At 42.3% G+C, this 1,153,433-nt stretch overlaps 5 protein-coding genes across 14 annotated transcripts; 2 read left to right on the forward strand and 3 right to left on the reverse strand.

The window, feature by feature from the left end:
- The first annotated feature begins 85,243 nt into the window (after positions 1-85,243).
- On the forward strand, positions 85,244-204,481 carry ACSS3 (acyl-CoA synthetase short chain family member 3). Its single transcript, XM_075856795.1, has 16 exons — positions 85,244-85,765; positions 140,171-140,315; positions 146,680-146,868; positions 147,002-147,136; positions 148,697-148,837; positions 148,965-149,045; positions 153,658-153,753; positions 156,233-156,384; positions 157,602-157,705; positions 162,399-162,494; positions 194,404-194,467; positions 195,112-195,193; positions 195,283-195,405; positions 195,550-195,649; positions 195,731-195,906; positions 204,003-204,481. Exons 1-16 carry the CDS (start codon positions 85,410-85,412, stop codon positions 204,069-204,071), a joined length of 2,109 nt encoding a protein of 702 aa, XP_075712910.1. The 5' UTR covers positions 85,244-85,409; the 3' UTR covers positions 204,072-204,481.
- A 3,991-nt stretch (positions 204,482-208,472) lies between these two features.
- On the reverse strand, positions 208,473-581,972 carry PPFIA2 (PPFI scaffold protein A2). Of its 8 annotated transcripts, none has more exons than XM_075856788.1 (32): positions 581,719-581,972; positions 558,344-558,594; positions 388,711-388,812; positions 388,159-388,323; positions 363,099-363,173; positions 336,359-336,472; positions 321,601-321,822; positions 320,526-320,672; positions 317,842-317,976; positions 314,687-314,773; positions 314,170-314,253; positions 307,259-307,390; positions 301,117-301,179; positions 300,282-300,373; positions 298,350-298,485; positions 297,633-297,853; positions 289,919-290,156; positions 286,837-286,866; positions 283,682-283,812; positions 263,571-263,725; positions 257,283-257,376; positions 244,011-244,092; positions 243,344-243,544; positions 241,601-241,663; positions 236,868-236,897; positions 236,396-236,571; positions 221,767-221,864; positions 220,953-221,128; positions 220,080-220,148; positions 218,266-218,425; positions 215,815-215,908; positions 208,473-209,768 (listed from the first exon to the last, which is right to left on the reverse strand). In XM_075856788.1, exons 2-31 carry the CDS (start codon positions 558,590-558,592, stop codon positions 215,847-215,849), a joined length of 3,789 nt encoding a protein of 1,262 aa, XP_075712903.1. In that variant the 5' UTR covers positions 558,593-558,594; positions 581,719-581,972; the 3' UTR covers positions 208,473-209,768; positions 215,815-215,846. The 8 variants fall into 8 exon arrangements, 7 of the variants coding, with proteins under 7 accessions (XP_075712903.1, XP_075712902.1, XP_075712909.1 ...); XM_075856787.1 differs by having other exon boundaries at positions 263,550-263,725; XM_075856794.1 differs by lacking the exon at positions 581,719-581,972 and adding an exon at positions 440,277-440,388 and having other exon boundaries at positions 263,550-263,725; positions 558,344-558,429.
- A 28,441-nt stretch (positions 581,973-610,413) lies between these two features.
- On the reverse strand, positions 610,414-663,280 carry LOC142751109 (uncharacterized). 2 transcript variants are annotated; one of them, XM_075860084.1, is made up of 8 exons: positions 659,010-659,066; positions 657,654-657,751; positions 643,373-643,584; positions 637,206-637,286; positions 627,480-627,557; positions 618,415-618,578; positions 613,761-613,877; positions 610,414-610,755 (listed from the first exon to the last, which is right to left on the reverse strand). In XM_075860084.1, exons 2-8 carry the CDS (start codon positions 657,738-657,740, stop codon positions 610,682-610,684), a joined length of 813 nt encoding a protein of 270 aa, XP_075716199.1. In that variant the 5' UTR covers positions 657,741-657,751; positions 659,010-659,066; the 3' UTR covers positions 610,414-610,681. The 2 variants fall into 2 exon arrangements, with proteins under 2 accessions (XP_075716199.1, XP_075716200.1); XM_075860085.1 differs by lacking the exons at positions 657,654-657,751; positions 659,010-659,066 and adding an exon at positions 663,211-663,280.
- Positions 663,281-821,380: 158,100 nt separating this feature from the next.
- Positions 821,381-832,738, reverse strand: CCDC59 (coiled-coil domain containing 59). Its single transcript, XM_075856798.1, has 4 exons — positions 832,193-832,738; positions 831,264-831,486; positions 830,223-830,310; positions 821,381-821,675 (listed from the first exon to the last, which is right to left on the reverse strand). The coding sequence occupies exons 1-4, from the start codon at positions 832,437-832,439 to the stop codon at positions 821,514-821,516; spliced, it is 720 nt and encodes a 239-aa protein (XP_075712913.1). The 5' UTR covers positions 832,440-832,738; the 3' UTR covers positions 821,381-821,513.
- On the forward strand, positions 832,510-1,047,799 carry METTL25 (methyltransferase like 25). Of its 2 annotated transcripts, none has more exons than XM_075856797.1 (14): positions 832,510-833,087; positions 835,967-836,181; positions 919,924-920,079; positions 927,780-927,886; positions 951,651-952,241; positions 954,122-954,272; positions 994,615-994,709; positions 998,279-998,308; positions 1,002,082-1,002,155; positions 1,004,735-1,004,776; positions 1,005,002-1,005,095; positions 1,039,593-1,039,667; positions 1,045,853-1,045,924; positions 1,047,164-1,047,799. In XM_075856797.1, coding segments are annotated over exons 1-14 (1,794 nt in total). In that variant the 5' UTR covers positions 832,510-833,085; the 3' UTR covers positions 1,047,254-1,047,799. The 2 variants fall into 2 exon arrangements, with proteins under 2 accessions (XP_075712912.1, XP_075712911.1); XM_075856796.1 differs by having other exon boundaries at positions 832,511-833,087; positions 919,924-920,091.
- The last annotated feature ends 105,634 nt before the right edge of the window (positions 1,047,800-1,153,433 follow it).

The raw sequence follows: 1,153,433 nt of genomic DNA on the forward strand, positions 1-1,153,433 counted from the left end.
TAAACTGGTTACTCTGTTGTAGAACCAGCGTCGGTTGATTGTCCATGGATTGAATGCTATCTATAGGGTTGGTTGTTTTGCTATGGTGACTTAAAAGTTGAGATCTGGTTTTTTTGGTCATGATGTTGCTGGCCCGATTGAGTGACCATTTTGGATAGCCTCTTTCTTTGAGTCTTATTTTGATGATATCTTGTTCTGCTTCAAATTGACTTTGAGATGTACAGTTCCTCTTAGCACGGTGCATCTCACCCACCGGTATGGCTTTGATGGTGTGCTTGGTATGACTGCTGTTTGCATGTAATAAGTTGTTGGTGGCCGTAGGTTTACGGTGTGTTTTGCTCGAAATTTTTTGGCCAGTGACACCTTTGAGCTCCAGATCCAGAAAGATGATGTTAGTGCTATCAAAATGGTATGTAAATTTAAGGTTGCACTCATTGTTGTTAATGAATTGCGCAAACTTGGGGATGATGTTAGTGTCTTCTTTCCAGATGATCAATATATCATCAATGTATCTGCCGTACCATTCTATGCAGTGGCTGTAAATGTTTTCCGTTGAAAAAATGTAGAATTGTTCCCACCATGCCATGACCAAGTTTGCTACCGATGGGGAAAATTTTGCCCCCATGGATACTCCTTTCAGTTGTAAATAGTATTTGGAGTCAAATTGGAAGTAATTATGAGTTAGGAGAAAATTGAGTACCTCCAGTATGTATAATTGAAAGTTTATATCATATGTGCTGTGTTTCGTGAGGTGATATGTAAGGGCATTATGGGCAATTCGGTGTGGAATGGATGTGTAAAGTGACACGACGTCACATGTGAGCCAGCTGTAATTTTTATTCCAACATTTATTGTCAAATAAATTCAGGACATGTTTAGTGTCTCTAAGAAAGCCAGGTGTTGTTTGTGCCAATGGTTGTAGCAGCGTATCTAACCATTCAGAGAGTCTCTCTAGGATCGAGCCAATACCTGAGACGATCGGTCTCATCGGTGGAGGAAATATCTGTTTGTGAATTTTTGGAAGTGCGTGAATGATTGGGGTAATGGGTTGGTCTATGTACATAAAATCCATTTGTTTTTGGTTGATGAAACCTCCCTGAACACCATCATTAAGTAATTTTTTCATTGACACTTGGATTGTTTCTGTTGGGTTTTTGTCCAATTTTTTGTAGGTGGTTTCATCTGCCAACATGCTTAAAATGGAATGTTGGTAATCTTCTTTGTTCAGTACTGTAACATTACCCCCTTTGTCCGACATCTTTATGATTAATTGTTTGTTTTCTTGCAATGATTTCGCTGCTGCTTTAAGTCTAGTTGACATGTTATTTGTAGGACGCTGGCCTTTGAGGTTGTCAGCTAGGTTGTGAAGTTCTTTTTCGATAACCATTTGAAACCGATCCATAGAATCTGTGCGTGAACCGGTGGGGTAAAATTTAGGGTTCGATGTTTTGAAGTTGAGAGCTGTGGTTACTGTTTGATTTGGTGTTTCATTTCTCATATGATCTAGGCTTACTATCGTGGTGAGTTCTTCAAATGACAAATTAGACAACTGGGACACCATGTCATGTGACAATTCCACCTGTCCTTCAATATGTGTAGTTGGAGATAATAACGCAGTCTTGGAGTTTTTTAATTTTACCTCCTCTTGATGAGGAAAGAAGTGCTTTTTGACCGTTAAGTTACGGATAAATTTGTTAATATCAAGTATGGTATTGAAGATATTAAAATTTTTTTTGGGGGCATAATTAAGGCCTAGGGACAAGACCTCATTTTGTTCAGCAGTTAGGGGTATGGAGGAAAGATTGGTGACATTTGTAGTTAATGTTGTTGGAATTTCCTTGACCGGAGGCGGCGGTTTTGTTCTGTGTTTAATCGATTTGTGTTTTCTCCCGCCCCTCCTTCCCCGTTTTTTGACTGGAAACAAGTAATGTCTGATCTGAAATTGGTGTTGGGACGTGTTCGGATGTTTTCATCCTCTGAGATACCATCAGCAGATTCTGGTTCAGTGGAACTGAAACTAACCCTATTCGGTAGGTCCCTAAACTGTTTGTAAGTCTGGTTTCTTCTTTTCAGAATAGGTCTCGGTCTGTTATAATTCCTAGTTTTTTGACTCCAGTTGTAAACTTCGTTGCATGAATAATCCTTGGTATCTCTTTGAAATTTGTTTTTCTTTATATCTGCAATAGCATGATCCAGTTTGTCAATAGCAGATGACGTCCTGGTATAAAGTAGAGTATACGAAGGTGAGTCTGAGAAAGCCTCTAGTGATTTCTTTATGTCCGAAATGTTGGTGTCCAATTCTTTTAATTTGAGTTCCTCCTGTTTAGTAATGAGTTTCATTAGATTTGTTGAACATGTGGACAAAATTTCATTCCAATCCTTTTGAAAGTCCTCTGTGTAGATGAAGTAACCAGTTTATGCAAATCAAAAAAATAGTTACTGATTACCTACCGATTCTCATGGAGGATGATACTCTGCGCACGGTGTTATCCGGAGGATGCAGGATAGTAGCAAGAAAAGCCTCCACGCTAGGTAGTGCCTTGTCCCCATCCTTATTCACTGGCAATGAAAAAACGAAATCAACATGGTTAGAGACTACGGGCTTCTACAAATGTGGGCAACACCCATGCAAAGTGTGCTCCCACGTACAGATAACTAAAACATTCAGCAACTCTACACAAACTGACAACTTCAATATTCAAAACTATATTAACTGTAATTCCGAGTCGGTCATTTACATCATAGAGTGTACTGAATGTAACTTGAAATACGTAGGTTGTACGAATAGAAAATTCAAAATAAGAATTCTGGAACATCTTAGCTATATCAGAAACGAAAATATTGTAAATACATCTAATGCTTCCAAACATTTCATCTCCCAACATCATAGATCCACCAAATTTTTCTGCTGTTATGCCATTGAAAAAATTCATCCCTGTAAACGGGGAGGGGACATCAAACACAAAACCCACCTCAGGGAAGCATATTGGATATACAGACTTAATACAAGGTATCCAAATGGCTTAAACCTAAGAAAGGAACTAATGTATTTATACTAGTTCACTAAACAGTCACTGGATACATTAGTATTTTTAGTCATCCAACCATCTACAATACATAGAAGTATTATCAGCGATATAAACAATACAACTTACAACCGAGTTAAAGCTCACAAAACTCAAATTCAATTAATCGCATAATGTTATTCAAGGTATCTGACATACCCAAGTGATGCATGCATAACATATGCTTTTTGTCATGCACACCTTTTTATTGACACATCACCCAGTTTTGTTGTTCTATTCTATATGTTTTTGATTCCTCACTATTACCAGTTGTGTCCTTCCTACACTTTTCTCACATGATCCTCATTTTATACACAAAGCGCGCTGTAATATAGTACCACAATAACAGGTTTCAAAAATCATATCCATTACTCAGCGGACAATACCAGTCACAATTCAACAACTTTTATGCCCATTTTCATACGTCATAATAATCCATTATGGCCAACTCGCAAAGGCCCCCGGTTTTTGTCATAACTGACTAACAACAATAACCATTGTAATATATATATCCTTGGGCATCCGAACAACATCGATAATGTTGCTCAAGGTCAATATGAACATTGATAATTGTCTTCGTAAAACACGACAAACCGCATGAAAATATATTTTGAGCCTAACATAGCGAGTGACAGAAGCCTATATAGATTTTAAATAGTTACAATCAAATCATAACATAACCATTATTTATATATAACATTTATCTGAAACAAGACTAAACACAGTATATTAACCAAGTCTTCGCAGTTATCAAAATTTAAGAACATCACTATTACTCACAAATGAGGTCCAACGGAAAACAACTACAGGACTGAATGACCATTTCCTGTTTGCGTTCCAACATAAACACCGACGTTGACACGCATAAACAAACAGCTGACGGAATACAAGACAGATCATTTCCGGTTTGCGGTCCAATGTAACTCAGACGATGATAGGCAAAGCGAATCAGCTGACTGGGTATATATTTGAGAGCGCGCCACATTCAAAACTACTACAGACAAGTTTAAGGACGCGGCAGTCGTCCGAAACGCGTAGGCCCCCGAGGACACGCACCTCCACATTTCCACACACCCAGGACTACATGCAACTGGACTTCTCCTTTTAATTCCATTCCAATAAACTTGGAAAAGAAAATCCATTTTAATTGCACCCAGCGCTGGATCCTACCTTCTCCTTTGCTCAATAAATATTGAGTTGCATTTCTCTGGTAAAACTTTCTGTGTTATAAAAAAAAAAATGGATTAAAAATGAATTTCTACAAAAACAAAAATAACATTTGTAAATTTCACTTCTACTTTGCTTTAATTCCTGTGAAACGTCTAAAGGGTTGAGAAACTTTCTAAATGCTGTTTTGAGGAATGAAGTTTTTAAAATGGGGTGACTTATTGGGGGTTTCTAATATATAAGGCCCTCAAAGCCACTTCACAACTGAACTGGAACCTGAAAAAATAGCCTTTTGAAATGTTCATGAAAATGTGAGATATTTCTGCTAAAGTTCTAAGCCTTGCAAGGTTCTAGAAAAATAAAAGAATGTTCAAAAAAGAATGCCAATCTAAAGTAGACATATGGGGGATGTTAGTTAGAAACAATTTTGAGTGGTATAACTGCCTGTCTTACAAGCAGATACATTTAAATTTAGAAAAATGCTAATCTTCGCAATTTTTCACAAAACTTTGGTGTTTTTCACAATTAAATACTTAATGTATCGACCAAATTTTGCCAGTCACATAAAGTCCAATGTGTCACGAGAAAACAATCTCAGAATCGCTTGGATAGGTAAAAGCATTCCGAAGTTATTACCACATAAAGTGAAACATGTCAGATTTGAAAAATTAGGCTGTCAGGAAGGTCAAAAGTGGCCAAATAGGGAGGGGTTAAAGTAGCTCTACAGAGCAGCCTAATTTTCATGCAACTCATCTATGGGCACTATTTATCCCACACCCCTGGGGTCCTACTTTGGGAATGATGAAAAAAGGAAATGCTATAGAAGTGTAGAGAACCAATTTACTAAGATGACATTATCAAAAAACATATATTCTACATGCATTGTAAAGATGTCTATGCGGTATTACAGTTCAAACTAATAATAATATTTAAATATATTCTGTAAAAACAGAAACATAAAATAAATTATTTCTTGGAGAATGTACTTACCATTTACAACTAATTTGATTAAACATATTTTAAATCAGATTAAAAGAGCAATGTTGTGACTCTTTCTCATTTAGTATTCTAAGGGTTCTGTACTAATACCATTATTTCTCCTACTTAATATAGAATCATTAATGCAGATAAAAAGCAGTACTGACATTTTGCCTGGTTTCATTTAAAGTTTATTTTTTATGAATTTCCAGAGCACAATTTTCTTTCATAATTATTAGGCTAAAAATTGATTATTTATAATTGTTATTAATTCTAAACTATGAAATAGGTTTATTAACTATTATATATTATAACATTCTATACATGTAGGTGGCAACTGAAATAAGTTTTTTTTTTCTTTATCTTTAAGCTCTAAATTTACTCGTGTTTTCATTTGCGTTCTTCATGGCATTTTATGCAGATTTATTTTTTTGCCCAAAAACACTGCAGCTGTCACTTTATGTCTATACTAAAATATGAGAGCCTATGTGCACAGCATTTCGGTTTGTAGCGCTTTTGTAGTGTTTTGGGGGTCAGTGGCTTTTTTTTCCCAATTGCAGCAGGCCCTATGTTTAGATTTTTTTTTTGGGGGGGGGGCGGTGTTCTTTGCATTGGCTTATCTATAGAACCTCAAAAACTCCTACAAAATGTGAGCTTGCGGGTGCACCATAGTGGTCACCTTAGGGCAGTACGGCTACATGTGCTGGCACATCTCGGGGAGGGGGGGGGACGTCGGTAGGATGGGAGAGGTCTAAGGTCCATGACCGTGGCTGTTACAGCATGTTAGCAAACACCATTAAAAATTATTGAAGCGCATGGCATTTCTTACATGCATAAACATGAAAACCCTTTTTAGAATGAAACTACCATGGTGATCAGCTGATTGATACAGGTAAAACTCCTCTAAGCCCTTGAAATTAGGTATTATTGCTGCAGAGGCTGCTGAAGAGTAGATATATTTTTACATGTTGCTTATTAGAGATAAACAAATTTCCCAACATTCATTTCGGCGCTGATTCTATGAAATCGGCTGTCTAATTCTATTCGGTACAAATAAATTTGTCACAAATTGCAAGTTCCTATATTGCCCTGTCTGACATTCTGATGTCTTCCAGGACTTTATTCAAGTTGTATGTAGTCCTATAAAACAATCAGATATTAAAACAGGGTAATCGAGGCACTTGCAATTCCACCCCTAAAATAAAAAAAATACCATTCTTACCTCACCTGGTCTCTTGTAGCGACGCGCTTGTGATTGGCTGCAGTGGTCACATGGAACAAACAACATAATTTCAGGAGGCCGCTAGGAACGCGTCGCAGCAGCGGTCACATGGGACAAAACAACGTAATCTCAGGAGGCTGGCAGGGACGCGCCGCACTGGGAGACCAGGTGGGTATGCTTTGTTTCTTTTTAACTCCGCTTTCTTCTTCTAATCTGTAAAATGGTGTCTGATAGAGGCCAATTCATTCGCCGCAAACCCCAAAAGGTTTAAATTTTGCAGAATCCAAAGCTTTTGCAAAATTCAGACCAAATTCAATTAGTTTAGAATCGATTTGTTTATCTCTAGTGCTTTTTCAAATAGAGAGGTGACTATGTACAGTAATACATGGCAGCATAGAGGTCACTAGAGCAGAAGCAGCAGTTCTCCTGAGTTCATATGCCCTAATAGGCAAGGGGATTCTAAGCAAATAAAGTGAATTACTAAACTGATGTATGGCTTATTGTAATATTATCAATGACAAAATTCTGATACTCTGATAAGTTATTAAGAGGTGTTATAGGCAGCTTATCTGCCTCTCCCTATTGTAGTAAACTTGCTGGCTCAACATGCTCTAGTGTGGTATCATGACATGGCAGTTGGATATTACAGATATAGGTGTACTTATACTATACTCACTAGAAACACCTTGGCTGCACACAGTGATTTCCATTACACTAACTCAATTGATTCTCAAATTAATTGGCTGTTCCAGTTAGCATGAGCCCTCTGGTGGGCCCAAGGAACCTTAGTCCGATTCTGGCTCCAGAGGTGATTTCATGGGCTTCACATTAACTGGGATGAATGGTTAGGCATTCCGTTATTTTGCTTTTTAATAGTTCTAATACAGTTCTGTACATCAATCACTTTGTACAGTTTTGCTTTCACACTAATATGAAATAATTGTTTTCTTTTGATCACTGTCAAAAAAAGCTTAATTAAATCCATTCTGGGCTATAAAAGAAGACAGAGCGGGGGCAGGCAGATACTAGACGAAAGTAGGAATGACTTGGGTTGTGAGCAACAGTGTGTGTGATTATTATTTTGCTGTGATATATTTGTAGGATGTGGGAAGTTTGATAGTTTGGATGAGTTTTTTTTCACAATCTCTTAATCCTTAAAAAGTCCAAGGTGAGGATGGGGGTGAATACTTTATATAGGTGTAATGACCGGGGTGGGGAGACAGACAAGTGAGCCCTAATCTACCCACCACTCAGTCCCTGCCTACTTGCAAAGACCCGCCATAGGCGATGGGGTACAACTGGGCGACGGTCCCTACGCTCAATAAGTGCACGACAGACAAACAGACAAGGGTACACAGAGCTAGGGGGAGAAAGGGGCAGTTGCCCACGGCAACACCGTGAGCAACAAGAGAAGTGAACAAGCCGAGTCAAACCAGGAGAGTACGAGGTGCCAAACGCAGAGCAGAAGAGTAGTAAACAAGCCGAGTCAAACCAGGAGTGTACGAGGTACCAAACGCAGAGCAGGAGAGTAGTCAGCAAGCCGGGGTCAATATGAAGCAAGGACAATGGTACAAGAAGCTGCAGCAGGGCCAGGAAACCAAACGAGAAGAGTCACAAGCAAAGGAGGAACAGGAAAGGCAGGTATAAATAGACAGAGGGCGGGAGCTAGCTCCGTCTGGCCAGGCTGTGATAGGTTCTCCCACTCCTAAGCCTGCCACCCTGAGTGGTGGAAGATGGAGTCAGTCTCACAGACATAGAAGCAGGTGCAGACTGATTATCTATGGGCGTTAACCCCGAAGCTGTGCCTGGCAGATCCTTTACAGTACCCCCCCTTTTATGAGGGGCCACCGGACCCTTTCTAAGTGGACCTGGTTTACTGGGGAAACGAAGGTGAAACCTCCTGACCAATAACCCAGCGTGAACATCCCGAGCGGGTACCCAAGTCCTCTCCTCAGGCCCGTATCCTCTCCAATGGACCAGGTACTGGAGGGAGCCTTGGACCATCCTGCTGTCCACAATCTTGGCCACCTCGAATTCTGCCCCCTCAGGGGTGAAAACAGGGACTGGAGGTTTCCTCGAGGGAGCCAAGGACGTTATAATAAGTTTTATGTCATTGGGGATGCATGCAGTGCTGATGTATGAAGTCCAAAACCGTGGCTTTTCTGTTATTTTTCTTTTTTCTTTTGTATCTATCTCTCTTTATTCTTTTCAGGTGCCCATTTATCCAAAATGATATCATATACATTCTAAACGATGACTTTTCTATTAGTTCTTTCTCTCCCTCCTGTCTTCTCCCTCTTGCACAAAACTATGCAGGGAAAGGATAGGGTCAGTTACTTTTATCTTATCTGCAGTGTTTCTGTTTTCAATTGCTGGTGCTGTGACCATGGCACATAACTCGTCTCTGTGCGCCTGCGCGATTTCATGCCCCAGCCCTCGGCCTCCTGCTCTGGACTCGGATGCATGACACGTGCTCCTCACTTTGTCTGCTTCCGGGTCGGTGACCCGGATGTTGTTGTGCCGGGCCGCGAGGCCCTGCGCACAGTTACCGGGCAACTGTCTGTTCTTCCCCGTTGGGGATTGGTGGGGGGGCATTTTAAAAGGCTGCTGGTCATCTTACGACACCACCCCCAGACGAAGGCTTCCAAGCCGAAACGCACGTCGGGGTGGACACTAGGCACTTTACAATGGGTAAGAGACATGCATTCACCATTTATTTATTTATTGCATAGTGCTACCGCTATTTGTATTATGATGTATATTTAGCTGTAGTCTCTCATCTGTATCATTTATGGGCTGTTGTCCCAATTTCACGATACGGAGACAGTATACAGCATATTCAGCAGTACTGCATGCATTACCCAGCGGCTCTCAATGTTTGACAGTTGGCTGTCTGCATATCACTTCTTAAACTTTATATTTATTGCCACTGCTGTGCTTGAGCTCATTTATACATAGCCGCCTTTTACATCTTGTGCTCTGGTTGTCCATTTTTCCTTGTGGTAAATCATCTCTATGTTGTCACTTATTTGTTTATTTTAATTGATTTAATAAACTTTCATTGTTTTATTCATCTTTTGTGTGCTAGACTCCATTTTATAGATTTTGTTGCATATTTAGCGGGTGCACCGTTACAACCATGTGTATTTATGGGCCTGTGGCCCGGTTCCCTATAGAGCCCATACATTCACCATTGAAGGGTCATTTTCTACGAATCTACTAGGGAGCTCTTTTGGTGTCCTCCATTTAGGTAAAGTATTGGCATTTTTCTGTTTCTTTTTGCAGATTCTGGGAGGTCCACCAGCATGGACTTCAAGGCCAGGGAAAAATCCTGGTTGACTAAAATAGACATGGTCTTTAGAGATGAACCCACAATGGGAGATCCTGACACCCGTGGAAATCTAGTTGCTATCAAAAATAGTTTAAAATCATTGCTCCACAAACGCACTAAAACATGGTGGAATAAGGCGTTTTTGGAAAAATACATACAAAGGGGTCTTATACCCAGGGGGTTACGGATTCAAGTATTTCCGTCCCTCAACATATTAGATGACAATTTCATCAGTCGATGGAAGGAGAATTGTAGGGTATCATCTCAGACTTTTATGGAGTTATTAATAGGTCTAGATAAGCAGTCCCTTGAATCCCTAGACAGTGAAATTGAAAAAGCACAGGCCCAATTACAATCTAAATTGAGTGACGATGAGTGGAAAAACACTCTCCAACATCTTGACTCAGAAATGGACAAATGGGAGAAAAACATACAAGAAATCAAGAGTCGCAAATTCCAGCGGGACCATAATGATAAAATCACCAATCGAATGTACAAGTGGCAATATGCCAAACAGAATCGGGGTGATAGTAGTAGATCTCCCTCAGTTTCCTCAGCGATCTCCATGTCGGAACCTGAGGATGATACATTGAGAGGTAGAACGAGAAGTGGCATTGATTATAGAAGACAATATACATCAAACAAAAGGGGACGGCAGAGGTTTCGCACTGATGAGCGACGCATGCAACCCTATGACTTTGAGCCCATGATGAGACAAAGAGGTGAAATCATGCGAAATCAAATACCCGACAACCAAAGGATGAAGGTAATTAATCTTTCCAGTCATTACTTGTCACCTGTAGATATTGGGGTATTATCTAGGGGGTTGACATTTGCGCCTTCAACCCATTTTGATGCTTTTACAGCGGTGAAGGACTTGCACCTTTTTGCTAGAGGTTTGATCTTTAAGCGATGGTTCCATAGGAAGGATGACAACATCTTTAATACACCAGAGGAAAGAGAGGCACTCCAATCCCTACAACAATTACTCAACGAACAAGATAACCCGCCCTCAAGCATGATCCCGCAGGTAATTAGGAAAAGATCTACGAGATTTCCCCCATTCACGATATGCCCGGCAATTGACCTATTTGTTAAATTGGTCTCCAAAGACCTGGAGAAGCTATCTACTGGCATCAGTCATGACAACTTGACTGCGGTTGAGCGAAGTAGTCTGAAAAGATTGAAATCGCTCAAAGACATTGTGTACAAGCCGGCCGACAAGGGGGGCAACATAGTGATATGGCCGAGAGTAATGTATGAAAGGGAGGCATTGCGGCAGTTGAGAAATGCTACTTGCTACAAGAAATTGACGTTTAATCCTCTCTCTTCCTTCAGTACCTCCCTTTCCAACCTCTTGAGGGAGGCCTCAAATGATGGTACCATCTCCACGGCGTTGTCAGAATGTCTTATGGTACAGGATCCGGTGGTAGCAAGTCTATATTTATTGCCGAAGATTCATAAAAATTCTAAACTACCCCCGGTCCGTCCTATTATCTCTGGGAGAAAGAACATCTGCGACAATGTCTGTAAGTACATTGACGCAAACTTGAAACCCATAGTAGAGACACTGCCATCCTACTTGAGAGATTCGGCGGATCTTCTTAAAAAATTAGAGGGGGTTCAACTTGATTCGAATATGCTGTTTGCTACTTGCGATGTTGAGTCGTTGTACACGAACATCAGACATCAAGACGGCTTACAGGCGGTGGCGTATTTTCTGAGGATGTCTGATATTGACTCTATCAAGGCTCAGTTCATTCTCACCCTCATGGAGTTTGTGCTCACACACAACTTTTTTACCTTCAATGGATCCTTCTACCTACAGCTCCAGGGAACGGCGATGGGGGCGGCTTGCGCACCTTCATATGCCAACCTTTTCCTGGGGCTGTGGGAGAGGGACCTTTTTCAATCGGATCGGATGTCATCAATGAGTCAAGTTGTCCTTTGGACCAGATTCATTGATGACATCTTCATCATTTGGCAGGGTACTCAGGAGGAATTCGATGGATTCATGGGTGAACTAAACATCAACGATTCCAACATACGTTTAACGTGGAAGGTCAATCGCATGGCCATTGACTTTTTGGACATACTTATCAAACGTGATCACGTTGGTTGTGTTCAGACTGACGTACACCGCAAAGATACATCAGTCAACTCATACCTACATGCTTCCTCTTCACATCCTAGACACATGATCAACTCGATTCCGGTAGGCCAGTTTCTAAGGATTAGAAGATTATGCTCCTCCAGGGAGGATTTTGAGAAACAGGCATCTGACCTCAAACAACGGTTTTTGGACAGAGGTTATACTAAAAGATGTATTAACAAGGCATATGTGAGGGCATGTAGGTCCACGCGGATTCAATTACTCCACCCTGTCAATAAGAAAACTAACGATTTCAAAATAAGGTATGTTACCACATACCACGATAGATGGGGGGAAATGCGCAAGTGCCTGTCCAAACACTGGTCTGTCTTACAAACGGACGGCATTCTATCGGAAATCTTGCCCCCGAGACCTGCAGTAGCATCAAGGAGAGCCAGAAATCTCTGTGACACACTAGTTCACAGTTACCACCAACCACAATTGTCCAAACCGATTTTTGGTGCAGCTAAACCACGATGGGGTTGTCGCCCATGTGGTCGATGCATAGCGTGTCCAAACATTGTTAGTGGTGATGACTTTGTGGATTCTATGGGTGAGAAAACGTACAAGATAACCTGGCCCATCAATTGTAACACTAAGGGAGTAATTTATTACGCATGCTGCCCTTGCCCAAAAATATATGTTGGCCTCACTACAAGAGAACTTAAACTAAGAACGAGGGAACATGTTAACAGCATTGAGGCAGCTAGGGGTACGTCTCCTGATAATACTGATTTCTTGAAAACTTTGCCACGACATTTCTTCCTGTACCACAACTGTGCATCCAAAGACCTAAAAATTAAAGGCATTGACCATGTGGAGCTTGATTTGAGAGGGGGCTCCTTAATGCAAAAATTGTTGCGAGTAGAATCCAAGTGGATTTGGAAACTCAAAACATTACAACCAAAGGGCTTGAACGAAACCCTTGGGTTTGCAGCTTTCCTATAAGGGTGTTAGGATCTTCCACGGTGTTGTTGTTGTTTTTAACTAATGTGTTATGTGTACAGTAATAGCCATTTTTTAACATATGACTGTTTTTAGCTTTTTCAGATTGCCAAATTTGTATGGTGCATTTGTTGTAACATAACAATCTACTGACCTTTTGCGCCTGTGACAACCTCGTTTCCTCCACCATCCAATGGTTGTCCAATACATCGGAAGATGTGATGTGGACCACCTATCCTGTTAGTATGAATTTGAATCCTGGTCCAGCATTCGAATTTACCCACTTGTTATTATGTTCACTCTGCATCCTATCATTTGGTATGAGTATGCCATGATATGTTGTATTTAATTATGTGGTTATTTGTATATGTGTCATTTTAGCTTCTGTACCTTTCACCACCATAGGTGGTGTGTGACTTAGTTGCTAATGTTAATGTACAATGGGCACTTGATGTTGTAATAACTAATAATTGTATCAATTGACATTTTCTGTATGTATTGATTGATTTAATTGTCTCAATTGTCACTGTTTGCACGTAGGTATTTATTTATTTGTGATATATTAAATTTACACTAATTAGCGAGTCGCTAATTTTAATGCACAACAGGCACTTTATGATGTAACAACCTATAACTTGATCAATTGTTATTTTTTTGCACGTATTTATTGTTTTTATATCATTCATTGTTAGTTCTTGCACGTATTTATTAATTTGTGATAGATAAATTCGTGCCATTCATGCAGCGGACGCGAGTGTGATCAGCTGCGTCTGTTGCGTGAATGGTACCCTTATCCCTAATGATTTTTTGGTAGTGTACTTATTACATATTTTATGTATGATGACTCTTTTGTCTTATGTATTTAGGTATACTGTCTTTTTGTATGAAACCGTTATTCTTTGCACATTATCACCATTGGTGCCCATTCCTTGCATTCACTACTCAAAATATTTTTGCGTCACACTTCTCACTCATACCACGGATCTATACCACCGTACACACTTCACATTCGTGGTTCAACCCCTTTAGTCACCAACTTCATAACGGCACACGCGTAGTCGTCATTGAGTATGGCCTCACTTTGCGAATTCTTTGGTCACCAGTATTTCCCTGTTTTTTCCATATAGGTTCACTTCTTTCATAATCTTCAGTTTACATCACACGGGCTGATCCGCAGCCTGTTCACATTTTTTAAATCACCAGCTGTGCCAGTGGCTAGCCATGTAGCACAGATGCACATACATGTATTCGTATCAGATGGATTTATTTATATATACAATATCGGCACAAGTTTATACACATTTGATGTCATCTTACATTATTCAACTGCTTGTGTAGATAATACAGACTAAGACACTTTATATTGACGTTGTTGTCAATTAGTCACGTTTGTATATTTCTACTAACATTGCCATTGAAGCTCTGTGCGTTATGTGTATACACATATTCTAAAGACATATGCCACTCGGCAACAAATGCTGTGATGTACCCGGTACTGTAATTTATAAATTTTTATATATATATGTTATAATAAGTTTTATGTCATTGGGGATGCATGCAGTGCTGATGTATGAAGTCCAAAACCGTGGCTTTTCTGTTATTTTTCTTTTTTCTTTTGTATCTATCTCTCTTTATTCTTTTCAGGTGCCCATTTATCCAAAATGATATCATATACATTCTAAACGATGACTTTTCTATTAGTTCTTTCTCTTCCTCCTGTCTTCTCCCTCTTGCACAAAACTATGCAGGGAAAGGATAGGGTCAGTTACTTTTATCTTATCTGCAGTGTTTCTGTTTTCAATTGCTGGTGCTGTGTGGTGTATTTCCTGGCACATAACTCGTCTCTGTGCGCTTGCGCGATTTCATGCCCCGGCCCTCGGCCTCCTGCTCTGGACTCGGATGCATGACACGTGCTCCTCACGTTGTCTGCTTCCGGGTCGGTGACCCGGATGTTGTTGTGCCGGGCCGCGAGCCCGTGTGCACAGTTACCGGGCAACTGTCTGTTCTTCCCCGTTGGGGATTGGTGGGGGGGCATTTTAAAAGGCTGCTGGTCATCTTACGACACCACCCCCAGACGAAGGCTTCCAAGCCGAAACGCGCGTCGGGGTGGACACTAGGCACTTTACAATGGGTAAGAGACATGCATTCACCATTTATTTATTTATTGCATAGTGCTACCGCTATTTGTATTATGATGTATATTTAGCTGTAGTCTCTCATCTGTATCATTTATGGGCTGTTGTCCCAATTTCACGATACGGAGACAGTATACAGCATATTCAGCAGTACTGCATGCATTACCCAGCGGCTCTCAATGTTTGACAGTTGGCTGTCTGCATATCACTTCTTAAACTTTATATTTATTGCCACTGCTGTGCTTGAGCTCATTTATACATAGCCGCCTTTTACATCTTGTGCTCTGGTTGTCCATTTTTCCTTGTGGTAAATCATCTCTATGTTGTCACTTATTTGTTTATTTTAATTGATTTAATAAACTTTCATTGTTTTATTCATCTTTTGTGTGCTAGACTCCATTTTATAGGTTTTGTTGTTATAGAAGCAGGTGCAGACTGATTATCTATGGGCGTTAACCCCGAAGCTGTGCCTGGCAGATCCTTTACAGTACCCCCCCTTTTATGAGGGGCCACCGGACCCTTTCTAAGTGGACCTGGTTTACTGGGGAAACGAAGGTGAAACCTCCTGACCAATAACCCAGCGTGAACATCCCGAGCGGGTACCCAAGTCCTCTCCTCAGGCCCGTATCCTCTCCAATGGACCAGGTACTGGAGGGAGCCTTGGACCATCCTGCTGTCCACAATCTTGGCCACCTCGAATTCTGCCTCCTCAGGGGTGAGAACAGGGACCGGAGGTTTCCTCGAGGGAGCCAAGGACGGGGAGCAGCGTTTAAGGAGGGAGGCATGGAACACGTCGTGTACTCGAAAAGATGGGGGCAACTCCAGTCGGAAGGAGACAGGATTGAGGACTTCAATGACCTTGTACGGCCCTATAAACCAGGGAGGGACTGTGCACAGTTCTCGATGAACGACCTCTACCTCGGGATTGTTGGAACTACCAGGTGAAAAGGAAGAGAACCGTGGATTAAACCCAAAATTACAGATAAAGGGGGAGACCCCTGACGAGTTACTGACCCGGTTATTAAGGGAAAATTCGGCGAGGGGAATGAATGAGACCCAATCATATTGACAGTCAGAGATAAAACACCTTAAATATTGTTCTAGAGATTGATTAGTCCTCTCAGTTTGGCCATTAGTTTCAGGATGGAAGGCAGAGGAGAAGGACAGATCAATCTCCAACTTTTTACAGAAGGCTCTCCAAAACAATGAAACAAACTGTACCCCTTTATCAGAAACAATATTGACAGGGACCCCATGGAGACGCAGGATGTGTTTGACAAACAAGGTAGCTAACGTCTTAGCATTGGGTAGTTTCTTGAGGGGCACAAAGTGGCACATCTTACTGAAGCGGTCTACTACAACCCACACCACCGACTTGCCTTGAGATGGAGGCAAATCGGTGATAAAATCCATGGAGATATGGGTCCAAGGTCTCTGGGGAATGGGAAAAGAACATAGTAAGCCCGCTGGTCGGGACCTGGGAGTTTTGGACCTAGCACAAACTTCACAAGCGGCGACGTAGGCCTTAACGTCTTTAGGCAACCCAGGCCACCAATAGTTTCTGGCAATGAGGTGCTTGGTACCCAGGATGCCTGGATGGCCAGATAGTGCAGAGTCATGATTTTCCCTAAGTACCCTTAGCCGGAATTGCAGGGGAACAAACAGCTTGTTCTCAGGAAGGCTCCCGGGAGCTGAACCTTGATCAGCCGCAATTTCAGAGACTAAATCAGAATCAATATCTTCCACTCATCCCCCTCTTTGATGCGGATAAGGTTATACGCCCCCCGTAGATCAAACTTAGAGAACCATCGGGCCCCCTGAACCTGATTAAAGAGATCAGGAATCAGAGGAAGGGGATACTGGTTCCTTACAGTGACCTTATTCAAGCTTCGGTAGTCAATGCATGGCCTAAGACCACCATCCTTCTACCCTACGAAGAAGAAGCCAGCACCTACTGGAGAAGTAGAGGGGCGAATGTAACCCTTCGCCAGGCATTCCTGGATATACTCTCTCATGGCTTCACGTTGGGGACAAGAGAGATTAAATATCCTACCCTTAGGGAGTTTAGCTCCTGGTACCAAATTGATTGCGCAATCATATTCTCTATGAGGAGGTAACACTTCGGAGGCCTCCTTAAAGAAAACATCAGCGAAGTCCTGAACAAACTCAGGTAGCGTGTTCACAACCTCAGGGGGAGAAATAGAATTAACAGAAAAACATGACGTCAAGCATTCATTACCCCACTTGGTAAGGTCCCCAGAATTCCAGTCAAACGTGGGATTATGCAACTGCAACCAGGGAAGGCCTAAAACCAAATCGGACGATAATCCCTGCATTAACAGTACAGAGCACTGCTCCAAATGCATGGAGCCAACAAGGAGTTCAAAAACAGGGGTATGCTGTGTAAAATAACCATTAGCAAGAGGAGTGGAGTCGATACCCACTACCGGGACAGGTTTAGGCAAATCAATCAAAGGCATAGCTAGAGACATAGCAAATTCCACAGACATGTTATTAGCAGAAGACCCTGAATCCACGAAGGCACTGCCGGTAGCAGACCTACCACCAAAAGAGACCTGAAAGGGAAGCAAGATTTTATTACGTTTCATATTTACGGGAAATACCTGTGCCCCCAAGTGACCTCCCCGATGATCACTTAGGCGCGGAAGTTCTCCGGCTGCATTCTTACGCTTAGGACAGTTGTTCACTTGATGCTTGTCATCCCCACAGTAGAAGCAGAGACCATTCTTCCTGCGGAAATCTCTACGTTGTTGGGGAGACACGGAGGCCCCGAGTTGCATCGGTACCTCCAAGTCTTCCGGGGAGGAACGAAGCAACGGAACCTCGGGAGGCATCATGGGGGAGTCAGAGGAGAAAACATCAAGACGTTCAAGTCGTCGTTCCCTGAGACGTTGGTCAAGTCGTACCGCTAAAGCCATAACCTGGTCTAGGGAGGCAGAAGAGGGATAACTAACTAGCAGATCTTTCAGGGCGTTCGACAGACCCAACCTAAACTGGCACCTTAAGGCAGGGTCATTCCACCGAGAAGCTACGCACCACTTCCTAAAGTCAGAGCAATACTCCTCAACAGGTCTCTTACCCTGACGTAAGGTCACCAGCTGACTCTCTGCAAAAGCAGTCTTGTCAGTCTCGTCATAGATGAGTCCAAGAGCATAAAAGAAAAGATCAACGGAGGAAAGTTCAGGGGCGTCAGGAGCCAAGGAGAAGGCCCATTCTTGGGGCCCTTCCTGGAGCCGTGACATAATTATACCCACCCGCTGGCTCTCAGAACCTGAGGAGTGGGGCTTTAAACAAAAATAGAGCCTACAACTCTCCCGAAAGGAGAGAAAAGTCTTCCGGTCCCCTGAGAACCGGTCGGGCAACTTGAGATGGGGATCAAGAGGTGAGGTGAGGGGAACTACCATGGTAGCATCAGGCTGGTTGACCCTCTGAGCCAGGGCCTGGACCTGTAGGGAGAGACCCTGCATTTGCTGAACCAGAGTCTCAAGGGGGTCCATAGTGGTGTCAGGGACCAGGGTAGGTATGGGCTTGTGATTATGTAATGATGGGGGTGGGGAGACAGACAAGTGAGCCCTAATCTACCCACCACTCAGTCCCTGCCTACTTGCAACGACCCACCCTAGGCGACAGGGTACAACTGGGCGACGGTCCCTACGCTCAATAAGTGCACGACAGACAAACAGACAAGTGTACACAGAGCTAGGGGGAGAAAGGGGCAGTTGCCCACGGCAACACCGTGAGCAACAAGAGAAGTGAACAAGCCGAGTCAAACCAGGAGAGTACGAGGTGCCAAACGCAGAGCAGAAGAGTAGTAAACAAGCCGAGTCAAACCAGGAGTGTACGAGGTACCAAACGCAGAGCAGAACAGTAGTCAGCAAGCCGGGGTCAATATTTAGCAAGGACAATGGTACAAGAAGCTGCAGCAGGGCCAGGAAACCAAACGAGAAGAGTCACAAGCAAAGGAGGAACAGGAAAGGCAGGTATAAATAGACAGAGGGCGGGAGCTAGCTCCGTCTGGCCAGGCTGTGATAGGTTCTCCCACTCCTAAGCCTGCCACCCTGAGTGGTGGAAGATGGAGTCAGTCTCACAGACATTGAAGCAGGTGCAGACTGATTATCTATGGGTGTTAACCCCGAAGCTGTGCCTGGCAGATCCTTTACAATAGGAACTGTAAACATATGAGGATGCCTCACAGTGCATAGAATGTGTTTTTATACTAGTACACATTGATATGGGATTTGCTTGAATTGAGGATGTGATGACCGGTCCAGCTCCATCGTGTTTGTTCTGCTTTAACCTTCGGAAATCTGCTACTTGTGTAAAGGATCTGCCAGGCACAGCTTCGGGGTTAACTTCCTTAGGTAATCAGTCTTCACCTGAGTCTATCTCTCTGAGACTGACTCCAGCTTCCACCACTCAGGCTGGCAGTCTTAGGAGTGGGAGAGCCTATCGCAGCCTGGCCAGACTCAGCTAGCTCCCGCCCTCTGTCTATTTATACCTGCCTTTCCTTTTCCTCCTTGCTTGTGATTCTTTCCGTGTGGTTTCCTGGCCCAGCTACAGCTCCTAACAATTTGATCCTGCTCCATTCTGACCCTGGCTTTCTTACTACTCTTCTGCTCTGTGTTTGGTACCTCGTGCTCTCCTGGTTTGACTTGGCTCGTTCACCACTCTGTTGCTCACGGTGTCGCCGTGGGCAACCGCCCCTTTCCCTTTGCTTTATATTCCCTTGTATGTTTTGTCTCGTGCACTTACTGAGCGTAGGGACCGCCGCCCAGTTTACCCCGTCGCCTAGGGCGGGTCGTTGCAAGTAGGCAGGGACAGAGTGGCAGGTAGATTAGGGCTCACTTGTCCGTTTCCCTACCCCTATCATTACAACGTGTGTTCATTGTGCAACAATCTACTTTTTCATGCAGGTTAATGTTCTTCTGCAGTCTTTCATAAACACATTACCACAAAAAAGAAATCAGCTAAATGTGCAAATGTATTAGCCACAAATAGTAATTTAGATAATAGACAAAGTGGGAATCAGACACTTTATGGTGCAAAAGAGTACAGTTTTTTTTAATGCAAAGCTATTGATCAGTTCTAAAACAGGAGCTATTGGGGAACAAAGAGAGAGAGGAGGATCAAAGTCAAAAGAAGGACTAGTCCCCCAAAAGAAGGACACTTGTATGACAGGGATTTATAAATACTATATTGCTGGATACAGACATAAGAAAAAATTCTACTCTTCTTTGGATGATGGCTCACTCATGGAATAGATAACTATCATTCCTACAATGATTAATACTGAATGACACATATTAGGCAGGACAGTAAATACAAAGGCACATGGCCGCCATCAGGGCAGTACTGCTGGTACTTGAGTCAGGGGCCCAGCAACAAGGATGAAAAGAAGGGGACCAATCGCTTCTTAAAGAGGCTCTGTCACCAGATTTTGCAACCCCTATCTGCTATTGCAGCAGATCGGCGCTGCAATGTAGATTACAGTAACGTTTTTATTTTTAAAAAACGAGCATTTTTGGCCAAGTTATGACCATTTTTGTATTTATGCAAATGAGGCTTGCAAAAGTACAACTGGGCGTGTTTACAGTAAAAGTACAACTGGGCGTTTATTATGTGTGTACATCGGGCGTTTTTACTTCTTTTACTAGCTGGGCGTTAGGAATGGGAGTGTATGATGCTGACGAATCAGCATCATCCACTTCTGTTCGTTAACACCCAGCTTCTGGCAGTGCAGACACACAGCGTGTTCTCGAGAGATCACGCTGTGACGTCACTCACTACCTGCCCCAGGTCCTGCATTGTGTCGGCCACATAGGCACCAGAGGCTACACTTGATTCTGCAGCAGCATCAGCGTTTGCAGGTAAGTAGCTACATCGACTTACCTGCAAAAGCCGATGCTGCTGCAGAATCAACTGTAACCTCTGGTGCCGATGTGTCCTCGCTCGTCCGACACGATGCAGGACCTGGGGCAGGAAGTGAGTGACGACACAGCGTGATCTCTCGAGAACACGCTGTGTCTGCACTGCCAGAAGCTGGGCGTTCTGAAGAGAAGTGGATGATACTTCTCGTCAGAACGCCCAGCTAGTAAAAGAAGTAAACACGCCCAGATGTAACACACATAATACACGCCCAGTTGGACTTTTACTTTAAACATGCCCAGTTGGACTTTAGAAAGCCTCATTTGCATAAATACAAAAATGGTCATAACTTGGCCAAAAATACTCGTTTTTTAAAAATAAAAACGTTACTCTTATCTACATTGCAGCGCCGATCTGCTGGAATAGCAGATAGGGGTTGCAAAATCTGGTGACAGAGCCTCTTTAAAACATTTCATTGAGGGCTCCAGCGTTAGTTACTTGGAGAAAGGAACGGACCCTGCAATGTAACGGGCCGTTCTTTACTCTGAAGTAACTTACGCTGGGGCCCTGAGAGGAAGGTGCTGCCTGAACAGTAAACAGAATCTCTGTGTCACGTGTGGAGGGAGCCGCCCACAAGACAGGGAGGACGGAGGAAGAAGGAAGAGCTGGAGAGGAGGAGTGCCACGCAGCTCCTCCCTCCTCCTGCCTGCAACTTGTAACTCTCGAGGAAGACTCCTCCAGGACAGGTAAGAGGGAACTGTAATGTTATGTGTAGGGGATTCTTTACAAATCGTTTTTGTGGGGAGGGGGAACGTAACTGTAAATGCTATATGTGGGGGAGGGAATTTTGTGTAAAACATTTTTGAGGGGAACTAAATGCTATATGTGGGGGAGGGGATTTTTTTGTCAAATGCCATATGTGGGGGAAGGTGGGACTTGGCTGTGGATGCTAAGTGTGGGGGAAGGGATTCATTATTCATTTTTCTTGGGGAGGGGGAACTTAACTGTTAGGCTGAATTCACAGGGGCCGGATACGCTGCGTAAAAACACGCAGCATATCCGCCCTGTGCGCCGCAGGGAATTTCCGGCCGAAAATCCACACCAAACTGTGGGGCAGTTTTTCACTCGGAATGTCCGCTGTGGAAACTGCAGCATTTAGCCGGCCTGCTAGCAGTGACATGGGATGAAACGTCATCCCAGGACGCCGTGCAGGAGGGAGGAAGAAACCCAGACTCCTATGTAAGTATAAGATTTTTTTTTTATGATTTGCATTTTTTTTCATTCAATGGCGAAAACCCGCAACAAATAGGCAGCAATTCCGCAAATACAATTGACATGCTGCGGAATAAAATAACGCACCACAATTTATGAGCGTTTTTTCTGCTTAGTATTTACGCAGCGTGTGGATGACATTTGTTCTATTTCATCCACTTTACTGCTACTGTATTTACTGCAGATTTTTTGCAATGAATTCAGTTGCAGAAAAACAGCAGTATTTATGCTACGTGTGAACTGACCCTAAGGCTTAATTCACACAACCGTGTTCGGTCTGTGATATACGGACCGCATGTCGGCCGCATTTCCCAGACCGAACACAGTGCAGGGAGCCGGGCTCCTTGCATCATAGTTATGTACGATGCCAGGTGTCCCTGCCTCCCCTGTCCTGTACTGAAAACATGATTACAGTATGGGACAGTTTTCCCTTGGGGAGGTAGGAACAAAATCCAGGGCATTAACCGGTCCCTGCCTGCTCCATGGTTTTGTTCACTAAATCAGCAGCAAAATCGGTTAACGCGTATAACGTACAAACATGAGCGCCACACTTTCCGTTGTCCACCTCTGGTAATTGACTGGGGCCCAGACATCTTGGCTGTATGGGGCCCAGAAATTCCTGATGATGGCGCTGCAAAGGCAGTGATATTTTGACATCCATAGAAATGACTTATCTGTATTAGGTATTCTGCAATATGTCTTTTATGTTTCAGGAAAAAAGATGAGCACTCCGCTACCTGAAGATCATGAAGTTATTAAAAGGGGGGAAAATATAAAAACGAAACTTTGGATCTAAGGCCTCATTCCCACGACAGGGTTTCCCGGCCGGGTGCCGGCCGTTCATAAATCGGCCGGCACCCGGCTGCATTAGGAATAATAGACCCCTAATGGGGCTATTCACACGAGCGATTTTTTGACGGCCTGGAAAACCGGCCGTCAAAAAATAGGACATGCTCTATCTTCGGCCGGGTGCCCGGCCGCCCGGCTCCCATAGAAGTCTATGGGGCCGGGTAATACACGGCCATCACCGGGATGTGTCCCGAGTGATGGCCGGGTTTTCCGGCGCTTGCGCTCTATCTCCTCCTCCTCACAGCGCAGAGTGCATGTGAGGAGGAGGAGTTGATGCCATTCTGACGAATGGCTGTGCGCTGTACACTGTGTGGCAGGGCCGGGGTGTACAGCAGGTGGAAGGGAGCGCTGCGCTGGCTCCCTTCCCCTGCTTGTTTTAAAAGCGCCCTGGCCCGGCGACACCTTCGATGGCGCCGCTAGCGGCTGCTGCTGCGGCTGCTACTACTGCAGCGACGCCACTATAGCAGAGCAGGGAGGTATCTCCCCGCTCTGCTATGTACTCACTTTAGCTCCTTGAAGGAGCGGAATCCCCGTGTTTTCGGGGATTCCGCTCCTGGACAGAGCGCTTGATGTCTCTGTCCATATCTGGGCAGTGACATCAGGGGAAACTCCTGAAGCGGAATCCCCGAACACATGGGGATTCCCCTTCAGGAGTTGCCGCTGATGTCACTGTCCAGATCTGCCCGGCCCGGCACGGATGCAAAACTTTATGCAAACCGGCCGGGCAGAATGGCCGACTTTACCGGCCGGCACTCGGGCTCGGGCGCGACCCGGTCGTGTGAATCCCGCCTAAGACTGATTTCTGAAATCTCACATGAACAGCTCCCAAAAGAGTTCAAAGGTAACTCACCAAATAATCATTGAAACGACTTGAGGACTTCTGACGTAAGTTTCTATAGTGCTGATCTCTGACTGCAAAAATTGGCACAGAGATGCCTCTCTGTGAGACGGCTACATTTGGCTGTTGACCAGCTGCTCACATATAAAATTCCTGTTAGAATTACAAACCATTGGTGATATAAGTGTGCTGTTAAGGCTCTATTCACATTGCGTTTAGGGCATCTGTTCGACATTTACATTCTCTTGATATATTCATGTATTCAGCAGGCTTTCTAACATGTACACTAGGCCACCGGTTGCCAAATAGACACTTTTTGTAATCTATTTTGAAAAATACCCCTATAGGGGTCTATGGACATGTCCTTCAAGGTACATTTATTGTTAGCATTTTGAGTCGCATATTCTGGAAATACTACTGACCCGTACTGAAAACATGATTACAGTACGGGATAGTTGTCCGGCAGCGAGGCAGGGACTCCTAGCATCGTACATAACTATGATGCTAGGAGCCCGGCTCCCTGCAGTGTGTTCGGTCCGGGACTTGCGGCCGAAATACGTTCCATCCATTACGGACGTAACATGCTCGTGTGAACCCAGCCATAAGATTACTTGATTTTAGTGACCTGCTTTGGAGTATGCTTCTGCTGATCTCTAGTTGTGAACAGACTTGTGACAAAACATCTGGTCTTCTCCGCTCCTGTCCTCTCACCTCCTTTGTAAAAGAACCCTGCCTGCCCTAAAATCTGCGACTCCCTAGTGATTTTGTATCTCACCATGGATTAATTAGCTATTGTGATAGGACATTACTCGGGACCGCTACCTGGGGAGTACCCTGGAACAAATGATGGGATTAAGGGTAAAGACATTAGAGACCCAAATTTAGCCCTAAGCCAAACCCTACAGAACCCAGAGGGTCCACTATCCTCACCATGACAGCACTGCTATTTGGCTTAGACATTTGGGGTACAACAAGGAGGGATAGCTGCAAGGTGGAACCACTGTTTAAGTTCTATACGGCTCTAGTTTAGGGGTAGTCTGCTGTAGGCTCTATTATTTAAAACCAATCATTAGCTACTGGCTCTGAGGACACAAAGGCTGTGAATACAGGATTATCCTGAGATTATAATAACTAGCGTATTTTAGGAGTTCAGGATAATAAGTCCCATGCTTTTATTGTGGTTCTCAAAAGTCAATTAGCAGGCCCCCCCTGATATATGTTCCTTATCTCTCTTATAAGTTATTTTTTTGCAGAATACAGAGATTTGCAATTATGTTTTAATAGTCATGCAAAAAAGGTAATCTGTGTGTGGCTCCAATGCCTTCTCTTTACAATTCTTGAGTATGTAGAGGATTCCATGGTGCCACGCAATGCATAAAGAGATTGTCCCATCAAGACAACCCCAGTGGCAGCCCACACTGGCAGACCCGAGTCATCCATGTATAGAAGGCCACTAATCTAAATTGCCACCATAAAAAACTAAATTTCTGCTGCAAAGGACAGGGTGACAGAACTGTGCCGTCAACTGTTTATGACAGTTGACAGCACAGTATAATGACAGGGGACCACAGCGGTCCCCGGCCGGCGATTGCTGTGATTGGTCAGTCACAGTAGATTGACCAATTAGGCTGGGTTCACACGTGGCGGAATTTCACTTGAATTCCGCTGCGGACACTCCGCAGCGTTAATCCGCAGCGGAGCCGTTTCTGCATTGACTTCCACTTCTATTTAGAAGTGTTCGTTTAGACGATGCGTAAAATTCCGCTGCGGAGCATAGGCTGCGGAGCGGAATTTGGTGTCCGCAGCATGCTCTGTCTGTTGCAGAGCAGTGGCGGACTGGTTGCGGACTCATGGCGGAATTTCTCCATTGACTTCAATGGAGATTCTAAGTTCTGCAATGAAGTCCGCAGCTGTCATGCACATGTTATGTGTGCTGCGGATGCGTCTTGCTTTTTTGCCATGACATTTCTTCATTCTGGCTGGACCTATGTATTTCTAGGTCTACAGCCAGACTGAGGAAGTCAATGGGGCTCCCGGAATTACGGGAGCGTTGCTAGGTGACGTCAGTAAATAGTCACTGTCCAGGGTGCTGAAAGAGTTAAGCGATCGGCAGTAACGGTTTCTGCCCCCTGGACAGTGACTACCGATCCCAATATACAGCTACCTGTAAAAAAATAGAAGTTCATACTTACCGAGAACTCCCTGCTTCTGTCTCCAGTCCGGCTTCCCAGGATGACGTTTCAGTCTAAGTGACGGCTGCAGCCAATCACAGGCTGCAGCGGTCACATGGACTGCCGAGTCATCCAGGGAGGTCGGGCTGGATGCCGAAAGAGGGACGCGTCACCAAGACAACGGCCGGTAAGTATGAAATTCGTTTATTTTCACTAGGGAAAGTGCTGTCCCTTCTCTCTATCCTGCACTGATAGAGAGAAGGGAAGCACTTTTCCCGCAGTCCGCAGCAGCTAGTCCGCATCAATTTACTGCACATTTTGGGCAGATCCGCAGCCGTAATCCGCAACCCGGATTAGGTGCGGCATTGATGCGGACAGTTGCGGAGGAAATCCGCCACGTGTGGTCATGCCCTTACAGCTCCATGAGAAGGTGTCTGTTATGGCGCTGGCTCAGAAGCTGAGCCAGCGTCATCACCACTGGTTATCGGCTGTCAGACACCCCGCTGTAACGGCCAGGACCGGAGCTAGCCTCTGATCCGGCCGATTAACCCTTTAGATGCAGCTATCGCTGCATCTAAGCGATTCGTTCACACCATATGGTTCCTAATGGCAACCATCGGCACCCGCGGGAGTTTTGATAGTTGCTATGGCAATCGTAGACTAACAATCGCTTCCTAGTACGGAAGCCTATTAGGTCTCACCGGTAGGTGAAGCATAATTGGCTTGTTGTCAGTGAATAGCTCACAGCTCTAATACACTGCACTATGTAGGTAGTGCAGTGTATTAGAATAGCGATCAGGGCTTGATGCCTTCAAATCCCCTAGTTGGACAAGAAAAAAAGTTAAAACAAGTTAATAAAAATGTTGTAAAAAAAAATAAAAGTTTCATGTTAAAAAACACTAACAGCCTTTTTTCCCATAATAAGACTTTTATTATAGGAAAAAATGGAAAACATTAAAAAAAGTACACATATGTGGTATCTCCGTGTCGGTAACGACCCAAACTATCAAAATATCACGCTATTTTACACGCACGATGAACACTGTAAAATAATTAAATAAAAAACTTTTCCAGAATCGCTGTTTGTTAGTCACTACCCCTCCCAAAATAGAATAAAAAAAGGGAACTGTTGCATGTACCCAAAATTATACCTTATACCATTAAAAACTGCAGCCTGTCCTGCAAAAAACAAACCCTCGCACAGCTTTTTTGACGGAAAAATAAAAAAGTTATGGGTCTCAGAATATGGTGGCACTAAAAATAAATAATTTGAAACAAAAGTGATTTTATTGTGCAGACGCTGCAAAACATAAGAAAAACTATATACATATGGTATCACCGTAATCGTACCGACCCGCAGAATAAAGTAAAATTGTCATTCATAGCGCATGGCGAATGCAGTAAAAAAAAAAACGAATTAAAAACATCAGAATTGCTAGTTTTTGGTCACCTTGCTTGACAAAAAATGAAATAAAAAGTGATCAAAAAAATCGAATGTACCCCAAAATGGTACCAATGAAATCTACAGATTGTCCCGCAACAAATAAGCCCTCACACAGCTCCGGTGCAGAAAAAATAAAAAAGTTCTGGCTCTCAGAATATGGCGATGCAAAATGGGCAGAGTGTCCAAAAGCGGATAAGATCGGGCGCCATTTATCAGTGCGACACTGGCCACATATCTATGAAATATTATTTATTTACCCAATTATTATACGCTCTTATTATGCCCTGATGTTTTCTGTCCAGCTTACATATGTCCCGACATTATAAACTGAAATAATAGCAAAACCCTAAACAAAACTACCACTAAGCAAAATCTGCGCTCCAAAAGCCAAATGGTGCTCTCTCCCCTCTGAGCCCTACAGCGTGCCCAAACTGCAGTTTGCGTCCACGTACATGGCATCGCCATACCGGGAGAACCCGCTTAACAGTTCGAGGTATTTGTCTTCAGTGGCTTGAACTGGGCACAACATATTGTGCACTAACAAGGCATATACCTGTGTAAATTTGCAATTTTCACTTTGCACCACCCACTGAGCATTCATTTCTAATAAAAAACAACAACCTGTGTGGTCAAAATTCTCACTACACCCCTTAATAAAATGCCTTCAGGGGTACAGTTTCCAAAATGGGGGTCACTACTTGGGGTTTGTTTCACTATTTGACCCCAGAGCCCTGCCATTGCGGGCTAATGCTGCTAAAATTACCAAAATAGGCCTCAAATGCGCCTTTCACTCCTAAGCCCTGTCATATGTCCAGGCAAATGATAAATGCCTTGAGGGGTGTAGTTTACAAAATGGGGTCACTTCTCAGGGTTTTACACTCTACTCTGGTACCTAAGGGAGCTCAGCAAATGTGACATGGCGCCCGTACACAAGTCCAGCAAAATCTGCGCTCTAAAAGCCAAATGGTGCTCCTTCCATTTTGAGCTCTGCCATGTGCCCAAACAGCAGTTTAGGGCCACGCATGGGGTATTGCCGTACTCGGGAGAAATTGGGCATCACATTTTGTGCTGTTTTTTTCTCCTATTACCCCTTGTGGAAAAATAAATTTTCATTTTCACTGCCTCATTCTAAGGGTATGTTCACATTCAGTGATTTTAGGCGTATTTTGGGGCGTTTACACCTCAAAAACCACCTAAAAAAACGGAAGCTGGACGCCTACAAACATCTGACCATTGAAATCAATTGGAAAACAGCATTTAGTTCATATGGGGCGTCCTTTTACGCCTCTGTTTTAAAAAACGGAGTGCAAAAAGACACTCCGTAAAAAGAAGTAACATGTCACTTCTTGAGGCGTTTTTTGGAGCTGATTTTCCATTGAACACTATGATAAATGCCTCTAAAAACGCCTCAAAAGAAGCCTGAAATGAAGCCTCAAAAGAAGCTCCAAATTAAAAGAAGCTTCATTTTCAACTTCAAAAACGCCTGAAAATCAGAGGCAGTTTTCTCTGAAAACAGCTCCGTATTTTCAGACGTTTTTGAGTTTGTGTGTGCACATACCCTAATACAATCTATGAAACACCTGAGGGATCAAAATGCTCACTACACCCCTAGATGATTACCCTGAGGGGTATAGTTTCCAAAGTGGAATTTTCAGGGGTTTCTACTGTACTGGTACCTCAGGGACTCTGCAAATGCGACATGGCGCCCAAAAAACAATCAACCAAAATCTACATGCCAAGTAGCACTCCTGCCATTCTGAGCCTTGCCGTGTGTACAAGCAGCAGTTTATTACCACATATGGGGTATTGCCGTACTCGGGAGAAATTGCTTTACAATTGTTGGGGCGCTTTTTCTCCATTATTCCTTGTGAAAATAAAAGAAATTCAACATTTTAGTGGAAAGAGGGTAGATTTTCATTTTCACTGCCTAATTTCAATAAATTCAGCAAAAAAACAGTGGGGTCAAAATGCTTATTATACCGCTAGATAAATTCCACGAGGGGTGTAGTTTCCCAAATGGGGTCACTTTTGCGGGGTTTACACTAATTTGGCCCCTCAGTGGCTTTGCAAATGTGACATGGCGCCGAAAACCACTCCAGCAAAACTTGAGATCCAAAAGTCAAATGGCGCTCCGTCCTTTCTAAGCCCCGCCGTGTGTCCAAACAGCAGTTTATTACCACACATGGGGTATTGCTGTGCTCTGAAGAGTTTGCTTTACAAATGTTGGGGTGCTTTTTCTCCCTTATCTATTGTAAAAATGAAAAAATCTGAGCTAAAACTACATTTTATTAGAAAAAATTTAGATTTTCAATTTCACTGCATAATTCTCATAAATTCTGCAAAAACCGTTTTGGGTCAAAATGCTAACTATACCCCTAGAAATATTCCTTGAGGGGTGAGTTTGCAAACACGACATGGCACTGAAAACTATTCCAGCAAAATCTGCTCTCCAAAATCGAAATGGTGCTCCTTCCCTTGTGAGCCCTGCTGTGGGTCCAAACAGCAGTTTATTACCACATATGTTGCATTGCCGTAATCGGGAGAATATGCTTTACAAATGTTGGGGTGCTTTTTCTCATTTATTCCTTGTAGAAATTAAAAGTTTTTTTTAGAAAAAAGTAGATTTTCATTTTTCAAAAGGTGGCCCCAAAATCCACTAGGTGCTCCTTTGCGCCTGAGGCCTGTGTTTCAGTCCATTAGCACCATAGGGCCACATGTGGGATATTTCTAAAAACTGTAGAATCTGGACAATAAATATTATGCTGCGTTTCTCTGGTAAAACCTTCTCTCTTAAAGAAAATAATTTATTACCAATGAATTTTGGCAAAAAAAATTTAAATTGTACATTTCCCCTCTATTTTGCTTTAAATCCTGTGAAACGCCTAAAGACTTAAAATACTTTCTGAATGCTGTTTTAAATGCTTTGAGGGGTCTAGTTTTTAAAATGGGGTGATTTATGGGGATTTTCTAATATATAAGGCCCTCAAAGCCACTTCAGAACTGAACTGGTCTCTGAAAAAATGGCCTTTTGAAATTTTCTTGAAAATGTGAGAAATTGCTGCTATAGTTCTAAGCCTTGTAACGTCCTAGAAAAATAAAAATACTTTAAAAAAAGATGCAAACATAAAATAGACATATGGGAAATGTTAACTACTAACTATTTTGTGTGGTATTACTATCTGTGGTATAAGCAAATACATAAAAATTTAGAAAAATGCAAATTTTTGCACATTTTCTCAGAATTTCGTGTTTTTTCACAAATAAACACTGAATATATCGACCAAATTTTACCACTAACATAAAGTACATTGTGTCATGAGAAAAAAAATCTTAGAATCGCTTGGATACATAAAAGCATTCCAGAGTTATTACCACATAAAGTGACACATGTCACATTTGAAAAAATTCCTTAAGGCCAAAACAGGCGGTGTCCTTAAGGGGTTAAATACAATATAGTTGTTTTAATAGTGTAATGCGACGCCTCTTATGACCGGAACGACCTATAAGGATATCACATTATCCAATATCTCTCATTTAGTGTACATATACTGTAGATCTAATATGCAAAAAAGAAACAATATATAATATTATACTTTACATACATAGCACTCATTGTTTATTAATGAATATATATATATATATATATATATATATATACATACAAAAGGCTATATCCAACAGGGGCCATGAGAGGGAGAACACCATCCGTGCTTGACACGACCGGTGTGTGTCCCCCACAAAGACCCAGAAGCCATAACTCATGGATTTAGCTAAGAGGGTTTTTAGCACACCACAAATGTGTAATGCAAAATTCAACAAAAAACCATTTTTATGAATATATATAAGGGTATATACAACTGGGACCATGAGAGGGAGAACACCGCCGGTGCTCAGCACGACCGGTGTTTGTCCCGCACAAAGACCCAGAAGCCATAACTCATGAATTTAGCTAGGAGGGTTTATGCATACCACAAATGTGTAATACAAAATCAACAAAATCCCATAATTATGAATATGTATATATATATAAGGGTATATACAACTGGGACCATGAGAGGAAGAACACCACCTGGGCTAAAAACGAATGGTGTATGTCCCCCCCAGAGACCAAGATGCCATAACCCATAAAAATAGCTAGGAGGGTTGAGGTAAAATCCACAATATTCCGGATTAAAAATTAAAAAACAGAAGACCTCAGTATATCAATTAGACCGAGTGCTAGTGTTGACATATAAGTGTATATTTGAAAAAACATCCAAACCAGAAAGACAGAATGGGTGGATAAAAAAAATTAGTCACTGTGAACCATCAAAAAAGTGTGAATCAGTTTAATGCATCCACTAAAAAAGCAGGATGCCTGGATGGCCAGATAGTGCAGAGTCATGATTTTCCCTGAGTACCCTTAGCCGGAATTGCAGGGGAACAAACAGCTTGTTCTCAGGAAGGTTCCCGGGAGCTGAACCTTGATCAGCCGCAATTTCGGAGACTAAGTCAGAATCAACAGAGGATATGATTATACCTGGGGGCAAAACACAAGCAGGATCTTCCTCCGAAGGAGGGCTGGCCATGAACCTATGCAACAGTGCATCAGCTTTAATATTTTTAGACCCAGCCCTATAGGTGACCACAAAGTTGAATCTAGTAAAAAAACAACGCCCATCGAGCTTGTCTCGGGTTTAGCCTCCGGGCAGATTCTAGGAAAACCAGATTCTTGTGGTCGGTAAGGACCGTTACCTGTTGCCTAGCCCCCTCCAGGAAGTGGCGCCACTCTTCAAATGCCCATTTAATGGCTAAGAGTTTGAAGTTGCCCACGCCATAGTTACTCTCAGTGGGCGAGAACTTCCTGGAGAAGTAGGCACAGGGACGGAGATGGGTAAGGGACCTGTTACCCTGGGACAAGACAGCACCCACTCCCATCTCGGAGGCGTCAACCTCCACGATGAATGGCTCCATTTGGTTAGGCTGAATCAGCATTGGGGCAGAGATAAAGCACTTCTTAAGGATCTCAAAAGCCTAGATCGCCTCCGGAGGCCAGTGGAGGAGATCAGCACCTTTGCGAGTAAGATCCGTAAGAGGCTTAGCGATGACCGAGAAGTTAGCAATAAATCTCCTGTAATAATTAGCAAACCCCAGGAAGCACTGTAACACCTTCAGGGATGCAGGTTGGACCCATTCAGTCACAGCCTGAACCTTGGCAGGGTCCAAGTGGAATTCATTAGGAGTGAGGATTTGACCCCAAAATAGTATCTCCTGCACCCCAAACACACATTTTTCGGATTTAGCAAAGAGTTTGATTTCCCGAAGGGCCTGGAGCACCTTCCTGACATGCTCAATGTGGGAGGACCAGTCCTTGGAAAACACAAGTATGTCATCAAGGTACACTACAAGAAATACCCCCAGGTAGTCTCTTAAAATCTCATTTATGAAATTCTGGAAGACGGCGGGAGCATTACACAACCCAAAGGGCACGACAAGTTATTCAAAATGACCTTCAGGCGTGTTAAACGCAGCCTTCCACTCATCCCCTTCTCTGATTCGGATAAGGTTATACGCCCCCCAAAGATCAAACTTAGAGAACCATTGGGCCCCCTGAACCTGATTAAAGAGATCAGGAATCAAAGGAAGGGGATACTGGTTCCTTACAGTGACCTTATTCAAGTTTCGGTAATCGGTGCACGGCCTAAGACCACCATCCTTCTTCCCTACGAAGAAGAAGCCAGCACCTACCGGAGAAGTAGAGGGGCGAATGTAACCCTTGGCCAGGTTTTCCTGGATATATTCTCTCATGGCGTCACGTTCGGGACAAGAGAGATTAAATATCCTACCCCTAGGGAGCTTAGCTCCTGGTACCAAATTGATTGCGCAATCGTATTCTCTATGAGGAGGTAACACTTCGGAGATCTTTTTAGAAAAAACATCAGCGAAGTCCTGAATAAACTCAGGTAGAGTGTTCACCTCCTCAGGGAGAGAAATAAATTTAACAGAAAAACAGGACGTCATGCATTCATTACCCCATTTAGTAAGATCCCCAGTATTCCAGTGAAACGTGGGATTATGCATCTGCAACCAGGGAAGTCCTAAAATCAAATCGGACGATAATCCCTGCATCACCAGTACAGAGCACTGCTCCAAAAGAATGGAGCCAAAAATGAGTTCAAAAACAGGGGTATGCTGCGTAAAATAACCATTAGCAAGAGGAGTGGAGTCGATACCCACTACCGGGACAGGTTTAGGCAAATCAATCAATGGCATAGCTAGAGAAATAGCAAATTCCACAGACATAATATTAGCAGAAGACCCTGAATCCACGAAGGCACTGCCGGTGGCAGACCTACCCTCAAAAGAGACCTGAAAGGGAAGCAAGATCTTATTAGGTTTCATTTTTACGGGAAATACCTGTGCGCCCAAGCGACCCCCCCGATGGTCACTTAGGCGCAGAAGTTTTCCTGCTGCTTATTCTTACGCCTAGGACAGTTGTTCACTTGATGCTTGTCATCCCCACAGTAGAAGCAGAGACCATTCTTCCTGCGGAGCTCTCTACATTGTTGGGGAGACACGGAGGCCCCGAGTTCCATTGGTTCATCTGAGTTTTCCGTGGAAGAACGAAGCAACGGAACCTCGGGAGCCATCATGGGGGAGCCAGAGGAGAAGGCACAAAAACGTTCAAGTCGTCGTTCCCTGAGACGTCGGTCAAGACGTACCACTAAAGCCATAACCTGATCTAGAGAGTCAGAAGAGGGATAGCTAACTTATAGGTCTTTCAGGGCGTTCGACAGACCCAATATAAACTGGCACCTCAAGGCAGGGTCATTTCACCGAGAAGCTACACACCACTTCCTAAAGTCAGAACAGTACTCCTCAACAGGTCTCTTACCCTGACGTAAGGTCACCAGCTGACTCTCGGCAAAGGCAGTCTTGTCAGTCTCGTCATAGAGGAGCCCGAGAGCAAAAAAAAAAAAAAGGTCAACAGAGGAAAGTTCAGGGGCGTCAAGAGCCAAGGAGAAGGCCCATTCTTGGGGGCCGTCCTGGAGCCGGGACATAATTATACTGACTCGCTGGCTCTTCGAACCTGAGGAGTGGGCCTTAGACGAAAATAGAGCCTACAACTCTCCCGAAAGGAGAAAAAAAGTCTTCCGGTCCCCTGAGAACCGGTCGGGCAACTTGAGGTGGGGTTCAAGAGGTGAGGTGGAGGGCACTACCTGGTTAGCATCATGCTGGTTGCACTTCTGAGCCAGGGCTTGTACCTGTAGGGAAAGACCCTGCATTTGCTGAGCCAGGGTCTCAAGGGGGTCCATGGTTTTGTAGGAACCAGGGTAGAAAAGGTATATGGGCCTGTGATTATGTAATGTCGGGGTAGGGAGACAGACAGGTGAGCCCTAATCTACCCGCCACTCAGTCCCTGCCTACTTGCATGGCCCGTCCTAGGCGACGGCGTACAACTGGGCGACGGTCCCTATGCTCAATATGTGCACGACAGACAAACAGACAAGGGTACACAGAAGCTAAGGGAAATGGGGCAGTTGCCCACGGCAACACCGTGAGCAACAAGAGTAGTGAACGAGCCGAGTTAAACCAGGAGTGTACGAGGTACCAAACGCAGAGCAGAAGCGTAGTCAGTAAAGCCAGGGTCAATGTGAAGCAGAGGTCAATAGTAATAGCAGGAACAGCAGAGCCCAGAAACTAAAGAATCACAGGCAAAGGACAAGCAGCAAATGAAGGTATAAATAGACCGAGGGTGGGAGCTAGAACCGTCTGGCCAGGCTGTGATAGGTTCTCCAACTCCTCAGCCTACCAGCCTGAGTGGTATTGTAATTAATAACCTCCTAATGCAACAACAGTAGTGGGCTAGGTAGTGTCCCTATGGAACACCCTCCCTTAAATAATGCAAAGGCAGCTCTATAATAGATAGATATATATACACACAAGAAAACAGAGTCTAAAGCCAGATATATATCAGAATGTATCACAAATTTTATTAAATATACATAAAGCAAACATGTTAAAAAGGTATATGGAGGGGGCGTGGCCAGCTACTGATGTGAGAGGACGTGTGTGGCGATAGCTCCGGGCTGGCATCCTGCATTATATCCTCCTGACGGTACTGTAATCCGTGAAAGTTGCCAAAATTCCTTACCAGCTACGTCGGAAGGGAAGGACATCTTCCAAAAAAAAGATGAGCCCACCTAAAGCGATGAATGCGGCGGAAAAACTGAAATCCTATGCCCGCGTGGTAATCCAAGATGGCGCCGGCGAGTGTTCTGCTGGGCAGGCCGCGGCAATGGCAGGGACATCCACATCAGCTCCCTCTGAACGGGATGCGGGACTCACGTTGCAGGAGGCATCGGATAAGCTTCTGACAGCCATCCTTGAGACACGTACGACACTCACGGCGAAGATAGATGAGGTGAGAGTGGACGTGGGCCTATTGAGGCAGGACCTGCAAAATGTGCGGGAAAGAGTGACGGAGACAGAGGGCAGGATTTCGGCCTTGGAAGATCTCACTGCTAATATGCCGGCGGCTATACAGGATCTGCACCGTAAAGTGGATTTGTGGCGCCAGAAAGCCGACGATCTGGAAAATAGATCGCGCCGTAATAATCTCCGCATTGTGGGGCTGCCGGAGAGGGCAGAGGGGCAGAGATCGGGAGAGTTTGTGGAAAAATGGCTGAAGGAAATCTTTCCGGATGCACCATTCTCGCTGGCGTATGCGGTAGAAAGGGCGCACAGGGTCCCGGCACGATTACCACCTCCGGGTGCTCCCCCAAGACCTCTGCTTGCTCGGATGCTGAACTGTAAAGATCGGGATACGGTGCTGATGGAAGCGCGGAAGGCCGGAGGGATTCGATTTGGAAATGCTTCTGTGTCCATATATCCGGATTTTTCTCCTGATTTGCAGAGGCAGAGGGCATCCTATGTCCCTATCAAGCGCCGACTACGAGACTTGCAGATTCCTTATTCGATGGCATATCCGGCTAGATTGCGGGTTGTGGATGGAGACAGAGCCATATTTTTTACGAATCCAAATGAGGCGGAAGAATGGATTACGAGAAAGCATAGGCAATCTCCCCGAAGATGAGTGCTGTGGCTGTGCAGGATGGAAGTTATGTCTTACATATGGAACTCATGGATACCCCATATTGCTTATAGTACAGACGTTCCAGCTGAAAGTATCCTTCTAAGATAATGATGTGATGATGTACTATATTATCTGCAAATTGTTATGGGGGGCATGAGGCCCATGTTATAAGGTTGGCAGTTCAAGCCCCATAGTAACATCCGTATATGTTCTAATTGGAAGATATGGGGGACTGATATTATACGTCAGGTATTAAGAATGTGTCTATAAGTACCTGGGGATGCTGGCTCGGGGGGGCGCTACACTCATACAGATAGTGTATTTGCGGCAGAAACACGCTAGCCGTAGAAACTACCCCCTAGAGTATAGGCTACAAAGGTTAGCTCCTGTTGAGCAATGTTTGTTTATGGAAATGTTATGGAGGATATTGAGTCAACTCACATAGCTACAGAGCAAGGCTTTGATATTGCACACATACGAGACATGGAGGGGAATGCATACGGGAATGGGATAATTGTTACTCAGGGGTTGGTTGATAGAATCAAGGACAATGGGGCTTCAATGAGTGTTAACAACGTGAAATGGCAGGATTACGGTTAATGTCCTGGAATGTCCGGGGAATGGGGTCTGCTGAAAAGAGGCATATGATATTTGCTGCTGTTCGGGGACAACGTCCACATATAACGTGTCTACAGGAAACACACATGACACCGGACACTGTGGCGCAGTTGAATAAGCCCTGGGTACAATGGGCGGGTCATGCTTCGCACACTTCGCACTCCAGGGGGGTGGCCATCTTAGTACATGCAGAGCTTCGATGGAAATTGCTGCAATCCAATGTAGACCCGGAGGGGCGGTACATTTTTCTACATGCGGTTATGGATGAATGCCCATATGTGATTCTGGGGGTGTATAATCCTCCACCAGCCTCATTGGCAGTAATTCAGGAGGCAGTCCGATTTGTAGCAGCTTACCCGGGGGTTCGAGTGATCATGATGGGGGACCTCAACTTGGTTATGGACCCAGATATGGATAGACTGCAGGGGAATGGGAGTAGAGGCCCGTGTAGACCCACTCAGTTGAGCATGTTGGCAAAAGAAATGGGATGGATAGACCTATGGAGGGCGACACATGAAGGGGTTAGAGAATTTACATGTCACACCCTGCAGTACAATGCATTGTCCAGAATCGACTATATATTTGGATCACATGCGGTTTTCCTGGAGATAGAAACAGTGGATCATTTACCGAGGGGGATCTCGGATCATAGTCCGATCTTATTGACATTAAAAAGGCCGCAGGTGGGCAGAAGGGGAATGGGTAAGATACACCCGTTTTGGCTTCAGCTCATCCAACAGAATGATCGCATACCGGATCAGTTATCAATATTTATAGAAGCACATGCTCAGATGGAGAATCGGTCATTGGTGTGGGATACTCTTAAGGCCTATTTAAGGGGGTGTCTCCGATCCTCCATATCCTATGTAAAACGGGCAGCCGCCATGCAGGAGGAGAATATGGCATATCAATGTTCACAGGCGGAAGGGGTATTTGTTCAGGATCCCACGCCGGTTAACCGAAATGCTTGGCTGAATCTGGGTAGGCAATATTTACAGATCCTGAGGGATAAGACATCGCGTAGCTTATTTTTTAGCAAACAATCACATTTTGAATTGGGCAATCAGTCGGGTAAAATCCTGGCACAAATGGTACGGAACAGTTCTAGATCCCCCCCGGTGATGGGCATTGCGGGGCCTGGAGATGAGATGTACACCTCCCCGGGAGAGATTCTCGAGCAATTTACACAGTTTTATGATCAGCTGTATGCATCAAAAGTTGATTATAGAATGGAGGAGATGGAGAGATACTTGGATGGAACGAGGTTCCCCACATTGACAACGGAGGGGATGGCATCGCTTGAGGCTCCATTTACGTTAGATGAGATTATGGAAGGAATGGCTTCGTTGGCCAAGGGGAAGGCTTCAGGGCCGGATGGTATCCCTCTGGAGGTATATTTACAATATGGAGAGCTGCTGGCCCCCCAATTGCTGGCCCTGTTTGAACACAGCTATGGGAACTCCGCTCTCCCGGAGTCCATGTGTGACGCCATCATAATAGTGTTGCTAAAACCAGACAAAAAGCCGGAAGAATGTAGTTCATATAGACCGATTTCGCTGCTGACAGTAGATTACAAAATCTTGACTAAGATGTTAGCTAGTAGACTATGCAGAGTGATAAAAGAGATCATCCATTCAGACCAGTGCGGTTTTATACCTGGCAAGTCCACCTCAGAAAATATTAGGCGGGTACAGGTGGTGACGCAGATTGGATGGGAGGAGCAGCAGGACTGGGCGGTGGCATCTCTGGATGCGGCGAAAGCATTTGACTCGGTAGAATGGCCTTATCTGCTGGCAGTGTTGCGAAGATTTGGGTTTGGGGAGAGATTTATTAAATGGGTCTCCTTGTTGTATAAAGCTCCTCGAGCGCAGGTGTTGGTGAACGGGGCCCTGTCCCCTTCCTTTGGCCTCCATAGGGGCACGAGGCAGGGGTGCCCACTTTCACCACTTCTCTTCGCTTTGGCCATTGAGCCATTGGCTATTAACATCAGGAAGGATCCTGCATATATGGGAATTAGAATAGGAGACAGAGAGGACCGGATAGGATTATATGCGGACGATATGGCGTTGTTCATGGCGAACCCCAATGCAACCCTCCCCAGGGCTATTTCCCTCATTAACGATTTTGGAAGGTACTCAGGGCTACTAATTAACTGGTCTAAATCGTATCTGATGCCATTGAGACAGGATAATTGTGGATGGGGTACCCAGTTTGGCGGACTGCCGGTAAGATCAGAGTTCAAATACCTAGGGATTAATATTGCTAGAGATAGCTCTAAATCGTATGGGTTAAATGTAGCACCCTTGGTCACGTATCTAAGGGACAAACTACAGGTGTGGAAGGGCCTGCCTTTATCAGTAGCAGGGCGCGTTAATTTAATAAAAATGATAGTGATGCCAAAGTTCTTGTATGTGTTGGAGCACATGGATGTGTTGGTGCCTAAAAAGCTCTTTAAACTAATAAATTCAATGTTCGCGCCGTTTGTGTGGGGGGGGGGGAGATCTAAGCTCAAGCTGTCGATTTTACAAAGACCTAAAGACGAGGCTGGGGCTGCGTTACCGGATGTTTTTCTATATTATTTGGCGGGGCAGCTCAGATACTTGATTTCATGGGTCTCCCCCCCCCTAGAGACTAATGCGGAGAATCATCTTGCTCGGGTACTGGGTTTGAAAAATCTGTGGCCGATACTGGAGCCGCATGATTTTAGACACCGCTCCCTGTTACCCTTACATAAGCTGGCGAGACGAGTCTGGCAACAGGCTAAAGATATACTGGGATATGTGGGAGTGGTGGCGGAGAGCCCGCTATGGGATAATCCGAGCTTTCCCCATTTGCACGGATTGGTAGGGAAGAGTTACTGGTCAGCTAGAGAGGTAGTCGCTCTATCACAATTGCTAACGGAAGAAGGGGTGGTAATGACGGTGAGTGAGATTCGGGCGGCATTTAACATACCGCCAGGGGATGAATTATACTGCATACAGCTGTACCATGCTCTATTAGCACAATTCCCAGTGAACTCCGTGACTCATTCCAGTTGTGACCTAGTGGTGAGGCTGAGCACGCCATTTACAAGGGGCGTTGTCTCCCAAATTTATTCTTATCTAATGGAGGCTAAGATGCGAATGGAGCCCCTGGGGGTGGAGGATAAGTGGCGTGCGTTAATTCCACAACTCACAGCAGAGGAATGGAGGGAAGCGCAGGGCTCCCATCTGCTGGTTTCACCAGCTGCAAATAATAAACTAGTGCAACTGTACATCATACACCAATGTTATTTAACACCTGTAAAGCTGCATCGTATGGGAAGAATGGAGTCCTCACAATGTCATAGGTGTGGAGAGATGAGGGCAGACTTTATACACTTAATGTGGGGTTGTCATCGGATTCGTTGCTTTTGGGAGGAGGTGGTTACATTATTAATGGCAGTGATGGGGAGGACGATAACTTGCAGGCCTGAGATATGTTTACTGGGACTGTTAAATGAGGAGCAATGGTCATTATATGAGAAGATTTTCCTCAGAGAAACACTGTTTATGGCAAGAAAGGCGGTGGCCATGAGATGGATGGCGGATAGATCCCCGACAGTAGCGCAATGGCGCAAAATGGTTAATGACATGCTTCCATTTGAGAAAATAGTGTACAAACATCGGGGCAAGGCGGCCAAATTTAATTTGATCTGGGATGGTTGGTGCTCATCGAGTCTCACTCACTGCACAGTCCAAGGGCTGACAGCTGATCTGGCACAAGCGGGGGGTGGGAGAGGGTAAAAGACTAGGAAGAATGACATGTCCAGGTGCTCCAGGGTAGGAAATATAAGAAGATTGGAGCGAGGTGATAGAATATTGAAGTGTGGGAGTATTCTATTCTCATGATGTAATGTAATAAAAGCCGGGTTGGTTGGAATTGAGAATCCTGTAGTATGTGTGAGTGGTCTGCGAACCATGGGTTATTATGATGAATACCTGCGAGTATTCCCTTTGTATAAATTGATTCTTCTGACATATGTACTATTGAATGTGTAATGTTCTACTGATGTATGTGATGGTTTGACTCTGACAGTTACTTTTAATAAAACGAGTTTAAAAAAAAAAAGGTATATGGATGGAGAGACTCTATGTAATATAAACACAGACTAAACAACGGAACCAGTTTACGTTTATATTATGATCCCTAAGTTACGGGCATCTAAGAAGGGTAATATATTAACTTAAATTTTATTAAATATACATAAAGCAAACATGTTAAAAAGGTATATGGATGGAGAGACTCTATGTAATATAAACACAGACTAAACAACGGAACCAGTTTACGTTTATATTATGATCCCTAAGTTACGGGCATCTAAGAAGGGTAATATATTAACTTAGATAGTACTGTTTTATCTGTATATGGTTGCGGTTAGGGACATGAATGAATGTCCAACAAATGATTTCTACAACGCTTTTCGCGGTATCCGCTTCCTCAAGGGGTGTAGTGTATCTAGCTCGCATGCGCCCTAAATAGTATGCAGCCCAGGTGTTTCGATTACAGTTGAACTATGTATCTACGTCTATGGGTGCATGGCGCACATCCACAGACGCGACCGAAAGTGTGGCATGCCCCACATCCGGCCTCCAGTGCTGCGGCGCGCATCCGGGTTCCTGACGCGTACCAGGAAATCCAGGCTCGGGCAGGGTCAGCGACAGTCACGGTCACGTGCATGTGGAGCGCGCACGCCATAGGACAGCAGAGACTCAGTATAGGTAAGTATTTGATTGACAGTGTGTCTATGTGATGTAACACCTCTGGCCATCTCAAAATTTCCTCCAAACCAAAAAAGCTTGGATAGATAGTGTAGTTTGACATCGATGTATGTAAGGAGGACTAATTTGTCTACCAATTTAAAAATATGTGTTGTGGAAACAAGGGAAATCCACATAAATCCCCTATATTTTGCTATTTGAAAACGGGACATGGTGACAAGAAAGAGAAAGTAGTTACTGAAAATATAACATTGTGCTAACATCGTGATCCCATAACAATATTTATGCCACATAAATTACAGTATACATCATTATACATAATTAAAAGGATGAAAAATATATTATAGGAGCCTAGGTGTGGACGTAAAACACGCCTCACGTATATGCTCGGTATTGCAAAACATTATCTGGAAACATAATAGTGCAATGAAAAATAAATAAATAAAACAAATTTGTGAATGAAAGACATATATAATAAAGGAAGAGGCAATTAGGATTCAAAAATAACAGCCATTTAAGGTCGTCTGTAAAAGACAGGCGGCAAATTAATTTTTCCACATAAAGAAACAAAAGAGAGAAGGGCAGAGATTTAACACATCACAGATCAGTATCTCCCATATGTGACCTATTTGTCCTAATCCGTATCGAGAGAAGTCATCTGACTTTAGAGCTCTTGTTTCGGTTGTACAGGCGCTCCGACTTTATTCAGCTGGTACATCACATACCTATTAAAAAGCTATAGTATTAATACTAGACACACAAACAATCATTTAAAATGGTAGGCTGGTATTAAGGTGGTTAAGTTTATTTATAAAAAAGGTGCAAAACTAAGTTTCTCTTTGAGTCCAGCTGGTGTCATGGACCCCAATTGCACAATCCACCTGCACTCTTTCTGTGCCAAAACCTTCTTCATATTGCCCCCCCTGATGCCACAACGTATGCGTTCAATACCGCGGATCTTTAAGGATTTTGGGTTGCCTCCGTGGAACAGTTTAAAGTGCCTTGGTAGGGTTTTCAGCTCTGTAAGATCATCAATGGCCCCTGCTGCAACAATGTCCCGCACATGTTCTCTTGTGCGTACTCTTAACTCTCTTGAGGTCAAACCTATATATATATCTTCGGGCATCCACATTCAGCATAGTAAATTACATGCGTAGTGCTGCAAGATATATAGTCTCTAATGTCAAAGGATCTGGTGCCATCCACTGTTTCAAACTTAGTGGACCTACTAATATTCGGGCATGCGACACAATTGCCGCACGGATAGCAGCCTTTCCTTTATCCATGTGATCCAAAGTAGTTTACTTTTTTTGGCGTGTAGTGGCTTTTTACCAAGATATCACGAAGGTTTCTACTTCTCTTGGCCGTCATTGTTGGTCTTTCACCAAGACAAAGTGCCAGAGTTGGTTCGGATCTTAGGATAGACCAGTATCGCCCTAGGATTGTCCACATTTCATCCCATCTATTAGTATAGATGGTAATAAACCTTATAGCTGTTTCTCCTGTTCTGTGGGTTTTAGTTCTTAAAAGGTTACTACGGGGTGTATTTTTAGCTCTACGATATCCCGCCTTAATAGACCTTTTACTGTATCCCCTGTCTTCAAATCTGTGTTTCAGATCCGCAGATTGATGTTCAAATAGATGGTCAGTGGAGCAGATCCGCCTCATCCTAAGGAACTGACCAACTCGGATGGCTTTTACTGTGGACGGTGTGTGGAGGAGGAGGCATGCAGTAATGAATTGACGGAGGTCGATTTGCGATAGACATCCGTCTGGAGAAATCCATGTTCATCGGTAAAAATTAGAAGGTCCAGAAACTCAATTTTATTTGTGTGAAAGGAATATGTCAATTTGACATTAACCTGATTCACATTTAATTGTTGCATGAAGCTCCTCAGCTCACACTCCGAACCCTGCCACACAAACAGAATGTCGTCTATGTAACGGAGCCAGCACTGCACATGGTCAGCGGCGCGAGCGCCATCCCCATGAAAAACCTGCCTCTCCCAAAAACCGAGAAACAGGTTTGAATAGGATGGCGCACACACCGCACCCATGGCAGTGCCTTGTATCTGTAAGTAGAAGTTGTCCTTGAATACAAATACATTGTGACTCAAAACATATTGTAATAGTTCAAGGATTAATTTGCATATTTCTCCATCCCAGTTGCTGGCTCCCAGGAAGAAGCGGACCGCCTCCAGACCATCTTTGTGTCTTATACATGTGTATAATGATTCAATATCTGCGGTTACGAGATACATGTTGGGCTCAATTTGGAACCCGCTATCCTCCCAGGACATCTGTTGTGTCCCTTACATAGGAGGGTACTCCGATCACTAGAGGTTTTAAATAATGATCTATAAATTTGCATATCGATTCGCATAAGCCCCCCATACCTGACACAATCGGATGTCCTGGGGGTTCCGTTGGGTTTTTGTGGATCTTTGGCAAAAAATATATTGTAGGGATTTTTGGGTCCTCAATCATTATTCCCTCATATATTTTTTTATTGATGATCTCCTTGAGCCTGAGTGGTAGCAGATCGAGTCACTCTATCAGACCTAGGAACAGATGCAGACTGATTAACCACGGGCGTCGACACAGAAGCTGTGTCTGGCAGATCCTTTACAGGTACATGGTAGGATAAGGCTGGGTTCACACAACCTATTTTCAGGCGTAAACGAGGCGTATTATGCCTCGATTTACGCCTGAAAATACGGCTACAATACGCATTTGAATGGGTTTGCAGACGTACTGTGCCGACGACCTGTAATTTACGCGTCGTCGTTTGACAGCTGTCAAACGACGACGCATAAAATGACTGCCTCGTCAAAGAAGTGCAGGAGACTTCTTTGGACGTAATTTGAGCCGTTTTTCATTGAATTCAATGAAGAACAGCTCAAATTTACGGTCATCAAAGACGCCTCGCATGATGCGAGGAGGAGCAATTACGTCTGATATGACGGAGCTGTTTTCTCCTGAAAAGTCTGTAATTTCAGACGTAAAAGGCAGCTATCGTGTGCACATACCCTTATAGTTTGGACATGATGGACCTATGTCTTTTTTCCACCTTATCAACTATGTACCTGTGTATGACCTGTGTTAATCCAGAGGAAAGCAAAACCCTATGAGGTTAATGCCAATTGCATCATTAGGGGAAAAATTCCTCCCCGACTCCAAATATGTCAATCAGAATAAATCCCTGGATCAACGTCCCATCTCAAGAATCTAGTACTCATAACTTGCAATATTAGATTTTTCAAGAAAGGAATCAAGGCTCTTCTTGAACTTGTTCAAATAATTAACCATCACAACATCCTGTGGCAGAGAGTTCCATACTCTCATGCAGCCCCCAGGGGCGTCGCTAGCACTGGACCTCTAGCGCCCAAGCCCCGGATCATTGGTCCGATGCCCCAGTTCCCAGGGCGGCCCCCGCACTGCTATAGAAATTTACTATCGTAGCTGGGGCCTATGCCGTAAAATAGACGGGCCCATGTTACTATAGTAATGACACATACTTACCCTCCTTCCCGTGCGCAGCGGAAGTCCTGACGTCTTCTCGCATCATGACGCTGTGCGCCGCTCATGACGTCACGACACTGGATGGTGTCAGGACATTCGCTGCACCGAAGAGCTGGGTAAGCGTAACATCATTACTGCCTGCTGGGGTCCTGTATCTAAGCCTGCCTTGTGGTAAGCTTAGATACAGGGTCCAACAGACAGTATCACACATGGGCCCTGTATCTAAGCCCATGTGTGATGCGATCTGTTGGACCATGTATGTGAACTTACCACAAGGCAGGCTTAGATGCAGGACCCAAGCAGACAGTAATCTTATTCAGTATAAGATTACGGTCCGCTGGGGTCCTGTATCTAACAGACAGTATCACACATGGTCCCTGTATCTAAGCCCATCTGTGATGCTGTCTATTGGACCCTGTATCTAAGCTTACCACAAGGCAGGCTAAGATACAGGACCCCAGCAGACAGTAATCCCTATAATGTATAAGATTACTGTCTGCTGGGGTCCTGTATCTAAGCCTTCCTTGTGGTAGGCTTAGATACATGGTCTAACAGACAGTATTACATATAGGCCCTGTATCTAAGCCTACCTCATGTGTCAATGCTTTTTTTGTGTGTTTTTTTTTTACAGGTTCGGTTGTTGGACTACGTCGGATTCGGGGACTACTTCAATTAAGTTTTTTTTTATTTTCATTAAAATTGTTAATAAGGATTGTGTGGGGTTTTTTATTTCAATTAAATATATTTTTTTCTATGTCTTTGTATTTTCTTTTAAACTTCACTACTACCGCCTTAGTAATGGTCGCTGGCTGATTGACAGCATCCATTACTAAGGCGGGGCTTAGTGTTAGCCGGTGCAGAGGCTAACACTAGCCCCCATTATTAGCCCGGTACCCACCGCTCCAGGGGTACTGGGAAGAGCCAGGTACAATCCAGTACCCGACCATCTGTAGTGACAGTTGGGTACTGGGGCAGCCGCAGGCTGGTATTATTAGGCTGGGATAGGCCAAAAACAGTGGCCCTTCCCACCCTGGTAATGCTAGCCTGCTGCTGTGTTGTATCTGGCTGGTTATCAAATATGGGGGGGGACACGTCCTTTTTTATTTTTTTTTAAATGGAATAAACATGCGGTCCCTCCCATTTTTCATAACCAGTCAATATAGCAGCAGCAGACTAGCTTTAGCAGGGTGGGAAGGCCCACTGTTTTTGGACTTTCCCAGCCTAATAATACCAGTACCCAACCTACACTACAGGGGTACTGGATCTTACCCAGCTCTTCCCGGTAACCCTGGTGGCAGTGGGTACCAGGGTAATAATGGGGGTTAGTGTTAGCCTCTGCACCGGCTAACACCAAGCCTCGCCTTAGTAATGGACGCTGTCAATCAGCCAGCAGCTATTAATAAGGCAGTAGTAATAAAGTTAAAAAAATACAAGGACATAGAATAAATATTTTATTGAAATAAAAAACACACGCATCCCTCATTACCCATTTTATTGAGAATAAAAAAATCCATAATCGGAGTAGTCCTCGAATCCGACGTAGTCCAACAACCGAACCTGTAAAAAAACACAAATACACACAAAAAAAATGAGTAACACATAAAAAAGCAAAGCAATTATTATTCTTACCTTTCCTGGGTCCAGCGCTGGAGCCACAATGTCAGCGAGCTGGGCCCTATAGCTAATCCTATCATGTGTGATACTGTCTGCTGAGCCACTGTATCTAATCCTATCCATAGCTATAAGGTCATAGTGCTATAGATATGCTGTCGCATATATATTTATATATATATTTCTAAACGAATAGGCAGCACAACACAGGTTCCAATTCAGTGAAAAAAGTTTTATTCATCCATATGTCAGTGCTGACGTATGGGTGAATAAACCTTTTTTTCACTGAATTGGAACCTGTGTTGTGCTGCCTATTCGTTTGGAAATATATATATTGGACTGGAGTCTGAGGTCCTAAGGCTTGTGCACACACACACACACACACACACACCCACCCACACACACACACACACACACACACACACACACACACACTACGCATACTTTGCATTTATATGTGCTGTTCTTCCTTTTTCTACTATATATATACATACATACACACAGGTTTTTTTGGGGTGGGGGTGAACATATGTTAGTACAAGGATACTTACTGCTGGGGCCCTGTATCTAAGTATCATGTGTGATACTGTCTGCTGGGCCATGTATCTAAGCCTATCATGTGTGATACAGTCTGCTAAGCCATGTATCTAAGCCTATCATGTGTGATACTGACTGCTGGGGCACTGTATCGAAGATTATCATGTGTGATACTGACTGCTGGGCCATGTATCTAAGCCTATCATATGTGATACTGACTGTTGGGCACTGTATCTAAGATTATCATGTGTGATACTGACTGCTGGGCCATGTATCTAAGCCTATCATGTGTGATACTGACTGCTGGGGCACTGTATCTAAGATTATCATGTGTGATACTGACTGCTGGGCCATGTATCTAAGCCTATCATATGTGATACTGTTTGCTGGGGCCATGTATCTAAGACTATCATGTATGATACTGTCTGCTGAGACAAGGTGGGTATGTGGGACTACCTACAGGGGACAGCATGGCACTGTCTACAAGGGGGATGTATGGCAGGAGGACTGTGTGTGGAACCATACAAGGGGGGCTCGTGACATTATATACAGGGGGCATTGTGTGGAGAACTCTCTACAGGTGTCTTTGATTAGAGCTCCGAGACATAACTTTGCTTGGGGACCCAGAAATGCCAAATTTGCCCCGGAGGTTTAGTACAAGGATACGTACTGCTGGGGCTCTGCATCTAAGGGTATGTGCACACGATAACAACCATTACTCCTGAAATTACGGAGCTGTTTTCAGGAGAAAACAGCTCCGTCATTTCAGACATAATTGCTCGTACTCGCATTTTGCGAGGCGTCATTGACGGCCGTAATTTGGAGCTGTTCTTCATTGGATTCAATGAAAAACGGCTCAAATTACGTCCAAAGAAGTGTCCTGCACTTCTTTGCCGAGGCTGTTATTTTACGCACCGTCTTTTGACAGCGGCGCGTAAAATTACAGGTCGTCGGCACAGTACGTCGGCAAACCGATTCAAATGAATGGGCAGATGTTTGCCGATGTATTGGAGCCGTATTCTCAGGCGTAAATCAAGGCATAATACGCCTCGTTTACGCCTGAAAATAGGTCGTGTGAACCCAGCCTAAGGCTACATTCACACGAGTGTGACAGATTTACATGAGTAAAAAACGTGTGTAAATCTGGTCGTGTGAGTTGCATTTTGCATCAGTGTGCTTTGCGTATGGCATGTGTTTTTCACGCATTTGCAAGCACTTTTTTTTTCAGTGTAATTAATGCGTGAAACACACTAATATAGGACATGCAGTGAGCTTCACAAAACAGACACTTGCTGCATGAAAACTCACGCATGCGTGAATGGCCACATTGAAATCAACGGGTCCGTGTGCTGTGCGTTGTTTCAACGTACAGGTAATGTGTAGGAGAAGACCCAGCAGGCTGGCGGGCATTGAAATAGCAAGAAAAAATACAGTTTTGCGGTTAAGCAAAAAGAAGTGCCTTTATTACCAGCCAAGCTATAATGATATGTATAGGTTAAAACATAACTTTTATTGATTAGGGTTAAATATAGTTAGGACACACAAAAATGGATATAAAATTTAACCAAAGTTCACTGACAGTTGTGAATTTTGCATCAGTCAGATGCAATCAGTATATGATATAATCTGTCTATGTATGTGTCACCTACGGCGTCTGCAGAACGCCGGGCGACACAGATGAGTAGCGTCTGTATCTATGTCAGTGAAAACTCTGAAGTTTAAAAATTAATGACGAAGCCCCCCCGACATGTTTCGCTGCATCCGCAGCGTCTTCAGGGGTAAATGGGGCAACTGAACGGCGCGTGGAGGGTCCGTCCCTCTTAAGACCTCGGGCCGCCATAACAGTGGGCGTAATAGATAACGGACCAATCAGAAGGGTTGGTACTATCCAGTCATGAAACGCATGACGACCGGCTTGGTCAGCCATACAGAGACTAGAAGAGAAAGTGCCAATCACGCAGGAGCGGGGGCGCCTGCGCGGTCGGGATTGAACTGCGGTACGGTGAAATTAAACTAAGTGTGAGAGGGCAAAGGCTGCGCATGTCACCACACTTAGAAAATCAAAGGTGAAAAAAGAGAAAGAGTGAGTAAATATTATCGGCAACAAACTTAAGAAAAACTGTATAGTGATGTGTGTTGACAGTATCTCTGCACAGTATATGGAAGAAACCATATAATAGTTTAGGATGATACTAAATATAATAATAATGTTGAGATAATAAAAGAAAAGCTCAATTATAATAAGGGTGTATATTAGGTCACTTCCAATAAATATAAGAATGTGAAAAGATAAATTATATATAGTGAATGAGGGGGGAAAAAGGGGGGGAAAAGAGGAGGGGAAAAGGGGGGGGGGGTGAGGGGGGAATATATTATAATGTGATGCTAAGAAAAATGATAATGAATGTAAAAATAAAATGTGATGCTAATAAGTGAAATTGACTAATGTGAAAAAAAGGATTGTATTAATTAATAAAGGAGAGGTATAGGGATAGATATCCTACATTGTGAATATAAGGTCCTCAAAAAGAAAAAATCTGATAAAGTTATTAATGGCATGGACAGGAGAACATTATAGATATAAGAGTAATAGTAACAAAGATTGAGAAGACGGACATTGTAAATAATCCATAAGGCTGGAGTAGCATATAGGATACGCCGTATTAATAAAAATTCTGGAGTAGTGTCCATATTGTCTGAGTATTAATTCATAAATATCAATAGTCATTAGCTGTAGAGTCACAGATTTACAGAAATGTATATAGATGGCGATCAGAGGGGAATTTTCCCAAAACAAAGGGGGAAAAAAATAAAGAGAAGAAGAAAGGTAAGGGTTAGATTGAGAATATAGAGCTTATCAGAGAAAAGCTGTATAATTAAAGCCTTCATTTAGACCAAGGGGGCTCAATGAGCTCAACCTGTGAATCCATCGGGCTTCTTCTTGAAGTAATTTCTTATCCAAGTTACCAGCTCTAGGTCCCAATTGTAATTGGGTAATTCCCCAAATTTGAAGGTTCTTAGTATTTCCATTATGTATGGATCTGATGTGTCTGGAGAGTGGAGTGTCCTCACCAATGACAACTGTGCTGAGATGTTTTGAGATCCGTCTACGTAGTTGCTGTATGGTTTTACCTATGTACAATTTGGGACAAGGGCATTGTATCGCATAAACAACACCACTGCTTTGGCAGTTGATGAATTGTTTGATGGTATAAGATTTACCATCAACAGGATTAATGAAGGACTTAGTGGTTGGCATTAGGGGGCAGAACGAGCATCTGCCACAGGGATGAGACCCTTTCACAACTGTCAGTGAACTTTGGTTAAATTTTATATCCATTTTTGTGTGTCCTAACTATATTTAACCCTAATCAATAAAAGTTATGTTTTAACCTATACATATCATTATAGCTTGGCTGGTAATAAAGGCACTTCTTTTTGCTTAACCGCAAAACTGTATTTTTTCTTGCTATTTCAATGCCCGCCAGCCTGCTGGGTCTTCTCCTACACATTACCTGTTAGATCATTTTGGGTTAATTACCCTTTCCTGACCCATTCCCCACTGTGGATAAAGTCACTTTTTGTATTTCCCTAACTAATAGGGGATGGCGAGTTTTCTATCTCAGAAACTACACTCTGGTGACTTTTCTGCGGAAGTGGCTAGTGTTTTTTCTATTGACAACTTACCTTTTCACCACCTTGATGTAAACACTGCTTTCAAGGACCTTCAAAAAACATATAAACAATATATAAGATCCTACTGGGAAATTGCTAGTTTGGATACATATGTTCAACAAAAAATCGTTTACAGAGGTTTACGTATTAACATCATACCTAATGCACTTCGTAATGATAGCATTTTTCTTAAAGGTTGGGAAGATTTACTGACCGATAATTCCTTGCGCATGTTACAATATCTTCTTGATTTTGAAAAACGCGCCTTTGAAAAAATCAAATTGCAGCTCTCTAAGGAAATTGAGGACATAAAAATTTTCAGTACAACATCTGATTTCAACGACTGTGAAATTAAACTACAGAGGAATATTGAAAATTTGCAAAGAGATATAAAAGAGCGAAAACATCGTAAATATATACGCGATCGCAAGGATTTTGAAACAGGACAGGCATATACGTTTCGCAGACATATTCCCACTGGTACCTATAGAGAGGCTAGATCTACAGACTATTCTGAGTCTGACGTCTCAGGTACCGACGAACCCAGACCCTCTTTTGATGATAAGAGATTAGGGACCAAGCGTAAAACTAATAATAAAAGATACAATCCCCCAAAAAGAACTTTTTTGCCACCAAAGGGAAATAGACAAATATGTCCCGGTCCATCAGGACAAGAGACTATATCCAGGGCACCTGCTTTGGCACCCTCCTCTACTTCATCCTTTGCTTTACCCACCATGTTCACTACCAGTGCTCTTGCAGCACCATTAACAGCGGGAAAAAATATGGGTCTATTGGGGATAAACACATCTACATCAAGTGGGATTGGGAGGACATCAGTTGCCCTGAATACTCCTTCTCCTTTTTTAGGACCACCCAACATCAACTGGAGTCAGACGAATTAAATAATCCTGACTCCATTCTTTCCACCACATGTGAAGGTGGTATGCAAATCTACAATCTTTCATCTTATAATCTGAATCCCCATCAAATGACACTTTTGCAGAAGGGCCTGTCTTACACCCCTACTCCTGGATTTAATGAATTTAACTGGACTAAAGATGTGAATTTATTTGCGCGAAAATTAGCCTTACACAAACTTTTTGGGACTAACTCCTCTCCTATCTCTTCATCTACTTATAATGAACTGAGAACCTTGACTGATTTAGAGGCACTTCTTGATGAGAATGAATTCGGAGCCACTGCGGCCACCGGCCCCTTTTCATCTCTGCGACCAAAGTCACGCATGACACCATCCTTCTCCCAGTATGGTCACATAGACATTTTTGTTAAGATGGTCAGTGCAGACTTACACAAATTAAAATTTAATAAATCTAAAGTCCTTGGCAATCTTAATAAGATGGAGCAGGCCGCTTTGTCTGAACTTAATAAGAATGAATCCATTATCATCAAGCCATCGGACAAAGGGGGCAATATTGTCATCTTGGACAGGGTAGACTATACAAACATGGTTCATAAACTTTTGGACGATAGATCTACCTATATCATCCTCAAGAAGAACCCCACTGAAGTCTTTCTTAAAGAATTACATTCTGTGTTAACTCAAGCGCAATCTCAAGATCTTATCACTATGGATGAGTTCAAAAGGATGTATGATGCCAACCCTACTCTGTCCACTTTTTATGCCTTACCTAAGGTACACAAAATAACTCGTCCTATACCGGGTAGACCCATTGTCTCGGGCAACGACAATCTTACGCAGGGGATCAGTTCATATGTTGATGAGATGCTTGCACCCTTTGTCTCTACCTTACCTTCCTATCTTAGAGACACAAAGGACGCTGTCACCAGGATCCAGGGAATTTCAGTTACACCTTCCACTCTAATAGCCAGCATTGACGTTGAATCTCTATATACAAATATTAGACATGATCTGGGTTTAATTGCTGTCCAACACTTTTTGAACACCAAGGGAATTCAGTTTAAAGCACATAATGCACTTATTATTTCTTTACTCCAATTTCTTCTATCTCACAATTATTTCATTTTTGATGGTAAATTTTATCAGCAAATAAAAGGTACGGCCATGGGCACAGTATGTGCACCCACGTACGCCAACCTTTTCTTAGGGTGGTGGGAAGATACTTGTGTTTTCACTGAGGACTTGTCTCGTTTTACCTGTCACATTTCATTTTGGGGCAGGTACATTGACGACATTCTTATATTTTGGGATGGGGATAAAGCACTCTTTTTTGATTTCATGGAGATTCTTAACGTCAATGACATAGGCATGAAATTTACATCTGAAATACATGAACAAGAGATTAATTTTCTCGACCTTAGGATTTCCCTTGATCCTGGTGGCAGTGTCCATACTGATATTTACCGTAAGACCACCGCCACTAATAACTTTCTTCACTGGGAAAGCTACCATCCTCCAGCCCTTAAAAGGGGCATACCGATAGGACAGTACCTCAGAGCGAAGCGAAATTGCTCTGAGGAGGTATCATTTCAATCTGAATGTGATGAGCTTTATCACAAATTTCGTGCGAGGGGATATCCCAAGAAATTTTTACATAGGGCGTACGCTAGGGCTCGAGCGACCACTAGGGAGGAGCTACTCTATGGAAGGAGGAAAGAAAAAGATATCTCTACATCCACCATTAGATGCATAGGGAATTTTGACGTGGGTTCCCCACAGGTCTTCAGGATACTCCAAAAACATTGGCCGATCCTTCAGGCTGATCCTGATCTTGCTAATGTTATCTCGAACACACCCAATATTACGTTTCGTAGGGGTAAAAATCTAAGAGAGTACCTTGTGCACAGTCACTATTCCAAACCATCCATTCCGAAAAGTACGTGGCTTCCTCCCCCCATCAAAGGGTCTCATCCCTGTGGCAGATGCTCGTTCTGCCCCCTAATGCCAACCACTAAGTCCTTCATTAATCCTGTTGATGGTAAATCTTATACCATCAAACAATTCATCAACTGCCAAAGCAGTGGTGTTGTTTATGCGATACAATGCCCTTGTCCCAAATTGTACATAGGTAAAACCATACAGCAACTACGTAGACGGATCTCAAAACATCTCAGCACAGTTGTCATTGGTGAGGACACTCCACTCTCCAGACACATCAGATCCATACATAATGGAAATACTAAGAACCTTCAAATTTGGGGAATTACCCAATTACAATTGGGACCTAGAGCTGGTAACTTGGATAAGAAATTACTTCAAGAAGAAGCCCGATGGATTCACAGGTTGAGCTCATTGAGCCCCCTTGGTCTAAATGAAGGCTTTAATTATACAGCTTTTCTCTGATAAGCTCTATATTCTCAATCTAACCCTTACCTTTCTTCTTCTCTTTATTTTTTTCCCCCTTTGTTTTGGGAAAATTCCCCTCTGATCGCCATCTATATACATTTCTGTAAATCTGTGACTCTACAGCTAATGACTATTGATATTTATGAATTAATACTCAGACAATATGGACACTACTCCAGAATTTTTATTAATACGGCGTATCCTATATGCTACTCCAGCCTTATGGATTATTTACAATGTCCGTCTTCTCAATCTTTGTTACTATTACTCTTATATCTATAATGTTCTCCTGTCCATGCCATTAATAACTTTATCAGATTTTTTCTTTTTGAGGACCTTATATTCACAATGTAGGATATCTATCCCTATACCTCTCCTTTATTAATTAATACAATCCTTTTTTTCACATTAGTCAATTTCACTTATTAGCATCACATTTTATTTTTACATTCATTATCATTTTTCTTAGCATCACATTATAATATATTCCCCCCTCACCCCCCCCCCTTTTCCCCTCCTCTTTTCCCCCCCTTTTTCCCCCCTCATTCACTATATATAATTTATCTTTTCACATTCTTATATTTATTGGAAGTGACCTAATATACACCCTTATTATAATTGAGCTTTTCTTTTATTATCTCAACATTATTATTATATTTAGTATCATCCTAAACTATTATATGGTTTCTTCCATATACTGTGCAGAGATACTGTCAACACACATCACTATACAGTTTTTCTTAAGTTTGTTGCCGATAATATTTACTCACTCTTTCTCTTTTTTCACCTTTGATTTTCTAAGTGTGGTGACATGCGCAGCCTTTGCCCTCTCACACTTAGTTTAATTTCACCGTACCGCAGTTCAATCCCGACCGCGCAGGCGCCCCCGCTCCTGCGTGATTGGCACTTTCTCTTCTAGTCTCTGTATGGCTGACCAAGCCGGTCGTCATGCGTTTCATGACTGGATAGTACCAACCCTTCTGATTGGTCCGTTATCTATTACGCCCACTGTTATGGCGGCCCGAGGTCTTAAGAGGGACGGACCCTCCACGCGCCGTTCAGTTGCCCCATTTACCCCTGAAGACGCTGCGGATGCAGCGAAACATGTCGGGGGGGCTTCGTCATTAATTTTTAAACTTCAGAGTTTTCACTGACATAGATACAGAACCGATAAAAACAAGGGGACATATATGAAAACACAGAAAAAGGCCATACTTGCAAATGGACACAGCCAGGTCAGAAATTTTCTGACCTGGCTGTGTCCATTTGCAAGTATGGCCTTTTTCTGTGTTTTCATATATGTCCCCTTGTTTTTATCGGTTCTGTTTGTACATCAGGAACGTTCTGTTCCATTTAAGGAGTTAGGGACTCGCAAGTCTGGGGATCCTTGTCGTGGATTGCGAGCTTGCGTCCTTTTGGCCAAAATGATTACTAATACCCCAGGTATTTTTCATTACTACATATATTCGCTTCTCTTGGACACAGCTGGGTCTTTGATGCTGGGAGAGCATGGTGTGTTGTTGTTTGGCATAGCAAGCAGGGTAGCCCGCTCTATGAACTATCAAGGCGTCACAAATAGGCTTCTACCTGGCTATACACGTTGTGCCTCATGACGTACACACTATCCCTCCATGTTTCACACACTTGCACCCCATTATCCATTTTATTTCTATTGAGGCACTTTACTCATTACTGCCCCCTATATTTCACTCATAGTATTACACTTGCACACACACACTATTCATTTATTATTTCTTACTACACATCCCATGCACCACACACCACTCCCCTCAAGACCAGTGGGAGTGGCTATTATTATTTAAAGCACCTGCTCACTCCTTCATCAGCATTTTCTGACCTGGCTGTGTCCATTTGCAAGTATGGCCTTTTTCTGTGTTTTCATATATGTCCCCTTGTTTTTATCGGTTCTGTTTGTACATCAGGAACGTTCTGTTCCATTTAAGGAGTTAGGGACTCGCAAGTCTGGGGATCCTTGTCGTGGATTGCGAGCTTGCGTCCTTTTGGCCAAAATGATTACTAATACCCCAGGTATTTTTCATTACTACATATATTCGCTTCTCTTGGACACAGCTGGGTCTTTGATGCTGGGAGAGCATGGTGTGTTGTTGTTTGGCATAGCAAGCAGGGTAGCCCGCTCTATGAACTATCAAGGCGTCACAAATAGGCTTCTACCTGGCTATACACGTTGTGCCTCATGACGTACACACTATCCCTCCATGTTTCACACACTTGCACCCCATTATCCATTTTATTTCTATTGAGGCACTTTACTCATTACTGCCCCCTATATTTCACTCATAGTATTACACTTGCACACACACACTATTCATTTATTATTTCTTACTACACATCCCATGCACCACACACCACTCCCCTCAAGACCAGTGGGAGTGGCTATTATTATTTAAAGCACCTGCTCACTCCTTCATCAGCATTTTCTGACCTGGCTGTGTCCATTTGCAAGTATGGCCTTTTTCTGTGTTTTCATATATGTCCCCTTGTTTTTATCGGTTCTGTTTGTACATCAGGAACGTTCTGTTCCATTTAAGGAGTTAGGGACTCGCAAGTCTGGGGATCCTTGTCGTGGATTGCGAGCTTGCGTCCTTTTGGCCAAAATGATTACTAATACCCCAGGTATTTTTCATTACTACATATATTCGCTTCTCTTGGACACAGCTGGGTCTTTGATGCTGGGAGAGCATGGTGTGTTGTTGTTTGGCATAGCAAGCAGGGTAGCCCGCTCTATGAACTATCAAGGCGTCACAAATAGGCTTCTACCTGGCTATACACGTTGTGCCTCATGTCGTACACACTATCCCTCCATGTTTCACACACTTGCACCCCATTATCCATTTTATTTCTATTGAGGCACTTTACTCATTACTGCCCCCTATATTTCACTCATAGTATTACACTTGCACACACACACTATTCATTTATTATTTCTTACTACACATCCCATGCACCACACACCACTCCCCTCAAGACCAGTGGGAGTGGCTATTATTATTTAAAGCACCTGCTCACTCCTTCATCAGCATTTTCTGACCTGGCTGTGTCCATTTGCAAGTATGGCCTTTTTCTGTGTTTTCATATATGTCCCCTTGTTTTTATCGGTTCTGTTTGTACATCAGGAACGTTCTGTTCCATTTAAGGAGTTAGGGACTCGCAAGTCTGGGGATCCTTGTCGTGGATTGCGAGCTTGCGTCCTTTTGGCCAAAATGATTACTAATACCCCAGGTATTTTTCATTACTACATATATTCGCTTCTCTTGGACACAGCTGGGTCTTTGATGCTGGGAGAGCATGGTGTGTTGTTGTTTGGCATAGCAAGCAGGGTAGCCCGCTCTATGAACTATCAAGGCGTCACAAATAGGCTTCTACCTGGCTATACACGTTGTGCCTCATGACGTACACACTATCCCTCCATGTTTCACACACTTGCACCCCATTATCCATTTTATTTCTATTGAGGCACTTTACTCATTACTGCCCCCTATATTTCACTCATAGTATTACACTTGCACACACACACTATTCATTTATTATTTCTTACTACACATCCCATGCACCACACACCACTCCCCTCAAGACCAGTGGGAGTGGCTATTATTATTTAAAGCACCTGCTCACTCCTTCATCAGCATTTTCTGACCTGGCTGTGTCCATTTGCAAGTATGGCCTTTTTCTGTGTTTTCATATATGTCCCCTTGTTTTTATCGGTTCTGTTTGTACATCAGGAACGTTCTGTTCCATTTAAGGAGTTAGGGACTCGCAAGTCTGGGGATCCTTGTCGTGGATTGCGAGCTTGCGTCCTTTTGGCCAAAATGATTACTAATACCCCAGGTATTTTTCATTACTACATATATTCGCTTCTCTTGGACACAGCTGGGTCTTTGATGCTGGGAGAGCATGGTGTGTTGTTGTTTGGCATAGCAAGCAGGGTAGCCCGCTCTGTGAACTATCAAGGCGTCACAAATAGGCTTCTACCTGGCTATACACGTTGTGCCTCATGACGTACACACTATCCCTCCATGTTTCACACACTTGCACCCCATTATCCATTTTATTTCTATTGAGGCACTTTACTCATTACTGCCCCCTATATTTCACTCATAGTATTACACTTGCACACACACACTATTCATTTATTATTTCTTACTACACATCCCATGCACCACACACCACTCCCCTCAAGACCAGTGGGAGTGGCTATTATTATTTAAAGCACCTGCTCACTCCTTCATCAGCATTTTCTGACCTGGCTGTGTCCATTTGCAAGTATGGCCTTTTTCTGTGTTTTCATATATGTCCCCTTGTTTTTATCGGTTCTGTTTGTACATCAGGAACGTTCTGTTCCATTTAAGGAGTTAGGGACTCGCAAGTCTGGGGATCCTTGTCGTGGATTGCGAGCTTGCGTCCTTTTGGCCAAAATGATTACTAATACCCCAGGTATTTTTCATTACTACATATATTCGCTTCTCTTGGACACAGCTGGGTCTTTGATGCTGGGAGAGCATGGTGTGTTGTTGTTTGGCATAGCAAGCAGGGTAGCCCGCTCTATGAACTATCAAGGCGTCACAAATAGGCTTCTACCTGGCTATACACGTTGTGCCTCATGACGTACACACTATCCCTCCATGTTTCACACACTTGCACCCCATTATCCATTTTATTTCTATTGAGGCACTTTACTCATTACTGCCCCCTATATTTCACTCATAGTATTACACTTGCACACACACACTATTCATTTATTATTTCTTACTACACATCCCATGCACCACACACCACTCCCCTCAAGACCAGTGGGAGTGGCTATTATTATTTAAAGCACCTGCTCACTCCTTCATCAGCATTTTCTGACCTGGCTGTGTCCATTTGCAAGTATGGCCTTTTTCTGTGTTTTCATATATGTCCCCTTGTTTTTATCGGTTCTGTTTGTACATCAGGAACGTTCTGTTCCATTTAAGGAGTTAGGGACTCGCAAGTCTGGGGATCCTTGTCGTGGATTGCGAGCTTGCGTCCTTTTGGCCAAAATGATTACTAATACCCCAGGTATTTTTCATTACTACATATATTCGCTTCTCTTGGACACAGCTGGGTCTTTGATGCTGGGAGAGCATGGTGTGTTGTTGTTTGGCATAGCAAGCAGGGTAGCCCGCTCTATGAACTATCAAGGCGTCACAAATAGGCTTCTACCTGGCTATACACGTTGTGCCTCATGACGTACACACTATCCCTCCATGTTTCACACACTTGCACCCCATTATCCATTTTATTTCTATTGAGGCACTTTACTCATTACTGCCCCCTATATTTCACTCATAGTATTACACTTGCACACACACACTATTCATTTATTATTTCTTACTACACATCCCATGCACCACACACCACTCCCCTCAAGACCAGTGGGAGTGGCTATTATTATTTAAAGCACCTGCTCACTCCTTCATCAGCATTTTCTGACCTGGCTGTGTCCATTTGCAAGTATGGCCTTTTTCTGTGTTTTCATATATGTCCCCTTGTTTTTATCGGTTCTGTTTGTACATCAGGAACGTTCTGTTCCATTTAAGGAGTTAGGGACTCGCAAGTCTGGGGATCCTTGTCGTGGATTGCGAGCTTGCGTCCTTTTGGCCAAAATGATTACTAATACCCCAGGTATTTTTCATTACTACATATATTCGCTTCTCTTGGACACAGCTGGGTCTTTGATGCTGGGAGAGCATGGTGTGTTGTTGTTTGGCATAGCAAGCAGGGTAGCCCGCTCTATGAACTATCAAGGCGTCACAAATAGGCTTCTACCTGGCTATACACGTTGTGCCTCATGACGTACACACTATCCCTCCATGTTTCACACACTTGCACCCCATTATCCATTTTATTTCTATTGAGGCACTTTACTCATTACTGCCCCCTATATTTCACTCATAGTATTACACTTGCACACACACACTATTCATTTATTATTTCTTACTACACATCCCATGCACCACACACCACTCCCCTCAAGACCAGTGGGAGTGGCTATTATTATTTAAAGCACCTGCTCACTCCTTCATCAGCATTTTCTGACCTGGCTGTGTCCATTTGCAAGTATGGCCTTTTTCTGTGTTTTCATATATGTCCCCTTGTTTTTATCGGTTCTGTTTGTACATCAGGAACGTTCTGTTCCATTTAAGGAGTTAGGGACTCGCAAGTCTGGGGATCCTTGTCGTGGATTGCGAGCTTGCGTCCTTTTGGCCAAAATGATTACTAATACCCCAGGTATTTTTCATTACTACATATATTCGCTTCTCTTGGACACAGCTGGGTCTTTGATGCTGGGAGAGCATGGTGTGTTGTTGTTTGGCATAGCAAGCAGGGTAGCCCGCTCTGTGAACTATCAAGGCGTCACAAATAGGCTTCTACCTGGCTATACACGTTGTGCCTCATGACGTACACACTATCCCTCCATGTTTCACACACTTGCACCCCATTATCCATTTTATTTCTATTGAGGCACTTTACTCATTACTGCCCCCTATATTTCACTCATAGTATTACACTTGCACACACACACTATTCATTTATTATTTCTTACTACACATCCCATGCACCACACACCACTCCCCTCAAGACCAGTGGGAGTGGCTATTATTATTTAAAGCACCTGCTCACTCCTTCATCAGCATTTTCTGACCTGGCTGTGTCCATTTGCAAGTATGGCCTTTTTCTGTGTTTTCATATATGTCCCCTTGTTTTTATCGGTTCTGTTTGTACATCAGGAACGTTCTGTTCCATTTAAGGAGTTAGGGACTCGCAAGTCTGGGGATCCTTGTCGTGGATTGCGAGCTTGCGTCCTTTTGGCCAAAATGATTACTAATACCCCAGGTATTTTTCATTACTACATATATTCGCTTCTCTTGGACACAGCTGGGTCTTTGATGCTGGGAGAGCATGGTGTGTTGTTGTTTGGCATAGCAAGCAGGGTAGCCCGCTCTATGAACTATCAAGGCGTCACAAATAGGCTTCTACCTGGCTATACACGTTGTGCCTCATGACGTACACACTATCCCTCCATGTTTCACACACTTGCACCCCATTATCCATTTTATTTCTATTGAGGCACTTTACTCATTACTGCCCCCTATATTTCACTCATAGTATTACACTTGCACACACACACTATTCATTTATTATTTCTTACTACACATCCCATGCACCACACACCACTCCCCTCAAGACCAGTGGGAGTGGCTATTATTATTTAAAGCACCTGCTCACTCCTTCATCAGCATTTTCTGACCTGGCTGTGTCCATTTGCAAGTATGGCCTTTTTCTGTGTTTTCATATATGTCCCCTTGTTTTTATCGGTTCTGTTTGTACATCAGGAACGTTCTGTTCCATTTAAGGAGTTAGGGACTCGCAAGTCTGGGGATCCTTGTCGTGGATTGCGAGCTTGCGTCCTTTTGGCCAAAATGATTACTAATACCCCAGGTATTTTTCATTACTACATATATTCGCTTCTCTTGGACACAGCTGGGTCTTTGATGCTGGGAGAGCATGGTGTGTTGTTGTTTGGCATAGCAAGCAGGGTAGCCCGCTCTATGAACTATCAAGGCGTCACAAATAGGCTTCTACCTGGCTATACACGTTGTGCCTCATGACGTACACACTATCCCTCCATGTTTCACACACTTGCACCCCATTATCCATTTTATTTCTATTGAGGCACTTTACTCATTACTGCCCCCTATATTTCACTCATAGTATTACACTTGCACACACACACTATTCATTTATTATTTCTTACTACACATCCCATGCACCACACACCACTCCCCTCAAGACCAGTGGGAGTGGCTATTATTATTTAAAGCACCTGCTCACTCCTTCATCAGCATTTTCTGACCTGGCTGTGTCCATTTGCAAGTATGGCCTTTTTCTGTGTTGACATAGATACAGACGCTACTCATCTGTGTCGCCCGGCGTTCTGCAGACGCCGTAGGTGACACATACATAGACAGATTATATCATATACTGATTGCATCTGACTGATGCAAAATTCACAACTGTCAGTGAACTTTGGTTAAATTTTATATCCATTTTTGTGTGTCCTAACTATATTTAACCCTAATCAATAAAAGTTATGTTTTAACCTATACATATCATTATAGCTTGGCTGGTAATAAAGGCACTTCTTTTTGCTTAACCGCAAAACTGTATTTTTTCTTGCTATTTCAATGCCCGCCAGCCTGCTGGGTCTTCTCCTACACATTACCTGTTAGATCATTTTGGGTTAATTACCCTTTCCTGACCCATTCCCCACTGTGGATAAAGTCACTTTTTGTATTTCCCTAACTAATAGGGGATGGCGAGTTTTCTATCTCAGAAACTACACTCTGGTGACTTTTCTGCGGAAGTGGCTAGTGTTTTTTCTATTGACAACTTACCTTTTCACCACCTTGATGTAAACACTGCTTTCAAGGACCTTCAAAAAACATATAAACAATATATAAGATCCTACTGGGAAATTGCTAGTTTGGATACATATGTTCAACAAAAAATCGTTTACAGAGGTTTACGTATTAACATCATACCTAATGCACTTCGTAATGATAGCATTTTTCTTAAAGGTTGGGAAGATTTACTGACCGATAATTCCTTGCGCATGTTACAATATCTTCTTGATTTTGAAAAACGCGCCTTTGAAAAAATCAAATTGCAGCTCTCTAAGGAAATTGAGGACATAAAAATTTTCAGTACAACATCTGATTTCAACGACTGTGAAATTAAACTACAGAGGAATATTGAAAATTTGCAAAGAGATATAAAAGAGCGAAAACATCGTAAATATATACGCGATCGCAAGGATTTTGAAACAGGACAGGCATATACGTTTCGCAGACATATTCCCACTGGTACCTATAGAGAGGCTAGATCTACAGACTATTCTGAGTCTGACGTCTCAGGTACCGACGACCCCAGACCCTCTTTTGATGATAAGAGATTAGGGACCAAGCGTAAAACTAATAATAAAAGATACAATCCCCCAAAAAGAACTTTTTTGCCACCAAAGGGAAATAGACAAATATGTCCCGGTCCATCAGGACAAGAGACTATATCCAGGGCACCTGCTTTGGCACCCTCCTCTACTTCATCCTTTGCTTTACCCACCATGTTCACTACCAGTGCTCTTGCAGCACCATTAACAGCGGGAAAAAATATGGGTCTATTGGGGATAAACACATCTACATCAAGTGGGATTGGGAGGACATCAGTTGCCCTGAATACTCCTTCTCCTTTTTTAGGACCACCCAACATCAACTGGAGTCAGACGAATTAAATAATCCTGACTCCATTCTTTCCACCACATGTGAAGGTGGTATGCAAATCTACAATCTTTCATCTTATAATCTGAATCCCCATCAAATGACACTTTTGCAGAAGGGCCTGTCTTACACCCCTACTCCTGGATTTAATGAATTTAACTGGACTAAAGATGTGAATTTATTTGCGCGAAAATTAGCCTTACACAAACTTTTTGGGACTAACTCCTCTCCTATCTCTTCATCTACTTATAATGAACTGAGAACCTTGACTGATTTAGAGGCACTTCTTGATGAGAATGAATTCGGAGCCACTGCGGCCACCGGCCCCTTTTCATCTCTGCGACCAAAGTCACGCATGACACCATCCTTCTCCCAGTATGGTCACATAGACATTTTTGTTAAGATGGTCAGTGCAGAATTACACAAATTAAAATTTAATAAATCTAAAGTCCTTGGCAATCTTAATAAGATGGAGCAGGCCGCTTTGTCTGAACTTAATAAGAATGAATCCATTATCATCAAGCCATCGGACAAAGGGGGCAATATTGTCATCTTGGACAGGGTAGACTATACAAACATGGTTCATAAACTTTTGGACGATAGATCTACCTATATCATCCTCAAGAAGAACCCCACTGAAGTCTTTCTTAAAGAATTACATTCTGTGTTAACTCAAGCGCAATCTCAAGATCTTATCACTATGGATGAGTTCAAAAGGATGTATGATGCCAACCCTACTCTGTCCACTTTTTATGCCTTACCTAAGGTACACAAAATAACTCGTCCTATACCGGGTAGACCCATTGTCTCGGGCAACGACAATCTTACGCAGGGGATCAGTTCATATGTTGATGAGATGCTTGCACCCTTTGTCTCTACCTTACCTTCCTATCTTAGAGACACAAAGGACGCTGTCACCAGGATCCAGGGAATTTCAGTTACACCATCCACTCTAATAGCCAGCATTGACGTTGAATCTCTATATACAAATATTAGACATGATCTGGGTTTAATTGCTGTCCAACACTTTTTGAACACCAAGGGAATTCAGTTTAAAGCACATAATGCACTTATTATTTCTTTACTCCAATTTCTTCTATCTCACAATTATTTCATTTTTGATGGTAAATTTTATCAGCAAATAAAAGGTACGGCCATGGGCACAGTATGTGCACCCACGTACGCCAACCTTTTCTTAGGGTGGTGGGAAGATACTTGTGTTTTCACTGAGGACTTGTCTCGTTTTACCTGTCACATTTCATTTTGGGGCAGGTACATTGACGACATTCTTATATTTTGGGATGGGGATAAAGCACTCTTTTTTGATTTCATGGAGATTCTTAACGTCAATGACATAGGCATGAAATTTACATCTGAAATACATGAACAAGAGATTAATTTTCTCGACCTTAGGATTTCCCTTGATCCTGGTGGCAGTGTCCATACTGATATTTACCGTAAGACCACCGCCACTAATAACTTTCTTCACTGGGAAAGCTACCATCCTCCAGCCCTTAAAAGGGGCATACCGATAGGACAGTACCTCAGAGCGAAGCGAAATTGCTCTGAGGAGGTATCATTTCAATCTGAATGTGATGAGCTTTATCACAAATTTCGTGCGAGGGGATATCCCAAGAAATTTTTACATAGGGCGTACGCTAGGGCTCGAGCGACCACTAGGGAGGAGCTACTCTATGGAAGGAGGAAAGAAAAAGATATCTCTACATCCACCATTAGATGCATAGGGAATTTTGACGTGGGTTCCCCACAGGTCTTCAGGATACTCCAAAAACATTGGCCGATCCTTCAGGCTGATCCTGATCTTGCTAATGTTATCTCGAACACACCCAATATTACGTTTCGTAGGGGTAAAAATCTAAGAGAGTACCTTGTGCACAGTCACTATTCCAAACCATCCATTCCGAAAAGTACGTGGCTTCCTCCCCCCATCAAAGGGTCTCATCCCTGTGGCAGATGCTCGTTCTGCCCCCTAATGCCAACCACTAAGTCCTTCATTAATCCTGTTGATGGTAAATCTTATACCATCAAACAATTCATCAACTGCCAAAGCAGTGGTGTTGTTTATGCGATACAATGCCCTTGTCCCAAATTGTACATAGGTAAAACCATACAGCAACTACGTAGACGGATCTCAAAACATCTCAGCACAGTTGTCATTGGTGAGGACACTCCACTCTCCAGACACATCAGATCCATACATAATGGAAATACTAAGAACCTTCAAATTTGGGGAATTACCCAATTACAATTGGGACCTAGAGCTGGTAACTTGGATAAGAAATTACTTCAAGAAGAAGCCCGATGGATTCACAGGTTGAGCTCATTGAGCCCCCTTGGTCTAAATGAAGGCTTTAATTATACAGCTTTTCTCTGATAAGCTCTATATTCTCAATCTAACCCTTACCTTTCTTCTTCTCTTTATTTTTTTCCCCCTTTGTTTTGGGAAAATTCCCCTCTGTTCGCCATCTATATACATTTCTGTAAATCTGTGACTCTACAGCTAATGACTATTGATATTTATGAATTAATACTCAGACAATATGGACACTACTCCAGAATTTTTATTAATACGGCGTATCCTATATGCTACTCCAGCCTTATGGATTATTTACAATGTCCGTCTTCTCAATCTTTGTTACTATTACTCTTATATCTATAATGTTCTCCTGTCCATGCCATTAATAACTTTATCAGATTTTTTCTTTTTGAGGACCTTATATTCACAATGTAGGATATCTATCCCTATACCTCTCCTTTATTAATTAATACAATCCTTTTTTTCACATTAGTCAATTTCACTTATTAGCATCACATTTTATTTTTACATTCATTATCATTTTTCTTAGCATCACATTATAATATATTCCCCCCTCACCCCCCCCCCCTTTTCCCCTCCTCTTTTCCCCCCCTTTTTCCCCCCTCATTCACTATATATAATTTATCTTTTCACATTCTTATATTTATTGGAAGTGACCTAATATACACCCTTATTATAATTGAGCTTTTCTTTTATTATCTCAACATTATTATTATATTTAGTATCATCCTAAACTATTATATGGTTTCTTCCATATACTGTGCAGAGATACTGTCAACACACATCACTATACAGTTTTTCTTAAGTTTGTTGCCGATAATATTTACTCACTCTTTCTCTTTTTTCACCTTTGATTTTCTAAGTGTGGTGACATGCGCAGCCTTTGCCCTCTCACACTTAGTTTAATTTCACCGTACCGCAGTTCAATCCCGACCGCGCAGGCGCCCCCGCTCCTGCGTGATTGGCACTTTCTCTTCTAGTCTCTGTATGGCTGACCAAGCCGGTCGTCATGCGTTTCATGACTGGATAGTACCAACCCTTCTGATTGGTCCGTTATCTATTACGCCCACTGTTATGGCGGCCCGAGGTCTTAAGAGGGACGGACCCTCCACGCGCCGTTCAGTTGCCCCATTTACCCCTGAAGACGCTGCGGATGCAGCGAAACATGTCGGGGGGGCTTCGTCATTAATTTTTAAACTTCAGAGTTTTCACTGACATAGATACAGACGCTACTCATCTGTGTCGCCTGGCGTTCTGCAGACGCCGTAGGTGACACATACATAGACAGATTATATCATATACTGATTGCATCTGACTGATGCAAAATTCACAACTGTCAGTGAACTTTGGTTAAATTTTATATCCATTTTTGTGTGTCCTAACTATATTTAACCCTAATCAATAAAAGTTATGTTTTAACCTATACATATCATTATAGCTTGGCTGGTAATAAAGGCACTTCTTTTTGCTTAACCGCAAAACTGTATTTTTTCTTGTTTCAACGTACAGCACACGCACAAGATCCACGCTTGTCTGAATGAGCCCTAAATCTATCAAATGTGATACTGTCTGCTGGGGCCATGTATCTAAGCCTATCATGTGTTATAGTGTCTGCTGAGACAATTCATCCAATTCTATCCAGCGGTGAAGTTATAGGAGCCTTAGTCTTATAGATATGCTATCTCCAATATGTATGTAAAAATGTATTTATTTTTCAGCGTGGGTGTAAATATATGTCTCGGGGCTTGTGCCCCTGATCTTTTAAGACCCTAGCAACGCCCCTGCCCTGAACACTCACATCTAAAAACCTTGTTCATGATAGAGTGGATTGTTAGCACCCAATATGCCAGCACCCCTAGACAGAGCTCCGATTTCCCCATTCAGCAATTCCAGTAATGCCCTTTAGTTTGTGAGCTCTGATTGGTAGGATCCTCTTTCCTTTTGTTTGATTTGGGAATATTTGTTCACTGCCTCACCTGACTGTAAAGCTTATCTCTGCAATATGTTTTTTTATATTGTTTGTCCTTTTACAATGAGTTGGCACACTGCATATCGTCATTTCGAGTCTGCTTATAGGCTATTCACTATAGACGGTTTCAAAAATACGCTATGAAAACAAAGTGTTTAAAAAAACATTAAAAAGTTACTGTAAATATGAAATAAAACATTCATTATTAATAATAATTCATGAGTAAAACAAACAAAATGACACGAAGTAAAAGCAGATTTTTTTAAACCCCAATTTCCTCTTCAAATGCTCAAAATTCAGTATACGCACTGTAAGGAAACACAAGAAAGCTACGCACGCTATAACGGCAAAAAATACATAAGAAAAACATTGCAGCAGCACTCTGCGAGGACGAAGACTGACGAACGCACTGTTTTTAGATTATTTTACATTACTTCTACATTTACTATGCTTAGAAATGTGAGGTTCTTTCCGCACATCTTGATCACATTGTGTGAGCTCACCTGCCGCGACAAGATAACCTCTTTTAAATGGGTCCCTACCCTAAAAAGACACCTCTCTCCTGGGCCAAACACAGAAGTTGAAACAGAAGAAAGGAGATTCATCAGTTTTTCTTTTTACAGTTTCGTCCTTTTGGATCCACTTCTGGCTAAGGCTGGATTCACACGAGCATGTTTGGTCCGTAAAGGACGGAACGTATTTCGGCCGCAAGTCCCGGACCGAACACACTGCAGGGAGCCGGGCTCCTAGCATCATAGTTATGTACAATGCTAGGAGTCCCTGCCTCGCTGCAGGACAACTATCCCGTACTGTAATCATGTTTTCAGTACGGGACAGTAGTTCCACGGAGAGGCAGGGACTCCTAGCATCGTACATAACTATGATGCTAGGAGCCCGACTCCCTGCACTGTGTTCGGTCCGGGACTTGCGGCCGAAATACGTTTCGTCCTTTACGGTTGTAACATGCTCGTGTGAACCCAGCCTTAGACTAAAGAAACAGAGCCAAAAACTACATCAAAACTATGTGTGTGATTCTGGCCTTAGCCTAATTGAAAACACTCTCGGGCAGAATGGCAGGAGCGCACGACCAAATGCAAGAAAGTTATTGGCAGCAAAATGATTATAGTGTCAAACAGCAAAAACTGACTTGTAGCAAAAGAGTTAAACTCATTTAAAATCATTATGTATAAAGTTGAGCCTTTGAACATGTTAACAGCAAGCGAAAACACTTTACTGCACATCACGGTTAATGGTAAGCAATAAAACTCTATTGATTGCAAGGACGGATTCTTTAAGAGTATGAAAAGAATCTTATTGCAGCTTTCTTAGTAGCCCAGGGGATCCTTTAAGAATCTGGCAACACAGAACTAGATTAACACTTTCCTAACGTGAAGGTCTTGCAGCAGGATAGCAAGACTATACAATACAATGTTCCTTGTGCTCTGCAGAAGTTAAACTTTCTGTCCTGCCTCTCTGACACTCCCTCTGACAACTGAATAAGGAGTGGCGTTTAAAGAAGAAGCAACTATTCACTGGCCAACTGCATGCTGGTAGGTTTCTTTCAGTTCACTGTTTTTTTAAGTATAACATTTGTTTGGAGTAGATCTGTAGAGTTACTTTTTCTTGTCATAGAACTCTGCCACAGACTTTATTTTCCAATACAATTCTCTGATATACATACTGCTATATTTACATCTTATGCTGTATATTTACATGCAATCCTTGTTCTTACAGTTCTTCATTTTTAGTCTTCTTCATTGTGCTTTCTGCAGCTCACACAAACCCTACACAGGCCCTACTGCGTCTTAATCTGTGTAGTTATTGGTACTAGCATGTTGGGAATTGTAGGTTAACAATAGCTGCAGAATATCATTAGAAATTAAGAAGTTATCTATATATTATTATGAAACTGATGTACGGGCACCACTGATTATGGAATGCTAAATAGGAGTGCCACAGAATGTGCAAAAATACAAATGACATACGTTGAACAAAAGGCACATTATGGAAAGGGCACACCCGGAAATGATTGAGAATACAAGTTTAATTTGATACAAATAGTTAAAAACATCTAAAACAAAGCACAAAAACTTAATCCATGTAGTATAGTACATGACACGCTGCAGAAAACATCCCTGATAAGATGTCACAATATACATTGGTCAACAAAGTATACATGCTGAAAAAGCATCTATAATAGCAACAAACTAAGGCCGGATTCACACGAGCGTGTGCGTTTTTGCGCGAGAAACGAAGAAATATAGGACATGTCGTGAGTTTTACGCAGCGGACACCCGCTGCGTAAAAATCGCGGACTGTCCGCACGGCCCCATAGACTAATATAGGTCCGTGCGAGGCGCGTGAAAATCACGCGCGTTGCACGGACGTATATCACGTTCGTCCGAATAAGCCCTAAATTCTAGGTCCAGTGATAAATTCAGCAATATAACAAAGAATCACATGTATCTAAATAGTGCCTCTAGATTTATAAAAACAAAAACATTTATAAAAAGTACAAAAGTGTAAAAAAAAGTGCAAAAAGAACCAAAGTACTATGTTGTAAGCACCAAGGACAAGCCTTGGCTTCAACAATGTGACATCATGAGTAGCTGTAAAAGTCCCCAGAAAAAAGTCTTTTTTGGGCCGAGAGGGTATGCAAAAATATATATAAACAAAAGTAATAAAAAAATAATGTACATGGATATATACTAAATATAAGCAACATTATACATGACTCCAGAGGACTGCAGCCTGGAATCTGCCCCACGCATATCTCTGCCTCCTTGTGCAGCTTCGTCAGGGGTAAGAGTTTTAGAAAAGTAGTACAGACTGTTTATACAATATGAGCAAGTGTGCATAAATGGATTAGGTGCCTCCTCCTAAACATCCATAATGTATATCCAAGTAGGCAGTAACTCATGCATCAGAATGCCGTTCAGCGTCTGGAAGTGTGTTCTGCGCAGGCCCAAAGACGATAGTTTGGCACACGCGCAGAATCACACTAATTTGTCAAGACTCTAGTGCGCAGAACCAGGGCTGGTGTGTTGTTGTTTGGCATAGCAAGCAGGGTAGCCCGCTCTATGAACTATCAAGGCGTCACAAATAGGCTTCTACCTGGCTATACACGTTGTGCCTCATGACGTACACACTATCCCTCCATGTTTCACACACTTGCACCCCATTATCCATTTATTTCTATTGAGGCACTTCACTCATTACTGCCCCCTATATTTCACTTATAGTACTACACTTGCACACACACACTATTCATTTATTATTTCTTACTACACATCCCATGCACCACACACACCACTCCCCTCAAGACTAGTGGGAGTGGTTATTATTATTTAAAGCACCTGCTCATTCTCCTTCATCAGCGTTTCTGACCTGGCTGTGTCCATTTGTAAGTATGGCCTTTCTCTGTGTTTTTGTATATGTCCCCTTGTTTTTATCTGTTTTGTCTGTGCATCAGGAACATTCAGTTCCAGTTAAGGAGTTAGGGACTCGCAAGTCTGGGGATCCTTGTCGTGGATTGCGAGCTTGCGTCCTTTTGGCCAAAATGATCACTAATGCCCCAGGTATTTTTCATTATTACTTATATTCGCTTCTCTTGGACACAGCCGGGTCTTTGATGCTGGGAGAGCATGGTGTGTTGTTGTTTGGCATAGCAAGCAGGGTAGCCCGCTCTATGAACTATCAAGGCGTCACAAATAGGCTTCTACCTGGCTATACACCTTGTGCCTCATGACGTACACACTATCCCTCCATGTTTCACACACTTGCACCCCATTATCCATTTATTTCTATTGAGGCACTTCACTCATTACTTATAGTACTACACTTGCACACACACACACTATTCATTTATTATTTCTTACTACACATCCCATGCACCACACACACCACTCCCCTCAAGACTAGTGGGAGTGGCTATTATTATTTAAAGCACCTGCCCACTCTCCTTCATCAGCGTTTCTGACCTGGCTGTGTCCATTTGTAAGTATGGCCTTTCTCAGTGTTTTAGCACCTATGCATGTCTATATCAGCTGGACTTAGGCATGAATCCTAAGATCAGTAGCTCAGTAGCTAACAAATATATCTAAGTCATATGGGTAACGAGTGGAACAGATGGGGACAAAAGTAGTCTTAAAGGGGTTTTCCCATCTTGGACAATTATTGCATATTCACAGGACACCTATCTCTAGAACAAGCCCCCTAAACCCCATTCTACATTGCTCGGCTTCCCGGCCATTTCCTGATGAGATGGTTGGGAGTTAAGTAAACAGCCAAGCTCACTGAGCTACGCTGTTTCTGTAACTCCCATAGAAGTGAATGGGAGCTATGGAAACAGCATAGCGCGGGGAGCTACGCTGTTTTTTGAACTTGGGAGACAAGGAAACAGCGTAGTTAGTGGTGTCACGCTGTTTTCATAACTCCCATACACTTATATGGGCGTTACGGAAAAAGCGTAGCTCAGCGAGCTTGGCTATTTCCGTAACTCCCGACCACCTAATCAGTGGCTGGGAAGCAGTGGTAGCCGAGCAAGGCAGAACAAGGTTTAGGGGGCCCCATTCTAGAGATAGGTGTGAGTCCCAGAGGTGGGACCCGCAGTTATCGGACCTTTAGGGCATATCCTCTGGATATGGCATAATTTAATATAATCCTACCTATGAATTATTATAATAAACAGCATGGTGTACAAAGATCGCAGTCACATGTTAGAAGACATGCATTATTATGTACATTTTATGTTAATAGACCTATGTCCTCATAAATACCTCTACAAGTGGAGTAACAAATTACGCAGTCTACAGTCAGAAGTTACATATGATGTACTGTAGCATACAATGCCAACAGGTACATACATAAAACATGTAGTATTATGTCAATTGACATGGTCCCATGTCACCTGACATAGTAATATGCGGAGTTGAAGTATGCAAGGCGATCAGGCAATAACTGGGAGACATGCAATTTATATATGTGCACCAAGTGGCAATGCTACCAATCTTTCCCGTCATATGTAATCAGGAGATAGATGGAGAAAGTAAATTGGGGGTTGATGTCGTAATATAAATGCGTCATCCATCCGATGCAGCGCGGTCTTCTTCAGGTAAGGTCTCTTGTCTTCACGGGATCTGCGAATGTGTCGCAATGACACTCACTGATGTAGCGCTGTCTTCACGTGTGGACTCTCGTCTTCACGGGTTCTATGAAGGTGGCACGATGACGTCATTGTGTCGCTTTCACAGAACCCGTGAGACTAGAGACCACACCTGAAGAGGACGGCGCTGCATCGGTGAGTATGTGTCATCGCGCCGCCGATAGCCAGCCAAGGAACCAATAGTTCCCTTGCCTCTTGAACCCCATGTCACAGATATGTTTTTAACAGTTGTTACATGTATTGACAGCCGTTAAAAACGGATCCATTAACTTCTATGGGGGCCGTCTGGCCGTAAAAAAGACCAAAAATAGGACATGTCCTATTTTTTGATGGCCAATATTCACGGGCCATTAAAAAAACAGCCGTGTCAAAACACACATAAAACATCATTGTTCTGAAAACGACCGTGTGACGGCTGTTCAAAGCACGTCCGTCACACAGCCGTTTTTGACTGTCGTGTGAATGTAGCCGAACAGTGCTGCCTCAAGGTTACAGTGTTTTCAATTTACAATGCAATTTTCTGGACCATCATACCTTGATACCTCATTTATCTTTCAATGCCATGGACAGCCAAACAATGTGCAACATTTCACTAGAGGCAAGTAGATCAGCGGGCGCTGTATTGCTGAAGTGCATGCACTGAATGGCTTTGTGGAATCTTTCTGCAGTACAGAGCTACAGGAATTGTACTGCTCTCTACCTGTGCCAGGATGAGCTGCTCCTTTAAGTGCCAGATGAGAGTTGCTCCAATATATTATTACTTTACTCAGGACTCTACTCCTCAACATAGAAAGTGATTCTCCAAATTCCTACAGCTCTGTGACTTTTAGGCCACTCATAGTGTTCACTCAAGGTGTATTTGCTGCGCAAAAGTATACAGCGTATCTGCCCTGGAACCCGTGGGGAATGCCGACCGAAAAAACGCACCAAATTGTGGTGCAGTTTTTCAGATGAAATTTTTGCTGTGGAAAACAGCAGTAAAAAAAACAAATACCTTAGGTTTACTCTGGGATATAGTTATGGAGACGCATCCCTCCGTGCAGTCCAGCCTCTTGGGATGATGCGGCAGCCCTTGTGACCGATGCAGCAGTGATAAGAGATAAAACGTCATCCCAGGAGGCCAGCCTGGACGGAGAAGTATAGAGATCTGATAAGTATAAGATTTTTTTCTTTCTGAGTTGCGATTTTTGCAGCAGAATCGCAGCTTGGGAGTAGCTATAGGGGCATTATGCTGTATGGGGGCATCTGTGTGGGCATTATACTGCATGGAAGAATCTGTGTGGGCATTATACTGTATGGGGGCATCTATGGGGGCATTGTACTGTATGGTGGCAGCTGTGGGGGCATTATACTGTATGGTAGCAGCTAGAGGGGATTATACTGTGTGGGGGCAGCTAGAGGGCATTACACTGTGTTGTTATGCGCGCCACATCGGTTGTCCCTCTTTGTGATACTTGAAAGTTGTGAGGTATGGAGGACTCCCCGGTCAAAGCGTTGCCGACGCTGTAGGGGAGCAATCAGTCAATCTAAAACATATGTGTGCTCTGGCCCATTAAGGCCGGGAATGAGCTCGAGCGCGCACCCTAGTGGTCACTGCAGGACAGGACTGCTGCATGTGCTGGCATCTCTTGGGAGGAAGACGACTGCAGGATGATAGGAGTCTGCGGTCTGCGACCGCGGACGTTACAATACCCAAGCTCAGTACATACAGTGCCCACCAAAAGTTCCAGAACACCCTCATAACTTTTGAATGGCTCGAGGTAGAGGGTTGAAATTTGGTGGGATTTAATGGGGTCATAAAATCTACCAGTTAACGCCCAAAAAAACACCCACATCCCCTTGGTGGCGGCAGCAACATCTTAAATGGCACGGGGGGGGGGGGGTCGAGTGGGGGCTCATTTAAAAGCGCTTTTCAATACAAAAATGATGCTGCACACGATCTTGAGATAGGATTTTTTTTCGCTGAGATATTTAACGTTAACCCCTTAAGGACGCAGCCTTGTTTTGGCCTTAAGGCTCAGAGCCCATTTTTCAAATCTGACATATTTCACTTTATGTGGTAATAACATCGGAATGCTTAAACCTATCCAAGCGATTCTGAGATAGTTTTCTCGTGACAAATTGGGCTTCATGTTTGTGGTAAAATTTGGTCGATATATTCAGTGTTTATTGGTGAAAAATTGCAAAATTTAGAGAAAATTTTGAAAAAATAGAATTTTTCAGAATTTAAATGCATCTGCTTGTAAAACAGACGGTTATACCACCCAAAATAGTTACTAGTTCACATTTCCCGTATGTCTACTTTAGATTGGCATAATTTTTTGAACATTCTTTTATTTTTCTTGGACGTTACAAGGCTTAGAACATAAACAGCAATTTCTCATATTTTTAAGAAAATTTCAAAAGCCTTTTTTTAAGGTACCTGTTCAGTTCTGAAGTGGCTTTGAGGGGCCTATGTATTAGAAACCCTGATAAAACACTGCATTTTAAAAATTAGACCCCTCAAAGTATTCAAAACAGCATTTAGAAAGTTTTTTAACCCTTCAGGCATTACGCAAGAATTAAAGCAAAGTGGAGGTGAAATTTGCAAATTTCATTTTTCTTGCTGAATTTCAATTTTATTCAATTTTTTTCTGTAACACAGAAGGTTTTACCAGAGAAATACTACTAAATATGTATTGTCCATATTTTGCAGTTTTTAGAAATGTCCCACATGTGGCTCTAGTGCGCTCGTGGACTAAAACACAAGCCCTAGAAGCAAAGAAGCACCTAGTGCATTTTGAGGCCTCTTTTTTATTAGAATATATTTTAGGCAGCATGCCAGGTTTGAAGAGGTGTTGAGGTGCCAAAACAGTAGGAATCCCCCAATAGTGACCCCATTTTGGAAACTGCACCCCTCAAGGAATTCATTTATGGTTGTTGCTACCATTTTGACCGCACAGTTTTTTCACAGCACCTATTTGAATTGGGCTGTGAAATTAAAAAAAATGAAATAATTTTTTCCAACAAGATGTCATTTTTTCTCAAAATTTCTTATTTTCACAGGGAACAAAATACCCCATTTTGTTGCAAAATTTGTCCTTAGTGCGGCAATACCACATTTGTGGCAATTAACTGCCGTTTAGGCCCATGGGAGGCCTCAGAAGGGAAGGAGCGCTGTGTGTTCTTTGGAGTGCAGATTTTGCTGGATTGGTTTTCGGGTGCCATGTCGCATTTGCAGAACCCCAGAGGTATCAAAGCAATAGAAACCCACCAGAAGTGACCCCATTTTGGAAACTGCACCCCTCAAGGAATTCATTTATGGGTAATGTGACCATTTAGACACCATAGTTTCTTCACAGAATGTATTTGAATTGGGCTGGGAATTAAAAAAAAATATATTTTTTCCAATAATATGTCGTTTTAGCTCAAAAATTCTTATTTTCACAAGAAATAAAATACCCCATTCTGTTGCGCAATTTGTCGTGAGTGCAGCAATACCCCATTTGTGGTGATAAACTGCCGTTTGGGTCCATGGGAGGGCTCAGAACGAAAGGACCACCATTTGGCCTACTGGGGATTTTTTGGTGCGAAGTCATGTATGCAGAAGCCCCTGAGGTACCAATACAGTTGAAACTCGAAAGAAGTGACCCCGTTTTAAAAACTACACCCTTAAGGCATTCATCTAGAGGTGTAGTGAGCATTTTGACCAGAGACACACACCCCATAAACTGTAATGTTGGTTCTCACGGGTATGACAATACCCTACATGTGGCTGTTATCAGCTGCCTGGGCAAGCAGCAGGGCTCAGAAGGGAAAGATGAGGGGGATAAGCTGTGCGGAGTGCATCAGGGTAAGAAAAACTGGGGTAGATTATAAACCAAGGGATGTAAGATAAATTTGAAAACACTTCATACAGAGCTCTGGTTTTTCGGGACACGCGTCACATTGGTATATTGTGTCCTCCCTTATCCCCCTCTTATAGCAGACTTTGCACCTCTTTTGACTTTTTCCCTTCTTGCCAGTTTGGGGAACTTCTCCTGGAAGGTGTTGCCCTGGTACGATGCATGTGGCCCCGCTTCCAGAAGTACTGGGTGTCCCCGTTCTTGGTCCCTAAAGATTAGGTTCTTGATAATCACCTCTTGAAATTCCAGGAAAGTTCCCCTCTGGCCTGCACTTTGATGTAGCACGTACACATTGTACAAAGCCATCGGTATGATGTGCCCGGCCAGCTTCTCATACCACACCACATGGCGCTGTAGGGCTTCAGGACTTGATCTGACAAGTCCACCCCTCCCATGTACCTATTGTAGTCCAGGATGCAGTCTGGTTTGGGGGTCTCTGTACTGGTACCTCGTACTGGTACATGGGTACTGGTGTGACATCTCTCGTTTTGTACTTGACACACAATATGTTGCTGCTAGAATGTGCCCTGCTATCACCCCTTCTGAGTGTTTGCCCAAGCAGAGTCTTAGGGAGGCCTCTCAGATTTCTTCTAGCAGTGCCGCATGCCGCAGGACTTCTGGAAGAGAGGCAGTTGAAGAGTGGGACGCTGGTATAAAAATTATCCAGGTAGAGGCAGTTGAAGAGTGGGATTCTGGTATAAAAATTATCCAGGTAGAGGTGGTAACCCCGGTCCAGCAGTGGGTGCACCAAATCCCACACAATTTTTGCATTAACTCCCAGTAAGGGGGGGGGGGGGCATTCTTGGGGCTGAATACTGGTGACTTCCCTTTATATATCCTAAATCTGTAGGTATACCCTGATGCACTCTCGCACAGCTTATACATCTTCACGCCATACCTTGCCCTCTTACCCAGCAGGTACTCGCGGAATTGAACCCTCCCTTTAAAATCTACCAAGTACTCATCAATAGAAATACACTTCTCGGGGTGTATGATTGGGAAAACCGGGCACTGAAATGGTCTAATAGGGGTCTCCGTTTTTACAAACGGTCAAAACTGGGGTCATCTCGGGGTGGGCACGGCTCATTTTCAGTATAATGTAAGAAGCGAAGTATTGCCTAATTTATTAATTTTGTTAGGTTCCAGTTCAGTTCTGAAGTTGCTTTGAGGGACCTATATATTAGAAACCCCTATGAAACACCCAATTTTAGAAACTAGACCCCTCAAAGTATTCACAACAGCATATAGAAAGTTTATGAACCCTTTTTCGTGTTTCACAGGAATTTAGAGCAAAGTAGAGGTGAAATTTACATATTTATTTTTGTCAGAAAATCCTCTTTATACAATTTTTTTTTATAACACAAAAGGTTTTATCAGAGAAACGCAACTCAATACTTATTGCCCAGATTCTGCAGTTTTGAGAAATATCCCACATGTGGCCCTAGTGCGGTAATGGACTGAAGGAGCGGCCTCAGGAGCAAAGGAGCAACTAGAGGATTTTGAGCCCTCCTTTTTATTAGGCACCATGTCCGGTTTGAAGGGGTCTTGTGGTGCCAAAACAGTGGAAAACCCCCAAAAGTCACCCCATTTTGGAAACTAGACCCCTTGAGGAAATCATTGTAGTTTTCATGGGGTGCATGCGGCTTTTTGATCAGTTTTTATTCTATTTTTAAGTGGCGTGGTGACTAAAAAACTGCAATTCTACTATTGTTTTTTTATTCTATTTATTTTACAGCATTCACCGTGCGCTATAAAGGACATATTCACTTTATTCTGCGGGGCGATGCGATTACGGCGATACCATATGTTTATAGTTTTTGTATGTCTTATGGCGTTTGCACAATAAAATACTTTTTGTAAAAAATCATTTACTTTTTGTGTTACCTTATTCTTAGAGCCATAACTTTTTTTATTTTTCCATCAATAAAGCCGTGCGAGGACTTATTTTTTGCGTAACGAACTGTAGTTTCGATCAGTATCATTTTTAGGTACATGCGACTTTTTGATCTCTTTTTATTCAATTTTTTGGGAGGTGAAGTGACCAAACAATTGTGATTGTGGTACGGTTTATTATTATTTTCTTTTACGGCGTTCACCGCGCGGGATAAATAACGAAATAATTTTGTAGTTTAGGCCGTTACGGACGCAGTGATACCAATTATGTATAGTTTGTTTGTTTATATATTTTTATTAATAATAAAAGGACTGATAAAGGAAAAGGGGGGATTTTTACTTTTATTACTTTTAAAACTTTTATTTTCTTATTTTTACACATCTTTTTTTTTACTTTATTACTTTGTCCCACTAGGGGACTTGAGGGCAGGAGGCTCTGATCGCTATTCTAATACACTGCACTACATGCGTAGTGCAGTGTATTAGAGCTGTCAGCTACTCACTGACAGCAAGCATAGTGGGTCCTGACTACGTCAGGACCCACTAGGCTTCCGTCGATGGCAGAGCCGGACGCCATTGTTTGGTATTCGGTTACCATCGCCAGCCGCTATCGCGTAGCAGGCTGGCGATTGTAGCTTAACCCCTAAAAAGCCGTGATCACTATTGAACACGGCTTTTAAGGGGTTAATCAGGGGGGACACAGCGATCGGTCCCCGCTGTAGGAGCTGTGGCAGCTGCTGCACGAGACAGCAGCTGTCACAGGTCCTGCATGTGTTGGGAGGACGGCCGAAATACTTAATAGTCCGTCGCTGAGCGCGAACGATACAGTTAGCGCGACGGATTATTACGCCGCTGAGCGTTAAGGGGTTAAAGTTATCTTCATTATGGGCTGCCGCCGATGTTAGTATTACCCAAAATGTACCGTGCGGGTAAAATCCTAAATGTGTGTGAGCGCGTGTGCGTGTTTGTGTTTGTGTGAGCTTGGGAATGTCACATCAAGGTGACCTTAAATTACATATTATTACAATCGGCCTCAGCGATACAAAATGGACCTTGTCTACGATTGAAACATGATTTCATGTGTACACATTTCGGTAGTCGCTTATGAATTTCAGAGAGCGCTAATTCGGAGAGTAATTTTCATTTTTGTACATTTCTATTGTCATATCACAAAATGCATTTGACCAAAACGTAAAGGATCACTTTATTGATGATGAGAGGGTATGGCGAGGAAAATATAAGATCCTATGGAGAAGTAGCGGCTTTATTCAATGCCACTTAGCCTATCTGTGATCCAATTTCATTGTCAACTGTTAAAAGAACTGTTCATTCCAAATAACCGGTTCAATTAAAGACGCACCAAGATCCGGAAGACCCAAACATGCGAGTAATGTTGAAAAAGCTTTAGATGTTCTGCTCACTGTACATGATAATCCTCATACATCTGTCTCTAGTGGAGCACAACAAGCGACTACCGGAATTTGTACACATTAAATCAAGTTACAATCGTAGACAAGGTCCATTTTGTATCGCCGAGGCCGATTTGTAATAAAACTTAATTTAAAGTCACCTTGATGTGACATTCCCAAGCTCACCCACACACGCCCACACACATTTAGGATTTTACCCGCGCGGTTCATTTTGGGTAATGCTAACACCGGCGGTAGCCGATAATGAAGATGATAACTTTAAAGTTAAATATCTCAGCGAAAAAAAATCCTAGCTCAAAATCGTTTGCAGCATCGTTTTTGTATTGAAAAGAGCTTTCAAATGAGCTTTCCCCCACTCGACCCCCCTCCCCCGTGCCATTTAAGATTTTGCTGCCCCCGCACCACCCCACCACCCCCAAGGGGGTGGGGGTGTTTTTTTTGTGTTAACTGGTAGATTTTATGACCCCCATTAAATACCACCAAATTTCAACCCTACCTCAAGCCATTCAAAAGTTATGAGGGTGTTCCGGAACTTTTGGTGGGCACTGTATATACAGTGCCAGAACCAAGGTCTGTAAAAATATACAGCACCAGAACTAAGCTCAGTACATAAATACAGCAACAGAACCAAGCTCAGTACATATATACAGCACCAAAGGGAAGCTATGTACATATATACAACTCCAGAACCAAGCTCACTACATATATACAGCACCAGAACCAAGCTCAGTACATATATACAATTCCAGATCCAAGCTCAGCATATAAATTCAGCACCAGAACCAAGTTCACTACATATATATACAGCACCAGAACAAAGCTCAGTACATATATACAACTCCAGAACCAAGTTCAGTACATATATACAGCACCAGAACAAAGCTTAGTACATAAATACAGCACCAAAACCAAGCTCAGTACATGTATATATGTTTTGAACTTGGTTGTTATGATGTATATATATGTAATGAGCTTGGTTTTGGTATTGTATTTATGTACTGAGCTTGGTTCTGATGCTGTTTATATGTACTAAGCTTTGTTCTGGTGCTGTATATATGTACTGAGCTTAGTTCTGGTGCTGTATATATGTACTGAGCTTTGTTCTGGTGCTGTATTTATATGCTGAGCTTGGTTCTGGAGTTGTATATATGTTCTGTGCTTCTCTTTGGTGCTGTATATATGTATTGAGCTTGGTTGTTATGATATACATAACTTTAGAACCAAGCTCAGTACAATATATACAGCACCAGAACCAAGCTTCATACATAAATACAGCACGAGCACAAATACAGCTCCATATAGAGATCATTTACAAATTCTGTTAAACCCCGGTCATATAAATTTGTATGGCATAAAATACAGCACCCGGTATAGCCAGAATGATGGTAAGAATATGCTGGGAGTTGCGGTTTCGTAAAAAAGAACGATACACACATCATCTCGCTGCAGATCATATAGTGACTACAGTACTGATCAGTCACAGGGAGAATAAGCATTTACATTTAGTGACGTCTTGCTAGATTGGAGTTGTTCTCTTTCTCTTTTTTTTTTTTTTTCATCTGGTCCAGACCTTTATGATGACACCTCCTGGCCACGACCCATTTCTGCAGAGTTTGCCGCTCAGATGTCTTCGGAAGCTCACATTTCCAACATTTCTGCACCTATAAACGAAGATAAAATTCTCATGGTGCCACACTCTATACCTCTGAATTTAATAGTATCATAAACTGTGCCCATTAATATAATAGTGCTACACACTGTACCCCTTAATATAATAGTACCATACACTGTGCCCCTGAATATAAAACTACCATACACTGTGCCCATGAATAAAATTGTGTCAAACACTGTAAAGTAATTCACCACACACATACAGTGCCCCTCATGGAGCCCCCTGTAGATAATGCTCCCCATAGAGCCCTCTGTAGATAGTAGCATTCCCTGTAGATATTGCCCCCTGTAGCATCCCCTGTAGATAGGGCCGCTTGTTGCGGCCCCTGTAGATGAGGCCCCTTGTAGCGTTTCCTGTAGATAGTGCCCCCTGTAGCGTTCCCTGTAGATAGTGCCCCCTGTAGCGTTCCCTGTAGATAGTGCCCCTAGTAGCATTCCCTGTAGATAGGACCCCCTTTGGCGTTCCCTGTAGATAGTGTCCCCTGCAGCATTCCGTGTAGATAGTGCCCCCCTGAGGCGTTCCCTCTAGATAGTGCCCCCTGTGGCGTTCCCTGTAGAAAGTGCCCCCTGTAGCGTCCCCTGTAGATAGTGCCCCTATATAGCCCCCTGTAGTTAGGGCCCCTATTGGAATCCCCTGTAGATAGGGGCCCCCATTATAGTACCCTGTAGATAGGGCCCCCATATATAGTCCCCTGTAGATAGTGCCCTTATATAGTCCCCTGTAATTAAGCATTCGATGCTTACCTGTCCCCGTTTCCGCACCGTCCTCCAGTGATGACAGGCCTCCTCCAGCGGAACAACGCCGTGGCGCGATGAACTCTTCGCGCCGACTGCTTCATCTCTAAAGCACCGAATGGCAAGGCATCATGTGCCTCGCATGGGCAGCGCTTGGCAAATCAATTGTATTTGCGTCGTAAGGACGCGGATACAATTGAGTTCAGGGGACCGATTCCGGTTTCCTGCTTCACCCCGATTCTGTGAACCGGCTGTAATTGTAACAACCGGTGAACCGGCCGGATCTCACCCTTGACTATATCGCTTGTAAAATGTACAAATGGTTTTATGCTCGAGTTACATTAAAAAAAGGTGAATAAAAAATTACAAGTATCCAGCCTAGATCCCGCAGCAAATTCTGCTTGAAAAACCGCAACAAATGGTAAAGCAGTTATTTTGGGTGGAATCTCGGCTGCAGAAACCAGCACTTGAAAAAAAGAAAAATTCTATACTTACACCAGGCTAATGTGACACGTCCCTCTGTTCTCCGTGCAGTCCGGCCTCCGGGGATAACGCTGCAGCCCACGTGAACACTGCAGCCTGTGATTGGCTGCAGCAGTGGCATGAGATGAAAGGTCATGCCAGGAGGCCGGCCTGGACAGAGATTAGAAGAAAGCAACGCTATGACAACGGCTGGGCTGTAAATATAAACTTTTTAATTCATTTACCAAAAAAAAAGACTCAACAATGACCTATTTGTTGGGAGTTCGAGATCCGCATTGAATTCAATGGAGAAAACCTTAACAGAAGAGCAACGAATCTGAAGCATAAAATGACATGCTGTGAATTTAAATTCCACACTGCAGGTCAATTTATGAACATTTTCACTGCAGATTGTGCAGAATTTCCGCACAGAATTCCGCTTGGCTTTTTAATGGTGTTTTTGGTGGCGTATTTCATTTAGTATATGATTAATGTGATATCTGTCTGCACAAATAATGCACCACAAAAATGTGAATACAAATGCAGCAAAACGCTGTGTGTGGGAAATCAACCTAACATGGCATGCGATGAAACATGCCACACACGGAAGAATCTTGCATCAGTATTTGGAAGTCAAAACTAGCAGTGGAACCTTTAGGCTGTGTTCACACGGTCTTTTTTGCAGGAGGAAAATTCCTCCTGCAAAAACTGCTCCAGACGGTTTTTGCACAGTGGTTTGACAAAAACTCGTCAAAACACTCGTCGAGGCGTTTTGTTTCATCCTTCTGACTGATTGAAATGGGGTTTTGGAGGCGGAAACCGCCTCAAGATGGGTCATGACGCTTCTTTTTACCGCGACGCGTTTTTTTTACTCGCGGTAAAAAAAACTCGTCCAGCTCCCATTTAAATCAATGGGAGGCATTTTCCGGCGGTTTTTGACGAGTTTTGCGGCGCGGTTTCCGCGTAAAAAACTCTGTGTGAACAGGGCCTTAGGCCGGGTTCCCACATTTCTGTGCGGAAATCCCTCAGCATTTACAGTAGCAGCAAAGTAGATGAGACTTTGAAAATCTCATGCCAGCACTGTGAAAAAAAAACGCAGCGAAAACGTTAATAAATTGACCTGCGGTGCAGAATTTTAATCCGCAGCATGTCAATTTATTATGCGTTTTCGTTGCTTTTCTGTTGCAAGTTTTCCACATTGAATTCAATGGGGATGCAAAACCCGCAACAGAGAGCCAAGTGTTGTGGGTTTTGTAAAAACTCAGAAAAAAGCAACTTACTTTCCCAGAACCCTCTGCTGCTTCTTCCAGTCTGGCCTCCTCGGATGATGTTTCATCCCATGTGACCGCTGCAGCCAATCACAGGCTGCAGCGCTCACATGGGCTTTAGTGTCATCCAGAAAGGCTGCATCGGACAGACGTGTCTGCATGACAACAGCCTAGGTAAGTAAGGGCTTTGTTTTTTTTTCTCTGCTGCCTTCCGCAGCTGAAAAACCTCTCCAGCCAATCACAGGCTCCATTTTGCAAATGGAAAAGTGGGCCTTATTTTGATTAGTACACAACAATCTATAATATACTTTAGGGTACTGTCATACGATATAAAATGGCAGCCTTTTACAGTTTAAATACATGGTCATGTAATCATAGCAATATAAATATTGTGGCTTATGACCTGGGTGTTTCAAGCCCTATATAAGATAAAGGTGAAGACAAGAGTTTTTTTTATATACATACAAGCAGGTTATCCAATCAGTAAATGAACACTAAAGTCATTATTTTCTTTGCCAGTAAACAAATATAACATTGAACAATTTTTAGTTTCCAGGAATCTTACTTGTCTGGAAAACCTGTTCAGGATTCCATGAAGCCTCATCCCAGGGTATAGACTTCAGTGCACCACCTGTCTGCAGGGAGTGAATATCCAGGCCTGGTTTTCCAACAATCCCTGTGTTCTCACTAAATACACTCATCTCTGGCAAGAAAAGTCAGCGCCAACATTAGAAAATGTACTTTGGTATAAAATGGGTTTCAAAACAAGTTCTCAAACAGAAAAATAGAGCACTCGGTATACCATGCTGGCACTCTGCAAAAAGGACAGCGGTGAAGGGGCAAATCTGCTGTCAAAAGAATTCCTTCCAACTTTGTTCAAGGATCAGGACACAACCGGTCTGCGCTGTCACATATTTGAAACACCTCAGCAGCAGATCCTACTCCTCTGGGTGTATGGAAGACTATGATCAGGTGTTCAACTCTTCAGTACAAGACCCTGAGAGAGTATGGGGGATGGCAGCTGAAAATATCGCATGGTTTAAGCCATGGACTAAAATTATCGACAACTCCAATCCTCCCTTCACAGAATGGTAAGTGCATTTTTACAGCAGATGTAAAAGTAAATACATTTTCTTTTTTAATTGCTGTATAGTGATATATATCTTCATGCTATGTACATGGCTCAAATAACAGGAAATTTAATATCTGCCTGGCACATTTGCTAATACTTGCGGAGCTACAGCAAGGTGTAACTGGCATAGTTCACTACTACTTTTGAAAATGCAGTGGGGAGATGAACAGTGTTCCAGACTTTCCGCTAATGCAGTGAATTCCAAATGATGAAAAAAATTGGCGTAAATCTGCTGCATTAAAAAGGCATAATTGCATTGATAAATGTGCCCTACTATGTTAAAAGCCCTTCTCCAAGTGCTGCTCTTTGGCTGTGTTTACACACAAAGGTAAAAATACACGGTTACACCAGCTGCAATTTGATGCACATTTCACCACTGCTTTGAAATGAGTAAACCAACTGCAGAAATCTGCAACATATATGGCGCACTGCAATTTACAAATTTGCAGCCTACCTAGGATCCGCTGCTGAATTTTTACTCCGTAATAAATATGAGGCTGGGTTTACACGACCTATTTTCAGACGTAAACGAGGCATTTTATGCCTCGATTTATGTCTGAAAATACGGCTCCAATACGTCGGCAAACATCTGCCCATTCATTTGAATGGGTGTGCCGACGACCTGTCATTTACGCGTCGCTGTGAAACGACGACGCGTAAAAAAGACGGCCCGTCAAAAGAAGTGCAGGACACTTCTTGAGACGTAATTTGAGCCGTTTTTCATTCCAATGAAGAACAGCTCCAAATTACGGCCGTAATTGACGCCTCGCAAAACGTGAGTACGTGCTATTACGTCTGAAATTACGGCGCTGTTTTCTCCTGAAAACAGCTCCGTAATTTCAGACGTAAATGCTGTTACCGTGTGCACATACCCTGAGGCTGGGTTCACACGACCTATTTTCAGGCGTAATGGAGGCGTTTTACGCCTCGAACTACGCCTGAAAAGACGGCTCCAATACGTCGGCAAACATCTGCCCATTTCTTTCAATGGGTTTGCCAATGTACTGTGCTGACGACCTGTCATTTTATGCGTCGCTGTCAAAAGACGACGCGTAAAATTACAGCCTCGTCAAAAGAAGTGCAGGACACTTCTTGGGACGATTTTGGAGCCGTTTTCTCATAGACTCTATTGAAAACAGCTCCAAAAACGGCCGAAAAAACGGCGCGAAAAATGCAGCGGAAAAACGTCTGAAAATTAGGTGCTGTTTTCCCTTGAAAACAGCTCCGTATTTTCAGACGTTTTTGGCTCAGCGTGTGAACATACCCTGATGTGTGAGCCCAGCCTTAGAGACCACAATTGCAGGGGGATTGTTTATTTATTGTGGCTTCAACAATGGCTGCTCTGTGACCAAAGAACAAACATAAAAGTGAATTTAAAAACTGCTGTACGGTAGTATCACAGAGTTAAAATAATGAGCGAACGACATTCGCAATAAGTCTCATCCACAAGCTGCTGATTTTTTTTTACCTAAAACAACTGTGTAAATTGACCCGTGGTGTCGTTTCTCAACCCGCAGCATGTCAATTTCTCTTGGAAAATGTTTGTTATATGTCACCAATTCTTTGGGGTGTAATGAATGTTTGTTTATTATATACTCCATAATGGGTATTCAAGTAAATGATATATTTTACTTTTTTAGTATCACTTTGTGCAATTTTAGGGCAACTTTCACTTTGAAGTGAATGGGGCAGATTTAGTAAAACTGGCTTTTATTAAGAAATGTGTTGCATCTTTCCACTGTGTGCCGCAATAATGACCGCATCCCATTAGTCTCCCCCAATGGCATCGCTAGCACCCAGTGCCTTGGGTCCCTGGGCGACTGCTGATACAATTGAACACTATGGCGGAGCAGAGAACTATCAGCTCCAGGGAGCTCCTCCATTCACTAGCCTACATGTGATTTTAGGCCTGCAGCCTATAAGATGCTGGGACAGGATCCCTACACAGGCCAGTGCGATGATGTCACTGCATTGTGCCGGCCTGTGCAAGGGTCCGTCTCTGCGTCTCATAGGCTGCAGACCTAACGTGGCTGAGGAGACTGTGAAGCTCTGTTTGTTGTGGAACAGGGCTAGGTGAGTACAAGTTTGTTTGGGAGGGCACTATCTGCAAAGTGAACAGTGTGTAGTACTATACAAAGGGGTTGTGACACTCTCTACAGGTGTCTTTCAGTAGGGCCACAAGACATAATTTTGCTTGGGGCCCCAGAAATGCCAAATATGCCCATAAGGGTATGAACGTGGACACTGACATGTATCTAAGCCTAGCATGTGTGATAGTGTGTGCCTCGCCGATGTATATAAACCTATCATGTGTGATACGGTCTACTGAAACCATGTATATGTCATAAATGTCAGATAGATATGGAACCCGCACCTATTTCTAGAATAGGGCCCCGTTCTGCTGCTCCGTGTTGCGGCAGAATCAGGTGAATTCCGACGATGACTTAGGAAACCGCGTATCTCGCTGAGCTACGTTGTTTCAGTAAGTCCCATTGAACTAAATGGTAGTTACGGAAGCAGCGTAGCTTGCATGTTATGCTGCTTTCGTAACTGCTATTCACTACTATGAGAGTTACGGATACAGCGTAGTTCAGCGAGCTACCCTGTTTTCATAACTCCCGACCATATAGTCAGGAAGTGGCCGGGGAGGCAGAGGGAGCAGAAATAGTTAGAGCGGGGTTTAGGGGGCCCTGTTCTAGAGATAGGTGCGGGTCCAAGAAATGGGATCCGCATCTATCGGACATTAATGACATATCCTGTGGATATGTCCTAAATGTCTCAATGGGAAAACCCCTTTAATTCTTTCAAGTAGTGTAGCTATAAGGGTTGTATTCTTATAGATATGCTGACTCTGAGATAGATATATCCATTTACAGTATCTATATTTTTTGGGGCGGGGCAAACGTATGTCTTGGGCGCCTGAACTTTTAAGACCCTTGCATATTACATTAATCTTCAAAAAAATACATACTCTCCTTCCCCTCCTCTTCTGCCCACGGGTCTCCTCAGTACCTCTGTGGCGCAGCACTCAAAGGCATTAGTGCTGCATCACATACCGCAATGATGTTCACTGCTGCTCATACAAGGTACTAACGCTGCCCAGCATCTGTACCTTGTTTGAGCTGCGGCATGAAGAGGGAGCAAGTGGGGAGAAAAGGAGCGGAGAGGGAAGTAAAAAATAATAATAAATATTTTTATATATATATATATATATATATATATATAAAAAATTAAATTAAGAGTCAAAGAGGGGGGGGGGGCAAGGTATGGGGCCTGGCACAGTCCTGTACCTCGCTACACCCCACAGACTGAAATCTACACCATCTAGGAGCGGTCATAGATTTTGGATACAATTTACGACAGTCTTCTGGCATAAATTATAATTTGATTCCTATTGTAAAGCAACACCCCCTTTCCACAAAAGTTGCAGTACAGTGTAAAAAGAACAAGACGTTTGGGCTATTGTGTGACTTTTCCGTGCCAGAAAACTGGAAAAAAAAGGTTGATAATTTCCCCCACAATGAACCTAGACACTTTCAGGCACAAGCCGACCTTTTAAGTGCTTGCTAAATCCTGAATTCTATCATGGCTGAACAAGGAGGGACCGCTCGTGAATATTCCTGTCAAGCCACTTCCTTCTACTCTGCGACCCAGCCTAGAGCACATCTATGCAGCTGTAACAAAGACTGATTTATGAAAGTTCTTTTAGGTACAACCTGAAGGTGTTCATTAATGTGTTCCTAAAGAGTGGTGCCCACAACACGTTTTTCATCTTGTTGAAATGTCCACTTTTTACCATTGAAAACCTATAGATCTCCCCTTTTATTTTATTTTTTTCTTCAAACGGACGTTTGAAAAGGGTAGCTAAATGTGTTGTTGTCATGACTATGGGGTATGTGGACTCACTAGGCCGCTGCGCCGTAGCAGCTGGCCAAACAACAGTCAATGATAGTCTTTAGGACAACTGTACCTGGATGGAAGATTTGGCAAACACTTGGTGTGGCAGACACTTGGTACAGATGATAAACTAGACTCCGACAATAGACTGCACACTAGAACAAACACAATTACAGGATACGGGAACACTGGATACAACTAAGGGACCATTTGCAATAACGAACATGGGCAGACAAAACAACGCTCAGGCAAGGAGGAGGGTGGCACTGTCAATTTTATAGTCCTGGGTGCATTGGGAATTGGATAGGGAGCATTTTACAGGTGCGCACGCTGGCCCTTTATGGCCAGGGAACTAGAGCGCACACGCTAGGAGAGACAGCAGAGCGGGCGCGTATGCGGGAGGGAGACGCCGACTGCAGTACATTGGTTTGTGGCCGCTGGAGGGTAAGTGATGTTGGCAGTCCGCGACCGCAGCCATTACAGTGCCCCCCCATATGCCCCCTATTCCTAGGTTCACAGCATGTGAGGAATTTCCTGATGAGAAGGTTCTCCCTCCTACCCACTTGTAATCCAGCATCTCTTTTACTTCAAAGATGTCAGAAGAACTGCAGGGAGCAACTATAGAACCAGGGGACTTGCTGAATCGTTTCAGGACCACAGGTTTTAGGAGGGACACATGGAATGAGTTTTGAGGGTAGGAGGTAGCCGAAGCTCATAGGACACAGGGTTTATTTGTTGCAAAATTTCGAAGGTGCCAAGGAATCTGGGAGCGAATTTGTGGGAAGGGATCTTCAGGCGAATGTTTTTGGAAGACAGCCAGACCTTGGCTCCAGGAGGAAACTGAGGAGGAATTTTTCTTCTCCTATCTGCATATCTCTTCATGCGCTCAACTGCCTGAAGGATTGCAGTCTTAGTTTACTGCCAAATGTGAAGGAAACCTCTGAAGGAAGAATTCGCTGCAGGCACTTGAGACATAGCTGGCACAGGAAGAGGAACACGAGGATGTTTACTGTACACAAAGAAGAGCGCAGAAGAAGCAGTAGATTCACTAGTATGATTGTTGTATGAGAATTTGGCCCATGACAGAAGCTCTACCCAATTGTCGTGTTTGAACTGAAATGAAATGATAAACATAATTCCCAAGTACCTGGTTGATCCTTTCAACTTGGCCATTAGACTGCAGGTCATAAGCGGAAGAAAAGTCAAATTTCATCTAAAAGTCTACATAGGGCTCTCCAGAACTTAGATGTGAAAAGTACACCCTGATCTGGCACTATATGGAGGGGGAAGGCCATGCAAACTAAAGATGTGCTGGATAAATAGACTTGCCAGACGAGGAGCAGAGGGAAGGCCAGTTAAAGGAACGAAATATGCCATCTTGGAGAAGCGTTCTACCATGACCCAGAGCATAGTACATCCAGAAGGAGGGGGGAGGACAAGTAATAAAATCCATGACGATGTGTTGCCAGGGAGCATCCGAAACTGGCAGATGTAGGAGCAGACCAGCTGGTTTAGAATGAGTAGCCTTGTTTTGGGCACTGTTCATACAGGAAGAAACATAGTCCAAGAAAACTTTAGGTAGCGTGGGCTACCAGTAGTGACTAGCAATAAAGTCCTGAGTTTTACGAACACCAGAGTGACCAGCCAGTGTGGAATTATGTCCCCAGCGGAGAATTCTTCCACTTTCAGCTAGACGGACAAAATTCTTTCCAGGAGGAATGTCCGTGATTTGCAGAGGGTTAACCGCAATAATCATAGCGGGAGCAATAGCCTATTGAGGACTTTCTTCAGAGTGGTTAGTCTCAAATGATCGGGATAGGGCATCGCCCTTAATATTTTTGTCCGCAGGGCGGAAATTAAGCCAGAATTGAAATCTGGCGAATAACCGTGATTATCTGGCTTGACGAGGGTTCAATAGTTGTGCAGACTGTAAATATGTAAGATTTTTGTGATCTGTGAAGATGATGGGATGAGCAGCTCCACTCTTCTAAGGCCAACTTGACAGCGAATAATTCTCGATTTCCCCCAATGGAATACAGATGTACCCGGCTCTATCTTGACTTTGAACACATTAAATAAACAATGGCTAGATCCCTTATTTTGACTTTTTTCAATGGCTTTTGTTGTGTGATATCACGCTGCAGCAAGTTATCAGAGACAAGTTAAAGATGGCTACATCCCGTAGTTGCGCTCTGCAGGAGAGCAGAGTTTGGAGAAAAATCCACATACTGCCCTACCCTTGGAATTCTTTTGAAACCTGAGTGCTCCAGCACCAATGGAAGAGGCGTCATCCTCCAATGAAAAGTGTTGAGCTGCATCAGGATGATGAGAGACGGAGGCAGAAGTGAAGACTCTTTTGAGGATGGAGAATGCCGACTCGGCCTCAGGGCTCCAGTCCTTCGCTTTTGCTCTCTTCTTGGTAAGAGCTGAGATGGGAGCAGTAAGTGACGAGAAATTTGGCCTGAACTAAAAATTTGTGAATCCTAGAAATCTCTGTATGGCTCAGAGACCTTGAGGATGTGGTCACTCCAAGACGGACTTTACTTTCTCCGGGTCCATTTGTAGACAAAGTGCAAATATTTTCTTTCAAATACGCGCTTCTCAAGTTTAGCGTATAAGCTGTTATCCCTTAACTGCGATAGGACTTGGCGGACATGCTTCCAATGCATCATCAGATCAGGTAAGTAGATCAAGATGTCATCCAGATAAACCACCACACAGACATACAGAAGATCACAGATGTTGTTTACTAATTCCTGAAACACTGCTGGAGCATTACACAGTCCAAAGGGCATTACAAGATACTCTTTGTGACCGTCTCTGGTGTTGTATGCGGTTTTCCATTCATTACCCTGGCGAATACGGATTAGGTTATAGGCCCCACGTAAATCCAGCTTCGTGAAAATCTTGGCTCCCTGAATCTTGTCTAAGAGATCAGAGATAAGCGGCAAGGGGTACTTAATTTTTACCATGATTAGGTTTAACCCACCTTAATCGATTCATGGTCAGAATGATCCATCCTTTTTCTTCACAAAGAAGAATCCAGCTCCGGCTGGTGAAGAAAACTTTCTGTCGAACCCCCTCTCCAGGTTCTCCTTGACATACTCCAACATGGCCTGGGTTTCAGGCAAGGAGAGAGGATCAACCAGTTCACGAGGAGGTGAAGCTTCAGGAAGCAACTCAATAGGTCAGTCGTAGGAACGATGAGGAAGAGGGACATCTGCATTCTTCTTGCAAAAGACATCAGTGTAATTAGCATATTGTGGAGGTAGTCAAGTGAGACAGAGGTAGTGGAGAAAAAACAGGAAGAACCTGAGTCAGACAGCGAAGAAAACATCCGGGACTCCATTGGAGAACCTCTCTAGAATTCATTTCAAGAACTGCTGGTGAAGCCTTGGCAATCCCAGTCTAGGAGGGGTTAATAGCTGTGGATATGACATAGAAAGTTATTTAGTTCAGAGTGGTGGACTCCTACCTGTAATCTCAGAGGTTTGGTAATAGACAGGATTGGGTCCGGCAGAGGTTGTCCATCAACAAAAGCGACCGCCAGAGGTTTTCCTGAAGGAACAATGGCCACATGGAGACAGTCCAATAAGTCCTGCTGGATGAAATTTGCAGCTGCTCCAGAATCCAAGTAAATAGGGATCCTTCACCGTTGGTGATAGACACATAAATTGAAAGCCTGGGAGAGAATTTAGTGGTCGAGGGAGATTCACCTAGGTGTTGGAGTTTCCCTGCTTTTGAGGACATTGGTGGATGAAATGTCCCTTGTGGCTACAGTACAGACATAAGCTAGTCGAACGTCTGCGTTGCCGTTCTTGGTTGGAGTCTGTATACCTGCATAGGCAACTCCAGAGGTGCAGCGGAACAGGACAGTAGAGGCCTTTGAAATTTTGGTGCCAGTCGACAAGACTTTTTTCTCCAGATGAATTTCCAAAGTGCGCTCTTGGATCCTCCTGTCAATCTGGGTTGCCAGAAATTTTAGGGCATCCAAGGTAGCGGGAAGCTCTCGAGCTGCCAGTTCATCCTTTTATATGAGAGGCAAGGCCCTGACGGAAAGTTTCCACTAAGGCCTCATTATTCCAAGGCAGCTCCGCTGCCAGCGTACGGAAGGAGATGGCACACTCCCCTTGAGGGTAAGCAGTGAGGCAGCTGCAGAGGTTGTTTGACCCAGTTCCTTGAACACTGTATGGAAAATCTCTAGAAACAGTGGCAAATCAGAGAATTCCGGGCCCTCTCATTCCAGAATGGGGTTCGCCCACGCCAGGGCTTTGTCAGAGGGGAGAGAAATAATAAAAGCGACCTTCGCCTCATCAGAGGGGAAGAGATGGGCACGTAACTTGAACTGGATCGGACACTGGTTGATGAAGCCTCTACAGGTCTTAGGATTCCTGTCGTAGTGAGGAGGTAGTGGCAATGAAATTGCAGACCCAGGACAGGCTGGAGGGATAGCAGGTGGTGAAGCAGCCAGAGGAGGTACAGAAGGAACATCAAAATGGGTAATTATGGAGTTTACAGCCTGTAGGAGCTGATCCTGGAGATGACGCATGTCCGCTTGCATCATCTGGACCACGGTTTTCGGTTGACCAGCAGGATCCATGGCGTGAGCATACCGTCACGACTTTGGGGTATGTGGACCCACTAGGCCGCTCTACCGTAGCAGCCGGCCAAACAGTCAATGATAGTCTTTAGGACAAGTGTACCTGGATAGAAGATTTGGCAGACACTTGGCGTGGCAGACTCTTGGCACACATGATGAACTTGACTCCGACACTAGATTTCGAACAAACACGGGATACAGGAACACAGGATACAACTAAGGGACCATTTTCCTAAACCAACATGGGCAGACACAACAACGCTCCGGCAAGGAGGAAGAGGGCAGAGTCCATTTTATAGTCCAGGGTGCGTTGGGATTAGATAGGATGCACTTTATTTGTGCACGCGTTGGCCCCTTAAGGCCGGGAGCTAGAGCGCGCGTGCACCCTAGGAGACAGTGGAGCAGAGCGGACGTGTGTGCTGGCGTTTCTGGGAAGGGAGACGACGGCTGAAGTACATTGGTCTACGGCCACTCAAGGGTAAGTGATGCCGGCGGTCTGTGACCGCGGCTATTACAGGTGTGAACCTAGCCTAAAAATCTCTATTGACATTTCTATATCTATTCAGACTACGGTTTGGTAACTGATTCGGCCTGGTCACACAGTTTAATCTATGGAATGCTTGCAAAGATTGTTTAATCTTATGTAAATAATGTTTAATCATTATTAAATTTTAAGTTCTATAACTTTCCATTTCAACTCTTCACCATTTTCATCAAGATCTCAAATTATTTTTAATTTTTTTTCCCCTTGGATAGAAAATTATTTTTAAGTCTTTGGAGGGGCATAGTACAGATTATCATCAAATTATTCCAGACCCATTGGAACAGGATAAAAGCTTAAGGACAATCCGTATCCCTATGCCCTATTTTGGATTAATGACATCATAGAGGGGATGGCAGAATGGGGAACTCGGCGCATCCTTGCGCCTTGGACAGCCATTCATTTGGATGGCCGGCATGTATTGCTACATTTTCCCTTTTTGCAGATTGCCTCAGCGAAAATAGCTGATTGCCGGGGTTGAGAGAAGCCGGCTTTATATTTATTTATATTTTAAAGGGGTTATCCGAATGATGCAATCCCTTTTTAAGTAAAATTCATTTAATCTGACATCCAAGAGTCTAGATAATGATAGTTCAACACTGCTTCTAGAATCTGTCAAGACCAGAAGAAGAATATTGAGCCCTGATAGCCAGTTATGAGACTCCACTGACTAAGCGCCTATTCAGACAAGCAATGTTCATGTCCGAGTGAACCCTGACCCATTAAAGTCAATGGGCTCAATCGCATGTCAGATTTTGTTCCGCACTGACCATTGGCCAGTGCAGAGAAAGTTGCAGCATGTGCTATTTTAGTCCAATTCTTGTGTTCGACTCATTTATGATATCTGTGCTGTGTTCATCCGAGAGCAGTGGAGAGGGTGGGAGCATATCTCCTTATTCATGATGGCTGTCTTAGACTTGCATATGAAGAGCGCTATCTGAGACCACTGCGGCCATCTTGCATACAGGACAGCAGCAGACAGGATTGGAGCCAGGAACAAGCAGGAGAGGGCCACCAGGTATATTAACTATAATTTTGCAGTCTATAGTTATTTTTGTGTTTTTTGGCCTGGTGGGTTGCTTTAAGTGTGCCTTGTAAATGCCTCTTTTTAGATAAACCTATCACATTCCCTAATCTGACTCCTTTCCTTGCCCCCCCTTTTTCATCAGAACCTGACCGCCTTATTCAGCAGTATACCCTGGAGTCGACTTCTCCTGAAGTGGAATCCCCGGTCACAGCGTCGGCAACGCTGTGGATGGGGATTCCGTCTCAGGAGTTGCCCCTGATGTCAATGTACATATATATGGACAGAGACATTAAGCGTTCTTCCAGGAGTGGAATCCCCGGCCACACGGGGATTCTGCAACTTCAGGGAGCTGCAGTGGTGCTAGTAGATGGCAGCGCGGGGAGATACCTAGCTGCTCTGCTGTAGTGATCAATAATATTTGTGTCCTAAGGATGCAGATACTATTGAATGTGGCGTTGCTACCACTGTAGCAGCCACAGCGGCTGCTAGCAGCGCCGCCGGCCATGGGGGCGCAGTGCCCCCTTCCACCTGCTGGAGTGATTCACCCTGTGCAATAGCACAGGTCGCACACCCCTAAGGCCAGCCCTTGTTATTGTTATTTCTTGTACTCTTTCAATATATTGTAGCTGTATCATTTTCACCTTTCATCCGCAGCCTGCTTTTACTGAGCTAGACTGCCTATTCGTTCTTTCAAAAAATGGAAGGCAAATATTTTACCCAGGGGATTCTACAGACCTGGCTCCGATTACACTGTGGCTACTACTTTTATAAGGGCACTTCGGATATTTAATATTATGCCACTATATAATGATATTGTTGTGCATAATGTGCCACTATGATGTGAGCAACACATTCATATAGGATTAATAGGGATTGCATAAGGTTCCAGGAAATGATTCCTACAAGAGCTTGAAGTATACATCCTGTACAGGGTTCAGCTGTTTTTTCTCCTAATAGTCAATAAGCTTCTAACACTTGTTGAAATGTGAAATGTTTAGGTGAAAGGCAGCATATGCAGGGTGCTGATATAAGACATGTCATATTTACTTAAACTTGCAAAATAATTCAGATGTTGTAACAGGTTTTGCTCTGAAGTAAATAGGTCAGAGGTGTATTGCCACTATAGTTTCTTCCTTTCTCTGCCGGGTATCTGCTTGTATCTGAATAACAACTTTTACAGCTAAATAACACATAATAAAGTATAATATTATATTGCAGGCTTTCAGTTGCAGCGCCAACTATATTAGTTGTGTAAATAACTGTGATAAGAGATGTTTGTACCATAAAATTGCAAATATTTTACTAGTAAGGCCAAATCCACAAGGGATGGAAATGCTGCATAATACAGTACCAGCTATGTAGATGAGATTTGAACAAATGGGAAATATTTCTGCACATAATTTTCCCATTGGTACAGATTTTAACATTTACAGTATTTCCATTTCTATTGCAGATTTTATCCCTTTCAATGTAGTTGGGTAAAATCCGCAGGAGGGCCACACTGTCCATGAGGCGAAAGACGCAAGATCCGCTGCTGCGTAGTTGAATGACAGGACAAGGCACTCTGCCAATCAACGCCTTTCAAATATGCGAGCGTTGCGATTATGTAATTGTAACATTGAAAGGCACTGATTGGCGAGGCAGAATGACTTGCACAGCCACTCAGAGCCATTTAATCTTGCAAGCAGTGCGATGATGTCATTGCGCTGCTTACGTCGTTCAGCCTCAGCAGACCTGCTCAGAAGAGGGCAGGCCTACATTGCAAGAGGACAACGTGGGAACCTGTTGTATGTAAAGGTAGTGTTTTGTTTTTTTCTGTTAAGAGTGTAAGGGGCTATGTGTGGAGCACTATCTACAGGGGCTACTATCTACAGGGTGATCTATGTAAGGCTCTATCTACGGGGGCTCTATGGGGGACATTATCTACAGGAGGAGCTATAGGGGGCACTATCTACATTGGGCACTGTGTGTGTGGGGCACAGTGTACGGTTCTATTATAATCAGGGACACAGTGTATGGTGCTATTATAATTAGAGGTGTAGTGTATGATGCTATTACATTTAAGGGTATGTGTGTTGGGAATTTTATGTACATTTATAGGTTCAGAAATGTGTGAGAAGCCGAAGATATCTGAGCGGAAAACTGCAGAAATGGGCTGTGGCCGGGAGAAGTCAACATAGAGGTTTTGTAACGACGGGGGTAGGGAAACGAACAAGTGAGCCTTAATCTACCCGCCACTCTGTCCCTGCCTACTTGCAACGACCCGCCCTAGGCGACGGGGTACAACTGGGTGGCGGTCCCTACGCTCAGTAAGTGCACGAGACAAACATACAAGGGAATACAAAGCAAAGGGAAAGGGGCAGTTGCCCACGGCAACACCGTGAGCAACCAGAGTGGTGAACGAGCCAAGTCAAACCAGGAGAGCACGAGGTACCAAACGCAGAGCAGGGGAGTAGTCAGTATGCCAGGGTCAGTATGGAGCAGGATCAAATAGTTAGGAGCTGTAGCTGGGCCAGGAAACCACACGGAAATAATCACAAGCAAAGGAGGAACAGGAAAGGCAGGTATAAATAGACAGAGGGCGGGAGCTAGCTCCGTCTGGCCAGGCTGCGATAGGCTCTCCCACTCCTAAGCCTGCCATCCTGAGTGGTGGAAGATGGAGTCCGTCTCAGAGACGTAGATTCAGGTGCAGACTGATTACCTATGGGAGTTAACCCCGAAGCTGTGCCTGGCAGATCCTTTACAGGTTTGGACCGGATGGAGAGGAAAAGAGAAAAAGGACAACTAGAATCTGAGAAGACTTCACTTGTGAGTCGCTTAATGTAAATGTTTGTTCTGCTTCTAATCAGCACTGTAGTCACAGTGTGATCTGCAGCAAAATAATGGGTATGCGATTTTATATATATATATATATATATATATATATATATATATATATATATTTTTTTTTTTTTTTTGGGAGACTGCTAGTGATGTAGAACAACCAGGGGGATGTCAATCAAGAACTGGTGGGCGCCACTTCAATTTTCACCTCGGGCAGCAGAAAATCTCGAATTGGCCCTGATCCGCAGCAAAGTCTGCATGTTACACATGCAGAGTCTGCTGTGGATTCACCACGGTTTTGTCATGAAATCCCCTGGCAGATTTGTTGCAAATTTTTTTTATTTTTATTTTTTGTCCCATGTGGACTTAAATTACATGGCTTGAAAAAAGACACTGGTCCATCAAGTTCAACCTTTCTCCATCAATTACACATTATTCATTGCTATATTAGTTAGAACCCTCAATGACATTTGTCAGTAAATAAACATCTCACTATTTTTTAAATGCTGACTTAGTATCTGCCATTGCTACCCCTTCGGGCATACTTTGACTACTCTAAGGGCATGTTCACACGGCTTATTTTTGGCCGTTTTTTTGGGCTGTAAACGGCCGAAAAATCGTAAGCATTCTGTTCTGTTCCGACGGGCAGTTTTTTTTGCGCGGCCGTTTTGAAAAACAGCCACGAGAAAGAAGTGCAGGTCACTTCTTGGGACGATTTTGGAGCCGTCTTCCATATACTCTATTGAAAACCGCTCCAAAAACAGCCGTAAAAAACGCAGCGAAAAATGCAAGTGGTTTAAAAAATGTCTGAAAATAAAGAGCTGTTTTCCCTCGATAACAGCTCTGTATTTTCATATGTTTTTGGTTAAGCGTGTGAACATACCCTAACTGTAAAGGACCATTTCCTATATTAATGTCTGAAACGTCTTTCTTCCACTTGCGATGAATATTCTTGGAAAGAACAAATTATATGCTAGTTTTTTTTTTTTTTGTATTGACCATGCATATACAGACGTAGCCTTTAGCTTGACATTTAACGCATTAAATACAGTGTCACAAAACTTTTGCTGTCATCCACCACGTCTGGCGTTACCTGCTGCACCCACCTCCATCCGTGCCAGAGCTGCGGCCACTATCCAGTTACCCTTGTGCGGGACTTTGTATTTCTGGGGTTCCTGTTGTTTGGCCAGCTGCCTCCCTGCTACGGCGGTACGGCCTAGTGGGTCCACATACCCACAAACCGTGACATAATAATACTGCTAGGTTTAAACTTACTGAAAATTTACGAGTTTACTCCACAAGCTTATTTTAACAATCTAGTTTTCCAGTTTAAGTGTCCCTAAATGTAGTCTGGCTGCTCATTTGGCAGACACAAGAATATCAATGTTGTGCAGCCCGCTTTTAGATAGTGCCACTGTGCCCTCTGTAGATAGTGCCCTTTGTAGATGTTGCCAAACACACACACACACACACACACGCACGCACCTGCTATGGAGGTGCAGCCTAGTGCGTCCACATACCCACAAACCGTGACAGTACACTCAGGCCATGGACCCCGCTGGTCAACCTGAGACCTTGATAACACAAGCAATGCTGGCCGAGATGGAGGATCTTCAGTCACGGTAAGACCAACTCCTCCTGTCGGTGAACGCCATTGCCCATCGGTTGCTTGCTCCAACCACGGTCGTTACCGTGACCGTTCCTGCTGTTCCTCCTGCTACACTTCCTGTCTGTACCAGTGCCGACCCCTGTGCGTCTTGCCGCTACCTCCATGCTATGATGTAGACCCGAGTTCCTGCAGGGGATTTTTTAATCAGTGCCTGATCCACTTCAGACTTCATGTCAGGTCCTTCTCTTCGGATGACGTCAGGATCGTCTTCATCTCTCTCCTTACTGGCAAAGCCCTACCATGGGCTAATCCTCTGTGGGAACATCAGGGACCAGAGACCCGTGACTTGCAGTGCTTCTTACGGACCTTCCGCTCGCTTTTTGAGGAACCTGGGAGAGTTTCTTCGGTTGCTGCTTCTCTGCTGATCCTACACCGTGGGCGAGTATGCCATTCCGTTCCGTATCCTGGCTGCTGAGTTAACCTGGAACAACGAGCCTTTGGTGGCCATAGACTGGCAGGGACTGTCTTCGGGGATAAAGGACGAGCTGGCTGCTCGCGATCTGCCATCTACCCTGGACGATCATATCCTACTGCCACCCGGGTTGACATGAGGATCCGGGAGCGTTCCCAAGAGGTTCTCCGGGAGAGAGAACTTCCTAGGCTGGATTCTACTTTCCAGCAATCCTCCTCAGTCGTTCCACCAGAGGATCCTATGCAGAGTAACCATGTCAAATTGTCTATCCAGGAGAAACAACACACACGCACTTCTGGACTTTGTCTGTATTGCGGCCTCTGAGGCCATATTGTGCATTTGTGTCCCCAGAGGCCAGAGAGACCCCATTGCCTAGGATTGGTTGGAGAGACAACCCTATTATATACTATGTTATAACCTAATCCGGATTCGCCGGGGTGATGAATGGAAGAAGGCATTTAACACCCGGAACGGGCACTACAAATACCTAGTGATGCCCTTCGGTCTGTGTAACGCTCCCGCAGTGTTTCAGGAATTCGATAATGATATCTTCTGAGATTTCCTCTATGTCTGCATTGTTGTTTATCTCGATGATATTTTGATTTTCTCCCCAGATTCGACAACTCTACGGAGGCATATCTGTCAAGTTCTACTACGATTAAGAGAGAATCGTTTATACGCCAAGCTGGAGAAGTGCGTCTTTGAGAGGAGTTCTTTACCCTTCCTGGAATACATCATCTCGGATCAAGGTCTCAAGATGGATCCTGAGAAAGAGAGAGCTGTCCTGGAGTGGCCACGTCCTCAAGGCCTAAGGGCCAAACAGCGGTTCCTGGGATTCACCAATTTCTACCGGCAGTTTATTCCAAACTTCTCATCTCTTATCTCTTCTTATCTCTTACGGCTCCCATCTCTACCCTTACCAAGAAGGGTGCGAACGCCAAGGTGTGGACTCCAGAGGCAGAGTCCGCAATTATTAGCCTCAAGAAAGCCTTCACTTCAGCTTCGATCCTCCATCATCCTGACGTATCTCGGCAGTTCTCATTGGATGTGGATGCTTCCTCTGTTGGTGCAGGTGCATTTCTGTTCCAGAGGAGCTCCAAAGGAAAGGCAGTAGTATGTGGCTACTATTCTAGACTTTTTTTCTTCTGCTGAGCGCAATTACTCTATTGGAGATCGGGAGCTACTGGCCATCAAATTGGCTCTGGAGGAGTGGAGACATCTTCTAGAGGGCGCAGCTCACCCCATCCTGATCTACACCGACCACAAGAACCTTACCTACCTTCAGTCCGCTCAACGACTAAATCCCCTTCAAGCTAGGTGGTCCCTGATCTTCACCCGTTTCCAATTTGTGCTCCACCACCGTCCTGCTGACAAGAATGTGAGGGCCGATGCCCTGTCCAGATCATTTGAGATGGAAGACACGGTCGAGTCCCTTCAGACTATCATAGACCCATCCTGCATTGTCACTGCTAATCCTCCTGCAGGTTAGAGACATCCCTCCGGGGAGGACGTTTGTTGGGTTGACAGACAGGAGAAGAATTCTCCGCTGGAGACACAGTTCTAAACTGGCTGGGCATGCTGGTGTCCGTAAAACCCGAGACCTGATTGCTCGTCACTTCTGGTGGCCCACGCTGCCCAAGGATGTTGTGGACTTTGTATCTTCTTGCACGGTGTGTGCTTCTAACAACATTTTTCTCACTCCAAGCCTGCCGGCCTGCTTTAACCTCTGCTTGTACCCAATGCCCCCTGGCAGCACGTTGCGATGGACTTTGTCACAGACCTTCCCCCCTCAGCAGGATGCAACACTGTCTGGGTGGTGGTGGACCGGTTCTCTAAGATGGCACATTTTATTCCGCTGACCGGCCTACCTTCTGCTCCACGACTGGCGAGTCTCTTCATTCAACACATCTTTCACTTGCATGACTTGCCTCTTCACATTGTGTTTGACCTGGGGGGGTGAATTTACCTCAAAGTTTTGGAGAGCCCTCAGTAAACTCCTGGATGTGAGATTGGACTTTTCCTCGGCCTATCACCCCCAGTCCAATGGGCAAGTTGAGAGGATCAACCAGATCATGGAGAATTATCTCCGCCACTTCATTTCTTCACAGCACGATAACTGGGTACAGCTTATTCCATGGGCCAAGTTCTCGTACAACAACCACACAAGTGAGTCCACCACTTCCACTCCATTTCACATTGTGTACAGTCAATATCCTAGGGTCCCTCTTCCAGTGTCGACTACATCTCAGGTACCCGCTGCTGACTCTGCATTTGGGGACTTTCTGCAAATCTGGCAACAGACCCGGTACTCTATTTTGCTAGCAGTCGATCGCATGAAGCGAAAAGCAGATACAAAGAGAAAAGAGTATCAGTATCTTCCGGGTACCAAAGTCTGGCTATCCTCTCCCAGGTTTGCTCCCAGGTTCCTTGGTCCTTTCCAGATTCTGCAACAATTAAACCCCGTCTCCTATAAGATGCGGCTGCCTCCTACCCTCAGAATCCCCAACTCCTTTCATGTGTCCCTCCTGAAACCTGTGGTCCTGAACCGCTACAGAAGACTTCTAGTTCCACAGTTGCTCCCAATGGTTCTTCTGATGTGTTCGAGGTGAGGGAGATCCTGGAATGCAAGAGAGTAGGAGGAAGGACTTTCTATTTGGTGGACTTCAGAGGGTTTGGTCCTGAGGAGAGGTCCTGGGAGCCGGAAGAGAACCTCAGTGCTCCTGCTCTCATTAAGAAATTCCTCTCTCGTTCTGGCCCCGGGAAGAAGGGGCGTAAGTGGGGGGATACTGTAGCGTCCATGGCCACGAACCGTCGGGTTTACTCACCTCCCGACGCCCGCAGCCATGGATCCGTGAACACTGGTCCCCATCTTCTTCCTAGGAGACGCCAGTGCTGCTTCTGCTCTGGTCTGCTGTGTCCCGTAGGGTGCGCGCGCGCGCTCGTGCCCGCTATTTAAGGGCCAGCGCGTGCACCTGTAAAACAATCATTATCAACCACATGATTTCCTGGTCTATAAGAAGGCCCCAGCCCTTCTGATCCTTGCCTGAGCATTGTTAGTTATTCCCAAGTCTGTCTTGCAAATGGTCCCTTAGTGTTTCCCATTCCAGTTGTTACCCATGCCCTATTACCTGTTCCTGTATCCCGTGCTGTGTTCTTTTTCCTGTGCCTACTAGTTGGAGTCGTGTCTACTGCACCTGCTGTTGCTTTGCCACGTCCTGTATCATCTGCCACATCCTGAGGGATCCGCCACGTCTGGCGTTACCTGCTGCACCCATCTCCATCCGTGCCAGAGCTATGGCCACTGTCTGGACTATCCAGGTACCCTTGTACGGGACTTTGTATTTCTAGGGTTCCTGTTGTTTGGCCAGCTGCCTCCCTGCTACGGCGGTGCGGCCTAGTGGGTCCACATACCCTACAAACCGTGACATAATAATACTGCTAGGTTTAAACTTACTGAAAATTTACGAGTTTACTCCACAAGCTTATTTTAACAATCTAGTTTAAGTGTCCCTAAATGTAGTCTGGCTGCTCAGTTGGCAACATTTGGCAGACACAAGAATATCAATGTTGTGCAGCTCCTTTTTAGATAGTGCCACAGTGCCCTCTGTAGATAGTGCCCTTTGTAGATGTTGCCAAACACACACACACACACCTCTTTTGGAATTCCAAGCCAGAGCATTGCCGATGCACAGGCCTGGGATTCCTCTACTGTAGATAACGCCCCACACACACCATCCTGTTGACAGCGCTATACATCCCTTCCATGTAGTTAGCTCCATTGGGGCTCCCTCCTCGACCGGAATCCCCGGCCAGACCATTGCCGATGCTCTAGCCAGGAATTCCTCTGCTGGAGGAACCCGGTCATCACTGTCAGGGGCTAACTCTAGGAGCGGAATCTCTGGCAAGAATCTCCAGCATTGCTCTGGCCGGGGATTCCGGTTGAGGAGGGAGACCTAATAGAGCTACCTACATTGAGGGGGTGTGTAGCGCAGTCAGCATGGTGAAGTGTGTGGCCCGCTATCTACAGCAGAGGAATCCCAGGCCAGTGAGTCGGCAGCGCTCTGACTGGGGATTCCGGTCCTCCTGCAGGGAGCCCCAATGGAGCTATCTAAAGGGATGGGGTGTAGTGCTGTTAGAATTGGGGTGTGTGGGGCGCTATTTACAGGGGGACTTGCACTACAGGGGACTGTCGGGCCACTGCTCTCCTACCACTAATGCGTCGGCAGCACGGGAAAAGGACTGACGTCTTGAAGGAGCGCCGGACCACTCTCCCTTTCATCTACTGTAAAGGATCTGCCAGACACCGCTTCTGTGTCGACGCCCATGGTTAGTCAGTCTGCACCTGCTTCTAAGTCTGATTGAGTGACCCCTCCTTCTACCAATCAGGCTGGGAGGCTGAGGAGTGGGAGAGCCTATCACAGCCTGGCCAGACGGAGCTAGCTCCCGCCCTCTGTCTATTTATACCTTCACTTCCTGCTCCTCCTTTTGCCTGTGATTCTGTCTGTTTCCTGGCTCTGCTGCTGCTGCTTGTACTTAGTCCTCTTCTCCATATTGACCCTGGCTTACTGACTACTCTCCTGCTCTGCGTTTGGTACCTCGTACACTCCTGGTTTGACTCAGCTCGTTCACTACTCTCCTGCTTTGCGTTTGGTGCCTCGTACACTCCTGGTTTGACTCGGCTCGTTCACTACCCTCCTGGTCTGCGTTTGGTACCTCGTACACTCCTGATTTGACTCGGCTCGTTCACTACTCTGTTGCTCACGGTGTTGCCGTGGGCAACTGCCCCATTTCCCTTAGCTTCTGTGTACCCTTGTCTGTTTGTCTGTCGTGCACATAGTGAGCGTAGGGACCATCGCCCAGTTGTACTCCGTCGCCTAGGACGGGCCGTTGCAAGTAGGCAGGGACTGAGTGGCGGGTAGATTAGGGCTCACCTGTCTGTCTCCCTACCCCCGCATTACATATACTTTCTCTCCTCTCCCAGCGGGCCGCAGATGACTGCCTCAGGGGACGCATGCAGGCCGCGTGTTTGAGACCCCTGTACTAACGTCACTGTTGATTTATGGACAGTGACTACAGGAGTTTCCGCAGGGCCATTCCCCGGGCAATGTATCCCACTGTATGACATACAGTGTGGGTGCGTTTTGGCTGATTTGAACAAAACCGGTGCATTAATGCTTATTAAAAACAGGACATTAACCGGTCATGTGCATGGTTTTGTTCACTGTAAAAGACATCCGTGCCAAAATCAGTTAACGTGCATAACGTACAAACTTTCTGTTGCCCAACCCTCGGTAATGGAGGCGGCCCCAGACTCCTTGGCTATATGGGGCCCAGAAATTCCTGATTGTGGCCCTGGGTATACAAAATACAAAGCTGCTGTATCTCAAAGTTAAAATAATTTTTAATAAAATGTATTTAGAAAGTTGCACCAATCACACTAATGCACAATTTTATAAAAAAAAAAAAAGAAAGAAAACTATGTCAAAGGTGTACATGGTGTTTATGTGGATAACTTTGGTAACTTGAATTGAACTTTTACATTTTCTATTGAGCACGTTGAAGGCTGAGAGATCAGAAAAAGCATTCCAGTCTTACGTACAATGTTTTAAATGCTTTTTGTTTTTCTTATTATATTCAGTAATTCCCTATTCATCCATATTGGTCTCCTTTTATTCCTACACATTTTGTTAACAGCGTATATATACTTACTACACAATTTAGGCAATATGTCTTTAGAAACTCCCCGATTTAGCTCCAGTATGCCATGCGAAACAAAGGTGGGCATAACTTTTTATTTAGTTGATGTAGCTTTATGAGGGATTGTGGGTTTTTCTTTTGCGTGACATGTTTTCCAATGACACTATTTTAGGGTATATCAAATTTGTTAATTAGCCTTGTATAATAAAAACATTATGGGGGGGGGGTGGGTGAATGCAAAAAAAAAAATATATCGTCGGGGCTCCTTTAGCATGAATTACTGCATCAATGCGGCGTGGCATGGAGGCGATCCGCCTGTGGCACTGCTGAGGTGTTATGGAAGCCCAGGTTACTTTGATAGCGGCCTTCAGCTCGTCTACATTGTTGGCTCTGGTGTCTCATCTTACTCTTGACGATACCCCATAGATTCTCTATGGGGTTTAGGTCAGGCGAGTTTGCTGGCCAATCAAGCACAGTGATACTGTGGTTATAAAACCAGGTATTGGTACTTTTGGCAGTGTGGGCAGGTGCCAAGTCTTGCTGGAAAATAAAATCAGCATCTCCATAATGCTTGTCAGTAGAGGGAAGCATGAAGTGCTCTAAAATGTCCTGGTAGACGGCTGCGTTGACTCTGGACTTGACATAACACAGTGGACCAACACTGTTGCTCAGTGGTCCAAAGTCCTGGTTTCAGATGTAAGTAAATTTTTCATTTAATTTTGAAATCAAGGTCCCAGAGTCTGGAGGAAGAGTGGGGAGGCCTCAATCCAAGTTGCTTGTGATCCAGTGTGAAGTTTCCACATTCAGTGATGGTTTGGGGAGACATGTCATCGGCTGGTCTTGGTCCACTGTGTTATATCAAGTCCAGAGTCAACGCAGCCATCTACCAGGAAATATAATTAAATTTGTGTGGTAAACTATTTTTAAACAGAAATAATTTTAAAGGAAAAAATTATTATTATTTTTAAATTAAACTTTATTAAGCGTAACATTACTGTGTGTGTTATACCAGTGTGAGTGCACCCTTTAAGCTGGCCCAACCATGGTACAGGTGAAAGGGACTTCTGGCATCGTAGACATTTATGATGCTAGGAGTCTCTGCCTCCCCACGGAACTGTTGTTCCATACGGTATCATTTTGTTCAGTTTTTCACGGCCCGATATCGGTCGTGTGCAAGAGGTGTTAGGGTTTACGCACTTACCCTCTGACGTTTAATCCCATGTGACCACTTCAGCCTGTGATTGGCTGCAGCGGTCACATGGGATGAAACATCACGGCCTGGACGAAGAAGCACAGAATTCTGGGTAAGTATAAGTATATATTTTTTTAATGTATATTTATTTATATTTTTGTTGCGATTTTTATGGCGGAAACACAGGTTTTATGCTAAAAAATTGCAACATCTGCTACTGTCAGGGTTCTTTTCCCTGTTATTTCACACCGAATAGCCACCTCTGTAAATTGGAAACTGAGGGCATGCATGGAAGAAATGTACCAGACAGACATGTTGGTAGACCTCCTCCCTCGGTGGAGTAGGAAGTACAACTGAGCTTTATTGAACAAAGAATTTACAAGTTTCCTCCCTAGAGATGTGGGACGTGCTTAAGCCCTATTGGCTCTATTCAGCTGTGAGTTCATCTGTACACTCCTCTTGAATTCCAGGGGCCGTGTCTTCCATAGGCGTGTTCCTTATGCAGGCTCCATCTTGTTCCATTCAGGTTCTTTGTGGAATATACTGATATTTAACTTTTGTAAGGTAATAATGTTTTTACAAGCAATATACATACTAATGATCCCTGACAGTCCCCCCTAAAAATATTATTACTCTATCCCTGAGTCTTGCCTAGCAACCTACTACTGACCACTCGAACCAGGCGGGTAGGGGTTTTGGATTTCTTCACCAGCTTGAGACGAGCTACTCCTTATGAGTAACCCCCCTTTGTACCTGGACTTCCAAGGTTTCGAAATGGTCCTAGCTTTCCCTATTCTCCTCAGGATACAGGATGGTTGTCTTTAAAGGGACTGTCGGTATCACCTTGTCTATTTGTGTAAACATAGTGGGCACAGTTGAGGTGGGCCCTAGTTGGTCGGCTAACCCTTGTAAAGCATCTCGGGTATAATTTAGAAACCGCTGCTGGTTCTAATATATATAATTAATCCAGTCTACATTTTTATTAACAGTAATAATTGGGATAAGAGACTCAAATTCAAACTGGTATGTAGCTACATGTGTATTAGAAGAATTATGCCAAAAAGTGGTCACCCCATCAGCCTGGGTGATTGCCACATGTCCCCCCTCAGCACTCTGTGCAATAACACGAAAAAGGATAAGGATGTATATGGTGATAGTCAATCTTTGGAAGAGACCCTCTTGCAGTGCGAGGCGTGGATCCATGTTGGCCTTCCTTCCAGCTTAACTGCAGTGGGCGAGATCAGGAGGACCTGGTATGGACCCTCGAATCTGGCTTCTAAGCCCCTCGCATTCTTTACTGTTAAACCTACTAGTATTGGCAATAATCCAAACTTCTCCTCCACGGCACTTGTATTGGTCAGAATTGTCGCACTGTCACTTACTGTCCTAATGGGACTTTTACCCCTGCAGATATAACCGGTTATGGGCAGCATCTTTCTCAAACCTAAAGACACCGGGGTAACATTGCTGCCATGTACTTCTTACATATGAGTGACCACAACCAGTGACCTTCACCTCACACCTCCCCATAAAACTCCTCAGATCGTAATTTGCAGTACCGTGGAATATTTACACACATTATAATTATAAATAGAGATGAGCGAACTTATGAAAAGTTCGGTTCGGCAGGCTCGCCGAATTTCATGAAAAAGTTCGATTCGGACCGAACTAGTTCTGACCGAACCTGTAATACAAGAAAGCCCCTAAAAATCGTGTATAACACTGTTTAAAAGCCCTAGAAGCCCTGTATAACACTCTTGGGTCACCCATGAGTGTATCCAAGTACTTTTGAGCTGTCTTTAAGGCAAAGTTAGTGTCAAAGTTCCGCCAACATGTATGGCTATAGGAAAACGGATGGGACACGGTGATAACTAACAGAAACCACTGCACTTGTGCATGTTGTATGCTTAATGCATTGTTAAAAAAGGTACAAAAATTAACCATTTTTGGCGGCAGATGCCTGCCAGGGTTCATACATATAAGGTGGTAAAAGAAGAAGCAATGGCTTTTGACAAGCCCTCAAAAAATTTACCCTTTATGGTGGCAGATGCCTGCCGGGGTTCTTCCATACATGGATGTAAAAGCAACAAGCAATGGCTTTTCACAAGCCCTCCAAAAATTGACCCTTTTTATTGGCAGATGCCTGCCGGGGTTCATCCATACATAGATGTAAAAGCAACAAGCAATGGCTTTTGACAAGCCCTCCAAAAATTGACCCTTTTTATTGGCAGATGCCTGCCGGGGTTCTTCCATACATGGATGTAAAAGCAACAAGCAATGGCTTTTGACAAGCCCTCCAAAAATTTACCATTTTTATTGGCAAGGGTGAGTAGTAGCAGCACATTAAAAGACACTGGACGACAGTCACAGGACAAAGCCCTGTGGTGGGGCAGGCCTGCTTGTAGCAGACGGGCGGCAGTGGAGGTATATTGGTGGCAGTAGAGGTAGCCAACACAGACAGCAAGGGTGGTAGACTGGTGGTAGCAGCAGCACATTAAAAAAAGAGACTGGACGACAGTCACAGGACAAAGCCCTGTGGTGGGGCAGGCCTGCTTGTAGCAGTCGGGCGGCAGTGGACGTGTATTGGTGGTAGTAGAGGTAGCCAACACAGACAGCAAGGGTGCTAGTAGTAGCAGCAGCACATTAAAAAAAGAGTGGATGGGACAGAATCCCGTAGTAGCAGGCGGCAGTAGCAGGCGGCAGCGGCAGCAGCAATGTCAGATGCAGATCTAATCAGTGGCATCAGGCACAGGGGTTTTAAAATCCTCACCGATCCACGCTTGATTCATTTTCAGAAACGTGAGATTTTCCAAGCTGTTGGCGGACAATCTTGTTAACTTAGGGGTGACGAATCCCCCTGCCGCGCTGAATACCCTCTCTGACGCTACATTGGAGGGTGGACAAGACAGTACACCCATGGCAAACTGGGCCAGTTCTTGCCAATGATCCAATCTGCTGACCCAGAAGTCCATGGGGTCTGGGATCAGCATTTCTAACGGAGAAAGGGCACAGTCCAGGTACGTGTGAACCTGGTTGTTTAGGTGCTGCACCTGGTGATGGTGAACATCCCTTTGGTGACTACGATGTGTGTCAGGTCGGGGTATTGGATGTAAAAATGTTGTCATCATATTTTCCAAACTGAATTGGCTGCTGCTGCTGCCGCGGCTGCCGCCTATTGCAGAGGTAGCTCTGCCAGAGGCGGTGGAACGATGAGACAGTGGGGAGCGGAGAGTGGCCCCCTGGTCAGACATGCTTGCAGCAGGTGTTTGCCGTTTGAAAGCCGTAAGCCGTGACAAGCTGGCTGCATAGCTTCTCTCGATAATAAGCCAATTTTGCCTCCCTCTCGGAAGGCGCAAAAAACTCCCCCATTCTGGCTTTATACCGAGGGTCTAAAAGTGTGGCTATCCAGTACTCATCTCTTTGCTTCATGTTAACAATACGACAGTCAGCGCGCAAGTAACGAAGCATACAGCTCGCCATCCTGGCCAGCGTTTCAGAGGGCCCGGTTGGTTCCATCTCCGCCCCATACTGCCATGGTTGTCCATCATCAAGGTCGTCGTCAGACTCGTCATCACCACCACCATCACTGTCATGTTGTGCGGCTGCCTCGTCCCCTATCCCTTCCTGTGATTCCATCTCCAAATCCAGCTCCTCTTCAGGTCCGGTTTCCTCATCCTCATCCTCCTCAACATCCATAGCCAGATGTGATCCTTCCTCCATCCTTTGCTGAATCATCGCTGTGAGCGTTTGCTCCATAATGAATATCAGCAGCATAACATCGTTCATTCCGCTAGCGTCACGGCTCACAAATCGTGTGGCCTCTTCAAAGGGCCTCAAAACGCGACATGCGTCTCTAACCAGCTGCCAGTGCCTGAGCTCGAAATTACACTGGCTCCAAACGCTGCCCGTCTGCTGCATCAGGAAATCATTCACGGCTTTCCGCTGTTCGTACAGACGGTCCAACATGTGCAGGGTGGAATTCCAGCGTGTTGGAACGTCGCAAATCAGGCTGTGTTCTGGGAGATTGTTTTGACGCTGCAAGTCCAGGAGAGCGTGCTTAAATGCATACGAACGTCTAAAGCGAACGCAAACCCTCCTGGACATAGCCAGCACACCCTTCAAACCAACATATGACTTTAAGAAGCGTGTTATGACCAGATTGATCACATGTGCCATGCAAGGAGCGTGTGTCAGGTGACCTAGACGCAGTGCAGCCACAACGTTCTTGCCGAGACAACATTGCCCAGTGTGAGTTTCAGAGGAGACAGCCAGCGTGCGATTTCCTCCTTGATGCACAGCAGCAGCTCCTGCCCTGTGTGGCTTTACTCGCCCAGGCTCAGCAGGTGTAAGACAGCGTTGTGTCGCTTCACCTTGCACCTATGAAAAGAGGAGGGAGGAGGAGTGGAAGATATGCTGTGTCCTGTCGGGGACGGGAAGACCTCCAAGGAGGAAGGCAAGGAGTAGGAGGAGGAGGAGCATGGTAGGCGCCTGATATCCGGAGTTGAAACAGAAAAATACAAGCGTGGAGGTGGTAATGCCTGGCATTGCTGCGGTGGTGACCCAGTGGGCCGTGAAAGACATGTACTGTCCCTGCCCATAGTTGCTGCTACACGTGTCGACGGTGGCATGTACCCTGCTGCACACGGATAATTGCAAGGACTGGCACACCTTTTCCTCCACATGCTTGTGCAAGGCAGGGACAGCTGTTTTGGAGAAGTAATGTCGGCTAGGTATTCACCACCTAGGCTGAGCGCATTCCATCAATTGCTTGAAGCCGGCGGAGTCGACCAGGTGGTACGGCAGCGACTGCACCACCAACAACTTAGCCAGGTGTGAATTAAGCTGCACGACAAGTGGATGACTGGGTATATATTGTTGCTTATTGGACAACGATTCCGTAATGGATAACTGACGGGACGTAGGAGGAGCACTAGATGACAGTGATAATGATGATGACAACGACATGGTGGATAAGGCCTGGCTGCTACTTAGATGACAGGGACTCGGAGCAGCAGCAGCAGCGGAAGAGGGGTCTTCATTAGATGTACATGATGATGGTAGGGCATGTCGATTGTCCCACATGGCCTTGTGATGCCGCTCCATGTGTTTACGTAGAGCGGTAGTTCCTACATTGCTGCCCTGCCCACACCTTACTTTCTGCTTGCAGATACGGCACTGTGCCATGTTTTCGTCCTCCGGGAAGGTACAGAAAAATTGCCACACGGCAGATTACCGTAAAGAGGTAGTACCACGTCCACCACCACCACCACCACCCGAGCTTGCCCCTTGTCTGGCAGGCTTTTTTCTGGAGCCTACACCAGCATCAGTGTCGCCGTCACCGGCTCCTGAGCTGACCCTACCGCTGCAACGTTTTGCAGATTGACTTCTGCCCCTACCTCGGCTTGGCTGTTTATCATGGCCAGTGCCGCCACTACTACCCTCCTCCTCTGACGCCGTCATCACCTCGTCACCTGGTTCCCACGTCCTGTCTAAAACAACATCATCATCATAGCCTTCCTCATCATCCCTGCCACTTCTGTCACTGTGTTGTGAATGTGATGTGACATCATGGCGGGCTCCATGCCCCCCCTCATTACTGCGTCTGCCACCACGGCTACCACCACCAACACCCCCACTACCGCAGCTATGCGTCTCTGACACCGCTTCCACCTCCACCACCGCCGCAACACAATTCGTTGGCTGACTCGCGGAAAACAAATCATCATCATCATCATCACTATGTTGTTCAGTATCTTCCTTCGCACCCGAGGAGATGTCTCTTAGGACTCTCAGGAAAGATGGCTTCCCGCTAGGAAGGGGGAGCGAAGACATAGATGATGGAATGGAAACGCTAGAAATACCTATATTACTACTGTCACTGTGCCAAGGAACTGTAGAGGATCTGGAATCCAACGAAACCTGGCTTGAAGCCAGATCGTCAGTCTTCCTGCTGAGATGACTGCGAGCCAGTCAACCAGTCCACAATGGCCGTATTGTCTAAAGTAACCCGCCCACCGGAGGAGATGGACAAGTCTGGCTTGGTGATACTACTACCAGCAGGCACATGGCAGCTTCTACTAGTGGAACTGGGCACATGTCTTGTGCCACAAATGCTGGTACTGGGTCTGGCACCAACAGATCCAACATTTGGACTGGAAGAGGAGACGGCATGGGTGTTTTTTCCTCTACCCCGTCCTTTCACAACCTTTTTTTTTCCAGACATTTCAGAGCCCCTGAAATGAGAATTTATATCAGCCTCGCTGCAGTGCACTCAGGGAATGCTGGGCCTTGCAGTACTACTAGGCTGCCTGTATTGCAAGTTGGATTGTTTGTTATGTTAACGGCCGGGGATGAGCCCCTTCTAAAAGCGTATTCACACACTGACACTGACTTGGCAAATGGCAATGAATGATAATTTCTATCAGCCACGCCGCAGTGCACTCAGGGAATGCTGGGCCTTGTAGTACTACTACTACCACTACTATGAAGGCTGCCTGTATTGCAAGTTGTATTGTTATTTGTTTGTTAAGTTAACGGCCGGGGATGAGCCCCTTCTAAAAGCGTATTCACACACTGACACTGGCTTGGCAAATGGCAATGAATGAGAATTTCTATCAGCCACGCCGCGGTGCACTCAGGGAATGCTGGGCGTTGTAGTACTACTAGGCTGCCTGTATCGCAAGTTGGATTGTTTGTTATGTTAACGGCCGGGGATGAGCCCCTTCTAAAAGCGTATTCACACACTGACACTGGCTTGGCAAATGGCAATGAATAAGAATTTCTATTAGCCACTGTGCACTGACTCAGGGAATGCTGGGCGTTGTAGTACTACAAACCCTGCCTGTATTGCAAGTTGGATGCAACGGGGATGAGCCCCTTATAAAAGCGTATTCACACACTGGCTGAGTAGTGAGTAGTGGATGAGCCCCTTTGATTGCTGGATTCCTGCCATTTAGATTCCTAAAGCTTTCCCTTACTGCACAGAGATGCTATCCCTACAGCTCCTGTCTGTAAAATGGCCGCTGAGCTCCGTGCATAGACTTTTATTGCAGGCTTGAGCCCGCCCCTATGCTGCCTCCCGATTGGCTGGGAGATCCGTTTGCAAGGCATTATGGGGTAGCCTGATGTCAGGTGATCTTGTGAAATCCTCCATTTTAGATGTAACATGTGGCAGGCGCCAAAATGTAGCCGGGTTCGGTCAAAACGGGTTCGGCCGAACCCGGTGAAGTTCGGATTCGCTGCGAACCGAACATTTCCGGAAGTTCGGACCGAAACCAGGTTCGGTTGTCCCCGTTCGCTCATCTCTAATTATAAACCTCAGACAATATAAACAATAGGGCCTCAATTAATAATATAATGCTATTACCAATCTCATGCTATCACCCTCAGGTTTTGGGTCCCATCAGTTCATTGCAAGTCCTGTACATCATCGTCATCTTCTTCTTCTGTCTTCTGCTCTTCACTGACTGTCGCCCTCAGGGTAACCCACACAATTGTGGAGTCAGACTGCACAGTGGTGTCCAGTGGGGGATTTATTATTACCCCCTCCTGGTCACTTACTTATTAAAACACTTGATACTGCTGACGGATTCACTCAGGTCTTTGATCTTTGCTGATGTCATCAGGACTTGGTTTGGTCCTTCTCATCTGTCAGACACCGTCTCTTTTAGTATACGTCACCGGGCTGTACATAGCACCTCATGCTGTGAGCCTGGGGTGAGATACCACGTAGACGGATTAGTGGAGTTTTATTGTGACTACCACAAACCCTCCGCATCTGTCCTCTTCCTCTGGCAAGTTACTTGTCTGCACGGCTGCTTAGAATTGTGACACTGCCGTCAGTTCATGACAATGGTGTTGTACTGGCTCAGGCTGCACCTGCCACATCTCAGTGATGGAGTTCATCATATTAAAAGTCTTCTAGTTCATGTTTACTGGCACTTGCCGGGGACACAACCCTTGTCAATTGTTAAAAAAAAATGCTAATCTGGTGATAACATCATCCGCATACACTATAAAAGTTGTTCTAAGTACATACAATAATAATGTCAGGCCCTTAAACTAAATCAGACAAACTAAAAAAACCTCACACCAAAAAAATGGCGTATATTGGTGTCCCTTATTGCAAGTAGACAACCTAGAAACGAACCATAAAGGGACATAGCCCTAAGAGAAATAGTATACTTAAACAATATACAAAAATGCAAAAGATCTTTATTGAATATAATTGTAAAGGATCTGCCAGGCACAACTTCTGTGTATATGCCCATAGGTAATCAGTCTGCACCTGAGTCTATGTCTCTGAGACTGACTCCATCTTCCACCACTCAGGATGGCAGGCTTAGGAGCGGGAGAGCCTATCGCAGCCTGGCCAGACGGAGCTAGCTCCCGCCCCCTGTCTATTTATACCTGCCTTTCCTGTTCCTCCTTTGCTTGTGATTCTTCTCGTGTGGTTTCCTGGCCCAGCTGCAGCTTCTAACTATTTGATCCTGCTCCATACTGACCCTGGCTTACTGACTACTCTCCTGCTCTGCGTTTGGTACCTCGTTCACTCCTGGTTTGACTCGGCTCGTTCACCACTCTTGTTGCTCACGGTGTTGCCGTGGGCAACTGCCCCATTTCCCGTAGATTTGTGTATCCTTGTCTGTTTGTCTCGTGCACTTACTGAGCGTAGGGACCGCCACCCAGTTGTACCCCGTCGCCTAGGGCGGGTCGTTGCAAGTAGGCAGAGACAGAGTGGCGGGTAGATTAGGGCTCACTTGTTCGTTTCCCTACCCCCATCATTCATTAATCACAAGCCCAATACCTAGTCTACCCTGGTCCCTGACACTACTATGGACCCCCTTGAGACCCTGGCCCAGGAAATGCAGGGTCTCTCCCTGCAGGTCCAGGCCCTGGCTCAGAGGGTCAACCAGCCTGACGCTACCATGGTAGTGCCCCTCACATCACCTCTTGAACCCCACCTTAAGTTGCCTGACCGGTTCTCAGGGGACCGGAGGACTTTTCTCTCCTTTCGGGAGAGTTGTAGGCTCTACTTCCGCTTAAAGCCTCACTCCTCAGGTTCGGAGAGCCAGCGGGTGGGTATAATTATGTCCGGGCTCCAGGAAGGGCCCCAAGATTGGGCCTTCTCCTTGGCTCCTGACGCCCCTGAACTTTCCTCCGTTGATCATTTCTTTTCTGCTCTCGGACTCATTTATGACGAAACTGACAGGACTGCCTTTGCCGAGAGTCAGCTGGTGACCTTACGTCAGGGTAAGAGACCTGTTGAGGAGTATTGTGCTCACTTTAGGAAGTGGTGCGTAGCTTCCCGGTGGAATGACCCTGCCTTAAGGTGCCAGTTTAGGTTGGGTCTGTCGAACGCCCTGAAAGACCTGCTAGTTAGCTATCCCTCTTCTGACTCCCTTGACCAGGTTATGGCTTTAGCGATACGACTTGACCGACGTCTCAGGGAACGACAACTTGAACGTTTTTGTGTTTTCCCCTCTGACTCCCCCATGATGCCTCCCGAGGTCCCGTTTCTTCGCTCTTCCACGGAAGACTCGGAGGTTCCTATGCAACTCGGGGACTCCGTGTCCCCCCGACAACGTAGAGAGTTCCGCAGGAAGAATGGTCTCTGCTTCTATTGTGGGGATGATAAGCATCAAGTGAACACCTGTCCTAGGCACAAGAATAAGCAGCCGGAAAACTTCCGCGCCTAAGTGATCATCGGGGAGGTCACTTGGGCGCATAGGTATTTCCCGTAAATATGAAACGTAATAAAGTCTTGCTTCCCTTTCAGGTCTCTTTTAGGTGGTAGGTCTGCTACCGGCAGTGCCTTCGTGGATTCAGGGTCTTCTGCTAATATCATGTCTGTGGAATTTGCTATGTCTCTAGCTATGCCTTTGATTGATTTGCCTAAACCTGTCCCTGTAGTGGGTATCGACTCCACTCCTCTTGCTTATGGTTATTTTACACAGCATACCCCTGTTTTTGAACTCCTTGTTGGCTCCATGCATTTGGAGCAGTGCTCTGTACTGTTGATGCAGGGATTATCGTCCGATTTAGTTTTAGGCCTTCCCTGGTTGCAGTTGCATAATCCCACGTTTGACTGGAATACTGGGGAGCTTACCAAATGGGGTAATGAATGCTTGACGTCATGTTTTTCTGTTAATTCTATTTCTCCCCCTGAGGAGGTGGACACGCTACCTGAGTTTGTTCAGGACTTCGCTGATGTTTTCTCTAAGGAGGCCTCCGAAGTGTTACCTTCTCCTAGAGAATACGATTGCGCTATCGAATTGGTACCAGGAGCTAAGCTCCCTAAGGGTAGGATATTTAATCTTTCTTGTCCTGAACGTGAAGCCATGAGAGAGTATATCCAGGAATGCCTGGCTAAGCGTTACATTCGCCCCTCTACTTCTCCGGTAGGTGCTGGCTTCTTCTTCTTAGGGAAGAAGGATGGTGGTCTTAGGCCATGCATTCACTACCGTAACTTGAATAAGGTCACTGTAAGGAACCAGTATCCCCTTCCTTTGATCTCTTTAATCAGGTTCAGGGGGCCCAATGGTTCTCTAAGTTTGATCTACGGGGGGCGTATTTCCTTATCCGCATCAAAGAGGGGGATGAGTGGAAAACTGCGTTTAACACGCCTGAAGGTCATTTCGAATACATCGTCATGCCCTTTGGGTTGTGTAATGCTCCTGCGGTCTTCCAGAATTTCATAAATGAGATTTTAAGAGATTACCTGGGGGGATTTCTTGTAGTGTACCTTGATGACATTCTGGTGTTTTCCAAGGACTTGTCCTCCCACATTGAGCATGTCAGGAAGGTGCTCCAGGTCCTTCGGGAAAACAAACTGTTTGCAAAAACCGAAAAATGTGTGTTTGGGGTACAAGAGATACCATTTTTGGGTCAAATCCTCACTCCTCATGAATTCCGCATGGGCCCCGCCAAGGTCCAGGCTGTGGCGGAATGGGTCCAACCTGCCTCCCTGAAGGTGTTACAGTGTTTCTTGGGGTTCGCTAATTATTACAGGAGATTTATTGCTAACTTCTCGGTCATCACTAAGCCTCTTACGGACCTCACTCGCAAAGGTGCTGATCTCCTCCACTGGCCTCCTGAGGCTGTCCAGGCTTTTGAGGTCCTTAAGAAGTGCTTTATCTCGGCCCCGGTGCTGGTTCAGCCCAACCAAATGGAGCCATTTATCGTGGAAGTTGACGCATCCGAGGTGGGAGTGGGGGCTGTCTTGTCCCAGGGTACCAGGTCCCTCACCCATCTCCGTCCCTGTGCCTACTTCTCCAGGAAGTTTTCGCCCACTGAGAGCAACTATGATATTGGCAACCGCAAACTCTTAGCCATTAAATGGGCATTTGAAGAGTGGCGCCACTTCCTGGAGGGGGCTAGGCACCAGGTAACGGTCCTTACCGACCACAAGAATCTGGTTTTCCTAGAATCTGCCCGGAGGCTAAACCCGAGACAAGCTCGATGGGCGCTATTTTTTACCAGATTCAACTTTTTGGTTACCTATAGGGCTGGGTCTAAAAATATTAAGGCCGATGCACTGTCGCGTAGCTTCATGGCCAGCCCTCCTTCGGAGGAAGATCCTGCTTGTATTTTGCCTCCTGGTATAATCATTTCTTCTATTGATTCTGATTTAGTCTCTGAAATTGCGGCTGATCAAGGTTCAGCTCCCGGGAACCTTCCTGAGGACAAGCTGTTTGTTCCCCTGCAATTCCGGCTAAGGGTACTTAGGGAAAATCATGACTCTGCACTATCTGGTCATCCAGGCGTCCTGGGTACCAAACACCTCATTGGCAGAAACTATTGGTGGCCTGGGTTGCCTAAAGACGTTAAGGACTACGTCGCCGCTTGTGAGGTTTGTGCTAGGTCCAAGACTCCCAGGTCCCGACCAGCGGGCTTACTACGTTCTTTGCCCATTCCCCAGATACCTTGGACCCATATTTCCATGGATTTTATCACCGATTTGCCTCCATCTCAAGGCAAAACGGTGGTGTGGGTTGTAGTAGACCGCTTCAGTAAAATGTGCCACTTTGTGCCCCTCAAGAAACTACCCAATGCCAAGACGTTAGCTAACTTGTTTGTCAAAAACATCCTGCGTCTCCATGGGGTCCCTGTCAATATTGTTTCTGACAGAGGGGTACAGTTTGTTTCATTGTTTTGGAGAGCCTTCTGTAAAAAGTTGGAGATTGATCTGTCCTTCTCCTCTGCCTTCCATCCTGAAACTTATGGCCAAACTGAGAGGACTAATCAGTCTCTAGAACAATATTTAAGGTGTTTTATCTCTGACTGTCAATATGATTGGGTCTCATTCATTCCCCTCGCCGAATTTTCCCTTAATAACCGGGTCATTAACTCGTCAGGGGTCTCCCCCTTCTGTAATTTTGGGTTTAATCCACGGTTCTCCTCCGTTTCACCTGGTAGTTCCAACAATCCCGAGGTAGAGGTCGTTCATCTGGAACTGTGCACAGTCTGGGCCCAGGTTCAGAAGAACCGAGAGGCGTCCCAGAGCGTACAAAAAAATCAGGCTGATAGAAGACGTTCTGCTAACCCCTTGTTTATGGTCGGGGATCTGGTGTGGTTATCGTCTAGGAACTTGCGCCTTAAGGTCCCATCCAAGAAGTTTGCTCCCCGGTTTATTGGGCCGTATAAGGTCATTGAAGTCCTCAATCCTGTCTCCTTCCGATTGGAGTTGCCCCCATCTTTTCGAATACACGACGAGTTTCATGCCTCCCTCCTTAAACGCTGCTCCCCGTCCTTGGCTCCCTCGAGGAATCCTCCTGTTCCCGTTCTCACCCCTGAGGGGGTGGAATTCGAGGTGGCCAAGATTGTGGACAGCAAGATGGTCCAAGGCTCCCTCCAGTACCTGGTCCATTCGAGAGGATACGAGCCTGAGGAGAGGACTTGGGTACCCGCCCGGGATGTTCACGCTAGGGTATTGGTCAGGAAGTTCCACCTTCGTTTCCCCAATAAACCAGGTCCACTTAGAAAGGGTCCGGTGGCCCCTCATAAAAGGGGGGGTACTGTAAAGGATCTGCCAGGCACAACTTCTGTGTATACGCCCATAGGTAATCAGTCTGCACCTGAGTCTATGTCTCTGAGACTGACTCCATCTTCCACCACTCAGGATGGCAGGCTTAGGAGCGGGAGAGCCTATCGCAGCCTGGCCAGATGGAGCTAGCTCCCACCCTCTGTCTATTTATACCTGCCTTTCCTGTTCCTCCTTTGCTTGTGATTCTTCTTGTGTGGTTTCCTGGCCCAGCTACAGCTTCTAACTATTTGATCCTGCTCCATACTGACCCTGGCTTACTGACTACTCTCCTGCTCTGCGTTTGGTACCTCGTTCACTCCTGGTTTGACTCGGCTCGTTCACCACTCTTGTTGCTCACGGTGTTGCCGTGGGCAACTGCCCCATTTCCCGTAGCTTTGTGTACCCTTGTCTGTTTGTCTCGTGCACTTACTGAGCGTAGGGACCGCTGCCCAGTTATACCCTGTCACCTAGGGCGGGTCGTTGCAAGTAGGCAGGGACAGAGTGGCGGGTAGATTAGGGCTCACTTGTCCGTTTCCCTACCCCCATCATTACAATAATCGACAATTACATATGATGAAAAGAGAATGGGATACGTCATACACAGAAATACATACAACAGGGTCAGATGGAATGAACCATGACAACAGAGTCAACCATCCAAAAAATTGACCAGACCACGCTCCAGTAGTACATATAACAAAATTATAAATAAGGCCCACATATGGTGTAGTGCTACCAGCTAATAATAGCAATATACAGAAGTAGACCATGGATACTACCCATGCCCACTATAGCCTGCAGAGTATATAGTGATACATGAAAAGAATGAAATTGAAAGCGTCCAGAAAACTCAAATAGTTTAAAATAGCCAGAAAATAGACTATAAAAATTGGACACGATAATTGCCTTATCGTGTCCAGTTTTTATAGTCTATTTTTTGGCTATTTTAAACTATTTGATTGTTCTTCACAGGAAGAACAATCTTTTTCATCACATAATCATTAATTTACCTTTAATCAGATAATTAATTTGAAGAAAAACATTAACAAATAACATCTTTACATTAAACGCTCACATTGAGCAGTAACTAGAAGTGATACATGCAAACTAATTTTTCTTCTTTATATATATATATATATCTATACATACACATATACACTGCACAGAATTCTCTGCTCTAAAATTTTCCCTTCACAACAAAAATATTTTTAAATGGGAATCTACTTGCACTGAGAAGTTATCATTTACACAAACATAATACTGATGCATGCCTCCAATAGTCCAATGCTAAGGCTGGTCCAGAACTTTACATAAAACGTAACCTCAGTATTTAATATTCCCACAAAACTTTTTGAATATCGTTATTAAACCAACTAACTTTGGGATAACATCTGGAGAACTGCTGATATCTTATCATTATACAAACACCAGTTCAATACTTGGGATAAGCACTGTTCCCCTGACACTACACACATCTGCAGTGGGGAAGATACCGGCCGGGCTTCAGGCCCCCCTGAGAACAGGTCTACACACACGAGCACCTTTTCATACACTTCTACCTCGGGTAGTTGTATGTTCTGCAGTCGCTGGGACGGGTAATCTAGCAGGGCTACACTTTTCATAGGTACCTTTGCTGTTTTACCTATGTCATGCCGTGCGCACATCATGCAGGCTGCTACAAACCTAGCGGTGGCATTATTGTATACAGGGACAAGCCAATTTACTGAGACCTGGCTGCACATACCCTTGTTGTCAGGTCTGTCTTCTCTTGCTCTCTCAATTGGCTTACCCGATGATTCAATAAAGTTCCTACTACCAATGGGCCCATAATTGTGGGAGATGCCAAAAGCGTACCTAGAGTCAGTGTAAATGTCGGCCGTCTTACCTTCTGCCAGGTTACAAGCCTCAGCGAGCACCTCCAGCTCCGCTCCTTGAGATGAACAAGAAGGTGAGTGGTTTCTGGATAATTTACCTTGTGCCTCATATCCTGTCTTGTACATACTGTATATGATGAAGTATTTCTACATTACAAATTTACATTAAAAACCCATGTCACATATAGATAAAACATTTCAAAGGGGTGGCATGTTAATTCTCTAAAATAAAAACAAATGTTATACACTTCTCCACACTCCTCTGATAATCCAGAACACTTTGAGAATCTCACTTTTATCAGGTTCTGTAAATACTTGGTTAATACAAAAAAAATAAAAAATTACTAAAATATTGACATAAAATTAACAATGTTCAGATAATTTTCACCTCCTTCACTACTAAATCTGTAAAGACTCATCTGTGAGTGACGTCGGCCTCTTGTGTAAATTTGCTGGAGGGGGATGGTCTCTTACACAATACCTCCTATTGGGTGGAGACTACAGCACAGCATATCCAGTGCCATATTTACCGTTCTGGAAGGATCTACACAGGAAAACCTCAACATTTAGGTTACTCTCGTACACATTTAATGTGGATTACTCATTGGAGTCTCATACACATTTTGTAGATCTCCTGGAACCAAATTCATTAATTCAAAACAAACCAAAATTGTACCTGATCAGTCCCTTCACCATTCCCCCCTTTTTTGGACTCTGCGAAAATAATGTAGCAGGGTTCAAAACGACATCTCAACATAATAAGGTTGGGCACTCTATCTGGGGGGCACTAGTTTAGCCCCCTGTAATACACAACAGCCTGGAACAAAAATTACTTTCTCCTGACAAAAATACATTTTATCGTTAAAATGACTTGCAATCATTTACCTGTAAAACATCTCACATTTTGCAAAATAACATTTAGGCAGCACTATAGCACGTGTCTCATGTGTAAAAACCAAAACAATTGTAATTAGTTATTCAATAAAACAGAAAATAATATATCTGTTATATTAATTACTGCAAACCAATAAACTGTATATAAAAATAGGAAACAGTGGGGGTACATAAATTTTCAAGACCCCGTGTCTCACAATATCTGTATTTTAATTCATTTGAATTAAAATCAAAACATTCCAACATTAAATCTTATCACATCATAACACATAAATATGCAGCGTAACTTTTATCTTTTTGCAGACATATCCAGCGGTCTGTAATATTTTTCTCGCTTGGTGTAGTTACGGACAACAGCGCATGCGCAAAGATAAGACCGTTTCCTTTGAACAGAAAAAAAGAAACTGATTTTAACCCCATACACAAAACACTAAGAATTTTTTTAGACATTACTGCTGTTAAAAATAAGAGCATACAATACAGATCTAAAATCAGTGCAATATTGTAATCCCTTGTCTCATCAGTCCATGCTCTATATATATATATATATAAGCTTATACCAGTCTGCTTTTCAGACTTCACACTGCACACGTTCTATCACACATGTTACATCACACAGCCCCCCTCCCCATCACAATCTATATTAGTCATCACATTCTACAGGAGGGGGTCACACACTCACTCCTCACAGCTTCTGTTCTCACAATCTTAACAATTTCAATGCTGGCAAAAATTCTCCCATACAATGAACCTCCAAGAGTCACACATCTGTACAACAACTCAAGAAAACTTACGTATCTGCAATCATTCATCACACTATTATATAGGAATTATCTACGTTCAAAACATCAAACACATCTGTAACAGTTTTCAATCTGTCGGCCACTATCTCTATATTATGATGACGTGTCTTTTCACCAGTACACAGCGTCCTAGTTGCAGCTTGTGCACCCCTGGGACGGAATCTGAGTCTGGAATAGAAGAAAACACTGCAGCATGTGTTACTGTCAACTCTTTACTGAGGGAAATGACAAAATTAACAAGGCTATCATTTCATACTGATTTGGTTGGGCTGGGCGTGACCTCATCAGGGGGTGGGGGGCGGCCTCTCCCACAGGAAACACATTGCTCAGCTGTGAGGGGGGTTTTGCTGCCGACAATGAGGACACACCCAACATGAGAGACCATCGCCTTTATAGGGCGGTGGCTGGTCCTGTGGTTTCTAATACATATAACATAATACAATGCCTTTCTTATTTCCAACTTCACTTTGTTCTCTCTGAATACCTTTTGCCCAGTCTCCGGCTTGTAGCCGCCCTCCCCTATGGACTCCGCACACTTCTATCAATTTCTTAGTTTTACTCACCTACTGTCTCCCTTCCCTTCGCTTCACCAAATCATACAAATAGGTTCGTCCGGGTACTGGTGATCCTGATCATTTGAATATGGACCGTAACCATCCATTCTAACCTTCTATATCCTTCACATAATTTATATAACAACTTTTGGTCTGCAACCCTCTAGTGACCGGTTCACCGTGGTCTGGCCAAAATATTACCCACGATTTATCACACGACTTATCAGTGTTTTATACACACCCCACATGCCCGCTTATAAGACAGGTTATAATACTACCCACGACTTATCACACGTCTTAACATGCCCGCATGCCCCTGTATAAGACAGGTTATATTTTCTATCTAGTCCCTAATTACCCAGAGGATGGTTAGTCGGGCGCGACTAATTTCTTACGGGTTCGTGACCACACAGCGGGGATGTCTCTCCTGTCGCCTGAAGTAATCCAGCCAGTCGACAAGGGTTATACAGATTCCCACAAGACCGTCCACTAACACAGATAAGCCGAAGATTTATAAAATCAACTGACTTATCGTGTTATTGTGAACGTGATCAGGCTCCTTCAGTGGGCAGTCCCGGGTCATCTGCTTCAACCTGTGATAGGCGGTTGTCCGGATTCCGAGATCCCCTCGATTGTAGCCCCACGCTTGGGCGCCAACTGTCGGGGTTCCTTTCCCTGTTATTTCACACCGAATAGCCACCTCTGTAAATTGGAAACTGAGGGCATGCATGGAAGAAATGTACCAGACAGACATGTTGGAAGACATCCTCCCTCAGTGAAGTAGGAAGTACAACTGAGCTTTATTGAACAAAGAATTTACAAGTTTCTTCCCTAGAGATGTGGGACGTGCTTAAGCCCTATTGGCTCTATTCAGCTGTGAGTTCATCTGTACACTCCTCTTGTATTCCAGGGGCGGTGGCTTCCATAGGCGTGTTCCTTATGCAGGCTCCATCTTGTTCCATTCAGGTTCTTTGTGGAATATTCTGATATTTAACTTTTGTAAGGTAATAATGTTTTTACAAGCAATATACATACTAATAATCCCTGAAATTACTTGTTGCGTATTTTATCTCCTCATTGAATTCAATCGGGAAAACCCGCAACAAAACAGCAGTGATTACACAAATATAATTGATATGCTGCGGATTAAAAAAAACACATTACAGGTCAATTTCTGAGCATTTTTTTGCGTTTATCATTTATGATAGTGTGTGAATGGGATTTGTTCAAATCTCATCTTCTCTGCTGCTACTGTATTATACTGCGGATTTTCCACAACTAAATCTGTTGCGGAAAATCTGCAGTATTTACGCTATGTATGAACCGTAGCATAAATACTGCCGATTTTCCGTAACTCATTTAGTAAGGCCTTACACTGACAGGCAATCAATTAGGCAGATGATTGAGATGGACCTGGGGACCTCTGTAAGGCCAATAGTTGCCATGATAACCCATCGGCACCCTACAATTGCGTTGCGGGGCGCCGGACCTTCTTTCTCTATCAATGCGGTTGCTTTTAAAGAGATTAAACTGCCAGGATTGGATAACAACTGCTGTCTGGCGCTGATCTTGTGCATACAGTTAGTGGCAGTAGCCACAACTTATGACCGATGTATCTGTCACACAGCGTTAAAGGGTTTTAATGTATTGGTATTGTTACAATAATTAGTATTGTCCTGTTTAGAGAGAAGGCGCTTTTAAATCCTTTATACAATGATCTAAGTATTTATACATATATGTTGAAAAAACATGATATAACCACATAAATATATGGTACAGTCCAACATGCATCTACTGTCAGATTGCGATACCTGATTTATAGAAAAATTGCATGTGTTCTTTCTATTGTTGTTGAAAACACTGACAACTCTCGCGACCCCCCCCTGCAGATCTGTTGTAACTTCACGAACTGGAAGGGGAAGATGCAGCATGTAAGCAGAAGCTCAGTGTGGAGATCCCGCCCAAATGTTTTTTTTCGTCTTTTTTTTGTTTTCCTAGCGTTTGGTTTTTTTGCCGCGATTATATAAAAATTGTGGCAAAACCACATGATTTGTGCTGAGATTATGAAAATTGCATAAAAAAAAGATACAAAACATGAAAAAAAAGTGCTGTTAGGCTATATTCTCACAGTGCGGTCAAATCACGTATTTTGCCGCGATTTTGCAAAAATTGTGGCAAAATAATGGGATTTCACCGCATTATGTAACTAGACTAAGGCCTTATTCAGACAGCCGTGTTTGGTCCGTGATATACGGAGCGTGTATCGGCCGTATTTCCCAGGCTGACCACAATTCATAGAACCGGACTCCTAACATCAGTTATCAATGCTGCTGGGAGTCCCTGCCTCTCCGCGGGAATACTATCCCATACAGTAATGATTCTTTTAGTACGGGACCGGTGACAGTGTTCCAATGGGAAGGGAGGGACTCCTATGACTATAGATAACTGTAATGCTAGAAACCCGGCTCCCTGAACTGTGGTCGATCCGGGAAATATGGCCGATACACTTACTCGTCTCCTATTTTTGGTGCGGATTGCGCACTAAAAATTCACTACAAATTACAATATAAGGGCCAGTTCACACTGAGTTTTTTTACACTTTTTTTACACGGAAAACGCGTTGGAAAATGCGCCAAAATATGGGCGAAAAGCACCTCCCATTGATTTTAATGGTAGGCGAAGGCGTTTTTTTCCCACGAGCGGAAAAACCGTCTCGCGGGTAAAAGAGGGGACATGCCCTATCTTTGAGCGTTTACGCTTCTGACCTCCCATTGACATCAATGGAAGGCAGGAGAAGCGTATTTCGCTGCGTTTAGTCGGAACGGGACCTCACCGCAGATGTGAATGAACACACTAGGCTTCTGTCGATGGCATAGCCAGACGTCATTGTTAAGTGTCCGGTTGCCATAGTCACCATCGTCGGCCGCTATCGTGTAGCGGGCCGTCGATGGTGGTTTAACCCCTAAAAAGCCGCGATCGCTATTGAACGCGGCTTTTAAGGGGTTAATCAGCAGGGGGCACAGCGATCAGTCCCCGCGATAGGAGCTGCGGCAACTGCTGTGGAAGATGGCCGAAAAGGCCGTTACTCCCGTGACGTACTATTAGGTCTTGGAGCGCGAACAATACAGTTACCATGACCTAATAGTACGTCCAGGAGCGGGAAGGGGTTAAAAGTCTGAACTATCACAATATAGCGTTGTTTAAAGAGGCTCTGTCACCAGATTTTCAAACCCCTATCTCGTATTGCAGCAGATCGGCGCTGCAATGTAGATTACAGTAACGTTTTTTTTTTCAAAAATGAGCATTTTTGGCCAAGTTATGACCATTTTTATATTTATGCAAATGAGCCTTTCTTAAGTACAACTGGGCATGTTTAAAGTTATGTCCAAGTGGGCGTGTATTGTGTGTGTACATCTGGGCGTTTTTACTTGTTTTACTAGCTGGGCGTTGTGAATAGAAGTGTATGATGCTGACGAATCAGCATCATCCACTTCTCTTCGTTAACACCCAGCTTCTGGCAGTGCACAGACACACAGCGTGTTCTCGAGAGATCATGCTGTGACGTCACTTCCTGCCCCAGGTCCTGCATCGTGTCGGACGAGCGAGGACACATCGGCACCAGGTGACAGAGGCTACAGTTGATTCTGCAGCAGCATCGGCGTTTGCAGGTAAGTCGATGTAGCCTCTGTCGCCTGGTGCCGATGTGTCCTCGCTCGTCCGACACGATGCAGGACCTGGGGCAGGAAGTGACGTCACAGCGTGATCTCTCGAGAACACGCTGTGTGTCTGTGCACTGCCAGAAGCTGGGTGTTAACGAAGAGAAGTGGATGATGCTGATTCATCAGCATCATACACTTCTATTCACAACGCCCAGCTAGTAAAACAAGTAAAAACGCCCAGATGTACACACACAATACACGCCCACTTGGACATAACTTTAAACACGCCCAGTTGTACTTAAGAAAAGCTAATTTGCATAAATATAAAAATGGTCATAACTTGGCCAAAAAATGCTCGTTTTTGAAAAAAAAAAAAACGTTACTGTAATCTACATTGCAGCGCCTATCTGCTGCAATACGAGATAGGGGTTTGAAAATCTGGTGACAGAGCCTCTTTAACCCACTGGGTGAATGCCGTAAAAAAAAAAATATCTATATAGAACTCGCAAATTGCTTGTTTTTGGTCACCTTAGCGCTCCAGAAAAGTGATCAAAAAGCTGCATATGCCCCAAAATGGTATCCGTGAAAACTACAGATCGGCCAGCAAAATTTAAGCCCTCACAACGCTAAATTGATGGAAAACTGAAAAAGTTATGGCTCTCAGAATATGGCGACACAAAACATTTTTTTAATTTAGCAAATAAATAAATTTTTTAAAAGTGGTAAAACATAAAACAAAACATATAAATTTGGTATCGCCGTGATCGTATCAGCCTGTACAATAAGGTGAATATGTCGTTTTTACCGCCTGATGGATGCCGTAAAAACAAAACCCCCAACAAAAATTGCATAATCGCTGTTTTTTGCCCATTTCCCCACACAAATAATATTTTTTCAGCTTCCCAGTACATTATGCGGTACAATAAATGGTGCCATGAAAAACGACAACTTGTCCCGCAAAAAACAAGCCCTCATATGGCTATATAGACGGAAAAATTAAAAAATTATAGCTTTTGGAAGGTGGGGATGAAAAAACAAAAGTGAAAATCCAAAGAGGAGGGAAGGGGTTAAATCAGCTGCATGCCTATTATGTTGCAGAATTGTAACGTACTTCATCCTATATAATAAGGCCTTATAGTGCGTTTTTGATAAGTTTATCAAAGTTTTACAATGTAAAGGGTTAATTTGCTGTAAATCCCTAGCAAATTCAGTAACGCACACATTGAGGAATTTGGTGCACAAAAGCCGCATCAACCGCAGGTAATTCCGCAGGTAAAATCTGCGCACAAGGCCTTATTCACACGAACGTGTGCGTTTTGTGCGCGCAAAAAAGGCTGCGTTTTTTGCGCATTGCAGTTGCGTGTGTCATCAGTATGTGCTGCGTGGCTGCGTGATTTTCACGCATAGGCCATGCTTATGACACGCGGTTTTGAAGTTTAGAAAAAGAAATGAAGGAAGTGCTTTTTTTTCCTTCATTTGTTTATCTACTGTTGCGCGAATCACGCGCATCACACGGAAGTGCTTCCGTGTGACGTGCGCAATTTTCACGCACCCATTGATTTCAATGGGTGCGTGTTGCGCGAAAAACGGCCAAGTATAGGACATGTCATGAGTTTTACGCAGCGGACATACACCGCGTGAAAATCACGGACTGTCTGAACGGCCCCATTCACTAACATACGTCCGTGCGACTCGCGTGATTTTCACGCACGTAATACACGTTCGTGTGAATAAGGCCTTATAGTGCGTTTTTTGATACGTTTATAGGTGCGGTTTTTACATTTTGATGTGGAAATATGTGCAGGTTTTATGCTGCAGATATTTATATATATATATTTTTTTAAACTAGTCAAACAATTCGCAAGCGGAAACGCAAGATAAATTGACGTGTATCATATTTTCGAATACGCACCACAGGTCAATTTTTGTGCAGAAAATGCGAGATGTAAATGAAATTACTTTGATCTCATTTACTTTGCTGGTACTGTATTACACTGAGGATTTGCCGCACGAAAAAACCCACAACAAATTTGCACGTAATAAGTATCGTGTGCATTTTGCCTAATAGAGTTTTTTTTAACTCACCCTAAGACCCCATTCACACATGTTGGATTTGATACGGATTCCGATGACATGCCGATGATTCTGCATCCCATGCATATGAGGTTTCCGCAACCCAGTTCACATGATGCGAAAAATTTTCCACATGTATTTTTGTCTGCACCATGAAAAGATATCCACCACAGCAATAAGTAGCATGATAATTATTTTGCATGGAAAAGCCGAGGATAAGCAACTTTGAATGACACTGGGACTTAGGCCTTGTTCACAGTTTTTTGCAGGCATAAAAATCTGCCTCGAAATTCCTTCAGGCTTTTTCTGCCTCCAATTAATGTCAATAAGGCTATGTTCACACGGAGTATTTTGGGGGAGGAATATCTGCCTCAAAATTCCGTTTGGAACTTTGAGGCAGATATTCCTCTCCCTGCACGCCGATTTTCGCGGCGATTATCGCGCCGTTTTTCGCCCGCGGCCATTGAGCGCCGCGGGCATAAAACAGCGAGAAATACGCTTTCTCCTGCCTCCCATTGAAGTCAATGGGAGGTCAGAGGCGGAAGCGCCCGAAGATAGGGCACGTCGCTTCTTTTTCACGCGAGGCAGTTTTACTGCTCGCGGGAAAAAGACGCCGACGCCTCCCATTGAAATCAATGGGAGGCGTTCTCGGGCCGTTTTTGCCGAGTTTTGCGACGCGGTTTCCGCGTCAAAAAAATCGGCAAAATACCCCGTGTGAACATAGCCTTTGAGGTCAGAGATGGAAATGCCCGAAGAAAGGGCATGTCGCTTCTTTTTGTCGCGATCGTTTTTTTCCGCTCGCAGGAAAAAAACTCCTTCGCTTCCCAAAATCAATAGGAGGCGATTTCGGCAGTTTTTTTGCCGCGGTTTCCGCTGCACAAAGTGCGGCAAAAAACTCTGTCTGAACAGGACCTTATTCTTCTGTGGATCTGCTACACGCTTGTGGCACATCTGCGTCAGAAATCAAAGCGTAAGCCTCAGATTTTTGCTGTGGAAAAACACATTGAACTTTAATGGCAACGTAAGAACGGAGCATTAGTGCTCCTTACATCTTAACACTTTGTGCTGTAGAAGCAGTTTTCTTTCATCATGTGCTCCACATTCATGTCAAGGAGGAAAAAGTATCCCAAAACCACAATGGACAGAGTATTTTGGGGAAGATTAATTAAGACTGGAGTTTGTGAGTTGTATTTAATCGATATTACCGTTTTGTGGTACATGCCGTACCTTTTTTTATCACTTATATACTCCTCAGCTAAACTGCCATGCTTCTGCAGAAGCTCTGCTCCTTCACTGACAAGCAGAAAAGCTATTTCTATTGACTGCTCTGCAGGAAACAGAGGATCACTAGAAAACTGGCTGTGGGGAAAGTGACTGAGCATGCACATTCACCAGCTCTCAGCTCATTAGGCGCACACATACACATTGATGTACTCTTTGAACACCAGGTGGCGCCATACTATACACGTAAATGTAATAACTCTTGACTGGATGATTTTTTTATTGAGTTTAAAATTGATGCTTTATTTAATGGTATTTTAGCAGCTGCTCTCCTAATCCTATTAATTTGTCTGGCAGAAACCTTCCTCATTATGCCTTTATCTGAACGAACCCGTCTGTGCTCTGAATCAGACACAAATCTTTTCACAGTACGATGATCACGCTTAAGTTTTCTTGAAATATCCAATGTTTTCATACCTTGTCCAAGGTATTGCACTATTTCACACTTTTCGGCAGCAGAGAGATCCTTTTTCTTTCCCATATTGCTTGAAACCTGTGGCCAGCTTAATAATGTGGAACGTCCTTCTTAAGAAGTTTTGCTTTGATTGGGCACACCTGGCAAACTAATTATCACAGGTGTCTGAGATTGATTACAATCATCCAAAGAGCCCTAAGACACAATACCATCCATGAGTTTAATTGGAAAAACTAATAATTAAATATTTGACACTTAAATCCAATGTGCATAATAATTTGGAACACGTGTATATTTATTTTTTTTGGTGCTGTTTTCTACTTTTCTACGACAAAAAAACTTGAATGGGTGAGTGGTGAAATACCTTGCACAGCTGCTACAAATGCAACTGTGCGTTAAAGTACGAATGATGAGGAATACCATGTAAACAATAAAGAGCCTGCGGCGCTCGTACGCTGCCCCTTCAAATAGCTGATTGCCGGGACATAATAGGAGCCAGAGGCAGGGCCTAGTACTTGCAGGTGTGCAAAGATGGCAGGCCTGAGGGCCTTGACTAGACCCCATGGCTGCCATGACAACCATTGGCACCCCATGATCACAACGCAAGGGGGCAGATGGTACATCAGAGTGGGTCCGCCCCCTCATTAGAACACCTTAGATGTCGCAATTGACCGCAGCATCTAAGGGTTTAAAACGGGTGAAATCAAAGTGATCTTTGATTCCGCCCGTTGCGGTGAGGTGTTGGATGTATCACTGAGTATGAAGCGAGCACAGCCCGTGAGCCTGCTCCATACTTCCCCTTAACCGCTGCCACGTACATGTGCGTCAATGGGTGTTAACCATGGGCATTAGTATCGAGTTGGGCCCCTTTTTTTGCAGCTATAATAGCTCCACACTTCTGGAAACTCTTTCCACAAGATTTTGGAGTGGGTTTATGGGAGTTTGTGCCCATTCAGCCAAAAGAACGTTTATGAGGTCAGGCACTGATGTTGGATAAAATGGTCTGGCTCACAGTCCGTGTTCCAATTCATCCCAAAGATGTTAAATGGGATTGAGGGGAGGGCTCTATAAAGCCACTCCACCGCAAACCCTTCAAACCATGTTTTCTGAACCTTGCTTTGTGCACAGTCCTGCTAGAGGTGGAAAGGGCCTTCCCCAAGCTGTTGCCACAAAGTTAGAAGCATGCAATTGACTAAAATGTCTTTGTACAGTATGCTGAAGTCCCTTCACTTGAAATAAGGGTCTTCTCCTAAACTCTAAAACGCCTCCCCTGGCCACCATCCATCTTCCACTAAACTTTACTGTAGGCAATTTGCATTCTAGTTAATAGCGTTCTCCTGGCATCCGCCAAACCCAGATTCCTCTATCAGTTAGTCAAACATGATTGATCAATCCAGAGAATATTTTTCCACTGCTACAGAGTCCAGTGGCGGCATGCTTTACACTACTCCAAATTAGGCTTGATATTGTGCATGGTTATCTTAAAGGGGGTTTTCCCATCAGACATTTATGACATATCCACAGGATGTCATAAATGTCAGATGCGGGTTCCACCTCTGGGACTTGCACCTATCTCTAGAAATGGGCCCCCTAAGCCCTGTTCTACTGCTCTGTATCGTGGCTGAAGCGTGAGCTTTCTGACCATGAGTTACAGAAACATCGTAGCTCGCATGCTATGCTGCTTCCGTATCTGCCATTCACTACTATAGGAGATACGGAAACGGCGTAGCTCCGCAAGCTACGCTGTTTGTAATTCATGGTGAGAAATCACCTGCTTCAGACACACCCAGGAGAAGTAGAATGAGGATTAGGGGGCCCCTTTCTAGAGATAGATAGATGCGGATCCAAAAGGTGGGACCCGCATCTGACATTTATGACATCTTGTGGATATGTCCTAAATGTCTCTGATGGGAAAACCCCTTTAAGTTTGTGTGCAGCTGCTTGACCATGGAAATCCAATTCCTGAAGCTCCCGATGCACATTCTTGTGCTGATGTGACTTCCAGAGGCAGTTTTGAACTCTCTACTGATATCAATGGTGAGGGAAACGGAAGCTTAGCTTTCTGTTTGCCTTTCCCTTGAGGGCTTAACCCGACTGAAACCTCAGACGGAACCCCTCAGCGGAAGGGCAACGGTGATGTGAACACAGCAAATAAATTATACTAGTACATGTACATGAATCTGGAGCAAATGTTTGACATAAACAATAAGAGAATTATAAAATATACATATCCATCTATACAAGGTGACATTCCCACCAGTAAGCCCCATGTGTATCACTGATTAAATTAAGCTTTGAGGATTCGTGCTGTTGTACTTTTTGGCGAGCCTTTTTGGATGTGCAATGTATACAGTATAATGTCTTTTCTGTGTGGGTTTTTGGGTTTTTTTATGGCGTAAATTTTTATTTTGTGTACTTTGCCCCCCCTCTGCTTATTTTGTTATTACTTTTAGTATATTTGCTCACCGGGAACAAAAAATATGATCGAGGTCAAACTCTCCAACAGCCATCTTATATACACACGGACTATGGCATACTACTTGATAAAAGTTTCACCTTGAGAAATGGCTGTAATAACAATGTATTAACCCTTTTATAAATGGAACACCTGTTAAATCCATAGAAACCAAGCACGATTTTGCTTTCATTGGTTCTACTACAGTATAGTATTCATAAAGTCTACAGGTTGGCTTGTATAAAAACACGTGGACTATTTTAGAACTTTAATCTATACATTAAGCTTTTTATTTGAACACCGCCTTCTTATATCTTACCACCAATGGCACTTGTCTGGTATCCAGAGTTCCTGAGACCCTACAACTTAATGCTGGGACCACTGCAGAATAGATCGACTTGTCCCCTTAATTTTTAAAACTTGGAGGTGAGGAGAAGGCTTACATTGTCCCTTCCTTCAAGAATGAAAACCTTACATTTGGCTGGAAATTCAGCCTACACTCGAAATTACTGTCCCGATCTGTGGGTATGTGGACCCCTAGGCTGCACCACCGTAGCAGGGTAGCAGCTGGCCAAACAGAGTACCAAGTCAATATAAAGTCCAAGCACCAGGGTACCTGTAAAAGTCCAGAAAGTGGCAGCGGCTTAGGCACAAATGGGATCTTGACGGCAGGTGATGCAAAACGTGGCAGATGAAACCAGATGTGGTGTAACACAGCAGACGTGGTAGACAGCAGAACTTGGCTCCAACACTAGAGATGGCACAGGAACAAATACAGCAGGGCACGGGAACACTGGGAACAGGATACGACTAAGGGACCATTTGCAAGACTAACAGAGCAATACAGACAATGCTCAGACAAGGAGTGAAAGGGCAGGGGCCCTTTTATAGTCCAGGGTGATTAGAGCTAATTTAGAACCATAATGGGACACTGCGGAGCGGAAGTGGGTGCTGGCGTCTCCTGGGGAGGAGATGCGAGCCAACACTCACACGTCCATGGCTGCAGCCGTCGAGGGGTGAGTAACCATGACGGCCCTCGGCCATGGATGTTACAATTACATATGCTTTCTACGTTTTTGCTAGACTGAAACGAGGACAAACACAACTAACAAGGGCATGGACAAGGTAATTTGGTGACCTAGGCAGATTAGGAAAATAGTGCGCACCCCGTAAAATCAACTAACTAGCTTATTTACTAATAAGAAATGTAACCACTTAATGACCGCCAATACATGTTTTTATGGCGTTTATTAAGGGTACTTATGCCACAGCCCCGCTTTTTCAGGTCGCTGTGACAAACTCTGCTGTGTCAGCTAAAGCAGCTCTCGGGCTATCTAAAGACGGGCAGGATCGAAGTTCTCATTCCCATTTAAACCCCTTAGATGCCGCGGTCAATAGCAGTTCAGAGGTAGGGGGCTCAGTCTTTCACCCCATCAGCACCCAATAACAAAGTTTGCGGGGTGACAATGGTTTGGATGGCAGCCAAGGGCCTAGAAAAGGTGCTAATTGATTTGAAAATTAAGCACGCAACAAGACTTAGTAGCCTACCTTCCCTTACCCCTCGTCCCAGCCCTGCACCTAATGGTTTTGATAAGAGAGTTGCAGTTGATGATGACTATTGAAGTTAGACACAATCATACAACGACGTGGAATCCGTAATTTTACATTAAACAAAGGTGTAATGTGAAGTTCCTAGGCCCTCACCTACCATGTGCCATATATAATATTTTTCTTCATGTGGCTGAAGTGCCTTTTGAGTCCCCTCTGGCACCAGGGCCATGGTGCAACTGCTGCCTCTACACTCCTTTTATAGCTACGCCTGTTAACAAATCAACTTACTGTAGTGCTTCCTTTTTACTAACATTGAAGCAGCTCACTATACGAGTAGTGTAAAGGTTCAGATAGCACCAGATACGTGGAAGGGTGAGGTTTTGCACGGATAGGGGCCCAACCCAAACATAAATATAAAAGAGTATCCGGCACACCAATATAGAAAAAAAGGTATTTTTTATTTTGTTTCTAATGCCAGTGGCAGAGTGCGACGTTTCGGTCTAGGTGACCTTCATCAGGCACTGAGCCGTGCTGGGCAACTGAATTGACGAGCGCTAGTGGTGCTGATAGCGGCTGGCCGCTGTATCATGGCGCCATGATACAGCGGCCAGCCGCTATCAGCACCACTAGCGCTCGTCAATTCAGTTGCCCAGCACGGCTCAGTGCCTGATGAAGGTCACCTAGACCGAAACGTCGCACTCTGCCACTGGCATTAGAAACAAAATAAAAAATACCTTTTTTTCTATATTGGTGTGCCGGATACTCTTTTATATCACTATACGAGTAGTTTGTTCTTAAATCATGAACAGAAGCCCCGGACATTTGCCATTATTGTTCTAGTTCTTCAGTTGGCAGCAATATAACAACATAAATACTGTTAATTATTGCTATTGGAGAAAAGTGAAAACATTATTAAATTGACCATATTGCTAATCATCCTAGTCAGAACATATTTTGCCATAACGTAATCTTAGTTATAAATATTTTGAAGCCAAGATCTTGGCAGGTACTCCTAACCATACTTAAATAACCAGTTAGAAATATGAAGATTGTGCTTTCCAGTTTATTGTGCAGATTGACCATTTTCTGCCGGCTCTAATTATAGTCATTTTCATAAAACTTCAATCTACTGTGATGTTGGCCTCCTGGGAAACATTTACAGTAGAAAAGCTTTTCGTCAGGAGGCAAAGCTGTATTTCCACTACACGTCGGCGTTTAGTCAGGAGGATACATTCTGCTTTAATCTCTTTCTTCATCTCTAGTGATGTTTAATATATTCATTATAGATGAGTAATCAATAATTATTTCTACTTTTATTTTCCTTCAGGCTTCAGATACTTTGTTTGTTCTCCCAGCAGCAGATACTATAAAATCTATGAATCATATCATTTATTCTCCTAAACGTTCATATATTAACTCTTCCTTTTTTCATTTCGAGTTGGTTAACTAGATCAAACGTTATATTTTTTGCTAAATGACTATCGAATGTTCTAATGATTTTGATTTCGATTTTTTTTTGTCCCTCAGGCCTTAGACCCGGTGAATTTTTATCTTTATTTGCGTATAAAGGTTTTTGACCAATTACTTATGGTATCCAACCACCTGATTCCAGAAGGAACACGCATACTGGCAAAACACAATTTTTAGAGATATTTGACCATCTCTACATTGAGTTTCTATTTATACAGGTCTGTGTTGTCACCTAGACCTGAGCCCTGTGGTATAGTAAGGGACCTAGAGCTAGAATTGCTACTCATTTGATCTGTAACTGCTGGATAGTTGTTCATGTGTTTTGTTTCATGCTCTTGAAAGATCTTGCCCTGGAAAGATCTATTCCGGTGTGATTTCTGCTAGCATCTCCTGCTGCTGTCTAATCGCTATAAATTGCTAAGAAGGAAGACATCACAAGCATAAATATTGGATGGACACTATACATGCCACTAAACTATCGTGCTGTGCCAATTACAAGAAGCTTATGGCAGGAAATTGCTAGTTCTTATTCACACAGGCATAAAAGTATACAAGTAACAAGTATTTTCTGTATCTGCCCTTTGTTCTGAATGTGAACTTGTGATTCCCATTAGTCTATGCACACAACGGGGTCTACTGTATCTAATTGAATGAATGAATATTTTATGTATTGTACTGCATCGACTATTGGACTGTAGATATTGAGTTGCATGTGTTTGATATTTTTATAGAACTACATAGAGAGTAGGTGGTTATTAAGGTGAAAGCACAGTCAATGAAATATGTCACCCTAGGTTTGTTCAGTAAATCAAGCATTTTTTGTATGATCTACTTCATAGTGATTTACATAGAATAATTACATTAGTTCATGATGGTATTGGAAATAAGTCTCTGGGACAGTTAAAATAAAGTTATCTAGCAGAGAATGAGATGTGCAAGATGTAATGAATGTAGTTTGTGTAGCAGTTTTGTCCCCAAGAACAGATTTTTGAGACCACCACTATAGGCAATAAGGTGTTTGCTTCCCACAGGCTTTACCGATGGATTTACCGATCTGGAGCACATAAGCAAAAAATAATCTCCAGCACTGGTCAGCACTCGGGCATATGCGGATTTGTACAAGAGCGTTTCATGTTTCAAGTTAACCTTGGTTTTCATAGTCCCAGAGAATCTCTTTAATTCAAGAAATTAGTTAATCAGAGTCTTTACAACAAATATAATGTGAAAAAATGTTCATGTAAGGCCCCATGTACACGAACGTGCTTTTGCGGCCGCAATTCCCCCGAAAATCCACGGGAGAATTGCGGCCCCATTCATTTCTATGGGGCCATGCACACGACCATAGTTTTTACGGTCTGTGCATAGCCCGAGAGCCCGCACCGCAGAAAGAACGGACATGTCTTATTACAGTCCAGGCTCATTAAAAAATAATGGCCGCGGCCGTGTGCATTGCCCACGATTTGCGGGCGGCTTGCGGCTGACAGTCCACTGCCGGCCGACCCGAAAATCACGGCCGTGCACATGGCTACGGTCGTGTGCATAAGGCCTTAATCTGTTTTTAAAGAGGCACTGTCACCAGATTTTGTAACCCCTATCTGCTATTGCAGCAGATAGGCGCTGCAATGTAGATTACAGTAACGTTTTTATTTTTGAAAAACGAGCATTTTTGGCCAAGTTATGACCATTTTCGTATTTATGCAAATGAGGCTTGCAAAAGTACAACTGGGCATGTTGAAAAGTAAAATTACAACTGGGCGTGTATTATGTGCGTACATCGGGACGTTTTTACTTCTTTTACTAGCTGGGCGTTCTGATAAGTATCATCCACTTCTCTTCAGAACGCCCAGCTTCTGGCAGATCACGCTGTGACGTCACTTCCCCAGGTCCTGCATCGTGTCAGACGAGCGAGGACACATCGGCACCAGAGGCTACAGATGATTCTGCAGCAGCATCGGCGTTTGCAGGTAAGTCGATGTAGCTACTTACCTGCAAATGCTGATGCTGCTGCAGAATCATCTGTAGCCTCTGGTGCCGACACGATGCAGGACCTGTGAGTGACGCCTCAGACCTGCACTGTCAGAAGCTGGGCGTTATGAAGAGAAGTGGATGATACTTCTCATCAGAACGCCCAGCTAGTAAAAGAAGTAAAAACGCCCCGATGTACGCACATAATACACGCCCAGTTGTACTTTTACTTTTCAACACGCCCAGTTGTACTTTTGCAAGCCTCATTTGCATAAATACGAAAATGGTCATAACTTGGCCAAAAATGCTCGTTTTTTAAAAATAAAAACGTTACTGTAATCTACATTGCAGCGCCTATCTGCTGCAATAGCAGATAGGGGTTGCAAAATCTGGTGACAGAGCCTCTTTAAGCAATATTTCTGTTAGTTATACAGTACTTGATATACTTCATATTTAAGCAAATATCCTGCAATCCTTTTCTATTCTAGGTTTGTTGGTGGAGAACTAAATGTTTGTTACAATGCTATTGATCGTCACATTGAAAGCGGAAGAGGGAATCAAGTTGCAGTTATCCATGACAGTCCTGTTACAGGCACCAAACAAGCTATTACTTACCAAGAGATCTATGAACAGGTAGAGTATGTTGGGGTTAAATTATAAAAATAAATATAGCATCTTCTTTATTTATTTTTTTCTTTATTCACTTACATTTAAAGGCTATGTACACCTTTTTGAAGGCAATTTCATTTATTTATTTAAATCCATGTTTATCAAGTCAAAGACTATGTACAACTTTTGAATTGAATTCTATTCAATTTTGTTTTTAACTATTTGAGATACAGCTTCTTTTTATCCTGGTTAAATAGAAGCTGTATCTTGCGGTCAAAGCGAATCGATCAGTTCAGCAGGACTGTGGCTTCGGTGAGTGCTGGTCCTACGTGTCTGACATCCAGCATCCAGCTGTTATCCTTCACATCACAAGTTCATGAACTTAGATGTGATTGATAATAACTAGATCCACGCAGGATCAGCACTCACCGAAGCAGTCAGTCCCGCTGACCTGATGGATTTGTTTGCTTTGAACGCAAAATACAGCTTCTATGTATGCTGGATACAAAGAAGCTGTTTCTCTTAAAATATATTTGTATTTTTTTTATAAAAGCCAATACATTTATTTTAAAAATTGCCTTCTAGGGTTCACATAGCCTTTAGAGGGTCATTATGAACCTGTAACCCATGTAAGTTCCTACGAAGGTCTGTTCTCACAGAAGAAAGAAATGTGTAAACATTGTAACTATAGAAACTCTGCCTAGTACTCGGCTTCCTTTTTCTGGTTGTTATTTAGCTGTGTACCTATTATACAAAGATGTGGCAGCAAAAGATTAAACTGAAATTTCTCAGTCCTACATATTGTCAAACAAAGAAGTAAGACAGAGTGAAATGCAGCACATTTATTAAGAGGTGTAAGTCTCGTAATAAATTTGTTACATCTCATGCAGTCCTAAAGATAAAAAAATAACATCTAAGGCTCTGTTCACATCTGCGTTGGGGTCCCGTTCTGACGTTCCGTCTGAGCTTTCCGCCAGAACGGGATCATGAACAAACACAAACTGACTCGAACGGAAACCAGAGGTCGACCCCAACGCAGATGTGAACAGAGCCTTTATTTGCTTATCTAGTATATTCTTTTGGAATCTCTACTACTAAAAGTTATGGTTTGCAAGGGAGTACATACCACAGAAGCAGTCTGTGCAGTTGCTATACAGCCCATGAAAAGGAGGGGTAACCCTCCCATTTTAATTAATGTGGGACCACTCTGCTTTGTGTAAACCCACCAAGTGTTGGTTTTTTATGTATTTTTTATTTTCAGCCCCATTGACCTGACTTATGGAAAAAGGACACTGGGGAAGGTATGCGTCGGCAAACTTTTTATTTTATTTTATAAAATAGTGTAGTCGACTCTGCTAATCAATACTGGGGCATCCAGTAAACAAAGTATACTACACAGTATATTTTTTCTATTTTTTTTACATTGGGGCATACATCTAAGCTTTCCATCTGAGGTCTACATCAGGAAATCCTCCTGACCTATACTTCTGACGAAATGTAGTGTGAATAGAGCCTAACTACCAAAACCTAAGATTTCAGGTTTTATTACAGTGAATTCCATATATAAAATGTATGCTGCACTTGCATTGATCTTACACTGAAAGGCTGCAATTGCAGAAGTTACATATGGAGGAAATGGTGGTTGAATTCTAATAAATTCATGTTTGGAATAGGATGAATAGAGGACTACTCCATGTTAATTCTGCAGACACAAAGAAAGCTAAAGAAGCTCTCTAAGGCTTCGTTCACATCTGCGCTAGGGCTCCGTTCTGACGTTCCGTCTGAGCTTTCTGTCAAAACTTTGCCCTGACAGGCACATATGGAAACCTTAGGTTTCCGTTTCTATCACCATTGATTTTAATGATGACGGATCCGGTGCCAATGGTTTCCGTTTGTCTCCGTTGTGCAAGGGTTTCACCGTTTTGACTAAATCAATCGCGTAGTCGACTGTGCTATTGATTCCGTCAAAACGACGGAACCCTTGCAAATCGGAGACAAACAGAAACCATTGGCACTGGATCAGTCACCATTGAAATCAAATGTGATGGAAAGGAAAAACTTTTGGTTTCCGTTTGTATCAGTCAGGGTCCAGTTCCGACAGAAAGCTCTGACAAAACGTCGGAACAGGACCCTGGTGCAGACGTGAATGAAGCCTAACACAACAGATTTCTACCTTGTGTGCATGGCATGGAATATGTAAGTGGAGGAGGAGGTAAGAGATGGAAGATTGAGGGCCAACTGCACAAAATGTTTTGGCCCTTGTGAAAGCATCCATAATTGAATAATCCGTAATATATTACGGTCAGCCACAATGCCCACGAAAACAAGCATGTTTGACTTGGCTGAACTTGTATCTTTTGCCAATAGAGGGAGGAGTGGGTAAAGGTATTGCAAGATATCTCTTGTCCATCTCATCACCGAGAAGAAAAAAAGTGTATTGTCTGAAGAATCTAATTTGCCGATCCCTGTTTTGTCTTAAAGGAGCATCTGTAGAGGTCTGCTGGCATTAATACACAGTGGATCCAAAAATGGATGGTTTCTAACAAAACAAAAAAAAACTGTATATAGCCTATATGAAGAGTTAATAATGCTGTACCTAGTATATCTATGTATAATTGAGCTTTGTACTTAAAAGATAGAGGTGAATTGCAATGATTTCAGAATTTATGATCTTATTTTCTGTGCTTGTCAGCAAGTGTGAAAAATATACATTGGCCACGAGGCTGAAATCTTCTTGCACCAATTATATTATGTCCTTTAACACTTTTCCTAACACCATGTTATGCCTTTAACCCCTTAATGACCGGGCCATTTTGCACGTTAATGACCAAGGATTATTTTTTGTTTTTTCACGGTCGCATTCCAAGAGTCGTAACTTTTTTTTTATTCCGTCGACATAGCCGTATAAGGGCTTGTTTTTTGCGGGATGAGTTGTATTTTGTAATTGTACCATTTTTAGATGCTTATAATATATCGATTAACTTTTATTAACTTTATTTTAGGAGAGAATTGAAAATAAGCAGCTATTCCAGCATTAATTTTCACGTTATAAATTTACGCCGTTTACTATGCAGCGTAAATAACATGTTAACTTTATTCTATGGGTCGGCACGATTACGGGGATACCAAATATGTAAAGGTTTTATATGTTTTTCCTACGTTTGCACAATAAAAAGCCTTTTAGAAAAAAATTGCTTGTTTTTGCATCGCCGCATTCCAAGAGCCGTCATTTTTTTAATTTTCCGTCGATGTGGCCGTATGTGGAATTGATTTTTGCGGGCCAATGTGTAGTTTTCATTAGTACTATTTTGGGGTACATAGGACTTATAGATTAACTTTTATTTTATTTTTTATGGGGGGAATGGGAGAAAAGAGAGAATTTTGCCGTTGTTTTTTGCGTTTTTTTTGGACGCCGTTCATGCGGCGGTTTAATTAATGTGTTCAATTTGTTGGTCAAGTTGTTACGATCGCGGGGATACCATATATGTGTATGTGTGATTTGTTTTGACACTTTTACTGAATAAAACCACTTTTTGGGCAAAAAAAGTAGTTTTATTTGATTTTGACTGTAATTTATTTTATTTTTTTCCCACAAACTTTATTTAACTGATTGACATTTTTTTTTTTAAGTCCCACCAGGGGACTTCACTATGCGATGTGCCGATCGCATATATAATGCTTTGGTATACTTAGTATACCAAAGCATTATTGCCTGTCAGTGTAAAACTGACAGGCAATCTGTTAGGATGCCTCCGGCATCGCCTAACCGGCAGTTGCTGAAGACAGACCTGGGGGTCTTTGTTAGACCCCCGGCTGTCATGGAAACCCGACGGCGACCCGCGATTTGTTTGCGGGGGGCGCCGATCGGGTGACAGAGGGAGCTCCCTCTCCCTCTGTCTGTCAAACACATTAGATGCCGCTGTCACTATTGACAGCAGCATTTAATGGGTTAAACTGCCGGAATCGGAGCGCGCTTCGATTCCGGCAGTTGCAGCAGGAGCCAGGCTGTGTATAACAGCTGTGCTCCTGCCGCTGATCGCGTTGGTACAGTCTCAGTACCCGCGCGATCACAGGACGGATATATCCGTCCTCCTGCGCGAACTAGCAGCTGCTGAGGACGGATATATCCGTCCTTCGGCGTTAAGGAGTTAAAGGGAATGTGTTGCCAGCAAAACATGTTTTTTTTTTTTTTTTAAATTAAACAGTTAGTGTATATAGGTGATTAAACATTGTTCTAATTTTTTTTTTTTTTCACGAGTCAGGAAATATTATAAATTGGATTCAATTTATAATATTTCCCAGCACTGGTCACTAGAAGGAGCCATTCCCAAAATTGCAGCATTGCATGTGGTAAAGCAACCACATTGCTTTATGCTGCAAAATTGGGTAAAAATCCCTCGCTCTAGTGAGCTCTCAGAATCCCCCCCTCCTTTATCTTGGCTAGTGCCGGGATAAACGAGGGGTTTGAACGGTCTAACCTCCTACACTGTGTGTCGCCATTTTTTGAGCTAACACACAGTGTGGTAGGTTTACATACAGTAGTAAACACACTGAAACACGAACATACATAGAAATAACTTACCTGCTCCAGTCGCCGCCGCTCCCTCCGGTCCATCCGCTCCGTCTGCTGCCGCTGCTCCATGTCCACAAGTCCGTAAGCCGCGACCGGAAGTAGTAATCTTACTGTCCGGCCGCGACTTCCAGTCCACAGGAAAATGGCGCCGGACAGCGCGCATTTCAAATTGAACTGTGTGGGAGCGGCGCATGCGCCATTCCCACACAGCGGCGTACATGAAAGTGGATGGAACGGGCCCCGTTCGCAGTCCCTATGGGACTGGAGCTGCCGTATTCCATGTCTGTATGTGTCGTTAATCGACACATACAGAAATGGAAAAAAAAATGGCAGCCCCCATAGGGAAGAAAAAGTGTAAAAATAAAAAAAAGTAACACACAAACACACAAATTAATCCAAACGTTTTTAATAAAGCACCAACATCTTTAACATATTAAAAAAAATTTTGGGGTGACACTGTTCCTTTAACAATACATGAACTCTGTGCATCTATTCTCCTTGAAGTGACAGCCTCTCTATTAGTCTGCATGACAAACCATATAAAAAAAAAATATCAAGATTTCACCATGTTTACTTGTTCAGAAGCCAGAAATATTTTTTGTTGGTTTTAATGATATGTTTGACAGTTCTTTATGTATTGTATTAAATCATACAGGGATTATTAATGGCAAAGGACTAATACCTGCCCTATATGGTATTAGTGTGCAGATACGAATGATATTAATGTAATATAATTAAAGTACTACTTTCAGAAGTATAGGCTTGGTATATTATGCTATACTTAGTGACTTTTATCACACAATAAATGGCATCTGCCACTGAAAGGCACCTTGAGCTTGTGACGCCATACAAAAGTGAGAGTCGTAAGCTACTTACTGTTTTTTCTGGATTATTGCGCAGATGAAACCATGTGGTGCCAATGAGTTAATTAAAAATTTCTGTTTGACTGATTTCCCTTAAGATAATTAACATGTATTTTGTTGTTTTTTTTTACACTCTGAATAGATGATTCAATTTTTGGGAAGATCATATACTATTCAACCTGATTCATGATGATCAGCTAAAACTTTTGTTGTGTTTGCTAGAGAATTATGCATACACTATATGGACAAGAGTATTGGGACATACTCTTGTCCATATAGTGTATGCATAATTAAGTGTTTCATTAAGTCTCATTGCCACAGGTGTATAAAATCCAGCTCCTAGCCATGCAGTCTGCCTCTACAAACATTTATGAAAGATTGGGTCATTCTTAAGAGCTCCTTGAATTCCAGCGTGTTGCTATAATAAGATGCCAGTTGCAACAAGTCAGTTCGTGAAATTTCTTGCCTCTTAGATATTCCACGATCGACTGTGAGTGGTATTATTGCAAAGTGAAATAGTTTAGGAACCACAGCAACTCCTGAAGTGGCAGACTACGTAAAGTTACAGAGCGGGGTTGCCAAGTGCTGTAGTGCATAGTGCATAAAAGTCACCAACGCTCTGCTGACTCTAACTGCAGGTTTCAAACCTCATTCAGCAAAAAGCTTCTGTATGTGTCCCAATACTTTTGTCCATATAGTGTATATTCCAAATACAACACCAATAAAAATGCTAAAAAGTAATGGCTGAATAAAATGAATTCATGAAAATACATAGAAATATAATATAAACAAGCAATTCATATGTGCGTATCATGACACAAACACTTTCTCCATAGCCTACAATCGATGAGTTTCTGTTTTGCTAATCACTGGAGTTCTATATGTAGGGCTTCATTACTGGAAAAGACTTGCCTGCTGATGCGTAACCTAAAAATATCTCTGTTGCTTTCAGGTGTCCAGGCTAGCTGCTGTTATGACAAAATATGGAGTCAAAACAGGAGATAGAGTTGTCATATATATGCCAATGATACCCCAGGCAATGTTTACAATGCTGGCATGTGCAAGGATTGGTGCCATACATAGTCTAATATTTGGAGGGTTCGCACCCAAAGAGTTATCAGTGCGCATTGATCATGCAAAGGTAAATTTTATATTTGTGTGTGTATATTGCAAGTGACCAGAAATCTGATCTTCAGTAAAAGGTAGATTTAATTACAGTATTTACATTACTACTTTACATTTATTCTCATTGATGTAAATCTATCTTTCCGCAGCCAAAACTAATTGTAACCGCAACATTTGGCATAGAGCCTGGCAGGATGGTTGCATACGTTCCTCTTGTAGAAAAAGCACTAGAAATGGCGCAACATAAGCCTGAAAAAGTACTGATTTACAGTCGACCAAACATGGTAAGTATCTTGCTAAGAAAATTCCCCTAAAATATTTTCCATTGCCTTTCTCCATTAAAGGTTTAATAAAAGTAAAAAAACAAAAACACAAAACATGGATTGAGGAACTGATGTATCCAATCTGTCAGCTAAAGACCCTTATGATAAAAACAATGGATGATTAAGAGCACACTAAAAATTATACAGGATTCTTCCATACAGGGGTAGGTATACCATATGCGCAGCTGCACAGGGACCAAGTACGGTAAGTAATGGCACCCACTGTTTTTTTTTTTTTTTTAACAGCAACTTCCTACTGTCTTAGGTTGCATGTAAGGGACTAGGCTAAGGAATTTCATGGCTCACAATTACTGGGGGATTTTTAGGGAGACATAAGGGGTGCTCTATGATTAGCTACTGGAGAGCAAGTCCGCATACTGTTCCCAGAGACCGACACAGACAGTAGAGGGCCCAGTGCAAGAAGACACTAAGGTGAACCTAACCACAACTTGGGGAGTCAGTGAGCAAGGGAGAAAAGCACCTTCAGGGTAAAGAAAATGTGAAACCTTTGCAACATCTAGAGGCAGGATGAGAGAGAAATCCATTTTAAAAATAGGAAAATCAAGTAGGGGATTTTTTTTTTTTTTTCTGTTTAAATTTACAAATATCTGTTGCTGTGACCTTAATATCATTTTGTCGCTTCAGTTGAAATAATAATTACCTTCCTGTTATGTATTGCATTGATGTTGTGATGCTCATGGTCGAACCTGTAACTATCTGGGGTGCAGAGGTTGTCGTCGCACCTGGAGCCTGAGAGGGCCCAAAAGCCCCCCTGCCCCATATGAGATCAGTACTATTAGACACATGATAGTTGGGGGCCCTGTTAGAAATTTTACATGTGGGGCCAGGAGCTTCAAGTTACGCCATTGTTCATGATGGTCCCTGTCTGAAAGTCTTTTTTGTTTTTATTAAGCAAATATTACTGGGTGGAAACACGAACCTGTATAGTTTCTCCTGGAGTTTGTAAAATAGACTAAATATCCAGTAGATGTAAAACATCGGGTATTTTCTAGGCTCTCTGAAATATATTCATTAGGAACAGCAACAGGCCCATGCTTAGAGATGACGATCAATATTATTGCAAATTTTAGTGTGGCACCATCAAAAAGTACAACCTATTAGTAGAGCAACTTGGCCAATACGGTCGGGCACCCAGCATTCGAAAAGTAATTGGATGTAATGTCCAATTCCAAACATCTTTCCGACTTAGAAGATGATGGAATGCAGACAGTTTCAGGAGTAAACAGCATGTCAACTTAGGTGAAGTAAAGTTCGAAAGATTACCAGTGGTTTTCATACATTTTTTAATTGGAAGGCTGAATTAAAAAGAAGACCATGTACATCCTGTCATCCAGGATCCTAAATGCCAGGATCCGCCTAAGACAACCTTACAAATGAATGATTCTCCATTTTGGCCTAAAAGTTGGAAAAGTACATTCTGAATATATTATCCAATATGACAAACAATATAACTCCACATTTTTTATTATGCTTTCTTTATTTTATGTTAACTTTACACAGGAGCAAGTGCCACTAACTCCTGGACGTGATCTTGATTGGACAGAGGAGATTGCTAAAGCTCATCCACGTGACTGTGTTTCTCTTCCATCTAGTCACCCGTTGTATGTTCTGTATACATCAGGCACAACAGGGCTGCCAAAGGTGATGCAAAGTAGACTATCTAAATGTGACACCATATTAGTCCAAAATTGAAAGTGACTAAAATCAAGAAAAATATTTGACTTCTAATGAAAGGGTTGATTTTTTTATTTTTTTATTTTTCCTCTAGGGTGTTGTGAGAAGTACTGCAGGTTATGCTGTAATGTTGAACTGGACAATGTCTGCTATCTATGGGTTAAAACCGGGTGAGGTAAGGGGAACTTTTGTGCAATAAGTGGTATGATGTAACCGCATTGTCTGCCCCATGGAATTCCCACTGGTGTGTGATGTTTACAGTGTGTTATAAAACTTTTGTATAAACAAAAGTATTTGGCACACAATGTTGTAGTTTAGAAGAGCATTTTGTTTTTATTCGAAATTTGCCAATAACCTAGTGTGACGTTTCGGTCTTATGAACTTCATCAGGCACTGTAGAGACAATATGGACGATTGTAAGAAAATATATTATCTACATATAATTTCAAAGTACAGATGTCTAACATAGTGTAAGTATCATGAACAGAGCCATAGCATGTACGCAGACGTGCCTAAGCAGTGGCCACAGGTGCCAACAAGTATTAGAAAACCCATACATGGAAATTAAATAACATGAAATAAAGTGAAGTAAAAAATGTAGATGCCAGGTAGGCAATAATCAGTCCGGTATCAATTCAAGGGACATAGTGAAGAGCAATATCAGAGCAAATAGAGGACAGTGGTATATGACATTATACCTAGCATATGGGAATATGTGAAGACCCTATTAGGTGGTGGGCAATCTCTATCAGATATCAGATTCAGGGAAACTGTTGGTAAATAGGGATCAGATGTATAAAGGGCAATAGTACATTGTGATATATAGTGAATATGGGTCTCAATCAAGACACTGCATGTGTGGGGATAGATATAGATGTTAATATATGGTAGTGGAGCCATCCACAGTTGGTGGTAAGGATCGTGTATGGGCTGTAAGGCCAGATGACTTTATTGCAGTAACATACTTTTAGTTATCTGTATGAATGGTGTTAAGGAGAATGTAGGTAACAGATGGACTAAAATCATAGATATATATCATATGTGCTCGTAGTATGGTTCAGACATAAAAGGCATGGTCAAAGACTAACATCTAATGTTATAGGCTAACTGGAAAAATAATAGCTAATAATCAGGCTTGTAAACACATGATTGTATAATATAGATAGAATCTATACATAAATATTCTAAACATAGAATCTTAGGGTTAAGAAATTCCATATAAATTGATATAGCAGAACATTTGCATGTGTGTGTATATATGTGTACACATATCCCTATTGAAAAATAAACATAATAATAATCATATGTGCCTAATGTAGGAGTTGGCATCAGTCATGCATATATATATATGTGTGTGTGGCTAGCACACCAATCGAGTTCTCACCTGAGTCGTTCCGGCAAGGAGTTAATCCTGTAGTTGGTGCTCTGGGTATAGTTGCTAGTAATGGCACTGGTGTAATTATGCCGAGTACTTCCTTATATGGTGTGAATGGGCGGTAACATGGGTGTGTTAAGCTAGGTCACCTGTCAGGTGCGCGGTAATGTGGGCGTGTAGAATCTGTGCTATTACGCGACGGAAGAAAGCCAGTGTAAGCTGGGAAGACTATGCTGACGTAATGACGTTTTTGTAGACGTCGGCGTGATGTCATCAGTATTGACGTCTCCGTTAGGGGACGTGGAAATGCCTGACGATGGACTTGATGGGGATGAACAAACGCAAGTAAGTTTTGTTGTCATGGTGACATAATCTGAGCCCGTTGAACTACATATGAAATGGATATAATGAGTGATGGAGTCCGAGGAGACAGGCATGCTAAAACCTATGTAGAAAGTTAGTTGTAAGTCTTTAAGACCTATGGATAGCATAATAGTAAAAAACTTAGTGCAGTATGATCTATCTATGTAAGAAGACTAAATAATGTGCATGTTAGTAGTCAATATCAAATATCTAAGGATAGCATGTTAGGATACCATGGTAATCTATGTATATCTATTAATTATATTAGAATGAGATGTCACTGAAAGGATACTATGGTATAAGTATATCCGAGTAGTACAGGAAGTACTCAACGCGTCTGGTAGGAAAGGATAAAATAAGTAGTTAGTAGATAGCTATGAGACCAATGTATAAAATACAATAGAAAGGTGTTAGTTATAAGAAGCTACTGATTTCGTTTAAGCCCTGTGGTTTTAGTGTCTGCAGTCTATGGATGCAGTAGGCTTCTCTCCATTTCAAGTTCTTAACCCTATCGCCTCCCCTACGGGGAGCTGGTACGTGTTCTATGACCTTGTACATAAGTTGTGAGATGTTGTGCTTGGCAGAGAGAAAGTGCACTGGAATAGGTAACAGCATTTTGTTACAGCGTAAATTAGATTTGTGTTGACCTATTCTAGCTCTTATACGTTGTGTAGTTTCACCAACATATGCAAGGCCGCACGGGCATGTGATCATGTACACCACAAAATTAGTGTTGCAGGTGAAATAATAACGTATGGGTATCTGATGACGGATGGCGGATTTTGTCGCCCTTGATCACGTGCGAGCTTTGTAGGCAAGATCGACAGGGAAAGTTCCCTTTTTGGGAGTACTAAGGAACGTTTGTCTAGGGAGTACTAAGGAACGTTTGTCTAGGGAGTCTTCTAGCTGAGCCAACAGGACCCTCACTAATTTGTCCCTAAGATTCTGCTGTCTCTTAGTGCACGGCAGGATGGGATTATGGAACTCAGTGATATGCGGATACGCTTCACACAGGGTGCCCGTGTCTCCTAATTATGTGGTGAATCTTATAGGAACATGGGTGGAATGATTGTACGAATGCAATGCGTTTGGGTTTTGTCATTGTATTTGCATTGATTGTCGTCTGTTGTGCTTCCTGTAGGGTTTTTCCGGGATAGCCTCTGTCTTTAAATTTTTTGGTCATGATCGTTCTAGTTGCCTTAGTGTCGCTGTTGTCCACTATTCTAGAAACTCTATTGTACTGGGACTTCGTAAGGGATTTTTTGGTAGCTAGGGGGTGACAACTGGTGGAATGTAGCAGATTGTTTCTGTCCGTCTCTTTAGTGAAAAGGTCAGTACTCAGATGACCCGTGTCATCCTTGACGACCAAGGTGTCAAGAAAACTAACTCTAGATGTGTCGTAGTTCAAGGTAAATTGTAATTCTGGCCAGATTTTATTGAGATAGGTGGTAAATTCTAGTAGTGTCTCAATAGAGCCATGCCATAGACAGAAGATATTGTCTATGTATCTTTTACATATCAGGACATATTCCCTGTAAATGGAATTGGGGTACACAAAATGTTCTTCAAAATAACACCTGTAACAATTGGCATACGGTGGTGCCACATTAGATCCCGTAGCTGTACCCCGTTGCTGAATGAAGAAATCATCCACAAAGAGAAAATAGTTTTCAGTCAGGATGATGTTTAGTAACTCTGTTCTAAGGTCTATAATCTTGGTATTTTTCCCCGCATTAGTCAGAATCTCTTTCACTGATAATATCCCCTTATGGTGTTCAATCGAGGTGTATAAGCTACATACATCAAGTGTAACTAAAATAGTGTCACTTGGTAGTTCCTCTAATGTATGTATCGCCCCTAAGAAGTCAGATGTATCGAGTATGAAAGATCTCGTATTTCTCAATAACTGTGTGAGTAGTTTTTCCATAAATTTCGGGAGATGGGAAAAATAGTCTGTCGAAGCAACAATAGGGCGTCCTGGTGGATTTTCTAGGCCCTTATGTATCTTAGGTAGAGTGTAAAACACTGGTATGACTGGATGTCTATTGGTCAGGTAATTAGCAGTGTCCTGGTCTATGGTACCCACATGTATGTGTTTCTCTAGTGTAACCTTGATCTTTTGTGCAATATTGTGGGTGGGGTCCTGCCCGACAGGGAAGTAGACTGAGGTGACCTGTAATTGTCTATAGATCTCGCTAAAATATGTGGATCTATCCATTACCACAATGGCTCCCCCTTTGTCTGCAAGTTTGATGACTAGGTCCTTATCTCCGGTAAGGGAGATTAGGGCCTATCTATCCAGAGTACTTAGATTGGCCTGACACTTAAAATGGCCCAATCCAAAGTCATGATAGAATCTGTCCACATCCCTGTGGACTAGATTGATAAATGTCTTAAGGGCGGGTGAGTTCTTGGGAGGAGAGAAGAATATTCACAACTAATGATTCTGATGTTGGAATCATACCAGAGATCTCGTCTCCATGGTTCGGTTGGCTTCCTCTATGTTGCTTGCCACCTCGCCTCGTCCTCTTCTTGGGCGTCTGCCCCGGCGTTGTCCTAAAAAACGATTGTTGTATGTTCTCTGTTAGTAAGGCTCCTGCCCCTCATCGCCTGATCCAATGAATTGTATTGGCCTCTGCGTGTTGTTCTTGTAGCAGTATACCCTTTTTGCCACCTGTAGACCCTATGTTGCTGTAGTCATCCAGGTCTCTCTGGAACTTCTTTCTCTTCTGTGACTCAACATCACATTTATTTGTATTGAGAGTGGTTTTAAGTTTTCCTTTGAAGTCGTTGTAATATAAACAGTTTACCTATCTCACAGTTCTATTAAAACAAGGACTCACATTTCATGACGATCCAGTGGTCTTCAACAAAAAATTTATTCTGTGTGATCCCCACATCTGGTTAGTTGATGCTATCATGGAGAAGGTACTGGAAAACCATGGATCATATTAAGAACTTGGATGTCACATATAACACTTTAGTTAAATAAAATCCCATAAATGTTATTCATTTGCTAACCTGTCCTAATGTTTTATGCCATTTATAGGTATGGTGGGCAGCATCTGATTTAGGCTGGGTGGTCGGACATTCCTATATTTGCTATGGACCATTACTACATGGCAACACGTCAGTGTTGTTTGAGGTATGACTTGACTATATAACAGTATTTGTTGAAGTTTAAGGGTACAAACACACGCAGTGTAAATCCTGCAGATTTTCCACAACTGATTCATTGCGGAAAATCTGCAGTGTATTACAGTAGGAGCAGTGTGAGTAAGATTTCACCAAATCTCGTCTGCACACAGCGGAAAAAACAGCAGAAAAAAATGCACATAAATTGACCTGCGGTGCGGTTTCCTCAACCACAGCATGTCAATTAATGCTTTGGAATCTCGGTTCTTCTGTTGCGGGTTTTCCTTATTCAATTCAATGGGGTGCTTAAACCCGCAACAAAGTGGTGTGTGTTGCGACATTTGCGCCGGAATCACACCGCAAAAATCGCAAGTATGAAAAAAAGTTATACTTGCCCAGAGTTCCCTGCTTCTCCAGTCCGGCCTCCTGTGATGACGTTACATCCCATGTGCCCGCTGCAGCCAATCAAAGGCTGCAGCGGTCAAATGGCCTGCAACATCATCCCAGGAAGCCGGACTGCGCGCAGAGAAGAGGGAGGGGGTAAGTATGATTTTTTTTTATTTTTCCGGCACGGCGTTACGCAGCGAAAATTCGGCCATATTTTTTTTTTACAGCATTCCCTGCGGTGTTTAGAGATACCCTGAACACGCTGTGTGTTTTCGTACCCTAAAATGTCCCTCCAGTTATACTACCCCATCCCAAACTAACATCGGTTGTGGAAAGATGCTCCTGCACACTGGTTGGTATAGTTGACGTGGCAACCTTACGACGTTGGTAGATAATCGTGCTCTAACATCGTGCTTGGTATCCTAATTTGAGGGACTCCCTTTTTTAACCGTTGGTGCAGGTACAAAAAGTGAAATAAGACAAAAAAATCCTACAGTACTTAACTGCAGTCACTATTGACCCCCAGTCAATATCCAAGGGATTCATCGGCTGGGATTGAGGTTGAGGTTATCTCCAATACTGGTTTTGCAGCACCTTGTCGGCTGTATATTACAGCCGACTCCCATTGCTGGGTGGCACGGGACCATCCCCATGCTGTATATGTACGGTACAGGAAGGGATAAATAAAAACACTGTCTAAGGAGAAGTGCTAACCTCTCCTCATGAATGGCGCACCCCTGATGGTGTACATTTGGTAGTACACTCTGTTCTTCAAATACAGCCTATACCAGGTGATGTTTTTGCTTACTACATGTAGATTATACCTTCTGCATAGCGTTTTCAGGAACGAACCCTATATTAACCAACACGCTACATAATCTGCCTCCTTTATATATATATATAATTTATTTTCATTTTTTTTTTTTTCTCGGCTCTCGAAATATGTTTTACATAGTTAATTTAATGACCTAAAACATGAATACTTCCAGTAGATAAAAGCAAAGTAAAACGCTTGGTGTTGCTATGGAAACAGTGTGCTCGGGTGTCCCCTTTTCATCGGCGTCTATGTTAATAAAATAAAGCTCTAAAATGATTCAGTGACTAAACATTATATTCCTTTTCTTTCATTAGCAGTAAACCTCAAGCTGTGTTATAGTTTTACAGCAAGAAAAGGACAAGGGGTTGCATTAAAATTGCACTTAGACCGTGTCTATTACATTATTACACTAGTGCTCTCAATCCATTACTTGTATACAACTCTTTTGCTTTGTGTCCACGCTGTCTAGTTCTCTGTAGTGTCTATTTAACGTGGAGCAGCAGAAAAATTATTGGCATGCAAAGTTAGCGTTTCACACCAATCCAAGTTGGGATTTGGTGGGGGGGGGGTTTGCTTTCAGATTCCTTTCCTCATGTTTACATAGTGAATGACTTTTTCAGGGCGTGAACATTAAACGCAGGTGATTCCAATGGAAAATTATTTTATGGGGTTCTCCGCCTTGGATCAAACCGGTCAGGGGTGATTGTAACATGTTTTGTATGTCACTCATGTGGTTGAAATTTTATTCACAAAAAATGCATAAAGAGCAGGTAGCACAAAAGGGCTGACGCATTTCAATTTGAAGTCATTCTCTATCATAATCTGTAATCAAGAACCGCTTTGATTTGAAGCGCTTCAGCCATGCTCTACTATCTGCTTTTATGTGTTTTTTGTTAATAAAATGATTCATTTTATCACAAGAGCAGATCGCAGAACATGGCTGACACAATTCTAGAAGTCCAGGTCTGCCAGAGCGAGAGCTGCTCTTTGTTTGTGGCTCTCTGGGACCTTCCCCTTCTGTGATGCTCATATGACCTAATAAGACATATGGAAAGGGGTTGTCCCTTTTGAACGATCTTCCCTGACAGTAGCATTAGTCGTAAATCAGTCAATTCAACTGTGAACTTAATTGGTAATACACAAAATACTTGTAGAAACTTTAGTTCTCTTGTAACTTAATACTGAGAGACTGTATGTTTGTAGATTTGAACGAGACTTCATTAAAATATGATATAAATGTTAATATTTGCAAGCCGTCATTCTAATAATTAAAAAATTTCCACAGGGAAAGCCAGTGGGAACACCAGATGCATCCGCATATTTCCGCGTGCTATCTGAGCATGGAGTAGCTGCCATGTTTACTGCTCCAACTGCAATTCGAGCCATTCGTCAGCAAGACCCAGAAGCTGCTTTAGGAAAGCAATATTCCTTATCAAAGTAAGGCTGTTTTTCCCCATGGGATTGTTCTAACATGAGTCATAACTAAGAGGCTTCTATCACAAGTAGTCAATGTCCATGTGCAATGTACTTTGGATTTCAACGATATTACAATCTTATTTTTAGTGTATCAAAAATAATCAATAGTTTCTGCATCCATAGAATTTTCAATAGAAAAATTAGCTTTAGTAATACATTTAAGTGAAACCAAGGTCTTGTTAGAGATATTACCATGTAAAACTCTGTTCTCATTTTTTTTTTGATATTTGAATTGTAATAAAAAACGTAAAAAAAAATAACGTTTTGTTAGTAGGCGAATGCAATTATTTGCCTGCAGAAATAGCCCATAAGTAGATCTTTTATAGGTATTATTTGAAATGTATTCATTTTTTTACAGCAGATCTATGATTTATGCAGTTTGCTATGTTTTATTAGATTTCATGAATGCCAAAAACTTAAAATGACATCACAGCTAATATTTTGCTTTCATTTCACCTCAGGGCATGTATGAGATCATTAAAATTTTTAGAGAATATAACAAATATCCTGGCTGTGCTAAAGCTGAGATGATACACGTCATACAAGTGCATGCTGATGTGCCTTCACATACTGTATAATTAACTTACAATAATTAGAAATGAAGGTATCCATAGCTAAATCTATATTAATGTGCTGTTTGGTTAGCGAATTGCTTAATATTTTTATCCCAGGCATGAATATTTTCCCTTTAGGAACATGTTAAGTTGCGCTGAAAGGCAAATCTGCTAAATCAAGCTTCATATCTGACGTTTGCTTAATTACAGAGGTCGAGGAATTTTCTTCACTAATCAGCTGAGACACGAGACGGCAGCGAACACGCTCACAGCAGGATTGTGCAAATCCTCTGATGAAAACTATACAGTGATTCATTCTTGCATCGCTTATATTCAACATCATTAGAGTCACCCCAGAAGGAGACATAGTGGGACAGACAGATTAAAAAAATCCTAATTACATTTCTTATCTCTTTATCTTAAATGTAGTATAAAGTTTGTCTACAAAAGCAAACCGTGCTTTATATTTGCGTATAAAGTGAAGATCCACCTGTAACTACCATTAGCTGTACAGTCAGTAAAACGTGAAAATTAATTCTCCTGCTGAAATTACGGAGCTAATAACTGTATAATAAACATGGCCACACTCCACAAACCATTCTCATCCCTCCTTTCTATAACTAGATTCCGGACTCTCTTTGTTGCTGGAGAACGGTGTGATGTGGAAACATTAGAATGGTCCAAAAGAATTTTCAAAGTTCCAGTGCTGGATCACTGGTGGCAAACCGGTAAGTAGTTTTAGAATTAGATGGACTAACAAGATTGTTTGTTGTGCTGAGTGTACCGCTGCTAGACCAGGTTCATACTGCTTATCTTAACTTATCTTTTGATTTATGTGGTTTGTTTCATAAATGGGAGTGGATCCCAGAGAGGGACCTTGTCATAATGGATCTCCTGTATGTATGCTAGTGCAGATATACTGTAGGTGCTGTTCATATGTTCATATCAGAATTTGGCGTATATTTGTTGAATGCAGGTCTGACATTAAAAGCCGTGATCAGATTGGTTGCTATGGACAACACATTCAGTTCTTCTCTTCACTAATTATCATACTTGAAGATAGGGCTGGGCAATTATGACCTAAAACAAAATCACGATTAATTGAACATGTAACTTCGATTAAGATTGAACGATTATTTAGGCCACACCCCATTTTGCATGCCACACCCTCTATTTGCATGCTACACTATTTAATTCATATTTATCCCCTGAGCCTGCTGTATACTACTGTATATAATATACCCCATGACACTGCCCCCACAATATATTGCCCCATAGCAGCCCCCAATAGTGCCTGATAAAAATAACAATATACATACTTGCCTAACCCTGTTCCAATAATAAGTGGAGGAGATCCCTCTGCTCCTCTGTTCTGTTCAACACAGCTTAGATGGGTGCAATGATGTCACTGCCTCGCGTCCAGCGATATATAGTGAATGGTAGAGCAGGGACATTATGGCCCCCTTCTCTACCATTGAATTCAACTGTATCTGCGACCTGAAGATGCCGATAGCAACCAATCAGATTCTACCTCCGATTTCTGAGGTTCTTTGGAAAAGGCCACAGGGAAACCGCGATCTGATCGGTTCCTATGGGCAACTGCTCCACTTTTCCTTTGCACCAGTTTTGATACAATACACCCATATCTTACAAGTGACTCCCTTTTATGGAGGGACAGTCCTACTTTTATCTTAAATTGCCAGGTTTCTCGTTGCTCTAGGAAGTGTCCCTCTGCTTCCTCATAACCACCTTGAAAATTATGTTGCAATTTTAGTGTAAATTAAAATTTCCTAAAGAACATGGACCTGCATGAAAGAGTCGATCATTCATTGTTCTAGCGAAAGTTCAAATTGTAACTCCATTTCATATTTTACATACACATGTTTTCTATATTAACAGTTATGTCTCCTGACAATGTATTTAAAAATTGACTCGTCAATAGCGCTAGCTTCCCTCTGTCAATGTGAAGTATTAGCCGATAAGGGATTTTTATTTCTGTACATCATGTATTGTATAAAATGCCACATTTTCTCAAATGCTCTTTTAATGTAGAATTTGAATGAGAATTATTTTACAGATCTTTTTTCCAAAATCCAGATTATCATTTTAAATGTAAATTCTAATCTGTTTACTGGAAACAATGTTTAAATGCATACTATTATTGTTTATGTATAAAGTCATGTTGAGAAAAAACTTGGATTTAACCCGTTAGTGACCGGCCCATCGTGTTTCTACGTCGGTCACTAACGGGCCTTATTTCGATGCCATAGACTTTTTACGTCGCGGCATCGGAATAAGTTTACAGAGCAGGGAGCTGTCAAATCTACCTGCTCTCAGCTGCCAGAGGCAGCTGAGGGCTGGGAGCGTCCCTGCTCTGCCGGGTGAGATCGATATTAGTATCGATCTCACCCGTTTAACCCCTCAGATGCAGTGCGCAATAGCAAGCACCGCATCTGAGTGGTTTTGGAGAGAGGGAGGGAGCTCCCTCTCTCCCCCACCGACACCCGGCGATACGATCGCCGAGTGTCTGTGTCTCCAATGACAGCCGGGGGTCTAATAAAGGCCCCCAGGTCTGCCTGGAGTGAATGCCTGCTAGATCATGCCGCAGGCATGACCTAGCAGATGCCTGTCCGTGTTAAACGGACAGGTAGTAATACACTGCAATACAAAAGTATTGCAGTGTATTATAAATGCGATCGCAGAATCGCATATTATAGTCTCCTAATGGGACTAGTAAAAAAGTGAAAAAAAAAGTTTAATAAAGTTAATAAAAAAAAAAAATGTGAAAAAAAAATGAAAAACCCAGCTTTTCCCCTCACAAAATGTTTTACTATTAAAAAAACAAAATAAAGTTAAAAAGTTACACATATTTGGTATCGCCGCGTCCGTAACGACCCGACTATAAATCTATTACATTATTTAACCCGCACGGTGAACGCCGTAAAAAATTAAATAAAAAACTATGGAAAAATTGCTGTTTTCTGTGAATACTGACTTTAACAAAATGTGATAAAAAGTGATCAAAAAGTCGCATCTACTCCAAAATGGTACCGATAAAAACTACAAGTCTTCCTGCAAAAAAAAAGCCCTCATACAACCGCATCGGCGAAAAAATAAAAACGTTACGGCTCTTCAAATATGGAGACACAAAAACAAATAATTTTGAAAAAAAAGCGTTTTTACTGTGTAAAAGTAGTAAAACATACAAAATCGATACAAATTTGGTATCGTTGCAATCGTAACAACCCGCTGAATAAAGTTATTGTGTTATTTATATCACACGGTAAACGGCGTAGATTTAAGACGCGAAAAAGTGTGGCGAAATGTCAGGTTTTTTTCTATTTACCCCCAAATAAAAGTAAATAAAAGTTAATCAATAAATAATATGTCCCCCAAAATGGTGCTATTGAAAAGTACAACTTGTCCCGTAAAAAACAAGACCTTATACAGCTATGTCGACGCAAAAATAAAAACGTTATAGCTCTTGGAATGCGACTATGGAAAAACGTAAAAAATGGCTTGGTCATTAAGGTCCAAAATAGGCTGGTCATTAAGGGGTTAAAGTGTTAGAATGGTTTATTTTTTACTAAATGAAACAATCTTCTGACTTATAATATAGAATAGCATAGAGACGTGGTAGTCATCTGCAGCTCTACAGCTACTGTGTTTTATAAGTTTTATAGGTTTATTGGTCAGTCGGGCCTTTATTGGATTATGGGAAGCCAAGATTGCCATTATATATTTGTAGATGGATTAAAACGTATTTATAACATAATTTATATTTGTTTTCTGCCTTTTTATTGATTTTATATTTGCCTAGGCAATAGTAATTCTTCACTTAACTGTTCATAGTCAAAAGCGAGGGACTCGTATAATTGGAGTACAGTATGTTAGGCAAATGAAATTGCTGAAAAAGGCAAATCTCCAATCTTAAAGGGGTTTTCACATAAAAGACATTTATGACATATCCACAGGATATGTCAGATATATGCGGGTCCCACCGCTGGGACCCACACCTATCCCTAGAACAGGGCCCCCTAAACCCCGTTCTAGCTTTTTGTGCTCGCGCTGCCTTCTGGCTACTTACTGATTACATGGTCGGGAGTTATGGAAACAGTGTAACTCGCTGAGCTACGCTGCCTCCGTAACTCCCATAGAGCTGAATAGTAGTTCCAGAAACCGCGTAGCTCGCATGCTACGCTGCTTCCGTAACTGCCATTCACTACTATGGAAGTTACAGAAACCACGTAGCTCAGCGAGTTACACTGTTTCCATAACTCCCGACCATGTAATCAGTAAGTGGCCAGAAAGCGGCATGAGCACAACCCGCATCTTTCTGACATTTAGGACATATCCTTTGGATATGTCCTAAATGTCCTTCATGGGAAAACCCCTTTAAGCATTTGACAGATTTCCATCATAGGATAATTTTGTTATAGTAAACATACAAATAATAATCACAATTGCTCAATGTTGGTCATATGAGCTAAAAGACATGCATTTATGGTCAGAAAATCCTTATACATGCAGCCTGAAGGATATTTCCACTGAATTGTGGGTGTAATCATCACCCACTTCCCTTTCTATAATTGTTCTTGTCTGGGGTCTATAGTAACTGACACGAGAGGTGCTTTTTTTTTCTTTTTACCCCTTCGGATCTTAATTTTGTGAAGACAGGAGTTGGAATATTATTTTGGGTCATTTGAGCACAACAATTTACACAATAAGCCTCATACGGGCGTATTTTGGTCAGTATTTGGAAGCCAAAACCAGTAGTAGAACAGAAACTGAGAAAATGTATAATGGAAAGATTTGCTCCTTTTTTGTGTTATGGATCCACTCCTGGTTTTGGCAAATACTGATGCAAAATACTGCAATGTGTAAGTGGCCCTACGTTCTGGTCACTTTCCAGATTCAAATTCTATCTTGGATCCTTTTATAGGTGACATCAAAATCGCACCGTATAATTTTGTTTTAGTTTGATTTGACCACATTCAAACCTCCATATTAATATTTCTTGCCAAAATCGGGACTGGACCCATATGGAGGAAAACCAAAAATCTTTCTAATGATGGGATTCTCACATAGGCTATAAATATGGAGGTTTCAATGCAGCCTTAGGGCTCGAGCATAAGGCAGACTCTACAGCACAGAGTCCCTACAGCTCTGTACTACGGAGCAGTAGGGACTACATGTACGCTGAAGGAGCTGTAGGGACTACATATACACTGAATGAGCTGTAGGGACTACATGTACGCTGAAGGAGCTGTAGGGACTACATGTACGCTGAATTGTGTTGCATTACAGAATATTCTCTCAGAGAAGCATCGCTGTAATATGGAATCTGACAAACTAAAATCTGATGCTTTCATAATATGTTTATATGTGCTCCAGTCATGTCTATGTTTCAACTTTATCTAGAAACCGGATCCCCTATCACCGCAACATGTACTGGTCTGGGAAATTCATTGACACCTCCTTCAGGGCAAGCAGGGAAGCCCGTTCCAGGGTACAATGGTAAGCCAGTGCACTCCATATAATGAATGTCTTCATTTGCTTCTGGAATGGCACATTATAGTATGAGAGATAAACATTGATATTTTATTTTGGTTATAATGAATGTTTCCTTCCTTCAGCAACTAACATTACTCATACTTTATCAAAAGGATAAATCCCATCAGTCTGGATAGCCTTGGGAAAGATGCCAATATTAGAGACAGACCTGAGTATAAGGAGTGTAATCTGGCCTGTGACCATACACTCTCTCTAATAAAACGCATACATAAAATATTAACTTTATATGATCGGCCTGTTTATGATTGGGATAATGTTACTTTTACTTTATAGAAGCACTGTGTCGTGTCTGCGCTCTCTTAGAGAGGGTCTTGTCTGTCAAAGCCAGCATTTTCTTTTCAAATGAGAGACCCAAATGTAATGTACTCATAGTAGTGGGATTTGGGCCCATGGGGCGTTGTCATTGTAGGTATTTTACAGAGTTTTATTCTGAAGTTATTCACACTTTTTAGGCTTCTTTCAAAGTGAAATGTTAAAAACGTCTTAGTCCGAGAGTAAATGCCCATTTACACGAGCAGATAATTGGTCAGATCCAAACTCTAATAAGTCAGCGGTGAAAAGGGGCACGACTGAATCGCTAGCGATCACAACGCTCATGGATCGTGTGGACGATCGTTTACACAAACATAAAAATAATCGTTGGTTGTGTCAGGTCCGTATTTCACACCGAAAAACCACCTCTGCAAATTGAAAGCTGAAGGCATGCCTGGAAAGAAGTAAACCAGCCAAAGATGTTTGGTACACAGCTTCCCTCAGTCAGCCAGGAGGAAGACTGAAACTTTTATTCAGAACAAAGAAACACAGAAAAAGACACATGCCTCCAGAGAGATGTGGGAGTGCCCAAGCCCCACACTGGCTTCTCAGCTGCAAATTCTTATGCACACTCTTCTTGCATTCCAGGGGGCGGTGTCTTCAATAGGTGTGTCCGACATGAACAAAGAACTTATTATATATCAGTATATTACACAAAGAACTGAAATGTATATACATATGTGTGAGGATAATATTTTTCAAACAATATACATAGTAATGATCCCTGACAGTTGTTATGACATTGGGGTACATATACCGCTTCATCGATACAAGTGAAATTATTAAAGGGACGTACAGTACGCTGTGCCAGTTGTCTAATAATATACTACAGGTGTAAATGCAGCGAACGACCGATTAAGCACGCAAATTTAATACTATTATTTAGCTGATAATGTTTTGGGTAAACGCATGTCTCTAATCGTCATTAGGTCGCTTACATAGTTACATAGTTAGTACGGCTGAAAAAAGACACATGTCCAGCAATCATATTGGCAATCGCTAATACAAATATTTTCTTGTGTAAATGGGTCTTAACTACCATAGAAGCAGACAAAGCGTTTAGTATGCAGATGAAGAGGCACAAATGTTTGAGGTGTGAGGAGAAATGATCTGCTACTGGAATACAATAGGGACCTATATGAGGCAGTGAGAGTCCTTTTACCAAACGAAATGCACCAGAAAAGTGGTGTGACATGCGCCATATTTATAAAGGATGTGCACAATTTTTTCTACAATAAGGCCATATTCACACGATGCATTTTACATGCAGATTTTCCTGCAGCAAATCCGCAGCATAAGGGTATGTTCACACAGGGCAGATACGCTGTATAAAAGCACACCGCATATCTTCCCTGGTCGCTGCAGGGAATTCCCGCCGAAAAAACGTGCCTAATTGTGATGCAATTTTTTTCATCCGGAACGACCGCTGCGGAAATCTGCACGTAAAAAAAAGTTTCAGACTTACTTGCAGCCATAGCGCTACGTCTCTCTGCCGTCCTGCAGCCTAGCCTCCTGGGATGACGTTTCATCCCATGTGATCGCTTCAGCCTGTGATTGGCTGCAGCTGTCACCTGGGATGAAACGTCATCCCTGGAGGCCGGCCTGGACAATGAAGCATAAATATAAGATATTTGTTTTTCTGCTTTACAATTTTTGCGGTGGTATTACAGCTTCTCCGCCACAAAAATCGTAACATCTGCTATTGAATTCAATGAGGGAAAACCTGCAACACAAAATCAGCGATTCCGCAAATACAATTGACATGCTGCGGACTGAAAGCACACCGCAGGTCAATTTCTTAACGTTTTTTCCGCTTATCATTTACGCAGCGTCTGCTTGAGATATGCTCAAATCTCATTCACTCTGCTGCTTCTGTATTATACTGCAGATTTTCTGCAACTAAATCCATTGCGGAAAATCAGCAGTATTTATGCTATGTGTGAACATACCCTAACTGTGTAGAATATACCCTAACTGCCTAAAAAATACTGTTAAACCAGCACATACTAAAAACTGATCATTAAGGCCATTAAGCCCTGTCAGTGGCAGCTAGCGCGTCTTGGTGGTTTTTCCAGTATGAAGTAAGAAACAAACTGAAAAAGTAATGAAAAGAGCAAAAGAATAATCATTGTCAAGACGCAAGATTTTACATTTGTTGAAGGCAATGCTGGTCAAACTTTAACAGAAGTCATTAATATTCCTATTTTACTCATATTGACATTTTATAGCATTCATCCCTGTGGAGGGGAACTGTTTTTTTTTTTTTTTTTTGTGTTTTGTTGTTTTACCACCGGGGGAGATGCAGTTGGTTTACATGGCACCCAATCAAATTACTAGGTACCAAATCCTCCAAACCGAAAAACACTTATTTTGATGAGACTCCACTCTGGCCAATACAGTGAAATTTCAAGTGGGGAACCCCTTCACTATGGCTTTAATAGGGCATATGGAGAGGTGTTGTACTGATGGATCAACCAAATACCAGATATTAGATAATAAAATAAACCATAGTCAACCCTACTAATCGTCTTTAATTAGAAATGACTGTCTTCTATGCTATTCACTATCTTTAACACCATTTCTGACTCTCCGAAAGGTTTTCTTTTATTTAATAAAGGGCTATTGGGGAAACATTTCCTGAACTTCAAAAGAATAAAAAGCATGAAAGTAAAATCTGCCTTTTGCCATTTATACTTGCTATATTAGAACAGCGGTGAGACGTGTCAGAATCTTTTATCTGTAAACACTTCTGTCTCTTTCATGCAGTATTTCTTCCTGGGGAAGCTTTAAAAAGTGCTGAGCATATACAGAAGGTGCTGTTCACAGCTTTGAAGTTATTTGATATGCAGAACATCTATTATCTGCTCTGAGATAATCTCAAAGCTGTGAATCCCACATGTTGAGTGTGAAAGTGAACTGTAATGTCAAGGCTCCTGAAATGTAAGTTATATTATTTAAGATAAGACGAGGCCTAAATCCTTCCTGCAGTCAAAAAAAAAATAAGAAGGCCATGGTCTGATAATGAACGACTGGCCAGTACCGGTGTATGTATGTGAGAGCAGGGCCGCCATCAGGGGGGTATTAGGGGTAGTGGTGTGAGGGGCCCGGCCAAACCTAACTGAAAGGGGGGCCCGGCAACTGCCGCAACATTCTTTTGGTAGGAAAAAACGGGCCCCTGTAATGGGGCCCGTTTTTTTCACCAAAAGAATGTCGTGAGCTGCTGCTGCTGCTGCTGCTGCGGGCCCCCTCCCCTCGTCATGGGGGGCCGTCAAACAGTCCGCCCGCGCGCGCGCACCCGATCGCGCGCACAAGGAAACGCCCGCGCGAGCGCGCACCCACGAACGCCCGCACTGGAGACCGCCCGCGCGCACCCGCGATCGGCCGCGCGCGCACCCGCGATCGGCCGCGCGCGCACCCGCGATCGGCCGCGGACACACATGGACAAAACTTACCTGGAGCCTGGCTGGAGGTGAAGGACTGGACGTCTGGACCGAAGACCTCGCCTGGAAGACATCGCCGGAAGAGGACTGGAGTGGGAGCAGCAGCTCTTCTGACACGGTGAGTAAATTATCTCAAAGTGCTGTTTATGTATGGCCCTGTTCACACAGTATTTTGCAGGCAAAAAAAAATCTGCCTCAAAATTCCTTAAAGAATTTTGAGGCAGATTTTGACCTGCCCACACTATCTTGCCGCGTTTTTTTGCTGCGTTTTTTGCTCGCGGCGATTGAGGACCGCAGACAAAAAACGCAGCGAAAAATGCATTTTCTGCCTCCCATTGATTTCGATGGGAGGTCAGAGGCGGAACCGCGGCAAGAAAGGACGTGCTGCTTTTTCTTTTTTCCGCAACTGGCTCCCATTGATTTCAGATTAAATCAATGGGAGGCGGTTTTGGAAGTTTTTTGGTGCTGATTCTAACGCAGCGTCCGAGTCAATATCAAGGCCCAAAAACTCTGTGAACTGGGCCTTATTGTTAGGGCTTATTCAGACGAACGTGTAATACATCCGTGCAACGCGCCTCGCACGGACCTATGTTACTCTATGGGGCCGTGCAGACTGTCAGTGATTTTCACGCAGCGTGTGTCCGTGTGTCCGCTGCGTAAAACTCACGACATGTCCTATATTTGTGCATTGTTCGCGCATCACGCACCCATTGAAGTCAATGGGTGGGTGAAAATCCCGCCCAGCACTTCCGCAGCCGTATAAACTATGAATGAAAACAGAAAAGCACCGCGTGCTACAAACATACAAACAGAGTGTCATAATGATGGCGGCTGCGCGAAAATCACGCAGCCGCGCATCATACGCTGCTGACACACAGAGCTGTTATGGACCTTTTGCATGCGCAAAACGCCACGTTTTTTGCGCGTGCAAAAAGCACATGCTCGTGTGAATCCGGCCTTAGGGTAGGAACACACTAGGCATGAACGCTGCAGATTTTATGCAACACATTTTATTGTGGATAATCCGCAGTGTATTACAGTCGCAGCAGAGGGGGTCAGATATGAACAAATCTCATCCACACGCTGCAAAAATAATGGACCTGCCGTGTGGCTTTTGGCTTTTTAAGCCGCAGCGTGTCAATGTATTCTGCAGAATCGCTGCTCCTCTGTTGCGGAAATGCTGCGGTTCTGCCGCAAAAATCACAAATGAGAAAAAAAAAAGGTACTTTTTTAAATTTATAAAAAAGTTTAGACTTGCCCCGGCCGTAGTCCTGGTGACGCGATCCTCTATTCTTAGCGCAGCTCGGCCTCCTGTCATGACGTTTCATCCCATGTGACTGCTGCAGCGGTCACATGGTCTACAGCGTCATCCCAGGAGGCGGGGCTACGTTCAGAAGAGAGAGATGCGTCACCAGGACTACGGCCGGGTAAGTCTAAACTTTTTTTTCCTGCAGGATTCCCGCAGCGGACGCGCCTCACGAAACCTGCGCCACTATTTGGTGCGGTTTTGCTGGCAGAATTCCCTGCGGCTACCTGGGCGGATAAGCTGTGTAGTTTTACTCAGCATATCCGCCTAGTGTGTCCCTTATGATGTCGCTCCTGGAGCTGCTGCCGGTCTCTAAATAGGCAGTTGGTTCAGTAGAATTTGGAATAATTTTTTTTTGTGAACCAGCTTAAAAAAATACAAAACTTTTGTGTTAGGGCCTGTTCACATCACCGTTCGCTTCCGTTCCGGGGTTCCGTCTGAGGTTTCTGTCGGGTGAACCCCGCAACGGAAAGTGAAAGTGACAGCACAGCTTCCGTTTCCATCACCATTAGCGCAGTCGACTGCGCTATTGATTCCGTCCGAAAACCAGCCGGAATGGTGACGAACGGAAACCATTAGCGATGTTTCCGTCACCATTGAGATCAATAGTGACTGAAACGGAAGCTGTGCTGTCACTATCACTTTCCGTTGCGGGGTTCACCCGACAGAAACCTCAGACGGAACGGAAGCGAACGGTGATGTGAACAGGCCCTAACACAAAAGTTTTGTATTTTTTTAAGCTGGTTCACAAAAAAAAATAATTCCAAATTCTACTGAACCAACTGCCTATTTAGAGACCGGCAGCAGCTCCAGGAGCGACATCATAAGGGACACACTAGGCGGATATGCTGAGTAAAACTACACAGCTTATCCGCCCAGGTAGCCGCAGGGAATTCTGCCAGCAAAACCGCACCAAATAGTGGCGCAGGTTTCGTGAGGCGCGTCCGCTGCGGGAATCCTGCAGGAAAAAAAAGTTTAGACTTACCCGGCCGTAGTCCTGGTGACGCATCTCTCTCTTCTGAACGTAGCCCCGCCTCCTGGGATGACGCTGTAGACCATGTGACCGCTGCAGCAGTCACATGGGATGAAACGTCATGACAGGAGGCCGAGCTGCGCTAAGAATAGAGGATCGCGTCACCAGGACTACGGCCGGGGCAAGTCTAAACTTTTTTATAAATTTTAAAAAGTGCCTTTTTTTTTTTTCTCATGTGTGATTTTTGCGGCAGAACCGCAGCATTTCCGCAACAGAGGAGCAGCGATTCCACAGAATACATTGACATGCTGCGGCTTAAAAAGCCAAAAGCCGCACTGCAGGTCCATTATTTTTGCAGCGTGTGAATGAGATTTGTTCATATCTGACCCCCTCGGCTGCGACTGATACGCTGCGGATTATCCACAATAAAATGTGTTGCATAAAATCCGCAGAGTTCATGCCTAGTGTGTTCCTACCCTAAGGCCGGATTTACACAAGCGTGTGCTTTTTGCGCGCGCAAAAACGTGGCGTTTTGCGCTTGCAAAAGGTCCATAACCGCTCCGTGTGTCAGCAGCGTATGATGCGTGGCTGCGTGATTTTCGCGCAGCCGCCATCATTATGACACTCTGTTTGTATGTTTGTAGCACGCGGTGCTTTTCTGTTTTCATTCATAGTTTATACGGCTGCGGAAGTGCTGGGCGTGATTTTCACCCACCCATTGACTTCAATGGGTGCGTGATGCGCGAACAATGCACAAATATCGGACATGTCGTGAGTTTTACGCAGCGGACACACGGACACACGCTGCGTGAAAATCACTGACAGTCTGCACGGCCCCATAGAGTAACATAGGTCCGTGCGAGGCGCGTGAAAATCACGCGCGTTGCACGGATGTATTACACGTTCGTCTGAATAAGCCCTAACAATAAGGCCCAGTTCACAGAGTTTTTGGCCCTTGATATTGACTCGGACACTGCGTCAGAATCAGCACCAAACAACTTCCAAAACCGCCTCCCATTGATTTAATCTGAAATCAATGGGAGCCAGTCGCTGAAAAAAGAAAAAGCATTTCTTGCCGCGGTTCCGCCTCTGGCCTGCCATCGAAATCAATGGGAGGCAGAAAATGCATTTTTCGCTGCGTTTTCTGTCTGCTGTCCTCAATCGCCGCGGGCAAAAAACGCGGCAAGATAGTGTGGGCAGGTCAAAATCTGCCTCAAAATTCGGTGCGCGGTTCCAGGCGGTCGCCGGTGCGCATGCGCGGGAGTTTGCGGGTGCGCGTGATCGGTCGCACGGGCGGCGGTGTTTGACGGCCCCCATGACGACCCCCATGCTACCCAGGGCCGCCATCAGGGGGGGTATTAGGGGTACTGATGTGAGAGGCCCGGCCAAACCTAATTGAAAGGGGGGCCCGCAGCTCATGACATTCTTTTGGTGAAAAAAACGGGCCCCATTGCAGGGGCCTGTTTTTTTTCTACCAAAGGCAAGTTGCGGCAGTTTGCCGGGCCCCCCTTTCAATTAGGTTTGGCCGGGCCTCTCACATCAGTACTCCTAATACCCCCCCCCCTGATGGCGGCCCTGGGTACCATGATATAGTGCTGGACGAAGTACCGTTAACAGGCGGTGCCACGGTAGGGGGGCCCCGAAAATTTAGCTGTAGGGGGCCCTGAAATTCCTGATGGCGGCCCTGTGTGAGAGTATCGTTTATGTATCTTGTTAGGCGATTTCAGTTAGAAAAAGGGGTCCAAGGTCAAACGTGCAACTATTGCCTGACATCCAGGGGGCCCAGACACATCAGTAATATCCTTTTTGCCCTTTTGGACCTTAATGACACATTTATGCATTTCAAAAGCCATATTTATTATAGACCTAGCCATGTAAATACTTGTTTTTTGCGGAACGAGATTTATTTTGAAATGGCAACATTTTTGGTTACATATAATTTTTGGGTTAACTTTTATTAACTTAGTTTTTAGGGTAAAGGCTTGTCCACACGTAACGGTGATAAAAACATTGGCACCCTACGATCGAGTTGCGGGGTGTCAATGGGTGTTACAGAAGGAGCCCCATCCTTCTGGAATTACTCAGATGTCGCAGTCAAAGTCAATCATGGAATCTAAGTGGTTAAGCGGAAAAGATCGGAGGTAGCCAGGCTTATGACACAGCTCCAGGAAAAGGCGGTGCTGCAGCACAAGTGCCCTTAGTGATCACCTAGATGCCTTTTCATGGCGGTCATTAAGGGGTTAAATTTACATACCAAAACATGTTTTGTTTATTTCTCTTTATTCTTTCTCTTTTTTTTTTTTGACAGGTGCAGTAGTTTGGTTGGGGTGGGTTAAGTGCAGGGAAAGTGAGGGCATCCTGGCAGCAGCAAGCTGTTCTGCATACACGTAGCACTTACTTGTGCATGTTGGGCTTCATTATGTTTTGAGTAAAAAAATGTATGCGTTTTTTTTGTGTCAAAACTGTGGCTGCATATGGAAATGAGGAGAAGAACAAGGCTCCGTGCACACGGTCATATTACAGGCTGCGACCAATTTATGTAGTAGGTGAAATTGACTTAAATGGGTTATGTGTAAGGCCTTATTCACACAAACGTGTTTTACATCCGTGCCACGCGCGTGGAAATCACGTGCGTCGCACGGACTTATGTAAGTCAATGGGGCCGTTCTGACAGGTCATGATTTTCACGCAGCATATGTCCGCTGCGTAAAACTCACGACATGTCCTATACTTGCCTGTGTTTCACGCAGCACGCACCCATTGAAGTCACCCATTGAAGTCAATGGGTGCGTGCAAATCGTGCTCGGCACACGGAAGCATTTCCAGGTGCCGCGCTTGATTCGCGCTACTGTAGTAAAAAATAAAAAATGAACACAGAAAAGCACCTCCTACTTTTATGTTTGTAAACATAAAAACAGAGTGTCATAATGATGCCGGCTGCGCGAAAATCACGCAGCCACGCACCATATACAGATGCAAAACTGACACGTTCGTGTGAATAAGGCCTAATACTAACTTTCCCCTGCACCTCTTCACCCAGCGATCCCAGCAGCACGTGTGTGTGTGTGTGTGTGTGTGTGTGTGTGTGTGTGTGTGTGTGTGTGTGTGTGTGTGTGTGTGTGTAAATGATTGTACATGTACCAGTGCATATCTGTGTGAATATAAAAGGGTTATTCCCAACTAAGTCCTTTATGGCATATCCACAGGCCCCATGATCACCCCTGTGCAAGTTAACCCCTTACTGCAAATGGATGTACCTTCCATCCTAATTGCGGTTCTTACTGCAATAGGACATAATGGTATATGCAGGGAATGGCTCGGGTACCGGCTATAATATACAGGCAACAGTATTTCATGAGTTTGACAGATGAAGGGGCTCCCTCGGTCAGCCCATCGGCACCACACATCGGTATTGCGCTAGATCGATGGGTTTCCATGGCAGTCGGGGGTCTGACAAAGGTCCCCAAGTGTACTTGAGGCATCTGCCTATAAGGACATGCAATAATGCTTTAGAATATTAAGTATTCCAAAGCATTATACAGGTTCTAGTCCCCTTAAAAAACGGAAAAAGAAAGTAAGTTCGTTTTAATGGAAATAAAAAAAATTGTCCGCTAACCTCCCAAAAAAAAGAAACAAATAAAAAGATATTTGGTATCAACCCAATCATAACGACCTGTAGAAAAAAGATAACACATTGCTTAAACCACACGGCACATGCATAAAAAAATTAAATCCATGTCAGAATTGCATTTTTCCCCATTACCACTACCAAAAAGTTTGTAACAGCAAGTCAAATACAACTCCTTTTGCAAAAAACAAACCCTTATTCCGTTTTCACAATGGAAAAATAAAAAATGTTATACAGTAGCTTTTAGAGTCAGTGGAAAACATCACTTGGTCCTGAAGGCCCAAAATAACCCCTCAATACCGAAGGTATTTAAAACTTAATGACCAAGCAATTTTTTAAGTTTTTCCATCGTCTCATTCAAAGAGCTACAACTTTTTTATTTTTGCGTCGACATAGCTGTATAAGGTCTTGTTTTTTTGTGGGACAAGTTGTATTTTTTAACAGCACTATTTTGGGGTACTTACAATTGATTGATTAAATTTTTATTAACTTTTTTGGTGGGGTAATAGGAAAAAAACCGGAAATTTCGCCACTTTTTCGTGTCATAAATTTTACGCCGTTTACCGTGTGTTTTAAATAACATAATAACTTTATTCAATGGGTCGTTACGATTGCAGCGATACCAAATGTATAGGTTTTTTTATGTATACCACTTTTACACAGTAAAAACACTTTTTTTTTTTTTTTCTAAATTATATGTTTTTGTGTCGCCATATTTTAAGAGGCATAACTTTTTAAAATGTCTCTAGACGTAGCTGTATGAGGTTTTTTTTGCGGGACGACTTTGTAGTTTTTATTGGTACCATTTTGGAGTACATGCGACTTTTTGATCACTTTTTATAAAAGAAAATTAACGGCGGGATGAATAGAAAACCGCAATTCTGGCATTTGTTTTTTGCTTTTTACGGCGTTCACCATGCGGGTTAAATAATGCAATCGTTTGATCGTTGGGCTCCTTACGGACGTGGCAATAACAAATATGTATAGCTTTTCACTTTTCGTCATAACAAAGCATTTTGTAAGGGGAAAATTTGTAATAATAATTTTATTTTTTTTTTTTACTTGGGACTTTTATTTTATTTTTTTTGAACTTTATTCAACTTCTTAACTTTTTTTTTTAGTCCCACTAGGGGACTTTACTGTGCGATCACTTGATCGCTTTTATAATACACTGCAATACTTCTGTATTGCAGTGTATTATGCCTGTTCGTTTAAAACTGACAGGCATCTGTTAGGCAATGCCTCTAGCATGGTCCAACAGGCATTTACTATAGGCAGACCTGGGGGCCTTTGTTAGGCTCCCAGGCTGCCATAGAAGCCATCCGCACCCCGCGAATGTATCGCGGGATTTCAGTGGGGTGTGAGAGTGAGCCCCCTCCCTCTAAAACCACCTCGATGTGGTGCGTGAAAAGGCGGCGCCTCAGAAGAACTATCCTTAACGGCCGACGTAGAAACACTATATGCCGATCGTTAAGGGGTTAAGAACACAACCAATTTAATTTTTTTCCATTTTCGTCTTTTCCTACCCACCTTCCAAAATCCATAACTTATTTTTTTTTATTTTCTCATCGAAATAGCAATATGAGGGCTTGTTTTTAGCGGGACAACGTGTAGTTTTTCTTTGCACCATTTATTGTACCGTATAATGTACTATGTATTATTTCTTGGGTGAAATGGGCAAAAAACAGTGATTGCAACCTTTTTTTGGGGTGTATTGGTTTTACGACGTCTATCGTGCAGTAAAAATTACATGTTCACTTTATTCTTTGGTTTGATAAGATTACGGCAATACCAAACTTTTTTAATTTTTCTGTCGATTTGAGGGCTTCTTTTTTGCAGCGCGAGCTGTAGTTTTATTGGTACCATTTTAGAATATATGTGACTTTTTGATCACCTTTTTTATTAAAATTTTTGGTGGGATCAAAAAGTTGCATGCACACCAAAATGGTATCAATAAAAACGACAGCTCGCCCTGCAAAAAATAAGCCCTCAGATCGCTCAGTTGACGGAAAAAGAAAGTTATGGCTCTCAGAATATCGTAACGCAAAACAGTTTTTTTTTTAATAAAAGGGGTAAAACATTAAAAAAAGCATTAGTTTGGTATCGGCGTAATCGTATCAACCCGTAGAATAAGGGGGAACGTCCTTTTTGTGGCCTGATGGACACCATAAAAACATCTCCCCGCTCAAAAACTTGCGTAATCGCTGTTTTTTGCCAATTTTACCCCACAAATATTTTTTTTGCAGTTTCCCAGAGCATTATGCGGTACACTAAATAGTGCCATGAAAAACGACATCTTGTCCCGCAAAAAACAAGCCTTCATACGGCTATGTAGACGAAAAATGAAAAGTTATGGCTATTGGAACGCGGGGAGGCAAAAACGAAAGATTGGTCATCTCCTTAAAGGATTAAAGGCTATGTACACCTTTTTGAACAAAATTTTTTTTTATGTTTTTTTAATAAAACAATGCTTTAATAAAAACCAACATAAGGCCTCATTTACACGAGCGTGTGCGGTTTGCGCGCGCATAAAACGCAGCGTATTGCGCGCGTTGGCATTGCGTTTTGACTGCGTATACGCAGCGTTGTTGCGTTTTAAACGCGCGCACGACTAGCGTTTGCAACGCGCATCAAAAACGCAGAGGGGATTAATGGCAAGCCAGCCTACAAATAGGCCAGCTGGCCCAACCCCTGCTTGCTGGGAGAAGCAGGTTTAGAACCTTAATCTCCGCCTCTGCCGAGCTCGTCGAAGTGTGGAATGTGCCTTTGGCATTATGTCGAACAGGTGGCGTGTATTTCTGACGACAATGCAATTGTCCATGCAGAATGTGACACGTGTTATAGAAGCGTGTGTCGGGCTGCATAACTTCTGCCGCATTAATGATGCTACCTTTGATGCTGAATATATCATAACACATGCAGGCAGCAGCCATACTGTCCCGGTTATTCCTCTCGGCCGATCTCTCTCATCCGGCCTTCACGTGAGGGATACTTTGCCGGCATATTTTGAGTGTCGATCAGGAGCCGCCCCGTGGGTGCGTGATGACCTTTGAAGGGTTCTCTGTTGTTTGGCAACTTCACTACACACGTCACATGTGGCCAGGGTTTTTTGTTTTTTTTGGGGGTTTGTGTTGGGTTAGGGACTTGCAAAACAAGAGGACCCTTGACGCGGGCTGCGAGCTTACATCTGTCGGGGTTTGAGCAGGACTTTTGAAAGTTGGCAACCTTCTTTCTGGAGATAGAATGATGTGCGGCCTAAAGTTAGGAAAGTCCAATTGCAAGTGTACTTAGTTTGCTTCGGGGCCCATGACAGCACCTAAACGTTCTCACCTCTTGGAAACCATGTCAAACCCCGAGAGATAAACTAAAACCTCATATCACGTGTGTATGCATTGGGCCCAAAGGCCAGAAGTGTGAGAGGGTATAGCCAAAGGAAATGTGGCTCAAACATTGTGTTGAGGGGTATCAATGAAAAACAACACGAAATCGAACCAATCAACATCCATTTTTTTAATAATGTGTTTGGAAAACACACAAACATATGGCATAACCAACAAAAACACCAACATGGTGTATAATATACATCAAAAATACATAAGACGGCGAGTTGCCATCCCTGCATCAAAATCAACTATGGCGTCAAAATATCAGTCCTCCAACACACTCAAAGGTGTTGGTACTGGTGGCCCGGGGACGAATACGCTGGCATTTCAGCACCACTATGCTGGACCTGGAGTTGTGGAGGTTGTTCCTCGCCAGCATAGTGGTGCTAATGTTGCCCGTGGTATGTTGGGGCAGGGAAGTGGGGAGCCATAGGGCGCATATAGGGATGCGGACGTGGCATCTGGGGGCCTGCATGGAATGGGCCCGGCATCTGGGGCGTGGTGGCCGGCATGGCTAAACTGCGCCACTGCTCAATGGGCGTGAAGCACTGGTTGGGATTGTGGGGCGGTCTGGAGGCGTCGATCAACGTTACGATCGACGCTTGCAGACGGCCCATACGGTCCATGGGGACCAGCCGGAGTAGGGGAACGATGCTGCACCCAAAGGCGTCGTTCCCGTCCTCAGCTCGCCTCAGATATTCCAGGACCCGCGTATCGACTTGCCCAGCTGTGGAGGCCTGTTGAGCACGGCGCCGGCGAGCGCGGGCACGCACGGGGAGATCCTCAGCCGGAGAGGCGACGGCCCGTGCAGACTGGCCAGGGGCGGGGTCCAGGGGTGTCGGCTCGGGGCTAGGGGGCAGGACATGGGCAGCCGGAGGTTCCGGCAGAGACTCTCCAACTTCCTCTGTCGTATCCTCCAAATTGTCTGTGGTTCTATAATGAGAAAATTACGTTAGAACAGAATATAGAACAATGCCCACAACAACACGATGGCAAACAGGACATGGGCGAACACACATTAGACACATGCAAAAGCAGAATCTCTTACGTGCGCATCTCCATTATGTCCTTCAGGACATCAGCTGTTTCATGTACATATAAGGGCGCTTACGCGATCCGCCATCTCCGCTGCGTCCCTTTTCCCCCATTTCACGGCGGAATTGGTCACAGCAGCACCCCCACCGTGTTTTGATGTCTTTGACTGTTGGGACTGTTGGAGTAAAAACAAATATTACGCCATAAGAACTATGCGCTCTCACTTAAATGAGGGGCCCTGTACTGCCAATTACGTGGTACACGGTGATGCACCTGCTCCACAAAAGGTCATCGGGCAAATGCGAGGAAGACACATACAGGGCCCCAGTTCTTCAATAGGGATGACATTGCATTGACAGAAAAAGCCTGGTACTCACCCAACCGACTGCGGTCCCGGGTTCGGCCACTCTCCCACTCCTGGCCAAAAAGCTCCCCCGCGACCTCCTCCCAGGCGTCCTCCTTGACCGTGCGGTCATGGTACGCCTCCGCGCGAGTGTCCCAAATTGCATGATGGCCCTGGACCAGGGCGATGAGGCGCTCCACGTCCATCCCACACGGTATGGCAGCAGATGACCGTGGAAGCTAACTTCTGTCTCCAGTCAATAGCCTTGCCCACTCGCAGTCAAAACGCAAGCACTTCCTGTTTTTTGTTTGCTTTGTCCAGCTTTATAGACTCTTCTTTATGGACATAACAAGTGATGCGTGATTTTCGCGCATGCAACGCAGGAGCGTCCGTGTGTCATTCGTGTTTTTCACGCACCCATTGACTTCAATGGGTGCGTGATGCGCGAAAACCGCACGATTATAGAACATGTCGTGAGTTTTATGCAACGCACTCGCGCAGCGCAAAATTCACGCATCGTCTGCACTGCCCCATAGACTAATATAGGTGCGTACGACACGCGTGAAATGCACGCGCGTCGCACGCGCGTATATTACGCTCGTGTAAATGAGGCCTAAAAGTTGCTTAAAAATAGTTTTCCTTTTTAGATATGTGTCATGTATACATAGAAGCTGTGTCTTGCAGTCAAAGCCGATTCAGTCAGGTCAGCAGAACTGACAACTCGGTTGAAAGCTAATTATAATCACATCTAAGTTCATGAACTTGACTGCAAGATACAGTTTCTATGTATACAGGACACACAGAAGCTGTATCACAAAAAGTAAAAATCTAAATGTCATTAAAGTCAATTTATAAGTTGCTTTAAATCACTAAAGCAACTCCATAACTCAAAATTTGAGTTAAAAAATTTACATAGCTAAGGACGCATCCTAGTTTTGGCCTAAAGTCTCAGCGCCCATTTTTTTTTAAATCTGACGTATTTCACTTTATGTGGTATTAACTTCAGAATGCTTATACCTATCCAAGCGATTCTCAGACTGTTTTCTCGTGACACATTGGGCTTTATGTTAGTGATACATTTGGTCAATATATTCAGTTTATTTGTGAAAAATAGAAAAATTTAGAGAAAATTTGGAAGAAATAGCATTTTTCTAAATTGTTATGTATCTGCTTGTAAGACAGAGGGTTATACCACCCAAAATAGTTACTAGTTCACATTTCCCATATGTCTACTTTATGTTGGCATCATTTTTTGAACATTTTTATTTTTCTAGGACGTTACACGGCTTAGAACATAAGCAGCAATATCTAATATTTTGAATAAAATTTCAAAAGCCTCTTTTTTTAGGTACCAGTTCAGTTCTGAAGTGACTTTGAGGGGCCTATATATTAGAAACCCCCATAAAATACCCCATTTTAGAAACTAGACCCCTCAAAGTATCCAAAACAGCATTTATAAAGTTTATTAACCCTTTAGGTGTTTCACAGGAATTCAAAGCAAAGTAGAGGTGAAATGTACAAATTTAATTTTTTTTTGTCAGAAAATCCATTTTTTACTGTAAAACAGAAGGCTTTACCAGAAAAACGCAGCTCGAAATATTTATTGCCCAGATTCTGCAGTTTTTAGAAATATCTCACATGTGGTCCTAGTGTGGTAATGGACTGAAGCACCGGCCTCCGAAGCAAATGTACAACTTGAGGATTCTGAGGCCTCCTTTTTATTAGGCACCATGTCCGGTTTGAAGAGGTCTTTTGGTGCCAAAACAGTGGAAACCCCCCAAAAGTGACCCTATTTGGAAAACTACACCTCTCAAGTAACTTATCGAGGGGTATAGTGGGCATTTAGATCCCACAGGTTTTTTGCTGCATTTTGTAGAATTAGGGCTGATTTGACATCAGTGTTCGCTTTCCGTTCAGGGGTTCCGTCGGAGGTTTCCGTCGTGGAACCCCGCAACGGAAACCACAGCTTCCATTTGCATCAGCATTGATCTCAATGGTGACGGAAACATTGCTAATGATTTCCGTTTGTCACCGTACCGGTAAGTTTTTGTTTTTTCAACGGAATCAATAGCGCAGTCGACTCAGCGGAAAGCCAACGCTGATGTGAACATGCCCTTAGGCTGTGCAATTGAAAATCAAATTTTTCAGATAAAAGGTACACATTTTTAATTTTGAGAAGGAATAAAGGAGAAAAACACCCCAACATTTGTAAAGCAATTTCTCCCGATTACGGCAATAACCCATATTTGGTCATAAACTGCTGGTTGGACACACGGCAGGGCTCAAAGGCAGGATCGCTATTTGACGTGTAGATTTTGCTGGATTAGTTTCCGTGCGCCATGTCGCATTTGCAGAGCTTCTGAGGTACCAGTACAGGGGAAACCCCTTAAAAGTGACCCTATTTTGTAAACTAAAACCCTTGAGGAATTTATTGAAGTTTTCATGGGGTGCATGCGACTTTTTGATCGGTTTTTATGCTATTTTTTAAGAGGCGTGGTGAGTGACTAAAACACAGCAATTCTACTATTGTTTTTTATTCGATATTTTTTTTTTTATAGCGTTCCCCATGCACTATAAATGACACATTCACTTTATTCTGCGGGGCGATACGATTACGGCAATACCGTATGTTTATAGTTTTTTTTATGTCTTATGGCGTTTGCACAATAAAATATTTTTTATAAAAAATCATTTACTTTTTGTGTTGCCACATTCTGAGGGTATGTTCACACACACACTATTTACGGACGTAATTCGGGCGTTTTTGCCCCGAATTACGTCCGAAATAGCGGCTTAATAGCGTCGGCAAACATCTGCCCATTCATTAGAATGGGTCTTACGATGTTCTGTGCAGACGGTCATTTTTTTTACGCCCCGCTGTCAAAAGGCGGGGCGTAAAAAAGACGCCCGCGTCAAAGAAGTACCTGTCACTTCTTCAGACGTAAATGGAGCCGTTTTCCATGGACTCCATGGAAAACCAGCTCCATTTAACGTCCGTAATGGACGCAGCAAAAAGCGCCTCAACATGCCATTACGGCTGGAATAATGGTGCTGTTTTCTCCTGAAAACAGCCTCGTAATTTCAGCCGTTACGGACGCTGCCGTGTGAACATACCCTCAGAGCAACAACTTTTGTATTTTTCCATCAAGAAAGCCATGTGTGGACTTGTTTTTTGCGTAACGAACTGTAGTTTCGATCAGTACCACATTTACGTACATGCGACTTTTTGATCTCTTTATATTCCATTTTTTGTGAGGTGAACTGACCAAAAATTTTTTATTCAGGTATGGTTTATTATTATTTTATGGGATAAATAACAAAATCCTTTCGTAGTTCAGGCCGTTACAGACGCAGTGATACCAATTATGTATAGTTTATTAATTTTTTTAATAATGAAAGACTTATAAGGGAAAAAGGGGGATTTTAACTTTTATTACTTTAAAACTTTAGTTTTTTTATTTTTACACAACTTTTTTTTTAACTTTTTAACTTTGTCCCACTAGGGGACTTGAGGGCAGGAGGCCCTGATCACAATTGTAATACACTGCACTACATGCATAGTGCAGCGTATTAGAGCTGTCAGCTACTCGCTGACAGCAAGCATAGTGGGTCCTGACTTTGTCAGGACCCAACTAGGCTTCCGTAGATGGCGTAGCCGGAGTCCATTAGGACTCCGGTTGCCATAATAGCCATCACCGCCCGCTATCATGTAGCGGGCCGTCAATGGTGGTTTAACCCCTAAGAAGCCGCGATCGCTATTGAAAGCGGCTTCTAAGGGGTTAATCGGCGGGGACCACCGCGATCGGTCCCTGCACACTGAGCTGTGATAGCTTGCTGTCGGAAACAGCAGCTATCATAGCTTATGAACGCGAACGGCGCAGTGTTTCATGTATGACATACTATTATGTCATGGAGCGTGAGCGATGCAGTTACCGTAACATAATAGTAGGTCATGGAACGTTAAGGGGTTAAAGAACTAGGTTGATCTTGCTCATAAGGATGTTTATGATATTTTAACACCCTCTAGTGGTAAACATGGTTCACAAAGAATATATAACCAAATACTGAAGGCTGCAAATGCATATGTATAATAACAAGCTGTTTTAGTTAATCTAATTGGCTTTTTACTACTTTTTGATCCTGGCTTTGGCCAAAGCAAACACTATATCAAAAACTGCACCAAAACTGCTTGTATGAATCTGGCATGCGGGTCCATTTACACTTTGAGGTGCGCTTAGAGCCGCATCCGAAAACCACATGCGTTTTTTACCCCATTTTGATAAGGAGTTTCATGCGGTTGCGGTTAAAGAACTGCAACCGCACCAAATAACGCATCAAAAAATAATAATTCAGAATAGGGTGGAATTGGAAAAAAACAGCAGTTCCAACATTTTCGTATGGGTTTTGTTTTTACAGTGTTCAAAGTACGGTGATAATGACACATTACCTTTTATTCTGCGGGTTAGTACGTTCACGGTTCTACCAAATTTATATATGTTTTAGTACCTTATTAAAAAAAAAGCACCTTTAACTTTTTTTTTAGTTATGTTTTATTACCTTTAAAAAAAAATTAAAGTTTGAAAGAAACAAAAATGTTGCATCACCATATTGTGACTCCCGTAACTTTTTTATATTTCTTTGTATAGAGCTGTGTAAGGCGTCTTTTTATACGTGGAAAGATGTTGTTTTTATTAATACAGTTTTGGGGAATATCTGCCATTTCAATCACTTTTTTTTATTACATTTTTTGGGGGGGTTGAAGTGGCAAAAAAACTGAGATTCGGACACATTGACCTTTTTTCCCGCTACGGCGTTCACCATATTGGAAAAATATTTTTATAGTTCAGGCGTTTTCGGACGCGGGGATACCTAATATGTTTTGTTTATTTTTGTTTATTTTTATATCTGATCTAGGGAAAGGGGGTGATTTGAATTTGTATGATTAAAAAAAACGAAATCATTTTATTACTATATTTTAGCCCCTCTGGGTGGCTTGAAACTGCAATCATTATATCGCTTATGCCATAGACTGCAATATAACAATATTGCCGTCTATGGCAAAATTAGTGCATTGCTATTGAGACCTGCCACAGGTATACCTCAATAGCAATCTTCCTATAGCAGGCTTGGGAGCGTTCATAAGGCCCCAAATTGAAAGGGGCAGTAAAAAACCCTCAGATGCCGGTGGTCACATCTGAGCTCCACCCTGGGAGTTTGGGTGACGTATCTCACTGTATGCCTGTACAGTATGATACGTTGCTACCATCCATCGGCGGTATATGTCGGGACTACACATTTTCTAATGTACTTTGTATAAAACTTGATTCAAGATCTCTGTTTGCTTTTGGTTAATGGGAACAATGTTGTTCAGCCCCAAAGGTACAAAACCTATACAGACTTCAAATATCTCACAATTGAGGGCTTTTCAAAATTAACTCCAGTCTAGACAATTCTCTGTAAGTTAGACTGAGAGTAGCATGAACACTACCTGGCTTTTTCCATTCCCTATACTCATTTTATTAAAAGGATAATAAATGAACACAGACAACAGTCTCTCTCGTGGACAGGGTGGGCCACTTCTTTATTTAACCCCTACCCGCACGAGTAAGTAACTGTATGTCGTTGCGGGAGGTTACTTCCCGCACGAGGAAGTACAGTTACTGAGTTGTTTCCGATGCACACTGTCGGCGACAGTGTGCACCGGGAACCGGGAGGTCAGCTGTCGTCGACAGCTGACACTCCACTCTTGCCGGCCAGCGGTCCTTTGCCGCTGATTTAGGCGAATTAACCCCTTACCGCAATCGCCGAATTTTAGGGGTTACTAGCATATCGGCAGACCCCGGTCCGATAGTTAGCATGGCAAACGGAAGCCGAACAATGGCTTCTGTGTCTGACATGGACAGAAGCCCATCAGGACCAACCTTCGGCTGGTCCTGATAGGATTCCTGTCAGAGTGACAGGAAGTCACTGTGTCGTTCCCGATGCACACGGTCGGCAACGAAAGATGAAAGCTGGCCCAGAAATGTGACGGTATGCTGTAGTCCCTGATCCAACAGGTCAGGCTACAGGAGCCTGGAGGCCCAAGAAATGTACCTGCCCCTTCTACCGCCTCAGTCCTAGCCCTACTGGTACTAGGAGACAGAGGAGAGCTCCTTCTGCTTTCCCTGCTGCCACCTCTGCTCACAGGCCCCCTTCACCAGCCAGGAACTATGCAGCAAGTTCTGCAGTGGTCCTTATACATGTCAGGGGTAATGGCTTATGGCCTGGCCCAGTTGATTGCTACCATACAATTGGACATTGATCATTTTATTTATTTCTATAAGAAGAAAAGAAGGCAGCTGGATAACAGTTATAGTAAGGCCTGAAATTGGGATGGCAGAGTGCTCAGAAGCCCGCCGCCATATAAAGATCGAGGCAGACTCAGTGAAAAATCCTGGTGTTCAATGTCCCAATGTAAAGGAGGAAACTGTCCCGTCCCCGCCATCAAAATCTAGAATGGGATAAGAATTCTTTGTTACGGTCGGATGGTGTACATCTGAACATATTGGTCTGGACATCATTTTGTCTGGTCTGCAGAGTGGGATAGGCTAGGCTTTGGCTCTCTTGTAGGGGTGTGGGGGGGGGGGGGTGGAACTCAAAAGCAAATGTTTTTATTATCTCCTTCTTGGTGGAAGATAGAGCCTTGCCTGAACAGCAAGTTATCGTTGAACATCAAGCACATGCCCACCAAGAAAGAGGTTGGCTGGCATTCAGGATGACCTGGACCTTGATGGTCTCTATTAATTTAAATACGGAAAATTACCTGGTAGGGCCTTCCGATTAATTTTTCCTGCCTTTTTTTTTAACCCCTTTAGGACATAGTCTGTTTTGGCCTTGTGGACACAGATGATTTTTTCAAATCGGACATGTCATTTTATGTGGTAATAACTCCAGGATGCTTTTGCCTATCCAAGCGATTCTGAGATTGTTCTCTCGTGACATATTGTACTTTATGTTAGTGAAAAAATTTGGTCGATGAATTAAATATTTATTTGTGAAAAACTTCAAATATTAGCAAAAATTTGCATTATTCTAAATTTAAATGTATTTGCTTGTAAAACCGATAGTAATACCACACAAAATAGTTACTAATAATTAACATCTTCCATATGTCTACTTTATGTTTGCATAGTTTTTTTTCACATCCTCTTATTTTTGTAGGACGTTACAAGGCTTAGAACTTTAGCAGCAATTTCTCATATTTTCAAGAAAATTTCAATAGGCCATTTTTTCAGGGACCAGTTCAGTTCTGAAGTGGCTTTGAGTGCCTTCTATATTAGAAATCACCCCATTTTGAAAACTGCACCCCTCAAGCTATTCAAAACCACATTCAGAAAGTGCCTTAATTCCTGTGAAACACCTAAAGGGTTAAAATAAAGTAGAGGTAAAATTTACAAATTTCATTTTTTTTGCCGAAATTCATTTGTAATAAAAAAAAAAATCTGTAACACAGAAGGTTTTACCAGAGAAACGCAACTCAATATTTATTGCCCAGATTCTGCCATTTTTAGAAATATCCCACTTGTGGCCCTAGTGTCCTAATGGACTGAAACACAGGCCTCAGAAGCAAAGGAGCACCTAGTGGATTTTGGGACCTCCTTTTTTTAGGAATATATTTTAGGCACCATGTCAGGTTTGAAGAGGTCTTGTGGTACCTAAACAGTCGAAACCCCCCAAAAGTGACCACATTTTGGAAACTACACCCCTCAAGGCATTTTTCTAGGGGTATAGTTAGCATTTTGACCGCACAGTTTTTTTGCAGAATTTAGTGGAATTAGTCTGTGAAGATGAAAATCACCTATTTTTCTGTGGAAACATAGCATTTTTTCATTTTTACAAGGTATAAAGGAGAAAAAGCACCCCAACATTTGTAAAGCAATTTCTCCTGATTACGGCAATACCCCATATGTGGTCATAAATTGATGTTTGACCCACAGCAAGGCTCAGGAAGGAAGGAGCGCCTTTTGGATTTTGGAGCGCAGATTTTGCTGGATTGGTTTTCAGTGCCATGTCGGGTTTGCAACACCTCGGAGGGACCAAAACAGTGGAAACCCCCCAAAAGTGAACCTATTTTAGAAACTACACCCCTCAAGGAATTTTTCTAGGGGTATAGTGAGCATTTTGACCCCACAGGATCTTTTTTAGAGCGAAGGTGACCAAAAAATAGCGATTTTGGCGCTTTAAATTCTTTAAAGTAAAACGTAATTTATTGCGCACGGTGAACGCTGTAAGAAATATTCTGCGGGTCGGTACGATTACAGCGATACCTTATGTGTATAGTTTTTTTAAAATTTTGCAGCGTTTGAACAATAAAATTACGTTTCTATAAAATAATTTATTTTCTGGGACACGCTATTCTGAGCCGTAACTTTTTTTAATTTTTCCGTCAAAAAAGCTGTGGGAGGTCTTGTTTTTCGCGGGACAGGTTGTAGTTATTATTGGTACTATTTTGGGGTAAATGCGACCTTTTGATCACTTTTTATTCTATATCTTGGTAGGGGTGGTGACCAAAAAATGCTGACCTAGTTTTCCGTGCGGAAAAAAATAACATTATAGTTTCATAGTTTGGGTCTTACGAACACGGTGATACCAAATATGTGAACTTTTTTTTAACGTTTTCATTTTTTTCCTATAATAAATGACTTATAGGAAAACAAAAACTTTTATTTTTACACTTTTATAAAACATTTTTATTAACTTTTTTTTTACTTTTCACACTTTATTACACGACCTAGGTAGTGTAACGTATTCCAACTGTCAGTGTGACGTCACAGTCACTCTGACTGTTAGTCTACGAGGTCCAGCCAGAGGCTGGTCCTCATAGGCTTCCATACATGGCAGACCTGGAGGCTGTTGCCTGGCCTCAGGATGCCATCGCAAGCATCAGCAGCCCCCACAATTGCATGGGGGCTGCTGATGTGCTACAAACCCCCTAAATGTCGCGATCGCAATCGAGCACCACATTTAACGGGTTAATTGACTAAATCAGCGACGATGAGCCGCTGATCGGCAACACTGGAGTGAAGCACACAACTTCAAAGACCTTCTGCACCAGATGAGCATAACTCCCCAGCGCAGCACTGTATATCCACTCCCTTAAACTCTCCCCCTTGGAACAGTAAGCCAATGAAGCTTCTTGAAAAGTCCAGTCATTTTTCTTAACCCCTTCACTGCTCCCTCAGTTAAAAGACACTTAGGCACTCAGATGGTTAAGCTACCTAACATTCTGGAGTCCAGGCTGATAGATTTTACCTACAGTACAGGGATGCATTGCAGTAAACTATTTGGACAGGGGTGAGATAGTATTTAGCTCACAGTGAATTGCCTAAACTAAATACGATTATAGTAAGCTCTTAGAGATAAGTATTGGGCCTGTTATTTATTGATTAACTTTTATAAACTTTTTTTTGGGGGGGGGGGGATAGAAAAAAATCTGAAATTTTGCCACTCTTTTTTGCGTCCTAAATCTACTCCGTTTACCGTGTGGTATAAATAACACAATAACTTTATTCAGCGGGTTGTTACAATTGCAATGATACCAAATTTGTATAGTTTTTGTATGTTTTACTACTTTTATACAGTGAAAACACTTTTTTTTCAAAATTACTTGTTTTTGTGTCTCCATATTTGAAGAGCCGTAACGTTTTTATTTTTTCGCCGATGCAGTTGTATGAGGGCTTTTTTTTGCAGGAAGACTTAGTACCGTGTTTCCCCGAAAGTAAGACAGTGTCTTACTTTCTTTTTATCCCCAAAAGCCCCACTATGTCTTACTTTCGGGGTATGTCTTATATTGGAAAAAAATTGTCGAATTATTATTTATTTTTTTTTCACAAACTTTATTTAACTGTTTTACATTTTTTTTTTTAGTCCCACCAGGGGACTTCACTATGCGAAGTGCCGATCGCATATATAATGCTTTGGTATACTTAGTATACCGAAGCATTATTGCCTGTCAGTGTAAAACTGACAGGCAACCTATTAGGTCATGCCTCCGGCATCGCCTAACAGGCAGATGCTGAAGGCAGACCTGGGGGTCTTTGTTAGACCCCCGGCTGTCATGGAAACCCGACGGCGACCCGCGATTTGTTTGCGGGGGCGCCGATCGGGTGACAGAGGGAGCTCCCCCCTCTGTCAAACACATTAAATGCCGCTGTCACTATTGACAGCGGCATTTAATGGGTTAAACTGCCGGAATCGGCGCGCGCTTCGATTCCGGCAGTTGCAGCAGGAGCCAGGCTGTGTATAACAGCCGTGCTCCTGCCGCTGATCGCGTGGGTACAGTCTCAGTACCCGCGCCATCACAGGACGGATATATCCGTCCTCCTGCGCGAACTAGCAGCTGCTGAGGACGGATATATCCGGCGCGGTGACGTATGGAGAGGGGGCGGCGCGGAAGTGGGCAGGAGGCGGCAATACCCCCGTGTTTCCCCGAAAGTAAGACATATGTCTTACTTTCGGGGTACGGCTTATATTAGCCGACCCCCCTGAAACCCCCGATACGTCTTACAATCGGGGGTGTCTTACTATCGGGGAAACACGGTAGTAGTTTTTATCGGTACCATTTTGGAGTAGATGCGACTTTTTGATCACTTTTTAATCAAATTTTTTTAAAGTCAGGATTCACAGAAAACAGCAATTTTCCGTTGTTTTTTATTGAATTTTTTACGGCGTTCACCGTGCGGGTTAAGTAATGTAATGGCTTTATAGTCGGGGTCGTTACGGACGCGGCGATACCAAATATGTGTAACTTTTTAACTTTATTTTGTTTTTTTAATAGTAAAGCAGTTTGTAAAGGGAAAAAGTGGGTTTTTCATGCCTGTCCGTTTAAAACGGACAGGCATCTGCTAGGTCATGCCTGCGGCATGATCTAGCAGGCATTCATTACAGGCAGACCTAAGGGCCTTTATTAGGCCCCCGGCTGCTATGGGAGACACAGACACTCGGCGATCTTATCGCCAGGTGCCGGTGGGATGAGAGGGAGCTCCCTCCCTCTCCAAAACCACTCAGATGCGGTGCTCGCTATTGAGCACCGCATCTGAGGGGTTAAACTGGTGAGATCGATACTAATATCGATCTCACCCGGCAGAGCAGGGACGCTCCTAGCCCTCAGCTACGTCTGGCAGCTGAGAGCAGGGAGATTTGGCAGCTCCCTGCTCTGTTTACTTATTCCGATGCCGCGACGTAAAAAGTCTATGGCATCGGAATAAGGCCCGTGAGTGACCGATGTAAAAAGACTATGGGCCGGTCACTAACGGGTTAAAGTATTCACCAACTTTTTTTTTTGTGTCTATTTTGTTGCATTACAACCTGGAATTAAGATGAATTTTAAATTTGAATTTATGTAATTCATCTGAAGAAAATAGTCCAAATTGTTACAGTGGAATGAAAAACCAATGTGTTGTTTTTTTTTAAAAAAAAGCAAACGACTAAAACTAGAAGCTGTACACCAACACAACCCATCTAACTTGAAGGAGTTGGAGCAGTTTTGCCTGGAGGAACGGGCAGAAACCCCAGTGTCTAGATGTGGTAAACCAATAGAGACATAGGGTATGTTCACACGCACTAATTACGGACGTAATTCGGGCGTTTTTGCCCCGAATTACGTCCGAAAAATGTGCCTCAATAGCGTTGACAAACATCTGCCCATTGAAAGCAATGGGCTGATGTTTGTCTGTTCACACGAGGCGTATATTTACGCGCTGCTGTTAAATGACGGCACGTAAATAGACGCCCGCATCAAAGAAGTGACCTGTCACTTCTTTGGGTGTAATTGGAGCCGTTATTCTTTGACTCCAATGAAAAGCAGCGCCAATTACGTCCGTAATGGACGCGGCGTTCAAGCGCCTGCACATGCCGTTACGGCTGAAATTACGGGGATGTTTTCAGGCGGAAACATCCCAGTAATTTCAGCCGTTACGGACGCTGTCGCGTGAACATACCCATACACCAGGAGACTGGTACCTGTAAATGGCAAAAAAGGGGCTCCACAAAGTATTGACTTTCAGGGGGCGAATACTTATGCACATTTCAGTTCTCTGTTTTTTGTCTTGATTATAGTTTGTGTGAAAATAAAAATAAAAAGTCGCACAATTAAGGAGGTAGTGATGTTGTGTAAATCAAAGGATACAAACACCTAAAAATCCCATTTTAGTTTGTTTGTAATGCAACAAAACAAGAAAAACACCAAGGGGAGTAAATAGTTTTGCAAGGCACATAGAGTAGTGTTCAAAAAAATAATAGCAGTGAGTTTAAAAAAGCAAATAAAGCGCAAAATCATATAAGGGTAGGTTCACACAGAGTTTTTTTGCAGGCAGAAAATCTGCGTCAAAATTCCGTTTGGAATTTTGAGGCAGATTTTACTCTGCCTGCACGGCATTTTTCGTGACGTCTTTCGCCTGCGGCCATTGAGCGCCAATGAACAAAAACGTCGTAAAATACGCTTTCTCTGCCTCCCAATGGGAAGTCAGAGAAGTAAATGCCCGAAGATAGGGCATGTCGCTTCTTTTTCCCGCGAGACGGTTTTTCTGATCGTTGGGCAAAAAATGCCTCCGCCTCCCATTGAAATCAATGGGAGGCATTTTAGGCCGTTTTTTGGCGCATTTTCTGACGCGGTTTCCGCGTCAAAAATTGTGACAAAAACGCTGTGTAAACTGACCCTAACTTTTATTTGCCTAAATGCAAATGCACTGGAGATACTACACATTCAATTCCAAATCGAAACAATAACAACATTGATCCAGTTCGTGTTAATCCTTTATAGAAAGTAAAGAAAAAGGAATATTAGGCTGTACAAAGAAATAGTAGTGCCAGCATTTTTCTTTAAAAACTCAAAAATGTAATGTATAAACTGAAAAAATGTTTCAGATTTCACTTTACTGAACTAATATTTCGTGGCATAAACCTTGTTCCTGAAAACTTCTTGACATCTGAGTCGACCAACTCTGACACATGAACAGGTATTCCAGTCCAGGAAGATTGGACTACATTCCACAGTTCTGAATTTTTTGGGTTTTGCCTCATAAACCCCTATTTTTTATGTCACCCCACAAGTTCTCTATGGGATTGAGGTCAAGGGATTGGGCTGGCCACTCCATTACCTCAATCCTGTTTGTCTGTAACCAAGATGTTGTTTGCTTACTGGTGTGTTTTGGGTCATTGTCGTGTTGAAACACCCATTTCAAGGGCATTTCTTCTTTGGCATAGGGCAACATGATCTCAAGTATTTTCATATATTCAAACTAATCCATGATCCCTTGTATGCGACAAATAGGCTCAACACCATGTTATGGGAAACATCCCCGTATCATGATTTTTGCAGCACTATGCTTTACTGTCTTCAGCGTGTACTGTCGCTTGAATTCAGTGCACGGGGGTGGTCTGACATATTATCTGCGGCTACTAGACCCAAAAAGAACAATTTTGCTTTCATCAGTCCACAAAATCTTGTGCTATTTCTCTTTGGGCCAGTCAATGTGTTCCCTGGCAAATCTTAACCTTTTCATCTGTGACGTGTTTTTTTCAACACCGGGACTTTGCGGGGAGTTTTTGCTGGTAACTAGGCTTCCCTTAATCGTCTTGTGATTGTAGCAATACTCACTGGCAGTAGCGAAGCTAGTGGGGGGTGCGGTGGCTCCGGGCCCACTGAGATGGTGGGGCCCTCCGCTCCCACCGCTCTGCTCTACCCCGCCGCTCTCGTCGCTCTCACCATGACTGTGCGTGGCCACACAGTCATTTAAGCTAGCAGACGTGCGCACACGTCTGCTAGTGCATACTTCTAACACTGCCCGCAAGGAACAGAAGAAATCTGCCTGCATGTGAGGAGAGGGTGAGCAAGCACCCCTCCCCGATGTATCCTGTACTGAAATTATACAGGGATAATGGCAGCTTTAAACAGAGATGATGGGGGTTAAAACAGGGATGATGGCTGGACTACCCATCATCCCTGTATATAACCCCCATCATTCCTGTATATATCAACCATAATCTCTGTATATAACCCCCATCATCACTGTATATTACCCGCTATCATACCTGTATATACCAGCCTGGCTGGTATATACAAGGCTGATGGAGGTTATATACAGGAATGATGGCGTTATATACAGGGATGATGGGGGTTATATATGGAGATGATAGCTGGAGCAGCCATTATCCCCATATATAACCCCCATCATCTCTGTACACAACCCCTTATCCCTGTATATACCACCCATCATTCCTGTATATAACCCCCATCATCCCTGTATATACCAGCCATCATCCCTTTATATAACCCCCATCACTGTACACAACCCCATCATCACTGTATATAACCCCCATCAGACCTGTATACACCAGCCTGGCTGGTATATACAGGGATGATGGAGGTTATATATGGGGATGATAAAGCAGCCATCATCCATGTATATACAGTGAAGGAGATAAGTATTTGATCCCTTGCTGATTTTGTAAGTTTGCCCACTGTCAAAGTCATGAACAGTCTAGAATTTTTAGGCTAGGTTAATTTTACCAGTGAGAGATAGATTATATTAAAAAAAACAAACAGAAAATCACATTGTCAAAATTATATATATTTATTTGCATTGTGCACAGAGAAATAAGTATTTGATCCCCTACCAACCATTAAGAGTTCAGCCTCCTCCAGACCAGTTACACGCTCCAAATCAACTTGGTGCCTGCATTAAAGACAGCTGTCTTACATGGTCACCTGTATAAAAGACTCCTGTCCACAGACTCAATTAATCAGTCTGACTCTAACCTCTACAACATGGGCAAGACCAAAGAGCTTTCTAAGGATGTCAGGGACAAGATCATAGACCTGCACAAGGCTGGAATGGGCTACAAAACCATAAGTAAGACGCTGGGTGAGAAGGAGACAACTGTTGGTGCAATAGTAAGAAAATGGAAGACATACAAAATGACTGTCAATCGACATCGATCTGGGGCTCCATGCAAAATCTCACCTCGTGGGGTATCCTTGATCCTGAGGAAGGTGAGAGCTCAGCCGAAAACTACACGGGGGGAACTTGTTAATGATCTCAAGGCAGCTGGGACCACAGTCACCGAGAAAACCATTGGTAACACATTACGCCGTAATGGATTAAAATCCTGCAGTGCCCACAAGGTCCCCCTGCTCAAGAAGGCACATGTACAGGCCCGTCTGAAGTTTTCAAATGAACATCTGGATGATTCTGAGAGTAATTGGGAGTAGGTGCTGTGATCAGATGAGACTAAAATTGAGCTCTTTGGCATTAACTCAACTCGCCGTGTTTGGAGGAAGAGAAATGCTGCCTATGACCCAAAGAACACCGTCCCCACTGTCAAGCATGGAGGTGGAAACATTATGTTTTGGGGGTGTTTCTCTGCTAAGGGCACAGGACTACTTCACCGCATCAATGGGAGAATGGATGGAGCCATGTACCGTCAAATCCTGAGTGACAACCTCCTTCCCTCCACCAGGACATGAAAAATGGCTCATGGCTGGGTCTTCCAGCACAACAATGACCCGAAACATACAGCCAAGGCAACAAAGGAGTGGCTCAAAAAGAAGCATATTAAGGTCATGGAGTGGCCTAGCCAGTCTCCAGACCTTAATCCCATTGAAAACTTATGGAGGGAGCTGAAGATCCGAGTTGCCAAGCGACCGCCTCGAAATCTTAATGATTTACAGATGATCTGCAAAGAGGAGTGGGCCAAAATTCCATCTAACATGTGTGCAAACCTCATCATCAACTACAAAAAAACGTCTGACTGCTGTGCTTGCCAACAAGGGTTTTGCCACCAAGTATTAAGTCTTGTTTGCCAAAGGGATCAAATACTTATTTCTCCGTGCACAATGCAAATAAATATATATAATTTTGACAATGTGATTTTCTTTTTTTTTTTTTTTTTTTTATATATAATCTATCTCTCACTGGTAAAATTAACCTAGCCTAAAAATTCTAGACTGTTCATGTATTTGACAGTGGGCAAACTTACAAAATCAGCAAGGGATCAAATACTTATTTCCTTCACTGTAACCCTGGTTCATCCCTGTACACAATCCCCTATCATCCCTGTATATACAGAGTAACACATGATTTTTAAGTGTATTTTCTAGGAGTATATTAAACTGTTTTTCTCTCTGAATTATAATAGTTGCATGCTGTAAGCCTAATTGTGAATGTACTTGTAGCCACTCACCTGCTCTGCTTCTGGGATTTGTATATGATAAGGTTTATGTGATGGATTAGAGCCGATTGTTCTCTTTGCTTATATTTGGCTAGTCTGCTGCTTTCAAGTATCACGTTGGTTTGGATGTGTATCTCCTTTTGATATACCGCTGAACTGGTATTATAGTCTGCTTTTAAACTTCTATAGATTAGGATGTGTCTCTGATATTGATATGGCTGCCGTGTCTTCTCCTGTTGATCATTATTGGTTTAATAGTCCCCTTCTTTTCTACTGTTTTGCATAATGTAGTAGACAGTATTTAAACTAGGCTATACATGTGTAATGTACTTGAGACAGACTTTTATACTGCTCTCAAACTTGTAATTATCATGCATAATATAGCAGCGTATACAGTACAGCACTCCTGCTCATTCACAATGATAACCACTATGATTAGGATGCGCCTCTGCAGTTGTAAAAATGCATTGGGGGGGCCTACTGGGTTGGGGCCCACTCAGATATGTATTGCCCCCACAGTGCTGAACCCCTAGCTACACCTCTGCTCACTGGTAACTTAAGATCTTCTTTGATCTTTCCGGGGGTGATCATTGGTTGAGCCTTTGCCATTTTAGCTATTCTTCAATCCATTCGAACAGTAGTTCCCCGCTTCCTTCCGCGTCTTTCAGGTTTTGGTTGCCACTTCAAGGCATTTGAGATCATTTTAGCTGAGCAGCCTATAATTTGCTGCACTTATCTATATGTTTTTCCCTCTCCAATCAACTTTTTAATCAAAGTACATTTTTCATCAGAACAAGGTCCGGAACGACCCATTTCCCCAGTATTTCAGAAGGAAATGCACTATAAACCAAATATGTGCAACATTTGCCACCCTCCTACCTTAAATAAGGGCCAAAATTGACACCTGTTATTGCACAGAATAAATGACTTCACCAATTTATCTCCTCATTGCTATTATTTTGAACAAGCCCCTTTCAACTATGATTCAATTCCTCAGAATGAGCGGAGTCCTAATTGCGAATGCATGTCCTAATTGTTGGCTCTAGTTTTTTCTACTACTCTACTACACTTACAAGTAAATTATTCGCTATGTAGAAATATCACTTCTACCAAAAACATTGATTTATCAGGTTCATGATGTTGGACTGATATTTTTTGGAACACTACTTTATATATAATTTATACAAAAAGCTTTTCAAACCCACATGATATTTTTGTTGCAGTTAAAGTAGTGGACAGTCACATGCAAGAAGTAATGCCGAACACCCTGGGGAATATTGTAGTTACGTAAGTGACCTATTTTCATGACCGTATCATGTACTACCTGTGTAATAATACAATCATGTAAACAAGTCCATAGCCAGAGTCTGACTTTGCTCACTCCAGAGCTTTATCTGTGTTATTTGGTGATAAATATAAGAAATGATAGTTTTTTAAACATGCCTATGTTGCCCAAATCAGCCCATCAAAAATTATCATAAAATTGTTTATTATAATGCAAATGAGCACTGAAGAGTCCTGCATTCTAAGCAGAAACCATGTAGAATGCAGGACACTTCCTGAAATGCAGGACTCTTCAGTGCTCATTTGCATACGGCACCCGGAGGAATAAAACACAATTTTTTTGTGGTTCACAATGGGCTGACTTTGGCAACATAGGATTGTTTAACAAACTATCATCCTTCCCTATGAAAATGTGATGACAAACTTCCATTAAATTCTATGGACTGTCTGTAAAATGACCGGGTACTCCAGAGGTAGATAAAGAGACATGTTAATGTGGCTGCTGTTCTCCCCAGCTATCTGATGGAGGTTAGAAATTAGGAACTCCCCTCCAATACCTTCGGATGGCCTATAGGGTATATGAAAATAAGTTTTCTAAACCAAACAATCCCTTTAACATGTTCATTACTATTTATTTTTTTCTTTAGGTTACCTTTGCCTCCAGGGGCATTTTCAACACTTTGGAAAAATGAAGAAATGTTTAAAAGTCTCTATTTCACAAAGTTTCCTGTAAGTACAATGTGGAGGCCACTTGATGAATGTAGCAATTTTATTATTATGTTTTTTCTACTAATACATTTTTTATATTTGCTCGCCAGGGATATTATGACACGATGGATGCAGGCTATATGGATGAAGATGGATATGTTTATGTATTGTCAAGGGTTGATGATGTCATCAACGTTGCAGGACACCGGTTATCTGCAGGAGCCATTGAAGAGGTTACTTAATCTGTCTATAGTTCCTTTCCTCAGCCATGTAGTACACAGTACAATAGTTTATGCAAAATTTAATGTGTATTTAAGGTGATATCACAGAATGGTTGAATTTTGGTACATCTTTTCCATATTTTTCTCTTATTGCAGTCTGTATTACTACATAAGGCGGTGGTAGACTGTGCTGTAGTTGGCTTGGAAGACCCTTTGAAAGGACATGTTCCACTGGCAATATGCGTGCTACGAAACGGTATGGACTGTGTTTCTCCTATTTTCCAAATCTATCTATTTGGTTCAATGAAGTATCTAATATATATATGACTAATTTCAGGTGTTGAAAAATCTAATGACAAACTTATTGAGGAAATCGTGTTACTAGTCCGAGAACATATTGGGCCTGTTGCAGCATTCCGGAAAGTGATTATTGTAAAGCAGCTACCCAAAACGCGTTCTGGCAAAATTCCTCGCTCTACTCTCGCTGCACTAGCTAATGGCAAGCCATACAAGGTAAACCAATAGTGCCGGTTTGTTATATTGTGCAATTAACATTGGCCACTGATATACTTTACTATCCAGAGTATAAAGTGCAAGGCTCGGGTTTACCTGCTTTCAGGGGAAAGAAGCATTTATCAATGGGCTTCCCTGCTGATAGCATGTGACTGTAGTAGGTCTTAGTAGTGGTAAGTCATCAGGGAATCTTTTGAAAGGAAAGGGGTCGTATAAACTGGCCAACTCCTTTAATCTCGATAAGGTGCATAAATTTGTTGCATGTTTATCCAATCATAACAATCGTTTGAGAATATAACTACCAAATGCTGGTATAATTGGTAAAAGCTCATGGTCTAGGTCACGTGCATGGCAATATCACGTGTCAGCATAGACTGCTTTTAACAATGAGAAACATATTTTTCTATCACCAGACAGATATGTGATTTCTGATACCGATACACGTGGTTTATAAATGTGCAATCTATAAATTCCTGCTAACTCCAATTTTTCTACAGATCTAGCTGATAGATGTTAGAAGCAGAAAATATTGAGGTTGATGAGAAATTTTCCATTTTACCCCTAAAGTAATGTAAAAAAAATAAAATAAAAAATAAGGCAGGGCTTTTAGTAGGAGCTGGTAAAAATGATAATACACAGCAATGCATAGGTATTGTTGCAATTGTAAAAGTCTGAACTATTATAATATAACATTATTTAAAGTGCAGGATGAACACTGTAAAAAAAAAAAAAAAAACGCCAGAGTTTTTTGGTCACCTTATCTGCCAAAAAAAAACAAAAAAGTGATTAAAACGTGTATATACCCCAAAATGGTACCAATAAAAATTACAGCCTGTCCCACAAAGAACAAGCCCTCACACCGCTCCATTGGTTGAAAAAGAAAAAAGATATGGGTCTCCATTTATAGTGGCACAAACAAGTAGTAAAAGATGAACTATATAAATCTGGTATCGCCGGAATCAGATTGCCCGCAGAATAAAGTTAACATGCGAGTTGTAGAGCGGATCTGTAAAAGGAGAAAAACTTCCTTTTATATTGAAGCATGTACTCACATGATGCTACTAGAGTAGTAGGGTACATACACACGTAGCGGATTTGTTGCAGATTTCGGCATTTCTACAGCAAAATCTCCACGTGTTACATTGGAAAGGAGCACCTAACTCATCACCAGTGCTCACCCTAGTTTAGAGCAGAAAATTCTTTAAACTTTTTTTTTTTTGCCAGACTGGAACCGTACAGGACTAAGGTGTGGGAGTAAGCAGAACATTAACCAAATTTTGAAGTAATTTTTTTTGCCAGAATTTTTCCCTCCTTGTGATTATACATATAAAATTGAATCCTGAAATATTGTTTTATTTTTACAATGCCCCCAAGCAAACGTTCTATTCTGTACACCACACTGGGTGGGGTTATAATGAATAAATGACATGTTACATATAGTTACACGGTTAGTACAGTTGAAAAAAGACATGTCCATCAAGTTCAACCAAGGGACGGGAAAAGGGAAGGGAAACATTTCTACACATAGGAGCTAATATTTTTTTGTTCTAGGAAATTATCTAAGCCTTTTTTAAAGCCATCTACTGTCCCTGCTGTGACCAGCTCCTGCAGTAGACTATTCCATAGATTCACCGTTCTCACAGTAAAGAAGGCTTGTTGCCTCTGCAGGTTGAACCTTTCTTTTTCCAGACGGAGGGAGTGCCCCCTTGTTTTTTGAGGGGGTTTTACATGGAACAGGTTTTCACCATATTTTTTGTATGTGCCATTAATATATTTATATAAGTTAATCATGTCCCCCCTTAGTTGTCTCTTTTCAAGGCTAATTGGTTTAATTCTTTTAATCCTTCCTCATAACTTAGATTCTCAATGCCCCTTATTAGCTTCGTTGCTCTTCTTTGTGTTGTTTCCAACTCAAGGGCATCCTTTCTATGAACTGGAGCCAAGAACTGAACTGCATATTCTAGATGAGGCCTCACTAATGATTGTAAAGTGCTAATATTATATCCCTGTCCCTCGAGTCCATGCCTCTTCTAATACACGGAAATATCTTGCTGGCCCTTCAAGCAGCTGATTGACATTGCATGCTGTTATTTAAAAAAATGAAGTGTAAATCATCTACGTAGTCCAACTAATCCTTGGCATAGTCCAAATGGTCCAGCGGAACCTGCAAAACAAAAATTTTCAATAAGAAAAATAGAAAAACGTATACTCACCCACAGGAGTCTTCTGTCTTCCCCCCTGTGCCGCTAGAAACTAGAAGTCAATAAACTGTAATTTCTATTGTGGTGCACAGGACCTAGAGATGCGCCAAAAATATTAATAGATAATTCTGGCCCATCTGGGAGGTCCTGTGCGCCAGAAAAAGCTAACGCAGGGACACCTCTAATAAAAATGATAACACCTTTCTTTTAAAGTGTAACTATATATTTTTAAAAACTTTTGACATGTCAAACGGACGCGTCACAAATTTTGGCCGGTGGACGTCCGAGCACTGGGACCCCCACTGATTGCTACAACGAAGAGGCAGAAGTGCTTGGGTGAGCGCTGTGAGTCTTTGAGCCCATACACCGATCCGAGAAAAGCCAATCAGAAACGAAGCGGCACAGCGCTCACCCGGATCCCCACCAATCAAACCTTCTGACATGTCAGTGTGATGTGTCAAAAGTTTTTTCAAAAGTTTAGTTACACTTTAAAGGAAAGGCGTTACAATTTGAAGCAGTCAGACCCCCCCCCCCCCTCCACTATAATAACTACTGAGGATGCTATGGGGAAATTATACTACATGGGCTGTCTCAGTGTCCGACTCTGATGGCTCTGTGTGTGTGGGGGGATTTATCACCCACATAGAGCTCTCAGCAGTCAGTCAGATGCTCTGGCCCTCTCCATTACAGTATAATAATAACTACTGAGGGCTCTAATATACTGCAGGGACAGATCACGCAGGGCTGGCCTTGGGTTGGATGGCACCCTGTGCGGGGGACTCTATTGCTGCCCTCTACAAATACAGGCAAATAAGTATTATATATATATATATATATATATATATATATATATACACACACATGCACATACACATATATATATATATACATACATACATACACACACACATATATATATATATATATATATATACATACATACACATACAAACCATGTATAGATATACAGGAGCTTCCTTCTCGGCTCGCAGACCTCCAGGTTCTCTATGCTCCTCTGTTGCGGCGCGTGTAGCGTCAGAGAGGGGAGTGTACTAGCAGACGTGCGCCTATCGTGCTGCACGTCTACTAGGTAAAGTACTCTCCCCTGTCCTGCCCACGCGTCCCCCGAGCCCTGCCACAATATGCCGCCCCCCGTTTGTAGCTCGGTGGCGCTGCCTGAGGCGGCTGCCTCACCTCGCCTCATGGCAGCCCTGACCACTTATAACCGGGGACCATTCAGAGTAGGAATTATTGACCACAACTCTCTGGATACGGTCCTTGAGCCAATTCTCAATACAATTACAAACTATACTTTCTAAACCTATAGTCCTTAATTTACCCATTAGACGTCTATGAGCGACAGTGTCAAATGCCTTTGCAAAGTCCAAAAACACTAGCGACCCCTCTGTCTAAGCTTCTGCTCACCTCTTCATAAAAACAAATCCGGTTGGTTTGACAACTTCTGTCCCTAGTAAAACCGTGCTGGCTGTCACTTATAATACTATTTTTATCACATAATCATGTATATAGTCCCTCAATAGCCCTTCAAACATTTTCCCCACGATGGATGTTAAGCTTACTGGTCTATAATTACCCATGGAAGACCTGGAGCCCTTTTTGAAAATTGGCACCACATTTGCCCTGCGCCAGTCCCTTTGCACTATAGCAGTCACCAGAGAATCTCTATATATAATGAAGAGGGGGACAGAAATAACTGAACTAAGCTCTTTAAGAAATCTAGGGTGTAACCCATCTGGTCCCAGGGCCTTGGGTACATTTATTTTATTTCGCTTGGACCATATATACATTCAGCCAATTCAGTATATCAACTGATATATTAACAGCACTGGCACCGGCTACATCAGCTGCTCTTTCTTCTGTTGTATATATAGAGCTAAAGAACCCATTTAGTAACTCTGCCTTCTCTTGATCCCCTGTGACCAATTCCCCATTACCACTATCTAAGGGTCCTACATGTTCAGACCTTGGCTTTTTTGCATTTATATACTTGAAGAATTTTTGGGGATTTGTTTTACTATCCTTAGCCACCTGCCTTTTTCATTTTGTATTTTTGCTGGTTTTAATAAGCTCTTTATAATTTAAAAAGGCTACAGCTATACCCTCAGATTTGTATTTTTCAAATGCCCTGTTTTTATCACGTATTGCCCTTTTTACAGAAGGTGTAAGACATGTGGGGTTTAATTTTAGTCATTTATACTCGTTACCTAAAGGAATAAATTTTGCACTATAATTACCCAAAGTAGATTTTAAGATCTCCCATTTATCATTTGTACCATTATTTGACATTTAGTTCTTCCCAGTATATATCCTGAATTGCAGCCCTCATCCTGGAGAAATTGGCCTTCTTAAAATTAAATGTTTTTGCCCTCCCAGCCTGTGTTTTGTTTTTTACAGTATAGGTAAAATGTAACTATATTATGATCACTGTTAGCGAGGTTTTCACGAACATTGACATTCCCAACAAGCTCTGCCTTATTAGAAATGACCAGATCCACCAGAGCTTCACCTCTAGTCGGGTCTTCCACAAACTGGCCCATATAATTTTCCTGCAACAGATAGAGGAAATTTCTCCCCTTTGCAGTTGAAGCCGAACCATGACACCAATTAATATCCCGATTAAAAATCCTCGCAATCGTCACCCACTATTGTCTTGTTCACACTCCCCTTCATATCACTTCTCACATACAGACATACACCACCGCCTTTCCTATTTGTCCTGTCTTTCCGAAACTGTGTAAAACCCTGTAGATTTACAGCCCAGTCATGAGAAGAGTCTAGCCATGTTTCAGCAACACCAAGTATATCTATATGTTCCTCCAGTACCAAGGCCTCCAGCCCCCCAACCCTATCCCCATTTTGCTTGCTAGACTTCTGCCATTTGTGAGCATACACTTTTAACTTGCATTTCAATTTTTCACTTTCAGTATCAGAAATGTGATTATTTGGGCATTTTTATTTTCATTGCTGTTTTGTAACAAAAGGATCTCCTTATCCTGTTGTCTAGTACTCTCCCCACAGTTTGTTTCTCCCCCACCAATATAGTCTGACTTCTCCCTAACCTGACTACCCCTTTTTTTCTATATTGGCCTCCCTCCTCAGCCCTAGTTTAAATATTCCGCCACCCCAGCTAGAATTCTCTCCCCCAGCACAGCGGACCCCCTTTCATTCAGGTGCAAATCATCTGCAGAATACAGTTTGTACCCCAATGAAAAGTCAACCCAGTGCTCTAGGAACCCAAAGCCTTCTCCTTTACACCAAAACGTAAGCCATGCATTTAACTCCGTGAGCTCCCGCTGTCTTTCCTGTGATGTGCATGGCACAGGCAGTATTCCTGAGAATACAACCTTGGAGGTCCTTCCCTTCAGCTTGTTGAGGTGGTCTTGGCAACAAATTATTCTATCAGTCTTCCTGATTATAGAATCCCCTACAACTACTAATTGTCTTGCTTTACCTGCATTACCATCCCGCCGACTACTAGCTGGGCTGTTCTCCCGACTGTTAGGAAGATCAGTATCCACTAGGGCTGCCATTTCTGAGACCGACACCCTCGCATAATCACCCAACTTGTCAATTTTGCTTGGTGGAGACTGGATAGACAGATCAGATTATACCACTAGAAGTGGAGAGTGTATACTTACATTCTTCTGTTTAATTGCGGATGGGGGTGCTACACACAACAATATTCCTCTGCTACACTTTCTGGCCCTGGAAGAAGCCATTGCCCCTTAGTACATTACATACTGTATATGTAATGATGGGGGGTAGGGAAACGGACAAGTGAGCCCTAATCTACCCGCCACTCTGTCCCTGCCTACTTGCAACGACCCGCCCTAGGCGACGGGGTACAACTGGGCGGCGGTCCCTACACTCAGTAAGTGCACGAGACAAACAGACAAGGGTACACAAAGCTAAGGGAAATGGGGCAGTTGCCCACGGCAACACCGTGAGCAACAAGAGAGGTGAACGAGCCGAGTCAAACCAGGAGTGAACGAGGTACCAAACGCAGAGCAGGAGAGTAGTCAGTAAGCCAGGGTCAGTATGGAGCAGGATCAAATAGTTAGAAGCTGTAGCTGGACCAGGAAACCACACGAGAAGAATCACAACCAAAAGAGGAACAGGAAAGGCAGGTATAAATAGACAGAGGGCGGGAGCTAACTCCGTCTGGCAAGGCTGCGATAGGCTCTCCCGCTCCTAAGCCTCCCATCCTGAGTGGTGGAAGATGGAGTCAGTCTCAGAGACATAGACTCAGGTGCAGACTGATTACCTATGGGCGTATACACAGACGTTGTGCCTGGCAGATCCTTTACAGTATACATGAGTAACTACATTTCTTTGCTTATCTTTCAAAGAAAAACTCCCACCTTTTTTTTATTATTATTCTCTGGCCCGTTGGAAAGGCACATGATGTAAATTGCGGTGTATTTGTAAGTTATCTACCCCAATCTGGTCCTCAGCTGTGTCATGTGACCAGCAATAGGACTCAACAATGGACACAGCGTCTCATATGTGGACAGGAAGTCAGTTTCTCCATCTATTCCTATAAGACTCACATCGAGGCTGTGATAGTAATGAATAGAGAAAATGACTTCCTGTTCACACATGAGACCCTGTGGCAGTTGGAAAGTCATTGCTCGTAACATGACACAGCTGAGGACCAGATTGGGGTAGATAACTTACAAATACAGCCACCGGTAAGAAGATTACCATCGCCACAATTTACATAATGGGCCAGAGAATAAAACATTTTGTGGGGATGCTTCTTTAATGATCCTCTAACAACCTGTATTATAGTACACCACGTACAACAATTTTTATGTAGAAAATGCTAACCATCCAACTGCATTGTACGTAGGAGCTCCACTAAGCAGTTACGAATGTGTGTATTGCAAACCCTGTCCAATTATTCCAATACCAACTGCAGAACTGTGATGGTCTATAGCTCAGAGCTACAGAATGTATCTCAGGATCAGTATTAGATGAGTAATGCATTGCAGTTACAAATGTATTTATATGTAATTTACACTAAACAATTGAACTGTAAAGTGTACCTATCCGTTTCTGTTTTTTCCTAAATAGGTCACATTATGTACTGGTAATTTTCATAATATATCTTTGGAAGAGTTGTTTTTCTGTTGCAGGATGTCAATCACCTGCAACCCTCACACAGTCAGAGTTTAAAATTCAGTTTGCCTGCTGCTCCACTAGGGGTAGCTTACTGCATATGAACTAATACAGCTGAACTCAAAAATAAATCTAAGCTCCCCCTAGTGGTGGCTGCAGACAGCCAGAATTGTATCATTAAACTCTGACTAAATGAATGAAGTAGGGGAATTGGCATCCTGTAACCGCAAAACAGAGCTGCAACACTTATAAAATTACATTATGAAATCAGCACAGAATTTTGGACCTATTAAGGGTATGTTCACATGCTTAACAAAAAACATCTGAAAATACGGAGCTATTTTCAAGGGAAAACACGGAGCTATTTTCAAGGGAAAACAGCTCCTGATTTTCAGCCGTTTTTTATGGCCATTTTTGGAGCTGTTGTTTCTATTGTCAATGAAAAACGGCTCAAGAAGTAACATACATTCTTTTACGGGGCGTCTTTTTACGCGCCGCTATTTGAAAATGAGGCGTAAAATAACAGAACAGAATACCGTATTTCCCATTGAAATCAATGGGCAGATGTTTGTAGGCGTTCTGCCTCCGATTTTTCGGGCCGTTCCCGCCCCGAAAAACGTCTGTAAATAGCCCGTGTGAACATACCCTCAGAGTGAATAAAGTAAAAACCTTCATGAATTAAATTGTAGTAGTTATTTTTTTACAGTTTGATTATTTTTTTTAACATATCCTACTTGTATTGTTTTCTAACAGATTGGTTCAACCATTGAAGATCCTAGTGTATTTCAGGATATTGAAGAAGCTGTAAAGGCAGAATTGTGAATCAATGAGATCCATTTTTTGTAAATGATACAAACCTGTTTGGTACAAAGAAGCAACTAGAACAGCTGAATGAAGCTAGACAATTCACCATTTAGGTTAACTAGAATTGATATACTTATAGATTTTTAGTCATGACAAAAATATATAAATCACATCTACTTACATACAAGGGTTATTGAGCTAGAACACAGTTCTATTCGAAAACTTTAAAACTGTATACATATATGCGGGTAGGTGTTTGTACAAACGCGCACACACACATGTAGAGCTGCTACATAAAGAATAAGGGTATATCTATAGTGCCACTTTGCGGTTTACTATATAGCAATAATGTGAAATCCTAATTGCAAATAACAAATTATTAACATCCGCTATGTAGTAAGCAAATATTAAATGCAGCATTTTTGTAATTTTTGTTTCCAATTAATTTCTGTTTGGTTTTACTCAATGTAGTTATTGTCATAGAAATTGTCATAACTGTACCCAATTTAGTGTACTTAAAGTGGGGTTCTACGGGACTTTTATATTGATGACCTATCCTAAGGGTCATCGCTATCAGATCTGTGGGGGTGAGAATCCTGGCACCCCCACCAATCAGCTGACTTAAACTAGATTTGAGACAAAGGCTGCGACCCCTTCTCAATGTTTTTATATGCATAGCTCATAAAGTCTAGTCTAGTCTAGTTTAGTGTATATTTTGTTTTTGAAGTGTCAAACAAAATATATATATATTTTTGGTTTTAATTTGTGTGTCCGCATGACAAGTCCACTAAATCTAAGGGTATGTTTACACGGCCTATTTTAGGCCATTTGTCGGGCCGTAAACGCCCGCAAAATCGGAAGCAGAATGCCTCCAAACATCTGCCCATTGATTTGAATGGGAAAAACGGCGTTCTGTTCCGACAGGCTGTTTTTTTACACAGCAGTTTTGAAAAACGGCCGTGTGAAAAAACAGCCACGAAAAAGAAGTGCAGGTCACTTCTTGGGACGTTTTTTGGAGCCGTTTTTCATAGACTATTGAAAACCGCTCAAAAAACGGCCGTGAAAAACGCGAATGGCTTAAAAAAACATCTGAAATCCAGGAGCTGTTTTCCCTTGAAAGCTGCTCTGTATTTTCAGACTGTTTTGAGTTTGCCTTTTTGCCTTTTAAATTAGCATTGCTTTAGGATTATGAAACATGATCCTGGATTTACTCTTTGTTTTATTCCTCCTCCATTCTGAACAAGCTCCATATATTTATCCGAAAACCCGCCAGAGTTCTGTATACAGTCCGAGTGAAATTGTAGTGCTAAGAGAATTTTTTATGTAGATAGCGTGAGAACTGAATACTCTCAATTTGACCATTCAAATGTAGCCAAAATTGCTACAATCCAACATTCCCAGTCATGTCGCACCAGAAATATTTACAGCAGATCTAAATTGTGACTCAATGATATGTTCCACCAGTAAAAGTTGAGTTCTTCACCAAAATATAATTTTAGGAAAAGCTGATGATTAATATGGCAGCCTGAGATGTGGAATGACTTGGATAGACTTCTGCCAAACTGCATTTGACCTACTATGCGTTGGGTGTTAGGCCCCATGCACATGACCTTAAAAATTGGCCGTAATTGCGGACCATGATACGGTCCGCAGATACGGACCCATTCAGTTCTTACATCCATACTTTCCATATCGCTATGGATGGGTGTCCGTGCCATAGAAATGTTCGGAAAATTATGGAACATGTCCTTTCTTTTGCATTTTATAGGCCGTGCTTCCATACTCTGTATGGGAGCATGGCCCGAAAATGCGGAAAGCGGTCAGCGGCTGTGCCCGCAATCGCGGACCGTGATTACGGGCACGGCCATGTGCATGGAGCCTTACTCAACATATGTTTACAATCACTCTGGTTCTAAACCATCATTTTGACTTATATTACGTGGTTTCACTGTATTTAGAAGTTTTTTTCTTTTGCATTTTTCAATGCCAAAAATGCTGCAGACAGATGTTTGCAGTTAGTCTATAGGTTCATATATAAATATCTCGACACACAGTGTTTGGCTTGTGGCGTTTTTGTGATCATTGTGATTTTTTTTGCTGTAGGTATGACCTTTTTTTCTCATAGAATTTAATAGATTTTTTTAGTATGCTTTAAACAAAATTTGAAAAAATGCATTAAGACATGATTTAAAAAATGTCACTAAAAACCCCATTAAAATAAAATGCTCCCAACTTACAAAAACCACTTACAAAAATACTTGCAGTTCTCTTAAGCGGCCTGGTATGAAGGCATTGTAGCGTGCTACAATTCAGAAGGTTGGCATGAATGGCACCAAGTCGACTTACCATCTTAGTCAGTGCTTCTCAAACTGAGGCAGGTCTCACGGTTGAGGCTCCCTCTAGTTGTTGGTGAGGCGCGGTAGGGGAGGCAGTTTTGATTGGAGTGACATTAATCTAATCTCTCCTACTGCACAGGCCGTTCTCTGGCTTCAACAGTATTTGGTTTTGCAACATCATGGACTTTTTAAAAAAAAATATTTTAATGTTCTACTGGGTTCTGAAGACCAATAAGATAAACTAAGCAGTATTTTTTTTTATTTTGGCATGGACTTTCCCAACTGATGAGGCCCTGGCAGCACTTTTTCTACTGGGGCATTACCAGTAAGAACAAAGTTCTAAAAGCTCTGTACTAAGCTGACTCTTTGCTATATGCTAATTTTAAATGTGAATAAAATGGATCATAAACGGCGCTGCTACTTAGTAATATGGAATACGGATAATACATAACAACAGTTTATTATAATTGTGGCTACGCATTTCGATGCCGTACCGGTATCTTTACTATATGCACCCCTGCGGACACACCAGTAACAATGAGGTTGAAGAATTGCGTTGGGATGTAATTTATTAGTAAGAAGGAGCAGAGTGTACATTAGTTTAAGGGTATGTTCACACGCATTGTTTTCAGACGTAATTCGGGCGTTTTATGCCTCGAATTCCGCCTGAAAAAACTGCTCCATTACGCCTACAAACATCTGCTCATTGCTTTCAATGGGTTTTACGATGTTCTGTTCCCACGAGGTGTAATTTTACGCGTCGCTGTCAAAAGATGGCGCGTAAAAAGACGCCCGCGTTAAAGAAGTGCATGTCACTTCTTGGGACGTTTTTGGAGCAGTTTTTCATTGACTCCATTGAAAAATATCTCCAATAATGTCCGTAAAATACGCCGCGAAAAACGCGAGTAGTTACAAAAACGTCTGAAAATCAGGAGCGGTTTTTAGGCGAAAACAGCTCCATAATTTCAGACATATTTTGCTACTGCGTGTGAACATACCCTAATAGTGTGAGAGTAGTTCTATAGACAGTGATGCGGAATACCAGAAACAGGTCTCTGCCTGTCTACGTCTCCTTTATCCTCTGTCTCTCCTATTTCAGCCTAAAAGTGGCGAGTTTGCCCGTTTCAATTTAATAAATATTTAAGTGATATTTTATTAGACCAGAATACCTTTTATCAGTACTCAGTTGTCCTAAATGTGTTAAACATGGTAGCAATTTTAACAAAAGTGTAGCAAAAAAAAAAAAAACGCGTGTGAATACACCTTCACAATAGTGACTTAATTCAGTTACCCTCCAACATTCTGTAGTAAAAAAAAAAAAAAAAAAGGTACGCCAGTGTTACCCCATAAGTGAGCAAACCATAGTATGGCCATGAAAGTGACAGTATATCCCATAAGACACCCTGTCCCCTGATTGCGCAAGCTATAGCGCCCAAGCTGAAAAAAAATCCTCATAAGTTCCAGCAGCTGTTCTCATAAGTGCCAGGCACAGTTTCGCCACAATGCCACGACAAATGCCAGTCAGTGACGCTGTACCAGGCACAGAGCCCCATAGCCATCACAGCACCAAAACCCCCTTAGAGTTCTTCCATTCTTACTGTGTAATGTGTGGGTGGCTGAAGCTCAGATAAATGACTAAATTGAAGGTATTATCTGATTTGAGGTGTAGACCAGTCATAATAGGTACACCGTAAAAAGAGCAAAAACCCAAACTCTTCTTCTCTCTACTATTATAGTAAATGTGTACCTAAGACCACACACTGTTTATAAAAGGAAGTCTCTTCTTATCACATACTTATATTAGTTGGTCAGGAACATAGTGGTCCAGGTTCACGTGGGCTATGTGTGATGTAACCGGTTTTATTTCCTGATGTCACTGCCTATGCTAAAATCTTATTAAAGACTTAGTTGAACGAAAGAAAATTACTTATCTTCATGGAAACCAGTGGATCATATTTTGAACCTAGAGCACTCTCTTGTGGCCATCTGAAAGACTCCAAATTATTCATACAGAATTGTCTTAAATATCAGTATGAACGTATAGAAATAAAATACAGAATTTAGGATTTTTTTTTCCCTTTTTATTGACAATGGAAGGAAAACAGTTCGTCACCATAAACTTTCATCTTTCATCGGTTAAAAATGAGATCTGACAATAAAAGAAATGTTTGAGCGTGCAGTTTCTGAACAGAATAACTAAAAGACAGGATTGAAGCGAAAGTCAAGAAGCTGAAGTTGGCAAATCGTTTCAAATAATAATTCCTATTTAGAAATGTCCATAGAAACTATTAAGGAAGCAACGGTTGCGACAACAAATAAAGCCACAGCAAGTAATACGATTTCAGGTATGAATATGTATTATATCTGTGGTTAGCTATAAACATATGTCACACGGTCTTTCAGTTATTTCCTCTGAATTTAGAGGACATCTTTACAAGGCCTTCTTGGCTAAGCGAATAACAGTAAATAGGTTTCCTAAAGCCCGAGTGAGTTTGAATAAAGGTATGAACTCAGATTTGTACATAGAAAACTGAACTATTAAGACTGCTAGATTGTTCTATCCAGCAGACGCTGGTATCTGAACATATGAAAGAAAGCAAAAGTCATTCTCGGTAAAGCAAAGTGTTTTCTTGGTCCACAGGTTACAATAATTCATTACTTTGTTTTACAAAGACTGTTTTGTTTCGGTGATTGCTATTGGCTCATGTAAACAGTTCATTACTCAAAGAGCCTTCACAGTGCTTCTCTGATAGTGTGTGACCTATCGGGCGCTTTAAACAGTCCATTCGGGCTCAACAGCCAGATTACGTCATACAGAGCCAGAGGCAGGTATTCAGCTGTATGTTTAGAGGTTCTTAGGAGAAACATGTTGAGGCATCTAACTGCTAAACATACTAGATTGACTGTTACAATCCAAAAACTGTAAAAACGGTGAAATGGAAAGGTACAAACAATAGTGACACTTTTCAGGTCTTCCCACATAGAATTATTGAACTTTAACTTTTATTTAAAAAAAATCATATTTATAACCATTTACACTTGAGAAAATAAAAAGACTTACACTTCATAAAATAAATACACATTAAATACTTAAATATTTCTAGTATTTTACAAGGAAAACAGATGTAACAGAACATAAAAACAATTGGTTCCATCTCAGTAAGTTGTGCACATTAAAGCCTCTAAGGATCATGGAAACCTTCTTACAATTATAGTTTGTTCTCTCTTAAACTAAGCATATGATAACGCAGTACATAAAAATATTTTCACATTTTAGTATTGTAAATCAGTGCTCATTCTGCCATCCGGGCAACCGCCAGTTGTTCTCTCGCTGCAGTTCTAGGTAGTGCACTTCAGGTAGATAGTTAAAAGATGACACCTGTGAGAGCAAACGGTGAGGAGATGTCAGTTTACATTAAGGGTAGGAACACTTGGGCTGGATTCACATGAGCATGTTCGGTCTGTAAAGGATGGAACTTATTTCGGCCGCAAGTCCCGGACCGAACACACTGCAGGGAGCCGGGCTCCTAGCATCATACTTATGTACGACGTTAGAAGTCCCTGCCTCGCTGCGGGACAACTGTCCCGTACTGTAATCATGTTTTCAGTACGGGACAGTAGTTCCACGGAGAGGCAGGAACTCCTAGCATCGTACATAACTATGATGCTAGGAGCCTGGCTACCTGCAGTGTGTTCGGTCTGGGACTTGTGGCCGAAATACGTTCCGTACTTTACGGACCGAACATGCTCGTGTGAATCCAGCCTTACATCGTATTCAGTGCGGATACACTGCGTCAAGCTGTGCAGCGTATCCGCCCTGAACACCGCAGGGAATGCCGCCCTAAATCCCGCACCACACTGTGGCAAGTTATTTTGGGTGTACATTCCACTGCGTAAATGATCGCACTTACTCCCTCCCTCCTCTGACGTCCGCTCCGGCCTCCATGGATGACGTTGCAGGCCCATGTGACGCTGCAGTAACTCTGGGTAAGTAAAAAAAAAAATCTTACTTGCGATCGCTGGGATTCCGCTGCAAATATCACAACACACACTGCTTTGTTGCGGGTTTAAGCACCCCATTGAATTCAATGGGTAAACCTGCAACAGAAGAGTTGTGTATCCGCAGAATTAAATGACATGCTGCGGTTGAATTAACCCCACCGCAGGTCAATTTATGTGCGTTTTTTCAGCAGAAATTTACCGCAATGTGGGGATGACATTTGTTGAAATCTCACCCACGCTGTTGCTACTGTAATACGCTGCGGATATTCTGCAATTAATCCGTTGCAGAAAATCTGCAGTGTTTATGTTGTGTGTGTTCCTACACTAAAGACTGTGGTTACTTAAAAGGGTTCTCCCATCAGGATAACCCTTGTCCATATGCCCTATTAGAACATCTGGACATCACGTCATAGAAGGGGGCACACCTAGCACATCCTTGCATTGCATGAATGACTATTGCTTGCCGCAGGGGAAGCTGCCGCTGCTTCCCCTGGCGATAACAGCAGAACGTCAGGGGTTGAAGAAGCCAGACCCATGGTGATGAGGTGATCGCCGCACTGGCTTCTTTTTAAAAAGAAGTTGTTTTCATAAGACACCTATCTCTCTCTAACAGGAAACAGACCCAAAAAGCTATATAGATGATCGAGGTTCTCTCCACCCAAAATCCACTGAGTATTATTTGCAATGCTGATTTTCAGTCACTTCTTTTCAGTTGAATGACCAAATAAATAGCTCCTTAAACTCTGGTCTGAGGACCTATTTACTAGGCGCCTTTTGAAACCTACTAGTTAAAACCCTATCCAAGCATCTTATACATGCCCTCATTTGGTTCTGTTACATAACATCCCCTTGTAACCCTTGAACATAAAGGTACGTTCTGAGAGCCTATTTTCGGCGGTTTTCCGGGCCGTAAACGCCCAAAAACCGGCAGAAAAATCGGAAGCAAAACGCCTTCAAACATCTGCCCATTGATTTTAATGGGAAAAACTGTGTTCTGTTACGACGGGCTGTTTATTTACGCGGCTGTTTTGACAAACGGCCGCGTAAGAAAACGGCCGTGAGAAAAAAGTGCAGGTCACTTCTTGGGACGTTTTTGGAGCCGTTTTTCATAGAAAACAGCTCCAAAAATGGCCGCGAAAATCGCGAGTGGCTTAAAAAAACATCTGAAAATCAGGAGCTGTTTTCCCTTGACAACAGCTCCGTATTTTCAGACGTTTTTGAGTTTGCGTATGAACATACCCTAAGACTAGACTAAAAACGTCTGAACATACGGAGCTGTTGTCAAGGGAAACCAGCTCCTGATTTTCAGACGCTTTTGAAGCCATTCACGATTTTCGCAGCGTTTTCATGGCCGTTTTTGGAGCTTTTTTCAATAGAGTCTAGAGCCAATAGAGTCTATGAAGGACAGCTTCAAAAATGTCCCAAGAAGTGTCTTGCACTTCTTTATTGAGCAGCGTTTTTCAAAACGTACATTTTATATATAGATCTAATCTATAACCACTTCAAGACCACCCACTGTAGATGTACAATGGATATAAAAAGTCTACACACCCCTGTTAAAATGCCAGTTTTTGTCATCTTACAAAGTCAGTACAAGATGAGTAATTTCAGAACTTTTTCCACCTTTAACGTGACCCATAATCTCTACAATTCCATTGAAAAACAAACTGAAATTATTTAGAGGGGAGACATAAAAAACAAAAATAATGTGGTTGCGTAAGTGTGGGGATATGGTTGTGTTCAGAATTAGCTAATCACATTCAATCCTATGTTAAATAGTAGTCAGTACACAGCTGCCATTATTTTGTGTGATTCTGAGTAACCCCATATAAAGTACAGCTGTTCTATTAGGATTTTTCTGACTTTTTTGTTGCATGTGACAGGAAAAGCCATGGTCCGTAAAGAGCTTACAACACATCAAGGGGATCTGATTGTTGAAAGGTATCAGTCAGGAGAAGGGCACCAAAGAATTTCCAAGGCATTAGATATACCATGGAACACAGTGTAGACTGTCAAGAAGTGGATTACATTTGGCACAACAGTGACATTACCAATAACTAAGTATAAAAGTGTATTCGGCACACCAATTTTGAAACAAAAGGTATTTTTATTTTGTTTTTAATGCCAGTGGCAGAGTGCGACGTTTCGGTCTAAGCGACCTTAATCAGGCACTGAGCCGTGCTGGAAAACTGCATAGACGAGCGCTAGTGGTGCTGATAGTGGCTGGCCGCTGTGTCTCGGCTCAGTGCCTGATGAAGGTCGCTTAGACCGAAACGTCGCACTCTGCCACTAGCATTAAAAACAAAATAAAAATACCTTTTGTTTCAAAATTGGTGTGCCGGATACTCTTTTATACTCCTCTTTGGGTTGGGCCCCTATCCGTGCAAAACCCCATCCTTCCACATATGTGGTGCTATCGGAACCTATACACAAATTACCAAGAACTGGATGTCTCTCAAAACTTGATGAAAAGACCAGACGAAAATTGGTCCGGGAGGCTACAAAGAGGCCTACAGCAACATTAAAGGAGCTGCAGGACTTTCTGTCAGGTACTGGTTGTCTAGTGCATGTGACCACAATCTCCCATATTCTTCATATGTCTGGGCTGTGGGATAGGGTGGCAAGACGAAAGCCTTTTTGAACAAAGAAAAACATCCAAGCCCGGCAAAAACCTACATCAAGTCTGCCAAAAGCTTGTGGGAAAACGTGTTATGGTCTGATGAGACCAAGATTGAACTTTTTGGCCATAATTCCAAAAGGTATGTTTGTCGCAGAGCCAACACTGCAAATCACCAAACAGAACACCATACCCACAGTGAAGCATGGTGGAGGCAGCATTATGCTTTGGGACTGTTTTTCTGTAGCTGGAACTTGGGCTTTAGTCAAGGTGGAGGGAATTATGAACAGTTCCAAATATCAGGCAATATTGGCACAAAACCTGCAAGCCTCTGCTAAAAAGCTGAAGATGAAGAAGAATTTCACCTTTCAGCACGAAAACGACCCAAAGCATACCTCCAAATCAACAAAAAAATGGCTTCACCAGAAGAAGATCAAAGTTTTGGATTGGCCCAGCCAGAGCCCATCTGTGGAGTGACCTGAGGAGGGCTGTACACAAGAGATGCTCTCGCAATCTGACAGATTTGGAGCGCTTTTGCAAGGAAAAGTGGGAAACACTTGCCAAGTCAAGATGTGCCATTCTGATAGACTTCTACCCAAAAAGACTGAATGCTGTCAAAGGGTAATTCAACAAAGTATTAGTTTAAGGGTGTGCATATTTATGCAACCACATTATTTTGGTTCTTTGTTTTTATTTTTCCACCCTAAATTATTTCAGTTTGTTTTTTAATGGTACAGATTATAGGTGACAAAGGTGGAAAAAGTTCTGAAATTATTCATCTTCGACTGATTTTGTAACATGACAAAACTTGGCATTTTAAACACGGGTGTGTAGACTTTTTATATCCACTGTACGTCCAATTTGTGGAATGGGAGAAGGTGTTACACAGAACGGATATATATTTCGCACACAGTAATAATCTATTAACCCCTTCCTGCCTGCTTCAGTAAAAATAAAGGCTTACTTGAATAGTCCTCGCCATTTTGCATGCTCTTTTGATGTCACTGCTCGCTCCTGTGCACAATGCCATCAACCCTGTACTGTGACAGCGAACTGAAGTATATTTCCATTGTTTTGAAAGCGGTCATCTAATAGTAAAATGGGGGCTTTGCTCATGTAGCACTATAGCGGCATCATATGTTAGATGATGTACATATATCTGCCATCATCTTCATAGAATAATTAGGGGACACACATTTTTGGGGTAAATAATACGGATTGTACCAACTACCTTAGAACAGAATATTAAAATAAATGAGAAAAAGTGTATTTTTTCTGTATTTTGTCCATTTTTCCCACAAATAAAATTTCTTAATAAAACAAATATCAGATCGAAATTGGTAAAAAGGAAAAAGCCTTATTTGTACGTTCTGAAAAAACCCATAATATTTGGGTATTTAGAATGCAGCATTCCAAAATGTGAAATTTTGCTCTGGATATCAAGGCCCAAACACCCTCTGTCATGAAAGGGTTAAGAGCTGAGTTAATTTGTAAGTATATTGCATTAACGTATATTGCACTGGTCCTGAGTTACAGCCTTTATTATACACCAGAGCTGAATTCATAATTCTGTTGGTTGTTATAATAATAGACAAGGGCAATAAAAGGCAATAGACATAACTAGGAAAGCTGGCGACAACCAACTCTAACGACTTTATTGAGTTTCTATAATGCCTTGGGACTATCGGTTTCTTCTACATCAGATACCAGCAAAAATCACTGGGAGAGTTTAGCTGTAATGCCTGCACAATTGTGAATGAAGCGCTGGACTACAAGGTTAAAGAGGCTCTGACACCAGATTATAAGTGCCGTATCTCCTACATAATGTGATCGGCGCTGTAATAAAGATAACAGTGGCTTTTATTTTGAAAAACTATCATTTTTTAGCAAGTTATGAGCAATTTTAGAGTTATGCAAATTAGTTTCTTAATGACCAACTGGGCGTGTTTTTACTTTTGACCAACTGGGCGTTGTACAGAGGAGTGTATGACGCTGATCAATGAGTGATCAATCAGCGTCATACACTTCTCAGCCCATTGTTACTGTGTGATTGTGCAGTGAAAGAAGCTGGGCTGGAACAATGAGAAGTGTATGACGCTAATTGGTCACTGAGTTGGTAAAAAGTTAAAACACGCCCAGTTGTCTATTAAGAAACAAATTAGCATAAATCTAAAATGGTTCATAACTTGCTAAAAAATGATCTTTTTTCAAAATAAAAACCGCTGTTATCTACATTACAGCGCTGATCAGATTATGTAGGAGATATGGCACTTGTAATCTGGTGACAGAGCCTTTTTAAGGCCACAAGGAGCAGAATTGAACTGGCCAACAGACCCGACGTCAGCATGTTCAGTGCGGCTGTCAAATTTCGTGTTAATGGCCGCACATTGTATGCAGGTTCATGGCCCTTTACCTGCAAAATCGTGCGGCCATTAATGAATACATCTAGCTGGATTAGGAGTCATGCACACGGCCATGCCCGTCATCAAAGCCTGCGATTGCGAGCGCAGCCGGCTGCCTGCATTTTCGGGCCGCGCTCCCATACAAAGTATGGGAGCACAGCCTGTAAAACATAAAAAAAAAACGGACATGCTCCATAATTCCCAGCACAGTTTTACGGCACGGACACCCATCCGTAGCGATACGGAAAGGTTCCGCGGTCAATAGAACCGAATGGGGCCGTAATTACGGCCGAATTTACGGTCGTGTGCATGGGGCCTTAATGTATGGTTTTGTTTATGTTCAAGAATAATTGTCAGTTATTTTCCAAGAAAATATGCATGAAAAATTAAAAAGGAACACTTACTGCAACTCAGTGCTTTGTTCTTTTTAGATTTGTCAACATGAATATGTCCGGACTGTTGAGCTGTCTAATCTCTGCATTCCTGAAGAGGCAGCAGCTGATAAAAATACAATAGATAATAAATAGACTTAAAGTAGAAGTGAAGTGCGAACACAGCATTGTATGAAATATGTCAGGAAATAGCAAAAATTGTGTGGCCACCTTATTATCCAAAAATCATTGTTATCAAGACCAGATTTACCTATAGTCACAGTAGGCTGCTTTATATAGGCAGGCCTGGGGGAAGATGCTGTAGAAATGAGGACACCCATGGATGACAAGGGGAAGACGAACATTTTAAAGCCATACATGACTTCAGGTGTGGCACACTTCATAGGATAAGTCACTTAGACCAGGCAGTCTGAAGATGCGCCAAATTTATCACAGTGGCGCACACATGATAAATTTGGCACTTCTTGCTTTCCCCTCCTTATACCAACTCTTGGTTGACAAGCATCTGCTCTTAAATTAGTCTAAAATAAAATGCACCAAATTGTGCCAAAATTTGGCACATTTTTCAACAGATTTTAGATGCAGACACAGTAGTTAATGTGCCCAATTGACTGTATGGACCAACTTTGTATTGCCTTAGTGAAGCCAAGCGAAGGCGACAAGTTGTTTTCCTTTAGCAAGCAATGTTTATGGAATATCCTATTGAGCTCTATGGAAAATTATTTTACCTATTATACACATCGAGGGGAATCTATTCTACACCACTTTTCTGGCGTAGAAAAGTTGCAAATGGCGTAACTGCACTTTTTTAAAAAGTGGGTAGAGCTTATCAGAAGTGGGCGGGGTCACCCACAACCTGACAAATTTATCATTTATGCCAGAAACTGGCAAATTCCGGCACCACTCTCTGGGCACAGGCCGCAAAATAGGCACCTAATTTATTAAGAGGTGCGTGCTTCTTACTACATTTAGCGCAGTTTATTCCAACTTTCTTTATATTAAGATTGACTGTCAGAAATGCCAGCCCTAATAAATCCCCTTCATCATTTGTGTATTTTACCTAAGTCCAGATTCAATAGCTATACAAATTCACTTTAGTAATACTTCCTTATTACAATTTTTATACCAATAGTATTTTCCTTTTCTAATAGCAAAGCATAAATTTCATGTTTTGGTTTTCCCGTCTCATAAAGTCATGGCATATCGCTAGGATATGCCATCACTTTCTGATCTGTTGGGGTTTCACTGCAGTTTTTGCCTGAGCTGTGGTGCTCCCGGCCACATGCTGTACAGGGTGATCCCATTATAGATGTGCCTCTTCATTCTCAGGATCGGTGGGGGACCCCGGCAGTCAGACCCCCACTGATTTAGAAAGTGATTGCATATCCTAGAAATAAGACATCACTTTGTAAGATGGGAAAAACTCCATTAACTTTCTATTTCTTAAGTTTCCCTAAAAGAATCTTAAATTATGTTTGCATAATACAAATACAACTGTTCATATTAATGTCAAAGAGGTGAGCCGCCTTCTATATAATAGGTTCATATTAGAGAATGCTGAGGGCAAGGTATCTTTTAGCAGGTGGCAAATTGGATAACTGCCCAGGGCCCCGATTTCAAAAGGGTTCTCAATGAAGAGACTCCCAGTATTAAAGGGGGGTATCCAGGTTCAGAATTTTTTTTTTTTGCAATGACTGAAAAGGAGATAAATTAAGAAAAAAAGCAGTTCTTCTTTGTGGTTTCCTCCTGCGCTCCACTGACACTCCTGTAGTACTCCTAGTTATTGTTTACATGCAAGTAGCGTGTGAACACTGCCTTCAGAGGCTTGTGTTATGTGCATGTAAACAATCACAACCGGGACTGCTGCCAAAGCCTCAGCGCTGAAACGCAGGGAAAAAGTATAGGTAGGTATTGATTATTTTTTTTAATGTTTCATTTGCACCCAGATAACCCCTTTAACTTATCTTGCAGTTGATTATGTAGAGTATTTAATCACTTCATTATCAGTTTCAGCAGTCGGGCAAAGCATTCAATGTTATTAACCCGAAGTTATAAATAACAGTGTAAAAATGAAGGGCGGGGGGGGGGGGGTCTTTTCTGCTTTTTGCCAAGGGTCTCATTTTCTCAGTCAGTGGATACCCAATGCACAACGTTTAGTGAAATATTAATCATGTATCAAATCTCTTTTGGTTGTTGCGGTTAACTAAACTATGTCTATTTTATCAAAATTTTAGCTGATTGTAATATACTGAACCCTAAACATTTGTTGTTATTGTGCTTGAATCATGAATATACTGTAATGTTTATAGCAATGTGTAATTTTGATTGTTTTCCTTGATTCTTCCTAAACGATCATGTCCTGTAAATCTACAGCATGTTATTTTGACATTGTAATCCATTTAATGCACTTATACACAATAGTATGCCATCTTGCTGCAAGCACAGCTAAAAATAAAATGGTACCATCTGTTGTCATTTTCCGTGAGTGCCCGGATGTTGTTGTTAATCTAAATCCTGCTGGCAGTGTTTCTGAAGAACCTGGCATCATGCTGATTCCATGGACCTCTCGTGGTGGAAATTGTCTCCTCCAGGAGGGCCCCCGTCTGAAGTTTTTGTCATCGCTCTGGAAATACAAAGCTTGCCAATTTACAATGCAGTAGTGTTCATGTAAAAACTACTACTACATGAAGTGACTGCTTCTACATGGGGTGATTTTTCTCTTTTTATTTTACATTTCTAACACGCATTGTCTTTCTCACACTAGAATTTCCAAGCCATTCAGATTTTTTTTTTTGAGTTTATGTAATCATACAATAAATAAACGGATGTTTGTACTTTAAGTCGTTAGATGGTTTAGTAAAGGCCCTCATTTATTAAGTGATTTGCGTCACTTTTGTTGCAGAAAAAAGGTTGCAAATTTAGGCGCATGGTTGTATTGAGCAAAAATGTGCAACTTTTTTCACTTTTATAATGAACCACCGCGGCCTGACATGTTTACTTCAATTTATCCCAGAAACTATAGCGGAAACCTACGGCAGCTCGGAGCTGCCACAGATATAACGCTTAGGCACACAGACAGCACAAAGCGCGACTAATTTATTGAGAGGTGCGCATCTCTTAATAAATGACTTGCATCTTACTCCTTCCTTACTTACGACATCTAGCCCACAGTATTCAACTTCCTAAACTTTGATGCAGGGTTTATAATGCTCCTGTCCAAGTATTCCATTATACCGCAGAAGGGCCTCATCCGCATTAGTGGCATTGTTCTCTGAGCTCCACATGTACATGTTCTTTAAAAATGTGTCAATCGTATACAATTAATTATATTGCGTTTCTGGGGGTTTCCAAGGAGTTAGCATCTATACACACTATTAAATAAAAAATCAAGATCCAGATGCGATCTATTTAACATAGTCCAAAATATTATTAGCTGGTGGATTGGTTGCTCAAACTTCTAATTCCTGGGCCTATATTATGTACCTTATGTCTGGACTCTATAGATTTGTGCTGAAGGATTCTTTTCCTGCACTATAATGTACTAGGTCACTATTTGATTTTTATGATACATTTGAGATGACTAGACTCTTATCAAAGAGCCTAAAAAATGACAAAACCAGGGAGAATAAGCCCCAATTTTATTCACCTGATTTACCTCTTTTTGGATTATACTAGTCTTTTCCTGTCATATTTGCATAATATTCCACATAGCAGGCTATATGACTCAAGATCACCTCTACATCTAAGGCTTCGTTCACATCTGCGTCAGGACTCCGTTCATGGGTTTCGTTGGACCATTCCATCAGGGGAACCCATGAACGGAATCCAAACTGAAACAACTATAGGTTTCCGTTTGCATCACCATTGATTTCAACGGTGACGGATCCAGTGCAAATGGTTTCCATTTGTCCCCGTTGTGCAAGGGTTCCGTTGTCTTGACGGAATGAATAGCGCATTTGACTATGGTATTGATTCCGTCAAAACAATGAAACCCTTGCACAACGGTGACAAGTGGAAACCATTTGCACCGGATCTGTCACCATTGAAATCAATGGTGATGCAAACTGAAACCCACGGTTTCCGTTTGTTTCAGTTTGGATTCCGTTCATGGGTTCCCCTGATGGAAAGCTCCAACGGAACCCATGAACGGAGTCCCAGCGCAGATGTGAACTAGGCCTAAGAAGCATTAGAACACAACACATTTAACTATGAGGTTTTCTGAGTTTCGTGCATGCTCTCACACTAGACTCAGGCAGCAAGTTAGCACGCAGTGTTACCTCATCAAGTCGTCTTTCAGTTCCAAGGGCCAATAAATTATTATATTCTCTTTCCAAGATTTGTCTTGCCTGAAATAGAATTGAATAATGTGATTGTTGATTGGCAGATATTCAATACTTACAGCACAGACAATAATATTTTATTAACTGCACATGCGGATGTATTTTTTATTATTTTTGTGTTGTTTAATTCTAAGTATTGAGATATAAATGCAGTGATATTGATAGGCTCCTAATATAGGCAAAGCTAGTAGTTTAGGGCACATTGGATGGATTTGGCAAGGGTGTAGGTTTAGCAGGTGTAACATCTAACAAACTTGCCATTCTTTACAGTGCTAGAAGACCGAATGGCACAGAAATTCTGAAAATCTTAATGCAAAGCATGATCAACTTTAGATCAACTCAGTAGTAAGGCTGCCCATACACATGCAGGTTTTTTTTTAATGCAGTTTTTGATGCCTACACCAGGTTCCAGGTAATGGATCATAAAGGGAGAAAGGGTATAAGAGTAATTTCACACGTGCTGAGTGGACCATCTATATGCCATGCGGCTAATTTCCGCTCTGCAAAACCATGTGCGTTTCACAACGAATTGCCGCGGTTTTGGGCTTTGGGAAACAAAGATTGGGCATGTTGGATTTCATTCCCCCAGAAGATAAGCTGCTGCCTGTTTGTTCACGACTTGTTGCCCTTAGCCTATTAAATAAACTGGCATGCTCGGCCGATCGGATGGGAAGTCAGGGAAGACAGCTGTCAGCTGGACACATGATTGGCCAACAGCTATCTTATGTATACGGCAGCCTACATTCTCTATAATATAGTTGTCAGTAAGTAGAAGGGCAGTTTGACATGTGCTTGCGTACGGGAACTTACCTGAGTGTTTTGCGTTGGAATTTGTAGTAATAGTGCTAAACTTGTGTAATCAAAGTTATCATCCAAAGCAATAAGAGAACCGTGGACTCCACTTTCTAATATACTGTTTACATAATCTCGAAGACCTATTGTTTGGATCCAGCGGATTACACGGTCATTGCTCCACACCAATACATCTGTAACCACAGAAACCATTATTCAAAATCTCTCTGAATCTACTTTTATAAAATGCTCACATTAGTCATTTAAATAGTTTGTGAAGGATGAAGCACAGCTGGTTTAAAGCAAAGCTCGGTGTAGGAGCCCCAAACTATTTAACAAAAGCCGATAAGCATTTAATGGGCTTTATTCTTAAGTGCCATTTTTTTATGGTGCTCCAGAATAACGAATATATGGAGAATAGTACAGCTGCAAGTTGGGTGCCCATATTCTGCCTTATAGATCGTTCTGCCTTCTCAATGAGCAAACCTACCCTTCTCCTCTCATATCACACTGACACAGAGATCCTATACTTGGTGCAGAAATTGAAATTAACTATTTCAGTCGCAGAAATTTCTGCAACAAAACCTGCCATGTGTGGATCCACCCTAAGAGTAAAAACTGTGGAATTTTCGTCCACATTATCAGTGCGGAAATTACGCAGCGTATTACAGTAGTAGCAAAGTGGATGAGATTAAACAAATAAATTCACAGAAAAAGTGGTCGGAAATTAACAACCTGAACGAAATCTCATTCCACAGAATGTCAATTGTTGTCAAAGAATAGTTGCCAAAATAATGGCATTGACTGGTAAAATATAGTGTACATGATTTACCTTTTATCTCATGCTGGCTTACTTCTCTTCTTCGTTCCAGTTCTTTCCTATCGTAATTTAACTTTTTTAAACACATAATTCCATACTGCAGACTTGTTCTGTTAATAGGAGAATAAGTTGTTGAAAAAAAAATTCTATGGCAATCTTTATTATATAAATTTTTTGTATCAATAACGTTTCTAATTATTTAATGGTCTTTGTTTTCTTTTTTTATATTCTTTATTTACGAAGAAGCAAAAGATACATCATACCGTATATAGCAGAGTGGTCAGATTTCAAACCACTGCATCAATGTAAAACAATCAACATAATATACAGCAAACAAATAAAGACATCAGTTATCACATTGCCCATCGAAATATGTCGGTCTACACAAACATATAATCACCCTCACACTACAGAGCTTTTTATTTCTATATTGGGAAGAATTATATAAAACAAAAGAAAATAATCAAAAAAATTATAATTCAAAAATTAAATGTAATTAGTTCCCCAGAAGAGGGGCAAGAAAAAAAGGTAGGCCATACTTTGTTTAAATTCCATTCCAATTTGCAGAAGTATAATTCAGTAAAGAGGACAAATCTCCCATTCGCATAATGTCATTAGTTTGGAAAACCATAAGGTGGTCATAGGAGAATCTGTCTGCCTCCACAGCAACGGAATACAGAAACGGGCAACCATAACTAGATGGCAGAGAAGTGATTTTTTTTTTTTTTGTACACCCATAGATTTGATGAACTTAAAAGCAAAATAAACAGTACGTCAGCTTCTAAACATTTTTTTTTAGATTTTTACCATTTTAATGTAATTGAGACAATATAAAAATTTATATGGGCCCAAAGCAGGGGCGTAACTAGGAAGGACTGGGCCCCCCTTGTAGATAGTGCCTTTTTTACAGCCCCCCCTGTAGATAACGCCATACTGCCCCCTCTGTAGATAACGCCATACAGCCCCCTCTGTAGATAACGCCATACAGCCCCCCTGTAGATAACGCCATACAGCCCCCTCTGTAGAGAGCACCATACAGCCCCCTCTGTAGAGAACGTCATACAGCCCCCTCTGTAGATAACGCCATACAGCCCCCACTGTAGAGAACGCCATACAGCCCCCACTGTAGAGAACGCCATACAGCCCCCACTGTAGAGAACGCCATTGAGCCCACACTGTAGAGAACGCCATACAGCCCCCTCTGTAGAGAACGCCATACAGCCCCCTCTGTAGAGAACGCCATACAGCCCCCTCTGTAGGGAACGCCATACAGCGTCCCCCCTCTACAAAAGACATGTATCCCCTATCCACAGGACAGGGGATACATGTGTGATCGCTGGAACTGATAGGGAGAACGGGGGACCGAAAGTCCCCTGAAGTTCTCCATGACTAACCTCTGACTTCCGGCGTCTGCGCAGTTCAATAAAAATGTAAGGCGCACTGGTCACGCATGCGCACAAGCGCGACCGGCGCTCCATTCATTTCTACGAAGCTGCCGACACAGACCCCGGAAGTCCGAGGTTTGTGATGGAGAACTTCAGGGGACTTTCAGTCCCCCGTTCTCCCTATCAGTGCGAGCGATCACACATGTATCCCCTATCCTGTGGATAGGGGATACATGTCTTTTGTTTAATGGCAGAGAGGGGAGATAACTCCCTGCTCTGCCGTAGTGTTCAGTGGCGTCGCGCTGTAGCAGCCATAGCGGCTGCTAGCAGAGCCTCCGGCCATGGTGGGGGCCCGTGCCGGCGGGCAACACTGGCCCCCTCATGCCGCAGGCCCCGTAGCAGCCGCTGCGGCTGCTACGGCGGTAGTTACGCAACTGGCCCAAAGTACAAATAAAAATATAAAGAGTTATCAAAAAACTTTTTGCATCAGTTTTTGCATCAGTTTTTGCATCAGTTGTCATAATCCATTTTTAACATCTGTTTTTACCACAATGGTCCACAATGTAGTCTAGGGTCTGAAAATGTGCCGAATTAATCAGAGTGGTGCATAGCTTGTGATAGATTAGATACTTGTTGTGTAGCATGTCAGGGCTCTCCTTCTCTGCTCCGACCTCGGCGCTACACTGAAGTTTGACACACATATTGTAATATTCAGTGCAGCGCCAAAGCCGGCCCCGAGAGGGAGAGCCCTGAAGGCAGCAGCTGTCCACTGACCTCACCTCAGATTAGATCTTCAAAGCAGCCTTGTGAACCTGTAAAGATGCCAAAGATTAGCCCTAACTTCAGGGAGTAGAGAGTTTCTGGCGCCTCTACAGCTACCCAATCCCACCCTGCATCTCCTACCCACCCCACACCACGTCCTACCCAGTGGTGTTGCTAGCACCAGGCTTTCGGGGCCAAAGCCCGGATCTTTGGCCTGGTGCCCCGGATCCCCGGCAACGGTCACATTCAGGTCGCAGTGGTCACAATTTTGACCGGGTCGCAGCAGTCGCAATTGTGACCGGGCCGCGGCCGCCCGCACTGCATCTACAAAAGTTACTATAGGCACTGGGGCCTATGTAATAAAATACATGGGCCCCTGTTACCATAGTAACGACACATACTTTTCCGTCCCAAGCACAGAGGAAGTCCTGAAGTTTTCTCGCGTCATGACGTCACGACGCTGTGCGCCGCAGATGTCACAATGCTAGATTTTGTTGGAACATCTGCTGCACCCAAAGCCGAAGAGGAGGTAAGTGTAATGTTACGGTCTGCTGGGGACCTGTATCTAAGCTTACCTTGTTGTAAGCTTAGATACAGGGTCTAACTGACCGTGTCACATATGGACCCTGTATCTAATCCTACCACATGGTATCCTTAAATACATGGCCCATGTCTGATGGGCCCTGTATCTAAGCTTACCACATAGAAGGATTAGATACAGGGCCTCAGCAGACAGTAATCTTATACAGTATAAGATTACGGTCTGCTGGGGCCCTGTATCTAAGCCTACCACATGTGTTACTAATGTTTTTTGGTGTGTTTTTTTTACAGGTTCGGTCGTTGGACTACTTCGATGACGACTTTTTTTATTTTAAATAAAATGTGTAATGAGGGTTCTGTGGGGAGGTTTTTATTTCAATAAAATATTTTATCTATGTCTTTGTATTTTCATTTAAACTTTATTACTACTGCCTTAGTAATGGCCGCTGGCTAACTGACAGCGTCTATTAATAAGGCGGGGCTTAGTATTAGCCGCTGCAGAGGCTAACACTAACCCACATTATTACCCCGGTACCCACCTCCATCAGGGGTGAGGAGAAGAACTGGGTACGATGAAGTACCTGATCTGTAGCGATTATTCGGTACTGGGGTGGCTACAGGCTGGTATTATTAGGCTGGGAAAGGCCAAAAACTGTGGCACCTCCCACCCTGGTAATGCTAGGCTGCGGCTGCTGTGTTGTATCTGGCTGGTTATGAAAAATTGGGGGGACCCCAGGTCATATTTTTTATTTATATTTTAAATAAATAATTGGAAAAAACTACATGGCCACCCTTACCATTTTTCATAATCAGCCAGAAACAACACATCAGCAGCAGCCTAGCATTACCAGGGTGGGTAGAGCGACTGCTTTTGGCCTTTCCCGGCCTAATAATACCAGCCTGCGGCCGCCCCAGTGCCCGACCTTTGCTATAGATGATCGGGTACTGGATCGTACCTGGTTCTTCCCGGTACCCTTGGTGGCGGTGGGTACTGGGGTAATAATGGGGGTTAGTGTTAACATCTGCACCGGCTAACACGAAGCCCCGCCTTAGTAATGGACACAGTCAATCAGCCAGCAGCTATTAATAAGGCGGTAGTAATAAAGGTCATAAAAAAAAATAATTTTAGTGAAATAAAAAAAACCATAACTACAACCCTCATTAACCCATTCTGATGAGAATTTTAAAAAAAACAGTCATCAAAGTAGTCCTCTAATAAGATGTAGTCCAACAAACGAACCTGTAAAAAAACAAACACAAAAAAAGAAAAACAATTATTATCTTACATTTCCTGGGTCCAGCACTGGAGCCGCAATGTCAGCGAGCTGGGCCCTATATCTAATTCTGTCATGTGTGATACTATCTGCTCAGCCACTATATCTAAGCCTTTCATGTGTGATACTGTCTGCTGAGCCACTGTATCTAAGCCTATCCATAGCTATAGGGACAGAGTGCTACAGATATGCGGTCTCATATATATATATATATATATATATATATATATATCACAAAAGAAAATTTGCAGCACTCCAATATGAAAAAAATAGTGGTTTATTCACTCCAGATACAACAGCAACGTTTCAATCCTACCACTGGCGTAGCTATAGGGGTCGCAGCGGTCGCAATTGCGACCGGGCCCCGAAGCCAGGGGGGCCCACGGCCCCCCGCACCACATCAATAAAAAGTTACTATAGTAACTCGGGCCGCGGGCCCCTGTTACTATAGTAACATACTTTACTTACCTTCCTGGTTCCGGATCGCAGCGGAGGTCCTGACGTCAGGCGCTGTGCGCAGCACATGACGTCACAGCGCTATGCGCCGCGCACAGCATCGAGACGACAGAACTCCCGCCGCGGCCGAAGAGGAAGGTAAGATAGCCCTGACTGGCGGGGTCCGACTCCTGGGACCCGCCAATCAGCTGTTTTGAAGGGGCCGCAGCACTCGTACGAGAGCTGCTCCCCTTCATTCCTGTCACTTCATTCCGGTCACACTGTGAATCGGTTTCGGCGATTCACAGTGTGGGCGAGTAGTGAAATGAAGGGGAAGCAGCTCTCGTACGAGTGCTGCGGCCCCTTCAAAACAGCTGATTTGCGGGTCCCGGGCGACACATCAGCTATTGATGGCCTATCCTGAGGATAGGCCATCAATGTTTAGGGACTGCACAACCCCTAAGCCTACGATGTAGCAGGCTTAGGGGGCCCATGAGACAGGATCACAGATTGTGTGATGCTGTCTGCTGGGCCCTGTATCTAAGCCAATCACATGGTAGGCTTAGATACATGGCCCATGCGTGATCCTGTCTGCTGGGCCCTGTATCTAAGCCTACCACACTGTAGGTTTAGATACAGGGCCCCAGCACACAGTAATCTTATACTGTATAAGATTACTGTCTGCTGGACCCTGTATCTAAGCCTACCTTGTGGTAGGCTTAGATACAGGGTCCCACAGACAGTATCACACATGGGCCCTGTATCTAAGCCTTAGGGTATGTGCACAGACACTAATTACGTCCGTAAGTGACGGATGTATTTCGGCCGCAAGTACCGGACCGAACACACTGCAGGGAGCCGGGCTCCTAGCGTCGTACTTATGTACGACGCTAGGAGTCCCTGCCTCGCTGTGGGACAACTGTCCTGTACTGTAATCATGTTTTCAGTACCGGACAGTTGTCCGGCAGCGAGGCAGGGACTCCTAGCGTCGTACATAACTATGATGCTAGGAGCCCGGCTCCCTGCAGTGTGTTCGGTCCGGTACTTGCGGCCGAAATACGTCCGTCAATTCCGGACGTAATTAGTGTGTGTGCACATACCCTAACACATGTGTTACTAATCATTTTTTGTGTGTTTTCTTACAGGTTCGGTCGTTGGACTACGGCGGATTCCAGGACTACTTCGATGACAGCTTTTTTTTTTATTAATAAAATGGTTAATGAGGGTTGTGTTTTTTTTTTTTATTTCAATAAAATATTTTTTCTATGTCTTTGTGGTTTTTTTTAAACTATATTACTACCGCCTTAGTAATGGCCGCCGGCTGATTGACAGCATCCATTGCTAAGGCAGGGCTTAGTGTTAGCCGGTGCAGAGGCTAACACTAACCCCCTTTATTACCCCGGTACCCACCGCCACCAGGGGTGCTGGGAAGAGCCGGGTACGATCCAGTACCTGACCATCTGTAGTGATGGTCGGCCACTGGGGTGGCCGCAGGCTGGTATTATCAGGAGGGGAAAGGCCAGATACAGTGGCCCTTCCTACCCTGGTGATGCTAGGCTGCTGCTGCTTTATTGTATCTGGCTGGTTATGAAAATGGGGGGGACGCCACGTCATTTAAAAAATAATTGGAAAGAACGATGTCGGGTCCCCCCCAATTTTCATAACCAGCCAGATACAACACAGCAGCAGCAGGCAGCATTACAAGGGTGGGAAGGGCCACTGTTTTTGGCCTTCCCCAGCCTAATACTACCAGCCTGCGGCCACCCCGGTGCCTGCCCGTCACTACAGCTGGTCGGGTACTGGTTTGTACCCGGCTCTTCCCAGTACCCCTGGTGGCGGTGGGTACCGGGGTAATAATGGGGGTTAGTGTAGACTCTGCACCGGCTAACATTAAGCCTCGCCTTAGTAATGGAGGTTGTCAATCAGCCAGCGGCCATTACTAAGGCGGTGATAATAAAGTTTAAAAAGATACAAGCACATAGAAATTTTTTTTATTGAAATAAAAACACAACCCTCATTAACCATTTTATTGAGAATAAAAAAAACGCCGTCATTGAAGTCCTCGTATCCGAAGTCCAACAACCGAACCTGTAAAAAAAACACAAACACACAAAAATAATCAGTAACACATAAAGAAGCAAAATTATTATTCTTACCTTTCCTGGGTCCAGCGCTGGAGCCGCAATGTCAGCGAGCTGGGCCCTGTATCTAATCCTATCATGTGTGATACAGTCTGCTGAGCTGTGTATCTAATCCAATCATGTATGATACTGTGCTGGGCCCTATATCTAATCCGATCATGTGTGATACTGTCTGCTGAGCCACTGTATCTAATCCTATCATGTGTGATACTGTCTGCTGAGCCACTGTATCTAATCCTATAATGTGTGGTACTGTCTGCTGAGCCACTGTATCTAATCCTATCATGTGTGATACTGTCTGCTGAGCCACTGTATCTAATCCTATCATGTGTGGTACTGTCTGCTGAGCCACTGTATCTAATCCTATCATGTGTGGTACTGTCTGCTGAGCCACTGTATCTAATCCTATCATGTGTGATACTGTCTGCTGGGCCACTGTATCTAATCCTATCATGTGTGATACTGTCTGCTGAGCTGTGTATCTAATCCTATCATGTGTGATACTGCCTTCTGAGCCACTGTATCTAATCCTATCATGTGTGATACTGTCTGCTCAGCCACTGTATCTAATCCTATCCATAGTTTATAGGGTCGTAGTGCTATAGATATGCTATGCTGTCTCCTATACACACACTTTTTTTTGGGGCGGACACATATGTATTGGGGCTATTTCCCGGACATTTTAAGCCCTGAGGGTATGTTCACACGGCAGCGTCTGTTACGGCTGAAATTACTGTGCTGTTTTCAGGAGAAAACAGCACCGTAATTTCAGCCGTAATGGCATGTGCAGGCGTCTTTTGCTGCGTCCACTACGGAAGTAATTGAAGCTGGTTTTCCATGGAGTCCATGGAAAACGGCTCCATTTACATCTGAAGAAGTGACAGGCAGTTTTTTACGCGCCGCCTTTCGACAGCGGCGCGTAAAAAAAAATGACCATCGGCACAGAACATCGTAAGACCCATTCAAATGAATGGGCAGATGTTTTCCGACGCTTTTGAGCCGCATTTTCGGATGTAATTCAATGCTAAAACGCCCAAATTACGTCCGTAAATAGTGTGTGTGTGAACCCAGCCTTAGTGACGCCCCGGCTGCTAGTGCTGCATTGTTGGGTCACTTAGGAGACCCAGCGATGCAGCTGAAAGCGGACCGTCGGCCATGAGAAGTTTGCGGGGTGGGGGGGGGGGGGCCCTGGCACATTATCTGCACAGGGGCCTTTTGCAGTCTGTGTCCGCCACTGAATCCTACAATAGGATCTTTATCAAGCCTAGTCTAGGCTTGATAAAGATCCTATTGTAGGATTGAAACGTTGCTGTTGTATCTGGAGTGAATAAACCACTATTTTTTTCATATTGGAGTGCTGCAAATTTTCTTTTGCTATACCTTACATTCCGTCCGAGTATCGGGACGTTTTGCTGGGCACCTGGTCAATGACTTCTGTGCGAGTGCTGCTGCCTTCTCTTTTGCTATATATATATATATATATATATATATATATATATATATATATATATATATATATAAAGAAAGAAGATTTGCAGCACTCCAATGTGAAAAAAGTGGTGGTTTATTCAATCCAAGAACAACAGTAACGTTTCAATCCTACAATAGGATCTTTATCAAGCCTAGTGACACATCTACTACAGGAAACTAATATAGGGTTGAGACTACTTAACATAATTAGTCTCATTATAATACAATCAAGTATACAGTGTTGAAAAACTCATATAATGCATGTTATAAGGTATCATTATAAAACACAAACATGATACAGAAAGTGCGAATGTGTATATATAACAGTGTAAGTGGCAATGTACAGTGACACCAACGTTAAAAACAACTGATTACAACATAATCATTTATGCCTCAGTGGTGTTAGAATCAATCGTCATAACCACACTCACCAACCAGAACTTCAGATACATCAGGTGAATCATTAGTATGTAAATTCGTAGGCATACATTGTAGCAAACCGCTGCACACCTAAAGTCATTAGACTTTAATACATACGTATAAAGCCAAGAGACGGAAGTGTATCGTCGATCAGTAGCGAGACGCATCGGACGCATCAAAATGATGTAATGCGTGTCAATGCGTTCCACTGAACTGGTCATGTGTGAAGCGGCTTCATAGGTTGCCAAGCAACTGATGCAACTATGTAACGGATAACTAGTAACACGGCTGTGTCGGACAAAAAGTCTGTATTGTAACCAAAACAAGTAAATTAATCAATGCTCCTCATGGTAAGGAATGGAGATATTAAAATAGTTTGGCAATATTATGTTATTATATCAGCTTCTTATGAATGATCCACACGTTGGCACAAAGAGCTCTGTCCGCAATTAAGTATTCAGAGCATCCTTCTACCTAGGGTTTTAGGAACCACATAGCATCGTCTTCACGTGCATATGATGTCCCATCCCCCTTATCCGTGTAACGGACCAAGATTGTCGTATCAGCGACCCCATTTCTCATAAAGCATATATATATATTTTTTTCACATTTTTTAAAAGAAATCTTTTATATATAAATATCTCTACATCACTTAACACCACAGTAGGAGACTAGAAAAAATGCAACAAATAATAAATATCTTTATTGATATCATAAGAGAAGATGAAAATGGCACAGCCGTGTCAGGTATCCCTAATATCGTAATTCTACTATTAAAAATAAAGAAAGAGATTCCGAAATTCTGTTGGGAGTGGTATTTCGATCTAGAAAAATACAAAAATATAAAAATTAGTATTAATCACATATTGACAAGAAATTCATCATAAGAAATACAAATACTAGTGTGTCATCATTCTTAATACTAGGGAGGACATCAAAGAACTCAAGGAGAGAGATATGTGAGCGTCATACAGCTAACCTATCTACAGCAAATTCAACATTAAGTCCAAATGGTTTCAATGTATTTAATTGGAATATCCACCTCAATTCTTTTTTATGTAATATCACATGACGATCGCCGCCTAATTGTAGTATAGGAACATGGTCCAGGATCATAAATCTTAGATCCCTCTCATTGTGACCATATTCCGAAAAATGCTTAGACACAGGTAAGTCAAGTTTCTTTTTGCGTATCGAGAAACGATGATTATTTAATCGGGTTTTGAAAGCACAAGTTGTCTCCCCTACATATAGGAGGCCACATGGACACCATAACACGTATATGACCCAATCCGAATCACAAGTGAAATTGTGTCTAATTTTAAATTGTTGTCCAGTAACTGGATGTTTAAAGGAATCACCCTTGCACATCAAAGTGCAATTGACGCATCTGTAACACGGAATATTACCCGGTTTCAGGGGTTTAAAGATTGATTGTGATACTTTCTTTTGTTCTGACACTCTGGTTTTCACCAGTCTATCGCGAAGATTTTGAGAACGTCTATAAGACATAAGAGGATTATTATTCAATTCCTCAATGTGTCCAAAGCTCTTGCTAATAATTGGTCCGTTACACCTACGACCGGCTTAGGTCGTAGGTCGTAGGTGAAACGCGCGTCGAGGCGTTCCTGTGCCATCTCTTCACGTTTCCCTTTCTCACCATGTCTACAGGTATTTAAAATGTCCATACTTTTGTGATCTGGCATGTACTGGTATATGTAGGTTGCATACACGCTATCAATTTTGAGCTGATTTATGCTATGCTTCCTTGGTTGGGTATTTACTCTCCCTACACATATATATAGCCACTTATATTTCTTCTATGTACATTATACCTATAATCGTGACACGTTGGTTTTGGGATTCTGTTTGAGTTTGGTTGTTTCCCATGTTCCTTATGGTATGCTGTCATCTTTACCATATCTCCGCTCTTTTTGATAAATGATCTGTCATATATTCTTCATTATATCTGATATTGTTATACCATGTACTGTTATACATTAATAAAGCTATATATTTTTTTACTATCCATGGTATTTACTTTTATATCAATTTAGGACTCTATGTCCTTTGCGCTTGTGCGCTCATAGGTTGCTCCCAGGGGGACTGTATATGGAACCATACATCGGGGTTGTGATACTATATACAGGGGGCATTGTATGGGGCAGTCTCTACAGGTATCTTTGATTAGAGCCCCGAGACATAACTTTGCTTGGTGCCCCAGAAATACCAAATTTGCCCGAGGGTTAGTGCAAGGATACTTACTGCAGTGCCTCTGTATCTAAGGCTACATTCACACAAGCGTGACAAATTTTTTCACCCACCCATTGATTTCAATGGGCGACTAGGTGCGTGAAAACGCACTAATATAGGACATACAGTGAGTTTCATGCAACAGACACTCGCTGCATGAAAACTCACGCATGTGTGAATAGCCCCATTGAAATAAATGGGTCCATGTACTGTACGTTATTTCAATGCACAGCACACGGACAAGATTCATGTTCGTCTGAATGAGCCCTAAGTCTATCATGTATGATACGGTCTGCTGGGGCCATGTATCTAAGCCTATTATGTGTGATACAGTCTTCTGGGGCATTGTATCGAAGCCGATCATGTATGATACTCTCTGCTGAGACAATGCATCCAATTCTATCCAGCGGTGTAGCTATAGGAACCTTAGTCTTATAGATATGGTATCGCCGATATATATGTAAAAAATATATATATTTTTCAGGGTGTGGGTAAATATATGTCTCGGGGCTTGTGCCCCTGATCTTTTAAGGTTCTAGCAATGCCCCTGGTCCTACCCACCGCACACCGTTGCTTCTATTCACACAACAGTGTCTGGGTGTCGGTCGTTAAAAACGGCTGTCTCCGTCTATTTTTGACGGCCGCTTTGTATCCGTTCCGTGTTTCAATTTTTGATTTTTTTTTTAAAAACAGGTGAATTTCATGTGTAGCTCATGCCACAGTGCCCTCTGTATATAGTACCACACCCCCCTGTAGATAATGCCGCAGTGCCCTCTACATATAGTGCCACACACCACTCTTTATATAATGATGCTTTGCCCTCTGTAGATAATGCCACAATACCTCCTGTAAATAATGCTGCAGTGCCCTCTTTATATATAGTGCCACACCTCCCCTATAGATAATGATGCAGTGCCCTCTGTAGATAATGTTGCAGTGCCCTCTACATATAGTGCCACACACCCCTCTGTAGATAATGATGCAGTGCCCTCTGTAGATAATGCCACAATACCCCCTGTAAATAATGCTGCAGTGCCCTATGTGTATATAGTGCCACACCCCCTATAGATAATGATGAAGGTGCCTTCTGTAGATAATGCCACAGTACCCCCTGTAGATAATGCCGCAGTGCCCTCTGTATTTAGTGCCACACACACCCTTTAGATAATGATGCAGTGCCCTCTGTAGATAATGCAACACTCTGTAGATAATGCCGCAGTGCCCTCTGTATATAGTGCCACACCCCCCTATAGAGGATGCAGTGCCCTCTGTAGATAATACCACAGTACCCCCTGTAGATAATGCCGCAGTGCCCTCTGTATATAGTGCTACACCCCCCTTTTGATAATGATGCAGTGCCCTCTGTAGATAATGCCACAGTACCCCCTGTAGATAGCGCCACCTGCGTCCCCCTATAGATAGTGCCACCCACAGCCGCTGCTGGAGGAGCCCCTTACGTCAATGTCCATATAGGGAAAGGGACGGCGCCTGACCTCCCTCTGAGCCGGAGCCAAAAATGCTGCAGGGAACGTTTTTAGATCCGGCTCCTGCACACACAACGGATGTCCCCTGAGCCAGAACAGATCCCATAGAAAGCTATTGGATCCGTTCTAGCATCAGTATCCCTCTAGCTGTTCTGCAACACGCCAGAGGGAAACTGAAACGGACAACGGATATTTGTGAACGGCTCCTTGGAATGCTTTAAAAAATAGAAAGGTTAATAGTTTTTCTTAATTAATTAACAAAATACAAAGTGAATGAACACAAGAGAAATTCCAATCAAATCAATATTTGCTGTGACCACCCTTTGCCTTCAAAACAGCATACATTTTTGCACACAGTTTTTGAAGAAACTCAGTAGGGAAGTTGTTCTAAAATCTTGGAGATTCTAACCACGGATCTTCTGTAGATGTAGGCTTCCTCAAATCCGCCTGTCTCTTCAAGTAATCACAGATAGACTCGATGATGTTGAAATCAGGGCTCTGTTCTCCTTTACGCTGAAGATATTTCTTCATTACATTAGCTGTATGTTTGGGGTCATTGTCCTGCTGCTGCATACATTTGTACCCAATCAAATGCCTACCTGAGGGTATTGCATGGTGATTAAGTATCTGCCTGTATTTATCAACATTGAAAACACCATTAATCCTGAACAAATCCCTAACTCTATTTGCTGAAATGCAGCCCCAAACTTACAAAGAACCTCCACCATTCTTCACGGTCGCCTGCAGACACTCATTATTGTACCGCTCTCCAGCCCTTCGGCGAACAAACTGCCTTTTTAAATTTTGACTCATCAGTCCAGAGCACCTGCTGCCATTTTTCTGTACCCCGATTCCTATATTTTCGTGAATAATTGAGTCGCTTGGCCTTGTTTCCACGTGAAAGGTATGGCTTCTTAGCCGCAATTCTTCCATGAAGGCCACCTCTGGCCAGACTTCTCCAAACAGTAAATGGGCATACATGGGACCAATTGGTTTCTGCCAGTTCTGAGCTCATGGCACTGCTGGAAACCGTCTGATTTCAAAGGGAAGTAAGCATGATGTGTCTTTCATCTGCTGCCCGAAGTGTCCTTGGCCAACCCCTGCATCTATGGTCCTCAACGCTGCCTATATCTTTGTGCTTCTTCAAAAGAGCTTGAAGAGCACATCTTGAAGCCCCAGTCTTCCTTAAAATCTTTAATAAATACCTATTCAAGTATAGACCATAGGCTTTCGCCAAAAGACTGTGTCCACACAAAACACAGGACCAAAACTCAATACCTATCACAAAATGTGAGGACATATGATGTATCCACAACTGGATGAATGACACACAGCACACAATATGTACTATGAAAATATGAAACAAACTTTATTGAAAAACACATAATAACATATTGGCCATCAAAAAATAAAATCAATGATACAAGCAATAAAAGGATAGCGTGGAGATACAGCAAGGGCACATATAGATGACATGCCACTGAAATGTAAACATCATATGATGTGGTAAGGTACAGAAATCTACATACCAGCACAAGAGTATAACATATGTAGTATAAAACACATAGTTGTCATATAGATCTGACCAGGCATATAGACAAATGTGCACAGTTATAACCATACACAGTCTACTAACATTATATAGGAGACAGAGAGAAGCCTAAAATACAAAGCTCAACAATCTGTACCAACCCGTGGATTGCATGATGTGTCCCACGAAAGGTATCTCCACACTAAACGCCCCCGACGTAAACAGGGCCTTAATACTACTATTTTTAAAAGCATTCTTACTTTGCAGCATTTTTCCACAACTGCCTAAAATCTTTGCACAGTACTGTATATGAACTGTTAAAGGAAACCGGTCATGAGGATCTAGTCCCCCAAACCACCACCAACCTGTTATCAAGGACGGCAATTAATAGGTTGGCAATAATCGCCTTCTATATTCTGGGTGATGCAGTATAATGTAAAAAAAGAGCCAATGACTGGCTGATCCCCGTCCTACTTAAATGATGTCTCTCAGGCCGGGATACGTCACCCATTGATTTAAATGGGTGGGGGAGGCATTTTTTTCCCCCCGCGACCGGAAAAACAACGCTTGTGGTAAAAAGAAGCGACATGCCATTTCTTCAGGTGTTTCCGTCTCTGACCTCCCATTTATATCAATGAGAGTCAGAGAAAGTGTTTTTCGCAGCGTTTTTTTGTCCACGGTGCTCAATGGCCGCAGCCAAAGAACGCAGCGAAAAACCCTGGGGAAAACAGCGTGCAGGCAGGTCAAATACAGACCCAAAATTCCTAAAGGATTTAGTGGCAGATTTTTCCGCCTGCAAAAAACTGTGTGAACAGGGCCTAACAAAACTGTAGGATTATCAATATTCCTTCATCTATACATGTCTAGGAGAATAGATCTTGGTAGACAATCAGAATCTACATGTGATCTTATCAATTTTTTTATACAGATAAGATTAGTCACATACCTATGAAAGCTATCCACCATTTTTAAGTGCACTCGAAGGTCTTTCTTTGTAAGATGGTCCAACATCCTAGCATCTACCAGGCATTCCATGAAATAACTTCGGTACTGAGGTAATCCCAAACTAGGCAGCCATTCATTACCAATCCATTCATGGTTCATATCGCCATATGCCAGGGTCTAAAAAATTAGTTTGCAAAACAAACAGATATTTAAAAATGATAAAAACCTAATTAAAATACAACCAGATTTTAAGTATTAGTGTCAATCTGAAAGTCCCAGTACATAAATTGATTGAACAGATGGTTAAAAATGTAAATAGCCTTAAAAATGTAGACCCCTTGAACAGAATTTGTCAAAACTTATTACAGTACAACTGGATTGTTCTTGCACTTAAATTACTACATAATTTTAAAAAATGTAACTAAAAAAATACAAAAGAAAAAGAAAAGAAACTAACATTTAATATGACAAACCTGTGCCCAGCTTCCTTCTTCTGACTCTTTCTATGTTGTCAGCATGTAAACATTAATAAGAAATGCAGAGGATAAAAAAAGTAAAAAGTTATTTCAAAGAATTAATTTAGTGGATCGGTTTTCTATTATATTTACTGTACTTTATCAAAAACATTTTTTATTTACTGAAACTGAAAGACTGGTGCCATTAATTACTGTAACATGCTAGTGGCAGAATGGAGAAGAAGGAGGTGGGGTGGAGGAGATAGTGGTGTTTTCTAATCTGCTGACATCTTTAATGTATTTTCTAAGTACAGACCTGCTGGCAATCAGCTGATCACTGAGTCTGGGGTTGAAACAGGAATGTGACCATACATTTTCCCTGCAGCAACGACTGCACAGTAAATCTAGTAGTAAGTGAGTGGGATATCATGTAATACATGGTCACACCAAGTCCTTTAGAGCAGGAGCTCCACTTTACAGCAGGGGAAACCCCTTTATGATAATGTGCCTTATGGGACAACCTATCTAAGCAGTTCCCAAGTTGGCAATTAAGAGGTCTGCAGTACTCAGAGTTTTTGTTACAGGGTCTTAAAGTTGTATGATAACAATTTGTCCTCATATAGCCACCACAAGGCGGAGCTCACTGCATATGGATTTGTAAAGCTAGTATGGAACTTAATGGGAGATGTAAAAATCAGTATGAAGTGAGCTCCACCTAGTAGGGGCTGCAGACAAATGCTATGTTTATACACCAAAAGAAGATATATTCACGGCACGCAAAATGCACCCCCCCCTACTGTAGATAGCGCCACCGACAACCCCCTGTAGGCAGCGCAAAACCCTCAGAAGATGGCGCCACCTGAGCTTCCTCCGGCATCGGAATTCCCGGCCAACACTATGGCCGAGGATCCCCCTCCTAGAGGGAGCCCCCGCCTTCTCTCCATCCCCACTGTAGATAGTGCCACTGCAGATAGCATTGCCCCCCGCACTGTAGATCGCGCCACCAGAGCTGATTCTAGGAGCGGAATCCCCGGTGTCAGATCGCACTGGCCTGGGATTCAGATTCTAGAGGGAGCCCCTGACGTCACTGTCAATTTAGACAGTGTCGTTAGTGGCTCACTCTATGAGCGGAATCCCCGGCCAACACTCTGGCCGGGGATTCCGCTACTGGAGAAGCCTCTGGTGTCACTATCCATATATGGACAATGACGTCAGCGGCTCTCTCTCTAGGAGCGGAATCCCCCATGTCAAATCGCTCCGTGTCGGGGATTCCGCAACTGGAGAAGCCCCTGGTGTAACTATCCATATATCTGACATCCGTGACGTCAGGGGCTACTCCTGGAGCGGAATCCCCACTCTGGCAGGAGATTCCGCTTTTAGAGTTAACCCCTGATGTCACGGTCCATATATGAACAGAGACATCAGGGGCTTCCTGTAGGAGCGGAATCTTCGGCCAGAGGGGTTGTGCTATTTACAGGAAGGGGGTGCCATTTACAGGGGGGTGGCGCTATCTGCAGGGGGGATATTGCTATGTACAGGGAGTGGTGCTATGTACAGGGGAGTAGAACTATTTATAGGGGGTGTGGTGCTATCTACAGAAGGGTGCTATATACAGGGGGTGTGGCACTATCTACATGGGCACTGTGGCATTATATTAGCACTACCCACAAGGGGCACTGTGGCGCTATCTACATGGGCACTGTGTGTGGCACTATGTGGGCATTATCTACAAGGAGAACTGTGGCACTATTTACAGTGGCCACTATCTATGTGGACACTGGCACTTTCTATGTGGGCAATGTGGCACTATCTACAGTGGTATTGCATCACTATCTACATGGGCACTGTGGTGTTTTCAGGGGTTTGGGACAAAAAACCCTAACAAATAAAATGTATCAATTTTTTTAACGTCTATTAAAAACAGATGGCAAATGCTTGTTAAAAACGGTCAGACAGCCGGGAAACTGAAAGTTGATCCGTTGTTGACTGACATTCTTTTTCACGGTCGTGTGTATATAGCTCTTTTCACTCTCCCCTCACAGCGATTCAGGGTGACAGAGAGAGGAGAGTTACAGAGCTATACAGTGTATGTGTGTATATATATATATATATATATATATATATATATATATATATATATATATATATATATATAAAATTACGTAAGTGTTTTTTTTCACATGTTTAGGCTGGATTTACACGAGCATGTAGGGTCCGTAAAGGACGGAACGTATTTCAGCCGCAAGTCCCGGACTGAACACACTGCAGGGAGCCGGGCTCCTAGCATCATAGTTATGTACGACGCTAGGAGTCTATGCCTCGCTGCGGGACAACCGTCCCGTACTGTAATCATGTTTTCAATACAGGACAGTAGTTCCACGGAGAGGCGGGGACTCCTAGCGTCATACATAACTATGATGCTAGGAGCCCGGATCCCTGCAGTGTGTTCAGTCCGGGACTTGCGGCCGAAATACGTTCCGTCCTTTACGGACCGAACATGCTCGTGTGAATCTAGCCTCAGTGATTTGTCTGCTCATAATAAAAATTAAAAACACTGCATTAATTAAACTAATCTAGAAAATGAAAGCCTCATAAGTCTTGTAAAAAAACAAAGTAAAAATAGTTGTGATATCCAAAGCGGTTCCAAAGGTATTATCGTTTAAGGAAGTGCATATCATGAAAGAGTTAAAGTTGCTTGACACTGTATTTAATGCGTTAAGTCAAGATAAAGATGGCTACATCTGTATGTGAACCTTGTATAGTACTATTATTTGTATATATTATTGTAACACAAACAAAAAAAAATAGAGGCGGCACATTGATTTAATATTTTTCTCTAGTCATAACATATTCTGTGCTGCTGTACGGAGTTTGAATGTTCCACCCAAAAACTATAGGAACTGTGTGGGAGAGCCTTCCGTACGGTGGTCTAGAATACAGTGCTATCCAGTATCCATGGAAGCACATTTAGACTTCTAGTGCCAGTGCCACACATGTTATAACTAGAGGCACACTTTAGAAAGAAGGGCAAATTCAATTTAGGTGCCAAGGGCACCATGAGCTATAAATACTGCCCTGGTTGTGAACAATGGATGGACTACTTTAGGCATTGTTTTTTTTGTGTGGGTACTATAGCTGGTATTATACGGCTACTACGCATGTAGGCACTATAGCCAATATCATATGGGCATTATGACTGGCACGAGTATATACAGGTGTGTCCACCCTTACCTTTCCACAAATTTCATTAGGGACTCCAATTTTTCATGATACAAATTCAATATATTATCGCGACAGGCTAGCCAAGCCATCGATGGCTGCAATTCACTTCACAACCACCGGGTGGCCACATATAGACACATTTAGAATAAACAACTCCCGGCAGAGTATGGTGAAATCATGGTTTGTTTGTTTTTTTACAATGCTCGAAATCTTGCGTCACTCATCTTGGGATAAGCCGAGCCAGAGGGAAAAGTTAGGAAGGACTCATCTGTATGTTCTAAATGTGCTACCATTTTATATGCTACAGCATGGCTGATGCTATTTTATATACACTACAGCTGATGCCATTATATACACTGAATGGCCACTTCATTAGAGACATCTACCTAATAGTGTATTTGACCTCCTTTGGCTTTCAGAAACGGAGCAATTCATCATGGCATAGATTCTACTAGGTGTTGAAATTGTTCTGCAGGAATATTGGACCATGCGGGCAGGATAGCTTCTCACAGTTGCCACTAAAGTGTCCTTCTGCCATAGGGTAAACAGCTGCTATGAAGGGATGACCATGGTCGGCCACATTGCTTAGCTAAGCCCTACTGTTCAAATGTCCATCCACAGGTATCAGAGGACCCAGGGTGTGTGAAGAAAGCTTTCCCCACACCATTACTCTGACACCTTTAGCCTGAACTGTTGACACTTGACAGGAAGGATTAGTTGATTCTTGCATCAAATTCTGTCCCATCAGCATGCTGCAACAGAAATCTGGATTCATCTGACCAAGCAATGTTTTTTCACTGCTCAGTGATCCAATTTTTGCGCTCTTTTTCCCACTAGAGTCTTATCATTCTGTTTCCCTTAGTTAACAATGGCACTTGAACGTGCTGATATTCCACAATATAATGGGCAGCACAGTAGCTCAGTGGTTAGCACTATTGCCTTGCAGTGCTGGGGGGCAGGGTTCAAATCCAACCAAGGTCAACATCTGCATGGAGTTTGTATGTTCTCCCTGTCTTTGCGTGGGTTTCCTCTGGGTACTCTGGTTTCCTCCCACACCCCAAAAACATACCATTAGGGAATTTAGATTGTGAGCCCCAATGGGGACAGTAAAAGAGGACCTCTGTACAGCGCTGCGTGATGATGAGTTGTGCATTCAGATACGTTAATTGGAGCACCAGCGTATTCGGGAACAATTCTTGACACTGCACGGCCTGTTCATCATGATTGTTGCCATCCTTCTCTGACACCTTGGGTTGACGAGTTGTGTACGTCCCCTTTCGCTGGTTGTTTATCCTTGATCACAGCATTCTGGGTATGCTCTCAATACCATTGCACAAGAATAAGTTTGGATGTTTTTGAAAGTGGCCATTTAGTGTATGTGTGCACTGCTACTTGCCCCATGCGATATATGCAAAATTGCTAATCTTAAAATAAATACACAACGCAGATATAACGGGTCACATATGAGAATTTCATAATAAAATGAATACCAATGTCTTAATGGTATAAAATGAAAAGTAATGACAAACCGTTTTGGCAGGAGTTGTAAGATTCTCCATTTCCTCATGGGTAACCCATACATTACCAGACGGCTAATGAGAAGACCCATGGAGTGGGTGATGAGATCCACATTTTGTAAGCAGCATTAAAGAAGAAAGTCAGCACCACTGTAAGTTAATAGTGTAATAACATCACAATCAGCAAATACACATCAACTACAGTGTCACAGGTGTGCCAAAGCTCCCACAAAAGCTAAAAAAAAACAAAAACTATTTGCAGTCCAATGATACATGGCTCATAACAGCAAATGGGTAGGAAGATAAATGTTTTTTTCTGTACTTCGTATGTTTAAGACTTGAGCATTGGCTGGAGTAACATCATTGGTACCCAGGATGCTTTACACATATTGGGCTTAAAAGTTTCTGTTACTTTATAAGCAAATGAGATTCCAAAAGAAACATGGAAACCTAAGTATACCCCCTTAAGGGACAGCTAATTTTGGGCCTCAAGGACAAAGCAGTTTTTTTCCTTTTTTCTTTACTGCATTCAAAGAGCCATAACTTTTTTTATTTTTCCATCAATGTAGCTGTGGGCTTGTTTTTTGCAGGACAAGTTCTATTTTTCAATGTAATCATTTGGGCTACTTATTATAATAATTATGGATTAGCTTTTTGGGGAGAATTAAAAAAAACAAGCAATTTGTTGTTTGTGCTGTTTCCCCCCGCTTTTTATTGTGCAACTAGTTAACTTTATTCTAAGGCTCGTTACGAATACGGCAATACAAAATATGTATATATATGTTTTAGTACTTTTGCACAATAAAAAGATGTTTTATGGATACAAGTTATAATTGTGTCGCCGCACTTCGAGATCCATAACCTTTCTATTTTTCCAGCGACGTAGCCATATGAGGGCATGTTTTTTTGTGGGACGGGTTGTAGTTTCAATTTATACCATTTTGGGGTACATATAATCTTTTGGGGGTTAATGGATACAAAACACAAATCCATCATGCGCAGTGCAGTATCAATAATAAGTTCAATTTATTCTTCTGGTCATTACAATTCCAACGGTACAGAACTGTATTCTTTTTTTATGGTGAACTTTTTTTCAAAAATAAAATATTTTTTGTTAATGAAAAAAGCTAATTATTTTATTTAAAAAAATTTAGGAGACTTTTTCTATGAAGCTTTATTAAACTTAATTAAACTTTTTCTGTTTTCTGATTGTTTGATTGCTTACATAATGCTTAGGAATACATAGTATTCCAAAACATTATGGTCTGTTTACCTGGGGTCTTTTGTTAGGCCCCTGGCTGCACATAAGCACGTTGCGAGGTGCCGATGGGCTGACAGAGGTAGCTCCATTCCTGTGTCAAACCCTTTACATGCTGTAGTCACTATTGACAGTGGCATCTAAGAGTTTCAACAGCCAGGATCTTAGTTATGTCTGATCCTGACAATTGCAGTAGGAGCTGGCTGTGGCAGTACCCACAAAATCATTGTGACAGATATATCACCCCTTGTTAAGAAGCACTTGCCTGTGACAGCAATATCCATCACAGGTCTTTAAAGACACACTGTTTATAGCTGGGGTGCATAATCTTTTTTGCCAGATTTCACTACTTGACATGTACAAAGTATATTTATCCTAAAATGGGAGATTTTGGCAAAAATGGCGCAAATTTAGCAAAATGGTGCACAAGGCAAAACATATCTGCAGCCACTCGCTAAGCACTTTTTCTCAAGTTAGAAGAAAGTTAGCAGACTCACAGTTCTTGATGTTGGAGGAGCTGATGGACTTGTAAGCGAGACCATCTCTTGAATAGCAAGGCGTAGTTTCAAACGATGTAAGGGATTGCTGATCCCAATTTCTCTCTGAATCTCAGTGTCTGACAATGCAGACATAATGGCACCACTTTTAACATTGGCACGACAAGCTGCAACATACCAGGCTGGCATTCCAAGCCATAACTGGGTTAAAGGAATAAAATAATTTTGTTTCACTATTGAATCATTTAAAGAAATTCAGAAAGGTTAATGTAATTTAAAAAAAATTAAAGAACTGTTAATTTCTTCTCATTAAACAAACTACAGAATCACAGCAATGAGCTAACAGTAGAGAAATAAGAAGTATGAGCAGTCCCAATAAGCCAGGGATGTTTTGTTTAAAAATTTTCCACATTTTGCAGTGCTTAGTAACTATATAAGGCCTTATTCACACAAGCATGTTTCATGTCTGTATTAATTCCGTAATCAGACCCAAAACGAATTTTAGAAAAATTGTTCATGTCTGACAGAACGGTTTTAAAGCCATTTCTTTTTAAAATGTTTAATTGTAAATGATCTAGAATGGGTAAAATGTAAATGCAATTCATATTTTCATAGTATAAAGCAGCATTTCACTAGTGTGTGGCTAGAGTTTTTTCTTATGCCTTACTTCAAGCCAGGATACCACAGTTGGTCCATCCCACTGAGCAAATGGTAGCCCTTTCCTTCTTGCCTCCTCCAAAAGTTCATGCCTGACAAAACAAGAAAGATCAAACACATGCACATTAATTTAATCTTCAGAAGCCCTCAATGTAGGATAACTTTAGAAAATTTTGTTTGTTTTTTTTACTTTTGTAATACCAATTTTAACAATTCATGAAATATTTTATAGATTTAATTAAAAAAACTCATCCATTATTAACACATAATGGTCGACTCCATATTAGTTTGTTCCATTGGGTTCATAATATATAGCGTGCATGATTCAGTATAGTAAGGCCTCGTTCACATCAGCGTTGGTTTCCGTTCATGGGTTCCGTTGCAGCTTTCCGTCAAAGGAAGCCATGAACGGAAAATGAAAACGGAAACCATAGCTTCTGTTTGAATTATCATTGAAATGAATGGTAATGCAAACGGAAGCTTTGGTTTCCGTTTGGCTTTCTGTTCATGGGTTCCTCCGACGGAAAGCTGCTCATGTGAACACAGCTTAAGGGTAAACTCACACGTGGCGCATTGTATTTCTGCAGCACAAAAATACGCTGCGGGAAACTGTAATGTATGCCTTTGGGAAAAATATTCTGCAATGCAGACAGATTTCTCTAATTCTTGTGTTGCAGAATATTTTTTTCATAGGCATACATTGTAATAAATACAGTGCAAGTATGTGACATGTAAAGGCACCTTATCTACAGCAGAGAAACATTGATTTATTAAATTATTACATTTTAGAGGACGCCTTTTATTTATGAAGCAAATAATATACTTTAAAATATGTCTAAAGCCGATCTAGTCCTAATGCAATAAGAAAACCTGTGGTGCCAAGAACTCTTTGAAATCAACAGGAAGGCTACTTGTGCAATTTAAAGCTCAATGGGACATGTAGATTATGCAGTAAATCTCATATAAAGCAGCTACAACACTACTGTATCTCGGAGTGCTGAGGATTGCCAACAGCATGTATCACTTTTATTTCACCTTGCTCAGTTCAAATTGGATCATGTACTTCTTTTCAAAACATTATATAGTGTTTGCAAAAAATAGTTAAATAATGAATTGTAACACCTTTATAAAGTTGGAGGCCGATAATACGGGATCCACTATTGACAATAAGTTGCCCCAACTCACCTCTTCCCCCTCCCTGCAAAGTGACCTCTGGATATGTCACAGAGCATGCTCTCTACACTGCCACATAGATGTCAAAGGGGGAAAGCTAACAACGTTTTCTGGCGTTGAAATGTCACAAACGGCCTAAAAGTCACAACAACGCTCTAGTCAAATGTAAAAAAATAAATATTATTTACTCCAGAAACTGGTGTTGATTATAGCGTTATCTGTGTCAGCTCCTGGCTGGCGTGGATTTCATTCAGTGTGGCACGGACAGTCAAAGATGCGACAAATTTGTTTGTTTATATTAAGACTGGTGCAGTATTAATACATCTCCTCCATCGAGTCATCTTCACACTCCAGTTTCCTGTGTCCATGTGGCTGCTGTAAAGCAAACCTCTAAACTGCTGTTCACATAGTAGAGCAGCAGCTGATATATTTCCGTCGAGACAGGACATTAGAGAATTAGGACATAAAGAGTCCCATTCTCTTACGAGGGGAGGCTGCTGCACATTGTCATCAATCCCTGAAGAATTTATCATTGTCCTTCTTCATTGTCTAATTTACCTCAGATCTACTCTGCTTGGCGTGCAGAATCCAGCGATCACTATCCTAATAGATTTAAAGATATAAATTTTTTGAGTGTGCTTGAAATAAGTCGGTCAGAAAGAGCTCACACCTCGTATTTACAAAAGCGCCAACTATGAATGTGTATCTGTAGGAAAACAGATCTATCATAGTTATCATGGCTCGAAGTTTGTGTGAACAGAGCCTAAAATAATTATTTTCTATAGCCATATTAAAATGTAAGAAATTGGTTAAAAAGTTTAGACTCTGTTTACATTTCCATCAGAAACTCTGTCCCAAGCTTCCGTCGCAAACTACTTCAGATTTGATAAGAGGAATGTAATGCAATTCTTCCCGTCAAAATGACGGACACTACGATGGAACCCACAGACCCCATTTTAACCCCTAAATGATACAGCTCATTTTCATTTTTTCATTTTTATTTTTCCCTTCCCGCCTTGAAAAGCCTGAACTTTTTTATTTTTATATCGACACAGACGTATGAGGGCTTGATTTTTGCGATCGCCTCACGGCGGAACGATGGGCTGTCGGTTTCTAACACCTTAGATGCCACAGTCGCAATTGACCATTGCATCTATGGGTTTAAACAGGCAGAATCAACGTGTTTTTTGATTCCGCCCATTGCAGTGAGGTGTCGACTGTATTACACAGCCGACACCCGCTAAGTATAGAGCGCGTTTAGCCTGCTCCATACTTTCCCTTAACGGCTACTACATATATGTACATGACATGTCGTTAAGGGGTTCAGTTTATGGGTCTCCCTTTGGGCGCCGGTGGCATCTGTTGTATAAACGGATCCAGCACAGCGCTTCGGCTTCTGTTCTGAATGGACAATACGACGCAAGTGTCAACGGACCCTATATCAACCCATTACCTGGGTAGAAGCTAGACAAATTACAGGGATTCCTTAGAAATAGCCTTTTACAAAATACAATATTGATAGGCACTTGTGTGAGCTGTCCCACAATATGAATTACATTAGCAAATAAATAAAAAAAGCCTTGGTAAAGCCTTTTCAAGTACTTTCGGCCCTGTGACTGATAAGAAAGTGTATTTAGAACAGGCAATTACTAAATGATAAGTACCTTTAATAGACATGCTTTAAAAAGGTTATAACAAACGTTAAATAAATCTCAATAGAGTATTTTTTGCCAATACAAGGAATATAGGTCCTTTTTTTTTAGGACCCACTACTGGCTAAAAACAAATGCATCAATAACTGCCTCAAATTCCTGTGTAAACCTGGCCTAAAACTGTCTCAGTCTCCAACTCACTTAGAAAGCTGGAAATGCATAGTCCTCTACAGGTTTTCCAAACAGGCGATAGTATGCCCTCTGGTGGAGATGTGAACTGTGAACAAGGACTGTTTCTAGTAACAAACCCCAGTGTACTAGGACATTATCTAGTAATAAGCCACAGTGAATGAGGACTGTTTGTAGTAATAAGCCCTAGTGAACAATAACCATTTCTAATAATAAGCCCAGTGAGCAAGCACTATATCTAGTACTAGGCCACAGTGACTAAGGACTGTTTGTAGTAATAAGCACCTGTGAACAATAACCGTTTCTAGTAATAATCCCGAGTAAACAAGAACCGTTTCTAGTAATAAGCCCCAGTAAATGAGGACGGCTTGTGGTTATAAGCCTCCAGACAATAACTGTTTTTTGTAATAAGCCACAAATGGAATCCGTACATTCAAATGGGGTGTGTGTGTATATATGTGTTTGTGCACACATTATTATATATATATATATATATATATATATATATATATATATATATATACCAGTGTCTTACCAGTGGCGTAACTACCGCTGTAGGGGGCCCGTATTATAGGCTGCTGCTGCCTCTCTGAGGGGGCGGCGGCACCACTGAAACCAGCCGCCGCTACCCCCTCTTGCACTAATTGTACCTGCGTCTATAGCACACAGGAACAAATACATGCATTAGCGCTGAATGGCCGGGCAATGACCCTGATTGGCAGGGAAAAATAACTTGCCCCGCCAATCAGAACCTTTTAACGACGCAAGCGGCGTGATGACAGGGCTTGTTGAAAGGCGCTGATTGACAGGGCAAGTCATTCGGCCCTGCCAATCAGTGCCTTTTAACGATGCTAGCGGCGCGATGATGTCATTGCGCCGCTTGCGTCGTTCAGTCCCAGCAGACCTGCTGAGAAGACAGCAGATATGCATTGCCACCAGATGGTGCATTGCCACCAGATGGTGTGAGTGGCATTATCTACAGTGGGGCGCTCTATATGTCGGGATGTGGAGCACTATATACAGAGCGATTTATATGTAGGGCAATATCTACAGGGGTGGGCTATATTTGGGACACTATATACAGGGGTGGGCTATATGTGGAACACTATCTATAGGGGGAGCTATTTGTAGGGCACTATCTACAGGGGTGGGCTATATGTGGGACACTATATACAGTGGTGAGTTACCTGTGGGGCACTACCTACAGGGGGGCTATATGTAGGGCACTGTCTACAGGGGTGGGCTAAATGTGGGATACTATATACAGGGGGAGCTATACGTGAGCCACTATCCACAGAGGTGGGCTATATGTGGAGCACCATCTATGGGGGGGAGCTATATGTATAGCAGCACAGTGGCTGAGTGGTAAGCACTATTGCCTTGCAGCTCTGGAGTCCATAGTTGAATACTATCTACAGGGGCTGTATGTGGGGCACTATCTACAGATATTTATATGTAGGGCACTATCTACAGAGGATCTATGGGGGGTCACTACAGAGGGGCTATGGGGCCTTATGTACAGGGGGCATGGTGTGTGTGTGTGTGTGTGTTTGTGTGTGTGTGTGTGTGTGTGTGTGTGTGTGTGTGTATGTGTGACACAGTGTATGGTACTATTATAATGAGGGACACAGTGTATGGTGTCATTATAATTAGAGGTGCAGTGTATGGCGCTATAATTATTAGAGGTGTTGAGAATTTTATCTTCTTTTATAGGTGCCGAAATGTTTTAAAAGTGAGAAGCTGAAGACATCTGAGTGGAAAACAGCAGAAAGGCTGTGCCCAGAAGAAATCATCTTAGAGATCTGGACCAGATGGAGAACACTCAAAAGCTTTCCGCTGCGGCAAAAACGCACCATTTCCTGCGGTTTATACGGTAGAAAATGATGCGTAAATTGCTGCGCTTTTCCCAATGTTAGGAGATGGAGACATCTCCTCTGAAAAACGCAGTAATTCTGCACACTTTTCGTAGCAGGAATTGATATGCTGCGGTCCGAAAAATACGCACCGCAGATCAATTTCGGATCGGAAAATTTATGCAGCGTGTGGATGAGATTTGTTAAATCACATCCACTTTGCTGCTGCTATATTCTGTTGCGTTTTTTCCTTCCGAAATTACGGCCGGAAAAAAACGTGCAGATTCCGCAGCGTGTGTACGAGCTCTTAATGTAAATGTTTATTCTGCCTCTAATCAGTACTGTAGTCACTGTATGATATGCAACGAGATCATGGGTGGTTTGATTATGATATGATTTTTTTTGTGAAACAGAATCTCCCAGCATACAAACCTATACGGCAGGGGTTGCACTAAATTGAGCTGTATTTGTTCTGGTGATGTATATATGTACTGAGCTTTGTTCTGGTGTTGTATATATGTACTGAGCTTGGTTCTGATGTCATATTTATGTACTGAGCTTTGTTCTGGTGCTGTATTTATGTACTGAGCTTTGTTCTGGTGTTGTATTTATGTACTGAGCTTGGTTCTGGTATTGTACATATGTATTGAGCTTGATTCTGGTACTGTATATATGTACTGAGCTTGGTTCTGGTACTGTATATAGGTACTGAGCTTGGTTCTAGTGCTGTATTTATGTACGGAGGTTGGCTCCGGTGTTGTATATATGTATTGAGCTTGGCTCTCGTGAAGTATATGTGTATGAGCTTGGTTCTGATGCTGTAATTATATAGGATATATTTATCATAACAAAATTGTAGGACAGATGGAATTGTTTTCAATTCATTGAATATTTAACGGGAACCTGTCCGGTAGTTTTAACCCCTTGAACCGCCATTATGCGGTAATACATGACCTGACAAAATTTCCAAATGCATGTTTTTTTCAGATGCAGCAAAATCTATAAAATCAGCTTTTAAACCAGCACACACTATATGCTAAATACTCGTTAAAAAGTCATGGGGCGGTACTGCCATCCTGAAGAGTCACAAAGTCCTGCCTCCAAGCCCACCTTTATTTATTTGATTTACATCCTCCTGGCTGATACAAGTTTCTCGGATGCGCCATTGCCTTTTACTACTTGGGCATGCACCGTGCAGCGAGGTGTACACTGCACATGCCAGGGTAGTACAAGGCACCGGTGCATCCACAAGAGTTTTAGGAGGCTGATAGTGATGTAGAACAGCCAGGGCGATATCAATATTCGTCTCAGGCAGCAGAAAATCTAGAATTGGCCCTGAAGCTGCAGGCCACTTTATGCCTGCAGCCTATAAGACGCTGTGAAGGCTGGTCTGCACTTGTGTCCCAACCGGAGCCTGTGCAGCGCTCCGTTTGTTGCAAGAATGGAGCAAGGCAAGTACAATATATTTTTTGGAGGAGGTGCTGTGTGGCACTATATATAAGGGGGGAGAAGGGTGGCACTATATTCAATGGGGGAGCAGGGTGGCACTATATACAAGGGGAGGAGCAGGGTGTCACTATATAGAAGGGATATATATGAAAAGGGGGCGGAGGCAGACAACGGCGCTCATCTAAGGCAATATGGTATAGAAGCGATTTGCAGCAATAGAAGGTAAGTTGGTTTGCTCACCTGATAACGTTGTGCGATTATAGGCACAACGCTACTGCTTAGAATGAAAACTGAAGTCAATCTGTTCTTGTAGTGTCGGCTACCACCCGCTGCTATCCCATGGGTACCGGGGTAGATGAGAACAGGAAGTTTGGAAGAAAAGGTTGTAGTTTTCGGGACACGGCGCCAGACCAGTAAGTAAGTACATCGATATGTTGAATTTTCGGTATTTTATTGTTAAAATTAGCACTACGCATTTCAGGACTGGACAGGTCCCTTCCTCAGGTGAATACCTATATACAAGGGGGGGGGAGCAGGGTGGCGCTATATACAAGGGGGAGCAGGGTGGCACTATATACACAAGGGGGAGCAGGGTGGCACTATATTCTAGGAGGGGCTGTGTGGCACTATACACAAGGGGAGGTGTGACACTACTAAGGGGGGTTGTGTGCCACTACTAAGGGGGCTGTGTGGCACTACTAAGGGGGGCTTTGTGGCACTATCTACTAGGGGGGCTGTATGACACTATTTACACTTGGGAGGCCTGTGGTGCTATCTACAGAGTGCTGTGTGTGGCACTATCTACTAAAGGGGGGGTTGTGTGGCACTATCTACTAAGGGTGGGCTGTGTGGCACTATATACAAGGGAGGGGGGCCCAGTGGCACTATATACAGGGGGCGCTGTATGGCACTATCTACAAGGGGGCTGTATAGCACAATCTACAGGGGGCACTATCTATAAGGGGGCTGCATGCGTCACCTAAGGGGGGCCCCAGTCAAAAGTTTGCTATGGGGCCCAGTCTTTCCTAGTTACGCCCCTGAGTCTTAAAAGCAGATCAAGTGCAAAAACCCTAGTGGAATTCTAATACAGGTGACTTGTAAATAAATTTCTAGCCTTATGTATTTAAAAAAAAATTAAGTTGAAGGCTGGGTTCAGACGGCGCACTCAAAATGTGACTTTTTGCCACAACGGATATGCTGCTTTCCCGCAAAATCACAGCAAAATTATGTCGTTTTGCTGCGACTTGTGGCAAAAAAAAGCATGTTGACTTCTGTGTGTGAGCCCTGTCTTACAATTATGTCTCCACCCTGCCCTTTGAACATGTTCAAACGTCTTTGAATACGGAACAACAACCTTCTGGTATGTTCACACAGGGCGATACGCTGCGTAAAAGCGTATCCGCCCTGTGCACTGCAGGGAATGACGGCCTAAAAACCGCAACAAATTGTGGTGCAGTTTTTCGAGCGGAATGTCCGCTGTGGAAAACTGCACCTTGCGAAGTCATGGCGACGTGTCCCTACACCATCCTGCTGCCCGGCATCCTGGGATGAGGTTTGATCCCATGTGACCGCTGCAGCCTGTGATTGGTTGCAGCGGTCACATGGGATAAAACGTCATCCCAGGAGGCCGGTCTGGACGAAGTAACACAGAATTCTGGGTAATTCTAAGAATTTTTATTTCTGAGTTACATTTTTTGCGGCAAAATCGCTGCGTTTCCGCTGCAAAAAAAAACACATCATCTGCTATTTGTTGGGGGATTTACCTCCCATTGAATTCAATGGGAAAATCGGGCAACAAATAAGCAGCGTTTACGCAAACACAATTGACATGCTGCAAATTAAAAATCGCACTATGTCAATTTCTGAGCGTCTTTTCCGCTCAGCATTTACGCAGCGTGTGGATGAGATTTGTTTAAATCTCATTCACTCTGCTGCTACTGCATTATGCTGCGGATTTTCTGCAGCTGAATAAGTCATGGAAAATCCGCAGTATTTACGCAACATGTGAACTGACCCTTAAAGTGCTGTTTCAGTTTTGACCTGACCCCTTGCCTTTAACGCTTGCCACTACTTTATTAATTTAAATCTCAGTGAGGACTCAAGCTGATGTGTTGCTGCTTTAGGGCTCAGTCGAAAAATTCTAAGGGAGGCTTTTGATTAAATTTATTGACGTTGGGTCTTCAAAGATAACTAAATATAACTGAAGAAGGAAATCTGTCTCTTAATGCTAAGGGGTTTTCCAGCTTCTGACAACTGATGACCTATCCACCGGTTAGGTCATCAGTACATGATCTGTGGGGGTCCGACACCCAGGCCCCGCACAGATCAGCTGGTCCGGTGCCTCTGTGCACCAGACGTACAAGCCGGAAGCAGTTCGCTCCAGCTGTGGAATAGCGGCCAAGCTGCAGTATTGCAGCTCTGCTCCTATTCAAGTGAATAGGAGCGGACCTACAGTTCTGCAGCATGGCCGCTATGCTACGTACGGAGCCAACTGCTTCCGGACTCCGTACATAGCATTATGTGCCACAACATCCGGTGCCTGCCACCGGAGTGGCTTATCGGTGTGTGGTCAGTTGTCAGAAGGTGTTCAACCTCTTTAACCTGGAGTTTTATGTTAGTAGTACAGAGCCAAACTATTACGATTCCACCATTTTCAGGCACCTCAATCTGATTTTGTGTATTTAAAAAGGACAGAAGAGATGAAGAAAATAAAGCTATGGCAGTGATGACGGTTTGATAATTACAATCTAGAATTTAGGCTGACCAGCTTTGTTGTTATTTAAAAGGAGATATTTCATTTATCTGGAGATAAAATGCATTGCTTTGTTGGCGGCTCTAGTCATGTAATATTCCTTTTTGGATGCAGTTTCAGAAATATTATAAAATCCCTAAGGGAGAAATGTAAATAAGTAAATTCAATTTTTAAATGACTAGTCTTTGATATTTATTTCAATAGCGACTGTGTCACTTTGATTGCATATTATTGATTATAGTTGTATTATTAAGTTGTTATTATCCTCCTCCTCCTTAATACACAGTTAATAAACAGCTGCTGTCCAGACCAATATACCGTACTCCATTAAAATCTCAAATAGGTCCCTAGAACATATAGCGCTTTATGGCACAACCAATGTCAGGCAACCATACGGAGGTAGCCATCTCTATCTTGACTGATAACTTGCTGCATTGTTATCACAACACAAGTTCAAGTTTCTTGACACAGTGTATTTAATGTATTAAAAGTCAAGATAAAGATTCCTACATCTGTAGTTTGTTAAAGAGTCTCTGTCACCATATTATAAGTGCCCTATCTCCTACATAAGGAGATCGGCGCTATAATGTAGGTGACAGCAGTGCTTTTTGTTTAAAAAAAACAATCTATTTTCACCACGTTAGGAGCGATTTTAGCTTTATGCTAATGAGTTTCTCAGTGGACAACTGGGTATGTTTTACTATTGACCAAGTGTGCGTTGTACCAATCAGCGTCATACACTTCTCTCCATTCATTTAGTCAGCGCATAGGGATCCTTTTAGATCGCTATGTGCTGTCTTATAAAACACATTAACGATACTGAAGTGTTTAGACAGTGAATAGACATTCCACAGGATGTCTATTCACAATGCTGGCACTTCGTTAATGTCTCTGTGGTAGTTACAGCAGAGCAAGCGTAATCTCGCGAGATCATGCTGTAAATGACAGGTTATGAAAGTTATAACTCTTGGAATGCGATGATAAAAACTTATAAAATAGCTTGGTCATTAAGGTTTAAAATAGGCCGACCGTTTTGTCTGGAAGAATTTGGCCTGCATAGGCTTGATAGGCTACAGTCATATATACTACCTTTGGCTGGTCTGTCTAGGCTGTCTCTCTTATTATTTTATTTTTTCTCCTCTTTTTCTTTTTACATTTCATTCCTTCCCCTTATCATTTACCTGATGTTAGCTGGCGCTATGATTACTTCTGGTAGAAATGTGAGTTTTGTCTTAATGCCTGTTGGTTTTCCCACTGTTATATATTATTTAGGTGGATATGCAGTCCTTTCGTATGTTTTGATGTTTTTTTCATATGCATAAGGCCCCATGCACACGACAGTGCTCGTAATTACGACTCGTAATTACGAGCATGACCGGGCATGGCCGGCCATGGGCAGCCGGCCGTTTTCCCGAGCCGTGCTCCCATTATAAAAAGTATAGTAGCACGGCCCCTAAAATAAAAAAATAGAACATGTTCTATCTTTTTCAACGGCACTGGCACCTTCCCGTGAGAAAACGGGAAGGTACCCGTGGCCAACAGAAGTCTATGAGCCCGTTATTTCGGGTCATAATTACGACCCGTAATAACGGGTGTTTTTACGGTCGTGTGCATGAGGCTTAACTCCTGTTCGTTCATAGGTTTGATACAAAGGTGGCTGACTCATTGAGCGAATGTATTCTTTTGTGAAATTTCTCAATTTTATATGTCTGCTCCACTCCCCGTTTATTTTTTCCTTTCTGTATCCCTTTTGAAATTTTTGTGAAAACTTTCTTAAATAAAGCCATTAAGGGGTTAAGAGGCATTATAGTGCATATAGACATGCATGTTGCAGGATACAAAAAACAGCAATGATAAAAAAAACTCTCTATATTGTGGTATGGTGGAATTCTACAAAGTAAAAAAAAAGGCAAAGCACATCTTCATTGACCAAATGAGCCTCAAAACAAGACTAATAAACGTTTGGGAAAGATATAGTCTAGGCTGATTAATCCAAGGTGAATTCATTTTGATAGAATTGTCCAAAATTTGAGCAAACAATAACATTTTGTGACCCATTATGTGTGCTGTCAATATTTCAAGGAAATGACAACTGTGTAAGGGTAAATTCACACGCGGCAGATTGGTCGCAAAAATTTCAGCAACTCTCCCACTCATCTGAATATGGCTTGCAGAAATCCATGGACCTGCTATACAAAAAACCCCATTCAAAAATATGAAATGGATTTTGCATGTATTTTAAAAGCCAAATACAAGAACACAAACAGAATAAATATATACAGGAAGGCCTTATAGGTCTGCCCTTCTGAATACAATTTTGTTTTCGGCTTAAAAAAAAATGCATGCAAAATGTGCAATGTGTGAATAAGGCCTAAGGCTGCATGCACACGAACCTGCTTTTCCGGCCACAATTCCCCCGAAAATCCACGGGAGAATTGCGGCCCCATTCATTCCTATGGGGCCATGCACACGACCATGAACCCTCATTTTACATTATAGAGGGTTGAATTATAGAGGCAGCCAATGCAGCTTCTATGGGAGCCATGACCAGCTGATGCCAGTCTTATCACCCTTTCCTATGGGCTATATGAACCTGTACATGGATCCCCTCTCCATAATCACATCAGTGTTAGCGAACTGGTGAGGGAGCCATAGCCAGAGCTATATGCCATCCTGGTTTCCAATTTTGGACCAATTTTGCTATATGTACACTCCTTATATTAGTAAATTATAAAAAGTAAAACTGCTTTGCTGCTTACTTCTACCATAAGCTGCTTATATTGTAGCATCTGGAAACAAAACCATTTAAAAAAATAAATCTATACTGTATATTTGAAAATGAGCAATAGTTTAAAATATATGTAGCAATTTTATATATAATCCTTTACATTGTGATCAAAGTGATTACATTTCAATATCGCGGATTTCTAACAACTATAGTCAAGGGTTTTATGACGTAAGGAAAAAGGAAGTACGGTAATTGTCGGCAGGGAATTATTGGCTTTAATCCGGGGCTGATATAATTACACTCTCAATGCTCTTAGATTACAGCCTCTCTTCTTTCTTCCAAGAAATTGATGAGGAGATACAGAAAAATGGTCCTTCCTAGACTTAAAAAAGGCACTAAAAGAAAAATGTAAATCGGCTTACTAGGGTCATTTAACATACCAGAGCCATAAATTCTTTAACTCTGGTCCCGGGTTGCTCTATACAGGCACTATCGACACAGGAAGGGACAAAGATGCTGCATATTACTGGGCTGTACAGGGGAGGTTACCAAATTGATGTCCCCCTCTCTGACATCACTTCCTGCTCTGCAGCTATTGGCTGTAGCTTCCTCCTTTGCCCACCCCCTGCATTCATGTTAAAGGAAAACTACACTTTCGTACAACTCTCCACAGATTAAATCTATATAAAACGTTTAATGCCACTCCTTTTTACCCCAGTTATTGTTATTAAAAGATAAAGCTTGACCTAAAATGTTCAGTAACCACATTAAAAAATAAAATTAAAAAATAAATAAAAAAGGAACCAGCACTTTGGTTGTGAATGAGAAAAAAAATAAATAAATGAGATGCAGCTGATAAACGTACAGCCATAAGTAACAAAGTTATTCATGTTTTATGTCGATTTTTATTGGTTTCTTTTAAGCTTGTCTGTTGCAGATATGTATACTGTATGTATAATACTATGACTAAGGGCTTTATGTCTGTAACATATAAGTATGTCTCTCTTTTGTTAACCTTACTGTTTTTTATTTGCTATGGATTTTGAATAAAGAAGAGGATTTTAAAGGGCAGTCGTTTTTCCACTGTAAAAGAGGTGAGTTTTACTAAATAATAACAGTATTAGCTGTTGCTGGCTCTGCCCCTGAAAACCAGCTGCCACATTTTTGGGGTAAATTAAAACACCATGCCATCCTCATAGCAACCTATGAGAGCCATGTGGTAAAGGGGCAGCACAAACTTAAATAAAATAGTGACAGCATCTTCAGTCAATCTGGCATTCGATATAACTAGAACATATAAGTGCATGTTTTTACATGCAGGGATTTTACTGCATTGGCTGCAGCCCAATCTACCTGTAGATGGGATAGGCATTTTATATTATTGGGCAACATGGATGACTATCCTGGTTACAGTAACACCATTTCTGGCTGGCAATATGAGAATCTGGTGCATTTAGAAGTATTTATCATAAACTGCAGTACTTACTTTTTCTTCAGTCTCCTGTCTTTTTCTGCTTGTGTTCCAAGTTTGCTCAACCCTAGAGAATCCTGTGCTGCAGCATCTGCATCCATAAACCCTCCTGTCGCGAGATAAAATGAAGTTATTACATCTAGGAAATGAGAGTATGAAGGGTTATACTCTCGCCATGAAAGTAATGTATATGGAAGTTATGGGAACAGCTGAGCATAATGATCATAAGACCTATGTTATCCCAATAGGTGGGTGTTCCAAAAGGTTGGACTCCCACCTATCAGAAATGGATGATATATCCTTTGGCTATACCATAAATGTCAATTGTCGGAATACTGCCAATTTTCTTATCCAGGAAAGGGTAGAAAAAACATAAAGCGCACAATAGTGCAAGACACTGTGATGGTACACGTGTGAACAAGGTGTTAAATAATGCTCACCTGGTGCGGTTATGCTGTGAGCATAACATCCAGTGTAGCAGATTCCAAATAGGTAGCCTCCACGGTGTGTTGGTGGCAGGATCAAATTGCAGCATAGGACCCGATTTGAGAACTTGGAAAGCGAAGTCTCAATAATGAATGAAGGAATAGAGGCAAAAAAGCAAAAAACGGGCGTCTTCCATGCGCTAGTGATCGGTATGATCATCCATAACACGTATATCCAAATTCCTCAAGGATAACGATGTAGTCAGTAATATAAGGATTTATTGGTACGAATATAAAAATATAAAACACAACTGTTTGACAGCGAACAGTTTCGAAACCGAACCGGTTTCTTCCTCGGGTAGTATATAAATAGATGGGTGGGGTGCCGGTTAAATAACTGAGTGAAAGGTCAGTTGAAGGCAAGAACTACCGGGTCGGGTACAGAGATAAAACACCAACTCAAATTACATATCGGAACGTACATATAATTACAACCGATTAAAATAAAGATAAAAAATATATATATATATATGTCCAATGAAAGATAATTAATTTCTATACATTATGGTTGGAAAGTGTCTGGCTGTTGAAAACATCCTATATTAAACCCGATTGAACGTATACATATATACAGAATTATACACATATATAATTATATTGTTTAAAAATATATTTTAAAAGTGAATTTAAAAGAGATTTTAAAAAGAAAAAAGATTTTTTTTTTTTTAAAAAAAAAAAGGAAAACTTAAAACATAACTACTATTCTGACCCTTTTGGAATCTATATATGGTTCATTTCCTGAGCATAATTGTCATACAGAGGATTTAGCATACAAATGGAGTATCATCTTATTTATCGTTGTTTCTGAAGGTTATATTAAAGAATAATTTCTTTTTTTGCTCCTTTCATTCTGTTTTTCTATTTTGCTATATAGATTCGTAAGTGTTAAGCTAAAAAAGAAAAAAATTATCTGATTCCTGAGAATATTAACATGCCTTTTTACTATCACCTTCCAAAAATAAAAATAAAATCTAACTAATCCCCCAGGGAGACCAATTATATCGGGTATGCAATCTCCCACCTGTCACCTTTCTCACTACTTAGATATAATTTTACAAAAATATGTGATAGAATTCCCAAGTTTTTTAAAAGACTCAACACAATTAATTGGGGATCTAAATAAAGTTTCAATGAGCGAAAACTTATTATTTATTACCTTGGATGTGACCGCACTTTATAGTAACATTGAACATACATTGGGTCTGGAAAAATTGAAAATAAGACTGGAGAGGGATACGGAACTATTACCTATACAAACAAATTTTTTTTTTCAATAGTATGGAATTTATCCTAAAGAATAATATTTTTTCATTTGATCAGAAATTGTACCATCAAGTAAGAGGCACAGCTATGGGGACACGGGTAGCTCCTAGCTATGCAAACATCTTCATGGGAATGTTTGAGGAAGAATATATCTGGCAACATCTATGGGCAAACAGTAATATTTTATTATTTAGAAGATACATAGATGATCTGTTCCTAGTTTGGGAAGGTGATTTTATAACAGCGACAGAGTTCTGTCAGACACTAAACAATAATACCTGGGGGATAAATTTCACTTTTAATATACAACCAATTGAAATCGATTTTTTGGATTTAACAATAGTCAAAACCACGAGTAAAATCATTACCCGTACACACTTCAAAAAAGTTGATAGCAACAGCTACAAGAGCAGTCACTACCATAAGTGGCTAAAAAACATCCCATATAGTCAGTATAAAAGAATTAGAAAAAACTGCACATTGAATAAAGATTTTAATGATCAAAGCCGTATTTTACAAAAAAGATTTAAAGAGAAAAATTATCCAAAAAAACTCCTCTCTGATGCATACAAAAAAACAGTGATTTTAAGCCAAGAGGATTGTCTACCCCCTAAGGACACACTATCAAATGGTATCGAAGTGAGTGATACAATAGACATAAAAAAAGTGAAGGACGAACAACAAACAAACTTTTTCTCCTTCAACTTCATAACTAAATATAATGCAGCACATAAAAATATAAAAGATATCATGAACAAACATTGGTACGTTTTACAGATTGATCCTTTTTTAAAAAATAGTTTACCAACGAAACCAATGATAACTTTTAAGAGAATATTTTAGCACCGAGTCGGATTAACTTTCCTGGAAGACAAAAGATGCTCCAACAAAATACTATGTTCCCAAGTTCACACACAAAGGGTAGTTCCAAATGCAGAAAAAAGAATTGTTTATGCTGTTCTAGCATACTCACTACAGATATTTTTAGATCAAACCAAACAAAAAATGAATATCAAATTGAAACACAGTTAAATTGCCAGTCAAACTATGTTATATATCTTATTGACTGTATTTGTGGTCTCCACTATGTGGGAAGAACCATTCAATTTCTACATTGTCGACTAAACAAACATCGTTCCAACTGCAAGAAAAAATTCCTTTTGCACAGTATCTCCAAACACTGTACTCTGTTTCATAACAATGATTTTAAATGTTTTAATATTACACCGATTGAACATATAAATGAAAGCCGAGCGGATAGATACGATTCACTGTGCAAGAGGGAAATCTATTGGATATATAAATTGAAGACCCTAAAACCTGAAGGTTTGAATGAAATTACAGAGATCATAATCTAATAAAACGAATTTACTCTGGACGAGTCACTTTATATGTAAATAAATAAAAAATTCTTTATATGTGACTATATATATAGGAAATTCTTCAAGAATCGGCAAAGATCGTACTGAAAGAAAAAACCTGTTTCCTTTTAACAACAAAAACCATAAAATTTGATCTTCTGAAAGTAACACCAAGATTAGTGTAATGATAAAATTGGCATTATCATCATTTTTTACGAAAACAGTATAATTATGCAAAGAACATATATAAAAATGTATATACACATATGTACACACATAGAATCTGTACAAAAACTATTTTAGCTTAACACTTACGAATCTATATAGCAAAATAGAAAAACAGAATGAAAGGAGCAAAAAAAGAAATTATTCTTTAATATAACCTTCAGAAACAACGATAAATAAGATGATACTCCATTTGTATGCTAAATCCTCTGTATGACAATTACGCTCAGGAAATGAACCATATATATAGATTCCAAAAGGGTCAGAATGGTAGTTATGTTTTAAGTTTTCCTTTTTTTTTTTAAAAAAAAAAAATCTTTTTTCTTTTTAAAATCTCTTTTAAATTCACTTTTAAAATATATTTTTAAACAATATAATGATATATGTGTATAATTTTGTATATATGTATACGTTCAATCGGGTTTAATATAGGATGTTTTCAACAGCCAGACACTTTCCAACCATAATGTATAGAAATTAATTATCTTTCATTGGACATATATATATATATATATATTTTTTATCTTTATTTTAATCGGTTGTAATTATATGTACGTTCCGATATGTAATTTGAGTTGGTGTTTTATCTCTGTACCCGACCCGGTAGTTCTTGCCTTCAACTGACCTTTCACTCGGTTATTTAACCGGCACCCCACCCATCTATTTATATACTACCTGAGGAAGAAACCGGTTCGGTTTCGAAACTGTTCGCTGTCAAACAGTTGTGTTTTATATTCGTACCAATAAATCCTTATATTACTGACTACATCGTTATCCTTGAGGAATTTGGATATACGTGTTATGGATGATCATACCGATCAGTAGCGCATGGAAGACGCCCGTTTTTTGCTTTTTTGCCTCTATTCCTTCAATTTTCTTATCCACACACACTCTGCATTATGTATTTGGATATGCACTTCTATAGGTCTACGAAGACTTTACAAGCAGCTAAGAAGTTGTTATGGATTGACAATTTTTTAAATGAATTAAAAATGAATGTTAGAGACGTAGAGTGGCTAAAGTATTAGGTCTCAGAGATTTTTGATGATTTCCATACAACCAGTAAAATTGTTTCTAAATTTGTTCTGAGACTATAATCTGCTATCTTTTTCTGAAATAAATACTTTACAAAAGTAGATTTAGGGCTTATAGGCGGACTAAATGTTAGAATGACAGCTCAACTACCAAATATCAAGTTTTTCCTTTGTCCGTATGAAAATATATATCTATAACTGTCTGTATTTGGTTAGCTGCTTCATTAGATGAATTGTGGATACATTTAAAGTGCAACTCATGTTATACTTGTAAAGCAACAATCAGCTGCAATATGCGCAGAAACTAACATTTCTGTACGTTTATATTATTGCTCCCTTTGTTTCTTTTCGTTAGAAGGTTCAACATGTATTGAAATCTCTACGGTTCTATTAATCTGACTAGAAGCCACATTCAACTAAATTGGAATTAAACCTCCTAGTAATGGAAACAATTGCGGGGAGCTTAAAAAATAAGGGTGCGTCAATACATTCTCAATATTAAACAAGGTAACATAGACATGAGATAACATAGACAAGTGTCCTAAAAAAATGATATAAGGAAATCCTGCACAATAGTATTTTCTTACAGTGAATGCTCACCCTTAAACACTTTTTTTTTTCTTATTTATTTAATAGGTTTAATATTCTGGATTAATCTCTTTATATATCATTGTAGCGGTCAGAGCTAATTTTTTCCGACACCGAGATCCAAATCCCCTGCATAGACATAGGGGGGAATTTATTAAGACTGTCATTTCATATACCAGTCTTAATATGAAGACTAATTTCACCTAATTTATTAAGTGATGAACACCTCTTAATAAATTAGGCACAACTCTGGCCACCTGTGCGACAGAAAATAGAATCTACGCCAGCCAGGAGCTAGCACAAATTTTTTTCCTTAATTGACGCCAGTTTCTGGCGCAAATGATAATAAATTTGTTGGGCCCATCACTTCTGCTAAGCTCTACCCACTTTTAGAAACGGCACGAAAGTCACAATTTTTATTACAAATGGCGACTTTATGTATGTTTGTGTTTTTTACGCCAGAAAAGTTAATAAATTACACCATTGTTTTAAAAGAGAACATGCTGTGTATCTGCAGACACCACCCAATAATAACATAGTATGCAGCTAGTTCATAAACTCCCTCTAGTGGTGACTGTCGATAGCCAGAATATTATTTTTTTAAATCTATGACAAAGCAGGCGATGTGGTGCTCTTTATCATAAAAAGGGAGTTCAGACCACTATAAAGATATATTAGGAAATTAATTAACATAAAATTTTGGACCAATAAATAACGTGGTGATAAAAAAGACGGAGATTCACTTTAAGGCAAGTGACCAGTAGAAAGTTTAGCATTTCAATGTACTTCTCGAGTGAGTAAGGATACACAGCTTGTAAAGGGAGTTTACATATCACTATGTCTTCAGTGTGGCGATCTTAGGGTATGTTCACACGGCAGCGTCCGTAACGGCTGAAATTACGGGGCTGTTTTCAGGAGAAAACAGCACCGTAATTTCAGCCGTAATGGCATGTTGAGGCGCTTTTTGCTGCGTCCATTACGGACGTTAAATGGAGCTGTTTTTCCATGGAGTCCTTGGATAACGGCTCCATTTACGTCTGAAGAAGTGACAGGCACTTCTTTGACGCGGGTTGTCTTTTTTACACCCCGCCTTTCGACAGCGGGGCGTAAAAAAAAAGACCGTCTGCACAACACATCGTAAGACCCATTCTAATGAATGGGCAGATGTTTGCCGACGCTATTGAGCCGCTATTTTGGACGTAATTCGGGCCAAAAATGCCCGAATTACGTCCGTAAATAGTGTGTGCACATACCCTAATAGATCTATAACACACTGTACATAACCATGCTATTACAAGAAACACAATCCTGATAAAGAACAATGACCTTCGAGGCCAAATTCCTTACTGAGCTGCCCAAGTCTTGCCTTCTCTTTTTTACCAAACAGTCTTCCTATGGAGGATTTAATTCCTTTCTTCTTTGGAGCTTTGTGGAGGGAGTCTTGACTGCTGTCGGCACTCACTAGACCAAGGACATCAGGATCAAGTGTTGCAGACAAACTTCTGTAAAAATTGTTATAGGACTATTTTAATAAAAAGAAGTATGTACTTGTATTTTTTACATCAAAGCCACAACTAAATGTAGACATACGAATATATATAATAGGTATATTGTTCTGGCTTTAAAATTCTCATACATAAGTCATATGCAGTATTTTTTATTTTAACCGTTATTTTTTCAATTCTGAAATCCTGTCATGTCTATTATAGGTCACTCAGCTTTTAAGAGGCTGGTACAATTCAATTCTTCTCTTGTAAAGTAATCTTCTATTTGTGAATTCTGTAGTGCGCATGTAGCAGATATACGTTTGTAAAGGAACCATTAACAAGCAGCAGCAATTTATTTTTGCCTTAAAACGTTTTTTGTTTTTTTTTTAATTAAAAGTTACCTCACAAAAATGTGACTGATATACTGAGTATATGATCTGATTACTTTTTCACCCTAAGGGTATGTTCACACGCTTACTAAAAAACGTCTGAAAATACGGAGCTGTTTTCAAGGGAAAACAGCTCTTGATTTTCAGAAGTTTTTTTAAGAAACGCGTGTTTTTCACGGCCGTTTTTGGAGCTGTTTTTCTATAGAGTAAATGAAAAACTGCCCCAAAACGGCTCAAGTGACATGCACTTCTTTTTTCGCTGTGTTTTTTATGTAAAAAAAACGCCCCGTCGGAACAGAACGCCGTTTTACCCATTGAAATCAATGGGCAGGTGTTTGTAGGCATTCTGCTTCTGATTTTTCGGCCATTTATGGCCCAAAAAACGACCGAATATAAGTCGTGTGAACATATCCTCATACAAATGTGAGTATATATGTGTTTTTCTTAAAGTGTCACTATTGTTTTTCAAAACTACTAAAATGCTGTATTGTCCCACGCTGAAATAAAAGTTTGATCAGCTCTGTTTGGATGAGTTGCAGGTGGAGTTACTATGAGATGGTACAACGCTTTGCTTGGCTCTATGAGGAGAGCCAAACACGCAGAGCACTTCTGCCCCTTTGTTCCAGAGATCAGTGGACCTCCAACAATCAAAAGTTCTGACATGTTACTAAAGCTAAGGTCTAGCTTTGAAGATCTTTAACTTTATGTAGTCATATTTACAATATATATTTATAAAACATTTTGGGGCTTGTTTTAACCTTTTCATTGAATAACAAATCTTCTGTAGCTTCCAGGAAACAGTCAACAAGCTGCCATTGTCAGATATGTTTTTCTGATTATAGTACATTCATACAGTAATAATAAAATAAGTTACAGGAGAGAACACATTAAGAAATACCTAATATAATAGTCAGACTATATGGATGTTCATGTGTTAATATGGTTATTCACACAAATCTTAATTACAAAAAAATAAAGCAGAATAAAGATCTGTTAACAGCAACTTACTAACAGGTAATGAAGATAAAATATGTAATATTATATTTTTATTTGCTGACTACAGTTTATAGCCAATATCAAAGATGGAGTCTTTATTAGAGGAATATTGTAAAATGTTCCTTTAAGTCCATATAACTTTCTAACTAGTTTTATTTACATATATTGTAACACTTTTTAATTGCATAATGGTTTATTGGCTCACAGAAAAGTAAATGGATGTTAGCAGAGAGAATTGCATTGCGGGAGCTCAGAAAAAAGTTACACATAAACAAACTAAGTTATTAGGTCATTTGTCAGACACATCACAGAAAATTGGTTCAAAACAGTATAGCCATATCAAAAAACACATATCACGAACTAATATATAACTTTTACTCATATTTTTTAAATTAATAATCTCTTTCCCTCTTCTGTCCTAAATCTTTGGATAATAAAGTGTGATTACTCCCCATGAAATTCACATGTGAGGTGTTGTACGGAGAACCCCGACTGTTACAATAAATAACACATAAACTCTTAGGACACGCAAGTTTACAAGCTGTATATATTTAGCTCTTTTTCATTCTGACTTTGGTTTATACGGATTCCTCTGATTCTAATGACAAAGAGATCTGTGACAAATACATACCGGAGTATTCTATGAAGATTACATCATTACCGAATACTCACCTAACATTTATCAGATCATTGAGTATACGTATCAGAAGTCTTTTCGATGTTTTGTTCTTTTCCTTTTTTTTAGGTAACAATTTTAACATGCATAAGTAAAAGTTATATTTAAGCCTTTTTCTCTTTGATATGCTATATGTCAGAGTGAGAAACACTGTCTGGTTCAAACAAAACCAGCAGAATTTGAAATGATTGATGAAAGAGAAAAAAAGTATATGTATGTATGTATATATATATATATATATATATATATATATATATATATATATATATACACACATACATATATATATATATACATATATATAAATAAATGGAGAACACACCATGAAATAACGTACAGGGAACTTGTCAGCACGCATATACGGTCCCAACAGTAGGCAGCATGAGACAGTGACAGGCAGGGGCGTCGCTAGCACCGGGCCTTCAGAGCCCACGCCCTGGATCTTTGGACCGATGCCCTGGATCCCCGGCGACTGGCATATTCGTGTCACAGCGGTCGCAATTGTGACCAGGTCGTAGCGGTTGCAATCGCGACCGGACCGCGGCCGCCCGCACCACATCTGTAAAAGTTACTATAGTAACTGGGGCCTATGTAATCAAATACACAGGCCCCTGTTAGTATAGTAAGGACACATACTTACCCATCTTCCTTCCCAAGCGCAGCGTAAGTCCTGACATCTTCTCGCGTCATGACGCTGTGCGCCGTGGATGACATCATGACGCTAGATGGTGTTAGGACATCCGCTGCACCTGGAGCCGAAGAGGTAAGTGTAACGTTACGGTCTGTTGGGGTGCTGTATCTAAGCATGCCTTGTGGTAGGCTTATATACAGGGTCTAACAGACAGCATCACACATGGATGCTGTATCTAAGCCTTCCAGGTTAGGCTTAGATACAGGGCCCTGGGAGACAGTAATCGTATACAGTATAAGATTACAGTCTGCTGGGGTCCTGTATCTAAGCCTGCCATGTGGTAAGCATAAATACAGGGTCTAACAGACAGTATAATATATGCAGGGGTGAACCTAGCCTGTCTGCCGCCTGAGGCGAACTATAAAAAGACGCCCCCCCCCCCAAATCTATCAGAGAGTTTTCTCGTTCCTAGCTTTACACATCGAACACGCAATATATACATTTTTTAAATAGGAAAGCATTTGATGTTTATTTGTTAGGCCCTGTTCACATGGAGTATTTTGACGAGTTTTTGGGCGCGGAAACCGCTCCGCAAAACTCGTCAAATACCGGCCGAAAATGCCTCCCGAGAAAGAAGGGACATGCCCTATCTTCACGCGTTTACGCCTCTGATCTCCCATTGACATCAATGGGAGGCAGAGAAAAGGTATTTCGCTGAGTTTTTTGCCCGTAGAACTCAATGGCCGCGAGCGAAAAACGCAGTGAAAATCGCGGCAAACGACGTGCAGGAAGGACAAAATTTGCCTCGAAATCCCAAACAGAATTTTGAGGCAGAATTTTCCTCCTGCAAAAATCTCAGTGTGAACACAGCCTTAAAGTGCTGTTTGAAGTATGGAAAATATTTAAAGAATTCTTCTTACTGCCAATCAGTGCAGTGCAAATAGTACAGTCTGCCCTGCACTGCCCCATATCTCTCCTCGGCAGCCAGTCTCATTTGCGGCGTCACTCTCTGCAATTACATGCAGGCCAGTCCATGACGGATCGCGCTTGGCGCTGTTTTGAAGCGGCACGTCCTGGGCTGGTTTCTTTGCTCTACCTGCTGTATTGTAGTGGTCTGCCTGTGCTGGCTCGATGCCAGTGGTGGATTAATATGATCTTAGGCCCTGGGCTGTACATAAGTTATGGGCCCACATCCCACACGTAAGTATCACCTACATGTCAAAGTACATCACATGCCACTCACAGACTGTCTCTTAGCCTGATCATCTGCTGCTACACTCTGCTGCTACACTCACACTTCCCCACAGCCCCCACCACAGTAATTTACATAGATTGTAAGACCAACATTACCAATAATACCCCCATACTGTTACTGAATAATACCCCATACTGTTACTGAATAATACCTCCATACTGTTACTGAATAATACCCCCATACTGTTACTGAATAATACCACCATACTGTTACTGAATAATACCACCATACTGTTACTGAATAATACCCCCATACTGTTACTGAATAATACCACCATACTGTTACTGAATAATATCCCCATACAGTTACTGAATAATACCACCATACTGTTACTGAATAATATCCCCATACAGTTACTGAATAATATCCCCATACAGTTACTGAATAATACCCCCATACTGTTACTGAATAATACCCCCATACTGTTACTGAATAATACCTCCATACGGTTACTGAATAATACCCCCATACTGTTACTGAATAATACCCCATACTGTTACAGAATAATACCTCCATACTGTTACTCAATAATACCCCCATACTGTTACTGAATAATACCACCATACTGTTACTGAATAATACCACCATACTGTTACTGAATAATACCCCCATACTGTTACTGAATAATACCACCATACTGTTACTGAATAATATCCCCATACAGTTACTGAATAATATCCCCATACAGTTACTGAATAATACCCCCATACTGTTACTGAATAATACCACCATACTGTTACTGAATAATATCCCCATACAGTTACTGAATAATATCCCCATACAGTTACTGAATAATACCCCCATACTGTTACTGAATAATACCTCCATACTGTTACTGAATAATACCCCCATACTGTTACTGAATAATACCCCCATACTGTTACTGAATAATACCTCCATACTGTTACTGAATAATACCTCCATACTGTTACTGAATAATACCTCCATACTGTTACTGAATAATACCTCCATACTGTTACTGAATAATACCACCATACTGTTACTGAATAATACCCCCATACTGTTACTGAATAATACCACCATACTGTTACTGAATAATACCACCATACTGTTACTGAATAATATCCCCATACAGGTACTGAATAATACCACCATACAGTTACTGAATAATATCCCCATACAGTTACTGAATAATACCCCCATACTGTTACTGAATAATACCCCCATACTGTTACTGAATAATACCTCCATACGGTTACTGAATAATACCCCCATACTGTTACTGAATAATACCCCATACTGTTACAGAATAATACCTCCATACTGTTACTCAATAATACCCCCATACTGTTACTGAATAATACCACCATACTGTTACTGAATAATACCACCATACTGTTACTGAATAATACCCCCATACTGTTACTGAATAATACCACCATACTGTTACTGAATAATATCCCCATACAGTTACTGAATAATATCCCCATACAGTTACTGAATAATACCCCCATACTGTTACTGAATAATACCACCATACTGTTACTGAATAATATCCCCACACAGTTACTGAATAATACCTCCATACTGTTACTGAATAATACCTCCATACTGTTACTGAATAATACCTCCATACTGTTACTGAATAATACCTCCATACTGTTACTGAATAATACCACCATACTGTTACTGAATAATACCCCCATACTGTTACTGAATAATACCCCCATACTGTTACTGAATAATACCACCATACGGTTACTGAATAATACAGCCACACCATAACCACATAGTGACTGAATAATACCCCCATACTGTTACTGAATAATACCTCCATACTGTTACTGAATAATACCCCCATACAGTTACTGAATAATACCCCAATACTGTTACTGAATAATACCCCCATACTGTTACTGAATAATATCCCCATACAGTTACTGAATAATACCTCCATACTGTTACTGAATAATACCCTATACTGTTACTGAATAATACCTCCATACTGTTACTGAATAATACCCCCATACTGTTACTGAATAATACCTCAATACTGTTACTGAATAATACCCCCATACAGTTACTGAATAATACCACCACACCATAACCACATAGTGACTGAATAATACCCCCATACAGTTACTGAATACCCCCATACTGTTACTGAATAATACCCCCATACGGTTACTGAATAATATCCCCATACTGTTACTGAATAATACCACCATACTGTTACTGAATAATACCCCCATACTGTTACTGAATAATACCACCATACTGTTACTGAATAATATCCCCATACAGTTACTGAATAATACCACCATACTGTTACTGAATAATATCCCCATACAGTTACTGAATATCCCCATACAGTTACTGAATAATACCCCCATACTGTTACTGAATAATACCTCCATACGGTTACTGAATAATACCCCCATACTGTTACTGAATAATACCCCATACTGTTACAGAATAATACCTCCATACTGTTACTGAATAATACCCCCATACTGTTACTGAATAATACCACCATACTGTTACTGAATAATACCACCATACTGTTACTGAATAATACCCCCATACTGTTACTGAATAATACCACCATACTGTTACTGAATAATATCCCCATACAGTTACTGAATAATATCCCCATACAGTTACTGAATAATACCCCCATACTGTTACTGAATAATACCTCCATACTGTTACTGAATAATACCCCCATACTGTTACTGAATAATACCTCCATACGGTTACAGAATACCACCATACTGTTACTGAATAATACCCCCATACTGTTACTGAATAATACCACCATACTGTTACTGAATAATATCCCCATACAGTTACTGAATAATATCCCCATACAGTTACTGAATAATACCCCCATACTGTTACTGAATAATACCTCCATACTGTTACTGAATAATACCCCCATACTGTTACTGAATAATACCACCATACTGTTACTGAATAATACCCCCATACTGTTACTGAATAATACCTCCATACTGTTACTGAATAATACCTCCATACTGTTACTGAATAATACCTCCATACTGTTACTGAATAATACCACCATACTGTTACTGAATAATACCCCCATACTGTTACTGAATAATACCCCCATACTGTTACTGAATAATACCACCATACGGTTACTGAATAATACAGCCACACCATAACCACATAGTGACTGAATAATACCCCCATACTGTTACTGAATAATACCTCCATACTGTTACTGAATAATACCCCCATACAGTTACTGAATAATACCCCAATACTGTTACTGAATAATACCCCCATACTGTTACTGAATAATATCCCCATACAGTTACTGAATAATACCTCCATACTGTTACTGAATAATACCCTATACTGTTACTGAATAATACCTCCATACTGTTACTGAATAATACCCCCATACTGTTACTGAATAATACCTCAATACTGTTACTGAATAATACCCCCATACTGTTACTGAAGAATATCCCCATACAGTTACTGAATAATACCACCACACCATAACCACATAGTGACTGAATAATACCCCCATACAGTTACTGAATACCCCCATACGGTTACTGAATAATACCCCCATACGGTTACTGAATAATATCCCCATACAGTTACTGAATAATACCCCCATACTGTTACTGAATAATACCCCCATACTGTTACTGAATAATATCCCTATACAGTTACTGAATAATACCCCCATACTGTTACAGAATAATACCCCCATACTGTTACTGAATAATACCCCCATACTGTTACTGAATAATACCCCCATACGGTTACTGAATAATACCCCCATACTGTTACTGAATAATACCTCCATACTGTTACTGAATAATACCCCCATACTGTTACTGAATAATACCTCCATACTGTTACTGAATAATACCTCCATACTGTTACTGAATAATACCTCCATACTGTTACTGAATAATACCACCATACTGTTACTGAATAATACCCCCATACTGTTACTGAATAATACCACCATACGGTTACTGAATAATACAGCCACACCATAACCACATAGTGACTGAATAATACCCCCATACTGTTACTGAATAATACCCCCATACAGTTACTGAATAATACCCCAATACTGTTACTGAATAATACCCCCATACTGTTACTGAATAATATCCCCATACAGTTACTGAATAACACCTCCATACTGTTACTGAATAATACCCTATACTGTTACTGAATAATACCTCCATACTGTTACTGAATAATACCCCCATACTGTTACTGAATAATACCTCAATACTGTTACTGAATAATACCCCCATACTGTTACTGAATAATACCACCACACCATAACCACATAGTGACTGAATAATACCCCCATACAGTTACTGAATACCCCCATACTGTTACTGAATAATACCCCCATACGGTTACTGAATAATATCCCCATACAATTACTGAATAATACCCCCATACTGTTACTGAATAATACCCCCATACTGTTACTGAATAATATCCCTACACAGTTACTGAATAATACCTCCATACTGTTACTGAATCTGTACTGTAACTGAATAATACCTCCATACTGTTACTGAATAATACCCCCATACTGTTACTGAATAATACCCCCATACTGTTACTGAATAATACCCCCATACTGTTACTGAATAATACCTCCATACTATTACTGAATAATATCCCCATACAGTTACTGAATAATACCCCCATACTGTTACTGAATAATACCCCCATACTGTTACTGAATAATACCCCCATACTGTTACTGAATAATACCCCCATACTGTTACTGAATAATACCCCCATACTGTTACTGAATAATACCCCCATACGGTTACTGAATAATACCCCCATACTGTTACTGAATAATACCCCCATACTGTTACTGAATAATACCTCCATACTGTTACTGAATAATACCCCCATACTGTTACTGAATAATACCCCCATACTGTTACTGAATAATACCCCCATACTGTTACTGAATAATACCTCCATACTGTTACTGAATAATATCCCCATACAGTTACTGAATAATACCTCCATACTATTACTGAATAATATCCCCATACAGTTGCTGAATAATACCTCCATACTATTATTGAATTATACCCCCATACTGTTACTGAATAATACCTTTATACTATTACTGAATAATACTTCCATACTGTTACTGAATAAAACTACCAAACCATGATCACATATTACTACAACATAGTGTCAGAAAAAACCCACCATACTGTTTGTGAATAAATCACACTATATATAGACCAATATTACCACCATATAGTGACCTTATAGAGGTAGATGCCAGTTATACACAAGATATCTGCTGACCATATAAGTGATTACAGTATAGTTATATTGAGTGACTATTGTGGCAAATTTAAGTTTTTAAAATTTTTATACTGCTTTTTTTTTTGGTAGGTTCCGCTGGAGCGTTTGGACTAGGTCGTAGATTCATTGGACTACTCCGATGATCTACTTTAAAAAAAAAAAAAAAAAAATGGTGAAAGAGGGTTGCAAGGGGGAGTTTAGATTTCAATAAAAGTTTTTCTTATGTCTGTTTTTTTTAATACTTTATTATGGCCTTGGTAATGACTGTTGTCTGATTGAGAGCGTCCATTACTAAGAAGGGGCTTCGTGTTAGCCAGTAAAAAAGCTATCACTAACCCCTATTATTACCCCGGTTCTCACTGCCGCGAGGGGAGTACGATCCAGTACCCGACCATCTGAAGCGACGGTAAGGCAGCAGGGAGGCCAGAGGCTGGTTTTACCAGGCTGGGAAGGGATAAAAAACGTGGCCCTTCCCACCCTGGTGATGCTAGGCTGCAGCTGCTGTATTGTATCTGGCTGGTTGTGAAAAATAGCGGGAACCCCACGTCTTTAAAAAAAAAAAAATAATAGAAAAAAAATTACGTGAGATCCCCTCCATTTTTCATAACCAGCCAGATACAATAAAGCAGCAGCAGCCTAGCATTACCAGGGTGGGAAGGGCCATGGTTTTTGCAAATTCCGAGCCTGATAGTACCAGCCTGCGGCCACCCCAGTACCCGCCCTTCTCTTCAGACGGTCGGGTGCTGGATCGTACACAGCTCTTCCCAGTACTCCTGGTGGCGGTGGGTACCGGGGTAATAATAGGGGTTAGTGCTAGCCTTATTACTGGCTAACACTAAGCCCCTTCTTAGTAATGGACGCGCTCAATCAGACAGCAGCCATTACTAAGGCGGTAATGAAGTATTAAAAAACAGAGACATAAAGAAATGTATTTTATTGAAATGACAACTCTTCCACACAATCCACTTTAACCATTTTATTAAAAAAAATAAAAATAAAGCTTAAATCAGCGAAGTAGTCCAACAAATCTACGACGTAGTCCAAATGGTCCAGCGGAACCTGCAAAACAAAAATTAGCAGTATGAAAAATAAAAATAAAGTTGGCTGCCCCCACAGACGTACAAACATATGAATAAATAGCTACCTTCGGAAACATATTAAAATAATTAGAAAAATTAGGCCCATAAAATAAAACATATCAAATAAAAAAAAATAATTATAACACCTTTCTTTTAAAGAGAACCTTTCACCTCCCCATACATGTGCAGCTGAGTGCAGCATGTAATGGGGAGGGCCGCACAAACCCTGGGGCAATTTACATTTTTCTCCTAGCCTATTTCGTTATTTAGATATCAGTGCTGTAATATTTGGCGCCCGATATTTAAATAACCCCATGAACTGTCGATGGGGAGGTAATTGGCAAGGGGACGTGTAACATCGCCATGACACTGTCCAATCAGCTACGGTCAGCGTTACAGCAAGAGCTGGAGAGAGAGCGCGTGCACGCAGCTCCGCCACCACTAAGGAACACAAGAGGAGAAGAAGAGTGTGAATTCTTCTTCTTCTGTTCCATGGCATCAGAGCTGTGCGCGCACGCACGCTCTCACTCTTTAGCTCTCGGCAGACAAGGACGATAAGACTGATCTCTCACCTGAGATCACAGTCTTGTGCTTGCCTGCCGAGAGCTGAAGAGTGAGAGCGTGCGCACGCACATGATCTCCTCTCTCCAGCTCTTGCTGTTGACATTGTCTGTAGCGGATTGGGCAGTGTCACAGCGATGTTACACGCCCCCTTGCCAATTACCGCCCTATTGGCAGTTCATGGGGTTATTTAAATATCGGGCGCCAAATATTACAGCACAGATATCTAAGTAAGGAAAGAGGGTAGGAAAAAAAATGTAAAGTGCCCCAGAGTTTGTGCAGCCCTCCCCATTACACGCTGCACTCAAATGCAAATCTGTGGGCAGGTGAAAGGTTCGCTTTAAAGTGTAACAACTTTTTAAAAAACTTTTGACATGTCAGAAGTTTTGATCAGTGGGGTCCGAACACTGAGACCCTCCACTAGTCGCTAAAACTAAGCAGCAGAAGTGCTCGGGTGAGCGTGTGCCGCTTCAATTCTGTTTGGCTTTCCTTGGAGCAGTGTACGGGCTCAATAGAAAGTCTATGAGTCCGTACACCGCTCGCTCGGCTGAAAGTCGATCATAAATGAAGCGGCACAGCGCTCACCCGAGCACTTCTGCTGCTTCGTTTTAGCGATCGGTGGGGGCCTCAGTGCTCGGTCCCCCACCGATGAAAACTTCGGACATGTCACTATGATATATAAAGATATCTATTAATGCGATTGGTGCAAATTTTAATTAATTTTTATTGAAAATGATTTGTACTTTTTGAGATACAGCTGCTTTGTATCCTGTATACAGAGCAGCTGTATATAGCGCTGACACCTGAATCCATTAGGTCGCCTATTACTGATCACATCTAAGTTATGAACTTAGATGTGATCGGTAACAGCTCGATCCTGCAGGACTCGCTGACACTGAATCAGTCAGTCCCGCTGACATGACGGATACAGGATACAGCGCTATATACATTACATAATATATTTATTTTAATTAGCGGGGGCAGGATTATGGGGAAGGATTAGGGCCTGTTCACATCAGCGTTGGCTTTCCTTTCCGGGGTTCCGTGGGAGGTTTCCGTCGGGTGAACCCCGCAACGGAAAGTCAAACTGAAACCACAGCTTCCGTTTCAGTCACCATTGAAATCAATGGTGACGGAAACATTGCTGATGGTTTCCGTTCGTCACCATTCCAGCAGGTTTCCGTTTTTGTGACGGAATCAATAGCGCAGTCGACTGCGCTAATGGTGACAGAAACGGAACAGTGGTTTCAGTTTGACTTTCCGTTGCGGGGTTACCTCCGACGGAACCCCAGAACGGAAAACCAACGCTGATGTGAACAGGCCCTAAGGCTTCTTTCACACTAGCATTAATATACGTTTACCTCTCTTCCGTCAGAGGAAGAGAGGATCGATACGTTAAACGGAAAGCAACGGTTCCATTAGAATTACCATTGCTTTCAATGGTAATTCTTTTGTATCAGTTGCTTTCTGTTTGTCTCCGTTCGCTAAGTTTCAATTTTTTTTTCAAGGAAACAAAAGTGCAGTCTGCAGAACTTTTATTTCCGTTCAAAAGAACGGACACTTAGCGAACGGAGACAAACTGAAAGCAACTGATACAAAAGATTTACCATTGAAAGCAATGGTAATTCAAATGGAGCCGTTGCTTTCCGTTTAACGTATCGATCCTCTCTTTCTCTGATGTAAGAGAGGTAAACGTATATTAATGCTAGTGTGAACAAAGCCCAAAACAAGATATTAATATAAAAAAAAACAAAAACAAAACCCCAGGTGGGATTTGAACCAGCAACCTTCCATGTGTAAGGCAGACAAGCTAACCACTACACTATAGAAGCTGTCATAGTCAATGTGTCTGAAACTGTAGTAGTTGAGGGTTTATTCAACGACAGGAACTATTAGTCTCTCCTGTCTGCTGCGTGTGGGTGGTGACTGGTCAGAGACTCACAGTCAGGCTGGCTGCCGCAGCTGCCGCATACAGTGTGCACTGGGAGTGACTGTGAGACTCACCAGTCACAGCCCTGATTGTAGCTTTCCCACGCTAATTAAGCACAGGAAAGCTACAAAGCCAGGAGTATACTGCAAGGGGAGGGGGGTCTGGGCGTTTTACTGACAGCAGAGGGCTCAATAGGGAGGAATTATCCCCCCACCATAGAGCCCTGACTAGTTACTATACTGAAAGGTTAGGGGGGTCTGAGCATCTGACTGACTGCTCTAAAGGGGGGGGGGGCAAAATCCCCCCCCCCTATAGAGCTCTCTGCAGTAAGTCAGATAGATGCTCAGACCCTCCCCCACCCACACTTATCCTTCCATTATAGTGATGTGAGGGCTCTATGGGGTGGATTATTCCAGCCCCATAGAGCCCTCTGCTGTCGGTAAAATGCCCAGACCCCCCCCCCTTGCAGTATACTCACGTCACGGGTCTCGGTCCCAGCAAGGCAGGAACTTACCTCGTGCTGCTCGTCGCTCCTCCTGCAGACTTGCTCCTCTCTGGCTGCATGTGATGTGTACAGCGTCAGAGAGGAGGAGGAGTGTTACAGACGTTCGGCACGTCTGCTATGTGCATCTGCATGGCCCCTCCCCCCGGTCCAGTCCGTCCCGGGCTGAAAATGCCGCCCCCCCCCCCCCGTTTGGGTAGGTAGTGCCGCCTGAGGCCGTCGGCTCACCTGGCCTCATGGCAGATGCGGCACTGAATATATGGACCCTGTATCTAAGCCTACCACAAGGTATTCTTAGCTACATGTCTAAACTTGTCTGATGGGCCCTTCGATGACAGCTTTTTTTATTTTCAATAAAATGGTTAATGAGGGCTGGGTGGAGAGGTTTATTTCAATTAAATATTTTATCTGTGTCTTTGTATTTCCTTTTAAACTTTATTACTACCGCTTTAGTAATAGTTGCTGGCTGATTGACAGAATCCATTACTAAGGCGGGGGCTTTGTGTCAGCCAGTGTAGAGGCTAGTATTAACCCCCATTATTACCATGGTACTCACCAGGCAGGGGCGTAACTAGGAAAGACTGGGCCCCATAGCAAACTTTTGACTGGGGCCCCCCCTCGGTGTCACACAACCCCTCCCCTTGTAGTTAGTGCCTTTTTTTACAGCCCCCCTGTAGATAACGCCATACAGCCCCCTCTGTAGAGAACGCCATACAGCCCGCTCTGTAGAAAACGCCATACAGACCCGCCTGTAGAGAACGCCATACAGACCCGCCTGTAGAGAATGCCATACAGACCCCCCTGTAGAGAACACCATACAGCCCATCCTGTAGAGAACGCCATACAGCCCCCCCTGTAGAGAACGCCATACAGCCCCCCCTGTAAAGAACGCCATACAGAACCCCCTGTAGGTAACGCCACACAGAACCCCCTGTAGGTAACGCCATACAGAACCCCCCTGTAGGTAACGCCATACAGAACCCCCCTGTAGGTAACGCCATACAGACCCCCTGTAGGTAACGCCATACAGAACCCCCCTGTAGGTAACGCCATACAGTCCCCCTGTAGGTAACGCCATACAGCCCCCCTGTAGATAACGCCATACAGCCCCCTCTGTAGATAACGCCATACAGAACCCCCCTGTAGGTAACGCCATACAGAACCCCCTGTAGGTAACGCCATACAGAACCCCCCTGTAGGTAACGCCATACAGAACCCCCCTGTAGGTAACGCCATACATCCCTCCTGTAGATAACGCCATACAGCCCTCCTGTAGATAACGCCATACAGCCCTCCTGTAGATAACGCCATACAGCCCTCCTGTAGATAACGCCATACAGCCCCCCTGTAGGTAACGCCATACAGCCCCTCCTGTAGGTAACGCTATACAGCCCCCTCTGTAGATAACGTCATACAGAACCCCCCTGTAGGTAACGCCATACAGAACCCCCCTGTAGGTAACGCCATACAGTCCCCCTGTAGGTAACGCCATACAGCCCCCCTGTAGATAACGCCATACAGCCCCCCTGTAGATAACGCCATACAGCCCCCTCTGTAGATAACGCCATACAGAACCCCCCTGTAGGTAACGCCATACAGAACCCCCTGTAGGTAACGCCATACAGAACCCCCCTGTAGGTAACGCCATACAGAACCCCCCTGTAGGTAACGCCATACAGAACCCCCCTGTAGGTAACGCCATACAGAACCCCCCTGTAGGTAACGCCATACAGAACCCCCCTGTAGGTAACGCCATACAGAACCCCCCTGTAGGTAACGCCATACAGAACCCCCCTGTAGGTAACGCCATACAGAACCCCCCTGTAGGTAACGCCATACAGAACCCCCCTGTAGGTAACGCCATACAGAACCCCCCTGTAGGTAACGCCATACAGAATCCCCCTGTAGGTAACGCCATACAGAACCCCCCTGTAGGTAACGCCGTACAGCCCCCCCCTGTAGGTAACACCATACAGACCCCCTGTAGGTAACGGCATACAGCCCTCCTGTAGATAACGCCATACAGCCCCCCCTGTAGGTAACGCTATACAGCCCCCCTGTAGGTAACGCTATACAGCCCCCTGTAGGTAATGCTATACAGCCACAACGCCCCCCAAAAAATCAGACCTATAGTTTGTCTACAAAAGACATGTATCCCCTATCCACAAGATAGGGGATATATGTGTGATCGCTGGCAGCGATAAGGAGAACAGGGGACCGAAAGTCCCCCGAAGTTCTTCCTGACTAACCGCTGACTTCCGGCGTCTGCGCAGTTCAATAAAAATGAAAGGAGCGCTGGTCACGCATGCGCACAAGCGCGCACAGGCGCGCACAGGCGCGACCGGACCTCCATTCATTTCTACGGAGCTGCCGACACAGACCCCGGAAGTCCGAGGTTTGTGATGGAGAACTTCAGGGGACTTTCGGTCCCCTGTTCTCCTTATCGCTGCCAGCGATCACACATGTATCCCCTATCCTGTGGATAGGGGACACATGTCTTTTGTAGGAACAACCCCTTTAATGGCAGAGCGGGGAGATACCTCCCTGCTCTGCCGTAGTGTTCAGTGGCGTTGCGCTGTAGTAGCCATAGCGTCAGCTAGCGGAGCCTCCGGCCATGGTGGGGGCCCGTGCCGCGGGCCCTGTAGCAACCGCTACGGCTGCTCTAGTGGTGGTTACGCCACTGCCAACAGGGGTACTGGGAAGAGTCAGGTACGATCCAGTACCCGACCATCTGTAGTGATGGTCGAGCACTGGGGCAGCCACAGGCTGGTATTATTAGGCTGGAAAAGGTCAAAAACAGTGGCCCTTCCCACCCTGGTAATGCTAGGCTGCTGATGATATGTTGTATCTGGCTGGTTATGAAAATAGGGGGGGGGACCCCACGTAATTTATTTTTAAATAAATTGGAAAAAACTACACCCCCCCACCATTTTGCATAACACAGCAGCAGCAGGCTAGCATTACCAGGGTGGGAAGGGCCACTGTTTCTGGCCTTTTCCAGCCTAATAACACCAGCCTGCAGCCACCCCAGTGCCCAACCATCACTACAGATGGTCAGGTACTGGATCGTACCCGGCTCTTCCCAGTACCCCTGGTGGCGGTGGGTACCGGGGTAATAATGGGGGTTAGTGTTAGCCTCTGCACCGGATAACACAAAGCTCTGCCTTAGTAATGGACGCTGTCAATCAGCCAGCGGCTATTAATAAAAGCAATAGTAATAATGTTTAAAAAATACAAGGACATAAAAAAAATATTTTATTGAAATAAAAAAAATAAAAAAACACAAAACCCTCATTAACCATTTTATTGACAATAAAAAAAGCCGTTATCGAAGTATTCCTCAAGTCCGACGTAGTCCAATGACCGAACCTGTAAAAAAAATACTAACACACCAAAAAAAATAGTAACATAAAAAAAGCAAAGCAATTATTATTTTACCTTTACTGGGTCCAGCGCTGGAGCCGCAATGTCAGTGAGCTGGGCCCTATATCTAATCCTATCATGTGTGACACTGTCTGCTGAGCCACTGTTTCTAATCCTATCCAAAGCTATGGGGTCAGAGTGCTACAGATATGCGGTCTCATATACACACACACTTTTTTTTGGGGGGGTGGATATGTTAGTACAACGATACTTACTGCTGGGGTCCTGTATCTAAGGCTATCATGTGTGATACTGACTGCTGGGTCCCTGTATCTAAGCCTATCATGCGTGATACTGTCTGCTGGGGCCATGTATCTAAGCCTATCATGTATGATACTGTCTGCTGAGACAAGGTGGGTATGTGGGACTACCAACAGGGGACTGCATGGCACTGTCTACAAGGGGGATGTATGTCAGGGGGACTGTGTGTGGAACCATACAGGGGGGTTTGTGACACTATATACAGGGGGCATTGTGTGGGGAACGCTCTACAGGTGTCTTTGATTACAGCCCCGAGACATAACTTTGATTGGGGCCCCAGAACTGCCAAATTTGCCCTTGTGGGTTAGTACAAGGAGCGTGACAGATTTACGCGCGTAAAGAACAGGTGTAAGTCTATCCATGTGTGTTGCATTTTGCATCAGTGTGTTTCGCGTGTGGCTTATGTTTTCCACGCACTCGCAAGCACTTTTTTTCTTTTCAATGTAATTGATGCGTGAAGCACGGATTGCACACATATGTCATACGTGTGCGGTCTGTGGTTTTCACGCACCAACTGACTTCAAAGGGCAACTACGTGGGTGAAAACGCACCAATATAGGACATGCAGTGTGTTTCACGCAACGGACACTCACTGCGTGAAAACTCACGCATGTGTGAATAGCCCCATTCAAATCAACGAGTATGTGTGATGTGCGTTATTTCAATGCGCAGCCCACGGATGAGATTCACGCTCGTCTGAATGTGCCCTGAGTCTACCATGTGTGATAGTGTCTGCTGGGGCCCTGTGTCTAAACCTATTATGTGTGATACTGTGTGCTGGGGCCATGTATATAAGCCTATCATGTATGATCCTGTATGCGGAGATAATACATCCAATTCTATCCAGCGGTGTAGCTATAGGAGCGTTAGTCTTATAGATATGCGATCTCCGATGTAAGAAAATATATATTTTTCGGGGGGGATATATGTCTCAGGGGCCCCATATCTTTTAAGATCCTAGCAACGCCCCTAGTGACAGGCGATCACACTACACTATGTTTTAAAGTGCTTTAGATCAGCGGCCTCCAACCTTTTTTTTGCACCAAGGACCATGTTTCACGCAAGAAAATTTTTCCAGGGACCGGCGGGGGTGTGTGTGTGTTTGCTGTTTGGGGTCTAGGGTTATTTCACATGTTGCGTAAATACCACGGGTTTTCCACAACGGGATTTGTTGCGGAAAATTTGCAGCATTATACAGTAGCAGCGAAGTGTATGAGCTAAAACAAATCTCATCCACACGCTGCGTAATTAGTGAGCGGAAGAAGCACTCAGAAATTGACATGCGGTGGGGAGATTTATTCCGCAGCATGTTAAATGTGTTTGTGTAAACGCTGCTTATTTGTTGCAGATTTTCCCCATTGAATTTAATGGGGAGGTAAAACCCACAACAAGCAGTTGCGTTTAATGCGGCAGAATCGCAGCTCAGAATAAAAAACAAAAACAAAAAAACCTTATACTTTCCCAGAAGTCTGTGTTCTTCCTGCAGGTTGCCATCCCGGGATGGCGTTTCATCCCATGTGAGCGCTGCAGCGGCGGTCCTGGATGACGTTGGAGGGCCAGCCTCCTGGGATGACGTTTCATCCCGCGTGACCGCCGCTGCAGCCAATCACAGATTGCTAGCAGGCCGGCTAAATGCGCTACAGTTTTCCGCAGGGGATATTCTGGGTAAAAGCTGCACCACAGTTTGGTGCAGTTTTTTGCCCGAAATTCACTGCGGCCACCGGGGTTGGGGATCACTGTTTTAAGTAGATCGTTGTTTTAACACTACCACGTGTCCAGTGGGATTAGGGACTCTGCTTGATTGACAAGTCTCTCTCTACTTGAGCCGGACAGGAAAAAATACAGATGGGAGTAGACACAGCGGATACTTGTACCGGAGCCCAGCACTTATTAAAACAATAATTTCTTATTTTAAATGAGGCCATTGCGCCTATTGTAGATATCTGCATAACGGAACGAGGTGCCAAAGATTAGTGGCGATCGTGATAATCTACTGCTGACAAAAGAAGATGCATTATAAAGACCAATGCCCTAGGTGCTGTGAAACTTAATAATCACAATTATTTAAGTGTTTTTGTGTAAGGATCTCAGTTTTGTGGTAAAGGATCTTGTAATTTCACTGTTGGAATCTATGTGTTTACTGTTACTACCGTGTCATGTTGTGCACACATAAGAGAAGTGTGCTGACACCATGATGTAATGGGGGCCTGACGAAATGTGAAGTCATGGAAAATAGACATTGCCCTTTTCTCATGTCTCAACCTGCTGTGATGTCTGTCCTATGTAAAAAAAAATAAAACAATTTTGAAGCCGGGAAAGTGCCACAATTTCCTTCTTATTACTGGATACACTGCTGGACTCGCTGTTTACACTGAGCATCACTCGTTTGTTCGAGCAGGCCCATACGCCGCTGTGGCTTGTTTGTAAAGCAATGCCAATCATATTTCTACTATAGCAACTTAGGCCTGATTCACACGAAAGTGTTAAACGTCCATGGGACGGCCGTTGAAAAAGCGACCGTCTCACGGACCTATGTAATTCAATGTGGCCGTTCACACAGCCGTTGTTTCAACGGACCGTGTGAAGGGTCCGTGAGAAAATAGGACATGTCCTATCTTTTCACGCATCACTCCATAGACTTTCAACTATGGGGGATGCGTGACCCGCAGCGCTGAGCATGGAAGCACCTCGGACGTGAAAAACTGCAGTTTTTCACGTCCGAGATGCGCAGCGCTTGTATGAATCAGGCCTTAGAGTAATTGGGGCACCTGTCACTATATCGCTAACCACCAATAGCATAAATGTGATGACAGGTTCCCTTTTAAATCAAAACAAACACAGCAAATTAAGGAAATTGTAAAGTTATATTCTTAACTGTGAAATTTTGTTAAAGGTGGAATTTTGTTTGACATTTGAGAGCCAAGATAAGCAGTCTTTCTGAAAATCTCCACATCTCACCCTCTGGCATCATTGTGATATGAAGATGGTAGAGTATGTGTCATCCTGAGAGCACGTGGTGTTGAAGGAGGGGAGGTTTCACATTTTATTGTGGCTTTATCTTCACGACCATCTTCCTCGACAACTGCAATCTAGACACAAACCAAATTCAATAAATGTTCACCATTTATGAGACCTTTATCTTTCTTAGGGCATGACCACACGTGGCGGATTTCCTCCGCAACTGTCCGCATCAATGCCGCACCTAATCCCGGGTTGCGGATTACGGCTGCGGATCTGCACAAAATGTGCAGAAAATTGATGCGGACTAGCTGCTGCGGACTGCGGGAAAAGTGCTTCCCTTCTCCCTATCAGTGCAGGATAGAGAGAAGGGACAGCACTTTCCCTAGTGAAAGTAAACGAATTTCATACTTACCGGCCGTTGTCTTGGTGACGCGTCCCTCTTTCGGCATCCAGCCCGACCTCCCTGGATGACGCGCCAGTCCATGTGACCGCTGCAGCCTGTTATTAGCCTGTGATTGGCTGTAGCCGTCACTTAGACTGAAACGTCATCCTGGGAGGCCGGACTGGAGACAGAAGCAGGGAGTTCTCGGTAAGTACGAACTTCATTTTTTTTTACAGATACATGTATATTGGGATCGGTAGTCACTGTCCCGGGTGCAGAAACAGTTACTGCCGATCGCTTAACTCTTTCAGCACCCTGGACAGTGACTATTTACTGACGTCTCCTAGCAACGCTCCCGTCATTACGGGAGCCCTATTGACTTCCTCAGTCTGGCTGTAGACCTAGAAATACATAGGTCCAGCCAGAATGAAGAAATGTCAAGTTAAAAAAGCAAGACGCATCCGCAGCACACATAACATGTGCATGACAGCTGCGGACTTCATTGCGGAACTTAGAATCTCCATTGAAGTCAATGGAGAAATTCCGCCATGAGTCCGCCACTGCTCCGCAACAGACAGAGCATGCTGCGGACACCAAATTCCGCTCCGCAGCCTATGCTCCGCAGCGGAATTTTACGCCTCGTCTAAACGAACACTGCTAAATTAAAGTGTAAGTCAATGGACAAACGGCTCCGCTGCGGATTAACGCTGCGGAGTGTCCGCAGCGGAATTTAAGTGAAATTCCGCCACGTGTGAACCCAGCCTTACTGTCTCAATGCAAGAGGTACAGGAAAATATTTTAGTAAAATGGACCTATTTTTTTGTGTTACTTTTTTGATACAATGATTAAATGATACAATGACACAAAATGCATTAGGCCCTGTTCACACTGAGTTTTCTGACGAGTTTTTTGACGCGGAAACCGCTCCAAAAAACTCCTCAAGAACTGCCCGAAAATGCCTCCCATTGATTTCAATGGGAGTTGGACGAGTTTTTTTACCGCGAGTAAAAAAAATGCATCGCGGTAAAAAGAAGCGTCATGACCCATCTTGAGGCGGTTTCTGCCTCCAAAACCCCATTTCAATGAGTCAGAAAGAGGAAAAAAAAACCTCGACGAGTGTTTTGACGAGTTTTTGTCAAACCACTGTGCAAAAACCTACTGGAGCAGTTTTTGCAGGAGGAATTTTCCTCCTGCAAAAAACTCTGTGTGAACACAGCCTTAAACTGCATGTAGCCAAGGTTATTTCTGCCTGTGTTCTTCTATATGGTGTTATTGTCATTTATATCCTAGAAATTAATGTTAGATCACATATTTTTCCTAATAATTATATTAGAAATGTAATTAGTCCAGGACCCCGGCAGGTGCTATATGGTAAATATCTCTGGTTATCAGACACACCAATAAAATACATAAAAATTCTTAAAAACAAAGTGTTATTGGCATATTTTAATATTATTAAGAATAATCTACTAATAGGCTTTCCTTACTAAACTTTTTATCAGATTTCAGATTATCCGATTATTTATTGCTAAATGAAAGGAAGTGTATTGCATCTTGAAATAGTTATTGTATACAAAACTGCTTCTATTGGTGAATACCCATTGTTTTAATTTGAGGGCGTACATTGCTTGCTTATATAAATGAAAAAATGGTCAAAATTACAATCATGTTGATGTTGACCATAAAAAGAAATCTACTAGTGAATATAATTTTGTTCAAATAGGTTCAAAATTCTATAAAACATCTTTAAAGCGGTCAGAGTTATTTTTTTTTTTCTTTCCGAGCTCCAAATCCCCTACATAAACATAGCTCTAAAAGAGAACATGCATGCTATCTGCAGCCCCCACTAGATGGCGATTAGGAGCTTATTGCTCACTCTGTTATGATTCAGTTCATTATGTAACAAGCTCCTAAACTCCCTCTAGTGGTGGCTGCAGACAGCAAGCAAGTACTTTTTCTTTTAAATCAATGTCCATGTAGGGGATTTTGAGATCTACATAACAGAAAATGCAACTCGGACCCATATAAATAAAGTTTAAGAAATTAATCAGCACAGAATATCGGACCTAGAAATTGCATGATAATAAAATGCAGAAAATAACTCTAAAGAGTAGGGGCTGATAATGTTTGACCTTGTAAAGTGTTTCTATGTAAGCAATTTTAGAGATAATTATTTGCAAGCACCAATCAAGAGACTCTGCAGTTCTGAGGGGGTGAGAAGAGTCTAAGCACAAATGTTTTTCCAGCTAAAAGCAGAAAGTAGGTAGTGAAAAAGGGTGATAAGTTAAGTTGTATAGGCCTGGTACCACTAGAATGAGGGTAGAGTTCACACTTAACATACGGATGTAGCCATCTTTATCTGGACTCTGATAACTTGCTGCAGCGTGATATCACACAACAAAAGTCATTGAAAAGTCTTTGAAAAAGTCAAGATAAAGGATCTTGCCATTGTGTATTTAATGCGTTAACAGTCAAGATAAAGTTGGCTACATCTGTATTTGTTGCGGAATTAGTACGGGAATTCCACAATAAAGTATCATATAATACAAATTAATGGGGTTTTAAGTAAAATAATCAGCAGCAGATCTAGGCTTGCTGATGATCTTCAAATCCGTTGAAAATGTTTGCATCGGAATACATTTTGTTGCAGCTTTTGGCGCAGGCTTAAACAAAAAGAATTTCTCACTCTGGAGGACCCTGGATTTCCATCAATGGTTATTACCATTATTTAAAAATCAAACAATACGGCAGCAAATTTCAAGATACATACCTTTCTTCGATGCTTCCGCAAATCACTAGGCTGAAAGTGGAGAAAATAAAAGTAGGATACTGTAAGCTTTAAACAAGACCCGGTATGATATAATAAAAAAAACATTATCCAGCAGGGTATTCATCCTTAAACAATTCCATCTTTCAGATATAAAATTGTTGGACTATATGATACAGTCCTATCTAGTTAATAGATATGAATAGAACTATTGCTTTCTACATATTTAACTTTGTGTCAAATCTACCTCCCCTGATAAGTCAACATATTTTAAAGGTACTGAATATTGCAATATCAATTTAACTATGATTGTTGTTTTCTCTGGTGATCAGTCTACTTTTTTGTTAAAGGGGTTGTCCAGTTTCGGCAAATAAGGTTATTTTTTTTATGATTAAATGTTCAACAATTTTCCAAAATACTTTCTGTAATAATTCCTCATGCCTTTCAAGATCTCGGCTTATTATTATTTAGTAGTAACATTCATTGTTTACTTTCAGTGGATAAAATTCTGTCCTGGTCATTTGACAGCTGTGTCTTCTAATAATCCCAGCACCTGTGTGTCCATCACATGACCATGGACAGAACATTATCCACTGGAAGTAAACCATGAATGTTCCTACTGTATAACAAGCAGAGATCTAGAAAACAGAGAAATTACTACAGAAAATATATTAGAAAATAGTAGAACTTTTATTTATACAAAAAAATAACAATTATTTGCTGAAACCAAACCGGACAACCCCTTTAAGTTTTATTAATTTGCCATGCGTTTACTTGGTTGGCTATACAAGTAATCTTTTCGGTTATTGAGAGAACTTGGAATCAAGTTTCTTTGTATTATTACTATAATTTAGTTCAATCCAATGTTGGAAGCCTAGGATGTTTTTTACGTAAAAAAGGACTTATTGGAACCAGGCCTGGTGTTTACTACTAAAAATGTGCTTGAGCAACGATCACATAAAATCTGTGGCATCTTATTTTCATGATTAGTAAATATGGAACCACAAAAGGCCATTTGACATATCAAGGCTGCTTTATTTTCTGGTTACTCAAATGTAAGTTTCTAAGGTGCTCTGTACACTATAGATAGGTCCATGGCTCCACTGTAAATAACTACTGCTGAAGGTTAATGGATGGTACAGCAGCACTTGCAAAGACAGCACGCCCTTTCTGATATTATGAAGTGCTCTGCAGCTATTGGCTAAAGCAGGGGCATAGATAAAGACTCACTCACCCCGGGGGAAAATCCTTCTTGGGCCCCCCAAACTTCTTCTCATGGCCGACGACACACCGCTTTCAGCTGCATCGCTGGGTCTCCTAAGTGACCCAATGATGTAGAACTAGCAGCCAGGGGCATCACTAAGGTCTTAAAATGACAGGGGCAAAAGACCCAATACATTTGCCCCCTCAAAAAATGTATGTGCGCATATATATATACATATATATATATATATATATATATATATATAGGAGACAGTATATCTATAGCACTACGACCCTATAGCTATGGATAGGATTAGATACAGTGGCTCAAATTAGATATAGGGCCCAGCTCGCTGACATTGCGGCTCCAGCGCTGATCCCAGGAAAGGTAAGTATAATACTTGTTGTTTTTTTTTATGTTACAATTTTTTTTGGGTGTGTTATGTCCTTGTAGTTTTTTTAAAACTTTATTACTACCGCTAAAGTAATGGCCGCTGGCTGATTGACAGTGTCCATTACTAAGGCGGGGCTTAATGTTAGCAAGTGAAAAGGCAAGCACTAACCCTCATTATTGCCCCGGTACCCCCCGCCACCAGGGGTACTGGGAAGAGCCGGGTGGGATTCAGTGTCCGACCATCTGTAGTGACGATCGGGCACGGGGGCGGCCGCAGGCTGGTATTGACAGACTGGAAAAGGGCAAAAAATGTGTCTATCCCCCCCCCCTGTTAATGCTAGCCTGCTGCTGCTATGTTGTATCTGGCTTGTTATGAAAAATTGGGGGGACCCCACAACTTTTTTTTCCACTTTTTTTTTCTTAAAAAAGTGGCGTGGGGTTTATCTACTCCGTCAGAGGAGCAGAACAACGAAAATGACGAAAGTGCAGGAGACAAACGGCACACAACGGAACCCATTAACTTTATGTCCGTGGTTTTAATGGAAACAAAAGCGCAGCATGCTGGGCTATTGTTTCCAGTATTTTTGGCAGAATCTGCGACAGAGGCTCCTGACCACGCCTCCAACACAGATGTGAATTAGGCCTGTGTGACGGATGTGACTGTATGGCATCCGTCACAGGTATACGTTAAACGTATACATTGGGGAGCTCCCGATATCACGGTCCATATATGGACAGTGACGTCGGGAGCAATACTCGAGTCCCCGGGCTGAGAGCTAGTGCCTAGTGGCAAATACGGGCCTGGATACAGGGCCCAGCAGACAGTACCACCCCATATGTGAAACGATCTTCTAGGCTCTGTATCTAAGAATACCACATGGTAGGCTTAGATACATGGCCAATGTGTGATCCTCTCTGCTGGGCCCTGTATCTAAGCCTGCCACATGGTAGGCATGTGTGATACTGTCTGTTGGACCCTGTATCTAAGCCTACCACAAAGAAGGCTTAGACACAGGGTCCCAGCAGACAGTAATATTATACTTACCCAGCTTTTTGTCTCCGGGCGCAGTAAAGGTCCTGACGGCATTCAGCACCATGACGTTTTGCGCAGCGCACACAGCGTCGTGACGTCATGACCCGTCAAGTCCTATGCTGCACTCGGGAACAAGAAGATTAAGTATACTGTTACTATAGTAATAAGGGCCCGTGTAGTTTATTACATAGGCCCCAGTTACTATAGTAACTTTTAATAAACATGGTGTGGGGGGCCACGGGCTCCCTGGCTTTGAGGCCTGGTCGCAATTGTGACTGCTGCGACCCCTATAGCTACGCCACTGGGATAAAGCTTCACAACACGGACATCATGACCCGCTGACCACATTATGAAAATTTGCAATACCTGGAGTTCACTTTAAAGAGACTCAAAAAATGTAGAAATTGTGTCATCCCGTTATGCTATGATATTAAATCTGAATATAAGTAACTTACTAGTGTCATTGCTCCCATACGATCCATCTCCCTTGCAGGGCTGCGTGGTGTGAGCTTGGGTGTGGAATGTCCACTTGGAGGTGATGAGCTGGCTAAGGATGAGGCAGTCACTGAGCCAGTGATAGAAGTACCTGGGTGAATTCTAGCCAAATTAAGACCCTCCAAGCTAACACTAGCTACTCTGTTCTCTATCTCCTCTGCCCTCAGCTCTGTAGATTCTTTTTCCTCCTGGATGAGCCTGGTTGGAATAATAATAAGACACAATCAAGAAAATAAACTGAGACTTAAACCGAACATTAACATCAAACGGCAAATAGTGTAATTCAATATCTCTTTCAGACAGCTTCTCTATGGGAGATCGGTACATAATTTAACATTTTTATTTACCATCCACGGTCTTTCCTCTACTCACTGTTCCACTTTCAGTACAGTATCATAACACGCCTTGTTTAACTGTGCTAAAGAGATACATGCCAAGATTTCATGCCCACTTATCTCATTACTATCCCTGAGGAGCATGTGTCGCTTCTGTCTGCTGCCTTCTCATTCAGTTGAGTTACTTTGTATTCAGTGTTACTGTTATACTTAATCATTCTAAATCTTCAAGAATGATTAGGAAACCTGTTATCTACAGGGAAGAACATTACTCCATGGAATCTATATGATCAATTGTCCATGGCATATAAACTACACAGATATTTCTATACACTATTCATTAATATTTTTGTACATAACAGAGCTGAGAGATCTGGGTTTTTACAGATTGCTCCCCAGATGGCACCTCAATATTGACTAGTGTATGATGCAGTTACCTTCTTGGTTTGTTACAATAAAAAAAATACTTTTTGCCAGGTACAGCCTGGAACAGAATGATTTTGCCATAATTCAGGATTTTGAGAAACATTACCTTTATGTGAGAGCAGTCAATGTAGTCAAAGGTAACCGGTAGCGTAGCACAACAGGTGTGAACAATACCGCAATGAAATCAAACTATAGATCCCTTGTTCCAAGTGGTCTACTTACAACTAAAACCATCACAACTCGTTTGGGACAAACCACATTTGTGGAAATTTGTTAAGAATGGTGTTTCATACGATGTGCTTTGGAATAAGATGCACCAAATTTAATAGGAGGCACGCTCTTAATAAATTTGGAGCATCTTGGGTTGTTGAAACGACAGAAATAGATTTGAGCTACAATTTGTGACAATTTCTGACGCCATTAATGTAAAATCTGGCTGTCCGATGGTGGCCATGTCCCCTTTTGGTAAACCCTGCCCAATGTTCTCACCACTTTTGCAAAGTGACAAGAGATGTGAAAAGTTGCAAAACTTTTTTAGGCCACCAAAGTGGCGTAAAGCTATTAATACATTCTACAACTTTGTCGTAGTAAAGCTGGCCATAAACATAAAGCTCATCTTTAGACAAGGCCAATAGCTAAAAAATATATTTAGAAAAAAATACCACTTTGTTGAATACTTTTATTACCTGTGTTTCCTCCTTAGTCCTGTTTCACTGCTGGGAATATTTGCTACTAAAATTCGGAGGTTAACTAGTGGATTCTGACTACAAACAGTTCCCTCTGTAGTCTGGTTCAGTAGAAATTACCCTTAGGGTCCCCAGCATACAGACTGTTCTTCCTAGTGACTGAACACAATGCTGCATGCTCTTCCAGAAGTCGCACACCAGGTTGCAGCGACTGAGAAGAACCATTTTCGCAGCAAGAAAAAAGGGAGGGCTGAAGAGACATTGCAGACTAGAGTGGTGAGATGGGGGGTTCGGAAAAAGTGGCTGCATCAGCGTATGAGAAAATGATCTCACACAGCAAGGAGGAGATGGAAAGTGTGTAGCATGTGCACAATGCAGTTTGCTTTGTTAGGCCCCATGCACACGACCGGAAAAACTCCCGTAATTACGGCCCGTAATTACGGGCCCATAGACTTCTAGATTATGGAATGTTATAGGCCTGTCTAAAACGATGTGTTTACAGGCCACGCTTAAAAATGTGACTGTTGGGAACCAATATGATTGTCCAGGGTAGCACATGTCAGAGGACTGGTGCAGCGCGAGAAAAAACTTGGAGATGGGAGTGGGATGTTCAGATTATGGAGTATGTTAATCTTAGATCATTGGCAGAATGTAGAGCACGGGCAGGGTGGTAGACAGAGATGAGGGAGGAGACGTAAGGAGGTGTATGGCCCCATGCACACGACCGTAAAAACTCCCGTAATTACAGGCCCATAGACTTCTATTGGTCACGGGTACCTCCCCGTATGTTTACGGGAAGGTGCCCGTGTCGTTGAAAAAGATAGAACATGTCCTATTTCAGGCCATAATTACGGCACGGGCAGCCCATAGAAGTCTATGGGGCTCTCGTAATTACGGGTGGCTACGTGTGTGCACCCGTAATTACGGGAGCGTTGCTATGCGACGTCAGTGTATAGTCACTGTCCAGGGTGCTGAAAGAGTTAAACGATCGGCAGTAACTCTTTCAGCACCAGGGACAGTGACTGCCGATCACAATATAGATAAAGCTGTAAAAAAAAAAAAAAGACGTTCATACTTACCCAGAACTCCCTGCTTCTTACTCCAGTCCGGCCTCCTGGGATGACGTTACAGCCCATGTGACTGCTGCAGCCAATCACAGGCTGCAGCGATCTCATGGACTGCCGCGTCATCCAGGGAGGTCGGACTGGATGTCAAGAGAAGGACGCGTCACCAAGACAACGGCCGGGTAAGTATGAATTTCTTTTACTTTTATTATGGAAAGGGCTGCCCCTTCTCTCTATCCTGCACTGATAGAGAGAAGGGTTGCCGATTACTGCAGTGTAATTTTGCAGAGAAAACGTGCCCGTAAATACTGGTGTAATGCGGGTCGAATACGTGTGACCAAGGACCCGTATTTGCGCCAGTATTTATGGGTGGTCAAAAATACGGTCGTGTGCATGGGGCCTCAGTGATTAGACAGCAGGAAGGAAGTAAATGTCTGTGGCCCACATCACTGAAAGAGAACGTCCAATGGGCTCTAGTTTGATTTTTTTCCAATGAGTCTATCCAAAAATAAAAATGTTTAGTTGACAATCTAAACAGTTGTATGATTGTTAGGGTATGTTCACACGCCCTACTTACGGACGTAATTCAGGCGTTTTACGCCTCGAATTACGCCTGAAAAAACGTCTCCAAACCGTCTGCAAACATCTGCCCATTTAATTCAATGGGTGTTACGGTGTTCTGTGCAGACGAGGTGTATTTTTACGCGTCGCTGTCAAAAGACGGCGCGTAAAAAGACGCCCGCCTCAAAGAAGTCCATGTCACTTCTTGGGATGTAATAGGAGCCGTTTTTCATTGACTCCATTGAAAAACAGCTCCAATTACGTCCGTAATGGACGCCGCGAAAAACGAGTGCACTTGTCAAAACGTCTGAAATTCAGGAGCTGTTTTAGCCTGAAAACAGCTCTGTAATTTCAGACGTATTTGGCGTTGCCGTGTGAACATACCCTTAAAGAGGATCGGTCACCACTCCTGACAGGTCTATATTAGTAAATAATTGTATTCCCCATGAAATAACAGGTCTAGAACATATTTTGTTAGAACTTTGTGCTGTGCCATTTCTCTATTATTCCTGCTAGAAATTTTTAATAAATTGACAACTGGGTGTTATCGTTCCCCTTATCAAAGGGGCGTGTCCCTACACAGTCTCACTCTGTCAGCACTGATTGGACATTGTCAGACTGTGTAGGGACACATCCCCAAATAGTAAGCTCCAGTTGTCAATTTATTAATAAATATCTAGGAGGAATAACAGAGGAACGAACGGCACAATGTAGAGTTCTGAGAAAAGATGGTCGAGAACTGTTATTTCACGTGAATAAAATTATTTACTAAAACAGACATCAGTAGAGTTGACATGTTCTCTTTAATAGTAATAGTAGGGTCAACTTAAATAAGGTAATGATACTAAAACCGATTGGTTCCAACCAATGAAAAGACTACTTGTTTATGTTTTAAAGAGGACCTCTCAAGCTTTTTTGACATATCTTGTTTAAATAATACTGGATTCCCCATGAAATAATTATAAAGCATCTTTTCTCAGAACTCCACATTGTGCTGTTCTAATGTCATTCCTCCTGGATATGTATGAATAAATTAACAACTGGGTGTTACCATTCCCATTACCAATTAAGCTTGTCCCTAAACATTCTACACACTGTCCAATCAGTGCTGAAAGGGCATGACTGTGTAAGGACACAACAATTTGACAAGGGGTATGGTAACACCCTGTTTTTTATATATTTCCAGCAGGAATAACAAAGGAATGGCACTATACAGAGTTTATACATAATTGTTATTTTGTGAGAAATACAATTTACAAACACAGTCAGAAGAGCTGACAGGTCCTCTTTCAATTCTACAAGTGTAGCATAATGCATGTGGGGCAATGTAAATGCACAATATATTCCTCCATCGTTAATTATTTTTCATAGGAAAAAACAATATCATGGGAAATATACATATGTGTTAACCTACCGACTGCAAAAATGAAAAATTGGTACACTCATATCTTCATGGGGAAATTTCTACATCTATGGCCTGCTTAGGTCAACGCAATGATAAAAAAAACATCCTGCTAGCCTTCATGTTACATTGACTGATTCAATTGATTTGATTTTTTTTTTGTTCAAACAGTATTACATCATTATGTCAGTCTACATATCGGGTAAATATTACATAAAATAACGAAAAATAAATGCATATACAAAGCTAGCTTTTTTGCATGTTGATAATTACTTACTGCAACAATAAGACAAGAGATAAAAAAAAATTCTCGAAGTAATTAATATACAATGCAAACAGTCAGTGGCGTAACTACCGCTGTAGCAGCCATAGCAGCTGCTACGGGGCCCGTGGCATGAGGGAGTCCGTGCCACCCGCTGGCATGGGCCTCCTCATGGCCGGTGGCTCCGCTAGAAGCCACTATGGCTGCTACAGCGCGACGCCACTGAACACTACGGCAGAGCAGGAAGGTATCTCCCCAATCTGCCATTAAAGGGGTTATTTCTACAAAACACATGTATCCCCTATCCTGTGAATAAGGGGATACATGTGTGATCGCTGGGACCCCCAGCCAAAAGACCCCCTGAAGTTGTCCATGAGAAACCTCAGACTTCCGGGGTCTTTGTCGGCAGCTCTGTAGAAATGAATGGAGCACCAGTCGCGCTTGTGCGCATGTGTGACCAGCCCACCTTTCATTCTTATTAAGCTGCTGGACGCAGACCCCGGTAGTCCGAGGTTTCTCATAGAAAACTTCGGGGGACTTTCGGTCCCCAGTTCTCCTTATCGCTGGGGGTTCCAGCGATCACACATGTATCCCCTATCCACAGGACGGAGATACATGTCTTTTATGGGAAAAACCATAAGCTACAGGCCGTTTTTTTTGGGGGGAGGGGGTTGGGGCTGTATGGCGTTATCTACAGGGGGGGCTGTATGGTGCTATATACAGGGGGGCTGTGTGGCACAATATACAGGGGGCTGTATGGTGCTATATACAGGGGGCTGTATGGTGCTATATACAGGGGAGCTGTATGGTTCTATATACAGGGGGCGGTATGACGCTATCTACAGGAGAGGCTGTATGGTGCTATATACAGGGAGGGGGCTGTATGACGCTATCTACAGGGGGCTGTATGGCACTATATACAGGGAGAGGGGCTGTATGGCGCTATATACAGGGAGGGGGCTGTATGATGCTATCTACAGGGGGCTACATGGTGCCATCTACATGGGGGGGCTGTATGGCGCTTTATACAGGGAGGGGGCAGTATGGCGCTATCTACAGGGGGTCTGTATGGTGCTATCTACAGGGGGCTGTATGGTGCTATCTACAGGGGGGCTGTATGGTGCTATCTACAGGGGGGCTGTATGGTGCTATCTACAGGGGGGCTGTATGGTGCTATCTACAGGGGGGCTGTATGGTGCTATCTACAGGGGGGCTGTATGGTGCTATCTACAGGGGGGCTGTATGGTGCCATCTACAAAGGGCACTATATGGTGCTATCTTTAGGGGGCGCTGTGCGGCGGAATCTACAGGGAGGCACTATCTACAAGAGGGGGTTGTGTGGCACCCAGGGGAGGGGGGGGCAGAGTCAACAGTTTGCTATGGGACCCAGTCTTTCCTAGTTACGCCCCTGCACACAGTAAATTACCACATACTGTATATCTACTCATCATGTTGTGTCCATGTACATTTGTGCCCAAAAGTTATTAAAAGACAATAAGAGTGGATTCACAAGTGGCAAAATTTTGTTGCAGAAATTTCTGCAACTGAAAATTAGTTCTATTTATCTAAATGGAACTTGCAGAAATCCAGAAGCTTGCTGCAGAAACAATCCCATTCAAATGAATGAAACAGATTTTCAGTCACAGAAATTTCTGCAACAAAATCCGCTGTGTGTGAATTACCTGAGCCAACATATCCTCACATAACTACTTGTGTCATATGTGCCTAGCTTTTCTAAGAATAGGACAGAAGCAGGATGACTTTATACAGCAGCCACAGGCAAAGGAGCTGAAATGCAATAAATAGAAATGGCTCAGAAACTCAGTCATGGTAGCTTAGCTTTCTTCAGCTAAAAAGTATCATTTCAAATGTCACCAGCTTGTCTTCTTTCCACATTCGTATCAGGTTCTGCTGGTGCTAGCAGACATGACAATTCAGTCATGGAAAATATTTTCTGCTAGCCTGCCCCTAATGCCTGCTGAGCCCTGCTCTAAGTAATACTGTACATAGTACTCATGTCCAATCTGTGCTTTAGTGTCAGCTGTATTGTTTAAAAATGGGTAAAAAGTGGTAAAAAATGTATATAGCTGAATGTAGGATATATAAGAAATTCTGCGTTTTGTACACCTTTAAATGTATTTTAAAAAAATAAAAAAATAAATGTTTTTTGTGATTTTATTTTTATGATACAGCTTCTATGTATCCTGTATACATAAAAGTTGCATCGTCCTCTCTCTCTGACATCTCGGCTCAGAGTAGGTCACAAAAACACACGCATGATCCACCTAAAATCGATCACATCTTAGGTAATCAATATTATGTGGATTGTGTGTGTCACACAGGACCCGCTTTCAGCTCAGCCTTCAGTTTAGCTGAACTCGGAATTGACTAAGAGAGAACTATACATCTTCTATTTACATAGGATACGTAAAAGCTATATCGTAAAAAGTAAAACAAGATTTTTCTAAAAGTCAATTCAAAAAGTGCTTAAAAAAATAAACATTCAAAAGGTGTACATAGCCTTTAGTAGAGTGAATGGCAGTCATCTCTATAGGGCCCCATTTACCCAACGTTTGCCAAAAAAGTGTCCTTTTGCGTTTGCATACCTTTTTTTTTACTGTATAGATTAGTGTAGTCGGCTACGCTATTTAATATAGAGTAAATTGTTTTTTTATAAAGAGACCGGTAAGATGACGTACGTATGCAACTGTACACCTATAAAGTGACATGCGTCAAAGAATTTCTTTAGAGGAATATGTCATAAATGCTCACAGTGTGAATAGAGCCTGAGCCTGACAATTACAGAATTTGGAGTCTTATTAGATATTAAGTATGTAGGAACCTAGGGATAGAATGGCTTGAGAAAAGTATTATATAAAACAGTATATAATATATAAAATATGCAATGCTGCCTATTAATAAAATAGAACATAGGTACCTTATTTCTTTGTTAATGGCATCTAGCTGCTCTTGAAGCATCATGGCTAACGTTTGAGCATCAGAATGTCCACCTGGTGACAAAAGGTCCATGGAACTGAAAATAGTTTCACGGTCATCGTCATCTATGTCAGACATCTCTGTGTCACTTTCAAAAGGATGACTGCTAAGGATTCCAATTTGCTGAGTTCGATTCCATTCATGATCCCCAAGCGACTTCACCTTCATCATTCGAAAGAAATTAGTCGATTTTAGTTGGAAGCGGTGGCAGCTTGTACACTATTCTTAACCATTATTGTATACATTTTCTGTTAAATTGGCATCCTCAAGTGAAACTTAGACTTACCAGTGCCAAGAAAATCTGAGTGGCCACTATTAGCAAGAGACCCTTTCTCGGCCCTGGGTGGCATTTCATAATGCAAAAGCCAAAACCTCTCCCAAACGCACATGTTAACTTACATTTATGTTTAAAAAAAAAATAAAGGTTCACATCAAATGGAGTTTTAGATACCTAAAAAAGCATTTTATGCAGGAGGAAAGGTCTCAAAATCAGATGTAGGCAACTAACTAGAATGCTACAATATCACATATTACTTTAGATCACCTAATTCCACTGAATAACAGATAATTGATATTAATTTTACAACTCCCAAAGAACAAGAATATTTAAAATATATCTAAAATGCACAGCAAGAAAAAGTAAAAAAAAAATCCTTACCTGCGGTTCTTCTCTTCTTATTCCAATTCTCCCTCTACGTGGCCTCCTTATAACTTTAGTTGAGCGGTAGTCTGGCTGTGAATCTACAAGTGAACTCACAGAGTATCTCAAATCTGCTGAAGTGTCTAAGTGAGACCTAAGAAAAAGGCAAAAATATCAACAGGATGTACGTAAAAAAAATAAAAAAAAGAGACAGACTACTGTGTAAGACTGCATAGAAAAAAAAAATCCTATTATGGCACCCAATTTCATACATAGAATGGTAACCCCAGGAAACTGTTAGATACCGTATGCCATTTTAGAACACCTTCTAGTACTACTTTTCACAGCCAAGATCAATATTGCTTCTTCCCCATGAGCATAAAAAAAATAACAAATACAAAAAACACAAAATTTGGGGCAGAGGTGTGCCTCTTTCAAAACACTTAGATAAAAACAATGAAAAAATAATAAAACAATTATAAATCTATTTGGCAACCTTCAGTCATTTAGTTGGTCAGTTTCCGATATGGTCCAATAAATAAGCAGTATAAACTTGGGCTCAAGAATATCTGTCCATATAATCAGTATTCACGTTTGAGGTGTTATAGAATAATGGCATAAACTGTATTCATTATAGTTGCCATACACTGGAAGCTCTGCTCTACTACTCATGAAAGCCGATTCTTAATCATACGTATGGTCATCACTTGTACGCAGAGGCGTAGCTAGCGAGGGGGCATTTTACTTTGTGGGGAGGCACTACAGGGGCATTATACTCTGTGGGGCAGCTATGGGGGCATTATACTGTGTGGGGGTCAGCTATAGGGGCATTATACTGTGTGGGCAGCTATGTGGTATTATACTGTGTGGGGAGGCACTACAGGGGCATTATATGGTTTGAAGGCACTATAGGGGCATTATACTGTGTGGGGGCCACTATAGAGGCATTATACTGTGTGTGGGGAGGCACTACAGGGGCATTATACTGTGTGGGGTCCACTGAGGGGTTATTATACTGTGTGGGGAGGCACTATACTGTGAAAGTAAGTTTTGTAAAAAAGGGTAGAAGTTATGGAAAAAGCGTAGCTCGCTATGCTAATCTCTTTTTATGAAACACCAGTTAACGTCTATGGAAGCTTACAGAAACAGAATAGCACAGAAAACGACGCTGTTTACATAAGCCTGACCCCTCTGGATGTGCCTCTGCAGTTTCAACTGTGCTTTGAGGCCCACTGGGTAGGGGCCTGCTCAGATGTGTTTCGCCCCCCCATGTACTAAACTCCTAGCTATGCCTCTGCCTCTACGCATACATTTTCTCTTTCTATTGGGTCTGTTATTTCTCCAGTTGGATATGCCTCTATTTTCGAATAGTTTTATTCCAGTCTGAAGTTAATCCTTTCGGAACACTTTGACACTCTGAAGTGCAATATTGTAAGGTGCAATAACAGATGGCCTTTTCTTATGTTGGCCTAATCTGTGGAACCCCTTGGTTTTAAATGATCTAAACATGTTTTTGGAAGGACACATTTAACGGTACATACCTCTCTTTCTCAGTAGAAAAACAGATATGAAATCATGTACCATAACTCTTTATATACATCTATTTCTTCTTTTATGGTATTTGACCCAAACTCTTGACTGGATCTACTTATTTTAATTGTTACTCTTAATTTAGAGATCTTCCTTATTCAACTTCTCATTTCATTTTTCCAATGTTCTCTGTACATATTTACTGTATATACTAAGTATTACTGAATTAGTGGCACATTTATCACATTACCACTTAAAAGTATAGATGATATGTAACAATTTTTTTTTTGGCGGGGGGGTTAATTGTTTTTATCTAAGTGTTTATTTGTTTACATTGTAATATTAAAAGGGAACACATATCTGACAAACATGCCACTCCATATATTTTTTTTTACCATGCTGCCTTTCTCCACAAAATACCTTGTTAATGTTGGTTCTATCAAGGACCCAGTCCGCAACTTCATCTGGTCAAGTTCTACTCTAAGTTTTTCAATATCGTCTGCTAGTCTCTCCTTAGAAAAGGAAAGTTTAAAATGATTAAGTAATAAATACATGAATATTTTAAATGAATACCGTAAATGTGTCTATGATATACTTTGTTAGGATTTGCAGGATTTGCACCCAGGGACTCCTGTGCCCTAGGCAGTAGCTCTTCTCTTTGAGCCAACAGAAATGGTGGACTGCACAGCTGCTGATTCTATTTTACATATGCTCTTGATTTCTGCCTCTCTGGATTCCTTGTCATGATTGCTTGATCGGTCTCACCCTTTTGGCTTACTATAAAAGTCCAGCCTTTGCACTTCCTGGTTCCCAGACTTTTGAGCTTCCTCCCGTTAGTCTAATTCCTTTCTGACTTACTCTGTAAACTGTTGCTGCTCATTTGTATACCAAACTTGGATTGTTTCCTGACTATGTCTCTGCCTTACTCTACAATCTGTTGCAGCTTATCTGTGTACAGAACTTGGAGTGTTTCCTGACCAGGTCTCTGCCTTATGCTACAACCTGTTGCTACTTATCGGTGTATCGAAACTTGGATTGTTTCCTGACCCGTATCTGCCTCACGCTCAAACGTTGCCGCTTATCTGTGTACCAAACCTGGACTGTTACTTGACTACTTTTGCTATTATCACCCTCCTGCCTGATAGTTTCAGCCACTGGACTTTGAATCTGCTACAGACCTGCTACATAGTTTGTTTCAACCAAAATGGAAAAGTGAAGATGGTCAAAAGATAATATTCTAATAGACAGGTCTTACCTTGTCATGTAAACATTCTTCTAATTGTTTTCTATAATTGTCTGAGTCCAGAAGCAAAATATTCTGCAATACACCCAAAAAATTAATAAATAAATAAATACAAAAAAGCAGCTACATGCCCATGCAGATTGGTCAAGATTGCATATTTATTTCAAAAGAGATAGGGGTATAAGCCACTGCCAGACACTTTTGGCTGATGGCCAATTCCATCAAATTTGTTAGGTTCATCCAGGTTTATATATGACCATTATGTACGATCAGCATTACATATCCAATCTTAATAAACTTATTCCTACATAAATATTTCTGAGTGATATTAACAGCAATTTTTAGAAGCTGAACTTTTTACTTTAAGTATCTCCTTATGTTTTTTGATAATGCAAAATACATTTGACAATGTACCCACGTATTACAAAAAATTAACAATAAACGACTTAGTGTTACAATAAAAAACAAACAGATGTTTTGTCAGACCTCTCACCCAGTCAGCCAGCACCCTACTCTGTACTGATGATGGGCAAAACCCCTGAAACAGCTGTCTACATATTGGTTTTGGTCTTCCTTTTGGAGGAGATTCTGGCTTGGCTAAAATCCGTAGTTGTGTTTTAAGGCTCTTCTACTATACGGACATTACCTTACAGGGAAACTACTTTAAATAGGTGGCCCCGGAGTCATATTTTTCCTTCTCCCAGGGGAGAGTTAATTTGCATCATTATTGAAATGTACCTTGGATCTAGATGGTTGGTGTGGAAACTGCACATTTACCAAACATCGACTACTCTTATAAACTGGTTTGTATCATTATGTTTACCACATAAGATTGAGGCAATTCATAGTACAATACATGTGTAATGGCCATGGCCACGGACCGTTGGGATTACTCACCTCCAGACGGCCGCAGCCATGGATCTGTGAGCGCTGGCGCGCATCTGCTCCTCAGGAGACGCCAACGGTCACTTCCGCTTCACTCTGCTGTCTCCCGTAGGGTGCGCGCGCACGCTTGTGCCCGGCCTTAAAGTTCCAGCGTGCGCACCTGAAAAGTATGTTTAATTAGCCCATGATCACCCTAGACTACAAGAAGAGTGTTGTGTTTACCTGTGTTAGTCTTTGCAAATGGTCCCTTAGTGTTTTCCAGTTCCCAGTGTTCCCGTACCTGCATCCCGTGCTACCTTGTTCCTGTGCCGTAGAGAGTTGGAGTCGGGTTGTGCCATATACTACGCCTGCTGTGTAACACCACGCCTGGTGTCTGTCTGCTGCCAAAGTCCCATCCGAGTCTAACCATCGCTACTGTCCGAATGACCACAGGTACACTTATTCGAACTATAGACATTGACTTGGTATCCTGTTGGCCAGCTGCTATCCTGCTGCAGCGGTACGGCCCAGTTGGTCCAAACACCCATCGTGACAGTACGATCAGGCCATGGACCCCGCTGGTCAATCCAAGACCATGACAACATCATAAACCATGCGAGCAGATATGCTGGTCTGCCAGTTACAACAGGACCAACTTCTCCAGGCGGTGAGCACCATCACACATCGGCTGGACGCAAGAGCTGTAGCAGTCTTAGCATTCATTCCTGTTGCTCTGGCTGTTCCTCCTGCTACAGCTCCTGGCAGTACCAGTGTTGATCTTCGATTCTCATTGACACTACCTCCTCGCTATGACGGAGATGCGAGTACCTGCAGGGGACTTCTGAACCAGTGCCAGATCCACTTCAGTCTCCACACCAGAGCATTTTCTACTGAGAGAGCAAGGACCGCATTTATCATATCACTCCTATCTTCCCCTTTCCCCTTTCCCATCCCACTTCCCCTTTCCCATCCCTTGGTTGAACTTGATGTACATGTGTCTTTTTTCAACCGTACAAACTATGTAACTCCTTACTGGCAGTGCCCTAGCATGTGAAAACCCTATCTGGGAATGTCAGGGACCAGAGACCCGCGAGTTCCAGGGTTTCCTACAGAGGATTTGCACAGTGTTCGAGGAACCTGGCCGAGTCTCCTCAGCAGCTGCATCTCTCCTGACCCTTCACCAGGAGGACACATCTGTCCGCGAGTACACCATTCAGTTCCGCACCCTGGAGGCAGAGCTGTACTGGAACGACGAGGCCTTGGTGGCTACATTCTGGAAGGGACGATCTCCAAAAATTAAGGATGAACTTGCTGCTCATGATCTGCCACCTACCCTGGATGACCTCATATGTTTGGCCACTCGTATTGACATGAGGATCCAGAGCGATCCCAAGAGGTTCGTTGGAAAGGAAGATCCACACCAGGGGAGATTATGCGGGTGGACCTGCTTAAACTGTCTATCCAGGAGAAACTCCACAGACGCACTTCTGGAATTTGTCTGTATTGTGGCCTCAGAGGCCATATTGTGCGTTCATGCCCTCAGAAACAAAAGAGACTCCAATGCCTAGGATTTGTTAGAGAGACAACACTAGGGGGAACGGCGCTAGATAAGAAGTTCTCCTCCAAACGGTCCATTCCCGTGACCATTGGGTCTGGGGACAAGACGCACCGGGTCTCGGCATACCTGGACTCTGGGTCCGCAGGAAACTTCATCGGAAAATATCTACTGGACCTCCTCCAGTTACCACTGTCCCTCTGGAGACATCTTTGGATGTCGCATCAGTGAATAGACTACCTCTGCCCGACCCGATCATGTCTGACACGAAGCCACTGAGACTCCAAGTTGGAGCCCTTGGCTTCGACTACATGACCCAGTTCTGAACTGGAATTCCGGGGAAGTTCTCCAATGGGGCTCTAGATGTCACAGCTGCTGTCTGTTACAGATTCATCCTGCCTAGCCTCCTCAGCCCCATCATTGGCAGGATTGCCCTCTCACTTCTCTCAATTTGCAGATGTCTTCAGTAAAAAAGAGGCTGAGACGCTTCCTCCACCCCTGGCTTATGATTTCCCCATTGAACAGGTTCCAGATGCGTCGTCGTCCCCCCCCCCCCCCCCCGTGGCCAGGTATACCCCCGCTCCTTGCCAGAGACTCAGTCCATGTCGACCTACATCAAGGAGAATCTGGAGAGGGGTTTCATACAAAAATCCTCCTCCCAGTCGGGGCCGGGTTCTTCATCGTCAAGAAAAAAAGACGGATCTCTTCGACCTTGCATTGACTTCCGTGGTCTCAATCAAGTCACGCTCAAAAATAAACTTATAAACTTATTTCTGAACTATTTGAACGCATACGAGAAGCCAAGATTTTCTCCAAACTAGACTTGCGTGGGGCTTACAATTTAATTTGAATCCGTCAAGGTGATGAGTGGAAGACGGCATTTAACACTCGAGATGGGCACTACAAATGCCTGGTGATGCCTTTCGGTCTCTAACGCTCCCGCGGTCTTCCAGGAATTCGTCCATGACATCTTCAGAGATCCCCTCTATGTTTGTGTTGTGGTCTATCTCGATGACATTTTGTTTTTTTCCCCAGATCTGACGTCTCTTCGGAGACATGTCCGTCAAGTTCTGCTGCCCTTCCTGGGCTACATCATCTCGGATCAAGGCCTCAAGATGGACTATGAGAAGGTAAAGGCCATCCTGGAATGGTTACGTCCTCAAGGCTTGAGATCCATACAGCGTTTTTTGGGTTTCGCCAACTTCTACCGGCAGTTTATCCCACACTTCTCCTCACTGACGGCCCACATCTCTATCCTCACCAAGAAAGGTATGAAAGCCAAGGTGTGCACTCCAGAGGCAGAAGCTGTATTTAATAGACTTAAGAGTGCCTTCAAGTCAGCCTCAACCCTCCATCATCCTGATGTATCGCTACAGTTTTCGTTGGAGGTGGACGCCTCCTCTGTTAGTACAAGTGCACTTCTGTTCCAGAGAGGATCTAAAGGGAAGGCAGTGGTATGTGGCTATTATTCCAGACTTTTTTTCGTCCGAAGAACACAATTACTCGATTGGAGATCGGGAATTACTGGCCATCAAGTTGGCTCTGAAGGGGTGAAGACATCTAATAGAGGGCACAGCTCACCCCATCCTGATATATATGGACCACAAGAACCACACCTATCTCCAGTCGGCCCAATGACTAAACCCTCGTCAAGCCAGGTGGTCGCTGTTTTTAGCTCGGTTACAGTTTGTGCTCCACTACTGCCCTGCCGACAGAAATGTGTGGGCTGATGCCTTGTACAGGTCGTTCGATACAGAGGACACCATGGATTTTCCACAAAATATCATTGATCTATCCTGTATCACCTCTACTAATCCCCTGCAAGTTAGAAACACCACCCCTGGGAAAACTTTGTGCGCCTGGCAGACAGGAGGAGAATCCTTCGCTGGGGACACATCTCCAAACCTGCGGGGCACGCAGGTGCCCGTAAGACCTGAGATTTGATTGCCTGTCATTTCTGGTGGCCCACACTGCCCAAAGACATTGTGGACTTTGTTTCATCCTGCACGGTGTGCGTTGCCAATAAAGTTGCTCACTCCAAGCCTGCCGGTTTGCTTCAACCTCTGCCTGTGCCCAACGCTCCCTGGCAGCACTTTGTCACAGACCTTCCGTCCTCTGCTGGATGCAATACGGTCTGGGTGGTGGACCAGTTCTCGAAAATGGCTCATTTTGTTCCACTGACCGGCTACCTCCTGCTTCTCGACTGGCCAACCTCTTCATCCAACACATCTTCCGTCTGCATGGCTTACCTCTGCATATCGTGTCTGATCATGGGTTAAGTTTACCTCAAAATTCTGGAGAGCCCTCTGTAAACTCCTTTATGTAAAGTTGGACTTTCCCTCAGACTACCATCCCCAGCGACTGACTCCATTATAAGTGAATAGGGCACATCAGGTCACAGTTTGGATCCATCACAACTTCGTGGTCGGAGCCACCTGCTTCCGGCTCCAACTACTGCATACCGTTCAAAACATCTGACGCCCGGAGGCAGTTGGACCAGCTGATCGGTGCGGGGTCCAGGTGTCAGACCCACACCAATCATATACTGATGACCTATCCTGCGGTCGTGGACAACCCTTTTAAGTAGTGATGAAAAAGGAAATAGGCCTCAAATTTGGTCCTGCACACTGCTTGATAGACTACATCTTTTCAATTCCAGAAATTGGCCTGCTTTCTGGCTCACCACAAACATGCATCATATATTCACTCACTCATTGATCATAGAATTCCCATAGATCTTCATTTGTTGCCAAACACCTCACTTTGCCTCTTAAATTTAAGTGTATCTATAATTCTTCTTTATCTAAATGGGTCCAAAATTCTGTCCTGATTAAGGGATTGGAGCTCAGTTTGTCTGTTACAAAGCTCTAAATGTGCTTCTCTTCACACAGCTACAGAGTTAAAGATGTCTATACAGCTCCTGTTGAACTCAATAATAAATCAGTCTTCAGCAAGCTCCTAATCTCCCCCTATTGGTGGCAACAGGTAGCCAGAATGTTATAATTGAACTTCAGGGGATTTGAAACTCTTTAACCAAATATCTGAGCTCTGAACTCTATAAGGATATCTTAGAAAATTTGACAGAAAATAACCTCAGACCTATTAAAATGCAAAAAATAACAGGTACACTTTAAATCAATCTCTCCTAGTAAATGGATGTTGCATCCATGTTCAGAAGCAATATACAGTATTCGTCCTAGCTTACTGTAGCAACTGGAAGAAAAGACTATTATGACAACAAGAAACAATCTTTTGATGGGAAGTTGTATAATGCTTTTGAAGCGTTATTTGTACCGACCTGTACACATTAATCATTGTTTCATGTGATATTTAGATTACATGCTTCATCAAATAAAAAAAAAAGCATAGATTATTCCAGGTGTATCCACCCAAATGAGTTTGGATTAGATGTGACACACTGGCCCGGATTTTTTATATATGCAGTAGTGCACCACTATGCTGCTAATGGATCTGTGTACTGTACATTGTAGCTTTTTATAAGAGGTACTGTGCACACTGGACAATAGATTATTTTGAATATTATGAACAAGAACAATGTTTTCGGATGTCCAAAGCATTTATTTATGGTTTCTGCCTATAATGCTTTAAATGAAGGGTAAATGTGCAGTAGGTTCTTATGGTGCACATTAAATAACTATACAGTGTTTATTTCCTGTAAACAGATTCCTTCCTCCCAATCAAATAAGGTAAAGAACAAAACCAAGCAACAGTTACCTTGTCTTCAAGTGCAGCCATTCGTTCCTTTAAGTGCAATTGCAACCGTTCATTGGATTCCGTTAGAAGCCTGTCCACTGTATCAGAAAGCCTTTTGTTGTGCTCTTCATTCATTTTCTCTCTTTGGCGAGCCTACATAACACAAAGAAATATAAAATAGACATTAAGTACCTTCAATTGTTTCTTAGTCATCGAACAGCTTTTATGTAGCCTGACTTTCAGGACCAAGCAATTTTTTAATTGTTTTCCATTATTGCATTCCATGAGCCGTGGGCTTTTTTATTTTAGCCGCATGATAACTTGTTTTTCGGGGGACAAGTTTTATTGGAACTATTTTTGGAATCCTTTTAATTAGTTAATTAACTTAAGGCTATATTCACACGACAGTGAAAAAAAAAAGACCATTAAAAACTGATCAACTGTCAGTTTTTCATGGCCATTTTGCATCAGTGTGTCTTCAAATTTTCATCCATTTCCAGTCCGTCTGTCCGTATTTAATGGCCGTTTGTAATCAGTTTGCCATCCGTTTCTCATGGTCGTTAAAAAAAACAAAAAAAAAAGCGGATGGATTTAATTGGTCAGGTTTTTGTTTTTTTACCAAACCCCCTGAAAACACCAGTGTCCATGAGGATAGTGCCACAATGCCCACATAGATAGTGCCCATATAGAAAGTGCCTATACTGCAACAGTGCCCACATAGTGCAACAGGGCCCAGATATAAAGTGCCATAGTGCTACAGTGCCCATGTGATAGTGCCACACTGTGCCCATGTAGATAGTGCCAGTGTCCCCTCTAGAGTGCCCATATAGTGCCACAGTGCCCATGTAGATAGTGCCACACACCCCTTGAAGATGGTGCCACACACCCTCCCCTGTAGATAGCGCCGCACTTTCCCCCCTGTAGATAGTGCCACACTTTCCTCCCTGTAGATAGCGCCACACTTTCCTCCCTGTAGATAGCATCACACACATCCCATCCTGTGGATAGCTCTGCACCCCCCTCCCCTGTAGATAGTGCCATTGTGGCACTAGGAGCGGAATCCCCAGCCAGAACATTGCAGATGCTCTGGCCCGGGTATTCCGCTCCAGGAGGAGCCCCTGGCGTCACTGTCCATATATGGATAGTGATGTCAGGGGCTGCTCCAGGAGTGGAATCCCCGGCCAGAGTGTCCGTTAGTGACGTCAAGGGCTTTACTGGGCTCAGCGCTTAAAGTAGCGCTGTGTCCTGGGAGTCCTATTGGCCAGGATCAGTTTTGAATGCTCAGTTTTGAACAATCGGTTGAATGCTTGTATAATGCTTTAGAATGCATACTATTCCAAAGCATTATTACCTGTCAGTGTATCGCCTAGTAGGCCAACTGGGGTGCAAAATCAGCAGAGACAGTGTGTTCACTCCCTCTGTCAATCTCTTTAGATACTGCTGCTGCGGACTGTTGACTGCAGCATCTAAGGAGTTAACAGCCAGGATCAGATGTTTCTCTGATCCCAGCTATTACAGCAGGAGCCCGGCTAACACCGCTGGGTTCCTGCTGTTGATCACATGGGTACAGCTCCCAGTGCTCGCGCGATCATCATGATGTACATGTAAATCATGGAGTCTTTAGTTAAGGCACTTCCTGATGTACACTACTTGTACGTCATGGAGACTTAAGGGGTAAAATGGGATGTTTGGGATCAGAAAAAAGGGTCTGCTTTTTTCCCATAAACAGAGCAACTCTTGTTTATGGGCTTTGTCTAGTATTGCAGCACAGCCCCATTCATTTTAAAGCTGCAAAAAACAGAGTGTTTGAACAAGAGTAAGACCATTTCTGGAAAAAAAAAGCTAATTTTTTTTCCTAACCCCTTACAACCCCTTCAAAATACACATTAAAATTAGTCCACATGAAAAATACTCACAGAAAAAAAACCCCACACTGTAAAATGTCCACACGAAAAATTGCTCACACGGACAAAAGCCCACATGGAAAAATGGGTCAGTTTCTGGCATTGTGGTGGGGAACTGTGGTACTGTATCTTTACCATATCACCTAAATATTGCCCACTTGAAATTTGCAGTAAAAAATAAATAAAATAAAGGCAATACTTATACATTCTCATACATGGAGACAAATCCATATCTACTTGGTTATCTAAATATCTATGGTACCAAAAATGTGCATATTTTTATGTGGGTATTCTTCCACGTTGGCATTTTTCAATGTGGGCTTTTGTCTGTGTGAGGAATTTTCCATGTGGGTATTTTTCTTGTGCGCATATATGACCGTGGTTTTTTTTCTGTGAGGAATTTTCATGTGAGCTTTTTTGATGTGTGGTTTTTTTTCATAGAACACTTACAATGACAATGAGGGGAATTGTAGCATTTCCTGGTGCCCACAGATGGCTATGTGTGACAGTCTAATATAGCGGTCTCTGACTTGTGGCTCTCCAGCTGTTATGAAAGTACAATTCCCAGCATGCACGTACAGGTACCGGAGATCATTTTTGTAATACATGGTCATGCGGAGTCATCCACAGTGAAAGCTGCTCTCTCTACTCTGGCTAAGAGAGGAGATTTTCAAATAAGGAACGCTCTATAGGGCATAAAAACCTTATATAACATTGATATGCCCTAAATGGGATATTGTGTGGATCTGAATGAACACATACATACATACATACATACATACCTGTCACTATTCAAGTAAGTTATGCTGTGAATATTGATGTGAATAGTGATTTGGATTGTAACAATCTGCTAGTATAAGGGATAATAATGGTTATGTGTTACCCCAATATCGGGCAATTCCGTTGTTCAGCTCAGTCAGAGGAGCAGAACAAGGGAACACCAGAAGCAACAGTTCAGTTGCACCACGGACACCCCCGGCGGCTGACTAAACCAATTGACTTTATTGGGTTCCGCCGGGTTGTCCATAGTTTTACCGGAAACAATAGTGCAGCATGCTGAGCTATTGTTTTCGGTAATCTTGGCCGAATCTGCGACTGAGGTCCCTATTGAAACCTTCAACTCAGATGTGAACAAGGCCTAACGGATGCCTGACTGAAAGCAATGACAGATAAAACCCTCCTTTTTATGACTAATCCATTTTCCGGATCTGTAAAAAAACAGACACTTTACCTTTTGTTTGTTGCAGTTTCGCATCAGTATTGCTCCGTTATTAACACATCTGTTTTTTCAGTATTTTTTTAGTTTTTTTATGTTATTTTCATTCTGCAACTATCCATTAAAAAACGGATCAGTTAAAAGTAATGAATAACGGATAGAGACGGAAGGCATATCCGTTTGTATCAGTCATTATTTGACTTCAATGTTATGAAAAATGGAAAGCTTCTGCCATTTTAGACGGAAAAAATAGCGCAGCAGATTAGGCCATTGCTTTAGTCAAATAAACGGAAACCTGATGGAACGGAGCATAACTGAGCACAACTGATGCTAAAACAAAGCCATTTAAATGAAATGTTTCTTTCAGTTTTTCTGTTCCTCTGACGGAGCAGAAGAATGGAAATGCACAATAGATGTGAACAGATTGAAAATAAATGAATACCTACATTTGTCAGAATACGTAGGCACTTATATAACAGAGATGGGGGACAACCTCATGATGGACACTCTCCCAATCTTGCTTTTATAATTATAGCTATCCGTCTGTCTTGTATTTAGAAAGGACTTCTTCGAAGGGGCAGTTATATTAGGTAATTTGAAATTCACAACAACCCTATAATTTCAGAGTGGTTCTTATAAATGAATAGGATTTATAAAACAGGAGAACTGCTTACAAATACTCAAGAACAGAACACCAAATGTATATCTACCTTGTCAACATCACAAACTCCCCTAAATATCTTCAGGTTCATTGAGATGCGGTCTTTCCTCAATCATCACTACATGTAGCAATTTAGCTAGTCCTCATCCCGATGTACTCCCTCCTCACACATATGAATAGTAGCAGTGGCGTAACTACCGCTGTAGCTGCTGCAGGTGGCGCTGCTAGCAGCCGTTAGGGCTGCTACAGCAGTAGCGACGCCAATCCGGGGCCTGCGCCGCCCGGCCCCTAACATATATGGGCCGGACGGCACGGGCCCCCTCATGCCCGGTGGTGTTGCTAGCACTGGAGGGAGCCCCGGTGCTAGCGACAGCCACATTCACTTGTAGCTGCGTCCTCAGGATGCAGATACAAATGAATACTATAGGGAAGACTCCCTGCAAAGGCCGGCATGATGACGTCACTGCATCATGCTTGTCTGCGCTGGCGTCCTGCCCGGAGGATGTGCAGCGCTCCTTCCGCCGTGGGAACAAGGCAATGTAAAAAAAAAAAATCCTGTGGGGGGGTTTGGCAATATATACAAGGGGGGGGGGGAGCAGGGTTGCACTATATACAAGGGGAAGCAGGGTGGCACTATATACAAGGGGGAAAGCAGGGTGGCACTATATTTCAGGGGGGAGCAGGGTGGCATTACATACAAAGGAGGATCAGGGTGGCATTACATACAAGGGAGGATCAGGGTGGCACTATATACAAGGGGGAGCTGTGTGGCACTATATACAGGGGGGGCAGGGTGGCACTATATACAAGGGGGGAATAGGGTAGCACTATATACAATGGGGAGCTGTGTGGCGCTATATACAAGGGGGGAGCAGGGTGACACTAGGGGGGCTGTATGGCTACTAGGGGGGCTGTATGGCACTATTTACAAGGGGGGAAGTCTGTGTGGTGCAGTCTACAGGGGGCTGTGTGGTGCAGTCTACAGGGGGCGGTGTCTGGCTGTATCTACAGGGGGCTGTATGGCACTATCTATAAGGGAAGGCTGTGTGGCACTGTCTACAAGGGAGGCAGTGTGGCACTATATACAAGAGGTGGCTGTGTGGCACTATATACAAGAGGGGGCTGTGTGGCTCTATATACAAGAGGGGGCTGTGTGGCTCTATATACAAGAGTGGGCTGTGTGGCTCTATATACAAGAGTGGGCTGTGTGACACTATATGCAAGAGGGGGCTGTGTGGCACTATATGCAAGAGGGGGCTGTGTGGCACTATATACAAGAGTGGGCTGTGTGGCACTATATACAAGAAGGGGCTGTGTGGCACTATATACAAGAAGGGGCTGTGTGGCACTATATACAAGAAGGGGCTGTGTGGCACTATATACAAGAAGGGGCTGTTTGTGGCAGAATCTACAGGGGTCTGTGTGGCACTATCTACTAAGGGGGGCTATGTGGCACTTTATACAAGGGAGGGGGGCTGTGTGGCACTATATACAGGGGGAGCTGTATGGCACCATATACAGATGGGGGGACTTTATGGCGATATCTACAAGGGGGCTATATTCCACTATCTACAAGTGGGAGATGGGGGTGCCATCTACAAGTGGGGTGTGACACTGTCTACAGGGGGGCTGTATAGCAGTGTCTACAGGGGGCTGTATGGCACAATCTACGGGGGGCAGTATCTACAGGGGGGCACTATATTTAAGGGAGGCTGCGTGTGGCACCTAGGGGGGGCCCAGTCAAAAGTTTGCTATGGGGCCCTGTCTTTCCTAGTTACGTCCCTGAATAGTAGTACTTTTTATCTCAGTGATTTTACTAAAAATATTTCCGTCAATAAATGTCACACTTCGTGGACACACTGGGGCAGATTTATTATTGTCTTTGCGCCTCGGTTCTGGTGTTTGGTGCACCTATTTATTTGGATCATATATTGTTGGACACATTTTTTAATGCATGCGCCACAAAGAACCTTGCTTTGGAACACGCTCGCCACGTTCACAAACTTAAAATACGGCTGTGGATTTGTTGAGCCATGCAATGCGCAAGATTGATCACTTGCGTGCACTTGTTTTGTGGCACATAATACTGGTCTAAAGCATACCACCCAATAGGTGGTCCAAAGAAGGGAAAGAAGTCTAACTTGCACCAAGATTCACCTAATCTATCAAACAGTGTGCTCCATTGAAAAATTTGGTGCAACTTCAGCCTAACACCTATAGCTTTAGACTATCTATTTTTAACCCATTTATAATAAATCTGCCCCACTGTTCTTCAAAGCTAAATTATATATTAGGTAAACACCATGTACTTGAATCATGTCATGCTGATGCATTATTCTTTTAAATATATTTTAGGAATGTGCCTACATTCTGTATTCTTATAAAAGTGTCACTGCAAACCTAACTCCTTCCTGGATTGCATCCATATCTACTTCAGCCACCCCTTACCTTTCTCATCCCCAACATACTTTGCAAAGGGATAGAGAAAGTTGGAAAAAGACGTAAAAACATTTTAATAGCTTATATCTTTGATGTATTAGACTACGTTCACACCTGTGTCCGTGTGTTGCATTGTACTGCTCCATCAGAGCAGCACAAGAAGTGAATAATGGAAGCAACGGTTCCGTTGCATCACGGACAACACAAGCAGCAAACGGAACCCCTTGACTTTAATGGTTTGCGTTGGTTTTCTGTCGGGGTGTCTGTGGTTTTACAGGAGACAATAGCGCAGCATGCTGCGCTATTGCCTCCGGTAATCTCGTCTTGATCTGCGATGGAGGCCCCTAACGGAGCCTTTAACGCAGATGTGAATGAGGCCTTACCCACGCTTCAATCTGATGCCTGCAGCTCTTCTGTTCTGGTGCCCCTATGACAACACAATATGACACCACGCATATCAATGTCAACAACTTTGCTGGCTTGATAGAAGTATTAAATTTGTTGACATAAATGTGGTGGTGATTTGTACCCAAAAAAAAGTCACTGAGATTAGGCTGATCTAAAAAGGCACAAGGGACACTGTAGCAGTGGAGCATAAAACTCCATGTTCATATGCCATAAAGTTCTCTTTTAATGTTGAGGGATCAAAACATAGACATAACTTCTAGATCAAAATGTATATTATTACACCATTACTGCCTATTTAACATACCCTCTGAAGTTCTTGATTCTTTTCTTCAAGCTGTGTTTCCAGATGCCTCATTCTCTCCTCAATATTTCCATGTCTTTCTTCTGCCTATGGAGAAAAAACACAAGAAGCTGATCTGAAATGAGAGCACTCCAGCAGGTGATGCGTCCCTTAGGTAAGGTACAAGACAAAAGCAAGCTACTACTAACTGCAAACTTACTCTAGTAAAAGAAATAGTATAGAAGCAGGCAGCTGGACAGCATTGCTTGAAATGTGTCAGCTAATAGAGGCCTGCTATATCCAAGCGCTAGCAGAACTTAGAGTTTATTTATGAGCAATGAAGTCAGCCAAATGTAACGTGCAGACTGTGCATGGTTTAAACACAAACCTCATATTGTAAATCATAAGCCCCTAAAGCACTAAATTGCATGATGGTTGATTATCAATAATTAAAGCATAAAAGAAGAAAACAAAGGATTAAATGAAAACAAAATCAGATGGATTCTATTTAGCAATAGAAAGTAAAGTCCTGTAGGACTACCTTCCTACGTATGGAGATCATTTCTTGTAGCTTAGCTTCCATAACATATTGATAATCATCAGATGAGGTAGAAGAAGTTGGATCAAACTAACAAGTCAAGGAAAAGGAAAGGGACAAATTGATAAAACCAGAATAAAAGTCCCCAAAAGACTAAAGAAAAAGACATAAAATGCTTCGAAAAAAATTATATGATAATGAAAATGTTAGTGATAATAGACTAAAAAAATAAATGGCAAAGTAAAGCAATCTGGGGCTAAAATAATAGAATAACGTGAACTTGAAGTACGTACCCATTGGTACAGTGTCGACAACCAATTTCTTGTTAACCAATATTAACAAGACTGTTTAGCCATGACCGCAAGACCAGATCTGTTTTTAAACAGATACCGGTGATCCCTGACAGCTCTAATTGACTGCAATGGCGTCTGCTAAAGTTCCAGTATTTTTGAGGGCAAGGATAGCACTTGTGGTCAAAAATACAAGAAAATACATAATGGAAACCTATATGAATCCCACGTAAGCAAAAAAAAGCCTAAGAATATAGATTCATGATACTTATTTTTTTGTACTTTTGTGTTTACTGGTAAATTGCTAGGATGTAATGATTCTTCACCGTGTGTAAGAGTCAAATACATTGAACATAGTGTCCAGATGGGCATTGAAGTAAACATTTACTGAGAAATGTAAAAAATAAACGATAATAAATAGCATACCTAGAAAATCACACGCTAGGGTTTCTTAAAACGTATTTCATTAGGATAAGCCTAACGGGAAAGTTTACTGTAGGAAATAGAGGAATGAACAGATACACAGCATCCCCAATAGTCTAGGGAGACATTTTCACAAGTGTTTGAGATAAATTTACAGATTAGGATATGGTATGTTCACTGGACATATTTTAGCATGAACTATTGATTGCTTTAGAGAGAATGGCTTTAGATGGACGGAATTTTGCTGGTGTTTTTTTTTTAGAGAAACTTATGACTATATATTACAGTGCAAATATAATTCAATTGTGTTTTTTTTGTTTTTGTATTTTAGTCATCTTTTGTGAAGTACAGTAAAAAATAGTGTACTATAACCTCAGTTTTATTGCCCCGGCTTATCTTAATGATGTATCACCTCATGTACTAATTGTCTTTGTGTAACATCTAAATGTTGTGCTTTTTTCTAAGTCATTCATTTGTAAACAGCCAGAAGAAGGGGCCCCTGTGCTCTGAAAGTTGCATATAGAACTTTTATGGCTAGCCAATAAAGGTATCATACCTATTATACTTTTGTCTTTTTTGACACAAAAGTATTTAACATTTCATCATGTCATCTTTTGTAAAATGGAAAACTACTCTCTCCAATCTCTCTATTTTTAATACTAAACATTTTCTCTATTATATTTATTTTCTATTATTTATATAGTGCTGAAATATTTTGCAGCTACCTATGTCCTGGTCTCCAATGGGACTTACAATCTAATTTCTAAATGTCATAATATTGCTGATATACAGTAGATACCTGAAAACAGTGTGCAATACTGTCAGAATTTCTGGTATTCTATGCAACAATTATAACCAATCTAAAACATCCCTCTGCTATAATAGAAACTAAGAGGAGACATCACCAATGGTGGGCATTGAAGATCCCAGGTAGACACTTTTACTCCAAAAAAAAATCTCATCGATACCATCCTAGTTTTTATTTGCACCTTCTGCAGAATCCTACATTATGTGTAGTTCCTGGATTTGTTTATCAGTCCCATCTAATAGATCAGTGAGTTATATGTGCACTGTCCTTGTAAAGGAGTGGTTGCCTTGGAGAGCGTATTCTTGGCATCTTCCACAGACTTTGGCCCCATGCACACGGCGGTACCCGTAATCACGGCTCGCGACTGCGGGCAAGCCGGCCACCAACATTTTTTGGCCGTGCTCCCATACAAAGTATGGGAGCAAGGCCCGTAAATCTAAAAAAAACGGACATGCTCCATAATTCCCGACACAGTTCTACATAGCGATATGGAAAAGTATCCACGGCCGAATTTACGGTCGTGTTCATGGGGCCTTAGCAAATAGATCTTTATAGACATAGTTTAAGAAGCAGTATCATGACCTCTAAAGTCTTACTGCTTCAATCTTGATGTTACCTGTTCTTGTACCTCAGTCAGAATTCAAGACCGCTCTCTTGTTATGTAGCCAGATATGATAAAATACCATTAGACATTTATTGGTTAGTTTCTAGATTCATTTTCAGTATTAGTACTACATGAGTCAACATGACATCTAAATTCTTAACCGGTCTGTCTGTAGACATTCTTTTCCTAATGTAATATACTTTTGCAATGGCAATGCGTTCTAACCAATATGAGGGTCCTGAGGGGACCCCCCCCCCACTCAATGAAATCCATTTCTCCTAATAAGACATATAAAGAGGAGTTGTCCTGAAAGTACAATCTTTTTTTTAATGCATGAATAACCATTTTGAGTAGTGTATTAGGTATTTATAAGTTAATCAGGATAGTTTAATTCTAATGTGTTGATGACTTGAGCTGCGGGGTTCAATAAGGAATTTAATCCACAATAAGAAAAATGAAATAGAGATATTGTATTACAAATATTCTAGCATTTGTTAACTATATACAGTAAACTATGTTTAGAAAAAAAATATCGAAACCCCTTTTTATTTTATACAGATGACACACATCAGCAGACAACATAGATAGACAATTTATACATTTTGCTTCATTTGGACAAGCTATCAGAAACCTTCCTTATTCTCTGGTCCCTACCAAAGTTGAATTCTTATCAAACTTAAGACTTGCCTTACTAGATCCTCAGGCTTATTACCAAATTTATTTACACTAAATATGTGGTTACAATTGCAATACTCCAAATTTTAAAAATGTTAAACTTCACATGCATAACACAAAATATAGTAGAACAAAAAGATAAAATCTCTTTAGCTAATTAAGAAGGCAAGCAAGAAAAAAAAAAAAAAAGCTCAGTGCATCATACAGTTAATGAAATGTGTAGAATTGAATAGGTGACCAGTTTCTTCATGACTAAATATTCAGTTCCACAAAAACCACCATTCTTAGAAATATGCAACTTCAGCAGAGCAAATGATCCAAACAGGTTCTTCATCAGAACTTTCCTTTGGTTCATTACCTTAGTAAGGGCTGATATTCTCTGGGCCAGCTCTGCCTCCACTTCCGGCAATGTTTCTGCTTTTCTCATAGTTTGCTGTAGCTTCTGTTCAGCTAGTTCCAAACGTTCTTGGAGTTGTCGGTTTTTCTCTTCCATCTACATTTCAAAAAAGGGGAAAAATCTTTATTTTAAAAATATATCCGTTAACCTGTTAATAAAATTTTACTTTTCCGAATAGTTAGAAACCAAGAAAGCTTGACCTTCCAATGACCTTTTATAGTTTACATATAGAATTAATAAGTTCTGAAAACTTTGTAACTTATATTTCACTGGTCCTGACTTACAGCCTGTATTACAGTCTAGAGCTCCATTCATAGTTCTATGGTTTGCTGTGGAAAATGGCCGACAAACGTATTGACACAAACGTCTAACAGCTTGGCTGAGCTACAATAACGCAGTTGGACAGTTAGTTTTTCATACTACAGCTTACTATGCAGTGTCTGGTGTAAAGACAACACTTCCTAGATTGAAAATCATCAAAGCAAGCTCTGAAAGATATTGAGCCAAAAAGGTATGATGGGAGATTTCAGCTCTGAAGCCAGCCAAACTGTGAATGCAGCTCTATACTACTGCATAATACATGATGTGACTGGGGCTCAATATACTGTAAGTAATGAAGAGAATTTAGAGTTACTGAAAGGTTTAACATTATTTGAGCATTTGTACTTTAATGTTTTCAAAGTTTAATAAAAGGGATCTAAAACAGAAAGGTGCAGTTCTTACAGTCTCCCCACTCCTTTCTGCCAGACATCATGTAGTGTGGAACAGTCTGAGCAGGAACTGCTGTATCCTGCCAGAAAGAAGGTTGTCAAATAGCTGGAGCACTGTCAATGTCTCAGAAAAGCCCAAACGAGAACGGTAAAGAACCGAAAGCTCTGAACGAGGCATGACTAGAAGACTAGTGGAGACAGTATGCAGAGAAAGAGAGAGAGAAAGGCTCACTGGCAAGCAGAAGCCATACCATCCTATATTGTGTTTCCAGTTTAAATATATTTAGATTAAAAAAATAGGTAAAATCCAAACAACTTAAACCAATGGTGAGTAGTCACCAAATGTTGATGAAAACATAATCATATTCATATATAAAAGTCTCAAATATTATCTGAATTAAAATGCTAATCAGCAGTTGTACTATATATATATATATATATATATATATATATATATACACACACTTCTCATGTAGAAATAGTTCTAAAGAATTACAAATGAACTATGTAAAAAAAAAACACGAGTCATAAACTGTTCTTTCAGAGAAAACAAGAAAGCTTTAATAAGCTGAATGTTAGATCAGTAACTTAGAAGTTATTGATGTTTCTGCCCACCTGGGACTTAGTTATCTGGCTGCTAGCACAACAAAGGTAATGAACTATAATTTAGAAAACTAATTTAAAATAATGAGTTGTAATATTGCTATATACACTAGGACAAGAGCTATGGGCACTGAACTACAATGAGCTGACAGCACATATTAATTTGATAGCAGGGGCTATAATTTGCTCACTCAGACCCAAACTAGAAGTTTGAATAAAAAAATTATAATAATTCCTACACATACTATTTAGACTTATAAGGCTATGAATTAAACAATCTTGAACCAAGAGATATTTTCATACTACAGTAACTTCAGAAAATTAAACACAGGTAGCGCATCTAGAGGAAGTACAACAAGATGAAAAAGGAAAGTAAGAACATAGACAAGAGGAAACAAATGATAAATGAGAGGATGAAGAAACGCAAAACCACAGAAGAAACAAGATGAAGAAGAAGATGCACAAATCGTAATTAAAAGAGTTACGAGAGGAGAGGAAAAAGAAGGATGAGAAGAAGAAAATGAGAACATAAAAAAAGAATGAGAGAAAAAAGTAGATGCAGAGGCAAGTGAAGAACAAGAATCAAAATAGAAGAATGAGGGAAACAGTAGGAGAGAGAAAAAAAAGAATGATGAAAACAGAGGAACGAGAGTAAAGAGAAGAGAGGAAAAATAATAATTAAAAGATAAAGAAGAACCATAGAAGAAAGAACAAGAATAAAAAGAGTGAAAGGAAAAGGAAGAATGAGAGAAATAAGAATGAGAAAAACAAAGAAGAACAAGAGCACAAAAGATTGAGGAAAAAATATTGAGCAGATAAAGTACAGATATGAAAAAAGATGAGAGGAAGGAGTAAAAGAATAAGAATTAGAGGAAACATAAAATAAAGTAACGGGATAAAGAAACTAATGAGAAGAAAGATGAGAAGATAAAAGAAATAGGAGATAGAAAAACCAGAATCAGAAAAACTAATAAAACAAAAGTGAAGACTGAGGAAAAAAGAAGAATCAGAGGAAAAATAATAACAAAAAGAGGACATAGAAGCACAAGGAGGAAAAAGATATTAAGGCTTGCTTTGTAAGTTCTCCTGGGGAATTAATTAAAATTAAATATCTAGATCATTTCATCAGAATTCAATGCATTTTAATCTTTATTTTACTCAATAATTAGGTACATTCATTATGAAAGGAAAGGATACTATGAATCAATAAGTGTTGCGTCAAACTCAGAGTGTTTCTTTAAAAGCCATCATAAATACAGTAAGCAAGGGCATGGGACATTGGGATGTATATTCTAGGTTGATAAAATACACAAGTTGTAAAATATACTGAACCTGACGTAAAATAGCTTCTTTGTTTGCCAGCTCATTTTCGAGTTTATCATTCATATCATGGATGGATGTCGATTCTCTCTGCGCGCTGAGATATCGCTTCTCAAGAGTTGTGATTCGTTCTTCCATATCATCTTTCTGAGCCATAGCCTGAAATTCACACAGGTACATTGTAATATTCATTTAAAACTCTGTAGGCATTATACATTTAATTTTAGGTATTATAAGTCATTGTGTACTTCACTAAGACTCGCAAAATTAAAGTGTAGCTGAACGTTTGACAAACTTCTGACATGTCACAGTTTGGATTGGTGGGGGTCCGAGCACTGAGACCCCACCAATCGCTAGAACAAAGCAGCTGAAGCACTCGTGTGAGTACTCAGCTGCTTCATGTCTGTTCGAATTTTCCGCAAATAAATGTATTAGTGTACGGACTCAATAGAAAGTCTATGAGCCCGTAATCTGATACATCGGCTTTTCGGAAAAAGCCGAACAGACACAAAGCCCCCACACGAATGCTTCAGCTGCTTTGTTCTAGCGATTGGTGGGGGTCTGAGTGTTCGGACCCCCACCAATCCAAACTTTTGACATGTCACTATGACAGGTCAGAAGTTTGTCAAACGTTTATCTACACTTTAAACTTCTGCATACACACATTAAGGTATTTAAGACAGAGCAATATGAATGAAAAGCTTTTACAAGCGGCTTATCTAGAGGTAAATATTTTTTTTATTTTTTTCTGGTTTGCTCTAGTGCTAAAAAGTAAACAAAAAGACAAAACAACTTATAGGGAAGGAAGGCTCTCATCACTTGTGAAGAGACATGTAGCATAATCCTCACATTGGTTTGCCCAACTTGGAAGGGAGTGCTCTGCACAGGCTCAATATTGCCCACGTGGCCTGGTGTGAGTGCTACCACAGTTTGGGCTTTTCTCTTTAGTCTAAGTAGAAGCTGAAGGGGCTGTCCCAACTGGCCCTACATCTTTGATGTATAAATAATGTGTACAGCACATAAATAAACAACCAATGTTTATGGGAAATTTATTATTTGATGTCACAATTTAATGGTAAATAACTACCTCCCTAATGTCTCTCTGATATTTTGTATTCATGTCCTCTGTTTTTACAAGATCTTTTCTTGCGGTTTCTGCTTCCTGTTCAACCTCCCCAACTCGAGCTGACAATGATGATAAACGTTCTTTCATTTGGGTCATTTCATAATTCTGCTTCTCCAGTAGTTCTTGAAGTTCTATCATCTGACTGGCTTCATCATTCGAATCAATAGAGCCGTTTGATAACCTCTGCAGAAAGAATGGGCACGAGGTGGAGGTTATTTATTATTTTTTCATGACAAACTTTAATAATCGAGATATGCATTGGTTAAAATGTGTAAAAAAAATTTTTTTGGGAATGTTAACAATGTCTTATTATTACTATGACATTTTAGGTCAAATATTCAAAACAGATATCAAATACAGATTTATACCAATAATTTTGCAACCGGTAACTATAAGAAAGCAAAGTTGAGATGCATTTGAAAGCAGATGACAGATGACTGGTTGTTGAAATGAGCATTTACAATTTAAAACAAATTTATTTATGTCAACACATTCAAATATTCCCTTGAATTTTCTGTGTTTCATGAACAATTTAAGCACAATTAAAAATAAATTCTATTCTTTCAGCAAGCTAGCTCGGCTGTTTCCATAACACCTGTAGAAATGAATGGAGAGCGACACACAAAATCGTGGCCACCTCTCCATTCATTCTTGCCTGTAGATATTTATGGCATATCCATAGGAGATGAGGGATAACCCTTTATTGATATATGCACTCTTGTAAACAAAAAGGTATTTACGGACTGGTAACAGAAGTCTTCAAAATGTTAAGGAATTGACCCACAAACTGCATTAAAAAGTTGGATAACTTTTTATAAAGTAAAAATTATTTATCTTTATTTACATAACAACTGAAACCCCTATTAAGTCATTTAGTCTGAAGCACTATCAAAAAAGTTAGACTGCTCAGCACAACATTGTCAATTTTATGTAAATCAGTTTTACCAATACAAGCATAACTTTAGGTAGCGAAAGATTCGACATGATCTCCGACATCCTGTGCGACTCCAGCCGCCTCATTAAAAGGGAAATCAGCACTCATGTCTTTAATAACTGTAAACATCCCACTAAGCAGGCCACCTTTAATCACATCTGCAATACTCAGGGCTCAATTACTTCATATAATGACAATTTTACGGTGTATTGAAACATAGCTGGGTTGCCATTAATTCAGAGAGGGATATGCATATGTTTATTGCCTTTCAGAATGAGCACTTGTATTTAAATGAGTTCGGTTTTAGATTTAATGAAAAGATAACAAGAGAAAACAAGATAAGTTGTAAAAAAAAGTTTTTATAATACAGACCGCATTTTTACATACGGTGCAGGAAGGTTGAGATGAGGGTCTGTTTTAGGTTTTGTTATCTCAGACAACATATTTGCATTGCTAATTCACAACCAAATTATTCTGAAAAGTTCGTTCAAAGTGAAAAACAAGCCTTAGGATACATGTGTGTGGCTGTATTATAGATCTGTGTTGGTTGATATGGTATGGGCCCATAGCGTATTTGTGTGCCTCCAATTTTATATGGAGGCAAAAAGAGTTGATCTCATAGATTCCATATGAATCGCAGCATATTCCAATGAAAACATTGCTTCTGGAGCAAGCACTGTGCCTCACAGAAGCATCATGCAGCGGGATTCAAAGTGCCTACAGGTCCATACTACAGTACAACCCCATAGGGACTCCATGTGCAGCTGCGCGGGGTCTTTGCAGATGGCTTTGTTGTGTATATTAGGTCTAAGATATCGCCTTTTTTCAAGTATTAATGGTCATCTTTTTTGCCACATTTCACAGTAATTTTGTGATCTACCAAATATTATTTCACCAATGTAATACCACATTTTTTAACTAACCTCCACACATGCCACCACTGCCACTACCTATAGATATATATCAATACCCATAATGAACATTATGCGAATTTCAGAACTTTGTGTCGTTTTAAAAACTTTATAATAACTTGTGTTTACTAATGTATTTTAAACAAATATTCCTACTTCAAATAAAAAAGATTAAAAACAGTTTTGCATAATAAACAGCATAAATAATAATAATAAATTATTTTAATTGCTTCCCCCATGTTTTGATGGGTGGGTCTTAATCATTTAGAATACAAAAGGTAAAGAGTATGGGCAGTACAGCAGAACCAGATGAGCCTCCAAGGCCCAAATGGGTGCCAGACTCCAGGGAACCGACTTGTAGATCCCACAATGTCCAAACAAAAAGTAAAAAAGAGTGGCAGCACATGTCAGAAAAAAAGGTAGATTTATTCTCCCATCAGTGCAAAAACCAGTGCAACGTTTCAGCTGCTCAATGCCGCCTTTGTCAAACATTTTCTGACATCTGCTTGGAGTGCCGTCTCTCTTTTTTACTTTTCGTTTAATCATTTATTAAAGGATATGTTCATCAAATTATTTTTCTAAGTCTTATTTCTGAACTTATTCTGACATTGTTGCTACTATGAGGGCAGGGCCGTCTCAAATGCCACACTGAGAATAGTATAACCACGTAGCATTGTATTTGATATTATGTCAGGCAAAAACATTCACTAATCAATTAAAATGCTCCAAAAGTCTGGCTTGTTTATACGTCAAGAACATAAAAAAGAAAGAAAAACAATTGATTTGATATTTTGTAAGAATCTGTAAAATGACCACGGGAAATTTGGAAACAAGCATGACAACATAGTCAAGCAGGAGATACTAAAGCTAAACAGAACGCCAAATAAATAAGACAGGAAACATATCCTAAGGAACCTGGCCACATTCTGCAATGTTGTAGCAGGGGGTATAGTTAAACAGAATTTTCTTCCCTAGAATAACTTGGCAGGAACATCTATACTAGCAGAAGACACAGCTGTTACCATGTTCCACATTATGGAGAGCTACTGAATGTCAGAATGATTTTTTATTATTGTAGTGGCTTTAGAAGTCAGGATGTGATACAGGATTTCAATACCATAGATATGTTGATGTAGAATGCATTCTATAAGAAAATAAACATTATTTCTACATTTCAGTATATTTGTAGGGAATTTGACGTTTCCTGCTGCCCTGGATTAATTGTGATCATATTAAACCGTAAAACTAAAATTATCCACAATTTTTGCAAAGTATTGGAGATTGGAGTGGTGTTGGTGATGCACAACACAGAGTTCCCGAAAAAAAACAACACAATTGCTGTGGACCGGTCACGATGAGCAGTCTATGGCTATGTCCAGATGTCGCAAAAGACATCAAACACAGATTTTGCCTCAAATCCTCGGTGATTGCTTTGAAAAATCTTTTTTTTTACCAGGAATTGTGCTGCATATTTACTGTGGATTTCCCCTATATATTAAAAGGGTAAAATCCGATGTGAAAATCCACAGAGGGATGAACATGCTATGGATTTGGAAATCTGAAGTGTGCTCATTTACATGCAGAATTTTTTCACTACATGAAGAAGTTTTGAAAACCGTGCATTGCCGCGGATTCGCAGTGCAGAATAGTCCTAACAAGACTTTCCTTCATCCAGGTCAAGCACTCAATTTGCTGTCCTTGGCCTCTGTCTAAATACCCTGGCCAATGCAGAACCCCTAGCTGTGCCCTTGCTTACTGGGAATTCAGCATAGGACAAGTAGGGATGCACACTTATTTTCAAATTAGCAGGTTTTTCAGACCACAAGATAGCAGATTAGTGGAATTTTACTTCATGAAGAAATAGCCGATTCCCTTAAACAATGTTTAAAGTGTCTCCAGTAGAGGTTGTCCTAATAGGAAAACTGACTATATGCCCAACTAGGTTCTTCCCAGACCCCCCTCTATGAGCCAAGATGTAAAGCTGCTATAAATAGCGGCTTCCCCTCTGGTAGATTTGATATGGACATATGTTACATGGTCGTTCATTTATTTGAGAGGACACAATGCAAGGATTGCTGTAGGGGAGATATAAACAAAACAAAAAGTCTCTACCTGTATATTACAGTATGTTTTAGATTTGAAAATTACGACTGAAAAAAAATGAATATGTAATAGGATATTTAAATAATACTGAAACAAGGTTAATTTTAAGATTTTCTTTTTATTACGGTATATAACTTTTTGTTTTTCACACTAGTCAATTTGTAACACTCTTTTTTGCGTCTTAGATTTACACCGTTTACTGTGTGGTACAAATAACCTAATAACTTTATTCAGTGGGTCATTAGGATTGTTGCAATACCAAATTTATATAGATTTTTTTTTATGTTTTACTACTTTTACACAGTAAATATACTTTTTTTTTCAAAATTATTTGTTTTTGTGTCGCCATGTTTTAAGAGCCATAATTGTTTTATTTTTATGCCGATGCAGCTGTATGAGGGCATGTTTTTTGCGGGACGACTTCTAGTTTTTATTGGTACCATTTTGGAGCGACTTTTTGACAGCAATTCTGGCATTGTTTTTTATGGCGTTCACCGTGTGGGTTAAATAACAATCACTTTATAGGTGTGGTAAAATGACACCCGCGTCAAAAAAGTGCATGTCACTTCTTGGGACGTTTTTGGAGCCGTTTTTCATTGACGCCATTGAAAAACAGCTCCAACAATGTCTGTAAAATACCCCGCGAAAAACGCGAGTGGTTACAAAAACGTCTGAAAATCAGGAGCGGTTTTCGCTTGAAAACAGCTCCGTAATTTCAGACGTACTTTGCTAAGCCGTGTGAACATACCCTAAAACTGACAGGCACTTGCTAGGTCATGCCTCAGGCATGGCTTAGAAGCATCCACCACAGGCAGACCTGGGGGCCTTTGTTAGGCCCACGGCTGCAATAGAAACCATTGGCGCCCTGCGATTGCGATTGTAGGGTGCCGATGGGGTGAGAGAGGGAGCTCCCTCCAAAACCACTTGAATGTGGCGCTCGCTATTGAGTGCCATATCTAAGGAGTTAAACGGGCGAGATCGATGTTGAAATCTATCCCATCCGTTAGAGCAGGTGTCTAGCCGACACAGGACACCCGTGCCGGGATTATGTCAGAGCATCGTGAATAGGCGGCGCTCTGGCATATGTACCCTTAACGGCCGCCGTGAAAAGGCATATTGGCGGTCGTTAAGGGGTTAATCAATTTCTCTCTTTTATAGGTTTCAAATATTACAGACAGCAGAAAAATACGTCAACAAATCATAGGATACAGATGACAATAATTATACTTCAATATCTCCATAAGATATGTTTTTGGGTAGCAGAGCCACTGATATTTAAAAGGAACCTGTCACCAGCATTTCACCTATTAAACCAGCAATACCTGGTGGTAGTGGGCGAAAAATAATTTCTATATAACCTATAATTGTCCTCTTCGTCGGCTCTGTAGCTTTAGTGTTCAGTATAGTACCCCCTGTAGATTTTTTCCATACAGCTTCCCTGTAGACAGTGCCATAATCGCCCACCTCCTCCTTGTAGATCGTGCATACAGCCCCCCCTCCTCCTTGTAGACAGTGCCATACAGTCCCCCACCACCCCCTTGCAGACAGTGCCCCCAAACAAAAACAAAAATTTTACTCTTCTACGCCCAGTTCCCACGACGAACTAAGCTGCACCACAACGGGAACCTTGCGTAGGCCGGCGTGAAACACAGTTTCCCAACCTTTTCAGACTCGAGGCAGCACTGGAAAAATAAAATTTCCTCAGGGCACCCCTACCAAAAATAGTTTTGAGAAAGACAGAAAATGGCTAAAAACAAACACTACACTCGTAGGGTATGTTCACACAGCGTTTATTGTAAGGCCAAAAAAAGCTGCCTCAAAAATCCTTCAGGAATTGACAGCGTTGTTTGACTTTTTTATTTTGTGTTTTTACTTAAGCCGTTGAAGCTAATACATAAGACGCAGGAAAAAAAGCTCCAAACGGGCGACGCAAGTATTTTCTGCCTCCTATTAATTTCAATTGGAGGTCAGAGGCAGAAACCACTTGAAGACGATCAGCCCCCTGTAGGTCGCGCCGCACGGCCCCCTTGTAGGTCGCGCCACATGGCCCCCTTGTAGATCGCGCAACACGGCCCCCTTGTAGGTCGCGCAACACGGCCCCCTTGTAGGTCGCGTAACACGGCCCCCTTGTAGAAAGAGCAACACGGCCCCCTTGTAGAAAGCGCCATACGGCCCCCTTGTAGAAAGCGCCACACGGCCCCCTTGTAGAAAGCGCCACACGGCCTGCTTATATATAGAAAGCGCCACACGGCCCCCTTATAGAAAGCGCCACACGGCCCCCTTATAGAAAGTACCACACTGCCCCCTGGTACTGAGTGCCACACAGCCCCCTGGTACTGAGTGCCACACAGCCCCCTGGTACTGAGTGCCACACAGCCCACAGCCACCTTGTAGGTAGTGCCACACGGTCCACAGCCACCTTGTAGGTAGTGCCACACGGTCCACAGCCCCCTTGTAGGTAGTGCCACACAGCCCACAGCCTCCTTGTAGATAGCACCCCCTTCCTGTAGATAGCACCACTGTAGCTCCATGAAGGAGCGGAATTCCCATGTGGTCGGGGATTCCGCTCCTGGAGCGCTCCTTGATGTCTCTGTCCATATATGGACAGTGACATCAGGGAAAACTCCCGAAGCGGAATCCTAGTCCACAGCGTTGCCAACACTGTGACTAGGGATTCCACTTCAGGAGAAGCTCCTGGTGTCTGTGTCCATTTATGGACAGTGACGTCATTGGCTTTTCCTGGAGTGGAATTTCCGGTCACAGTGTTGGCAACGCTGTGGACTAGGATTCCGCTTCGGGAGTTTTCCCTGATGTCACTGTCCAGTGGCATGCACCAGATGTAAAAAAAAAAATCACCTAAAATCACAAATTCACATTTAAAAAAAAAATAAAAAACTATTTTTCCTTCCATATTTAAAAAAAAAAAAAAAGTCAAATATATCTATTATTTTTTTTACACAATATGGAAGCCCAATATGTTCTGAGAAAAACAAGACCAAATAAATGTAGGTTGGAAAAATACTAGAACAAAAATTTGCTTTTAAATTGGCACATGGCTAAAACTTAAAAACGGGCCTGGTCAGGAAGGGGGGTAAAGCTCCTGGTCAGGAATTGGTTAAAGCATGCTTGAAAAAGGTCCTAATGTTGGACTGAAACGTTGCACCTGGCTGTGTTGGCTTAATAAACCACATTTTTTCACATTTCTCATTGGAGTGCTGCAAGATTTTCTTTTGATATCAATACAGTCTTTGGATCATGACTGCTTGCTGTGTGCCGCTGTCTTTTCTGCGAGTGTATATAAATATATGTATAGACATACAGGCAAATATACACACACACACACACACATCTTCATAGCGGCACTGGGCAGAAGGGCGGCGCCACTAGAAGCTGCTGCGGCTGCTACAGCGGTAGCATTGGCGCTATAGCAGAGCAGGGAGTTACCGGAACGGAATCAATAGCGGAGTCGACTGCGCTATTGATTCCGTTGGAAAACCGGAAACCTTCCGGAATGGTGATGAACGGAAAGCATTAGCGATGTTTCCGTCCCCATTGAGATCAATGGTGATTGAAACGGAAGCTGTGCTTTCACTTTCCGTTGCGGGGTTCACCTGACGGAAACCTCCGACGGAACCCCGGAACGGAAAGCGAACGGAGATGTGAACAGGCCCTAAATTACGGACCGCCCAGACATTTATAGTCTATGAGCGGTCTGCAAGTGGTTAATAAACCACATTTTTTCCACATTTCTGATTGGAGTGCTGCAAGATTTTCTTTGGAGATATATATATCTTGAGCTTGAGAAAGGTTCTGTGGTGAAACAAAACATTGATCACTTGTGGTGAATAAAACAACCGTGTTTCATCTTCATTGAAGTCCTGGTGCTGTTCCCTTGTCCTATGGTTTCCTCTACATTCAAGTTGGGGAATTGATTCACCCTCTGGTAACGTGTACATGGCCTAATATTTGGCGGTGTTTGAGTGCTGTGTTCATTTATGTCTGGACTGCGCATATGTGTATAGATATATATATATATATAATTTATCTTCAACCTGGCGCTTTTCAAGGGAGTTGATTCATATATGAAATTGGTACTTTACTTAAAATCCACCTCAAGAGCACCTCTCTGTTGTCTCTTCATGAATTTACCCATAGCGGTTATAAGTACTGTCACTTTAAAATCTTTTTGTACCTGTCACTTTATTTCTCAAAGAGAGGGGAAGATTGGTATGATATGGAATCATGCTTGTAGACTGATGTATTTTCTGAAATAAATTCCAGTTAAAATATTGCCCAGCAATTATCAATCTATACTTATATTGACACACAATGATCCGGTGGTGCGCATGTGCTGTGGGATCCAAGCTGCAGATAGTTCCGCCCGTACTTTAGTAAGGTGTCCTGCGCCGTTTCCCTGGTGACGCATCTGGGAATCGGCGCATGTACAGAGAAACTTGCTAGCCTGGGGCGGTGCGTTTGCGACATCTCGCTGTATTTTGCACACACGCCATTGACTGGAAATACTATTGGTTGGATACATATCATGTGATCTATGCATCTCCCTATTTAAATGCGGACATGAAAATGTATGAAGTACCCCTTGAAAAAGCCATCCACGCTAAACGCACGTCGGGGAACTGTATTGGGCTGACAGACATAGTGATACAACAATGGGTAATATATTTCTGTCTAGGACATGCTCATCTTTCATACATGCAGCTAGTAGCGACTTATTTTGGTCTCAGACAAAGGCTACATTAAGGCTGTTGAGAAAGATGATTGCTTGCCAGTCGCTTTGTGATGCTTTATTCAAATTTACACATCTTCGCCCCTCTCTCTGCAGTTACTAGTACTGTTTCTTAATTCTGTATATGAGTTATTTGTGGGCTATATGGCTATTTCTATGTGCCATTTATTATGACTGCCATTTATTGGTAAGCAAGGTATTTTACATGTTGAGAACGATTTTCCCTGTCCTAAATAATGTGAATTATACCAAAATTTTAATTTAATGCACAAACTGTCGTGGTACTAGAATTGTGGCCTGTTTTTCAGTGCTTATATGCATTTTTTTGTTGGGATCTCTCTTGTATCAAATTATGTTCATTTTTATGGTATTTAATACAATTTAAGGTTTTTTATATTCTAACAGCGTACTATATGTGTAATGGCAGGAAGGAGGTGAAGGGAAAGTGAGCCCTAATCTACCCACCGCCCTGTCCCTGCCTACTTGCAACGACCCGCCCTAGGCGACGAGGTACAACTGGGCGGCGGTCCCTACGCTGGCTAAGTGCACAGGAAGACAAACAGGGAACACGCAAGGGAAGGGGCAGTAGCCACGGAACGCCACGAGGAAACGGGGCGGCGAACGAACAGTCAGGACCAGGACGAAGTGAGTACACCCGAGCGGGCACGGAGACAGAAGCAAGCCAGGGGCAAAGCAAAGCAGGTCAAGCAGAACTGCAGCAAGGCAGAAGCACGGCAGAAGCAGGCTGGAGCAAGCAGCAGTGGGGCCAGGAATCCAAAAGAATTACAAGCACTGAGGGAGAGCACAGGGCAGGTAATAAAAGGCAGGGGGCGGAGCTAACTCCGACAGACCAGGCCGCGATAGGCTCTCCCACTCCTGAGCCTGCCACCCTGGTTGGTGGGAGATGGTGTCAGTCGAACAGGTCTGGCCTCAGGTGTGGATTGATTAATCCCAGGAGTATAGCTAGATGAAGTACCTGGCAGATCCCTAACAGTACTCCCCCTTTTATGAGGGGCCACCGGACCCTTACTAAGGGGACCCGGTTTAGTGGGGAAGAGGAGGTGGAACCTCCTGATCAATACCCCAGCGTGAACATCACGGGCAGGTACCCAAGTCCTCTCCTCCGGCCCGTATCCTCTCCAATGGACCAGGTACTGGAGGGAGCCCTGGACCATCCTACTGTCCATAATCTTGGCGACCTCGAATTCCACCCCCTCAGGGGTGAGAACGGGAACAGGAGGTATCCTCGATGGGGACCAGGACGGGGAGCAGCGTTTAAGGAGGGAGGCATGGAAGACGTCATGTATGCGAAAGGATGGGGGGAGCTCCAGACGGAAGGATACAGGGTTGAGGACTTCAATGATCTTATAAGGTCCAATAAATCGGGGAGCAAACTTCCTGGACGGGACCTTAAGGCGCAAGTTCCTGGACGACAACCAGACCAAATCCCCGACGACAAACCGGGGGTTAGCAGAACGTCTACTGTACGCCTGAATCTTTTGTGCGCTCTGGGACGCCTCTAGGTTCTTCTGAACCTGGGCCCAGACAGTGCACAGTTCCCGATGAACCTCCTCTACCTCAGGATTATTGGAACAACCAGGGGAGACGGAGGAGAACCTTGGGTTAAACCCGAAATTACAGAAAAACGGGGAGACCCCTGACGAGTTACTGACCCGGTTATTCAGGGAAAATTCAGCAAGGGGAAGGAATGAGACCCAATCGAATTGACAGTCAGAGATGAAACACCTTAAATATTGTTCCAGGGATTGGTTGGTCCTTTCCGTTTGGCCATTAGTTTCGGGATGGAAGGCGGAGGAGAAGGACAGATCAATCTCCAACTTTTTACAAAAAGCTCTCCAAAATAAGGAAACAAATTGTACCCCTCTGTCAGAAACGATATTGACTGGGGCCCCATGGAGACGCAGGATGTGTTTCACAAACAAAGAAGCTAACGTCTTGGCGTTAGGTAGCTTCTTAAGGGGCACAAAGTGGCACATCTTGCTGAAGCGGTCGACTACCACCCACACCACCGACTTGCCCTGAGATGGAGGCAAATCGGTGATAAAATCCATGGAGATATGGGTCCAAGGTCTCTGGGGAATGGGCAAGGAACGTAGTAGGCCCGCAGGTCGGGACCTAGGGGTTTTGGACCTAGCGCAAACCTCACAAGCGGCGACGTAAGCCCTAACATCTTTAGGCAACCCAGGCCACCAATAGTTTCTGGTAATGAGGTGTTTGGTGCCCAAGATGCCAGGATGACCAGATAGAGCGGAGTCATGGTTTTCCCTGAGTACCCTCAGCCGGTATTGCAGGGGAACAAACAGTTTGTCCCCAGGGACGTTCCCGGGAGCTGCACCCTGATCAGCCGCGATATCAGAAGCTAAATCAGAATCCGTGGCAGAGACGATTATACCAGGGGGTAAAATACAAGCAGGATCCTTCTCGGAAGGAGGATTGGCCATGAAACTACGTGACAGAGCGTCAGCCTTAATATTCTTGGACCCAGCCCTATAGGTAACCAAGAAATTAAATCTGGTAAAGAATAGTGCCCACCGAGCTTGCCTAGGATTAAGCCTCCGGGCCGATTCTAGGAAAACCAGATTCTTGTGATCCGTAAGGACCGTTACCTGGTGTCTGGCCCCCTCCAGGAAGTGCCGCCACTCCTCAAAAGCCCATTTAATGGCTAGAAGTTCGCGGTTGCCAATATCATAGTTACTCTCCGTGGGCGAAAACTTCCTAGAGAAGTAAGCACAGGGGCGGAGATGGGTGAGGGAGCTGGTACCCTGGGACAAGACGGCCCCCACTCCCACCTCGGAAGCGTCAACCTCCACAATAAATGGCTCCTCTTGGTTGGGCTGAATCAGCACGGGGGCCGAGATAAAGCACTTCTTGAGAGTCTCAAAGGCCTGGACGGCCTCAGGGGGCCAATGGAGGACATCGGCACCCTTGCGGGTAAGGTCCGTAAGAGGCTTAGCGACGACCGAGAAGTTGGCAATAAATCTCCTGTAATAGTTGGCGAACCCTAAAAAACACTGTAACGCCTTAAGGGAGGCAGGTTGGACCCATTCCGCCACAGCTTGAACCTTGGCAGGGTCCATGCGGAATTCATGAGGAGTGAGGATTTGCCCTAAAAATGGTATCTCCTGTACCCCAAAGACACATTTTTCAGTCTTAGCAAACAGATTATTCTCCCGAAGGACCTGGAGCACCTTCCTGACATGCTCCACGTGGGAGGACCAGTCCTTGGAAAACACCAGTATGTCATCAAGGTACACAACAAGAAAATTACCCAGGTACTCTCTCAGGATTTCATTAATAAAATTCTGGAAGACAGCAGGGGCATTACACAACCCAAAGGGCATGACCAGGTATTCGAAATGACCCTCGGGTGTGTTGAACGCAGTTTTCCACTCATCCCCCTCTTTGATGCGGATGAGGTTATATGCCCCCCGTAGATCGAACTTAGAAAACCATTGGGCTCCCTGAACCTGATTAAAAAGATCCGGAATCAAAGGAAGTGGGTACTGGTTCCTTACGGTGACCTTATTCAGGTTACGATAATCAATGCACGGCCTAAGACCACCATCCTTCTTCCCCACGAAGAAGAAGCCAGCACCTACAGGAGAAGTCGAGGGGCGAATGAAACCCTTGGCCAGGCATTCTTGGATATACACCCTCATCGCTTCACGTTCAGGACATGAAAGGTTAAATATCCTACCCTTAGGAAGCTTGGCACCAGGCACCAAATCGATAGCGCAATCGTAATCTCTATGGGGGGGCAACACCTCGGAGGCCTCCTTAGAAAACACGTCGGCGAAGTCCTGAACAAACTCAGGAAGCGTGTTTACCTCCTCCCGGGGAGAAATAGAGTTAACAGAAAGACATGACATAAGACATTCATTACCCCATTTGGTGAGATCCCACATTTGATTGGAATACTGGGGATTATGCAACTGCAACCAGGGAAGGCCTAAAACCAGATCAGACGATAATCCCTGCATCACCAGTACAGAGCACTGCTCCAAATGCATGGAGCCAACCAGGAGTTCAAAAACAGGAGTATGCTGAGTAAAATAACCATTAGCAAGGGGGGTTGAGTCGATTCCTACTACCGGGATAGGATAAGGTAAATCAATACAAGGCATCTTTAGAGACATAGCAAATTCCACAGACATGATATTAGCAGATGAGCCAGAATCCACGAAAGCACTGCCCGTGGCAGACCGGCCAGCAAACGAGACCTGAAAGGGAAGCTAAATTTTATTGCGTTTCACATTAACGGGAAATACCTGTGCGCCCAAGTGACCTCCCCGATGATCACTTAGGCGCGGAAGTTTTCCGGCTTCTTATTCTTGCGCCTGGGACAGGTGTTCAGTAGATGCTTGTCGTCCCCACAGTAGAAGCAGAGACCATTCATTCTGCGAAACTCCCTACGTTGTCGAGGGGACATGGAGGCCCCGAGTTGCATAGGTACCTCCGAGTCCTCCGTGGAGGGGCGAGGAGACGGGACCTCGGGGGGGATCGCAGAAAAGTCAGAGGGGAGCACACTGAAGCGTTCTAGCTGACGTTCCCTGAGACGTCGGTCAAGTTGTACTGCTAGGGCCATAACCTGGTCAAGGGAGTCAGGCGAGGGGTAGCTAACCAGCAGATCCTTCAGGGGCGTCAGATAATCCTAACCTAAACTGGCACCTTAGGGCCGGATCGTTCCACTGAGAAGCTACGCACCACTTCCTAAAATCAGAACAGTATTCCTCAACCGGTCTCCTACCCTGACGTAAGGTCACCAGCTGACTCTTGGCTAAAGCAGTCCTGTCAGTCTCGTCGTAAATGAGTCCGAGGGCAGAGAAAAAACGATCAACAGAGGAAAGTTCAGGGGCGTCAGGAGCCAAGGAGAAGGCCCACTCTTGGGGCCCTTCCTGGAGTAGGGATATGATGATACCCACCCGCTGGTTCTCGGAACCTGAGGAGTGGGGCTTTAGGCGGAAATACAGTCTGCAACTCTCCCGGAAGGAGAGAAACGTCTTACGGTCCCCTGAAAACCGGTCAGGTAACTTGAGGTCGGGTTCTAGAGATGAGGTGAGGGGTACTACTAAAGCAGCGTCACCCTGATTGACCCTTTGGGCCAGGGCCTGGACCTGTAGGGAGAGGCCCTGCATCTGCTGGGTCAGGGTCTCAAGGGGGTCCATGATCGCGTCAGCGTAGGAGAAATGGTAGACTAGGTAAAGGCTTGTAATTATGTAATGGCAGGAAGGAGGTGAAGGGAAAGTGAGCCCTAATCTACCCACCGCCCTGTCCCTGCCTACTTGCAACGACCCGCCCTAGGCGACGAGGTACAACTGGGCGGCGGTCCCTACGCTGGCTAAGTGCACAGGAAGACAAACAGGGAACACGCAAGGGAAGGGGCAGTAGCCACGGAACGCCACGAGGAAACGGGGCGGCGAACGAACAGTCAGGACCAGGACGAAGTGAGTACACCCGAGCGGGCACGGAGACAGAAGCAAGCCAGGGGCAAAGCAAAGCAGGTCAAGCAGAACTGCAGCAAGGCAGAAGCACGGCAGAAGCAGGCTGGAGCAAGCAGCAGTGGGGCCAGGAATCCAAAAGAATTACAAGCACTGAGGGAGAGCACAGGGCAGGTAATAAAGGGCAGGGGGCGGAGCTAACTCCGACAGACCAGGCCGCGATAGGCTCTCCCACTCCTGAGCCTGCCACCCTGGTTGGTGGGAGATGGTGTCAGTCGAACAGGTCTGGCCTCAGGTGTGGATTGATTAATCCCAGGAGTATAGCTAGATGAAGTACCTGGCAGATCCCTAACAATATGACTCCTTGTCCTTTCTTGTAATAGATATAGTACTGAATCCAAGCCTAGAGTACAGATATGGTAACAGAACAAAGCTATCTGCATAGATATAATTCAAGAACTCAGTCTACAGTTGTCTTCAGGCTACACCATTCCTCAGTGACAGTACAAAAAAAAATGTGCATTAGGGTGTGCACACCCGAAACACCCTGTGCTTATGTGCTGACCTTGTCATGAACCTTCTGTCCTTGCTCCATTCCATCAATAGGCTCCTGATCTGTCGCTTCCCCGGTAACAATCTTTCTCTGGATATGAGCATTTTGTTCCCTTAATGCAACAATCTGCAAAAAAATAAACATCACGGATATTATTGAAAATATTAGCATTAGATAATATTAGTCTCTCTCACAATCTATTAATACTCTTGACTGTAACTATAACACGGTGACATATTACATCTGTAGAAAAGAGAAATTCTACACCAACAAATAGCAGGTTCTTTACTGTAAGAGCAGTAATAGTAATATGTTGGTTGTCGATCCAGAGATTTATTTTGATTGGAGTAGAGAAGGATTTTTTTTCCACAAGATAAGCTAAATTTACTTCAGCCCCTTGGGATTTTGTGCCTTCCTCTGGATTAACATTGCAGGAGAAAAGGCTGAACTGGGTGAACTGTTACTTTTTTAATCTTATGAACTATTTTCCAATGGTAGTAAGCTCTTGATAAAAATGCTCCCCTATGCTGTAACATAATGGTAATATCAGTCTACTAGGCAATAAGTTATTGTAATTTTGGTCTGTGCTCGACGACTAAAGATTCCTATTAGTAGTTGGATTTATGGAATTCTACTAGAAATGGCTCATATTCTCTGCTTTATGAATTTCCAAACGGTTATTTGCAAGTAAAACTTATGTAAACTAACAGTGAAACATATATTATACCCAGTGGGATGGAGTGCCCTATAGGCAGATATCATGAAATTAAAAGAAGTCTAAATTTTGTTTTTAGATATGCAGACTACCTCAGGATCAATATTAAAATGAAGTTTATTAATTCAAATCACATTAGGCGGTATTTGCAAAACAAATTCTTACATAACACAAATTAGGCTTCGTTCACATCTGCGTTAGGGTCACGTTCCGACGTTCCGTCGGAGCTTCCCGTCAGAACAGGACCCTGACTGAAACAAACAGAAACTATAGGTTTCCATTTGCATCACCATTGATTTCAATGGTGACGGATCTGGTGCCAATGGTTTCCGTTTGTGTCAGTTGTGCAAGGGCTCCGTCGTTTTCACAGAATGAATAGAATAGTAGACTACGCTATTCATTCTGTCAAAATGACCGAACCCTTGTACTACTGACACAAACGGAAACCATTGGCACCGGATCCGTTATCATTGAAATCAATGGTGATCCAAACAGTCGGGGTCCCGTTCTGACGGGAAGCTCCAACGGAACGTCAGAACAAGGCCCTGACGCAGATGTGATCTAAGCTTTAAATAGTACGGCAACTCAAACACCAATTATTTGTATACAGTAAAAATCCTGGAATAATAATCATGAACCCAATATTGCAATATTCACAGCAAAACCGTAAGTGATGGGTCTAATGTCTGAAATAGCCAAACGTACATTCAAAAGAAACCATCTACATATTAAACCAAAAAGTCCCCCTTCACATGTAGCGGATTTGTTGCAGATTTTGCGTCCAGATTTGCAGGTGGAAAATATGCAGCGCAAGACTGTTGAAGGCAAGTGGACGAGATTGAAAAAATCTTATCCACATGCTGCTGAACATTTTCCAAACAGAAATTAGAGTATGCTGGGGATTTCCGAATCTGCAAAATGCTCATTCTGTTCTGGAAGTTCACGGCAGATTTTACACTTTTCAATGTAAAAAGGGTAAAATCCGCCGCAAAAGCTGCACATAATACGTGTGGACTGCAGAATCGCTTTGGAAAATTCGTAACAAATCCGTTGCATATATGGGTACCCTCAGGTCATGTTCACAATGGGCAGATTTGCTGTGGATTTTCCTTGCAAACCAAAGTGGATTTCTCTGCTGCCCTCCCCTCAATACAGTGGACTTATAACTATGAGGCCGGTTTTTTCCTTCATCCAACCTATTATTTAAATGACACAATATTTTTTGTGCCATTTTAGTGCGGACCTGTAGCTGTAATATGCGGTTCTCACATAGGGCAGCATATTAAGCAGACAGATCCACTTTAAGCATTGAAAATCTGCAGCAAACTACAGTGTAATGTAAGTAAATAGTGTTTTCAAAACCACATTCACATATAGTTAAAAATAATCGGCACATATTTTATTGCCTGTTGAGAATTTTTCGAATCCACAGCCTGCTCTATTCTGCTTGCTATTGCAAAAAAGGAAATTTGTTGTCAAATCCAAGCCAAAACCACCATCAAAATCCTGGTGAGCAAACAACCCATTCTAATCTCCAGGTAGTTCCCACGACACAAATGAAGGATGATCACCCCTCTATTCTTCATGGTCGACACCATCCTTTTCCCGTTCCCTTACCCTCTTTCGGTGAGTAACCTATTCTTCCCTGGCATGACGTGGAATTGTTCTACATTCGTCTGTGTACATGTATTTGCCTGTTAATAATTTTGTTATGAAGTCTCATTTGTTTGTACCAATGCTGGTTGTCGTTTTTCTCAACGCACAACGATTTGCTATTTATCTAATTCATGGACCTGCGAATCTGACATGCATTGCTTTATTGCGGTCATTTCATTGATTTTATACAACATTGGATATTTGTTTAAGTCTTGAAAATATTAGATAAAAAACCCTGCAAACCACCGTACAATTACGTTTTAGCGATGGTGTGGGCACAGGAGCTGTGCCCGATCTATTACTTGCTGGAGATAACTCCGCTCCCGACTGTTTAACCCACTAGATGTCACCATAAATAATGACCGCGGCACTTAAGTCGTTTTACAGAGGAAAAGTGCTTCCCCTGTAAGCCCATTGGCAGGGAACCGATAAGCTGCGAAGGTCTTAACAATGGCCCCCAGGTCTGTCATTCACAAGAGCCTTATTAAACCCTGCACTGTAAGGGTATGTTCACACACACTATTTACGCTAAATAGCGGCTCAATAGCGTTGGCAAACATCTGCCCATTCATTAGAATGGTTCTTACGATGTTCTGTGCAGACGGTCATATTTTTTTTACGTCCCGCTGTCAAAAGGCGGGGTGTAAAAAAGACGCCCGCGTCAAAGAAGTGCCTGTCACTTCTTCAGACGTAAATGGAGCCGTTTTCCATGGACTCCATGGAAAAACAGCTCCATTTAACGTCCGTAATGGACGCAGCAAAAAGCGCCTCAACATGCCATTACGGCTGAAATTACGGTGCTGTTTTCTCCTGAAAACAGCACCGTAATTTCAGCCGTTACGGACGCTGCCGCGTGAACATACCCTAAGGCTGGGTTCACACGACCATGTTACGTCCGTAATGGACGGAACGTATTTCGGCCGGAAGTCCCGGACCGAACACAGTGCAGGGAGCCGGGCTCCTAGCATCAGTTATGTACGATGCTAGGAGCCCCTGCCTCTCTGTGGAACTACTGTCCTGTACTGAAAACATGATTACAGTACGGGACAGTTGTCCTGCAGCGAGGCAGGGGCTCCTAGCATCGTACATAACTGATGCTAGGAGGCCAGCTCCCTGCACTGTGTTCGGTCCGGGACTTCCGGCCGAAATACGTTCCGTCCATTACGGACGTAACCTGGTCGTGTGAACCCAGCCTGTCACTTACAGACATAATACACAAAGTTTATATTAAAAAAAATGTCCCCTTAAAAAATGCTTTATTATGGGGAAACAATAAATAAATAAAAAACCTATACATTATTGGCATTACTGCATCGATAATGACCCGTACTTTGAAATTAAAATGCTAATTGTCCCGCACAGCGAATGCTGTAAACTAAAAAAACAACTAAAAACAATGGCAGAATTGCTGTTTTTTTGTTATCTTGCAATAAAAAGTAATCAAAAAGTCATATACCCCAAAACAGTACCAATGAAAACTAAAGGTATAAAAGTTACGACTCTCAGAATGTGGTGACACAAAAAAAATCTAAGAAAAAAAAAAAGCGATTTTATTGTGTACATAGTGAAAAATTAAGTAAAAACTCTATAGCTTTGGTAGTACTTTAATTGTAATGGCCTGCAGATTGAAGAAAACATGTCACTTATAGCACACAGTGAACATCGTAAAAACAGTTTGCAAAAACAATGGCTGTGTTTTTCCATCATGCCCCCAAAAAGCAATAAAAGTTTTTCAATACATTATATATGTACCTTAAAATGTTGCCATTGAAAAATACTCACACCGCAACAAACATGCCCTTATACGGCTATGTCGACAGCAAAATAAAAATATGTTATAAAAAAATAAAATAGCTGCGTCAGAGTTGATTAAAATCGAGGCCAAATGGGATGGGTATGCAATAAATCATAATAAGAAGCATTACTCACCAACCAGTTACCCCGACTTTCCAGCATAGCTGCTTCGGTCTTCCTCACACATGTTTGTTGACATGGCTACAGCAATGATGTGTCCTTATACCCACGTGATTGCCTTAGCGGTCCCGTGGGTATACAGGCATGTCATCTCTGCAGCCATAATCAATCAATAGCAGCGGGGAGGACCAAAGTAGTTATACTGGAACGCAGAGGGAACTGTCAAATGTTTTATGCCTCTTTTATTGCATACTTTCCCGATTGGCCACATTTTTTATTAACTTGGAAAATCTCTTTAAAAAGGCACACGTCAAGCATAAGGCCAGCTGGCCGAATGCGGCCCACCGCCTCGCTTTATGTGGCCCACGAGGTCCGCTGTATGTAAAAACCTAAATCCAGTTTTTACGTGCAGCGCCACAACAGCAGGACTTCTAGGTCCGCAAAAACAGGTGTTTTTTTCTGCCGTCCGTATTGTCTGGCAGAAAAAAGCACCACCCGGGATTCAGTTCTCCCAGAACATTGTACTGTGCATGCATCAATAAGGACATGAACAATGCAAAGGAAAGGGTAGGCGGCCGTGGGCATATTTTTAATCTGAAAATATGCAGGCCGCGGCCAAGTGAGTAAGTTTGAGTGAGGTTAGTGCCAGGAGTGGCCCACTCCAGTCACCTGACCTGAGTCACCTGAACTCACGTCAGTGACGTGAGGTCAGGTGACTGGCTGACTAAGCCTGTGCAGCTCCAGTTACAGTGGAAAAAAAGGGTGTAAAAGAAGAAAAAAAATTAAAATTAAAAGTCCCCCAAAGGTCTTTTCTCACAGACCATAATAATAAAAAAATAAAAGTAAAATAAAGTGCAAAAAAACATAATAAATTCACATAAAATACCCACCCAAAAAAAAACCTTACGCCCGCCAATCATTGTCTTAACGCAAGCCCTGAGCCAATTACCCTAAAATAGACATATAATATTTCAAAATGTACAGTAGACAATGACAATCACAACCAAAAGTTATATTTTAGGGTAAAACAATTTTCAAGTTTTAAGCCTAGAAATTCTACAATAGCAAAAAGGATGTGTATGAAAAATAAAAAAGAAACCTGCATGGTCTAAGAAAAAAACACTGCAAAAATTACATCGCTAGCCCAACAAATAAAAAAGTTAAAGCCGTTTAAAGAGAACCTTTCACTTCCCCATACATGTGCAGCTGAGTGCAGCATGTAATGGGAGGGCTGCACAAACGCTGCGGCACGTTACATTTTTTTCTACCTCCCTCCGTTATTTTGATATCGGTGCGGTTATATTTGGTGCCCGATATTTAAATAACCGCCTAAACAGTCAACGGAGTGTGTACTGGCAAGGGGGCGTGTTACTATGGCTGTGACACTGTCCAATCAGATATGGACAGTGCAACAGCAAGAGCGAGGAAAGAGAGTGTGCGATTGCATTCTTTTCACCCGAACTGGCAAGGGGGTAGGTCACTGCTACAGACAGTGTAAGAGCTGTGGAGAGGAGAGCGCGCACTCATCTCTTCAGCTCTTGTGAGAGATCAGTCTTGTATGGTCTGCTGACCTGGCAAGGGGGCGTGTCTCTGCTACGGACAGTGCAAGCGCTCCCCAGCTCTTACACTGTCCGTAGCAGAGACACGCCCCCTTGCCAGTTCGGCAGAAGACTAATCTTGAAAGCTGTAACACTGTCCATATCCGATTGGACAGTGTCACAGCCATAGTAACACGCACCCTTGCCAGTACACGCCCCATTGACTGTTTAGGGGGTTATTTAAATATCGGGCACCAAATATAATGTCACTGATATCTAAATAACGGAGGGAAGTAGAAAAAAATTTAAAGGGCCCCAGGGTTTGATCAGCCCTCAACATTAAAAGGTTCTCTTTAACTAACCCGTGTCAAAAATGGCTAAATGGTGTCTGGTCCTGAAGGCTCAAAATAGTCCGCTCTTGAACCGGTTAAATCCGGTTTTTATTAGGTTTCTTAGAAAATGTCCAGCACTATAAGGATCAGTTCACACAGAGTTTCATCTATGCTGATTTTGACGTGGAAACTGCATCAGAATCCGCGCCAATAAACGTCCGAAATTGCCCCGCCTCCCCCATTAATTTGGGACGCAGGGGTGTTTTTTTTTTACCCAGGCTGCATATGGCTGCTCAGGGGATAAAAAAAAAAAGGCATGTCCCTTCTTGCCGCAGTTTCCATCTCTGACCTCCCATTGAAGTCAATGAGAGGCAGAAAAAACCTGTGGCACTTGTTTGAGCTTTTTTCGCGATGCTCTACTCAGAGACTACATCGAGTCATATATGTACAGTGACGTCGGAAGCAGTGCTGAAGTCTCTGGCAGAGCGCCAGCTGATGCTCTGCTCAGGGACTACAGTGATAGAAAACCTCTGAAGTCACGGTCACTTGCGGTCATGCACTTTATAACACACCAACACGAATGGCACAGGAAGCAAGCCCTCAGTCACGTGAGAGTCTGTTGGCGCAGAATTAATATTAGGAAAACGACTGGACTTTCTAAACCAATTCACGAGGTTTGAACTGCACGATTCGGTACAGAATTAACATTAGTAAGTGATAGTGACTTCTTTTCACATAAAATATAAATCCAAGCAATTTTTGGTCCCCGGATAACCCCTTTAATGCGGACATTTCATGTAGCTCACTTTTCAGACTGTTTTAGTTTTTTGATTGACCATTAATTCCCAATCAACGCAGCTGCCATAAAAGCATACACACCCTACTGCACTATAAAGATAAAGTAGAAATTAAGTTTGTAGGAACGTTTTTTTTAAGAAAACAGCTACAACAAAATAACAAACACATTATTTCTCTTCTACGTGCTTAAACTCAATGACAAATTATGAATAAAATAAAAAATATAATAGAAAATAAAATATATTCCCTTTAACACCTTCACACACCAAGACGTAAGTGCCCATCATGGTGCAGGGGGAGAAGTATGGCGCACGCTCCATACTCTGTGGGTGTCAGCTGTGTTTTACAGCTGACATCCGACACTAATGGCCAGGAACAGCGATCGCGCTGTCCTGGCCGTTTAACCCCTCAAATACTACGGTCAATCGCGGCCGCAGCATCTGAGGCATTATAGTGAGGGGGGGGCGGCCCCCTCTGACAGCTCATCGGTGCACCCACAATGCCTCTGGCAGGGCTTAACAGAAGCCGATAAAAATGACTATACACTGCAATACTTTAGTATTTTAGTGTATTGTACCAGAAATCTAACAATCACTTGTTCAAGTTCCCAAGAGGGACTAATAAAATGTGTAAAAAAAAGTTAAATAAAGTTTTTAGTAGTGAAAAAAATAAAAAAAAACATTCAAAGTTAAAAAAACAAAAAAAACAAAAACAACCTTTTCCCATTTTTCCTCTGAGGTAATGTATAAAATAAACAAAATTCATATTGCTGCGTCCGTAAAAGTCCAAACTGTTACAATATAGCATTATTTAATGCGCATGGTGAATGCCGTAAAATGAAAAAAAATATAACAAAAAAAAAAAAAAAAATCGGCAGAATCGCTGTCAGTAAAAATAAAATGTAATAAAAAGAGATCAAAAAGTCGTATGTACCAAAAAATGGTACCAATAAAAACCACAGATCGTGCCGCAAAAAAATAAGCCTTCACACTGCTCAAATCGATGAAAAAATAACAGTTTTTCTTTGGAAAAGGAGTAAAACATTTTTACAAAAACTATATAAATTTGATACCACTGTAAGGGTATGTGCACACACACTAATTACGTCCGTAATATACGGACGTATTTCGGCCCCAAGTCCCGGACCGAACACAGTGCAGGGAGCCGGGCTCCTAGCATCATACTTATGTACGATGCTAGGAGTCCCTGCCTCGCTGCCGGACAACTGTCCCGTACTGTAATCATGTTTTCAGTACGGGAGAGTTGTCCTGCATCGAGGCAGGGACTCCTAGCGTCGTACATAAGTATGATGCTTGGAGCCCGGCTCCCTGCAGTATGTTCGGTCCGGGACTTGCGGCCGAAATACGTCCGTCAATTACGGACGTAAATAGTGTGTGTGCACATACCCTAATAGTTTTGACCAGCAGAATAAAGTACATTTGTAGTTTTTTCCGCACGGTGAAAGACGGAAAAACGAAACCCAAAAGAAAATGGAGGAATCGCAGTTTTTTCCCAATTCCACTGCACATAGAATTTTTTCATCTGTTTCTCAGTATATTATACGGTACTTTAAATGGTGCCAATAGAAACTACAACTCCTCCCGCAAAAAGACAGCATTCCCACTACTCCAATGACTGGAAAAAGAAAAAGTTATGGCTCATAGAAGGCGGGAAGTGTATAACAAAAAAGAAAAATTCTCGTACTATAGGGGGTTAAAAAGGAAATGTTTTCTCTCCTGATATGTCTGTTTTAGTAAATACTTGTATTCCCCATGAACTAACGATTCTGGAGCATCTTTTCTCAGAACTCTGCACTGCGATATGCTTTTGATATTGCTCCTTGAAATTAATACATTTACCAGCTGGGTGTTACCATTCCCCTTGTCCCTACATAGCCTGAGGCCTCATACACACGGCCATGCCTGTAATAATAGCCCGCAAAGTATGGGAGCACAGCCCGTAAAAGACGAAAAGCAGGACATGCTCCATAATTCCCGTCACGGTTCTACGGCACGGACACCTATCCGTAAAGGTGTCCGCAGCCAATAGAACTGGGCGGGTCTGTAATTGCGGATCGTATTACGGTATGCAATTACGGAGGTTTTTTACTGTCGTGTGCATGGGGCCTGAGACAGGGAATACGGATTGGACAGTGTCGGACTATGTAGGGACACACTCCCCACTGGTAGCAGTCAGTTGTCAATTGATTGTTATATTTCTAGGAGAAATAACAGAGGAACGGCACTAAGCAGAATTCTAAGAAAAGATGCTCCAGAAAGATTATATTATAGGAAATAGAAGTCATTACTAAAAAAAGATATGTCATGGGAGCGGACAGGTAGGTCCTCTTTAAGAATAGTGCATTCATGCAACAGTGATGTATATGGTTGGCATTTGTTTTCACTAATCCGTCTTCATGTCACTCCTACTTGCACTCCCAAATGTTCTAGAAAGAATTAAGAACCGACAAATCTTGTAATTGAATTGCTGTACAGAGAATAAAGAAAAGGAAAGCCTCAGCCAATCAACAGCAAATTCAGTCTAGCCAACATCCATCATGAAAGGAAGGCAAAACCTTTCTTTAGAATAATGCATGGCACATGAGACACAGCGAATGACACATGAACCTGTGCATGGTTTAATTGGACTATGACAAATACTGCTGCAGGGAGAAGCCTGTCCCGGAAAACTTGTGGAATGAACATTCTGATTAATAGTGCAAACATAAAACATAATACTCAGCTGACCACTGCAATCTTTTCAAATACAAAGGATTAAAATGAATCTAGTTGGAGAAGTCTTTAATACTCAAATGTCCTACATTTCTACTTCATACTGTATATTTGGTTTTTAGCCTATTTAGCCAGTGATACTACTAAACTACTGTTACATAATCTGAGGCACATTCAACAAATCATACAGAAAGATATGCAGATTTTAAGTTTTAGATATAGTATAGTTATATAATACCAATTCATTTAATCCTATAGTCATTATAATATAATAATAATAATAATAATAATAATAATAATAATAAAATAGAAATTTGTTTCTAACTAAAAATTAGAGGGATCCAAAATAAAATAAGCGTGCCCACACTGATTTTTCCACATGCACAAAATCCTCCAGACTGACTGTCTTTTAAAAATCCTGCAGAGAACTCTAGGGTTAAATTCCTGCTGATTGTTTTGATTTTTGACTGGCTGAAGGGGTAGGGCTAAGTCTCGGGGCAGAGCTTAACAATCCATGTGTCCTACTGCAGACTGGAGAGAGGCGGGAGGCTTCTGCTGCAGACCGTTGTCTTACAGCCAGTTACAGGATTGTGAGGAAAAGAAGGGGGGAAATGGCTGATCTCCTGGGACTATATATATATATATTTATATTTATTTTTTATATATTTCTCACTATTAATTGCAAAACTCCGCTCAACAGAGAGGGGAAGATTAAGGCTGGGTTCACACACACTATTTACAGACGTAATTTGGGCGTTTTAGCCCCGAATTACGTCCGAAAATGCGGCTCAATAGCGTCGGCAAACATCTGCCCATTCATTTGAATGGGTCTTACGATGTTCTGTGCCGACGGTCATTTTTTTTACGCCCCGCTGTCAAAAGGTGGGGCGTATAAAAGAAGCCCGCGTCAAAGAAGTACCTGTCACTTCTTCAGACGTAAATGGAGCCGTTTTCCATTGACTCCATGGAAAAACAGCTCCATTTACGTCCGTAATGGACGCAGCGAAAAGCGCCTCAACATGCCATTACGGCTGAAATTACGGAGCCGATTTCTCCTGAAAACAGCCCTGTAATTTCAGCCATAATGGACGCTGCCGTGTGAACATACCCTTCGAGCGGAATCGCTGTGATTTTTTTTTGTTTTTGTATGAATTTCTTTTGTATGATTTTTTGCTCTTGCACTCCTCCCGTTCTGCCCTGTGTGATTTTAATTAGTTTAATGCTGGTTCCTACCATCCCAAAAAATATGTAGGTTTAGTCCCAGTTCTGGCTGTATGTGCAGCGTAGGTTCCCACCTCATAGAGGTCACCTTGTCGTGGCAGGTGGGCTCACACAATTTGATCAAAATGTACGCTAATAACCTCCCTATTGTAAGTAGATTTAGCTGTAATGCATATTTATTTATATTTAGTGGCATAGGTGGCATTAGTGTTCGCAGTGTGCGGTCATCATTTTCTTGTGTGCTGTATAACAACTCTTTATATACTTCTCAGTATTAACGGCAAAACTCTGCTCAATAGAGAGAGAGAGATTAAGAGCGGAATCGCTGTGGTTTTAAAAAGAGATGTTCAACAGACACCTATAGTTGTGGTATTTTGGTTTGCATTTTCCCAAATACTGCCTGGGCTGCAAAATAAAGGATATACTACACACATTAAAATAATGCAAATTATCCTAGCCCCATGTACAGCTATGAATATCAAACTTAAAAACCAACCATATATGATCTAACAGTCTACAGTGTGTACAAATAGTATAAATGCTATATGTACACTAGGGCCTCCTCATTGCATCAAGTACTGAATTGTAATATAAACAGTAGAATTCCAACAAAATCAAATTGGTTAGTTGCTTACTCCATTAGACTTGAATGTTTGGAGGTATTCTTCCCGAATAGGCAATAATTCTAGGCGAAAAAATCTTCGTACACATGGCGCCCGACAGTGTTGTATGACAGAACACTAGGTGCACGACTACAACCTAAAAAGCCATATGCCTACCATGCACTGCTGTACAGTCTACATTCCTGTTTGCACGGGAACACAATTGTTCCCACGTTTGCTGAAAACCGTCTATTAAAATAAAAATACTGTATATATATACGTGACCCATTTGTTCTCGAGATAACAGATGTCCACCGATCACACTTTTATGACATTCATAATTGATAAACCTTTAAATATATATAAGCAAAAAACCCATTGTCAGTAGTGATAGCTTAGGCTCTGTTCACACCGAAAAAAAGAAAGCAAAAAATACCCAGCCCAAAATATCATATATTATTATCCAATACTATTATTTCTCCTGGGGATAAGTAGTGCTAGATGTGTCCGGAGGTTGCTTATGTCTAACCTTTTTGGAATGATGTGCATGTTCAGCGCAGCTTCATTGGCCAACAGATAACGCATGTCTATAGCTAGCATTGGAAAGGTGTGATCAGTAGTTGATACAGGAGCTGTAATGTCGGGGTAGGGAAACAGACAAGTGAGCCCTAATCTACCCGCCACTCAGTCCCTGCCTACTTGCAACGACCCGCCCTAGGCGATGGGGTACAACTGGGCGACGGTCCCTACACTCAATAGGTGCACGACAGACAAACAGACAAGGGTACAAAGAAGCCAGGGAAATGGGGAAGTTGCCCACGGGAACACCGTGAGCAACAAGCGAGGTGAACGAGCCGAGTCAAACCAGGAGATGAGCGAGGTACAAAAACGCAGAGCAGAAGAGTGGTCAGAAAAGCCAAGGTCAATAACAAGCAGAGGATCAGTAGTACAAGAAGCTGCAGCAGGGCCAGGAAACCAACAGAGAAGAATCACAAGCAAAGGAGGAACAGGAAAGGCAGGTATAAGTAGACAGAGGGCGGGAGCTAGCTCCGTCTGGCCAGGCTGCGATAGGCTCTCCCACTCCTAAGCCTGCCATCCTGGGTGGTGGAAGATGGAGTCAGTCTCACAGACATAGAAGCAGGTGCAGACTGATTACCTATGGGCGTCGACACAGAAGTTGCCCTTTACAGGAGCACAGATGTCTTTTCGAACATTTTAATGGAAACAAGAGCAAATAACTATGAAGCATCGTTGCAACCAACAATAGGTCTCTTACACCTCCACAGGGAAGAACTACACTTATAATACTTCTAATAGACCTAAAGGTTGTGCGAACCCAATAAAGTTCTTCCACTAACTGTGTGGTCTTTATATTAGAACGCTAAATTTTAATGGTTTACTCTAAAATTTTGTGTCACATCACAGAAAACAAAAATGACAAACAAATGTATTAAAATGTTTTAACGATGAACCTCTGTTGTTGTGTCTGTTATTTCACTTTTGTAAATCAGGTTGCAGAGGTGCTATTATTAAATGTACTTGGCAAGAAATTAGGAAGCTTATTTGCTGCTCAAAATTATCCGCTAAAGTATGTTTGGAAAAATCTTGCTATTTCTTGTAAGTATTGGAGAGATTACTCCTATTGACCCACATATGGAGGTATTACCTTCTATTACATTGCTTCTAGTTGAACGCTTAAATTAACAAAAATGCATCACATGAATCATAATCTGCAGAATAAACCTTTATATTGAGGATTTCTTCTTGTTCCTTATATAAGTCCTGGAGGCATTCCTCCTACTGTCAGCCAAAAAACCGGAGGTATTCCTAATATAATAGTGTCAGTGACATGGGCTGAGCTCACTGATCGTGTCTGTTACAAACCTTCAATGCACATTTAGGCTGGATTCACACGAGCATGTTACGTCCGTAATGGACGGAACGTATTTCGGCCGCAAGTCCCGGACCGAACACAATGCTGGGGGTCGTGCTCCTAGCATCATAGTTATGTACGATGCTAGGAGTCCTTGCCGGACAACTGTCCCATACTGTAATCATGTTTTCAGTACGGGACAGTAGTTCCATGGAGAGGCAGGGACTCCTAGCATCGTACATAACTATGATGCTAGGAGCCCGGCTCCCTGCAGTATGCTCGGTCCGGGACTTGCGGCCGAAATACATTCCGTCCATTACGGACGTAACATGCTCGTGTGAATCCAGCCTTATTCTATAGAACAGTGGTTTACATGGAGAAAATTAAATATAATTCCTTATTCAGCCTTCCCAGATTACAAAGATGAAATAAAATACAAATCATTAAAACCTATAAGAACATTGGAGAAAACAGCTTAAACATATAATTTTTAGTTGATGTTTGCAACCATTTTATTAAGCCCATAGCAGTTTATTTGATTTATTTCAGCTCCAATACACTGAAAGCTTTATTCAATTGCTTGAGTTCTGTTCACTTGTGGGAGCACCAACATTTTTTACAATTCTAGTTTTAGAAAAAAAAGATGTAATTTCAGCGTAAACGAACAAGAGCTTCAGGTACTTTTAAAAGTAATCAGAACACAATATTTGGCCTATAGCAGAGAAGGCAAATTAATGTGTTGTGAAAAATAAAATATCCTATGCTCTAAATATTAAACTATGAAATAAAATAAAGAATTTTGCATGTTAAGTACATTAACCACACATCTTTTGTGTAGCATTAAACACATGTTAAACGTCTTCTTTTGTGTAGCATTTTGGTGTGAACAATTGTTTGTTTCTACATGGAAGAAGTTAACAAGTTTGCTGTTGACAGATATGATTGCCTCATTTGTACCTTAAAGAGGCTCTGTCACCAGATTATCAAATCCCTATCTCCTATTGAATATGATCGGCGCTGCAATGTAGATAACAGCAAAGTTGTTTTTTTTGTGTTTTTTTTTAAAACAATCATTTTTGCCCAAGTTATGAGCAATTTTATATTTATGCAAATGAGCTTTTCAATGGACAACTGGGCGTGCTTTCTCGTTTTACCAACTGGGCGTGTATTGTGTTTTTACCAACTGGGCGTGTATTGTGTTTTTACCAACTGGGCGTGTATTGTGTTTTTACCAACTGGGCGTTGTGAATAGAAATGTATGACGCTGACGAATCAGCGTCATACACTTCTCATCGTTCCCACCCAGCTTCTTTCACTGCCGACACAGCGTGACGTCACCCACAGGTCCCTCAACCTTGGCGTCAGACAGAGAAGATACATGGGCTCCAGCCGTCCGAGAGTGTAATATGCTCGTCTCTAGGGAGTTTACTATGCTTACCTGCACACGGTGATGCTGCTGCAGATTCAACTGTACCCTCTGACGCCTGGAGCCGATGTGTCTTCTCTCTTCCGACGCCAAGGTTGAAGGACCTGTGGGTGACATCACGCTGTGTGTCTGCAGTGAAAGAAGCTGGGTGGGAACGATGAGGTCACCCACAGGTCCATCAACCTTGGCGTCGGAAGAGAGAAGACACATCGGCTCCAGGCGTCAGAGGGTACAGTTGAATCTGCAGCAGCATCACCGTGTGCAGGTAAGCATAGTAAACTCCCTAGAGACGAGCATATTACACTCGGACGGCTGGAGCCCATGTACCTTCTCTGTCCGACGCCAAGGTTGAAGGACCTGTTGGTGACGTCACGCTGTGTGTCTGCAGTGAAAAAAGCTGGGTGGGAACGATGAGAAGTGTATGACGCTGATTCGTCTGCTTCATACACTTCTATTCACAACGCCCAGTTGGTAATAACACAATACACGCCCAGTTGGTAAAACGATAAAACACGCCCAGTTGTCCATTGAAAAGCTCATTTGAATAAATATAAAATTGTTCATAACTTGGGCAAAAATTATCGTTTTTAAAAATTAAAAAAAACTTTGCTGTTATCTACATTGCAGCGCCCATCACATTCAATAGGAGGTTGGGATTTGATAATCTGGTGACAGAGTTTCTTTAATAACCCCTAGTACCCTTTACATTAACACATATGAGCTGCAGGGTTTATTAAGGTGTACAAGCCATAATTACAATAATTTATATGTAATATATGTCTTCCTGGGAAACCCTATTTTTCATTTCTCCAATGCATTCCTTTAATTTGCCTCTCTTTAATGGTCTATAGGTTAGCAAGAAGCAGTGGACAGAGGGAGTGGAGCAACCATAGAAACCCAGAGGTTTGTGTAGGAGATGTAAACACAAAATGGTAGGATAATTTTAATCAGGACTATTCTGCAAACTTGCTTAATTTTACATCTCAGATTTATTTGAACAATTAAAAAATTGGCAGCAAATTTCAACCCTTTACCGACATTCGGCACAGGGGCAGCCATACCATTGGTGCAACCAGCTGCACAGGGGCCCAGCAGGTAGGGGGGCCCACTGTCACCATAAAGCTGCCTTCTTCTGTCTATTAGATTGCATGTAAATGCCTGAGCTAATGAATTTTATGGCTTAGAATTATTCATAGATTGTAAGAAAGGGGTGATTTATGATGAGATATTGAAGAGCAAAGTGCCCATATTCAGTTCTTGCACAAGGGCCTTCAGGTGTCTGCCACTGATTTGGCGTATATATACGGCATGGTCTTTAAGGGTTTCTCACAAACCCCCATACAGAAGCTCAGCCCGCGCCATCATCAGCGGATATCAGTTGTATATTACAGCTGACACTATGCTATAATGGTTAGGATTGGAGCTAGCTTCGTTCCCACTTGTCATGGTCAATAGAGACCAGGCAATCTAAGTGGTTTGTAACTCATTGCCTTCCCCCCTGATGGTTGCAATGTCAAGGGGAGGCCTAACAATGGCTTTTTAGGTCTGCCATCTACGGAATTCTATCAGTGTAAAACTGATGGTTATAAGTATAAGGGTATGTGCACACGATAACGGCAAATACGTCTGACATTACGGCGCTGTTTTCAGGCGAAAACAGCTCCTGAATTTCAGATGTAATTGCTCGTACTCGCGTTTTTCGCGGTGTCCATTACGGACGTAATTGGAGCTGTTTTTCAATGGAGTCAATGAAAAACGGCTCCAATTACGTCCCAAGAAGTGTCCTGCACTTCTTTTGACGAGCCGTCTTTTTTACGCGGCATCTTTTGACAGCAACGCGTAAAATGGCAGGTCGTCGGCATAGTACATCATAAAACCCATTGATAGTAATGGGCAGATGTTTGTCGGTGTAATGGAACCGTTTTTTCAGACGTAATTCGGGGCGTAAAATGCCCGAATTACGTCTGAAACTTGGTCGTGTGAACATACCCTAAGAATAAAAAAGCTAAACATTTTAAGTTCAGAAATAAAAAATCTTCATTTTTTCCATAAGTCTTTTATAGTTGGAAATAATAGAATAAAAACTATAAATAATTGGTATCGCAGCATCCACAATGATCCGAACTATAAAACTGTCATGTTATTTACCCTATACGATGAATGGCATAAAAAAATTAAATAAAAAAAAAAACAATGCCAGAATTGCTGTCTTTTGGTAACTTCACCTCCAAGAAAACTCAAATAAAAAGTGATCACAAAGTCGCATGTACTGTATGTCAAAATAGTACCAATAAAACTGCATCCTGGCTGAGCTCTATTGACTCCTACTTCTCGAGATGTTATGGTTTACAAGTGATGTCACTGCTTTGTATCGCTATAAAGATATACAGCTTTGTTGTCCGAATTTGTATCTGTATAACTCCAATGTATTACTAAATTTTGTTGCTATGGGTTAGGAGGGTGGTAGGGCTTGGGTTCTCTTGTAACATACTTTGGAAAATGTTTTCATTAAAAATCGATATCCCATCCTGCAAAAAACAAGTCGTCATACAGCTTTCTCGACAGAAAAAAAATAAAAAAATGTTGCCTCTTAAAATTTGGCGACACAAATAATAAATAATTTTTTTCAGGAAAAGTGATTTTATTGTGCAAAGCTGTAAAACAGAAGAAAAGTTATAATTATTTGGTATCTCCGTAATTGTACTGACCCGCAGAATAAAGTCATTTATACTGCATGGTGAACTCTGTAACAAAAAAAATTAACTAAAAACAATGCCAGAATTCTTCTTTTTTTTTTTCAATTACTCTGCCTTAAAAAAAAAAAAAATGCAATAATAAGTGGTAAAAAAGTTGCATGTACCCCAAAATTGTAACAATAAAAACAACAGATTGTCATGCAAAAAAGGCCTCAAATGGCTTTATTAACGGAACAATTAAAAAAGTTATGACTCTCAGAATATTGCGACACAAAAACCTATTTTTTTTTTTAAGTGTTTTTATTGTGTTAAAGTAGTAAAACATAAAAAACTATATAAATATATCGCCATAATCAAATACAGATACCACGTGATTTATACCACACAGTGAACGCCATAAAAAAAAAACAACATTTCCACAATTGCTTTTTTTTCTGTTCACCTTGCCTCCCAAAGCATCGAATAAAAAGTGATCAAAAAAAAAAAATCACATGTACCCTAAAATGGTGCCAATAAAAACTACGGTTTGTCCCGCAAAAAAAAGTTATGGCTCTTCTAAGATGGGAATGAAAATACATCCTGATGTGCAGACCAGAGGGGAACACTCCTTCAGTTTTAAGAGGTGGTTATCAAGGCCCTCATATTTGGGAGCCAGGAAAGGGAGGGTCCAAACACATCTGCTGGAAGCGAGTTGCCCATTTTGTACCAGGGCAACACTTTGCCAGCAAAGTTCCCCAAACTCCAAAGAAGGGAAGGTCCCAAAAAAAGATGCAGTAACAAAACACAAAGATATCACAGCACTAGATACATATAAATATCATATATAGGGTGCAAGCCTCAATAGGACTTGATCCAAAAGTCCCCTTATTGAGATCCAGAAAAGAGAAGCAAGGCAGCACATCCAAAAATTAATGGAATCTATTCACCCAAAGATGCGACGTTTCAGTCCAGCAGGACCTTTCTCAAGCTTGTGAAAGGTCCTGCTGGACTGAAACGTCGCATCTTTGGGTGAATAAAGTCCATTTATTTTTGGATGTGCTGCCTTGCTTCTCTTTTTCTGGATCCCAAAAAAGGTGCAGACACTGGCCTGTGCATAAAGTATTTCTTTAAAGTGAACCACACATCTCTAGATTATTTTTATTATTTATTTACGCCATTATTATACCACCTTAGTATGCCCTTATATACTCTGCCCCCACATTATAAATTGAAATACGACTAAAACCCTAAATAAAACTACTACCAAGCAAAATCCACGCTCCGAAAGCCAAATTGCACACCCTCCCTTCCGAGCAGTTTATGTCCACATATATGGCATTGCCACACCTGGGAGAACCCACTTAACATTTTATGGCATTTGTGAGTCTAGTGGCACAACTTATAGGGCACTGAAATGGATTATCAGTGGAAATGTTTTACATTTTCCCTTTGCACCATACGCTGTGCGTTAATTTCTGGAAAACACCTATGGATTTAAAATGCTTACTACACTCCTTCCCAGTACTGGTACCTCAGGACAATGCGACATGGCGCCTAAATACTGATCTAGCAAAATCTGCGCTCCAAACGCCAAATGGCGCCATGCCGTGTGCCCAAACAGCAGTTTACAGCCACATATGGGGTATTGATGTAATTAGAAGAAACTGCATAACAAATTGTGCGATGTTTTTTTCTCCTATTATTCTTTGTGAAAATTAAAATTATGAACTAAAACGTCATAATATTTGTATTTCTTTTCCTTTCCTCTTGAGGGGGGTGGGGGAATACGGGGTTATAAACAACTGTATAATGGAATGGTTTATATAATACCAATTGTTGGCTGTTGTTTTTTGATAAAATAAAAAAGTGATTTAAAAAATAAAATAAAAAATCTTTCTTTTCACTGCACAATTCTAATAAAATCTATGAAGCAACTGTGGGGTCAAAATTCTCCCTACAATTTTGGATGAATGCTTTGAGGGGTGTAGTTTCCCAAATTGAGTCACTTCTCAGGGGTTTCCACTGTACTGTACTGGTACCTCAGGGGCTCTGCACATGCAAAATGTCACCCCAAAAACTATCCAGCAAAATCTGCGCTCCAAAAGCAAAATAACGCTTCTTCCCTTCTGAATCCTGCCATGTTCCCAAATTATGTATATAAAGGCTGGTTGAGAACAGAGAGACTAAATAGGTGCTACATAGGGTGAGTATGTCAGATTAGCAATGGCTTTCTCTGTTAGGTATAGTAAACGGAGGCTCACCTTTAGGGGTTGTGCAAGGATAGGCACAACCCTATTGCGGAGCCAGTTAGTTAGGAAGGGTGCTGCCGGTGCCGTAATCCCTAGAGTGTCAGGTGCCAACCTCATCGGGGAGTAAATGCAGGTAGATAAAAACAATGGGAACTAGTTGGGATCCACTGTGAAAAAGAGACACCATCCAGGCGTAATACTTCCACGAGTCCAACACGTTTTTTGGAAAAAATATAATTTATTGTCTAAAACAATAGATTATAATAAAATGTACATAAAAAGAGAGAGGGTCTCTTGAGGTACTTGTTCCCAAATAGCAGTTTATGAACATAAATGGGTATTACTGTCCTAAAATTGCGTGGTGCCTTTTCTCCTATATTTCTTGTGAAAGTAAAAATTTTGGAGCTAAAACGGCATTTTATTGGAAAAATTATAATTTTCTATTTTTATGACTCTATTCTAATAAGATTTATGAAACACCTGTGGGGTCAAAATGCTCATTACACCTATAGATACATTTCTAAAGGGGTGCAGTTTCCAAAATGTGTTTTTTTTGGGGGGGTTATGTTTTGGCACGTCAAGGCTTCTGCAAACCTATAATGGTATCTGGTAAACTTCCTAATAAAAAAAGAAAGGTCCCAAAATCCTCAAGATGCTCCTTTATTTATGAAGCCTGTGTTCAGTCAAGTTGCACACTAGGACCACATATGGGATATTTCTAAAAACCGCAGAATCACCGTAATAAATATTTAGTGGCATTACTCTGTTAACACTTGATGTTATAGAAAAAAATGGGTTAAATTTTAATATCTCTGCAAATTAAAAAAAAAAAAACTTTAACCCCTTAACGCACCTTGACGTGCACTTACGTCAAGGTGCAGGGGGAGAAGTATGGAGCACGCACACGAGGTGAGCGCACTCCATACCCTGAGGGTATCAGCTGTGTTTTACAGCCGACACCCAGGACTAACGGCCGGGAACAGCGATCATGCTGTCATGTTTGAGCTTTTACTCAACTTTAACCTCATCGCGCACCCAGACGTGCTATTACGTCCGGGGGCATGGGGTGATGTTCGAAGCGTGCTCACGCGCTGGGCGCACTCTATATTCTGCGGGTGTCGGCTGTATTTTACAGCGATCGCGCTGTTCCTGGCTGTTTAACCACTCAAATGCTGCGGTCAATCGCGGCAGCAGCATCTAAGGCGTTGAAAAGAGGGGGCGGCCCCCTCAGACAGCTCACCCCCCCTCCCCCCGCAGTGAGATCAGGGGGAGACGACGATTGTTATGGCAGGCAAGGGGCCTCATGAAGGCCCCCAGGGCTGCCTTCACTCAGCCTGTAAAAATGACAATATACTGCAATACATTAATCGATCTAACGATCGCTGGTTCAAGCCCCCTAGGGTGGCTAATAAAGTGTGTAAAAAAGAAAAAAAGTGAAAAAAAACGTTTTTAGTAGTGAATTTTTTTTTTTTTTAAAGTAAAAAAAAATACCTTTTCCCATTTTCCCCCTAAAGTAATGTCAAAAATAAAAACAAAATTGGTATCGCTGCATCCGTAAACGTCTGAACCATTACAATATAGAGTTATTTAATGCGCATGGTGAGCGCTGTAACTTAGCTCTAAAAAATGCTTTAATAAAAAGTGATCAAAACGTTCTACGTTCAAAAAATGGTACCGATAAAAACAACAGTTAGTCCCGCAAAAAATAAGCCATCACACCGCTCACTTGATGAAAAAATGAAAAAGGTTATGGCTCTCAGAATGTGGCGACCCAAAACATTATCATCAATAAAAGTAGTAAAATATAAAAAAAACTATATAAATTTGGTATCACCGTAATCGTATTGAGCCACATAATATAGATAAGTTGTCATTTTTACCGCACGGTGAAAGCTGTAAAAACGAAACCCAAATCATTGAGGAATCACAGTTTTTTCCAACTTCAGCTGGCAAATAATTTTTTTTCAGTTTCCCAGTACATTATATGGAACTACAAATGGTACCAAAAGAAACTACAACCCCTCCCACAAAAAATAATCCCTCACACCACTCTATTGACGGAAAAATAAAAAAAGCTATGGCTCTTGGAATGCGGGGAGTGAAAAGCGAAAATCAAAAAATGGCTTTGTCCCGCAGGGGTTAAGGAGTTTCACATACTAGTCCTTCTCAATGAATTAGAATATCATCAAAAAGTTAATTTATTTCAGTAATTCAATTCAAAAAGTGAAACTCATATCATATAGATTCATTACACACAGAGTGATCTATTTCCTGAATTTTTTTTCTTTTAATTTTGAAGATTATGGCTAACAGTTAATGAAAACCCCAAATTTAGTCTCTCAGAAAATTTAAATATTGGGTAAAAATTAAAGATTGTCGACTCATGGTGTCACACTCTAATCCGCTAATCAACACAAAACACCTGCAAAAAGTTTCCTAAGCCTTTAAATGGTCCAACAGTCGGTTCAGTAGGCTACACAATCATGGGGAAGACTGCTGACTTGACAGTTGTCCAGAAGACCGTCATTGACACCCTCCACAAGGAGGGTAAGCCCCAAAAAGTCAGTGCTTTAGGAGCCATCACACACACAGACGTATCCAGGACATGGGTTACAACTGTCACATTACTTGAGACAATGTGAAAAAGCGTCTTATCTGGGCGAAGGAGAAAAAGGACTGGTCTGTTGCTCAGTTGTCCAAAGTCCTGTTTTTAGATAAAAGTACATTTTGCATTTCATTTGGAAATCAAGGTCCCAGAGTCTGGAGGAAGAGTGGAGAGGCACTCAATCCAAGTTGCTTGCGGTCCAGTGGGAAGTTTCCACAGTCAATGATGGTTTGGGGAGCCATGTCATCTGCTGGTGTTGGGCCACTGTGTTATATCAAGTCCAGAGTCAGCGCAGCTGTCTACCAGGAAATTTTCGAGCACTTCATGCTTCCCTCTGCTGACAAGCTTTATGGAGATGCTGATTTCATTTTCCAGCAGGACTTGGCACCTGCCCACACTGCCAAAAGTACCAATACCTGGTTTAATAACCACAGTATCACTACGCTTGATTGGCCAGCAAATTCCACTGACCTAAACCCCATAGAGAATCTATGGGGTATTGTCAAGAGGAAGATGAGGGACACCAGACCCAACAATGCAGACGAGCTGAAGGCCGCTATCAAAGCAACCTAGGCTTCCATAACACCTCAGCAGTGCCACAGGCTGATCGCCTCCATGCCACGCCGCATTGATGCAGTAATTCATGCAAAAGGAGCCCCGACCAAGTATTGAGGGCATATAATGTACATACTTTTTAGTAGGCCTACATTTCCGTATTAAGTATTATGGTGTTTACAAGCAGATCGGAACCCCACAATGAAATCGCGGGGCTCTGATAACTGCTCCGGTAGACCGGAGGCCTAACAATGGCCTCCTATCTACCAAGTACGGAAGCCTGCTAGGTCCCACCCAGTGGCAGGCCCTAAAAGGCGTCCGGCCGCAGTAATAAGTTGGCGCAGGCTCAGCTTTGACATCAGCCGCTGGTGTCAGCTGTATGTTACAGCTGACACCGTGCTGTAATAGCAGGGAACAGAGATAGCTCCGATTCCTGCCATTAACTCCTTAGATGCCACAATCAAAAGTGATAGCTGCATCTTAGTGGTTTGTAGCGATCAGAATCAACACAATGTGATCGTGAGGATGCTGATCGTTGCTAGAGCAACCGAAGGCTTAATAGTGGCCCCCTGGTCTGCCCCATACGATAGCCTATTAGTCCCCGCCCACCGATGGGACCGAATAAGCTTGCTGTCAGTAAATGACTGACAGCTGTAATGCATTGCACTACGTGGGTAGCGCAATGAATTAGGGTATGTTCACACGCAAACTCAAAAACGTCTGAAAATACGGAGCGGTTTTCAAGCAAAAGCAGCTCCTGATTTTCAGACGTTTTTGTAGCAACTTGCGTTTTTCGCGGCGTATTTTACGGCCATTTTTGAGCTGTTTTTCAATGGAGTCAATGAAAAACGGCTCCAAAAACATCCCAAGAAATGACCTGCACTTCTTTTGACGCGGCGTCTTTTTACGCGCCGTATTTTGAAAACGACGCGTAAAATTACGCCTCGTGGGAACAGAACACCGTAAATCCCATTGCAAGCAATGAGCAGATATTTGGAGGCGTAATGGTGCCGTTTTTTCAGGCGTAATTCGAGGCGTAAACAGCCTGAATTATGTCTGAAACCACTGTGTGTGAACATACCCTTAGAGTAAACATCAGAGGTGCAGGCCCTCAAGTCCCCTAGTGGGACAAAAAAAAAAAAGGTTGAAAAAAGTTGAGTAAAAGTGTAAAAGGAAAAGTTAATAAAAACAAGTCTTTATTATAGGAAAAAAATTAAAACAGTAAAAAAGTGCACATATTTGGTATCGCCGCGTCCTTAATGACCAAAACTATAATGTTATTTTTCCCACACTGTAAACACCGCAAAAAAAAACAATGCCATAATCCCTAAAAAAAATTCTCACCACCCCTGATCATGAAGTCCCATGTACCCCAAAATGGTACCAATAAAAACTACAACCCGTCCCGCAATAAACAAGCCTCCACACAGCTTTTTTGACTGAAAAATAAAAAAGTTGTGGCTCTCAGAATATGGCGACACAAAAGGTGCAGTGTCCGAAAGCGGATAAGATCGGGCACCATTTATCAGTGCGACACTGGACACATATCTCTGAAATATTATTAATTTAATAAACTTTCTATATGCTGTTTTGAATACTTTGAGGGGTTCTGTTTTTTTAAATTGGGCATTTTATGGGGGTTTGCATTGTATGGGCCCCTCAAAACCACCAACTGAACTCGTCCTTGTAAAAATAGCCTTTTGAAGTTTTCTTGAAAATTTTAGAAATTTCTGCTAAAGAACTAAGCCTTGTAGTGTCCTAGAAAAATAAAAGGATGTTAAAAAAAACAATGACATATGGGAAATGTTAATTAGCATTTGTTTTGTGAGGTATAACTATCTGTCTTACAAGCAGATACATTTAAATTTAGCGAAAATGCAAATTTCTGCAATTTTTCGCTAAAATTTTGTGTTTTTAACAATAAAATACTGAATGTATCGACCAAATTTTACCACTAACTTAAAGTATAATGTGTCACGAGAAGACAATCTCAGAATCGCTTGGATAGGTAAAAGCATTCCAAAGTTATTACCACATAAAGTGACACATCTCAGATTTGAAAAACGGGGATGCGTCCTGAACGTGCCAACTAGTCCATGTCCTTAAGGGGTTAAAGTACTCCCTCTATGAACTCAGAATGTCATTTTAAACAGGTTTTGTAGGAATATACATTAATGGCCTATTCTTAGGATAGACCGTCAATGAGTAATCATTGGTGTTCGTCCACTGGAACTGAATGATGAGCAGAGGGACAGGGTCCTGCCACTGGCAGAGACATGCAAACAGGGATTCGATTTAAAAAAAAAATTACACTAATAAGTAATTTAACTTTAGCTTAATACATTATGTAAAACATTTAGCAACAGAAAAATCCCCTTTAAACATTATACTCCTTACTACATACATGTTAGTATCATTATCTCTTCATGTTCTTAAGTTTATATAGCAACTCACCAATTTCCTACTTGTGTTACCCCTTACTACAAAATTAAATAAAACTCATACAATAGAATTAGTACATAAAAATAACCATTAAGTACAAAAACCCTAATAGAGAATAATTTAAGGAAAAATATATACATATCACCTATAAAGCTCTGTACACATTTGTGTTATTTTCGCATTTTGACACCAAGCATAGCGCTGTTTGCAGTGCTATTTTGCCATAAAAAATACCGGAACCCAAAAAGAAACCTGACAGACCCTATTTTTAAGTCAATGGGACTCTTCAGTATTCATTGGGATTAATTTGAAAACAGATTTGTCATCGCTGTCCTGAAAGGAAGCCATGATACTTGTGTGAACAGAGCCTAAGAATATGTAAACCGAGCAGGATATTGGATACCAATACAGATTGACAAGTAGGTGTAAAAAAGGTGTAAAATATACAAAAAATGGCTGGTCCGCTCATGGTGCACCTCGGTTTTTCCAAACACCATGTTGTGACAATAATGGTGCATGTAGACAAACGATTCTGTGTCGGCAACAGATACAAATGGTAGAATTGTTGAAGAAGATGATGTCCAGCACTCGGTCCGTTAAAAAGCTAACTTTAATTCATGAATCTAAAACAAAAGTAAAAATATTCGGGGGAGGCGCGCTTACGTGTTTCAAACCATTGAGGTTCTTAGTCATAGCTTATTCAGTCATAGATTTTTTTCCCTGCATTTTTTGCCACGGAAACCATGTCGGAAACCGTGGCAAAAAACTGCCAAAATCGCCTCCCATTGATTTCAATGGGATTCAGAGGCGTTTTTCCACAAGCTGAAAAAAATGCTTGTGGGAAAAAGAAGCGACATGCCATCTCTGACCTCCCATTGACATCAATGGGAGGCAGAGAAAGCGTTTTTCGCTGCGTTTTTTGCCCGCGGCGCTCAATGGACGCGGGCGAAAAACGCAGCAAAGAGAGTGCAGGCAGGTCAAAATCGACCTAAAAATTCCTGAAGATCTGCCTGCAAAAAAGTCTGTGTAAACAGAGCCTTACGGTTCAAAATGCATAAGCGCGCCTCCCGGGAATGTTTTTAATTTGTTTTAGATTTATGAATTAAAGTTTGGTTTTTAACGGACAGAGTGCTGGACATCATCTTCTTTAACAATTCTTCCGTAAAAATGGTGATGGTTGCTTTGGGACTTGTCATCAAGCTTTATGGTTTGTTTCCACATGGTATGATCTAAATAAGGAGGAATCTCAGGAAACAGAGACTTTTGACAAGAAGTTCCAATGGGCTGTGCTCACTGGTCTGTACAAAATGTAATTCACCTTCAGTATTTGTTGACAGTTTCCAAAAATGTGACGCGAAACCTAATGTCTCACAAGTGAAATGTGACAACCTTAAAGGGGATAAAGTGCTGAATTTTTACCTCCTGGTTTGCAACTGCTAGTTCTCCTTCCAGTGCAGACACTCTCTCTAAAGAAACCCTCAGCCGTTCCCTCACCTGGAAGAAAAAGCAAAACGTGCAGTAACATTTTTTTTGTAGTTCTATTAGGTAAACAAAAATGCATGTTTTGATTGATTTCCTCAAATTAAAAGATTTATTTTTTTTAAAAATTCAAAATAAACATTACTTATTAGTGGTAGTTTCAACCATAATTAATGAAACAATAAAAATTATTGTTGCAATACATAAATTGCTTGTAAATTTGCATTGCATACATAATTTGAAGCAATTTAACTACACTAGGAAATTAATAGGAAATAATGAGGAATGGGTTGTAGATTTAGCGGAAAAAGCCAAACTAAAAGATGTATTATTTGAAATCAACTAATATGTTGACATAATGCTATGTTCTTAACATAATAATTAATTATAATAAACCATTATAAACACTTTAAATACATTTTTATGCTATCTAAAAAAAATTATATAAAGGCTTATTCCAGCCACAAACATGTATCACCTATCCACTGCATTAGTAAAAAATGTTCAATTGGTGGGAACCTCATTATCGCTACAATAGGGTACCCTGATCCTCTTTCTTCCCCAACCGCATGACCACAGTGAGGAGGACTTTATATGGCGCGGCGTTAAAGCATATGTGTTACCGCTCTATACAAACTTCATGGAAGCAATAAAAACAGCTGAGTCCATGCTAGCGATCGGAGGGAGCCCCAGCGGTCAGATCCCCAACAATCTTACATTTATAACCTATTCAGTTTATGGGTCATAAATATTTCTGTCTGGAATACCCTTTTAAAAGTGTCAGAGTAATTGGTTTTGGGAATAAAGAGCATGTGTGATGTCGCCATTAAAGTCTAGTTTCCTTTTTCTACATGGATAAGATGTGATAAATGTATTAAGAGGGGCACGTCTCTTAATAAATTAGTTCACCTTGGCCTGTCGGTGTGAGAGAAAGGGAAATCAACATCAAATACGATCTGCTGTATATGTTCACTATAATTTACACCTTCGGTGACCACGCTCCTTGTGCTGAGCCCTGGCCACTTTTTTTTTTTTTTAAGTGGCAGGCACGACGTAGAAGTAAAAAAACGTTGCAACTTTTTGCTCGTTGAATAATGTACATTTTTAATCAAAGCACACTCCTACTAAAAGAAGAGGCTACACATATAGGCAGGATTGTGAGCATAAATCTATTACATACTACTGGGTGCACTGGTTTATTGACAACTTGCTTAAAACAATTTCAAATTAAGGCATTCGAAATACAGTATGTATGGCACAGGCATTGCATTTCTGCATTATTGGCTCCCTATGGTAAAGGGTGTAAAATTAAGGCATAATCATCACAAAACTCTGGTTCTTTAAATTAATTATATATGCATACACATAATAATATTATAACACTCTTATTGGGACACCATCACAGAATTATTTCGGCACTATAATGTAATGTATTGTAAAGTTATTTGAGCACTACATGGCCTGTGTGTCCATTTTCTTTTAGTAGTTTTATTATTATCTAGTTTTTATAAATAAGCCTAAATGACCTTTCATAAAATTTATAGCCAACACTATTAAAGTTCATTATACTTATATTGTAATTGACAAAGTAAAACTAAAAATTAGTAGCAAATACTAGGAAGTATACCATTTAACAAGCTGTTAAATGTTATTAAAACTCGCTTGAAGCAATTAACACCAAATGTAACTGATAATTGTCAATTAACAGCATGGTATGATATCTGGTCAGTGCTTAGATTTAAAGGCTGTAGACAGCTTTGCACTGAATTTTTTTTAATTATTAATTTGCCTCCTAAATGCAAAATTAAGCAACTTTCTAAAATAGTCTTCATTAAAAATTTCCTACAATTTTGCTGCACTAGAGTCGGTGTAACTCCTTCGCCTAAGGGCCTGTGCATATGACATTTTTGCCTTCCATCGGAGGTATACGTCGGGACTCCCAATGTATACCTTCGACAGACGGCTACAACATATCCCACTGTATAGGCATCCAGTGGGATACGTCGCCTGAACCCCCCCAGAGAGAGCACTACCTAAAATGCTGTGCCTGGGGAAGCTCATGACGTGACTGCCCATATATTGACAGTGATGTAATGTTCTACAGTACAATATCGGAGTCCCCCACTAAAGTGTTGGGAGCTCTCTGGCTAGGGACTCCGAATCTAGTGAAGCCCCTGACTTCACGGTCTATATATGGACAGTAATGTCAAGAGTCCCCAGCCAGAGCATTGGAAGCACTCTGACTGGGGACTCCAGCTCCGGAGAAGCCTCTGACGTCACTGTTCATAGATGGAAAGTGATGTCAGGAGAGTAACAATGTCTGAGTCCTAGGCCAGAGCATCGGAAGCACTTTGGCTGGGGACTTTGGTCCTGGGGAAGCTTGTGACATCACTGTCTATATATGGATCTTCCTCAGGGCCAAAGCCTGCAAGGGGAGAGCTTTTGATGCTCTGCACTGGGACTTTGGCTTGGAAAAGCTCCTGATATCACTGTCCATATACGGACGTGATGTGCACAAGTCCTGACTGGTATTCTGTGAATTCAAACACAAATTCCAACGCACACTGCAGAGAGAAAGGAGACAACCCACAAATGCTCTGCATGGAGAAGATGGTTTGGGGGAAAATCACATACAACTTAGCATCAGTGTCTGTCAGGAAAAGGGAGAAGAGATCCTTCATGAGGTGTAGAAGAAGAGAGAAGTACTGGAATCAAGCTGTGCTGACACATGAGAGCTAGTGAAGACAGCAGCATCCTGGACTTACAGACCTCACATCCAGTATGTATTACTGGGATGGACATGAACACAAAAACATTCTGAAACTAGAAGCAGGTTGCAAACTTTATATCAGGGGGTCTGAAAATGAATAAACAAATGAAAATTGCAGCCTGAAACGTAGGTAACCACTAACATACGTAAAAATATTTTTTCCCCAGGTTAAAGGAGTCCTTAGCCTTTAACATAAAAACACTATAGATTTATGCCTATTTCAAGTGTAAACACATTTTTCCTTTAAGAAGAGCCATACTTTCAGCAGGGGTCTCCCTGCGGGTTCACCTTAAATCAGCTATTGTACTCCCTCATGCCCTCTATCACCCAGCAAATATGCTTTCCTTAACAACTTAACGCTGGAGCCGGCATCTGCTTGCAAAATAGATCGTTATATCACACAAAATAGTTACTAGTTAACATAACAGGGGGAAGAAGGAAATGGGATGTTCTGTATTAGTAGACTAAAATATATACTACCTACTGCATGAAATTTGCTAAATAATTGTACGGTCATTTTAAATATTTATTTATATGAAATAATATAAGTATATAAAAGAAAAACAAGTAAACAAATTAAAAGTAAAAAAGGGGAGGGAGGATGGGAGAAGCTTGCAGCAAAGAGTACTTACTCGGTTGGCCATTTTTATGCCCTCACTTAGCACCTCCGTATTAAAACCAAGAGCAAGGGATACTGATCGAACTTAAAGTGCACCTGCCCACAAAAACCACCCAACAGGTAGGCCCTATTTTACCAATGTTGTTTTTCACTAAAAGCCCCCGTCTGCAGTCCCTGGTCCTGCCACTATGTGCAATTGAGCCTACATACCAGTTTTGACATTTACCTCTGAGCTCCATTGTATTTTTGCCCACCGAACTGGCAGTCACTGGTTGTTTTTATTAGTTTTGTTTTGCACACAATTCTCTGTAAATTTTACTCAAACAATCCCATCTGGCATCAACAACCATTATAATGTCACAATTACTCAAATCACATTTTTTTCTTCACTCTATTGTTTGGCAGGAGACAAAAAAACATAGTAGTTGCTTGGAGGGAGACATAAGAGGTGGTGTGCCTAACCCATTAAATACAGGACATACTGCCCAGTCAAAGCACCCCTATTTTCAATTCAGTGTCAGCGTACCCTAAATAATAGTGCCAGAGAGCCCTCATAATCAGTGCCAGAGAGTCCCCAGAAAAAATAAACCGCATAAAAGTAACTCCATAGACCGTTCTAGAGTGACCTCATAAACATTCCCAGATAGACGGTGACCCCATTAAGAGTGCCAACCAGACAGTTCCCACATGAATAGTGGCAGACAGAGAGGACATAAACTGAACTTCTTGACTAGATTTGCATGCTTTTATGCATTGAATAGCGGTCACATGATTGGTGGATTCAAAAATTGCATTAATAAAAAATCTTTTTGGGAGTTTCTAATGAAGTGATCTTTGTGTATGAATTTTATGGTGTCTACTTTCTCTCCCTCCCGAGTTTGCCTTTATTCCTGGAGTTTCATAATACGCCAGAACAGCAATGACACTTGTTTATTATTTTTAGTTCATTACTTTGTGAGGATTCGAGTCAGAAAGTTGAAGCACTGATCTGGAAAGGACAGCAGGTGATGGATCACAATGGTACATTTTCACATCTGGTGGAACCCTGAAATTCTGTGGGTCATGTTTTATACAAGGGGATCCTTGAACACCAAGCAAATGCAATCTATAGCAAAAAAACTGGTACCATGGGGGGGGGGGGTTAAAAAGGCTGGCGTTTCATACTCCATTCTTAATCTAGGGAAGTTGGAGTAAGATGTGCCTAATTTATTAAGAGGCGCACAACTCTTAATAAAGTAGTTACATCTATGGCCATCCGTGCACCAGAAAATCAAATCTATGCCGATTTGCGCTATAATTTACTCTACATTTCTGGCGTAAATTGTAGTAAATTAAAAAATGTAAAAAATTTCAATTAATTTTTTTTAATGGGGGAGGTGTCGTAAAAACAGAGTTACAAAAATGTTGTGCAAAAAGCAAGTTTTTGCGCATATTGAAATTTTTCTACGCCAGAAAACCGGTTTAGAAGGTTTCATAAATTCCCCCAATGTTATTTGAAACATTTATTAAAAATCAGATCACATGACTAATAAAGTATGTTCAGCTTTAAAATAACAGTTGCTAAATCTAACAACAACAAATTGGTAATATATTTTTACTTAGTTTTCAGCTTTATCTGATAAAGAAAAGATACTGCACAAGAGGGTCGAAAAATACGGTATATATAAAAAAAAAATTCAGACTATAAGACAAACCTGACCGCGGCATTTAACTAGTTAAAGGGGTTTGCCATAAAACACATGTATCCCCTATCCACAGGATGGAGCTACATGTGGGATCGCTGGGGGTCCGACCGCTGGGACCCCTAGCTATAAGTAGAACAGGGGACCGAAAGTCACCCAAAGCGCTACATGAGAAGCTCGGACTTCCGGGTTCTGTGTTCGGCTTATTTGTTCCGCAGCTCCATAGAGATCTATGGAGAGATGCTCGTGCATGCGCAGAACAATCCCATTCAACGCGGAAGTCAAAGCTTCTCATGCAGCGCTCTTGGTCACTATCGGTCCCCATTCTCCTTATCGCTGGGGGTCGGACCACGGATAGGGGATACATGTGTTTTATGGCACAACACTTTTAAACGGCTAGAAACAGCGAAATTGCTGTTCCTGGCCGTTAGAGCAGCGCGTCCACTGTAAATCACAGCTGACACCTGCAGTGTATGGAGCAGGCTCAGCGTGTGAGCCCGCTCCATACATCACCCCCCTCTCGCTCTATGATGTGCCGGCACGCCATGGGTCGGGAAGGCGTTAAGTAATGAAGCGGTCAGGGGGCCCTTGACTGCGGACTTTAAGACGCAGGGACTTTTTAGCAAGATTTATTCTTGCTAAAAACTGCGTCTTATAGTCCGAAAATATGGTAGTTAGCTGCTGCATATCATTTTGCCTGTGTAGTTTGGATTACCTCCTCACACCTCTTAGTTCAACACCTCGGGGTTGACTGGTTTAAAAAAGCAACTTTCAAATGCCGTATTAGGGAATTCTGAGTTAATTTGGGAAGTGTCTCCTGTTCAGAACCCTCTTCTATTAACCAGAGCGTTGAGCGGCTACAACAGAGCGTCTCTCACTCTATTGTCCACACATTACACAGACAGCACAATAATAACAGTGGGCACTATGTAATGTGGAATTTCCCCTGTGGTGGCGCTGCAGGAGAATTAAACACTTGTTTCCAGGTTCCCCAATAGATTGCAGCTGATAACTAGGGGACACTCTGATCAGTTTATTTCTGAGTGGCCTTTATAACATAAATGGATTGTTCAAAGTGGAAACTAGTTGTGAACTGGACTATAAACATATTGGCGACCTATATCTATCTCTCCAGCAACGTCTTAGAACTACCTGCAGGCCCCCCCCCCCTGTGCTCCACCAATCCATTGACCTCTGTTTCTAAAGGTCACAGCAATCACAAAAAAGTTTGCTAGTAAAGTTTTGGAGCTATATAAATGAAGATTATCTATCTATCTATCTATCTATCTATCTATCTATCTATCTATCTATCTATCTATCTATCTATCTATCTATCTATCTATCTATCTATCTATCTAAATTCCAAATACAACGTCAGCCGCACAGCCTTGTGAATCATGGATGGGTGCCGACCTGCCCAGGTCAGGGCTAACAGACCTGCTGTAGTAGAATCCAAAAATCAGGCAGCACTCCAAGGTATAAGCAAAGTAGAAAAAGGTGCTTTATTGGTCCATATAAACACAACGTTTCAGCTCAACACAGGAGCCTTTCTCAAGTCACTTGAGATAGGCTCCTGTGTTGAGCTGAAACATTGTGTGTATTTGGACCAATAAAGCACCTTTTTCTACTTTGTTTATATCTTGGAGTGCTGCCTGATTTTTGGATTATATCTATCTATCTATCTATCTATCTATCAATCATATAAAAAGTCTACACACCGCTGTTAAAATGCCAGGTCTTCGTCATGTCAAAAAATCAATACAAAATGAATCATTTCGGAAAACGTGTCAAAAAACGGCCGAAATTGTCTCCCATTGATTTCAATGGGAGACGGAGGCGTTTTTTTCCCGGGAGCGGAAAAACCAGCTTGCGGGAAAAAGAAGTAACATGCCCTATTTTTGGGCGTTTATGCCTCTGACCTCCCACTGACATCAGTGGGAGGCAGAGAAAGCGCATTACGCAGCGTTTTATGCCCGCGGCACTCAATGGCCGCGGGCAAAAAACGCAGCAAAAAACGGAGCGAAAATCAGCATAAAAGGCAGAGTAAAATCGGCCTCAAAATGCACAGATTTTCCTCCTGCAAAAAACGCTGTGTGAACCCAGCCTTAACCCTTTCACGACGCAGCCCTTTTTCAGATTTTCATTTTCGTTTTTCCCTCCCCACATTCCAAAGGCCATAACGCCTTTATTTTTCCGTCGATATAGTACTATGAGGGCTTGATTTTTGCGGGACAAGTTGTCGTTTTTCGTAGCACCATTTATTTTGCCGTATAATGTACTAGGAAACAGGAAAAAAATTATTTGTGGGGTAGAAAATGAAAAAAACAGCGATTCCGCCATGGTTTTTTGCGCGCTATTTTTACGTAATTCACTGTACAATTAAAACAACATATTCATTTTATTCTATGGGTCAATATGATTACGCCGATACCAAATATGTGTAGGTTTTTCTATATTTTACTACTTTTACAAGTAAAAACCTAAGTGTAAAAAAGAAAATTTATTTTGTTCCGCCAAATTCCGAGAGCCGTAACGTCTTTATTTTTCCGTCGATTAAGTGGTATAAGGGCTTATTTTTTGCGGGATAAGCTGTAGTTTTTAATAATACCATTTTGGTGTCAATGTGACGGTTTGATCACTTTTTATTTCCTTTTTTGTGGGAGATTAGGTGAACAAAAAATAGAGATTCTGGCGTTTACAATTATTATTTTTTTACGGCGTTCACTGTGCGGGTGAAATAATGATATATTGTGATAGTTAAGACTTTTACGGACACGGCGATACCAATTATGTTTATTTATTTAATTTTTTACTATGCTCTAGGGGGAAAATGGGAAAAGGGGGGTTTTTTGAACTTTTAATATTTATTTATTTTTTACACAAAAAAACAAACTTTATTTAACTAATTTTTACATTTTTTATTAGTCCCCCTAGGGGACTTCAACCAGCGATCGTTAGATCGCTTGCACGATATACTGCAATACTAATGTATTGCAGTATATCGTGATTCTGACAGTCTCCTATGAAGCCCTGCCGGAGGCAGAGCTTCATAGGAGTACCAAGATGGCGCACCTGGGGGACTTCGTCAGACCCCCAGGCAGCTGTGTGAACCAACGGCTCCCCCCGATCTCGCCGCGGGGGGGCCGTTGAGACGTTACAGGGGGTCGCCCCCCTGTTTTTAGTAATTTAAATGCTGCGATCTCTATTGAACGCGGCATTTAACGGGTTAAACAAGCGGGATCGCGCTAAAGCGCGATCTCGCTCGTAACCCGGAAGTGTCGGCTGTAACACACAGCCGACACACTTGCTCTATGGAGCGGGCTCAGCCCGTGAGCCCGCTCCATATTTCCCCACCCGGCGTGCACCGTATATTTACGGCGGATGTCGGGAAGGGGTTAATGTTACCTATAATCTGTACAATTCCATTGAAAAACAAACAAATCATTTAGAGGGGAAAAATAAAAAAACTACAATAATGTGGTTGCATAAGTGACCCTCTTATAATTGGGGGATGTGCTTGTGTTCAGAATTAGCCAATCACATTTAAACTCAGGTTAAAAATAGTTCACATAGTACACAGCTGCCATTATTTAAAGTGATTCTGAGTAACCCTATATAAAGTTCAGAAGTTCTATTAGGATTTTCCTGACATTTTCTTTGTTGCATGTGACAGCAAAAGCCATGGTCCATAAAGAGATTACAACACATCAAAGGGATCAGATTGTTGAAAGGCATCATTCAGGAGAAGGGTACCAAAGAATTTCCAAGGCATTAGATATACCATGTAACACACTGAAGACGGTCATCAAGAAGTGAATTACATTTGGCACAACAGTGACATTACCAAGAACTGGACATCCCTCAAAACTTGATGAAGAGACAAGATGAAAATTGGTCCGGGGGGCTACCAAGAGGCCTACAACAACATTAAAGGAGCTGCAGGACTTTCTGGTAGGTACTGGTTGTGTAGTCAATGTGACAGCAATCTCCCGTATTCTTCATATGTCTGGGCTGTGTGGGTAGGGTGGCAAGACAAAGAAAAACATCCAAGCCTGGCTAGGTTTTGCAAAGACTCACATTAAGTCTGTCAAAAGAATGTGGGAAAACGTGTTCTGGTCTGATGAGAACAAGATTGAACTTTTTGGCCATAATTCCAAAAGGTATGTTTGGCGTAAAGCCAACACTGCAGATCACCAAAAGAGCACCATACCCACAGTGAAGCACGGTGGAGACAGCATTATGCTTTGGGGCTGTTTTTTTCTGCAGCTGGAACTGGGGCTTTAGTCAAGGTGGAGGGAATTATGAACAGTTCTAATATCAGGCAATATTGGCACAAAACCTGCACGCCTCTGCTAAAAAGCTGAAGATGAATGTCACCTTTCAGCATGACAACGATCTGAAGAATACCTCCAAATCAACAAAAGAACGGCTTCACCAGAAGAAGATCAATGTTTTGGATTGGCCCAGCCAGAGCCTAGACTTAAATCCCATTGAAAATCTATGGGGTGACCTGAAGAGGGCTGTATACAGGAGATACCCTCGTAATCTGACAGATTTGGAACACTTTTGCAAGGAAGAGTGGGCAACAATTGCCAAGTCAAGATGTCTGGAAACCATAAACAAGTTAAAGCTCCTGACTCTTTTGGGTCTCAAAGTATTCTGCTTTCTCTCTTCTGTATGGCTCATTCGGCTTTTACAGCAAATTCAAAACCGTGCCAGATCTGTGGCCTAAACTATTTATTTATTTCAGTTACTTATATAGCGCCAACATATTACTCAGCGCTGTACAGAGGTCCTCATTTACTGTTCCCATTAGGGCTCACAATCTAAATTCCCTATTGGTATGTTTTTGGGGTGTGGGAGGAAACCGGAGTACCCGGAGGAAACCCACGCAAACACAGGGAGAACGAACATACAAACTCCATGCAGATGTTGTCCTTGGTTGGATTTGAACCCAGGACCCCAGCGCTGCAAGGCAACAGTGCTAACCACTGAGCCACTATGCTGGAATCTTCAAATATATACGTACAGTGTCATCAGAGTTCTGTCTTCAGAGTTCTGGGGGGGGGGTGCATACTTGAAAAAGTGCCCAGGGACAATAGTATCAGAGGACACACCTCTTCATTGGTTTCACAATGAACCACAAAGAAAGTGATGCTTCCTCTACTGTGCTTGGTGGTTATACTTTGATTTGATATACATTGTATATGCCACCGACACCCACAAACTGACCCCTGATGAACCATGCTTACAGGGTAGTGAGTCGGGCCAATATGGGATGACATTCTTATACAGTCTTTTAATAGACCCTATTGTAGGGCTTCCCAGGGGATATGCAGGGATATATTTTTTCTGTGTGAGGCCGCCCTTTTGTGGTGATAAAACGGCTAGTCCTGAGGATTGAACGTTTCAGAGCTATCTCAGGTTTGAATAGGGTACATACCCATCACCACCCTGTACATTTATTACGCAAATTGGTTGCTAAGGGCAACTTATGTGTTTGTTCATTGATTGACAAACACGATTGCATTTGTTAGGCTATGTTCACACGGGGTCTTTTGCCGAGTTTTTTGACGCGGAAACCGCGTCGCAAAACTCGGCAGAAACGGCCCGAGTACGCCTCCCATTGATTTCAATGGGAGGCGTCAGCGTCTTTTTCCCGCGAGCAGTAAAACTGCCTCGCGGGAAAAAGAAGCGACATGCCCTATCTTCGGGCGCTTCCGCCTCCGACCTCCCATTGACTTCAATGGGAGGCAGGAGAAAGCGTATATCTCGCTGTTTTATGCCCGCGGCGCTCAATGGCCGCGGGTGAAAAACGGCGCGATAATTGCCGCGAAAATCGGCGTGCAGGGAGAGGAATATCTGCCTCAAAGTTCCAAACGGAATTTTGAGGCAGATATTCCTCCCCCAAAATACTCCGTGTGAGTTCACACGGAGTATTTTGGGGGAGGAATATCTGCCTCAAAGCTCCAAACGGAATTTTGAGGCAGATATTCCTCCCCCAAAATACTCCGTGTGAATAGCAATGATCGCGCCGTTTTTCGCCCGCGGCCATTGAGCGCCGCGGGCAGAAAACACGCTTTCTCCTGCCTCCCATTGAAGTCAATGGGAGGTCGGAGGCGGAAGCGCCCGAAGATAGGGCATGTCGCTTCTTTTTCCCGCGAGGCAGTTTTACTGCTCGCGGGAAAAAGACGCCGACGCCTCCCATTGAAATCAATGGGAGGCGTTCTCGGGCCGTTTCTGCCGAGTTTTGCGACGCGGTTTCCGCGTCAAAAAACTCGGCAAAAGACCCCGTGTGAACATAGCCTTAATTTGGATGTGGTAAATCCTCTGCTTTATGTGACGACACCCTTGATATAGGGTTTATAAAGCGGGATTAGTCCTTTGCATGTTTCTGCGGTTGCTAACTGTAACCGAAATACAGGAGGTTCAGAACACATGCTACGATTTGTGTGGAACACATTGATGCCCTAATTGATTTGTGCCTTTATGTTTGATTGTATTTTTCCTATATGGATTTAACTCTGGTCTAATATTTTAGTGGATTATTATTAAAATTAATATTTTAGGTTTGACATATTCAGTGATACACCACAATTCATTTGTCATTTTTAAGAAATCTGCAAATAGTCAATGCAGTATTATTTCTCCTTTATCCATCAGGTACTATCCCTGTGAGATAGTAGTTATAGCCCGTCACCAGGCAGCATGACAATATTCGGACATTCTCGCTCCTACAGAAATGTATCAAAATCCTTAGAAAAGGTGCATGGTTTTTGTAAACATGTCATAAGACTCCAGATTCTACTGCCTACAGTGCCCATCAAACCAAGACTATTACATTTTAGAGAGAGTTTTCTTTTTTAGTTTAAACCTGTACCTTGTTGTATGTAACTAGGTAAGAGTTTGATTTATAACTTAATTATTATTTTAGTAAGTTCCACAGAAATAGACTACATATACTAAAAATAGTGATACACTATATGTCCAAAAATATGTGGACCTCCCTCCTAATTATTGAGTTCAGGTGTTTCAGCACTCATTGCAAGCAGGTGCATAAAATCAAGCACACAGCCATGCAATCTCCATAGACAAACATTGGAAGTAGTATGGGCAGGGCCAGTGTTAGGAGGGGGGACAAAGTGGGCACTTGCCCAGGGCCGCCATCCTCTTAGGGCCCTCGGCTGCTACGGGGCCTGCGTTGCCTGGCCCATAACATTTATGGGCCGGGCGGCACAGCCCCCTCATGCCCAGTGGTGTTGCTAGCACTGGAGGGGGGCCTTGGTGCTAGCAACAGCCACATTCATTTGTATCTGTGTCCTCAGGATGCAGATACAAATGAATATTATAGGCTGCAGGCCACATTAGGCCTGCAGCCTATAAGGCGCTAGGACGACTACATGTGCAGGGCAGCGTGATGACTTAACTGCATCACGCTGGTCTGCGCATGCGTCCTGCCCGGAGGTAGTGCAGCGATCCGTACGTCGCGGGAATGGGGCAAGGTAAGTACAATTTTCTTTCGTTGGTCGTCTGGCAATATACGGAGGGGGGCTGTGTAGCATTATATACAAGGGGGGGCAGCACTGTGTAGCACTATGTACAAGGGTGGGCGCTGTGTAGCACTATATACAAGAGGGGATGCTGTGTAGCACTATATACATGGGGGGGGCGCTGTGTAGCACTATATGCAAGGGGGGCACTGTTTAGCACTATATACAAGGGGGGCACTGTGTAGCACTATATACATGGGGGAGCTCTGTGTTGCGCTATATACAAGGTGGGGGAGCGCTGTGTAGCACTATATACAAGGGGGAGCGCTGTGTAGCACTATATACAAGGGGAGGAGTGGTGTGTAGCACTATATACAAGGGGGCTGTGTAGCACAATATAGAAGGGGGAGCGCTGAGTAGAACTATATACAAGGGGGGACTGTGTAGCACTATATACAAGGGGGGGCGCTGTGCAGCACTATATACAAGTGGGAGCGCTGCGTAGCACTATATACAAGGGGGAGCGTGGTGTAGCACTATATACAAGGGGGCGCTGTGTAGCGCTATATACAAGGGGGGGGGGCGCTGTGTAGCACTATATGCAAAGGAGAGCACTGTGTAGCAGTATATGCAAGGGGGAGCGCTTTGTAGCACTATATACAAGGGGGGCTGTGTAGCGCTATATACAAAGGGGAAGCGCTGTGTAGCACTATATACAAGGGGGGCTGTGTAGCACTATATACACAAGTGGGAGCGCTGTGTAGCACTATATACAAGGGTGAGCAATGTGTAGCACTATATAGATGGGGGCACCCTGTAGCACTATATACAAGGGGGGGCACTGTGTAGCACTATATACAAGGGGGGCACTGTGTAGCACTATATACAAGGGGGGCATGGTGTAGCACTATATACAAGAGGGCAGCGCTGTGTAGCACTATATACAAGGGAGGCACTGTGTAGCACTGTATATAAGGGGGATTCTGTGTGACACTATCTACAAGGGAGGGGGATGTGTGGTAATATGCAGGGGGATTGCGGTGTGGCACTATATACAACGAGGGGGACTGTGTGGCACTATATACCAAGGGGGAGCTTGAGGCACTATATAAGAAGGGGGGGCACTGTGTAGCACTATATACAAGGTGGAGGTTCTGTGTGGCAATATACAGGGGGGATTTCTGTGTGGCAATATACAGGGGGATTGCTGTGTGGCACTATATATAAGGGAAACCTTTGTAGCACTATATACAAGGGGGGCATTTGTGGCACTATATACAAGGGGGCTGTGTGGCACTATATATACACACAAGGGAGGGCTGTGTGGCACTATATATACACAAAAGGGAGTGGCACTATATAGAAGGTTGGCTGTGTGCCACTATCTACTAAGGGGGGGTTATGTGACACTATATACAAGAGGGGCTGTGCAGCACTATATACCAGGGGGGCTGTGTAGCACTATATACAAGGGGGAGTGCTGTGTAGCACTATATACAAGGAGGGCGCTATGCAGCACTATATACAAGGGGGGAGCACTGTGTAGCCCTATATACAAGGGGGAACTGTGTAGCACTATATAGAAGGGGGGGCACTGTGTAGCACTATATACAAGGTGGAGGTTCTGTGTGGCAATATACAGGGTGATTGCTGTGTGGCACTATATATAAGGGAAACCTTTGTAGCACTATATACAAGGGGGCCGTTTGTGGCACTATATACAAGGGGGGCTGTGTGGCACTTTATACAAGGGGGACTGTGTGGCACTATATACAAGGGGGGCTGTGTGGCACTATATACAGGGGTGCTGTGTGGCACTTCATACAGGGGAGGCGGAGTGGCACTTCATACAGGGGAGGCTGTGTGGCACTTTATATACAAGGGAGTGGCACTATATAGGAGGGAGGGGGCTGTGGCCACTATATACAAGGGGGGCTGTGTGGCACTATATACAAGGGTGGCTGTGTGGCACTATATACAAGGGGGGCTGTGTGGCACTATATACAAGGGGGGCTGTATGGCACTATATACAAGGGGGGCTGTGTGGCACTATATACAAGGAGGGCTGTGTGGCACTTTATACAGGGGAGGCGGAGTGGCACTTTATACAAGGGGGCTGCGTGGCACTTTATACAAGGGGGGCTGTGTGGCACTTTATATACAAGGGAGTGGCACTATATAGGAGGGAGGGGGGCTGTGGCCACTATATACAAGGGGGGCTGTGTGGCACTATCTACTAAGGGGGTTGTGTAGCACTGTCTACTGAGGGGGGTTGTGTGGCACTATATACAAGGGGGGGCGCTGTGTAGCACTATATGCAAAGGAGAGCACTGTGTAGCAGTATATGCAAGGGGGAGCGCTTTGTAGCACTATATACAAGGGGGGCTGTGTAGCGCTATATACAAAGGGGAAGCACTGTGTAGCACTATATACAAGGGGGCTGTGTAGCACTATATACACAAGTGGGAGCGCTGTGTAGCACTATATACAAGGGTGAGCACTGTGTAGCACTATATAGATGGGGGCACCCTGTAGCACTATATACAAGGGGGGGCACTGTGTAGCACTATATGCAAAGGAGAGCACTGTGTAGCAGTATATGCAAGGGGGAGCGCTTTGTAGCACTATATACAAGGGGGCTGTGTAGCGCTATATACAAAAGGGGGGCTGTGTAGCACTATATACAAGGGGGGCTGTGTAGCACTATATACACAAGTGGGAGCGCTATGTAGCACTACATACAAGGGTGAGCACTGTGTAGCACTATATAGATGTGGGCACCCTGTAGCACTATATACAAGGGGGGGCACTGTGTAGCACTATATACAAGGGGGGCACTGTGTAGCACTATATACAAGGGGGTCATGGTGTAGCACTATATACAAGGGGGCAGCGCTGTGTAGCACTATATACAAGGGAGGCACTGTGTAGCACTGTGTAGCACTGTATACAAGGGGGATTCTGTGTTACACTATCTACAAGAGAGGGGGATGTGTTGTAATATGCAGGGGGATTGCGGTGTGGCACTATATACAACGAGGGGGACTGTGTGGCACTATATACCAAGGGGGAGCTTGAGGCACTATATACAAGGGGGGCTGTGTGGCACTATATATACACACAAGGGAGGGCTGTGTGGCACTATATATACACAAAAGGGAGTGGCACTATATAGAAGGTTGGCTGTGTGGCACTATCTACTAAGGGGGGGGTTGTGTGACACTATATACAAGAGGGACTGTGCAGCACTATATACCAGGGGGACTGTGTAGCACTATATACAAGGGGAGTGCTGTGTAGCACTATATACAAGGAGGGCGCTGTGCAGCACTATATACAAGGTGGAGGTTCTGTGTGGCAATATACAGGGGGGATTTCTGTGTGGCAATATAGAGGGGGATTTCTGTGTGGCACTATATATAAGGGAAACCTTTGTAGCACTATATACAAGGGGGGCGTTTGTGGCACCATATACAAGGGGGGCTGTGTGGCACTATATACAAGGGGGGCTGTGTGGCACTATATACAGGGGAGGCGGAGTGGCACTTTATACAAGGGGGGCTGTGTGGCACTTTATATACTAGGGAGTGACACTATATAGGAGGGAGGGGGGCTGTGGCCACTATATACAAGGGGGGCTGTGTGGCACTATATACAAGGGGGGCTGTGTGGCACTATATACAGGGGTGCTTTGTGGCACTATATACAGGGGTGCTGTGTGGCACTATATACATTGGTGCCTAGTGGCACTTTATATACAAGGGAGTGGCACTATATAGGAGGGAGGGGAGCTGTGGCCACTATATACAAGGGGGGCTGTGTGGCACTATATATACAGGGGAGTGGCACTATATAGGAGGGAGGGGGGCTGTGGCCACTATATACAAGGGGGGCTGTGTGGCACTATCTACTAAGGGGGGTTGTGTGGCACTATATAGAAGGGGGACAGAGGACTGTGGTGCTATCTGCAGGGGGCACAAAGGAGGCATTAATGCTGTGGGGGCACAAAGGGGGCACAGTTACTGATGGTGCTCTTTTATTGTGTTGAGCACTGAGAGATCATTATTACCATCTGGGGCACTGTAGATTACAAGTTTGTTTAGAGGATGGGGTATAGGTGTGGTGGGTGCTTGAAAAGCGAGAAACCAACATGTCAGTGTGTCAAATTCTGCAGACACGAGTCATGGTTGGAATAAGCCATCACAGTGGTCTGGGCCAAATGGAGGAAAAAAAATGGAAAGTGAACGACTCTAATCAGAGAAAACATCACCTGTGAGTCACTAGATATAAATGTGCTGCAATCACTTATATCAACTGCAGAGCTCCTGTGTATAACTGGCATCTACCACTTTATGGTCACTATATGGTCACTATATGGTGGTAATATTGGTCTTTATATAGTGATTTTTATTCAGTGAGGGTATGTTCACACGCAGAGTCAAAAACGTCTCAAAATATGGAGCTGTTTTCAAGAGAAAACAGCTCCTGATTTTCAGACGTTTTTTGTGCCACTCGCGGCTTTTTTACGGCCGTTATTGGAGCTTTTTTCAATAGAGTCTATGGAAAACAGCTCCAAAAACGTCCCAGAAGTGTCCTGCACTTCTTTTTTGGGGCCATTTTTTTACACATAAAAAAACGCTCCGTCGGAATAGAACGCCGTTTTCCCATTGAAATCAATGGGCAGATGTTTGGAGGCGTTCTGCTTCCGATTTTTCGGCCGTTTTTCGGGCGTCTACGGCCCGAAAAACGGCCAAAATTTTGTCGTGTGAACATACCCTAACAGTATGGGGGTATTATTCAGTCGACTGCGCTATTGTTTCCACCAAATAAACAAAAACCTTATGGAATCGAGACAAACGGAAACCATTTGCAGCAGAAACATTACCATTGAAATAAATGGTAATGCAAACATAAGCTATGGTTTCCGTTTGTTTTGCGTTCATGAGTTCCCCTGATGGAAAGGTCTGACAGAAGCCATCAATGGAACTCCGACGCAGATGTGAACAGGCCCTAATTCTGCATTTAGGGCCCCACTTGTAACCTTGCCCAGAGACACACTTTGTCTAAAACTGGCCCTGAGTATGAGTCGCACTGAAGAGCTCACTGACTTTGAACATGGTACTGTCATTGTATGCTACCTTTGCCACAAGTCAATTACTGAAATTTCTGATGTGCCGGATCTGCCCCAGTGAACTGTAAGTGTGGTTATTGTGAATTGCAAGTGTCTTGGAGTAACAACAACTCACCTACAAATTGGTAGACCACACAAACTCACAAAGCGGGGCCACTGAGTGCTGAAGTGCGTGGCATATAAAACTCACTTCTTCTTTTTTGCATTACTCACTACAAAGTTCCAAACTGCCTCTGCAAGTGACAGCACTAGAACTATGCGTCAGGAGCCTCATGAAATGGATTTTCATTGTCGAGCAGCTGCACACAAGTCTAAGATCCCCATGTACAATGCCAACGCTTGGTTGGCTGGCATTGTAAAGCATTTTTTTTGCGTTGTCATTTTTTACAATCGTTAATTTTATTTATTTGTAACATTTTATTTTTCTTATTAGGGCATTTTTAAACGTTGTTTTTTTTACGTCTGGCTTCCTCTCCCCTTCTCTTTTTCCTTATTTCTCTCTCCTTTTATTCCTTTGCACTGTTGTAATATCGTATGTGTATATGTCTGATATAGCTTGTAATGCGGAGCTTGGGACCCCTGATGTTGATTACACTGTTTGGTGTATAGCTTGTACTTCTTGAAATTCTTTAATAAAAACCATTGGAACATAAACACTGTTTTTTAAACCATAATGAAGTAGGACAGGTATTTTCAGTGGCGTAACTACCGCTGCAGTCGTTATGGCTCCTACAGTGATAGCGACGCCACTACTGGGCCCACACTGCACAGCCCCTAACATTTATGGGCCAGGCAGCACGGGCCCCCTCTTGTCCGGTGGCCTCACTACAACCGGAGGGTGCCCTGGTGCTACCGACAGCCACATCCACTTTTATCTATGTCCTCTGGACATAGATACAAATAAATATTATAGGCTACACGCCACTTTAGGTCTGCAGCCTATAAGGCGATAGGAAGACTCCATGCGCAGGCCAGCGTGATGACATCACTACATCACGCTGGTCTGCGCATGTGTCCCGACCAGAGCCTGTGCAGCGCTCCGTCCGTCGCGGGAACCAGACAAGGTAAGTACAATATTTTTTTTTTTGGGGGGGGGAAGCAGGGTGGTACTATATACAAGGGGGGGAGCAGGGTGACACTGTATACAAGGGGGAGCAGGGTGGCACTATATATAAGGAGGGGGAACAGGGTGGCACTATATACAAAGGTGGTGCAGTGTGGCACTATACACAAGGGGAGAGCAGGGTGGCACTATCTACTAGGGGGGCTGCATGGCACTATCTACAAGGGGGAGGGCTGTGTGGCGCAATCGACAGGGGTCTGTGTGTGGCACTATCGACAGGGGTCTGTGTGTGGCACTATCGACAGGGGTCTGTGTGTGGCACTATCGACAGGGGTCTGTGTGTGGCACTATCGACAGGGGTCTGTGTGTGGCACTATCGACAGGGGTCTGTGTGTGGCACTATCGACAGGGGTCTGTGTGTGGCACTATCGACAGGGGTCTGTGTGTGGCACTATCGACAGGGGTCTGTGTGTGGCACTATCGACAGGGGTCTGTGTGTGGCACTATCGACAGGGGTCTGTGTGTGGCACTATCGACAGGGGTCTGTGTGTGGCACTATCGACAGGGGTCTGTGTGTGGCACTATCGACAGGGGTCTGTGTGTGGCACTATCGACAGGGGTCTGTGTGTGGCACTATCGACAGGGGGCTGTGTGCGGCACTATCTACAAGGGAGGGCTGTGTGGCACGATATACAAGGGGAGGGCTGTGTGGCACTATGTACAGGGTGAGCTGTATGGCGCTATCTACAGGGGGCTTTATGGCAATATCTACAGGGTGGTTGTATGGCACTATCTACAAGGGGGGGAGGTGGGGGCGCGGTGGGGGCGCTATCTACAAGTGACACGGTCCACTGGGGGGGGCTGTATAGCACGGTCTACAGGGGGGCTAGATGGCACGATCTACAAGGGGCACTATCTATAAGGGGGAGCAATCAGTACTTAGCTGTCAGCCCCGGTGATCGTGATCTTGAGGCTGACCGGCACCTGATAAAGAGAGCATTAGGAACCATTAGGCAGACAAAAAATGGACAGAGGCAGCACTTCCAAAAAGTTACAGCAATTTATTCACCCGTACGACGTTTCAGTCCAGCAGGACCTTTCTCATGCTTGAGAAAGGTCCTGCTGGATGGAAACGTTGCACGGGTGAATAAATTGCTGTTACTTTTTGGAAGTGCTGCCTCTGTCCATTTTTTGTCTGCCTGATATTAAGGACCGGGGGCCAGGTCCAATTGAGGCGTGCACCCAATTGCAGTCCAGTGCTGTAGAATCTATTTGTTTTATTAGGAATCATTAGGTTCTGTGCACAGCTGTTGTGCCCGTGGGATCGCTATGATGTAAATGTACGCATTGTACGGGATTTACCTTCCGCAGAAGATGATGTACATGTACAGTACACCATAATGTGGGAAGAAGTTAAGGGAGCTAACACTTTAAAGAGACACTCCAGTGATTTTTTTTTTTATTGTGGCCCCGTCTGTAAAGTACACAAGGTAAAAGGTAGGCCAGGTCATCTTATTGCTGGGCACGGTTTTGACGAACTACGCCGGGCGCAATTATGTCATGTGACGGGCCGATTCCAACAGCATCTGCTGTGTGGACTGGAAATCTTTTTCACTATGCATTCCTATGAGAGCGTCTCGTCGGGACGCATAGTGAAAGTGACTCCTGTGTATAATTGTACTACTATTACTGCTATGGCACATACAAACGCACAACCATTATTGATTTGTAATTTAACTGATAGCCCTATGTAAAACCACAGGAGATCACTGGATATTACAATATTTACCAAAAACAAATTAATTTTGGTTACATCTATACTGCTCTTACCATTCTAAAACCCAGGTTATTAACTGAAATTAAAAATAGGTTACCCTGAGACTTGGTCTACAAGAACTTAGCATATATAAACTTTTTAACCTTTTATTACTCTGTATACAAAATCTGGTTTGTAGAAAACTTAGTATTTGTCATTTCATAATGTGATAAAACAAAGTACCGTAATAAAAGTTTATTTATTCTGAAAACTCCAAGGAGGAGCTTCACTTTAGTCAGAGACTGGGTCAGACCGGTTCTATAAATGTACAGTCTACAAAGGTTTTACAGTTTATATAATCCCTAATTTTCGGTAGTTATGGAATTGGGACAGATTGTAAGGTTGTTGTTAGATACTACTGAGCATATGCCCTGATTTCATAACGCTGCTAAATATATCCTCTCTGCCTCCTAATGTTCCTGCCTGTGAAGTCTGATTTACATAGTGTAGCCTTACTTTCAGCCAAGCAGAAACACTGCTTAGATATCTTTAAGTAAAGCTTAACCTAAGCTATTACAAAGAATGCTGGAATTCGGGCTATTTTTCACACGTTTATAATGTCATAGATGGTTAAGCCTATTTTGTCTTTTTTAACATTAGACTTTATGTAACTCTTTAATATGAATTCAATAACAGTTGTCGATCTTTACCGAATACAAAAGGTTTTATTGAAATCTGTGATCGGTACTCCGTGTAAATCTGTTCCATGGTGCCAGTGGTAAACCTTTTACGGTCCAAACTGATTTGCAAAGAAATCTGCGGCACGTTGTGTTAATGTGTAAAATGCAAATATTTTGAATCCGGTGTTGTGCGAAAATTCTTAGTATAGTGCAAACTTGACATAAATAACTTCACACAAGCGTAAAGATCCGTTAGTGGGTTACAGACACAATTCCAAACGTTTTGGTCCTCCCGGGAACCACTATTACCAGTGAGCCACACTCGTAAAACTTCTTGAGCTACTGGGAGGACTGAAACATTCAGAATTGGGTCTGTACTAGCCTAATAATGGGTCATTACGTTTATGTGAAGTTGTTCATGTAAAGTTTGCACCACACTAGAATTAAACAATTTGTATGACAACGGAATAAAAATATTGGAGTTGGTCTTGCATTAAAACTGTGCCATGATTTCCTTTGCAAAATACAAAAGGTTTTAGATCTTGAATCTATTACATTTTACTACAGATGTATAAAAATATATTGATAGATATGAGAGATATAATACAGTCCCTACAGTATTAAGAAATTAGAGAATGGCTCATTTAATGACAAAGAGTCTGAACAGACCCTAATATAAAAACAACTATTATTCTTTTTAGTAACAAATCCCAGCACTACATTTTTAATAGAAATAAAAGCACTTATCAGAAAATATGTGTGATATCACCTACTTAGGTTGTGTTGGTGTCGTTTTTGCATATATTCCAAAACAAACTAGATACACAAAAAAACAGGTTTCCTTTATACTTAACTTCCCTCCACTACTCCAACTATTGGCTGGAGCCGCATATTTGGTGGCAAGGACAGGATCAGATTCTGTCTTGGGAGATAAAAAAAATATTTCCCAAAGGTTTTCCTGATCTCCCGAGATGCGATCCAATCTCATCCTTGGCATTAAATATATGGTTCATGCCAGGAGCCATAATACGGCCATGTGTATTAGCTATAGTTTGTTTTTCCCACCTCATTAAATTATGTGTGGGAGCTAGTGCGCAAAGTTCCGCAAAACTTATTTCCTTTAGTCATTTGTCACTTTTCTACTTGCGCCTTAGCCTTTTTTCTAACCAGTGTGAACCTACTGTATAATGGCCAAATATTGTGATTGTCCATGAGGATTTTCTGGCCTGATACAACAGTTTATTATACATTAGCTCAATATCACAAGAAGATTGTCCTCAAATCTTTTATTTCTTTTAATTTGCAAACCTCTACATGGCCAGTAGAAGATGTATACCCATCTCCGTTTAACAACACATCAGATTTCTGATACTCTCCTCATTTGACTTTAGAACTGTAGAAAGTTGAGTCACTATTTTATTTACTGTACACCACATGGTTCTGTACCAATACTTTCTAATTTAGCAAATTTCCAAAACCTATGAAATCCAGGCATCATCCACAACATAAGGTTGTGTCTTCTACAAGGCCGCTACACAGCACCAAGCTATCCATCATCTGTCAAACTCAAAATACAGGTGGAGATCATTTCTCACAACAATGATCACAAATGTATCTAGTATAAGGCTGTGTTTACATCTGCGTCAATCCTCCCGGTTTGCACAGAATGCAGCAATATTTTGTCCAGCATAATAACATAAACCCGACAGTACCCAGTAGTCAAAGGGTTGCGTCGGGCATGGTTGGTGTTCGTCATGTGATGTATCCATCACTGCCATCCTTTTCCTTTGTTCTGCTCCTATGAATAAGCAGAACAAAGGAAAACACCAATGCAGATGTGAACAGAGTCCGAGTTTGGTTTTTACTGTGGAATTTTTTAAATTTTAGTCTTTTTGTACAGGTGATTTAGCTGTACCTTCAGCATGTTATGTTTTGATATAAGCACCATAAAAAATGGCACAAACCAAAATGCTGTGAATGCTGACATTTTCATATTTTGCTATACCTATATAAAATGCTGCAAACACAGATATCTGCTCATGCACATGGACATATTATGGGTATGGGGCAGAATTATTAAGACTGGTGTTTCATATGCCAGCCTTAATATATAGTTAAATGGACTACATGCTGAGTTTCTGCAAAAATTCCCAGATTTTTGGTATAGAAAGGTCACATAGACTGCTTAATAAATCTGCCCCTATGTTGTACACGGAGCCGTAATAGGACTTACATAGAGGTACATGAGGCCTCTACTATACCTATATACGGTTTTTTTCTGTTAAATTCTAGAATTGAACTCTCTCCTAAAGTAAAGATACTGAAAAATAACTAACAAGATGGCTCCCTAAGTGTATGTTCACACGCCAACGTCAATTACACCTGAAATTACGGAGCGGTTTTCAGGCGAAAACAGCTCCTGAATTTCAGACGTAATTGCATGTACTGGCGATTTTCGCCGCATCTTTTTCGGACGTAATTTGGAGCTGTTCTTCATTGGAGTCAATGAAAAATGGCTCCAATTACGTCCCAAGAAGTGACATGCACTTCTTTGACGCGGGCGTCTTGACATTGGCGCGTAAAAAAAAAAGCCTGTCTGCACAGAACATCGTAAGACCCATTGAATTCAATGGGCAGATGTTTGCAGCCGGTTTGGAACTGTATTTTCGGACGTAATTCGAGGCGTAAAATGCCCGAATTACGTCCATAAATAGGGCGTGTGAACATACATTTGACGTGCTGCTATTGATTTTATTTGAATCACCAATGTTTTTAGACTTCTATTTTCCTGTAAAGTATGGAATAAATCTTGCGTATTGCAAAAAAAAACAGAGGGTGTTGCACTATTTCTCCTTTTCTTTATTGGACTCATAGGATTTATCCTGCCTGGAGCCTGAGCATCGGGACATGGTGTAGAGCTCCTTGGAACTACAAGGATCAACTGCATACACCTTCTCTGGATTGTGGATTGTCTATTGCTTGTGGACTGAGAAGAGCCGTCTATAAGACTCCAGGTTAGACTGTGTTTCTCAGTGCTGTTTGAGCGGTGAAAAACTTGAATTTTGTTTTATTTCTAGGTGTTTGGATTTCACCTGACTTTCTGCCTGTTCTAGCCTGAAAAATACTCATTGTTAATATTCACTGTGGTCATTTGAGCCAGGATTTACCTAAATAGTCTATTTACAACTCTCAGCATGCTCTAGCAGCCAAAGGCTTTATTATGCCAACCAAAAGACTGTCAGTGCATTCTTGGAATTGTAGTTTCACATCAGCTGGAGTGCCAGAGGCTGCTGACCTCTGACCTAGGCGTCTAATTTGTCCATGCAAGAATCAGGACCATTAATTCAGCTCAAATTCTGAAGACTCCCAATTTAAAGGGGTTGTCCTACGCCAGAAAAAGTTCCTAATAGTTTAGCAAATGTAAAAAAATAAAATAACGTACTAATATACTTTATTTTCAAAACTGCTCGGATAACCAGATTTCTATTCCCTGTTCAGTGGTCCAGGAAGTGGTGCTTCTCCTGTTAGCGGTGACGTTTCAGCACAGCCTCAGGTGGCAGGGAGCTTTCTCCCCCTCACTGTGTCAGTGACGTGATGAAGAGTCTGACTGCTCAACTCAATTCATTATCTGAACCAGCTAAATTGCAAAACAATTAAGAACTTTTTCTGGCGGCAGATAACCCCTTTAAGTTCAGAATGAGCGTTTTGAGATATTGACCATAGTATACATATAGATATGGACAGGTAGACATCTGGATAGACCATATAGGGAACAATAAAGCCATAATATAATCATATGAATTTCATACCTTCTCATCTAGAGCTTTATGGTGCTCAAACAGAGATTTCAGAGCTTTCAGAACTTCCACTTCGCTGGAAACACCTGAGGGGGACTGTGCTTGTCGTTTAACCACCGTCATCCTCAACGACCTCTCGTGTCTTGAAACAAGGCACTCCAGATGCTCCAATAAAAGCTGATGTAATTAAAGAGATATCATTTAGATACTTTTCTGTTAAGAAAACACTACCATCCTCAATTTAAAAAAAGGTTCTCACCCAAGTAACACACATGAATGCAGTAGGCAGACAGAATTTTAGCATTTAATTCTACGGTTATGTGAAGGGAAGCAGGGGTTTTGGAGCTCAGAATAGAATTTTGAATCTAAAAATTAAATGGAGTTAAAACATGGACTTTTACTTTAAAGGGGTTATCCAGGCTTTATAAATTATTAACTTGCATCTGCACATTGGATAACTTATTGAAAAAGTCGAGCATTAGTCAGATCACCTCCAAACATATCATGAATTACAACAAAAAAGGGCCAAACCGGTAGATCTACAATAATGGGCAGTAAACTTACTCTTGTGTTGTTCCTTTCTGCTTTCAGTTCCGAGATCTCTTCCTCCTTTTCTAGAAGCTGCTCCCTGCATGCATTTAGTTCTTTTGTCAGTGCAGCAAACTCCTGTAGACACATAACAGAAAAGATTTACTTCTAGCTTCAAAGTGATCATTTTACTGTAACTGGATATAGCATACAAGGTAGTCATTTATTTTAAAACTTTAATGCTTTATAATTTTTTACATTCTTTCAATAACTTTCCTAAATTTGATACTTCATGTTTTCTGAAGATAAGCAATAGTAGAAATTGAAGAATTTAGCTCTCCTAATATTAGGTCACGTTTTTAAAACTGCAGCAAACTTCATTATTAGTTTTCCCGGAAACAGATTTACTACTACTGTAAATCCATGCATCGAACCAGTCATAGGCTAGATACATATATTTAGAAAGCCTAAAACCAAAAAGCACCACTCTCTGGCAGGCTTTACATCCATAGATTTTTCACTAATATTTGAATGGTTGGACTGAGTTGGTCATGTAAAAACATTTTGTTAGGATAAACCAATTTCTACGGAAAAAAAAAATGTACTTCCATTTTTTCTTAAATTAGCAAATAAACCGTCCTATTCCTTATAATGAAGTCATCTTTCAGATGCGGTTTACATGCTACAATTGATAATAGGCCTGTCAGACGAAATGTTTAAAGCACCTCTAGTACCTCAGTAGACCGTTTGATTGGTTAGAAATTTGTCAGATTAGTACAAATTTACATCCAACAAAACCAGCACAAGAAAGACACTGCGACCAATGCATGGAAAAGGGTTGTCTGGGAATGCAAGAAACTTAATAGAAAATAATTTAAAGGTGTCACATGACGTCTGACAAAGATAGTAAGCAAAAAACAACGCTGAATATGTAGTAAAGACCGACAACACAACTTTAGTTCTAATATAATGTTGTTTAGGTTTCTATTTGCCTGAAGAATAATTTTAATTTACAAAAGAAATTATCAATATCCACATAATAATAAATACCACACCTACAGATGTAGCCAAGTTTACAAAAAAATCCATTGAAAAGTCAAGTTAAAGATTCTTGTCACGGTGTTTAATGCGTCAAAAGTCAAGATAAAGATGGCTACATCCGTAATTGCCACATCCTATTGATTTCCAAAGTCAGCCTAAATGGGTGAAATATAGGAATTTAGAGGGCAAAACTGCCCTGCTGAGAACAATGTATATACCACAAATGGAGATCTGTATGGGCACCCTGGATTACATTCAGAGGTATAAGGAAAAATACATCTTTTATAACCGTCCAGCACGATTTTCCCTACCAAACATCTGTGAGGGCTCAAACGTCCTTTCTTCTTTCTGAAAACCACACTTCGATGTTACCCCCATTAGATATTTATTTTTTTAATTGCTGTTGTTCAGTCATTAATATTTAGTTTTATATTATCTCATTGTTATTAATTACTTTTATAGAACCATCTACTTTTGTAATGCTTTACATAGCACAAAATTGGGGTTCAATTACAAAAAAAACAGGGTGCTACAGACAAATGAAAATGGTTGGTAAGAGCCTTGCCCATACGAGCTGACAATATACTGTATATAGCTTAATATCTGTGCTGATCTGTACCATACAAATGTTTCAACACTCAATACAATTTCAAGAATATATTGCTGGTCAATCTTAACATCAGTCTCTGCTGTTTACATAAAATGTAATAGCTGTATAAGGATAGATTTGATGAGAAGGATAGGGCTTCATGGAGTGCTAATCTTTCCGTCAAAATGACGGACACCATGGCAGAACTATACAGCCACAATTATAAATAGGGTCCATTGGACACCAGTGGTATTCGACATATGACAAATCCGCCACTGCTTTATAGCTTCCGTTATAACCCACACAGATGTGAACAGGGTCTAAACTGATGAAATGTTTTATGTTGTACAATAAAAATAAATAAAATACAATTTTTTTTTGCCCAAAAATGTAATAACCTTTTATAGTTACCTGAAATTAATATTACAAATAATGTTTTTTTCTTAGCTAAAAAATAAATAAATCGATAATGGATATAATATTGAAATGGCAAAAGTTGAACCTAATATATTCTGGATAGGAACTGTATGATAGAGTTACACTTTAGATACCAGCAGAAAACTACACTACGAATATCAGTTTAATGTTTTCATATGAATCCACATGGTGTGTTGTATTGGTTTCTCAGAACATACTTTTGACATAAGGGAAAGCATTTTTCCATCCCCTTTGTAGTACTGTGTTATGTAATGGGACAGGATGCTAATGGCCTGTGTTCTTATATTTGCCTTCCAGATGTACATGAACCAGGGGAATTCTGTCATCCACAATCATTGTTTGTAACAGAAATGTTGTATGTTTGGGCATAGTTTACAAGCCCAGAGGTAAAAAAACCCTTTGCATAGTTAATGTAATTTGACAAGCACAACTGCACTCTTAAAGTTTGTACACAAGTTATTCATCTGGGAAACTGGTGGAGAAAACTGCAAAATGTAACTATAAAAATTAAATAATTTCCTTAAAAATACGGTTTTCATTATTTTCAAGCAGCAGACAAGATGAGGTGGCTAAGGGAAGACATGGGGAACGGCCAGAGAAATTATTTAGCATTTTCCTATACCTATGATGAGTTTACGATTTTTGTGATCAGGGTGCCTTCACTATTGACTGTATACTTTACATAAATACTACATGTAAATTTTTCACTTAAAGTTGACCCTATAGTAGAGATTCTCTAGGTTCTCCATTTTAAATGCACAACGGGGGAAATTAACTAAGCAAAATGTGCTAGAATTCCATTGCAATTTGTGCCCAAAAAAGTGGCGTACATGGTGTGCACCATATGTTTTAGACACTTATTACACCTACCTTGAGATTTTTAAAAATGGTCTAGGAAAGGAGGCATGATGGGGAGTCATCGTAAAAAGGGGTCAAACTTATTAAAGATGTGCTAATTTTGGCACACAAATGGCATAAATGTTACAGTACCGCAGGGAAAGAAGGAAACTACTACTGCGAACTGGAAGCGCTATCCGAATAATATAACCGGGTCCGGATCACTAGGATATGCCATCATTGACCAATTGGTGCGAGCCTGACCTATTGTGCTAGGCAAGAGCCATGTCACTTTGGCTCCTGTTGGCTCCATTGAGCTTTTGTCAGAGGATGCATGTTTGGCCCATTATAGTCAATGGACGATAATGCGACCACTGAAAAAAGTCAAGCTTCCATAGTGCTGCTGGCAGTTTATTTTACCGATCAGGAGGCCACAGTAATCGAAACCCCACCGACTGGACTTCAATGTCTTTACTAAGACACCCCTTAATGATTTCTATGCCTAAAGCATTTTTCCTTTAACTGAAACCCGTAGAAAACCAATAGCCTTGGACTATGATATAGCCTATTTTACCACACATTACTTGTAATTTAAAGGTTTTGGAAACATTAAATATCTGGGGAAATATTTTCTTTTTGTCTGGAACTCTTGACATTTCCGAGAGGTGGAGTAATTTAATGAATATGAACAAATTTGTACTCTTAGGCAACCCTAAATCAAATTTGCCAAAATTGAAACCCAAATCTAATGGGGCTAACTCCACTATTAACGCGGAGCCTGAGGAACCACAAATGCCAGAGGAATCATTACAAATTATGCCAAAGCTATCTCGATAATCTCATGCCTGCCATGGACACACTAGTAAAATCATTTCAAGCATCTCTCTAATTTATATTCTCTCTGCTTTTCATGATCATACCGCTCAACTTGAAGATAAAGACCAAAAAACAGAACCCACAGACAAACTTGATGACCAGTTATTTTAAAACTCCTGGACTATCAAGACATGATCAAAATTCTAGAGGTTTACCAGGAACATCTTGCACTACATTAGAATGGTGTGAAATTGCTTTTCTTTTTTTTCAAGATATCTCAGCACGTTACAACAAAAAACAAAGCTTTTTACCCCATTATGCAAATGGATAATGAGCACAATATACACTCCACTGTACAATTTCCTGCAAGACTGAGTTCTGATTAATGGACAAACCCGTTTCTATGACGAACCGCACACAGCCACAGAAGAACTTCAGAGTCCTTCTAAAGCCCCATCACCCAAGACTAGGACTATACGATCCCTGTAATTATTCACGGTCTACTTTATGAGCGTATAAAATGCGCTTCAAATTTTCACTGTGAAGTGCTGTAAAAAAAAAATATTCACAGTAAATTGCGAATTAGACTTGCTTACACTTTTTCTAATAGGGCCTGTTAGGCCAGATACGACCTGCTTTACAAATTACTTGCACACGTCAGGGGCGGTGCTATGGTCAGGCATGCCTGATGAAGACCTCAGTACAAGGTTGAAATGCATTGCATGTTTTTATTTTATTTCATTTGAATGAGATTTTAAAATAAATTTTCATTCTACGAATTTAGTTGCCTCTACTGACAAAGGCTACTTTGACACTACAACGAGCACAGGAGTGCCTCCATCCAGAGCACATATTTTTTCTTGCTTTGAAGGAATCATTCCGATCATCAAACAAAGCTTAGTTTTTACCAAACTCCGAAAGCTTGCAGACTGTGTATTTCCAGAGTCTATTACTCAACATGCACGAAAATTTAGTTGACTATGATCTTTCACAACTCAAAAAGGTAAGTCTGTATAGATGTCGTAATCTGTACACTAGTCTATTGCATTTGCACTTATCCTTACATTATTTACCTTAGAGGAGCGCATGTCCCCCCCCCCTCTTCCCTTTATTAATGTTACCTACTTTCTTGAGAAGATGTGATAGACTCAGGGCATTTTTGCCATCCAACCGACTCGGAATATAGATATTTTTTCTAGTGTAGGTAATATCCATACCTGCCATGATTGCTAGCTCATGTCCACATCACTACCCACAACAATTAACAGCTCTGAAATATTACCTTTTGCTATATCAGACCATGCCCCCATCTATCTCAAATTAGATTTGGCCAGGAGCAAATAAATCTCCTCCAGATGGAGTTTCCCAGCCTACCTTTGTAATTCTGATAAGTTCAGAAAGTATCTTGAGATACACTAGGGAAATTACATGGATGACAATTTAGAACATCTAGATCTTAAAACACCCCGGAGGCTGTCATTTGCGAGAGATCAGATCAGGTCGTAGGAGAAGCACCGTACTACCCCCCTGTAGAAAATGGCGCACACACACACACACCTGTAGATAGTGCCTCTCCCTCCTGTATATAGTGCAGGGTCAGCACTACCCTTGGGGTGGGGATCAGTCGGCCACTGGGTGCTGATGCTACGGTCATTGCTCCTTCAGGAGTGGAATCCCCGGCCAGAGCATTGCCGACGCTCTTGCCGGGGATTCCGCTCCTAGAGGGAGCCCCTGTCTATGAGTGGAATCCCCCCTCCCTGGTAGTGTCACACAGCCCCCTCCCTAGTAGTGCCACCCAGCCCCCCTCCCTGTAGGTAGCACCTTTGGGGCTGCCTCTAAGAGTGGAATCCCCAGCCAGAGCATTGCCTACGCTCTGGCCGGGGATTCCGCTCCTGGAGAAGCCCTTGACGTCACTGTCCATATATGGACAGTGACGTCAGGGGCTTCTCCTGGAGTGGAATCCCCATCCAGAGTGTTGCCGATGCTTTGGCCGGGTTATTCCACTCCTACCTCCCAATAGGTAGCACCTTTGGGGCTACCTCTAGCGGTGGAATCCCCAGCCAGAGCATTGCCGACGCTCTGGCCCGGCATTCCGCTCCTGGAGAAACACAGTCAGGGGTTTCTCCTGGAGTGTAATCCCCGGCCAGAGCGTTGCAGTGACATCAGGGGCACCTCCTAGAGGGGGCCCCAATGGAGCCTTCTATAAGGGTGTGTGTGGGGCACTATAGCACCATCTACAGGGGCACTGTGGCACCATCTACAGGGGGCACTGTGGCACCCTCAACAGGGGGCACTATGGCACCACCTACAGAGGGCACTGCAGCACGTGGAGTAAACTCGCAAATTTCCGGTAAGTTTAAAGCTAGCGGTATTATTATAGTAATGTAGTATTATTATAGTAATGTAGTAGTATGGTTATAGTAATGCAAATAAGTAATTAACAATAATTTGTATTGTATCAAATTTGAAAGCAGGGCCCATTTACCCGGCCGAGTTTGAGACCAATCACCTAGATGATGTTTCGGGCTAAAGGACATATTATGGCCTTTGTATCCAATTAAGCCCATTTAGAGGCTACAGCTCGCCCTGCAAAAAAAAACAAGCCCTCATACCGCTCCGTTAACTGAAAAATAAATAGTTCTGACTCTAAGAATATATTTGTAAAAGTAGTACATCATGAACAAAAAAACGATATAAGTTTGGTTTCATAATGACAAGCCGAATAAAGTTAAAATTATATTTTTACCGCACAGTGAATGCCAGAAATTGCCGTTTTTTCCCAATTTCACCCCACAAATATATAATTTTTTAAAGTTTCCCAGTATACTATATGGTACTTTAAATAGTGCCATTAAAAATTGCAAATCTTTATGGCTTTTGGAATGCAGAGAGAAAAAAAATAAAAGATGAACAACTGAAAAATGGCTGCGGCGGTTAATTCACATATAAACAACAAATACTAACAAAATCAATTATTACAGCAAAATAAGTTTATTCAGTAGTAAAGCGAGACCTAGAGAAATGCCTACATGAATAGGCATCGACACAGATACTCCACCAAAAAAACTAATATTTTGCGGGGGGAATAGAGCATTTGTTGACCAAGTCATTTTCTGCAGGACCAAAATTTCACACATACGTACTCCTCCCATTGATATTGTTTTCAAACCCCCTCAAATTTGTCTTTCTTACCTTCTATGAAGACACATATAGTACGGAAGACTCCTTTGAAAACAGGGTGAGATACCTTAGGGCAGTGGTCCCCAACCTTTTGTGCACCAAGGACCAGTTTCATACAGGAAAATTTTTCCAGAGACTGCCGAGGGGGTCTGGTTGCAGTTGGGGGAGGTTAGGGTCAGTTTACACGCTGGAGCTGCGGTCATATGGGATAAAACATCATCCCAGGAGACCGGCCTGGATGATGTCAGAGGGCCGGCCTCCTGGGATGACGTTCCATCTCATGTGACCATCACTGCAGGCAAGTCATCCCAGGAGGCCTGTCTGCTAGCAGGCTGGCTAAATGGTCAGCAGTTTTCCGCAACAGACATTCCGGGTGAAAAAACTGCACCATAATTTGGTGACGTTTTTCACCCAGAACTCCCTGCGGCCACCGTGGCAGATACCAGATATCGCAGCCAGGTACCAAATGATCCATGTCCCGGTATTGGTCTGCGACCCAGTGGTTGTGGATCACGGACTTATGGAATCTGAACCACCAAGACTAACCAATAAATAACGGGAGTGATTACATTTCCTATCACAGGAGAAGTTGACGGGATTATTAAATCACTGAAATTAGGAAAGCCCCTGGGACCTTACGGTTTCTCAAGAAACTAAATTGAAAACTTTAGGACCTTTAATAGTACCCTTTCTCCATACATATGTAAGTCACCTCATCTGGCATAATGCCTGACAGACTTAATGAGGAATGTCTATCCATGATCTTAAAGCCTGGCTCCAGAACGCCCTGCTTCTTAACGGCCTATTTCCCTATTAAACATAATTTTAAATTTTTTACCAAAATTATGGCCAACAGGATCCAAGTCAACCTTCCAGACAACATGATTGTATTTGTACATAGAAAATCTCTTTATTTAAATACACCCACAGCTATGGGAGGAATTATTTAGGCTCACCAAACAAAGCATTAGAATCAGATTGTCCTTGGCCTCAATGCTGACAAGTCTTTTGACCCCTTCTCGTGGCCTTATCTAATAAGAATTACAAAATTTCACTTTTTTTTTATTCAGCCTTTTTTTTAACTTTATTAGAACCATACATCCCAATTCTGAATCTTTTATATGGCTTAATCATAGTAGGCTGAAGGCTTTAACATTTCAAGAGCAACAAGACAAGGTTGCCCCCTTTCCCCTCTCTTGTTCAATATAACCATAGACCCCCTCCTCAGCACCCTTCTCTCTCTATTATATCTCTACTTCAATTTGGTCTAATTTTTTTCTTCAAGTTTAATTTTACCAAATCGGAAGCTATGCAACTTTTTAAATCTGCTTGCAGGGTATGGGAAGATGCCTTTCCTTTTACATGGGAACTTGATTCCTTAAAATATCTAGGTATTAACTTAACTTCTAATCCACATAGTATTTTCTCCACCAATATCTCACTGCATAAACTGACTCAAGAAATGAATTATTGGAAATCGCTTTTCTTGTCATATATGCAGGTCAATGCCATCTCAAAAGATTGTTTCCTTCCCCCAAATAATTTTTTTGTTACAAACCGTCCTCTTTTTCTCCGAAAATCAGATTAGAAACTTCGCAATAAATTAATTACACCGGCTTATTTGGGAACGTAGGGGAAATAATAGGATAAACATCTTTAAATTACAGCAGATTAAATGTCAAACATGGCATATTTTGTTGCATAAATTTTCGCGACTGAAAATCAGTTCTATTCATTGGAATGAAACTTCAGAAATTAATACACCTGCTGCAGAAACAACCTAATGCACATAAGTGGAACTGATTTTCAGAAGCAAAAATTACTGCAACGAAATTTGCCGCGTGAGACTGCACCCTTATCTTTCCAATCTTAGAAGTTGCAGTTTGGCAGCATATCGAAGATATGCTTTAGATTGGATAGGCAATAGATTCAAATTCACTAATTTCTTTGTAGACTTTGGAGTTAATGCGCTGATCAACTTCGTAGCGCATCAACATTTATCGAACACTGAAATTTCACAAACGACAGTATTAAGGACTATCCCCTTCTTTGGACAACAATACAAAGCTGGTGAAGAGTCCCATATATCTGCACTCCTCCCCATTTTAGGAAATCCAACATTTCTAGATGGAAGGCCTCCACCTTTTCATAAACTATTAGCTACACAAAAATTTCATTATCTGATAGATTTTCTTACAGAAAAGAAGGATACATTCAAGTTTTAAGAGGCCACTCAAAAGTATCCAGTCCAGATGGGCTTCATATCTTGCACCTTTACATGCTCGCCCTTCTGAATCCTTGGAACACCCTTTGGAACTTTTATGTAATAAAGTCAGAACTCTACGATTCTCTATTAGTTTTCTTTATAGTCTTATTAAAAACACAATAAACTTGTCAAGTACTTCTACGTGCCCAAGTAAATGGGTAAATCATATGCCGAATCTAAGTATTAAATATTGGAGGCTACCTTGAAAACTAACTCCGTACTTCCTTAGGATGAATGTATATAAAAATATGTCCTTAATTATCTCACATAGATCTTATATAACACCGTTGGTTCAATCTAAAAGGTCACCCTCAATCTCCTATTCCTGTCCTTGGTGCCACATACTGAGGCCCCATGCACACGACCGTAAAAAATCTCCGTAATTGCGGGCCGTAATACGGTCCGCATTTACGGACCCGTCCGGTTCTATTGGCCGTGGACAGCTTTCCGTATCCCTATGGATAGGTATCCGTGCCGTAGAACTGTGCAGGGAATTATGGAGCATGTCCTACTTTTCGTTTTTCATGGGCCGTGCTCTCATAAAAATGCGGCCCGCAGCCGTCCGAGCGCGGAATCGCGGGCCGTGATTACGGGCATGGCAGGGTGCATGAGGCCTTAAGGCGGACAGGTTTGGGAAGACCTTATTAAATTTCTTAAAGACACTTTTGAGGTAACTGTCCAACTGACTCCAGCCTGGGCCTTATTTAGGGGAGAAAAAAAAAAAAGAAAACCGTTTATGAAAACGGATGCAAAAGAAAAAGTAGGAGGTGTTCCCGATCGCAAACAATACTGATTGACTACTACTAGTACTTTCTTCAGTAATTTGTTGCTATAGGTACTTTTTCTTCAATAATTTTGCTATGCATAATCCAGCTATGGTTATTTATACTCTAATTTACATCTAAAATGTTTTTAACCCTTTCATGACCAAGGGTCATTGATACCCGTGTCCAGGTCAAATTTTCCATTTCTGATATGCACTTTTTTTTTTTTAATCAAATAATTTTTTATTAACATTTTCACAGTTTGCATACAGTTTGCATACAACTTTGAACATCCTCCCCCCACTCACTCCACCCTTTCCCACCCCTTGCTCAAAATGAAAACTTGCTTGTATAAAATAATATTGTACAAGACAAAGTAGCACATGTTCCAGGAAAGAAGCAGATACCTCTAGAGGTCCATCATAATAATCTTTCAATATCGTATCGTCATCACATCAATGTTTTAGTCAGTGGAAAAGACGATTTGACAAATATAATACACAGTGTCGGCACATATTATACAAATTATCAGAGGAGGGCGAGAGACTAGCAGGAACTCTCAGTATCTCCAGTCAAGAAATCTGATCATATAGGCATCCGGTTTAGGAGCAACTCAGCTGAAGCCAGATCCGGTGTGTCCAACCAGGGAGCCCATAGGTCCTCAAACCTCTTATATTTGCCCCGCTTTACATACACAAATTTCTTGAGCCGTAGCAGAATATTGACCCCTGGATTTAAAGTCTACAAGCACAGGGGGGGGGGCAGTATCCCTCCAATGCGCAGCTATCAGCTTATAAGCCTGATACAAAAGTCCCAGAACCGCCAGTGATAACCGCTTTGAATATCACAACTATTTTTACTTTGTTTTTTTTACAAGACTTATGAGGCTTTCATTTTCTAGATTAGTTTAATTAATCCCATATTTTAAAATTCTTATTATGAGCAGACAAATCCCTTAAAATGTGAAAGAAAACTTTTCTAATTTTTTTTATATATAGATTTCTCTATAATATATATATATATATATATATATACACACACACATACATATATATACACATATACACACACACATACACGGTCACCCTAGAAACCTGTGAGTGTATAAGAGGGCTAGAAGTCTATATTCACACGACATGAAAAAAATAAACGGATCAACTGTCATTTTTTCATGACTGTTTTTGCATCAATGTGTCTAAAAATCCATTTCCCGACCGTCTGACTGTTTTTCACCAACATTTGGCGTTAAAAAAAAAAAAATGAAGAAAATTCATTTTATTAGTTAGGGTGTTTTTTTGTCGTGGTCATCTGAAAACACCACAGTGCCCATGTAGATAGTGACACAATACCACTGTAGCTCCGTAATTGGCACCCCCTTCCTATAAATAGCACCACTGTAGCTTCGTGTAGGAGCGGAATCCATTTGGCCGGGGATTCCGCTTCTAGAGGGTGCCCCTGATGTCTCTGTCCATATACACAGTGACAGTGACGTTAGGGGCGAACTCTAAAAGCGGAATCACCTGCCTCAGCGTCGGCAGCGCTGTGGCCGGAGATTCCACTCCAGGAGTAGCCTCTGTTGTCACTGTCCATATATGAATAGTGACGCCAGGGGCTTCTCCACTAGCGAAATCCCCGTCACAGAGCGATCTGACACTGGGGATTACGCTCCTAGAGAAAGCTGCTGACGTCACTGTCCATATATGGATAGTGATGCCAGGGGCTTCTCCAGTAGCGTAATCCCCAGAACAGAGCGATCACACACCGGGGATTCCGCTACTAGTGGGAGTTTAGGTGGTGCTATCTACAGGGGGGGTTATTTTACAGGGGTTATTTTATTTTCTAGTGGCCTCTCAGCTGAAAACTGACGAATAAGACCGAGGGTCACCGAACCATCACCTCTGGAACCTCCAGCTCAGGATATAGAAAATAGCTTGCCAACAAAAGCCTAATGGATGACTTCGCTCCAACTACTCAATGATGTCAGGCCCCCTTTTTTTTTCTCCCCTCATCCTTCTTTGAATTATATATAAATAAATAAATCTGATAAGTCTGTAATAAGTAGTTGCTCAAAAAAAGCATGTTATATTACAATCTGGTGTTAGATTTCCGCCCCCCCTCCCACTTTCTGTTGCATTAAAGTCCTAGTCGCCCCCCCCCTCTTCTGCCTCTTTTTTCTCGAAAGTTTTTTTTTTTCTTCCCTCTTCATTTTGCTCTAGGAAGCGGTTATTCTTGGGAAAGATACCCGAGAAATTAGCCTATGTGCTAGTTTTCTTTTTTTTATCCCTTCGTCTCTTTTCTCAGTATGCCTCCTCTCTCTCATTCTGAATTAATGGTAGGTTCTTTAAATATAAAAGGTCTTCACAGTCCAGAAAAACGACCTATCTTTACAAGTCTATTAAAACACCACCATTTGCATGTGGCGTATCTGCGGGACACCCACCTCGGTTCCTATAATAGTATCTAGCACATGGTTTCCTACTGTATACCATAGCTTCACACTTGATCCTCCTTCTAAAGGCATGACATGTCTTGACTATTACAAGAGAACACAGGATATCACTGGATCATTTCTCCTGCGGTTCTTTAACGGCCTATGCCCTTTCTAATACATCATTAAGTGACTCACTAAGGGCTAACATAGTGGTGATCTCTAAAGAGGGTAAAGACCCTCTAAAATGCCATAACTATAGACCAATTTGAGTTCTTAATGTGGATATTAAAGTCTTCACAAAAATTATTGCAACTAGATTAATGACACTAATGGAAGCTATTATCCACCCAGATCAGGCAGGCTTTTTGAGGGGAAGAGAAGCCAGAGACAATACCATAAAAGCTATAAATCGTATTTATAATTGGAGATGAGCGAACTTATGAAAAGATCGGTTCGGCTAGTTCGCTGAATTTCACGAAAAAGTTCGATTCTAACCGAACCTGTAATTTCCGTGCGCCGAGCATGGTACTGTCCAGGGTGCTGATAGAGTTAATGGGCTGCACTAACTCTTTCAGCAACCTTGACAGTACATGCTCGGCGCGCGGAAAATACAATTTTAATGTAATAAAAAAAAATAAAAAAAATACTCTGTGGACAGGTCAGGATCCTGTTTCTTTTAAATGCTGCTGGGGAACCCGCTCGATCCACTATATAAGGCTGCGCTACAGTGCAGCATTTAAAAGAAACAGGATCCTGACCTGTCCACAGAGTTTAAGGCAGCACAGAGTATTTCAGGAGATGAGCGTGCAGATTCAGTGCTGCTGTGAACTCTGCTCTTACCATTACGTAGCTCTCAGTCTGTTACCTCTCCTCCACTCCTGTCCTCAATAACACCTTCACATGATTGGCAAGTCACCACGTAATGGTAAGAGCAGCAGAGTTCACAGCAGCACAGAGTATTTCATGAGATGAGCGTGCGGATCTTGTGCGGGGTGGTGACTTGCCAATCATGTGAAGGTGTTATTGAGGACAGGAGTAGAGGAGAGGTAACAGACTGAGCTACGTAATGGTAAGAGCAGAGTTCACAGCTGCACAGAGTATTTCAGGAGAGGAGCGTGCAGTGTCTGTGCTGCTGTGAACTCTGCTCTTACCATTACGTAGCTCAGTCTGTTACCTCTCCTCCACTCCTGTCCTCAATAACACCTTCACATGATTGGCAAGTCACCACCCCGCACAAGATCCGCACGCTGATCTCCTGAAATACTCTGTGCTGCTGTGAACTCTGCTCTTACCATTACGTGGTGACTTGCCAATCATGTGAAGGTGTTATTGAGGACAGGAGTGGAGGAGAGGTAACACAACGAGAGCTACGTAATGGTAAGAGCAGAGTTCACAGCAGCACTGAATCTGCACGCTCATCTCCTGAAATACTCTGTGCTGCCTTAAACTCTGTGGACAGGTCAGGATCCTGTTTCTTTTAAATGCTGCACTGTAGCGCAGCCTTATATAGTGGATCGAGCGGGTTCCCCAGCAGCATTTAAAAGAAACAGGATCCTGACCTGTCCACAGAGTTTAAGGCAGCACAGAGTATTTCAGATTAGCACGGCCGGCCACGGGCAGCCGGTCGTTTTTCCGAGCCGTGCTCCCATTATAAAGTATAGGATCACGGCCCGCAAAATAAAAAAATAGAACATGTTCTATCTTTTTAACGGCACGGGCACCTTCCCGTGAGAAAACGGGAAGGTACCCGTGGCTAACAGAAGTCTATGGGCCCGCTATTTCGGGTCGTAATTAATTAATTAATTGTTTTTACGGTCGTGTGCATGAGGCCCCGTAATGACGGGTGGCTACATGTGTGCACCCGTCATTACGGCAGCGTTGCTAGGCGACGTCAGTAAATAGTCACTGTCCAGGGTGCTGAAAGAGTTAACTGATCGGCAGTAACTGTTTCAGCACCCTGGACAGTGAATTCCGATCAGAATATAGAGTAACCTGTAAAAAAAAAAAAGACGTTCATACTTACCGAGAACTTTCTGCTTCCTCCAGTCCGGTCTCCTGGCCGTTGCCTTGGTGACGCGTCCCTCTCGACATCCGGCCCGACATTCCTGGATAACGATACAGCCCATGTGACCGCTGCAGCCAATCACAGGCTGCCGCGGCCTCTGCAGCCAATCACAGGCTGCCGCGTCAGAAAAGAAGGTCGGACAGGAGGAAGAAGAGGGACTCGTCACCAAGACAACGACCGGGTACGTATGAAATGCTTTTTTATTTTATTTTTAATCAGCAGCCTCTTTTCTCCATCAGTGATTGATAGAGACAAGTGGCTGCCGATTTGTATAATATTTTTGACCGGGTTCGGTCAAAACGGGTTCGGCCGAACCCGGTGAAGTTCGGATTCGCTGCGAACCGAACTTTTCCCGATGTTCGGACCGAAACCGGGTTCGGTTGTCCCGGTTCGCTCATCTCTATTTATAATGCCAGAATTGACAATAAACCTATGATGTTACTATCTACGGATGCAGAGAAGGCATTTGATCGAGTAAATTGGATATTCATGGAGGAGACCTCATGTAAAATTGGGTTGGGCACCTGTAGGATTTGTTGGATCATGGCTGTATACTCCATTTCAATCGACAAGGGTTCAAGTAGATGGCCTACTTTCTGAAAACTTTCAAATTCAAAATGGCATGCGACAGGGATGTCCACTCTTCCCACTTATTTTTATTCTTACCCTAGAGCCGTTTCTATGGAAAGTGAAAGCTCATTCATATATTACGGGTATGCCCAGTCAGGTCTCTGAATACAAAATCGCAGCTTATGCAGACAATCTCTTGTTTTTTTATCATCAACCCAGCTACTTCCCTCCCAAGTTTGATACAGGAATTTAAATCCTATTCTGAACTCTCTAACTTTACATTCAATCTTTCTAAATCAGAAGCAATGGATATTACCTTAACTCCGGAATAGGTACAATCGCTCAAACAATCTTTTGATTTCCAATGGAGTTCTAAGTCCCTGAAATACCTGGGAGTGAACATTTCCCCAAACTCAACTGACTTATAGCAGTCTAATTTCCCCTCCCTTATACGAAACATACGTGAAGACTGTATGAGATAAACTAAGGGTCATTTTAGTTGGCTAGAGCGATGAACAATATTTAAAATGAACTTATTGCCGTGCCTTTTATATCTTATGCAAGCTTTACCAATCAGAATTCCATCTTCTTTTTCAAGTCATTAACTCTATTTAAACAACATTTTTATGGGCAGGGAAGTCCACATGGGTTCGACGGAAATTGTTGGTGCCGACCTAAAAATAGAGGAGGTCTTGCTTTGCCAGATCTTAACCCCTTCCAGACATTTCTCGTAAGTATACGTCAAAAGCAATCGCTGAATTTAAGTGGTTTGCAGCTCATCGCCACCCCAGCAACGGAATTGCCACAATACCAGTGGCTGCAATGGCAACCGAAGGCCTAATACTAGCCGCCCAGTCTGCCTAGTACAGAAGCCTTCCAGGCCCCGCCCAGCAGCGGGGCCTAAAAGGCTTCCATAGCCGACGGAAAGTTGGCGTACATCACAGTTGACATCCCCCTGTAACGGCAAGGACCGGCAAGGACCGGAGCTAGCTCCAGTCCCTGATATTAACCCCTTAGATGCAGCGATCGAAAGCTATTGCTGCATCTTAGCGGTTGGTAGCAAAATCGGCAGCCCAGCATGCAATCGCCTAACAATGGCCTCCTGCCCTGCAGTTATGGAAGCCGATTAGGCCGCACCCAGAGGCAAAGTTTAATCGGCTTGCTGTCAGTGAACGACGGACAGATCGAATACATTGCACTACATAGGTAGTGCAATGTATTCGAAAATAAAATCAGACAGTTGGACCTTCAAGTCCCCTAGTGGGCCTTAAACAAAGTGCAAAAAGAAAAGTGTTAAAAAAAATAATAAAAGTTTCAAGTAATAACATAAAACACAATCGCCCTTTTTCCCTTATCAAGTAGTTTATGATTAAAAAAAATAAATAAGCAATACATATTTGGTATCACTGTGGCCGCGTTAAAAAAACGTTACCTATAAAAACTATAGCTCGTCTCGCGAAAAACAAGCCCTCATACAGCTCAGTCGACGAAAAAAAGAAAAAAGTTATGGTGCTCACAGCATGGCGACAGAAAAAATACATTATTTTTCCAAAAGTAGTTTTAAAAGTTGTAAAACGTAAAAAAGCGCTATAAATTTGGTATCGTCGGAATCGTACTGACCCGCAGAGTAAAGTTAACATGTAATTTATAACGTATGGTGAACGCAGTATAACAAAAAAAACTATGCCAGAATTGGTGTTTTTTGGTCACCTTGCCTCCCAAAAAATAGGATAAAAAGTGATCAAAAAGTTGCATGCACCCCAAAATGGTACCATTAATAAGTACAGCTCGTCCCACAAAAAAAACAGCCCTCATACCGCTACGTCTATGAAAAATTAAAATTAGTTAGGGCTCCAATAAGTCAGGAAATAAAAAATATGCAGTTGTGCAGCCCGAGGGGAACAGTTCTTCTGTTTCAAGAGGCGATATATCAAGACCCTAAATTAGGGAACCAGGAAGGGTAGGGCGCAAACATATCCGCTGAAAGTGAGGGTGCTTGTATTATACCAGGACAATACTTTCCCAGCAAAATTCCCCAAACTGCAAAGATGCCGAGTGTGTTCCAAAAGGGGCATAAGAAAGGACACCGTTTATCATTGCGAACTTGGCCTGTGCAGAAAGGATTGCTTCACAGCGTAACAAATATCTATGGATTATTTTATCATACCACCTGACTATGCCACTGATGTACGCCGCACAGCTTACATGCACCCCACATTATAATTGAAAACACCAGGAATACTCAAATCTACTACCGTGTTTCCCCGAAAGTAAGACAGTGTCTTACTTTCTTTTTATCCCCAAAAGCCCCACTATGTCTTACTTTCGGGGTATGTCTTATATTGGAAAAAAATTGTCGAATTTTTTTTTTTTTTTTTTTTCACAAACTTTATTTAACTGTTTTACATTTTTTTTTTTAGTCCCACCAGGGGACTTCACTATGCGATGTGCCGATCGCATATATAATGCTTTGGTATACTTAGTATACCGAAGCATTATTGCCTGTCAGTGTAAAACTGACAGGCAACCTATTAGGTCATGCCTCCGGCATCGCCTAACAGGCAGATGCTGAAGGCAGACCTGGGGGTCTTTGTTAGACCCCCGGCTGTCATGGAAACCCGACGGCGACCAGCGATTTGTTTGCGGGGGCGCCGATCGGGTGACAGAGGGAGCTCCCCCCTCTGTCAAACACATTAAATGCCGCTGTCACTATTGACAGCGGCATTTAATGGGTTAAACTGCCGGAATCGGCGCGCGCTTCGATTCCGGCAGTTGCAGCAGGAGCCAGGCTGTGTATAACAGCCGTGCTCCTGCCGCTGATGGAGACGTATGGAGAGGGGGGCGGCGCGGAAGTGGGCAGGAGGCGGCAATACCCCCGTGTTTCCCCGAAAGTAAGACATATGTCTTACTTTCGGGGTACGGCTTATATTAGCCGACCCCCCTGAAACCCCCGATACGTCTTACAATCGGGGGTGTCTTACTATCGGGGAAACACGGTACCAAGCAAAGTCCATGTTCCAAAAGCCAAATGGCGCTCCCTCCCTTCAGAGCTCTACAGTTTTACCTAACAGCTGTTTACTTCCACATATATGGCTTCGCCATACCCAGGAGAACCCTTTTAACAGCTGGGCATGACATGTTTTCCACTGAAATGGTATATCTAGGGAAAAATAGATTTATGGAAAAGACCTGTGGGGTGAAAATGCTCACTACACCCCTTAATAAATGCCTTGAGGGGTGTAGTTTCCAAAATGGGGTCACTTTTCAGGGGTTTCTTTTATTATTTCACATTAGTGCCTCTGCAATTGTGAACCAATACTTTGTAAATCGCCAAATCAGGCCTCAATTTCACATAGTACTCTTTCAATCCAGAGCCTGGTCGAATGTCCAGGCAAAAGATTAGGGCTACATGTAGGGTGTTTCTAAAACCGAGAAACACAGCATAATAATTAGAGAGCTATCTTGTGGTGGCACAAGCTGAGCCCCACATATTGGAATATCTATGGAAATAATCCCATTTTCACTCTGCAACATCAAGTGCACACTCATTTCTGGAAAACACCTGCGGGGTCAACATGCTCACTACACTCCTCGGTGAATACCTTGAGGGGTGTTGTTTCCAAAATGGGGTCACTTCTGGGGGACCACTGTTTTGGTCCCACAGGGCCTTTGCAAATGCGACATAGCGCACAGAAACAAATCCTGCAAAATCTGCACTCCCAAAGCCAAATGGCACTCCTTCCCTTCTGAGCCCTACTGTGTGCCCAAACAGCAGTTTATGACCACATATGGGGTATTGCCATACTTGTGAGAAATTGCTTTACAAATGTTGTGGTGCTTAATCTACTTTATTTGTTGAGAAAATGAAACATTTTGAGCTGCAGCTACATCTTATTGAAGAAAATTTTTTATTTTTATTTTCACTGCCCAAATCTATGAAACACCTGTTGGGTCAAAATGCTCACTACACCCCTAGATTAATTCCTTAAGGGGTGTAGTTTTGTAAATGGAGTCACTTTCGGATAGTTTCCACTGTACTGGTACCTTAGGGGCTTTGCAACAGTGACATGGTGCCGAGAAACCAATCCAGGAAAATCTGCGCTCCAAAAGCTAAATGGCACTCCTATCCTGAGCCTTGCCGTGTGCCAAAACAGCAGTTTTTGCCCACATATGGGGTCTTTCCGTACTCTAGAGAAGTTGCTTTACAAATGTTAGGGGGCTTTTTCTTCTTTATTCCTTGTGGACATTGTTTTTATTTTAGCTAAATCTACATATTATTGGAAAAAATAAAAAAATTATCATTTTCATGTCCAAATTCTAATAAAATCTATGAATCACCTGTGGGGTCAAAATGCTCACTACACCCCTAGATGAATTCCTTGTGGGGTGTAGTTTTTGGGGTGTTTCCTTTGTATTCGCATCACAAGACCTCTTTAAACCTGACCTGGTGTGTAAAATATATTCTAACAAAAAGAAGGTCCCCAAAATCCTCTGCGTGCTCCTTTGCTTCAGAGGCCTGTGTTTCAGTCCATTAGCACACTAGGGCCACATGTGGATATTTCTAAAAACTGCAGAATCTGTGCAATAAGTATTGAGTTGCGTTTCTCTGGTAAAACCTCCTGTGTTACAGAAAAAAAATAGATTAAATATGAAATTCTTGTGAAACACCTAAAGAGTTAATAAACTTTCTAAATGCGGTTTTGAATACTTTGAGGGGTGCAGTTTTTAAAATGGGGTGACTTATGGCAGTTTGTATTGTATAGGCCTCTCAAAGCCACTTCAGAACTGAACTGGTCCCTGTAAAAAAAGCCTTTTGAAATTTTCTTGAAAATGTGAGAAATTTTTGCTAAAGTTCTAAGCCTTGTAACGTCCTAGAAAATTAAAAGGATGTTCAAAAAACGATGCCTATCTAAAGTAGACATATGGAAAATGTTAAATTAGCAACTATTTTGTAAGGTATTACGATTGGTTTTACAAGCAGATACATTTACATTTAGAAAAATGTTAATTTTTGCAATTTTTCGCTAAATTTTGGTATCCAACTATTAAATTCCGAATGTATAGACGAAATTATACCACTAACTTATAGTACAATGTGTCATTAGAAAATCTCAGAATCGCTTAGATAAGTAAAAGCATTCCAAAGTTATTACCACATAAAGTGACACGTTAAAAAATAAGGCTCTGTCAGGAAGTTCAAAAGTGGCTGCAGCGGGAAGAGGTTAAAGAGACTCTGTCACCACATTATAAGTGCCCTATCTCCTATATAAAGAGATCGGCGCTGTAATGTAGGTGACAGTAATGCTTTTTATTTAAAAAAACGATCTTTTTTCACAACGTTAGGAGCGATGTTGGTTTATGCTAATGAGCTTTCTTAATGCCCAAGTGGGCGTACTTTTACTTTCGACCAAGTGGGCGTTGTACAGAGGAGTGTATGATGCTGACCAATCGGCATCATGCACTCCTCTCCATTCATTTACACTGCACTAGCGATATAGATATATCGCTATGTGCAGCCTCATACACAAGCCCTAACATTACTACAGTGTCCTGATAATGAATACACATGACCATCCAGCCTGGACGTCATGTGTACTCAGAATCCTGACACTTCTGACTCTTTTTTTGTGAGATTCCGGCAAGTGAAACCAAATCTCGTTTAGCTCCGTGATCTCGCGAGATTTGGTTTCACTTGCCGGAATCTCACAAAAAAAGAGTCAGAAGTGTCAGGATTCTGAGTACACATGACGTCCAGGCTGGATTTCATGTGTATTCATTATCAGGACACTGTAGTAATGTTAGGGTTTGTGTATGTAGCTGCACATAGTGATATAACTATATCGCTAGTGCAGTGTAAATGAATGGAGAGGAGTGCATGATGCCGATTGGTCAGCGTCATGCACTCCTCTGTACAACGCCCACTTGGTCGAAAGTAAAAGTACTCCCACTTGGGCATTAAGAAAGCTCATTAGCATAAACCAAAATCGCTCCTAACGTTGTGAAAAAAGATAGTTTTTTTTAATAAAAAGCATTACTGTCACCTACATTACAGCGCCAATCTCCTTATATAGGAGATAGGGCACTTATAATGTGGTGACAGAGCCTCTTTAAGATCTATTATTTAGCTACACACTTGACACGAGTCATTGACTGGTGTCGACATGGACCCTTTAAACCTTGGGTCCAGGTCAAACAGAGAGTTTTTCTCGTATCTCATTGGCTGCATGCCCTTGGCTGGAGCCAACCCATTTATCTTTTTTGCGCCTCCATTCTACGATAGGTCCAACATTGCAGTACTGCTCTAACTCGAAAGTGCTTTTCTCCTTCCATGCAATTCTGCACATTTTCCGATTTTGAGTAACCCTAGGTTGTGTTCAGAAGTAAACGACCCAATTTTCCGTCATTGGGTGGTGATGGGCAAATTTAGAGTGACTGACTTACAAAATATTAATCAATGGCTCTCCTCAAATGCGCTCATGAGATTATTGGGCTCCAAACAATTAGGGCCCTGGAGATCAATGCAACTGATACATTTTTTAATGTCTCTTCCACCACCGAAGTCTTATACACAAGATAAAACACCTTTTGAGAATTTATGTCTAGGAGCGGGCCTCATTAGCCACACTTCTCTCTGACCTATGCCCTTCTTTAGAGGTAGAAGGTTGTAATACTGTAAATCACCGGTACTGCTGTGACGGCGTATCACAATACGAGCAGTGACCAGACTGAAGGGGAAGCAGCGCTCATACGAGCGCTGTAGCCCCTTCAAGATAGCTGATCGGCGGGGGTCCTGGTCGTCGGACCCGTAGCGATCAGCTATTGATGGCCTATCCTGAGGATTGGCCATCCATTTTCAGGGACTGGAAAACCCCTTTAACTAAGGACTGGTTTACACGGAAAGAGGTCTGCCTATAATGAGGGCTGATCAACAATATAACAAGTCGATCAGTGCTCGATAACAGGCCCTTTTACACAGGCCGATGATTTCTGTATGAAGAAAAACGATCTTGAATATGATCGTTCGCTCCCACTCACTTGGCATCATTGTCGGCAGCACATCTCCTGTTAACACAGGTAGATGTGTTGCCGTCAACAATGATTTTATAGGTTGAACAAACAATGTGATCAGACAACAAACGAGCGTTTGCTCGTATGTCAGCTGGTCGCTTCCTTGTTTAGATGAGCCAATAATCGGGAACAATCGTTCGGAAGAACACTCGTTTGGCCTATTAGTCTGTGTAAATAGGCCTCATAACAGATGTAAAGATAATTAAGTTATCCAAGAAACCCTATATGCAAATTCAACTGAATCAAAATAATTTCAGTATAGAAAACAGTGTACACTGGACAAGAAAATAATATCAATCTAATTGAAGTAATTTTCTGTACTCAATGCAAACTGCAAAACTGTTTCTATGGAAACACAAGTTTAAGAATCCACAAACGTGGGTGGTAAGCTAATAATACAATAACCAGACATTAGCAGTTACTCTCGAAAAAAGTATGTTAAAAATAATCATAGAAAGTAATCAATTTAACCCCTTCCCTCTTTAGCCACTTTTGACCTTCCTGACAGAGCCTCATTTTTCAAATCTGACATGTGTCACTTTATGTGGTAATAACTCCGGAATGCTTTCACCTATCCAAGCGATTCTGAGATTGTTTTCTCGTGACACATTGGACTTTATGTTACTGGCAAAATTTGCTCGATATGTTCAGTATTTAATTGTGAAAAACACCAAAATTTAGCGAAAAATTGCAAAAATTAGCATTTTTCTCAATTTAAATGTATCTGCTTGTAAGACAGGCAGTTATAATACACAAAATTGTTGCTAATTAACATCCCCCATATGTCTACTTTAGATTGGCATCGTTTTTTGAACATCCTTTTATTTTTCTATGACCTCACAAGGCTTAGAACTTTAGCAGCAATTTCTCACATTTTCAAGAAAATTTCAAAAGGCTATTTTTACAGGGGCCAGTTCAGTTGTGAAGTGGTTTTGAGGGCCTTATATATTAGAAACCCCAAAAAAGTCACCCCATTTTAAAAACTTCACCCCTCAAAGTATTCAAAACAGCATTTAGAAAATGTCTTAACCCTTTAAACATTTCACAGGAATTAAAGCAAAGTAGAGGTGAAATTTACAAATTTCATATTTTTCTGCAGAAATACATTTTTAATACAATTTTTTTTATAACACAGAAGGTTTTACCAGAGAAATGCAACTCAATATTTGTTGCCCAGTTTTTGCAGTTTTAGGAAATATCCCACATGTGGCCGTAGCGTGCTACTGGACTGAAACACCGGCCTCAGAAGCAAAGGAGCACCTAGTGGATTTTGGGGCCTTATTTTTGTTAGAATATATTTTAGGCACCATGTCAGGTTTGAAGGGCTCTTGCGGTGCCAAAACAGTCAAAATCCCCCAAAAGTGACCCCATCTGGGAAACTAGACACCTCAAGGAAATTATCTAGGGGTGTAGTGAGCATTTTCACCGCACAGGTTTTTTACAGAAATTATTGGAAGTAGGCCGTGAAAATTAAAATCAACATTTCTTCAAAGAAAATGTAGGTTTAGCGATTTTTTTTCTCATTTCCACAAGGACTAAAGGAGAAAAAGCACCGCAAAATTTGTAAAGCAATTTCTCCCGAGTAAAACAATACCTCACATGTGGTAATAAACGGTTGTTTGGAGACACGGCGTGGCTCAGAAGGGAAAGAGCGCCATTTGGCTTTTGGAGTTCACATTTAGCAGGAATGGTTTGCGGAGGCCATGTCACATTTACAAAGCCCCTGAGGGGACAAAACAGTGAAAACCCCAAACAAGTGACCCCATTTTGGAAACTATACCCCTTGAGGAAATTATCTAGGGGTATAGTGAGCATTTTGACCCCACAGGTTTTTTGCAGAAATTTTTGCAAGTAGGCTGTGAAAATGAAAATCTACATTTTTTCAAATAAAATGTAGGTTTAGCTAATTTTTTTTCATTTCCACAAGGACTAAAGGAGAAAAATCACCATAAAATTTGTAAAGAAATTTCTCCCGAGTAAAACAGTACCCCACATGTGGTAATAAACGGCTGTTTGGACACACGGCGAGGCTGAGAAGGGAAAGAGCGCCATTTGGCTTTTGGAACTCAAATTTAGCAGGAATGGTTTGCGGAGGCCATGTTACATTTACAAAGCCCCTGAGGGGACAAAACAGTGGAAACCCCCCACAAGTGACCCCATTTTGGAAACAACACCCATTGAGGAAATTATCTAGGGGTATAGTGAGCGATTTGACACCACAGTTTTTTTGCAGAAATTATTGGAAGTAGGCCCTGAAAATAATAATCTACATTTTTTCAAAGAAAATGTAGGTTTAGCTAATTTTTTCTCATTTCCAGAAGGACTAAAGGAGAAAAAGCACCACAAAATTTGTAAAGCAATTTCTCCCGAGTAAAACAATACCCCACATGTGGTAATAAACGGCTGTTTGGACACACGGCAGGGCTTAGAAGGGAAAGAGCACTATTTGACTTTTTGAGATCACATTTAGCAGGAATGATTTGCGGAGGCCAGGTCACATTTGCAAAGCCCCTGAGGGGACAAAACAATGAAAACGCCCAAAAAGGGACTCCATTTAGGAAACTACACCTCTTGAAGAATGCATCTAGGGGTGTAGTGAGCATTTTGACCCCACAGATGTTTCATAGAATTTATTAGAATTAGGCAGTGAAAATAAAAACAGTCCTTTTTCTTCAATAAGACGTAGCTTTAGCGCAAATTTTTTCATTTTCTCAACAAATAAAGGAAAAAAAGAACCCAACATTTGTAAAGCTATTTCTCCCGAGTACGGCAATACCCCATATGTGGTCATAAACTGCTGTTTGGGCAAACGGCAGGGCTCAGAAGGGAAGGACCGCCATTTGGAGTGCAGATGTTGCTGGATTGGTTTCTGGGCACCTGTGGGCCCAAAACAGTGGAAACCCCCCAGAAGTGACCCCATTTTGTAAACTACACCCCTCAATGCATTTACCAAGGGGTGTAGTAAGCATTTTAACCCTGCAGGTGTTTTGTAGAAATTAGTGTGCGCTCAATGTTGCAGAGTGAAAATGGGATTTTTTTCCATAGATATGCCAATATGTGGTGCCCGGCTTGTGCCACCATAACAAGACAGCTCTCTAATTATTATGCGGTGTTTCCCGGTTTTAGAAACACCCTACATGTGGCCCTAATCTTTTGTCTGGACATATGACAGGGCTCAGAAGTGAAGAGTACCATGCGGAGTGGAGGCCTAATTTGGCGATTTACAAAGTATTGGTTCACAACTGCAGAGGCTCAGATGTGAAATAATAAAAAGAAACCCCTGATAAGTGACCCCATTATGGAACTGCACCCCTCAAGGCATTTATTAAGGGGTGTAGTGAGCATTTTCACCCCACAGGTCTTTTCCATAAATGAATGCGCTGCGGATGGTGCAAATTAAAAATTTATATTTTTCCCTAGATATGCCATTCAGTGGCAAATATGTCATGCCCAGCTTATGACGCTGGAGACACACACCACAAAAATTGTTAAAAGGGTTCTCACGGGTATGACGGTGCCATATATGTTGAAGGAAACTGCTGTTTGGGCACGCTGTAGGGTTCAGGGCCGAGGGAGCACCATTTGGCTTTTGGAGAGCGGATTTTGCTTGGTACTATATTTGTTTGAGTATTGCTGGTGTTTTATAATGTGGGGGTACATGTAAGCGGGGCGGAGTATATAAGGGGCATAGTCAGGTGGTATAAAAAAATAAAAATAATCCATAGATGTGTGTTACGCTGTGAAGCAATCCTTTCTGCACAGGCCGGTGTCGCACTGATAAATGGTGTCATTTCTTATCCCCCTTTTGGTCCACACTCCGCGCCTTTGTAGTTTGGGGAATTTTGCTGGGAAAGTATTATCCTGGTATAATACGGGCACCGTCGCTTCCATCGGATATGTTTGGGCCCTCCCCTTCCTGGTTCCCTAATTTTAGGTCCTTGATAAATCGCCTCTTGAAACAGAAGAAATGTTCTCCTCGGGCACAACTGCATATTTTTTTATTTCCTGACTTATTGGAGCCATAACTAATTTTATTTTTCATAGACGTAGCGGTATGAGGGCTGGTTTGTTGCGGGACGAGCTGTAGTTATTATTGGTACCATTTTGGGGTACATGTGACTTTTTGATCACCTTTTATCCTATTTTTTGGGATGCCAGGTAAACCAAAAAACGCAATTCTGGCACAGCTTTTTTTGGTTTTTTTTTATACAGAGTTCACCACGCATTATAAACTACATGTTACCTTTATTCTGCGGGTCAGTACGATTCCGGCGATACCTCATTTATAGAACTTTTTTATGTTTTACAACTTTTTGCACAATAAAATTACTTTTGTAAAAAGAATGTATTTTTTCTGTCGCCAAGTTGTGAGAACCATAACGTTTTAATTTTTTTGTCGACGGAGTTGTATGAGGGCTTGTTTTTTGCGGGACGAGCTATAGTTTTTATAGGTACCATTTTTGGATACGTGCGACTTTTTGATCACTTTTTATTGTAATATTTGTAGGGCAAAGTGACTAAAAAACAGAAACTCTGGTAACGTTTTTTACGGGTTTTTTTTACGCTGTTCACCGCGTGCAATAAATAATATAATATTTTGATACCTCCGGTCGTTACGGTCGTGGCGATACCAAATACATATGGTTTATTATTATTTTTCAATAATAAAGGACTTGATAAGAGTAAAAGGGGGATTGTGTTTTATTTGATTACTTGAAACTTTTATTGTTTTCAAACTTTTATTTTTTGCACTTTTTTTTACACTTTTTTATACTTTTTTTACACTTTTTCTCAAGTCCCACTAGGGGACTTGAAGGTCCAACGGTCAGATTTTTTTTTTTCTAATACATTGCACTACCTATGTAGTGCAATGTATTAGATCTGTCAGTCATTCACTGACAGCAAGCCGTTTAGGCTTCGCCTCCCGGCGGGGCCTAAATCGGCTTCCGTAATGGCAGAGCAGGAGACCATTGTGTCTCCTGTTGCCATAACAGCAGTCGCCAGTCCCGATTGCCTGTCAGGGCTGGCGATCTGCTTGTAACCGCTACGATGCAGCAATCGCTTTCGATTGCTGCATCGAAGGGGTTAATGGCAGGGATCGTTACAGGTGGATGTCAGCTGTACAGTACAGCTGACTTCCACCGCTGATGACGCCGGATCAGCTCCTGACCCGGCGCCATCTTGCCGGCAGCTACGGAAGCCGATCAGGCTCCGCCGCCGGGCGGATCTTGACCGGCTTCGGTGCTAGGCAGACCGGGAGGCCAGTATTAGGCATCCGGTTGCCATTGCAGCCACCGGAACCCCGGCAATTTCATTACTGGGGTTCCGATGAGCTGCAAACACCTTAAGTGCAGCGATCGCGTTTGAGCGCTGCACTTAAGGGGTTAATGGCGGGGATCGAAGCTAATTTCGGTCCCCGCCGTTACAGTCGGATGTCAGCTGTAAGATACAGCTGAGATCCGGTGATGATGGGACCGGCTCAGCTTCTGAGCCGGTGCCAAACGTTTGACGTACATGTACGGCAAGATGCGGGAAGTCAGTACTTTCCATGACGTACATGTACGTCAAATGTCGGGAAGGGGTTAAGGTGTGGTTTAAAAAAAAGAAAATTAAAAAGTCACAAGCAGAAAATACAGTTTTAGCTTAAATGTTTGCCAAGTCTTCCCAAATTTTATTTTTTTAAATGAGAAGACCGATGTTGCAAATTGCTGTGTGACGTTGGCACAAATTTCAGATGCACCTATTTAATTTTAAAATCAAGCGGAAACGAAATAATAAATTTGGGCCATTGTGTCAAGCGCTCCAGTACACATTGATCTGCCTAACCAAAAAGAACATAAGAGCCACTCTGTGCTCTCTTATGTTATGGGGGCACTGTGGTAAATTTACTATCTCCAAAAGTATTGGAAATCGGTTTTAGAAATTGGAGTATACGGAGAACACACCAGCCATAATTATAGCGGTGTACAAAAGTGATACATATACATGTGTGTATGTGGTAACCTCTTGACCTAGCCATGGAGGGAGTCAAGGGCTGCATCGATAGCCCCTACAATATGTTTGATGGACCCCCACTGGTGGAAACAATTACATTAGAGTGTAAAAGAGTGTTACAACAATTACATGAGCATATTACAATATGTTACATGATATGTGCAGGTTAACTTAAAAAAAAAAAATGTTAAATATATCGGAGATGCCATACACCTTTTGATTTACAATACAGTCCATCATACAGTGACTAATTTTCCTTCAGGACACTGGAGTCCACTTCTGTAGTAATAAATGGAAATAAACATACTTCAAATTAAAATATAGAGCTATAAATGTATTCGGAACAATCTTGAAGTATAAGCTCTCAGCATGATTCAGACAATTCTAGGTTTTAATAAAAGATCGCTTCCAGAAATACCGGGGATTAGCAGCATTGTAAATAAAGCACTTCAGTTATTTCTGTGTAGGTTAAATCAGGCAACTTGTTCACCTTACATGAATGTGTTGTATGTTGTAAAGGGACGGTCTCGTGAAGACAACCCTTGTTCATATGCCCTATTAGGCTCAATGGAGGGCTGTTCCCGTTCTGGGGTACTTGGGACTTACATGGGCAGAAACTGGTTTAAATTGCTGCCATTCAATATTTAAAAAGAGGATCAGTCATCCCATTTCTCAACACAAACTGCATACATTATCAAATCGATCTCTCTGACCGCATGAAGCCAGTGTAGGAAAATCCATGTACAATTATTTTTCAATGTTTTCCCGTTCGGTATTATAAAGAGTCCAACAAGAGACTAAAGAATGCTCATTAGCCTGGTATGCTCGTGCCCGGCACATCATCGCTGCAGGTAAGTAGAGAAAGACTGACGGAAACCACTGGAGCAGCAGTGCTGGAGTGACAGGGGGATTGAACAGGAGAATATGGTTTGTTTTTTTCTTTAACTTTCCTGCTCTTGGCAACAAACGTTTAAATCCTGGAAAACACCTTTAATTTCTAGGTGAGCGATGATTGAGTTTAGACCATGAATACACCGGACTTATGAGCACTTGCAGTCTCTTTCCGGACTACTATTACGCGTATTATAATATCGGGTGGGTAAACGTATTAGGTCTTAGAGATTTATGTAATAACGAAAGTAGTTTGTGTTCAGGAATGTGGTGAACGATCCTCTTTCTTTCTCCTGCAGCGGCCACTGCAGGGGAAATAACTGGCTGGCCGCGGCTTCCCCATTCCCCGCTTTGCCAGTGGTTCTGGAAACCAAACCTGTAGCATCCAGCTGACGAGACAACCCCTTAAAGGGGTTTTCCCACGAAGGACGTTTATGACATATCCACACGATATGTAATAAATGTCAGATAGATTTGAGTCCCACCTATCGCAAACTCCTGGCCACTTCCTAACCTTACGGTCGGGAGTTAGGAAAACAGAGTAGCTAGATGAGCTACGCTGTTTCCGTAACTCCCATTGTAGTGAATAGCAGTTACGCAAGCAGCGTAGCATGCGAGCTACGCTGTTTCTGTAACTGCCATTCAGTTCTATGGGGCTTACGAAAATAGCATAGCTCAGCGAGGTACGCTGTTTTCACCTTCATGGTCGGAAGTCAACCGACACACAAAGAGGTAGAACAGGGTTTAGGCACCCCGTTCTAGTGATAGGAAAAAAAAGCAGCGGAAAAAAAAGCAGTGTAAATGTTAATAAATTGACCTGCGGCCCGGAACTTAAATTTCAAAGCATGTAAATTTATGCTGCTTTTTAATTGCAAGTTTTCCCCATTGAATTCAATGGGGATGCAAAACCCGTAACAGAAAGCCAAGTGTTCGGCTGCAAAAATCGTAACTTCGTAAAAAAAACAAAAACATACTTACCCAGAATTCTTTCTGCAGTCCGGCCTCCTGGGATAACATTGCATCCCATGTGACCGCTGCAGCGTCACATGGCCTGCAACGTCATCCAGGAAGGCCAAACTATGCGCAGAGAAGAGGGAAGGGGTAAGTATGATCCTTTTTTTTCCCTAGAACATTTTTCCGCAGCGGAAATTCGTTTAGAAAAACCGCACCATAATGTGGTGTGATTTTTCGGACGGAAGGTGCTGCTGGGTCCAGGTCTGATACACTGCACAGTATATACGCAGCGTGTTCGACTCATGGGAACCCGGCCTAAAGGCCATGTTCAGATGGCTGATTTTCATGCGTATTCTGTGAAAAAATACGTGTGAAAACTGTTTATAAAAAGCACCTTATTTATTTTAATGGGAAACTACCTTGCGTGTGGAATTAAATACTGAATTGCGGGGAAAAAACACATCGGGTAGTCACTAGTCTCATTGAATGGGAATAAGCTGTGTGCGGGTCTGAAGTAGATGAAACTGTAAAACCGCTGCAAAAATCTGAGGTTCAGCCTCGGATTTCTGCCGCAGCTTCTAGACTAAATTCACGCCAGATTTTTCCACGTTAAAAATATCCCTTATGAGCATGGCCTAGCAGTACAAAAGATCTTTCACTTCCATCTGTGCCAAGTCTGAAAGTGACAAGAGGAATGTACACATTAATTTAATGATCTGTTCTCGCCTATAAAATAAACCGTATTTACTGCCTGGCGGAAATCCGAGGCTTATCTCATATTTCTGATGCAAATTTGCCGTTTAATGCAGGGCTAATCCACAAGAGGAAATCCGCCAGCTTTTTCCTTTGGAACTCGCGCCAACAAGTTATATGTCACTTATTGACGTGGATTTTAAATATGGAACACAGACATGGATATTCTATTAAAATCAATGAGAGGCAGATTTAATTTAAGGCAAGAGAAATCTGCGTTAAATCCATAACGTTTGAATGGGGCCTTAAGGAAAGTAAATACATTGCCGCATAAATCTAGACCTCTAATTGAAAATATCACAGAAAAAGACCATACTCACTGATCCAAGGTCAGGTTAAAAACACCAGTTCCAAGGAGGATGCATAAAAGCCACAATGCTATAATTTGATCCCCTTTTCATTGATTTGGATCTCTAATGGACCATTTTTTTTTTCCAGTAAATATTAAATGTATAAAATTAATTCTGAATATGGTAGGTGTGATGCTATAAATTCTTGTAACCCAAAGAAATTCCAGTAGAAATGAACAGTAAAATAAGCTCTGCATATAAACTATAATTATAGCAAATATATTATATGAATGAACTGTACACAGATAAACCAATATAATACTTGAAATACTTCCCAATGTACACTACATGGCGAAAAGTATGTGGACACTCCTAATTATTGAGTTCACGTGTTTCAGCTGCACCCATTGCAAACAAAATCAAGCATTCAGCCATACAATCTCCATAGACAAACATTGGTAGCACTATGGGTTGTACGGACTTTAAACATGTCACCATTGCCACAAATCAGATTGTGAAGTTCCTGAGATGAAAGATCTGCCCATGTCAACTTTACGTGCGATCAGTGGTGTAACTACCACCGTAGCAGCCGTAGCGGCTGCTACAGGGCCCGCGGCATGAGGGGGCCCATGTCACCCGCCGGCACGGGCCCCAACCATGGCCGGAGGCTCCGCTAGCTGCCGCTATGGCTGCTACAGCGAGACGCCACTGAACACGACTACGGCAGAGCAGGGAGGTATCTCCCCGCTCTGCCATAAAACAAAAGACATGTATCCCCTATCCACAGGATAGGGGATACATGTGTGATCTCTGGCAGCGATACGGAGAACGGGGCACTGAAAGTCCCCGGAAGTTCTCCATCACAAACCTCGGACTTCCGGGGTCTGTGTCGGCAGCTCCATAGAAATGAATGGAGCACCGGTCGTGCTTGCGCGCATGCGTGACCAGCGCTCCTTTAATTTTTAGTGAGCTGCGCAGACGCCGGAAGTCAGAGGTTAGTCATGGAGAACTTCGGGGGACCTATCAATGCCAGCGATCACACATGTATCCCCTATCCTGTGGAAAGGGGATACATGGCTTTTAGTAGGACACACTGTAGGTCGGATTTTTTTGGGAGGGGGGACGGCTGTATGGCGTTCCCTACAGGGGGGCTGTATGCCGTTCCCTACAGGGTGGGGGCAGGGCTGCATGGCGTTCCCTACAGGGTGGGGGAGGGCTGCATGGCGTTCCCTACAGGGGGGAGGGCTGTATGGCGTTCCCTACAGGGGGGGAGGGCTGTATGGCGTTCCCTACAGGGTGGGAGAGGGCTGTATGGCGTTCCCTACAGGGGGGGCACTGTATGGCGTTCCCTACAGGGGGGGCACTGTATGGCGTTCCCTACAGCGGGGGCTGTATGACGTTCCCTACAGGGGGGCTGTATGGCGTTCCCTACAGGGGGGGCTGTATGGCGTTCCCTACAGGGGGGGCTGTATGGCGTTCCCTACAGGGGGGGCTGTATGGCGTTCCCTACAGGGGGGGGCTGTATGGCGTTCCCTACAGGGGGGGCTGTATGGCGTTCCCTACAGGGGGGGGCTGTATGGCGTTCCCTACAGGGGGGGCTGTATGGCGTTCCCTACAGGGGGGGCTGTATGGCGTTCCCTACAGGGGGGGCTGTATGGCGTTCCCTACAGGGGGGGCTGTATGGCGTTCACTACAGGGGGGGCTGTATGGCGTTCCCTACAGGGGGGCTGTATGGCGTTCCGTACAGGGGGGCTGTATGGCGTTCCCTACAGGGGGGGCTGTATAGCGTTCCCTACAGGGGGGGCTGTATGGCGTGCTCTACAAGGGGGGCTGTATGGCGTTCTCTACAAGGGGGGCTGTATGGCGTTCTCTACAAGGGGGGCTGTATGGCTTTCTCTACAAGGGGGGCTGTATGGCGTTCACGCCATACAGCCCCCTGTAGATAACGCCATACAACCCTCTCTGTAGAGAACGCCATACAGCCCCATCTGTAGAGAAGGCCATACAGCCCCATATGTAGAGAAGGCCATACAGCCCCATCTGTAGAGAAGGCCATACAGCCCCATCTGTAGAGAAGGCCATACAGCCCCCCCTGTAGAGAACGCCATACACCACCCCGTAGATAACGCCATACAGCCCCCTCTAGATAACGCCATACAGCCCCCCTGTAGATAACGCCATACAGCCCCCTCTGTAGACAACGCCATACAGCCCCCCTGTAGATAACGCCATACAGCCCCCCTGTAGATAACGCCATACAGCCCCCTGTAGAGAACGCCATACAGCCCCCTCTGTAGATAACGCCATACAGCCCCCTCTGTAGATAACGCCATACAGCCCCCTCTGTAGATAACGCCATACAGCCCACTCTGTAGAGAACGCCATACAGCCCCATCTGTAGAGAAGGCCATACAGCCCCATCTGTAGAGAAGGCCATACAGCCCCCCCTGTAGAGAACGCCAAAAACCCCCCGTAGATAACGCCATACAGCCCCCTCTAGATAACGCCATACAGCCCCCTCTGTAGACAAGACCATACAGCCCCCCTGTAGATAACGCCATACAGCCCCCCTGTAGATAACGCCATACAGCCCCCTGTAGAGAACGCCATCCAGCCCCCTCTGTAGATAACGCCATACAGCCCCCTCTGTAGATAACGCCATACAGCCCCCTCTGTAGATCTCTACAGGGGGGGGGCTGTAAAAAAGGCACTATCTACAAGGGGGGGCCCAGTCTTTCCTAGTTACGCCCCTGCGTGCGATTATTGTGAAATGGAAGCGTCTAGGAGTAACAACCGTTCAGTCACAGAGCAGAATACCACTAAACATACAAAGAAGGGCTGCCAAGTGCTGAAACGGGTGGCGCGTAAAAGATAATCTTTTCCCTGTTAAATCACTCACTATAGATTTCCAGACGGCCTCTGGAAGGCACATCAGCACAACTACTATGTAATGTACCCACTGAAGAAGCTGTACTAGCGAAACGCGCGTCGGGTCGTTGTCTCACTCTGTGGACCACTTGACTACACTTACTTTCATGGGTAAGGTCTGCTGTATGGGCTCCTCTTGTCATCATAGGACTCTGCTACATATTTTATACTCACTAGGTTGGACATGAATATTCATCACTATCCATCAGACCAGGCGGGCACGGACTTGTATTCCAGGTCACACCCTTGATCTGTGACGGATATTAGATGTATACTCGCTTTCTATTTTTTGTCACGTTGAACACTAGTATGTCTAGCAGTAGTTTTGGGTAGCCTGTACCATGTTTAATTACGTGAGATATTATACCTATAATGCTTTACCATTTGTATGCACATGACTGACCATTTGTATGCTACATATATCTGTATTACACACTACTGATATTAACACCATATCTATGGCAATAATGTCATCTTGTGGAGTGGTCCACATATAGGACTTGTTTTAGATCCTCGTATTGTTTTCATACATTTCCTCTTGTGATATTGTATTGAATTAAATGTATATTTTTCTCTATTATATATAGTATTTGGACACCTTTTTTCTCATTTGTTGTTTCATGATATATTGGCGTTTGCTATATTTATACCGACTAGAAACTTTGGAGGTGTTTAACACTATGTTGGTTGCACCTAACCAGTTACTTAACCTGTGAGACTTGTGTTGATAATATGTATTGGGAGCTTTATGAAATGGTTTCCATGGTCGAGCAGCTGCACACAAATCTAGGATTACCATGTGCAATATAAAGCATCAGCTGGAGTAGTGTAAAGATTGCTACCACTGGACTATGGAGAAATGGAAACGTGTTCTTTGGAGTAATGTATCATGTTTCACTATCTATATATGAACAAAGGAACGGGGAGTGGGAAAAGTAGTGTGTTACATCAATGTTAAAAATAAAAAATACTTTATTGAATAATTATTAAAAACAATGTTAGATGAAAAAAAAATTGACGTTGTGCCAAAGTTCCCTAGATTGGCACACTGAGACAATATTATGTCTAAATTAATTGCTTCGTTTTATTAAAGATATATGTGTCTAGCCTCCCCCTGTGTATGTGCGAGGAGGCTCTGCAATAGTCCCTGATCCAGAGATTAAAGTGTTAATTATTAGCAAATGGCTGTCCCCCTCAGTATCAATGACGAGACAGTCAACCTGCATATGACACTAAAGGTTCCTCCAACGGGCTGTAATTAAAGCCCTGCGGTGGAGAAATCCCTGCATCAATACAACCATATGGGTTGTATGTGCATGTGTCCCATGCAAGTAGACACAGCACAGCAGAGTTGAGACTGTTGCGTGCTAGCTAGTCCTCTATGTATAAGCTTGACATAGCAGAGCTGTGACTGCTCCGTGAGGACAACTCTGCAGGAGTAACTGATCAGATAGTGTGCTCACAGTGATCTCCAGTCCCACTAAGGCCTCATTTACACGAGCGTATTATACGCGCGTGCGACGCGCGTGCTTTTCACGCGTGTCGTACGCACCTATAATAGTCTATGGGGCTGTTTAGACGATGCGTGATTTTTGCGCTGCGTGAGTGCGTTGCGTAAAACTCACGACATGTTCTATATTCTTGCGTTTTTCACGCAACACGCACCCATTGACTTCAATGGGTGCGTGAAAACAACGCATGCCACACTGACGGTCCTGCGTTGCATGCGCGAAAATCACGCAAGAGCTGTCAAACTCCTGAATGTAAACAGAAAAGCACCACGTGCTTTTCTGGTTACAAACATCCAAACGGAGTGTCAAATTCGAGATGAGCGCACCGAACTTCACCGGGTTCGGCCAAACTCGTTTTGACCGAAACCGGTAAAAAATGTTCGGGTACGCGACGTCAGGAGACAGTCACTGTCCACGGTGCTGAAAGCGTTAAACTGGTTCAGCACCATGGACAGTGACTTCCGCTCCGAAAATCCATGAACCTGTAAAAAAAAAAAGACGTTCTGACTTACCGATAACTCCGGTCCGACCTCCCGGGATGACAGTTAAGTCCAAGTGACAGCTGCAGCCAATCACAGGCCAAGCACAGGCTGCAGCCAATCACAGGCCAAGCACAGGCTGCAGCCAATCACAGGCTGCAGCGGTCTCATGGACTGCGGCGTCATCCTGGGAGGTGGGGCCGGATGACAAGAGTGGGACGCGTCACCAAGGCAACGGCCGGGAGACCGGACTGGAGGAAGCAGGCAGTTCATGGTAAGTTTGAAAGTCTTTTTTTATTCACAGGTTGGTGTATATTGTGTTCGGCATTCACTGTCGAGGGTGCTGAAAGAGTTACTGCCGATCAGTTAGCTCTTTCAGCACCTTGGACAGTGACGGGCGTCGACTAGCCTCATCTCTATGATGGCGGCTGCGCGAAAATCACGCAGCCGCGCATCATACACGGATGTGCCAAGTGCCTTTTGCGCGCGCAAAACGCAGCGTTTTTTGCGCGCGCAAAACGCACACGCTCGTGTAAATGAGGCCTAAAGGTTCCTCCAACGGGCTGTAATTAAAGCCCTGCGGTGGAGAAATCCCTGCATCAATACAACCATATGGGTTGTATGTGCATGTGTCCCATGCAAGTAGACACGGCACAGCAGAGTTGAGACTGTTGCGTGCTAGCTAGTCCTCTATGTATAAGCTTGACATAGCAGAGCTGTGACTGCTCCGTGAGGACAACTCTGCAGGAGTAACTGATCAGATAGTGTGCTCACACAGTGATCTCCAGTCCCACGTAACCATTAGTATTCTGCCTGTCAGGCAGTTGTATCACTAAATCGAGGTGTGTTTACTTTGTGCAGATAAGGCTGCCGAAGTCAGTCACATACACATGGGAAGGGTTGAGAGAAGGTGAGCCGCGATCAGCTGTTTGAGTGTATTCACAGCTCAAACATAGCTCGGCATAGCAGAGTTGTAACTGCTACGTGAGGGCAATTCTACAGGAAAGAGTGTGTTCTCTTTGTGCAGACTATGCTGCCAGAGTCAGTCACATACACATGAGAAGGGTAGAGAGTAAGTGAGCCGCGATCAACTGTTTGAGTGTATTCACAGCTCAAACATAGCTCGGCATAGCAGAGCTGTAACTTGCTATGTGAGAACAACTACAGGGAGGAATAACTGATCAGCCACATTGACGGGCAGGCGGCCACACAGGTAGTGTGCCTCAGCAGTGATCTCCAATCCCACGTAACTGTAAGTGTTCTGCCTGTCAGGCAGTTATATTACTAGATCGAAGTTTGTTTTCTTTGTGCAGATCAGGCTGCCGAAGTCAGTCACATACACATGGGAAGGGCTGAGAGGAGGTGAGCCGCGGTCAGCTGTTTGAGTGTGCTCGCAACTCAAGCATAGCTCAGCTCCGTCCCTCCATGTATTGTGACCGAGTCTGCAGCCCAACATGCGGTATTGACGTGCTTAAGTCCCTGACCAGGGCAGATATTCTGCCAGATAAATGATTCAATCAAATTGTTATTTGAACAGTACGGAGCAATGTGTGACCATCTAACATTGTGATGATTTTAAAAGACACCCGACGCGCGTTTCGCCGGTACTTCCGGCTTCTTCCAGGGGTGGCGACCGCCAGAATCAGAGGCCAGATATGCTAAAAAGATCCCTGATTGACAGGGATGGTAACCAATCCAAACAGTTAAAGACTAGAAACAAAATAATAGTGCAATGTGATACTTCCGGCTCGTTCCAGGAATGTATCCATGTTAAGATAACACTGCCAAGGCTCAGGATGCATCAATTTATAACAAAAAGTTCAAATTGCAGTCATGTCAGGACATTGTGCTGCACATTTAAGTGCACATATAGCACTGTCCTGCAGAAACAAAAATATATAAATGTGAGTATAATAGTCATAGAGAAGGGAGGGGGAGGGGGAGGGGTAAATGTCCGTTCTAGAATAATGCCACTACACAGTCTGTGAGTACAGTCCATCAATAATTACACTGATGGATAGTAACTTGATGGAAAATAAATTAATGTCTCATCACAAAAATATGAGACAAGAAGATATAATTTAATATATTTGGTTGTATGTGAAAACAGCTGTCAATGGGTACATTCACATAGAAAAAAGAACAAGTTCGTAGATAGAGTAATCAATGCCTACACAGCATATTGTATCTACGAACTTGTTCTTTTTTCTATGTGAATGTACCCATTGACAGCTGTTTTCACATACAACCAAATATATTAAATTATATCTTCTTGTCTCATATTTTTGTGATGAGACATTAATTTATTTTCCATCAAGTTACTATCCATCAGTGTAATTATTGATGGACTGTACTCACAGACTGTGTAGTGGCATTATTCTAGAACGGACATTTACCCCTCCCCCTCCCCCTCCCTTCTCTATGACTATTATACTCACATTTATATATTTTTGTTTCTGCAGGACAGTGCTATATGTGCACTTAAATGTGCAGCACAATGTCCTGACATGACTGCAATTTGAACTTTTTGTTATAAATTGATGCATCCTGAGCCTTGGCAGTGTTATCTTAACATGGATACATTCCTGGAACGAGCCGGAAGTATCACATTGCACTATTATTTTGTTTCTAGTCTTTAACTGTTTGGATTGGTTACCATCCCTGTCAATCAGGGATCTTTTTAGCATATCTGGCCTCTGATTCTGGCGGTCGCCACCCCTGGAAGAAGCCGGAAGTACCGGCGAAACGCGCGTCGGGTGTCTTTTAAAATCATCACAATGTTAGATGGTCACACATTGCTCCGTACTGTTCAAATAACAATTTGATTGAATCATTTATCTGGCAGAATATCTGCCCTGGTCAGGGACTTAAGCACGTCAATACCGCATGTTGGGCTGCAGACTCGGTCACAATACATGGAGGGACGGAGCTGAGCTATGCTTGAGTTGCGAGCACACTCAAACAGCTGACCGCGGCTCACCTCCTCTCAGCCCTTCCCATGTGTATGTGACTGACTTCGGCAGCCTGATCTGCACAAAGAAAACAAACTTCGATCTAGTAATATAACTGCCTGACAGGCAGAACACTTACAGTTACGTGGGATTGGAGATCACTGCTGAGGCACACTACCTGTGTGGCCGCCTGCCCGTCAATGTGGCTGATCAGTTATTCCTCCCTGTAGTTGTTCTCACATAGCAAGTTACAGCTCTGCTATGCCGAGCTATGTTTGAGCTGTGAATACACTCAAACAGTTGATCGCGGCTCACTTACTCTCTACCCTTCTCATGTGTATGTGACTGACTCTGGCAGCATAGTCTGCACAAAGAGAACACACTCTTTCCTGTAGAATTGCCCTCACGTAGCAGTTACAACTCTGCTATGCCGAGCTATGTTTGAGCTGTGAATACACTCAAACAGCTGATCGCGGCTCACCTTCTCTCAACCCTTCCCATGTGTATGTGACTGACTTCGGCAGCCTTATCTGCACAAAGTAAACACACCTCTATTTAGTGATACAACTGCCTGACAGGCAGAATACTAATGGTTACGTGGGACTGGAGATCACTGTGTGAGCACACTATCTGATCAGTTACTCCTGCAGAGTTGTCCTCACGGAGCAGTCACAGCTCTGCTATGTCAAGCTTATACATAGAGGACTAGCTAGCACGCAACAGTCTCAACTCTGCTGTGCTGTGTCTACTTGCATGGGACACATGCACATACAACCCATATGGTTGTATTGATGCAGGGATTTCTCCACCGCAGGGCTTTAATTACAGCCCGTTGGAGGAACCTTTAGTGTCATATGCAGGTTGACTGTCTCGTCATTGATACTGAGGGGGACAGCCATTTGCTAATAATTAACACTTTAATCTCTGGATCAGGGACTATTGCAGAGCCTCCTCGCATATACACAGGGGGAGGCTAGACACATATATCTTTAATAAAACGAAGCAATTAATTTAGACATAATATTGTCTCAGTGTGCCAATCTAGGGGACTTTGGCACAACGTCAAATTTTTTTTCATCTAACATTGTTTTTAATAATTATTCAATAAAGTATTTTTTATTTTTAACATTGATGTAACACACTACTTTTCCCACTCCCCGTTCCTTTGTTCATATATCGATAATTGGTGGTGTACACCTATTGTGAATTACTCCAACATATTATATATAAAATTGTAAGAGGGTAATACCTATCTAAATATATCATGTTTCACTATCTAGCAGTCTAATTAATTGATCTGGGTTCATCTATGGTACCCTTCCATACCAAATACTTGCTGAAGATGTAAGAGTGAGCTAGGATCCTAAATTCACACTTCTTCGCAATTACTGGGACTCTGTCATTTCACACATTAAAGATATTTGCCATGTCTCAGTACCTATTCCAACCACTACTATTTTTTTTAAATCGAACATAGGCATATATACAAATTTACTAATTTTAAATCTATTGGCTGCAGCTAAACTACAGATTCCTCCTCTGGAAATCATCTTGATTACCTACAATCTCAGTGGTTGCATACGTTTCCATACGGTCTTTTCCTTAATTTTCAAAACTCTGGAAACCATGGTGCGAATACCGAGCATTAGTCAAATGAATTATCTACGGATTCCCAGTAATTGCTATTATTATTAATTTTTGCTATGTTCCATTCCTGAAGACAAACTTTATTCTACCATGACAAAACTAGGTCATTATACCTCTCCCGTACCTCATAAACCTACTCTTTTTCCAAAACTTCCCTTCCACCTCCCTTTAACCAATTCCTACCTATGCAATCAGCATATGTGCACTTATAGTAGACAGTAAATGCTGCCTGAACTATTGGTTTTAATTTCATGTACTTTGATTGTACTCATGTTTGTATACTTTTACATTTGTATTCGGTATAGCATTGAGTATACCGCTTCATTATCTTTCCTATTCCTCATTGTATTATGCCGACTGTTGTGCAATTATTGCTTTTATCATTTTCTTTTGCAAAGAAAATTGAAAATAAAAGAATTGATCTTGGTTTGGCGGATACCCTAACGCTACCTACCGGAATTCATAGTGTCTATTGGGGAAGGAGGGTTAATAGTCTGGGGCTGTTTTTTTAGGATTCTTGTGAGGCTCCATATTTCCAGTAAACGGTAATGTTAATGCTACCGCAAACAAAGACATTTTAGATGCTTGTAACTTTGTGGCAACAAATTGGGGAAGGTCCTTTCCTGTTCCAGCATCACTGTGTCCCTGTGTGAGGTCAATTAGGATATGGTTTGCCGAGTCTGGTGTGAAGGAATTCAAGCAGCTAGCACAGAGCTTGACCTCATTATGCATCTTTGAGATCAATTGGATTGCCGATTTTTTGCCAGATCTTCTCGTCAGTGCTCTTTTGACTGAATGGTCACGAATTCCACAAGAGTGGAAACGGTTATAGCCCCAAAAGTGGGTCCTAACTTTAGATTAACGACCATGGTTTTGAAATCAGATGCACAACAAGCTCATAATGGTGTGATGTTCAGGTGTCAACATTCTTTTGGCTATAAAGTGTAGCTCTCTAAAACAAAGTTTATAAAAGGAAATATACTAGTAAGCCACTGTTTACGATTGTTAATTAGCGTGGCTTACCCACTATTACAAGTGCCAGGACCTTCACCAATTTTCAAATGAAAATTCTGCAGTGCTAATTTATCAATTCAACTTGAATGGAGCAGTGTGTCAGTTCCATGCACCCATGGTGGCATAAAGTTCCACTGTACAGAGAAAAAGCTGAAGGGGCTTCTGCCCTTTCGTTCTCGGGATTGATTCCAGAGATCGCACCCCCATTGATGATAATAATATGGCATCTCCTAGTAATATGCCATAGCATTATATGTTGGGAATACCTCATAGTTAATCTGAGTGCATCTGATTATTGCAATAAAAAAAGATTCTACACTTGGGGTCAGTTTTACATGTTGCGTAAGCGTGTGGATTTTCTGCAACTGAATTTGTTGCGGAAAATCCACAGCAAATACAGTAGCAGCAAAGTGGATGAGATAAAACAAATGTCATGCATGTGCCGCGTAAATATTGAGCGGAAAACCGGAAATTGACTGCAGTGCAGAATTTTATTCTAAAGCTTGTCAATTGTATTTGCGCTAACGCTTCTTAATCGTTGCAGGTTTTCCCCATTGAATGCAATGGGAAGGTAAAACCCGTAACAAATAGAAGTTGTTGCATGTTTTGCGGCGTGTTCGCAGCAACTCTGCTGCAAAAAACGCAAATCAGAAAAAAAATAAAAATCTTATACTTACCCAGAAGTTTGTTTCTTTCTCCAGGCCGGCCTCTTGGGATGATGCTTTATCCCATCTGAACGCTGCAGCCTATCACAGGCTGCAGCGGTGGTCACATGGGATGAAACGTCATCTCAAGAGGCCGGCCTGGATGACGTCAGATGGCCTGCCTCCTGGGATGACGTTTCATCCCATGTGACCGCCGCTGCAGCGGTCTCCTGGGATGAAACAGTGCGTTATATAAGAGCATCAACTATCAATCAAGCAATCAATTAACCAGGAGAGTTTTGTGGGGAGGGGGGGGGGGGGACTAAACAGAGGGAATGGAAAACCTTCAGATCTGGTGAAGTGTAACTTTGGCATTCTACGCTCTTAGAAAGCACACTGCTGTGGATACTGTATGTCACTCTTTAAAGGTGTTGTCCATGACTGAACAACTGATGACCTATCCACCGGACAGGTCATCAGTATATGATGGGTGGGGGTCGAACACCCAGACCCCACGCTGATGAGCTGCTTTGTCTGCCTTCAGGCGCCAGATGTTTTGAACGGTATACAGTAGTTAGAGCCGAAAACAGATGGCTTCGGTCACAGAATAGCGGCCGAGCTGCAGTACTGCAGAAATGCTCCTATTCAAGTGAAAAGAAGCTACTGGCGCCAACTACTGCATACCGTTCAAAACATCCGGCGCCCTATGACGTACTCGGAACCGATCATATACCGTTGACCTATCATGTGGACAGGTTATCAGTTGTCCGGTCGTGGACAACCCCTTTAACGACATCTGTTTTCAGCGCCAAATCAGCAGAGGCCGTGGGGTTTTAGATTTATGCTAATTAGTTTCTTAATAGACAACTGGGCGTGTTTTTACTTTTTTTTACCAACTGGGTGTTGTAAAGAGAAGTGTATGACGCTGACCAATCGGTGTCATACACTTCTCTCCATTCATTTTTAGCAGTACTCTCAACACAGCATGATCTCGCGTGATCACGCTGTGCGGTCACATACTCCGACATTAACTTTACCGAAGTGTCTTGAGAGTGAATAGGCATCGCTTTCAGCCAGGATGCGATGTCTTTTCACACTCCCGGCACTTCTGTAAAGTTTCTTGGGGACTTTCTTGGGGACTCGCGAGATCACGCTGTGCTGTCATTCACAGAAACTTTACCGAAGTGTCGGGAGTGTGAACAGACATCGCATCTTGGCACGATCTCGCTGTGTTGCGAGTACTGCTAAAAATCAATGGAGAGAAGTGTATGACGCTGATCGGTCAGCGTCATACACTCCTCTTTACAATGAAAAGTTGGTAAAAAAGTAAAAACACGCCCAGTTGTCTATTAAGAAACTAATTAGCATAAATCTAAAATTGTGCATAACTTGCTCAAAATTGATCATTTTTCAAAATAAAAAACGCTTATCTACATTACAGCGTCGATCAGATTACGTAGGAGATAGGGCACTTATAATCTGGTGACAGAGCCTCGTTAAGAGGTTGACACTTCTTCTGTTGGTGCAGGTGCACTTCTATTTCAGAGAAACTCCAAGAGTAAGGCAGTGGTGTATGGCTACTATTCGAGACTATTTTCTCCTGCAGAGCGCAATTACTCTATTGGGGATCGGGAGTTACTGACCAAGTTGGCCTTGGAGGAATGAAGACATTGCTGGAGGGCGCCATACGTCCTGTGGTCATCTTTACGGACCACAAAAATCGTATCTATCTCCTGCCTGCTCGACTATTAAAGGGAAGGTGTCACGGAATTTTTTTTTTTATAGGTTATTGCTTTTAGTATGTCATTAAAATACATTTTATTTATTTGTGTTTTTGTGTTGTACTTTTTTCTTTTTACTTCTCTATGGGGGCTGCCATTTTTTTTCATCTCTGTATCTGTCGATTAACGACACATACAGAGATGGAATATGGCACATACATCCCCATAGAGAATGCGAACGGGAGCCGTTCCATTCACTATAGCGTACGCCGTCTGTGTGGGAACGGCGCATGCGCCGCTCCCACACAGTCCAAAAGGAAGGTTTTCGGCAGAGCGACATCCGGCGCCATTTTCATGTGGACCGGAAGCCACGGCCGGACAGTAAGAGGACTACTTCCGGTCGCGGCTTCCGGCCATATGTTCAGACGCAAGGACTAGGAGCGGAGGGGGCAGAGGCAGTGGCAGCGTCGGCGGCAGGAGCAGGTAAGTTATGTTTGTGTATGTGATGTGTGTGTATGTTCGTGTTATACTGTCTGATTACTACTGTATCTAATCCTCCTACACTGTGCATTCGCTCAAAAAATGGCGGCACTCAGTGTAGGAGGTTTGAATATTCAACCCCCTCCTTTCTCCTGGCACTAGCCAGGATAAAGGAGGGGGGATTGTTTGAGGACACTAGAGCGAGTGTGTCTTCTCCAATTTTGCAGAATAAAGCAATGAGGTTGCTTTACCACATCCCAATGCTGCAATTTTGGGAATTGCTCCCTCTAGTGACCAGTACATGGAAATGTTATAAATTAGAGTCTAATTTATAATATCTCCTGACTTGTGAAAAAATTAAAAAAATTAGAACAATGTGTAATCATTTATATACTGTTTAACTAAAAAAACATATATATTTTTCTAGCGACACATTCCCTTTAAATCCTCGTCAAGCCAGGTGGTCGCTGTTCTTTGCCCGATTCCAGTTTGTGCTTCACTTTTGTCCCACTGAAAATAATGTGAGGGCCAATGCTCTGTCTCGGTTGTTTGAGACAGAGGACTCTGAAGAGACTCCTCAACATATTATAGATCCTCCCAGAGTTATTTCCGGCAATCCTCTTCAAATTAGAGACATTACCCCTGGGAAGACCGATGTTCCTCTCGCAGACAGGAAAAAGTATATCTGCTGAGGACACAGTTCCAAACTGGCTGGGCACTCTGGCGTCTGTAGAACTCTGGATCTAATTGCACGCCAATACCGGTGGCCCACGCTGTCTAAGGATGTTGCGGACTTTGTCTCCTCCTGTACTATCTGTGCCTCTAATATATCTTCAGTGTCCAGACCTGCTGTTCTGCTCCAACCCCTGCCAGTGCCCGATGCCCCCAGGCAACATATTGGAATGGACTTTATTACTGACCTTCCTCCTTCGGTTGGATGCACTACTGTCTGGGTGGAGGTAGACCGTTTTTCCAAGATGGCACATTTCATCCCACTAACTGGTCTCCTCTCAGCTCCTTATCTAGCTAATCTCTTCATACAGCATATCTTCTGTCTGCACGGATTGCCTCTCCATATTGTGTCTGATCAGGGGGGAACAATTCACTTCGAAATTCTGAAGAGCCCTCTGTAAACTCCCTGATGTAAAATTGCACTTTTCCTCTGCCTATCATGCTCTAAGTCGAGAGAATTAACCAAATATTGGAGAATTACCTTTGTAATTAAATTTCTGTTCAGCATGACAACTGGGTGCTGCAAGCACTATATTTAGATCCCAGGGGGAACCCTTGATCTAGATGGAGGTGTAAGTCTAAAAAAGGCTCCTAAGAATCTCTTTACCCAGGGATGGTTTACTAAATGGAGGTCATAAAAAAAGTTCTCCTACAACAACCACACAATCTACTGCTCTACTCCATTCTTCATTGTTTACAGCCAACTCTGCATTTGGAGATTTTCTTCACATCTGGCAGCAGACCAGATCCTCAATCCAACTGGCAGTCGACCGCATGAAGAGGAATGCTGAGGGAGAAGAGAACCTCGTCAGTTTCCCCCTGGAACCGAAATCTGGTTATCTTCTAAAAACATCTGCTTAAAATTCCTACTTACAAATTTGCTCCCAGGTTCCTCTGACCTTTTGAAGTCTTGCAACAAATAAACCCTGTGTCCTATAAACTTCGGCTGCCTCCTACCCTCAGAATCCCCAACTAATTTCATGTATCCCTCCTGAAACCCGTGGTTCTGAACTGCTACAGTTAGTCTCCTTCTGCAGTTGCTCCCAGCGGTTCTTCTGACATCTTTGAGGTGAAAGAGATTCTAGACTACAAGAGGGTAGCAGGAAAGACATTCAATCTGGTAGACTAGGAAGGGTTTGTGTTATGGAATTGCTATGCGAGCGATTCCCCAAAGGCTGCAGGAGACTGCTGGGAGTGAGTGTGCAAATTAATTTGCAACTTCAAATCCGTCACAACTCTGATCAACAGAATTTAAGGCTACTCTATTGTTTTGCCAGAACCGGCCACAAGGCAGGGTGGTTTTTGTTGCATGGAACCCAGGTTGTTTCAGCAGAGTTCAGTGTTGGATAAGAGGTGCAATGCAGGCAACCATGAACAGGATAACCAGACAGCCAGAGGGTAAACAGAAAATCCAAATCAGAAAGCAAGTGGATATCGGGTATAGCATAGGTCAAAACCAAACAAAGAGAAGATATTCCAAATCAGTAAACAAGGGGTTATCTAGAGACAAGCCGAGGTCAGTTTCCAAGAAGTCTAGAAGTCAGAGGTATTGTCAGAAGCTTGATCAAAACCCCTGAAAATAAGAACAAGTAGAGGAAGCCAGATATACTCTACCCTTACCTCTAAGGGTATGTGCACGCAACCTGTTTTAGGTCATTTGGGCCGTAAACGTCCCAAAAAAACGGCTGAAAAATCGGAAGCAGAATGCCTTCAAACATCTGCCCATTGATTTCAATGGGAAATACGGCGTTCTTTTTTTACGCCTCAATTTCAAAAACGGCGCATAAAAAGACGCCTGAGAAAAAGAAGTGCATGTCACTTCTTGAGTTGTTTTTGGAGCCGTTTTTCATTGATCGCAGTGTTCCTGGCCGTTTAACCCCTCAAATGCTGCGGTCAATTCCTACCGCAACATTTGCGGCGTGGAAAAGAGGGGGCGGCCGCCTTTGACAGGACATAGGGCCCTCCTGCGATGAGATCGCAGGTTGACAATGGTTGTTGTGGCAGCCCAGGGGCCTAATGAAGACCCCCAGGACTGCCATCACTCTGCCTGTGGCAGGGCTTAACAGAAGCCTGTAAAAATGACAATATAATGTACATTAGTGTACATTAAACTTTTTTCACGCATTTTAATAGCCCCCCCCCCCCCCGAGGGGGATCGTTAGTGTATTGTCCCAGCGATCTAACGATCCCCCTCGGGGGGGGGGGCTATTAAAATGCGTGAAAAAAGTTTAATAAAGTTATTAGTAGTTTTTAAAAAAAAACAAAACAATTTTTCCTCTAAAGTAAATGTGAAAAATGAAAATGAAAACAAAATTATTGCTGCGTCCTTAAAAGTCTGAACTATTACCATACACCATTAATTTAACTTTAATGGTAAACCACGTAAAAAAAATGAAAAAATTGAAAGCGATCAAAAAGTGTGTACCAAAAAAATTGTACCAATAAGGGTATGTTCACACGGCAGCGTCCGTTACGGCTGAAATTACGGGGCTGTTTTCAGGAGAAAACAGCTCTGTAATTTCAGCTGTCATGGCATGTTGAGGCGCTTTTTCGCTGCATCAATTACGGACGTAAATGGAGCTGTTTTTCCATGGAGTCAATGGAAAACGGATCCATTTAACGTCTGAAGAAGTGACAGGCACTTCTTTGACGCGTGCGTCTATTTACGCCCCGCCTTTTGACAGCGGGGCGTAAAAAAAATGACTGTCGGAACAGAACATCGTAAGAACCCATTCAAATGAATGGGCAGATGTTTGCCAACGCCATCGAGCCGCATTTTCGGACATAAATCGAGGCGGAAAACGTCTGAATTACGTCCGTAAATAAGCCGTGTGAACATACCCTAAAGCTCATCCCGCAAAAAAATAAGCCCTCAGAATGGCTCTTAGAATGTGGTGAAACAAAAAATATTTTTTTTAACAAATAGTTTTTTCTTTGCAAAAGTAGTCAAATATAAAAGAAACCTATATAAATTTGGTATCACCGTAAATCGCATTGACAAAAGTTGATTTGTCGTTTTTAGCGCATGGTGACAGCCGTAAAAACAAAAAACTATGGAGTACTCGCAGCTTTTTCCAACTTCAGCCCGCAAATAATTTTTTGCCAGTTTCACAGTACAGAACAGATGTAGCCGTCTTTAGCTCTACTTTTAACGTATTAAATAGTGTCAAAAAACTAACTTTTGTTGTGTGATATCACGCTGCAACAAGTTACTAGAGTCAAGCTAAAGATGGCTACATCCGTATACAGTATAATACTTTAAATGGCGCCATTAGAAACTACATCACCTTCCGCAAAAAATATACCACACCTCACACCACTACATTGACTGAAAAAATAAATGTGCCAAATTTGGTTCATGCTTCAGGCTGTCCATGAAATAGACATGCAGATCTATGCCCGCTATGAGCAGGATTTGCGCCATAGCGTATGTGTCAATTATTATAAATCTGTTGTTTCGGCGGAGGCCTCGCCCCTTCGAATAAACCCTACGAAACATAGAAAGTCATGAACTTTAGCATGCACCAAAATTTGTGACTTTTTTACATCAGAAAACTGACGTAAACCTTTTGTTACATTCCCCCCAGTGTATGAGAAAAATTACATTGGACACCATATGAGGGTGTCTCGAATGAGCATTTCATCCTGGTACAGGTAAAGAGCAGTACAGGGCATGTAGCACTGTACTGTAGAGAGGCGCTTCTGGACAGCCAATCGGTGATTGAACTTTAGAAATACAGGTGTGTTACCAGTAAAACGTACATCTGGATTTTCTAGCCAGAGCGGAGAGGAGAGGGGGGCTATAGTCACCACCCACTTAACACCAAAACGTTTGGGGTTTTTTTTTCGTTTTTTTTTTTTACCCCCCTCATGGTTTCTTTTATGCTCTGGGCTTCAAGCATTAAGGTCCTGTATGCCACGGCACCCAGTGAAGGAGAGGAGTAGGGAGAGGTAAGTATATAAAGCTGTCCGGCGGAGACTGGGGTTTAAATTTATTTTGGTTTCTGGTCTGGGGTTTGAAGTAAATTTGGGGTCCGGTTATTTAACTGTCCAATCTGCGGTCTTAAGTAATATAGGGGTTAGTATAAGATCTCAATTAATTAAGGTGTCTGGTCTGTGGTCTGCATTGTAGGGGTATTCAATCTCAACAATCAATCAATGTTCAAGTGATACACAATATAAATATATGCATGTTTGAAAATCCTGCATTTTTAAAATGCAGCGTTTGGGAGATAATCCATCCTGTCCAACCCATCTCCCAACCTTTGTATGTTCTCCATCTCCTATGGTTACTTACACAGCCACAGACCTAAAGCGGTGGCTGTGCTTGCGCAGTTCCTTCCTTGTAGTTTGTATGAGTGCTTGCTCAGTAGCTCCTGGCCTGGCCACCTCTCTCCAGCTCTATGCAATTAAATAGCATGCACAGTAGCCCTGGAGCCATCCAATAGTACTGCATTTGGCAAATAGCTGCAGAGTACTTATCAAGGCTGTCACAGTGTGTCATCGGGATCGCGCACGTAGAAGTGGCGCTGAGAAGTTATCACAACGCCACTTGCTTGTCATGTGATGGAAGATAAAATCGTAGTAGGAAAAATAATTGGAGGGATTCAATAGCTTTATTTTTAAATAGACAAGTGTGCATGCCAAAAAAAGGTAAAAAATATAAATAAGAAAGTTGGGGGATGGGCATAACCCTTTAATGCAGCTGTCTGGTCTGGGTTCTGATTTTGGGCCCTGAAATTATTTAGGGGTCTGGTCTAGGGTCTGAATTAATTCAGGGCTCTAGGGTTGGATTTAATTTAGGGGTCCAGTCTGGGTTCTGGTCTAAGGTCTGAATTTAGGGGTCTGGTCTGGGGTCTGTGTTTAGGGGTCTGCAGTAATTTAGGGGTCTGGTCTGAGGTCTGAATTAATTTAGGGATTTGGGGTCAGTTTATTTATGGGTCTGGGATCTTAATTTAATTATTGATTTGAACTCTAAATTAATTTTTATGGTTCTGGTCTGGGGTCGGAGTTTGTGTTGCTATAGACGATGGGAATGGGCTGTAGAAGTGAAAGGCCAAAGTTGTCTGGGAAGCAAAAAAGAAAATGAAAGTGAACAACTCCATTCAGAGTAGACAATACCATAATAATATACCTGAATGTTTTTCATGTGAATGTTATATTGATATCCTACTAGGTGAAATCATTGCTTACCCATGTAAAACCATAAAAACACTTTTTGCATTACCAAATTTGGAGGATTGTAGTAATTGTGATTGACTTTATAGTAGGAGACTTTTGAGAAAAGACATTAGATTACCTTATGAACTTTTGGTCCTTTAAAGGGGTTACCTGGTTTAGAAAATCTATTTCCATATACCATATTAAGGAATTCTGAGTTAATATAGGGGAGTTTCCTTTTCAGGATCCTCATCTACTGTACAGAGTGCAGAGAGAGGTTACAAAGTGTGTCTCTCACTCTGGAGGAGCTGTCCTGCATTACACAGACAGCCCATGGATTTGAATAAGCACTGTGTAATGTTTAAATTTCCCCTGTGGTGACACTGCAGAGAAATGTAACAGTTACTGCCGATCACTGGGATTCCCAGAAGGGGGGACACTTTGTGACCTGCTTATTGTCAAGGGACCTGTCAAACAAATTAGACCTGCTATGTGAAGGATTTGCCTGACACCGCTTCTGTGTCGACGCCTGTGGTTAATCAGCCTGCATCTGTTCCTAGGTCTGCTAGAGTGACTCGGTCTGCTACCACTCAGGCTGGTAGGCTGAGGAGTGGGAGAGCCTATCGCAGCCTGGCCAGACGGTTCTAGCTCCCGCCCTTGGTCTACTTATACCTTCATTTGCGGCTTGTCCTTTGCCTGTGATTCTCTTGTTTCCTGGCTCTGCTGTTCCTGCTGTTACCATTGACCTCTGCTTCATATTGACCCTGGCTTGACTGACTATTCTCCTGCTCTGTATTTGTTACCTCATACACTCCTGGTTTGACTCGGCTCGTCCACTACTCTGTTGCTCACGGTGTTGCCGTGGGCAACTCCCCACTTCCCTTTGCTTTTGTGTTCCCTTATCTTGTTTGTCTGTCGTGCACATATTGAGCGTAGGGACCGTCGCCCAGTTGTAAGCAGTCGCCTAGGACGCGCTGTGCAAGTAGTCAGGGACTGAGTGGCGGGTAGATTAGGGCTCACCTGTCTGTCTCCCTATCCTGTCATTACATGCTAATTGTAAAATTTACAATATTAAACAACCATTGTATATATTGATTAAATATATGCTGACAGATTATGTTAATGCTTTACACCCATTTTCCCAATTATTATACATATACTCAGTCAAAAGCAACAGTACTTTATTTTGACAGCCAATTTTAAAAGAACACAACATATTTCCAATGGGCTACATAACAAAACAGAAATCCACTATGGGAGAACATTGAAGGAGAAGTTGGCAGGAGGGAAACAAAAGGACACTAACTGTGGACAGTTACAACAAGGTACTATTCTCTACCACACTTCCTCCCATAGGAGAACAGGAGGTACAGAGATTTTAGTCATACCATCACTGGAAAGTCATGCAGAACAGTGCAGGTGCTGTATTTTCCCAAATGAAAGTCTACCAGTTTCAGTCAAAGTAGTTTTATTCTTTTCAAGCGGAGCAACATCAGCACACTACAAGAGCAGAAAACAATGTTTAATGATGCCTATAATGATCATGGTAAAATGAACACAGTCATTGCAAATGTAATGGAGAAGATCAATAACCCAAGTAAACATTTGTCAACATGATTGATTTGAGATTGTCCAGGATTAGAAAAACATGGTGGTTTTCTAAAACCGTGCCACAAATGTACACAAGTACTTTGTGGTTTTGCAGCACAGTTCCATTCATTTGAAAGTCACTAAGCTGCAATACCAGACTCAATCCATGAACAAGTGTAAATCGGTTTCTGGAAGAAAGCAGTCATGTTTTTCTAATCCTGGACAAATCCTTTAACTTTCTCACATAACTAAATGTGACAAAGAAAGATGGTGAATTTCATAAACCATATGTAAAATTGCATTTTTATTTTTGCTAACCTAATGAATAAAAAAAGTCATGATCAAATTAATCTTGGAAAGATTACAGTATGTTAGATATTTGTTAACATTTGTTAACTACTGCAATACACAATAAAATCAAAATGGATTTAAAAATAAAAACTGCAATACAAAATAGGTTGATTGCTACCAAAAAAAGGTTATGAGTACAATGTATTTTCATAAAAATATTGTTCGTCTATGCTAATAGCAAGTAAAAATGTACAAGATATGCTTAAAGAGGCTCTGTCACCAGATTATAAGTGCCCTATCTCCTACATAAGGAGATTGGCGCTGTAATGTAGATAACAGCAGTGCTTTTTATTTAGAGAAACGATCTATTTTTACCACGTTATGCGCGATTTTAGCTTTATGCTAATGACTTTCTTAATGCCCAACTGGGCGTGTTTTTACTTTAGACCAAGTGGGTGTTGTACAGAGGAGTGTATGACGCGGACCAATCAGTGACCAATCAGCGTCATACACTTCTCTCCATTCATTTACTCAGCGCATAGTGACACTGTGTTGTTCACTATGTGCAGTCACATACACCCACATTAACGTTACTGAAGTGTTTAGGCCTCATGCACACGACCGTAGCCGTGTGCACGGCCGTGATTTTCGGGTCGGCCGGCTGCGGACTGTCAGCGGACTGTCAGCCGCAGGCCGCCCGCAAATCGTGGGACATGCACATGGCCGCGGCCATTGTTTTCAATGAGCCCGGACCACAGAACCGGGCCGTAATAAGACATGCTCGTTCTTTCTACGGTCCGGGCTCCCGGGCCGTGCACGGACCGCAAAAACTACGGTCGTGTGCATGGCCCCATAGAAAAGAATGGGGCCGCAATTCTCCCGTGGATTTTCGGGGGAATTGCGGCCGCAAAAACACGGTCGTGTGCATGAGGCCTTAGACAGTGAATAGACATTCCTTCCAGCCAGGACGGGATGTCTATTTACAATCCCGACACTTCAGTAACGTTTCTGTGGTACTTACAGCAGAGCAAGCGTAATCTCGCGAGATCATGCTGTAAATGACCGGTTACAGCGAGATTACGCTTTGCTCTGCTGTAAGTACCACAGAAACGTTAGCGAAGTGTCGGGATTGTGAATAGACATCCCGTCCTGGCTGGAAGGAATGTCTATTCACAGTTTAAACACTTCAGTAACGTTAATGTGTCAGTATAAGACAGCAGATAGCGAACAACGCAGTGTCACAATGCGATGACTAAATGAATGGAGAGAAGTGCATAACGCTGATTGGTCTGCGTCCTACAACGCCCACTTGGTCTAAAGTAAAAACACGCCCAGTTTGGCATTAAGAAAGTCATTAGCATAAAGCTAATTTTCGCATTAAGGACTGCAATAATTTTTCAGTTTTTGCTTCCCTGTACTCTGTCAGACACAACTCATATTATCATGACTAAGTTGCTATTTAAGGCCTTGTTTTTTTTTTTTTACAAGTTGCAGATATTTTGAGGTAGATATGCAAGCTGGCGTTTAATATGACAATTTTAAAATAGTGGAATGCGTTTAAAAATAAAGTCTGCCAGTGTTGTATACATGTTTTTACTCTATTGTTTCTGTTTATGTAACTTTATTTAAATAAAGCAATTTATTTTTTCTAGTTCCATTGGAGGACTTCAACTTTTATAAAAGAAACTTACAGGATGGGCAGGTCAGCCTGCCAGAGTATATGATCATGTAGTTAGGCCCTCGTCTGTCAATGTACAATCCCTGGCCCAATCCATAACAGCACTGCAATCACTACCGATCACCATGCTGCAGGGCTTCAACGGCCAGGATCAGAGTAATCTCATCAGAGTGGCTTTCAATCACAGTTACTCTCCCATGGCATGGCTGGGTTTGTGGGCACAACTCCTGTTCCCACAAATCCACTATCATGTACATGTATGTGGGGATGCGGATATATACTGTTTGATAAATATAGAGTAAATCACCTCAGACAGTTTTGAAGGAAACTTTAGGGCATATGTCATGATGTCATAGACTGAAGTTACATGAAGACATTTTGTAGCATGACTTTACAATTTAAGGAGTGACCGCTGAAGCCCACAGGAGTGCACAGAGTTGCATGACATCAAAGTATAACTCTGGACAGTGGCTGTAGCTCGAAATTTGCTTGTGTCTGTTTAAAGATGTCCTGCCGACAAGTGACTATTTTTTGGACTGCATAAAAGATCCGATCAGCTGACAGAGGAGTGTTTGCTGCTAAGGGTATGTTCACACGCTTAGCAAAAAACGTCTTGAAATACAGAGCTATTTTCAAGGGAAAATTTCACACAGAATGCCGTATTTCCCATTGAAATCAATGGGCAGATGTTTGAAGGCGTTCTGCTTCCGATTTTTCAGCTGCTTTTCGGTCGTTTACAGCCCGAAAAATGGACGATAATAATGTGCACATACACTAACGGTTTAATCTGATCATTGATCTGTGTAAAAGAGGATTTCGTCCTTTTACCATTTCAATGCCAGAATCTAAATTGATGGGTTAATGCAGATACATTAACCGAGGTTACCTTAGATTACCTAAGGTCATTACCACTGCAAATCTAAGAATGGAGTGCTCGATACATTGTTTCTGGTGAAGATCTAGTCGCCAATGAACTGTCCCTCTACAGTGAAGTCAAATGGAGACATGGTAACAGCTTTTTCCATTTCTCCTGTAGACTACAATGGTGAGTGATTGTGCATGCTCGGACAACTTCTCAGTTGGAAATTAATTATTTATTACACCTATGTTCCTGTGATTGGTGGGTGTCCTAACAGTTGACCGATCAGACATTACTATCGATATGCCATGTGTCTTTAGTTGGAAAACCCCTTTAATGTCAATATAAATAGAAAGTAAAATGTAAAACACTAGAAATAGAGTATGCATAGAGGTAATCCGTTTATGAAATAATAACTACAAAAAAAAAACAACAGACATCATAGGCAGTAGGCTTATAGATTGAGAAACTGAAATGCAAGAAATGTTCTGCCTTCGAGTTTAAGGTACATCTTTCACAAACAGAGCCGATTTTAGGGGATGGCAAACTGGACAATTGTCCTTTAAATGCCAGATATCATTTAGGGGTGAATAGAGGTATAATTTGGGAATTGAAATCTAGTATTATTTGGGAAATATATATTAATTGGGTACTTCGTGGTATTCCGTGGGCTGTATATGGCAATATTATTTGGACACTGCATGGGAGTATTATTTATTTTTTGTAGTACGCTATTCATGGGACATTGTATGGGAATATTATTTGGACACTTAACTGCAGATTTTTTTTTAGCATTGAATAGGAAGATAAACAGCAGATCTATAGTGACAAAAAGGTGGAGGAAAGAAACTGTGGGGATGATGTATCTAAAACTGGCACAGAAAAAAGTGGAGTAGTTGCCCATGGCAACCAATTCGATTTCATCTCTAATTTTATAGAGGCCCTATGGAAAATAAATGAATCGACCTGATTGGTTACCATGGGAAAGTATTCCACTTTTCTTTTACAAAAGTGTAAGCGTATAGGCAGTTGTGAGGGTGTGTATGCATGTGAATCTGTGTCTATGTAACTTTGTCATTTATGTGTGGATACAGCTGTACGGGTCCATGATCATAACCAGATATGGTGACAAACATAAATTGTATGAAACCTATTGTTGTCTTTTGCATCATCATATTTTAGCCATTGGAAGATTATTAACCCCTTCCTGCAAATGGATATGTCATTATGTTCTATCTGCGATCTACCGACCTCAATAGGGCGTAATGGTATGTCCAGTGGATGCCACGGGCCCAGGAGCTGTGTCATCAGCAGTGGGTTCCAGTTGTACTATACAGCTAATATTCCACTACAACGACCGGGTCTGACATATCCCTTATTCCAGCCATTTACCCCCTTAGATTCCATGGCCAATAGCGACCTGCGACATCTAGATGATTAAACAGGGAAAGAGGCTCCATCTCTGTCACCTCATCAGAGCCCTTCAATGACTATATGCCTATTAGGCCATGCCAAACTCATGGCATAAAAACATTTACCGGTCCGTTCCTTACCGACAGGCAAAAATGCTGTGGTGTACGGAGTATACCAAAGCATTAAAGAAAAGATCAGCAGATTGCATTGTGAAGTTCCTTAGTGGGACTAAAAAAAGTAGTAAAAGTTTATTAAATAAAAAAATATTTCACACTAAAAAAAAATGTTTTTCCATAAAAAGTGTTTTAATTTTGCAATTGTTGCAAAATAATACTTGTAGATCAATAATATACATAAACCTCAAAATGGATCTATGAAAGGAATATAACTCATGTAGCAACATTTTTTTCCCCATGAAATGTTATATTATTGTGCAAAAGTAGTAAAACAGAAAAAATATACATATTTGGTAGTACCGTAATCGAACTGATCCATAGAATACAGGTAACAAGATATTGCTGCCGCACGGTGAATAGTGTATGTTGAAAATGCAGAAAAGTATGGTGGAGTTGCTGTGTTTTTTTTTCATCCCCCCAAAAAAAGTTAAATCAATCAATAAGAAACATATACCCGATTGGTGCCATTGAAAAATACATCCTGTCCCGCAAAATAATAAGCCCTCATACAACTATGTTGCTGGCAATAAAAAAAAAAAATATTCTATACTAGGTCCTTAACGCTATGTGGCGTAATAGTCCATTACAGGCGTTGTGTTAACGCAAACTGACGGACTATTACGTCACAGCGTTAACAGGGTATTGAGTCTGCAGACAGTTTTAAAGCAGTGACAGCTTAACGCTCAAAAGTGAGCGCTACATCTATGGTTTTTACAAGCAGATCATAATGACAAAATAAAATGGTGGGGTTCCGATTACTGCTCCGGAAGACCGGAGGCCTAACAATGGCCTCCTGTCTGCCAAGTACGGAAGCCTGCTAGGTCTCGCCCAAAGGCGAGGCTTAAAGGGCGTCCGACCGCAGTAACAAGATGATGCAGGCTCAGAAGCTGAGCCTGTGACATCAGCCGCCGGTGTCAGTTGTATGTTACAGCTGACACCGTGCTATAACGGCAGGGAACGGAGTTATCTCCAATCCCTGCCATTAACCCCTTAGATGCCGTGATCAAGGCATCATAGTTGTTTGTAGCGATGGGCACGATATGATCGTGAGGATGCCGATCGTTGCTATGGCAAATGGAGGCCTAACAATGGCCTCCTGGTCTGCCACGTACGATAGCCTATTAGGATCCGCCCAGAGACAGGACCTAATAGACTTGCTGTCAGTAAATGACTGACAGCTCTAATGCATTGCACTACGTGGGTTGTGCAATGCATTAGAGTAAAGGCCAGAGGTGCAGGCCCTCAAGTCCCCTAGCGGGACAAAATAAATAACAGTTTAATAAAAGTGTAAAAATAATATTTTCAAGTTAATAAAATCAAAAAACACTGCCTTTTTTCCTATAAGTTTTAATTATAGTAAAAATATGAAAACGTTAAAAGTACAACACACATTTGGTATCACCGTATCCGTAACGACCCAATCTATAAAACTAGAATGTTATTTTTCCCACACGGTGAACACTGCAAAAATTTTTCTTATAAAGAATAATGCCATAATAGCTATTTTTTTTTTATCACCACACCTCACAAAACATGGAATAAAAAGTAGTCCTCAAGTTCCATGTACCCCAAAATACTGCCAATAAAAACTACAACCCGTCACACAATAAACAAGCCATTACACAGCTTTTTTTGACTGAAAATTAAAAGATTTCAGGCTCTCAGAACACAGCGACACAAGATGTGCAGTGTGTCCAAAAGCAGATAAGATTGGGCACCATTTATCAATGCGACACTGGCCACATATTTCGGAAATATTGTTTATTTACCCCATTATTATACCCTCTTATTAAGTCCTGATGTACTCCGCACAGCTTACATATGTCCCCACATTATAAAGTGAAATACCAGCAAAACCCCATGCAGAACAACTGCCAAGCTAAATCTGCGCTCCAAAAGCCAAATGGCACTCCCTCCCTTTTGAACCCTAGAGTGTGCCCAAACAGCTGTTTACGTCCACATATATGGCATCACCTTACCCAGGAGAACCAGCTTAGCAGTTTACAAGGTGCGTGTCTTCAGTGGCACAAATTGGGCACAACTTATTGTGCACTAAAATGGCATATCAGCGGAAAATTGCAATGTTCACTTTTCACCATCCGCTGCGCATTAATTTCTAATGAAAAGGCACATGTGGGGGCAAAATGCTCACTACACCAAATGCCTTAAGGGGTGTAGATTCCAAAATAAGGGTCACTACTTGGGGTTTTATTTTACTATTTGACCTCAGTGCCCTGCAATTGTGGGCCAATGCTGTGAAAATCACTAAAATGGACCTCAAACACACACGTTGCTCTTCACTTCTGAGCGGTCATATGTCCAGGCAAATTATAAAGGACTTGAGGGGTGTAGTTTACAAAATGGGGTCACTTCTTGGGGGCTTCCACTGCACTCTGGTACCTTAGGGTTTTGCAAATGAGACATGGCGCCCAAAAACCAATCCAGCAAAATCTGCATGCCAAATAGCGCTCCTGCCTTTCTGAGCCCTGCCGTGTGTCCAAAGAGCAGTTTATGACCACATATGGGGTATTTCCGTATTCGGGAGGCATTGCTTCACAAATGTTGGGGTGCTTTTTCTCCTTTATCCCTTGTGAAAATGGAAAAAAAACAACTTTTTAGTGGAAAAAATGTTGATATTAATTTTTACGGCCTAATTCCAATAAACTTTGCAAAAGACCAGTGGGGTCTAAATTCTCACTATACCTCTAGATAGATTCCTTAAGGGGTGTAGTATCCCAAATGGGGTCACTTTTGGGGGGATCTTACGGTTTTGGCCCTGCACGCACTTTGCAAATGTGACATGGCACCCGAAAACCATTCCAGCTAAATTTGAGCTCCAAATGGTTCTCCTTCCCTTCTGAGCCTTGCCATGGGTCCAAACAGCAGTTTACGGCCATTTATGGGGTATTGCCATAATCGAGAGAACTTTTTCAAATGTTGTGGTGCTTTTTCTCCTTTATTCCTTGAAAAAATTGAAGATGTCCACATTTTAAAATCGGGAAAAATTTCAGTTTTCAATTTCATGGCCTAATTCCACTAAATTCAGCAAAAAACTTGTGGGGTTAAAATGCTCACTATACCCCTTGTTAAATTCCTTGAGGGGTGTAGTTTCCCAAATGGGGTCACTTTGGGGGGTTTCCACTGATTTGGTCCCTCAGGGGTTTTGCAAATGTGACATGGCACCCGAAAACCATTGCAGCAAAATTTGAGCTCCAAAAGCCAAATAGCTCTCTTTTAATTTTAAGGCCTGCCATGGGTCCAAACAGCAGTTTATCACCACATATGGGGTACTGCTGTGCTCAGAATTGGTTGCTTTACAAATGTTGGGGTGTTTTTTTCTCCTTTATGCCTTGTAAAACTTTCTACGTTTTATTGGGAAAAAAAATTTGATTTTCATTTTCACATCTTCATTACACTAAATTCAGTAAAAAAAACAAACTGTGGGGTCAAAATGCCCACTATACCCCTTGATAAATTCCTTGAGGGTGTAGTTTGCCAAATGGTGTCTTTTTGGGGGTGTTTCCACTGTTTTGGCATCACAAGACCTCTTCAAACTGGACATGTGCCTAAAATATATTCAAATAAAAAGAAGGCCCCAAAATTCTCTAGGTGCTCCTTTGCTTCTGAGGCCTGTGTTTCAATCCATTAGCACACTCGGGCCACATTTGGGATATTTATAAAAACTGCAGAATATGGGCAATAAATATTGAGTTGCGTTTCTCTGGTAAAACCTTCTGTGTTACAGAACTTTTTTTAATTAAAAATGAAGTTCTGCAAAAAATTAAAAAAATTTGTACATTTCATCCCTACTTTCCTGTAATTCTGGTGAAACGCCTAAAAGGTTAATAAACTTTCTAAATGCGGTTTTGAATAATTTGAGGTCGTTCAGTTTTTAAATGGGGCGATTTATGGGGGCTTGCATTGTATAGGCCGCTCAAAACCATTTCACAACTTAACTCGTCCCTGTAAAAAAAGCCTTTTGAAATTTTCTTGAAAATGTGAAAAAATTTCTGCTAAAGTTCTAAGCCTTGTAACATCCTAGAAAAGTAAAAGGATATTCAAAAAAACTTATGTGAAGTGTTAATTAGTTATGCCACACAAAACAAATGTTTTGCAAAATTTTGGTGTTTTTCACAATAAAATACTGAATGTATTGACCAAATTTTACCACTAAGTTAAAGCACAATGTGTCACGAGAAAACAATCTCTGAATCGCTTGGATAGGTAAAAGAATTCAAAAGTTATTACCATATAAACTGACATGTCAGATTTGAGAAATGGGGATGCGTCCTGAACGTGCCAACTAGTCCACATCCTTAAGGGGTTAAGAGGTAAAACTATAAGGCTACAAGCCATCATGACCGTTTCTTTATATATTAGGGCACCACGCCTAGCCAAGAAGACTAATGCAACATTCTTGCCTACATTCATGACTTTTTGTTTGCACTGAACGGTTTCCACTCCTGGTCCAGAATGCTGGTAATATTATTTCTAGCCTACTAATTTCCAGTTTAAAACTGAATATTCCTGGTGACCGGTTCCTTTTTCATGCCTGTATATATTATGGGCACGGCTTAAAGTTTATTTACCCAAATGATAACAATTCTTTATAACTATTATAAGCAGGCAGGAAATATGAATTCATGGTTTACAAAACAAAAACACCCATGAGGCCTAAGAGATCTATTAAAATACAGGGTCGGTCTAGATTGCAGTTGAATTAAAGTATGCAGACCCAATTTTATCTCAAGAATCAACAGATTAAAACAGGCTTTCACATAAAATTACCTACCAATTGATAGAATTCCATTAGATTTCTTGGCACTTGTGATATTAAACCTATGACAGATGTGATATGAAATTGAATGAACCCTCCCAAGATGACTAGAACATTTCATGAACCATGACAGTGAGTTCATTCTCCATCTCACCAACAGCAGGTGAATGTTCCATTTGTAAGTACCATTTCAGCATCACTTCATCAAAGCAAATTTTATAAACTGTTAATGAGCTTCTTCCACCTGGCCTGAACTAGCAGAATAAACATTCTTTTTGGTAGAATATAATTTAAAGGGCATGTACACGATGTAGCGGGGTACAGACTCAATAGAAAGTCTATGAGCCTGTACTCGGCTACATCGGCTTTCCGGAAAAAGCCGAACAGAAACTTAGCGGCTCAGCACTCCCAATAGCACTTCTGCCACTGCGCTTTAGTGATTGGTGGGGGGTCTGAGCACTCGGACCCCACCAATCAAAACTTCTGACATGTCACGATGACAGGTCAGAAGTTTGTTGAACGTTTAGTTACCCTTTAAAGCCATTTTAAAATTTGTCATTAGCCATTAACCTGCTCGTCAAGCAGAAGCAGATTCTTTCTACACTGTACAAAAAAGTAGTAAGGTATAAAAAGTAAATAAACTGAAAAATAAGTGAAAACAACAAAAAAACACTAAACAGATGTAAAATTTGCTTACTATAAAGGTCAATGTTAATCCCTATACACATTTGGACATATTTATACATGCAAATGTAAAAGAGGGATAAGGCAAAGAAAATGATAAACTATACATACTCCAAAATGGTCATACATCTGCATTAAAATAAACACCAAGACGTAAAAACTGGAAAAATGTAGGGAAGCAAAAATAAAAAAAATGTATTTCAGTCCATAAAGGACTGAAAAAAACAAACAAAAAAAAAAAACAGTCCAATCTGCGGGCATCATGTAAAAGGAACTAGAGGACCAGAGCAGATTGGTACGTAGTTTTGGGGGAAAATATTCAGTAGAACTTGTAAAATATTATTCACAACTTCTGCTCATTGTGACCTTAAGAGTCCAGTAGGCGGTCCTAATTAGTGATTTACTGCATATTCCGTATATGCAGAGGCGTAGCTAGGTCCTCCAGCATCCGGGGCAAAGATTCCCTTTCCTGACATCTCCTTCCCCCTCGCCATGTTTGTTTTCTCTAACAATCAAGGAGTTTTAATTTCTACTCCACATTTTTTTTGTGTAACTCAAGCATAAAACGATTTGTACATTTTACAAGAAATATAGTTCTACATACAACATCATAACCAAGCTCAGCACATATATATAGCCCCAGAACCAAGCTCAGTACATATATACAGCCCCAGAACCAAGCTCAGTACATATATACAGCACCAGAACCAAGCACTATATATATATATATATATATACACACACACACACACACACACACACACACACAGCACCAGAACCAAGCTCAATATATATATATATACACATATACATACACACGGCACCAGAACAAATCTCATACATGTACACTAGCGTTCAAAAGTTTAGGGTCACTTACAAATGTCCTTATTTTTGCAAGAAAAGCACAGTTTTTTTCAATGAAAATAACATTAAATTAATCAGAAATACACTCTATACATTGTTAATGTGCTAAATGACTATTCTATCTGCAAACGTCTGGTTTTTAATGCAATAGCTACATAGGTGTATAGAGGCCCATTTCCAGCAACCATCACTCCAGTGTTCTAATGGTACATTGTGTTTGCCAACTGTGTTAGAAGGCTAATGGATGATTAGAAAACACTTGAAAACTCTTGTGCAATTATGTTAGCACCGCTGTAAACAGTTTTGCTGTTTAGAGGAGATATAAAACTGACCTTCCTTTGAGCTAGTTGAGAATCTGGAGCATTACATTTGTGGGTTCGATTAAACTCTCAAAATGGCTAGAAAAGGAGAGCTTTCATGTGAAACTCGACAGTCTATTCTTGTTCTTAGAAATGAAGGCTATTCCATGCGAGAAATTGCCAAGAAACTGAAGATTTCCTACAACGGTGTGTACTACTCCCTTCAGAGGACAGCACACACAGGCTCTAACCAGAGTAGAAAGAGAAATGGGAGGCCCCGCTGCACAACTGAGCAACAAGACAAGTACATTAGAGTCTCTAGTTTGAGAAATAGACGCCTCACAGGTCCTCAACTGGCAGCTTCATTAAATAGTACCCGCAAAACGGCAGTGTCAACATCTACAGTGAAGAGGCGACTCCGGGATGCTGGCCTTCGGGGCAGAGTGGCAAAGAAAAAGCCATATCTGAGACTGGCTAATAAAAGGAAAAGATTAATGTGTGCAAAATCACACAGACATTGGACAGAGGAAGATTGGAAAAAAAGTGTTATGGACAGACGAATCGAAGTTTGAGGTGTTTGGATCACACAGAAGAACATTTGTGAGACGCAGAACAACTGTAAAGATGCTGGAAGACTGCCTGACGCCATCTGTCAAGCATGGTGGAGGTAATGTGATGGTCTGGGGTTGCTTTGGTGCTGGTAAAGTGGGAGATTTGTACAAGGTAAAAGGAATTTTGAATAAGGAAGGCTATCACTCCATTTTGCAACGCCATGCCATACCCTGTTGACAGCGCTTGATTGGAGCCAATTTCATCCTACAACAGGACAATGACCCAAAGCACACCTCCAAATTATGCAAGAACTATTTAGGGAAGAAGCAGGCAGCTGGTATTCTATCTGTAGTGGATTGGCCAGCGCAGTCACCAGATCTCAACCCCATAGAGCTGTTGTGGGAGCAGCTTGACCGTATGGTACGTAAGAAGTGCCCATCAGGCCAATCCAACTTGTGGGAGGGCCTTCTGTAAGCATGGGGTGAAATTTCTCCCGATTACCTCAGCAAATTAACAGCTAGAATGCCAAAGGTCTGCAATGCTGTAATTGCTGCAAATGGAGCATTCTTTGACGAAAGCAAAGTTTGAAGGAGAAAATTATTATTTAAAATAAAAATCATTATTTCTAACCTTGTCAATGTCTTGACTATATTTTCTAGTCATTTTGCAACTCATTTGATAAATATAAGTGTGAGTTTTCATGGAAAACATAAAATTGTCTGGGTGACCCCAAACTTTTGAACGGTAGTGTATTATATATATATATATACATACACATATACACACACACACACACACACACACACACACACACACACACACACACACACACACACACACAGTAACAGAACCAGGCTCAGTACATATATACAAACACCAGAACCAAGCTCAGTACATAAATACAACACCAGAACAAATACTGCTCAATTGAGTGCAACCCCTGCCATATAGGTTTTCACTAAATTGTATACAGCTCCCAGCATGGTCCGAACAATGGTAAGGATATGCTGGGAGATGCAGTTTCACCCAAAAATATTATACCATCCATCATCTCGCTGCAGATCATACAGTGACTAAAGTACAGATTAGAGGCGGAATATATATTTACATTAAAGGGAATGTGTCGCTAGAAATTTTTTTTTTTTAAAACAATATTTAAGTGATTACACATTGTTTGAATTTTTTAAATGTTTTCACATTAGATTCTAATTTATAACATTTCCATGTGCTGGCCACTAGAGGGAGCATTTCACAAAATTGCAGCATGGTCAATGTGGTAAAGCAACCTCATTGCTTTATGCTGCAAATTTGTGGTAGACACACTCTCTCTAGTGTCCGCACACAATCCCCCCCCCCCCATCTTCTGGCTAGTGCCAGGAGGAGGGGTTTGAATCTTCAAACCTTGTACACTGTGTGCCGCCATTTTCTTAGCGACTGCACAGTGTAGGAGGATTAGATACAGTGCTCAGCAGACAGTATAACACGAACATAATACACACATCACATACCTGAACATAAATTACCTGCTCCTGCCGCTGCTACCGCCTCTGCTCCTATTCCTTGCGCCTTCGCTTCCTTGAACATATGGCCGGAAGCTGCGGCCGGAAGTCGTCATCTTGCTGTCCGGCAGTGGCTTCCGGTCCACATGAAAATGGCGCCAGATTTCGCTCTGCAAACAAGCTTAGTTTTTGTCTGTGTGGGAGCGGCGCATGCGCCATTCACACACAGACGGCGTATGCTGCAGAGAATGGAACGGCTCCCTTCGCAATCTCTATGGGATTGTATGTGCCATATTCCATCTCTGTATGTGTCATACAGAGATGAAAAAAAAATGGCAGCCCCATAGAGAAGTAAAAGTAAGTACAGAGTAAAAAGTAGAACGAGAACACAAATAAATAAAATTTATGTTAATATCATATTAAAAGCAATATGATTAAAAAATAATAATTTTCATGACACCTTCCCTTTGAGTGACTCACAGGTGACATCAGATTCTAGTTATTCTTTTTCGCTTTTCTTCTCCATCAAGTCCAGACCTCTATGACAACTTCTCCCAGCCACAGACCATTTCTGCAGTTTGCCACTCAGATGACTTCAGCTTCTCAGTTTTCAAACATTTCTGCACCTATAAACGAAGATAAAGTTCTCATGGTGCCAGACACTGTGCCACTAAATATAATAGCGCCATACACTGTGTCCCACACACACACACACACACACACACACACACACAATGTAGATAGTACCCTACATAGAGCCCCTGTAGATAGTGCCCCACATATAGCCACCCCTGTAGATGGTGCCCCACATGTATTCCTCCCTGTATATATGGTGCCCCACATATAGCTCCCCCTGTATATAGTGCCCGACATATAGCCCACCCCTGTAGATAGTGCTCTACATATAGCTCCCCTTATAGATAGTGCTCCACATATAGCCCACCCCTGTATATAGTGTCCAACATATAGCCCACCCCTGTATATAGCCCCCTGTATATAGAGACCCCTGTAGATAATGGCACCCACATTTTTATTAGGATAAAAAAATTTTTTAACATACCTTAATCCCATTCCCGCGCCTTCCGTTGGCCATACAGACCTGCCGCTTGCGTAGCTGAAAGGCACTGATTAACAGGGAAAGTCATTCTTCTCTGACAATCAGCGCCTTTCATAGACGCAAGGGGCGCGATGACGTCATCGCACCGTTTGCTTCAATGAAAGGCACTGATTTGCAGGGCTGAATGACTTGCCCTGTCAATTAGCGCCTTTCAACGACGCAAGCGGTGCAAAGAAGTCATCATTATTAAAGTGCAGGAGGGGGTGTCGATGGCTTGTTCCAGTGGCGCCGCTGCCCCATCAGAGAGGCAGCACGCCGCCGACATGGATGGTGTTGCCCTAGCGCCCCCCATCTTCACTCTTAGTTGCGCCCGGGGTACAAGCCCCGCCTGCCTCCCCTTAGCGGTCAATCGAGTAGGTCAGCCCACTCGACTCCTAAGCCCAAGAGGAGTAGATGCTTAGATCAATAAATTACAAGTTCTACTGAATTTTTTCCCAGAAAAATATATAGCAATCTGCTCTGATCCACCTGCTATATAACATTATGCACGCAGATCAGACTACATTTTCGATGTGCTGGGTTTCCTTTAAGACCAAACATAGCTTGGTACTTGACAAATTAATAAAAGGTGAATATTGCCTTGTAGTATGTAGTTGTACTGTGCCTCATACAATCAAATAAATACAGAATTTGCAGGGAAAAAAAGCACAAATGCCTTGTAGTACGCTATGATTCATTCTTGACATTTCTCAATGCTCAAACCAGTACTTGTAAACTTCTGGGGTGGAATCTATGGTGTTTGTTACACATTAATACCCAGGAGACAAGCTAATTGTGGGATCAGCAAGCCTCATCATCAGCTGCGAGAGAACTGCAGAATAAACAGGCAAGGGATTTTCTAAAGCAGACAACCCCTTTAACTATTGACTAAACAAAAGGGGTCTTTTTTTTTCACGTGAGGCCTGATCTGGAAATCCCCAGGCTCTACCACTATTAATGCAACTTTAATAAATTCACTACAGGGTGATATCAATGGAGCATAAGCAAGTTCTGCTGCTCAGATAAACAAATCAGATTGGATAGAGGTTTGAGGCTAAGGCCCCATGCACACGACCGTAGTTTTTATCCGTTATTTATGAATCTAGTTATGGATAATCTGCAGACCTATTCACTTCTATAAGTCACGGACAATTTTCTGTATATTTACGGATGTGTGTCCTGGCCGTAGAAATGATCTGCAAAATAAAGAACATGTCCTGTTCCTGTTCGCAATTGCGGCACAGACTCGCCCAAAGAAGTCTATGGGTGAATGCAAATTTTGCGGATGGCAACAGATTTGCATCCGTAGCCGTCCGTAATTGCGGAAGCATTGCTATGCGACGGCAGGGGATTCCCCCCAAAAATGCCATCTGAGCGATAATATGAACTTTTCAAGGAGTTGAGACATTTTGGTGACATAATTTGTAGCCTTCCCTTTTTTTAGCGGATCCGTAAATACGGATGCACTACAGATGCACCACAGACCGTATTTGCGGACAGCGTGCTCGAAATGCAGATGACTACAGATCCGTATTTGCAGACAGTAAAAAGTACTACGGTCGTGTGCATGAGACATTAAGGCTATGATCACACACAGTTTTAATGCAATTTTTGGCTCAAACACAGAAGTGGACGCAAAATAAAAGAGATGCATTAGTCTTTTCTTTATACCTTTACTTCCTTTTGGATCCACTTCTGGCTTTGACCCAAAAAACTGAGCCAAAAATTGCCACAAAAATGGCATCAAAACTGTGTGTGTGATCCTGGCCTAAGGGTGAATTCACATGGGTCGATCTTGCTGCGGATTTTACTTGCGGATTTATGAATATAAAATTGGCAGTACAAGGGGAGTAAATGAGATTTGACAAAATCTCATCCACAAACATCATACATTTTCCACACTAATTATATCATGCGATGCAAATTTTAAAATCCACAGCATATTCATTTTGTCATAGATTCTCTGCAGATTTTGTGCATTTTCCCCATTGAATTTCAATGGAGATTAAAAAATAAAATCCACCAGTAATCAAGTTTCATTTCCAATTTTTTCAGCTTCTAAGTAAAATCTGCAGGATAATCTGTAGAGGCAAATCCGCATGGTTTCCCATAGTAAAATGTAAATCCACACCAATTTTCTGTTGATTCCTGCGGATATGCTGTGGAAATACTTCACAGATAATCTGACGCTTGTGGATTTACCCTTAGGCCCAGAGACATATTTGAGGCTAGGGCTCCACGACAACATTTAGTTCCTCGGAGTGAAAAGGCTGTGAGTGACTAGCAGGACCAGCCTTTCGGGTGTGCGACCTGTACCATCGCACAGGGCGTATCATTCCAGCAGATGGAAGGGGGTGCCACGCTGGCTCCCTTCCCCTGCTTGTGTTTCTAAAGCACCAGGGCCTGACGACTCTGCAGCTGCTTTTCCACCCGGCACTCCTCTGCAGTGGTGTAACTACCGCTGTAGCAGCCATAGCAGCTGCTACGTGACCCGTGGCCAGTGGCGGATTATCATATGGGCGATTCGGGTGGCCGCCCGTGGCCCGAGGCTCCCAGGGGGCCCATGGCAGCCCGAACCGCACATCGTCTTACAAAATTATTCAGCGCGCTAGCGCTGCAAACTGCCGCTACGAAGATGGGGAGGAGCAGGGAATTGGCCGGCTAAGGACACGCCTCCCTGACAAGTGCGGGCGCCGCCATTGAGTAACAGAACAGCGACGGACGGCTGTTCTGTTACTCCAAAGCTGGAATAGAAGAGCCGGGCGGGCAGTCACCGTCGCGGAGGTTAGTACAGGCTTATCCTCCTGGCCAACTGGTTCCCGACCGCTGGCTGTATTTTTACGGCCAGCGGTCAGGGACGGGTCCTTAAAACCCGAGCCATAGACTTTCTACGGCTCGGGTTTTAACTTGCTGCCCGCGCGATCGGGCAGCTGAATGTCGGGTCTCCGGCTGTCAGTGACTGCCGGGGACCCTGAGGAGAAGACAGAAGCAGCTTTCGCCGTTAGTGGCAGGCTGCTGCTGGGTCTTACTAGACCCAGCACAGCCCTATTAGTGACAATCGTCACTATGAGAGGGCTGATTTCCCCTGTAACTGGGGCTGCTGTGCAGTCCCAGTTACAGTGGAAAAACATGGTGTAAAAGAAAGAAAAAAAATATATAAAGTTCCCCAAAGGTCTTTTTTGACCTTTGAGGGACAGACCATAGTAATAAAAAAATAATAAAGTAAAGTGCAAAAAAAAATAAAATAATAAACACACATAAAATACCCACCCCAAAAAAAAAACGTTCCCCCTGCCAATCATTGTTGTAACGCTAGCGCTGACCCAATTACCCTAATATAGACATGCAATATATTTACATTTACGGTAAACAATGACGATTACAAATAAAAGGTCTATTTTAGGGTAAAACTATGTTATTACCAAAAAAAAATAGCTGAAACGTAAAAAAAGTTTATTTTTTTACTATTATTTTCAAACTTTCTGAATAAAAATTCTAAAATAGCAGAAAAGGTGTGTATAAAAACGATAAAAAACGAAACCTGCATTGTCTACAGAAAAAACGTCGCAAAAATAACGTCGGTTTTATTTATTTTTAATAAAAATGTGTGTTTGGTGCAACTTTATAATTACGTTTTATTAAAAAAATATTTTCACTTTTTGAGAAACAGCTGCTTTGTATCCTGTATCCGTCAGGTCAGCAGGACTGACGGTATCAGTGAAACGGGCCCTGCGCTAAATTATAATCTTAGATGTGATAGATTTGAGGTGGATCTTGCGTGTCACTGATCCTGTCAGTCCTGCTGACCTGACGGATACAGGATACAAAGCAGCCGTATCTCAAAAAGTAAAAATATTTTTTAATAAAATCAAACAATCACACTGATACACACACATACTATCTATCTATCTATATCTATCTATATATATATATATATATATATATATATATATATATATATATATATACACACATATACATACACATACAGTGAAGGAAATAAGTATTTGATCCCTTGCTGATTTTGTAAGTTTGCCCACTGTCAAAGTCATGAACAGTCTAGAATTTTTAGGCTAGGTTAATTTTACCAGTGAGAGATAGATTATATTTAAAAAAAAACAGAACATCACAGACAAAATTATATATATTTATTTGCATTGTGCACAGAGAAATAAGTATTTGATCCCCTTTCAACCATTAAGAGTTCAGCCTCCTCCAGACCAGTTAGGGTATGTTCACACGCTAGCTGGCTTTTACGGCTGAAATGACAGCCTGTTTTCAGAAGAAAACAGCTGCGTCGTTTCAGTCGTAAATGCTCCTCCTCGTAATATATGAGGCGTCTGTGACGCTCGTATATCTTGAGCGGCTCTTCATTGAGTTAAATGAAGAACGGCTCAAATTACGTTGCAAAGAAGTGCCCTGCACTTCTTTGCCGAGGCAGTCAATTTACGCGTCGTCGTTTGACAGCTGTCAAACGACGACGCGTAAATTACAGGTCGTCTGCACAATACGTCGGCAAACCCATTCAAATGGGCAGATGTTTGCCGACGTATTGTAGCCCTATTTTCAGACGTAAAACGAGGCATAATACGCCTCGTTTACGCCTGAAAATAGGTTGTGTGAACTCAGCCTTACGCGCTCCAAATCAACTTGGTGCCTGCATTAAAGACAGCTGTCTTAAATGGTCACCTGTATAAAAGACTCCTGTCCACAGACTCAATTAATCAGTCTGACTCTAACCTCTACAACATGGGCAAGACCAAAGCGCTTTCTAAGGATGTCAGGGACAAGATCATAGACCTGCACAAGGCTGGAATGGGCTACAAAACCATAAGTAAGACGCTGGGTTAGAAGGAGACAACTGTTGATGCAATAGTAAGAAAATGGAAGACATACAAAATGACTGTCAATCGACATCGATCTGGGGCTCCATGCAAAATCTCACCTCGTGGGGTATCCTTGATCCTGAGGAAGGTGAGAGCTTAGCTGAAAACTACACGGGGGGAACTTGTTAATGATCTCAAGGCAGCTGGGACCACAGTCACCAAGAAAACCATTGGTAACACATTACGCCGTAATGGATTAAAATCCTGCAGTGCCCGCAAGGTCCCCCTGCTCAAGAAGGCACATGTACAGGCCCGTCTGAAGTTTGCAAATGAACATCTGGATGATTCTGAGAGTGATTGGGAGAAGGTGCTGTGGTCAGATGAGACTAAAATTGAGCTCTTTGGCATTAACTCAACTCGCCGTGTTTGGAGGAAGAGAAATGCTGCCTATGACCCAAAGAACACCGTCCCCACTGTCAAGCATGGAGGTGGAAACATTATGTTTGGGGGTGTTTCTCTGCTAAGGGCACAGGACTACTTCACCGCATCAATGGGAGAATGGATGGAGCCAAATCCTGAGTGACAACCTCCTTCCCTCCACCAGGACATTAAAAATGGCTAGTGGCTGGGTCTTCCAGCACGACAATGACCCGAAACATACAGCCAAGGCAACAAAGGAGTGGCTCAAAAAGAAGCACATTAAGGTCATGGAGTGGCCTAGCCAGTCTCCAGACCTTAATCCCATCAAAAACTTATGGAGGGAGATGAAGATCCGAGTTGCCAAGCGACAGCCTCGAAATCTTAATGATTTACAGATGATCTGCAAAGAGGACTGTGCCAAAATTCCATCTAACATGTATGCAAACCTCATCATCAACTACAATAAACGTCTGACTGCTGTGCTTGCCAACAAGGGTTTTACCACCAAGTATTAAGTCTTGTTTGCCAAAGGGATCAAATACTTATTTCTCTGTGCACAATGCAAATAAATATATATAATTTTGACTATGTGATTTTCTGTTTTTCTTTTTATATAATCTATCTCTCAATGGTAAAATTAACCTAGCCTAAAAATTCTAGACTGTTCATGTCTTTGACAGTGGGCAAACCTACAAAATCATCAAGGGATCAAATACTTATTTCCTTCACTGTATACACATAAAATACCTACCTCAAAAAAAAAACTCCCCCCCCCCCCCCAATCATTGTTGTAACGCTAGCACCAATTACCCTAATATAGACATGTAATATATTAAAATTACTGTTTTTCATCTTTGGCTATGGGTTGGCTTGCTGTTGGTATGATTGATTTAGTTACCTCTAGTGGATTTCATTGGATACAAGTCTTTAATTTTAAATGGACTTCTTTATATTCTATGAGCCCAGTGGATGTCTGCTGACTTGTTAATGTGACCTATTGCATCTTTAGTTGTTTTAGCCTGTGATATTGTAACATGTGATATATCTCATGTGTATATTTTTGTATAACTTTTCGTCGTCAGTTTTTCCAAGGGGCATTTTTTTTCTTCCTTTTTGGGTGGTGCACTTGTATTCAGTCTATGGCTTATTATTGGCCATTCCTATTGAGGTATGTATATACTTTTTTAAGTATGGATATTGCTATATCCTATATTAAAATGTGCACGAATATATCCATATATATGTATACTAAGTAACATTTGGCATATGTATTGGTCTCCTATAACACACTGTTATTTGATATACATACAATCCATTGGGGTTGATTATATATTTTTACCATTCACACAGTCTATTGACTGGATATAATATTCTAATTTTTTTGTTTATAATGTAATTCTAATTAAATTATTTTTCACGAGGTGGAGGTCTGTATATTATGTTCTCATTATCTATACTTTTTTTATTTTTTGCACGTGTGGTCACTTTTTGTAAATTTTATTTTACACATTTTTATTAATTTTTACTGACTAGTTTGCTCCACCATTAATTATTTTATTATTAATAATCTATGACTATATTGAGGATTTTCTGTCTGAATATCCTCGTTACACTCATATTAAGCGGTGATGATATACACTACCGTTCAAAAGTTTGGGGTCACCCAGACAATTTTGTGTTTTCCATGAAAACTCGCACTTATATTTATCAAATGAGTTGCAAAATGACTAGAAAATATAGTCAAGACATTGACAAGGTTAGAAATAATGATTTTTATTTTAAATAATAATTTTCTCCTTCAAACTTTGCTTTCGTCAAAGAATGCTCCATTTGCAGCAATTACAGCATTGCAGACCTTTGGCATTCTAGCTGTTAATTTGCTGAGGTAATCCGGAGAAATTTCACCCCATGCTTCCAGAAGCCCCTACCACAAGTTGGATTGGCTTGATGGGCACTTCTTGCGTACCACACGGTCAAGCTGCTCCCACAACAGCTCTATGGGGTTGAGATCTGGTGACTGTGCTGGCCACTCCATTACAGATAGAATACCAGCTGCCTGCTTCTTCACTAAATAGTTCTTGCATAATTTGGATGAAATTGGCTCCAATCAAGCGCTGTCCACAGGGTATGGCATGGCGTTGCAAAATGGAGTGATAGCCTTCCTTATTCAAAATCCCTTTTACCTTGTACAAATCTCCCACTTTACCAGCACCAAAGCATCACATTACCTCCACCATGCTTGACAGATCGCGTCAGGCACTCTTCCAGCATCTTTTCAGTCATTCTGCGTCTCACAAATGTTCTTCTTTGTGATCCAAACACCTCAAACTTTGATTCGTCCGTCCATAACACTTTTTTCCAATCTTCCTCTGTCCAATGTCTGTGTGCTTTTGCCCATATTAATCTTTTCCTTTTATTAGCCAGTCTCAGATATGGCTTTTTCTTTGCCACTCTGCCCTGAAGACCAGCATCCCGGAGTCGCCTCTTCACTGTAGATGTTGACACTGGCGTTTTACGGGTACCATTTAATGAAGCTGCCAGTTGAGGACCTGTGAGGCGTCTATTTCTCAAACTAGAGACTCTAATGTACTTGTCTTGTTGCTCAGTTGTGCAGCGGGCCTCCCACTTCTCTTTCTACTCTGGTTAGAGCCTGTTTGTGCTGTCCTCTGAAGGGAGTAGTACACACCGTTGTAGGAAATCTTCGGTTTCTTGGCAATTTCTCGCATGGAATAGCCTTCATTTCTAAGAACAAGAATAGACTGTCGAGTTTCACATGAAAGCTCTCTTTTTCTAGCCATTTTGAGAGTTTAATCGAACCCACAAATGTAATGCTCCAGATTCTCAACTAGCTCAAAGGAAGGTCATTTTTATAGCTCCTCTAAACAGCAAAACTGTTTACAGCGGTGCTAACATAATTGCACAAGGGTTTCTAAGTGTTTTCTAATCATCCATTAGCCTTCTAACACAGTTGGCAAACACAATGTACCATTAGAACACTGGAGTGATGGTTGCTGGAAATGGGCCTCTATACACCTATGTAGATATTGCATTAACCCCTTAAGGACGCAGCCTAGTTTTGGCCTTAAGGCTCAGAGCCCATTTTTCAAATCTGACATATTTCACTTTATGTGGTAATAACGTCGGAATGCTTAAACCTATCCAAGCAATTCTGAGATTGTTTTCTCGTGACACATTGGGCTTCATGTTCGTGGTAAAATTTGGTCGATATATTCAGTGTTTATTGGTGAAAAATTGCAAAATTTAGAGAAAATTTTGAAAAAATTGCATTTTTCAGAATTTAAATGCATCTGCTTGTAAAACAGACGGTTATACCACCCAAAATAGTTACTAGTTCACATTTCCCATATGTCTACTTTAGATTGGCATCGTTTTTTGAACATTCTTTTATTTTTCTTGGACGTTACAAGGCTTAGAACATAAACAGCAATTTCTCATATTTTTAAGAAAATTTCAAAAGCCTTTTTTTTAAGGTACCTCTTGAGTTCTGAAGTGGCTTTGTGGGGCCTATGTATTAGAAACCCTGATAAAACACCCCATTTTAAAAACTAGACCCCTCAAAGTATTCAAAACAGCAGTTATAAAGTTTTTTAACCCTTCAGGCATTTCACAGGAATTAAAGCAAAGTGGAGGTGAAATTTGCAAATTTCATTTTTCTTGCTGAATTTCAATTTTATTCATTTTTTTTTCTGTAACACAGAAGGTTTTACCAGAGAAACACTAATAAATATGTATTTTCCAGATTCTGCAGTTTTTAGAAATGTCCCACATGTGGCCCTACTGCGCTCGTGGACTAAAAGACAAGCCCTAGAAGCAAAGAAGCACCTAGTGCATTTTGAGTCCTCTTTTTTATTAGAATATATTTTAGGCAGCATGCCAGGTTTGAAGAGGTGTTGACGTGCCAAAACAGTAGGAATCCCCCAATAGTGACCCCATTTTGTAAACTACACCCCTCAAGGAATTCATTTAGGGTTGTTGTTACCATTTTGACTGCACATTTTTTTCACAGCACGTATTTGAATTGGGCTCTGAAATGAAAAAAATGTCATTTTTTCCAATAAAATGTCATTTGTGATCAAAATTTCTTATTTTCACAGGGAACAAAATACCCCATTTTGTTGCCCAATTTGTCCTTAGTGTGGCAGTACCCCATTTGTGGTGATAAACTGCCGTTTGGGCCCATGGGAGGGCTCAGAAGGAAAGGAGCGCTATATGTTTGTTGGAGTCCAGATTTTGTTGGATTGGTTTTCGGGTGCCATGTCGCATTTGCAGAGCCTCAGAGGTATCAAAGCAATGGAAACCCACCAAAAGTGACCCCATTTTGGAAACTACACCCCTCAAGGAATTCATTTATGGTTGTTGTTAGCATTTTGACCGCACAGTTTTTTCACAGCACCTATTTCAATTGGGCTGTGACATTAAAAAAATGTCATTTTTTCCAATAAGATGTAATTTTTTACCAAAATTTCTTATTTTCACAGGGAACAAAATACTCAATTTTGTTGCCCAATTTCTCCTGAGTGCATCAATACCCCATTTGTGGCAATAAACTGCCGTTTGGGCCCATGGGAGGCCTCAGAAGGGAAGGAGCGCTGTGTGTTCTTTGGAGTACAGATTTTGCTGGTTTGGTTTTCGTGTGCCATGTCGCATTTGCAGAGCCCCAGAGGTATCAAAGCAATGGAAACCCACCAGAAGTGACCCCATTTTGGAAACTACACCCCTCAAGGAATTCATTTATGGGTAATGTGACCATTTAGACCCCATAGTTTCTTCACAGAACTTATTTGAATTAGGCTGGGAATTTAAAAAAAATATATTTTTTCCAATAATATGTCATTTTAGCTCAAAAATTCTTATTTTCACAAGAAACAAAATACCCCATTCTGTTGCGCAATTTGTTCTGAGTGCCGCAATACCCCATTTGTTGTGATAAACTGCCGTTTGGGCCCATGGGAGGGCTCAGAAGGAAAGGACCACCATTTGGCCTACTCGGGATTTTCTAGTGCGAAGTCATGTATGCAGAAGCCCCTGAGGTACCAGTACAGTTGAAACCCGCAAGAAGTGACCCCGTTTTAAAAACTACACCCTTAAGGCATTCATCTAGAGGTGTAGTGACCATTTTGACCGGAGACCTACACCCCATAAACTGTAATGTGGGTTCTCCCGGGTATGGCAATACCCTACATGTGGCTGTTATCAGCTGCCTGGACACACAGCAGGGCCCAGAGGGGAAAGACGAGGGGGGATAAGCTGTGCGGAGTGCATCAGGGTAAGTAAAATTGGGGTAAATTATAAACCAAGGGATGTATGATAAATTTTAAAACACTTTCATACAGAGCTCTGGTTATTCGGGACACGTGTCACATTGATATATTGTGTCCTCCCTTATCCCCCTCTTATAGCAGACTTTGCACCTCTTTTGACTTTTTCCCTTCTTGCCAGTTTGGGGAACTTCTCCTGGAAAGTGTTGCCGCCCTGGTACGATGCGTGTGGCCCCGCTTCCAGAAGTACTGGGTGCCCCCCCTTCTTGGTCCCTAAAGATTAGGTTCTTGATAATCACCTCTTGAAATTCCAGGAAAGTTCGCGTCTGGCCTGCACATCGACGTAGCACGTACGCATTGTACAAAGCCATCTATATGATGTTCCCGGCCAGCTTCTTATACCACACCGCATGGCACTGTAGGGCTTCAGGACTTGATCTTACAAGTCCATCACTCCCATGTACCTATTGTAGTCCAGGATGCAGTCTGGTTTGGGGGTGGCCTTTCCTTCATATATCCTAAACCTGTAGGTATACCCTGATGCACTCGCACAGCTTATACATCTTCACGCCATACCTTGCCCTCTTACCCGGCAGGTACTCGCGGAATTGAACCCTCCCTTTAAAATGTACCAGGGACTCATCAATAGAAATACACTTCTCGGGGGTGTATGCTGGGGAAAACCGGGCACTGAAACTGTCTAATAGGGGTCTCCGTTTAGACAAACGGTCAAAACTGGGGTAATCTCGGGGTGGGCACGGCTCATTATCAGTATAATGTAAGAAGCGAAGTATTGCCTCATTTATTTATTTTTTTAGGTTCCAGTTCAGTTCTGAAGTTGCTTTGAGGGGCCCATATATTAGAAACCCCTATCAAATACCCCATTTTAGAAACTAGACCCCTCAAAGTATCCACAACAGCATGTAGAAAGTTTATGAACCCTTTAGGTGTTTCACAAAAATTTAGAGCAAAGTAGAGGTGAAATTTACAATTTTTTTTGTCAGAAAATCCTCTTTATACCATTTTTTTTATAACACAAAAGGATTTATCACAGAAACGCAACTTAATACGTATTGCCCAGATTCTGCAGTTTTGAGAAATATCCCACATGTGGCCCTAGTGCGGTAATGGACTGATGCACCGGCCCCCGAAGCAAAGGAGAACCTGGTGGATTTTGAGGCCTCTTTTTTATTAGGCACCATGTCCGGTTTGAAGAGGTCTTGTGGTGCCAAAACATTGGGAACCCCCCAAAAGTGACCCCAATTTGGAAACTAGACCCCTTGAGGAATCCATTGTAGTTTTCTTGGGGTGCATGCGGCTTTTTGATCAGTTTTTATTCTATTTTTAGGTGGCGTGGTGACTAAAAAAACAGCAATTCTACTATTGTTTTTTTTTCGTTTTTTTTTACAGCGTTCACCGTGCGCTATAAATGACATATTCACTTTATTCTGCGGGGCGATACGATTACGGCGATACCAGATGTTTATAGTTTTTTTTTATGTCTTACGGCGTTTGCACAATAAAATACGTTTTGTAAACAATCATTCACTTTTTGTGTTACCTTATTCTAAGAGCCAGAACGTTTTTATTTTTCAATCAATTAAGCCGTGCGAGGACTTATTTTTTGCGTAACGAACTGTAGTTTCGATCAGTACCATTTTTAGGTACATGCGACTTTTTGATCTCTTTTTATTCCATTTTTTGGGAGGTGAAGTGACCAAAGAATTGTGATTGTGGTTCGGTTTATTATTATTTTATTTTACGGCGTTCACCGTGCGGGATAAATAATGAAATAATTTTGTAGTTCAGGCCGTTACGGACGCGGCGATACCAATTATGTATAGTTTATTTGTTTGTTTATATATTTTTATTAATAATAAAGGACTGATAAGGGAAAAAGGGGGACTTTTACTTTTAATACTTTTAAATCTTTTATTTTCTTATTTTTACACAACTTTTTTTAACTTTTTTTTTACTTTATTACTTTGTCCCACTAGGGGACATGAGGGCAGGAGGCTCTGATCGCTATTCTAATACATTGCACTACATGCGTAGTGCAGTGTATTAGAACTGTCAGCTACTCACTGACAGCAAGCATAGTGGGTCCTGACGTTGTCAGGACCCACTAGGCTTCCGTCTACGGCATAGCCGGACGCTATTGTTTGGTGTCCGGTTGCCATAGTCACCATCGCCGGCCGCTATCGCGTAGCAGGCCGGCGATGGCAGCTTAACCCCTAAAAAGCCGCGATCTCTATAGAACGCGGCTTTTAAGGGGTTAATCAGCGGGGACACAGCGATCGGTCCCCGCTGTAGGAGCTGTGACAGCTGCTGAACAAGACAGCAGCGTCACAGCTCCTGTATGTGTCGGGAGGACGGCCGAAACGGCCGTTACTCCCGAGACGTACTATTACGGCATGGAGCGCGAACGATACAGCTGCCATGACGTAATAGTACGTCAAGGAGCGGGAAGGGGTTAAAAACCAGACGTTTGCAGCTAGAATAATCATTTAGCACATTAACAATGTATAGAGTGTATTTCTGATTAATTTAATGTTATCTTCATTGAAAAAAAACTGCTTTTCTTGCAAAAATAAGGAAATTTCTAAGTGACCCCAAACTTTTGAACGGTAGTGTACATTATTTATACGGTTATTATATTGCTAAATTGATGGATTCAGATGCATTTGCATTGTGATGTTTTATATGCTTCTTATTTTATATAATATTCTATGAAGTCTGCATTTACTTTTGTAGTTGATTTTCCTATAGTGGCTGACATTATGTCTATATGATGAATTACAAATATATACGATGGGTGAAATACATCCCTATGCAATATGCACATATGTACTTCTGTATTGTATACGTGCTGTCCTGGTCTCCTCCCTCCGTTGCAATGTGGTGATGCGGACGTTCACTTTTTGTTGATGTCCGCCTCCCTGTTGCTACGGGCTGACGAGATCTGGTTAGCATGGTATTAACACTCACTGCTTGAGAGTATTATAAACCTGACGACTTTGCCCTTTTCTAACATGGCCACAATTGCTTGCGTGTGCGCCCCTCTGGTCCCCTTCCCTCGGCACCGTTTGATGACGTACTTGGCTCTCTGCTGTTCCGGGGTGATGTGATCATGGTGGCACTGCACGTGTACATGTGAACTACTAATAGGTATTCTAGGCTAATGCGATTGTTGATGTGTGTTTCACCTGCTTGTGGTATGAATGGTGCCCTCTGATTGGCGTATGTGATAGCGTTCCCTCCTATATATACTCATGACTACTCACTGATCATTACCCCTTGAAAAAGCGGACGGCGAAACGTTTCATCGGGGTGTCGTGTTGTGGTTTGTGATTGATTATTGAGCGGCAGACATGCAAAATATGGGTTGGTATCTGAAATGTATTTGATCTTGGTTCTTGGATAATTTTTTGACCTTTTCATCTATACTCTTTAACCAATGATTGCTTATTTATTTATCGACAATTTTTGAGGTGTTTGTTATACAGTGTTGTAAATACCATTGATATTATGCCGCCCGATCACATGTATATGTAATCTGATACATGTTTTGATTCCTCATACCACTACCACATTTTTATCATGTGTTGTTTTATATGGTATGTGATGGTCTATGTATGTTTTTATATAATATTTTCTAAATAAATATATTTTTTGACATGTTGGTTAGTGCTTTACTTGTATTATTGGTGACCTACATTTCTAGATTTGTTGTCTATATATGTCGATAGGTATTCTAGCTTATCATTACGCACATAGATTTCTGACATTCGCACGGCATATTGGGGTACTGGTGGTGGGGAGTTTGACACAATTGTGAAGTAAAATAATTCACAATACGGTTTGTGCTTTTTTCTAATTAGACTACAGACGTTTCAGGCAAAATAAACATAAAAGAGAAAGCTTTTAAATGTACTGTAGACCACACTGTGCCATTGCTGAAAGGTAGATTTGGTATTTAAAGCAGTACCAATAAAAATGCCATAAATAGGAATGGTGTCGGTTGTCAATAACGTGTAACTTCCATCTTTACATGTTTCAAATTCATTTACTGTAAAAATAAATGTGACATGAATTTCCTATAGCAGTGAAAATCTACTAATTAGATGGTTGCTAAGAGACCAATGTGGTAAAATACAAATAACACGCCTCACACCTCCAAGTGGGAAAATCACAGCTCTCTGCTAAAATTGTAACTTTGGAGAACGCAGAACAAGCTTGTGTTCGGATCATGCATTCACTATACAGCTATGCTTTGTTTATCTGCTACGGAGTGATCCCAAACACCTATAAATATCGGAATATATGGAGCGATGTTCAAGTGTGGAAGCATGTAGTACACTATACATTCTCCGCATTTCTCAGAATCTTGTGAGTTTGGAATTTTAACCTAAACATTTATGCAGAATCCGCAAGAATACACATGATCATAAACTAATAGAACAACACTACAAAGTCTAAATTGAAGCACATATAGAACAATAGTATATTACAGTGTTTGGCAATGCGCTGTGCCCTGCTAAATGAGATTTCTATAACTGGTCCCAGAGTACCCCTTTATGGCAGGTTTACAAGAACCTATCTCAGCCCTATCTCATTACTCGTTTTATTTAAAAAAAAAAAAATAGAATTGGATCCCAGCAGTAAAAAAAATAAATATGTATTTGAAGTCTAAAAAAAATTGCAACCCTTTTCGTGCTGAAATATACATGTGTTACAAGAATGAAGGGAATTATAATGCATTATACTGTACATAGCATTCAAGAATGCTTATTAAATACAACACCCTAGAATAAGCACAAATGGGATTGTAATCTGAATCAATTTACTGTATACCATGCCAATTCTTTTGCTAAATCTTTTTTTTTTTGCACTGCATTACTACTTATTCCAATGGCAACGACATCAACCCCATCCTAGACAAAGGGACACTGTGCTTGGTGGGGAGTCAGGGCTCCTTTGTCCTAGCAACCAGTTGGGGATCCCAAATCACAGACCCTAAAGATGTAATCTTCTGATATGTCTCTATGACTTTTTCCTCTGACAAACTATCTAGACTGAAAATTACGGTATTTCCGAATCCTTATGGACAGTAACGGTGTATTGTCTTTCCCTCAATTTCTGTTCTAGACTTCTCTTTCCTTTAGTTTCTGCAACAGGAAGTAGCGGTCATTGTCAGCCAATGTGATATTAACCAGAGAAAATAAAGAAGGTAGGCAGCACTCAAGAGTGAGCGATAAATCACCAGTGGTTTATTCCAGTGAGCCAAGAATACTTAGTATGCATACTTGATATGCTTGGCTCACTGGAATAAACCGCCACCTCTGGAGTTCTGCCAACCTTCTTTATTTTCTCTGTATATCTTGGGGGGGGGGGGGGGGGAGTTATGATTTGTTTACGAAGGATGTGTCAATGTGTCAGACAGGCGAAACCCTTCATCCTAAGTAATTGTCTATAAGAGAAGGCAGGGCTCCCCAACCTTTTATACCTTGTGAGCCATAATAAGCTGTAAAGGATCTGCCAGGCACAACTTCTGTGTATACGCCCATAGGTAATCAGTCTGCACCTGAGTCTATGTCTCTGAGACGGACTCCATCTTCCACCACTCAGGATGGCAGGCTTAGGAGTGGGAGAGCCTATCGCAGCCTGGCCAGACGGAGCTAGCTCCCGCCCTCTGTCTATTTATACCTGCCTTTCCTGTTCCTCCTTTGCTTGTGATTCTTCTCGTGTGGTTTCCTGGCCCAGCTACAGCTTCTGACTATTTGATCCTGCTCCATACTGACCCTGGCTTTCTGACTACTCCCCTGCTCTGCGTTTGGAACCTTGTTCACTCCTGGTTTGATTCAGCTCGTTCACCACTCTGTTGCGCACGGTGTTGCCGTGGGTAACTGCCCCATTTCCCAAAGGCTGGGTTCACACAACCTATTTTCAGACGTAAACGAGGCGTATTATGCCTCGTTTTACGTCTGAAAATAAGGCTACAATACGTCGGCAAACATCTGCCCATTCATTTGAATGGGTTTGCCGACGTACTGTGCAGACGACCTGTCATTTACGTGTCGTCGTTTGACAGCTGTCAAACGACGACGCGTAAAAATACAGCCTCGTCAAAAGAAGTGCAGGACACTTCTTTGGACGTTTTTGGAGCTGTTTTCTCATAGACTCCAATGAAAACAGCTCCAAAAACGGACGTAAAAAACGCCGCGAAAACGGCGTGAAAACGCAGCGAAAAATGCGAGTTGGTAAAAAAACGACTGAAAAGCAGGGTCTGTTTTCCCTTGAAAACAGCTCTGGATTTTCAGACGTTTTTGTTGACTACGTGTGAACATACCCTTAAGCTTTGTGTACCCTTGTCTGTTTGTCTCGTGCACTTACTGAGTGTAGGGACCGCCGCCCAGTTGTACCCCGTCGCCTAGGGCGGGTCGTTGCAAGTAGGCAGGGACAGAGTGGCAGGTAGATTAGGGCTCACTTGTCCGTTTCCCTACCCCCACCATTACATAAGCTTTGAGTAATGATCGGGACTACATTAAAGTAAAAACTGTTAAAGTGTAGCTAAACTTCTGACATGTCATAGTGATATGTCAGAAGTTTGGATTGGTGGGGGTCCGAGTACTGAGAACCCCACCAATCCAAGAACGAAGCAGCTGAAGCACTCGTGTGAGCGCTCAGCCGATTCGTGTCTGTTCGGCTTTTTCCGGAAAGCCGATGTATCGGAGTACGGGCTCATAGACTTTCTATTGAGTCTGTGCACCGATACATTTATTTCCGGAAAAAGCCAAACAGAACCGAAGCTGCTGAGCGCTCACACAAATGCTTCAGCTGCTTTGTTCTAGCGATTGGTAGAAGTCTCAGTGCTCGGACCCCCACCAATCCAAACCTCTGACATATCACTATGACATGTCAGAAGTTTGTCAAACGTTTAGCTACACTTTAATATCAAGCATTAAGAAACACAAAATCATGAAACTTTAATTTGAAGATAAAGATTTCAGTTTGACATTTGGCACATTTATATTATACAATCCTAATTGGCACTTTTCTGGTGATAGGAAATGTCTGTAAGGCTATATTCACATTCATTATGAGCTTCCATCGCAGATTCCACCAAATATCCCATCAAAATAGTGCAGTATGCAGTGATATTTTGTCCACTAAAACGGTGGACACCATGATGGAAACCTGACGGAACCCATTCAAGTCAATGGGTTCTGTTGGGCGTCGTTGCGGCCCTTCTTGTGATTGATCCGACACTTCCATTATGTTCGGCATTCTATTCCTATGACGGAAAGCAGATTAACAGAAATAACGACTCAGATGTGAACATAGCCTAATACTGTTAATGTGGATGTCATTTTATAGATAGAACTAGCAACCTAGGACATACCGGCAGGAAAAGAAAGTAAAACTTAGCAGTTCTATTCTACACATACCGTGATAACATTTTTGTTGAAAACACTTTAAGTGACACAAATGATATATTTTTGGGTTAAACTCCAAACTAAAAATTCAGGCACAAATGCAGTTAACCCCTGTATCCAATGCAACACTCCCTCAAGGTGTCCGGGATCCTAATACTGTATAGATGAATTGTGAGGGTTTTTCCACAATGAGAAAAACTTTGCAATAGGTACAGTAAATATTTTAGGAAGAAAGGTTAATATAAATACTAGGTCACTGTAAGTAACTGATTAGTATAATAAAATTTGTGGCAAATTATCTACTGCAGTCATCTTCCAATGTTAATGTAGCTGCAAATTGCCAGATTATCATTTCTTTCTAAAGCTGTGTGAAGTGCAGAGGGGGAGCAAAAAAATATATATTTCTAGAAAAAAAGCAAAAGTTTTTTTTGTAATGCCAGACAACCTCTGTAAGTGGTTCACATAACGCCGTGAGAATTCTAAGGCTGTGTTTCCACGTAGCGTAAACGCTGTGGGATTTTCTCAACGGAATTCTGTGTGGAAATTACGCAGCATTTACAGTAGCAGCCAAGTGGGTGAGATTTAGTAAGTCTCATGCCTACGCTGCGGAAACAAAATGCAGTGTAAACGTTAATAAATTGACCTGCGGTGCAGAATTTTATTCTGCATCATGTCAATTTATGCTGCGTTTTCGTTGATTTTCTACTGCGGGTTTTCCCCATTGAATTCAATGGGGATGCAAAACCCTCAACAGAAAGCCATGTGTTTACGCTGCAAAAATCGCAACGCTGGAAGACGCACTTACCCAGAAGGTGCTACTTCTTCGTGCAGTCCGGCCTCCCTGGATGACTTATCCCATGTGACCGCTGCAGCCAATCACAGGCTGCAGCGTCACATTGCCTGAAACGTCATCCAGGGAGGCCGGAGCGGACGTCAGAGGAGGGAGGGGGTAAGTATGTGCACTTAATTACGTTGCGGGAATTTCCATCCGAAAAATCACACCACATGTGGTGTGATGTTTAGGACGGAAAGTCCTGCGGGTTCCAGGTCGGATACGCTGTGTGGTTTTTACGCAGCGTATCTGTGGCATGGGAACCCGGCCTAACTGCACTAAAAAGTTATAGCTAAAAAATGCTATGCTCCCATATGAGCACTCAATGTACTTAGAACAGCTGTCACTTTTCGTCCCTTTAAAATGTACGTAATTCAACAAATCTCTACAGTCAAAACACAAAACAGAGCTGAGTTCATTAATAACGTTACAATAAAGGGGTTAAACGGGACTTTCAAAATTGGCATAAGGGCAGGGAATGGCATAATAAACTAACTGATATTCACCCTACGGAGTTCCCTCTGCTCCAGTGCGGAGGTCCCATTCTCCGCTGCTCAAGTCCCGGAAGCTTCTGCACCGGTCAAGTGCCATTCATTGGTCATGTGCTGCTGTAGCCAAAATGCTGGCCTAAGCAGTGATGCTAGTAGTGATGCTGCTGATATGTTCCCGGGAGCTCCTGCAGTGGTCATGCGCTGTTCATCATCCAAACACCCAATCGCTGGATTCAGCGGTCACGTGTCAGTCATGGCAGCATCACCACGGAGGCCAGTGATTGGCTACAGCGGCACATGACCGATGAATGTCATGTGATAGCTGCAGGAGCTTTTGGGTCCGGAGCAGTGGAAAACGGGATCTCAGCACTCGGGCAGGGGGGACTTCAGGGTGTGAGTATATGATGGATTCTTATGTTATGCCATCCCTTGCCCTGCTACCAAAGTCCCAGATAACACATTTAATCAGTGGGCAAAATATGGCATGCATTTGTGTAATCGGAAAATTTCAACAACAGGATGACAAATCATTACATTAAACATATTATTTGTCATATGAAAAACTCTCATTGTAAATAGCAATACTCTAATGGGTACTGAAAACATATTACAGTGATTATTAGAGATGTCACACTGACAAATAGTCTACCAAAGATATCAACTAAAGAAAGAAGTGCAGCATACAGTAGGAAACTCTTGTAATTACTTACAATGTTTAGACAATTAGATTATCACATATAATAAGGTTTAAAGAGAGGATTTAACTTTGAGGAATCAAAGCCTGTGCTCCAAGAACTAAGATTATATTCTGTTTACCAGAAATCCCAGATGAAGACAGGTATTAAAGAACTGATTTCTTGTACAAAAATGCCCGATTGAAAAGAGAATAGGTAAAAGTAACATCTGTTTTGGATGTCTAACTAAATATTTCCTGCATCATAAAGGTTTAGTAAATATTAAAGGCTTAGTAAAAAGAAAACACTAAAAGGTACTATTACATGGCCTGACATAGGATGTGTAAATGAGTCGATCAATGAGACAGCTCATTGATCAGTGCTCGATTTCTCCTTTCACACGGAGCTATGATTTGACATGTATAGGGATGACCACTCATTACACCGATCGCTCGTCCCCATACATTTACATCATTTCGGCAGCACATCTCCCTGATTACACAGCGAGATGTACACAGGGCAATGATCGGGAACAAGCGGTCATATGAACGCTCGTTTGCCCCATCATTGACCCGTGTAATAGAGCCTTAAGACACTGTTAATTATGAACTGTGTAAAAGGGGTTGTCTCACAAAGACAATAACTACTAAAATAGAAGCTGGTTTATCTGAGCTCATCAGCAGTTTCTTCGGGGGAAGCCGCATCTGGCTCTACATTCCGCCTACAGCGGACAAAAATGTAATGCATGGATGGAACGGATCTGCCAGAGAGGAACCTGCTCTTACAGATCAGCTGTCCATTCCCACTCTTAGGGTATGTTCACACGGCAGCGTCCGTAACGGCCGAAATTACGCGGCTGTTTCCAGGAGAAAACAGCCCCGTCATTTCAGCCGTAACGGCATGTGCAGGCGCTTGAACGCCGCGTCCATTACGGACGTAATTGGCGCTGGTTTTCCATGGAGTCCATGGAAAACGGCTCCATTTACATCTGAAGAAGTGACATAACACTTCTTTGGCGCGGGCGTCTATTTACGCGCCGTCTTTTGACAGCGACGCGTAAATATACGCCTAGTGTGAACAGACAAACGTCAGCCCATTGCTTTCAATGGGCAGATGTTTGTCAACGCTTTCAAGCCGTAATTTGGGGGTTAAAACGCCCGAATTATGTCCGTAAATAGGCCGTGCGAACATACCCTTAGGTGCTGAGCAAGGGGACTCCATCTGTGACAAATTTCCAACAATGATTAGCAGCAGAGTTATAAAACCCCCTGACTAAATTCCCTTTTACACTGACCAATTATCGGGCAGACAGGCGTTCACAAAACACTCATTGCCAATAATTACCCTGTGTAAACAGGGCAGTGATCAGCAGATGAACAAGCAAACGCTCGTTCATCTACTGATCGTATCGTTTAATAAAACTAAAATATTATCTTTGTCGGCAGTACATCTCCTTGTGTAAATAGGGAGACACGGTGCCGACATGATAATAATGTATGGGGACGAGCGATTAACGAGCACGATACACTAGCCGTCTAAACTATCTGTGAGTGCTGTGTTCAGAGAGTCCAATGTATTTCTATGAGATGCTGTTGCTCACTGCCTCCTGTGTAAAAACTGACAGAGAAATCTATCACTACTAAGAGGAGAGGAGACAGGCTGAACAGCATCACATAGGATACACTGTGTCTCTGCAGTGTGAGGACAGCAGTTCTATGTCACTGATCTATCACTTGCTGCACTTGGATAGGATTTAAATCAAGTGCAGATGACACTCTACCCCCCTCTGCCAATCCAGAAGAATGATGGGAAATGTAAGCTGCATTAGGGGAACCACATCAGAGCGGAAAAAGTAACCAAGATGCCAGACAACCTATAAATGACACATCAACTACAGCAGGTATACACAAGGCATACACAAGAGCCTTTACATTATTCTTTAATAATAGCCTAGGCTGCACTCTATAGGCAATAAAAAAAAAATTGCTTGAGTGATTCTTTAACTCCTTAACCTAATGTCACGTACATGTACATGACAGCCGTCAAGGGGGAAGTATGGAGTGGTCTCACGAGCGGAGCGTGCCCCATACTGAGCTAGTGTCGGCTTTGATCACTTTGATTCTGCCAGTTTAACCTCTTAGATGCTGCTGTCAACAGTGACCGCAGCATCTAAGGCATTAGAAAGAGGGGGCAACCCCCTCCAACAGCCCATTCGCACCGCATGTTGTCATGGCAGCCTGGGGACCTAATAAAGGCCCCCAGGTCTGCCATCTTTGTGCTCCTGTTCAGCCTGCCGGAGGCAGGGCTTAATTGCAGCCTGTCAAAATCATGATCTGCTACAATACATTAGTAGTGCAAGTGATCCAATGATCAGTGGTTCAAGTCCGCTAGGAGGACTTATGGAAAAAAACCAGATAAATTGTTTTTAATGTGCAAAACAAATATAATAATAATAATAATAATAATACAAGTTAAAAAAAAACAAAAAACTTTTCCTTAATTTTTCCCCTAAAGTAATGTTAAAAAAAATAAATAAAATTAACATAACTAGTATTCCATAAAAAAAAGTCTGAACTATTTCAATATACAGTTATTTAACTGCACGATGAACGTTGTAAAAAAATAAAATAAAAAGAACCCGCCAGAATTGCTGTTTTTTGTCACATAACGTCCCAAAAAATGGAATAGAAAGTGATCAAAACGTCGCAAGTACCCCAAGATGGTACTGATAAAAACAACCGTTTGCCCAACAAAATATAAGCCCTTACACCGTGCAAGCAATGAAAATATAAAAGTTACGTCTTTGAGAAAGTAACGATACAATTTTTTTTTTTAACAAAAATACGTTTTTTCTTTGTAAAAGTGGTAAAACATAATAAAAATAAATTTAAATTTGGTATCCCAGTAATCGGATCAATCCGTAGAATATAGTTGACCTGTCTTTTTTTATTGCCTGATGAAAGCCGTAAAAATCAAAACCCCCAAAATATGGCGGAATGGCTGTTTTTTGGCCATTTCACCCCAAAAATATTTTTTCTTCCCACTTCCTAGTACAATACATGGTAGAATAAATGGAGCCATGAAAACCTACAACTCGTCTCGCAAAAAACAAGCCCTCATACAGCTATATTGTTGGAAAAATAAAAAAGTTGGAACTATTGAGATGCAAAGAGGAAAAAAAAAATAATTGGAAAAATGCCTGCAGTGACAAGGGATTAAAAACATTGGGTGGTCCACAAGTGGTAAAATTAAATTACCCCTTTCTTTTTTTTTTTACATCGCACGGTCCATCACTCACATTACTGCCAGTGGGGCTTTAATTTTGCTATCATAGGCACATAAGCTCTAGGGGGTTTATTTACATATTAACGGAAGACCACACAAGCATTGGGAGCACATCTAAATCACACTACATGTCCTGACCAATTTAAACCTCTAACCGAAGACAAATGTGCTACTCAATACTGTACATACAATAAGTGATATTGTGTAGTTCCGAGGTTAGCAACCCATCAATCACAGTCTACTGGTAGGTAATTGACATTTATTAAGTAGATTGCTATGCAGATCCAGATTTTATTGTATCTTCGGGCACCTCCAAGCAATGCCGGAAAAATTGCATATGGATAGCAGAGGTGGCAGGGGACATTAGAGATGATGGAAGTAGAGAAGAAAAATAAGCTTGCAAACAAGATTTTGAGGAATTGAATGCCTATATGGCGTAAAAGCATGGAGAAAAAAAATATGTAGAGGAAAGAAGTCCGAATGCAACAATATATGGCTGAAGCACGTAGCCCTTCTACAGCCTGCATGAGACCTAATATTCTAAGATTGCGGGATATCAGCCATAGTACAGGGAAAACCAAAATTGGTATTTCGTAACTTCAAGCTCCAGGGCTCCAATGCAAAATCTGAATAACAGAGCCCCACCTTGTGCCATTTATAATACCAGCGTCTTCTTATGTGGCAGAGGGGTCGTTAGTGCCCCCTCAGGCACCAGGACCCAAGTATAATTGCTACCTCTGTGCCCTCTATAGCTGCGCCTCCACTGGAGAGTCACAGTTCTTAAGATAGAGGTGTCTAAACATTAGATTAAATGAAGTTATTATTTTAAGGATGGTGTCAATCTTGAATTTATTCGTTTTTAAATTTCAAAGAACATGATATGGAAAATGTGGGATCAGATCTATCGCATTCTAGAGTAAATATATGAAAATGAGTGAATCATCATTTGTCATCAGAGACCGGTCTTGGAGAAATTACTCACAACTTGGAAGGCTTGCCTGCAGATCAGAGAAATGTAAATTAGACCAGAATTACCCCATGAGTGTAAGGACTAAAAAGAGTAATACTTGATTTTTTAGTTTTTGCAACGGGATATTCTCATATATAAATGATATGAGTTTGTTTATTTATCTGTGTATCTATATGCATATACAGAAAGAACAGATAAAACACTCTTTCACAAAGACCAGGAACACTGAACAGTGTGTTGTCTTCCGGGTGCACAGGTTCGGCATCTTGCAGATCAGGTTGACAGATTATTGGGAGGGGCCGGTGAAGACCTAGCAGCAGGGGCGGGCTGGGCCAGGGAGCAGTCAACCAGTAGACATTTAGGGCCGTGCCAACTTGAGTCTGGGGCCCTGCGTGCGCAACTGCAACAGGGCCCAGTGCCAATCTGGCCCATAAGAGCGGTCACACTCGCAGGGCCCCGAACTTAATTGACACAAACGACAGGTCTGGCGAGGCAAAGATGAGCGCTATACAGGGAACAGTGGGGCACTATACAGGGAACAGTGGGGCACTATACAGAGAACAGTGGTTCGCTATACTCGAAAGTTAAAAATCAATCAGTAACACTACAGAAAGCCTCTATTTAGCCCGAGCCTAATTGACAATTTGTTGTTACCATTCCCCTTTTCAATAAGATGTGTCCCTACACAGTATGATACGGTCAGCGATGATTAAACACTGTTAGTATGTAGGGACACAGCCGTATGACAAGGGGAATGTAACACCCAGTGGTCAATTTACTCATACATTTCCCAGAGGAATAACAGAGGAATGGCACAATGCAGTTCCAAGATAAGATGTTCCAGAATTGTTATTTCATGGAGAATACAGATATTTACTAAAACAGACTTGTCAAGAGGGGTGACAAATACTCTTTATTTTATATTTTGCCTGTAACTGCATCTGATCAGTAGTAGAATTGGTATCTGACCACTGTGTAGTCTGCAGAGTAATAATACTCGGCAGAGCGCTGTGTAGTACTGGTATCTACCACAATATGGTCACTGTATGGCTGTATTATTGGATATATTGGTGCTTGTATAGTGGTAGGGCACTGTATTCCCTGACTGAAATGTGATGCCTGTCCTTGAACATGTTATTAGGCATTTCTATGTTCCATTTTTGTTTTTCTCCTTGTGTTGGTGTGGTTTACATATTTAAGGGAGTGGTGAGGGGCACAACCAATTAAAGACAAATTTGCACGTTCCCCCTTACAGATTTCAATTCTTGACAATAGTAATAGTCGGCATATAGTATTTAGTAATGGAGAGGGGTGGGGGGGTTCTAGCCAGCATATAATATATAGTAATGGTGGGGTAGGGGGTCTTTAGAAAGCATTTTATATATAGTAGGGAGGGGTCTCTAGCATGCATGTAATATATAGTAATGGGGGTGGTCTCTAGCCTGAATGTAATATATAGTAATGGGGGGGTCTCTAGCCTGAATGTAATATATAGTAATGGAGAGGGGTCTCTATCCTGCATGTAATATATAGTAATGGAGAGGGGTCTCTATCCTGCATGTAATATATAGTAATGGAGAGGGGTCTCTATCCTGCATGTAATATATAGTAATGGAGAGGGGTCTCTATCCTGCATGTAATATATAGTAATGGAGAGGGGTCTCTATCCTGCATGCAATATATAGTAATGGAGAGGGGTCTCTATCCTGCATGTAATATATAGTAATGGAGAGGGGTCTCTATCCTGCATGTAATATATAGTAATGGAGAGGGGTCTCTAACCTGCATGTAATATATAGTAATGGAGAGGGGTCTCTATCCTGCATGCAATATACAGTAATGGGGGGTCTCTAGCATGTATGTTAAATATAGTAAGGTGGGATTTGTTATCACAGCAATCACAGGATCAGGAACCAAATTCTATTTTGTTCTTGATCCCTCAGTTACTAGCAGCTCAATCATGTATCTAGGATTGAAAATTCCTGTGCGATTCCAACGTCACCACCGTCTTTCAACGGCAGCTGAACATAAAGCGCAGTAACATCTGCCGTAGTTATACAGCAGACGGAGGTAAACTGGTTAAGGATTGGCCAGTGCTGTGCGCTTGCCCCCCAGGCTAAAATTTGCTAGCCAGCCCCTGCCTAGCGATCACAGTGCACATTGGCACCAATGACAAATTTAGAGGTAGGTGGAAGGTCTTTAAACAAGATTTCAGGGAATTGGATAGAAGTTCAGGGCAAGGACCTCAATTGTATTTTCTGAAATACTGGCTGTACCATGTGCCACACAAGAGGGGCAGCAGACGATTAGGGAGGTAAAGTGTCTCAAGACTTGGTGTAAGAAGGAGGGGTTTGGGTTCTTGGAGAACTGGGCTGACTTCCCGACTTCTCTGTTGGGTACAGACTCTACAATAAGGATGGGCTGCATCTGCATTGGGAGTGTAAAGTGGTATGGGGGGGGGGTGGCTAGAAGGTTGGAGGAGTGTTAAAACTAAGGACTGGGAAGGGCAATTATAGTATTGGAGGGGGAAGACAGCAAAAATAGTGACCTGGGGATATGTAATAAAACTGGGGGTAAAATGGATGAAGGGGTTAGAACAGTGAATAAGGATAAGAGGAAAAGAGATGCAGAAAAATACATAACTGTAATGGCGGGGTAGGGAGACAGACAGGTGAGCCCTAATCTACCCGCCACTCAGTCCCTGCCTACTTGCAACGGCCCGTCCTACGCGACGGCGTACAACTGGGCGACGGTCCCTATGCTCACTAAGTGCACGACAAACAGACAAGGGTACACAGAAGCTAAGGGAAATGGGGCTGTTGCCCACGGCAACCCTGTGAGCAACAAGAATAGTGAACGAGCCGAGTCAAACCAGGAGTGGACGAGGTACAAAACGCAGAGCAGGAGAATAGTCAGTCTAGCAAGGGTTAATATGAAGCAGAAGACAAGTAGTAAGCAGCAGCAGCAAAGCCAGGAAAGAGACTGGAAGAATCACAGGCAAAGGAGGAGCAGGAAGTGAGGGTATAAATAGACAGAGGGCGGGAGCTAGCTCCGTCTGGCCAGGCTGTGATAGGCTCTCCCACTCCTCAGCCTCACAGGCTGATTGGTGGAAGAAGGGGTCACTCGACCAGACTTAGGAGCAGGTGCAGAGTGAGTAACCACGGGCGTCGACACAGAAGCTGTGTCAGGCAGATCCTTTACAATAACGTTCATGTATACTAATGCCAGAGATATTAGATTGAGGAATTAGAATTGATAATGCTGGTAGAGAATGGTGACATAGTGGGGATAAGCGAGACAAGGCTGGATATGACATGTCTGGGCTGTTATATTGCAGAGATACAGTCTTTACTGTACTACTAAGAAAGGGGTATGGGTTTTCTTATATGTCAATTTCCACCTAAAACCCATCCTGCTTGATAGTATCTGTGAGGGAAGTTAATCTGTGGAGTCCCTATGGGTGGAAATCAATGGAGGAAGAAAGAATTCTAAAATACTGATAGAGATTTTCTAGAAGTCTCCAAGTAAAATGGAAGCATCAGAAAATCTACAAAGTCAAAAAGATGAGGCAGCAAATCATAACTTAGTCATTATTATGGGGGACTTTAAGCAGAAACCTGCAGATCCAACCAAAGAAACAGGTTTTTGACAAGAATAAAAAAGACAATTACTTTTTACAACTGGTGAAGGGGGGTGGCACTTCTATACCTAGTTTTAACCAATAAACCAGACAAAATATCAAAAGTACAGGTTTGGATCACCTAGGGGATAGTGACTCCAACACAATAAGTTTGCATTTCTTCCTTTAATAAGATGTTTAGTAGAGGAGCTTTAAAAACATTAAACTTCAGGAAGACCAGCTTTCATTGGCTAAGGGATGACCTGAATGGCATTAGTACTGACAATTTCCACAAAAATAAATGAACGCAAAATAAATGAGACATTTTTTAAGCCCTCTTAAGTAGGTCCTCTGAAAGATATATACAATACCTTATTAGAATAAACAAATTAGAGACAGGAGACAACCAATGTGGTTAAATAATAAAAGGATAGGGGCTCTGTAATGATGGGGGTAGGGAAACAGACAAGTGAGCCCTAATCTACCCGCCACTCAGTCCCTGCCTACTTGCAACGACCCGCCCTAGGCGACTGGGTACAACTGGGCGACGGTCCCTACGCTCAATAAGTGCACAACAGACAAACGGACAAGGGTACACAGAAGCTAAGGGAAATGGGGCAGTTGCCCACGGCAACACCGTGAGCAACAAGAGTGGTGAACGAGCAGAGTCAAACCAGGAGTGTACGAGGTACCAAACGCAGAGCAGGAGAGTAGTCAGTAAGCCAGGGTCAATATGAATCAGGGTCAAATAGTTCAGAAGCTGCAGCAGGGCCAGGAAAACAAACGAGAAGAATCACAAGCAAGGAGGAACAGGAAAGGCAGGTATAAATAGACAGAGGGCGGGAGCTAGCTCCGTCTGGCCAGGCTGTGATAGGCTCTCCCACTCCTAAGCCTGCCATCCTGAGTGGTGGAAGATGGAGTCAGTCTCACAGACATAGAAGCAGGTGCAGACTGATTACCTATGGGCGTTGACACAGAAGTTGTACCTGGCAGATCCTTTACAGGCTCAATAAATAATAAAAGTGTTTACACTACTAAGGTAAGATGTCACAGGTCTATAGAAGTAATGACTGTCACGGGGCCTACAGATGATGGTGTGAACACACTGTGTTGCCAATGGATTTGGTGTGGGGAGAGACCTTTTTATACAGGGAAGGCTGGCACGCGCTGGCCATTTAAGAGAAGGGTCAGCTCGCTCACTAAGAGCAGCGGCAGGAGAGCCAGGAGGTAAGTGCCTGCAGCGTGGGAGGTTGTAAGCAGCAGGAGTAGAGCAGCACCGGCCGGGAGCCAGAAGACGCTGGAGACCAGAAAGTATATGGCAGCGGTGAGAGGCAGGGTCGGCCAGTACAAAAACATTGAAACAGAGCACTCATTGCCAAATAAATTGAAATAACCCAAACGTATTTTTCTGCTACATAAATAATGAGAAACTTAAAACTGAAGTTATAAGCCCTCTCAGAAATAATCCAGTGTAATGGTGGAGGAGAAAAAGGCCGATCTCTTAAAAGTCTTCTTTTCTACTGTATTTACACAGAAAAATCCAATGACAGGTGACATGATTAGGGATAAAGTAAATTCTTCATTAAATGCCACCTGCTTAATCCAGCAAGTTGTGCAGAGCTATCCTAAGAACACGAATATAGACAAATCACCAGGTCCAGATGGCATACACCCTCGAATTATACCCTTCCCCCAGTTGGTTGCTGCAGTGGCATAGTGACAACGAAGGTCTGATAAACTTTAAAAATATGAGGACTTGTAAAAGATGCATCATATGATCTTGTCGATAAAGAATATAAGGAATGACTTTAGGAATCTCGATTCTACATTTTTTAAGCCCTATCATCATAAGTATTCTACATCGGGCATCAATATAAAACTATGTAATGAATGGAGCTTTTATTTAAATTACTACTTCAATCCGAACATAGCGTGAATTACATGACACACAACTCATACTTCGTATTATATTACAGTTGGAGACAAATTGTAAGTGTCCTTATGTTAAGTGAACAGGGAGGAGACAGTATATTGCTCCCATCAAAGTTACAGGTGAAGCTTAGCACGACTAATAAGTAACTTAATACATATTCCGCCACAGAATGGTTTAAGTAGCTTGTACAAATCATGCCTTTCAGCAGAATGTTTGAAGCTTTTAAGAGTATTTGTGCTTTCACTAGGTATTAATCTTCTTTGTGAGTGCTTTGACAGTTACCTATCGTCAGAAAATACTCAAACAAATCAGGAAGTCATTAATATGCATCTTCTTGTTAATATGCAGAGAAGAATTTCCGGAGCTTGCATTCATTGGGTTTTTGGAAACTAAAGTTATGACACATTAAAGGGAACCTGCCAGCAGTTTTGAGGCCTCAAAACTGCTGACAGAGCGATATAGGGAAGGGGGAGAGCACTTTAAACATACCATTTTTCTCGGTCATGTAAGTTGCATAACCGAGAAACTGATGTTTCACCCCAGGCCCAGTGCCACTCTCTATGCTCTGAGTGATGGTTCTAGCCGGCAATCAGGAGACCGCTAGAGCGGTCACTTAGAGCAGAAGCAGTTACACAGTCCCGCCTTAGAGGCACTTGCAATCGGCACACCGGGGAATTACACATCGTTTTCTTGGTCATACAACTTGCGTCACTGAGACAAAAGGTATGTTTAAAAGGCGGTCAGGTTCCTTTAAAAGGCACCAATTTAGTTTAGTGCTACCAAAAGTAAATGCGTTTCTTGGACATCTCAAAAGAGCCTAAGACATTGACAGAGTTAAAGAGGTAGTCCGCTTTTATATTTTTCTATTTATTTATAGAATAGGAAATGATACAATTTTCTAATATACATTTATTAGAAAGTCTGCTCAGATACCTATTCTGCTTACATACAGTAAATTTCTTATAACAGTGTAGTATTCTGTCTCTTCACAGTAGAATGGTATAGCTCACAGATTAGTCCTGTGTAATGTATCCATGGGCTAACTTATTATCACTAAACATGGTGTCAGTCATGCCCCCCCCCACACACGCAATCATGTGACTCATAACATTCAGCTAACAACCGGCAGTAGAGTATGAATCCATGGGCTAAGTGAATAGGACTAACGGGGGATGAACAACCACTTTACACTGCCTCCCAACCATCCCGAATCCATCGGACAGTCCCTGTTTCCAGACAATATGCTGCTGTCCCGAGAGGTCTGAGGCATGTCCCAGTTTTAACTTTTTCTATGTTCTCAGAATGCAGATCCAGTTGAATACAAAAGGTGGAGCAGGGAGGCGTGATCTACAGTACATTCTCTACTATTAATCCTGTGACGCAGCCAGGCACAATAAAGTGAAGAAATTGCACCGGCCTGCGCCAAGCCACACGCAGCACAGACTGCAGAAGACCTGCATAGGGATCTCCTCCATTCGTTGTGGGAACTGGACTATGGAAGTTGTTTTTTTTAGGAGGCAATATGGGGTCATCATACTGTGTGGGGGGCGGTACGGAGACATGATACTGTGTGGGGGCATGATACGGTGTAAAAGCAACCTGGGGATCCAAGCCCCATCATCACTCATTGTAACATTATATGGTTCAGTTTGTGTATATTTCCTATACTGACTCCCAAGCTTCTCAGAACAGCACTTCTCTATTGTTATAGCAGCACAGGTTCCAGCTCCGGCCTAGCAGGGAACATTAGGGGATCTCTTAACACAAGAGTTGTCAGTCGATTTCTACATGCTTGGTCCTTATTTCCCTCAATGGCAGACATCCAGAGGTCGTCAAGCTGTCATCATACACCTTACATTTGGCCTGATGAAGATGCTGGTTCAGCGTTGAAACAAGTAGTCTTTTACAATAAATTATTTATTTTTGTATTTCAAAACACTGGAACTACTCCTACCTTTATTACCAATAGCGCTGTTTATGGTCCACCAATTTTTCTTCCTGAAAATACTCATACACCTTTAACTGTCATCCTATACTTAAATTGGTGGGTTCAGCCAACATTAATCTGTTATTATTATTAACCAACTCTAAGTTCATTGTAAACAACAGTCACTCCTTCCCAAAACATTTTATATAAATAAAGCCAGATTTTTTTAACGTATTTTTTTTAATCCTCCATTTTGATTGGTCAGCGTCATACACTTCTCTTTACAACGCCCACTTGGTAAAAAGTAAAAAAATGCCCAGTTATCTATTAAGAAACTAATTAGCATAAATCTAAAATTGTTCATTACTTGCTCAAAAATTATCGTTTTTCAAAATAAATACCACTGTTATCTACATTACAGCGCCGATCAGATTATGTAGAAGATAGGGCACTTATAATCTGGTGACAGAGCCTCTTTAAAGGGGTATTCCCATCTCAGACATTTATGGCATATCTACAGGATATGATATAAATTGTCCAATATATGTGGGTCCCACCTGTCTCTAGAAAAGGGCCCCCTGACCCTCGTTCTACCTTCTCTTGCTGTTGCTCGGCTCCAGATACTGATTTACGAGGTAGCCGGTTTTATTGGAAACGAATTGCTAGCCCTTTTTAGGGTACGCCGATAGAAGTCAATGAAAGTACCAGAAACAGCGCAGAACAGTGAGCTTCGTGGTTTCTGTAGCTCCTGAGATCCGGAAACAGCGTAGCTTGCTGTGCTACACGGTTTCCAAAACTCCCATTCACTTCGATGGGGATTATGAAAACCGCACAGCTCAGCAAGTGCGGCTGTTTCAGTACTCAGTCACCTCATAACTCAGTGGCCAAGTGACCGCATGAGAAGGTTGGGCGAGGGTTAAAGGGCCTGTTCTAGAGATAGGTTAGAGTCCCAGAGGTGGCCCTATATATATATATATATATATATATATATATATATATATGCCATAAATGTCCGAGATGGAATACCCCTTTAATACGAGATTTGGAAATGTTTTTTCTAAAACAAATAACAATTCCCTTAAATTACTGTGATCTTCACAACATTTATTCAGGATGGACATCATGCTTACGTTATTTTAGCTTTTCACGGTTACATATTTATCATCAGTATAAGCATACAATGGTATGTACAGGGTATCATGGCATAAAGGAATTAGATTTCTTCACTTCATAGCAAGTGCATTTTTTAGCAAAATCATAAAAGAACAACATTTTAGAAAATTTAAGTAATCACGCGCATTAGTGTTTCTTTGTTTTAGAAGGAAACATCTTATTGGGAGTCGGCCCTGACTGTCATATTGAATTTATTCATTTTGCATAACATTTTCTAAAAAAGAAGTGCTGTATTTTAATTGCTTTGATGAAATATACACGGGGGATTGGAGCTCAGAGACTTGTTTTACTGATGAGATGCAGCTAAACTGAAGACTGCAACCTAATTATAGATGTGATATTGTCAGCTTTCTAAACCTTGTTAATATAGGACATGCACATTCTTGAAATAATAGGGCTAGGTTATCAACAAAATGTCAGGAAATCAGATAAATGTCATATGCTGCTAAATATGGATCTGCACTCCTGTGGTTCAGTATTACCTGTGACTCTTTGGTTATCCAAATCCTTAATCTCCATATGACTAAATTGCATTCATATAATACCTCATTATATAGTAGACAGAAAAAAATGCTGGGACACATACTGTATTTCCACCTTTGCTAGAATACAGAGGCAAAGAATAAGGGTTGGAAGGGGAAAGTCTTTTAAATTTTAAACACATAAAACAAGTACAATGCCTTGCAAATGTATCCCCCCCCCCCCCCTTGGTGTTTTTCCTGCTCCGTTGAATTTTTTTAATGTAATAGCCCAAATTGTTACAGTGGAATAAATATTTAAAAAAAAACTAAAAAAAAACTTGAAACATTGTGAGTGCCTATGTATACACCCCCATTGCTAAGAAACCCCTACATAAAGTCTGGTCAAAACAATTAACTACATAAGTCACATACAGTAATTAGTTGCATAAGGTCCTCCTGTATGTAATCAAAGTATCACATGATCTATCACATGATGTCAGTATAAATATACCCGTTCTGAAAGACCGCTGAGCCTGCAAAACCACTAAGAAAGCAACATGAAGACTAAGGCCTTATTCACATAACAGGGTCCGAGTGTCGGCTGATAGAAACAGCCGTTTTGCATCCGTTCCGAGCCGTGTTGCCGTTTTTAACGGCCGATTTTGACCAGTTTTGCATCCGTTTTTTTCCCTTTCCGTTTTAAAGTCGGATGAATTTCATTTGTACATTTTTTGACATACACTTCCCTCTGTAGATAATGCCACACACTGCCCTCTGTACATACTGCCACAGCCCCCCTGTAGGTAGTGCCACACATCCCCCAAGTAGGTAATGCCACACAGCCCCCCTGTAGGTAGTGCCACACAGCCCCCTGTAAGCAATGCCACACAGCCCCCCTGTAGGTAATGCCACACAGCCCCCCTGTAGGGAATGCCACACAGCCCCCCTGTAGGGAATGCCACACAGCCCCCCTGTAGGGAATGCCACACAGCCCCCCTGTAGGGAATGCCACACAGGACACCCTTGTACATAGTTACTCCCCCATAGATGGCACCCCCCCCCTACTTTCCTGTAGTGGACGGCTCCAGGAGAAGTGCCTGTGAAGTAAGGGACTTCTCCTGGATCGGAATCCCCAGCCACAGCGGTGGGGATTCCGCTTCAGAAGTCCCTGATGTCACTGTGTCCATATATGGACAGTGAAGGCAGGGACTTCTCCTGGAGCGGAATCCCCGGCCACATCGCCGGGGACTCGGCTTCAGAAGGCCCTGATATCACTGTGTCCAAATATGGACACAGTGAAGTCAGGGACTTCTCCTGGAGCGGAAACCCCAATCCCCAGCCACAGCGTTGCCGATGCTGTGGCCGGGGATTGGGGATTCCGCTCCTACAGGGAGCAAAAAAAATAACCTCTGCCTCACAGTGCGAAGTGCATGTGAGGAGGAGGAGAGAGCGAGCGACGGAAGACACAGCCGTCACTTGGAGCACTTTCAAGTGTTACCCGGTTTCCCGGGACGTCAAAAAATTGGTTGTGTGAATAGCCCCATTTGGAGTTTATTGTTCCTACTGCGGCCGTGAGACGGCCGTTTTTTACACGGCCGTCACGCGGCCGGGAAACCCTGTCGTGTGCAGAAGGGCTCAGGAGGTCTTCAAGCAGGCCAGAGAGAACGTTATAGAGAAGTATAGATCAGGGATGGGTTATAAAAACTTTTAAACAAACTTTGAACATCCCACGGAGCACCATTAAATTCATTATAACAAAATAGAAAAAGCATTTTACAACTGAAAACCTGTCAAGATAAGGCTGTCCAGAACAACTCACAGAGTGGGCAAGGAGGGAATTCATCAGAGATTCAACAAGGACTCCAATGATAATAGTGAAGGAGTTCCAAAGATCCAAAGCGGAGATATCTGTCCATAGGACCACTATAAGGCTTCGTTCACATCTGCGCTAGGGCTCCGTTCCGACTAAGCTTTCTGTCGGAACAGAGCCCTGACAGACACAAACGGAAACAATAGGTTTCCGTTTCCATCACCATTGATTTCAATGGTGACGGAGCCGGTGCCAATGATTTGCGTTGGTCTCTGTTGTGTAAGGATTTTGTCGTTTTGACAGAATCAATAGCGTAGTCGACTACGCTATTGATTCCATCAAAACGACGGAACCCTTGCACAATGGAGACAAACGGAAACCATTGGCACCGGATCCATCACCATTGAAATCAATGGTGATGCAAACGGAGACATATGGTTTCCGTTTGTGTCTCTCAGGGCTCCATTCCGACGGAAAGCTCAGACGGAACGTTGAAACTGAGCCCTAGTGCAGATTCGAACGAAGCCTAAGCTGTACACTCCACAAAGTGGGGCTTTATGAAAGAGTTACCAGAAAAAAAGCCATTGTTTAAAGAACATAAAAAACACAAGTTTTGCATTCACCGTACAGCATGTGGCAGACTCACGGAAGAAAGATCTTTGGTCAGATGGGACTAAAATTTTACTTTTTGGCCATCATGGGAAACATTACGTGTGGCACGAACCCAACACTTTCCATCACCCCAGGAAAACGGTTCCTACAGTGAAGCATGGTGGTGGTTGCATCGTGCTGTGGGCATGGTTTCCATTGGCAGGAACTAGAAAACTGGTCAGGATTGAAGAAAAGGATAGAGGTAAATACAGGGCCATTCTTGATGAAAAGCCATTTCAGTGTCCCGGGGATTTGAGACTGGGACAGAGGTCCACCTTTCAGCAGGACACTGAACCTAAACATATTGCTTTAACTACACTGGAGGAGTTTAACCCTTTCAAGACCGAGCTCATTTTGACCTTCATGACCAGCCCCATTTTCTCAAATCTGACATGTGTCTCTTTATGTGGTAATAACTCCGGAATGCTTTTGCCTATCCAAGCGATTCTGAGATTGTTTTCTCGTGACATATTGTACTTTATGTTAGTGGAAAAATTTGGTCAATAAATTCATTGCTTATTTGTGAAAAACACCAAAATTTAGAGAAAATTTTCAAAAATGATGATTTTTCTCATTTTAAATGTATCTGCTTGTAAAACAGATAGTAATACCACACAAAACAGTTACTATTTTATATATTCCATATGTCTACTTTATATTTGCATAGTTTTTTGAACATTATTTTATTTTTCTAGGACGTTACAACGTTTAGAACTTTAGCAGCAATTTCTCAAATTTTCAAGAAAATTTCAAAAGGCTATTTTTACAGGGACCAGTTCAGTTCTGAAGTGGCTTTGAGGGCCTTATGTACTAGATAGACCCCATAAATCACCCCATATTAAAAACTGCACCCCTCAAAGTATTCAAAATAACATTCAGAAAGTTTCTTAACCCATTAGGCGCTTCACAGGAATTAAAGCAAAGTAGAGGTGAAATTTACAAATTTTATTTTTTTTGCTGAAATTCATGTGTAATACATTTTTTTCTGTAACACAGAAGGTTTTACCCGAGAAATGCAACTCAATATTTATTGCCCAGATTCTGCAGTTTTTAGAAATATCCCACATGTGGCTCTAGTGTGATAATGGACTGAAACACAGGCCTCAGAAGCAAAGAAGCACCTAGTGGATTTTGGGGCCTCCTTTTTATAGAATATATTTTAGGCACCATGTCAGGTTTGAAGAGGTCTTGTGGTGCCAAAACAGTGGAAATCCCCCAAAAGTGAGACGGTTTTGGAAACTGCACCCCTCAAGGAATTTATCTAGGGGTATAGTTAGCATCTTGACCCCACAGGTATTTTGCTATATTTATTGGAGTTTGTCTGTGAAAGTGAAAATCTACTTTTTTTCTGAAAAAATCTTAAAAAAAATAAGGAATAAAGATTAAAAAGCACCCCAGAACTTGTAAAGCTACTTCTCCCGATTACGCCAATACCCCATATGTGGTACTAAACTGCTGTTTGGACCCACGGCAGAGCTCAGAAGGGAAGGAGCGCCATTTGGATTTTGAAGCGCAGATTTTGCTGGATTGGTTTTCAGTTCCATGTCGCGTTTGCAACGCCCTGGAGTAAGCAAAACAGTGGAATCCCCCCAAAACTGACCCCATTTTGAAGACTACACCCCTCAAGGAATTGTTCTAGGGGTATAGTTAGCATTTTGACCCCACAGTTTTTTTGCTGAATTTAGTGGAATTAGGCAGTGAAAATGAAAATCTACTTTTTTTCTGAAAAAAACATAGAAATGTTTAATTTTTACAATGAATAAAGGAGAAAAATTACCCCAAAATTTGTAAAGCAATTTGTTCTGATTACAGCAATACGCCATATGTGGTAATAAACTGCTGTTTGGACCCACGGCAGGACTCAGGAGGGAAGGAACAATATTTGGCTTTTGGAGCTCAAATTTAGCTGGAATGGTTTTCGGGTGTCATGTCGCATATGCAAAGCCACTGAGGTACCAAAACAGTGGAAACCTCCCAAAAGTCCCTTTAGGGGACTGGAACGAGCGATCATTAGGTCGCTGGTACAATACACTGCAATACTAATGTATTGCAGTATAATGTCATTTTACAGGCTCCTGTAACAGCGCGATCGCTGTTCCTGTCCGTTAGTCCCGGGTGTCAGCTGTAATACACAGCGGACACCTGCAGAATATGGAGCGTGCACAGCGCATGAGCCCGCTCCATAAATAACCCCTCGCACTACGACATGCTATTAAGTCGTGGTGCGCCAAGGCGTTAATGCGCAGCGGATGGTGCAAAGTGAAAATTTAAATTTTACACTGATATGCCATTTTAATGCACAATATATTGTGCCCAGTTTGTGCCACTGAAGACAAATACCTCATACAATGTTGAGCGGGTTCTCCCAGATATAAAATGTCATATATGTGGACGTAAGCTGGTGTTTGTGCACGCTGTGGGGCTCAGAAGGGAGGGAACACCATTTGGCTTTTGGAGCGCAGATTTTGCTTGGTAACTGTTCTGTTTGGGGTTTTGCTGGTATTTCAGTTATGATGTGGGGGCATATGTAACCTGTGCGGAGTACATCAGGGCATAATAAGAGGGTATAATAATGGGGTACATAAATAATAATTCGCAGATATGTGGCCAGTGTCGCACTGATAAATGGCGCCCGATCTTATCCGCTTTTGGAACACTCTGCACATTTTGCATCGCCATATTCTGAGAGCCAGAACTTTTTTATTTTTTCTCCAACGGAGCTGTGTGAGGGCTTATTTGTTGCGGGACAATCTGTACTTTTCATTAGTACCATTTTAGGGTACATGTGATTTTTTAATCACATTTTATTAGATTTTTTTGGAAGCAAAGTGACAAAGAAACATAAATTCTGACAATGTTTTTTGTATTTTTTTTTTTACAGTGTTCACCGTGCGGTATAAATGACATTTTACTTTATTCTGCGGGTCGGTACGATTACGGCGATACCATATGTATATAGGTTTTTTATGTTTTGTGGCGATTGCGCAATAAAATCACTTTGATAAAATTATTTCTTTTCTGTGTCCCCATATTCTGAGAGTCATAATTTTATATTTTTCCGTCAAAAAAGCGGTGTAAGGGCTTGTTTTTTGCGGGACGGGTTGTAGTTTTTATTGGTACTATTTTGGGGTACATGCGACTTTTTGATCACTTTTTATTCTATATTTTGGGAGGGTTGATGACCAAAAAAAAGTGATTCTGACATTGTTTTTTAATTATTTTTTTTGCGGTGTTCACCGTGCGGGAAAAATAATATTATAGTTTTATAGTTTGGGTCGTTACGAACGCGGTGATACCAAATATGTGTACTTTTTTTTAACATTTTTATTTTTTTTCCTATAATAATAGACTTATTATAGGAAAAAAAGCATTCTTTTTTTTTGTAACTTTTATAACTTGTTTTTACACTTTTATAAAACTTTTTTATTACTTTATTTTTTACTTTTTACTTGTTTTACTTGAAGCCTGGCAGCACTGATCGCTGCTATAATACATTACACTACCTAGGTAGTGTAACGTATTATAAACTGTCAGTGTGACGCTGAGAGTCACACTGACAGGAAGCTTATGAGAACCAGCATCCGGCTGGTTCTCATAGGCTGCTGTGCATGGCAGACCCGGGGGCTGTTATATGGCCCCCGGTTCTGCCTTATAACCGACTGCAGCACCAGCAATCGGTCCCCGGGAAAGTTTGTTGTAGCAACAAACTTTCCAGTTTATTATAGCAACAAACTTTCCAGTTCGTTGCTACAACACACTTTCCCTGCGATCACATGACCGGGACCTGAACTAATCAGGTCCCGATCATATCTCCGGGACCAGAGGCAGGTGATAACAGCGCGATCCGGGTGTCAGCGCTACTCTGAGACACCCGGATCGCGCTTTTAACACCCACCGTGAATTCACGTCGGCACTGCACAGAGCCCAGCAAGTGCCGACGTGAATATACAGTGGGCGGTCGGGAAGCGGTTAAGGAGAAATATTTAAATGTCTTGGAATGGCCTAATCAAAGCCCAGACCACAATCCAATTCAGAAACATTGGCATGAGTTGAAAACTGCTGTACACCAACACAACCCATCTAACTTGACGGATTTGGAGCAGTTTTGCCTGGAAAAATCTGAAAAAAAACAGTACATGGATGTGCTAAGCGAATAGAGACATACTCCATACGTGCCCAAAAATTATGTCTACAAATTATACAAACTTGTCCTACAACAAAACAAGGCTTAAAATATCCACATTGCCTAATAATAAAATGAGTTATGACTGCGGAATGCAATTATCTTGATCCTTTAAGGCAGGGCCTTGTAACTCCTGGTCAGACTAACCCCCTCAGACAAAAAAATAAAAATAAAATATGTATGCTCCGCTTTGCTTCTCCACTTCTTCTCTTCAACATGCTGCAGCTCATATATGGTACGGACGCCGGGTAGCGTCAGGACGTTGTACGTGCATGGTACGGACGCCGGCTAGCATCAGGACATTGTATGTGACATAGCACTCCGGACATTGAGAGTTCAGAGTTATGACCCGCATGCTGAGGGGATCTGGAGGGGAGAAGCCGTGTAGCCCTAGCCTTAGTAAATCTGCACCATAAGCTATGCCCCAGGAACTACAGATTTGTATTAAGTAAATTATTGTTAATGAGCTTGGGATAGGGCATCAGTCATAGAAAGCTGTGGCTTAAAACAAAATTATCTATTTTTGGTTATGTTCACACAGCATTTTGGCCACAGATTTTTTTCTGTCTTTTTTGAACAAATAATTAAAAACATATGGAGAGACAATATGTGGCAAAAATCGGTCACAGATCATGGGATAAAGATAATAATTTAAGCAATATAACATATCCTCCTTAAAAATATACTGGAAATACAAATACCTGACTTGTCTGCTTGTTTAAGTATTTTATTTATTCAGAACTTACACTATTAAAGATGTTGTATGACAACAATACTATATAAACTGAATTTCTTTGCAGTGATACATTGCATAACAAAGTAAATTGTAATACGGAGTTGTATGTAGCATGGCAGCCATACCGTACCTCTGTATGCCTCAGATTTTATGCAGAGGCTTACGGAGTGTTTTTCTGTCGGATTCCATATGTTACAGAGATATTCTCCATAATAAGCAATGCTTCGAACAAAGAATAGCTCTATAATACAGCGCCATATAGAGGCACCACAAGGAAACACTCAGAATGCCTGTTCACTGCATTTATGTACGGAGGTACAGTCTCTGTACATGTCTCTGCTGTATGCATGAGGCCTAATTGTTGCAATAAACTGCATTTTTTTATTGAACTTCTGTAGAAAAAACAAAATAAAACAGAAATGATTGTATAGAATGTAAAAATACTCAATACAAGAGTACAACACAGGGAAAGTGTCTTTGGACAGTCATGCCTAATTAGATAATACATAATGAGCTACATCAGGTCTATGACACTGACTAATTTTTACATTTATTAGAAATTCTATCAAACACTCTCCTGATAATTCTGTGACGAGCATTGTACTGCATATCAGAAGTTTCATAGAATGTAGTATGGACTTCTCTCCCTGTGAATTGTATTATATGGCATGTGTAATCCAACAACCATGTAAAATCTAAGCAGATACATCCATTTCTTGTGAAACTTTAACTCATAAAATTAGTCCAAAATTGTAGCTAAACGCTCAAGTCTTCCTTATGCAACATAGAGATGATAGTATTTAAAGGCTTTACAAAATTGTCTCAAAAAGAAAAACCCTGTCTTCAGGCCCCATTAGGGCATATGGCTGTTAAAAGGGGACTTGGGTACCATTTTAGACTACATTTTCCTTGCGAGGGAAATCAGTTGACTGTCATTATATCCCCTGGCAATATCAGGTCACCAAGGATTGCTGGAGCTTGACCTACAATTATCAGATGGTCGCGTGTGAGGGTTTCTTTTAAAAAGGAGTTGTCTTTTTGAGACAACCCCTTTAAACACATAAAAATGTTCTAAGTTTTATTTCGAAAATAGCTTTCAACATAAATGACTTCAGATAAAGATTTAAGGATTTCTCAAATTTGCTCTAGGATCAAGACCGTTTTCACAGTTCGTTTGGTGACCTACTGTGGAGCTCATACAGAATTCTGCTCTGACTCGCTCACGGCTTGTTAAGCTTTTATCTTCAGATTACAGCCTAACTAATAGCAATATCTATAATACATTAGAGAATACATAATAAACGTCTATGTAGCTTACATTTTATTGATGTTATCAGGTAAGAAAGCAGAATGTGAATGAATACGGTTGTGCGCGTTGAAGATACAAATATGGACAAAAATACTTTGTTTTTACCATTTAACAGGTTCAATATCAAACGGAAAATGCTCTGTAAAGTTTTCAGACTTTCAAAATTTAGAAACTTTGTTTGCCAAGACTGTTAAGTAAACATTTTACCCAAGACTTGATCACTCACCACCGTGTAATACCCACATAGCCCCAGGAAGCAGAGATATGGGCAGAGAAATGTAGGATCTTCACGGTGGAGAGCTGTGTTAACTGTTCATGTGCCTGTCTGATATGAAGGGAACAATGAGTTCAATGATGATTTTTACTAACAAAATACTAAGTAGCTCCACAGGGTTAAGGAGTCAATAGCAGATTTTATTGTTTTTATTCTGCAGAGCTACAATTTTGTTAGTTAGGAAAGGATATTCTTCTGTGACTACTTTTTCCCCCCACATCAAAGGCAAGCACAGGAACAGTAAAACAGAATATCAGTGCAAGTGCCAAGAAAACAGCACCCCCGATCTCTGCTTCTTGAGGCCACGCGAGTATGACTTAGGATTTTGTTCGGCTGAACTAAGAAATGTTCTGATCTGCAGGGATTGTGATTTGTGAGTAGATTCTAGGTGGCCCCAGTCGGTATTTTTTTAGGTTTTTTTTGCCTTAAAGAGCAGTGGTTATTGCGGGTGCACCATGGCTCTGGTGCGGCTACTTTTGCGGTAATAGGGGGATCTGTGTCAACGATGGCTCTGGAGCGGTGATAGGAAAACCGTGGCTGCCATAAGGGTACTGTGGCGGTCATTGCATGGGGTGTGGTCTAAACAGGTCTCCCCAATGTCATTGCTTAAAAGTAGGAAAGTTTGTTTTAAGATTACCTGCCTGCTTGGAAACCATGTTGGTTCATATAGATTTCCTTTCTGCAGTAACCATTGAGTCTTACTATCATGGCACAAACATTAAAACTGTAGTTGAAACAGTGTGACATTTTGTACTGAACTATAAACTTGAAAACTAACATGTATAAGAAGCAGCACAAACTTCAAGTGTTAGCAGCGGTAAAGCATCATTAAAAAAGTAGCAGCCAGATTTCCTATCGGTAAACGGGTCATAAAACTTAAGAAATTGACACAGATAGGACAGAAGCAGGAAGCAATACTTAAAATTTACATTATAAAGTCATCCAATAAGAAGACTGGAAAACTACATGGAAAGTTGGATATTTTTGCATGAGTTGTGCAAGGAAGGTTTGTTTTTTTATTGCCAAATGACTTCAGTAATAAAATGCTATGGTCAAAGCTGTATGATCTGTGGCTTTAGGGGACTATGTAAGTTCTGCATTGTTGAATATCTAGTGTACAAACAAAATAGAAATATCTTTTAGAGTTATAATATCGTAAAAATCTGTTACATGACAATGTTTACCGCTTTAACCTGTTAAGGACTGAGCAATGTACATGTGCATCACATGGTACTTGTCTTAAAATCTTAAAGTAGGTGTAAGTTTAAGTTGGCAGCACGAGTTTAAGGTACACAACCCAAAATATTAGGGAACTGCATGATCTTGGATTCCAAGGTAGCGCATTGAGCATTAGTGGAACTAAAACCTCTGCAGCTATATTGCAGCCCGTTTGTAGTGGACAAACTACATGGCAGTATAAAGTGGCCCGCCGAGGTACCACCCCAACATTTGAATAATCAATTTGAATGTAACTAAAAGTAGTCTTGAAATTCAAAAGTAAATTGCCTAGAAATTAACAATTGAGTGCTGCACTAGTGAGATGTTCTCAATGTGTGGTACCCCAGAATAGTGTTTAATATACGGGACCTCCAGAAAAGTGGGGAAGACCAGCCGTGTCCCCTGTTGGCAGCAGAGTTTGTTGCTTAGCAATGAGGCGATGATTAGCAAACAGCAGGGACAAACCAGAACAAATAAAACTTGTTATTTCCTTATAAAAGTGCAAACGGTATACAGCTTTACAATACAAAATGTTGCTGTAGTTGTATTATCTGGTATTTCTTAACCCCTTCAGGAGACAGCCGATTTTTTCAAATCTGACATGTGTCACTTTATGGGGTAATAACTTGTGAATGCTTTTACCTATCCAAGCGATTAGGAGATTGTTTTTACGTGACATATTGTACTTTTGTGTTAGTGAAAAAATTTGGTCGATAGTTTCGGTATTTATTTAGCCGGCTCCATACATCAACCCCCGCACCATGACGTGCTATTAAGTCATAGTGCGCAAAGGGGTTAATATACTCTCACAAACAGAATCATCTGAAATCTACAACAGGGCAACTGTGGAAAAAATGGAAACCGTAGACAAAGTATTAACCACTGTTTACGTTCATCTACGGTTTGCCTATGTAGAACAGGCTACATCCTGGCGTGCACAGTGACACTGGAATATCATGGACCCATCAAAGCAAATAATCCTGCGGGTCTAAAACCCTGATATACAGGGTGGGCCATTTATATGGATACACCTAAATAAAATGGGAATGGTTGGTGATATTAACTTCCTGTTTGTGGCACATTAGTATATGGGAGGGGGGAAACTTTTGTCAATGCAACCCTCTTCTCCCACTCTTCACACACTGATAGCAACACCGCAGAAGAAATGCTAGCACAGGCTTCCAGTATCCGTACTTTCAGTTGCTGCACATCTCGTATCTTCACAGCATAGACAATTGCCTTCAGATGACCACAAAGATAAAAGTCTAAGGGGGTCAGATCGGGAGGCATTTCTTCTGCGGTGTTGCTATCAGTGTGTGAAGAGTGGGAGAAGAGGGTTGCATTGACAATCCAACACAATGGGCAGCACTTTGAACACATTTTAAAAGTGGTCAGAAACTTGTAAATAACTCATGAAAGAATAAAGTAACGTTAAAACCAAGCACACCATTGTTTTTCTTGTGAAATTCTCGATAAGTTTGATGTGTCACATGACCCTCTTCCCATTGAAAAAACAAAAGTTGGATACAAAATGGCTGACTTCAAAATGGTCAACACCCAGCTAGAAAAGTTTCCCCCCTCCCATATACTAATGTGCCACAAACAGGAAGTTAATATCACCAACGATTCCCATTTTATTTAGGTGTATCCATATAAATGGCCCACCCTGTAGACAATTTTCATTTTATTTTAATCTGTGTAGTTATCATACACAGGTCAGTAATAGAAATTATACAAGATATACAGTAGCTTTTTATGGGGTTGTCTTCTGTTGGGACTCAACGGTCCTGTTGTAGGTACAGATGCAGTGATCTTTATCTGGACATTTAACGCAGTAGCAAAAACTTTTAACATGACTTTTTCAATGGCTTCAGTAAGAAGTTATCACGTAGCAGCAAGTTATCAGAATTAAGAGAAGGATTGCTACATCTGTAGGCCCCATTATTATGCCGGAACATACCATAGAAACCTCTGATAGGCCGCTCCGGTAGTAAAACAATCCGTAACCCGTTGGCGTGCTGCAGGAAATGTCATTTTCCTGTTGCTTCCTGGTTCTTGCTTGGAATTACTACTGTATACAGCTAGTGAAATTAATATAAAGAACTGCAGATAATGGACTATATTAACGAATATTTTAACCTATCTACGTCCAAAGTGGAGCTATAATTTAAGCAGCATAACAGATTAGGTGTAAAACAATGAAATGATGTGCAAGGAGACTTGTAATTCATACATGCTATTTGATATCCATGGTATTTCATTGTAATGCATTATTCACAGGCTGAGGTTGTAAATCACAGGGATAATAGTGAATGAGAGGAGAAATTGGTTAATTAAAGTTGTAAATATATTACGAGTGCTTGCCTATCTAATTTTCGATTGCCTTCAGAGCCCAGAAAATGAAGGGCATTTGTTACCTAATCTAATTTTCTTCGTGACACACAATAAATGATAACCAATACAACTAAAACAAAGTGCACAGCACTGATAAGGTTTTATTAAAGTGACATTATTACATTTTCCGCCACTATTTGGAGGTGTAGCTAATCAAATATTGCGCAAATTTGACAACTGACATTTAACTCTGCTCTCAGCCATATATAACCTAGGGAAAGGCAATGTTCATAGTTAAACCTCAGTATTTTAGAGAAGTACGAACATATTTAACACGTTAAGAACAGAAATGCAGGTTCAATCGAAATACATTTGTTATTTTTATACTCTGTGTCAACGTCACACAACAGAATTTGCACCAGCAAGAAGAGTTCTGCAGTTTCACAAAAATAGTCATTTTTTTTTCTCCAGTATATTTTTAGAACTGCTTATTCAGAAGCGAAAGAACTGCCAGGATTCAGTGCCTGGTCATATAAAATTAGAGCTATTTAAAGGGATCTTTGTGAGGCTGCTCAGTTTGCAGAAATAGTGACAATATAGGTCTAACCAAGATCATTGCTAAGGGGTCTCTAATTAACTTGTTGAAGGAGTAGATGGCTTTTATGAGTGGTACTGCCCCCTGCTGTGTGAACACAAAACATCAGTGGGACATGAGAGTGTTAAAATTGATTATAAACAGTAAGGGGCAGTTTCCTTATGTGATCCTTTACCTTTTATAATACACAAAAAAAACAAAAAAACAACAACAGGCGACTTTCCACATACTTGATGTTAAAGATTTGGCTTTATAGCACAGAACGCACTGACAGATGGCCTCTAAACTAACAAAACGGCCACAATTCTGTATGTAATTTTATAATAGAAGGCATTAATAAAAAGAGCATGAATATACTTATGCTGCATACCAACAGTATCAATATACATACCTGAAAAGTGTAATATCTAGTCCCATTAGGAGGATGCACTTTAGGAGACCCAGAAACTGTGTTCATATCCGAGAAAATCATTTCTGATCCCACAGGCAATACAATCCACAAAATGATACAGATGCAGGCAAGGGAGTTAAGCTTCTTTATAAATCCTTTCATGCATTACGAGAGGCTACTGTACAAAATAAAATCTGCCCCAACCCTTCATATAGGCTACTGAAGCATTTAAACGCTTGCATTGCCAGCATAGCTGAGCTGGCACAAAGTATTTGTAGCCCTTGTTCTCATTTGAGCCTCACAGGGGCATTGTAAGGCGGAAAAATAAAAACACATAGGGAGGAAAAAAGAGAAGAAGAAGAAGAGTCGTCCTAGAATACATGAAGCTTCTACAGAATCTGGCAATGCTTTGGTCCTGCCCATCTGTTCTCAGCGATTACCACCTCCCCTCTACCAGTCTAGCTAAGTGATTATGCTAAGCATCCAGACTAACCAATAACACTCAGCTTCATTTACAGCACGAGTGCTCAGTGGAATAGTGTCAGGGACCTTTACCGACACACAAACTGCATAAAGTCACTCCAATAAAGTCCCAAAAACTGAAATCTACTGCAATGTTACCACTTTGGACATTCTCTGGTTGCTTGAAGTCTATTTTATTTTGAATACTTATGTTAAAATACTTAAGACTATAGATATGAAGACAATAAAAATAAAAATTATACAATACATTTAGCAGAATGTCGCAATAACATAGCCAAGCGTGCAAATTTTATTAAATCGCTAGTAAAACGTTATGGCCAAGTATTATAGTGTATTGATCTGGCTGGCTTTAAGCAGGCAGCTGGTAAATAAAGTCTCTGGCAAATAAATGCAAGTCTTTGTTTTTTTGTAAATTTGGAGGAGTTTAACATTTTGTTCAGTAAAATTCATATCTAAAAAAATAAAATAAAAATGCTTACAGTTCGGAGAATAGTACAAATATAAATTTCTCCAAATTTCTCCAAAAGCTTTTCATGAGGGAAATTTTCACTTTACCTACACTCAGCAGATTTAGAACTATTGAATCAAACTAAGACATTACAAATATACTATATGTAATGAGGAATAAATACTATTCACTTGTATACTGCAGGTAGATGTACTGTAGGATAGCATCATTTAACCCCTTGAGAACAAGGACAATTTTGGACATGAAAAGAAAAAGATTTTTTTTTCTCATTGCACTCGACCTAGCTGTAATAGGTATTGTATGGAGTTATACTTTACATAAGGTGCTATTTTATGAAACATGTAAATCAGCGTTTAGTTTATATCTTAATTATTGTTTTGGGTAAAAAAAAAAAAAAATCCCAGTAGAGTTGATTTCATTTTTTTACGCCATATATGCGGATAATTATAAATAATGTTAAACATTTATTGTATAGGTTGCTACAGTTGTGGGGGTATCAAATACATGTATATAATCGACAAGGGAGAGAAAGCGGCACTGGTTGCCATACGATACTGCACTTGATAGAGTAGGGACCTAAAAGAGGTCGCTGTGAAGCGGCAAGTGGGATTATACAGTTTGATCAAAATGTAAACTAAGAACCTCCTGATCATAAATGTAAAAATTTTGCTGAGCCGCAATAGATAAAAGTAGAGCAAGTGGATGTGCGGTCCAGGTTTTCTTCTCTCCCTTGAGGTCATGTATATTAGGGTATGTGCACACGTCAATGCCAAATACGTCTGAAATTACGGAGCTGTTTTCAGGAGAAAACAGCTTCTGAATTTCAGACGTTTTTACAAGTGCATGCATTTTTCGCGGCATCTTTTACGGACGTAATTGGAGCTGGTTTTCTTTGGAGTCAATGAAAAACGGCTCCAATTACGTCCCAAGAAGTGTCCTGCACTTCTTTGATGCGGGCGTAATTTTACGTGCCGTCTTTTGACAGCGATGCGTAAAACGACAGCTCGTCTGCACAGAACATCGTAAGACCCATTGCAAGCAATGGGCAGATGTTTGCCGACGTATTGGAGCCGTCTTTTCAGGCGTAATTCGAGGCGTAAAACGCCTCCATTACGTCTGAAAAGAGGTCGTGTGCACATACCTTTATGTTGTGTCTTGGGACTTTTTTTTTTTTTTTAATACATTTAACTTTTTTCATTTTTTTTATCCTAAATGGGAATTTTAAGTTTTAATAGTTACTTTTTTTTTACCATGATGTACTGGCATATATCTATATGACAGTACATTAACCTGTATACTCGCAGTATGCCCAAACAGGTAATATTGCAGACAGCCCTGGGATCCTTCAATGGGCTCCGAATGAGTCACAGGGAACTCAAGTGATAAGATTAGAGGAGGGTTCACCTCAGTCCCTGTCCTTGTATGCGGTGATGAGCGTTCCATCTTTGACAGTGCATTTCAGAACAAAAACAAAGCCATAAAGTTAAACGAGCAGTCTGTAGACCTTCAAGACAGGATTGTGTTGAGGCACAGATATTAGAAAAAGTACAAAAAGGTTGCTGTAGCATTACAGATCCCAAAGAACACAGTGGTCTCCATTATTCTTAAATGTAAGAATTTTTGGAATGGACAGGACTCTTGCTAGATCTGGCCTAACTGAGCAATTGTGGAGAAGGGCCTTATTCAGGGAGTTGAACAAGAAACCAATGATATTCACTTATACAGTAAAAAGCTCCATGTTTTCGCAGTGTAGATTGGAGAACCTTCCACGAGGACAACCACTATACAGCACTTCACCAGTCAGGCCTTTATGGTGGCCATATGCAAAGAAAACCCACTGTAAACAGCACATGACAGCCCATTTGGAGTCTCTCTGGTCTGATGAATTCAAGATTGAACTCTTTGGTCTGATTGTCAAGAATCAGGTCTGAAACAAAGCAAGCACAGCTACTGTAATCACCTGGCCAATAACATCCCTCCAGTCAACCATGGTGGTTGCAGCATTCATCATGTTGTAGGCATATTTTTCAGTTGCAGTAACTGGAATACTAGTCAGGGTAAACATGAGTGGAGCAAAGCACAGAGAGATCCTTGATAAAAAAAAACCTGCTTCCTAGCGCTTTGAACCTCAAGTCTAGGGTGAAAATTCACATTCCATTTGTAACAACGACCCAAAGCACACAGCCGTGTCAATGCACCTTGAGTGGTCCATCTAAAGCTTGGATTTGAACCCGATCTCTGGAAAGACATCAAAATAGCGGTGTATCAACTGTCCTCATCCAACATGACAAAGATTGAGGGTATCTGCAGAAAAGAATGGGACAAAAACCCCATATAGGAGGTGTGCAGAGTTAGTGGTGTCAAAAATCAAGAAGACTTGATAACCGCTGCAAAAGGTGCCACAGCAAAGTACTGAATTGAGGCGGCCGAATCCTTTTTTTTATTTTAGAAATGTAAACAAATTTCTACAAACCTGATTTTGTTTAGTCATTTTGGGGTATTGCGTGTAGATTAATAAGTATTTTTTTAGATTTTTAGGCCTTGGACGCGGAATAGACAAAGCAAGCAGATGCCTAGGACCCCACTGAGAGGGGAAGGGGGCGCAATTTATGGATTAAAAAAATAAATGCTTTAAACTTCTTTGTACAACCAGTTGGACACGCTGTCTGAGTAGCTGATAATGCTGTCAGTGCCAGCATACCATCATTGATTTCTTTTACTGTAGTGAAGAAATAGCGTCTCATGCGGAACTTCAGGGAACAAGGGTGGTGGGGTGGTATTTAAAATTTTAGAATAAGGGTTTGAGTACTTTAAGAAAGAATTGTATACAAACACTTCTAAAATGCCCCTTTGTTTATGAGCGTGCACATTCATCAGCTTTCTTTGGCTCTCCTTGAGGAGCTTAGTTCACTCCAAGGGAAGCGGACAGAAGCTGAAGCAGCATGTCGCTCAGCAGAGCTCCTCAGCCCATTCGTTTCTAAAAACAATGGGTGTATCAATGAAATGACCCCCAACACTGATATCTTCTGACAAGTCTTTGTGACATATCTGAGGTTAAGAAAGAGGATGGTGATCTTTTCAGAATTTTTAGGGCGCAAAATAGATGTTTGGCTTTATAGCATCAATAAATATTGTAAATAATTAAAAGTTCTATTTATCAATAAAATAGATTGAAATGTTTATTTTTTTTACTTCAAGTCTTTCTTCCGAAAAACACAATAGCTTTTGCAAACCAGAGCATAGAAAACATATTTTATAGAATAAGAAAAACACCTGGCTGCATGCCCTTCATGATCTGATAGAATATGGCACAATCAGGCCTCCATCCCACCTAAGAACGGCAGAATATATGCTAACAAAGTCATGCAGAGAAGGGTTATGGAATAATGTTTAAATTATACAGCAACGTGATAAATGCAGACACAATGTAAGTAGTTAATGTTTCTTATTTGTGTATATTATATATATTTTTTCATTGATACATTATATGCTTTTACAGGATGATTTGCATGATTAGGCCGATTAGTTCTCATGATGTAATATAGGGGGAAAGCATCCCAAAAATTAAAAAGGGAACCTTTTTTTACTGTTCTTATTGTATTTCGGGACGCTCGTGGCAATATAATGTTGTCATCAGTAAATTGTTGTTGAACTGCTATGCTGTGTTGTTGATACGGTCTTCTTTATCCCTCTACAAAGTGGCAATTGTGCTTGGAAAAGATACGCTACAATCTGCTATATAGAAGAGGGTGGTTAATGCGGCCACTGAAGACGTCGTGTATATATTGTAACCTGCTGCGTTCATTGACTGTCTTGCCTTATAAAAACAAAGTGCTTGACTTGTTCACATCTAAATTAGATTGCCTGGGATTTGTAGCCCAGATGCTATTTTAACACAATACATAAGTTGTTCTGTAACAGGGTGATGGTGGACGCATGAACGCGTGTGTGTCATGTCATCACATCGGGGGGTTGTGCTTAGAGCATAAAACAGCGGTGAGCCGCAAAACAGTGTTCAGTGCTGGGAGGAAGGTGGCGTGATCTGAGCTCTGCGTTACTAAGAGAGAGGGAGAGAGAGGTGTTGCTGCAGGAAGGGAAGCAGTAAAAGCTGCTAATGTGAGAGACTGACTGAGGAGCTGAAACGGAGGCGCCTGTATGGGACTGGTGAGGACCGTACTACATCAGGATCTATAGTTGGGCCTGGGATGGCGACAGGTCCTAAAGAGAGAGCAGAGGAAGGTTGTGGCAGAGCACTGCTGTACAGATAGCTGAACAGGTAGTGGTGAAGGGCACGTGAGAATGAGACATTGACATTAAGAGGTGTACCAGTAAGTGGCCAGCTTAGTGAAAAACTAAGGGTTGAGAGTCGGTCCAATTTTGAGTCTTACAGGGTCTTTTATAGAGCAGTCAGCATCTCGTGGGTTACTAGGCACAAGGAAATGCAATTAGTAGCCACCATCTTGAGGCCTAGCAAGTCCAAAGCAGCTAGCCCTTGTATGAAAGAGAGGTGCCCTTGACCCGGTGTCTGCCAGTCATATAGAACAAGCCAGCCAACTTGACTTCCTTGACTTCTAGAATTGTATAGTCTTGGTACACTGGTGTTTGGCCAGCTGCTACTCCGCTACGGCGGTGCGACCTAGTGGGTCCACAAACCCATAGATCGCGACACGGCCTAGTTGGTCCACACACCCACAGATCGTGACAGTCGGCACAGGTCTGGCTTCTCTTGTCCTGGCAAACAGCTGTTAAAAACACCATGGGAAGTCCCATCCGGCTATATATTTTTTTCGAATGTAATATATGGACTGATCAGTTCTGCCTGAGTAAGAGCCATTCTTAGCGTTTTTTCACTCTGGCTCATATAGCGGTGTCACATTCACATAAACAAGGCTAAGTGAGGCTGTGCCGCAGTAAAAGGCACAGCCACACTCTTTTGTAAATTGATATGCCTGGATAAACAACGAAGGGGCCGTGATTCTACAGAAAGCAATTCAGTACCTTTGTTTTGCTGATCAGTGTGGGTCTCTGAGGATAGGCCATCAATTATTAATTTTGGAAAACCCAATTATGAATATTGACATTGAAATACTTAAACAATAAGAATGCTTTCTAGATAACTGTAAGTGTGTTTTGCCTTGAATATTTGTTTAAATCCACTAAGCATCTGTCTAATAGCAAGTACTCTACTTTAAGTTTCCTTCACGTCTCTACTTGTAACAATAATATATTGCATGTTCTTCTAAATCTTGAGATTACTGGATGTAATCTATAGTTTTCATGTATATCTTATAATGTTTAAACTTTGCATTATTAAAAAGGATTGTAATGCCGTCCTTCCCAGTCGCCGGGTCTGGTACCTTGTCCAACGGCTTGTCCCTCCTCAAGGCTGCCAGCGTCTGCTTTTTTTCCCCTGCTCTCGACAGCACCATTCATAGTGCGCGCGCGCTCAGACCTCCTCTTAAAGGGCCTGCGCATGTGAAATTCAAAAGTTTCTTAAAAAAATACCCGTTGCCCCCTGGACTATTTAAGGCACCTTGCCTATCTACCAGGTGCATGAGCAATATTGGAACAACCCAATGTTATTCAGCAATGGTTCCTGTAGATACCTGACTGCGTCCAGCTACCTGCCTGTGTCCAACTACTCACTACCTGCATGTGTCCAGCTACCCGCTAACTGCCTGTGTCCAGCTACCCACTATCCACCTGTGACCAGTGATCCAGTGTCAGTTTCCATCCTTCAAGGTACCATCTGCCAGTGCCTGTTTCCAGTTTGTTTGGCCAGCAGCTACTCCACCGGGACCACCTCAAAAAAGGTAACTACGTGATAGCCTCCCCGTAGGCAGCGAAGGCCTAAACCCTGTATAGCAGTGTGGCTACTAAAGGGCAGGATTTGGGCCCAGAATATTATAGTCAAAAGGAAAGTTACAAGAAAAAGTGTGACCTTTCTCCTTATTAGGCAAAAAACCTGGGAAAAGGTCTGGGTTGCTGGAGTGGAAGAGAAGTTACAATCAGTCTTCAGGACAGTCCAGGGTTTGGGCTGCCTTAGGTGTCATTAGCTGCCAACTGTGAGGACTATTTTAAGAAAGGTGAGATCTATTCCATTCTGAGGAAGACTGGCATTGCCAGACTGTGGGAGTCAAAAGTTCTGGTAAGAACACATGTTTCTTGTGAGGTGCTGGGCAGAAGACCTTTCAGCCTGATAGCTAAGGAAGCTATATGTTTAGTTAGAGGCTGGACGGATTAGGGTTTATCTTGAACTGTTTTGTAAAACCGCGTTTCATGTATGAAGACAGTAAGGGTATGCTCACATGCAGTGAGCAAAAAAAGTCTGAAAATACACAGCTGTTTTCAGGCGAAAACAGCTTCTGATTGTCAGAAGTTTTTTTTAACAACTTGCGTTTTTCGCTGAGTTTTCACGGCCGTTTTTTTAGCTGTTTTTCAATGGAGTCAATGGAAAAACGCCTCCAAAAACATCCCAAGAAGTGTCCTGCACTTCTTTTGACGAGCCGTAATTTTACGCCATATATTGACAGCGACGCGTAAAATAAAGGCTCGTGGGAACAGAACATCGTAATTCCCATTGAAAGCAATGGGCAGATGTTTGTAGGCGTATTTGGGGCGTTTTTTCAGGCGTAATATGCCCGAATTACATCTGAAACCACTGCGTGTGAACATACCCTAAAGCTGGTTGCGGACAGTTTCAAACCGAATCCACTGTGTTGGAGTGAAAATTCTTTTTCCCTGGTGATGGCAATCCTGTGAGCTAACTTACCCCAAGTTGTCACAAGGGGTTTAAGGTTGAAGACCGGGGAACAGTGGCGTAACTACCGCTATAGCAGCCGTAGCGGCTGCTACGAGGCCCGTGGTATGAGGGGGCCCATGTCGCCCGCCGGCACGGGCCCCCACCATGGCCGGAGGCTCCGCTAGCAGCCGCTATGGCTGCTACAGCGGGATGCCACTGAACACTACGGCAGAGCAGGGAGGTATCTCCCCGCTCTGCCATTAAACAAAAGACATGTATCCCCTATCCACAGGATAGGGGATACATGTGTGATCGCTGGCAGCGATAGGGAAAACGGGGGACTGAAAGTCCCCTGAAGTTCTCCATCACAAACCTCGGACTTCCGGGGTCTGTGTCGGCAGCTCCGTAGAAATGAATGGAGAGCCGGTCGCGCTTGTGCGCATGCGTGACCAGCGCTCCTTTCATTTTTATTGAGCTGCGCAGACGCCGGAAGTCAGAGGTTAGTCATGGAGAACTTGGGGGACTTTCGGTCCCCCGTTCTCCTTATCGCTGCCAGCGATCACACATGTATCCCCTATCCTGTGGATAGGGGATACATGTCTTTTGTCTTTTCACACTGCAGGTCGCATTTTTGGGGGGGTTGGGGACGCTGTATGGCGTTCCCTACAGGGGGGGGCTGTATGGCGTTCCCTACAGGGGGGGGCTGTATGGCGTTCCCTACAGGGGGGGGCTGTATGGCGTTCCCTACAGGGGGGGGCTGTATGGCGTTCCCTACAGGGGGGGCTGTATGGCGTTCCCTACAGGGGTGGCTGTATGGTGTTCCCTACAGACCCCCCTGTAGGGAACGGCATACAGACCCCCCCTGTAGATAACGCCATACAGACCCACCCTGTAGATAACGCCATACAGCCCCCTTTGTAGATATCTACAGAGGGGGCTGTATGACGTTATCTATAGAGGGGGCTTTATCTACAGGGGGGCTGTAAAAAAGGCACTATCTACAAGGGGGGGGGGGTTGTGTGACACCCAGGGGAGGGGGGGCCCCAGTCAAAAGTTTGCTATGGGGCCCAGTCTTTCCTAGTTACTCCCCTGCCGGGGAAGCTACTTAGGGACATCTCTAAGGGTGTTATCCAAATCAAACCGGTGGAGTAGACCAGTGGGTCCACAAACCTGCTGATCGTAACAAGGATGAAGCCAAATACTTGTTTGGCGAAACACCTGTTTGGGATCAAGATTCCCTCCTTTACTCTTTCCTCCTTTCTCTATGTGCCTGTTTTTGTGTGTTAATTTGCCCCTCATTGCACTATGTATTTTAAGGTTGCTTGTGTATTACAGATTGGAACTAGTATTTAAATGACTGTTTCATGTTTATATGTATATAGGAGGATTTTTGTACTTTCCTTGAGGGATTTTGTTTATCATTGGCTTGTTTTCCCTTTTATTTTATCATATTTTTGATCCATAATAAAGTGTTATACTATTTTATATCAAACCGATTTTCCTGCCTGTTTGTGTTGGAGTTAATAATTAAAAAGAAATACACATGTATTCTGATGAGCAAGTCATGGTTCTATCAGTCTTAAAAGGGGTATTCTAGTTTCTGCAAATAAATGTCATTCTATGTATAGTGAACGGTTTCAGTATCAATTCCTCAAAGTTATCAGGATCTTGCTGACATTTAACCCCTTGGCGACATGACATGTACTATTACATTGGTGTCCCCAAGGGGGAAGTATGGAGCGCGCTCACTGGCTGAGCACGCTCCATAATTGGCGGGTGACTGCTGTGTTATACAGCCGAAACCTCACTCCAGCGGGCAGAATCAAAGTGGTAAAACATAAAAAACATATAAATTTGGTATCGCCATAATCGTATCAACCTGTAGAATAAGGTCCACATGTAGTTTTTACCACCGGATGGACACCGTAAAAGCAAAACCTCCCCAAAAAAATGGCGTAATCGCTATTTATTCCCCATTTCAGCACACAAATTATGTTTTTTCAGCTTCCCAGTACATTGTGCAGTACAATAAATGGTGCCATGACAAACTACAACTTGTCCCGCAAAAAACAAGCACTCCTACGGCTATGTCGACAAAAAAGTTATGGCTTTTGGAAGGCGGGGAGGAAAAAAAACAAAAATGAAAAAAAAGTAAAATTGTCCATGTCTCCAAGGGGTTAATAGGAATCTGCATAGTTTACGGCCCTGTTTATGTGATGGACACATAGGTGCAGTGCTGAATACAGTTACAGAACAGTTATCAAAGCTCTGCCATGCATCTGTATGTATAAAGTTTCATTATACAAAGAATACAATTTATTTGCGGAAACCACAAGTCATATAGAACAAGCCAGCCAACTTGACTTCCTTGACTTCTAGAACTAATTTTGTGCCTCCCGACGTAGTATCTACCATCTATAGCAAGCTGCTTGCTAAAACAGAAAGCATTCACATAGCTCACTTCCATCACGTAGCCAAAAATGAGGAGATAGTGGGCAGAGGCATACAAATTGTACTATGCCCCTGTGTCTATTTATACATTCAGAATCACTGTTGCAAGCCTTCAAAGGAGTTATCTCATGAAGAAAACCTGTTTTAAATAGAAGTGCCTAGCCATTCAGCTGGTAGAAATTCAGACTCATGTTAGTGTAAATTGCAGGCTTGTCTTGGGGTCAGGTGTGACCTACTGAATGTATCCTGGTTCATATGTTCTTGTAGGTATCAGTCTGAATTTCTAAAAGCAAACCAGAGGGCCAGCTTTTTCTATGCCCCTTACGAGCTGTACTTCAAGACATTTGCTCACACAAGCCAGGACCACTTAAAACCAATGAAAGGTCCTCTATTTATGTGGCAGACTATCTGTGGCAGGAGCGGACATTGCCATTAGGCAGTACAATCACAGAATAAACATGACATGACACAGGGCTTCCCATTAGCAGAAAATGTATATATACACACACACATACATACATACATATACATACACTACATAACCAAAACTATGTGTACACCCAACCATCACACCTATGTGAGCTAGTTAGAAATCTCATTCTAAAACCATGGGAGGTAAAATGGAGCTGGGCCGCCTTTTGCCTCCAATTTTCTGGGAAAACTTTCCACAAGATTTTAGAGTGTGTCTGTGGAAATGTATGCCCATTCACCCAAAACAGCATTTGTGAGGCCAGGCTGGTGTTGTATGATAAGGTCTGGCTTTCAATTGGCCTACCAATGCATCCCAAACTTGTTCGATGGAGTTGAGGTGCAGGCCTCAAATTCTCCACACCAAACTCATTGCACCATAGACTTTGCTTCAAGCTGATTCAGTCAAGCTGGAATAGGAAAAGGCCTTCCCCAAACTGATGCCACATAGTTGGATGCATACAATTGCCTAAAATGTCTTTGTATAATGTAGCCAGGGGCGTAGCTAGGGGGGGGGGCAGGTGGGGCATGTGCCACGGGCGCAGCTAGGTGGTAGGAAAGGGGGGGCGCCACAGAGCAGCGGATCGCTGCTGTTAGGCGCACTGTATGTTGGACACCTGCAGCAGCGATCGTTAGAAAGACCAGTAGTTCATGCGGCGGCGTTTTGACTGAGGTCTGTGATGGCCCAGGAGTGGACCAGTCCAGTCACCTGACCTGTCACGTGACCTCACGTCAGTGACATGCGGTCAGAGGATTCAGGTCAGGTGACTGGACTGGTCCATTCCAGGGCTGTCACCGACCCTAGTCAGAAGGAACTCCGCCGCTGCCTGCGCCGCATGACCTCCTCGGCTCCTCCGGTGAGTCACGTCAGGCAGAGTGGAGAGTGGTAGTGGTAGGCTACCGCTCTCTGCTCTGTTTACCATGTGGTGCTAAGTACAAGTGGGGGAGTGAGGCGCTATTTACAAGAGGGGGGTGGTGCTATTTACAAGGGGGGTGTGGCACTATTTACAAGAGGAATTGTGGCGCTTTTTACAATGGGGAGAGTGTGGTGCTATTTACAAGGGGGGGCACCGGGCTTTGTGCGGCCCTATCTACCAGGGGGGAATGTGGCACTATTTACAAGGGGGGGGGGGTGTTCCGCTATCTACAAGTAGGGCTGTGTGGCACTATCTACAAGGGGGGGCTGTGTGTGGCACTATCTGTAAGGGGTCTGTTGGGCGCTACCTACAAGAGAGGGGCTGTGTATGGCACTATCTACAAGGGGGGCTGTGTGTGGCGATATCTACAAGGGGGGCTGTGTGTGGCGATATCTACAAGGGGGGCTGTGTGTGGCGATATCTACAAGGGGGGCTGTGTGTGGCGATATCTACAAGGGGGGCTGTGTGTGTGGCGATATCTACAAGGGGGCTGTGTGTGGCGATACCTACAAGGGGGGCTGTGTGTGGCGATACCTACAAGGGGGGCTGTGTGTGGCGCGGTTTACAAGGCAGCGATGTGTGTAGCGCTATCTACATGGGGCTGTGTGTAGCACTATCTACAGGGGGCTGTCGGTAGCGCTATCTACAGGGGGCTGTCGGTAGCGCTATCTACAGGGGGCTGTCGGTAGCGCTATCTACAGGGGGCTGTCGGTAGCGCTATCTACAGGGGGCTGTGTGTGACCTCTTTATTTTATTTTACTTTATTTTTATGTTAACTCCCATATATAACTATATCGCTTGTAAAATGGAGAAATGTTTTTATGCTTGAGTTACATTAAAAAAATGGTGGAAAAAAAAAAAGGGACACCTCGTTGATTGGTAGAGAAAGCAAACATGGCGAGGGGGAAGGAGATGTCGAGAAATAAGTTGGGGGGCACCAAACTGAGTCTTTGCCCCGGCTACAGGAGAAACTATCTACGCCTCTGCTGTAGCACTAACATTACCCATCACTTCTCCTGGCATCCACCAAACTTAGATTCATCAAACAGACTACAAAAAAGCGAAACGTGATTTAGCACTCCAGTGTTCTGTGGCGTGCATGCTTTATACCATCTTAGCCGACGCTTGGCATTCAGCACAGTGATCTTAGGCGTGTGTGCAGATGCTCAACCAACGAAATCCATTTGATAAAGCTTCTGACACACAGTTCTTGTGCTGATGTCACTTCCAGAGGCTATTTGGAAGTCTCTGGAGAGTGATGCAACAGAGGATAGGTTATAGTCATGCACCACAATCTTCAGCATTCGGCGGCCCTGCAATGCGAGTTTGTGTAGTCCATCGTTTTATGGCTGAGTCGAGCTGTTATTACTCCTAGGCACTTCTACTACACAATAATAGCACTTACAATTGACCGTGGCAATTCTAGGAGATCAGAAATCTCACAAACTGACTTATGGCCAAGGTGGCCGTGACAATACAGTTTAAAGTCTTTGAGCTTCCCAGTATGACCCACACTACTAGCAATGTTTGTCTATGGAGATTGCATGGCTGTGTGCTGGATTTTATGTACATGTATGGATGTGGCTGAAACACCTGAACTCAATAACTAAAAGGGGTGTGTACGTACTTTGGTCATATAGTGTAGTATATATATATATATATATATATATATATATATATATATATATATATATATAATCAAAAAATGGAGGCAGTCACTAACCCCACATACATGAATCACATAAATACAAAAGTTTGAACAGCACATTCCAACAAAATGAAACAAAACGTATATACAGGTTTTCAGTTCTGGGTGTATGTGCAGCGTAGGTTCCCACCTCATAGAGGTTGACTTGTCGTGGCAGGTGGGCTCACACAATTTGATCAAAATGTGCGCTAAGAACCACCTTATTGTAAGTAGATTTAGCAGTAATGAATATTTCTTTATATTTAGTGGCTTAGGTGGCATTAGTGTTTGCAGTGTGCGGTCTCCATTATATATATATATATATATATATATATATATATATATATATATATATATATATATATACACACACACACACACACACACACACACACACACACACTACCGTTCAAAAGTTTAGGGTCACTTAGAAATTTCCTTATTTTTGAAAGAAAAGCACAGTTTTTTCAATGAAGATAACATTAAATTGATCAGAAATACACTCTATACATTGTTAATGTGCTCAATGGCTATTCTAGATGCAAACGTCTGGTTTTTAATGCAATATCTACATAGGTGTATAGAGGCCCATTTCCAGCAACCATCACTCCAGTGTTCTAATGGTACATTGTGTTTGCTAACTGTGTTAGAAGGCTAATGGATGATTAGAAAACACTTAAAAACCCTTGTGCAATTATGTTAGCACCGCTGTAAACAGTTTTGCTATTTAGAGGAGCTATAAAACTGACCTTCCTTTGAGCTAGTTGAGAATCTGGAGCATTACATTTGTGGGTTCGATTAAACTCTCAAAATGGCTAGAAAAAGAGAGCTTTCATGTGAAACTCGACAGTCTATTCTTGTTCTTAGAAATGAAGGCTAATCCATGCGAGAAATTGCCAGGAAACCTAAGATTTCCTACAACGGTCTGTACTACTCCCTTCAGAGGACAGCACAAACAGGCTCTAACCAGAGTAGAAAGAGAAGTGGGAGGCCCCGCTGCACAACTGAGCAACAAGACAAGTACATTAGAGTCTCTAGTTTGAGAAATAGACGCCTCACAGGTCCTCAACTGGCAGCTTCATTAAATAGTACCCGCAAAACGCCAGTGTCAACGTCTACAGTGAAGAGGCGACTCCGGGATGCTGGCCTTCAGGGCAGAGTGGCAAAGAAAAAGGCCATATCTGAGACTGGCTAATAAAAGGAAAAGATTAATATGGGCAAAAGCACACAGACATTGGACAGAGGAAGATTGGAAAAAGGTGTTATGGACAGACGAATCGAAGTTTGAGGTGTTTGGATCACACAGAAGAACATTTGTGAGACACATAACAACTGAAAAGATGCTGGAAGAGTGCCTGACGCCATCTGTCAAGCATGGTGGAGGTAATGTGATGGTCTGAGGTTGCTTTGGTGCTGGTAAAGTGGGAGATTTGTACAAGGTAAAAGGGATTTTGAGTAAGGAAGGCTATCACTCCATTTTGCAACGCCATGCCATACCCTGTGGACAGCGCTTGATTGGAGCCAATTTCATCCTACAACAGGAGAATGACCCAAAGCACACCTCCAAATTATGCAAGAACTATTTAGGGAAGAAGCAGGCAGCTGGTATTCTATCTGTAATGGAGTGGCCAGCACAGTCACCAGATCTCAACCCCATAGAGCTGTTGTGGGAGCAGCTTGACCGTATGGTACGCAAGAAGTGCCCATCAAGCCAACCCAAATTGTGGGAGGGGCTTCTGGAAGCATGGGGTGAAATTTCTCCCGATTACCTCAGCAAATTAACAGCTAAAACGCCAAAGGTCTGCAATGCTGTAATTGCTGCAAATGGAGCATTCTTTGACGAAAGCAAAGTTTGAAGGAGAAAATTATTATTTCAAATAAAAATCATTATTTCTAACCTTGTCAATGTCTTGACTATATTTTCTAGTCATTTTGCAACTCATTTGATAAATATAAGTGTGAGTTTTCATGGAAAACACAAAATTGTCTGGGTGACCCCAAACTTTTGAACGGTAGTGTATATATATATATATATATATATATATATATATATATATATATATATATATATATATACACACACACACATATACACACATACATATACACATACACACACTACGATACTATACATTACAGAACCAGCACACAATTTGCAGATACTTCTGCAGGTAAGAATATCTCCAAATACAGGACTCCTCTGGCATTGAAAGCCATCCGCCTACGTCCATTGACCTATTTAGTGAACACTTAGACTGATTTATTACCTCCTTATAAAGCACACACTTATCAACCGACTACAAAAGCACAGGTCCCTTATTACCAGAGTACCCCACAAACCAATGTACTCTATTCCTACACTACTGCCAGACCTCTTTAAAAACGTAACTCCACTTAAAACACACAGCATGTCTTACTTTTACCATTGTTCTATCTGCACTAGAAAGTTCCATGTTTCATATAATGACTTTGGTCAAACAATTTGAATAGTTTGAAACAGTGAATAGCTTAGCTTTGCGTCTTAGAATTATCATCTTATTCACCATATAGAGGTACCACATATACCCCTTCAAAACCTTTGGTCACTTACTTTTTGGGTTTACCAATGTTTTCTCCTGTAATTCCTTGTACATTAGTGCTCTGTCAAGTCTGTCACATAGCATACTAGAATTGTACATAGATCAGTATTGGAATTTATCCATAAATCAATGAATTTGAAAAAAGCAGCGAAATCCCTTAACAGTCCATATTAAGATATCAAAGTTATGTTTGTACATAAACAAGGACAGAGATGACAGAATATGATGGGAAGATTGAGTCAGGTAAAACAAAATATGACAGTCGGTCACGAGCTTGCCCTTGACATGCTGTATTTTAAGCAGATGTCAGTCTAAGGTTGGTGTTAATTCTTGGTATTTTTGTGTCATTTTGTTGACATTTTGTCTTAATGTAGTCAATGCCTGCCAGTAAAAATGACCGAGAAGCAGAGTTCGATTCTAATACCCAAAGGGGACTCGTCCTTTAGCACCAAGCCATTGATGGATATAAAGACAGTGTCAGTGGAGCGGCATATTGTCAGCATGATTATTTCATAGGGAAGGGAAAGTGCGATTTCAATAAAGCCAATGGAAAGAAGACCAGCATGTCACATAAAAATAAACGCAAACTACTAGATGTGTAGACCACAGAGTACTATATTATTCCACATTTGTATCTGCTAAGAAATTTTTATGAACACCTATAGCGGAGGCCGAGAGAAATTCACGGGCTTTAAAATACGGTTATTTGAAGGGTTCTGTTAGATACCTATATGTCCCCATTTACGAAGACTGGTGTTTTTTTTATGCCATTTTAAGTAAAATGAGTCAGTTGGGGTGATTTGCACCAAATTTATAAAAAAAAAGGCGTGCACTATCAGAGACGTATGGCCGTGAGAACGGCCCACAATAGGGCTTGTTCCATTTTTTGGCAGCCCGGGAAAAAAAAGTAAACGGAAAAAATAAATAAAATCGGCCGTGTGAATAGCACCATTGGGGTGAACAGTTTTTAATGCAGCCGTGTGACGTACATTGAAAAACCCTGTGTTTCCCCGTGAATAGGGCCTTAATGGGATTTAACAAAAAAATTGAACAAAAAAAAAAATCATTATTTTGAATAAAATATATTTTATTGCCCATACATTACATAAAAACAAAAAACCTACACATTAGGTATCTACACGACCGTAATAACCTGAAGAATTAATTTAACAGGTTTTATAACATGAAACGTGAGCAGGATAAAAAACAAATTCAGAGAATCGCTTTTTCCTATAATCACGCCGTAAAAATAAGTTATAGAACTTACACAGTGAATTTTTTTTTCTACTCCCAATCTGCGCAAAAACAAAATACAATTTCTCCTGCAAAAAAACTAGGCTTCATGTAGCCATGTCAATGAAAAAATAAAAAAGTTATGGCTGCTGAAAGGCAGAGGGGCAAAAATGGGAAAATGTAGCTGGTTAATAACCCCTTCCCGACATTTGACGTATCCATACGCCAAAGTCGGGTAGGGGAAGTATGGAATGGGCTCACGGAGTGAACCCACTCCATATGATGCCGGTGTCAGATGTTTGTTACAGCCGACGCTTCAGAATAACGAGCGGCATCGCGCTCGAGCGCGATCCCACTCGTTTAACTCGTTAAATGCTGCAGTCAATAGCGACCGCAGCATTTAAATCGTTAGAAAGAGGTGGGCAACCCCCTCTAACAGCTCATCACGCCCTCTGCAACGCAATCGCGGGGGGCGATGGTTGCTACGGCTGCCTGTGCACCTAATTAAGCGCTGCCTCCGGTAGGGCTTAATAGGTGTCTGTCAGAATCACGATATACTGCAATACATTAGTATTGCAGTATATCGTGCAAGCGATCTAACGATTGCTGGTTGAAGTCCCCTAGGGGGACTAATAAAAAAATACAAAAAATTAAAAATTAGTTAAATCACGTTTTTTTTAATTATGTAAAAATAAAATAATTAAGAATTAAAAGTAAAAAAAAAAAAAACCTTTTCCCATTTCCCCCCTAGAGCATAGTAAAAAAATAAAATAAAACATAATTGGTATTGCCACGTCCGTAAAAGTCTGAACTATTATAATATATCATTATTTAACCCGCACGATGAACGCCGTAAAAGAAAACAAATTGTAAACGCCAGAATCTCTATTTTTTTTTGGTTACCTCATCTCCCACAAAAAAATGAAATAAAAAGTGATCAAAACAATCGCATCTACACCAAAATGGTATAATTAAAAACTAAAGCTTATCCCGCAAAAGATAAGCCCTCATACCATTTAATCGACGGAAAAATAAAATAAAAAGTTATGGCTCTCGGAATTTGGCGACTCAAAATAAATTTTCTTTCTTACACTTAAAAGTATTAAAAATAGAAAAAAAAACTATAGATATTTGGTATCGCTGTAATCATATTGACCCACAGAATAAAGTTAACATGTTGTTTTAATTAATTGCACAGTGAATTACGTAAAAACGGCGTGAAAAAAACCATGGAGGAATCGCTGTTTTTCTCATTTTCTACCCCACAAATAATATTTTCCTGTTTCCTAGTATATTATATGGCAAAATAAATGGTGCTACGAAAAACTACTACTCGTCCCGCGAAAATCAAGCCCTCATAGGACTATATGGATGGAAAAATAAAATAAAAAAGTTATGGCTTTTGGAAGGTGGGGAGGAAAAAATTAAAATTAAAATCTGAAAAAGGGCTGTGGCGGGAAGGGGTTAAGGCCTTTTCAGGCCCGGTCATTAAGGGGTTGAAAGAAAATTGTGAAAGACCACATAATAAAACAGACAAAAACAAAACCATATTTTACACAGTGGAAGTTTAATTACGTATTTTATTAGCCCTGTACAAAGTCTGAATAACAGGACTCGGATAGACATATCATAAAAGGTGTAATTGTTGGAGGTCATCAGAGAGCACTTGGAGGTTTCCATAGCTTCCATTCATCTCAATGGAGAGTTGTCTCTTCAGGGGATAAGTGGGGTCCTAGCTTCTAGACACCCACCAGACTTTTGACATATTCGATTGAGACTTAAGTGTTGCCCTGAAAAACCTTTTTAATGAATACGATTTCTGTACACAAGAGAACACTACCAGAATGAGATCTCCTTACAAATCTATCCCACTTTCCATGAGCCACCACACACTCCATAACCATGCAAAATCAGTGCCAGAGACAGAATCAGGAGAGGATAAATAAGTTACATCCAGCAAAGACTCCAGCTTCTGGCCATTATCAGTATAGTAGAAACCCCTTTAATGGTGTTGTCCCATTAGGATAACCCCTGTCCATATGCCCTATAAGCTAAAGCAGAAAACCACTGAAAACAGTGATTTCCACTTTTGGTACTTAGAACGACCATTTATTACATGGTCGCCAATTTATTTGTAGTAGAAATATGCGGCCATCCACAGCTATCCACGTTAATAACAACCGATTGTCTGGAGTTTCGACAGGTCCTTATTTAGAAAAGGAATTCTCAAGATAGGACAACCCCATTGAGGCATACTTTCAATAGGTCATTAAAAAATAATTTATTACTAAATAATCAGATAACTAAATCAAGGGCCAGTGCAGACATATATATTTTCTTAATTTCGTCCAACTGTAACTACGTAGATACCAAGCAGGCCTTTAAAATTTATTTTACAAATTTTTATACGTGGGCATGAGCAGAGCTTTCTCCACATACAAATGTTTAGGAGGTTTCCACTACCATCTATTATAAAATAAATCATCTACGTATTACAGCAAGAATGACCTACATTTTGTACACAGAGATTGCTTCTTTATAGTAAACCGCTCTTTCACTGGTTTTTTTTCTGTTAACCCCAGCAGCAGTGTGAGCTTTAGATGAAATACTGGTTGCACAGCGTCACTTGGTGGTTTAAGAATAAAAATCTAAAAATAAATCCTGTGGAGAAAAGCCGCACACAATTTAAATGGAAAATGCGAAGATGCTCATATTTTCTAAAATCATAATTTCATAAATAATGTGAAGAAACAAGTAGAAAATGGAACGATTAAATCATACTATTGCAATTTTTGTTACGCTTTTTAATTTGCAAAGAACATAAATTAAAAAATAAATTGATATTTTATATTATCGGTAATTGCTAGAAATTGGAGCTACAAAAACGAAATAAAATAGGTTTATACAATGACTTTATTTACATAAAACATTTCCTATTAAGTCCAACAACTTGAGACACCCAATAGATTAAAAAAAAAGGGCTGACATATTTGCAAGGTTCCCTTTTAAAAGGGGTATCCTAGAACATCCTTGCAAAAAGAACACATGGTAGACTAGTAAACGTGGCCTGGACTTGTAGAGCTCTTGGAAGGAGGAGAAGTAACAAGCTTGCAGTGGCTATGGCTATTCTAAAAGCACCCAAGAATGATACAACTTCCGTGGACCATTTTCAATCCCTTGGTTACTGGGACACGTTTCCCTTAAAAGATATAGTAGAACATCTAGTGAGACTCTTGGTCAACCGCTGCACCTTGAGGGGTGGGTATCGTGTATTAATACTGAAGGTGTTCGATTTTGATATACTCCAGTTGAGGAGTGAGTGGAGCATGGTTTAATTTTAAAAGCAGTTTGTACTCTCCAGTATGGAGTGGATTAAGAATAAGCAGGTTTATTTATGGTAGACAAATGGTCTGAACAGGGTCGAATATATATCCAAAAAACAGCATTTTGTTACAACAAGGGTGACATCTTCTAAATTTGTCCTGTGGTATTATAAGAAAAGAACAGCATTTTTGGATTTCCCAGAATTAATCATGTTCTAAATAAGGATAAAACATTTTATGAACACTCTTGTATTGCCACCTAGTGGACCAATTCAATAACTGTCAATAAGAATCTTCTATCACATGCTACCTTGTCGATACATATAGTACGTACATACTATTATAGGATATACACTAAATAAAAATGTAACAGACTTCATACACAATCTGAAAAAAGTAGAATTGCATGCTCTGTTTTGTTTAACTAACTCCTTTGAACACCATTTTACATATGGAACTAATCCCAATAAACAATGGATACAATTGAAGACCCAGTGGCGGACACAGACTGCAAAAGGCCCCTGTGCAGATAATGTGCCAGGGCCCCCCCCCCCCCACCCCGCAAACTTCTCATGGCCGACGGTCCGCTTTCAGCTGCATCGCTGGGTCTCCTAAGTGACCCAACAATGCAGCACTAGCAGCCGGGGCGTCACTAAGGCTGGGTTCACACACACACTATTTACGGACGTAATTTGGGCGTTTTAGCATTGAATTACATCCGAAAATGCGGCTCAAAAGCGTCGGAAAACATCTGCCCATTCATTTGAATGGGTCTTACGATGTTCTGTGCCGATGGTCATTTTTTTTTACGCGCCGCTGTCGAAAGGCGGCGCGTAAAAAACTGCCTGTCACTTCTTCAGATGTAAATGGAGCCGTTTTCCATGGACTCCATGGAAAACCAGCTTCAATTACTTCCGTAGTGGACGCAGCAAAAGACGCCTGCACATGCCATTACGGCTGAAATTACGGTGCTGTTTTCTCCTGAAAACAGCACAGTAATTTCAGCCGTAACAGACGCTGCCGTGTGAACATACCCTCAGGGCTTAAAATGTCCGGGAAATAGCCCCAATACATATGTGTCCGCCCCAAAAAAAAGTGTGTGTATAGGAGACAGCATAGCATATCTATAGCACTACGACCCTATAAACTATGGATAGGATTAGATACAGTGGCTGAGCAGACAGTATCACACATGATAGGATTAGATACAGTGGCTCAGAAGGCAGTATCACACATGATAGGATTAGATACACAGCTCAGCAGACAGTATCACACATGATAGGATTAGATACAGTGGCCCAGCAGACAGTATCACACATGATAGGATTAGATACAGTGGCTCAGCAGACAGTACCACACATGATAGGATTAGATACAGTGGCTCAGCAGACAGTACCACACATGATAGGATTAGATACAGTGGCTCAGCAGACAGTATCACACATGATAGGATTAGATACAGTGGCTCAGCAGACAGTACCACACATTATAGGATTAGATACAGTGGCTCAGCAGACAGTATCACACATGATAGGATTAGATACAGTGGCTCAGCAGACAGTATCACACATGATCGGATTAGATATAGGGCCCAGCACAGTATCATACATGATTGGATTAGATACACAGCTCAGCAGACTGTATCACACATGATAGGATTAGATACAGGGCCCAGCTCGCTGACATTGCGGCTCCAGCGCTGGACCCAGGAAAGGTAAGAATAATAATTTTGCTTCTTTATGTGTTACTGATTATTTTTGTGTGTTTGTGTTTTTTTTACAGGTTCGGTTGTTGGACTTCGGATACGAGGACTTCAATGACGGCGTTTTTTTTATTCTCAATAAAATGGTTAATGAGGGTTGTGTTTTTATTTCAATAAAAAAAATTTCTATGTGCTTGTATCTTTTTAAACTTTATTATCACCGCCTTAGTAATGGCCGCTGGCTGATTGACAACCTCCATTACTAAGGCGAGGCTTAATGTTAGCCGGTGCAGAGTCTACACTAACCCCCATTATTACCCCGGTACCCACCGCCACCAGGGGTACTGGGAAGAGCCGGGTACAAACCAGTACCCGACCAGCTGTAGTGACGGGCAGGCACCGGGGTGGCCGCAGGCTGGTAGTATTAGGCTGGGGAAGGCCAAAAACAGTGGCCCTTCCCACCCTTGTAATGCTGCCTGCTGCTGCTGTGTTGTATCTGGCTGGTTATGAAAATTGGGGGGGACCCGACATCGTTCTTTCCAATTATTTTTTAAATGACGTGGCGTCCCCCCCATTTTCATAACCAGCCAGATACAATAAAGCAGCAGCAGCCTAGCATCACCAGGGTAGGAAGGGCCACTGTATCTGGCCTTTCCCCTCCTGATAATACCAGCCTGCGGCCACCCCAGTGGCCGACCATCACTACAGATGGTCAGGTACTGGATCGTACCCGGCTCTTCCCAGCACCCCTGGTGGCGGTGGGTACCGGGGTAATAAAGGGGGTTAGTGTTAGCCTCTGCACCGGCTAACACTAAGCCCTGCCTTAGCAATGGATGCTGTCAATCAGCCGGCGGCCATTACTAAGGCGGTAGTAATATAGTTTAAAAAAAACCACAAAGACATAGAAAAAATATTTTATTGAAATAAAAAAAAAAAACACAACCCTCATTAACCATTTTATTAATAAAAAAAAAAGCTGTCATCGAAGTAGTCCTGGAATCCGCCGTAGTCCAACGACCGAACCTGTAAGAAAACACACAAAAAATGATTAGTAACACATGTGTTAGGGTATGTGCACACACACTAATTACGTCCGGAATTGACGGACGTATTTCGGCCGCAAGTACCGGACCGAACACAGTGCAGGGAGCCGGGCTCCTAGCATCATAGTTATGTACGACGCTAGGAGTCCCTGCCTCGCTGCCGGACAACTGTCCGGTACTGAAAACATGATTACAGTACAGGACAGTTGTCCCACAGCGAGGCAGGGACTCCTAGCGTCGTACATAAGTACGACGCTAGGAGCCCGGCTCCCTGCAGTGTGTTCGGTCCGGTACTTGCGGCCGAAATACATCCGTCACTTACGGACGTAATTAGTGTCTGTGCACATACCCTAAGGCTTAGATACAGGGCCCATGTGTGATACTGTCTGTGGGACCCTGTATCTAAGCCTACCACAAGGTAGGCTTAGATACAGGGTCCAGCAGACAGTAATCTTATACAGTATAAGATTACTGTGTGCTGGGGCCCTGTATCTAAACCTACAGTGTGGTAGGCTTAGATACAGGGCCCAGCAGACAGGATCACGCATGGGCCATGTATCTAAGCCTACCATGTGATTGGCTTAGATACAGGGCCCAGCAGACAGCATCACACAATCTGTGATCCTGTCTCATGGGCCCCCTAAGCCTGCTACATCGTAGGCTTAGGGGTTGTGCAGTCCCTAAACATTGATGGCCTATCCTCAGGATAGGCCATCAATAGCTGATGTGTCGCCCGGGACCCGCAAATCAGCTGTTTTGAAGGGGCCGCAGCACTCGTACGAGAGCTGCTTCCCCTTCATTTCACTACTCGCCCACACTGTGAATCGCCGAAACCGATTCACAGTGTGACCGGAATGAAGTGACAGGAATGAAGGGGAGCAGCTCTCGTACGAGTGCTGCGGCCCCTTCAAAACAGCTGATTGGCGGGTCCCAGGAGTCGGACCCCGCCAGTCAGGGCTATCTTACCTTCCTCTTCGGCCGCGGCGGGAGTTCTGTCGTCTCGATGCTGTGCGCGGCGCATAGCGCTGTGACGTCATGTGCTGCGCACAGCGCCTGACGTCAGGACCTCCGCTGCGATCCGGAACCAGGAAGGTAAGTAAAGTATGTTACTATAGTAACAGGGGCCCGCGGCCCGAGTTACTATAGTAACTTTTTATTGATGTGGTGCGGGGGGCCGTGGGCCCCCCTGGCTTCGGGGCCCGGTCGCAATTGCGACCGCTGCGACCCCTATAGCTACGCCAGTGGTCCACGGGCCTCTGTCTCAGTCCTCAGCATCGCGCAGCTGAGAACTGAGTCGGCCAGCAGAGGAACGGGCCCCCTTCCCACGCGGGGCCCTTGTGCAGCTGCACCGGCTGCACATGCGGTATGTCCGCCCCTGTGAAGACCATTTTCAACAAAATAGAATCCGATTGAAATCAATGCAATCCAGTTTGATGTTAATTTTGGAATGTCTTTTGAAGTCAGCAGATGGACGTATAAAAACAGGCCTTTATAAAAACACCCGCTAGTATGTACTGCCAAATCTATGGATGAACTTCCTACATAGACATGAATGTATGGAACTTTTCAATACACTAAACGGTCGATGCAGTGGTGATCTATGAGATCTGGGCTCAGACCCCAATTTCGGGAATAAAATACATTGTAAGATTTAATGTTGTGTACCTCATTTAAAAAAACAGGTGTACGCTGTACAAGGGTTTTGTCATATGGTGAATTGTTGCACACATGCAAAGTAAGATTACTTATTTATTTTGCAACAATTTATTGATCTTGAATCAAATAGATATACTAAGTGTGTCTTACCACGACAGGTAGGTTTAAATGGAAGCATTAAAATATACCGGAAGGAACTTTTTTTTATAGCTTTGTCACTACTGCGCTTTATTCAAAATGGTTATTTCAATATATACTAAATTCTCATGTTTCTGTCCAAATACACGTAAGACGAAGTTCACACTTGCGTTATATAATCCGTTACTCTGATCCGTTTTTAGATCCGAATTTGGATAAAAACAAAGCCATTAAAAATGCTATTGAAATGGGTTTTTAAGTGCATCTGTTAGCGTCCTATCGTGTCCGTTATGTTAGTCATCCGATTTTTTGACAGAGATAAAAATTCTCTGATCAAAAAAATGGATGTCTAACGAATGGATTAGGGCCTGTTCACATCACCCTTAATTTCCGTTTCGGGGTTCCGTCGGAGGGTTCCGTCGGGTAAACCCCGCAACGGAAAGTGAAACGGACAGCACAGCTTCCTTTTCAGTCACCATTGATCTCAATGGTGACGGAAACATCCGTTCGTCACCATTCCGGCTTGTTTCCGGTTTTTCCGACTGAATCAATAGCGTAGTCGACTACGGAAACAAACGGAAGCCCTCATTTGTGTTTTTGACGGATCTGTTTTGACGGGTCAGTAAAACGGATCCTTTACTTTCCGTTTGCGTCCGTTTACAACGGATCCGTTATTGTTGATACTACTTGTTTTTGTTTCACTTTTTAAAAACTCCTCCTATTGGATGAAGGAAAGAGATGACCAGGAAGAAGGAATCTTCCCAAATCAAATCTGAATGCAAACCTTGCAGAGGAGAGTATCATTGTGCTTTGGATATTGCCAGAAATTCTTTAAAAATGCTGCCTGCACAAGTGTCCTATATGCGGTGTGCAAAGAAAATATAACATTTTTGGCAGCGTCCTTTAAAAAGTCATATTTACACACCGCTGCAATACCCATATACACCCCAAAACAGCCTAAATGCATAGAGAGCCCACAGAGCAGAGCGCTCCAATAGCCATATAAACAGCCAAACAGCCCAACACATAATGATATCCCACAGAGCAGACCGCTGCAACACACATATACATCCCAAAACAGCCAAATGCATAGAGAGCCCACAGAGCAGAGCGCTTCAATACCCATATACACCCCAAAACAGCCAAATGCATAGAGAGCCCACAGAGCAGAGCGCTTTAATACCCATATACACCCCAAAACAGCCAAATGCATAGAGAGCCCACAGAGCAGAGCGCTTCAATACCCATATACACCCCAAAACAGCCAAATGCATAGAGAGCCCACAGAGCAGAGCGCTTCAATACCCATATACACCCCAAAACAGCCAAATGCATAGAGAGCCCACAGAGCAGACCGCTGCAATACCCATATACACCCCAAAACAGCCAAATGAATAGTAGACTGCGCTATTGATTCCGTCGTTAAAACGGAAACCTGCCGGAATGGTGACGAACGGAAAGCATTAGCGATGTTTCCGCCACCATTGAGATCAATGGTGACTGAAACGGAAGCTGTGCTGTCAGTTTCACTTTGTGTTGCGGGGTTCACCCGACGGAAACCTCAGACGGAACCCCGGAACGGAAATGAACGGTGATGTGAACAGGCCCTTAGCCTTATTTTCGTCTAGTGGAGGAGAGCTGTCCGGGAGCTTGGAATAATAAGCAGCTTGTGTTATATGGGGGCTCTGTGGCAGGCAATTCAAGAACTGCAGCTGGTAGTGGGAAAACTGTAGCAAGAAATCAGGTGCGCACTTAGGGGGGTTTCCGTACAAAGTGAGGAAGTAGGGGCCTCCGCCAGCCAGAACTGCTACACGGAGGTTGGAGAGGAGGTACATGATGGTCGCAGCTGCCATGTCTCCTTCTTCCTGCGCGATGACTATGTGCCCCCTCTTCCTCGTGTTCAGCCGTAAGAGTGGCAGTAGCGATAATGCTGGTGAGTGTGCAGTGGCGCCCGAGCCGAGGACGCTTCAGCATAGTCACGGGGATGGTGTCCGGCAGCATCAAGCATCATGACAAAGACGCTTCTGCACAGAAAAAAGTATTTGCTGCCTGTGTGGGAAGCTGGGCAGAGCACAGAGGGAGGGACAGGAGCAGGAAGCTGGAATGTAGTTAAAAGAGAGAGGTAAGGGAGAAGCGGGAGTATGAATGGCTTTGGTGCTGTGCACCCATGTCTCTCCTTCTCAGCATTTAAAACCTATTAGATAAGACAGATTGTGGCTGCAGACAAATTTACAAAACCTGCCTCTGGCCCTGGCACGATATAGGTTATTGTAGCCGGAACGGTGTGGCGTGAGTGACTTGCACTTTATGTTTTTTGTAGCGGACACTTTATGGGGTCTCTGTGGATGACCCTGTTAGATTGGATCTTATCTTGATCTGTGTTTTGGAGCACTGTGGATTCCCCAGATATGCGGGCTCTATATTTGGATGTGACATGGAGCACTGATTTGCATCGTTATGAGGTCGCTGTAGTTGACAAATTTATGGAAGTCTGTTGTAAGTACGTGGATAATGGCTGGCTAGATTATGGGGGCTCTGACTTTTGCGGACATTGAACATGTCCATCAACTACACATGTGTATCCAAAAACATGTGAAGTCCATCTTTTCCAAAATCCTGCTAGGCAGCGATTTTAGAATGGAAGGGATCTTGTGATATCAACTTTGCCGTTGTGCTCCCTACAAAGTAGAAGAAATTTAAATATATTGTAAACCTCAAATTCACATACCTAAGCATGGAAATACAAAGACCATTAATGATATCTGCAATATTTTAACATAATACTACAGATCTGAGTGGAGGACCCACACCTGAATAGTGTATATGTACCTGTTTCAATACTGCGTTAGCCACAAGGTCATGAATTTCTCATGACCCACCTTTAAACATGAACCTAAAACTTCTGTAGGTTTCCTGAAGAGAGACATCTTTTTTTTTTTTTAGGAAACATTTGAAATTGTTGCCTAAACTTCCTTATTTACACAGGGAGGCCTCAACACACCATTGAGATATTCCAATCTTTCATGAAAGCAATTCTCATTCAGTCTTTTTCCACGTTTTCTTGTCCCTTCTGAGCTACTTCACTTGAATTATTGATGTAAAGATGAATCAACCTAGACTGTATTTTTAGATTCTCCATACTCTAGGGAATTTGTCAGTTTCCTGCCCGGCGTTTCATCAAGTAATGTACCGGGACGAAATGCCAACAAAGTAACAGAGTAAGATCAATTCAAAAAATGTCAAGGCTTAAAGCAGATCTGTCAACAGACGATGCTGCCCTATAAAAGGATGCAGCGCAGTATTTTTTTATTTTATTTTTTTTAACAATGAGAGATGCACGCAACAATATGGCATATAAAGAGTGTCTAAGCATAAGCTTCAGTACGTCTGGGGCATATGTTCAGCATCACAGTTCAAACGTGCATGCCGAGTGTATGACCCACAAACAAAATGGAAACAGAACCTTAACTTCATAATCAAAAGTATGTAGAGATAGAGACTCTGGAGTGGGGGTGTATTCAAAATATATATTCACCAATCTTGCATTTGGATAAGAAAGGATATATTGGACCCATAATCTGCTGTATTCCTGAGCACAGTGCTCCCCCTGCCCCTTACCAAGGATTGATGGACCCTGTGTACATATCCATCATGTGTGGGCCATGCCGCGTTTATGAATACAGAGTACTCATAACTCGTTAGCAAACAGATCAATATTTTTGCGGTTCGGTATAATAGCTCAACAGACCGATCATTATAATATGCTGCCTTTAAAAATTGGACAGCATATTCTGGTGTCATATCCACTTCAAGTAAAACGGGTCCATATCTGCCCCTAAGAATTTCCTTCCTTCTTGCTGCTGAATTATTTCATAAGCTAGTAAACCATACATAGTTTTTTTTTTTTTTTTATGGCATGTGGCAACTGACTATTGTCTATATTCCAGCCATCAGTATGCTGCTCTCATTCCAATATTATGTGGGACTTACTGATTTGTGAAATATTTTGATAGCTAAGAAGGAAGGCATAACTTTGGGAAACATCAAGATTTATTAGGATATAAACTGTTAATATTTGTGACCTTAATTATGATAACAGAAGTGCAGTCCACAATGTAAAAAGACATCGGTTTATCCAAGTCCAACCTATAATCCTACCACGTTGATCCAGAAGAAGGCAAAAACCCGGGTGGATGCCAATTGCCCGATATGAAGGGAAAAATTCCTTCCCGACTCAAATTATTGCAATCCGAATAAATCCCTGGATCTACATCACATATCCAGGAATCTAGTACAGATAACTTGCAATATTATATCTTTCAAGAAAGGCATCCGGGCCCCTAACTTGTTCAACTAATCAACCATCACAACATCATGCGGCAGAGAGTTTCATAGTCTCACTGCTCTTACAGTAAAGAATCCCTGTCTATGATGAAGGTGAAACTGTTCTTCTTCTAGAAATAGAGACTTCCCCCTTGTCATGGTTGTAGGCCTAGGTATGAAAAGATTAGAAAAATCTCTGTACTGCCCATTTACATATGAGTACATTGTAAATGCTAGCTCAGTGGTTTGCACTGTTGCCTTGCAGCACTGGGGAGCTGGGTTCAGATCCGAACAAGAACAACATCTCAATGGAGTTTGTAGGCTCTCCCAGTGTTTGCGTGAACTTCCTCCAGGTACTCTGGTTTCCTCCCACACCAAAAGAAATATACAGATAGGGAATTTAGATTTTGCGACCCAATTAGGACAACTTCTCTACAGCGCTGTGGTATATGTTGGTGCTATATAAGAAACAGAAATAAATAAATAGTAAATAATTGTAATTAAAATCGCCCCGAAGTTGGCTCTTTCTAGTTTCCAGCTTGCTCATCCAAAAGGCCCTTTTGGAAACGAAAGCAACAACCCGACTGTTTGCTATGAGCAACTTCTCCACTATTATTGCACTTGTTTTGATAAATCAAATTGTGCATCGTGCATCTTCTCCATGCCTACCCCTCCACAGTAGTCCTTCTTCCTATCCCGCCCTCCTCCCGCCCCCGAAGATCTTGCTGGTTTGCTATCCTAAAGTTCAGCATTTCTTGAATATAGGTCTTCTTATACTTCCCGAAAACAAACTTGTGTAGCATGGAAAGGCTGTTTAGTATGTTTATATTTTGATGCAGTTTTGGATTATAGAAAAATGTTTTAAAAAAATGAAAGTATAAAGTTTTCAATTATGTTCATCTTCCTTTTAGGCTCCAAGTGGGAACAAAGCCTGACTTTCTCACACACCTGTGTACAGGTAGTCACATGTTCTAAAGTGGTGGTCAATGAGACATGAAAACTAAATGGAAATAACTTGAAAAATATACTTTGAGTGAAGCTAAGCACTTCGTGTTGCTCTCCCTGACACAAAGTCTCTCCATTGACCATAGTGGAAGTTGGACTGCAGTCCAACCTAGTGTTACCTAAGTAGGGCTCAGCGTGTCTGACATTAGCCACATTTATATTCTATTGATATTATAAAGGTCTTAAATGTACATAATGGTAAAACCCCTTTAATGCAATATCCTCCTGCAATGCATCATGGATCGTAAAAGTGCAACTGGGAGTTTTTTTTTGCTTTCCTTTAATCTTTGTGTATTCCCAAATAACTACATTAAGCAGAAATGCCTGTTATAGACTGCATTATTTTCTCCTCTAAAAGACAGAGAAAACTTCCTCGCCTGGGAAAGCAGACATCAGAAAATAGCAGCAAAAATTAACATCCAAGACGTACAGTACAAAAAAGGAAGAAAAACATAAAATAAAAATTAGCAACATTCCTGTGAATCGATACTTGTGAACGTGTTTCACGTAATTACTGGCATATAATATTTTTCATGTTTATTTTATCACGATGGCAGTTTTTATTCAAGGACTTTTGCCAAGAGATGCTTAATAGACAGAATAAATTTAACATAAAAAGCAATTTCAGAATACCGCTATACATCAATCCAGTCTCAATCCATTTTTGCTCAAACAAAAATCGGACTGAAATCCCACAATAACATCTTCAGGAGCGGTTTCTTGGATGAAAGCTTGTACAGAAGTCATTACTGAATTCTACACTAGATGGCGCTCATACAATCAGTAAATGTAATATTTCAATAAATGCAATCCTCCAGTACAACTGAAACATAGGTTCACCTGTGATAAGCCAAAGGCCGTCTTTATGGCAGCATGCATTTTACCTACGGCACAGATAGGCTCACTTCACACGTGTCGGATTTGAAATCTGCAACAGTTACGACAATCTGCATCCCATGCATATAAAATAGGGTTCCCGCAACATGTTTCACATGCTACAGAAAATTTTCCATGCACAAAAAAAATAAAAAAATAAATAAAATATAATAATAATAAATAATAATATGCGGAAATAAATAGCATGATACATATTTCCGTGGGTTCCGGCAGGGATTAGCCCCATTGAATAACAATGAGGTTTACCCTAAAGCGGATCTGCTGCACACCTACAGCACATCCGTGGCAGAAAACCGTGTGTTTGCCTCAGATTTCTGCGTTTTTAACAGCATTTATCAGTGCAGTCAGACGTTACATTAAAGTCTATAGTGAAATATAAAATACACTACTTACAACTTTATTATAGTGAGTAATGTTTTTTTTTTTTTTTAAATGCAGCATTTTCTGAACGTTTAATCTGGCATTCTTCCCATAGGCTTCTCTATAGGACTTTAAAAACGCCAGAAAAAAGCATTTACAAAATGTTACAAAATAAAAACACCACCAAATTACATTTTACAAAACGCTGGCGTTTAACATGCAATTTTTCATGCAGTTTAACACGCGTGTGTGAAGGGAAACTAAAGTGAGAACCATAGTTGGCCATGTGAATTCTCACCAATAATCATTATGTCTGATGCCACTGCTGTCTCTTGTAGGCTCCTCAATAATAAAATAGCAGCCAGAATATACCAGGTCCAGGGGCGTAACTAGGAAAGACTGGGCCCCATAGCAAACTTTTGACTGGGGCCCCCCCTCCCCTGGGTATCACACAACCCCCCTTGTAGATAGTGCCTCCCTGTAGATTCCGCCACACAGCGCCCCCTATAGATAGCACCATACACAGCCCCCTATAGATAACGCCATACAACCTCCCCCTGTAGATGACGCCATACAGCCCCCAAAACACCCACTCCCTAAAAAAAAAACAGCCTATAGTTTGTCCTACAAAAGAGATGTATCCCCTATCCACGTGTGAAAGTCTCCCGAAGTTCTCCATGACGAACCTCGGACTTCCGGGGTCTGCACAGTTCAATAAAAATGAAAGGAGCGACCGGTGCACAATTCATTTCTATGGAGCTGCCGACAGACCCCGGAAGTCTGAGGTTTGTCATGGGAACTTCGGGGGACTTTCGGTCCCCCGTTCTTATTGCTGGGCGTCCCAGCGATCACACATGTATCCCCTATCCTGTGGATAGGGGATGCATGTCTTTTGTAGGAACAACCCCTTCAGTGGCGTCGCGCTGTAGCAGCCACAGCGGCTGCTAGCGGAGCCTACTGCCATGGGGGGGCCGTGCAGGCGGGCAACATGGACCCCCTTATGCTGCGGGCCCCGTAGCAGCCGCTACAGCGGTAGTTACACCACCGACCAGGTCGATTACATAGCAACAATCCAAGAGCCCACGGACGACAACTGTAAATCTGTACAGCCTTGTGTATTCCGCTGTTGTCACTGAATCTGCACTAGGAGTCTTCCTGTTTAGTGTGGATGATGTAAGACTGCTGCCAACCAATCATCTCTGCTCCTTCCTGCGGTAGACTGTAGATTGAACATTTCTTGTCACTTGACCATGTCTTAAGTAATTTTGCCCCCATAAGGTCTCTCAATTTGCCAGTCAAGTTTGACTTTCTGTCCAGTGTACCATTGGCATTCATTAAAATTACAAGGAATTCCTCCAGTGATAACATCATCCGGACTCAGAAAAATAAGCTTTCTACTGGGCAACATCTTCTAGAGAAACTAATTTCAGCTCAAAGTATATTTTGCTGCCAATTAGTGGTTCATTTTACTTCTTCATTAAATAGAATAATACACATTTAATGATGCTTACGTCTGAAACTGAAATGGTTATCAAACTAAGGCATGTATACAGGTCAAGATTTTCCTATAGGGGATGAGAGGCCTTTATTAATAGGCAGTGCTTCTGGAAAGACACAGTTCCCCAGGACAGAGCTCCTGGCAGAATTGCACTGCTATGACCAATTCCTTTTAAGCACACTGCTCTTTTTCCTGCATCAGTCTCAACACCCATGGCTGTATTATATTTGCTTTGTATTAAATGGCAACAGGAGAGAAAAAAAAAAGGACTTGGTCCGCACATTCAATTTTTACAGTGATCAATTTCTGCTAAAAACTGGTCATTTTTTATATTTTTGTTTAACGATGTAAAACTATATAGGCCCACTTGCAACGTCATGGCGACCGACTTTAAATTAGTCCAAAGTCTATAAGATGCAGCACAGCATGGGTGACGCCGTCGCAACTAAGCTACTACACGGGGCACAACCCAGAGGCCAAAACAGTAACACTGCTGTCAGGCTAAGCCACCTTGGCTCTAGTCCACATCCCCCTGTGTGGTGGCTGTTGTTGCTGTGGTGTTAGGCCTGTGGGGAAAATGTGGCCCAGAGCTAAGGTAGCTTAGCCTGGCAGCAGGGGTGCTGTTAGGTCCCTGGGTCGATCCCCCTGCAGACGCTGTGTTGCAACAGCATCCGCTATTCAGTGCTGCACCATTATTTCATGGGCACAAGTGCATAGATTTTACATGTTAACCTTGTGTCTTTGTTTATAAAAGTGGACATTTTTATGGGTGTGACAATGTTCACTTTGGGAACTTTTTGCAGCTTTTTTTATACAGATATAATTTGCTTAATCTGGTTATCTTGTAAAGATTGTGACGAGTTACGGACTGTATTATAGACAAGAGCTGCATTTACAATTCTGCTGATTGTTATTGGATTTACTTGACAAAACTTTTCTACAGTCACATACCCATACTTGTCTAGCTCTGTGAAGACAAACTTGTATAACTGCGAATGCTGCTCTGGACTATGCAGGCATTGTATTTACAAAGTTGCTCAATTTTATGTCGATATATGTATGTGTAAACTTGCATGTACAGATGTAGCCAAGTTTATCTTGACTGATGACTTTTTCAATGGCTTGTGTTGTGTGATATCACGCTGCAGCAAGTTAAAGGGGTTTTCCCACGAGGGACATTTATGACATATCCACAGCATATGTCAAATGCCAGATAGATGCGGGTCCCACCTCTGGGATCTGCACCTATCTCTAGAACGGGGCCCCCTAAACCCCGTTCTAGCTTTTGTCTGCCATCACCGACTCCTGTCCAGTTCGTGACTTTATGGTCAGGAGTTACGAAAACAGCGTAGATCGCTGACCTACGCTGTTTCCGTAACTACCATTCAATTCTAGGGTGCTTACGAAAACATCGTAGCTCAGTGAGCTACATTGTTTTCAGCTTCATGGTCAGATTCAGCCGACACACAAAGAGGTAGTAAGAGGTGGGACCTCCATCTATCTGACATTTATGACATATCCTGTGGATATGTCATAAATGTTTCTTGCGAGATAACCCCTTTAAGTTAAAGTTTCTAGCTACAGGGTATTTAATGCGTTAAAAGTAAAGATAAAGATGGCTAAATCTGTACATGTAAAATGGTTTTAAAACGTGAACAACTAAAACAACTCGAGTCGAGTTGAGTCGAGTAAAGAGAAACAAAGAATGCAAGCAGCAAGAGGTCAAGCCAAGGCCAAGTTATAACAGAGAAAGGTTAAAGCCAAAGTTACATCAAAGCATAGGCTTCTAAGCAGTGGCGTAGCTATAGGAGTCGCAGCGGTCCCACTCGCGACCAGGCTCCTTAGCCTGGGGGGCAAGCAGAGCCCCCGATGCCACACAGCGCACTAATACTAATTATGTGCTGAGTTGCACAGGGGGCCGTAATGTATGCGAGTCGTATTGTACTGTCTGTAATTGCTGTGGAGAAAGGAGGGGGGCTTTCAATTACAGGCCCCCCCCCTCTCTCCACCGCAAACACAAACTGCACGATACAATACATTACAAACTGGGTCGCGACCTCCTGGGGGGGGGGGTTTGTGAATACCTCCGTGGGATCGCGAGCCACTCATCGAGGTCCCGTTGCAACTGAATTTGCGTCCTCAGGACAGCTCCTTCCTCCAGCATTCACTGCGCCATGAGCCAGTAGCGGCTCGGTGCAGACAGGCGCGATTTAGTGACGTCATCGCGCCTGTCTGCACTGAGACACTCATAACACAGGGCAAATGAGAAGAATCTCCTCCTCCACCCATCGTGGGAACGGGTATAGGCAAGTAATTTTATTATTTTTCTATTATGCACATATGAGGGAATTATACTCTATAAGGGGGGGCTGATATGGTGGCAGCTATGAGGGGCATTATACTGTATAGGGCTGCTATGGGGGAATTACACTTTATGGGGGCATTATACTGTGTTGGGCAGCTATGTGGGACATTGTACTGTATGGGGTCTGCTATGGGGACATTATACTTTATGCAGGGCTGATATAGTGGCAGCTATGTGGGGCATTACACTGTGTGGGGGAAGCTATGAGGAGCATTATACTGTGTGGGTGCAGCTATGAGGGGTATTATGCTGTATGGGGCAACTATGAGGGGCATTATGCTGTATGGGGCTGCTATGGGGGCATTGTACTGTATGGGGCATTATACTGTGTGGGACAGCTATGGTGGGCATTATACTGTGTGGGAAAGCTATGGGGGGCATTATAATGTGTGTGGGTAGCTATGGGAGCATTATACTGTTGGGGCAGTTACGGGGAGCATTATACTGTGGGGGCAGCTACGGGGAGCATTATACTGTGTAGGGGCGGCTAAGGGGAGCATTATACTGTGGGGGCTGTTGGGCAAGGAGGCTGGGCATAGGCATGGCAGGGGTCTTGTGGTGTTGGGGAGGCCCAAGCTGAATTCTTGTACTAGGGCCCATGAGCCTTTAGCTACGCCCCTGCTTCCAAGGACAACAAAGATGTTGCTGGTAACAGGTGTAATAACACTCATACACCTTATGGCATATAAACATTTGAGAGGTTTGAAAAAAACTAATAAATAACTAAAGACTGATAAATAACCAAAACATTAGTTTCCTGCAAGAAATTGGTCAAATTCTTATATGCTTACCCTTCTCACGTCAGCCCAGGATGCCGGCCTGGATGGAGAACAGGAAATGCGTCACTATGACAAGAGCCGGGGCTAAGTGTTATATTCATTTTTTTACCAAAAAAAGGTTGTTTTTTCTCATTTGTGACGGAATCGACGGAATTGCATAGTTTCCGCCGTAAAAGTCGCAACACTTTTTGTTGCCAGTTCCATATCCCCACTGAATCTGTAAATGGACAAGTCAATTCATTCACTTTGCTGCTACTGTAAATACTGCAGAGAGATTATATATATATATATTATATTCCAAACAAAGATGAACACAGCACTCCAACCCAGCTGTAAATCAGGCCATGTGCACATTACCAGAGGATGAATCAATTCCGCAACTTGAATATAGCAAAAAACTATAGGGCAGGTAACAGCTTACTTCCAACCGTTTTTCATCAAAAACTGGTGTGGTTACCGGATATATATATATATATATATCTATCTATCTATCTATCTCAAAAGTAAATCCAGCAGCACTCCGATGTTCAAAGACCTTTTTCAAGCATCCCAAGGTGGGACGGAAACGTTGCATTGTACCTGCCATGTTGGCATAATAAACCAGTTTTCTTCACTTTGAACATCGGAGTGCTGCTGGATTTACTTTTGGAATATCTATATGGTCTTTGATCAGGACTATCAGCTGGCACCCGTCTATTATTGGATAACTTCTGTTTGGAATCGGAGTGCTGCTGTTCCTTTCTGCTGGTATATATATATATATATATATATATACACACACACACACACACACACACACACACACACACACACATATTGTAGCGGTGCAGCTACTAGACAGGTCAGGTTTGAAGCAATCAGGGGGCATGTACAGCAGAGTGGGTTTTCTCGGAATAGGACCTGGTTTGCTGGAGTGCGAAGGAGAAGGGCGGCTTCCACTCCATACAGACAGTCCGTGTCTTGGGCTGTCTGAGCCTAGTTAGGCTTCACCTGAGACATCTCTTTAAATCAGGTGTGTGCTGTTCACACAAGGCTCTCAGTCTGGGGAAGACAGGCATGCTAGCCCGTGAGAGTCACCACCGTGTGAGGTAAAACTATGAATGTTTTGAGGTACTGGGCACAAGGCTCAGGGTCTCTTAGTGAGGGACACTTAATGTTTAGTTAGAGGCTGGACGGCCTAGGGTTTATTTTGTACAGTTTTGGTGTAAATCGGCTTGTAGTGTTGAAGACAATAAAGAAGGGCTGCGGCTGGTTTAAACCCTTATCAAATGTGCTAGAGTAAACTCTCTGTGTGTGCCAACCATCTCACCCTGGAGATGGCGATCCTGTGAGCTAAGTTGTCATAAATGTTATATATATATATATATATATATATATATATATATATATATATATATATATATATATATATATATATACATACATACATACATACATACACACAATTCCATTGAAAACAGAACTGAAATCATTTAGAGGGAGAAAAAAAATGAGGTTGCATAAGTGTGAACACCCTCTTATAATTGGAGATGTGGTGGTGTTCAGAATTAGCCAATCACATTCAAACTCATGTTAAATAGTAGTCAGTACACAGCTGCCATTATTTAAAGTGATGCTGAGTAACCCCATATAAAGCTCAGTTGTTCTATTAGGATTTTCCTGACATTTTCTTTGTTGCACGTGACTGCAAAAGCCAAGGTCCGTAAAGAGCTTCCAACACATCAAAGGGATCGGATTGTTGAAAGGCATCAGTCAGAAGAAGAGTACGAGAGAATTTCCAAGGCATTCGATATACCATGGAGCACAGTGAAGATGGTCATCAAGAAGTGGATTACATTTGGCATAACAGTGACATTACCAAGAACTCAAGAACTAGACGTCCCTCAAAACTTGATGAAAAGACAAGACGGAAATTGGTCCGAGAAGCTACCAAGAGGCCTACAGCATCAATAAAGGAGCTGCAGGACTTTCTGGCATGTACTGGTTGTGTAGTGCATGGGAAAACAATCTCCCGTTTTCTTCATATGTCTGGGCTGTGGGGTAGGGTGGCCAGAAGGAAGCCTTTTCTAACAAAGAAAAACATCCAAGCCCGGCTATGTTTTACAAAGACCTAGATCAAGACTGCCATAAGCATGTGGTAAAACGTGTTATGGTCTGATGAGACCAAGATTTAACTTTTTGGCCATAATTCCAAAAGGTACGTTTGTCGCAAAGCCAACACTGCACATCACCAAAAGAACACCATACCCACAGTGAAGCACGGTGGAGGCAGCATTGTGCTTTGGGATCGTTTTTCTGCAACTGGGGCTTTAGTCAAGGTGGAGAGAATTATGAACAGTTCCAAATATGAGTCAATATTGGCACAAAACCTGCAGGCCTCTGCTAAAAAGCTTTAGAAGAATTTCCCCTTTCAGCACGACACTGACACAAAGAATACCTCCAAATCAACAAAAGAATGGCTTCACCAGAAGATGATCAACGTTTTGGAATGGCCCAGACCTGAATCCCATTGAAAATCTGTGGGGTTAACCTGAAGGAGGGCTGTACACAGGAGGTGCCCTCGTAATCTGACAGATTTGGAGCGCTTTTGCAAGGAAAAGTGGGCAAAAATTGCCAAGTCAAGATGTGCCATGCTGATAGACTTCTACTCAAAAAGACTGAATGCTGTCAAAGGGTAATTCAACAAAGTATTAGTTTAAAGAGGCTCTGTCACCACATCATAAGTTCCCTATCTCCTAGATAAAGAGATTGTCGCTGTAATGTAGGTGACAGCAGTGCTTTTTATTTAGAAAAACAATCTATTTTTACCACTTTATGAGCGATTTTTAGCTTTATGCTAATGAGTTTCTCAATGCCCAACTGGGCGTGTTTTTACTTTAGACCAAGTGGGCGTTGTACAGAGGAGTGTATGACGCTGACCAATCAGCGTCGTAAACTTCTCTCCGTTCATTTACACTGCACTAGCGATATAGCTATATCGCTATGTGCAGCCACATAAACAGTATAACTTTACTGCAGTATCCTGATAATGAATATACATTACCTCCAGCCAGGACGTGATGTGTATTCAGAATCCTGTCACTTCTGTAGCGTCTCTGTGAGATTTACAGCAAGGCAAACGTAATCTCGCGAGATTACGATGTAACCTGTCATTTCAAACGAGATTACGTTTGCCTTGCTGTAATCTCTCAGAAAAGATTCAGAAGTGTCAGGATTCTGAATACACATCACGTCCCGGCTGGACGTAATGTATATTCATAGTCAGGATACTGCAGTAGTGTGTGTGTGTGTGTGTGTGTGTGTGTGTGTGCACATAACTATATCGCTATCTGCAGAGTAAATGAATGGAGAGAAGTGCATGATGCTGATTGGTCAGCGTCATACACTCCTCTGTACAACACCCACTTGGTTTAAAGTAAAAACACGCCCACTTGGGCATTAAGACACTAATTAGCATAAAGCTAAAAATCGCTCAAAAAGTAGTAAAAATAGATAGTTTTTCTAAATAAAAAGCATTACTGTCACCTACATTATAGCGCCCATCTCCTTATGTAGGAGATGGGGCACTTATAATGTGGTGACAGAGCCTCTTTAAAGGGTGTGCTTATTTATGCAACCACATTATTTTTGTTCTATTTTAAATTTTCCACCCTAAAAGATGTCTGTTTTTCAATACAATTGTACAGATTATAGGTGACATTAAAAAGGTGGAAAAAGTTCTGAAATGATCATCTTGGACTGATTTTGTAACATGCAAAAACCCTGGCACTTTAACAGGGGTGTGTAGACTTTCTATATCCAGTGTGTGTGTGCGTGTATATATTATATATATATATATATATATATATATATATATATATATATATATATATATATATATATATACACACACACACAAAGTCGTGGACAAAATTGTTGGTACCCTTCCATTATAGAAAGATAAACCAACAATGGTCACGGAAATAACTTGAAACTCACAAAAGTTGTAATAAAACTTTAATTGACTGAAAATCAACTAATGTAAATCATGAACATCTGTGGAAGGAGCCTGCATCCTGGAGAAGGCACCCTTCAAACCTGAGACAGCTGGAGCAAAATACCTGTGGACAGGTGCAGAAGTCTCCTTGAGAGTTACAGAAATCATTTGTTTGAAGCGATTGCCTCAAAAGGTTGTGCAACAAAATATTAGTAAGTTAAAGTTAAGGGAATCATCATTTTTGTTTGTTTTTTAAAAAAAATTCTGTTGAGCCACTACTCAAAAGTAATGTCTGATTTACATTAGTTGATTTTCAGTAAATTAAAATGTGTTACGTATGTCAGTTTCAAGTTATTTCAGTGACCATAGTGGGTTGTTCTTTCTTTAATGGAAGGGTACCAACAATTGTGTCCACGACTGTACGTATGTGTGTGTATATAATATATATACACACACACACACACACACACACACACTATATATATTTATTTTTTCTTCATGTAGAGGGAGAGCTAGCACATACATGTTTCCATGTTGAGAAAAATAAGTATTGGTTACAAACTGAACAGCACAACAAAAGCCCTGATATTGGCAGTCAATAATTTGCTATTATTGGACTTGCATACATTTAGAAGGGTTTTCAATAAGAGGCTTCAATTTCTACAGACCTTGGCAATTTCAAACAATGGACTTCCTCCGGTCACCGGTAAATGTGTATTCTAACACATAATGGGTTATTGATTGAAAAATTGTGTTCCTCTGCACGGTTAGTGGTTCAGCTTGAAAGGACAGAATAGTTCCCCCTGTACATGGCTAATACAATGATCAAGGCAATTTTCTGCCAACAGCACAAGACCTCTTAAAAAGGTGTGAAATAAGATTAAGCACATGCATGAGACACATCAAATCACAGTTTCCTTTATGTATGCTTCATGTATTATCTACATGCATCGTCTGTAGCCTTCATTTTTCAATGGATATTGAGAATACATATTTTCTTTCTTGTATTAATAAATGCTTTACTGCTGTGAAATACAAGATTTTTTAAATGTCAAAAACACGCAGGCTTAGTCACGTACTGTAGGTCCTTTAACAGATAGGGCTACAGAAATGGCCGATTTGATTTTAAGTTATCATATACTTGTTGATTTTTCAGTGCATGACCCTGTTCACTACAGTATGGCCAAAAGCAGTGGTGCCAAATTTGGGTTCTACTCAAGTCTCAAAATCAAGGAGTAGCAAATTAGGAATAATTTTACCAATTTTTGAGAAGGCCGCCAAGACCACGAATACTAAACAAAAAAAAAAATTCAGAAATTATTCATGTATGGTTGACCACAGAGAAGATCATATAATGCAGAAGTTCAGTTGGTAAGCACATTTTTATTTTATTTTTTAACTAGATAAGTGACTTAAAACCACGGTGTCCCTTGAAACCTGGTCAGTGGTTCTCATATCCATTTGCCATTCATGCGGTTGTCTAAGCCTGCTCAAATATGCTTGGCATGGGTACAAGTAAATCAGTAAACAAATCTCGGACAAAATACTAAATTGTATAATACTTTATCCGCCTCTACACCAAGCTTCTTTGAGGAAGGAATGGGATTTTGGGTTCTCCTCATGGTAAAAAGGTTAAGAATCAATGATCTACAGTGGATATAAAAAGTCTACACACCCCTGTTATAATGCCAAGTTTTTGTCATGTTACAAAATCAGTACAAGATGAATCATTTCAGAACTTTTTCCACCTTTATTTTCACCTATAATCTGTACCATTGTATTGAAAAACAAACAAATCTTTTAGGGTGGAAAATAAAGAACAAAAATAATGTGGTTGCATAAATATGCCCACCCTTAAACTAATATTTCAGGTCACCCCACAAAATGAAGACCAGGATGCAAAGCAAACCTCCAAATCAACAAAAGAATGGCTTGACCAGAAGATCAAAGTTTTGAAATGGTGGCGCCAGAGCCCAGACCTGAATCCCATTGAAAATCTGTGGGGTGACCTGAAGAGGGCTGTACACAGGAGATACCCTCGTAATCTGACAGATTTGGAGCGCTTTTGCAAGGAAGAGTGGGCAACAATTACCAAGTTAAGATGTGCCATGCTAATAGACTTCTACCCAAAAATACTGAATGCGGTCAAAGTCAAAAGGGTAATTCAACAAAATATTAGTTTAACCCCTTAACGACCAAGGACGAAAATGTACGTCATGGTCGGCTGCTAGTTCCCGCACCATGACGTACATTTTCGTCCGCATTTCAAACTGTCACTCTGTGTAAACACAGAGTGACAGACCCGCGCTGACAGTTGTCCCCGACAGCTGAGACATCAGTCTTGCCGGACAGCGGACCATCGCCGCTGATTTCGGCAGTTAACCCCTTAAGTGCGGCGACGGATTGCCGTCGCCGCATTTAAGTGGTTTGAAGCACATCAGCAGCCCCCACTAAGTGATCGTGGGGGCTACCGATGCTTGTCACGGCAATCGGAGGTCAGATAATGACCTCCGGGTTGCCATGCACGGAAGCCTCGGAGGAACAGCCTCCGGCCGTTCCTCCTCTGCTTCCTGTCAGTGTGACAGTCACGTCACAATGACAGTTAGAGTACATTACACTACGTGTGTAGTGTAATGTACTCTAGCAGCGATCAAAGCTGCAAGACTAAGTGTCCCCTAGTGGGACAAGTAAAAAAAGTAAAAAAAAGTAATAAAAATGTTTTAAAAAAAAGAAGTGTAAAAATAAAAGTTATAAGTTCTATAAACACTAAATGCTTTTTTTCCTATAATAAGACTTTTATTATAGAAAAAAAATTAACACGTTAAAAAAGTACACATATCTGGTATCACCGCGTTCGTAACGACCCCAACTATAAAACTATAATGTTATTTTTCCCGCACGATGAACACCCCAAAAAAAATCAATAAAAAACTACGACAGAATCGCAATTTTTTGGGTCACCACCGCTCCCTAAATAAAGAATAAAAAGTGATCAAAAAGTCGCATGTACCCGAAAATAGTACCAATAAAAACTTCTATCTGTCCCGCAAAAAACAAGCCCTTACACAGCTTTTTTGACTAAAAAATTAAAAAATTACGGCTCTCAGAATATGGTGACACAGAATTTTTTTTTTTTATAAATAAGTCATTTTATTGCGCAAACGCTAAAAAAAAGGACCAAACCTATATACATATGGTATCGCCGTAATCGTACCAACCCGCAGAATAAATTAAAAATGTCATTTATTGCGTACGGTGAGCGCCGCAAAAAAAAAACCTAAAAAAACGGTGTCAGAATTCCTGTTTTTTGCTCGGGATTGCAAAAAAATGTAATAAAAAGTGATAAAAAAAAAAATCGCATGTACCCCAAAATGGTACCAATGAAAACTACAGATTGTCCCGCAACAAATAAGCCTTCACACCACTCTATTGATGGAAAAATAAAAAAGTTATGGCTCTTGGAAAGCGGGGAGTGAAAATCTAAAATATGAAAGCAAAAAATGGATCAGTCCTGAAAGGGTTAATTCATTTCTAATGAAAAAAACGTATGACAACATGTGGGGTATTTCCGTACTCGGGAGAAATTGCTTTATAAAAGAATGGTTGTTTTTTTCCTCCTTTATCCCTTGTGAAAATGAGAAAATGCAACATTTTAGTGGAGAAAATTTTGATATGAATTTTCGCGCCCTAATTCTAATAAACTCTGCAAAAGACCCGTGGGGTGTAAATGCTCACTATACCCCTAGAAAAATTCCTTGAAGGTTTTTCCAAAATGGGGTCACTTTTGGTGGGTTTCCACTGTTTTGGTCCCTCCAGTGCATTGCAAATGCGACATGGCACCGAAAACCATTCCAGCAAAATCATAAATCCAAATGGCGCTCCTTCCCTTCTGAGCCCTGCTGTGGGTCCAAACAGCAGTTTATTACCACATATGGGGTATTGTCGTAATCGGGAGACATTGCTTTACAAATGTTGGGGTGCATTTTCTTCGTTATTCCTTGTAAATAATAAAAATTTCTATGTTGTTTCAGAAAAAAAGTACATTTTAATTCTTACAGACTAATTTCAATATATTTAGCGAAAAACCTGTGTGGTCAAAATGCTAACTATACCCCTAGATAAATACCTTAAGGGGTCTAGTTTTCGAAATGGAGTCGTTTATGGGGAGTTTCTATCATTCTGGCAGCTCAAAGCCTCTCCAAATGTACATTGGGGCCTAAAACATTTTCAAGCAAAATATGAGTCCTGAAAGCCTCCGGGTGTTCCCTTCCTTTGGGGCCCTGCCGTGTGTCCAAACAACGCATTAGGGCCACAATGTGGGTATTTTTGAAAATAGGAGAAAGAGGGTGATAGATTTTGGGGTGTGTTTCTTCATTTTCATGGTCGCTTTACAAAGAAATCGGTCTTCAAACAAATACTTTTATGAAAAAAGTGAAATTATTATTTTTTTCACCTGATATGCATTAAATTTAGCAAAGAACTGTGGGGTCAAAATAATTACTATACCCCTAAATAAATACCTTATGGGGTCTAGTTTTCTAAATGGGGTCGTTTATGGGGAGTTTCTATCGTTCTGGCAGCTCAAAGCCTCTCCAAATGTACAGTGGGGCCTAAAACATTTTCAAGCAAAATATGAGTCCTGAAAGCCTCCGGGTGCTCCCTTCATTTTGGGTCCTGCCGTGTGTCCAGGCAGCGCATTAGGGTCACAATGGGGGCATTTTTGAAAACAGGAGAGGGAGGGTGATAGATTTTGTGGTGTGTTTCTTCATTCTCATGGTCGCTTTACAAAGAAATTGGTCTTCAAACTGATACTTTTATGAAAAAAAGTGAAATTTTTTTTTTTCACCTGCTATGTATTAAATTTAGCAAAAAACTGTGGGGTCAAAATACTTACTATACCCTTAGGTAAATACCTTAAGGGGTCTAGTTTTCTAAATGGGGTCATTTGTGGGGGTTTCCATCACTCTGAGACCTATGAGCCTCTGAAACCTGGCTTGGTGCCGGAAAACAAAATGTACTTCAAAATTTATAAAATTATTATTCAATTTGTAAGTCCTCTAAATTGCTGAAAATTTATTTTATTTTTTCAAAAGTGCTGCCAAAATGGAGTAAAGAGATAGAAATATATATTTAATTAAAAAAATTGTACAGTATGTGTGTACATATGTGACATATTGCAGTTAAAAATAGGGGAAAATGGTCATTTTTACAAAATTTCTTCCATTTTTCTATTTTTTAATTAATTTCCGCAAATCGTATCAGTCTAGTTTTACCACTAAAATAAAGTACAACATGTGACGAAAAAACAATGTCAGAATTACTTGGATATTCAAAACTTTCACAGAGTTATTCTCTGATAAAGTCAGACATACCAGATTTGACAAATCTGGCTTGGTCATTAAGGTACAAACATGCCCGGTCATTAAGGGGTTAAGTGTGTGCATATTTATGCAACCACATTATTTTTGTTATTTATTTGTATTTTCCCACCCTAAAAGATTGCAGTTTGTTTTTCAATACAATTGTATAGATTACAGGTGACATTAAGGCCCTGTTCACATAGTTTTTTGCAGGCAGAAAATTCTGCCTGGAAAAATCAGCTCAGTTTTTTTTAAGTGGTTTTGCACCACACGCGTTTTTTGGAGGCTTTTTTTTTAAGCTAGCTCTTCAACAGAAAGAAGAAAATCATGGAAAACTCGGCAAAAAAAAAAAGTGTCTCCCATTGATATCAATGGGGTTTTTGAGGTGCAAAACCCCTCAAGATAGGGCCTGTCGCTTCTTTTTCACACAAGCATTTTTTTTTTTCTCGCGGTAAAAATAAAAAATAATAAAAGCCTCTACCTCCCATTGAAATCAATGGGAGTCAATTTCGGCCGTTTTTTGCCGTGAACACTGTGAACAGGGGCTAAAAGGTGGAAAAAGTTCTGAAATTATTCATCTTGGACAGATTTTTAATATGACAAAAACCTGGCATTTTAACAGGGGTGTGTAAACTTTTTATATCCACTGTACACCATTCAATCCCATAACTCTCTAGGGGACAATTGCAAAAGGTATAAATCCAAGCACGTATAACTCGTACTAAACACAAGCGTTATAAATAACATCTCATTCAGCTTAACTTTATACATTTATTAAAGCTCTAAACCTCGCTCAGAATTATACAATAACCTTGTTCCGTTCCTATCCCTGAGAAAAGCAACTTCATTTCATCTAAGCCCTGAACGCAATTTACAAGTCATTTCCATGGAAACAAAATGCCAAAGAACATTTCACTTAGTGTTCTTCTATAACTAGAGGAGGAATCTGTACCCAGAGCAGTCACACCTATCAACAAGTATAAGATAATCAGAAAATTATCGAGTACAATTTCAAATACCATCAAATTCTGTAGTCAGCCTGTATGCAAACTTTTTGTATTCAATAAACTGTGGATTTGCCTAAAATATTGAAATGTTAAATACTTTTGTGTCAAAAAAGACAAAAGTATAATAGGTATGATACCTTTATTGGCTAACCATAAAAGTTCTATATGCAAGCTTTCAGAGCACAGAGGCCCCTTCTTCAGGCAGTTGAGGAATTTATAAAATAGGAATTTTGTCTTCAAAACTTTAGGGGGTACTCCAATAATGCTACAGCTATATGATTCCAATTAACAACAGAATACAGACTGTTTTAAAATAGTCGCAAATTCTCCATGTACACATTTTCAGAAGAGGAAGATTGCGCTTTATTTAGTTCAAAGGGTTGTTCTTATCACAGAAAGTGATGGCATATTGCTAGGATATGCCATTACTTTGTTTTGTGGGGGTCCGACCTCTGGGACCAATAACAACCGTAAGAATTAAATGGTTTAGTGCTGTGGCCCCTTCATTTTTCCCGGCACATCGGTGCTCCCGGCCACCCACTGTGCATCGACATGCAGCACAGCCATATTAAAGTGGATGGGGTCAGTGATGCAGTCCGTTGCACAGCTGGTGGCCAGAAACTCTTTGAAAGGGATGCAAAGCTAAAAGTAGCACTTCGCCAGGACCCCCACCAATCAGGAGATTAAAGAGGCCAGTCAGACCCCCACCAATCAGAAAGCAAATGACATTCTAGTGATATTCCATCACTATAAGATGGTAATTCCAATGTAATCAGTCTATGACTTGCACTACATGACTTTAGATGATCCACCATCACACTACAGTCTTCATTGTAACTCTGGAGAGAACCAGAAACGAGAAAGAGAGCACGAGTCCCACTCCAATAGAAATATATGGGAACCAAGACAAATGTTGCACAACTTTTCCTATTCGCGGCTATTGAAATGCATCTCAAGGTGGTAAAAGTTGTGCAACTTGACTCTAACATACTTTACGTAACATGGCCAAAGTTTTAATCTAGCACTGGCCTAACTTTGGCATACAAATATAAAAAAAAACACATTACATTTTTATCCTACATGATTTCCAACAACCAGGGGAATCACACCATCCTTGTATATCAATTCCAAAACCAACAGAAAGAGAAGATTTGTTAGATTTTTCGTAAATTATGCGTTTCACAAGCTGAGTATTTGACAGTCGTCATCACAAATGAAAGTGAAAACCAAAACTAGTGTACATGTCAGCTCAGTTAGAATGTCCACCTTTTATTATGACAATTAAACTAAGCCGTCATTAATTTGCATTCCTGCTGCATAACCGTCTATTTGTCAAGAAATTGGGCAGTCCGTGCTATATTGAGTGTACTGTATATTTGTCTTAGGCTGTATAAGACCTTGCATTTTAATGTAGTAACCATAGAGATTAATTACTATGTCGGCACTTAATCAGTTCTATACAGCATATTTCATGTAAAAACAATGCAGGGAAGTAAATAGTTGTATATACTACTTAGGAATACATATAAAAGGGACACTCCAATGAAAAAGAAAAAAGTTTCCATTGCAATTATTCATTTGGGAGTCCCTAATGAACATTTTGTATGCATTCTTTTTGCTAGGCAGCGTCCATATATATTTAGTGTTTAGCAAGACAACAAGACATGGGTGACAATGCTGGATCAATTTTTTCATGTGGCGATTGGTATTGTCATCTGCCATTCTGCCAAGTAATTGTGGCCGTATTGATGACACTAGCTTGTTGGGCAACACCATAAAGTCTTATTATGGACAGCCCTCTGGTATTGTTTTACTTTTTTAAGGAAACCTGTAGCAGGTTTAAGCAGCCCTCATTGTGGGCAGTATAGTATAGCAAAGGGTGCCCTGATTGCACTAACTATATTTTACTCTTAAAGAGGCTCTGTCACCAGATTATAAGTGCCCCATCTCCTACATAATCTGATCGGCGCTGGAATGTAGATAACAGCAGTGGTTTTTATTTTGAGAAACGATAATTTTTGAGCAAAATATGAGCAATTTTAGATTTATGCTAATTCGTTTCTTAATAGACAACTGGGCGTGTTTTTACTTTTTACCAACTGGGCGTTGTACAGAGAAGTGTATGAGGCTGACCAATCAGTGACCAATCCACGTCATACACCTCTCATTGTTCCAGCTCATTGTTACAGTGTGATTGTGCAGTGAAAGAGGCTGGGCTGGAACAATGAGAAGTGTATGATGCTAATTGGTCACTGATTGGTCAGCGTCATACACTCCTCTGTACAACGCCCACTTGGTCAAAAGTAAAAACATGCCCCGTTGTCTATTAAGAAACTAATTAGAATAAATCTCAAATTGCTCATAACTTAAAATCAAAATAAAAACCACTGCGGTTATCTACATTACAGCGCCAATCAGATTATCTAGGAGATAGGGCATTTATAATCTGGTGACAGAGCCTCTTTAAGTGCTGCAGCAATTTTAAGAGTAGCCCATGTCCAGTGTTAAATGCCAGACTTGAGGGGAGAAGTGTCTGCTGGGCGACTCCCAGCCACCTTCTCCCCACCTTACTTAGGCTTCATTCACATCTGCATTGGGACTCCGTTCATGGGTTCCATCGGACCTTTCTGTCAGGGGAACCCATCAACGGAATCCAAACCATAGGTTTCCGTTTGCATCACCATTGATTTCAATGGTGACGGATCCGATGCAAATGGTTTCTGTCTCTCACTGTTGTTTAAGGGTTCCGATGTTTTGGACAGAATGAATAGCACAGTAGACTACTGTACGGATTCCGTCAAAATGACGGGACCCTTAAACAACGGTGACAAACGGAAATAATTTGCACCGGATCATTAACCATTGAAATCAATGGTGATGCAAAAGGAAACCTATGACGGAAAGCTCTGATTGAACCCATGAACAGAGTCTCGATGCAGAAATGAATGAAGCCTTAGCTTGATTGACGATAGGTTTCTCTCAATTTGAGAGTCCAGCGGGGAGAAGACAGAAAGAAGCCGCCCAGCGAACAATTCTCCCCGAACCTGGCACTTATTAAAACTATGATTTCTTTAAAACACTGCAGCACTTTAGAGAAAAACATAGTTTTCTGTAATTAGGACACCTGCTGCTATATAAATGCAGTCCACAGTTAGGGCAGCATTCACAGGTTAACAGGTTCCCGTTAATCACTTTTAATTTTGTGTTAGTCTCAACTACTGATTCACACTAAGATATAGTTATATATTTTTATTTAGGTTGTGCATACTTAGTCTTTATTTTATATTAAATTGCATGTATTGATGACTTCCCATCAGGACTTCTGAACCTGCGATTTCGCCTGGGATGGTGGATGTTGGGGCTCAACTCTGAGCAACATTAGGTAGTATTCATTGTTTCAATTCTAGGCGGTTTAAAAGTGTGGGAAGGTGGGTTCAAGAGAAGGAGGGCTCGTGCACATGGAAAAAACATGTCCGTGACACTGTACAGAGCTCCCTACAGGTCTGTATTATGGATCCGTGAGCACACAAGTGTGTGCCCATATGTTTACAGTAAGAACGGTGAATTTATGGAATAGCCTACCGCAGGAGCTGGTCACAGCAGGGACAGTAGATGGCTTTAAAAAAGGGTTAGATAATTTCCTAGAACAAAAAAATATTAGCTCCTATGTGTAGAAATTTTTCCTTCCCTTTTCCCTTCCCTTGGTTGAACTTGATGGACATGTGTCTTTTTTCAGCAGTACTAACTATGTAACTATGTAACTATGTTACGACAATGTATTCTGCCCTAGAAGCAATGCATTGAGGGGAGAATACCTCTGTAATACATCATGCATGCCACAATTCATACAGAATCCTTGAGAAAAAACACTATATAAGTTTTGGATAAATTCAGATACACACCTAAGTATAGTATGGGCCCGTAGTAGGCCACAGCAACAACACAGAACAGTAATACGCAAATGTGGTGGAGTTTTTCAGATTTCTTTTTTTTTAACTTTATTTATTGTTTTTGCGTTCATCTCATGGTACCTTATAACTATGCCATCAGAACGAAATATCATGGTGATTTTTTATAAACTGCATCTATTAGTATGCTTCCCATCAAGAACATCTAGCTTTAAGCAACAATGTCGAGAATGATTATTGTAAGCCAAGAACATTGACTAAAACCTGAAGCCTGGGAACAAAAATAAATAAAAATAAATGAAAAGCATTCTACTAGACTCTAAAAAAATAAATAAAAATAAAACAAATCAATTTTTAGTGTACAGAATTTCAGCTGAAGAGAATTCAAGAGTCTGAAATTAAATTGTGCAGCCACAGTCATAAGGTTCAGGAGTACAAAAAAATATTGAACTACAGTACAAGTTTATAATGAAAGCTCATTTATATCTAATGGAAATTTAATGAACATTTTATGAAAAGTTTATTGCCAACGGATGCTGGCAGCACATTAATTTTAATCAAATGTTATGGAAACATAGAATATTTCATACAGAGAAAAGGTTGAAGGAAAATAATATTTAGCATTTCTAAGAAAAAAGCCATGAGGAAGGACGCGGTGAGCGTCTGAAACGCGTAGGCACCTATCTACCTATTTCCTAATACTACACTCGGGATCGATCTTGTTTTAACTATCCCAATAAAATTGGAACCATGTTCCATTTTAAGTGATTGCGCTGGATCCTCTACTTTTGTTCGTTTTGTTCCTGTCTTCAATACCGTGAGCCGTCACGGAGATCCAGGCGCAGAGCGCAGAAAACCTGCATCCAAGGTGAGCTGGAGGATACCTTCCACAGTTCTTTTTGGAGCAGATATATACACGGATAAAATAAGTATTTTATTCACACTGGGCGGCAAAACCACTGCCTTTTGCAAAAAACGTACTAAAAACAGGATTTAACTGCACCGACTATATCCATGTATAGATAGTAGTAAGATGTAGTATATTAAAGGCTATATGCACTTTTTGTAACCAGTTATTGTTACAATGTGTCTAAAAAAAATAAAAAAATACACAAAATACAGTTGACAAAAAAATATTCTAACATTTTCTGTATATATTCCATCTATAGTTATGGTTGCAGCGCAGTCTGATGATCCTGAAGTCATGGTTTACTGTACTCTCTTATTCTTGCTAGCCTACAGACAGCAGAATAGGGTGCAGCGGGACAATATCAAATAGATATTTTCTAAACCAAAATTATGGATAGTGCTGATAAAATCTAAAGCACATAGAAAGCCATCTACTTAACAATTCTCTTTCACTCTCAAAATGATGGGAGGTTTGCTGCCAAAACATCTCAACGTCAGGTGTCTAAATTAAGTCTTAGAAAACGTTAGAATTACAAAATGTAGTTATATAATATTAAACAATTGTATTTTAGTATTGAAAAAATAGAGAACGGTTTTCAATATTTTTCATATATCAACTAAACCGTGACATGTGCATCGTGTATTACTCATCGGTCTAGCCGATATGACACGATTTTCAGTGTTGCCTTGCAGGACTTTTTTTAGATCTGATCCATGACCAACGTACAGTTTACAGTAAGGCCTCATGCACACGTCCGTAGCCATGTGTACCCCCATGATTTTCGGGTCGGCCGGCAGCGGACTGTCAGCCGCAAGCCACCTGCAAATCGCGGGCAATGCACATGGCCGCGGCCATTATTTTCAATGAGCCCGGACCGCAGAAGACGGCCGTAATAAGACATGTCCGTTCCTTCTGCGATGCGGGCTCCCGGGCCATGCACAGACCGTAAAAACTACGCTGGTGTGCATGGCCCCATAGAAATGAATGGGGCCGCAATTCTCCTCTGGATTTTCGGGGGAATTGCGGCCGCAAAAGCACGTTCGTGTGCATGGCGCCTAATAAGTCTATAGGCCTTTTAGGCCAGGGTTATAGCAGCCAGCAATTTTAAAGGGGTTTTGTGGGACTTTAACATTGGTCGGTGGGGGTCCGACCCCCGGGATCCCTGCCTATCAACACAACAAAGGGGCAACAGCACTTGCAGAACTGCGTCTATTTCATTGTTTACATAGGCAGATTGGCTATACGGGATGGCTATTCTGGTTATTCAGCTTGCCCAATTCACTTAAATGGAACGAGCTGCAATACAGTCTCTATGCCCAGGTAAAAAACGGAGGGGTGCTTGCAGGCATGCTATGTGCTGATCAGCGGTGGTACCGGACGTAGGATCCCCACCTATCAACATTAAAATCCTGTAGAGCCCCTTTAATATTGCTGGTTGCAATAGCTCTAGCCTACTACAAAAAAAAAAAAAGCAATTAACCAGATAACAAAAGTAATTTCCAGGATCTGCAACTGTCAGGACTGCAAGAATAGAATTAATTGTGGTTGTTTAATTGGATTCAACGAAGTTCATTAGAAGCTTCTGTTACACGCCTGTTATTTGGTAAAATAACAGATGGAGGGCAAAATTTTCAGTTTAAAAGTAAGGAAAGTTTGTAAATGAGAAATTGTTCTTCGCAGTAGCTGAACACACAGATAAGCATTGCAGAACACGATTACATAGTTACACTAGTAACTAGGATGGAAAAGACAGGTGTACTTTAAGATAGCTCAATCAGAAATAGCTATATGGTCAAGAAGAGAGCAAAAACATCGATGGGGCAGTTTTGTTACTATCTTTGTGTTAGGTGTTCTACTGTAATTTTACTTTCTACTTAATACAAGTGGCCTTTAATGAAAAAACTGAAAATTGTCCCAATACCAATCCTTGTGGTAGAGCTCTGCAAACTTTACTCTCTAATCTAAAACTTCTTTGTGTTCTACCAGATTTGTATTAATTTAAAATGAACATGCCTAAGGAAGGGCTTCATTCGTGAGAGTTGAATGGGGCTGTGCGTGACAGAGCAACTGGGGGATGTCAATCAAGCCTGGAAAGACGGGTTTGGAGACCGGACTGCGTGACTCCAGCATAGTGGCACCGCGGAGTCAAACAAGAATTTAAGTAGAATGTCCAAATTCGCTGAAGAACAGAGGCAAACTAAGAAGGAAGTGTTTTACTATATAATACTGCCTCTCTTGGTCTGTTTGCACATAAAGGCTCAAAAACAGTGTTTTTCGCAGGCAGAGGCTTATAAAACAGTTATGGACCTACAGAAAGATGCCTACTCTTAACATCCAGGGGACATGTACTGTATTAGGAGGGAGAATGGTGTCTTTGATTTGCTTGCTGTACTTTTTGCATTCTTCTGTTAAAAAAAAAAAAAAAAAAAGAAGACAGACATTGATGCCCAAAGAAAGGAAAGAAATAAAATTCATTCTCATTTGTACATAAATCATTTATATGCTGCACAAAACGTAAAACATTAAGCGTATAGTTTTCTTATTCAAATAGAAGAAAAAAAAGGGAGAATATGTGGGAGAGCAGATGGGCGGGGTGAGGTCCAGTGCAACTAGTAGGCAAGAAAAATAAACAGAATAGGTTACTATGAGCGAATACAGAAAATTTAAGAAATAGAGGAGAGGACAACAAGGTCCGCCACAAAAAAAAAAAAAGGTTAAATCATGTTACATATCTTGGGCAGCGGACACAGTGTCAGGACAGTTGAGAGTGGCATCGGTAATTTAAGCAGCTGTTTTGAGGCCTCTAGCTCTAGCCTGTGAAAAGGAACTAGCAGTGGTGTAAATAGCCGCACGGGCTGATCGGTAAAGTACAATATATAACAGGGCCTAGTTTTAAAGTTTATATAAAAAAATTGGATTGCACTCCTGGTCGAAATATTTAGGTGCTATGAGGGTTCGGGTTTGGGTAATCCACAATATATATTGAAAAAAGATAACCCAAGCACTCAAGCGTATAGACCAGATTCGTTTTATTATTTTGTTTTCATCAGTTTTATCTTCACTGAAGTAAATCTTCACAAAATATTGGTAATTTTTGTATTGGCGATTTTTATTGTTTAAACAATAAAAATCGCCAATACAAAAATTACCAATATTTTGTGAAGATTTACTTCAGTGAAGATAAAACTGATGAAAACAAAATAATAAAACTAATCTTACTTGTCTATACGCTTGAGTGCTTGGGTTATCTTTTCGATATAGTTTTAAAGTTTAGACTGGAAAACCTCTGTAACAAAACAAAATACAATGACTTATCAAATAGGATGGACAGTAGCATTAAGTAGATAGGATTAACAAAAAAGTGAAACCCTTTCAGAAGAGGGGACAAAAGTATACATATCATAGAGGCAAACCATATAAGAGAGTGGGGGCCCAGCCCTGGTTGGTCCCATTCCCCTTTTCCTACTGGATAGTGAGAACCTGTGCAGTATTCCCCTCTCCAGAGGAACTCAATTTTTAGCAAACAAAGAAGTGGGGGATTGTCGGTCCAAGTGTCACGGAAAGGGCGTGGAGAAAAAAAAATATCAGCCCCATCTGTCGTGGGTGGAATAACCAGGCACATTAATGGAAGGTACATTTAGATATTTACTATAGGGTCCCCTCTCTTCTATGTATACCACTGGGCGAGAACAAGAGAATACAACCCCAAACCTTTGTCAATAGGATCCATTCTTGATTTTGGAGAAAAAACAAAAACATAACGGACAACAGATCTCCATAACACTAGTGTAAAACCAGCCTTACTGAGCTTAAAGAGGCAATTCCTCTCTCATAATGTGATGGCATATTGCGAAGATATGCCACATCACTTTATGATCGGTAGAGGTCCAACTGCTGGCCCCCAAAATGATGAGAATATAAGGGGCTGCAATGCTGCTTTAGCACTGCACCCCCTTCTAAGCTTTCCGGAAGCGACGCTGTGAAAACTTAGAAGGGGATGGAGAGCCAAATCAGCACTGCGGCCCCTTCATACTCAGGGTCGGTGGGGGTCGCTGAGGTATTGTAGCGATATGCCATAACTTTATAAACTTAGAATACCCCTTTGATACACATGAATTGATACCATAGTGACCATGCACGAATTCTGCTTAGATGCAACTTTACATCTTTTTGATAGAGAACCTAAAAGGGTTGTACCAGAATCGATGATTCATTTTTGAACACTAAGGGCCCCAATCGCAAGAATGGGGTCCCGAACACCCATGTTTCTCCTCACTGAACTCCCACTGTGATCAGGAGCTTTAATAAAGCGGCGGTCAAGCATGCGCCCACTGCTCTATTCAAGGTCTATGAGACTAACGCAAACAGCCGAGCGCTGTCCTCGGCTGTTTCCATCATTCTTAAAAATATTGAATGGAGCGGCAGCGCGCATGCTTGAACACTGCTCCATTCAATGTCCTTCTCACTGCTTTCAAGCAGTGAGGAAATACAGGGGGTTCGGGATTGGGGATAGTTGTTGATTATGGTACAACTCCTTTAGTGGAGAGAAATTATTACATCATTCCTCCATATTATCTGGCGCTGGCAACGCATTTGTGAAGAGATGGAAAATATGTATTTAAGGGATCAGCTTTCTCTTCACAGACGATACATTACATATAGTTAGATCTTTTAACCACATTTATCTAGTCCCTGAAAACCAGTTTAAAAAGAAAACATTGCGGCCTTCTCCATAATTCTGCCAGTGTACAATTACATGTTGATATACAGTCTACTGTTTTATGTTTCTTTTAGGGAGAACTCCCCTTATTCAACTTTTGTTTTTTGTTTTAGCCCAGAAGCCATGTTTTTTCTTCCTGGCTTCTTTATCAGAAACTTCCTGCTGCCATTGCTTAGTTAGTGCTATGCGGTGCTTACTGTTGTGTGAACGAATGGCAGGCTGCTGCATGACTCCCACCACAGGGAGAGAGTATTATTTGTGCCTAAATTATTTTCAGTAAAAGTACAGTATATACTGCTCCCTCTAGCAAGGTGCCACTACTGTACATTACTTTAAAACCTACACCAAGCCAGGTGGTCACCTTGCAGTCACATGAGTTTCAGTCTGAAGCCATTATAAGCTTAAGGCCTCATGCACACGACCGTAGCCATGTGCACGGCCGTGATTTTCAGGCCGGCCGGGGGCGGAGTGTCACCCGCAAGCCGCCTGCAAATCGCGGGCCATGCACATTATTTCCTATGAGCCTGGACCACAGAACACGGCCATAATAAGACATGCCCGTTCTTTCGGCAGTCCGGACTCCTGGGCCATGCACAGACCATGGAAACCACGGTCGTGTGCATGGCCCCATAGAAATGAATGGGGCCGCAATTCTACCGTGGATTTTCGGGGGAATTGCAGCCGCAAAAGCACGTTCGTGTGCATGGTGCTTAAGTGTCTCTTCATGTTCCATCAAATAGTTAAAATCTGCTTTAGACTTTGGTAGAAATAAATGGCCTGGACACAACAATCCTAACTAGAGAATCTGAAAAACCTAAAAATAGATCACTATAAAATAGTACACAACATACCTGTGGCAGAGCAGAATTCAACTGGCGTTGCAGAGCATCTCTATCGTATATGACATCTTGAAGCCGTTGCTGGGCAAGTCCAAGACTCTCTTGAGTTTCACGCAATGTATCTAGCAGTCGATCGCGCTCATCAAGCATGTTAACCATCAGTTGTTCAAAGTGAGAGTCCGAGTCTGAGCCACTGCTTTGGGACCCCCTTTGGCTCATAGGGGTGTCCTCGCTTATTGTTGGCATTACTTCACACATCATTTCTAGAAGAGCAAAGATTAGGGTCAGACACCATTTTTTTAAATTTAATATAATGAAACATATTTGAAATTTGAAGTCATAAAAGCTTAACATTTTACACAGCAAAAGAGAAAATATTTTTATTTCGCCAAAATTAATAAAAACAAAAAAACAACCTGTTTACATGCCACAACACTATTAAAAAGGTATTTTTTCTTTTAACAATCCGGCCCTGCCTTCTTAATCAGAAATAGATTTATTCAAATTGGACATGACATTCATGCTGCCAAATGAATTTAAACCATGCAGATGCCGTAACGTAAGCAAAAAAATAATGTGAAAAGTTGTCCAAGTAGGATTTTGTCCTGAACCTCTGATAATAGAAGAGAAATGTTGCAATTGGTGTTTATAGTCTGAAGTATGAAGGATGGTGGATGCCCTAAGGCATAATGTTTTGCGGCTTTTATATTACTTTTGCAGTGTGCTTGAGGAAATTTTATCCGTGATGCAAGACTACAAGAGTTGTAATTGGAGTTCGTGTAGATGCCAAAAAAAAATATAGTACAAAAGAAAGTGGAAGAGTTTCCCATAGCAATCAATCCTGGAATTTGATTGCTATTGGCAACTTCTCCACTTAACACTAGTGTTCATAATCCCTTCTATTGTGGGCTACATTAAATACAAGTTAGTGCAATAATTAAACAAAATAAGGCAGGCACTCAAAAAAAGCATAGTACACCACTGATCATTGAAAGTCAACTGAGATATTGTCATAAAAATGGCACCACTAGTAAGGCCAAAAGGATGAGTCTGTCGTAAGAGGAGAGATCCACTTCCTTCATCCACTAAATAACCCGGGAGCTACTGGGATGTAAAAATATAACATTGTGTTGACGTAAATGTGCACAAAGCCATTTAAAGCCAGGAGCATACACTGGGAAGAGCCATAGATAGGCAGCGCCACAGAGAATTTAAAAAGATGGAGGGAGTGCTAACAAGTGTCAAAACCATAGGAAGCTACAATGCCACCCTTTGGTTGTTGTGGTTATTACTACTGGTGGGCAGAAGCTCAAACTTCAAAGGAAGGGAACAAAATGTTAAACTATATGAAGTCACAGGTACACACACACACACACACACACACACACACACACGCTCTTTAATGGTCTTGAATCTCTAGTTTATATGTTTATTGTACATTAGACAATATTTTGGTCTTTCGGATATAAAACATTGCCCTTTACAAGAATATCAAACACTGTACAAGAGGAATCAATCAATCAGAGACAGGTATGCAGCATGACAGCCCATGATAAATTAGTTCTTAATATCCCATGTGTGTCAAATAATAGAAGAAACAGACATTATTTTCTATGACATTTTGGTTTCACGGAATGCTACTTCCTTAGAGCAAGAAATCTGACTGCCAGCAGGAAATTTTAACAAGGTATCTGCTTTCAATGAATCACATTCAGCTCTACATGAGAACAAATAAGCTGGTTTACAAAATACATGCTTATTACTTATACCAGTGGTCCACAATCTTTTCTGATACAGTGCCAGCCACACAATTCCAACCCTACAGTGTCCCCCTGAAAAGTGCTAGCCACACAGTACATCCCACAAATGTGCCCCTATTAGGGCAAGCCACACAGTATCCACCATTAGTGCCAGCAACACAGAGCACCATTAGCACACCTTGCAACTCTTCTCTCTGACATTGAAGATACATCTGAGTAGCCACCAGAGGTTGCTCACATGTATTATCCAAGACCTGCACTAATATTTAAGATTAGTGCAGGGGAGAGAGGACTGAGCTGCTATCTTATGACGGCACTCCGCTCTCTGCATCTATAGAATGCAGCTGACTTTACACAAAATGTGTCAAATTAAAACTACCAGGAAACAGACAAGCATGTCTGTGTCCTGGTGGTTGGGGTCCGCATAGGAAGGCATTACAGGCCACATGTTGTGCAACCCTGACTTATAAATTACCAGTTTGACAGTTATTGATCAGACAATTTTGTAATTTATGGGGTATACTGGTTTAACAGCTATGTTTTTGTTTTATTCACTAGGTTATCCAACAGGTTTTTTTGTATTGTAATCGTGCCATATTGTAATATGTAGGGATTTTGTAAAACAAGCAAATATTAAAAAAAGAAGAATTATGTCCCTATAATAATATTGTGGCGGAACGGGTGACGGTTACAGGCATTGTACCCAAATAAAGGTTAAGCCTGCCGCAAACCGTCGCACTCCCGCCATCCGGGTGCCATAGCTTAGATGGCGCCCGGTGCTAGATGGGGATATGTCCCCTCAAACTGCATTACGTTATGTTTGATAACCAGTTGATTTATATTATATTGTATTCAGTGCTGCTTCACTGTCCTCCCCTCTAGGGTTAATCTGATACTGTAGGAGAGTGAGTCACAGGCTGCAAGCGGGAACTTGTCTGAATGTAAATAAGAAAATAGAGGGGGCAAGAGCAGAAAGCACATGGCCTGATTCCTGAGGGAGGGGTGAGTGAGGGAGATAGTGGTGCTGTATGAGATCTCAGCTAGTTGCTGTCCAGGAGAGGATGAGATAGCAGTGTGAGCTGCAGGCAGGGGCTATCTACCTCAGAGATGGTACCTGACCTAGGGACAGTAATAGAGGGCAAGTGCTGGAGTCCCATCTAACTAAGGAGGATCTGGAGACACCCCAAAGGATGAAAGGTACAGTGGAGAGACCCCATAGTGAGGTAGCCTGTCACATCCAGCCCAGAGGGGAGAAGCAGCGGTGCCTTGTTTCTGTGTGTGTCTGTCCCTGTTAATAAACGCGCCTCTGTGGCTTGTCCCCTGTTAATCTGTGTCACCTGAATCTATCGCCCACATTCTCTAGGCGTAAACCGACCCCCACTGACCCGGTTTCGCCACAAATATAATGATAAATAATTCAAAAAGGTAAGGGGTCGGAGCTTTAAAAATGTACAATTTTTTTCTTGCATTTTTTTTTCTGGTGGGGGGGGGGGTTGAATGGCAGTAAGCCAATTATTTCAGTAACAATTATTCAAATTCACCATAAATAGGCAGTTCTTTAGAAGAAGCACTGCAGCTATAAAAAATAAAAAAAAAAGTAGGATTGTTGGTCATTCCCAACTTGGCATATGAGTAGATTGTTGATATTCCCATCTTAAACATTTATGGCAGATCCATGCATTTAAATGGCCAACATACATTTTTACTGCAAGTGAAACGCGTGGCTGTCCACAGCATCAGGCTTTCAGCAGCTGAATAAACAGATATCTCTTAAACTGCTGCATTCGGTTTGAACAACCCCTTTAAATAGTTGGGAAACTACATAACTAGTAATTCCTTAATACATACTTTTATTTGAAATGTATTTTTTTTTTTAAAAGAGCAAATCGAATTCCCCCAAGCTTGTGGCGCTGTGGAGAATGAACATTTAAAATCAGATTAAAATCAGGTTCACACAGAGCAGTTTTTGATGCATCTTATTTAGCCTTAAATTACTATACTCTAGAAGCTTGCCACAATTTTAACCCTTGTATGAGGCATACGGAGCAGTGGCGTAACTACCGCCGTAGCAGCCGTAGCGACTGCTACGGGGCCCGCGGCATGAGGGGGCCCGTGTCGCCCGCCGGCACGGGCCCCCACCATGGCCGCAGGCTCCGCTAGCAGCCGCTATGGCTGCTACAGCGGGACCAACTGAACACTACGGCAGAGCAGGGAGGTATCTCCCCGCTCTGCCATTAAACAAAAAATACATGTATCCCCTATCCACAGGATAGGGGATACATGAGTGATCGCTGCCAGCGATAGGGAGAATGGGGGACTGAAAGTCCCCTGAAGATCTCCATCACAAACCTCGGACTTCCGGGGTCTGTGTCGGCAGCTCCGTAGAAATTAATGGAGCGCCGGTCGCGCTTGTGCGCATGCGTGACCAGCGCGCCTTTCATTTTTATTAAGCTGCGCAGACTCCGGAAGTCCGAAGTTAGTCATGGAGAACTTGGGGGGACTTTCGGTCCCCCGTTCTCCCTATCAGTGTCAGCGATCACACATGTATCCCTTATCCTGTGGATAGGGGATGCATGTTATTTGTAGGACACACTATAGGTTGCATTTTTTTTGGGGGGGGGGGGGCTGTATGGCGTTCCCTGCAGGGGGGGTGGGGCGCTGTATGGCGTTCCCTGCAGGGGGGGTGGGGCGCTGTATAGCGTTCCCTGCAGGGGGGGTGGGGCGCTGTATAGCGTTCCCTGCAGGGGGGGTGGGGCGCTGTATAGCGTTCCCTGCAGGGGGGGGTGGGGCGCTGTATAGCGTTCCCTGCAGGGGGGGTGGGGCGCTGTATAGCGTTCCCTGCAGGGGGGGGTGGGGCGCTGTATAGCGTTCCCTGCAGGGGGGGGTGGGGCGCTGTATAGCGTTCCCTGCAGGGGGGGGTGGGGCGCTGTATAGCGTTCCCTGCGGGGGGGGTGGGGCGCTGTATAGCGTTCCCTGCAGGGGGGGGTGGGGCGCTGTATAGCGTTCCCTGCAGGGGGGGGTGGGGCGCTGTATAGCGTTCCCTGCAGGGGGGGGGTGGGGCGCTGTATAGCGTTCCCTGCAGGGGGGGTGGGGCGCTGTATAGAATTCCCTGCAGGGGGGGTGGGGCGCTGTATAGCGTTCCCTGCAGGGGGGGGCGCTGTATAGCGTTCCCTGCAGGGGGGGGCGCTGTATAGAGTTCCCTGCAGGGGGGGGCGCTGTATAGAGTTCCCTGCAGGGGGGGGGCGCTGTATAGCGTTCCCTGCAGGGGGGAGCGCTGTATAGCGTTCCCTGCAAGGGGGGCGCTGTATGGCGTTCCCTGCAAGGGGGGGGCGCTGTATGGCGTTCCCTGCAGGGGGGGGGCGCTGTAAGGTGTTCCCTGCAGGGGGGGGCGCTGTGTGGCGTTCCCTGCAGGGGGGGATGTATGGCGTTCTCTACAGTGGGGGCTGTATGGCGTTCTCTACAGTGGGGGCTGTATGGCGTTTGCGCCATACAGCCCCCTCTGTAGATATCGCCACACAGTCCCCCTGTAGATAACACCACACAGTCTCTCCTGTAGATATAGCTGTATGGCGTTATATACAGGGGGGTCTGTATGGCGTTACCTACAGGGGGGGGCTGTATGGCGTTATCTACAGGGGGGTCTGTATGGAGTTATCTACAGGGGGGCGCTGTATGGCGTTATCTACAGGGGGGCTGTAAAAAAGGCACTATCTACAAGGGGGGGGGGTTGTGTGACACACAGGGGAGGGGGGCCCCAGTCAAAAGTTTGCTATGGGGCCCAGTCTTTCCTAGTTACGCCCCTGATACGGAGGGTATAATATGGCTATGTGCATAAGCCCTTAGAGGGGTTTTCCACTTTTTATTCTCTCGATTTATAGAATAGGAAACCATACAGATTTGTAATATACATGTATAGAAAATTCTGCTCACATACCATTCTTATATCAATGCAATGATCTCTGTCTAAAAATAAAAAAAATTGTAAAACCCACATTTGTCCATAAAAAAAACAAAAAAAAAAACACCCGTAAGATAACTGAATGAACAGTCATGTGACCCACAACATGTGACCAATGGCATTCAGGTAACACTGTCCAGGTATCCAAAGGGTAAATAGTAGGTTGAGGAGGAGCAGAAGTTATAAAAGTATTTCTACATACAGCAACATCTCATAGTCAGAACTTACAGTCTCTGTGAGGAGCAGCTCTTACATTCTTCTCATTGTCTCCTCTGCCTGTTGTGTTTTTATTTAAAAAATTGTTTTACTTTCGACTGTAAATATCCACACAATGAATAAATTGTTTTTCATTATACTACCATTAGTCCTATTCACAAAGCCCATGTTGCCCCAACAATGTGCATATATATATATATACACACTACCGTTCAAAAGTTTAGGGTCACTTAGAAATTTCCTTATTTTTGAAAGAAAAGCACAGTTTTTTTCAATGAAGGTAACATTAAATTAATCAGAAATACACTCTATACATTGTTAATGTGCTAAATGATTATTCTAGCTGCAAACGTCTGGTTTTTAATGCAATATCTACATAGGTGTATAGAGGCCCATTTCCAGCAAGCATCACTCCAGTGTTCTAATGGTACATTGTGTTTGCTAACTGTGTTAGAAGGCTAATGGATGATTAGAAAACACTTGAAACCCCTTGTGCAATTATGTTAGCACCGCTGTAAACAGTTTTGCTGTTTAGAGGAGCTATAAAACTGACCTTCCTTTGCGCTAGTTGAGAATCTGGAGCATTACATTTGTGGGTTCGATTAAACTCTCAAAATGGCTAGAAAAAGAGAGCTTTCATGTGAAACTCAACAGTCTATTCTTGTTCTTAGAAATGAAGGCTATTCCATGCGAGAAATTGCCAAGAAACTGAAGATTTCCTACAATGGTGTGTACTACTCCCTTCAGAGGACAGCACACACAGGCTCTAACCGGAGCAGAAAGAGAAGTGGGAGGCCCCGCTGCACAACAAGACAAGTACATTAGAGTCTCTAGTTTGAGAAATAGACGCCTCACAGGTCCTCAACTGGCATCTTCATTAAATAATACCCGCAAAACGCCAGTGTCAACGTCTACAGTGAAGAGGCGACTCCGGGATGCTGGCCTTCAGGGAAGAGTGGCAAAGAAAAAGCCATATCTGAGACTGGCTAATAAAAGGAAAAGATTAATACGGGCAAAAGCACACAGACATTGGACAGAGGAAGATTGGAAAAAAGTGTTATGGAAAGACGAATCGAAGTTTGAGGTGTTTGGATCACACAGAACAAAATTTGTGAGACGCAGAACAACTGAAAAGATGCTGGAAGAGTGCCTTACGCCATCTGTCAAGCATGGTGGAGGTAATGTGATGGTCTAGGGTTGCTTTGGTGCTGGTAAAGTGGGAGATTTGTACAAGGTAAAAGGGATTTTGAATAAGGAAGGCTATCACTCCATTTTGCAACGCCATGCCATACACTGTGGACAGCGCTTGATTGGAGCCAATTTCATCCTACAACAGGACAATGACCCAAAGCACACCTCCAAATTATGCAAGAACTATTTAGGGAAGAAGCAGGCAGCTGGTATTCTATCTGTAATGGAGTGGCCAGCGCAGTCACCAGATCTCAACCCCATAGAGCTGTTGTGGGAGCAGCTTGACCGTATGGTACGCAAGAAGTGCCCATCAAGCCAATCCAACTTGTGGCAGGGCCTTCTGGAAGCATGGGGTGAAATTTCTCCCGATTACCTCAGCAAATTAACAGCTAGAATGCCAAAGGTCTGCAATGCTGTAATTGCTGCAAATGGAGCATTCTTTGACGAAAGCAAAGTTTGAAGGAGAAAATTATTATTTCAAATAAAAATCATTATTTCTAACCTTGTCAATGTCTTGACTATATTTTCTAGTCATTTTGCAACTCATTTGATAAATAGAAGTGTGAGTTTTCATGGAAAACACAAAATTGTCTGGGTGACCCAAAACTTTTGAACGGTAGTATATAAGTATATATATATATATATATATATACACACACACACACACACAATCTGTGGGCTGTACCATTCTACTGTGACAGGGGTCTCATGCACTATAATAAATGTATGTGAGCAGAACTTGTAATACATTTATATTAGAAAACTGCATGATTTCCTATTGTGTAAAGAAGTAAAAAAAACAAACAAAAAAAACAAAAAACAACTGGACAACCCCATTAAAGAAGCAGTTAGAAGAAATGTTCCTATAACTGCCCCTATGTGCTACCATGATCACGATTATACATTTAAAAACCGCAACAAACACACACACACGTTTTTTCCCGGACACAAGTCATTGTGGGAAAAAACAGCATAAAAATACCAAAAATAGGGTATTCTTCACTTTGAGAAAAGGTCAGCATGCCCTAAAAACTGTCCTATTCATTGCACTAAACTTACCAGCAGTCATGGCACTGTTTCAGAAAGTGGTTTGCGAGATTCGTCTTGTTAGCACAGTTATCTGCTATTCTTAATATTGGCTTAAGTTTCTAAAAGAACGCTTTCCAGCATTTTAACTACTATACCAAGTGTTAGACATAATAGGTAGGAGCTGGCATTGTGGGGGGGGGGGGGATGTGGCATCATCTACAGTGAGGGGAGCCGTGCGGCATCAGCTACAGAGGGTGGGCCGTGCGGCATCAGCTACAGAGAGGGGGCCGTGCGGCACCATTGACAAGGAGCAGTGTGTGGACCTATCTACTGGGGGCACTGTGGAGCACCATCTACAAGGAGCACTGAGTGTGGCACTATCCCACTACCAGTAGTGGTCAGTATATATTGCCTAGCCCTATTGATAAAGTGAGACATCACCTGGCTGTATGCAACCAGATAACCAGAGAGAGATACCGGCCACCATAGTAGCTGTCAGCCGAACTAGTGCAGAAGATTTTTTTCATTTATTTGTACGCAGAAATTCTGTAAAGAAAGCCACACACCCCACTAGCCACACCCACCAGATAAGTCACTTCCCCATAAGACACCTATCAAAGACGCCACACCCTAAGTTTCCCTGGATAAAAACTTCAAATGCTGGCAACTATGAATGCAGTCCGGGGGGGGGGGGGATGCAGGGTAAACATGTCTGATGCCCCCTACATTTTGTATTTTGCATGCTTTATTCTGAACCCGTTATCCTCTGTGTACAGTAATGTAATTTGGATTCAAATAATAAGAAAAATGTCTTTGGGATAAATGTGACCTTTAAAGCCATGTCAAGAATCTGAATGTACAAAGAACTGACATTTTAATTGAGCTTTGAGCTATCCATCTTAGTCGTCACAGGGATTCCATTGTCACACATTGCAAAAGCATTTTCACTGCTCCTACTCAGTCGCACTGCCTGTGACAGCAGAACAGCTCAGAAGTGTTATACATTGAAAAATATTTTCCCATTCTGGATATTAAAATGCATTTTTTTATATATTACTGATATTCATGCATTATTTATCTTCATATAGAATGTAGGAATAACAAAAACAAAAAAAACAGACTGAAGAAGTTCTCTACCTAATGCCTCAAGCGCACTTCAGTGATTTTCTTCAATGTGCTTTCCGTTTTTTTAACAGATAGCACACAGACCCATTCATTTCTATGGGGCCATGCACACACCCATATTTTGTGGATCTGTGTATCCTGCAAATTATAGAAGAGGACCTATTCCTGTCCGTTGTTGCGGATCAATCTCGGCCATTCTATTCATTGGTCCATTAAAACTACCGACCGCAACCGGAAGCCATCCGTGTGCGGTCCGTGTTTTGCAGCCGTGTAAAGGGCCACGGATGTGTGCTTGAAGCCTTAATTTATTCTACAGAACTACAATTTAATATAAGAAATGGCTAGAGCAGTGCCAAGCTTTCTTGTCTCTTCTATGCGGTCGCATCAATGCGGATTTGGCCTGGAGTTGAAGACCCGAGTATTTTGGATTTCATGCCCAGTCCTACTGTCTTAGGAGCTACATGCAACATTATGGAGGGAATGCGTGCCAGTGCCAGGCGGTGCCAAACTTAGCTATTTCCCAGGACCCTGGTTCCTAGGCCCCCACACCCCCCAGGCACTGGACACACAGGAGCAACCTGGGTGTTGAGCAGAAAAAGATTTTACTTCATTGTCAGATCCAGTAGTCAGGCAGATTGTGGATTTAAACGTCGTCTTTCCAGACAATAAATTCAAGTTACATGGAACCCACTCAGTATTATTAAGCGATGTATGGTGGTATTATTTGGGCTTTTATGTGAGTATTGTTTGGAAACTGCATACTATTTGTGCACTACATGGTGTATAATGTGTACTATATATGGCAGTATTTTGCAGTAGGTCAGATACATGGAGACGGAAAATTGTAACCCAAGACTTAATTGATCTGTGGCTAAGGTCTTAGTGCCAGATACCACAGGACACCTTCAGAAGTTGATGGGTCAGGACTGTTTTGGCAGAGTGAGGGGAACCTGAACAATATTAGGCAGGTGGTTTTAAATGTCATGGCTGAACAGTATTATATATATATATATATATATATATATATATATATATACACACACACACACACACACACACACACACACACACACACACACACACATACATACATACACACACTGGCGTTCAAAAGTTTGGGGTCACCCAGACAATTTTGTGTTTTCCATGAAGACTCACACTTATATTTATCAAATGAGTTGCAAAATGACTAGAAAATATAGTCAAGACATTGACAAGGTTAGAAATAATGATTTTTATTTAAAATAATAATTTTCTCCTTCAAACTTTGCTTTCGTCAAAGAATGCTCCATTTGCAGCAATTACAGCATTGCAGACCTTTGGCATTCTAACTGTTAATTTGCGGAGGTAAATCGGGAGAAATTTCACCCCATGTTTCCAGAAGCCCCTCCCACAAGTTGGATTGGCTTGATGGGCACTTCTTGCGTACCATACGGTCAAGCTGCTCCCACAACAGCTCTATGGGGTTGAGATCTGGTGACTGCGCTGGCCACTCCATTACAGATAGAATACCAGCTGCCTGCTTCTTCCCTAAATAGTTCTTGCATAATTTGGAGGTGTGCTTTGGGTCATTGTCCTGTTGTAGGATGAAATTGGCTCCAATCAAGAGCTGTCCACAGGGTATGGCATGGCGTTGCAAAATGGAGTGATAGCCTTCCTTATTCAAAATCCCTTTTACCTTGTACAAATCTCCCACTTTACCAGCACCAAAGCAACCCCAGACCATCACATTACCTCCACCATGCTTGACAGATGGCGTCAGGCACTCTTCCAGCATCTTTTCAGTTGTTCTGCATCTCACAAATGTTCTTCTGTGTGATCCAAACACCTCAAACTTCGATTCGTCTGTCCATAACACTTTTTTCCAATCTTCCTCTGTCCAATGTCTGTGTGCTTTTGCCCGTATTAATCTTTTCCTTTTATTAGCCAGTCTCAGATATGGCTTTTTCTTTGCCACTCTGTCCTGAAGGCCAGCATCCCGGAGTCGCCTCTTCACTGTAGACGTTGACACTGGCGTTTTGCGGGTACTATTTAATGAAGCTGCCAGTTGAGGACCTGTGAGGCGTCTATTTCTCAAACTAGAGACTCTAATGTACTTGTCTTGTTGCTCAGTTGTGCAGCGGGGCCTCCCACTTCTCTTTCTACTCTGGTTAGAGCCTGTGTGTGCTGTCCTCTGAAGGGAGTTGTACACACACCGTTGTAGGAAATCCTCAGCTTCTTGGCAATATCTCGCATGGAATAGCCTTCATTTCTAAGAACAAGAATAGACTGTCGAGTTTCACATGAAAGCTCTCCTTTTCTAGCCATTTTGAGAGTTTAATCAAACCCACAAATGTAATGCTCCAGATTCTCAACTAGCTCAAAGGAAGGTCAGTTTTATAGCTTCTCTAAACAGCAAAACGGTTTACAGCGGTGCTAACATAATTGCACAAGAGTTTTCAAGTGTTTTCTAATCATCCATTAGCCTTCTAACACAGTTAGCAAACACAATGTACCATTAGAACACTGGAGTGATGGTTGCTGGAAATGGGCCTCTATACACCTATGTAGGTATTACATTAAAAACCAGACGTTTGCAGCTAGAATAGTCATTTAGCACATTAACAATGTATAGAGTGTGTTTCTGATTAATTTAATGTTATCTTCATGGAAAAAAAACTGTGGTTTTCTTGTAAAAATAAGGACATTTCTAAGTGACCCTAAACTTTTGAACGGTAGTATATATATATATATATATATATATATATATATATATATATATATATATATATATATATATATACACACACACATATACACATACACACACGCACACAGCTTTTGAAACGGCCACTAAAAATGTCAAGTAGAAGGACCTACTTTTTTTGTTGACTTGGGCCCAATTTTAATTAAAACAGACCCCGGGTGCCAAGGTCATACTGCTGCCATACACATAATGCTATGCTTACATTTGGTTTAGCCTTTGTTTGGCGCATACGCGGGGGGAAATCTCCCGATATGTATGCACGGAGCGTAAAGCCCCAATGTATGCAAGACTATGCCATACAATTACATTGGATCCTTTGGGGACGTATGCAAGAGAAATGTATACCGAACAGTATGCATTTCTTTGCAGGATGCCTCTGCACTGAAAAGTATAGTCAATTTAGCTTTTTAGTATAGTTAAGAAAAAGGTTAGCCGGCAAATTCCCCCGAACACATACTATTGGAATACATCAGGCAAATACCTATGGATGTATTCGGAGTATGAGACCATAGCCTGCCCGGCACATACGTTGAACGCAGAGTTAAATACTATGTGAACATAGTCTCAGGCCAGGCTCCCACGTAGCGCATTTACAGTAGCAGCAAAGTAAATTGGAATTCGAAAATCTCATGCCCACGCTGCGAAAAATAAGCATTGAAAAAGTTAAAAAAAAACTGACCTGCGGTGCAGATTTTAAATCTGCAGAATGTCAATTTATGCTGAGTTTTGTTGCTTTTCTGTTGCAGGTTTTCCCCATTGAATTCAATGGGGATGTAAAACCCGAAACAAATAGTCATGTGTTGCGACTTAGCACAAAAAAAAGCTTACACTTACAACCCGGGTGTTGTCATAATGACACTTACTTCTGTTGTTCTTCCAGGCCGGCCACCTGAGATGACGTTGCATCCCATGCGACTGCTGCAGCCAATCACAGGCATCAGTGGTCACATGGGCTGCAGCGTCATTCCGGGACATGACTCCATCACTACGGCCCGGGTAAGTATGAGCGCTTTCTTTTTTTTCCTTTCTAGCGCTGCTTTCTGCTGCAGAAATTCTGCCCGAAAAACCACCACAATGTGGTGCGGTTTTTTAGACAGCATGTTCTGCGGGTTCTAGGTTGGAATACGCTGCATAGTTTTACACTGAATATCTGACCCGTGGGAATCCGGCCTTAACCTCTTGTCGTACAGATTGCCAAGACCGATGGCTATTTGCGGTGCTGTGCGCTAACACTGATGAACCGTCACCAAAGTGAACATAAATAGTATATCCTACATAAAAAAAAAAAATTACAAACGGGACGGGGCACTCTCCTACTGTATATATTGGTATATCTGAAACCGTTTTTGCACCACCAATTGTATTTGCATGAAGTCTTGTTCAGATTTGCCATCATTTAGATTTTTTAGGCACTGTGTTTTGTTTTTTTTGTTGTTTTTACAGCAGAGAACAGGGGCTATATTACAATGGATGCCGTTTTTAGGACGTTACTTTTTCTTGCAAACTATGGCATGACCTATTACTGGAGACATTGGTGCTTTGACCTCCAACCCTATTGACTTAAAAAGGAAGAAAATGTATCCTGCAGCCCCCTCTGCCACAAACTACTACCAAGTGTGAACCCTTGTTATGTAATACATTGTACGGCTCCACAGAAGATGACAAGTTATAGAAATTCAGAGACACTTGAGATATTACTTGCTCCTAGAAACAAAATGAGCCAGGACATTTGTAATATGAAAGGCCTAAAGACCAACTAACCCATGCAAATAACACTAGTGACCTATAGCCTACCCACAGTGCATTTCGTTTTGAATATATTGGATAAGTATTGCAACTATTTTTTTCAGGTTCTGAGTATTTGGGAGAAAAAGATTGTTGCTGGAAACATCTTATGTATTTATAGGTATGAAAGAAAGGGACTGCAAACTTAAGTAGTTAATTATACCATTTCGCATTAAAGAAGATCTGCTTTCTGCATACATTGCCTCCTAGCCGTCTAGATTTAGAAGAGGTAGATTTGACATAAGGCACACTAGGCCTATGTCTACAAGTGACATATCTATAGCCTGCCAACTATTAAATGTTTAGCCAACAGTCTGGATATTGTTAATGAATTATCAACACAGAAGCAGAAATTATACATTTGGGATAAATCACTTAGTAATAGCTTTTGGGCTACATAAAGAACAGAGCAATTTCTTAAAGGGTTTTTATGGGAATTTTAATAAACTATGGTCGAGCCTAAAATAGAAAAAAGTATAAATTTTTGATATACAAATTATTTTTCATTCCCCCACAGCCCTTTGGTTTTCCCTGGTGCACGATGACGGGGCATCCAGAAAAACGATACCTCACATGAGCACTTCAGCCAATTGCTGCCGACTGCGGTGACATTTTGTCCATAGTGACATCACCATGGCGGGCAAGTGACAAGTCTTCACTATGGATGCCAAGTCATCGTAAATCAAAGAAAACAAAGTGTGGTAAGGAAATAAGGAATGCAGGAGAGTGGTGGTGCGGGAACAGAAAAGAATCAGTGAAGTAAGCAAATTATAAAGGTTATTTTTCTACTTTAGGCCCAATTACAGTTTATTGTTAGAAAACCTTTTTAAGTTTAGTACAAAAAGAATAATGGAAATGCATATACTTATTTTAAGGCCGTTTTTCACGTGCGAGTGGCCTCCATGCGGGTCCCGTTTTCACGGATCCCCATAGACTTGAGTGGCTCGGGGTGGGGGGGGGGGGAATCTGTGAAAACTTAAAATAGGACACTTTCTATATTTCAACAAACCCTTCACACGGTCTACTGATTGAACGGCCGTGTGAACGGCCTCATTGAAATACATGCGTCTGTGACGGACGTTGTTTTAACGGCTGTCACACGAACTTATACCACGTTCGTCTGAATTCGGCCTAAACCTAACAATGCTCACCTACAAATACGCTATATTTTTTTTTGTTTTTTTAAATTACACATTTAGTTGGCGCATAATTTGACACGATACCTTTTATATGGGTCACTGTGTTTAATTTTTTTCTAGCCTGGGTACTTTTTGGACAATGACAGCCACACGATTTTGTTCTGAGAACAGAATTTACCTTCTGTCCTTCAGCTGGTGGAAACATAACATACAATTGACTTGCAGCACTGTATTTATTATAAATTTTGTCCCAAGATAGAGATGAACTTTATGGCCAAGTTCACAGTTTACATTTTAATGCAGTTTTTTTTTTAGTTAAAATTAAATAAAAATAAGTCATGTATAAATTCATTTTCATGACATGTCCCCTCCCTTTAAGTTCCACCCCTGCTTTTGACTAAAAAATAACTGTATGCAAAAACTACATCAAAACTGCAAAGTGTCAACTTAAAGGCCAGTTTCACACAAGCATAAAACAGGCGATCTATGTAGTTAGTTCTGGTCATAGGCACCTGTGTTACACTTGTTTGAAACCGTCTAAAAAGGTAAGGGACACCCCGCTCTCCATGGGCGCCCTGTACACGACAAGCAATAACAAGCTTTTGTGGCGATTACAAATACAAGACAAAACCACAACAGTAAAATGTAATTCACACCCATCAGGAAAAATAATACAGTACTTTATCTAGGCAAAGACAACCCTGCGTAGAGTGAGAAAACAAGTAGTCAGTTACCTAGGCAATTAAAGAGTCAAATCACTCCCCCATGATTAAAAACATATAATTACACAGCAGGACTCCCACATTTTTTTTCTTCTTTTATAGGAAAACAGAAGAAAGTCATTAACCTTTACACTTCTTTAATTTTCCAACCAAGACACCACATAAACGCTCATAGAACTACAAATGCAGGCTCCAACTGCAACCAGTTTAGGACAGCAGTGGGCAAATTGTAGATCACAATCTACTGGTAGATGTCAGAGCAGGGACCAGTAGATCTTGGTGTAAGGCCATGAGGCGAAGATAGTTTCTACTCCGAAGTGGGAAAACTGCCTCCTCATGGGCTTGCTTTCAATATGCCGGACTCCACCTTTTCTAGTCGACCAATCATTAAGGGACTGGCGAGTCTTAACCAGCACTATAAGATCACTCCCCGTCAGCTATATATACACACCGTAGCTAGAGCAGGGCAGAGGAATAGAGGAGCACAGTCATGTATGAAGTCGGCATGGAAGACAAGACTGGCAGCAAAGTCCCGCCCCCCCCCCCCCCTCCATTCAATGTCAGATATTCCCTTTTTATTGAAATGTTACTTAGGCCAGGATCACACACACAGTTTTGATGCAGTTTGTGGTGCAGTTTTTGGCTCCGTTTTTTAAGCCAAACACAGAAGTTGACAAAAAAAGAAAAGGAGATGTATGAGTTATTTCTTTATACCTTTCATTCCTTTTCGATCCACTTCTGGCTTTGGCTCATACCATGGAGGCGAAAACTGCACGTATGATCCTGATCTTACAGAAGAACTTCGCAGGGAGACTCACATCATTTAGGGTATGTTCACATGCTTAACAAAAAACGGCCGAAAATACGGAGCGGTTTTCAAGGTAAAAAGTTTTTTGCTGCGTTTTTTGAGCGGCTTTGCTAATGAGTTAATGAAAAACAGCTGCAAAATGACTCAAGAAGTGACATACACTTCTTTTTCTGGGGCGTCTTTTTCCACTCCGTTTCTTGAAAATGAGGCGTAAAAAAACGCCCTGTCGCAACAGATTTTTCAGCTGTTTTTGGGACGTTTATGGCCCGACAAACGGCTGAAAATAGCTTGTGTGAACATATCCTTAGGATATGTGCACACACAAAATCAAAAACGTCTGAAAATACGGAGCTGTTTTCAAGGGAATACAGCTCCAGATTTTCAGATGTTTTTTTAAGCCACTCTCGTTTTTGGCGGCGTTTTTTTACGGCCGTTTTTCTATAGAGCCAATGAAAAACGGCTCTAATAACGTCTCAAGTAGTGACATGCACTTATTTTTCGCAGGCGTCTTTTTAAGCGCCGTTTTTTGAAAAACAGAACGCCATATTTCCCACTAAAATCAACGGACAGATGTTTGTAGGCGTTCTGCTTCCATTTTTTCCGTAAATGCCTCGAAATACGCCTGAAAACACTACATGTTCACATACACTTAGGGTATGTGCACACGTAGTGACCAAAAACGTCTGAAAATCCAGAGCTGTTTTCAAGGGAAAACAGACCCTGCTTTTCAGACGTTTTTTTACCAACTCGCATTTTTCGCGGCGTTTTCACGCCGCTTTCGCTGCGTTTTTAACGTCCGTTTTTGGAGCTGTTTTCATTGGAGTCTATGAGAAAACAGCTCCAAAAACGTCCAAAGAAGTGTCCTGCACTTCTTTTTACGAGGCGTAATTTTACGCGTCGTAATTGCCGTACGACGCGTAAAATTACGCGTCGTGTGGACAATACAGCGTTATACCCATAGAAAGTAATGGGCAGATGTTTGACGACGTATTTGAGACGTATTTCCAGACGTAAAACGAGGCAAAATACGCCTCGTATACGTCTGAAATTTGGCCGTGTGAACATATCCTCAGACTGAAATTACACCTGCAGTTTTTGCAGGAGTGGATCCAAAAAGAAGGGAAAGTTTAAACCAAAGATTGATTTGTCTTTTTTTGTATTCACTCTGGTCTTTGGCTCAAAAAACTGCATGTGTGATTCCAGTCTAAGGCCTAATTCACACGACCATGTTCGGTACGTGAAATACGGTCCGCATGTAGGCAGTATTTCCCAGACCGAACACAGTGCAGGGAGGAACGCTACTAGCACCATAGTGATGTACGATTCCAGAAGTCCCTGCGGGAACACTGTCCCGTACTGTAATCATGTTTTCAGCACGGAAGCTTAGTTCCGCGGGGAGGCAGGGATATCTACCGTCATATCACATAACTATGATGCTAGGAGCCCGGCTCCCTGCACTGTGTTCGGTCTGGGAAATGCGGCAGACATGCGGACCGTATATCACACACCGAACACGGTCATGTGAATTAGGCCCATGGCTATATTGACACAGGGTGGATACGCTGCGTAAAAGCGCACAGCGTATCCGTCCTGGGCGCCGCAAGGAATTTCCGGCCAAAATAACGCACCGAATTGTAGTGCAGTTTTTCGGCCGGAATATCTGCTGTGGAAAATGACACAAAGGAAAAGAAAAAAAAACAAAACGTGTCATACTTACGTAGTCATGGTGATGCGTCCCTCTGTTGTCCTGCAGCCCAGCATCCTGGGATGACATTTCATCCCATGGGACCACTGCAGAATTCTGGGTAAGATTTTTTCTTTCTGAGTTTCAATTTTTGCGGTGGAATCACAGCTTTTCAGACGCAAAAAAAATTGCAACATCTTCTATTTGTTGCTGTTTTACCTCCCAATTGAATTCAATAGGGAGAACCTGCAGCAAAAAAAGCAGTGATTCCGCAAATCCAATTGACATGCTGCGGATTACAAAACCACACCGCAGGTCAATTTCAGAGCGTCTTTTCCGCTCATCATTTACGCAACGAGTGGATGAGATTTCTTCAAATCTCATCCACTCTGCTGCTACTGTATTATGCTGCGGATTTTCCGTAACGAGATCCGTTGCGGAAAATCCTAAGTATTTATGCAATGTGTGAACTTACTCTTAGGGGGGATTCACACGAGCGTGTATTCGGTCCGTGCGGGCCGCGTGGTTTTCACGCGCCACGCACAGACCAATACAAGTCTATGGGGCAGTACAGACAGTCCGTGCTTTTTGCGCAGCGGTTGTCAGCTGCGCAAAAAGCGCGACAGGTTCAATATCTCCGCGTATTTCGCGCATCACGCACCCATTGAAGTCAATGGGTGCGTGAAAACCACGCAAGTCGCACGGAAGCACTTCCGTGCTAACCGACTGAAACAGCGCACCAGCTGTCAAAAGGATGAATGTAACCAGAAAAGCACCACGTGCTTTTCTGTTTCCAAACATCCAAATGGAGTGTCTTTGAGATGAGCGAACCCGGACAATCGAACCGAACTTCACCGGGTTCGGCCGAACTCGTTTTGGCCGAACCCGGCAAAAAAATTTCCGGTACGCGACGTCCGGAGATAGTCACTGTCCAGGGTGCTGAAAGAGTTAAACTGTTTCAGCACCATGGACAGTGACTACCGATCCCAATAAACATGAACCTGTAAAAAAAAAACGAAGTTCTGACTTACCGATAACTCCCGGCTTCTTCCTCCAGTCTGACCTCCCGGGATGACAATTCAGTCCAAGTGACAGCTGCAGCCAATCACAGGCCAAGCACAGGCTGCAGCGGTCACATGGACTGCCGCGTCATGCAGGGAGGTGGGGCCCGATGTCAAGAGAGGTGCGTCACCAAGGACGCGTCACCAAGGCAACGGCCGGGAGGGCAGATCTCGGTAAGTACGAACTTTTTCTTTTTTTTTAACAGGTTGCTGTATATTGTGTTCGGCATTCACTGTCGAGGGTGCTGAAAGAGTTACTGCCGATCAGTTAGCTCTTTCAGCACCTTGGACAGTGACGGGAGTCGACTAGCCTCATCTCTATGATGGCGGCTGCGCGAAAATCACGCAGCCGCGCATCATACACGGATGACACACGCAGCTGTCAAATGGTTTTTGCGCGCGCAAAATGCTGCGTTGTTTGCGCGCGCAAAAACGCAATGTCCGTCTGTATCTGCCCTTAGGCCGGGTTCCCACGTAGCGTAAATGCTGTGGAATTTCCACAATGGAATTCTGTGCGGAAATTCCGCAGCATTTACAGTAGCAGCGAAGTGGATGAGATTTTGAAAATCTCATGCCCACGTTGAAGAAAAAAAATGCAGCCTAAATGTTAATAAATCAACCTGCGATGCAAAATTTAAATCCATAGAATGTAAACTTATGCTGCGTTTTAGTTAATCCCGCAACAGAAAGTGAAGTGTTGCCTCAATTGTTGCGTATTCGCAGCTCTGGAATAAAAGAAAAATGAAAAAACAAACAAAAAAAAAAAAACATACTTACCCAGAACGCTCTCCTTCCAGCAGTCCGTCCTCCTGGGATGACATTTCATCCCATGTGACCGCTGCAGCGTCAAATGGCCGGCAAAGTCATCGTAGAAGGTCGGACTACGCGCAGAGAAGAGTAAGGGGGTAAGTATGGATTTTTGATTTTTTTTTAAGCGCTGCTTCCCGCAGAGGTAATTCCGTGAATTTTTCAGACAGAAGGTGCGGTGGATTCCAGGTCGGACACGCTGCACAGTTTTTACGCAGCGTATCTGACACGTGGGTACCCGGCCTTAGGCCTCCTTCACACACACAATTTTTCTTGCAATTTAAACTACATCAAAAGAACCCTTCTTAAAACGCTAGCATTATTAAAATGTAACATGCGTTTCTTAAAGACGTTTTTGGTGGCATTTTTTATTTGGTGTTATTTTGTACATGCTTTTTTTCCAGTGTTTTTGATGTCCTAAAGAGAAGCATATGGGAAAAATGCCATACCCAGAGCTTGTTGAGTTTGGGAAAAAACGCCACTGACCACTAAATTGCCTCAAAAAGGCCACAAACCAAAATGCAGTTGTGTGTAGGGCATTTGATATTTCACTGTAGACTTAGGGCTTATTCACACGAACGTGTATTACATCCGTGATATGCGCGTGAAAATCACGCACGTCACACGGACCTATTTTAGTGAATGGGGCCGTTCAGACAGTCCGTGCTTTTGACGCAGCCTATGTCCGCTGCGTAAAACTCACGACATGTCCTATACTTGGCCGTTTTTCGCGCATCACACACCCATTGAAGTCAATGGGTGCGTGAAAATCGCACACAGCACAGGGAAGCACTTCCGCGCGCGATTCGCGCTACAGTTGTAAAATAAATGAATGAAAACATAAAAGCACCTCCTCCTTTAATATTTGTAAAAATTAAAAACCGCCTGTCATATGCATGAAAATCACGCAGGACATACTGATGACACACACAACTGCAACACGCTAAAAACGCACGTTCGTGTGAATAAGGCCTTAACGCAACATCTGGCTGCACTAAAAAAAAAAAACGCATTAAAAAAAAGCACCATTAAGAACTCCATGAAAAAAGCAGCAAAACGCGGTGTGTGAATCTAGCCTAAAACAAATATAAAAATATAACAAGATATCCAGACATTGGGGAGTGGTAGCCATCCTGCTCTCTATCTGGTGCTAGTCCAGAAGCGGTAGTAGCACAGATCAATACTAGTGAATGCGAGCGACATATTAGTATGTAGGACTGGCTTCACACAGAGCGTAAAAATTATCGCATGGAACCGACCTAAAAATCTTCAGTGAATCGCATGTGTTACATTCAGCTGTGGATTTTCACAGCGGATTCTACTCTTTGCATAGCAATCAATGAAATTTATGTGAAAATTTGTGACATTTCCACAGCAGATAGGGTGTACAGCAGACTTAAATAATCCACAGCACGCCTAGAATCGGTTATATATTTTTTTTACGCTGTGGGTTTTGTTAAAAAGTCATTCACTTGCATTGTACAAATTTCAGCGCAGATTCTGCAACTGAAATTGCGCAACAAACATGCAATATTGAGAAAGATACTGTTCTAGGCATGTATAAAAAGCTTTTATTTCTCAGAAAACTTTTGTAAAGAGCCTCCAATCCAGCATCAATGGAACCGGATATTCCTGATCAGGTCTGTAGTTTAGCAAGAGGAAGGAGTGGACCCCTCACTACATGATCAGGATACGGACTAGGTTTGTTTGTAGGCTGTAACCATAGAAACACACAGTTCCACACAGAGACTGAATACACTAACTTTTTGCTCATTTGCTTTAATTTATTAGGTGCATTGAAGCAATAAATAAAATATTGTTTAGAAAAAGTGCACAGAACCTGCTACTATTAATTTGTCTAATCAATGGAATATCCCTATTGTTCTTTCTTCTCAGTCTTCTGCAATAATACATTATTTTGCAGATCTGTACTAGAAACAAGTGTCAGATTATCAGACATTCTGGATTATTGGAAAAAATAATTCTATTAATATGCTTGACTTCCATCGGATTTAGTAAAAAAAAACAAAAACAACACTAACAGTAAGTACATTTAAAGGGCTTTGCAGGCTTTAGAAAAATGTCCAATGAAACAATCACTACAAACAGTAAATTCCTTCACAAATCTGGTTCCCTAAATTTACTCAAAAGGACATATTTACATGTATTACAATTTCTAAATAAAACTTGTCAATTATCCCTATAAAGTTGCCTATTTCTAAACTGTATTCAAAGAATTTAAAACTACTGTTCCATAAACCTAAATACTATTAGAAAAGTAAATGTGCAACATAAATAACTCCATCATAATATCAACAGAGAAATGGCCAGGAATGAAAACATTCTGCAACATCACTGCCAATCTATAATGGCACAATAAATAATTTAGTATCAGTATTGGACGATGACTTCAATAATTTGTACACATAGATTTAACACTTCCTTCCGATCTGCTCTTCTCAACTCTCTTGCAGCAAGTTGGATGTATAGAAGCAGCTTACAAGTGATACTGGGGTGTAATGCAGAGAAGAAGCTTACAAGTGATACTGGGGTGTAATGCAGAGAAGCTCAGCTTTGCTGTGCTGTCTGTACTCTCTCCAGGTAGAACAGTACAGTCAGGTACTGCCACTAGAGCCATGAGATGGGCAGTACCCTCCTCTAGATCTGCTGGATTCCTTCACCTGGCTAGGAGACTGAGCTGCCACACCCTTACTATGACACTTGTCATAAATCACAGTGCACCTTTATCCCAGGTAACATTGCAGCAGATGATGGTGAACCTGCCATCCTCTAGCACCTGATCCCATTGTCAGGCTGACACAGGTGCCACCTTCTACTGCAGATATAGGTCTGAAAGGGATCAATGTGTCTGTGCTCATCTCCTGATCATTACAGACGAGGGCTTGATCTACCTGTGCATCTCACACACCATCCCCCATTCAACACATACAGATAACAGGATCAAGCAGCATTTAAATAGTAAGAACTACACGCTTTAATTCTTGCAGGAAAATCCTTGCCATTGTCTCAATTGCATTACATCATGCATAAGGCTCCTCCCACTTAACTCTTTCCTGCCCGGTGTCTTCCATGCTTTGAAGCAAATGACTATAGGAAGTAATACAAATTCAATACAATCAAGCAGTGCATAAGAGCCTGAATATATATATATATATATATATATATATATATATATATATATATATATATATGGCATTCTATATATTTAGATGGCATCTAGTGCTGATTGTGATCTATACACATATGTATAGTTGATAGGGAAGGCTCAGCATTGAATAACTTTACTGTCTAATAGAATAATGCATGCATAGGATCTGATAAGACAATGACTCTACCTGATCTTCAGTTTCTGCTCCTTCCTTTAAGAGATCAATGAGATCAGCCTGCAGTCTCCACTGGCTTCACACAGAGGAGTCCTCCTGGACCATGTCCCCATTAATATGAGTACAGATCTGCTTCACAATATGCTGGAGTCACAGCAGCCTCCAGGCAGGAGTGGGCAGCCAGAAGCAGCTTGGCACCTGGGCATGTCTTCCTCCCCTCTCAGCACCCAAATGGAAAGGCATCCATGGCAAAAATGGCACATTACAAATTTTGCAATGGGAAGCAGAGCTCGGATGAAACCATTGTTTAGACCAGAGGAGGGGAGGTGTCTCTTAAAGCTGCAGTATCCTCTGACAGCTGCATGAGAATGAGTGCTGCTCCCTGGCAATGTGCAATATTTTATTCTTCCATATACTTTAATGTTCTATTACAATGCATATATTATTATATACTGTATTTCTTATTGTAGATGTGAGTCACAATCCTGTCGCTATATTGGATTTTATAGAAATGATCTAATCATTAACATTACATTCTGCTGGTTTAGGTAGTAAAATGTAGTGTTTAATTCATGGTCCCCATTTCTGTGTTAGCTCTATGAGTATAATTGAAAGAGCTGGTCAACAATAGTTCTACCATTCTTTCTCTTACATTGGTTGTCACCCAGCTTTCCTGGAACCCTGAATCGCAAGTATATGGGCGGAGAATGTATTAATGCATAACTAGGCGTGTGTGTGTGTGTGTGTGTGTGTGCGCGTGTGTGCGTGCGTGCGTGCGTGCGTGCTAGTTAGTTAGTTAGTTATGGTGGTATCCAGCTTTAACAGAAATGGTTATAAGTAATAAACAGTGGAATTCTATTTTGAACAACTTTCAAAAGATGAAAAATTAAACAATTATATTTACTAGTCATTTTTTTTTTTTTTTTTAATTTTGGGGGGACTTGCCCTTTAATATTGAATATTCATATAAAAGGATTATTGAATACCACAATAAAATTACAAAAAATCTTATTTTAGAGTACGCAATAATAAATTGTTATATCACTATAGAAACTTAAGATGATGTGAAGTGTCAACATGAAGTTCTATAATCATTTCGCTCCCTGGTTCGACTCAATGGTTTCAACCAGTCCTTAAATAAATTCTGAGGTAATCCCGCCCTTACTTTCGTGCAGATATCCCCAGTTGCCTTGAGATGTTTGTGCCTGTTTGATGGGAGCATTTCCTTCACACAAGGGTTAACCTTGTCTCACTCTGGAGAGTCAACGCAATATCCTTCACAAGGTATCTGAGTGCATCATACTCTATGTGATGTCAAGTGCATGGCTGGAAAGCAGCAGCAGATACTCCTTTCATAGTGAATGTCCTTCAAAGCATCATCCTGCAGGCATCTGATGCCAATAATATTCACTAATACCCAGGAAGGATGGCAGTGTCTATTCATTCCCTCTAAAAGAAACACTTAAAGGAGATGTCCCTTTTTTATTCACATGTAGTTGTATGAACTGAAAAAAATTTAACTATGTCTAGTCTTGTGGTTGGAGAAAAGCATGTCTACTAGTCTTTGCTAAAAATGTATATCCCTTTAGGATCATTGAAGAAGCGTGGTGTAAGTTGGGAGTCTGCCGTTGGGAATATAGTTTGGTTATTGAGATCATTAATCCCAATGCCTTAAAGGGAACCTGTCACTGGGTCAGGACCTTCCCATTATGGCATTGTATAGAGTCCTTTACAATGCTCAACAAGAAGACACTAGTGCGCCAACATCCTCCAGATAAGCTAGTCAGGGGGCTAGAAACATTTTACTATATAAACTAATAAAAAAAAATATATGTAGTAGCTCCTCTACTTTCTATAAGCCGTTCAGCTGAAAGTGTGACACTTTCCTCCAATCCGAATAGGAACTGTCTTGGTCTAAAGAGACAGGAGTGGACACTTCCAGACCCATAAGTTCAGCTTTCATAGAGCCTAGTTAAAGTCCATAACCTCCTGATTTTCTTAATGTTCGGGTGTAGATCCCATCTGCTTATATAGCACTCGCATATTCTGCAGCGCTGTATAGAAAATGGTATCACTCACTGTCCCCAGTGGGCCTCACAATCCAGGGAGAACATACAAACTTTATGTAGATATTGCCCTTGGTCAGATTGAAACCCAAGACTTCATTCCTGCAAGGCAACAGTGCTGAGCCACCGTGCAAATATGCCGTCTAAGGGTATGTTCACACGACCTATTTTCAGACGTAATGGAGGCGTTTTACGCCTCGAATTACACCTGAAAAGACGGCTCCAATACGTCGGCAAACATCTGCCCATTGCCTGCAATGGGTTTTACGATGTTCTGTGCAGATGAGGTGTAATTTTACGCATCGCTGTCAAAAGACGACACGTAAAATTACGCCCGCGTCAAAGAAGAGCAGGACACTTCTTGGGACGTATTTGGAGCTGTTTTTCATTGACTCGAAAGAAGAACAGCTTTAATTACGTCCGTAAAAGACGCCGCGAAAAACGCGAGTACATGCAAAAACGTCTGAAATTCAGGAGCTGTTTTCACCTGAAAACAGCTCCGTAAATTCAGACGTATTTTGCACTGTCATGTGAACATACCCTAAGGGAAACCGTAAAACCCATTGCAGGCAATGGGCAGATGTTTGCAGACGTATTGGAGCCGTCTTTTCAGGCGTAATTCGAGGTGTAAAACGCCTCCATTACGTCTGAAAATAAGTTGTGTGCACACGGGAACTGTCTTTTACGTCTGAAATTACAGACTGTTTTCAGGAGAAAACAGCTGCGTCGTTTCAGACGTAAAAGCTCCTCCTCGCATTATGCGAGGCGTCTTTGACGCCCGTGATCTTGAGCTGTTCTTCATTGACTTCAATGAAGAATGGCTCAAATTACGTTGCAAAGAAGTGTCCTGCACTTCTTTGACGAGGCAGTCATTTTACGCGTCGTCGTTTGACAGCTGTCAAACGACGACGCGTAAATGACAGGTCGTCGGCACAGTACGTCGGCAAACCCATTCAAATGAATGGGCAGATGTTTGCCAACATATTGTAGCCCTATTTTCAGACGTAAAACGAGGCATAATACGCCTCATTTACGTCTGAAAATAGGTCGTGTGAACCCAGCCTAATAGTTGACCATTTTATTAAAGCTATTGATCACGTGCTAAAAATTCTAAAGGGGGTAGAAGGAAAATAAAACTAAACTTATGTTGTTTGGCTAATAGAGAGGATGCCGAGGTGGGGACGCAGCTCTTCTGTATCTTCTTAATGTCCTAAAAGGGCACTAAATGTGCCCTAATTAATTTCAGTGGTGCATTAAATGCATATGCACTCTAGAACTGACCCCTGGCTGAATATGTACATATGGTGAGGAAGAGAAGGAGAAACAAGGTAAGGTGGCAGCTTGAATTATACAGTTCCTGTCTCACATCAGCAATTCCCTGCAGAGTAATATGTCCTAGAGCGGAGAAGATACATGACTGTTTATGCACTGATCACTGTTAAGCAGCAGATTCCAGCATCAGGGGCGCACACACCTAGGGGGAGGGGGGTGTCCAACAGGTCTGCCCCTACACGACTATTGTTTGTAATGTTTAGATCCCTGTGCTGGCACTACTGCCATAAGCAGGAAGCTGCACCAGGGATCAAATGCCATGGCTGCCCCTACGCAACCCGTGCCCCCTTAAGCACCCTGAGTCGCCTTCTCTTTGCTTTCAGAATTGGTGCCAGGAAAGTGGAGGTACTGAGTGCATCAGCCAGCCCAGACAAGCCCAGCAATAGTTAAATGAACTTGTTTTGAAGACCCCACCACTATCTTCCTGTAAGCTCCCCCACTTTTATCAGTTTTGCCTATGCAGCCCCAACTATTTTACTGTATGCGGCCAGAAATGTCTGATGACAGTCCTGTTTCCACTTTTATCAATCATGCAGGGATATATGTGTAGCAAATACACTTTTAGTATGTATGGGGGCAGGTTTCATTTTCCATATGTATAACTGGGGAAATATTAGATAATTGCTTCTTAAAGTTATGGATCTTGTGCTTCTATTCATATTTATTGACTTAATTTAATAGGCAATCATGCAGTTTTTTCATTATTTTGGATTGCAAAAAATGTTATAATTTAGGTCCCAAAAAAATTGTAAGACACATAAAGTATACATGGGCAATGTGGGGGCTAGGAAATCTTGGAGTCTACACAGTATCCAGCTGGAGAAATGGTTTTCTTCATAGTCTAATAATTGAGCCTAGGAAAATAATTAATTTAACTGCAGACTTGTCCCCTTTGTGACAACTTTAGATTTTCCTGGATTTAGTTCCTGTGTGAAGATGGCTACAAATAGAATGTTTCATTTTTTTTTAACTTACAGTACAACTGGAGAAGAATCATTTGTGGACTCACCATTAGCGGTTGTGCTGCTTCCATTTCTCCCAAGTGTGATGTGGTAACTGCACTACTTACATTAGAATGAATTCAAGCATTTCAGCACCATGGACAGCTGCATAGAGCCAAACTATTGTATACACTGAATGTAGAGACACCTGCCCTTTCATGGTTGGTGCTGCCGTTTACGGAAATGATCCCAGAGTGCAGCATAAAATCAAGTGAGCAGGTTTTGCGCGGAACAGTTTCAGTGTGAACCCACATTAGAATGAGAAAATAAAGCGATCTAAGTAACTTCGAACGAGTCATGGTCATTGGTGCTAGACTAGACGGAGCTAGTTTTCTCATACAATGATGTTAATAGTATACAGAGAATGGTGTGATCGAGGAAAAACTGCCAGCGAAAGGGGATCCTGTGGACGTAAACAACTCGTCGACAAAAGGGGTCAGATAAGGATGTCAAGAATCGTTCTGCTGAACATAAGGTGCACAGTCAAGAAAATTGCAGCTGAATACAATGTTGGTGCTCCAACTAACATGTTCGAACGCACAGATGGACTATAACAGCAAATTACCAGTTTGAGTGCTATTGCCCTTTAAGGCAAACATGTAGGCAAGACTTCAATGGGCAAAAGAGCACAAAAATTGGATCACTGAGCAGTGAAAAAGCATCACCTGGTCAAATGAATCCAGATTTCTGTGGCACCATGCTGAAGAGAGGGTCAGAATTTTAGTAGAAGCAGTATATACACAGTTCAGCCATAACTGTAACAGTCTCTGATGCCAAAACAGCTCTGACCCATCGAGGCATGTACTCCACAAGACCTTTGAACGTGTCCAGTAGGATCTGGAATCAAGATGTTAACAGCAAATCATTTAAGTCCTGCAAGTTGCGAGGTGGGACCTCCGTGGATCAGACTAGTCTTTCCAGCACATCCCACAGATGCTCAATAGAAATGAGATCTGGGGAATTTTGCTCAAACCATTTCACATGATGTAAAAGAAAATGGGATTTATCATTCCAGGCCATCTTCTTCTATTGCTTCATGCTCCATGCTGATGCGCACATGTCCATCGTAGGCACTTTTGGCGGTGCACAGGGGTCAGCATGGGCACTCTGTCTGCAGCTACGCAGCCCTATATGCAGGAAGTTGCGATGCACTGTGGGTTCTGACACCTTTCTATCATAGAAAGCTGTAATTTGTAATATAGTAGCTCATCTGTGGAATGGGACGAGAGACTAGCCTTTGCTCCCCATGCACATCAATGAGCCTTGGGTGTCCATGACCCTGTTGGCGGTTCACCAATTGTCCTTCCTTGGGCAACTTTTTGTAGGTACTAACCACTGCATAAAGGAACACCCCACAATACCTGCCTTTTTAAAATGCTCTGACCCAGTCATCTAGCCATCACAATGTGACTCTTTGTCACAGTCGCTCAGATCCTCACACTTGCCTATTTTCTTCTTCCAACATATCAACTTCACCTGTCGGTGGTTTTAATGTTATAGCTGAATGGTGTATATGGTCAGTGGCTACTTTATTGGATACACCTTTGTAGCACTAGGTAGGACCTTTTTACTCAGCCTGAGTAATTTATGGCATTGATTAAAACAAGTTGCAATAAACATTCCTTAGAAATTGGTCTATGTTGACATGATATCATCAGGCCTTTTTGCGGCAAATTTGTTGTCTGTACACTTACACTCAATCTCCAGCTCTACCACATCTCAAAGGTACTCTTCTGGATTGAGAGCTGGTGACTGCACAGGCCATTTGAATATACTGAGCTCATTCTTTGCGCCACCAGCTTGTTCGTCACATGGAGCATTAGGTAGCCATCAGAGAAACACTGTAGCCATAAAGGGATGCACAAGTTAAGCAAACAATATTTAGGTAGATTGTGACACTTAAATGTTGCTCAATTTATATTAAAGTACCCAATGTACGCCTCTGAAAACATTCAGGAACCATTGACACATTGCATGTTGGATCCATGAATTCACGTGGTTTAGACCAGACAATTTTATTCCAATCTTCAACTATCCAGTTTTGGTGAGCCTATGTCCACTGCAGCCTGCATTTTCTGTTCTTGGCTGACAGAAGAGTCTGATGTGGTCTTCTGCTCTTGTAACCCTTCATGTTGATGTTTAGAGATGTTATTCTGCATACTGCATGTCTAGTGTAACACTGGTAGTTTAGGTTCTGTCCTCTTCATGTCAGCTTGAACTTGGCTTGTCATTCTCCTCCGACATCTGACACTAACAAGGCGTTTTTGCCTACAGAACTTAAGCTTACTGGAATTTGTCAGCTTTCTCTGTAAACTTTAGAGACATTAGGAGGAATTTATCAACTTTTCTACACCAGTTTTCTGGCATAGAGAAGTTTAAATGACTGAAAAGTCACAATTTGCAGCGTTTTTGCAACTTTGGAGCCGTTTTTTGCTGCTCACCACTTTTCTAAAATGTGTGCGGTGCTTAGTAAAAGGGGGTGGGTACAGACGGGTCTCCATATTAGGCCCCGTACCTCCCCCCATGATCAGATATTAAAACAACTTAAATAAACAAAAATAAAATAAAAAAACCTTTACACACCTCACCGCTTTACTTCTCAACTCCCCCCTTAGAACTTCTCAGGCTACCACATCCGACCGTGGCACATACAAGGTCTTGACGCCAAGCAGCATCAGGGCCTTATATGTGATGCATCACACAATATACCGACATTTAACATTGTGTGCTGCGTGCTTGCATCACACTTAATGTCCTGATGCTGCTCGGCGTCAGGACCTTGTATGCGCCATGGCCTGATGTGGGAGTCTGAGAAGATCCGGGTAAAGAAGCAGAGCAGTGAGGTGAGTGATTTTTTTTAATTTTATGTCTGATCGAGGGGGGGGGGGGGTCAACCAGTGCGACCACAATTGTTATGCTACAATTGTGGCGCACGGCGAGTGAAAAAATGCAGCCGATTTATTAAAAGGCGTGCACCTCTTGATAAATATGTTGCATCTTACTCCAGCGGAAGACTGGTGTATGAAATACCAGTATTAGTAAGTCTGCACCATATAAGTCTGCACCGTATAAAAAAAAGTAAGCAAACTGAAGGTTGAGAACAGACACACCAGTATCTATGAGAATCCCTTTGAAAGCCTGAGCCAGCTTACCTCTGAAATAAAACAAATGGAGAAGCATAAACCACCCTCTCTATACAATATTTCTTTATTTTATTTTCAGATTTTTCCTACCTTTTTCTTGAGAAGAATCTGTGTGAATCTTTCTTACAATCAATACTCACTTCGTACCAGCCGCCTGTCTTTCTGGGACTTGGGGCTAACACAATGAGCCAAGACAACCGTGTTCCCTATTGAACACTGATTTATGAAATGTTACCTACATGCAATCCACCAGTCCATGTGAGGATTCTATAGTGTTTAGTGCATAAACACTATAGAATACTCACATGGACTGGTGAGCTGATATCTGTGTGTTTAACCTTTTTAACCTCGTCTCTAAATCACATTGCTTGATAATTGGTTTTGATTCAATTTGATCCATGCAAACAAACACTTCTGAACAGTTCTAAGAAGTCATGGTATTAATTCACAAATAGTATCGACAGGAGCTACAGCGGGGGCAGAGGTAGCAGTCGCACCTGGGCCCTAGTACCTGAAGAGGACCAAAGGCCCCTCTGCCACATAAGACGACACCAGTTTTATAAATGGCATGTGGTTATTCAGGGCCCTTTGACATATTTTCAACTGGGCCCAGGAGCTTCATGTTATGCCTCTGAGTAACAATAGTAAAAGGCACCAACCAGGGTTGTCATATTTGTCTTCTCTCTTAAACTCTTCGCTCACTTCTCATCTTAGATACCTTCTTACCCTTCTATTTCTTCAGAGCATAGGGTTACATAAAGCATGCTGGACATGAGGGCTTGTAAGGCCTTATTCACACGAACGTGTGTGTTTTGCGCACGCAAAAAACGGCGTGTTTTTTGCGCGTTGCAGTTGCGTGTGTCATCAGTATGTGCTGCGTGGCTGCGTGATTTTCACGCATATGCCATGCTTATGACACGTCGTTTTGAAGTTTAGAAAAAGAAATGAAGGAAGTGCTTTTATTTTTTCCTTCATTTCTTTATCTACTGTTGCGCGAATCACGCGCGTCACACGGAAGTGCTTCCGTGTGCCGTGCACGATTTTCACGCACCCATTGACTTCAATGGGTGTGTGATGCACGAAAAATGGCCAAATATAGGACATGTTGTGAGTTTTACGCAGCGGACATACGCTGCGTGAAAATCACGGACTGTCTGAGCGGCCCCATTCACTAACATAGGTCCGTGGGACACGCGTGATTTTCACGCGCTTATCACGAACGTAGTACACGTTCGTATAAATAAGGCCTAAGGTTGAGATAACATACTATACATTCTGGATTACAGACACATTATCGCTTGAGTGGATACCTATCCAAAGTTCATAGATGACTCACAGGATGATTAATAAGGCTATGTTCACATAGGGCGGATACGCTGCTTAAATGTACACAGTATATCCGCCCTGGACCCTGCAGGAAATTCTGGCAGAAAAACCGCACCAAATTGTGGTGCAATTTTTCGGTTGTAAGGTCCGCTGTCGGAAACAGCATTGACAAAAAAAAAGCCTATATTTACCTGTCGTCATGGCGACGCGTCCCTCTGTATGTGATTGGCACAGCAGTCACATGGGATGAAACGTCATCCCTGGAGGCCGGGCTGGACGGAGAAGCAGAGAGATCTGGGTAAGCAAAATTCTTGCTGGTATTTGTTGAGGGTTTTACCTCCCCATTGAATTCAATGGGGAAAACCTGCAATATAAAAGAAGCGATTACGAAGCATAAGTTGACATGCTGCGGATTACAAGAACGCACCGCAGGTCAATTTCTGAACATTTTTTCGGCTTCCTTTTTAAGCTACATGTGGATAAGATTAGTTCAAATCTCATCCACTCTGCTGCTACTATATTACACTGCAGATTTTCTGTAATGAAAACCTGCAGTGTTTAGGCTACATGTGAACATACCCTAACAGTGTAGATTGGCCGTTAAATAATTTAGATATTTTTTTTTTGTAATGAAACTTTTTTAGGCAGTGTAACTTGCATGTTTTCCTGATTTAGAGGAAAAACGTAGGGAAGAAACCAACAGCAATAAGCCAGTTGAGAATAAAGAACACCATTGATATTAACATCAAGAAATATGGGGAAATATTTTTTTTTAAGTCATTAGTTTTTCATAACAAAAAGCTACTGTAACGTCCGTGGTCGCTGACCACGAACTCCTTCCATCCAGTCGATGCCCTTCTCTCAAGAGTTGTCTGCACATCTCCTCTATGTTTGTGTAGTAGTCTACCTTGATGATATCTTGATTTTTTGTCCAGATTCTATGACGCATCAGAGACATGTCCGTCAAGTTTTGGTGCGGTTAAGGGAGAATCGTCTGTACGCTAAGTTGGAAAAGTGAGTATTTAAAAAAGATGCTCTACCCTTCCTGGGCTATATCATCTCGAATCGAGGTCTCGAGATGGATCCTGAAAAGGTAAGGTCTGTCCTGGAATGGCCACGCCCTCAAGGCTTGAGCGCCATACAGCGCTTTCTGGGATTCGCCAATTTTTACAGACCGTTTATTCCAAACTTCTCCTCACTGACTTCTCCTATCTCTAACCTCACTAAGAAGGGCATGAACGCCAAGGCGTGGACTCCTGAGGCAGAGTCCGCATTCAATAGCCTGAAGAGTGCCTTCACGTCAGCCTCTATCCTCCATCATCCAGATGTCTCTCTACAGTTCTCGTTGGAGGTGGATGCATCCTCTGTCGGTGCTGGTGCACTCCTGTTCCAGAGAGGCTCCAAGGGCAAGTCAATGGTATGTGGATCTTTTTTTAAGCACTTCTCTTCCGCAGAACGCAACTACTCGATTGGGGTTCGGGAGTTACTGGCCATCAAATTGGCTCTGGAGGAGTGGAGACATCTACTAGGGGGCGTAGCTCATCCCATCCTGATTTTTACAGACCATAAGAACCTTACCTATCTTCAGACGGCCCAACGGCTGAACCCTCGTCAGGCCAGGTGGTCACTGTTCTTTACCAGGTTCCAACTTGAGCTCCATTATCGCCTGGCCGACAAGAATGTGAGGGCCAATGCCTTGTCCAGGCTTTTCGAGACAGAGGACACCATGGAGATTCCACAGAACATCATTGATCCGTCTTGCATTGTCTCTGTCAATCCCCCGCAAGTTGAGGACATTCCTCCAGGGAGGACTTTTGTGCGCCTGGCTGACCGTGGAAGAATCCTCCGCTGGGGACACTCTTCTAGACTGGAAGGTCACGCGGGGACCCGTAAGACTCGGGATCTAATTGCTCGTCATTTCTGGTGGCCCACGCTGCCCAAGGACATTATGGACTTTGTTTCTTCCTGTTCAGTATGTGCAGCCAACAAGGTTGCTCACTCTAGACCTGCTGGTCTGCTCCAGCCATTGCCTGTGCCCAATGCCCCCTGGCAGCATATAGCTATGGACTTTATTATGGACCTGCCTCTCTCTGCCGGATGCAGAACTGTCTGGGTGGTGGTGGATCGATTTTCAAAGATTGCCCACTTCGTTCCTTTGACCGGCCTTCCTTCTGCTCCTCTGCTGGCCAAGCTGTTCATTCAACACATCTTCTGCCTGCAGGGGCTTGCCGCAGCATATTGTGTCTGATCGGGGGGTTCAGTTCACCTCGAGGTTCTGGAGAGCCCTCTGCGGACTCCTAGGTATAAAGTTGGACTTTTCCTCGGCCTACCATCCTCAGTCCAATGGTCAGGTCGAGAGGATCAATCAGATCTTGGAGAACTACCTACAGTGAAGGAAATAAGTATTTGATCCCTTGCTGATTTTGTAAGTTTGCCCACTGTCAAAGACATGAACAGTCTAGAATTTTTAGGCTAGGTTAATTTTACCAGTGAGAGATAGATTATACTAAAAAAAAAAACTGAAAATCACATAGTCAAAATTATATATATTTATTTGCATTGTGCACAGAGAAATAAGTATTTGATCCCCTACCAACCATTAAGAGTTCAGCCTCCTCCAGACCAGTTACACACTCCAAATCAACTTGGTGCCTGCATTAAAGACAGCTGTCTTAAATGGTCACCTGTATAAAAGACTCCTGTCCACAGACTCAATTAATCAGTCTGACTCCAACCTCTACAACATGGGCAAGACCAAAGAGCTTTCTAAGGATGTCAGGGACAAGATCATAGACCTGCACAAGGCTGGAATGGGCTATAAAACCATAAGTAAGACGCTGGGTGAGAAGGAGACAACTGTTGGTGCAATAGTAAGAAAATAGAAGACATACAAAATGACTGTCAATCGACATGGATCTGGGGCTCCATGCAAAATCTCACCTCGTGGGGTATCCTTGATCCTGAGGAAGGTGAGAGCTCAGCCGAAAACTACACGGGGGGAACTTGTTAATGATCTCAAGGCAGCTGGGACCACAGTCACCAAGAAAACCATTGGTAACACATTACGCCGTAATGGATTAAAATCCTGCAGTGCCAGCAATGTCCCCCTGCTCAAGAAGGCACATGTACAGGCCCGTCTGAAGTTTGCAAATTAACATCTGGATGATTCTGAGAGTGATTGGGAGAAGGTGCTGTGGTCAGATGAGACTAAAATTTAGCTCTTTGGCATTAACTCAACTCGCCGTGTTTGGAGGAAGAGAAATGCTGCCTATGACCCAAAGAACACCGTCCCCACTGTCAAGCATGGAGGTGGAAACATTATGTTTTGGGGGTGTTTCTCTGCTAAGGGCACAGGACTACTTCACCGCATCAATGGGAGAATGGATGGAGCCATGTACCGTCAAATCCTGAGTGACAACCTCCTTCCCTCCACCAGGACATTAAAAATGGCTCGTGGCTGGGTCTTCCAGCACGACAATGACCCGAAACATACAGCCAAGGCAACAAAGGAGTGGCTCAAAAGGAAGCACATTAAGGTCATGGAGTGGCCCAGCCAGTCTCCAGACCTTAATCCCATCGAAAACTTATGGAGGGAGCTGAAGATCCGAGTTGCCAAGTGACAGCCTCGAAATCTTAATGATTTACAGATGATCTGCAAAGAGGAGTGGGCCAAAATTCCATCTAACATGTGTGCAAACCTCATCATCAACTGCAAAAAACATCTGACTGCTGTGCTTGCCAACAAGGGTTTTGCCACCAAGTATTAAGTCTTGTTTGCCAAAGGGATCAAATACTTATTTCTCTGTGCACAGTGCAAATAAATATATATAATTTTGACAATGTGATTTTCTGTTGTTTTTTTTATATAATCTATCTCTCACTGGTAAAATTAACCTAGCCTAAAAATTCTAGACTGTTCATGTCTTTGACAGTGGGAAAACTTACAAAATCAGCAAGGGATCAAATACTTATTTCCTTCACTGTACGCCACTTCATCTCCAAGCAGCATGATGACTGGGTGCAGTTGCTTCCGTGGGCTGAGTTCTCTTACAACAAGCATACCAGCGAGTCCACACAGAAGACACCGTTCCTTATTGTCTATGACTAGCACCCACAAATTCCTCTCCCGGTCCCTGTTACGTCCGAGGTGCCAGCTGCTGACACGGCATTTGGAGACTTTCTGCAGATCTGGCAGCAGACTCGATCCTCCATTCTGCTGGCGGTCGACCGCATGAAGCGGAAGGCGGACACAAGGAGAAGAGAACCCCCTCAGTTTCTTCCTGGCACGAAGGTCTGGCTGTCCTCCAGGAATATTAGACTGAGAGTGCCATCGTACAAATTTTCTCCCAGGTTCCCCGGTCCCTTCGAGATCCTGCAGCAGATCAACCCTGTCGTCTATAAGCTTCGGCTGCCTCCTACCCTCAAGATCCCCAACTGACCATGAACTCCTTCCATCCACTTGACGCCCTTCTCTCAAGAGATGTCTGCAAATACGGCCGTCCTGCTCCACAGTGACCACCAGGATGTGCTCACAAGCTCAGTCCAGACTTAAGAAGCCAGAGCGCACGCATGTTGGTGATTTGAGCTTATTGCTCCAGAGCACCCTGGGCTATAAGAAGGTCCCAGCCCCATCCTCCCACAACTGAGCTTTGTTGTTGTATTCCAAGTCTGTCTTGCAAATGGTCTCCTAGTGTTTCCTGCTCCCAGTGTTCCCTGTTCCTGTATCCTGATCTAGTGCCATGCTTAGCTGTAGCCGTGCTGTATACCACGCCTGTCCTGCTTCTCCACGCCTGACGTCAACCTGCTGCCTAGTCCCTGCCAAGCCTGCCTTGCTACTGTCCGATCTACCACAGGTACTCTATATAAACTATGGACTCTGACCTGCGCCCTGCTGGCCAGCTGCCATACCGCCAAGGCGGTACGGCCCAGTGGGTCCACGAACCCTACGTGACAGCTACATGTATGTAGACTGTACGTAGGTATTCTTCTAGAACTATGCAATTTGCTTAGCACGACTGGTACACAGAAAATTATTTGCTAGCTATAGACGCTGTATGAAAAGAGAAAAGGGAACTATTTTAACATATTTTATGTATACCACCGGTAATTTATTTATTTATTTAACCCTTCTTATATATTTCCTGGACTACTCACAGTAAGGCCTTATTCACACGCACGTTGAATATGTCCGTGTGACGGCCGTTAAAACAACGGCCGTCACACGAACCTACGCAATTCAATGGAGCCATTCAGACATGGTGTTTTTCACACAGCGTGTTTCCATTGCGTGAAACTCGCTCCATGTCCTATTCTTGAGCGTTTTTTGCGCATCACGCACCCATTGAAGTCAATAGGTGCGTCAAAATCATGGACAGCACATCGACACACAGCTGGGTGCTGTCCGTGATTCACGCACAAGTTCATAAGAAATGAAGAGATAAAAATAAAGAAATGTGTACATAAACAGACATCAACAACTGATGCCCCATGGAACTGCAATGCACGACAAACGTGTCAGTTTTTTGCGGACGCAAACCAGACACATCCGTCTGAATAAGGCCTAAGGGCTTATTCAAACGAGCTTGTAACTCGTCCGTGTGATGGCTGTTAATAAAAATGTCTGTCACAAGATGCATGTATTTCAATGGGATCATTCACACGTCTGTTGTTTTAACGGACTGTGTGAAGGGTCCATGAAAAATAGGACATGTCCTATTTTTGGCAGTTTTCACGGATCCCTCAATAGACTCAAGTCTATGAGGGATCCGTAAAAACGGGTCCCGCATGGATGAAACTTGGACGTGAAAAACTGCAGTTTTTCACGTCCGAGTTTGCACTAGTTCATGTGAATCTGCCCTAACAAGGGAGTCATTATTTGTGTCTTCCCTGCATTTCCCTCTTTTCAGATCACAGATAACAATGTAACAATGATTTAGAAGCTGCTAACCTGTTCTAGTGACCTCAGACTTTGTTATGACTGAGAGGCTTCACAAATACATTAATTGAGTTGTTTCTGCAATGTCCTTGTCTATGACTTTTGTGCAGTCTGCAATGTCAGACATTCCCAGTTTGTTACCTCAACAGTAAGGTATTTATTATTTTTAGTTAGTAGTTCTCCATCAGCATTACTGCATACATAGAGTGACCTCTTAGGCCTCATGCACACGACCGTAAAAACTCCCGTTATTACGGGTCGTAATTATGACCCGTAATAACGGGCTCATAGACTTCTATTGGCGACGGGTGCCTTCCCGTTTTCTCACGGGAAGGTTCCCGTGCCGTTGAAAAAGATAGAACATGTCCTATTTCAGGCCGTAATAACGGCACGGACAGTCCATAGAAGTCTATTGAGCTCTCGTAATGACGGGTGGCTACATGTGTGCACCCGTCATTACGGCAGCATTGCTAAGCGACGTCAGTAAATAGTCACTGTCCAGGGAGCTGAAAGAGTTAACTGATCGGCAGTAACTCTTTCAGCACCCTGGACAGTGACTACCGATCAGAATAAACCTGTAAAAAATAAAAATAAAAGACGTTCATACTTACCGAGAACTTCCTGCTTCCTCCAGTCCGGTCTCCCGCCCGTTGCCTTGGTGACGCGTCCCTCTCGACATCCGGCCCGACGTCCTGGATGACGTTTCAGGCCATGTGACCGCTGCAGCCAATCACAGGTCAATCACAGGCTGCAGCGGTCACATGGACTGCCGCGTCATCCAGGGATGTCGGGCTGGATGTGAAGAGAGGGACGCGTCACCAAGACAACGGCCGAGTAAGTATGAATTACAGAAAGGGCTGTCCCTTCTCTCTATCCTGCACTGATAGAGAGAAGGGGCTGCCGATTAGTGCAGTGCTATTTTGCCACCAAAAACGTGCCCGTAAATACGGGTGGAATACGGGTGACACCGGACCCATATTTACAGGCACGGGTTCGTAAATACTGGTGCAAAACGGGTCGAATACGTGTGACACCAGACCCGTATTTACGCCAATATTTACGGGTGGGAAAAAATACGGTCGTGTGCATGAGGCCTCCACCTATGATACAGGTTTTTCTTTCTATTTGAATTTAAAGCAGTTTCTAGGTGGAGTCCCCTAATTCTCTAGGCCCTTGGGCAGTGCCAGGTCAGCCTGTCCTTGCTAAATTCATCTACGCGCCCCCTTTTATTTCAAAGGGGTGACAAATCAAACTAAAACTAACAAAGGCAATTTTAATTTGGAACAATATTAAATTACTTTAGACATAATGCATAAATGCTTATTGCATTCACAGATAAATATATATTGGATAAAGATGGTAATTTATTTGTAATTGTCTAGGTTTTTCTTCCATTTATGGTATAACTTGATTTTATAGTCAGAAACCAGCGTTATATGCCTTACACAATTTCATACAGTAGGTCTTCTCTTTGGACAAGTCTGCGGTCCAACCAAATCCTTATTAATATATTGTGAAAAATTAGTGTCAGCTGGCAAAGTGAAAAGAAACTGACTGGCATGCCAATATTACATAATATCTCATGTAAAGTTGATTTTGTACATAAAGCATGCACTTGGGAATAGAAATAGTAATTACTAATGTATGTGGACATCATAAAACATTCACTGTGGGTTCATGAAAAATAATTTTTTTATGTGCATTTTGTTGGGGAAGAGTTGGTTTTTATTGGGGAAGAGTTGGGAAATGTTGGTTACCAATTGTGATTCTTCAGATGTTTTGTGCAGACAAGTACTAATATAAGTGTTATGTCTTCATTCAATCATTTTTCTGAGAATTGTAATGTACACCATGGAAGATCATGCTCATGGGATAAGTTGTGTGCAATATACATGTGGTCTTTCTCGGGCAGACATTTGGTGTTTGTAGAAAATTGAGGTTACAAAGCATTTTTTATTAAATAAAAAGTTAATGGGATAAAGAGTTGGGTAAAGTGAATCATCTAAATGGCCCAAATATATGATGGTGGATGGTGACATGGTGCAAGTTAAAAAAGTATTCACTAAAAATTATAAATCTTATTAACAATATCTTTGATCCAGTTTATCAAATGCATTTCAGGGTTTTAGTTTATTCAAATCAGCAGTTAATGGCATACTCTTCACTGGAAAATGCATTATTGCTAGACGATGGATGTCCTGTAAAGATCGAGCTTCTCTCCAATTGAAAAATGTAGTTAATAATATGGTTATCTTTTACAAACTATCTGTGGAGGAGAAAGGGTTCAAAGCAACTAACAATTTCCAAGACTGGGCCACTCGGCTACTTAATTTATCGAGTTGAGAAATTCGTATTTTTAATAAACTTTGTTTTAAATTGAATTGGATGTGGTAGTAGATGTTTTTTGTCTTCCTTGGGCATAGGGTGAGATTTTGGTTGGGTTCTATTTTATTGTTTTGTATCATTTTTGTTTTGTATAAATTGAGATAGAAACTAAGAAAAAAAGAGACTACTTCTAGTAGCGACATACCATCAATACTGGCAGACCTTGTGACTGCTAAGAGTCCCGTGATAAGAGGGGGGCCCGGCAATGAACTGCTTTTCTTGCTTCCCTGTCACAGCCACTAGGGGCAGCTCACTAAGTTATAAAACTCCATTGCGTTCAATTACTAACTGAATAAATCCACTAGCAGTTCGCTTCTTGTAGCGGTGGCTGGATACACCCAGAATGTTATAATTTTACACTATGATTGTGAAGGGAACCAGGGGATTTCGAGCTGTATACTGTATGTGAAAAAGGCAGCTCTGGGCCCTATAATGAAATATTAGGAAATTATGGAGGACAATAACTTTCCAAAAAAGACAGAGATAATTATACATATGGGGTCTTCAAAGAATGGCTTTGTTGTTATGGTATTCTTGGAGAATGCAAGCTTGTAAGATTCACTAAGTTACAAATTAGCCATTGTATTACATTTTCCGTATTTAATCAAATAAACTTATATAATCATATATAATGGTGAAAATGTATTATCAGATTTAAAAATAATCCTCCTTAAAAAAAAAAATTCAGAATAGGTCAATAAAAGTCAATAAATATGACAACATTTTAAATTGATAAAATTGTAACTGGAAGAAAAGTGCTGCAATGTCCCAGTCTAGACATTATAACATACAAATTGTGAGATGACTCTTTCACTGAATGATCCTTCCTGTTTCTTCTTCAATCTTCACTATATCTTATTCAGAGTAGAGATTGAGTGAGAGTAGCAGCTTCGGCATATGCAATTCTAAAAATAATACTGACAATTACATGGCAATTTTATGACTACATCACTATAGTATTCATGCAGTTGTTATCCAGACTTGCAATACAATAGATGCTTGTGATATGAAACACATATTCTTGATGGATATAAGTAGTGGTGGTGCTTAACAATTGTAAGGTATAATAGCCAGATATTCAGAAGAAGTGGAAACACTAGAATACATCATGAATGCTGTTAGTACAATTAACCAGTTCAGGACCGGGCTATTTTGCGCCTTCAGGACCAGACACCGTTTAGCCATTTTTAGCACGTGTTAGTTAAATGGCTATAACGTTTTTATTTGTTGGGTTAACGACGTGATTTTTGCGACGTTTTTTCCGTAGACAATGCAGGTTTCATTTTTTATCGTTTTTATACACACCTTTTTTGCTATTTTAGAATTTTTATTCATAAAGTTTGAAAATAATAGTAAAAAAATAAACTTTTTTACGTTTCAGCTATTTTTTTTGGGTAATAACATAGTTTTACCCTAAAATAGACCTTTTATTTGTGATCGTCATTGTCTACCGTAAATTTTAATATATTACATGTCTATATTAGGGTAATTGGGTCAGCGCTAGCGTTACAACAATGATTGGCGGGGGGGGGAACGTTTTTTTTTGGGATGGGTATTTTATGTGTATTTATTAATTAATATTTTTTTTGCACTTTACTTTATTATTTTTTTATTACTATGGTCTGTCCCTCAAAGGTCAAAAAAGACCTTTGGGGAACTTTATATATTTTTTTTCTTTCTTTAACACCATCTTTTCCACTGTAACTGGAGCTGCACAGCATGATCACCGGGAGGAATAGAGACAGCGCCGCTGCTGCTGTCTCTATTCCTATACAGAGCGTTCAATGAACGCTGTGTAAAAAGACATCGGAGAAGACAGAAGCAGTGAAAGCTGCTTCTATCCTCTCCTCAGGGTCCCCGGCAGTCACTGACAGCCGGAGACCCGACATTCAGCTGCCCGATCGCGCGGGCAGCAAGTTAAAACCCGAGCCGTAAAAAGTCTATGGCTCGGGTTTTAAGGACCCTGACCGCAGGCTGTAAATATACAGCCAGCGGTCGGGAACCAGTTAATATATAACCGTACCATTAGTTGTAGAGTGTCTGCAATGGGACAGGCAGCAGCAGGAATTTTTTTGCTTTTTTGTGGCCTCAATCTCAGCATTATCATGTAGCTCTGTCACTCACATATATGCAACTTAAAAGTGTATTAGGAAATTGCTATTAAGGGGATATATATTGTCAATGTTTTTTGTCATGTGGTAATCGATATAATGTGATCACAAGAGTTTGTGCAAGTTCTTAGCTAAGAAATAAAGTTCTGAGGAGGTTGATAAATAGTTAAAAATGTATAGCAGGACTTCATGTATTTGTTGAAATGCTCAAGTAACTTACGTTTTTAAAGGGTTTTTTCCCTGGTTTGGTGCAAATTAAATATAACCACTGAATAATGAAAAGTTTTGTGCAAAATGGAACCATATTGAACGCATCTAGGGGAGAACTTGTCTGATATATGGCACGAGATGGAGCATGCTACTTTTTTTTGTTATGCAGTATCCGGATGCATTTACCACCATGATGTTATGCATAGCCCCATTGAAATGCAGTGACACGGTATTCAGGATCTGTGAGAAATAGGCCTAAGCCTTTATTTACACAGCAAAATTACCCTTCTGTGTGAGAGCTGTTAATTTTGTGCAAAAAAAGGGATCAGATCCCATCTAAGGAAAGCAGGGAAACATTTCCTTGGAAAAGAAAAAAGAAATGTTCATGAGAACACGTACATTTTCTGTGTATTTAAGGGAGGTCCACGGAGGTTCATTTTAAATGAAACACGGACAAATGTAAAAATAAAATTCCAACCAAAATAAAACGAAACAGCAATAAACATATCTAAGGCTGCATTCACATCTGCGTCAGGGCTCCGTTCTGTTGGAGATTTCCGTCGGAACAGAGCCCTGACCAGAGGCGTAGCTAGGTTCTCCAGCACCCGGGGCAAAGATTCAGTTTGACGCCCTCCCCCCAACCTCTTTCCCGACATCTCCTTCCCCCTCGCCATGTTTGTTTTCCCTACCAATCAATGACATGTCATTTCTTTTCCACGTTTTTTTTATGTAACTCAAGCATAAAAACATTTGTATATTTTACAAGCAATATACAGGGTGGGCCATTTATATGGATACACCTAAATAAAATGGGAATGGTTGGTGATATTAACTTCCTGTTTGTGGCACATTAGTATATGGGAGGGGGGAAACTTTTCAAGCTGGGTGTTGACCATGGCGGCCATTTTCAAGTCGGCCATTTTGTATCCAACTTTAGTTTTTTCAATGGGAAGAGGGTCATGTGACACATCAAACTTATCGAGAATTTCACAAGAAAAACAATGGTGTGCTTGGTTTTAAAATTACTTTATTCTTTCATGAGTTATTTACAAGTTTCTGAGCACTTATAAAATGTGTTCAAAGTGCTGCCCATTGTGTTGGATTGTCAATGCAACCCTCTTCTCCCACTCTACCCCAGCGTGAACATCCTGGGCGGGTACCCAAGTCCTCTCCTCAGGCCCGTATCCTCTCCAATGGACCAGGTACTGGAGGGAGCCTTGGACCATCTTGCTGTCCACAATCTTGGCCACCTCGAATTCTACCCCCTCAGGGATGAGAACGAGGACAGGACGTTTCCTCGAGGGAGCCAAGGACGGGGAGCAGCGTTTAAGGAGGGAGGCATGAAACACGTCGTGTACTCGAAAAGATGGGGGCAACTCCAGTCGGAAGGAGACCAGATTGAGGACTTCAATGACCTTGTACGTCCCTATAAACCGGGGAGCAAACTTCTTGGACGGGACTTTAAGGCGCAAGTTCTTTGACGATAGCCACACCAGATCCCCGACCATAAACAAGGGGTTAGCAGAATGTCTTCTATCTGCCTGAGTTTTTTGTATGCTCTGGGACGCCTCTAGGTTCTTCTGAACCTGGGCCCAGACTGTGCACAGTTCCCGATGAACGACCTCTACCTCGGGATTGTTGGAACTACCAGGTGAAACGGAGGAGAACCGTGGATTAAACCCAAAATTACAGAAAAAGGGGGAGAGCCCTGACGAGTTACTGACCCGGTTATTAAGGGAAAATTCGGCGAGGGGAATGAATGAGACCCAATCATATTGACAGTCAGAGATAAAACACCTTAAATATTGTACTAGAGACTGATTAGTCCTATCGGTTTGGCCATTAGTTTCAAGATGGAAGGCAGAGGAGAAGGACAGATCAATCTCCAACTTTTTACAGAAGGCTCTCCAAAACAAAGAAACACATTGTACCCCTCTGTCAGAAACAATATTGACAGGGACCCCATGGAGACGCAGGATGTGTTTGACAAACAAGGTAGCTAACGTCTTAGCATTGGGTAGTTTTCTGAGGGGCACAAAGTGGCACATCTTACTGAACCTTGATCAGCAGCAATTTCAGAGCCTAAATCAGAATCAATAGAGGAAATGATTATACCTGGAGGCAAAATACAAGCAGGATCTTCCTCCGAAGGAGGGCTGGCCATGAAGCTACGCGACAGTGCATCAGCCTTAATATTTTTAGACCCAGCCCTATAGGTAACCAAAAAATTGAATCTGGTAAAAAATAACGCCCATCGAGCGTGTCTCGGGTTTAGCCTCCGGGCAGATTCTAGGAAAACCAGATTCTTGTTGTCGGTAAGGACCGTTACCTGGTGCCTAGCCCCCTCCAGGAAGTGGCGCCACTCTTCAAATGCCCATTTAATGGCTAAGAGTTCGCGGTTGCCAATATCATAGTTACTCTCAGTGGGCGAAAACTTCCTGGAGAAGTAGGCACAGGGACGGAGATGGTTGAGGGACCTGGTACCCTGGGACAAGACAGCCCCCACTCCCACCTCGGACGCGTCAACCTCTACGATAAATGGCTTCATTTGGTTGGGATGAACCAACACCGGGGCCGAGATAAAGCACTTCTTAAGGACCTCAAAAGCCTGGGCAGCCTCAGGAGGCCAGCGGAGGAGATCAGCACCCTTGCGAGTGAGGTCCGTAAGAGGCTTAGCGATGACCGAAAAGTTAGCAATAAATCTCCTGTAATAATTAGCGAATCCCAAGAAGCACTGTAACACCTTCAGGGAGGCAGGTTGGACCCATTCCGCCACAGCCTGGACCTTGGCGGGGTCCATGCGGAATTCATGAGGAGTGAGGATTTGACCCAAAAATGGTATCTCCTGCACCCCAAACACACATTTTTCGGTCTTCGCAAAGTTTGTTTTCCCGAAGGACCTGGAGCACCTTCCTGACGTGTTCAATGTGGGAGGACCAGTCCTTGGAAAACACAAGTATGTCATCAAGGTACACTACAAGAAATACCCCCAGGTAATATTTTAAAATCTCATTTATGAAATTCTGGAAGACCGCGGGAGCATTACACAACCCAAAGGGCATGATGAGGTATTCGAAATAACCTTCGGGCGTGTTAAAGAGACACTGTCACCACATTATAAGTGCCCTATCTACTACATAAGGAGATCGGCGCTGTAATGTAGGTGACAGTAATGCTTTTTATTTTTTAAAAAACGATCTATTTTCACAACGTTAGGAGAGATTTTGGTTTATGCTAATGAGCTTTCTTAATGCCCAAGTGGGCGTTGTACAGAGGAGTGCATGACGCTGACCAATCGGCATCATGCACTCCTCTCCATTCATTTACACTGCACTAGCGATATAGATATATGTGCAGCCTCATACACAAACCCTAACATTACTACAGTGTCCTGATAATGAATACACATGAAATCCAGCCTGGACGTCATGTGTACTCAGAATCCTGACACTTCTGACTCTTTTTTGTGAGATTCCGGCAAGTGAAACCAAATCTCGCGAGATCACGGAGCTAAACGAGATTTGATGCGGATAAGGTTATACGCCCCCCGTAGATCAAACTTAGAGAACCATTGGGCCTGATTAAAGAGATCAGGAATCAAAGGAAGGGGATACTGGTTCCTTACAGTGACCTTATTCAAGTTACGGTAGTCAATGCATGGCCTAAGACCACCATCCTTCTTCCCTACGAAGAAGAAGCCAGCACCTACCGGAGAAGTAGAGGGGCGAATGTAACCCTTGGCCAGGCATTCCTGGATATACTCTCTCATGGCTTCACATTCGGGACAAGAGAGATTAAATATCCTATCCTTAGGGAGCTTAGCTCCTGGTACCAAATCGATAGCGCAATCGTATTCTCTATGAGGAGGTAACACTTCGGAGGCCTCCTTAGAGAAAACATCAGCGAAGTCCTGAACAAACTCAGGTAGCGTGTTCACCTCCTCAGGGGGAGAAATAGAATTAACAGAAAAACATGACGTCAAGCATTCATTACCCCATTTGGTAAGCTCCCCAGTATTCCAGTCAAACGTATGATTATGCAACTGCAACCAGGGAAGGCCTAAAACCAAATCGGACGATAATCCCTGCATCAACAGTACAGAGCACTGCTCCAAATGCATGGAGCCAACAAGGAGTTCAAAAACAGGGGTATGCTGTGTAAAATAACCATTAGCAAGAGGAGTGGAGTCGATACCCACTACCGGGACATGTTTAGGCAAATCAATCAAAGGCATAGCTAGAGACATAGCAAATTCCACAGACATGATATTAGCAGACGACCCTGAATCCACGAAGGCACTGCAGGCCTACCACCTACCACCAAAAGAGACCTGAAAGGGAAGCAAGATGTTATTACGTTTCAGATTTACGGGAAATACCTGTGCGCCCAAGTGACCTCCCCGATGATTACTTAGGCGCGGAAGTTTTCCGGCTGCTTATTCTTACGCCTAGGACAGATGTTCACTTGATGCTTGTCATCCCCACAATAGAAGCAGAGACCATTCTTCCTGCGGAACTCTCTACGTTGTTGGGGGGACACGGAGGCCCCGAGTTGCATAGGTACCTCCGAGTCTTCCGTTGAAGAACGAAGTAACGGAACCTCGGGAGGCATCATGGGGGAGTCAGAGGAGAAAACACAAAAACGTTCACGTTGTCGTTCCCTGGGACGTCGGTCAAGTCGTACCGCTAAAGCCATAACCTGGTATAGGGAGTCAGAAGAGGGATAGCTAACTAGCAGGTCTTTCAGGGCGTTCGACAGACCCAACCTAAACTGGCACCTTAAGGCAGGGTCATTCCACCGAGAAGCTACGCACCACTTCATAAAGTCAGAGCAATACTCCTCAACAGGTCTCTTATCCTGACGTAAGGTCACCAGCTGACTCTCGGCAAAGGCAGTCCTGTCAGTCTCGTCATAAATGAGTCCGAGAGCAGAAAAGAAAAGCTCAATGGAGGAAAGTTCAGGGGCGTCAGGAGCCAAGGAGAAGGCCCATTCTTGGGGCCCTTCCTGGAGCCGGGACATAATTATACCCACCCGCTGGCTCTCAGAACCTGAGGAGTGGGGCTTTAAACGAAAATAGAGCCTACAAGTCTCCCGAAAGGAGAGAAAAGTCTTCCGGTCCCCTGAGAACCGGTCAGGCAACTTGAGGTGGGGTTCAAGAGGTGAGGTGAGGGGCACTACCATGGTAGCATCAGGCTGGTTGACCCTCTGAGCCAGGGCCTGGACCTGTAGGGAGAGACCCTGCATTTGCTAAACCAGGGTCTCAAGGGGGTCCATAGTGGTGTGAGGGACCAGGGTAGAGTAGGTATATGGGCTTGTGATTATGTAATGACAGGGATAGGGAAACAGACAAGTGCGCCCTAAACTACCCGCCACTCAGTCCCTGCCTACTTGCAACGACCCGCCCTAGGCGACGGGGTACAACTGGGCGACGGTCCCTACACTCAATAAGTGCACGACAGACAACCAGACAAGGAAACACAGAACAAAGGGAAACGGGGCCGTTGCCCACCGCAACACCGTGAGCAACAAGAGTAGTAAACGAGCCGAGTCAAACCAGGAGAGTACGAGGTGCCAAACGCAGAGCAGGAGAGTAGTGAACAAGCCGAGTAAAACCACGAGTGTACGAGGTACCAAACGCAGAGCAGAAGAGTAGTCAGTAAGCCAGGGTCAATACGAAGCAGGGACAAGTAGTTCAAGAAGCTGCAGCAGGGCCAGGAAACCAACAGAGAAGAATCACAAGCAAGGAGGAACAGGAAAGGCAGGTATAAATAGACAGAGGGCGGGAGCTAGCTCCGTCTGCCCAGGCTGTGATAGGCTCTCCCACTCCTAAGCCTGCCATCCTGAGTGGTGGAAGATGGAGTCAGTCTCACAGACATAGAAGCAGGTGCAGACTGATTACCTATGGGCGTGGATACAGAAGCTGTGCCTGGCAGATCCTTAACACTAACACTCCATTTTGCAACGCCATGCCATACCCTGTGCACAGTGCTTGATTGGAGCCAATTTCATCCTACAACAGGACAATGACCCAAAGCACACCTCCAAATTATGCAAGAACTATTTAGGGAAGAAGCAGGCAGCTGGTATTCTATCTGTAATGGAGTGGCCAGCGCAGTCACCAGATCTCAAACTCATAGAGCTGTTGTGGGAGCAGCTTAACCGTATGGTACGCAAGAAGTGCCCATCAAGCCAATTCAACTTGTGGGAGGGGCTTCTGGAAGCATGGGGTGAAATTTCTCCCGATTACCTCAGCAAATTAACAGCTAGAATGCCAAAGGTCTGCAATGATGTAATTGCTGCAAATGGAGCATTCTTTGACGAAAGCAAAGTTTGAAGGAGAAAATTATTATTTGAAATAAAAATCATTATTTCTAACCTTGTCAATGTCTTGACTATATTTTCTAGTCATTTTGCAACTCATTTGATAAATATAAGTGTGAGTTTTCATGGAAAACACAAAATTGTCTGGGTGACCCCAAACTTTTGAACGGTAGTGTATACAGCACCAGAACAAAGCTCATTACATATATACAGCACCAGAAGGAAGCTCAGTACATATATACAGCTTCAGTACCAAGCTCTGTACATATATACAGCACCAGAACAAAGCTCATTACATATATACAGCACCAGAACACAGCTCATTACATATATACAGTACCAGAACCAAGCTCAGTACATAAATACAGCTCCAGAACGAAGATTATTACATATATACAGCACCAGAACAAAGCTTAAATACATAAATACAGCTCCAGAACCAAGCTCAGTACGTAAATACAGCCAGAGAACCAAGCTCAGTACATATATACAGCACCAGAACCCAGCTCATTACATATATACAAGACCAGCACAAATACAGCTCAATAGGTTTGCACTAAATTGTTTCCAGCTCCCAGCATGGCCCGAACAATGGTAAGGAAATGTAATCTGTTATTTACAGCGTGATCTCGTGAGATTACGCTTGCTCTGCCATAAGTCACACACAAACGTTACCGAAGTGTCAGGATTGTGAATAGACATCCCGTCCAGGCTGGAAGGAATGTCTATTCACTGTCAAGACACTTCAGTAAAGTTAATGTATCAGTATAAGACAGCACAGCGTGAACAACGCAGTGTCACTATGTGCGGAGTAAATTAATGGAGATAAGTGTATGACGCTGATTGGTCACTGATTGGTCAGCGTCATACACTTTTCTTTACAACGCTCACTTGTTCTAAAGTAAAAACACGCCCAGTTGGTAATTAAGAAACTAATTAGCATAAAGCTAAAATCGCTCATAACGTGGTAGAAATAGATCGTTTTTCTAAATAAAAAACACTGCTGTCACCTACATTACAGCGCCCATTTCCTTATGTAGGAAATAGGGCACTTATAATGTGGTGACAGCGCCACTTTAATTGACTCACCGGTGACGTCTCAGATTCTAGTTATTTTCCTCCATCCGGTCCAGACCTCTAAGACTTCTCCCGGCCACAGCCCATTTCTGCAATTTGCTGCTCAGATGTCTTCAGCTTCTCACTTTTCAAACATTTCTACACCTATAAACAAAAATAAAGTTCTCATTATACCTCACACTACGCCCCTAAATATAATAGCGCCATACACTGCACCTCTAATTATAATAGCACCATACACTGTTTCCCACACATACACCATGCCCCCTGTAGATAGTGCCTGCCATAGAGCCCCCTGCAGATAGTGCCCCCCATAGAGCCCCCTGCAGATAGTGCCCCCATATTGCCCACCCCTGTATATAGTGATCCACATATAGCTCCCCTTATAGTGCTCCACAGATAGCCCACCCCTGTATATAGCCCCCCTGTAGCTATAGCTGACCCCTGTATATAGTGCTCCACATATATCCCACCCCTGTATATAGTGCTCCACAGATAGCCCACCCCTGTATATAGCCCACCCCAGTATATAGTGCTTCACATGTAGCCCACCCCTGTATATAGCCCCCCTGTAGATATAGCCGACCCCTGTATATAGTGCTCCACATAAAGCCCACCCCTGTATATAGTGCTCCACAGATAGCCCACCCCTGTATATAGCCCACCCCAGAATATAGTGCTTCACATGTAGCCCACCCCTGTATATAGTGCTCCACATATAGCCCACCCCAGTATATAGCCCCCTATAGATAAAGCCACCCCCATAGATAAAGCCCCCCTTGTAGATAAGGTCACCCCTGTAGATAAAGCCCCCCCTCGTAGATAATGCCACACACTTTTTTATTAGGATAAAAAAACAAACTAAACAAACTCACCTTAATCTTGTTCCAGCACCGTCCGGCGGCAATGGAGACCTGCTCTCTTCTGCGCACGTCTCCTGGGGTTGAACGACGCAAGCAGCACGATGACATGATCGCGACGCTTGCGTGTCTGAAAGGCGCTGATTGGCAGGGCAGAATGACTTTCCCTGTCAATCAGCGGGACATACCCCCGGCCGCCCGGGACAACGGGACACCACCCGGAATACGGGACTGTCCGGCTGAATCCAAGACGGTTGGGAGGTATAAGATAGATAATAAATAGATATGAGATGGATGGATAGAGAGACAGACAGACAGAGATAGATAGATATGAGATAGACAGACAGACAGGCAGGCAGATAGATAGATATGTTTAATGGAGAAATGTGTTTTTGTATTACCACCACTACTACTATTACTATTCTCCCTCTCCTCAGCAGTCCCGTGAGGAGGGTGTCAAGGGGGGTCACGAGGGGGGGTCGCGGCAGCTGCAAAAATAATGTGCCTGGAGACACAAGAGTTTCTAAAATCATGAACTAATGTCATTTATTTTATGATTTTAGAAACGCTAGTGTTCCCAGGCAATAAATTGTTTACACTGTGTACTCACCACTGTCCTGTGTTTTCCTGTCCTCTGCAGTGCTCTGCTCCGGTGTGTCTGCTCCCTCTCTCCAGGCAGACTGCTGCATCATGGCCTGTGCGGTTCTGGCGCCCCCCTCTAAGTTGCGCCCGGGACACATGCCCCGCCTGACATACACCAGAGGTTTCCATTTCCATCACCATTTATTTTAATGGTAACGGATCCGGTGCCAATGGTTTTCATTTGTCTCCGTTGTGCAGGGGTTCCAACATTTTGACGGAATCAATAGCGTGGTAGACGCAGATGAGAATGCAGCCTAATATTATCTGACAACAAAGACTCAATTTGTAGACACACACGTTGCATGTTCTTTTACATTTATTGCACTTTGATTGCACTGCTTTTTCAATGTTTTTATGAGCAAAAAAATATTTCATCCTTTTATGCTTCCAAAAGAAAATGAAATTTAACCCCTTCTCCCCATTTGCACACTGTAATAATGAAACCTGTGCGGGCTACAAGCAATTATACTTATATAGATATGTTGGCCTTTATTGCATCACATCAACTTAAAATAAATAATTATTTAAGGCGGTCTCAATCTGTAAGATGGTCTTGTTCATTGCCTTTAAACTGCTTCCATGGTCTTTATTCGGTCAGCAACTTGTCTAACCAGCTGAATGGACTGTTGTAGATCATAAGCTGAAAGATAGATTTATAGAATTAATGTAAAATGGTTACCAAGTTTCTGTGTAACACCACCTTTTGGTTTACTTATGTTTTTGGTTTTTTTCTAGGAGCATGCATTATCAGCTCAAAAATCATCTACCTCTAGCCAAATAAGCCTGCATTCATTTTTAGTATGATCTACTAAAAGCGTTCTGTTGAAGCTTGGTTGGCTAAAACGGTTGTGAGTACCAACATACTTAGGTCTATCGTCCAGGTCATTCACCAACCTCGTATGGTATATTTTATTTGCTAATAAAAGGAATCCCTCAGTTTTTAGATTCATATCTATCAACAATGCCTCAGAGAAAAAAGTGTTCTTGTTGTCCATACCATCAGAATTCAGCTTTGAATGTGTTATTTTGGATTGTTCAAAATTGGCAGCAAGGCAGGGGATGGAATTCCATAGTAAACTAATAGATACTCGCTGCCTGAAGTGCCCCCCACTCCAGCGCTGAGGTCCCATTCACCACTGCGCCAGTCCCGGAAGATTCTGCTGTGGTCACATGCCGTTCATCGGTCTCATGCCGCGGCAGCCAATCTCTGGCCTCAGCGGTGATGCTGCCATGAACGGCACTTGACCGCTGCAGGATCTTCCGGGAGCAGAGCGGCGGGATAACGAGACCTCAGTATGAAAGCAGGGGGCACTTGGGGATGGGTATCTGTTAGTTTACTATGTCATTCCATCCCCTGCCCTGCTGCCAATTTGAAAAATCTCCAGCAACCCCTTTAAAGGCTATGGACAGCTGTGGTGGCTTTTTTTAAATGTATGTATTTTAGTATAAAAAGCACATTTGTAATTTGCTTCTATTGAAACTATTGTACTGTTTCATTTTTGCAGTTTCTAGGTGTGACTGTACATAGAAGCTGCAGAACACCGTTGTCATCTGAATCAATCAGTGAGCTGGTCTGACGGCTTAGTCTGCAGCGGCTCCTGTGTGCTCCTGAGCCATCATCTAAGCCTAAGGCTGTGTTCACACGGAGTTTTTTGCAGGAGGAAAATTCCTCCTACAAAAACTGCTCCAGACCTTTTTTGCACAGTGGTTTGACAAAAACTCGTCAAAACACTCGTCGAGGCGTTTTTGTCCTCTTTCTGATTGATTGAAATGGGGTTTTGGAGGCGGAAACCGCCTCAAGATGGGTCATGATGCTTCTTTTTACCGCGACGCGGTTTTTTTACTCGCGGTAAAAAAACTCGTCCAACTCCTCATGAAATCAATGGGAGGCATTTTCGGGCGGTTTTTGACGGGTTTTGCGGCGCGGTTTCTGCATCAAAAAACTCTGTGTGAACAGGGCCTAAGGGTATGTTCACACGCAGTATTTTCAGGTGTATTTCGGGGCTTTTACGCCTCGAAAAACGCCTGAAAAAACGGAAGCTGAACGCCTACAAACATCTGCCCATTGAAATCAATGGGAAAAACAGCATTTAGTTCATACGGGGCGTCTTTTTACGCCTCTGTTTTAAAAAACGGAGTGTAAAAAGACGCTCCGTAAAAAGGTAGCATGTCACTTCTTGAGGCGTTTTTTGGAGCTGATTTTACATTGAGGCTGGGTTCACACGACCTATTTTCAGGCGTAAACGAGGCGTATTATGCCTCATTTTACGCCTGAAAATAGGGCTACAATACGTCGGCAAACATCTGCCCATTCATCTGAATGGGTTTGCCGAAGTACTGTGCAGACAACCTGTCATTTACGCGTCGTCGTTTGACAGCTGTCAAACAACGACGCGTAAAAATACTGCCTCGTCAAAAGAAGTGCAGGACACTTCTTTGCAACGTAATTTGAGCCGTTCTTCATTGAACTGAATGAAGAGCAGCTCAAGATATACGAGCGTCACAGACGCCTCGTATATTACGAGGAGTAGCATTTACTGCTGAAACGACGCAGCTGTTTTCTTCTGAAAACAGGCTGTCATTTCAGCCGTAAAAGCCAGCTAGCGTGTGAACATACCCTTAAGGGTATGTTCACACGGCGGGGGTCCGCAACGGCTGAAATTACGGGGATGTTTCAGCCTGAAAACATCCCCGTAATTTCAGCCGTACCGGCATGTGCAGGCGCTTGAACGCCTCGTCAATTACGGCCGTAATTAGCGCTGCTATTCATTGGAGTCAATGAATAGCGGCTCCAATTACGGCCAAAGAAGTCACAGGTCACTTCTTCTACGCGGGCGTCTATTTACGCGCCGTCATTTGACAGCGGCGCGTAAATATACGCCTCGTGTGAACAGACAAACGTCTGCCCATTGCTTTCAATGGGCAGATGTTTGTCAGCGCTATTGAGGCGCTATTTTCGGGCGTAAAACGCCCGATTTACGTCCGTAAATAGGCCGTGTGAACATACCCTAACACTAAGGAAAACGCCTCAAAAAACGCCTCAAAGAAGCTCCAAATTTCATTTTCAGCTTCAAAAACGCCTGAAAATCAGAGGCTGTTTTCTCTGAAAACAGCTCTGTATTTTCAGATGTTTTTTGTTTAGGGTATGTTCACACGGCCAAATTTCAGACGTATACGAGGCGTATTATGCCTCGTTTTACGTCTGAAAATATGGCTACAATACGTCGGCAAACATCTGCCCATTCATTTGAATGGGTTTGCCGACGTACTGTGCAGACGACCTGTTATTTACGAGTCGTCGTTTGACAGCTGTCAAACGACGACCCGTAAATTTACTGCCTCGGCAAAGAAGTGCAGGGCACTTCTTTGCCACGTAATTTGAGCCGTTCTTCATTGAATACAATGAAGCACGGCTCAAGGTTTACGAGCGTCTCAGACGCCTCGTAAATTACGAGGAGGAGCTTTTACGTGTGAAACGAGGCAGCTGTTAACAGTCTGTCTTTTCACACGTAACTGCCTCTCAGCGTGTGAACATACCCTAAGTGTGTGAACATACCCTCATACTAATCAAATCAAAGTTGATCAGTTTGTAAATTAACATGGTTTTTAGTTTTGGAATAAGGTGCAATGAATATAAAGTCATACCTCGCAGTAATTCATTTATGTCACCACTGAAAATTCCACATGTAATCCAATCATCAATGTTCTTGATGTAGTCAAAAGCAGTAAGCCCTCTATTATCTTGATGCATTAAGTTTGCTCCTGAGAAGAAGTAACATAATAATCTATGTGACACATAAGTGGGTAATAATTGCAGACATTACATCCATTCATGAACATGGATTTCTTAGAATAATATTGCCTGTATGTTTAATAGCAGTAAACTAGACTGTGGCATTTCCATAACCATATCATTTCTAATCTATTGAGGATACTTTGAATGTGACATATTGTTGGCTACAAAGGTACAGTAGCTTTTTATAACAAGCACATAGTCCCTTGGCTTACAGCTTAAATGCTATTTTAGGACAGGCCTTGATATTATTGTAATACATAACAATACAAGTGTTGCACAACTCTGCTACTATAAACAGCAATTGTTAAGTAGCAACAACCTTTTTTACCCGGGAGGATACAATGTTAATTATAGATGAACGCAACATTTTCTGTATTCTTTTTATATGTTAAAATAAAAGATAAGAATATTTAATCATTTTATAAAACATCCAAATTGCTCCATTATAGCCAGCCTAAACTGCCCTCCTTCTATTAGGCTGGGTTCACATGACCTATTTTCAGACGTAATGGAGGCGTAAAATGAACGCCTCGAATTACGTTTGAAAAAACGGCTCCAATACGTCGGCAAACATCTGCCCATTACTTTCAATGGGCTTTACGGTGTTCTGTGCCGACGACCTGTCATTTTACGCGTCACTGTCAAAAGACGGCGCATAAAATTACAGCCTCGTCAAAAGAAGTGCAGGACACTTCTTGGGACGCAATTGGAGCCGTTTTTCATTGACTCCAATGAAGAACAGCTCTAAATTAGGTCCGTAAAAGACGCCCCGCAAAACCCGAGTACATGCAATTACGTCTGAAATTCAGGAGCTAATTTCAGACGTAATTGCAGTTATCGTGTGCACATACCCTTAAGGTTTTCACTAAAGTGTACCTCCCATTTGAACCTGTGGTGGTCTAAAGTAATAAGGTATTAATATTGATATCCATTATCCATGGTGGTCTGGGGTGGTTATGAGTTAATATATAATGCACCTGGGGGGCTAGGGTGATTTAGTGGTTAACCCTTAGGGTATGTTCACACGCTAGCTGTCATTTACGGCTGAAATGACAGCCTGTTTTCATAAGAAAACAGCTGCGTCGTTTCAGCCATAAAAGCAGCTCCTCGTAATATACGAGGCGTCTGTGACGCTTGTATATCTTGAGCTGCTCTTCATTGAGTTCAATGAAGAACAGCTCAAATTACGTAGCAAAGAAGTGCCCTGCACTTCTTTGCCGAGGCAGACAGTTTACGCGTCGTCGTTTGACAGCTGTCAAACGACGACGCATAAATTACAGGTCGTCTGCACAATACGTCGGCAAACCCATTCAAATGAATGGGCAGATGTTTGCCGACGTATTGTACCCCTATTTTCAGACGTAAAACGAGGCATAATACGCCTCGTTTACGTCTGAAAATAGGTCGTGTGAACCCAGCCTTAATATTACATAATAATATAATTATATAGTTTATTAATATATTGTTTAGGATGGTGAAGCGGTTAGAGGTGGTGGTCTAGGGCAGGAAATTGTACCTATAAGTGAATTTAATTTAATCTAAAAAGGCCCAGAATTTGTATAGGGTCAGAGCTCTGCTTCTCTTCACAAAAATCATCCAGTTAAACGATAAAATTCTGTCTGCATACAGCTGCCACTAGAGGGAGCTCACTGCATACGGATTTATACAGCTTGCATTGAACTCAATAATAAATCAGTATGCAGTGAGATTCTACAAGATGGAACAAAGGGAAGAACTCACAAACATTTCTTCTCTCTCTGATACTAGTAAGGCTGAGTTCACACGGGGTGGACACGGTGCATAAAAGAACGCAGCGTAACCACCCTGTGCTCTGCAGGAAATTACGGGCGAAAAACCGCACCAAACTGGATGTCCAGAATGTCCGCTGCGGAAAACTGCAGCACTGCTAGCAGGCCGGCCTCCTGAGATGACATTTCAAACCACAGGCTGCAGCGGCAGTCACATGGGATGAAGCATCATCCCAGGAGGCAGTCCCTCTGATGTCATCCAGACCGGCCTCCTGGGATGAAGTTTCATCCCATGTGACAGACGTTACAGCCTGTGATTGGCTGCAGTGGTCACATGGGATGAAATGTAATACCAAGAAGCCGGTCTGGAGGAAGTAACACAGACTCCTTTTTTGTGGCGGAATTGCTGCGAACCCGATGCAAAAAAACGCAACAACTGCTACTTCTACCTCCCCATTGAATTAAGTGCAGGGTCTAAAAGGAAAGGAGATTAAATGAAAAATAAACCGAAAATACAAGAGGGATACAGGAGATAAATGCTGCTCCGTCAGGCGTGTGAAATACCTGTCTTAATAAGTTCCCCCATTGTGTAATCCCGGCTTAAGTGTTTTATAACCAGGGCCAGCCTTACGGGTGTGCGACCTGTGCCATTGCACAGGGCGCATCACTCCAGCAGGTGGAAAGCGGCACTGCGCTGGCTACATTCCCGTGCATGTGTTTCAGAAGCGCCCGGGCCCCGCGACTCAGCAGCTGCCTTTCCTCCCGGGTGCTTCTTCTCTCAGTAGCATTGCTACCACTATAGCAGCCATGGCAGCTGCTAGCGGTGACACCGGGCATCCTTAGGACGCAAATACTATTGAACACAATAGCAGGGTATGGCGGTATCTCCCTGCGCTGCTATCTACTAGCACCACTGTAGCTCCCTGAAGGAGCAAAATCCCCATGTGGCTGGGGACTCTGCTCGTGGACAAAGTGCTTGATGTCTCTGTCCATATATGGACAGTGACATCAGGGGCAACTCCACAGCATTGCCGACGCTGTGACCAGGGATTCCCGACACTGTGACCGGGGATTCCACTCCCGGAGAAGCCCCTGACGTCACTGTCCATAAATGGACAGAGACATCAAGCGCCCCGTCCAGTAGCAGAATTCCCAGTCACAGGGGGATCCTGCTCCTTCAGGGAGCTACAGTGGCACTATCTACAGGGGGGGGTGCTATCTATAAGGGGGCTGTGTGGCACTACCCACAAGGGTGCTGTGTGGCACTACCCACAAGGGTGCTGGGTGGCACTACCTACAAGGGTGCTGGGTGGCACTACCTACAAGGGTGCTGGGTGGTCCTAACTACAAGGCGGCTGTGTGACACTACATACAGGGGGCTGTGTGACCCTACCTATAAGGGGGCTGGGTGGCACTACCTACATGGGGGCTGAGTGGCACTACCTACAAGGCAAATGGGTGGCACTACCTACAAGGGAGCTATGTGGCACAACCTGCAAGGGGGCTGTGTGGCACTACTTACATGGGGCTGTGTGGCACTACCTACAAGGGGGCTGTGTGGCACTACCTACAACGGGGTTGTGTGGCACTACCTACAAGGGGGCTGTGTGGCACTACCTACAAGGGGATGTATGGCACTATCTACAGGAGGCATCTGTGAGTGGTGGGCTGGTGGTCATTTTAGTGAGAGTGGTGGGCTGATGGTCATTTTACTGTGAGTGGCAGGCTGATGGCCATTTTACTGTGAGTGGGGGGGGTGCTGATGGTCATTTTACTGCGAATGGGGGACTGATGGTCATTTTACTGTGAGTGGCAGGCTGAAGGTCATTTTACTGTGAGTGGGGGCTAATTTTTTTTCCTGGGGTGCCTTGTGCCCAAAAAGGTTGGGAAACTCTGTACTAGGCTACAGGATCACGCCAGCCTATGCAAGGATCCCGTCGTCGGCGTTGTGGAGCAGATCAGTTCGCCGTGGGAACAGGGCCTAGGTGAGTACAATTTTTTTCCTTTGGGGGGCACTGTCTACAAGGGGGAGGTGGGGGCTCCATGACACTATCTACATGGGGAGGTGGGGGCTGTATGGCACTGTCTACAGGGAGGAGGTGGGGGATTATGGCACTGTCTACAAGGAGGCTGTATGGCACAATCTACAGGGGGGCACTATCTACAAGGTGGGGCTGTGTGGGGCTGTGTGTGGCAGCCAGGGGAGGGGGGCATTATACTGTGTGGAGGACACTAAGCGGACATTATACTGTGTAGGGGCACTACAGGGGGAAATATACTGTGTGCGTCCCTTAGGTGGCATAATACTGTGTGGGCACAATTAGAGGACAAAATATTGTGTCCTTGAAGGGGTTATAATATATAATTATACTGTATGGGGGCACTAAAGGGGCATTATACTGTGGGGGGGGGCATTATACTTTTTTATGGGGCATTTTTTTATGATGGGTGGGGCACCAAAATATAATTTCGCACGGGGAGCCATCTATCCTAAGGCCAGCTCTGTTTATAACTATAGGAATTTTTAAGGTACCTCTGACCATTATTTCCCAGAGAGTCAGGAATTTTTAAGGTACCTCTGACCATTATTTCCCAGAGAGTCAGACCACTCTCAGTCTGGCCCTGCTAGCTACACTGCTTACTTGGTGATGATCATTCAGAATACATTTGTTAACAGCTGTCACCATTCAAGGTTTACTGCATGCTCACATATCTATAATAAATGAAACAATATAATGAATAAGGTCTACTGTACCCTTGTCAATCAACAGTTTTGCTCCATGAAAGTTTGATGAAATGATGGCATTAAACAGTGGAGTGATGAAGTCCTTATTTAGTGCATTGACTTCAGCATTGTGTGACAGCAGCAATTTCAAAATCTGATAATTTTCAATGTGGAGAGAAGCTAAATGTACGGGACTGTCAATAAATGAAAACAGAATTATATTTTGACTGCATGATATCCATAAGGACATTTCAGCATAGGATACATTTTAAAATTATTCTTTTAATGTAAATTGTTATATGCCATAATCTAGATGTGAATAATGTGTGTGCGTGTGCGCAAACCTCAAGAAGATCCTGGGTGGCCTGGAACAGACTAACATAGAATAGTATCCTGTATATGGACAGTGACGCAATTTTTATCATTTGGCCTCTGTACACCACCACAATGGATGTGAAACATTGCAATGAAGAAGGGATTGAAGTGAAGACTTTCAGCTCTAATTCAAGGGGTTTAACAAAAATATTGTATTAACCGTTTAGGAATTACAGACATTTATTACATAGTCCCTCCATTTTCAGAGGCTCAAAAATAATCGGACAATCTAACATACAGTGAACGTAATCAGGCTCGGAGAGGTAGTCAATGACATCACTCAATAGCGACCGCAGCATTTAAATCGTTAGAAAGAGGGGGACGACTCCCTCTAACAGCTCATCGCAACCCCCGTAACGCAATCGCCGGGGGGAGATGGTTGCTATGGCTGCCTGGGGGCTTAATGAAGGCCCCCAGATCCGCCATCTTTGTGCACCAAATAGTTGACAGGCTTAATAGTTGCCTGTCAGAATCATAATATACTGCAATATATTAGTATTGCAGTATATTGTGCAAGCGATCTAACAATCGCTGGTTGAAGTTCCCTAAGGGGACTAAAAAAAAAAGTAAAAATGAGTTAAATAAAAGGTATTTTTTTATGTAAAAAAAAATTAGTTAAAAAAACCCCCCTTTTCCCATAATTGGTATCGCCGCGTCCGTAAAAGTCTGAACTATTACAATATATCATTATTTAACCCGCACAGTGAACGTCGTAAAAAAAAGTGTAAACACCATAATCTCTATTTTTTGGTCACCTCATCTCCCACAAAAAAATGAAATAAAAAGTTATCAAAATGTTGCATGTACACCAAAATTGTATTATTAAAAACTACAGCTTATCCCGCAAAAAATAAGCCCTCTACCACTTAATCGACGGAAAAATAAAAAAGTTATGGCTCTCAGAATTTGGCGACACAAAATAAATGTTCTTTTTTACACTTAGGTTTTTACTTGTAAAAGTAGTAAAATATAGAAAAAACTATATATATTTGGTATCGCCGTAATCGTATTGACCCACAGAATAAAGTTAACATTTTGTTTTAATTGCACAGTGAATTCCGTAAAAACGTTGCGCAAAAAACCATGGAGGAATCGCTGTTTTTTTAATTTTCTATCCCACAAATAATTTTTTTCCCGTTTCCTAGTACATTATATGGCTAAATAAATGATCCTACAAAAAACCAACTCGTCCCGCAAAAATCAAGCCCTCAGAGGAAAAATAAAGACGTTATGGCTTTTGGAAGGTGGGGAGGAAAAAACGAAAATGAAAATCTGAAAAAGGGCTGCGGCGGGAAGGGGTTAATTACATATAAAGATGTTTCTTAATTTACTAGTATTGTCATTTTTGTTCTTAAACAGCAGTCGATATACCGGTCACGTAATCGCTTAAGCCTGTAGTTCACTGCTTCCGGATGACGTGCCGACACCGCTACACGTGACCTTTGACTGCTGCCTACTTCCCTCAGTGTCGGCGCATCATCGAATATGTGATTAAAAGGGGCTGGCACTGCTACCAATCGTTTACTAAGCCAGCCCCATTTAGGACTGTATCATTGCGCCTGTGCAGACTATAATTGCGGATACGACTTCTCAGCTAGTCTCCTGCACATTATTTACATGCTCCTTAACACATAAACTGCAGCAAAATGCTGAATATAGCATGGAAGATTTATTATGGGAAGCGATGGGGGAGCCTGTGATGAGGGGAGGTGTAGGCGGACACGGGGCGGAACTATTTAGGAGGACGAGCAGAAGAATGTGGTGGGCGGTGATTAGTGTGCAGAGAGGCCAGCAAAGCATGATGGGACATGTAGGAAAAGACCGAAAGAGCAGCGTGCAGTCCAGCCTACAACCCGGAAGTCTGACAGGGTTTGTGGAGCGATATGGATGGTATAGTATGGACATATTAAATTATTTTATATTATAATGTGGAAATAATATAATTACATTAGGGAGCAAGGTTCTATGTGTTTGTATATTTGTTTGTTTGTTTTTTCTTGGTGCCGTCGGATAACCCCTTTAAGACACTTTTTCGACTAGCTTTTTTGGTCACTGTCTACAATACCAATGTATAATTACTGGGGTCTTTGCCTTGCTTATGAGTTTTATCCTTCATTTAGGCCCCATGCACACGACCGTGCCCGTAATTACGACTCATAATTACGGGCATGGTCGGGCACGGCCGGCCACGGACAGCCGGCCGTTTTTCCGGGCCGTGCTCCCATTATAAAGTATAGTAGCACGGCCCGTAAAATAAAAAAATAGAACATGTTCTATCTTTTTCAACGGCACGGGCACCTTCCCGTAAGAAAACAGGAAGGTACCCGTGGCCAATAGAAGTCTATGGGCCCGTTATTTCGGGTCGTAATTACGACCCGTAATAACGGGAGTTTTTACGGTCGTGTGCATGACGCCTTACTGTCTGATATGTATAATTAATAAAATGTTTCTTATTTTTATAAAACTTGACGGTTATATACTACGTTTTTCTTTGCTAGTTTAAACTATATATGGAGTAGTCTGTCAGTGATGGATGGGAGGTTATTTTTTGAACATTACCTAGCCCTGAATAGATATGCTTTAGAAGTTTGTGTAATAGAAATATGAGCATTTTATAGGTGTCAGAAAAAGAGGTGGGGGTGCACCATAAAACTGGCATCATTGCTGGTGCACAAACAGGGCTGAGTTTACACAGCTGGAGCCTGTATATACACAACCTTTGTAGCCCTTAAACCAATCCTAAAAAAGTTGCCACAACTCATCAAATCCAATATTTTATAGGTGTTCCAGTTTTTTTTTTTTAAAAAACAAAAAAACAGGATAAGCCCTTTGGTCTTGCAAATTTTCTAGATATTTTCATTTCATTTCATTTTCTCAAAATTTTCTCCATTCATATACAATGCTGCTTTTAAAATGCTGCTGGTTGCTCTTCTAGAAAGAGTCAGCTACTTTTCTCCACTCTGCTGTAAGACGTGTGACCTGACACTTTAGCTCCAAGTACGCTATATGGCCAAAAGTATTTGGACATTCCCTCCTAATTATTGAGTTCAGATGTTTCAGCCAGACCCATGGTAAACGTGCAAAAAATCAAGCACACAGCCATGCAATCTCCATAGACAAACAATAGTAGTAGTATGAGTCGTACTGAACTCAGTGACTTTAAACTTGACACTATCATAGAATACTACCTTTGCTACAAATCAGTTCATTAAATATCTGATCTTCTAAATTTTCCCTTATTAATTGTAAGTGCTATTGTTGTGATGTTGAAGCACCTAGGAGTAACAAAAATTCAGCCACAAAGCGTTCAACCATTCAAACTCACATAGCGTGGCCTCCAAGTGCTGAAGCACGAGGGGTGTAAAAGTCACCTATCCTTTGTTGTATCACTCAAAAGAGAGTTCCAAACTGCCTCTGGAAGTGATAACACAAGAACTGTTTATCGGGATCTTCATGAAATTAGTTTCCATGGTCGAGCAGCTGTTACATTAGCGTAAGTTTACCATGCATAATGCCACACGTTGGCGGGAATGTTGTAAACATGTCTTCTGGAGCAGTAGTAACATGACCTCTGGAGCCGTAGAAACATGTCCTCCGGAGTGATCAATCATATTTTACTATCTGTCTGATGGATGAATCTGGGCTTGGCAGGTGCCAGGAGAACGTTGCCTGCCGGAATGCATAATGCCTATTATAACATTTGATGGAGGAGGAAGGATATTGGTCTGGGGTCATTTTTAGGGTTTTAACAATTTTAGGCACAGGGTAAGCCCGCTCTTGTTCCAGCAAGACTGTGCACAAAGCGAGGTCTAGAGATGAGCGAACTTTTCAAAAGTTCGGTTCGGCTAGTTCGCCGAATTTCACAAAAAATTTCGATTCGGACCGAACCTGTCACTTACATGCGCCGAGCATGCTACTGTCTCGGGTGCTGATAGAGTTAATGGGCTGCACTAACTCTTTCAGCAACTTTGACAGTACATGCTCGGCGCGCAGAAAATACAATTTAAATGTAATAAAAAAATAAAAATTATACGTTCGTACTTACTTTCCTCCTGTCCGGCCTCCAGCGATGACGTTTCATCCCTTTCGCCGCTGCAGCCAATCACAGGCTGCAGCGGCGACATGGATGAAACGTCATCGCTGGAGGCCGGACAGGAGGAAAGTAAGTATGAACGTATTATTATTTTTTTTTGGCATGTATGTATGTTTGCGTGTATGTATGTATGTTGTCATGTATGTATGTATATATGTGCATGTATGTTTGCATGTATGTTGGCATGTATGTATATATGTGCATGTGTGTATGTATATTTGCATGTATATATTTGCATGTATGTATGTATGTTTGCATGTATGTTTGAATGAATGTATGTTTGTATGTATGTATGTATGTATGTTTGCATGAATGTATGTTTGCATGAATGTATGTTTGCATGAATGTATGTTGTCACGTATGTATGTATGTATGTATGTTGTCATGTATGTATGTATATATGTGCATGTATGTTTGTGTATATATTTGCATGTATGTATGTTTGCATGTGTGTATGTTTGCATGTATGTATGTTGGCATGTATGTATATATGTGCATGTATATTTGCATGTATATATTTGCATGTATGTATGTATGTTTGCATGAATGTATGTATGTATGTATGTTTGCATTTTATGTATGTTTGCATGTATTTATGTATGTGGTCATGTATGTATGTTGTCATGTATGTATATATGTGCATGTTTGTATGTATATTTGCATGTATATATTTGCATGTATGTATGTATGTATGTATGTTTGCGTTTATGTATGTTTGCATGAATGTATATTTGCATGTATGTATGTATGTTGTCATGTATGTATGTTGGCATGTATGTATGTTTGCATGTATGTTGTCATGTATGTATATTGGCATGTATGTATGTTTGCATGTATGTATGTATGTTTGCATGTATGTATGTATGTTGTCATGTATGTTTGCATGTTTTTATTTTTGCATGTATGTTTGCATGTATGTTTATATATATATGTGCATGTATGTAATTATGTTTGCATGTATTTATGTTTGCATGTATATTTGTGCATTCTTGTATATATGTATGTATGTATCTTTGCATGTTTGTATGTATGGTTTCATGTGTGTGTGTGTGTGTATGCATGTATGTATGATAGTTTGCATGTATGTATGTGTGTATGTTTGTATATATGTATGTATGTATGTATGTTTGCATGTATGTTTGTTTGTATATATGTCTGTATGGCCATGTATGATACTGTCTGCTGGGGCCCTGTATCTAAGTCAACTTCGTGGCAGGCTTCTATACAAGGTATAACAGTCAGTATCACACATTAAACTGAATCTAAGCCTACGACATGTTTTATTTAATTTATTTATTTTTTTACAGGTTTTTTGTTTGGACTACGTCGGTTTCGAGGACTACTTCGATGACGGGTTTTTTTTCTACAATAAAATGGTTAATGAGGGTTGTGTTGGGGGTGCTTTATTTCAATAAAATATTTTATCTATATCTTTGTCTTTTTCTTTTCAAATTTTATTACTACCACTTTAGTAATGGCCGCTGTCTGAGTGACAACATCCATTACTAAGGCGAGGCTTAGTGTTAGCCGGTGCAGAGGCTAACACTAACCACCATTATTACCCCGGTACCCACCACCACCACCACCACCAGGGGTGCCGGGAAGAGCCAGGTACGATCCAGTACCCGACCATCTGTTGTGATGGACGGGCTCTGGGGCGGCCGCAGGCTGGTATTATGAGGCTGGGAAGGGCCAAAAACAGTGGACCTTCCCACCCTTGTAATGCTAGGCTGCTGCTGCTGCTGTGTTGTATCTGGCTGGTTATAAAAGTGGGGGGGACCCCCACGTCATTTTTTTTAAATTATAATTTTTTTTTAATTTTTTTTTTAAAAAGACATGGGGTTCCACCAAATTTATCATAACCAGCCACATACAACACAGTGTTATTAGCCTGGGAATGGACAAAACCAGTGGCCCTTCCCACCCATGTAATGCCAGACTGCTGTGGCCTTGTATATGGCTGGTTATTAAAAATGTGGGAGACCCAACGTCTATTGTTAAATTAAAAAAAAAAAAAACGACGTGGGGTCCCCCCCATTTTTATAACCAGCCCGATACAACACAGCAGCAGCAGCCTAGCTTTACAAGGGTGGGAAGGTCCACTGTTTTTGGCCCTTCCCAGCCTCATAATACCAGCCTACGGCCGCCCCAGTACCCGACCATCACAATAGATGGTCGGGTACTGGATCGTACCAAGCTCTTCCCGGCACCCCTGGTGGTGGTGGGTACCGGAGTAATAATGGGTGGTTAGTGCTAGCCTCTGCACCGGCTAACACTAAGTACCGCCTTAATAATGGACGCTGTCAATCAGCCAACTGCCATTATCTAGGCACTAATAAAGTTTAAAAAAAACCACAAAGACAATTCTTTTTTATTGAAATAAGAAATCCCCAACAAAACCCTCGTTAACCATTTTATTAAAATTTGAAAAAACGTAGATCTACGCAGTAGTCCAACGAATCGAAGATGTAGTCCAATCGGTACATCAAAATCTGCAACAACATAAAAAAACAGTTATCAATGTAAACAATAACAATACTTCTACTCACCTACACACATATATACACGCACGCACACACACACACACAAACAACCATACACAAACACACACATATACACAAACACACATAAACAAACACCCATATATACACAAACACACACACATAAACACACACCCATATACACAAACACACACATATACAAAAACACACACACACACACAAACATCTACACACAAACATATATACAAATACACCCATATATATACACAAACACACCCATATATACATAAACACACACCCATATACACACATATACACAAACACACACACACAAACATATACACATACACATATATACACAAACACATATACACAAACACACCCATATATACACAAACACACATATAAAAACAAAAACAGACAAAGACACATACCCAAACACGCACACTGTTTCTTTTAAATGCTGCTGGGGAACCCGCTCAATCCACTATATAAGGCTGCGCTATAGTGCAGCATTTAAAAGAAACAGGATCCTGACCTGTCCATAGAGTTTAAGGCAGCACAGAGTATTTCAGGAGATGAGCGTGCAGATTCAGTGCTGCTGTGAACTCTGCTCTTACCATTACGTAGCTCTCAGTCTGTTACCTCTCCTCCACTCCTGTCCTCAAGAACACCTTCACATGATTGGCAAGTCACCACGTAATGGTAAGAGCAGAGTTCACAGCAGCACAGAGTATTTCAGGAGATGAGCGTGCGGATCTTGTGCGGGGTGGTGACTTGCCAATCATGTGAAGGTGTTATTGAGGACAGGAGTGGAGGAGAGGTAACAGACTGAGCTACGTAATGGTAAGAGCAAAGTTCACAACAGCACAGAATCTGCACGCTCCTCTCCTGAAATATTCTGTGCTGCTGTGAACTCTGCTCTTACCATTACGTAGCTCTCAGTCTGTTACCTCTCCTCCACTCCTGTCCTCAAGAACACCTTCACATGATTGGCAAGTCACCACTGCGCACAAGATCCGCACGCTCATCTCCTGAAATTCGGATTCGCTGCGAACCGAACTTTTCCGGAAGTTCGGACCGAAACCGGGTTCGGTTGTCCCGGTTCGCTCATCTCTAGTGAGGTCCATAATAACAAGGTTTTATGAGTTTGTTGTGGAGGAAATTGAGTGTCCAGTACAGAGCCCTGACCTCACCCCATCGAACACGTTAATTAAAACGCTGATTGCGAGACAGTTTTTCTCATACAACATGAGTGTCTGACCTCACAAATAATCTTTTTGTCTGAATAGGCACAAATTTCTACAGACAAACTCCAAAATCTTGTGGAAAGCCTTCCCAGATGAGTGGAGGCTCTTATAGCTGCAAAAGGGGCCCAACTTCACATTACGTCCATGGTTTTTGAATGGGTATTACAACAAACTCATATAGTTGTGATGGTCAGGTGTCTACATACGTAAAGCAAAGTATTATTCAATATTTTATGGAAAGCATAATATGTTAAAGAGGATCTGTCACTATTTTAGTAATGCCCAATCGCCTAACTAATCTAATAGGCACGGTCACGCTGATAATTCCAGTAGAAATTGTGTCCCAAAACACTTATTATTTTAAAAGTTATGAGCTTATATCTAAATATGCAAATGAGGCTATATTAGCCAAAGGGGCGGTAATGCTGCTCTTTCTCTGTGGGTGGTGCTTGTGTTGTCTGTATGACGCCGTCCAATCAGCGTCATACAGCTTCTCCCCTTCCCTGCACAATGTGATCTCAGCTTCAATCACGAGATCATGCTGTGTTTATACTTCTGGCCGCAGCTCTTTTAACACATTGCCTCAGCGCTCATCCAGGAAGACTGTCCCTGGATGAGACGGTCGATGCAGAGACCATTTAATTAGGAAATTGGACATTACTAAACTAGTAAGAGATCCTTTTCAAATTTAAAATGTAGGTTCAGTCTCACAGAGATTTGCTAAATGCCATTTGAAAGTTGTTCCTCACTTGCTCACTTGTCAATAATGAGAGGTTTGGAAGAAAATAGCATATTGATCAGCTTAATCTTTATATACTGCAGATCCACATATGTGTTAACATTAATCTACTTTCAGGAAGGTAGAGTCATTCTTACCTGTTCCCCTCTTTGTCACAAATGTTCACATTCAAGCCATGGCTTATTAGGAAACGGACGCTGTGCACCTTACTTTCACTGTATATATGTACACACAAATAAATAAATATCAGTGTCAAAAGATTATATATATATATGTCTCAAAAAAGTTGCGTATTTGCATACAAGGAATTATGAATTATCTAGTTTAATCCTCTGTTCTTTAAGTAATTTCCACGAACGCATTTTGGAGACAACTGTCCACTGATGGGTTTCTCTTCCTTTTGGTTGAAGGAGAGTTGGATAAAATCCCTTGTCATGTTTCAAGGCTCTTTTTTACGTGTTGGACATTGACTTACAGAGAAGCTACCTCCAATAGGTGGCACTAGGGAGATTGTTTTTCTTCTCCTGGAGTAGAAGAACTTGCATAGGTAGTAATGTAGCAATTTGATTTAGGGCCAGTGGGGATCAGGAATGTTTTTGTTTTTTTCACTTCATGGCAAATTGTGTCTTTGCAATTCAGATGTGTTTTTTTTCCTTCTGGATCAACTGGGGTTTGTAAGTATAAATGGTTTAACTTGATGCATTTAGGGTCGTATTTTTTTTTAACATACTAACTATAACTATGCAGAACACTACACATAAATAAACCAAATTGTATTTTAACCTCTTTTTCCCTTGTTTATTTTCCTTTGAAAAAATATAATATTTGTCACGGACACTGGGTTTGTGGACCCACTAGGCCGCTCCGCCGTAGCGGGGAGGCAGCTGACCAGGTCAGTCTATGTGAAAGTAAGATAGCAGACAGTAATGCTTAGGTACCTGAAATAGTCCGGACGGTGACTGTGGCTTCAGCACGGATGGAGGCAGGTGCGGAAAGTGGCGCCAGACGTGGCAGGCAGTATCCGATGAGCAGATAGCACTTGACGTGGCAGACGGCACTTGACGTGGCAGATGACACTTGAACACGGGTAGGCACAGGAACAATGCGGAATACAGGAACGGTAACAGGGCACGGGTAACAGCTGGAACGGGAGACACTAAGGGACCATTTGCGAGACAGACAGGGAAAGACTAACAACGCTCAGGCAAGGATCAGAAGGGCTGGGGCATTCTTATAGGGCAGGGAATCACGTGGGTTAATGATCATTGTTTTGATGTGCGCGCGCTGGCCCTTTAAGAGCGGGCACGAGCGTGCGCGCGCACCCTACGGGACCCGGCCGGACGGAGCGGAAGTGAGCGCTGGCATCTCCTAGGGGGGAGACGGAGGCCAGCGCTCACAGATCCATGGCTGCGGGCGTCGGGAGGTGAGTGAACCCGACGGCCCGCGGCCATGGGCGCTACAGTATCCCCCCTCTTGCACCCCCTCTTCTTGGGGCCAGAGTGAGAGAGGAACTTTTTAATAAGAGCAGGAGCACTGAGGTTCTCTTCTGGCTCCCAGGACCTCTCCTCAGGACCAAACCCTCTCCAGTCCACCAGATAGAAAGTCCTTCCTCCTACCCTCTTGCGGTCCAGGATCTCCTTTACCTCGAATACATCAGAAGGACCGCTGGAAGCATCTGTGGAACTAGAGGTCTTGCTGTAGCGGTTCAGGACCACTGGTTTCAGGAGGGACACATGGAAGGAGTTAGGGATTCTGAGGGTAGGGGGCAGCCGCAGCTTATAGGAAACAGGATTAATTTGTTGCAGGATCTCGAAGGGACCAAGGAACCTGGGAGCAAACTTGCATGAAGGCACCCTCAAGCGAATGTTTTGAGAGGACAGCCAGACTTTAGTCCCAGGAAGATACTGAGGCGGCTCTCTTCTTTTGGTATCTGCCTTACGCTTCATGCGATCTACCGCCTGCAAAATAGAGGACCGGGTCTGTTGCCAGATTTGCAGGAAGTCCCCATATGCAGAGTCAGCAGCGGGTACCTGAGATGAAGTCGACACTGGAAGAGGAACTCTGAGATGTTGGCTGTACACAATGTGAAACGGAGTGGAGGTGGTGGACTCACTTGTGTGGTTATTATATGAAAACTCCGCCCATGGTAGAAGCTGTACCCAGTTATCGTGCTGTGAAGAGATGAAGTGGCGGAGGTAATTTTCCATGATCTGGTTGATCCTCTCAACTTGCCCATTGGACTGGGGGTGATAGGCAGAGGAAAAGTCCAAACTCACATCCAGGAGTTTACAGAGGGCTCTCCAGAACTTGGAGGTAAACTGAACCCCCCGGTCGGACACAATGTGAAGAGGCAAGCCATGCAAGAGGAAGATGTGCTGAATGAAGAAGCTTGCCAGTCGAGGAGCAGAGGGTAGGCCGGTTAGCGGGATAAAATGTGCCATCTTAGAGAACCGATCCACCACCACCCAGATGGTGTTGCATCCTGCTGAGAGAGGAAGGTCCGTGACGAAGTCCATAGCGATGTGCTGCCAGGGGGCACTGGGTACAGGCAGGGGTTGAAGCAGGCCGGCAGGCTTGCTGTGAGCCACCTTGTTAGAGGCACACACCGTGCAAGCAGAGACAAAGTCCAGAACATCTTTAGGTAGCGTGGGCCACCAGAAGTGACGAGCGACCAGGTCTTGGGTTTTACGGACAACAGCGTGCCCAGCCAGTTTAGAACTGTGTCCCCAGCGGAGAATTCTTTTTCTGTCAGCCAACCGAACAAAAGTTCTCCCTGGAGGGATATTTCTAAGCTGCAGAGGATTGGCGGTGACAACGCAGGATGGGTCTATGATCGTCTGAAGGGACTCCACCGGGTCTTCCGTTTCGAAAGATCTGGACAGGGCATCTGCCCTCACGTTCTTGTCCGCGGGACGGTAGTGGAGCAGAAATTGGAAACGGGTGAAGAACAGTGACCACCTGGCTTGACGAGGATTCAGTCTTTGAGCGGACTGAAGGTAAGTGAGATTCTTGTGGTTGGTGAAGATCAGGATGGGGTGAGCAGCGCCCTCCAGAAGATGTCTCCACTCCTCCAGGGCCAATTTGATAGCCAGTAGCTCCCGATCTCCAATGGAATAATTGTGCTCAGCAGGGGAAAACAGTCTTGAGTAGTAGCCACACACTACTGCCTTTCCTTTGGAGCTCCTCTGGAACAGAAGTGCGCCTGCACCAACAGAGGAAGCGTCCACTTCCAGTGAGAACTGCCGAGATATGTCAGGGTGATGGAGGATCGAAGCTGAAGTGAAGGCTTTCTTGAGGCTAATGAATGCGGACTCTGCCTCCGGAGTCCAGACCTTGGCGTTCACACCCTTCTTGGTAAGGGTAGAGATGGGGGCCGTCAGAGAAGAAAAGTTCGGAATAAACTGCCGGTAGAAATTGGCGAAACCCAGGAACCGCTGTATGGCCCTTAGGCCTTGAGGACGTGGTCATTCCAGGACAGACTTTAACTTCTCAGGGTCCATCTTAAGGCCTTGATCCGAGATGACATAGCCCAGGAAGGGCAGAGACCTCTTTTCAAATGTGCATTTCTCTAACTTGGCATACAGGCGATTCTCTCTTAGTCGCAGAAGAACTTGACGAACGTGCCTCCGATGGGTCATCAGATCTGGGGAGAAGATTAGAATATCATCGAGATAAACTACAACACACGTATAGAGGAGATCTCGGAAGATGTCATTAACGAACTCCTGAAATACTGCGGGAGCGTTACACAGTCCGAAGGGCATCACTCGGTATTCATAGTGCCCATCGCGGGTGTTAAATGCCGTCTTCCATTCGTCACGCCGGCGAATCCGGATTAGATTATAGGCCCCCCACAGATCTAGCTTGAAAAAAATTTTGGCTCCTCGTATGCGATCAAACAGCTGGGAAATGAGTGGCAACGGGTATTTGTTCTTGACCGTGATCTGATTGAGACCACGGTAATCAATGCAGGGTCGGAGAGATCCATCTCTCTTTTTAACGAAGAAGAATCCTGTCCCGGCCGGGGAGGAAGATTTTCGAATTAAACCCCTCTCCAAGTTCTCCTTGATATAGGCTGACATCGATAAAGTCTCTGGCAAGGAGAGAGGATATACTCGTCCACGGGGAAGAGAAGCATTGGGAACCAGTTCAATGGGACAGTCATAACTCCAATGTGGAGGCAACGTCTCAGCCCCTCGTTTGCAGAAGACATCCGCAAAACTGGCATACTGAGAAGGTAGATCGGAGAGTGACTGAGGCAGAGGGGGCACAACAGGACGGACTTGTGACAGGCAATGGCTATGGCATCTGGAACCCCATTGAAGAACTTCTCCAGAACTCCAGTCGAGTGTCGGGGCGTGTAGACGGAGCCATGGCAGACCCAGCAGGATAGGATTGATAGCCTTGGGTAGTACCAGGAAGGAGATCTGTTCTGAGTGAAGAGCTCCGACCCGTAATGTCACCGGCTCAGTGATGAGCATGATTGGATGAGGCAGCGGTAGACCATTCACAGAGGCAACTGCCAGGGGTCTCTCCAGACGGACTGTGGGTAGTTGAAATCGATCCACTAGATCTTGGTGGATAAAATTAGCAGCCGCTCCAGAGTCAAGATAGGCGGAGGAAGGATGTGATGCCTGTCCGGTGACGATGGCCACAGGTATCAATCATTTTGGAAGAGCTTTTAACGTTTGGAGACGTTCCACCTAGAGTTGCCTCTCCAACCAACCCTAGGTACTGGAGTTTCCCGGTTTCTGTGGGCATTGACGCACAAAATGACCCTTGAGGCCGCAATACATGCAAAGTCCAGAGGAGCGTCTGCGCTGCTTCTCCTGTTCAGATAACCGGACTCTGTCTACCTGCATGGGTTCCTCAGGTAGCGCACTAGGAGTGGACAATTGTGGTCTCTGGGCAGGGGGTGCTGGTCTGTGGACCCGGCTCTCCTGACGAACCTCTTGAGAGCGCTCCCAGATTCTCATATCAACCCGGGTGGCTAACAGGATGAGGGCATCCAAGGTAGAAGGAAGGTCGCGGGCTGCCAGTTCGTCCTTGATGTGAGAGGACAGTCCCTGCCAGAAGGTCGCCACCAGTGCCTCATTGTTCCATGCCAGCTCGGCTGCTAGGGTACGGAAGGAGATCCTACTGTGGAGCCTTCTTGCTTGAGGGTCAACAGAGTGGCTGCGGCAGAGGATGTTCGACCCGGCTCCTCGAACACGGCACGAAAGGACTGCAGGAACAAGGCTAGGTCCGCGGATACAGGTCCTTGTTGCTCCAAGATTGGGTTTGCCCATGCGAGGGCCTTGCCAGCAAGAAGGGAGATGATGAACGCTACTTTAGCCTCCTCGGAGGGGAAGAGCTGAGGCCGTAGCCTAAAATGCACCGTGCATTGATTGAGAAATCCTCTGCATGCTCTGGGGTCACCGTCATAGCGAGGAGGAAGAGGCAGAGGAACTGAGGATCCGGAACAAACAGGGGGAGCAACAGGCAGTGGCACGGCAACAGCTTCTGGAGGAAGAACCGGGGGTGGAACAGCGAGTAGATCCAGGCGGACCAGAATAGAATTCACCGCCTCAAGGAGTTGATCCTGACGAGTGCGTAGGTCATGCATCTCTGTATGAATCTTCTGTACTGGGGTCTTGGGCTGGCCAGCGGGTTCCATGGCCTGAGCGTACTGTCACGGACACTGGGTTTGTGGACCCACTAGGCCGCTCCGCCGTAGCGGGGAGGCAGCTGACCAGGTCAGTCTATGTGAAAGTAAGATAGCAGACAGTAATGCTTAGGTACCTGAAATAGTCCGGACGGTGACTGTGGCTTCAGCACGGATGGAGGCAGGTGCGGAAAGTGGCGCCAGACGTGGCGGGCAGTATCCGATGATCAGATAGCACTTGACGTGGCAGACGGCACTTGACGTGGCAGACGGCACTTGACGTGGCAGATGACACTTGAACACGGGTAGGCACAGGAACAATGCGGAATACAGGAACGGTAACAGGGCACGGGTAACAGCTGGAACGGGAGATACTAAGGGACCATTTGCGAGACAGACAGGGAAAGACTAACAACGCTCAGGCAAGAATCAGAAGGGCTGGGGCATTCTTATAGGGCAGGGAATCACGTGGGTTAATGATCATTGTTTTCATGTGCGCGCACTGGCCCTTTAAGAGCAGGCGCGAGCGTGCGCGCGCACCCTACGGGACCCGGACGGACGGAGCGGAAGTGAGCGCTGGCATCTCCTAGGAGGGAGACGGAGGCCAGCGCCATGGGCGCCACAATATTCTCTAAGTGTAAAGGATCTGCCAGGCACAACTTCTGTGTTTACGCCCATAGGTAATCAGTCTGCACCTGAGTCTATGTCTCTGAGACGGACTCCATCTTCCACCACTCAGGATGGCAGGCTTAGGAGTGGGAGAGCCTATCGCAGCCTGGCCAGACGGAGCTAGCTCCCGCCCTCTGTCTACTTATACCTGCCTTTCCTGTTCCTCCTTTGCTTGTAATTCTTCTCGTGTGGTTTCCTGGCCCAGCTACAGCTTCTAACTATTTGATCCTGCTCCATACTGACCCTGGCTTACTGACTACTCTCCTCCTCTGCATTTGGTACCTTGTACACTCCTGGTTTTACTCGGCTCGTTCACCACTCTTGTAGCTAACGGTGTTGCCGTGGGCAACTGCCCCATTTCCCTTAGCTTTGTGTACCCTTGTCTGTTTGTCTCGTGCACTTACTGAGCGTAGGGACCGCCGCCCAGTTGTACCCCGTCGCCTAGGGCGGATCGTTGCAAGTAGGCAGGGACAGAGTGGCGGGTAGATTAGGGCTCACTTGTCCGTTTCCCTACCCCCCTCATTACATAATCACAAGCCCATATACCTAGTCTACCCTGGTCCCTGACACTACTATGGACCCTCTTGAGACCCTGGCCCAGCAAATGCAGGGTCTCTCCTTACAGGTCCAGGCCCAGAGGGTCAACCAGCCTGACGCTACCATGGTAGTGCCCCTCACCTCACCTCTTGGACCCCACCTCAAGTTGCCTGACCGGTTCTCAGGGGACCGGAGGACTTTTCTCTCCTTTCGGGAGAGTTGTAGGCTCTACTTTCGCTTAAAGCCTCACTCCTCAGGTTCTGAGAGCCAGCGGGTGGGTATAATTATGTCCCGGCTCCAGGAAGGGCCCCAAGAGTGGACCTTCTCCTTGGCTCCTGACGCCCCTGAACTTTCCTCCGTTGATCGTTTCTTTTCTGCTCTCGGACTCATCTATGACGAGACTGACAGGACTGCCTTTGCCGAGAGTCAGCTGGTGACCTTACGTCAGGGTAAGAGACCTGTTGAGGAGTATTGTTCTGACTTTAGGAAGTGGTGCGTAGCTTCTCGGTGGAATGACCCTGCCTTAAGGTGCCAGTTTAGGTTGGGTCTGTCGAACGCCCTGAAAGACCTGCTAGTTAGCTATCCCTCTTCTGACTGCCTAGACCAGGTTATGGCTTTAGCGGTACAACTTGACCGACGTCTCAGGGAACGACAACTTGAACGTTTTTGTGTTTTCCCCTCTGACTCCCCCATGATGCCTCCCGAGGTCCCGTTGCTTCGCTCTTCCACGGAAGACTCGGAGGTACCTATGCAACTCGGGGCCTCCGTGTCCCCCCGACAACGTAGAGAGTTCCGCAGGAAGAATGGTCTCTGCTTCTATTGTGGGGATGACAATCATCAAGTGAACACCTGTCCTAGGCGTAAGAATAAGCAGCCGGAAACCTTCCGCGCCTAAGTGATCATCGGGGAGGTCACTTTGGCGCACAGGTATTTCCCGTAAATATGAAACGTAATAAAATCTTGCTTCCCTTTCAGGTCTCTTTTGGTGGTAGGTCTGCTACCGGCAGTGCCTTCGTGGATTCAGGGTCTTCTACTAATATCATGTCTGTGGAATTTGCTATGTCTCTAGCTATGCCTTTGATTGATTTTCCTAAACCTGTCCCGGTAGTGGGTATCGACTCCACTCCTCTTGCTAATAGTTATTTTTCACAGCATACCCCTGTTTTTGAACTCCTTGTTGGCTCCATGAATTTGGAGCAGTGCTCTGTATTGTTGATGCAGGGAATATCGTCCGATTTGGTTTTAGGCCTTCCCTGGTTGCAGTTGCATAATCCCACGTTTGACTGGAATACTGGGGAGCTTACCAAATGGGGTAATGAATGCTTGATGTCATGTTTTTCTGTTAATTCTATTTCTCCCCCTGAGGAGGTGAACACGCTACCTGAGTTTGTTCAGGACTTCGCTGATGTTTTCTCTAAGGAGGCCTCCGAAGTGTTACCTCCTCATAGAGAATACGATTGCGCTATCGAATTGGTACCAGGATCTAATGTAAAGGATCTGCCAGGCACAACTTCTGTGTATACGCCCATAGGTAATCAGTCTGCACCTGAGTCTATGTCTCTGAGACTGACTCCATCTTCCACCACTCAGGATGGCAGGCTTAGGAGTGGGAGAGCCTATCGCAGCCTGGCCAGACGGAGCTAGCTCCCGCCCCCTGTCTATTTATACCTGCCTTTCCTGTTCCTCCTTTGCATGTGATTCTTCTCGTGTGGTTTCCTGGCCCAGGTACAGCTTCTGACTATTTGATCCTGCTCCATACTGACCCTGGCTTACTGACCACTCTCCTGCTCTGCGTTTGGTACCTCGTACACTCCTGGTTTTACTCGGCTCGTTCACCACTCTTGTTGCTCACGGTGTTGCCGTGGGCAACTGCCCCTTTTCCCTTAGCTTTGTGTGCCCTTGTCTGTTTGTCTCGTGCACTTACTGAGCGTAGGGACCGCCGCCCAGTTGTACCCCGTCGCCTAGGGCGGGTCGTTGCAAGTAGGCAGGGACAGAGTGGCGGGTAGATTAGGGCTCACTTGTCCGTTTCCCTACCCCCCTCATTACACTAAGTCAGTGCTTCCCCTAATGTGAGGAGGGCTTCACCGATGAGTTCTTGATGAAACTTAGCCTACCTCCCAATAATTACAGATTCAGCAGGATTGTCCCGCTGTCCCAGGACAAAACTATTCTAGAAGTGATCAATCACAGACATTTTCCTGTGCAGAGTGGCACGATGACAGAAAGTTACAAGTTAACTTCCTTTAATCAGAAAATGTGTGAAGAAGGTTTGTTTTCTGTGGACACATCGGTTGTTACTGGAGCACAGTGGCTGGTACTCAAGACTCTGTGGCTGCTACTGTAGACTGTGACTTATACTGGAGACACTCTGGCTGGTACTGGCAGTAATCTGCATGTCCCTTGCTTTGCAAGGAATGCTAGTGATGCCTATGTGTCACCTTTATTGGGCTTGTGAGGCCCTGGAAGAAAAAGCTTAATTCATGGTTTAACACAAAAAGCAAGATACAATACTACACGTGAATGAGCCCTGAGTTCCATTCCCCAGTGCAATGCATTTTTAAGACAAAGTGAACATTAAGCAAATTTTTCAAATTGAGCGGAGAGGCTTGACGCTTGTTCCTTTAAAGAGGTTGTCTAATCAAGACAATCTCTTTCTATATACCCTACTAGAAGGGGGTCCCCTGATCGAGACCTCATCTATGAGCCAGAATGGAAAACCACTAAGTAAGACCCGGTCATCCATGTATTACATGGTTGGCTGGACAATTCTTCTAGGATCCAGACCCGCAGCAATCAGCTGATCTCCCTGGTCGCTGTTATTATAGAAGGCGTTGTTTTAAGACTGTATTCAGATGTGTTATTTTTAGTGTGGATGTTCCACAATTTATGTTTTTTTGTAAAAAATAACAGTTAAATATTTCACTGTAATTGTAAGTAAAAAAAAAAAAAATTGCCGCAAAACTGCACCATAATATACATCCAGCAAGGGCTGATCATTCAAGGATATACTTACTTTATATCATTATTGCACAAAATGTCAAATAGTAATTCCACATCTTCACCAGCTGTAAAATTAAACTCATTTGAAATCAACCTGAGAACAGAAATTTGTTATTAGTATTATCCAGAAAATTGCTGACTAATCTTGTATAGGCAACAGGTGTAACCTTATGGAATGAGCATGGTAACTTGCTACAACAGTGGAAATTTACAATGAATGTAGAAATTACTCTAATCCACTGTCAACTGTACATAATAGGTGGCTTTTTTTTTTAATCAGACATACTGAATTAGAACTTCTGTAAGGCCAGGATCACGCACGCACGCACACACGCGCACACACGCACACACGCGCACCCACACACACAGTTTTGGGCTCAGTTTTTTTTAGCCAAAGCCAGAAGTGGATCTGAAAGGAAAGAAAGGTACACAGAGGCATTATCCTGATTGGCTCAAAAGGATGAGCTAAAAACTGCACAAAAGCTGCGAGTGTGTGATCCTGGCTTTAACATTGAGAACCTCTGATAAGTTTTGTTCTGCGATTGTGAGATTCCAGATTATCAGTGCTAGAAACAGGTGAAATTCTATTAGATTTTCTGGACTATTGGATGCCATGTACAAATAATTTCACTATTCTTAACAACAAAACTGTGTGCACTGCCCACTTTATCAACATTACTAGACCAGTCTGTAGTCCACAAGATGTTTCAAGCACCGATGGACCATACCATGTTTCGAGAAAAAAAAAATCCTCTGTGAATGATAATGGTTACATATAAAACAACAATCCTAGTATTAGGTTGGATTTCAATTAAACACATTTTTCAACACAAGTTCATTTGGAAGGAAACCCAAATGTGATGTATTTCTTACAATTAAGTACATACCAGCACAAAATGTGCTTGTGTACTTAGTACTTAGACTACTCCATACAGTAGCAAAATCAAAATGTTTAGCAGTTATAAATATTTTAGAAAACAAAATTCATTACCATTTACCATAATTTCTTCCTCCCTGTTCTACTCGGCAATTCCTCCAAGGTAGAACATTTTCTGACCCCGTGCACTGAAATTGCTTTTAGACAAGGCTATATGATGATTATGTAATCATTTTTACCATAATGCGTTTATTTTTGTAAACTCAAAATTAGATTTGGTAGTCAGCACTGGAACCAATGGCTGTATTTTGACAAGATAATTAAATCCATTATAATTAACCATCTGTTTTAAAATACAGTAGCTGATCATTTTTCTAAATAGAATGGATTGGATTATTTAGCAGCACATTAAAACTTCAATTTCTTTACTTTAGTTTTTTTCTACATAAAAAAACACTTTTAAAGGAGTTATGTGGGGACCAATATTAGCAGTGCACTCACCGCAGTATGTGAGTTCACTCGCTAATATACATTACGGAATTCTACTTGCACATCCTTCTTTGATGATAATACGACTCTTCGTCATGTGACTGGCCCTGCTGTACTTTATGGACAAGCAGTAGCAGTAGTACAGCGAGTACAGTGGCCTCAGTCACGTGACGAAGAGTTGTATTGTCATCAAAGAAGGCTGTGCAACTAGACTTTCGGACCCCTGGCAGCACTATGAAAATCTATGAAAATCTCAGAATCAGCACGACGGAGGATCAGTCAGTACACTGCTATTATTTTTTGGTCTCCGCATAAGCCCTTTAAAGTAAAGGAATTTTGGTTTATAAATAGCTTTAGGACTTTTCTGCAAAACTTTATAAAACCAGAATTATAAAATATAAGAATCATATTATACCCACATATACATATATTTTCTGAAAGTAGACACCTGTCACACTGTGAATATGCCACACAGCAATTTACATTTATGAGCACCTGCATGCAGTTTTGCATTAGAGGGGTTTTCCCATCTTGGACATTTATGGCATATCCACAGGATATACCATAAAAGTCAGATGGATGTGGGTCCCACCTCTGGATCCCACACCTATCTCTAGAACGGGTTCCCCTAAACTACGTTCTAGCTTACTCTGCTCCGCTGCCTCCCGGCCACTACCTGGTTAGGTGGTCGGGAGTTATGTTAACAGCTGAGTGCTCACTGAGCCACGCTGTTTCCGTACTTCCCATAGACGTGAATGGGAGTTACCGGAACGCTCGGTAGCTACGAAAAAAGCATAGCTCACCATGCTACACTGTTTCCGTGACTCCCTTTCACTTCTATGGGAGTTACGGAAACCACATAGCTCAGTGAGCTCGGCTGTTTCCATAACTCCCGACCACCTAACCAGGAAGTGGCCAGGAGGCAGCGGGAGCCAAGTAAGCTAGAACGAGGTTTAGGGGACACCGTTCTAGAGATAGGTGCAGGTCCCAGAGGTGGGTCCCGCATCTATCGGACTTTTATGACATATCCTGTGCAGGGCCGGATTTAGACAAAGTGTGGCCCTGGGCTAAGTTAAAAGTGGGGCCCCAAATGCCGAATTAAGGCCTGTTCACATCTGCGTCGCGGGTTCACAATCATCAACTGCGCTATTGATTCTGTAAAAAAAAAACGGAAACCTTACGGAATGGAGACAAACGGGAGCCATTTGCAATGGAAGATTAGCATTGAACTCAATGGTAATGCAGACGGAAGCTATGGTTGTGCCTGACTGATGGATTAATAAAGCACCTACACACTTTTGCCATATCTCTGGAGTGATGCCTGATTTTTGGATCTACTGAATAATACCCCTATACTGTTACTGAATAATACTGCCACACCTTAACCACATAGTGATTGAATCATACCCCCATACTGTTACTGAATAATACTTCCACAGTGACTGAATAATACCCCCATACTGTTACTGAATAATATGCCACACCTTAACCACATAGTGACTGAATAATACCCTCATACTTTTACTGAATAAAAAACACTATACAAAGACCAATATTACCACCATGTAGTGACCATATAGTGGTAGATGCGAGTAATACACAGGAGCTCTGCAGATGATATAAGTCATTACAGCACATTTATGCCTAGTGACTCACAGGTGATGTTTTCTCTGATTAGATTCATTCACTTTCCATTTTTTTTCTACATCCGGCCCACACCACTGTGAGAACTTATTCCAGCCAGAAATAGTCTCTGCATAATTTGACACACAGACATTTTGGTTTCTCGCTTTTCCAGCATCCTCCACACCTTTATCCCATCCTCTAAACAAAATCATAATCTACAGTGCCCCAGATGGTAATAATGATCCCTCAGTAACCGTGCCCCCTTTGGCCCCCTGTAGATAGCGCCACACACAACCCCCTGTAGATAGCGCCACACACAGACCCTTGTAGATAACGCCACACACAGACCCCCTGTAGATAACGCCACACACAGCCCCCTTGTATATAGCACCACACATACCTCCCCCTTGTAAATATTGCCATACAGCCCCCTAGTAGATAGTGCCACACGGCCCCCCCCACTTAGAATAGTGACACACAGCCCCCCTTGTATAAATAGTGCCACACAGTCCCCTTGTGTATATATATAGTGCCACACAGCCCCTTCTTGTATATAGTGTCACACAGCCCTCCTTGTAAATAGTGCCACAAAGCCCCCTTGTATATATAGGGCCACAAAAGCCCTTCCCTTGTATATAGTGCCACACAGCCCCCTTGTATATATAGTGCCTCAAAAGCCCTTTCCTTGTATATAGTGCCACAAAGCCCCCCCTTGTATATAGTGTCACACAGCCCCTCCTTGTATATGGTGCACACAGCTCCCCTTGTATATAGTGCCACACATCCCTCCCTTGTATATAGTGCTACACAGCCCCCCTCCCTTGCATATAGTGCCACACAGCCAACCTTCCCTTGTATATAGTGCCATACGGCCCTCTATTGTATATAGTGCTACACACCAATCCCCCTGTATATTGCCACACAGTCCCCCGAAAAAATAATAATATTGTACTTACCTTGCCCCTTTTCTGCGACAGATGAAGCACTGCACAGGCTCCGGTCGGGACGCATGCGCAGACGAGAGTGGTGCAGTGACGTCATGACGCCGGCCTGCGCAGGGAGTCTTCCCATCGCCTTATCGAATGCAGGCCAAATGTGGCCTGCAGCCTATAGTATTCATTTGTATCTGCGTCCTGAGGATGCAGATACAAGTGAATGTGGCTGTCGCTAGCACTGGAGCCCCCTCCGGTGCTAGCGACGCCACCGAGCATGAGGGTGCCCAAGGCGGCGAAGGCTTTCTCGGGACCCGTAGCAGCCACGGGGCCCTGGGCAATCGCCCAGTTTGTCCCTTCTAACGCCGGCCCCGATCCTGTGGATATGCCATAAATGTCCAAGATGGAAAAACCCCTTTAAGTGTAAAGTTAAGTGAAGTCCAATTTTGTTCTGAATAAGTTCATAACATGTCTTTATAGGGGTAGGAGCTACTTTTTTTTTATTATTATATATATATATATATATATATATATATATATATATATATATATATATATATATATATATATATCCTATATTTCTTTTACAGTCATAAAGTAAAATTATACATTTCTGCCTGTTTACAGCCACCACTATGGGGAGCTTCCTGCATACAGATTTATACACATCTGAATGAACTCAATAATAAATCCATATGCAGGAAGCTCCTAAATTGCTCCGAGTGATGACTGCAGGCTGCCAGAATTTTTTGCATTTATCATCACATTCTTCTCAGCTATATATCCATAAAAATAATAAAAATAAAAAATAAGTGTTGCTAAGTATAATCTGGCAAAGCAATATTTTAGGCCTGGATTTGAACCTTCCTTGGGGTAACATGCCACTCTACTAAACACACTATGCTAGCAGCCTCTTCCTGATTCATGTGTATATTCACCTTTTGATTATTTGGGAATTGCTTAAAGAGGCTCTGTCACCACATTATAAGTGCCCTATCTCCTACATAATATGATCGGCGCTGTAATGTAGATAACAAAAGTGTTTTTTATTTTGAAAACAATCAGTTTTGACCAAGTTATGAGCAAATTTAGATTTATGCTAATTAGTTTCTTAATAGACAACTGGACGTTTTTTTACTTTTGACCAAGTGGGCATTGTGAAGAGAAGAGTATGAGGTTGACCAATCAGCGTCATACACTTCTCTCCATTCATGTCCATTTCTACTCAGCACAGCATGATCTTGTTGTGCTGTCATATACACCCACATTAACTTTACTGAAGTGTCTTGAGAATGAATAGACAGGCAGGATGTGATGTCTATTCACACTCCCGACACTTCGGTAAAGTTTGAGTGGGACTTAATCGCTGCACAGCGTGATCTCGCTGTGCTGTCTTTCATAGCGTGATCTCACGAGATCACTCTCTGCAGCTATTAAGTGCCACACAGACTTTACCAAAGTGTTGGGAGTGTGAATAGACATCGTGTCCTGGCTGTCTATTCACTCTCAAGAGACTTCAGTAAAGTTAATGTGGGTGTATGTGACAGCACAGGGTGATCTAGCAAGATCATGCTGTGCGGAGTACAAATGGACATGAACAGAGAGAAGTGTATGACGCTGATTGGTCACTGATTAGTCAGCGTCATACACTTCTCTTCACAACGCCCACTTGGTCAAAAGTTAAAAAACGCCCACTTGGGCATTAAGAAACTAATTAGCATAAATATAAAATTGCTCATAACTTGATCAAAAATGATAGTTTTTCAAAATAAAAAACACTGTTGCTATCTACATTACAGCGCCGATCACATTATAATCTGGTGACAGAGCCTCTTTAAGGATCTATTCACCAATATGTTTTTATTGGTGCTTTTCCATTTAGCTGTGGGAGCAAATAAATGCCAACATTTCAATATCAGGTAATCATTATAATGGACTAGTGGCAACCCCTTTCCAGGTGAACAGCTCTTGGACACAAGAAATCAGCTTATTCAAGGACTTTAGTCCCACGTCCATAATATTCTTATGTTTGAGCCTTTTATTAAGTGCTACAAATAGGATTGATTCCAGTCAGAAGAAAACTGGGAAACCTTTCCCAAAATCCCTTTTGGAAGTCTTTCCTGCATTTACCTCATAGCCATTCTAAATAAGTAGAATTTTATGGACTGGTAATTCCTTTGGTGAGATAAATTTGAGTATAAACCCATAATGAAGTAGTCATAGTGTTTCTGTTACAAATCGACAGACATCTCTCACCATTTAGCGCACTCCAGGTGGCCATTAGCCAGGGCAAGGTACAGCAGGCTGGGGGTGTCTCTTTTGGTCATATGTTTATTAATAAGCTCTATCTCTTTGTTGCCAGATGATATCATTGTCTGCAGGGCATCTTTCCTTCCCTGTATAGCTGCACAATGAATTGGTAGAAGTCCTTTCTTGTTGTACTTTCTATTAGATGCTTGGTGAGTGAACTATAACAAAAAAAATCCAATGTTACAAGAGGTGTGCACAATATTCTGGATGCATCAAGCTTTGTTATCTCCATTCATAGACTCAGCAATTTTTTTTCTGAGACAGATCATTTTAAATAATTAAAAGAAAAACTTCATAAAGTAGAATTTCCTAGCCGTTGTTCGGTAACATAGGATGCTCACAGCACATATTCATCCATGCTAACAGTACTTCCAGCTCCAGTAGTCAGGGTGAGGGAGATGGCAGAAAGGACTCAGCACTGGATCATTTTTGAGGGTATGTTCACACGGCCTATTTTCAGTCATTTTTCGGGCTGTAAACGCCCCAAAAAACAGCTGAAAATACATTCTAAATTGTCACAATAGAAAAACAGCTCCAAAAACAGCGGTAAAAAACGCATAAAAAAACGCTTGATACATAAGAAAAACGGCTAAAATTAGTGGCTGTTTTCCCTTGAAAACAGCTCCGTATTTTACAGTCGTTTTTTGTTAAGCATGTGAACATAGTCTTACAATCATTGATTCTTTTTTATTTGATTTATTTATGTATGATCTTGGTTTGCCAGGGAAAAACTAGCAAGGGGAACAAAGTCAAAACTCAGTTCCTATCAGCTGATATTCAGTAATATTTTGGAGGTTTGTAGATCAGCCATCTCTCATGACTGTAGGTGGTTTTATTTTTCGGATATCTGTATCACAACAATGTATTTCTAGTGTATAGCAAACAGCAGTGTAGTCAAATTTGTCAAGTTTTATTCATATTCAATGTCACAACCAACTACTGTTGTATGTTAAAGTCTTACGAAAAATAGTTTCTTCGTTTAAATATAAATATATTTATATATTATTGCATTTATGGCACTTATGTGAAACATCAATTAACAGCACGAAAACATCTAATCTATTCAATTCTTCTCTTTAATTGTAAGAAATAAACTCTATGGGGATGTTCCTTAAATGAATGTACAGATCTGTAAGTATATATATATATATATATATATATATATATATATATATATATATATATATATATATAAACAGATGGTAAAGTAAACTCCTTGACTAACAGTACAAATTTTAACCTAAGGACTGCAAGATTTATTTTTTATTTTTCTTCTTTTAATTTTTCGGTTGATGCAGCTTTATCAGGGCTTTTTTTCTTGCTGGATGAGTTGTACTTTATGTATGTACCATTTTCTGGTACATTTACTGTTTGCTTAATCTATGTAAAAAATGTTTGAGAAAAATGCAGAAAAAAAGCTATCCAGGTTTTATGGGCTTTTTTTTTATGCCGCACGCCAATTTTAATCAATGCTGTTATACCTCTATTTTACAAGTTGTTTTACGATGATGAGGATACCTAAAGGGTGTTGGTTTTTTTTTTATAGCTTGTGACAAATGTATTTGTATCTATTTCTCCTTCTACGGTTTTCTTTACATAACTTTTTTTATCTTACACACACACACACACACACACACACACACACACACACACAAACACAAACACACACACAAACATACACATATATGTATATATATATATATATGTATGTAACTGCCGCGGTCACAGACCCCTCTCATCCTGTCGACATCTTCCTCCCGGGAGATGCCAGCACATGCGGCCGCCATGTCCTGCAGTGACCATTAGGGTACCCGCGCGAGCTCATTCCCGGACTTAAAGGGCCAGTGCGCACATGTTAAGAATTAACTAATTACTCCCAGATCACCCTGGACTATAAAAGGAGACCTGCCCTTTCACTCTTTGCCTGAGCGTTGTTTGTATTCCTCTGTTAGTCTTGCAAATGGTCCCTTAGTCGTATCTTGCTCCCAGTGTTCCCGTGCCCTGCTACCTGTATCCTGTATCCTGTGCTTTATTTGTTCCTGTGCCATCTGTAGTGTTGGAGTCGTGTTGTGCCGTCCGCTACGCCTGCTGACTTACACCACATCTGATGTCACCTGCCACGTATTGCATCACCTGCCACCAAGGTCCTATCTGTGCCTAAGCTGTTGCTACTGTCTGGACTATTACAGGTACCCTTGTGCTCGGACTTTATATTGACTTGGTACACTGTTGTTTGGCCAACTGCTACCCCGCTATGGCAGTACGGCCTAGTGGGTCCACATACGCACAGATCGTGACAATATATATGCCAGTACATTAGCTTGTGTACTAATAGAATACAGCGTCCGACTTGCCCACTGGAGGACCGGAGGATCCTCCATGGCCCAGGAAGTGAGCTGCTTTTATCCAGCTGCGTAGCAGAGGGACATTGTCTCCCTGCCACTCTGCTTACTCTTGTAGGCAGGGTCGGCATTAGGGGGGGCAAACTGGGAGATTGCCTCGGGCCCCATCCTCTCAGGAACCCCTGCCGACTATAGCAGCCAGAGTAGCTGCTACAGGGCCTGTGGCATGAGGGGGCCTACGCCGCCCGTCAGATAACATTTATCGGCCGGACGGCAAGGGCCGCCTCATGCTCAGTGTCATTGCTAACACCGGAGGGGGCCCCGGTGCTAGCGACTGCCGCATTCATTTCTATCTTCATCCTCAGAACGCAGATACAATTGATTAGTATGGGCTGCAGGCCACGTTAGGTCTGCAGCCTATAATAGCGTGATGACGTCATTGCATCACGTTGGCCTTTCGCAAGGGCCCTGTCTGAAATGGTGGAGCAATCCGTCCGTCGTGGGAACAGTGCTTAGGAAGTACAATTTTTGTGGGGGGTGCTGGCTGTGTGGCGCTATCTACTGGGGGGGGGGGTTATGTGGCGCTATCTACTAGGGGGGCAGTGTGGCCCTATCTAGTAGAGGGGCTGTGTGGCGCAATCTACTAGGGAGCTGTGTTACACTATACAGGGGAGGGATGTCAATCAGTTAAATGTGTGTCGTCAATCAGTTAAAGACCTTACAGTAAATGTCCACACCATTTTGTTCTTTTTAAAATCTAAGAAGGCCCAAAATTCTGTGTGGATTAATTTTTTAATATACCTTTATACCGGTCAGAGTTCATTTTTCTGATGCAGAGTTTCAAATTACCTACATAGACATTGAGTTAAATTATTTGCTTTAGGCTGCCTGCAGTCACCACTAGAGCCTTGGAGCTCATTACATGTTATGCAACGGTCATGAAAAATATTTTTTAATACACATTCCACGCATTGTATACTCGGGTGAGCTTGTGAGCATTCACACTATATGGTAAAAAAAATTAAAAATAAAAGTTGTGCTACTTATGTTGCCTAGAGATCTTAGCAAACACCTAAGCAGAACTTTCTGTAGTATAGAATGCATACGTTCATGATAATGTCTTTCAATTTGTTTTGCACATCTAAGACATTAAAATAACTATGCTGTAATGGCCGGAAGGAGGTGAAGGGAAAGTGAGCCCTAATCTACCCACCGCCCTGTCCCTGCCTACTTGCAACGACTCGCCCTAGGCGACGAGGTACAACTGGGCGGCGGTCCCTACGCTGTCTAAGTGCACAGGAAAACAAACAGGGAACATGCAAGGGAAGGGGCAGTAGCCACGGAACGCCACGAGGAAACGGAGCGGCGAACGGACAGTCAGGACCAGGACGAAGTGAGTACACCCAAGCGGGCAAGGAGACAGAAGCAAGCCAGGGGCAAAGCAAAGCAGGTCAAGCAGAACTGCAGCAAGGCAGAAGCACGGCAGAAGCAGGCTGGAGCAAGCAGCAGTGGGGCCAGGAATCCAAAAGAATTACAAGCACTGAGGGAGAGAACAGGGCAGGTAATAAAGGACAGGGGGCGGAGCTAACTCCGACAGACCAGGCCGTGATAGGCTCTCCCACTCCTGAGCCTGCCACCCTGGTTGGTGGGAGATGGTGTCAGTCGAACAGGTCTGGCCTCAGGTGTGGATTGATTAATCCCAGGAGTATACCTAGATGAAGTACCTGGCAGATCCCTAACAGTACTCCCCCTTTTATGAGGGGCCACCGGACCCTTACTAAGGGGACCCGGTTTAGTGGGGAAGAGAAGGTGGAACCTCCTGATCAATACCCCAGCGTGAACATCACGGGCAGGTACCCAAGTCCTCTCCTCCGGCCCGTATCCTCTCCAATGGACCAGGTACTGGAGGGAGCCCTGGACCATCCTACTGTCCATAATCTTGGCCACCTCGAATTCCACCCCCTCAGGGGTGAGAACGGGAACAGGAGGTATCCTCGAGGGGGACCAGGACGGGGAGCAGCGTTTAAGGAGGGAGGCATGGAAGACGTCATGTATGCGAAATGATGGGGGGAGCTCCAGACGGAAGGATACAGGGTTGAGGACTTCAATGATCTTATAAGGTCCAATAAATCGGGGAGCAAACTTCCTGGACGGGACCTTAAGGCGCAAGTTCCTGGACGACAACCAGACCAAATCCCCGACGACAAACCGGGGGTTAGCAGAACGTCTACTATCCGCCTGAATCTTTTGTGCGCTCTGGGACGCCTCTAGGTTCTTCTGAACCTGGGCCCAGACGGTGCACAGTTCCCGATGAACATCCTCTACCTCAGGATTATTGGAACAACCAGGGGAGACGGAGGAGAATCTTGGGTTAAACCCGAAATTACAGAAAAACGGGGAGACCCCTGACGAGTTACTGACCCGGTTATTCAAGGAAAATTCAGCAAGGGGAAGGAATGAGACCCAATCGAATTGACAGTCAGAGATGAAACACCTTAAATATTGTTCCAGGGATTGGTTGGTCCTTTCCGTTTGGCCATTAGTTTCGGGATGGAAGGCGGAGGAGAAGGACAGATCAATCTCCAACTTTTTACAAAAAGCTCTCCAAAATAAGGAAACAAATTGTACCCCTCTGTCAGAAACGATATTGACTGGGGCCCCATGGAGACGCAGGATGTGTTTCACAAACAAAGAAGCTAACGTCTTGGCGTTAGGTAGCTTCTTAAGGGGCACAAAGTGGCACATCTTGCTGAAGCGGTCGACTACCACCCACACCACCGACTTGCCCTGAGATGGAGGCAAATCGGTGATAAAATCCATGAAGATATGGGTCCAAGGTCTCTGGGGAATGGGCAAGGAACGTAGTAGGCCCGCAGGTCGGGACCTAGGGGTTTTGGACCTAGCGCAAACCTCACAAGCGGCGACGTAAGCCCTAACGTCTTTAGGCAACCCAGGCCACCAATAGTTTCTGGTAATGAGGTGTTTGGTGCCCAAGATGCCAGGATGACCAGATAGAGCGGAGTCATGGTTTTCCCTGAGTACCCTCAGCCGGTATTGCAGGGGAACAAACAGTTTGTCCCCAGGGACGTTCCCGGGAGCTGCACCCTGATCAGCCGCAATATCAGAAGCTAAATCAGAATCCGTGGCAGAGACGATTATACCAGGGGGTAAAATACAAGCAGGATTCTTCTCAGAAGGAGGATTGGCCATGAAACTACGTGACAGAGCATCAGCCTTAATATTCTTGGACCCAGCCCTATAGGTAACCAAGAAATTAAATCTGGTAAAGAATAGTGCCCACCGAGCTTGTCTAGGATTAAGCCTCCGGGCCGATTCTAGGAAAACCAGATTCTTGTGATCCGTAAGGACCGTTACCTGGTGTCTGGCCCCCTCCAGGAAGTGCCGCCACTCCTCAAAAGCCCATTTAATGGCTAGAAGTTCGCGGTTGCCAATATCATAGTTACTCTCCGTGGGCGAAAACTTCCTAGAGAAGTAAGCACAGGGGCGGAGATGGGTGAGGGAGCTGGTACCCTGGGACAAGACGGCCCCCACTCCCACCTCGGAAGCGTCAACCTCCACAATAAATGGCTCCTCTTGGTTGGGCTGAATCAGCACGGGGGCCGAGATAAAGCACTTCTTGAGGGTCTCAAAGGCCTGGACGGCCTCAGGGGGCCAATGGAGGACATCAGCACCCTTGCGGGTAAGGTCCGTAAGAGGCTTAGCGACGACCGAGAAGTTGGCAATAAATCTCCTGCAATAGTTGGCGAACCCTAAAAAACACTGTAACGCCTTAAGGGAGGCAGGTTGGACCCATTCCGCCACAGCCTGAACCTTGGCAGGGTCCATGCGGAATTCATGAGGAGTGAGGATTTGCCCTAAAAATGGTATCTCCTGTACCCCAAAGACACATTTTTCAGTCTTAGCAAACAGATTATTCTCCCGAAGGACCTGGAGCACCTTCCTGACATGCTCCACGTGGGAGGACCAGTCCTTGGAAAACACCAGTATGTCATCAAGGTACACAACAAGAAAATTACCCAGGTACTCTCTCAGGATTTCATTAATAAAATTCTGGAAGACAGCAGGGGCATTACACAACCCAAAGGGCATGACCAGGTATTCGAAATGACCCTCGGGTGTGTTGAACGCAGTTTTCCACTCATCCCCCTCTTTGATGCGGATAAGGTTATATGCCCCCCGTAGATCGAACTTAGAAAACCATTGGGCTCCCTGAACCTGATTAAAAAGATCCGGAATCAAAGGAAGTGGGTACTGGTTCCTTACGGTGACCTTATTCAGGTTACGATAATCAATGCACGGCCTAAGACCACCATCCTTCTTCCCCACGAAGAAGAAGCCAGCACCTACAGGAGAAGTCGAGGGGCGAATGAAACCCTTGGCCAGGCATTCTTGGATATATTCCCTCATAGCTTTACGTTCAGGACATGAAAGATTAAATATCCTCCCCTTAGGAAGCTTGGCACCAGGCACCAAATCGATAGCGCAATCGTAATCTCTATGGGGGGGCAACACCTCGGAGGCCTCCTTAGAAAACACATCGGCGAAGTCCTGAACAAACTCAGGAAGCGTGTTTACCTCCTCCCGGGGAGAAATAGAGTTAACAGAAAGACATGACATAAGACATTCATTACCCCATTTGGTGAGATCCCCAGTATTCCAATCAAACGTGGGATTATGCAACTGCAACCAGGGAAGGCCTAAAACCAGATCAGACGATAATCCCTGCATCACCAGTACAGAGCACTGCTCCAAATGCATGGAGCCAACAAGGAGTTCAAAAACAGGAGTATGCTGAGTAAAATAACCATTAGCAAGGGGAGTTGAGTCGATTCCTACTACAGGGATAGGATAAGGTAAATCAATACAAGGCATCTTTAGAGACATAGCAAATTCCGCAGACATGATATTAGCAGATGACCCTGAATCCACGAAAGCACTGCCCGTGGCAGCCCGGCCAGCAAACGAGACCTGAAAGGGAAGCAAAATTTTATTGCGTTTCACATTAACGGGAAATACCTGTGCGCCCAAGTGACCTCCCCGATGATCACTTAGGCGCGGAAGTTTTCCGGCTTCTTATTCTTGCGCCTGGGACAGGTGTTCAGTAGATGCTTGTCGTCCCCACAGTAGAAGCAGAGACCATTCATTCTGCGAAACTCCCTACGTTGTCGAGGGGACATGGAGGCCCCGAGTTGCATAGGTACCTCCGAGTCCTCCGTGGAGGGGCGAGGAGACGGGACCTCGGGGGGGATCGCAGAAAAGTCAGAGGGGAGCACACTGAAGCGTTCTAGCTGACGTTCCCTGAGACGTCGGTCAAGTCGTACTGCTAGGGCCATAACCTGGTCAAGGGAGTCAGACGAGGGGTAGCTAACCAGCAGATCCTTCAGGGCGTCAGATAATCCTAACCTAAACTGGCACCTTAGGGCTGGATCGTTCCACTGAGAAGCTACGCACCACTTCCTAAAATCAGAACAGTATTCCTCAACCGGTCTCCTACCCTGACGTAAGGTCACCAGCTGACTCTCGGCTAAGGCAGTCCTGTCAGTCTCGTCGTAAATGAGTCCGAGGGCAGAGAAAAAACGATCAACAGAGGAAAGTTCAGGGGCGTCAGGAGCCAAGGAGAAGGCCCACTCTTGGGGCCCTTCCTGGAGTCGGGATATGATGATACCCACCCGCTGGTTCTCGGAACATGAGGAGTGGGGCTTTAGGCGGAAATACAGTCTGCAACTCTCCCGGAAGGAGAGAAACGTCTTACGGTCCCCTGAGAACCGGTCAGGTAACTTGAGGTCGGGTTCTAGAGGTGAGGTGAGGGGTACTACTAAAGCAGCGTCACCCTGATTGACCCTTTGGGCCAGGGCCTGGACCTGTAGGGAGAGGCCCTGCATCTGCTGGGCCAGGGTCTCAAGGGGGTCCATGATAGCGTCAGCGTAGGAGAAATGGTAGACTAGGTAAGGGCTTGTAATTATGTAATGGCCGGAAGGAGGTGAAGGGAAAGTGAGCCCTAATCTACCCACCGCCCTGTCCCTGCCTACTTGCAACGACTCGCCCTAGGCGACGAGGTACAACTGGGCGGCGGTCCCTACGCTGTCTAAGTGCACAGGAAAACAAACAGGGAACATGCAAGGGAAGGGGCAGTAGCCACGGAACGCCACGAGGAAACGGAGCGGCGAACGGACAGTCAGGACCAGGACGAAGTGAGTACACCCAAGCGGGCAAGGAGACAGAAGCAAGCCAGGGGCAAAGCAAAGCAGGTCAAGCAGAACTGCAGCAAGGCAGAAGCACGGCAGAAGCAGGCTGGAGCAAGCAGCAGTGGGGCCAGGAATCCAAAAGAATTACAAGCACTGAGGGAGAGAACAGGGCAGGTAATAAAGGACAGGGGGCGGAGCTAACTCCGACAGACCAGGCCGTGATAGGCTCTCCCACTCCTGAGCCTGCCACCCTGGTTGGTGGGAGATGGTGTCAGTCGAACAGGTCTGGCCTCAGGTGTGGATTGATTAATCCCAGGAGTATACCTAGATGAAGTACCTGGCAGATCCCTAACATATGCATCTTACAGATTGTGTATGTGAATTAAAGGGTTATTCTCATCACAGAAAGTGGGGGCAGGGGCAGGAGGTAAGTCAGTTCGCCCCGGTTCTCCCGACCCGGTTGTTAAAATGAGAGCCGGTTCGCAGAACTGGGTTGAAGCAGGAAACTGGAATCGGTCCCCTGCACTCAATTGTATCCGCGTCCTTAGGACGCGGATACAACTGATTTGCCTAGTGCTGCCCTGGCGAGGCACAGGATGCCTCACCATTCGGCGCTTTAGCGATGATGCATCGTTCCGCTGGAGGAGACCTGGCATCACTGGAGGACGGCGCGGGAACGGGGACAGGTAAGCATATAATGTTTTTTCTTTTTTTTCTTTTACTGTGGCCCGTTTTGGGGGCCCTATCTATAGGGGGGCCCTAACTACAGGGGAATATATAGGGATCCTATTTAGAGGGAACGCCTCAGTGGGCACTATCTACAGGGGACGCAACAGGGGGCACTATCTATGGGGAACACTACAGGGATGCTACATGGAGCATGCTCTACAGGGAACCCTACAGATGGCAATACCTACAGGGAATGCAACAGAGGGCCCTATCTACAGGCAATGCCACAGGGGGCCCTATCTACAGGGAATGTCACAGGGGACACTATCTACAGGGAACGCCACAGGGGGCCACTATCTACAGTGAATGCCACAGGGGGCCCTATTTATAGGAAACATCACAGGGGGCCCTATCTACCGGTATGTTACAGGGGGCAATATTTACAGGGTACGCTACAGGGGGCCCTATGTACAGGGGACACTACAGGGGGCCCTATGTACCGGGGAGGCATATCTACAGGGGGCACTATCTACAGGGGGTCATCTCTACAGGGAATGTTACAGGGGGCACTATCTACAGGGGATGCTACAGGGGTCACTATCTATCGGTGGATGCTACAGGGGGCACTAATTGCTCTATAGGGAGCCCTATCTATAGGAGACGCTACAGGGGGCCTTATCTACAGGGGACTCTATAGGGGGCCTTATCTATGGGGAGCACTATATACAGAGGGCTCTATGAGGGGCACTATCTACACGGGGCACTGTGTGTGTGTGTGGTGCATTAATTTACAGTGTTTGACACAATTTGATTTATGGGCGCAGTGTATGTTACTATTGTATTCAGGGGCACAGTGTATGGTACTATTATATTTAGGGGCATAGAGTGTGGCACCATAAGAATTTTATCTTCGTTTATAGGTGCGGAAATGTTGGAAAAATTAGCTTTCCAGAGACATCTGAGCGGCGAAATCTGCAGAAAAGAGTCATGGACAGGAAGCATCATCATAGAGGTCTGGATGGGATGGAAAAGAAAAGATAAAAATAATTACTTCAATCTGAGAAGACGTCACCTGTGAGTCACGAAATGTAAATGTTTATTCTCCCTGTGAATGATTAGTACTGTAGTCATTGTATGATCTGCAGCGAGACGATGGGTGTATCGTTCTTTTTTGTGAGACAGCAACTCCTAGCATATCCTTACCATTGCTCCGGCTATACTGGGAGCTGTAGTTTTATGCCGTACAAACTTAGATGGCAGGGGTTAAACTAAATTTGCAAATGATCTCTGTACTGAGCTGTATTTATGTACTGAGCTTGGTTCTGGTGCTGTATATATGTACTGAGCTTGGTTCTGGAGTTATATACATAACAACCAATCTCAATACATATATACAGCACCAAAGAGAAGCTTAGTACAAATATACAGCACCAGAACCAAGCTCAGCATATAAATACAGCACCAGAAAAAAGCTCAGTTCATAAATACAGCACCAGAACAAATCTCAGTACTTATATACAACACCGGAACCAAGCTCAGTACCTATATACAGCACCAGAATAAAGCTCAGTACATATATAGCACCAGAACCAAGGTCAGTACATATATAGAAGAGAGGAGCAGCATATCGAGCTGGCTCGGAAGGTAAGCCTGCTCCATATATCCCCCACCGCAATAGGGCGTGCTATTACACAGTGGGGAGCGAAGGGGTTAATCCCTTTTTTAGAACTATTAATTTATAATATATATATATATATATATATATATATATATATATATATATATATATAGATAGAATCCAGCTGCACAGGCTTAAATTAAAGAGGGTGCAAGCTTTAGGGAACTGACCACTGTCCCTCTAGACAAAAAGCAGTAAATAGGCAGCACTCACGAAGGCTTATAGTGAAAAAAGAGGGTGCTTTATTGACCCCAAAAGTGCAACGTTTCGGCTCACACAACCTGAGCCTTTCTCAAGCTTGAAAGGCTCCGGATGTGTGAGCCAAAACATTGGACTTTTGGGGTCAATAAAGCACCCTCTTTTTTTCCCACTATAAGCCTTTGTGAGTGCTGCCTATGTACTGCTATATATATATATATATATATATATATATATATATATATATATATAAAAATAAACAGAACTTTATCTATTTTTAACTTTTTCTATTGGTCCCCCTAGGTGACTTGAACCAGCAATTTCTTGCACAATATACTTCAATACTAATGTATTAAAGTATATTGTGATTTTTGCAGGCTTCTCTTAAGCCCCAGACTGCTAAGACAATCATCTGATTGAGTCATGGGAGGGGGGCATTGGGACATCGGAGGGGGATCTTTCTAACGTCTAAAATGCCACGGTTGCCATTGACAGCGGTATCCAAGGGGTTAAACAAGCAGGGTCGTTGCAATGAAGTGTCGACAGCCGACATTCAATCTATGCTTCATACTTTCCCTCACGGCATCCGCCACATATATATGGCGGATATCGGAATGGGGTTAAAGACAGACTATTATTGGCAACAGATAAAAAAGATCAATGGGAAAATATCATATATATCATAGTATTGGTCTTTCAAGGCGTTTACCCCTTGGAAATAATATGTAAAATAGAGGAAAAATAAGAAAACTGATAAAAAGGTAAAACATTGTGTGCAGCTTTTATTTTTTTTATAAACTGCCCTAAAATACCAAACATGGCTGATACGGCAAAAACAACATTTTGCAATTCTTAACAATTTTTTTGAATTGATAAATGTCAACCAATGGTTCTGAGAAAAAAAATGGTGTATTCAAAGCACAACATACAGCGGGAAAAAACTGGCCAAGATCACATACGCCGTTTTCCTGCAGTATTTTTTGCCGTTTTTGGCTGTTTTTTTTTTTTTGCCAAAGCCAGAAGTAGATCCAAAAGGTAGGAAAGGTTTAAAGAAAAGACTGGTGCATCACCTTTCTTTTATGTCTACTCCTGTTTTTGGCCAAAATTAACTGAGCCAAAAACTGCACCAAAAACTGTGTGTGTAATCTTGACCTTATAGTGTCAATCAAGGCTTGGGACAATAAGATGATCAATTTATATGGCAGTACCGGCATGATTATTTATTTAAATGCATGCTGTAATGACAATGCATGTTACCCAGTGCTAAAAGAGAATTTTCTCAAGTTATTGCTGAGAAGTCAAAACAGCTACAATGGTATTTGGTTCATCATTACTTTCTTTCTAGATTTCATAGTGATATCCCAAATACAAAGCCTGCTGTTGCATAACACATCTTGCTGCTACAGAAGCACTGGACGTTTCTTTATTTTACTTCCCATTTTTTGTGATGGAACATTGCTTTTAATTTTCAGCCAGCTAAATTATTCATTATTATTCAGAAAAGCAATATTCTTTGTAATTTAATCTAGTAGGTGTTAGACTAATAACCACAGCATGTCTTTGGACTTAATGTCTACTAATTGTGTACTACAAAGACAGTGACGAAATACTGACTAGACAGATTAGGAAGCTTACTTTTCTTGTTTCTCTTGTGTAACTTTTACATTGAATAGATTCCAAAAATATTTTACCAATATCTTATGTTTGGTAAAGATTTGTTGCTGGTGATTAGAAAAAGGTTATTTTTTTTCCCCAGAAAAAGCGCAACTCTTTTCCATGGGTTGGGTCTGGTATTATAGCACATGTGCACTTGACCCAATTCAATCCCACTTCATTCCTAACGCTACTAATGGGTTTATCCCAGCGCTAACCCATCTCTTCAACCTATCACTAACCACTGGCATCTTCCTTTCTTCATTCAAACATGGAACCATCACACTATCCTTAATAAGACATCCCTTGATACGTCATCACTGTCCAACTATCACACCATCTGACTATTCCCATTTGCTTTGAAATTCCTTGAACAGCATGTCTACCTTGAGCTGTCCTCCCACTTCTTATCCAACTAATTTTTCAACCACCTACAATCTGGCTTCTGTTCTCAACACTCCACTCAGACTGCCCTGACCAAAGTAGCTAATGATCTTGTAACTGCCAAAGCCTCAAGACATGACTCTGTGCTCCTCCTTGTAAACCTGCCCTCTGCCTTCGACACAGTCAACCATTCCCTCCTATTACCTTTGGCCTGGGACAGCCCATAAAATCCCATGGCTTTCAGTACCACTTCTATGCTGACAACACACAAATTTACCTCTCTGGCCCAGATATCACTTCCTACTATCCAAAGTCCCAGAGTATCTAACAGCTATTTCCTCCTTTTCTGCCCACCTCCTTAAACTAAACATGGAGCAAACTGAATTCATCATCTTTCGCCCATCTCACTCAACCCCCTTACCAGAACTATCAATTACAGTTAATGGCTTCACACTTTCTCCAGTTGTCTGCTGTCTCTGAAGGACAGGGCAGAATCCCAGATTATCCAAAGTGCAGATCTAAGCCCTTATAGCCTATGGCTGCCTCCACCTCAAAAATATTTCTCAAATCCGCTCGTTCCTTAACCTCGTGTTAAAAAAAAAAAGGCTAGTACATGCCCTCATTATCTCCCGCCTAGATTACGGCAACTTCCTTCTCTGTGGCCTCCCATTTTACACTCTTGCACCTCTTCAATCTACCCTCAACTCTGCTGCCAGGTTAATCCACCTCTGCTCTCGTTTTTCCCCTCTGCCAATCCTTTTACTGGCTACTCTCATATTGGTGCATTCCCAGAGAATGCAGTTCAAAATATTAATAATGACATACAAAGTTGTCCACAACTTGTCCCCTCCAAACATCTGTGCCCTAATATCCCGACACCTCCCCACACATAATCTCCAGTCTTCACAAGACCTTCTGCTCTGCTCTTATCTTCTCCTCACATTATTGTCTCTAAGATTTCTCCCGTGCTTCCCCATACTCTGAAACTCTCTAACCCAACACCTCTCTCCCACCATTCAAACCTTCAAAAGTAACCTGAAAACCCACCTCTTCAGAACAGCTTACAACATACAATAACTCGGGTGTCACTACTGTACCAGATTAACAGCTTCTACCGTCACGTTCTGTCTTCTTTCCCCTTCTGTTGCAGATTGTAATACCTCGCGGGCAGGGTCCTCTCTCATTCTGTACCAGTCTGTCATTTATTAAGATAATGTTTATTGTACTTTTTGTTTTATTTCTCATATCATGTACTTAAACCCCTTCTCATGTGTACAGCACCCTGGAATTAAGGATGCATTAAAATAAATAATAATACAAAGATAAATTTGTATACCACGCACACCTCCTGGGTGGTCGGAGCATTTAAAGAAACGGGGTGTCCAATCTCCCCTTTAACACATGAAAAACACATAACTAATTTACCGCTCGTACGATCAATATGAGTCCACAACAGATAAGTTCTATGATCAGGGAGTATGACTCCCCTTTACACCCTTAGGTACGCCAAAATTCAATGCTCGGGGCTGTTTTAGATGACAGTCAGTTGGGCTCTGTAGTCACACTGTTGACAAGACAAGCTCGTGCAGATCTTTCCACCAAGCCTATCTTTTTCAAGGAAAAGTTGACATAGAGTAGCACTGCACCAACAGTGCAAATCAAGGAAAGTTGTAATAATACTCACAAGATGCAAGTTACAAACAAGTATGTCCCAGAAGAAGCTGGCAGGGCAAAACCTAGGGTCGGGCAGATACTTGGCGTGCCCCGTGGTTTTATTATATGCTTGTTCGTAACTTGCCTCTTTTGAGTATTATTAAAAATTTTCCTTGATTTGCGCTGTTAGTGCGGTGCTACTCAGCTTCTTTGTCAACAGTAGAACTACAGAGCCCAGCTGACTGTCATCGGAAACAGCGCCGTCCATCGGATTTTGCCTTTCTTTAGGGTGTAAGGGGGAGCACTCTTCCCTGAATGTAGGACTTGTCTGTTGTGGTCTCATATTGGTCGTTCAAGCGGTAAAGTAGATATCAGTTTGTTAAATAATAATATTGTCCAAGTAGTGGCTCCTAAAGGCAGCATGATCTGATTTTGTCCTATGTGTTACCAAGAGACAAATGGTACATAAATTGTGGGGCACAATCCACCATAGGTCAATGTCTCTATGGGGAATGGGGGCCCAATCTACCAAGGGCAAAGGGCTATGTAGGGGTAGGGGGGCTTAATCCACCAGGGACCGAGGGGTCTGTGGGGGAGTGGACCAAATGTACCAGGAACAATGTCTATGTGGAGGGAAAGGGGCCCAATCTATTATGGTCCAAGGGATCTTTAAGGAAAGAGGGCCTAATCTATGAGGAGCAAAGGCTCCGTAGGGAGAGGGGGGACAATCTAACAGGTACCAAGGGCTCTGTGGGGAAAAGGGCAGAAAAAAATCTGTACATGATTAGACATATACAGACTAGTAGCTTCAGAAGCTCCAGCCCTCTGCTCCCTCCTTCTGCTCTGTGATGTCGGTCTGAAGTGTTGTGACTGCTCTCTATAGCTTCACTTTAAACTCCTCCTCTCCTTTTCTAGTCTCCTCCTCCTCTTTTCCCCACTGTCAAGATAGGAAGGGGGTGGGAGCAGAATAGGTCTGTAGGGTCTGGCTGCAATGAACTGGAGCATAATAAGTCAGAACCAAATAATAAATGTGTTTTGCCTGTTCCACTAAGGGCAGTACCAACTGTACTGCATTGATGGCAGCCCTGCTTCGAGCAGATAAAATTCTGTCCATGGTCATGTGATGGATACAAAGGTGCATGGCTCGTTACAGTTACAGCACGTGTATCAGAGCTATGTCTACTAACGATCCCAGCATCTGTCATCATCACATGACCATAGTTAGAATTTTATCCACTGAATTTAAAGAGGCTCTGTCACCAGATTTTGCAACCCCTATCTGCTATTGCAGCAGATAGGCGCTGCAATGTAGATTACAGTAACGTTTTTATTTTTAAAAAACGAGCATTTTTGGCCAAGTTATGACAATTTTTGTAGTTATGCAAATGAGGCTTGCAAAAGTCCAAGTGGGTGTGTTTAAAAGTAAAAGTCCAACTGGGCGTGTATTAGGTGCGTACATCGGGGCGTTTTTAATACTTTTACTAGCTGGGCGCTCTGACAAGAAGTATCATCCACTTCTCTTCAGAACGCCCAGCTTCTGCCAGATCACGCTGTGACGTCACTCACAGGTCCTGCATCGTGTCAGACGAGCGAGGACACATCGGCACCAGAGGCTACAGATGATTCTGCAGCAGCATCAGCGTTTGCAGGTAAATCGATGTAGCTACTTACCTGCAAACGCTGATGCTGCTGCAGAATCAACAGTAGCCTCTGGTGCCGATGTGTCCGACACAATGCAGGACCTGTGAGTGACGTCACAGATCTGCACTGCCAGAAGCTGGGCGTTCTGAAGAGAAGTGGATGATACTTCTCATCAGAACGCCCAGCTAGTAAAAGTATTAAAAACGCCCCGATGTACGCACATAATACACGCCCAGTTGTACTTTTACTTTTAAACACACCCACTTGGACTTTTGCAAGCCTCATTTGCATAACTACAAAAATGGTCATAACTTGGCCAAAAATGCTCGTTTTTTAAAAATAAAAACGTTACTGTAATCTACATTGCAGCGCCTATCTGCTGCAATAGCAGATAGGGGTTGCAAAATCTGGTGACAGAGCCTCTTTAAACAATGAAGGTTCCTACTGAAAAACAACAAGCAGAGGTCTTGAAAACCGTGAGAAATTAATACAGAAAGTATATTGTTATATTGTAAAATTTTTACTTATACAAAAAATGACATTCATTTGCTGAAACTGGACAATGCTGTACTGTATGTTTTTTCAACAAGAAGAAAAACTGACCAATGTCTATTTCAAGACGAAACTCCCACTGTCTGGTTTAATCCTGGAGGAATAAACTGTCTGACATTAAATTTTCTAAATTTAGTATCCTCCATGGTTCTTTCTTTACAGCTACTTAGGAGCTGAACAGCAGCTACTCTATAACCCACTGAACTATTGTACTGTTTTGTAATGAAAAAGATTAGAATAAAATCTGTCTAAGAAAACTGGCTGTGGAGCTCCATACAGTAACGACAAGGCTAATATTTCCCATTGGTGTTTCACTGAGAAAGTGATTTTCATATCAGCACATGATAATTGCATGTAATATATTAAATATCTTATGGTCACTCTGCATAGTCAAGTTGGGGTATACATTTCTGTACTATGAAGAATGTATCTAATGTGTATCTGGTATGAAGGTAAATAATAAAGGGGATTGCAGTTTTCATTGTCCTCTAATATTACTATTTATAATTATAGCACCATCAACTTTTGCATCATTTACATTATTATATAGTTATTACTATTATATAGTACAATATTCGGGTAATACATTGTAGCAATTAAAAAAGACAGTGTTGTACAAACAACTAATTCAGTGTTTATAAGATACATCCGGTAGGAGCCCTACCCATAATACAATTGATAAGGAACACTTTTATTAAGGCCCCATGCACACTGCTGTGCTCGTAATCACGGGCCGCGATTGCGGGCAAGGCCGGTCGTGGACAGCCACCTGCATTCTTGGCCCGTGCTCCCATACAAAGTATGGGAGCACGTCCCGTAAATCGCAAAAAATAGGACATGTCCTATCTTTTGCAGTACACCTCTATGACCAGACACCTTCCCGTAAATAAATGGGAAAGTGTCAGTGGACAATAGAAGTGAATGGGTTGGTAATTTTTACAGTCGTGTGCATGGGTCCTAACCAAATTGCTCCTGCTATAGACCACATGGAAAACATATTCCCACAGCTACCATGCAGCCCCTTAACAGACTATAAACTCTAGGCTCCTGAGATGTAAATCTGGTACTGCCTATAAAGAATACATCAATCTCAAGATGAACTATGAATCACAGGAAAGGGTAGATTGTTTTAATTTGCATAGTTTTACTGTTAACCGTAAAGATACACTACTAATGCCCTAGAATTGTATGGACTATCCAATAATTTAGGAAATGTAGCTTCCCTCTGAATGTAAAATGACTGAAAACTGTGAAATATCTTAAATAAACTAGACAGCTAAAATTAATAGATAATGAAAACGTAACACAAAATGGAGATAATAATTTAATAAACACTATATAAGTCCTCGTAAAGGTTTTTAGCAACATTTGTTAAATTATATAGGTATTAATATGAGTTATTATGTATATTCATGTGTTGTATTGGTTTAATAAATCTATGCTCTTTTTATGTTTTAGTTCTCAGGTGGAAGGGTTGTTTTTTTTTTTTATTGGTCAATGGGTTAACAGATTGCAGTTTCTCCATAGTAGAGCAGATCTAGGGGCCACCACTGGTCTACTGAGAAAACAAAACATTGCTGGCATACAGTGGTCGCTGTTTGTTTGGATTAGCTCAGTATACCCCAACAATTGGCTCACAACCCCTGCATGTGGCTCCCAAGCGGTTAGCAGCTGCAGTTTAACACCATCTATTATATTTGAAAGTGGTCTGCTACATAAAAACGTTTGTGGACCTTTGCTGTTGCTCATTAAGTGGAACCCATTATGAATCCCCTCCCCCACAGTTCAGCATGTCCTATTATACATATGGAAACGGGTTGTCTAAACTGTACAACCTCTTCGGTAAATAAAACCGCAGAACATCATAGATGCATGATTTAAATGACTGGTTGATGTATATTGATCTACCGTATACACTGTCAATTTACCTAGTTGGCAATTGGTGAGAAAGTAACAATAAGAAAATACTGAATACTCTAAATATAGGTTTTCCTGGATATATTGAAGACACTAATTTATATGTTTCAGTTTTATGCTATATTGATTAGCAAGTTTTTTGCCTACACTTAATGTATACACCGGGAAAAAGTTCCCAACGTATACGTTAAATAGATGCTGTGATGAATGCCTGACAGTGGCATCCATCACCATAGATTTTAATGATATCCATTAAATGAATACGTCGTGAACTAGGGTCATGAAAGTTAATGACATATCCGTGAAACGGATATTATAATAGTCTATGGGTAACTGACGCAACTATTAGGAATCCGTTTAACGTATCTGTTGCCCATAGACTATAATAGTATTAGTTTAACATATGCGTCATGAAAGACTATTTGAAAGCCCATGATGTATACGTCAAACGTATGCCTGTGACATATGCCACACAGTTGCATATGTGTTCCATAGGCTCGGGTGTTAAAAAAAAAACTATATCACGCAGAATCCTATTTTTGCAGAATTCAACGGGATGAAATAGCATATTCTACTACTCTATTCCACCCAAAGAATTATTATTTTTTTTTTAACATATACCAGTCCAGTGGAGCCCAAATGGGTATCCTTGTGGCGGACGGAGGGCTAATGGTGCACTATGGACACGTTTAGCGCGGACTTTGGGAGCTTTTCCAACGTACTGTTCATCTCAAAGGGACGTCAAAACAGGGCCTTATCTTGTAGTGTTGTAACTTGTCGATGAAATGTGGCAATGGAAGTGATTCTGAATCTTCTGTGTGATCCTTCACAATGGAAAAATAGCAATCATTTCACCTACACATTTCTTATTTATCTAAGATGTCTACTTACCAATAGCTGAAAGCAATCCATTCTTGTTGGCTGTCCTGGTTCTCCGTAGCACACCATATGCAGAGCTGTATTGCCATCATCATCTTTCCAATTCACATCAGCACCATAATTCAGTAATATCTACAATTAAAAGGAAACTGCCTAACAAACAAATTCTTTACAAGGAATATTACAGATTTCCTATATTTTCATTTTACTATCAAGTACCGTCCCCTCAGTCCCTGCACTAGACATAGCACATTGTGCTAACTTTGTCTGGAATAGTCCTATAAAAACATACAACCAAGTGTCACATTGCAAGAGGGTAATTGAAACAGTGATTTTTGTATCTAACCGTATTAAGAAAGTGTTCCAAATGCTTAGCTTAAGTTAACTGTACTAATTTTAATACAACGAAAAAAGGACCTGGCAGCTCTCCTGACATGTCTGTTTCAGTAAATATTTGTATTTCCCGTATAATAACAATTCTGGAGAACCTTTTCTTAGAACTCTGCATTATGCCATTCCTCTGTTATTCCTCCTGGAAATATATGAATATATTGACAAATAGGTGTTACCATTTATTTTGTCAATAGGCTGTTCCTACACAGGCCGACATGGTCAGCACTGATATGGTATATGGCTATTATATGCCATATATTCATGAAGATTAATGGGCGTGCAACTGCTGACGCCACCACCGGTTCCTAAAATGTAGTGTCTAAGACCTCTTCTGCACTTTGTTCTCCAGTGTTACTTCTGGACAGGTACTATGTAAAGTACTGCACCTCAATTCAAGTGAAACCATAGCTATTGGAGTATTAAAAAGGACACATTAAGGGGGTTTTCCCATGAGAGACATTTATGACATATCCAGAGGATATGAAGCAAAACGAAAGGTTTTGAAGCAGCACAAATCCCGAGTCTGGTGCGGTGCACGCTGTCAAGCCAGGCAAACCAACTCCGGCATGTTGTAGAATTCCAAGAAAAATAGTCGAACAACAGCACACGTCTCCAGATAATCAAAGTGGTTTTATTGTCAGAACATCCACGACAAACAGGCAACGTTTCGACCCATAGTGAGTGTGGCTTGAGTGTTGTTCGACTATTTCCAGAACGGAGCCCCCTAAACCCTGTTCAGCCGCTCTGTGTTGCGGCTGAATGAGGGGAATTCCGACAATGAAAAAGGTTATATGGTCGTGAGTTACGTAAACAGTGTAGCTCACTGAGCTACGCTGTTTCAATAAGTAACATAAAACTGAACAGTAGTTACGGAAACAGCGTAGCTCACATGCTACGCTGCTTCCGTAACTGCCATTCACTACTATGGAAGTTACGGAAACAGCGTAGCTCACCGAGCTACTCTGTTTACGTAACTCACGACCATATAACTTTTTTCATGGTCGGAATTCACCTCATTCAGTCGTAACACAGGGCGGCTGAGCAGGGTTTAGGGGGCCCCGTTCTGGAGATAGGTGCGGGTCGCAGAGGTGGGACCCGCATCTATCTAACATTTATGACATATCCTGTGGATATGTCATAAATGTCTCTAATGGAAAAAAACCTTAGGAGAGTAAAGTTACCTTTTTTTTTTGTGAGAAATGCTCTTTGAGCTCCAAATATTAGCACCATGCTGGTGTTACGTCTCAATAATTTTGTAAAGCCCCATATTGTTATAAAGACTTTTTTTGATGGAACAGTGAACTATTTCTAGTTAGGCAGGATGATATAGGATATAGAATATATAATATAATACCCCTGCTGCACTGTAGCTCATTTTCTACTGCTGTCAAACAGTAAAAAACAGTAGAGTACTGGTTCCATTTAAAGAGGACCTGTCGGCTCTTCTGACATGTCTCTTTTAGTAAATACGTATGTGTTTCATAATATAACAATTCTGGAGCATCTTTTCTTAGATCTCTGCATTGTGCCGCTTCTCTGTGCGCTATTGTTTCCGGTAATATCACGGACATCCCAACGGAAAGCCAACGGAACCTATTAAAGTCAATGGGTTCCGTCGGCCACGGCAGTATCCGTTGTGCAATGGAACCATTACTTCCGTAATTCCCTTGTTCTCCTCTGATGGCACAGAACAACGGAACACACCAACGCTGGTGTGAACATAGCTTTACGTTCTGCCTGTAGGAGGCTATGGAGAGGGGAGGGGTAGGACAGAGCAGGAGTAGAGTGAGTTAGAGAGCACACAGAGAAACTGCTGCACCTTCTAGTGAGTGTTTTATCCCACCCCAGTGCTGGATTCATAGTTACACTGGTGATTACTGCTGTATGGTTTCCTCAATGCTGCTACTGCTTTTGAAGGAGTGCTAGAAAGAGATAGGAAAGCAAGATGTTCTATGCGTGACATACATTATAGCAGTTAGGCTCCACCCTTTAGCTCAGGGAAAACAGAATTATAGATTGAGCCTGCAGAGGGAAAAAGTGCTAAAAATGCAGGATACAAGTTATAAAATGGACAGAAATATTGTTATTCCTCATGTACACACATATTACAGCTTATCATGAAAAGTCACCTAAAAAAATAGGTATGTTTTAAAACAATCCAAGGAGCAAACAAAAATAAAATATGATAAAGACACACAAAATAAGTCCATCATGATAAGAAAAGAGTTACTGACAAAACAAAAGAAAAAAGCAATTCCACAATACAATATTCAAAAGATGTAAAGTTGCTATAGCATATAACATATACACATGATATGGTATATAACATATTCACAAATAATGTATTGGCCAGTAATTGAAATAAACCAATCACTATTCACAGAAATAACTCATAGGATGGCAGTAAAAGTAATGAACTCAAACCAGTGTACAGATACAGTGTAAGTACCACATGCTCAAGACTAATGTACGGTCAATGTAAAACTAACTAATAGATGTGAATAGGCAGCTCAACTGTAGATCCTAATAACAGAAAAGGCAACTTCCTTTCTCGGCAGAATTTAAGAATAAATATTTTAAATGATGTAGATGTTAGGAACTGAACTTCCTGGATTTGAACTCAGGACTATCCAGTCTTGCGATGCAGCTTTGCTTACTCTGCTACAGAGAGCTTTGCTCTGTTTCAATGCCGCTCCTCTTAATCTCACCACGGCAACCGGGCACTTGGTGATGACATCACCAACCTGAGCGATGATATCCCCAAATCTGGTGGCCTATTTAAACAGGCAAGAGCTTTTTATTTAAAAAGTCAGGTACTCTTCCTGGTCCCTGCTTTCAGCCTGCACATTTTCTACAGCCTGTGTCATGTCCGTGGCTGCGGGCCGTCAGCTCCAATCTTCTCCTGACAGCCGCTGCCACGATTCGGCAAGCGCTGGCCCCTGCCTCCTCCACAAGAGATGCCAGCGCCCGCTTCCGGATCCCCTAGGGTGCGTGCGCACGCTCGTGCCCGCTCTTAAAGGAGCAGCGCGCGCACCGGACTTTGATGAACATCAGGCCGTGAGTACCCTGGACTATAAGAGGGGTCCAGCCCCCTGCTTCGATGCCTGAGCATTGTTGTTGTTTCCTAAGTTTGTCTATGTGATGGCCTCCTAGTGTGTTCCTGTTCCTATTCCTTTTCCTGTTCCTGTTCCAGTTCCCTGCATTCCATACTATCCTGGTCGAGTACTGTGCTGAGCCAAAGTTGTGCCGTGCTGTATACCACGCCTGACCTGCTTCACTACGCCCGACGTCTGCCTGCTGCCTAGTTCCAGCTGAGCCTGCCTTGCTGCTGTCCGAGCTGTCACAGGTACCCTATACGAACTATAGACATTGACCTGCACCCTGTTGGCCAGCTGCCATACCGTCAAGGCGGTATGGCCCAGTGGGTCCACAGACCCTTTGTGACAGTACGCTCAGGCCATGGACCCCGCTGGTCGATTCAAGACCATGATGACATCTCAAGAGATGCGGGCGGATATGCTAGACCTCCGGTCTCGACAGGACCAACTCCTCCAGGAAGCACAAGCTGCCGTTTCTCCTACTACACCTCCTGGCAGTGTTGATCCTCAGACTACACCTCTTGGCAGTGTTGACCCGCGTGTTTCTTTGCCACTTCCTGACCGCTATGATGGAGAAGCAGGTACCTGTCGTGGATTTCTGAATCAGTGCCAGATCCACTTCAGCCTGTATAGTAGGACATTTTCGTCTGATGGTGCAAGTGTCGCTTTCATCATCTCTCTCCTCACTGGCAAGGCTCTTGCATGGGTGAACCCTATCTGGGAGAGACAAGGACCAGAGACCCGTGACTTCCAAGCCTTCCTCCGGACTTTTCGTATGGTGTTTGAGGAGCCTGGTCGGGTCTCATCTGCAGCGGGCCCTTTGATTAACCTACGCCAAGGAGACACCTCCGTGAGTGAGTACACAATCCAATTCCACACCCTGGCGGGAGAGCTGTTATGGAACAATGGGGCCCTAGTGGCTGCATTCTGGCATGGACTGGCTCCTAAAATTAAGGAGAAACTTGCCACTCGAGATCTGCCGTCTGCCCTGGGTGACCTCATCCTTCTGTCCTCCCGGATTGATATACGGATCCGAGAACGCCTCCAAGAGGTTAGTCGGGAGGGAGTTCTTCCTAGTCTGGCCTCTGCTTTGCAGCAACCCCTGCTGTCCTCAGATGTTGATCCTCCTAAGGAGTCTGTGATAATGCGCCACTGTAAGCTATCCACCCAGGAGAGACAACGCAGACGCACTTCTGGACTCTGTCTTTATTGTGGCCTCGGTGGCCATCTTGTACGCCTGTGTCCCCAAAGATCCCAAAGCCTAGGGTTGGTTGGAGTGACAACCTTGGGTAGGAGAGGACTTCCGTCTAAATTGTCCATACCTGTGACCATAGTGTCCGGTGAGAGAACGCATCAGGTCTTTGCGTATCTGGACTCTGGATCCGCTGCTAATTTCATCCGTAGAGACCCTGGACTATAAGAGGGGTCCAGCCCCTTGCTTCGATGCCTGAGCATTGTTGTTGTTTCCTAAGTTTGTCTATGTGATGGCCTCTAGTGTGCTCCTGTTCCTGTTCCCTGCATTCCGTATTATCCTGGTCGAGTACTGTGCTGAGCCAAAGTCGTGCCGTGCTGTTTACCACGCCTGACCTGCTTCACTACGCCTGACTGCTGCCGAGTTCCAGCCGAGCCTGCCTTGATACTGTCCGAGCTGCCACAGGTACCCTATACGAACTATAGACATTGACCTGCGCTCTGTTGGCCAGCTGCCATACCGTCAAGGCGGTAAGACCCAGTGGGTCCACAGACCCTTCGTGACAACCTGCCTATGTTTTGACCCAGGTTTCCTTCTTAGACTTTGACACTTGTCTTGCCCTTGGATTTGTTGCCTTCTGTTCTTCTCTCCAATTTGACCTCTGGCTTGCACTCCTGACTCTGCCTTCATTACGCCCTCTAGATTTGCCTTTCCTGGTTGACCTTCCATGTTCTGACTCACGGCTCTGTCCGACTACTCTCCGGTTTCTACAAAGCTGCGGTGAACACTGCGAATCTGTGACTACTCTGAGGACCGCGACCTAGGGATATGGCCGGTTAAGTCCAAACTCCCTTGCGGGTTCCCTGGTGAAGAATGGGAGGATATATTAAATTCTGCACCTCAGTTTAGTCAGCACCAGACCAACTGCAGTACCAAGGATCCATTTCCCAATGCCCATCTGCAGAGAGATGTTGTGATACACGCGCCACAATGTTTTGCTTTATTTCGTGAGAGCAGACAAACAATTAAAAACCAAACATGATTTAAGGTGTGGCCTACTTGAAGGGCCTACGATGCAAGACAATCTGGGTCTACAGGCTCCTGAGATGTAAATCCATAGAATTAAATATCAGTCTCAAACATTGATTCATACCTATAAACATATGTCTCAACAGGAAAATGGTTATGAGGGCTAGGTCACCAGCATGTGCGGATTTAAACCTCCCTTTGTCAGAATAGAAACTCCAAGATAATTATGAAAAACACTAGAAACAGGAGTCATGCACTATTGTAATACAATTTGCCAATGGCATAGAAAAATAATTTTTATTGGACAATACAAAATACATAGAGTTAAAGACTACAAATCTGAAGACTGTACACCTCCCAAGTGATGAGGATGAACCTAAAGGAACCGCTCCTTGTATGGCAGTTGCAGGAGGGAAGAGCTTAACTAACAGATAGCAAATACTAACTAGGACTAAGGCAGAGAATACAAAAAAGTAGTACTAGGTATAAAAGTCAGGGTATGTAAATGTAAGTAAGTACCAGCATACATACAGCCAGAGTCACAAAAGTAAACGAAGGTAAATATTGTGAATGGATTCCAAACTGAGCAAAACAAGGGTATACCCCTTTTGAAAAAGCCATCCACGCGAAACGCGCGTCGGGGTCTCTCTGTACTCTGGAAGATACTGAACTACAGGAACCATATGGGTTAGTAACACTCTATGCTGTGCTGTACATATTTACCTGCTCCTTTCTTGTGGCGATAATATTCTGGGAAGACTTTGTCTATTTTTGTGAGGATTCTTTGAGAGCACATACTGTTTTGCTCAGTTTGGAATCCATTCACAATATTTACCTTCGTTTACTTTTGTGACTCTGGCTGTATGTATGCTGGTACTTACTTACATTTACATACCCTGACTTTTATACCTAGTACTACTTTTTTGTATTCTCTGCCTTAGTCCTAGTTAGTATTTGCTATCTGTTAGTTAAGCTCTTCCCTCCTGCAACTGCCATACAAGGAGCGGTTCCTTTAGGTTCATCCTCATCACTTGGGAGGTGTACAGTCTTCAGATTTGTAGTCTTTTTTAACTCTATGTATTTTGTATTGTCCAATAAAAATTATTTTTCTATGCCATTGGCAAATTGTATTACAATAGTGCATGACTCCTGTTTCTAGTGTTTTTCATTGATTCATACCTGCATAGTCTTTGCATCCCTTGACCGTTGCAGTGGCGTTGCTCCTTTATAGTCTAACACATCCGTATCAACTTGTAATTTCAAAAGTGTCTAAAAGAAAATGACAATGTTTGATATCTTATATTTCCAAAAACACATCATGAATTCAAAGTAATGTATTCCCTGAAAGGTTGTATTGCGTGAAACTAAAACCTTTTATTGATTAACTGAATACATAAGATACAAGAAATGTATACCCCTTAAACCTCTCATTTGTCAATGTTGACATGTTTGTTAATGTTTTACCATGCATAAAACATTTAAGGCTATAATAAAAACCCTTCCTGTCGCAGCCACTTTTGGACTAAATGACAGAGCCCCATTTTTGAAATCTGACGTGTGACTTTATGTGGTAATAACTTTGGAATGCTTTCACCTAGCCAAGCGATTCGGAGAATGTGTTCCCGGGACAAATAGTACTTTATGTCAGGGGTAAAATGTTGTCAATAAATTCATTGCTTATTTGTGAATAACACCAAAATTTGAGAAAAATGGCAAAAATTTGCTTTTTTCTACTGTTGAATGTTTCTGCTTGTAAGACAGATAGTAATACCACACAAAATAGTTACTGATTAACATTTCCCATATGTCTACTTTATGTTGGCATGATTTTTTTAGCATCATTTTATTTTTCTAGGACATTATAAGGCTTATAAGTTTAGCAGCAATTTCTCACATTTTCAAGAAAATGTCAAAAGTCTATTTTTATAGGGTCCAGTTCAGTTCTGAAGTAGATTTATGGGACCTATATTTTGGGAAACCCCCATATATCATGTCATTTTAAAAACTACACCCCTCAAATTATTCAAAACAGCATTTAGAAAGTTTCTTAACCCTTTAGGAGTTTCACAGGAATTGAAGAAAGTGGAGGTGAAATTTACAATTTTTTGTTTTGCAGAAATTCAATTTGAATCCAGTTTTTCTGTAACAAAGAAAGCTTTACTAGAGAAAAGCATCTCAAAATTTATTGTCTAGATTCTGCAGTTTTTTAGAAATATTCCACATGTGGCCCTAGTGTGCTAATGGACTGAAGCACAGGCCTCAGAATCAAAGGAGCACCTAGTAGATCTTGGGGCCTTTTTATTAAATTATATTTTAGGTACCATGTCAGGTTTGAAGAGGTCTTTTGATGCCAAAACAAAGGAAACTCCTCAAAACAGACCCAATTTTGGAAACTAGACCCCACAAGAAATTCATCTAGGGGTGTAGTTAGTATTTTTACCCCACAGGTGTTCCATAGATTTTATTAGAATTGGGCAGTGAAAAATAACAATACATTTTTTTCAACTAAGACTTAGCTTTCGCTCAAAATGTTTCATTTTCTCATCAAATAAAGGAGAAAAAGCCCCCCGACATTTATAAAGCAACTTCTCCGGAGTATGGATATGCCACATATGTGGTAATAAACTACTGTATGAAAACACATCAGGGCTCAGAATGGAAGGCGCGCCATTCGGCTTTTGGAGAGCAGATTTGGCTGGACTGGTTTTTCTGCCCCATGTCGCTTTTGCAAAGCCCCTAATGTACCAGTACAGTGAAAACTACCCAAAAGTGTCTCCATTTGGCAAACTACACCCATTGAGGAATTAATCTAGGGTTGTAGTGAGCATTTTGACCCCACAGGTGTCTCATAGATTTTATTAAAAATGGGCAGTGAAAATTTAAAATGTAATTGTTTTTCTAATAAGATGTAGCCGTAGTTCAATTTTTTTTATTTTTTCAGCAAATAAAGGAGAAAAAGCACCCTAATATTTGTAAAGCAACTTCATCAGAGTAGGGAAATACCCCAAATATGGTCATAAACTGCTGTTTGGATACACGGCAAGGATCAGAAGAGAAGTAACGCCATTTGGCATTTGGAGCGTAAATTTTGCTGGATTGATTCCTTGGCTCCATGGTACAGAGCGCCTGAGGTACCAGTACAGTAAAAACCCCTGAAATGTGACTCCATTTGGTAAACTACACCCCTTGAGGAATTACTCTAGGGGTGTAGTGAGCACTTTGACCCCAGAGGTTTTAGCTGAATTTATTAGAATTAGGATGTGAAAATAAAAAAAAATTCCCAAAAAGATGTAGTTCTAGCTCAAAATTTAGCATTTTCACAAGGACTATAGGAGAAAAGCACCTCAATGTTTGTAAACAATTTTCTCCCGACCAAGGCAATACCCCACGTGGTCATAAACTGCTATTTGTACACACAGCAAGGCTCTAAAGGTAAGGAGCACCATTTAATATTTGGAGTGGAGATTCGTTTTTTGACACCATGTTGCATTGAGCTAAGGTATCAGTACAGTGGAAACCCCCTAAAAATTACCAGATTTTGGAAACTAGATCCCTCAAGGAATTCGTCTAGAAGTGTAGGGAGCATTTTGACCCTGCAAAAATTAGTACACAATAGATGTTGCAGATTGAAAATTGCCATTTTCCACAGATATGCCATTTCAGTGCCCAATGTGTTGTACTACCGGAGACAAACACAACCAATAAATTATTAATCGGGTTCTCCAGAGTGCAGTAATACACCATATGTGGTCATAAATTTCCGTTTCGGCACACTGTCAGGCTCAGTTTGACCACCATTTGGCTTTTATAGCACAGATTTTGCTTGGCGTTCAGGGTAGATGTAAGCTATGCAGAGGACAGGGCGGAGTACATCAGGGTATATATATAAGATGGGCGGAGTACATCAGGGTATATGTAAGCTGAGCGGAGTACATCAGGGTATATGTAAACTGGAGCGGAGTACATCAGGGTATATGTAAACTGGGCGGTGTACATCAAGGTATATGTAATCTGGGCGGAGTACATCAAGGTATGTGTAAACTGGGCGGAGTACATCGGGGCATAATAGGGTGATGTAATAATGGGGTGAATGATTGGTGAGGTATGCTTTAAACCAATCCTTTATGCACAGGCCAGGTTTTTGGGGTATTCTACAAAATATCTGAGCTCCAGTATTGCCTAATCTTTGACTTCTTCACTAGCCCTAGCAACACAAGGCGCTAAAGCTTCCTCATCTCTGCTGCATCTACAGGGTCCACTTGTAGGGGTCTACCAAATGTTGATGTGGGGTATTTAGTGAAAAACTACTGGACCTAAAAAATTAGTCTGGGCCATCATTGTAAAGGATTTGCCAGACACAGGTTCTGTGTCGACGCCCGTGGGCAATCAGTCTGCACCTGCTCCTATGTCTGTGAGACTGACTCCATCTTCCACCACTCAAGATGGCAGGCTTAGGAGTGGGAGAGCCTATCACAGCCTGGCCAGACGGAGCTAGTTCCCGCCCACTGTCTATTTATACCTGCCTTTCCTGTTCCTCCTTTGCCTGTGATTTCTTCTATGCTTGTTTCCTGGCTTGCTGCTGCTGCTGCTGCTTGTACTACTGATCCACTGCTTGTTATTGACCTTGGCTTTCTGACCACTCTCCTGCTCAGCGTTTTGTACCTCGCTCTCTCCTGGTTTGACTCGGCTCGTTCACCACTTTTGTTGCTCACGGTGTTCCGTGGGCAGCTGCCCCGTTTCCCTAGCTTCTGTGTACCCCTGTCTGTTTTGTCTGTCTTGCACTTACTGAGCGTAGGGACCGTGCCCAGTTGTACCCCGTCGCTTAGGACAGGTCGTTGCAAGTAGGCAGGGACTGAGTGGCGGGTAGATTAGGGCTCACCTGTCTGTCTCCCTACCCTGTCATTACAATCATTTTGCGTTTTGAGAGCCATAACGTGTTATTTTTCCATTGACGGAGCTGTGTGAGGGCTTGTTTTTCGTGGAACGAGCTGTAATATTTATTCGTTCCATTTTGGGGTACATGATTTTTTTTATCACTATTTATTCAATTTTTTGGGCGTTGAGGAAACCAAAAAACAGCAATTCTAGCACATTTTTTTTTATAGTGTTCACTGTGCAGTATAAACAACATGTTAACTTTATTCTGTGGGTTGATACAATTACAGCGACACCAAATTTATATATATTTTTTTAACGTTTTACTACTTTCCCACAATAAAAATACTGTTTTCGATAAAAAAAATCATGTTTTAGTGTCGCCTTTTCCGACAGCCATAACTATTTTTCAGTTAATATCGCTGTGGGAAGGCTTGTTTTATGCGTGACGAACTGTAGTTTATATTGGTACCATTTTGGGTTACTTTTTTTGGCAACTTTTTATTACATTTCTTTTGAGACAAGATGACCAAAAAATAAAATGCTGTCATTGTTTTTAATTAAAAAATTTTACGGTGTTCACAGTATGGTAAAAATAATGTGATATTTTTATGGTTCAGGCCGTTCCGAATGTGGCGATGTGTATTATGTATAGTTTTTTTTCATGTTTTCATTTTTTTTCATATGTAAAGGACTTGATCAGGGAAACAGGGCGGTTTATTATTTTTATTAGTTAAAACTTTTTTTATCTTTAATCCCTTAATAACCGCCGATACGTGTTTTCACGGTGGCCATTAAGGGTACTTATGCCAGAGCGCCACCTTTTCACAGCGGCGCTTTGGCATAAGATAGCGCCTCCGGGGGGGGGCGCTTTAACTCCGTGTACTCAGCTACCGAGGTAGCTGAGGCCTTGGAGCACAGACCGAGGACCGTTTTGTCCGGTCCCCGGTCACGTGATCGCCGTTATTCGCCGAATAATGGCGATCGCTGTAAAAACATCAGCGGTTAGTTCTCTCTCTTCTCTCACAGAATGTATTCTGTGAGAGAAGAGAGAAATTGTCAAAATAAGGGCCAGCACCCCGTATTAGACCCCCGATCATCCCCCCCCGTACCTGATCATCAAAATGGCGTGACTGACTGTCACAATGACAGAACACATTACACTACGTAGGTAGTGTAATGTGTTGTAGCAGCGATCAGAACCCCTAGTGGTACAAGTAAGAAAAGTAAAAAAAAAGATAATAAAAATGTTTTCAAAAAGTGTAAAAATTAAATTTATTTTACATAAACAAAAAAGGCTTTTTTTCCTATAAGGGTTTTGACGCGGAGACTGCGCCGCAAAATTCACGATAAACCGGTCGAAAATGCGTCCCATTTATTTCAATGGAAGGCGGAGAAAACGTATTTCGCTGCGTTTTATGCCCGCGGCGCTCAATGGCTGCGGGCGAAAAATGCCTCGAAAAACGCAGCGAAAATCGGCGTGCAGGCAGAGGAAAATCTGCCTCAAACTTCCAAACAGAATTTTGAGGCAGATTTTCCACCTGCAAAAAACTCAGTGTGAACCCGGCCTAATAAGTCTTTTATTATAGGAAAAAAAATTAACACGTTACAAAAAGTACACATCTTTGGTATCACCTCATTTGTAACGACCCCAACTATAAAACTATAACATTATTTTTCCCACACGATGAACACCGCAAAAAAAAAAAAAGTCACAACCCCTCTCAAAAAATACAATAAAAAGTGATCAAAAAGTCCCATGTACACCAAAATAGTACCAATACAAACTACAACCCGCCCCGCAAAAAACAAGCCCTTACACAGATTTTTTGACTGAAAAATAAAAAAGTTATGGCTCTCAGAATATGGTGACACAAAAACTTTATTATTTTATAAATAAGTGATTTTCTTGCGCAAAATGCTGCAAACCATAAAAAAAACTATATACATATGGTATCGCCGCAATTGTACCGACCCGCAGAATAAAGTAAAATCGTCATTTATAGCCCAGGGTGAACGCCGTAAAAAAAAAAAACAATAAAAAACATTGTCAGAATTGATGGTTTTTGGTCACATTGCTTGCCAAGAAATGAAATAAAAAGTGATAAAAAAAAATCACATATACCCCAAAATGGTACCAATGAAAACAACACATTGTCCCGCAACAAATAAGCCCTCACACAGCTCCGGTGGAGAGAAAATAAAAAAGTTTGGGCTCTCAGAATATAGCGATGCAAAATGTGCAGTGTTCCAAAAGGGGATAAGATTGGGCACCATTTATCAGTGCGACACCGGCCACATATCTTCAGATTATTATTTATTTAATGCATTATTATACCCTCTTATTATGCCCCTGGTGTTCTCTGCACAGATTACATATGCCCCCATCTTATAAACTGAAATACCAGCAAAACGCCAAACAGAACTACTACCGAGCTAAATCTGCGCTCCAAAAGACAAATGCCGCTCCCTCCCTTCTGAACCCTACAGCGTGCCCAAACAGCAGTTTATGCCCACAGATCTGGCATCACCATACCCGGGAGAACCCGGTTAATATTTTATGAGGTATTTGTATTCAGTGGCACAAACTGGGCATAACATATAGTGCACTAAATTGGCATATCAGTGGAAAATTGCAATTTTCAATCTGCACCATCCGCTGCGAATTAACCCCTTCGCGCACCACGACTTAATAGCATGTCGTGGTGGTGGGGGGTAATGTATGGAGCGGGCTCACGTGCAGAGCCCGCGCCATACGCTGCGGGTGTCAGCTGTGTATTACAGCTGACACCCGGGACTAACGGACAGGAACAGCGATCGCACTGTTACAGGAGCCTGTAAAAATGACAATATACTGCAATACATTTGTATTGCAGTGTATTGTACCAGCTATCTACTGATTGCTGTTCAAGTCCCCTAGGGGGACTAATAAAATGTGTAAAAACAAAAATAAATTATTATTAGTAAAAAAAAATCAATAAATATTTAAAGTCCAAACTAAAACCCCTTTTCACATTTTTTCTCTAATGTAAAAAAAAAAATTCCCAAAATTGGTATCACTGTCTGTAAAAGTCCAAACTATTACAATATACCATTATTTAACTCGCACGGTGAACGCTGTGAAAAATAAAGAAATGGCAAAATCGCTGTTTTTTGGTCACCTTAGCTCTAACAAAAAATGGAATAAACAGTGCTCAAAAAGTTGCATGTACCAAAACATTGTACCAATAAAAACTACAGCTCGTCCTGCAAAAAATAAGCCCTCACACCGCTCAATCGACCAAAAAATAAAAAAGTTATGGCTCTTGGAAAGCGGGGAGAGAAAAACGAAAAAGAAAACGCAAAAAATGGTTTAGCCCGGAAAGGGTTAATTACTTTCTAATAAAAAAAACATTTATAACCACATGTGGGGTATTGACATACTCGGGAGAAATTGCTTAACAAATGTTGGGGTGCTTTTTCCTCCTTTATCCTTTGTGAAATTGAAAAAATGCAACATTTTAGTGAAAATAATGTTGATATTCATTTTCACGGCCTAATTCTAATAAATTCTGCAAGCCCCCTCCCTCTGTCAACCACTTCAATGCGGCGGTTGTCATTGACCGCCGCATTGAAGGGGTTAAACGGCGGCAATCGGCGGTAACTGCCATCGCCGCCATTGCAGCGGGATGTCAGCTGTGTATTACAGCTGACACCCACTGAAGATGAAGCACGCACAGCTCCTGCGCCCGCTTCATCTACAGGGCGTGACTGTACGCCCTATTGCGGGAATGCACTGTAAATGAGGATGTACAGTCACGCCCAATAGCAGGAAGGGGTTTTAAACCTCTCATTTATCAATGTTGACATGTTTTTTTTTTTATTGAAATTTAAACTTGAAAAAGGTTTTTTGTCTTTCAGATATGCGATGTTTTGGCCATAGACTTGAATGTGGTGCATCAATTCTGCACTAAAATACGCAAATTAAGTTTTGTTGCCGTTTTTACAGTTAAAACCACAGTCAATCTGCAACTGCATATAAAGTTGTCTACAATTAATGCCTCAAGATCGCTGCAGAAAATCCGCAATCATTTCCGCAGATACGTTGCCTCAGCAACTAAGTACTTTTTTAATAAGATTCCATTGCAGAGTTTCAGCACTGTGGAAAATCTGGAATGTATTTGGCCTGTGGGAATGGGGTAAATATTTTTTTCTAGCAAAGCTTTCCGCAGCAGAAATTCCGCCCAGTAGACCGCACCACAATGTAATGCAGATTTTCGGATGGAATGTGCCGCGGGTGGTAAGTCGAATACGATGAGTAATTTTACGCAGCTAAAAGACTGAACACTAAAAAGTAATTCATTCAAAACATTTGATTAATTAATTAGAGCATCTCATAGTGAAAGTCATCTGTAGGTCATACAGGTAGGTGCAATTTAAAAATTTGTAAAAATATGTTCCCTATAAAAATAACACATCATATTCCTTCACCTCAACGCATTCTTTTTCCCCAAAGTAGGCTGCAACATGTAACAATGTGCTTCCATCAATACACCTGTAACAAAAAAAATCACTGTAAAATTGTGTAAAAACTGATGTCCAAGAATCAGAGATTTCCTCAAACGGGCAAAAAACCTGCAAAAAATATAAAGATAAAACCACTTTCTAATATACTATTAAAATGTTCTGGCCGGAAGTTTTGATCGGTGGGTGTCCAAGCACTGAGAGCCCTACTGAGTGCTAAAATGAAGCAGCAGAAGCACTCGAATGAGCGTTGTGCTGCTTAGTTTCAGATCGGCTTTCCTTGAGAAACAGAGCGAGCGGTGTGCGGACTAACTGACTTTCTATTGAGCACGCACACAAGGAAGGCGGATTAGAAACTACGTGTTACAACGCCCACCCGTGCGCTTCAGATGCTTCGTTTTAGCGATCGGTGGGGGTCTCAGTGCTCAGACTTACACCGATGAAAACTTCTGATATGTCCCTATGATATGTCAAAAGGTTTTTTAAAAGTTTAGTTACACTTTAAGATTTAGTATGCCACTATGACCTTCCCAAATCTTATGGGTTCCATTGTTCTCACCTGTTCTGTAGTCTGCAGTATTTTTGCGGTAAAAAATACCAGAATAACCCATGATATCCCCAACAGAGGCTCCCAACACAAGTGGGAACAGAGCTTAATAATGCAATTGTTACAGGCTTTCAGCAGCTCTGACTGTTGAGTCTGTTCTTGTTCTCTGCACATGTTTTTATGGTTATAGAGGGGAGCGGACAGAGCTGCTGTCAAATAACAGTCACACTGTTTTCTATGAGAAGGTCAGCCCTCCAAGGGCTTGTTCACACGTAGAGGAATTACTGTCCAGAATTGTGGACGGAAAATACGCAGCAGAATACAGCAGCAGCAAAGTGGGTAAGATTTAACAAATCCCATCCACACGCTGCATAAAATTTCCGACCAGAAATTGACCTGCGGTGCGTATTTTTCATACTGCAGCATGTCAATTTCTGCTGCGGAAAGTGGACTGAATTGCTGAGGAATTCAGAGGAATTGTCGCCATCTTCCAACATTGAGAAAAAATGCAGCAAAATCGGCACCATTTTCTGCAGTAAAAAAAACCACAACGGAAACCATGCTATTTTCTGCGGAATTGCTGCAGCAATTCCGTTACGTGTGGACAAGCCCTTATACAAGTGTTCCTGCCACGTGGCCTTTATTATTGTGCCTCCTCCGCCTCCCTCTGATGGCAAAGCATTTTTTTTAATTTATTTTTTTATTATAATTTTTTTTTGGGTTGCATTTTTATCGATTAAACAAACGTCTGGTGCACTAAATGTGGAGAAGTAAAATAAAACATTGAAAACTGTACATGATTATATTATTTTGTTGTAAATTATTAAATTATTGAGTGTATATTTTATTATATCTAGTTCTGTATTTATTTTTTGCCTTGAACCAGTAAACGAAACGGTGGAGATTTTCACTGACATGTTGAAACCGTTATATTGTGTGTATAACCATGCTCAGCATCTTATAAATATAAATTTGTTTTAGGTGACAAGTCAGTTGCCATAGAGATGTAAAGTCTTAATAAAATATAATGCACGGCGAATCCTGCAAAATTCCCATAATTCTCTCCACCTCCAGCTAAAGGATCAGCAGCTAATGTTATATGAACACAGACACAAGAGAGTGAGCTGTATGGCAGACATGACATCGATTTTCAATATATTTTGTATGGTTATAATACGTTTCTACCCAGGGATGACTTCTTTCATTTTGTTTAGCGTGCTTGGTAATACAGATTGCTCAATATTAGCACTTGATCTATTGTGGGAATGTGTTTTCCGGCAATATATAACCTCATTCCTTAACTTATTTCATAAAAAAGGGGGATTTCTAGTATAAAAAAACATGGAAATATTCATGGTAAAGTGTCATTCCATTCAATGCTGAAAATTTAGTTTTGTGTGGACTGCAACGCATTTCGACTAACTGTAGTCTTGCAGTTCTATGGTTGCTGGTTCCCTTCTGTCCCCAACCTCCCATTATTTAACTGTGGCCTATATTTAATAATTACACATTATCTTGTCTGAAAAAGACAGGGTCAGCACGAAACAAGAGACACTGGAAAGAGATTGATAGTGCAATAGCACTTACAAACCGGGCATGAAATAAAATATGGACATCAGAGAGGAGGGTCCGCTGCTCTGAGGACCCCAATCAGTCAGAGCGGAGAACCATTGCAAAGAGCTGCTCTCAGTTTGAAGTATTTCTTGGTCCCGCATTTATTTTAATGGTCCACGTGCAATACTACATTTCCCCTGTAAGAAAGTACCAGCAGCTTCTTCAGTTTGTATGTCCCATTATTTGCATAGTCTTTATAGTATTAACTAGGTAACAATTGTTACTTCATGCTATAAAACTCATACTACATGCCTATAACCCGTAGATATTCACAATCAATATATTTACATCCTAGCTGCCGATGCCCCGTGCAGCTAGTACGTAAATATACGTGGTTGTTTTTAATGGAAGATTGTGCTGTATAGAGCTCTGCCATTAAAAAGATTGGGCTGAACTGTGGCACCCCGACTCTCCTAAAGTGACAGGGAGCTGAAATGATCAGCTCCTTGTCACATAAGGTGATGTGTTTAGCACTGGGACCTGAATACAGGAAGTCATTATGTCACTATTATCTGTGATCTGCATACAGAGTAATAAGGGTATAACACAGATCATGTTATTACAGCTTCCTCTAGGACCAGGGAAAACAAATGAAAAATAATAATACATTTAAAAAATAAAAAAAATACAAAGCTTTTAATATAAAAAATAAATACATTTAAACCCCTCCCCCAACCTACTCACACCACTATGGACAACCTTTGAGACATAGATGTATTTTACATGGGCCTCTTTCTCCCTAGCCCAGCTCCAATCTTCTATTATGTCTACATTAATAATATGGTGTGTGCAGTTTACAGATTCCACATCCCACGTATCACCTAAAGGCACAGTAGAAAAAATGGAGACCTGTGTTCTAAGGCGTTATAGTGATGATGTACGTTAGGAAAAGTAAACATATTTGATATGGTTATACACAGGAGAGAGCAGGGACTATTTTATGGCATAAATTTGTCTGGTTAAACTAATTTCATTAAATAAAAAATGGTAGAAAATAAATGTGCATCCCCCCTATTTTTCCCATTCCCCCATATATAAAACTTTAAAACAACTACTTAAAACTATAAAATTACTCTTAAAAATTCTGTTATGGTACCACATTTGGTACCGTATCAGTATTGGCTAAAGTATGAAATATAAAATTAAAAAAATAGTCACCCTAAGGCCAGTCTCACATAAGCGTAATATAGTCGCACTTCTGTGCCTGTATTACAGCCGCAAATACTGACCCGACGGACAGTCTAATGACCTGGACTAACAGCATCATAGAAACCTATGATGCTGTTAGTTTGGGTCATTACACTCATGGTCTCGCCAGGATTTTCGGCTGTAATACGGGCACAGAAGTGCGACTATATTACGCTTGTGTGAGACTGGCCTTAGAATGTGTAAAATTTGAAGGTGAAATGTTACTGCGGACATTCAAGCATCTGAAGGCCTTGGTCTTGAAAGGGTTAATCCTATGACTAAGGGCTGATTCAGACGAACGTGGCGTTTTGGCGTTTTTGCCACTTGACAGCTCTGTGAGTCATCACCATATGATGCGCGGCTGCGTGATTTTCGCACAGCCGCCATCATTATGACACGCCATTTGGATGTTTTTAAACAGAAAAGCACGTGGTGCTTTTCTGTTTACATTCATCCTTTTGACAGCTGTTGCGCGAAACAGCCAGTTCGCACGGAAGTGCTTCCGTGCGGCATGCGTGGTTTTCACGCACCCATTGACTTCAATGGGTGTGTGATGCGCAAAAAACGCCGAGATATTGAACATGTCGCACTTTTTACGCAGCGGACAAACGCTGTGCAAAAAGCACGGACTGTCTGTACTGCCCCATATACTTCTATTGGTCCATGCGAGCCGCGTGAAAACCACGCGGCCTGCACGGACGCAATTCACGTTCGTGTGAATCTGCCCTAAGAGGCAAATGGAAGCTAGTATCTTCTACAAAGTTATAATTTTAGGACATTTATGGACAGCTCGTTTAGACAGATAAACAGGACTTACATTGCCCACAAGGCTATTTGTACACACTTGTTTTTTTAGTTAATGCTCTTCCATTTCCTAATTTTAACAAAAAGATGAATATTTACCTTAATTTTATCTTAGATAAACTGCATATAAGGTGTCGAAACTAGTTTCCAATGTCACTCTCGATACAGACATATTCTAGTAAAACATGTCAAATAACAACTCTACATTGAGTCCCAAACCCTCAGGCACGCTGATGCTAGTTTTACCAAGTGCAAATGCACACATTGCAAAAATGTAAAGATTTTTTTTTTCTTTTACATTGCCCTTAAATTGGCATAAATTTAGTATTAAAAAAAGTGCCAACAAAGCTATTGATTGAACAGCACGTTTCTTAAAGCGTACCCTCCATTTACAAGACGTAAGTAAATATCTCTATTCCACCATGCAACAAGTCTATCTATAGTTGTTCCTCGAGCCCTCTTTAAAAGAACCCATTAAAACACAAGAGTGGAAAAATAATATAAATTTTTTTAAATGATTTTTGGTCTGAGATGGCCATCAACTTTTTTTAGGAGTGAATCAATTTGCTTGTAACTAAATTTACTCAATATACTCATTTATTTTAAAGACTCTGCCTTTGGATTGCTGTCTTCCCTTACCTAGATCTGTCTTTTTGTGTTGCATAAACTCTGTTGGCCCTGACCTTGGATTTGTACAACCACGATTTTGTTTATCGATTCTGTTACCTGACATCGAAAATACCATCTGCAAGCGATCAGCGGTTACTATTGGAGAATACTCCAGGGACACGACTTGGCAATTCCCTGCACAAATTTCTTAGCGCCGTGAAGTGAAGAGGAACGTGAATGATATTTTTTGTACAATTTGCATCAAGCAGACATGAAGTAATTTACATGTATTAATCTAATAGTCCATATTCATTACAAAACGTTGTATTTTTACATTTATCATACCTGCTTCTCAAGCTGGCCATGATGTTTTTCCCGGTTTCATGATCCTCTACAAACTTCATTAATAGTTCAGTATCTCCCTTCAGAATCTTACAAACTGCAGATTGCCAGAGTTCACTGTATTCTAAGAGAAATCGTTAAAGTTATTGTGTCATTATTTCCAATGGGAGCAGGAGTAAAATTTAACTTTCACCTTAGGGCCACTTTAAACATATTATGGGGTTTGTTTGAGTAATTTTATATTATAAATCTTTTACTCAGATTTCAGATACGGTCATAGACATGTGATTCTTATTAGTGGATAATGAAAATTTTGTCAGGGTTCACCAACAATCTTATGTTTACGGTGTTACGCTGGCGATGGGTGCCGTTCCTGTTGTCCGATGCCTGCTGCTGAGTCTCCTACCTCCCTTGCCGGCGGCCTGTATCCTCTGCTCTGCGTGACTGCTGGTGTCTACGTGCTGACTTTCCGGCTTGTGGCTGCATCTGCGCAAGGGAGTGGATTGGGAGTTTTTTATTCAAAAACCTCCCAATCCAATCCCTGCTGCTCCAGGAATATTTAAGGCACCTCCTCAGATTACCTGCTGCCTGGGCAAATTTGGTGCTACCTAGTTGTGTCCTGCAAAGGTTTCCGTCTGCATCTTGATACCAGTCCGCACCTCGATACCTGCTATCAGTTGTACACGGCTATCTGCTACCAGTTGGTATCCAGCTTTCCGCTACCAGCCTGTATCCAGCTATGCGCCTGTATTCAGCTATCCGCTATCAGCCTGTATCCAGCTATCCGCTACCAGCCTCTATCCAGCTATCCGCTACCAGCGTGTATCAAGCTATCCGCTACCAGCCTGTATCAAGCTATCCGCTACCAGCCTGTATCAAGCACTCCGCTACCAGCTTGTATCAAGCTATCCGCTACCAGCCTGTATCAAGCACTCCGCTACCAGCTTGTATCAAGCACTCCGCTACCAGCTTGTATCAAGCTATCTGCTACCAGCCTGTATCAAGCTATCCGCTACCAGCCTGTATCAAGCTATCCGCTACCAGCCTGCATCAAGCTATCCGCTACCAGCCTGCATCAAGCTATCCGCTACCAGCCTGCATCAAGCTATCCGCTACCAGCCTGCATCAAGCTATCCGATACCAGCCTGCATCAAGCTATCCGCTACCAGCCTGCATCAAGCTATCCGCTACCAGCCTGCATCAAGCTATCCGCTACCAGCCTGCATCAAGCTATCCGCTACCAGCCTGCATCAAGCTATCCGCTACCAGCCTGCATCAAGCTATCCGCTACCAGCCTGTATCCAGCGATCCGTTACTAGCCTGAATCCAGCTATCCGCTACCAGCCTGTTTCCAGCCTGTATCCAGTTATCCGCTACCAGCTTGTATCCAGCTATCCACTACCAGCCTGTATCTAGTTATGCACTAGTTGGCCAGGGATTCCTCTGCTGGAGGAGCCCCTGATGTCACTGTGACGTGAGGGGATCCTCCTGGACCGGAATGTGATGTCAGGGGCAACCCCAGAGCCGGTGTCCCAGAGTGGAGCACTAGTATAGGCTCTACTCTGGAACTCTGGGGAAGCAACTGACATCAGTGCCCATATATGGAAAGTGATGTCAGGGGCTTTCCCACAGCTGGAGTCCCAGAGCAGAGCCGCTTCTAGCACCCTGCCTGGGATTCCAGCTCTGCTCCTGACATCACTGTTCATATATGGACAGAGATGTCAGGGGCAACCCCAGAGCTGGAGTCCCGGGCAGAGCACTACTACTGGGTCTCCAGCTGTTCTCCTGACATCACAGTCCAGTTCTGGGGAATCCCTATACATCGCTGTCCATATGTGGACAGCGATGTCAGGAGATTCCAGAGTCCCAGAGCAGAGCCTATGCTAGCGCTCTGCCTGGGACTCCGCTCTGGGGAAGACCCTGACAAAACTATCCATATATGGACAGCGATGTCAGAGAATTCCACAGAGTCCCGGAGCAGAACCTATACTGGCATACTGCCTGGGACTCAGGTTCTGGGTCAAGCCCCAGATATCGCGTGTCCATTCGCGATGTCAAGGGATTCCACAGAGTCCCGGAGCAGAGCCTATGCTAGCGCTCTGCCCGGGACTCCGCTCTGGGGAAGACACTGACATCGCGTGTCCATTCATGGACAGCGATGTCAGGGAATTCCACAGAGTCCCAGAGTAGAGCAGATACTAGCACTCTGCCAGGGACTCCGATCTGGGGAAGACCCTAACAAAACTGTCCATATATGGACAGCGATGTTGGGGATTTCCACAGAGTCCCAGAGCAGAGTCTATGCTAGCGCTCTGCATGGGACTCCGCTCTGGGGAAGACCTTGACATCGCATGTCCATTCATGGACAGCGATGTCAGGAATTTCACAGAGTACCGAAGCAGAGCCGATACTAGCGGCTCTGTGTCCCGCGGGCCGCAGATGACAGCCTTAGGGGCCACATGCGGCCTGCGGGCAGCGTGTTTGAGACCCCTGCATTAGAGCAAGCCATAATTCTGTATGAATCCATGACCAAAAAACCTCTGTGTTTCCAAACAAAGATGGAGGCACACAGGGGTACCATATGTGCCCAAAGCAGGCTGTGGTCTATATTATGGATCCGCAGAACTCAGATCTCTAATATACAACCAAAATCGGACCCTAGAGGAGTCATAAAACCACAACTGTATATGCTAATAAAAGTATATATTTTTTTATTAGATGAATTAAAATATGAAACATGGAAAAATAAGTGATGGATCACCAAAAAAGAACCAGTATGCCCACAAGGTTATCTACCCATCAGTAGTAACAATAGGATACAAGCTAAAAGGATTTAACAAAGTATCAGGGTGAGGGCAAGATAGAAATAGGTACTAATCAATTGCTAAATAGAAATGCATTATGCAGAGAGTGTGATTAATCAATGAAAACACCATAATGTCTGAAAATAATGTTAACAGTGTAATCAAAAAGGTATATGGAAGAAAGACTGCAAATGACTAGAGACTGAACAATATAAAAGCAATGAAAAATAAGAGCCCTCCCATACTAGAGCACAAAAACTTAAGTGTCTCACCTACACTGAATGACTGAAGTGTGACTCGTTGCCTCGACGCGCGTTTGCAATTTGTTTTTCTCAGGAGGCGTGCTGCTCCTGTGGGACGTCAATCAAGCATGGAAGGTGTGTTTAGGGACCGGATTGCATGTAACGTCTATGGCCGCGGACCATCGCTCTGACTTACCTTATGACGGCCGCGGCCATGGACGTGTGAGTTCTCGGCGGCAACCCCCTCCTGGGAGACGTCGGCACTCACTTCCTGGGTCAGAGACTGTCTCCCGCAGGATGCGCGCACAGGGCCAGTGCGCGCACAGTTGCAGAATATCTGCAATCAGCCCAGAATGTTACTGGACTATAAAAGGGGCTCTGCCCTCTTGATCATTGCCTGAGATTTGTTGTGTTACCTAAAGTTCGTCTTGCAAATGGTCTCCTTGTTTTTTCCAGTTCTCAGTGTTACTCGTTCCTGCTGCCTGTACCCTATATTCCGTTCTACCGTGCCTCTGTGCCGCCAAGTGTTGGAGTCGTGTTGTATCCTCTGCTGCCTAGTGTGTCGCACCCCGCCGGGTGTCTTTCTACTATCGGAGCCTCATCTCAGCCTGAATCCATCGCTACTGTCTACATTGCCTCAGGTGCCCCTTCTGAACTATAGACATTGCATTGTACCTGTTTGGCAAGCTGCTATCCCGCTACGCGGTACGGCCCAGTGGGTCCACACCCCGCGCTGTGACATTGCATGACTGAAGGATAGCGGCACCGCCCAAATAAATCTAGAACTGTAATTTACTTTACAGTTTATGCAATGTAATAAGTTCATTTTGTACATTATGCAGCTTTGGGCAGATTATACAGGGGCATCTTTGTAATACTATTAACGTGTACTATAGCGGCATGGGGGTGGTTTAGGGGCCTTAAAACTTGTGACAGGTTCCCCTTAAATATTCACCAGTTGCCTCAAGCATCCATCAACTGGCAGATCATTTTATAACAGTCTGTAGTCTGAATCTCATTCACAGATAATGTCTATAACTTGCTGTGAGACCTATAGAGAAGCCATTAAATTCCCCTGCCTACCCTGCTCTATTTTCAGACTGCTACCACTGCTGAGTTGTTCCATTAATAATGCTATATTGGGACATTTCTGTTTAAGCTAATTCCTAATATATTCTGTAAAGTGCCTTCTGAGCTGGGGTAACATTTAATAAACATTGATTAGAAATATTTAAAATGCAAAGTGTATGTTTTAATCAAATTTGGTAAACATGACATGATGGGAATTGTAAAAGTCCATGGAGACAGTTTTGTGCGTAACATGGTTGGATGCACTTGCTCAGCAGCTGTGTGTCCCTGGAAGCTATTTTGAAATGTTAAATGCATATTTTAACTTGCATGTTAAATCATAGGAGAGTTGCTGTTTCTCTTTCATTTAGTTTTAAGGCCTATGGTCACTGAAAGAATTAAAAAGGTAGGGCTGTATTTATAGCTCACACTGCCCTAGGCACTAAGCCTGAATATGCCCCTATTTAAGGTCCATTTACCCTCACCAATTATCTGTGCGATCTGCTAATTTCTGAGCAATCATAATGATAATTGGTCAATGTTAACAAAGGAGAAGATCAAAGATAAAACTATCATTTATCGTTCATCATCAATTTGGATGCCATTAAAATAATTGTTGGTGGTGACATAATTGATAAATATAAATGCCACTCAGTGACATTTACACTTGGTATTGTTGCCTACTGCACAGCTAGGTCCTGGTGTTCAGTGGTGTGGACTGTGTTACCCAAGACTCATGTGCCATATTTGGCACATTATGATGTATAAGAATCTGGTATCTGATGTGCCGCACCGCCAAATAATAATAAATACTGTTACCATACAGTGACTAAATAACACTGCAATACCATAAGTAAATAACACCACCATACTGTTACAAAATAATACAACCATACCTTAACTAAATAAGACCACCATACAGTGACTAAATAATACCACCATACTGTCACTAAATAATACCACCATACAGTGACTAAATAATACCACCATACTGTCACTAAATAATACCACCATACAGTGACTAAATAATACCACCATACAGTCACTAAATAATACCACCATACAGTGACTAAATAATACCACCAAACGGAGACTGGATAATGCCACCATACAATGACTGGATAATACCACCATACCGTGACTGGATAACACCACCATACCATGACTGGATACCACCACAATACCGTGACTGGATACCACCAACATACCGTGACTGGATAACACCACCATATCGTGACTGGATAACACCACCATATCGCGACTGAATAAAAACCCCATACCGTGAACAGTGACAGTACCTTGATTGATGGGCCCCTCCGACAGAGAGGCTTGCATTTGAAAAATGCCCTGGGCTGCTATAAGCACTGTACTTCCAGTCTCTAGGGCAAAATAAGGCCATGTAGATAAATATAAATTTTTTACTAAATTGTGACTGTTATTTCTTTCTTTTATTCATTGAGGTGCTATATACTTATTCATAAAGGATTTGCTTAGTGACATTATTTGCGGTCTTCATACTATATCCTGTAAAGATGTGCTTGTCTAAAGGTTACTGTAATGTAATGTGACACAAATTCAGTGCAATTGCTTTGTACATGGTCAAGTTTGTAAATAATTTGCCATACTTTATTGTAAATCTCCATCTTTTATCGTCATGTAATTTTTTGCAGAATAATTTCTTAATATCCACTACCATTCAAAAGTTTGGGGTCACCCAGACAAATTTGTGTTTTCCATGAAAACTCACACTTAGGCCTCGTTTACACGAGCGTGATATACGTGCGTGCGACGCGCGTGCTTTTCACACGTGTCGTACGCACCTATATTAGTCTATGGGGGCATGCAGACAGTCCGTGAGTTTTGCTCAGCGTGAGTCCGCTGAAAAAAACTCACGACATGTCCTATCTTTGTGCACTGTTCGCTCATCACGCACCCATTGAAGTCAATGGGTGCGTGAAAAACCACGCATGCCGCACGGAAGCACTTCCGTGCGAACTGCGTGATTCGCGCAACAGCTGTCAAACTCTGAATTTAAACAGAAAAGCACCATGTGCTTTTCTGTTTACAAACATCCAAACGGAGTGCCATATTGATGGCGGCTGCGCGAAAATCACGCAGCCGCGCATCATATGTTGATGACACACGGAGCTGTTAAGTGCCTTTTGCGCACGCAAAACGCCACGTTTTTTGCGTGCGCAAAACGCACACGCTCGTGTAAACCAGGCCTTATATGTATCAAATGAGTTGCAAAATGACTAGAAAATATAGTCAAGACATTGACAAGGTTAGAAATAATGATTTTTATTTGAAATAATAATTTTCTCCTTCAAACTTTGCTTTCGTCAAAGAATGCTCCATTTGCAGCAATTACAGCATTGCAGACCTTTGGCATTCTAGCTATTAATTTGCTGAGGTAATCGGGAGAAATTTCACCCCATGCTTCCAGAAGCCCCTCCCACAAGTTGGATTGGCTTGATGGGCACTTCTTGCGTACCATACGGTCAAGCTGCTCCCACAACAGCTCTATGGGGTTGAGATCTGGTGACTGCGCTGGCCACTCCATTACAGATAGAATACCAGCTGCCTGCTTCTTCCCTAAATAGTTCTTGCATAATTTGGAGGTGTGCTTTGGGTCATTTTCCTGTTGTAGGATGAAATTGGCTCCAATCAAGCGCTGTCCACAGGGTATGGCATGGCGTTGCAAAATGGAGTGATAGCCTTACCTTATTCAAAATCCCTTTTACCTTGTACAAATCTCCCACTTTACCAGCACCAAAGCAACCCCAGACCATCACATTACCTCCACCATGCTTGACAGATGGCGTCAGGCACTCTTCCAGCATCTTTTCAGTTGTTCTGCGTCTCACAAATGTTCTTCTGTGTGATCCAAACACCTCAAACTTCGATTCGTCTGTCCATAACACTTTTTTCCAATCTTCCTCTGTCCAATGTCTGTGTGCTTTTGCCCATATTAATCTTTTCCTTTTATTAGCCAGTCTCAGATATGGCTTTTTCTTTGCCACTCTGCCCTGAAGGCCAGCATCCCGGAGTCGCCTCTTCACTGTAGACGTTGACACTGGCGTTTTGCGGGTACTATTTAATGAAGCTGCCAGTTGAGGACCTGTGAGGCGTCTATTTCTCAAACTAGAGACTTTAATGTACTTGTCTTGTTGCTCAGTTGTGCAGCGGGGCCTCCCACTTCTCTTTCTACTCTGGTTAGAGCCTGTGTGTGCTGTCCTCTGAAGGGAGTAGTACACACCGTTGTAGGAAATCTTCAGTTTCTTGGCAATTTCTCGCATGGAATAGCCTTTATTTATAAGAACAAGAATAGACTGTCGAGTTTCACATGAAAGCTCTCTTTTTCTAGCCATTTTGAGAGTTTAATCAAACCCACAAATGTAATGCTCCAGATTCTCAACTAGCTCAAAGGAAGGTCAGTTTTATAGCTCCTCTAAACAGCAAAACTGTTTACAGCGGTGCTAACATAATTGCACAAGGGTTTTCAAGTGTTTTCTAATCATCCATTAGCCTTTTAACACAGTTAGCAAACACAATGTACCATTAGAACACTGGAGTGATGGTTGCTGGAAATGGGCCTCTATACACCTATGTAGATATTGCAATAAAAAACTGACGTTTGCAGCTAGAATAGTCATTTAGCACATCAATAATGTATAGAGTGTATTTCTGATTAATTTAATGTTACCTTCATTGAAAAAAACTGTGCTTTTCTTGCAAAATTAAGGAAATTTGTAAGTGACCCTAAACTTTTGAACGGTAGTGTGTGTATAATATATATATATATATATATATATATATATATATATATATATATATATATAAAATGACAGCCAGATAATTCAATAGGACTTTCCCTTGTAAGGAGTTGAGGAGCATCTGCTAGGTTTGTCCACTAATACTGTACCTTTACAGAACCCTTTAAGATTGTATTTTGAAGTAGAAGGAGAAGATTGGTCCCAGACACGGCCTCCCCATTCAATCAAAAGCTAAACAAAAAGGAAAGTACATTTAAAAAATAATGAAATACAAGTGTGTTCATTTAAAGTATGCCGCCTAACGTATTCCCCAGACATATGGAACTGTATACCTAGAGTTGAAAATATCTGCCGTTGCTACTATAAAAAGTTGAAGTAAGTATAGTATAAATCTTTGTGTGTAATTCACTTTTACTGAAAAGCAGTCTACTGCATTTTTCAATAAAGTTGAAGGCCGTGTTCACACGGGGCGGATACGCTGCATAAAAGCATGCATCGTATCCGCCCTGTGAGCCGCAGGGAATTCCGGCCGAAAAACCGCACCAAACTGTGGTGCAGTTTTTCGTCCGGAATGTCCACTGCGGAAAACGGCAGCATTAACTGGCCTGCTAGTAGGCCGGACTTCTGGGATGACCTTTCATCCCAGGAGACCTCTGCAGCCTGTGATTGGCTGCAGCGGCGGTCACATGGGATGAAGCGTCATCCTAGGAGGCGGCTGTCTGACGTCATTCAGGCTGGCCGCCTGGGATGATGTTTCATCCCATTTGACCGTCGCTACAGCCTTTGTGTGGCTGCAGCAGTCACATGGGATGAAACATCATACCAGGAGGCCGGTCTGGGGGAAGAAACACAGACTCCCTGGGTAGGTATACGTTTTTTTTGCAGAGTTCCGTTTTTTTGTGGCAGAATTGCTGCGAACCCGCTGCAAAAAAAACACCTAAACTGCTACTTGTTGAGGATTTTACCTCCCCATTGAATTTAATGGGAAAAACCCACAACAAATAAGCAGTATTTACGCAAATACAATTGACATGCTGCGGAATAAAATTCTGCACCGCAGGTCAATTTCTGAGCGTTTTTTCCGATCAGTATTTACGCAGCGTGTGGATGAGATTTGTTTTATCTCATCAACTTTGCTGCTACTGTACTTTCTTTAACAACTACTGTGGATTTTCTTTAACAAATTGCATTGTGGAAAATCTGCAGTATTTACTTGACGTGTGAGCTGACCCTAAGAGTTTTTTTGTGCTGATTTTGACGCGGAAACCGCGTCGGAATTAGCACCAAGAATGTCCGAAATCCCCTCCATTGATTTCAATAGGAGGCACAGGCGTTTTGTTTCCTGGATAGATTTTTTAGGCCTGCAAAAAACTCTGCCATATAAACAGTGTATGCCAAAAAGACACTCTTTTGTTATACAGTCGGACAATTTGTTTGGATTCTTTTTTTTTTCTCCCTATCCAAACATATACTGCTTTTGCAGCCCATGAACGTGATGTGAATAAAGCAAAAAAAACAGACAAATATTGTACAGATCACAAAGTCAAACATACCAAAATTTAAGGACTACATGTTAAAATGCACACCCTACATAGATAGGATTGTTAGTCCTGTTCATGAACACAGACATGTAAAATCGAGTCACATAACAGATTATCGCAATCAGGGACCAAGTCATGTTTCAGCTGGTCAACGTATAGTACAATGGGGGACATTACAATGTATGGGTATGGGCAAAAGGTGGGCCAACATTAGTATTGAGTAGGTTCTCATAATAATCTGGAAACTAAGTAACTAAGTGTATAGTGCCAACATATTCCACACCACTCTACATATGCGGTAATAACTTGCATCGGTCCCTGTTACCAGTGGGGACACACAATGAGAAATTTCCGAAGAAGCCTATTAACTTATCAGTATGTTTTTGTATAGTTAAAAAAAACTGGAGTAACTTGCAAGCCCGGGGGAATATACAAATGAACAACATTGGTAATTCTTTGAATCAAATCAGAGGGGGTGTTTTTTGCATAACTAACCCAGTAATGTTCCGTGCTATTGGGAAGGTGACATAATAATACGGATAAAAGATTACACAAATATCCAATGATGATTGTGTTCATATAGGGCGTGTCCAGAAAACTAAGCACTGTCCATGGATTTTCTGATCTCTAAAAATCACAGTCAATTGGCTTACAATATTGAAAAAAAATTCAGATTTGTTCCTGCACTACCAATCACTGCCCCCTGCTGCTTTCTGTTGTCTTCGCACATCGATGTGTCGTCCAGTTCCATGTGACTGTGGCAGTCAATCACTTTCCACAGTGGGGATGTATGGATGACTGCTAGTCACTATGCATTGGCAACAGGAAATACAATGCCTAGCTAATTGGGAATGGTTCAGAATTTAAAAGTTACGTGTATAACAAAAAAAATTTTCAACAATTTAACTGCAATTTTCAATTCATTTGTACCAAGAAAATGTATCCTCGCCCATCATCAGTTTTGAGAGGGTTTATGTGTCACACTAGCCTGCTTCTCTCCTTTTGACAGAATACTCTGAGTTTATTTTCAATATCCTTTTACTAAAAAATATTGTTATGCTATAGACATACAGATTTTACTTAGATCATAACCTTAACGGGTTTTCAAAGTTATTTAAAAAATTGGCCACGGTAAGAGGGATGCAAAAAAAAAAAAAAGCTATTGCTGTTCTCATGGATCTCCGTCGTCCCAGCGCCTCCACTTCCGTTCCTCCTTGCCGCTGTGTATTGACATAGCTGCAGCGATGACGTGCCTGTATACCAATGTGATCGCTGCAGCCAATCACTGGTCTCAGTGGGTATACGGCACACGATCGCTGAGGCCAGTACTTGGCTGCAGCGATCACGTGGGTATACGGGCACGTCATCGCTGCAGCTATGTCAATACACAGCGGCGGGGAGGAACAAAGCGGCAGTGCTGGAACAATGAGGATCTGTGGGGTAAGTAATGGTGTTTTTTTTTTTTTTGCATCCCTCCTGCATTGGCCAATTTTTTAAATAACTTGGAAAACCCCTATAATAAAGCAAAATTAAATAACAAAGTAATATAGTAACATCATTTGTAAGACTTAAAAAAGTTATACATTCATGCAGTTTAGCCTATTATTCTGAAATGTTGATCCAGAGAATGGTTTAGTTTAACTCTAATAAAAAAAAATACATCAAACCTGGCAAATGTCTCTGTGTTGTCCTTCCAAGGCATAGTGTAATGGGTTGTGATTATTCCCATCTCTTCTATTGACAGATGCTCCATTCTCAAGTAACAACAGTACGATATCCTTTAAAATAAGAAACACTAAGTAAAGAGAGATTTTACATTTCTTTTCACGTTCTAATGTCTAGTCAGTCATCTGAAATTACTGGTTTCAGCTCGTTGAGGCCCCAGTTGAGTGGCTTATTTAAAACTACTTTCGATTGACTACTCCTCTATTTGTAGGCCAACATTGCTCTGCATGCAAACAAGCATATCTTCTCGCAGCTATGAGTTGTCACAATGCACGATTTTTATTTTATATAGATTTATATATTTTTTGTAAACAGATGAATCTTGGTTGGGTTATATAAACACAATGTAACCAGTGCAATCCAAAAACACAAAAAGTAACACGTTTTTGCCGATAATGTATAACTGGGATATATACACCTTCCCTCTAACAACAGATTATTACTAAGATGTTCTCCCCTTACTCACACAGAGTGCATTTGATTCTTAGGATGTTTTTACCTCCTTTTCTCACACTACAGAATGTTCTTGCCTTCCTTTCGACTGCAGACTTTTATTGGTATGTTCTCATTTGGAAGCTTTATCAAAGCAGTCACATTATGTAAATCTACATAACCAAATTTATTTTATTGGCCCAATGCATTTTAAATGATTAAAGAAACAACTTTTTAAATAGTCATTATTCAAAAAAATCCTGTATTTTTATGTCAACAGCTCCTATAAAAATCTAGGCGTCACTATGGTAATAGACAACACACAAACCCAGTGTAGTCTCATTCCTCAATTATACTCCCTTTTATATGCCCCTACTCCTTGTTAACTTACCGAATGTGGATAAGCAAGAATTATAGGATGGATAGAAGTAAGTATGACTGCAAGATCAGACTACCGCTCATAGGCTTTGTTTGGGGTCTGTAACGATGGATACACTTAGGTCTGTATAAAAACTGTGGACACAAAATGATAGGACATTTTTAATCAAAATTTTTAGATGCATTAGGACAATAAAATAAATTGTTTGAGAAGGTGTACATAGCCTTTAATCTATCATCCGGGTCTTTTTTGTTTTCTAATTTTCCTAGTGTTTTTTCCTCTTTCATTGTTAGGCCCTCTTCACAATGCGCTTTGGCCTTCCGTCGGAGGTATAGTTAGGAAGGACTCCCAACGTATACCTCCAACTTAAAGGTGTTTTCTGGAACCAATTAATTATTTTCTATTTCACTGCACATATAAAAATAATGTAATTTGTAATCTACTTACATTTTGATTTCATGTTCTAACACCGGATTCCAGCGCCGGTCATGTGATGCGTCGCCAGTAGCAAAAGCCTTACATTCTGGCGTTACCCCTTCCATGATCTTTGAGTTCCGTTTTCCGGCTGGCTCTATGAACGGGTACATCATTCCTGACATCACGGTACACTGAGGGAAGTGGTGGACCGGTTACTCCCTTTCTTAGTTTCCGGTCTGCTGCTAGGGGAGAGAACATGACGCGCAGGAGTGGGCATGCATGGTAAACACCGCTAATCTCTGAGCATGCGTGGTTTCTACACTAGCAGTTTTTAACCACGCATTCCCACTTTTGCACTATCATAGTGTCTGCGCGCCATTTTCTCTCCCCTAGCAGCGGACCGGAAACTATCAGAAGAAATTATGTCAGTGATGTCAGGAGCAGAGCTGGTGTCCCAGTCAGAGTGCTAGTAGCGCTTTGACAAGGACTCCGGCACTGGGGTTAGGGGATTCCACAGAGCCCCGCAGCAGAGCCTATACTATCGCTCTGCCCGGGACTCCAGCTCCGGGAAGCCCCTGACAACATTGTCCATATATAGACAGTGATGTCAGGGGATTCCACAGAGTCCAGGAGCAGAGCCTATACTAGCGCTCTGCTCTGGAACTCCTGCTCTGGGGTTAAGTGAAGTTTGTTTTTTTGCCATTATGTAAGAGAGAGTGTTGTTTGGTACAGCACTGATATGTTGCACGTTTGTCGTTGGCTCTCACTGATCTAATGAGTGCAGTAAAATGGCAACGGAGATTAGAAAATGTTTATAGCTGGGTCTAGTAGGCGTGATAAGTCCCTGCAGCTGGCACATTGCATGCTGGGACACAAGCGGTGCATGCCGGGAACTGTATGACCGGAAAAGCAAGACAACGAACTCGCAGAGGTAAACAAACCTCTCAATGTAAACAAAAGTGCATAATGGTAAATTAAAAAATTTAAAATTAGATAACGATATTCATAGGGCATTAATAAATAAATTGAGAAACGTTGCAGTGATTAAAAAAAAAGAAAGGGATTGGAAAACCCCTTTAAGGCTGCAATATATCTCACTGTATGAGATACAGTGGAATACGTCGCCCAGGTACCCCGGCTCTGGGGAAGTTCCTGACATCACTGTCCATATATGAAGTGAAATTAGGAGCTTCCTTAGGGTCAGCATCCCCGGGCAGAGGAAGCATTAAGGACCGGTCTGCCCGGGGACTCTGTCCCTGATGAAACGCCTGATGTTACTGTCCATATATGGACAGAGACGTCAGAAGTTTCCCCAGGGCTGGAGTTCCCGGGTAGGAAGCTCCAGAAACATATATGGACAGTTATGTCACTGGAACTTTCCAACTTATACGTTTAATGTATAGCTGTGACGGATTCCTAACAGTGGCACACATCACCCGTAAGCACCCAGGTAATGATGTAGCATACTCTACTATGATATTTAATTTAAAAAAAAAAGTATACCGAGGTATACAAGCCCAACGGAGGGCAAACAGACACTCTTTTGGCCTCTGTCAGGCTAATAGAGCCCTATTGACATGTTTTATTGTGTATGTTGGGAGTTTTCCGGACATACACACTAAATGTAGTTCATAACAGCAATTGTGATACTTATTGAAGAAAGAGATTAGTAAGATCCTATTGACTGGTTTAACAGACCTATCCTCACTTCTTTGTTTCTTTAAAAATCAAACATTTCTTTAAATCTTAGGTACTTTGATTATACATACAAAGAATCCACTTTGGCAGGCCAAGTGCAGGGCTACGCTGCCTGAGGACATTTCATCTGAGTTGATTAGATGGGGGCAGGTTTCTTTAAAGAAACTGAGCAGGTTCTCTGTTCCACAATAGTCATTTTTATTTATAGCTTGGTGAAGCATTTTCAACCACTGAGAAGTGTTTCCTGGAAATACTCGGTATAAAAACCTGTAAGGAATAAAACATTTTATGTATAAAATCTTAACTTGGTCCAAGCTGGAAAAATTTATTTTGAGCAGCTTCTAAAAATAAAAAAAAGAATGTAGAAAACAAAACTACCATGGGCCATGGTCAATGTTAGGAATCCTATATTTCTCTATTTATCTGTTCATCTACATATGTACTGTACATTTTTAATGCCTAATTACACTCTAAATTCGACTAATATCAATTTTATCACCTGTTTCTATACATAGCATGCAAGTTTTCTAGAGTGTAAAGATCAGTTGGCAGCTTCCCTTAAGGCCCTTTTACACCGGCCTATAAGCGGCCGGTGCAGCGACCGCTGATCAACGAGACATCATTGATCGGCGCTCGTTTGCTCCTGTCACGCGGCGCTATGGATGGGGACGAGCTGTCCTTACTCTGATCGCTCATCCCCATCCATTATTAACATGTCGGCACCGCGTCTCCCTGTTTACAGCTCTTGCTCGTTCATCTGCTGATTGTTCCCCTGTTTACACAGGGCAATTATTGGCAACGAGTGTTATATGAATGCTTGTTTGTCCGATAATCGTCCAGTGTAAAAAACCCTTAACTCCACAACACGCTAGTCACCTTTCGGCCACCTCTTTTGAGAATGCACCAGTGAACCATAGCTGAAAGCATTGGCCCAGCAGAGAAAGGGGTTTTCCAGGATTGTAATTAGTGGGGGTTTGACTCCCATACATTTAGTTTTGGCTGTGCCTGGTATTGCAGCTCACAGCAGCTCAGTCTCGTTCAAGTGAATGGGACTTAGCTGTAGTACCAGGCACAGCCACAATTAAATGTATGGCGCTGTGCCTGGGTAAACAATGTAGGGGATACAGTGCTTGCTTTATGATAACAGGGCTTTAATATTAAGACAGAATCGGCAGATGCCAAACTCCTGAATATTGTTAACGCTTCGGAACTAGTCACTGATAGAAGCCTGATTCAACATCATTTGACATCAGCAGTTCAGTTGGCTAATACCATATCCTGTCCCCTTAGGAGCATCTTTATTGGATTCCCATGACCCTGACTTTGTTAATAAGCCTAGTCCCTTTCTCTGTTTAATAAAGATGCTATAGCGGTGTTTAAAGACAGGCTAAAATATTTTTGAACTTTCTTCCCTTCAAGGGTGATACAGACTATTTGTAAATCAGTTTACTTTGATCCTCTTGGTATTTTCTTTTATTCATCTATGGGACTCCTCAATAAAGTAACATTGTTTATGCTTGATAAAAGATTTCTTGTGACTGTACTTGTCTCTCTATATACTGTGTCAAAATTCAAAACAACAGAGTTTACAAAAATTATTTGTCGTTATATGGTATTATTCCTTTTTCTGCCCTGTTTAACTTTAGCAGTATTTGAAAGAACTGCGAAAAATTAAGATGCCCCTTTAATTTCGATCAATGGGGGGTCTTAGTGATTGGACCACCACTAACACTTTTATGGTATGTCTAATTGACATGGCGTTAAAGTATATAATCAGAAAATCCTAACAAAGATTTATTCTACAGTTTTTGTCTGATGCATTTGAAAAAAGTTGTGTATCAATATTACGAGGGTTACGGCATGACAACCCTTTCTAGTTTTATGAACTGTAAATCACTATTCTATGATGCATTGCCTACTAAAATAAAACAATTGACATGAAAATATAAGGCTATGGCTAGACTGAGACTTTTATTCTCTCTATTCTCAAATTTATTCAGAAATTGCTGTCCATGCGAATGTATTGCGCTGCCTGAGCAAGTTGCAGGCAAATTTGCGTCAAATGGCTGCTCGGTGGAATATCTCATCGGTTTTAAAAAGTAGTGCTACTTTTTTCCTCCATAGAGTAATATGAAAATAGCTTGAAAATGGCTTATATGTCTGTATACATGGTAATTATAATTAGTTATATTTATTTTGTGAAACGCTTGATGACAACCCACACCGATCCTAAAGAAGGACTGACTGACAAATCTGCCTAGTTATGCAATAGTATGGGAGAAGGAGAGATATTACTGCATGACTAGGAAGGAGTATGGATGACATTACTATGGAACTGTTTATGGTGACAAGACACAGGTATAAATAAGGAATGGCTGAACAGGATTTTTAATAATGTCAAGATCCAAAACTCTAGTGGATTGCATTGTGGAGTTTAAATACTTACAGGGAATTTGTCTTTAATATCTTGTTTTTTGATTTGGTTTCAAGAAACAGCTGAAAAAAGCACATATGACTTAGAAGAAATAATTGCAAAATGTTACAAATTACTTAGGGTGTGTTCACATCAGCGTTAATTTCAGTCGACTGTGCTATTGATTCTGTCAAAAAAACGGAAACCTTACGGAACTGAGACAAATGGAAACCATTAGCAATAAAAGAATTACCATTGAAATCAATGGTAATGCAAACGGAAACTATGGTTTCTGTTTGCCTTTCCATTGATGGGTTCCCCTGACGGAAAGGTCTGACGGAACCCATCAACGGAACCTAACGCTGATGTGAACAGGCCCTTAATCTAATGATATAACTTACCACTGCTCAACAAAAAGTACTGTATAATAATTCTTCTTAGAGAAGAGCAAAAGTACATGTTAACCATTCAAAAAAATATACTTTATATTCACCTCATAGTCTGGATAATGGTCTGGATTGACTTCAGTGGATTCCAGGAGAGGTACATTTATCAATTTCCTTATTCTAGCTAAAAAAGGCAAAAATGTACAGTTCAAAATACAGGAAAACGTAAAAAATCATAGAGAATTTGAATAGTTGTGAATGATTTTGGATTACTCCTACAGTTAATAAAAAAAAATTACAATCACTATATTGCATCATAGTTTTGTGTTTGCATTTTTACATGGTTTTTACGCTGCATTTCTTCCCCATTGAAGTCAGTGGTTGCTGTGCAGTTGACCTTAATATCTGTTCTGGTTGTAGAGTAGCTGCCTGCAGAATTCTTTAATTGAAAGGGCAGAAAAACATCTGCCCACTGATCATTTCTTTATCACACATATTATATTTGCAGCTCTGGGAACCACTAGAAATACTTGCATTTATACATGTGTCTGATATTAGTAGGTGTTTTATATGTTTTTAGGAACACTCCAAACATTACTGATACACTGTGTTGTGTCTGGTATAGGGTCTTAGGGGGTGGAGCATGACACAATCTCTTTGGCATTATGTAAATCACTGATCATGCTGCAACCGACAGGCCCTGCTTTAGGTAGGTTGACTTTGTGGTATTTCCTTTTGTTTAACCCCTTAATGACCGGGCCATTTTGCAAGTTAATGACCAAGGATTATTTTTTTTTTTTTCATGGTGGCATTCCAAGAGTCGTAACTGTTTTTGTATTCCGTCGACATAGCCGTATAAGGGCTTGTTTTTTGCGGGACGAGTTGTATTTTGTAATTGTACCATTTTTAGATGCTTATAATATATCGATTAACTTTTATTAACTTTATTTTAGGAGAGAATTGAAAATAAGCAGCTATTCCAGCATTGATTTTCACGTTACAAATTTACGCCGTTTACTATGCAGCGTAAATAACATGATAACTTTATTCTATGGGTCGGCACGATTACGGAGATACCAAATATGTAAAGGTTTTATATGTTTTCCTACGTTTGCACAATAAAAAGCCTTTTAGAAAAAAATTACTTGTTTTTGCATCGTCGCATTCCAAGAGCCGTAACGTTTTTATTTTTCCGTCAATGTGGCCGTATTGGGGCTTGATTTTTGCGGGCCAATGTGTAGTTTTCATTAGTACTATTTTGGGGTACATAGGACTTATAGATTCATTTTTATTTAATTTTTTATGGGGGGAATGGGAGAAAAGAGAGAATTTTGCCATTGTTTTTTGTGTTTTTTTTGGACGCCGTTCATCCGGCGGTTTAATTAATGTGTTCATTTTATTGGTCAAGTCATTACGATCGTGGGGATACCATATATGTGTATGTGTTATTTGTTTTGACACTTTTACTAAATAAAACCACTTTTTGGGCAAAAAAAGTTGTTTTATTTGATTTTCACTGTAATTATAATTTATTTATTTTTTCACCAACTTTATTTAACTGATTGCCATTTTTTTTTTTAGTCCCACCAGGGGACTTCACTATGCGATGTGCCGATCGCATATATAATGCTTTGGTATACTTAGTATACCAAAGCATTATTGCCTGTCAGTGTAAAACTGACAGGCAATCTGTTAGGCGATGCCTCCGACATCGCCTAACAGGCAGATGCTGAAGGCAGACCTGGGGGTCTTTGTTAGACCCCCCGCTGCCATGGAAACCCGACGGCGACCCGCGATTTGTTTGCGGGGGCACCGATGGGGTGACAGAGGGAGCTCTAATGTCAAACACATTAGATGCCGCTGTCACTATTGACAGCAGCATTTAATGGGTTAAACTGCCGGAATCGGAGCGCACTTCGATTCCGGCAGTTGCAGCAGGTGCCAGGCTGTGTATAACAGCCGTGCTCCTGCCGCTGATCGCGTGGGTACAGTGACAGTACCCGCGCCATCACAGGACGGATATATCCGTCCTCCTGCGCGAACTAACAGCTGCAGAGGACGGATATATCCGTCCTTCGGCGTTAAGAGGTTAAATGTAATTACAATTGTTTTTGTATGACATATCATTTGCAAATCAAACGTGTCAAGTGTGATTTTAATGTGTATGCCGGGTTTTAGAAATTACATCTTCCCATATATTTTAATCTATAGCTGATTAATAATTAGGACTTTTTGACTTTCCAGCCTTTTCCAATCATTATAAAATACAAAGTTTCATACATTTAGTTTGGCTTCCCGAAATGTCCTCAAGGAATTGCTGAGTTTTTTTCATTTGAAGCACAATTCTGCAGTCAGGCGTTAACATCTGTTTGTGCCGCACATGACAAAATCCTGAACCTTTGGTAAGTTGTAAGTTGATACCCAGCTCCATACACAGATCACTTATAGTTAATGCACTGTGGGTAAAAAAAAAATAATAATAAAAAAAAAAGAATAGGTTACAATTTATTTTATTAATATTTACTAGGTCATTTTTTGATATTACTATATAGTGAATATTCCTGCTGCTCCTTTGGGCTTTAGAATTTTACTCCTGACTAAACCAGGCAATCAGATGCCTTGTAATATAATAATACTGCACTTGCCCACCATCACTAATATAAATTATTTTTATGCATGGCTTTATTAATACGTTGTAAGATTTTACATATGAATGGTGCAAGTGACAAATGTGTGCCAAGTGGTCAAGGGCATTTACAGTAAATCATAATCTTAGTATAATAATAAGAGCTAGATTCAGGCCTGGCCATGGTAACCGATGATAATCTGACTATGCAATAGGAGGAATTTTTTAATACTAGATGGTATCAAAGTCTAGTGAAAAAAAGAGAATATAGTGGTATCTGAGTATCACCAGCATTGGTGTGGCTTCTGTGAGCATCCACATCTGGTGAGCAGCGGGTCAACTTTAACATTGTGTTTTTAGATCTATCTATCTGTCTGCCCATGGGCGCGGGCCCTAGGGCTCACTCACCTCCTGACGTCCACAGCCATGGATCTGCGAGCACTGGCCCCAGCCTCCTCCTCAAAAGACGCCAGCGTTCACTTCCGCTTACCTCGGCCGTGTCCAGTAGGGTGCGCACGCGCATGCTCGTGCACGCTCTTAAAAGGCCAGCGCGCGCACCTGAGTTAAAGTCAAAATTAGCCCATGAGCATCCTGGACTATAAGAGGGGCCCAGCCCTTTCCTGCCTTGCCTGAGCGTTGTTGTCTTACCTTAAGTATGTCTAAGCAACTGGTCTCCTAGTGTTTCCCAGAGTATCCCGTTCCTGCTATCTGTAACCTGTATCCCGTGCTATCCTGGTCAAGTGCCATGTTGAGCTGAAGTCGTGCTGTGTTGTATACCACGCCTGGCACCTGCCTGCTGCCTAGTCCCAGCTGAGCCTGTCTTACTACTGTCCGAGCTACCACAGGTACACTATATGAACTATAGACTGTGACCTGTGTCCTGTTGGCCAGCTGCTATACCGTCAAGACGGTACAGCCCGGGGGTCCACGTACCCAACATGACACTATCTATCAATCTATCTGTCTATCTGTCTATCTATCTATCTATCTATCGACTGTATCTGTCTGTACATATCTATCTTTACATCTATCTATAAACCTATCTCATACATATAAAATGTCATTGTTAATTGCAGTTTTATATAAAGCTTTATATTGACAGCTCTTATGAAATCTTATTTTATTTTATTTTACCTTGGCACGACAACAATGTGAAATTGATCTTTAATTTTCCGCTGAATAATGTCCTTAGTTGTCTTTTGAACTTTTCGAGCATGCTTGACCCATTTTTCACAGCGCTCCAAATCATACGATTTCTTGAGCCATTGCAGCTCTGAAATATAAATGTAAATATTCACTACAGTTGTCCTCATGTTGCCTTTTCAGCTTCTTATCTGTTTTTTTTCTTTTTAAAGTTTTTACAATAATATAGTTTGTCCAATCATTGAGGGTGTTTATGGGCAAACATTTAGCTATAGCCTATAGAGGATAAAGCTAGTAGGACTATGCTTTTTAACTTACAGTAAATAAAAATGCACGGATTGTATAAAATGTATTTACATACCAACTTACACAGCGTTTTACATGTTAAATTGTCGCATTACAATGAAGCATGAGAATACATTGCCTATACTAGGGTGGCCATCAATTTGGTTTGGGAACCATTTGAGAATTTTTTTTATGTGGATCCCCACTTTCCAACCCGAACACTATCCAACCCTTTTAAATCTCAGAATGCAGCACATCTATGATCTTTTCTGCCTAACTCGCCTTCTCTATTGCTGATCTCTGTGGCTACACATGTGAAAGGTAATTTTAGTGGTGTAGACAGCAATGCATGCGGATTGAGAAGAAAGTGCATTGTATTATAAGGGCACTGTGGCCCATACATTCATGTGTGCAGTACTCTGGCTGGCACATTTGACAGTTTCAGCAATAAAAATTACAAAATAAAGCCATTGGTGAGTTTTCTAACCACAGTATCATTTATGCCACCTCAATAAAAAACGCGGGTCCTAAAACATTTTTACTGGAAGTGCTTCTTTAATTTACATGGAAAACACTAGCCATCTTTCTCCCTTTCAAACTTTAATCCTTTAGACCAGATTCTGTTCATATTACAGAAAGAAAATGATAAATGCCTAAATTATTGTTCCTCCAAATGAGTTTAAGAGGCAAGATATAACGTCCCTAGCCGCGGACCGTCGTGCTTACCTATCTCTCGACGGCCTCGGCCATTGACAAGTGGGTGGTGGGCGGCATCTCCCTCCTGAGGGACGCCGGCACTCACTTCCGCATCGCTGCACTAGTTCCCGAGGGTTGTGTGCGTATGCTCACGCCCGGCCTTAAAGGGCCAGTGCACACACATGAGTAAAATCTGTAATTCGCCCATGATCACCCTGGACTATAAAAAGGGCTCTACCCTTTCATTCATTACCTGAGCGTTGTTGTGTTTACCCATGTTAGTCTTAGAAAATGGTCCCTTAGTGTTATCCTGTTCCCGTTGTTCACATGTCCTGCTACCTGTATCCTATATCCCGTGCTATATCTGTTCCTGTGCCTTAACCTGTTGGAGTCATGTTGTGCCACTGGTCACACCTGCTGATATACACGTCTAGTGTCTACAAGTTCATCTTTGCTGAGCCTCCATTACTGTCTGGACTATTAAAGGTTCTCTTGTACTAGGACTGTTGTTTGGCCAGCTGCTACTCCACTACGGCAGTGCGGCCTAGTGGGTCCACATACCCACGGATCGTGACACAAGAGATCCTAACTCACTGTGAATATGACTGGGTACATGCAGTGGTTTTATGGTATGATATTCAAAGAGCTTCCCAACCATTTGTAGCTTGCTGAGCCAGGCTGAATAGTAAAAATAAAAAAAATAAAAAAAATATATGCCCATTTTGTACAGAGCCATAATAGGTCATCCATAAAAGTGCATGGAACTTTTGCTATATCCGCATGCTTCCGATTTTATATGATGGAATCAAAGAGTTTTTTTCATGTTTAAATTTGTACAAATCCATCAGAAAAGTGTTGGCGTGCTCCATTAGATGCCGTATATACAGAGCTATTCACCCTTAGAAGCAATGAGAATAGTAGAGAAGATCATTGTATAGCGGCACACAGAATCCCATATGGCTCCGTAGTACAAAGTTGTACAAAACTCTGTGTGTCACCATTCAGCCTCTGTGTCATGTGAAGGAGGCCTTACCCCTTGTGTTTAATGCCAGTGGCAAGCTCAAGTAATGCTCTAACTTCCATGGTACCCCTTATGCACAATATTATCTACAGCCTCATGCAGGGGGCCCGAGAGACACATGTCACCCCTGAGCCACTGGTTAGAAAACACTGTCCTAAACAGAGTAGAATGGAATTATCAAAGTGTGGTACGTTTCTAAGATTCATTTAGAAGCCCTATTCCTCAGTGCCCTGGCAGGGATGGGTGCCCTGGATTGTCAATGCCGGCTCTCGCTGCGAACCAATATAAAAGAGCCTCATCTGTACGACATATAGTTATTCTCAGAAGGAAACAGTCATGCTATAAAATGTAATGTATACTTACTGGAAACATTATTTGTGCTTGTCTAATGCTGGAACAAGTCAGTGTTAAACTGCCTTATATTCGCTGTGTAAATGTTCTGCCAGTTTCAGAAAACAATCAAATTGCAAAACTAAAATAAAACCGTCTCTACTCCCTTTAACTGTCAGCAGAGAACAGATTTGTTTCTTACCGTTTTTCATTTCTATCACCTTCTGCTGCAAATCATTTTTCTCAGTAAATTGGTTCAGGTCCAGCTTTTCTGATGAAAATATCTTAAGTCGAGACATTGCAACTTCAGTTCTGAAACTTAGTTGTTTCTATTACAAAAATAAATAAATATCAACAGATGGTGAAATGTTTCTCCCGTGTAATTGCGAACATCGTAACCTTTAAGAAGTCACACACCTGAGCAATACAATTAAAATCGGTCAACGTTACAAGTGCTTTATCCAGACTGAGCCGATATGCCGTACTATTTATTTCCATACTACTGTGTATGTATGCCGCTGACATTAATTTACCACAATTTCATCATTTTTAAATGTCATTGTAAAAGAGTAAGGTCAGTAAAAAATGTGCTTTCTATGTTAAGCATCTACTTATAGTAGGCTGTGATTAAAGGTGCAGCTACATGGTATGAGTATTTAACTGTGGGCTATCCATGTTTCTAAGCATATCATTTCATTGTCATCATTAGTTCTTCTAACTCAGATGTATGGCAGACATGATAGCAGTTAGACATGATACCACCCACTAACTCGGAGAAAAAAGTGCGAATTAGAGAGAGTGCCTGCAGAGGGGAAAACTACAAGTCATATAATGGTCAGAAATAGTGTTATTTCTCATGTACACACATATGACAGCTTATTCTGAAAAGTCACCTGAAAGGCTAGGTACGCTATAACCTGCAGCGTACCTGCACCGCAATAGTACGGCACACGACACTTATTGAAGTAGCCCTGTGCCGTACTATTGCGGAGCAGGAATAACCGGTCACTGTGTGAAATCACATAGTGATAACACAGCGACGGCAGCTGTCATTGACAGCCAACCGTCTCTGTTACCGGCCTGGGGACCAATCAGCAGGCCCCCATGCCGGCGATTGCTGTGATGGGTCAGTCATCAGAGAATGACCAATCACAGCCGTATGTGACGTCGTCTACAGGAGAAAGCTCCTGTCACTTTCTATGATCTCCTCATTTCTGTGAGATCCGTAAGGAGATCAGAGAAAGACATGTAAAAAAAACTGAAAAAAAAACTTTTTATTAACCCCTTCCCGCAAATGGGCGTATAGTAACGCCCTGAGGATGAAGTGGGCACAGGAGCTGTGCGCGCTTCATCTTCAGCGGGTGTTGGCTGTAATATACAACCGACATCCCACTGCAACGGCGGCGATCACTGTTCTCTCCGATCGCTGTCGTTTAACCCCTTAAATGCCGCTGTGAATAGCGACAGCGGCATTTAAGTGATTGATATAGAGGGAGGGGGCTCCCTCTGCACTCCGTTGGTCCCCCGCAAAAAAAAAAAAAACGTGGGATGCCGATGGTTGCTATGGCAACCAAGATGCGTAGCAATGACTTCCTGGTCGGCCAGGGACGGAAGACTATTAGGTCCTGCCAAAGGCAGGACCTAATAGACTGACTGTCAGTTGTAAAATGACAGTTACAACACCATGCAATACATAATACATATGTATTGTACAGGGGATCAGAAGATCAGATCTTCAAGTACCCTAGTAAGTGTAAAAAAAAAAAGTTTTAGAAAAACAAATAAAAGTTTTATCTAATAAAAACTAATAATTATTATTCATCTAATAAAAACCCGCCCTGTTTCCTTGATCAAGTTCTTTATAATTAGAAAAAATGGAAACAATAAAAAAAACTATACATAATAGTTATCGCCGCTTTTGTATCGGCCTGAACTATAAAAATATCATATTATTTATCCCGCACGGTGAACACCGTAAAACAATAAAATAAAAAACAATGGCAGAAATTCCTTTTTTGGTCACGTTATTTCCCAAAAATTGTAATAAAAAGTGATCAAAAAGTCGAAAGTACCCCAAAAGGGTGCTAATAAAAACTACAGTTTGTCACGCAAAAAACAAGCCCTCATACAGCTCCGTCGACAAAAAAATAAAAAAGTTATGGCTCTCAGGATATGGTGACACTAAAACATTATTTTATTTAGTAAAATGTGTTGTTATTGTGTAAAAGCAGTAAAACATATAAAAACGATATAAATTTGGTATTGCCGTATCGAACCGCAGAATAAAGTAAACATATTGTTTATACTGCACAGAGAACGGCGTTAAAAATGTATAAAAAGCAGTGAGACAATTTCTGTTTTTTGGTCTCCTCACCTCCCAAAAAAATGAATAAAAACTGATCAAAAAAATCGCATGTACCCCAAAATGATACTAATAAGAACTACAGCTCGTCCCATGAAAATCAAGCACTCAACACAACTCATCAACGGAAAAATAAAAAGTTATGACTCTCAGAATGCAATAATGCAAAACGACGGCCCAGACTAATTTATATGTGCAGCAGTTCTTCACCTAAAACCCCACGTGATTATTTGCAGCCCCCACTGGTAGACCCTGTAAATGCATCGGAAACTATGACATTTTGGGGTCTGTGCTACATGTGGGGCTAGTGAAGAAGTCAAAGATTAGGCAATGCTGGAGTGCGGATATTTTGTACAATACCACGGACACCCTTTAGAAGTGTGACTCCTGCACACAATAATCCGGCCTGTGCATAAAGGATTGGTTCAAAGCGCACGTAACTATCCATGGATAATTTTATTATTAATTTACCCCATTATTACATCATCCTATTATGACCTGATGCACTCCGCTCAGCTTACATATACCCTGATGTACTTTGCACAGCTTACATATACCCTGATGTACTCCGCCAAGATTACATATACCCTGATGTACTCCACACCACTTACGTATACCCTGATGTACATTTGCCTCCACATTATAAACTGAAACACCAGTAAAACATTAAACAAAACTACTACCAAGCAAAATGTGCTCTCCACAAGACAAATGGCGCTCCTTCTAGACCTGGCAGTGTGCCCAAACAACCTCATATGGGGTATTACTGTACACTGGAGAACCCACTTAACAATTTATGGGGTGTGTGTCTCCAGTGGAACAAGCTGGGCACAACACATCGGGCACTGAAATAGCATATATGTGGGAAATGGCAATTTTCAATCTGCAACATCTATTGTGTCCTGTGGGGTCAAAATGCTCACTACACCTCAAAATAAAATTCCTTAAAATTATGTAGTTTCCCAAAAGGGGTAACTTCTCGGGGGGTTTTCACTATACTGGTACCTCAGTGCAATGCAACATGGCGTCAAAAAACTATTTTGTAAAATCTCCACTCCAAAAACTAAATTGCGCCTTTTCCCTTTAGACCCTTGCCGTGTGTCCAAATAGCAGTCTAAAACCGCATATGGGGTATTTACTTACTCAGGAGAAATTGTGTAACAAATGTTGGGGTGTCCATTCTCCTGTATTCCTTGCGGAAATGAAAAATGATGAGCTAAAACTACATATTATTGGGGAAAAAAATATTTCTCCATTTTCATGTGCCGATTCTAATAAAATCTATAAAACACCTGAAGGATCAAAATGCTCACTGCACCTCTAATTTAATTCTTTGAGGGGTATAGTCTCCAAAATTGGATCACACCTGGGGAATTTCTACTGTACTAGAACTTCAGGGGCTCTGCAAATGCGACATGGCCCCCAGAAACCAATTCAGCAAAATCTGCGCTACAAAATCCAAATGGCGCTCCTTCAATCCGGAGCCCCGCCGTGGGACCAAACAGCAGTTTATTACCACATATGGGGTATTCCTGTAATCAGGAGAAATTGATTTACAAATGTTGGGGTGCTTTTTCTCCTTTATTCCTTGAAATAATTAGAAAATTCTATGTTTCTTCAGAAAATAAGTAGATATTCATCTTCACAGACTAATTCCAATAAATTCATCAAAAACCCTGTTGGGTCAAAATGCTAACTAGACCACTAGAAAAATTCCTTGAGGGGTGTAGTTTCCAAAATGGGGTAACTTTTGGGGGGTTTCCAAAGTTTTAGGTCCCTCCAGTGCATTGCAAACGCGACATGGCACAGAAAAACATTCCAGTAAAATGTGCGATACATTGCTCCCCAAATTTTTATATCTATGCAGAACTATTCCATATATGCTTCCTGGTTCTATTACAGCACCACTCCAATCCTTATTTCTTAATTTTATTTGGAATAAGAAGAGAGCTAGAGTAGCTAAGAATCCCCTTTATCGCAAAATAAAAAATGGAGGGATGGGTGTACCAAATGTTGTAGCCTATAACGTAGCGGCTATTGCAGACCAACTATATCCCTTTTGGAATGATACGACCCCCTTTCTGTGGGCTGTCTTGGAAGAGAATAGTCACCCTAACATTTCATTTAAATCTACTCTTATAGCGACTTTATTAGGAGCTAAGATACCAAAATTTACTTTGACTTCTATGACCGATTCTTTACAGGTGTGGGTACGATATGTTTGCAAAAATAAGTGGGTTCATGTGTCGAAAGATTGTATTCCACTTTCTGTTCTTGAGTTCTTTATTCCTCATATTTCCATGTCTCCTTGGACTGCCACAGGTATGAAGGTTATTTCTGATTTTTATAACTCTGACACTTTTCAGACGTTTGAAGACTTACAGAAGGTTTATCAACTCTCCCATAACCTTTTTTACCAATATCTGCAAATCAGACATTGTATCCAATCCATGAAACTTCCCCAATCACCTACTAATCTCACTTCATTCCATAAATTCTTAAATAAAGGGCAGGGATATTCAAAGGGTTAACAACAGTTTTATGATTTGATCCTTGTGTGAAGGATGGAGTGGACAGAAGTTAATGTTTATAATAATTTTCTTTCTTTAATAAAATATAGACTATAGAGTTGTGTACATAATTGTGATGAAGCAATAGTAGGATTAGATAAGTATACGTGGCAAGATGGCCCCTGAACAGGGACTACGCACTAATAAAATAACAAGTCACTTCCTGGTATGAACGAACTATGAAGACATATCTAAAGGACCAGATAAGGGTGAACCTATCCAAGGATGACACAAGTATCAAGAGGCTTACAGTGATACGTGCTTTTATAAAAGTGTGATAACATGTACCCACCCCCAGGAGAAAGGGGATATAGAACAAATGTGTCTAATAAAGCAGTGACGCCTCTCCTGATGCTGAGTGAGGAACTTTATACCAGACTTTGTGTGGTGTGATTCCTTTCGTACGAACTCAGCGTATTATCCCTGCCGGTTGAGACTGATTAGTACCCGAACACTTGCTTAGGATAATAAGGATAAAACAAGTTACATGTTAAAATGGGAAAGGGAACTGGTTTGTTTTTCCTGAAGATACCTGGATTAAAGCTTCAAATTGGGCCGCAAAACACTCTAAATGTGTAAACCATACTGAATTAATGCGGAAAATTCACCTGCGGTGGTATTTAACACCTTCTAGACTAGCGCATATCATCACGGGTTCTTCTAAACTTTGTTGGAGGGGTTGTGGACAAATAGGATCCCCTTTACATATGTGGTGGTCGTGTCCTTCAGTGTCTGGCCTTTGGGTTCGGGTATTTACACTTATTTCGGAATTCGTACAGGTTCCTATGCCGTTATCCCCTGCCATAGCAATTTTGGATATTAATCTGGATGAAATAGATCCGCTAGATAGATTAATTATTCATCATATTCTTATAGCCACTAGAATGGCCATTGCACAATCTTGGAAATTTCTGATTTCCCCCTCTATCCAGGAGGTCATTAGAAGAGTTAATAGCCAATGTTATCATGAAACTTATTTCGTTTCTGATTTAGTTCTTCATGGTCGGAATGTGAGGAGATGGAATTCTTGGACTCATTCAAAATACTATATTTAATTATGATCTTAAATGGCTAATTGAGATGTGTTTTACTTATATGGAGTGTCATTCTAATACGAACAGTATTGTGTGTCTGTTACTTATGTGTATTTTTGTTTGGTTGTAATGTATAAAAATATTTAAATAAAAATTTAAGATTAAAAAAAAAAAATGTGCGCTACAAAATCCAAATAGCGCTCCTTCCCTTCTGAGCACTGCCGTGGGTCCAAACAGCAGTTTATTACCACATATGGGGTATTTCCGTAATCGGGAGAAATTGCTTCCACTGTTTCGGCACAAGACCTCTTCAAACCTGACATGGTGCCCAAAATATATTCTAATAAAAAGGAGGCCCTAAAATCCACTAGGTGCTCCTTTGCTTCTGAGACCTGTGTTTCAGTCTATTACCACACTAGGGCCACATGTGCGATATTTATAAAAACTGCAGAATATTGAGTGCTTTCCTTGGGTAAAACCTTCTGAGTTACAGAAAAACATGTTTCACAAATTAATTTTGGCAAAAAAAAAAAAAAGAAATTGATATATTTCGCCTCTAATTTGCTTTGATTCCTGTGAAACGCCTAAAGGGTTAAAACACTTTCTGAATGCTGTTTTGAATAGTTTGAGGGGTGCAATTTTCAAAATGGGGTGATTAATGGGGGTTTCTAATATATAGACTCCTCAAAGCCACTTCAGAACTGAACTTGTAATGACGGGGTAGGGAGACAGACAGGTGAGCCCTAATCTACCCGCCACTCAGTCCCTGCCTACTTGCAACGGCCCATCCTAGGCGACGGCGTACAACTGGGCGACGGTCCCTACGCTCAATAAGTGCACGACAGACAAACAGACAAGGGTAAACAGACGTTAGGGAAATGGGGCAGTTGCCCACGGAGCACCATGAGCAACGAGAGTAGTGAACGAGCCGAGTCAAACCAGGAGTGTACGAGGTACTAAACGCAGAGCAGGAGAATTGTCAGTAAAGCCAGGGTCAAAATGAAGCAGAGGACAAAATGTTCAAGCAGCAGCAGCAGAGCCAGGACACAGACAGAATCACAGGCAAAGGAGGAGCAGGAAATGCAGGTATAAATAGACAGAGGGCGGAAGCTAGCTCCGTCTGGCCAGGCTGTGATAGGCTCTCCCACTCCTCAGCCTCCCAGCCTGACTGGTAGAAGATCGTGTCACTCTCTCAGACTTAGGCCTCATTTACACGAGCGTGTGCGTTTTTCGCACGCAAAAAAATGTAGCGTTTTGCGTGCGCAAAAGGAACTTGACAGCTCCGTGTGTCATCAGTGTATGATGCGCGGCTGCGTGATTTTCGCGCAGCCGCCATCATAGAGATGAGGCTAGTCGACGTCAGTCACTGTCCAGGGTGCTGAAAGAGTTAACTGATCGGCAGTAACTCTTTCAGCACCCTCGACAGTGAATTCCGATCACCATATCGAGTAACCGGTTTAAGAAAAAAGAGGTTCGTACTTACCGAGAACTTCCCGGCCGTTTCCTTGGTGACGCGTCTGCGCCTCTCTTGACATCTGGCCCCACCTCCCTGGATGACGCGGCAGTCCAAGTGACCGCTGCAGCCTGTGCTTGGCTTGTGATTGGCTGCAGCTGTCACTTGGACTGAATTGTCATCCCGGGAGGTCAGACTGGAGGAAGAAGCCGGGAGTTATCGGTAAGTCAGAACTTTTTTTTTTTTACACGTTCACGTATATTGGGATCGGAAATCACTGTCTAGGGTGCTGAAACAGTTTAACTCTTTCAGCACCCTGGACAGTGACTGTCTCCTGACGTCGCGTACCGGAACATTTTTTGCCGGGTTCGGTCAAAACGAGTTCGGCCGAACCCGGTGAAGTTCGGTTCGGTTCGGACGGTTCGCTCATCTCTAAGAAACTCAGTTTGGATGTTAGTAAACAGAAAAGCACGTGGTGCTTTTCTGTTTACATTCAGAGTTTGACAGCTCTTGCGCGAATCACGCAGTTCGCACGGAAGTGCTTCCGTGCGACCTGCGTGGTTTTCACGCACCCATTGACTTCAATGGGTGCGTGATGCGCGAAAAACGCAGAATTTTAGACATGTCGTGAGTTTTTTTCAGGGCACTCACGCTGAGAAAAACTCACGGACTGTCTGCATGCCCCCATAGACTTGTATAGGTCCGTGCGACCCGCGTGAAAAGCACGCGAGTCTCACGGACGTATATCACGTTCGTGTAAATGAGGCCTTAGGAGCAGGTGGAGACTGATTACCCACGGGCGTCAACACAGAAGCTGTGTCTGGCAGATCCTTTACAGAACTGGTCCCTAAAAATATAGCCTTTTGAAATTTTCTTGAAAATGTGCGAAATTGCTGCTAAAGTTCTAAGCCTTGTAATGTCTTAGAAAAATAAAAGGACGTTCAAAACATGTTGCCAACATAAAGTAGACATCTTTGTGTGGTAATACTATCTGTTTTCCAAGCAGATACATTTTAAATTAGAAAAATCATAATTTTTGCAAATTTTTTTCTACATTTTGGTGTTTTTCACAAATAAGCAATGCATTTATCAACCAAATTTTTCCACTAAGATAAAGTGCAATGTGTCACGAGAAAACAATCTCAGAATCACTTGGATACATAAAAAGCATTCCCAAGTTATTACCACATAAAGTGACGTCAGATTAGGAAAAAATGGGTCTGGTCCTGAAGGCCAAAATGAGCTTGGTCCTCAAGGGGTTAAAGGTCTGTAAATAGTATTTGTATAAACATTACATTCTGATATCAGAACCTGATGACTACACAGAGATAAGTGACATTACATAGGCAGTACTTCTCTATTCCTGCAGAAGCAGTCTGTTCCAGATCGCTTCTGCAGCCGCAGCCACCAACTGAAATGTAGTGCTCCCCCTATCTTTAAAAATAGGTTCTTCAGCACTTACAGTGTGTTTCCCAGCTGTTGCAGAACAAAATAATATAAACCTCAGATACTGCAGAACTTCTTTCTTCAGCTGCTGCGATGTGTATTATAAGGACTGTGAATTATTAGAAGTCACCTCAGAGTTCTGTAACCTGTATAAATGTCTGTGGCCTCATGCTTTTATATGGTCATAGATCTCTAATATTATAATTCACAAATCTTATATATTTGTCACATACTTTGAATGCTATTTATTAAGACCATGCACCAATTGGTGTTACTTCAAAAACTATATCACAGAACTTTATAAGCAGCAGTTCTCTAATATAATGCCGGGGAGCTCCACTTTAGCTGGAGGAGCATTTCATAAATATTCATCATGGCTGTGGGGAGTTTTAACATTCTCATAATTGTCCTGCACTGTCTGTTGTCTTGGGACCATTGAAATGAATAAGACGTGGTGAAAACCGTATTACTAAAAGAACTACTACTATCTTCATCAGACAGGTTGTTGCTGTAACCAATGTTATTAACATTAATTCATGTCTTTACAGATTGTGTTGTAATGGACTCAAGATTGCAAACTAACTTTGGAAAAAGTTGAGCGACTTTCCCTTGCACGGCCCAGAGAGAGAACAGGAAGATTGCGCTAAAGCGAAGTAGTCTATTCATTTCAAGTTGAACAAATATGTAGAGTTGTCAGTGCTATTTACAGTAGGTCAATATGTCTTAATACTCTGGGAAGCTTACAAACAATAGTAACAGTGAATGTCTGCACAATCCAATATTACATCAAATGATTAGTGGATGTGATTTAGCCATTGAAATATTTTAGCAATCCAAAGTATGTCAATTCTGCAGTTTAACAGGCAATGTAACCGCAATGATCGCTTATCCTAAAATTCAAGAAATCCTGGCTAAAAGAATGTAACTACAATTTCAGAAGCATTCAAGCTTTTTTTTTTTAACAATTTCACTGCCAAGGATATATGTAATATGCCATACGTTTTAACACTTCTTGTGACTAGAATATAAGAGCTATTGTTTAGAACTTGGTATTATATTGCACTAAAGCTCAGAATCTTCGCTTGGGAGAAGAGTACTTGTTTGAAAATGGGGAGTAGGGTAAAAAAAATTTGGCTACATGGTTTTAGGTCTCCCGGTTTGTAGGAGGGCAGCCACAAGTGAGAGCAGGTAGCCCGTTACTGACATCTCTCCCCAACACAGCCTTCCAGTGACCCCAGGGGTGATACAGGAACTTTTCTTCATGTTATTACCCCTATCACCAATTAAAGAGGATATGAGCGATCAGTCACATTTCGGAGGGTCTTATTTTCCTATTACAAGGGTGAGAATATAATTACCTATCTAATCGCCCCTGCGCTTAATCAGACCATTTATCAACTCTGCAACTCCGCAACTCGGATGTTTACTGCCATCTCTATTAGAGATTTTTGGCCTATGTTATTTGGAATTAAACATATGCTAAACACAAACCTAAATACTGTGAAACAATATACATACAAGTCAGGCTTGTGGAAGGTTACAAGTATAGCTGGCCATATACATTAGATAATCGTGGTCGAATATCAACAATAGTGTATATGGGGGGCAGCCTACTGACAGCAAAATCAAGGATCAGTCATGTTGGTTTTCAACATTTCCTTTGCTTCCCCAGTGATGAGCAGCCCAAGATGGTGTCTGGCTTCTTTCCCTTCTTCTCGTGGCAGAAAATATGCATGCTTGGTGGATTCTAGTTTATCTAATCCACGTTTATGGTGGAGTCGGATGGAGACAGTGAGCGAGTGGTCAGCTGTCAACTTATTCTGAAAAGTCCAAATCCAAGTACATGCTTGTTAGGGCAACCACATTCCTATGTCACAGATCTTTTATTGACCCTAGAGCATTTAATAGCTGGGGCTGTGGTGTGACCTATCCATGTTGTACAGTAATTGCTTGTATCTGCTCAGATTAACTAAAGATAATGTTATAAAAGAAATCTAAAGATTTGTAGCCAATCAAAATAAACAACTTATTTTTTATCTAACTTATTCAACAAATTCAACTTACATGTTTTTTATTACAGCTACATGAACGTAGAAAATAATAGAAAATAAAAGAAAACAATAACTTTTGTGCTGACCTATATATTTTTTTTTATATTTCTGATATAAAACACATTCATCACAAAATATTAGGCTATGGAAATATAGTTGCTATATTTATAGTACGTATATAGGTCGCAGCCAAATTCCTATGCTCGCAATCAAAGGCTTCAGCTCCCGCCTTGTAGAGTACAGCGGGGTCTCTGAAGTGGCATTATTCAGGTAAGTGAACCCTTGGGGTAAGAGAAGCTTTGTCACAGCTGTGGGGAATGTGGACCAACTGGGCCATTCCGTTGTAGCGGAGTAGCAGCTGAACAAATGGAAAGTTTATGACAGATGCTAGGGCAAGAGTACCTAGGTAGCTGGCTTGTACCGGACTATCAGAAGTTGGCTTGTACGGAACTTTTGGAAGCAGGCTTATGCTGGATAACCGGGCTTGAACACGGAAGTCATCTCGGACCTTGACTTGGTACGGACACAGGACACGGATAGTGCAGTCGTCTTGGATACTGGACTTGGCTCGGATACTGGACACGGATACTAGATAATGGATACAGGATACAGCTAGGGAACTTTTGCAGACAAAGACTGGGTAAAACACAACATTGCTCATGCAATGTCGAAGTGGGCAGGGTTCCTTTTAAAGTCCCAAGTATGCTGGGATTAGTTTTGGATGAATTTCCTGGTCCGCGCGCTGGCCCCTTAAGAGCAGGGAAGAGCGCGTGCACCCTATGGGCATCGGTCAGAGGAGAGAGTAGTGTGTGCCAGTGTCTCAGGGGAAGGAGATGCCGGCAAGGCTTTAGAGTCCTGCGGTCGTGGCTGCAGATGAGTGTGGAACACCGGGGATCAGCGACCGCGGGCTTTACAAGCTTCATGACTAAAGAGCCAAAAGCTGGATTTTCATTATTTTACTTATAATCATTCTTACAGTTTAACATATTTTGAATGACATTTAATGAGGTTAGGTACTTCTGTAAATGTATTTGTATATGTTTGATAGCATTGTATACATATATGCATACAATTATTTTATTGTATGGGAAAACTCAAATGCTTAAATTCCCCTTGTAATGTCCGTGGCTGCGGGCCATCAGCTCCAATCCCTCCCTGAAAGCCGCAGCCACGAGTCGGCAAACGCTGGCCCCAGCCTCCTCCTCAGGAGATACCAGCGCTCGCTTCCACTCACCTCAGCCGGATCCCGTAGGGTGCGTGCGCATGCTCGTGCCCGCTCTTAAAAGGGACAGCGCGCACACCAGACTTTTGATGAACTTTGAACCAGTGAGTACCCTGGACTATAAGAGGGGTCCAGCCCCCTACTTTTATGCCTGAGCGTTGTTGAGGTTTCCTAAATTTGTCTATGTGATGGCCTCCCAGTGTGTTGCTGTTCCTGTTCCAGTTCCTTGCATTCCATACTATCCTGGTCGAGCACTGTGCTGTGCCAAAGTCGTGTCGTGCTGTATCCCACGTCTGACCTGCTTCTCCTCGTCTGACGTCCACCTGCTGCGTAGTCCCAGCTGAGCCTGCCTTGCTGCTGTCCGAGCTGCCACAGATACCTATATGAACTATAGACATTGACCTGCACCCTGTTGGCCAGCTGCCTTACCACCAAGGCAGTACGGTCCAGTGGGTCCACAGACCCTTCGTGACAATACGCTCAGGCCATGGACCCCGCTGGCCGATTCAAGACTACGACAACGTCTCAAGAGATGCGAGCGGATATGCTAGATCTCCAGTCTCAACAGGACCAACTCCTCCAGGCGTTGAACATTCTTGCACGTTGGCAGGAGGCACAAGCTGCCCTTCCTCCTACTACACCTCCTGGCAGTGTTGATCCTCAGACTACACCTCTTGGCAGTGTTGACCCACATGTTTCTTTGCCACTTCCTGACCGCTATGATGGGAAAGCAAGTACCTGTCGTGGATTTCTGAATCAGTGCCAGATCCACTTCAGCCTGTATAATAGGACATTTTCGTCTGATGGCGCAAGGGTCACTTTCATCATCTCTCTCCTCACTGGCAAGGCTCATGCGTGAGCAAACCCTATCTGGGAGAGACAAGGACCAGAGACCCGTGACTTCCAAGCCTTCCTCTGAACTTTTCTTATGGTGTTTCCGAAGCCTGGTCGGGTCTCATCTGCAGCGGCCTCTTTGATTAATCTATGCCAAGGAAACACCTCCGTGAGTGAGTACGCCATCCACTTCCACACCATGGCGGGAGAGCTGTCATGAACAATGAGGCCCTGGTGGCTGTATTCTGGCATGGACTGGCTCCTCCAAGAGGTTCGACGGGAGGGAGTCCTTCCCAGTCTGGCTCCTACTTTGCAGCAACCCCTGCTGTCCTCAGATGTCGATCCTTCTAAGGAGTCTGTGATAACGGACCAGTGTAAGTTATCCACCCAGGAGAGACAATGCAGACGCACTTCTGGACTCTTTATTACGGCCTCGGTGGCCATCTTGTGCATCTGTGTCCCCTAAGATCCCAAAGCCTAGGGTTGCTAGGAGTGACAACCTTGGGTAAGAATGGACTTCCGTCTAGTTTGTCCATACCTGTGACCATAGTGTCCAGTGAGAGAACGCATCAGGTCTCTGCGTATCTGGACTCTGGATCCGCTGCTAATTTCATCCGTAGAGACCTGGTGGACCTTCTGCAATTACCTACCACCCCTCTGGAGAGCCCGTTGACAGTTGCTTCAGTAAATGGACTACCTCTGCCAGACCCAGTTATAGCTGTGACCAAGCCGCTGAGGCTCCAAGTGGGGGCTCTTCACTCCGAACTTCTGTTGTTCTATGTCCTACCCAAAGCTGTTAACCCTGTGTTGCTGGGCCTGCCTTGGCTCCGACTGCATGCCCCAGTCCTGGACTGGAATTCTGGAGAGGTTCTCCAGTGGGGCGCTGAGCGTCAAAGCCGTTGCCTGGTGCAGATTAGTTCAGTTCAGCCTTCTCTGCCTCGGTCATTGGCAGGATTGCCGGGTCATTTTCGGACGTCTTCAGAAAGAGGGAGGCGGAGACATTGCCTCCACATCGGGCGTATGACTGCCCTATTGAACTGATTCCTGGTGCATCCCTTCCCTGTGGTAGGGTATATCCTCTCTCCTTGCCAGAGACTTTGTCCATGTCCGCCTATGTGAAAGAGAACTTGGAGAGGGGCTTCATATGAAAGTCTTCCTCCCCGGCAGGTGCCGGGTTCTTCTTTGTCAAAAAGAAAGATGGCTCTCTTGGTCCATGTATCGACTACTGAGGTCTCAACCAGATCACGGTGAAGAATAAATATCCGTTGCCACTGATCTCTGAACTGTTTGATCGTATACGTGGTGCCAAGATTTTTTCTAAACTAGACCTGCGTGGGGCTTACAAGCTAGTCCGGATTCACCAGGGGGATGAATGGAAGACTTCATTTAACACCCGTGATGGACACTATGAGTATCTAATAATGCCCTTCGGCCTGTGTAATGCTCCCGCGGTCTTCCAGGAGTTTGTTAATGACATTTTCCGTGACCTCCTCTATGTTTGCGTAGTAGTCTACCTTGATGACATCTTGATTTTTTTCTCCAGATCCTATGACGCATCGGAGACATGTCCGTCAAGTTCTGCTATGGTTAAGAGAGAATCGTCTGTACGCCAAGTTGGATAAGTGCATGTTGGCAGAGATGCTCTACCCTTCCTGGGCTACATCAACTAGAATCGATGTCTTGAGATGGATTCTGAGAAGGTAAAGTCTGTCCTGGAATGGCCACGCCTTCAAGGCTTGAGGGCCATACAGCGCTTTTTGGGATTCACCTATTTTTACTGGCAATTTATTCCAAACTTCTCCTCACTGACTTCTCCCATCTCTAATATCACTAAGAAGGGTATGAACGCCAAGGTGTGGACTCCCGAGGCAAAGTCCGCATTCAATAGCCTGAAGAGTGCCTTCACGTCAGCCTCTATCCTCCATCATCCAGATGTCTCTCTGCAGTTCTCGTTGGAGGTGGACACATCCTCTGTCGGTACTGGTGCACTCCTGTTCCAGAGAGGTCTCAAGGGCAAGTCAAGGGTATGTGGATATTTCTCTAAGGTCTTCTCTTCCCCAGAACGCAACTACTCTTTTGGGGATCGGGAGTTACTGGCCATCAAATTGGCTTTGGAAGAGTGGAGACATCTACTAGAGGGCGCAGCTCATCCGATCCTAATTTTTATAGACCACAAAAATCTGACCTACCTCCAGACGGCCCAACGGCTGATCCCTCGTCAGGCCAGGTGGTCACTGTTATTTACCAGGTTCCAGTTTGAGCTCCATTATCGCCCAGCCGACAAGAATGTGAAGGCCGATGCCTTGTCCAGGTCTTCCGAGACGGAAGACACCATGGAGATTCCACAGAACATTATTGATCCGTCTTGCATTGTCTCTGTCAATCCCCTGCAAGTTGGGGACATTCCTCCAGGGAGGACTTTTGTGCGCTTGGCTGATCGTGGAAGAATCCTCCGCTGGGGACACTCCTCTAGACCGGCAGGTCATGCGGGGGTCCGTAAGACCCGGGATCTGACTGCTCGTCATTTCTCGTGGCCCAAGCTGCGCAAGGACATTATGGACTTTGTTTCTTCCTGTGCTGTATGTGCAGCCAACAATGCCGCTCACTCCAGACCTGCTGGTCTGCTTCAGCCATTGCCTGTGCCCAATGCTCCCTGGCAGCATAAAGCTATGGACTTTGTTACGGACCTGCCTCTCTCTGCCGGATGCAGCTGTCTGGGTGGTGGTAGATCGATTTTCGAAGATGGCCCACTTCGTTCCTCTGACCGGTCTTCCTTCTGCTCCTCAGCTGGCCAAGCTGTTCATCCAACAAGTCTTCCACCTGCACGGCTTGCGGCAGCATATTGTGTCTGATCGAGGGGTTGAGTTTACCTCGAAGTTCTGGAGAGCCCTCTGCGGACTCCTCGGTGTGAAGTTGGACTTTTCCTCAGCCTACCATCCTCAGTCCAATGGTCAGGTTGAGAGGATCAATCAGATCTTGGAGAACTACCTACGCCACTTCATCTACAAGCATCATGATGACTGGGTGCAGTTGCTCCCCTGGGCTGAATTTTCCTACAATAATCACACCAGTAAGTCCACTAGGAATACACCGTTTTTCATTGTCTACGGCCAGCACCCACAAATTCCTCTCCAGGTGCCCAATACTTCCGAGGTACCAGTGGCTGACTCTGCTTTTAGAAACTTCCTACAGATCTGGCAGCAGACTCGATCCTCCGTCCTAATGGCAGTCAGCCGCATGGAACGGAAGGCTGACACAAGGAGAAGAGAACCTCCTCAGTTTCTTCCTGGCACGAGGGTCTGGCTGTCTTCCAGGAATATCCGACTATTATGCAAATTTACTCCTAGGTTCCGCGGACCCTTCAAGATCCTACAGCAGATCAACCCTGTCGCCTACAAGCTTCGGCTGCCTCCTACCCTCAAGATCCCTAACTCCTTCCACGTCTCCCACCTGAAACCGGTGGTTCTGAACCACTATACCAAATCTCCTAGCCCTGTCATTGCCTCCAGTGGCCCTCAGACACCTTTGACGTTAAGGAGATCTTGGACACCAAAAAAGTGAGAGGAATGACCTTTTTATTTGGTGGATTGGAGGGGGTTTGGTCCTGAAGAGAGGTCTTGGGAGCCAGAGGAGAACCTCAATGCTCCTACTCTTCTGAAGAAGTTTCTCTCTTGCTCTGGTCCCAAGAAGAGGGGGCGTAAGAGGGGGGATACTGTAATGTCCGTGGCTGTGGGCCATCAGCTCCAGTCCCTCCCTGACAGCCACAGCCACGAGTCGGCAAGCGCTGGCCCCAGCCTCCTCCTCAGGAGATGCCAGCGCTCGCTTCCACTCACCTCAGCCGAATAACGTAGGGTGCGCGCATGCTCGTGCCCACTCTTAAAGGGGCAGCGCACGCACCAGACTTTTGATGAACATTGAACCCGTGAGTACCCTGGATTATAAGAGGTTTCCAGCCCCCTGCTTCTATGCCTGAGCATTGTTGATGTTTCCTAAGTTTGTCTATGTGATGGCCTCCTAGTGTGTTCCTGTTCCTGTTCCAGTTCCTGCATTCCATACTATCCTGGTCGAGCACTGTGCTGTGCCAAAGTAGTGTGGTGCCGTATCCCACATCTGACCTGCTCTCCTCGCCTGACGTCCACCTGCTGCCTAGTCCCAGCTGAGCCTGCCTTGCTGCTGTCCGAGCTGCCACAGGTACCTATACGAACTATAGACATTGACCTGCACCCTGTTGGCCAGCTGCCTTAGCGCCAAGGCGGTACGGTCCAGTGGGTCCACAGACCCTTCGTGACACCCCTGTTGTGGCCCTGTAGAGGGAATTGAACAATTTCTTCCATGTTACCTTGCATATTAGGGTATGTTCACATGCAGTGTTTTCAGGCATATTTTGGGCCGTAAACACCTCGAAATACACCTCGAAAATTGTTAGTGGAACGCCGACAAATAACTTCCTTTTGAAATCAATAGGAAAACCGGTATTTAGGTCAGACGGGGCATTTTTTTTACTCCACTGTTTTAAAAAAACGGCACGTAAAAAGACAACGCGTAAAAAGTAGCATATCACTTCTTGAGCCATTTTTGGAGTTGTTTTTCATAGGATCAATTGAAAAACAGCTCCTAAAACGCCTTATGAAAACACGTAAAAAAACGTTTTCTGCATCAATAACGGCTGAAAGTCAGAGTCTCTGTTCCCTTGAAAACAGCTCCGTAATTTCCAGGCATTTTTAATTGTGCGTGTGAACATACCCTTACAGCTGATTCCTGGGAGTTAGGTGGCCATTCTAAGAAAAAAAAAGGGGAAAAAATAAAACATCCAAAGCAGACAACATTTTTAGGGATTTTAATTCGACAGTCTTAACTTTTATATTCAGTACTCATAATGCATTTTTACCTTCTGATGACAGTTGTTAATGTAGAAGAATGACCACTGTTCTTGTTCTATTACGAATAATAAATGAAGTTTATGGCTGCATTCGCATGTGGCTGAAAACCACACCCACATGCATCGAGCGCCGATTACAATTTAATACTTAAGCCGCATGATTTTGCAGGCAATGCAGAAGAGGCTGTACTGCAGACAAAAAAATAATAAAGGGAGGTCTCCATGACTAAGATAGGAGGGAGAGAATAGCAAGGTTGGGTCAGTGGCCTTTAGGAACAGGAGGGGTTAAAGAGGGGGCTAGGAGAATAGGGGAGGTGTTTTGTGGACTGTTCTTACCATCCCGCATTCTTCACAGTCACTGCGCGTTGGGACAAGGAAGCAGCAACACGTACCCCGCCCGCCCGTCGTAATTTTAGCTTTTCTGTTCCATTTCTTAGGTTGAGTGATTGGGTGGTTGATGGCTGTATCTTGTTGTTGGTTGGGAGTCCTTGAAGTAAGTAAAAAACAGTGGTGGGGGATGCATCACGAGATGCACCCCCCGAATAGTTGGAAGACGGCTTCTTAGGGGGTTATCCTTTGGCAGGCTTGGCACAAGAATGTAGAAAAACCGCAGCACACACGTTATCCAGGTATCAAAAAGAGGTGTCTTTATTTCACCATAAAATGCGACGTTTCGACCCCAGTGAGGGTCTTTTTCAAGGCTTGGTGATATAATAGAGGTCATCCGCAGAGGTAATCGGTGACTCCGAGCCGGGTTACGGCTGGGGGTAAGGAATTAGGGTGGGCAGATGACAAAGGTACATGTGGGTAGCTTCAAGGACTTGCCCCTGTCTTTGTCCGTGTTAGGAAAATGGTTTTATGTTATGACCCTGATAGGGTCGTGTTTTAGTTATTTATGGTTGGAATTCCTTGTAGGAGTTCTCGTTTTATTGAATATCTTCTAAAAGTTAAGAATTATTTTTTTTTGTACGGAATAAAACGAATGCTGTGGCCATTAAAATCCAACTATGTTTCCGGTGTCTATTTTATTTATAGGTAAAGTTTTCAATAAAGAAAATAGTAAAGTACACGACTCTACTTACTTGAGTCATGCAGTTATACACACAAAACCGTGCAGCAATTAACTATCAATCTGTAATCCACACACACAAATGTGTGTGGTTTTCGATTGCATGCTGATTTTGTCTCGTTATCACTCTCTATATAAACAACAAAAAATTGTAATAGATGGTATCTGATTCCTGAGTGAAGAACATTCTACAATTAAACACTATTTATCCATTTTTACAGTGTACTTACCATTTTCTTTTCTATACTTACATTATAATTAACAGCCCTCCTGCTTTGCTTGTACTTAAAACCAGCCATGCAAATAAAACACACATAGGCACACAGAGCCTGGAGGTCGCCCTGAATTTAAAGCAGAATTTTTATTACCATAAAATAAGAAATATTGAATTAAATATATTATAAAAATAAATAAAAAAAGTTATATTAGGAGTTGTATATAGGATACAGTATTGGTTCCTAAATATATATATATTTTTTCCATATCTGAACGTGGTCAAACAAAACACAATTTTCACACTACAAGGGAGGTGCACCTCAGTATTAATTTGCAACCCATGCAAGGCCACCTACACACACACACACACACACACACACACGCACACGCACACGCACACGCACACGCCTTTTTTTCATCGTTTAAAAACACATGCAGTGCATTTTTAATTACGTTTTTCATACTCGTTTCTAGAGCAGTTTTTTTGGTTTTGGGACATTTTATACATGCATTTTTCCTGGCTTTTTGAAGTCCTAAAGACTGCATACTCTAGGTGTGGCTTTTATTCTGGCATTTTTTTTTTAAATAGGCTTTACGGAAAAAACACCAAGTCTACAGCATGAGGGCTTATTTAGACGAACGTGATATACGTCCGTGAAACGCGCGTGATTTTCACGCGCCTCACACGGACCTATGTTAGTCTATGGGGCCGTGCAGACTGTCCGTGAGTTTCACGTAGCGTGTGTCCGCTGCGTAAAACTCACGACATGTCCGATATTTGTGCGTTTTTCGCGCATCACGCAACCATTGAAGTAAATGGGTGCATGAAAATCACGCGCAGCACACGGAAGCACTTCCGTGTGACGCGCGTGATTCGCGCAACAGCAGTAAAAAGTATGAATGAAAACAGAAAAGCACCACGTGCTTTTCTGTTTACAAACATATAAACAGATGGCGGCTGCGCGAAAATCCCGCAGCCACGCATCATATGGTGATGACACACGGAGCTGTTAAGTACCTTTTGCGCGCGCAGCTCGTGTAAATCCAGCCTTATGTTGTAAAAAATAAGACACCACTGACTTTAAAAACTATTCATAAATGCCACAAACCAAAATCAGTCTTTCCTTTGGGTCAACATCACACACGCAGTTTTGATGTAGAATTTCATGCTGCTTTTGGCTCAGTGTTTTGAACCAAAGCCAAATGTGGTTCCAAAAGGTAGGAAAGGTATAGATGAAAGATTGATGCATCTACTACTTTTGGATCCACTTCTGTATTTGGCTCAAACAACTTTCCCAAAAACGGCATCAAGGCCAGGATCACACACACACATTTTTTGCTGCAGTTTTTGGTTCAGTTATTTTAGCCAAACACAGGATTGGATACAAAAGCAAAGTGAAGCATCAGTAATTTCTTTATACCTTCCCTTCCTTTTGGATCCACTTCTGGTGTTAGCTCAAAAAACGGAGCGAAAAACTGCATCAAAACTGTGTGTGATTCTAGTCTTCGGCCCTGTTCACACAGAGTATTTTGCAGGCAGAAGAAATCTACGTCAAAATTTCTGAAGAAAATTTGAGGCAGATTTTTACCTGCCTCCATTTCTTGCCGCAGTTTTTGCGATGTTTTTCACAGCGTGTTTCACCCGTGGCCATTGAGCAAAGCGGGGGAAAAACACTTTGAAAAACTCTTTTTCTGCCTCCCATTGATTTCAATGGGAGGTCAGAGGCAGAACTGCGGCAAGAAAGGCGCCCGGGAAAAAAACAAGCTTCTGCATCTCATCAAAATCATTGGGAGGCGGTTTCGGATATTTTATTGGTGGGTATTCAGACACGGTTTCCACGTCAAAATCATTGCGAAAAAACTGTGTGAACTGGGCCTTAGAGTTCAGAAAACAGCACTGTTGCAAAAATCGCATATAAATACATGTGGCCGTTTACACGGTTCCACGGCTCTCTGCCACATCCAGTGGCGTAACTACCGCTGTAGCAGCCATAGCGACTGTTACGGGGCCCGCGGCATGAGGGAGCCTGTACCACCAGCCGGCATGGCCTCCCCATGCTCGGAGGCTCCGCTAGCAGCCGCTATGGTGGTCCCGCTTCCTGAATGCTGGAGTAAGGAGCTAACTGTTCCGTGCTCCAGCATTCAGTCTGCCGTGAGCAGCTTGGCGCAGGCAGGCGCGATGTATTGACGTCATCGCCTGTCTGCGCTGAGTCACTCACAGCACAGACTGGAGGAGAAGGATCCTCCACCCGTCGTGGGAACAGGGATAGGTAAGTAATTATGTTATAATTTTTCTATTGGGCACTATGGGGTATTATACTGGGTAGGGAAGGGGGGCTGATATGGTGGCTGCTATAGGAGCATTCGACTATATGAGGGGCATTATACTATATGAGGGCATTATACTGTGGGGACAGCTATGGGGACATTATACTGTGGGGACAGCTATGGGGGGCATTATTCTGTATGAGGGCATTATACTGTGGGGACAGCCATGGGGGGCATTATACAGTATGGGGGCATTATACTGTAGAGACAGCTATGGGGGCATTATACTGTGGGGACGGCTATGGGGGGCATTATACTGTATGGGGGGCATTATACCGTGGGGAAAGCTATGGGGGCATTATACTTTGGGGATGGCTATGGGGGCATTATACTGCATGGGGGCATTATACTGTGGGGACAGCTATGGGGCATTATACTCTGGGGACAGCTATGGGGACATTATACTGTGGGGACAGCTATGGGGCAATTATACTGTATGGGGGCATTATACTGTGGGGACAGCTATGGGGGCATTACGCTGTGTGGGGTCAACTATGGAGAGCATTATACTGTGTGAGGGCAGTATGGGGGGAATTACACTGTGTGGGGCCAGCTATGGGGGCATTATACTAGGGGGACATTATACTGTGTGGGGACAGCTAAGGAAAGCATTATACTGTGGGGGCAGCTATGGGGGTATTATGCTGCATGGGGGCAGCTCTGTGGCATTATGCTGTATGGGGGAATTTGTTTGGGCATTTTACTGCATGGAGGCATCTGTGTGGGCATTATACTGCATGGGGGCATCTGTGTGGGCATTATACTGTATGGGGTATCTGTGTGGGCATTATACTGTATGGGGAATCTGCGTGGGCAATATACTGTATGGTGGCAGCTATGGGGGCATTATACTGTGTGGGCTGAACCGGGTGTGTATGAGCGGGGATTAGGTGGGATTAGAGGCGTCGCTTAAAAGAAAAAAATTACATAGCACTGTTTACAGGGGGGCTGTAGCACTGTCTACAGGGGGGCTGTATAGCACTGTCTAATGGATGGGGCTGTATGGCAATATTTACAGGGGGGAACTATCTACAAGGCCAGGCTGTGTGTGGCACCCAGGGGAGGGGGGCCCAGTCAAAGCTTTGCTATGGAGCCCAGTGTTTCCTAGTTACGCCCCTGGCCACATCATTAGGGTACATTCACATGTTGTAGTCATACTGCAGTATTAGATGCAATTTTACGTGTGCAAAAATGCAATTTTATTGCACCGTGTGATTAGACCCTTACTGCCCTGTGTGAATGTACCCTAATGATCTCAGCTGTGAGTCCAGTGTTAGCGTACGGCCACACGGAGAATATATTCTGTGAGAGAAGAGAGAAATGGTGTAAATAAGGGTCAGCACCCCCCTATTACTCCCCCGATCAACCCCCCCCCCCCCTGTTCCTGATCCGGATCTTTAAGATGGCGTGACTGACTGTCACGTCACAATGGCAGAACACATTACACTAAGAAGGTAATGTAATGTGTTCTAGCAGCGTTCAGAGCTGCAAGTCTAAATGTCCCCTAGTGGGACAAGTAAAAAAAGTAAAAAAAAAAAAGATAATAAAAATGTTTTAAAACAGTGTAAAAATAAAAGTTATAAGTTACATAAACAAAAAATGCTTTTTTTGCCTATAATAAGTCTTTTATTATAGGAAAAAATGAACACGTTAAAAAAAGTACACATATGGTATCACCGCGTTCGTAACGACCCAACAATAAAACTATAATATTATTTTTCCCACACAATGTGCACTGCTAAAAAGCAAAGGAAAAAACCAATGCTATTTTTGATCACCACCCCTCACAAAATATACAATAAAAAGTGATCAAAAAGTCGCATGCACACCAAAATAGTTCCAATAAAACCTAGAACCTGTCCCGCAAAAAAACAAGCCCTTAGGGCAGATTCAGACGAACGTTGCGTTTTTGCGCGCGCAAACAACGCTTCCTTTTGCGCGCGCAAAAAACATTTGACAGCTGCGTGTGTCATCCGTGTCTGATGCGCGGCTGCGTGATTTTCGCGCAGCCGCCATCATAGAGATGAGGCTAGTCGACGCCCGTCACTGTCCAAGGTGCTGAAAGAGCTAACTCTTTCAGCACCCTCGACAGTGAATGCCGAACACAATATCGAAAAACCTGTTGAAAAAAAGAAAAAGTTCGTACTTACCGAGAACTTCCCGGCCGTTGCCTTGGTGACGCGTCCTTGGTGACGCGTCCTTGGTGACGCGCCTCTCGACATCGGGCCCCACCTCCCTGGATGACGCGCCAGTCCATGTGACCACTGCAGCCTGTGCTTGGCCTGTGATTGGCTGGAGCTGTCACTTGGCCTGAATTGTCATCCCGGGAGGTCAGACTGGAGGAAGACGCCGGGAGTTATCGGTAAGTCAGAACTTCGTTTTTTTTTACAGGTTCATGTTTATTGGGATCGGAAGTCACTGTCCATGGTGCTGAAACAGTTTAACTCTTTCAGCACCATGGACATTGACTATCTCCTGACGTCGCGTACCGATAATTTTTTTGCCGAGTTCGGCCGAACCCGGTGAAGTTCGGTTCGCTTGTCCGGCTTCGCTAATCGCAAAGACACTCCGTTTGGATGTTCGGAAACAGAAAAGCACGTGGTGCTTTTCTGTTTACATTCATCCTTTTGACAGCTGTTGCGCAAACACGCAGTTCGCACGGAAGTGCTTCCGTGCAACCTGCGTGGTTTTCACGCACCCATTGACTTCAATGGGTGCGTGATGCGCGAAATACGCAGAGTTATTGAACCTGTCGCGCTTTTTGCGCAGCAGACAAACGCTGCGCAAAAAGCACGGACTGTCTGTACTGCCCCATAGACTTGTATTGGTCCATGCGTGCCGCGTGAAAACCACGCGGCCCGCACGGACCGAATACACGCTCCTGTGAATTCCCCCTTACACTGCTTTTTAGACTGAAAAATAGAAAAGTTATGGCTCTCAGACTATGGTGACACAAAAAATTAATTATTTTATAAACAAGTGATTTTATTGCGAAAACGCTGCAAAACATAAAAAACCTATATACATATGGTATCGCCGTAATAATATCGACCCGTAGAATAAAGTAAAATGGTCAGAATTGTCATTGTCAGTATTGATGGTTTTTGGTCACCTTGCTTGACAAAAAAATTGAATAAAAAGTATTCAAAAAAATCACATGTACCCCAAAATGGTACCAATGAAAAGTACAGATTGTCCCGCAACAAATAAGCCCTCACACCGCTCCGGTGAAGAAAAAAGAAAAAAGTTCTGGCTCTCAGAATATGGCGATGCAAAATGTGCAGTGTTCCAAAAGCGGATAAGATTGGGTACCATTTATCAGTGTGACGCTGGCCACATATCTGCGGATTATTATTTATTTACCCTATTATTATACCCTCTTATTATGCCCCTGATGTACCCCGCACAGCTTACATATGCCCCCACATCATAAACTGAAATACCAGCAAAACCCCAAACAGAACGATTACCAAGCAAAATCTGCACTCCAAAAGACAAAAGACAAATGCAGCTCCGTCCTCCTGAGCCCCACAGTGTGCCCAAACAGCAGTTTACGACCACAGATATGGCATCGCCATACCCGGGAGAACCCGGTTAATATTTTATGAGGTATTTGTCTTCAGTGGCACAAACTGGGCATAATATATAGTGCATTAAAATGGCAAATCGGCAGAAAATATGAATTTTCCGTTGCGCATTAACCCCTTTGCGCAACACGGCTTAATAGCATGTCGTGGTGTGCGGGGTCATGTATGGAGTGGGCTCACGGGCCATACGCTGCGGGTATCAGCTGTGTATTACATATGACACCTGGGACTAACGGACAGGAACAGCGATCGCGCTGTTACAGCAGCCTGTAAAAATTACAATATACTGCAATACATTTGTATTGCAGTGTATTGTACCAGCTATCTACTGATTGCTGGTTCAAGTCCCCTAGGGGTACTAAAAAAATGTGTAAAAACAAAAGTAAATTATGAATAGTGAAAAAAATAATAAAGTAAAAAAAAAAAACATTTCATAGTTTTTTCTCTAACAGTAATGTAAAAAAAAATACACAAAATTGGTATCGCTGTGTCTGTAAAAGTCCAAACTATTACAATATAGCATTATTTAACTCGCATGGTGAATGCCATGAAAAACAAAGAATTTAAACCGGCAAAATCGCTGTTTATTGGTCACCTTGGCTCTACCAAAAAATTTCATAAAAAGTGCTCAAAAAGATGTATGTGCCAAAAAATGGTACCAATAAAAACTACAGCTTTTTCCGCAAAAAAACTAAGCCATCATACCACTTTATTGACGGAAAAATAAAAAAGTTATGTCTCTTGGAAGGCGGGGAGGGAAAAACTAAAAAGAAAAAGAAAAAATGGATCAGTCTGGAAAGGGTTAATTACTTTCTAATGAAAAAACATTTATGACCGCATGTGGGGTATAGCCGTACTTGGGAGAAATTGCTTAACAAATGTTGGGGTGCTTTATCCTTTGTAAAATTGAAAAAATTCAACATTTTAGGGGAAATAATGTTGATATTAATTTTCACGGCCTAATTCTAACAAATTCTGCAAAAGACCTGTGGGGTCAAAATGCTCACTATATACCTAGATATATTCCTTAAGTGGTGTCGTTTCCCAAATAGTGTCACTTTTGTGTGGTTTCCACTGTTTTGCTCTCTCAGGGGCTTTGCAAATTCTACATGGCACCCGAATACCATTTCAGCTAAATTTGAGCTCCAAAAGCCAAATAGCGCTTTTTCCCTACTAGGCCCCGCTGTGGGTCCAAACAGCAGTTTATTACCACATATGGCATATTTCCGTAATCGGGAGAAATTGTTTTACAAATGTTGGGGTGCTTTTCCTCATTTATTCCTTGTAAAAATTAAAAATGTCTATGTTTTTTTCTGAAAAAACGTAGATTTTTACCTTTACAGACTAATTCCAATGAATTCAGCAAAACAACTGTGGAGTCAAAATGATAACTTGACCCCTAGAAAAATTCCTTGAGGGGTGTAGTTTCCAAAATGGGGTCACTATTGGGGGGTTTCCACTGTTTTGGTCCCTCCAGTGCATTTCAAACGTGACACGGCACTGAAAACTATTCTAGCAAAATCAGAAATCCAAAATTCAAATGGTGCTCCTTCTCTTCTGAGACCTGCTGTGGGTCCAAACAGCAGTTTATGGCCACATATGGGGTATTGCTATAATCGCGAAAAATTGATTTACATATTTTGGGGTGTTCTTTTCTCCTTTATTCCTTGTTAAAATGTAAAAAAATATATGTTTTAAAAAAAAAAAAAGTAGATTTTCATCTTTACAGACTAATTCAAATAAATTTAGCAAAAAAACTGTGGGGTCAAAAAGCTAACTACACCCATAGATAAATTCCTTGATGGGTCTAGTTTGCAAAATGGGGTCACTTTTGGAGGTTCCCACTGTTTTGGCAACACAAGACCTCTTCAAACCTGATATGGTGCCTAAAATATATTCTAAAAAAAAAGGAGGCACCAAAATCCACTAGGTGCTCCTTTGCTTCTGAGGCCTGTGTTTCAGTCCATTACCACAATAGGACCACATGTGGGATATTTCTAAAAACTCCAGAATCTGGGCAATAAACATTGAGTTGCATTTCTCAAGTAAAACCTTCTGTGGTACAGGAAAAAATTTATTACATATCAATTAAAAAAAAATATATGAAATTTGTAAATTTTACCTCTACTTTGCTTTAATTCCTGTGAAACACCTAAAGGGTTAAAACACTTTCTAAATGCTGTTTTGAATACTTTGAGGGATGCAGTTTTCAAAATGGGGTGATTTATGGGGATTTTCTAATATATAAGGCCCTCAAAGCCACTTCAGAACTGAACTGGTCCCTGAAAAAATAGCCTTTTGAAATTTTCTTGAAAATATGAGAAATTTCTGCTAAAGTTCTAAGCCTTGTAACGTCCTAGAAAAATAAAAGAATATTCAAAAAACGATGCAAAAATAAAGAAGACATATGGGAAATATAAACTAGTACGTATTTTGTGTGGTATTACTATCTGTTTTACAAGCAGATACATTTAAATTTTAAAAAAAAATGCAAATTTGTGCAAATTTTCTCCAAATCTTGGTGTTTTTTACAAATAAATATTGAATTTATCGACCAAATTTTTTCACTAACATAAAGTACAATATGTCACGAGAAAACAATCTCACAATCACTTGGATAGGTAAAAGCATTCCGAAGTTATTAGCACATAAAATGACATGTCAGATTTTAAAAATCGGCTTCGTCATGAAGGCCAAAACAGGCTCAGTCTTAAAGGGGTTACATCCACAGCATGTCTATTTATGCTGCGTTTTTGTTGCTTTTCTGTTGTGGGTTTTCCCCATTGAATTCAATGGGAATGAAAAACCTGCAACAGATAGCCAAGTGTTGTGACCAGGGGCGGATTATAATAAGGGCAATCTGGGCAACTTCCAGGGGCCGGAGGCTGGAAGGGGGCCCAGTTTGCCCCGGTTCCCCCATACCGGCTGTTAAAATGACAGCCGGTTCAGAGAACCGGAGTGAAGCGGGACCTCTCACCCAATTGTATCCGCATCCTTAGGAAAATGTTCAGCAGCATGTGGATGAGATTTGTTAAAATCACATCCACATGGCTGGAAACGCTGCATACAGATTTTGCATATATTTTTTAAGCCAAAATAATTTTAGCCGAAGAAATATAAAAAGGAAGGGCTTCGACCGGGTTCCCATGGGACGGATACGCTGCGTAAAAGCACGCAGCGTATCTAATCTGGAACCTGCAGTTCATCCCATCCGAAAATTGCACCACATTTACAGCGGTAAAAAACGCTCATACTTAAGTAGGTCGTTGTTATGGCGACGTGTCACTTTATCGCAGTCCAGTCCGGCCTCTCCGTATGACGTTGCAGCCCATGTGCCTGTGATTGGCTGCAGCGGCGGTCACATGGGATGTGACGAAAGAGGGCTCTCTCGGTATGATTTATTTTATTTTCCGTAGTTGCGATTTTTGCAGTGTAATCGCTGTGAATACCCCTGGGCTATCTGTTGCGAGTTTTGCATCCGGAAAATCAACAAAAAACGCAGCACAAATTGACATGCTGCGGAAATACATTACGCACCGCAGGTCAATTTATTAACTTTTACACTGCGTTCTATTTCCTCAGCGTGGGCATGAGATTTTCAGAATCTTATCCACTTTGTTGCTACTGTAAATGCTGCAGCATTTTCACACAGAATTCCGTTGCGGAAATTCCACAGCGTTAACGCGACACTGCCCATGGGTTGGATATGCTTCACAAGGAATTGTGGATGGAAAATACGCAGCAGAATGGAGTAGCAGCAAAGTGGGTGAGATTCAAAAAATCTCATCCACACGCTGCGTATATATTCCGAGCAGAAATTGACCTCCGGTGCGTATTATTCAGACCGCAGCATGTCAATTCCTGCTGCGGAAAGTGGACTGAATTGCTGCGTTTTTCATAGGAGATGTCACCATCTCCCAGCATTGTGAAAAAACAGCAAAATAAGCACCATTTTCTCGAGTTAAAAACTCAGGAAATTGTGTGTTTTTGCCGCAACAGAAAGTCTGCTACTTTCAATGTAATTGTTGAAGAAATTTTCTGCAGCAATTCCGTTATGTGTGGACAAGCCCTAAAACTAAGCAGCATATCTGGCATAGAACCCGCACCACAATTCGTCTAAAAAACTGCACCACAAGTTCATACTTACCGCGGCCACAGTCATGGCAACGCCCTCCCTCTGTTGACATGTAGTCTGGCCTCCCAGGATGACGCTGTAGCCCATGTGTCCTTCACATGGGATGAAACGTCATACCAGGAGGCCGTCCTGGACGAAGAACATAAGGCTGGATTCATACGAGGTCATTACGTCCGTAATTGACGGACGTATTTCGGCCGCAAGTCCCAGACCGAACACAGTGTGGAAAATTCTGCCACGTGTGAACGTGGTCATATTGTGTAAGGCTCTATTCACATAGTTCGGTCAAATCGTGGTTTATTGCGGCAAAAATGCAGCAAAATGCTGCAATTTCGCAAAAACTGTAGCGTTTTGAAGCATGTTTATGGTAATTGCTGCAATAAACCGTAATTTGACTGCACCGTGTGAATAGACCCTGAATATTAATTGTGAATCACAGATAACATCTTCCTTAATATGTTAGAGAAAATAATGAGATGTCTCTCATTGATCTTCATCATGATCTTCAATTAAAAAAAATACAATTCTGGATGTCTCTGTACGTACATGAATAGTACATACAGTATGCAGCATTATACACAGGTAAAATACATATATGGGAGACATCTACATTGTTAGTTTTTGCCAGTAACTTGCCTTTATTGAAGATCAATGCATATTCATTTACAAGTTAAAGAGGACCGTTCACCTGCCCATACATGTGCAGCATGTAATAGGCAGGGCTGCACAAACCCTTGGGGACTTTAACATTTTTCCTATCCTCCCCCGTTATTTAGATATTGGTGCCGTTATATTGGGCGCCCAATATTTAAATAACCCCCGGAACTGTCAATGGGGCGTGTAATTGGCAAGGGGGCGCGTAACATCGCTGTGACACTGTGCAATCAGCTGTGTCAGAGCAAGAGCTGGAAGGAGGAGAGCGTGTGCACGTGCACGCGCAGCTTGGAGCTGTGCGAGCATGCGCCCGCATACTCTCACTCTTCAGCTCTCGGCAGACAAGGACGACAAGACTGTGTGATCTCTCCGATGCCGCTGCCGAAGATACTTCTGCCGCCATTGAACAGATGAAGAAGAATTCACATTCTTCTTCTCCTCTTCCGTTCCGTGGTGGCGGCGGAGCTGCGTGTGCGCGCGCATGCACACGCTCTCGCTTTCCTCTCTCCAGCTCTTGCTGTGACACTGTCTGTAGCTGATTGGACAGTGTCACAGCGATGTTTCACGCAGCCTTGCCAATTACACGCACCATTGACAGTTCGGGGGGATTATTTAAATATCGGGCGCCAAATATAACGACACCAATATCTAAATAACGGAGAAAGATAAGAAAAAAAAATGTATAGTGCCCCAGGGTTTGTACAGCCCTGCTTATTACATGATGCACTCAGCTGTACATGTATGGGCAGGTGAAAGGTTCTTTTTAAAATTGGAATCTATATCTGAAGTGTACCCCATGGGATTCTGAATTAAAATGGTTAATTATCACAGAAAGAAACTCCTGGCTTTGAGAAATAATATAATGGAGAGAAGTTGAGCAGGTAACCAGGGAAACCCAGCTGCAGGCACTTAGAACGTTGCATGGCTTCCATGGTTGCGGAGAGATATTTCTACCCTGTTGTACTTGTCACTCTCTGTGCAGGTTTCAGTTAAGTAATGTTTTAGAATGCCTTTCTTTGTCTGGTCCCTAGTGGCTACTTTAATAGAACATTAGCAGGACAATGCACCACTAATGGGATAATACAAAATACAATATAAAGTACTAAATCTACTTACCACCTGATTTATTTCCACAATAAAATAACATCCCATTATTTTCCAAATACAATAACTTTTAAATACCTGCAGAATTCTTGTTGATTTTAAGGGCAGACTCTGCAGCATGCCCTATATGTCATAGATATCTGGCTAATTTTTGCAGCAGATTTTACCCTTTGAAATCCATTATGAAAAGGTGCCAGCTAATTCAACATATGTATGTTTTGCATGAGAAGATCAGGCAATGCACTAAGGCAGGGGAACTTAACTGGCGGACACAAGAAGACGCATATACAATTGAATACTATGGCGCAGCAGAGAGCTATCAGCTCCCTGTTACACAATTCACCAGGCTACAGGTGCTGTTAAATCTGCAGCCTATAAGACACTAAGACAGGATCCATGCGGCAGGCCGGCGCAATGCAGTGACATGTCACTGCATCACGCTGGCCTATGCAAGGGCTGCCTCTCTGGGTCTCACAGGCAGCAGGCCTAACGTGGCTGAGGAGGCCTTTAGATCAGCTCCGTTCGCCATGGAAAGGGGCTGGGCAAGTAAAAGTTTGTTTTGTTTGTGGGGCACTATCTACAAGGGGGATTGGCACTATCTATAGTGGTGTGTGTGGCACTATCTACAGGGGGCACTGTGGTACTATCTACAGGGAGCACTGTGGTACTATCTACAGGGGACACTGTGGTACTATCTACAAGGGTATGTGTGTCACTGCATGGCATCTATCTACGAACGGCACTATGTGTGGCACTATCTACAGGGGGAACAGTGTGGCACTCTCTAAAAGGGTCATTGTGTGGCACTATCTACAGGGGGCAGATAAGCCTGGGACTTCTGCCGCAGACATTAGAGGGTGAAGATTGTGAGGAGGTTGAAACCTTGTGGGTGGAATTACAAAGGGAGGTAAACACTGAAGAAATTACTTTTGGGGTAATCTACAGACCCCCCAATATAACTGAGGAGATGGAAGGTCAGCTATATAAACAGATGGGGCGGGCTGCACAGGCGGGTACTGTAGTGATAATGGGAGATTTGAATTACTGGGATATTAATTGGTGTCATGGTTCGGATTCAACTGCAAAGGGGAGACATTTCCTCAACCTGTTGCAGGAAAAGTTTATGGGCCAGTTTGTGGAAGACCCGACTAGAGATGAAGCTCTGTTGGATCTGGTCATTTCTAAAAATGCAGAGCTTGTTGGGAATGTCAATGTTCGTGAAAACCTCAGAATCAGTGATCACAATATAGTTACATTTTACCTATACTGTAAAAACAAACACAGGCTGGGAGGGCAAAAACACTTCATTTTAAGAAGGCCTATTTCCCCAAGATGAGGGCTGCAATTCAGGATATAGACTGGGAAGAACTAATGACTAATAATAGTACAAATGATAAATGGGAGATTTTCAAATCTACTTTGGGTAATTATAGTGCAAAATGTATTCCTATAGGTAACAAGTATAAACGACTAAAATTAAACCCCACATGGCTTACACATTCTGTAAAAAGGGCAATACGTGACAAAAAAGGGCATTTGAAAAATACAAATTTGAGGGTACATCTGAAGCCTTTGTAAAATATAAAGAGCTTAATAAAATCTGTAAAAAGCTAATAAAATCAGCAAAAATACAAAATGAAAGGCAGGTGGCCAAGGATAGTAAAACAAATCCCCAAAAATTCTTCAAGTATATAAATGCAAAAAAGTCAAGGTCTGAACATGTAGGACCCCTAGATCGTGGTAATGGGGTGTTGGTCACAGGGGATCAAGAGAAGGCAAAGTTACTAAATGGGTTCTTTAGCTCTGTATATACAACAGAAGAAAGAGCAGCTGATGTAGCCAGTGCCAGTGCTGTTAATATATCAGTGTTGATATACTGAATTGGATGAATGTAGATATGGTGCAAGCTAAATAAAATAAAATAAACGTACACAAGGCCCCGGGACCAGATGGGTTACACTCCTCTAGAGTTCTTAAGGACCTTAGTTCAGTTATTTCTGTCCCCCTCTTCATAATATTTAGAGATTCTCTTGAGACTGGTATAGTGCCAAGGGACTGGCGCAGGGCAAATGTGGTGCCTATTTTCAAAAAGGGCTCTAGGTCTTCGCCAGGTAATTATAGACCAGTAAGATTAACATCAATTGTGGGGAAAATGTTTGAGGGGCTATTGAGGGACTATATACAGAATTATGTGACAATAAATAGTATTACAAGTGACAGCCAGCACGGTTTTACTAAGGACAGAAGCTGTCAAACTAACCTGATTTGTTTTTATGAAGAGGTGAGCAGAAGCCTAGACAGAGGGGCCGCTGTGGATATAGTGTTTTTGGACTTTGCAAAGGCATTTGACACTGTCCCCCATAGACGTCTAATGGGTAAATTAAGGACTATAGGTTTAGAAAGTATAGTTTGTAATTGGATTGAGAATTGGCTCAAGGACCGTATCCAGAGAGTTGTGGTCAATGATTCCTACTCTGAATGGTCCCAGGTTAAGAGTGGTGTACCCCAGGGTTCAGTGCTGGGACCGCTATTATTCAACTTATTTATTAATGATATAGAGGATGGGATTAATAGCACTATTTCTATTTTTGCAGATGACACCAAGCTATGTAATATAGTTCAGACTATGGAAGATGTTCGTGAATTGCAAGCAGATTTAAACAAACTAAGTGTTTGGGCGTCCACTTGGCAAATGAAGTTTAATGTAGATAAATGTAAGGTTATGCATCTGGGTACCAACAACCTGCATGCATCATATGTCCTAGGGGGAGCTACACTGGGGAGTCACTTGTTGAGAAGGATCTGGGTGTACTTGTAAATCATAAACTAAATAACAGCATGCAGTGTCAATCAGCTGCTTCAAAGGCCAGCAAGATATTGTCGTGTATTAACAGAGGCATGGACTCGCGGGACAGGGATATAATATTGCCACTTTACAAAGCATTAGTGAGGCCTCATCTAGAATATGCCGTTCAGTTCTTGGCTCCAGTTCATAGAAAGGATTCCCTGGAGTTGGAAAAAATACAAAGAAGAGCAACGAAGAGAATAAGGGGCATGGAAAATCTAAGTTATGAGGAAAGATTAAAAGAACTAAACCTATTTAGCCTTGAAAAAGACAACTAAGGGGGGGACATGATTAACTTATATAAATATATGAATGGCACATACAAAAAACATGGTGAAATCCTGTTCCATGTAAAACCACCTAAAAAAACAAGGGGGCACTCCCTCCATCTGGAGAAAAAAAGGTTCAACCTGCAGAGGCGACAAGTCTTCTTTACTGTGAGAACTGTGAATCTATGGAATAGCCTACCGCAGGAGCTGGTCACAGCAGGGACAGTAGATGGCTTTAAAAAAGGCTTAGATAAATTCCTAGAACAAAAAAATATTAGCTCCTATGTGTGGAAATTTTTTACCTCCCCTTTCCCATCCCTTGGTTGAACTTGATGGACATGTGTCTTTTTTCAACCGTACAAACTATGTAACTATGTAACCAAGATCCATGGGTCGGAATTGCCTATTGCAAATCCGACCCATATGAATATAGCCTTACTGTTGGGGCTCAGCTTGGACCTTCACACAACAGCAGACCCAAGTAAATGGACTTTCACTAAAAATAGTTGAATACCCCTCCACTAAGGGTATATTTACACAAGTAATAATTACCTATAACTGTATGTGAGGACAGATCATATCTCCCCGAAGGGAAAAATAACACCAAGTACAATAAGTAGCTTGCAAAAAATATACATTCTTTATTACAATATACATAAGAACATGTTGGCCATCAGGACCTAAAAACCACAAACAATTAAAATATACAATGTGGAGAACATGAGGCTACTCAGAATGGCATATATTCAACATTCAATAATGCCATGCAGGGTCACTCTGACAGTCATGCCATAAATGTAAAATACAAGGATAACAGACACCACAAAATGTGTCTCCAAAGAGCATGCTGAAACAGAACAATATAATATAGACCCTATAAAAAATGGTATACAAGAGAAACTGGTAACCAACACTGAAATATCAGTGTAGATAGAGTGGTATAGAAACCAGGGTATCACCAGAAATCAGAATAGGTCCCAGAAGCCATACCAACCCGTCAAGGCAAAAAATGAGCTCCACAGCAAGAGCCCCGCAACTGATTTTCAAAAAAATAAATAAAAAAATTCAGATCTGAACAGAAGAAACTGCATGAGATCACTAAGGGTATGTTCACACGCTAAAGTAAAACCGGCTGTAAAATACGGAGTTGTTTTCAAGCCTTTGCTTTTCAGCCATTTTTGAAGCATCAAAATTTTTTGGAGCGGTTTTTCTATTGACACAATGAAAAACGTCTCCGAAAACGGTCAAGAAGTGACATGCACTTTTTTTTTTACGGGGCGTTTTTTTATGCGCCGCTTTTTTAAACGGCCACGTAAAAAAAACTCAGTCTGAGCGAATCGCCGCATTCCCCATTGGAATCAATAGGCAATAGGCCCCGAAATAGGCTAAAAACACTGCGCGTGAACATACCCTAAAGCTCAAATGCTAAAGAAAAAAGTATATTTCAATTTTATTTATTTACCAGCTATTTATTAAATGTTATTTTTAAAGTGAATCTACACTGTAGAAAAGTGAATATATATATATGTATATGTGTTAGGTAGTTCAGCATTTGCTGGCATATTATATTTACACAGAAAATGTATTCCTTACCTGAAGTAGGTCATCACAAGAGAAAGATGATGTTATAAACAGAAGCTTCTCAAGAGTCTTCAAGGCCACATTCACAGCCCACCTGCAGCATCAAAATGAGAACTTGTACATTGCATAACTTCTAGATACTAAATCTATAAAAATGACAGGATAGCTAACGGCATTCCACAGACTTCTATAGCTCAGAAAAGACTGCAAGTATGTAATGCTCTCATTTTGTAATGAACATAGTGTCAGAACATGGCTCCTCAAGAGTAGATCTCTGGGATTGCTGTGTGCAGAGAGTCTGTTTACATATGCTTCTCGTATGTAAGTCCTTAGGCCCATGAAAACGACAGTAATTTTCATCCGTAATTAAGGATGAAATTGCAGAGCCATTAATTTCTATTGGCCACGGACACCTTTCCGTATGTTTACGGATGTGGATGTGTATCCGGGCCGTAGAAATGATCCGCAAAATATAGAACATGTCCTATTCTTGTCCGCAACTGCGGCGCAGACTCGCCCATAGAAGTCTATGGGCGCTTCCTCAATTGCGGACCGCTACGGATGTGTATCTGTAGCCGTCGGATCCGTATATGAGGACAGTAAAAACCCTTTCACGGGAAAACAGCCTCTGATTTACAGCCATTTTTTTTATACACCAGGCGTTATTTGATGCATTTTTTTTACGGCCGTTTTTGGAGCTGTTTTTCTATTGAGACAATAAAAAAACGGCTCCAAAAATGGCTCAAGAAGTGACATGCACTTCTTTTTTACGGGGCGTTTTTTTACACACCGTTTTTAAAAATGGACGCATAAAAAAGAACCCGTGGGAACGGAACTTTTTTTTTCCATTGAAATAGGCAGATGTTTGGAGGCGTTCAGTCCCCGTATTTTTAGCCATTTTCGGCCAGAAAAATGGCTGAAAATAAGCCATGTGAACATACCCTCACGGTCGTGTGAATGAGGCCTGAGGCTCCATGCACATGACCGTATTTTTCATCAGTAATTACTCACAGTAATTATGGAGCAATTCATTTCTATTGGCCACGGACACCTTTCAGTATTTTTACTGATGTGTGTTCGTGCTGAAAAAATTATAGAGACTGTCCCATTCTTGTAAGTAATTACGGCAAGGACTCTCCCATAGAGGTCTATGGGAGCTTCCGTAAATACGGACGGTATACGTATACTGTATACGTGCATTCGTATACAGTTCGTATTTACGTAAGCGTTGCTATGCAACATGCTGATGGAATCATTTGCATCCTCACTTTTTTTTACGGATCCGTATATACGGATGGAATACGGATGCAATACGGACCGTATTTACTGACAGTATTTCGGGATAGTTAAAAATAGGGTTGTGTGCATGGGGCCTTACGCAGCCTGTCAAGGCATACCTCCCGAGCGACCCAGATTCAGCGGGACAATCCCGGATTTCGGGCGGTGTCCCGCTATCCTGGGCAGCTGGTGGTATGTCCCGGACTCCCGGTGTCACCTGCATCTGAGTCCTCCGGACGCAGATACAGTTGAACCCAACGTTGAAGCAGGGAACCTTCAGCTTCCTGCTTTGGCAGTAGTACAGAGGATTCTCCGGGCACAGCGCTACTTTAAATGCTGTATAGACAGTGACGTCAGTGGCTCCCCCATAGCGGAACCCCTGCCAGAGCTTTGCCGATGCTATGGCTGGGGATTCCGCTCTTAGAGGGAATCCCTGATGTCACTGTCCATATATGGACAGTGACATTAGGGGCTCCTCCTGCGCTTCTCCACTCACCGACGTCGCTACCGCTGCAGCAGCCATAGCGGCTGCTAGCGGTGAAACTTGGCATGAGGGTGCCCGTGCCACCAGTCGATACGGTCCCCCCCCCCATGGCCGGCGACGCCGCTAGCAGCTGCTGCGGCTGCTACAGCGGTAGCGACGCCACTATAGCAGTGCAGGGAGGTATCTTCCTGCTCTGCTATCTACTAGTGCCACTGTAGCTCCCTGTAGGAGCAGAATCCCCGTGTGGCCAGGGATTCCGCTCCTAGACGGAGCGCTTGATGTCTCTGTCCATATATGGACAGTGACATCAGGGGCAACTCCTGAAGGGGAATCCCCGTCTACAGCGTTGCCGACTCTGTGACCGTAGATTCCACTCCAGGAGAAGAAAGTGACGTCACTGTCCATATATGGACAGAAACATCAATGGGAGCGCTCCAGGAGCGGAATCCCCGGCCACAGGGGGATTCCACTCATTCAGGGAGCTACAGTGGCGCTATCTACAGGAAGGAGGGGTGCTATCTACAAGGGGGCTGTGTGGCACTACCTACAAGGGGTCTGTGTGGCACTACCTACCAGGGGTCTGTGTGACACTAGCCACCAGGGGGCTGTGTGGCACTACCCACCAGGGGGCTGTGTGGCACTACCCACCAGGGGGCTCTGTGGCACTACCCACCAGGGGGCTGTGTGGCACTACCCACCAGGGGGCTGTGTGGCGCTACCCACCAGGGGGCTGTGTGGCGCTACCCACCAGGGGGCTGTGTGGCGCTACCTACCAGGGGCCTGTGTGGCGCTACCTACCAGGGGCCTGTGTGGCGCTACCTACCAGGGGCCTGTGTGGCACTACCTACAAGGGGGCTGTGTGGCACTATCTACAGGGGGAATCTGTGAGTGGCGGGCTGATGGTCATTTTAGGGAGAGTGGCAGGCTGATGGTCATTTTACTGTGAGTGCTGAGCTTATGGTCATTTTACTGTGAGTGCTGGGCTTATGGTCATTTTAGTGAGATTGGCGGGCTGATGGTCATTTTACTGTGAGTGCTGGGCTGATGGTCATTTTACTGTGAGTGCTGGGCATATGGTCATTTTAGTGAGAGTGGCGAGCTGATGGTCATTTTACTGTGAGTGACGGGCTGATGGTCATTTTACTGTGAGTGACGGGCTGATGGTCATTTTACTGTGAGTGACGGGCTGATGGTCATTTTACTGTGTATGACGGGCTGATGGTCATTTTACTGTGAGTGACGGGCTGATGGTCATTTTACTGTGAGTGGGGGGCAGATGGTCTTCAAGCGGTTTCCACCTCTGAGCTCCAATTGAAGTTAATAGGAGGCAGAGAATACCTGCGGTGCTCGATTGGTGCTTTTTTGCCTGCGTCTTTTGCATTAGCTCCAACGGCTTAAAGAAATGAAGAAAAAAAAAGGTCAAACAACGCTGTCAATTCAAATTCTGCTTCAAAATTCCAGAAGGAATTTCGAGGCAGATATTTTTTGCCTTACAAAAAACGCTGTGTGAACAAGCCCTACGAGTGTAGTTAGTGTTTTTAGCCGTTTTCTGTCTTTCTCGAAAACAATTATTGGTAGGGGTGCACTGAGGAAATTTTTTTTTCTCCAAAGGTCCGAAAAGGTTTGGAAACGCTGTACTAGGCTACAGGATCACGCCGGCCTAGGCAAGGATCCCATTGTGGAGCAGCTCAGTTCATCGTGGGAACGGGGCCTAGGTGAGTACAATTTTTTTGTTTGGGGGCACTGTCTACAAGTGGGAGGTGAGTGGCTGTATGGCACGATCTACAAGGGAAGGTTGGGGGATGTATGGCACTGTCTACAGGGAGGCTGTATTGCACAATCCACAGGGGGCACCATCTACAAGTGTGGGGCTGTGTGTGGCACCCAGGGGAGGGGGGCATTATACTGCATGGGGGCCACTAAGCAGACATTATACTGTGTAGGTGTACTACAGGGGGCAATATACCGTGTGTGGCACTTAGGGGTATAATACTGTGTGGGCACAATTAGAGGACAAAATACTGTGTCCTTGAAGGGGTTATAATATATTATTAAATATTATTATTATACTGTATGGGGGCACTAAAGGGGCATTATACTGTGGGGGCATTATAGTTTTTTTATGGGGCATTTTTTTTATGATGGGCTGTGGCGCCGAAAGATAATTTCGCACAGAACGCCATCTACCCTAAGGCCGGCCCTGCTGTCCACATATAGTTGTCCCTCTTTGCGATACTTGAAAGTTGAGAGGTATGTGTAAAGGCATGAGGTTTATACATATAAAGTTATGTACTTATCACATCCTCACTTACAGGCTGCAGGGAGTGTGTATAAATAAACCCTCTTTGCATACAGCGGTCCACTGGATCTGCTTTGAGAGACTACAGTCTAAAATGGTGGAGATTTATAAAAGAAGGTGTAAATGACAGCGAAGTTGTTGCCCATAGTATTCAGATTACACCATTTTATTTCCCAGAGGCCCTTTGAAAAATTAAAGCAGCAACCTGACTGGTTGCCATTACCAACTTCTCCACTTGTCCTTTGCACTAGTTTGATAAATCTCACCTTGTGTATTCCTAGTCATGCCTAAAGGACTTATTTAATATTTTTACCTGTCATCCATGATAACTTGTATGGCAAATGTATGTGGAAGAAAGTAGTTAACCAGAGAGCAGATGACGTTACAGTGCACCAAATCTTCCAGTCTTGATATTTGTGATATGGTGCCTTTAGAGGCCTCCTTTGGAAATACAAAACAAAAATTAGAGGTCTTATCCAATCTCAGCGCTGTGATCTATTTGTACATTTGGACTTTACACACCATCCATAAGAAATATATTAGGGACCTAGGGGGTTACATTTTAACAATAACAGTTTTCACTGGCAAATATCCATAGGTTACCAGCTATACCTAAAATTAATATCTCCTACTTTACAGGTATATGAAGCAGAAATTCTGAACCATTGTCGGGGGGACATCTGTGTTTCACCAATACATGGGTTTTTAATAAGAAATATTACACATTATATCTGCTTTAAACTATTGCAGCTGATTATAGAGACATTCACTTATATAAAATTGTATTTATTCATGAATAATTATTTATTATTATATTATTATTTATTTTATTTTTTCTTTTGTTTTGGTTGCTTTTACCACATTTGTTAGAATCCTCTCCTCTTCAACATGCGTATAATCTGTACAAAAACACTGTTGTACCCAAGTTCAATGTTAATTGTTTATCATTGAGAAACAATTACATAAAATAAAGTATGTGGTAAGGGAATTAAAACAAAAGTTAAGGATAAAATGAACAGAATGTTACTTTGTTTCTTAAAGCGTATCTGTCAGGTCTCCCATGCTATCTTATCTAAGGGAGAACATATGATGAAATGAGCAATGCTGAGCTTGGGGATATATAGTTTTCTATCATTTCAGTCAGTGTTTTCATGTAAAAAACGGCTTGAATTCGTCCAGGCTTACAGATTCCCCCACCCACACACAGTACTTGACACCTCTACCTGTATACACTGAAAAGGTCAAGCTGTCAATCACTCAGTGTGTGTGGGGGGGGGGGGCAGTACTCATCTCCCTTCTTCTGTCTTATGCTGCCCTCATATAGGGTTACATAGCTGACTTGACAGACCCACTTTAAGGACTATATAATTACTAAATTAATATTAACAGAAATAGAAGTAAAAAATAATATGTTCAATTATTTTTATGGACTATAAAGATTTTCCCTAAAAATACTCCTCTTCTTCAAGGAGTATTTGGTTTTCAGCAATAACGGTTATTCATTGTAAAATAATGGTATACCGTTTTCCTATATACTTTCTGTATGAATTCCTCATGGTTTTCAAGATCTCTGTTTGCTATCAAGTAAATAGAGACCTTTATTGTTTATTTTCAGTGTCCTAGTCACATGATGGATAACCAGGTGCATGGCTCATTACAGTTACAGATTGGACAACCCTTTAATAAAACTTCTGTGATGTTTTTGTAAGAAATGTTGTTTCCCTGTTATCTGTCTGGTTGGGAAGTTCAAAGGTGGCAACAACAATAAGCAGCTATTACAATTTAATATGGAGTTGTCACCTCAAGGCAGATAGCTTACTGGGTAGCATATACAGATGTAGACATATTTATCTTGACTCTTAATGCATTAAATACACACTTTAACTTTTTCAATGGCTTTTGTTGTGTGATATCACGCTGCAGCAAGTTATTAGTCAAGATAAACTTGTCTACATCTGTAGCTCTAAAAAACCACGCTGTCTTGCACTCTACAGAGCGGCCATTCATCCTAGAGTTCCATCTCCTGTGAATGCTCCTTTTTCCCTTTTTGTGTGATCTGTGGATGTGTATAGGCATCTATAAAAAAACACATATGTATGAGATAAAACCGAGTACAAGAGATCCTCCACTACCTAACAATGCATGTGCATAAGGAAAGCAAAATATACCAGCTCTGGTGGGCTTGCTAAACAAGTGGTTTGTATATCAAGTGGAGTTACAAAAACCGGATTGACTTACTGTGTTATGTGTGACAACGTGGGGGGGGCCATTGTATGTGATATATGAATTGATTGCTTGCTTGCTAAAAAGTTTGCAAAAGTGACACAATTTAAAACCATTTTTTCTTTGCAGCTTACTTCCTGCTGAGCAGCTGACTAGGGGGAGGGGTTAGCTTGTCCCAGGTGGTATAAATTAGGCCTCAGGACTCTGCAGAGCCTGCTCTGGTGGGCTTGCTAAATCAAGTGGAGTTACAAAAAGAGAAGTTAAAGCCCCAGTAAGTACTCTTCTATTCTTTTTGCATTAACAACTGTTTGCTGTTTTTTTGTAACTGGGATAATGTCCAGCAAGATTGGAGGTTTTCTTCAGTGCACAGTTTGCCATATGTATGCACGACTGGAGCCCGAGTTCCAGGGTGAATACCTCTATGGCAGATGTGAGCATGTTGGTCACCTGGAAGCTCGCATTAGAGATCTGGGAGGAGCAAAATGCAACACTGAGGAAGATAGAAAATCTTGAGCGGAGCATGCTGCTCACAGAGCATGCAGTTAGTGGGTTAGAACTGGAGGGTGAAGACATGGGTGAGCAGGATCAGGCAAGTAGCTGGGTTAATGTAGTTAGGGGCAGTAGAAAGGGGTCCAAGAAAAGGAAGGCCAGTCCTGTTTCTGACATTCCAAGCAAAATTGCCAAGTTGGGCGTGGATGAGAGGGTGTCGGTCTCAGAAATGGCAGCCCTAGTGGATACTGATCTCCCTAACAGCCGGGAGAACAGCCCAGCTAGTAGTCGGCGGGATGGTAATGCAGGTAAGCCAAGACAATTGATAGTCGTAGGGGATTCTATAATCAGGAAGATAGATAGAATAATTTGTCGCCAAGACCACCTCAACCGAATGGTTTGCTGTCTCCCTGGTGCCAGGGTTCGGCATGTGGTGGAACGGGTGGACAAATTGCTGGGAGGGGCTGGTGATGATCCAGCTATTGTGGTCCATGTCGGTACCAACGACAGAATAAATGGTAGGTGGAGGAGCCTTAAGAATAATTTTAAAGAACTAGGCTACAAGCTGAAGGGAAGGACCTCCAAGGTTGTATTCTCAGGAATACTGCCTGTGCCATGCGCATCACAGGAAAGACAGCGGGAGCTCAGGGAGTTAAATGCCTGGCTTAAGTCTTGGTGTAGAGGAGAAGGATTTGGGTTCCTAGAGCACTGGGCTGACTTTTCATTGGGGTACAAACTGTATTCTGCAGATGATTTGCACCTAAATGAAAGGGGGCTCGCAGTGCTGGGGGAGAGAATTCTAGCTGGGGTGGTGGAGTGTTTAAATTAGGGCTGAGGAGGGAGGTCAATGTAGAAAAAAAAGGGGTAGTCAGGTTAGAGAGGGGTCAGACTACATTGGTGGGGGGAGAAACAGAATGTGGGGAGAGGACTAGACAACAGGATAAGGAGATCCTTTTGTTACAAAACAGCAGTGTAAATAAAAATGCCCAAATAATGTCAAATCACATTTCTGATAATAAAAGTGAAAAACTGAAAGGCAAGTTAAAGTGTATGTTCACAAATGCCAGAAGTCTAGCAAGCAAAATGGGGGCGCTGGAGGCCTTGGTACTGGAAGAAAATATTGATATAGTTGGTGTTGCTGAAACATGGCTGGACTCTTCACATGACTGGGCTGTAAATCTACAGGGTTTTACACTTTTTCGGAAAGATAGGACAAATAGGAAAGGTGGTGGTGTATGTCTGTATGTGAGAAGTGATATGAAGGCGAGTGTGAAAGAGACAATAGTGGGTGAATACTGTGAGGAGGTTGAAACCTTGTGGGTGGAACTAGAAAGGGAGGTAAACACTGAAAAAATTACTTTTGGTGTAATCTATAGACCCCCCAATATAACTGAGGAGATGGACGGCCAGCTATATAAACAGATGGAGCGGGCTGCACAGGCGGATACTGTAGTGATAATGGGAGATTTTAATTTCCAGGATATTAATTGGTGTCATGGTTCGGCTTCAACTGCAAAGGGGAGACATTTCGTCAACCTGTTGCAGGAAAATTTTATGGGCCAGTTTGTGGAAGACCCGACTAGAGGTGAAGCTCTGTTGGATCTGGTCATTTCTAATAATGCAGATCTTGTTGGGAATGTCAATGTTCGTGAAAACCTTGGTAACAGTGATCACAATATAGTTACATTTTACCTATACTGTAAAAACAAACACAGGCTGGGAGGGCAAACACATTTAATTTTAAGAAAGCCAATTTCCCCTGGATGAGGGCTGCAATTCAGGATATAGACTGGGAAGAATTAATGTCAAATAATGGGACAAATGATAAATGGGAGATTTTCAAATCTACTTTGGGTAATTATAGTGCAAAATGTATTCCTATAGGTAACAAGTATAAACGACTAAAATTAAATCCCACATGGCTTACACCTTCTGTGAAAGGGGCAATACATGACAAAAAAAGGGCATTTAAAAAATACAAATCTGAGCGAACATCTGCGGCCTTTGTAAAATATAAAGAGCTTAATAAAATCTGTAAAAATGTAATAAAATTAGCAAAAATACTAAATGAAAGGCCAAGGATAGTAAAACAAATCCCAAAAAATTCTTCAAGTATATAAATGCTAAAAAGCCAAGGTCTGAACATGTAGGATCCCTAGATAGTGTTAATGGGGAGTTGGTCACAGGGGATCAAGAGAAGGCAGAGTTACTAAATGGGTTCTTTAGCTCTGTATATACAACTGAAGAAAGAGCAGCTGATGTAGCCGGTGCCAGTGCTGTTAATATATCAGTTGATATACTGAATTGGATGAATGTAGATATGGTGCAAGCTAAATAAAATAAATGTGCACAAGGCCCCGGGACCAGATGGGTTACACCCTAGAATTCTTAAAGAGCTTAGTTCAGTTATTTCTGTCCCCCTTTTCATAATATTCAGAGATTCTCTAGTGACTGGTATAGTGCCAAGGGACTGGCGCAGGGCAAATGTGGTGCCTATTTTCAAAAAGGGCTCTAGGTCTTCCCCGGCTAAATATAGACCAGTAAGCTTAACATCCATCGTGGGAAAAATGTTTGAGGGGCTATTGAGGGACTATATACAGGATTATGTGACAAAAAATAGTATTACAAGTGACAGCCAGCACGGTTTTACTAAGGACAGAAGTTGTCAAACCAACCTGATTTGTTTTTATGAAGAGGTGAGCAGAAGCCTAGACAGAGGGGCCGCTGTGGATATAGTGTTTTTGGACTTTGCAAAGGCATTTGACACTGTCCCCCATAGACGCCTAATGGGTAAATTAAGGACTATAGGTTTAGAAAATATAGTTTGTAATTGGATTGAGAATTGGCTCAAGGACCGTATCCAGAGAGTTGTGGTAAATGATTCCTACTCTGAATGGTCCCCAGTAATAAGTGGTGTACCCCAGGGTTCAGTGCTGTGACCACTATTATTCAAATTAATTATTAATGATATAGAGGATGGGATTAATAGCACTATTTCTATTTTTGCAGATGACACCAAGCTATGTAATATAGTTCAGTCTATGGAAGATGTTCGTGAATTGCAAGCAGATTTAAACAAACTAAGTGTGTGGGCGTCCACTTGGCAAATGAGGTTTAATGTAGATAAATGTAAGATTATGCATCTGGGTACCAACAACCTGCATGCATCATATGTCCTAGGGGAGCTACACTGGCGGATTCACTTGTTGAGAAGGATCTGGGTGTACTTGTAAATCATAAACTAAATAACAGCATGCAGTGTCAATCAGCTGCTTCAAAGGCCAGCAGGATATTGTCGTGTATTAAAAGAGGCATGGACTCGCGGGACAGGGATGTAATATTACCACTTTACAAAGCATTAGTGAGGCCTCATCTAGAATATGCAGTTCAGTTCTGGGCTCCAGTTCATAGAAAGGATGCCCTGGAGTTGGAAAAAATACAAAGAAGAGCAACGAAGCTAATTAGGGGCATGGAGAATCTAAGTTATGAGGAAAGATTAAAAGAATTAAACCTATTTAGCTTTGAAAAAAAGACGACTAAGGGGGACATGATTAATTTATATAAATATATTAATGGCACATACAAAAAATATGGTGAAATCCTGTTCCATGTAAAACCCCCTCAAAAAACAAGGGGGCACTTCCTCCGTCTGGAGAAAAAAAGGTTCAACCTGCAGAGGCGACAAGCCTTCTTTACTGTAAGAACTGTGAATCTATGCAATAGCCTACCGCAGGAGCTGGTCACAGCAGGGACAGTAGATAGCTTTAAAAAAGGGTTAGATAATTTCCTAGAACAAAAAAGTATTAGCTCCTATGTGTAGAAATGTTTCCCTTCCCTTTTCCCATCCCTTGGTTGAACTTGATGGACATGTGTCTTTTTTCAGCCGTACTAACTATGTAACTATGTAACCAGTATTTCATGGGTAATGTAGCAGATAGAGGAAGTTATCTTTCCTATAGCAGCAGATTCCTATTTGCCAATCTAATTTCGATTGTAAAGTGTGGTGAAAGGAACTTTTTTTTAATTAAGAACTTTATACTTCATGCACACATGCAATTTGTATGCTATTACTGAAATGGCTCTTTAATTGACAGGCTTTTTAGGTTAGAAATGTATATACTGTATAAAAATAGAACATGCAGTAATGTTACTCAGTTATTCATTCTTGATGGGAATTGTAGAATTACAAATTCCCCCTAATCTTATAGTAGACTAGGTTTGTAAATTTCTTAGCCACGCCAGAATAAAGGGAATTTTTGAATTCTACTGAGTGAATGAGAGTACTGCACCCACCAAACTAAGTTACTGGGTTAATTTCCATGGCTACTTGTCTTTTTCAATCCTATCTAGGTAATGATGTGACTTTGCATACTTTATTTAACATCATTGAAATGTTCTTTCCTAGCTACATATAATATTGGAGATCATAAAAACAAATGTAATAAATGATAAAATTATAGTAATTATTATAATTACTAGTATTATTTTCTGTGCCAGATTATCATTGGAGCTCCAGTTCCAGGCCGTGCTATCCCCTGGTTTTGGGGGGCCCTTACATAAAATTGACAGCACTGGTGAGGTAAGATGTTCGTCACTTTTCTAGTGATGCAGGCGGCGCAATGACATCATCATGCCGCTTGTGTCTTTCTGCTGGAGCAGGCCTGGTCAGAGGAGACAAGGCCTGCATCGCTGGAGGACAGGGTGGGAACAGGGACAGTTGAGTATCTACAGGGGGCACTGTGTGTGGCACCAACTACAGGGGGCACTGTGTAGCACTAATTACAGGGGGCAGTTTATGGCACTAACTACATGGAGGACTCTGTGTGGCACTAATTACAGGGGGCACTGTGTGGAACACTATCTACAGGTGGCACTATGCGTATGACACTATCTACAGGGGGTGCTGTGTGTGGCACTAAAGTCTAAGTGATAGCTAGGTGTTAGCCCTTTAACCTCTGTACAGAATGTGAACTTGACTGCTAGTATATCCATGTCGCTACCACCAGAGTAGTCTCCATTGGCATTAGCCGTTGAGGAAAGGTGCAATGGGGAAGGTACCCTATATACCCAGAAAACCTAGGTGGTTTTTGACGTGCAGTCTCCCCCTATGGAAGAAGCAGTCAGCGCATGTGCAATAGGGAGTGCTCTAGAAGCAGAAGGAGAGCACGGCAGAGGAGTCCATGTGCCAGGCAGCCAAGTGGAGCGGTGCAGCAACGGCCTGGACAAAAATAACACCGATGACTGGTAGGAACTCAACAGAGCAGGGATGATGGCCGGACCACGGGCTATGATAGTGGGGCACAGTGTAGGGCACTATTTTAATGGAGCACTGTGTGTGTGCCACTATATTTTTATAGGGCTCAGTGTGTGACACAATTGTATTTGGGGGCACAATGTATGGCGTTATATTCAGAAGTGCGGTGTGTACCACCATTAGGATTTTGTCTTAGTTTATAGGTGCGGATGTGCTGAAAAAGCGAGGAGTCAAAGACACATGGCTGGAAAGTTCTACAGAGATAAAACTTGGCTGGGAAAAGTAGTCACCGAGGTCTGGACTGGATGGAGAAGAAAAGGTAAGAATGATGCCAGTCAGAGCAGACTACACCTGTGGGTCACTGGATGTAGATGTTTATTCTCTCTCTGACTGTGACTGATCACTACTAGATTCACTGTATGATCTAAAGCGAGATAAGTGGTAGCATTCTTTTTTTGAAACATAAACTCACAGCATAGCCTTACCATTGTTCAGGCCATACTGGGAGCTGTAGTTTCACGCCATGCAAATTCATATGGCAGGGGCTAAGCTGACATTGCAAATAATCTATATATATATATATATATATATATATATATGTGTATGTGTGTATATTTACTGGGCTTGTTTCTTGTGCTGTATATATGTACTGAGCTCAGATCTGGTTTTGTGTTTTGTATTTATGTACTGAGCTTGGTTATGGTGTTGTATTTATGTACTGAACTTTGTTCTGGTACTGTATATATATACTGAGCTTTGTTCTGGTACTGTCTTTATATATTGAGATTGGTTGTGGGGCTGTATATATGCACTGAGCTTGCTTCCATTGCTGTATTTATGTATTGAGCTTGGTTTCTGTCATGTAATTCTGAACTGAGCTTGTTTTTGGTGCTGCATTAATTTTTTCAGCTTGGTTCTGGTACAGTATTTATGTACTGAGCCTTGTTCTGGTGCTGTATGTAATGTCCGTGGCTGCGGGCTGTCAGCTCCAGCCTCCCGCTGACAGCAGCAGCCACGAGTCGGCAAGCGCTGGCCCCAGCCTCATCCTCAGGAGACGCCAGCGCTTGCATCCACTCACCTCCGCCGGAGCCCGCAGGGTGCGCGCGCACGCTCATCCCCGCTCTTAAAGGGGCAGCGCGCGCACCGGACATCTTGAACGACCTTTGACCCGTGAGTACCCTGGGCTATAAGAGGGGTCCAGCCCCCTAGTTCGATGCCTGAGCGTTGTTAGTTTTCCCAGTCTGTCTTGCAAATGGTCCCTTAGTGTTTCCCATTCCTGTTGTTACCCGTACCTTGTTCCCCGTTCCAGTTTCCCGTGCTTTGCCCTAGTATCAAGTTGTGCCACGTCCTGTGTCATCTGCCACGTCCAGAGGAATCTGCCACGTCCTGTGTCATCTGCCACATCCAGAGGAATCTGCCAGGTCCTGTGTCATCTGCCACGTCTGGAGGAATACGCCACGTCCTGTGTCATCTGCCACATCTGGAGGAATCTGCCACGTCCTGTGTCATCTGCCACGTCCGGAGGAATCTGCCACGTCCGGAGGAATCTGCCACGTCTGGCGCAACTTGCGGCTCCTGTGTCATCCACCACGTTTGGCGCCATCTGCTGCACCCATCTCATCTGTGCCAGAGCTGCGGCCACCATCTGGACTATTCAGGTACCCTTGTGCGGGACATTGTATTTCTGGGGTGTCCTGTTTGGCCAGCTGCCTCCCCGCTGCGGCGGTACGGCCTAGTGGGTCCACTAACCCGCTCCGTGACACTGTATTTATGTACTGAGCTTGGTTCTGGTGTTGTATGTATGTTTTGAACTTGGTTCTGGTATTGTATATAAGTATTGGACTTGGTTCTTCTGCTGTATATGTACTGAGCTTGATTCTGGTGCTGTATTTATGTATTAACCTTGGTTCTAGTGCTGTAGTTATGTTATGACCTTTGTTCTGGTGCTGTATATATGTACTGAGCCTGGTTCCGGTACTGTATTTATGTATTGAGCTTTGTTCTGATGCTGTAGCTATGTACTTAGCTTGGTTCCACCACCGTATCTATGCATTAAAGGGAAGGTGTCGTGAAAAAAAATATTTTTATATAAATTTGCTTTTAGTATGTTATTAAAATACATTTTATTTATTTGTGTTTTTGTGTTGTACTTTCTCCTTTTTTCTTACTTTTACTTCACTATGGGGGCTGCCATTTTTTTTTTCATCTCTGTATGTGTCGATTAACGACACATGCAGAGATGGAATACGGCACATACATCCCCATAGAGAATGCCAACGGGAGCTGTTCCATTCACTATGGTGTACGCCGTCTGTGTGGGAACGGCGCATGTGCCGCTCCCGCACAGTCCAAAAGGAAGGTCTTCGGCAGAGCGACATCCGGCGCCATTTTCATGTGGACCGGAAGCCGCGGCCGGACAGTAAAATGACTACTTCCGGTCGCGGCTTCCGGGCATATGTTCCAGGCAGCGAAGACGCGAGGAGTAGGATCGGTGGCAGCAGGAGCAGGTAAGTTATGTTTGTGTATGTGATGTGTGTATTATGTTTGTGTTATACTGTCTCATTAGCACTGTATCTAATCCTCCTACACTGTGTGCCGCCATTTTCTGAGCGAATGCACAGTGTAGGAGGATTAGAAGATTCAACCACCTCCTTCTCCTGGCACTAGCCAGGATAAGGGAGGGGGGATTCTGTGAGCACACTAGAGCGTGTGTGTCTACACCAAATTTGCAGCATAAAGCAATGAGGTTGCTTTACCACATTGCAATGCTGCAATTTTGGGAATTGCTCCCTCTAGTGACCAGCACATGGAAATGTTATAAATTAGAATCTAATTTATAATATTTCCTGACTTGTGAAAAAATTAAAAAAATTAAAACAATGTTTAATCACTTAAATAGTAACTGTTTAACTGAAAAAAAATATATATAATTCTAGCGACACATTCCCTTTAAGCTTGAATCTGATGCACTCTCTATACTCTTAGGGTACTGAATGACTGTGGGTAGGTAAGTATGTATGCTTATGTAATTACATATATAACATGGCTCATCTATAATTGCCACTTTTATTTTCACACCTTTTGGCATAATACTTTGAATATTGCTTGGTGCTGCTATTTTTTCACGATATGAATTTGTAATCTGCGATATGTGTGACACTTAATTGTGCTGTACAGTATATTGCATAAACATTTGCTGTTTGGCAATGTTATTTTTGCAGTGTTTGGTACAGCCATTTGCGTACTGTAATTTGCAACTACACTACTTGTCATTTGCATTTGTTTACTTTGGGATACTATATATATACACACTACCGTTCAAAAGTTTGGGGTTACCCAGACAATTTTGTGTTTTCCATGAAAACTCACACTTATATTTATCAAATCCGTTGCAAAATGACTAGAAAATATAGTCAAGACATTGACAAGGTTAGAAATAATGATTTTTATTTGAAATAATAATTTTCTCCTTCAAACTTTGCTTTCGTCAAAGAATGCTCCATTTGCAGCAAGTACAGCATTGCAGACCTTTGGCATTCTAGCTGTTAATTTGCTGAGGTAATCGGAAGAAATTTCACCCCATGCTTCCAGAAGCCCCTCCCACAAGTTGGATTGGCTTGATGGGCACTTCAAGCTTCTCCCACAACAGCTCTATGGGGTTGAGATCTGGTGATTGCGCTGGCCACTCCATTACAGATAGAATACCAGCTGCCTGCTTCTTCCCTAAATAGTTCTTGCATAATTTGGAGGTGTGCTTTGGGTCATTGTCCTGTTGTAGGATGAAATTGGCTCCAATCAAGCGCTGTCCACAGGGTATGGCATGGCGTTGCAAAATGGAGTGATAGCCTTCCTTATTCAAAATCCCTTTTACCTTGTACAAATCTTTCACTTTACCAGCACCAAAGCAACCCCAGACCATCACATTACCTCCACCATGCTTGACAGATGGCGTCAAGCACTCTTTCAGCATCTTTACAGTTGTTCTGCGTCTCACAAATGTTCTTCTGTGTGATCCAAACACCTCAAACTTCGATTCGTCTGTCCATAACACTTTTTTCCAATCTTCCTCTGTCCAATGTCTGTGTGCTTTTGCCCATATTAATCTTTTCCTTTTATTAGCCAGTCTCAGATATGGCTTTTTCTTTGCCACTCTGCCCTGAAGGCCAGCATCCCAGAGTCGCCTCTTCACTGTAGACGTTGACACTGGCGTTTTGCGGGTACTATTTAATGAAGCTGCCAGTTGAGGACCTGTGAGGCGTCTATTTCTCAAACTAGAGACTCTAATGTACTTGTCTTGTTGCTCAGTTGTGCAGCGGGGCCTCCCACTTCTCTTTCTACTCTGGTTAAAGCCTGTTTGTGCTGTCCTCTGAAGGGAGTAGTACACACCGTTGTAGGAAATCTTCAGTTTCTTGGCAATTTCTCGCATGGAATAGTCTTCATTTCTAAGAACAAGAATAGACTGTCGAGTTTCACATGAAAGCTCTCTTTTTCAAGCCATTTGGAGAGTTTAATCGAACCCACAAATGTAATGCTCCAGATTCTAAACTAGCTTAAAGGAAGGTCAGTTTTATAGCTCCTCTAAACAGCAAAACTGTTTATAGCGGTGCTAACATAATTGCACAAGGGTTTTCAAGTGTTTTATAATCATCCATTAGCCTTCTAACACAGTTAGCAAACATAATGTACCATTAGAACACTGGAGTGATGGTTGCTGGAAATGGGCCTCTATACACCTATGTAGATATTGCATTAAAAACCAGACGTTTGCAGCTAGAATAGTCATTTAGCACATTAACAATGTATAGAGTGTATTTCTGATTCATTTAGTGTTATCTTCATTGAAAAAAACTGTGCTTTTCTTTCAAAAATAAGGAAATTTCTAAGTGACCCTAAACTTTTGAACGGTAGTGTGTATATATATATATATATATATATATATATATAAACCATAGAACAGAATAACGGCACCAGAACTTCCAGATAGATGAAAAAAGGGTGGATTTATTCACCTCAAGTGAGCAGCGACGTTTCGGTTCGTCACAGAACCTTTCTCAAGCTGAGAAAGGTTGAGAAAGGTTCTGTGTCAAAACGAAACGTCGCTGCTCACTTGAGGTGAATAAATCCACCGTTTTTTCATCTATCTGGAAGTCCTGGTGCCGTTATTCTGTTCTATGGTTTTTATGCATTTCAATCGGGGAACTGATTCATCCTCTGATAATGTGCACATGGCCTCATATATAGCTGTATGGAGTGCTGTGTTCATCTACAAGTGGACTGTGTATATATATATATATATATATATATATATATGCGATTGAGCAATACTTAACAGCAGTAGCAGAGCATGTTGCCTTCCAACTATTTCCCCATATATATTTATTTTTTAAGTGGGTGGCGCAAAAATAACAGTTACTGTCTAATGTAAGGCCGGCTGGCACCCACCTGCTGGTGCCCTTCCAATTGATGAACCCGTCAGGGGAGTTATTGTGCACAGTGTGGACCTAGGAATGCTGTTCCAATACAGCTGGTTATTTTTGTTTTTATTCACAACTAATTCACAAATAATATTCTGACTTGGTCAGCTCAGGTTTCTGTCGACTGCCATTAATTCCTTTTTTGAAACAGCTCTCAATATGCCCTGACAGCTGCAGACCTTTAGAGAATTCTGGGAGTTGTAGTGTGCCGCATATTTTGTCCCTCTTTCTATTCTTTAAAAGTTGAGAGGCTGGCTGCTGCATGGGGACCACACAGACCTATTTAGAGAGACATAAAGCAGCTTATATTACGCTTGCATAGTCCTCGTCAAAGGTGCTTGCTATAGTGCCCCTCCTGTAATTCCTTTATCTTAGTCTGAAGTTTGTAGAGGGTCCTCATTTTGTTGGGGCCCCAATAAATTAAATGCTCCATATCCTAGACACCCTTAATCTGGCCCTTATTATTACTATTATCGTTATCAGTAATATAAATCTATCAAATATTACTTAACCATTATATGTGCTTTCTTCATAGACATTTTTTTCTGTCTACAAAATGAAATCTGTTCTGTGTGCCAAAGCTGGGGTTATTTATAGAAACAACTGAGTTTTACACAATTTCAATTCAGTGCATTTGATTTTCATACATGGCTAAATTTCTTTATTTGCCTGCAGGCGGAGCTGAGAGCACCATGCCCCTAAACGGAAATTAATATTGATGAGTCCTCAAATTATTACTTAGAATACACTTTAAATGACTATTAGCATTTTAAAGCATTTCTAAGATTAAATTATAGAATAGAAATATATTTTATAACCAGTCGAAGTGTTAAAGTAAATGTATCTTATTAACCCCTTAATGACCAGCCTATTTTTACATTTTTCCATTTTCTCATTCAAAGAGCTATTACCTTTTTATTTTTGCGTCGACATAGCTGTATAAGGTCTTGTTTTTTGCGGGACAAGTTGTAATTTTTAATAGCACCATTTTAGGGTACATAAAATGTATTGATTAACTTTTAATAACTTTTTTTGGGGGGGGGAATAGAAAAAAAAACAGCAATTTTGCCACACTTTTTTGCGTCCTAAATTTACACTGTTTACAATGTGGTATAAATAACACTATCTTTATTCAGTGGGTTGTTGCGATTGCAACGATACCAAATTTGTATAGTATTTTTTATGTTTTACTACTTTTACACATTGAAAACACTTTTTATTCAAAATTATTTGTTTTTGTGTCTCCATATTTGAAGAGCCGTAAAGTTTTTATTTTTTTGCCGATGCAATTGTAGAAGGGCTTTTTTTTTTAGGGACGACTTGTAGTTTTTATCGGTACCATTTTGGAGTAGATGCGACTTTTTAATCACTTTTAATCACATTTTTTTTTAAGGCTGGATTCAAAGAAAACAGCAATTTTTGCATGTTTTTTTTTTTTTACGACGTTCCCCGTGTGGGTTAAATTATGTAATAAGTTTATAGTTGGGGTCGTTACGGACGCGGCAATACCAAATATGTGTCACTTTTGTACTTTATTTTGTATGTTAATAATAAAGCAATTTGTAAGGGGGAAAAGGGGATTTTTCATTTTTTTTTTTAAACTTTTTTTTCTTCACTTTTTATTAAACTTTTTTACTAGTCCCACTAGGGGACTTCACTATGCGATTATCCGATCGCATTTATAATACGGACAGGCATCTGCTAGGTCATGCCAGAGTCATGATCTAGCAGGCATTCTCTACAGGCAGACCTGGGGGCCTTTATTAGGCCCCCGGCTGCCATCGGAGACACAGGTGCTCGGAGATTTTATCGCCGGGTGCCGGTGGGATGAGAGGGAGCTCCCTCCCTCTCTCCAAAACCACTCAGATGCGGTGCACGCTATTGAACACCGCATCTGAAGGGTTAAACGGGTGAGATCGATACTAATATCGATCTCACACGTTCGAGCAGGGACGCCCCCAGCCCTCAGCTACATCTGGCAGATGAGAGTAGGGAGATTTGACAGCTCCCTGCTCTGTTTATTTATTCCGATGCAGCGACGTAAAAAGTCTATTGCATCGGAATAATGCCCGTTAGTGACCGATGTAAAAACACTATGGGGCGGTCACTAACAGGTTAATGCATCATATACACAGTCACAATGACTCAATAAAGTTGACGTATTTATTTTTTATTTTGCTTTTCATCCATCACCCACTACAGGCTACCAATTTTAAGAATAAGGCTCTGTTCACATCTGCGTTGGGGTCCCGTTCTGACGTTCCGTCTGAGATTTCCGTCAGAACGGGACCCTGAGCAGACACAAACTGACACCAACGGAAAGCAGAGGTTTCCGTTTCCATCACCATTGATTTCAGTTTAGGGTTAGTGTTAGCAGTATTGTGGCGTGAAGTCTAACAGGCCACTCCAGGGAGCACTGCACGGCGGTTTGAACTTAGCTGTCCGGGACCTGCAGGTCATGGCCTTCTAACTGCCCCCTTAACGTGACTAGTTGGAGATAGACAAATAATGGTATGAAGAAGCTGTGCCAAAGCAAAATCCAGGAGAATAGTCAAGAGAAGCAGAGGTTTAGGTCACAGGCAATTGTTCAGAAATCGAGTCACAAATCAAGGTCAGGTACATAAATATATTCAATCACAGAAACAATAAAAAGAAAGGAATGGACCTCTTAATAAATTTTGCGCATTTCCTGCCGACATACCTTGGTTTAAGACTGGAGTATGAAATGACAGTCTTAGTAAATTCCCCCCTTAGACTTTAAAGTAATACCTTTAAAAGTGCATTAACTACACATAGGGCACATTGCTCAGGACTTGGATAACTTGTATGTCTTCCTTTCAAAATATTTTTCTTATCACTTAGAGGAAGCTCATGACCTATGAAAAATAAGATTGAGAGTGTAAGGTACAACAATTTCATGTATCTTAGGCTCTGTTCACACCACACATTTGCCATACCAAAAAGCACTTATACAGAATACTTGCCACATTTTTAGAAGGGACAGTAGAGAGATTCTGAAAAATGTTAAATAAGGTGGCTTGCCAACCAAATCACCTAAATACAGACCCCCTAAATATAGACCAACCCCAGATCAGACCCTCTAAATAAATACAGAACCCAAACCAAGCCTACCCAAAATTAAACCACCTAAATGAAAACTCCCGGACCAGACCCCTAAAAAAATACAAACGTCTGGATGCTGTCTGTAGCGGCACTCAGTAGTGAAGAGGACTGCAGGAACAAGGAGAGTTGAGCATGTTATAAGGATGCGGGGCACCCGGAAGAATTGGCAAGAATGATATACATATGTACACTGTATGTACGCTCTAGCATTCACATAGGTTTCTATAGGGTAGACGTATGCCAAAAGTTTGTGTTAACAAGTATTTCTGTATACTCTTTTGACATGACTAAAAATGTTTACTTTATGAATCTGCCAACCGCAGGAGCTGGTTAAAGCAGGAACAGTAGATGGCTTTAAAAAAGGCTTAGATAATTTCCTAGAGCGAAAAAATATCAGCTCATATGTCAATGTGTAGAAATTTTAGTTTCATCCCTTTCCCTTTTCCTGTCCCTTGGTTGAACTTGATGGTCTTGTGTCTTTTTTCAACCGTACTGTAACGTCCGTGGTCACTGACCATGAACTCCTTCCATCCAGTCGACGCCCTTTTCTCCAGAGATGTCTGCACATACGGTCGTCCTGTTCCACAGTGACCACCAGGGTGCGCTCGCGAGCTCAGTCCAGACTTAAGAAGCCAAAGCGCACCATGTGGGAGATTGAGCTGATTGCTCCCAGAGCACCCTGGGCTATAAGAAGGTCCCAGCCCCATCCTCCCATGCCTGAGCGTTATTGTCGTATCCTAAGTTTGTCTTGCAAATGGTCCCCTAGTGTTTCCTGCTCCCAGTGTTCCCTGTTCCTGTATCCTGATCCAGTGCCGTGCTGAGCTGTAGCCGTGCTGTATACCATGCCTGTCCTGCTACTCCACGCCTGACGTCTACCTGCTGCCTAGTCCCAGCCAAGCCTGCCTTGCTACTGTCCGAGCTGCCACAGGTACCCTATATGAACTATAGACTCTGACCTGCGCCCTGTTGGCCAGCTGCCATACTGCCAAGGCGGTATGGCCCAATGGGTCCAAGAACCCTACGTGACACGTACTAACTATGTAACTATATTGGACGTCAATTACAGGTGGACTCAAACTTCTTGATATAAGTTTCTTTGGCTGTGTCCAAAGAAAAACAAAGGCAAAGAACAGGGGCGTAACTAGAAAAGACTGGGCCCAATAGCAAACTTTTGACTGGAGCCCCCCAGGTGCCACACACACCCCCCCTGTAATTGTGCCATATGGCTCCTCTGTAGACAGGGCTATACGGCCCACCTTGCAGCCAGTGTCACATACCACTTGTAAATTGCACCTCCCACCTCCGCCTTGTAGATAGTGCCATAAAGCCCCCCTGTATATAGTGTCACATAGCCCCCCTCCTTTGTAGATAGTGCCACACAGCCCCACCTTAGTAGATAGTGCCACACAGCCCCCCTAGTATATAGTGGGAGCCTGCTTCCCCCTTGTATATAGTGCCACCCTGCTCCCCCCCTTGTATATAGCGCCACCCTGCTTCCCCCCTTGTATATAGTGCCACCCTGCTTCCCCCCTTGTATATAGTGCCACCCTGCTTCCCCCTTGTGTATAGTGCCTCCCTGCTCCCACCCCCCTTGTATATAGTGCCAAAAAATCATATCAAAATCAAACCACCCATCAACTCACTGCAGATCATACAGTGACTACATTACTGATTAGAGGCAGAATAAATATTTACATTAAGTGATTCACCGGTGACGTCTCAGATTCTAGTTCTTTTTTTTCTTTTCTTCTCTATCCGGTACAGACCTCTATGATGGATTTCTCCCGGTCACGACCCATTTCTGCAGTTTGCCGCTCAGATGTCTTCAGCTTTTCACTTTTCAAACATTTCTGCACCTATAAATGATGATAAAATTCTCAACACCTCTAAATATAATAGCGTCATACACTGTACCTCTAACTGTAAAAGCACCATACACTGTGTCCCTGATTAGAATAGTACCATACATTGTGTACTGCACACACACCGTGCCCCCTGTAAATAGTTCCCCCATAGCCCCCCCTGTAGATAGTGACCCCCATAGAGCCTCTGTAGATAGTGCCCTACATAGAAGCCCCTGTAGATAGTTCCCCACAAAGAGCCCCCTGTAGATAGTGCCCACATATGGACTCCAGAGCCGCAAGGCAATAGTGCTAATCACTGAGCCACCATGCTTCCCCTATAGATAGTGTTCCACATATAGCCCATCTCTGTAGATAGTGGCTAACATATAGCTCCCCCTGTATATAGTGTCCCACCTATAGCCCACCCCTGTAGACAGTGCCCTACATATAGCCCCCTGTAGATTGTGCCCCACAGGTAACCCACCCCTGTATATAGTGTCCCACATATAGCCCACCCCTATAGATAGTGCCCTACAAATAGCTCCCCCTACAGATAGTGCTCCACATATAGCCCACCCCTGTATATAGTGTCCCTGATATAGCTCCCCCTATATATAGTGCTCCCCATCTCCACATATAGACCCTACTCTAGATAGAGCCCCCCTGTAGATAATACTACTTACAGATTTATTATTAAAAAAAAAGAAGAAAACTTTACATACTCACATGATCCCGTTCCCATGTCGTCCGGTGGCAATGCAGACCTGCTGAACGACGCAAGTGGCACGATGATGTCATCGCGCCACTAGTGTCGTTGAAAGGCGCTGATTGGCGGGGCAAGACATTTTGCCCCACCACTCAGCGTCATTGTAAGGCGCTGAATGGTCAAGTGTCATTCAGCGCTAATGCATGTATTTGTACCTGCGTGCTATTGACGCAGGTACAATTACTGCAAGAGGGGGTGGCTGTCACTAGTACCAGGGCCCCCTCCGGTGTTAGCGATGCCATCGGGCATGAGAGGGCCCATGCCCCCCGGCCCATAGATGTTAGAGGCCGGGCAGAGCGGGCCCCTTAACGGCTGCTAGCGGCGCCATCGGGCATGGGGGGGCCGTGTCGTCGGGTCGCACGTGCCCCCTCATGCCAAGGGCACCGTAACAGATTCCGTCGTTTTTATGGGAAAAATAATAAGTCAATGGGATCTGTTGGGCACTGCTGGTGTCTGTTGTACGACAGATCCGTCACAGCATTGTAACTTCAGTTATTAACGGTAGACCTAACGCACATGTGAACAGAGCCTAACATCTGAAAATGTTTTCTGTTTCAATAGCATCTAGAGCATTAATCACAATATCACAGACAATGAAGCCTTTATATAAACAATGAAAATTACTACAGTCATAGACAGACACATAATAATGGCAGAAATTACTGTATAAACCTTACTTTATAGATGTTTTTTTTCCTCCCTTCTATATAGCTTTAACTGTACCCATACCTGCCAACGGTCCCAATTTTCATTAGCCTATCCTATTAAAATGGTTGTTTATGTGCATTTCATTATAATTTTATTTTTCATCTAGGTCCAAAACTCTGTGCTGATTAATTTCATAATATATATATTTATAAAAAACAGAGTTCAGTTTTTCTGAAACAGATCCAATCCCCTACTTTGCCACACATAGCCTTTAGGATTAAAATGATTAAGTTCAGCCACCTCTATGGGGAGTTTACTATTTACAGATTAACGGCTTATTCAGACAAACGTATTAATAATCAGTGTGACGGGCGTTTTTTTAATGGCCGTCACACGGCTGAATGTATTTCTATGGGGCTGTTCACACAGCCATTGTTTTAACGAACCGTGTGAAGCACTCGTGAAAAAATAGGACACGGACCCTTCAATAGAACAAAGTCTGAGGGATCCGTGAAAATGGGTCCCGCACGGGTGCGAATCGGCCGTGTAAAACAGACTTCTTCACGTCCGATTTGACATTCACTCGTTTGAATAAGGCTTAATACAGTTCTCATCAAACTCAATAATAAATCTGTCTTCAGTTCTAAGCTCCGCTTAGTAATGGCTGCATTCAGCCTAAATTTTATCTTTTGCCTGTTTAGAAAAACAAAGCTCTGACCTCTACAGTAGAAGGCTCTGTTCACATCTGCGTTGGGGTCCCTTTTTGACGTTCTGTCTGAGCTTTCCGACAAAACGGGATCCTGAGCAGACACAAACTGACACCGACGGAAACCAGAGGTTTCAGTTTCCATCACCATTGATTTGTAGTCGACTACGCTATTGCTTACGGCAAAATGACGGATCCGATGCACAAAAGAGACAAACGGAAACCACGGGCACCGGATCCGTCACCATTGAAATCAATGGTGATGGAAACGGAAACCTCTGGTTTCCATCGGTGTCAGTTTGTGTCTGCTCAGGGTCCCGTTCTGACGGAAAGATCAGACGGAATGTCAGAACGGTACCCCAACGCAGATGTGAACAGAGCCTAAAAGATATACTATGAAATCATTCTTATTAAAAAACAAAAACGAAGTACACTTAGAAGGGGTGATACAAGATTAGGAAAGTTGTCTACATTTACTTCTCAAGTTAAACAGCTACTAATAGTTCCTCTACCTGATATTGAGGTTATAGCCAATCGGTTATTTTAATGTTAGAACCAGAAAAAAAACACAGCCGCTGCAGGGAAGATTTAACACCGAGTTCCACTTATTACATATAAGCCAGGCTCCATGTAGAGAAAACACAGAGGGGATCTGAGAGCAGCATCCTTCCAACAATCTCTGTCAATAAAACATTATATACTGGCAAAGGTTATATAAATATGCTGATCTGCTAAAGCAGTGGATCTAAGCCAATTTTTTTTTCCGCTTGAGAGCAACATAAAAGTAGGAACAGTGATATTGAGCCATTTTAAAAAAAAAATAAAACTATCATATTATTAAACCTTTAACCCCTTAATGACCAGCTAAATTTATTCATTTTTGCCTCTGCCTTTCAGCAGGCATAACTTTTTTTATTTTTTCATTGACATCATGATGTGGCTATTTGAGGACTTGTTTTATGGAGGAGAAATGTAATTTATTTTCTGTGCGGTTTGGAGGTAGAAAAATATACTGTGTAAATTTTATATAATTTATTTTTGCGACGTGAATATAGAAAGAAAATCTATTTTTGCCATTGTTTTTTGTCTTGTTCTCGTTTAACGCTAAATAACCTGTTCAATTCATTATTCAGGTTATTAGGGTCATGTAGATACCTAATATGAGTAGGTTTTTTGTTTTTATGTAATGTATGGGCAATAAAATTTATTTTATGCAAAATAGTGACTTGTTTTAGTAAAAAAAGAATCTTTTTTAGTCATTTTTTTTTATAATCCAAGGAAGGGATAGCTTTATTAAAACTATAAATGTTTTATTTATAATGTATTTGCATACTCCTGTATGCTAATACATTACACTGTGTCACTTTGACACAGGCTGATGTTAGGGCAAGACATAGCGTCCCCTAACAGCAGGCATACTGAGAAGACAGCCCTGGGGTCCTTTCTAGGACCCCAGGACTGACTGCAGAGAGCTCCCCGAGTCTTCGATCGTGTCACTGGTTTTCCTGTGACTCGATCGCAGAGGGGAGTCCCCTTTGAAGATGCTGTGGTCACGAACCGCGGCGATCAAAGTGTTAAATAGCTGGTGGTCTGAATTTTTTCCGATCCCAGCTGTACTCAGAAGGGTTCTCTGAGTTCAGATGTTCGCTACAGCTCCTGCTTAGAGAATGAGCGCTCCGTGGAGCGCTCATATGCCTTTTTTACATAGATGACAAAGGATGTTGCTGTTGACTAAGTACCTGCACTGCCTGCCGTCAAAAGACAGTGGAGCAGTCGTTAAGGGGTTAAAGGGATTCGGTCACCGCTAAAACCCTCCCCAAACTACAGTAATCAGTAAATAGCTTAAAAGGCGCTGATTCCAAATCCTGTAATTATTATCATTCTATTCACTAGCATTCCCCCGCTATTCGCCCACAGATGGGCTGTGTGCTGCATGCAGATGATGAGTCTTAGTAGTCCTCTCCACAGGGGCATATAATATGTGTGACCTGTGCAGCTGCATGGGGCAGGCAGGACTGGCCATCTGGCAAATGCCAGATGGGCCGGTGAACAGTGGTCCACCTGCTGGTCGACCAAACAGTTAGTGCCGGCGTCCCGCTGCCTCTTTGAGGGGGCGACGGCGCCACTGAATCCAGCCTCTGCCACCCCCTCCTGCACTAATTCTACCTGCCTTACAATGACGCTGATTGGCAGGGCAGAGTGACTTGCCCCGCCAATCAGCGCCTTTCAACGATGGTAGCAGTGCGATGACGTCATCGCACCTCTTCCGTTGTTGAAAGGCGCTGATTGGCGGGGCAAGTCATTCTGCCCTGCCAATCAGCACCGTCGTTCAGCCGCAGAAGACCTGTTCAGAAGAGAGCAGGCCTGCATTGACACAGGACGGCGAGGGAATGGAATCAAGGTGAGTATGTAAAGTTTGTTTTATTTCCAGTTAAAAGTGTCAGTGGCATGATCTACAGTGGGGGGAGCTATATGTGGGAAACTACAGGGGAGGCTATGTGTGGGGCAGAGTCTACAGTGGAGGCTATATGTGGGACACTAAGGTGGTCTACATGTGGGGCACTATATACAGGGAGAGCTATACGTGTGGCGTAAACTACAGGGGAGGCTATATGTGGGACACTATCTACAGGGGAGGCTATATGTGGGGCACAGTCTACAGTTGAGGCTATATGTGAGACACCATATACCGGGGTCTATATGTGGGATACCATATACCGGGGGGCTATATGTGGGACACCATATACCGGGGTGCTATATGTGGGGCACTATTTACAAGGGAGGCTATATATGGGGCACTACCTACAGGAGAGGCTATATGTGGGACACAATCTACAGGGGAAGCTATATGTGGGACACTATCTACAGGGGGGCTATATGTGGGACATTATATACAGGGGAGGCTATATGTGGGCACTATATACAGGGGAGGCTCTATGTTGGACACTATCTACAGGGGGGCTATATGTGGGCCACTATATACAGGGGAGGCTATATGTTGGACACTATCTACAGGGGGGGCTATATGTGGGGCACTATATACAGGGGAGGCTATATGTTGGACACTATCTGCAGGGGGCTATATGTGGGGCACCATCTACAGGGGGGGCTATATGTGGGGCACTATCTACAGGGAAGGCTATATGTGGGACACAATCTACAGGGGAAGCTATATGTGCGACACTATCCACAGGGGGGCTATATGTGGGGCATTATATACAGGGGAGCCTATATGTGGGGCACCATATACAGGGGGGCTATATGTGGGGCACTATCTACAGGGAATGCTATATGTGCGACACAATCTACAGGGGAAGCTATATGTGCGACACTACCCACAGGGGGGCTATATGTGGGGCACTATATACAGGGGAGGCTATATGTGGGACACTATCTGCAGGGGGCTCTATGGGGAGCACTATCTACGGGAAGCACTGTGTGTGTGTATGGGGGGGCACAGTGTATGGTGCTATTATAATTAGAGGTGCAGTGTATGGAACTATTATATTTAGGGGTGTGTGTCACATTTACAGTGTGTGTCACCATGACAATTTTATCTTTGTTTATAGGTGTAGAAATGTTTGAGCGGCAAACTGCAGAAATGGGCCGTGGCTGGGAAAAGTCATCATAGAGGTCTGGACCACATGGAGGAGAAAATAGAAAAAGAACAACTAGAATCTGAGAGTCACTTAATGTAAATGTTTATTTAGTCTCTAATCAGCACTGTAGTCACTGTATGATTTGCAGCGAGATGATGGGTGGTATGATATTTTTTTTTTGTGAAACTGCAACTCCCAGCATATCTTTACCATTGTTCGGTCCATGCTAGGAGCTGTAGTTTTATGCCGTACAAACCTATACGGCAGGGGTTGCACTACATTGAGCTGTATATGTGCTGGTGCTGTATTTATGTACTGAGCTTTGTTATGGAGCTGTATATGTGTACTGAGCTTGGTTCTGGTGCTGTATTTATGTACTGAGCTTTGTTCTGGGTCTATATATATATGTACTGAGCTTGATTCTGGTGTATTTATGTACTGAGCTTGGTTTTGGTGCTGTATATATGTATTGAGCTTGGTTCTGGTGCCGTATATATCAGAGCTTGGTTCTGATGCTGTAATTATATAGAATATATTTATAATAACAAAATTAATTACTCATTAAAGGGTCATGGGGCGGTGCCGCTATCCTGAAGAGTCACATAGTCCTGCCTCCAAACCCACCTATCCATGCTTGATTGACATCTTCCTGGCTGTTACACATCACTACCAGTCCCCTCCAACTTTTTTGGATGCGCCATTGCCTTGAACTACTTGGGCGCACACCCGCAGCGAGGTGTATTCTGCCCGGCTGCACCACGCATGCCAGTACAAGGCAACGGCGCATCCGCAAGAGTTGAAGGAGGCTGCTAGTGATGTAAAACAGGGGGATGTCAATCAAAATCTGGGGGGGGGGGGCGCCATTTCTCAGACAGCATTAAAGCTAGAATCGGCCCTGTGGACAGTGGTGAACACAAGCACCAATATTACAATAACTGCTGCCTTCTGGTGTTTAAAACCACATTTCCAAGATTTATTGCTGTGGTATAGTGCTTGTTGGCCGAGCCCCAGCTAATCAGCTCTAGACCTGTTTTCTACACTGATACCTCGCTCATCAGCGCACATCTCAGGCACACACGAGGCATGTATACATACATATATATATATATACACACACACACACACACGAGGCATGTATACATATATACACACACACACACACAGGAGGCATGTATACATATATACACACACACCAATAGGAGGCACATACACACACACACGAGGCATGTATATATATATATATATACACGCACATATACATACACACACACACGAGGCATATATACACACACAGGAGGCATGTATACATATATATACACACACACACACACAAATAGGAGGCATGTATACATACACACACACACACACAGTAGGCATGCATACATATACACACACACACAAATAGGAAGCATGCATACATATATGCACACACATTTTATATATATATATATATATATATATATATATACATACACACAGTACAGATAGTTAGTTACCTGCAGTCCTTTGTAACACCGCAGATAACACACAGGGATAGCTCTGTGAGTACAGATAATGGCATAGTGTTACCTGTAGTCCTATGTAACCCCACAAATAACACAGTGATAACCACACACACACACATATATATATATATATATATACATACATACATACAGAGAAAAATATACACATACAAAGAGACATATATACACATATAGACACACACATACTGGAACATATACACACAGGCATGTGTACACAGAGAGGAACTTACTATCTCTCCTTGCTGCACAGGTTTCTTGCAGGACGGGCTGTGGGCGGCGCTTCCTCCTCTGCTTTGACTCCTCAGTGTGTGTAATAAGGAGCAGAGAATATAGAGTTCACACTGCCTGCATAGTGGCGCCCCCTACATGCTGTAGCGCCCTATGCACCTGCACATGTCGCACACCCCTAAGGTCGGTAGTGCCTCTGTCCACCCCTTTCTTTTCCATTGTATCGCCAAGCTTAGGAGTCCTCTCTATGCATCAGTTATTGGAATTCAAGTGAGTAGAGACATAAAAATTGCAGATTTGGAATCAATGTTTTTTTTAAGTTATTTACAAATTGTAGTTTAGGGGGTATTCGGAGATGACAGCGTCTCTTAAACCATGTTAAAGGGGTTTTGCACTTTTATGTAAGAAAAGCTTATTTGCTGTACAATTAAATTTTGTACAACTCTTCACCATTTTCAAGATTAATGTTTGCTGTTAATGAATGGAAACATTGCTGTTTATACTCAAAGGCCAAAAACCTGTCCTGAGAACCTGCTGCTCATACTAGTGCATTGCTCATCAAAGCTGTGCAGCACATGTTGAGGACTGTTTCTTAGCCTACCTTAGCTTAACAGCGAGCAGCGATATTGAAAAATGACAAATTTAACAGATCTTTAAAATGGAAAAAAAAAAATCTTTGAAAGTCGCTTTATTTACATAAAACCAGAAATATTTTTAAATATTAGAAGACAAATTGTCAAAAGTGCTAGGGAAGTTTTAAATTGCAACAGGTAAGTAAAACTGTAGTGTCAAGTACATGTTAATATGCTGTATGAGCCCATCCCTGGAGTCAAGCGATACGTAGTGACAAGGTTCTTAGCTTGGCGTCATCTGACTTCCCTGGAGGCAGTACGGCACAATAGTATCTGTAGTGGCCAGCAGCTAGAGAATTAATGATTGTGCCAACCTATAAATAGCAAAATAATTTTTTTAAACTGACAGGTTGACCCACTAAACATCTGTTTGGAGAGCATCATTAAATGGAACAACTTTGTCACTTAAACTATTCTGGAATCATGTCTTAATAGGTTTATCAGCAGTAAACCGTGAGCCCATGTAAGCAGTTTACCTGGGAAGACTTTCCACACTGTTGAGGCTTGAGATGAATGTTCTTCTTCCAAAGTTGGCTGTTGGGTTTTGTTTGTTAATGCATCTAAGCTGGCAAGGTGGGAAGAAACCGATCTTAATTTTGGTTGTTCCTTCATTGAGGGCTGAATTTCAGGCATCCACTGAAATGACAGTGAAATTCTCAATCATTAATATTTTGCTCCATTATCAACGCAGAAAACTTGAAACAGATTACGTTTCTGTTCACATGGTCATTACGTCCATTCTGTCAGGCTTCTATTGCTCTTTATTGGTCAGAAAAGCCCAACTCTATCTTGTAAATTAACCTTACATACCCACTATAGGTAAACTCGACCAGTCAAAATCCATTAGGATTTGTTAAAAAAACAAAACATAATGGATCTCTCATGGCTTCTGGAAACAAAAGGAGGCCATGACCCCACTGTGAACAAAGCCTAACATAATGATATACTAATTGGGTGATTAGATTTTTAATGGAGGCTTTAAACCCATACTAAATTAGGTAGGAGACAACATAAACCATTCAGTCACAAAATTTACTATGAAGTAAAGGCTTATTGCATTTAAAAAGAATGCAACACCTTGGGGTATAATTTTTTCATTTTGTTAACCTTGGGTTCCAGGTTGTGCATGTATGGTATAAAGCATTTTGCATAGAAAAATATTACTGCGTCATAAAGGGCCATACTGTCAAAATCAAATTTGTTGGTTTAAATTTAAAGGGGTGGTCCCATCTGGACAAACCCTTTCTTAACAAAGGACTTGCTTGTCATCAGCTGTTTGACGCCGGTCCAGCAGCTGAAGCTCTTGGAAATCAGCTGTTATCGCAGGGGGAAGCTGTATGCAGCCACACATTTCTCATTAAGCGCCCACTGCAGGAGAAATCTGGTACTACATGGTAGCCAGAGTGGGAGTCCTTCTTGACAGTGGCTCTCTGCTCTGGCTAATTTAACAGAGGACCCTCCTCTATGACATTCATATCCCCTGATATGTCATGTGGACATGGGCAAACCCTTTTATCAATAAATTATTTATTATCCACACAAAATATAAAATAAATTAATTTATAAAAAGTGTACCAGATTCTTTTTAGAACATTTTTGACAAATGAGAATGTATCAACAAAAAAACAAAAGGCTATATTTTCTTACACCACACTCTGGTTTGCTTACCCCTCATTATTATATGTATAAAGTAGTTGTTTATTTAGTTTCCATGTATACTTTCTATAGTGTTTAGTTTTAATTAGTACTTGTTATTACTATAGCGCTGACATATATGGCAGCTCTGCATTTGAATTTTCACACTAGTTCTTGTTCCAAGATGGTACTTACCTAAGTTAGATGGTGTTTAAACAACATGTATTAAGGAGAAGGGGGGGGGGGGGGTTGTTAGACTCATGTCTACCAGCTGGAATTTTTTCTTTTATACCAAGTTCACGCTTTGCTTCTTCTATGCAAATGTTTGCTGGTTGTTTTTTTTTATTATTATTTTTTCTTATTCAAAGTTTTATTAAGTTTCAGTACACAGAGTTACAAGACATAGTAGAGGGAAGGCCTCCACACAGTAAATTAACAAACAAACAAGGTCAAAGACCAAAGCAAAAACCCACTAAAACAAAATCAGAAATGTGCATCACAACCCCATTTAAGGACATTATTCAATATATGTCGGCATCATGAATGAGTTCATAAGCAAAGCATCAGAGCATACATTGAGGCCACTTAATTGAAACGGAGAAGGAGAGGCACATTACCCTAGACAGGGGAAAAGAACAAATAGAAAAGGCCCCAAGAGAGGGAGGGAAAGGAGGGAAGGGCGAGGGCATGAGGATCCTGGACTCCCGTTCCGGGGTATTATGAATGCAGCCAGCAGAAAATAAGCACCACCGTACACTTCACAGGGGCATAGGCCAACTCAGGTTACGGCCGTGAGGTATGAAGAAGAAGAAAGGAACATTATCCATGGCGACCATGTAGACGTATATTTTACCACCGCTGCCGGGGAGTGAGCTACCAGGTGTTCCATGCGCTGTATCACGGCAACCTCCCGAAACCATTCATCTTTTTATTATTATTTTTAACTGGAAATAGATCCCATAAAGAGTTGTACTCTCCACTTTATGCTTCACTTTTTGAATTCGAGAAAAAAAAATGATGGAACCTGTCTGATTATATTCCAAGGTATGAATCTTGGAACAAAAACATGATTAGGCAAAGAAAATATTTTAAACACATGACAGAACAACATTCAGTGTTTGACATCAATTCATAAAGAGAAGGAAATAAAACAAGCAAGCAAGATAGTGAGAATTTCGTTTTATGTACTTTTACAGTGAGTACAATAAGTGTTCTTTGATTGTTTGATTGCTTAGTTTAAGATTAGGAAAAAGAGAAATGTCTACCTTAAAAGGAACAGAACAAGCAACTTTGTCATCAAAGTGCATCAGTTGACTTGAATGTTTCCAAGTGAGGAGGAGATCATGTGACACCATCTTCCACAAAAACTTCAATACCTGTAACACATAGATATGTTAGAGCAAACTATGATCTGTGTATAAACATTATGAATTACAATAAGTGAACTTTCAAAAGGTTTGGTATGTCTTTTTGAAGATGGTGCGTGGAGCCAAGAAGATTTTTTGAAAAAAACACTGACTCTAAAGGCCCATGAGCGTATTATGGCTCCGTGCACCCTCCAAGTTGTACATAGCAAAATACAGCACCCATATACTAATTACTAATAGGAGACCAAACTATACCTATGTATGACTCTGATTTCCTACAAAGGGAATATGGACCATTTTAATTTCTATGTCTAAATGCATTAGACAAAAAAAAAAATTGTCATGCTCCATCAGAAGTTCTCCCCTTGAATCTACACTGCAAACTGCCATCTGTGTCCAACTATATATGTACCTTGAGAGGTCAGGAGCTTATTGTCCTATTATTGCATTTATACTGGATCAGGTTTGGATAGGAATCTGCCTACGAGGGAGCATGGGTTGTGAAACATATTAAGGAGAAGGGGAGGGGGGCGTTAGATTCATGTCCACCAGCTGGAATCTTTCTTTTATACTAAGTTCACACTTTGCTTTTTCTATGCAAATGTTTGCTGGTTGTTTTTTTATTATTATTTTTTTTAACTGGAAATAGTTAAACAAAGTAGACTTGTGTTAATAGTAGTTTACTATATATGATGCCTAGTTATTAACTGTTCTGCAACATTGCACCGTATCAATGGCAAAGTATTCTGCATGAATATGAAGAACCTATTTGCATCTTTTAGTTTGTTATTAATATTCCAATTTTCATAAATGCAAAACCCTTAACCCCTTAAACCTTCACCCCATGAAATCTCTAAAAATGATTGGTTAATATAAATGTGATGATGGGACCTACAGAGTTAGGGGAGATTAATGAGACGCACACAGCATCTTATGAGGTGTATGCTGTTCTGTAACTTCAATTTACAGAGCTCATGGGACTTCTTGCCAGAAAGATAATTTATGTTGGAAGTATTGAGTGCAAAATGGTTTCGATCACCGAGTTACTGTGTTCCCTTGGTGACAAACAAAGCAGATTTCTAATGAAAATTTGCACAGAGCCTTCAAAATATAAAAGATACCATTTTCTAGTATGTAGTAAAGCTGTAAAATAACAATGGGAAATGTCTCAAATTGTATAACTTTCTTAACTATTATCCGCCTGTTATTGATCACATCTAAGTTATGAACTTAGATGTGATCGGTAACCGCTCGATCCTGCATATTAGAGACATACAGGACCCGCTGACACTGACAGATACAAGATTCAGCGCACGATACTGCTACTGTGTATACAGAATGCAAAGCAGTTGTATCTCAAAAAGTAAAAAAATACTTTTAATAAAAAGTAATTAGAGATATGCACCAAACACACTGATACACATTTTTATTAAAAATAAATAAAAATTTCAAAGGTGTACATAGCCTTTAAGATTGCAGCTAATATAAAATATTTGTTTTTCTTCATGAGAAGCTCGCTAGCTGCAGATAGCAATATGGCAAAAGTAGCATGTATTAATACATATATGTAAGTGCAACTAGACTCACTAAACCATAGTACTGAGCTCAGCACTGTGCTGCCAAAAGGGTAGCTTTCAGGGTAGAGCCAGGGTTGCAACCTCCTCTTCAGTAATTTCTTAATAACTGAGGTAAAAATCAGACAGACCAAAATTTTTACGGACACATTACAAAATCATTGCCTGTGTACTGTGCAGTTTGCTAGGAGTGACTCGCCAATCACAGCCTCGCCTGCAGCTTTTCCATGCTGACTTAGCGCGGGAAAGATGCAAGCAGGGCTGTGATTGGTGAGTCCGACTCACCACTCACTCCACTGCCACACACAGCCCCCCCTGTAGATAGTGCCACACACAGCGCCCCTGTAGGTAGCGCCATTGGGGCTCTGCGCTGTTTTTTTCTGTCAAATGTGAGGAAATCTGTGACAGAGGCTCCAAATGAAGCCTCCAACGTAGATGTGAACAGAGCCTAGGTCTCTTGTGTACAAAAAAATGTCTGTACACTGGAGAGAACCGAGAACTCCTAATCTCCACAACAGCTTTTTATTTCTTAACAAGGCCTACAGCCCTTATGCATGGCTCACAAGGTTACGACATAAAAGCCACTTACCTTACACTTTGCATCTGTTCACACAGTTTTTGGCGCTGATTTTCGCGGAATCCACGTTAGAGTCAGTGCCAAAAAATGGCCCAAATCGGCTCCCATTGATTTTAAGGAGAGGCAGAGGCATTTCTATTTTCAAGGTGGCTTTTGGCCACTCGTGGAAAAAAAAAAAAAGAGTGCCATGTATTTTCTTCAAGCGGTTTCTGCCTCTGACCTCCCATTAAAATCAATGGAAGGCAGAAAAAAACTGCGGTGCTAGTTTCCAATCTTTGCGGCACAAAACGCAGCGCAAAACGCGGGGAAAAAAAAGCGTTAAATCAATGCTGGCAGTTCAGAATCTGCCTCCAAATTCTGAGGCAGATTTTTTTCTGCCTGCAAGAAACTTTGTGTGAACTAGGCCTTAAAGTCAGAGACAAGATTTAAAGGCTATGTACACCTTCGAAATCGTGTTGTTGTTTTTTTATAAAAATGTCTATCAGTGTGTTTGGTGTAACTTTCTAAATACTTTTTATTAAAAATTATTTTTACTTTTTGAGATAGAGCTGCTTTGTATCCTGTAGAAGTGCATTTATGAACTTAAATGTTATCGGTAACGGCTCTATCCTACGTGTCAGAGACATGCAGGACCCACTGACACTAAACCCGTCAGTGCCGCTGACCTGACGGATAAAGGGCCTGTGTCAGAGCCTCTGCCCCCGGGGGATCCTCCAGTATCCTGGTGGGTCAGTCCGACGGCAGCCAATAACAGGACTTTGAGGAAGTAGGCTTAGTGCCTTTTTCATGACCATAGCCTATAGATAGTAAATACAGATATGTTAATTACATACATGGTCTGGGTTCTGCATTGCAATGCTCTTGCAATTAATGGAAGCGCTTTTTGGTAACACATCATAGTTTTTCATTTCTGCCACAAACCATTCAACTCTGGTAATTATCTGTTGTTGTGTTAGTCCATCTAAACTATCAAGTCTTTTCACCGACTTCCCTGTGAAACCTTAGAAAAAGAAAGGAAAATATTTTAGTGTAGAGAAGTACATTTTCTGCATAATTCAAGACTTCATAATAATACCCTGGAATTTACAAATAAAAAATAAAAAAATGGAACCCACATTTTTTTTAATGTACATATGCTAGTAATAGAGAATGAACCATTTACTAGCACATGATAAAAGTATTAAACCGCTCTAAGGGTATGTTCACATGGCTTATTTTCGGACGTTTTTCGGGCTGAAAAACGGCAAAAAATAGGAAGCAGAACGCCTTCAAACCTCTGCCCATTGATTTCAATGGGAAAAACGGCGTTCTGTTCCGACGGGGCATGTTTTTACGCAGCCGTTTTGAAAAACGGCCGCGTAAAAAAACGCCCACGAAAAAGAAGTGCATGTCACTACTTGGGCCGTTTTTCATTAACTCTATAGAAAAACAGCTCCAAAAACGGCCGTATAAAATGCCGCGAAAAACGCTAGTTAATTAAAAAAACGTCTGAAAATCAGGAGCTATTTACCCTTGAAAACCGCTCCGTATTTTCAGGCGTTTTTTGGTAAGCGTGTAAAAATACCCTAACAGTTTAAGGACTCACATCCAAGAAGAAAAGTCCTCAGTCAATGTGCTTTCCCTAGCACGTATGCAAATAGGAAATTAAGTCCCAAAAGGGTTTCACTATTCCTCCTGAGACCTTTAGGCCTCATGCACACGACCGTAGCCGTGTGCACGGGCGTGATTTTCGGGTATGGCGGCTGCGGACTGTCAGCGGAATGTCAGCCGCAGGCCGCCCGCAAATCGTACGACATGCACATGGCCGCCGTCATTGTTTTCAATGAGCCCGGACCGCAGAAGATGTCCGTAATAGGACATGCCCGTTCTTTCTGCGGTGCGGGTTCCCGGGCGATGCACGGACCGTAAAAACTACGTGGATTTTCGGGGGAATTGCGGCCGCAAAAACACGTTCGTGTGCATGGGGCCTTAGTTTTACAAGGGCTGCTTCATATCTTCCAAGCTTTTGCCACTGCACGCAGTTACAGCAGATAACAGATTTTAATGTTTCTAAGATTAAGAAAAGATTAAGATAATTCCTCACAACGCAAATTTTATTCCCATACTTACAAGGATAAAAAGTTTCAAACACGTAGTAAAATGTATAAAAGAAGCCCGCCAAACACATCCAGCCCTGGATCTTATAAATGTTAAAATATGTTACCTGCTGTAACTGCATACAGTGGCAAAAGCTTGGAAGATCTGATTTATTAAGTTCCTATCTGCATACGTGCTGGGGAAAGGACATTCACTGAGGACTTTTCTTCTAGGTTGTGAGTCCTTAAACTGTTAGAGCGGTACAATACTTTTATTTTGTACTTACCTTTGAGTGTTGTGGAGTGAACTCTTTTTTTTTATATACCTGCTCCGGTTTTTTGGTTGTTTTAGTAGAGTGCAACAGAAACCCTACAAAATTATTTACTCCCAAATTTACTATCGTACTCTAAAAATTAGCAGGAAAGTCATTTAATCCAGTTTATATTAGGTGAGATTGCACACACAGTTCTAAGTATTTAATATGTGATATTGTAACAATTTTCGTTTTCATGGTGCAATAATAGTTTCTTCCTACATTCAAAGTATAATATCTAGGTAAAGTATATAAAATATACATAGTAAAATATAACTCGATTTTAGTCCAGCATGTAAAGAATATGAAAAAGTTAGGTTTTACCTAACCGAAACTGTAAAATTCTATCATTTCCTTGTACCTGTAAGAGATTCTATTTCTAGTCAGGATTTATTATGCACAAATGAAAATGTTAAGGCATGCTGTGTATTTAAAATACCTAACACAGAAAATAGAAAGGTAGATTAAAGGACTTGCTGAACTAATGATACACATCCACGATAAGTACGAAGTACTATCTTTTACAAAGCTATTACCTTCTTGCCCTTAAAGAGGCTTTGTCACGAGATTTTGCAACCCCTATCTCCTATTGCAGCAGATCGGCGCTGCAATGGAGATAAGAGTAAAGTTTTTTTATTTTTTTAAAAACAAGCATTTTTGGCCAAGTTATGACCATTTTTATATTTATGTAAATGAGGCTTTCTAAAGTACAACTGGGCGTGTTTAAAGTAAAAGTACAACTGGGCGTGTATTGTGTTCGTTACATCGGGGTGTTTTTACTTCTTTTACTAGCTGGGCGTTGTGTATAGAAGTATCATCCACTTCTCTACACAACGCCCAGCTTCTGGCAGTGCAGACACAAAGCGTGTTCTCGAGAGATCACGCTGTGACGTCACTCACTTCCTGCCCCAGGTCCTGCATCGTGTCGGACCAGCGAGGACACATCGGCACCAGAGGCTACAGTTGATTCTGCAGCAGCATCAGCGTTTGCAGGTAAGTAGCTACATCGCTGTGTGTCTGCACTGCCAGAAGCTGGGCGTTGTGTAGAGAAGTGGATGATACTTCTATACACAACGCCCAGCTAGTAAAAGAAGTAAAAACACCCCGATGTAACGAACACAATACACGCCCAGTTGTACTTTTACTTTAAACACGCCCAGTTGTACTTTAGAAAGCCTCATTTACATAAATATAAAAATGGTCATAACTTGGCCAAAAATGCTCGTTTAAAAACAAAACAAAAACGTTACTCTTATCTCCATTGCAGCGGCCGATCTGCTGCAATAGGAGATAGGGGTTGCAAAATCTGGTGACAGAGCCTCTTTAAATACAGACTCCATTCTGGCCATCAATATCACAAGAGTAATTCACTAGTACAAAGGAATGTCCTCTGGGAGAAATTTTAGGAAAAATATCGATAGCGGCCAAAATATTGTTGGGGGTCAATGATATGTGCCAGATCCTCATGGAAGTAGTAGGATTAAAGGACCTGGAAAGAGAATCCACTCTACGATTCTTGTCGAAAGTCAACATAAAATCAAATAAAAAGAAAAGTGCCCATCGTGCTTGATGTCCAAGTTTTGTGGTCAGTGAAGATAGTAAAGAAAAATGTTGCCTTTTTCAATAGATGTTGCATTTCCTCCAGGGTAAGTTTCACTGCCAGCAACTCCCAGATCTTGATTTTTTTTTTTATGGCATTGGAATATGTCTTAAGGGGGTCTTGCACTGGCCGGTTATCGTGCAGACGAGCATTCCTATAATGTTCGTTGCCAATAATTGCCCTGTGTAAACAGGGCAGCGATCAGCAGATGAACGAGCAAACGCTCGATCATCTTCTGATCGTATCGTTTTAAAAAAGTAAAATATTATCGTTGTCGGCAGCACATTTCCCTTTGTAAACAGGGAGATGCGCTGCCGACATGATGATAATGTATGGGGACGAGCGATCAGAGTAACGACCGCTCGTCCCCATCCATAGCTCCATGTGACAGGAGCAAGCGAGCGCCGATCAACGATGTCTCGTTGATCGCCGTTCAATGCACCGGCCGATTGTCGGCAGGTGTAAAAAGCCCTTTACCCTCAAACTGTTGAAAGAGATTTGCTCTGACTACTTTTAAGGAAGCATTGACCTCCAAGAAGAAGGGCTTATTAGGATCAGGATGATGGAGAACCGGAGTTGTAGAAAAGCATGTCTTAAAATAGCAAAAGGCTTGAACTGCAGAAGCTTGCTAATCCTGGTTATTATCCACCTTTCTGGTTAGGGTAGTGGTTGGAGGGGTCCTCGGGTGGGATCCGGCCGGTTCGCACCGGTTTTCCCGAATCGGTTGTTAAAATTACAGCCGCTTCACAGGACTGGGGTGAAGCAGGAAACCAGAACCGGTCCGCTGCACTCCATCAATATCCCCATCCATACGAAGCAGATATAGTTGAGTTGACTAGCACTGCCCTGGCGAGGCACATGATTCCTCACCATTTGGCGCTTTAACGATGATGCAGTCGGCACGATGACGTCATCGCGCTGCTGCCTCGTTCCGCTGGAGGAGGACTGGCGTCGCCAGAGGACGGTGTGGGAATGGGACAGGTAAGCATATAATATTTATTATTTTTTCCTTTTACTGTGGGCAGTGTTGGGGGCCTTATCTATTGGGGACACTAACTACAGGGGAGGACAATATAGGGAGCACTAACTGCGGGGGAGGACTATATAGGGGGCACTAACTACAGGTGAGAACTAGATAGAGGGCACGGACTACAGGGGAGGATTATATAGGGGGCACTAACTACATGGGAGGACTACATAGGGGGCTCTAACTACAGGGGAGGACTATATAGGGGCATTAACTACAGGGGAGGACTATATAGGGGCACTAACTACAGGGGAGGACTATATAGGGGGCACTAACTACAGGGGAGGACTATAAAGGGGGCTCTAACTACAGGGGGGACTATATAGGGGCATTAACTACAGAGGAGGACTATATAGGGAGCACTAACTACAGGGGAGGACTATATAGGGGGCACTAACTACATGGGAGGACTATATAAGCGGAACTAACTACAGGGGAGGGCTATATAGGGGCACTAACTACGTGGGACTATATAGGGGCCCCTATCTATAGGGGACTATATAGGGGACCTATCTATAGGGAACGCTGCAGGGCGAACTATCTACAGGGAACACTGCAGGGGGAACTATCTACAGGGAATGCTACAGTGGGCACTAGGACTGGCGTCGCTGGAGGACGGCGTGGGAATGGGACAGGCAAGCATATAATATTTTTTTTTTTTCTTTACTGTGGGCAGTGTTGGGCGCCTTATCTATAGGGGACACTAACTTCAGGGGAGGACAATATAGGGAGCACTAACTACAGGGGAGGACTATATAGGGGCACTAATAAAGTCCCCCTATATAGTCTATATATAACTAAGGTATTTTTACAACAGGACGCATCAGTCTCAGTAGTGAATCTAGCCCCTCAGACATCTGGACTCTGAATACACAATAATGCCTAGGGACTAGGTAATGTATACAATCAGGAATGAAGTGCTGTTTTTATAGATGTGTCCATCCTTACCTTTTTTTGAATTGCGTTAAGTTATACAATTTGTCATGATACCAATTCAAAACAATCTTGCGCAAAAAGTAATCTTTTTAAAACATTTCATCAGTCGGCCATCCATCTCCCATAGACTCCAATGCATTGGAGACATACGTTTTTTTCTTACATGTTTGTTTAACATCTCATGCCATAAATCTCGGATGATGTTGGATTTTTACAGAAAGCAAGGGAGGACACATTTGTGCTAATATCTTGATCCAAAAGGGGTGAATATGAAATCTAAGAAAGTGGTATACTTATTATGAGCATATAAACTTATGTACTTAACCTCAGGATAGCTGTGATGTTACAGCAACAACAATTCTTCCCACTATCAATTTAGCTTTCCTGTTTCTGAAAGAAATTCTGTATGATGGACTTCCTGTTGAACACTCTATAATCCAGCCCCAATAAACGGGGAAGATGCTCTAATAATCGGTGCTTTCTTATGGCAATAGGGAAAACTCTGATACCAGTAAACAGAATGAATTCAGGTACTGTGTCACGATCTGTGGATATGTGGACCCACTGGGCCGTACCGATGTAGGGGATAGCAACTGGCCAACAGGTTACCGAGTCAATATCTATAGTTCGAATACCTCTGGTAATTCAGACAGTAGCGATGGTATGCTCGGATGGACCTTGGCAGCAGGCAGACACCAGGCGTGATGTAATACAGAAGGCGTATTATACATCACAACATGACTCCAACTCTCTATGGCACAGGAACAAGGTAGCACGGGACTAAGGATACAGGGAGCAGGTACGGGAACACTGGGAACTGGAAAACACTAAGGGACCATTTGCAAAGACTAACATGGGTAAACACAACAAAGCTCAGGCAATGAGGGAAGGGGCAGGGCCCTTCTTATAGTCCAGGTGAGTATGGGCTAATTACATATATACTTCATGTGTGCACGCTGGCCCTTTAAGGCTGGGCACGAGCATGCGTGCGCACCCTACAGGACACTGCAGAACGAAGCGGAAGTGAGCGCTGACGTCTCCTGAGGAGGAGAATCGGGCCAGCGCTCACAGATCCATGGCTGCGGCCGTCGGGAGGTGAGTAATCCCGAATCAGTAGCCAAATCAGTAGCGTAGTCGACTACAGTATTGCTTCTGTCAAAACGACGGAACCCATGCACAATGGTGACAAATGGAAACCATTTGCACCGGATCGGTCTCCATTGAAATTAATGGTGATGAAAACGGAAACCTATGGTTTCCGTTTGTTTCAGTCAGGGTTCCGTTCCCTTGACGGAAAGCTCCAACGGAGTCTATGAATGGAGCCCTGATGCAGATGTGAACGAAGCCTTCGTGGTAAAATTCTTCAGTTATAGACTGAAATAAATCGGTTTTGTAGACCTACTAGAACACAGGGGGAAAGGGAGGATTCAAGAAGGGGAACTGTCTTATTGACTAAAATATGTGAATACTGTATTAATCGCTAGAGCGTCCATATCCATCCTGGCCACTCAACAACCCAAAAGGTGAAAGTTCCACTGAATACTGGACTCTGTTTTGGATATTGATCATCAGGATGGGAACCAACTTACCAGTGACTGCTACAAAACGAGCACTTTGCATATAAAATTAGAACTAGAATAAACCATGCACAGAAAGCTCTTCTAGTCAGTGGGTCAGGTAAATTATTTACTTATAAAATTAGAACAAAAATAAAACCATGGACAGAAAGATCTTTTAGTCAGTGGGTCAGGTACTTCCTTTATTTATAAAAAATCTGTATCCGAGTATACAGTTTAAAGTCTTGGAATACGATGCTCAAAAAATCAGAGCATTAAGCCCTTCACACATTATCACGTACATGATAATCACGCTCCATAGTCAGCAGGTGTCAGCTGTGTAATACAGCCTACACCTTGCTGCAACGGGCGGAATCAAAGATCACTTTGAATATGCCCATTTAACCCCTTAGATGCCGCAGTCACGGCCCTATACGACAGCCCATCGCCCCCCCCCCCCGCGACTTGATCGTTGGGTGCCAATGGTTGTAATGGTAGCCTGGGAGCCTAATAAAGGTCTGCAATCTTTATTCTCTTATTAGTTCTTCCAGGGCTGCATAGAAGACTGTCAGTATAACGATACACTTCAATACATTAATATTGCAGTATATCATGTAAGCGATCCAACGATCGCTAGTTCACCTAGGGGGACTAGTAAAAAAAGTTAAATAAAGATTTTTTAACATATAAAGAAAAAAATATATTATAAAAAGGTAAAAAAAAAAAACTTTTCCCATTTCCCAAACGCAATGTAAAAAAAAAAGTAAAATTAATTGGTATCGCCGCATTTGTAAAAGTCCAAACTATCACAATATAACATTATTTAACCCGCAACGTGAACGCTGTAAAAAAAACGCCAGAATTGCGGGGTTTTTTTGGTCACCTTAGCTCCCAAAAAAATGGAATAGGAAGTGATCAAATATCACATGTAGCCAAAACTGGTACCAATAAAGACTACAGCTCACCCCGCAAAAAAATAAGCCCTCATACCGCTCAATCGGCAAGAAAAAAACAAGTTATGGCTTTCAGAATGTGGTGACACAAAAAAAATTATTTTTTTAACAAATAGTTTTCTTTGTAAAAGTGGTAAAACACAAAAAAACCTTTATCAGTTTGGTATCGCTGTAATCATATCAACCCGTAGAAGAAAGTTAACATGTCATATTTATCACACGATGAACACCAGAAAAACGAAACCTAAAAAACAATGGCGGAATTGCTGTTATTTACAGTCTCCAAGTACATTATATGGTACATTAACCCCTTCCCGCCGCAGCCATTTTTCAGATTTTCATTTTCTTTTTTCCTCCCCACCTTCCAAAAGCCATAACTATGAGGGCTTGATTTTTGCGGGACGAGTTGTAGTTTTTCGTAGCACCATTTATTGTGCCATATAATGTACTAGGAAACTGGCAAAAAATTATTTGTGGGGTAGAAAATGAAAAAAACAGCGATTCCTCCATTGTTTTTTGCTCTTCGTTTTTACGGAATTCACTGTGCAATTAGAAACAACATGTTAACTTTATTCTGTGGATCAATACGATTACGGCGATAGCAAATATATATAGTTTTTTATAAAGTTTACTACTTTTACAAGTAAAAACCTAAGTGTAAAAAATTAAATTTATTTTGCGTCGCCAAATTCAGAGAGCCATAACTTTTTTATTTTTCCGTTGATTAAGTGGTATGAGGGCTTATTTTTTTCGGGATAAGCTGTAGTTTTATATGAAACCATTTTGGGGTACATGCGACGTTTTGGTCACTTTTTATTTCATTTTTTGTGGGAGATGAGGTGACCAAAAAAATAGCTGATCTGGCGTGTACCTTTTTTTCTTTTTACGGCGTACCGTTCACCGTGCGGGTTAAATAATGATATATTGTAATAGTTAAGACTTTTATGGATGCGACGATACCAATTATGTTTATTTATTTATTTTTTACTATGCTCTAGGGGGAAAATGGGAAAAGGTTTTTTTTTTTAACTTTAAATTTTTTTTTTCATAAAAAAACAACTTTATTTTACAACCAGAGTTCGTTAGATGGCTTGCACTATATACTGCAATATTAATGCATTGCAGTATATCGTGATTTTGACAGGCCGGAGGCAGCGCTAAATAGGAGCACAAAGATGGCGGACCTGGGGGCCTTAATTAGGCCCCCAGGCAGCCATAGCAACCATCGCCCCCAAGCAATTGCGTTGCGGGGGACGTGATGAGCTGTAAGAGGGGGTCGCCCCCCTCTTTCTAACAATTTAAATGCTGTGGTCGCTATTGACCGCGGCATTTAACGAGTTAAACGAGCGGGATCACGCTAGAGTGTTATCCTGCTCGTTACTCTGAAGTGTCGGCTGTAACATACAGCCGACACAGGAATTGTATGGAGCAGGTTCACTCCGTGAGCCCACTCCATACTTCCCCTACCTGACTTTGGCATATGGATACGTCAAATGTCGGGAAGGGGTTAAATGGGAACATGAAAAACTACAACTCGTCCTGCAAAAAAATCCTCCCCCCCCCCAAAAAAAAAAAACCCATACGGCTAAGTATATGGAAAAATAAAAAAAAGTTATGGCTTTTGGAAGGCGGGGAGGAAAAAATGAAAAACATGAAAATTGGCCCAGTCATTGAGGGGTTAAGGAAATAGCAGGTCCCATAGACCCCAATAGTTTACATAACTTGATGACATAGATATTGCTGCCTTTGACAAGCAGTTGTTTTCTAGTTCTTCTCAATGAGATCATTTTAAAGCAGATGAAGGACTATGTTTACAGATATTTGTTCACCTGTACAAGACTGCAATGGGAAATAACGGTCAGCAGTCTAACATGGTTAAATGAAACATTCAGCCCTAGTGATTTATTGGGAAAACACAAACAAATTCGTGTCTGCTTCTGTGTTATTGAAAATGTGTGCTGCCGTCCTGCCTGATTCCAGAACTCTGCTGCATTGAATGACCTCATATTTATCATGCGTAGTGCAATATTACGGATCTAATTAGAACTGTATGATGGCAATAAAAATATTTTATCATAATGAAAGCCACTTGTCACGATTACACATACTACAAAAAAAATATTTCATTTATATTCCTACCATTACTGCTTTTCTAAATCATTCCTCTATAACATACATTGGATGCAAAATTCATGATCAACATTGTAAAGATGGTCAGTTATGTCTTATGTCAGTTATATTGAAGCAAATTAGAAAATAATATGGTAGTTTATCGTGTCTAAAAATATTACCTATATCTATCAATCTATCTATTCTCATATCTATTCTTCTATCTATCTATCTATCTGTTCTCATATCTACCTACACATCTGTCAAACTACTCAGTGGTCCGTTTATTAAGGTACACTTTCGCATGTGTTCTACAATGCAAATATCAGCCAATCATATGGCAACAAATATACAAACACACACATGGTCAAGAGGTTCAGCTGTTGTTCAGACAAAACGCAAGAATGCAGAGAAAATATAATCTGAGCGACTTTGACCATGAAATGCTTGTTGGTGCCAAGTAGCAATGTTTGAGTATCTTGGAAAAATGCTGTTATCCTTGGACATTAATGCACAAGAGGCTGGGGTCTCAAACTCGGCCGGGTAAATGGGCCGCACATAGAAAAAATTCAAAGTTGACGGGCCGCATTACTTTCAAAATTGATAAAATACAAAATGATTGTTAATCAACTCGTTATTTTAACTACTATAACAATACTACATTACTATAACAATATTACATTTCTATAATAATAGCGCTGGGTTTAAAGTTAATGGAAAATTAAGAGTTTACTCCACGTGTTTATTTTAACAATCCAGTTTTCAAGTTTAAAGAGGCTCTGTCACCAGATTTTGCAACCCCTATCTCCTATTGCAGCACATCGGCGCTGCAATGGAGATAAGAGTAACGTTTGTTTGTTTTTTTTAAAACGAGCATTTTTGGCCAAGTTATGGCCATTTTTATATTTATGTAAATGAGGCTTTCTAAAGTCCAACTGGGCGTGTTTACAGTAAAAGTACAACTGGGCGTGTATTATGTGTGTACATCGGGGCGTGTTTACTTCTTTTACTAGCTGGGCGTTCTGACGAGAAATATCATCCACTTCTGTTCGTTAACACCCAGCTTCTGGCAGTGCACAGACACAGCGTGTTCTCGAGAGATCACGCTGTGACGTCACTCACTTCCTGCTCCAGGTCCTGCATCGTGTCGGCCACATCGGCACCAGAGGCTACAGTTAATTCTGCAGCAGCATCAGCGTTTGCAGCTAAGTAGCTACATCGACTTACCTGCAAACGCCGATGCTGCTGCAGAATCAACTGTAGCCTCTGGTGCCGATGTGTCCTCGCTCGTCCGACACGATGCAGGACCTGGGGCAGGAAGTGAGTGACGACACAGCGTGATCTCTCGAGAACACGCTGTGTCTCTGCACTGCCAGGAGCTGGGCGTTAACGAAGAGAAGTGGATGATGCTGATTCGTCAGCATCATACACTCCCATTCCCAACGCCCAGCTAGTAAAAGAATTAAAAACGCCCCGATGTACGCACATAATACACGCCCAGTTGGACTTTAACTGTAAACACGCCCAGTTGGACTTTAGCAAGCCTCATTTGCATAAATACAAAAATGGTCATAACTTGGCCAAAAATGCTCATTTTTTAAAAATAAAAACGTTACTCTTATCTACATTGCAGCACCGATCTGCTGCAATAGGAGATAGGGGTTGCAAAATCTTTTGACAGAGCCTCTTTAAGTGTCGCTAAATGCAGTCTGGCTGCTCAGTTGGCAGCATTTGGCAGACATAAGAATGTCAAGATTGAGCAGCCCCTTTTTAGATAGTGCCATAGCGCCCTCTGTAGATACTGCCACCCCCTCCGTAGATAATACCACAGTGCCCTCTGTAGATCGAGCCACAGACCCCCCCTGGATAATTTCACAGTGAGCTCTGTAGATAATGCCACGGTGCTCTCTGCAGATATTGCCACAGTGCCCTCTGTAGATAATGCCACAGTGCCATCTGTAGATAATGACACACACCCCCTTAGATAATGCCACAATGCCCTCTGTAGAGAGTGCCACCACCCCTAGATAGTGTCACAGTACCCTCTGTAGATAATTCCCCTAATGACACACACGCCCCTTTGTAGATAGTGCCACACACACCCCTTTGTAGATAGTGCCACACACACCCCTTTGTAGATAGTGCCACACACACTCCTTTGTAGATAGCGACACACATATCCCCCTGTAGATAGCTCCATTGTGGCTCTCCCTAGGATAGGAATCCCCAGCCAAAGCGTTGCCGACATTCAGAGGCCTCATCTATCAGCGGAATCCCCGACCAGTGCATCAGCAACGCGCTGGCCGGGCGTTCCGGTCCAGGAGGAGCCACTGACGTCACTGTCCATATATGGACAGTGACATCAAGGCCTCGTCTATCAAGGGAATCCCAGACCAGTGCGTCGGCAATAAGCTGGCCAAGCGTTCTGGTCCAGGAGGAGCCACTGACGTCACTGTCCATATATGGGCAGTTATGTCAGAGGCCTAGTCTATCAACGGAATCCCCGAGCAGAGCGCTCTGGCTGGGGATTCCACTCCTAGAGGGAGCCCCAATGAACCTATCTATAGAGAGGGGGTGTAGCGCTGTCCACAGTATGGGGTGTGTGGCGTGGCACTATATACAGGGGGGGTGTGCGGCGCTCCTCCTTCGGCCTGCTCTCACGCGGTCAGCGTGCCGCAAATGACAGCTTCAGGGGCTGTATGCGGCCCACGTGCCGCGTGTTTGGGACCTCTGCCCTAGAGCTTATCGAGAGTGGCTTAAATTAAACAAAAAAGAACAAATAATGTCACATCTTTGAATGCAAAAGCCTTGTTAATTAGAGATCAACGGAGAATGACTGGTTGAAGCTGATAGTAACTCAAATAAGCAATCATGACTTACAGAAGATGATTTCTGAATATACAAAATGTTGATTCTTGAAGCAGATAGACTCTAACTAGAGAAAACCATACTGGATTCCACTCTTGTCAGATAAGAATGGGAAATTGATGATACAGTGGGCACAAAATCTCCAAAATTGGACACGTGAAGAATTGAAAAATGTTGCCTAGTCTAATCAATTTCTGCTGCACGATGCAGATGGTAAGGGCTGAAGTTGTTGAAACCAAATGAAGTCATCTATTCGATCATGTTAAGGCGAGACCAGTTGAAAATTGAGGACAGCTTGGCTGGATCCAATTGATGCCCCTAGTCGGAAATGACATACTCCAGGAAAGGCAGGCTGGTTTTCTCGAAGAGGCATTTTTCCAGTTTAGCTAACAGGGAGTTCTCTTGCAGACGCTGTAACACTTGGCGCACATGCACACGATGAGTCTGAATATTTAGAGAAAAGATTAAAATGTCATCTAGATATACCACCACACAGCTGTAAAATAGATCTCGGACAATGTCATTAACAAATGCCTGGAAAACCCCAGGGGCATTACAAAGTCCAAAGGGCATGACGATGTATTCGAAATGCCCATCACGGGTGTTGAACGCGGTTTTCCATTCGTCTCCTTTGCGGATACGAATCCGGTTATAAGCTCCATGAAGGTCTAGTTTGGTGAAAATTCTCACCCCCTGTAAGCGGTCAAAGAGTTCAGAAATCAACGGTAACGGGTACTTGTTTTTTAACGTGATATTATTCAACCCACGGTAATCAATGCAACGCAGGAAGCCATCTTTTTTCCCCACAAAGAAAAACCCTGCGCAAGCAGGAGAGGAGGACTTACGGATGAATCCTCTCTCCAGATTCTCTAGGATATACCGAGACATGACCTTCGTCTCGGGCAAAGATAGAGGGAAGACTCTACCTCTGGGCAGTGTGGCGTTGGGACCAGGTCTATGGCACAGTCGTATGGCCTGTGATGTGGCAGCAATTCAGCTTGTTGTTTACAGAAAACATCAGAGAAGCCTTTATATGGAGTAGGAAGTTCCTGCTGAGTTAGGTTCTGTAGGCTGAGGCATGGAAGGGCAAATAGGTTGTAGACAATGTTGGTGACAGAAGTCACTCCAGCGGGTAATTTGACCTCCAGTCCAGTCAATAACAGGAGAGAGCTTCTGCAACCACGGTAGACCCAGTAGCAAAGGGTTCAGAGAGTTCTTTAAAACGTAGGAGATACGTTCCTGGTGCAGCGCCCCTGTTAACATGAAAATGGGCTCGGTGACAAGATAGATAGTCTCCTGTAGAAGCTCCCATCCACAGAAGCAATGGACAAAGGTTTGGTTAGTTTTTGAACTGGGATTTAGTAGCGATTTACCAGGGACTAGCACGGGAAATTCCCGGTGGATCCGGAATCTAGAAAGGTTTGAACGCAGAAAGTGGTTCCTGAAAAGGACAGTTTTGCCGGTATGGTCATCTTTTGAGAGGGTCTTACTCCACCTAGGGTAGCCTCTCCTACTTGCCCTAGGGGTTGGACTTTTCCGGCCTCACTGGACTGTCCTTGAGGAAGTGCGTTTTTCCACCACAATATAAACATAAATTCAACTTGCGTCTATTCTGGCGCTCCTCAGGCGTGAGTCTTGTTCTCTCCACCTGCATGGGTTCATCCGACCGAGAGGAAGGTGAGGCAAGAAGAGGCCTTTGGAAGGTTGGTGCCAACCGTGATGTCCGATTGCCCTGAGCAGATTCTTGTTGTCTCTCGTATATCAATCTGATTGGTAAGGGTGATCAAGTCATTCAAGGATGGTGGAAGGTCTCGGCCAGCAAGTTCATCCTTGATTCGGCCCGCCAGACCCTCCCAGAAGGTAGATACCAAAGCCTCGTTATTCCACTGGAGCTCTGTAGCCAGGGTGCGAAATTGAATGGCGTATTGGCCTACAGTGGAGGTTCCTTGCCGGAGCTTGAGAAGAGAGGAAGCTGCTGTATATGACCGACCCGATTCTTCAAACACCTTTTTAAATGTGGAGAGAAAGATCTGAATATCATACATTATGGGGTCGTTTCTATCCCACAAGGGCGATGCCCAAGCCAGCGCTTTGCCAGATAGCAGGGACAGGATGTAGGCCACCTTAGCTCTGTCTGAGGAAAAATGATGTGCCATGACCTCAAAATGGATGGTGCATTGATTATCAAATCCCCTGCAGGTCTTGGGGTTACCCTCATAGCGGGAAGGCGTAGGTAAATGTAGTCCTGGAATGTAGACAGGAGCTTGCGATGGTGGTGGCTGTATCGGAGGCGCCGAAGGCGCTAGTTCGTTTAAACAAGCGCAGAAGCTGGAAAAGCTGGTCTTGGCGGACTCGTTGTCTTGAAAGTTCCTGAGCCATATCAGCCGCGTCAGGCAGGGCTGTGTCAAGGGGATCCATGGCTTGTTCAAGCTATAACGGTTGTTTCTGGATCCACTGTGTCAAGGGGAGATGGTGCTTGGAACCCAGGGCAACGCTTGGCACAGTGGGTTTAGAGGCAGTCAGATGAATAGGACAGAAGTCAGGACAGGCAGCAGACATCGTAACGGGTATGGATAGCAATAGGTCAAGGCAGGCGGCAGGCAGGGATAGTACAAGTTCAGGCAGAGGTCACAACGGGAAATCCAGACAACGACAGAAGGCAAGGTAACAGGGAAACGGAGTACAGGGACGCTCACAGGAATAACTTGGTTGAACAAGCAAGGATATGAGGGGGGAGGATAAGTCTTAGGATTTTGGCACGCGCTGGCCCTTTAAGACGAGAAGTGTCAGTGCATGCGCCCTCTAGTGGCTGCAGCCGCACATCGTGGATGACGGCCGTGGAGGGAGGTGAGAGATGCAGTTACCTGACGACGCCCAGAGTAAGCAAAGCGTCTGGATCGGGTGAGTGGAGCTCGGGACGAGCATGAGGGAATGGAGGGTACAGGAACCGGAGCAGAGGCCGTGGAAGCAGCGGGAAACGGCGTGGCAACCGTTACAGGATGTTAATCTGTATGACAAAAGTAATTTCATGCCAAATAATTATATTCCAGTATTAGATGCATTTGTTACTGTAGTTAAGAGGGATATTGAACAATTGAAAATGTACACCATGCATTCTCCTTTAAAATATCCGAATATGACTAAAGATGACATCATTGTATTAAAGGCTCTGATCCATGATGACCACATCACCATTAAACCCACGGACAAGGGTGGTGCTGTGGTCATCATGGATACGACCCAATATAAGAATGAAATATTGAGACAATTGAGTGACACAACTGTTTACAATAAGTTAACCTCTGATCCTAAATTTAAGATTTTTAGCCATATGGCAATATTTCTAGACAGGGTACTTAGAGATTTTTCTACTGGTGCATTTTCATACATACAAGATACCTCCGATTTCTGGAACAAACTAAATTCAGTTGATGTACGACAAGGCCAACGTATCACACTTGCACCTTTTGATGTTGTAAGTCTGTATACGTCTATAGAACATCAAAGAGGCTTACAGGTCACTGCTACATATCTCCAAGAATCCAAATCCAAACAATTTTTTCTCAATATGTTACAGATCATACTGACTAACAATTATTTTATTTTTCGTGACGATTTCTATATACAAATCCAGGGCACGGCAATGGGGTCGAATGTGGCCTCCACATATGCCAACATGTATATGCGATACCTTGAGGAGACGTTTGTCTATGTGTCCGACCACTTCAGCCATGCAATGAGGTGGTGGATATACATAGACGACGTCTTCCTTATTTGGACAGGTAGTGACAGTGAACTTCAACTCTTTCATAAATTTTTAAATACTATTGATCCTACCTTTAAGTTTACCCTGATAAGTTCAGATAAAGCGATACAGTTCCTTGATGTACTGATTATCCATCATCTTCTCTTAAACGCCAAAGGAAAAAAGTAAAACAGATGCATAGAGACACATTATGGATCATCGAAAATCGAACCCCGCCATCTGCTCGCATACCATTCATAACCACCTAAGCGGAGAATAGTCACTCTATTAAGAAAATTATACTAAATCACTGGCCAATGTTGACGCATTGTTTACCACACATTCCTACCCTCCTGTTTTCATATCGGAGATTGCCCAATCTACATGATAGATTGGTAAAATCTGATATAGGTACAGGTAAAACACATAGACAGACATATCTCACTAAGAAAAATACAGGTTGTTACCCTGTCTGAACTGTATCAATTGCCCTCTCATACAGAAAGGACCAAAATGTATCCATCCTCTTACTAAACCTACATATGAGATACGGTTCTATTTGAACTGCATCTCTGATCATGTCATTTACATCTTAGAATGTCCTTGTAATCTTCTTTATGTTGGAGAGACCTCGTTAGAATTCAAGGTTCGACTAAACCAACATCACTACACTATTCGCAAAAAACATTTGGACCTTCCAGTGTCCAAACATTAAACTGAAGCAGGCCATACAGAGGGAGAAATATCGGTTTACTTGATAGACCATGTTCCGGTCCCACGTAGAGGGGGCAATCGTATTAAACTATTAAAATATAAAGAATTGCAATGGATAGAGAGACTACATACGTTAAAGCCACATGGGCTTAATGTTGACTTTATTACCCATGGCGTTATCTAGGATCTGACTTGCCCACAGGGTGGGATACGTCGGTAATCTATTTTCTGTGGATACAATTTAGTGTACAAAATTATCAATAGTTTGCAAACTCTAACAATATATGTTTCTTTCAGATCATTCCAAAACGAGCCTAATGCAAGTTCCTTCCATGTCTACTTTGGACCCTGTGTCCCGGTTATGTACATCAAAATTTATATGTATCTGTTTCGTCTATTTGCCTCATGAAAATCATGATGAAATATTATATTACATTGAAATTATTAATAGGGAAAATTTGCCGTTTTTTAAGCAGCTAAACACACTGATGCGTCTTTTCCAGCGTTTAGTCAATATTTATGGACACATGACATAAATGCTTATATAACTAGCAGATACATCAATAATCATATTTTCATAATCTGATATTGCATTTCAATAATATATCACTTAATGACATATATATATATATATATACACAGTGGAGGAAATAAGTATTTGATCCCTTGCTGATTTTGTAAGTTTGCCCACTGTCAAAGTCATGAACAGTCTAGAATTTTTAGGCTAGGTTAATTTTACCAGTGAGAGATAGATTATATTAAAAAAAAATAAAGAAAATCACATAGTCAAAATTATATATATTTATTTGCATTGTGCACAGAGAAAAAAGTATTTGATCCCCTACCAACCATTAAGAGTTCAGCCTCCTCCAGACCAGTTACACGCTCAAAATCAACTTGGTGCCTGCATTAAAGACAGTTGTCTTAAATGGTCACCTGTATAAAAGACTCCTGTCCACAGACTCAATTAATCAGTCTGACTCTAACCTCTACAACATGGGCACGACCAAAGAGCTTTCTAAGGATGTCAGGGACAAGATCATAGACCTGCACAAGGCTGGAATGGGCTACAAAACCATAAGTAAGATGCTGGGTGAGAAGGAGACAACTGTTGGTGCAATAGTAAGAAAATGGAAGACATACAAAATAACTGTCAATCGACATCGATCTGGGGCTCCATGCAAAATCTCACCTCGTGGGGTATCCTTGATCCTGAGGAAGGTGAGAGCTCAGCCGAAAACTACACGGGGGGAACTTGTTAATGATCTCAAGGCAGCTGGGACCACAGTCACCAAGAAAACCATTGGTAACACATTACGCCGTAATGGATTAAAATCCTGCAGTGCCCGCAAGGTCCCACTGCTCAAGAAGGCACATTTACAGGCCCGTCTGAAGTTTACAAATGAACATCTGGATGATTCTGAGAGTGATTGGGAGCAGGTGCTGTCAGATGAGACTAAAATTGAGCTCTTTGGCATTAACTCTACTCGCCGTGTTTGGAGGAAGAGAAATGCTGCCTATGACCCAAAGAACACCGTCCCCACTGTCAAGCATGGAGGTGGAAACATTATGTTTTGGGGGTGTTTCTCTGCTAAGGGCACAGGACTACTTCACCGCATCAATGGGAGAATGGATGGAGCCATGTACCGTCAAATCCTGAGTGACAACCTCCTTCCCTCCACCAGGACATTAAAAATGGCTCGTGGCTGGGTCTTCCAGCACGACAATGACCCGAAACATACAGCCAAGGCAACAAAGGAGTGGCTCAAAAAGAAGCACATTAAGGTCATGGAGTGGCCTAGCCAGTCTCCAGACCTTAATCCCATCGAAAATTTATGGAGGGAGCTGAAGATTCGAGTTGCCAAGCGACAGCCTCGAAATCTTAATGATTTACAGATGATCTGCAAAGAGGAGTGGACCAAAATTCCATCTAACATGTGTGCAAACCTCATCATCAACTACAAAAAACGTCTAAATGCTGTGCTTGCCAACAAGGGTTTAGCCACCAAGTATTAAGTCTTGTTTGCCAAAGGGATCATATACTTATTTCTCTGTGCACAATGCAAATAAATATATATAATTTTGACAATGTGATTTTCTTTTTTTTTTAATATATAATCTATCTCTCACTGGTAAAATTAACCTAGCCTAAAAATTCTAGACTGTTCATGTCTTTGACAGTGGGCAAACTTACAAAATCAGCAAGGGATCAAATACTTATTTCCTTCACTGTATATATATATATATATATATATATATATATATATATATCTCCAATGGTGTCTCAATAATCAGATATATTATACTTGACACTGTATATTAATCATGGCATATATGTCCCTTTATTGTTTTCCTTTTTCCTGTATCATCGAGTTTGTAACGACCCCAACTATTAAACTATAATATTATTTTTCCCGCACGGTGAACACCGCAAATAAAATAAACGAAAAACAATGCCAAATTCACTATTTTTTGGTCACCACACCCTCTCAAAATATACAATAAAAAGTGATCAAAAAGTCACATGTACGTCAAAATGATACCAATACAAACTACATCCCGTCCCGCAAAAAACAAGCCCTTACACAGCTTTTTTGACTGAAAAATGTAAAAGTTATGGCTCTCAGAATATGGTGACACAAAAAAATTGTTTATTTTATAAATAAGTTATTTTATTGCGCAAACGCTGCAAAATGTAAAAAAAACTATATACATATGGTATCGCCGTAATCATATCAACCCGCAGAATAAAATATAATGGTCATTTATAGCCCAGGATGAACGCCGTAAAAAATAAATAAAAAATATTGTCATAATTGATGGTTTTTGGTCACCTTGCTTGCCGAAAAATGGAATGAAAAGTGATCAAAAAAATTGCATGTACCCCAAAATGGTACCAATGAAAACTACAGATTGCCCCCACAAAGAATAAGCCCTCACACAGCTCCGGTGGTGAAAAAAATAAAAAAAGTTCTGGCTCCCAGAATATAGCGATACAAAATGTGCAGTGTTCCAAAAGCGGATAAGATTGGGCGCCATTTATAAGTGCAACACTGGCCACATATCTGCGGATTATTATTTATTTACCCCATTATTATACCCTCTTATTATGCCCATGATGTACTCTGCCCAGCCTACATGTACCCCCACATTATAAACTGAATTACCAGCTAAACGCCAGAGCTACTACCAAGTTAAATCTGTGCTCTAAAAGCCAAATGGCACTCCCTCCCTTCTGAGCCCCACAGCATGCCAAAACAGCCGTTTACGTCCACCGATATGGCATCGCCATACCCGGGAGAACCCGGTTAATATTTTCTGAGGTATTTGTGGCACAAACTGGGCACAACATATAGTGCACTAAAATGGCACATCAGTCGAAAATTGTAATTTTCACTTTGCACCATCCGCTGCGTATGAAACCTTTCGCGCACTATGACTTAATAGAATGTCGTGGTGTGGGGGGTGATGTATGGAGCGTCACACGCACTGAGCCCGCGCCATACGCTGCGGGTGTCAGCTGTGTATTACAGCGGACACCCGGGACTAACGGACAGAAACAGCGATCGCGCTGTTACAGGAGCATGTAAAAATGACAATATACTGTAATACATTAGTATTGTAGTGTATTCTACCAGTGATCTAATGATTGCTGGTTCAACTCTCCTATGGGGACTAATAAAATGTGTAAAAAACAAAATAAATAGTTATTATTAGTGGAAAAAATGTAATAAATATTTAAAGTCCAAAAAAAAACCTTTTCACATTTTTTTCTCTAAAGTAATGTCAAAAAAAAAAAAAAAATACACAAAATTGGTATCGCTGTGTCTGTAAAAGTCCAAACTATTACAATATACCATTATTTAACTCGCACGGTGAACGCCGTGAAAAGTAAAGAATTTAAAACTGCAAAATCGCAGTTTTTTTTGGTCACCTTGACAAAATATGTAATAAAAAGTGCTAAAAAAGTTGTATGTACCAATAAAAACTACTGCTCGTCCCACAAAAAATAAGCCATCACACCGCTCTATTGACGAAAAAATAAAAAAAGTTATGGCTCTCGGAAAGCGGGGAGGGAAAAATTAAAAAGAAAAAGCAAAACATGGATCAGTCCGGAAAAGGTTAATTACTTTCTAATGAAAAAGCATTTATGACCACATGTGGGGTATTAACCGTACTCGGGAGAAATTGCTTTACAAATGTTGGGGTGCTTTTTCTCCTTTATTCTTTATGAAATTGAAAAAATTCAACATTTTAGTGGAAATAATGTTGATATTAATTTTCACGGCCTAATTCTAATAAATTCTGCAAAAGACATGTGGGGTCTAAATGCTCACTATACCCCTAGATAGATTCCTTCAGTGGTGTAGTTTCCCAAATGGGGTTACTTTTGGGGGGTTTCCACTGTTTTGGTCCCTCGGGGGCTTTGCAAATTCGACATGAAACCCAAAATCTATTCCAGCTAAATTTGAGCTCCAAAAGCCAAATCGCGCTCCTTCCCTTCTAAGCCCCGCTGTGGGTCCAAACAGCACTTTATTACCACATATGGTGTATTTACGTAATCGGGAGAAATTGTTTTACAAATGTTGGGGTGCTTTTTCTCCTTTATTCCTTGTAAAAATTAAAAATGTCTAAGTTCGTACAGAAAAAAAAGTAGATTTTTACCTTTACAGACTAATTCCAATGAATTCAGCAAAACAACTGTGGGGTCAAAATGCTAACTTTACCCCTAGAAAAATTCCTTGACGGGTGTAGTTTACAAAATGGGGTCACTTAAGGGGGGTTTCCACTGTTTTCATCCCTCCAGTGCATTGCAAGCACGACACGGCGCTGAAAACTATTCCAGCAAAATCAGAAATCCAAATGGCGCTCTTTCTCTTCTGAGCCCTGCTGTGGGTACAAACAGCAGTTTATTACCGCATATGGGGTACTGCTATAATCAGAAGAAATTGCTTTACATATGTTGGGGTGTTTTCTACTTTATTCCTTGTAAAAATTTTCATCCTCACATACTAATTCAAATAAATTTAGCAAAACACTGTGGGTTCAAAATGCTAACTATACCCCTAGATAAATTCCTTGAGGGGTGTATTTTCCAAAATGGGGTCACTTATGGGGGGTCTTTACTGTTTTGGCACCACAAAACCTATTCAAACCTGACATGGTGCCTAAAATATATTCTAAAAAAAAGGAGGCACCAAAATCCTCTAGGTGCTCCTTTGCTTCTGAGGCCGGTGTTTCAGTCCATTAGCACGCTAGGGCCTCATGTGGGATATTTCTAAAAACTGCAGAATCTGGGCAATAAGTATTGAGCTGCGTTTCTTGGGTAAAACCTTCTGTGGTACAGAAAAAAATGTATTACAAATGAATTTTGGCAAAAAAATGAAATTTGTAAATTTCACCTCTACTTTGCTTTAATTCCTGTGAAACGCCTAAAGGGTTAAAACACTTTCTGAATGCTGTTTTGAATACCTTGAGGGGTGCAGTTTTCAAAATGGGGTGATTTATGGGGACTTTCTAATATATAAGGCCCTCAAAGCCATTTCAGAACTGAAAAAATAGGCTTTTGAAATTTTCTTCAAAATATGAGAAATTGTTGGTAAAGTTCTGTTTCTAAGCCTAGTAACATCCTAGAAAAATAAAATAATGTTCAAAAAATGATGCAAACATAAAGTAGACATATGGGAAATGTTATAGAAAAAAGAAAAAAAATAAAAAAAAATGATCCAGGAATATAAATAGGCACTCTTGGGTTAAGTAAAATTAAATATAGTATTTTATTTTAGAATCCAGATAATACCGGCAAAATAAATTTTTACAACAACAAAAGTATATATTTTCATAAAAAGAACCTCCTGGCCAGGAAAAGAGACATACAATGGCACCCTTAATACATTGGAGATATTACCAAATGATTATACAGCGTACTATATATATACAGAATGGTTTTGAAAAGATAGAAAATTCCAAACGAAAAACCGCTGGGTAGTGTTCACACTTGCGGTTTTCAACCATATCTGTTATTTAAATCGCAAAATAGCCAGAGTTCCTATCAGGAGTAACTGGTAATGATGTTTTTTGAAAAGAATCTTTTTATACGCATATAACTCCAAAGATAGGAAGGTAGCCCCATGTATTAAGGGGATGTGGTTTACAGCGTGCTTTTTCCTCTCTTAAGTGGATCCTTAGTTCTAAGGAAGTCTTTTCACAGACCCTTGGGGTCAAATGTGTAGCCCTCGTGATCTTGAGCTTTAATGCAAGGCACTCTTATAATTTGTATAGGGTTTTTACCTTAAAAATCCAGCGAGTGCCGAGAAGCCAGTTGTAGGGGTAGTCAGCCCAAAGATGGAAAATAGTAGATCTCCACAGAAGCAAGGTTCGTCTGTATGGCCACACATTTAATTCAAAGCCTCCAAATCTCTACCATCACATCAAATGACGATCTCCTCCCTTGATCCATGCGGGTATTTCGCCACTGCACTCAGAGAGACACGGACCTGAGAGGACAGGATCACATGACGGCATCAAGGTGGATTAGGTACACTTCGAGAGACACAGACCCAACAGGGCAGGATCGCACGCTAGCAACCAGGTGAGTTGAAATTCCAGAGTAGGTTTCCTTCCACGTGGTATCTCCAACATTGGACAGGGATTCTCAGGGCAAGGCTTGGACGTCACTACCGGCCCTGTTAATTGGAACAGCTGACGCGTTTCATCCCTGAACGGGATTTCTTCAGAGCAGTTTGACAGGTGCCTTCTCCATAAAAATACCGAATATATCCTTTCAACACGACTTAGTGGATATATGAATTGCCTGTTTGATTGTAAAAATATTTATACTTGCTATCAAAATTGATTGTTTTATCTTACGAAAGATCGATATGCACTATCCATAACGTCTCTTCTAATTATCCCTATGAAACATTATGTCTATGACCACAGAACCAATGAATGAATTTGGGACACTATAAATACACTGTGTTTGGCAGCACCTGTCAAACTGCTCTGAAGAAATCCCGTTCAGGGATGAAACGCGTCAGCTGTTCCAATTAACAGGGCCGGTAGTGACGTCCAAGCCTTGCCCTGAGAATCCCTGTCCAATGTTGGAGATACCACGTGGAAGGAAACCTACTCTGGAATTTCAACTCACCTGGTTGCTAGTGTGCGATCCTGCCCTGTTGGGTCTGTGTCTCTCGAAGTGTACCTAATCCACCTTGATGCCGGCATGTGATCCTGTCCTCTCAGGTCCGTGTCTCTCTGAGTGCAGTGGCGAAATACCCGCATGGATCAAGGGAGGAGATCGTCATTTGATGTGATGGTAGAGATTTGGAGGCTTTGAATTAAATGTGTGGCCATACAGACGAACCTTGCTTCTGTGGAGATCTACTATTTTCCATCTTTGGGCTGACTACCCCTACAACTGGCTTCTCGGCACTCGCTGGATTTTTAAGGTAAAAACCCTATACAAATTATAAGAGTGCCTTGCATTAAAGCTCAAGATCACGAGGGCTACACATTTGACCCCAAGGGTCTGTGAAAAGACTTCCTTAGAACTAAGGATCCACTTAAGAGAGGAAAAAGCACGCTGTAAACCACATCCCCTTAATACATGGGGCTACCTTCCTATCTTTGGAGTTATATGCGTATAAAAAGATTCTTTTCAAAAAACATCATTACCAGTTACTCCTGATAGGAACTCTGGCTATTTTGCGATTTAAATAACAGATATGGTTGAAAACCGCAAGTGTGAACACTACCCAGCGGTTTTTCGTTTGGAATTTTCTATCTTTTCAAAACCATTCTGTATATATATAGTACGCTGTATAATCATTTGGTAATATCTCCAATGTATTAAGGGTGCCATTGTATGTCTCTTTTCCTGGCCAGGAGGTTCTTTTTATGAAAATATATACTTTTGTTGTTGTAAAAATTTATTTTGCCGGTATTATCTGGATTCTAAAATAAAATACTATATTTAATTTTACTTAACCCAAGAGTGCCTATTTATATTCCTGGATCATTTTTTTTTTTTTTTTTTTTCTTTTTTCTATAATCTTTATCAGGAATGGCACCGTGCTATATTATATTGCAATTTTGGGTTTGTTAGGTATGGTTTGGTTATAACCACATCTTTTTTCTTTACAATATGGGAAATGTTAACTAGTAAGTATTTTGTGTGGTATTACTATCTGTTTTACAAGTAGATACATTTAAATTTAGAAACATGCACATTTTTTAAATTTTCTCTAAATCTTGGTGTTTTTTTACAAATAAATATTGAATTTATCGGCCAAATTTTTTCACTAACATAAAGTACAATATGTCACAAGAAAACATTCTAAGAATCACTTGGATAGGTAAAAGCATTCCAGAGTTATTACCACATAAAGTGACACGTCAGATTTGAAAAGTCGGCTTCGTCCTGAAGGCCAAAACAGCCTCAGTCCTGAAGCAGTTAAAAGCAATATTTTTTTACTTTGAATTGGAGTGCTGCCTATTTTTGGACATATATTGGAAGATTTTGAATCTTGATCGGGTTCCTAAGGCGTGCACCCATCCATATTCTAAGCTGGTGCTGCTGGACGGTGGACTTATTATACATAATAGATATTAACCCCTTCCCGCTATTGGGCGTGACTGTACATCCTGATTTACAGTGCATTCCCGAAATAGGGAGTACAGTCACGTCCTGTAGATGAAGCGGGCACAGGAGCTGTGCGCGCTTTATCTTCAGCGGGTGTCAGCTGTAATATACAGCTGACATCCCGCTGCAACGGTGGCGATGGCAGTTACCGCCGATCGCCGCCTTTTAACCCCTTCAATGCGGCTGTCAATGGCGTCTGCCGCATTTATAGTGGTTGACAGAGGGAGAGGGCTCCCTCTTTACTCCACCGAAAAATAAACATATAAAATTTTTAACTAATAAAAACAATAATCGCCCTGTTTCCCTGATGTCCTTTATAATTAGAAAAAAAATTGAAAACATTAAAAAAAACATACATAATAAGTATCGCCGTGTTCGGAACGGCATGAACTATAAAAATATCACATTATTTTTACCCCCCAGTGGACACCGTAAAAAAAACAAAAAAAAACCATTACAGCATTTATTTTTTGGTGATCTTGTCTCAAAAATTTTTTAATAAAAAGTTGCAAGTAACCCAGAATGGTACCAATAAATAACACATTATAACTCTCAAAAAGCAATGATGCTAAATGAAGGACCAGACAATTTTTTTAGGTCCAGTTGTTTTTTTACTAAATACCCCACATCGTCATTTGCTAAACCCCACACGTGAACCCCGTAGATGAGGAAAGTAGTGAAGAAGTCAAAGATTAGGCAATAGAGGAGCACAGACATTTTGTCTAATACCCAATAAACTCAGCCTGTGCATAAAGGATTGGTTCAAAGCATACCTGTAACGTCCTTGGTCACGGACCACGAACTCCTTCCATCCAGTCGACGCCCTGTTCCACAATGACCACCAGGGTGTGCTCGCGAGCTCAGTCCAGACTTAAGAAGCCAAGGCGCACACAGGTGGGAGATTGAGCTGATTGCTTCCAGAGCACCCTGGGCTATAAGAAGGGGCCAGCCCCTTCCTCTCATGCCTGAGCGTCGTTGTCATACCCAAAGTTTGTCTATGCAAATGGTCTCCTAGTGTCTTCCAATTCCCAGTGTTTCCTGTACCTGTATCCTGTATCCCGTGCTATCCTGGTCAAGTGCCGTGCTGAGCTGTAGTCATGCTGTGCTGAATACCACGCCTGTCCTGCTACACCACGCCTGACGTCTGCCTGCTGCTTAGTGCCAGCCGAGCCTGCCTTGCTACTGTCCGAGCTGCCACAGGTACCCTATATGACCTATAGACTTACCTGCGCCCTGTGTGCCAGCTGCCATACCGCCAAGGCGATACGGCACAGTGGGTCCACGTACGCAACATGACAATACCACACCAATCCATGGATTATTACTTTTATTATTCAGTCACCCCATTATTACATCATCCTATTATACCCTGATGTACTCCGCCCAGCTTACATATGCCCCCACATTATAAACTGAAATACCAGTAAAACACCAAGCAAAATCTATGCTATAAAAGCCAAATGGTGGTCCAACTGAGACTGACAGTATGCCCAAACGGAAATTTATGACCACATATGGGGTATTACTGTATTATGGAGAACCCGCTTAACAATTTATGGGGTGTGTGATTCTGGTGGTACAAGCTGGGCACAACACATTTGGCACTGAAATGGCATATCTGTGGAAAATGGAAATTTTCAATCTGCAACATCTTTTGTGTAATAATTTTTTCAAAACAATTGTGGGGTCAAAATGCTCACTACACTTCTAGATGAATTCCTTGTGGGATCTAGGTTCCAAAATGGGGTAATTTTTCGGGGGTTTCACTGTACTGGTACTATAGCTCAATGCAACATGGTGTCAAAAAACGAATCTTGTATAATCTCTGTAAAGGATTTGCCTGACACAGCTTCTGTGTTGACGCCCGTGGTTAATCAGCCTGCATCTGTTCCTAGGTCTGCTAGAGTGACTCGATCTGCTACCACTCAGGCTGGTAGGCTGAGGAGTGGGAGAACCTATCACAGACTGGCCAGACGTTCTAGCTCCCGCCCTTGGTATACTTATACCTTCATTTGCTGCTTGTCCTTTGCCTGTGATTCTCTTGTTTCCTGGCTCTGCTGTTCCTGCTATTACCATTGACCTCTGTTTCATATTGACCCTGGCTTGACTGACTATTCTCCTGCTCTGCTTTTGCTACCACGTACACTCCTGGTTTGACTCGGCTCATCCACCACTCTTGTTTTTCTCGGTGTAGATTAGGGCTCACCTGTCTGTCTCCCTACCCCGACATTACAATCTCCACTCCAAATACTAAATGCTGTTCCTTCCCTTTAGAACCTTGCTGTGTGCCCAAATAGCAGTTTATGACCACATGTGGGGTATTGCCTTTAGTCGGGAGAAAATGCTTCACAAATGTTGAGGTGCTTTTTTCCTATAGTCCTTGTGAAAATGCAACATTTTGGGCTAGAGCTGCATCTTTTCGGATTTTTTTTTAAATATTTTTATTTTCACATACCAATTCTAATAGATTCAGCAAAAACTTGTGGGTTCAAAATGCTCACTACACCCTTAGATTAATTCCTCAAGGTGCTTAGTTTACCAAATGGAGTCACATTTCAGGGGTTTTTACTGTACCGGTACCTCAGGGGCTCTGTAAATGCAATATGGCGCCCAGGAATCAATCCAGCAAAATCTGCGCCCCAAATGCCAAATGGTGCTCCTTCCCTTCGGAGTCCTGCCGTGTATCCAAACAGCAGCTTATGATCACATATGGGGTATTTGCCTACTCTGAAGAAGTTGCTTTACAAATATTAGGGTGCTTTTTCTTTTTTATTTGTTGAGAAAATGAAAGATTTTGAACTATATCTACGTCTTATTGAAAAAAAAATGTGATTTTTCATTTTCACTGCCCATTTCTAATAAAATCTATAAGACACCTATGGAGTCAAAATGCTCACAACACCCATAGATAAATTCATCAATGGGTGTAGTTTGCCAAATGGAGTCACTTTTGGGTAGTTTCCACTGTACTGGTACCTTAAAGGGCTTTGCAAAAGCGACATGGTGCAGAAAAAACATTCCAGGAAAATCTGCACTCCAAAAGCCAAATGGCGCGCCTTCCTTTCTGAGCACTAATGTGTATTCATACAGTAGTTTATTACCACATATGGGGTATTTACGTACTCTGGAGAAGATGCTTTATAAATTTTGGGGTGCTTTTTCTCCTTTATTTGATGAAAAAAATGAAACATTTTGAGATAAATCTACATCTAAGTGGAGAAATTTTTTTTTTTTATTTTCACTGTCCAATTCTAATAAAATCTATGGAACATGTGTGGTGTCAAAATGCTAACTACACCCCTAGATAAATTCCTTGTGGGGTGTAGTTTCCAAAATAAGGTATTTTTTGAGGCGTTTCCTTTGTTTTGGCATCACAAGACCTCTTCAAACCTGCGATGGTGCTTAACATACAATCTAATAAAATCAGTCCTTTAGCACACTAGGGTCACCTGTGGAATATTTCTAATAACTGCAGAATATGGGTAATAAATAGTGAGTTGTGGTGTTCTGGTAAAACCTTCCGTATTACAGAAAAACTGGATTCTAATTGAATTTCTGCAAAAAAAATAATTTATTTTTTAAATTTCACCTCCATATTGCTTTAATTCCTGTGAAACGCCTATAGGGTTAAGAAACTTTCTAAATGCTGTTTTGAATACTTTGAGGGGTGCAGTTTTTAAAATAGGGTGATTTATGGGGGTTTCCCAAAATATAGTCCCCTTAAAGCTACTTCAGAACTGAACTGGACAAATTGCTGCTAAACTTATAAGCCTTGTAACATTCTAGAAAAATAAAATGATTTTCAAAAAGTAGACATGGGAAATGTTAATTAGTAACTATTTTGTGTGGTATTACTATCTGTCTTACAAGCAGATACATTCAAATTTAGAAAAAAGCTATTTTGGAAATTTTTCTCCAAATTTTAGTGTTTTTCACAAATAAGCAATGAATTTATCGACTAAATTTTACCGCTGACATAAAGTACAATTTATCACAGAAAAACAATCTCAGAATCGCTTGGCTAGGTGAAAGCATTCCAAAGTTATTACCACATAAAGTGACACGTCACATTTTAAAAATGGGGCTCTGTCATTTAGTCCAAAAACTGGCTGCAACTGGAAGGGGTTTAATAGGATTTTCCAGGAATATTAAACATTGAGCACCATGTCCCCTTCAGTGTTTTAACCGGTTCCCGACCACCGGCTGTGTATCTATGTCCGGCGGTCGGAGTCCTTAAAACCCGCACCATAGACTATTTACAGCGCGGGTTTTAGCTTGCCGCCCAATCGATCGGGCAGCTGAATTTTGGGCTTCCGGCCATCAGTGACTGCCGGGGACCCTGAGAAAAGATAGAAGCAGCTTTCGCAGCTTCTATCTTTTCTGATCTCTTCTACACAGCGCTCAATGACTAGTCACATGATCGCAGGGTGCCATTAGTGGCAGCCTGCTGCTGGGTCTTACTAGACCCAGCACAGCCCTATTAGTGACAATAGTCACTAAAAGAGGGCTGATTTCCCCTGCAACAGGGGCCCCAGTTACAGTGGAAAAACATGGTGTAAAAGAAAAAATTAAATATATAAAGTCCCACAAAGGTCTTTTCTGACCTTTTTGAGGGACAGACCATAATAATAAAAAAGTGAAAGTAAAAAAAAGTGCAAAAAAATTCATAATAAATACACATAAAATACGCTGCCCAAAAAAAACGTCGCCCCCCCCCCCCAAATCATTGTAGTAATGCTAGCCTTGACCCAATTACCCTAATATTGTCATGTAATATATCAAAATTTATGGTAGAAAATGACGACCACAAATAACAGGTCTATTTTAGGGTACAACTATATTATTACCAGAAAAAAAATATCTAAAAAGTTAAAAAAGCTTATTTTTTACTATTGTTTTCAAACTTTAAGGCTAAAAATTAGTAAAATAGCAAAAAGGATGTGTATAAAAATGATATAAAAAGAAACCTGCATTGTCTCTGGAAAAAACGTTGCAAAAATCACATCGGTAGCCCAACATATAAAAAAAGTTGTTTAACTAACGCGTGCTAAAAATGGCTAAACGGTGTCTGCTCCTGAAGGCTCAAAATAGCCCGGACCTGAACCGGTTAAACAGACACAGCACTGCAGCTCTGTCCCAATCACTTCAATAAGCTTGTGCTGCAGTACAAGACACGGCCACCCAACAAATGAGTAGTCGTGTCTGTGTAAACAATGGTCCCGATCCCATCTATCAAACATTCATGGCCTATCATAAGACAACCCTTTGTCTAAAAACCGCCGCCCCATGATCAGCTGATCACCACACTGGGGGAAGTATTGTTCAGCTATACTTTCCCCCTGAATCCAACCAACCATATAATAAACGGACTGTCCGTGTCCACCAGAGAGGGAGCCGCTGTTACTTACTGTAGCCGCTCTCTGCTCTGCCTCATTCCTAGGGAGGGTGTCATCAACAATTCATATTTTAGTTAAAGCAAAATAAATGTTGTTTTCAAACTAAACATTCAATTAATAAGGAAAATAAAACTTACTTTCAAGAAGAAGCTTCATGTTTTTGCCTTGAAATAAGTCACGTAAGACATTATTGACTTGGCCATTAACTTCAAATAGGCGAACATTCACCCAGGCTGTAAACCCATTTATTCTTGTTTGTATAGACATTGCTTATTCATTGACTGGAAACTGTTCAATCCAAGTACACTAAAAACAAACAATTCAAATAAACAGTTTAATGGTTTTGATCCAATATTATTATAAAATACATTAAAGCAATAATAGCATATGTGTGTGTGTGTGTATATATATATATATATATATATATATATATACATATATATATATATATACACACACACACACACACACACACACACACACACACACACACACACACACACACAGGCCTGGCATCAGCACCTAGCGAACCCGGGTAAGCGCCGGGGCCCACTACCCTTCGGGGGGCCCAATCAGCCGCCAAGTGCTGACGCTGACGTCATGGCTCCTCCAGGAGTGGAATCAGAGCCAGAACCAGAGTGTTGCCGATGGGATTCTACTTCTAAAGTGAGACCCTGTCTAGGAGGGGGCCCGTGCAGCCCGCCGTCATGGCCCCCCATGCCCAGTGGCCGCGATAGCAGTCGCTATGGCTGCTACAGCGGTAGGGATGCTACATTCAATAGTATCTGCGTCCTTAGGACGCAGATACTATTGAACGCTATGGCAGAGCAGGGAGGTAGCTCCCTACTCTGCCATTTACTAGGCTACACACTCCCAGGCAGAGTGCTAGTAACGCTCTGCCCAGGACCTTTGCTCTGGGGTTGTACCTGACATCACTATACATATATGGACGGTGATGTCAGGGGCATCCCCAGGCTCAGAGTACCAGAGCAGAGCCTTTGCTAGTGCTCTGCCTGGGACTACAGCTCTCCTCCAGACATCACTATACATATATGGACAGTGATGTCAGGAGCAGGGCCGGAGTCCAGGCAGAGTGTTAATAGCGCTCTGCCCGGGACTATGGCTGTGGGGTTGCCCCTGACATCACTGTCCATATACGGCCTGTGAAGTCAGGGGCTCCTCATGAAGCAGATTCCCCGGCCAGAGCGTCGGCAATGCTCTGGTTGGGGATTCCACTCCTAGAGGGAGCACCAAAGGTGCTACCTACAGGGAGGGGGGCTGTGTGGCACTACCTGGGAGGGGGGCTGTGTGGCACTACCTGGGAGGGGGGCTGTGTGGCACTACCTGGGAGGGGGGCTGCATTGCACTACCTGGGAGGGGGCTGTGTGGCATTATCTACAGTGGGCACTAAATTTATGTGGGTACAAACTGGGGCCTAACTTCTTTGTGTGGGAATAAACAGGGCCCAACTTCTATATGGGGGCACAAAGTGACATTTTCTGCCATTTTACTGACACGGAGTCGTCCCCCCACATAAACCTGAAGCCGGCCCTGTGTATGTGTATATACATATATATATACTGTATATATACATGCAGACTTGATTTTCAGTTCCAAAGGTTCACCAGTATTCATGTGTCTTCATGATTAGAAATTGTAAATGTTTACCTGTCATTTGCATGTAAATCAATCATTATCCATTTTTATATGTACATCTTTTTGGTAACGTACTTTCTATGAAAAATAAAAATGTATATTTTAAAAAAAAATTACAGAGAACTCCTGTGAATAATGTGTTGCTCAAGTTGCCCTTCTTCTACTGTCTGTACATTATTAATAAAAGAGGACCGAGGAAGTGGTGTAACACACAACTACATAATGTGTAATACATAACTGTAGGATCTAACTACTAAGGGTTTATTTGTAGTCTGTAACCATGGAAACAAATAGGTCTGCGTAGGATTTGTAGATACCAAATGGAAAGCGGTATTTAATCAAAACATACAGTGCTTTTTTTCATTTTGTCCTTCGACAGCACACACAACAGAGTTAACAAACTCTCTTTCTCTAATAGGACAGAAGAAAATACACAATAATTAAACAATGAAAAACTTTGTATAATGGAAGCCCCATAAAAAAAACCTGGAGACAAAGACCAAACTTGTTATATTTACTTTTGTCCCTATTGGAAGAACCTTGGCTTCTGTCCCCACTGGCATAACGGGAGTGTTCTGGCCTCAGCTGTCCCCTAGCTTCCATCCGCTCTTGAAGTGTGTGGGGCAGTAGGTAGGGGTTTCTCTGTGCTACGTTCCTCTGGGGCTTCTGGTATCCACCAGCTGCTTGTAGGTATCTGCAGAACATCTGGTGTGATTTTCTTCTTGCGGCCATGTTGCTGTTTGTTGCATAGTGTAAATGTGCTATTTTGTCCCTAGCAAATTAATTTTGGTTCCAGGCAGCAGGGGGTCTTGAGCATGTGCGGGTCGGCTCATTACAATCTTATGCGCAGGATCTCAGTTTTTTCGCAGCACTACTGTTGGTTTAAATATTGCTTAGCAGCAAAAGGGATGCCGTCAGGTTTCTGTACAGAAGTCGCAGTTATCCAAGGCTTTAAAGGAGGTTAAGTCTTCTTATAAACACTCCAAGAAACAAGTTTCCAGACGACTTCATCCTTATTAGCCTCTGATGTACAGGTGCTTTCTGAGGGTGAAATTTACTAAAATTTTGATGCAGGTCTGCCTGATGACTACTATTTTCTGTGTAAGCATAAGTTGTCAACTCTTACTAAGGCTGTGATACAGTTAAATTTGACAATATCAAAAAGAGAATCTTCCAAAAATGGAAGCACTGTATGGATATGTTCACACGGCTTATTTTCGGTCGTAAACGGCCGAAAAACGACCAAAAAGTTTCCTCTTGATTCGCTTAAAATTAATTCTAGAGTGATGACTTCATCTACTGATGCCAAAGGTGCATGATTGCCCAAAGGGGTTTTCCGCACCTATAATCGAGAACAGGGTTTCCCGATCCCCGTTTTGCTAGGTGCGGCGGCTGGCCGCAGAATCCAGACGGAAGCTAGTGGAGAGGAGGTTGCTCAGGCACACCGTTCCCTCCATTCCAATGGGAATTATGGAAACCGCCAAACAGCGCTTACTCGGCTGTTTTCGCAACTCCCATTGAACAGAATAGTTGTTACGGAAACAGCCGAATATCGCTTGCTCGTCTGTTTCCGGAAATCAATTGAAGATAATGAAGGGAGCCGTGCGCATGTGCGACCCTCTCTCCACTAGTCCCCACTTGTATTTTGCGGTCAGAGGCCGCCGCACCAGGTGAAACGCGGGTCGGGAGACGGCGTTCTCAATATAGGCGCGGGTCCCAGAGTTGGGAGCTGCATCTATCAGACAATTATGGCATCTTCTGTAGATATGCCATAAATGTCTAAGTTGAGAAAACCCCTTTAAAGAAGGGTCAGGAGAAGTGCCATCCAAGAACCATTTTTGCATCTCCCATTTCAATTAGTTAGCTTGTTTGTGCCCTGGTTCGATAAAGCCCTTGAGTAAATATATTGGAGGGGCATTCCCTCAAGCTCCTTGGAAGCCCAGAATTAGACCATTTCAGGGGCAATTTTGGTCTCCGAAAAATAAAAACACTATGCAACAGGATAAGCAATGATGCTTTAGGCTTATAGTTGAATCTGCTTCCACCTCCTACTCTGGATTTCTAAAGAATCAAATTTCTGATGCCAAATCCCCAACACCCAAGGTAGACGCCAGGCAGGTTCAGCTCTCTAACGCCTGGCTCAAGATTATATCAGTCTCCTGGGTTCAGTCTTTGATTCTGAGGGGTTACTCTCTTGAACTCCGAAACGTCTCCAAATGTTTTCTTCGTCAATACAGGAAAGCCCTGGATTCTACAGCTCATAGACAAATTCGTCACCAAATGGGCATTAGAGAGAATTCCTTGCTATCAACAGGGTTCTGGCATTTACTCCAGGGTTAACGCAGTACCCAAAAAGGAGGGTTATTGGCGTCTTGTTATTGATTTCACTTTCCTAAACAAGTTAGTGGTCAGAAAGGGGTTCAAGATGGAATAAGATCATCATCTCAATCCTCCAGAAGGATACCTTTTTATCCATCAATGACATCAAATACCCTTATCTCCACCTGTCTATTCTTTGCTCTCATCTGTGTTTTCTTACGATGGCGGTGGCACAAAAGAACCCTGTAGTCCACTATCAGTTTACTTGCCTTCCTTCTGGTCTCTCCTCTGCACCTAGGGTGTTTACAAAAGTAGTTGTCTTTCTGGCAGCATTCCTCAGGCTTCAGGGACTTCAGGAAGTCTGACTTTCTCTTCCTTCAACATCAAAGGCCCTAAGGCTATGTTCACACGGAGTATTTTGCCGAGTTTTTAGATGCGGAAACCGCGTTGCAAAACTCAGCAAAAACGGCCCTAAAGGCCTTCCATTGATTTCAATGGGAGGCGTCGGCATCTTTTTCCCGCGAGAAGTAAAACTGCCTCGCGGGAAAAAGAAGCGACATGCCCTATCTTCGGGCGTTTCCGCCTCTGACCTCCCATTGACTTCAATGGGAGGCAGAGAAAGCGTATTTCGCGGTGTTTTATGACCGCGGCGCTCAATGGCTGCGGGCGAAAAACGGCGCGAAAATCAGCGTGCAGGGAGAGGAAAATCTGCCTCAAACTTCCAAACTGAATTTTGAGGCAGATATTCCTCCTGCAAAATACTCTGTGTGAACATAGCCTTAAAAGGGAAAGATAGCCTCAAAAGTATCCCTATCTAGATGGATTGAAAAATACTATTACTGAGTGTTATTCGATCCAAGGTTTATCCCCTGCTACGGAAATTACAGCTCATTCAACTCGTTCCACCTCTACATCTTGGGCGGAGTTGGCTCAGGTATCCTTTGATGATATCTGTAGGGTGGCCATATGCTCATCTTTTTTGTAAGTTTGCTAAGCATTACAAGCTGGACATCTATACCAACAAAGCAGCGGTGTTTGTCGGACTAGTGTTGAAAATGGAGTCGTTATAATCCCACTTTTTCTTTATTGCTGTTTATATCCTTTTTTGAGTGCTGCCAAAGGACGAAATGGAAAGTTCAAATTTACTTATTGAAACTTTCTTTTCCATGAGTCCCGAGGCAGCACAATATCCCTCCTTATTAAATTTATTGCTGCATACTTACACGTTTGGTCTTTGTCTTCAGAGGTTTTTACAGAGCTTCCATTATACTAATTGTTTAATTAATGTGTATTATCTTCTGTCCCAGTAGAGAAAGAGAGCTTGATGAACCTTTAATGTATGCTGCCTCTGGACTAATGGAAAGGAAAAATTTGGTTAGTAGAATTTAACTATTTTTTTATATAACTGGGTGGACTATGGTTCCAAAATTGTTGGGATTTGGTTACGACTATTCTATAGTTGTTTTACTAATCAAAAATTTTTTAATGAATCAAAAAGTGTTTTGAGGTTGCTAATAAATACAGCAATTATGTCAGGTACCAGAAGCAATTATAGTGGAATCGATAACCCATGCACAAACACTGTCTGTAAAGAAATAAACATGCCTTCATGCTGTCGAATACTGACACATTATACACTTAAAGGGGCATTCCAAACTCTTATGGCATATCCTGTGGATATGATATTGAATGTGTCATAGGTGTGGATCCCACCCATGTGGAGATCCCCTGACTCACATCCCAGCCCCAAATAGCTATTTTCGTACCGCCTATAGAACAAATTGTAGAGAGCCATACAAAAGTGGTACCACCTCTCCATTAATTCCCCACCTAGATTTAGTGGCCGTCTCACCAGGCTGGACGGGGTACCCCCTTTCTCCACATAGATGTTGGTTCCAGAGGTGGAATATACACCTATCACACAACCATGGCATATTCAAGTATATGTCATAAAAGTGTTAGTTAGGAATTCCCCTTTTATATCCAATTTATTATGAGCTTAGCAGTAGGACATTTTATAAAAAGTGGTTATTACCCAGATACTGCTGACGTCAGATCACTGGGAAGTATAAGAATGTACACATGAAAGCATTCAGCAACTTTCAGAATGATTAGTGTAAAACATAATGGCCAAACTATGTGAACTTCCAAACTTTGAGCATGGGTTAATTCTGGGAAAAGTGCAAAAGTATAACTGCTGCACTTGTAAAATTATGTGGTGATACCGTGTACAGCTAATGGAGTCTAGCGCTGAGTGTATCAGTGTATAATATAACAGATAATCGGAATCAGAGACCAAGTCGGATCTCAGTCTCCCAACATACATTACAATATTGAAAATACAACATAAGGGTATAGTGGTCCAACATAGTGTTAAGTAGGCGCTCATAATAATCTGCCCACTAAGTGTATGTGTACCTACCCCTTGACTGTACATATTTCTCATGTGAATAATAGGCACTTGTTGAATTTTATTTTAGAATCCAAAAAGGTCATGTACGAATGTAACTCTGCTATGTTCACTTAAAAAAAACTACTTCTTACCTTTAAAATCTATACTTAATGCATTTTTAAAAGAAAAAGGTTATAATGCTAATGTTAATATTTAATCCCACATCTAAGTCTGTAATGATGAATAGAACACATTTTATGAAAATGTTATCCACGATTTGATTTAATTATGTTATTGACAACACAAAAGTACACATTTTACCTTAAAAGACTCCAGAAAATCTACTTTCACTTCAAATCTCATTCTTTATTTGATGCTATGTTTTGTGTAGCTCCATGTCTCCACCCAGTGGGGATTCCAGGTTGACACGAAAAAGATCAAGTAAAATTTTTAAAATCTAGAAGTATTAACCGTAATTAGAACGGTTTTCTTCTGCCCTTGAAGATGTTTTATCTGTGTTCTGTTTTATCTGTGTTCTCTTGTGCAATGTGTTGCTATGGCTGCTTGTTTTCTGATACTATTGTTTTATACTTGGCTGCCAACCATAATAGTCAATGACAAACAAATAGTGATTAAATCTGTTGCCGTGGACATAGTGATTGTGAATACGTTTCCAACAATTGCTGCACACTCATATCTAGTCACGTATAAGTTACTGTGAAGAAAACTAGATTTAAAGGAGTATTCCAATCTCAGATATTTATGACTTCCTGATCGTCCTTGGAAGCACAACACATATGGGTTTTAGTCCCCTAGGTACAATCAAGCTGAGACAGGTTAATTAACAATAAGCATTAAGCAATTAACCAATTAAGGACTTCCCCTATAAGTATGTACCGGAAACAGAGCCCCAGCATATTTTTTCTCTCTCTCTTAGGTCAGTACGAAGACAGTACCCTATCCTAACAGAGGAAAAGATTATTCCGGGCTGCATACAGGGCTGCGCCTCTGTCCCTCAGCCGCGAATGTGTACCAAGATGGCGGTCAACCTGGTGGTCCTAACAGCTGAAAGGAATGTGTGGTCCCTTACTTGGACAACTGGCTAATAAAAGCATCATCAGAGTCACTTCTACAAGAACATCTCCAAACCACATTGGAGTTTCTTCACTTTCACGGGTTCCTGGTGAACTTCAGAATGTCACAGGTCTAACATCACAGAATCTGAAATTTCTAGGGTTCATGGTGAATTCCCAGTCGATGACAGTCAAATTGTCTCCAGAGAGGATTGCTGCAATCCGGGGTTCAATAGAACGCCTTATTTGCCATCCGAATAGATCGGTTCAAGGAGCTATGAAAATCGTAGGTCTAATGACCTCATCCATAGATGCGGTCCCCTGGGCCAAAGCCCGCATGAGATCATTACAGCTCGACATCCTCAGAGCCTGGGACAAAAATGTCAGAAATCTGGACACCCTCTTCAAAGTCTCCAACTTCACCTTTCAAGACCTCAGATGGTGGTTAATCCCAGACACTCTCCGGTCCGGCAAGTCTCTGGTTCCCCCACCATAGAAAGTCCTCACAACAGATGCCTCCTCCTGGTGCTGGGGTGCCCATGTAGATCACCTGTGGGTTCAGAACAGATGGAGTCAGAGGGAAGTGTCACTATCCTCCAACATGAAGGAACTCAGAGCAGTGAGATTGTCGCTAATGTCCTTTCAATCCCATCTGAGAAATACCCAAATCCTGATCCAGTCAGACAACCTAGCTACTGTTTTCTATATAAACAAGCAAGGAGGAACGAGGAGTGCCTCAATGTCAACCGAGTGCAGACGAATTATGAGTTGGGCAGAACAACAGTCATTGGGAATTTCAGCAGTTCACATCAAGGGTTCCTTGAACCACACTGCAAACTTCCTCAGCCGCAATATCCTCCATCCAGGGGAGTGGAGTCTCAACCCTCATGTTTTCAGCAGCTTAGCTGCCACATGGGGAATGCCAGATGTGGATGTGATGGCATCAGAAGAGAACAACAAAGTCCTCCGCTTCTGTTCTCTGTACCACACCTGCCATGCAGTAGAATTAGATGGCCTGTCTGTCAGTTGGGGAGGAAAATTCATCTACATTTTTCCTCCCCTCCCCTTAATACCCAGAGTATTGAAAAAAGTTTGGATGAGAAAACGGAAGCTAATGCTATCCTGCCATTTTGGCCCTGCAGTGCCTGGTTCTCCCTAGCATTGTCTCTCTTGAAGGGCAGGTTCCTGAAACTACCATTATCACCAGATCTCCTGTCCCAGAAAGGGGTGTTTGACCCGAACCCTCGCAGTGTACATCTCACGGCCTGGAAACTAACTGGGAGAACCTGACAGAAATGGGACTTTCATTAGAAGTTATTAATACATTGCTGTCAACTAGATGACCTTCAACAATCAAAGTATACAACAGAATTTGGACCATGTTTACCTCCTGGTGCTCTAAGAATTCAGCAAACTTAGTCTCTCTGAATACTATCCTATAATTTCTTCAGGATGCCTTCAATAAAGGTTTGAAGCTAAATACCCCAACGGTGCAGTTCACAGCAATTAATGCCCAATTGCAAAATAGTTTCTCCAACCAGCAGTTGGTAAAGACATTCTTCAAGGCTTTAAGAAACCTTAGCCCAGTCTCTCAGGTACCCTCTCCTTCCTGGGACCTTTCAATAGTGGTGTCAGCTCTAACAAAGCCACCGTTTGGACCCATACAAGAGTCATCCATCAGATTTCTCTCCTTTAAGGCCTTCTTCCTTGCAATCACGTTGGCCAGGCGCATAAGTGAGCTGCAGGCCCTTTCCTTCAAAGAACCATATTTGAGGGACCTGGGAGATTGTCTTCTACTACATACCATGCCTAGGATCTTGCCTAAAGTTTCTTCTTTTAGGAATATAAATCAAGCGATATTATTGCCAGTTCTCTTCCCTCATCCCCAAGGTGAAGATCAGGAAAATTGGCATACACTGGATGTGAGAAGCAGGGCTCACCTATATTCAAAGGACAAAGGCTTTTAGGAAATCAGAAAATCTGTTCCTTCAACATGCCGGTCCTAATAAGGGACAAAAAGCAAGTAAAGCCACCCTAGCAAGGTGGATTAGATCAACTATTGAAAAATGCTATCATCTCAGTGACCTTCAATCTCCTCTACAGATCAGGGCACATTCCACACGCTCTGCAGCTACCTCATGGGAACAAGTCGGGCATATCCCCCTGGATCAAATCTGCAGAGCGGCTACGTAGGTATCCGCATCAACCTTTGTCAAGCACTACAGGCTCGACTCACTGGCATCAGAGGGTTCACTATTTAGCAAAAAAGTGCTTGAAATGGCGTCTGCTATCCCGCCCATATAGCTATTGCTTGGAAAGTCCCATATGTGTTGTGCGGTCAAGGACGATCAGGAAAACGAAAATGTACTCACCGAAATTTTTATTTCCTGGAGTCCGAAGGCAGCACAAGCTTCCTCCCCCCTGGCAGGACTTATGACTATTGCTTCGTAAAAATACGCTGGGGCCCGGTTTCCGGTACATACTTATAGGGGGAAGTCCTTAATTGTTTAATTGCTAATTAAGCCGTCTCTGCTTGATTGTACCTAGGGGACTAAAACCCACATGTGTTGTACTGCCTACTGCCTGACTCCAGGACAACCCTGCGTTCAGTCCCTGTTCTTATGCTTTACACTATGAAAACCTGCATTGGAAAACAGGAAATGTTTCAGACATCTTTTGACAGTGTGACATTTTAAACAGTATATAAAACCTTTGAGATTTTTTTTTTTTTAAATAAAAGTAATGTATCATGGGGTTTAACCTGTTAGTGACCAGCCCATAGTCTTTTTACGTCGGTCTTTAACGGGCCTTATTCCGATGCCATAGACTTTTTACGTCGCGACATCGGAATAAGTAAACAGAGCAGGGAGCTGTCAAATCTCCCTGCTCTCGGCTGCCAGAGGCAGCTGAGGGCTGGGGGCGTCCCTGCTCTGCCGGGTGAGATCGATATTAGTATCGATCTCACCCGTTTAACCCCTCAGATGCGGCGCTCAATAGCGAGCACCGCATCGGAGTGGTTTTGGAGAGAGGGAGGGAGCTCCCTCTCATCCCACCGACACCCGGCGATACGATCGCCGAGTGTCTGTGTCTCCGATGGCAGCCGGGGGCATAATAAAGGCCCCCAGGTCTGCCTGTAATGAATGCCTGCTAGATCATGCCGCAGGCATGACCTAGCAGATGCCTGTCCGTTTTAAACGGACAGGCAGTAATACACTGCAATACAAAAGTATTGCAGTGTATTATAATAGCGATCGGAGGATCGCATAGTGAAGTCCCCTAGTGGGACTAGTATTAAAAAAAATTAAAAAAAAAAAGGTGAAAAACCCACTTTTTCCCCTTACAAACTGCTTTACTATTAAAAAAACAAAATAAAAGGTAAAAAAATTACACATATTTGGTATCGCCGCGTCCGTAACGACCCCGACTATAAAGCTATTAGATTACTTAACCTGCACGGTGAACGCCGTAAAAAAATAAAAAAACTACGGAAAAATTGCTGTTTCCTGTGAATCCTGACTTTAAAAAAATTGTGATTAAAAAGTGATCAAAAAGTCGCATCTACTCCAAAATGGTACCAATAAAAACTACAAGTCTTCCCGCAGAAAAAAAGCCCTCATACAACTGCATCGGCGAAAAAATAAAAACGTTACGGCTCTTCAAATATGGAGACGCAAAAACAAATAATTTTGAAACAAAAGCGTTTTTACTGTGTAAAAGTAGTCAAACATACAAAAACTATACAAATTTGGTATCGTTGCAATCGCAACAACCCGCTGAATAAACTTATTGTGTTATTTATACCACATGGTAAACGGCGTAGATTTAGGACGCAAAAAAGTGTGGTGAAATTTCAGATTTTTTTCTATCCCCCCTCCAAAAAAAAGTTAATCAATAAATATGTACCTCAAAATGGTGCTATTAAAAAATACAACTTGTCCCGCAAAAAAAAAACACCTTATACAGCTATGTCGACGCAAAAATAAAAAAGTTATAGCTCTTGGAATGCGGCGTTATCTTCGATCCCGGTCATTAGGGTTAAGTGTCGGTTGTATGTTACAGCCTGTGAGGCCACACTATACCCCCCTTCCTGGCCATGACCTACAGTTATGTGAAATGTCAGGAAGGGGATAATGCACCTGTCCGCTTGTTATTCCTTGGCTTGTAAAGCACATGTCAGGCACCTCTAGGGCTGCTTATTTGAATCCTACCAACAAGAATTTCATGTGTATTGCCAGCTTAAAACAATTAAAAATAAGTCCCATCATACTTTTGGTTTGTTGGTTTATTTGGTGTTGTGTAAAAAAACAAAAAGTTATGCAAAAAGCCTCTCACACGAAAGGATGTAACGTCAAAACGCACCACTGATGATGCACTCTAAGAACTTGTTTTAAAATAAATTAAGATTTGCTCTCTATTTTCTTCAGCAAGTATTCCATTTGTACATTAAAGTTTGGCTGTCCTTTCTTCGTTTTTGAGCTTAGAACTTTATAGGTTTCAACTCTCTTCTGTTGGTAGAGTTTTTTTGCTTCTTCTATTTGCCTCCTGATATTCTCTGCCTCCTAAAATATACACAAAAATAAGAATTTTCATAACAGCAAGTAAAAAACATCCCTTCATGCACTTGTCAAAAGCCCACACACTAGATCACATTTGGCACATAAACATGCAAGCTCCACTAGTTAAGGTCCCCAGGTCTGCCATCTTTGTGCTCCTATTAATAGCAGCCGGTAAAAATCCCAATACATAAGTAGCACAGTGTATTTTACGAGCGATCGCTTATTCAAGTCTCCTAGACTACAAAAAAAGTTAAACGTTTTTAGTAATGCACAAAAAAAATAAGAAAATATTGTCCCACTACAGTAATAAAAAAAATAGCAACTTAGGTACCAAAAAATGTGAACAGAAAGTGATCAAAAACCTGTAGCCAAAATATGTAACAAAAAAACTCACCGCTTAAAGAGGCTCTGTCACCAGATTTTGCAACCCCTATATGTATTATGTGCGTACATCGGGGCGTTTTTACTACTTTTACTAGCTGGGCGTTCTGACGAGACCTATCATCAACTTCTCTTCAGAACGCCCAGCTTCTGGCAGTGCAGATCTGTGACGTCACTCACTTCCTGCCCCAGGTCCTGCATCGTGTCGGCCACATCGGCACCAGAGGCTACAGTTGATTCTGCAGCAGCATCGGCTTTTGCAGGTAAGTCGATGTAGCTACTTACCTGCAAACGCTGATGCTGCTGCAGAATCAACTGTAGCCTCTGGTGCCGATGTGTCCTCGCTCGTCCGACACTATGCAGGACCTGTGAGTGACGTCACAGCGTGATCTCTCGAGAACACGCTGTGTGTCTGCACTGCCAGAAGCTGGGCGTTCTGAAGAGAAGTGGATGATACTTCTCGTCAGAACGCCCAGCTAGTAAAAGTAGTAATAACGCCCCGATGTACGCACATAATACACGCCCACTTGGACTTTTGCAAGCCTCATTTGCATAAATACAAAAATGGTCATAACTTAACCAAAAATGCTCGTTTTTTAAAAATAAAAACGTTACTGTAATCTACATTGCAGCGCCTATCTGCTGCAATAGCAGATAGGGGTTGCAAAATCTGGTGACAGAGCCTCTTTAAAGGGAAGGGATTTTTTTTTTTTATGTTATTGCTTTTAGTATGTCATTAACCCCTTTCCGCTGTGGCCACTTTTGACCTTCCTGACAGAGCCTCATTTTTCAAATCTGACATGTGTCACTTTATGTGGTAATAACTCCGGAATGCTTTCACCTAGCCAAGCAATTCTGAGATTTTTTTCTCGTGACACATTGGACTTTATGTTACTGGCAAAATTTGCTCGAAACATTCAGTATTTAATTGTGAAAAACATCAAAATGTAGCGAAAAATAGCAAAAATTTGCATTTTTCTCAATTTAAATGTATCTGCTTGTAAGACAGGCAATTATGCCACTCAAAAATGTTGCTAATTAACATGCCCCATATGTCTACTTTAGATTGGCATAGTTTTTTTGAACATCCTTTTACTTTTTCTGGGACGTTACAAGGCTTAGAACTTTAGCAGCAATTTATCACATTTTCAAGACAATTTCAAAATGCTATTTTTACAGGGGCCAGTTCAGTTGTGAAGTGGCTTTGAGGGCCTTATATATTAGAAACCCCCAAAAACTCACCCCATTTTAAAAACTGCACCCCTCAAAGTATTCAAAACAGCATTTAGAACGTTTCTTAACCCTTTAGACATTGCACAGAAATTAAGGCAAACTAGAGGTGAAATTTACAAAGATCATTATTTTTTTGTCCAGAAATTCAATTTGAATCCATTTTTTTTGTACCACAGAAGGTTTTACCCAAGAAATGCAACTCAATATTTATTGCCCAGGTTCTGCAGTTTTAGGAAATATCCCACGTGGCCCTAGTGTGCTTGTGGACTGAAGCACCGGCCTCAGAAGCAAAGGAACATCTAGTGGATTTTGGCCCACCTTTTTATTAGAATATATTTTTGGCACCTTGTCAGCTTTGAAGAGGTGTTGTGGAACTAAAACAGTGGAAACCCCCAACAAGTGACCCCATTTTGGAAACTATACCCCTTGAGGAAATTATCTAGGGGTATAGTGAGCATTTTGACCACACAGGTTTTTTGCAGAAATTTTTGGAAGTAGGCCGTGAAAATGAAAATCTACATTCTTTCAAAGAAAATGTAGGTTTAGCTAATTTTTTTTCATTTCCACAAGGACTAAAGGAGAAAAAGCACCACAAAATTTGTAAAGAAATTTCTCCCGACTAAAACAGTACCAAACATGTAATAAACGGCTGTTTGGACACACGGCGAGGCTGAGAAGGGAAAGAGCGCCATTTGGCTTTTGGAGCTCAAGTTTAGCAGGAATTGTTTGCGGAGGCCATGTCACATTTGCAAAGCCCCTGAGGGGACAAAACAGTGGAAACCCCCCACAAGTGACCCCATTTTGGAAATTGCACCACATGAGGAAATTATCTAGGGGTACAGTGAGCAGTTTGACCCCACAGGTGTTTTACAGAACTTATTGGACGTAGGCCGTAAAAATGAAAATCTAAATTTTTTCAAAGAAAATTTAGGTTTAGGTAATTTTTTTTCATTTCCAAAAGGACTGAAGGGTTTTGCTGGTATTTCAGTTTATAATGTGGTGGCATATGTAATCTGTGCGGAGTACATCAGGGCATAAGAGGGTATAATAATGGGGTAAATAATACAATTATCCATAGATGTGTGTTACGATGTGAAGCGATCCGTTATGCGCAGGCCGGTGTCACACTGATAAACGGTTTTCTTTCTTATCCCCCTTTTGTAACGCTCTGCACCCTTTGGGGACTTTTTCTCCTTCGTAGTTTGGGAAATTTTGCTGGGAAAGTTTTGCGCTGGTATAATACGGGCGCCCTCGCTTCCAGCGGATGTGCTACTTCCCTTTCCTAGTTCCTAAATACTAGGGCCCTGAAACTGAAGGAATGTTCCCCTCCGGCCTGCTCATTGAGATGTTTTTTCATCACCGCATTACTAGTGCCATAACTTTTTTGTTTTTCAGTTGATTGAGCGGTGTGCGGGCTTGTTTTTTGCGAGACGAGCTGTAGATTTTATTGGTACCATTTTAGAACACAAGACTTTTTGATCACTTTTTATTTCATTTTTTGGTAAAGGAAATTACCAAAAACAAGCAATTCTGGAATAGTTTTTTATTGTTTTTTTTTTCGGCATCCACAGTGTGCCCTAAATTACATGTTAGCTTTATTCTGCGGGTCGATACGATTACGGCGATACCAAATTTATATACTTTTTTTTATGTATTGCAGCTTTTGCACAATAAAATCACTTTTTCTATAAAATAATTTGTTTTCTGTGTCGCAATATTGTTAGACCCATAACTTTTTTATTTTTGCGTGCACAAAGCGGTGTCAGGGATTATTTTTTGCGGGACGGATTGTCATTTTTATTAGTACTATTTTGGAGTAAATGTGATGTTTTGATCACTTTTTGGAAGGAGATATGACCTAAAAACAAAGATTCTGGCGTTGTTTTTCATGTTTGTTTTTTTACGGCGTTCACCGTGCGGGATAAATGACAATAGTTTTGTCATTTGGGTCGTTACGGACGCAGCGATACCAATTACGTATAGATTTTTTAATTTTTACGGTTTTTCCCATTATAAAAGACTTACTATGGGAAAAAAGTCAGTTTAGCTTTTTTTTTTGAAACGTGTGTGTGTGTGTGTGTGTTTTTATTGTTTTACGACATTTTTATTATGTAGTGCAGTGTATTAGCGCTGTCAGTTATTCACTGACAGCAAGCCTATGAGGACACGCTGCAGGCGGGTACTCATCGGCTCCCGTACAAGGCAGACTCGGACGCCATTATCTGGCCTCCGATTGCCACAGCAACCCAGCGATTGCGTCGCTGGGTTGCCGGTCGGGTTAAAACCTATCAGATGCTGCGCAATATTGAGCGCAGCATCTGAGGGGTTAATCAGCCGGATCGGAGAATAGCTTCGGTCCTGCCAGTTACAGGAGGGTGCCAGCTGTATAATACAGCTGTCATCCCACGGTGACGGTGCCGGCTCTGCTTCTGAACCCGCACCATCACTGCGACGTAACTGTACTGCGGTTTGCGGGAATACGTTCCCAGCAGCGCCGTATATATACTGCGGATGTCGGGAAGGTTTTAAAATAAATTTTATTTGTGTGTTGTACTTTTTTTTTCTCTCTTTTACTTCTCTATGGGGGCTGCCATTTTTTTTTTCATCTCTGTATGGTGTCGGCTAACGACACATACAGAGATGGAATACGGCACATACAGCCCCATAGAGAATGCGAACGGGAGCCGTTCCATTCACTGTAGCATACACCGTCTGTGTGGGAACGGCGGATGCGCCGCTCCCACACAGTCCAAAAGGAAGGTCTTCGGCAGAGTGACCACCGGCGCCATTTTCATGTGGATTGGAAGCCGTGGCCGGACAGTAAGATGACTACTTCCGGTCGCCGCTTCCAGCCATATGTTCAGAAGCAAGGACTAGGAGTGGAGGGAGCGGAGGCAGTAAGTTATGTTTGTGTATGTGAGGTGTGTGTATGTGCGTGTTATACGGTCTGATTACCACTGTATCTAATCCTCCTACACTGTGCATTCATTAAAAAAAATGGTGCCACACAGTGTAGGAGGTTTGAACATTCAACCCCCTCCTTTCTCCTGGCACTAGCCAGGAGAAAGGAGGGGGGATCGTTTGAGGACACTAGAGCGAGTGTGTCTTCTCCAATTTTGCAGCATAAAGCAATGAGGTTGCTTTACCACATGCCAATGCTGCAATTTTGGGAATTGCTCCCTCTAGTGACCAGCACATGGAAATGTTATAAATTAGAATCTAATTTATAATATTTCCTGACTTGTGAAAAAAATTAGAACAATGTGTAATCATTTATATACGAACAGCTTAAAAAAAATATTTTTTTTTTTCTAGCGACACATTCCCTTTAATAGGTGGAAATTTTTTGTTTTGTAAAGGTAGTAAATGATAAAAAAAAAATAAATGTATAAATAAAATACAGATTTTGTATCACCCCGTATTCGTATTAAGGAACAGAATAAAGTTAACATGTCGTCTATACTGCACGGTGAGCGCAGTAGAAACATAACCCAAAAAACAATAGTGGAATCACCTTCTCTGTTTTTAAGAAAATTATATAGTACAATAAATGGTGCCATTAATAAACTGCAACTCGCCCAAAAAAAAAAAAAAAAAAAAAAAAAAAAAAAAAAAAGCCTTCCTACAGCTATGTTGACAAAAAAATAAAACAGGTTTGACTTTCGGACGACAGGGAGCAGAAAAACTAAAAAAAAAAAAAAAAAAAGTGTGGCCGCGGTGGCAAAGCATCATGGCGATAGACTGGATATACGGTACTTTTAATATATTTGTTTTTGCTGCGATAATGAAAAAAAGGTCTTTCTTATTTTCATAGAATGTATCATCTGGTTTGTTTTTTTTGTTTGCCTTTTCTCTTTTTGAAATGTGAACATAGTTGGGAATTGTCGATCTTGCGCCCCTTTATATCGTGTAAATTTAGTATTGTGAGAGGTGCCCACTATTTTCTTTTTCCACTACTTTTAACCCTTGACATCTAAGATCGCGAGCCCTAAAGAATACGTTCATACAAAATATATATGCATATTACCTACACAAAAAGTTAGAGATGTTTCCATCTCTGACATATATGGACATAACCAGATATGCAGTCATTGTCCGATAGATGGGGGCCCCGTGCTTATCTCTAGAACAGCGCCTCCTATCCTACTTTCTGCCGCTAGGCTCTTGCCATTGATTTAAAGAGGATCTGTCACCAGATTATAAAATCCCTATCTCCTATTGAATGTGATCGGCGCTGCAATGTAGATAACAGCAAAGTTTTTTTGTTTTTTTTAAACTTATTTTTGCCAAAGTTATGAGCAATTTTATATTTATGCAAATGAGCTTTTCAATGGACAACTGGGCGTGTTTACTGGTTTTACCAACTGGGAGTTGTGAATAGCAGTGTATGACGCTGACAAATCAGCATCATACACTTCTCATCGTTCCCACCCAGCTTCTTTCACTGCAGACACACAGCGTGACGTCACCCACAGGTCCCTCAACCTTGGCGTCGGACAGAGAAGATACATCGGCTCCAGGCGTCCGAGAGGGTAATATGCTTGTCTCTAGGGAGTTTGCTATGCTTACCTGCACATGGTGATGCTGCTGCAGATTCAACTGTACCCTCTGACACCTGGAGCCGATGTGTCTTTTCTCGTCCGACGCCAAGGTTGAAGGACCTGTGGGTGACCTCTTTGTTCCCACCCAGCTTCTTTCACTGCAGACACACAGCGTGTTTTTGCCCCCATAAATCAATAGTACAAGTGAAGAGAAGAGAAGATACTTTGTAATATATTTTATTACAGAAAAATTCCTCTTTCTCCCCATCACTGATCATTCACTCTCAATTCACTGGTAAAACCTGTGTTCAGTGAGGCAGAGATAAAGATGAATTATCAGCTCACTGAGGGATTAGGTTGCAGCTAATGCCCATAAAAGTCTTTGGAGGGGGGCACCGAGATGCTGGAGAGTGAGAAACACTGCTGATGTAGTAAGTGTTTTACTGTATTACCCCAGACCTTGATTATCAGCAACACTGCTCAATACCGTCCTCAGTGCTACTCATCACAGTGCTAGATTCTAGAAAAAACACTTACTAGAAGCAGCATCAGTTTGTATCTATCTCTCTCAGCACCTGCCCCTTCATCCCCTCCATAGACTTCTATGAGCAACAGCTGTAACCTGATCTCTCAGCAAAGATGAAAATCCATCTTTATCTTTGCCTCACTGAATACAGATTTTACCAGTAAATTGAGAGTGAGTGAACAGTGCAGGAGGAAGAGGTGGGGGGGGAGAGGAGTTTGGCAAGTGGAAAAGGCGGCATTTTTTTGTAATAAGATATATTACATCGATTTATATCACGGCTTGTACGGTTGATTTATGCGTAAATACCGTAGTCGACTGCGCTATTCATTCCGTCAAAACGACGGAACCCTTACACAACGGTGACAAATGGAAACCATTGCACCGGATCCGTCACCATTGTAGTCAACGGTGATGCAAACGGAAACCTACAGTTTCCGTTTGTTTTAGTTTGGATTCCGTTCAGGAGTTCCCCTGACGGAAAGGTCTGGCGGAACTCATGAACGAGTCCCGACGCAGATGAGAACGAAGCCTTAGGTCTCATGCACACGACCGTAGTGATGTGCACGGTGCGGACAGCCGCAGTGTCAGCTGCAAATGGCGGGCCGTGCACTTGGCCGCGTGCATTCTCAGGTCCAGGCTCCTGGGCAATGCACGAACTGTGGAAACCACGGTCGTGTGCATGGGCCCATTGAACAAAATGGGGCCGCAGTTCACCCACAGATTTGCGGGTGAATTGCGGCCGCAAAAATAAGTTTGTGTGCATGGGGCCTTACCCGTTAGGGATCTATCTTTCGACATGCTTATTGACGGTTTTCAATATAAACCAGCAATACTGTGAATACAACAGTTTGGATGGTAAAACAGGACCAGTGCAAAGTTGTAAATGAGTGTCAGCACAAAACAAATTTCACAAAAACAAAATCATAATAAAAGTGACTAACTTAGGCCTCATGCACACGACCGTAAAAACTCCGGTTATTACAGGTCGTAATTACGACCCGTAATAACGGGCTCATAGACTTCTATTGGCGACGGGTGCCTTCCCGTTTTCTCGCGGGAAGGTGCCCGTGCCGTTGAAAAAGATAGAACATGTCCTATTTCAGGCCGTAATAACTGCACGGACAGCCCATAGAAGTCTATGGAGCTCTCGTAATGACGGGTGGCTACATGTGTGCACCCGTCATTACGGCAGCGTTGCTAAGCGACGTCAGTAAATAGTCACTGTCCAGGGAGCTGAAAGAGTTAACTGATCGGCAGTAACTCTTTCAGCACCCTGGACAGTGACTACCGATCAGAATAAACCTGTAAAAAATAAAAATAAAAGACGTTCATACTTACCGAGAACTTCCTGCTTCCTCCAGTCCGGTCTCCCGCCCGTTGCCTTGGTGACGCGTCCCTCTCGACATCCGGCCCGACGTCCTGGATGACATTTCAGGCCATGTGACCGCTGCAGCCAATCACAGGTCAATCACAGGCTGCAGCGGTCACATGGACTGCCGCGTCATCCAGGGATGTCGGGCTGGATGTGAAGAGAGGGACGCGTCACCAAGACAACGGCCGGGTAAGTGTGAATTTCTTTAACTTTTATTACAGAAAGGGCTGTTCCTTCTCTCTATCCTGCACTGATAGAGAGAAGGGGCTGCCGATTTGTGCAGTGCTATTTTGCCGCCAAAAACGTGCCCGTAAATACGGGTGGAATACGGGTGACACCGGACCCATATTTACGGGCACGGGTTCGTAAATACTGGTGCAAAACGGGTGGAATACGTGTGACACCGGACCTGTATTTACGCCAGTATTTACGGGTGGGAAGAAATACGGTCGTGTGCATGAGGCCTTAAACTGATCTAAAAATTTTGGCATCCTTACTATTCTTTTCTTTGCACGCTCACGTTGCTTCTGTTCATATTCTTCTCTTGCTTTTTGATTTGACGTTTTCTTACATTTTTTCTTTGGTCTGCATTAAAAATACAATTTTACAGCTTAAACAATGTAAACGAAAAAAATAAAACAAAAAATAAATAAATCAAACAGACAAAAAGTGATAGTTCTGGTATTTCTGGGTAAAGCTTGTATCCCGCCATCGCCTATCTATTATCCAGAGCGGAGAGGCACTGCAAGGAGTGGGTAATATGCTAGAGGACTTGGTACAACCATGTATTAAGGTTCTCCCAGAATCAACAATAAGTTCCTTATTGCTGAGGGCGCAACTTATCACTAGAATGAGAGTACCAAGCCCCCCATACCTCCTGACTAGGGTTGCACGATGCATCAAAACTTCGATACTGTTTCGATGCCGTGCACCCTGGAACAGTTCAATACCGTTATTTCATGTATGTCGATACGAAGCTATTCGGCCGCACAGCTCAGTATTGTAACACATGAATGTATGAGAGCGGAGCTGCGGCTGTGTGAAAGTCATTGCCCCGCTCCGGAGTCCTGACAAGTGCGCGCCGTCAGCATGAAGTGATGCGACCAGCGCTGCACTAATTAGTAGTAATTAACCCCATCATGTACCCCACACATTAACTCAATGTTGTCCATTATGACTGAGGAACATGATGGGGCTTATTACTGTTAATGTGAGGTACATGGAGGTTCAAAATTCATCACACCACACGCCTCACATAAGAAAACGGAAGAACTTTTTATTTTATTATTATTGTTGGCAAAGTCTCGTTTTGGTATCGAGTATCGCAATACTAAACGAAGCATCGGTATCGAAGTCTAAATTCTGGTATCGTGACAACCCTACTCCTGAGTGCATGACCGCAGTGAGGAGAACAATGACACTCCATTGTAAGTCTGTAGGAGCGACTGAGACAGCGCTGTTCATTGGTCAGCGCATTGCAAATATAAATGGACTTGGAAGAGCAATTATTGCAGGTTCTCTTTTTACTATGATCTTACATTATTTCTCGCTCTTCGTGTACGGTCTCAGAGCGCTTCTTTTCAAGTTTCCTCAGCTCTTCACTTTTCAATCTCCGTTCTTCAGCCAAATAGAGATGTTTCAGATGTTCAGGATAGTGATCACTATAGGAGACTTCTTTAGGACTTGCCTTGTTTTGTTTTCTTAGCAGCTTTTTATATTGTAATTGAGCATTTTTCTTTCTCCACAAAGTAAAGCCTTGTCCTAGACAAGAAATGACAGATGCAGAGGTCATGTAAATTACAGTATATATATATATATATATATATATAAAAGTCAGTGGTCATATGCATGTTTTTTGTGTTACAGTTTGGCACAACAATGAATGGCGTCATTACTGCAAAAAAAAACAAAAACCCCAAAAAACAGTTCTTGCAAAACGTTGCTAGGACGGTTTCTATAGAAAGCTGTGATCACGGTACCACAGGTAAAAACGAGATTGCATATTGTACCTGTGCATTTCAGCGCTACACTTGTAACATGGCCACGCGGCGAGTCACTGCAGCAAAAAAACAAACAAAACCCAACAGTTTCAATTCCTATTTTTAAAATCTCTGCGTGCTGACAACGCGCTATTGTTTCTGGTAAAACCATGGACACTACGATGGAACCCATTAAAGTCAATGGGTCCTGTCGGGTGCCGTTGTCGCCATTATTCAACAGAACCGGTGCTTCGGGTATTTCCATTTGTTCTGTTCCTCTGAACAGATGTGGACAGGCGCTTACACAAGGTATACAGTATGAGAAGGACATGTAGAACCACACGTGTATGAAGACGGAATAAAGTTGGATAGCCAATTAGAGTCCAGCTTCCATGATTGGTTGTTATGGACAACTGCTGTGCTTGTAGTCTGCACTACATACACGAGCATACGCACTGTAAATACGGACAGCACACCCCGCTTCTCACCTTCATTGGCGCTGCCCTCAAACACCTTTTGATTCGGCCTCCATTTCCGTTTTCCGCTGCCTTTCCCTTCAAAGGCTGATTTCTTCCAGGGACCTCTGCTGTCTTCCGCCTTCTGAGTATTTATACCTACTGTTTTATGTCCCGGGGCCTCACGTACACATTTTGCTTTCAACCGGCTCCCGCTATCAAACGTTGCTTCGCCTTTACTCCCAACATCTCGGCTTCTCTTTCTGCTCGTGGTCGCCATGTTACTACTCCTTGGTGCGTCTTCCAGATGTCCACTGTCATTGACGTCACCGCGTCAAGTGATGACGCAGCGTTCTATACTGCGAATTGCGTTACGGCTGTATGCTGTACTGCTGTGATAAACTTACAACTTCAATGATGCATTTTTCAGCATCTATACATAGCCACATGTACACCACTTCTCCACCAGCTGCAGTGTGCATAATTTAGTACTATCGCCAAATATATCCTAGAACGGGCTAGCAACCTTCGGCACTCTGTTGTAAAACTACAATTCCCAGCTTGCCCTGACAGCTTTTAGCTGGAATAATAAAGCCTTTGGCTGTCAGTGCATGCTGGGATTTGTAGTTTCACAACTGCTGGAGTGTCGAAGGTTGTTTACTCCTGTCCTAGAACCTTATAACACCCTCATCCCAATCTTGTAGAGTATGGGAAATATGAGATTATAAAGTAACTCGTCTAACTACCCCCTGTAGCCTGACTTCGTAACGCGTGATCTGAAGTCACGTGTTTAGATGACGTCACTCTCCTGCAACTAGGAACATTTAAACGTGTGGTTACTGGGGGGCTGCGTATCCACGGTGCTTCAAGTTCTGTAATGCAGAGGAAACCAGCAACTGCAATTACAGGGGTCTCATTTATAAAGCATGTAAGTATTGGCAAGTGGCCCATATATAACCGACCACATAGACTAGTAGTGTACCATGTAGATATAATGGCAGAATAAACCTAAAGTAGATCTTCCCTTTATAACTTCTGTTCTTCAGTGAAGTCTGTTACTCTCTGTTATCAGCCATCAGGATAAGAAGCATCATGTCCAGAAGAATGTCTGCCCCATGATCACTACTTTTATCTCCTATATCCAGAAACCTTTACATACATGTGTGCAGGATGACAGCTAGTGTGATCGACATGACTACTCCCGCAACTCTGGCTGTTCTGAATTCTGAATGGTAAAACGCTTTATTATGCAGTGAGGGTATGTGCACACACACTAATTACGTCCGTAATTGACGGACGTATTTCGGCCGCAAGTACCGGACCGAACACAGTGCAGGGAGCCGGGCTCCTAGCATCATACTTATGTACGATGCTAGGAGTCCCTGCCTCGCTGCAGGACAACTGTCCCGTACTGTAATCATGTTTTCAGTACGGGACAGTTGTCCTGCAGCGAGGCAGGGACTCCTAGCATCGTACATAAGTATGATGCTAGGAGCCCGGCTCCCTGCACTGTGTTTGGTCCGGGACTTGCGGCCGAAATACGTCCGTCAATTACGGACGTAATTAGTGTGTGTGCACATACCCTGATAGTTATCCCGGATCCTGTATGAACGCTTGCCTCGGTAGGGTTGCCATTCAGAAATCTGGGAAAGCTGGGTGAAAATGTACAGAAGAGCTATAATGAAGGCTGTTATTGCTCAGCTTCCCCAAAAACATGTCATTAAAGGGAATGTATCATCAGAAAATGATATATTATTTAAATGGTTTTTATTATAAACATGTTTTTTTAGGACTATCTAAATAAAAAAAAATCTTGAAATATTGCAGTTTTCAAACTGGTCACAGGAGCACACACATAATAGGCTGACACGTCCAGTTTTCTGCAGCTCACTGGTCTAGCTTATCTGTTTAGACTGGGACAGGTTCAGCAGAGGGGTTTAATGACGGCTCTATTGTACGGTTGGAGGCCTAGATAAAGCAGCAGCACAAGTCACATAGATAAAGCTCTGTATGCACTTTCTCTGTCACTCCCTGGTCTCTGTACTCCATCACCTCTTAGATAGTGTAAAGGCCCGTGCACATGGCCGTATTAGGGCAGCCTTCGAGGTCCATGAGGAGGTTTTTTTTTGGAAGAATTGTACTTTCCCCTAGAAACCTTGCTTCTAGGGGAAGAACATAGCTAAACATACAGAGTCTGAAGGAGACTTACAGCGGCACACAGGGGCCCTGTGGCTCTGTACCATGGAGACGTTCGGCTTCCGTGCATTGCTGTACAGGCTGTCTACGTTTGCATGAGCACTAAGGCTGGGTTCACGCGACTGCTGAAAAACATTTGCGATATACTGCAAAAAATTATTTTTTTTGCCACGACTGCACGGTTTTGGCACAATTGCAGCAAAAAAAAACATGTTTTTACCACGATGTGTAAACCAAGCTTTCTAGTCTATTGAAATTTCTCTGACAATAAAAGGGGTTTTCCTATAATCTTATATTATCTCTTATCCACGAGACAAGTGTTGATTTTCTGATCGCTAGGACCCCCAGATTCTCCTCATCACACCTTTTGCAGTGGGGACGAGCCTGAACGGAGAATCAGTCGAGCATGCGCCCACCACTCCATTCACTGTCTATGGGGATGATGGAAACCCGGCTATTTCTCGACTGCCGTTCCATTCAATGTCCTCCTCACTGCTGTTGAGCAGTAAATAGGATCTGGGGGTTCTAGACCCCCGTTCTCTTGATCGGTGGGGCCCCTGCAGTCAGAAAATGATCACCTATCCTGTGATTAGGTGATCATTAATGATTTTGGGAATACTACTTTAACTCCTAATCATCGCAGCTGCCATAAAGCGGCACAGACCATGCTGCTCTGACTATACAGACAATAGAGGAAGGATGTGTGCGTATCCAATATGGCCTCCTCAGGAAATGTTTTTTTTTTTTTTTAATTAGCTACACGTAAAAAATAACACTGTTTATTTTCCTCATACTTATTTATGATAAGCTTTTTACAACTTTGAGGGTAGTCTAGATGTTTTAGAAAAAAATCTGCATGTGTTAGGGTATGTTCACACGCACTAATTACGGACGTATTTCAAGCGTTTTTGCCCCGAATTACGTCCGAAAATAGCGCCTCAATAGCGCTGACAAACATCTGCCATTGAAAGCAATGGGCAGACGTTTGTCTGTTCACACGAGGCGTAATTTACGCGCCGCTGTCAAATGACGGCGCGTAAATAGACGCCCGCGTCAAAGAAGTGACCTGTCACTTCTTTGGCCGTAATTGGAGCCGTTATTCATTGACTCCAATGAAAAGCAGCGCCAATTACGTCCGTAACGGACGCGGCGTTCAAGCGCCTGCACATGCCGGTACGGCTGAAATTACGGGGATGTTTTCAGGCTGAAACATCCCCGTAATTTCAGCCGTTACGGACGCCCTCGTGTGAACATACCCTTACTGCAAGTGAAATCCATGCTGAAAATCTGCAACAGAAATTGACATGCTGCTGGTTTTAACGTTTCTGCGCATAAAAAGTCTGCAGTATGTGGATGAGATTTGTAAAATATCATCCACTTGCCCGGTATATATTCCGCTGCAGATTTTTTCTGTGCAATTCCGCAGATAAAATCTGCAGCAATTCTAGTATGTGTGGACATGCCCTTACAGAAGACCAGTCACAGATATGATTTTAGGATAAATGGACTTTAATGTTGCTATATCAGTAATGTGAATTATTCTTGTCATCCTTCTCAGCCTCTGAATAACATGCAGCCCATTATTTTGATATTTAATTTTCTTTGTTATAGGGAAATGTTTGCTCATTTGACCGCTCCGAGCATCGGCAAAGTAAAAGAGTCCATAGAAAGCTTGCTGCAATTTTTACAGATGACTGCGCGGATCTCTGGGGCTCACACTGTGGAGTTTTATACACAAGATATTTGGAAGAACTACGTGGCTGTTTCTCCTGAATCTGTCCTTTCAATCTTCAGTCAGCAGCAAAAGCTTTATAATGAAGACAGAGGTGAGTAAGATAGTAAAAGGTATGGATTCTATGTGTCCGACAACATCCCCCTCTCCATTCAGTCTTTTGGCACATTGACCGGGAATATGCAGTTACAATTATCAGTTCGTGTCTGGGTGTATTCCTCCGTGGCCATGTTATTGGTGTGCATTTCACTCATATGTAGTAGAGCAGATCATACAGGCAAGAGGATGAAACCAGAATGGTCTAACATGTATAACATATTGAAAGGATTTGTCAAAAAAGTATTCTGAGTAGTAGACTGACCGCTCGGACATCATTATAGGAGATAACAGGCCGGCCCATTATTGTGTATGGCAGTGTTTCCCAGTCAGAGTTCTGTGGAACTTTCTCTGGGGAACTTTAAATGCAGGGGATGTCCGGTTGATTTTCAGCAATTGGGTAAACTAAACATTCAACAAATCTGAACTGTTTAAAAGGTTATTGCCATCTTATAAAGAAAACTGCAGCCTGCCCCAGTTACTTGAAGCGGGAGGCTGGGAGTGCCGCTGTGCAGTAGAAGCAGCACTAAATCAGCACTGCTGCCCCTTTTTTCTCAGCATCGTTAGGGTTTTTTAGAGGTCCGACCCCCACTGATTATAAAGTGGTGGCAATTCCTAGCAATATGCCCTCACTTTATAAGATTCGATAAACCCTTTAAAGGGAATCTGTCAGCAGTTATGCTACCTCAAAACTGCTGAAAGTACAATATAGGGGAGGGCATTGTAAACATACCTTTTGTCTCAGTCATGCAGGATGCGTGAATTAGATGTTGAATTCCACCGGCGCTGCAGTCGCAAGTGCGACTGAGGCAGAGACTTAATGTGGAAGTGCTCTTGGCTTCTCCTCATCACACGCTGCCAGCTCTGCCCCTATGCTTTGAGTGACGGGTCTAGCGGTAGCAGAGTGTGGCACTTGGGACCGCCGCACTGGGGGAATCAAATGCAACTTGCATGACCGAGACAAAAGTTATGTTGACTATGCCCATATATCCCATAGATCGGTCTGTCAGCAGTTTTGAGGCCTCTGAACTGCTAACATATTCCCTCTAATGATTTCTTTGTCCTGGACAATACCTGATAATGTTGAGGTTCCTGCAAAGCACATTATAGTAAATCTGGCCTAAGGTGTCATACGTCGGTATAGGAGGGACTGTTGGACTTGTGTATGTTGTCCATGCAATGGGGTCTTGTGTGCATGTTTTCAGTGAGATAGGACTTGCTGATTAATGACAGGTTGGGTTTCTTACAATATAAAAATGTTTTCCAGAAGTTTCCTCATGGCAAGAATGTTGGGAACCCCTGAATTATGGGTTCTAGACTGTAACAGTCTATAAATTATGATGGGCCGACCTGGTATCTCCCAAGAAATGATGGTACTTGCTCTTAGAATTTGCGGTTGTGGCACGTCCCATTTAATTGTAATAATTTTGTAGTAGCCTAGCCTGTGTGTGTGTATGTGTGTGTGTATATATATATATATATATATATATATATATATATATATACATACTTTATTTACAGCAAGTTGTAAATATTTAATAATCCTAACATATCTATTTCCTCAGTAGTACATTAAAGCTGTCATCTTTAATGAAAATCTCAACCTCTAATCTTAATGAGGTCTCTCTGCTGACCCTGTCAGTCTACACAGCAAAGCTGAAAAGTGAGCTGCAAAACACATTAAATGTCAGCCTATTATGTGTGCTCCAGTGGATAGTGTGAGAACAGCAATATTTCAAGATACTTTATATTGAAAGTTATAAGAAAAAAAAACAAAACAACATACGCACCTCAAAAATCGGGTTGTCTTGTTTATTAAACCCATTTTAATATATCCTATTAGAGAATTCTGAGTTAGGCCCCATGCACACGAACGTAAAAACGCCCGTAATTACGGCACGGGTAGGCCCATAGAAGTCTATAGGGCTCCCGTAATTACGGGTGACTACGTGTGTGCACCCGTAATTACGGGAGCGTTGCTAGGCGACGTCAGTGGATAGTCTCTGTCCAGGGTGCTGAAAGAGTTAAACGATCGGCAGTAACTCTTTCAGCACCCTGGACAGTGACTTCCGATCACGATATAGATCAACCTGTAAAAAAATAAAAGTTCATACTTACCCAGAACTCCCTGCTTCTTCCTCCAGTCCGGCCTCCCGGGATGACATTTCAGCCCATGTGACCGCTGCAGCCAATCACAGGCCAATCACAGGCTGTAGCGGTCACATGGACAGCCGCGTCATCCAGGGAGGTCGGACTGGATGTCAAGAGAGGGACGCGTCACCAAGACAACGGCCGGGTAAGTATGAATTTCTTTTACTTTTACTACGGAAAGGGCTGCCCCTTCTCTCTATTCTGCACTGATAGAGAGAAGAGCTGCCGATTACTGCAGTGCAATTTTGTAGCGAAAACGTGCCCGTAAATACGGGTGGAATATTGGTGACAACGGACCCGTATTTACGGGCACGGGTCCGTAAATACTGGTGCAATACGGGTCGAATATGTGTGACCAAGGACCCGTATTTACGCTAGTATTTACGGGAAGACAAAAATAAGTTCGTGTGCATGAGGCCTTAGAGGGGGCTCCTTTGTTCAGGATTCTCATCTCTTGAACAGAGTGGTGAGTGGCTATAAAGAGCGTCTCTTGCTCTCGGGGACCTGTCCTGCATTACACAGACAGCCCATTACTATAAATGGGCACTATGTAATGCTTAGTTTCCCCAGTGGTGACGCTGCAGGGAAAATGAACACTTAGTGCCAGGTTTAACTAGATTTTATCTGATTGATGGGTTGCTCAGCACATGATCAGCTTTTTTGCCAAGGGGCCCTTTTAAAAAGTAGGGTTTGCACGAAAGTAGTTAACCACCTTAACCACTTGCGGACTGCCCACTGACTATAAACGTCAGGGCAGTCCGCAATCAACTTTGCATGGCCGTTTCAGAAACTCCTGCAGAGTTGCATTCCTTGCCGCTCTGTAGTGGAATTTAGCTCTTTGACAAAGCTGTCTCAAGACAGCTGACATCACAGAGCTCTGCCCAGAGAACAATCAGCAGTGGTCTCCCGGCATATAATCACATTACCCCCTCCAAGGAGCTCTGTGATAAAGCTTTCTCTAGGCAGCTATCACAAAGCTCTGCCCAGAGATAAACTCACACACTCACACACTCGAGCGATTTTTGGCCATGGGATCTGTGTCGTGGCCAAAGTCGCCGTATAGCCCCAGCCTAGAACTATACTATATATCAATATATATGAGGTAGATAGATGATTATTATAATATATTTATTTATCTAAATGCAGATTTTTTTGTGTCATACAAACAAAGATTATTATTCCTCTCTACCTATCTCTTTATCTATTTCTTTCATATCATATAGATGTATTGTACAGTTTTAGGCTGGGGCTACACGGCGACTTTAGCCACGACACTGGTCGCTTGCTCAAAGATTTCTATGTTCCGGAGTCTACATTGCAAGTAATCAAAGTCAATGTGGTCACAATGCGACGCACAAGTTTTCGCTACATGATTATTCCAAGAAATCCAAATTGTTGTGTTGTGGTAACATGTAGGTCGCAAGTTCGCAACGTGACCAGATTGACTTTCATTACTTGCGGTTTAGGCTACGGGATATAGTGATCTTTGGCCGTGCGGACTATATCACGGTCAAAGTCACCATGTAGCCCCAGCCTTGAGGGAATTTTACACGTGGCGGATTTGCTGCAGATTTTAGATTTTGCCACTTTCAATGCTGCAGGAAATCCATGGCGAATCCGCTGTAAAGTCTGCATGTTACACATAATCCACTGTTTCTGGACATACCCTTTGGGTAAGGCCACATATAGCAGAGGATTTTCAGAGTGGAAGGCATTCCGAAACCCCCCCCCCCCCCAAAAAAAATAAATAAAACAAAAACACATTTAAACATTACTTTATAGGTAATTCGAAATTGAATGTAAATTAATACTTTATTTTAGTGCCTGTCCTCTAGGTACATGACGCCACTTCTAGAGTAAGTACATATGTGAGAATCCACTACAAAATGGAAATGTGTTACAGCAGAATTACCATGGTTCATGAGTCTGCCATAATTATGAGGGGAGCACTCCAACCGCCTCTCCCTGTTTACTTTCACCCTACTCCCCATTGACTGACGGCCGCTTCGAATACAGGCAGATATGCGCCAGCTGTCAGTAAATAGTGAGGGCGTGTTATGAGAGGGGTAGAGGCGGGGAGCGCACCCCTCATGAATACAGCAGACTCATAGCTATGAGTCTGCTGTACACTTTATTTTGCTCTAATAGCCAAATGCCACAATATATTTTTATGCCATTTGGGCTAATGATATTGCAGACATTTTTATAGGTTAATATTAATTAGCTGCCATTTATCGGATATTATTTTTATTTGTCAGGTAATCAGCATCAGAAAAATGGCCCATAGAATGTATTCTGCTGAGGAGGCATACGCTATGCTGTGTTCCTCTAATGCGGAGAGTAGTTTGGAGAATTCAGACTCTGAATATGATCCTATTGAGGGCAGTGACACTTTAACTGCCAGTTCAGACTGTCACTCAGACGATGACGACCAAAATACAAAGAAGGCATCAAATATCGGTAGGCAGCAGTGAGCAGGGGACAGCTAGCACCAAGACAGATATGCCAGTGACTTCTACCAGCGAGCAGAACACAGTGATACCGTCATCATTAGTGCAGATACAGAAATGACCGAACTGACGACTGTAAGCACTAGTGGGAGGTCGCACAGACAGCAGGACCAAACGCCCAGGATTCAAAGTCCCCCTGTCTGAATTCATTTATCCAGTGTGGTCATGTTTGGACTCTTACAGACCGACTTTTCCTGCATTCACAGCACAAGCTGGTGTTAAGGTGCCTATAGAAAATTTAGCTCCCATTGATTTTTCTTAATCTCTTTATAACAGAACAACTTCTGGAGGAAATAGTACAGCAAACTAACTTGTATGCCCAGCAGTTTCTGGAAAATAATCCTTCCTCCTCATATGCCTAACCCCAAAACTGGAAACCCACTACTGTCTGAAATAAAAAAAATTCATATCCCTGACTTTTAACATGGGAATCACTAAAAAAACAAAAAAAAAAAAACAGAATTGAGGTCATACTGGTCTACAAACCGAATTCAACATATGCCCATATTTTCCACTGTGATGGCTCGGTCACGCTATGAAGTTTTAATGAGGTTCCTACATTTTAGCGATAATACCCTGTGTCCCACACAGAAGGAAGAAGTCGAAATAGACTATATAAATTGAGGCGCCTCATTACCCACTTCTCCAAAATGTTTCCGGAAATATACTCACCTGAAAAGCACATAGCAGTTGACAAATCCTTGATTCATTTCACAGGCCGTCTCGCTTTCGAGAAGTACATCCCAAGCGAGCAAGATATAGAGTAAAGCGCTATAAACTGTGTGAGTGGCACTGGCTACACTTATGCCTTCCGAGTCTATGAGGGAAAAGACAGTCACCAGGGTCCCCCTGATTGCCCATCCTACGTGGGTATCAATGGGAAGATTGTGTGGCATCTAATAAACCCACTTCTTCATCAGGGCTACCATTTATGCGTGGACAATTATTATATAAGTATCCCACTTTTCAAGCATCTATATGTGGAGGGCACAGTGTGTTGCGGAACAGTAAGATCTAATAGGAAAGGCTTCCCAGAGTCTCTTGTTAACACAAGACTAAAACGGGGAGAGTCTTGGTGCCTGCGGAGCTCAGAACTGCTGGTAGTTAAATACAGGGACAACCGAAACGTCTTTCTGCTCGGCACCATTCACGCTGATTCAAGAGTCCCAGTGACAGGGGGCCCCAGAAGCATGGTTGTACAGAGACCTGAGTGTGTTGTAGAGTATAATAAATACATGCGGGCAGTTGATTTTAATGACCAGATGCTCAGGTCATATTTGGCCTTGCGGAAATCAAAGCGCTGGTATAAAAAAGTGTCCCTGTACCTTATACAATTAGCATTGTACAACGCCTTTGTTATTTTTAAAAAAATCTGGAAACCGGGCCCCTTTTCTGATGTTCCAGGAGGAAATCATAATAGCTCTTCTTTTTCCTTCCACTACCACCCGTGTGAGCTTTCAGTCAGAGTCCGTCAGCAGGCTGCATGAGAGACCCCTTCCTGACATCCTCCCTCCAACAGAGAATGATCAGAAGCCCCAGAAAAAGTGCAGGGTTTGTGTCAAACATGGCATTAGAAAAGATTCCAGATACTACTGCCCACCGTGCCCATCAAAGCCTGGACTCTGTGTAAAAGACTGTTTCCGGACATACCACAAAGCTTATAAATTTGAAAGAAAACGTGTTTTTTTTCTTCTGGTAAACGTGTAACTTTTTATCATGTGATTCATAAATTATTCATTATTAACGTTCGCATGTTCCAAATACATATGGTAAGTTTTAACAAATGTAGTGTATGTTGTTGTTTTTTTTTTAAAGAAGAGTGGGGATGTGGGTAGTCTTAATTTCCTAAAAAGAGTCAATTTGGGGGTGTTCACAGTGCTTATGGCTCTTCAGAACATCTGTAATTGTCGTATGGTGTCCGCAAATCCACTTTGCGCACCATTTATTGTAAGCTCCGCCTTGCACCCAGCGTGTATGAAATGCACACATATTTGGTATTGCTGAAGTAGACAGAAGTTGCCAAATATGTATTCAGGTGTGTTTACTAAGTGGCATGCAAAGATGTCCAATAAGGTCACCCGAATTCGCATATTTGGGAAAAAAATGTCTTTACATTTTTTCCATCAAAGTCAATAAATTGTCGGGAAAAATAGAGGGCTGAAATCTTTTATATGTTATTAAATGAATGCCTTGTGGGGTCCAATATCCTAAAAAGAGTAATTTTGGGGGTGTTCACAGTGTTTTGCCTCTTCACAACATCTGTAATAGACGTATGGTGTCCGCAAACCAGATTTGGAAAATTTGCTCTCCAAAGCCAGTTAGCACACCATTCATTGTAAGCTCCTTCGTGCGTGCAGCGTGTAAGAAATGCACACATATTTGGTATCGCTGAAGTCCGCAGAAGTTACCAAATATGTAATCAGGTGTGTTCACAAAGTGGCATGCACCAGGTGTCAAAAAACATCACCTAATATCACATATTCAAATGTTATTTTTTTTCCCTTTCTTCCTTTTACATTTTTTAAAAAGTTAAATATATCACTTATTTTTTCCACACAATATGAAAGCCAAATATGTTCTGAGAAAAACAAGACCAAATACATGTAGGTTGGAAGAGTAATAGAAGAAAAATTTAGTTTTTAAATCGGCACATGGCTAAAACTTGAAAATGGGCCTGGTCAGGAAGTGGTTAAGGGAAAAAAATGAAAAATATCATAGAGGATCTCCATTTCTTGTCATTGATTTGCATAGATCTAATGGTAATCTAGCAGACTCCAAGGACTGAATGCTTAATAGAGAAAGTTCTGGAGGTTAAATCTAAAGTCGCACTTAACTTTGATAAGTATGCCTTTTCATTTTAGCTCTAGTACAAGGCATTAAAACTATGGTAATATTGCCTGTGATCCTTCAGCTTGTAATATATATATATATATATATACACCGAATGATTGAATTTTCTGCGGATGTTAGAAGAGGTAATCTCATGATTGCCACAGCACATGGAGCGATTTTAGTTAGCAAGCTGTGACTTAAGGGTAAGGCCACGGTGCGTTTATGTTGCGTTTTTAACGCCAGCAAGTCATTTTTCAATAGAAGTCAATGGTGGAATGTTTGTCATGGACAGACTGCTGCTATTATATTACAATGTGTATTTTGTGCAGTTAACTGCATCTTCATAACGTCCGACCGCATGCGGTTAATGACCGCGCTGCCAAAGTTGTTGCTGAACTGCTTGCGTTTTTGCTAACCGTTCTGCAATGCATTGTAATGAACTATAAACAGGAAGCACCTAACAAACTTCAACACGGGTGAAAACTATGTCCATCAATTATTTCCTTCAAAAACGCTACAGAACTGCTGCATTACAGAGTCAAATACGCATGCAGTTGACCGCATGCGGTTTTCAAACGCAACAAAACTGTGTCAACGACGCACCGTGTGGCCTTAGGCTGGGTTCACACAACCTATTTTCAGACGTAAACGAGGCCTCGTTTTACGTCTGAAAATAGGGCTACAATACGTAGGCAAACATCTGCCCATTCATCTGAATGGGTTTGCCGACGTACTGTGCAGACGACCTGTCATTTACGTGTCGTCGTTTGACAGCTGTCAAACGACGACGCGTAAATTGACTGCCTCGGCAAAGAGGTGCAGGGCACTTCTTTGCAACGTAATTTGAGCCGTTCTTCATTGAACTCAATGAAGAGCAGCTCAAGATATACGAGCGTCTGACGCCTCGTATATTACGAGGAGGAGCATTTACGGCTGAAACGACGCAGCTGTTTTCTTCTGAAAACAGGCTGTCATTTCAGCCGTAAATGCCTGCTATCGTGTGAACATACCCCCACCCTAAGAAGTCTGTTTGCTCTTGCATTTTATCATTGCTTGGAATTAAACCTGCATGGCATGTATTATTTTAGTCCTTTGGGTTATTGACAGATGTGCTGCTGTAATGCGTATCTACAAATCTAAGGGTATGTTCACACGGCCTATTTTCGGGCCGTAAACGGCCGAAAAGTGAGCAGCAGAACGGCTCCAAACATCTGCCCATTGATTTCAATTTGAAAAACGTCGTTCTGTTCCGATGGGCCGCGAAAAAGAAGAGCAGGTCATTATTTGGGACATTTTTGGAGCTGTTTTTCATAGACTCTATTGAAAAAAGCTCCAAAAACGTCCGTAAAAAACGCAGCGAATAACGCGAGTGGCTTAAAAAAATGTCTGAAAATCGGGAGCTGTTTTCCCTTGGAACTCTGTATTTTCAGAAGTTTTTGACTCCGCGTGTGAACATACCCTAATAGTCATTTGTCCTGTTCAGGAGAATACCGAAGAAAACAAAATTATTGACATTTTGCAGCCATTGGCTGTTTATTTGGTATCACATTTGAGCCAATAGAGTTGATTTTTGGTACAACTTGATATTTCTTGATTTATTTTAAGACTAATTAAACAATTTCTATGTAATCAACCACATCATTAAATGTGTTGTGTTATAAAGACAACCCCTGTTCATGTGTCGTATTAGGGCATATTGATGTTATAGCGGGAACCCACTCTATGTTCCAGGGCGAAGCGCCACTCTGTAGGCGGCCCCTTTTCTAGCAGACCCTACCCGTCAATGCATTGTTCCATGTGTAGTAAGACGCAGCTCCCCCTGGCTTCTATTTTAATAGGGGTTGTCTTCCTAATTCAAATATAATGCTTTGAATTTATTATTAAGACTGTGTATCTTAGATGAGTCCATTTAAATGGAGTTCTATAATGGGGTCATATACGAAGTGCACAGGTTTCCCCCTTTACAACTCTTTTTACATTCCTATCTTAGGCTATTGCATTGCAAAGTAAATCTCACGGAGATAGGTCAGCTCCACAGTCCACCTTGCCCTTCCCTCCTCCGTATGATTGAGAGATTCTATTCCTATATATACATATAGGGAGAGATTTGTTAATTATATTAAGGAAGGCGGAGGGAGGGGGGCTACCCAACAAGCTGATCTCCATGAGTCTGATGTTTTATAGGATTATCACTATTACAGCAGCCTAAAAATCAAAAACCTACTGTATTTCCAGAAATATACATTCATGGTCTAGGCTTGTATCATTGTATTCTCTAAGGCCCCATGCACACGAACGTAAAAACGCCCGTAATCACGGGCCGTAATTATGGGCCCATAGACTTCTATTGGCCACGGGTACCTCCCCGTATGCTTACGGGAAGGTGCCCGGGCCGTTGAAAAATATAGAACATGTCCTATTTTAGGCCGTAATTACGGCACGGGCAGGCCCATAGTAGTCTATGGGGCTCCCATAATTACGGGTGACTACGTGTGTGCACCCGTAATTACGGGAACGTTGCTAGGCAACGTCAGTGAATAGTCACTGTCCAGGGTGCTGAAAGAGTTAAACGATCGGCAGTAACTCTTTCAGCACCCTGGACAGTGACTATTTACTGACGTCGCCTAGCAACGCTGCCGTAATGACTAGTGCACACATGTAGCCACCTGTCATTACGGAGCTCCATAGACTTCTATGGGCTGTCCGTGCCGTTATTACGGCCTGAAATAGGACATGTTCTATCTTTTTCAACGGCACGGGCACCTTCCCGTAAGAAAACGGGAAGGTACCCGTGGCCAATAGAAGTCTATGAGCCCTCATGTGCATTCGGCCTTAGTTTACCACATCTAGACACTGGGGTTTCTGCCAGATGAAACTGCTCCAACTCCTTCAAGTTAGATGGGTTGCGTTGGTGTACACCAGTCCTCGAGTATGTTCACGCATACAAAAAGCATTGGCTGAAAATTATTAGGCTGTTTTCATGGGAAAACTGCTTCTTTTCAAGGCGTTTTTAAAGAGAAGCTTTCATCAGATCATACATGTGCAGCATGTAATGGGCACTGCTGCACAAACCCTGGGGCATTTTATGTTTTTTCCCTACCCTCCTCTGTTATTTAGATATCCGTTCCGTTATATTTGGCGCCCGATATTTAAGTAACCCCCTGAACTGTCAATGGGGCGTGTAATGGCAAGGGGGCATGTTACTATGTCTGTGACACTGTCCAATTAGCTACGGACAGTGCCACAGCAAGAGCTGGAGAGAGGAGAGCATGTGCGCGCGCACGCTGTCACTTCAGCTATCGGCAGACATAGACAAGACTGATCTCTCAAGACAGATCACACAGTCTTGTACTTGTCTGCCGAACTGGCTAGGGGGCGTGTCACTGCTACAGACCGTGCAAGAGCTGGAGAGAGGCGAGCGTGTGCGCTCTCACTCTCCAGCTCTCGGCAGACAAGTACAAGACTGTGTGATCTCTCGCGAGAAATTAGTCTTGTCCTTGTCTGCCGAGAACTGAAGAGTGAGAGCGCACACGCTCTCCTCTCTACAGCTCTTGCTGTGGCACTGTCTCTAGCTAATTGGACAGTGTCCCAGACATAGTAACATGCCCCCTTGCCATTACATGCCCCATTGACCGTTCAGGGGATTATTTAAATATCGTGTGCCAAATATAACAGCACCGATATCTAAATAACGGAGGAGGGTAGGGAAAAAATTTAAAATGCCCCTGGGTTTGTGCAGCAGTGCCCATCACATGCTGCACATGTATGGGCAGGTGAAGGGTTCTCTTTAACCCCTTTCCGTCGTAAACAACTTTCAGATTTTCATTTTAGTTTTTTCCTCTGCACATTCCAGAAGCCATAACGCCTTTATTTTTCCGTCGATATAGTACTATGAGGGCATGACTTTTGTGGGACGAGTTGTAGTTTTTTGTAGCACCATTTATTTTGCCGTATAATGTAGTAGGAAACGGGAAAAAAATTATTTGTGGGGTAGAAAATGAAAAAAATAGCGATTCCTCCATGGTTTTTTGCGCGTTGTTTTTACGGAATTCACTGTGCAATTAAAACAACATGTTAACTTAATTCTGTGGGTCTATACGATTACGCCGATACCAAATATATATTGTTTTTTCTATATTTTAATACTTTTACAAGTAAAAACCTAAGTGTAAAAAAGAAAATTTATTCTGCGTCGCCAAATTCCGAGAGCCATAACTTTTTTATTTTTCCTTCGATTAAGTGGTATGAGGCTTATTATTTGCGGCATAAGCTGTCGTTTTTAATAATACAATTTTGGTGTACATGCGACGGTTTGATCACTTTTTATTTCATTTTTTTGTGGGAGATTAGGTGACCAAAAAATAGACATTCTGGCGATTACAATTTTTTTTTTTACGGCGTTCACCGTGCGGGTTAAATAATGATATATTGTAATAGTTCAGACTTTTGCGGACGCGGCGATACCAATTATGTTTATTTATTTTTTTACTATTCTCTAGGGGGAAAATGGGAAAATGGGAAAAGGGGGGTTTTTTGAACTTGAAATTACACCCAAAAAAACTTTAACTCATTTTTACTTTTTTTTTATTAGTCCCCCCTAGGGGACTTCAACCAGCGATCGTTAGATCGCTTGCACGATACACTGCAATACTAATGTATTGCAGTATATCGTGATTATGACAGGCACCTATTAAGCCCTGCCGGAGGCAAGGCTTAATAGGTGTACAAAGATGGCGGACCTGGGGGCGTTCATTAAGCCCCCAGGCAGCCGTAGCAACCATCACCCCGCCGTATTGACCTCCGCATTTAACGAGTTAAACTAGCGGGATCGCGCTTGAGCACGAGGCCGCTAGTTACTCTGAAGTGTCGGCTGTAACATACAGCCGACACCGTCTTCGTATGGAGCAAGCTCACTGCGTGAGCCCGCTCCATACTTCCCCTACCCGACATTGGCGTATGGATACGTCAAATGTCAGGAAGGGGTTAAAGCTGAAAATGAAGCCTTTTTGTATTTGGGGCTTTTTTGGAGGCTTTTTTTTTGTAGTGTCAATGGAAAATCAGATCCAAAACGCCTCAAAATGTGAGATGCTGCTTTGTTTTTTTTATTACAGCAGCGTAAAAATATGCCTAATTTGTACAGCACAGTGTATTTCCTATTGAAATCAATGGGAAACTGTTCGCATGCTTATTTCAAGTGTATTTTGGAGCTTAATACGAGACTTGCGCTCCAAAATAAGCCGTTTGAACATATACCCTTCAAGTCATGCCACTGATTCTGAATTGGATTGTGGTCTGAGTTTTGACTAGGCCATTCCAAGACATTTAAATGTTTCCCCTTAAACTACTCTATAACTAATTCTGTGGCTTCTGAAGTTCATTGTTTTGACTAGACCTTATTTAGAGGTTCCATAGCAAAGGGGATGTTTTGGTTTTTTTTTTGTTTGTTTTTATACACAATGTATTATTTGTTTTTCCATTCCACTGTAACAATTTGGACTATCTTGTTAGGTCTATTACATAAAATATCATTTAAAATCCATTTTAATACCGGGTTGTAATGCAACAAAACAGGAAAAAAACACGGGAGTGAAAACTTTTGCAGGGCGCTATACAGTCCTGGCCTAAAGTTTTGAGTGACACAAATTTTGGTTCTCACGAAGTTTGCTGCTTCATTGTTTTTAGATTTTTTTTTTTTAGTCAGATATTTCTATGTTATACTGAAGTACATATATAAGCGTTTTTTTTTTTAATAAGTTTTTAAATGTTTATTGACCAAGTTTATGCAAAACTCAATATTTACAGTGTTGACTCTTCTTTTTCCAAGACTTCTGTATTCGCCCGGGCATGCCGGATGTCCGCTTCTGGGCCAAATCCTGACTGATGGCAACTCATTCTTGCTTGACCAGTGCTTGGAGTTGATCACAATTTCTGTGTTTTTCTTTGTCCACCTGCTTTTTGAGGATTGACCACAGGTTCTCAATGAGGTTGAGATCTGTGGAGTTTCCTTGCCAAGGACCCAAAATGTCAATGTTTTGTTCACCGAGCCACTTGGTTATCACTTTTGCCTTGTGACCTGGTGCTCCATCATGCTGGAAAAAGCATAGTTCATCACTGAATTGCTTCTGGATCGTGGGGAGAAGTTGCTCTTGGTGGATGTTTAGATATTGTTCTTTATTCATGGAAGTGTTCTTAGGCAAAATTGGGAGTGAGCCCACTCCCTTGGATGAAAAGCAACCCCACAGATGAATGGTCTCAGGATACTTTACTGTTGACAAAGGACTCATGGTAGCGCTCACCTTTTCTCCGGACAATCATTCTTCCCCATATCCCAAACTGTCTGAAGGGGACTTCATCCGAGAAAATAACTCTACCCCAGTATTCTGCAGTCCAATCCCTGTACATCCTGCAGAATAACGGTCTGTCCTTGATGTTTTTCTTAAGAAAGAAGTTGCTTCTTTGCTGCCCTTTTTGACACCAGGCCAGCCCCCAAAAGCCTTTGTCTCACTGTGCGTGCAGATGCACTGACACCTGCCTACTGCCATTCCTGAGCAAGCTTTGCACTGGTGTTGAACCGATCCCGTAGCTGCATCCTCTTTAGGAAACGGTCCTGGGACTTGCTGGACTTTCTTGTGCGCCCTAAAGCCTTCACAGCAATTGAACCTCTCTCCTTGAAGTTCTTGATGATCCGATAAATGTTTGATTTAGGGGACATATTACAAGCAGCAATGTCCTTGCCTGTAAAGCCCTTTTGATGCAAAGCAAAGATGACTGCATGTGTTTCCTTGGAGGTAACCATGGTTAACAGAAGAAGACCGTGATTTCAAGCACCATCCCCGTTTTAAAGCAACTAGTCTGCTCTTATAATCCAACCAGCATGACAGAGTGATATAAGCTGCCTTGTCGTCATTAACACTTTCTCCTGAGCTAAGGAGAAAATCACTGAAATTATGTTAGCAGGTCATTTAGTGGCAGGGCTGAAATGCAGTGAAAATGTTTTCCTTTGTGACTAAGCAAATTTTTATGGCAAGGAATGACTGCAATTAATCTGATCACTCTTCATAACAATCTAGAGTTAATGCAAATTGCCACTATAAAAACTGAAGCAGAAAACTTTGTGAAAACCAAAATTTGTGTCCGTCTCAAACCTTTTGGTTAGGACTGTATGTATGCGTGCATAATATATGTATATTTATAATTATTTATACATACAGTCCTACTCTGACCGCAGCCCTTGCAACACGCAACACACACGCACACACACACGCACACACACACACGCACACACACTATATGGACAAAAGTACTAGGGTCACGCCTCTTAATTATTGAATTCAGGTGTTTCATTCAGTCCCATTGCCACAGCTGTATAAAATCAATCATCTAGCCTTGCAGTCTGCCTTTACACACATTTGAGCGTGGTGCTGTAATAGGATGCCACCGTGGAACAAGTCAGTTAGTGAAATTTCTTCCCTCCTAGATATTCCACAATCAACTGTGAGTGGTATTATTGCAAAGTGGAAGCGTTTAGGAACCACAGCAACTCATCCATGTTGCAGATCATGTAATGTTACAGAGCGGGGTCGCCGAGTGCTGAAGCACATATTGCATAAATGTCGCCAACACTCTGATTCGATACCTGCAGAATTCAAAGCTTCCTCTGGCATTAACATTTACACACAAGTTTTGCGCCGGGAGCTTCATGGTGTGGGTTTTCATGGCCGAGAAGCTGCATGCAAGTCCTACATCACCAAGCACAATGCCAAACATCAGATGGAGTGGAGTAAAGCACGTCGTCACTGGACTCTGGAGCACTGGAAACGTGCTCTGTGAGGTAATGGATCACCCTTCTTTATCTGGCAGTCTGATGGATGAGTCTGGGTTTGGCGAATGCTAGGAGAAGGTTACCTGCCTGACTGCATGGTGCCAACTGTTAAGTTTGGTGGAGGAGGGATCATGCTATGAGGTTGTTTCTAAGGGGTTGGCCTTGGCCCCTTAGTATAGTGAAGCATTAGGATTTCCTTTCACTGGAACTAAGACGTTTTGGACATTTGTATGCTTCCAACTTTGTGCGTAAAGTTTGGGGAAGGTCATTTTCTGTTCCAGTATGACTGTGCCCCAGTAATCAAAGCAAGGTCCATAAAGGCATGCATGGGTGAGATTATTGTGGAAGAACTTGACTGGCCCCCATAGAGCCCTGACCTTAACCCCATCAAACACCATTGGGATGAACTAGAATGGAGACTGCGAGTCAGGCCCTCTCATCCAACATCCGTGTCTAACCTCACAAATGCTCTTCTGGATGAATGCACAGAAGCAGTTCCCTAGAGACAACCATCGCTCAAAGACGGTTCAGGATAAATTCCAGTAGCCAATGTACCTAGGAATTTGTTGTTACCTCCTGGCTTTTTAGGTTGTTTTCTATTGATTCTTTGATAGTTCCTATTCATGTCTATGGAATTGGTGTGAGAGCTGTATGTTTTGTGCAAAATTATGGATTGAATGTAGTGAGATTTCTTCTGACTAAATGTATTCCTGTGTGTGGCACTAAGCCTACGATTCTCATGCAGCTCTTTCATGTAACAGCCCGCCGAAGCCGTTTTTTAGATTTTCAATTTCATTTTTTCCTCCCCACCTTCCAAAAGCCATAACTTTTACATTTTTCCATCGATATAGTCCTCTGAGGGCTTTATTTATTTTTGCGGGGCGAGCTATAGTTTTTGTAACACCATTTATTGTACCATATAATGTACTTGGAAACAAATAAAATATTTGTGGGGTAGGAAATTAAAAAAACAGCTATTCCGCCATGGTTTTTTGGTCTTTTGTTTTGACGGAATTCATTGTGCAATTAAAATGACATGTTAACTTTATTCTGTGGTATTGTGTGTATTGAACGATTACGGTGAAACCAAATTTATATTGTTTTTTTTCTATATATTACTACTTTTACAAGGAAAAAACGAACTAAAAATAAAATTTATTTTGTGTCGCCAAATTCGGAGAGTCGTAACTTTTTAATTTTTCCGTCGATTAAGCTGCATCAGGGTTTAATTTTTGCGGGATAAATTGTTGTTTTTAATGCCACCATTTTGGGATACTTACGAGGTCCTGATCACTTTTTATTCAATTTTTTGTCGGAAAAAGAGGTGACCAAAAAAGTACGGATTCTGGTGGTATTCATTTCTTTTTTTTTTTACAGCGCACACCGTACGGGTTAAATAATGATATATTGTTAGGGTATGTTCACACGCACTAATTACGGACGTAATTCGGGCGTTTTTGCCCCGAATTACGTCCGAAAATAGCGCCTCAATAGCGTTGACAAACATCTGCCCATTGAAAGCAATGGGCAGACGTTTGTCTGTTCACACGAGGCCTAACTTACGCGCCGCTGTCAAATGACGGCGCGTAAATAGACGCCCGCGTCAAAGAAGTGACCTGTCACTTCTTTGGTCGTAATTGGAGCAGTTATTCATTGACTCCAATGAATAGCAGCGCTAATTACGTCCGTAATGGACGCGGCGTTCAAGCGCCTGCACATGCCGTTACGGCTGAAATTACGGGGATGTTTTCAGGCGGAAACATCCCCGTAATTTCAGCCGTTACGGACGCCCTCGTGTGAACATACCCTAATAGTTCAGACTTTTATGGATGCGGCGATCCCAATTGTTTGTTTTTTTTTTTACAATGCTTTAGGGGAAAATGGGAAAAGGTGTTTTTTTTTTACTTTTTTAGATTTTTTTTTTGTACATAAAAAAACAACAACTTTATTTCATAGATGTTTATTTTTTTATTAGTCCCCCTTGGAGACTTGAACCAGCAATCGTTGGATCGCTTGCACTATATACTGCAATACTAAAGTATTGCAGTTTATCGTCTTCTATTAAGCCCTGCCAGAGATGGCGGACCTGGTGGCCCTAATTTGGCCCCCAGGTTGCCATAGCAACAATCGCCACCCTGGGATTGCATCGCATGGGGGGTGATGAGCTGTGAGAAAGAGGGGGCGACCCCCTCTAACGATTTAAATGCCACAGTTGCTATTTACCGCGGCATTTAATGGGTTAAGCGAGATCCTGCTCGCTACTGTGATGTGCTGTGAGACCACTCCATGTTACCCCATCCCACCCCCCCCCCCCATATATATGGTGGATGCCGGGAAGGGGATCTATCTATCTACTATAAAAAAACAATATATATATATATATATATATATATATATATATATAAAACGCGCACACACACAAATATATATGTGTGTGTGTGTGTATTTATATATATATATATATATATATATATTTGTGTGTGTGTGTGTATATATATATATATATATATAATTTATTTTAGTGGATATGAAAAGTCTACACACCCCTGCCAGATTTTTGTCATGTTACAAAGTCAGACCAAGATGAAACATTTCAGAACTTTTTCTACCTTTAATGTCCCCTATAATCTGTACAGTTCCATTAAAAAACAAACTGCAATCTTTTAGGGTGGAAAAATAAAGCACAAAACTCATTCCTTGTAAAAGCGCTCCAAATCAGTCATATTGTGAGGGCACCTCCTGTGTACAGCCCTCTTCAGGTCACCCCACAGATCTTCAATGGGATTCAGGTCTGGGCTCTGGCTGGACCATTCCAAAACTTTGATCTTCTCCTGGTGAAGCCATTCTTTTGTTGATTTGGAGGTATGCTTCGGATTGTTGTTGTGCTGAAAGTTGAAATTCATCTTCAGCTTTTTAGCAGAGGACTGCAGGTTTTGTGCCAATATTGCCTGATGTTTGGAACTGTTCATAATTCCCTCCACCTTGACTAAAGTCCCAGTTCCAGCTGCAGAAAAACAGCACCAACGCATAATGCTGCCTCCACCATGCTTCACTGTGGGTATGGTGTTCTTTTGGTGATGTGCAGTGTTGGCTTTACACCAAACATACCTTTTGGAATTATTGCCAAAAAGTTCAACCTTGGACTCATCAGGCCATAACACATTTTCCCACATGCTTTTGGCAGACTTGATGTAGGTCTTTGCAAAACATAGCCAGGCTTGGATGTTTTTCTTAGTTAGAAAAGGCTTCCATCTTGCTACCCTACCCCACAGCCCAAACATATGAAGAATACGGGATGCACTACACAACCAGTACCCAACCAGTACCCAACCATCTGTAGTGATGGATATGTACTAGGGTGGCCGCAGGCTGGTATTATTGTGCTGGGAAAGCCCAAAAAATGTGGTGCTTCTCTCTCTGGTAATGCTAGCCTGCTGCTGCTATGTTATATCTGGCTAGTTATGAAAAATGGGGGAGGCCCCAAGTCGTTTAAAAAAAAAAAAAAAAAATTACTGGAAAAAACCTGACGTGGGGTCCCCCCCCATTTTTCATAACCAGCCAGATACAACATAGCAGCAGCCCAGCATTACCAGGATGGGAAGGACCACGGTATTTGGACCTTCCTAGCCTAATAATACCAGCCTGTGGTCACTTCAGACGGTCGGGTACTGGATTGTACCCTACTCTTCCCAGTATCCCTGGGGGCGGTGGGTACCGGGGTAATAATGGGGGGTTAGTGTTAGCATTTTCACCGGCTAACACTAAGCCCATCTTAGTAATGGACGCTGTCAATCAGACAGCGGCCATTGCTAAGGCAGTGGTAATAAAGTTAAAGGGAGCCTGTCACCAGAATGTCCGAGTTAAACTAGTATCAGGGTTTTGTGGAGGAGACTAACCTGTTTCTAGCGTTTATTTTCATTTTGTGCTTACTGCCTCCTTTGTCGAGAAATACATTTTATTAAGTTTATGCTAATGAGCATTTAGGTGCAACGAGGGCGTTACCATTGCACGTAAATGCTCTTGCTTCGCTCCCCAGTTCAACCCCCCTCCCTCCCTTCTTACGTTGATTGACATGGGCCAGGGAGCATAATTGGGGCGTTCATGCCTGGCCCCATACTATCTGTAACACGCGCGTGCATCCCTGCTCTTCACCCGGCACATGCACAGTACGATCTTTCTGCTCAACTTTCTAATCGGCAGTACTGCGCATGCGCAGTGTCCCTACTCTTTTTATTCGGCGCAACTTTTTGATGATATTTTAATTCATTGAGAAGGACTAGTATGTTGTACTTTTCTAGCTTGGATGAGAAATGTTCTAAATTGTCCACTAGATGGTAGTATTGAGCAGCCTTTGTAAGTAGCTTTTGCTTCAGTACATTGATTTGAGCAGTTGCAGCCACATCGTCCTCATTATAAAGTGAAGGGAACACAATGTGTAACTCGTCAACTGATACACTACTATGAATCTTTGTGCTTACCTCCTGTATTATTTGCTTGTCAGTGGTGATGTGAAAAATGAATTGGGGTCCAGCTGCAAATGCTCGAGCTTGATTAATATAAAGTTTAACCCTTTAGTTGCTGGGGCCATTTTCACACTTTTGATTTACACAAACAAAAAAATGGTAATATAAAATAAATCATACCTCAACGCCCATATATTTTTTTGAAAGTTGACACATTGTAAAAATGCCACCCAACACTTTACACTCATGGAAGCCTTTGTATAAATTTTCCCTCACAGTAACCCAGAATCAGGGAGTTCTACTTCTTGAATTCTAGTTGCGGCAAGAGTTTAAGGATTCAAAGGACCCTTTCGCTGCCAAGGTTTTATTACATCCATCCTTTGGCAGTGAACAGGTTAAAGGTTATAAACAATTTTTTTATTGTTCATTTGATCCCTAAATGTAAAATCAAGTAATCTTCTAGTCTTCATTAAAAATGTCATACCGTTTTGCTGCTGTAAAGTCTGTACTCCAGTTATGCTGCGGATTCTGACATAAATCTGACATTACACTGCTCCTGTCAGGGGCTGAGGTCATCTGCTCTCAGTGTTAGGGTATGTTCACACGGCCTATTTACGGACGTAATTCGGGCGTTTTTGCCCCGAATTACGCCCGAAAATAGCGCCTCAATAGCGCTGACAAACATCTGCCCATTGAAAGCAATGGGCAGACGTTTGTCTGTTCACACGAGGCGTATATTTACGCGCCGCTGTCAAATGACGGCGCGTAAATAGACGCCCGCGTCAAAGAAGTGACCTGTCACTTCTTTGGCCGTAATTGGAGCCGTTATTCATTGACTCCAATGAATAGCAGCGCTAATTACGGCCGTAATTGACGCGGCGTTCAAGCGCCTGCACATGCCGGTACGGCTGAAATTACGGGGATGTTTTCAGGCTGAAACATCCCCGTAATTTCAGCCGTTACGGACCCCCGCCGTGTGAACATACCCTTAGGGATAGCAGGAAGGGGAGGACTATGTACATGGAAGATCAGATAGTGGGGTGGGCATCGAAGTCTTCAGAGAGGGCAGATCACACGGGCTGTCAGTATCAGAGTGATGATCGGAAGGAGAGCACACAAGGCAGACTCTGCAGGGGGAAGGAGGTGGAAATTACACTCTTCAGCATCAGTGTCTGTCAGCACAAGCAAGAAGAGAAGGGGAAACCGGTACAGGAATAAAGCTGTGCTGATACATTAGATCTAGTGAAGGCAGCAGCATCCTGGGTTCGCAGACCTCACATCCAGCATGTATTAATTACTGGGAGGGACATGCTCACATGAGAAAAGTCTGAAACTAGGAGCAGTTTGCAAATTGAATATCAAGGGGTTCTGAAAATGAAGGAATAAAGATTGCAGCCTGAAACTTAGTGCAACTTTTTAAACTCAAGGTGACTACTATAAAATTTATTAGTATCTCACCGTAAGGGCCCTTTCACACTGCGAAAACCGTGCCTGTTAGTTGTATGCGCTAGGAAATCTCCATAGGCCCCGATTTCCCCTAGGGATGCTAAAAGAGTGTCCTGTTATACCATTGGGCTGGTATATGTCCGTATACTTCCCATGTTGCTGTATGGAATAGCATAGTCGACTGCGCTATTCCATACAGATGTGTCAAGTACAAAAACAATGCTTTATATATATATATACACACACACACACACACACACTAGAAGCCTATGAGAGACGTATGCCACTATATGCCTATACAGTATAGCCGTACAATATGTTGGAAATATCTCTATGTATAGCGGCAGCAAACACTGTGTGAATAGGCCACAACTTTTCATGGCAGACCTTTGTCTGTTTATTACAGTATATCTGTACAATGCCCTAATACCCCAAAATATAGGATGCAGTTGTACCAAGCATCTTCCAAAGTGTTAATCGGTATGTTAGAAAACCGCTTCCCATACAACTTCCTCACAGTAAGGGCCCATTGCCCCCTCGATGATTGAGTTAATTCGTGGTGGATATTGCCTTGGCTTTTGTGATGTGGAGTAATCTGATAAATGATGTATTTTAAGTGGCCTAGGCATGGTTTGAACACCTAAATTAAAGAAGATGTCGGCCCTCCTGACATGTCTGTCTATGTAAATAAGTGAATTCTACATAAAATAAAAATTCTGGGGTCTGTTATTTTTAAGAACTCTTCATCGTGCTGTTCCTCTGTTATTCATCCTGGAAATGTATGAATAAATAGTCAACTAGGTGTATCCATTCCCTTCTTGTTAATGAGGTCAAGTCCCTACACATCTGCCTACCTTGTTAGGGACTTGTAGGGAAACACCCTATTGTCAAGGAATGGTAATGCCAAATTGTCAATTTATTCCTACATTTTCAGGAGGAATAACAGAGGCACATCACATTGCAGAGTTCTAATAATCGTGAATACAAGTATTTATTAACACAGACGTGAGGAGATCGAACAGCTTCTCTTTGAGAAGTCATTTTGAAACGGAATTTAGAAGGACTACAACGTAAATTATTAAAGAAAAAATAATCCACATGGAGGGCCAGATACATTTAATATATCCGTTGAAATGGTTTCTCTAAAGACACACCAGTCCAGTTTCAGCGGCAGATTCCCGTTAAGCTGGAAGCTTTTTAATCTTCACATTGTGCAGTTAGTGATTTCATGTAATCCCTGTGCTAGTAATTGCAGAAGTCCCAACAATCATGAGAACGCATTACATGAAGCGAATGAGTCCACAGTTGTGACAGTGACAAGCTGCTTCTATACACATTGCAAGTATGAATACATACAGATGGCATCTTAATGATACGTCGTCGTTTTTTTTACCGCAAACATCTGTTCTGGGAGAGGGAACTTTGTGTGAAAACCCACAGAATTCCTCCTTCACGCAAGTTGAATCATTAGACAACCTTTACCTCTATCATTTATTACCTAAGTCTCACAAGTGTCCCCTTAGAGTCAATTAAAATCAAATTCATCGCAAAGTTTTTATTTTGCTCCCATCAGGTAATTGACTGCTTTTGCTCACGAGATATTGCAAAGTCAATTTTAATGATAGGTTTTTGTCACATTTACTTTATTGATTACATTACAACTGTGCGGCTAAACTCATTACAGCACGACCCACTTCTGTGCAACATATGCCAGTTGTGAAGTGAATAATGATTATGCCATGTACTATTTTTTTCTTTCCCTACACTGTATTTATGAGCACTTACAGTTAATCGGATAACATGCAATGCTTATAGCCAGGGGCGGATTAAGGGCACCATGGGCCCCGGGCACTTTTTCAGGTCTGGCCCCCCCCCCCCCAACTCCGAAGACCCTGTACTGTATATATTTGCAGATTTCTGTGTTTAGGCGGCCACAGATCTGGCATGGTTTTAATTTAGCTGTAAAAGCAGAAGGAGCCATATAGAAGAAAGAAAGCAGAATACTTTGAGACACTGAAATGGTCAGGAGCTTTATAACTTTTTTATTTTTTTACGTCAATGGAGAATGGAGGGGTGTGTGAAGGATTATTTTTTTGCGGGAGGAGTTATAGTTTTTATTGGCACCATGTAAAGTACCATATAATGGGTGAATTGGAAAAAACTGATTCCTGCATGGTTTTTTGGGTTTAGTTTTTACTGTATATATTTACCTTCTCTTAAGGTAAAAGTAGATTTAACATATACTTTTACCTTAAGAGAAGGTAAATATATACAGACCCAGAACTAAGCTCAGCACATATATACAGTACTAGAACCAGGCTCCGTACATAAATACAGCAGCAGATCCAAGCTCAGTACATATATATACAGCACTAGAACCAAGCTCAGTACATATACACAGCACTAGAACCAAGCTCAGTACATATATATAACTCCAGAACCAAGCTCAGTGTGTGTGTGTGTGTGTATGTATGTGTATATATATATATATATATATGTATGTATGTGTGTGTATATATATATATATATATATATATATATATACACACAGCACCAGAACCAAGCTCAGTAAATATATACATCCCCAGAACCAAGCGCAGAACAAATACAGTTCAGTACAGAGATCATTTGCAAATTCAGTTTAACCCCTGCTGTATATATTTGTACGACATAAAACGACAACTCCCAGTATAGCCTGAACAATGGTTAGGATATGCTGGGAGTTGCTGTTTAACAAAAAAAGAATGCTACCATCCGTCATCTCGCTGCAGAACATACAGTGACTACAGTACTGATCAGCACACCTTGCTTGTGTTTCAAAAATATATACAATTTTTATTCTCAGGATGGATGCCAGAGGCTACATGTGCGACGTCGACGTTTTGGTCGATAAGACCTTCGTCGGGCACTGAGCCGTACTGGGGACTGGATCGCTGCAAAAATATACTGCGTAGTAGCGCTGCTATGATAGGTAATTGGCGGCTTACCGCCCATGAAGAGCGGTAAGCCGCCAATTACCTATCATAGCAGCGCTACTACGCAGTATATTTTTGCAGCGATCCAGTCCCCAGTACGGCTCAGTGCCCGACGAAGGTCTTATCGACCGAAACGTCGACGTCGCACATGTAGCCTCTGGCATCCATCCGGAGAATAAAAATTGTATATATTTTTGAAACACAAGCAAGGTGTGCCGACTACAATTCTTAACCTATATCCGGGTTGGGACCCTACCTCGAGCACCCAAAGAAACCGGTGCTATCTGAACACAACCATACAGTACTGATCAGTCACAGGGAGAATAAACATTTTACATTGAGTGACTCACAGGTGATGTCTCAAATTCTTTTTCGTTCTTCTTCTCTTTTCTTCTCCATCCGGTCCAGACCTCTATGATGACTTCTCTCGGGCACAGCCCATTTATGCAGTTCACAGCTCAGATGTCTTCGGCTCCTCCAACATTTCCGCACCTGTAAACGAATATAAAATTCTCATGATGCCACACTCTATGCTTCTAAATATAATAGTATCATACAATGAATATAATAGTACTATACACTGTACTCCTGAATATAATAGTATTATACACTGCGCCCCTGAATATAATAGTACTATACACTGTGCTCCTGAATATAATAGTACTATACACTGTGCTCCTGAATATAACAGTGCTATACACTGTGCTCCTGAATATAATAGTACTATACACTACGCTCCTGAATATAATAGTACTATACACTGTACTCCTGAATATAACCGTACTATACACTGTGCTCCTGAATATAATAGTACTATACACTGTGCTCCTGAATATAATAGTACTATACACTACGCTCCTGGATATAATAGTACTATACACTGCGCTCCTGAATATAATAGTACTATACACTGTGCCCCTGAATATAATCGTACTATACACTGCGCTCCTGAAATATATATACACTACCGTTCAAAAGTTTAGGGTCACTTAGAAATTTCCTTATTTTTGAAAGAAAAGCACAGTTTTTTTTTCAATGAAGATAACATTAAATTAATCAGAAATACACTCTATACATTGTTAATGTGCTAAATGACTATTCTAGCTGCAAACGTCTGGTTTGTAATGCAATATCTACATAGGTGTATAGAGGCCCATTTCCAGCAACCATCACTCCAGTGTTCTAATGGTACATTGTGTTTGCTAACTGTGTTAGAAGGCTAATGGATGATTAGAAAACACTTGAAAAACCTTGTGCAATTATGTTAGCTACGCTGTAAACAGTTTTGCTGTTTAGAGGAGCTATAAAACTGACCTTCCTTTGAGCTAGTTGAGAATCTGGAGCATTACATTTGTGGGTTCGATTAAACTCTCCAAATGACTAGAAAAAGAGAGCTTTCATGTGAAACTCGACAGTCTATTCTTGTTCTTAGAAATGAAGGCTATTCCATGCGAGAAATTGCCAAGAAACTGAAGATTTCCTACACGGTGTGTACTTCTCCCTTCAGAGGACAGTACAAACAGGCTCTAACCAGAGTAGAAAGAGAAGTGGGAGGCCCTGCTGCACAACTGAGCAACAAGACAAGTACATTAGAGTCTCTAGTTTGAGAAATAGACGCCTCACAGGTGCTCAACTGGCAGCTTCATTAAATAGTACACGGAAAACGCCAGTGTCAACGTCTACAGTGAAGAGGCGACTCCGGGATGCTGGTCTTCAGGGCAGAGTGGCAAAGAAAAAGCCATATCTGAGATTGTCTAATAAAAGGAAAAGTTTAATATGGGCAAAAGCACACAGACATTGGACAGCGGAAGATTGGAAAAAAGTGTTATGGACAGACAAATCGAAGTTTGAGGTGTTTGGATCACACAAAATAACATTTGTGAGACGCAGAACAACTGAAAAGATGCTGGAAGAGTGCCTGACGCCATCTGTCAAGCATGGTGGAGGTAATGTGATGGTCTGGGGTTGCTTTGGTGCTGGTAAAGTGGGAGATTTGTACAAGGTAAAAGGGATTTTGAATAAGGAAGGCTATCACTCCATTTTGCAACGCCATGCCATACCCTGTGGACAGCGCTTGATTGGAGCCAATTTTATCCTACAACAGGACAATGACCCAAAGCACACCTCCAAATTATGCAAGAACTATTTAGGGAAGAAGCAGGCAGCTGGTATTCTATCTGTAATGGAGTGGCCAGCGCAGTAACCAGATCTCAACCCCATAGAGCTGTTGTGGGAGCAGCTTGACCGTATGGTACACAAGAAGTGCCCATCAAGCCAATCCAACTTGTGGGAGGGCCTTCTGGAAGCATGGGGTGAAATTTCTTCCGATTACCTCAGCAAATTAACAGCTAGAATGCCAAAGGTCTGCAATGCTGTAATTGCTGCAAATGGAGCATTCTTTGACGAAAGCAAAGTTTGAAGGAGAAAATTATTATTTCAAATAAAAATCATTATTTCTAACCTTGTCAATATCTTGACTATATTTTCTAGTCATTTTGCAACTCATTTGATAAATAGAAGTGAGTTTTCATGGAAAAACCAAAATTGTCTGGGTGACCCCAAACTTTTGAACGGTAGTGTATATGTATGTGTGTAGAATATATGTATGTATAATATATATATATATGTGTGTGTGTGATTATATATATATATATATATATAATGTGTGTAATATGTAAATTTGTGTTTGAACGGTAGTGTGTGTGTGTGTGTGTATATATATATATTTATTTATAGTGTGTGTGTGTGTGTGTGTGTGTGTGTATAGGAGACAGCATATCTATAGCACTACGACCCTTTAAACTGTGGATAGGATTAGATACAGTGGCTCAGCACAGTATCACACATGATAGGATTAGATATAGGGACCAGCTTGCTGACATTGCGGTTCCAACGCTGGACCCAGAAAAGGTAAGTATAAAATGTTTTTCTTTTTAATGTGTTACTAATTCTTTTTGTGTGTTTGTGTTATTTTACAGGTTCGGTTGTTGGACTGCATCGGATTCGAGGACTACTTCAATGACAGCGTTTTTTTTTTATTCTCAATAAAATGGTTAATGAGGGTTGTGTGTGTTTTTTTTATTTCAATAAAATATTTTTTCTATGTCCTTGTATTTTTTTAAACTTTATTATTACCGCCTTATTAATAGCTGCTGGCTGATTGACAACGTCCATTACTAAGGCGAGGCTTAATGTTAGCAAGCGCAGAGGCTTACACTAACCCCCATTACCCCGGTACCCACCTCCACCAGTGGTACTGGGAAGAGCCGGGTATGAACCAGTACCCGACCATCTGTAGTAATCTGTAGTGATGGTCGGGTACTGGGTTAGCCACAGGCTGGTAATATCAGCCTGGGAAAGGCCAAAAACAGTGACCCTTCCACCCCTGGTAATGCTAGGCTGCTGCTGTTGTATCTGGCGGGGTCCCCCCCATTTTTCATAACCAGACAGATACAAGAAAGCAGCAGCAGATTAACATTACCAGGGGGGGAAGGGCCACAGTCTAATAATTCCCAGCCTAATAACACCAGCCTGCGGCCGCCCCATTGCCCGACCGTCACTACAGATGGTCAGGTACTGGATCGTACCCGGCTTTTCCCGACACCCCTGGTGGCGGTTGGTACCGGGGTAATAATGGGGGTTAGTGATAGCCTCTGCATCGGCTAACACTAAGCCTCGCCTTTGTAATGGACGCTGTCAATCAGCCGGCGGCCATTACTAAAGCGGTAGTAATAAAGTTGAAAAAACAAACAAAGACATAGAAAACATATTTTATTGAAATAAAAAACACCCAGACAACCATCATTAACCATTTTATTGATAATAAAAACGCCGTCATCGAAGTAGTCCTCGAATCCGACGTAGTCCAATGACCGAACCTGTAAGAAAACACAAACGCAAAAAAAACGATTAGTAACACTTGTGGTAGGCTTAGGTACAGGGCCCATGTGTGATACGGTCTGTCAAGGCAGGCTTAGATACAGGGTGCAGCAGACAGTAATCTTATACAGTACATGTGGTAGGCTTATATACAGGGACCATCAGACAGGATCACACATGGGCCATGTATCTAAGCCTACCATGTGCTTATGTAAGGTTCTTAGATACAGGGCCCAGCAGACAGGATCCCACAATCTGTGATCCTGTCTTATGGGCCCTCTAAGCCTGCAACATCGCAGGCTTAAAGGGATTGTCCAGTCATTAAACATTGATGGCCTATCCTCAGGATATGCCATCAATAGCTGATGGGTCTCGGTCCGTCTCCCGGGACCCGCCAATCACCTGTTTTCAAGAGGCTGCAGCGCTGGTACGACAGCTGCTTCCCGTTCATTTCCTTTAACGGCTCACACTGTGAACCACCGACTCCGATTCACAATGTGAGCAAGTGACCGGAATGAAGGGGAAGCACCAGCTCTCGTACGAGCGCTGCGGCCCCTTCAAAATAGGTGATTGGCGGAGGTTCTGGGAGTCGGACCCCGCCAATCAGCTTCAAGCAGACAGGGATATTAAACTTACCCTGCTCTTCAGCCGAAGCGGATGTCCTGACTCTATCCAGGATCAGGATGATGTGCGCGGCGCATAGCATTGTGACGTCATGCGCTGCGCACCGGAAACAGGAAGGTAAGTACTGTAGTTACTATAGTAACGGGCCCACGGCTCCAGTTACTATAGTAACTTTTTATTGATGTAGTGCGGCCCCTATAGCTACGCCACTGGTTGGGTGAAAGGTCCCGCTTCACTCCGGTTCCCTGAACCGGCTGTAATTTTAACAGCTGGTAAGGGAGAACCAGAATGAACTGGGCCCGCCTGTAGCCTTGGGTCCGGGCACTTGCCCAGAATGCCCTCATTATTATCCGCCCCTGCTTATAGCCGTGGTCTCTGACCTGTGGATCTCCAGCTTGTTGTCCAACTACAACTCCAGCTCCAACTACAACTTGCAGTTTTGGAATGGCTGAAGTGCCATAGGTTGGAGATCACGACTTTAGGGCTCATGCACACTGCCGTATTACGTCTCTGTAAGCGTTTGTTCACATCTGCGCCAGGGCTCCGTTCTGGCGTTCCATCGGAGCTTTCTGTCAGTACGGAACACTGACTGATACAAACGAAAACCGTAGGTTTCCGTTTGCATCCGCATTGATTTCAATGGTGATGGTGCCGGTGCTAATGGTTTCCGTTTGTCTCAGTTGTGCAAGAGTTCCGTTGTTCGGAGCCGTATTAGCTGGCCCTTACAAGTATGCCTCCAATTTCATACAGAGGGATATGGAGTTTTTTTTTCTGTCAGATTCTGTAAGTCCGAAGGTATCCTTTATTGCACAGCACACGAAGGCTGTGCAGTTCCGTGCTTGGGAACCATGTACGTGAGACCTTATTGTAATGTCGGGTTAGGGAGACAGACAAGTGAGCCCTAATCTACCCGCCACTCAGTCCCTGCCTACTTGCAACGACCCGCCCTAGACGACAGGGTACAACTGGGCGACGGTCCCTACTCTCAATAGGTGCACGACAGACAAACAGACAAGGGTACAAGAAGCCAGGGAAATGGGGAAGTTGCCCACGGCGACACCGTGAGCAACAAGCGAAGTGAACGAGCCGAGTCAAACCAGGAGATGAGCGAGGTACAAAAGCGCAGAGCAGAAGAGTGGTCAGTAAAGCCAAGGTCAAACACAAGCAGAGGATAAGTAGTTCAAGAAGCTGCAGCAGGGCCAGGAAACCACACGAGAAGAATCACAAGCAAAGGAGGAACAGGAAAGGCAGGTATAAATAGACAGAGGGCGGGAGCTAGCTCCGTCTGGCCAGGCTGCGATAGGCTCTCCCACTCCTAAGCCTGCCATCCTGAGTGGTGGAAGATGGAGTCCGTCTCACAGACATAGAAGCAGGTGCAGACTGATTACCTATGGGCGTTGACACAAAAGTTGTGTCTGGCAGATCCTTTACACTTATAGTATGTAAATATACCAAAAATGCTACCTTCTTTGCTGTGAGAGTAGTCACTGTACTGTTCTGATAAAAATTATTGTAAAAGCACTAATCTATAAAATGCATACTGCCGGCTCTGTGCTTTTGGCTCCTCTCAGAACTCCGGAACACCAGAGTTTAGGAACTGCATGAATTTGCTAGGAGCATAAAAGTGTTTGTGACTGACACCTGCTATACCAGTATCTGATATTTTCACTGCTTGTGTTTGAATTCTCTGAATTGTTAATATTGTTGCTATGGAACTGCACTTTTATTTTATTTTTCTGATAATGACAACTGCAGAGTGTTGTGTTATACTGTATTTTGCAAAGAAAGTAATTTTTCTTAAATATCACAAGTTTAAAGGGGTTGACTTGTCACACACATTAATGGTCAAAACAGATAAAACCAAGGGGACATATATACAAAAACACCAAAAATGGCCATACTTGCAAATGGACACAGCCAGGTCAGAAACGCCGATGAAGGATAGCGAGCAGGTGCTTTCAATAATAATAGCCACTCCCACTAGTCTTGAGGGGAGTGGTGTATGGGATGTGTAGTAAGAAATTATAAATGAATAGTGTATGTGCAAGTGTAATAATATAAGTGAAATATAGGGGGCTATACACGTTGCGCCTCATGATTTACACACTATCCCTCCATGTTTCACAAACTTGCACCCCATTATTCATTTATTTGTATTGAGGCACTATACTCATTACTGCCCCCTATATTTCACTTATATTATTACACTTGCACATACACTATTCATTTATTATTTCTTACTACACATCCCATGCACCACACACCACTCACCTCAAGACTAGTGGGAGTGGCTATTATTATTTAAAGCACCTGCTCGCTATCCTTCATCGGCGTTTCTGACCTGGCTGTGTCCATTTGTAAGTATGGCCTTTTTTGGTGTTTTTACACACATTAATGGTATTGCACATGTCCTATTGGCAGAGGTCCAACCAATGCGACCCCTACCAATCACTAGGATGAAATGGCAGTTCTAGGAAACCACCATGCCATTTAGTCTAAGGTATTATAACGGTTCTCACGGTTTGTTCGTGGATCCTCAGTGTTGTCTGGGAGATGGTGCTTGGAACCCAGGCAACGCTTGGCACAGCGGGTAGAGGCTGTCGGATGGATAGGCAGAAGTCAGGACAGGCAGCAGACGTCGTAACGGGTATGGATAGCAATATGTCAAGGCAGGTGGCAGAAAAGGATAGTCAAGTTCAGGCAGAGGTCAGTAATGGGAAATCCAGACAAAAGGCAGAAGGGACGGAAACAGGGAACCAGGGAACTTGGTTGAACAAGCAGGGAGGAGGAACCTTAAATAGGAAGTCTTAGGAATTAAGGCGCGCGCCGGCCCTTTAAGACAGGACGAGTCAGCGCGCACGCCCTCTAGTGACTGCAACCGCACATCGAGGATGATGATCGCAGAGGGAGGTAAGGGATGCACTCACCTGATGCCGTCCAGGGCCAGCAGAGCGTCCGGATCGGGTAAGTGGAGCTCGGTTTGAGCAGATGGTAACGGAGGACGCCGTAACCGGAGCAGAGGCCGTGGGGAAGGCGGGGAACGGCGCAGCAGCCGTTACAGGTATGCCACCAATGTCTGATGATGACAACCCCTTTAAGGGCGCATGAAATGTGGGAAATATGGGCAAGTTTGTTTTGTGAAAGAGAGAGAGGCTGCTGCGGCTTTTAGTAAGCATTCTATCTCACCCCAGTGCTTGATTCACAGCTATAGTGCTCAGTACTACTGTATAATCTCCTCTATACTGCTGCTTCTGAGGCTATGCTACAGATTGGTAGTAGAGCAGGATGTTCTCTTTTATGTGTGCTCTGTATGTCAGACATGATAGCGGTTATGCTCCTCCCACTAACTCGGAGAAAACTGAGCATTTGCAATAGAGCCTGCAGAGGAGACAATTGCTAAGAAATGGCATATACAAGACCTATAGTGGCTAGAAATACTTATTCCTCATGCACGCACATATGATCACTTTATTCTGAAAAGTCACCTGAAAGGTTAGATATGCTTTAAAGAGGCTCTGTCACCAGATTTTGCAGCCCCTATCTGCTATTGCAGCAGATCTGCGCTGCAATGTAGATTACAGTAACGTTTTTATTTTTAAAAAACGAGCATTTTTGGCCAAGTTATGACCATTTTCGTATTTATGCAAATGAGGCTTGCAAAAGTACAACTGGGCGTGTATTATGTGCGTACATCGGGGCGTGTTTACTACTATTACTAGCTGGGCGTTGTGTATAGAAGTGTCATCCACTTCTCTTCACAACGCCCAGCTTCTGGCAGTGCAGCACTGTGACGTCACTCACAGGTCCTGCATCGTGTCGGCACCAGAGGCTACAGTTGATTCTGCAGCAGCATCAGCATTTGCAGGTAAGTAGCTACATCGACTTACCTGCAAACGCCGATGCTGCTGCAGAATCATCTGTAGCCTCTGGTGCCGACACGATGCAGGACCTGTGAGTGACGTCACAGTGCTGCACTGCCAGAAGCTGGGCGTTGTGAAGAGAAGTGGATGACACTTCTATACACAACGCCCAGCTAGTAAAAGTAGTAAACACGCCCCGATGTACGCACATAATACACGCCCAGTTGTACTTTTACTTTTCAACACGCCCAGTTGTACTTTTGCAAGCCTCATTTGCATAAATACGAAAATGGTCATAACTTGGCCAAAAATGCTCGTTTTTTAAAAAAAAAACGTTACTGTAATCTACATTGCAGCGCCTATCTGCTGCAATAGCAGATAGGGGTTGCAAAATCTGGTGACAGAGCCTCTTTAAAGATCTGACATGGAGCATCATTTTATCATCGCACTAGCTTCTCCTTGTTCTAAAAATCATGGATAAAACCAAAGAAATAGAAGAGCTCATTGAATGATTAATGTATATTGGGTCTTCACAAATTTTTATACTGCTAATGTTTTAAGACGTTCTAAGACAACTGGTCAGTAGTAAAGGGTAGAGCAATTGTGCTGCAGAACATGACCTTTATGTGATTCGTGTTGTATTACTTTACTTTAACCGTCCTCGTTCAATAATGTCTTGGTTGCATGGAAATTTGAATCTACTTCTGTGGGTATACGCTGTAAGGTTTGTGTCTTGTTCTACTACATAGTGAATTTATATTTGGGATTTAAACAATAACCTTCCCTACAATTCAGGCATTGGTACAGTATAGACAGGCCTTTTCTGGCCTAACTGCCTTCCACTTAGACTCTGTGGGTTGTTGCTTAATTTAGAAATTACTTTGATATCTTCCTCAAAGATCTGTCTGAAAAGTTTATGTTCCTAACATTTCTTGACATTTACTGTACATGGTTTTGCTAAACTGCAGAAAATGGAAAAATACCAGTGCACATGGTTTAACCTACAGCCTATAAATTTCTCCAGCACTGAATCCGGCTTAGGTGAATTGAGGCCATTCTAATCATAGGCGGTGTCCCAAATGGGCTGTCTGCATTACCAGTAGCCATGTGTGTGGCCCATTGATGATATACACAGATAAATCAGCAAGAAGTGCTTTTTTTATTTGCTCTGTCGCAGTAAAAGGATAGTGTTGTGAATCTTTAAAAATGACCGGTATGATCTTCCAGGAAAATTCTCCATATTTTTTGGCACTTATTTTGAAATTATCAAATACATGCCAGGATGTGTCAAATAGGAATATAAATAGTCTTCAATTTTATGACGGTCGAAGTAGGAGCTTAAATTTTCTATCACGCATTTTAAGTATAGAAAGCTGAAATAACAACAAGCGAAATAATACATATTTGAGTTATGTGTTCCTGTTTTGTAAAATTAATTTTTGCCAAAAACCGTAATGGATCCCAACAGAAGCAACTAGGAAATCCCTTCCTTTGAGATCTAATTCAATTTTTGCAAACAATACAGAAGGAGAAAGCAAACTTCAAATATGGCCATGAAATTGAACCCTAAAAGGGTTCTTAAAGGGCTTGTCCCACAAAGCAATGTGCTAATTAAATAATTCCTTAATACAAACGTAAGCATTTTACCAATAAGATCTTAATTTTTATTTTTTTTAAAGTGCGTGCGTGGTCTACCGCTGTCACGTTAATACACCAATTGTTATCTGCCTCTCACATGCACTCGTATGTAAATAACTGGATTCCTGCTAGGCCTGGATGCGGTATGTGCAGGAATTATGGGGCTAGTGGTAAAGAGCCTCTCTAATGCCATCACGTGTGCCTCCACTGAATCCCTGCCACAATCTCTACCGTGTGAGGCGGAACAAGGATACAGAAAATTTTATTCAAGGAAAAAGCTTCTGTCACAGACACAGGGTATGTGGACCCACTAGGCCGCTCCGCCGTAGCGGGGAGGCAGCTGACCAGGTCACAGTCTATGCGAAAGTCAATGGCAGACCGTAATGCTTGGGTACCTGAAATAGTCCGGACAGTGACTGTGGCTACAGCACGGATGGAGGCTGGTGCGGCAGGTGGCGCGAGAAGTGGCGGGCAGTATGTGATGAAGCAGAAGACACTGGACGTGGTAGGAGACACTGGACGTGCCAGAAGACACTGGACGTGGTAGGAGACACTGGACGTGCCAGAAGACACTGGACGCGGTAAACGACACTGGACGTGGCAGAAGACACGACTCCAACGCTGGAAGGCACAGGAACTGAAACAATACAGGAACGGGGAAACACTAAGGGACCATTTGCGAGACAGACTGGGATAGACTAACAACGCTCAGGCAAGGATTAGAAGGCCTGGGGCCTTCTTATAGACCAGGAAATCGTGGCAGTTAATGATGATGATGACTTCCTATTTCCCTTTAAGGACGGGCGCGCGCACGCACCGTACGGGACACAGCCGAATGGAGCGGAAGTGAGCGCTGGCGTCTCCTAGGAGGGAGACTGGGACCAGTGCTCACGGATCCATCGCTGCGGGCGTCGGGAGGTGAGTAAACCCGAAGGCCCGCGGCCATGAACGCTACAGCTTCAAACAGTTCCTATGAACATTTATGTGTTAGGCAACTTTTGAGAGTGAAGTGTGACACATGAGACCCCTTTAAGGATAACATAGAATTTTTTTGCCATTACATTAAATGCTTCCACTATACTCTCTGGAGATTTGGCTCTCGCAAGCAGATCTTGGTAATGGCTAAAGGGGCTACCTTAGTTTACATGGTGCACATCCATGGACAAATAAAGTGTACATAGGGCTTCTTGCATGCCTTGCTCTTTCAAGATCTCTCCATGTAAATACATATAGGAGCACCCGTAGCCATGACCTTGGCCTAACTTTCTAAATATATAATATACTTCATTGTCTGAAAATACTTGTCTTACCAGATATCACCGCATGGCCAGTCTGTGCTATGTGCCATAGTTTGTACTGGTGCTTCGCAGTTCGTCTCCTATTAGCCTGTGCTTCAAAACACATTCATTTCATGCAAAATATGGTAGCCTAGGGCACAAGCTTGAACACAACAGACAATAGACCGCCCATGCAGTTCCATGGCAATCATTTTCAAGACGATGAAAGTATATAATAAAAAAAATATAGGAGAAAAAACATCGGGCCTGATTTTGTCAATACTTTCTAACGGAAGAGCTGGACAAAGCAACTGGAGTAATTAAATCTTCATTGGGAATTGGCACCATGGCAGATTTTCTGTTAGACCGTTTTGACAAATGAGACCCACTCCGTTGATTGCTGACGGGAAACTGAACAGCTGTGGGGAATTGTTACATTTTCCTCAGCTGTTCAGTTCTAATTTTGGACCACTCTAGCACTTCACACAAACAACATTTGTATCTCTGTCCACAACCCTTTATAAGCTATCCGTTTTATCTATTTACACCAAATGTTGCTCAGATATTTGCCATCCATAAATCCAAGAAAAAACTCAAAGGCAAATTTAATTGTCACCATATTGCAGTTTATCTTTCCACCGCAAAATTCTGCCTCCCGTTCATTTAGATGGGAATCAGACGGTTCAATTTTCCTCCTAGCTGATTTTTTCCACTAGTGGGAAAGAGAAGCGTCCTGCCCAATCTTCGGACGGATTACGCCCGAACCTCCTATTCGAGTCAATGGGAGGAGGAATCTTCCTGCCGAAGGCAGAATTATTCCGCGGCTGATTTTGCGGCAGGGCCCGCCAAGCAAAATCCGCCATGTGAACTGACCCTTAGAGAAACTCCAGCAGACAAATGTATTCATAGTCCAGCGTCCATAGTCCATGCTCATTGAATTGCTACCATGTAATGCTATATTCCCCTGCAAAGACATGGAATATGTGGCCAGCTGCAGCTTACCCTAGCTATGTGAGCCGATCGCTGGGGTCTTCAGGAGACAGACACTCTGGGATAGGGATGGGCAATTATTAGAAATATAATCAAAATAGAAATTTAACGCAATTAATCAAAGTCCTCTTGCGAATTTCGGTTTTATCAATTATTTTCTCCTGGTTTAACCCCTTCAGGACACAGCCTGTTTTGGCCTTGTGGACGCAGACGATTTTTTTCAAATCTGACGTGTTACTTTATGTGGTAATAGCTTGGAAATGCTTTTACCTATCCAAGCGATTCTGACATTCTTTTCTCGTGACATATTGTACTTTACGTCTGTGAAAAAATTTGGTCGATAAATTCAGTATTTATTTGTGAAAAACACCAATATTTAGAGAAAATTTGCAAAAAATTGCATTTTTCTAAATTTGAATGTATCTGCTTGCAAAACAGATATTAATACCACACACAATAGTTACTAATTTACATTTCCCATATGTCTACTTTATGTTTGCATAGTTTTTTTAACATCCTTTTATTTTTCTAGGACGTTACAAGGCTTAGAACTTTAGCAGCAATTTCTCACATTTTCAAGAAATTTCCAAAACCTATTTTTTCATGGACCAGTTCAGTTCTGAAGTGGCTTTGAGGGCCTTATATATTAGAAACTCCCCATAATTAACCCCATTTTAAAAACTTCACCCCTCAAAGTATTCAAAACAGCATTCAGAAAGTTTCTTAACCCTTTAGGCATTTCACAGGAATTAAAGCAATGTAGAGGTGTAATTTACAAATGTAATTTTTTTTGCAGAAATTCATTTGTAATAGAAACATTTCTGTACCACAGAAGGTTTTACCAGAGAAACGCAACTCAATATTTATTGCCCAGATTCTGCAGTTTTTAGAAATATCCCACATGTGGCCCTAGTGCGGTACTGGACTGAAGCACCGGCCTCCGAAGCAAAGGAGCACCTGGTGGATTTTGAAGCCTCCTTTTTATTGCAATATATTTTAGGCTCCATGTCTGGTTTGAAGAGGTCTTGTGGAACCTAAACAGTGGAAACCCCCAAAAAGTTACCCCATTTTGGAAACTACACCCCTCAAGGAATTTATCTAGTTGTATAGTGAGCATTTTAACCCCACAGGTTTTTTGCTGAATTTATTGGCGTTAGTCTGTGAAAATGAAAATCTACATTTCTTCTGAAGAAACATAGACATTTTTTATTTTTGCAAGGAATAAAGGAGAAAAAGCGCCCCAACATTTGTAAATAAATTTATCCTGATTACGGCAATACCCCATATGTGGTCATAAACTTATATTTGAACACATTACATCCCTCAGAAGGGAAGGAGCGCCATTTGGGTTTTGGAGCTCAAATTTTGCTATAATGGTTTTTGGTGCCATGTCCCATTTGCAACGCTCTGGAGGGACCAAAACAGCGAAAACCCCGCAAAAGTGACCCCATTCACTATCCGAATCCAAGAGAGCAAATGCCTCTTCAGTGGTATATAACTTGCGTGCCGTTTTTTACGTATTTTTTATTTTTTGTAACAGTTTTAATAAAAGTAACAAAGAAAGAGTCCACTAATCCATCGATCAATAAATTTATGAACAACCCTAAGGCCCTGTTCACACTGAGTTTTTTTACGAGTTCTTCGGCGCGGAAACCGCTCCGCAAAACTCGTCAAAAACCGCCCAAAAATGTCTCCCATTGATTTCAATGGGAGTTGGACGAGCTTTTTTACCGTGATCAAATAAAATGCATCGCGGTAAAAAGAAGCAACATGACCTATCTTGAGGCGGTTTCCGCCCTCAAAACCCCATTTCAATCAGTCAGAAGGGTAAAAAAAACACCTCGAGTGTTTTGGCGAGTTTTTGTCAAACCACTGTGCAAAAAATATTTGGAGCAGTTTTTGCAGGAGGAATTTTCCTCCTGCATAAAACTCAGTGTGAACACAGCCTAAGGCTGGATTCACACGAACGTGTATTGCGTCCGTGCGGGTCGTGTGGTTTTCACGCGCCACGCACAGACCAATACAAGTCTATGGGGCAGTACAGACAGTCCGTGCTTTTTGCGCAGTGTTTGTCCACTGCGCAAAAAGCGTGAAATGGTCAATATCTCTGCGTATTTTGCGCATCACACACCCATTGAAGTCAATGGGTGCGCAAAAACCACGCAGGTCGCATGGAAGCACTTCCGTGCGAATTGCCTGTTTCGCGCCCCAGCTGTCAAAAGGATGAATGTAAACAGAAAAGCACCACGTGCTTTTCTGTTTACAAACATCCGAATGGCTTGTCATAATGATGACGGCTGCGCGAAAAGCACGCAGCCGCGCATCATATGATGCTGCCTCACAGAGCAGGTAAGTGGCTTTTGCGCAGGCAAAACGCCGCGTGTTTTGCATGCGCAAAAACGCCACGCACGTCTGAATCAGCCCTAACAATGAATCAACGTATTTAGAATTTACAGACATGTAAAATATATGAAGAAATTTATATAAGTATATGTGTGTATACGTATATATTACATGTACGTATATATCTATATGATGATATAGATATATAACATCCCTAATTATTAATTTTTAGTATTAACAAATTTCAAATATATGTCTATATATAATCTATATTACGTGTGTGTGTGTGTATGTATATGTATATATATATATATATATATATATATATATATATATATATATATATATATATACTGTAAAGGATCTACCAGGCACAACTTCTGTGTATACGCCCATAGGTAATCAGTCTGCACCTGAGTCTATGTCTCTGAGACTGACTCCATCTTCCACCACTCAGGATGGCAGGCTTAGGAGTGGGAGAGCCTATCGTAGCCTGGCCAGACGGAGCTAGCTCCCGCCCTCTGTCTATTTATACCTGCCTTTCCTGTTCCTCCTTTGCTTGTGATTCTTCTCGTGTGGTTTCCTGGCCCAGCTACAGCTTCTAACTATTTGATCCTGCTCCATACTGACCCTGGCTTACTGACTACTCTCCTGCTCTGCGTTTGGTACCTCATACACTCCTGGTTTGACTCGGCTCGTTCACCACTCTTGTTGCTCACGGTGTTGCCGTGGGCAACTGCCCCATTTCCCTTAGCTTTGTGTACCCTTGTCTGTTTGTCTCGTGCACTTACTGAGCGTAGGGACCGCCGCCCAGTTGTACCCCGTCGACTAGGGCGGGTCGTTGCAAGTAGGCAGGGACAGAGTGGCGGGTAGATTGGGGCTCACTTGTCAGTTTCCCTACCCCCGCAATTACACACTAATATATATATATATATATATACACACACACACATTATAAGCCCTAATTGATTACTAATTCACTAATTAACTGTCCTAGTCTGAGTACTATCTACCTAAACTATAACTAATTGCCTACACTAAACTATCTATGTGGAGGTGTTTTGTGTGTGTATTTCACATTCATTGTGTCTTTATAGGAGACACACAGCAGCTGTTCGGCACAACTTCTTCTCCCCCACTGTCTCAGAACGATCTGAAAGGGAGGGAGGAGAAATGTTGTAACAAACAGCACAGAAAGTTTGTTGCTGCAACAAACTTTGCTGTGAACACCATGATAAGTTTATCATGGTGATCACGTCATCAGAACAGACACCAATCCGGTCCTGATGTCTTCAGAGCACAGAGCACAGGGAGAGCACAGGGAGAGCGCTGTGCACTCTGTTCTGGCACCACGTGAATTAACGGGATGCAGGAGAAAAGCCCAGCACGGCAGCCCGTTAATCTACGTGGGCTGGTCGTGAAGGGGTTAGGCCCCATGCACACGACCGTAAAAGACCTCCGTTTTTGCGGACCGCAATTGCGGTCCACAAAAACGGAGCCATTCACTTTCATTGAGCACTGACACCTTTCCGTAGCACTACGGAAGGGTGTCCGTGCCGTGGAAATGTTCCGGGAATTATGGAACCTGTCCGTTCTTTCGCATTTTGCGGGCCGTGCTCCCATACTTTGTATGGGAGCACGGCCCGAAAATGCGGCTGTCAGTCAGCGGCCGGCCGTGCCCGCAATCGCGGGCCGTGATTGCGGGCACGGTCGTGTGCATGGGGCCTTAAACTGTATCTGCATCTTCAGGACGCAGATACAGTTGAACCCATAGGTAGAGCAGGGGACCGTAAGGTGCCTACTCTACCATTTACTATGTATCGCCGGATGTGAGGCAGTGATGTCATCGTGCCTGTCTGTGCTGAGCTGCACAGACAAGAGGAGCAGAGGGATCTCCTCCACTTGTCATTGGAACGGCGTTAGGCGAGTATGTATAATATTATTTTTATCAGGCACTATTGGGGGCAGCTGTGGGGCCATTCTACTGTGTGGGGGCAGCTATGGGTTACTTTATACTGTGTGGGGTGCAGCTATGGGGGGATTATACTGTGTGGATGTCAGCTATGGGGGCATTATACCATGTAGAGGCAGCTATAAGGGAATTATATTGTGTGGAGGGCAGTTATAGGGGCATTATACGGTGTGGAGGACCGTTATAGGGGGCATTATATTGCATGGTGGCAGCTATGGGGGGCATTATACTCTGTAGGGGCAACCATGGGGGCATTATACTGTGGAGACAGTGTATACTGTGGAGGCAGTTATAGGGGCATTATAATGTGTGGGGGCAGCTATGGGGCATTATACTGTGTGGGGAGAACTATGGGGGCAATATACTGTGTGAGGGCAGTGTCGGGGTATATTATATACAGTAGTATACAGCAGGCTCGGGGGATAAATGTTAATTTGATGGCGTAGCATGCAAATAGGGGGCGTGACATGTAAAAAGGGGTGTGGCCTAAATAGTTCAATAATTGTAATAGAGGTTACATGTTCAATTAATCGTGATTTTGATTTAGGTCATAATTGCCCAGCTCTACTCTGGGATGATTTTTTTGTTTTGTTTTTTTTGTACCAAAAACTGCAGGTGGTTTTTGGTTTAAAAAAAAAAAAAAAAAAAAGTTTGTTTTTCTGCCTTTGAGCGGTTTCTGCCTCTACTGAAATCCATCGAACATAGAGCATGATGCTTTTTTTTTTTTCTTCCTTACTGAAAGGTGTTTTTTGAGCGGATTCTGATGCGGTTTCCGCATAAAAATCAGCGACAAAAAATGCTATGTGAACTGGGCCTTAATCTCCAGGCATTTTCGCAGCATGTGTACAAGATCTGCCATCTTTTCCAAGCACTGTGGCAAAGATGACAGCGCCTTTTACAGTGGTGCCGCCGATTACATACATGGTGCAAGAATGTTGGGGCTTTAGGCTTCTATTCTTAGCAAGGTTTATGATTATTGCAGTTCTTACCTCCATTGCAGATTCTCTTTAACAACGTAAATAGGAAAATTCAAGGGTTTAATTGTACTAGTATTTTTATTTTTGGAGGAAATGTTATTTAAAGACTTTTTTTTTTGTGTTCTTTTGTTGTCCATATAGGTCACATATGCAAAAAAAAAATTTAAAAACTACACTGCTAAGTCTTACACAATGCATTTGGAAAATCTTCAGACCCTTTACATTTTTTCGCATTTTGTTATGTTGAAACACTGTGCTAAAATAAAAATTCAAGTTTTTCTCCATCATTCTGCGCTCAATACCCCATAATGACAAAGTGAAAACAGAATGTTCGTAATCTTTGCTAATTTACAGAAAAGGAAAAACGAAAATAGTACGGGCTCATAGATGTTCCATTGAGCCCGTACTCAAATATATTGATTTCTGGAAAAAGCCGAACAGACACGAAGCGGCTGAGTGCTCACACGAGCGCTTCTGCTGCTTTGTTTTAGTGATTGGTGGGGGTCTCCATGCTCGGACCCCCACCAATCAAAACTTCTGACATGTCACTATGACATGACAGAAGTTTTTCAAACGTTTAGTTACCCTTTAAGAATAATGGAGACCACTGTGCTAGTCGGAACTTTCAGTGCGGCAGACATTTTTTTGTACCTTTCTGCAGATCTGTTCCTCCACACAATCCTGTCTCTGAGCTCTACAGGCAAATGAATTTAGCACAGGTGGACTCCAATCAATGTGTAGAAACATTTCAAAGATCATTTAGAGTAATAGGAAGCCCCAGAGCTAAATTTCAAGTGTCATAGCAAAGAGTCTGAATACTTATGCCCATGCAAAATTTGAGTTTTTAATAAATGTGCAAAAATTTCTGACATAAAAAAGGTGAAAGTGTCTGAAGACTTTCCGAATGTAATGTATATGAAGGATTATTGGGCCTTTATGACAAAAGTCAAGTTTTTAGGTCCACATTTACAGTTTAAGGAAATATGTCACCAGTTTTAAAGAGGCTCTGTCACCAGATTTTGCAACCCCTATCTGCTATTGCAGCAGATCGGCGCTGCAATGTAGATTACAGTAACGTTTTTATTTTTAAAAAACGAGCATTTTTGGCCAAGTTATGATCATTTTTGTATTTATGCAAATGAGGCTTGCTAAAGTCCAACTGGGCGTGTATTATGTGTGTTACATCTGGGCGTGTTTACTTCTTTTACTAGCTGGGCGTTGTGTATAGAAGTATCATCCACTTCTCTTCAGAACGCCCAGCTTCTGGCAGTGCAGACCACACAGCGTGTTCTCGAGAGATCACGCTGTGACGTCACTCACTTCCTGCCCCAGGTTCTGCATCGTGTCGGACGAGCGAGGACACATCGGCACCAGAGGCTACAGTTGATTCTGCAGCAGCATCGGCGTTTGCAGGTAAGTCGATGTAGCTACTTACCTGCAAACGCTGATGCTGCTGCAGAATCAACTGTAGCCTCTGGTGCCGATGTGGCCGACACGATGCAGGACCTGGGGCAGGAAGTGAGTGACGTCACAGCGTGATCTCTCGAGAACACGCTGTGTGTCTGCACTGCCAGAAGCTGGGTGTTCTGAAGAGAAGTGGATGATACTTCTCGTCAGAACGCCCAGCTAGTAAAAGAAGTAAACACGCCCAGATGTAACACACATAATACACGCCCAGTTGGACTTTTACTGTAAACACGCCCAGTTGTACTTTTGCAAGCCTCATTTGCATAAATACAAAAATGGTCATAACTTGGCCAAAAATGCTCGTTTTTTTTAAAATAAAAACGTTACTGTAATCTAAATTGCAGCAACTATCTGCTGCAATAGCAGATACGGGTTGCAAAATCTGGTGACAGAGCCTCTTTAACCCCTTCCCGCAAAATCACGTACAGTTACATCTCCCATGACGTAACTGTACGTGATTTACGTCATGGAGATGAAGCTGGCTCAGGAGCTGAGCCAGCAACATCACCGCCGGGTGACAGCTGTATGTTACAGCTGGCACCCTGAGGTATCGGCCAGGACCGGAGCTAGCCTCTGATCCGACCGATTAACCCCTCACATGCTGCGTTGAATAGCGATCGCAGCATGTGAGGAGTTTATAGCCACCGGCGCCCCAGCAACGTGATCGCTGGGTTGCCGGTGGCTGCAAAGGCGATCGGAGGGCTAATGCTTACCTCCCGGTCCGCCAGCAACGGAATCCTCCTATGCCCCGTCGTCGGCGGGGCCCAGGAGGCTTCCAGTACCTTCGGCAAGATGGCGCCGGCTCAGCTTCCGGCTCAGAAGCTGAGCCGGCGGCATCAGCAGTGGGTGTCCGCTGTATGTCACAGCGGACACCGCGATCTATCGCCAGGAACCGGAGCTAGCTCCGATTCCTGGCATTAACCCCTTCGATGCAGCGATCCATTGTGATCGCTGCATCCTAGAGGTTTGTAGCAAATCGGCAGCCTTGCCACGCGATGGCAAGGCTGGCGACTGCTACCATGGCAACAGGAGCCCTAACAATGGACTCCTGTCTGCCTTTACGTAAGCTGATTAGGCCCCACCCAGAGGCGGAGCCTGATCGGCTTGCTGTCAGTGAACAACTGACAGTTCTAATACATTGCACTACATAGGTAGTGCAATGTATTAGAACATCAAGCAAACTGTTGGACCTTCAAGTCCCCTAGTGGGACTAAAGAAAAGTGTCAAAAAAAGTGTCAAAAAAAGTAAAAATAAAAGTTGTAAAAAATACAATAAAAGTTTCAAATAATAACACAAAACACAATCGCCCTTTTTCCCTTATCAAGTCATTTATTATTGAAATAAATAATAAAGCCATACATATTTGGTATCGCTGCGACCGGAACGACCTTAACTATAAAAATATTATGTTATTTATTCCGCACAGTGAACGCCGTAAAAAAAATAACTAAAAAATACTGACATAATTGCTATTTTTTGGTCACTGTCTTCCAAAAATTGAAATAAAAAGTGATCAAAAAGTCGCATGTACCTAAAAATGGTACCTATAAAAACTATAACTCGTCTCGCTAAAAACAAGCCCTCATACAGCTCCGTCGACGAAAAATTTAAAACCGTTATGGCTCTCACAACTTGGCGACAGAAAAAATCCATTCTCTTTACAAAAGTTATTTTATTGTGCAAAAAGTTGTAAAACATAAAAAGTGCTATAAATTAGGTATCACCGGAATCGGACTGACCCGCAGAATAAAGGTAACATGTCATTTATAACACGTGGCGAACGCTGTATGAAAAGAACTAAAAAAATATGCCAGAATTGCTGTTTTTTAGTCACCTTGCCTCCCAAAAAAAAGGATAACAAGTGATCAAAAAGTCGCGTGTACCCCAAAATGGTACCAATAAAAACTACAGCTCGTCACACAAAAAAAAAACAGCCCTCATACCACTACGTCTATGAAAAAATAAAATTAGTCAAAGCACCAATAAGCCAGGAAATAAAAATATGCAGTTGTGCCGGCCCGAGGGGAACGTTTCTTCTGTTTCAAGTGGCGAATTATCAAGGCCCCTAAAATTAGGGATCCAGGAAGGGGAGGGCCCAAACATATCTGCTGGAAGTGAGGGTGCCCGTATTATACCAGGACAACCCTTTCCCAGCAAAATTCCCCAAACTTCAAAGATGCGGAGTGCGGACCAAAAGGGGGATAAGTAAAGACCATTTATTAGTGTGACACCGGCCTGTGCAGAAAGGATTGTGTCACAGCATAACACACATCTATGGATTATTTTATTGTTTTTTTTTACCCCACTATACCACCTGACTATGCCCCTTATATACTCCGCCCGCCTTACATGTACCCCCACATTCTAAACGGAAACACCAGTAAGACTCCAAACAAAACTACTACAAGCTAGCTCCGTCTGGCCAGGCTGCGATAGGCTCTCCCACTCCTAAGCCTGCCATCCTGAGTGGTGGAAGATGGAGTCCGTCTCAGAGACATAGACTCAGGTGCAGACTGATTACCTATGGGCGTATACACAGAAGTTGTGCCTGGCAGATCCTTTACAACTACCAAGCAAAATCCACGCTCCAAAGGCCAAATGGCTCTACCTCCCTTCTGAACCCTACAGTGTGCGCAAACAGCAGTTTACTTCCACATATATGGCATCGCCATACCCGGGAGAACCCTTTTAACAATTTTTGGGGTGTGTGTCTCCAGTGGCACAAACTGGGCGCCACATATTGGCATATCTATTGAAAAACCATTTTCACTCTGCAACATCACGTGCACACCAATTTCTGCCAATCACCTGTGGAGTTAATATGCTCACTACACCCCTAGGTGAATACCTTGAGGGGTGTAGTTTCCAAAATGGGGTCACTTCTGGGGGGGATCCACTGTTTTGGTCCCACAGGGACTTTGCAAATGCGACATAGCGCCCAGAAACCAATCCAGCAAAATCTGTACTCCAAAAGCCAAATGGCGCTCCTTCCCTTCTGTGCCCTACTCTGTGCCTAAACAGCAGTTTATGACCACATATGTGGTATTGTCATACACAGGAGAAGTTGCTTTACAAGTGTTGGGGTGCTCTTTTACATTTATTTGTTGAGAATATGAAACATTTTCAGCTAAAACTACGTCTTATTGAAGAAAAAGGATTTTTGTTATTTTCACTGCCCAATTCTAATAAAATCTATGAAACACCTGTGGGGTCAAAATGCTCACTACACCCCTAGATGGATTCCTCAAGGGGTGTAGTTTCGTGAATCGAGTCACTTTTGGGTAGTTTCCACTGTACTGGTACCTTAGGAGCTTTGCAAAAGTGACATGGTGTCAAGAAACCAATCCAGCAAAATCTGTGCTCCAAAAGCCAAATGGCACTCCTTCTCTTCTGATCCTTGCCGTGTGCCCAAACAGCAGTTTATAACCACAAATGGGGTATTGCCGTACTCTAGAGAAGTTGCTTTACAAATGTTGGGGTTCTTTTATAACTTTATTTGTTGAGAAAATGAAAAATGTTGAGCTAAAGCTACGTCTTATTGGAAAAAAAGGATTTTTTTTTATCTTCACTGCCCAATTCTAATAAAATCTATGAAACCCCTGTGGGTTCAAAATGCTCACTACACCCCTAGATGGATTCTTCAAGGGGTGTAGTTTCCTAAATGGAGTCACTTTTTTGGTGTTTTCACTGTTTTGGTCCCTTAGGGGCTTTGCAAATGCGACGTGGTCTCCGCAAACCATTCCTGCTAAATTTGAGCTCCAAAAGCCAAATGGCGCTCTTTCCCTTCTAAGCTCCGCCGTGTGTCCAAAAAGCCGTTTATGACCACATGCGGGGTATTGTTTTACTCGGGAGAAATTGCTTTACAAAAGTAGTTGTGCATTTTCTCCTTTTAGTCCTTGTGGAAATTAGAAAAAATTAGCTAAACCTACATTTTCTTTGAAAGAATGTAGATTTTCATTTTCACGGCCTACTTCCAATAATTTCTGCAAAAAACCTGCAGGGTCAAAATGCTCACTATACCCCTAGATAATTTCCTCAAGGGGTATAGTTTCCAAAATGGTGTCACTTTTGGGGGATTTCCACTGTTTTGGTGCCGCAAGAGCTTTTCAGACCCGACATGGAGCCTAAAATATTTTCTAATAAAAAGGAGGCCCCAAAATCCTCTAGGTGCTCCTTTGCTTCTGAGGCCGGTGCTTCAGTCCATTACCGCACTAGGGCCACATGTGGGGTATTTCTAAAAACTGCAGAATCTGGGCAATTGATATTGAGTTGCGTTTTTCTGGTAAAACTTTCTGTGTTACAAAAAAAATAGATGAAAAATGAATTTCTGCAAAAAAAAAAAAAGAAATTTGAACATTTCACATCTACTTTGCCTTAATTCCTGTGAAACATCTAAAGAGTTAAGAAACTTTCTAAATGCTGTTTTGAATACTTTGAGGGGTGAAGTTTTTAAAATTGGGTGACTTATCGAGGGTTTCTAATATATAAGGCCCTAAAATCCACTTCACATCTGAACTGGCCCCTGTAAAAATAGCCTTTTGAAATTTTCTTGAAAATGTGAGAAATTGCTGCTAAAGTTCTAAGCCTTGTGATGTCATAGAAAAATAAAAGGATGTTCAAAAAATGATGTTCAAAAAATGATGCCAATCTAAAGTAGACATATGGGTGATGTTAATTAGCAACAATTTTGTGTGGTATTACCATTTGTCTTACAAGCTGATACATATAAATGTAGAAAAAAGCAAATTTTTGCAATTTTTCGCTACATTTTGGTGTTTTTCACAATTAAATACTTAATGTATCGAGCAAATTTTGCCAGTAACATAAAGTCCAATGTGTCACGAGAAAACAATCTCAGAATCGCTTGGATAGGTAAAAGCATTCCGGAGTTATTACCACATAAAGTGAAACATGTCAGATTTGAAAAAATTGGCTGTGTCCTGAAGGCTAAAACAGGCTGTGTCTTGAAGGGGTTAAGTCTTTAAAACGTAAAGAGTGGAGAGTCTCTATAGTGCAGTCATCAGTATTTAAGTGCTCAAAATTTCTGAAAGAGTCCCTTTTAAGGCTAGACTTTTTATCAATATAGTAAGATTGAAGGAGAAAAGATAAACGTAATGGGAACAAAAACATATATCCCTTTAGACGTTGCAAAGAAATAACCAAGACTAAATGTGGTTTTGTTAAATGGTACGGGATAATTTCTAGATCAAAGATTGTACGTGTCTACTTTTATTTATCTTTCATTTATGAAGTAAGAATTAAGTGATAAAGTAGGTGTTGGTAATAGAAAGTTTTAGTTCCTTTTGGATTAATACCAATTCTTGAGAGATGAAGCTGTTGTGGCATTGGATTTTAATGAGGTTTGACGTAGTGTTAAATACAGTGCAAAGTAAGGTTCTAATAACATGAACTCAAAGGAATTCTTTATTCTACAAAGATTCATTTTACATTCTAATTGATGATGCACATGCTTTAAGGTTTTTTTCAGAACAATTTATATTTTTCAGAACAATTGTTCATTGCATTACTAAATGAGGTTGTACGGGCACGGAGCAGTTTTTCATACTGATGACCTATCCACAAGAAAGGTCATCAGTATATGATCGGTGAGGGCCAGACACCCAGACCCCACCCTGATCAGCTATTTCAGCTGCCTCCGGGCACCGGATGTTATGCAGTGGTAAGTGTTGGAAGCAGATGGCGCCGTACCTGAATTTATATGAATAGAAGCAGAGCTGCAACACGGCCGCTATGCTATGACTGGAGCCATCTGCTTCCGGCACAGACCACTGCATAGCATCTAGTCCCCGGAGGCAGCTGGAACAGCTGATTGGTGTGGGGTCTGTGTGTCGGACCCTCATCGATCATATACTGATAACCTATTCTGTAGATAGGTCATCCGTATGAAAAAAACGCCACGTGCCTGAACTACCCCTTTAGAATATCTATTTGGGAAATACTTCGATAAAAAAAAACCTCAACAATTGAAAACCAAAACACAGTCATTATTCTGGTAATTTCTTATATCGCGGAGCTTTAGGCACTCGGTATATGGCACTAATGGAACATTGTTATACACCATCCGATTTGTTTCAACAAGAAAAAAAAATTAATAAAGTCGGCGGTGCATGGATATGCATATGGGGCCCATAGATTCTATAGGTTCCATAAAACATGTATACACAAAATACAGCTCTGTGTGTTTGTGTGTATATAGCCTTCATATGTAATGCAATTGACTGAAAGGGCTCAAAAATGTGGCAGACACTTTTCTGATCAAACCAAAATGTGCCTAGAGCAGTTGTCACCATTTCTCCCTCAAATTAAGTCCAAAGAGCGTTACCCAGCAGGCAGAAATCATGCAAATTGGAGAAGACAAAGGCAACTGCCAACTGTTGTCTGTCCTAAGGCATAAGTTGTGAAATTCAGAACTAAGATTTGTATTTTTTTCAAGTGCCACTTTACATTGGGACGTGAATCGCCATCCACAGGTGCCCCCACGGGAAGGGGTTCCGGGGCTCTCTCTCATCCCGCTTACTCCCCGCCACAATATGGACATAAAGGCAGGGAGTGAGCGGAGTGGGCCTAACCGATCCGTTCTGTTTATCCCTTAGATGCCGGGTTCAATATTGACGGCGCTAAGGCGTTTGACAGAGGGATGGGTTCCCTCTGTCAGTTTATTGGCACATCGCGACTGCGGGATGCTGATGACTTTCAATGACGTCCAGGGCAGTAACAAAGCCCCCAGGTCTGCAAGAAGCACATGCCTGTCTGACAGTCTGTACATCGATAAAGAAGTTGATTAACACCCGTCTCCTTCCCTCTTTATCATTGATTTGTCAGTCTCTCAATAAAGCTTAGTGTAAAGGGTCTGCCAGACACAGCTTCTGTGTCGACACCCATGGTTAGTCAGTCTGCACCTGCTCGTAAGTCTGATCGAGTGACCCCTCCTTCTACCAATCGGGCTGGGAGGCTGAGGAGTGGGAGAGCCTATCGCAGCCTGGCCAGACGGAGCTAGCTCCTGCCCTCTGTCTATTTATACCTTCACTTCCGCTACTCCTTTGCCTGTGATTCTGTCTGTTTCCTGGCTCTGCTGCTGCTGCTTGTACTTTTGTCCTCTGCTCCATATAGACCCTGGCTTACTGACTACTCTCCTGCTCTGCGTTGGTACCTCGTACACTCCTGGTTTGACTCGGCTCGTTCACTACTCTTGTTGCTCACGGTGTTGCCGTGGGCACTGCCCCGTTCCCCTAGCTTCTGTGTACCCTTGTTTGTTTGTCTGTCGTGCACATAGTGAGCGTAGGGACCGTCGCCCAGTTGTACGCCGTCGCCTAGGACGGGCCGTTGCAAGTAGGCGGGGACTGGCGGGTAGATTAGGGCTCACCTGTCTGTCTCCCTACCCCGGCATTACACTTAGGGCCTGTGATTTCCCATCCCTATCCACTTTTTCCCACTCCCTGATCCTCATCACTTTCTGTAATGCTTTATTGATTGAATTTGTTATATTTAAGTATATAAAAATTCTAGTGTAGCATGAGGTGGGCTGTATAGTGTAGGGAGACCTGTGCTATATGTTATATTGTAAGGCTTTGTATGATGAAAGTATTAATTTATTGTGTTATGCTTCACAGCTTGCGATGCATCGCCGTATACTGTATGTATGACTTTTGATGCGCATTTAAGCGGTTTGCAGCTCATCAGTACCTCAGCAATGAAATTGGTGGGGTACCGGTGGCTGCAATGGCAGCAGGCGGCCTAATACTGGCTTCCCTTTCTGCCTAGTACGGAAGCCTTCCAGGCCATGCCCGGAGGTGGGGCCTGAAAGTCTTCCGTAGCTGACGGCAAGATGGTGCCTACTCAGGAGCTGAGCCGGCGTCCTCAGCAGTGGATGTCAACTGTATGTTACAGATGACCCGGAGCCCTGCTCCGAACCCTGCCATTAACCCCTTAGATGCAGCGGAGGCGAAGCCTAATCGGCTTGCTGTCCGTGAACGACTGACAGATCTAATACATTGCACTACATAGGTAGTGCAATGTATTAGAAAAAAAAAATCAGACCTTTGGACCTTCAAGTCCTCTAGTGGGAGTAAAAAAAAAAAGTGTAAAAAATAATAAAAGTTTCAAGTAATAAAAAAACACAATCGCCCTTTATCAAGTCCTTTATTATTGAAAAAATAAACCATACATATTTGGTATCGCAGCGACTGTTACGGCCTGAACTATATAAATATTATGTTATTTATTTCAAGCGGTGAATAAAAAAAACCTTAAAAATACAATGCAAGAATACATTTTTTGGTTACTTTGCCCCACAAAAATGGGAATAAAAAGTGATCAAAAAGTCTCATGTATCCAAAAATGGTACCTATAAAAACTATAGCTCGTCTTGCAAAAAACACGCCCTCATACAGCTCTGTCAACTAAAAAATTAAAAAGTTCTGGTTCTCACAACATGGCGACAGAAAAAAATACATTCTTTTTACAAAAGTCATTTTATTGTGCAAAAAGTTGTAAAACATAAAAAAGTGCTATAAGTTTGGTATCGACGGCATCGTACTGACCCACAGAGTAAAGTTAACATGTAATTTAAAACGCGTGGTGAACGCTGTTTAAAAAAAACCTATGCCAGAATTTCTGTTTTTTGGTCACTTTGCCTCCCAAAAAATAGGATAAAAAGTGATCAAAAAGTCGCATGTGCCCCAAAATGCTACCAATAATAACTACAGCTCCTCCTGCAAAAAAAAACAAACAGCCCTCTTACCACTACGTCTATGAAAAAATAAAATTAGTTAAGGCTCCAATAAGTCAGGAACGAAAAAATATGCAGTTGTGCAGGTCCGAGGGGAACATATTAAGTGACGATTTATCAAGGCCCTAAAATTAGGGTACCAGGATGGGGAGGACTCAAACATATCTGCTTGAAGCGACGTTGCCCGCATTATACCAGGACAAAACTCCCCAGCAAAATTCCCCAAACTGTAAAGGTGCGGAGTGTGGACGAAAAGAGTACACCATTTATCAGTGCGACACTGGCCTGTGCAGAAAAGATTGCTTCATTGATTTATTGTTTTTTTTACCCCATTATACCACCTGACCATGCCCAAAATATACTCTGCCCCTAATACACTCTGCCCCTAATACACTCTGCCCAGTTTACATATGCCCCACATTATAAACTAAAATACCAGTAAAACTCTAAACAAAACTACTACTGTAATGATGGGGGTAGGGAAACGGACAAGTGAGCCCTAATCTACCCGCCACTCTGTCCCTGCCTACTTGCAACGACCCGCCCTAGGCGACGGGGTACAACTGGGCGGCGGTCCCTACGCTCAGTAAGTGCACGAGACAAACAGACAAGGGTACACAAAGCTAAGGGAAATGGGGCAGTTGCCCACGGCAACACCGTGAGCAACAAGAGTGGTGAACGAGCCGAGTCAAACCAGGAGTGCACGAGGTACCAAACGCAGAGCAGGAGAGTAGTCAGTAAGCCAGGGTAAGTATGGAGCAGGATCAAATAGTTAGAAGCTGTAGCTGGGCCAGGAAACCACACGAGAAGAATCACAAGCAAAGGAGGAACAGGAAAGGCAGGTATAAATAGACAGAGGGCGGGAGCTAGCTCCGTCTGGCCAGGCTGCGATAGGCTCTCCCACTCCTAAGCCTGCCATCCTGAGTGGTGGAAGATGGAGTCCGTCTCAGAGACATAGACTCAGGTGCAGACTGATTACCTATGGGCGTATACACAGAAGTTGTGCCTGGCAGATCCTTTACAACTACCAAGCAAAATCCACGATCCAAAAGCCAAATGGCGCTCCCTCCCTTCTGATTCCTACAGTGTGCCCAAACAGCTGTTTACTTCCACATATATGGCATCGCCATACCTGGGAGAACCCTTTAAACAATTTTTGGGGATTGTGTCTCCAGTGGTATAAGCTGGGTCACGACATATTTGCCACTGAAATGGCATATCTAGGGAAAAATTAAAATTTTTACTTTGCAACATCCGCAGCGCAATCATTTATAGAAAAGACCTATGGGGTGAAAATGCTCACAACACCCCTTAATAAATGCCTTGATGGGTGTAGTTTCCAAAATGGGTTCACTTCGCAGGGGTTTCTTTTATTATTTCACATCAGAACCTCTGCATTTGTGAACCAATACTTTGTAAATCGCCAAATTAGGCCTCAATTTCGCATGGTACTCTTTCACTCCTGAGCCCTGTCGAATGTCCAGGCAAAAGATTAGGGCCCCATGTAGGGTGTTTCTAAAACTGGGAAACACCGCATAATAATTAGAAAGCTCTCATGTCATGGTGGCACAAGCTGTGCACCACATATTGGCGTATCTATGGAAAAATTCTCATTTTCACTCTGCAACATCGAGTGCACACTAGTTTCTGAAAAAAACCTGCGGGGTTAACATGCTCACAACACCCCTAGGTGAATACCTTGAGGGCTGTCAAATGGGGTCACTTCTGTGGGGTTTCCACTGTTTTGGTCCCACAGGGGCTTTGCAAATGCGACATAGCGCCCAGGAACAAATCCAGCAAAATTTTCACTACAAAAGCCAAATAGCGCTCCTTCCCTTCTGATCCCTGCCGTGTGCCCAAACAGCGGTTTATGACACATATGGGGTATTGCCGTACTCTGGAGGAATTGCATTACAAATGTTTGGCTTCTTTTTTCCCCTTATTTGTTGAGAAAATTAAAAAATGTTTGCGCTAAATCTACGTCTTATTGAAGAAAAAATATTTTTTCCAGTACATCCCTCATGACAGCGCCACAGGAGGTTGCCCTATTGACCTCTGTAGGGACAGGAAGACAGAGAGGTTAAAAGGCTCCTCCCACCACCCACTTGCCACTGTTCTTCCTGTCCCTACAGGGTCAGGAGCAGAGAGACGTCGCTCCTGTGTTACTGCAGGAAAAAACTCGGGCAGGGGGCAAGATCGGGGGGTCCGTGCACTCCCCCTTCTCTTCCCCCTAAAGCCTAGGCTAACACCCTTCGAACGAGAGGTCCCTTAGCTCCCACCCTAAGACACCTACCGGAGGAATCCTAGGCAGGCTTCGGGTAGTGTGTGGGGTTTGGGATTCCCAAGCAGGCTTCGGCCTGGCTGCGTGACCAGGCGGGGATCGGCAGCTCCATAGGTTTGGACGCACCGGCAGGGATCCTCGCTGCGCCGCATAGCAAGCCTCAGTCGCCGGCTATGAGCGGCTGCACCTCAACGAATAGCCGACCGGAAATGACGTCGGGCTACTTCTGGTCCGCGGCCTTCTTGGAAGGCGGGAAATTCAAAACGCCCGCATTTAAAGGGACACGCACAGGTATGTAGTTAGAGCTTATACCTCTAACTTGGATTAATTTTGTGGATTGCATATTGCATTGCCTGTTACCTGTCGCGGTATGGAACTTCCTCGTCCTGACGGAACTCCAGATATGTCCCAGGGTCACGTGAGTCTCACCCTTGGGGTAAGGGTTATGACTCCTTATATATGCACACCATACTTTACCTAGCTTCTGTTTTCTCTAGGATAAAGATTCCTCTCAAAGACAAACTGATAAAAAGAAGGTTAAAAAATGTGCGACTTGTGCAAAAAAATTGCCAGAGTCACATAGGAAACAATTGTGTCAGGATTGTATTGCAAAAATACTAAAAGAAGAACAACCAACGTTCATGTCTGAACTTAGGGCTATGATTCGTGAAGAAGTGAGTCAGTCAGTAGCCTCCCTCGCCCCTCCTCAAGAAACTCCCTCACACTCCCGGGCAAAAAGACCATGGATGGAAGTGGATCAAAAATATTGTCCTCCCTCTCCGGGTTCTGACTTGGAACAGGAGTGTTATTACCTATCGGAGGGTGAGTTAGAAGAAGGAGACCAGGATTCCAAAGCAGGCTTCGGCCTGGCCGCGTGACCAGGCGGGGACCGGCAGCTCCATAGGTTTGGACGCACCGGCAGGGATCCTCGCTGCGCCGCATAGCAAGCCTCAGTCGCCGGCTATGAGCGGCTGCACCTCAACGAATAGCCGACCGGAAATGACGTCGGGCTACTTCCGATCCGCGGCCATCTTGGAAGGCGGGAAATTCAAAACGCCCGCATTTAAAGGGACACGCACAGGTATGTAGTTAGAGCTGATAACTCAAACTTGGATTATTTTTGTGGATTGCATATTGCATTGCCTGTTACCTGTCGCGGTATGGAACTTCCTCGTCCTGATGGAACTCCAGATATGTCCCAGGGTCACGCGAGTCTCACCCTTGGGGTAAGGGTTATGACTCCTTATGTATGCACACCATACTTTACCTACCTTCTATTTTCTCTAGGATAAAGATTCCTCTCAGAGACAAACTGATAAAAAGAAGGTTAAAAAATGTGCGACTTGTGCAAAAAAATTGCCAAAGTCACATAGGAAACAATTGTGTCAGGATTGTATTGCAAAAATACTAAAGGAGGAACAACCAACATTCATGTCTGAACTTAGGGCTATGATTCGTGAAGAAGTGGGTCAGTCAGTAGCCTCCCTCGCCCCTCCTCAAGAAACTCCCTCCCACTCCCGGGCAAAAAGACCACGGATGGAAGTGGATCAAAAATATTGTCCTCCCTCTCAGGGGTCTGACTCGGAGCAGGAGTGTTATTACCTATCGGAGGGTGAGTTAGAAGAAGGAGAGGAACTCTTGCCTTCAACTTCTTCCACTCAAGAGAAAAAAAAATTCTTCTCTTCCGAGATGTCTGATACCTTAATTCAAGCAATACGGGAAACCATGGATATTCCCGAAGTAGACCAACCACATACCATCCAGGATGAGATGTTTGGAGGTCTAACGGAAAAGAAAACAAAGGTTTTTCCGGTAAACGAAAATCTCAAAAGAATGGTGACAACTGAATGGGAAGATTCAGAAAAAAGGCTCTTCATTTCAAGAGATTTTAAAAACAGACTTCTCTTTGATCCAGAAGACACTAAACCTTGGGATGAGATCCCAAAAGTAGATGTCCCAGTAGCCAGGGTTGCTAAAAAAAAAACGCAATCCCAATTGAAGATTCCTCGCAGTTGAAGGACGCCATGGACCGAAAGGCAGATGGGCTACTGAAAAGAGCGTGGGAATCTTCCTCTGCTTTGATCTCGATTAATATCGCGGCCACATCAGTAGCAAGAGCAATGTTTATATGGTTAAACCAGCTGGAGACCCATTTGATGATGAAGACATCACGACAAGATCAATTAGAATCTCTACCCTTACTAAAAATGGCAACCGGATTCTTGGTAGACGCTTCAGCGGAATCTATTAGATTTGCTGCCAGGAATGGGGCTCTCTCGAATGCTGCTAGAAGAGCATTATGGCTCAAAATGTGGTCAGGAGATACGAAGTCCTAGAACAAATTGTGTTCTATCCCGTTTACAGGGTCTCTGATGTTCGGTCCTCTCCTCGATAACATGCTGGAGAATGCAGCAGATAGGAAAAAGGGGTTTCCTGAAGAGAAACCCAAAAAACCCCCTCAGTTTGGGAGGTTTTGCCAACAGAGGGATCCTACCTTACAGAACTACAGCGGGAAAGGGAAGTCCGGTCGCTGGAGTTACCCCAAAGGAAAAAGGGGTCGAGGATATCTCCTTAACCCAAATAATTCATTCCAGCCCTCAAAGCAATGACGCCAAGAGCATAGGAGGAAGACTCCTACAATTTTATCCCAAATGGTCGAGGATAACCCAGAACCCCTGGGTTCTAAAGATCATAGAAGAAGGGTACAAAATAGAATTTTCCTCCATTCCTCCAGAGAAATTCCTAATAACCCAGCACCAAGCAAAAGACCTTCATCGGATCCTTATCCGGGACGTCCAGAAACTACTCAAATTGAGAGCCATTTCTCCAGTTCCCCACAACGAAATATGCAAAGGCCACTATTCAAAAATCTTCTTAGTCAAAAAACCAAACGGTTCCTACAGGACAATAATCAACCTGAAGGTCCTAAACAAATGGGTGAAATATCGAAAATTCAAGATGGAGTCTATCAGATCGACCTATTCCTCTAATAAGGGAAGAGGCATCAATGTATACGATCGATTTAAAGGATGCGTATTATCACGTTCCTATCCACCCCGCGTACCAGAGATTCCTCATATTCGCAATTCAGAACGGTCCTTCCATTCTCCACTTCCAGTTTGTCTGCCTCCCTTTCGGCATTTCCTCCGCCCCCAGAATTTGTACAAAAATTATGGCAGAGATCATGGCATTCGTAAGAAGTCAGGGCATAGTAATTATCCCATATCTAGACGATTTCTTGTTGACGGCAGGTACTCCGTCTATCTTAGACAGTCATCAGTTACAGGTTCTTTCCCTACTACAGGAATTGGGATGGATAATCAACTTTCAGAAGTCAAGTCTTCCTCCCCAAAAACAGAAGGTCTTCTTAGGAGTACTGCTAGACTCCTCCCTTCAACATTCCTTCCTCCCAAGAGAGAAACAAATACTCCTACTGGCAGAAGTAAGGAAATTTTGGGCGAAAGACGCCTGTTCCATAAGGGAATGTATGCGGATGTTGGGAATGATGACGTCTTGCATCCAATCTATTCCATGGAGTCAATTTCACTCCAGACCCTTACAGAATCTGATCTTGTCCCAGTAGGATCGAAAACAGAACTCCCTGAATACAAGAATTAAAATTTCCGAGACCGTGAAATCATCTCTCCTATGGTGGCTCTGCACAAACAACATAGACAGGGGAGTCCCTGGAGAATGGTCCCTAAACAGGGAAGTCTTTCTGTCCTTAACCCGAAGGTGGGGTTATCCACAAATAGACCTGCTTGCCACAAGGAAAAACTCCCAAGTAGAGACATTCTTCTCCCTAAATCTCAGAGACAACCCATTGGGAGTAGATGCATTGTCCCAACCCTGGGGCATGGATCTGGCCAATGCCTTTCCTCCGTTTCCTCTAATACCAATGGTATTAAGAAAAATCCAGGAAGATTTGACAAAGCTCATTATTCTTCCCTATTGGCCAAAAAGAAGCTGGTTTCCAATCGTAAAATACCTAGCGTTGGAAGACCCTATCCTGCTCCCAGTCAAGGAGAATCTTCTGTCCCAGGGTCCCTTATTCTTTCAGGGAATAGAAACTCTGAAGTTGTCAGCCTGGATCCTGAAAGGCAAATCTTGAGAAACCACGGTCTGTCAGATAAGGTAATTTCAACTATCTTATCAATTCATAAAGAAGTTACCTCAAAAAATTTGGAAGAAATTCTGTTCCTGGTATGGAGACCCAGGACCAGACCCCTTTTCTCCCAACATCGCGAAAATCCTAGATTTTTTACAATCGGGATTCAAAAAAGGGCTTAGTCCTAGTACCTTTTAAAAGTACAGATTTCAGCCTTAGGAAATTTTTTTAATACTCCCTTGGCTGAACATCGGTGGATCAGAAGATTCACTCAAGCGGTCTCTAAACTGAAACCTTCCCTAAAGAAATCAGTTCCTACCTGGGATTTGAATGTAGTGTTAACGACTCTTTGTGATCCCCCCTTTGAGCCGCTCGACACGATTAGTATGCATTTTTTAACTCTAAAAGCTGCATTTTTAGTCACTATTACTTCAGCAAGAAGGATTGGAGAAATCCAATCTCTGTCGATCATAGAACCGTACCTAAGAGTACAAGAGAATAAGATCATTCTAAAGCTGGATCCTTCCTTTATTCCAAAGGTATCTACTGCTTTCCATCGAGAACAAGAAATAATTCTACCTTCCTTTTATCCAGATCCAAAAAACCAACCAGAAGAAAAATTCCATTGCCTGGATGTCAGGCGAACAATTCTTCAGTATCTGGATATAACCTCCTCCTGGAGACGAGATAAAAATCTATTTGTCCTGTTTGGGGGAAAGAATAGAGGAAAGAAAGCCTCAAAAGGCTCTCTAGCGAGATGGGTAAAAACTACCATACAAGAAGCCTACAAGTCCCAAGGACTATGTGCTCCACAGGGCATCAGAGCCCATTCAACGAGGGCAGTTTCGGCATCCTGGGCAGAAAGAGAAGCCTCTATGGACCAAATCTGCAGAGCTGCCACTTGGTCAAGCCATCATACGTTTTGCAAACATTATAGGCTCGATGTTCTGTCCGATACGGATTTAAGTTTTGGGCGGAAAGTCCTCAAATCCGTAGTCCCGCCCTGAGCATTATAATCTGGTATTGCTCCTGTAGTGCTGTCATGAGTGATGTACTGGAAAATAGGAATTAGACCTACCGGTAATTGTATTTCCAGGAATCCATCATGACAGCACCCTTACATTCCCTCCCTTATTGAAATTCTGATTTGTGCAATTAACATGTCAGTTATTATCCCTAGAAATAAAATAGGGTTGCATCCATCCTGGTGTAGTAATTGAAAAACACTGGCAAGTGGGTGGTGGGAGGGGCCTTTTAACCTCTCTGTCTTCCTGTCCCTACAGAGGTCAATAGGGCAACCTCCTGTGGTGCTGTCATGATGGATTCCTGGAAATACAATTACCGGTAGGTCTAATTCCTATTTTTTATTTTCACTGACCGATTCTAATAAAATCTATTAACACCTGTGAGGTCAAAATGCTTATTACACACCTAGATTAATTCCTCAAGGGGCATAGTTTCATAAATGGAGTCATTTTTGGGTAGGTTCCACTGTACTGGTGCCTTAGGGGGCTTTGCAAAAGCGACATTGTGCCAAGAAACCAATCCAGCAAAATCTGTGCTCTAAAAGCCAAATGGCGATCCTTCTCTTGTGAGCTCTGTCGTGTGCCCAAACAGCAGTTTATGACCACATATGGGGTATTTCTGTGGAGAAGTTTCTTTCCAAATGTTAGGCTGTTTCTTCTTTATTCCTTGTGAACTTTTTTTTTTTTTTTTCAGCTAAAACTACATCTTATTGGAAAAAATTTACATTTTTCATTTTCACGTCCAAATTCTAATAAAATCTATGAAACACCTGTGCGGTCAAAATGCTCACTACACCCCTAGATTAATTCCTTGTGGGGTGTAGTTTCCAAAATAGGCTCTTTTTTGGGGTGTTTCTTTTGTTTTGGCATCACAAGACCTCTTCAATCCTGACATTGTGCCTAAAATATATTCTAATAAAATTAAGGCCCTAAAATCCACTAGGTGCTTCTTTGTTTCTTAGGCCGGTGCTTCAGTCCATTAGCACACTAGGGCCACATGTGGGATATTTCTGGAAACTGCAGGAATCGGGTAATAAATATTCAGTTGCGTTTCTCTGGTAAAACCTTCTGTGTTACAGAAAAAAAAATTGATTAAATTTGAATTTCTGCAAAAAAAAATAATTTGTAAATTTCACCTCCACTTTGCTACAATTCATGTGAAACACCTAAAGGGTTAAGAAACTTTCTAAATGCTGTTTTGAATACTTTAAGGCTTGTGCAGTTTATAAATGGGGTAAATTATGGGGGTTTCCCAAAATATAGACGCCTCAAAACTATTTCTGAACTGGACCCTATAAAAATAGTCTTTTGGAATTTTCTTGAAAATGTGAGAAATTGCTGCTAAAGTTCTAAGCCTTGTAACGTCCTAGAAAAAGAAAAGGATTTACAAAAAACACGATGCAAACATAAAGTAGACATATGGGAAATGTTAACTAGTAACTATTTTGTCTGGTATTACTATCTGTTTTAGGCTGGATTCACACGAACGTGTATTGTGTCCGTGCGTGCCGCGTGGTTTTCACGCGCCACGCACCGACCAATACAAGTCTATGGGGCAGTACAGACAGTCCGTGCTTTTTGCGCAGCGTTTGTCCGCTGCGCAAAAATCGCGACATGGTCAATATCTCGGCGTATTTTGCGCATCACGCACCCATTGAAGTTAATGGGTGCGTGAAAACCACGCAGGTCGCACGGAAACACTTCCGTGCGAACTGCCAGTTTCGCGCACCAGCTGTCAAAAGGATGAATGTAAACAGAAAAGCACCACGTGCTTTTCTGTTTACAAACATCCGAATGGCGTGTCATAATGATGGCGGCTGCGCGAAAAGCACGCAGCCGCACATCATATGATACTGCCTCACGGAGCAGGTAAGTGGCTTTTGCGCAGGCAAAACGCCACGTGTTTTGCGTGCGCAAAAACGCCACGCACGTCTGAATCAGCCCTTACAAGCAGATACATTCAAATTTAGAAAAATGAAAATTTTTTAAATTTTTCTCTAAATTTCGGTGTGTTTCACAAATAAGCAATGAATTTAGCGACCAAATTTTACCCTGACCTAAAGTACAATTTGTCACGAGAAAACAATCTCAGAATTGCTTGGCTAGGTGGAAGCATTTCAAAGTTATTAGCAGATAAAATTATGTATGGTATTGCCACAGATGTAACAAACCTTAGAAAAAAAAGATACATTATTATTTAAACCACATTGCTCATGGTGTTCATAAAAAAAATTGCCGAATTTGCAGTTTTCCCTCCATTCCTCCTGTAAAATGTTGATGGAAAATTTGAAAAGTTATTGGTCACAGAAAGTGGCACCCCAAAAATGATGTTTGTTATTCCCATAAAACATACTTTTATTTAGCAATAGTAGTAGAACAGAAAATAATGGTCCATGGCGTAAAAATCCCTGCAAAAAAATGTTGGAATTTCAGGTTTTTTTTCCATTTCCTCCCAAAAATGAACAAAAGTACCAATAAAATCTACAACTAGTCGTTCAAAAATCAAGCCTCCATATAGCTTTGTCAACAGAAAAATAAAAAAGTTATAGCTCTTGGAATGCAATGAATAATCGCTGGGTCCTGAAAGCTCAAAATCGGCTGGTCCATAATATGTTAATAAATTTGGTGCATTAGTCACACCATTGGAGTAAAAAGACTGAATAATACTTTATAAATTCAGCATACGCCATGTTTATTTATTGTTTTGGCATACTTCACATCAGAATTGTTTTGCATTTGACTTAGTAAATGTTGTCCATAGACAGGCTAGAGGAGATTTATAAAAACTATTTTAGTACAAGGAACGGGGTTTTTCCCAGACCAGCCAATAACATTCTTGTTGTCATTTTTCACAAAATAAAAGTAATCTTGCTATGGGCAACTCCTGCACTATAGCTTTACACTAGTTTTAATAAACCTCTCCTATTGTCCGTCAGCTAACAGTGCGTTCTGTGTTGCCGCATCCTCCTAGATCTCCTCTTAAGGACCGGATTATTTCGGAAACTCTTAGAGCACTCCTTTCAATGAGCTGTGGTTTTAAATAAAGTAGGAAAATCCAGTTCTAGGTTTTTTTTGTCTTGCAAAGATGTAGTTAACCAACTGTTGTATGTGGATTTTCATTCTAGAAGAGCCCTTTCTCATGCTCAGAGCAGTCAACGACTCATGCGTTGCCAAAAGTAAATTACATTCATACGGTTTTGTGCAATGGCTATGCCGAATGAAGCTGCACGTTTCCTTGACATCTTCAAGCAGAGTCCTCCAAAATGTTCCTGTTTTTAGTTCATTATCTGAGAGCATGAAACCCCCCCCACGCTTTGACTTGGTGATGAACTTGGCTTCCCAATATATATGGCGTTATTTTGCATTCCGCACATGATTTATATGGATATCCTGGGATGCATCGTACTAGCAGGTGCTTGTACAATCTCAATACGCTGACATCAGGGTTCTGTTCTGAGTGTTGCTTCTTACACAATTTCTCGTGACTGCATTGTGTCTGGCTCATCGTGAGTTTAGCTTTTCATAACATATGATAAAGCCAAAAAAATCATTATTACAATAATAACACTTCTGGTTGTAAAGAATAACGTTTTAAAAAAACCCAAAAAAAAACAAAACAGCAACCCCCTGAAGCACTTCTTTACTTCAAAGCACATGAAGGTATGATCAGGCATGCTTTTGGCTTCAGTTCTGTTTTTGGGAGCGTTACATCTGGATGATGGCGATGGCTATGCATTTCGTGCAGTTAGTGGCCTGTGGAGGGGGCAGATATCTGGTGCACACTGAACAGTTTGTCTCGCTTATGGAATAGGCACACAAGAAATTCTCTCGTACCAATGTCGTTGACCTCTCGTGTCTTTTGCATAGGGAATGGCCTGACGTCCAGGATGCCTTTCTCTTGTGGAGTCTCAGTAAGGCTAAGTCCACATCTCGTTTTTACTGTATGCCTGACGTGCATGTTTTGACATGAAAAAACTGTCAAAACGTGTACCACATTGTGTACATTGATTTTCTATGGACATGACGGACGCCCTAAGGGCTTGTCCACACACAACGGAAATGCTGCAGAAAATTTCTGCAGCAGTTCCGTTGAAAGTCAATGGCTTTCCGCTGCGGCAAAAACGCACTACTTCCTGCGGTTTTTGGTAAATGGTGCAGAAATTCCTGCATTTTTCCCAATGTTAGATGGAGACATCTCCTATGAAAAATGCAGCAATTCTGCACACTTTCCGTAGCACGAATTGACATGCTGCGGTCCAAAAAATACGCACCGCAGGTCAATTTCGGGCCGGAAATTTTACACAGCATGTGGATGAGATTTGTTGAATCTCATCCACTATGCTGCTACTGTATTCTGCTGCGTTTTTTCCGGCCGAAATTCCGGCCGGATAAACGGTGGCAATTCCGTTACGTGTGGACGAGCCCTAATGATGTAGTTTGTGCATATGTTTTGTGTGCTTTCATTCTATCCTTTCTTTTTTTTCCAAGGCCTAAAAAGCGTAGCCTACTACGCTTTTCAGTTCCTTTCTAAAACATAAACCACACGTGTAAAGGATCTGCCAGACACAGCTTCTGTGTCGACGCCCGTGGTTAATCAGTCTGCATCTGCTCCTATGTCTGATAGAGTGACTCGATCTGCTACCACTCAGGCTGGTAGGCTGAGGAGTGGGAGAACCTATCACAGCCTGGCCAGACGGTTCTAGCTCCCGCCCTCGGCCTATTTATACCTTCATTTCCTGCTTGTCTTTGCCTGTGATTCTTTCCTGTTTCCTGGCTCTGCTGCTCCTGTTATTATTATTGACCTTGCTTCATTTTTGACCCTGGCTTTACTGACTACGCTCCTGCTCTGCGTTTGGTACCTCGTACACTCCTGGTTTGATTCGTCTCGTTTACTACTCCTGTTGCTCACGGTGTTGCCGTGGGTAACTGCCCCATTTCCCTTAGCATCTGTGTACCCTTGTCTGTTTGTCTGTCGTACACATATTGAGCGTAGGGACCGTTGCCCAGTTGTACGCCGTCACCTAGGACGGGCCGTGCAAGTAGGCAGGGACTGAGTGGCGGGTAGATTAGGGCTCACCTGTCTGTCTCCCTACCCCGTCATTACAACACGTTTACGTCTTTATTTGCATTTAAGTCAATGGTGACATATGCCATCTTAAACCCTTTGTATGCATATGTAAAACATATACATTATCGTCACCATATATGGGAAATTACTGTCTTAATGTACTGGCACCAGAAAACACTGCAGCCATTCCCTACTTCTCCCTTTATATTTTGACTATATATCTTGACTATACAAAGTTTCATTTTGCTCAAGAACAAAAAATGGATACGTTTTTAGAAGAACAGACACAAACATATAAAAACGTATACGACGTATACTACAAAAAACTTATATGTATCTTACAAATACATACGTTTTTGTAACTTTAAAAACATATGTCACCATATATACCACAAACCTGTGCACAAAACGAGATGTGAACCAGGCCTTAGCCTAATATCTCGTTTTGTTCACACATTTGTAGTATAAGTTTAAAAAGTTACAAAAACGTATTAATTTACAACATACGCTCAAGTTTTTTGTGGTATTTGTCATATATGTTTTATGTCTGTTCTCCTAAAAACTTTTTTTCCTTTGTTCTGTAGGTGACCGTAATGCTTTTTATTTAGAAAAAATATCTGTTTTAAACCACTTTATGAGTAATTTTTTACTTTATGCTAATAAGTTTCTTAATGCCCAAGTGGGCATGTTTTTACTTTAGACCAAGTGGGCGTTGTACAGAGGAGTGTATGACGCTGACCAATCAGCGTCATGCACTTCTCTCCATTCATTTACAATGCACTAGCGATATAGTTATATTGTTATGTGCAGCTACATACACACATTATAACATTACTGCAGTGTCCTGATAATGAATATACATCACTACCAGCCTAGACGTGATGTTTATTCAGAATCCTGACACTTCTGAATCTTTTCTGTGAGATTACAGCAAGGCAAACGTAATCTCGTTTGAAATGACAGGTTACATCGTAATCTCGCGAGATTACGTTTGCCTTGCTGTAAATCTCACAGAGACGCTACAGACGTGTCAGGATTCTGAATACACATCACGTCCTGGCTGGAGGTAATGTATATTCATTATCAGGACCACTGCAGTAATGTTAGTGTTTGTGTATGAGGCTGCACATAGCGATATAACTATATCGCTAGTGCAGTGTAAATGAATGGAGAGAAGTGTATGACGATGATTGGTCAGCGTCATACACTCCTGTACAACGCCCACTTGGTCTAAAGTAAAAACACGCCCACTTGGGCATTAAGAAACTCATTAGCATAAAGCTAAAAATCGCTCATAAAGTGGTTTAAAATAGATAGTTTTTCTAAATAAAAAGCATTACTGTCACCTACATTATAGCGCTGATCTTATATAGGAGACAGGGCACTTATAATGTGGTGACAGAGCCTCTTTAAGATTGCAAACGTCATCCACACATCGCCATTGACTTTAATTCACTGTTTTTTCATGTCAAAATGTGCACTTCAGACATACAGCTAAAAACGAGATGTGAACTGAGCCGAAGACATAAGAAACTTTTTCCTCTGTACCATATATCTGTAATCGAATCACTATTCGTGTATGTATGTATGCCTGTATGTATGTATGTATGTATATATATATATATTAATATTTTGTAAGCAGTTGTCAGGCAAAGTACTAAATGGCAAATACGCGCCACTTAGACTGCTACTCTCAGTGACCTAAACCGCAGAGCAAATGGAACTGAGCAACTGGTAGATTACTTACCAGGTTGTTTAAAAATAACTGGGATTTTGGAGTGGATGTCCCTATCTAACTTAGAGTCCAGGTGGGGCTCCTAGTTTAATTAAAGGAGATCAACTGATTTGGGCAGTAGAGCGTGTTATGTGTGCTCTGCATGAAGGTGAAGTGCGGAGTCTGATGGGCTCCTACTGAAGTGGAAAACTATTGCCAGAAACTACATGGTTCCTCGGTGAGCAACTAACAGAGTTTTGGGTACTAAAAAAATTCTTTCAAGAATTTCTGTTTCGCTGAAGAAAGCACATCTATTGTTTTTTTTTTTCCTTTGGACTTTATTTGCGGCTGGAAAATCTCCCTGTTTCATTTGCTCTGAATAAAACCCTGTACACCAAATCCTGCTCATGGTCCACCTGTCTGATGCTGATGAGAAATATATATTATATTAATGTGTGTGGACAGTGTAGAGGTCTGTATAATTATCTTGTCATGGTTATTTCATTAACATATTATAATAGAAGCCTGGATACCTTTCTTCAAAGTAATAATATTACAAGTTATGTGCACTAGATTACTGTAGATGAGTCATTGTAAAGGCTCATGCACACAGCAGTCTCATTGTAAAGGCTCATGCACACAGCAGAGTAATTGTAAAGGCTCATGCACACAGCAGTCTCATTGTAAAGGCTCATGCACACAGCAGTCTCATTGTAAAGGCTCATGCACACAGCAGTCTCATTGTAAAGGCTCATGCACACAGCAGTCTCATTGTAAAGGCTCATGCACACAGCAGAGTAATTGTAAAGGCTCATGCACACAGCAGTCTCATTGTAAAGGCTCATGCACACAGCAGAGTAATTGTAAAGGCTCATGCACACAGCAGTCTCATTGTAAAGGCTCATGCACACAGCAGAGTCATTGTAAAGGCTCATGCACACAGCAGTCATTATAAAGTCTCATGTACACAGCAGTCTCATTGTAAAGGCTCATGCACACAGCAGAGTCATTGTAAAGGCTCATGCACACAGCAGTCATTATAAAGTCTCATGTACACAGCAGAGTCATTATAAGGGCTCATGCACAAAGCAGAGCCATACTAACTCTGTGTGCCGCCACATGTTGCCTCCATTAGGCACCGTATTCTCCCCTTGAATGAATGCTTCTATGGGAGTAAATATGCATAATATAGAATATGACGAAGGTACAGTATGGGCCCATAGCAGGCTATGGGTGCCTTTTTACGGATCCGTACAACCTAAATCTATGATATGGCCATGTGTATAAGCCTATAAGCAAACACCCATCAGGAAAAATAAAGCAGTACTTCTATAAGAGATTAAAAAAAAATGTGGTCCTAGATCGGGATCTCAACCTCTTTTAAGAACTCGGGATTCCCTGCCAACGAGGTCATAGGAACAGTTCTGAAAAGACTTAGACTATGTCCCGTGGCAGATCTGCAGCAGAAAATTTTCTCAGACTCCTGGAAATCTGCAGCGGCAAATCCATGTGGATTTAGGTGCAGATTTCACTGTGGGAAACAGGCCGTTTTAAAAAAACAAAACCTTTTCTCCCTTATCCTGATTCTCCCATGGCAACACTTCTCTGGTCCTACGCCGGTATCTGTACACCCAGACTCTGTTCCATGGGAAGTTTCTGTCCTCCAATGAGATCGCCTACAAAGACCGGCGGTAGATCAGGGAAGTGTTGCCACGAGAGTGCCAGGGGAGGTGTTGCAGATTAGGAAGAAAAAGCTGCTCCTCTGAACGGGCGCTCAGGTGTGGATTGTACTGATATCTTCACAAAATCGTCAGGGTGTATTTTCAACGATTTTATTATTAAAAAGGACAATATAAAATTTGATTGCTGCAACGCGTTTCAACCACGCACTGTGGTCTTCATCAGGCATATCTGGGGAGGTGTGTAAACTTATTTAAAACTATCTGGACTAGCGTATTTGGTTTGCATATTCGCAGTTAATCCGCAACAATAGGATTTTCTTGTGGAGTTCTTCTTCCTGATTATTTTCAATGGGGGAAAATCTGTAACAAATCTGTTGCGGTTTAAAAGTACTCACTGCAATTCCTGCGCAGGAAATTTCCGCAGCATTTGCTTGAGGTTTTGTTCAGAGCTCATCCACTTTACTGCTACTGTAATCGGCTGCAGGCTATCTGTCTGCAAACCTAATAATTGTGAACGTAGCCTTATTATTCTGTCCATGAGCAGGTTTCTTTCTAAAAGTCGCCAAACAAGATAGCACTGTGCCAGCAAGAATAATTCACTCTGCAAAGCGGCAGATTGAGGCGATCTCCTCCCCAAAGCAAAAAGGAAAAGGTTACAATGTCTTGAGGATTTTCAAACAAAATAAAATCTCCATTATTTAGTCACACACAAAGTGTGACGTTTCGGCTTATCCAGTCTTTTGTAAGCATTTCTCTTTCTATTGACTACTGTAACAGCAGTGAAATCTGTTTTCTTCGGAGGACAATCATGTACTGGCTAAACAGAACTGTGAAAATACCACATTGGCTATTATTGTCATTGTCCTATCCGTGATTCAGAACACTACATATTATTCGATGTGATCCTTCCCCTTACAATATCGCTATACTTTATTTAATACCTTTTTACGTTTACATGGTTGGTGTTTCTATGTCTACTGCACACAGTCCTCTGGAGTATATCTTGAACACTCATTTGTACTCGGCAGTGTATATACATGCACATTTGTCCCTCTGGATGGTAATATCGATACGGTATAGTATAGTGCAGTTACATTGCTCTGGACACATATGGAAAGGACATCTAGAATGAATATGTGTTAAAGATTTACAGCGTTCTAGATTGTTATGTATCCACAGCAATGTTGATTTACTTCACATTTCTGGTCTTGCTTTATACTTTTGGGCTTTCTTGGCTTATACAGGTGTGATCCTACAGATTTAACTCTTGCAATTTACCACATTCTAAGATGAAAGTGAATTACACTTCTAATGTTTTCCTGAAAAATTAAAATAACTGGTTTCCATTGCACTTCAGTGTTTAGTATTCTTACGCCTCCTTCTCTACGGTACAGAGCAGCTTTTGTTCCAGGGTTTCCATTTCTTGATATTTATTCTTGCCATTTTGGCCATTAGAAATACAGTATAGTGATGTTGGATAGGGGAACTGTTTTATGTCATGTCAAGTGTAAGTTATGGCTCACTTCTAATGCTCTGCATACGTGCACAGTGCCAGGTAATATGCACAGAATTTGTACGTCTCTGCTGTTGTAGCATTTTTTTTTACTCTCTCACTAAATCTTTGTTATTATTATGATAAATAACTGCAAAACCTATTTGGCTCGGAATCCTGGGCAGGAAAATCCATTTTAGTGCCGTTTGTTGGCATAACCTGCAGGCAGTGGAATGCTTCCTGCTGAATACAACCGTGTGTGGGAGAGGATTTAGGAGAATAGCCCCCGTATGAGTGGCTTTATAGAAAATGTCAACTGACCAGGGGTAGTATTCGTTTTATAACCATGGTCTACACACTTATCAGTATGAGAGGCCCTTGGGCTAGTCATATTGATTTGAGACTTCAGTTGTTTCTTAAGTAATAAATAAAGAGAATGAACTGGAGATTTTACATTAGATATATTATTCTTGCTTTCCAAAAAGATTTCTTTAAAGGAAAAAATGAAAAGAATAATTTTAGAAATATATCCATATACCCATTCTTTATTTCGGATTCAACTACATGGGTTTTTACTTTAGATTCTTGTCCTGGAACATGATAGCTGCTCAGTGTGTATATCCTATGGTAGCTGTTATTTTATTAAAGGGGTTTTCTAGGAATATACATTGATGGTTTATTCTTAGGTTAGACCACTGAAGCGGATCTGTCAGATTTGTATGCTTTCCCCCAGTGACAGCCACTGATTTCAGTGGTTTGTCATGTATTTGTTAACGTTCAGTAGTTTCTGAAAATCACCAGATTGTATTTGAGACGCGCCCAGATCTGTATGCTTGAATTCCAATGATATGCAGAATATTCACGTTCCCCGCGCCCATCAGCCACTGATTGAGATATTTCTCCTTATTACTGTGCATAGGGAGAAATGTGTCATTTGGCAGGTGGAGTACTGGGGACTGTGAATATCATACATATCATTAGATTCAAGATCTGCAGTGCTGGGCATGTACCTCAAATGTGACCTGTAAGTGATCTGTTAACGTTCAGTCGTTTCTGATAAGTGACAGACCACTGAAATCAGCTTGACTCACTATTTTATGCTGCCCTCAGACAGGGCAGGTACAAAACTGACAGCTCTGCTTTAATGTACTATTGGTAGGGGTTTGTCCGTCATTATTCCTATTGATCAGCAGAACAAAGGAGCTGCTTCACTGCGGATCCTTCAGTATTTTTCCAGGCACATCTTTACATGCAACCGTGTCTACCACTTCAACTCTGCCCTATTGAAGGCTCCTTCAATGTTTTTTCAGGCAGAGTAGCGCATCCATACATGCGGCTGTTCCTAATACTGCATCTCCGCCCCAATAATTTGAACTGATGTGTTGCTGTAACTTTGAATAGCCGTGACACTCCAGCTGCAACCTCTCTTTTCTGCTGATCACAGGGGTCTCGGGGGTTGTTGATCGCACGTTGATGTCCTGTACTAAGGATAGCCATCATTGTATGTTCCCAGAAAACCCCTAACCAGTTCTAACCTGACAGCCTCCAGATTGAAGTCCTTTCATGTACTTTTAATTAATTTTCCTTCTGTTACTTGGAGATTTAATTTTGTGTTTCTTCCACTTTAAGGAAGTAAATCTTTTCATCTGATATGTTACAGGGGACAGCTTTGTTACAGTACTGCACAGAGAATCAATAAAAATAGTTATAACGTGGGCGACACTTGTGTAGAATGATTAAATTCAGCACAATGAGCTATCTTGCTCTGTGTATTAAATGCAGCAGAGAAATGAAAAGCTGTAAAACAACAGCGCAAGTAACGATCAGCTTTGATAGTGCAAATGGCCCAATAAAGCTTAATTTAGGTGTTTCATACGTTCTTTCCCATAAGACTTGAGCGTTCAAAGCTTTCTTTTACAAGGATGTGGAGAGCCATTGTTAAAGGTAAGTATTGGAAGGATCAGATTTCCCTACTTAAACACATTAACGTACTCTTTCAGCGCTAATCAATTTTTGCTCATAAAACATTAAATGCCAACCAGATTTCTGCTATAGATGAAAGCAGATAATACATTTTATAAGTGGAACCCTCCCCTTCAGTATGCTAGAGTGGGATTTCAATGTAATATTAAAGTGAAGTTGGAGGGACCATGGACTGGAGTTTTGTTTTTCTAAGTAGTAGAGGCATTTGTAGAAAGCGATATCGGCTCACATTAAGAATTACAGGGAATAAATCTGGATCGTAAATTAGCTGTCTACGTGTATCCATAGACGGCCGGTGTGCTCACACTGAAGTACATTAACTACTTGGAAAGTTGTGAAGAAAGATCAACTGGATTATACTAGAGTAAAACTGGAGCATTTAACATTTCCAATCTGCGCTTTCTATCTTGCATACATATAGCAGCCAATTTCTAGACTAGGATGAAATAAACCTCTGTTATAAGAGGGGGTTGAAAGAAGTCTTGTAGTCTTCCATCAAGTTTTCTTACCAAAGATGGCCATACACCGTCAGGTCCTGCTGCTTAAACCGTTCGGGTATGTTCACACGGCCTATTTACGGAAGTAATTCGGGCGATTTAACCCCCGAATTACGTCCGAAATTACGCCTTGAAAGCGTTGACAAACATCTGCCCATTGAAAGCAATGGGCTGACGTTTGTCTGTTCACACGAGGCGTATATTTACGCGTCGCTGTCAAAAGACGGTGCGTAAATAGTCGCCCGCACCAAATAAGTGTCATGTCACTTCTTCAGACGTAAATGGAGCCGTTTTCCATGGACTCCATGGAAAACCAGCTCCAGTTACGTCCGTAATGGACGCGGCGTTCAAGCGCCTGCACATGCCGTTACGGCTGAAATGACGGGGCTGTTTCCAGGAGTAATTTCGGCCGTTACGGACGCTGCCGTGTGAACATACTCTTAGTATGCATTTGACCATAGACTGCTGGAATCAGATTTGACACATTTGTATGGTCTTTTAGAACTGGTCACTACGGGTTCTGTTGCAGTTTCCTTGTACAATTTCATTTTCATACTAATAAATATCCTATCAAAATCCAAAATTGTTTGGACCTGATCTGCTGAAAGTTTTTTTAATACGACTGATTTAGGACCTGTGCTCTTCACCCATGGTCTAATCTCTTTTTTTTTTTTTTTTTAAGAATTGATGCATTGTTATTGATAGTATAACAGGATAGGTTCCATCTTAATAAACATCTAACCCCTACACTACATCAAACTTTATTATCGCATTACATGATCCGACTTCAGAACCCATCAAGCTTAAATACTTGCAATTGTGCTTGAGTATTGTGCCAATAAATCAAGTGTACCTACGTTTCCAGTGAAGGGTTACAAAACCTTTTTTAGTGATACATTTCCTTTCTCCATATGTGGAATTTCAGGCTTCCTTTCACCGATGCTCATTTTGCTCAGTACATGTGTGACAATAATAGTATAATTTTATTTTTCTCCCAAGTGGTTTAGTTAGTTCCAGTTTGAAAACCTTCGCTTTTCTGTAACAGAAGTTGGCACTTTATGCCCTGCCATACCGGTGAGCTTGTGCTAACATACAGCAGCCAATCTGAACACACAGATCTGCAGTAGATAATGATGAGGGAGGGATAATGCAGCAACATGAGCCATTACAGAGACGGGAGATATGAACGCTGACGGCAAAGGAAGTCCAAAACATATCTGTCGTGTACAGGCAACTTCCATGGGATTTTCATGCAACTTCTTAGGAAATAATAATAAGAAAGTTGTAATGGCAGGAAGGAGGTGAAGGGAAAGTGAGCCCTAATCTACCCACCGCCCTGTCCCTGCCTACTTGCAACGACCCGCCCTAGGCGACGAGGTACAACTGGGCGGCGGTCCCTGCGCTGTCTAAGTGCACAGGAAAACAAACCGGGAACACGCAAGGGAAGGGGCAGTAGCCACGGAACGCCACGAGGAAACGGAGCGGCGAACGAACAGTCAGGACCAGGACGAAGTGAGTACACCCGAGCGGGCACGGAGACAGAAGCAAGCCAGGGGCAAAGCAAAGCAGGTCAAGCAGAACTGCAGCAAGGCAGAAGCACGGCAGAAGCAGGCTGGAGCAAGCAGCAGTGGGGCCAGGAATCCAAAAGAATTACAAGCACTGAGGGAGAGAACAGGGCAGGTAATAAAGGACAGGGGGCGGAGCTAACTCCGACAGACCAGGCCGCGATAGGCTCTCCCACTCCTGAGCCTGCCACCCTGGTTGGTGGGAGATGGTGTCAGTCGAACAGGTCTGGCCTCAGGTGTGGATTGATTAATCCCAGGAGTATACCTAGATTAAGTACCTGGCAGATCCCTAACAGTACTCCCCCTTTTATGAGGGGCCACCGGACCCTTACTAAGGGGACCCGGTTTAGTGGGGAAGAGAAGGTGGAACCTCCTGATCAATACCCCAGCGTGAACATCACGGGCAGGTACCCAAGTCCTCTCCTCCGGCCCGTATCCTCTCCAATGGACCAGGTACTGGAGGGAGCCCTGGACCATCCTACTGTCCATAATCTTGGCCACCTCGAATTCCACCCCCTCAGGGGTGAGAACGGGAACAGGAGGTATCCTCGAGGGGGACCAGGACGGGGAGCAGCGTTTAAGGAGGGAGGCATGGAAGACGTCATGTATGCGAAAGGATGGGGGGAGCTCCAGACGGAAGGATACAGTGTTGAGGTCTTCAATGATCTTATAAGGTCCAATAAATCGGGGAGCAAACTTCCTGGACGGGACCTTAAGGCGCAAGTTCCTGGACGACAACCAGACCAAATCCCCGACGACAAACCGGGGGTTAGCAGAACGTCTACTATCCGCCTGAATCTTTTGTGCGCTCTGGGACGCCTCTAGGTTCTTCTGAACCTGGGCCCAGACAGTGCACAGTTCCCGATGAACATCCTCTACCTCAGGATTATTGGAACAACCAGGGGAGACGGAGGAGAACCTTGGGTTAAACCCGAAATTACAGAAAAACGGGGAGACCCCTGACGAGTTACTGACCCGGTTATTCAGGGAAAATTCAGCAAGGGGAAGGAATGAGACCCAATCGAATTGACAGTCAGAGATGAAACACCTTAAATATTGTTCCAGGGATTGGTTGGTCCTTTCCGTTTGGCCATTAGTTTCGGGATGGAAGGCGGAGGAGAAGGACAGATCAATCTCCAACTTTTTACAAAAAGCTCTCCAAAATAAGGAAACAAATTGTACCCCTCTGTCAGAAACGATATTGACTGGGGCCCCATGGAGACGCAGGATGTGTTTCACAAACAAAGAAGCTAACGTCTTGGCGTTAGGTAGCTTCTTAAGGGGCACAAAGTGGCACATCTTGCTGAAGCGGTCGACTACCACCCACACCACCGACTTGCCCTGAGATGGAGGCAAATCGGTGATAAAATCCATGGAGATATGGGTCCAAGGTCTCTGGGGAATGGGCAAGGAACGTAGTAGACCCGCAGGTCGGGACCTAGGGGTTTTGGACCTAGCGCAAACCTCACAAGCGGCGACGTAAGCCCTAACATCTTTAGGCAACCCAGGCCACCAATAGTTTCTGGTAATGAGGTGTTTGGTGCCCAAGATGCCAGGATGACCAGATAGAGCGGAGTCATGGTTTTCCCTGAGTACCCTCAGCCGGTATTGCAGGGGAACAAACAGTTTGTCCCCAGGGACGTTCCCGGGAGCTGCACCCTGATCAGCCGCGATATCAGAAGCTAAATCAGAATCCGTGGCAGAGACGATTATACCAGGGGGTAAAATACAAGCAGGATCCTTCTCGGAAGGAGGATTGGCCATGAAACTACGTGACAGAGCATCAGCCTTAATATTCTTGGACCCAGCCCTATAGGTAACCAAGAAATTAAATCTGGTAAAGAATAGTGCCCACCGAGCTTGTCTAGGATTAAGCCTCCGGGCCGATTCTAGGAAAACCAGATTCTTGTGATCCGTAAGGACCATTACCTGGTGTCTGGCCCCCTCCAGGAAGTGCCGCCACTCCTCAAAAGCCCATTTAATGGCTAGAAGTTCGCGGTTGCCAATATCATAGTTACTCTCCGTGGGCGAAAACTTCCTAGAGAAGTAAGCACAGGGGCGGAGATGGGTGAGGGAGCTGGTACCCTGGGACAAGACGGCCCCCACTCCCACCTCGGAAGCGTCAACCTCCACAATAAATGGCTCCTCTTGGTTGGGCTGAATCAGCACGGGGGCCGAGATAAAGCACTTCTTGAGAGTCTCAAAGGCCTGGACGGCCTCAGGGGGCCAATGGAGGACATCAGCACCCTTGCGGGTAAGGTCCGTAAGAGGCTTAGCGACGACCGAGAAGTTGGCAATAAATCTCCTGTAATAGTTGGCGAACCCTAAAAAACACTGTAACGCCTTAAGGGAGGCAGGTTGGACCCATTCCGCCACAGCTTGAACCTTGGCAGGGTCCATGCGGAATTCATGAGGAGTGAGGATTTGCCCTAAAAATGGTATCTCCTGTACCCCAAAGACACATTTTTCAGTCTTAGCAAACAGATTATTCTCCCGAAGGACCTGGAGCACCTTCCTGACATGCTCCACGTGGGAGGACCAGTCCTTGGAAAACACCAGTATGTCATCAAGGTACACAACAAGAAAATTACCCAGGTACTCTCTCAGGATTTCATTAATAAAATTCTGGAAGACAGCAGGGGCATTACACAACCCAAAGGGCATGACCAGGTATTCGAAATGACCCTCGGGTGTGTTGAACGCAGTTTTCCACTCATCCCCCTCTTTGATGCGGATAAGGTTATATGCCCCCCGTAGATCGAACTTAGAAAACCATTGGGCTCCCTGAACCTGATTAAAAAGATCCGGAATCAAAGGAAGTGGGTACTGGTTCCTTACGGTGACCTTATTCAGGTTACGATAATCAATGCACGGCCTAAGACCACCATCCTTCTTCCCCACGAAGAAGAAGCCAGCACCTACAGGAGAAGTCGAGGGGCGAATGAAACCCTTGGCCAGGCATTCTTGGATATACACCCTCATAGCTTCACGTTCAGGACATGAAAGATTAAATATCCTACCCTTAGGAAGCTTGGCACCAGGCACCAAATCGATAGCGCAATCGTAATCTCTATGGGGGGGCAACACCTCGGAGGCCTCCTTAGAAAACACATCGGCGAAGTCCTGAACAAACTCAGGAAGCGTGTTTACCTCCTCCCGGGGAGAAATAGAGTTAACAGAAAGACATGACATAAGACATTCATTACCCCATTTGGTGAGATCCCCAGTATTCCAATCAAACGTGGGATTATGCAACTGCAACCAGGGAAGGCCTAAAACCAGATCAGACGATAATCCCTGCATCACCAGTACAGAGCACTGCTCCAAATGCATGGAGCCAACCAGGAGTTCAAAAACAGGAGTATGCTGAGTAAAATAACCATTAGCAAGGGGAGTTGAGTCGATTCCTACTACAGGGATAGGATAAGGTAAATCAATACAAGGCATCTTTAGAGACATAGCAAATTCCACAGACATGATATTAGCAGATGAGCCAGAATCCACGAAAGCACTGCCCGTGGCAGACCGGCCAGCAAACGAGACCTGAAAGGGAAGCAAAATTTTATTGCGTTTCACATTTACGGGAAATACCTGTGCGCCCAAGTGACCTCCCCGATGATCACTTAGGCGCGGAAGTTTTCCGGCTTCTTATTCTTGCGCCTGGGACAGGTGTTCAGTAGATGCTTGTCGTTCCCACAGTAGAAGCAGAGACCATTCATTCTGCGAAACTCCCTACGTTGTCGAGGGGACATGGAGGCCCCGAGTTGCATAGGTACCTCCGAGTCCTCCGTGGAGGGGCGAGGAGACGGGACCTCGGGGGGGATCGCAGAAAAGTCAGAGGGGAGCACACTGAAGCGTTCTAGCTGACGTTCCCTGAGACGTCGGTCAAGTCGTACTGCTAGGGCCATAACCTGGTCAAGGGAGTCAGACGAGGGGTAGCTAACCAGCAGATCCTTCAGGGCGTCAGATAATCCTAACCTAAACTGGCACCTTAGGGCCGGATCGTTCCACTGAGAAGCTACGCACCACTTCCTAAAATCAGAACAGTATTCCTCAACCGGTCTCCTACCCTGACGTAAGGTCACCAGCTGACTCTCGGCTAAAGCAGTCCTGTCAGTCTCGTCGTAAATGAGTCCGAGGGCAGAGAAAAAACGATCAACAGAGGAAAGTTCAGGGGCGTCAGGAGCCAAGGAGAAGGCCCACTCTTGGGGCCCTTCCTGGAGTCGGGATATGATGATACCCACCCGCTGGTTCTCGGAACCTGAGGAGTGGGGCTTTAGGCGGAAATACAGTCTGCAACTCTCCCGGAAGGAGAGAAACGTCTTACGGTCCCCTGAAAACCGGTCAGGTAATTTGAGGTCGGGTTCTAGAGGTGAGGTGAGGGGTACTACTAAAGCAGCGTCACCCTGATTGACCCTTTGGGCCAGGGCCTGGACCTGTAGGGAGAGGCCCTGCATCTGCTGGGTCAGGGTCTCAAGGGGGTCCATGATAGCGTCAGCGTAGGAGAAATGGTAGACTAGGTAAGGGCTTGTAATTATGTAATGGCAGGAAGGAGGTGAAGGGAAAGTGAGCCCTAATCTACCCACCGCCCTGTCCCTGCCTACTTGCAACGACCCGCCCTAGGCGACGAGGTACAACTGGGCGGCGGTCCCTACGCTGTCTAAGTGCACAGGAAAACAAACAGGGAACACGCAAGGGAAGGGGCAGTAGCCACGGAACGCCACGAGGAAACGGAGCGGCGAACGAACAGTCAGGACCAGGACGAAGTGAGTACACCCGAGCGGGCACGGAGACAGAAGCAAGCCAGGGGCAAAGCAAAGCAGGTCAAGCAGAACTGCAGCAAGGCAGAAGCACGGCAGAAGCAGGCTGGAGCAAGCAGCAGTGGGGCCAGGAATCCAAAAGAATTACAAGCACTGAGGGAGAGAACAGGGCAGGTAATAAAGGACAGGGGGCGGAGCTAACTCCGACAGACCAGGCCGCGATAGGCTCTCCCACTCCTGAGCCTGCCACCCTGGTTGGTGGGAGATGGTGTCAGTCGAACAGGTCTGGCCTCAGGTGTGGATTGATTAATCCCAGGAGTATACCTAGATGAAGTACCTGGCAGATCTCTAACAAAAGTCTTGAAAGAATGAACAGCACCCAAAAACATGGGAAAATAATTACACCACTGGTGCAAAATTATGTAAAGTTGCAATGTGAGACTACAGGAATATTACATGTATACACATTACAAAACATCGATATATAACGCTTCAATTAGGTGCATGATAAATATGTAACAAGCATGACATGTCTACAACAATTAGGTGTTAGAGGAATTGTACCCTGTTGGTTACGTATATAAAGTGAATGGTAATGTCACCTGATACAGTGTTTAGGAAATCATGGCACAAATCAGTATGCAATAATGTCCGGCAACACAGGTTTAAATAACACGGTTATAGTAGTGGTGGAGCAGGCATTCGTAGGAACGGTTCCAGGGGTGGAGGGAGGCTATAGAGCACCTACGGGATCTCAAAGGGTGGAATCAATTAGAAGGCATGGGTGTATGTAGCGCATGTCTATGGAGCTATAGTAATGAAGCATGTAGCTTTCTTTCATTGCTGGTTACCAGTCAATCAGACGCTAATTGTTTTTAATAACGTTCCATACATCCCTTTTTTCTCACCTAAATGGATGTAACTGTATGCACAATGTATGAATTTAGTTATTTTGCTTGGTAGATACTTGATATACTCCGCTTATTTGTTGCTAATTGATGGCAATGTAGCTCTATATAGTCACCCAGTATTAAGTTTGTCTTCTCTAAGCTGATCTAAAAAAAAAAAAGTATAAAAAAGTATAACTAAGCTCTTCACAGTAAAACTTTCCTGTAACACGTATAACTTAGAAGGTGCTACAATGTGTAGTATCTAGTGTTTTGGTCCCTAAGGTAGTGGAATGATGAAGTCTGTATTAATATAATAACTTGATAGTTGTATAACAATGTGTTATGTATATCCTAATGGCTATCACAACTTGAAGTCTTTTCACGAACCAATGCTGTTTTTTAAAGAGAAAGCTTACACCTTAGGTTTTCTCCCATATCTTGGCAGTTTAACAGCATCTTGTGCAGAATCCTCCTTGTAAATTCATTGGGCTGTAATAGAGCCAGGACAGGCAATAAATTTCAACTTTGAGTTTTATCCGAGCCAGGTATTAAAATGTGCCTTGGAACCAGAAAAGGTATATGTTTGGCCAAACATAAATTTAGGAATAACACTTTCTATAAGATGCAATGCACAGAAAATCCAAATGATCTATCTATGTGGTTGGAGACCTTTTCACAGCCAGCTCATTAAATTTCAGGCTTCTCACTCAATGGTAAACCAGAAAGTCAGGATGTTTCCCTACAGCATTAAATAACCCTAATCCAAATAATACTTAGCATGGAAGTAAAACACTTGGGCAGTAATGATATGGCATAAAGCCCTTTCACTTATTCCCTAAGTACATTCTTGGGTAGGCAAAATCAATACCATGCCATATGTGGTGGACAGTATTCTATATGCCAAGGGATTTGTATGAAGCCTCAACGTTATATTACACATTATGTCTAGAGCCGAGCCAAATAGCAAAAGTATTATTACACGTGCATTTCACCAGTTAGTCTTGTGGCCACTGAAATACACATTAAGAACATTAGGGGCCCAGCTAGCTTTGTATATCTAACCATTATAGTATCTGGGTCTCCTACGCTGGTAACAGGTGCGGGAAGAACTAATATCTGCCATTACTGCGGTAATATATCGGGATTAACAACCGGCTTTCACACATCGTGATTAACATATACATGTGCTGTGTTATGTAGGGTTACGTTTAGATTTCTGGCTGCCTATGAGCACCTCCTAGAATGGCTTTTAAAATCCTTTTCCCATTTTTAGACAATTATGCCATATATATCAATAAGGACATGGGATTCCTTACAAATAGGAATATAAATTACGAACAAAAACTCTGTATGAAACACAACTTTACAGAAGAAAATGGAGCAAGACACCTTCAATAAAACACTGCCCATCAGATGCAGTTATTTATCCAGATATCAGGACTTGTGTATCAAATCTGAGCAACGTTTACAGCCAAAGGTAAACATGTAATGGGTGCTGTTACAGAGGGACAGCCATTAGTGAAAACCCAGAAGCGGCAGAAACGTTATATTTTCATTTCACAGCAGAATTAAATATACCTGGTATTAAAATAACTCAAGTTCTAGGCTCCGACTCTAGGGCAACACACAGTTGCCCTAGAGTTGCAGTACAATAGTGCCCTAATTAGGACTTTACTTCCCCTTACCCAATTGGGAAATTTTGAGATTAAGTCCTAATTAGGGCACTATTGTACTACAACTCTAGGGCGACTGTGCGTTGCCGTGGAGTCTGAGCCTAGAACTTGAGTTATTTTAATACCAGGTATATTTAATTATTTTTAAAATGAAATTAAATGAAAATATAAAGTTTCTGGGTTTTCACTAATGGCTGTCCCTCTGTAACAGCACCCATTACATGTTTGCCTTTGGCTGTAAACATTGCTCAGATTTGATACACAAGTCCTGATATCTGGATAAATAACTGCATCTGATGTGCAGTGTTTTATTGAAGGTGCTTTGCTCCATTTTTGTTTGTAATTTGTATTCCTATTTGTAAGGAATCCCAGTTTACCCTTATTGATTTAGGAATATATAAGTCCCTATAAGACCAGGGGTAATTCAGCTAACCTTGTTTCCATCTTGCACAGTTTATTAGTTCTATGAATGCAGCCAGCGATATTATCAATGAATCACATAAGACACAAAAGTTTAAACAGCACATTCCAACAAAATTAAACAAAACGTGTATACAGGTGCAAGAACGCCTGTGACTGCAAATTTATACAGCACACAAGAAAATGGCGACAGCACACTGCTAACACTAATGCTACCTAAGCCGCTAAATATAAATAAATATGCATTACTGCTAAATCTGCTTACAATAGGGGGGTTCTTAGTGCACATTTTGATCAAATTGTGTGAGCCCACCTGCCATGACAAGGTGACCTCTATAAGGTGGGAACCTATGCTGCACATACAGCCAGAACTGGGACTAAGCTTATATATACTTGGGGATGGCAGGAACCAGCATTAAACTAATTAAAATCACCCAGGCCAGAATGGGAGGAGTGCAAGATCAAAAATGGAGGTAGTCACTAACCCCACATATATGAATCATATAAACAACACAAAAATTGCAAGGCGTTCTTGCACCTGTGTACACGTTTTGTTTCATTTTGTTGGAATGGGCTGTTCAAATTTTTACTGTCTAAGTTAGTCACTCATTATCGTAGTTCAGGGGGTTTTCGAATCGTGACAGATTCCTTTTAATAAACAATAAAATAAAATAGTAAAGCCATTTTCTTGGTGGTTGTGCTATTAAACTAGGGACGTGACATTCACACAGCTAATAGAAATGACAGTTTTTGCAATAGCGCACAGTTTTTTTTGTTTTAAGTTTATATAATTGTTGAGCTGTACAGACTGCTGGGGATCTCGAGTTATATTGCACGATATTTGAAATCAAACAACAGATGTCTCAATTCAAGGTTGTTTTTTTCCTTAGGCTGGGTTTACACCTGGTTGGTGTGTTCTGGTGTTATTCCGTACACAACGGATACCGCCAGCTGCCGCAGGAACCAATTCACTTTAATGGGTTCCGTCGGCTACGCTATTGACTCCGGTAAACCCTGCCGGATCTGCAACAGAGGCCCCTAACAGAGCCTCTGATGCAGATGTGAAAAGAGCCTTACATGTTAAAATTAATCATTTCAAATTAAAAAATTGCGGAGATTGAACTGTATCTGCGTATTCCTCTTCACAATACTTCATCTCTGGACATGTACCACACTGGAACACAGTGGTGTAGGTTCCGTAGAGGTTGGGGACACGACTAGTATGGGGCCCGCCCATGGTGGGAGTAGGGATGCACGATGCATCGAAACTTCGATACTGTTTCGATACCGTTATTTCATGTATGAGAGCGGGGCTGCGGCTGTGTGATACAGCTACTGCCCCGCTCCTGAGTCCTGACAAGTGCGCGCTGCCAGGATGATGCGATGCGGCCAGCGCTGCACTAATGATTTCCGGCAATGAAGACAGAACATGGCGGGCACACTGCAAAACACCCCCATGTTCTGTCTTCAGTGCCTGAACCGGCGCTCATTAGTGCAGCGCCGGCCGCATCGCCTCATGCTGACCGCGCACGGACTTAATTTCCGGAGCGGGGCAGTGGCTGTATTACACAACCGCAGCCCCGCTCTATAACGGCAGAGATCAGGGAAACCTCTCATCTCCGCCGTTATTCCCCTGAATGCTGCGATCAAAGCTGACTGCAGCATTCAAGTGGGAAGGGGGGATGCCCCTTGGATCGCGTCACAGGAATTCCTGTGACGTGATTGAGGGACATACCATATATGGCCAGACAGCCCAGGGTCCATTGAAGGACCCCAGGGCTGTCTTACCATATTTCATGTTAGGGCATATTTAGGTATGTCCTAACAACTGCCTGTGTACTATCCGTACACAGGCTAATGTACTGGCATATAGATATATGCCAGTACATTAAAGTTTAAAAATAAAGTAAAAACATAAAGTAATATTAAATTTAAAAAAATACACGTACACCTTTTTTACAATAAACATTAAAATAAGTCTCTATACATAAAATATACACACATTCAGTATTGGCGCGGCCGTAATAACCTGCACAACAATTTTTTTGCATCATTTATGATGTGTGCGCTGTAAAAAATAAAATAAAAAAACTGCTTTCTTTTACTTATTGTCAGGCACAAGGTGTGATGATTTTAACCTCCATGTGCCTCACATTAATAGTAATTAACCCCATCATGTGCCTTACACATTAACCCATTCTAACTTAGAAACACGATGGGGTTAATTACTATTAATGTGAGGCACATTCAAAATTCATCATCACACCACGCGCCTCGCATCACACAATGGAAGAACTTTTTTTTTATTTTTATTACTGTTGGTAAAGTATCGTTTTGGTATCGAAATCGCAATACTACACAAAGTATCGGTATTGAAGTCCAAATTCTGGTATCGTGACATCCCTAGGTGGGAGGGGTCTCAACATTGACTGCTTTGCTGAGACGCTGTCCTAGTTAGGAAGCTTCCATTGTATAAATAAATATTCAGTTTGTCAAACTAGTGATAAAGATTAATTATTCCAGGGTGTTTCATATAATTATTTGTAATGGATTAGTAATGCTGTATATTATATACAGTTAATAATGTTTTTCTTCTATTTTTTGCAGAAGTCCCAGACATATCCAATATATTTTCTCCAACAACTAACCAACTAGTGAATTTGGAATTATTTGTAGAAGCTGCTCAGTACAATTCCCTAATGAATTTAGGCTTGTGCACCCCCATCGAAGAAATATATGAAACTCTTGCCACACACAGAGCTGGTAAGAAGCTTGGTGAGTTTTCCATTTTTTTTTAATGTTTTTTTTTAAATAAAATAAAGCTTAAATATCAATTTCGATCATTGAATACCAGTTTTCTTTTTAAATCTATATAGGTAAAACATTCTTTGTATAGTAATTTTTCAACAAAACAGTCAGAGTTCAATTTTTATGATACACAGCTTTAATTCCCTTGCGTAGACGCAGGCTTAACCCCTTACTACGCTGACTGTTGTGGCCTTCAGGACGAGGCGAGTGTCTTAATTTTTTCATCTCCGCATTCCAAAAGCGATAGATTTTTTTTTTTCATCAATGTAACCGTGTGAGGGCTTGTTTGTTGCTGGACGAGATTTATTTTTAAATGACACCATTTTTCGGTACATATAATGTATTTAAAAATCTTTAAAAAAAAATTTGTGGTGGGGATATAAAAAACAACTGTTCTGATATTTGTTTTTTGGGTTTTGTTTTTTCACCATTCACCATGTGGGTTCATACAATAACAGCGATACAAAATGTATATAGTTCTTTTTTCAGTTTTACTACTGTTGCACAATAAAAAAAAAAATGCCATTTTCTGAAAGCCATGGATTTTTTATTTTACCGGCGACATAGTTGTGTGTGGGCTTTTGCAGGACGAGTGGACATTATCCATGGTACCATTTTGGGGTATATATGACTTTTTGATCTCTCTTTATCTAGTTTCAAGTTTTCCCAATGCAGTATGCCTGTCAGCCTGAACTACAGTTTTTCACGTCCGAGGTGCATCCGTACTCTGCGCTGCAGGACGCAATGTCACGCATCCCCCATAGATTAGAATCTATGGAGGGATGCGTGAAGCATGAAAAAATAGGACATGTCTTATTTTCTCACGGACCCTTCATACGGTCTGTTGAAACAATGGCTGTCTGAACGGCCACATTGAATTACAAAGGTCCGCGGGACGGCCGTTGTTTCAACAGCCGTCACACGGATGTTTAACACGCTCGTGTTGCAGAAATTTTATGCGACTAAAAATCAGTTCTATTCATCTGAATAGGGTTGTTTCTGCAGCAGGTGCATGGATTTCCGCAAGTTCCACTCATAAATGGAACTTATATTTAGTCACATGTGTGACTGCACCCTAACGCTGACATGCATATTACTAAGCACTACCTCTGTATAAGTATACAAAGATGCAAACCTGGGGGCCATTGTTAGGCACCCAGCTGCCATGACAACCCATCTGTTGAGGGGGCACTGATGGGGGTGATAAAGTATTAGAATCCCTGGTATAGAATAGAATATGTTGCAATTGCTTTGGGTATTTTAAAGGAGTTTTCCCATATCACAAGGACACTTGCCATCACTTTCTGATCTTGAGGGTCTGACTGCTGTGACCCCCTACCGATCATGATTATGAAGGGGGTCTGCAGAACTTAGCGATCCTAATTCATTGCATACTCTCGCCATATGCCATCACTTTCTATGATTGGAAAAGCCTTTTAACTCCTTCCCACATCCGCTATATATACACGACAGAGGTCGGGGGGTGGGGTGATATGAAGCAAGCCTACGGGCTGAGCCCACTCCATAAGATGAATGTGTCCGCTATGTAAACCAGCTAACACTTCAGTTCAGTAAACAAAGTCCTGCTTGAGTGAGATCTAGCCCATTTAACCCCTTAGATATCACGGTCGTTAGCGACCACGGCATCTAAGCTGTTAGAAACAGGGGGTAACCCCCTCTGGTGCCCCCCATAACATGATCACGGTGTGCTGATGGTTGTCATGGCAGCCCGGGGGCCTAATGAAGGCCCCAAGGTCTGCCATCTTTATGCTTTTTATCCAATGATTGCTAGTTAAGTCCCCTAGGGGGACTAATAAAGGAAAAAAAAAAGTATAGTAGAGTTTAAACTTTTTAATAAAAAAAAACACACACATATATATATATATATATATATATATATATATATATATACATACACAATGTATTCGGAAAGTCTTAAGACCCTATCAATTTATTCACATTTTGTTCTGTTAAGGCCTTCTGCTAAAATCCTTTTTCCCCCATCATTCTGCGCTCAATACCCCATAATGACAAAGTGAAAACAGAATGTTCGTAATCTTTGCTAATTTATTGAAAAGGAAAAACTAAAATATTGCAGTGACATAAGTATTCAGACCCTTTGCTCAGTAGTTTGGCAGCGATAACAGTCTCCAGTCTTCTTGGGTATGATCGCACAAGGTTTGCACACCTAGATTTGTAGATTTTCAGCCATTCTTCTCTGCAGATTCTCTCAAGCTCTGACAGGTTGGATGTGGACTGTCTGTGGACAGACATTTTCAGGTCTCTCCAGAGATGTTCGATTGGGTTCAAGTCAGGGCTCTGGCTGGGCCACTCAAGAACATTCACAGAGTTGTCCCTAAGCCACTCCTGTATTGTCTTGGCTGTGTGCTTAGAGTCATTGTCTTGTTGGAAGTTGAACCTTCGACCCAGTGTGTGGTCCACAGGCCCCTGGATCATGTTTTCATTAAGAATATTTTTGTACTTTGCTCCATTCATCTTTCCCTCATCCCTAACCAGTCTCCTTGTCGCAGCCACTGAATAACAGCCCCACAGCATGATGCTGCCACCACCATGCTTCACTGTAGGGATGGTATTGGGTAGGTGATGAGCAGTTCCTGGTTTTCTCCAGACATGACGCTTAGAATGAGGCCAAAAAGTTCAATCTTGGTTTAATTAGAATTTTTTCTTTTGGTTAGGATAGGTCCCTTATAACACACAGGGGGATTAACTATTCATAAATTTATTGGACAACAGGATTGTGTAAACCACAAGCCGAAAAATGTTTACTCCCACTAACCGTGGCAAAAAAATTCTATAAAAATAAGAACATCTTTATTAATGTCACTATTATCATAATATATTTAATGTATCACATACAAAACGGATGATTTTATTAAAAAGTGTCCATGGACCACCATTAATTGACAATATTTTTGCAGTCTCGATAAAGGTGACAGAGGATAATTTTTTGGGGGATTAACCCACTGTTTTTGATTGAAAAATTACTTTTTCATGTTTTCACTTTCCTGAAAGGTATGACAAACTACCAGATCATGAATGGAGGCATTCCTCCCAATTGTACCAGAGATCAATACCAATACAACGGACAAATGTTTCGATATTGCACTATAATTGTGTGTGTGTGTGTGTTAAAAATTAAAAATAAAAAATAAAATTCCCCCAAAGGCAATGTGAAAAAATTCATAAATTAACATAACCGGTATTGCTGCGTCCGTAAAATTATGAACTATTACAATGTAGGGATGTCACGATACCAGAATTTGGATTTCGATACCGATACCAATTTCGATACTTTTGCCAACAGTAATAAAAAAAAAATTCTTCCGTTTTCTGATGTGAGGCGCGACGTGTGATGAATTTTGAACGCGCCTCACATTAATAGTAATCCCATCCTGTTTCTCAGTCATAATAGGTTAATGTGCGAGGTACATGATGGGGTTAATTACTATTAATGTGAGGAACATGGAGGGTAAATTCATCGCACCTCGCGCCTCACATTAATAAGTGAATGAAAGCCGTGTTTATTTCATTTTTTTACAGCGTACACATCATAAATGATGCAAAAAAATTGTTGTGTGCGCCATTACTGAATGTGTATTTTATGTATTGAGACTTATTTTAATGTTGTAAAAAAGGTGAATGTATTTTTTTTTAAATTTAACAATACTTTGTTTTTACTTTATTTTTAAACTTTAATGTACTGACATATATCAGATATGTGCCAGTACATTAGCCTGTGAACGGATAGCACACAGGCAGTTGTTAGGACATACTTGGGTATGTCCTAACAACATGAAATATGGTAAGACAGCCCTGGGGTCCGTCAATAGACCCTGAGCTGTCTGCCCATATATGGTATGGCCCTCGATCGCGTCACAGGAATTCCCTGTGACGCGATCCAGGGGCATCCCCCCTGCTCATTTTCTCCTGAATGCTGCAGTCAGCTGTGATCGCAGCATTCAGGGGAATAACGGCGGAGATGAGGGGTTTCTCTGATCTCCGCCGTTATAGAGCGGGGCTGCGGCTGTGTAATACAACCATTGCCCCGCTCCTGACAGGAAGTGCGTGCGCGGTCAGCATGAGGAGGTGCGGCCGGCGCTGCACTAATGAGCGGCAGTTCAGGCACTGGAGACAGAACATGGGGGTGTTTTGTAGAGCGCCCGCCATGTTCTGTCTACAGTGCCGCCGCTCATTAGTGCAGCGCTGGCCGCATCGCATCATCCTGACCCCGCGAACTTATCATGACTCAGAAGCGGGGCTGTGGCTGAATTACACAGCCGCAGCCGCGCTCCCATACATTAATGTATTACTATACTGAGCTGTGCGGCTGCGCAGCTCAGTATCGAAATACAGGAAATAGCGGTATCGAACCGTTTAGGGATGCACAGTATCGAAACAGTATCGAAGTTTCGATGCACCGTGCATCCCTATTACAATGTAGGGATGTCACAATACAAGAATTTGGACGTCGATACCGATACTTTGTGTAGTATTGCGATTTCGATACCAAAACAATATTTTGGCAACAGTAATAAAAAAAAAGTTATTCCATTTTCTGATGTGAGGCGCGTGGTGTGATGATGTATTTAACCTCCACGTGCCTCACATTAATAGTAATTAACCCCAAAAATGGGTTAATGTGTGACGTACATGATGGGGTTAATTACTATTAATGTGAGGCACATGGAGGTTAAATTCATCACTCCTCGTGCCTCACATTAATAAGTGAAAGAAGTTTTTATTTTATTTTTTTACAGCATACACATCATAAATGACGCAAAAAAATTGTTGTGCAGGTTATTACAGCCGCGCCAATACCGAATATGTGTATATTATGTATTGAGACTTATTTTAATGTTTATTTTAAAAAAAGGTGTATGTGTATTTTTTAAAATTTTTATATTACTTTGTTTTTACTTTATTTTTAAACTTTAATGTACTGGTATTAGCCTGTGTATCAGATATATGCCAGTACGCTAGCCTGTTTACGTATAGTACACAGGCAGTTGTTAGGACAGACCTAAGTATGCCCTAACAGGAAATATGGTAAGACAGCCCTGGGGTCTGGCCATATATGGTATGGCCCTCGATCGCGTCACAGGAATTCCCTGTGACGCGATCCAGGGGCATCCACCCTTCTCATTTTCCCCTGAATGCTGCAGTCGGCTTTGATCACAGCATTCAGGGGAATAGCGGCGGAGATGAGAGGTTCCAATGATCTCCACCGTTATAGAGCGGGGCTGCGGCTGTGTAATACAGCCATTGCCCTGCTCCTGACAAAGTGTGCGCGCGGTCAGCATGAGGTGATGCGGCCGGCGCTGCACTAATGAGCGGCGGTGCAGGCACTGAAGACAGATCATGGGGGTGTTTTGTAGTGCGCCGCTCATTAGTGCAGCGCTGGCCGCATCGCATCATCCTGACAGTGACCACTTTTCAGGACTCCGGAGCCGCAGCCCCGCTCTCATACAATCATGTATTACTATACTTAGCTGTGCGGCTGCACAGCTTAGTATCGAAATACATGAAATAACGGTATCCAACCAATTGGGGATGCACAGCATCGAAACAGTATCGAAGTTTCAATGCATCGTACATCCCTATTACAATGTAACATTATACATGTTAAAAAAAATAATGCCAGAATTATTGTATTTTGGTCACCAAGTCTGTCACAAAAATTGAATAACAAGTGATCCAAAAGCCTTATGTACCAATAAAAACTACAATTCGCCCCGCAAAATACAAGCCCTCACACCGCTCAATCGAACGAAATATAAAAAAGTTATGGCTCTCAGAATATGGTGACCCAAAACAAATTTAATTTTTAACAATTAGTTTTTCCCTTGTAAAAGTAGTAAAACATAAAAATAACTATATAAATTAGGTATCGCCATAATCTTTTGACCTGCAGAATAAAGCTAACATGTCGTTTTTACGGTACTGTGAACACCGTAAAAACAAAACCCCAAAGTTCTTTTGTTTTTTCCAACATTACACCTTAAAGAGAAATTTCTTCCAGTTTCCCAGTACATTATGTGGCACAATAAAATGGTGCCAAGAAAAACTACATCTCATATGGCCATCATACAGCTATATCGACACAAAAAATAAAATAAGTTATGGCTTTTGGAAGGTGGCGAGGAAAAAGTGAAAATGAAAAACCGAAAAATGTACATAAAAATTGTATATTGTATTGTTCCTGTTTTATATTTGAGAACAATAACCTCCTGAGGATGCACCTAGTTTTAGCCCTAAGACGAAAGCAAATTTTTTTTTGTTTTTCAATTGCCTTCCGAGAGCCATAACTTTTAATATTTTCCTTCTGTATAGCTGTATGATGTCTTGTTATTTACAGGACAAGTTGTATTTTTTACTGGCACCATTTTGGGGTACATATACTGTCCAAATAAGGAAAGAAAACACAAATCCTGCAGTTGTTCTTTGGCTTTTGTAGTTACGGCTTATGAAACAACAGTCTTAATAGATCTCCTCGATTTAGTTTTGATGCAGTTTTTGGATCAGTTCTTTGAGCCAAAGCCAGAAATGGATCCAAAAGGAAGGAAAAGTTTTTTGTTTTTTTTAAAACTGACTGATTAATCTTGTGTCCACGCCTGTGTTTGGCTAGAAAAAACTGAAATCAAAGCTGCTTGTGTGTGATCCTGACCAGAACATTTGATCAGAAAAGATCATGACATGTCTGTATTTGCTAAAAACTTGAGTCAATTCAGATATTTCCAAATATTCTGATCTAAGCAACTTAGCCCCAGAGTACACATTATAACTGCAGTGACTGTATGGAATCTTGCCGGCTGTCTCGCCCTTTAATTTCCTCCAGAGGATCTTATTCCATCCTAACTAATTCTGTTGCATGGACTTCCCAGATCTACCTGTTTTATTAGTTACGCCGATTAGGTCATTTGAACTACTGAACTTTAAGCAACCATATGAGATAATGGAAAGTGTGTTTGTAATTTGCCCCTGGAGGATAGGCAGCCATGTGCATCACTGTCATCATTTCACATCTATTGGTATTCGTTCTTCCATTATTAATGTCTCCCAGACAGCAAATAGTTAAACATTAAGTCTTAATTAATTCACAATCCGCCTTGCCAATGCAGATTATCACACAGATTATTTATAATCCACCTTGGCTGTGAAGACTGAATATAACTGCATGGCGTCTGACTTGAGCCATTTCTTCGTTCCATTTGTATATTGAATAGCTATATCACAACAAATGTTTTCGATTATGGATACCACACGGGTTGTCACCCAGGTTTTCTACATTCTGGACGTAAATCCTCATTAGTCATTCAGTGATATGTGAATGAGGGCAAATATCACTGTATGACTGGAAAGATTTACCATTCGGGAGTCTGGAATAGTTGACAACCATAATAATGACAGCCGTAATGGTTATCAAAGCTTGGTAGAATAATATAGCTCACTGGTTTATATTTACCGTACTGGTGATATCTTCTCCTGAGATATAGTTTGTGTTTGCTGATGTATTTGAATAATAATGGTTTTTTATTTAATTGAAAAATTTATGTTTTTAAAAACATTCCTGTGCAAAACGTAATGTTACTGCTTTCAAAAATACCTGATTTTCTTTTTTCTTTTTTTTATACCAGATAAAGAAATAAAAACTGACCAGTTTATGAAGGATAAAAAGTCGCATGAAGTTGTTATCATGTCCCAGTTTGTAGAAGTCCTTGCAAATGTTTATGGTATAAAACAGGTAAATTTATACACTATATTGCATTAATACTAGGTGAATGGATATGTGTAGAAAACCCCTTTCGCCCGTTTCTGACATTTGACGAACAGTTACGTCATAGCTGGAAATGGTGAGTATGAAGTGGCCTCTTGAGCTGAGCACCCTCAAAACTCAGCTGGTGTCGGATGTATTTTACAGTTGACACCTCACTGCAATGAATGAGATTGGAGAGAACTTTGATCCTGGTAATTTAACCATTTAATGTATTTTTGCTTCCATAAAAGTCAGATCTGTTACATTGTAAAAATACAATATAATTATTTAAACATTATGGTGAACGCCGTAAAAAAATCAAAATAAAAAATGCCAGGATTGCTGTTTTTTGGTCACATTGCCTCCCACAAATATACCGTATTTTTTGGACTATAAGACGCAGTTTTTAGCAAGAATAAATCTTGCTAAACAGTCCATGCGTCTTATAGTAGGCAGTCAAGGGCCCCCTGACCGCTCCTTACTTAACCCCTTCCCGACCCGTGATGTGGCGGCACATCATGGAGAGGGGAGGGGATGATGTATGGAGCAGGCTCACGCGCTGAGCCCGCTCCATACACTGCAGGTGTCCTCTTCTGACACACTGCTCTAACGGCCAGGCGCTGTTTCTGGCCGTTTAACTAGTTAAATGTCGTGGTCAATAGCGACCGCGGCATTTATAGTGGTTTTCCCATGAAGGACATTTATGACATATCCACAGGATATATCATAAATGTCAGATAGATGCGGGTCCCACCTCTGGGACCCGCACCTATCTCTAGAACGGGGCCCCATAAACCCTGTTCTATCTTACCCGGCTCCGCTGTCTTCCGTCCACTTCCTGGTTACATGGTTGAGTTACGGAAACAGCTGCTTCTGTAAGTGCCATTTACGGAAGTTACGGAAACAGTGTAGCTCAGCGAGTTGCGCTGTTTCTGTAACTCATCCATGTATTGCAGTGTATTGTACCAGCGATCTAATGATCGCTGGTTCAAGTCCCCTAGGTGAACTAATAAAATGTGTACAAAAAAAAAAAAAAGGTAGATACATTTTCAGGAGTGTAAAAGTTTTTAAAAACTTTAAAAAATATAATATAAATACAGTATAAAAATAAAAAAATTGGTATAGTTGCGTATGTAAAACTCCAAAACAATTACAATATAGCATTATTTGACTCACACAGTGAACGGCGTAAAAAGAATAAATTTAAAAGCCCAGAATCGTTGTCTTTTTGTCACCATAGCGCTAAAAAGAATGAAATAAAAAGTGATAAAAGAAAAAAAATATGTACAAAAAAAATTTGGTAATAAAAACTACAGCTTGACCTCTGCTTTTGCCAGCCTAGCGCTGGGGATATCGCTGTGACGCCGGTAGTGTCAGTGTCCGCGACTCCCCAGCAACCTGTTCTCTGACAGCCTAATCGATTGGTTCGGCTACAGAGAATATGATCACCATTTTTAACTGTTTCCCGACTGCCCACAGTAAATTCACGTCGGCACATGCTGGGCTCTGTGCAGCGCCGACGTGAGTTCACAGTGGGTGTTAAAAGCGCGATCTGGGTGTCTCAGAGTAGTGCTGACACCCGGATCGCGCTGTTAACCCCTGCCTCTGGTCCCGGAGACATGATCGGGACCTGATTGGTTCAGGCCCCGATCATGTGATCGCAGGGAAAGTTTGTTGTAGCAACAAACTGGAGTTTGTTGCTACAACAAACTTTCCCGGGGACCGATTGCAGGTGCTGCCGTCGGTTGCATGGCAAAACCGGAGGCCATACAACGGCCTCCGGGTCTGCCATGCACGGAAGCCTATGAGGACCAGCCTGAGGCTAGTCCTCGTAGGCTTCCTGTCAGTGTGACTCTCAGCGTCACACTGACAGTTTATAACCCGTTACCTAGATAGTGTAATGTATTATAGCAGCTATCAGTGCTGCAGGCGAAAAAGTAATAAAAATGTTTTATAAAAGTTTAAAAACCCCAAAAAATGTTTTCCTATAAGTCTTTTATTACAGGGAAAAAATGAAAACGTTCAAAAAGTACATTTGGTATCGCCGCGTTCGTAACGACCCAAACTATAAAACGATAAGATTATTTTTCCCGCACAATGAACACCGCAAAAAAATAATTATAAAAAAATGCCAGCATCACTATTTTTTTGGGCATCACCCGACCCAAAATATAGAATAAAAAGTGATCAAAAAGTCGCTTCTACCCCAAAACAGTACCAATAAAAACTAAAACCCATCCCGCAAAAAACAGGCCCTTACACAGCTTTTTTTACAGAAAAATAAAAAAGTTATGGCTCTCACAATATGGTGACACAAATTTTTTTTTTTTAATAGAAAAGTGATTTTATTGCGCAAAAGCCACAAAACATAAAAAAAACCTATATACATATGGTATCGCCGTAATCGTATCGACCCGCAGAATAAAGTAAAATGTCATTTATAGCGCACGGTGAACACTGTAAAAAAAAAAAAAAAACAACAATAAAGACAAAAAACATTGTCAAAATTTCTTTTTTTGTTACATTGCTTGCCAAAAAAATCGAATAAAAAGTGATGTACCCTAAAATTGTACCAATGAAAACTACAGATTGTAACGGAACAAATAACCCCTCGCACAGCTCCGGTGAAGAAAAAAGAAAAAAGTTCTGGCGCTCAGAATATAGCGATAGAAATTATGTAGAGCGTTCCAAAAGCGGATAACATCCGGCACCATTTGTCAGTACGACACCGGCCACATATCTATGAATTATTCTTTATTTACCGCATTATTATACCCTCTTATTATGCCCTAATGTTCTCTGCCCAGATTACATATGCCCCCACATTATATGCTGTAATACCAGCAAAACTCCAAACTGAACTACTAAAAATAAAATAATGTTCAAAAAACGATGCAAACATAAAGTAGACATATGGGGGACATTAATTAGCAACAATTTTGTGTGGTATTACTATCTGTTTTACAAGTAGATACATTTAAAATCAGAATTTTTGCAAATTTTCTTTAAATTTTAGTGGTTTTCATAAATAAGCAATGAATTTATTGACCAAATTTTTCCACTAACATAAAGTACAATATGTCACGAGAAAACAATCTCCGAATAGCTTGGATAGCAAAAGCATTCCAGAGTTATTACCACATAAAATGACATATGTCACATTTGAAAAAAATGGGGCTGGTCCCCAAGGGCTAAAATTACCTTGGTCCTGAAAGGGTTAAAGAAGTAAAATACAATTTTTTTTTCCTATTTTCTGTTGTCTAAAACCTGGGTGCGCCTTATAGTCCGAAAAATACGGTAATAAAAAGTGATCAAAAAGTCACATGCTGCAAAAAAACAAGCCCTCACACCGCTCAATCAATGGAAATATAAAACCGTTATGAGTCAGAATATGCTGACACAAAATAAGTTTTTTCTAACAATTAGTTTTTTATTTGTAAAATAGTAAAGCATAAAAAAACGAAATAAATTTGGTATCACCGTAATCATATTGACCCGCAGAATAAAGGTAGGATATAATTTTTTTTATTTATTTTTTTGCAATAACATGTTTCATTGGGTTTTACAGTTTTGGCAGTAGAAATATCGGAAAGAAAAAAATACAAGTGAAAAAAAGGCAAGGAGGTCAATATGATGGTTATCACATCATATGTAACATAACATCAGTATTACAATAGAAATTAGGAGAGAATAACAGCATATATGTAAAGAACATTATATATCACAAATAGTATGACCAGTTCCGGTCCAATGAGCTCTTCTTATCTGGTAGATATCGGAACAGGATGGTGGAGCTGAGAAAAACAAACCGAAAAAGAGGGCCTAAGGTGGGGGGGGGGGGGGGGTAAGAGAGAAAAAAGGGGTGAATTTTGTAAGGCGGACGCACATTCATAAAGCGGTACATCATTTACGTGTTCAGAGAATGAGGTGGTGAGGGATATGAGCCGTGAGGTTGGCGTCTTCGGCAGAGTAGATAAAGTGGAGCCAAAGGGACCACATTTTGTCAACCGCTGCAGTTGGTTTCCTCACAAAGGTGGTCAGGTGTTCCATGCGTGTTATTTTGCTAATTTTAGATAACCATTGAGGAATGATCAGTGGCGTAGTAGACTTCCAAAGAGCCGGTTCAGGAGGCGAGCGTTTGTATTTGTGCAGGGGGATGTCGCTGTGATGGAGGAGTAAGAGTCCCGGTTCGTAAGGCAGGGTGACCTAAGACAGTGACCTTAGAAGTAATGGAATGAACTGCTTTCCAGAATGGGGAGAAAATATCACAAGACCAGAATACATGCAGAAGAGTACCATTTTCCACTCCACATCTCCAGCATAGGGGGGAGGTTGCAGGGAATATCTTCTGTAGTACTGTCGGTACTCTGTACAAATGAGCGTATTTTCGAATTCAGTTTCCTGATATCTAGAGCAGACAGTAGATTCATGGTCCAGAGTTAAAATTTTGGATTTGCGCTCTGCAGGCCAGGATGTCTAAAATTCTCCTTCCCATTTTTAAATTAACAGGGGAAACCATTCCACTGCGGGTGGGGGGGGCATCCATATATCATGGAAAGCGAACACCGTACTGGACCCTGAGCTGAGCATAGTGCCTAAAATGAAGTGAAAGCATGGTCTGTGCGTGTCGATATAGGCAAAGAAGAGAGAAAGTGTATAAGCTGAGATAGGTGCCACGAGTCTAAAGGGGGTAGATCAGGCGGGTCTGTGAGCAGTGATCCCGATATCCATTGACAGTCCTTCAGAAAGTGTCTAACCTGGAATCTTCCTCCTTTTAATCCAGTCATGAAAGCATCCACCCGCTAACCCAGATGGGAAGGCATCATTACCTAAAATAGGGAATAGTTGCGAAGGAGAGGGGGAGAGCTCCAGTTTAGAGGAGAAGCGGGAGGCAAGACGTAACTTAGGTCCAATCATCGGATGTGAACGTTTGGCAGTATTGATTGGGGTGGTGAGCTAAGGGAGGTTAAAGAGTGGTATAAGTGCAGACACTTGTTCGACTGTTATCCATAATTTTGGGAAATGACGGCGCTAGTCACTTATTCTCGCAAGGTGTGCTGTCGTGTGCTATCTATAGCTGTCTAGAAATGCAACCCCCCCCCCCCCTCATTCTTTCCCGAGTGATGAGATGGACCTGGCTATGCGTGGGCAACCGGGATGCCAAATAAATTTAGACTATACACGTCACAGCGATTGAAAGAAGGAAAGTGGGAAGCTGATAGGTAGAGCCTGAAAGAGACCAGATAGAAAATTAATTTTAATGATGTTACATCTACTTAACCAGGAGAAAAAAACAGTTTGTCAGGAGTTGAGGTCTAACTTAATAGTGGCCAATAAGGGAGGGAAATTTAATGCAAAAGTACGTGTAAGTTCTGAGGGTAGCCAAATGCACAGATACTTAATCAATTAGAGGCCCAATTGAAGGGAAAGTTAGTACGAAGTCTGGAGGGGGAGCCACAGAAAGAGCCTCAGATTTTTGGAAGTTTATCTTAACTAAAAACACATACGAATATCTTTCCATATTTCTTTCTATCTTTCTTTCATAAGGCTAGGGAGGGTAATGTGGGGGTTAGTATGGAAGAACAAGAGGTCGTCTGCGTAGGCTGCTACCATGTGCTGACGGGAGCCAATGGAAGGCCCATGAATATCAAGGTTGTTCCGTACTGTGCGAAGGATAGTTTTGAGAGAAAGGCCAAACAAGAGGGTGAGAGAGGGCAACCTTTGCGCACACCGTTTTGTATAGGAAAGGGGTCTGAGTAGAAACCATTTACTTTAACCGAGGTAGTTGTGTTAGAATAAAAAGATAAAATCCACAAGAGCGTGGAGTGTCCCAGTCCTACATGCTTCTGGGATTGAGCAATACATTCCCAGTCCACCCTATCAAACGCCTTCTCAGCGTCAGTGGACAGTAACATAGGGGTAATACATGTGCATGTATGGGAAATGAGGTACAATGCTTCCCTTGAGGGAATTATTTATTTATTTCAGTTACTTATATAGCGCGAACATATTACGCAGCGCTGTACAGAGGTCCTCTTTTTTTACTGTCCCATTGGGGCTCACAATCTAAATTCCCTATTGGTATGTTTAGGGCAGGGGTCTCAAACTCGGCCGCATTACTTTCAAATTTGATACAATACAAAATTGTTGTTAATCAATTACTTATTTGAACTACTATAACACTATATTACTAGAATAATAATACTACATTACTATAATAATAGCGCTAGGTTTAAAATTTGAGATATTTCTCCACGTGCTTATTTCAACAATCCAGCTTTCCAGTTTAAGTGTCGCCAAACGCAGTCCGGCGGCCCAGTTAGCACACATGTCAAGATTGGGCAGCCCCTTTTTAGATAGTGCCGTAGTGCCCTCTGTGGATGCTGCCGCAGTGCCCTCTGTGGATGCTGCCGCAGTGCCCTCTGTGGATGCTGACGCAGTGCCCTCTGTGGATAATGCAACACACCCCTAGATAAGGCCACAGTGCCCTCTGTAGATAAGGCCACAGTGCCCTCTGTAGATAATGCAACACACCCCTAGATAATGCCAGTGTCCTCTTCAGATACTGTCACACACCCACTTGTAGATAACGCCACAGTGCCCTCTGTAGAGGCTGCCCCAGTGCCCTCTGTAGAGGCTGCCCCAGTGCCCTCTGTAGAGGCTGCCCCAGTGCCCTCTGTAGAGGCTGCCCCAGTGCCCTCTGTAGAGGCTGCCCCAGTGCCCTCTGTAGAGGCTGCCCCAGTGCCCTCTGTAGAGGCAGCCCCAGTGATGTCAGGGACTTGCCCAGAGCTGGAGTCCCAGGCAGAGCGCTAGTAGGCTCTTCCTGGGACTCCAGCTGTGCTCCTGACATCACTGGGACTCCTGCTCTGGGGAAGCCCCTGACATCATTGTCGATGTATGGACAGCGATGTCAGAGGCTTCCCCAGAGTCCCGGAGCAGAGCCGATAATAGCGCTCTGCCCGGGACTCCGCTCTGGGGAAGACCCTGACACTGTCCATATATGGGCAGATATGTCAGGGAATTCCGCAGCGTCCCGGAGCAGAGCCTATACTAGCGCTCTGCCCGGGACTCCGCTATGGGGAAGACCCTGACACACTGTCCACATATGGGCAGCGATGTCAGGGAATTCCACAGAGTCCCGGAGCAGAGCCTGTACTAGCACTCTGCCCGGGACTCCGGCTCTGGGGAAGCCCCAGATATCGCTGTTCATATGTGGACAGTGATGTCAGGGAATTCCACAGACTCCCGGAGCAGAGCCGACACCAGCGCTCTGCTCGGGACTCCGGCTCTGGGGAAGCCCCAGACATCGCTGTTCATATGTGGACAGCGATGTCAGGGAATTCCAGAGTCTCGGAGCAGAGCCGATACTAGCGGCTCTGTGTCCCACGGGCCGCAGATGACAGCCCCAGGGGCCGCATGCGGCCCGCGGGCCGCGTGCTTGAGACCCCTGGTTTAGGGAATGAATCTAGCTTGGTCCACATGTATGAGTGATTGAAGGTGAGGTGTGAGTCTGGAGGCCAGTATCTTAGCAAACAGTTTTGCATCTAGATTGAGTATGGAGATAGTGATGACTGTCACAACGGGCTGGCTCTTTGCCCCTTGAGGGCAGTATAAGCGCGCAGGAAACTATCGGAGAGGGTAGGGAGAAAGTGTTTGTAGTAGTTAAGAGTAAAACCGTCGGGTCCTGGGGTCTTGCCAGTGGAGGTCTCCCTGACGGTCCTGGCTAATTCCAGAGCAGTCAAAGGAGTCTCCAGTGAAGCAATGGCCTGTTCTGGGAGCGATGGTTGGGAGGATTTAGTTTTATAATCACGGATCTTTGATAAACAGGAGGGTGTTGGTGAGTCAAGATTATAAAGGTTAGCGTAAATTTGTTTGAAAGAATTTGATGTCCTTAGGTAGACTGAGTGTGTCAGACTTGTCGTATATGCAGGGGACATACGTATGCGCTTGTTTACGTAAGGCATTTGCTAGGGGCCTACCACATTTATCCCCAAATTCATAGAAAGTGCCACGGTATTTAGTATGAGTGGCCTTAGCCTTGGAGTGTCGTAAGTTCTGACAATCTAGGTGCGATGGGGTTATGCTTGCGGGATCTTTCAAGACGTTGAATTTGGGACATAAGGTCTTTGGATTGTTGGATATATAGCCATTTAGCTCGGGCACTATGTTTGATGAAAACTCCCCTGATAAAACATTTGTGCTTCCCAAACTGATAAGATGCTGACAGTGGGGACAGAATGTGTGTGGAAGAAATCCTCAAGTTCTGTGAGAACCTGTTTGAAAATGGAAGGGTCCTGTAGGACCAAATCGTTCGGGCGCCAATTACTTCTCGGTGGGCGAGCTCCCTCTAGTGTAATGGTTGGAGACATTGGTGAATGATCAGAGATGTGTGATGATTCTATCTGAGTATCTGAGACAACGCTCAGTTCGTGATGAAAGAAATCCGTTCTAATGTAGAGAGAGTGGGGGGCTGAGTAGAAGGAGTAGTCTTTTTCTTTTGGATTAAGGATGCGCCAAACATCTAAAAAGTCACTACCCTTGAAGCATCCAGCTCCGGGTCCAGTACCAGATTAAAATCGCCACCTATTATTCGAGTACCCTCCGTGAATGCCTGGAGGGACTCAAGCACTGTCTCTTAACAAGCAGTCGGGTCAGTATTGGGAAGATAGATAGATGTAAATGTTTGGGAGGCTATCGTGTCTTTATTGCAAGAAATCTGCCCTCCCCATCACAGCAAGTGTCCTTGAGTTGCCAAGGTAAAAAGCCTGACCCCAAAATACTCACTCCTCTGGATCTAGAATTCCGTAGAACAGCTATAACTGTAGCCATATCTTCGATCGGATAGTTTAGGAATACAGTCCTGTCTGAAGTGGTTTCTTGAAGGAGAACCACTTGTGCTCAGACGCCAGAGGTCATTGAAAAGCATAGTCCTTTTCTCAGGGGTGCCCAGGAATTTGAGGTTGAATGTAACCACTTTGAGCAGGGATGCAATGAGGTGGGAGATTTAAAAAAAAGGAAGGGAGAATGAGTGGGAGGAGACTATCTAAGAAGAAAGGAGAGTAAAAAGTAAGGGAGTGAAAAATTCAAGTCCCACAAGGTCAAGAACCATCTCAACCAAGGGGAAAGGTGTGAGTGGAGAATAGGCAGGACAGGCGGAGGAGGCAACACCATCCGGTCATGTGTGAATGAAAAGAAAAAGGAGAATACGAGGAATGGACCAGTTTGAAGCAAATAAGGCATGGAGAGGGCATGATAGGTACAATTATCTGTCCCAGGCTAAAGACCTGAGTTAGGGTCAGTAGAGGTAAGGTGACTATATTGTGGATAGGACTCATGCTCTATGAACCACCACAAGAGATCTGCAATGGGAGAATGCCTGGGGTGAGCGGTAAGTCATGGGCAAATTACATCAAGCGATAAACAAGACAATATAACCAAATATGAGTAAATTTGTGGGCAAGAAGGATGAAGGTAGGGATAGTGTTTTTCAGGCTACATTCCTATCTATAAATACATTTTGTTCTCAATACTAATAGGGAGTAGGCAGGTTGGGGATAACGGTATAGTTAACAATCCTGAGCTAATAGCCAGGGGATGGTTAGTAGAGGTAAGGGCACTATACTGAAGATAGGCCTCACTCTCTGTAGACCATTACCCGAAACCTGGAAGCGTCCAGATTAAAGAGCAATTCAACAGAGGGAAATATCTGATACTAAACAAATCAATACACACAATACCAAATGAACAGCAGGTGAGGAGGGATAACGGGATAAAATAACTGTCCCAGGCTAAGGGCCGGGGGAAGGTCAGCAGAATTAAGGGTACTATATTGAGGATAGATCTAAATACTGTGGACCATTGCAAGAATCTGCAGTATGAAAGTGTCCATGGTAAGGGACAATGCAAACCGCAGTTAGTATCTGACACTGAAACAGTCGATACAACAATATAGGATTTGCAGCATGGGCAGGAATGAGAAAAGTAGTATTACATCTGTTCAAGCAATAATCCGGTACAGAGGTATATTCTACTCAGGATCTAAAACAAACAGCAGGCAGGTAGCGGGGGGGGGGGGGGGGGGGAGAGAGAGAAAAGGATGCAGCGAGTACAACAGAAACAAGTAATTGTCGGTGATGCAGTTGCTTTTATCCCGGTGTAGTCCAACATGGAGTGAGTCCTTTTTCCTCCCCGTCAGGATTGGCTGAAGATAAGTAGTCCTGCTTGTTGGGGAAAGAAACAGCACACAGTAGGACAGGCAAAGATCCCAAATGGCAAGTAGGGACTTTTGGAACGTCTCTTTTAAAGCCAAGGCAGTCTGCATTGCTCAGCAGCAACGTCAGCTGGTCTCCTCTGGGAAGGTCGGGTGGGTCTTATAGGACGTCGCTCCCTGGGCTGTGGGTTGGCTGTCGGGCGGCGAAAGAGAAGGGCAGCTGAGATCCAATCAGGCAAGCCAGTGGGAGGGATCTCCAGAAGGGCGAACAGGTTCGGTAGATCCGAGTGGTTGTTAATAGGCAGGGCAGTTCCCTGGGCGTGTACCCTCAAGTGAAAAGGGTGAAGCCAAATGTAGGAGACTCCTGCCTCCCAAACTTTTTCCAGCAGGTGACGTAGCACCCGCCTCATCGGGGTATGATTGGAGACATCAGGAAGGAGTTGTATTTCTGCATCATCGAAGTCGAAGGGACCTGTTTCCCAGACTTTGCGTATTATTTGCTCTTTTGATAGTATATTGATGCACATGACATATTATGCCCCTCGTTCTCGTACCGTTATTAGATCTTGGCCCCAAGGCACGATGAGCTCTGTCAAGTTCAATTGTTTCAGTTGGGGATTGTCTCAGTAGGTAGTTAAATATGCTCTGTACCGTGGACGACAAATCCTCTTCACGAGATGCTTCAGGTACACCTTGAAGGCGTATGTTATTGCCCCGACTCCCGTTTTCATTCTCATCTAAGTGTAAGACAATAGTGCGCAATGTAGCTTTTTGTGAGTCTTGTCTGCGGGCCAGTTCAGTAACCTTAGAGTCCACTGTAGAACCAGAGGTTTGAAGATGGTGGACTTTATTGCCAGGTGTCCCACCAACTTTTGTATTTTCCCCAGGCTGTGCCTGCACAGCAATTCTAATCTGTGCATCATACTCTCAAAGTAAGCCCTGTCAGGAATGTCACCCCAGGGTGGATGGGGGGGGGGGTCTGTGGGTAGGAAACTGGCTTGTGCTGCCTGATGGGCAGAAGGAGAGGGAACTGGAGACCATTCGAGCCTTGGAGAGTGGGCCATGTTGAAGGTACAGGGCGATGGTTGTGGCGTATCTTGCATGTGTGATGTGGGCTGTTGGAGATCCGTCTCTCGCCCGCGGCGGCCGTATTGCAGCCTGTACTGGGTGTGCCGAGCTGTGGTGTGGCTGCTGACAACGGATACGTGGAGCGGGTAATTCTGATCGATGTGCCATGGCTTCCCCTCCTCCTCGCCATACCTCAGTGCGCTGCAGAGAGGGTAATGGGCGGTTCTTTCGTCCTGATAGTGATCAGTCAGCAGGAGCTCCGTTGAAGTGCGTCCTCACAGTGCCATGTCTTGGCCGCTCGGTAACATATAATTTATACAGCGCAGTGAACGCATAAAAAAAAAACAATGCCAGAATTGCTGTTTTTTGTCTTTTTACAGACCAAAAAATATTTAGGTTTTGCTGCACAATGAATGGCATAAAAATGAAGCCCAAAAAACAATGAAGGAATAATTTTTCTCCCATTCCACCGCACAAATATTTTTTTTTCAGTTTCCCAGTTCATTATAATATGGTACAATAACTATAACTACAGCTCGTTCTGCAAAAAAAAGCCCTCATATGGTTATATAGATGGAAAAATAAAAAAAAGTTGTGGCTTTTGAAATGCAGGGAGGAAAAAACGAAAATTAAAAACTGAAAAATCGCTTTGGGGGCAAGGGGTAAATAGTTACTACTTTTCCTAGTCATGTAGAGATTCTCACATGGGGGATTTTATTAAGACCGGCATTTCATACACCGGTCTTAATATAAAAAGCAAAGGAGTAAAATGCGCATAATTTATTAAGAAGCACATGCCTCTTAATAAGTTAAGAGCGTCGTTAGCTGTCCATGTGGCTACAAGCTGGCATAGATTTCTGCTATAATTTACACCAGTTTCTAGCACAAACCATAGTAAATTTATCGGCCTGCATGTGGCCCCTCCCCTCCTATGCCCCTCCTGCTTATTGAAAAAGGGGCAGAATTCGCAAATTGTTTTTCGCAAAATTGCTACTTTTCTACACCAGAAAACTGGAATAGAGTGCTGAATGAAGTCCCCTATAGAGTTTTCCGTCTACAAGTTTGTTGTCGTTCAGTTTACTTCAAAACTGCAGTCAATTAGAAGAGCCATAGATCATATTGATGACTGCATTGAAGTTTGCACAGGAATGGACAAGTTAGGGGGTCATTTTAGGATGCTTCATTATACCCTACTCATATGCAGAACGGTTTGTTTGTAAGTTTAAGATCTAGCATGTATGTTTTGCACTGAGATCGCAGAATGGTTTCTGCTTTCAGTAGATTTCACCAAACCATAAAGTACAGTTATATTTAAGCACCTGATTTAGTGATGTCACAGTTTTCTAAGCAGTATAGGAAATTAAAGAAGTTGTCTCTGGGGCATACACGCAGCTGGAATCAAGGGAAAAATTAATCTCGTAATTCACAGCACTTTGATACAGCCCTCATAATTCTCCTCGATGCAGCTTCAATCGAATGGTCGCTGTTTAGAAACTGGTGTGAATGTTTCCATAATAAATTCAGATAAATGGATTCAGATGTTCCTCTTTCATTGTTGTGCAGCTTCCTTTGTACAGAATATTTGTGGGTCACATATCTTTGAAATATTAAATATCCTAATGATTGTTTTGATTCTCTTTTTGGAGTTTTTTTATTTTATTTTGAGACTTTTTACCCTAACCGTGCATTAAATAAAAAAATGTATAAGTCACAGGTGCATGTTATTCACTTCTATTGATTTGCCTATGAAGTGCTCAAATTATTTTTTCCCCCAGCAAATAAACTTTTTATATTGGAGGGAAGTAAAGGCTTACAGTCTGCACAAACGCTCTTGGTTAAGAACTGTGTGTTTTCGCTTTTTTAAGTTTAGCTAAGTTGAAATTGTAAATCTAGAAGAGGGACTGTTGAGAATTTGTTGCCAAATTAGTCCATAAAACTGTGCAAAAATAGATTTAATTAAAAATATGGAGCGCTGAAATCTTGACACATGTTTTACACCAGTTCAAATGTCCTTTGGGCACCATTTTTAGTTTTGTGGTTTAAAGTTATGGAGCAGTAATGAATATTTCAGTACTCTGTGCTACACCAATGTAACTTTGATCTCTAATGGGCGGCTTGGAAATGTTTTTTTTGTTGTGGTGTTTTACTGGCTTTTGTAGAAATAGTTTTGTGGGGTAGCAATATTTCTTCTTAAATTAATTGTGTTGTAGGTGCTGTAGTGTTAGTGTATGTAGACATAAGAGGGAAATCATAAAATGATCAAAGAGCAGTGTTCTTATATACTGTATCAGGCCTAGACAATTTTCTAGGGGCCGGACTACAAAGTTAAAATTCAACAAAGACATGGTCTGAATCCAGATACAGCATTGCCCATATAGCAGCCTCAGTAGTGCCTAGTTCTGCATTAATCCCTGTTAAACCTGGCCATAAAGATTTGGCCAAAATACAACAAGCATTTCATTTTTTTTCTTTCATTTGAAATCCTCATCGGAGAGGGGACATATACACCGTTCTGCCATAACATTAAAACCACCTTCCTAATATTGTGTAGTTCCCCCTCATGATGCCGATACAGTTCTGACCCATCAAGGCAAGGCCTTCCCTGGACCTTTGAAGATGTTTTGTGGTATCTGGCGTCTAAACATTAGCTGCACATTCTTCCTGTAAGTTGCGAGGTTAGGGCTACATTGATCAAACTTGTTTTTCCAGCACATCCCACAGCTGCTCGATTAGGTTAAGAGTTAGGGTCAGCACATTAAACTCTTTATGTTCCTTAAACCATTCCTGAACAATTTTTGCAGTGTGGCGAAAGAGGGCATTGCCATTAGAGGATACTGTTGCCGTAAAGGGCTGTTTGCAACAATGTTTTTGCTATGTGGTACATGTCAAAGTAACATCCACATGAATGCCATAACCCAGGGTTTTCAGCACATTGCCAGAGCATCACATTCCCATATCCGGCTGATCTTTTTCAAATAGATTATCCCAGTGCCATCTTTACCCCAGGTAAGCGACACACTCGCAACTGGCTGTCCACATGATGTAAAAGAAAACGCGATTCATCAGACCAGACCACCTTCTTCCATTTCTGTATGTTACAGTTTTGATGCTTATGTGCCCTTTGTAGGCGCTTTCATTGGTGGACAGGGCTCGGCATGGGCACTCTGATCAGTCTGCAGCTATGCAGCCCCAAACACAGAACACTGCGACCAATGTTTCATAGCAGAACATTTCCTAGATCATAACCCTGCCTCTGCCGGCTTGCGTTCTTACCATACTGCATCCTGATGACATCTATTCTCCAGGTAATCGACACACACGCAAATGGCCTTCTACATGATGTTCATCAAACCAGGCCACCTTTTTCTGTTGCTCTATGGTCCAGTTCTAATGGTGGACAGGTGTGAGCATGGGCACTCTGATGCACTGCGTGTTCTGACACCTTTCTATCATAGCCAACATACACTTTTTTCAGCAATTTGGGCCACATTAGTTCTTCTGTGTGATCAGACCAGACGGGCTAGCCTTCGCTCTCCATTCATATCAATGAGTCATGACCCTGCTACCAGTTCACCAGTTGTCCTTTTTCGGACCACTTTTGGTAGGTTCTAACTACTCCATACCAAGAACACTCCACAAGACCTGACTTTTTAGAGATGCTCTTACCCAGTCATCTAGCCATTACAATATTACCCTTGACGAGATTTCTCAAAATCTCACACTTGCCATTTTTCCTTCTTCTGACACATTTTAACCCCTTCCCACCGCAGCCCTTTTTCAGATTTTCTTTTTTGTTTTTTCCTCCCCACCTTCCAAAAGCCATAACGTCTTTATTTTTCCGTCTATATAGTCCTATGAGGGCTTGATTTTTTTGGGACGAGTTGTAGTTTTTTCGTAGCACCATTTATTTTGCCATATAATGTACTGGGAAACTGGAAAAAAATTATTTGTGGGGTAGAAAATGAAAAAAACAGCGATTCCTCCATGGTTTTTTGCACGCCGTTTTTACGGAATTCACTGTGAAATTAAAACAACATGACGTGGGGCGTGGCCAGCTATGGGAGAGTGAAGACGTGCTTTCTCCAGCTCCTCACCCAGTGTGCTAAAATCGGCTGACATCCACTCTCAGACATGGGGAAGACGACTAAAAAACACAAGGCAGCAGCCCCTACCTGCCCCTCATCACCCCAGCGTGATATCGGGGAATACTTCGGGCGACAACCCCAGATGCAGCTCCGGGCCGAGGCCGGGGGTCAAGATGGCCGCCCGACCTCTCCATCTCCACTGTCTCAGTGCCCTGAGCTGATAGAGACGGCAACAGAAGTCGCTCACTTACCCGTCCGGGTCCAGAATCTGGAGGCCTCCGATTCCGCATCTCTTATCCGGGCTGTGGGGGATCCTGCGGCCCGGCCGACCTCGCCTGCCTGCATCCAAGATGGCCGACGGGACTCTGTAGTGCTCGGATGTGGGCCTGCTCTGGGGAATACGGCCCCCTTCACAATCTCTCCGGATGGGAGAGCCCCGGTGCAGAGGGTATCGGACCCTCGGTCTCATTGTGAGGCATCTGGGGCTCCCTCCGCGGCAGGTGCCGCTTTTCTGCCATCAGGCCTCGTGGCCTCTCAAGATGGCCGCCGGCGCTCTCCGGCTGGCCTGCAGACGTCGGGACTCCATCCACCTACGCCATTGCTTTCATGGCCTGATGGCCAGCTACCTCCTGGACCTGACTGCGGCCTGCTACCACCTGATCCGGCCTCCAGGGGCGCAAGAGACGCCACAACTGCCCTGACTACAGCTCCACAGCAGGACGATTCATATGAGAGGCGCAGTGAGTACCGAGGCTCTGAACCTCCTGCCCCCAGTGTCACTTTACAGCCTGTAGGGCCACTAGTTCCAGACCTCCCCACTCCTCTCAGGGGCCCTGGGCTGGTGGGGGCCCCCCCATCTTGGTCCTCCAGCTCCTCAAGGAGCAGCGCCCCAAAAGTCCTCTCGACCACCACCCCAGCCGGGCCTGTGGGATTTCCCCTTCAATCCGGGACTTTGCCTGCATTACATACCCGTGACCAGGGTCCTCAATTCCACCCACTTCCTTCTCCTGACCTGGAATATGCCCATGCTCCGATGGATATACCAGCAGACCTTGCATTAAGTCTCACAGACCCGTCGTCTGGAGGTATGTGTGAAAATAGGCCGGCGACTCTTTCAGACATCCGCCAGCTTGTCCAACTGTTGCCCACCAGGGCTGATATGTCTTCCTTTGCCAGACAGATCGTGGAAGAATGTAAGCTGGAGTTTACTCAATTTCGGGCTGAACTTTCCTCACTTTCTACAAGGGTGGACACTCTTACGCAGGAGCGGGTTGCTGATAATGCCACTATTGCAAATATCCAATCTACTATTCAGCAGCACTCAGCTCAGCTGTTCACTTTGCAACAACACCTCGATGATATCGAAAATCGTAACAGGAGGAACAACCTATGTGTGAGAGGATTGCCCGAATCTATTCCTGCGTCCGATCTGTTTTCAACTCTCTCCACCATCTTCAATACTTTACTAGGCCGTCCGCCAAATACCCATATAGAGATCGACCGGGCACATAGAGCTCTCCACCCTGTAAGTGCTGATGATCCTCGGCCGAGGGATGTCATCTGCCGAATCCATTTTTACGCAATCAAGGACTCTATCCTGCAAAAAATCCGGCGGCAGCCCATCATTCTCCATCAAGGCACGCAGTTACGTATTTTGCCGGATTTATCTCGACATACGCTGGCGCAAAGAGCTGCTCTCAAGCCCCTGCTGGAGGTGCTCCGAAACCGGGACATCATTTACAGGTGGGGCTTCCCGTTTGCCCTGATGGTCAGACAGGATGGCCGTACCTATACCGTGCGATCCCCGACCGACTTGCCTAGTTTCTTGCGGGACTTGAACCTTCCTCATGTTGCGTTACCAGAGTGGCCCTCATTGTTATCCTCTGCTGGCGGAGGATCGAGAGGGAGACGCCCGCTCCCTGGGCCTCTATCTGTGGCAGAGGGTCGCCCTCCACGAGGACCCCGCAGAAGATCTAGACGCCGACAAGAACGGGACCCTACTCCACCCACGGAGACCGCCCGTTCGGCGTGATGACCCGGATTTCACACCCCTGGAATCCTTCCTTTTACGTATTTACTTGCTGTGGGATTTCAAGAATGCCTGTGGTTTTGAGTATTACCTTCAGATGCCTTCCAATGTCTTCCTCTCGCTCATTATTTAAAGTGTGCAATGATGTTAAGCTGTCAATACTTATAATATGGTACGCTGGGGAGTGCGGATAACTCTTATGCGTAGTTGTCACCTTCCCCCTGTAGGTTTTGGACCGAATTTTTGGTCTACCGCAATTGTGCGCTTAGCTGGTGCGGCAGTTGTTTTCTTACTGCCTTTTTTGTTTGATTTTATGTCTGTGTTTTTCTCTAATGCTCTGTTCTTTACTCCTAGCTTGTTTCCCTCCTCTGCCTCCCTCCTGGCGATCCTGGACTCCGATCCCTCGTGCGTTAGCCGGCATACTTCAGCGAGCCGCTTAGTCTGCACCCATGGCTGACCTTACTATTGCCTCCTTCAATGTGAAGGGGCTGAATGTTCCTGAAAAGTGGGCGCAAATTCTACACCATCTACACAAGCGTAAGGTACACATTGCATGCTTCCAGGAAACACACTTTAAGGAGGGACATACCCCTACTATCAAGCACAAACATTACACTACGTGGCATTTCAGTAATAATCCCCTCTCCAGATCGTGTGGAGTTGCCATAGCCCTCCACAAGTCCCTCCCCCATCAGGTTGTCAATCTGGTTGTCGGTCCCGACGCAAGATACATCATCTTAGTGCTTAATATTGGTGGGAGGGAATTCACGGTGATTAGCGCTTATGCTCCTAATCAGGGTCAGGTGCCCTTCGTTCTCCAACTTATAGAAGCCGCCCTTCCGGTGGTCCGGGAGACTGTGGTGCTGTGCGGAGACTTTAACCTTACTCTGGATCCGACGGATAATTCTACTGGTCGCTCTAGTGTTGCATACGGTGCTATTAGACGGGCGAGGCGTGCTCTCCTACAGCTTCAACTTTGTGATGCATGGCGCCTACAACATCCCACTGATAGGGATTATAGTTTCTACTCCCCTCCGCATGGCACCTACAGTCGCTTGGATTACATTTTCATCCAGCAACATGCTCTCCCCTGGGTAGCCTCTACGTCCATTGGCAGTATCCTGTGGTCTGATCATGCCCCGGTATACTGTACCTTACATCTTCCCTTCATCACTAAAGGCTCCTGGACTTGGAGACTGAATGAGTCCCTGCTCCTGGATGGGATGTGCCATGATGATTTACTTCAAACGGTGGAATATTTCACACTTGATCACGCTCAGGATGACACGTCCCCCTTGGTGCGTTGGGAAGCCCTTAAATGTGTTCTCAGGGGGGTCCTCATAAAACACGGAGCGCGCCTTAAAAGAGAAAGGGCCCACTCCCTTAAAATTGCGCTCCAAAAAATTAGCGCTCTTGAACTGGCCCACAAGCGTGCGTTGTCTCTTCCGATTTTACGGGAGTTACAGGTTGCCCGACAGGACGCCAGACGGCTGTTGGACTCTGCCCAGCAGCGCGCTCTCCAAGTCTGTCGCAGTAAATTCTACGAGTTTGGCAATAAGAGTGGACGCATGTTGGCCAGAGCTTTAAAAACTAAGATTGCCCAATCACACATCCCAAATACTAAAGCCCCTTCTGGCCAGGTGGTTCACACGACCCCAGAGATAGCGGATTGCTTCCATACCTTTTTCTCTAATCTTTACAACCTTGACTCTCCCACCCCTACCCACTCTCATCCGCCAGACGGGGATTCTTTCTCTTCTCCCTTCACACCGTTGTCTAGGGAGATAGCTGAGGAACTTGATAAGGACTTCACCTCCCCGGAGCTCCTTGCGGTTATAACCGATCTTCCTGGGGGAAAGAGTCCTGGCCCGGATGGCTACACTGCCAAGTTTTACAAGGTGTTGGCTGACCGGTTGTTACCGTTTTTACTGCCAGCTTTTAATTCTATCTCCCCGGAGGTCCGGTTTCCTCCTAGCTCCACCTTGGCTCATGTCACGGTTATCCCTAAGCCGGGTAAGGATCCTCAACTCTGCTCCAGTTATCGTCCCATCTCCTTGCTCAATGTAGACCTGAAAATTTACGCCAAATTGCTCGCCAATAGACTGAATAACTACCTGCCTGATCTAATCCACCCGGATCAGGTGGGCTTTGTGCCTGGTCGGGAGGCCCGTGACAACACCCTTAAAACTCTAGATATTATCCACCACGCCCAGACTAACCACATCCCGCTCATGATCCTGTCCCTAGATGCTGAAAAGGCGTTTGACAGAATATCGTGGCCTGCCCTTTACCAAACCCTTCGGCATGTGGGAATAGGACCCTCTCTCTTGGCAAAAATCATGGCATTGTATCGTACGCCTTCGGCCCAAATAAAAATAAATGGCTCCCTCTCGGCACCTTTCCCTATTTACAATGGCACGAGACAGGGTTGTCCCCTATCCCCCCTGTTGTATGTTCTGGTTATGGAACACCTCATGGCCTCCATTCGGAGCAACACGGATATTAAGGGTATTAATATTGGAGGGATGGAATACAAGTGTTCGGCATTTGCTGATGACCTATTGGTCTATCTCACAGACCCTCATGTCTCTCTTCCTTCATTGATGTCCGAGTTGTCCCGTTTTGGAACATGGTCTAATTTCAAAATCAATTTCTCTAAGTCGGAAGCGCTAAATGTTTCTCTCCCGGGCCCGTTGGTGTCGCTTCTCCAAAGTAATTTCCCCTTTTCCTGGCCCTCCAGAGGTATTACATATTTGGGTGCCCGTATAAGTGGTGACCTTACACAACTGTTTACAAATAATTATATCCCCCTACTGGCCAAGTTTCGCACTGATCTTAATTCCTGGCATAAGACTGAATTTTCCTGGTTTGGCCGTATCAATATTATTAAGATGTCGCTCCTCCCCCGCTTGCTTTATCTCCTGCAGACGATCCCCATCTCTATCCCATCCTTCTATTGGTTGCGGCTTCAGCGATGCTTCGGCTCCTTCATTTGGCCGACTGGTCGCCCACGTCTGAGCCGGGCTCTTCTGACTCGCTCCAGGGGTACGGGTGGGGTTGGTCTGCCGGATTGTAGGCTCTACTATCTAGCATCAACTCACGCACGTGTTTTAGATTTTTTTCATAACCGTGAATCAAAACTATGGGTCCGTTTGGCTCAACAACTATGTCCCAGTACCCTATCATCCCTGCCGTGGACCCTGCCCGGGAACAGACCGACTCAAACCTCCTTTGTGGTCCATCATACCCTTCTGGTATTGAGGTCCTTAGGACCTGGAAGTACGCTTATAGACCCCCTGGGTCCTTTAACTCCTATCACAGATAATCCAGCCTTTCCTGCTGGTCCTCTCCGCTTCCTCTCTTCTCCCTCTAACCTCCATCTGCCCCGATGCTGTGCCCTCCACTCGCCGTATATATGAATATGCCCAGTTAAAGCACTTTTATGGAGCGGTTAAGCGACGCGCACATCTTCACCGGTTGTTGACGGACTTTGAGCGCCTATGTGTCTCCACCCAGCCCCCTACCCATATCATATCCACGATATATAAGTTACTCCTTTCACAGCGTTCCCAACAACTCCCCTCCTTCTGCGGGGCCTGGGAGAGAGAATTGCATACTACATTTACTGACGCACAATGGAAGCGATGTTTCTCCCTCTCACAAAAAGCCTCTATAGCCACTAGGGCCCAAGAAACTAGCTACAAAATAGTATCTAGATGGTACCGGGTCCCGGCTGCGCTTCATAAATGGTATCCATCTATGCCTGACAATTGTTGGCGTTGTGGTGATGTAGGAGGTTGTATGTCTCATGTTTGGTGGAGTTGCCCCTTGTTGAGGAGTTTTTGGGATGCGGTACTTAAATTGATATTGGAGGTTACTGGAGTTTCTGTCCCCAACTCTCCGGAAGCAGCTCTTTTATTCATGTTCCCGATGCCAATACAAGTTTATAAAAGCTCACTAGTTAGACATCTCCTTCAGGCAGCAAAGTCAGTGATCCCGCGCAGGTGGAAAACGGCAATACCCCCAACATTAGATGAGTGGTTTCGGGAAGTTGCCGCGATACAGCGAATGGAACACCTGGTGGCTCACTCCCCGGCAGCTGTGGTAAAATACACGTCTACATGGTCTCCTTGGATAGTGTTTCTTTCTTCTCCTTCCTACCTCACGGCTGTAACCTGAGTTGGCCTATGCTCTTGTGAAGTGTACTATGACGCTTGCTGGCTGATGTTTTTTCATCCAGAATACCCCAGAATCGGAGTCCAGGATCCCCTTGTCCTCTCCCCTCCCTTCTACTCCTCCCCCTCTTGGGACCTTTTTCTATACTTTCTCTTCCCCTGTCTAGGGTAATGTGCCGCTCCCTCTCCGTTTGAATTAAGTGGCCTCACTGTGCCTCCTGATGTTTTGCTGTAAGAATTCTCCATGCTACTGTTGTATACTGCGCAGTGTCCTTTCTATTGAGATGTGATGCACATTATTGATTTCTCTTTTTTGTTGTTGTTCTGTTTTGTTTTTGATTTGGTCCACTGACCTTGTTTGTCGGTTCCATTTATGGTGTGGAGGCCTTCCCTCCACTATGTGGTGTAATTTTGTGTTCTGAAACGCAATAAAAAATTTTGAATAAGAAAAAAAATTAAAACAACATGTTAACTTTATTCTGTGGGTCAATACGATCATGACGATACCAAATATATATATAGTTTTTTCTGTATTTTATTACTTTTACAAGTAAAAACCTAAGTGTAAAAAAGAAAATTTATTTTGTGTTGCCAAATTCCGAGAGCCACAACTTTTTTTTATTTTACCGTCGATTAAGTGGTATGAGGGCTTATTTTTTGCGGGATAAGCTGTAGTTTTTAATAATACCATTTTGGGGTACATGCGATGGTTTGATAATTTTTATTTCATTTTTTTGTGGGAGATTAGGTGACCAAAATATAGAGATTCTGGCGTTTACAATTTTTTTTTTTTTTTACTGTGTTCACCGTGCGGGCTAAATAATGATATATTGTAATAGTTCAGACTTTTACGGACGCGGCGATACCAATTATGTTTATTTATTTTTTTACTATGCTCTAGGGGGAAAATGGGAAAAAGGGGATTTTTTGAACTTTAAATTTTTTATTTTTTTTTACACAAAAAAAAAACTTTAACTCATTTTTACTTTTTTTTATTAGTCCCCGTAGGGGACTTCAACCAGCGATCGTTAGATCGCTTGCACGATATACTGCAATACTAATGTATTGCAGTATATCGTGATTCTGACAGGCACCTATTAAGCCCCGCCGGAGGCAGGGCTTAATAGGTGCACAAAGATGGCAGACCTGGGGGCCTTCATTAAGCCCCAGGCAGCCATAGTAACAATTGCCCCCCCCGCGATTGCGTTGCGGGGGGCGCGATGAGCTGTTAGAGGGGGTCGCCCCCCTCTTTCTAACGATTTAAATGCTGCGGTCGCTATTGACCGCAGCATTTAACGAATTAAACTAGCGGGATCGCACTTGATTGCGATGCCGCTCGTTACTCTGAAGTGTCGGCTGTAACATACAGCCGACACCCGCATCGTATGGAGCACTCCGTGAGCCCGCTCCATACTTCCCCTACCCGACTTTGGCGTATGGATACGTCAAATGTCGGTAAGGGGTTAAAGAACTGACTTTACTTGCTGCCTAATATATCCCACCCCTTGACCGGTGCCATTGTAATAAGATAATCAATGTTATTCACTTCACCTGTCAGTGGTTTTAATGTTACGGCTACATGGTGTACAAGAGGATATTTGCCACAATATGATTAATTTTTCCCATGGATCGCATGTATCGTAGGAATCTCTCTTTATTTACATTGCCCGAATATATATTTTTGGATGATGGTTAACTAAGTTATGTGATTGTAGCATCCACCCAAAAAAAGATATGAAGAATTAACTATATGTGTTCCAAACAATTGAGCAGATTTCCATTGGACGGAACTGCACATAGATGTAACCATTGTGAAATTAGTTGAGTGGTTAATGATTGTTACATCTAAGGACCGCTTTAAAGACATCAATAAAAAAAATATATAGAACATTACAGTTGTCTTTTGACAGAGCTTTGATCTCTCTGCCCAGCCCAAAAGCTTTTGGTAACTGATTCTCTCTTGCACTTTTCTGGGTGTAGTGTGTGATGTGAACAGAGCCTTACAATTGCATAAAATAGTGACCTCTTTGTAGATTTTCCTTTTTATATTTCATTATGACTTTTCTTTTTTTATAATTATATAGCACACATGCATTGTAGTCCGTACATGCTAAGCCTAATACGCATTATGTTACATCACTGCTGTTGATTTAATTACTATTCTTTTCCATTTTTTTTGTCCTAGGTCATAGACTTGGGAGCTGGAAAAGGTTATTTAAGCTCATATTTATCCATGCGTTATGACCTAAGAGTTTATGGGATTGACTCTTCTCATACCAATACAGATGGAGCCAACAAGAGAAACCGGAAATTGAAAAAATATTGGCAAGTCTATAAAACTGATGCCAGAACCACTTCAAAGGCAAGGAAATCTGACCAGAAGAAAGAAAGTTTATTGCCAAAGAACTCCTGTCAAGATGTTAATGCTGATCAAGCCATTTCAAGACAAAGCGGGAGTGCTATTGATGATAATAGTCTGTTTTCAGACTCCTCCAGGTGGACAAGTCATAAGGAAAGCAGTCAGGCCGCGGATAATACGGACTCTGACATTTCACCAGACTCTACATTTTCCTTTTTGGACGTCTTACCTGCCGGAGCTGTTGAAGTGCCCTCAATGTCACAAAGTGTTAGTAAAGTTCTCAGCGAACAAGAAAAAGAGCAAAGGAAGACGGAGAACATCAAGGCCAAAAAATTTCCAGAGTCCCATATTTATTCACCTCTCACTTCCTATGTCACCGCTGACACCGAGCTTCATGACCTTATTACTGATCTAGAGGTTATCATTCTTTCATCTTACTTCATATGTATAAACAGCTGTCATTTCTCTATGACATCTAGAGAATACATTCTAATTGATTTCATAGCACAGGAGGTTTACATTTCTTCTTTGTTCTCTGCTCCCTTTAATTCCATTATATATGCCGTGAGTGCTGCTAGATTTTCGTTCTCACATACTTGTCAAATCTAGTGATTAGTTATATGGGAGATATACCGTAATATAGGCAAATATTCTTTGGAATGAAAACTTGCTAAATGCTATCATGGGTCAACTTCTGTATACATCTGAATTTCTCCCTTCGCTTGTATCTGGTTGTTCTCAACAACTTTGCCTGTACTTACCTGATATTCGATGTTTTAGTACAGTTTTATATGGTTTATGGAGAAATCAAGGATTTGACTTGCTTTTGGAATATTATTATTTTATTTGTTTGTATGTACAGTACTTCAGCAGTAGAGGTACACAGAAAATAAATTAAGCTAAATACAGTATTTATATAGAGCTCCAGCTGGCGACTAAAATGTTTGCAAATCCTACCAAAATAAATATATAATTTTTCCCTTAAATTTTTAGACTTGGGAACCTAAGATGCCCAAGTTTTTTTTTGTTTTTTTTTTAGCCCAGCTGCATAGATTTTCTGGCTGACTGCAGCTTTTACTAAAGGGAGCAGGGGAGCTTATTGCATACAGTTATTGTTGAGTTCAAGGTATTACAGTATGAACTAAGCTCCTACACTCCCTCTAGTGGTGGCTGCATGTAGCCAGAACGTAGAGCACAACACTGCGGCCAGTCTGGTGTAAATGTTGCAGCCTCTCTGTACAGTCTAGTATAAGGCAGGGTTCCTACAGGTCAGATACGCTGCCTAAAACTATGCAGCACATCCGACCTAAAACCTGCAGCACATTCAGTCCGAAAACCAGTTTTTCGGGCTGAATTTTGTTTCCTACTTACCCCGACAGTAACTATGGCGACACGTCCCTCTGTCGTCCTGAAGCCTGGCCTCCTGGGATGACGTTTCATCCTATGTGACCGCTTCAGGCTATAGCTGCAGCAGTCACATGTCATTAAACATTATCCCTGGAGGCTGGGCTGGACGAACGAGCAGAGAGTTCTGGGTAAGTATGAGATTTAATTTTTTTTCCGACTTGCATTTGTGAAGGTTTTCGCTGCGTTGTTTTTCCGCAGCGCTGGCATGAGATTTTCTAAATCACATACACTTTACCGCTACTGTAGATGCTGTGGAATTTCCGAACAGAATTCCGCTACGTGGTAACCCGGCCTAAACAATGGTGGCGGTCAGTCCACAATCCAGTGTAAATGATTCAGTCATACAGGCCACTGTCTAGTGTAAATGCTGCAGTCGCTGAGGCAACTATCTAGTGTTATTTCTGCAGTCGCTCAGGCCACTGTCTAATGTAAATGCTGCAGTCGCTCAGGCAACTAGTGTAAGTGCTGCAGTCGCGCAGGTGACTGTCTAATGTAAATGCTGCACACGGCTACAGTCGCTCAGGCCACTGTCTAGTATAAGTGCTGCAGTCGCTCAGGCCACTGTCTAATGTAAATGATGGTGCCAATCAGTCCACAGTCTAGTAGGAAACTGAATATCAGGGGTCTGAAAATGAAAAAAGAAATTACGTTTACAGCCTGAAACAGTGTAATATTTTATAATACCCCATTTCACAGGCGTCCCTACCCTTATTAGCAACTTCGTCTATATACATTATCTAATATGCCTTCTGTTTTATTCTATGTTTAGATTTAATTCTATAAAAATGTTCTTCGCATACAGTAAATTTATAATGGTTGAGGAAGCTTGTGCATTGTACATACTATGCTTTTTAACAAATGTTTTTCGTTTTCATTTTTTTCTCTCCAAGGAATCCATTATGGTTGGTCTGCATACATGTGGTGATCTTGCCCCAAACACTCTGCGTATTTACACTTCAAAGCCAGAAATAAAAGCCGTATGCAGCGTTGGTTGCTGTTATCATTTTCTTTCAGAACAGTTTGAATATCTAGAAGAAGAAGGTAGGGAAAATATTTTCAGTAAAAGCAGATAATGTTTTTGAAGAATTTATGCTATTAACGAGAACCTGTCACAGCATGTTAAAGAGCAGGAGTGGATGCGCAGATTTATATATGGTTTTGTGAGAATAGACTTGGTATAACTTTTATTAATTTCAATCCCTGCTCTTTCTATGCTTAGTCCAGTGAGCGGTTCTACTCAGTATTTGACAGCTGTCCCTGTATTAGTTTAAAATTTAAAGATAGCTGACAATCACTGAGTAGGACCGCCCACTGGACTCCTAGGCCCAGAATGAACAGGTTATACCAAGTATTTTCACACAAAACTGTATATGAATCTGCTCTGCTCTTCCTACTCTACAACATGATACTAGAATATCATACTTCATGTTCAACATCATGGAGTTCCCTTTAAGAGAATATGTCATGAAGTCCAATACCCTAATAACACGAAGCAAGTAAGTGCAATAAACCTCCAAAACTCTTGATTCCAGGTACTTATGTGTATAAAAATGGTAGCTCTTGATTAGCTCCATAGCATATTTTGTTCGAATGGATTTGTGAAGCTAGCTGCGTGATCCCTCTGAAATGCACATGTTTATAAATAGCCTTAAAGGGGTTATCCCATGATTCATTTTCACACCAGAAGTCCAAAAATGCTGTTATTGTGTTGCTTCTCTTTGTCCATCTTGGTGCTGCTGCTAATCTGTGCTTATGGAGAGGGACACTAAGCAGAATCCGTCTCCTTCCCGCTTCTGGCAGCTGACAAAGTCCTTTCTTACTTTCCCTGCAGATTGGTAACATGGAATCCAGAGCAGTGAAAGTACATACTGTGTGACATCTACAGTATGCACTCCCTTAGAAATTAATGAAAATATGTTCAGGGTTCATATCTGCTGTCAGGATGCAGAGCTTTACAATCCTAATGAATTGAGAAGGAGGAGTCTCCTCAACTATACTGTCATGCTACTTCTGAGGTTCTGCTCCTTCCCTGACAAGCAGGGCAGAAAGCTACGTATTTCTATTGGCTGCTGCAGTAAACAGAGGATCACTATGCAGAGACCGGACTGTGGGGATCATGTGTTTCCACCAGCACTCCGCTCATCAGGTGGATGTGCACATTGTTATTCACTTTGAAAAGCAGGTGGCTCCTTACTGTGCCATACTTGAGGAATCTGCATTTGCAAGCATCGATAAGTGTAGGACTTTTCTGCAGTGTCACTAGTCAACCAGGTTGTTTTATAAATTCCATTCTGGACTTTAGGTCTTTGCATAATATGGACGCCACTTTATTTCTTTAATGCACTTGATTCTCCTTCATTTTAGGAGTAATATTAGGGGTTATTTTGCTGTTACAGCTTTTGCCCGCTCTATAATGTTTCTATACCTTTAATAGAATGTGTTGTACATGGCACAATTACATTGCATTATTTCTTTATCTCTTGTCTTTTTCGCCGAATTTTGTGCATGTACTGCAGTGGCACATCTGTATTAGACTACATTCACACGAGCATATCAGATTCACGCGCGTGAAAAATCTGTGTGCGGTGCGTGGTTTTCACGCACCCATTGACTTCAATGGGCGCGTAGGTGCGTGAAAACGCACCAATATAGGACATGCAGTGAGTCTCACGCAGCGGACTGTCTTGAAATCAATGGGTCCGTGTGCTGTGTGTGATTTCCATGAGCAGCACACGGACGTTATTCACGTTAATGTGAATGGGCCCATTAAGAGGACCTGTGGTTATTGTCTGTTTTTTACCCCTTCCTGACATTTGTCGTAAGTATACGTCATGAAAAGCCAGTGCTTCCCGCAAAATGTCATATACTTACGACAAACGGGAAACCGGTTATAGTAAAAAATAAGAAAGTTTTAAAGTAAAGATGGCTGCTGTTCATAACAGCAGGCCATCTGTACACGATGCCCAGGTAGGTGTCGCATCCCCCCCCCCCCGCATCGGCGATCGCTGCCATTGGCTAGTCAATTCAGACCGGCCAATTGCGGCCGTTTGTGGCTTTAGCCAATTATTGTGCCACAGGGCACAGTGATATGGTGGGGATTGGTGCTGTCTAGGACCGCACCAATCCCTAACATGTACCATGCAAAAAATGGCGGTGATGCCACCCCCCCCCCCTCGATCGCTGCGGTTGGTCGGTCTGCACTGACCGACCAATCGCAGCCATGGCGTGTGTTTGAAACACCCTCCACCAGCCCTGCCCACCTCATTCCGGTTAGTAACGTTGAGCAGAGCTGGTGTGACCGTCTGTGAGCTGATACGTACCGGTTCTGAGGCCTTCTGTGCTGCGATCCTGCTGTGACGTCTTCATCCGTCTGCTTCCTGCTACTGTGTGATCACCTCTGCTGTGGTCATCATCATCAACTGTGCTGCTGCTGATTTTTTTATTTTTTTTAGCAGCAGCACTAGTTTTTCCCTACATTTCTTATCCCTGTACCCCTCCAGCTCTTCCCCTTTTTACGCCCTGCGGCCGCTGAGTGCAGATCAGTGACCGCCATCACTGATCGCTCTGTGCGCTCAATTTTTGGCACAGGACTTTTTTTCTGTTTTCTGCACCGTCTCCCTGTGTGCGCCCTGCGGCCACTGAGTACCGATCCGTGACTGCCGTCACTGATCAGTATTTGTGTTACATTTTTGGCGCAGGTTTATTTTTTGTCCTTTTTTTTTATTTTACTGTACCATCTTTTGTGTGCGCCCTGCGGCTACTGAGTGCTGAGTCTATAATCCGCCTCAGTGGTAATTTGTTGACGCAAGTTTTTTTTGGGCCTATTTTTTTTATATAACTGTAAAAAAGAGTAACTTTTTAGGGCATTAGAGTAGCGGACGTGTACTGACGTTCGTTTTGTGAAAAAAAATATATAGCAGAAATTTCAGCTATATATTTTTTCTACAGTTTTAGAGTCAATTTACAGCATTATAGTAGGCGTCCGTTAGTGACGGACATTCAGTTTTTTTAACTGAAGTTCGTTCACTAAATTTTTTATAGCGTAGCGACAGTTTTAGAGTAAATTTACAGCGTTATAGTTAGCGTTAGTTATTCATTTGTTAGTGTCAGGTAGTCAGGAATTTTTGACAGTTTTATATTGGACTTTCAGTAAATTTCTTTCTCTGAAATGTGTATCTTATTCCTTTCTTCTTTTCTTCTTTTTCTTCTCTTTTTTTTTTCTATAAATTTCATTGACACGTGTAAAAGCACAACACACACAATCACCTCTATAAAAATAAATTAAGTATTACACGTGTTGAAGCACTACATACCCCCCTAATAAAAATGTGCCAATCATCCCAAAGGGTCTACTCAGCCGAGGAGGCATACACCATCCTGGCCTCTGACACTGAATCGGCCAGCGAGGGAGAAGAGGAAATTGCCCCATTCCTCTTGAGCTCATCATCCTCATCCAGTGATGAGGAACCCCCACAAAGGCGCCCCAGGACATCAGCTCAGGCAACCCCCCAAATTAGTGATATCATGTGGAACCCACCCCCTGAGAATTATGAGCCTCACATTCTGGATTTCACAGGGAGCTCAGGAATTCGGTTAGAGACTGCAGGCCTCATAGAAATGGTCAAGGTCTTTTTCGCTGAGGATTTTGTTAATTTAATGATGGCCCAGACAAATTTATACGCCCAGCAATTTTTAGCCCAAAACCCCACGTCATCATTTGTTAGGTGGACCCCCAAAGAGGCAGCAGAGATTATGACATTTTGGGCCTAGTAAAAAAAGCCAGAGATTAGGCAATACTGGAGTACGGACGTTTTATACAGCACCCCATTTAATCGCATGGCAATGACCCGGACACGTTTTGAAATGATTCTAATAATGATAATGCACAGTGCCCGTCCAGTAATGACCCCACATATTACCGCCTATTCAAAATCAGGCCAGTCATTGATCATTTCTGCACCAAATTTCAAGAAGCTTATACCGCCGAAAAGAACATTGCAGTAGACGAGTCCCTTGTACATTTTAAGGGGAGACTAAAATTCCACCAATACCTGCCAAGCAAGAGGGCGAGGTACGAAATTAAAATGTACAAGCTGTGTGAGAGTAGTGTACACCTACAGGTTTAGGGTTTATGAATGGAAGGACACCATGATAGAACCTCGAGAATGTCCCGCTGTCCTGGGAGTTAGTGGGAAAATAGTGTGGGATTTGGTGAACCCACTGCTGGATAAGGGTTATCACCTTTTACGTGGATAACTTCTACACCAGCATCCCATTATTTAACTGCCTCTCCACCAGAAGTACTGCAGCAAAAACCAGAGAGGCCCCTTTAAAACTCTTGATTGGGCAACCAATAAGAAAGGGAGAAAGCAGGTCACTAAACAGCGAGAACATGTTGCTGGTCAAGTATAAGGACAAGAGGGATGTCCTTATGTTGACCACAATACACGGTAGCGGCAGCATCCCTGTACCTTTCCGAGGTAGCACTACAATGACCCCCTAAGCCAAATTGCATCCTGGACTACAATAAGTACACGGGAGGGGTTGATCTCTCTGATCAAGTACTAAAGCCATACAGTGCCATGCGGAAAACAAAGGTATAGTACAAAAATCTGGCCATGCACATGGTACAGATGGCATTGTATAACGCTTACGTGCTATACCAATGTGCAGACCAGACAGGGACATTCCTTAATTTTCAAGAGGTGGTTATCAAGGCCCTTGTATTTGGGAACCAGGAAGGGTATGGCCCCAGTACTTCTAGAAGCGATGGTCCACGTATTGTACCAGGACAACACTTTCCCAGCAAAATCGCCTCCACTGGTAAAAAGGGAAGGACCCAAAAAAGGTGCAAAGTGTGCTACAAAAGGGGGAGAAGAAAATACACCACTTATCAGTGCGACACCTGCCCCGATAAACCTGGCCTGTGTATAAAGAAATGCTTCAAAGTTTATCACACATCCATGGATTTTTAATTGGATTATTTATGCTCACTATACCCCTAAATGATTTCCTTGAGCGACATAGTTTCCCAAAAGGGGTAAATTTTGGGGGGTTTCCAATGTTTTATCCCCTCAGGGGCTTAGCAAATGCGACATGGCCTCCGCAAACCATTCCTGCTAAATTTGAGCTCCAAATGGCGCTCTTTCCCTTCCCAGCCCTGCCGTGTGTCCAAACAGCCTTTTATTACCACATATGGGGTCATGTTTTACTCTGGAGAAATTGCTTTACAAATTTTGTGGAGCTTTTTCTCCTTTTGCCCTTGTGGAAATGAAAAAAAAATTAGCTAAACCTACATTTTATTTGAAAAATGTAATTTTCATTTTCACGGCCTACTTCCAATAATTTCTGCAAAAATCCTGTGGGGTCAAAATGCTCACTATAACCCTAGATAATTTCCTCAAGGGGTGTCGTTTCCAAAACGGGGTCACTTGTGGCCGGTTTCCACTGTTTTGTCCCCTCAGGGGCTTTGCAAATGCGACATGGCCTCTGCAAACCATTCCTGCTAAATTTGAGCTCCAAATGGTGCTCTTTCCCTTCTCAGCCCTGCCGTGTGTCCAAACAGCCGTTTAGGAGCACATGTGGGGTACTGTTTTACTTGGGAGAGATTGCTTTACAAATTTTGTGCAGCTTTTTCTCCTTTCACCCTTGTGGAAATTAAAAAAAATTGGCTAAACCTACATTTTATTTGAAAAAAATGTAGATTTTCATTTTCACGGCCTATTTCCAATAATTTCTGCAAAAATCCTGTAGGGTTAAAATGCTCACTATACCCCTAGATAATTTCCTCAAGGGGTGTAGTTTCCAAAATGGGGTCACTTGTGGGGGGTTTTTACTGTTGTGGCACCATAAGACCTCTTCAAACCTGACATGGTGCCTAAAATATAGTCTAATAAAAAGGAGGTCTCAAAATCCACTAGGTGCTCCTCTCATTCTGAGGCCTGTGCTTCAGTCCATAAGCACGCTAGGGCCACATGTGGGATATTTCTTAAAATGGCAGATACAGATTGAGTTGCATTTCTCTTGTAACACCCTCTTTGTTACAAAAAAAATGGATTACAAATGAATTTCTGCAAAAAAAAAAAAAATGAAATTAGTACATTTCACCTCTACTTTGCTTTAATTCCTGCGAAATGTCTAAAGGGTAAGAAACTTTCTACATGCGGTTTTGAATACTTTGAGGGGTGCAGTTTTTAAAATGGGATGACTTATTGGGGTTTTCGAATATATAAGGCTCTCAAAGCCACTTCACAACTTAACTGGAACCTGTAAAAATAGCCTTTTGAAATTTTCTTGAAAATGTGTGAAATTGCTGCTAAAGTTCTAAGCCTTGTAACGTCCTAGAAAAATAAAAGGATGTTCAAAAAACGATGGCAATCTAAAGTAGACGTATGGGGGATGTTAATTAGTGACTATTTTGTGTAGTATAACTGCCTGTCTAACAAGCAGATACATTAAAATTTAGAAAAATGCAGATTTTTGACATTTTTCACAATTAAGTACTGAATGTATCGAGCAAATTTTGCCAGAAACATAAAGTCCAATGTGTCACGAGAAAACAATGTCAGAATCGCTTGGATAGGTTAAATCATTCCGAAGTTATTACAACATAAAGTGAAACATGTCAGATTTGAAAAATGAGACACTTGTCAGGAAGGTCAAAAGTGGCGAAGGGGTTAAAACAAAATGTAATTTATTTTGCATAGTTTATTTATTAGTACAAATTCAAAGACGTTTTGATACAATATTTGGTGTGCACAACTAAATTTGTGTTTTGTTTTTTTTCCTTTTTCTATGATACTGCAATATTGACACATATTTAGCACCCAACTTTTATATGAGTGGTGGCCGCAATTGTGTTTTAAGCATTTATAATATGTAAGTAAATGTCATAACTCTTCACTGGAAAGTTTTATCAATAGCTTGTAAATGGCAAACCTTTTGCCTGGAAACCTGGATTTTGGTGCAGATCCACGGATAATTCAATGCAAAATCCAACACAATTGGGATTTATTGTGGATTTTAAATTCCCCATTGAGTTCAATGGAGAAATTATGCAACAAAAACATGCAATTTCCACAGTAGGAATTGACATGCTGCAGATCAAAAAATATGCACCGCAGATCAATTTCTGCTATTAAAATTTTCTCAGTGTATGGAAGAGAATTGTTAAAATTTCATCAACTTTGCTGCTACTGTATTCCACTGTGTGTTTTCTGGCCGCGAATCCAAAGGGAAAATCTGCAGGATTTCCACTACGTGTGAATATTAGTCACATCCTCCGTGAGCTACTGGCAGTCTAAACAATGGGGGCTACATAACACTGGCAAATTTTTTCTATAATATTAATTTTTGGGAGGCTTTAAATGCAAATAATTCTGTAACACAGGAGAACTTCTTTAACCTAAAAAAAAAATAAAACCTTGATTTCCTTTAAGGCTATGTTCACATAGTGGCGATTCATTCATGAAAATTGCCTACAAAAAGCTTCCTATTGATTTTAATGGGACACTGCCCCATTGTTCATAGGGGGTGGAATTTTCAGCGCGCAAAATTTAATACCGCTCTGCTGAAAAAAGTATGTTGAAATATAACCCCAGCACACACTCCTTGTAGTGTGTGCTGGGGTTCTATTTCTACATATCTAGGGATCTCTTCCCAACCATACTAGCACCACACCGAATCATAGAGGAGTGCATCCCAATATTTATTCCACATCCTGCTGAAAAAAGTGACATTACTTATTGACGCGGCTTCTGTGTGAATACAGCGTCGATTATCCCCATTGAATGCGGCTAATCTTCGTGCAGATCCACTGCATTTTAACCCCTTCAAGACCCAGCCTGTTTTGGCCTTCAGGACCCAGCCAATTTTTTCAAATCTGACATGTGTTACTTTATGTGGTAATAACATTGGAATGCTTTTACCTATCCAAGCGATTCTGAGATTGTTTTCTCGTGACATGTTGTACTTTATGTTAGTAAAAAAATTTTGTCGATAATTTTGGTATTTATTTCTGAAAAACACCACAATTTAGAAAAAAATTGCAAAAATTAGCATTTTTCTAAATTTAAACGTATCTGCTTGTAAAACAGATAGTAATACCACACAAAATAGTTACTAGTTAACATTTTCCATATGTCTACTTTATGTTTGCATCGTTTTTTGAACATCCTTTTATTTTTCTAGGACGTTACAAGGCTTAGAACTTTAGCAGCAATTTCTCATATTTTCAAGAAAATTTCAAAAGGCTATTTTTTCAGGAACCAGTTCAGTTCTGAGGTGGCTTTGAGGGCCTTATATATTAGAAAATCGCCAGAAGTCACCCCATTTTGAAAACTGCACCCCTCAAGGTATTCGAATCAGCATTCACAAAGTGTTTTAACCCTTTAGGCGTTTCACAGGAATTAAAGCAAAGTAGAGGTGAAATTTACAAATTAAATTTTTTTGGCCGAAATTCATTTCTAATATATTTTTTTTTGTAACACAGAAGGTTTTACCAGAGAAATGCAACTCAATATTTTATTGCCCAGATTCTGCAGTTTTTAGAAATATCCAACATGTGGCCCTAGTGTGATAATGGACTGAAGCACCAGCCTCAGAAGCAAAGGAGCACCCAGTGGATTTTGGGCCTCCTTTTTTTTAGAATATATTTTAGGCACCTTGTCAGGTTTTAAGAGGTCTTGTGGTGCCAAAACAGTGGAAACACCCCAAAAGTTACCCCATTTTAGAAACTACACCCCTCAAGGAATTTATCTAGGTGTATAGTTAGCATTTTGACCGCACAGGTTTTTCGCTAAATTTATCAGAATTAGTCTGTAAAAATGAAAATCTACTTGTTTCTGAAAAAACATAGACATTTTTAATATTTACAGGAGATAATATAGAAAATGCACCCCAACATATGTAAAGCAATGTCTCCCGATTACGGCAATATCCCATATGTGGTAATAAACTGCTGATTGGACCCACAGCAAGGCTCAGAAGGGAAGGAGCGCCATTTGGATTTTGCAGCACGGATTTTGCTGGATTGGTTTTCGGTTCCATGTCGCGTTTGCAACACCCTGGAGGGACCAAAACAGGGGAAACCCTCCAAAAGTGACCCCATTTTGGAAACTACACCTATCAAGGAAATTATCTAGGGGTATAGTTAGCATTTTGACCACACAGGTTTTTGGCTAAATATATTGGAATTAGTCTGTAAAAATGAAAATCTACTTTTTTTTCTGAATAAACATAGAAATTTGTAATATTTACGAAGAATAATGAAGAAAATCACCCCAACATTTGTAAAGCAATGTCTCCTGATTACAGCAATATCCGATATGTGGTAATAAACTGCTGATTGGACCCACAGCAGGGCTCAGAAGGGAAGGAGTGCCATTTGGATTTTGGAGCACGGATTTTGCTGGATTGGTTTTCGGTGCCATGTCGCGTTTGCAACGCCCTGGAGAGACCAAAACCGGGGAAACCCCCCAAAAGTGACCCCATTTTGGAAACTACACCTCTCAAGGAATTTATCTAGGGGTATAGTTAGCATTTTGACCACACAGTTTTTTTGCAGAATTTAGTGGAATTAGGCAGTGAAAGTGAAAATCAACTTTTTTTCTGATAAAGCATAGAAATGTTAAATTTTTACAAGGAATAAAGGAAAAAAGAACCACAACATTTGTAAAGCATTTTCTCCTGATTACGGCAATACCCCATATGTGGTAATAAACTGCTGATTGGACCCACGGCAGCGCTCAGAAGGGAAGTAGCACCATTTGGATTTTGGAGCACGGATTTTGATGGATTGTTTTTCGGTGCCATGTCGCCTTTGCAACGCCCTGGAGGGACCAAAACAGTGGAAGCCCCCCAAGTTTCCCCATTTTGGAAACACCCCTCAAGGAATTTTTCTAGGGGTATAGTGAGCATTTAGACTCCACGGGTCTTTTGCAGAATTTATTAGAATTAGGCGGAGAGAATTAATATCACAATTTTTGTCCACTAAAATGTTGAATTTTCTCATTTTCAGAAGGGATAAAGGAGAAATAAACAACCAATTTTTGTAAAGCTATTTCTCCCGGGTACGGAAATACCCCACATGGGGTCATGCATTTTTTTCATTAGAAATGAATTAACCCTTTCAGGACTGATCCATTTTTTGCTTTCTTATTTTCGTTTTTCACTACCCGCCTTCCAAGAGCCATTTCTTTTTTCGTCAGTAGAGTGATGTGAGGGCTTATTTCTTGCGGGAGGAATTGTAGTTTCTATTGGTACCATTTAAAGTGCCATAAAAAGTACTGGGAAACTGAAAAAAAATAGGAAAATATAGTTATCTAGGAAAAAAATCTGATTCCATTTTTTTGGTGTTTTCGTTTTTACAGCTTTCGCCGTGCGGTAAAAACGAAAACTACAGCGATTTTGGTGGTTTAAATTATTTAAGGTTTTTACGGTGTTCACCGTGCGAGTTAAATAATGGTATATTGTAATAGTTCGGCCTTTTACGGACGTAGCGATATCAATTCTGTTTATTTATTTACATTACTTTAGAAGAAAAATGGGAAAAGGTTTTTTTTTTAACTAAACTTTTTTCTTTCTCACTACTAACTTTAATTCTTCTACACATTTTTTTAGTCCCCTTAGGGGACTTGAACCAGTGATCATTGGATCCGCAGGTACAATATGCTGCAATACTAATGTATTGCAGTATATTGTTATTTTTACAGACTCCTGTAACAGCGCGATCGCTGTTCCTGTCCGTTAGTCCCGGGTGTCAGCTGTAATACACAGCCGACACCCGCAGCGTATGGAGCGGGCTCAGCACGTGAGCCCGCTCCATACATCAACCGACGCACCATGACGTGCTATTAAGTCATAGTGCTCAAAGGGATTAATGCACAGCGGATGGTGTGAATATTGCAATTTTCCACTGATATGCCATTTTAGTGCATATGTTGTGCCCCTGAAGACAAATACCTCATAAATCTTTAAGCGGGTTCTCCCGGGTATGGCGATGCCATATATGTGGACGCAAACAGCTGTTTGGGCACGCTGCAGGGCTCAGAAGGGAGGGACGCCATTTTGCTTTTGGAGCGCAGATTTTGCTTGGTGGTTTTTCTGTTTGGGGTTTTGCTGGTATTTCAGTTTATAATGTGGGGGCATATGTAATCTGTGCGGAGAACATCAGGGCATAATAAGAGGGTATAATAATGCGGTAAAGAAATAATAATTCATAGATTTGTGACCGGTGTCGCACTGATAAATGGTGTCGGATGTTACCCGCTTTTAGAAAACACTGCACATTTTGCATCGCCATATTCCTGGGAGCCACAACGTCTTTATTTTTTCACCACCGGAGCTGCGTGAGGGCTTATTTGTTGCGAGACAATCTGTACTTTTCATTGGTACCATTTTGGGATACATGCGATTTTTTTTGATCACTTTTTATTACATTTTTTTGCAAGCCGGGTGACCAAAAACAAGCAATTCTGACAATGTTTTTTTAGTTTATTTTTTGCGGCGTTCACCGTATGCTATAAATGACCATTATATTTTATTCTGCGGGTTGGTACGATTATGGCGATACCATATGTATATAGGGATTTTTTAAGTTTTGCAGCGTTTGCGCAATAAAATCACTTTTTTATAAAATAATTTATTTTTTGTGTCACCATATTCTGAGAGCCGTAACTTTTTTATTTTTCATTCAAAAAAGCTGTGTAAGAGCTTGTTTTTTGCGGGACGGGTTGTAGTTTTTATCGGTATTATTTTCGGGTACATGCGACTTTTTGATCACTTTTTATTCTCTATTTTGGGAGGGGTGGTGACCAAAAAATAGCGATTCTGGTGTCGTTTTTTATTGATTTTTTTTGGGGTGTTAATCGTGTGGGAAAAAAAACATCGTTTTATAGTTGGGGTCGTTACGAACGCGGGGATACCAAATACGTGTTCATTTTTTTCCTATAATGAAAGACTTATTATAGGAAAAAAATGCAGTGCTTGTTTATATAACTTATAACTTTTATTTTTACACTTTTTTTAAAACATTTTTATTCTTTTTTTTTACTTTTTTCACTTGTCCCACTAGGGGACACTTAGACTTGCAGCTTTGATCGCTGCTAGAGTACATTACACTACACACGTAGTGTAATGTACTCCAACTGTCATTGTGACTTGACAGTCACACTGACAGGAAGCCTAGGAGGAACGGTGGAGGCTGCTGCTCCGAGGCTTCCGTACATGGCAACCCGGAGGTCATTGTCTGACCTCCGATTGCCGTGACAAGCATCGGTAGCCCCCACGATCACTTCGTGGGGGCTGCCGATGTGCTTCAAACCCCTTAAATGCGGCGACGCCAATCCGTCGCCGCATTTATGGGGTTAATTGCCGAAATCAGCGGCGATGGTCCACTGACCGGCAAGGCTGGAGTGTCAGCTGTCAGGGACAGCTGACTTCCCGGTTCCCGGACACTGTCCGTTAGGACAGTGTGCGCCGGGAACTACTCCGTAATAGTACGTCTGGATGCGGGAACTAACCCCGCTGCAGGACGTACTATTGCGGCGCAGCGCGGGAAGAGGTTAAACTAGAAAACTGCGGCAGAAATTTTTGAGGGTCAGCCTTGGATTTCTGCTGCAGATTCTTTTCCAAATCTACTTTGGATTTTTCCAATTGAACAATCCTTTGTGTGAACACAGGGAGGAAATTATTAAGACTGGCATTTGAGACGCCAGTCTTAATCGAACAAGCTCTGGAATAAGATGTGCCTCTTAATAAATTAGACGCATCTCTGGCTGTTTGTGCGCCAGAAAATAAAATCTGTTGAGCTGTGGAAAGTAAGATTTGTCGGCCTGTGGAAGGCCACGTCCCTTCCGATAGGCCCCGTCCACTTTTTTTTGTTAAGTGCCGTAAATGCATCAAAAGTAAAAAAAAATTCACATATAGTGACTTTTGAGGCATTTGTGACTTCTCTACGACAGAAAACTGGCGTAGTTAGAAAAATATATTTCCTCCATAGACTTATTCACAGTGGTTGCAGATAGCGGCATGTGAAGAAAAATCCAGGGGGCGGTATCACTAACATCAATATGAGTGTGAATGGCAGAATGTATTTGTAAATAGTTTTATGTTGCAAAGTCACTTAATTTTTGATGTTGGATATGCTTATGAACAATATTGTTGGTGAGATAACCCCTTTAAAGCAGTGATCTTCTCTGTTAAGCATTTACTGTTCGTTTAGGCCAGGATCATTCATGCAATTCGGATGGAGTTTTTTTTTTTTCTCTTTATACCTTTCCTTCAATTTTGGATTCACTTCTGCCTTTAGCTCAAAGAAACTGCACCAAAAACTATGTATTTGTGTGTGATCCTGGCTTTACAGTGAACTTTTGATGTATTGATATGTTTGTGATTATTTTAGCCTGTATTGATTGACATAGTTGATATATTATCTAATTTATTTTACTGTTTGTTGACATTTACTTTATAAAGCTGCTAACCACAATGCAGACTAGATATTTTCTCGATTTTCATGCTGTTGTGTGGTTTATAGTCTTGTAAAGGTTTGGATTAGACTGCAGAATGTAGTTTGGCTTCATTTCTATTTAGTCTTCAGAAGATTATTCACATCTGTGTCCCTTCATTCAGAGATTTGTTTCTTATTGGTTTGGAGATTGCACAGTATAATGGTTGTATTGATAATGGTCACATTGTTAAGGTAGCCAAATGTCTAATGTCTATTGGACGCACAGACAGCACCTTCATGTCTGCAATCGTAAAAAACAAGGATCCAACAAGTTCCATTTTAACCCATGTTATCCCAGGTGAGTGGTGTCCGATGAGTCTTCCCGCCTCTATTGAACTAGCACAGGTGTTTGGCCAAACCTTTCCTGTATGAGCATGCGTTTAGGAGGGCCAAGGTAGCCGCACATTCGTCTTGCTGCATTCTTAAAAACACCGCCGCTAAAAGTATAAAAAAAACCCTTGTAAGGCCCCATGCACACGACCGTAAAATTGCCTGTAATTACGGTCCGTAATTACGGACCCATTCATTTCTATGGCCGACGGACACCTTCCCGTATGTCCGTGCCGTAGAAACCTGCCCAAAAAAATAGGACATGTCCTATTTTTTTGTTTTACGGACCATGCTCCTATACTTTATAATGGGAGCACGGCCCATAAAAATGGCCGGCTGTCCGCGGCCGGCCGTGCCCGTAATTACGGGCACGGTCGTGTGCATGAAGCCTAACACACTTGTTCATTATCATTTTATAAAAAGCTCTTCTCGATGTCTACCCCTTCTCTCAGATAAGGCAGCAAATCTTAACTGAATAGAAATACTAGAAGTCACTTCAGAATTGGCTTCTCAGAAACTGGCAGCACTGTCACTCTGTTAACACTAAACTAACAACATTGTTTTCTCAGAAACATATTAAAAAGTAACAACCAATATGGCTGCACTTGTAACTTTTGTAAAAATAGAAGACGCAACAATACAGAAAAATGTTTGGCTATCTCTAGAACTTCAGATTTTGTAATGTATAGTCATTCTTACATTTTGATTAGCTATCATTTATAAGCAAGTATATTAAGAAATTAAAGTGGTTTTCTCAACTTAGACATTTGCGGCATATCCATAGAATGTGCCATAAATGTCTGATAGATGCGGGTCCCAGCTCTGGCACCCGCACCTATATCGAGAGCAGGGGCCTCCCAACCCCCTTTTCGCCTGGAGCGGCGGCTACTGGCCCAGAATCCAGGCAGGGACTGGTGGAGAGAGGGTTACATGGCTCTCTATATTCTGTTCAATGGAAGTACTGGAAATAGACGAGCAAGAGCTGCTTGGCTGTTTCCAGTACAATCATGCTGTTCAATGAATGGGAGTTAAGAGAACAGCCGAACAAACGCTGCTCAGCTTTTGTTTTCGTAACAGAATAAAGAGAGTTGCACGCACATGGGACCCTCTCTCCACTAGACCCCGTCGGGATTTTCCGGCCGGTGGCCGCCTCACCAGGTGGGCCTTGGGTCTGGAGACCCCTGTTCTCGATATAGCTGCGGGTGCCAGAGCTAGGACTCGCATCTATCAGACATTTATGGCAAATCCTGTGGATATGCCATAAATGTCCAAGATGGAAAAAAAACCTTTAAGACTACTCTATGAAAATTGTAGAGCGGTGGAGTGACGCTCTCAATTGGAATCCCCCTTATATCTGGATAATATATTTACTCTGTTTCATATTCGTAAATGTAATTTCTTTTATATTACTTTATAATTTTGCAATACATTTACCACCCTCATTGCAAGGCATTACGCTTTGTGTTGCTGTAAATGTCTAATTGGTGATGGTCTTTATTGTTTTTGTGGAGTGCTTTCAAATTCCTGACCTAATTTTGGATATATTTGATTGGCATTCCCTTATATAATTTATCATAAGAGCATTTTTTATTTAAATACTGTTTTTGCAAATATCTAATTCCATTTGAATAAACAAACTATTTAACCTTCAAGCATTTCTTAAATTTTATAAGTGAGCGTTCATTTTGTAATATATTCCTGGTGAATGGCCATATGTATGCAGTTACAGCACCTGCAGGGGTTGTCATCTAGTTCTAAAAAGCAGAATTTCCTACTTACAAGGGATGTGGAAGTATCGCTACATTTAGGCTGGAACTACACATGCAGTTTTTGTGCCAGTTTTTGATGCAGTTTTTTTTAAACCAAACACAGGATTTGATCCAAAAAAAAAGGAAAAGTTTAAAAGCAAAATTTATGACTCTTCTATCATATCCATTCCTGTGTTTTGGCTAAAAAAAAACTGCATCAAAAACCGCCACAAACACATCATGTGTGATTACAGTCTGAGGCAGATTTGTTGCCAAGCTTTCACAGAATTATATAACTAAGAAATATCTCATGAAAATGTTAAAGTGTAACTAAACTCATAGTGACATGACAGGAGTTTTGTTTGATGGGGGTCCGACCACTGAGACCCCCACCAATCGCTAAATCGAATCTGCAGGAGCGCTTGTGTGAGTGCTCAGCTGCTTCTTGTCTGTTTGGCTTTTTCCGGAAATCAATGTATCGGAGTGCGGGCTCAATAGAAAGTCTATGAGCCCGTACTCCGCTACATCGGCTTTCCGGAAAAAGCCGAACAGAAACTAAGCGAATGAGCGCTTATAAGAGCGCTTCTACCGCTTTGTATTGGCGATTGGTGGGAGTCTCAGTGCTCGGACCCCCACCAATCTAAACTTCTGACATGTCTGTTGAACGTTTAGTTAAACTTTAACAATTAGAGACTTTGAGCAAAATTACAATTTTTGGGGGATTTTAGGAGGAAATGCGCTAGTTTAAGAGATTTTTGTTAGGGGTTATCAAATGTGTGGATGCAGTGCTCTGCGATAGCTTTAGATCTTTTTTTATGTCCTTATTCTGTGAAATTTTGCAATAAAAAGGATTTTTCTGATGTTTATAAAATTGTAACTTTACCTTATTGGAAGAAACATTGGAGGAAATTAAAAAAAAAAAAAAAGAGGTCCGGTCTTTTGAATTGCATAGAAGACTTTTATTGAAAGCAGGGAACAGTGGGTTAAGGTAAATTGGTTACTGAAGAGAATAAGCAGCCAAAATCCTTATAGAATGGTTATTGCAGATTGCTGTAGCAAGTGCTGCATGGTTCAGTGTAATTGTGACCTGGGGAAATGAAAAGGAATTATTGCACTTTCTATCTATGGTGTTTCTTGTGTAGATGGAAGTTGTATTCAGAATTTCTTTACATCTGAACTTTACAAATCTACTTTAGGTCAGTTTACTTGTATTCTTGATGTTTTTTATGCAGACTTCTCTACGAGGAGTTTTTATATATAATTAATCAATAAATGACGTGTAATTGATTGGGAAAGGTTGAACTTGATGGACCTGTGTCTTTTTTTTAACCTATGTAACTACTGTACATGTGGACTCCAGTAAAAAAGACTTGTTAAGCATATGTTTTTTTTACAATGGGACTCAAAGGGTGACGGATGTCACTGGAGACTCTAACTGTCGGCTGAAGCGGGGAAGGCCACTTCAGGTCACCTGAACAGGGTCCTGCCTCTCCTTGTAGTCTGTGTCAGGCATGGTAGGAACAGAGAGCCCCTCCAGAAGAGGTTGGGATTGCTTCCACAGGACTACCTTTTCCTTCTGTCACAGGTGCCCTCACATGAGGTTACATGGCTGTGGGCTAAGTTTGGGTTGGGGGAATCTCCGGACACTGCCTCCCATCGGGCATACAGGGTTGTAGAGAGGCTGGGCCAAGTAAGGGACAACAGGGGGCTTACTATAGAGAGGGGGCTGTATGGGTGTACAGTGGGATACATTACAGCTTTACATCGGAACTATACCTCAGAAGGAAGGCTGACTACATGATGTGAAGAAGGCCTAACTCGCTACAGAAATTTTTAAATAAATCATATCGGACACAAACCATGGACAAGAGTGAAGCTGTTTTTGGAAGCAATCTTGCACAGCTCCTTAAAGTACTTCATAAGGTTTTTCTAATCTCCTATAACCCCTTAATATAATGGAGGTCTATGAGTTTACCTCTTCTGCTAAAAAAGTAATTTGTCTATTTCCTAATTGTGTCACAAATTCCATATAGGCTGCCAACAGGCTTTCTACATAGTTATGTAGCTGTATATGGCAGTGGGGGAACGTATTAATGCATATCTAGGCAGATTGTATTGTTCGGACTCTAGGTAGGCAAGGGGAGAAGCTATTCGTGGGACTTATGTTGGTTGTCCCACGCTTTCCCCAGAAACCGATAGAACTAAAGCAGATTTGTATCTGATTGGAGAAAACAACATGAAAAAAATATTCAAAAAAGTAAAGCAAAGTATTATTTAACCTTTTATGTAGATGTACGTAATGTCAGTCAAAGAGGCATTACACTTTAAATGTACATTCTGGCTCATTTTGCCTTGATATATGTTTACTATTCTGTAAATATAATTTTCTACTGCATCTTCTTGTTGCAAGTCTGTAATTAGAAAGCCAGAGTGATCTTAAGAACAAGCAGGTGCCACATGTAACATACACAGTATCTGTAGTATTTGAGAGGTGACTGCAAATACACGGTCACTTTTTATTAAAAGGAGTTCTAGAGACCAACAGGGGGTGTCTCTGATTACAATGAGCGATTTTAATAATAGTCTTTAAAACCCATATAGATGTGTAGTGAAGCAGGTTATATAATCATTTATAAAAGGTTGTTTTGAAACATAAGTCATTATTAAGTTATAATTGAACTTTTGAGTTACTGATGTTACTCTTATTATATCACCACTGACGTCCATTGGCACCATTGGCCGTTAAAAACCTTTCTCAGCATTCCTTGTTTTTCAACTAGGTGACGGAGTAATTAAGCTAGTGAAAGCTAAAATGGCTTATAATAATAGCTGTCTTGTAGCTACTGTAACGTCTATGGCCGCGGTCCGTCGTTCTAATTGACTCTTCGACGACCGCGGCCATGGACATCCTGCTGCTGTGCTGCGTCGTCCCCCTGTGAGGCGCCCGCACTCACTTCCGGGTATCGAGTCTGTCTCCCAGAGGGTGCGCGCGCGCTCATGCCCGCGCATGAAATCATCATCAACTCACATGATTTCCTGGACTATAAGAAGGCCCCCACCCTTCTGATCCTCGCCTGAGCGTTGTTGTTTCCCAAAGTCTGTCTTGCAAATGGTCTCCTGAGTGTCTTCCAGCTTCCCAGTGTTCCCCGTAACTGTATCCTGTTTCCCGTGCTATCCTGATCTATTGCCGTGCTGAACTGTTGCCATGCTGTGCTGCATTTTCACGCCTGCTCTGCTACTCCACGCCTGACGTCTACCTGCCGCCTGGTCCCAGCCGTGCCTGCCTTGCCACTGTCTATATTGCCTCAGGTAACCTTTCTGGACTATTGAACCATACCTGTTTGGCCAGCTGCCATCCCGCTACGCGGTACGGCCCAGTGGGTCCACACCCCGCATCGTGACAGCTACTTCCTGTCCCAGGAACTGAAGGCAAGAACAGTCTGTCGCACAAATGGCTGCACTTACAAGAAAAATACTGTTCTCAATTACACCAAATCAGGATTGAAGAGCATAGTCAAGTTTTCTTTGATGTAATATAGACATCCCTTATCTTCATCTTTAATACATCACTTATCTTCTGCCTTTAGGAATTTGTTAGATGTATAGAATATAGTATATTTTTCATATTCATTATCTGCTAGTTTAATAGATGAGTCTAAAACAAGTAGTCTCAGCAGCATAGTCCACCTGGCAAAGGTGTAAGGATTATGTGTAAGGTGTAAGAATATAGTATATTTTTCATATTCATTATCTGCTAGTTTAATAGATGAGTCTAAAACAAGTAGTCTCAGCAGCATAGTCTACCTGGCAAAGGTGTAAGGTGTTAGCAAAGGTGTAAGGATTTCAGGCTGTCTATTCAGTTTTTTTCATAATTTAGTTCAAAGCTAAGCAAAAACTTTTAAAAATCATAAAAAAATAGATTTTATGCCAATATTAAAAAAAGGCTAAGGTATGTGTAATGATTGGGTAAGGAAAAGACAAGTGAGCCCTAATCTACCCGCCACTCAGTCCCTGCCTACTTGCAACGACCCGCCCTAGGCGATGGGGTACAACTGGGCGACGGTCCCTACGCTCAATAAGTGCACGACAGACAAACAGACAAGGGCACACAGAAGCAAGGGAAAAGGGGCAGTTGCCCACGGCAACAAGAGTGGTGAACGAGCCGAGTCAAACCAGGAGTGTACGAGGTACCAAACGCAGAGCAGGAGAGTAGTGAACAAGCCGAGTCAAACCAGGAGTGTACGAGGTACCAAACGCAGAACAGGAGAGTAGTCAGTAAGCCAGGGTCAATAAGAAGCAGGGTCAAATGGTTCAAGAAGCTGCAGCAGGGCCAGGAAACAAAACGAGAAGAATCACAAGCAAGGAGTAACAGGAAAGGCAGGTATAAATAGACAGAGGGCGGGAGCTAGCTCCGTCTGGCCAGGCTGTGATAGGCTCTCCCACTCCTAAGCCTGCCATCCTGAGTGGTGGAAGATGGAGTCAGTCTCACAGACATAGAAGCAGGTGCAGACTGATTACCTTTGAGCGTGGATACAGAAGCTGTGCCTGGCAGATCTTTAACAGTATGATTTACAGTAGGGTCCAGAAGTATTTGGACAGTGACACAATTTTCACATTATAGCCTCTGTAAACTATGACAATTGATTTGATTGTAGTGTAGACTTTCAACTTTAATTCAAGAGGTTTAGCAATATTTTAGCATTAACTGTTTAGGAAATAAAGCCATTTTTTTTACATGGTTCCTCCATTTGCACAGTTTTAAAGTGATTGGACAAATGACTTAGAAGCATTTCTTGGCCGTGTTTAGCCTTCTCCCTCCTTATTTCATGACAAATTAATAAGATAAAAGATCTGGAGTTGTTTCCAAGAAAAACCCATTGACGACATCTAGCCAAGTCAAGCACACTCTCAAGGAGGTAGGTGTATCATTGTCAAAGTCTTCCATCAGGAGACACCATTATGAATGGGTTTATGTCAAGATGCAAACCACCGGTAACAACTAACAGAAAAGCCAGATAAAACTTTGCTAGAAAACATTTAAAAAATGCCAGCCTTTTCTGGAACAACATTTTTGGATGGATGAAACAAAGATGGGCATGTATGGGTGCCAACGGAACTTGGTCAGTGGTGTTTATTGATGATGGATAATAGTAGCAGGATGAATTCTGAAGTATATAGTGCGAGGCTTTCTGCTCCGATTCAGTCAAAAGCTAAAAAAAACTGATAGGACCACGCTTCACGGTACAAATGGATAATGGCCCTAAAACAAACAGCGAAACCTACCCGAGAGCTTCTTAAGGCAAAGGAATTGAATATTCTTCAATAGCTGAGTCAGTCATCCACCCTCAACCCGATTGAGCATGATTTTCACTTACTGAAGACAAAACTGAAGGCAGAAAGACCCACAAACAAGAAGCAACTAAAGGTGGCTGTAGTAATGGCCTGGCAAAGCATTACAGTTACAAATAATCCTTATATTTATAATTATGTAAGTTTGTCGAATTACTTTTGAAAATGCAGGGACTATGTAAAAAAAATCCCTAATTTCTAAACGGTTAATGCAATATATGTGTTAAGCCCCTTAAATTTAAAATAATTGTCTACACTTTAATCCCTTCTTCATTGCTTTGTTTCACACCAATTGTGGTGGTGTACAGAGGCCAAATGATGAAAATTGTATCACTGTCCAAATACTTCTGTACCCGACCGTATATAGGTTTTATTAGGTTCAAATCATAAAATTATTTTGAATATTGCCAGTCTAGAAGCTTGGTCAATGAAATTTTAAAAGGCCTTTGGTGGATGAACTTATTACTGTCCTTAATAAGAAATCAATATAAAACAACAAATTTGAGTAAGGAAATGTACGGTATGAAATAATTTTAGACGTACGATGCATGTAAAGAATATAAATACTTGTTTCAAGGAAAAGGTCAATGAACTGAGAGGGTACAGATATTTTCTTTCTTTTATCCCCTTGCCGAGATTTGATGGGTAGTATGGAGTGGCCTTAAGGGCTGAGCCCACTCCATACTCCGCTATATGTGACAGCCGACACGTCAGTGCTGCTGTCAATAGTGACCGCTTTAGAAAGAGGCATAAGCAAGTCTTAATAGGAGGCGGTAAAAAACACTATACTGCAATACATAACTATTGAGGAATATTGTGCAAGCGATCCAGGGATCGCAAGTTCAAGTCCCCCTAGGGGCAGTAATAAAAAAGAAAAAGTTGAATACAGTGTGTATGGTATATAAATATATATATTAAAAAGCACAACTCTTTTCCCATTTTCCCCCCAAAAGTAATGTCAAAAAAACCCCCGTAAAAGTCTGAACTATAACAATATAACATTATTTAACCCGCACGGTGAAAGTTCTATAAAAAAAAAAAAAAAAAGGACCGTAAAAACGGCAGCATTTATGTTTTTTGGTCACCATCTCCCACATAAAATGAAAAAAAGTGATCAAAATGTGTACCCCAAAATAGTACAAATAAAAACTACAGTTCACCCCACAAAAAAACAATCCCTCACCACGCTCAATAAAAAAAAAATAAAGTTATGGGTTTCAGTATATGGTGACACAAAACTATTATTTATTTATTTTTTTTAAGAATTATTTTTTCCATTGTAAAAGTAGTACAACATAAAAAAAATATATTAATTTGGTATTGCCGTAATGTTATTAACCCACAGAAAAAAGTTGACGTGTCTTTTATTTATTTTTTTACTGCATGGTGAACAGTGTAAAAGCGTAATCCAAAAAACAGTGGTGGAATCACTGTTTTTTTTCCCCCCATTTCCACCCACAAGGGATTTCCTGGTTCCGTGAAAAAGCTACCAATTGTCCCGCAAAAAAATAATCCCTCATATGGCTACATCGACTTGTTTATGGCTTTTGGAAGTTGGAGAGGAAATAACGAAATTGAAAAAAACTAAAAATGACTGCTGTGGCAAGGGATTAATGGGCACATATGTTGAGGGAGATATTGATGACTTGTCAGTTGGTGAGTGTCACAGGCGATCTTCTTAAAAAGCAGGGAATACCTATTGCAGTAATTGAATTCAGATTAGGAGGAGTAGAAGTGTCTGTCCTTCATACTCTCTCTCCCTTTATAATCCACACCTGGTTTAGTCTTCAAAAACTGCATAAAAACACCTAAACAAAACCTGATCAAAACAATACAGTTGGAAGGGAATCCAATCTTGGGTTTTATTTGCACTAGGAAACATTTGCTTTTACACAATAAAGTTTGCTGCTGTTCCATATTACTAAACGGCTTTGAACGTTCCATGTGTAGTGGCGCATCATATGGAGATTGTTTAACTTGTATGGTAGCTTAAACTGGCTTATTCTATCACTGGCCATTTACATGGGCATAAGCTGTGAGATTGTGTTGGTTCCTTTACACTCAAGTCATTTTTTTCCAATATGAACGATTAGTATAATTTTTCGGTGCGTTCAGCAAAGCAATGACCTCACATTGACTGCTGCATCTGATCTTCAGTCACTTGTGTTGTCTGCACGCTTGGCGCTTCCTTATCCTTTACCCTGCTCTATGCTTGCTCATAACTGAGTAGAAATAAATGATTCCAATTTTGCTCGGTTCTCCCTTTCATTATCACCTCATTACAGCTTTTCCAGTGTTCAGAGCAGTTGTATATTTTCACACTTCCAGTTCCCCAGCCCACGGCATCATTACTGAACTATGGGACAAGAGTGCGCTTTTCGCATATGGTAACCTAATACGCTGCATTACACAATTGTGTGAATCTAAGACTTGCCTGTAAAGAACATGGAATGTCATGGCAATCCTAATTGTTTAATATTAAGCATTTGGAAACATCATTTTTGCAGCATGTTCTATATTAACTTGTCGTTTCTATGTTTGCCATATAAAACTCTGTTGGCTAGCTAATATTTTATGTATCATGCAGAAGAATTCTTACGTTTCACATCTCCTGCGTTATTTCGTTTTTGCAATTTTATGATGCTTTTTTCTAGATATGTTGTTTCAAATCCATATTGCTATACTTTAGTACTGATGAATCTCCTGGCTTTGTAGATTGTTCTCAGATCTTAAATTTAAAGGGGTTTTCCGATATCAATTTTTTTTTCCTTGTGCCGCTTTTCCTTGTCATAAATAAACCCCACTGAATACCGGTTTTAATTTTTTTTCCCTAGTGAGAAAGCTACTTTGTTGACCTATATGAGTTTATTTACTTCTGTATGTTTCGTCGCTCTTCCGGTCTGGCCGCTCCCAGCGTGCACTACTTCTCTCGCAGCATTCCAGGAGCAGGGACTGTAGAGTAAGGGCTGAGCAGGGGCAATGTATTATCCTTGGACAGCGCATGCATGGTTCAAAGACAAAATATTTAAAACGCGCATGCGCGAGTTTACTGCTTTGCCGACAGGAACTACCCCCTAGGTGGACAACCGCTTTAAAAGTCCCTCTTTTTAACCTGATTATATTGCTCCAGAAAGCATCAGTCTGATCCCTTACTGCGTAATAGACCCCAGCTTGTATAATTCATGATTTGATTTCATTTGGACCTTAAAAATGCATTCAAATAATTGTTGTACTGATGTGTAAATGAAAAACTTGTCAAGTGTATAAATATGCAGGAAAAATAGATGTTTCACTAAATGAACCATAAGTGTCCCTCTTTCACCATCCAAAAAGTTGAATGGTATACACTATAATGGTAGGGTTTGGAGGAGTATCATTATTATGCAGTTAGATTAGATGCTGATTGTAAAATATTGTACTGGCAAAATCTTCCTTAAAACCCAGTTTACGCTGAGTTTTTTTGACACTGATTTTGATGCGGAAACTACATCGGAATGGACGACAAAAAAAAACGGCTGAAATCGTCTCCCATTGATGTCAATGTGAGACGGAGGAGTTTTTTTTCCTGGCTCACTTTTAGCTGCTTGCGGAGGGAAAAAAAAAGCGTCGTCCTTTCTTGCTGCAGTTCCGCCTCTGACCTCCCATTGAAATCAGTGGGAAGCAGAAAAAGTGTTTTTCACTGTGTTTTTTTGCCTTCTGTCCTCCATGGCCGCGGGTGAAAAACTCAGCAAAATCGTGCCAAAAAAGCGCAGTCAGGTTACAGTATTGAAGGAATTTTGAGGCCGATTTTTTTTTTTTTTTTCTGCATCAAAACACTCCGTGTGAACTAGGCATTAAGGTGAAATTTATCAGCATTTATAAATCCTGCCTACACAAAGTCAAACTTGTAATAATGCTTGGATTTTTGCTCACACGTGGACTACTTGTTCAGATGAGTGTTGGATTATCACTGTTTCTTTCATTTGTTGCTCTGCACATAGTTAAACAGTATTTGGATTAACCTTGCATACCTATTTATTGTTTATATTTAAAGAGTTAGTCCCATATCATAAAGTGATAGAATATCATGAAAATATGCCATCACTTTCTGATCGGTGGGTATCTGACCTCTGGAAACCCATCGATCATGAGACCCCACTGGCTTGTTGATCTTAAGGCGCCCATGCACCTTCTATGTTTATGGGGGAATTCCAACTGTCCCCCAACTGCAAATTTTGGGGAATAGCATGAGCGGACATGTTCCATTTCAACATGCCTGATCCTTTATTCCTACGTGATATAAGCCTCTGCCAGATAAGTCTAGCAGTGAATTAAGGCTCTCTCACACGGTCCAACCATTGGGCAAAGAACGCTCGTTCCTGATCCCCCAATGCTAGTTCCCCATCCCGAACGCTCGTTCCTGATCATTGCTCTGTGTAAACAGGGCAACAATCAGCCAATGAACAAGCAAACGTCCGTTCATCGGCTGATTGTATCGTTTATGCAGCCAAAAATATTATCGTTGACGGCAGTATATCCCCCTCTGTAAATAGGGAGATATGCTGCGGACATGATAGAAATGTATGGGTATGTGCGATTGTAGTAACGAATGCTCGTCCCCCATACTAGCTCCTTCTGAAAGGAGCAAACGAGCGCCGATCAAAGAGATGTTTTATTGATATTGATCGGCCATCGTTTACACGGCCCACGGCGGGCCATGTAAATGGACCCTTATTCCCCTTTGAAATAAACATTCACGCTCAGAGGTGGAGTTGGGTGAAATCGCTATTGGTCAAATTCTATATAAAGTGTATGTGCTCCCTAAGAAAAACAAGCCAGTATTTTTTCCCAGAACAAACAGCTAGGAAGTGCACACTCCATGCTAATTGAGCGTTCCTTCGTGGTTGCCTCCACAACACTTTTCATACCCAAGAGCCGAGCTGGAGTTTTTTGAGCCTGCTCAGCAGGTACTGAATGCTCCTCAAATGTTAGATTCCCTAAATTAAATTTGTATAATTTGGTGACATATCCCCTTCAAATAGTTGACTTGACACATGAAAGACCCTTTTGGTAACATGAAAAATGTGAGCACAGATTTTTAATCTCTGCTTTGTTTGCATCTGTGTGGATCCGATAACAACACTTGTTTTGATTTCTAGCAGGTTCAATGTTCTCATAGGGAGATTAAGTTGTTCAAAATGACCATCCACATCAGAGTGCACAAATATACACATATAACTAGCATTGTTCAAGCCAGTTATGATATGAACAAACTCTGTGTAAACCTAAATCATTATCCATGACTGTCTCTAAAGTCACTTGGGAGTAGCACTATGCAAGAATAAAATCAGAAAGTGCTTCACCTAGATTTGCATCTCCTTCATTTTAGGGAGCAGCGCGGGTTCTGGCAGTTACACAACCACGGATTACATAGTGCTGGGATAGCCTAGCCGGGGCCGTAATTACCTTTTTTAGGCCTTGGGCAAGGGTTAGTGGTGGATTCCCCCGCACTTAACAAAAATCTTTGTGTCACTTCGGCCCATATTTTTTTTACTTGCTTTGTCTTTACTGAATCACTTGTGTGTCCTTCTATTCTCTTCAGGCACCAGCCAGGCCCAGTGATCATGTCACATGACACGTCCTGTCTGTTTAATGGGATCCGCGTGGGCGTAAGATAGCGCTGCTCTCTCCCGAGGGCTCCAGCAGACCGTATCAAACATAATAGGCTTATATGCAGAGCGTCCAGCAGGCAGTAAGATAAATAAGATACAGGGCCCTAGCGGACCGTATCACACATAATAGGCTTAGATACAGGGCCCCAGCAGAGAGTATCACACATGATGGGCTTAAAAACAGGGCCCCCAGCAGACTGTATACACTATATTATACTTATCCATTCCATGCTATTGTCGGGTCCTTTTCACCTCCGGTCGCAGCACTGGCTCCTGATCCTATTTAGTGCCAGGATGTTATCTCTGCTGTGCATGCAATGTCCTGACGATAAACAGCGTCAGAAGCCAGCGCTGCGTCTGGAGATGAAGAAGACCCAACAGGAGCGTGGAGTGATGGCGGCAGTGACCAGTCCAGGGCATGGGTATTGGTTTTCTTGCAGAAGTGACAACAGGAAGTGCATATTGGTTGTCACTTTTTACTTTATGAGCAGCTGATGGTAAAACTGTCACTTTGTTATTGATAGAACATGTTGATGAAATTATAGTGGGGCTTCAATTTGTGGGACTCTTAATAAAAAGTAATAATCAGTACTACCTGTTGTTACCTTTGGCCTCCCTACAAAACCTAAAATGCCAATATTTCTGCAGGTAAAAAAAAATTTCAAAACTTATTTACTAATACAATAAGTGTATATTCCCTTTAACACAATTTGTACAAAAGTTTCATATACTGTTAGAATTTGTGTCTTCCTAACTTTTTTGACTGGATCAGCTACCAACTTTGTGCATGCCAAAAACCACAATTTAGTATGCGCATGTGGGTTTTCTCCTAAATCGGTGCTGGAATCCTGCTTTTATCCTCGGCATTGATTTGTCATTCTCCTTTTTGCTGAGTAAGTGTGACTTTTAAAATTCATTACGTTGCACACATTAAATCTGACAGCTCACACATCCTGTAACTTTAACACCTGTTGCTACAGACATTATTTTTTAAAGCTGGTGTGTAAAATCTGAATGTTCTTTACCTTTTAATGTTTTAGTAATTACATTTACCCTGTTCCATAGAACATTATCCTAAACCAAGTAGTTCTGAGCATTTATGTTACTTTATTTTAATAGTTACTATATTTATTTTATTCTTAGTCTCTTTATTATCCTGAATTCATAAACCTTAGTTGAGGGTAGAGAGGAGTATGGCTCTTTAGATGTTCTTCGAACAGCAACTATCTCCATAAATTCTCCCACGTGGTTGTTGAGTGACTCGATGTCACGGTGGAGCCCAAGCCTTAAATCAGTTTTGCAAAGTAGAGAGGGTGATGTGAATGATTTGATATCTTCCTGTAAGATGTTGTTGCTTGCAATTATTTTCGTCAAGGTTGTGCAACTCGCTAAATTATTTTCGTTAAGGTTGTGCAACTCGCTATAATGTTTAAGAAGTTAGATGCATTTTAACATGTTCACACGGCCTATTTTCAGACGTAAATCGGGCATTTTACGCCTCGAATTACGCCTGAAAAAAGCCCCTAATATGCCTACAAACATCTGCCCATTGCTTTCAATGGGAATTACGATGTTCTTTTCCCACGAGCCTTTATTTTACGCATCGCTGTCAAAATACAGCGCGTAAAATGACGGATCGTCAAAAGAAGTGCAGGACACTTTTTGGGACGTTTTTGGAGCCGTTTTTCATTGACTCTATTTAAAACAGCTCCACAAATGCTGTGAAAAACGCGAGTTGCTCAAAAAATGTCTGAAAATCAGGAGCTGTTTTCCCTTGAAAACAGTTCCGTATTTTCAGAGGTTTTTTGTTAAGCTTGTGAACATACCCTTACTCTGTTCCTTAACCCCTTCAGGACTGAGCCTGTTTTGGCCTTCAGGACGAAGCCGATTTTTCAAATCTGACATGTGTCACTTTGTGTGTTAATAACTTGGGAATGCTTTTACATATCAAAGTGATTCTGAGATTGTTTTCTCGTGACATATTGTACTTTATGTTAGTGAAAAAACTTGGTCGATAAATTCAATATTTATTTGTAAAAAAACACCAAGATTTGGAGAAAATTTGCAAAAATTAGCATTTTTCTCAATTTTAATGTATCTACTTGTAAAACAGATAGTAATACCACACAAAATAGTTACTAGTTTACATTTCCCATATGTCTACTTTATGTTTGCATAGTTTTTTGAACATTCTTTTTTCTAGGACGTTACAAGGCATAGAACTTTAGCAGCGATTTCTCATATTTTCAAGAAAATTTCAAAAGGCTGTTTTCCGGGACCAGTTCAGATCTGAAGTGGCTTTGAGGGCCTTATATATTAGAAAGTCCCCATAAATAACCCCATTTTGAAAACTGCACCCCTCAAAGTATTCAAAACAGCATTTAGAAAGTGTTTTAACCCTTTAGGCATTTCACAGGAATTAAAGCAAAGTAGAAGTCAAATTTACAAATTTCATTTTTTTTTGCCCAAATTCATTTGTAATACACTTTTTTATGTACCACAGAAGGTTTTACCAGAGAAATGCAACAAAATATTTATTCCCCCGATTCTGCAGTTTTTAGAAATATCCCACATGTGGCCCTAGTGTGCTACTGGACTGAAACACAGGCCTCAGAAGCAAAGGAGCACCTAGAGGATTTTGGGGCCTCCTTTTTTTAGAATATATTCTAGGCACCATGTCATGTTTGAAGAGGTCTTGTGGGGCCAAAACAGTAAAGACTCCCAAAAGTGACTCAATTTTGGAAACTACACCCCTCAAGGAATTTATCTAGGGGTATAGTTAGCATTTTCAACCCACAGTATTTTTGGTAAATTTATTTGAATTGGTGAAAATCTACTTTTTTTCTGAAAAAACATAGAAATGTTTAATTTTACAAGGAATAAAGGAGAAAAAACACTGCAACATATGTAAAGCAATTTCTCCCGATTTATAGCAATACCCCATATGTGGTAATAAACTCCTGTTTGGACCCACAGCAGGGCTCAGAAGGGAAGGAGCACCATTTGGATTTTGGATTTCTGAATTTACTGGAATAGTTTTCAGTGACGTGTCGCGTTTGCAATGCACTGGAGGGACTAAAATAGTGGGAAAACCCCCAAAAGTGACCCCATTTTGGAAACTACACCCCTCAAGGAATTTTTCTAGGTGTAAAGTTAGCATTTTGACCCCACAGTTGTTTTTCTGAATTCATTGGAATTAGTCTGTAAAGGTACATTTTTAATTTTTACAAAGAATAAAGGAGAAAAAGCACCCCAACATTTGTAAAACTGTTTCTCCCAATTTACGGAAATACGCCATATCTGGTAATGCATTTTTGTTTGGACCCACAGCGGGGCTTGGAAGGGAGGGAACAATATTTGGCTTTTGGAGCTCAAATTTAGCTGAAATGGTTTTTGGGTGTCATGTTGCATTTGCAAAGCCCCTGAGAGGCCAAAACAGGGGAAACCACCAAAAAGTTACCCCATTTGGGAAAGTACACCACTTAAGGAATCTATCTAGGGGTATAGTAAGCATTTAGACCACACAGGTCTTTTGCAGAATTTATTAGAATTAGGCCGTGAATATGAATATCAACATTATTTCCACTAAAATGTTCAATTTTTTCAATTTCACAAAGGATAAAGGAGGAAAAAGCACACCAACATTTGTAAAGCAATTTCTCCCGAGTATGGCAATGCCCCACATGTGGTCATAAATATTTTTTCATTAGAAAGTAATTAACCCTTTCCGGACTGAACAATTTTTTGCTTTTTCTTTTTCGTTTTTCCCTCCCCGATTTTCAAGAGCCATAACTTTTTTATTTTTCTGTTAACAGCTTGGTGTGGGGTCTTATTTTTTGCGGGACGAGCTGTAATTTTTATTGGTACCATTTTTTGGTACATACAACTTTTTGAGCTTTTTATTACATTTTTTGGTAGAGCCAAGGTGACCAAAAAAATAGCGATTTTGCCGTTTTACATTCTTTATTTTTCACGGCGTTCACCGTGTGATTTAAGTAATGGTATATTGTAAGACTTCTGACTTTTACAGATGCATCGATACCAATTTTGTGCATTTTTGTAATTTTTTTACATTACTTTAAAATTGAGAAAAGGTTTTTTTTGGGACTTAAAATATTTACTAAATTTTTTTCACTAATAATAGCGATTTACTTTTGTTTTTACAAATTTTGTTAGTCCCCCTAGGGGACTTGAACCAGCAATCAGTAGATCGCTGGTACAATACACTGCAATACTAATGTATTGCAGTATATTGTCATTTTTACAGGCTCCTGTAAAAGCGCGACCGCTGTTCCTGTCAGTTAGTCCTAGGTGTCAGCTCTAATACACAGCTGACACCCACAGCGTATGGCGCGGGCTCAGCGTGTGAGCCCGCTCCATACATCACCTCCCACACCACGACATGCTATGTCGTGGTGCGCGAAGGCGTTAATGCACAGCGGATGGTGCAGAGTGAAAATTACAATTTTCCACTGATAGGCCATTTTAGTGCACAATATATTGTGCCCAGTTTGTGCCACTGAAGAAAAATACCTCCGAAAATATTAACCGGGTTCTCCCGGGTATGGCGATGCCAGATCTGTGGGCGTAAACTGCTGTTTGGACATGCTGTAGGGCTCAGAAGGGAGGGAGTGGCATTTGGCTTTTGGAGCGCAGATTTTGCTTGGTAATAGTTCTGTTTGGCGTTTTGCTGGTATTTCAGTTTATAATGTGGGGTAAATGTAAGCTGTGCGGGGTACTTCAGGGTATAATAAGAGAGTATAATAATGGGGTAAATAAATAATAATCCGCAGATATGTGCCCAGTGTCGCACTGATAAATGGCGCCCGATCTTATCCGCTTTTGGAACACTGCACATTTTGCATCGCCATACTCTGAGAGACCGAACTTCTTTATTTTTTCTTCACCGGAGCGTTGTGAGGGCTTATTTGTTGCGGGACAATCTGTAGTTTTTATTGGTACCATTTTGGGGTACATGCGATTTTTTTTATTTTTTTTATTTTTTTTTGTTTTTTTTTTTTTTTTTGTTTTTATCACTTTTTATTCCATTTTTTGTCACGCAAGGTGACCAAAAACCAGCAATTCTGACAACGTTTTTTTTTTTTATGCCGTTCATCCTGGGCTATAAATGACCATTTTATTTTATTCTGTGGGTCGATATGATTACGGCGATACCATTTTTTTTAATGTTTTGCAGCGTTTGCGCAATAAAATCACTTATTTATCAAATAAATTTTATTTTTTGTGTCACCATATTCTGAGAGCCATAACTTTTTGATTTTTCAGTCAAAAAAGCTGTGTAAGGGCTTGTTTTTTGCAGGAACGGTTGTATTTTTTATTGGTACCATTTTGTGGTACATGCGACTTTTTGATCACTTTTTATTGTATATTTTGGGAGGAGTGGGGACCAAAAAATAGTAATTCTGGCTTTGTTTTTTTACTTTTTTTTGTTGCGGCGTTCACCGTGCGGGAAAAATAATTTTATAGTTGGGGTCGTTACGAATGCGGTGATACCAAATATGTGTACTTTTTTTAACCTGTTCATTTTTTTCCTATAATAAGAGACATATTATAGGAATAAAAGCAGTGTTTGTTTATGTAACTTATAACTTTTATTTTTACACTTTTTTTTAAAAACCTTTTTATTATCTTTTTTCTACTTTTTTTTACTTGTCCCACTAGGCGACATTTAGACTTGCAGCTCTGATCACTGCTAGAACACATTACACTACCTATGTAGTGTAATGTGTTCTAACTGTCATTGTGATGTGACAGTCACTCTGACAAGAAGCCTATGAGAACTTCTGGCTGGTCCTCATAGGCTTCCGTACATGGCAGCCCGGAGGTCATTGTTTGGCCTCCGGTTGCCGTGACGAGGATCGCCAGCCCCCGCAAATGCATGTGGGGGCTGCCTATCTGCTCTAAACCTCTTCAATGCGGTGATCGCAATCGAACGCCGCATCGAAGGGGTTAATTGCCGATTTCAGCGGTGATGGGCTGCTGATCGGCAACACGAAGAGCAGGGCAGACACCCTGCACAGTTAACCGCCGCTGCGGTGCAGCACCGCGCGGCGGTTATCTGTTAAAGCACGGACGTTACTGCTCACCTGGACGTGCATGTACACCAAGGTGCGGGAAGGGGTTAAAGAAATGCAGCAATGATTCAGAATTTTTTTTTTCTTTACAGTCCATAACCATTCAGTGTGTCAAATGTGAAAGAATATGGACCATCTGGAAAAGCATGGCCTAACAGTCATTTCCTTAAACACACGATTAAATTCCTCATTTTCATTTTCTACATTTTTTTCTGCTTTTTTCTTTCTTTTTTTTTTTTTTTTTTTTAGAATGAAATGAAAACGTGTTCTATTTACACATTTGAAAAAATGGTCTTTTGAAAAGTAGCAATTTGTGATAACTCTCTTGGCCCTACATCTATGCTGGACTCTAAATACAATGAAATCCTTAAACCTTTATTCTATCAAATCCAGAACAGGCAGAAAATTAATGACACTTGGAAATAGTTGTGATTGTTCCAGCAGTTCTTAGGTATTTCAAGTATAAATTTAAGCAGAACTTGCTTGTCTTTTCTTTCCATTCTTCACTCTTGTACTGATCAAACTGATTAAATAGAGCAGCAGGTGCATTACAGCAGATAAACTATACATGCTTAATGGCGGGCCAGCTAGCTATACATATTGAAAACTTGAGTGTAGCCACTCACTCTGACCTCTTACACACCCTTAATATTAGCTAGGGACTAAAGTGTTTATAAAATATTTTACATTACATCTGGTTTAAATCTCTGCGAAAAATTGTTTAGGTTTCAGGAGATAGGTGTAATGATTTATAAATTGTTGTTATATTTTGTATGAAACACACCGTCCCAGAGTGACTTAAATTGCAACCTTATGTTTCCACAGAGTAAAACTAAATATTATATTTTCTACCCTATTGATACATGTCTCGTATAACATTTACAGCTATTCCAGTACGGAAAATCAAAGTACAAATTTGTGGAATATTTTTAAAGGTATTTTTAAAAAAATGTTGACCCAAATAGTTATTGTACCCACACACATCTGTTACACGTGCTAGATGCATGTTTTAGTAGATTGTGTATACTAGTTACTTTTAATACATACTTCCCATATTGTGGGGGTTTCTAAGCATTCTGTCTGTGGTCAATGCCCAGGTCCTACAAACATGTAATTTGACTGATACTGCATCAGATTGGTTGGAATCCTATACGTTTTCACTATTTATTGCTCTGAAAGTTAACAGACTGTGGTTTCTTCAGTGTGCATTATGTGATGGTTATCTACTGTTCTAAAATATGTACCATACCATAAATGTCCTGTCCTTTTGTGGCTTGACCTTAACAAAGCGGCCTCAAATGAGGACTGGGTATTGTTACAAGACTGTCTGGCTAGGGTGCAACAACTAAATAAAAGACAATGATTCTTCGGTTACAGTTCACAATGTTTTTATTGTTTATGAAACATGTACATAAGAGACAAATACAATGATTTCATTTTCTTAGATGACATGGAGAGTAATAAGGTCAGACAGCTTATTTATTTGATCAATATGATGTTGGATTTATATGGGGTGCTGCATTGCATTAAAATCTAACTGGAGAATTGTGCATGTAGTTAGCTCTCTGTATTCTGTAGTTCCCTTCCATACCCCGAAACTATAATAATCGGTTATCTTCTTGTAAATTGTCCCTAGTGTATTGTGTGTGTCTGAAATAAGGTGTCACGAAGGGTCTGTGGACCCACTGGGCCGTACAGCCTTGGCGATAAGGCAGCGGGCCAACAGGGTGCAGGACAATGTCTGTAGTTCGTATAGGGTACTTGTGGCAGCACGGACAGTGGCAAGGCAAGCTCGGCTTGGACTAGGCAGCAAGTAGACGTCAGGCGAGGTGAAGCAGGTAGGCGAGGTGAAGCAGGTCAGACGTGGAACAGCGCGACACGACTTTGGCACAACACAGTGCTAGACCAGGGTGGTATGGAAATGCAAGGAACAGGTACAGGAACACACTAGGAGGCCATCACATAGACAAATTATAGGGAACAACAACAACGTTCAGGCATAGCAGCAGGGTGCTGGACCCCTCTTATAGTCCAGGGTACTCACGAGTCAAGGGTCATCAGAATGTACAGGTGCGCCCTTTAAGAGCGGGCACGAGCACCCTACAGGTCCGGCTGAGGTGAGTGGACGCGAGCACTGGCGTCTCCTGAGGAGGAGGCTGGGGCCAGCGTTTGCCGACTCGTGGCTGCGGCTGTCAAAGGGAGGTTGGAGCTGATGCCCCACAGCCACGGACATTACAGTATCCCCCCTCTTATGCCCCCTCTTCTTGGGACCAGAGTGAGAGAGAAACTTCAGAAGAGTAGGAGCATTGAGATTCTCCTCTGGCTCCCAGGACCTCTCTTCAGGGCCAAACCCCCTCCAATCCACCAAATAAAAAGTCTTTCCTATCACTTTCTTGGTGTCCAAGATCTCCTTGACCTCAAAGATGTCCGAAGGGCCGCTGGAGGCAACCGCAGGGCTGGGAGTCTTGGAATAGCGGTTCAGGATCACTGGTTTCAGGAGGGAGACATGGAAGGGGTTGGGAATTCTGAGGGTGGGAGGCAGCCGAAGCTTGTAGGCGACAGGGTTGATCTGCTTCAGGACCTCAAATGGTCCGAGGATCCTGGGGGCAAATTTACATGACGGCACCCTCAGTCGGATATTCCTGGACGACAGCCAAACCTTAGTGCCAGTAATAAACCGGGGAGGCTCTCTTCTCCTTGTGTCAACCTTCCGTTTCATGCGGTCCACTGCCATTAGGATGGAGGATAGAGTATGCTGCCGGATCTGCAAAAACATGGAGTCAGCAGCAGGTACCTCGGAAGTATCAGGCAGCGGGAGAGGAATTTGTGGGTGCTGGCCATAGACAATGCAGAACGGTGTATTCCTAGTAGACTTGCTGGTGTGATTATTGTAGGAGAACTCCGCCCACGGAAGCAGCTGCACCCAGTCATCATGCTGCTTGGAGATGAAGTGGCGTAGGTAGTTCTCCAATATCTGGTTGATCCTCTCGACCTGACCATTAGACTGAGGATGGTAGGCTGAGGAAAAGTCCAACTTCACGCCAAGAAGTCCGCAGAGGGCTCTCCAGAACCCCGATGTAAACTGAACCCCCCCGATCAGACACAATATGCTGCGGCAAGCCGTGCAGGTGGAAGATGTGTTGGATAAATAACTTGGCCAACTGAGGAGCAGAAGGAAGACCGGTCAGAGGAACGAAGTGGGCCATCTTCGAAAATCGGTCCACAACCACACAGACAGCACTGCATCCAGCAGAGAGAGGCAAGGCCGTGATAAAGTCCATAGCTATATGCTGCCAGGGAGCATTGGGCACAGGCAATGGCTGGAGCAGACCAGCAGGTCTGGAGTGGGTGGCCTTGTTGGCCGTGTGGAGGTAGGTCAGATTCTTGTGGTCCGTAAAATTCAAGATCAGATAAGCTGCGCCCTCTAGTAGATGTCTCCACTCTTCCAGAGCCAATTTGATGGCCAGTGACTCCCGATCCCCAATCGAGTAGTTGCATTCTGCGGAAGAGAAGAGCTTGGAAAAGTATCCACATACCCTTGACTTGCCCTTGGGACCTCTCTGGAACAGGAGTGCACCAGCACCGACAGAGGACGCGTCCACCTCCAACGAGAACTGCAGAGAGACATCCGGATGATGGAGGATAGATGCTGACGTGAAGGCACTCTTCAGGCTATTGAATGCGGACTCTGCCTCGGGAGTCCAAACCTTGGCATTCATACCCTTCTTAGTAAGGTTAGAGATGGGAGAAATCAGTGAGGAGTTTGGAATAAACTGCCTGTAAAAATTAGCGAATCCCAAAAAGCGCTGTATGGCCCTCAAGCCTTGAGGGCGTGGCCACTCCAGGACAGACTTTACCTTTTCAGGATCCATCTCGAGACCTCGATTCGAGACGATGTAGCCCAGGAAGGGTAGAGCATCCTTGTCAAACACGCACTTCTCCAACTTGGCGTACAGACGATTCTCCCTCAACCGTAGCAGAACCTGACGGACATGTCTCTGGTGCGTCATAGGATCTGGAGAAAAAAATCAAGATGTCATCAAGGTAGGTTACAACACAAAGATAGAGGAGGTCACGGAAAATGTAATTCACAAACACCTGGAAGACCGCGGGAGCATTACACAGGCCGAAGGGCATTACTAGATACTCATAGTGTCCATCACGGGTGTTAAATGACGTCTTCCATTCATCACCCTGGCGAATCCGGACTAGGTTGTAAGCACCACGCAGGTCTAGTTTAGAAAAAATTCAGTTCAGAGATCAGTGGCAACGGATATTTATTCTTCACCGTGATCTGGTTGAGACCACGGTAGTCGATGCAAGGACGAAGACAGCCATCTTTCTTTTTGATAAAGAAGAACCCGGCTCCAGCCGGGGAGGAAGACTTTCGTATAAAGCCCCTTTCCAAGTTCTCTTTCACATAGGTGGACATGGACAGAGTCTCTGGCAAGGAGAGAGGATATACCCTACCACGGGGAAGGGATGCACCAGGAATCAGTTTAATAGGGCAGTCATACGCCTGATGTGGGGGCAATGTCTCCGCCTCCCTCTTGCTGAAGATGTCCGAAAATGCAGCATAATGACTCGGCAATCCTGCCAAAGACCGAGGCAGCGAAGGCTGAGCTGAACGAATCCGCAACTGGCAATGACCTTGACACTCAGGGCCCCACTGGAGAACCTCTCCAGAATTCCAGTCAAGAACTGGGGCATGCAGTCGGCGGAAGTCCGGAGGAAGGCAGGGAAGTCACGGGTCTCTGGTCCGTGTCTCTCCCAGATAGGGTTCACCCATGCAAGAGCCTTCCCAGTGAGGAGAGAGATGATAAAAGTGACCCTGGCGCCATCAGACAAAAATGTCCTAGCATACAGACAGAAGTGGATTTGGCATTGATTAAGAAAACCACGACAGGTACTTACTTCTCCATCATAGCGGACAGGAAGTGGCAAAGAAACACATGGGTCAATACTGCCTAGGTGTAGTCTGAGGATCAACATTGCCAGGAGGTGTTGTAGGATGAACCTCCTGCCGACATGCAAGAATGTTCAACGCCTGGAGGAGTTGGTCCTGTCGAGACCGGAGGTCCAGCATATCTGCTCGCATCTACTGTGACGTAGTCATAGTCTTGAATCGACCAACGGGGTCCATGACCTGAGCGTACTGTCACGAAGGGTCTGTGGACCCACTGGGCCGTACCGCCTTGGTGGTAAGGCAGCTGGCCAACAGGTTGCAGGACAATATCTATAGTTCGTATAGAGTACCTGTGGCAGCTCAGACAGTAGCAAGGCAGGCTCGGCTTGGACTAGGCAGCAGGTAGACTTCAGGCGAGGTGAAGCAGGTCAGACGTGGAACAGCACGACACGACTTTGGCACAACACAATGCTAGACCAGGGTGGTATGGAAATGCAAGGTACAGGAACACACTAGGAGGCCATCACATCAACAAATTATAGGGAACACCAACAACGCTCAGGCATAGAAACAGGGGGCTGGACCCCTATTATAATCCAGGGTACTCACGTGTCAAGGGTCATCAGAATGTACAGGCATGCGCTGCCCCTTTAAGAGCGGGCACGAGCACCCTACGGGATCCGGCTGAGGTGAGTGGACGCGAGCACTGGCGTCTCCTGAGGAGGAGGCTGGGGCCAGCACTTGCCGACTCGTGGCTGCGGCTGTCAGAGGGAGGTTGGAGCTGACGGCCTGCAGCCACGGATAATACATAAGTGCATCGGATTGTGATATTTTTTAATTGTTCTGTTGTTTCTCCCAATCGTAAAGGGCTTATGTGGGGACTGAAAAGCGTTAGCAGTGTACTCACTGCAATATTTGAGTACACTTGCTAATATACATTCCGGTCTCCCGTCACGCTGATTATAAAATTTTAATTGATTTTTACAGCGCTGTTGGTAGATCGGAAGTCCAGTGGCACAGTCTTCTTCATGACGACACGGCTCGTCGTCATGTGACCTGCCCTGCTGTACTCTATGTACAAGCAGTAGTACAACGATTACATAGTGTACAGCGTGACATGAAGACGAGCCGTGTCGTCATGCAGGAGGACTGTGCCGCTAGACTTCCGGTCCACGGGCAGCACTGTAAAAATCGATTAAAATCTTATAATCAGCACGACGTGTGACCGGAATGTATATTCGCAAGTGTACTCACATACTGCAGTGAGTACACTGCTAATACTTTTCGGTCCCCACATAACCCCTCTAAGATTATTTTAGTAAATTCTTCACAGTAAATAAGAGGATTCACGTGAAAACTCCAATACGACCGATCCTGAAGGATGCCATCTCTGTTCTGTCCTTTTCTCTAGACAGGGAGTAAGCTGGGAATGCTCATAACCAGGAGGATAGTAGATTTCTAGCATGCATCTAAGGCCCATGTGTTTCTATGTAAAAATGTTCTGCTCATTGGTTGATTTACATTAACTAATATAATCACAATTAGGCAAGTTGCTGCTTCCAATTGGATCAGCCTGGCTTCTTATTAGCTAAAGTTCAGTTTAAAATTATTTTTTTTTTAGTCAAAACCAGGTGAGAAGTGTTAAAAATTTTCTTAAACATATACCTCAACCTTAAAGTCCAAACGTGATGCGAACAGAGCTGAAGCCACATATTGCCGGATAATCCTTACAAAATAAAATCCTATTAAATAAAAGATGGTATAAATTACTGCTTCTAAATATTTGCTGCAGATGTTGGAACCTTTTTTATTTTTTCCCTTTAGCTGTATTCCGACTTGATCTTCAGCCATTCTATCTTCCCTTTTTATGTTTGTATGGTTCTCATATTTTGCACATTTTAATGTGTTTGGATAGCTCCATTTTCTATTATTGTCTATTTTTCAAGAACATACTTTTAGTATTTGCCTTTGATTTGCAGTAGGCAATGTTCAGGAGTCTAGCAATCAATATATCATCCCATTATTTTATTCTTATGCTATTTTGATGGCAATATTGAGCCAAACACCATCACTTTGAAAGTTGTGAGTGCTAAAGTAGACGTGGAGAGAAAAACTTGACAATGGTTTTCCGTAACTTTGTTTTAAACAACAGATTTTAAGGAATTCTTAATATACTTTGTTCCGCTTGAGTGGTTCCTTAGCATCAGATCTCTTATTAAGCCCTTTGGTCGTATTAAGCTTTGTTGTCTGCTAAGGCAACAAATGGATGCTAAGCCAAATCGAATTATGCTTTTGGATGTAAGACACGGCTAAACATTTAGAAGAAACAACTGAGGGCCTTGCAGCTGTTCCAGGCTGAAAGAGAACAAAACATTGACCTTGACTATGACGTATAAGTAAACATTAAAAGCACAAATCACTTAATAAGTATGTGCCAGAATGATCCAGGGGAAAGCAGTGTTAACTGCAGTATGTATGATTTCATGGCTTTTTTTAGCTTTCTGAAATGTGGACAGCAAGATGATTGCCAAAGAGATTAAATCGCTGTTATTCCATATATCTCATTACATTGCTTACCCTAGATAGATTGTTAGCAAAGGATATGCATACAGAATATGCAAAGTGTACAAGACTTAGTCTTGGAAAGTCTTCAGCATTAAATCCTGAAAAGACCTTTATGTAACTTTCTTGTGAGATGCTTGAAAGGGCCTACAATCTAGTGTGACTTCTGTTTGTCATGCTGTGAGTCCCCATTCTAACTTGTACCTTGTTATCTTTATTTTCTTTTATCATTACAGAGCAGACAGAGGGATCATGGGGTTTCCCATTGAGTCAGTATTTAAAGGAGAGGTGCTGGCATATTGGACGAAATGCTCGGATGTCCGCTTGTTTGGTGGGTTACATTTATTGAGATGTTAGTACTTTCTACTCTTCATTGCAATCCCTTCTAGAAAATATTTAATTTGTCAAATAACCTTATGCAAAACCTGTGACCGAAACAGATATTTTATAGGCAAAATATGATGTCAATGCAAAAAGACTAGGTTTGGGACTGGTTGACTATAACTTGAAAACCTAAAACTTTTTTTCTCTGATTTCTAACCATTAATAAAAGGATCTAGCTAAAAATATTTTCCTGTAAACAAATGGAAACTAGACAAGTTGTGTTTAGACAGAACACATAAAATGATTGCTTCTAAATCCTATATTTGTGTTAATAATACACAAATAAGGGCCTATTTACATCAAGTGGTCATCAAGTAGCATTAATATTCTGTTCGCTAAGACTTCTATTTACACCCAACAAGTGGAGCTATAAACTTTCATACAGTTATTTCAAATTTTTATGTGTGAATGTTCAAAGTTATAAACTACTTAAAACTTGAAAGCAGCTTTCAAGACATCAAATTTTTGAGTTGTGTGTGTGTATATATATAACGATATTATTGTAATTACCAGTGTAAATAAAATAAAAAATTAAATTAAAGTAGCTATCTTCATAACACATATAACTCCTATTAAATAATATAACAATTATCCACAAGTTAAATTCACCCTTATATATGTAATACACACATTAAAAATATATAATTATATAAAAACTTATTCTGGGTTATTATATATCTAGAAACTTTGGAGTTTTTTTTTTTTACATTACACATTATGATATTATACTAGTTATAAAATAGCAAAATGTTCTCCATTCTGAAACTGTTGAACATATTCTCTTGATCTCATAGATGTGTAAATAGTCTTATCTTCCTTAATTCCCCCATATGTAGTGTTATATTGCATAAAACAACAGACTTAAACCTGATCCAACAGACTATTCAGGGAAAAAGATGAAATTCATCCACTCTTTGAGTGTCCTGGCTTGCATGTGATGATGATAATTTTAGTATACAGTGCGAATATTCAAATTTGAAAAGAAAAATAATTTTATTATTATGGTCAACAATTATTGTTCTTTAATTATGTCACTGAAAATGTGATTTGGCATTCATTTTTTCTTCTGCACAGATTACACTACAGTAATAAACATTTCACCTGTTTTTTGTTTTTTTTTCTATAAGGCTTGCTCAATTTTTAAAGTAATCTTTAAAATTACTATTCAGAATTAGCTGTCCTATGTGTGTACATGAGGAATAAGACTATTTTTGGCCATTATATGACTTGTATATAGAATTCTTTACCAGTTTTTCCACCTGCAGGCTTTATCTGTAGTTCTCAGTTTTCTATGAGCTGGTGCCTAAGTGCTATCATGTCTTCTCTACACAGCACACATAAAGAGGAAAATCCTGCTCTCCTATCTCTATCTATCACATAAATATAGTAGCAGCAGCATGGAGTACATTATACAGCAGTAATGAGCAGTGTAGCTTAGAATCCAGCACTGGGGTGGCATATAAATCTTTCTATGAGCAGCTGCAGCATGTCTGTGTGTCTCACTCACTCTGCTTCTGCTCTCCCCTCTCCTCTCCATAGACTTCTATAGGCAGTTGTATCCTGAAGAAAGAAACCTGATAAGTGAAGAAAGAGGCATTTTCTTTTAATAAGATCTATTACAAAGTTTCTTATATTATACTATTGATTTATTCAAAGTTTGTTGATCGTTAGTGAATATTTAAGGATTGATATTGACCCCCTGCTCCTTTTCACTGCATAGTGATTTGATCTTTCCCACCACTGACTGTTCACTGTTCTTAAAATTGGCATTTTCAGACAGTTTTCTGTAATTATTGTCCTTCCCTTTTTTGTATTTGTCTTGTCCTTTGTTTCTAATATTGATGTGTGAAATTGTCATCTGTTTAACCTTGAGTTAATATTTTTATTAAATGTATCTGTATATTGTTGCAGCTACAACTATTTATGGCAGATGTTACCCTTCATCTGCACTTCTTCATATAAAGGCAGATCTTTTCCTCAAAGGGGCACCTCTAGTTCAGAGGCACTGTTGTTAAATCTTGAGGAATTTCATTAGCAGTTCTTTCATTTTTGTTAACGTGAATGCTCCCACTCTGAGCAAGGAGGTGCGAATAAATAAAGTCACAGTCTACATACTGTTGTAAAGTGACTTGTGTTCTCTTCCCAGACTAACAGAGAAGCAAAGGAAATTTACTCCTTCCCTGCTATATTAATGGCAATGGGAACAATTCTGTTAACATATTAGAGAACTGAGCAAAATGCAGTTCCCTAATATTTCTTCAAGAGGTTGTCTTTAAGTAGGCATTGCACTTTGAAAGAACTTTGCAAAAATCCATAGTATAAGCCAGTGATCCTCAACTCGCGGACTGCGGTCCGAACCCGGTCTGCAGGTGCCAGTTTTCCCGGACCAGAGCCGCTGGCACTGGGCATCCAGGGCAGAATCTCCAGATTTTTGGCTCAGTGCTCTGGATCCCCGTTTTTTTTCACGGAAACAAAAGTGCTGCAGAGTGCACTTTTGTTTCTATCAAAAAACGGAAACCTATCGAACGCAAGTAAATAGAATGCATCTGAAACAAAAGAATTACGATTGAAATCAATGGTAATTCCAACGGAAGTGATGCTTTCTGTTTGGGCTCTCGTTTATCTCTTCCTCTGACTGAAGAGCGCTAAATGAAGATTAATGGTAGTGTGAATTTAGCCTAATTTAGGTTTTATTTGTACAAGTCAAAAGTGTGAAAATTGTCCTGGCTACCTGAAGTGCAAAATCTCCAAATACCACTGGCAGCGAAAGGGTTAAACCATGACTCCTCCAGAAGACTAGAAATTCGCTACATCCCTAATATTAAAACGTTACTTTGAGTTATTCAGATAATATACTAGTGAATTGTTATTTATGCATTTCCTTATCGAGCTTCTTTTCAAGCAACAAAATCTCTTATTGTAATTCGTTCAGGAGAAATGGACGTTTCTGTAGCAGTGAAATAGAATATTTGTAGTTATAATGCTTTTACTACATCTGGTAGTGGGGATAAAATAGTTAAGGTATTATTAGGCTTTTTACATCAGGACTGAACCTTTAAATCAATGCTCGATATCAAATGATACAGATTGTTTGTTTTTAAATTGCTGTTTGCACCGTTATTACGTCTTAGAATAAACATTTTCTAAGTAAATATACCAAATTATCTGATTATGTCATTTGACAGGATTTGGATTGGGAAAAAATGAAGTTCTGGTTTCCCATAAATCTGCAGCATTGACTATGGCTGCTGCAGTGTGTCAGGCACACAGCCAAGTTTAATGGAATTTTTCTATGAGCCCAAAAACTCCTGATTTGTATGAAAGTGTTTTTTCTATCTTCGTCTGTCTAAAATAAACCAAAGTCACTATAAAAGATCTGATTAGCAAGCTAACACATTGCAGTGTGTGAGTTTATTTAGCGTCACGTAATTAATCTCTTCATTTTGCCAGTACGTTTATAACATTGTCTAACAAAGTGATAAACACATCCACCTTATCTTTTTCTTGAAACTTTAGGCTTTAGAGCGTGTTGCGGTCGGCCAAGGGGTAAGTAGTACTGTTTACTGAATTGCATGCATCTGTCTTCTGTCTGATGTCTGTTGGGGCATAACCTAAATGTGAACTTACTGCCTCCTAATTAACTCTCGCTCTGCTTATATGTTACATGCCTGTGTCTCGTGTGGCATGTGCGTGGCTGCCCACATTTATCACCATGGTTATCGTGTCTTGAATGGTGCTGCTGTTGCCATTTAATTATCTCACTACAATAATTGTTGATCTGTGTATTTATTAAGACCTCCTCTCAGTTTGTCATGAAGTAGAATAAGAAAGACTAACACACCCACACAAGGAATGTTTTATTTAAAATGAATCGCCACATTAATTTAACTATTGTATTAGAAATCAATTATTTTATAAGTGGGAGCAATTTAGGTAATAAATTTGGGATAATCAAATATTCTCAACATTCACACAACCCTGTCAGCAGAATACAGTGTGTCCTGTAAATGGAGTCACATAGCTGTAACCCCGTCACTCTCTATATTTACTGGACACTACTGACCGCCCTGGAGAGCAGCAAGCCGAGAGTTTGATTTCCCTGCAGCTGCTCTCCTCGATTACCCAAACTTTTCCTTCTTGTAAAGGGTGTGTTTAGGGTGATATATTATAGGTTTGTTCTTGAACTGGCATATTTAACCCCTTAGTGACCAGCCTGTTTTAGGCCCTAATGACCACGCTATTTTTTTTTTTAGTTTTTCTATAGTCTCATTTAAAGAGCTATAACTTTTTTATTTTTCCGTCGACATAGCTGTATGAGGACTTGTTTTTTGCGGGATTAGTTGTACTTTTTAATAGCACCATTTTAGGGTACATATAATTTTTTTATTAACTTTTATTAACTTTTTTGGGGGGATTATAAAAAACCCTGAAATTCCACCATTGTTCTATGCGTTTTAAATTGATGCCGTTCACTGTGCAGCATAGATAACATGTTACCTTTATTCTATGGGTCGGTACGATTACGACGATACCACATATGTAGAGGTTTTTTATGTTTTACGACTTTTGCACAATAAAAACACTTTTGAACTAAAATTATTTGTTTTTGCATCGTCGCATTCCAAGAGCCGTAATTTTGAAATTTTTCATCAATGTGATTTTTTGGGCTTGTTTTTTGCGGTACAAGACGTAGTTTTGATTGGTACTATTTTGGGGTGCATGTGACTTATTGATTCATTTTTATTATGACTAATTTGGCGGCAATGGAAAAAAATTGCGATTTTGCCATAGTTTTTTGCGTTTTTTTTTTTACATTGCGGTTTAATTTACATATTAACTTTATTAATTGAGTCATTATGGTCACGGCGATACCATATATGTGTACTTTTATTTATTTTTTACACTTTTACTAAATAAAACCACTTTTTATGGAAAAAAAATGGTTTTATTTATTTACTGTAATTTTTATTAATAATCTTTATTTCACATTACTTATTTTTATAGTCCTACTAGGGGACTTTACTATGCGATCTTCAGATCGCTGCTACAATGCTTTGGTATACTTCGTATACCAGAGCATTGTTGCCTGTCAGTGTAAATCTGACAGGCAATTTGTTAGGACGTGCCTCCGGCGCGTCCTAATAGGCATATGTCCAGGGCAGACCTGGGGGTTTTATCAGGCCCCCGGCTGCCATGACATCCCATCGGAGACCCGCGATTGCATTTGCAGGCCACAGATGGGTGACAGAGGGAGCTCACTCCCTCTGTAAACAAGTTAAATGCCGCGGTCGCTATTGACGGCGGGGTTAAACGCGGGTGTTGGAGCAGTAGCCTGGCTGTCATCAGACAGCCGAGCCCCGGCTCCAGCCTGCACGGGACGCCCGTGCAGGACTTAGACTAGGCCACCGTGAAAAGGCAGCGGCCTAGTTTAAGGCCCCTTAGTGACCGCAGTGAAAAGGCGTCTTGGTGGTCACTAAGGGGTTAAATAAATATGGTATCTCATAGCTCCTTTCTCCAATGTACAGTTGTATAGACAACTGAAAAATAACTCACTCGCTGGACTTTGGCACGTGGCACCTGACATGGTGGAAGGATGTTTAGCTTTTGGAAAAATGGAATCTTTCAGTATTATTTTACTATGCTTCCTACGTCTATAGAGGGATTCTAGCCCTAGCTTAATTGGCCATTTTAAATGATATCTCAAACATCTATGATGAGTGAAACATCCCTTATTCTCAGCCCTTTATATAATGTGAAGAAAAAGGATTGCAAAATAACAAGTTTTTCCTTATGGATTCCCTTTTCTTTTTGCGATATCAAGCTGATTATCACATAGAAATAATAGCTCCTTTACGTTTTCTGATTCTGGACTCAATCATTGCATCTGGAAAAAACATTGAACTGTGTATGGGATAGTTTTAGAAGGACCTAAATAATAGCCAATTTACCTATAATTAGTGCAGGAAGTGTCAAATATCAATGATTATGCAGTAAATCACATGGACACTAAATTATTATAACTTATAGACACAGTTTTTGAAAGGCATGTGTTTGAGACGTTGGGCCAACTAGGTTTCTGAACTAAACAGCTAGGTCAGAATTGTTAGGTGATATGTTCAGCAAAACCAGACTATGGGAAAACACAACCATTTGTCATAGTAAAAGCTTCAAATATCATTTTCTGTCTCAGTGGTAACTGTCCATATGTGAGAAACTTCTTCTTTTAATTCAGGGATTGTAAAAACCCATCAGGTATGTAGGCAGTCAGAACCCTTAAATTTATATTTTGCCTTTCGCCTATCTATTGGAAAATGTATTTTTTTTATTTTTGTGTCCATACATTATTTTTTTTTTAGTTCTATATTATGAGCCAAGCACATTTTTAATTACATTTTAATGTTTGGGAATTCATTTTGTTTACTTTAATTTCATTATTCATCTGGATCTGTTGTTTCTTGGACGTGAGTCTGTTTAAGCTTAAAAGTTCAAATGTAATCTGATTTTTATTGATATTAAGCCCAGTATTAAAATATCTCAAGGGTATAATGCCACAAAATTGACTCTTAAATTGTTCTAGAAATGTTGAGAGTTCTAGTTAAAATATTGAAGCTCTGACTAGGTCTTCATAGGGAATATATATATATGTGTGTGTATATATATATATATATATATATATATGTATATATATATATGTATATTTCAACTAGAATCCCTCTTTAAATTGCATCGGCGACATACCTATGGACATTGTAATGGCCGCCATTATTGATCGGCACCTTGGAGAATCTAGCATGTGTTAGACCAAGATTCTAAAAACCTGCATGGAAAAGAACACACACAAGAAGATCATTCCGAGACCCCCCCCCAAGGGGTCTTTTTATACCGCCCAATTTGGGCCGCAAAAACGAGCGCCGATCACCAAGACAGTTAATCGGCGCTCGTTTGCTCCTTTCACAAGGAGCTACGATTAGTAATGTATGGAGACAAGCGATGCTTATTATGATTGCTCATCCCCATGCACTTCCATCATGTCGGCATTACATTTCGCTGTTTACACAGGACGATGTGCTGCCGACAACGATAATATTTTGTGCTGCATCGATGATACGTTCAACCAATAAATGATCATTGCTCGTTCATCGGCTGATCGTTGCCCTGTTTACAGGGCAATAATCGGGAACGATCGTTCATACGTACGCTCGTCTGCCCGATCATTGGCCCGTGTAAAAGGGCCTTAATGTTTATTTTAGGCAGTATTTGAAATGTAGTTGAATAATAAATTATATTGTTCATTTTGGTGTTTGCTTTGCTCTTACAAGCTTCCTACTGAGTCCTTGTTTTATCGAGCAGTTCTTCAGGTCATCTGCAAAGAAGTTTATGGCATCACACAAAGGTAGGGATACTGCACAATATCCTGTTATGAAGAAAAAAAATATAACGTTTAAGTAAAATAGGATATACAGCCATACATGTGGTTTGTCAATTTTTAACAGTTTTGCAGGTCGTTTGTGAAGTTTGAAAACTCTAATGATATGGGGCAGGTTCTCAAATGCAACAAAAAATCTAAATAAAACATAAATTAGTTTAAAGTAAAGGTCGCAATTTTTTTATTTGATGATTTTTAAGTTATGAGCCTATTTTTTTCTAATTATTTTATTGTGTTCCCTAGTGTGACTTTATTTATGACTATGTTTTTACTTTTGTGAGGGCAGCCATCTTTATTAGCATCTGTGTATGTTTCTCTGCACAACACATACACAAGTGCTATATGGCACACCCAGGGTATAGAAGAGCAGGGACACGAGTCCAACCATCGCCTATTTTATCTGGTAATGAAAAATGGGGGGGCCCCATGTCTGTTTTTTTTTTTTTTTTTAAATAAATAATTGATAAAAATGACGTGGAGTCCTCCCCCGTTTTTCATAAACAGCCAGATACAATAAAGCAGCCGCAGCCTGCCTAGCATTACTATGGTGGAAGGGGCCATATTTTTGGGCTTTCCTAACCTAATAATACCAGTCTGCGGCCGCCCTGTACCCGGCCATCACTTCAGATACTCGGGTACTGGATCATACCTGGCTCTTTGTGGTACCCCTGGTGGCATTGAGTTCCGGGGTAATTATGGGGTGTTAGTCCTAGCCTTTTTACTGGCTAACACAAAGACCTGCCTTAGTAATGGACGCTGTCAATCAAACAGCGGCCATTACTCAGGCGCTAATAAAGTATTAAAAAACACAGAGGCATAAGAAAACATTTTTTTATTGAGATAAAAATTCCCCCACACAACCCTCTTTGACTATTTTGATTTAAAAAAAAAAAAAAAGGAGATAATCGAAGTGGTTCAATGTATCTACGACAGGGTCCAAACGGTCCAGCAGAACCTGCAAAACAAAAACAAAAAGTTAGCATTATGAAAATTAAAAAAACTTATACTCACCTACAGAAGTCTTCTGTCTTCTTTCTTCTCCCTTGTGCTGCAATATAAATTTTTCCCTCTGGGGATGATTTTTCCATTGACTGATCGCAGAGTGACATAACGGGGAACTATTTTTTCCTGTCCTGTAACTATGCTACCTGTCAACGGAAAAAAATCATCTGCCAGTGGGAAAAATGTTTCCCCATGGAGGAGTACAATGAAAGAGTTGCCTGGTAATTAGACATGACAGAGAAAAATAATTCCCCATCATGTAACTCTACCTATCAACTGAAAAGTCAATGTCAAATGTCTAATTCTTCCCTCTGGCAGATTACTTTTTTTAGTTGACAGATAGCAGTTACACGATGGGGAAATATTTTTTTCCTGTCATGTAACTCTGCTACCTGTCAACTGAAAAGTCATCCACCACAGGTCTTCCCTCTTGACTTTTGTCGTTCACAGCCTCTTGGTGTCTCCTGTAGCTGCTGCTACCGTGAACATCACATTTTGCCAATGTTCAGTCACTCACAAAATTGTGCTGCACAGTGGTAGGCAATTTGAAGACACTCCCTCCTGGCTTGTAGCCAACAATAGTGTGGTCACTAGTAGGGAGAGTGTCCCTCCCACATTTACAGCAACCGTAAGTCAGGTTGCTTTGCCTGATTCAACTTGCTGTAATTATGATAAGTGCTCCCTCCGGTGGCCAACATTGGGAAACATTACAAATTATTATTTAATTTTTAATATTTCCTATCTTGTGGAAGAAAAAAAAATAACCCCAAAAATATAATAAAAATAAGTAAAAATTTTATTTGCGACATATTCCTTTCAGCAAAGTTATAGGGACATGACCAAAGTAAAAATGTACATACAGTATTCACCTAGATTTTTAACTCGGAATCTAGTCCCGATTATTGTTTAGATCTTAAAACCCTAATAAGTTATTTTTTATGGGGGATAATTTTCTGATCGATGGGATGCCCCACCGCTGGGACCCCCACCGATGGCCTGAACAGGGGTCCCGAAAGCCTCAAATCCTCTTCGCAGTGAAAAGGAGCTTGAGTCGAGCATGCACCCTGCCGCTCCATTCAATGTCCATGAGAATGACGGAAACAGCCAAGCTCTGTATTTGGCTGTTACAATTGAGCGACAGAGCGCATGCTTGACCCTTAGTCTATTCGATGTCCTCCTCACTGCGGTTGAGCAGTGAGAATGAACAGGGGGCTCGAAACCCTTCTTCTCGCGATTGGTGGGGCCCCCAGCAATCCGAAATGTATAGACTGTCCTGTGGATAGGTGATAAGTTTTGATTCTGGTACAATTCCTTTAACAATGCACTGTATGACTTGCCATCGTTTGAAAATTAGGTAATTTCAATATGTTGGGCTCATAGGACTGTTGAGAAAACATATTTATATTGGTTTATTTTAAAGTGTTATTTTTTTTAATTGCACTGTAAATACTACATGCATATGTTATATTTGTAACTATGTTACTGTCAGTTATTTTAAACTTAAACATAATAATGCAAAGTTTTGATAATTGTTTTCCTTCAAGGTCCTATTCTCTAGTTCCGCAGAGCAAGAACGTCCTAAAAATGTAAGAGGCTGACCATAAGATTTCAGTTCATAATCTTATACAAAGAGGGAAATGTATTGTGGTGTAAACTGGTTACAGAATCATAAAGAAAAAAAGTCTGGGTAGTGGGTAATTCATTTTTATTATTTTCGTCTTTTTTATTTTTTTTCCTCTTTCTACCTCTATCTGATTTGAGGTTAATATTTGGAGTGTATACTAATAACATTGTGTTTGTATTTTGTTCAGTGACCAACGTGTTGGAAAGATCTATTCCAAGTCAACATCCTTTACAGACTATATTAGGAAGTCGCTAAAAAAATTTGGACAAGATGACTTAAGGGTAAGCCTAATTTTATATACGTATTTACTGTTCGTTTTAAATCTATTTTTTTTAAAGCCATTGTACCTTTTAGCCCCATTTTAACACTTTTTTTTATTGATTTATTTTTACTTATCTTGTGCGGAGTGGAAGTAACAGCCTTTAATATACTCCAGAGCTGCTTTCATACTTCAGCTGGTCATTTTAAAGAAACAATAAAGCTTGTTGTCAGACACTGCTTTAACAGTTTAGCTGAGTGGGGCAGTTAATTTTTCGTACATTATATTACTGTGTGGTATCTGGTGTTAAGGCTACACTTGTTGGAATGCAGATCACCAGATCGAGGTCAATGTAGACAGGAAGGTATGTTGACAGATGTCAGCTGTGAAGCCAACAAAATTGTAAATGCTGCTGTGAATTATAATACAGCCTGTAACTCAGGACCAGTATAAGGCTTCCATCACATTTGCGTCAGGGTTCTGTTCTGACGTTCCGTCGGAGCTTCCCGTTGGAGCTTCCCGTCAGAACGGGACTCTGACTGAAACAAACGGTAACCATAGGTTTTTGTTTGCATCACCATTGATTTCAATGGTGATGGATCCGGTGCAAATGGCTTCTGTTTGTCTCAGTTGTGCATGGGTTCTGTCATTTTGACGGAAGTAATACTGCAGTCGACTACTGCGCAACTGAGACAATCGGAAACCATTTGAACGGGATCCGTCACCATTGAAATCAATGGTGATGCAAACGGAAACCTATGGTTTCAGTTAGGATTCCGTTCCGGCGGGAAGCTCCGACGGAACGCCAGAATGGGAACCCTGAGGCAGATGTGAACGAAGCCTAAGATACGTTAAGTAATTAACTTTTTTTTAAAAAATTAGATTCATTAATGTTAATTGTGATTAACACAAGCTATGCTTAAAATAATGGACTGTTGAATTGGTAATTAAAACAGATTACATAACATTCCTACACATTTGAGTCGAGATAAAAGAAATATTGATTTGCGTTGAAATTATCATATTTCACTGTATAAGAATCTATACTATTTTTTAGCATATGTAGCAATATGGATGCTTCTTCCTGTACTCTCATGTCTAATATGGGATACAGCAGATCTTATCATGTAGTCTACTGTAATAGTTAAAGGCGTTGTCCACTTTCAGCAAAGTAATGTTATTTTATGTATTAATAAAAGTTCTTCACATTTTCAATATACTTTCTGTAATATTTCCTCACAATTTTTAAAATCTCTGCTTGTTGTTATTTAATATGGAACATTCATTGTTTACTTCCAGTGGATAATGTTCTGTCCATGGTCATGTGATGGACACACAGGTGCTGGGATTATTAGAGGACACAGCTCTGATACACGTACTGTAATGAGCCGTGGACCTGTGTGTACATGACCAGGACAGAATTTTATCCACAGGAAATTAACATTGATTGATTATGCTGAATGACAACAAGCAGAGATCTAAACAACCATGAGGAATTAAGAAAGAAAGTATATTGGAAAATTGTATAACTTTTAATTGTACAATAAAATATTAATTTGCTTAAAGTGGACAACCCCTTTTATTAGGCCTTTGTCTCTGCTCGTGGGCTAAGTCTTTAGTCTGATTCACTGGCAACATTACATGGGATGGAAAAAAATGGGGGAGGGTTGAGGAGGGAAGTAGGGAAATAGGGAGATTTAGGGACAAGCGGTGGTCCAAGTTTTAAGTTTAAAGGCATCTTTACCCGGACTGACTTTTCAAATGACTGAAGAACAATCTATGGTTTGAAAAGTCTTTCAAAGGGATCTGATGGTTGTTTTCAGCAGGAAGACCCTCACTGCTGGAGGTAAGCGTCACAGTTTCCTGGTGAGGGCTCCTGTGAGAGCCATTTGCTCCGAGTAACATTAACCAATTTACACCATTTTTTTCTGATTGCACAATCGGTGAAGATCTAGGTTTTATCATTGATTACCTTCTTCGTTCTCACTGGCCAATTATTGTTAAAATCACTCAGAAACAAGTATTGGCTAGTATTAACTCCTTCCCGCAGCATGACGTAATTTTACATCATGGTGCAGGGGTAGTTGTCCACCCCATAAGCTGCGGATGTCAGCTGTGTATTACAGTTGATTACACTGCACTAACGGCCGTGATTGGAAATTACTCAAATCCGACCGTTTAACTACTTCGATGCCGCAGTCAAAACCCACCGCAGCATCTAAGTCGTTAGACAGAGGGGCTAAGGTATGCTCTATCTTCCCTTAGCCCCTCAATGGTTGTCATGGCAGACTGGGGGCCTAAATAGCACAATACACTGCAAAACACTTGGATTTATTTTTTTAAATAGTTGAATAAAGTTTTTAGTACTTTACAAAAAAAGATATGAAAAGTTCTAAAACCCTTCTTAATGTAAAAAATCTAACCTCCGTCCTTACTGTATGGACTCCTGTGTAGAGAGATGATCAGTGTAGGAGGAGGAGAGGAGTTTGATAAGTATAGAAACAGGCATTTTTATGTAATAACCTTTATTACAAAGTTCCTTATCTTCGCTTGTACTAGATAATTCTTGAAAACATTTTTAAACAATGGATATTCTTTGAGTTCAATGAGAAACTCCAACCAAGACTAACGTTTACTTATACAGGCACCTGGACTTCCTGTATGATGAGATTACATGGACAGGTCCACATAAGTTCTCCACAAGGGAATGACACAAACTCCTATAATAGTTACTTCTGAAGATTAGACAAGCTCCTCTAACACAGTTATAATGGGGAAGATCACAGCCCATAACCCCTGGTTATATGCTTAAAATTCCTTCGTTTATTTAGGAGAATATGTAGGGAAGGATAGTCAACTGTCCTCCCATCAGGCAGAGATTTTACTGGCTCTATCTGGTCATGTGTGCATGATGCTGTACTTGAGGGAGGCATTATGGTCTTGGTAGCATAACACAAAGAAAGCAGGTTGAAATCTAAAATTTCCAGAGACTATCAGGTCGGTGGCAAAGTGATGGAAATTTGTGTTTCTACTGGAGATGTTATTTGCAGCAGGGTATAAATGAAATGTTCTCATAGTGTGAAGAATTGTTTGACACTTTGTGTAAGGCAACTTCAGTCCAGTCCATGCGGAATATGTATGATAGTTTTGTGGGATAATCGGGGATGATCCATTCCTGTACTGCATGTCATTAAGCTTTAAACCTTCCCGTCATCTGTAGTACATGTAGAAAGTCGAAATGCTGCCAATAAAACTACAGCGCACACTGCTCCATCTACAGAAAAAACTAAAAACGTATGGGTCTCCGACTACAGCGCCACAAAACAATTTTTTTTTAATAACAAATCATTCTTTGTTTATTTTGTAACTGTAGTAAAACATAAAAAAACCTATATAAATTTGGTATCGCCGTAATCGTACTGACTTGCAGAATATGTCATTTGTAATGCACGGTGAATGTCGTGAAATGAAAACACAAAAATATTTTTTACATTCCACCCTTTAAGTGTAAACGTTTTTCGGTACTTTATATGGTAAATTAAATTGTGGCATAAAGATTCAACGTGTTTCGCAAATAACAAGTCCTCAAATGGCTACGTTAACAGAAAAATGAAGACCGTTATGGCTTTTGTAGGGCGGGGGATAATAAACAAAAATAAAAAAAAACGAAAACTGGCTGTGGCAGGAAAGATATACGTTCAGGTATAATCTTTTGCTAACTTAAACATACACACTGCAACTTACTATAACTTGCAATTGTCCCTCTTGCCGCTGACTGTATAGAAAATCATCTCCGGTCCCGTGGCCCTAGACCCTATGTTGTATAAGTATGGTTTATGTAGTAAAGTTTTGCTCTATATAATATAATTTGTAGTATTTGATGCCTAAGATTGATTTGTAAAATCTGCCTATTGAATGGGGATTGACTTAAAAGAATGGGTCCCAGGTGTTCATTTTCATTGCTGTTAGTTTTGATGTTCTTTTATTTTGTAAAGCTGTTTTCTGGATGAAATCAAAAGGGCAAGAATATGCATTTATTTAGTATTATCAAACAAATACCTTCTCTTCTTGGAAAATTGTATAATTAAAGGCAGGTAACAAATGATCAAACCGTTAACACTTTGCCTTGGGCATGTATTCCTAAACCCCAGGCCCCCAGAGATTTATAAGAACCTCCCGGCAATTCTTGAGAAGACCACAGTTTCCACTAGATATAGTTTATTGGTTGAATTGAAAACAGACTATATGTATGTTTCACAAGTTGATAATTCGCCTAGCACATTTCAATAGCTTGAAGATGTTGTGGCTCTTACATCAGTACAATAAAGCTTTGTATCTCCAGTATATACATGATCTACCGTATGTTTCAAAAAGGACATAGGCAAATATGTAAGACTTGTTTGCGGCTGTAGATAAATACGTAGATTCTTTATTGTTTTTGGAAGACTTGAGAAAAAGCGTTTTTTTGTTTTTTATATGTTTCCACTGTCCCCTGCAGTGGGTATCACAGTTAAATAGTAACAGCTGCTTTATTGTCACGGAACATTGGATGGAATCTTTGGCGAAAAGGATTAATTCCACGCAGTCTGTAGCATTGACACCCTCCCAACCAAAGGCAAATGTGTCTATGCTTTGTGTATGAATGTCATGTTTATTGCTTTTCCAGTATTGTTTAACATGCTGTCACAAGCTGTTAAAGTTATTTTTTTTTCCATTTTAATATATAAAATGTTCCCGCTATAACAAAGCCCTTTAGTTAAAATGGCTACCATATTAACTTGGCCACAATCTGAAGCATATGTCTTTGTTAAATGATTCCCAAGCTTTGTTTAACTGTTACTTAGACATCAACATAAACATAATCTAACAATCCTGTATATGCATGTATACAATACATTGCATAAATGTGTACACCCCCTCTGAAAATAAAAATATATTTGTATTTCTGAATGACCATCGTTACAATTTATGGACGGATGAAAGGATTTTCATTTCATAAACATTTACTTAATAATAGAGAAAGATGTATGTTAAATAAAGAAATTAGGCAACTTTGTTCTAATCCAGGGTTGTAAAAATGATGTGCCACATTTTATTTTCTACATTCTGTTTTTATACTTTCTTTCTATACTTTCTTTTGTGAGTACAAACAAATCTTGAAATATTTATGTTTTGCTGGCGGTGCTTTTCTATTGTCGACTTTTGAAGAGCCCGGGATGGCAGTAGAACTACAAAGCTCAGTTAACTTAACACCTAGTTAACCAGCATTCAATTAGCCTGCACATTGTATCATTACCTTTCCTCAAGGTGGAGAAAAGAGAGGGGGTAAGTTTATATTTTTATTTGTGATTTTGGAGAGAGCTTTTTGGACAACTGTTTACTTAGCCTGTTCCAATCTTTCTGAAAGTGTGTGTAGTACATATACATAAAGCCTTGCTGTTAATTATACAAAACAGGTGATAATGATCATCGTTTTCATATGTATGTTGAAGCAGTCATTAACTGTACCAGAAAAAGCTGTGTAGGAGGCTTAAAACTGGGTGAGGAACAGCCAAACTCTGCTACAAAGGTGAGGTTGTGGAAGACCGTTTCATGGCGCAGGTCCACCATGGAAACACTGAGCACAGCAACAAGACACAAAGTAGTTATACTGCATCAGCAAGGTCTCTCCCAGGCAAAGATTTCAAAGCAAACTGGGGTGTCAAGAGCTGTTCAAACTCTTTTTAAGAAGCACAAATAAACGGGCAACGTTAAAGAACGTAGCTGCAGTGGTCAGCCAAGGAAACTTAATGCAGCAGATCCAAACTGTTTGGAACATCCTCCCTGCCGAGTTCCTCCAAAAACTAGAATTTATGCAGTTATGAAGGCAAAGGGTGGTCACACCAAATATTGACTTGATTTAGATTTATTTTCTGTTCATTCACTTTGCATTTTGCTAATAGATAAAAAAATAAACTATTAACACTTCTATTTTTGAAAGCATTTTTACCTTGCAGCATTGTTCCACAACTGCCTAAAACTTTGGCACATTACGTGTGTGTGTGTGTGTGTGTGTGTGTGCGTGTATATATATGTATGTGTGTGTGTGTGTGTGTGTATGTATATATATATATATATATATATATATATATATACACACTCCTTACCAGTGAAATTGCAACACCAAGAAGGGCAAGCCGTAAGGTTGTGCAAATTGAGGAAGCAGGTGTTGCTAAGATCTGCAAATGATTACATTTTCAAGCACCTCACTCCAATCTGCAGCATGAGGGAGGGGCATAACAGCCAGATTGAAAGCAAAGTTTTTTTAGCCACATTAATAAATATAAATATATATATATATATATATATATATATATATATAAAATGTGAGTTTGTGTGTGTAATATATAAAATGTGTGTGTGTAATATATATTTGTGTGTGTAATATATATATATATATATATATATATGTGTGTGTGTAATGAGTTTGTAATATGTGTGTAATATATATGTATGTGTGTGTATAATATGTATGTGTGTGTATAATATGTGTGTGTGTGTGTTCTATGTGTTTGCAATATGTATGTGTGTGTGTGCGTGCGTGTGTGTGTAATAGGGATGTCACGATACCAGAATTTGGACTTCGATACCGATACTTCGTTTAGTATTGCGATTTCGATACCAAAACTATACTTTGCCAACCGTACTTAAAAAAAAGTTCTTCCTTTTTCTGATGTGAGGCGCGAGGTTTGATAAATTTTGACGGTGCCTCACATTAATAGTAATTATTCCCATCATGTTTCTCAGTCATAATGGGTTAATGTGTAAGGTACATGATGGGGTTAATTACTATTAATGTGAGGCACATGGAGGTTAAACTCATCCACACCTCGGGCCCCACAATAAGTGAAAGAAAGCTGTTTTTTTTTTACAGCGTACACATCAGAAATTATGCAAAAAAACTTGTTGTGAAGGTTATTACGGCCGCGCCAATACTGAGTGTGTATGTTTTATGTATTGAGACTTATTTTGATGTTTATTTTAAAAAAAAGGTGTATGTATATATTTTTTAAATTTAACATTACTTTATGTTTTTAGTTTATTATTAAACTTTAATGTACTGGCATATATCTATATGCCAGTACATTAGCCTGTGTACTGATAGTACACAGGCAGTTGTTAGGACATACCTAAGTATGCCCTAACAACAGGAAATATGGTAAGACAGCACTGGGGTCCTTCAATAGACCCTGGGCTGTCTGCCCATATATGGTATGTCCCTCAATCGCGTCACATGGATTCCTGTGATGCGATCCAAGGGGCACCCCCCCCCCTTCTCACTTCCTCTTGAATGCTGCAGTCAGCTTTGATCGCAGCATTCATGGGAATAACGGCGGAGATGAGAGGTTTCTCTGATCTCTGCCGTTATAGAGCGGGACTGCAGTTGTGCAATACAGCCATGGCCCCGCTCCTGACATTAAGTGCGCACGCGTGGGGTGATGCGGCCGGCGCTGCACAAATGAGCGCAGGCACTGAAGACAGAACATGGGGGTGTTTTGCAGTGTGCCCGCCATGTTCCGTCTTCAGTGCCGGCGCTCATTAGTGCAGCGCTGATCGCATCATCCTGACCGCGCGCACATGTCAGGACTCCGGAGCGGGGAAATGGCTGTATTACACAGCTGCAGCCCCGCTCTCATACATTCATGTGTTACTATACTTAGCTGTGCGGCGGCACAGCTTTGTATCGAAATACATGAAATAACGGTATCAAGCCATTTGGGGATGCACAGTATCAAAACCGTATCGAAGTTTTGATGCATCGTGCATCCCTAGTGTGTAGTGTGTGTGTGTGTGTGTGTGTGTGTGTGTGTGTGTCTAATTCAATAAATCAAATACATTTTCCCTGCATGACTATACATTTTTTTATATGCCCCACATTTATTCTAAAACTTATTAGTGGAGTTCAGGGTGTGGTGCTAGTCGTTCTGGAAAATACATTACTGTTCAAATATTTTTTAATGGCGTGCTTCTTCATCTGCTTGATTCTAATGGGGAAAATGCTTTACTCATGTGGCCTTTCTAAAAAAAATCTGGATGAACTTGTGCTATGTTATGTGGAGCAGGTGTTTGAGCAGTATGATGTTGAAAAATAGTTGTAGTGGTCTTCTCAGTTTTATTCACACCTAAAAGTATAGAGATTAATCGTTTTTATGTGTTTCTGGCTTTACGGTGTTACAGAAATACTTTTGCATTTCTAAAATTAAACTTTTTAAGCTTTTTGCAGAAGTGGAGGACGAGTTGCTGTGCTCACCTGACACAAAACATTCTAATTTTCATGTGCTCCTTTCATTCCATTAGCCAGACAAAATAAAATGTCTAAAACTCACACATGGAATTGTGGTTATTCTCATATTCTAGGATTAAACATAAATAAATATGACTTGATCTGTAATTACGGTTTCTCAATTTCTTACAATTATTTATAAATTATGCAGTGAGTTTTAGCTTAAAACACAAATATACCTGATGGTAGAAAGATGGAGGAAGTTTGGGAAAGAGAATATTTGGAAGTATTAAATGGTGAGGGAGTAATCACAGAGACTGTGAAGGCCAACTCCAAATTTGGGAAGTAAGGTAAAGTTTGTGGACAGGGAGGTTTTGGGGCATGGAAATAGTTGTCATCTTTACCTCCATATCTAAATGGGGCCTTGAGGGGCCTGCAAACTAGCACATAGTCTCCTAGAAAAGCAACCCTAGAAAAGGAAAGGCAGAAAAGTGATGTAGTTAAGAACCCAGAAGGTATCCAGAGAGATGCAAGGCCCTACATTCTAGTTTATCCCAAAGGTGTTCGATGGGGTTGAGGTCAGGGCTCTGTGAAGGCCAGTCAAGTTCTCCCACACCAAACTCACCCAACCATGCCTTTATGGCACTTGCTTTGTTCAATGGGGCGCATTCACGCTCGAACAAAAAAGGGCCTTCCCCAAACTGTTCCCACAAAGTTGGAAGGATTGAATTGTCCAAAATGTCTTGGTATCCTGAAGCATTAAGATTTCCCTTCACTGGAACTAGAGATGTCCAAAACTATATCGGTTTGGAGGTAATGTACAGGTAATGTTGGAAAATAGATTGAGGTTTAGGATTTTGGGTTGTTGTATGGGAAAAAGGTTGTTCAATATAGAAATAGCAGGAAAATGTTTGGATTGAGAAACAATGGCTACTTTTTGTAAATGTACATTGTAAATTGTGTAATTTGCCTAGCACTTTAAAGAGTATTTGTATCTAAGACATTTATGGCATATCCACGAAATATTCCATAAATGTCTGATAGATGTGGGTCCTAGCTCTGGGATCCCCACCAATCCCCAGAACAGGCATCACCCAACCCCTGTCTCGCCTGGTGAAGCAGCCGCCAGCCACCATATACAGTTGGAGAATCAATGTAGAGGTGGCCGCGTCTGTCCATTGCTCTCTGATACCTATACATAGGTGATACAGAAACCACCAAGCAGGCGCGCTTGGCTGCTTCCATAATTGGTATTGGAATCATTGGAGAGAGCTATGCATATTGGCGGCCTCCACTACATTTATTTTCTGCCTGGATGTGATGGCTTCCTCACTATGCTGGACAGAGGCCGGTTAACCCTTGTTCTAGGGATAAGTGTGTCCCAGAGCTGGAACACGCATCTATCAGACCTTTCCCTGGATATGCCATAAATGTCTTTGATGGGAGTACTCTTTCAACATGCACATCCCATGATTGGGTAATAATCAGGTTGTGTAGGTGGAGACTTTGATCCCTGAGGGAAAGCAGCTAGAACTAGAAATATACATGTCGCCTTATTAGAGACCAACTGACCCAGCTACATTACATCTTGCTTCCTGGTGCTATGGGGTATTAAAGGGGTTCTGTGGGAACCTAAAATTATTAGCAGTGTACTGCACTGGTATTATACAGTCCGGTCCCACGTCGCGAAGATTATGAGTTTTTAATAGATTTATACAGCTTTGCCGGGGGACCGTAAATCTAGTGGCACAGTCTAACTTCATGACGACATGACTCGTAGTACAGCGATTACGTAGCTTATAGCGGGGCATGTAGCATGACGACGAGTCATGTCGTCATGAAGTTAGACTGTGCCACTAGACTTCCAGTCCCCCGTCAGCGCTGTAATCTATTAAAATCTCCTAATCAGTGCGACAGTATGTATATTAGAGACTGTACTCACATACTTCAGTAAGTACACTGCTAATAATTTTCGGTCCCCATATAACCTCTTTAAGCCCTTTTCGTTGCTATTTTACTGGATTTTCTTGATTATTTATTGTACAATTTTACATGAGTTTCCTTAATAGTTTTTATCCTATGCAGTGTGGATAATAGGGTTTTGCATTTATAAGTCAATGATATTCAGGATGTTGATTATCTCCACAAAAGAACTTCACTGGCTACAGTCTTTGTGTTGGGTGTAGGAGTCCCTCATGGGGAAAGCTATATGGACAGACACTTTATTTAATTGTTTTTTGCTGCTGGCTGTGTGTGTTTTTAGTGAAATTTTTATTTGTGTGTGTGATATAGATATATAAATTGGTGCTTTCTTTTTTTATGAACACTTTTTTGTGTCCGTTTTCTTCCCCCTTTTATTTTTTTGGATAGGGGAATAGATTGAGAGTTTTCAAGATTTGAAAGTAATGAATGTTGTAATAATTTTTGACATGATATATATAGGAAGGAGTCCAAGGGAAGGCAAATTTATATTTGACTTTAGGCTGGATTCACACGAGCATGTTCGGTCCGTAAAGGCCGGAACGTATTTCGTCCCGGAAGTCCCGGACTGAACACACTGCAGGGAGCCGGGCTCCTAGCATCATAGTTATGTACGACGCTAGACGGAGAGGCAGGGACTCCTAGCGTCGTACAAAACTATGATGCTAGGAGCCCCGCTCCCTGCAGTGTGTCGGGACTTGCGGCCGAAATACGTTCCGTCCTTTACGGACCGAACATGCTCGTGTGAATCCAGCCTAAGAGTGGGAAATTGTGCATTTTATGAGCTGAAATAGGCTATAATATATGGGATGAATAAATATAATACTGTCTGACAGTTTGCAGATGCAATTAATTATGTGTATAGCATGCAAATGAGTACATCATGTACTTCAGTCTGTCCCTCTGAATAATATTCAGTTGATAAATCTGTTCGTTTAGAAGTGTTATTAGCTGGAAGACTAAGAAATATATTAATATGGTATGTTGGTGGCTGCTTTAGGAAATTTGCAACTCCTTTTCTTTAAAGGTGTTACAGTAAAAATTCCATTGATTTCGGTTGTCCGCAGAAAAACAAAGAACAACAAATATAAGCTTAAAGTGAATTTTAGTCCAGAACACCAGAATGGAGTTCAGTTGTAGATCAATATTAGACCTGAATAGTATGTGGCTGAAAATCTTGTGGAAATGGGGGTAGAGCGTTTAGGTGGGAAAAGAGTACCTAAATAGATAACTTAGACTGATCGTTATGCCCTTTGAAACTATTTGATAATGCAGCCACGTTACCTTGTACGGGCTCCATTTGGCCACAGACATTCAGGACGTTGACTGAATTAGGGGAACAGGGCCAAATTTTTTGTAATCAGTAACTGGCTCCAATTTTTATAATGAGCACAATTCTGTCTGATACCTTTTTTGTCTCATTCTTATGTCAGAAGGACTGTCTGACCTCCTCGTAGGCAGTAGATTGTTGGGTGATCTCACTAACTAAGTACAGATGCGGCAAATTTCACAATGTACATCTACAGCAATTTACGTAACACTTGCAGATTTTGCCACGGATACGTTGTGGTAATTATCTGCAGCATCTGAAACCAGCCTTATACCTATGGCCAGCTTTAGTACAAATTATAATTGTTGCCAATATTATGCCAACTTTGATTTTTCTTTTAAGTTATATCTGGTATCTGACTGGGTACTCAATGCACTTTTGGACTGTAATAATGAGAGGGAGATAGATCAACCAGGGAAATACCTTTTAGAGGGTGCAGAGGTAGCAGTCAAACCAGGGGCCTGGACAATAAGGGGAACCAAAGGCCCCTCTGCTACATAAAAACACACCAGTATTATAAATGGCACATGGTAGTTGGGGGCTCTGTTACAGGTTCTGCATTGGGGCCCAGAAGCTTCATATTATGGCTTTGATATCAGCAATAAATAGACAAATCAGCCCTGTAGATGAGACTTCAAATGTCTTAACCTAAACCAAAAGATATGCAAAGAATTGCATATGTTTCATATGAGCTGCTGTCTTTAAACCATGCTTTTTTAATTCAGTCCGTTCCTCTTCTCCAGTATTTGGAGTATCCTATAATAGGATGAACATTTTTATATAATGAGATGAGAGAACACTCCTAATCATGTATACTATCCAGTGTCTTTAAGTAATTGACGTCTAGCATTTTTTATATATAAAGTGATCTATTCACAAGGGGAGAGAAGAAAACCTGGACCTCACATCCACTTGCTATACTTGATCTATTGCGGCTCAGCAAAATTTCAAAACATATGAACAGGAGGTTCTTAGCTTACATTTTGATCAAATTGTGTAATCCCACTTGCCACTTCACGGTGACCTCTTTAACGTCGCCGTGAGGCGGGTTTCCGCAGTGGGAGCAACCCAGGAGACTAACCGCACCCTTATTGCCAATCTAAGCCACCTTGTCTCCTGGGTTACTGTGTTGCAGCAGGACTGGTTGCCATGCGATACTGCACTTAATAGAGTAGGGACCCACTTAAAAGAAGTCGCCATGAAGTGGCAATTGGGCTTATACAGTTTGATCAAAATGTAAACTAAGAACCTCAGGTTCATACATTCTTAAATTTTGCTGAGCCGCAAAAGATCATGTATAGTAAGTGGTTTTCTTCTCTCCCCTTATCGATAATGTGAGCTATGTTTTGCTGCATACAGCCATTTAGGCCCTGTTCACACTGAGTATTTTGGCGCTGATTTTGACGTGTAAACCGCGTCTTCATCAGTGCCAAAAACTGTCAAAATCACCCCCCCATTGATTTCAATGGGAGACAGAGGAGTTTTTCCCGGGCGGCTTTTAGCGGGGGAAAAAAAGTGCCATGTCCTTTCTTGCTGCAGTTCCCTCTCTGACCTCCCACTATAATCAATGGGAGGCAAAAGAAACAGCTGCACTATTTTCCAAGCAATTTCCGCAGCGTTTTATGCCCGCGGGAAGAACGCTGCGAAAAAACTGGCAAAAAAGCGCAGGCAGGTCAAAATCTGCCTCAAAATTCCTGAGGGAATTCGGAGGCAGATTTTTTTCTGTCTGCAAAAAACTCAGTGTGAACAGGGCCTCAGCTTGCAACTACTGATAGTTTGCTACAATGTATCATTGTAGAAAGACTCTATCAACATGCTGCACTATTGTTACCAATAAAACCACCGACACCATGACGGAAACCCAACGGAATTCTTTAAAGTCAATGGGTACTGTTGGACGCCGATGATGTCCATCATGTTAAGGCAAAGGGTTACACCAAATATTGATTTTATTTAGATTTATTTTCTGTTCATTCACTTTGTGTTTTGTTAATTTATTTAAAAAAAAATATTAACATTAGCATTTTTACTTTGCAGCATTTTTCCACAACTGCCTAAAACTTTTGCACAGTACTATATATAATTGGCTTGACCAACAGTTGCTACATCTCAACCCCTTGAACTTCTCCAATTTTGCCATTAGATTCACATAGCACCCCCTCTTTTACATGATGTCTGCTTTTTTCTACCTATTTTATATATATATATATATATATATATATATATATATATATATATATGTATAGTTTTGATTGATCTGGTTGGGCTATAGCGAAATTGCCATTGCTTCTGCCTCTATTCACTACACCTTACTCATTGAGGCAGTGTTTGCTGTGAAATAGAAGATAGAAGTTGTAATAAACTGCTTGTCTACTCCCCATGGTCTCCAGCTGTCTCAGACAGCCAGGTACCACACCCGCTCTTGCTTGGTAACTGGAGCAGAGTCTTTAAACAGTAGTACATTTTAAGGCTATGTAAACCTTTTGAAATGCATTTTTTTTTTAATAAAAAGGTCAAGCTGTGATTGGTTCAACTTTGTAAATAGTTTTTCTTAAAAATTATTTTTACTTTTTGAGATACAGCTGCTCTGTATTCTCTATACAGATCAGCTGTATCATTCACTATGACCTGAATCCGTCAGTCCCGCAGACCTGATTGGTTCAGTGTCAGTGGGGCCTGGCTGTCTGACACAGAGGATCAACCTGTAATCTATCACATCACCCAGGACTCGCTGTCATTGAAACCGTCAGGCACGCGGACCTGACGGGAACAGGATTTAGCAAACTATACAGCAGCTCTGTATCGAGAACAGAGCAGCTGTATCCCAAAAAGTAAAAATAATTTTTAAGAAAACTATTTATATAGTTACACCAATCACACTGACCTTTTTATTAATGAAAAAAATGCCTTTCGGAGGTTTACATAGCCTTTAAGCAGTACATTTACAATAGTGCAGGTTTAAGCTAAGACCACCACGGAGCAGCATTGATCCAGGCGCGGTTGTCAAATTGGTTGTTAAGGGCCAGTGTTTTGGGTAAAACTTCTAAAATCTTCTGCCCATTAATGAAAAGACCCTGATGGCCGCACAATTTTGCAGGTAAACACTAGTTTTACACGCAACCACTAACAAGTAATTTGACATCCGTGCCAAACTGCATTCCAGCAGGGTTTTTGGTACAGTGGGGTCCTACCCTAAAAGTTTTTTGGATAAATTGTGTGACCATTAATGAAAAGACCCTTATGGCAGGGGCGTAGCTAGGGGGGGGGGAAGGCGGGGCATGTGCCCCGGGCGCAACTAGGTGGTATGGAAGGGGTGGTGCCGCAGAGCAGCTGATCGCTGCTGATAGGCGCCCTGTATGTCGGACACCTGCAGCAGCTTTAGGAAGAGCCAGGAAATCACGCAGCGGCGTTCTGACTGGGGTCTTTGACAGCCAGGGAGTGGACCAGTCCAGTCACCTGACCTGTCACCTGACCTCACGTCAGTGACATGAGATCAGATCACTGGACTGGTCCACTCCTGTGCTGCACCCTTCCAGCATGTAGGGGGCGCCACTGGGCTCTGCCTCTACTCTGTGCTCTGCTGTTACACAAACAGAGTAAATAAGAGCTGAGGAGCAGAGGAGGAAGTTCCGCCCACAGCCTGTCCTGACCTGTGATCCTGTCAGCAAGGATACATGGTGAGTGTCTTTGTGTATACAGTGTGTGTCTGTATGTATACAGTGTGTGTCTCTGTATGTATACAGTGTGTGTATACAGTGTGTGTCTCTGTGTGTGTATACAGTATGTGTCTTTATATGTGTACAGTGTGTCTCTGTGTGTATACAGTGTGTGTCTCTGTATGTATACAGTGTGTGTCTCTGTATGTATACAGTGTGTGTCTCTGTGTGTATACAGTGTGTCTCTGTGTGTGTATACAGTGTGTGTCTCTGTGTGTATACAGTATGTGTCTATGTATACAGTGTGTCTCTGTGTGTATACAGTTTGTGTCTCTGTGTGTATACAGTGTGTGTCTCTGTATGTATACAGTGTGTGTCTCTGTGTGTATACAGTGTGTGTCTCTGTGTATACAGTGTGTGTCTCTGTGTGTATACAGTATGTATCTGTGTATACAGTATGTGTCTCTGTATGTATACAATCTGTCTCTGTATGTATACAGTATGTGTCTCTGTGTGTATACATTGTGTGTCTCTGTGTGTATACAGTGTGTGACTGTGTGTGTGTATACAGTATGTGTCTATATGTGTACAGTGTGTGTGTCTGTGTGTATACAGTATGTGTCTCTGTATGTGTAATTGTTTCTGTGTGTGTGTGTGTGTGTCTCTCTCTCTGCATGTGTTTATTTTGATTACATCTACTATATTATCTGTACTCGGAGAGTTATCACTGTGTTATCTGTGGTGTTATATAGGACTGCAGGTAACATCTACTACATTATCTGTACTCAGAGAGTTATCACTGTGTTTTCTGTGGTGTTACATAGGACTGCATGCAATATCTACTACATTATATGTACTCCGTTATTACTGTGTGTTATCTGCGGTGTTACATAGGGCTGCACATGAAATCTACCACATTATCTGTACTGGCTATATATGGGTCTGTTTGTGAATGTGCTTTTTTGCTTGTATGGTCGTGTCTTTTGTGTATTTGTATATGTTCCTGTCTGTGTATTTATCTGTGTGTGTGTGTGTGTGTGTGTGTGTGTGTGTGTGTGTGTGTGTGTGTCTATATATTTACCTGTATGTATATATTCCAGATGTGCGTATGTATATTTGCTTGTATGTCTAAATATCTGTCTTTATGTATGTACTGTATAGATGTTCCAGTATGTGCGTGTCTATATATGTGGTTAATTTTTGGTTTGTGTAGGGGGCTGCAATAGAGAGTCCCACACAGGGCGCCATCCAACCTAAGGCCGGCCCTGACTGTCACTGACCCTAGTCAGCAGGAACTCCGCCGCTGCCTGCGCCACATGACCTCCTCTGCTCCTCCGGTAAGTCACGCCATGCAGAACGGAGAGTGGTAGTGGTAGGCTACCGCTCACCGCTCTGTTTACAGTGTGGCGCTAAGTACAAGGGGGGAGTGTGGCGCTATTTAAAAGGGGGGGGAGTGTGGCGCTATTTAAAAGGGGGAGGGAGTGTGGCGCTATTTAAAAGGGGGAATGTGGCACTATTTACAAGGGGGGAGTGTGGCGCTATTTACAAAGGGGCAGCGGGCTGTGTGTGACACTATCTACAAGGGGGGGGGGGGAGTGTGCCGCTATTTACAAGGGGTGGAGTGTGCCGCTATCTACAAGGCGGGAAGTGGGCTGTGTGTGGCACTATCTACAAGGGGGGCTGTGTGGCGCTATTTACAAGGGGGGATGTGTGTGGCGCTATCTACAAGAGAGGGGCTGTGTGTGACACTATCTACAAGGGGCTGTGTGTGGCGCTATCTACAGGGGGCTGTGTGTGGCTATCTACAAGGGGGGGATGTGTGTGGCACTATCTACAAGGGGGCTGTGTGTGGCGCTATCTACAAGGGGGGTGTGACACTATCTACAAGAGAGGGGCTGTGTGTGGCACTATCTACAAGGGGGCTGTGTGTGGCTATCTACAAGGGGGGATGTGACCTAGTGACAGGTCCTCTTTAAGGTTTAAATTGTGGCTTTAGGGGATTCAGTTAAGGACATCAGTGTGTCTCTCTAAATATAATCAACCAGTGTATAAGTAAAGTAAATATAATTTATCATTATTATGTTTTAATTTGTTACACATCCCCATTAGTAGGTATTTGGTACTTTTAGAGCTGTGTGCGGTGTCTGTAGGGGAAGCAATCAGAGTTATCTGATGGAGACTAATACAATAGGCTATTCCCTGTGTTGCTATCATGTAAGTCATTTATTTAAATTTCTGACAGACAAGATTGCTGTGTATGATGTTAGGTTTTTGCCTAAAACTTTAATGCTCAGACTTCCTACTCATTAAATACGTTAGACTAATGATAATTGCTTGTGTTAAGACACACTGATAGCCGTTCTGTCTTTGTAACTGCTTTTAGTCCTGCAGATTCCAGATGATTCAATTTGCTTCATGCATTACTTCAGATAAGCCAGGTGGTAACTCTCATGATTTGCAATAAATCATTGCCAATTCTTATACATTCCCAACAATTAAGATTTCTTTCCTTGGAGGGGTTTTCTTGGTGTTTACATTTATTTTGTGAACTAAATTTCAGGTCAGCTTCTAAAAGATTTCACATGAACAGTAAGAGCTGTGCAAAACTGGTCTTGGTACCAGTTTTAAAACCTTGTCATAGTGAGACCTTTTTAATACATATTCTATATACATGACTCTCAAGGCCCTTTTACACCGGCCAATTATCAGGCAAATGACCGTTCACAGAAACCGGGTAACAATCAGCCGATGAACGAACAAATGCTTGTTCATCGGCTGATTGTATAGATTTAAATGGCCAAAATATTGTTGTTAGCAACACATCTCCCTGTGTAAACGGGGACGTGCTGCCGACATGATAAAAATGCATGGGGACAAGTGATCGGAGTAACGATCGCTCTTCCCCATACTAGCTCCTTGTGAAAGGAGCAAACCAGCGCCGATCAAAGAGCTGTCTCGTTGATCGTCTCTCGTTCACGTTGGGCCGTGTAAAAGTACCTTTAAAGGGAACCTGTCACCAGCATTTCACCTATTGAACTTTACTTCTCCCTCACTAGCTGCTGCTATAAAAAGTTCATTGCCATTATCCCCTCTCCTAAACTCCTCCTCCGACTGTAAATAACGGTCAGCAAACGTTTCGCGCCTTTTATCGTAATAATCCGGTGTCCCTTTGTGCGCACACACCAGAAGAGGACATCAATGCACAAGCGCGGGATGTTGTGTGCTGGGGGAAGGCGAGGAGCTGTCAATCAAAAGTAAGAAGGTGAGGTAAACTCGGAAAGACTTGAGGAATGAAGATTTGACTCTTTTCAAAACGAAGATCTGACTCTTTTCTGCTCATTAGCATACGTTTTGGGAACACTAAAAAGCTAAATACTAAAGCTACAGAGCCGACTAAGAAGATAATTATAGGTTATATAGAAATGATTTTTCACCCACTACCACCAGGTATAGTCGGTTTAATAGGTGAAATGCTGGTGACAGGTTCCCTTTAAGCTTAGGAGTACCTGCTAACCTGGCATTCAACAAATTGTGCCACATTAACAGGAAATCATACGACGGTCTAGTATTTTCTGCCTCTGAACTCTTAATTGTATGACTGGAGAATACCTGGGTATTATTAAGAAGATACATTATGGGATACTACCTCCATACAATACCTGGGGGTTGGGATCACCAGAGTGCCTGCAAAACTATATTCAGCCAATATTCTGACGCATCAAAAACCTTGAAACCTCCTTATTCGCTTGGTGGAAATTTCCCTTTACATTCATGGGCAGAGCGAGTTTACTCAAAATGATTGAGATTCTTTGGCTACTGTAAATTTTGCGGGTGCTGTCTCTCCCCGCCACACCGATTTTAAAAAATTGTATATGGGGAGCTAAGCTAAGTCTAAACTCTCTTTTCGAATCCTTCAACTAACTAGACTCCATGGAGGCCTTACATTTCCATACATTTGTACACTGAACCTAGCGACACAATTCCGAATCGTAAAAATGTTTTTCACAGCATACCTATTATACGGAACCCCTTATTAGACCAGGCTTTCTCGCGAACTAATACCTTTTTTTTTAATTCTGGTGTTTTCTCAAGCAGATCTGCCTTATTGCCTGTGGTCAAGTATGGTGATCCGTTTTTTTTTTGGGCAGAATCAATAGCATAGTCGACTTATTGATTCCGCCAAAAAAACTGAAACCTTATGGAACGGAGAGAAACGGAAACAATTTGCAACGGAAGCATTACCGTTGAAATCAATGGTAATGCAAACGGAAGCTATGTTTTCCGTTTCCCTTTTCCGTTCATGAGTTCCCCCTGACTGAAAGGTCTGACGGAACCCATGAATGGAAGCCCAACGCTGATGTGAACTGAGCTTAACTTGTGTAAAAATAGAAATAAGCATGTTTCAACTTTTTCTTTGCAAAAAGTTCTAATTTCTTTATCAAAAGATATTATAATTTCAGATAAATGCCCTTATTTGTCATGTTCTTTTTATTATGGGGACACATCTTCTCTGAATGTTTTTGAACTTGTTTGTATTAAAACTAATAAAAAAAATTGAATTGGAAAACAAGCTTGTCAGATAAATCAGACAGTGGGAGACTTAGGCTATATTCACACGAGCACATTACGTCCGTAACGTATTCCCTTTTATGCCAAGAGGTGAGATCTGTGCGAAATTTTTCTAGTAAAGGAGCAAAGTTTTTAGGAAACAGTTGGGAAAGATCAGAGCTTAGGCGCACAGCCAAATAAGTGATACCCCTAGAAGGCCAGGAGAATGAGAAATTACTTTTGAGGAGTGATAGTGTCGAGGGTGAGAGGGACACATTCAAAGCCTCAGACTTGGAGAAGTTGATCTTAAAGTTGGACCATGATCCAAAACGGGACAGCTCGAACATCAACGATGGAAGAGATACATGCGGGTTCGTAAGATAAAACAATAGGTCATCAGCAAATGCAGAGCACTTCTATTCTGTCCCACCTATGAGAATACCCTTAATATCCGAGCTGTTCCGGATGGAGGCCATGAGATGCTCCATGACGAGGACATACAACAACGGAGATAAAGGACAACCCTGCCTGGTAACGTTATGAATAGCAAAGGGCGCAGGGAGGGAGCCATTTATTTTTAATTGGGCAGATGGAGATTGATAGAGGGCCATTATTTTACTCATACGGGAAGGTCCTAGTCCTATATGTTGAAGAGTTTGGTGAAGGGCAGGCCAGGATATCCTGTTGAACGCCTTTTCGGCATCTAGAGGCAGGATCATGAGAGGGATGTGATGGGACTGGTCATAATGAATGATATCTAAGATTTTCAGAGTATTATCGCGCGCCTCCCGACCAGGCACAAAGCCCACTTGATCCGGATGGACGAAGTTGGGAAGATGTTTATTCAATCTGTTAGCAAGCAATTTGGCATAGATTTTAAAGTCTACGTTGAGCAAGGAGATGGGGCGATAGCTGGAGCAGAGCTAAGGGTCTTTGCCCGATTTAGGAATGACCGTAACATGTGCCAAGGTGGAGCCCGTGAGGAACAAGACTTCAGGGAAAATAGAATTAAAGGCTTGGAGAAGACGTAGCGCCAAACAGTCTGTCAATGTTTTATCAAATTTGGCAGTATATCCATCCGGTCCGGGACTCTTTCCCCCCCCCCCCCCGGAAGGTCCTTAATAACTGCAAGGATCTACGGCAAGGTAAAATCAGCATCCATCTCCTCACCCATCACACTAGATAAGGGCATGAAAGGAGAGGGGAGAGAGGCCCGCTCCGTGGAGGAAGAGCCAGTGGAGGGTCAAAAGTTATAAAGATCAGAGTAAAATTTGTGAAAGCAGTCCGCAATCTCGGGGTTCGCATGGATCACATGGCCGGAAGAGGATTTAATATTTGGTATATGGGATTGGGCCAACTGTGCCTTTAACGCTTTGGCTAACATGCGTCCGCTTTTGTTACCAAATTCATAAAACGTACTTGTAATGATGGGGGTAGGGAAACAGACAAGTGAGCCCTAATCTACCCACCACTCTGTCCCTGCCTACTTGCAACGACCCGCCCTAGGCGACGGGGTACAACTGGGCGGCGGTCCCTACGCTCAGTAAGTGCACGAGACAAACAGACAAGGGAACACAAAGCTAAGGGAAATGGGGCAGTTGCCCACGGCAACACCGTGAGCAACAAGAGTGGTGAACGAGCTGAGTCAAACCAGGAGTGCACGAGGTACCAAATGCAGAGCAGGAGAGTAGTCAGTAAGCCGGGGTCAGTATGGAGCAGGATCAAATAGTCAGAAGCTGTAGCTGGGCCAGGAAACCACACAAGAAGAATCACAAGCAAAGGAGGAACAGGAAAGGCAGGTATAAATAGACAGAGGGCGGGAGCTAGCTCCGTCTGGCCAGGTTGCGATAGGCTCTCCCACTCCTAAGCCTGCCATCCTGAGTGGTGGAAGATGGAGTCAGTCTCAGAGACATAGACTCAGGTGCAGACTGATTACCTATGGGCGTATCCACAGAAGTTGTGCCTGGCAGATCCTTTACAGTACTCCTACAAACTTGGAGGGCACACTGTTGGGTCGAGTCTAACAGACGTCTGGCCTCTTGGCGTGCACTCTGTAAATACCGCAAGAGTGGAAAAGAAAGCACACGTTTGTGAGCCAGTTTGAGGGAGCTGATTTTTTTGGAGCGCAAGTTTCAGGGAGTGGGCCCTTTCTTCTTTAAGGCGTGCTCCATGTTTTATGAGGACACCGCGGACCACACATTTGTTTGTCTCCCACTGTATCATAGGAGAAGTGGTATCATGGGCGTGATCGGATGTGAAGTTCTCAACCGTTTGCAACAGTTCAGCACCACAGACCCCATCAAGGAGTGGGGACTCGTTAAGTCTCCAGGACCAGGGGCCTTTAGTGAGGAAAGGAAGGTGTAAGGTACAATACACTGGGGCATGATCTGACCATAATATGTTGCCATTGGACATGGAAACAGCCCAGGGGAGAGCATGATGCTGGAGGAGGATGTAGTCCAATCGTAATTAAATCGTAGGTGCCATGCGGATTAGAGTAAAAGCTATAATCTTTATCAGAAGTGTGTTGAAGGCGCCAAACATCACATAGTTGAAGTTGTGAAAGTGCACGTCGCACCCGTCTGATAGCACCATAGGCAACACTGGAGCGACCAGTAGAATTATCTAGAGTCGGGTTTAAAGTAAGATTAAAGTCTCCGCATAACACCACAGTCCCCCGTACAACCAGAAGAGAAACGAGAAAAATGCACGGCGCCACATAGTGCAGGTAAATCCAAGGCGGTATAAGTAATTAGAAACAGAGGTATGCTCACCTAGGTTCTATAGATACACACGCCAATATGTGAGCAATGAATGTAATAAGTGCTGCTGCCAGAATCCAAAACCGGTTAACCAAAGGGTCACCGCAAGGTTAAAATTATTTAAATGTGAAAAACATGGATCATAAGCGGCGCTGCTACTTGAAAAATGAAGGTTAGGACAATGTGAAATCATTTTCATTTATTTGCAGTTATGGCTACGCGTTTTGACATCAGGCCATATAAAATACACATACATCAGCACTTAAGTACCCAAAATTGTCTAAAAAAGCCGCCAATGCAAACAGGGCCAAAGTATGTCCATGACGTCATTTGACGAACTCAAAGGTTAAACGCATAGGGTCATTAATAAAAAGGTTTTTGTATATACATAAAAATTGTAAACAAGGAACATAATAGAAGAAGGGAAGGTTTGTTATACATATCAAACAATATAAAACGTTACCAAGTATTAGATGATAAAATAATCGTAATCCCAAAACATTACGATACTATGCAGGCCGTTCGTTACACAATTGTAATTAAAACTAAAAAATGAACATACTTCATAAAGTTATAATAATTATATATATATATATATATATATATATATATATATATATACATATATAATAATAGTTATATTGATTTCAGGAGTGCACCGTATCCTCCCAGGATCAAAAATGTACAGTTTGTGCAATTCAGTAGAGTTAGAAAAAATTGTTCTTCTGACTCTGATTTCCATAAAGTATGTAATATTCTGGAAAGGTGCACGCTCTAGAGCTGCCAACTTAACCCAGGAATCGTGTATTAACCAAGTAAAAACGAAAAAGGAGGTAAAAAATTGTAAAAGTAATTTTATCACCTTATTTAATAGTGGGAATAAATCTGTAAGACTAATTCTATCAAAGTATTGGCACATCCCTAAAAATGACCCTTTTTTAAAAGATGAATTACCTGATAAACCAGCTATCACGTTTAGACAGTCACTGACATTAGGAAATATCCTTGCTCCAAGCAGAATATATAACCCAAAGCCATCTATTCATAAAATGTTTCCAGCTCTAAATGGTTCTTATAAATGTGGTCATTCACGGTGTCTGTGCTGTATTAATATTACGCACAAGAAGGATGTTTACGCATCCACTGTCACCACAGAATCTTTTCCCATTAAATCTTTTCTTAATTGTGGAAATATGTATGTAGTATACCTTTTAGAATGTTCATGTCGGTTACAGTATATAGGTAGGACAATACAATGTTTACGGACTAGAATTAACAAACACAGGTCTAATGTTAATAAAGGATTCCTTAAGCACGGTGTCTCTCGTCACTCTGCCTCTTTACACAATTGCCAATTTGAGAAAATTACTATTACTCCAATTGAACAAATTTCCCCTGATGTTCCAAATCGGTTCCTAAAATTAAAACAGAGAGAACTACTGGATATTTAAACTTGTTACATTACATCCAAAAGGTTTGAATGACATTTTGGAATCATCTCTCGACTAATAAGTAGACGTTGTAGAATTAATAGATTTCCTGCTATATTCCTTTTATTAATTGTATAATCTAGTGTGATTATGTATCTTTTAATGTTATACTATATGTCGAAGATAAACATTCCATATGAATCTAATTGTGACTTACCGTCTCGGTAGCGCTTTTGCTGCATATCCAATTCCTTTTTGACCCTTCTTGGCCTCCATAGCTGTTTCTGTTTGCCTTGACTCCAGGGACGCCTTTTGGTGTCGCCTGTGTACCTGTGCAACCATCAGCACGGTAGCCTGTTTTTTCCTGTCAGAATTAACTTGTGCACTCTTTTTGGATGTAAGTAACCTTTTATTAAGTATGTACATTTTTTACTTTTAATTACAATTGTGTAACTAACGGCCTGCATACTATCGTAATGTTCTGGGATTATGATTATTTTATCATGTAATACTTGGTAAAGTTTTATATTGTTTGATATGTATAACAAACCTTCCCTTCTTCTATTATGTTCCTTGTTTACAATTTTTATGTATATACAAAAACCTTTTTATTAATGACCCTATGCGTTTAACCTTTGACATCGTCAAATGACATCATGGACGTACTTTGACCCGGTTTGTATTGGCGGCTTTTTTAGACAATTTTTGGTATTTAAGTGCTGATGTATGTGTATTTTATATGGCCTGTTGAGGACGCCAGTTCGTTGTTGAAACGCGTAGCCACAACCGCAAATAAATGAAAATTATTTTACATTGTCCTAACCTTCATTTTTCAAGTAGCAGCGCCGCTTATGATCCATGTTTTTCACATTTAAATGTATAACCAGAAGGGCAGTGTCTATGAGATGAATAAGCAAAGGGACCTGACCAGTATTAGGGCTGTAGGCATTGATCACAGTGAACTCACGCCCACCAATGTTTAAAACTAGGATGATATATCTAGCTTCAGTATCAGTGACAATATTGATGGCCTGATGAGTGAGGGATTTATGAAGAGCTATGGCAACTCCACAAGATCTAGGATGTGAATTGTTACTAAAATGCCAGTGTGTGTAAAATTTGTGTCTAATAGCAGGGAAGTGACCCTCCTTAAAGTGTGTTTACTGGAAACATGCAATATGTACCTCTTAGGCTTATGAAGGTGGTGCAGGATTTGCGCTCTCTTTTCAGGCGTATTCAACCCCTTCACATTGAAGGAGGCTGTAACGTCTATGGCCTAGGGCCGTCGTTCAGCCTTACCCTCTGACGGCCCCAGCCATGGACATCTTTGGGAATTACCCCTACTAGAGACCCAAATAATCTATATCTTAGTAGTAACTACCCCAAAAAACTTGCATCCATCAGGAAGCTTCTAGATACCACATTTCATGGATGGGCAGGCTCATCGCAGTTAGAATGACTATTCTACCCAAACTACTGTATTTATTTAGGGCCCTCCCCGTAAAAGTCCCTTTGCATGCTATCTCGCATATACAAAAGTCACCGCCTGAAAAGAACGATTAAAAGTATTTTCATTGTTTAATTTCTAAAAATGGCTATCTAAGCCCAAGTCTAACATATACAGGCACAAGCAAGTGGTCTGAGAGATGAGAGATGTCTGTGGGTGATTTGAATCCACTCACAGACCACGATCTCTCCTTTATGTAATAGATGCACTGAAACCACTTGCTGCAAATAATCCTACGCATTTCATTATCACAAGTTTTAGTGACCCATCATAAGGGCGGCCATTACATTAGAGTCGTGCACTCGCCGGGAGGTTTCAATCAGCACAAAAACAGTGCTAACCGGCATCAATACTTAATCCCTGATGATGTATCACTAAAATTTGTGATACTGAAACGTGTAGGATTATTTGCAGCAAGTGGTTTCAGTGCATCTATTACATAAAGGAGAGATCGTGGTCTGTGAGTGGATTCAAATCACCCACAGACATCTCATCTCTCAGACAACTTGCTTGTGCCTGTATATGTTAGAATTGGGCTTAGATAGCCATTTTTAGAAATTAAACAATAAAAATACTTTTAATCGTTCTTTCAGGCAGTGACTTTAGAATTTACATGAACGGAATTTACTATCCGTGTGTACAGTGACCTATCTCGCATATACAGCGGATAATAAATACATTTATTTGGGCAAACCGTGAACCGAGAGTAGGTAAATATACTTTGCATCGCTCAACAACTAGACTTAGTCTTCCAGACCTAAAATTATATTTCTATGCCTCACAAATATCACAAATCGCCGCCTGGAGCTGTAATCCCAACGTTGTTAAATGGGTTTTGTTTGAATCTCTTACTACTTCGCCTTCACTTCGGGCACTAATGTGGTCCCCAGAATTAAAGTCCCACATATCTGGTATTGACAATAAAATTGGTAAACACACTCTAACACTGGTTTATTTGCTGATATAAGTTTCAATTTATATCACATCCATCCTCTTTACAACCTCTTTTGCTTAATCCTGATTTACCACCTGGATTACAACCTGAGGATTTTGGATGGTGGACTACATCGGGTCTCAATTCCGTACTTAAATTATGCAAAGACGGTAAATCCTTCCCCTTTGAGACCCTACAACAGGACCTTCAAATCCCACTCGGGGAACATTATCGTTACCTCCAAATACGCCACTTTCTTTCCTTATCTTCCTTTATACCACAAGACTCCAGTCTAACTTTTTATGAAGTTACCTGTCGCGGCTCACCTAGGGAAAAGGGGTTGATTTCAGTCCTGTATTCACTATTTAGAAGCTTAACATACAAGTCCTACTCCATATATGCTAGCTTGGGAAAGAGAACTAGGGACTTTGCCTGATTCGACCTTGTGGCAACAGATATTTGATAGAACAACTACAGTCTCCTTATCAAACAACATTAAAGAAACGTCATATAAAATCTTAACGAGGTGGTACCTCACTCCTGACAGAATAGCCAAATTATTCCCGGGTAGTCCCGATAACTGCTTTAGAAATTGTGGAGAAAGGGGAACTGTGGCCTCACATATGGTAGCACTGTGTGCGCTTTGTGCATGAGGAGGTATTTCTTAATGATCACAATGGTACTCTTTGACATAATTTCAAGTAATTGCCATAAGTAAGTAATTATTGCGTCTTAAATCGCTAGGTTTACCAGGTCATACAATATTGATAAACTACATGCAGTGTTTATTAGCTTAGTAGAAGGTGTTTAATCCTTCTTAACTACAGAGTTCATTGTACGGAACCAACTAGTTCATACCGAGATGAATCCGTTACATGTTTTTAGCATATTAATTGTAAAGGATCTGCCAGACACAGCTTCTGTGTCGACGCCCATGGGTAATCAGTCTGCACCTGCTCCTAAGTCTGAGAGAGTGGCACGATCTTCTACCAGTCAGGCTGGGAGGCTGAGGAGTGGGAGAGCCTATCACAGCCTGGCCAGACAGAGCTAGCTCCCGCCCTCTGTCTATTTATACCTGCATTTTCTGCTCCTCCTTTGCCTGTGATTCTTTTATGTTTCCTGGCTCTGCTGCTCCTGCTATGATTATTGGCCTTGCTTCATTTTTGACCCTGGCTTTACCGACTACGCTCCTGCTCTGCGATTTGTACCTCGTGCACTCCTGTTTTGACTCGGCTCGTTCACTACTCTTGTTGCTCACTGTGTTGCCGTGGGCAACTGCCCCATTTCCCTTAGCTTCTGTGTACCCTTGTCTGTTTGTCTGTCGTGCACTTATTGAGCGTAGGGACCGTCGCCCAGTTGTACGCCGTCGCCTAGGACGGGCCGTTGCAAGTAGGCAGGGACTGAGTGGCAGGTAGATTAGGGCTCACCTGTCTGTCTCCCTACCCCGTCATTACATTAATTTCAAGAATTTCGGATTATCCAGATACCTATGCTGCCTGAAATTAAATATTGCCTTGTATTATTGCCTGGTGTGGGATTTAAAAGAAAATGTTCAAGGAAATTGCATTTTTGTGCTTGTAACAAGGATAACCTATATCTTTTTTTAAATCAAGTAACTTTTTATTAGAACACACAAGTTTTCACATGTTTTTTCCACAATACATGCACACACAAGTACGAAATAAATACATATTAACAGATAACACACGCACGCACACACACACACACACACACACACACACACACACACACACACACACACACACACACAGACACACCGTCCCCTCCAGCCTAGTACACCTGGGAAAGAATCCAACCAATCCACAAGAATGGCATGTCATATCATCAAGCAATATACACCACCCAGCAGTCATATGCGTAATGACGTCCATCATCATTGTGAGAAACCATAACATATTCATAACTTCTCATTATATCCCTATATGTCTCCAACAACGTTCCTAAATATCCCCCTATCTCTTATTCGCTCCACAGACGCTAGACCCGAGCCATCCAGCCATAACGCCCACATCTCCTCAAAAGTTTTTAATGTACCCCTTTTCAAATAAATAGGTTTTTCCATGGATACAAGCCAGTTCACTTTGGCAACATATTCTACCCTTGTAGGAGGAAGCTCCTGCAACCATTTCTGAGCAATTAATCTCTTAATGAACCTTGCACCGATTACACAAAGGATTATCCCTCAGTCCAATGTCAAATAAGAACTGAGGCGTTTTATATACCTGGTGTAGAAGATACAGATGCCACAACCTATGTGCCTCACTCATAGACAATCTAGGAATGTACTCCACTATCTCCTGCTATAGGATAACCTATATCTAAAAGTAGAATGTTTGGCAGGTCAGGCTTTTTATGTCCGTTAAACAATACCCTGAATAATTGGTTACGCTGTTCTTTTTGTGATTCAGGTAAAATTGTATGGAAAGCAGGTTTACTTCCATGAAACACAATCTAGTTGAAGAAATCCCAAATCTTTTGAATCATTTCCCATTTAAAGAGGCTCTGTCACTAGATTATCAAATCCCTATCTCCTATTACATGTGATCGGCGCTGCAATGTAGATAACAGTAACGTTTTGTTTTTTTTAAACAATAATTTTTGGCCAAGTTATGAGCAATTTTATATTTATGCAAATGAGCCTTTCTAATGGACAACTGGGCGTGTTTTCGCTTATTTCCAACTTGGGCGTGTATTGTGTTTGCAACATCTGGGCGTGTTTACTTGTTTTACTAGCTGGGCGTTGTGAATAGAAGTGTATGATGAAGACCTATAATGCTGACAAACACTTCTATTCACAACGCCCAGCTAGTAAAACAAGTAAACACGCCCAGATGTTGCAAACACAATACACGCCCAGTTGGAAATAAGAGAAAACACACTCCCAGTTGTCCATTAGAAAGGCTCATTTGCATAAATATAAAATTTCTCATAACATGGACAAAAATTATCGTTTTTAAAAAAAACAAAACGTTACTGTTATCTACATTGCAGCGCCGATCACATGCAATAGGAGATAGGGATTTGATAATCTGGTGACAGAGCCTCTTTAAGCAATGTTGCATGTAAATGGGTTTACAAGTGTGATTTTTAAGAAAAAAAGCGACTGTTCTTGCTATGATTTCTGTAGAGTAGGTAACAGCATGTGGTGGTACTTTGTTGGCCTATTGTGGTAATATAAGGTTCTTAATATTTTTATCTTTGCACAAATCACTCTTTAACGTACATGAGTTAAGACCTAATCATTGCCAAAATATTCAATAGCGCAGTGTGCAGACAAGGTACTGGAGAAGCTGGAATCACGTTACCAGGTTATAGTGCGCTGTGTAAAACGTGTCGTAAATACACAACAGAACCATTATGTCTGCGATTGCAATATCTATAACAACTCCGTAGCACCCTGGTGTATCCATTTATCTCCTTTATGTTGCCGGGATAAAAACACACTGGATGCCAGGGAAACTTCATCTATTTTGAGTGTATCTTTTGTTACAATGACATTACGTTCCTCTAAGTTTATAACTGTGCTATAAATATAGTATCTTTTTTTAAAGGGAAATTCACTTAGCTGCACTTTTTCTCCTTGTGATTTTTTTTTTTTTTTATTCTTTTTTAAAGCCTGTTTTCTATAGCTATTTAAATACCTGCAAAACATAACAATATTTAAACCTGCTTAACATATGTCTTAGTATTTTAAATCTATAACTTTATAGGCATTTTAAAATGTAGTTGTATGGGCAAGTGAAATGTTCGACTTCATAATCATATTACCTTGACCTTAAAGTGAATGTCCACGTTTTAACACCATATCGTTTTTACGTCTAAACTTTTGTGCTGTTTTTCAATTTCTTCTATCCGTGTGACTATCCGTTTCTCCTGGGGAAAACTGAAACTAGCACATCCAGTCGTCTAGTCTTATATTATTATTTAATACATATCTGATATAATTTTCTGCCGAGATCCATAATCTCCTAATTGCAGGGCATCACCACAAACAGTGTATCAGCCCTGCATTAGCTTCGCCACATTTCGGACACTGTCGTGTATAGTTAAAGATATAGATTTCATATGGCATATTAAATTCCCTATAGAGTCTGGATCATATCTTCCATTGCATTTCCCTTAGCTTTTCAGATGACGTATCCCAACCTTTTAGCAATTGCTCCTCAACTTCCACCCCTGAGAACTAATTTTTTTAACATATCTTTATAGCAGTCGGACCTCTTTTTTTATACTGATCTCCAAAACTCCTGCATAGACATTTAAAGGGGTTGTCCATCAAGACAACCCCTGTTCTTATGCCCTGAACGGTGAGAGACGCTCTATAACACCTCCGGTTCTGACGGACCCAGCGCGTCCATGCATTAAATAGACGGCTATTTATTTGAATGGCCAGCATGTAATGCTACATTTCCCTGCACTGTCTTCATTAAACACCTGTAAACAAATTATTGATTTAAAGGGGTTTTCGCATGAGGGACGTTTATGACATATCCACAGGATATGTCATAAATGTCAGATAGATGTGGGTCCCACCTCTGGGACATGCACCTATCTCTAGAACGGGGCTCCTAAACCCCATTCTACCTCTTTGTGTTCCGGCTGATTTCCGACCATGAAGGAGAAAACAGCGTAGCTCGCTGAGCTACACTGTTTCCATGAGCCCCATAAAACTGAATGGTAGTTATGGAAACCACGTAGCTCGCATGCTACGCTGCTTCCGTAACTGACATTCACTACTATAGGAGTTATCGAAATAGCGTAGCTCAGCGAGTTACTCTATTTCCGTAACTCCCGACCGTGTCATCGGGAAGTGGTCGGGAGTCGGCGTGAGCACAAAAAGCTAGAACGGGGTTTAGGGGGTCCCATTCTATAGATATGTGAGGGTCCCAGAGGTGGGACACGCATTTATCTTACATTTATGACATTCTATGGATATGTTATAAATGTCCCTCGTGGGAAAACCCCTTTAAAACTGGCCGCCTCTAGAGGAGCTTTCTGCATACGGTTTCATTTTTGTGTTCAATGTATGTACGACAATATGCAATTCGCTCCTAATCTACCCCTAATGGTGACTGTAGGCAGCCAGTATGTCGTGTTATAAATCTACCGTATATATATATATATATATATATATATATATATATATATATATATATATTTACACAGACACGCACTCAAATGGAGCTGTTCTATACACAGCTGGTGTTCACTTTGGGTATTTATACAGAATGTTGAACCATGTGGAAAAAAATGCTTTTTTTTATTTTTATGCCTCCCTTAAAAAATAATAATAATCAAGGTCAAACACGTTAAATGGTGTTACTGAAAAATGCAAAAATAATAAAAAAAGGCTACATATATTAACCCCTTCCTGATATTTGTCGTAAGTATGCGTCATGGAAAGCTAGTGCTTCCCGCAAATTGTCATATACTTACGACAAATGGATGGCACGGGTTCAGAAGGTGAGTACGTGCTATCAGCCGCGGGTGTCGGCTATATGTTACAGCTGACAACCTGTTGTAATGGCGGGGACCGAAGTTAGATCCGATCCCCGCCATTAACCCCTTAAATGCAGCTGTCAAGCGACCACTGCATTTAAGGGGTTTGTAGCCAATCGGCACCCCAGCGACGAGATCACCGGGGTGCCAATGGCAGCAAAAGCAACCGAAGGCCTCACACTGACCACCCCGTCTGCCTGGTACGGAAGCCTCCGAGGCGGGGCCTAAAAAGCTTCCGATAGCGACGGGAAGATGGATGCAGCGGGTGTCAGCTGTATGTTACAACTGACACCCTGCTGTAATGGCAGAGACTAGGGCTTGCTCCGATCCCAGCCATTAACCCCTTGGATTTAGCGATCAAACGCGTTTGCTGCATCTCAGTGGATTGTAGCCAAATCGGCACCCCTGCGATGTGATCGCGGGGGTGCCAACGGCTGCTATGGCAACAGGAGACCTAATAATGATCCTGATCTGCCAATTATGGAAGCCGATTTGCTGTCAGTGAACGACTGACCGTTCTAATTCATTGCACTGCATTGGATTTAGCGATCAAACGCGTTTGCTGCATCTCAGTGGATTGTAGCCAAATCGGCACCCCTGCGATGTGATCGCGGGGGTGCCAACGGCTGCTATGGCAACAGGAGACCTAATAATGATCCTGATCTGCCAATTATGGAAGCCGATTTGCTGTCAGTGAACGACTGACCGTTCTAATTCATTGCACTGCATAGGTAGTGTAATCTATTAGAAAATCAGACAGTTGGACCTTCAAATCCCCTAGTGGGACTAAAAAAGAAGTGTAAAAAAGTTGTAAAAAATAAAAGTTTCAAGTAATAAAATAAAACAACCATCCCTTTTCAAGTAATTTATTATTGAAATAAATAAATCATACATATTTGGTATCTCCGTGACCGTAAAGGACTGAACAATAAAAATAGTACATTATTAATAGCACGCGGTGAACGCCGTAAGAAAAACCCTAAATTAAAAATGTCAGATTTCTGTTTTTTGGTCACCTTGCCTTCCAAAAATTGGTACAAAAAGTGATCAAAAAGTCACATGTATCCAAAAATGGTACCTATAAAAACTATAGCTCGTCTCGCAAAAAACAAGCCCTCATACAGCTCTGTCAACAAAAAAATTAAACCGCTATGGTTATTACAACATGGCGACAGAAAAAAGACATTCTTTTTACAAAAGTAATTTTATTGTGAAAAAGTTGTAAAACATAAAGAAGTGCTATCAATTTGGTATCGCCGGAATCGTACTCGCCTGCAGAATAAAGTTAACATGTCATTTATAACGCATGGTGAACGCTGTATTAAAAAAAAACTGCCAGAATTGGTGTGTTTTTTTATCGTCTTGCCTCCCAAAAAAATAGGATAAAAAGTGATCAAAAAGTCGCATGTGCACCAAAATTGTACCAATAATAACTACAGCGCGTCCTGCAAAAAAACAGCCCTCATGCCACTACGCCTATGAAAAAATAAAATTAGTTAAGACTCCCATAAGTCAGGAATGAAAAATATGCAGTTGTGCAGGCCCGAAGGGAACATTTCTTCTGTTTCAAGCAGCGATATATCAAGGCCCTAAAATTAGGGAACCAGGAAGGGGAGAGCCCAAACATATCTGCTAGAAGCGAGGGTGCCCGTATTATACCAGCACAACACTTTACCAGCAAAATTCCCCAAACTGCAAAGGTGCAGAGTGTAGACCAAAAGGGGGATAAGAAAGGACAATATGTAATCAGTGTGACACTGGACTGTGCATAAAGGATTGCTTCACAGAGTAGCAAATAGGATTATTTTCTTTTTATTTTTTTACCCCATTATTATACCAACTTGCTATGCCCTGACGTACTCTGCCCAGCTTACATATGCCCCCACAATATCAACTGTAATACTCCAAACAAATCTACTACCACGCAAAATACGCGATCCAAAAGCCATATGGTGCTCCCTCCCTTCTGAACCCTACAGCAAGCCCAAACAGCAGTTTACCACATATATTGCATCGCCATACCCGGGAGAACCCTTTTAACAATTTTTGGGGTGTATGTCTCCAGTGGCACAAACTTGGCACAACATGTTTGCCACTGAAATGGTTGAGAATTGCTCGAATAGGTAAAAGCATTCCAAAGTTATTACCACATGAAGTAACACGTCAGATGTTTAAAATGAGGCTCAAGAAAGTCAAAAGTAGCTGCAGCGGGAAGGGGTTAATTGGAGCTGCAGCAAATGGAGTTCAGTTTCGGGACGGGCATCAAACTGAACCTGTACCCTGGGTGAAGAAAACCACAGCTTTGCATCTGGATAGTGTCTCCCGTTGAAGTACATGTATAACTAAATGCATACTCCGTAAAAACAAGTGCTTTACTATGTCAATAATTCTGTGTATAAAGAATTCAGCTTAGACAAGTTGTAATTATGACTTCTGATTTTTCACATTTGAGTATTCTCACTCTTCATGGCTTCAGGTCAACCCTTGGATATTTCTTTGGATATGGATGATGATATATTTGACATTGTCTATTCTTTCCTGTACAAATGTAACACAATTTTAATAAGGGTACTCTTTGTCCCTTTTCAGCTTTCAGATCAAGAAATAATGGGATACTACCAAAAGTATGACCTCAGACGAAATGAGTTGGAAGCATTCAACAGGGTAACTTCAATGTGTTTATACTACTTGCTATTAAGCATGGAAAATATATTTTTTGTTGAATCTGAACTTACACCTAATTTACTAAAATACATGTGTCATTTTAAATAGAGGATTTTGTCTTGGAAAATATAAAGAAACACACGCACTTTGCATGCAGGATAGCAAATGTTTAAGATATAATTTTTTTTATTGTAGAAGGCACCCAAATACATAATTTTTCCTTTATATAGATTCATATATGTGGGGTTAGTGCACTCCTCCCATTCTGCCCTGGGTGATTTTAATTAGTTTAATGCTGGTTCCTACCATCCCCAAGTATATGTAGGTTTAGTCCCAGTTCTGGGTGTATGTGCAGTGTAGGTTCCCACCTTATAGAGGTCGCCTTGTCGTGGCAGGTGGGCTCACACAATTTGATCAAAATATGCGCTAAGAACCTCCCTATTGTAAGTAGATTTAGCAGTAATGCATATTTATTCATATTTAGCGGCTTAGGTGGCATTAGTGCTCGCAGTGTGCTGTCGCCATTTTCTTGTGTGCTATATATATATATATATATATAAAGAATATACTTTGTAATAGCCAACCATAATGCTAATATCATACCATATACAGTCTAAAGTCTAGACCCGTAGCCATATATTTCTAAATGTTTTCTACATAAAGTAAACTTATGCAGCAGTACCTGGCGGTGGCCTTCTGTTTTCAGTTACTTTAAAGGCACTGTAGGCTATTTTATACAGCTTTTAACTGCAATGTACAATCTCCTTGAAAGTGTGCAATCTCTAACATGCCAAAGAGCAAATTTTTCATCTATATCCCAGAATGGGGCCATCACCAGGAAACCTTTGAACAACAAAGCAGTGTATTGAATTGTTTCCATCAATTGTTAACAGAAAGCCTGAAATTCTGTAGAGAATAGACTGCTAAATTATGTTTTCCAGTACAATTCCCCTCAGATAATATCTGTAATAATTGAAAATGTGTGTTTTTGACACTAAGAGGTTATGATTTACATTTACAAGTCTATTAATATTCAAAATGAAATACTGAAGACTTTATAAAACGTGGAGATGTTATGAAGAATGAATATTTTTACAGGTAGTACACTTGTACAGATAAACATCATTATTTCACAGAATTCATCACACAAGCCTTTGAAGAAGGTTACCGCACCAGTGTTTGTTGAGATTACATGTTGGGTGGCAAAGTGAAAGTTGCTGTTATGTAGTACTTGACATTTTCCGTATTGTAGATGGCGCTTGATACCAATTGGTTCTTCCAAAGATATTTACGGATTTAACTAGTTGGAATTCATGGCAAGAAAACTATTGCTCAGTGTCTTTGCTAGCTCTAAATAGCTTATTTTACAGTACATGTCTTGCCCATGTGACACAGCCAGTGCTTTGTACCATATTCAATGTTTTACACTCAAAACACACATTGTATAATGTTAGTTAACCAGTAACTAGAGCGTTGGCTAAAGTTTGGTGATTATGTTTATTTTACATAGAGATACTGTCATTTGTCTGTGTTTATGCAACGGCAATCTTTGCCATTGTGAACAGGAAGTGCGGCCAAACTGGTGGCCACTTTTGAATTCTCTTCTCTGATACGGATGACCTTCTGTCTTTTTGTCGCTGTGTTCCATCAGTAACAAAGATGACAACAAATATGGCTGCACTTTCTGCTGTCGCGTATGGAAAAAAGGACGGTCACTACAAAAAAAAATCAGCATCGCTGTGAGTAAAACGAACATAACTTCCAAACTTTGGCTACTGCACCAACAAATCAATTACTTATATATGCCAATGTTTATGTTTTGGGTGGAAATCCTCTTCAAATGTAAAAGTTATAAATTAGGTGGTTACGTTTTCCTATGGTTTTCCATTGGTGATGTATTCTTATAAAGCCCGTCCAGACGTTCAGGATTTTATGAGGATTTCTGTGCGGATTCCGCTTACCCTGTTTTACTAGTTTACCCTTAATCAAAATTGCATTACCTTGTGATTGGTGGGACATCTTATTGTAGTTATATAGCCTCTTGGTCAAGCAGCATTTTAAGAGTTTTGTGACCATTTTTGGTCCGTTTTGGTTTTCACCAAAAGTCATCCATACACTATCCATATTATTTTCTGATTTCTTACAACAGTGTTTCCCAACCACGGTTTCTTAGTAACTGGTCAGGGCTTCTCCAGAAGGCGGCAAGCGTAATCATTTTTACAGTAAGGTTGGGAACAGGATTTAAGCCTCTTCAAAAATGCTTGGCATGGGGCAGGTAAAGCAGTGAGCAACAAGAAGTCTTGGCCAGAATTATACATTCTAGAATGCTTTACCTACCCTATGCCACGTTGAGGTGAAAATTGAAGTGAAATCTTTTTCACAGGTTCCCCTATAGTAATAACATTGGGAACCACTATCATCATGCTACTCAAGTGGAGCCATACATTACCATTCCAGTGGGGTTTCTACAGAATGAATTAAAAAGTTAGAGGCTAAGAAGGAAGAAATATGAACTCTCCATTTCCACCTCTTAAATTGTCAGTAGACGTGTTTCCTTATTGGATTTATGTTAAGAATATTTGTAGGATGGAACCATTTTGAGTAGCATGTTTGTCTTTTGAATTCATTACAGTAACCCAGTAAGTCATATTTCTATGTGAATATTTTTATAGTTCTACCATTTTTAGTGCATTTAAACTTGAGAGAGAGCCAGAATTTCTTCTTTCTATTTGAGATCAGAGTATGAGATACAGATGTATTCTCCATTTACTGTGTAGCTTTAGTATAATACGTCAGGCTATTTGGCACATGCAGAGTGTTTTCAGAATCAGAAATGTTTTGATATGTATAGTGCTAGTAATTTCCCACATGTATATCTTCCCATTGAGAGTTAAAGGGGCCCCACTGTCTCATAATCTCCTATATTTGGTCTTTCTACAACATATATAATGCAGTTCTTTAGTCATTCTAAATAGTATCATGCTTTAACTTTCCCTGTATATCCTTATGTAAACTCACTTAAATGTGTATCTTTTATAGACGGAGAACCTTTTCACCACCACCTAGATAACTCCTATTTACATGTCTCTGTAGCCTTGGCTGTATATATATTCTAGCTGACATGTTGTTACTTTAATAGTATGTGCACATTGGGGATAAGAAGTATGTATGCACAGTGGGGGAAGTGATTGCTCTTGACATTATACAGTACCTTCCCCTGTATGGAGTCACGAGAGTCTTTTTCTCAAGTGGATAATTTTCTGCCTATGTCTAAAATCATTGGAGATGTGGTTTGTATGGGTCTTCTGAATGTATAAGCCATATGTTATTGTATTTAACTAATAACCTTTTACATCAGTTCTCAAAATGCACGTTTGTTTCCATCCAATTATTTTGTTCCCCCTCTAGAATTGTATAGATACAGATTAAATCCTTTTCTTGAGTAGGGAAATGAACTGCATCTAATTTTCCAAAAGACAGTGACTCTCAGATTTGATGAGATCTTTATTCTACTAGTCTCTTAGTGGAAACCGTGCATCCATTTATCCGGTCTTGTCTCTGGATGTGAGGAAAAGTTAGGCTATGTTCATTCTAGTGTTAAAAACCTGTACAGGTTTTTGATGCTAGTGAATAGCACGCCGGATGTACTTTGAGTACAAAACTGCTAGCTTTTCGAGATTAGTAAAAAAAAAAAAAGAATAATACAACATGCTATGCTTTTATTCCCTTGTAAAATCTACTTCTGGTTCTGATGTTACCATTGCCCTCCTTGGAGGACCTCCGCCTCAAATGATGGTCTATAAATTATATTTACTTGTAGCTTTAAAAGTTCAGTTAATATTAAAGGGGTATTCCAGCTTCAACAAATAAAGCTTACTGTATAAGTCTCTATTCACACTAGCGACATGTCGTCCATCATTCAACAAACGGCGACAATCCCTTTGCACTTATGAGATCCGTTGGGGCTCTGTTTAGGTTTCCGCCGATATGCAAGCAACAGTGACGGAAACTTTGACTGTTCACATATTCACTAGGAGCATCTTTGGGGATTCAGAGCCTTATGAAAATGTATGCCATGTTTTATTATAGTTTGTGCATCTATGCTCTAGTAATTGAATAGGAACCTTCACTGTTTACATCCATGAGATGAAAATCTGTCCTGGACATGTAATGCGCACACACAGGTGCCCGACTTCTCACGAGTAAGAACTTTGGTTAATATACTGTACCTGTAATAAGGTGTGCACCTGTATGATCATCACAGGACCAGGACAGAATTTTATCCACTGCAATTAAGCAATAAAGTCTCCCATTTTGTGACTACAAGCAGAGTGTCATGGATGTGGGGTATGTGGACCGACTAGACCGCTCTGCCCTGGCAGAGAAGCAGCTTGCCAATTAATAGTCAATAACAGCCACAGTGCAGGAGTACCTGGAGGGCTATGCAGGCAGATGCTTTGGAGTAGCCGATGACACCCGACGTGGCCGATGACCACGGACGTGGCATATGAGGCACCGCGACTCCCAACGATTTTAGGCACAGGAACAAACGTAACGACAGGATAGAGGAAGCAGGATACGGAAACACTGGATACAACTAAGGGACTATTTTCTTGACGAACATGGGTAGAGACAAGAATGCTCAGGCAAGAAGTGAAAGGACAGAGCCCTTTTTAAAGTCCAAGGTGTTGACTGGATTAGTGGGACACTTTTACTAGGTGCGCACTGGCCCTTTAAGGCTGGGAGTGAGCGCGCGCACGCACCCTACGGGAACGAGCAGCAGAGAGAGGCAGTACTTGCCGGGATCTCCGAGGAGGAGGAGAATACCGGCAGAGCGGTAAGTTAAGATGTCGGCCGTCCTGGGAAGCCGGGTAGTGGCGAACGGCAGCTGCCATCTCTTCACAAGGATGTTGAAAACTGCAATTTTCACATGTTTGTATTGATTCTTCATACATTGAATAAGTTTTATTTTCTAAAACTGCAAAACCCCTTTAAGCTAGGCCAAGCATGGGATGATTGGCATAGAATTGCACTGTGTATAGGTAATTACGAGTACATTTGAAGATTAGGAGGACTCAATATCAATTGGTCATGTCCGACCAACCATGCTGTAATTACTAATTCAGTCTTGTGTTACCAGTACGCCGGCAACTAGAGCGTGTGTGTGTGTGTGTGTGTTCAACTCCCCAAGAACTTTTTTTTATGTTTTTTTGTGTAACAATATTGAATCACCATGGATGTAACTATTTTTTTTTCTAGTATTTAGATTTGCATTTTAGGAAGTGTGCGCCACTTTTACATAAGAGAAAAATATAAGGTAGTAATGGAAGTAGAAACAGTCCTTACATTGGAACATGACTTGCTTCTGACTCCTTAAAATAGAAATACATTTGCAAATAGCTGAGTCTATAATAGCCTTTGTATACCCATTTGCCTTTTTAGCAGCAAAGAGATTGTTGGTTTGGGTATATTTAATTAAAGGGGTTGTCCACTACCGGACAACTGATGACCTATCGATCGAATAAATCATCGGTGTGGGTCCGACACCCGGACCCCGCACCATTCAGCTGCTCAGACTGCCTGTGGGCACCGGATGTCATTGCACAGTATGCAATGTATGGTGCCGAAAGCAGTTAGCTCCGTACGTTTCATAGCGGCCGATCTGCAGCTTCCGGACTGGACATCCGGTGCCCGGAGGCAGCCGGAGCAGCAGATCGGTGCGGGGTCCAGGTGTCAGAACCCCACTGATCATATACTGATGATCTATCTGGTGGATAGGTAATCAGTTGTCTAGTAGTGAACAACCCCTTTAATGTAAAAATAAAAGCTTGCACTTTGTATTTTGCTTTATTTTTGTATATAATTTGCAATGGTAACAACAAAGTTTTGACACACCAACCTCATGGTGCCCGCTACTGGCTATGCAAATATATCTGGCCTCGATTCCCGAATTACCAGCCTTATTTATTGCTTGAATTGAGAAGATGTGAAATATTACTCTACTGTCACCATGGCTCTGCCAGCTGACATATTGCCTTGTCATTCTTGCTTAACTTTTTACATTGCATGATTAGGTGCTGTAGATTGTGAAGATCAATTTCTATATGTAACATTGGAGACCTAAAAATTGAATAAGGTGTTTTTTTTATAGCTCTCTATTAATGCCTCATCAATCTTCCTTCCAGCTTAAAGTTTTTCTGGCTCCATGTATTGAGGCCTTGATCCTCTTGGACCGCCTCTACTATCTGAGAGAACAGGTATGTTTACTTTTACACGTGTGACCCATAGCAAGTTTCCCCCATTACATGAGATCATTCACACTTACTGTATAAGGAAAGTTTCGCTCACAGACTACACACTTGATAATGTGCATCACTTGGAGAGCGAGAGAAGGAATAGTTTCAAACATATGCCCAGCAGATGTTATTATTTTTGGTAAAGGAAAGCAATAACTTTAATGGTATTTTAATTAAAGTCTAATTTGCAAGACGCCAGGCAATATGTTTATAGCAACTATATGTAGATAGTTCTCATAGTCGCAGACATGAGCTTTTGTTAAAATGATCAATCTGTCTAATTTTGTTCAGTTAGGCAGCGACGTGAAGTTTGATAGCCGTCAAAACTGCCACCTAATTTAACAGCCGACAATTATCTATGATTGCTGGAACATCAGCGGGTACCCCGGTGCCAGGATTCTTGTCGAGCAAGTTGGGAAATCCATTGGACGTGTTTTGAAATGAAAACTTTTCTTAACTTCTTCTTTTATGTCTAAAAGAGATGTTTGCAACCCTCTTAAATTAAACACACTCCACAGCGCAGGGCCACAGTTTTTCCACTATAAACATTTAACAGTAATGCTGTGTCCATTTCAGTACCGTCCTCTCTAATCCTTTCTTGGAATCAAAATGTTGCTATAAATGTTTGATATTGTTCTAAATGGTATTTTATACACACACAAAAGCTATTTTGAAATCTGCAGATAATGATGGGTTTTTTTTCTGGCTGGCAGTTTACTGTAAATCAGAAATTTGTATGATTTCCAGGCGTGCAGATCAGACATACTTCATGTATTACGGATTTACTTTCACTGAACCAAGGAGAGATTTGACCTAGTTTACACAATGCTGCAGATGCGATGTTGTCAACTGTTGTCCTAAAACAACAATAGGAAGCCCCAGAAGATTTTATTGTTTATATATTATCCTTACCTAATTATCAATGATATATAGTTATTATTTCTATGATCAGCTATTAAATCACGCATAGATGGCTTCCTAATGCTGCAGCTTTACTTTAATATAGCAAATTGTACACTAAATTCTAACCCTGCTCAGATCTGTATATACATACACTATATGGGCAAAAGTATTGGGAAACCTATACATTACACCTATAGGACTTTTAGGACATCCCATTCTAAATCCATAGGCATTTTTTTTTTCTTTTTTCATTTCAATGTTTTTCTACTTATATGTATGCCATTGTGCTTTTTATAGGAGAACATAGCCTGGTCTGGACTGGTGAAATTGTTTGACCCCGTCAAATCTCCGCGATGCTATGCAGTGGTTTCATTGAAGCAGCCATGATGAATTATTACTGCATTGTGCCATATGAATAAGACAATGGTATACAGTGAAGCTGTGCTATATAAGAGCTACAGATTACATCTATAAAATTAGTTTTCAGTAGCTTAATACAAATTTAAGGATCTTGTCACACTATATTACTTTTTAGGTTTCCACTTCAGAAAATGCATCAGTAGAGCATTAGGAGCTGCTGATAGAAGACCGCATATAAAGAAGTGGTTGTACAAAATGTATTTTATAAAAACTTTTAACTAAGTGTCAAACTTGCTTTGAGCTACTCAGCTGCCTTTAGTCATTTGAGTCAGATTGGTTGCTAGGGATGATAGCTACAGCTGGGGTCGTCAGGCAACATACTCCTAGCAACCAGTCTGTCCGAGAAATCTTAAGCTTAAGGATCTCTATATGACATTACCAAAACCATTCTTTTCTTCTTAAACCTATTTAACATAGTAGGTCATATAAATTGTGGGAATTCTTATTGTAATCAAACTGAAAACAGAGTATGAGATGGGAGCTCACATAATAAAGACGTATATTCGCATTTCACTCGCCCACGTGTTGCAGCCAGTGTTTAGACACCTGCCCTAGCATTTCTTTTGCTTGTGTATTGTCTCACATTGATTGCTGCCATGACGTGTTTATAGGGTTAAAGAGCTCGATTTTGGTGGCCCGATATTTATGGCTTCCATTTAAACGATTTTATTAGAATATATTTTGTGTTTTTAGTTAAAATGCAGAGTGACTCACATTGTTGTTCGGCAGTTTCCAATATATTCTGACATTTTTCTTATGTTTTAGATATGTCTGTTTGAGAATAAATAATTTTTTAGGTAACTTGGAATTACTTGCAACTTTATATCTGCCTTAATGGTATTGTATGTTTTAGAACACATATCCTGATCTTCATGGTTTTATTTTAATTGGCCCACACTATTTAAATAATAAAGATAGTTCAATAATATATTATGTAACTTGACGTTCAAATCGGGTGAGGTTTAACACCATGCTTGCATACTTATCCCACTGACTTAAAGAACCTGGACGTGTGTAGCTCTGTATAGCCTCTTAAAGAGGCTCTGTCACCACATTATAAGTGCCCTATCTCCTATATAAGGAGATGGGCGCTATAATGTAGGTGACAGTGATGCTTATTATTTAGAAAAACAATCTATTTTAAACCACTTTATTGGCGATTTTTAGCTTTATGCTAATGAGTTTCTTAATGCCCAAGTGGGCGTGTTTTTACTTTAGACTAAGTGGGCGTTGTACAGAGGAGTGTATGACGCTGACCAATCAGCCTCATGCACTCCTCTCCGTTCATTTACACAGCAGCATCGCGTTCTTACTAGAACATGATGTGCAGCCACATACACAGACATTAACGTTAATCAAGTGTCCTGATAATGAATATACATTACCTCCAGCCTGGACGTCATGTGTATTCATAATCCTGACACTTCTGAATCTTTTCTGTGAGATTTCCAGCAAGGGAAACGAAATCTCGTTTACATCGTAATCTCGCGAGACTACGCGTGGCTTGCTGGAATCTCACAGAAAAGATTTAGAAGTCTCAGGATTCTGAATACACATGACGTCCAGGTTGGAGGTAATGTATATTCATTATCAGGACACTTGATTAACGTTAATGTCTGTGTATGTGGCTGCACATCATGTTCTAGTAGGAACGCGATGCTGCTGTGTAAATGAATAGAGAGGAGTGTATGACGCTGACTGGTCAGCGTCATACACTCCTCTACACCGCCCACTTGGTCAAAAGTAAAAACACGCCCACTTGGGCATTAAGAAACTCATTAGCATAAAGCTAAAAATCGCTCATAAAGTGGTTTAAAATAGATCGTTTTTCTAAATAAAAAGCACTGCTGTCACCTACATTATAGCGCAGATCTCCTTATGTAGGAGATAGGGCTCTTATAATGTGGTGACAGAGCCTCTTTAAAAAGGCTATCCAGGATTTTAAAATCAATGGCCTAGCCATAGAATAGGCCATCAATATTAGATCGGTGGGGTATCTCGGCACCCCCGACAAACAGCTTTTTGGCGAGCACTGTAGCCTTTTTATTGTTTAATTCTGGTTTAACCTGAATGGGACAATACTGCAATACCATGCACAGACGCTACGAAAGTAATGCCATGTGAAATGACAAACCATAATGAAACCGATGTAAACAGTAAAGAGGCTGCAGCATTCGCATGAGCGACGCAACCCTCCAAAGAACTGATTGGCGTGGGTTCCGAGAGCTGAGCCTATACTAATTTAATATTAATGGCCTGTCCTAGGGAATTTTAAAATCCTGGATAACCCTTTTAAGCTACAAATTGATAGATTTAACTTTGTAAACCAAAATATAACCTGCTGTTTCAAGAGTATTATTATTATACTTAAAGAGGCTCTGTCACCAGATTTTGCAACCCCTATCTCCTATTGCAGCAGATCGGCGCTGCAATGTAGATAAGAGTAACTTTTTTTTTTGGCCAAGTTATGACCATTTTTATATTTATGCAAATGAGGCTTTCTAACGTACAACTGGGCGTATTTAACGTTAAAGTACAACTGGGCGTGTATTGTGTTCATTACATCTGGGCGTTTTTACTTCTTTTACTAGCTGGGTGTTGTGAATAGAAGCGTATGATGCTGACGAATCAGCATCATCCACTTCTCTTCACAACGCCCAGCTTCTGGCAGTGCACAGACACAGCGTGTTCTCGAGAGATCACGCTGTGACGTCACTCACTTCCTGCCCCAGGTCCTGCATCGTGTCGGACGAGCGAGGACACATCGGCACCAGAGGCTACATTTGATTCTGCAGCAGCATCGGCGTTTGCAGGTAAGTCGATGTAGCTACTTACCTGCAAACGCTGATGCTGCTGCAGAATCAAATGTAGCCTCTGGTGCCGATGTGTCCTCGCTCGTCCGACACGATACAGGACCTGGGGAAGTGACGTCACAGCGTGATCTCTCGAGAACACGCTGTGTCTGTGCACTGCCAGAAGCTGGGCGTTGTGAAGAGAAGTGGATGATACTTCTATTCACAACGCCCAGCTAGTAAAAGAAGTAAAAACGCCCCGATGTACGCACATAATACACGCCCAGTTGTACATACACAATACATGTCCAGTTGTACATAACTTTAAACACGTCCAGTTGTACTTTAGAAAGCCTCATTTGCAGAAATATAAAAATGGTCATAACTTTAAAAAAAAACGTTACTCTTATCTACATTGCAGCGCCGATCTGCTGCAATAGGAGATAGGGGTTGCAAAATCTGGTGACAGAGCCTCTTTAAATTAAGGGTTTATAGTTGATGAAATTATGGCAAATGTTAAAGTATGATTTTCAGCACTCCGTCATCACAGCCTTTTATCATGGACAGTCATTTTTCGTCTATTTTTGTTAGGGAGTACTCACTCCTGAGATATAGAATTGAAAATCCCAGCTTTGCATTGCATTTAACCTGTCCAGAACACCTACTAATTGTTTACCTAGACAACATATATCAGACATCAACAGGGTCGAGTCTAAGGAAATGAATGGAGTAGGTAAGCAGTTTCATGTGATGCCAGGTACATGAGTTCGTCTACCACTGCATGCAGAAGGAAAAGAGTCAAGGAGAATTAGATCCTTCATTAAGTAAAGGGAAGTGATCACAGACCCCTTTTAAGTTCTCTAGTGTGGGTGCACACTCTTTTTCTGCTCGGATTGTACCAGAACAGAGTGTTTCACAACTCTCTTAAACTACAGTTTAGGGAGCTGCACGCATGCACAGCTGCCACTGCACCCATTCACAGCTACTACCTCTCCTCCTCTTTGGTTTTCCGAACAGGGGGTCCTGTGGATATGCCATAATTGTCTCACATTATAATACCTTCTTAAACCAGAACTCTGTAAAAACTGATGCACCGTGATGTGTTCGTGCAAGGCCTGAGGGGACAATGCATTACACAGGGATTCAAAGAACACCAGAGAAAGAGTACGAGTCGTGCACTACCAATTCAGACCAGCACTAGACATATCACAATAATAGTTTCTCTTGAATCTTTTGACAGACCACAATGGTATTATGATTCAGAGTAGCTGCTTAAAACGGGCGCTCTATGCAAATTATAGTGCCTCTTGGGCTGGTTGTTAGAGACGCACCACAGTACCGCACCCATAGCACTTTTGTGCCAAAGGAGTCATGGAGGCCATGCTGCGCTCTTTCCTGATTGGCATTTAATAGAGACTCCTAAGTTAAAAGGTCTGTCCTGGTGACACATCCTCTATGTTTTTTTTATTAAGACTGTGTGTTCATAAAAAAAAAATGGAACAAAGTAGATAAAGACTGAAGATCCTCTTTTTATAAAGAAGCAACATTTTTTTTCCCCTTTTACTGTTTCTAATTGTGATTAGGTGAATGGTAGTGATAGTAATCCTCTTATCAGGCGCTATAATTTAATGGTTAACTAAACGTTCAACAAACTTCTGACATGTCATAGTGACATGTCAGCAGTTTTGACTGGTGGGGGTACGAGCACAGAGACCACCACCAATCGCTAAAACAAGCGGCAGAAGCGCTCAGCCGCTTAGTTTCTGTTCGGCTTTTTCCGGAAAGCCGATTTAGTGGTGTACGGTCTCATAGACTTTCTATTGAGTCCGTACACCGCTACATCGATTTCCGGCAAAATCCAAACAGACACGAAGCGGCTGAGCGCTCACACGAGCGTTTCTACAACTTTGTTTTAGCGATTGGTGGGGGTTTCAGTGCTCGGACTCCCAGTTTGTTGAACGTTTAGTTACCCTTTAACCTTAGTCAAATGACCCACACTCTGACCGTCCAAATCCTACAGTGCCTGCCTCTCTATGCAAGCTTATGTGAGTCTCATACACTTGCATATAAAGACTGAACTCTGGTCCATGCAGCAGATGCTGTAGGATTTGGTTGGCCAAGAGTGTTGGTCACTTTTCCCAAATGGCAGCCTGGAATGTGGTGGCTAACTTTAAAACGAAACACCTGGTAAGAGGATCACTACCAATACCATTCAACTAATCACGTTTAGAAACAGAAGGGGGGATTTCGCTGGAGTGCTTCTTTAATAATAAGTTGACTAAATATGTGGTAAAACATAGCAGTCTAAACATCTGGATTGTAGTTGGTCACATTATATCACATTTAATATAAAGGTGAAGTTTATATGCTTTCCCTGTAATTTGCTTCCCATTAGCTACATAGCATTATCATGACGGATATGTTATACCTGCATAGTATATTATAGTAGAAAACCGTGAAGGGACAGAAGTTAAATAAGTTAGACGCCAGTGTACCCATGTTTCTGCTTTTCCGTACCCTCTTTAATAGGCCTTATTTTGTATGCCAAGAAATGTAAATTTCCTGTCTAACTATACAGCCTATTTAAAGTAAACTATTTTGCTAAGTTTTCTGTCTGATTTCTTAGCAATTTGAATAAAGCTGAATAGGTTTAACTAATTAGCTATTTAAAATTTTTACTATACTCTAGTATAAAGTGGTGTGTTTTCATGTTTGTTATTTTTGTTTTATTATTACTATTATTATGTATTGTTTAAGAAATAAGGTTCCTCAATATGATGCTTTTTAATAAGATTTAATCTGGATTGTTACACTAGTTCCTGGTCATATTGTGTGTGTGCTGTGTATTTGTTGTCTGAATTCCATTTTTGCATGTTTTCATCTGTAAAGTCTTCTGGGTTGCCTTTCACATAGGGCAGTTTACATGTCCAAATATGTAGTGAAACCTCTTTAACCCGACTAAAAAGTTTTTTTATGGGGGTGATCCTTTAAAAGAAAAAAGTACATAGGATGCAGGTTAAGGCGTGTAATACCGTCAGCAAACCTGTACAGCCCACAAGTAAACAATTCTCTTACTTATAGTTCCCAGCATGGCTCCCCCCTCATTCCTGGTCCCCAACATAGCTCCCATCTCAATATTTTTCCCAAGCATGGATCCCCATTTGGTCCCCAGCATAGCTCTCCTCTCAATATTGGTCCCCAGCATGTCTCCCCTCCGATTCCTGGTCCCCATTAGGGTGCTCCCACCCCTCATTTCTAGTACCCAGCATGGCTTTTGCAATTAGTTTGTGCTGTAGGCTTGGAATAATACAGGGTGGGCCATTTATATGGATACACCTAAATATAATGGGAATGGTTGGTGATATTAACTTCCTGTTTGTGGCACATTAGTATATGGGAGGGGGGAAACTTTTCAAGCTAGGTGTTGACCATGGTGGCCATTTTGAAGTCGGCCATTTTGTAGCCAACTTTAGTTTTTTCAATGGGAAGAGGGTCATGTGACACATCAAACTTATCGAGAATTTCACAAGAAAAACCATGGTGTGCTTGGTTTTAACGTTACTTTATTCTTTCATGAGTTATTTACAAGTTTCTGACCACTTATAAAATGTGTTCAAAGTGCTGCCCATTGTGTTGGATTGTCAATGCAACCCTCTTCTCCCACTCTTCACACACTGATAGCAACACCGCAGAAGAAATCCTAGCACAGGCTTCCAGTATCCGTAGTTTCAGTTGCTGCACATCTCGTATCTTCACAGCATAGACTATTGCCTTCAGATGACCCCAAAGATAAAAGTCTAAGGGGGTCAGATCGGGAGACCTAGGGGGCCATTCAACTGGCCCACGATGACCAATCCACTTTCCAGGAAACTGTTCATCTAGGAATGCTCGGACCTGACACCCATAATGTGGTGGTGCACCATCTTGCTGGAAAAACTCATGGAGCGTTCCAGCTTCAGTGCATAAAGAGGGAAACACATCATCATGTAGCAATTTCAGATATCCCGTGGCCTTGAGGTTTCCATTGATGAAGAATGGCCCCACTATCTCCACACCATACCATCAATTTTTGTGTTCCAACAGTCTTGGAGGGATCTATCCAATGTGGGTTAGTGTCAGACCAATAGCGGTGGTTTTGTTTGTTAACTTCACCATTCACATAAAAGTTTGCCTCATCACTGAACAAAATGTTCTGAGTAAACTGAGGGTCATGTTCCAATTTTGGTTTTGCCCATTCTGCAAATTCAGTGTGCCGATCTGGGTCATCCTCGTTGAGATGCTGCAGCAGCTGGGGTTTGTAAGGGTGCCATTTGTGAGTAGCTAATATCCGCCAAAGGGATGTTCGACTGATGCCACTCTCCAGTGACATGCGACGAGTGCTACGCTGTGGGCTCTTGCTGAATGAAGCTAGGACAGCCACTGATGTTTCTTCATTAGTGACAGTTTTCATGCGTCCACATTTGGGCAAATCCAACACTGAACCAGTTTCACGAAACTTGGCAAGCAGTTTGCAAACTGTAGCATGGGAGATGGGTGGTCTCATAGGGTGTCTTGCATTGAAATCTGCTGCAATGACCCGGGTACTGCGTTCACCAGACATCAACACAATTTCTATCCGCTCCTTACGTGTTAACCTCTGCGACATGTCAATGGCTGTAAACAAAGAGAAGCTTGTAAATAACTCATGAAAGAATAAAGTAACGTTAAAACCAAGCACACCATTGTTTTCCTTATGAAATTCTCGATAAGTTTGATGTGTCACATGACCCTCTTCCCATTGAAAAAACTAAAGTTGGATACAAAATGGCCGACTTCAAAATGGCCGCCATGGTCAACACCCAGCTTGAAAAGTTTCCCCCCTCCCATTTACTAATGTGCCACAAACAGGAAGTTAATATCACCAACCATTCCCATTTTATTTAGGTGTATCCATTTAAATGGCCCACCCTGTAGATTGTCTGTTAATTTGTTACTGATAGGTAGTAATGCTATGGTGTACTAAGTATACTAATGCACATTATATCAGCGATCACAGAATCGCAATGTGAAGTCCCCTAGTGGGACTAAAAAATTTAATTGAATAAAGTTAATTAAAAAACATGTTCAAATTAAAAATATAACACTCATCCTGCAAAAAACAAGCCCTGATTACACAAACGGAAAGATAAAAATATGATGGATATTCAAAAGAGGCGACACAGAATTATTTTTTTTTTTAATGAAATGTCCTTTTATTGTTAAAAAGTAGTAAATCATAAAACAAATTATACATTTGGTATCTCAGAAATCGTACCGACTCATAGAATAAAGATAATGTTATTTATCCTGCACGGAGAATGGTGGTATTTTATTACTTAAAAAACGCTGGTGGAATTGCTGTTTTTTTCATTCCCTCCAGAAAAAGTTAATAAAAGTTAATCAATAAGTAAAATGTACCCCAAAATCGTGCCATCGAAAAATATAACTTATCCTGCAAGAAACAAGCCCTCATACAACTATGTCGACGGAAAAACAAAAAAAGTTATAGCTCTCATCGTTCAGTGACGCAAAAACAATAAAAATCCTGCGGTCCTATGAGCCAAAATCGGCTTGGTCTTGAAGGAGTTAAACAAAATGTAGTACTAGATAAAGGCACACTGTGTAAGCACACTACAGTTTTTCTTCACTTTCTGAACTATTAAGCCTAGTACACATGGTACAGGTTGGTGTAGCTTTCATCTTCATGGGTTATCAGTATAGTGGATGACTATTCCTTAACCCCTTCCCGCCGGATCACGTATATATACGTCATTAAAATCGGTGGCTTACCGCATTTTCACGTAAATATACGTCATGGAGATGAAGCTGGCTCAGGAGCTGAGCCAGCGACATCACCACCGGGTGACAGCTGTATGTTACAGCTGGCACCCTAAGGTATCGGCCAGGACCGGAGCTAGCCTCCGATCGGACCGATTAACCCCTCACATGCTGCGTTCAATAGAGATCGCAGCATGTGAGGAGTTTATAGCCACCGGCACCCCAGCAACGTGATCGCTGGGTTGCCGGTGGCTGCAAAGGCGATCGGAGGGCTAATGCTTACCTCCCGATCAGCCTGTAACGGAATCCTCTTATGCCCCGTCGTCGGCGGGGCCCAGGAGGCTTCCGGTAACATCGGCAAGATGGCGCCGGCTCAGCTTCCGGCTCAGAAGCTGAGCCGGCGTCATCAGCAGTGGGTGTCCGCTGTATGTTACAGCGGACACCCCGATCTATCGCCAGGAACCGGAGCTAGCTCCGATTCCTGGCATTAACCCCTTCGATGCAGCGATCCATTGTGATCGCTGCATCCTAGAGGTTTGTAGAAAATCGGCAGCCTTGCCATGCGATGGCAAGGCTGGCGACTGCTACCATGGCAACAGGAGCCCTAACAATGGACTCCTGTCTGCCATTACGTAAGCTGATTAGGCCCCGCCCAGAGGCGGAGCCTGATCGGCTTGCTGTCAGTGAACAACTGACAGTTCCAATACATTGCACTACATAGGTAGTGCAATGTATTAGAACATCAAACAAATAGTTGGACATTCAAGTCCCCTAGTGGGACTAAAGAAAAGTGTAAAAAAAAGTGTAAAAAAAGTAAAAATAAAAGTTGGAAAACATACAATAAAAGTTTCAAATAATAACACAAAACACAATCGCCCTTTTTCCCTTATAAGTCATTTATTATTGAAAAAAATAATAAAGCCATACATATTTGGTATCGCAGCGACCGTAACGACCTGAACTATAAAATTATTATGTTATTTATCCAGCGCAGTGAACGCCGTAAAAAAAAAACTCAAAAACACTGCCATAATTACTGTTTTTTTGGTCACTGTCTTCCAAAAATTGAAATAAAAAGTGATCAAAAAGTCGCATGTATCCAAAAATGGTACCGATAAAATCTATACCTCGTCTCGCAAAAAAAAACAAGCCCTCACACAGCTCCATCGATGAGAAAATGTAAAAGTTATGGCTCTCACAACTTGGCGACAGAAAAAATACATTCTCTTTCCAAAAGTAATTTTATTGTGCAAAAAGTTATAAAAAAGTTCTATAAATTTGGTATCGCCGGAATCGTACTGACCCGCAGAATAAAGGTAACATGTAGTTTATAACGTACGGTGAACGGTGTATATAAAAAAAAAAGTGGCACAAGCTGGGCATGACATTTGACACTGAATTGGCATATCTAGGGAAACTATTTAATTTGTACCTTCCGCAGCGCAATCATTTATGGAAAAGATACGTGGGGTGAAAATGCTCACTACACCTCTTAATAAATGCCTTGAGGGGTGCAGTTTCCAAAATGGGGTCACTTCTCAGGGGTTTCTTTTATTATTTCACATCAAAGCCTCTGCAATTGTGAACCAATACTTTATAAGTCGCCAAATTAGGCCTCAATTTTACATGGTACTCTTTCACTCCTGAGCCCTGTCGAATGTCCAGGCAAAAGATTAGGGCCACATGTAGGGTGATTCTAAAACAGGGAAACACCGCATAATAATTGAGAGCTGTCTTGTTATGGTGGCACAAGCTGGGCACCACATATTGGCGTATCTAAGGAAAAATTCCCATTTTCATTCTCCCACATCGTGTGCACACGAATTTCTGCAAAACACCTGTGGGGTTAACATGCTCACTACACCCCTAGGTGAATACCTTGAGGGTGTTGTTTCCAAAATGGGGTCACTTCTGGGGGGGATCCACTGTTTTGGTCCCACATGGACTTTGCAAATGCAACATAGCGACCAGAAACCAAATGCAGCAAAATCTGTACACCAAAAGCAAATGGCGCTCCTTCCCTTCTGAGCCCTGCCGTGTGCCCAAACAGCATTTTACGACCACGTGTGGGGTATTGCCGTACTCCAGAGAAGTTGCTTTACAAGCGTTGGGGTTCTTTTTTTCCTTTATTTGTTGAGAAAATTAAAAATTTGGAGCTAAAGCTACGTCTTATTGAAGAAAAAGGATTTTTTTTATTTTCACTGCCCAATTCTAATAAAATCTATGAAACACCTGTGGGGGCAAAATGCTCACTACACCCCTAGATGGATTCCTCAAGGGGTGTAGTTTTCTCAATGGAGTCACTTTTTTGGTGTTTTCACTGTTTTGGTCCCTCAGGGGCTTTGCAAATGCGACATGGCCGCCGCAAACCATTCCTGCTAAATTTGAGCTCCAAAAGCCAAATGGCGCTCTTTCCCTTCTAAGCTCCGCCGTGTGTCCAAACATCCGTTTATTACCACATGTGAGGTATTGTTTTACTCGGGAGAAATTGCTTTACAAATGTTGTGGTGCTTTTTCTCCTTTAGTCCTCGTGGAAATTAGAAAAAATTAGCTAAACCTACATAATCTTTGAAAGAATGACGATTTTTATTTTCACGGCCTACTTCCAATAATTTCTGCAAAAAACCTGCGGGGTCAAAATGCTCACTATACCCCTAGATAATTTCCTCAAGGGGTGTAGTTTCCAAAATGGGGTCACTTTTGGTGGATTTCCACTGTTTTGGCACCGAAAGAGCCCTTGAAACCTGACATGGAGCCTAAAATATTTTCTAATAAAAAGGAGGCCCAAAATCCATTGGGTGCTCCTTTGCTTCTGAGGCCGGTGCTTCAGTCCATTACCACACTAGGGCCACATGTGGGATATTTCTAAAAACTGCAGAATCTGGGCAATAAATATTGAGTTGCGTTTCTCTGGTAAAAACTTCTGTGTTACAAAAAAAATAGAATAAAAATGAATTTCTGCAAAAAAAAATGAAATTTGAAAATTTCACCTCTACGTTGCTTTAATTCCTGTGAAACGTTTAAAGGGTTAAGAAACTTTCTAAATGCTGTTTTGAATACTTTGAGGGGTGAAGATTTTAAAATGGGGTGACTTTTTGGCGGTTTCTAATATATAAGGCCCTAAAAGCCGCTTCACAACTGAACTGGCCCCTGTAAAAATAGCCTTTTGAAATTTTCTTGAAAATGTGAGAAATTGCTGCTAAAGTTCTAAGCCTTGTGATGTCATAGAACAATAAAAGGATGTTCAAAAAACGATGCCAATCTAAAGTAGACATATGGGGGATGTTAATTAGCAACAATTTTGTGTGGTATAACTGCCTGTCTTACAAGCAGATACATTTACATTTAGAAAAATGCAAATTTTTGCAATTTTTCACCAAATTTTGGTGTTTTTCACTGGTAAATATTGAATTTATCGACCACATTTTTCCACTATCATAAAGTCCAATGTGTCACGAGAAAACAATCTCAGAATCACTTTGATAGGTAAAAGCGTTCCGGAGTTATTACCACATAAAGTGAAATATGTCAGATTTGAAAAAATGGGTCTGGTCCTGAAGGCCAAAATGAGCTTGGTCCTGAAGGGGTTAAAGTGTACCTGAGTTTATCGAAAAGGTTAATTTTGTCCTGCTCTTCAGTCCCCAAAGATGTCATGACTTTCCCCCCGCATGTTAGCGCTTTCAAAATTCATTCTCCTATTCCCCCTATTTTAGCTGCCCCGCTATTTTCTGTTCTAAGAAGAGAACTTACATGTGTCCCAGGAGCGTTGAACTGGCAGGCTATGCATACAGCGAGCTGTAGCCGAAAGACCCCCCCCCCCCCCTCTACTTCCTGCAGTCCGTCTCCTCTGCTCTGTAACTAGAGACGGAATATGTATAACAACCGAGGTTGGACAGCAAAATACAGGAAGGGAGACACCTAGTGGCAGGAACTTCATACAGACTTTCTAAGAATAAAACTAATTTTTTTATGAAAAAAGTAAATTCCGGAATTGCTGGATATCAGGTATACTACTAAATTACCAGAAGTTGTATGAAAACTTAGTGTCCATTTAAAGTAATATAGCAATATTTTTTTTTCATAAAAATGTCTGCTGCTATGTAATTATAGGAACATCTTCGAGAGGCAAATATTTTTTCATATAAATGTGACATTATTTTATTATTTTTATCACATTGGAAAGTAAATTAAAATAATCTGCCGCAATACGATTTTGTTTTACCTTTTTAACCTAGTGAGGGAATGTTGTTTTAACTTAAAACACCACATTATGAAACTTTGAAAATGTGTTTGAAATACAGATTGTACCAAGGCAATACATTAAACAGAGGCTTAGGTGCATGTTAACACATCCCAGGTTTAGCGCTACAGCTGGTCTGAATTATTACCAAATACTTTGAAGCCCTTTATACAATTATCTGCACATAAATTTTTCTGTAGACAACTCTATACCCAATCATGCTTGGTCTATATGAAACCTAATTAATCGTAGAGGATATGATTATATTACGGTAATGGTGAATGTTATACGTTCCTGAATGTAATTTAAAGAATGATCTATAAGTACATTTCATGTACTTATTTTTAAACAATGAAATCACATTAAGTATATGCTCGTTTATGCACCTTGTGATCAAGTTTTTACATCTTCTATGTTGAGATGCTTTTGGCTCCAAAATTCGGTTTCAGAGTCTTAAAGGGGTTGTCTCATATTAGGACAATTGGAAATCATAGAGTAGACCTCTGCTATGTGCCAGAAGGGAGATCATTGGCGGACCCGACACATGTAATGCATGAACGGCCATTCATTTCCATGGCTGGCATGTAATGCTACATTTCCCCAGCAGTGGCTGTCTGCAACTTTCCCTGGTGATAGCAGCTGATCATCTTTCTTTTAAAACTAGACCAGCTTTTTTTTTTTTTTTCTTTGTAAGATTTTGTCTACATGGGAAAACCCTTTTAGACTTCTTTCACACTTACATTTTTGACCTAAATTTTTTATAGGGTTTTACTATCTGCATTTTTTTTTTAGGTGGCATTTTTCAAATAACCTATGGAGGTCTATTGGAGAAAAACGCCACTAAATGATGAAAAAACAACAAAGCCAGCCTTGCTGCAATTTTGAAAAACGCCACAAAATGTATTTTGAGGCATATATTCCTCAAAATACACCTTGAAAAACGCTAGTGAAATCAATGGGAAAAACTGCATTTTGTTCAGACAGGGCGTTTTTTACGCTGCTTTTTTAAAAAACGGCACGTAAAAAGAAGGAGCATGTCACTTCTTGAGCTGTTTTGAACCTCTTTTTCAAAGGGTCAATTGAAAAACAGCTCCAAGAACAACTAAAAAAAAAAAAGCCTCAAAAAAAGTTTTCTGCGTCAAAAACAGCTGAAAATCAGAGGCTGTTTTCCCTTGAAAACCGCTCTGTATTATTCAGCCGTTTTTAATTGTGTGTGTGAGCATACCTCAACACAAAAAAAATGCCAGGCAAAAAAACCCTCATTTTTGTAGTGTATTTTATATTTCCCCGTTGACTTCAGACGTATACATTTGACCAAGGCGTTTTTTGCTGCAATAACGCGGTTAGAACAACCCACAAAAAGTGTTTTTCCTAAAAACCGCTGCGTGTGAAGCCCCCCCTAAATATAGTTAGCCCTTGTTCATTCATTGCAGATTTGCTTCAGATTTTGCATGCATTTTTTAAGCCAAAACCAGAATTGCATCCGGAGCAGACCTTATAAGTGTATTTTCCCACATGCAGGATACACTGTGGTATTTCAGCATTGGACTCCTGCGCGGAAATTCCAGGGAATTTACAGTAGCCGCAAAGTTGATGAGATTTCTTTGAATCTTCGCAACACACTGCAAAAAAAACAAAACCGAAAAAAAAGTTGCGGAAAGTTCTATGGTGCGACTTTCAAATTCGCAGCATCTCAATTAACGCTGCGTATTCTGAGCAAGGATGTTGTTTGGGCCATAGGCTTGAATGGGGAGCATAAATTCTGCATTAAAATACACAAGTTATGTATGTTGCTTTTTGTACAGTCGGTATTGGTTCAGAGTGCACTAGACCTATAGGAGGTGCACGAATAGGGTCCCAACCCAATCGTATGTAGAGAAGTATTCGGCACACAGACAAATATGATTCAAAAATTATTTTGTTTTATTTGTATTGTATTCAAATGCCATGGGCGGAGTGCGTGCAATGTTTCGGTCCAAGAAGACCTTCGTCAGGCACTAGAACCCTGTTGCCGTGGATGTGTCCTGCTGATGAGCGCTGTTGTTCATATCGCGGCTTACCGCTCGTTTTTGGCGCCAAAAACGAGCGGTAAGCCGCGATATGAACAACAGTGCTCATCAGCAGGACACATCCACGCCAACAGGGTTCTAGTGCCTGACGAAGGTCTTCTTGGACCGAAACGTTGCACACACTCCGCCCATGGCATTTGAATACAAGGCTTTTTGTAAAGTGTTCACTCAGCGAAAAAATGTTGCAAAAAAAAACACGGAAAATCTTCAGGTGTACATAAAATTTGCTACAGTGAACGCTTAACTGTAAAATCCGCAGGTAAAACCACTGAGAAAAATCTGCTGTGATTTCTCCAGCTACATTGTGTTTCCACAGAAATACAGTATGTGCAGAAAAAACGCACTATTTTCTGCGAATTTGTGACTAATTTACCTGCGTTTTTTGCCATTTCTGCATCTGTAAACGATGAGAAGTTTTAAAATAAAATATTATTTATCCTGCACAGCGAACGTCATAAAAAAGAAGAAAAAAAAATAGCGAGATTTGATGTATTTTGGTTACTTAGCCTCTCAAAACAAATTGAATAAAAAGTGATCAAAAGTCATACATACCCATAAAAACTCCAGCTTGTCCCACAAAAAAAAATCCCTCGCACAGCTCCATAGACAGAAACATAAAATAGTCCTGGGTCTCCGAATATAGCAAAAGAAAATATAATAAAACATAGAAAAAACTAGGAATTTGGTATCGCCGTAATCGTACTGATCCACAGAAAAAAAAGTTAACATGTCATTTGTACCGCACAGTGAACGCCATAAAATCAAAACCCAAAAATAAATGGGTTTTGCAATTTTTTCCCTACAACACACAAACATTTGTTTAATACTTTTTCGGTATAATATGTAACACATTAAATAGTGCAAATAAAAAACATACGACTCATCCCACAAAAAAACAAGTCCTCATACAGCTATTTAGATGGAAAAATAAAGTTATGGCTTTTGGAAGGTGTGAAAGAAAAAACGAACATGAAAAAATTAAAACGGTCTGCAGTGCCAAGGGTTGATATGTTTATAAATGACCTTGTAGAGGGTTTACAGAGTATAATTTCAGTATTTGCAGATTATACTAATCTCTAAAGTAATCAACACAAACGAGGATGATATAATTTTGGGAAGCTGGAGGTTTGGGCAGAGAAATGGCAAATAAAGTTTAATGTGGATAAATGTAAAGTTATACACTTGGGCCGAGGAAACAAACTCTACAATTATGTATTAGATAGTAAAAAAAACTGGGTAAAACTGACACTAAAAAAAGATATTGGTGATAAGGGATATTGGTGGACAGTAAACTTAACCCTTTCATGACCAAGGGTCATTGATGCCCCTGTGTCCAAGTCAAATTTTAAATTTTTGATATGCACTTCTTTAACCCCTTCGCGCTCAGCGACGTACTATTCCGTCATGCTAAGTGCATCGATCGTGCTCAGCGACTGAATAGTACGTTGCGAGAGGAACGGCCATTTCGACCGTCTTCCTGACACATACAGGAGCTGTGACAGCTGCTTTCTCGTACAGCAGTTGCCGCAGCTCCTTCAGTGGGGACCGATCGCTGTGTTCCCGCTGATTAACTCCTTGGAAGCCGCATTCAATAGCCATTGCGGCTTCTTCGCGGGTTAAACTACCATCGTTGGCCCGCTACACGATAGCGGCGGCGATGGTGGCTATGGCAACCAGACGCCTAATAATGGCATCCGGCTACGGAAGCCTAGTGGGTCCTGACTAAGTCAGGACCCACTGTGCTTGCTGTCAGCGAGTAGCTGATGGCTCTAATACACTGCATTACGCATGTAGTGCAGTGTATTAGAATAGCGATCAGGGCCTCCTGCCCTCAAGTCTTCTAGTGGGAAAAATTTATAAAGTAAAAAAAAGTTGTGCAAAAATAAAAGTTTTAAAAGTAAAAATCCCCCTTTTTCGCTTATCAGTCCTTTATTATTAATAAAAATAAATAAACTATACATAATTGGTATCGCCACATCCGTAACGGCCTGAACTACAAAAGTATTTAGTTATTTATCCGTAAAAGAAAATAATAATAAACCATACCAGAATCACAATTTTTTGGTCACTTCACTTCCTAAAAAATTAAATAAAAAGAGATCAAAAAGTCGCATGTGCCTAAAAATGGTCCTGATCGAAACTGCAGAATAAAGTGAATGTCATTTATAGCACACGGTGAACGCTGTAGAATAAAAAACAATAGTAGAATTGATGCTTTTTTGTCACCACGCCTCTGAAAAATAGAATAAAAACGTATCAAAATGTTGCATGAACCCATGAAAACTACAATGAATTCCTCAAGGGGTCTAGTTTCCAAAATAGGGTCACTTTTGGAGAGTTTCCACTGTTTTGACACCACAAGACCTCTTCAAACCGGACATGGTACCTAATAAAAAGGATTCCTCATAATCCTCTAGGTGCTCCTTTGCTTCGGAGGCCGGTGCTTCAGTCCATTACCGCACTAGGGCCACATGTGGGATATTTCTCAAAACTGCAGAATCTGGGCAATAAATACTGAGTTGCGTTTCTCTGGTAATACCTTCTGTTTTACAGGAAAAAATTGAATAAAAAGGATTTTCTGACAAAAAATTAAATATGTAAATTTCTCCTCTACTTTGCTTTAAATTCCTGTGAAACACCTAAAGGGTTAATAAACTTTCTAGCTGCTGTTTTAAATACTTTGAGGGGCCTAGTTTCTAAAATGGGGTGGTTGATAGGGGTTTCTAATATATAGGTCCCTCAAAGCCACTTCAGAACTGAACTAGTACCTTTAAAAAAAAAAAAAAAGCTTTTTATTATACCACACCCCAATGTACCGTATGGCCGTGTTCAGGATGCGTTATGAGGCAATACTTCGCTTCTTACATTATACTGATAATGAGCAGTTCCCACCCCGAGATGACCCCAGTTTTGACCATTGTGTATTTCTTTTGATGAGTCTTTGGTACATTTTAAAGGGAGGCTTCAATTCCGCCGGTACCTGCCTTGTAAGAGGGCAAGGTATGGCGTGAAGATGTCTAAGCTGTGCGAGAGTGCATCAGGGTATACCTACAAATTTAGGATATATGAAGGAAAGGACACCAGTATTCAGCCCCCAGAATGCCCCCCATTACTGGGAGTTAATGCAAAAATTGTGTGGGATTTGCTGCACCCACTGCTGAACCAGGGTTACCACCTCTACCTGGATAATTTTTATACCAGCGTCCCACTCTTCAAGTGCCTCACTTCCAGAAGTACTGTGGCATGCGGCACTGCTAGAAGAAATCTGAGAGGCCTCCCTAGGACTCTGCTTGGGCAAACACTCATAAGGGGTGAGACCATGGCACATTCTAGCAGCAACATATTTTGTGTCAAGTACAAGGACAAGAGAGATGTCCTTGTATTGACAACAATACATGGCCACACCAGTACCCACGTACCTGTACGAGGTACCAGTACAGAGACCCCCAAACCAGACTGCATCCTGGACTACAATAGGTACATGGGAGGGGTGGACTTGTCAGATCAAGTCCTGAAGCCCTACAGCGCCATGTGGTGTGGTATAAGAAGCTGGCCGTGCACATCATACAGATGGCATTGTACAAAGCGTACGTGCTACATCGATGTACAGACCAGAGGGGAACTTTCCTGGAATTTCAAGCGGTGATTATCAAGAACCTAATCTTTAGGGACCAAGAAGGGGGAGCACCCAGTACTTCTGGAAGCGAAGCCACACGCATCGTACCAGAGCAACACTTTCCAGGAGAAGTTCCCCAAACTGGCAAGAAGGGAAAAAGTCAAAAGAGGTGCAAAGTCTGCTATAAGAGCGGGATAAGGTAGGACACAATATACCAATGTGACGTGTCCAGAAAAACCAGGGCTCTGTAGGAAAGTGTTTTAAAATGTATCATACATCCCTTGATTTTTAATCTACCCCAGTTTTACTTACCCTGATGCACTCCGCACAACTTATCCCCCTCATCTTTCCCCCTGGGCCCTGCGTTGTGTCCAGGCAGCTAACAGCCACATTGAGGGTATTGTCATACCTGGGAGAACCCACAATACAGTTTATGGTATGTATGTCTCTGGTGGCGCATGCTGGGCACAATATATCGGACACTGAATTGGCATATGTGTATAGAAAATTGCAAATCTCACTCTGCACTGGTGCACATTATCTTTTACACCATACCTGTGCGGTCAAAATGCTACCTACACCTCTAAATGAATGCCTTAAGGGGTGAAGTTTTTAAAAAGGAGTCACTTCTTGGGGGTTTCAACTGTACTGGTACCTCAGGTGCTTCTGCATACATGACTTAGCACCAGAAAATCCCCAGTAGGCCAAATGGTGGTCCTTTCCTTCTGAGCCCTCCCGTGGGCCCAAACGGCAGTTTATCACCACAAATGTGGTGTTGCCGCACTCAGGACAAATTGGGCAACAAAATGGGGCATTTTGTTGCCTGTGAAAATAAGAAATTTTGTTCAAAAATGACATCTTATTAGAAAAAAATTCATTTTTTAAATTTCACAGCACAATTAAAATACGCGCTGTGAAAAAACTGTGCGGTCAAAATGGTATCAACCATAAATGAATTACTTGAGGCGTGCAGTTTCCAAAATGGGGTCACTTTGGGGGGATTCCAACACCTTCAAACCTGGCATGCTACCTAAAATATATTCTAATAAAAAAAGAGGCCCCAAAATGCACTAGGTGCTACTTGCTTCTGGGTCTTGTGTTTTAGTCTATGAGCACTCTAGAGCTACATGTGGGACATTTCTAAAAACTGTAGAATCTGGACAATACATATTTAGTAGTGTTTCTCTGGTAAAACCTTCTGTGTTACAAAAAATAGAATAAATTGAAATTCATAAAGAAAAATGAAATTTGCAAATTTCACCTCCACTTTGCTTTAATTCCTGTGAAATGCCTAAAGGGTTAAAAAAACGTTCTAAATGCTGTTTTGAATACTTTGAGGGGTTTAGTTTTTAAAATTGGGTGTTTTATGGGGGTTTCTAATACATAGGCCCCTCAAAGTCACTTCAGAACTGAACAGGTACCTTAAAAAAAAGCTTTTGAAATTTTCTTAAAAATATGAGAAATTGCTGTTTATGTTCTAAGCCTTGTAACGTCCAAAAAAAATAAAAGAATGTTCAATAAACGATGCCAATCTAAACTATTTTGGGTTGTATAACTATCTGTTTTACAAGCAGATTGTAATGATAGGGGTAGGGAAACGGACAAGTGAGCCCTAATCTACCCGCCACTCTGTCCCTGCCTACTTGCAACGACCCGCCCTAGGCGACGGGGTACAACTGGGCGGCGGCGCCTACGCTCAGTAAGTGCACGAGACAAACATACAAGGGAATATAAAGCAAAGGGAAAGGGGCAGTTGCCCACGGCAACACCGTGAGCAACAGAGTGGTGAACGAGCCAAGTCAAATCAGGAGAGCACGCGGTACCAAACGCAGAGCAGAAGAGTAGTCAGAAAGCCAGGGTCAGTATGGAGCAGGATCAAATAGTTGGGAGCTGTAGCTGGGCCAGGAAACCACACGGAAAGAATCACAAGCAAGGAGGAACAGGAAAGGCAGGTATAAATAGACAGAGGGCGGGAGCTATCTGAGTCTGGCCAGTCTGCGATAGGCTCTCCCACTCCTAAGCCTGCCAGCCTGAGTGGTGGAAGCTGGAGTCAGTCTCAGAGAGATAGACTCAGGTGAAGACTGATTACCTTTGGAAGTTAACCCAAGGCGGAGAAATAGAATTAACAGAAAAACATGACTTCAAACATTCATTACCCCATTTGGTAAGCTCCCCAGTATTCCAGTCAAACGTGGGATTATGCAACTGCAACCAGGGAAGGCCTAAAACCAAATCGGACGATAATCCCTGCATCAACAGTACAGAGCACTGCTCCAAATGCATGGAGCCAACAAGGAGTTCAAAAACAGGGGTATGCTGTGTAAAATAACCATTAGCAAGAGGAGTGGAGTCGACACCCACTACTGGGACAGGTTTAGGTAAATCAATCAAAGGCATAGCAAGAGACATAGCAAATTCCACAGACATGATATTAGCAGAGGACCCTGAATCCACGAAGGCACTGCCGGTAGCAGACCTACCACCAAAAGAGACCTGAAAGGGAAGCAAGATCTTATTACGTTTCATATTTACGGGAAATACCTGTGACCTCCCCGATGATCACTTAGGCGCGGAAGTTCTCCGGCTGCATTCTTACGCTTAGGACAGTTGTTCACTTGATGCTTGTCATCCCCACAGTAGAAGCAGAGACCATTCTTCCTGCGGAAATCTCTACGTTGTTGGGGGGACACGAAGGCCCCGAGTTGCATAGGTACCTCTGAGTCTTCCAGGGAAGAACGAAGCAATGGAACCTCGGGAGGCATCATGGGGGAGTCGGAGGAGAAAACACATAAACGTTCGCGTTGTCGTTCCCTGAGACGTCGGTCAAGTCGTACCGCTAAAGCCATAACCTGGTCTAGGGAGTCAGAAGAGGGATAGCTAACTAGCAGGTCTTTCCGGGCATTCGACAGACCCAACCTAAACTGGCACCTTAAGGCAGGGTCATTCCACCGAGAAGCTACGCACCACTTCCTAAAGTCAGAACAATACTCCTCAACAGGTCTCTTACCCTGACGTAAGGTCACCAGCTGACTCTCGGCAAAGGCAGTCTTGTCAGTCTCGTCATAAATGAGTCCAAGAAAAGATCAACAGAGGAAAGTTCAGGAGCCAAGGAGAAGGCCCATTCTTGGGGCCCGTCCTGGAGCCGGGACATAATTATACCCACTCGCTGGCTCTCAGAACCTGAGGAGTGGGGCTTTAAGCGAAAGTAAAGCCTGCAACTCTCCCGAAAGGAGAGAAAAGCCCTCCGGTCCCCTGAGAACCGGTCGGGCAACTTGAGGTGGGGTTCAGGAGTTGAGGTGAGGGGAACCACCAAGGTAGCCTCAGGCTGGTTGACCTTCTGAGCCAGGGCCTGGACCTGTAGGGAGAGACCCTGCATTTGCTGAGCCAGGGTCTCAAGGGGGTCCATAGTAGTGTCAGGGACCAGGGTAGACTAGGCATATTGGCTTGTGATTATGTAATGATAGGGGTAGGGAAACGGACAAGTGAGCCTTAATCTACCCGCCACTCTGTCCCTGCCTACTTGCAACGACCCGCCCTAGGCGACGGGGTACAACTGGGCGGCGGTCCCTACGCTCAGTAAGTGCACGAGACAAACATACAAGGGAATATAAAGCAAAGGGAAAGGGGCAGTTGCCCACGGCAACACCGTGAGCTACAGAGTGGTGAACGAGCCAAGTCAAACCAGGAGAGCACGAGGTACCAAACGCAGAGCAGAAGAGTAGTCAGAAAGCCAGGGTCAGTATGGAGCAGGATCAAATAGTTGGGAGCTGTAGCTGGGCCAGGAAACCACACGGAAAGAATCACAAGCAAGGAGGAACAGGAAAGGCAGGTATAAATAGACAGAGGGTGGGAGCTAGCGGAGTCTGGCCAGGCTGCGATAGGCTCTCCCACTCCTAAGCCTGCCAGCCTGAGTGGTGGAAGCTGGAGTCAGTCTCAGAGAGATAGACTCAGGTGAAGACTGATTACCTATGGAAGTTAACCCCGAAGCTGTGCCTGGCAGATCCTTTACACAGATGCATTTAAATTCAGAAAAATTCAATTTTTTCAACATTTTCTCTACATTTTGCAATTTTTCACAAATAAACACTGAATATATCAACCAAATTTTACCACTAACATAAAGCCCAATGTCTCACGAGAAAACAATCTGAGAATCGCTTGGATAGGTTTAAGCATTCCGAAGTTATTACCACATAAAGTGAAATATGTCAGATTTCAAAAATGGGCTCTGAGCCTTAAAGCCCAAACGAGGCTGCGTCCTTATGGGGTTAAACGAAAATATCTTTGCAAATGCTTTGGATATCACAACTATTTTAACTTCGTTTTTTTTTACATGATTTATGAGGCTATTATTTTCTAGATTAGTTTAGTTTAATTATTTCCATGTTTTACATTTTTATTATGAGGAGACAAATCACTAAAAATGTAATTAAAAAAAAGTTTTCTTTGTAATTTATATGTGTGTGTGTGTGTATGTATATATGTATATGTTTATATATATATATGTTTATATATATATGTGTGTGTGTGTATATATGTGTGTGTGTGTGTGTATATTATACGTTCATATATGTATGTGTGTATATATGTGTTTATATATGTATATTTGAGTTTGTATATGTGTAGATTTTTATATGTGTGTATATATGCATATATATGTGCGTGTGTATATATGTGTGTATATATATATATATATATATATATATATATGTGTGTATATATATATATATATATGTATGTGTATATGTATGTGTGTATTTATACACTACTGTTCAACAGTTTGGGGTCACCCAGACAATTTTGTGTTTTCCTTATTTTTGAAAGAAAAGCACAGTTTTTTTCAATGAAGATAACATTAAATTAATCAGAAATACACTCCATACATTGTTAATGTGCTAAATGACTATTCTAGCTGCAAACGTCTGGTTTTTAATGCAATATCTACATAGGTGTAAAGAGGCCCATTTCCAGCAACCATCACTCCAGTGTTCTAATGGTACATTGTGTTTGCTAACTGTGTTAGAAGGCTAATGGATGATTAGAAAACCCTTGAAAACCCTTGTGCAATTATGTCAGCACCGCTGTAAACAGTTTTGCTGTTTAGAGGAGCTATAAAACTGACCTTCATTTGAGCTAGTTGAGAATCTGGAGCATTACATTTGTGGGTTCGATTAAACTCTCAAAATAGCTAGAAAAAGAGAGCTTTCATGTGAAACTCGACAGTCTATTCTTAGAAATGAAGGCTATTTCATGCAGAAGTGGGAGGCCCCGCAGCACAACTGAGCAACAAGACAAGTACATTAGAGTCTCTAGTTTGAGAAATAGACGCCTCACAGGTCCTCAACTGGCAGCTTCATTAAATAGTACACGCAAAACGCCAGTGTCAACGTCTACAGTGAAGAGGCGACTCCGGGATGCTGGCCTTCAGGGCAGAGTGGCAAGGGAAAAGCCATATCTGAGACTGGCTAATAAAAGGAAAAGATTAATATGGGCAAAAGCACACAGACATTGGACAGAGGAAGATTGGAAAAAAGTGTTATGGACAGACGAATCGAAGTTTGAGGTGTTTGGATCACACAGAAGAACATTTGTGAGACACAGAACAACTGAAACGATGCTGGACGAGTGCCTGACGCCATCTGTCAAGCATGGTGGAGGTAATGTGATGGTCTGGGGTTGCTTTGGTGCTGGTAAAGTGGGAGATTTGTACAAGGTAAAAGGGATTTTGAATAAGGAAGGCTATCACTCCATTTTGCAACGCCATGCCATACCCTGTGGACAGCGCTTGATTGGAGCCAATTTCATCCTACAACAGGACAATGACCCAAAGCACACCTCAAAATTATGCAAGAACCATTTAGGGAAGAAGCAGGCAGCTGGTATTCTATCTGTAATGGAGTGGCCAGCGCAGTCACCAGATCTCAACCCCATAGAGCTGTTGTGGGAGCAGCTTGACCGTATGGCACGCAAGAAGTGCCCATCAAGCCAATCCAACTTGTGGGAGGGGCTTCTGGAAGCATGGGGTGAAATTTCTCCCGATTACCTCAGCAAATTATCAGCTAGAATGCCAAAGGTCTGCAATGCTGTAATTGCTGCAAATGGAGCATTCTTTGACAAAAGCAAAGTTTGAAGGAGAAAATTATTATTTCAAATAAAAATCATTATTTCTAACCTTGTCAATGTCTTGACTATATTTTCGAGTCATTTTGCAACTCATTTGATAAATATAAGTGTGAGTTTTCATGGAAAACACAAAGTTGTCTGGGTGACCCCAAACACACTGTTGGCACTGTTGGCTCGAGCCAAGGCTCGCATGATACCCTGTTACATTTTCATGAACAGGGATCACCATACGAAATACCTAATACCCGTGCAAAGACAAGCAGAGAAAACGACAACATATATATATGTGGAAAAGCACATGATAAGTACAATATTCAAATATATGCATGTCCATCATCCATTTAGAGGATCTCCTGAAAAAGAAACAAAATAATAATAATAATGATGATACTGAAGTAAGTGTATGCAAACAGACTTGTATTTATGCCCTCATATATCACGCATTATGCATGGAAAACTAGATCCAGTCTTGGTGAGTGGTCCTGAAATCCTGTTATCCTCTGTGAAGAGAAAAAGGGCATTTATTAAATATTTAATTAAATTAATTAAGATGTAATTAATCAATATACAGATCATGTATCACATGTGTGTATATACATACATTCACTGGGGAAGACATCGCAAGTCCCCAGAGGAAAAAACAGAAGCGAAATGTCAATTTTAGAGTCTCGTCACATTGAACTCCACATTGAGGCCCTTTGGTTTCAACGATTCAAAAAATCAGAAAAATGTTTTGCTACAGGTAAATCACATTTTTTTCTTGCGAATAGAATATCTGTGATTATTCAAGCGAATCTTGAAATCGCAGGTAGTCTCACCAACATATAGGAGTGAGCATGGGCACCAAAGAACATAAATGACCCAATCAGAGTGTAAGGAATTGTTTGATCCTATGTTCTCTTTGTGTATATGGATGTATAAAGATATCGCCCCTGCACATGAGACGGCAGTTGATGCAATGGAGACAAGGAAAATTACCCAGTTTTTTTCGGTCTAAGAAATGTCTGATGTCCTACTTTTTTATGTATTAGACTATTAACTAACTTGTCGCATACATTTTGTGGGCGTCTGAACGACATGATGGGTGTGTTAAATGATTCAATGTGTGTTTTTAATAATGCCCCAATGTTTGTTAAAAAATTTTGACACCTCATCACTCAAACCGTTATAGGTAGAAACGAATGGAACACGACTAATAGATTTACGTTGTCTTGAATTCACCAACAGATTCTCTCTAGGTATATGCTTGACCTGATCTTTATATGAATGTAGTAATTGTCTTGGATATCCCCTTTGCATAAAATTTAAGACTATCTGATCTAGGGTCTGATCTAGTTCAGAATCATCATCCACAATGCGTCTTGCCCTGAGCATCTGACTATATGGGAGCGAGCGTACCATCTTTTTCGGATGGCAGCTCTCAAATTTCAATAGCGTGTTATGGTCAGTTTGTTTAGTGTATAAACTAGTATACAGGACATCATCTCTAATATTTACTGAAACATCCAAAAATTGGATTTTCTCAGTCGAATAGGTAGCGGTGAATTGAATATCTGGATCTATTTGATTCAAGACGGTGTGAAATTCCAACAGGGAATTTCATAGACTCTATTGAAAACAGCTCCAAAAACGGCTGTAAAAAAACACTGCGAAAAAATGGCGAGTGGCTTAAAAAAAAGTCTGAAAATCAGGAGCTGTGTTCCCTTGAAAACAGCTCCGTATTTTCAGACGTTTTTGAGTTTGCGTGTGAACATACCCTAAGAAGGCATAGGATTTATTTATTTATTTTTTGCGACAGGTACTCCAGAGGCGTAGCTAGGTTCTCCAGCACCCGGGGCAAAGATTCAGTTTGGCGCCCCCCCCCCCAACCCAACCTCTTCTACCCCCTCGCCGTGTTTGTTTTCTCTACCAATCGACGTGTCATTTCTTTTTATGTAACGCGAGCATAAAATTATTTGTACATTTTACAAGCAATATGGTCCTATACACAACACCAGAACCAAGCTCAGTACATATATACAGCACCAGAACCAAGCTCAGTACATATATACAGCCCCAGAACAAATAAAGCTGTGCAACCCCTGCCGTATAGGTTTGTACGGCGTAAAACTACAGCTCCCAGCATGGCCCGAACAATGATAAGGATATGCTGGGAGCTGCCGTTTCACAAAAAATAAATCCTATCATAATCATCTCGCTGCAGATCATACAGTGACTACATTACTGATTAGAGGCAGAATAAACATTTACATTAAGTGACTCACCGGTGACGTCTCAGATTCTAGTTCTTTTTCTCCATTTGGTCCAGACCTCTATGATGACCTCCCGGTCACAGCCCATCTCTGCAGTTTGCCGCTCACATGTCTTCAGCTTCTCACTTTTCCAACATTTCTGCACCTATAAATAAATATAAAGTTATCATTATACCACACACTACGCCCCTAAATATAATAGCGCCATACACTGCACCTCTAATTATAATAGCACCATGCACCGTGTCCTACACACACACACACTGTGCCCCCTGTAGATAGTGCCTGCCATAGAGCCCCCTGTAGATAGTGCCCCACAAATAACTCCCCCTATAGTGCTCTACAGATAGCCCACCCCTGTATATAGCCCCCTGTAGATATAGCCCACCCCTGTATATAGAGCTCTACAGATAGCCCAACCATGTATGTAGCCCCCCTGTAGATATAGCCCACCTCTGTATATAGTGCTCCACATATAGTCCACCCCTGTATATAGTGTTTCACAAATAGCCCACCCCTGTATATAGCCCCCCCCTCTTGTACATATAGTCCACCCCTGTATATAATGCTCCACTAGATAGTCCACCCCTGTATATAGTGCTCCACAGATAGCCCACCCCTGTATATACTATATACAAGGGTGGGCTATCTGTGGAGCACTATATACAGGGGTGGACTATATGTACAAGGGGGCTATATACAGGGGTGGGCTTTCTGTGGAGCACTATAGGGGGAGCTATTTGTGGGATACTATATACAGGGGTGAGCTATACACAGGGCTGGGATATACACAGGGGGGCTATATACAGGGGTGGGCTATACACAGGGGGGCTATATCTACAGTGGTGGGCTATACACAGGGGGGCTATATCTACAGTGGTGGGCTATACATAGGGGGGGCTATATACAGGGGGAATATATCTACAGGGGGCTATATCTACAGGGCTGGGCTATATACAGGGCGACTATATCTACAGGGGGGGCTATATACTGGGGTGGGCTATCTATGGAGCACCATATACAGGGTTGGGCTATATCTACAGGGGGCTATATACTATATAGCCCACCCCTGTATATGGTGCTCTATAGACAGCCCACTCCAGCATATAGCTCCCCTGTAGATATAGTCCCCCTGTATATAGCCCAGCAGATATAGTCCCCCTGTATATAGTCCCCCTGTAGATATAGCCCCCCTGTATATAGCCCAGCAGATATAGTCCCCCTGTATATAGCCCAGCCCTGTAGATAGACACCCCCCGTAGTCGTCGCCCCCCCCCCCCGCAGATACAGCCGCACACTTCTATTACAATTTAAAAAAAAAAAAAACCCCATTTCAAACTCAGCTTATTCCCGCTCCCACGCCGTCCGGCAGCCATGGAGACCTGCTCTCTTCTGCGCAGGTCTCCAGGGGGTTGAACGCGGCGTCTATGAAAGGCGCTGATTGGCTGGGCAGGATGACTTTCCCTGCCAGTCAGTCAGCGCCTTTCATCGACGGAAGCGTCACTGGTACAAAAGGTACCAGTCGCTTCATTCGTGGAGAGGCGCTGAATGGCCGGGCACGGAACGTGCCCGGTCATTCATTGCTTCTAATTGTACCTGTGTCCTTGCGACACAGGTACAATTATAGTGCAGGAGGAGGGGGCGCTGGCGCCCCCCTCTGAGCTGCGCCCGGGGCAAGTGCCCCACCTGCCCCCCCCCCTAGCTACGCCCCTGGGTACACTCTAAGCAATCTTGTTATTAGTATACAACCCTTTTACAGCAAAGACTAATAATAGTAAATTGATTTAAAAAAAAAGTACACTCCTAGTGTCAATAGCTAGTTTTTCTTGTTGCCCTTTACTAAAAAATGTTTTGTTATTTCTTAAAGAAGTGGATCCTAAGGAGTTAGAGCTGCTGATTGCTTATTACTTTTGGTCTGCTTCTCTCCATCCCTAATTAACCCCTTCCTGCACACTGCCATACATTTACGTCGCTGGCAGGTTGTGCAACTGTCATCAGTAGCAGGTGTCAGCTGTAACATACAGTTGACGACCTGCTGCAACGTCCGAGTTTGAGGCTAGCTCCGATCCTGGTATTTTAAACCCTTAGAAGACTCAGTCAATAGCAGCCGAGTCATCTAAGTCGACTGATGAGATCGCAGGATTGTGCTGGGTTGCCATGGCAGCAGGGGCCTAACAAATGCCGCCATGTCTGCCACGTGAGCCAATTAGGCCCTGCGCTATTGATTCCATCACAAAAACAGAAACCTGCCGGAATGGTGACAAACGGAAACCATTAGCAATGTTTCCGTCACCATTGATATTAATGGTGATGCAATGACTTTCCGTTGAGGGGTTCACCCGAAGGAAACCTCCGACAGAACCCCTGAACGGAAAGCGAAGATGATGTGAACCGGCCCTTAATGGTGAAACCCATTAAATCGAGACTAAAAAACAATGACGGAATTGTTGTCTTTTTCCGCACACAACCCCCCCCCCCCAACAAAAATACTAAATAGCTAAGCAATACATTATAAGTATCCCATAAAGGTGTGAAATACAACTCACCACGCAAAAACCAATGTCTCCTACTGCTATAGCAAAGGAAAATAAAAAAAGTTATGGCTCTTGAAATTTGGCAATAAAAATAAATAATTGTTTGCCTCAAAAATAAAACTCACAGCAAGCTTAAGGGGTTAAGAAAACAGGTTCTACAAACCATTTGTATTGTTCAATTTCATAATGTGAAATAATGCACTGAAATTAGGGCTGGGCGATTTAATCAAATCAATTAGACCTGTGGCGATTCTGTTTTTAAACAGAATCGTTTAATCGATTCTTTAGTGGTGCCGTCGCACCGTGCTGCAGGAGGAAGCTCCACCTCGTCACTGCCAGGTCCACCCCTTCTGACAAGCTGCGCCCCGTTCTGTCTCTGCTTTCCCACGGAACAGCTGTTCTGTACTGAACAAAATGATACAGCATGGAACAGCAGTTCTGTGGTTGAAGCAGGGACTCCTAGTATATAGCCACACCGCCCTGTAGATACTACCCCCACTTTGTCTATAGCGCCACCATCCCACTACAGATAGCACCCCCCTTGCAGATCGCACCACCAACCCCCTTGCAGATTGCACCACGCCCTCCATTGCAGATCGCACCCCCAGCCCCCTTGTAGATGGCGCCAGTCTAGCTTCAACTAGGAGCTGAGTCCCTGGTCAGAGTGTTGGCAACCTGTGGCCGGGGATTTAGCAGAGAGCAGTGTGACTGGCACGGTTTACAGAGAGCATTGGGACTGGCGCTATTTACAGGTGGCATTGAGACTGGCGCTATCTACAGGTGGCAGCTACACTGTTTCAAGCTACAAGGGGGGTGTGATCTACATGTGGGGGTGCAATCTATAAGGGAGGGGGTGGTGTTGTGAACTACAAGGGGATGGGGGTGGTACTGCGATCTACACCGTGTTCCAAATTATTATGCACATTGGATTTAAGTGTCATAAACATTTAATTATTAGTTTTTGAATTAAACTCATGGATGGTATTGTGTCTTAGGGCTCTTTGGATCATTGTAATCAATCTCAGACACCTGTGATAATTAGTTTGCCAGGTGTGCCCAATCAAATGAAAACTACTTAAGAAGGACGTTCCACATTATTAAGCAGGCCATAGGTTTCAAGCAATATGGGAAAGAAAAAGGATCTCTCTGCTGCCGAAAAGCGTGAAATAGTGCAATACCTTGGACAAGGTATGAAAACATTGGATATTTCAAGAAAACTTAGGCGTGATCATCGTACTGTGAAAAGATTTGTGGCAGATTCAGAGCACAGACGGGTTCGTTCAGATAAAGGCATAATGAGGAAGGTTTCTGGCAGACAAATTAATAGGATTAGGAGAGCAGCTGCTAAAATGCCATTGCAAAGCAGCAAACAGGTATTTGAAGCCGCTGGTGCCCCTGGTGTCCCGCAAACCTCAAGATGTAGGATCCTCCAGAGGTTTGCAAGTGTGCATAAAGCTATTATTCAGCCACCCCTAAACAATGCTCACAAGCAGAAACGGTTGCAGTGGGCTCAGAAATACTTGAAGACTAATTTTCAAACCATGTTTACTGATGAGTGCCATGCAACCCTGGATGGTCCAGATGGATGGAGTAGTGGATGGTTGGTGAATGGCCACCATGTCCCAACAAGGCTGCGACGTCAGCAAGGAGGTGGGCTGGAATCATGGGGAGAGAGAGCTGGTAGGCCCCTTTAGGGTCCCTGAAGGTGTGAAAATGACCTCGGCAAAGTACGTAGAGTTTATGACTGACCACTTTCTTCCATGGTACAAAAAGAAGAACCGTGCCTTCCGTAGCAGAATTATCTTCATGCATGACAATGCACCATCTCATGCTGCAAAGAATACCTCTGTGTCATTGGCTGCTATGGGCATAAAAGGAGAGAAACTCATGGTGTGGCCCCCATGTTCCCCTGACCTCAACCCTATTGAGAACCTTTGGAGCATCCTCAAGCAAAATATCTATGAGGGTGGGAGGCAGTTCACATCAAAACAGAAGCTCTGGGAGGCTATTCTGACATCCTGCAAAGATATTCAAGCAGAAACTGTCCAAATACTCACAAATTCAATGGGTGCAAGAATTGTGAAGGTGATATCAAAGAAGGGGTTCTATGTTAACATGTAACTTGGCCTGCTAAGTTTTTTTTGATTGAAAGAGCTTTTGATTTCTGTAAATATGACCTCCTGATGCTGCAAATTCAACAAATTACCATTTTAGTTCTCTTTACAACCTTTAAAATGTTTTGATCTCTGCTGTGCATAATAATTTGAAACAGTGCATTTTGAGTTTTTTACTTCTAAAAAAAATCTGTTATCATTAGAAGATTTGTTCAATAAAATTCGCCTTATACTCCAACGGTTGATGGCTTGAAGATTATACGGACTGTCATTTGCATCGACTATTTAGGAAAACCAGCGAAAAAGAACATTTGCATAATAATTTGGAACGCGGTGTACAAGGGGTGGGAGTATGATCCACCAGTGGGGATGCTACCTTCAAAGCTGTGTGGCACTATATGGGGGGTGGCACTGTGTCACTATATGTTGGCACTGTGTCACTATAAGTGGGGACTGTGGCACTATCTACATGGGCACTGTGGTGTTTTCAGGGGATTGGGACAAAAAAAACCCTAACAAAGGAAATCCATTTGGAAACATTGATGCAAAATGGACATGAATAATTGATCCTTTTTTTTCCCCCACTGTCGCGTGACTGTAGCCTAATTGACTGATGCCAGGAGTCCCTTTCACATGTACCATGGTCGGGCTGGGAAATCCGGCTGACATACGGACTGTTTTTCGCGGTCCAATCACAGTCGTGGGAAACCGGCCTTAATGTCATTTATTTTAATCCCCATCGTGGGCCGGTTACTGCACAGGGTCCTGCTCAGACTTCAGACACTATAATGTGATCTCGCCCCAGAGTGCCCGCTCGGTGCTATCTACCTGGCCCTGCTGCAATTCACACTACTCTCGCCTGTAATGTCGGAGACCGGCTGAGGGGGTGACGGGCAGAGAGGATGTTAGTGCACGCAGTGCATAATTGATTATAGATTCTGTTAACCAGTTCACTGCTGGGGAACACTAAAGTTATAATCATTTAAATAGACATTTTTCCAATTGTATTTCTGATAAAAAAGTATTTGCAGAGGTTAAAAGTTACGTACAATTATAGCAATATATGTTAAAAAGTTATTTATATAAAGAAAATGTATTAAATTATCTCTTGGTATTACTGTTAAATAAACGAAAAGAATAAGAAAACCGAGATTCAAATCGAAAATCTCAGTGTTGAAAAAAATCTAGATTTTATTTTTTAGCAAAATCGCCCAGCCCTAACTGAAATTGTAACTAATGTTTTCTATTACAGATATATTCTTTATTTTCCCATATACATATCATCCATTTATCTGAAGCACAGCATCACACGGTGCCTATGTGAAACATCACTGTCAATGTTTGAAATTCCACCATTAGTCGCGGTCGTAAATGTAACTGTTTATCCACAGGGGAGCTGTACTCTGTGCGATTGCATGTTACGTTACAAATCAGCTATGAAAGAATGATTTTTCACCCTAGTGCCGCAACTAATTTTGTTTTTCATGTTCATTTACCATAGCAAAATTACAGTTCCATTTGTTAGAAAGTTACCTTGGACCTGTAAACTGAGACCATCTCAGCTGCAGCAACACCTGCAAAAACAAGATCCGATCATGTGAGAATGAATTTATTGGAGACTGCAAAATCTTGTATTTAAGTGATGTTCTCCTTATAAAAGCCTTCAAAAAGTTGTTACAAATTCATTGCTTATGTTGTAGGGCCATGATGTCGGTCAGTGCTTTATTACTTTTCACTATTCTAAAAGAGGTAATAAAGTATATTGTAATGTGAGCTGTCATGAACCCCCAAAACATAGAGGATATATATTCGTGATTACATAGTCGATTAAAGGGAGTAATTTTCACCTCCCAAACCACTAATACTGCTATATGGGAAAGGTTGGTAGTTTTCCTAATATACCTATGTCAGCCCATCGTGGACCATAAAAGTGTTTATTCCTCTGGGCGCCTTATGCAAATGAGCACTAACGAGTCTTGCGCAATCCTCCCCTATATAGCAGTATTAGTGGTTTGGGAGGCGAAAATGTGATGACAGACTACCTCTAAAGGTTTAGAGGGTAAATGTAGTCAATTTGTTAATCACTATATCATAAGTAAAGTGCTGATTTCCAGAATGAGAGTGCTCTTATAGACCAATCAAACTACTTTGACATTGCACAGAAATTTCTTTAAATGGTGCAAATTTGAAATGCAATTTTACACTTCTAAAAAATATTACCAATATATTCCTTTACAGCTGTTTGCTACAATTATTAAGATGTAATATTTGTATTGTTGCTACCGTATTTGATTCATTTGATGCTTTTAACATTATCTATACCTTGATTTGCTTTTTAAATGTTGTTTAAGTGATGATTGGCTGATGGTCAGCTATAAATATCGTGTTTTATGCTTATTAGGCAACCTTAGAGGTTTGAAATATTTATGCATGGAGATACTTAGGGTCCTTTTACACTGGCCGCTTATACTGGTAAATGAGCATTGATCAACCATATAGCACATTGATCGGAGCTATATGGAGCAATCATTGTACTGTATCGGGACGAACTAGATCGTTTATCCTCATACAGTTTGCATGATTGTTGGCAGAAGATATCCAGTTTACATGAGGAGATGTGCTGCCGACAATGATGACATTTACTGCCGCATAAAAGATGCAATCAGCCGTCAAATGAGCGTTTTCTCGTTCATCGGCTGATCGCTGGGCACTCTTACACGGGCCAATGATCGGGAATGTGCATTCTATTCCCCCGATCATCAGCCCGTTTAAAGGGGTTTAGTGTCCAATCATAAAGGATTACTACTTTTATGAATGCTTACAGATAATTGTTTTACATTTTATTCATGTTGGGCCAGTGTACATTTATTTTTTATTTACGTTTTCCTAGAAAGTGCATGTCTATGTTAGTATCCACGTTTATGACAGGACAGTTTTATTGGTCATCAATCTAGATTAAGTAATCTAATGATTTGATCACCTAGGTGACTTTTAATTGTCCTGTGATTAGTGCAAACGATGTTGGTTTGGTATGGTTGTAGTGTTAAAGGCCCTTTACACTGGCCAGTTATCGGGGAAACGAGCGTTCACAGAACACTCGTTCCCGATAATTGCCCTGTGTAAACAGGGCAACGATCAGCCGATAATCATCAGCTGATCATATCATTTTAAATACTCAAAACTATTATCGCTGTTGGCAGAGCATCTCCCTGTGTAAACAGGGAGACTTGCTGCCGACATGATACAAATGTATAGGTACGAGCGATCGGAGTAAAGAGCGCTCGTCCCCAAACTTTCTCCCTGTGAAAGGAGCAGACGAGTGCCGATCAACGAGCTGTCTCGTTGATTGGCGCTCGTTCACATGGACCATACATAATACCACCTTTGCTTTACTCAAATATTGCAATCCCATGTCTTATTTATTTTGTTCTATTGTAATTGCCAATTTTTATCCAGGCAGTTTGAAAAATGCTTCACCTTTGGAGCAGAAGTCGTCAATATTCACAGAAAACTAAGAGTACTCTGGCTAGTATTTAGGTGCTTTTTAATATTCCTTACATCGGTTGCTGTAGCAGGCAGGAGAACTTTATTACAATGTATTGCTTTAGTTGACTCCATGGCAGCATATCCTTCATAATCCTGCTAGGGGTGTCATTGTCAGGGTTTTCATTTGTTTTGGTTTATGGCGACTTTTATTCCTTTCAATAATGTTCTCCCTGGGATCACATCAGAATTTTTGCCTTTTTTTAAACTCTCAGACTGCTTGTTTACAAATGACATAAATTCCACAAACCCTTTGTGAGCAGCATTTATGTCTTGCACTTAGATGGATTATGAAATATGATCCAGTGCCTGCATGATAGATGAAATGCAATAAACATATGTCATTCTCTGATTGTTGGGGAAAGATATAGACGCTCATTCAAATCATTTCAAATACTTAAACCTAATCCTAAAGCTCAATGTACAGTTTAATTTCAAAAATCATAAAAATGCAGCAAGGTTGGTTTAGAGGTTAAGAGCTCTGCCAGTAAAACTCTGATATTGAGAGATTTTCTAGCTTGCTCTCTGTTATCTGACATGGATCACTTTCTATCCCTTTGTCCCCCTTACAATACCCCACAGATAAAAGTGGATTCTACTAATCATACAGTATCTTTTATATGAATGTAATTGTCCTTTGTGCAACTCTTCATTTTTACTCAAGCAAAGTTTTTTTTTTTCATTTATTTATATAGCGCCAACCTATTCCAGAGAACTGTACAGAAGTTGGGTACACAATATAAACGTTGTATGTTAGATATATTCTATATTATTTTAATATATATATATTTTATGTATATAGATGTAAAGTACATCTATCGCATTGTAAATAGCTTCCTAGCATTTAACGTTTAACATTTCATTTCTGGGGTGATTTAATTTACTTTCCTAATAGGATGTTGGGAAAACTGTTTATAAGTCTAGTGAAATCTTTCTGGATTGCCCTAGTTTTAAGAACTCTTCCAGTCTGGGAACTGTCCATGATATAAATTTAACTCTTTGGCGCTATATAGTTAACACCAAGCGCTGTTGATGTACGGCACAGGAATGGCATAGGCTCAGGAGCTCAGCCCACATCATCCGCAGCCGTCAGCTGTATATTACTGCAACGTCTAACTGGGATTAGAGACAACTGCAATCCTAGCTGTTTAAAACCTAACTACCGTGTGTGCCGGCCTGGTCCCGTCACTGATTTGTGGAAAGATAGAACATGTCCTATCTTTCCACGGATCGGAAAGTCAGGTAGTTTTCACGGACCCGATTCACCCGCTAAAGTGAATGGGTCTGTGAAAACTATCGGGTGCTGCTCGGATGCCGTGAAAAATGCCCCAAGTGGCACTCGGTCGTGTGCAACGGGCACTAAATAGATAAAGCCTCCTCCCTCTATCACCCCTTTTTTGGGCAAAATGACACCACACCGGAAACCAAAGGACCACATTATAGGTCAATGGGATCCTTCGGGCGACAGTCTGCAAAAAACTGTTTTTTTTTAAAAAAAAATTACGTTTGTGTTAAAATGACATGCGCAGTGCAAAATATCCTGGCTGGGTAGTGTGTTCTCTACAGCACCGCCCGATCGAAGTGGAGCTCAGCCGCTTCCAGCCACACAGAAGGGAACCGGGAACGCATGAGGAAACGAATCTGATGAGAAGGAGCAGGAGTGGGTATGAGAGAATAACATTTCTCTGACATATTGCTTACTGCAGTGACCTTCTGTTTACAGGTTATTAACAAGTGTGTGGTCATTTATTTATATGATGTACGGCATGATGGTAGGATACTGGCTGCAAGTGCAAAGGCTTCTTTGGGGGATAGGCATTGTGAGTAGACGGAGAGGTGGCTTTCTGTACATTTCCGTAGAACATTTTTTATTATTGATACATCATGTAGTTATCCATTATATAAATGTATGTGTACATAAACTCAGTTTTCTAGAGTAATACAGTGCATGAGAAGGTTACACCACTCTAATACTATTGTGGCCCCCCAGTGGATGAGGAGTAACAGCTTGTTACATTTGTCGTTGATTACCAGTTTAGTAGAATAGTAAAGGACGCACTTTTACAGGGTTTTGTATTGTGTTTATGAAATGCACCAAAAATCTCTACACAGAACAGACCGTAGTTACTTGCTGACAGCCACTAGGATATTTTCTTCATGTGATGTAAAGTACTGCTGCAGCATTTAGCTGCCATGGTCATTACTATGGCTACATGTAGATTGTGTGCCTTCAGTCATAGGGCCCTTTTACACGGGTGAATGATTGGGTAGTAACAATCGCTCATCCCCATAACTTACTGATCATTTCTCATTTTGAAAAGAACAAACGAGCGCCGATCAACTAGCTAGCTGATCGGCAGTCGTTTTCACGGCCCATGTCGGGCCGTGTAAGGGGACCTTTAGTTTACATGGCAGCATCAATGATGTCCGTACGTACGACACATCATCGATTCTGCTATGTAAACAAAGCATTGGCAGTGGGGATGTCATAGGTAAGAATTGTGTTTGTTATTTACATGCTGCTAGATTCTTTTTTAAAACACTGGACAAAACCTTTAATTTTGGGGTCGTTGTGATTCAAGGGCATAATGTTGAGGGTGTGATTTTAGGGTGTCCCTAAAAAGGAGCGGTGTTTATGTCTTTGAAAGTCTATTCCTGTTTGACAGACACCATTTCCTCATCAATGAATGTACTCTAAATTTACACCCCCTGAAATTCTTAATAAAAGATGTCTGACTGGCCTACTATCCATCCTACCCCTGTAACTTATGTGCTAGCATAAGCTCTGGTTATTATACTGTGTGTGTATTCGGAGTACTTGAGAGCAGGCCTTACTTTTTTCGTTTCCTATTGCACTGTTTTTCAGGCACTTGATTATTTAATGTGAACAAATCTAGGGATGGCTTATTTTGGAACAGCATAAAAATATTGTTTTATATGAGCATAAAGTCTTTTAATATTTTAGGGTTCAAACACTCTTGAGTATTATGCGGTTCTTGAATTGTTCGCACAAACAAGGTCACTATTTATTTTGAGTATCTGCACTTGGCTGCTGCTTGGGCAGGTTAGCAAACCGCAGGTACATAAATGAAGATGTTAAAGTCTTTTCTATAGTCACAGTAAGGCACCAGCTTCACATTGTAGTCAGTGTGCACAGGTCTTTCCTGCAATGCCTGTACCTTACATGAAGGATATTCTGAGAATGAAACAGTTACTACATTATTAAAAGAAAAGAAATGCACCTGTGATCTGACTATAAAATTATTTGTGCTGTAATTGTCGATATTTCAGCTGCCGAAAATCTCTTCTGAAATAGCATTCCCCTGCTGTGCAAAGTTTCATGTTCCTCGAACAACTAAAATAAAACTATTGGAAATAATCATAATTTCAGTAGTTTTATTTCATGTAGACCTCACTTAGGGACAAAAGAGCATTTCTTATTAGTACCAATATTCAAATAAGCTACTCTGACTCTACAAGGCATAAAATGTTGAAGCCTAATTTAAGAAGGATTTTTTTTATATATATTTTTTTAAATTACTGGTTAAAGACCTTTTTTTAAAATGCATATATCCACATATGTAAATATGGACACACTATGCACAATGCATTTTCATATACAATACACAATATTATGTTGTACAGATCCATAATACGATCCCCATAGGAGTCTATGGACCTATACTCTACCTCCATATGCTTCTGGACAGGAATCACAATGTTTTTGCAAACAACCCCGAATTGGTATTTACTAAAGGTTGAAAAAATAAAAAATTTATTTCCAGCAGGAAGACTGAGACTGATCATGGACTGTTCCCTACCATCATTGTTGCAATACATTTGAGATGGTTAGGCTCTGTTAACATCATATTTTCCAAAAACATGTTCATAAGGCTTCAATGTCAGACAGAGGCCAAAAGGGTATTTTTTTTAGACTCTGTTTGGCCAGTATAGGTCAGTATACCGCAATAAGGAAGGTATGGAATAGTGTAATAGACTTCCCTAATCCATCTCGCAGAGTACAGTAAAAAAGCGTATACATTTAACGTCTACGTTTTTTTCCAACATGGTAGCCTATGGGTGGCATACATGGCATCCATCACAGGCATCTGTTAAACGGATATATCCTGAGCTTTTCAATAGCTTTTCATGACGTATCCGTTAAATAAACGCTAAAAGCGGCATACGTTACCCATAGTCTATAATGGTACTCTCATGAATACTTTTCATGATGTAACCATTAAACCATTATAGCCTATGAGTGACGGATGCCACTGTTAAGGAATCTGTCACAGCCTGACGTACAACAAATACGTTGCGAGCTTTTCCCAAAGTACAGATGTAGTCATCCTTATATTGACTTTTAACTCATTAACCCCTTCCCTCTTTAGCCACTTTTGACTTTCCTGACACACTTTATGTGGTAATAACGTCGGAATGCTTTCACCTATCCAAGCGATTCTGAGATTTTGAGGTTTTCTCGTCAAACATTGGACTTTATGTTTCTGGCAACATTTGCTCTTTACGTTTAGTATTTAATTGTGAAAAACACCGAATTTTTGCGAAAAATTGCAAAAAAATTTCTTTTTCTAGGACGTTACAAGGCTTAGAACTTTAGCATCAATTTCTCACATACTACACTATTTTTTACTGTACTTGACATTTTCAAGAAAATTTCAAAAGGCTATTTTTTCAGGGACCAGTTCAGTTGTGAAGTGGCTTTGAAGGCCTTATATATTAGAAACCCCAAATAAGTCACCCCATTTTAAAAACTGCACCCCTCAAAGTATTCAAAACAGCATTTAGAAAGTTTCTTAACCCTTTAGGTTCACAGGAATTAAAGCAAAGTATAGCTGAAATGTACAAATTTTGTTGTTTTTTTTTCGTTGCAGAAATTCATATTTAATCCATTTTTTTTGTAACACAGAAAGCTTTACCAGAAAAATGCAACTCAATATTTTTTGCCCAGATTCTTCAGTTTTTAGAAATATCCAATATGTGGCCATAGCGTGCTACATGACTGAAGCACCATCCTCCGAAGCAAAGGAGCACCTAGTGAATTTTGGGGCCTTATTTTTATTAGAATATATTTTAGGCACCATGTCAGGTTTGAAGGGCTCTTGCGGTGCCAAAACAGTGGAAATCCCCCAAAAGTGACCCCATTTTGGAAACAACACACCACAAGGAAATTATCTAGGGGTATAGTGAGCATTTTGACCCCACAGGTTGTTTACAGAAATTATTGGAATTAGGCCGTGAAAATTAAAATCTACATTTTTTCAAAGAAAATGTAGGTTTAACGATTTTTTTTTCTAATTTCCACAAGGACTAAAGGAGAAAAGCACTGCAAAATTGTTTGGACACAGGGCAGGGCTTGGAATGGAAAGAGCGCCATTTGGCTTTTGCAGCTCAAATTTAGCAGGAATAGTTTACGGAGGCTATGTCACATTTCAAAGCCCCTGAGGGGACAAAACAGCGGTAACCCCCCACAAGTGACCCCATTTTGGAAACTACAGCCATTGAGAAAATTATGTAGGGGTATATTGAGCATTTTGAATCTACAGGTTTTTTGCATAAATTATTGGAGCTAGGCTGTGAAAATGAAAATCTACATTTTTTTCAAAGAAAATGTAGGTTTAGCTAGTTTTTCCTAATTTCCACAATGACTAAAGGAGAAAAAGCACCACACAATTTGTAAAGCAGGTTCTCCCAAGTAAAACAATACCCCACATGTGGTCATAAACTGCTGTTTGGACACATGGCAGGGCTTAGAAGGGATGGAGCGCCATTTGGCTTTTGAAGTTCAAATTTAGCAGTAATGGTTTGCGGAGGCCATGTCACATTTACAAAGCCCCTGAGGGGACAAAACAGTGGAAACTCCCCACAAGTGACCCCATTTTGGAAACTACACCCATTGAAGAAATTATCTAGGGGTGTAGTGAGCGTTTTGACCCCACAGGTTCTTTGCAGAAATTATTGGAAGTAGGCCCTGAAAATAAAAATCTAACTTTTTCAAAGAAAATGTAGGTTTAGCTAATTCATTTCCACAAGGACTGAAGGAGAAAAAGCACCACAAAATTTGTAAAGCAATTTCTCCTGAGTAAAACAATACCCCACATGTGGTAATAAATGGCTGTTTGGGCACACGGCAGGGCTTAGAACGGAAAGACGCTATTTGGCTTTTGGAGATCACATTTAGCAGGAATGATTTGCGGAGGACATGTCGCATTTGCAATGCCCCTGAGGGGACAAAACAATGAAAACGCCCAAAAAGTGACTCCATTTAGGAAACTATACCCCTTGAGGAATTCATCTAGGGGTGTAGTAAGCATTTTGACCCCACAGGTGTTTCATAGAATTTATTAGGATTGGGCAGTGAAAATAAAAACAATCCTTTTTCTTCAATAAGACGTAGCTTTAGCTCAAAGTTTTTCATTTTCTCAACAAATAAAGGAAAAAAAGAATCCAACATTTGTAAAGAAATTTCTCTTGAGTACGACAATACCCCATATGTGTCATAAACTGCTGTTTGAGCACACGGCATGGCTCAGAAGGGAAGGAGCGCCATTTGGAGTGCAGATTTTGCTGGATTGGTTTCTGGGCGCCTGTGGGATCAAAACAGTGGAAACCCCCCAGAAGTGACCACATTTTGGAAACTACACACCTCAATGCATTCACCTAGGAGTGTTGTGAGCATATTAACCCTGCAGGTGTTTTGTAGAAATTAGTGTGCACTCGATGTTGCAGAGTGAAAATGTGATTATTTTTTTTTCCATAGATATGCCAATATGTGGTGCCCAGCTTGTGCCACCATAACAAGACAGCTCTCTAATTATTATGCGGTGTTTCCCTGTTTTAGAAACAGCCTACATGTGACCCTAATTTTTTGCCTGGACATTCGACCAGGCTCAGGAGTGAAAGAGTACCATGTAAAATTGAGGCCTAATATGGCGATTTACAAAGTATTGGTTCACAATTACAGAGGCTCTGATGTGAAAAAACAAAATAAACCCCTGAGAAGTGACCCCATTTTGGAAACTATACCCCTCAATGCATTTAAGGGGCGTAGTGAGCATTTTCACCACACAGGTCTTTTCCATAAATGAATGCGCTGCGGATGGTGCAAATTAAAAATTAATATTTTTCCCTAGATATGCCATTTCAGTGGCAAATATGTCGTGCTCAGCTTATGCCACTGGAGACACACACACCAAAAATTCTTAAAAGGGTTCTCCCGGGTATGGCGATGCCATATATGTGGAAGTAAACTGCTGTTTGGGCACGCTGTAGGGTTCAGAGGGGAGGGAACGCCATTTGGCTTTTGGAGAGCGGATTTTGTTTGAGTATTGCTGGTGTTTCCGTTTATAATGTGGGGGTACATGTAAGCTGGGCAGAGTATATCAGGGTCATAGTCAGGTGGTATAATAATGGGGTACAAAAGCCATAAAATGATCTATAGATGTGTGTTACGCTGTGAAGCAATCTTTTCTGCACAGGCCAGTGTCGCACTGATATACGGCGTCCTTTCTTACCCCTTTTGGTCCATACTCTGCACCTTTGCAGTTTGGGGAATTTTGCTGGCAAGTGTTGTCCTGGTATAATACGGGCGACCTCGCTTCTAGCAGATATGTTTGGGCCCTCCCCTTCCTGGTTCCCTAATTTTAGGGCATTGATAAATTGCCTCTTGAAAAGAAAGAAATGTTCCCCTCGGGCTGCACAACTGCATATTTTTTTATTTCCTGACTTATTGGAGCCTTAACTAATTTAATTTTTTCATAGATGTAGTGAAATGAGGGCTGTTTTTTTGCGGGACGAGCTGTAGTTTTTATTGGTACCATTTTGGGGTACATGCGAGTTTTTGATCACCTTTTATCCTATTTTTTGGGATGCCAGATAACCAAAAAACCGCAATTCTGGCATCGTTTTTTTTAGGTTTTTCTATACAGCGTTAACCATGCGTTTATAAATTACATGTTACCTTTATTCTGTGGGTCAGTACGATTCCGGCGATACATATTTTATAGCACTTTTTTATGTTTTACAACGTTTTGCACAATAATTAAAAAATTACTTTTGTAAAAATAATGTATTTTTTCTGTTGCCAAGTTGCGAGATCCATAACTTTTTAACTTTTTTGTCGACGGAGCTGTATGAGGGCTTGTTTTTTGCGAGACGAGCTATAGTTTTTATAGGTACCATTTTTGGATACGTGTGACTTTTTGATCACTTTTTATTTCAATATTTGTAGGGCAAAGTGACCAAAAAACAGAAACTCTGGTATAGTTTTTTACGTTTTTTTAAATAATATAATATTTTTATACCTCAGGTCGTTACGGTCGCGGCGATACCAAATACGTATGGTTTATTTTTAATTTTTTTCAATAATAAAGGACTTCATAAGGGAACAGGGCGATTGTGTTTTATTTTATTACTTTAAACTTTTATTATGTTTTCAAACGTATTTTTTTTCCACTTTTTTTTTCCACTTTTTTGTAAACTGTTTTTCAAGTCCCACTAGGGGACTTGAAGGTCCAACTGTCAGATTTTTTTTTTCTAATACATTGCGCTACCTACGTAGTGCAATGTATAAGATCTGTCAGTTATTCACTGACAGCAAGCCGATTAGGCTTCGCTCTCCCGGCGGGGCCTAATTGGCTTCCGTAATGGCAGAGCAGGAGGCCATTGTGTCTCCTGTTGCCATAGCAGAAGTCGCCTGTCCTGATTGCCTGTCAGGGCTGGCGATCTGCTAGTAACCGCTAAGATACAGTGATCGCTTTCGATCGTTGCATCGAAGGGGTTAATGGCAGGGATCGCAGCTAGCTCCAGTTCCTGCCCTTACAGGTGGATGTCAGCTGTAACATACAGCTGACTTCCACCGCTGATGACGCCGGATCAGCTCCTGAGCCGGCGGCATCTTGCCGGCGGCTACGGAAGCCGTTCAGGCTCCGCCGCATGGTGGGGGCTGGAAGTTTTCCATGCTAGGCAGACTGGGAGGCCAGTATTAGGCCTCCGGTTGCCATTGCAGCCACCAGAACCCTGGCGATTTCATTGCTGGGGTTCCGATGAGCTGCAAACACCTTAAATGTACTGATTGCGTTTGAGCGCTGCATTTAAGGGGTTAATGGCGGGGATCGAAGCTAATTTCGGTCCCCGCCATTACAGCTGGATGTCAGCTGTAAGATACCGCTGACATCCGGTGATGATGGCACCGACTCGGCTTCTGAGCCGGTGCCAAGCATTTGGCGTATGAATACGGCAAAATGCGGGAAGCACTAGCTTTCCATGGCGTACCCATACGTCAAATGTCGGGAAGGGGTTAAATACACAGTGGCAAGAAACTTTAACTTAACTTTTTCAATTACTTTTCAATTGCTTTTGTTGTGTGATATCACGCTGCAACAAGTTCTCAGAGTCTAGATAAACATGGCCTTAGCTTATTGCATTTGAACAGAATGTACAATATCTGAATTATATCTTCAATTCTACAGGTACAGTTTTTGCTATAGTAACACAGTAGCTTAATATGTTTTTAGTGGTAATTGTGTGCTTTATTAGCTAAAAACATATACTGTATGTCATTTAACTTTTAAGGATTTTATGGCCTTATCTCTAGTACTTTTTCTCCATATTACCCTGTCATAGAAAATTATGGCATTTGTATATTGCAGCTATTGACAAATTGTTGGTGAAGCTTGCTTCATGGTTTTTATCAATGTGTGAGGCCTGGCAAAAAAAGTAAAAAAAAATACATGAAAACCATTATTGTATGCCATAGAATGTCAGTATCACCACGGGACTACATCTCATGTTGGAAGGTTCATGTGGTGATGTAGGGTGAAGGTGCTTGAAACACAAACCAGCTGGGACACAAGTGAAAGCAGTTCTTTTCAGCTGCAAAGTCTATCAAGGTTTTTCCTTTTCTGATGACCCGTATAAGACATGCACAAATGTAATACAATATCCTTGTTTAATATTACAGTGAAAGATATGCTACATTGTGGCTTTTCCAGTTTTTGTTTGCAGGAGGTAAATAAACAGCACAAGTTGTGATGTCTGCGGCCAATGTTGGAACCACTATCTTTATTAAATATTTGCTGTATTCTTTGACAGTCATGTGAATTATTGAGTAACTTAGGTTATATGGTGATGCTGTAGAAAGAAGATGAAATTCCTATTACTAAAATTAAAATTTCCTTTGTATATTTGGATGACAATATATCAGGACACTGTTAAAATCACCATTGAAACTGAACAAACCGGTTAAAGGGGTGGTCTAGCTGTCAAAAAGGGGCAAGTAATAATGATAACAGTATTGCTTGAAAAACTAGGCACTTGTGTCATTCATGACTAGTAAATAATTAGGATATAGCTGAATACAATTTTAAACAAATTGACTCAAGAGGAAAGCCCACGGACCTACTGTGTAGTCTGTCTGCCCGACGTCCTGTTTCTTCTTGTAAATTATATTTTTTGGCACTCCAAAAGTTACTAGTAGGTGCCGTAAAAGTCCAATAAGGTCTAATCGCCACCCCAGTAATTTCACGGCACTCGATAATTTGCTTATGATCGGTGCATTTGCTTACGATCAGTCCATAATTTATACCAGACGTTTTGGTCCTCCCAGACTTTTCTCAACAAATTACGGTATCTGTAAACCGGCGTATTCAAGCTAGAGTGCAAGTGAGCACGCATGTTTAAGTGTACTCGCTTCCAATCTGGCTTTAATACACAGGTTTACAGATACCGTAATTTATTGAGAAAGGTCCTTGAGGCCCGAAACGTCTGGCATAAATTACTATGATGTTTCCGTTTAGTTAACCAGGCAATGGACGGATCATACATGTGACTAATGAAAAGTGTCTATATGTTCTATGTATTCAATGTGTGATGTATGTCTAAATAAAACGCCTTGTGTCACAACGTTTAGCTGCAAATTATCAAGTGAGGTGAAATAATTGGGATGAGGACCATTTCTTCCTATGGCCAGCGTCCTGCTCTGACGTGCCACTCCTTTCATTGTCGTTCCCTTGCTCAGCATCCTACCGGGCGACAGTGCTCTCAGGCACTGTTCTTTGCACATGTGCGCACTAACCTCTAGTTTCTTAAAGGGTCATTGTGCGTTAAAAGTTTGGCCTCTCCACAAATGTCATTTTGTCCAAGACGTTTTAAGGATCCTTTCCTCATTGCTCTGTGCCTGAACAATTAGGTTATTTAGTCAAATTGTACTTCAGTGTGTTTTATCCCATTATTATTCTGTTATTGACCCGACTTGTTCCTGACCACGTATATTGTCTGTGGCCCGCCCTGAACTCTGCCTGACTACCGATTACATCTGAACTCTGCCTGCCCTGACCAATGCCTGTCTGACAACGTACGCTGGACGCTAACTTGTTTCTGCATCTTGCTACAATCGACTCTACTATGTCAGCTGTTGTTAACAGAGACTACTCCTGGGGTAACAACATGGGAGAATTCTACGCAGTGTTGTCCAGATCCTCCTAAGGGTCAGTTCACACAGCGGATTTTGCATGGCAGGTCCCGCACAAAAGGGGTGCGGGGTTAATGGCAGGGATCGCAGCTAGCTCCAGTTCCTGCCCTTACAGGTGGATGTCAGCTGTAACATACAGCTGACTTCCACCGCTGATGACGCCGGATCAGCTCCTGAGCCGGCGGCATCTTGCCGGCGGCTACGGAAGCCGTTCAGGCTCCGCCGCATGGTGGGGGCTGGAAGTTTTCCATGCTAGGCAGACTGGGAGGCCAGTATTAGGCCTCCGGTTGCCATTGCAGCCACCAGAACCCTGGCGATTTCATTGCTGGGGTTCCGATGAGCTGCAAACACCTTAAATGTACTGATTGCGTTTGAGCGCTGCATTTAAGGGGTTAATGGCGGGGATCGAAGCTAATTTCGGTCCCCGCCATTACAGCTGGATGTCAGCTGTAAGATACCGCTGACATCCGGTGATGATGGCACCGACTCGGCTTCTGAGCCGGTGCCAAGCATTTGGCGTATGAATACGGCAAAATGCGGGAAGCACTAGCTTTCCATGGCGTACCCATACGTCAAATGTCGGGAAGGGGTTAAATACACAGTGGCAAGAAACTTTAACTTAACTTTTTCAATTACTTTTCAATTGCTTTTGTTGTGTGATATCACGCTGCAACAAGTTCTCAGAGTCTAGATAAACATGGCCTTAGCTTATTGCATTTGAACAGAATGTACAATATCTGAATTATATCTTCAATTCTACAGGTACAGTTTTTGCTATAGTAACACAGTAGCTTAATATGTTTTTAGTGGTAATTGTGTGCTTTATTAGCTAAAAACATATACTGTATGTCATTTAACTTTTAAGGATTTTATGGCCTTATCTCTAGTACTTTTTCTCCATATTACCCTGTCATAGAAAATTATGGCATTTGTATATTGCAGCTATTGACAAATTGTTGGTGAAGCTTGCTTCATGGTTTTTATCAATGTGTGAGGCCTGGCAAAAAAAGTAAAAAAAAATACATGAAAACCATTATTGTATGCCATAGAATGTCAGTATCACCACGGGACTACATCTCATGTTGGAAGGTTCATGTGGTGATGTAGGGTGAAGGTGCTTGAAACACAAACCAGCTGGGACACAAGTGAAAGCAGTTCTTTTCAGCTGCAAAGTCTATCAAGGTTTTTCCTTTTCTGATGACCCGTATAAGACATGCACAAATGTAATACAATATCCTTGTTTAATATTACAGTGAAAGATATGCTACATTGTGGCTTTTCCAGTTTTTGTTTGCAGGAGGTAAATAAACAGCACAAGTTGTGATGTCTGCGGCCAATGTTGGAACCACTATCTTTATTAAATATTTGCTGTATTCTTTGACAGTCATGTGAATTATTGAGTAACTTAGGTTATATGGTGATGCTGTAGAAAGAAGATGAAATTCCTATTACTAAAATTAAAATTTCCTTTGTATATTTGGATGACAATATATCAGGACACTGTTAAAATCACCATTGAAACTGAACAAACCGGTTAAAGGGGTGGTCTAGCTGTCAAAAAGGGGCAAGTAATAATGATAACAGTATTGCTTGAAAAACTAGGCACTTGTGTCATTCATGACTAGTAAATAATTAGGATATAGCTGAATACAATTTTAAACAAATTGACTCAAGAGGAAAGCCCACGGACCTACTGTGTAGTCTGTCTGCCCGACGTCCTGTTTCTTCTTGTAAATTATATTTTTTGGCACTCCAAAAGTTACTAGTAGGTGCCGTAAAAGTCCAATAAGGTCTAATCGCCACCCCAGTAATTTCACGGCACTCGATAATTTGCTTATGATCGGTGCATTTGCTTACGATCAGTCCATAATTTATACCAGACGTTTTGGTCCTCCCAGACTTTTCTCAACAAATTACGGTATCTGTAAACCGGCGTATTCAAGCTAGAGTGCAAGTGAGCACGCATGTTTAAGTGTACTCGCTTCCAATCTGGCTTTAATACACAGGTTTACAGATACCGTAATTTATTGAGAAAGGTCCTTGAGGCCCGAAACGTCTGGCATAAATTACTATGATGTTTCCGTTTAGTTAACCAGGCAATGGACGGATCATACATGTGACTAATGAAAAGTGTCTATATGTTCTATGTATTCAATGTGTGATGTATGTCTAAATAAAACGCCTTGTGTCACAACGTTTAGCTGCAAATTATCAAGTGAGGTGAAATAATTGGGATGAGGACCATTTCTTCCTATGGCCAGCGTCCTGCTCTGACGTGCCACTCCTTTCATTGTCGTTCCCTTGCTCAGCATCCTACCGGGCGACAGTGCTCTCAGGCACTGTTCTTTGCACATGTGCGCACTAACCTCTAGTTTCTTAAAGGGTCATTGTGCGTTAAAAGTTTGGCCTCTCCACAAATGTCATTTTGTCCAAGACGTTTTAAGGATCCTTTCCTCATTGCTCTGTGCCTGAACAATTAGGTTATTTAGTCAAATTGTACTTCAGTGTGTTTTATCCCATTATTATTCTGTTATTGACCCGACTTGTTCCTGACCACGTATATTGTCTGTGGCCCGCCCTGAACTCTGCCTGACTACCGATTACATCTGAACTCTGCCTGCCCTGACCAATGCCTGTCTGACAACGTACGCTGGACGCTAACTTGTTTCTGCATCTTGCTACAATCGACTCTACTATGTCAGCTGTTGTTAACAGAGACTACTCCTGGGGTAACAACATGGGAGAATTCTACGCAGTGTTGTCCAGATCCTCCTAAGGGTCAGTTCACACAGCGGATTTTGCATGGCAGGTCCCGCACAAAATCTACTGCAGAATTATTCCTGAATGAAGATTCCACATTATATTGACTTCAATGGGATCCTTGGGCAGAATCGGTCAGAAGATCGTGCAGGATGCTTCTTTTTCCCGCTAGCTGAAAAAAATAATCTAGCGGGAAAAAGAAGCATCCGACTCCCATTGAAATGAATGGGAGGCGGAATTTTGTGGTGGAATCCACCACAGGAGTTCCGCTGTGTGAACAGGGCCTTATGAGTTGAGCCCAAAGCCAAATCCGTAGCAACTCAGCGGGTCAACTTTTGCTACTACAGGTTCTTCAAAAAGTTTTTCTGGATAATCAGGGGAAAATGTTGTTGAATGTTTAAATAAGTCTGTAATTTCATAATTAAACAGATTCCCGACCGCCGTCTGTATATAAACGTCCGGCGGTCGGGGTCTGTAAAACCTGCGCCATAGTGTATTTACTGCTCGGGCAGCTGAATGTCGGGTCCCTCAGGAGAAGATAAAAACAGCTTTCGCTGCTTCTGTCTTCTCTGATCACTTGTACACATCTTTAATGAGCAATATGTATAGAATATCGGCAGCGCCGCTGCCTCTATCGGTCCCGGTGATCATGTGACTGGTCACATGATCGCTGGGATGCTGTTAGTGGCATGCTGCTGCTGGGAGTGTAACTCAGGGGCCTCAAACTTGGTTTAAACTTACCGGAAATTTGCGAGTTTACGCCACGTGCTAATTTTAAGTTTAAGTGTTGCTAAATGCAATCTGGCTGCTCAGTTGGCAGTGTTTGGCAGACACAAGAATGTCAAGATTGGGCAGCCCCTTTTTAGATAGTGCCACAGTGCCCTCTGTTGATACTGCCATCCCCCCTGTAGATGCCACAGAGCCCTCTGTAGATAGAGCCACACCCCCTTAGATAATTCCCCAGTGCCCTCTGTAGATAATGCCACAGTGCCCTCTGTAGAAAGTGCCACACCCCCCTAGAAAATGCCACAGTGCGCTCTGTAGATAATTCCCCAATGCCCTTTGTAGATAATTCCCCAGTGCCCTCTTAATATAATGCCACATTGCCCTCTTTAGATAATGCCACAGTGCCCTCTGTAGTTAGTGCCACACACACCCTTTTGTAGATAGTGCCACACATATCCCCCTATAGATTGCTCCATTGAGGCTCCCTCTAGGTGTGGAATCCCCAGCCAAAGCGTTGCCGGCACTTTGACCGGGAATTCCTCTCCTGAAGGAGCCCCTGACGTCACTGTCCATATATGGGCAGTTACGTTAGAGGCCTCATTATCAGTGGAATCCCTGACCAGTGCGTCAGCATTACTTTCAAATTGAATAAAATAAAAAATTATTGTTAATCAATTAGTTATTTGAACTACTATAACAATACTACATTATTATACTACATTACTATAATAATCTTCATTACTATAATACTACATTACTATAACCATATACTGCATTACTATAATACTACATTACTATAAGCATACTACATTACTATAATAATTTTACATTAGTATAACAATACTACATTACTATAATAATTCTACATTAGTATAACAATACTGCATTACTATAATACTACATTACTATATTACTATAACAATACTACATTATTATAATAATACTACATTACTATAACAATACTGCATTACTATAATACTACATTACTATAACCATACTACATTACTATAACAATACTACATTACTATTATAATAATAGCGCTAGGTTTAAACTTACCGGAAATTTGCGAGTTTACGCCACGTGCTAATTTTAAGTTTAAGGGTATGTGCACACACACTAATTACGTCCGTAATTGACGGACGTATTTCGGCCGCAAGTCCCGGACCGAACACAGTGCAGGGAGCTGGGCTCCTTGCATCATACTTATGTACGATGCTAGGAGTCCCTGCCTCGCTGCAGGACAACTGTCCCGTACTGTAATCATGTTTTCAGTACGGGACAGCAGTTCCACGGAGAGGCAGGAACTCCTAGCATCGTACATAAGTATGATGCTAGGAGCCCGGCTCCCTGCACTGTGTTCGGTCCGGGACTTGCGGCCGAAATACGTCCGTCAATTACGGACGTAATTAGTGTGTGTGCACATACCCTTAGTGTTGCTAAATGCAATCTGGCTGCTCAGTTGGCAGTGTTTGGCAGACACAAGAATGTCAAGATTGGGCAGCCCCTTTTTAGATAGTGCCACAGTGCCCTCTGTTGATACTGCCATCCCCCCTGTAGATGCACAGAGCCCTCTGTAGATAGAGCCACACCCCCTTAGATAATTCCCCAGTGCCCTCTGTAGATAATGCCACAGTGCCTTCTGTAGAAAGTGCCACACCCCCCTAGAAAATGCCACAGTGCGCTCAGTAGATAATTCCCCAATGCCCTTTGTAGATAATTCCCCAGTGCCCTCTTAATATAATGCCACATTGCCCTCTTTAGATAATGCCACAGTGCCCTCTGTAGTTAGTGCCACACACACCCTTTTGTAGATAGTGCCACACACACCCCTTTGTAGATAGTGCCACACATATCCCCCTATAGATTGCTCCATTGAGGCTCCCTCTAGGTGTGGAATCCCCAGCCAAAGCGTTGCCGGCACTTTGACCGGGAATTCCTCTCCTGAAGGATCCCCTGACGTCACTGTCCATATATGGGCAGTGACGTTAGAGGCCTCATTATCAGTGGAATCCCGGACCAGTGCGTCAGCTACGCGCTGGGCGGGCATTCTGGTCCAGGAGGAGCCACTGTCGTCTCTATCCATATATGGACCCTTACGTCAGAGGCCTCGTCTATAAGTAGAATCCCCAACCAGTGCGCTCTGGCTGGAGATTCCACTCCTAGAGGGAGCCTCAAAGAAGCTATCTATAGAGAGGGTGGTGCGGCGCAGTCCACAAGGTGGGGTTTGTGGCGTGGTGCTATCTACAGGGGGGTGCGGCGCTCCTCCTTCGGCTTGCTCTCTGCTCTCTTGCTGTCAGCAGGCCGCAGATGACCGTTTCAGGGGATGTATGCGGCTCATGGGCCGTGTGTTTGAGACCTCTGGTCTAACTAGACCCAGCACAGCCCTATTAGTGACATTAGTCACTATAAGAGGGCTGATTTCCCCTGTAACTGGGGCTGCTACGCAGCCCTAATTACAGTGGAATGATAAAGTGTAAAAGTTGAAAAAATAAAGTCCCCCAAAGGTCTCTTCTGCCCTTTGAGGGACATACCATAATAATAAAAAAAATAAAAGTCAAAATAAATTAAATAATAAATACAAATAAAATACCCACCACAAAAAAATATTCCCCCACCAATCATTTTCGTAATGCTAGCCCTGACCCAATTACCCTAAAATAGACATGTAATATATCAAAATTTACAGTAGAGAATTTATTTTATCACAAATAAAAGGTCTATTTTAGGGTAAAACTATATTATTACCAGAAAAAAATGATCTGAAAAGTAAAAAAAAGCATATTTTTTCGCTAGTGGTCCTGAAGGATCAGGATAGCCCGGCCCTGAACCGGTTAATATAGAATATTACAAATCGTGAATTAATGGAAACTGTGGGCTTTTGCTCTTACACAGATCCTGTACTCAGTGCATCACTGCTCAGTATTGTAAGGTTAGGTCATACTCACATTCTAAATTTATACCTACATTTGTCATCCTATGCAGCAGGTGCCTTGATATGCTAATACCAGCTGTCCCCTGCACCCAAGATTAACATAAGCTAACTGGTATCTATGATGTCTTCACATGTTTATGAAGTTCCCCACCCATTGCTTTTTTAAGAAAAACATTGCTGAATTCTGAATTTAACCCGTTAGTGACCGGCCCATCGTGTTTCTACGTCGGTCACTAACGGGCCTTATTCCGATGCCATAGACTTTTTACGTCGCGGCATCGGAATAAGTTTACAGAGCATGGAGCTGTTAAATCTCCCTGCTCTCAGCTGCTAGAGGCAGCTGAGGGCTGGGGGCGTCCCTGCTCTGCCGGGTGAGATCGATATAAGTATCGATCTCACCCGTTTAACCTTTCAGATGCGGTGCGCAATAGCGAGCACCGCATCTGAGTGGTTTTGGAGAGAGGGAGGGAGCTCCCTCTCTCCCCCACCGACACCCGGCGATACGATCGCCGAGTGTCTGTGTCTCCAATGGCAGCCGCGGGTCTAATAAAGGCCCCCAGGTCTGCCTGGAGTGAATGCCTGCTAGATCATGCCGCAGGCATGACCTAGCAGATGCCTGTCCGTGTTAAACGGACAGGCAGTAATACACTGCAATACAAAAGTATTGCAGTGTATTATAAATGCGATCGCAGAATCGCATATTATAGTCCCCTAATGGGACTAGTAGAAAAGTGAAAAAAAAAGGTTAATAAAGTTAATTAAAAAAAAAAAGTGAAAAAAAATGAAAAACCCAGCTTTTCCCCTCACAAAATGCTTTACTATTAAAAAAACTAAATAAAGTTAATATTTGGTATCGCCGCGTCCGTAACGACCCCGACTATAAATCTATTACATTATTTAACCCGCACGGTGAACGCCGTAAAAAATGTAATAAAAAACTATGGAAAAATTTCTGTTTTCTGTGAATACTGACTTTAAAAAAATGTGATAAAAAGTGATCAAAAAGTCGCATCTACTCCAAAATGGTACCAATAAAAACTACGTCGTCCCGCAAAAAAAAATCCCTCATACAACCGCATCGGCGAAAAAATAAAAACGTTTTTACTGTGTAAAAGTAGTAAATCATACAAAAACTATACAAATTTGGTATCGTTGCAATCGTAACAACCCGATGAATAAAGTTATTGTGTTATTTATATCACACGGTAAACGGCGTAGATTTAAGACGTGAAAAAGTGTGGCGAAATTTCAGGTTTTTTTCTATTTCCCCCCAAATAAAAGTTAATAAAAGTTAATCAATAAATAATATGTCCCCCAAAATGGTGCTATTGAAAAGTACAACTTGTCCCGCAAAAAACAAGACCTTAATCAGCTATGTCGACGCAAAAATAAAAACGTTATAGCTCTTGGAATGCGACGATGGAAAAACTTAAAAAATGGCCTGGTCATTAAGGTCCAAAATAGGCTGGTCATTAAGGGGTTAACAGTGTTTTTAGCATTTTGTTGATAGGTTGTTGGTTTTGACACAGTTAGTCAAATCATATATTGATGTTGTCCAGCAAAAACAAGTACATCAGCAGGTACGTGAACACCTATATTAGGCCTCTGAAGTCTGGAGAAAGGTTTCCTGGTCTGATAAATCTCAGAACTTTTTGCATTATTTCGATGGAAGGGTAGAATTTTTATATTGCCATGATTAGTTCATGGACTTGATGTGGCATCAACACCTCAAGCTTTTGATGGTGGTATAAAGGTGTGGATGGGCACACCTTTGATTAGCATGTGCTTACATGTAAAGGTTCATCTACAGTTGCATGAAAAATATATCCAGGAATTACCTTATTTTCTGCGTTGATTATTAAGGAAATGAGTTCTAATTGTTAACAATTAAGTCACATTTACAGATAAACAATCTGACTAAACTAACAACACAAACAGTTGTACTGTTTATGTATTTTATGGAGCACGTTGAGTAAACATCAACAGCGCAGGGAGAAAAAGTAGGTGAACCTCTGTATTAATGACTTCTCCAAGAGCTAATTGGCAAAAGGGATTTCAATTAGAGAGATGAGATAAGAAGTGTGGGTTTCACAAGTACATTAGCCATTATATATAGGCACACAAAGCCTGGTTACTGATCAATCTGTTCTTAAGAATAATTAGTTAGCGTTAACAATGCCTCTAGACAGACAACTGTCAGAAGACGTTTAATAGACACGCATGAAGCTGGAAAAGGCGACAAAAGTATTGTTAAACACCTGTGTGTACATAAATTCATGGTTAGACAAATTGGGGGAATTTATTAAAACATGCATTTCAGACGCCAGTCTTAATCTAAAGAGCGCGGGAGTAAAATGTGACTTATTTAATAAGATACGCACGCTACTTAATAAATTAGGCGCATCTCTGGCTGTCCGTATGACAGAAAGTCGGATCTATTCCAGCTATGAGCTGGAGTAGATATTCACTGTATTGTACAACACTTTCTAGCATACGGATGTAGCCATCTTTATCTTGACTCTAATAACTTGCTGCAACACAACAAAAGCCATTGAAAATTCATTGAAAAAGTCAAGATAAGAAATCTAGCCATTGTTTATTTAATGCGTTAAAAGTCAGGGTAAAGACGGCTACTTCTGTAAATTGTAATAAATCTGTTGGGCTTCCACTAAGTCATGCCCACTTTTAAGTAAAGTGACTTGAGCGGCGCAAAATGCTTTGAAAAAGCGAATTTTCTGTGCCAGTAAATATATTGACCCTATTGTTTACAAGTGTAGAAACGTTAGAACTGTTCTACTCGCCCTAGGAGTGGACATCCTGTTAATATCGCTCCAAGAGCCCAACGAGCAAGCCTGAAAGAGATGAGAGAACCCAAAAGTAACCACAAAAGACCTACTGAAGACTACAAATGGCAGAAACCTCTGTTCATGTTTCCACTATTAGAAAAACACTGAACAAGAATGGTGTTCACAGAAGGACGACACAAAAAATTTCAACCACACTAGGCATGAAGTTGTGCAGGCCGGGTCATGTCCGCATTGTATAGCAGGCCTGGTGGTTATTTCATACATCTCTAAATGTGAAAATAGGTTCAACTAATTTCCTAGGAAGTATTATATACACTGTTTGGACACTCTCGAAGCTGTGAAGACAAGGCAAGGCAGCACATGCAAATATTGGGAACTTTATTCATCCAGTGCGACTTTTCAGTCCAACAGGACCTTTTTTAAGCGTTTGGACTGAAATGTCGCACTGGGGGAATAAAATTCCCATTTTTTTTTTATGTGCTGCCTTGCCTTTGTCTTCTTGTCTATCTCAGGGGACCCTGGATCAAGTCCTATTGATGCCTGCACCCATATCGGATATATCCTGTGCTGTGATACTTTGTATTTTGAATCTTGAAGATGTGGCATCTTTATTACTTGTTAGAATGTTAAGACCTTATGTCCTGTAGGACACGATATCCATCTAGGACGTGTATATAGACCTTAACCTATATGAAGTGTCTTGTGAAAGTTTTAATTTGTATTTTTCTTGTTTTGTTGCATTACAATGGATTTATGGGCGGTTTTACCATTTGATTTACAAAACATGCCTTCCATTTTGAAGGTGCAAAGTACTTTTTATGATATGTTCACACAGCTTACACTACCGTTCAAAAGTTTAGGGTCACTTAGAAATTTCCTTATTTTTGAAAGAAAAGCACAGTTTTTTTCAATGAAGATAACATTAAATTCATCAGAAATACACTCTATACATTGTTAATGTGCGAAATGTCTATTCTAGCTGCAAACATCTGGTTTTTAATGCAATATCTACATAGGTGTATAGAGGCCCATTTCCAGCAACCATCACTCCAGTGTTCTAATGGTACATTGTGTTTGCTAACTGTGTTAGAAGGCTAATGGATGATTAGAAAACACTTGAAAACCCTTGTGAAATTATGTTAGCACCGCTGTAAACAGTTTTGCTGTTTAGAGGAGCTATAAAACTGACCTTCCTTTGAGCTAGTTGAGAATCTGGAGCATTACATTTGTGGGTTCGATTAAACTCTCAAAATGGCTAGAAAAAGAGAGCTTTCATGTGAAACTCGACAGTCTGTTCTTGTTCTTAGAAATGAAGGCTATTCCATGCGAGAAATTGCCAAGAAACTGAAGATTTCCTACAATGGTGTGTACTACTCCCTTCAGAGGACAGCACAAACAGGCTCTAACCAGAGTAGAAAGAGAAGTGGGAGGCCCACGCTGCACAACTGAGCAACAAGACAAGTACATTAGAGTCTCTAGTTTGAGAAATAGACACCTCACAGGTCCTCAACTGGCAGCTTCATTAAATAGTACCCGCAAAACGCCAGTGTCAACGTCTACAGTGAAGAGGTGACTCCGGGATGCTGGCCTTCAGGGCAGATTGCAAAGAAAAAGCCATATCTGAGACTGGCTAATAAAAGGAAAAGATTAATATGGGCAAAAGCACACAGACATTGGACAGAGGAAGATTGGAAAAAAGTGTTATGGACAGACGAATCGAAGTTTGAGGTGTTTGGATCACACAGAAGAAGATTTGTGAGACGCAGAACAACTGAAAAGATGCTGGAAGAGTGCCTGACGCCATCTGTCAAGCATGGTGGAGGTAATGTGATGGTCTGGGGTTGCTTTGGTGCTGGTAAAGTGGGAGATTTGTACAAGGTAAAAGGGATTTTGAATAAGGAAGGCTATCACTCCATTTTGCAACGCCATGCCATACCCTGTGGACAGCGCTTGATTGGAGCCAATTTCATCCTACAACAGGACAATGACCCAAAGCACACCTCCAAATTATGCAAGAACTATTTAGGGAAGAAGCAGGCAGCTGGTATTCTATATGTAATGGAGTGGCCAGCGCAGTCACCAGATCTCAACCCCATAGAGCTGTTGTGGGAGCAGCTTGACCGTATGGTACGCAAGAAGTGCCCATCAAGCCAATCCAACTTGTGGGAGGAGCTTCTGGAAGCATGGGGTGAAATTTCTCCCGATTACCTCAGCAAATTAACAGCTAGAATGCCAAAGGTCTGCAATGCTGTAATTGCTGCAAATGGAGCATTCTATGACGAAAGCAAAGTTTGAAGGAGAAAATTATTATTTCAAATAAAAATCATTATTTCCAACCTTGTCAATGTCTTGACTATATTTTCTAGTCATTTTGCAACTCATTTGATAAATATAAGTGTGAGTTTTCATGGAAAACACAAAATTGTCTGGGTGACGGTAGTGTATATTCAGCCGTTTTTCATTTAAATGCCCCGAAAAATGGCTAAAAATACGGAGGCTGAATGCCTCCAAACATTTGCCCATCGATTTCATGGGAAAAACTGCGTTTCGTTCCCACTGAAAAAAAAACACCCTGTAAAACAGAAGTGCATGTCACTTCTTGAGCCATTTTTGGAGCCATTTTTCATTGTCTCAATAGAAAAACAGCTAAAAAAACGGCCGTAAAAAACGCTTGATGCATAAAAACAGCGGAAAATCAGAGGCTGTTTTCCCTTGAAAACCGCTGTGTATTTTACAGCCGCTTTTCGTTTGCCATGTGAACATACCCTTACTGTGGCACAAACAATAATTAAGACAAAAAAAAGAGAACTTTAAAGGGAATCTGTCAGAAGTTTTGAGGCATCAAAACTGCTGACAAAGCGAAATAGGGGAGTGGGAGGGCATGATAAAGATACCATGTTTAATTCCCCGACATCATCATAGCAGGTGCCACGAAGGCAGGTACTTGGTTTGCAAGTGCTCCTGCAGTGCCCGCTGCTTTCCCGCCCCTCTTCTCTGAGTGACTGTTATAGTAATGTAGTATTATTATAGTAATGTAGTATTATTATTATAGTAATGTTGTATTGTTATGGTAATGTAGAATTATTATAGTAATGTAGTATTATAGTAATGCAGTATTGTTCTTGTAATGTAGTATTATTATAGATTTGAAGGTGTTCAGGCCGCACTAGGTTTCGTATGGGTGCATGCGTAGGGGCCCAACCTGTTTAGTATTAGAAAGGTACAATGCACACCAAAAAGTAGTTATCCAAAGATAGATTTTTAATATTCGTAATTATGCCAGTTTAAGTGCGACGTTTCGGTCATCTCTGACCTTCATCAGGCACTGTAATATCCTGTGTTCTGCGTAATGGAGCTTAATGTATGGCGGCTTGCCACATGTGGAGGTGCAAGCCGCCATACATTATGCGCCATTACGCAGAACCCAGGATATTACAGTGCCTGATGAAGGTCAGAGATGACCGAAACGTCGCACTTAAACTGGCATAATTACGAATATTAAAAATCTATCTTTGGATAACAACTTTTTGGTGTGCATTGTACCTTTCTTGTAGTAGTATTATAGTAATGTATTATTATTATTGTAATGTAGTATTGTTATTATTGTAATGTAGTATTGTTATTATAGTAATGTAGTATTATTATAGTAATGTCGTGTTGTTATAGTTATGTCGTATTGTTATGGTAATGTAGTATTATTATAGTAATGTAGTATTGTTATGGTAATGTAGTATTATTATAGTAATGTAGTATTGTTATGGTAATGTAGTATTGTTATAGTAGTTCAAATAACAAATTGGTTAACAATAATTTTGTATTGTATCAAATTTGAATGTAATGGGGCTCGTCAATTTCAAATTTCTACTATGTGTGGCCCGTTTACCTGGCAGAGTTTGAGACCCCTGGGTTAATGAGAACTACAGGTGCATCTACTAAGCCTGGAATTTAACCCGGTAATACTAAACTGGAAATAACAGCAATGTAATGTGACCTAATAATTTAGAATTATCAGGAAGTCCTTAATGTCCCGATGAGCATACTGTTCTCTACAGGCAATACACGAGGAAATGGTTAAAATGACTTCATTCAAATCTAGCAGTTGACACACTAGTAATTTTAGAAAACAATATGATGGGAATTATAAAACAGAATACACTCTTTATGAAAGATATTTGTGTTGGCTTCACCAAGCATACCATTTAATGCCAAATGTCTACAGGAGTAAGGCTTTTATTTGAAATATATGGACTTGTTGTAAATTGGCGATGCAACAGAAAATGTTTTATACTTGTATATAGTAAGACAAATAGTGGTTATGGGATACGAGAACTTGTTTCCAAAACACAGCAACAGCTGCCGTATACAGCAATCCCAAAATCCAAATGCAGTAACTGTCCATCATTGGAACTGGATATAGCATGAGAAAATCTTTGATCTGATAGACTTACGGCATCTGACATTTGATTCCTTATGCAGTTGAAACATGAAAAGCATATTAAATTTAAACATCCTAAATCATCTCCTTGTTCAGAGGAGAATTAGCAGTTGTGGTGAATGTATCCATCTGCTCTCTGACTTTTTTGACACAATTTGTGCCTATGAAAATGACATGCCATGACCACACTCTGCTTGACCTTTTTTTATCGATAAAAAAATAAATAAAAAATTATTAGTTACATATGATAGACATTTGTCATATGTGTACCTCTCCTTTTATAATTGTATGGGGTTTTTTAAAGCTATTTTGCGAACCACTTTAAATTGGTTTTGCAACCTGCATTAGTTCTTCAACTTTTGGGATTTGAGACCTATGCGCTCTCCTGACCAGTTGCTTCCCCTCCTGTAAGGTGGAAGTTGGATATTTTTCATGGCACATGAGAACTACCAACATTTACAGCTATTATTGGGAGTTGGAAATTCCCTTCTGATCCAACAAAGAAAAATGTAAACCAGTAAAGCAGCCTCTGTAGCGCCAATGGCCGCGGGCCGTCGGGTTCACTCACCTCCCGACGCCCGCAGCCATGGATCTGTGAGCGCTGGCCTCCGTCTCCCTCCTAGGAGATGCCAGCGCTCACTTCCGCTCCGTCCGGCCGGGTCCCGGAGGGTGCGCGCGCACGCTCGCGCCCGCTCTTAAAGGGCCAGCGCGCGCACATGAAAACAATGATCATTAACCCACATGATTTCCTGCTCTATAAGAATGCCCCAGCCCTTCTGATCCTTGCCTGAGCGTTGTTAGTTTTTCCCTGTCTGTCTCGCAAATGGTCCCTTAGTGTCTCCCGTTCCAGCTGTTACCCGTGCCCTGTTACCGTTCCTGTATTCCGCATTGTTCCTGTGCCTACCCGTGTTCAAGTGCCATCTGCCACGTCAAGTGCCATCTGCCATGTCAAGTACCATCTGCCACGTCAAGTGTCTTCTGCCACGTCAACTGCCATCTGCTCATCGGATACTGCCCGCCACGTCTGGCGCCACTCTCCGCACCTGCCTCCATCTGTGCTGAAGCCACAGCCACCGTCCGGACTATTTCAGGTACCTAAGCATTACTGTCTGCCATCTTACTTTCACATAGACTGTGACCTGGTCAGCTGCCTCCCCGCTACGGCGGAGCGGCCTAGTGGGTCCACAAACCCAGCGTCCGTGACAGCCTCTTGTCCAAGGCAAGACAAGTTGTGTCAAGTCCCAGTTATCCAAACCATAAAGTTGAATTTAGGCTAACTAGGTCATTTGTTTCCGATAAATGTCCACTGTGGCTTGAAAAATTGTTCTGCATAGATGGGCCTTAGGCCCCTCTGTGCCGTACATTTACAGTGCAGTAATCATGTGGGCAAAAGTTCATCCCTGTGGGCGATCAGCTGTCATAGACAGCTGTCCTCCTGTGATAGTAGCTGGGATCGAAGATAACTCCATACCCGGTCGTTTAACCGCTTAGGTCTATAGCAACTACGGCGCCTAAAGGATATTAACAGGGGGAGGGATATCGCTTTAAATACTAATCACCGACCCCTGCAACCACAGGGCCAACACATATATAGCCCCCAGTGCTGTCATTTATAGATGCTTGTCCCATGCATTAGCATTATGTCAACTACAATATTCTCTGCTGCAGAAACTATACGATCAGCTAATTTGCCCGATCATTGGCCGGTGTAAAAGGACCTTTAGGACAGTTTCTCACTGATGGCAATTATTCATTGAAGTACCGAGGTATTCCAATGCATTTTTATTTAAACCTTAAATTGCCTGTGAAAGTCTTCTAGTGTAACCAAAAACAAAATAATGTTTAATAGAGTGTAAAAAAAAAAAGTATCGGAAGTAAGAAAAAAATTAACATAGTTTTTATTCAATAAAAGTGATGAAATATAAAATAAATATATTTGGTATCACCATAAGCCTAAAACCCTGTAGAATAAAGTAAGGGTATGTTCACACGGCCTATTTACGGACGTAAATCAGGCGTTTTTGCCCCGAATTACGCCCGAAAATAGCGCCTCAATAGCGCTGACAAACATCTGCCCATTGAAAGCAATGGGCAGACGTTTGTCTGTTCACACGAGGCGTATATTTACGCGCCGCTGTCAAAAGACGGCGCGTAAATAGACGCCCGCGTCAAAGAAGTGACCTGTCACTTCTTTGCCCGTAATTAGAGCCGTTATTCATTGACTCCAATGAATAGCAGCGCTAATTACGGCCGTAATTGACGCGGCGTTCAAGCGCCTGCACATGCCGGTACGGCTGAAATTACGGGGATGTTTTCAGGCTGAAACATCCCCGTAATTTCAGCCGTAACGGACGCCCTCGTGTGAACATACCCTTAAGATGTTATCACCTAGGGTTCGTGGACCCACTGGGCCATACTGCCTTGGCAGTATGGCAGCTGGTCCAACAGGGCGAAGGGAACAGTCTATAGTTCGTATAGGGTACCTATGGCAGCTCGGACAGTAGCAAGGCAGGCTCGGCTGGTACTAGGCAACAAGCAGACGTCAGGCGTGGTGTAGCAGGACAGGCGTGGTATGCAGCACAGCACGACTACAGCTCAGCACGGCACTTGACCAGGATAGCACGGGATACAGGATACAGGTACGGGAAACACTGGGAACTGGAAGACACTAGGAGACCATTTGCATAGAGAAACTTTGGGTATGACAATGATGCTCAGGCATGGGATGAAGGGGCTGGGCCCTTCTTATAGCCCACGGTGCTCTGGGAGCAATCAGCTTAATCTCCCACCTGTGTACGCTTTAGCTTCTTAAGTCTGGACTGAGCTCGCAAACGCACCCTGGTGGTCACTGTGGAACAGGATGGAAAAATGTGCAGACATCTCTGGAGAGAAGGGCGTCGACTGGATGGAAGGAGTTCGTGGTCAGCGACCACGGAAGTTACAGTATCCCTCCTCTTACGCCCCCTCCTCTTGGGACCAGAACGAGAGAGAAACCTCTTAATGAGGGTAGGAGCATTGAGATTCTCTTCTGGCTCCCAGGACCTCTCTTCTGGACCAAACCCCTTCCAATCTACTAAATAAAAGTTTCTTCCTCTTACTTTTTTAATGTCCAGTATCTCCTTAACCTTAAAGGTGTCTGAAGGACCGCTGGAGGCAACCGCAGGGCTAGGAGTCTTGGTAAAGCGGTTCAGAACCACCAGCTTCAGGAGAGAGACATGGAAGGAGTTGGGGATCTTGAGGGTAGGAGGCAGCCGAAGCTTTTTGGCGACAGGGTTGATCTTGAAGGGTCCGAGGAACCTGGGAGCAAATTTGTATGATGGCACCCTCAGTCGAATATTCCTGGAGTACAGCCAGACCTTCGTGCCAGGGAGAAACTGAGGAGGTTCTCCTCTCCTTGTGTCCGCCTTCCGTTTCATGCGGTCGACCGTCAGCAGGATGGAGGATCGAGTCTGCTGCCAGATCTGCAGAAAGTCCCTAAAAGCAATGTCAGCTGCTGGTACCTCGGACGTATCGGGCACCGGGAGAGGAATTCGTGGGTGTTGGCCATAGACAATAAAGAACGGTGTATTCCTTGTGGACTCGCTGGTGTGATTATTGTATGAGAATTCAGCCCACGGGAGCAACTGCACCCAGTCATCATGCTGCTTGGAGATGTAGTGGCGTAGGTAGTTCTCCAAGATCTGATTGATTCTCTCGACCTGACCATGGACTGAGGATGGTAGGCAGAGGAAAAGTGCAAATTTAACCCTAGGAGTCCGCAGAGGGCTCTCCTGAACTTTGAGGTGAACTGAACCCCCCGATCAGACACAAAATGCTGCAGCAAGCCGTGCAGGTGGAAGATGTGTTGGATGAAAAGCTTGGCCAGTTGAGAAGCAGAAGGAAGACCGGTCAGAGGAATGAAGTGGGCCATCTTCGAAAATTGATCTACCAGCACCCAGACAGTACTGCAGCCAGCAGAGGGAGGCAGGTCCGTAACAAAGTCCATAGCTATATGCTGCCAGGGAGCATCAGGCACAGGCAATGGCTGGAGCAGGCCAGCAGGTCTGGAGTGAGCGACCTTGTTAGCTGCACACACTGAGCAGGAAGAAACAAAGTCCATAATGTCCTTGGGCAGCGTGGGCCACCAGAAATGACGGGCAATCAGATCTCGGGTCTTACGGGTCCCGCGTGACCTGCGAGTCTAGAGTAGTGTCCCCAGCAGAGGATTCTCCCTCTGTCAGCCAGGCACACAAAAGTCAGCTATGGGGGGCATTGTACTGTGTGGGGGGCTGCTATGGGGGCAGCTATGAGGGGCATTATACAGTATGGTGCAGCTATGGGGGCATTATACTGTATGGTGTAGCTTTGGGGGGCATTATACTGTATGATGCAGCTATGGGGGACATTATACTGTATGGTGCTCCTATGGGGGGCATTAAAATGTATGGTGCAGCTATGGGGGCATTATATGGTATGGGGCAGCTATACGGGCATTATACTGTATGGTGCAGCTATGGGGGCATTATACTGTGTGGGGCAGCTACGAGGAGCATTATACTGTGGTGGTCAGCTATGGGGGACATTATACTGTGAGGAAGCAGCTATGGGTGCATTATACTGTGTGGTGGATTTATACTGTGGGAGCAGCTATGGGGGGCATTATACGGTGGTGGTCAGCTATGGAGGGCATTATACTGTGGGGGGCAGCAACGGGGGCATTATACTGTGTGGGGGCAGCTATGGGGTCATTATACTGTGTGGGGGCAGCTATGGGGAGCATTATACTGTGGTGGTCAGCTATGGGGGGCATTATACTATGTGGGGGGCAGTTATGGGGGGGGGTCATTATACTGTGGGGGCAGCTATGGGGGCATTATACTGTGGGGGCATTCATGGGGCCTGTCATGCAAGGCAGTTGGACATAGCCGTGTGCAGGGGTCTGGTGGTGTTGGGTAGGGGGGCCTAAGCTCAATTCTTGCACCAGGGCCGATGAGCCTTTAGGTACGCCACTCCCAGGCAGAGTGTAGTAGTGCTCTTCCCGGGACTATAGACCTGGGGTTGCCCCTGACAACACTGTCCATATATAGACAGTGACGTCAAGAGCTGTGTGGCACTACCTGGGAAGAGGGGGCTGTGTGGCACTACTTGGGAGGGGGGGCTGTGTGGCACTATCTACAGAGGGCACTAAATTTATTGGGGTACAAACTGGGGGCCTAACTTCTATATGGGGGCATAAACAGGGCCAAATGTCTATGTGGGGGCACAAAGTGATGATTTTTGGAATTTTACTGCCAAGGGCCCACATAAACCTGGAGCCGGCCCTGCGAGCATCTCTCTCAAACACGCACTTCTCCAACTTAGCGTACAGACGATTCTCCCTTAACTGTAGCAAAACTTGACAGACATGTGTCTGATGAGTCTTAGGATCTGGAGAAAAAATCAAAATGTCATCAAGATAGACTTCTACACAAACATAGAGGAGGTCACGGAAGATGTCATTAACGAACTCCCGGAAGACCACGAGAGCATTACACAGGCCGAAGGGCATTACTAGGTATTCATAGTGTCCATCACGGGTGTTAAATTTGTCACCCCGGCGAATCCGGATTAGGTTGTAAGCCCCACGCAGGTCTAGTTTGGAAAAAATCTTGACACCACATATACAATAAATTAGTTCTGAGATCAATGGCAACCAATACTTATTTTTCACTGTGATCTGGTTGAGACCCTTGTAGTCGATACAGGGACACAGAGGACCATCATTTTTCTTGACGAAGAAGAACTCGGCTCTTGCCGGGGAAGAAGATTTCCGTAGGAAGCCCCGCTCCAAGTTCTCTTTAACATAGGCGGACATGGACAGAGTCTCTGGTAAGGAGAGAGGATATACCCTACCTCGGGGAAGGGATGCACCAGGAATCCGCTCGATTGGACAGTCATACACCCGGTGTGGGGGCAGCGTCTCCGCCTCCATCTTGCTGAAGACGTCCGAAAATGCAGAATAATGACCAGGCAATCCTGCCAATGACTGAGGCAGAGGAGGCTGAGCTGAACGAATCTGTCCCAGGCAACGGTTGTGACACTCGGGGACCCACTGGAAAACCTCTACAGAGTTCCATTCCAGGACTGGGGCATGTAATCGGAGCCAAGGCAGACCCAGCAGCACGGGGTTAACGGCCTTGGACAAGACAAAGAACGATAACAGCTCGGAGTGGAGAGCTCCCACTTGGAGCCTCAGCAGCTTTGTCACAGCTATAACTGGGTCTGGCAGAGGTAGTCCATTAACCGAAGCAACCATCAATGGCCTCTCCAGAGGGGTAGTGGGTAATTGAGAAAGATCCACCAGGTCTCTACAAATGAAATTACCAGCGGATCCAGAGTCCAGATACGCAGAGACTGTAATGATAGGGGTAGGGAAACAGACAAGTGAGCCCTAATCTACCCGCCACTCAGTCCCTGCCTACTTGCAACGACCCGCCCTAGGCGACGGGGTACAACTGGGCGACGGTCCCTACGCTCAGTAAGTGCATGACAGACAAGGGTACACAAGCTAAGGGAAATGGGGCAGTTGCCCACGGCAACACAGTGAGCAACAAGAGTGGTGAACGAGCCGAGTCAAACCAGGAGTGTACGAGGTACCAAACGCAGAGCAGGAGAGTAGTGAACAAGCCGAGTCAAACCAGGAGTGTACGAGGTACCAAACGCAGAGCAGGAGAGTAGTCAGTAAGCCAGGGTCAGTATGAAGCAGGGTCAAATAGTTCAGAAGCTGCAGCAGGGCCAGGAAACCACACGAGAAGAATCACAAGCAAGGAGGAACAGGAAAGGCAGGTATAAATAAACAGAGGGCGGGAGCTAGCTCCGTCTGGCCAGGCTGTGATAGGCTCTCCCACTCCTAAGCCTGCCATCCTGAGTGGTGGAAGATGGAGTCAGTCTCACAGACATAGAAGCAGGTGCAGACTGATTACCTATGGGCGTTGACACAGAAGCTGTGCCTGGCAGATCCTTTACAGTACCCCCCCTTTTATGAGGGGCCACCGGACCCTTTCTAGGTGGACCTGGTTTATTGGGGAAACTAAGGTGGAACCTCCTGACCAATACCCCAGCGTGAACATCCCGTGCGGGTACCCAAGTCCTCTCCTCAGGCCCGTATCCTCTCCAATGGACCAGGTACTGGAGGGAGCCTTGGACCATCTTGCTGTCCACAATCTTGGCCACCTCGAATTCCACCCCCTCAGGGGTGAGAACGGGGACAGGAGGTTTCCTCGAGGGAGCCAAGGACGGGGAGCAGCGTTTAAGGAGGGAGGCATGAAACACGTCGTGTACTCGAAAAGATGGGGGCAACTCCAGTCGGAAGGAGACAGGATTGAGGACTTCAATGACCTTGTACGGCCCTATAAACCGGGGAGCAAACTTCTTGGACGGTACCTTAAGGCGCAAGTTCTTAGACGATAGCCACACCAGATCCCCGACCATAAACAAGGGGTTAGCAGAACGTCTTCTATCTGCCTGAGTTTTTTGTATGCTCTGGGACGCCTCTAGGTTCTTCTGAACCTGGGCCCAGACTGTGCACAGTTCCCGATGAACGACCTCTACCTCGGGATTGTTGGAACTACCAGGTGAAACGGAGGAGAACCGTGGATTAAACCCAAAATTACAGAAAAAGGGGGAGACCCCTGACGAGTTACTGACCCGGTTATTAAGGAAAAATTTGGCGAGGGGAATGAAGGAGACCCAATCATATTGACAGTCAGAGATAAAACACCTTAAATATTGTTCTAGAGACTGATTAGTCCTCTCAGTTTGGACATTAGTTTCAGGATGGAAGGCAGAGGAGAAGCACAGATCAATCTCCAACTTTTTACAGAAGGCTCTCCAAAACGATGAAACAAATTGTACCCCTCTGTCCGAAACAATATTGACAGGGACCCCATGGAGACGCAGGATGTGTTTGACAAACAAGGTAGCTAACGTCTTAGCATTGGGTAGTTTCTTGAGGGGCACAAAGTGGCACATCTTACTGAAGCGGTCTACTACAACCCACACCACCGACTTGCCTTGAGATGGAGGCAAATCAGTGATAAAATCCATGGAGATATGGGTCCAAGGTCTCTGGGGAATGGGCAAAGAACATAGTAAGCCCGCTGGTCGGGACCTGGGAGTCTTGGACCTAGCACAAACCTCGCAAGCGGCGACGTAGGCCTTAACGTCTTTAGGCAACCCAGGCCACCAATAGTTTCTGGCAATGAGGTGCTTGGTACCCAGGATGCCTGGATGACCAGATAGTGCGGAGTCATGATTTTCCCTAAGTACCCTTAGCCGGAATTGCAGGGGAACAAACAGCTTGTTGTCAGGAAGGTTCCCGGGAGCTGAACCTTGATCAGCCGCAATTTCAGAGACTAAATCAGAATCAATAGAGGAAATGATTATACCTGGAGGCAAAATACAAGCAGGATCTTCCTCCGAAGGAGGGCTGGCCATGAAGCTACGCGACAGTGCATCAGCCTTAATATTTTTAGACCCAGCCCTATAGGTAACCAAAAAGTTGAATCTGGTAAAAAATAACGCCCATCGAGCTTGTCTCGGGTTTAGCCTTCGGGCAGATTCTAGGAAAATCAGATTCTTGTGGTCGGTAAGGACCGTTACCTGGAGCCTAGCCCCCTCCAGGAAGTGGCGCCACTCTTCAAATACCCGTTTAATGGCTAAGAGTTCGCGGTTGCCAATATAATAGTTACTCTCAGTGGGCGAAAACTTCCTGGAGAAGTAGGCACAGGGACGGAGATGGGTGAGGGACCTGGTACCCTGGGACAAGGCAGCCCCCACTACCACCTCGGATGCGTCAACCTCCACGATAAATGGCTCCATTTGGTTGGGCTGAACCAGCAGCGGGGCCGAGATAAAGCACTTCTTAAGGACCTCAAAAGCCTGGACAGCCTCAGGGGGCCAGTGGAGGAGATCAGCACCTTTGCGAGTGAGGTCCGTAAGAGGTTTAGCGATGACCGAGAAGTTAGCAATAAATCTCCTGTAATAATTAGCGAACCCCAAGACACACTGTAACGCCTTCAGGGAGGCAGGTTGGACCCATTCCGCCACAGCCTGGACCTTGGCGGGGTCCATGCGGAATTCATGAGGAGTGAGGATTTGACCCAAAAATGGTATCTCCTGCACCCCAAACACACATTTTTCGGTCTTCGCAAACAGTTTGTTTTCCCGAAGGACCTGGAGCACCTTCCTGACATGCACAATGTCGGAGGACCAGTCCTTGGAAAAGACAAGTATGTCATCAAGGTACACTACAAGAAATACCCCCAGGAATCTCTTAAAATCTCATTTATGAAATTCTGGAAGACCGCGGGATTATTACACAACCCAAAGGGCATGACGAGGTATTCGAAATGACCTTCGGGCGTGTTAAACACAGTCTTCCACTCATCCCCCTCTTTGATGCGGATAAGGTTGTACGCCCCCCGTAGATCAAACTTAGAGAACCATTGGGCCCCCTGAACCTGATTAAAGAGATCAGGAATCAAAGGAAGGGGGTCCTGGTTCCTTACAGTGACCTTATTCAAGTTACGGTAGTCAATGCATGGCCTAAGACCACCATCCTTCTTCCCTACGAAGAAGAAGCCAGCACCTACCGGAGAAGTAGAGGGGCAAATGTAACCCTTGGCCAGGCATTCCTGGATATACTCTCTCATGGCTTCACGTTCGGGACAAGAGAGATTAAATATCCTACCCTTAGGGAGCTTAGTTCCTGGTACCAAATCGATAGCGCAATCGTATTCTCTATGAGGAGGTAACACTTCGGAGGCCTCCTTAAAGAAAACATCAGCGAAGTCCTGAACAAACTCCGGTAGCATGTTCACCTCCTCAGGGGGAGAAATAGAATTAACAGAAAAACATGACGCCAAGCATTCATTACCCCATTTGGTAAGCTCCCCAGTATTCCAGTCAAACGTGGGATTATGCAACTGCAACCAGGGAAGGCCTAAAACCAAATCGGACGATAATCCCTGCATCAACAGTACAGAGCACTGCTCCAAATGCATGGAGCCAACAAGGAGTTCAAAAACAGGGGTATGCTGTGTAAAATAACCATTAGCAAGAGGAGTGGAGTCGATACCCACTACCGGGACACGTTTAGGCAAATCAATCAAAGGCATAGCTAGAGACATAGCAAATTCCACAGACATGATATTAGCAGAAGACCCTGAATCCACGAAGACACTGCCAGTAGCAGAACTACCACCAAAAGAGACCTGAAAGGGAAGCAAGATTTTATTACGTTTCATATTTACGGGAAATACCTGTGCGCCCAAGTGACCTCCCCGATGATCACTTAGGCGCGGAAGTTTTCCGGCTGCTTATTCTTATGCCTAGGACAGGTGTTCACTTGATGCTTGTCATTCCCACAATAGAAGCAGAGACCATTCTTCCTGCGGAACTCTCTAAGTTGTCGGGGGGACACGGAGGCCCCGAGTTGCATAGGTACCTCCGAGTCTTCCGTGGAAGAGCGAAGCAACGGAACCTCGGGAGGCATCATGGGGGAGTCAGAGGAGAAAACACAAAAACGTTCAAGTTGTCGTTCCCTGAGACGTCGGTCAAGTCGTACCGCTAAAGCCATAACCTGGTCTAGGGAGTCAGAAGAGGGATAGCTAGCTAGCAGGTCTTTCAGGGCGTTCGACAGACCCAACCTAAACTGGCACCTTAAGGCGGGGTCATTCCACCGAGAAGCTACGCACCACTTCCTAAAGTCAGAACAATACTCCTCAACAGGTCTCTTACCCTGACGTAAGGTCACCAGCTGACTCTCGGCAAAGGCAGTCCTGTCAGTCTCGTCATAAATGAGTCCGAGAGCAGAAAAGAAAAGATCAACGGAGGAAAGTTCAGGGGCGTCAGGAGCCAAGGAGAAGGCCCATTCTTGGGGCCCTTCCTGGAGCCGGGACATAATTATACCCACCCGCTGGCTCTCAGAACCTGAGGAGTGAGGCTTTAAGCGAAAATAGAGCCTACAACTCTCCCGAAAGGAGAGAAAAGTCTTCCGGTCCCCTGAGAACCGGTCAGGCAACTTGAGGTGGGGTTCAAGAGGTGAGGGGCACTACCATGGTAGCGTCAGGCTGGTTGACCCTCTGAGCCAGGACCTGGACCTGTAGGGAGAGACCCTGCATTTGCTGAGCCAGGGTCTCAAGGGGGTCCATAGTAGTGTGAGGGACAAGGGTAGACTAGATATATGGGCTTGTGATTATGTAATGATGGGGGTAGGGAAACAGACAAGTGAGCCCTAATCTACCCGCCACTCAGTCCCTGCCTACTTGCAACGACCCGCCCTAGGCGACGGGGTACAACTGAGCGACGGTCCCTACGCTCAGTAAGTGCACGACAGACAAGGGTACACAAGCTAAGGGAAATGGGGCAGTTGCCCACGGCAACACCATGAGCAACAAGAGTGGTGAACGAGCCGAGTCAAACCAGGAGTGTACGAGGTACCAAACGCAGAGCAGGAGAGTAGCGAACAAGCCGAGTCAAACCAGGAGTGTACGAGGTACCAAACACAGAGCAGGAGAGTAGTCCGTAAGCCAGGGTCAGTATGGAGCAGGATCAAATAGTTAGAAGCTGTAGCTGGGCCAGGAAACCACACGAGAAGAATCACAAGCAAAGGAGGAACAGGAAAGGCAGGTATAAATAGACAGAGGGCGGGAGCTAGCTCCGTCTGGCCAGGCTGCGATAGGCTCTCCCACTCCTAAGTCTGCCATCCTGAGTGGTGGAAGATGGAGTCAGTCTCACAGACATAGAAGCAGGTGCAGACTGATTACCTATGGGCGTTGACACAGAAGCTGTGCCTGGCAGATCCTTTACAGAGACCCAATGCGTTTTCTCGCCGGACACTATGGTCACGGGTATGGACAATTTGGACGGAAGTCCTTTTTTTACCCAACGTTGTCTATCCTAGCAACCCTAGGCTTTGGGACTTTTGAGGACACAGACGCACGAGATGGCCTCCGAGGCCGCAATATAGACAGAGTCCCGAAGTGCGTCTGCGTTGTTTCTCCTGGGTGGATAGCATACACGGGTCCATCCTCACAGACACCTTAGGAGGATCGGCACCTGAGGACAGCTGAGGTTACTGCAAGGGTGGGACCGGACGACGAGCTTCTTGGAGCCGTTCTTGGAGCCTCATATCATTCCGGGCGGACAGAAGGATGAGGTCATCCAGGGTAGACAGTAGATCTCGGGCGGCAAGTTCGTCCTTAATCTTAGGAGACAGTCCCTGCCAGAATGTAGCCACCAGGGCCTCATTGTTCCACAACAGTTCTCCTGCCAGGGTGCGGAAGTGGATGGCGTACTCGCCCACGGAGGTGTCTCCTTGGCGTAGGTTTAGCTAGGAAGCCGCTGCAGATGAGACTCGTCCAGGCTCCTCAAACACCAAGCGAAAAGTCCGGAGGAAGCCCTGGAAGTCACGGGTCTCTGGTCATTGTCTCTCCTAGATAGGATTCGCCCATGCAAGATCCTTGCCAGTGAGGAGAGAGATGATGAAAGCGACCCTTGCGCCATCAGACGTAAATGCCCTTGCATACAGGCTGAAGTGGATCTGGCACTGGTTCAAAATCCATGACAGGCACCTGCGTCTCCATCATAGCGGTCAGGAAGTGGCAAAGACAAACGTGGGTCAACACTACCAGGAGGTGTAGTCTGAGGATCAACACTGCCAGGAGGTGTAGTAGGAGGAACGGCAGCTTGTGCCTCCTGCTGACGTGAGAGAATGTTCAAGGCCTGGAGAAGTTGGTCCTGTCAAGACCGGAGGTCCAGCATATCCGCCTGCATCGCTTGTGACATCATCTTGGTCTTGGATCGACCAGCGGGGGTCCATGGCCTGAGCGTACTGTCACATTGGGTTCGTGGCAGCTGGCCAACATGGCGCAGGTAACAGTCTATAGTTCGTATAGGGTACCTGTGGCAGCTCGGATAGTAGCAAGGGAGGCTCGGCTGGGACTAGGCAGCAGGCAGATGTCAGGCGCGATGTAGCAGGACAGGCGAGGTATCGAGCACAACAAGACTACAGCTCAGCACGGCACTTGACCAGGATAGCACGGGATACAGGATACAGGTACGGGAAACACTGGGAACTGGAAGACACTAGGAGACCATTTGACAAACTTTGGGTACGACAACGACGCTCAGGCATGAGAGGAAGGGGCTGGACCCTTCTTATAGCCCAGGGTGCTCTGGGAGCAATCAGCTCAATCTCCCACCTGCGTGCGCTTTGGCTTCTTAAGTCTGGACTGAGCTCACGAGCGCACCCTGTGGAACAGGACGGCTGTATGTTCAGACATCTCTGGAGAGAAGGGCGTCGACCAGATAGGAGTTCGTGGTCAGCGACCACGGACGTTACAGATGTTACTTATATTGCATGGTAAAACGGCATAGGAATAATAAAAATAAAAAAAGGTTGGCATTACAGAAATAAGTAAAAGTTAAACAATAATTAATACACTGTATAACCATAGCATTAAAACCCCCAAGCTAATATTGTGCAGGCCAACTTACCCAATGGCCACTGCCATTAGGGAATACCGTTACTGTGAAGGGGTGTTCTTGGTGTGCAACAATGTTTAGGTATGTGGTACTTGTCAAAGTATCATCCACATGAATGCCAGGCACCAAGGTTTCCCAGCAGAAAATTGTCCAGAGCATCACACTGCCACGGTCAGCTGGCCTTTTTCTAATAGTTTATTCTGGTGCCATCCCTTACCCATGTAAGCGACGCACACGCACCCGGCCATCCACATGACATATAAAAGAAAACATGATTCATCAGACCATACCACCTTCCTTCGTTGTTCCATGGTCCAGCTTTGATGCTCACATGCCTGTTGTAGGTGCTTTTGGATGGTGGACAGGGGTCAGCTTGGGCACACTGATCAGTCTGCAGCTACAGAGCCCCAAACACAGCAAGCTGCAATGCACTTTACAGTTAGATACAGAATTATTTGGACAGCGACACAATCTTCATAATTTGGGCTCTGCATGCCATCACATTGGATTTAAAATGAAACAACTGAGATGTAATTGAAGTGTAGGCTTTCAGGTTTAATTCAAGGGGTTGAACAAAAATATCCTGTGAAACGTTTAGGAATTGCAGCCATTTTTCTACACAGCCTCCCCATTTCAGGGGTTTAAAAGTAATTGGACAAATTAACATTACCATAAATAAGATGTATTTTTTTAATACTTTGTAGAGAATCCTTTGCAAGCAATGACGGCCTGCAGTCTGGAACCCATGGACAACACTAGAGATGAGCGAACTTATCAAAAGTTCGGTTCGGCTAGTTCGCCGAATTTCACAAAAAAGTTCGGTTCGGACCGAACTAGTTCTGACCGAACCTGTCACTTCCGTGCGCCGAGCATGCTACTGTCCGGGGTGCTGATAGAGTTAATGGGCTGCACTAACTCTTTCAGCAACCTTCACAGTACATGCTCGGCGCACGGAAAATACAATTTAAATGTAATAAAAAAATAAAAATTATACGTTCGTACTTACTTTCCTCCTGTCCAGCCTCCAGCGATGACGTTTCATCCCTTTCGCCGCTGCAGCCAATCACAGGCTGCAGTGGCGGTCACGCACGTCAGGATGACGCTTCATCCCACGTGACCGCCTCTGCAGCCAATCACAGGCTGCAGCGGCGACATGGATGAAACGTCATCGCTGGAGGCCGGACAGGAGGAAAGTAAGTATGAACGTATTATTATTTTTTTGTTGGCATGTATGTATGTATGTATGTTGGCATGTATGTATGTTTGCATGTATGTATGTATGTATGTATGTATGTTGGCATGTATGTATGTATGCATGTATGTATGTTGGCATGTATGTATGTTGTCATGTATGTATATCTGTGCATGTATGTATATATGTGCATGTTTGTATGCATATTTGCATGTATATATTTGCATGCATGTATGTATGTTTGCATGTGTGTATGTTTGCATGTATGTATTTTTGCATGTATGTTGTCATGTATGTATGTATGTATGTATGTATGTTGTCATGTATGTATGTATGTGCATGTGTGTATGTATGTATGTATGTATGTATGTATGTTTGCATGAATGTATGTGTGTTTGCATGAATGTATGTTTGCATGTATGTATGTATGCATGTGTGTATGTATATTTGCATGTGTGTATATATATATATGTATGTATGTATGTATGTTGTCATGTATGTATGTATGTATGTTTGTTGTCATGTATGTATATATGTGCATGTATGTTGGCATGTATGTATATATATGCATGTGTGTATGTATGTATATTTGCATGTATATATTTGCATGTATGTATGTTGTCATGTATGTATGTATGTATGTATATATGTGCATGTATGTTTGCATGTAGGTTGGCATGTATGTATACATGTGCATGTTTGTATGTATATTTGCATCTATATATGTTTGCATGTGTGTATGTATGTATGTTGTCATGTATGTTTGTATGTATGTTGTCATGTATGTATGTATATATGTGCATGTATGTATGTTTGCATGTTTTTATTTTTGCATGTATGTTTGCATGTATGTTTATATATATGTGCATGTATGTAATTATGTTTGCATGTATTTATGTTTGCATGTATATTTGTGCATGCTTGTATATATGTATGTATGTATCTTTGCATGTTTGTATGTATGTATGTATGTTTTCATGTGTGTGTATGCATGTATGTATGATAGTTTGCATGTATATATGTGTGTATGTTTGCATGTATGTATATTTGCATGTATATATGTGCATGCTTGTATGTATGTTTGTATATATGTATGTATGGCCATGTATGATACTGTCTGCTGGCGCCCTGTATCTAAGTCAACTTCACGGCAGGCTTCTATACATGGTATAACAGTCAGTATCACACATTAAACTGAATCTAAGCCTACGACATGTTTTATTTCATTTTTTTTTTTACAGGTTTGGTGTTTGGACTACGTCGGTTTCGAGGACTACTTACATGACGTTTTTTTTTCTACAATAAAATGGTTAATGAGGGTTGTGTTGGGGGTGCTTTATTTCAATAAAATATTTTATCTATATCTTTGTCTTTTTCTTTTCAAATTTTATTACTACCACTTTAGTAATGGCCGCTGTCTGAGTGACAACATCCATTACTAAGGCGAGGCTTAGTGTTAGCCGGTGCAGAGGCTAACACTAACCACCATTATTACCCCGGTACCCACCACCACCAGGGGTGCCGGGAAGAGCCAGGTACGATCCAGTACCCGACCATCTGTTGTGATGGGCGGGCTCTGGGGCGGCCGCAGGCTGGTATTATGAGGCTGGGAAGGGCCAAAAACAGTGGACCTTCCCACCCTTGTAATGCTAGGCTGCTGCTGCTGTGTTGTATCTGGCTGGTTATAAAAGTGGGGGGGACCCCACGTCATTTTTTTAAATTATTTATTTATTTAAATTTTTTTTTTTTAAAAGACATGGGGTTCCACCCACTTTATCATAACCAGCCACATACAACACAGTGTTATTAGCCTGGGAATGGACAAAACCAGTGGCCCTTCCCACCAATGTAATGCCAGACTGCTGCGGCCTTGTATATGGCTGGTTATTAAAAATGTGGGGGACCCGTCTATTGCTAAATTTGTTAAATTCAAAAAAAAAAACGACGTGGGGGTCCCCCCATTTTTATAACCAGCCCGATACAACACAGCAGCAGCAGCCTAGCATTACAAGGGTGGGAAGGTCCACTGATTTTGGCCCTTCCCAGCCTCATAATACCAGCCTACGGCCGCCCCAGTACCTGACCATCACAACAGATGGTCGGGTACTGGATCGTACCAAGCTCTTCCCGGCACCCCTGGTGGTGGTGGGTACCGGGGTAATAATGGGTGGTTAGCGCTAGCCTCTGCACCGGCTAACACTAAGTACCGCCTTAATAATGGATGCTGTCAATCAGCCGGCGGCCATTATCTAGGCACTAATAAAGTTTAAAAAAAAACACAAAGACAATTCTTTTTTATTGAAATAAGAAATCCCCAACAAAACCCTCGTTAACCATTTTATTAAAATTTGAAAAAACGTAGATCTACGCAGTAGTCCAACGAATCGAAGATGTAGTCCAATCGGTACATCAAAATCTGCAACAACATAAAAAAACAGTTATCAATGTGAACAATACCAATACTTCTACTCACCTACACACATATATACACTCACACACAAACAAACAACCATACACAGACACACACATATATACACAAACACAACAAGATATACACACACACACACACACACACACACACACACACACACACACACACACACACACACACACACATAAACAGACAAACACACACATATACACGAACTCACACATATACAAACAAAAACACACATATCCAAACACACACACACACACACACAGTTATACACACACACACATACACGAACACATATACACAAACACATATACAAACAAAAACACACATACCCAAACACACATATACACAAACACATATACACAAACACACACCCATATACACAAACACACACATATACAAAAACACACAAACATCTACACACAAACATATACACAAATACACCCATATATACACAAACATATACACAAACACATATACACAAACACACCCATATATACACACACACACACACACACACACACACACACACACATATATACACAAACACACATATAAAAACAAAAACAGACAAAGTCACATACCCAAACACACATATATACACAAACACGGTTTCTTTTAAATGCTGCTGGGGAACCCGCTCGATCCACTATATAAGGCTGCGCTACAGTGCAGCATTTAAAAGAAACAGGATCCTGACCTGTCCATAGAGTTTAAGGCAGCACAGAGTATTTCAGGAGATGAGCGTGCAGATTCAGTGCTGCTGTGAACTCTGCTCTTACCATTACGTAGCTCTCAGTCTGTTACCTCTCCTCCACTCCTGTCCTCCAGAACACCTTCACATGATTGGCAAGTCACCACGTAATGGTAAGAGCAGAGTTCACAGCAGCACAGAGTATTTCAGGAGATGAGCGTGCAGATCTTGTGCGGGGTGGTGACTTGCCAATCATGTGAAGGTGTTATTGAGGACAGGAGTGGAGGAGAGGTAACAGACTGAGCTACGTAATGGTAAGAGCAGAGTTCACAGCAGCACAGAATCTGCACGCTCCTCTCCTGAAATACTCTGTGCTGCTGTGAACTCTGTTCTTACCATTACGTAGCTCAGTCTGTTACATCTCCTCCACTCCTGTCCTCTATAACACGTTCACATGATTGGCAAGTCACCACCACGCACAAGATCCGCACACTCATCTCCTGAAATACTCTGTGCTGCTGTGAACTCTGCTCTTACCATTACGTGGTGACTTGCCAATCATGTGAAGGTGTTCTTGAGGACAGGAGTGGAGGAGAGGTAACAGACTGAGAGCTGCGTAATGGTAAGAGCAGAGTTCACAGCAGCACTGAATCTGCACGCTCATCTCCTGAAATACTCTGTGCTGCCTTAATCTCTGTGGACAGGTCAGGATCCTGTTTCTTTTAAATGCTGCACTGTAGCGTAGCCTTATATAGTGGATCGAGTGGGTTCCCTAGCAGCATTTAAAAGAAACAGGATCCTGACCTGTCTACAGAGTATAAGGCAGCACAGAGTATTTCAGGAGATGAGCACGGGCAGCCGTTCGTTTTTCCGAGCCGTTCTCCCATTATGCACACGACCGTAAAAACACCCGTTATTGCGGGTCGTAATTACGACCCGCAATAACGGGCTCATAGACTTCTGTTACCCACGGGTACCTTTCCGTTTTCTCACGGGAAGGTGCCCGTGCCGTTAAAAAAATAGAACATGTTCTATTTTTCTATTTTACGGGCCGTGCTGCTATAATTATAATGACAGCACGGTTCGCAAAAGCGGCCGGCTGCCCGTGGCCGGCCGGCCGTGCTCGTAATTACGAGTCGTAATTACGAGCACGGCCCGTAAAATAAAAAAATAGAACATGTTCTATCTTTTTAACGGCACGGGCACCTTCCCGTGAGAAAACGGGAAGGTACCCGTGGCTAACAGAAGTCTATGGGCCCGCTATTTCGGGTCGTAATTACGACCCGTGATAACGGGTGTTTTTATGGTCGTGTGCATGAGGCCCCGTAATGACGGGTGGCTACATGTGTGCACCCGTCATTACGGCAGCGTTGCTAGGCGACGTCAGTAAGGGTATGTGCACACACACTAATTACGTCCGAAATTGACGGAAGTACCGGACCGAACACAGTGCAGGGAGCCGGGCTCCTAGCATCATATTTATGTACGATGCTAGGAGTCCCTGCCTCTCCGTGGAACTACTGTCCCGTACTGAAAACATGATTACAGTACGGGACAGTTGTCCTGCAGAGAGGCAGGGACTCCTAGCATCGTACATAACTATGATGCTAGGAGCCCGGCTCCCTGCACTGTGTTCGGTACGGTACTTGCGGCCGAAATACGTCCGTCAATTACGGACGTAATTAGTGTGTGTGCACATACCCTAGTCACTGTCCAGGGTGCTGAAAGAGTTAACTGATCGGCAGTAACTGTTTCAGTACCCTGGACAGTGACTACCGATCACAGTACCTGTAAAAAAAAAGACGTTCATACTTACCGGGAACTCCCTGCTTCCTCCAGTCCGGTCTCCTGGCCGTTGCCTTGGTGACGCGTCCCTCTCGACATCCGGCCCGACATTCCTTGATGACGATGCAGCCCATGTGAGCGCTGCAGCCAATCACAGGCTGCCGCGGCCTCTGCAGCCAATCACAGGCTGCAGAGGCCTCTGCAGCCAATCACAGGCTGCCGCGTCAGAAAAGGTCGGACTGGAGGAAGAAGAGGGACTCGTCACCAAGACAACGACCGGGTACGTATGAAATGCTTTTTATTTTATTTTTAATCAGCAGCCTCTTTTCTCTATCAGTGATTGATAGAGATAAGTGGCTGCCGATTTGTATAATGTTTTTGACCGGGTTCGGTCAAAACGGGTTCGGCCGAACCCGGTGAAGTTCGGATTCGCTGCGAACCGAACTTTTCCGGAAGTTCGGACCGAAACCGGGTTCGGTTGTCCCGGTTCGCTCATCTCTAGACAACACCAAACGCTGGGTTTCCTCCTTTGTGATGCTTTGCCAGGGCTTTACTGTAGCTGTCTTCAGTTGTTGCTTGTTTGTGGGTCTTTCTGCCTTAAGTTTTTTCTTAAGTAAGTGAAATGCATGCTCGATCGGGTTGAGATCTGGGATTGACTTGGCCATTGCAGAATATTCCACTTCTTTGCCTTAAAACACTCCTGGGTTGCTTTCGCAGTATGTTTTGGGTCATTGTCCATCTGTGAAGTGACGTCCAATAAACCTTGCTGCATTTGGTTGAATCTGAGCAGAAAGTATATCCCTGAACACTTCAGAATTCATCCGGCTGCTTCTGTCTTCAGTCACATCATCCATAAACACTAGTGACACAGTGCCTTTGGCAGCCATGCATGCCCATGCCATCACACTGCCTCCACCATATTTTACAGAGGATGTGGTGTTTTTTGGATCATGAGCCGTTCCAAGTCTTCTCCCTTCTTTCTTCCATCATTCCGGTACAGGTTGATCTTAGTTTCATCTGTTCAAAGAATGCTGTTCCAGAACTGGGTTGGCTTATTTAGGTGTTGTTTGGCAAAGTCTAATCTGTTTGAGGCTGATTTATGGCTGAATAATTGCGCCTTGTGGTGAACCACTGTATTTGCTCTCATGAAGTCTTCTCTTTATGGTAGACTTAGATACTTATACACGTACTTCCAGGAAAGTGTTCTTCAATTGGGCAGATGTTGTGACAGGGTTTTTCTTCACCATGGAAAGGATTCTGCGATCATGTACCACTGTTGTCTTCCACCGTGGACATCCAGGCCTTTTGGAGTTCACAAGATCACCAGTGTGCTTTTTTTTCAAGAATGTACCAAACTGTTGATTTGGCCACTCCTAACATTTGTGCTATCTCTCTGATGGATTTATTCATTTATTTCAGCCTAACGATGGTCTGTTTCACTTGCATTGAGAGCGCCTTTGACCTCATGTTGTGGGTTCACATCAACAGCTTCCAAATGTAAATGCCACACCTGGAATCAACTCCAGACCTTTTACCTGCTTAAGTGATAATGGATTAAGGAGGGAATAGCCCATGCAGCCCAATAAATAGCTTTTGAGATAATTGTCCAATTATCTTTGGTCCCTTGAAAAAGAGGCAGCTACATATTAAAAAGCTGTAATTCCTAAACCCTTCCTCAAATTAGGATGTGAATACTCTCAAATTAAAGCTGAGAGTTTACTCTTTAAGCCCATTTTGATTATATAACTGTATATTCAATATGTTTTTGTAAACAGCTAAAATGCCAAAACTCTTGTCACTGTCCAAATAATTCTGGACTTAATTGTATGTTCTGACACCTTTCTATCATAGCCAGCATTAAACTTTTCAGCAATTTGTGCTACAGTAGCTATTCTTTAGATTCTGATAGACCAGCTATCCTTCGTTCCACACGTTTCAATGAGCCTTGAGCGCCCAGGATCCTGTTGCCATTTCACTGGTTATCCTTCCATGGACCACTTTCGGTAGGTACTAACCACTGCATACTGGAAACCTCTCATACACCCTATCATTTTGTAGATCTTCTGACCCAGTCGTCAAGCTATCACAATTTGGCCCTTGTCGCTCAGATCCTTACACTTGCCCATTTTTCTTACCTCCAACATACCAAAGTCAAGAAGCAACTGTTCACTTGCTGCCTAATCTATCCCAATATTATGGCTGAACAGTGTATGTATATATATATATATATATATATATATATATATATATATATATATATATATATATATATATGAGAGAGAACGAGAAATTTGGTTAGGAAACAGAACGTGGTTGCTATAAGCTTATTAACAGCAACAATGTATTCCTAAATATTTACTTCTAGGTTGTGTTTTGTAAAATGATAGACATCTTCTAATTTTATCGCTTTATATCCGCTACTCAAGATCAAAGTCAAAAAAGCATTTGACATTTTTTTTTTAACTCTTCTAAATATAAATGAATATGATCTTTAAAATCTCCACCAAAATGTAGTTGGATGAGGATGTTTAACAAGAAAACATCTCTCACTTCCTGTGTCCTGATCCGCATAGCTGTGCAGTGACTTTATATAGACTTGCCCTGACTAAAACCAGAAAGGATCTTTCTATCTCTGTTAAGCTCTGTTCACATCTGCTTTGGAGGCTACTTTAGGAGCCTTCATGGCAGATCCGATCCAAAATACCAGGAAAAATTAGCACAGCATGCTGCGCTCATCTTTCCGGTAAAATGACAGACACCAGGACAGAAACCTGACAGAACCCATTGAACTCAATGGGTTACGTCGGGCGCCGTTGGTGTCCGTCGTGCAAAGGCTCCGGCACTTACGGTTTTTCATTCTGCTTTTATGATGTAGCAGAACAATGAAACCCGAAACACAGATGTGAATGAAGCCTATCACAGAAAAACATATGGTGGAGTTTAGCCTAATTTCACACTACCATTGTCTCCCGTTTAGGTCTCTTCCGTCAGAGGAAGAGATGACCTAAAATCTATCTGGAAAGCATTGCTTCTGTGTGAATTACCATTGATTCTAATGGTAATTCTTTTGTTTCAGTTGGCAAGGGTGCGTGTAACATTGCTGTGACACTGTCCAGTCAGCTATGGGCAGTGTCACAGCAGGAGCTGGAGAACGGAGTGCGTGTGCGCGCAGATCCGCCGCCACCATGGAACAGAAGAGGAGAAGAAGAATGTGAATTCTTCTTCTTCTGTTCCGTGGTGGCGGGAGTAACTTCGGCAGCAGCATCGGATCTTATGCATGCGGGTGCGCGCGCATGCTCTTACTCACTCTTCAGCTCTCGGCAGACAAGGACAAGACTATGTGATCTCTAACGAGAGATCATACAGTCTTGTTCAGCTGCCGACAGCTGACGAGTGAGAGCGTGCGCGCGCATGCTCGCACAGTTCAGAGCTGCGTGTGCACACGCTCTCCTCTCACCAGCTCTTGCTGTAACACTGTCCGTAGCTGATTGGACAGTGTCACAGCGATGTTACTAGCCCCCTTGCCAATTACACGCCCCGTTGACCGTTCAGGAGGTTATTTAAATATAGGGTGCCAAATATAACAGCTCCAATATCTAAGTAACGGAGGAGGATAGGATTTTTTTTAGAATGTCCGAGGGTTTGTGGAGCCCTGCCTATTACATGCTGCACTCAGCTGCACATGTATGGGCAGGTGAAAGGTTCTCTTTAAACCAGTTTTATGCAGAATATGTGTCACGATCTGTGGGTATGTGGACCCACTGGGCCACACCACCGTAGTGGGATAGCAGCTAGCCAAACAGTGTACCAAGTCAATGTGTATATAGTCCAAGCACAAGGTAGTAGTTCAGACAGTAGCAATGGCAAGGCTCAGATGGGACCTTGGCAGCAGACACCAGGCGTGGTGTAATACTGCAGGCGTGACCGGTGGCACAACACTACTCCAACTTTCTAAGCCACAGGAACAAAGGTAGCATGGGATACAGGATACAGGTAGCAGGTACGGGAACACTGGGAACAGGATAACACTAAGGGACCATTTTCAAGACTAACACAGGTAAACACAATGCTCAGGCAATGAGTGAAAGGGCAGAGCCCCTTTTATAGTCCAGGATGATTATGAGCTAATTAGAGATTCTTTTCATGTGCGTGCTCTGGCCCTTTAAGGCCGGAAGCGAGCGTGTGCGTGCACCCTACGGGACCCAGTGAAGCAAGGCAGAAGTGAGTGCTGGCGTCTCCTAGGAAGGAGATGCCGGCCAGCACTCACAGAGTCATGGCCGCGGCCATTGAGAGGTGTGTAGGAACGACAGTCCGTGGCCATGGCCGTTACAGTATCCCTCCTCTTACGCCCCTCTTCTTAGGACCAGAGCGAGAGAGAAAATTCCTAATGAGGGTAGGGCATTAAGGTTCTCTTCTGGCTCCCAGGACCTCTCCTCTGGACCAAACTCGTTCCAATCCACCAAATAAAAAGCTCTTCCTCCTACTTTTTTGAAGTCCAGGATCTCCTTAACCTCGAAAACGTCAGATGAACCGGTGGGAGCCACTGCAGGACCACGAGTCTTACTATAGCAGTTCAGAACCACAGGCTTCAGAAGGGACACAAGGAGTTGGGGATTCTGAAGGTAGGAGGCAGCCAAAGTTTATAGGAGACAGGGTTTATTTGTTGTAGTATCTCAAAGGGTCCGAAGAACCTGGGAGCAAATTTGTAGGAAGGCACCTTTTAGATGGATATTCCTAGAGGACAGCCAGACTATGGTACCTGGCAGATACTGAGGCGGCTCTCTTCTCCTAGTATCCGTCTTTCGCTTCATGCGATTGACTGCCTGCAGAATAGGGGACCGGGTTTGCTGCCAGACCTGTAGAAAGTCTCCAAATGTAGAGTCAGCTGCAGGTACCTGGGATGTAGCCGAAACAGGAAGAGGGATTCGTGGATGTTGGCTGTACACAATGTAGAATGGTGTAGAAGTAGTAGACTCACTTATGTGGTTTTTGTATGCGAACTCGGCCCATGGAAGAAGCTGTACCCAGTCGTCATGCCACGTGGAAATGAAGTGGCGAAGATAATTCTCCATGATTTGGTTAATCCTCTCGACTTGGCCATTGGACTAGGGATGGTAGGCTGAAGAAAAGTCCAACTTCACGTCTAGAAGTTTACAGAGGGCTCTCCAGAATTTCGAGGTGAACTAAACCCCCCGATCAGACAGAATATGAAGAGGCAAGCCATGTAAGTGGTAGATGTGTTGGATGAAGAGGTTAACCAGTTGAGAAGCAGAAGGTAGGCCGGTAAGCGTAACAAAATGAGTCCACCACCACTCAGACCGTATTACATCCTGCAGAGGAAGGGAGGTATGTGACAAAGTCCATTGCTATATGCTGACCGGGAGCATTGGGCAGAGGTTGAGGCAGACGGCAGGCTTGGAGTGAGCAACTTTGTTGGAAGCACACACAGTGCAGGACAAGACAAAGTCCACAATATCTTTGGGCAGCGTGGGCTACCAGAAATGACGAGCAATCAGATCTCGGGTTTTATGAACACCAGCATGCCCAGCCAGTTTGGAGCTGTGAACCCAGCGAAGGATTCTCCTCCTGTCTGCCAACCGCACAAAAGTCCTCCCTGGAGGGATTTCTCTAACTCGCAGAGGATTAACAGAAACAATACAGGATGGATCAATGATACTTTGAGGAGACTCCACGATGTCCTCTGTTTTAAATGACCTGGACAGGGCATCGGCCCTCACATTTTTGTCAGCAGGATGGTAGTGGAGCACAAACTGGAACCGGGTGCAGAACAGCGACCACCTGGCTTGATGGGGCTTCAGCTGTTGGGCCGTCTGGAGATAGGTGAGGTTCTTGTGGTCGGTATATATCAGGATTGGGTGAGCTACGCCGTCTAGTAGATGTCTCCACTCCTCCAGAGCCAATTTGATAGCCAGTAACTCCCGACCCCCAACATAGTAATTGCGCTCTGCGGGAAAAAAAAGTCCAGAATAATAGCCACATACCACTGCCTTCCCTTTGGAATCTCTCTGGTTCAGAAGTGCACCTGCACGAAGAGAGGAGGCGTCCACCTCCAACGAAAACTGTGGAGATATGTCAGGATGATGGAGAGTTGAGGTTGACGTGAAGGCACTCTTAGGGCTATTGAATGCAGATTCTGCCTCTGGAGTCTACATCTTGGCATTCATACCTTTTTTGGTGAGGTTAGAGATGTGATCCGTCAGTGAAGAGAAGTTTGGGATAAACTGCCGGGAAGAAGTTGGCGAATCCCAAAAAACGCTGTATGGACCTCAGGCCCTGAGGCCGTGGCCATTCCAGGACGGACTTTACCTCCTCAGTATCCATCTTGAGGCTTTTATTCGTGCTGATGTACCCCAGGAAGGGTAGAGAATTCTTCTCAAATACGCACTTCTTTAGCTTGCAATTAGACGATTCTCCCTTAAACACAGCAGAACTTGATGAACATGCCTCCGATGACTTGTCGGATCTGGAGAGAAAATCAGAATATCATCAAGATAGACCACAACACAGACACAGAGAAGATCTTGGAAGAGATCATTCATGAATTACTGGAAGACTGCGGGAGCATTACACAGACCGAAGGGCATCACCAGGTATTCGTAGTGCCCGTCTTGAGTGTTAAACGCCATCTTCCACTCATCACCTTGTCGGATTCGGATGAAATTGTAAGCCCCACGCAAGTCTAATTTAGAAAAAATCTTGGCTCCCTGTATGCGGTCAAATAGTTCGGAAATTAGTGGCAACAGATATTTGTTATTGACAGTGATTTGATTGAGACCACGGTAGTCAATGCAAGGCCGAAGAGATCTGTCTTTTTTGTTGACAAAGAAGAACCCGGCGTCGGCCGGAGAGGAGGATTTTTGTATGAAAGCCCTCTCCAGATTGTCCTTGATATAGGCCAACATAGACTGAGTCTCCGGCAAGGAGAGAGGGTATACCCATCCACGGGAAGGGGATGCATTTGGAACCAGTTCAATGGGTCAGTCTTGGTTCGGGTCGGGCAGAGGCAATCCATTCACAGAGGCAACAGCCAGAGACGTGTCCAGAGGGACTCTGGGCAACTGGAGAAGATCCACTGGGTCTTTTTGGTTGAAGTTTGCTGCGGAACCTCAGTCCAGATAGGCAGAGACCCGGTGCGTCTTTTCACCAGACACTATGGTCATGGGAATGGACAGTTTAGAGGAGAACTTTCTATTTAGTACCGTTCCACCTTGGGTTGTCTCTCCAACCAATCCTTGGCATTGGAGTTTTTTTTGGCTTCTGAGGGCACAAACGTACATCATGGCCTCCTCCAATACAGACAAAGTCCCGAAGGGTGTCTGCGTTGTTTCTCTTGGGCAGACCATTTGAGCCGGTCCACCTTCATAGGCTCCTCTGGTGGAACAACTAGTGAAGGCAACAGGGATTGCTGGAATGTAGGAGCCAGCTTAGGGAATCTTCTCTCCCGACTGGCCTCTTGGGATCACTTCTGGATCCTTATGTCAATCCGGGTGGCTCGAAGAATGAGGTCATCCTGGGTAGGTGGCAGATCATGAGCGGCAAGCTCGGCTTTAATTTTAGAAGACAGTCTCTGCCAGAATGGAGCCACCAAGGCCTCGTTGTTCCAGGACAGCTCTGCTGCCAGGGTGCGGAACTGAATGGCATACTCGCCCATGGAGGTATTCCCCTGGCGAAGGGTCAGAAGAGATGCAGCTGCTGAGGAAACTCGTCCAGGTTCCTCAAATACCGTGCAAAAAGTTTGTAGGAAACACTGGAAGTCATGGGCCTCCGGTCCCTGACGTTCCCAGATAGGATTCGCCATTGCTAGGGCTAGTAAGGAGTGAGATTATAAATGCTATCCTTGCGCCATCAGAATGAAATGCTCTGGCATGTAGACTGAAGTGGATCTGGCACTGGTTCAGAAATCCCCTGCAGGTCCTCGCGTCTCTGTCGTAGTGAGGAGGTAGTGGCAGCGAGAATCAGGAGTCAGCACTTGTACTGACAGGAGGTGTAGCGGGCGGAATAGCCGGAGCAACAGGAATGGGTGCTGTGATGACTGCAGCTTGCGCATCTAGCCGATGTGTAACGGCGTTCACCGCCTGGAGGAGTTGGTCCTGTTGTAATTGGCAGACTGGTATATCCGCCTGCATGACTTGTGATGTTGACAAGGTCTTGGGTTGACCAGCGGGGTCCATGGCCTGAGCATACTGTCACAATCTGTGGGTATGTGGACCGACTGTAGACCGACGATAGCAGCTGGCCAAATAGTGTACCAAGTCAATGTGTATATAGTCCAAGCACAAGGGTACCTGTAGTAGTTCAGACAGTAGCAACGGCTAAGCTCAGATGAGACATTGGCAGCAGAAACCAGGCGTGGTGTAACACAGAAGGCGTGACTGGTGGTACAACACGACTCCAACTTTCTAAGGCACAGAAACAAAGGTAGCCCAGGATACAGGTAGCAGGTACTGGAACACTGGCAACAGGAGAACACTAAGGGACCATTTGCAAGACCAACACAGGTAAAGACAACAACGGTCAGGCAATGAGTGAAAGGGCAGAGCCCCTTTTATAGTCCAGTGTGATCATGGGCTAATTAGAGATTCTTTTCATGTGCGCACACTGGCCTGCACCCTGCCGGACCCAGTGAAGCAAGGCGGAAGTGAGTGCTGGCATCTCCTAGGAAGGAGATGCCGGCCAGCACTCCGAGTCATGGCCGTGGCCGTCGAGGGGTGAGTAGGAACGACGGTCCGCAGCCATGGCCGTTACAATATGATTATGATCACTGTATAAATGAAATGTTATACACGATATATTCAATTTCTCACCATTTTCAGGATATTTGTTTGCTGTTGGGGAATAAGATTATGTATTTTTTTTTAAGTATAGCTTGCTAAGCATATGTGAATACCAAATATTTTTATGTCCGCCAAATGTATTTAACAAAAAACTACTTTAACTTTACATTTTATTTAGTTTTTATTTACAATATCCTAGCATACTTCTACATGATAGCATATTATGCCTGTTCATAGATATATGCACAGGCATCTATTAGTGTATACTACACGAGACAGTACTTGGGACCTTTGTCAGGTCCCAACGTGTACATGGTGACGCCGTGGTGCTCTCTCCCTTGTAATGTTTTACAATCATGTTTGATCACAGCACTTAAGGGGTTAACTGCCAGAATCAGAGGTTTCTCCAAGCCCGATAGTTGTGGCAGTAGCAGGGCTGTTGGGAGGTGCAGTGCCCGTGAGATTCACTTTAAAGACTAAAAAGCTGTTTCCGATACACACCCTAGAGAGTTTGCTTGCAGAAATTTGGATATTTCAATCCAAATGAGCTGTCATGTCGAATGAGTCAACTATGGACATGAAGCAATGGACAAGACTGATTGGAAATAAATGGAAAGGCTGTGAGGGAATTTGTTGAGATAAGAACTGATGTGTAAAGAGGTGAAAGGAATATCTAAAGCTTTGGAAAATGACATTTATCACTTACACCACATGACAGAATAAAAGGAACTGTTACAGCAGAGATTTTTAAGCTGTCACAATTTGTTGGAAATTATATTTTACATACTTTTTTGGATATCGTCCCATTATCCGTAATGCTATGAACAAATCAGATGTTGCTCAATTTATAATAATGGGACTAATGTGGAAACCTGATGTTTTTAATTCAGCATATTATTTCCTTGCTATAGAGACGAAATATATAATTTAGAATGAAGCTTTCCTCTGATGAATTGTGTTATGAAATTCCTTCCCTCCTCAGTTGAATGTTAGATTTTGGTAAATACTCTATGAAGCATTTCACAAAACTCAACAGCAAAACTAATTTTACAGCTTTCAAATCTGCAATGTAAATGTGGTTCCATTTGTGCTTACAAACATTCATAAATGGGTGGTTGTCAGTCATATGCCATTTTCACACATATCTAATAAAGGTCCTCCGTATCAAGTCATTTACCTGACATTGGATACAATGTAACTCTCTTTGTGATGTAACGTCATTCATAAGGAAAGAAGTGGTGACAAAAGAGTTGTAAAAATGCGGGTTTCAGGCCGGGTTCTGTTGTAACAAGCCAGCTCTAGCGAGTGCACAGTGAAGCGTGGTGTACTGGCCTTGGTTTCATCTACGTGTTTTACGGATGTCACCGAAGCTGACTTGTGATGAATGATCCTGGCTTGAGGGACGTCAATCGAGCCAGGAGGTGGAGCAGCCAGCGTGACTCTTTTTAAAGAAGCACCACCACCCCCATGACTCTTTACAGGTCATTTTCATATGGCACACACTTTTTTCAAAGTTTTTCTACATTATGCTGCATCAGCCAGAATATACACAGGCATTATGGTCAACCTATTATTGTTCTGGATAGCAAGTTGGTGGCGGTTTGGGGGCCTAAATCCTCCTGAACAGGTTTCCTTTAACTATCCAATGCACATCATCTCTGAACTAGACCGTTTATCAGAGTGTCCAATTTCTATGTTTAGCTATCCTACTCACATTATCTGTCAACTCAACCTGTCATCGGAATCTCCCTTTATTTTTCAAGATAGCAAATCCAAGATGTAAATGAACCAAACATAGAAATAGTTTGTTAATGATTGTCTGGAGATCAAATAGTTCTAGGTGGCAGATTTTTAAAGAAAATCTGATATTAATTGAATGGATTCATTTCCAATAGGCCCTGGTAGTCACTGAGAATAGGCAGCAGAGCAGTTAACGTTTGCTTTGACTTTGATCTGTTGGGGTTCAGTTGCTTTGGAGCTAAGGTGGGACAAGCTCTGTTGGTGCCCAAGCAGTGGTTTCAGAATGTGCCCCATCACGCCAGGCCACCTGAAGTTCAACATGATAGTTATCAGATAGACAATCATTCATTTAAGTGTCCCCTATTATAAATTGCTCCTTCCCACCCTTAATAACACCCTAGACAATTGCCTACTCTACCTACCCCTCTTCTTGCGACAGCAAGAATATTGAAGTCTGTAGCACTATTATTTTCAAAAATACTGGAAACCTAACATAGCTTAGTCAAAGCTTTAATGGCTTTTTTTATGAATGAGCTATGAGCCTAAAAACACTATATGGACAAAAGTTTTTGGACACCTACACATAAGGGTATGTTCACACGGCTTATTTACGGACGTAATTCGGGCGTTTTACGCCAGGAATTACACCCGAAAATACGGTTTGAAAGCGTTGACAAACATCTGCCCATTGAAAGCAATGGGCTGACATTTGTCTGTTCACACGAGGCGTATATTTACGCGTCGCTGTCAAGAGACGGCGCGTAAATAGACGCCCGCGCCAAAGACGTGTCATGTCACTTCTTCAGACGAAAATTGAGCCGTTTTCCATGGACTCCATGGAAAACCAGCTCCAGTGACGTCCGTAATGGACGCGGCGTTCAAGCGCCTGCACATGCCGTTACGGCTGAAATGACGGGGCTGTTTTCTCCTGAAAACAGCCCCGTAATTTCAGCCATTACGGACTCTGCCGTGTGAACATACCCTCACACCTACAGGAGCTTTTATCTTATTCTAAATCCATAGGCATTAATATGGAGTTGGTGCCACCTTTGCAGCTAAAACAGGTTCCACTCATCTGGGAAGGCTTTCTATATTATTTTGTAGTGTGTTTGTGGGAATTTTTCCCCCATTCATCCAGGAGAATATTTGTGGGTTTAGACACTGATGTTGGAGGAGAGGGCCTCGCTCGCAATCTCCATCCTAGTTCGTCCCAAAGGCGTTTGATGGAATTGAGGTCAGGGCTCTTTGCATGCTAGTCAAGTTCTTCCACATAAAACTCACCCAACCATGCCTTTGCTTTGTGCACTGTGGCACAATCATGCTGGAGCAGAAAAGAGTATTTCACGAATTGTTTGCATAAAGTTGGAAGCATACAATTGTCCAAAATGTCTTGGTATGCTGAAGCATTAGGATTTCCTATCGCTGGAACTAAGGGTCCTAGGCCAACCCCTGAAATCAAACCCCATAGCATTATCCCTCCTCCACCAAACTTTACAGTTGGCACAATGCAGACAGGCGGGTAATGTTCTGCTAACATTCCCCAAACCCAGACTCGTCCATCAGACTGACAGATAGAAGAGCGTGATTAGTCACTCCATAGAACACGATTCCTATTCCAGGGTCGAGTGGTGGCGTGCTTTACACCATTCCATCTGACGCTTGGTATTGTGCCTGGTGATATAAGGCTTGCATGCAGCTGCTTTGCTCTGCAGTTATTAAGTCAGCAGAGTATTGATGACTTATGCACTATGCGCCTCAGCATTTGGCGACTGCTTCTCTTTATGTGGTCTGCTACTTCTTGGCTGAATTAGGCTATGTTCACACGGGGTATTTTGCCGAGTTTTTTGACGCGGAAACCGCGTCGCAAAACTCGGCAAAAACGGCCCGAAAATGCCTCCCATTGATTTCAATGGGAGGCGTCGGCGTCTTTTTTCCGCGAGCAGTAAAACTGCCTCGCGGGAAAAAGAAGCGACATGCCCTATCTTCGGGCGCTTCCTCCTCTGACCTCCCATTGACTTCAATGGGAGGCAGAGAAAGCGTATCTCGCGCTGTTTTATGCCCGCGGCGCTCAATGGCCGCGGGCGAAAAACGGCGCAATAATCAGGGAGAGGAAAATCTGCCTCAAAGTTCCAAACGGAATTTTGAGGCAGATATTCCTCCCCCAAAATACTCCGTGTGAACATAGCCTAACTGTGGTTCCTAAACCCTTCCATTTTACAATAATACCACTCACAGTTGATCATGGAATATCTAGGAGGGTAGAAATTTCGGGAACTGACTTGTTGCAATGGTGATATCCTATTACAGTACCACGCTGGAATTTAGCGAGTTCTTTAGATCGACCCATTCTTTCACAAATGTTTGTAAAGGCAGACTGCATGGCTAGGTTCTTTATTCACCTATGGCAATGGGACTGAGTGAAACTCCTGAATTCAATGATTAAATGGGTTGTCTCAAGATTAAATGTTACCCTCTAACCACAGGATAGGTGAAAACATGCTGAAACACTGCTGGGACCCCAACCGATCACCAGAAAAGGGTTCCCGTTCCTCTGAATGAATGTAGCGGCAGGTCGCACATTCGCACTTCCGCTCCCTTCACTGTCTATGGGCCTGCCCGAGATAACCGAGTACAGCGCTCGGCTATCTTCAGAAGTTCCATACAGAATGAATGAAGCAGAAGGGCGCATTTGTGACCTGACGCTCTGTTCATTCAGGGGAAAGAGACCCACATTCTCTTGACTGGTGGTGGACCCAGCGGTCAGACCCCATCGATCAGCATGTTAAGGGATGACATTTAATCTTGAGACAACCTCTTATAGGGGCCGTTCACATATGTCCGGCGTCCGCTTCAGTTTACCTCCGGCGTGTTGAAAAAAAGCCAGAGGCAAACTTATGCTAGAACGGTTCCTATAGTTTTCTATGGGATCTGTTCTGGCACGGAGGACATCAGTTGTGGTGCCGACCGGTGCCGGACGTCCCTGGGAGCCGGATCTAAAAACGTTACCTGCAGCGCTTTTGGTTCCGGCTCCCAGGGAGGTCCGGCACCGTATCCTATCTATTTTAATGATGGCCGGATGAACGCCGGGTGCTGCCGCATCCACCCTCAGGCAGCACCCGGCGGTAAGGTGGGTGTGAGCTAGGATCGGAATCCCCGGTCATAGCACTGCCGCGGATTCTGCTCCAGGCGAACACCCTGACGACTACCCTCCCACCCAGGGCCGGCCTTAGGGGTGTGCGACATGTACCATTGCACATGGCGCATCACCCCAGCAGGTGGAAGGGGGCGCTGCGCTGGCTCCCTTCCCCTGCTTGTTTCAGAAGCACCCGGGCCCAGCGACTCAGCAGTCGCCTTTCCGCCCGGCCACTTCTTCTGCTGCTGCTAGTGGCGACACCGGGCATGAGGGCGCCCGTCTGGACGGGGGACTGGACACCCCATGACCGGCGGCACCGCTAGCAGCCGCTGCGGCTGCTACAGCGGTAGCGATACCACTATAGCAGAGCAGGGAGGTATTTCCCTTCTCTGCTATCTACTAGCGCCACTGTAGCTCCCTGAAGGAGCAGAATCCCCGTGTGGCCGGGGATTCCGCTTCTGGAGTGCTCCGCTTGATGTCTCTGTCCTTATATGGACAGTGACATCAGGGGAAACTCCTGAAGCTGAATCCATGTCCACAGCGTTGCGCGAAAAACGGAGATGTCCGTGTGAATAAGGCCTAACTCTACCTAAAATACATCTGTTATTGTTTCATTGCTTATCACATTTGCTAACATTTTGTTCTAGTATTCACAAGATTTGCTGCCTTCATGCCAATTATGATTTATTTGTTAAGTTTACCAACCACTTTTACATAAGAATAAATCAGAGGTTGTCATAGCACCATCCCTGTTATTAGCCTCACTGAATAGCATGATATTTTTCAAGATCCTGATATATAAAATTATAGGTATAATGTTACTTGCAGTAAATGAATAAATAAAATGGATTCTCACATACTGTTACGGTTAACTAGTGATTTCTTTGACGATCCAGTCAACGGAGGTGATTTTTATGGAACTTAAGAAAGGAAAAATATTTAGCAAAATGTTTCTTTAGTTAGAGAGAACTGTTAATTTTATAATGTAAGTTTTAGGCTTTGTTTACTTCTGCGTCAGGGTTCTGTACATGGGCACCGTCAGACCTTTCCGTCAGGGAAATCCATGAACGGAAACCATAGCTTACGTTTGCATTATCATTGATTTCAATGATAATGCTTCCATTGCAAATGGTTTCCACTTGTCTCTGTTCCGTAAGGTTTAATTTTTTTTGCAAAATCAATAGCGTAGTCGACCACGCCATTGATTCCGCCGAAAAGACGGAAACCTTTAGCAATGGAAGCATTACCATTGAAATCAATGGTAATGCAAACGGAAACTATGAATGGAACCCCGATGCAGATGTGAACAAAGCCTTAGCTGTAAAATATTCTAGACATTTTTCATTAAACTAACCCCTCTTTTAAAGGTTTACATTACTTAAATTTTTTTCCTCGGATTTCAAAACTGGGAGTGAGATTAACTCCTTAATACACAATGACCTAAATATACATCCTTATCTAAGGTTACTAAGTGCAAAATTACATATTGATATTCAGATGAATGTCCGCTAAAGCAGTGGAGATCCCTGCAGTCTATTTTTCCCTAAATCCACAGTTAAAACAGTGGTGTAAAGAAATGTAGGGGTCCCAATAATTTTGGCAACTCACAAAGAAAATCCCCAGTGAAGTGAATTTCCATATTAGCGGAATTTATATTTATTGAAATCAACTTTTGATAACGTATTCCTTCCCTAATTCGCCATTGAAGCTTATTTGAGTAAGAAACCAGAAACACAAGGTGGACAGATTCCAAATACATTTATGCTAGTTAGGCAGTTGACACTGGTGTCCTCCAAATATCCAACCCTTAAGCCCTTATTCACACGACAGGGTTTCCCGGCCGGGTGACGGCCGTTCATAAATCGTCCGTCACCCGGCTGCATTAGGAACAATAGACCCCTAATGGGGCTATTCACACGACCGATTTTTTGACGGCCCGGGAAACCTGGCCGTCAAAAAATGGGACGTGCCCTATTTTCGTCCGTTTACCCGGCCGCCCGGCTCCCATAGAAGTCTATGGGGCCGGGTAATACACGGCCATCACCGGAATGTGTCCCGTGTGATGGCCATGTATTCCGTCGCTCGCGCTCTCTCCTCCTCCTCCTCACAGTGCAGAGTGCATGTGAGGAGGAGGAGGGTCTTTTTTTGCTCCATGTAGGAGTCGGAATCCCCAATCCCCGGCCGGGGATTACACTGTCCATATATGGACACAGCGAAGTCACTCACTTCTGCAGCGGAATCCCCGACTCTATGGCCGGGGATTCCGCTACAGGAGAAGTGAGTGACTACACTGTCCATATATGGACACAGCGATGTCACTCACTTCTGCAGCGGAATCCCCGACTCTATGGCCGGGGATTCCGCTACAGGAGAAGTGAGTGACTACACTGTCCATATATGGACACAGCTAAGTCACTCACTTCTGCAGCGGAATCCCTGACTCTATGGCCGGGGATGCCGCTACAGGTTGAAGTGAGTGACTACACTGTCCATATATGGACACAGCGATGTCACTCACTTCTGCAGCGGAATCCCCGACTCTATGGCTGGGGATTCCGCTACAGGAGAAGTGAGTGACTACACTGTACATATATGGACACAGCGAAGTCACTCACTTCTGCAGCGGAATCCCCGACCTGTGGCAGGGAATTCCTCTCCAGGAGAAGTCAGTGACTACACTGTCCATATATGGACATTGAAGTCAGTGACTTCTCCTGGAAGGGGGGGGGGTGGGTGCAACCTACAGGGGGCTGTGTGGCATCACCTACAGGGGACTTGGTGGCATCACCTACAGGGGGCTGGGTGGCATCACCTACAGGGGGCAGGGTGGCATCACCTACAGGGGACTGGGTGGCATCACCTACAGGGGGCAGGGTGGCATTGCCTACAGGGGGCTGGGTGTCATCTCCTACAGGGGCAGGGTGGCATCGCCTGCAGGGGGCTGTCTGGCATCGCCTATAGGGGGCAGGGTGGCATCGCCTACAGGGGGCAAGGTGGCATTGCATACAGGGGGCAGGGTGGCATCGCCTGCAGGGGGCTGTGTGGCATCACCTACAGGTGGGTGTGTGGCATCACCTACAGGGGCCTGTGTGGCATTACCTACAGGGGACTTGGTGGCATTACCTACAGGGGACTTGGTGGCATTACCTACAGGGGATTTGGTGGCATTACCTACAGGGGGCTGGGTGGCATTACATACAGGGAGATGGGTGGCATTACATACAGGGAGATGGGTGGCATTCCTACAGGGGGCTGGGTGGCATCACCTACAGGGGGCAGGGTGGCATCGCCTACAGGGGGCAGGGTGGCCAAAAACGGCCGATTTTCCCGGCCGACACTCGGACCCTGTCGTGTGAATGAGGCCTTATATGGATTTTGTTTCAATGTGGCTTTGTGTTTTTTTTTGTTTTTTCTTTTAATCTTTGCTCCAGAAGTAACTTATATAGACTGCTGATCATCTGCTTTGACAGTATGAGTAATATTACTGGATACTGTTACTTTGGCGTTAATGATATGTTGGTGTTATCTCACATGTTCACCCCTTGATGAGAAAACCGTAAAATGATGGCGATACACACTGATATGAAAGGACTGGATGTCACTGCAATTTTTTCTCCTTCGTTGTCAATGCTGCTTGGTGGTTTATTGACCTCATTGTTAATGAGGAGAAAAGTGAATTCATCGTTATATTTATAGGAAATTCTAATTCCGTGTAGGCTAATTGTAAATCTATGCATTTCTAACAAACATTTAGAGTAAATTATTTTTGTCCTTAATGAGAAAAAAAGAGCAATTATGAACAAGTTGTAATTGTAGCTGTCAGAAATGGATTGCCAGTAGAGGTCAGTGTCGACCTTCTTCATATATACTGTATATTGTCCTCGGGAAATAAGTGTTAAATGCAAACCTATGTTTTCTGCTCCAATAAAGTTGTTCAGTATTTCTCATTAGGAATATGCCACAAAAAAATATAATAGATTTCCTGAAATAATGAAAATGCATTACTTTTTAATAAATTATTTTGAGGATTTTTTTGTTCTCTGCCTCAAACTTTACTGTATAAACACCAAATGATAATTTTAAAAATATGCTAATATAAAAAAAAGTATTTCTATGCTGCTCTGTTGACGTTTCAGTACTTTAGTGATAAATATTTTTGACACTATTTAGTATGTTAGACGTGGTGCAGCTACTTTACATGGTCAGATATGGTTATACAGAAACACTAAAAAAAAACAATAATAACTGCCATGTAGCCATCCACAGTGTAAGTTATTCATGGTCTAACAAGCAGGAACCAAATTACAAACAAATATGGGAAACTGGCGGGCCCTGGGAAAGGATCATTTAGTTATAATAGTATAAAGTAACAGGTTGTAACCTTTAACCATGGGGCCCCATAGCAAAACCTGGAATAGACCCCAACCTGCCATGTTGGCATGGTAATTATCTCTTTTGCCCTTGGACTTGTCTTGGTTTTCTGCATTGTACTAATTGCTGCCTCTCCAGTTTCCTCCTTTTTATAGTGTCAGTAACAAAGTATTCACTAAGTAACCCTTATCTCTGAGGCTTTAGTGGAGTCAGGCCACATCGCCATCTGCTCTAATAGTTACACCACTCGGGCCTTTGACATTATAATTAATACTTAGGTGATGTCATGTCACTAGGATATGCCATCACTACTATTCAAGTGCATGGTGCCACAGTTCCTGCCCAGTACTAGGTTGGTGATGGTTATTTGCAGGGAAAAAAAAACCATGGAAAGGGTTTCTGCATTTAATCTAGTGCGATCACCTCTATTTCTATGACACTGATTAGTGTTATAGAGTATCCTAGTCATATATACCATCACTTTGTTTGGTAAAAAAAGACCTCTAACAGATTATGACAGACCGAATACGTTGCATAAAGTCATTTGGGAAAATTAAGTCTACATGGGAATTTGGAAGCACTGCTTTTTGGATTGAGGCACTTTTGGATCTTAAATATAAATATATATATATTTATATTATTAGCAATTTAAAAATTATTCTAAAACAGTGGAAATGTACCCAGTAATACATTGAGTGTGTGTGTGTGTGTGTGTGTGTGTGTGTGTGTGTGTGTGTGTGTGTGTGTGTGTGTGTGTGTGTGTGTTAATATTATAAATGTACTTGACCCGATTTGTTTTCCTTTGCTTATAAAGTGCCAACATATTCTACAATTCTGTACAGAGATTATAAACAAAATAAATGTAAATGTTTCCCGGGGTTTTTGGAACCGGAGATATATAAGGCAAAGTAGTCATGTAATTGGAGTACAGTCCGTCCCGCTTGAGCTTGTTACTGACAATAGATTGCTCTCCCCTGAACAGCCAATTGAGTTAAGGTAGACTTTGTGTCTTGTTCCTAAATACATAGCTAATGGAAATCACCAATGTGGCAGGGGATGTCACATACACACATATCATGTGTTTTCAGCTTATAGATATTCTACTAAATAAAACATCTAGTAAAGGCTAAAGAAATTAGAAGGCTAAAAAATATACTGTAAACCAGTCAAATTGTCAAATGGCAGTTTATTTATAGACTTATAAAAGCTAACTTTGTTTAAAAGCTGAACAGCAAAAGCAAATGTTTCTTCAAAGCCATTCTTCAAACACATCTAAGAAATTGCTCTTGCAAATAAATGTGCGGGAAAAGTCTGATTTAAAGGAATTGCACTAGAGCCTTTCGTCAAAACACCTGACAGCAGTTGCGATGCTCATCCTCTGACAAAGCGTACCATACAGTGCAGCTTGATGATAATTGTTTTCTGCAATCTCATCCTAATTATATAGACAGAACCAGCACCATGCAGCTATTTTTATACTGTCGCTTTAACCAAGTAACAACTGAATTTTATTTGAACATTTAATGGTGAGTAATGTTAAAGCAGAAAGTAACATCATACATTACAATAAATCTGTTTGAGCGCCTTCAATACAAATATATTTTTGATATATTTAGTGCATTTATACATTTGTATGTGCATGTACATATATATGAATCTCCTGGAAGGTAGCATCACACAATATGTTAAAAGTGTTTGTGTGTGTGTGTGTGTGTGTGTGTGTGTAAATCTTTCCTGAGGTGAATAAATCCACCCTGTTTTGCATCTATCTTGAAGTCCTGGCGCCGTTACTACGTTCTATGGTTTATACACCTAAATAAAATGGGAATGGTTGGTGATATTAACTTCCTGTTTGTGGCACATTAGTATATGGGAGGGGGGAAACTTTTCAAGCTGGGTGTTGACCATGGTGGCCATTTTGAAGTCGGACATTTTGTATCCAACTTTAGTTTTTTCAATGGGAAGAGGGTCATGTGACACATCAAACTTATCGAGAATTTCACAAGAAAAACAATGGTGTGCTTGGTTTTAACGTTACTTTATTCTTTCATGAGTTATTTACAAGCTTCTCTTTGTTTACAGCCATTGACATGTCGCAGAGGTTAACACGTGAGGAGCGGATAGAAATTGTGTTGATGTCTGGTGAACGCAGTACCCGGGTCATTGCAGCAGATTTCAATGCAAGACACCCTACGAGACCACCCATCTCCCATGCTACAGTTTGCAAACTGCTTGCCAAGTTTCGTGAAACTGGTTCAGTGTTGGATTTGCCCAAATGTGGATGCATGAAAACTGTCACTAATGAAGAAACATCAGTGGCTGTCCTAGCTTCATTCAGCAAGAGCCCACAGCGTAGCACTCGCCGCATGTCACTGGAGAGTGGCATCAGTCGAACATCCCTTCGGCGGATATTAGCTACTCACAAATGGCACCCTTACAAACTCCAGCTGCTGCAGCATCACAACGAGGATGACCCAGATCAGCGCACTGAATTTGCAGAATGGGCAAAACAAAAATTGGTACAGGACCCTCAGTTTACACAGAACATTTTGTTCAGTGATGAGGCAAACTTTTATGTGAATGGTGAAGTTAACAAACAAAAACAACCGCTATTGGTCTGACACTAACCCACATTGGATAGATCCCTCCAAGACTGTTGGAACACAAAAATTGATGGTATGGTGTGGTATGTGGGGTACAAAGATAGTGGGGGCCATTCTTTATCAATGGAAATCTCAAGGCCACGGGATATCTGAAATTGCTACATGATGATATGTTTCCCTCTTTATACACTGAATCTGGCACGTTCCCTGAGTTTTTCCAGCAAGATGGTGCACCATCACATTATGGGTGTCAGGTCCGAGAATTCCTAGAAGAACAGTTTCCTGGAAAGTGGATTGGTCGTCGTGGGCCAGTTGAATGGCCCCATAGGTCTCCCGATCTGACCCCCTTAGACTTTTATCTTTGGGGTCATCTGAAGGCAATTGTCTATGCTGTGAAGATACGAGATGTGCAGCAACTGAAACTACGGATACTGGAAGCCTGTGCTAGAATTTCTTCTGCGGTGTTGCTATCAGTGTGTGAAGAGTGGGAGAAGAGGGTTTCATTGACAATCCAACACAATGGGCAGCACTTTGAACACACTTTATAAGTGGTCAGAAACTTGTAAATAACTCATGAAAGAATAAAGTAACGTTAAAACCAAGCACACCATTGTTTTTCTTGTGAAATTCTCGATAAGTTTGATGTGTCACATGACCCTCTTCCCATTGAAAAAACTAAAGTTGGATACAAAATGGCCAACTTCAAAATGGCCGCCATGGTCAACACACAGCTTGAAAAGTTTCCCCCCTCCCATATACTAATGTGCCACAAACAGGAAGTTAATATCACCAACCATTCCCATTTTATTTAGGTGTAACCATATAAATGGCCCACCCTGTATACAGTGAAGGAAATAAGTATTTGATCCCTTGCTGATTTTGTAAGTTTGACCACTGTCAAAGACATGAACAGTCTAGAATTTTTAGGCTAGGTTAATTTTACCAGTGAGAGATAGATTATATAAAAAAAAAAACTGAAAATCACATTGTCAAAATTATATCTATTTATTTGCATTGTGCACAAAGAAATAAGTATTTGATCCCCTACCAACCATTAAGAGTTCAGCCTCCACCAGACCAGTTACACGCTCCAAATCAACCTGGGGCCTGCATTAAAGACAGCTGTCTTAAATGGTCACCTGTATAAAAGACTCCTGTCCACAGACTCAATTAATCAGTCTGACTCTAACCTCTACAACATCGGCAGGACCAAAGAGCTTTCTAAGGATGTCAGGGACAAGATCATAGACCTGCGCAAGGCTGGAATGGGCTACAAAACCATAAGTAAGATGCTGGGTGAGAAGGATACAACTGTTGGTGCAATAGTAAGAAAATGGAAGATATACAAAATGACTGTCAATCGACATCGATCTGGGGCTTCATGCAAAATCTCACCTCGTGGGGTATCATTGATCCTGAGGAGGGTGAGAGCTCTGCCGAAAACTACACGGGGGGAACTTGTTAATGATCTCAAGGCAGCTGGGACCACAGTCACCAAGAAAACCATTGGTAACACATTACGCCGTAATTGATTAAAATCCTGCAGTGCCCGCAAGGTCCCCCTGCTCAAGAAGGCACATGTACAGGCCCGTCTGAAGTTTGCAAATGAACATCTGGATGATTCTGAGAGTGATTGGGAGAAGGTGCTGTGGTCAGATGAGACTAAAATTGAGCTCTTTGGCATTAACTCAACTCGCCGTGTTTGGAGGAAGAGAAATGCTGCCTATGACCCAAAGAACACCGTCCCCACTGTCAAGCATGGAGGTGGAAACATTATGTTTTGGGGGTGTTTCTCTGCTAAGGGCACAGGACTACTTCACCGCATCAATGGGAGAATGGATGGAGCCATGTACCGTCAAATCCTGAGTGACAACCTCCTTCCCTCCACCAGGACATTAAAAATGGCTCGTGGCTGGGTCTTCCAGCACGACAATGACCCGAAACATACAGCCAAGGCAACAAAGGAGTGGCTCAAAAAGAAGCACATTAAGGTCATGGAGTGGCCTAGCCAGTCTCCAGACTTTAATCCCATCTAAAACTTATGGAGGGTGCTGAAGATCCCAGTTGCCAAGCGACAGCCTCGAAATCTTAATGATTTACAGATGATCTGCAAAGAGGAGTGGGCCAAAATTCCATCTAACATGTGTGCAAACCTCATCATCAACTACAAAAAAAATGTCTGACTGCTGTGCTTGCCAACAAGGGTTTTGCCACCAAATACTTATTTCTCTGTGCACAATGCAAATAAATATATATAATTTTGACAATGTTATTTTCTGTTTTTTTTTTTTTAATATAATCTATCTCTCACTGGTACAATTAACCTAGCCTAAAAATTCTAGACTGTTCATGTCTTTGACAGTGGGCAAACTTACAAAATCAGCAAGGGATCAAATACTTATTTCCTTCACTGCATATATATATAATATATATTTTAATAAAAGTGACATGGTCACTGCTGGATGGAGGAGAAAATGTAATATTTTTCCTTTTACAGCAGTCAGAATAAATGTGCATTTGACCAGGGAACAGGCTATCATCTAAAAGACCTGGAACAAGGGTCTGGTTGCTGGAGTGAGCAGAGATGGGTGGGCTCCCACTCCACCAGTACAGGCTTGGTCTTTTACTATTAGGAGGTGTAATTAAGCACCAAGTCTGCAATCCAATAAAGAAGGGTGTAGGGCTGTCAGAAGGTTCTCTCAGCCTGGGGAGGGAAAGAAGCCAAAGCTCTCAGGCTGGGGAAGATCGGCATTGCCAACCTTCTGGTAAAGAGCAAAAGTGTGTTTTAAGGTGCTGGGCTGTAGACCTAGAGCCTGATAGTGAGGAACACTATAGGTTTAGTTAGTTTCCGGACGGACTAGCATTTATTTCTCTGTACTATTCATGTGTTTTGTTTACTTCACGAGGAGATAATACTGGCAGACGTTCGTTGTACGCAGCGGCATAGCTATAGGGGTCGCAGTGGTCGCAATTGCGACCGGGCCCAGAAGCCAGGGGGGCTCGAAGCCCCCCGCACCTCATCAATGAAAAGTTACTATAGTAACTGGGGCCTATGTAATAAACTACACAGGCCCCTGTTACTATAGTAACGGACAGTACTTACCCTCCTCTTCCTGGAGCGCATCAGAGGTTCTGACATCACAGCGCTATGCGCAGCGCATAACGTCACAATGCTATGCGCTGCACTCAGCATCCCGACACTTGATGGAGTGAGCACCTGCGGCCGAAGAGGAGGTAAGTTTCATTTTAGTGTCTTGCTGATGTGTTGGGGTCAGACACCTGGGACCCCCGCTAATCAGCTGTTTGAAGGGGTTGCAGCCGCTCGTACGAGTGCTACTTCCCCTTCATTACGGTCACTTTCAAGTGAGGGAAATGAAGGGGAAGCAGTACTCGTACGAGCGGCTGCAACCCCTTCAAAACAGCAGATTGGCGGGGGTCCCGGGTGTCTGACCCCAACCCATCAGCTTTTGATGGCCTATACTGAAGATAGGCCACCAATGTTTAGGGACTGGACAACCTTTAAAGCCTACCGTGTGTTAGGCCAGAGGCGTAGCTAGGTTCTCCAGCACCCGGGGCAAAGATTCAGTTTGGCGCCCCCCCCCCCCGCATCCTCTTTCCCGACATCTCCTTCCCCCTCGCCGTGTTTGTTTTCTCTACCAATCGACGTGTCATTGCTTTTTATGTAACACATTTGTACATCTTACAAGCAATATGGTTCTATACACAACACCAGAACCAAGCTCAGTACATAAATACAACACCAGCACAAATACAGCTCAATTTAGTGCAACCCCTGCTGTATAGGTGTGTACGGCGTAAAACTACAGCTCCCAGCATGGCCCGAACAATGGTAAGGATATGCTGGGAGATGCTGTTTCACAAAAATAAGTCCTATCATAATCATCTCACTGCAGATCATACAGTGACTACATTACTGATTAGAGGCAGAATAAACATTTACATTAAGTGACTCACCGGTGACGTCTCAGATTCTAGTTCTTTTTCTCCATCCGGTCCAGACCTCTATGATGAATTCTCCTGGTCACAGCCCATTTCTGCAGTTTGCCGCTCACATGTCTTCAGCTTCTCACTTTACCAACATTTCTGCACCTATAAATAAATATAAAGTTATCATTATACCACACACTATGCCCCTAAATATAAGGTTATGTGCACACGATAGCAGGCATTTACGTGTGAAAAGACAGACGGTTTTCAAGAGAAAACAGCTGCCTCGTTTCACACGTAAATGCTCCAACTCGCATTTTGTGAGGCTTCTCTGACAGCCGTAAATTTTAAGCTGCTCTTCATTGAGTTCAATGAAGAACGGCTCAAATTACGTCTGAAAGAAGTGTCTTGCACTTCTTTTGACGAGGCTGTATTTTTACGCGTCGTCGTTTGACAGCTGTCAAACGACGACGCGTAAATGACAGGTCGTCTGCACAGTACGTCGGCAAACCCATTCAAATGAATGGGCAGATGTTTGCCGACGTATTGTAGCCCTATTTTCAGGCGTAAAACGAGGCATAATACGCCTCGTTTACGGCTGAAAATAGGTTGTGTGAACCCAGCCTTATACTGATATACACTGCACCTCTTAATTATAATAGCACCATACACCGTGTCCCACACACACACTGTGCCCCCTGTAGATAGTGCCTGCCATAGAGCCCCCTGTACCCCCATATAGCCCACCCCTGTATATAGTGTCCCACAAATAGCTCCCCCTATAGTGCTCTACAGATAGCCCACCCCTGTATAACCCCCTGTAGATATAGCCCAGCCCTGTATATAGTGCTCCACGTATAGCCCACCCCTGTATATAGCCCCCTGTAGATATAGCCCACCCCTGTATATAGCCCCCTGTAGATATAGCCCACCCCTGTAAACAGTGCTCCACAGATAGCCCAACCATGTATGTAGCCCCCCTGTAGATATAGCCCACCCCTGTATATAATGCTCCATATATAGTCCACCCCTGTATATAGTGCTCCACATATAGTCCACCCCTGTATATAGTGTTTCACAGATAGCCCACCCCTGTATATAGTGCTCCACATATAGCCCACCCCTGTATATAGCCCCCTGTACATATAGTCCACCCCTTTATATAGTGCTCCACAGATAGCCCACCCTTGTATATAGTGCTCTACATATAGCCCACCCCTGTATATAGCCCCCCTGTAGATATAGCCCACCCCTGTAAATAGTGCTCCACAGATAGCCCAACCATGTATGTAGCCCCCCTGTAGATATATCCCACCCCTGTATATAATGCTCCATATATAGTCCACCCCTGTATATAGTGCTCCACATATAGTCCACCCCTGTATATAGTGTTTCACAGATAGCCCACCCCTGTATATAGTGCTCCACATATAGCCCACCCCTGTATATAGTGTTCAACATATAGCCCACCCCTGTATATAGCCCCCCTGTACATATAGTCCACCCCTTTATATAGTGCTCCACAGATAGCCCACCCTTGTATATAGTGCTCTACATATAGCCCACCCCTGTATATAGCCCCCCTGTACATATAGTCCACCCCTGTATATAGTGCTCCACTAGATAGTCCACCCCTGTATATAGTGCTCCACAGATAGCCCACCCCTGTATATACTATATACAGGGTTGGGCTATCTGTGGAGCACTATATACAG

This window comes from Rhinoderma darwinii, chromosome 3, assembly GCF_050947455.1.
Source record: "Rhinoderma darwinii isolate aRhiDar2 chromosome 3, aRhiDar2.hap1, whole genome shotgun sequence".
NCBI lineage: Eukaryota > Metazoa > Chordata > Amphibia > Anura > Rhinodermatidae > Rhinoderma > Rhinoderma darwinii.

Excerpts from the sequence above, each read along its gene's own strand:
- METTL25 (XM_075856796.1), top strand. Across the intron at positions 836,182-919,923 it reads GCTTTATAATGAAGACAGAG|AAGTCCCAGACATATCCAAT; the intron begins GTGAGTAAGATA and ends TATTTTTTGCAG. Across the intron at positions 1,039,668-1,045,852 it reads AGTTGGAAGCATTCAACAGG|CTTAAAGTTTTTCTGGCTCC; the intron begins GTAACTTCAATG and ends TCTTCCTTCCAG.
- LOC142751109 (XM_075860084.1), bottom strand. The coding sequence starts at position 657,740 with ATGAGAGAGGACCCTGCCCGCGAGGTATTACAATCTGCAACAGAAGGG. Across the intron at positions 643,585-657,653 it reads CGGTAGAAGCTGTTAATCTG|TTCACTCACCAAGCATCTAA; the intron begins GTACAGTAGTGA and ends TTTTTGTTATAG. Across the intron at positions 618,579-627,479 it reads TGTGACAAAGAGGGGAACAG|TCCCGTACATTTAGCTTCTC; the intron begins GTAAGAATGACT and ends ATTTATTGACAG.
- PPFIA2 (XM_075856787.1), bottom strand. The coding sequence starts at position 558,592 with ATGATGTGTGAAGTAATGCCAACAATAAGCGAGGACACCCCTATGAGC. Across the intron at positions 363,174-388,158 it reads ATAAAGCTCTAGATGAGAAG|GTGAGGGAACGGCTGAGGGT; the intron begins GTATGAAATTCA and ends TTTTTCTTCCAG. Across the intron at positions 336,473-363,098 it reads TAGCAGTTGCAAACCAGGAG|ATTGTTGCATTAAGGGAACA; the intron begins GTAAAAATTCAG and ends ATTTTTTTGCAG.
- CCDC59 (XM_075856798.1), bottom strand. The coding sequence starts at position 832,439 with ATGGCGACCACGAGCAGAAAGAGAAGCCGAGATGTTGGGAGTAAAGGC. Across the intron at positions 830,311-831,263 it reads CACGAAGAGCGAGAAATAAT|ACCAAAGAAAAAATGTAAGA; the intron begins GTAAGATCATAG and ends TTTTTAATGCAG. Across the intron at positions 821,676-830,222 it reads AGCGTGCAAAGAAAAGAATA|GAGGCAGAGAATATCAGGAG; the intron begins GTAAGGATGCCA and ends TGTATATTTTAG.
- ACSS3 (XM_075856795.1), top strand. The coding sequence starts at position 85,410 with ATGTACTTTGGTATAAAATGGGTTTCAAAACAAGTTCTCAAACAGAAA. Across the intron at positions 147,137-148,696 it reads TTTACAGTCGACCAAACATG|GAGCAAGTGCCACTAACTCC; the intron begins GTAAGTATCTTG and ends AACTTTACACAG. Across the intron at positions 149,046-153,657 it reads ATGGGTTAAAACCGGGTGAG|GTATGGTGGGCAGCATCTGA; the intron begins GTAAGGGGAACT and ends TGCCATTTATAG.